Here is a 1,001,771-nt window from a genome sequence, read left to right on the forward strand (position 1 = left end):
ACCAACATTACAGTTATACCACACTTACCAGCATGGATCGTCTGCCCTGCTGTCACACCAGAGGGACCTACGAGAATATGAGAGAGTCTGTCAGTGGCCACAACGGTGGCATTGCTACTGTGGGTTTGCTAAACTACAGTAGAACAACAGTCAACAGTCACAGGTGTACAGATAATATTCCAAATATCAGTATTGCACAACACTAGGCAGCACAACTGCTAAACACACAATACACATCTCACGTAGACATAATCTAACAATACAGGTAACTGTAGTCTACAGATAGGGCATGTTACCTGCACGCTCCATGTGAACATGCTGGGTGGCTCCGGCCTCCATGATGACCCGTGTGTGGGAGTTGCTGTTGTTGTCCAGGAGCCACCACGCTTAGGAGCAGCTCCTCCACTCTGGTGAGGGGGGATGAATGGCCACCCCACCACCTGTGGCAAGCTGTTGTCTCTGGATATCAGACGCATGCCGCTGGATATGTCTAATTAAATCACTGCAGTGATGGCATACCTGCTCATATGTCCAGTTATGCATGCCTATGTCATTTACCCGACGAACAAGATCTTCCCACAGTGCAGTTTGCTCATGCTGGTGCTGGCTGCTTCTGGAAAACAACGGTGTGTAGTACTGCACCAGGCTTTGCTGGATCATCACTTCCTCTTCTGCTGTGTAAGATGGTGGGCCATCAGGCTGAAAGAGAAATGAACAATATGTGTGAGCGAGTCCTGTGGCACACTTTACACCCTTAACCACAGATATCACTTCACTGCCATATATACCATCCGTTTGTCTGTCAGAGGATACACACATTCAATACCACATATTGGTTCTCAGGCTACAACTGACTAACAGTGCCCGGCACACTCTATATATCAAACCACTATACAACAGTACCCGGCACACTGTTTGTGACACAATGCACAACATCGCCACAGGGGTATATATCATGCTAATGCACGAACAAAGATGTCATCCATTGCAATGAATGTGAAGTACAGTTACAGTAGTACCAGTAAACCATCCTAGTCGTTGATGCCATAGCCCTGCCTAACATATGTGCATAGTTGTTAATATAGGTGGCATACTGCTGTAACAGAGTATATATGTTGCTAGATACACACATATACCCTGTAACACACATATGATTGCGGTCATGGTACAGGCATAATTACACACACATCAGACAAACATGCAACACACCACTCTATGCCAACACAGATGAGCTTTACCTGTGTACCATACAATACTGTGTGCCACTACTTACAAACCCTTATGCCTGAGTTATGTCCTCTGTGCAGACTACAGGAAACACACATGACAGTGTTTCCAAGCAATGTGAACACACACCATATTGTGCTGTTTAGGCCTACAGCTTCAGGTAGTACTACAGTTCATATGGGAGTTGGATTCACCAGCAGTACCACTCACTAAGCATACATGTATTGCTTTAGCCTAGAATGGGACACCACAGTCATCAACAAGGAACTACGTCACATCATATGCCATAGTACTATGCCTGCCTAACAATAACATACACATCTTTTGCTGTGGCTTCACAGCTAGGATAGACACTACCATGTCAGATACAACTTCACACTATGCTGTCACACCTTTACAGACCTTGCACACATTCAGCGTTACACTTATTCAACCTCACATAGCAGGTATTGCATTGAGTACATGTGTGAGTGCATAGTGTCATAGGTAGGTGAGATGCTGTTGGCCCTAGGGACTACAGCAGCCTAGCCATATGCTACCCTGGCCTTTGCCACACATGTACTTTGATTTCACTTGCCCCTGTCAACCAGAACCACAGAGGGGATTCCTGGGGTGTATTACCAATCTCCCAAACAATCATCAGGGGTATGTATGACAACTGCTAATGAGGAGCCTAGTTTGCTATTGCTAGGTGGTCTATTCCAGAGTATGGCATATCTCTGAGATAGGAACCTATCCCTCCAGCATGTGCTGTTTAGTGATCTGACGAGGTTTAGGGTCCTAGAGCATGTAGCCTGGAGGGATTGTGATATGTTGCCATGGTGGTTGTCACACAGCTATGGGTCTGACATACCTCTGTATGTCCGGCAGAGGTCACCTCTGTGTGGGCAGTATGCAATACAGTCTAGCTGTGGTTTTGTGAGTCAGTCTGCATAGGGCATCTGTTTGAGGCCAGTATTATCCTTTGTGAGGTATGTCTGTGGCCTTTCCACTTGCTGTAGTTGTCATGTGAGGTACATACCACACGGGACATTGTGATGAGTAGAGGGGAACACTGACCTATATATCCCTACATGACACACCTGTTGTCATGACACATACCACATAGACAGATTACAAGTCTAGTGTGGCACTGTCTTTATCAAAGGGGAGGCTACTGTCCACCTGTGTCCCATGTTCCCTTATCACACCTTCAGTGTTAGGTAGATTTCTACCTATGTGGTAGTTAATGGGTACAGTATTTTGGAAAGGAGGAATGGCACTGCAGTATCAGCACTTGTCTACAGTCCATGCCTTGGTCACCACACACCTGTTGCAGTACATATTACCCCATGTGTGTGTCTCTCTCTCTCTCTCTCTCTCTTTATATATATATATATATATATATATATATATATATATGGATGTACATAGCACATGTACAGTCCACCTTTCATGGTGGGGATATCACTTATGCGACAGTTGTGGGATGTACAGTTATGTGATTATATTGCACAGTTTTGTGCAGAATGCATTTTGGTGTCCTCAGCCCATGTAGCTTTAGCAGGCCTCACTGGCTGTAACACAGCAGATCTGACAATTCAGTCCCACAGCGTTTAACCACCACATGGCATATATCAGCACTGCATGCTGTTTTCTATGCTTCACACTACGACCTACATAGATATATGCACATAACTTTCAATGACATATATGTGTCCACCCTTCACTAACAGTTGCAGTATGTCCCTTGCCCTATGCACATGTGCAGTTACAGATGGATACGTACTGCTGCCACATATGGATGATTTGCAGTGTGTAGAGTACTCTTCAGGAACATCTACTACATGCTGGCACATACATATGACTTACATACATTACCTTTGTTTTCCCTGCTCCGTCTGTTGTTACTTTTTTATTTTGGTTGTTTGTTTTAGGATTTCTGTGTCTGTTTCTGTCTCTGTATGTGTCTCTGTTTCTCTCTCGCTTTCGCTCTCTATCTCCCTGTTCCTGCAATGATATTATTGCATGTGTGGACAGCATGTACAGCCTGCTTTTCTAGGTATCTGCACATGTGCATGTGACAGCCTCTGCACCAATTGCTGCCCACCATTTAGTAATTGCATGCAGCCTGTTGTGTGGTGATTGCAGTACTCACTGTGATTGCAACCCACTGCTATAAAATGCTAGGTTAGGTAGGTGTAGCCATTTCAGCTTTCCAAGGGGGGGCCCATGCTTGTTTTCTCTGGACACCGTTGTGTCAGTCAGAAGGTTGATATTTTTCTCTTATCTGAAGCTAGTGTTGTAGCCAGTGACATGCATGTTGTACTCAAACCTGAATGTTGCTACTTCCAGTACACACTTCTCAGTGTAGACATGTACTCACCTCTCCAAATGCTAACACAGGATACATGGGAGTATGTACTTTCTTTCTGAATTAGACAAATAACTGCCATACAAATGTGGTTATTGCAATGTATTCCTGTGGCACATGCACTGTTTGTGTACTGCTATACTGCAATTATTAAGTTACTCACTTCTGAACAGTTTGTGGTTTGTTTGTGTTGACATTAGCACAGGCTGCTCAACACAGAACAGCAGAACAGAACAGGATTTGTGTTATGCCATTCCTAATTTCCATTTACATTCCCTCATTGTAATGCATTATATATTTATTTCAGCACCAATTTATTTGTATATCTGCTGTGGCTTAGTGGTAATTCATGCAATCTATTGTGTCAATGGTTTGGGGTTCGAGACTGGCAGTGTTTTTTTGTTTTGCTGCTGAGCAGAACATGGGCCCTGACATAGAGTGACTGAGGCACTTTTAAGCAGTTGTAAGTGGGTTTGCACAACGCTTAGCTAAGCGTACACTCACTTAAACCCGCTTATTACTGCTTAAAAGTGCTTACTCCCGCTAACCCCCATGCTAATTTATTTTAAAGAAAAGAAAATGGGGAGATAGGAAAGTGGTGAAAAAGGGGGCACAAAGAGGGACAGACAGTAGGTAAACAAGCTCGGGATGTGCATGACGGGTGTAGGGAAGGTCCATAGCTGCCCATTTCTTTACCAGCAACAGCTGTGCATATGCAATAAATTTGGAGTGATATTTGAAACCTTCCACCCCTGGGAGAGGGGTGAGGACAACAAAGTTTGTTGTACTGCCAATTATAATTATCAGTTTACATGTCCAGTGGACATGTGTGTGAAATAGGCAGCTATGTATGGGGCGTAATTTTTTTGTGGGTACAGATTGCCTTTTTTTTTTTTTTCAGGTGAGAGTGGAAAGTGAGGTAGAGGAAGTAGGTATGTTTGGGGAGGTAGGTTGGGGAGGTTAACAGACAAGACAAACAAGATGCATACATGGGCAGTGTATGACACATGGGGTGGGTGAACACAACTGATGGGGACGGATGTTTGGAAATTGCAAGCCCATGAGCCCACAGATGATAACAGTGGAACTGAGATCCCCACTCATGGCCAGTCACCACTGCACCTTCACAGCCCCGAGGGTGGCTGTGCTGGGGGCTGTGTAGGACGGGCAGGCTCACCCATGAGATGCACCACTCTCGCCTCGAGCTGGTGTAGGGGATCAGTGACTGAACGCTGGATCTCCCTATGCACCACAGCCCGGACCCTTCGAAGGGTGACAGGTGGCCCTTCTCCGCCAACGCTTGCATGGGGGAGATGAGCCCCATCCCCTGCAGCGCTTCCACCTGAAGGTGGCACAGGACCAATGGAGGAGGGGAGCCTGGGCTGGGCACCAGACCTGCTGGTGCCAGGTGCACTCACCAGCTGAGGAGGGACAGGTGGGTCCACTGGGACCGGCCTTCCCATACGTTCTGTGATTAGGTGTGTTTAATTACAACATAAACAACAGCATTCCAGATTAGTTGTAACAGCATGCAGTAATATTCCCATTAACTCAACACACCAAGGTTCCAACAGTTGGACAGCAAGCATAACACATGCATATATTGAATGACAGTGGATATTCCAACAGCATGCAGGGATGATTGGTAGCAACAGGCCACCATGATTGTGGTGTTTGAACAGGGCACAAGCATCAAATTGAATGCAGATATTTATAGAACAATAGGACATATGTCCCAACAAATATTTGAGATTACACATACCCATTGAGGTGTGGAATTGCATGGTTTATGCACATACAGTAGGGTGTAGAAAGAAACCTCGATTAACATCTTATAAGTACTTTTAGTCTACACTACATTCCTAGTGACTGCAAGTGTATATCCCCTACATGTATTATTACACTTGCCAACATGCATTAGGTTGTGTAATGGGTTTGGCTAGTTCAAGATATACCTAACCTATATCTGACATACTAACTGTCCATGATGCAGATGTTACTGCTACATATTTCTTGATTTCATTTATATTTCTTTATCTACATATCTGGATGTTTTCACATGACATTTTCACTTCAATTTGTACAGAACCCTGCATTTCTTAAAGCACACTCACATTTCTAGGGAACAAATGATCATGCTACACATGTGCCAGATTTACTTATGCATGCCAGCCAGTAAGTGACTGTTGAGGACTGTATATATGCTTCACAGCTACTAGCATTTCCATCACCCACTTTAGATGGGGCTGCACAACTCTGGGTTGCCAGCACTTATTAAAACAGTACTATTTGTATAATGCAAGGGTACAACAACATTTCAAAGTAAGTGACACAGACACACTCCGGGTATTATACCTTTATTAATTACATTACACACTTTTCCACAGGCTCGCTCCTTTATTTGATATAACAGTGCACACGGAAGACATATTCAAGACATATTATACCTTTATTAATAGGTTAAAACACTCTTTTTTAGGCTCGCTCACTTATTTTATATGACAGTACCTGCAGAAATATTCCGGACATATTGTACTTGTAGCTGGTGATTTAGAGTACTTAGGAGTAATTACACAGAACTGGTGAACTATAACTGCTGGCATTCAATATTTGAAGAGAGGCTATTTTGGTACAGTAACCATAACTAATGATACAGTTAACTTATTTTAAAAGTAAAAAAAAATGTTAAAATATATAGAAATGTTGATCTTACCTCTAAAAGTAAAGTTATATCTTTGACTGCTAAATGCATTTCTTGATGGAGAAATACAATGTTCCCAATAATTGCTGTGGCCCTCAAGAGCTGATGGTTTAAAGGTCTTACAGAAATCACAGTGCTCGCAAAAGTGAGCTTGTCTAAACCATCTGAGACACTACAGTTATCCAACAGGGGATTTTTTCCACACACTTACATGTGTGGAAGCCCTTTTTTCTTTTCTCTGTTTTACTGACTACAAAGAACTAAATGAACCTGAAGAGCAAAACAGTTGAAGTACTGCAGAACGCCAATGCAGAAAATCTTAACTGTAGAGTTTCTCAGATCTGATCACACTGGCAGCAATATTATTGCAACTCAACTGTGAAATTGTTTGAAGGATTTCAAGCCTGCATAAGGTATAGCACTGCTGGTGATTCCCTGCTGGGTGAGAAAGTAAAGATATATTTTTTTTGTCTTTGACTAATGGAACTGCTTTCTGTCCCACCAGCTCCATTTTGTTTTCTGTTTTAAGAAATCTTAGCCTGGTGATTTTATTCTGTGTGACAGACAGACAAATTATCTAGGCTCCTATTGCATGTTTTTTCATTGGTAATTTGAATTGTCTCGAGTGATAATTAAATACAAAGTGAAATTCTGGGCCTTTGTCTTTGTCTGAAGTACTTCAACCCTGCATAAGGTATAGCACTGCTGGTGATTCCCTGCTGGGTGAGAAAGTAAATCTATATTTTTTTGCCTTTGACTAATAGAGCTGCTTTCTGTCTTATCGGCTCCATTTTGTTTTCTGTTTTAAGAAATCTTGGCCTGGTGGTTTTGTTCTGTGTGAGAGACAGACATTTAAATTAGCTAGGTTTATATTTCACATGTTTTTTTATTGGTTAATTTGAATTGTATCATGAGTGATATTTAAATACAAGTGAAACTCTGTGCCTTTATCTTTGTCTGAAGGATTTCAAGACTGCATAATGTATAGAACTGCTGGTGATTCCCTTCTAGGGTTTCCCACCCAGCTTCCTGTTTATCGGTCTTCTTTTTAAACCCCTACTGAAAATTGAGGTGAATAAGCTCCTCCCTTTCTACACTGCTGTTGCTGCTATCTGGATTTTTTTATTTGAATTATTTATTTGCCTTTCCTTGTGCTTATATTGGAAAAAGTACATTTTGTTGTACTGATTTACTTCATCTGAATTCATTATGCAGTTAGCTGTTGAATTAAGTAGTATATTTTTACAGTCTAGCAAGCACTTGTTTTCAGATCAAGGTCAGTGGATTTTCCTTCTAGTGCACTGGGAGGTAGCCTAGTCTGTCTAGCTTGGGGAAACACTTGAGATTTCTGCGTGCAGTTTTATTGCCTGGAGAGCTTATAAATCAACTTATCGTGTTTTTAGTGCCTTTATAAATTCTATAAAACTGAGTGTCTTTTGACTCATTTATACAAGGCAAAGTACTTTTATTGAATAATCACTTATACATTTATAATCATTTATACAAGGCAAAGTACTTTTATTGAATAATCACACTCCTCAGCACAAAGCCAAAAGCTGTTTAAGGTACACTGCTGTATCCATATTTTTACATTTGTTTGTGGTAGCACTTCACTCTGGACACTCTCTTACTGTGCTTTTACATTAGGAGGACTGGGATTATTCATCTAGTGAGAGAAATCACAACAGCTAATGGTTGTAAATTCAGCAGTATACATATATATATATATATATATATATATATATATATATATATATATATATATATATATATATATATATATATATATATATATATACATATATATATACATATATATATATATATATATATATATATATAAAATAAATGAATAACCACTGAAAACCACAGCAAAACATGTCTCCTTTAATGTGCAAGTCTAGCTTTCACCAAAAGGCTTCTTCAGGCAACAGATAAAACCACACAAAAGTATATTTAAACAATACATAAAACATGACAGGAAATTAATCAATGAATTAAAAATATAGATAAACTTGTTCTTGAAGACACTTAAGCAAGGGTTTTAAAGTAAAAGTACCATTCAATCCAGGTGGTAAATGTGCTCTAAGCCTAAGTATCCATCGCATTTCCTTACTCTCTGTAAGAAGCTTAATATCACCACCACGTACTGGCAAATATATAACCTTTAAAATAGCAAATTTAAAACTATGCATATCACCTTTGTCTAGTATATGTTTATATAATGCATTCATATTTACTTTTTGTCTGATTTCTTAAAGATGATCACCTATATGCTCTTTTAACTTTCTAGTAGTCATGCCTACGTAGTAACTATCACATGCTACACAGCGTAATGTATACTAAATTGTGTGTGTTACAATTACCGTAGGCTCTTAAAGTTATAATCTAGTACTGGATGTTTAAAGGCCTTTGTAGAGTAAATATAGTCACAGTAGATAACACCATTACATTTAAAAGTTCCTGACTTCACACTCATAAAACTAAAATAATGTTTAGGCTGTTCTTTATAGCATAATGCTTGCTTAAGAGAAGTAATACGTTTATAGCCAAACTTAGGTCTTGGTTGTAAAATAGTATTAAGGTCTGGTGTATCAGCTAAAATAGACCAATATTTATTTATAATCTGTTGCACCATAAGTGTTCTTATTACAAGTCAACCTATATCTTACATCTTTTTTACCATTCATAGTCTTAGATTTTCGCTGCTGAGCTGGAAAAAAGTAGGTCTAGCTAGATATGTACATTGTTGAATTACATTCTCTTGTCCTCATATGATTTATAAATCTTGATAATCACGTTTACGAAAATCAACAGCCATAGAATCTAATTGTTTAAAAATATTTGAGTCAGAGGTATTAAGTCTGGCAACATGGTACAGCTGACCCTTGGCTGAATCATAACTGCATTTAATGGAATGGCAAGCCACCTGAGAAGAAGTCCCTAGCAAGAAGGGTGCATCTTAAACATGAAGGAGGGATGCATGCTCGTACGATGTACATAATTATTCTTTTTGACCAGCTTACTATGCAGCTGTGTTTCAATGCTCCCTACCAGATCCTTAGATATAAGAACACCCAAGAATGCAATTTGTCAAAATGATACCTCATGTTTAAATTTCAAAAATGTAACTGTATTAGAGATATATTCTACAAAATTTTTAAGACTGAATTCATCTTGGTGAATGATGGAAAGAACCTAGGGCTTGAGTAATATTTAACTAAACAGGAAGAGACAGGGGAAAATGAAGAGAAAGAGGAATGTGGTTGAGAAGAACAGGATAGTCAGACAGCACCTGATTTGTCAGGGAAAAGGAGATTTTTGAGCTAAAGGAGTCTGGGTAGCCTTTGCAGGAGGAGCCTATGGGGTGGGGGTAAGACTACCTATGATCCTTTGGAATTTAAGTATAGGAGAAACAAAGATCTGTTTTAAATCTTGTTAAGCCTTACCCTTTTCCTGTAGGGACTTAAATCTGTAGCAGCACCACCAAACAAATGATTGTTATCCAATGGAGCATCCATCAACTTAGCCTTAATATCAACAGGCAAAGGTTGAAGCCGAAATCAGGAATAGCTCCTCAGCACAAAGCCAAAAGCAGCAGCCTTAGAAGAGGCATCTGCTGAATCATAACTGCATTTAATGGAATGGCAAGCCACCTGAGAAGAAGTCCCTAGCAAGAAGGGTGCAGACGTCTTCCCCACAAAAGATCATAAATAACCAGACAGGCCTGAGGTAGAAGAGCCAAAATATATCTTGTCATATGGATCTGATAATTGACAGCTCTAAAAGCAATAGTTCTACTGTCTTTAGCAAAAGGAAGCAATTTTGTAGAAAGTGGTAACTTGGATGGCTTGCCAGATGCCACAGACACCACAGAAGGGTCAGCTGATGGGCACTTATAAATGAACTTGTAAACATCAGGCACCTTATAAAACCTATCAGTTTTTTGGGGAGCAGTGGGCTGAGAATCAGGATCCTGAGATGCAGTAGAAAAGGCATCCAGCAAAGGAGCTAGAGCAGGAGGAACAGCAGAAGGTCTAGTCCCCCCCCCAAAGGAGCAAATGCCTATCCCAACTGAATGTAACCTCCCTGACATCACAGATGCACAGGTGAAGGCTGCCCTCTCCAAAGCAAAAAACACAGCATCTATGGGACTGGACGGTGTCCCAGGCTGTGTCTTACACGAGCTCCAAGAAGAACTGAACCCTCACATTAAGTCACTGTTCAAACTTAGCCTTACTACAGGATATGTACCCAAAGAATGGTGTACAGCTACAGTGGTCCCACTCCACAAAGGTGGTGCCACAACAGACCCCGGAAACTATCGCCCCATAAGCCTGACTAGTCTGGTCTGTAAAGCTATGGAGCGTATTATCATGGAACTCATAAACAAAGACATTGGGAGCCTCCAGACACTGGACCCTACCCAATTCGGCTTTGTTAAGGGCAGATCTTGCCTCTTAAACCTAGTTGATTTCTTTGAAACAGTTATCAAAGCCATAGATGAGGGTAAGGTAGTCCACACAGCCTACCTGGACCTTGCAAAAGCCTTCGACACAATACCCCACTCGGGCATCATAAATAAGCTTACCAGCTTAAATATCAACCCCTATATCACAAGATGGGATGCAAACTGGCTCAGAGATAGAACCCACATGGTCAGAATCGCAGGTGCCATGTCCGAATCCAAACCAGTTACAAGTGGCATCCCACAGGTTCAGGCTAACACGGGGGGATTATGGCTGACAAAGTTCGCAGATGACTGCAAACTGGGAGCCATAATTGAATCTCCAGCTGACACAAGCATCCTCCAAAAGGGTCTCACAGAGATGGATGCTTGGTGCCAGAGCCACGGCCTCAAGCTAAATGCTAAAAAGTGCATAGTCATCCCCTTTGGGAAAAACAAGGTGCCCACAAATTACCACATAGGTGGTAATCCATTAAGTACAGAATAAGTAATTAGAGATTTGGGGACCAACGTAGATAGTAATCTCTCCTTTGATAATCACATTGCCAAAGTGGTTAGAAAGACCTTCTATATAGCCCATCTTATCACGAAAGGGTTCGCATCTAGATCAAGAGAGGTCATTGTGCCCCTCTACTCGTCACGCATCAGGCCCATAATTGAATACAATCCCCTTTTGGGATGTACCTTACCCGACACCTGCAGCAACTGGAGAGACCCCAAAAGTACCTCACCAAGAGGATCATGGGCTACAAACAGATGTCCTATGCAGCTCGACTCTACTCAATTGCTTACCGCCTACTCAAAGGCGATCTATGCCTGATGTACAAAGCCATGTCAAACCTAGAATTAATGGACATGTTCCACCTCAAAAAATCCAAGTCCCTTAGAGCTACACGCTCCAGGGACCTAAACCTCAACACAAAAATAAATAGGACATGCTGGAGGGACAGATTCATTTCCCAGAGGCTCCCCTCACTCTGGAATAGAATCCCAATTCATGTTAGACATAGCCCCTCGCTGACCCTCTTCAAGCGAAATCTGGACGCGTGGATGGGAAATCGCAAATTCACCCCTGGGATCTCTTCTGTGTCCTTGCTAGACAGAGGCACAGTAAACTAATCTTAAAAGGGTACCTTCTGTGACCTACTTTACAGAGGCACAGTAGGCTAATCTAATAGGGAGGCGGAAGCCAAATACACTCTGGCTAGGCTTATAAATGCCCTAGGGCAGATAGCCTAGTATCTACCTATGAACCTATAAGAGTCCATTTGCAAAAGCTCATAATACCTCTTCTAACCCTCAGACACCCAGGCACAATCCCATTTCAAAAATTCTATCATTCTGGAAATTGTGTCCCCAAAGGAAATCTCCTCAAAAGGAGAGTCAGGACTAGTGGACTCCTCTTCCTCAGAACCATAGTCTAAAGGAGAAGAAATCAGGGAAGACTAGGCAAAGGATTCTCATCTTCCTCTTCCTCCTCCTCCTCAAAGTAATCTTGTTTCCTAGGCCTCTACAGAGGAGTAGAAGACCAAGAGAGGGGGCAAGAACAGAAACTCCTTGAGGAGGCTTCAAAGCCATAAGGGCATTAAACAAACCTTGAGTAACATTCTGCCATTCACTCTGAGGGTCCTTAGGAGCAGGAGAAACATGTTTAGTTTTTTGTTTCTTTTTTCAATTGACATCAGTCTTGTACAATTTAGAAGGTTCAGACTCTGTACAGCACTCTATAATTGTAGGAGGTACCTCCTCATTAGCCAAAATCTGAGGAACACTCCTAGGCCCTTCGGAAAAATCAGCCACGGTTCCCCCTGAACATCTGAAGTGGATGTCTGTAAGGGCTCCAGGGATATGTTTGAAGCTGGTTCCATGCTGGCCTCCGAAGTGGTCAAGGCAGAGGAATACAACCCAGGAGCCGGGCAATCTTCTGGACTTTCATTAGCCTCAAGAGAGACATCTGGCAGAGGTGGCACAGCCAAAGAATCAGACCTAGCTTTCTTGGTCTTCTTTGTGGATAGCTGACCCTTTTAGCGGGAAGTTGCTTTTGACAGCGCCTTTTGCCAAAAGCTTAAGATGTTGATTTTCCAAATATATGGCCAAAGAGTAAAGTCAACTATGCAAAGTCTTTGGAACAAAAGCCTGGCAAACAGAGCAGGTTGTATGGTTGTGAAATGCAGCTAGACAAAATAAACACTGCTTGTGATGGTCTTTTATGGGAATCTGTCTCCAGCATCCAACACTGGCATTTACCCTTTCTGGATGACATGAACCCCACAGGCAACAAAAACAAAGGAAAACAAATAAGAACAAAATCCCAATGGGGCATTTATCTGAAAACATCTTGGTGAACCAGCAAATAAAGTGAGTGTTCAGATCAATGACTGAAGATATTGTTCAGACTGGTGGCAAAGAAGTTCTGAGGATGGTACATCTGATGTCACCTTTATGCACTATGCTGTACAAGGGGATCATATATGTGATATACGGTGTACCCTTAGCAGCTTAAGGATTTGGTATACGAGCCAGACGCTGGACCACCCTTGGCAGGGAATCCCTATTATAAGGAATACTGCAACAGTGAAATGGAAGGGCAGGTCAAACTACTAAGAAAGAAAGGGAAACACAAACCAAAAACTATACTATTTTCACAAAATGGTGCTGAATGAAAAAGGGGGAAAGGAATCAGGCAGCAACAATTACTTGAAAAAACATTATATGGACTCACCTGAATGGAGATACCAGCAACAGACTGGAAACTAAGTAATAATTTGGAATGAAAAAACTCACACTAAAATACTTGGTCCTAAAACTTATGTATCTAGTAAGAACAGCTTTGTCTTTGTTAACAGATAATACTAAGTCCCCAACCAAGTAGCTGGACAGATCCAGTTAGGCAAAAATCACTAGCTATAATGGCCCTAAAGGGGCTAAAAGCAATATCTAGTTTGTAGCATTTGGAGATGATATTCAAGTTAGGCCCAAGTTGTTGCTATGTAGATATTTACTTCGCCATTTATTGGAAATCAGGCTGACATTGTCACTGCTCTACTTGAATGGGCCTTAGCAGATGCTGATAGTATCTGGCCTTCTTTGATATAGCAAATGTTATGCAATTTGCAAATACAGGATACAGCTATAGTGGTGGCTCCCCCCCACACACACATTTACGCAGACCTTTTTATACTTACTATGAATATTGTTATATCTATGATATACAGAACTCATTCTTGACACATTGATGTGTAGAACACTGTTCTGAATTTCTGTGGATGGTGAGAAATGACTAAGAAGATATGCATGAATTTTTTTTTACATCTCTGACTGCACATTTGCCCTTAAGGCAGAAGTATTTAATCCTGGCTTTTTTTTGGATATGTCCAATAATAAGGCCAGTGCTAGAACTTTAATTGTCAATTACCGGAAACCTTTTCCTATGAACGCTCCACACTCCCAGCTGCCATTCTAAATATATGTTGAAAAGCATTCCCAAATCCTAGTTTCTGAGACTAAGGAATTTATATTATGATTTTGATTATACTGCTCAGCCTGTAGGTTCAGTTCAGTGCTTTGATCATAGGGGTTATAAAAAAGATACTACTGTAAATGTTAATCAAGAAGTCTTACCCCTTTATAGAGGTGGCACACTCCAATATAAGCCACAAAATATTAGAGAAAAGGAAGAGTTCAGATTTTATCACTATTTATAAGATCAAAAGCCTCATGATTTGTGGCCATCTCCAAACACTGGTTAGTTTTCATGGCTGATAATTTTCTGGCTCAATATTGATTCAGCAATATAATTTTGCCCACAGAAAAGACAAAAATGTATCCCAACATTTTTTAATATTTAACGTTTGAAGGGGAATTCATTAAAGTGCTGGGTTTGACATCTATGGGCTATGTATCTAGTGGAATATGTATATACTGTAAATTTGTGTGCACAGTACAATCACTTACTTCTTTGAACATGTCTAAGGTGTTTGATGTACACCAATTACTTACTTGAGCAAACTGGCTACATATATGGCCAGCTGAATATGCAGGAAAGATCTCCTGGCTCCTTAAACAGAAAACAGCAAAACATCTCAGCAATCTGATATTCTATCACCTAAGTAATGCTTTATATAAACACATGATAATCCATCTGAATGCAGTGTTAACTTATGTTAGATTGGTCAGGTTTCTACAAACGTAACCTAATAAACTAGAGTGAGCTTCATACCTTGATATGAAAAAGCACCTCGAATGACATAGTGGGATAAATCCCTTACACTACAGCCCAGCCAGTCTGGGCTTGTTTAGCTGTTCAGCTGACTGTTGAAGCATCAGGGAAGAGATGGGCAGGCTGATCCAGGATATGAGGGCAGTCAATGATACACTCTCTAAGCGAAAGTGTGGTCAAAAGAGAGGAGTTGTCCTCAGACACAATCAGTAAGCACAGGGGGTGGGGGAAAGGAAAGTGGGTAAGGCATAACCCCCCCCCCCCCCAATGGAAGCACACATGAGCTGCACTGGAGAGCTGGGCCAGTACAAACAAGGTCAGAGGGGACCAAATAAATGAAATACCATGATATGAAAGAGAAGTAGTGGACTGTTAAACTAGGAGATGTTTTTGTCACAGGGTTAAATGAGCATTTGTAAATTTGAGTCCTCTTTTACAAATAATTGTTGGGGATAATATTATTTTGATGTATACTGAATTGTAAATGTGATTTTATGGGTGAAGTTACTAACATATTTTACATACATACATACATTTCTATGATATAGTTTTTTGGCAGTTATATACTCTTCCTACCACTGGAGGGGGTTAAAAGTATCTTAGCATTTTGTTACAATTACTGATGTAGGTCTCCATCTTTTGTTTGAATTATTTGCTTATAACTTAGCAGTAGAGAGATCATGTGTATTACTGCAGTAACAGGATACATATTTAAATTATTGCTTTAATGTCTGTTGCTCGTTTAAGTTTCATGTCATGAAGTGGGGAGTTTGTTTCACATATAATGGGGGAACTGTGTGATATTATACCAAAAAAGCTAGTAGGTGAAACTGGTTTGAACTTGTGTGGTCCTAAATTTAAAATATTTTTTGTTACTGACTGAAAAAAATCTTTTTCAGTTTCTTCAAGTCATCAGTTAGTGTTTGGCAGAATCTATGCAGTGTTTTATGTTTCAGTGGTGCTTATACTAAACAACAAAATCCTCAAGCTAAAATGTTAACCTGGTAAGCAGACTTTGAACAAAACAAGCACTAAGTGCAAAAATCTTTAAGGGCTATCTGTCTACCACAAGCGCACATGCTCAATGATTTTGAAAAGAAAAACAACCCCCTTGACATTAAATTATTTCAATAACTGTCAAAAGTGCAGATGGTTATAAAGAATTTGATGAAACAGCATAATCAACAGTTAGGACTAATGCCTACAGACCACATAACATACTTGTGAACTGAAAAATAACCATAAGACTAGTAAGTGGTATTAAGAACTGATGTAGGTGCATACTGACACTACTTATATGGGAGCCGTGTACCATGCCACCATATGGCAGTATCTACACTAGAGTGAAATTAGAGGAGACTTGCAAAAAAAGTTTGGACCAGTGCAGCTTTGCTGGTGAATAAACCCAAATGTTATGATTTACTGATAAAACCCACCCCTTCCAGAAATAAGACAGTAGATCAGTGCAAGATAACCTATCATAAATGTAGATGTTACGGCATATTCACTGGTGCAGTCCTGACTTTTGGGATTCTTACCTGTATGTAACCCATCTACCAGGCCCAACTTCCAGAGCTCTACCTTCATCTCTAAGCCTGTGCTGATTCTCTCACACCACTATGTAAGGCTACCAGTGGTAAAAAAATAAGCATTACTGAACATAATTTTCAAATTTTCCCTTCACTGGCCAAGGCTAGGTTAGATAATCCTGGCAACAAAGTCATAGTGGAACAGACTTAACAGTCCTCTGTGCCCACATTCAATCCCTCATGTTCCCAACCTCCCTCTTATGACAGTAAGGCCAGATAGTGTGTCCTGGTAGGGAAGTGAGGGGGAAGGTACTGGTAATACTAGGAACCACCCCAAAGCCAGGAACAAAGGATGATGAATGTATCTTTCAGCTTTTCCCGGTTAGGGGTCGCCACAGCGGAATTCCTGTCCACTAATGATTGGCAGCAGATTTTTACATACCGAGTTGCCAGCCCTGACGTACAACCTTCAACGAAGGTACGCCCATTCACGCATGTCTCCACACAGAAGACGCTTTAGCTGAGAATTGAATGGGACATCTTGCTGTGAGGCGACAACGCTACCTCAGTACCACCACCGCAGTATCGAACAAAGGATGATGAATATCTGGTAAAAAAATAAGAAGGGAGGACACCTATATTGCAATAGTAAATACGCTCGAACATGTACATTTATAGTAAACTCCCAACTCAATTGCACAGTGTTTATCATACTACTCACTGTTGCAGTCCTGTTTTTTTGGAATTTCCCAAAGCACAAAGTTATACAGTGACAGGCTAGAGTTAGGTAAACAGGACAGCAGGCCTTCTGTGATAGTACATTCTGTCCTAGCCCTAGAAGCTACCCACAAATTTTAATGCCTACAGAATGTGTACACAGTGGTCCAAGTTTCAGCTTCAAGGATAGTTGCATGCTGACTATTGTGGAGGCTGCATTGGCCCTAGTGGATTAGACTCAAACATGCTCAGGAACAAGATTTGTCATGAACTCTGCAACAGTAGGAAAGGCAATGAGCAAGACATTTGCAGAGTGTGTTGATTGACTGGCATTCCTTCTCATCCCTTTGCTAAGGAGATAAATAGTTAATCAGTCTTTCTGAATTCTTCAGTTCTGTGAAAATAAAATATCAGATTTCTTTGAATATCAAGACAATGAGGAGTCCCACTCCTTGTTCTGAGATTTAGAAAAAAAGACTGGCAAGTGAATGGCTTGATTAAGGGACAGCTCTGTGATACTTTTGGCATAAAGGAAGATTTGGTATGGAAGTACATCAATGCCTTGATGACAGACTATGAATGTTTGACTGCACATTAAAGGTTGAAGGTCTGACATTCTTTTAGAAGGTAGCAGCCACCAAAAACAGTATGTTCAAAGATAAGAGTTGGAGGGTCAACAGACACAGCCAGCTCTAAAGATGCAAGGGTCAATTATGATCTCATGGGGGGGGGAGCAATATATTTCCTTGGTAGTCCAAGCTGCAGGATTCTTTTAAGAAACAACCCACTTTATAAAGGTCCAGCAGTCTGGAACCATTGACACTTTTCATCTAGTTTGAGTCTTGTATCTTGGAGACACCATATGGAGAATGTTTTCCGTTTAGCTAGGTGTGACCTTTTATTTGGTTTCCTAGCCTCCCTCATAATATTTACAATGTTCTCACAGCACATGTACCCATCTAAAATTAAAGTGAAATCATCCATATTGTCAGCTTTAGTGTATCCAGGTTGAGATGCAGAAGAGCTCCTTTATTTTGTTTTGTGTTAGAAGGTCAAACACTGAAGCAAGACTTTCCATTTTCACTTTCTAAGCTCTATAGGAGGGAGAACTAAAATTGCCTTGAGCAAACATGGGCCACTAGTTTGACTTGTTGCCTTTGTATTTTCAGATTTAGGAGTACCCAAGAGATGAAGGGTATGGGATGGAAAGCAGAAAGAAACAGACTTGTCACATTCTGGGACAATGTGTCTATCTTCTAAACTTTTAGAGTTGCTATTCTGTTACACAACTGCTTCAGTTGTCTATTCTGAAGTGAAGCAAACAGGTCCATTTCTGATACACCCCACATACTGAGCAGATAGAGGAAGACATACCCGTTCAACATCCATTTGTGAGAGTTTGCAAGTGATCTGTTCAGCTTTTCTGCAGACACATTTTCTCGTAAAGGAATGTAGGCTGCTGTCAGACTCATAGGTTCATAGATGATTATTTGGCCAGTGTTCCTGGGGGTGGGGTGGGGAGTTAAGCCTAGCCATGTTTTCCAAATATATCTGGCAGGTTTTGATAATTTGGGGTCATTTTATGAGGAAGGCTTGGTGAGGTCATGGTGAGCTGCCTGTCGGGTGCTAGGATCCGACACATAACACAAGCACTCAGGTCACTCCAAAGCAAATACAAATATGACTCAGTCATTGTACATGCTGGTGTGAATGACCTGAGACGTACCTCCCTGGACTACATGAAAAGAGACATAGAGGAGCTCTCTGATCATGTATCCCAGGCTGGTATGACCCTGACCTTGAGCAGCATCTTACCCTCACCTAGAATGATGCCACAGTACAAAGACAAAATGATCGATTTTAACAATTGGCTAAAATTTTGGTGTCATTCAAAGGGGATCCAGTGTCTGTCAGCCTGGGATGACATGCTCGACAAGCCATGTTGCTTCGCTGAGGACGGCTTGCACCTGTCACCACTGGGCTTTCGGATATTGGCAAAGGCTCTTGCCACCCCCATAGTGCCTTTTTTAGGGAAGGCTCAAAAGTCAAACCCACCCCCATAGACAGCACAAGGAACAAGAAACTAAGGGTAATGCTGCTAAACGCCAGAAGTCTTAACCTCAAGATGCATGCACTCGAAGCTCTCCTCAGTATGGAGAACATCGATATCTGTGCAGTGACAGAAACCTGGTTCAAGGCTCCAGAGAGCACCCCAGCACTACCAGGCTATACCTTGTATCATGCTTTTCGGCCCCAAAACCCGGACCGTACCACAAAAAGAGGGGGAGTTTCCATATTTATCAAGGATATCCACACCTCCAGGTTAGTGGCATTGCACGAAGTATCGGAGACCATCTATGTGCAACTAACAGTGGGCAAGACTGCTTTTCAATTTTATAGCATCCTACAGACCACCCTCTCAAAGTCAGGAATCACATTCAGCTTTCCTGAAAACACTGGAGAACATGAAGATCTCTCCGAACACCAATATATTGGGCGACTTCAACTACCCAAACATTGACTGGGAGCACTACTCAAGCCCCAGCACCTTAGCCCAAAGATTCCTGGAAATTATAAACTCAAATGCTATGGAACAACTAGTCACCACTCCCACAAGAGGGGACAACATACTAGACCTGATCATTACCAACATGGGGACTCTATGCTCCACACCAGAAGTATATCCCTCATTGGTAAGATCAGACCATAAATTAATTTCACTGGATATCCAAATCCCGACCCCACCCCCAGCCCAGAAAACCACAGTGAAAAACTTCTCAAAAGCGAACTTCTCACTTCTCAAAACCGAAGTGGAATCCTTCAAGGCCCCAGGGCCAGTGGAAACTACAGCCCAAACTGCAGAATCCTATATAAATGCATTCTACGGACATCTCCAGGAATGCATGGATCATGCTATCCCAAACAAAACCAAGACCCAATCATCCAAAGGCAGGCGTCCAGTCTGGTGGACCCCTGCCATAAATAAACTGTACAACAGAAGGAGGAAGCTGCTGCATGATAGAGCAAAATCCCTAATAGGGAAGGCATCTCTGATCAGTACTAGCAAAAAATTACGATCCCTCATAAAATCCTCCAAGGCCAGCTTCGAGAGAAAAATTGCACAGGACACCAAAGACAATCATAAGGCTTTTTTCAGTTATGTTAGAAACGTGGGATGCAACTCCCAGACTTGTTCTGAGTTGATTCTAAACGACAAAAAATACACTGAACCCACAGACATCGCCAATATCCTGGCAGACAGGTTCAGTGCAAACTCCCCAAAAGAGCAAGTATCTATCCCGGAAGAGGGCTGCCTCCCATACATGTCAGATGCTCAGGTGAAGGCAGCCCTCTCCAAAGCTTAAAACACTGCTTCCATGGGACCAGATGGCATCCCAGGTTGCGTCCTACATGAACTACAAGAGGAACTAATCCCTCAAATAAAACAGCTATACAATCTCAGCCTCACTACAGGATATGTGCCCACAGAATGGCGTACAGCAACAGTGGTCCCACTCCACAAAGGTGGAGCCTCTATGGACCCTGGAAACTATCGCCCCATAAGCCTGACTAGCTTAGTCTGCAAGGCTATGGAGAGGATCATCATGGAGCTCATAAACAAAGACATTGGGGACCTACAGACACTAGATCCTACCCAGTTCGGCTTTGTCAAGGGCAGATCCTGCCTTTTGAACCTGGTTGACTTCTTTGAAACAGTCACCAAAGCCATAGATGAAGGGAATGTAGTCCACACAGCCTATCTGGACCTTGCAAAGGCATTTGACACAATACCCCACTCGGGCATCATAGATAAGCTATCCAGCTTAAATATAAACCCCTATGTCACAAGATGGGTCGCAAACTGGCTCAAAGACAGAACCCACAGAGTGAGAGTTGCTGGAGCCATGTCAGACTCGAAACCGGTCACAAGTGGTGTCCCACAGGGTTCTGTCCTGGGACCACTCTTGTTCGGTATATACTTTTCAGAGGTACAGGCAAACGTGGGAGGACTATGGCTCACCAAGTTCGCAGACGACTGCAAACTAGACGCCATAATCAACTCTCCAGCTGACACAAACATCCTTCAAAAAGGTCTCACAGAGACAGATAACTGGTGCCAGTGCCATGGTTTAAAGCTAAATGCCAAAAAATGTATAGTCATACCCTTTGGCAAAAACAGTGTGCCCACAAATTACCACATAGGCGGAAACCCATTAAGTACAGAGAAAGTTATTAGGGACCTGGGGACCCAAGTTGATAGCAATCTCTCCTTTGAAAACCACATTGCCAAAGTGGTTAGAAAGACCTTCTACATAGCCCACCTCATCACGAAGGGTTTCACATCTAGATCAACAGAGGTAATCGTGCCCTTTATTCATCCCTCATCAGGCCCATCATAGAATACAATGCCCCTTTTGGGATGTACCTTACCCGACACCTGCAGCAATTAGAAAGACCCCAAAAGTATCTCACCAAGAGGATCAAGGGTCTCAAACAGATGCCATATGCTGCTCGGTTAAAAAAACTCCAGCTGTACTCAGTTGCATACCACCTACTTCGAGGCGATCTATGCCTGACATACAAAGCTATGTCAAATCCAGAATTAATGGACATGCTCCACCTTAGTAAATCTAAATCCCTTAGAGCCACATGCTCGAGGGACTTGAACCTCAGCACAGAAATAAATAGAACTTGCTGGAGGGACAGGTTCATAACCCAGAGGCTCCCTTCGCTCTGGAATAGAACTCCAGTTGATGTGAGGCAGAGCACCTCACTGAATCTCTTCAAGAAGAATCTCAATAAGTGGATGGGGGATCGTAGGTTTGTCCCAGGGATTACTCCCGTGTCACTATTAGACAGAGGCACAGTAAACTAAACCTTAAAAAGGGCACAGTATACTCAAATCAAGGGGTGGCGTAAGCCATACAGAATCGGGCTAGGCTTATAATTGCCCCAGGGCAGATAGCCTAGTTTGAACCTATGAACCTATGGATGGTCAAGCATTTACAAACTGTATCTGTCAACAAGTGATTGGTGCCAGACCAGAAGTAAATTTATGATTCTCCATCCACTGATCCAAGTTGCACTTGAATTGGGTTAAGGAAGATCTCTGCTTGACATGGATGAGAAGAAGCCAGTTCCAGAGATGGGGTTAGTCTCTGAGACACATATCTATTCTCCTGCATGTCCTACTTGTATTGCAGGTGAGATTTAGGCCCACAGATTGGGTAGTTCTGATGATGTTTTGCAGATGTGCAACAGATCCAACATAGCAGGATCAAAGGATGCACTGTGGGTCAGGCTTAGATCGCCTCTCAGCAGCCAGAAGGATGTAGAGTACAGGGGTAGTGCTTTGAGGTGATCCTCACTGGGGATGTTTATACCCTGTATTCTTTTTGTGAGGAACCTCTCTGAATGCTCCAAATGCTGCATATGCCTGGTCAGGTACATACAGAAGGGGCACTGTACTCAGTGACTGATCTGATGTGGGTAGAGTACAGTGGAACAGTGACATCCTTGGACCTAGTTGCCATAACCTTGCTTACAAGTTGAGCAACACAATGATTTTCTTATCATCATAGCTACATGATGGTCAAAGGCCAAGTTACTGTCTACATGCATTCTCAAGTCCCTGTCCAGTGGGCCTACTCTTACGGGTGTATTATCAATGTGGATGTTCCAGAGGTAGTCAACTTTACAAAGGATACTATTATGCAGTTCTTGACACTGACTTTTAGACTGTGGCCCGGGCACCAATTGTGTGTCTGTTTCAGGCCTTCTTAGGCAGTATTTGCCTTTGGGGGATTCTATGACTGTACCCAGTTAGCAATTTTCTGCACACTTGGTCAGCCAGAGGTCCTTGACATTGGCCTTGATTTCAGAGAATTAGATGCCAAGAAGTAGTGGCCTCTGCACCAAACCTTGAGGGACTCCATTAGTGACTGGCCTCTTTGTGGAGGTAGACTCCCCTAGCCTAATGTCTGTGGTCCTAAATGCCAGCCAGCTGGCTATCCAGTGGGTGAAACAGGGGTTGATATCTAATGTTTGTATTTGTCAACAATGCTCAAGTAAGATTTTGTGCCAAATGCATTGGCCAGGTCAAGGTAGGCAGTACACACTGCTTTTCCCTCATCCATTGCTTTGGTGACCTTCTCAAAGAAGTCCACAGTTTGAGTAGGTATGACCTACCCTTGAGGAAACCAAACTGGGTTGGATCCAGTGTCTGAAAGTTTCATATGTCATTGTTTCAAAAAACAATTGGAAGGAAGCACAAAAGGTCACAGTACTTCTGATGAAGTTCTTGAAACATATGCGGAGTGTTGCCAGCGTTAAATTTTGTGTGACATTAAATTTTGGTATGTACTGTGACTTTTTGTTCTTCCTTCCAACTATTTTTTGGAGTTATTGGTTTTCGCTATGGTTGGAATCCCAAGTTTTTTACTTTTTTGTTCGTTGATATGTCATTGTTTATTACTTCCATAATTCTTTCCATGGCTTTGCATATGAGATTATTCAGACTTATGAGTCTGTAGTTACCTGGGTCCATAGATGGCCATTCTAGTGCAGAGGAAAAATAGTTGTAGTACTCCCTTCACTTGGCACAAAGCCTGTATGGAGACTACTGTTCAACCATAGTGTGTCTGAAGGCTACAGTTAAATAGTGATTCGAGTGGTCCTGACAGGTCATGTTTCATGCTATTAAGGAGGAATCCTAGGATATTACTAAGGACCATTGATAAATTGTTCTTGGCCTTGGAGAATGAAATGAAGACCTGTTGCCTAGTAATAGTTGGAGGTGATATGGTTGAGGGCATTTCCTGAGGGGTACCTGGAGGGAGGATTAAAATGTGTGCAATGTTCTCACACATTTCTGAGGACCAAGTCAAGGATGTTAATGCCCCCAAGTTCGCATACAGACTATCTTGTCCAGGGTGTTTGTTTTTACCAAGCCCATGAATTTCTGGGCCTGCACATTTACGATTGAGACTAATTTCTAGTTTATAGTGGGATAGATAAAGTCACCCATGAATATTGTGTTGAGTTGAATGGGAAGTGTCTCCAGTACATTCAAGTACAAGCTGTGGGTTTCCTGGGTCACAGTGGGGACTAGAAGTTATGTACTTACCATAACTTGGTATCTGTGTTGCCCAATTTCATTACGCATTATGAATGGGTCTTTGGATTTCTCCTCGGATCCAAGACAGCTATTTCTTAGACATACAATCTGAGCCTCAAATTCCTCCCTCTGCCATAATGCCTCACTCCCTAACAAACCCTCAGATCGAGTTTGCTGCTCTAATCATAAGGAAGACATTCCCAAGATAAGAAAGAAACAGAAACAAAAGTCCTACTGGAATGTAGACTAGGAGCCAGGTGAGTTCCAGGTTACTCTCAGGTGCACAAAGGGGAAAGGAGGGCAGGAAATAATGCATAATGAAACTGGAAAACACAGATACCAAGTTATGATAACTACATAACTTCTAATCTGATGTTGTCCATTTCATTATGTATCATGAATGGGTCAGAGTCCCCAACTACATAAACCCTGGAAGGACCTCAAGGAAGGATATGCCTGAGCACTGCAGAACCAAAGGATGCCCTGTTCCTTGAAATAATGTCTAACTTGTAATGAGATATAAAGGTGTGAGTTGTGGACCAAGTAGCTGCAGCGCAGATATCATCAGTTGGAGTTCTAGCAGAGAAGGTTGAAGAGGATGAAATAGATCACGCTGAGTGGGCTCTAACCGGATGGGAAAGTTGTTTGCCTTGTTGTGAATAAACCATAGAGATACATTCCATAATCCACCTTGCCAAGGTAACCTTAGAGACTGCTTGTCACAATCTGTTAGGCAAAAAGGCAATGAACAGTTGATCTGACTTTCTACGAGGCCCAGTTCTATGTAGGTAGAAACAACTGTCTGTGAATGTCCAAAGAATGTAAGAGATATTTGCCTTTATTAGAATAATTAGGGAAGAACATGGGTAAATGAATGGTCAGATTAATGTTAACTTCCAAAGCAACCTTAGGGATGAAGAAAGAATTTGTTTTAAGAGAAACTCTATCCTTAGAGAAGGTTATGTACAGAGGTTTGGAAGACAAAGTCTGCAATTCTGAAACTCTCTTGGCTGACATGATAGCCACAAGGAAGGCCGTCTTCCAAGACAAGTACTTCAGCTTGCAAGAACTAGCAGGTTCAAAGAGTTTTTGGGTGAGATCCTGCAAAACTAAAGTAAGATCCTAAGGTGGAGAAGGATCCTTGATCGAAGGTCTCAGGTGAAAAACTCCTTTTAAGATAGCCCAACAAAGTTTGGATGAAGAAAGGGTAGAGAAGGAAATAACTCCTTTCCCGACATGAAAGTTAATGATGGCTGCAAGTTGTACTTTAATTGTGGAGAAACTCACTCCCTCATGAAAAAAGAGAACTAAAAACATGAGGATATCTGGGACAGACAGAAAAGAGATCTATATTCCTCTGTGATGCCCAGATGGAAAACCTTTTCCACTTGCTACAATATAGCTTCTTGGTGGATGGCTTTTGAGAAGGGACAATAATGTCACAGACAGGAGAGGGGAGTCTGGACTTTACCAAAATTACTGGAAGTGGAGAAACTAAGCGGTTAGCTTGACAGACCGGATGTTGGGAATCTGATGTTCCATCGGATGTGAAATGAGATCCTGTCTAGGATCCAATATCCATGGAGGATAATTGCTGTGAGACCACAGAAAGAAGAACCATACCTGATGAGACCAATGGGGGCAATGTGAACAAGATTAGTCTTCAACCTGCTTGCTTTCTGTAGGACTTTTGGTATCAGAGGGATCGGAGAAAAAAACATACAGGAGACCCGGGGCCAATCTAGGGACTAGAGTGTCCCTGGGTGACTTTCTCTTCAGGGGAATCAGAGCGAAGTACCTGCTGCATTTGTTGTTTGGGGGGGTGGCAAAAAGATTGCTGCAGGGTTGACCCCACTGAATGAAAATTTCATTCTCTACTGACTTGTTCATGGACCACTCATGAGGACTCAAGATGGATTTGCTCAATTTGTATGCCAGGATGTTGGACTCCCCTGGGATGTGCATTGCAATAAGAAATTGGTTGGAAGCAATCACCCATTCCCAAACTCTCATGGTCTCTTGGTAGAGCAGGCAAGAACAGGTTCCCTACTACTTTTTGATGTACCATACCACTGACATATTGTCCGTCAAGATTGCAATCATCCCCAAAGGGAGGCAGTCCTGAAAAGCTTGCAATGTGAAGAGGACCACTCTCATCTCCAGGAAGTTTACGTACAATTTGGCCGCTATGGGGGACCACGTGCCTTGGACCATCCTTCTGAAAATACCCCCACCCCAATAGGGAGACACCCGTGGTCACTGTGGCCAAAGGGAGGGGAAGGAAAAAGGGCCTGCCTAAATGAAGGTCATCTGTGAAAATCCACCTAGCATATGATGTCTGCAAATCAATATAAGTTTGATTGGGGTTGATAATGGGTGACACCGGATGGACCAAAGGCACCAGTAGAATGGCAGCTGACATGGGGCCCAAGGCTATGAGAATCAAGCAAGCTGAAGGAGATGGCGTATCCAGAAGGCTTGTACTTGTCTAATAGACGATATCTGCTATGAGGGAAGAGCTGCAACTTGCGTTATCATGATTAACTGTGTCCCAATGAATTCTATTTCCTAAACCAGGGCCAACTTGAATTTGGCCATGATGACAGTGATTCCCAGGTGGAGAAACAGGCACAACATCACCTAAATCACCTGGAACAGTTGATGCCTTGTGGGTGCCATCAGGAGCCAATTGTCTAGGAATCCTTGCAGACAGAGGTGCTCTGCAACTACTGCCATGCATATGATGAACACCTGGGGGGCTGTGGTAAGATCAAAGGGCAATACTCTGAACTGGTAATGATCAGCCCCCAGCTGGAAGCATAGAAATCTATTGGAGCGCCTGTCTATTTTTTTATGATAGTACGCATCCTGAAGATCCATTGAGCACATCCAATTGTCCTTATGCATTAGCGATAGAATGGACTGTACTATAACCATGTGGAACTTTGTCTTCTTGGCAAACAGATTTAAACTGCTGAGATCCAGTATGAGCCAAAGGTCCCTGATCTTCTTTGGCATGAAAAAGAAGCATGAGTAAGTTCTGCATCCTCGTTGTTCAGCTGGGACCTGCTGGATGACTCTTTTGTCTAGAAGTTTTTGTACTTCTACAAGGGCAGTCTCCCTCTGACTAGGTGGCACATCAGGGAGATGCTCTCCTGTAGGGGAAGGAGGAAGGGAAAAGGGAATATAGTAACCTCTGGATATAATGTTTAACACCCAGACATCATTTATGTCTGTCCAGGCTTCTGGGTGTAAGGATAGGCTGCCCAGACTGCCTCCAGACTAGGAAAGTTGGGCAGCACTTCAGGAGCACTGAAAGGGCTCATCAGAGAAGAGATCCCTGAAGCCCTGGCTCTGAAGACCCCTTCTGCCCCTGGGGCAGTGTCTACCATTAAATCCTCTCCCTATGCCCCTGGAAGAGGATTCCTCCTAGGAATCAGGGAAGACCCCTTGGGATTTGTGGAACCACATCTTCTTTCTGCTTTGTTGGTTCCTGGAAAAGGTCCATCGGGGGGGGAAGAAAATTTAATTCCCACAGCAGATAGAGTCTTGCCTTCCTGTTTGCTGCAGGTCAGAGCCTCCTTAACCGATGGTCAGAACAAGGAGGAATGATCAAAGGGAGTGTTAATGAATGATGCTTTGAAGTAGTCCGCAAACCCACATAATCTCATCCAGGCATGTCGTCTAAAGGCTATGCCTGAACCAGCCACTCAAGAGGTTCCCTCCACCATGTGGGAGATTAGCCTCATCAAAGTTAGTAATAGAAGCCATGGTATTTAGCTGTGGGGAAAAAGAAGTTATGTCTTACCATAACATTCCATCTGTGTTGTAGATCTTCATTAATTCTTTACTGATAGGTCTTCGGTTCTGACTTCAGAACCAACTTGGCCAATATACAAGTTTACGCCATCCAAAAACTCTCGAGATTAATCCTACCCATATAGTGCCCCTCTTCTCCTTTCTTCAGATTGAGTTTGCCCACCCAGCATAGAGACAATAGAAACAATAGAGATAAGGAGGCCCTATCTGAGTAGATACCTTATCAAGCTAGTAGTGCCAAAGGATCCCCAGGAGTCTTTAGGCGGGGGGAAGGAGGGAGGGATGCAAGGAATGAATGAAGATCTACAACACAAATGGAATGTTATGGTAAGACATAACTTCTTTATCTGATGTTGTAAATCTTCATTCATTCCTTACTGATAGGACCGAATCCCCAGCTACTTGTGACCTGGGAGGCCCTATGGAAAGATATTCCTGAGCACCACTGAGCCAAAAGATGCTCTTCCCCTGGAGGCCATATCCAATATGTAATGTGCGATAAAGGTATGGGGGTTGCCCAAGTGGCTGCTGCGCAGATGTCATCCATAGAAGCTCTGGAATGAAAAGCCACTGAAGTGGACACTGACCTGGTGGAATGAGCCTTGACTGTAGTAGGCAAAGTTAATTTGTTTAGTCGATAGATAAAGATAATACAATCTCTTAACTATTTTGGCAAGGTAACATTTGATACAGCTTTGGCCAATCTGGGGCCTAAAAAAGCTATGAAGAGCTGGTCCAACTTTCTGAAAGATTTAGTTCTGTCTAAATAAAAATGTAGTTGCCTATATACATCCAGACTGTGCAACTTGTATTCACCTTTGTTAGAAAAATTTGGAAAAAAGACTGGTAAATCAATGGACTGGTTTAGGTTCAAATTTGAGATAACCTTGGGTAAAAAGGAAGGGTTAGTTTAAAGTGATACTCTTTCCTTATGAAAAATCAAATAAGGACGATTAACACTCAAAGCCTGCAATTCTGATACTCTCCTAGCTGAGGTGATGGCTACCAAGAATAGGGTTTTCCAAGATAAGACTTTATGTCACATGTGGCAGACTATTCGAAGGGTGAACAGGATAAAGTTTGTAGGACCAAGTCTACTTCACCCTGTCGTAGGCTGACAATATCAAAGCTGATATTGTCGGCACCAAAATGTCGAAAGCGAAAGTCATTGTGTGTGTAAACGGAAATCTCCATAAGGGGAGAGTTCAGTTTACTGCAATGTAGTGCGATCTTGGAGTTGGTATATTTAAGTAGTGGGGGTGCAGGGGGGCTTGCCCCCCTGCATAGAGCAATTTGTGTTGTGTTTGGGTGTTTTTTTTTTTTTTGTTGTTGTGTGTGTTCGATGTTCGGGGGTTTCGACATTTTCATGTCGATTATTACACTGTCGACAGTTTGAGTTTTCGACAGCGTAATATAAATGCATAGGACCAAGGTCAAATTCCATGCTTCAGTTGGGGTTTTAATAGGTGGTCTGAGGTGTATAACTCCTTTCATAAAAGTCTTGCAAAGACGGTGGGACATAAGTGAAGAGTTATTAGAACTGTTATGAAAGTTGGCAATAGCTGCTAAGTGTACTGTAATAGTTGAGGCTGAGGCTCCTGCATGGAGAAGGATCGAGAGGTATTCCAAAACTCTATGGACTGGCATTGACAAGGGGTTTAGTCCTTGTTGTTTAGCCCAAACAACAAACCTAGCCCATTTGCTGTGGTAGAGTTTTCTGATGGAGGGTTTATGGGAAGCCAGAAGGATCTTTTGGACTGGGGAAGATAGGTTTATTTGCCTGGCAATCAGTGGAAGTGGAGAAACCAAGCTGCCAGCTTGAGGCTGGGAAGGTTGGGGTGGATCAGCCCCTGTGGGTGAGATAAGAGTCCCAGTGTTGGGTCCAGGATCCACTGGTGGCGAACCAAGTGAGGCCATAGGAAGGGAAACCAAACTTGATGGGGCCAATAGGGGGGCAATGAGGATAACCTTGCTTCTCAGCTGTTGCACTTTCTTCAAGAACTGTGGGATGAGGGGAATAGGAGGAAAGGCATACAGTAGACCAGGGGCCAATCTTGAGTCAGAGCATCTCTCAGTGACTCCCCCAGGGGGGGACCAAGGTGAAGAAGCTGCTGCATTTGTGGTTCATGGAGGAGACAAAAAGGTTGCAGCAAGGCTGGCCACAACAACGAAACATTTGAGTCACTATTACTGGGTTGACAGACCACTCATGAAGCATCAGAATGTTCCTGCTTTGTTTGTCTGCAATTACATTGGAATTCCCAGGAATGTGCATTGCTAGTAGAAAGCGGTTGGAAGCTATCGACCATTGCCACACTCTCAGGGCTTCCTGAGATAAGGGGTAGGATCTGGTTCTCCCTTGCTTGTTGATGTACCAAACTACTGACATACTGTCTGATTGGATAGCAATTGTCTCCGACAGAAGAGTTGTTTGGAATGCTTGCAATGCTAAGAGTACCGCCCTCAATTCTAGGACATTGATATGCAGATTAGCCTCTAAAGGGGACCAAGTGACTTGGACGATCATTCTTTGAAAATGCCCCCCCCCCACTCCATCAGGGAAGCATCCATGGTCACTGTGGCCTTGGGTTGGGTGGGGAAAAAGGGTTGACACTACAAATCCTCTTCTGGCTTCATCCACCAACTTAGATCCTGTTTGCAATGGTTTGTAATGCAGATCGGGTAAGACAATGGTTGTGCTAGGAGAGACCATTGAGATGATAGTAGCCATTGGAGTAGCCTCATATGGAACCTTGCTAGTGGGACTAGTGAGATTGTATCTGCCATGGAGCCCAACAGTTGCAGGACATGTTGAGCAGGGACAATATTTTGAGAATGTATTATCTTAAGCTGAGATCTTAGTTTTTGAAGCCTGTGCAGAGGTAGAGCAGCTCTGCAGGAAGTTGTATTGAACTTTGCTCCAATGAACTCTTAAGCTCTGAGCCTGAACCAGCTTTGACTTGTCTAAGTTTATGGAGATTCCTAGGTTTTCTGCCAGATTTTGAGTGTACAATATGGCTTGAAGCAGTAGACACCTGGTTGGGGTGGGTAAAGGGCCAATCATCCAGGTATGGAAACACGCAGAATCATTGTAATTTCAAGTGAGCTGCTACTACTGCCATGCATTTGGTGAACACTCTGGGGGCTGTGGAGAGACCAAAGGGCAGTACTCAGAATTGGTAATGATTGGCTCACAACTGGAAGCAGAGGTATCTCCTGGAGCTTTTGTCCATTTTTATGTGGTAATATACATCCTGGAGATCAATAGAGCACAGCCAGTCATCCTTCTCCAGAAATGGAAGAATGGACTGAACCGTGACCATTCAGAATTTTGCTTGTTTGACAAACTTGTTCAGTATGCTGAGATCCAAAATTGGTCTGCAGTCCCCTGTCTTTTTTAGCACTAAAAAGAACCTTGAGTAAAATCTAGATCCTATTTGGTTTGGTGGGACTAACTGGATGACTCTTTTTTTAAGCAGCTTTTGAACTTCTAGTGCTGTTGTATTCCTTTGACCGGGTAGGATGTCAGCGATTCGCCTTGAGGTAAAAGTCGAAGGAGATAAGGTAACCCCTAGTCATTATTCTCTGCACCCAGGAGTCCAATGTTATCAATTGCCAGGCCAAGCGGTGCAGACACAAATGTCCACCGACTGTCTCCAGAGGAAAGCAATTGGGACGCTCCTCAGGAGCACTGATAAGGCTGACCAGAAAAGGAATCTCTGGAGCCCTGGTTTCATGGACCCCCTCTGCCCTGAAAGGGGTGTCTCCCAGATGAGTTCCCCCCTCTGCCCCAGTGAAGGTCCTTTGGATTTCTTTAACCACATTTTTCTGCCCCTCTGATTTCTAGAGTAGGATCATAGAGGGGTTGAAAAATGTATACCCATGGCAGATAGTCTTTCCATCTTTCTCACACTGGCTGATTTGTCCTTAACTTTTGGGCCAAACAAGGAGAATTCATCAACAGCAGCATTGATGAAGGAGGACTTGAAGGATTCCAAAAACTCACATAGTAACATCCAGGCATGACATCTCATGACAACGCCTGAAGCGACAGCTCTGGGTGCTCCCTCTGATGTGTGCACTATCAACCGCATGGAGGAGTTGGAGATGGACTCTAGGGTGGCAAGCTGAGAGACAACCTTGTCTCACACCTCTTCAGGTAGTACCCCAGTCAAAGTACCTGAAAGGTCTGTAATCAGGTCCCTTTGGAGACATGTAAAATGTGCCCTGTAGTTCAGAGACCATATGGTGAAGGTCGCTGAAGTTTAGGTCTGCTTCCCCAGTCTATCGCCCAGGACTCACTGTTTGGATGATGGACAGTTGAACTTTCTTCTGCTAATTCTTTTTAGTGGTGGCCGCCACAACCATGGAGTCTACTGCCAAACGTATGGACCAGTGTGCATGGTCTTCTGGAGGGGAAAGGATTTTATCAGGCCTCTGGGGAATTGGCTCAACATTGTCAGGGGCCTTCCAGGCCTGCTGCACAATGAGTTTAATCAACTCATCTGCAAGGGGGATCACCCAGGAAGTAGATGGTCAAGCACAGAAAGCTTGCAAGAATATGGATTCCAAAATAGAAGGGTTGATGGGCTTCCAGTCACCGCTCTGTTTCAGGATCTCAAGTATGTCTCCAAATGAGACATTATCAGGGGGTGACCGTGGGGACCTTTCTCCCTCATCGAAATTGGTATCTTCAGTGACGGATTCCTCAAGGGAATCCACATACTTCCTCTTGCACATTCTCTTTCAGGGTGGCTCCTCAGTGGGATCTTCTGAGGAGGACCCTGAAGAGTGGGTTCCCTTGAGCAGGGTTTCTTGCTGGTCCAGTGCTCGGATTCCCTGCATAATGGGCTGTGTCAACTGCATGGTAGAAGACAGTGAAAGGTCAGATTCCAACTCTGGAGGTGCCAACTGCATGCTTGTGAAGCAAGAACCCTCTCCATTACCTGGAATGCAGGTCCACCAGAAGAGGGATGAGAACCCGTACCCGAGAGGGACAACCTCAGAACTGGGATCACACCTTGCCCTGATGAGTCTACCTCCAGGATAGGAGCCATAAGAGGACTAGAAACTGCCAGGCCAGCTGGAGCCATAGACAGCACCATAGAAAATATTGGCACCAAACTAAGGGTCACAGTGCCAACAAACCAGTCACGGTCCAGAGGGCGGGCCAGCTCCGGATGGTGCAAAGTCCAGAGGGAAGTCTCCATAAATGTGGAAGTAGTCATCACAGGAACCAAAGGCATAGGCACTGGGGTAGACATCGGTAACAAGGGCTCCAAAGTCTGTAAAGAGGTTGGAGGATATGTTGGAGTCAATGCTGAGTAAACTTTGGCTCTAGAAGGGAGAAAAGTCTTGGTAGGGGTCGGAATTCCTCCAGCTGCCAAGAGCTGATCGACAAGCTGCACTACGTCTATTTCAGAAAGACTCCTGGTGGACCTTGCTGACATTCCTGAGGGCTAGTCGGGTCTACAAAAAAAGGACTATACTGTTGTCCCAAGAAGGGGTCTATTGTAGGAGAGTATCTGGTCCTTGGCAAAATTTCAGGTTTCAGCAGCGAAGCTGGAGCCATAAGGTAAGTCACTGTCAGTGTCGATGAAGTATCTGGTACCAAAGATATCATCAGTACCAAAGCAGGAATAAGAAATGTCAGTTCTGTAGTTGTCACCAACAACTTTGGCACTGTAGAGCTAGTCGAAGACTCAGGGGCTGAAGTAGATGGTGCAGACATTTTGGGAATCTTAGGTAATACAGTCTGAGAGCTTTTGGATTCCATAGAGCTTGGGAAAGCTGGAACCAAGTGGCTTCTCTTTTTATTATCTTTCCTGGGAGGTGGTGAGACCTCCACCTCAGAAAGGGCCTCCAAAAAGGTTTTTTTCAATAAACCCTTAAGAATCCATTTGTTCTCTTGCTCTGCGAGAGTGCGAGAACTAAAATTTTTACATATCTTGCAAGGAGGTTGAATCTGGAGATGAGGATCTCCAAGACAGTAGACACATGAAAGATGTCTGTCGAAGTTAGGCATCTTTCACCCACACTTGTCACACTGCTTGAAACCAGTCGTTCCTCTTTTGTCAGCCATGTTAGAAGTGTAAGAAAAAATTAGGCACAGCAGAATACAATAATCCAAGACAGATAACAGTCAGAGGAGAGAAATATCTAACAATACTGTAAAGAAATGTTTTTTTTTTTAATATAGATATAGAAAAGGAGACTAGAAGGAAAGGTAATACTGGCGATGGTATAGTAGATTATCACAAGGGTAAGGGAGGGGCTGTACCAACAATGGTACAAAGATTACCACAGAAAAAGGGTAGGAATAAAAGGAGTCTATATTGAATCAGTGAATGCTTAAAAAGCGAACGCTGATTCATCTACCCTATTTCAGCTAACACTGAAAATCCCAAACACCCAGAACAGCAAATTTTTTCTCAGGGAAAAAAATCGCTGGGCCGGTTTCAGGAGTTTGACATTTCCTCCACTGTGGTGCGATCTCAGAGTTGGTATATTTAAGTATGGGGGTGTGAGGGCGATGAATAAGCATTTGCTTATTTAATATAGACGCAATAAAAGTCACAGAGGAAAATAGAAGTAGAGAGAAAACTATTCTAAGGAAAAAAATGAAGACTAGAGAGACATGAGTAAATATCAAAAATATATCACTTAACTGAGAGAGCTGGCTTGGCACATCTTGAAAAGTACACGGCAAACGAGATCTGAAAAAAGGAGAAGAGGGGTATTATGGGTAGGACTTAGCTTGAGACTTTTTGGCTGGTGTGAGCTTGTATATTGGCCGAGTCAGTTCTGAGGTTGGAACCGAAGTCCTATCAGTAAGGAATGAATTAAGATTTACATTAGATACCTTTTTAACAGCTTCTTCTGACAGCAACTGCCACAGAGATGTGGAAAGTTTCTTCACCAAGTCTATCTAGAGGAAAGGAAAGTGAAATATGCCAGATAATTTAAGGCCCTCAGTGAAAATGTGGCTGAGGCATACAATCACTTCCCATGTCTGTTCAAGGCCCAAGAATGTTTGTTAGGGGGTGGGCCATAGAGCTCTGTTTGATGAGCACTTTCTTGGTGGCTGCCGACACCACAATAGCATCAACCAAAACACCTTTGCTTCAGAAGGGATGATCCTTGGAGGGACTAAGGTACTTTTCTGCAGTCTTCGGGATTGGTTCCATGGTATCAGGCTCCTTTCAAGCCCAGCAGGTGATGAGGTCAATAAGTTCATCCACCAGTGGTACTACTCAGTATGTAGATGGTCCCATCCTGAATGCTTCCAGGAACACTGACTCCTCTAAGGAAGGGGGTTGGGAAGACAATCCTCCCTTTTGTTTTAGGATTTCTATGATATCTCCAAAGGAGATATCATTGGGTGGAGATCGGAGGGACCCTTGACCTTCATCAAAGTCTGTGTCCTCTGTTAAAGACCCAAAAGGGAGTCAATGTACTTCCTCTTGCACTGGCACTTCAAGGGAACCTCCTCCACAGGGTATTCAGGAGAGGACTCGAAAGACAGGGAAACCCCTTGCTGAGGGGGTTGGCTGGAGGCTCTCTGGGAGGGGCTGACCATGGATCAAATGGATAGGAGTAAAGCTTCAATCAGTGGAGGATTGGGAGAGGCCTGGTGGAGGGGAGACGATCTCTTGAGGAGTCGAGAAAGCCCTCTCTGCTACCTGGAATGCTGAGGATGCCAGAGGCCACCCTGGATCCAACACTGCCAGAAGGCACTGACCCTGAGCTATCAAAGGCTGAGGCCCCCAAGGGAATGGACGGGTCTGAGAAGGACAAAGTCAGAGCCGACACCAACTTCAATGATCAGGCATTGATCCTTCGTATCCAGGACTCACGCTGCCTTAACAAAATCAGAGCTGAGCCAGTCTGGGGCTCTGTTGGAGCCAGGGAAAGGAACATCCCACAATCTGATACTGATCAACTCAAAATCACCAGACCCTGCGATTCCAAAACAAAAGGGATTGGAGGAGGAGATTGAGGTATTGGGGTCAGAGCTCTCACAGATCCAGAGTGGGTCGGGGAAGGGATTCCAACTGGAACTTGGTCTGAGCCAAGAGGACCTAGAGGACAAAGAGGAATGTGTAGACAGGTGGTATGAGCTGGTGAAGGTGACTTGAGTTGGTGCAGAGTAAGACTCTGAGGCTTATGGTCTGAACGGGAGTGGTTTGGAATCCGCTCTGGAGAAGAAGGAACTATGGATCCTAATGACCTCTGATGGCTGCAAAAGGCTGCTTGGACCCAAAATTATTAGATCCAGCAGGGTGGGAGGATGGGATGGCGCTGACTCCCTTATATCCAAAGGTCCTGTCGGATCTGAAGTGGAGTGTGGAGCTGAAGGATCCAAAGAAGATGGATCCAAGAGTTTTCTCCTCTTTTCAGAGGTAGAAGCTGACATCCCTGGGGAAGCAGGGGGGGGGTCACTTCTTATGAATAGAAGTCTGGACTCCAGAGGAGGGAAGAAGCCCTCTCAAGATGAACTTGTTCATCCTATCTGCCAGGGCCTGGGGACTGAAAGCTGATGAAATATAGCAAGGCATATCCGAGTGCCCCAGGCTCAAGCAATACATGCACCTCTTGTGGGCATCATATTAGGGAATCTTATGCCCACAAGAGGCGCGTCTCTTAAACCCAGCAGGTTTCTCAGGCTTGTATAACATAATTGCCAGGCAATTACAGAATGCGCGTGCGCGCACACACACACACACACACACACACACCTAACCAGTCACACACTAATGCTAATCACTGTAATAAACTAAATGATAGGGAAAGATTTCTTTTTAAGCTTTAGAAGAAAGAAAAGAAAAAAATGGGAAAGTGAATCTACAAAAAAGGTCAGGAAAGACCTAACGCTAGATCACTATGGTAGTGAAGTAGGAGGGGAAGTACAGAAGAAAGGAAGACTAACTTAATAAATTACCAAGTAAAATTTAGAAAATATAAGAAAAAAAAGGAAGATATTATCCACAACACTGAAGAGGCTCGCAATCATGTCTGGACCAAATGGCGGTAAATGAGATCTGAGGGTTTGTTAGGGAGTGAGGCATTATGGGAGAGACAGGAGTTTGAGGCTCAAGTTGTATGTTTGAGAAATGGCCAGCTTGAATCTGGGGATGGAGCCAAAGACCCATTTGTGATGCATAATGAAATGGACAACATCAGAGCCTAGATTTTGCAAGGATATGGAAAGGGACTTTACCTGCAGTAATTTGGATGTGGTGAAGATCAAGCTTGTCATCCTGTTTGACCAGTCTTGAAGCGTGTTTGTTTTGAGGTAAATTGAGACACCTCCACCTTTTTTATCCCTCCCTGTCCAGTATCTGGTCTACATGTGTGGAAGGTATCATAGCCCTGCATTTCAGGGTACTCTCCATAGCTTTTCTCTGCAACTGCAGAGATGTCTACATTCTCCAGTGTGAGCAGAGCTTGCACGGAGTGGAGTTTCTTGTTTAGATTACTGGCATTGAGCAGTAAAACCTTCAGATTTTCTGGGTTGGTTTTGATTTGTCAGAAGGTTGATCAGACTGGCAATGCCTAAAAATGGCACAATGGGGGTGGACAAGATTTTACCAAAATTCAAAAGCCTAGAGGGGACAGGTGCAGACCATCCCAGGCAAAGCAGCATGGTTTGTCAACCATAACAAACAATGTTTGGGGTTGGGAGGGCGGCCTAATGGTTAAGGTGTTTGCCTTGCAAACATAAGGTGCAGGGTTTGAGTCTCACAAGGGACAATTGGCTAGGCTGAAAATGGCTCGCAAGGGCAGTTAGCTTAGTACTAATCTATGAACCTATGAACCTATAACCTCCCAGTCTGTCAAATGTTGTACCTGCTTTGAATGACACCAAAATCTAAGCCAAATATTAAAGTCAATTATCTTCTGTTCCTATAAATGCATCATCCTTGGAAAAGCTGGAATATTGCCCACTTCTAGGTTCATAATGGTCTGGGAAACAGTCTGAGAATTCCATCATGTCCATCTTTATATAGTCCATAGAGGTATGTCTCAGGTCTTGTTATACCTACATGGACTACGATGGAGTCATACTGGTGTTTGTAGTTCAAGGATCTGAGTCCATGCATGACCTGGTAGATCTAGACCCAGACAGTCAACTGATTGTGGCTCTATTGTTACAAAGCCTGGTGAGTGGAACATTGATACGTCTCACAATGGAGTCTTCTATGAGCAAAATATTCGGTTGTGTGATGGTATGGGCTTATTGGCTTAGAAGTTGAGACACTGTGAGATGTGGTTGTATGTGTTTTTGGTAGCGTTCTTTTGAGGTTGCTGAAGATACTTAGTGCGAGTACAATGTCTGCCAGATCTTTTTGATTTGGGGAGGTTACATTTAAGAACCTCTGTTTGGCCATAGAAACATATAATATCTTGTTTAATTGTTTCTCAATATTCTAACCACTGTATACTGCATCATTTGTAAAACTCTGATTTTACTCTTTTTTTATGTTCTATTCTCTTTGTACAAAATAGCTATGTTTATATACTTTTTTTATTATTTTTTACTATGTATATGGAGCTTTCCTCCCCAGGCCTCTGCTGAAAATTGTCACTTTGTGTCCAGTCGGACTAACCCAGTAAACAAATGGAAAATAAATAAAATGTGGGTCTATGTGTCTGGTTCATACAAAATGTGGTGAGTGTAGCATGTGCGTTTCTAACAACCTGCTTGGTGTTATAAGAGCTTATATAACCTACAGGTGGATGAAGACTGAATTATCGATCATTTACCCGAAATTCAACCCACCAAGGATCAGAGTTAAGATGTCCTTTTCAGGGCGAATTTCCCCTTTCTTTAAGTTGGTATGACTATGGAGTTAGCATATACAAGTTGTGCAGTGTGTGGGGATTGGCCCCTCCCAACCCTTGCAAACATTTTTTTTTCATGAAGTGTGTTCATGGATTCTGATCCTCAGTGCGCCCAACTTTGTCCACTCATAGTATAAGCATTTGCATAAGAGATCTTTGACTTCAGCGACATTGTGTCACTACATCTCTCAAATACTGTATCAGTTTAAGAATTAGGTGGTTGCCAGTAAGCACAAAACAATTGCTACATTGCTTCAGAATGCCCATATTAACCAATCTGCCTAGAGTGATAATAGGAAAGTGCATATGCATGATTATAGGTGCTTATAAAAAGAAGTTATGTACTCACCATAACGTTCCATGTTTGTAGTCCATCTCGCCCTTCATTCTTACATATGGCTCCGACTCGGCCTATTTCAAAGCTCAAAGTATCTTAGTTGGCTCGTGGCTAGGTAGGTATCCCATAGTGCCCTAGTACAATCCCCAGATCTTGTTTGCTGATAAACTATAGATAGAGAAAAGGAAACTAAGGTAATCCAGAAAGAACAAACAATAATGAAAGGTCTCCACCCTACCAAGGAAGCACTACCCTGTTCTTACATATGGGACAGTGTCCCTAGCACTTTGTTCCTGGGTGGCTCACGGAAAAATACTCTTGAGTACCGTGGAACCAAAGGAGGCTCTACCCCTTGAGATCAGGTCCAATTTGTAATGAGTGATAAACGTCAGGGGTAGCCCAAGTTTCTGCTGCACAAATAGTGTCAACTGGAGCTCTGGCTTGGATAGAATAGGAGGAAACTAGTACATAAAAAAGAGTAAAATCCCAAGAAGGGAAGACATCCCTGATCAGTATCAGCAAGAAACTACGATCCCTCTTAAAATCATCCAAGGCTAGCTTTGAAAGAAAAATTGCCAAGGACTCCAAAGATAACCACAAGGCATTCTTTAGCTATGTCAAGAATCTAAGTGGCAATTCTCAGATCTGCTCGGAATTAGTGCAGAATGGCACAAAATCCACTGTACCGACTGATATCACCAACATCATGGCAGACCGGTTCAGTGCAAACTTTACCCCCTCTCACCCTCAAAAGGGCCCATAACCATACCAGAAGAATGTAATGCCCCTGAAATCACAGACACCCAGGTTAAACAGCCCTCTCCAAAGCCAAAAACACGGCATCAATGGGACCAGACGGTGTCCCAGGCTGCATCCTACATGAGCTCAAAGATGAACTAACCCCTCACCTAAACACACTGTTCAAACTCAGCCTCTCCACAGGCTATGTGCCCATAGAGTGGCACACAGCAACGGTTATTCCGCTCCACAAAGGTGGAGCCACAACAGACCCCGGGAACTATCGCCCTATAAGCCTGACTAGCTTGGTCTGCAAGGCTATGGAGCGCATTATCATGGATCTCATTAGCATAGACATTGGGAATCTCCAAACACTGGACCCTACCCAGTTCGGCTTTAAGGGCAGATCATACCTCCTAAACCTGGTGGACTTCTTTGAGACAGTTACCAAGTCTATAGATGAGGGAAAGGTGGTCCACACAGTCTACCTAGACCTTGCAAAGGCCTTCGACACCATTCCCCATTCTGGTATTATAGACAAGCTCACCAGCCTGAAAATAAACCCCTATGTCACGAGATAGGTTGCCAAAAGGTTCATGGACAGAACCCACATGGTAAGAGTTGCGGGAGCTAGGTCTGACTCTAAACCGGTTACAAGTGGCATTCCCCAGGGCTCAGTCCTAGGACCCCTCCTGTTCAGCATATACTTTTCAGAGGTACAGGCAAGCACAGGAGGACTATGACTGACTAAGTTCGCAGACTGCAAACTAGGGGCTATAATTGACTCTCCAGCTGACACAGACATCCTCCAAAAGGGTCTCACCGAGACAGATAACTGGTATCAAAACCATGGCCTCAAGCTAAATGCCAAAAAGTGCATAGTCATCCCCTTTGGAAAAAACAAAGTACCCACAAACTACCATATAGGAGGTAGCCCCCCAAATACGGAAGATGTAATAAGGGATCTGGGGACCCAAGTAGATAGTAATCTCTCCTTTGATAATCACATTGCCAACGTGGTTAGAAAATCCTTCTAATGTGGCCCACCTAATCACAAAAGGGTTTGCATCCAGATTAAAAAAGGTCATTGTGCCCCTCTACGCATCACTCATCAGACCCATCATAGAGTACAACGTGCCCCATTTGGGATGTACCTTACAAGACACCTGCAACAGCTGGAAAGAACACAGAAGTACCTCACCAAGAGGATCACTGGCCTCAAACAGATGCCCTATGCAGCTCAACTGAAGAAATTCCAGCTGTACTCGGTTGTATACCACCTACTCAGAGGTGATCTCTGCCTGACATACAAGGCCATGTCCAACCCAGAATTGATGGACATGCTCCACCTAAAGAAAACCATATCCCCTTGAGTGACATGTTCTAGGGATCAAAACCTCACCACAACAATAAATAGGATGTGCTGGAGGGATAGATTCCTGTCCCAGAGACTTCCCATGCTCTGGAACAAGATTCCAATCTACATTAGGCAGAACTCCTCACTAACAGTCTTCAAGAGAAACCTTGACAAGTGGATGGGAAACAGAAAGTTTACCCTGGGGATCACTTCAGTGGCTCTGCTGGACAGATGCACAGGGAGCTAATCTAAGGGGGTGGTGAAAGCCAACACATTCTGGCTAGGCTTATAAATGCCTTTGGGCAGATAGCCTAGTACCTACCTATGAACCTATAAGGCAGCAGATGTAGACTTGGATCATGTAGAATGAGCCTTAATCTTGAATGGTAGAGTCTTTCCACTGGAGGAATAAATAAAGGAAATACAGTTTGAGATCCAGTTTGACAGAGTCACTTTAGAAACTGGCAGACCTAGTCTAGAATCTGAAAAGGATACCAACAATTGGTCTGACTTTCTGAGTTCCTTAGTCATGTGAAGGTAGAACCGTAACTGCCTGTGAACATCCAGTTGGTGAAATTTATATTCTGCTGCGTTAGAATGATTAGAGTGAGAGCAAACTTTAGGGATAAAGGAAGGGTTTGTATGAAGAGAAACTCTGTCTTTGTGGAAAATCAAGTAAGGAGGCTTTATAGACAGTGCCTGAAGCTCTGAAACTCATCTAGCTGATGTGATGGCTACTAGAAACAAAGTCTTCCAAGACAAAAATCTCAGGGAGCATGAACGAGCAGGTTCAAAAGGTAGTGAGGATAGTTTGGAAAGGACAAAGTTCAAATCCCAGGAAGCTACTGGTTCCTAAAAGGGGGGTCTCAGCAAAGTAACACCTTTAAGGAAGGTTTTACACAATCTGTGTGACATCAGGTTAGACTCATGTTGACCCAAATGAAAACTAGATATCACTGCCAATTGGACCATAATTGTGGCAGCAGCAGATCCTTGATGGAAAAGTTCAGACAAAAATTCTAAAACCATTGGAATGGATGCAATGTAAGGGTCTATATTCCTTTCTTCAGCCCAGATAGAAAACCTTCTCCATTTGCTAGTGTATAACTTCTTAGTAGAATGTTTATATGATGATGTGAGGATGTGGGTCACAGCAGGTGAAAAATCATGAAGCCTGACTAGGGATGGAATTGGAGCAGCCACGCTGTCAGGTTGAGGGTGTGGAGGCTGGGGTGAAGGGAGCCTGACGTGTGTCAAGAGGTCTGGCACTGTGTCCAGAGTCCATGGATCATCTGAGGCCCGAGAAAGGGGAACCAAATCTGATGAGGCCAGTAAGGAGTGATGAGAATCATTTTGCTTCCCAACAGCTTCGCTTTCTGAATCACCTTGGATATGAGAGGAAAAGGAGAGAAAGCATAAAGGAGTCCCAGGGGCTAATCGTGAACAAGTGCATCTCTCAGTGACACCCCCGGAGGGGGGGGGGGTAAGGGAAAATTAGCTGCTGCATTTGGAGTTGATCGGACTGGCGAAGAGATCGCAGCAAGGCCGTCCCCACTTGTGGAAGATCTGATCCACTATTTCATGATTCAGGGACCACTTGTGAGGTATCAAGATTGTTAAGCTGAGTTTGTCGGCTATCACACTGGTTGCCCATGGGATGTGCGTTACCACCAGAAAGCGCTGGGAAGACATCAGCCACTTCCAAACACGAATCATCTCTCGACAAAGGGGGTAAGATCTGTTTCCACCTTGTTTGTTGAGATACCATACCACCGACATGTCTGATTGGATTGCTATCTTCCCTAGAGGGAGAGAGTCATGAAGTGCTTGCAACACTAGAAGCACTGCCCTCATCTCTAGGACATTGATATGCAGGTGAGCTTTGTGATCTTGCCATGTACCTTGGACAGTTCTTCCTAGATAATGCCCCCCCCCCACCCTATCTGTGAGGCATCCGTGGTCACAGTAGCAATGGGTTGGCAAGGAAGGAATGGAGTGCCTGTTAGTTGGTTGGGTTGGATCCACCAATGGAGGTCCTTTTTGCAAGACTCTTATGATAATGTGGTGAGATAGAGGCAGTTGTTGAAAGTACCACTGGGATGATAGGAGCCATTGAAGATTTGCATATGTAATCTGGCGAGAGGTACTAACATGATAATGGAGGCCATGGTCCCTAAGAGTTTCAGCACTGTCTTTGCCTTGACTTTTTATAGAGGAAGTAGACGGAGAACTTATTGTCTGAGGTTCTGTGCTCTTTCTGCAGGTAGACAAACTAACATGGCGACTGTGTCTATTTCTGCGCCTATAAAAGTCACAAATTCAGAGGGCGATAAGGCAGACTTTTCCCAATTTATTGTGATCCCCAACTGGGAACAAAGTTGGGATAGTGGAATCTCTGGTTTGAAGGAGTAGATGCCTGGTGGAGGTGGTCAGGAGCCAGTCGTCCAGGTATGGAAACACTTGGAATCCTAGACGTCTCAGTTGAGCTGTCACTATTGCCATACATTTGGTGAACACCCTGGGGGCTGTGGTGAGACCAAAAGGCAGAGCACGAAACTGGTAGTTACTGGCTCCCAGCCGGAAGCGTAGGTGGCTCCTCGATGCTCTGTTATATGGCAGTATGCATCTTGGAGGTCTATGGAGCACATCCAACTGTCTTTCCCTAACAAAGGGAGTACAGACTGCAGTGTCACCATCCAGAACTTGTCCTTTTTTACGGATTCGTTTAGTTTGCTGAGGTGCAAGATGGGCCTCCAGTCCCCTGTATGTTTTGGCACTAAAAAGAATCTGGAGTAAGTTCCGAATCCTACCTGGTCTGCTGGGACAGTTTGAATGACTCTGTTTGCAAGCAAAGTTTTCACTTCTACAGTTGCTTGATTCCTGTGATTGGATGGAACATCCAGGATCTTCTTGGGAGCATGGGCTGAAAGAGAAAAGGGTATGGAGTAACTTCTGGTAATTACTCTTTGTACCCATTTGTCTTGGGTGATTTGCAGCCAGGCTTCTGGATACAAAGATATGTGACCCCCTGACAGGCTCCAGAGAAGCACAGCCGGGCCCCACATCAGGAGTGCTCATAGGAATGGCCTCAAAATGAATCGTGGCCTCCCTGGTTTTGCAGGCCACCCCTGCCTCTAGGGTGACGTCTACCATTTGCTCCTCCTCCTCTGCCTCTGAAGCAGGAGTCACCCTGTGCATCCAGGAAAAAATCTCGGAGACTTCTAGAACTACATCTTACCGCCCCCTCTGACCCTTAGGATATGGTCTAGAGGGGATAGTAAAATGTACTCCCATGGCAGAGAGCATTTTTCCTTCTTGTTTGCACCTGGTGAGTGTATCTTTTACCTTAGGTCCGAACAATGAAGAACCATCAAAGGGGGCGTTGGTAAAGGTAGACTTGAACTGCTCCGCAAAATTACATAAGCACACCCAGGAGTGTCTCCTAAGGGAAATTCCTCAACCCGCTAGCCTGCTCGCTCCATCAGCTGCATAAGAAATCAGCCTCATGGAGGGGTTCACAATGGAATTTAAGGTGGACAACTGAGCAAACACCTTCTCAGGGACTCCTTCAGTAGATGTACCTTGTAGAGTATCTCCCAACTCCTTAAGGAGATCTCTTTGAAGTCTCGTTAAATGTGTTAAGATAGTTCAACGATCTGAGTGTAAACGCCGCTGAAGAAAAGATACACTTCCCATATCTGTCCATCATTCGAGACTCCTTGTTCGGTGGATGGACAGATGAATTCTCCGCTAGCTCCTCCTTAGTGGCCACTGCCACCACCATGGCATCTACAGGCACAGCCTTGGACAAAACATCTTTCTCTTTGTGGGGCAGACAGAAATTTATTGGGTCTTCTGGGAACTGGCTCCACGGCATCAGGAGTCTCCCACATCTTCTGACTAACAAGGTCAAAATGTTCATCAAAATGTGGAGACACCCACAAGGCAGAAGGTTGAGACCCAAAAGCCTTCAGGTACACTGACTCCTTCATCAGAAGGGGTAACAGGGGGCCAGCCGCCTGTCTAAGGATCTCTAAGATGTCAACAAAGGAGACATCATCAGAGGACAACTTGGGGGACCCTTCTGACTCCTTGAGGTCAGTGTCGGAGGTAATGGACTCATCCAGGGAGTCCACATGCTTCCTCTTGCATGTCCTCTTCTGAGGGGGCTCCTCAGAAGGATACTCTTGGGAGGTCTCAGAAGACTGGGGGCTACCAACCAGGGGCTCCTGAGGCTGCAGGTCTCTGCTGTCGAGAGAGAATAGGTGGTGAGACAGAGGTTGGTGCCCGAGGGGGAAGAGTGTTGGTACCCTTGTGTGGAGCTGATGAGCGAGACAGCACACTCCTCATCATCTCGAAAGCAGATCTCTCTCTAGCTCCGAAGACCGCCTCAGCTCTGAGGAAATGGAGGAAATCATCGGCTCCAGAACGACCGGCTCTGAGACAGATGTAGGGTCCTATCTCACCCTAGCAAAACACCGAGTGGGAGACTCAGAACTGAAGAGGTTCGGTCCAAGTGTCCCTGTCGGGGCCGACTGGTGAGCTTCGGCTCCTAGACGCCACGGATGGCGCTGAAGGTGTCAGAGCAGAAATCGGCTCTGAGACATCCTTGAGGGGAGCTGGAACTTAGGATTCTACAATAAGTGGCACCAAACACTCTGGCTCTGAAGGCCTGACACATCTCAGAAGAAGAACCACAACAGGGGGAATGGACTCAGGTGCCTCCTGAACCGACTGGGTCGGAGCCAACAGCAGCTTGGGCAAGGCAGACTACTTCAGGAGTCTAAGCTCTACTCTCTCCACATCTTCCTCTGATAAGCTCCTGGAGGATCTGGATTTCTGCAGAATTGGAGATCTTAAGGTTGGGGGGGACCGACAAGGGATCTCTGGACCAGCTCTGATGAAGTTTTTCAGTAGTCTGCTCCAAAATGCTTGGAGCTGACACTGAAGTGCTAATATTAATAACCTTGGCTGGCTCCATGGACAGTGGAGCTGAGGAAGCAAAAGTCTTATACAGTTTAGATGGTTTCTGAGGAGGTTCAAAATAATGGTCGGCTCTGGGGAATGCCTTTTGGCCGACTTAACCTTCTCTCTCTTGGAAGAATGGGATTTTGATGAAGAAGATGAACTCGCTAAGTCTTTCTTGAAGGAAGGCTTGAGGAGACTTTTTAAGATTAGCTTGTTCTTCTGCTCCTGGAGAACTCTGGAGCTGAAAGAGTGACAGAATAGGCAAGTTTCCTGCAAATGAATGGCTCCAAGACCATATATACAATTACTATGGCCATCTGTAATTGACATCCTCTGGGAGCACTTTATACATTTTTTGAAACCCGAAGGTTTGTGGTCTTTTGAGCTTTCGACATGCTGGAAAGCTAAGTAACAAGCAATGTACAACAGACACACGAGGACTAGGTCCTCTAACTTAAACGGGCCTAGCCCTGAGGAAAAGGAAAAATAGCAGAGAACTAGGTTGTCTAACTTAAACGTTCCTAGCTAGATATGCTAAGTTGTAAAAAGGTCAGAAATTAAACAGTTGTAATAAGCGGAGAAACAACACTGCACACAATTTTAACTTTCTAATAAACGGAAAAAAAACATAGGCTGTAAACACGGACCATAGAACAACTATGTAACAATGCTAGCGAAAACACTGCACACAATAAATATATATATATATATATATATATATATATATATATATATATATATATATATATCTATATATATATATATATATATATATATATATATATATATATATATATATATATATATATATATATACACACACACACACACACACACACACACACACACACACACACACACAAGGACTAGAAAAAAACAAGGTCCTAAATAATCGCGGAACTAACAATATTAGCAAGAACTACCACACAGGATACCAACGGAGAACAACTAGGGCCAATGACCAACCAGTTCTCAACAAAGTAACTGATTTAACAAGGAAAATACACGTCTAATGTTATTAAACACCATCTACTAAGGAAAAAATTTGCTACAAAAACCACTAAAGTGATAATAATATAAAAAGTTTGAAACTTAGCCATGGCCAAGCAAGAAGCACTTCTGAACTTGTAGATGTGGCAAACAAGATCTGGGGATTGTACTAGTGCACTATGGGATACCTACCTAGCCATGAGCCAACTAAGAGACTTTGAGCTTTGTAATAGGTGAGTCAGAGCCGAAGATAGACTCAGAACCCATATGTAAGAATGAAGGTGAGATAGGACTACAGAACATCATGATTTACAAGGGAATGGTAACAAGACACTCATGCTTGCTTCTTAGGCTATCTCCTAGGCTTGCTAAGTCAGCCTGAACAGTAGATGTACCAAATGCCTGACTGCAGTAATTGCTTTTTGCATGGTACACAGCATCCACATCTTCTCTTACTTAAATGACTGTCTTATACAAGTACTTCAACCCTTAAATGCTTCAGGGACTTGAGCCTCACTATCAGCCCAAAGATCAAATCTAAGCCCTTTAAGGAACTGCGTATTCCTGAGGTCATTTCTAGACACAAGCCTCCAAACGCGGCATTCCTCCTACTGGCAAGGTTTCTTGTCGGACTGTGTACTTTCAAGTCATTTAACACAAATCAGTATCAGTGAAAGACCTTGGCTTCCTGCATTTTGATGGTACCACTGGCCAGTTTATACATGAGAAAACTTCCATGATATCACAGAAAAACAGGTGGTGTCAGCACACCCAATACTAAAAGATCATCACCCTCATCATAACTTTACATCAGGAAGTAGATCTCATGGATGGCAGAGCTCCAGTTCAATCAGGGAATGCCTTTCACAGCTCCCCAGCCCACTATGACCCACAGCAGACTTCTCAGACCAATTTGGGGGCTATAAGGGCTCTGTCCAAGTTCAGGGGACAGAAGAGAGAGTAACATGAGGGGAAAAAAAGTTATGACTTACCATAACATTCCATCTGTGTTGTTGATCTATCTTCATGTATTCTTGACTTGTAGGTACCGTTCCAATCCTCGGACCCGATCTGGCCATTATATAGCTCTTGTCAGCCAAAAAATCTCTTGAGCTACTACTCTACCCACAATGCCCCTCTCTATATTACCTTAGATTGAGTTTGCAGGCTTACAGAAGGAAATACCTTAATTCAAGCCAGAAGCCATGTCCAAGGTGTATCCTAACAAAGAAACTAAGGACAGCATGTCGCTCCACCAGAACTCTATAGGAGGGGGCAGGTGAAGTGGGATGGAAGAACAGATGAAGATCGACAACACAGAGGGAATGCTATGGTACATCATAACTTCTTTATCTGATGTTGTCAATCTTCATCTATTCTTGACTTGTGGGGCAGAGTCCCCAGGTACTTTATATCCTGGGTGGCCCTATGGAAGAACATTCCTGAGAACCATAGAAGCAAAGGAGCCACTCCCTCTGGAGCCCATATCCAATTTGTAATGAGTAATAATGGTATGTGGAGTAGCTCATGTTGCAGCTGCACAAATTTCTGACATGGGAGCTTTAGAATGAAAAACAGCTGAAGTCGCTGTAGATCTGGTAGAATGTGCCTTCACTGGCATAGGGAGTCTTAGATTCTTTTTCTTGTAAATAAAAGAAATGCAGTCCCTTAACCATCTTGATAGAGTAACCTTGGAAACAGGTTTGCACACACAGTTGCTCTTGCAAAAGATATGAATAATTGTTCTGATTGTTTAAATTGCTTAGTTCCGTCCAGATAAAAATATGACTGCCTGTGCATGTTCAGAGGGTGGAAGCAATATTCACCTTTATTAGAAAATTTTGGGAAAAATAGAGGCAAGTCTATAGATTGATAATATTGGCCTCTGAAATCATTTTAGGAAGAAAGGATGGGTTTGTTCTGAGTGACACTCTGTCTTTATGGAAAACTAGATAAGGGGGCTTTAGAACATAGAGCCTGTAATTCGGACACTCATCTTACCAAGGCAACAGCTATAACAAGCAATGTTTTCCAAGAAAGAAACTTTAAGTTACAGGTAGCTGTAGGTTCAAATGGAGGAAATGTAAGAGACTGCAATACAAAAGTCAAGTCCTACGGTGGTAAAGGATACCTGAATGGGGGCTTTAAATGAATAGTGGGAGATTAAAGACTGATCACCAAAACCGTTAAGGAAATTTAAAATAGCTGCTAAGATAACCTTAATTGTGGAAGCAGAAGCTCCTTTACCAAATATGGTAGCTAGAAACTCTAGAACTTTTTCTACTGGCACTGAAAAAGGATCCAGACAATTATCACAAGCCCAGATAGAAAATCTCTTCCATTTACTATGGTAGAGATTCCTGGTGATGGTTTACGGGATGCCACCAAAATGTGCCATACAGGAGATGGGATGGCATTATGCCTGGGGACTAATGGAATTAGAGAAACCAAGCAGTCAGCTTGAGGGTCTGTAGATTGGGCTGCACTAGTCCCGGAGGATGGGACAGAAGATCTGGACCTGGGTCCAGAATCCATGGGCGGTGAATTAGATGAGGCCAAAGGAAGGGAAACCATATTTGTCTAGGCCAGTAAGGTGCTATGAGGACTACTTTGCTTCTCAACCATGCTGCTTTCTTGAGGAAAAGAGGGATCAGGGGGAATGGGGGAAAAGGCATAAAGGATACCCATGGGTCAATCGAGGAGAAGAGTGTCTCTGGGGGAATCCCCCAGAGGGGAAATTAGGGCAAAGTAGCTTCTGCACTTTTTGTTCAGGGGTGAAGCAAACAGGTCACAACAAGGCTGACCCAGGCAAAGAAATATCTTCACCACTCTGGAGTTTAGAGACCACTTGTGAGGCATGAGGATGGATCTGCTCAGTTTGTCTGCAATCATGTTTGAAATCCCTGGGATGTCCGCTGCTACCAGAAAGTGGTTGGAAGTTGTGGCCCATTGCCACACTTGAAGGGCTTTCTCAACACAGTGGGTAGGACTTGGTTCCCCCCTGTTTGTTGATGTACCTTGACTACGGGCATGTTGCCTGATTGAATAGCTATCATCCCTTGAGGTAAGGCAGAATGAAATGCTTGCAATGCTAGAAGCACTGGCCTGAGCTCCAGAACATTGTTATGCAAATTGGCCTCGGAGGGGAACCAAGTGCCTTGGACTGTCTTCCTCAGATAATGTCTCCTACCCCATCTTAGAAGCATCCATGGTCACTATGGCCTTGGGCTGAAGGAGGACAAAGAAAAGGCCTAGAAGAATCTCCTTGGACTGCATCCACCAGGATAGGTTGTTTTTTCATCAGCTGGATATAAAAATTAGGTGATTCATGGCGTGGGTTAGAATAGACCATTGGTTCCCAAGCAACCATTGAAGAAGTCTCATGTGAAACCTTGCCAGTGGGACTAATGTGATCACTGCTGCAATGAAGCCCAGTGCTTTCAGAATTTGCTGAGCCGGGATTTTGTTTGATCAAAGAATAGGGTGAACCTATGATTGTATTTTCTGCAACCTGTGGTGGGGAAGCGATGCCACACAAGACAGAGTGTTGAGATGAGCTCCTATGAAGTCCATATCCTGAGAAGGGATTAGTTGAAACTTCACAAGATTGACCATGATGCCCAACTGTTGAAATAGCTCCAGAATGAAATCTGTTGTTCATAGAAGTAGATGGTTGGTGGAAATGGTGAGGAGCCAATCGTCTCGGTAAGGAAACACCTGGAATCTGTGCAGCCTCAAATATGCTGTGAATGCTACCATGCATTTGGTGAACACCATGGGGTTGTGGTGAGACCAAAGGGCAGCACTTTGAATTGGTAATGACTGGCTCTTAGCTGGAAGCAGAGAAACGTTCTTGATCATTTGTCCATCTTTATGTGGTAATACACATCTTGAAAGTCAATAGAGCACATCCAATCATTTTTCTCTAAGATGTGAAGTAGTGACTGAACCGTGACTATCCAGAATTTTGACTGTTGGACAAATTTGTTTAGAATGCTGAGATCCAAAATTGGTCTCCAGTCCCCTCTTTAATTTGACACTAAAAAGAATCTTGAGTAAAATCTGGATCCTAATTGGTTTGGTGGGACTTTTTGGATGAGTCTTTTTTCTAGCAGCTTTTGTATTTCTAATGCTGTTTGATCTCTTTGACTGGGAGGAACATTGGGGAGTCTTGCTTGGGTTGTCAGGTAAAGGGTGAAGGGGATTAAATACCCTCTGGAAAAAATCTTTAGCACCCAGGCATTGAAAGTTATGCATCGCCAGGCAGTTGGGTACAAAGAGAATCTTCTCCCAACTGCCTCCAGAGCCAAGCAATCAGGTCTCCTTTCAGGAGCGCTGGTAGGGTTGACCAGAGAAGGACTCTCTGGAACCCTGATCGGACAACCCCTGCCTCTAGGATTGTGTCTTCTATTGTAACTCCACCCTCTGCCCCGAGGGGAGTCTGTACCACATGTGCCATGGAAATGCTTCTGGGACTTCTTGAACCACATTTTGCACTCCTTTGATTCCTGGAGTAGGATCATTGAAGAGTGGAAAAATGTATGCCCACAGCAGACAGTCTTGCCAGTCTTTTCACACCTGGGCAGAGTTTCCTTAACTCTGGGCCCCAACAATGAAGATCCATCAAAGGAAGCATTGAGAAAGGAAGACTTGAATGGTTCTGCAAACTCGCACAGGTGCGTCCAAGTGTGCCATCGAATAGCAACACCTGAACCTGTTGACCTGGTTGCCCCTTCGGCTGCATGCACAATAAGCCTCATGGATGAATTCAAAATAGACTCCATGGTAGCTAACTGGGAGGCCACCTTTTCCTGGACCCCCTCAGCCACTGCTCCCACCAGGGTAGCTGAAGTCTAGTAGAGTGTGTCAAAATGTTCAAGGACCTGATGGAGAAGGTCGATGATGCATAGACCCACTTCTCAAATCTGTCCATCACCCTGGACTCTCAGGGGGATGTACATTAGAACTTTTCTCTGCTAGTTCTTTTTTGGTGGCAGCTGCTACTACTGTGGCATCAACTACAAAGACCTTTACCCAACATGGATAGTCCTCAGGAGCAGAAAGTATTTTGTCAGGTCTCTGGGGGACAGGTTATACAGAGTTGAGCCTTCCAAGCCCACTGAGCAATCAATTTAATTAGATCAGTGGGCAGGGTCACCCAGGAGGTAGACAGGCGAGCACCAAAGGCCTGCAAGTACATACATTCCTCAGTGGAAGGGTCTTTGGGCTTCCAAACACCCTTCTGTTTTAGGATCTCAAGAATGTCTCTGAAGGAGATGTCTTCTGAGGATGACTGTAGGGAATCCTCCCCCTCAATGAAATCGGTGTCCTCTGTGATGGATTCTTTGGGAGAATCAAGGTATTTCCTCTTAAACACTCACTTCTGAGGTGGCTCTTAAGTGGGAGCATCTGAAGAGGACTCAGAAGAGGGTAAGCCTTTAGTAGGCAAGTCTTGCACCCTTGGAGCTCGCTGTCCAGGGATAGAGGTTGGTGGTAGAACAGATAAATCTGGGATGAAAGGGAGAGACTCCAGTAACACAGGAGCCACCTGAGACGAGGCAGTGGCCATGGCTCTTTCCATGGCTTGAAAAGCAGGACCCCCTGAGGAAGGATGGGAGCTCGGAACTGAGGCAAACATGGGAGTCACAACCCACCCTGAGAAACCCACCTGGCAAACTGGAATTAAGAACAGGTCCTCTGTTGACACAGCCCAAAGAGGCAAGGCTGGCACCATAGAAAAAACAGCTGGCTTGAACCTGTTGGTCCCGATAGCTAAGACAAGGTCCCAGGGATCTGTCTGTCCTGAAGGCACCAAAGGTGTCAGAGCCATGCCCGGCATTAAAGACAAAAAGGTTATTGGTGCAGAAGTTATTGGAACCTATGAAGTTGGAGTCGAGGGCTCTAAAGCCTGTGAGAAGGTCAAAGGAGGAGAATAAGAAGGGGTCATAGGAGAGAAACCCTTTGAACCAGAAAGGAGAAGTGGCTGAGAAGATGAGGGAAGACCCCTGGCTGTCAGGGATCTGATCTGCCAACCTTACTACATCAACTTCTGAGAACCTTCTGGTGGAACTAATTGACAATCCAGAAGGAGACTCGGGTCTCTCTTGAGAGGGGCTAAGAAGTGGTCCAAAGAAGGGGTCAATGGAAGAGGAATAAGTGGTCCTGGGCTGAGTAGAAATATCAAATTCTGCACCATCTGCGGGGCAGTGGAAGGTATCCGTGGCAGCAGTGATAATTGGTGTTGAAACCATAGTCAAATTAGAAGCGGCAGGAGTTGTAGTTTGAGTGGATGTCATGGTTGTTGTTGATGCCCCAGTAAGGGTAACGGTGCAGAAGATTCAATCCATTCCCAAGGCTTCAGAAACTTAGATTTTGGTTCCGAAGAGGAACCTGAGAATGCAGGCTTATGCTTTTTTAACAGTCTGTGCCGAGGGAGATGTCGGTAACGAATTGGGAAGTTTTGGAACCAGAGGCCAGAGGAGACTGGTTGGCCTTGGACAAGGATTCTTCAAAAGGGGCTTTAAGAAGCCCTTTCAGAATAAGCTTACATTTACATTCTACCAGAGCTCTATTAATGAAACCCTTGTAGATTTTATAGTCAGTACTTAAGTGGGGAGCACCCAAACAATAAACACAACAATCATGGCGGTCTGAGTTTGGCATTTTTCCTGCTGCACTCTTAACATTTTTTGAAACCAGTAGTGGAGCTTTTGGTTTTATCTGCCATCACCCTAAATAAAAACCAGGACAGACAGAAAGAAAAAGAAAAGAGGAGAAAGGCCAACAAACAGTCACACCACAAAGGAAAACACTACTAGCAATGGTAGAATGATTACTTAATAGTAAAAGAGAGGGAGGGAGGGAATTACCAACAATGGTAGTGGAAATTACCAGTAGTAAAGGGAAAGAAACCAACATACTCACACTAAGGGGTAGACCAGAAAATTAAAGATTCTAAAGATTAATACTAGTAACCAAGGTAGAGAAAAAAAGGACAAAAAAAGAAGCTATGTCTTACCATAATGTTCCACCTGTGTTGTTGATCTTCACTAATTATTGACTGTGGGCTCAGTTCTGAGCCTTGGAACTGACTCTGCAATTTATTTCAGCTTGCATCTTCCAAACTCTCAAGCTAGGCTTTACCCATAATGCTCCTCTCTAAATTACCTCAGATTGAGTTTGCCTACATTTGTCGCAGACAACAGCAGATAAGAATAAGAGACCAGATATGTGTCCTCAATATGAAGCCAGTTCTGGGAAAATTTGATCCACTAAGAGTCTCAGGCTGGGGGAAGGAGGGAGGGAATGTCAAGGAAATATCAAAGAAACAGAAAATGCGGTTGTCCATTTCTGTTGCTTCAGTATTTTCAGCGCTGTGGTGGAAAGATACGGGTCGGGTTCAGGTAAGTGTGAGATTGTGTGGACGTGAGGGTTAGTACGGGTTAGGGCACGAGTCAGGTAAGTGTGTGATTGTGTGGACATGAGGGTTAGGGCGGGGTAGGTGAGTTAGGGTTAGGGCGCAGGTGAGGTGACTGTGCGATAGTGACGGACCTTAGGGTTAGGGTTAAGGTAAGTGGATACTTAGTGGTGTATGTATAATTTAGTGTAGGGTTAGGTGTAAGAGTTTAGGTGTATGTGTGTGGATTGCGGTTTGTTTGGTGTGCTTGTGTTGTGTGTGTGTTTTGGAACAGCAAATTTTTTCCCTAGGAAAAATTTGCTGTTGTCAATGTTTGATGTTTTAAATTTTTGATTAATAGGGTTCAATATTAGAACACTCAAAATTTTGAAAGTTTGGTGTTCTAATATAGACCCGTAAGAATGATGAACATCAGACTTTGCAGAATCAGCATCCTGAAATTGGAACAATGTTTAAGGGAGAAAGGACCACAGTGGGTCTCCATGTGCCCTCATTCCTATGCACCAGGAATAGCTTGAAGGAGAATATCATGTCTTCTTTCTTCATGGCCCCTGTCACATTTCTCATATGACTGCAGGTATATGGTCTGAAATGTCTTCTGAAACAAAGGGAATATATCTGCATCTTGGGATATTGAGAAACTAACTTTTAACCTTGATGCAGGATGTTCAAGACTCACAGGTTCTACGTAATGTGAGATATTTTGCCATATGTATATATACATATACATACATATATATATATATATATATATAGAGAGAGAGAGAGAGAGAGTTTTCTTTTTAAAGAAAGCGAAGCACTCTCCAACTCTGTCTGAAGTTAGATGCACATTTTAGAAAAAAAGGGGAGATGGCTGGGGTGGATTTATGGGGAGGGAGGGAGGAATGGGGTAGCCCAGTTTAGTCACAGGTATTCCTTCTGGCAGGCATGGCCTTAATGACTCCAGGCTTATCTGTGTTTTTTTTTTTTTTTTGCCACTCTTCTGAAATTTGCTTTTCCACATTACCTGACTTGTTCTTGTCATGCTTAGGCTATTATGGCTATGATTTTTGCAGGGCAGTTCCTGCTGAATTTATGGGCTTGGGTTTGGAAAAGCTACTTAATAGACTGCATGGTTTTGCCCCTTTCTTCCACTCTCCTGGCCATTCCTTCAGCAGGGAGTCCAAGGAGAAAAACTTTACCCAAGTGAGCATTAAGGAGCTCTATCTTTACATGGTCTTGAAAGGGCTGAGTCCCCAATCCAGCCAGGCATATCTCCCATTTAACAGACCATGTGGTTGCTGATCTACATAATGACTCCACAGTATCACATCCACATTTCCTGCAGCACTTCATCAACAAAGCAGATAGGTCACAAGGCTTAAGCATCTTCAGTTTCAGATTCTTATCCTGTATTGCCTTGTGCCTTAATGCTTGTCTTCTCTAGCACAGATTGCTGAAAGGTAAGCATGCAGGTTTGGAAGTTCAATGCTCTGAAAGACAGGGTAGGAGAAGTATAAACTTTTTTTTCCAAATCTGAGTGTTTCACTCTCCCTGTCTTCAGGAACAGGATTCTTGGCTAAAGCCAGAGCAGACCTCCTTACTGGAATCAAGAGTATGCCACAGCTGGATCAGCTAAAGAATTCCAGCAAACTAATTTACTGGGAGTCCGTAACCATACTTTATTTATTCTTTGTTGATTGGGTTAATCCCACTAGGATGGTAACCATTTCTTCCATGGGAAACCCGAGGTGGAATTTATACTACTAGAGGAAATTTGGCCTGGGCATTGGGGAACTTCCCATATTTGTCATTGTTGCACTTCTTGTTTCCATTCCATGCACACAGGCAGCCCAGAGAAACAGGGAGGCAGATGGAGAGAGAAGATGATGGAATGGTGAAAGAAATGGAGAGAGCAAATATGGAGGCCGGAGAACGTGTGGGATTCTGAAGAAATGTTTCAAAGAAAGCTGTTTGATGGAGATAAATCAGCAAATGATGGATGTATAATTACAACCCTCCAGTTGGGTGGGATGCAGAATGATTTAATTAAAGAAATGGTGGTGCAGAGTGAGCCAGAAAATAAAGTAGATATTTCTAGGGGGAAGATTATGGAGAAAATACAAAAGAAGCATGCAGAGAAAATCCTGAAGAATAGTGGTGAGATGGAAAAGAAAACAAGCAGAAAAAGTAAAAGAAGACAAGCAAAAAACAAAAAGAAAATGAAAAATGGAAGGACGTGGTAAGGATTCGAAGAAATGGATAGGTATAAAGTGTAGGACAATGTAATAGCTCCTTTGGGCATAAAAGCACATGAGGTAAGAGCATGTACTCATTAATGGAGAGACACTTTATGACATTGTATTTAAAACTATTTTTTCAATGGAAAATTTTCTTGGAGAATATGAAAAAAAGAGACTGTAGCCCACAGAATCTACATGTGATAAAACAATTAAGCAGGGAAACAAAAAGAAAACTCATGTACAATTTCAAACAAAGGCAGAAAGACAGACTTTGAAAGGACATAAGAAATTTATGTAAAGAAGTACTGGATACTGCAAATATTTCTGACAAAAGTGGTTTATGAATTGGTGCCTGGGATTGTAATATTTTATTAAAAACAGAAAGGGGGTCCTCTCTCTCTCTCTCTATATATATATATATATATATATATATACACATACATACATACTTATACACACACACATACACACACAGACCAAGCATAATAAATGTGGAAGGGAATAGTGGTTTCATAAAACACTGGGGACAACTCAAAATAAGAAGTTATGTACCTACCATAACGTTCCATGTTAGTTGTCGTCTCTCGCCTTCTTTCTTGCTGGATGGGTTCGGAGCCAATCCTCGGCTCCGACTCGGCCACTTACTAAAGCTCGAGAGCTAATTTTACTGGCTCAAGGCAACCTTGTATCCCATGATGCTAGGCGATAACTACCCAGATCTCGTTTGGTAGCTGAAGAAAAAATTAGGCAACATAGTCCTCCAACTGGAGAGGAGGAGGAAAAGGGATAACCCCACCAAAGATCCCAATCTAACTAATGTTGCACTAGGACAAGCTATTAGGCTGGCAATGCTAGATCAGGACTCTTCAAGGAAGAGGAAAATCTTCTCAGTCTGTCCAGGCTAGGGGGATGGTGGGCGGGACGCAAGAAAGAAGGCGAGAGAAGACAACTAACATGGAACGTTATGGTCGGTACATAACTTCTTAATGTTAAGTTGTCAATCTCACCTTCATTCTTGCTGGATGGGACCGCGTCCCTCGCACCTTCATCCGGGGTGGCTCATTGGAAAAGACTCTTGAGAACGGTGGAACCAAAATTTGCCCTGTTTCTAGAGGCCAAGTACATTTTATAATGCGAAACAAAGGTATGAGGAGAGGCCCATGTGGCTGCCGCACAAATAGTGTCTATTGGTAGCCTAGCTTGAAAGGCTGTATATGTAGCTAGTGCTCTAGTTGAATGGGCTCTTGGCCTAGAAGTCAATTCTCTACCTCTGAGATGATAAATACATGTGATCACAGAAGACAGCCACCTAGATAGGGTTACCTTAGATACCGGAAGGCCTTTCTTATTCTCTGCATAAGATAAAAACAGTTGATCAGATTTCCTGATTTGTTTAGTTCTGTCCAAAGAGTAACAGAGCTGGCGATGAACATCCAGATAATGTAGTTTTTGCTCCGACCTATTAGAATAATTTGGGAAAAAAACTGGGAGATCAATTGATTGATTTAAATTTGTCTGCGAAGCCACCTTGGGTAAGGAGGATGGATTAGTCATTAGAGAAACTCTGTCTTTGTGGAAGACTAAATAGGGAGGACGAATGCAGAGGGCATGAAGCTCAGATACTCTCCTAGCAGATGTAATGGCAACTAGGAAGAGTGTCTTCCAGGAAAGTAATTCCAATGAACAGGAAGCCGCAGGTTCAAAGGGGGGAAGAATCAAGGATGTTAAGACTAAATTTAGATACCACTGTGGTGGAGGATCTTTGATCGGGGGCTTAAGTAAAAATACACCTCTAAGGAATGCCTTGCAAAGCTTATGGGACATGATGCTGCAGTCCGACAGGCCTATATGGAAATTTGAAATGGCTGCCAACTGAACTTTTACTGTGGAGGAAGAAGATCCTGAATGAAAAAGTTCAGCTAGGAAGTCCAAGACCGAATTAATTGGAGCAGTAAAGGGATCTATATTCTTAGCCTTTGCCCAGAAGGAGAAACGTTGCCATTTACTAGTGTAAATCCTTCTGGTGGAAGATTTAAGGGAAGCTACTATGATATCCCGGACGGGATTAGAAATCATAGGAAGCCTGGCTAGGGACGGAAGTGGAGCAACCAAGCAGTGAGGTTGAAAGAATGTAGGGATTGGTGCAGCTGCCCCGACTGATGGGTCAAAAGATCTGGGACTGGATCCAGATGCCAAGGCTGTACCAATAGATAACAGTGCAGGAACAGAAACCATATCTGTTGAGGCAAAAAAGGGGCAATGAGAATCATCTTGGCTCTCAAAGTGGTTGCTTTCTGAATTACTTGTGGTATTAGCAGAAGGGGTGGAAAGGCATAGAGAAGTCCCAGAGGCCAATCTTGGACTAGAGCATCTCTGGGGGGGTGGCCTGGAAGGGGGAAGAGTGTGAAGAAGTCGGGGCAGTTGCTGTTTTGAGGCAAAGCAAAAAGATCACAGCGAGGAAGGCCCCACATCTGAAAGATCTCTTCCGCCACAGATTGTTTGAGAGACCACTCGTGTGGCACGAGTATAGCTCTGCTCAACCTGTCCGCTATGATGTTGGACTTCCCGGGGATATGCGTTGCTATCAGAAACCGCTGAGAAGAGATTGCCCATTGCCAAAGTCTGAGTGCCTCTCGACACAGGGGATAGGACTTGGTTCTGCCCTGCTTGTTGATATACCACACTACGGACATATTGTCCATTTGGATTGCAATAGTCCCCAGGGAAAGAGAGTCGTAGAGGGCTTGCAACGTTGAAAGCACTGCTCTCATCTCCAGGACATTTATGTGCAGGTGGCATTCGAAAGGTTGCCAAGTGCCATGGACCATCCTGCCCTGAAAATGCCCCGCCCACCCGATCAGGAGGCGTCCGATGTAACCGTGGCGACCGGGGAGGGAGGAACAAAGGGTCTGCCTTGATGGATTTGAGCAGACAATATCCACCAAGACAGATGACTTTTGCAAGTTGGAGTTATCATGATCTTGTGATGCATAGGGAGTCGTTGAAAAGACCATTGGGCGAAAAGCATCCACTGTAGAAGACGCATGTAAAAACGGGCAAGAGGAAGAAGTGTTATGACGGCCGCCATAAGACCCAATACTTTCAGGACATACCTGGCCTGAATTTTGTCGCTCTGAAGAACGTGGACATGGTTTTGAATATCTAAGACCCTTTGATCTGTTAACTTTGCTGAAAGTTGTACGGTGTCCACGTTGGCGCTTATAAAGGTAATAGACTGACAAGGCAGACTTTTTGAAATTTATAGAGATTCCTAGCCCTCTGCAAATGTGACTGGTGTAATCTCTGGCTTGGAGAAGTTGATGCCTGGTGGTGGCAGTGAGGAGCCAGTCGTCTAGATATGGAAACACCTGGAATCCTTGACGTCTCAGGTGAGCCGTAACCGCTGCCATACATTTGGTGAACACTCTAGGGGCTGTAGTGAGACCAAAGGGCAGGGCTCTGAATTTGTAGTTACTGGCCCCCAGCCAAAAGCGGAGAAACCTTCTGGAGCGCCTGTGAATTTTGATGTGATAGTACGCATCCTGAAAGTCCACGGAGCACATCCAATTGTCCTTGCCCATAAAGGGTTGAATGGACTGTAGCGTGACCATCCGGAATCTTGTTCTCTTTACAACTTGTTTAGTTTGCTGAGATCTAATATTGGTCTCCAGTCCCCTGTCTTTTTCGGTACCAAAAAGAACCCTTTGTAGATTCCGGATCCTAGTTGGTCTGCCGGGACTGGCTGGATGGCTTTTTTTGCTAGCAGTTTTTATATCTCTGGTACTGCTAGTTCCCTTAGACTGGGTGGAACGTCTGGAAGGGTTCTCTTTTGCTGAATTGGGGTTTGGATAAAGGGAATTTTGTAACCCTCGGATATGATCGACTGTACCCATTTGTCTTGAGTAAAGGAAAGCCAGGCTTTTGGGTACAGCGACAATCTTCCCCCGACTGCCTCCGAAGGTGGACAATCGGGCAACATCTCAGGGATGCTGGAAGGGTTTGTCAGAGAGAGGCTCCCTGCTACCCTGATTCTGCGGACCCCCTCTGCCCCTAGGGTGGCGTCTGTTGTTGTTAACCCCTCTGCCTCTGGGGGTAAACGGACCTCTTGCGTCAGGCATGACTGCTTGAGATTTGCGGAACCACATTTTCCCACCCCTCTGACCCTTAGGGTATGGTCTTGAAGGGGTGGAGAAATGGACTCCTATGGCAGAAAGAGTCTTGCCATCTTGTTCGCATCTGGTCAAGGTGTCTTTCACTTGAGGTCCGAACAAGGTCAAACCATCAAAAGGGGAATTTGTGAAGGACGCCTTGAAGGGGTCTGCAAAATTACAAAGCCGCATCCAGGCGTGACCCCTTAATGCCACTCCTGTGCCTGCGGCCCTACTCGCTCCATCGGCTGCATATGAAATGAGCCACATGGAGGAGTTAACAATAGAGTTTAGGGTTCCTAGCTGTGAGTTAATTTTATCCTGGGACCCAGCAGCTGACGGATCCTGTAAAACTTCTCCCAACTCTTTGAGAACATCTCTGAAGGCGGGTGAAGTGACACAAGTAATTCAGCGACCGCATGGCAAAGGTCGCTGAAGAAAACATCTGCTTACCGTACCTATCCATAGTCCTAGAATCCTTGTTAGGAGGATGGATAGGTACTGAAGGATCGGCTAGTTCCTTCTTGGTGGCTGCAGCCACCACCATGGCATCAACCGGGACACCTTTTGTCAAAAATTGCCTATCAGCTGGGGCCGTAATGAATTTAGAAGGCCTCCGAGGAGTGGGTTCCACCGAATCCGGGGCCGTCCATGCCTTCCAAGCCACCACATCCATAAGGGGGTCGAAAGGTGGAGACACCCAGGAGGTGGAGGGTCGAGAACCAAACGCCTCTAGATAAACCGACTCGTCCTCGGAAGGATTAAGGGAAGGCCAGTTCCCCCTCTGCTTAAGGATTTCAAGGATGTCTGAGAAAGAGACATCCTCAGAGGGGGACCTTGGGGATCCCTCCGACTCATCCAAGTCAGTATCGGATGTAATGGACTTGGGGGAGTCCACATGTTTCCTCTTACATGTCCTCTTGCGCGGAGGTTCACCTGACGGGTCAGGAGAAGCCTCGGAAGAGGAAGATATTCCCAGTGGGGAAACCTGAGGCGTTGGATCTCTGGGCCCGGGAGCAAGAGAGTGGGAAGAGACATCAGCAAGCAATGTAGTGGGAGGAGCTGATGGAGCTGACTGTTGACCATGCCCTGGGGCTAGTACGCTCCTCATCACCTCGAAGGCTCCCCTATCAGAGAGGCCAGAGGGCTCCAGCTCTGAAGAGGTAGGAACCCCATGCCGCACCGACAGGGACGGCTCCGAGGCCGATATCGGGGTCGAGCTCACCAGCGCCGATGCTCCGAGAGGGAGAACGGGGTCGGACAAGCGTCCAATGCCACTCGCCCCCTCGGAGCCGGCGAGAGAGACCAGGCGCCCGGATCCCTCCAATGAAGGCATCAAGGAGGAGATCAGAGCAGAGGACGATGGAGCCAAAGGGGGAGGTATTGGCTCCGACACCACAACAGTTACGGCTCAGAGGAGCTCCGGCTCCGAACTCTGGGGGAGAGTCGAAGGAGGAATATTAGGTGGAGTTGTAATAGCCGCTGTCTGATGAGACGGACTATGAAGCATTTGGGCCAATGCCTGAGACTTTGACAGTCTACTCACCATTCTCTCAAGGTCATGGTCAGAAAGCCTGGACGACCGAGATGATCGGCTCCAATGGCTCCCCTCCGAGAGCAGGGGTGATCTCGGAGCCAAATGGTTAGACTCCAACGATGGGGATCTGGACCTCTTTCTGGAGGTAGATGGAGCCGAAGATACGTCGGCTCCAGCCGGAGCCGACCATGAGTGTAAGGACTCAGCGGTATCAGCACCGAGTGGAGCCGATACTGGAAGCTGCGACACAGAAGGATCGGCTCCGGCCACAGAAGGTGAGCCAGCAGCCGAAGGCTTAGGACTCAGAGCCGACGGTTTTGCTGGCTTCAAGGGCTTCCCCGGCGCAGACTTAGTCGGGGAGCCCTCGGGCTCTAACAAGCCCCTTAATATTAATTTGTTCCAGCGCTCCTGCAGGACTCTTGGGCTGAATGCATGGCACACAGAACAAGAGTCCTGCAGGTGCAGGGGTCCCAGGCAGTAAACACAAGGTGTGACCGTCTGTCAAGAGACATTTTCTGACAGCATGAGTCACACTTCTTGAAGCCTGAGACCTTTGCCTCCGACATATCGGTGTCGAAGTAGCACTAGAAAAACACACACAAACACCCGATCCAAAAACAAACTAATAAAAAAATAGGGATACCGGGGTACAAACACACCACAGAATCCCTGACAAGAGTTAGGAAAGGGGCAGGCTTAAGGCCTAACCTATATATATAATAATAATTATTATATGTATAATTAGGGATAGGGAAATACAAGGTACTAACGGAGAAAAGGTTTAAAAATAACCGCTAAGTATCTAACAAGAAAAAAAGGAGTGGGAACTAAGTAAAAAGGATGACTAAATGTCTCTAAATTCAAAAATGTACCAAAAGCCGGTAAAAACGCACCTCGCAAGTGAAAGCGGCAAACGAGATCTGGGTAGTTATCGCCTAGCATCATGGGATATAGGGTTGCCTCGAGCCGGTAAAATTAACTCTCGAGCTTTAGTAAGTGGCCGAGTCAGAGCTGAGGATCGGCTCCAAACCCATCCAGCAAGAATGAAGGCGAGACTGACAACATCATTTTTGTGTGGAAAAGAATGACATTTTATGAGTAACTGACAAATGAAAATGCTACATTTGGTGGGAAATGGGACATGATGCAAAACAGTGAACTGAAATGTTATAAATGTAACAAAATTGGACATTTATGGATGGATTGTAAAAATGAAATAAGAGTAAGGAAAACAAAAAGGAAAGAGAAGAAAATGAACAAAGACAAAATTTAGTAGCAATACAAATAGAAGAATAATAAGATGAGATAAACATAATAAAGAGGACATAGGAGAAGGTTTTGAAACAAGTGAAGAAGACATACATTGGGAGGTAGTAAAAGAAAAAAAAAAAGAATTCTATTAAAAGGGTAAAAAACAGAAAAAGAAAATTTAAAGGGATAAGTACAAAAAAGTAAATGGATTAAAAAAAATATACACATGTAATGACTGTGGGTTGGTATAATGGTTACGGTGTTTGACTTATTTCACCTTTGGGAAGGAAAATGGGTAGGCTTAGAATGGCCTGTTAAGAACGCTAGCATAATACTTAGCTATGAACTTATGAAACCATGAATCTAAGGAAAAGGAAAAAGAAAATTTTAGAGTGCAGAAAATGAAGTATAACTACTCAGATGGAACGTTATGGTGAGTACATAACTTCTTTATCTAAAGTAGTTAACTTCATTTAGCTGCAACCTGTGGGACAGAGTCCCCAGCTACCAAAACTCCTGGGAAGCCTTCATGGAAGGATATTCTTGAGCACCGCAGAGCCAAAGGATGCTCTCACTCTAGAGATCAAATCCAACTTATAATGAGAAATAAATGTATGTGACCTTGCCTTGGTTGCTGCTGCACAGATATCATTCAGAGAAACCCTAAACCAAAAACCAGCAGAAGTTGCCATAGATCTGGTAGAATGAGCTTTAATAGGACTAGGTGAGGATAGGCCTTTATCCCTATAGGCTTGCAGTATACATTGTGTAATCCATCTGGCTAAGCAGACCTTGGAAATGGCCTTGTCTAAAAAGGGTCTAGAAAAGGACACAAATAATTGGTCAGACGTACGAAATTGTTTAGTCCTGTGTAAATAGAAACAAAGCTGTCTATGAATATCTAGCAAGTGCAGCTTATATTCACTCTTGTACTGGAAATTTGGAAAGAACACAGGCAGATTAATCATCTGGTTAATATTAGATTCAGAAGCAACTTTCGATATGAAAGAAGGGCTTGTACGAAGTGAAACCCTGTCTTTATGAAAGATCATGTAGGGGGGCACAGCAGACAAAGCTTGGATCTCAAAAACCCTTCTAGCTGAGGTAATCACCACTAGAAAGGCTGTCTTCCAGGACATGAATTTTAAGTCTGACACTGCTGGTTCAAATGGGGGTGCCAGCAATGCCTGCAAAACTAGAGTAAGGTCCCAAGGAGGGACAGAATTCTTAAATGGGGGATGCAAGAGAAAAGTACCTTTCAGAATGCCTTGCACAATCTCAGAGAGGCCAGAGCTATCAGATTTTCGCCGACATGAAAGTTAGATATGGCTGCCAGTTGTACATTTACTGTGGAGGAACTAGCCCCTTGTTGGAAAATATAAGACAAAAACTTAACATTGCAGGAACCGGAGCTGTAAATTGATGTATGTTTCTCTGAGAAGCCCAAACAGAGAAGCATTTCCATTTGCTGCAATCTTCCTAGTGGAAGCTTTGAGGAATGCCACTAGAATACTCTTTACTGAAGATGATAGACCAGGAGTCCTAACAATCAAGGGAACGGGAGCAACCAAGCCTTCAGCTTGAGGCTGTCCAGTTCGGGCAGACTGATGCCCAAGGGATGGGAGATGAGATCCAGGCAGAGATCCAGAATCCGTGGAGGAGTTAGAGCATGAGACCAGAGGAAGGGGAACCATACATGATGAGGCCAGAACTGGGCAATGAAGATCATTTTGCACTGCAGTCAGTAAGCTTTCTAAAGAAACTTCAGAATGAGAGGTAACAGGGGGATAGGCATACAGTAACCCGGGAGGCCAAGCATGGAAGAGAGCATCTCTGGGGGAGTAGATCAGAGCAAAAAACACACTGTACTTCACGTTGGAAGGAGATGTGAAGAGAATGCAGCAAGGGTTACCGCATGCTAAGAAGATCTCCTCCTCTACTGACTTTCAGAGATCACTCGTATGGCATTAGAATAGCCAGACTCAGTCTGTACACTAAAATGTTGGAGCGTCCCAGGATGTGCGTTGCAATCAGAAACAGACTGGTGGAAATCGGCCACTCCCACACTCTCATGGCCTCGCGGCAGAGATGGTAAGGTCTGGTCCCTCCTGGTTTGTTGATGTACTAGACAACAGACATGTTGTCTGACTGAACTGCAATCGTCCCCGGGGGAAGAACAGCATCAAAGGCTTGCGACGCTAAAAGCACTGCCCTCATCTCCAGAACACAGATATGCAATCTGGTCTCGGTCTGGGACCACGTGCCTTGGGCCTTCCTTCCCTAAACCCCCCCCCCCACCTGAGCTGGGATGCGTCTGTGGTCACTGTGGTTTGGTCTAGGGATGTTAAGAATGGACGACCTGCCAAGCTTTCCGGTGACTGGAGCCACCAAAGAAGATAAATCTTGCAGGCTCTGCTGATCCATATATGGTAGTCCATGGGGAGGTCTAACCAAGACCACTGAACTGCCAAGGTCCACTAAAGCATCCTCATGTGAAGGCATGCACATGGAGCAATTGAAATTGCTGCGGCCATGGAGCCTAGGGCTCGGAGAACGTTGCTTGCCATCGGTGTCCTGGGGCCGAGAATCACTGACACATGGGCCCGTAGGTTCTGGACCCTGTCCTGAGTGAGAAAAACTTGTAATAGTAGAGTGTCCAACCGTGCCCCTATAAATTCCAAGGTCTGTGTCAGGTTCAAGTGGGACTTAAGAGATGTTGATGGTAATCCCTAGACTGACTGCAAGATGCCGGAAGGAGTCTCTGGCCATGCAAAGTAGATGCTTGGTGGCAGCAGCGTGGAGCCAATCGTCTAGGTAAGGAAACACCTGAATTACCTGAAGCCTCAGGTGAGCCGCTACTACTGCCATAAACCTTGGTAAACACCCTGGGGGCTGTGGTGAGATAGAAGGGTAGGGCTCTGAACTGGAAATGATTGGCTCCCAGCCGGAAGCGAAGGAATCTTCTGGAGCTTCTGCAAATCTTGATGTGGTAAGTAAGCATCCTGGAGGTCTATCGAGCACATTCAGTCACATTCTTGGAGATAAGGTAGAATGGACTGCAAGATGACCATCCGGAATTTTTTGGCACTAAAAAGAACCTGGAGTAAATGCCTAATCTGGACTGATCTGAGGGCACCGGTTCGATGGCCTGACTGTAAAGCAGCTTTGAATTTTCATGCACTGTGGCCTCCCTTTGAGCAGGTGGAACATCCATGAGGCACTGTGACTGGATGGGTGGGGCAAGGAACGGGATGGAGTATCCTCTGGATATTATTTGGAGCACCCAACGGTCCATCGTGATGGACACCCAAGCTGTTAGGTGCAATGACAATCTTCCTCCAACTGTCTCCAGAGTAGGACAGTCGGGCAACCCCTCAGGGTTGCTGCGTGGATCTGTCCGAGAAAGTCTCCCTAGACCCAAAGTTCCTAAGACCCCCTCTGCCTCTTGGGCGGAGTCTTTCTTGTCCCCCTCTGCCTCTGGAGGACAAGTTGTCCCAGGAAAACTGAGATTTTCGGAAACACATCTTCTTCTGCCCTCTCTGATTCCTAGAAAAGGATCTTTGAGGGATAGAGAAAGGGACTCCGACAGCAGAGTCTTCCCGTCCTTCTCCTTCTGGACCAAGGTGTCACGAACTGTCTTCCCAAACAGGGAGGAACTGTCAAAGGGAGCATTTGTGAATGACGCCTTGAAGGGGTCCGCGAATTGACAGAGTCTGAGCCAAGCATGCCACCTCACAGCTACGCCGGTCCCAGCTGCCTTAGCCGCTCCTTCTGTGGCATGGGAAAGAAGACGCATGGACATGTTTGAAATAGATTTCAGAGTCGACATTTTTGCCGAGAACAGTCGCCTGTCCTCTGGCGACAAGGACTCTGGGGGCAACACAGCGAATTCAGTGACTAGGTCTCACTGGAGTCGAATGACGTGTGCCAAATAATTCAAAGCTCTTATGGAAAATGTTGCTGAAGAAATGACTTGCTTCCCAAAGCGATCCACTGCCCTAGACTCTTTGTCTGGAGGGTGGACCAAAGAACTTTCCTGAGCCAGTTCTCTTTTGGTGGCAGTTGCCACCACCATAGCATCCACAGGGGATCCCCCTTGTACCAAGCCTGTCTGTGGGAGAGAAAGGATCCTGTCTAGGCATTTGGATATTGGCTCTATGGTGTCACGCTCTTTCCATGCCCGCATGGTAATAAGCTCCACTAATGGATCTGCAGGAGGGGATACCAGGATGTAGATGGGCCCATGCCAAAGGCCTCCAGGAATACTGACTCATCCGTAGAGGGTTTTGGGGCTGACCAACCTCCCCTTTGGCAGAGGATTTCCATGATGTCTCCAAACGAGACATCCTCGGGACATGACCTGGGGGAACTCTCACCTTCATCCAAGTCAGTATCTTCTGTGAGGGACTCGGGGGAGTCCATGTGCTTCCTCTTACACAGATGCTTACAGGGGCCTCCTCAGTGGGAATCGCTGAAGAGGGCTCATAAGTCATCGGGGGGGGTTCCACGATGGGATCAACCTGGGGGTCCTCAAGCACGGGCTGTCCCTGGGATAAGCTGATGGGAGTCATGACCAAATCCACGGCAGCCTGGGCGGAGTCCAAGGCAATGGGCTGGGGTCTCAAATCCCTGGGAGAGAACCCTCTCCACCACACTGACGGCCGAAGGAGAGTGCACCTCCTTGGCAGCCAGCAAGGAAGAAGCTCTCCCCGGCTCCGTCATTAGGATCAGGGCCGAGGCCAAGGTAGCCAGGGTTCTGAAGGAACGGCTCGGATCCGACAAAGTCGGAGTTGAAGGCATCTCCGTTCCCCTCAGATCCGGCTCCCTGTTTTCGGCCCCAAGAGTTGCTCGGATCCAAACAAGTCTGATCCAAGGAACTCATGGTAATGGCCGGTGTCGTGGCTGGAGGAACCGTCGACTCCTAGCCCCCAGCTCCGATCGGATCCATAAACCCCGAAATCACAGGTCAGATCGGGGAAGGAGAGACAGAATGGAAGAAAGGCATAGAGGTCCCCTCTCCGGCTGGAGAGGGGCCTGGCAAGACTCCCATTTGGATTTGGGTCCGAATGAATCTCTGCATCATCCTGTCCACGTCAAGCTCCGACAGACTCCAAGTTGACCACGAGGAGGTGACCGACTCGGATCTGGCCCTGTGAGATGACCTCGAAGAAGGCCTCTGGTCCGAAGGCTCCGTCGGCTCCGGGGAGAACCTCGGGGAATGGAGCTGAGGAGAAGTGGTCTTAACTTTCGCAGGTGGACTGGGAAATGGTTCCGGCTCAGGAGATCGCTTGCAGTGCCTTGCTGCCCTTTTCTCTTTCTCCCTCTTGTCCTTAGATTTGGTCCCCGCCTCGGCAGGCTTAGAGGGAGGTTGAGTCCCAGCCTGGGGGGGTTGGTCAGCTAATGGAGCCGATGTCGAGGCCGTCGTGTCTAAAGCAGAAACTGGTAGCAGGCCCTTGGCTACCAGTTTCACCTTCCTCTCTTTTAAGGCCCTGGGGTTGATCCTTGCACACTCAGCACATGGCAGACTAAGATGGGGAACGCCCAGGCAAATAACACAAGGAGTGTGGCCATCAGCCAGTGAAAGCTTGTGGCCACACTCTGTGCATTTTTTAAACGTTGGTTTTGGCTGGTCAGCCATAACACATTCCACACAGCCAAATGCTAAACTAGAAACGCATACACACACACACACACACAGGGGTTAGGCCTACTCTACCTCAAAAACACAAACTTTCTAAACTATTTATTTATTTTTTTTTACAACAAACTGATGACAAGATGAAGGGGAGGAAGGGCTGCTCACAAACAACTACTCTCACACACTAATTATAAGTACCAAAAGTTCAACTTACTACACCCAACTTGGAGCTATAGAGACCACGATGAGTATGCATGAAGCGGCAAACGAAATCTGGGGGAAGGTAGGAGAGGTGAGGGATTATGGGTAAGGGGAGGAGCTTGATAAAATGTTGCTGGCTCGGATTCGATATGGATCCGAATACCCGCAGGTTGCAGATAAATGAAGTTAACTACTTCAGATCAATGAATATATAAAAATTGACAAAGGAATAAAAATGGTAAACGAGAAAACATGAAATAAAGAAGGAAAGAGATTAGTAATGCAGTTATGGAAAGATCATATTAATAAGATAACATTTTATAAAAGACTGGTCTAAATGGAGGATGACATTTAAAGAAAAATATATATATTTTTTTTACAGTGGCAATATGACGTGAGAAAAGTAAACATGAAAAACTATAAAAGAAAATATAACAATGCACTGGAAGATTTAGAACATAATGATAAAAAGTACTTTGACAAGGAAAAGAATTATATGAAAGAAATCAAGAAAAAATACAAGAATTGTTATATAAGCAAAGATACTTCTTTATAAAGAAAGAGAGAAGTATTGAGTTACTTGAGCAGATTAGTATAGGAACATGGTAGTGTAATAGAGTAATGAGAGAAGTAAAACTTAAACAGGGGAATAGAAAGAACTCAGGAAAAGATTATGAAGAGTGTAGATGGGTAAAAATAGAAGTTATGTTCTTACCATAACGTTCCATGTTAGTTGTCTTCTTCTCGCCTTCTTCTTGCTGGATGGGTTCGGAGCCGACCTCGGCTCCGACTCGGCCACTCTAAAGCTCGAGAGTTGGTTCCACCGGCTCGAGGCTCCCCTTATATCCCACAATGCTAGGCGATAGTTACCTCAGATCTCGTTTGTAAGCTAACCCCAGCTTATAACAGAAAACAGTATAACTGTAAAAAACAGAATCCACCTCTAACAACAGGAAGAAGAAGGGTGACCTACATCCTGAAACAAGAAATATGCATAATAGCATATAGCTAAGAAAGAGGTGGTAGAAAGAGAGGTCACGATCACAACTCCTCTAGGTCTGTCCAGGCCAGGGGGAAGGAGGGTGGGACGCAAGAAGAAGGCGAGAAGAAGACAACTAACATGGAACGTTATGGTAAGAACATAACTTCTATATGTTAAGTTGTCTATCTCGCCTTCATTCTTGCTGGATGGGACCGCGTCCCTAGCACCTTGTCCCGGGTGGCCTAACGGAACAGACTCCTGAGAACAGTGGAACCAACATTAGCTCTATGCCTAGAAGCTAAATCCAACTTATAATGGGAAACAAAAGTGTGAGGAGTAGCCCAAGTAGCCGCTGCACAAATGGTGTCAATAGGCAGTCTGTCTTGGAAGGCTAGAGAAGTAGCCAAAGCTCTGGTGGAATGGGCTTTAGGCTTATTAGGCAGTTTTTGGTGTCTAATCTCATAAACAAGGGTAATCAGAGATGTTAGCCATTTGGATAAAGATACCTTTGAAACTGGAAGTCCCTTTCTGCTTTCCGCATAGGAGACAAACAGCTGATCAGATTTTCTGAAATGATTCGTCCTGTCCAAGTAGTACCTTAATTGACGATGAACATCCAGACAGTGTAATTTTTGTTCAGACCTATTTGAATACTCCGGGAAAAAGACAGGGAGGTCAATGCATTGGTTTAGATTTGATGCTGAAACCACCTTAGGCAAAAAGGACGGGTTAGTTCATAAGGAAACTCTGTCCTTATGGAACACAAGGTAAGGAGAACGACAACTGAGTGCTTGAAGTTCTGAAATTCTTCTAGCTGATGTGATAGCCACCAGAAAGAGAGTTTTCCATGATAATAACTTTAAGGAACATGAAGCTGCAGGTTCGAAAGGGGAAAGAATCAAAGAAGCAAGAACTAAATTAAGGTCCCAAGGAGAAGGAGGATTTCTTACAGGAGGTCTGAGAAGAAAAACTCCTTTCAAAAAGGCTTTGCAGAGTTTGTGGGACATTAGGGCAGATTCAGAAATACCCACATGGAAATTAGAAATAGCTGCCAATTGAACCTTAAGAGTAGATGGAGATGAACCTGCATGGAAGAGTTCAGCAAGAAAATCAAGGACTAGTTGGATGGAAGCGTGAAAGGATCTATGTCCTTTCCTTGTGCCCAATATGAAAAGCGCTTCCACTTACTCAAATAAATCTTCGAGTGGAAGATTTATGGGAGGCTATCAAAATATCTCTAACAGAGTGAGATAATTGAGGAAGCCTGGCTACGGTTGGAAGTGGAGGAACCAAGCAGTGAGGTTCAGAGAGGGGAGGGAGCGATGAAACTGACCCGACTGATGGATCAAAAGATCTGGAACTAGGTCCAGATTCCACGGTCGCCCAAAAGAAATCGATGCAGAAAGGGGAACCACACTTGCCGAGGCCAGTAAGGAGCAATGAGGATCAATGAGGCCTTCTGAGCGATAGCTTTCTGTATTACTTGAGAGATCAGTGGGAAAGGAGGAAATGCATACAGAAGTCCCCGGGCCAAACTTGGACTAGCGTCCCTGCTGGGTTGGCCTGGTAAAGGGAATAGAGTGAAGTATTCTCTGCACTTGCTGTTTTGGGGAGTAGCAAAAGATCGCAGCAAGGCTGACCCCACTTGAGAAAAATCTCTCACTACAGAGTCTTTCAGAGACCACTCGTGAGGCATGAGAATAGCTCTGCTCAACTTGTCCGCAATGTGATTGGACTTCCCGGGATGTGCGTTGCTATCAGAAAACGCTGAGAAGAAATCGCCCATTGCCACAGTCTGAGTGCTTCTCGACACAGGGGTATGATCTGGTTCCGCCTTGTTTGTTGATGTACCACACTACAGACATATTGTCTGTCTGGATTGCAATCGTTCCCAAGGGAAGAGAGTCTTGAAGGGCTTGCAACGCTAAAAGCACTGCTCTCATCTCCAGAACATTTATGTGCAAGTGGCATTCGTTTGGTTGCCATGTGCCCTGGACTGTCCTGCCCTGATAATGCCCCCCACCCGATCAGGGAGGCATCCGTTGTCAGAGTAGCAACCGGAGGAGGTGGAACAAATGGTCTCCCCAACAGGAGCTGGGGGGAAGACATCCACCACCTGAGATGCTTTTTGCATGCTTGCGTGATCATAATGGTGTGAGACATTGGAAGTTCCTGGTATGACCATTGAGAAAAAGCATCCACTGAAGGATCCGCATGTGGTATCTGGCCAATGGAAGGAGAGGTATGGCTGCCATGATTCCCAACACCTTTAGAACTAACCTGGCTTTGGCTCTGTTGTTGTTGAGAAGTAGTGATACCAATTTTGAATGTCTGATATCCTTTGGTTCGTTAGTGTTGCAGACATGTTTACAGTATCTAAATTTGCCTATGTAGGTAATAGTACGACAAGGCGACAACACAGACTTTTCGCAATTTATTGAGATACCCAGTTTTTGACAGACGCGAAAAGTGTAATCTCTGGCCATCAGAAGGAGATGCTTGGTGGGAGCTGTGAGGAGCCAGTCGTCCAAATATGGAAACACCTGGAAGCCTTGTCGCCAGAGGTGAGAAGCTACCACTGCCATGCATTTGGTAAACACCGGGGCAGTGGTGAGACCAAAGGGCAGGGCCATGAATTGAATATGACTGGTTCCCAGCCAGAAGCGGAGGAATCTTCTGGAGCGCCTCTTCATTTTATGTGATAGTACGCGTCCTGAAGGTCTATAGAGCACATCCAGCTTCCTTTTCCCAATAGGGGAAGAATGGATTGCAGCGTGACCATCCGAAATCTTGTTTTCTTGACCGATCTGTTCAAGATACTGAGATCCAAAATTGGTCTCCAGTCCCCTGTTTTCTTTGGAACTAAAAAGAACCTTGAGTAGATTCGGGATCCTAGTTGGTCTGCTGGCACTGGCTGAATAGCTCTTTTTGCAAGCAGTTTTGAAATTTCCAAAGCTGCTATATCCCTTTGAGCGGGTGGAACATCTGGAAGGGATTTTTGACTGATTTGGAAAACGAAGAAAGGGAATAGAATAACCTTCGAAATGATGGACTGTACCCATTTGTCTTGTGTCAAGGATAGCCAGGCTTCTGGGTACAGTGACAATCTTCCCCGACTGCCTCGAAGATGGGCAGTCGGGCAACACCTCAGGGATGCTGAAAGGGCTTATCGGAGGACGCTCGATTGCCCTGGTTCTGCGGACCCCTCTGCCTCTAGGGCGGCGTCTACCATTGTTGTTCCCCTCTGCCTCTGGCGGGAACCGACTCTGTCGCCAGGCGAAGTCCCTTGAGATTGTTTACGGAACCACATCTTTCCCCTTCTGGCCTTTGGGGTAAGGCCTAGAAGGAGTAGAAAACGGACTCGACGGCAGAAAGGGTCTTGCCATCAGTCTCGCACCTAGTCAGGGTTTCTTTCACTTGTGGACCAAACAGAGATGATCCATCAAAAGGGAGTTCGTGAAAGACGCCTTGAAAGGTTCCAAAATTGCATAGCCGCATCCAGGCGTGCCTACGTAAGGCTACCCCTGTTCCTGCTTGGCTCTGCTCGCTCCATCGGCCGCATAAGAGAGGAGGCATGGAGGAGTTGGAAATAGAATTAAGGATAGCTAGCTGCGTGTTCATTTTCTCTTGGAAACCCATAGCTGTAGGGTCCTTCAGCATTTCACTCGCTTCTTTGATCAAGTCCCTTTGAAGACGAGTGAAATGGCACAGGTAATTCAGCGAACGCATAGTAAATGTCGCTGAGGAGAACATCCGCTTCCGCACCTATCCATGGACCTAGATTCCTTGTTAGGTGGATGGACAGGCACTGAAGGATCAGCCAGTTCCTTCTTTGTGGCGGCAGCTACCACCATAGCATCCACAGAGACTCCTTTTGATAAAAATTCCTTGTCTGATGGAGCTGTGATGAATTTGGAGGGCCTCCTGGGAGTGGGGTCCACTGAATCAGGAGCCGTCCATGCCTTTTAGCAACCACCTGCATGAGGGGGTCGAGGGGACACCCAGGAGGTGGAAGGACGAGAGCCAAAAGCCTCAAGATACACAGATTCGTCCTCCGAAGGGTTGAGGGCTGGCCAATTTCCCCTCTGTTTAAGGATCTCCAGAATGTCTGCAAATGAGACATCTTCAGAAGGGGAACGGGGGGATCCCTCAGAATCATCCAGATCTGTGTCCGACGTGATAGACTCAGGTGAGTCAATGTGCTTCCTCTTGCACTTCCTCTTCCGAGGGGGCTCTTCTGCCAAATCAGGAGAGGCCTCGAAGAGGATGAAATCACCAAAGGGAGCTCCTGAGGAGTTGGCTCTCTGCGGTCCGGGATGAGGGAGTGAGTCGACTTACCCTGAGGCAGCATAGAGGGAGGGGCTGACGGAGCCGACTGTGGAGTAGAGCCAGGCTCTAACACACTCCGCATGACCTCGCCAGCACCCCCGCCAGGCAGAGCCAGAGGTCCCCGCTCCGACCAGCTAAGCACCCCCCTCCGCACCGACAGTGATGGCTCCGAGGCCGATGTCGGAGCCGAACTCACCAGCGCCGAAGCACCGAGAGGGAGAGGGGGGTCGGACAAGGGTCCGATGCCACTCACCCCCTCGGAACCGACGAGGGAAGTCCGGCGCCGAGATTCCTCCATGGAAGAAAACGGAGCCGACGACGGAGCCGAAGACAATTGTCTCGGCTCCGAGGTGACCACAGTCTCGGTTCCGACATGACCCGGCTCCGAACTCAAGAGAGTCAAAGGAGGAAAGAGTTGATGGACCGGGGCAGGCACAGACTGATGAGTCGGGCTCTGAAGCATCTGAGCTAGTGCCTCAGACTTGAGTAGTCGACTCACCACCCTCTGAAGGTCATGATCGGACAGCCTCGATGACCTAGAGGAATGAGACCTTTGGCTCCGTTCAGACAGCAGGGGAGATCCTGGAGCCGAATGAACGGAGCCAAGAGAAGGTGACCTAGACCTCTTTCTGGTTGTCGGCTCCGAAGATCTTGTCGGAACCGACACGGGTACCTCGATAACCTCGGCTCCGGCCAGAGCCGAGGAAGCCACAGAAACTGTGGACTGAGTCTTATCGGCTCCAGCCGGAGCCGATAAAGGCAAAGGTTGAACAACCTGAGGTCTCGGCTCAGAAGCCGGAGCCGAAGACCTCGATGCCTTGGAGGGCTTCCCTGTTGAGACAGACAGGGAATCCTCAGGCTTCAACAAGCCTCTCAATATAAGCTTGTTTTTTCTTTCCTGCAGGACCCTGGGGCTGAAGCCATGGCAGACAGCACAGGAGTCCTGCAGGTGCAAAGGCCCCAGACAATAGACACAAGAAGTGTGAGCGTCTGTCAGAGACATTTTCTGACAGCACGCATCACACTTCTTGAATCCGGAGACCTTTGCTTCTTTAGACATAGCCTAACTGGTGAACACAACAGACACTCAAACACACCAGTTATACCCTGTCAAAATTACAAACTTTAGTAAAAATACTAAAAATAAAGTACAATAAACAGTAGTACACTACACAAACACTCCCTAGGGAAGGGAAGGCCTAAGGCCCAAGGGAAGAACTAAAAGTTCTTTTAACAAGAAACGGGAAAAATTAGGTTCGGGGATAGAGTTCAATGAACTACACTAATTTAAGAATAATTAAACTAAAAAAGGGGTAAAAAGAGTAACTTTTATAGAAAAAGCTAAAACTCACCAGGAACCGGTAGAATAACCAACCTCGAAGCTGTAGCGGCAAACGAGATCTGAGGTAACTATCGCCTAGCATTGTGGGATATAAGGGGAGCCTCGAGCCGGTGGAACCAACTCTCGAGCTTTAGAGTGGCCGAGTCGGAGCCGAGGTCGGCTCCGAACCCATCCAGCAAGAATGAAGGCGAGATAGACAACTTAACATGAAAAGTTTAAAGAAAAAAAGAAGGTAGTGAGGAAAAAACATATAACGTAAAAAAGTTATCAGAAAAAGAGAATAAAGAGTTGGAAAAAGAGATTTTTTTAAATGAGCTAAAGTATTAGGACAAGTAAATATAGATATGGCTGCAGGACCAGATGGCATAGGGCATGAATTGTATATAAATTTAAGGGACTGGCAAAATAAATAAATATTCTGAATGCATGATTAAATGAAGATTTTATGTATAAAGAATTATGTAGTGGGATACTTAAATTCATATGAAAGGAGGAAGACAAAAGACAATTAGAAAACTGGAAACCAATAGTATTGAATAATAATGATTAAGATCTTTATGAAAATAATACAAAAGGGATTTGAAACTAATATAAAATATTATGGAAAATAGTATATATAGTATGAAAGGGAAGGGTTGTCAAAAATTAGGATAGTAAGAGACGTTGTGGATGATATGAATAGAAAAGAAGCAAAAATCATGATACGATATCTTAATAAGGAATTTGAAGCAATTTGACATGAAATTGTATGAGTAATAATGAAAGAGTATAATATAAGTGAGTAAGTTAGGAAATTATTATTACTAAAGTAAAAAATACTTGTAAATAGCTAGTTAAGCCAAGAGGCACATATGAAGAGTAGTGTACAACAGGGATATCCAATGAGTTGTACATTCTTTGCATTAGGCATGAATGAGATAGTATGTGAAATAAATTACAAAATCTGGAATCTGACCCCACAAATGTACTGTTCAACACGTCCTACATGGCATCTACGACTGAGAAAGTGCAAGTGTTCTAGGCTCAAGCAAGCCCATGAAAGCCATAAATCTGAGCTGCGTCTCTAGGCATTCCATTGCCTCCCACTACTTGGGTGTCCCCAAAGAAGAAATCCTCTGGTGGAGATGCAGAGGACAGGGTATCCTTGGTGTCAGATTTATATCCAGCAGAAGCAGAAAGTATCAGAGACATACAAACCCATTCACCTGCTTCAGAATCGGGAGAATTGCAATCCTTCACAGCAAATCCACCCTCCCTTCTTAGATGGGGCCCTAAACACCTCAGGGATTTCTAGTCTGGCTGTTAGGACTAAAGAAAAGGCTGTAAATCCAAAGTAAGTTGGATGCCTGGAATATAGAAGGGACAAAGGCACGTCCCAGGAAGCCTTGGGTCAAAGGTCAGCAACTAAGACCTCAATCAGATCCACGAGAACCTCTCACAAATACTACAGAGATTCCACTTTCTCCTTTGTTAATTAGAATACAAGCCCCAGATAGTTTAGGGGGCTCAGTTATTCATATGGCGGACAAGTGAGATGATGAAGACATGGTGGCCTGAAGAGCAGTTGCATCAGAGTCATTGGCTCAGACTGACTCTGTGGCCAAAAGCTGTGAAAGCTCCTCTTTGCACCAAACATTGCTGGACCTAGGGATGCCCAAGTCATCCACTAGAACATCCTCTGTCTCCTGGATGCTTCTCCCTATGTTTCATATCAGAATGTTTGTTTTAGGTGGAAAGGTCCCTGAGGGTCTTGGCCAATGGCACAACTTACAATGAGGCATACCCTTTTTTTTTTTTTTTAAGCTGCAGACTCCTGGAAAGATTGCCTTCTCTTACAGATTGTACTTAGGGTGAAACTGGCACAATAAGGACAAGAGTCCACGTCATGCTCTGGGATGAGGCAAAACAAATGAAATAGAAAGTCAGTCCATTTAAGCAATCTGCTTCCTACAACTTATGAAATTATTAGCCTTAGCAAATGTTTTAGATTTCGAATCACTATAACCCATTAATAAAAACCAAGCATTATAAGAAAATCTCCTGTGGGGTACTTGCTGCATTCCAGAGGCAAGCTTAGCATAAGGCTTGCTAAGTATACAGGAAAAAAATATATAGAGATGACCTTAGCTGAAACACCTATTACAACACCAACATCCTTGAGCAGTGGTGTAAGGGAAGCAGCAGATGCCTGAGGGGAGTGCTAAATGTCTAACAGTCAGGCAGGCCAGTCAGGCTACCCTCAGACAGGAATCTCAAACATCAGGAATACAAAAGTGAAAGTAGGACTAATATTAGAAGATCCCAAGCAGAGGCTATAGCTATAGTAAAGGTGTGACAGTGATCCTCCCCAAAAGGTAACATCATGCTTGTAGATCAATGTGCGTATATACCATTAAGAAGCTATCCAAGGGCTTGCAGAAGTGTATAAATACTGAGCACATGTGAGCCTGACTGCCATTTTGTAGTAAGCTGTTGAGATGTAAGCATGTGTGTATGTAAGATCTGTCTGTTAATCAGTTAGTTTATATTTTATGCTGCTGCTATCTATCCTGATGTGTTTCTATGTAATAAAGTACGCAAACTACCCCACCTGCTTGTCATGTATGTTAGAGAAGGACGAGAAAATAGTGTCAGAAGAGGCATGTCCAAAACGACTTGTTGCCAGAAAGAGCTCCAGTTTCTTCAATTTGAGTCCAAGAGGCACCCAGTTGGTACTGGAGGAATATATAGGAATGGATCATCCTTACTGCAAGTATAACTTGCAAAACAGGTCAGAAATGAATTTCAGATGTTAAAACTTGCTCAAATAATTTCTTATTTGTAAAATCTGAAACGAGGCATACAGAACGCTCTAAATGATATTTGGAAGTATGTCTGATACTGATAAAAATATTCAAATTACCATGGAAAATGTTTGAAATAAAGTCCAAATTCCATAAAACGAACAAAATAAGAGGAAATGACTGCATTTTTGCTAAGCACGTACTTTTCATATTAATTAAAGTTATCCGAATTATCAGAAGTGTATAAAGTGTTTGCATGTTTGTGCAGTATTACAGTAAAGTCACAAGATACACCCATTTCAGAGCATATTTCGCAAAGTACAGCACTTCGAAGAGTTTATTACGCATTTGAATGTTATTACAAGCTCACAGAGCAGTCTGTTCGCACATAATTACAAGGGCCATATTTTCAGTGTGTTTGTGCATACTTTGTGGGCATGGCAAATGGATTTCGAAAACCCACTGCACTTGTGTTTTGACAATAATATTGCAGAGAGCTGATCAGTGTTTGAGCAAGAGTACGACATTTTCATACAAGTTGCATTTTCTGATAAAGATGTCTGTACAAAGGAATTTATTCTGTCTAAATTAGCTGGATCAGAAACCATTGAAAGGGAGCGCTTGTTTGTGTATGCAACTACTAATTTGCAGGAGAGGGGGAAACCATCATATTGTTGTATCAGCTGAGTTAAAGGGAGGACCCCTGAGTGCTTAAAATGTAAAATTTAGAGAAATGTGTAACCCCTAGACAAATGTTATAATGGAAAGGCACTTTACACAAAGGATAAAAAGCCTGGTGAAACTTTTGCTGCATATATAACCGACTTGAGAAATAAGGCTAAAACGTGCAGATTTGGTGATTTAAGGGATGAGATGATAACGTGTGTGGTATTAAAGATGATGCTATGAGAAAGATTTTGCTTCATGACAGTGATTTAACTTTGAATAAGGCCATTGAGATTTGTTTAATATACAAGCTCACAGAAAAGCACACAAATATGCTTACAAATGAGAGATGCATGCTTCCAGTAACTTTTAGAGCTCATGATGATAGTATGTAGCATGTGGTTAAAAGAAACAGGCCCAAGCACATGGCAGCAACTTTAGCTCCAGCAGCACCCACCTGTAAAAACCAGAGCTTTCCAGCAACTTCCAGAGTTCGCACAGTCTCAAAGAAGCATGAGTGAGTCAGCAAACTGAAAGTATGGTTTCCCACCCAATTTCATTGCCAACTGGTAATCGTGGTGGAAATCATGAATCTAAAAGGGGAAAATGTTTAGCTTTTGGTTAGCAGTGTCACAAATGCAATAAGTGGAATCATTTCAAAAGGTTTTGTAAATTAAAAGCCACACATTCTTTCATTAAAAGGGAACACTTTAAGAAACAAGTTGATAAATTAGAAAGCTGTAATCCTACTCCTTATGTTGGTGTGTCAGTGCTTTATGAAACAGTCAATGCAGTAGATTTAAAGGCAAAGAATGAAGTACTTTGTACTGTTTGGATAAATGGAAACCCACAGAGCTCAAAGTTGACACAGGTCCCAAGTGCAATGTTATGTCAGCAGAAACATTTGCTAGAGTGTGTCATGGTGAAAGGCTTGATTTGGCAAAGTGTGCAAAGCTTGTTGCTTATGGTGGTGAAGAAATTCAGACTGAAGGCTCAGTAGTGCTTTCATGTTACTCTGCTGAGAGATGTCACAACTTATTTTATGTGGTCAAAAGGCACATCTAGCCATTATTAGGGTTCAGAGACAGTTTGAAAATGGGACTGCTTTCATTTAACAAGGAAGTCCATCATGTTAGCTTAAAAGACCACTACTCTAATTTTGCCCAGTATATTTTTCTACCTATGCTGATCTTTTCGAAGGCAAACTAGGGAAGCTTCCAGTTGTGTACTCCATGAAGTTAGATCCAGATGTCAGTCCAGTTATCAGGCCAGCTCAGAAAGTTCCAATAACCATGCAGGACAGAGTCAAAGCAAAGTTAGTTAAAATGGTGCAACAAGGTGTGACTTGTCCAGTTGAAGAACCTACTGAATGGGTATCTTCCACGGTGGCAGCTCATAAGAAAAACTCAGATGACTCCAAATATGCATTGATCCAGGACATTTGAACAAAGCACTAAAAAGACCTCACCGTCCAATGCGCACAGTCAAAGAAGTCACAGCTTTGATGCCAAATGCCACTATTTTTTCTGTCTTAGATGCAAAGAGTTCATTTTGGGAAATTCAGCTTGACAAGAAATCATCATGGCTCAATACGTTCACTACTCAGTTTGGCAGGTACAGATTTTTAATGCCGTTAGGGATAAATTCTGCAAGTGAAGTCTTTCAACGGGAAATGGAGCAATCTTTTCTGGGTATCCCTGTGCTATTATAGTAAACATACTAGCAGGAGGTAATGGTGAAGCTGAGTATGACAGAAACCAAAGAAAAGTTCATGAAACAGTGAATCTTAAGCTCAAGCCACAGAAATGCAAATTCAGGCTACAAGAAGTCACTTATGTTGGTCATTTTACTAGTTCAGGCCTACAACCAGACCCTTCTAAACAAACAGCCATTCTTGAGATGCCATCTCCAGAAAATGTTCAAGCCCTGCAATGCTTTCTTGGCATGGTTAACTGTCTAGGCAAGTTCATTCCAGACTTGGGCTAACTTTCGGCATCGCTTAGACAGCTGACATGTAAAGATGTATCCTAGTCTTGGTTAGAGCAACACCAAAGAGCATTTGTTGTCCTGAAACACAGAATTGCTTAGTCCACCAACTCTCAGATATTATGATGTTCACAAGCCAGTTACTCTTTCATGTGATGCTTAGAGATTTGGCCTAGGTGCAGTCATTTTACAAGAGGGTCAACCTGTTGCCTTCGCGTTAAGAACTCTTACCTAAACTGAGATGCAGTATGCTCAAATTGAAAAAGCGCTTTAGGCAATTGTGTTTGCATGTTCAAAGTTCCATGATTATGTTTATGGTAGATTTACCCAGATCGAAACAGACCACCAACCTCTAGGCTATCTATACAGCTCCAGCCAGATTGCAATGTATGATGTTGAGATTGCAAAAGTAGAATTTCACTCTTGTCTACAAGAAAGGCAAACTTCTCTATCCTGCTGATACATTGCCCAGATTGCCTAGAAATACCATTGAACAGCATGAAAATGAGAAACTTGACTTTGAAGTCATGGAAGTGAGAATCTTTTCTTCCACACGTCTTGATGGGCTGAGAGATCACACAGCCACAGATCCAGTTTTATAAAGGCTCAATCACTTTATCACTCAAGGATGGCCATCAAAGCAATCTTGTTTACCCAACAAGTGCAACCTTATATGAGATTTTATCTAACAAAGGTATCATTAAGAAAGGACCAAAAGTGACTGTTCCAAGTCCTTGCAACAAGAGTCCATTACTATCTTGCATCATGGTCACCCAGGAACAGATTCTACCAAAAGAAGGGCAAGAGGACTAGTACTTTGGCCTTCTATGTCACAAGACATTGACAGAGTACTTTCATCTTGTTCTGTGAGTAACAGTACTAAGCCATATCAACTGAAAGAACCACTTCAGCTAAACCAGATTCCTGAACTACCTTGGTCGACAGTAGCTACCAACATTTTTGAGTGGAATGGTCAACATTATTTGGTATTAGTAGACTCTTATTCTAATTGGTTCAAGACTGACCTACTTCCGAACCTGGCATCCAGTACTGTCATTACTAAGATGAAGCATCATTTTGCAGTCCATGGTAGTCCACACAAAGTTATTACTGACAATGGCACGCAGTTTACTAGCCCACAGTTCAAAAGATTTGTTGAAGAATGGGACTTTACTTGTGTCATGAGTAGCCCAGAGTATTTGGAGTCAAATGGTTTGGCAGAACGTGCAGTTCAAAGTGCAAAACAGTTACTCGAGAAGTTAAAATGGGAAAATAGTGATGTTTTCCTGAATCACTTGAATCTCAGAAATATTCCTTGTGATAAACATCTTGGTTTACCTGCTCAGATACTTCTGTCGAGACAAACCAAAACCACGTTACCAATCAGTAGTCAATTGTTGGTTCCATGTACTAAGAACAACAGGTCATTGAAAACCAGTCTGTTGAAGCATTTAACCTAGAAGTCCAAGTACAACAAGACCAGCTAACTGCTCAATCCATAATGAGATGGAGTAGTGGTAAGGATGCAGACGTGCAAAGGTTATGATCAGACTGGAGTCATGAAGAATATTTGCCCAAGATCATACAGTGTGGAATCACAAGCAGTAGAGTTTAGGCGTAATCAGAAACATTTGATGCTGGTGGACAAAGCCTATACCACAGCACATAGCCTGTGAGAAAGACTCTACCTCAGAGTGAGTTGTCCAGTGTTCAAGTTCCAGAGAATATTCCCATTCCTGTGACAAATCCAGAAGTTCCTGAAACAACTGTTCACCGAAGACTGTCCCTGTTGCTAAACCCAGTCCAGATTGTTATGTTACCAGATCCGGTCATATCAACAGACCGCGTTATAGATATACAACTTGGACATGAACATTGTGTTTGTTTCTAATGTCTATACTAATGCATGTTTAACTCCAGTGTTGTTTTTACTAAGGGCAATCTTTTTAAGAGGAAGGATGTAGATCAATGTGTGTACATACCTTTAAGAAGCTATCCAAAGGCTTGCACAAGTGTACAAATACTAAGCACGTGGAAGCCTGACTGGCATTTTGTAGTAAGCTGTTGATATGTAAGCATGTATGTATGTATGTAAGGTCTGTTTGTTAATCAGTTTGCTTATATTTTATGCTGCTGCTATCTATCCTGATGTGTTTCTATGTAATAAAGCATCTAAACAAACTACCCCGCCTACTTGTTATCTATGTCACAGAAGGATGAGCGACAATGCTGACTGCCAAAATAATGCCTTCTCTCCTCTCCTACACAGAGAGTCTGTCTGAAAATGGTCCATTGGGATGAGGGCTTCAGTTAACATAAGACAAGTTATCATTCAAACTGTCAAATTAATATACATCTCCATCACTACAGAATAGCCAGTGAAAACAACAAGGCCATTGTGCTTCTCCATACAAAATTTTAAAAACATGGAATATGTTGGAAAAATGTATAAACTATAAATCTAAAGCTTGACAAAGCCAGGTTCTCTGGCAAGAGAATCCTGCAACTGACTGCTAAGTTATCATCCCGTGGGCTGCATGGTACTGAATTTGGCAGGAAAGGGTTGATTGAGTGTATCTGAGCTACTTAATTATACTGAGAGAGGGGGCTGTACGTTTAAAATTTTGGAAAGGGATTCTAAATTCCCAAGTGAAAGGTAATATCAAAAGGCCTTCTGCATGAGCAGACAACTTCCTAAAGGCTTGAGGCAAAATATTCTTTACTGGTGCACACATTTTATAGGGGTGCAAAAAAAAAAAAAACAAAACAAAAAAAAAACCTCCAGCTCTTGTGTAACCTTCTGGGGGCTTAAAAATGGTATGTGGGATTAAGCACTTGAGGAAAGAATGCGAACTGTACTGTAAAAATCACCTTCACACAGGACCTTCAAAAAAATGCTTGCAAGAAAAAAGGTGTAAGATGATTTGGTTTGTGTGAAACACTTCTACTGTTCTCAACATCTGGTGCTCATCAGCTCCTAACTAGCAAATCCCATGTATGCATTACATTTGCTCACATACATAACATATTACTTACAGCACACAAATAATAATTTCTTTCTCTAACACCACAATACCGAATTGCCAACAAAAAGGTGATTTGTGGAAAACAAAAGTAGGACATCTGTTAACAATTTGTCAAAGAAAACAGTAAATAACATTAAAGACCAGCATACTTTTATTACTTAACTTTATTACTTGAATTACCGTCATTGTACCATTAATCATTAATACAAAGAAAGGGAACCTGAAAACTCTACAAGTTAAATTACATCTAAATAGTGCAAACTTCTTCAAAACTTCCAGAAAATTCATTTGTGGTTAAAAATAAAAATTCAGTTTTGAAAAAAATTGGACAGTGTTCTAATTAGCTAAAAAAAGAAAACAAGAAAAATATTTCAACGTTAAAGTGCAACAAGTGTGACTGCTTAAAAAACAGGTAACAGTGGCCCGCTCTTAAGAGGTGAATTGTTAATTTACACTTTTAATAATCTAGGTTTAGAAGTAAAGATTTCAGAGGGCCAGTCAGAACAGGAGACAGAAAAAATGGTACTACACTGATCACAGAAACCAGGACAGGAGCTATGCTATTAAAATCAACACTGTTGGGAAACATGGACAGTGTATTCTGTGCACGCAGTGTGCATGAGGCAATGCTAAAACTACTGGTATTTGGAACAGTTAAGCATTTGTGATTTTAAGTCACTGAAGTCTCAAAACCCAACTCACTGAAGACCCAAGAAGTTGACAAAGAATTGACACAAGTACAGTCGATCAAAAAACAGTCAACTCCATAACTTGACTCCATGCTTTGTAATTAAAATTAAAGACAGTTTTTCATAGCAGACAAATTCCTAGATGTTCCAGTAATGCCCCCCTCGTGCATAGAAAAACAAATGCATGGTTACAAACTGGGCATTTCCCCACTACAGAACCATACTACTGGCAGTTTATAAACCTAGTGACTTGAAAATGCTGCAACAGGGTTGTCTTGTTCCATAAGTTGGACACAAACTGATCTATGGAATATGTCAATGAAGAAGATCTCTGCATAGGTTTGTCAGCCAATCAGTCACAGTCTGGGACTGCTGGAATTAAGTCAGAAAAGTAAGCATTTTCATCTTGATGAAGCTCGTCCCTTCCAATGGGAAAACAGTTATGGCAAACATAAGTGACCTGGAATCAGAGGGCTGCTTCTCAAAAGGCATTCTATGGCCCAAAACTGGTAATTAAAACTGGGAGCACAAGAAGATACTACAAAAAAAGTGCTAATAAAGAAAGCAGTATTATTCATAGAAAGGCATGTCTGCCCATGAAGAGAATTAAATCCATGTACTTTCCTGATAATCTGAGCTCATGCGAATGACGCACTTAGGATTAGCTGGGCTCAAGAACAGACATATAATGTCAGAAGGACCTCTGATATATGGTGCTCTTTCCTTATCTGAGAGTAGTAGTATTCACTTGTGTACAAGATATGCACAGCATTACTACAATATCCTTCTCTGCACGTTTTGCTCCCACACAGAATAAAATAATGACATAATGCTACACTTGATGATGCCAGAGGGGCAGATCTCAAGCAGCATATTCACAGTGGGAGGACAGACTTCTCAGTCTGTCATTCTGTATAACTCACTGCAGTGAAGTTCAAACACGTTACTGAGTTTATGAGCACTGGCAAGCAGGTGAACAGGCAGGCAAACTTTGGGCTCTCTCTCTCTCTCTCTATATATATATATATATATATATATATATATATATATACATATATATGTATCTCTCTCTCTCTCTCTCTCTATATATATATATATATATATATATAGATATAGATATATATATATATATATACATACACACACACGCATGTATGTGTGTATGTGTGTGTGTGTGCTTTATACAGAGGAACTGAATTTCATGAAACTCCCTTTTGTTGATATTTGTTTAGTCAACAGAATTTAGCTAAATACACAGATGGTCAACAGGTGTGTGGGATCATACAATTCTTGGGCTTAGGAAATGTACCCTTTCCCCAACACTGTGCAATCTTGCAGCTAGTATATATAATCAGTAAGCGGTGTGGAGTGTGCAGGGGGCTTGGACCCTGCAATAAACAAATGTCTTATTCAACTCTTCTACTTATGGTTTGCATGCACCAGGATTGTTGCTCTGTGCATGTATAGTACAGTGTCGACATATGCAAAATCAATATTTGGGTCTTTCAATGAAATTCAGACACATATTATATATATATATATACACACACACACACACACACACACATATATATATATATATATATATATATATATATATATATATATATATATGGGTCTACTGTATAAGTTCAAAAATACACTTCTTCGAACTCACACAGTAGACCCTGGGTTACGCGAAAGTGCACTTTCGCGAAACCCACTTCAGCGAACGGGCTACTACTGATTTTAGTGCAGTAGTTACGGACCTTAGGGTTAGGGCACGGGTCACAGTAAGGGGATAGCTAGTAGGGCTATTCCCTTACCATAACCCGTGCCATAACACTAAGGTGCGTGACTACCACACCACAGTGGAGGATAGTCTGTCCTCCACTGTGGTGCGGTAGTTACAGACCTTAGGTTTAGGGTGCGGGTCACGGTAAGGGGATAGCTAGTAGGGCTATTCCCTTACCATGACCCGTACCCTAACCCTAAGGTCTGTAACTACTGCACCACAGTGGAGGTCATAGCACGTTTTCCTGCTGTCCTCCACTGTGGTGCGATCCGTTCGTAGAAGCTGAGTTCGCAAAAGTGCAGTTTCGAGTAACTGAGTGGTCTAGTGCTCTTTTTCGAATACGTGATATTCGATGAAAAGCAGTAGACCCATAGATATATATATATATATATATATATATATATATATATATAAAGTGAGATAGATATGTAGATATAGAGCTATGTCAGCGCGTACACACACACACACACACACACACACACGCACATCTTTTGAGAATTTTGCTCCATATAAGTCAGAAACTGTTTAGATTACTCTGCTAAACAGAAGACAGTACGAGCATAAGCAGATAATGTTACAGCTGTCTGAGGTACAGGGTGAATAAACAATGTTCAAGCACAAACATTTTCAAATGATGAAATTAACAAGTTTATTATTTCAGGACAAGAGTGAGGGAATATTTTAAAAATCAGAAATAAATCTTTGGTTAAACATCATTAAAAATGAACATGTATAATTCTGCAGCTTACATGTACAGTTACAGAACCAATGATAGCAACATAAACTAACAATGTGAAAGGAAATGCACATAGTAGGCAAAGGTTTGATACCTACACTTTTTGCCTGCATACAGCTGCTCTCTGCAATCCAAACAAGCAAACTAAAATGATCAAGCTACCCCTGAAAACAAGCATTTGTGCCCATTAGCTCTTGTGTGGTCACTAAATATAAAATAACTTGCTTATTAAAACAGATTAGAATAAAAGGGTGACACAGGTACAGATAACCAACACAAGGCCTGCTCTTTCAGGTTGCATTAAACTGTGCTGATGAGTGCTCAGGCTAATCCTCCAGATATACTGTTTAGATAAGTAACCATTTGAAATGTTGGGACCCACTAAAGTGAGCCACAAAACAAGGAGACTGAATAGCCAGGGGGGAGGGGAGGCAATGACGACGGAATTCAATATACCAAGTCTGAGATGGCCATTTCCCTAGAATATTCTCTCTTCTCCGAGGTATGGTGATCCAGGAGTTGGTATACAAGTTCAGGGGGTGTGGAGGAATTGCTCCTCATGCAACAAAAGAAGTTTAAGAAGTTTAAGGCAGAAAAGCAATGTCTGAGATTTGTGTTTCTCCATGATTTTCCGTGTGCTGACACTCAGCATTTAGTGTGTCAGCATTTCAGTTGGGAGCCAATTATTTATATTATGGACCATTCTTAATGGATGTGGGAGACTTTGCTGAGACCCAGCTTGATGAGATAAACTCTTGTAAATTAAGACCCTCTTTCTCAGAAGTGTGACCTCAACAATGTATACAACAGCTATGATGTCTGAGGCACAAATCCTCACTATGGGCTGACTGAGAATTCCAGAAAAACGTTTGGCAAGTTCCATTTTTAAAGGGGGTCAAACTTGACAAATATTTATTTGTTAAGGTGGATCATGGCAGCATGTATGACATCCCTCTAAACTACATACAAACAGACTTATTTTTCTCATATCTTAACAGTTTACTTTTGTTTTTCTCAGGTTATTCTAATGCAACAGCACTATGAAAACTGACTCCTGACTAGCTGCCTCAGTAATATGCCCAGTGTTCAAACATATGACTATAACAGCTTGTGCAAAATACAGCATCTTGTAAACCTGTTCTCAGGGTGTCATTTCACAAATTATGAAAGCTTCATGATTCAAGACATGCTGCATACTTCTTCACATGATGGAAGAGGTTTTCAGGAAGCTAAATGAAAATAAAGCACAGTGGTTTTCTAACTATGAGGCAACTTCAAGAATGAATACCAAACCTACTCTGTAACAAAGCAAGAAACAGACATGTTTTACAAAGAAAGAACAAATCAATCAACTTATTCTTGTTGTAATGTACATCATCCAATTTGTACCGTGTAGTTATCACCTGTGGAATACATGGCACAGAAAACTGATGTAATTAATCTAAACAAAAATATCACTTATTTCCTAAACGGATACCTCAGTCCAAACTGTACAGTCACATTTCAGACATTGCTCTCCTCCTTAAATTGTGCACACTTACCTGGCTCACAGTTTTGTTGTCTTCTAAAATGTACCTTATTAACGTTTAGAATGCAACAAATAAACATCTTTTAGTCGTATAAAGTTAAAAAGTACATTATTGTGGTGAATTTGTCACATGACATAACTTGCAAGTCAAATAAATCACTGATACTTTAAACCAGGGCAGGCAGCATTGCAGAGATCTAAAGCAGCAAGCTACAAACCTTCTTGGAAAGATGCTTCAATTAGTCTTTAGCAAACCATTAAACTTCTTAAATCCCAAAATGCAACCGGACCGAGTCACCAATTTATTTTTTTCTAACAAAAATTAGACATATGTGTTTGTAAAAGTGTCCAGGCACAGCTTGTAACTTCCTTTTACAGCTTAACAAGTGGTGCCTACAGTACCACATTTTGCTCTCATATCCATTTGTCTCTTTCTGGTTTCTTGAATAATAGTGTTTACAAAATTATGTTTTGTCTAAGCCAATGTCAGTTCAATTTATCTACTGGTGACACTAGTGTAGGGCTAGCATGAGGATGTGCCCACAGACATTAATGGATATATCAAAGTGAGTTTGTGGAAAAGGAGTCCATTACGATATATGGACCAAGTCCTATACTACCCCAGTGCTGATGTCACAAAGGACAAAGATGACTTTGTGGGTGTATCTTTAATAAAAAGTTTGCAAGTCATTTAATTAAAGAACAGCCCACATATATTTAGAAATGCTGGGGGAAAGCATTGTGACACAGCACCCATAAAATGCCACAATGCAAGCCTAAAGTGTGCATGGACTGCTAACTCTCCTTTTCAGTGTGTATTTGCTCTCCCAAAATTTTGCTGCCTTCTAAGTTACAAAATGATAGAGTAAATCAGTGTGCACACCCTGCAGCAGTCATTGCATCTAATTTTTCAGAAAACCACAAATAAAAATCATTCAATGGTTTGCATGCTTACTCTACAAAAATAAGAATCATCTTGCATCCATTTTAGTCTTAAGGAGGAATCTGACTGATAAAGCAATGACACATTTTTATATTGCATCTGAAATACAGATCGAAAACTGCTGGGAAGCATCAGACATGTGACATAGCTCCATGAAGTAAACCCGACAAACTGAATATATGGAGGTCCAACCCAAATCTCTGCCATCTTTTCAAGAGTTCTGAGAACATACAAACACTCTAACCCTGAATTTTGGAAGAAAGACATCTCCAACCTTACATCCTTTATGTCTGGAGGTGGTTCCAGTATTCTTATGAAAGTATTGCTATGACAACAATTTGACATCACCAACTACATTACAGCTATGACAACATATAAAAAATCAAGTCTTCAGTATCAGGGGAAAGCAATGATATACAGGGAAGTGTCAGATGCTCTTTTTAAAGAAACTTTATGTTGGCTATATTTATGTTCTTCAAAACAAAAAAAATGAAAACTTCATAGCTAATGTAATGTCAATTATTAATTCTAATGTAATAAATATTTTAAAAATTAGAAATATTCACTGACAAGAAGGAAAACTTATAAGCTTAGTTATTTAAAAAATATAAATTCCTTTTACCAAAAAATGTTATTAAACACGTGACTGGAAAATTGGAGGTAACTTTTTTTGCTGGCATTCTGAAAATTCCCCAGAAATCAACAGGCTGAGCTAAATCATAATGTTAACTGCATTTCTGGCAACAGGCTTTTACTATATTTGTGTTTGTCAGAATGTCTGAACTGCATCTCAAAAAATCAAGAAAACAGATTTTTTGTGACACATGATGAAAAGAGAAAATGTCTGCTAGAAATCACACTACATTAGGAAGTGTAAACTGCTGGGCACAGGCTACAACAGAAAAGAACCGTCACATAGCTGTAAAGCTCACCAAAGGCCACTGAAAACTGAACTTCAGTAAGTGTTTCACCCTCCTAGTTTTGTTGTCACAGTTTACAAAAAGAAGCTAAAAGAAAAAGTATTCATGTTATGAAAAACATGGATTACTATGCGAGACTGTTCATTGACCATGTCTCATTTTACTCAGAGAAGAAAGTGTTTTTTCTGTGAGATGGTGGAACTAGATGACTGGGCAGCTCATTGGGCAGCTCATACCCTTCTAGTTTGACCTTGATCAGATGTCTGGCTAAGGCAAACTCCTCATCATCAAGCATCCCATCTTTATCGCAGTCTGCCAACTTCCAGATCTTCCCCAACACTGTGTTCGGCAATTTTGAGTTCAACATATCTTTTTTGGCACTAGCACCACTGATTTTACCATTGACTGGAGACAAGGTATAAAATATTTCATCGTACTTTGGTTTGTCTTTTGCAATAACCCATTCTTCATCATCCACTCCCTCCCCTGCTCCTTCTCCATATCCCTGATTGAAAGGGCCTTCCAAGTTGCCATTAAAGGCTCCACCCTGAACAGCCTGAGGTGGCATGCTGTTTTCTTCCATACGGATCACATTCATCAAAGAAGCAATTTTGTTAGCAAGCATATTATCCACAGCTTCTATCAGTTTTGGTTTCAGAGGATGAAACTTTGAGAAGTCATAAATCTGGAGCTGCTCCTAGAAATAAACATAACAGAAAATATGAATTCAAACAATGCATAACAGATAATGGCATCAGTACACAAATTCAGAAAACTGACAGCTCAGTGGCAATGTGTTAACAAAAATGGAAATGCAATCTTATGCCTGACTGATCAACTCAAATAACTAAATGTAGACTGTCCAGCGATAAGACGGAAGAGCAAGGGAATTACAAAAAGAAAAGCATCTAAATATGCATTCAGAAAAGGATTTTTTCAGTTGAAAGAAACCAGATATTTGTCTCAACAACCACTCTGTTCTACTGACAAAAAACACCAAATTTTACATAAATGCAGCTGTTTTTGCTGTTCACTTTCTTTTTTGTTAATACAGAAACACTAATGCAAACAAATTATTCACCTTATACTACTGACCATTTTGAAAAAGTGTGCAATTGTTTCACTGATGTGGTTACTTGTGCTCCCACTTTTAAGGGCTACATCTTCAAAACGTTTAACACATTCTCTGGAAATTTTCGGATAGAGGCAATAGGACTCTCAACAATAAAACACTGATCATATTCATGGAATCAAAGGGCACAAAACAACTACACCTCAATTTCTAATGGAAAATAATCATATTTACTTATTTATTGCATTTGTTTACTGGGAAAGTCCACTGGGCCTAAAAGAGCCCATTTTCAGTGGAGGCCCGGGGAGAAAAGCTCCAACGAGATACAGAAAAAATATAAACATTAATTAGTACAGAAGCAGAAACAGTGTTACAGATAGTAAATATAGTAACATATACAGAATATATACATAAAAGCAGAAATCTAGTTTGTTTGATTATAGTGATATATACAGAAAATATACATTAGAGCAGAATTCAATTAATTCAGAGTGGTATAAACAGAGATATATCAATCAGTATTATAGTACTAGTAACAACAAGTGAACATAAAAATAAATATGGAGAAAGTATTTTCAGCCACTAGTAGCAAAAGACATAGGAGTTTAGTAATCATACAAGGAGAGTGAAGAGGTTAGGTTATAGAGCAGGAACATAGCCACGAACAGTTGAGATGATTTTTCAGTATTTGTTTGAAGGTGGTGGTGCTGCTGTGTTTCTTAAAGAAGGTGGAAGTGAGTTCCATAGTTTGGCAACCGTGAAATTTTATTATGTTTGCAAGGATTGAAAAATCCAGTTTTAGACAGGAATGTTGAGATTTGTAAGGGCATTTTCACACAGATGCGTGTTTGTGGATGTGAAATTTTCAGAAACTTTCTCACTCTGGGATTAAGACCCTTTTTATACTTGGCATCAGCTTCACGCTTACTTTAGTATACTTCAAATCTTACAGCTAGCAAGGATCTGGCATTTTTACTCTAAAAATATTAGAGCTTTGTTAAGATTTATCCAACCTTTCTTCCCAGCTGCTATTGGGAAGCACATGGCAAACATGTCCTCTGTTACACTGCAGGCCATTACCATTTCCAATATTATATCTGGCCTCCCATTACCATTTCTAACATTATATCTGGAAGCCCTCTCATCCATGTAAAGAGAAGTATTACAGGTATGAAAACATTAAATGAATGCAGCAATCTCCCTTTAAACCAACTAGCAGCTCTCAGTCAGACAAAAGGATCATAACAGGCTGCACTATTAGAGCAACAAATGTTTATCCCAGGTGACGGGTCACATCTAGCAAACGGCAGAGCTCCAATATTGGAAAATTATGGAATTAAAATTATATAACTTAAAGAAAGTACAGTTGTGTACACTTACCATAAATGCAGATGTTAGAGTGTATTCACTGTTGCAGTCATCACACTTGGGTTATCTGCCTGCAGGAAGCCCTCAGTTGGCCCGAATACAAGAGTCTTGGGATTTCTGCGTCAGATGCTGTCACCTCTTTCATGATGTCAGGTCGTCAGGGGTATAAAACATGCAGCCAACACCATTCCATCAGTTTTTCTTGCCCCAGATGTCAGGAGCCCCCAAAATAGGAAGCAATTACACGGTGTGGAACACCTCCAGTAAAAAGTAAATACCATAGCCATAAGAGATGGCCAAAAAGAGTAAAGGTAGAAAGCACAGAGAAGTCAGGGGGCTGGAGGAATCGTAACCAGGACTGCAACAGTGAATACACTCAAACATCTACATTTATGGCAAGTGTACACAAATGTACTATGTTCTTCGTGTTTCACTGTTGCAGTCATCACACTTGGGTTGATTCCCAAAGCTGAGGAAGGGTGGAGGCAGTCAAGAAGTATTAGGGCTGGCTAGCAGGCCTTGTAAGACTGCTGTGGCAAATCCAGCTCTGGATTTAGAAACGATAGTTAAGTGGTAATGCTTGGTGAAGGTGTGTACAGAACTCCAGGTTGCAGCTTCCAGGATATCCCTGGTAGGGACTCCCCTGAGAAATACTGTAGAGGATGAGGTAGCCCTAGTGGAATGAGTTTTGATCCCCTGTGCGATAGGTTTTCCAAGGTGTTTGTAGCAGAAATGGATGCAGTGTGCTATCCATTTGGAAATGGTTTGCTTTGAAATGGCCTTGCCCTCTGCCTCTGTAGCAAAGTTGACCAGCAGCTGGTCAGTTTTTCTGAAAGATTTAGTCCTGTCAAGGTAGAACCTGAGCTGTCTGTGCACGTCCAAGGAGTGCAGGATCCTTTCCCCTTTATTCTGAGGATTAGGGAAAAAGGTTGGTAAAATGGATGGATTGGTTTAAAGCCACATTGGATACCACCGTGGGTATAAATAATGGGTTAGTCCTGAGGGAAACCCTGTCCGCATGGAAAATAATGAAGGGTTCCACAGCCATAAGAGCCTGTAACTCAGGCACTCTTCTTGCTGAAGTGATGGCTAGAAGTAAGGCTGTTTTCCAATAGAGGAATTTTAACTCTGCTGTAGCAGCAGGCTCAAAAGGGGGAAGTGTGAGCTTCTCTAGTACAAAGTTAAGGTCCCAGGCAGGAGTGGGAGCTCTCCTCGGGGGTCTTAAATTGTTAGCTCCTCTCAGGAACTGTTTGATCAGAGGGTGAGAGAAGAGGGGTGGCTCAGTATTGTAATGAGCTGAGATGGCAGAGGTATAAATTTTAATAGACGAGAAGGACAGGCCTTTGTGGAACAGCTCTGCTAGGTAATCTAGTATTTGAGGTAAGGTGGGCACAGCTGTGTCTTTTCCTTGAGGCTGACTCCAAGAACAGTATCTTTTCCACTTTTCTGAATAGGATTTCCTAGTACTAGGCCTCCTGGCCTCAAGGATGACATCCAACACCTGTTTGCTGAGGGTTGCTGGTGGTGTATTCATGGAATAAGCCAGGCTGCAAGGTTCAGCGTTTACAGCTGAGGATGCAAAATCTGTCCCTCCTACTGGGACAGCAGAGAGGGGGTCTGATGTAGGTGCCAGGGTGGCACTGCTGTCAGACTGCGTAGGAGTGGGTACCAGTGCTGGTGTGACTAGTCTGGTGCAATAAGGATGGTCCTTGGCCTGTCCTGTTTGATCTTGAGTAGTACTTTTGAGAGGAGGGGCAGAGGGGGAAAGGCATAGATTGAGAGGTTTTCCCATGTAAAGGATAGGGCATCACTTTCCATGCTTGGCTGTGGCGAGTTCTGGTGCAACATTTGCTCAATTGATAGTTTTGGGGGGAAGCAGAGAGGTCCACCTCTGGTGTCCCCCACCTGTGGATTAGAAGTTTGAATGAGTTGGGTTCCAGTTTCCACTTGTGTGGGTCCAGTAGATTTCTGCTTAAGTTGTCTGCCAGTGAATTTTGTTTGCCTGGCAGGAACTAAGCTTGCAGGTGCACTTGACTGCTCAAGGCCGTTTTCCACAAGGCCATGGATAACATACACAGTGGGTAGGAATGAGTTCCCCCCTGCTTGTTTATGTAGTACATAACTGTGGTGTTGTCTGTCTTTATCAAGAATTGTCCTGGAAGGATAAGGTATTTGAAGGCTGTCAGTGCATTCTGTACAGCTAACATTTCTTTTTGATTGATACGCAGACAAATTTGTCCTGGGCTCCATTTGCCTTGAATGCATTTGCCTGCCATGTGAGCCCCCCCATGCATAATCTGATGTGTCTGTTGTCAGGGTATGGGGAGCAAGGTGTTTAGTGAAAGGGAGTCCCTTGTTGTGGTTGCAAGCCTCTGCCCACCAAAGGAACTCTGTCCTTAGACAAGGACTGATAGGAATCAGTGTTTACAGGTCCTTAGAATGTTGACACCAGAGACTTTTCAAGTACCATTGAAGTTTCCTTGTATGCAGTCTTGCATATGGAATTAGGAGAATGTATGAGATCGTGAACCCTAGGGCTTGCAGTATTTTTCTTGCAGATAGCTGGGTTTTGGTGGCCAGTAGTTTGAAGTAATTTGTCAAATAAACCTTTTTTTCTGAAGTGAGGAATGCCATCTGGGAAGTTCTGTTCAAGCTTGCTCCCAGGAATACAATCTTTTGGCTGGGTACCAGATGTGATTTATTTTCACTGATGGTACACCCCAAGCAGTTAGGAGTCTCTTTACAAACGTCAGGTGCTGAAGTAGCAATTCCTGACTGACTGCCTGAATCAGGCAATCGTCCAAGTATGGGTAAATTTGAATATTTCTCTGCCTGCAGTATGCAATGGCCGGAGCCAGGCACTTTTGTGAATACCCTGGGTGCAGTAGATAAGCCAAAGGGAAGTGCAGAGAACTGATAGTGCATAGAGCCTGCCCTGAAATGCAGATATTTCCTGCAAGATTCCCTTATGGGGATGTGCAGATAAGCTTCTTTTAAGTCTAGCATGACCAGCCAGGAGTCCTTGGCTAGCATAGGAAGCAGCTGCTGGAGTGTAAGTATTCTGAATTTTGGTACCACCAGGAAGGTGTTGATAAATGACAGATCCGGGATAGAGCGCCAAAAGTTCTCTTTTCTGGGCACCAGGAACAGTCTGGAGTAGAAACTCTGTCCCCTTTGCTCTACTGGAACAGGTTGAATAGCCCTGACAATGAGAAGAGAAAGTACAGCTTTTGGGCCTCTGCCCACTGGTTTGGAGGAAGGTCTGGCAACCCACTTGGGGTTGGCAGTGAGTGGAAGTAGAATCTGTATCCCTGGGATACAATGTACTTCCAGTTTTCTGCATGCAGGGCGAGTTTTCCTCCTAGGGTTGCAAGTACTTGGGCATGGCTGGGAAAGATGATAGACAAGTCATTGTGAACTTTTTCCATAAGGGGGTGGCTTTCCACTCCCTGTATCTGAGGTGTGATCACTCCATTGTTTAGAACTCTGCATACCCTGAGACTGTAGTCTTTGTGGTCTGTTGCTCCTGGGTTTGGACTGAGAAGGTCTGGGAGGGACTGGAAAGGACCAGTTTTTACAAGGCCAATGCCTACTGAATCTAGGTAGCTGTACCTGTAAGAAATCTTAACAGTTTTCATATATTTAGCTTTTTCCTCCATCTTTTTAAGAACTACTGCTTTTGTGCCAAACAAACATTCTTGGTTTAATGGAGCATCTAGTAATTTTGCTTTGACATGGTCTGGCAAGATTTGCTCCTTCAGCCAAGCATGCCTTCTCAGAACAGACCCAGTGACAGCAGCCCTGCAAGATGCTTCCAAGGCATCAAAACCACAATGCAAAGTATGTTTACCAACTTGGTTTTCAGAATGCATCAACTCTTGTAAATCTTTATTTTCTTTACAATCAGGAATCAACAACATTATTTGTTTAATTAGCTCTATAATATGCTGCTGGTACTTCAACATGTGAAACTGGCAATTTAAAGCCCTGATGACAAGAGTTGCAGAGGTATATATCTTCTTACCCAATCTGTCTAAAGCCCTAGAATCCCTGTCCGAAGTGGTAGAGTTTTTGGCTGTAGTAGCCTTAATACCTTTAGGCCCTTGGGAAATGGTCTCTGGCAAAACTGCAATCCAAATTGTAGCTTGCTACAGATCCCCCACCATGCCGCAGGATTCCCACTCCTCTTTTCTTGATGTACTGGAAAATATTAGGGTTCAACCAAACACCCTAATAATGGGTGACTTCAACTACCCCACCATTAACTGGGAAAACTAGTCGTGTACCAACTCCTTAGGGTCAACGCTTTCTAGAATTCATAAACTTCAATGCCCTAGATCAACTTATCCACAACCCCACCAGGGGCAAAGTACAGTTTTGTACCTACCATAAATGTAGATGTTCGAGTGTATACCCTGCTGCAGTCATCACACGGGTTATCCTGCTGTCTGGCGGTCCCGCAGTCGGCCAGAATTCCAAAGTCTTGGTCCGGCGTCGGTTGCTGTCGCTTCTTCCCTGACGTCAGAGCGCCAGGGGTATATCAGAGGCATCCAACACCATTTTCTTCAGTTTTTTCTTGCCCCAGATGTCAGGTGCCCCTAATAGGTAGGCAAAAATATATGTGTGTGTGTGTGTGTGTATATATATATATATATATATATATATATATATATATATATATATATATACATACATATATATAGCTATCTTGAAAAAATTAAAACAAAACCATTAGGCACAAGCAAATACACCACAGAGGTTGTATAGAATAGAGATAAGTTCAGCTGGTTTTAGAGGGGATGGAGGGAGGGCAACCTGGACTGCAGCAGGGTATACACTCGAACATCTACATTTATGGTAGGTACAAAACTGTACTATGTTCATCATGTTACCCTGCTGCAGTCATCACACTTGGGTAGAATCCCAAAGCTAAGGATGGGCAGAGGAGTCAAACAGGGTTAGAGGGGGCTAAAAGGCCCTGCAAAACTGCAGTGGCGAAGCCCGCCCTGGTCTTAGAGTAAAGTGGTAAGTGATAATGTTTGGTGAAGGTGTGTACTGAACTCCAAGTTGCAGCTTCCAGAATATCTTTGGTTGGTACCCCCCTGAGGAAGGCTGTAGATGTAGCTGCTGCCCTGGTAGAGTGGGACCTTATGGTAGCAGGAACTGGTTTTCCCTGGTGGGTGTAGCAAAAACATATGCAATGTCCTATCCATTTGGAAATGGTTTGTTTTGAGATAGCCTTTCCTTGTGATGCTGTAGCATAGGATACAAGAAGCTGGTCAGATTTTCTGAAAACCTTAGTTTTATCCAAGTAGTAACGTAGCTGTCTGCGAATGTCCAAGGAATGCAGGAGTCTTTCTCCTTTGTTCTGTGGATTTGGAAAGAAGGTAGGTAAATGGATGGTTTGATTTAGGGCCACACTGGATACCACCTTAGGCATAAAGGAGGGGTTAGTTCGTAGAGAAACCCTGTCTTGATGAAAAATGAGGAAAGGCTCTACTGCCATTAGTGCCTGAAGCTCTGAAACTCTTCTAGCTGAAGTGATTGCTAGCAGCAGGGCAATCTTCCATGATATAAACTTTAGGTCAGCTGAGAAAGCTGGTTCAAAAGGAGGTAGCATGAGTTTTTCCAGAACAAAATTGAGGTCCCAAGTTGGTGTTGGTGCTCTCCTGGGAGGCCTAATGTTCTTGACCCCTCTGAGAAACTGCCTAAAGAGTGGATGTGAAAATAAGGGAGGATCCATGTTGTAGTGAGCAGAAATAGCTGAGGCGTGGATTTTAATAGATGAAAAAGAAAGCCCTTTGTGTAACATCTCAGTTAGATATTGCAGAATCTGAGGTATGTCAGGCTGAAGGGTATTTTGGCCTTTAGCTTGGTTCCAGGCGCAAAACCTTTTCCATTTGTCTGAGTAGGCTTTCCGCGTGCTGGGTCTCCTGGCCTCCAGAATAACTTCCATAACAGCTTGTGAGAGAGGAGCTGGCTGGTTGCCTAGGTGATTTGCCATGCAGCCAAGTTTAAGGTTTTGAGCTGGCTGTGTAGAATCTGATTGTCTTGCTGTGTGAGCAGTTGGGTAATTTGTGGTAGAATCCATGGTGGGCCATGGGCCATATTCCTTAATAGTGGGTACCAGTGCTGGCGTGGCCAGTCTGGAGCAATGAGTATAATTCGGGGTCTCTCCATCCTGACTTTCAGTAGCACCTTTGTGAAAAGGGGTAGTGGAGGAAAGGCAAATACTGTTAGCATTTTCCAACTGAATGAGAGCGCGTCCACTTTCCAAGCTTGTTGGTGAAAAGTCCGTGAGCAAAACTTTGTTAGCTGACAGTTTTGAGGACTGGCAAACAGGTCTATGTCTGGCAGCCCTCACTTTTGAGTTATCATTGCGAATACTTGTGGATCCAGTTTCCATTCGTGGGGATCCATGATGTTTCTGCTTAGGTCGTCTGCCAATATGTTCTTTTTTCCTGGCAGGAATTGAGCTTGTAATTGAACTTGGTAAGCCAGTGCTGTGTTCCACAAGGTCATTGCTTGCCTGCATAGAGGGTAGGAGTGTGTGCCCCCTTGTTTGTTTATGTACCACATTACTGTGGTGTTGTCTGTCCTTATGATGAGCTGTCCTGGATGCAAGAGGTCCTTTAAGGCTGTCAGAGCATTTTGTACAGCTAGCATTTCTTTTTGATTGATGTGCAGATTCCTTTGATCTGCTGTCCATAAGCCTTGAATGCACTGTCCTGCCATGTGTGCCCCCCAGGCATAGTCCAATGCATCTGTTGTCATAGTTTGCCTGGCTGGGGGTAGGGTGAAAGGCTGACCCTTGTTGAGGTGACAAGCCTGTGACCACCATAGAAACTCCTGTTGAAGGCAGGGAATGAGAGTTATCATAGTTTCCAAGCTGTGACTGTGTTGAGTCCATACGCTTTTTAGGTACCATTGTAATTTCCTCATGTGCAGTTTTGCAAATGGTATTAGTAGTATGCAAGATGCCATGAAGCCCAAGGCCTGCAGAATTTTTCTTGCAGGGAGTTGGGTCTTTGTTGCCATTGTTCTGAAGTATTGAGTTAATTGTAGTTTGTCTGGCGTCAGATAAGCCATCTGGGCCGTTGTATTCAAGCTGGCACCCAGGAATGTCATAGTTTGTGAGGGCACTAGTTTTGATTTCTGTTAGTTTACTGTGTACCCTATGCAACTTAGAAGATGTCTTACAAAAGCCAGGTGTTGTAAGAGAATGTCCTTGCTTTCTGCTTGTATGAGACAGTCGTCCAGTTATGGGTATATTTGAATTCCCCTCTGTCTGCAGTATGCAATTACTGGTGCCAGGCATTTTGTGAAGACCCTAGGCGCAGTAGATAAGCCAAAGGGCAGTGCAGAGAATTGGTAATGGGTTGAACCTGCAATGAAGCGGAGGTATCTTCTGCAATTTTGTCTGATAGGGACATGCAGGTATGCCTCCTTGAGGTCCAACGTTACTAGCCAAGCTTTCTTGCCCAACATGGGAAGAAGCTGCTGTAGTGTTAGCATCTTGAATTTGGGTACTTGCAAGAAAGTGTTTAAAATTGAAAGGTCCAGAATGGGTCTCCAAGCATTGTCCTTTCTGGGGACAAGAAAGAGCCTTGAGTAAAATCCTTGGCCTTGCTCCTGTGTAGGTACCAGTTGGATGGCTTTCATGTCCATGAGAGCTGTAATTTGTTTTTGTGCCTCTGCCCATTGATTTTGTGGCAGGTTTGGCATTCCTTTTATCCTTGGCAAGGTGTGGAAATGGAATATGTATCCGTGTAAGATAATGTCTAGGACCCATTTGTCCTTTGTGACGATGAGCCAGTTGTCTGCAAAAAGTGTTAATTTTACTCCCAAGGGAGCTGCCAAGAGGGTTTTGCTTGGCAGTTTGATGTTTAAGTCACTGTGTTTGCCTTCTAGTGGTTTAGGACCTGTCTTCTCCTCCTTTCTGTGTTGTAGTGCCCCACTGGTGAGGTTTGTAAGGGATTTGTGCTTGTCCTCTGCCCCTTGGGTGCCTGTATTTACCCCTCTGTGGCCTGTCAGAAGCTTGAAAGGACCAATTTTTTGTTGGCCAATTTCTGCTGAAGCGTGGGGGGCTGTACCTGTAATAAATCTTTGACCGTCTGCATAGATTTTGCCTTATCCTCCATTTTCTTTAAAACCTCCTCTGCTTTAACCCCAAATAAAACATCCTGCTGTAAGGGCGCATCCAGTAACTTTGCTTTAACATGATCAGGCAAAGGTTGTTCCTTTAACCAAGCATGCCTACGTATAACAGACCCAGTAACAGCTGCTCTAGAGGAAGCTTCCAAGGCATCAAAACCACATTGCAAAGTATGTTTTCCCACCTGTTCAGCTGCATGCAACAGATCTTGCATTTCCTTGAGTTCAGACTGTTGAGGGAGCATGCCCATCTTTTGTTTTATTTGCGACATAAGAAATTGCTGGTATTTAAGCATGTGAAATTGACAATTTAGTGCTCTCATAGCTAAAGTAGTAGAGGTGTAAACCTTCTTCCCCCACCTGTCTAGTGCTCTGGAGTCCCTTTCCGAAGGTACAGGATTTTTAGCCATAGAAGCCTTAGCCCCTTTGGGACCCTGAGAGATTGTCTCTGGATCAGCAGCAGGGCTTTTGTAAAGGAATTTGTGAGAGTCAGGCACTCTATAGTATCTATCTGGTTTGGCTGGAGCAGGAGGTAGAGAATCTGGATTTAAACTAGATTCTAAGAAAACATCATCTACTATGTCCAAAACAGGGGGGATAGCAAGAGGTCCGTGCTGGGGAAGTAAAAGAAACTCCTGGAGCCTTTTCTTTGAGTCAGAGTAGTCCTGACCCTCCCAGTGGAAATGTTCCCTCATGGTGTGTAAGGTTTCCCCAAAGGAGTAGTCTTCATGGGGAAAAGCTGAGGGAATTGAGTCTTCAGCATCAGAATCTTCATAAGGGGGAAAGGAGTAATCCTGTTCCTCAGAGGGGCCTGAGGAAACAGACACCTGATCAGAGGAGGCATAATCCTCCTCTTGTCTAGGCCTTTTGTCAGGGGGGGGGGGGTTGGTAACCCCTGATCAAAGAAATAAAATCTTTAGCCATTTTAAGCATCTGTTTCTTAGGCATAGGGCCTTGACCTGGAGACTGAAGTGTAGGCTTTTTTGGTTTTAGAGGAGTCTTAAGCTTAGCATAAGATTTTATGGTGAGGGTAGTCGGTCTGAAGACACCTTCAGAAACTGAAGGTGTTTCTGCAGCACCGGCTTCCCCTACTGCGATGTCGGTTGTGCCTAAGGAAAAAGGCTGCGTCGGCCTAGAAATCTCTGCTGGGGATCCGATGCAGCCTGGGGATCCAATTCAGCGGTAGCCAGGGGCTGCGTAGGCGCCTCACTGAAAACCGGAGAACCAGCGGCCGGGCCAGCCGAGGCCTCGGAGTCTGGCTTGGAGCTAGGCTGCCTGTCCCTATCCTTGCATTTTTTATGCACGCCGGTAGTCGGTTGCTCCGATGGCATAGTGTAATGAAATTTTCTACTGAAGTAGTGTCGTGCGAAATCAAAGCAGCGCTTTATAGTTCGCTTATTGAACCTAGCACAAAACCGACAACCAATGACGTCGTGGTCTGGGCCTAGGCAAGGTATACAAAAAGACTGAAAATCCTTATGAGGTATTTGCTTCCCACAAGAAATGCAATTGTTAACTTTTTCTGACATTGGACTGAGGCAAGAAAAGGTTCCCCAATGGGGTACTTAGCTTTGAAGACTTCGGACTTAAACTCGATTCGAAAATCTCAGGTGTCGGCCGACCGGCACTTGCGAACTGCTTCTGCTTCGGGCACCGCGCGGCAAGAAAGACTGAAGAAAATGGCGTTGGATGCCTCTGATATACCCCTGGCGCTCTGACGTCAGGGAAGAAGCGACAGCAACCGACGCCGGACCAAGTCTTTGGAATTCTGGCAGACTGCGGGACCGCCTGACGGCAGGATAACCCAAGTGTGATGACTGCAGCAGGGTAACACAATGAACATCAATACCCTAGACCTAGTCATCACCAACATGAGTGACCAGTGTTCCACACCTGAAGTCAACTCCTCGTTGGTCCGATCCAACCATAAGCTAATCACCCTTGATATCCACATCCCACCCCACCCCCCATTAAGGAAACCACAGTAAAAAAATTCTCCAAAGCCAACTTCATGCTTCTTAAGACAGAAGTTGTGAACTTCATGACACCCATGCAGATGGACAATACAGTTACAACTGCTGAATCCTACAAATATGCATTCTATAAGCACTTACACGAGTGCATGGATCGTGCTATCCCAAACAGAACCAAAATGCTATCCTCCGAAAAAAGGAAGCCAATCTGGTGCTCCCCTGCTATAAACAAACTGTACAACAGAAGGAAGAAACTGTTGCAAAAGAGAGTAAAATTCCATGAGTGGAGCAGCTCCCTGGTCAGCCTCAGTAAGAAGCTGAGATCCCTTATAAGATCCTCCAAAGCTAGCTACGAAAACAAAATTGCCACTAATTCCAAGGACAACCACAAAGCATTCTATAGCTATGTCAAGAATCTTGATGGCAACACCCAGATCTTCTCTGAGTTACAGCACAAAGGCAAGAAAATTACAGAACCTAATGATTATTGCCAACATCCTGGCAGATAGGTTCAGTGCTAACTTTACCCCCCTCTCACCCCCTAAAGGGCCCATATCTATACAGGAAGAATGCAGAGTCCCTGTAATCACAATTACGCAGGTAAAAGCTGCACTCTCTAAAGCCAAAAACACAGCATCCATGGGACAGGACAACATCCCAGGCTGTGTTTTACAAGAACTTCAGAACGAACTGGCTCCCCACTTAAGCACCATATTCAATAATAGCCTCACATCAGGCTTTGTGCCCACTGAATGGTGCACAGCAACAGTTATCCCATTCCACAAAGGGGGAGCAAACACTGATCCCGGAAACTATCGACCTGGAACGTATCATCATGGAACTCATAAACAAAGACATTGGTAACCCCCAAACTCTGGATCCCACCCAGTTCGGGTTTGTGAAAGGCAGATCATGCCTCCTGAACCTGATCAACTTCTTTGAGGCAGTCACCAAAAGCCACAGATGAGGGTAAGGTGATTCACACGGCCTATCTTGACCTCGCCAAGGCTTTCAACACCATCCCACATACTGGAATTATAGCTACACTAACTAAACTAGGTATAAATGCCTACATCACAAGATGGGTTGCCAACTGGCTCACTGACAGAACCCACACTGTAAAAGTTGCAGACTCCAAATCTGACCTCAAAACGGTGACAACTGGAGTACCACAGGGTTCCGTCCTGGGACTTCTCCTGTTTGCTATCTACCTCTCTGAAGTACAGGCTAACAGAGAAGGCCACTGGCTAATGAAGTTCGCAGAAGACTGCAAACTAGGAGACATAGTCAAGTCCCCAAATGATGTGGACATCCTACAGAAGGGCCTTCCTGAGACAGATGCCTGGTGTCAGAGCCATGGCCTCAAGCTCAATGCCAAAAAGTGCAGTGTCATCCCCTTTGGTAAAAACTCTGTACCCATGAATTACCACACAGGCAGCAATCTACTTAACACCGAATGCGCGATAAGAGACCTTGGGACCCAGGTGGACAGTAGTCTCTCCTTTGATAGTCGCATCACCACAGTAGTCAGGAAGTCCTTCTACGTGGCACACCTCATCATAAAAGGGTTCTCATCCAGGAAAAAAAGAGGCCATTGTTCCCCTATACTCGACACTCATTAGACCCATTATAGAGTACAACGGCCCTTTTGGAATGTACCTCACAAGACATCTGCAGCAGCTGGAAAGGCCACAGAAGTACCTTAGAAAGAGGATTACTGGCCTCAAACAAATGCCCTATACTGACCACCTCAAAAAACTCCAGCTTTACTCCATAGCATATTGCCTACTCGAGGTGATCACTGCCTAACATATAAAGCTATGTCAAACCCAGAGCTGTTGGACATGCTACACCTAAAGAAATCCCAATCCCTCCGAGCTACACGCTCTAGGGACCTAAACCTTGTCATCACAATAAACAGGACATACTGGAGGGATTGATTCCTGTCCCAGAGACTTCCCATACTCTGGAACAGGCTACCCATCTATGTCAAGCAAAGTTCTTCATTAGCACTCTTCAAGAAAAATCTTGATGAGTGGATGGCAAATAGGAAATACACCCCGGGGATCACTTCTGTGTCTCTGCTCGACAGTGGCACAGGAAAATAACTTTCTTGGGTGGCATAAGCCAGGTAACCTTGTTGGCTAAGCTTATGTAGGCCCTTGGGCCGATAGCCTAGAACCTTACCTATGAACCTATGGATCCGCAGTGGATTTGTAAAGAGAAATGTGTGAGAGTCAGGTACTCTGTAGTACCGGTCAAGCTTTCTATGAGCTGGTGGTAAAGTATCAGGGGTAAGACTGGATTCCATGAAGACATCATCTACAATATCTAGGACAGGGGGTATTAGCTAGAAGCCTGTGCTGAGACAAGTCTAAAAATTCTCTGAGTTTCTTTTTAGACTATGGGTAGTCCTGGCATTCCCAGCAGAAATGCTCTCTTAAAGTATGCAAGGTTTCACTGAAAGAAAAGTCCTCTGTAGGAGAGGCAGAAGGAATGGAATCCTCAGCATCTGAATCCTCATAGGTGGATAAGGGTATGTCCTGGTAATCAGAGGGGTCAGAGTCTTCGGACTCATGGTCTGTAGAATCAGAAGGAAAATCAATTCTTTGTCTTTTAGAGGGGGAAGGCTGGCTTCCCCTAATTAAAGTAATAAGGTCTTCAGCCATTCTAAGCATTTGTTTCTGTGGCATGGGAGCTTGAGAATGCGCTTTGGTCATCGGTTTTCTAGACGTAGTGCGAACTCTGGGCCTGAGAAACTCGGTACTTTTAGTCTGAAATGAAGTAGTCGGTTTAATATGAACATCGGAAGGTCTGAACACATCTTCAGAAGCCGGTGCCTGCACAGCGGCTCTAGACCCATCCAAGGTAGAGCTATTCGCAGGTTCCATAGTCGAAGAAGCATCTCGCGGCATACCGGACTCCGAATGGGTCTCAGCAGAGGCCTGCGAATCTGTAGCAGTGGGTATCAGGGGCTGTGAAGGCACCTCACTGAGTACCGGCGGACTGGCGACTAGCTTAATGTAAGTGTCGTCGGCAGTTTTGGACCTATGCTGTCTGTCTCCGTCTTTATCCTTAAATTTTTTCGGAAGATCTGCAGTCGGATGGCTTATCAAAGCCATTTCGGAATACGGAGAATGACAGCGAAAGAATTTAGTGACAAAGATAGCCCGATGACAAATAGTTTGGGCGTTAAACAAGGCACAAAACTGACAGCGAGGAACGTCGTGGTCTGGGCCTTAACAGGTGACGCAGTAAGAATGAAAAAGTACAGTTTTGTACCTACCATAAATGTAGATGTCCGAACTGGATAGCATCTGCAGTCATAACAAGTGGGGGTTGTCCTGTCGTCAGGCAGCCCTGCAGTCGGCCGGATTCCAAAGTCCGGGTCCGGCTTCGGCTGATGTCGCACTCCACCCGACGTCATCTCTGTTGGTCTTCGGGTATAAAAGCATCAGCCGACGCCATTTTCCTCAGTGTTTCTTGCCCCAGATGCCAGTAGCCCTCTTGCAGGCTAAAATTTGGATAGATGCCAATGTTTCCAAATAGATAGAGGTAAACACAAAAAATAAGCATATATGTACATATATACAAACAAATACACCATAAAAGACTCCCCCCCAACAGCTAGCTATTAGGAGGGTAAACACCCTAGGAGTACCACAGAGGGAAGGCGGAGGGTAATCCTGACTGCAGATGCTATCCAGTTCGACATCTACATTTATGGTAGGTACAAAACTGTACTATGTCCTTCATGGATGCATCTGCAGTCATAACAAGTGGGTAGAATACCATAGCCAACTAGGGGAGGAGGATAAAAGTAGATTATGGTGTGTTTAGGATCCCTTGCAGTACAGCAGTGGCAAATCCTGCTCGGGATCTGGAATATAGAGGCAAATTATAATGCTTGGCAAATGTATGCACGGAGGTCCAAGTAGCCGCCTCAATAATGTCTTTGGTTGCCACTCCTCGTAAGAAAGCTGTGGTAGTGGCTGTTGCCCTTGTAGAATGAGGTCTTATGTTCTGTGGAATTGGTTTTCCATGGAAGGAGTAACAGTATCGTATGCAATTTCCTATCCATTTGGAGATTGTCTGTTTGGAAATAGCTTTTCCTTCCCTTCCTGTTGCATAGGCTACAAAAGTTGGTCAGTCTTTCTGCTATTTTTTGTTCTGTCCAAGTAGTAGCGAAGCTGTCTATGTACATCCAAGTTATGCAGTATACTTTCCGCTCTGTTTTGTGGGTTGGGAAAGAAGGTAGGTAGGTGGATTGCCTGGTTTAAAGATACTCTGGATACCACCTTGGGCATAAATGTAGGATTAGTCCTCATGGACACTCTATCTTGGTGGAAGATTAGGAAGGGTTGCACTGCCATTAAGGCCTGTAGTTCTGAAACCCTCCTTGCTGAAGTAATTGCCAGTAGGAAGGCAGTTTTCCATGACAGGTGTTGTAGGTCTGCTGTTGCTGCTGGTTCAAAGGGTGATAGTGTCAACTTTTCTAGCACAAAGTTTAAATCCCAAGCTGGTAATGGTGGTTTCCTTGGAGGTTTTACATTCTTGATTCCTCTGAGGAACTGCCTGAGCAAAGGGTGCGAAAAACAGGTGGATCAAAGCTGTATTCTGCTGAAATAGCTGATGCATGTATCTTGATGGAGGAGTAGGACAGGCCTGAATGAAGAAGTTCGGCCAGATACTCCAGAATGTTAGGCATATCTATGTTTGACACATCTTTTCCTCTTTGCGTACTCCAAATGACAAACCTTTTCCATTTTCCAGCATAGTTCCTTCTTGTTGAAGGTCTGCGTGCTTCAAGAATAATGTCTTTAACTCTTTGGGAAAGTTCTAGATTAGCTGCTGCTATGTGATGTTCCATGCAGTCAGTTGCAGCGTTTTTAGGTTTGGATGTATGATGCTGTAGTTGTTCTGAGTTAACATCAAAGACATCAGGGGTATTGGCCACATATTGTTCCGAGACATGCTCTTCAGTAGTGGGTACCAGTGTTGTCTTGGCCAGTTTGGAGCTATCAGGATTATCCTTGGACGTTCCTCCTTGATTTTTAGTAGTACCTTGTGTATCAAAGGAAGAGGTGGGAATGCATATGCTGTTAGGCCTTTCCAGTTGAAGGAGAGTGAGTCCACTTTCCATGCTAGTGGGTGGAATGTCCTTGTGCAGAATTTTTGAGCTGGTGATTGAGAGGTGATGCGAATAGGTCTATCTGTGGCATTCCCCATTTCTTTGAGATGGTCTTGAAGATGTCCGGGTGTAGCTTCCATTCGTGGGCATCCGAGTGGTTCTGCTTAGTATGTCTGCTAGAGTATTGTCTTTCCCCGGTACAAATATTGCCTGTAACTGAATGTTGTAGCTGAGTGCCAGGGTCCACAGCTCCAAGGTCATTCTGCATAGGGGGTATGAATGAGTGCCTCCCTGTTTGTTGATGTACCACATGACTGTGGTGTTGTCTGTCCTTATCATCAACTGGCCCTCTTTGAGGAATGGTTTGAACTTTTGGATTGCCAGTTTTACTGCCAGCATTTCTTTTAGATTGATGTGTAGGTGAAGTTGATCCTGTGTCCACAATCCTTGCACGCATTTGTCCAGCATGTGGGCCACCATCCTAGGTCTGAAGCGTCTGTTGTGATGGTCTGGCTTGGTTGACATCTGCGAAAGGGTAGGCCTGGGTTTGACTGGCATGCCTGAGCCCACCATAGGAACTCCTGTTTTAAGCATGGAATTAGTGGGATTTCTGTTTCTAGACTGTGTCTGTGTTGGGACCATAAATTCTTTAGGTACCACTGTAGTTTCCTCATATGTAGTCTGGCAAATGGGACCAAGATTATGCATGATGCCATGAAGCCCAAGGTCTGCAGAACTTTTCTTGCTGTTAACTTGTTCAGTTTTGTTAGTGCCAAGAAGTAAAGAGGAAGTTCTTTGTTTTTCTGTAGTCAGGAATGCCATTTGTTGTACTGTGTCCAATTCAGCCCAAGAATGTCCTTGTTTGGGATGGTATCAGCCTTGACTTTTGTAAATTGACTGTGTATCCCAGTCCTTGTAGCAAGTAAATGACCCTTTGTAAATCTGTTGTCAGCTTGCTTTTGTTGTCCCCTTGTAGTAGGCAGTCGTCCAGGTATGGGTAAATTTGAATTCCCTGTAGTCTGCAATGGGCGATTACTGATGCCAGGCATTTTGTGAATACTCTGGGCGCAGTAGATAAGCCAAAGGGCAATGCTGAGAATTGATAGTGCTCTGATCCTGCAAGAAATCTGAGGTATCTTCTGCAGATTGGTCGAATGGGGACGTGCAGGTATGCCTCCTTGAGATCTAGAGTTACCAGCCAAGACTCCTTGCCCAGCATGGGAAGAAGTTGCTGTAGGGTCAGCATTTTGAATTTTGGGACAATGATGTATGTATTTAAGGTGGACAGGTCGAGAATTGGTCTCCAACTTTTTTCCTTTCTTGGAACTAGGAAAAGTCTGGAATAGAACCCCTTTCCTTGTTCTGCTGTTGGCACTCTTTCCACAGCTCTCATGTTTGCTAACTCCATTATCTGGCGTAGAGCCTCTGTTTTTTGATTTGGAGGTAGATTTGGCATTCCTCTTTTGACTGGTAGAGTGTGGAAGTGAAACCGGTAACCTTGATCTATGGTTTGTAAAATCCACTTGTCTTTTGTTATGTAGTGCCAGTTCTTTGAAAATAAGGTTAGCTTTCCGCCTAGAGGAGCTGCTATTTGTTCCCTGGTAGGCGGAGTTAGGATTAAGTCACTGTGGTTGTGCTGATGTAGTGGCAGTGGCTGTGTCTGTGCCTCTGTTGTTACCTTGCCACTGTCGTCCTCTGTAGGCCCCTCCTCTGGATTGGTTTCTGCCTCTGGAACGTCTATTCCTGCCGCTTTGAAATTTTGTGGAGTCAGGAAAGGACCAATTTTTGGCAGGCCAGTTCCTGCTAAACCTTGGGGTTGAACCTGCAAGAAATCTTTGACAGTTTGAACAGATTTTGCCTTTTCTTCCATTTTCTTCATAACCTGCTGGGCAGGTGTACCAAACAAACTTGTCTTGTCCATAGGAGCATCTAGCAACTTAGCTTTAACATGATCCGTAAAGCTTGTTCCTTTAGCCATGCATGCCTTCTTATCACTGTGCCTGTCATGGCTGATCTAAATGAAGCCTCCAGTGCATCATAGCCACATTTTAAGGAATGGTTGCTAACTTGTTGTATGTTATTTACCATCTCTAATACATATTTCTTATCAAGAGATTCATCAGTGGTTAGTTTTTTAGTTAACTGATCAAGCATAAACTCTTGGTATTGTATCATGTGAAACTGACAGTTTAAAGCTCTAGCTGAGAGAGTAGCTGAAGTGTAGACCTTTTTACCCCATCTGTCTAATGACCTTGCTTCCCTTTCAGAAGGAATAGGGTTTTTAGCTGTGGTCGCGGTTACTGCCTTGGGACCCTGGGATATAGTTTCTGGGTCTGCAAGAGGGGCCTTGTAAAGGTGGTGATGCGTATCTGGCACCCTGTAAAATCTGTCTGGTTTGGCAGGGGCTGGGGGTAAAGAGTCTGGAGCGGAGCAAACATCATTGAAAGCATCATCCACCACAGAGAGAACAGGAGGTATAGCCAAGGGCCTGTGCTGTGGGAGGTGCAGAAAGGTCCTAAGTCTTTTTCTGGAGTCTGAAAATCCTGTTGCTGCCATTGGAACTGTTCCCGCATGGCATGCAAGGTTTCCCCAAAGGAGAATTCTTCTGGTGGGAAGCAGCTGGGATGGATTCTTCAGCATCAGAATCTTCAAAATTGGAGAAGGGAGCCTCTGGCTGGTCAGTTATGTCTGATTCATCAGCAGAATCATCAGAAGACACTGGCTCAGGGGCTCTGCCCTAGGTCTCTTCTCTGGGGCTGAGAGGCCCTGTCTGGGTGAGATTGAGATCCTCTAATTAAAGAAATTAAATCTTCTGCCAAAGAAAGCATTTGAGAACTAGAAGAGGGCCTGGATGTGGGGGTTTAACAGGCACTGATTTAGTAGTCTTGGCTGCTTTAGCCCTGGCGAAGGCCTTAATGGACATGGCTGCTGGAGGCCTAGCAGCACCACGTGCTGGGGTAGAGACATCCAAGGGGATGGTGTCTGATAAGTCAACCACCGTAGTGGGTACAATTTCTGAGGTCGATTCAAGAGTTGTAGCAGGGGCCTCAGTTGTAAGAATAGGTTCAGCTGTACTTTGATCAGTTTTCTCGGTTTCGGCCGAAACCGAGACACTCATGATTTGCTTTACCGTGGTTTCGCCGAAACCGCGGACCGCGAGTGTCGGTCTTTATCTTTGCGTTTTGGTAGATTGGGTAGTCGGAGGATCCGACGGCATAATGTACGCAAAATCAGTACCGAAAAACTGTTCTGCAAACTCAGACCGACGCCTAAGCGTTCGTCGGTTGAAAGAGGCACAGGCCGAACAGGCTGCTACGTCATGGGCTGGGCCTAAACAAGGCAGACAGTAAGAGTGGAAATCTTTATGAGGTATTTGTTTCCCACAGGTTAAACAATTGTTAACTTTTTCTGACATCGGCTGAGGCAAGAAAGAGTCCCCAACGGGGTACTTAGCTTTAGAAGTCTTCGAAGTAGTATTCGGTAGAAGTAATCTCTGGATCCGACCGACCGGCACTTGCGAACAGCTTCTGCTTCGGGCGCCGCGCGGCAAGAAAGACTGAGGAAAATGGCGTCGGCTGATGCTTTTATACCCGAAGACCAACAGAGATGACGTCGGGTGGAGTGCGACATCAGCCGAAGCCGGACCCGGACTTTGGAATCCGGCCGACTGCAGGGCTGCCTGACGACAGGACAACCCCCACTTGTTATGACTGCAGATGCATCCATGAAGGACATCCTCTTTGAGGTATTTGCTTTCCACAGGCAAGACAATTATTAACTTTTTCTGACATCGGTTAGAACAAGAAAAAAGGATCCCCAACGGGCTACTTAGCTTTAGAAGACTTCAGGTTTGAAACTAAAACAAAAATTTCAGGTAGCAGCCGACTGGCACTTGCGAACTGCTTCTGCTTCGGGCTCCCACGTGGCAAGAAAAGCTGATGTAATGGCGTCGACTGCAAGTTTTATACCCCTGATGACCTGACGCCATGGAAGAGGTGACAGCATCCGACGCAGAAATCCCAAGACTCTAGTATTTGGGCCGACTGAGGGCTACCTGCAAGCAGATAACCCAAGTGTGATGACTGCAACAGTGAAACATGAAGAACATCAAACCATACAAGAATAACCCAAAACTCTTTCACAGGAAAAAAAACGAAACAATGGACAAAATCTTATTTTGTTTACTGTGTATGAATTAATCTACTGAACAAGTCTATACTGACTGCTGTGGAAGGGGCTCATAAGAATAATCAGCAGGCTGCAGACTAAAACACTTAATCATAACATTGTTAAATTAACTGGACAAAGACAAAACAATTCATAGGTTAAGGGATTTGGGGCAACAAAAATGGAAAGATGAGTAGTCTCCTTTGCATCACAGTATAGTGTTGCTTTACTTAATAAACATTGAGCCTTTAATACATCTTTATGAAAATAAAAGTAAGCTGTGAACCTCTTGTACAGTTACTCATTCCAGTTGCAGTGTGTGTGTGTGTGTGTGTGTGTGTGTGTGTGTGTGTGTGTGAGAGAGATAAAAGGTTATTACTCAATTACTTTTAACAAACCTTCTGAATCAGACACCTTTCTGGACTACTAGCTACCCCTAGAAGCTCTAATGATATTGTCTACAACCCCCTCAGATGAACCCATACAGATGATTCAGGACACAGAGAAAACCGAGATCCCACTCCCAGCTCTGTGAAAACCTCCAAAGGGAAATGAACTCATAAGCTGAAGATGTCACGGGAAAGATTCAGACGGGGCTGCTATTTCAAAGTGGCCAAAAGTCATCTATACTTTACTACAAATACTTCCAATCATTTCCAGCCTTTGGTAGAGCTAACTCAACTTGCCTCTGCATATGAAGATATTGATTTTCAAATGGTAGATCCCCTACTCCCATTGAAATACAACCTTGAATGTATAAGTGCCATTAATGCTGGTTATAGAATAAAGTGAAGCCACATGAAAACACTCAAAGCTTGCTTTCTGAAAGTTACCACTAAGTCTTATTTGTGTAAAGGTGGCTGTTTTTTCACAGTTGAGTTAGAATGTGCTAAATATGTGACTCTTCCTGACTGGTAATATGTCAGAAGTTGTTGGTTTCATTATTTCAAATAGCACTACTTGATTATGCAATTAATACTTGAAGTACAATGATGAAATGTGGTAAGGTGTGATATTGTTAGAAACCATCCCTGGGGCTACTTGAGATATCTGCACTTGGGGGCATTGACGTTAAGTTAAAACACCCTGTGTATACAGACAAAATATTCTGATGGCAAGGGTACATTAAACAATCATACTGAATATGCATGTCTAATCTCTCTAACAGTCAGTTGGGAGGCATAAAATACCCTTTGCTGACTGACTTCAGGAAAACGGGGAACATACAATTAGATGTTTTCAAGATGCCATTGGAAACCTAACATAACGTTTCTCAAAAGGTATTAATGACATTATGGCTTGATTTTTACAAAAAAATGTACTCTATGAATTCAAACATTAATCCTCGAATTAGAATTCTTCAGAAATATTGAAAGTCTTCAGATTTCATCACCCATAGATATGTTAAATACTAAAATAAGAGGTGGTGAAATCCACTGGGCAATTAACTCCCTTAAAGTTAGAAAAGCCACTTTCCTTGACAGAATAGAAAGTTTTTTTTAACAATATAAAAGGTAGTTGTTGGGTTATCTTTTTATCTTTACTTAATGCAAAAGGTAAGGAAGGAATTTTGCCCTATTCAATTGAGGCTAGCTAGTTTCAAAAGAACCAATTCCCACGGAAACCAAGGAAAAGAAAGACCCTACTAATTACAGATTGCTATCACTTACCAATGAAAACACATGCCTATGGCTGTACTTAAGCTACACTGGAAAAAGTCCTTCAAATGGTCCAAAACACTCACCAGGGTTTTATCAAGGTAAAACAGGGCATCAGTGACTTAGTTTAACTATACCTGAACAGTCAACAATTTGTGAAGCTCAAATACATCCATACAGTCAAGCTTTTCATTTATTTGTTTTTTCCACACCTGAAAAACTTTCGGATAATGACTCGTTTACTGGAATATAAATTATTTTAAAATCAATTTATTATTTATTTATTTTATTTTACATTTGTTAACTGGGATGGTCCGACTGGATACATGTCCTTTTTCAGCGGAGGCCCGGGGAGAAAAGCTCCAACAGAGTTACATTGATAATTAGGTACAGTAAATGAGCTGAAAGAACTTAACAAAAACATAGGCTACTTACATACAAGTACAAAACTGCCATTACTATTTCTGAGATTACTACAAATGTAACATTAATAACATATTAGCAAGGACGGTAGGCAGTATAATGACATAGAGTTAGACAGGATACATATTTCTTTATCACAGTATACAAAGTACTTATCATCTTAGCTAGTTGTTTATGTTTTAGTTAATGGCACAGAGCTAGTCTGGGTTTGAGCAAGGACATAGCCAGTGTGACTTGAAGTGGAGTTTTAGACTATTTTGAATTGACTTAGAGAAGTTGCAAGCGTGATGTTATTTGGGAGAGAGTTCCATATTTTACCAGTGGTGTTGGCAAATAGCGCGTCACCACCTAGGTTGAGAGATTTAGTTGTTTGGACAAGGAGTCTGTTTGCTGAGTGAAGGCAGCTTAGATTGGAGTAGGGAGTCATGAAGTTTTTAGTGCTGGGGTATTCTCAGGTTGTTTAAGGATTTTGAAGGCCTCTATGAGTTGGGACTGGTGAAGAAGGTGTGGGAATTCTATCCATCCAAGCTTTTCAGGTTAGTACAGTGGTGTGTTCTGTAGGGTAGGCCTGTAACGAACCTGGCAATGTGATTATAGCAGGATGAGAGCTTGGCCAGATCAGATTTGTTAAGGTGAGTGAGGACAGGAGAGGCATATAGTAGGGTAGAGAAGGTGTGAACGGGCTGTGGCTGCCCTGGCATTCGGGGTAAGGAAGGCTTTAATTCTATATAGGGTCCCAAGTTTCTTGTTGACTGACTTAATGGCTTGGTTGATATGTATATCAAATCTGAGTTTATTGTCAATGTTTACTCCTAATAGCTTTGTATAGGTGTCTGGGGAGATGATGGTCCCATTATTGGATTTTATAGTGAAGTTTTCAGTCGGAGATCTATTGTTTGGTAGAAGAGAAGTAACTTGGTTTTGTTTGGATTTAAGATCAGGAGATGGTTGGCAAGCCAGTTTTCGACTTTGGTGAAGCTATGTTGGGTGGTAGTTAGTAGATTTGCAAGAGAGGCATTGGAACATATTATAGTCGAGTCATCTGCATATTGAATGCAGGTGGCTTCAGGGATGACTGTTTGGATGTCGTTTATGAAGACTGAAAAGAGGAGAGGTCCTAATATGGAACCTTGAGGAACTCCTATGGTATTTGGTAGTAGGCAGGAGAGCTTGTTTTGCCACATTACTGCTTGTTGTCTCCCAGTGAGGTAAGCTTGAAACCAGTCAGGGGCTGGAGTATCTAGATACAGGGTTTTAAAGTATATAGAAGTAACTGATGGTTTACCATATCAAGGCTTCGATAGGTCCAGGAAGAGAGCGGAGGATATTTTTTATTATTCGGTTAAGATTAATGTTTTCAGTAAAAGAGAGGAGGGCAGTGGTTGTACTATGATGGGGTCTGAATCCATGTTGAGAGTCTGTGAGTAGTTTATTTTGGGTTAGATAGAGCATTAGTTGGTTGCATGCACTTTTCCATAATTTTGGCAAGTGGTGATAGTATGGCTATAGGTCTATAGTTGGATAGTTCTGTGGATGAACCTCCTTTGTGGAGTGGAATAACATAGGATATTTTCCAAATTGAGGGATTGAGGCCTCGGTTATGGTTCTGTTAATTAGGATTGAGATAGGGTAGGCTACAACATCTGCAGCAATTTGCAGGTATTCAGCCGGCAGAAGATCGGCTGAAAGGGTGGTTGGCTTCAGTTTTTCAAAAGGGATCTGATAAAGGATGTGGACACTGGCTGGAAGTTAAAAGAGAGTGGTGAGTCGGGTATAGTGTTTATAGAAGTGTGGGGAGGAGAAAGTTGGTTAGCTAATGACTGAATGGTTTCTGTGAAGAAAGTATTGAATGAATTGGCTATATCTTCTTGGCTCTTGTCAGATAATGTTCCTGGGGTCGGAGTAGTGGATTTGCCTGGTTGGAGAAGTTTATTTATGCCTGCCCAGTACTTTTGAGGGTTATTCTGATGTTTATGTTGCAGATTGTAGAAGTAATTTTTCTTATCTAGTATGATGGCTTTTTTAGTCTCATTTCTAAGTTGTTGGAAGTTGATACGATCTAGGGGTAGTTTGGTAGTGCGCCATTTATCCCACGCTTTGTCTCTAGTTGTTATTTTGATTCTGGTGTCTGTTGTTAGCCAGGGTGCTAGTTGAGTTTTAATTCTTACTGAGCATTTAGGGGCATGCGAGTCAAGTATAGTAAGGAATGAATTGTTAAATGATGACACTGCCTCATCAAGGGGAAGGAACTTTAGTTTTGTCCAGTTACATGATTTGAGTTCAAGTTGAAATTTAGTTGGGTCAAAGTTTTTCTTGGATCTGATAGACCTATAAATAGGTAAGCTTGTACAATTAATTTTGTCTTTCATGATGTATGTGAGCAGGTGATCACTAAGATCATTAGGGAGAGTTCCATACATAGTTCTGGGGATGACTGTTGGTGAGTATCCAGTCTAGTATACTCTCTTTTTGGTTAATGTTACCTGTACGTGTGGTAGATGATATTATCTGAGAGAATCCATGTAGGTTAACAGGGATGGGGTTGGACTGTGCTGTGCATTGGTTCCAGTCAATATTAACATCGCCCAGGACAATGGTTTCTTGAGGGTAGTTGTTTGCTATCCAATGTAGAATGACCTCTAGTGTTTCTACATTGTTCCCAATTTCATCAATAATGCCTATAGCTCTTCTGTATTTTCTCTGGAAATGGGTACTCATCAAGGCTACTGGCTGCCCCTTTTGCACTTACCTTAGCTGTAGAGACATTAAGTTTATATGCTGGACACAACATCACAGCACTTGCAGGATTAAGTCTCTAGATGAAGGAGTTATTGCATCTATTTAGTCTCTGGAAGATTGTGCATTTTGGTGGTTTGACCCTTACAGCTTTGCTGAAAATGTGGGGGCATTATCTAGTTTTGAAGAAATATCAGGGCAGTATATTATTAAAAACAAAAGAACACTCATCCCCTTTTAACATCAAATGCACTCCTAATAAAAATATAACATCATCAGCAGGAATTAAATGGCAAAATGACAGAATCCTCACTTCAGCATTTCTACTGCCTATCCCCATTAATTAAGTTAAATGTTATTTCATTCTCAGTTTAGGACAGAAGTGTAGATTATATATATATATATATATATATATATATATATATATATATATATGGTACTATGACATTTTGTTAAACTGTTGCAAGCTTTTGAAGTCTGAAAAGCAATGATCGACAAAACGGAAATACATTTTTTTGCAGGGGATCACTCCCACAACCCCTGCTAATTATATATACCGACATCAATATTGCACTACAGTAGGGTAAAGTCTCCAATCCCTGCTGTTCTGTGATCTAACAAAACAGAAGTCTGTACTTTTAAACAGTTGATTTTTGATCATGTGTTCCAGCTTTTTAGCACTTTGAAGAAGCAAATGTTTGATAAAATGTAAGCAAGACACACATACACACATTTATACAAACACACACACCCATAAACTCTTCCATACATTTGGTGTAATTTTGGATTTTAAGTATTACATCAATGCTTATTTCAGAGTAATGTATTTTTCTGACCATTAACATTTAGTTGTGTGATATAATTGTAATTATACAATGACCTCCATTAATATTCCAAAACGTGCATGCTGACTGGCCAGCATGCCTGTTGTAAATGCCACAATATATCAACAGAAAAAGGTCCGGGCGCCCTGACTTTTTTCCGTTGGTATAAAGTGTTCAAAACCTTTTTTTTTTTTTTTTTTTTTTTTTTTTTTTTAAATAAATAAAAAAAAAAATGGAGACTTTCTTTTCTGCATTGCTTCCGTTTCAAAGCATTGATGTACTGGATATGTGTAGGAACGCAAGTCCCATACGCATGTGCAGTACATCAACACAAGGAAGCAGTATACCACCACCGGCGGAAGAACAGTAATGCGCCGTTATACAAAGACATTATTTAAGAAAAGTAAGTATTTTTTTCTTAAATAATGTCATTGTATAATAGCAATAACCGACTCGTGGTTGTGGTATATTGAAATTTACCCAAGGTTGGCTTTATTTAATCATCTTGCTTCGCCCTAGTGATTAAACCACGCCAACTCTGGGTAAATCTTCAATATACCACACCACGTCGTCAGTTATTGCTTAAGTGAATGTTGGGTTAGACTCACTTGCATAGGTATAGGTGTGTGTTCTTTGTGAGATCTCACAAAGTAGGCTATGGGAGTTTGCTCTTTTCTCCAATGTTGTACAATCTTAGAGTTTTAATACATAAATAGCAGAGCTGTAAGTGGTGCAGAGCCCCCTCCCTGCAAAAACGCTTAACCCCCCCCCCCCCCCCAGTGTTTTGAGTTTTAGATGAAATGGTTTTAGAAGTACTGAGCTTAGAGTAAGTGAGTCTGGTTGTATTAATATAGATGTTTATATATATATATATATATGTATAATCCCAAAAGGGGCAGATCATGAACCATCACTCTGGAGCTTTAAATTTTTTATGTTAAAGGAAATAATATTAATCGAAAGAAAATGGTGCAATCCCAATTGCATGGCTAATAATGAGTCCACGATGTATGGAAAAAGAATAGTTAGTGGCTGAATCCACTCAGTGGACCCTCCCACCAAAAGATTCCCTTTTTCGTCTCAGGGAATTTTTTCTATTATTTCAACTCCACATACCCCTTCCATTCAAAGACAACAGAGAGTATTATTGAGTATCTGATAATTTCCAATATGGTCTGGGAATAAACATTAAAATTGTGGGATTCTTTTGCATACTCCAAACTCTTATTCATTTTTCTTTTAAAGAACACTTATCCATCAACACTTAGTGAAAAATCTCCACAAACTGTGAAGGGGTGCAGCTAAATGCTGGTGGTGTTACACACCTGATGAAGATTATGTATACATTTTGCTGGACTGTAAAGACAGCCACAGATTATGGGACGAAGCATATACTGCCACTAGGGCAGAGCCATGGGTATTTATTCCTCCTTTCAGATCCTTACAGTTCAAACAACCTAGCTCTACATGTAGTTTGTTGACTCATGTAATTATCCTTAATGATCTCAGGAAACTGCTTTCAAGTACTAGAAAGTGATTTCCCTCATAACGTCAAAACATATTCACTACTACTTAGGTAGGTTAAAGACTTCCAAGCAAGACCAGACTTATCAAGAATCTGTAGATGATTTGTCAAGTATCCACCTTTAGTTGGGACAATGAAATTTAATTTTAAAATATTTATTAAAACTTTGCCTAATTTAGTTAATGTTATGCTGCAAATATTAAGTTAACCTGTTATAACTGTTGTTCCCTACTATTATTCTATGGGTTGCCAAGGACGGCTGTTTTATGAAGTAATGTTCAAAACAATATATACACAACATTAGTGGTAGTTGTAAAGACATTTCTTTTTGGTCAATACAATATTGTTCAAAAATATATTTATAGTGTTATAGGCAGCATTTATTATTATTATCAGGTTCAGGTTTTAGATCTGGCAGCCTAACAAATAGACAGCTACACTTTTGTTCTAAAAATGAATGTCTTGAAACGTTATTTTTATTTATTTATTTTTTATTTAACATTTATCGGGAAAGTCCGACTTGGAACAAAGCCAATTTTCAGCGGAGGCCTGGGTTGAAATGCTCCAGATGCATGTCTTTGAATTGTGGGAGGAAACCGAAGCACCCACAGGAAACCCACACAAATGCAGGGAGGACATGCAGACTCAACACAGAAGGTACCCCAGCTGAGAATCGAACCGGGGAACCTCTTGCTGTGAGGCAACAACACTACTGCTGCACCATTGTGCCATCCTATGACTACTTGAATGACTACTCTGATTTAAATCTGAACCCATCAACTGAGGGCCAGACTTCTATAGTGCTTTGTGGCATTCTAAAATTGCCAAGATAAGACTACTGGATAAAAAAGGCTAGGTATTTACTTTAACGGTAGAGGTGCATAATCAAGAGCCATTATCTTCAAAACAGTAAGATCAAGCCTGCGGAATTTGGGAAGCTTGGCATGTGAATCTTTCCCGGCCTCCATTTCCTTCCATTCACAACAAATGCTACTGACATTACTTCTCCAGATCTCCAGTGTGCTGCTCAAATGTGAAGGACATGAACAGAAACAAATAAACACTTGCAAACATATCAAACTTGATAAACAATGTGTCTATAAATACTTGGCTCTGGGGAATGTATCTTGATGAAGATGACTGACCACTCTATCATAATCAAATTAGTCATTAATCAAGCTTTGAAGGATTTGTATACATTTGTGTAAAGGAAGTTGGAATAGGTTACTGTGAGTAGTTTATATTGCAATCAGGTATCTCAGGTATATGCAGTCAGTAAAATAGCAACAAATGATTGGTACAGAGGCTGTCTATGGGAAAATGTGTCTTATCCCTATTTTCTGATTACTGTAACTTAAGTAGCCACTAGTCTGGTAGGAACAGTGTAAACATTGTAAAATATTTCCTGAAACCAGTGTAAAGCAATCACCTCTACACCTTATGTTTCTATATGCAAGTATATGTGTGTCCGCATGTATGTTTTTTTGGAAATGGGTGTACTGGAATGCTTTTTAAAAGTAGCAAGTTGACCATAACTTCTTTCACTTTCCATCACAGTTTAAAAAAATCAGCATTTTTCACAGTAAGAGGCTACCTTTGATGAACTGTGCAGAAATTGTGTGAGCTGTTTTGATTATGTCTACTTCGGTGTGGAATCTGCAATGTCCTCCTTGTCTTTCTGAGTTTTATCCAGGTAATGTGATTTCCTTCAACACCCTAAAAATTGTGTAGGTTAAATGACACTCCTAAATTCTGCCTGAAGGCAAGTGTGCAATGGATAAGGTTCTGTGTGTGTGTATTTTGTGACACACCTGGCTTGACATGTGCATTGTCAGTGTGTGTGTGTGTGTGTGTGTGTGTGTGTGTGTGTGCGCGCGTAAAATCTTACCTATAAGAGGCAGTATAAGTGTGTGTATATGCATGTGTGAAAAAGCAGTGGATCTTGCAACATGCCTGACTTTTCACAGGCAATATCAATGTGTATGTGTGTAAATAATAATGCCAGCTTTATCTGTGGATGTGCACACTACTGTATGGCACATATATAAATCTATCAGTAAAAATATTCTGTGTAGCAGCTCAAAAAGAACAAGTCATTATCTTTCAAAAATAAATCATAAAATACACCACAGGACATCCAGACCTTCAAAATATCTGGGTGCTTGGTGGTTTCTACACCAAAGGATATAAAACTGAATTTCGACACAGGTTTATAGGGGCCCTTGTCCTGGACTCTATATAGTCTGATAAAGCACAATGGTGTAAGTTGCACTTACTCATAACAGTAGATTATCAAAACTCCTCTCTGCTGCAGTATCCCTTTAGGATATACAGGTTGTATCTGGTCCCAGACACAACTGTCCAGCTTCCAAAAGTTCTGGTTCTCTACCACAGTTCCACTCTGATTGATGACTGGTCTGCTCTGAGAAGGGAAAATCAGCAGTCAGAGTAAAAAATTTTCAGGCCTTTCTTAAATAAAAGTTAAGATGTAGCTTACTCATCCTGAACTATAACATGAAATAAGCACCAAATATTTCCCAACAAAATCTATGTACAATGACACAGGGATGAAGGGTGGGTTTGGTTATTGCAGCAGTGAGGTATTTGAACATCTCCTTTTATGGGCAAGTGTTAACTTCAACTGCTGTGCTACGTTCATCATTCCTGCTGGTGCACCAGCCTTAACGCTACACAGACTGATTACCAAAGCTTATCCAACCTGGGCGGAGGAAGGATATGGACTCGAGCCCATAGAGATTGGTCTTAAAGCAAGCCCTGGATCTACAGAGAGAATCTAGATCCTCTTGCCTTATAAAGGTATGTACAGAGGACCATGTAGCTGCCTCTAGAATGCCTCTACACTTCACCCCTTTCCAATATGCCATAGAAGAAGAAAAGGCCCTCAAAGAGTGAGCCTTGATAATGCCTGGAACTGGTTTACCATGGTGGGTACAACAAAAGGCAATAACTAAGGGCAACCATCTGTAAATAGTCTGTTTTCACATGGGTTGTCTTTCTTAGTTCCAAAATAAGAAACAAATAGCTGATCAGCTTTTCTACTTGGTTTTGTTAATGTAGTACCCAAGCTCCTATACATTTCCAGAGTATGTAGAATCCTTTTCCCCTGGTTCTGAGGGTCAGGATAGAAAGTACAGTTTTGTACCTACCATAAATGTAGATGTCCGATAGGAATGCATCTGCAGTCCTTACAAATGGGTTGTCCTGTCGTCAGGCAGCCCTTCGGTCGGCCGGATTCCAAAGTCTGGGTCTGGCCTCGGCTGGTGTCGCACTTCACCCGACGTCATAGCTGCAGTTCTTCGGGTATAAAGGCATCAGCCGACGCCATTTTCCTCAGTGTTTCTTGCCCCAGATGCCAGGTGCCCCCTTGGAAGGCTAAATTTGGATAAATGCCAATGTTTCCAAATAGTAGAGAGCAAACACAAAAAATAAGCATGTATGTACATATATACAAACAAATACACCATAATAGATCCCCCTCCAGCTAGCTATAAGATGGGCAAATACCCTAGGAGTACCACAGAGGGGAAGGCAGGTGGGTAATCCTGACTGCAGATGCATTCCTATCGGACATCTACATTTATGGTAGGTACAAAACTGTACTATGTCCTTCAAGGATGCATCTGCAGTCCTTACAAATGGGTAGAATACCATAGCCAAACTAGGGGAGGAGAAAAGAAGAGATTATGGTGTAGTTAGGATCCCTTGCAAAACAGCAGTGGCAAACCCTGCTCGGGATCTAGAGTATAAAGGTAAGTTATAATGCTTGGCAAATGTATGCACGGAGGTCCAAGTAGCAGCCTCTATAATGTCCTTGGTAGCCACTCGTAAGAAAGCTGTGGTAGTGGCTGTAGCCCTTGTAGAGTGAGGCCTGATGTTCTCTGGAGTTTTCTTTCCATGGTACGAATAACAAAATCTAATGCAATTTCCTATCCACTTGGAGATTGTCTGTTTTGAAATTGCTTTTCCTTCCCTTCCTGTTGCATATGCTACCAGTAGCTGGTCAGTTTTTCTATTGCCCTTGGTCCTGTCCAGGTAGTAGCGTAACTGTCTATGTACATCCAAGGTATGCAACAGTCTTTCTCCCCTGTTCTGTGGGTTGGGGAAGAATGTAGGTAGGTGGATAGCCTGATTTAAAGATACTCTGGATACCACCTTAGGCATAAAAGTAGGATTTGTTCTCATGGACACTCTATCTTGATGGAAGATCAGGAAGGGTTGCACTGCCATTAATGCCTGTAGTTCGGATACCCTTCTTGCTGAGTGATTGCCAGTAGGAAAGCAGTCTTCCATGATAAGTATTGTAATTCTGCTGTTGCTGCTGGTTCGAAGGAGGAAGTGTCAATTTTTCTAGCACAAAGTTCAAGTCCCATGCTGGCAATGGTGGTTTCCTAGGAGGTTTTACATTTTAATTCCTCTCAGAAACTGCCTGAGCAGAGGATGCAGAAGACAGGAGGATCCAAGCTGTATTCTGCTGAAATTGCTGATGCATGTATCTTGATGGAAGAATAGGACAGGCCTGTGTGGAAGAGCTCTGCCAAGTATTCCAGGATGTTGGCTATGTTTACCAGTGACACATCTTCTCCCTTTGCAGTACTCCAAATGAGATATCTTTTCCATTTTGCTGCATAATTTTTCCTTGTTGAGGGCCTGCGAGCCTCAAGGATAATGTCTTTAACCCTTTGTGATAAATTTGGGTTAATTGATCTTATGTAATGTTCCAGACAGTCAGCTGCAGAGTTTTCAGGCTTGGATGCAGGATGTTGTTGTAGTTCTGTGTTAACAGCAATGGAACCAGGGGTAGTGTCCATATTTGTTCCCGAGACATGTTCCTTAGTAATGGGTACCAATGTTGCCTTGGCCAGTCTGGAGCTATCAGAATGATCCTTGGACGGTCCTCTTTGATCTTCAATAGCACCTTGTGCATCAAAGGAAGTGGGGGGAATGCATATGCTGTCAGGTTTTTCCAACTGAAAGATAGGGAGTCCACCTTCCAAGCAAGTGGGTGGTACGTCCTTGTGCAGAATTTCTTTAGCTGGTGATTGCGTGGGGATGCAAATAAGTCTATTTCTGGGAGTCCCCATTTTCTTGTAATGGCTTTGAAGATGTTCGGATGCAGCATCCATTCGTGGGCATCTGTGGTAGTCCTGCTTAATATGTCTGCTAGAATGTTTTCTTTTCCTGGTACAAAAATTGCTTGTAACTGAATGTTGTAGCTCAGAGCCACATTCCATAGGTCCAGTGCCATCCGACATAGAGGGTATGAATGTGTGCCTCCCTGTTTGTTGATGTACCACATAACTGTGGTGTTGTCTGTCCTTATCATCAACTGACCTTCTCGGAGAAATGGTCTGAATGTCTGGATTGCCAATTTTACTGCCAGCATTTCCTTTAGATTTATGTGTAGGTGCAGCTGGTCTTGAGTCCATAAGCCTTGTATGCACTTGTCCAGCATGTGGGCCTCCCAACCGAGGTCTGAGGCGTCCGTCGTGATGGTTTGGCTTGGTTGAATGCTGTAGAAGAGCAATCCTGTGTTTGATTGACAGGCCTGAGCCCACCATAGGAACTCTTGCTTCAGGCATGGGATTATTGGAATTTTGGTTTCTAAGCTGTGCTTGTGTTGAGACCATAAATTCTTTAGGTACCACTGTAGCTTTCTCATATGCAGTCTGGCATGAGGGACCAGTATTATGCAGGATGCCATGAAGCCCAGGGCTTGCAGTACTTTTCTTGCTGTTAGATGGTTCTGCTTTGTTAATGCCAAGAAGTAGAGAGGTAGTTGCTCTTGCTTTTCTGTAGTTAGGAATGCCATTTGCTTTGATGTGTCCAGCTCTGCACCCAAAAAGGTTATTCTTTGGGATGGTATCAGCCTTGACATTTTTATATTGAGGTCTTGTAGCAGGTAAATGACTCTTTGTAAGTCTTCTGTTAGCTTGTTTTTGTTGTCCGCTTGTATCAGGCAGTCGTCCAGGTAGGGGTAAATTTGGATTCCTTGAAGCCTGCAATGAGCAATTACTGATGCCAGGCATTTCGTGAACACTCTGGGCGCAGTAGATAAGCCAAAGGGCAATGCTGAGAATTGATAATGCTCTGATCCTGCAAGAAATCTGAGGTATCTTCTGCAATTTGGTCGTATGGGGACGTGCAGGTATGCCTCCTTGAGATCTAGAGTTAACAGCCAAGACTCCTTGCCCAGCATGGGAAGAAGCTGCTGTAGTGTCAGCATTTTGAATTTTGGAACAATGAGGAATGTGTTTAAAGCGGGCAGGTCGAGAATAGGCCTCCATTTGTTCTCTTTTCTTGGTACCAGGAAGAGTCTGGAGTAAAATCCCTTTCCTTGCTCCATAGATGGTACCTTTTCCACAGCTCTCATCTTTAATAATTGAGATATTTGTTTTAGAGCTTCTGTCTTTTGATTTGGCGGTAGGTTTGGCATTCCTCTCTTCCCTGGTAGAGTATGGAAGTGGAACCTGTAGCCTTGGTCTATTGTCTGTAAAATCCACTTGTCTTTTGTGATGTAATGCCAGTTTATTGAGAATAAGGCTAGCTTTCCGCCTAAGGGTGCTTCTAGTTGTTCCCTGGTAGGCGGTGCCAGAGCCAAGTCACTGTGATTGTCCTGTTGCAGTGGTGGTGGCTGTGTCTGTGCCTCACTGGTTGTTACCCTGCCACTGGCGTCCCCTGTAGGCACCCCTGGATTGGTTTCTGCCTCTTGATCGCCTATTCCTGCCTCTCTGTGCTTTAGAGGAGTCTGGAAAGGACCAAGTTTTGGAGGGCCAATTCCTGCTAAACCTTGGAGGATGGACCTGTAAGAAATCTTTCACTGTTTGTACAGATTTTGCCTTCTCCTCCATCTTCTTCAGTACCTGTTGTGCAGGAGAACCAAATAAATTGGCCTTGTCCATGGGAGCATCTAACAGTTTTGATTTGACATGGTCCGGTAAGGCCTGCTCTTTCAACCATGCATGCCTTCTGATAACTGTACCAGTCATGGCTGATCTAAAGGAAGCCTCCAGTGCATCATAGCCGCATTTTAAAGAATGGTTACTAACTTGCTGAATGTTATGTACCATTTCCTGAACATACTTCTTATCAAAAGGTTCATCCGAGGACAGTTTTTTAGTTAACTGGTCAAGCATAAATTCTTGATATTGGATCATATGAAATTGACAGTTCAAGGCTCTAGCTGACAGAGTAGCAGAAGTGTAAACTTTTTTACCCCATCTCTCTAAGGACCTGGATTCCCTTTCAGAGGGGAGGGGATTTTTAGCAGAGGTAGTTGCTACAGCCTTAGGTCCCTGGGAGATAGTCTCGGGATCTGCAAAAGGAGCCTTGTATAAATGGTGGTGTGTGTCTGGGACCCTGTAGTACCTATCGGGCTTAGCAGGGGCCGGAGGTAATGAATCAGGAGCAGTACAAGCATCATTAAATGCATCATCTACAACAGAAAGAACTGGAGGTATAGCTAAAGGCCTATGTTGTGGTAAATGCAAAAAGGTTCTAAGCCTTTTCCTGGAGTCTGAAAAATCTTGGCCCTGCCACTGAAATTGTTCCCTCATAGCATGCAAGGTTTCCCCAAAGGAAAATTCCTCAGGTGGAGAGGCAGAAGGGATGGACTCTTCAGCATCAGAGTCTTCGTAAGGGAAATAAGGAGCCTCTGGAGGGTCTGTATTATCTGAATCATCAGAGGAATCATCTGTGGACACTGGCTCAGGGGGCTCTGCTCTAGGCCTCTTCTCTGGAGGTGGATGAGAGGCCCTGTCTGGATGAGGTTGAGATCCCCAGATTAAAGAAATAAGATCCTCTGCCAAGGAAAGCATTTGTGAACTGGAGCTGGGCCTGTGAGAGGGGGTCTTAACAGGCACAGTTTTTGTAGCTTTAGCTGCTTTAGCCCTGGCAAAGGCCTTAATGGACATGGCAGCAGGAGGCCTAGCAGCTCTACGTGCAGGAGTTGAGATATCCAAGGGAATAGTGTCAGATAATTCCTGAGAAACCGCAACCGCAGGTTGGATTTCAGAAGCCGATTCCACCAGATTTGAAGAGGCCTCAGTAGAAGGCATATTTTCGGCTGAAGGAAGAACCGCTTGCTCGGTTTCAGCTGAAACCAAGACACTCGCGGTTGGCTTAACTGCGGTTTCGGCCGAAACCGCGGACCGCGAGTGTCGGTCCTTTTCCTTGCGTTTTTTGGATATTTGTGAAGTCGGAGGATCCGACGGCATAATATAAGCAAAATCAGAGCCAAAAAACTGCTCAGCAAATTCCGACCGACGTCTAAGCGTCCGTCGGTTAAAAGAACCACAGGCTAGACAAGCTGCGACGTCGTGGTCTGGGCCTAAACAAGGTAAGCAGTAAGAGTGGAAATCTTTATGAGGTATTTGTTTCCCACAAGTTAAACAATTATTCACTTTTTCTGACATCGGCTGAGGCAAGAAAGAGTCCCCAACGCGGTACTTAGCTTTTTAGAAGTCTTCGAAGTAGTATTCGGTAGTAGTAATCTCTGGTTCTGACCGACCGGCACTTGCGAACAGCTTCTGCTTCGGGCGCCACGCGGCAAGAAAGACTGAGGAAAATGGCGTAGGCTGATGCCTTTATACCCGAAGAACTGCAGCTATGACGTCGGGTGAAGTGCGACACCAGCCGAGGCCAGACCCAGACTTTGGAATCCGGCCGACAGAAGGGATGCCTGACGACAGGACAGCCCATTTGTAAGGACTGCAGATGCATCCTTGAAGGACATCACTGTGATATATCTGTCCTTGGAAAAGATTGAGGGATTTGTTTTTAATAATACTCTATCCCTACAGAAGGCCAAACAGGTTCTCCCACTATGAGAGCTTGTAACTCAGATACTCTTCTTGCAGATGTCAGAGCAATAAGAAAGTACAGCTCTGTAAGTAAACTTACCACAACAGTGGATGTTTGAATGATCACTGCAGTAGTAGCCTATGCAACATGGGTTACATTCTGCTAAGGCTACCCTAGCCGGCCAGCTTATAAAGCTTCAGGCCACCTTCCATGCACCTAAACCATTAGACAGCTTAAGGTGAGCTGACTGAAAGTTAGGTTGGGGCACCAAGCCCTTCAAAGCTTTCACGGTAACAAAGGGGAAGGCTAAGCCAGGAAAGGACACTCCAAGTAACAACAAAAATAGATGTCCACACTCTAGCATAAAAACACACCAAAAAAAAAAACAAGGGGGGTGGGAGAGAGTGGCTACCTCAGCAGTGATCATTTGAACATCTACTACTGCACTAAATTCACTTACACAACTGTACTAGGTTCATTGTACTGATCACTGCTGCATTAGCCTAAGCTGTATAAGTAGACTACGATAATTTAGAACATCTGGGAGCTGAAAGGGGAAGGGTCTTAGATTCCCTGGAGAACGGTTGTAGCAACGCCTGACCCAGATTTGAGAAAAGTTGTAGTGCTTTGCAAAGATGTACAGAGGACCAAGTTGCTGCATCTATAATACTTCAAGGGTCCAATCATTTCAAAAAAGCCTTAGATGAAACCAAGCCTCTGGTAGAGTGTGCCTTGACCATGCCTGGAATAATTGTGTTGTGATGAAAATAACAAAAGAAGCCAGAGACAACGACTTGGAAATAGTCTGTTTTGGCACAGGATAACCATTCTTCTTAACTTCACAAGAAATGAACAAATGATCAGAAGTTCTGAAAGATTTTGTTCTGTCAAGATAGTACTAGAGTTATCTGTGGACATCCAAAGTATGAAGTATCCTTTCTCTCTCAGTTTTGGGTTTAAGAAAGAACACAGGGAGATGGATAATTTGGCTTACAGTAAACTTGGAGATCAAGCATAAAAGGACTAGTTCTCAAAGAAACCCTGTCTCTGTGGGAAATAAGATAAGGTTGACCCACCTTAAGAGCTTGCAACTCAAGACACTCCTCTTGCAGAGGTCAGAGCAATCAGTAAAACAGTTTTTCATGTCAAGAACCTCAAGTCAGTCAGATGAGCTGGTTCAGAGCAAGTGTTAGGTTTTCCAATACAAAATTGGGAACCCAAGAAGGAGCCATCAGTTTTCTTGCAAGCCTTTTACATAATACCCCTTTCAAAAACATTTTTATTTGAGAATGCATTGAAAGATGGGGATCCATGGGCAGACATGCTGAAATGGCTGACAAATGAACCTTGACAGTGGAGTAAGACAGGCCTAGAAAAGTAAAGTACAGTTTTGTACCTACCATAAATGTAGATGTCCGATAGGTATGCATCTGCAGTCATAACATATGGGTTGTCCTGCCTCAGCCAGCCCTTCGGTCGGCCGGATTCCAAAGTCTGGGTCTGGCCTCGGCTGATGTCGCACTTTCCCCGACGTCAGAGCGTCTGGGGTATAAAAGCATCAGCCAACGCCATTTTCCTCAGTTTTTCTTGCCCCAGATGCCAGGTGCCCTCTAGGAAGGCTAAATTTGGATAAATGCTGAAAAGTTCCAAACATTTGCAAAATTATATACATGTATAAACAAACAAATACACCATAATAGATTCCCCCAGCTAGCTAAAAGAGGGGTAAGTCCCCTAAGAATACCACAGAGGGGTAGGAGGGAGGGTAATCCTGACTGCAGATGCATACCTATCGGACATCTACATTTATGGTAGGTACAAAACTGTACTATGTCCTTCAAGGATGCATCTGCAGTCATAACATATGGGTAGAATACCATAGCCAATCTGGGGGAGGAGGTACTAAGAAAAGGATGGTGTAGTTAAGATCCCCTGCAGGACTGCAGTAGCAAACCCTGTTCTGGATCTAGAGTATAAAGGTAGATTGTAATGCTTGGCAAATGTATGCATGGAGCTCCAAGTAGCAGCTTCTAAAATGTCCTTGGTAGCCACCCCTCATAGGAAGGCTGTAGTGGTGGCCGTGGCCCTTGTGGAGTGAGGCCTGATGTTTTCAGGAACTGTCTTTCCATGAAAGGAGTAGCAAAACTGAATGCAATTTCCTAGCCATTTTGAAATTGTCTGTTTGGAAATTGCTCTTCCTTGCACCCCAGTAGCATATGCTACAAAAAGTTGGTCAGTTTTTCTGCTAGTTTTTGTTCTGTCCAAGTAGTAGCGTAGTTGTCTGTGTATATCCAGGGTGTGCAGAAGTTTTTCCCCTCTATTCTGTGGATTAGGGAAGAACGTAGGCAAGTGAATAGCTTGGTTCAAGGATACCCTAGATACCACCTTTGGCATAAAAGTAGGATTGGTTCTTAGTGAAACTTTGTCCTGGTGGAAAATAAGAAATGGCTGCACTGCCATTAATGCTTGTAACTCAGATACTCTTCTTGCTGAAGTGATTGCCAGAAGGAATGCTGTTTTCCAAGATAGAAACTGTAGATCCGCCGATGCTGCTGGTTCAGAAGGAGGAAGTGTCAGTTTCTCCAGCACAAAGTTGAGATCCCAGGTAGGTAGAGGGGGTCTTCTTGGAGGTTTAATATTTTTGATCCCTCTCAGAAATTGTCTGAGGAGAGGGTGCGAGAAGATAGGTGGATCCACATTGTATTCTGCTGAAATTGCTGAAGCATGAATCTTAATGGAAGAATAGGACAGGCCATTGTGAAACAATTCTGCTAAGTATTCTAGGATATGTGTTATGTTTGCCACTGTGACATCTGAGCCTTTTGATGTGCTCCAAATGAGGAATCTCTTCCATTTAGCTGAGTATGTATTCTTGTGGAAGGCCTGCGGGCCTCCAAGATAATGTCCTTCACCCTCTGAGATAAAACAGTTGGATTGGGAGTTAAGGAATTTTCCAGGCAGTTAGCTGCAATGTTTTCAAGTTGGGATGCAGGGTCTTGAAATTGTTCTGCGTCAGAAGAAGAGGCCATAGTGGGAGAGGTCTGAGACATGCTTCTCAATAATGGATACCAGTGCTGCCTTGGCCAGTCTGGAGCTATTAGTATCACTCTTGGCTGTTCCTCCCTGATCTTCAGTAGAACCTTGTACATCAATGGGAGAGGTGGGAAGGCATATACTGTTAGGGCTTTCCAGCTGAAAGAGAGAGAGTCCACCCTCCATGCTTGTGGGTGGTATGTCCTTGAGCAGAATGTCTTCAGTTGATGGTTGAGTGGGGAGGCGAACAGATCTATCTCCGGCATTCCCCATGTCATTGCTATGAGTTGGAAGATGTCTGGGTGCAGCATCCATTCGTGTGCATCCATGGTAGTTCTGCTTAAGCTGTCTGCCAGTGCATTTTCTTTCCCTGGCATGAATTGGGACTGTAGTTGGATATTGAGATTCAGGCATAGTTCCCACAGATTCATAGCCATCCGGCATAGAGGGTAAGAGTGTGTGCCTCCCTGCTTGTTTATGTACCACATAACCGTGGTGTTGTCTGTCCTTATTAACAGGTATCCTTGTTGGAGGAAGGGTTTGAATGCCTTGATTGCATGCCTCACTGCCAGCATTTCCTTTTGGTTTATGTGCATGCTTAGCTGTCCTTGAGGCCATAGGCCTTGGATACATTTGCCCTCCATGTGTGCTCCCCATCCTCGGTCTGAGGCGTCTGTGGTGATGGTCTGCCTTGTTTTTGATTTGTTGAAAGGCAACCCTCTGTTGGACTGGCAGGCCTGAGCCCACCACAGGAATTCCTTTTGAAGGCATGGAATGATTGGTATTCATGGTTTCTAAGCTGTGACTGTGTTGAGACCATACACTCCTTAGGTACCATTGTAATTTCCTCATATGCAGCCTGGCATGCAGTATTAAAATTATGCAGGATGCCATGTAACCCAGGGCCTGCAGGATTTTCCTTGCAGTAAGCTGAGTTTGTCTTGCCAGAATCATGAAGTAATCTGGAAGTTGTTTTTGTTTTTCTTCTGTGAGAAAGGCCATTTGGGTGGTTGTGTCCAGATCTGCACCCAAAAAGGTTATCCTTTGGGATGGTACTAGCCTTGACTTTTGGATGTTGACTGTGTACCCCAAGGTCTGTAGCAGGTGTATGGCATAGGCCAAGTCCTTTATCAAGTTTTCCTTGTTGTCCGCTTGTATTAGGCAGTCGTCCAGGTATGGGTAAATTTGAATTCCCTATAGTCTGCAATGTGCAATTACTGATGCCAGGCATTTCGTGAATACTCTGGGTGCAGTAGATAAGCCAAAGGGCAATGCTGAGAATTGATAATGCACTGATCCTGCAAGAAATCTGAGGTGTCTTCTGCAACTTGGTCGAATAGGGACATGCAAGTATGCCTCCTTGAGATCTAGAGTCACCAGCCAAGACTCCTTGCCCAACATGGGAAGAAGCTGCTGTAGGGTCAGCATTTTGAATTTTGGAACAATGAGGTATGTGTTTAGAGCGGACAGGTCTAGAATAGGTCTCCATTGGTTTTCTTTTCTTGGTACCAGGAAGAGTCTGGAGTAAAATCCTTGCCCCTGTTCCATAGACGGTACCCTTTCTATGGCTCTCATGCTTAGTAAATGATTTATTTGTTGTAGAGCTTCTGTTTTCTGATTTGGAGGTAGGTTTGGCATTCCTCTCTTCCTTGGCAGAGTATGGAAGTGAAACCTGTAACCTTGGTCTATTGTCTGTAAAATCCATTTGTCTCCTGTGATGTAATGCCAGTTTACTGAAAATAAGGCTAGTTTTCCGCCCAAGGGTGCTTCTAGTTGTTCCCTGGTAGGCGGTGCCAGAGCCAAGTCACTGTGATTGTCCTGTGGAAGCGGTGGTGGCTGGATCTGTGGTAGTACCTCGCTGGTTGTTAGCCTGCCATTGACGTCCCCTGTAGGCACCTCTGGGTTGACCCCTGCCTCTTGAGCGTCTATTCCTGCCTCTCTGGGCTCTGGAGGATTCTGGAAAGGACCAGTTCTTGGAAGGCCAGTTCCTACTAAACCTTGGAGGCTGGACCTGCAAGAAATCCTTGACTGTCTGGACAGATTTTGCTTTGTCTTCCACCTTCTTCAGCACCTGCTGTGCCGGGGAGCCAAACAAATTAAGCTTATCCATAGGAGCATCTAGGAGCTTTGATTTTACATGGTCTGGTAAGGATTGCTCTTTTAACCATGCATGTCTTCTGATCACTGTACCAGTCATAGCTGATCTAAAAGAAGCCTCCAGTGCATCATAGCCGCATTTTAAGGAATGATTACTGACCTGCTGAATGTTATGTACCATTTCCCGAACAGACTTTTTGTCTAATGGTTCATCCGAGGACAGTGTTTTAGTTAACTGATCTAACATAAATTCCTGATACTGAATCATGTGGAATTGGCAGTTTAAGGCCCTAGCTGAAAGAGTAGCAGAAGTGTAAACTTTCTTACACCATCTCTCTAAGACCCTAGATTCCCTGTCAGAGGGGAGGGGGGTTTTCGCTGAGGAAGCTGCTACAGCCTTGGGTCCCTGTGAAATAGTTTCAGGATCTGCAAAAGGAGCCATATACAAATGATAATGGGTGTCCGGAACCCTGTAGTACCTATCGGGCTTAGCAGGGGCCGGAGGAAGAGAATCAGGAGCAGTACAAGCATCATTAAATGCATCATCCACAACAGTAAGTACTGGAGGAATGGCTAAAGGCCTATGCTGTGGCAAATGCAAAAAGGTTCTAAGCCTTTTCCTAGAGTCTGAAAAATCCTGGCCCTGCCATTGAAATTGGTTGCTCATAGCATGCAAGGTTTCCCCAAAGGAAAATTCCTCAGGCGGAGAGGCAGAAGGGATGGACTCTTCTGCATCAGAGTCCTCATAAGGAGAAAAAGGGCCCTCTGGAGGATTTGTATTGTCTGAATAATCAGAGGAGTCATCTGAAGAAACTGGCTCAGGGGGCTCTGCTCCAGGCCTCTTCTCTGGAGGTGGGTGAGAGGCCCTGTCTGGGTGAGGTTGGGATCCCCTGATCAAAGAAATGAGATCCTCTGCTAGACTAAGCATTTGAGAACTAGAACTAGGCCTGTGAGAGGGGGACTTAGCAGGCACAGTTTTGGCAGATTTTGCTGCTTTAGCCCTGGCAAAAGCCTTAATCGACATGGATGCAGGGGGCCTAGCAGCTCCACGTGCAGGAGTAGAAATATCTAAAGGAATAGTATCAGATAAATCCTGTGAACCTGCAATAGCAGGTGGGATTTCAGTAGCAGATTCAGCCATGCTGGATGAGGCCTCGGTAGGAGGTAAGTTTTCGGCCGAAGGAAGAACCGTGGACTCGGTTTCAGCCGAAACCGAGACACTCGCGGTTGGCTTAACCGTGGTTTCGGCCGAAACCGCGGACCGCGAGTGTCGGTCCTTTTCCTTGCGCTTTTTAGTTATTTGCGTAGTCGGAGTTTCCGACGGCATAATGTAAGCAAAAGCGGAGCCGAAAAACTCCTCAGCAAATTCCGACCGATGTCTAAGCGTCCGTCGGTTGAAAGAAGCACAGGCTAGGCAAGCTGCTACGTCGTGGTCTGGGCCTAAACAAGGTAGGCAGTAAGAGTGGAAATCTTTATGAGGTATTTGTTTCCCACAAGTTAAACAGTTATTCACTTTTTCTGACATTGGCTGAGGCAAGAAAGAGTCCCCAACGGGGTACTTAGCTTTTTAGAAGTCTTCGGTAGTAGTAATCTCTGGTTCTGACCGACTGGCACTTGCGAACAGCTTCTGCTTCGGGCGCCACGCGGCAAGAAAGACTGAGGAAAATGGCGTTGGCTGATACCTTTATACCCGAATAACTGCAGCTATGACGTCGGGTGGAGTGCGACATCAGCCGAGGCCAGACCCAGACTTTGGAATCCGGCCGACCGAAGGGCTGCCTGACGACAGGACAACCCATTTGTAAGGACTGCAGATGCATCCTTGAAGGACATCATCTGAGGAAGGTTTCCTTGGGGGGAGGGGGGTATGAAAGCAGTAATAAGACATCAGCAGTATATATATATAAAAAAAAAAAATACTCACTTTCCCCATAAAAAAAAAAACACAGTCAAAAACACTAAGCATTTACTCCAGCCCCAAAAGTAAAAACTTCTCCCTAAGAAAAGGAACTGTAAAATAAGTTTTAATAACTTTTTTCCATAAAAGTAAAAAAAATAAAAGTGATGCTCCCATTTAAAAGTAATTAGAAATTGTGGCAGTCATTAAAAACACTTTTTCCTAGCTATACAATTATTACTTAGCAGAAGGATAGTTTCTGTCATAAAATGTAAAGTGGAAGGTTGTTTCTGAGAAGGAAACCTATTTGCCCAGCAATGGAACAGCATTATCTGACCATTTATTCTTGAAAGCCTGCAGAAGGGCACTCTCTTCAGCAGCAGGAAATCTCGCCAGTGCTTTGTACTCAAACTTTTTAGTTAGCTCAGTTTGAGTTCACTGACAGTTTAAGCAAGTGGAAGGTGTTATGAAACTTTAGAAAATGGATGGCTGTTACATCCTTCGTAAAATACAACCCATATAGCTAAGGCTACTGCAGCAGTGATCTAAATTAAAAACACCAGATACTGGCAAGGAATCAGATTGAATTTCTTGATATTTAGGGTGAATCGCAGAGAGAGACAGACAGAGAGAAGATTCAATTTCAAGTTGAGATTCAGAATGAGGTTTTCTTCTGCAGGAGCCTGAAATACCAATCATCCAAATAAGAGAAAATTTGAATTCCCTGAAGTCTGCTGAAAGCAACAAGTAGAACTAGACACATAGGAAGTAAAGAATGCAGAATGAGCATTTTGAAATCTGGCACACTCCCAAACAAATTTTGAAGGGACAAATTTGGAATGAGTTTCCATTTCTCTTTTCCTGGAACCCAGGAAAAGCTTTGAATAAAAAAACAGTTTCAATTTTATGAACATGAACCAGTTTTATAAACTCCATCAAAATCGGAGGAATTAAATTGAGCTGACTTGAAGGGATAACAGGAAAAGCATGATTAGAGAGGCAGTGAAAGCCACAATATTCTGTAACCATTTTGAATGGCAGAAAGAACCCAGCGGTCTCTCGTAGGTGACTCCCAAACTGGCAGGGATAGGGAAAGTTCCTTGGGACACAAAGGTTAAGCGTAGGCCAACATGAGGAGAGGTGTGGGGCACAGGCAGAAAGTCAAAAGACAGTTGGTTTGTCAGGAAATGGAGTTTAGGCGCTTTAAATTTCCTGCCTAGGTCTGTTCTGAGATCTCTTTTTGAGAATCTTTTACCCTTTTCAAGTGCTTTTTGATTTTTGTGAAAGAAAGGGCCAGTCTCTGCAGGTTAGTTTTTTTTTTAATCTAGGGAACTAAGAAAGAAGCATCTGTTTAATTTCCTTCAATATTTTGCCTCTCTCGATGGTTCTTAAAAATTTCAGTGGCAGAAGGACCAAAGAAACAAACCTTATCCAGAAGAGCATACATGAGTTAAGACTTAACGTTCTCAGCAAGAGACTGGTGCCAAAGCCAAGTGAACCTCCTCAGAACAGAAAGTACAGTTTTGTACCTACCATAAATGTAGATGTTCGAAGATCCACATTGCTGCAGTCCTTACACTTGGGTAGTCCGCTGTCCTCGGTCGGCCCGAATATCAAAGTATTAGGCTGACGTCGGTCAAGGTGCTTAAGACTGACATCAGGACGTCAGGGTACAAATGCGCATGACCGACGTCATATCCTCAGTCTTTTCTTGCCCCAGATGTCAGAAGACCCTAAAAGAAAGGTCAAAACCAAAAGATAGCAAAAAACAACCAACCACCCTTGCACTAATCACATGTACAAAATATACAATATCCACAATATTCACAACCCAAACCACACAACCGCCTCTATCTACAGAGGGGAAGGAGGGAGGGATTGACTGCAGCAATGTGGATCTTGAACATCTACATTTATGGTAGGTACAAAACTGTACTATGTTCTTCATCTCACATTGCTGCAGTCCTTACACTTGGGTAGAATCCCAAAGCAGAGGTAAGGGAGGATGGCAAAACTATAAAGCAGTAGGAGCTGCCAAAATGCCCTGTAAAATTGCAGTGGCAAAACCAGCCCTAGATTTAGAGTAAAGTGGAAGGTGGTAATGCTTAGAGAAAGTATGCACTGAACTCCAAGTAGCTGCCTCCAAAATATCTTTAGTTGCCACCCCTTAAAAAGCTGTAGAAGTGGCAGTAGCCCTAGTGGAATGAGGCCTAATCCCAGCTGGAATCTCCTTACCATGATGGGAATAACAGAAAGCAATACAAAACCCAATTCACTTAGAAATAGTTTGTTTTGACACAGGCTTGCCCTGAGAACCCAAAGCAAATGAAACAAATAACTGCTGAGACTGCCTGAACCCTTTAGTTCTGCTCAAATAATATCGCAACTGCCTGTGTATATCCAAAGTGTGCAAAATCTTTTCCCCTTTATTTTGGGGTTTGCATAAAAAGTAGGCAAATGAATAGTTTGGTTTAAAGCCACACTAGAAACCACTTTAGGCATAAAGGAAGGATTAGTACGCAAAGATACCCTATCCTTATGGAAAATTAAGAAAGGCTCAACCGCCATAAGGGCCTGTAATTCAGAAACCCTTCTCGCAGAGGTAATGGCCAACAAAAAAGCAGTCTTCCATGATAAATATTTAAACTCGGCAGTAGCTGCAGGCTCAAAAGGTTGTAGAGTAAGTTTCTCCAACACAAAATTGAGATCCCAAGCAGGAGTAGGAGCTCTACGTGGGGGTCTTATATTCTTTGTCCCTCTAAGGAATTGCTTAAACAAAGGATGAGAAAACAATGGTGGGTCACAGTCATAGTGAGCAGAAATTGCTGCAGCATGAACCTTAATAGAAGAGAAGGACAAACCTTTGTCCAGTAACTCAGTAAGATATTGAAGAGCCACACTTAAATTAGGCTTAGAAACATCAAATTCCTTTGCTGTACTCCAAAATAAAAATCTCTTCCATTTATCTGCGTACACTTTCCTTGTACTAGGCCTTCTGGCCTCCAAAATAACATTCAAAACTTGCTGTGGAAGCTGAGACCCTCCAGGGTTTAAAACAGAATATGCCAGGCTGTTAGGTGAAGAGAGTGAAGTTTGACATTGAGTAAATGACTGTTCTCCTGAGACAGCAGGTGTGGAATCGAAGGCAAAGGCCATGGAGGCTCCCGAACCAGACTTCTCAGTAATGGGTACCAGTGCTGTCGAGGCCAATCTGGAGCTATTAAAATCATCTTTGGCTTGTCCTGTCTGACTTTCAGGAGTACCTTTGGGAGGAGAGGCAGAGGTGGAAAGGCATACACATGAAGATTGCTCCAATTGAATGAAAGAGCATCCACTTTCCAAGCTGTGGGATGAAATCTTTTTGTGCAAAACTTTGGCAGCTGGTAGTTTAGTGGAGAAGCGAACAGATCTATGTCTGGAGTTCCCCAAAACACTGTCAATTTCTGAAATACATGAGGATCCAATTTCCACTCGTGGGGATCCATAATTTGTCTGCTCAACACATCTGCTAAGGAGTTCTGTGCTCCCGGCAGAAACCTTGCCTGAAGATTTAGCTGTAAACTGAGAGCAGTCTCCCACAAAATCATTGCTTGTCTGCATAGAGGATAAGAATGTGTTCCCCCTTGCTTGTTGATGTACCACATGACAGTTGTGTTGTCTGTTAGAACCAACACCTGCCCTAGAAGAAGTAAATCCTTGAAAGCTATTAATGCAAATTGGACTGCTAACATCTCCTTCAAGTTGATATGTAGATGTTGAAGTCTGGCAGGCCACGTGTCTTGTACCCACTTTCCATTTAGATGAGCTCTCAAGCTTTGTCTGAGGCATCTGTCGTTAGAATCTGACTCGCCTCTGGCCGGGTCACAGAGAGTCCCTTGTTTAGGTGACATTCCTGAGCCCACCACAAAAATTCCTTTTGAATGCAAGGTATTATCTGAATGACAGTGTCCATATCTTGGCAGTGCTGTGTCCATACATTTTTGAGATACCATTGTAGCTTCCTCATATGCAGTTTGGCATTGGGAAGCACCAGAATACAAGATGCCATGAACCCCAAGGCTTGAAGGACTGTCCTTGCAGTCAGCCTGGACTGATGAGACAATTGATGGAAGTAAAGAGAAAGATTCTTTTGTTTGTCCGGGGTCAAAAGGCCATCTGGGATGCTGTATTCAGTCTCACAGCCAGAAAGCACATGTCCTGCGAGGGTACTACACTGGACTTTATTTCCCCCACAGACTACCCCACGCATCTTCGGACTGCTATCACATATTGTAAATGATGAAGAAGTTCGTCCTTCCTTGGGCCAGAATCAGGCAATCGTCCAAATAAGGATAGATCTGTATTCCTCTTAGCCTGAAGAAAGCTATCACTGGAGCCAGAACCTTCGTGAACACTCTGGGCGCAGTAGACAAGCCAAAGGGCAATGCAGAGAACTGATAATGAGAAGTCCCAGCCCGAACACGCAGATACTTCCTGCAACTTAGCCTGATAGGAACATGAAGGTAAGCCTCCTTGAGGTCCAGAGTCACCATCCAGTGATCTTTGCCCAGCAGAGGTAAAAGCTGTTGTAACGACAACATTTTGAACTTGGGAATGTCCAGATAAGTGTTGAGGATAGATAAATCCAAAATTGGTCTCCACGTGTTCCCCTTCTTTGGTACTAGGAACAGGCGAGAATAAAATCCTAGGCCCACTTCTGGCAGAGGGACCGGTTGTATGGCCCCTATTTGAAGCAGCAGAGAAATTTGTCTGTGAGCCTCTAGTCTTTGCTGAGGAGGAATGTCCGGCATGCCTTTGAAAGGAGGCAAGGTATGGAAATAAAACTTGTAACCTTGGTGTATGATATCCAATACCCACCTGTCTTGGGTAATCAAACTCCAATTTTCCTTGAAGAGTGCCAACCTTCCTCCCAAAGGTGCTGCCAGGCAAGAAGGATCTGGCAGCCGAAAAGGTAGGTCATTGGGCCTGTTTACGAAAGGACTGGCCCCTGCCCTCACCCGAAGATTGTGCAGGTGAACTCCCTGTTCTAGGTCTGAAGGAGCTCTGAGCTCTGCCCCTACCACGTCTAGATCTACCCCTAGACTGTGAATCATAAGAAGGGTACGTCCGTCCCTTAGCAGGCCAATTCCTACTAAACTTCGGAGGCTGAACTTGCAAAAAATCTTTAACAGCCTGCATAGACTTAGCCTTGTCTTCCATTTTCTTCAAGACTGACTCCACCGGTGAACCAAACAACACATCAGACTGTAAAGGAGCATCCAAAATCCTTGTCTTAACATGGTCAGATAAATTCTGATCCCTCAGCCAGGCGTGCCTGCAAAGAACTGACCCAGTGGCAGCCACCCTAGACGAGGCCTGTACAGCATCAAAACCACATTGTAAAGAATGCTTACCCACCTGTTCAGAGACATGTACCAAATCTTGTAATTCTTTACACTCAATGCCTTCCGCCAGAGCATCTACCTTAGACTTCAATTGAGAAAGAAGATAGTTTTGATATTTCAACATGTGAAACTGGCAATTCAAAGCCCTCATAGCCAAGGTGGAAGAAGTATAGACTTTCTTTCCCAATCTATCCAAAGCTCTGGCCTCCTTATCTGGAGGAACCGGATTTTTTACAACAGAGGCCTTGACACCCTTAGGTCCCTGACTAACAGTTTCTGGGTCCGCCCTAGGACTCTTATAAAGATATTTATGAGCCTCAGGCACCCTGTAATACCTATCCGGTTTAACAGGAGCAGGAGGCAAAGAATCAGGATTAAGTGAAGCCTCTGCAAACACATCTTCCACAACATTCAGAACAGGTGGTATAGCCAAAGGCCTATGCTGGGGTAAAAGCAAAAATTCCCTAAGCCTTTTCCTGGAATCAGAGAAGTCCTGACCTTCCCACTTAAAATGCTCCCTCATGGAATGAAGAGTCTCTGAAAAAGAAAAATCCTCTGGAGGAGAAGCAGAAGGAGTCGAATCATCTGCATCAGAATCAGAATAAGGAGAGTACTCCTGCAAGTCTTCAGCCGAAGACTCTGAAACATCCGAAGCCTGCTCAAAACTCCCCAACTCTGGTTCTACCCTAGGCCTCTTATCAGGAGGGGGCAAAGAACCTCTAATCAAAGTAATTAAATCTTCTGCCATTTTAAGCATGTGCTTCTTGGGCACAGATCCTGATGAACTAGGAGTGACACCAACAGAAGCTAAACCTGGCCTGCCTCTGGGAGAAGCCTTGGAAACAGAAGGAGAGGGCCTAACCACCCTAGGAAGGGAGGGGAGTACAGTAACCTGAGAAGCCCCTTCAGCCTGACCTGCCTCCTGAGAGGCCACATCCTGCAATATCAAAGTCTCCCCCTGGGACTCCAGAGAAGCCTCCGGCGGAACCACCGGTTCCACTGACGCCTCTAAAGAACCGGCGTCCGGTACGGATGACTCTTCTTGCCTGGGTATGGCTGCTTTGTCTTTGCGCTTCTTCGAAGAAGCAGGCGTCGGAGCATCCGACGGCATATTATAATTGCACCGCTTCCCGAAGACCAACCTGGCACAATCTAACCTTCGCTTAATAGTGCGCTTATTGAACCTAGCACAAAAGCGACACCCAACAACGTCGTGCTCAGGCCCCAAACAAGGAATACACAAAGTATGATAATCCCTATGCGGTATCTGCTTCCCACAAGAAATACAGTTATTCACTTTTTCTGACATCCGGTAAACCACTGAGGCAAGAAAAAACTAAAATATTCCCAACGGGTACTTAGCCAACTTTGACTCGGTCTGAAACTCCGAATTCGAAAAATTTCAGAACGCCGAACGGCACTTGCAACGCTGCTTCTGCATCGGACCATGCGGCAAAAAAGACTGAGGATATGACGTCGGTCATGCGCATTTGTACCATGACGTCCTGATGTCAGTCGTAAGCGCCTTGACCGACGTCAGCCTAATACTTTGATATTCGGGCCGACCGAGGACAGCGGACTACCCAAGTGTAAGGACTGCAGCAATGTGAGATGAAGAACATCCAGTAGCAGTTGCTCTGGGGGAAGCATCAGCAGCACCTTAGCTGCTTTTAATAGAATGCTCTGCAACTTGGGAAGCAGCAATGAGCAAAGTAACAGCATAAGACTTGGTACCAAATTCAGGCATCAGACAAAAGTGTGTCCAAATACCCAAACAGAGGTAACACATCTGGTTATGTGTGTCTGATGAAGGTTTAGGGCCCCATGAACATCAAATCGCAGCACCTTTCTTGCATATCTGACGTGTACCTTCCTTCCCACTGAAAATGCTGCATAATCTTATGCACTCTATCCTGAAAGGACAGCTCTTTCAGACAGGAATCAAGAGACATAGTATCTTATTCCAGACCCACTCTGTCTCTACTGGGGGGGCATAAGAAAATAACTATGGATGCTTTAAAGACACCAAATCATTGTAAAATTTTTGAGAGATTTCTTACTTTTTCTGAGGATCACTTGCATCAGGGGGAAAAGGAGAGTTAGGCTTCATCTTCTGCTTTTTCTTAGCGGAAAGATAAGCTTGCACATACCCCTCTTTTTTTCTTCTTTCCCAAACCCCTGTTGTAGTACCTCCGTGAGGAAACCAGCTATTTCCTCTTGGACAATTTAAAGTATGCCATTACATCCTTCCATAATAAATCAGACTTGGTTCCCCCTTCACAGCCAAGGTGGCCACCTGGTTGATTGGCATTGAGATGCTAAGGGACCACTACAGAGGGAGCAGTCAAAACATCCATATGGCCCTAGGACTCATCAGGACACACAGACAGCCAAAGCATCTGATCCAGACTTTTCCAGTGTCTTTTTTGGCTGATGCTGGAAGTCCCAAAGAAAACAGCCATGTCCATTTTTACATGCAACAGCTGTTTGAGTGTTTGGTTTTCTAACTAAATCCTAAGGAGGTCAAATAATTTCAAAGGATCTTGGGTATGAAGGATTGGCAAATGGAGTAATTTATATAGTCTTGACTGGCTCCAAGGCAAAGAAAGTCATTTAGGGTGAATGTCCTACAGTCACATCTTTCCTTCTAGAAAAAGGTTAACATTTTGTCAAAAAATAATAGGAGGAGGAAGTACCCCAGTGGGGATACTTATCTGCCTTAGGCAAATGGAACTTATAACGGTCATATGCCTGAAAGTCAAAGAAACACAGGATTGGTGTTCCTGCTGGCAGCAAGAAAGTTCCAAGGTACTTTGTACCCATGTCACCCATATGTCCTTTACGTAAATTGCAGCCTTGGCATTTTTAGGTAATACGTCAGAAGTACAGCATAAGAAGCTTTGGTATCCCTGGTGAGATATTCAAATAGTAACACTGCAATAGTGATCACAGGAAGGACATCTGTGCTGCTGAAGAAGCCGGCTGAAGGGCTTTTCTTGCACTCAACAGACTTTGAAGATGTTTCTAGCACCACAAAGTTTTATGTGCAACCTGCTACCCGGTACCAGAGTGGCTCAAAATGTGAATCTTAAAGCTCTGAAAAATATCCAAGCTAACAATTTTGGTTGGAGGATGGCACAAATGAGGAAATGGAGCTTGGGGAAAGAAGAAAAAAAAAGTGATTTCACAGTGACACCCACTTTTTTAATCTGGGAATGCTGTAAATCAAACCTAACCAACAGAAAAAAAATAGGGGTCATATACTAACACAATCAGTGCAGGTCCTGAACAGAGTCTGTAGTTATTTACACTGGGGTAAATGTGAAATCCTTGAACTATAAGATAACACACCCTAAAATTAAGCATCTGTTGAATACTACAACCAGAAAGGCCAAATGGCAACTAGAAATGCTAATTTTGCACTAAAAATACTATGAATGTCATTTGAAATGTTTAAGGCTACAAGTGACCTATTCAGGTTTCCTGAGACTACAAAGTGAGCATTTGGAAAGCACTTTTATGTAAGCAGATGTTTGAATTCCTCACTGCTGCAGCAGTCCTTGGCTATATGGGTTGTATCCAGCCTAGGAATCAAAAACCAGCCAGCTTCACAAAGCTCTGGCTCTCTCCCTCACCTACAGTCTTGAGTGCTGACTGGCTAGCTCCTTCGAGGAAAATCAGAAGTCAAAGTCTAGACAGATTCAGGACTTTCATGCCCATACAGAGGGAAAGAGTTTATTCTTCAAAAACCTTTACAAGATATAACCTGTAACAAATAACTTTATATCCCAACACCTCACTATATACGTAGGGCAATGGAGGGTGGAAGCAGCTACTGCTGCAGTGATGTGAAGACTTTGAACATATACTGTTATACTAAGTGCAACTTACACAACTATACTATGTTCATCATTCTTACTGCTACAGTAGCCGTTGGTTATATGGGGTGATTACCAAAGCCTATCCAACTTGGGAAGAGGAGGAAGAATAAGGGTCCAGGAGCCGCTGGAGGATGGTCACAGTAAAGCTAGCCCTCGACTTGGAAAAGGAATCCAGTTTATAATGCTTTGTAAAATTATCTATAGAGGACCATGTAACTGCCTCTAAAATGCTTCTTGTAAAATGTGCCTTGATACAGCTTGGAATAGATTTGCCAAGAAGAGAATAACAGAAAGCAACAGCTGATGAAAACCATTACCTGTCTTGTCTTGATATGTTTTGTCCTTTCTTTGTCCCACCTTAAGAAATAAACAGCTGATCTGCTTTTCTAAAAGACTTTGTTCTGTCAAGCTAGCACCTGAGCTACCTATGTATGTTCAGAGTATGTGGAATCCTTTTATCGCTCTCCTACTTTGGACACAATAAGAGAGTCTTCACGGGTTCTGCTCAAGCAGCTTTATTATATACAAACACATCATGATAGAAGTTTACTGACTTTAACTTATGTAACTTACATACAAACTACTGCAATCATACATGTTGACTCTCTGGCTGCACTCTCAAAATGGCACTGGGAATAGCACGTGCCCAGTACTTATATGTGCATGCTCAGTCCTTGATATGCTTCTTAAAGATACAGCATGTACACTCTGATCTACACCGTTCTTTCTGGTTCTGGGGATATGGTACAGGATTTTGTCTTCAGGCTGGTATGAGACTAGCACTGAGCATATTACCATCACTGAAGACGATGTTGCAATATGAGCAAAAGATGACTGATTTCAACAACTGCCCTGTCTTTCTGGTGTCATTGTAAGGGGGATCCAATATTTGTCAGCATGGGAGGACATCGTTAATATACAGTTCTGCATTTCCAAAGATGAAATGCACCCTTTCTCTAGTCATTTCAAATACAGGCTAAAACTTTTTTCCACTCTCAAAGTGCCTTTTTTTAGGCAATGCCATATTAACAAACCTACAGATATAGCAAAATCAACTCAAGATGACACTGCTCAATACCAGCAGCCTACAAGTAGCTGCCCAGACAAAGGATAAAGGTGGAGGTGTCTCGATAAACATCAACCTCTAGGGTGGTCAAACAGGCTGGCATACTGGAGGTCATTCATATGCAGATCACCACAGACAAAATCCCATACCATATCCTAACCAGGTGTAGCTCTTCCTGCATGTCCCAAGAAAACAATGCATACTTGGAGTTAATGAAAACACTTAACATCCAATCCAACACCCTACTCATGTAAAAACAAAATGAAAACTTCAACAAAGCTAAAACTTCCACTGAGTGAAGTCCCAAACCTCTTGTAGCAGAGGCAAATGGGATATATGCAAATGATCCTTATGAACATCAGGTGTTTCAGCTCATTGGTGATTCTGAACGCGCATGACTTGTTTCACCATTTTACTGGACAATTTCAGGCCAATAAAGCCAAACCCAACTAGCTATGGATATGCATATTTTGCCCTTGTTATGGCCTCATCAGCATAGCATAAGCAGAGTGTATGACTAAGCATTAGAAAAACAGGGCTGTTACACCCAGCTAATGTCCATTATCAATAGGGTCACTGCAAAAATATCCCACACAAACTAAAACAATGAGTGAGAAGGTCACTGAAAAAACAGTCAGTAAAAACAAAATGAAAACTCCAGCAAAGCTAGAACGTCAACTGAGTGACCTCCCAAACCTCTTGTATCAGAGGCATTTGGGATATATGCAAATGAGCCTTATGAACATCAGGTCTTTTCAGCTCACTGGCGATTCTCTTGGGAAACTGTAATTATGCCTCTACAGACTGGGAATCCTACAAAGCCTCAAATCTACAGAGATTCATGGCCTTCATAAATACAAACACCCTTGACCAAATACTGAATATGCCCACTAAAGGCTCCAACATACCGAACCTTGTACAACTACACATAAACACATGGGAGAAAATTGCACCCTCCCCAATGTCTCGTCCTCCCTGGTAAGGTCTGACCAAGAAGCTGTCTCCTTTGAAATCAAAATCAACTCCCTAACCCCAACTAAACCAGTAACAGTTAGGAACTATTTCAAGGCAAGCTATGTTTTATTAAGTGATGGCTAGTCAAAATTCAGTGCCCTCCAAATCCTGAGAACACAGTAGTCTACATTAAGTTACTCTCAAGGATTCTAGAACCATGTTAATGCCTGCACAGAGGCCTCTGTAGCTACCAGAAAAAAGCTCAGAACTAGCCCCATAAACAAACTGCTTTGTTGACATTCAAAGTTAATCAGGATATATGACAAAAGGAAAAAAATATGGCAAAAATCAGGAAGGGTAAATTCCATAAGGATAAAACTCAACTACATAGGCAACAGAGAGGGCTAATTAGGTAATAAAAAGCCAGCTTTGAGGTTAAAATAGCCCCTCAGGTGAAAGATAACCGTAAAGCCTTCTTCGGCTTGGTCAGAAACCTCACGGGCAGCACAGATCAATGTACCAGACTGGTGGTTAATGGTGCCAAATTCACAGAACCTGGTGATCTAGCAAACCTGTTAGCAGACAAATTCAGTTCCAACTTTACCCCCTCTCCCTTAACCAATCCCTAAGAAATACTCTCAAACATAACTCTAACTATAACTAGGGAGCATTTACTGGCTATGCTCATTACAGTCAATAACACAGCCTCAAATGATCCTGATAACATCCTGGGATGTCTCTTGGACAGTCTAACAACTTATCCAACTTATCAGAACCCCTAGAGTCACTATTTAACCATAATCTTAAAACAGGCTTTGTGCTATGAGAATGGGGGACTGCAACGGTCTTCCAGATCGGGGGTTGGAACAATGGTTATCTTTTTACCTCACAAATACAAGGTACAGGGTTTGATTCTTGGTAAGCATGGCTAGACTTAAAAAGACCCCATGGGATCATTAGCCGAGTAATCACCTTTGAACCTTTCCAGTATTCTTACAGGGCTGGGGTTGGTATAATGGTTAGGGTTTACCTTAAAAACACAAGATGTAGGGTTTGATTCTCAAATGGGATAATTGGTTAGGCTTAAAATGGCTCACAAGGGCTTTAGCCTGGTATGAACTTATGAACTATGAACTTCCTTCTTCATAAAGGAGGGCCTTCAACAGATTCTGGAACCCATGGAACCATTAGTATGACTAATCTTATTTGCAATGCCATGGAAAGAAAGTACAATTGTGTACACTTACCATAAATGTAGATGTTCGAGTGTATTCACTGTTGCAGTCATCACACTTGGGTTATCTGCCTGCAGGTAGCCCTCAGTCGGCCCGAATACCAGAGTCTTGGGATTTCTGCATCGGATGCTGTAGCCTCTTCCATGACGTCAGGTCATCAGGGGTATAAAACATGCAGCAGACACCATCACATCAGTTTTTCTTGCCCGAGATGTCAGGAGCCCCCAAAACAGGAAGCAATTGCATGGTGTGGAACACCCCCAGTAAAAAGTAAATACCAATGCCATAAGATATGGCCAAAAAATAGGATAGGTAGAAAGTACAGATAAGTCAGGGGGCTGGAGGGAGGGAGGGTAACCAGGACTGCAATAGTGAATACACTCGAACATCTATATTTACAGTTAAACATACACAACTGTACTATGCACTTTGTGTTTCACTGTTGCAGTCATTACACTTAGGTTGATTCCCAAAGCTGAGGAAGGGTGGAGGCAGTCAAGAAGTATCAGGGTTGGCTAGCAGGCCTTGTAAGACTGCTGTAGCAAATCCAGCTCTGGATTTAGAAAAGATAGGTAAGTGGTAATGCTTGGTGAAGGGGTGTACAGAACTCCATGTTGAAGCTTCCAGGATGTCCCTGGTATGGACTCCCCTGAGAAATGCTGTAGAGGTTGAGGTAGCCCTAGTGGAATGGGTTCTGGTCCCCTGTGGGGTAGGTTTTCCATGGTGTCTGCAGCAGAAATGGATGCAGTGTGCTATCCGTTTGGAGATTGTTTGCTTTGAAATGGCCTTGCCCTCTGCCCCTGTAGCAAAGCTGACCAGCAGCTGGTCAGATTTTCTGAACGGTTTAGTCCTGTCAAGGTAGAACCTAAGCTGTCTGTGCACGTCCAAGGAGTGCAGGATCCTTTCCCCTTTATTCTGAGGAGTAAGCAAAAAGGTGGGTAAATGGATGAATTGGTTTAAAGCCACACTGGATACCATCTTGGGCATAAATGATGGGTTAGTCCTGAGGGAAACCTTGTCCGCATGGAAGATAATAAGAAGTTATGTACCTACCATAACGTTCCATGTTAGTTGTCTTCTTCTCGCCTTCTTTCTTGCTGGGTGGGTTCAGAGCCGATCCTCGGCTCCGATTCGGCCTATACTATAGCTCGAGAGCTATTTTTTTACCGGCTCGAGGCAGCCCTATATCCCACAATACCATGCGCTAACTCCCCAGATCTCATCTGGCAGCTAACACATAGCATAGAATTTTTTGTTACCAACAAAAAAACAATATATATATATATATATATATATATATATATATATATATATATATATATAAACAGTCTCCCTGGCAATAGTAGTCATGATAATGGGAACCTTGGAAAAAGGGGCAACATCATGAAATAGAAGGATCTCAGAACCTTCAAGTCTGTCTAGGCTAGGGGGCAGGAGGGAGGGACGCAAGGAAGAAGGCGAGAAGAAGACAACTAACATGGAACGTTATGGTAGGTACATAACTTCTTAATGTTAAGTTGTCATTCTCACCTTCATTCTTGCTGGATGGGACAGTGTCCCTAGCACCTTGGTCCTGGGTGGCTCAACGGAACAGACTCCCGAGTACAGTGGAACCAAAGTCAGCTCTATTTCTGGAGGCTATATCCAGTTTGTAATGGGTAATAAAGGTATGTTGAGAAGCCCAAGTAGCTGCTGCACAAATGGCATCTAAAGGTAACCTTGCTTGAAAGGCTGTTGAAGTTGATAGCGCCCTGGTTGAATGAGCCTTAGGTTTTGAAGGAAGTTGTTTATGTCTTAACTCGTAGACAAAGGTATTGATGGAAGCTAACCATCTGGAAAGGGTTACCTTTGAAACTGGAAGTCCTTTCCTCCCGTCAGCATAAGAAAGGAAGAGCTGTTCAGACTTCCTGAATTGTTTTGTTCTGTCTAGATAATACCGCAATTGGCGATGAACATCCAAGGAATGTAGTTTCTGTTCAGCCCAGTTTGAATAATTTGGGAAGAAAACCGGCAAGTGAATAGTGTGATTCAGATTTGATTCAGAAGAAACTTTAGGTAGAAAGGAAGGGTTTGTTCTGAGAGCTACTCTGTCTTTATGAAAGACCAAATAAGGGGGACGGGTAGACAAGGCTTGAAGCTCCGACACTCTGCCGGCAGAAGTTATAGCCACCAAAAACAGAGTCTTCCAAGAGAGGAGCTTGAGGGAACAAGAAGCTGCAGGCTCAAAGGGAGGAAGAATTAGTGAAGATAACACTAAATTCAGGTCCCATTGTGGAGGAGGATCCTTAATGGGAGGTCTGAGTAAGAAAATGCCCTTGAGGAAAGCTTTACAGAGTTTATGGGACATAATACTGGTTTCCGAAAGTCCTACATGGAAATTGGCAATGGCCGCTAGTTGAACTCTGATAGTGGCTGCCGATGAACCTGCATGAAAAAGCTCTGCCAGAAAATCAAGAACTTTGTGAATTGGAACATTAAAAGGGTCTAAGGACCTAGCTTGTGCCCAGAAAGAAAAACGCTTCCATTTGCTCGCATAAGTCTTCCTGGTATTAGACTTATGGGAGGCAAGAATAATGTCACGGACATGAAGAGAAATGAAGGGAAGCCTGGCTATGGTTGGAAGTGGAGCAACCAAGCTGTGAGGTTGAGGGACTGAAGAGAATGGTGCAGCTTGCCCGTCAGATGGATCAAAACATCTGGAAATGGATCCAGATGCCAGGGCTGTTCCAGAAGGTATCGGTGCAGGAACGGAAACCATACTTGTCGAGGCCAGTAAGGAGCAATGAGGATCATTTTGGATCTCAATGCGGTTGCTTTCTGAATTAACTTTGGGATCAACGGAAAAGGGGGAAAAGCGTATAGAAGACCCAGAGGCCAATCGTGGACTAGAGCGTCTCTGGGGGGGTGGCCTGGTAGGGGGAAGAGAGTGAAGAAGTCGAGGCACTTGCTGTTTTGAGGTGTTGCAAATAGGTCGCAGCAAGGCTGGCCCCACTTCTGGAAAATTCTCTCTGCTACCGCTTGATTTAGAGACCACTCGTGAGGCATGAGAATTGTTCTGCTCAATCTGTCTCCCGGGGATGTGCGTTGCTATCAGAAACCGTTGAGATGAGATCGCCCACTGCCAAAGTCTGAGTGCTTCTCGACATAGGGGGTAGGACTTTGTTCTGCCCTGCTTGTTTATGTACCACACTACGGACATATTGTCCATTTGAACTGCTACAGTGCCCATGGGGAGAGAGTCCTGAAGGGCTCGCAATGATAAAAGCACTGCTCTCATCTCCAGGACATTTATGTGCAGGTGGCATTGTAATTGTTGCAACGTGCCCTGGACAGTCCTGCCCTGATAATGCCCCCCCCCACCCAATCAGGGAGGCATCCGTTGTCACCATGGCAACTGGGGGGGGACAAAGGGTCTGCTCTGAAGAAGTTGAGGGGAGACCATCCACCAGGCAAGGTGTTTCTTGCAAGTCGGGGTTATCAAGATGTTGTGAGTCATAGGAAGTTGTTGGTAGGACCACTGAGAAAAAAGCATCCACTGGAGAATTCTCATGTGGAAGCGGGCTAAGGGGAGAAGGAGAATCGCTGCTGCCATGGGGCCTAATGTTTTCAGTACTAACTTGACTTGAATTCTGTTGGACTGAAACAGAAACTGAACATTCCGCCGTATGTCTGTCACTCTCTGAGGTGGTAATGTTGCAGACATTTCTGTGGTGTTTAACACGGCGCCTATGAAGTTTATACATTGACAAGGAGGATTTTGCTAAATTTATGGAAATACCTAGTTTGTTGCAAATGCAAATGGTGTAATCTCTGGCTATGACAAGATGCTGCTTGGTGGTAGCGGTAATGAGCCAGTCGTCTAAATATGGAAACACCTAGAATCCTTTTTGTCACAGGTGAGTCGTGACCACTGCCAAACATCTGGTGAACACCCGGGGGGCTGTGGTGAGACCAAATGGCAGGGCTCTGAATTGGTAATGACTGGGTCCCAGCTGGAAGCGGAGAAACCTCCTGGAGTGCCTGTGTATCTTTACATGATAGTACGCGTCCTGAAGGTCTAACGAGCACATCCATTTGTCTCTGCCCAAGAAGGACAGAATGGACTGCAGCGTTACCATCCGAAATTTTGTCTTCTGCACAGACTTGTTCAGTCTGCTGAGGTCCAAAATGGGTCTCCAGTCTCCTGTCTTTTTTGGTACCAAAAAGAACCTGGAGTACATTCTGGATCCTAGCTGGTCTGCTGGGACTGCCTGGATGACTCTTTTTTTCTAACAGCTTTTTTATCTCTAGCTGTGCCAGACCCCTTTGTCCGGGTGGTACGTCTGGGAGGGGTCGTGGCGGTTGGATCGGAGGGGACATGAAGGGGATTTTGTAACCCTCGGATATGATCGACTGTACCCATTTGTCTTGAGAGAGGGAATGCCAGGCTTCCTGGTACAGAGATAATCTTCCCCCGACTGCCTCCGAAGGAGGACAGTCGGGCAGCTTCTCAGGGATGCTGAAAGGGTTGATCAGGGAAGGATTCCCTGGAACCCTGGTTCTGTGGACCCCCTCTGCCCCTGGGGCGGCGTCTATTATTATTCCCCCCTCTGCCTCTGGGGGGAAGTTCACCACGTGCGGCAGGCATGACTCCCTGTGGTTTGCAGAACCACATCTTTCCACCCTTCTGACCTTTAGGGTATGGTCTAGATGGTGTGGAAAAGTGGACTCCCACGGCAGAGAGAGTCTTACCATCTTGCTCGCACCTGGTGAGGGTATTCTTCACCTGAGGTCTAAGCAACTCTGAACCATCAAAGGGGGTGTTGGTGAAGGACGCCTTGAAGGGATCAGCAAAATTACAGAGTCGCATCCAGGCATGACGTCTCAACGCAACACCTGTGCCTGCGGCCCTACTCGCTCCATCGGCTGCATAAGAGATAAGCCGCATGGAGGAGTTGGCAATGGAATTCAGAGTAGCCAGCTGGGAGTTAATCTTGTCCTGATACCCCGCAGCAGAAGGATCCTGTATGGTTCCACCCAGTTCTTTGAACAAATCTCTCTGAATGCGGGTGAAATGACAAATAGTTCAGTGATCGCATAGCAAAGGTCGCTGGAGCAAATGTCCGCTTACTGTACCTGTCCGTGGTCCTGGACTCTTTGTTAGGAGGATGAACAGATACAGAAGGATCAGCTAATTCCTTCTTAGTGGCGGCTGCTACCACCACAGCATCTACTGAGACACCTTTGGTGAGAAATGGCTTGTCCGCCGGAGCAGAAATACATTCTGAAGGCCTCCTAGGGGTAGGTTCCATGGAGTCAGGAGCTGCCCACGCCTTTCTGGCCACCACTTCCATCAGTGGATCGAAAGGGGGGGAGCACCCAGGCGGTGGAAGGGCGAGATCCAAAGGCATCAAGGTAAACAGACTCATCCTCGGAGGGTTTGAGTGTGGACCAATTCCCCCTCTGTTTCAGGATCTCTAGTATGTCTGAAAAGGAGACATCTTCAGAGGGGGATCTGGGGGAGCCCTCCGACTCATCCAAGTCGGTGTCCGAGGTTACAGACTCAGGGGAGTCTACGTGCTTCCTCTTGCACTTTCTTTTCCTAGGTGGCTCTCCTGAAGCTTCAGAAGAGGCCTCAGAGGAGGATGAGGCACCCAAAGTGGGTACCCTGTGCGTTGGATCTCTGCTATCAGTTGCAAGAGGATGGCCAGAGACCGTAACAGGCACTATGAAGGGAGGAGCTGAAGAACCCAAACTTGGAGCGGACGCTGGATCCAGCATGCTCATCACCTCGAAAGCCCCCCTTATCAGGCGCTGAAGACAGTCCTGGCTCCGAAGACACCAGAACCGCCCGCGGCACCAACAGAGAAGGCTCCGAGAATGATGTCGGGGTCGAACTAACCAGAGCCGATGCCCTGAGAGGGAAAGCAGGGTCGGACAAGGGTCCGATGCCACTCGTCCCCTCGGAGCCGACAATGGAGACTCGGCACCCGGACTTCTCCACGGACGGTACCAATGAAGAAGTCGGAGCCAACGATGCCGGAGCTGAAGGTGGAAGTATCGACTCAGACGTGGGCAAGGTTACGGTTCCGACAAACTCCGGCTCCGAACTCGACTGGAGAGTCGGAGGAGGAATCGAAGGCGGTACTGAGGGAGCCACAGTCTGATGAGATGGGCTTTGGAGTATTTGGGCCAGTGCCTGAGATTTTATGAGTCTCCTGACCACCCTCTCGATATCGTGGTCGGAAAGCCTAGACGACCTGGAGGAATGAGTCCTATGACTCCGCTCCGATAGAAGGGGTGATCTTGGAGCCGATCGGACGGACTCTAATGAAGGGGATCTAGAGCGCTTGCGCGCTGATGTCGGCTCCGATACAGGTTTCGGAGCGGGTACAATCTTGCTCACATCGGCTCCGAGTGGAGCAGATGTCGGAGCGATCTCAGTTTCGCCAGCCCTTGACTCAGAAGCTGGAGCCGAGGGCTTGGCGGGCTTAGACGACTTCCCCGAGCTGGACTTGGAAGGGGAGTCATCGGGCTTTAATAAGCCCCTCAAAATAAGTTTATTACGACGCTCCTGCAGGACTCTTGAACTAAATCCGTGGCAGACGGAACAAGAGTCCTGCAGGTGCAAAGGTCCCAAGCAGTAGACGCAAGAAGTGTGACCGTCTGTCAGAGACATTTTCTGACAGCACGAGTCACACTTCTTGAATCCTGAGACCTTAGCTTCTTTAGACATAGTTACCCTAAAAAATAGTAACACAGTCAGCACAACCACTCACTCAACTTTCACACCAAGGGGAAGTTAAGGGGCTAACTAAAACAACAACTCACACACACAATAATGGGGGAGAGAAAAACAAAAACTCAGCCTGTAGGTCCGATTAGAAAATTTAACTAAAAGGGTGGGTAAGGGCTTAACGAAAAAATTACTAATAGGTAATTCTATCAATGGGAACTAATCTGACAGAAAACTAACCTGAAGTTTGAAGAATTTGCTAAAATTTCTTTTACTGACCTGAGCCGGCAAAAAAAGGCAACCTCACAGCAAAGCGGCAAACGAGATCTGGGGAGTTAGCGCATGGTATTGTGGGATATAGGGCTGCCTCGTGCCGGTAAAAAATAGCTCTCGAGCTATAGTATAGGCCGAGTCGGAGCCCGAGGATCGGCTCCGAACCCATCCAGCAAGAATGAAGGCGAGAATGACAACTTAACATTGAAGGGTACACGAAAATGCTTTAACTTCTCATGTTGTGATGATACTGCTGATGAGCATTTAGGTACGTTTGAACATCCAGTAAGCAAGAAAATGTTTAAGTTTAATGTAGCAGCAACATGTGTAACAACTCATGTGGTCTATTTAGCTTCCTGCGTAGCATATGATTCCTTCTATGTAGGCAAAACCACACGTAAGCTTAAAGAAAGGATCACAGAACATAAATCTGAAATTAGGAGATGTGTAGATACCAATACTTTGTATAGACATAGACTGCAGTCTGGTCAACAACATTTGTTTAAATTTAAAGCCATAGATCATGTACAACCATCTCCTAGGGGTGGGGATATGAATAATAAACTTGAGATTAAAGAATATAGCTGGATAGTTAGGTTAGCAAGTGATTTAGCCCCTGGTTTAAATAGTATGGTGGTTTAAATAGTATGGTTAGTCTCAAACCAGTCTTGGTCAAGTTGAGCAAATCTAGATTATGAGGTTCATTGTTTTTTATGATATAAATATATATATATTTTTGTGTATGTATACATATTTTATATACATTTTCTTATACATTTTTCTTATATGTATTGCTATATAAGAATTTTAAATGTATAATTTTTTTTTTTTTTTTTTTTTTTATTTTTTATGTGATGTTTGAATTAAGTCATGTGATTTTTTTTGGCTGTCGGTCATGTGACTTTTTAGACCTATATATACTGTGCAAATGCATTTGTAACTTTAGTATTGAAAAAGGATTGTATCGGAAAGCTCTGCTCTTTGTATTAAAGTGGTTCTTCTACTGAGAGTTTTTGTTTTTTTAACTGAAAGAGAAGGATAGGCCTTTGTGGAGCAGCTCTTCTACGTAATCTAGGATTTGAGGTAAGGTAGGCACGGTTGTGTCCTTACTCTGAGACTGGCACCAAGAGCAGTATATTTTCCACTTTTCTGAATAGGATTTCCTAGTACTAGGCCTCCTGGCCTCAAGGATGACATGCAGCACCTGTTTGCTGAGAGTTGGTGGTGATGCATTCAGGGAATCAGCCAGGCTGCTAGGTTCAGGGTTTGTAGCTGAGGATGCAAAATCTGACACTCCTGCTGGGACAGTAGAGAGGGGGTCTGATGCAGGAGCCAGGGTGGCACTGCTGTCAGACTGCGTAAAAGTGGGTACCAGTGCTGGCATGGCGCAATCAGGATTGTCTTTGGCCTGTCCTGTTTGATCCGCCGTAGAACTTTCGGGAGGAGGGATAGAAGGGGAAGGCATTGACTGAGAGGTTTTCCCATGTAAAGGAAAGAACATCCACTTTCCATGCTTGGCTATGGGGAATTCTGGTGCAAAAATCTGTTCAATTGATGGTTTTGGGGGGAAGCAAAGAGGTCCACCCTCTGGTGTTCCCCCACCTGTGGATTAGAAGTTTGAATGTGTTTGGTTCCAGTTTCCACTCGTGTGGGTCCATTAGATTTCTGCTTAAATCGTCTGCTAGTGAATTTTCTTTGCCTAGCAGGAATTGAGCTTGCAGGTGCTCCACAGAGCCATGGTTAACCTGCAGAGTGGGTAGGAATGAGTTCCTCCCTGCTTGTTGATGTACCACATAACTGTGGCGTTGTCTGTCTTTATCAAGAGTTGTCCTGGAAGGATAAGGTATTTGAAGGCTGTCAGTGCATTCTGTACAGCTAACGCTAACATTTCTTTTTGACTGATATGCAGGTGCATTTGTCTTGGGCTCCATTTGCCTTGAATGCATTTGGGTGCCATGTGAGACCCCAATGCATAGTCTGATGCTTCTGTTGTCAGGGTTTGGGCGGTAGGGGGTTGAGTGAAAGGGAGACCCTTGTTGTGGTAGCAGGCCTCTGCCCACAAAAGTAATTCTGTCCTTAGGCAAAGAATGATAGGAATCATTGTTTCCAGGTCCTGAGAATGTTGACACCAGAGACCTTTTAAGTACCACTGAAGTTTCCTCATATGCAGTCTTGCATATGGAATTAGTAGAATGCAAGAGGCCACGAACCCAAGGGCTTGCAGTGTTTTTCTTGCAGATAGCTGGGTTTTGGTGGCCAGTAGATTGAAGTAGTTTGTCAAATCTGTTATTCTGGAATGAGGAATGCCATCTGGGAAGTTGTGTTCAAGCTTGCTCCCAGGAATACAATTTTTTGGCTGGGTACCAGATGTGATTTCTTTTCATTGATGGTATTCCCCAGAGACGTTAGAAATCTCTTTACAAATGTCAGGTGCTGAAGTAGTTATTCCTGACTGTCCGCCTGAATTAGGCAATTGCCCACGTAAGGGTACATTTTAATTTTTCTCTGCCTGCAGTATGCAATGGCTGGAGCCATGCATTTTGTGAATACCCTGGGTGCAGCAGATAAGCCAAAGGGAAGTGCAGAGAACTGATAGTGCATACAGCCTGCCCTGAAACATAGATATTTCCTGCAAGATTCCCTTAAGGGGGTGTGCAGACAAACTTCTTTTAGGTCTGGGGTGAAGGTCATGCATCCTGAATCAGATGGACTTCTTACTGGCTCAGTGATAGGATCCAAGAGGTTGGGATCGGTAAGGCCACCTCCACAAAGAGGCCAGTCACCACTAGAGTCTCTCAGGGCTCTATACGGGGCCACTTTCTCTTTGACATCTACTTCTTGGATGTCAAAGACAATGTCAAAGGCCTCTGGCTGACTAAGTCTGCATATGATTGCAAACTGGGAGCAGTCACTGAATCCCCCCAGGACAAAAACACTCTTCAGGAAGGTCTACCACAGACAAATGCTTGGTGCCAATGTCATGGCTTAAAACTCTATACCAAGAAATGCATTCTAGTGCCTTTTAGGAAGCTTGCCACCTCAGGTAACTATGTCATCAATAAAACACCCCTGAAATGTGATTCACTAGTTAGGGTTCTGGGTAGTAACCTAGCCTTCGACCAACATGTGTACAAGGTAGTAAGAAAATCCTTCTATGTTTTTCAACTTATAAGTAAGGGCATGGCATCTCGGCCCAGACAAGTAATCATACCACAGTACTCGGACCTCATCAGACCCATCATAGAGTATAATGCCCTTTTCAGTAATGTTCCTGACTGGACACATGTAACGACTGGAATGTCCACAAAGGTTCTTTACAAAAAGAATACATGGAGTAAACACAATGCTCTATACTGACTGCCTCAAAGCCCTGGCTTTTTACTCAGTATCATACAGACTTCTGAAAGGTGACCTTTGCCTGGCATACAATGTATCCCTGGACCCTGTTTTGACGAACCTTTTGCACGTCCGCAAAACAAAAATCATCAAACTACTAAATCGAAAGATTTTGCTTGTGACACACGTAGGACATGTTGGAGAGACAGATATCCCCATCCACGTGAAGCACAATTCCAACCCTATTTAAGCACAACTTGGACCCATGGATGGCTAATTAGAAATCACCCCTGGGCTGGTACCTAGGTCTCTGAAGGAAAGAAGTAGTCAGTAAATCACCCTCCATATAGTTCAAATTTACAGGCCATATTTGGGTTGCATGGCTCGGCTTATACGGGTCCTAGTGGTTGCTAGCCTAGTATATCCTATGAACCGATGAACGGCAGCTGGGTCAGATCCAAGATGAGAAAATAAGAATTTGTTAGCTTGAGGGACTTAAAGTCTTTCAGCCTTACTGATGACTGAAGGTTGAGAATCAGGGTTACTACAGACAGCATTAAATACATCCTCCAAGGCAAGCAAAACAGAAGGGCTGGGTGAAGTATGTGGCACGTCCACTTGCAACAAATTATAATAGCTCCTCAGTTTGGGGGGACATCCACTTATTCCCACAAAACACATAATTTGCTCTGGAAATAATTTATGGCAAGGCAATTCTTTCAAGGGAGCTAGAAAAGGTCAAATTTCCTCATAATTAGAGTTTTGGTGTTGGGAATTTCCAGAAGATGCCTGTTTTATCCATGACAGAATCTTCTGACAAACTTTCATCAGGAATTTCACCACTGAGACTGGACTCTGATAAGGCTTTCTGAACTTCAGAATTAACAGTCTGCAATAACTCTGTAGCCAAGGTAAGTAAATCATCAGTATGAACAGACACCATCTCTATAGATGAACAATGTCTAACCTTTTGTTTTTTCTTTGCAAGGACCTTCCTGGAAGAAGACTGACTAGGAGATGGCACTTCACCCTTGGCAAAAAAAGAAGTTATGTCTTACCATAACGTTCCATCTGTGTTGTTGATCTTCATTCATTCATTACTGATGGGTTATCGGTTCTGTCCTCAGAACCAAGCCGGCCAATATCAAGCTTGCGTCAGCCAAAAACTCTTGAGCCAGGGTCCTACCCAGAATGCTCTGCTCTGTGTTACCTCAGATCGAGTTTGCAAGTTGATAGATAAAGTAGAGGCTACCTCTGGTCATAACAGACCTACAATAAAGGAGTACATGAGATCAACCAGGAACCTCCAGATGGGGGACGGAGGGTGGGAATGAATGACTAAGATCAACAACACAGATGGAATGTTATGGTAAGACGCAAATTCTTTATCTGATGTTGTTAATCTTCATTCATTCTTTACTGATGGGACAGAGTCCCCAGCTACCTGTATCCCTAGGTGGGCCTTCATGGAAGGATATTCCTGAGCACCATGGAGCCAAAGGAAGCTCTACCTCTAGAGGCCAAGTCCTATTTGTAATGAAGAATAAAGGTATGAGGTTTGGCCCAGGTTGCAGCTGAGCAAATATCACTGAGGGAAGCCTTGGCATGGAAAGCTGCTGAAGTTGCCATAGATCTTGTAGAATGAGCTTTCACTGTATGAGGCAAGGTGAGATTGTGGTAATACAATTTCTCAACCATGAATCCAATGTAACTTTTGATACAGGATGACCTTGCCTAGGTCCAGAAAAAGCCAGAAACAGTTGGCCTGATTTACGGGTAGATTTTGTTCTGTCCAGATAAAATTGCATTTGCCTATGAACATCCAAGGAGTGCAGGCAATACTCTCCCTTGTTAGAATGGTTAGGAAAGAACACTGGAAGGTCAATAGATTGGTTGATAGACCGCTCTGACACCACTTTTGGTAAAAAGGAAAAATTTGTTCTCAGTGATACCCTATCATTATGGAAGATAGGGAGGTTTGATGCATAAGGCTTGAAGTTCTGACAAGCATCTGGCCGATGTTATTGTAATCAGAAACAAAAAGTTTTCCAAGAGAGATATTTTACATCACATGAAGATGCAGGTTCAAACAGGAGAGCTGTTAGAGCTTGCAGAACCAATATCAAATCCTAGGGTTGTACCGGTTCACTAAAAGGAGGATTTAGGTGGATAACCCCTTTCAAGAAAGCTTCACAAAAGAATCTTGAAAACCAATGTGGAAATTTGAGATGGCAACTAAATGCACACGAATAGTTGAGGCAGATACCCCAGAGTGAAAAAGATGTGATAAGTAATCCAATACCACCGAAACTGGGGCTGACAAGGGGTCTAACTGTTTATTCGCTGCCCATAGAGAGAGCCATTTCCATTTGCTAAGATAGATTAGTCTGGTGGATGATTTATGAGATGCAATAAGAATATTGCGTACAGGCGACGAGAGGTTTTCATGCCTGGCAATCACTGGAAGTGGAGAAACCAAGCTGTCAGTTTCAGGGTTGTTAGATTGGGGTGAATCAGACCCTGCGGATGGGAGATCAACGCTGAGGATGGATTGAGGATCCACAGTTTATCTAGCAGGTGAGGCCAGAGGAAGGGAACCCAGACTTGTTGAGGCCAATGTGAAGCAATGAGGATCACTTTGCTCTTCAACTGTCGTGCTTTCTTCAGAAACTGGGAGATGAGGGGAAGAGGAGGATAAGCATAAAGTAGACCCGAGGGCCAAGCGTGGACTACAGCGTCTCTTGGTGACTGTCCCCGAGGGGGGGATTAGGGGACAATAGTTACTGCACTTCTAGTTGGTTGGGGAGGCAAACAGGTCGCAGCAAGGCTGGCCCCAGCGGCTGAAGATTTTTGCCACTACCACAAGATTCAGGGACCAAGTGTGAGGTTGCAGAATGCACCTGCTCAATTTGTCCGCTATCACGTTGGAGCTCCCGGGAATGTGCGTTGCAATTAGAAAGCGGTTGGAAGCTATCGCTCATTGCCATATTCTCAAAACCTCTCTGCATAACGGGTAAGATCTCGTGCCCCCTTGTTTGTTGATGTACCAGACCACTGACATGTTGTCTGATTGGAATGCAACAGTCCCTGATGGAGGGATGGAATGAAATGCTTGCAACGCTAGTAGCACAGCCCTCAGCTCCAGGACAATGATATGCAAAAGGGCCTCTGTCTCTGACCAGGTGCCTTGGACCGAGTTTCCCTGACAGCCCCGCCCCCACCCTATTAGGGAGGTGTCCATGGTCACCGTGGCCATTGGTTGAAGGGGCAAGGACCATTGTTGGGGATTTCGAGATGTCCACCAGAGTAAATTTTGCTTGCATTTCTGAGTTAAACTCATCTGAAAAGACAAAGGATGTTGTAGAGGGTACCACTGAGTGAGAAGTAGCCACTGAAGGAGCCTCATGTGGAATCTGGCTAGAGGAACAATGGTGATCGAGGCTGCCATTGACCCCAAGAGTTGGAGTATAGATCGAGCGGGAGATTTGTGGCGACACAGCAACAGTTGAACCTGCTGCCTTATTCTCTAAAGCCTGTTATCCGGAAGGGATGCTGTGCAATTTCTCGTGTCCAACAGTATCCCTATAAATTCCAAAGACGGAGTTGGGGTCGTGTTGGATTTCTCCCAGTTTATAGTGATTCCCAGGCTTTGAGCTGTTAGGAGAGTGTAGTGCAGGGCTTCTTCCAGTAGCCGCTTGGTGGAGGCGGTGAGGAGCCAGTCGTCTAGATATAGAAACGTCTGAAATCCTTGAAGTCGCAAGTGAGTGATAACCACTGCCATGCATTTGGTGAATACTCTGGGGGCTGTAGACAGACTGAAGGGCAGAGCTCGAAATTGGTAGTGACTGGCTCCTATGCGGAAGCGGAGGTATCTTCTTGAACGTTTGTCCATTTTTATGTGGTACTATGCATCCTGAAGATCTACAGAGCACATCCAATCGTCTTCTTCCAGAAGAGGAAGAATAGACTGAACCGTGACCATCCGGAATTTCTCTGTTTTTACAAATTTGTTCAGTGTGCTGAGATCCAGAATTGGTCTCCAGTCCCCTGTCTTTTTTGGCACTAAAAAGAACCTAGAGTAAAAACTGGATCCTATCTGGTCTGGGGGGACCATCTGGATGACTTTTTTGTAGCAGCGTTTGGATTTCGCCTGCTGCTGCTTCCCTTTGACTGGGTGAAACATCGGGTAATACTCTGGATGAGATTGGACAAAGATGGAAGGGGAAGCGATAGCCTCTGGATATTATCCGTTGTACCCAAGAGTTGGTGGTTATATTTTGCCAGGCAGCAAGGTACAAGGAAAAATGACCCCCGACTGCTTCCAGAGGTGAGCAGTCGGGCAACTCTTCAGGAGTGCTGATAGGGTTGGCCAGAGAAGGAATCTCTGGAACCCTGGTTTCGCGGACCTCCTCTGCCCCGAAAGGGACATCTTCCATTGGATTTCCCCCTCTGCCTCTAGGGGAGAACTCAGCACGTGCATCCCGGAAAGAGCCCTGTGATTTCTTTTGCCACATCTTCCCGCTCCTCTGATTTCTGGAGTAGAATCGCTGAGGAGTGGAGTGTCTGACACCAATGGCAGACAGGGTCTTGCCATCTTGTTCGCACCTTGCCAACGTATTTTTCACTTTAGGGCCAAACAAAGAAGCAGCCTTGATGGGGGCGTTCATGAAGGAAGCCTTAAAGGAGTCCACAAAGGTGACCCATGTCATCTGGTGACTATACCCATGCCTTGCGCTCTAGCTGCCCCTTCCGTTGCATGAGAAATAAGATGCATGGAAGAGTTGGAAATGGACTCTAGGGTGGCTATCTGAGAAGCCACGTTGTCAAAGACCTCGTCAGAAACAGCTCCTGCCAAGGTTTCAGAGAGATGGTAGATAAGATCCTTCTGAACCTGGTAAAATGTGCTGGACAGTTAAAAGACCTTACGGCGAAGGTCGACGAAGCAAATAGTCTGTCAATTGCCCTGGACTGCTTAAAACACTTAACAGTCCACAAGGGACTATAAAACCAGATAAAGAAAAAATAAATTAAAACCGGACCACCAAGGTAATACGCCGTACTTTATTAGTAAGAAATAACTGAGCACTTTCGCCAGAATCAAAGTCTGGACTCCTTGTTGGGGGATGGAAAGTTTGGCTCTGTTCTGCAAAATCCTTCTTAGTTGCAACTGCCACCACCATAGCATCTATTGGAAGACCTTGTGACCAATGTGAGTGCTCAGCTGGGGGCGATAATATTTTATCCAGTCTCCTTGGTATCGCTAGGGTGTCAGGAGCCTTCCATGCTTGCTTGATGATGAGCTGGACGAGCTCATCGGCAGGCGGGGTGACCCAGGAGGTAGAGGGCCAGGCATGAAAAGCCTGCAGGAATACGGATTCCTCAGAGGAAGGATTAGATGACTTCCAGTCACCCCTCTAAGGATCTCGAGGCTGTCACCAAAGGACACCTCATCAGAGGGTGACTGTGGGGATCCTTCCCCCACATCAAAATCCATATCTTCAGTCAATTACTCCTCAGTGGAGTCCGTGTGCTTCCTCTTGCACAATACTTTGCAGGGTACTTCCTCAGTGGGAGGTTCTGGGAAAGATTGCAAAGAGGGGGGGGGGGTCTCCTGAGGAGGAGAAACCTGAGGCCCTTGTGTCTGGTAGTTGCGGCTTGTGACAGCTGTGGCACAGAGGGGGGAGAGGACTCAAGACATGTGGGATTTGTCAGCGGAGGCAAGCACCCTCTCCATGGCCTGGAAGGCAGGCCCTCCCAAGAAGGGATGGGAGCCCAGAACCGAGCACGACAACCTCGGAACCGGGGTCACACCCCACCCAGATGAGACCACCCCCAGACCAGGAGTCTCAAGAGGACCATGAACCGTGAGAGAGGATCCCTGGAGGGTGCTATAGAAAAAAAAATCGGTGTGGAACCAGGAATGCCCTCCCACACAGCACATCCACTGGCCTGGGAAGAGCCCGATGCCCAGTGCACCGAGGGCCACAAGGAAGACTCCGGTTCAAAAGTGAGATCCACTATTGGAGTCGGAGGAAGGGAGGCTGCTGTTGGAGTAATAGGCTTCGAAACTTGGGTAGAAGTCGAAGGAAGAGTGTACGTTGGAGCTTGAGGAGATATACGTTCACCTGAAGGAGAGAACGTGGACTTCGATAGGTGAGAGAGACCTCTAGCCACAAGCAACTGGTCAACAAGCCGCAACACATCTTGTTCAGAGAGACTCTTGGTTGACCTCATGGAGAAAGCTGATGGCGATTCTGGCCTTTCTAGAAAAGGACTATATTGACTACCAGCAAATGGATCCACTGAAGGAGAATACTTGGTCCTTGCTAATTCAATAGGTGCAGAGCCAGGAAAAGAAGATGTCTGCACAGAAGAAAACAGTGTTGAAGTAGTCTGCGCCGATGACATTAGCACCATAGTAGTTGAAGGTGTCTGCACCATAAAGGCAAAAGTCTGCGCCGATGGGTACGGTGCCATCGAGGAAAGTGTCTTCACCGGTAATAAGGATGGTGCCGAGAAGGACTGCACCGAAGAACATGCTGGTGCCGAAAATGTCTGCGCTGTGGAGTACAGAAAAGTCGAAGGGGACTGTAGCAACAGTGCTGAAGGGGACTGTACCTGCATGGACGGTGCCAGTAAGGGCTGCGATGGAACAATCGGAGCCTTAGTTGTCTGTACACGGAACTCCGGTGCCGGTATCGATAAGGAAGACATGGCTGGAGCCAGAATCATGCGGGGTAGTGCCGAGCCGGGAGCCGACAGGGTCACAGGTGGCAGCACCGAAGTAGTAATCAATTTCACCTTCTTATGAGTCGACTCCCTATGATCTTCAGAAGGAGAAGAAGGGAGCGACTTTGATGATGAAGAGGAAGAATGCCTCGTACAGGGTTTACCAGGAGGGGGTGAGCCCTCCAACCCAGAAATAGCATCAGAGAAAGGAGACTTGAGAAGATCTTTCAAAATTAACTTATTCTTCCTCTCGTTAATAGTCCTGGTAGAAAATTTTTTACAAATCCCACACGGGGGTTCCACAGTAAGGTGGGAGACATTCAGACAGTAGACACATAAGTCATGGCCATCGGAAAGCGGTAACGTACCGCTGCAGTCCTTACACTGCTTGAAACCACAATTCTTTTCTTATCCGACATAATGATGTGGAGAAGAAGAATAGTACCAAAAGGAAGAGGAAAGGCTACCCAGAAGAGTAAGAACAGAAAAGGAATGATTACCAGCGATGGTAATGAAGAATTACCTCAAAGGTAAGAAAAAGGGTAATAAAGGGAAAAGACTAAAGGGGGAGAGTCTAAAGTATACGATAGGGTAGGGAAATATTAGTAGAAACTATCTGAAAATATTTAAAGTAAGAACAATGTATAGAACTTTCAAAAAATGAGACAACTGAGAGAGTGGCTTGACACGGCTGTACAGCAATGCGGCAAACGAGATCTGAGGTAACAGGGAGCAGAGCATTCTGGGTAGGACCTTTACTTGAGAGTTTTTGGCTGACGCGAGCTTGCTATTGGCTGACTCGGTTCTGAGGACGGAACTGACAACCCATCAGTAAGGAATGAACGAAGATTAAAAACATCAGATTGTTTCTTTCCACAGCCACCCTGAGAAGAGCCTCTCTAAAGTATCTCCTTGACTCAAAGAAGATGGTTCACTATGCCTATTATTGGACATTGGAACAGCTGCACAGGACATGGCTAATCACCAGTCCATGGTGACTAAAGGGCCTGCACCAAAGGAACCCAGGGTAATAACTGATTGGGCTGAGGAACAATGGTTCTCCATTACAGTCACCTACTAACGGTAAAGGCACTGTCTGTGCCCACAGTGGCAGCAAGAGCTCCTTATTGTATTACTTTTTCTCCCAAAATATGGCATGAGAGCAGCCAGCAGGACCAAAGTATCCATGCTGGAGCCTGACTGCAAGCATGGCTAGAAGTCAGTCCATCGGAAGGCAAGTTGTCAGGCAAGTGCTCACAATTATCACCCATTACACTTCCCCACACAATCCCTTTCAAATGTGAACCACAAGCTGAACATAAAAATCTCTGTAAGAATTCAAAGCTCTTTTCCTGAAGTGCTCTGACAAAAAGAACTAAAGGTACGTTGTCACAAATCATTCCCAAGCATTCAACTTTAAATATTTTTCTTGCCCTGTAAAACACTTCCCAATCCTTAAAAAGTTACACAAATAACAGTTATGAAAAAGAGTAAACTTTTACCACAAAACTAATCCCAGTTCTTATACATAATTCCTGTTATAAAATCAGTGGACCTGACAGAAAATCACAGATATTTAAAAAAATACCACTTTTCTTAAAGGGGAAATACAACCTCTAGGCAGCAAGTAAAATATATACATGTTTTCCTAACAGGGCATCCCTATGAGGGCCTATCTGTCAGAAGTGAAGCTTCAAGCCAATTGCTGTTCGTGTGAAGCCACAGAGTTGCTTCTTCTCAAGGTAGCAAGAATGGAATGGAATTCTTCTTCTTGTGGTGAAGAAGAATATCCTTTGTGCATCTTTATTGTGGTTTTACAACAATGGAATGAAATTGTCTGCACTCTGCTGAGGTCCCTCAAAGGGGATAGCTAAACAACAGTCTGACTGTAGGTGTGGGAGGGAGCCAGGGTTCGTTTAGCTGGGCAGCTGTTGTATCCTAGGCAGGATATAACTCATATGGCCAAAGGCTTCTGCAACAATGAGAATGATGAAAATCTATTTTATGAACTTATTCAGACTGAAAAATAATTCACAACTGGCTGCACTGTCCATCTTTTCTGCAGACTAAAAATAAACCAAAACAGAATTTTCCCCTTTCCTGTACAGAAAATATTTGAAATGCCATTTTAGTCAGTAACTAATAAACTAAGCAAAGGTCATATTTAAAATGACCTAGAGGAGTAGCAGTAACTTGAAGAAAAAAAAAGTTATGTACTCACCATAATGTTCCACCTGAATTGTTGTTGTTCATTTGTCTTCAACCTGTGGGTTAGGCAGCAACATCAGTGCCGAGCCGGCCATATCTAAGCTACGGTGCCAAAAATGAGATCCTCCTGACCCATAATGCCCCTCTCTCCCTCACTACCTCACATCGAGTTTGCCTGACAGATAGGTTCCTGACCTAATACCATAGAAAGCCACGCTGACAGCTAAGAACCCCTTGAAGAGGATGCATAGAGAGAGAATGGAAGGCCTCCTCTGCCATGCCAAAGTGCTCATAGTAAGAGGGAGGGAAGGAAGGAGGGAAGGTTGAAAGCAAATGAAGAATAACAATTCAGATGGAACGTTATGTTGAGTACACAACGTCTTTATCTGACATTGTTGTCTTCATTTGATCTTCAACATGTGGGACAGAGTCCCCAGCTACTTGACGCCTGGATGGCCCTAAGGATGGATGTTTCGGAGCACGGCAAAACCAAAGGAAGCTCTGTTCCTAGATGAAATATACAATTTGTAATGAGATATGAAGGTGTGAGACGTAGCCCATGTAGCTGCAGCACACATCACATCAACTGGTACTCTAGAAGAAAAGGCTGATGAAGTAGACAAAGCCCTGGTACGATGTGCCTTCACTACAAAAGAAAGAGAAACACCAAACTTGTCATAAACAAACGTAATACATTTCGCAATCCAGTTGGCGACGGTTACCTTGGAAACAGGTGATCCCAATCTTGACAGAATGTGATACAAACAGCTGATTGGACATTCTGAAAGATGTGGTTCTATTTAGATAGAAGCGGAGCTGCCTATGTACATCAAGCATGTATAACTGATATTCCCCTTTGTTTTGAAACTCTGGAAAGAACACAAGAAGATGGATGCCCTGAGAAATATTCTTCTCTGAAGCGACCTTGGGCATAAAGGAAGGGATTGTCCTAAGGGAAACACGATCTTTGTGAAACATAAGGTATGGAGGTTGAATGCAAAGCGCTTGTAATTCAGACACTCGCATAGATTAAGTAAGAGGTACCGACAAAGCCGTTTTCCATGACAGGAACTGTAGATCCACTTTTGCAGAGGACTCAAAGGGAGATGACACCAGGACTTGTAGTAAGAGGGTAAGGTCCTTAACTGGAGGCCAGATAAGAAATGTTCCCTTCAAAAAGCACTGCACAACCTAGAAGCAGCCAAAGAAGAATCCCTGAATCTGACATGATAATGGCATATGGCAGCTAGCTGGACTTTAACTATAGAGAAACTGGCACTTTTGCTGAAGATACAAGCCAGAAAGTCTAAAACCAAAGGTATAGAAGCAGTAAAAGGATCGACCAAATTGTGGGATGCCCAAATGGAAAACCTCTTCCATTTGCTAGCATAAATCCTCTTGGAATTGTGAGCGAAAAGCAATATGTGCTTCACAGGAGATGAAAGCCTGGGATCTCCAGCCATCACTGGAATTGCAGAAGCCAAGCTCGCCTTCCTTCCAGCCAGTGTCTTCGGTGACAGACTCCAAGGTGGAACCAGTGTGCCTCCTCTTGCACACATGCTTCCGGTGGACCTCCTTGGGGGGGGGGGGGGGGATTCAAGGAGGAGACAAAAGCTGAGCTCCACAGGGGACAGTAAAGTACAGTTGTGTACACTTACCATAAATGTAGATGTTTAAGTGTATTCACTGTTGTAGTCATTACATTTGGGTTATCTGCCTGCAGGTAGCCCTCAGCCGGCCTGTAGAGTCGTGGATTCCTGCGTCGGATGCTGTCTCTTCTTCCATGACGTCAGGTCGTCAGGGGTATAAAACATGCAGCCGTTGCCATTGCATCAGTTTTTCTTGCCTCAGATGTCAGGTACCCCCATAATGGAAGGCAATTATACATTAGGTTACACCTCCAACAAAAAGCAAATGCACCAGAAAGCAGAAATACATTAAACAAGAAGAAAAGTATAGCCAAAAGAAGTCAGGGGGCTGGAGGGAGGGTAACCAGGAATGCAACAGTGAATACACTTGAACATCTACATTTATGGTAAGTGTACACAACTGTACTGTGTTCATGTTTCACTGTTGCAGTCATTACATTTGGGTTGATTCCCAAAGCTAAGGAAGGGAGAAGGAAGTTAGAGAGCATTAGGACCAGCTATTAAGCCCTGCAGGACTGCAGTGGCAAAACCAGCTCTGGATTTAGAAAAAATAGGCATATGGTAATGCTCGGTGAAGGTATGTACAGAGCTCCAGGTAGCAGCTTCTAGGATATCCCTGGTAGGACTCCTCTGAGAAAGGCTGTAGAGGTAGATGCAGTCCTGGTGGAATGTGATCTTATCCCCTGTGAGTAGGTTTTCCATGGTGCTTATAGCAGAAATTAATGCAATGGGCTATCCACTTGGCAATGGTTTGCTTTTAAATGGCCTTCCCCTCTGCCCCTGCAGCAAAGCCAAATAGCAGCTGCTCAGATTTTCTGAGTGGCTTAGACCTGTCCAAATAAAATCCAAGTTGCCTGTGCACGTCCAAAGAGTGCAGTATTCGTTCTCCTTTGTTTTGTGGATTTGGGGAAAAAGTAGGCAAATGAATGGACTGATTAAGGGCCACACTAGACACCACCTTGGGCATAAAGGAAGGATTGGTCCTGAGGGACACGCTGTCTGCATGGAAGATGATGAATGGCTCCACTGCCATGAGGGCCTGTAATTAAGACACTCTTCTTGCTGGAGTGATGGCTAGAAGGAAGGCTGTTTTCCAAGAAAGGAATTCCAACTCTGCAGTTGCAGCTGTCTCAAAAGGAGGTAGAATGAGCTTTTCCAATACAAAGTTAAGGTTCCAAGCTGGAGCAGGGGCTCTCCTTGGTGGTTTTAAATTTTTGTCCCCTCTGAGCAATTGCTTTAGCAGGGGGTGAGAGAAGAGGGATGGTTCAGTATTATAAAGAGCTGAAATGGCAGAGGCTTGAATTTTAACTGACAAGAAGGAAAGGCCCTTGTGGAGCATCTCTGTTAAGTACTGAAGAATATGCAGTAAGCTGGGCACCGTTGTGCCCATCCCCTGAATCTGGCTCCAGGAACAGTATCTTTTCCACTTTTCAGCATAGGATTTTCTAGTACTAGGCCTCCTTGCCTCCAGAATGACATCTAGCACCTGCTTACTGAGGGATGTTATTGGAGAGCTCAAGGAATTAGCCAGGCTGCAAGGTTCACGGTTTGAAGTTGAGGGTGCAGAATCTGGCCCTCCTGCTGGGACAGAAGGGAAGGGGTCTTTGGCAGGTGCATGGTACCAGCAGTGACATACTGCGCAAGAGGGGGTACCCGTGTTGGTGTGGCCAGTTTGGTGCAATCAGTATTGTCCTTGGGTTTGTCCTGTTTGATCTTTAGCAGAACTTTCAAGAGGAGAGGCAGAGGGGGAAAGGCATAAACTGAGAGGCTTTCCCAGGTGAAGGACAGGGCATCCACTTTCCAAGCTTGACTGTAGGAAGTCCTTGTGCAGACTTTGTCCAAACTGGTAGTTCTGTGGGGAGGCAAACAGGTCTATCTCTGGATTCCCCCATTTGTTTCTCAAAAGGTTGAATATCTTTGGTTCCAGTTTCCACTCGTGTGGGTCCATAACATTTCTGCTTAGGTCATCTGCCAGTGAATTTAGCTTGTAGGTGCACTTGGTAGCTCAAGGCTGTGTTCCACTGAGCCATGGCTAGTCAGTAGAGAGGGTATGAGTGGGATCCCTCCTGCTTGTTTATGTACCACATAACAGTGGTGTTTGTCTGTCTTTACCAATAATTGCACTGGAAGAATGTGGTCCTTGAAGGCTGTCATGGGCTTCTGTACAGCTAATATTTCTTTTTGATTGATATGCATGTGCATCTGACTCGGGTTCCATTTGCCCTGAATGCCCTGCCCTGCCAAGTGAGCCCCCCATGCACAGTCTGATGCGCTTGTTGTTAGGGTTTGGGAGGCAGGGGGGGTAGAGTGAATGGGAGCCCCTTGTTGTGGTAGCAGGCCTCTGCCCACCAAAGGAACTCTGTCTTTATGCAAGGAATGATAGGAATCATTGATTCAAGGTCCTGAGAAGGTTGACACCATAGGCTTTTTAGATACCACTGTAGTTTCCTCATATGCAGTTTTGCATATGGAATTAATAGAATGCAAGAGGCCATGAACCCCAGGGCTTGCAGGATTTTCCTTGCAGATAGCTGGGTCTTTGCGGCCAGTAGTTTGAAGTAGGCTTTCAAATAAAAGTACAGTTGTGTACACATCATAAATGTAGATGTTCGAGTGTATTCACTGTTGCAGTCATTACATTTGGGTAATCTGCTGTCAGGTTGCCCTCAGTTGGCCCGATTAACAAAGTCTTGGGTCCTGCGTCGGTTGCTATCCCTTCTTCCATGACGTCAGGGGTATAAAACATGCAGCCAACGCCATTACATCAGTTTTTCTTGGCCCAGATGTCAGGTGCCCCCCAAATGGGGAGCAAAAAAAAAAGAAAATAAAAAAAAGCAAATACACCAAAAAGGCTTTTAGGTGTAGTAAAAAGGAAGCAGAGGCATAGTAAAAGAAAAAACAGGGGGCTGGAGGGAGGGTAACCAGGACTGCAACAGTGAATACACTCAATACACTCGAACATCTACATTTATGGTAAAGTGTACACAACTGTACTATGTTCTTCGTGTTTCACTTTTGCAGTCATTACATTTGGGTATATTCCCAAAGCTATGGTTGGGAGGATGGATTTATACAGCATTAGGACCGGTTATAAGGCCCTGCAAAACATAAATGTTAATGTTTGGTGAAAGTATGAACTGAACTCGAGGTAGCAGCTTCTAGAATATCCCTGGTAGGAACGCCTCTGAGAAAGGCCGTAGAAGTAGATGCAGCCCTGGTGGAATGGGATCTGATCCCCTGGGGGATAAGTTTTTCATGGTGCTTATAGCAAAAATGAATACAATGGCTTATCCATTTGGAAATGGCTTGCTTTGAAATAGCCTTTCCCTCTGCCCCTGCAGCAAATGCTACCAGCAAATTTTCTTCGAGATTTAGTCCTAAGTAAAATCTAAGTTGTATGTGTACATCCAATGAATGCAGAATCCGCTCCCCCTTGTTCTGTGTATTGGGAAAGAAAGTTGGCAAATGAATGGTCTGATTAAGAGCCACACTGGATACCACCTTGGGCATGAAGGATAGGTTGGTCCTGAGCGACACCCTGTCTGCATGAAAAATGATGAAAGGCTCCACTGCCATAAGGGCCTGTAATTCAGAAATTCTTCTAGCTGAAGTGATTGCTAAAAGGAAGGCTGTTTTCCAGGACAGAAATTTTACGTCTGCAGTAGCAGTTGGCTTGAAAGGAGGGAGAGTGAGTTTCTCCAATACGAAGTTAAGGTCCCAGGTAGGGGTTGGAGCTCTCCTGGGTGGTCTCAAGTTTTTGGCTCCTCTGAGATACTGCTTTAGCAGAGGATGAGAGAAGAGAGGAGGATCTGTGTTGTAATGAGCTGAAATGGCTGAGGCATGGATTTTTACGGAAGAAAAAGACAGGCCCTTGTGAAGCATTTCAGTTAAGTATTGCAAAATCTGAGATAAGTTGGGAACTGCTGTGCTAATCCCTTGAGATTGATTCCAGGCACAGAATCTTTTCCATTTGTCAGCATAAGATTTTCTAGTACTAGGTCTTCTCGCCTCCAAAATGACATCCATCACAGGTTTGCTGAGGGATGCTAAGGGGGAATTTAAGTGAGTAGCCAAGCTGCAAGATTCAAAGTTTGGAGCTGAGGGTGCAGAATTTGGTTGTTCTGCTCAGACAGTAAAGGTATCTAAGGCAGGTGCCATGGAGAGATTTGAGACCGACTACGCAGGAGTGGGTACCAGTGTTGGCGTGGCCAGTCTGGAGCAATCAAAATCATTTTTGGTTTGTCCTGTTTGACTTTTAGCAAAACTTTGGAGAGCAGAGGCAGAAGGGGAAAGGCATAGAGTGATAGGTTTTCCCAGCTGAAAGACAGAGCATCCACTTTCCAGGCTTTTTTGTGAGGAGTTCTTGTGCAAAATTTGTCCAACTGGTAGTTCTGGGTGAGGCAAAAAGATCTATGTCTGGGCTCCCCCATTTGCGTATCAACATGTTGAAAATCTATGGTTAAAATTTCCATTCATGTTGGTCCATGAGATTTCTGCTTAGTTCGTCTGCCAAAATATTCAGCTGTACTGGCAGGAATTGAGCTTGTAGTTGTACTTGATAGCTCAAGGCTGTGTTCCACAATGCCATGGCTAGTCTGCAGATGGAGTAGGAATGTGTACCCCCCTGCTTGTTTATGTACCACATAACTGTGGTGTTGTCAGTCTTTACCATTAGTTGTCCTGGATGAAGGTAGTCCTTGAAGGCTGTCAGTGCATTCTGTACAGCTAGCATGTCTTTTTGACTGATATGAAGGTGCATTTGATTTGGGCTCCATTTGCCCTGAATGCACTTCCCTGCCAGATGAGCCCCCCATGCACAGTCTGATGCGTCTGTAGTTAGGGTTTGGGCGACAGGGGGCGGTGTGAATGGCAGTCCCTTGTTTTGGTGGCAGGCCTCTGCCCACCATAGGAACTCTAGTTGCAGGCAAGGAATGATAGGAATCATTGTTTCCAGGCTGTGACAATGTTGACTCCATAAACTTTTTAAGTACCATTGAAGTTTCCTCATATGCAGTCTTGCATGTGGAATTAGAAGAATGCAGGAGGCCATGAACCCCAATGCTTGCAGTATTTGTCTTGCAGATAGCAGGGTTTTTGTGGCCACCTGTTTGAAGTAAGTCACCAAATGAAGTTGCTTTTCTGGCGCAAGGAAAGCCATCTGGGCAGTTGTATTCAAGCTTGCACCCAGGAATGTAATTTTTTGAGAGGGTACCAGTTGTGATTTCTTTTCGTTTATAGTGTACCCTAGACAAATTAGAACCCTTTTTTTACAAATGCCAGATGTTTTAGAAGAATGGCCTTGTTTTCTGCCTGAATTAGACAATCGTCCTGGTATGGATATATTTGAATACTTCTTTGTCTGCAAAATGCAATTACTGGAGCCAGGCACTTTGTAAAGACCATGGACGCAGTAGATAAGCCAAAGGGCAGTGCAAAGAACTGATAATGCAAGTAGCCTGCTATGAAGCGGAGGTATCTTCTGCAAGATTCCCTGATTGGGATATGCAGGTAAGCCTTTTTTTAATCTAGAGTTGCCAACCAGGCATCCTTGCCTATCATAGGAAGTAACTGGTGAAGAGTCAGCATATTGAATTTTTGAATGTCCAGAAAGGTGTTTAGAGTAGACCGGTCCAGAATTGGACGCCATGATTTGTCTTTTCTGGGTACCAGGAAAAGTCTGGAATAGAAATCTTGTCCCTTTTCCTCTTCTGGTACTAGTTGAATAGCCCCCATGTTTAAGAGTGAAAGTACTTGTTTCTGGGCCTCTGCCCACTGATTTGGGGGCAGGTCTGGCCATCCGCTTGGAGTTGGCAACGTGAGGAAATGAAATCTGTATCCCTGGGATACTGTATTTAAAACCCATTTGTCCTGGGTTATAAGTTGCCAGTTTTTTGTATGAAGAGACAGTTTTCCCCCCAAAGGGGCGGCTAAAAGGTAAGTGCTTGGTAATTCTAGAGGAAGGTCATTGAGACTACTGACCATAGGGAGGTGTCTTGTTGTTTCCAGATTTGGAAGAGGAGGCACCCCATTGCTTAGTTCTGAAAGTCCTTTGGGACTGAAACCTGGTGCCTTTGGAATGTCTGGGTTTGACTTGAGTGGCTCTGGAAGGAACTGGAAAGGACCAGATGTCCTTCAAGGATGCATCTGCAGTCCTTACATATGGATTGTCCTGCCTCAGGCAGCCCTTCGGTCGTCCGGATTCCAAAGTCTGGGTCCGGCGTCGGCTGATGTCACCCTCTCCCCGACGTCAGAGCGCCTGGGGTATAAAAACATCAGCCGACGCCATCTTCCTCAGTCTTTCTTGCCGCGTGGTGCCCGAAGCAGAAGCAGTTCGCAAGTGCCGGTCGGCCAGCTCCTGTAACTTCAGCTACCGAAGACTTCAAAAGCTAAGTACCCCGTTGGGGACTCTTTCTTGCCTCAGCCGATGTCAGATCAAACGCTTAAAGTTAATAATTGCTTAACTTGTGGGAAACAAATACCTCATAAGGATTTCCATTCTTACTGCCTCCCCTGCCTAGGCCCAGACCACGCCTCGGCCTGTACAGCCTGTGCCTCCTTCAACCGACGCACTCTTAGGCGTCGGGCGGAGTTTGCAGAGGAATTTTTTGGGGCTAGTTACTGTTACAATATGCCGTCGGAGATTCCGACTTCTCATTTAACCAAAAAACGGAAGGACAAGGACCGACACACGCGGACCGTGGTTTCGGCTGAAACCACGCCTAGGCCTACGGCGAGTGTCTCGGTCTCGGCTGAAACCGAGTCCTTGGTACTTCCGACCGTCGAAACCGCACAACAGACAACCTCGGCCCCGGAGGCCTCTTCTGAGTCGGTTATAGAATTTCCCTCAGAAACCAGTGTTCCGGAAACATCCGACACCATTTCCCTAGACAAAACTACGCCAGCACGTGGAGCAGCCAGGCCTCCTGCATCCATGTCCATAAAGGCATTCACAAGGGCTAAAGCTGCTAAACAGCCAAAATCTCTGCCTCCCAAGGCTATTCCTCAGGGATCCACTACAGGTTCACAGATTTTAAGTTTAGCTGAGGACCTTATTTCCTTAATTAGGGGCTCTCAGCCACATCCGGACAGGGGCTCTCAACCTCCTCTAGACAAAAGGCCCAGGGTTGAGCCCACTGATCCCCACTCCTCTGATGAGGCCTCAGATGGCTCTGCTCTTTCAGACTACCAGGAGGAGGCCTTTATGGCCTACGAGGATTCTGATGCAGAGGAATCTATTCCCTCTGCCTCCCCTCCTGAAGAGCTGTCCTTTGGGGAGACCCTTCACTCCATGACAGAGCATTTCAAATGGCAGGGCCAGGAATTCTCTGATTCCAGGAAGAGATTAAGGACTTTTTTGCATTTACCTCAGCATAGACCTTTGGCTATTCCTCCTGTTTTGAATGTCATTGATGATGTGTATTCTGAGTCTAGCATTACCCCTGACTCCCTTCCTCCGGCTCCTGTCAAGCCCGATAGGTACTACAGGGTCCCGGACTCGCATCATTTCCTTTACAAGGCCCACTCTGCTGACCCTGAAACTATTTCCCAGGGCCCTAAAGGGGTTGCATCTGCCACTACTAAAAATCCACTCCCCTCTGAAAGGGAGTCCAGGGCTTTAGAGAGATGGGGTAAAAAAGTGTATACTTCTTCCACTCTTTCTATGAGGGCATTAAATTGTCAATTCCATATGATACAGTACCAAGAGTATTTGTTAGATGAATTGCATAAAAAACTGTCTTCACCTGAACCCCTAGATCGCAAGTCACTTCAGGATCTGGTACACAACTCCCAACAGGTTAGCAATCATTTCTTGCAGTGTGGTTATGATGCATTGGAAGCTTCATGTAGGTCAGCAATGACAGGTGCAGTCATACGTAGGCATGCTTGGCTGAAGGAACAAACTCTGCCAGATCATGTTAAAGCAAAGCTTCTGGATGCGCCACTGGAAAAGCAAAAGTTATTTGACTCCACTGCTCAGGAGGTCTTAAAGAAATTTGAGGAAAAGGCTAAATCTGTACAAACAGTCAAAGATTTTCTCCAGGTCCAACAACCAAGATTCAGCAGAAATTGGCCCTCTAAGAATTGGTCCTTTCCAGACAGAGAGATTTCAAAGAGGCAAGGACAGGCGTGCCAGAGGTAGAGGGCAAGCTAGAGGCTCCTACAGAGGATGTCAATGGCAGCCTCCTAACCAGAGAGGTAGTGCAGGACCTACAACTGCTCCACAAGGACAGACTCAATGACTTTACCTTGACCCCGCCAACCAGGGCTCAATTGGAAGCACCTTTGGGCGGAAAGCTATCTTTATTCTCAAAAAATTGGCACAGTACTACAAGGGACAAATGGACACTGCAAATAATAGACAAAGGATACAGGTTCCATTTTCATACATTACCAAAAAGAAAAGGCATGCCAAACCTGCCACCGAATCAAAGGGCAGAGGCTTTAAAACAAATTTCCAACCTATTGCAAATTAAAGCTATAGAAAAGGTTCCTCTCACAGAACAAGGCCAAGGATTTTATTCCAGACTATTCCTTGTCCCAAGAAAAGAAAAAATAATGGAGGCCTATTCTCGACTTGTCCGCACTGAATACTTATCTCATTGTGCCAAAATTCAAAATGCTGACCCTACAGCAACTCCTTCCCATGCTGGGCAAGGGGTCTTGGCTGGTAACTCTAGACCTCAAGGAGGCATACCTGCATGTCCCTATCAGACAAAGTTGCAGAAGACACCTCAGATTTCTTGCAGGTTCAGAGCATTATCAATTCTCAGCATTGCCCTTTGTCTTATCTACTGCGCCCAGAGTATTCACAAAATGCCTGGCATCAGTAGTTGCACACTGCAGACTTCAGGGGATTCAAATATACCCATATCTGGACGACTGCCTTATACAGGCAGACAGCCAACAAACGTTGGTAAAACACTTGAATTATGCCATCTGCCTACTTCAGGCTTTGGGATATACAGTCAACATTCACAAATCAAGACTTGTTCCATCCCAAAGGATAATTTTTCTGGGTGCGAAACTAGATACAACCACCCAAATTTTTTCTCACGGAAGAAAAACAAAGACAACTACCAGATTATTTCGAAAATCTGTCAAAACAAACTCAGCTGACTGCAAGAAAAATCCTGCAGGCCATGGGTTACATGGCATCTTGCATTCTTCTGATTCCACAAGCAAGGCTACATATGAGGAAACTACAATGGTACCCAAGGAGTTTATGGTGTCAGCACAGTCACAGCCTGGAAGCTTTGATACCACTCATTCCATGCCTTCAAAAGGAATTTCTGTGGTGGGCTCAAGCAAGCCAGTCAAACAGGGGTCTGCCCTTCAGCAAACCAATAATCAGCCAAACCATTACAACGGACGCTTCAGACCATGCATGGGGAGCACACATGGAGGGCAAATGCATTCAAGGACTATGGTCACAGAAAGAATTGCGCATGCACATAAACCAAAAGGAAATGCTGGCGGCGATACATGCAATCGAGGCCTTCAAACATTTTCTGCATCAAGGACACCTGCTAATAAGGACAGACAATACCACAGTTATGTGGTACATAAACAAGCAAGGAGGTACTCATTCCTACCCTCTTTGCAGGCTGGCAATGAATCTTTGGGAACTTTCCCTAAAAATCAATATAGAGCTGCAATCCCAGTTTGTGCCAGAAAAAGACAATATACTGGCGGACAGCCTAAGCATAAATATCATGGATCCACACGAATGGATGCTGCACCCAGACATCTTCCTTCAGATAACACAAGCATGGGGGAGGCCGGACATAGATCTTTTTGCCTCCCACCACAACCATCAGCTGAAGAAATTCTGCTCAAGGACATACCACCCACAAGCATGGAAAGTGGACGCCCTCTCTTTCAGCTGGAATACTCTAACAGTGTATGCATTCCCACCTCTTCCATTAATGACCAAGGTCTTACTGAAGATCAGGACAGAGCAGCCCAAAGTGATTCTGACAGCTCCGGACTGGCCCAGACAACACTGGTACCCACTGTTAAGGAGGATGTCACGCACGAAACTGTGGCCTCTACCACAATGGCCACTTCTTCTGACACAACACAATTACAAAACTCTGCACTCCAACCTGAAACCTTGCAGCTGACAGCCTGGAGAATACCTTGACTCCTCACCAGGATAAGCTATCCAAGACAGTGAAGGACATCATCATGGAAGTTCGCCGGCCTTCCACAAGAAAGGCATATTCAGCAAAATGGAAAAGATTTCGCACTTGGAACACCACAAAGGGCCTAGATGCGACAGTGATGAACTTGGCACATATCCTGGAATACTTGGCAGAAATGCTCCACAATGGCCTTTCTTACTCTTCCATAAAAATTCATGCTTCAGCAATTTCAGCAGAATACAATACTGATCCACCTGTCTTCTCTCATCCTCTCCTAAGGCAGTTTCTAAGGGAATTAAAAACATCAATCCTCCAAGGAAACCACCAGTGCCTACATGGGACCTTAACTTCATGTTGGAAAAATTTACTCTACCTCCCTTTGAACCAGCAGCATCTTCAGAACTACAGTTCCTGTCTTGGAAGACTGCCTTCCTTCTGGCCATAACCTCAGCAAGAAGAGTATCTGACTTGCAGGCCCTCATGGCAGTACAACCATTTCTTATTTTTCATCAGGACAGAGTCTCACTGAGAACCAATCCTTCATTCATGCCAAAGGTGGTATCCAGGGTCTCACTGAACCAAGCTATTCACCTGCCTACCTTCTTTCCAAATCCACAAAACAAAGGGGAGAAACTTCTGCAAACCCTGGACATTCACAGACAGTTGCGCTACTACTTGGACAGAACTAAGACTTACAGAAAAACTGACCAGCTATTTGTAGCATATGCTGCTGGTGTACAAGGAAAAGCAATTTCCAAACAGACAATTTCAAAATGGATAGGGAATTGCATTCGATTCTGTTACTCTTTTCATGGCAAAACCGTGCCAGCTAACATTAGACCTCATTCCACCAGAGCCACAGCCACCTCCACAGCCTTCTTAAGAGGGGTGGCTACCAAAGACATTTTAGAAGCTGCTACATGGAGCTCCATGCATACATTTTCCAAGCATTACAACTTACCCTTATATTCCAGATCCAGAGCAGGCTTTGCTACGGCAGTCCTGCAGGGCATTTTAGCTACACCATCCCTTTCTTAGATCCTACCACCCCCAGCTTGGCTATGGTATTCTACCCATATGTAAGGACTGCAGATGCATCCTTGAAGGACATAGTACAGTTCTGTACCTACCATAAATGTAGATGTCCGATAGGTATGCATCTGCAGTCAGGTTTACCCTCCCTCCTTCCCCTCTGTGGTATTCCCTGGGTACTTATCCCTCTTATAGCTAGCTAGGGTTATCTATTATGGTGTATTTGTTTTATATTACTGTGCATGTTTGGAATTTTTTGTATCTCCAAATTTAGCCTTCCTTAGAGGGCACCTGGCATCTGGGGCAAGACAAACTGAGGAAGATGGCGTCGGCTGACGTTTTTATACCCCAGGCACTCTGACGTTGGGGAGAGGGCGACATCAGCCGATGCCGGACCCAGACTTTGGAATCCGGCCGACCGAAGGGCTGCCTGAGGCAGGACAACCCATATGTAAGGACTGCAGATGCATACCTATCGGACATCTACATTTATGGTAGGTACAAAACTGTACTTTCTTAGTAGGCCATTGCCTACTAAATCTTGGAGGTTGCACTTGTAAGAAATATTTCACAGTTTGCAAAGATTTAGCTTTATCTTCCATCTTTTTTAGAACTTCCTCAGCCTTATTACCAAAGAGAAGGTCCTGTTGCAAAGTTGCATCCAACAATTTTGCTTTAACATGATCAGACAGAGACTGCTCTTTGAGCCAGGCATGCCTTCTAAGCACAGACCCAGTTACAGCAGCCCTGCCAGAGGCCTCCAAAGAATCAAAACCACATTGCAAAGTATGTTTTCTAACTTGTTCAGCTGAATGCAATAAATCCTGTAAATCTTTATTTTCCACACAGTCAGAAATCAACATCATTTTTTGTTTAAGCAGTCCCATGATATGCTGCTGATATTTTAGCATATGGAATTGACAGTTTAAAGCCCTGATTGCCAAGGTTGCAGAAGTATAGACCTTCTTACCCCATCTATCCAGCACCCTGGAATCTCTATCAGAAGGGGTAGGATTTTTAGCAGCAGAAGCCTTAATGCCCTTGGGGCCATAAGAAATGGTTTCAGGATCCGCAACAGGATTTCTGAAAAGGAATTTGTGGGAGTCATGAACCCTATAGTATCTGTCTGGCTTACAAGGAGCCGGAGGCAGGGAATCCGGAGCCATACTAGATTCTGAAAACACATCATCAACAATGTCTAGAACAGGAGATATAGCCAAAGGCCTATGCTGAGGAAGAAGAAGAAAATCCCTAAGCCTCTTTTTAGATTCAGAAAAATCCTGACTTTCCCAGTGGAAATGTTCCCTTAAGGTATGTAAAGTTTCCCCAAAAGAAAAATCCTCAGGGGAAGAAGCAGAAGGAATGGAATCCTCTGCATCAGAGTCCTCATAAGTAGGTATAGACAAATCCTGTTCATTAGAAGAGTCAGAAGAAATAGAATCCTGTTCAGAAGATTCATAATCAATTTCAGCCCTAGGCCTCTTAGAAGGGGGGAGGGGGTTGTCTACCCCTGATTAGAATAATTAAATCTTCAGCCATTTTGATCATTTGTTTTTTAGGCCTAGGGGCCTGCACATGTGGCCTGGGCGTCAGTTTTTTAGACCTAGATCGAGATATTGGCCTTAATATTGAAGATGGTGTCAGTTTAATATACAAATCTGTAGGCCTGAATACATCCTCAGAAGCCGGTGCCTGCACAGCGGTTCCGGACCCATCCAAGGTAGAGACATCCGCAGGTTCCATAATTGAAGCATCTCGCGGCATACCGGACTCCGAATGGGTCTCAGTAGAGGTCTGCGAATCAGAAGTAGCGGGTATCAGGGGCTGCGAAAGCACCTCACTGAGTACCAGCGAACTGGCGACTGGCTTAGTAGAAGTGCCGTCTGCAGTTTTAGACCTCAACGGCCTGTCTCTGTATTTTTCTTTGCGTTTTTTAGGTATTCCAGTAGTCGGATTGCTAACAGATGTCATTTCTGGATAATTAAACCATGATCCAAAATATTTAGAAGCAAAAATGTTCCGGCGACGGATAGTGCGCTGATTAAATAAAGCACAGAACCGGCAACAAGGTAAGTCGTGGTCAGGGCCTAGGCAAGGAATACAGTACAAATGGAAATCCTTATGAGGTATTTGCTTCCCACAAGTAATACAATTATTAACTTTTACTGACATCGGTAAGGAGCAAGAAAAAGTTTCCCCAACGGGGTACTTAGCTTTGTAGTTGAAGACTTCGGTACTGAAACTCGAAAACGAAAATTTCAGGAGTCAGCCGACTGGCACTTGCGAACTGCTTCTGCTTCGGGCACCGCGTGGCAAGAAAGACTGATGTAATGGCATCGGCTGCATGTTTTATACCCCTGACGACCTGACATCATGGAAGAAGGGACAGCAACCGATGCAGGACCCAAGACTTTGTTAATCAGGTCGACTGAGGGCAACCTGCCAGCAGATTACCCAAATGTAATGACTGCGACAGTGAAACACGAAAGAAAGTACAGTTTTGTACCTACCATAAATGTAGATGTTCGAAGATCCACATTGCTGCAGTCCTTACATATGGGTAGTCCGCTGTCCTCGGTCGGCCCGAATACCAAAGTATTAGGCTGACGTCGGTCATGGGCGCTCAGATCTGACATCAGAGCGTCAGGGTATAAAAGCGCATGACCGACGTCATATCCTCAGTCTTTTCTTGCCCCAGATGTCAGAAGGCCCTAAAAAGAAAGGCCACAGCCAAAAATAGAATACCTCCCAAAAACATGCCCAACAACAACCACCACCCAAACCATATAACCATGCCAAACTACAGTGGGGAAGGAGGGAGGGTAAATTGGACTGCAGCAATGTGGATCTTCGAACATCTACATTTATGGTAGGTACAAAACTGTACTATGTTCTTCATCTCACATTGCTGCAGTCCTTACATATGGGTAGAATCCCAAAGCAGAGGAAAGGGAGGATGGCAAAATCATAAAGCATTAGGGGCGGCTAAAATGCCCTGTAATATAGCAGTGGCAAATCCAGCCCTAGACTTAGAATAAAGAGGAAGGTGGTAATATTTAGAAAAAGTATGTACTGAACTCCAAGTAGCTGCCTCCAAAATATCTTTTGTAGCTACCCCCCTTAGAAAGGCAGTAGAAGTGGCAGTAGCTCTAGTGGAATGAGGTCTGATTCCAGCCGGAATCTCCTTACCATGATGGGAATAACAGAAAGAAATACAAAAACCAATCCATTTAGAAATAGTTTGTTTTGAAACAGGTTTTCCCTGAGAACCCAAAGCAAAAGAAACAAACAACTGCTGAGACTGCCTGAACCCCTTGGTTCTGCTCAAATAATAACGCAACTGCCTGTGAATATCCAAAGTATGCAAAATCTTCTCCCCTTTATTTTGGGGGTCTGCATAAAAAGTAGGCAAATGAATCGTTTGGTTCAAGGCCACACTAGACACCACTTTAGGCATAAAGGAAGGATTAGTACGCAAAGATACCCTATCCTTATGGAAAATCAGGAAAGGTTCCACTGCCATAAGGGCCTGTAATTCAGAAACCCTTCTTGCAGAAGTAATGGCCAACAAAAAAGCAGTCTTCCATGACAAATACTTTAACTCGGCAGTAGCTGCAGGCTCAAAAGGTTGTAGAGTAAGTTTTTCCAACACAAAATTAAGACCCCAAGCAGGAGTAGGAGCTCTACGTGGGGGTCTTATGTTCTTTGCCCCTCTAAGAAATTGCTTAAACAAAGAATGAGAGAATAAAGGAGGGTCACAGTCATAGTGAGCAGAAATGGCTGCAGCATGAACCTTTATCGAGGAGAAGGACAAACCCTTGTCCAATAACTCAGTAAGATATTGAAGAGAAACACTTAAATCAGGCTTGGAAACATCAAAGTCCTTCCCTTTGCTCCAAATAAAAAATCTCCTCCATTTATCAGCGTAAACTTTCCTTGTACTAGGCCTTCTGGCCTCCAAAATAACATTCAAAACTTGTTGTGGAAGCTGAGACCCTCCAGAGTCTAAAACAGAATATGCCAGGCTGTTAGATGCAGAGACTGAATCCTGACATTGAGGAAGTGATTGCCCTCCTGAGACAAAAGGTGCGGAATCAAAGGCAGAGGCCATGGAGGCTCTCGTACTAAACTCCTCAGTAGTGGGTACCAGTGCTGTCGAGGCCAATCCGCTATCAGAATCATGGATGGCTTGTCTTGTCTGGCCTTCAAGAGTACCTTGGGGAGAAGAGGCAGAGGTGGAAAGGCATAGACATGAAGATTGTTCCAACTGAATGATAGAGCATCCACCTTCCAAGCTGTGGGATGAAACATTTTTGTGCAAAACTTTGGCAACTGGTAATTTAGTGGAGAAGCGAACAGATCTATGTCTGGAGTTCCCCATAACACTGTCAACTTTTGAAATACATGAGGATCCAATTTCCACTCGTGAGGATCCACTATTTGTCTGCTCAACACATCTGCTAAGGAGTTCTGTGCCCCTGGTAAAAACCTTGCCTGAAGATTGAGGTGTAAACTGAGAGCAGTCTCCCACAAAATCATTGCTTGCCTGCAAAGAGGGTACGAATGGTTTCCCCCTTGCTTGTTGATGTACCACATGACAGTAGTGTTGTCTGTTTGAATCAACACCTGCCCTGGGTGAAGTAAATCCTTGAAAGCCATCAAAGCAAATTGGACTGCTAGCATCTCCTTCAAGTTGACATGCAAATGTTGAAGTCTGACAGGCCACGTGTCTTGCACCCATTTTCCATTGAGGTGTACTCCCCAAGCCTTGTCCGAGGCATCTGTCATTAGAATCTGACTCGCCTCTGGTCGGGTCACAGAGAGTCCCTTGTTTAGGTGACATTCCTGAGCCCACCACAAAAATTCCTTCTGAATGCAAGGTATTATCTGAATGACAGTGTCTAGATCTTGGCAGTGTTGTGTCCATACATTTTTGAGATACCAATTAAGCTTCCTCATATGCAGTTTGGCATTGGGAAGCACCAGAATACAAGATGCCATGAACCCCAAGGCTTGAAGGACTGTCCTTGCAGTCAGCCTGGACTGTAGAGACATTTGATGGAAATAAAGAGAAAGGTTTCTTTGTTTGTCCGGGGTCAAAAAAGCCATCTGGGAAGCTGTATTCAGTCTCACACCCAGAAAGCACATGTCCTGAGAGGGTACTAGACTGGACTTTGTTTCGTTCACAGAATACCCTAGGCATCTTAACACTACCATCACATACTGTAGATGATGAAGAAGTTCGTCCTTGTCTTGTGCAATAATCAGGCAATCGTCCAAATAAGGATAAATCTGTATTCCTCTTAACCTGAAAAAGGCTATCACTGGAGCCAGAACCTTTGTGAACACCCTGGGCAGTAGATAAGCCAAAGGGCAATGCAGAGAACTGATAATGTAAATTTCCAGCCCGAAAACGCAGGTACCTCCTGCAACTGGGCCTGATAGGAACATGAAGATAAGCCTCTTTGAGATCCAGAGTTACCATCCAGTGATCTTTTCCCAACAGAGGTAAAAGCTGTTGTAACGTCAGCATCTTGAACTTTGGAATGTCCAGATAAGTGTTGAGGATAGATAAATCCAAAATCGGTCTCCACGTGTTCCCTTTCTTTGGTACTAGAAACAGGCAAGAATAAAATCCTAGGCCCACTTCTGACAGAGGAACTGGCTGTATAGCTCCCATTTGAAGAAGTAAAGAAATCTGTTTGTGAGCCTCTATCCTTTGCCGAGGAGGAACGTCTGGCATGCCTTTGAAAGGAGGCAATGTATGGAAATAGAACTTGTAGCCTCGGTTTATAATGTCCAATACCCATTTGTCCTGGGTGACTAAAAGCCAGTTTTGCTTGAAAAGTGCTAGCTTTCCTCCCAAAGGAGCTGCCAGGCAAGAAGAATCTGGCAGCTGAAAATGCAGGTCATTGGGCCTGTTTACGAAAGGACTGGCCCCTGCCCTCACCTGTAGATTGTGCAGGCAAACTCCATGTTCTAGGCCTGAAGGTACTCTGAGCTCTGTCCCTACCACGTCTAGATCTACCCCTAGACTGAGAATCAGAAGAAGGGTACGTCCACCCCTTAGTAGGCCAATTTCTACTAAACTTTGGAGGTTGCACCTGCAAAAAATCTTTAACAGTCTGCATAGACTTAGCCTTGTCTTCCATTTTCTTCAAAACTGACTCCACAGGGGAACCAAACAAAACTTCAGACTGTAAAGGGGCATCCAGAATTCTAGTTTTAACATGCTCGGATAAATTCTGATCCTTAAGCCAGGCGTGCCTACGAAGAACTGAACCAGTGGCAGCCACCCTAGAAGAAGCCTGTAAAGCATCAAAGGGCTGCCTGACGACAGGACAACCCAGTTGTTATGACTGCAGATGCATCCATGAAGGACATCCACACTGCAAAGAATGCTTACCCACCTGTTCAGAGACATGTACTAAATCCTGCAATTCTTTACACTCTATGCCCTCTGCCAAAGCATCCACTTTAGATTTTAGCTGAGAAAGGAGGAAATTCTGATACTTCAACATATGAAACTGGCAATTTAAAGCCCTCATTGCTAAAGTAGAAGAGGTATACACCTTCTTACCCCATCTATCCAAAGCTCTAGCTTCCTTATCTAGAGGAACCAGATTCTTTACAACAGAGGCTCTAACACCCTTAGGCCCCTGACTAATAGTTTCTGGGTCCGCCCTAGGACTCTTATACAGATATTTATGAGCCTCAGGCACCCTGTAATACCTGTCCGGTTTAACTGGCGCAGGAGGCAAAGAATCTGGATTAAGGGAAGCCTCCGAGAAAACATCTTGAACAACATCCAAAACAGGAGGTATAGCCAAGGGTCTATGCTGTGGTAAAAACAAAAATTCCCTAAGCCTCTTCCGTGAATCAGAGAAATCCTGTCCTTCCCACTTAAAATGCTCCCTCATGGAATGTAGAGTTTCTGAAAAAGAAAAATCCTCTGGAGGAGAAGCAGAAGGAGTGGAATCCTCTGCATCAGAATCAGAATAAGGGGGGAAATCTTGAATGTCTTCAGCAGAAGACTGAATCATCTGAGGCCTGATCCAAACTTTCCAACTCTGGCTCCACCCTGGGCATCTTATCAGGAGGTGGCATAGAACCTCTAATTAAAGAAATCAAATCTTCTGCCATTTTAAGCATGTGCTTTTTAGGCACAGACCCTGAAGTACCAGGACTGACACCAGAGGAAGGCAAAACAGACCTGCCCTTAGGAGGCTTAGAAATAGTAGTAGAAGGCCTAACCACCTTAGGCATAGAAGGGAGAACAGTAACCTGAGAGGCCCCTTCAGCCTGACCTGACTCCTGTGAGGCCACATCTTGTAAAATCAAAGTTTCCCCCTGAGACTCAACAGAAACTTCAGCCGGATCCACCTGTTCCACTGTAGCTTCTAAAGGACCGCGTCCAACGGACGAATCATCCTGTCTAGGCTTCAAAGATTTGTCTTTGCTTCTTTGGAAGCGGCCGGAGGATCCGACGGCATATTATAATTACACCGCTACCAAAGACTAACCTAGCGCAATCTAACCTTCGCTTTATGGTGCGCTTATTAAATCTAGCACAAAACCGACACCACTACGCGTGCTCCGGTCCCAAACAAGGAATACAAAGCGAGTGATAATCCCTATGCGGTATCTGTTTCCCACAAGAAATACAATTATTCACTTTTTCTGACATCCGGAAATAACTGAGGCAAGAAAAACAAAATATTCCCAACGGGTACTTAGCCCAACTTGGTTTCGGTCTGAAACTCAGAATACGAAAATTTCAGAACGCCGAACGGCACTTGCAACGCTGCTTCTGCATCGGACCATGCGGCAAAAAAGACTGAGGATATGATGTCGGTCATGCGCTTTTATACCCTGACGCTCTGATGTCAGATCTGAGCGCCCATGACCGACGTCAGCCTAATACTTTGGTATTCGGGCCGACCGAGGTCAGCGGACTACCCATATGTAAGGACTGCAGCAATGTGAGATGAAGAACATCATCTTGTTTCTCTGGCATGAGGTAAGCCATCTGGGAAGTTGTGTTCAAGCTTGCTCCCTGGAATACAATTTGTTGGCAGGGTACTAGACGAGATTTCTTTTCGTTTATGGTGTACCCCAGTGAGGTTAGAAGTTTCTTTACAAATGCCAGATGTTTTAGTAGCATGTCCTGTTTTTCTGCCTAAATTAGACAATCGTCCAGGTATGGGTATATTTTGATTTTTTTTCTTTGCCTGCAAAATGCAATGACTGGAGCTAGATATTTTGTGAACATCCTGGGTGCAGTAGATATGCGAAAGGGAAGTGCAGATAACTGATAGTGCATGAAGCCTGCTCGGAAGCATAGGTATTTCCTGCAGGATTCCCTTATTGGAATGTGCAGGTAAGCTTCCTTTAAGTCTAAGGTTGCCAACCAGGCATCTTTGCCTAGCACAGGAAGCAGCTGTTGAAGTGTTAGCATTCTGAATTTTGGGATTAACAAAAAGGTGTTTAGAATAGAGAGGTCCAGGATAGAACGCCAGGAGCTGTCTTTTCTGGGTAGCAGAAAATGTCTTGAGTAAAAACCTTGCCCCCTTTCTTCTGATGGGACAGGCTGAATAGCCCTGATACTTAGAAGAGAGAGAACCTGCTGTTGAGCCTCTGCCCACTGATTTGAGGGTAGGTCTGGCCAACCGTTTGGGGTTGGTAAGGTGTGGAAGTGGAATCTGTATCCTTGGAAAAAGTACAGTTTTGTACCTACCATAAATGTAGATGTTCGAGGATCCACATTGCTGCAGTCCTAACTATTGGGTAGTCCGCTGTCCAGTCGGCCCGAATACCAAAGTATATGGCTGGCGGTCACGGCGCATTAGACTGACGTCAGTACGTCAGGGTACTAATGCGCATGACCGACGTCATATCCTCAGTCTTTTCTTGCCCCAGATGTCAGAAGACCCTAAAAAGACAAGGCCAAAACCAAAACACACCAAACATACCTGCACCAAAAATATATACAATATATACAAAGGTACCTACACAACCACCCCTAAACACAGAGGGGAAGGAGGGAGGGTAAATTGGACTGCAGCAATGTGGATCCTCGAACATCTACATTTATGGTAGGTACAAAACTGTACTATGTTCTTCATTCCACATTGCTGCAGTCCTAACTATTGGGTAGAATCCCAAAGCAGAGGTAAGGGAGGCTGGCAAATCATAAGGAAGCAGGAGCTGATAACATGCCTTGCAAAATAGCTGTGGCAAAACCAGCCCTAGACTTAGAGTAGAGAGGAAGGTGGTAATGCTTAGAGAAAGTATGCACTGAACTCCAAGTAGCTGCCTCCAAAATATCCTCAGTTGCCACCCCCCTTAGAAATGCTGTTGAAGTGGCAGTAGCCCTAGTGGAATGAGGCCTAATCCCAGCTGGAATCTCCTTGCCATGATGGGAATAACAAAATGCAATGCAGAACCCAATCCACCTAGAAATAGTTTGTTTTGACACAGGCTTGCCCTGCGAACTCAAAGCAAAAGAAACAAACAACTGCTGAGACTGCCTAAAATCCTTAGTCCTGCTTAAATAATAACGCAATTGCCTGTGTACATCTAAAGTGTGCAAAATCTTTTCCCCTTTATTTTGGGGATCTGCATAGAAAGTAGGCAAATGAATAGTTTGGTTTAAAGCCACACTAGAAACCACCTTAGGCATAAAGGAAGGATTAGTACGTAATGATACCCTATCCTTATGAAAAATCAAAAAAGGCTCAACCGCCATAAGGGCCTGTAACTCAGAAACCCTTCTTGCAGAAGTAATAGCCAACAAAAAAGCAGTCTTCCATGACAAGTATTTCAGTTCAGCAGTAGCCGCAGGCTCAAAAGGTTGTAGAGTAAGTTTCTCCAACACAAAATTGAGATCCCAAGCAGGAGTAGGAGCTCTACGTGGGGTCTTATATTCTTTGCCCCTCTAAGAAATTGCTTGAACAAAGGATGTGAAAACAATGGTGGGTCACAATCATAGTGAGCTGAAATTGCTGCAGCATGAATCTTAATGGAAGAGAAAGACAAACCTTTGTCCAATAACTCAGTAAGATATTGAAGAGCCACACTCAAATTAGGCTCAAATCTCCAAATTCTTTGCTGCAGTCCAAAATAAAAATCTCTTCCATTTTTCTGCGTACACTTTCCTTGTACTAGGTCTTCTGGCTTCCATAATCACATTTAAAACTTGTTGAGGAAGTTGAGACCTGCTGTCTTTCAAAACAGAATATGCCAGGCTGTTAGATGAAGAGAGTGAAGCTTGACATTGAGCAGACGACCGTCCTTCTGAGACAACAGATGTGGAGTCAAGGGTAAAGGCCATGGAGGCTTCCTTACCAGACTCCTCAGTAATGGGTACCAGTGCTGCCGAGGCCAATCTGGAGCTATTAAAATCATCCTTGGCTTGTCTTGTCTGACCTTTAGAAGCACCTTTGGGAGAAGAGGAAGAGGTGGAAAAGCATACACATGAAGATTTTTCCAACTGAAAGAAAGAGCATCCACTTTCCAAGCTGTGTAATGAAATCCCTTCGTGCAAAACTTTGGCAGCTGGTGGTTTAGTGGAGAAGCGAACAGATCTATGTCTGGAGTTCCCCATGACACTGTCAATTTTTGAAATACATGAAGATCCAGTTTCCACTCGTGGGGATCCATGATTAGCCTGCTTAACACATCTGCTAAGGAGTTCTGTGCTCCCGGCAGAAACCTTGCCTGAAGAGTTAGTTGCAAGCTGAGCAGTCTCCCATAAAATCATTGCTTGCCTGCACAATGGGTAAGAATGTGTTCCCCCTTGTTTGTTGATGTACCACATGACAGTTGTGTTGTCTGTTAGAATCAACACCTGCCCTGGAAGAAGTAACTCCTTGAAAGCCATTAATGCAAACTGGACTGCTAACATCTCTTTCATGTTGATATGTAGATGCTGTAGTCTGGCAGGCCACTTGTCTTGTATCCATTTTCCATCTAGATGAGCTCCCCAAGCAATGTCTGAGGCATCTGTCGTTAGAATCTGACTCGCCTCTGGCCGGGTCACAGAGAGTCCCTTGTTTAGGTGACATTCCTGAGCCCACCACAAAAATTCCTTTTGAATGCAAGGTATTATTTGAATGACAGTGTCCAAATCCTGGCAGTGCTGTGTCCATAGATTTTTAGATACCATTGTAGCTTCCTCATATGCAGTTTGGCATTGGGAAGCACCAGAATACAAGATGCCATGAACCCTAAGGCTTGAAGGACTGTCCTTGCAGTCAGCCCGGACTGAAGAGATAGTTGATGGAAGTAACTGGATAGATTCTTTTGTTTGTCCGGGGTTAAAAGGCCATCTGGGCTGCTGTATTCAGTCTCACACCCAGAAAGCACATGTCTTGAGAGGGTACTAGACTGGACTTTATTTCGTTCACAGAATACCCTAGGCATCTTAGCACTGCTATAACATATTCCAAATGCTGTAGAAGGTCTTCCTTTTCTTGAGCCAGAATCAGGCAGTCGTCCAAGTAAGGATAGATTTGAATTCCTTTTAGCCTGAAGTAAGCTATCACTGGAGCCAGAACCTTTGTGAATACTCTGGGCAGTGGATAAGCCAAAGGGCAATGCAGAGAACTGATAATGAGAATTCCCAGCTCGAAAACGCAGATACTTCCTGCAACTTAGCCTTATAGGCACATGAAGGTAAGCTTCCTTGAGATCTAAAGTTACCATCCAGTGATCTTTGCCCAGCAGAGGTAAAAGCTGTTGTAACGTCAACATTTTGAACTTGGGAATGTCCAGATAAGTGTTGAGGATAGATAAATCCAGAATTGGTCTCCACGTGTTCCCCTTCTTTGGTACTAGGAACAGGCGAGAATAAAATCCTAGGCCCCTTTCTGGCACAGGAACTGACTGAATGGCTCCTATTTGGAGCAACAGAGAAATTTGCTTGTGAGCCTCTGTTCTTTGTAGAGGAGGAATGTCTGGCATGCCTTTGAAAGGAGGCAAGGTATGGAAATAAAACCTGTAACCGTGGTGAATGATATCCAGAACCCATCTGTCTTGGGTAATTAAATCCCAATTTTCTTTGAAAAGAGACAGCCTTCCTCCCAGAGGTGCTGCCAGGCGAGAATGTACTGGCAGCTGAAAAGGCAGGTCATTGGGTTTGCTTACGAAAGGACTGACCCCTGCCCTCACCAGAAGTCTGAGCAGGTGAACTCCCTGTCCTAGGCCTAAAAGAACCTTGAGCTCTGCCCCTACCACGCCTAGACCTACCCCTAGACTGGGAATCATAAGCAGGATAAGTCCACCCCTTAGTAGGCCAATTTCTACTAAACTTGGAGGCTGCACCTGCAAAAAATCTTTAACAGTTTGCATAGACTTAGCCTTGTCCTCCATTTTCTTTAAAACTGCTTCAACAGGCGAACCAAACAACACATCAGACTGTAAAGGAGCATCCAAAATCCTTGTCTTAACATGCTCAGCTAAGTTCTGATCTCTCAACCAGGCGTGCCTACGAAGAATAGAACCAGTGGCAGCCACCCTCGAGGAGGCCTGCACAGCATCAAAACCACACTGCAAGGAATGTTTACCCACCTGTTCAGACACATGAACTAAATCCTGCAACTCTTTACACTCAATACCTTCTGCCAGAGCATCCACCTTAGATTTCAATTGTGAAAGGAGGTAATTCTGATATTTTAACATGTGAAACTGACAATTCAATGCCCTCATGGCTAAAGTGGAAGAAGTATACACTTTCTTTCCCCATCTATCCAAAGCCCTTGCCTCTTTATCAGGAGGAACAGGATTTTTAACCACAGAAGCCTTCACACCTTTAGGCCCCTGAGAGACAGTTTCGGGTCTGCCCTAGGACTCTTAAAAGATACTTATGAGCTTCAGGCACCCTATAGTACCTATCCGTTTAACTGGTGCAGGAGGCAAAGAAACAGGATACAGGGAAGCCTCTGCATAAACATCTTCCACCACATTCAGAACCGGAGGTATAGCTAAAGGCCTATGCTGGGGTAAAACAAGAATTCCCTAAGCCTCTTCCTGGAATCAGAGAAATCTTGACCTTCCCATTTAAAATGCTCCCTCATGGAATGCAGAGTCTCTGAAAATGAAAAATCCTCAGGAGGAGAAGCTGAAGGAGTAGAATCATCCACATCAGAATCAGAATAAGGAGGATACTCCTGCAAGTCTTCAGCCGAAGACTCAGAAGCCTCCGAACAGTGCTCAAAACTCTCAAACTCAGGTTCCACCCTAGGCCTCTTATCAGGAGGGGGCATAGAACCTCTAATCATAGTAATCAAATCCTCTGCCATTTTAAGCATATGTTTCTTAGGCAAAGACCCTGAAACACTAGGAGAAACCCCCACTGAAGCTACACTAGGCCTGCCTCTCAAAGAAGCCTTGGAAACAGAGGGGGAGGCTCTAACCACCTTAGGAAGAGAGGGAAGAACAGCCACCTGAGAAGCCCCCTCAGCCTGGCCTACTTCCTGAGAGGAAACATCCTGTAACAATAAAGTCTCTCCCTGAGACTCCAAAGAAACACCTGGCAGAACCTCCGGCTCCACTGAGCCTTCTAAAGAACCGGCGTCAGGGACTGTCGGTTCTTCCACTCTAGGCTTTGCTGCTTTATCCTTGCGCTTTTTGCCCAAGCGGGCGCCGGAACATCCGGCGGCATTTTATAATTACAACGCTTCCCAAACACTAACCTGGCACAGTCTAACCTTCTCTTAATAGTGCGTTTGTTAAATCTTGCACAAGAGCGGCATCCAACAACGCCGTGCTCAGGCCATAAACAAGGTATACACAAAGTATGGTAATCCCTATGAGGTATCTGTTTCCCACAAGAAATACAGTTATTCACTTTTTCTGACATCCGGTTAAATACTGAGGCAAGAAAAACCAAAATATTCTAACGGGTACTTAGCCAACTTTGATTCGGTCTGAAACTCTGACTTCAGAAACTTTCAGAACGCCAACCTGCACTCGCAAAATTGCTTCTGCATCGGACCATGCGGCAAAAAAGACTGAGGATATGACGTCGGTCATGCGCATTAGTACCCTGACGTACTGACGTCAGTCTAATGCGCCGTGACCGACGTCAGCCATATACTTTGGTATTCGGGCCGACTGGACAGCGGACTACCCAATAGTTAGGACTGCAGCAATGTGGAATGAAGAACATCTATATTTAAAACCCATTTGTCCTGGGTAATGAGTTCCCAGTTTTTTGCATGCAGGGCAATCTTTCCCTCTAAGGGAGCAGACAGTTGAGCAGGGTTTGAAAGGTTTAGGGTTAAGTCATTGTGACATTTTTCCATGGGGCAGTGTCTTACTACTTATAGCTTTGGAAGTGGGAGCCCCCACTGCTTAGGCCTGTGAGTACCTTGAGACCGTAGCCTAGGTAGTCTGCTGTTCCGGGGTTTGGACTGAGAAGGCCTGGAAGAGGCAGGAAAGGACCAATTCTTAGAAGGCCAATGCCTGCTAAATCTGGGAGGCTGTACTTGCAGGAAATCTTTAACAGTTTGCATCAATTTAGCTTTTTCCTCCATCTTTTTAGACTTCTTCTGCTTTGTTGCCAAACAGGCGGTCTTGGTTTAAGGAAGCATCCAGTAATTTAACTTTAACATGATCTGGCAAATTTTCCTCCTTAAGCCCAGCATGCCTTCTAAGTACAGACCCAGTGACAGCAGCTCTGCAAGATGCTTCTAAAGAGTCAAAACCACATTGCAAAGTTTGTTTACCAACTTGTTCAGCAGAATGCATTAAATCCTGTAATTCTTTATTTTCAGCAGAGTCAGGAATCAACATAATTTTCTGTTTAAGTAGTCCCATAATATGCTGCTGATACTTTAACATATGAAACTGGCAGTTTAAGGCCCTAATGGCCAAAGTAGCAGAAGTGTATATCTTCTTACCCCATCTGTCCAAGGCCCTGGAATCTCTATCAGAGGGGGTAGGGTTTTTGGCAGTAGTAGCTTTAATGCCTTTAGGTCCTTGGGAAATGGTCTCTGGGTCCACAGTAGGATTCTTGAAGAGGAACTTGTGAGAATCAGGTACTCTGTAATGCCTGTCAGGCTTCCTGGGAGCTGGAGGTAAAGTGTTTGGGGCCAGGCTAGATTCTAAGAAGGCATCATCTACAATGTCCAGGACAGGAGGGATAGCTAAAGACCTGTATTGAGGGAGGAGTAAGAATTCCCTAAGCCTCTTTTTGGAGTCAGAGTAATCCTAGCTTTCCCAATGGAAATGCTCCCTAAGAGTGTGCAAGGTTTCATCAAAAGAAAAATCTTCTGGAGGGGAAGCAGAGGGAATGGAATCCTCTGCATCAGAATCAGCATAGGTAGATTAAGGGCAAATCCTGGTAATCAGAAGAAACAGAAATTTCAGAATCCTGATCAGAAGGAAAATCAATTCTAGGTCTCTTAGAGGGTGAAGGCTGGCTTCCCCTAATTAAAGTAATAAGGTCTTCAGCCATTCTTATCATTTGTTGTTTAGACATGTGGGCCTGACCATGCGGTTTGGACGTCGGTTTTCCAGGTGTGGATAGAGTTTTAGGCCTTGAAGAAGACGATGGCATCGGTTTGAAATGCAAGTCAGTAGGCCTGAATACACCCTCAGAAGCTGGTGCCTGCACAGTGGCTCCGGACCCATCCACGGTAGAGACATCCGCAGGTTCCATAGTCGAAGCAGCATCTCGCGGCATACCACACTCCGAATGGGTCTCAGTAGAGGCCTGCGAATCTGAAATAGTGGGTATCAGGGGCTGCGAAAGCGCCTCACTGAGTACCGGTGAACTGGCGACTAGCTTAACGGAAGCGTCGTCGGCATCTTTGTACCTATGCTTTCTGTCTCTGTCTTTATCTTTATGTTTTTTCGGAATGCCGGTAGTCGGATGGCTTACCAAAGCCATTTCTGAAAAGTTAAACTGAGTACCAAAATAATTTGCTGCAAAAAGAAACAGACGACGAATAGTCTGGGGGTTGAATAAGGCACAAAACTGACAGCGAGGGATTTTGTGGTCTGGGCCTAAGCAAGGAATGCAGTGCGAATGAAAATCTTTATGAGGTATTTGCTTTCCACAGGTAACACAATTGTTAACTTTTACTGACATCGGTTAAGAGCAAGAAAAAGGATCCCCAATGGGGTACTTAGCTTTTTTTGAAGACTTTGGTTCGGAAACTCGAAAATGAAAATTTCAGGAGTCGGCCGACCGGCACTTGCGATCTGCTTCTGCTTCGGGCACCGCGTGGCAAGAAAGACTGATGTAATGGTGTCAGCTGCATGTTTTATACCCCTGACAACCTGACGTTATGGAAGAAGAGACAGCATCCGACGCAGGAATCCAAGACTTTAATATTCAGGCTGGCTGAGGGTTACTTGCAGGCAGATAAGCCAAATGTAATGACTGCAACCGTGAAACACGAAGAACATCAGAGATATCAGATTCCTGATCAGAAGAAACAGAAGGAAAATCAGTTCTAGGTCTCAGAAGGGGAAGGCTGGCTTCCCCTAATTAAAGGAATAAGGTCTTCAGCCATTCTAATAATTTCTTTTTGAGGCATGTGTGCCTGAGAATGCGCTTTGGTCATCGGTTTCCTAGGCGTGGTGCGAACTTTAGGCCTGAGGAATTCGGTATTTTTGGCTTGAAACGACATTGTCGGTTTAATATGAAAATCGGTAGGCATGAATACACCCTCAGAGGCCGGTGCCTGCACAGCAGCCCCGGACCCATCCAATTTAGAGACATCTGCAGGTTCCACATTCGAAGAAGCATCTCACGGCATACCGGACTCCGAATGGGTCTCAATAGAGGCCTGCGAATCTGTGGAAGCGGGTATCAGGGGCTGCAAAAGCGCCTCACAGTGACTAGCTTAACAGAAGTGTCGTCGGCAGTTTTGGACCTATGCGGTCTGTCTCTGTCTTTATCCTTACGTTTTTTCGGAAGATCGGTAGTCGGATGGCTTAATGAAGTCATTTCGGAGTACGGAGATCGAAAGCAAAAGTATTTAGCTACAAAAATAGCCGATGACCAACAGTTTGGGCATTGAACAAGGCACAAAACCGACAGCGAGGGACGTCGTGGTCTGGGCCTAAACAGGTGACGCAGTAAGAATGAAAATCTCCATTAGCTATTTGCTTTCCACAGGCAAGACAATTATTAATTTTTTTTCTGACATCGGTTAGAGCAAGAAAAAAAGATCCCTAACGGGATACTTATCTCTTAGAAGACTTCAGGTCTGAAACTCAAAAAAGTACAGTTTTGTACCTACCATAAATGTAGATGTTCGAGTGTTCACACTGCTGCAGTCATTACACTTGGGTTATCCTGCCGTCAGGCGGTCCCACAGTCGGCCAGTGTTCCAAAGTCTTGGTGCAGCGTCGGTTGCTGTCACTTCTTCCCTGACGTCAGTGCACCAGGGGTATACAAGATGCAGCCGACGCCATTTTCTTCAGTTTTTCTTGCCCCAGATGTCAGGTGCCCCGAATAGGTAGGCAATACATATTGCTAATAAAAAATATACATATAAAATAAAAACAATACCTTCAGTTACAAGCAAATACACCACAAAGGTTGTATAGGATAGAAAGGTATAGATAAGTCCAGCTAGTTCAGAGGGGATGGAGGGAGGGTAACCTGGACTGCAGCAGTGTGAACACTCGAACATCTACATTTATTGTAGGTATAAAACTGTACTATGTTCATCGTGTTACACTGCTGCAGTCATTACACTTGGGTAGAAGCCCAAAGCTAAGGTTGGGTGGCTGGTCTATAAAGAGTTAGGATTGGCTATGAGGCCCTGCAGAACTGCAGTGGCAAATCCTGCTCTGGATTTAGAGTAAAGAGGCAGGTGGTATTGCTTGGTAAAGGTGTGCAATGAACTCCAAGTTGCAGCCTCCAACATTTCCTTGGTAGGTACTCCTCTGAGAAAGGCCGTTGAAGTGGCTATTGCCCTGTGGAATGTGGCCTAATGGTATTTGGGACTTATTTTCCATGGTGTGTGTAGCAGTAATGAATACAGTGTCCTATCCATTTGGATATAGTCTGCTTTGAGATAGGCTTGCCCTGTGATCCTGCAGCGTATGCTACAAACAGTTGCTCAGTTTTCCTGAAAGCTTTTGTTATATCCAAGTAGAAATGTAGCTGCTTGTGTATGTCCAAAGAATGCAGAAGTTTCTCCCCTTTATTCTTGGGGTTTGAATAAAAAGTTGGCAAATGGATGGTTTGGTTAAGAGCCACACTAGATATCACCTTTGGCATAAAGGTAGGGTTTGTCCTTAAAGAAACCCTGTCCTGATGAAAAATTATAAAAGGTTCCACTGCCATTAATGCCTGTAGCTCTGAGACTCTTCGTGCTGAAGTTACTGCCAGGAGCAGAGCTGTTTTCCATGATAAAAATTTTAGATCTGCTGTATTGGCTGGCTCAAAAGGTGGTAGGGTCAGTTTTTCCAAAACGAAATTGAGGTCCCAAGTTGGTTTTGGTGCTCTCTGGGGCAGTCTTATGTTTTTAGCCCCTCTGAGGTACTGCTTTAGCAAGGGATAAGAGAATAAAGGAGGATTCGTGTTGTAATGTGCTGAAATGGCAGAGGCGTGGATCTTAATTGATGAGAAGGATAGGCCTCTGTCTAGCATCTCAGTTAAGTATTGTAAAATCTGAGGAATGTTTGGAACAAGAGGGTCAAGGCTTTGAGCCTGGTTCCAGGTGCAGAATCTCTTCCTTTTTCTGAGTAAGCTTTCCTGGTGCTAGGCCTCCTTGCCTCCAAAATGACACCCATAACAGCTTTAGAGAGAGGTGTTGCCTGTTTGACTAATGTATCTGCCATGCAGTCAGGTTTAGGGTTTTGAGCTGACCGTGCAGGATCTGATTGTTTTGTTGAGTCAGAAGGTGTGGAATTTTGAGGCAAAATCCATGGTGGGCCTTGAACCAAGTTCCTTAAGATAGGGTACCAGTGCTGGCGTGGCCAGTCTGGAGCAATCAGGATCACCTGTGTTTTATCTTGTCTGGCTTTTAGGAGTACTTTTGAAAGGAGAGGCAGTGGGGGAAGGCATAAACTTTTAGGTTTTTCCAGCTGAACAAAAGAGCATCCACTTTCCATGCTTGTTTGTGATAAGTCCTTGTGCAGAATTTTTGTAGTTGGCAATTCAGTGGGGAGGCAAAAAGATCTATGTCTGGGCATCCCCATTTTTGCGTTACCATGCTGAAGATTTGTGGATTCAATTTCCATTCGTGAGGGTCCATGATATTTCTGCTTAGATCGTCTGCCAGAGTATTTCTCTTTCCTGGCAGGAATTGTGCTTGCAGGTGAACTTGATACGTTAGAGCTGTGTTCCACAAGGTCATGGCTTGCCTGCATAGGGGATAAGAATGAGTGCCCCCTTGCTTGTTTATGTACCAAATTACTGTGGTGTTGTCTGTCTTTAGTAATAATTGTCCTGGATGCAGAAGGTCCTTGAAAGCTGTTAGGGCATTCTGAACAGCCAACATCTCTTTTGATTGATGTGAAGATGCATCTGGTCTGTGGTCCACTTGCCCTGAATGCATTTTCCTGCCATGTGTGCTCCCCAGGCGTAATCCAAAGCATCTGTTGTTAGAGTTTGCCTGGCTGTGGGTTGGGTAAAAGGCTGACCCTTGTTTAGGTGACATGCCTGTGCCCACCATCGAAACTCCTGTTGTAGGCAGGGAATCATTGGTATTACTGCTTCTAAACTGTGAGAGTGTTGAGTCCAAACACTTTTTAGGTACCATTGTAATTTCCTCATATGCAGTCTGGCATATGGTATTAGTAGTATGCAGGATGCCATGAATCCCAGGGCCTGCAGAATTTTTCTTGCAGGGAGATGGGACTTTTTTGCCAGTAACTGAAAATACTGAGTTAGTTGAGCTTGTTTGTCTGGCGTGAGGTAAGCCATCTGGGGCCGTTGTATTTAAGCTGGCACCTAGAAATATAATCTGTTGCGAGGGCACTAGTTTTGACTTATTTTCGTTTACTGTGTACCCTAGAGAAATTAGCAACCTTTTTACAAACGCCAGATGCTGCAGAAGAATGTCCTTTGTCTCTGCTTGAATGAGGCAGTCATCCAGGTATGGATATATTTGAATTCCTTTTTGTCTGCAAAATGCAATTACTGGTGCCAGGCACTTTGTGAAGACCCTGGGCGCAGTAGATAAGCCAAAGGGCAGTGCAGAGAATTGGTAGTGCATTGTACCAGCTTTGAATCTGAGGTATCTTCTGCAATTTTGTCTGATAGGGACATGCAGGTATGCCTCTTTGAGGTCCAGAGTAACAAGCCAAGCCTTCTTGCCCAGCATGGGTAGAAGCTGCTGTAATGTCAACATTTTGAATTTTGGAATATCCAGGTAAGTATTCAGAATTGAAAGCTCTAGTATGGGCCTCCAGGCCTTGTCCTTTCTGGGGACCAGGAAGAGTCTTGAGTAAAATCCTTGCCCTTGTTCCTGTTGTGGTACTTTTTGAATAGCTCTCATGTCCATGAGGGCTGAAATTTGTTTTTGTGCCTCTGCCCATTGATTCTGTGGCAGGTCTGGCATTCCTTTTAGCCTTGGTAAAATATGAAAGTGGAACCTGTAACCTTGAGACACAATATTCAGAACCCATTTGTCTTGGGTGATTGTTTGCCAGTTTTGAGAAAAAAAGTGCTAGTTTTCCCCCTAAGGGGGCTTCCAAAAGGGACGTGCTTGGCGTACGAAGGGGAAAGTCATTGTGACTGTTTCCTGTAAGGTTGAGACTTGTCCTCACCTCCTTTTGGGGTTGAGGTGCCCCACTGTCATTCTCTGTTTGAGCCTTGGGGTTGAGATCTGCCTCTTGGGCGTCTGTATCTGCCTCTCTGTGGCCTGTCTGACACTGGAAAGGACCAGTTCTTTGTTGGCCAATTTCTGCTAAACCGAGGTGGCTGTACCTGTACGAAATCCTTGATTGTTTGCATAGATTTAGCTTTATCCTCCATTTTCTTTAACACCTCTTCTGCCTTAACACCAAACAAGGTATCATGGTGTAAAGGAGCATTCAATAATTTTGCCTTAACACGATCAGGTAAACTCTCTTCTTTTAACCAAGCATGTCTTCGAATCACAGAGCCTGTAACTGCGGCTCTACAAGAGGCCTCTAAAGAATAAAAACCACATTGCAGAGTATGTTTTTCCACCTGTTCAACTGCATGCAATAAATCCTGCATTTCTTTACAATCAGGAGCTTCTGAGCTTGTAAGCATTTTCTGTTTTAATTGAGCCATTAAATATTGTTGGTACTTAAGCATGTGAAACTGGAAATTTAAAGCTCTTACTGCTAAAGTTGCAGAAGTGTATACTTTCTTCCCCCATCTATCCAAAGCTCTGGAATCTCTGTCAGAGGGTACTGGATTTTTTGCAATGGAAGCCTTAACCCCTTTTGGACCCTGGGAAATAGTTTCTGGATCAACAGGAGGGTTTTTGTAAAGAAACTTGTGAGAGTCAGGGACTCTATAATACCTACCTGGCTTGGCTGGAGCAGGGGGCAAAGAATCAGGAGATAAGCTGAATTCAGAGAACACATCATCCACAATGTCTAGCACAGGCGGAATATCCAGCGGCCTGTGCTGAGGCGATAAAAGGAAATCCCTGAGCCTTTTCTTGGATTCTGAGTAATCCTGACTTTCCCAATGGAAATGCTCCCTGATGGTATGCAAAGTTTCCCCAAAAGAATAATCCTCAGGAGGAGAGGCTGAAGGGATAGATTCTTCAGCATCAGAGTCCTCATAGGGGGGTAGAGAGTATCCCTGGTCTGAAGAGGAATCAGAGGTAATGGAAACCTGATCAGAGGAATCATAGTCTGTATCCTGCCTAGGCCTTTTCTCAGGAGGGGGATGGGAACCCCTGATTAGAGTAATGAGGTCTTCGGCCATTTTAAGCATCTGTTTCTTAGGCATGGAGGACTGTCCAGGAGAATGCTGTACTTGTTTCTTTGTCTTTAATGGTACCTTTGTCTTGGCTGTTATTTTAATGGTAAGTTGTGAAGGTCTGAAAACACCCTCAGAAGCCGATGCCTGCTCAGCGGCTCCGGACCCATCTGAGGGATTAGTTTCCGTATGCCCAATACCTTGAGTTTCCAGAGGCCTAGTTGTCTCCACGTGGGAGTCGGAAGCGGCCTGTGGCTCTGAGGTAGCGGGTGTCAGGGGCTGCGAAAGTGCCTCACTGAGAACCGGCAACTGGCCTAGAAGAGGTTTCGTCGTTGGTTTTGGACCTCGGATGCCTGTCTTTATCCTTGTCTTTGCGTTTTTTCGGTAATGAGGTCGTCGGCTGATCCGACGGCATAGTATAATTGAACCTTCGGCCAAAGTAGTGCAAAGCAAAATCAAAACGTCTTTTTATAGTGCTTTTGTTAAATCTAGCACAAAACCGACAACTAGTGACCAGGGCCTAGGCATGGAATACAGTAAGAGTGGAAGTCCTTATGAGGTATTTGCTTCCCACAAGAAATACAATTAACTTTTTCTGACATCGGTCTGAGGTAAGAAAAAAGTTTCCCCAACGGGGTACTTAGCTTTATTGAAGACTTCGGATCTGAAATTCGAATATCTCAGGAGTCGGCCGACCGGCACTTGCGAACTGCTTCTGCTTCGGGCACCGTACGGCAAGAAAGACTGAAGAAAATGGCATCGGATGCATCTTATATACCCCTGGCGCACTGACGTCAGGGAAGAAGCGACAGCAACCGACGCCAGACCAAGACTTTGGAACTCTGGCCAACTGCGGGACCGCCTGATGGCAGGATAACCCAAGTGTAATGACTGCAGCAGTGTAACACGATGAACATCGAAAATTTCAGGAGTCGGACGACCAGCACTTGCGAACTGCTTCTGCTTCGGGCACCGCACGGCAAGAAAGACTGATGTAAAGGCATCGGTTGCATGTTTTATACCCCTGACGACCTGACGTCATGGAAGAAGCAACAGCATCCGACGCAGAAATCCCAAGACTCTGGTATTCAGGCCAGCTGAGGGTTACCTGCAGGCAGATAAACCAAATGTGATGACTGCAACAGTGAAACACGAAGATCATCTGCAGACAAAGTGCTGGCGTTTCACTTGGAATATGAGGAATCCCCACTGATGTCAGAAGAAGGAGCCATGCCAGAATCCAAAGTTGTCATTTTAGGCTTGACTGAAGTACAACTAATATGAAGTTTTTGAATTTCACGTTTCATTTGACAGAACAGATTCAAAATGTTGTCATCCCTCTTTAAAACCAGAAAAAACCTTAACAAATACACCAACAAAAACGTACTTCATCCAAACTCATTCAGTAAAAACTGCAAGAAACACCCAGACAAGCTAGAGTCTTCACTGCATAAAAATTGAAACCTTCTGTAGTGAAGGCCCACAGGATATATGCAAATGACCCCTTAGGGGCATACCAGTTTCAACTACATGACTAATGAATGCCCCTGATGTTTTACATTTTATTTTTCAAGTTTTTACTGGTGTAGCTTGGCAGAGTCTTTCAGTTTTTACAGAATCGTTTGTCTGTGTGACCTTTCTACCATTTGGTATGGAACTTATTCCAACTCAGGGACAATTATTTATTTTCTAAATATTTCATAGAAAATAAAAAGAAATTCAAAACACAAAGTTAGAACAGCATCTAGCCACATCAAAGAGTTGCCTGAACAATATATAATTCCTGGCCTAGGCAGCTAGGCTATTCATTCATGTATTTATTATGCAAGTAACTAAGCCCAGGCCTCCTGGGTTGCACCTTTTTACTGGTTGGAGAAAAGAATGGATATAAAATTTCATACTGTGAAATACACAATCCAAATGAGATACTGTAACAAAAAAAAAAAAAAAATGGTATGCTGCACTAGTAGATTTTTTAAGTAGGAGTATTTCATGAAAAACAGTTTTGGACAGCACCCTATGTCAGCCATCAGAATAATTTAAACTAACTCGCATCTTGTTGCAACATGACCCTACATTTACTTCAGTACTTACGTATTATCGCAACCACATTTTCACGGTTGCGAAATTTGCATACTTCCAGTGAAACAAGGGCGTTAAACACTGTAAGGAATCATTGAAACTCCTCCTTGCTGACGACAAAGTTTGGATTAGCTTCAGGAAGACAAACAATGTAAAAAATCATCTTGCTGATTAGCGTACATTACAGATGCACGCTTGATTTGTGATGGCAAATGGAATGTGTAATTTGCTCCAGGTTCTACAAACTGCAGCCCTCTTTACACATCTCTTTATTAATGATGCCTCTGAAGTGGATCAAGAAATGCATGCTATTCTAAAGTTGTATTCTCTCACTTAAAAATGATCACATCGTACATTACACATGTAGGCATTTGCATTAAAAACAGTGCAGTCTATCATTAGAAATAATGGCACTTGGGTATTATCGTTGGCCAGTTTGGAGAAGAAACACCACAATTATTCTGTCTGGAAGTGCAAATAGTAAAAATGTTAAAGTGCAAAAGCATTCAGTACTAAGACATTACAGGCTGCATTAACTAACATTTGCTTGGAGTTTGAGAAGTTTCTGCAGTGAACATGCATGCTTAGAAGTGTTCCGCAATTACGGAAACATAAAAATCTTTTTTCATGCCGTCGTTTCAGTTGTAGTACGCAAATTTCATTGGACTTTGGGAAGTCCCTGCAGTAAACATGCATGCTCAGATGTGTACCACAATGACGGAAACCTACAAATCTGTTTTCATGCCCCCATTTCACTTGAAGTGCTCAAGTTTTGCAACCTCGAAAATGTGGTTGCGATAATATGCAAGTACCGTTACTTCTATCTAGATATAGTGTGGACAGTGTGTAGTTATTCTCTACTTGTTAAAAAGTATCTGCAGAGTAGCTGGGATACAGATGTTTAGACGACTGAATAATGGCAACAGAGTTATGTCTCCAAGAGACCTGGACACATCTTAAATATGATGTATAAACTGCACAAATTAGACTCAAAACAAAACATAGGTACCCCCACCCCAACAACTTTTCTACCTGAGGCACAGCTTCACTCCTGCACACTGGAGGGCTTCACCCCCAAAACTCCTGATTTCTAAATATACTAACTCTGAGACTGCACTAATTTAGAGCAAAGAGAAGTGTGACTTTATAAAAAATAACATAACTTTTCTCTTTACTCAAAGTCATAGGACCTTGGAGTCAACACTTAAAAAGCAACACACCGCATGCAATACACTACCTGCCAAAAATCAGTCCTCAACAATCCACTATTTTTTTCAAAATATAAACAAGTCAACTCCTAACAAAATGAAACACAATAAAATCAAGTGCTCCTATTATGTACAGATGAGTATTTTCTTTACTGGTTACTTGTTTCTTTGCTTATCTGTCTGCAACTGTCTATTTGTCTGTTCTTACTAATACACAAAATGCTTTCCCTTCTATTAGTAGTGTCTCACTTGTTTTGTCTTTTAGGATATCTTGAAGAACTGTGCAAAAATACAGTGGCACATATGCCTTGCACTGCAGTTGTCTAAATATAATTAATACAGGACTATTTTACACTTAAATTAGTATGCTTCTGCCATTTTACGCTACGTGTGCCTATTAGTTCTTTTTCAAGGCTGTACGCCAATATTTACTGAAATGACTATTGGTTAAGGGTGTGAGCGAAAAGGTTTTGTGCAGATCATCCCTTACATGTAACTTAAATAAAATGCAATCATATATAAGAGAAGATAGATAGCAAAAGCTTCATCTATGAACTGCAATATCTGGTTTCAAAGATCACATTTTGAGATTCTGCTTTGAAGAATCAAAGGTCAAGGCAATAATGCTGAAGAGCTATCTGCTGCTGAAGTTAATGACATAGGCTGTGACAGTCAGCCAAAAAAAGACTAAGAAATGACAGCCTTTTCAGCCCCCTAGAGGTAATAAACACTTATGAACAGAAGAAACTATTGAGGGAATTAAATAAAGTACAATTGTGTACACTTACCATAAATGTAGATGTTCGAGTATATTCACTGTTGCAGTCATTACATTTGGGTAATCTGCTGGCAGGCTGCCCTCAGTCGGCCTGATTAACAAAGTCTTGGGTCCTGCGTCGGTTGCTGTCCCTTCTTCCATGACGTCAGGTCGTCAGGGATATAAAACATGCAGCCAGACGCCATTACATCAGTTTTTCTTGCCCCAGATGTCAGGTGCCCCCCAGCAAAAAAAAAAAAAAAAAAAAAATTATATATATATATATATATTAAAACACAAAAAATATATCTCCAAACAAAAGCAAATACACCAAAAAGGCTTTTAAGCATAGTAAAAGAAAGGAGAGGTATAGTAATAGAAAAACAGGGGGCTGGAGGGTGGGTAACCAGGACTGCAACAGTGAATACACTCGAACATCTACATTTATGGTAAGTGGACACAATTGTACTATGTTCTTCATGTTTCACTGTCATTACATTTGGGTAGAATCCCAAAGCTATGGTTGGGAAGATGGAATTACACAGCATTAGGAGCAGCTATAAGGCCCTGCAGGACAGCAGTGGCAAAGCCAGCTCTGGATTTAGAGAAGAGAGGTAAATGGTAATGTTTGCTGAATGTATGAACTGAGCTCCAGGTAGCAGCTTCTAGAATGTCTCTGGTAGGGGCCCCTCTGAGAAAGGCTGCAGAAGTAGATGCAGCCCTGGTGGAATGAGATCTGATCCCCTTGGGGATAGGTTTACCATGGTGCATATAGCAGAAACAAATCCAATGGCTTATCCATTTGGAAATAATCTGCTTTGAAATAGCCTTTCCCTCTGCCCCTGCAGCGAATGCCACAAATGCCACAAATAACTGCTCAGATTTTCTTAGAGATTTTGTTCCGTTTAAGTAGAATCTAAGTTGTCTGTGTACATCCAATGAATGCAGAATCCACTCACCCTTGTTCTGTGGATTGGGGAAGAAAGTTGGCAGATGAATTGTCTGATTAAGAGCCACACTGGATACCACCTTAGGCATGAAAGAATAGATTGGTCCTGAGAGCCACCCTGTCTGGATGAAAAATAATGAAAGGTTCCACTGCAATAAGAGCCTGTAATTCTGAAATCCTTCTAGCTGAAGTGACTGCTAAAAGGAAAGCTGTATTCCAGGAGATACATTTTAGGTCTGCAGTAGCAGCTGGCTCAAAAGGAGGGAGAGTGAGTTTTTCCAAAACAAAATTGAGGTCCCATGCAGGAGTAGGTGATCTCCTGGGAGGTCTTAAATATTTGGCCCCTCTGAGATACTGCTTTAGCAGAGGATGAGAGAAGAGGGAAGGTTCTGTGTTGTAATGAGCTGAAATTGCAGAGGCATGGATTTTTATGGAAGAAAAAGATAGGCCCTTGTGAAGCATCTCAGTTAAGTATTGCAGAATCTGAGGAATATTGGGCATTGCTGTGCTTATTCCTTGTGCCTGGTTCCAGGCACAGAATCTTTCCCATTTGTCAGATTTTCTAGTACTAGGCCTTCTAGCCTCCAAAATGACATCCATCACAGGTTTACTGAGGGATGCCAAGGGTGAAATTAGTTGATTAGCCACACAGTTTGGAGCTGAGTGTGCAGAATTTGGTAGTTCTGCTGAGACAGTAGGTAAGGTGTCTGAGGCAGGAAGGTGTGACACATTGCGCAGGAGTGGGTACCAGTGTTGGCGAGGCCAGTCGGTAGCAATCAGAATAATTTTTGGGTTGTCCAGTCTGACTTTTAGTAGAACATTGGAGAGCAGAGGCAGAGGGAGAAAAGCACCGACTGAAAGCTTTTTCCAGCTGAATGACAGAGCATCCAACGTCCAAGCTTTTTTGTGAAGAATTCTTGTGCAGAATTTGTCCAACTGATAGTTCTGGGGTGAGGCAAAAAGATCTGTGTCTGGGCTCCCCAATTTGCATGTCAACAAGTTGAAAACTTGTGGTTCTAGTTTCCATTCGTGTGGGTCCATAAGATTTCTGCTTAGTTTGTCTGCCAGAGTATTTAGCTTTCCTGGCAGGAATTGAGCATGTAGCTGTATTTGATAGGTCAAGGCTGTGTTCCACAATGCCATGACTAGTCTGCAAAGGGGGTAGGAATGTGTACCCCCCCTGTTTGTTTATGTACCACATAACTATGGTGTTGTCTGTCTTTATCATTAGTTGTCCTTTATGAAGGTAGTCCTTGAAGGCTGTCAGTGCATTCTGTACAGCTAGCACATCTTTCTGATTGATATGTAGGTGCATTTGATTTGGGCTCCATTTGTCCTGAATGCACTTCCCTGCCAGATGACCCCCCCAAGCATAGTCTGATGCATCTGTAGTCAGGGTTTGGAGTGAATGGCAGTCCCTTGTTTTGGTGGCAGGCCTCTACCCACCATAGGAACTCTAGTTGCAGGCAAGGTATAATAGGAATCATTGTTTCCAGGCTGTGAATATTGATTCCATAAACTTTTTACGTACCACTGAAGTTTCCTCATATGCAATCTTGCATATGGAATTAGAAGAATGCAGGAGGCCATGAACCCCAAAGCTTGCAGAATTTGTCTTGCAGATAGCAGGGTTTTTGTGGCCACCTGTTTGAAGTAAGTCACCAATTGAATTTGCTTTTCTGGTCATCTGGGCAGTTGTATTCAAGCTTGCACCCAGGTATGTAATTTTTTGAGAGGGTACCAGTTGTGATTTATTTTCGTTTATGGTGCACCCTAACAAGTTAGCACTCTTTTTACAAACACCAGATGCTTTAGAAGAATGTCCTTGTTTTTTGCCTGAATTAGACAATCGCCCAGGTATGGATATATTTGAATATTTCTTTGCCTGCAAAATGCAATTACTGGTGCCAGGAACTTTGTGAGGATCCTGGGCGCAGTAGATAAGCCAAAGGGCAGTGCAGAAAACTGGTAATTCAAGTAGCCTACTTTGAAGCGGAGGTATCTTCTGCAAGATTCCCTGATTGAGATATGCAGGTAAGCCTCTTTTAAGTCTAGAGTTACCAACCAGGCATCTTTGCCTAGCATAGGTAGTAACTGTTGAAGAGTCAGCATCTTAAATTTTGGAATGTCCGGAAATGTGTTTCGAGTGGATAAGTCCAGAATTGGACGTCATGATTTGTCTTTTCTGGGTACCAGAAAAAGTCTGGAATAGAAACCTTGTCCCTTTTCCTCTTCTGGTACTGGTTGAATAGCCCCCATACTCATGAGGGACATAACTTGTTTCTGGGCCTCTGCCCACTGATTTGGGGGCAGAACTGGCCATCCGTTTGGGATTGGCAACGTGTGGAAATGAAATCTGTATCCCTGGGATACTATATTTAAAACCCATTTGTCATGGGTAATGAGTTGCCAGTTTCGTGCATGAAGTGCCAGTTTCCCCCCCAAAGGGGTGGCTAAAAGGCAAGTGCTTCGTGATTGTAGAGGGAAGTCATTGAGGCTGTTTACCATAGGGAGGTGCCTTGTTGCTTCCAGATTTGGAGGTGGAGGCACCCCATTGTTTTGTTCTAAAAGTTCCTTGTGACTGAAACCTGGAGCCTTTGGAATGTCTGGATTTGACTTGAGCGGCTCTCGAGGGGACTGGAAAAGACCAGTTCTTAGTAGGCCAGTGCCTACTAAATCTTGGACGCACTTGTAAGAAATCTTTCACAGTTTGCATAGACTTAGCTTTATCTTCCATCTTTTTAACACTTCTTCAGCCTCATTAGCAAAGTGACGGTCCTATTGTAAAGGAGCATCCAACAATTTTGCTTTAACATGGTCAGGCAGAGTTTGCTCTTTGAGCCAAGCATGCCTTCTTAGCACAGATCCAGTTATAGCAGCCCTGCAAGAGGCCTCCAAGGAATCAAAACCACATTGCAAAGTATGTTTTCCAACTTGTTCAGCAGAAAGTAATAAATCCTGCAAATCTTTATTTTCCACACAGTCAGAGATTAACATAATTTTCTAGTCCCATGATATGCTGTTGATATTTAAGCATATGAAATTAACAGTTTAAAGCCCCGATTGCCAAGGTTGCGGACGTGTAAACCTTCTTACCCCATCTATCCAGTGCCCTGGAATCTCTATCAGAAGGGGTAGGATTTTTAGCAGAAGAGGCCTTAATGCCCTTGGGGCCCTGAAAAATGGTTTCTGGATCAGCAATAGGATTTTTGAAAAGGAATTTGTGGGAGTCAGGAACCCTGTAGTATCTGTCTGGCTTGCAAGGAGCCGGAGGCAGAGAATCAGGAGTCATACTAGATTCTGAAAAAACATCATCAACAATGTCTAGAACAGGAGGTATAGTCAAAGGCCTATGCTGAGGAAGAAGAAGAAAATCTCTGAGTCTCTTTTTAGATTCAGAAAAATTCTGACTTTCCCAGTGGAAATGTTCCCTTAAAGCATGCAATATTTCCCCAAAAGAAAAATCTTCAGGGGGAGAAGCAGAATGAATGGAATTCGCTGCATCAGAGTCCTCATAAGTAGGAATAGACAAATCCTGCTCATTAGAAGAGTCAGAAGAAATAGAATCCTGTTCAGAAGATTCATAATCAATGTCTTGCCTAGGCCTCTTAGAAGGAGGGGGTTGGCTACCCCTGATCAGAGTAATTAAATCTTCAGCCACTTTGATCATTTGTTTTTTAGGCATAGGGGCCTGCAATGTGGCCCAGGTATCAGTTTTTTAGACATAGATTTAGATTTTGGCCGTAATTTAGAAGATGGCGTCAATCTGATATACAAATCTGTAGGCCTGAAAACACCCTCAGAAGCCGGTGCCTGCACAGCGGCTCCAGACCCATCTAAGATAGAGACATCCATGGGTTCCATAATTGAAGCATCTCGTAGCATACTGGACTCCGAATGGGTCTCAGTAGAGGCCTGCGAATCAGAAGTAGCGGGTATCAGGGGCTGTGAAAGCGCCACACTGAGTACCGGCGAACTAGTGACTGGCTTAGGAGAAGCATCGTCGTCGGTTTTGGACCTCGAAGGTCTGGTCTCTGTCTTTTTCTTTGCTTTTTTAGGTATTCCGGTAGTCGGATTGCTAACTGACGACATTTCTGGATAATTAAATCTTGAGCCAAAATATTTAGAAGCAAAAATGTACCGACATTTAATCGTGCGTTGATTAAATTTAGCACAAAACTGACAGCAAGGCACATTGTGGTCAGGGCCTAGGCAAGGAATACAGTATAAATGAAAATCCTTGTGAGGTATTTGCTTCTTACAAGTAATGCAATTATTAACTTTTACTGACATCAGTAAGGAGCAAGAAAAAGTTTCCCCAACGGGGTACTTAGCTTTTAGTTGAAGACTTCGGTTCTGAAACTTGAAAATGAAAATTTCAGGAGTCGGCACTTGCGAACTGCTTCTGCTTCGGGCACCGTGCGGCAAGAAAGACTGATGTAATGGCGTCGGCTGCATGTTTTATACCCCTGACGACCTGACGTCATGGAAGAAGGGACAGCAACCGACGTAAGGCCCAAGACTTTGTTAATCAGGCCGACTGAGGGCAACCTGCCAGCAGATTACCCAAATGTAATGACTGCAACAGTGAAACATGAAGAACATCAAAGAGTTACTCAGATTTTCTAATGGATTTGGTTTTGTCCAGGTAAAATCTTAATTGCCTGTGCACATTCAGGGAGTGTAGTATCCTCTCTCCTTCATTAGTGGGAGAGGGAAAGAAAGTGGGTAGGTGGATGGATTGGTTAAGGGACAATTCACTGTCCACCTTGGGCATAAAGGAGGGATTAGTTTTCAGGATGACCCTGTCCTTCTGGAAGGTAGTGTAGGGGGGACCGGCCATCAAGGCTTGCAACTCTGAAACCCTTCTGGCTGAAGTGATAGCCACTAGGACTGGTTTCCATATACAAATTTGTAGGGAAGCTGGGTAAGTTTTTCGAGGATGTAGTTAAGGTCCCAGGGTGGAGGGATAGGTTTCTTTGGGGGTCTCATGTGGAGCACCCCTTTAAGGAAGAGTTTCACGTCGAGTCTGGCTACCAAGGTTGGATCAACAGGTAAGCAGGCTGAAATAGCAGATAGGTGTACTTTCAGTGAGGAGTAGGAAAGTGCACTCTATCAATTGACACACACAAGCAAGAACCAGGGGGCATTAGCGATGAAAGGATCCTTACCCTTGTCCAGACACCACTTAGTAAATCTTTCCCATTTAGCTAGGTAAGATTTCCTTGTTGTAGGTTTCCTGGCCTCCCTCAGGACTGAAAGCACGTGCTCTGAGTAGTGTTGTTTGAAAGAGATCAAATGTTTATCACCCACAGAGTCAGGGATAACATCTGCAAGTGTGGGTGGAGGAGAGTTCCTTTTTCTTGTTTCAGGAGGTCCACCTTGTAGGGTAACATGTAGTGATTGCCCTTGGCTAGATTGTGAAGTAGGTGGAAACAGTGCTGCCTTGGCCAGTAGGGAGCCACTAACAAGATTTTCAGTTTGTCCTTCTTGATTTTCAAGAGGACTTTCAGAAAGATTAGGAAGGGGGGAAAGGCATAAAGAAACTTCCCCTCCAAGAGTGTTGAAAGGGTCTACTCTCCATGCTACAGGGGAGTAGGTCTTTGAGCAGACAGTCTGCAGCTGCCTGTACTGGGGGGAGGCGAACAAGTCTATTTGTGGAGTGCCCCACTGGTGGACTATATCTAGGGGAGACAGTCCTGTCCAGCATCCATTTGTGTTGTGGAGAGGATGTCCTGCTTAGGAGATCTGCTTGCTCGTTGTCCTGCGAGGGGATGCAGCTTGCCTGCAGGCACAAGTTGTGGTGAGAGGCTAGGTCCCACATCAGCAGGGTTAGTCTGCATAGCTGATAAGCCTTTGTTCCTCCCTGTTTGTTGAGGTATCACATTACAGTGGTGTTGTCAGTCACTATCAGAAGCACCCCTGGTAGAAATAGAAGGGTAAAGGACTTTAGAGCTAGGAAGACTGCTGTCATTTCTCTGACACTGATGTGTTTGGCCTGTAGAGAAGGGTGCCAGTTTGCCTGAACCCTGCAAGATGTCAGTGTCACACCCCAACCTGGAATCTGAGGCATCTGTATGCATTATTTGAGTTGGGGTGGGAGGTAGCAGTGGAAGTCTCGGGTTTAGCTGGACTTGCTGGATCCACCAACTGATTTCTGTCTTTAGACAGAGAAGAAGGGGAATAACCTGTTCTAAGTGATTCAAGTGCTGGGACCAAATGTTTTTGAGGTACCACTGTAGCTTGTGCATGTGCATTCTGGCCAGTGGTAGCATAGGGATGGTTGCTGCCATTAAGCCCAGGAGATGAAGGAATTGCCTTGCAGTTACCTTCTGAGAGTGTAGGATCTCCTTGAAGTGGAATGTCAGGAATAGTACCTTGTCCTGTGGGAGAAATGCCTTCATTTTGTCCGTTCTGATTCTGCAACCTAGAAAAATCCTGTCCTGGTCTGGGTTCAAAGAAGACTTTGGGAGGTTGAGGGTGAACCCTAGATTTTGCAGAAGGGACGTGGTGAGGTGCAGATGCTTCGAGAGGGTATCTTTTGAATCTGACATTATTAGGACATCATCCAGATAGGGTAAATCTGGATTCTCTGAGTTCTGGAGAAGGGAATGGCTGGGGCTAAGCACTTTGTAAACACTCGGGGGGGGGGGGGGGGCAGTGGACAAACCAAAGGGCAAGCCAATAAATTGGAAATGAAAGGAGGACCCAGAGAAATGCAGGAATCTTCTCTGGGAAGCCCTGATGGGTATGTGTAGGTAGGCCTCTTTTAGGTCCAAGGTGGACATAAAGGCATTGGCTGGAATAAGAGGTAGCAGGGTGGGAAGTGACAGCATATTGAAGGTGGGTACCTGAAGGTGAAGATTTAGAAAGGAGAAGTCTAAGATGAGTCTCCAGGGGCCGTCTTTTTTGGGTACCAGGAAGAGACGGGAGTAGAATCCCTTTCCTTCCTGTCCTGAGGGGACAGGTTCTATGGTGCATAGCTTTAGCAGGTCTGACAAAATCCATGGAAGGAGATGTAGTTGTTTTTTGGGGGGATATGGGATGCCTTTCTTGGGGTGTTTTTTTCTTTCCAGGATAGGAAATATCCTTTTTGGATAATGGATAGTACCCACTGGTCCGAGGTGATGGTTTGCCAGAAGGGGAGGCAGTGGGGAAAATGTACAGAGAGTGGCAGGTGGCCAAGACAGTCACACATTATTGGGACCTCCTCTGTCCTGAAAGGATTGGCTGGACTGAGGAGGTGGTGCATTAGGTCTGGACGTGGTAGGTCTTCTTGCCCATGTTCTAGATCTGGAAGAGGAAGCACCCACAAAGGTCGTCTTAGCAGGGTAGTTTCTATAATACTTGGACATGGGAATACCAGTAGATGTTTAATGCCCTGCAGTTCCTTACTTTTATTTGCAGATTCTTGAAGAGATATGCAGATTGTTTCCCAAAAAGGAAAAGTACAGTTTTGTACCTACCATAAATGTAGATGTTCGAAGATCCACATTGCTGCAGTCCTAACACTTGGGTAGTCCGCTGTCCCTCGGTCGGCCCGAATATCAGAGCATAAGGCTGACGTCGGTCAAGGCGCATTTGACTGACATCAGAACGTCAGGGTACAAATGCGCATGACCGACGCCATATCCTCAGTCTTTTCTTGCCCCAGATGTCAGAAGACCCTAAAAAGAAAGGTCAAAACCCATAGACAACAACTAAACAACCAACCAGCCTAACACCAAAAATATGTACAATATATACAATATATACACTATACCTCAGAGGGATAACCCAGGCCACACAACCACCTCAAACTACAGAGGGAAGGAGGGAGGGTATTGGACTGCAGCAATGTGGATCTTGAACATCTACATTTATGGTAGGTACAAAACTGTACTATGTTCTTCATCTCACATTGCTGCAGTCCTAACACTTGGGTAGAATCCCAAAGCAGAGGTAAGGGAGGATGGCTAAACTATAATGAAGCAGGGCTGCCAAAATGCCCTGCAACACAGCAGTGGCAAAACCAGCCCTGGATTTAGAGTACAGAGGAAGGTGGTAATGCCTAGAGAAGGTATGCACTGAACTCCAAGTGGCTGCCTCCAAAATATCCTTAGTAGCCACCCCCTCAAAAAGCTGTTGAAGTGGCAGTAGCCCTAGTGGAATGAGGCCTAATCCCAGCTGGAATCTCTTTGCCATGATGGGAATAACAGAAAGCAATGCAAAATCCAATCCACTTAGAAATAGTTTGTTTTGACACGGGCTTGCCCTGAGAGCACAAAGCAAAAGAAACTAATAACTGCTGAGATTGTCTGAACCCTTTAGTTCTGTCCAAATAATATCGCAACTGCCTGTGTACATCTAAAGTGTGCAAAATCTTTTCCCCTTTAGTTTGGGGATTTGCATAAAATGTAGGCAAATGAATAGTTTGGTTTAAAGCCACACTAGAAACCACTTTAGGCATAAAGGAAGGATTAGTACGTGAAGATACCCTATCCTTATGGAAAATTAAGAAAGGCTCAACGGCCATAAGGGGCTGCAATGCAGAAACCCTTCATGCAGAGGAAACGGCCAAGAAAAAAGCAGTCTTCCATGACAAATATTTCAACTCAGCAGTAGCTGCAGGCTCAAAAGGTTGTAGAGTGAGTTTCTCCAACACAAAATTGAGATCCCAAGCAGGAGTAGGAGCTCTACGTGGGGTCTTATATTCTTTGCCCTCTAAGAAATTGCTTGAACAAAGGATGAGAAAACAATGGTGGGTCACAGTCGTAGTGAGCTGAAATTGCTGCAGCATGAATCTTAATAGAAGAGAAGGACAAACCTTTGTCCAATAACTCAGTAAGATATTGAAGAGCCACACTTAAATCAGGCTCAGAAACATCCAAATCCTTAGCAGCACTCCAAAATAAAAATCTCTTCCATTTATCTGCGTACACTTTCCTTGTACTAGGCCTTCTAGCTTCCAAAATCACATTCAAAACTTGTTGTGGAAGTTGAGACCCTTTATGGTTTAAAACAGAATATGCCATGCTGTTAGGTGAAGAGAGTGAAGCTTGACATTGAGCAAATGACTGTCCTCCTGGGACAACAGATGAGGAATCAAAGACAAAGGCCATGGAGGCTTCCGTACCAGACTTCTCAGTAATGGGTACCAGTGCTGTCGAGGCCAATCTGGAGCTATCAAAATCATCCTTGGCTTGTCCTGTCTGACCTTCAGAAGTACCTTTGGGAGGAGAGGCAGAGGTGGAAAGGCCTACACATGAAGATTTTTCCAACTGAAAGAAAGAGCATCCACTTTCCAAGCTGTGGGATGAAACCGCTTTGTGCAAAACATTGGCAGCTGGTGGTTTAGTGGAGAAGCGTACAGATCTATGTCTGGAGTTCCCCAGAACACTGTCAATTTCTGAAATACATGAAGATCCAGTTTCCACTCGTGGGGATCCATGATTTGTCTGCTTAACACATCTGCTAAGGAGTTCTGTGCTCCCGGCAGAAACCTTGCCTGAAGACTTAGTTGTAAACTGTGAGCAGTCTCCCACAAAATCATTGCTTGCCTGCATAGAGGATAAGAATGTGTTCCCCCTTGCTTGTTGATGTACCACATGACAGTTGTGTTGTCTGTTAGAATCAACACCTGCCCTGGAAGAAGTAAATCCTTGAAAGCTATTAATGCAAACTGGACTGCTAACATCTCCTTCAAGTTGATATGTAGATGCTGTAGTCTGACAGGCCACTTGTCTTGTATCCACTTTCCATTTAGATGAGCTCCCCAAGCTTTGTCTGAGGCATCTGTTGTTAAAATTTGACTCGCCTCTGGCCGGGTCACAGAGAGTCCCTTGTTTAGGTGACATTCCTGAGCCCACCACAAAAATTCCTTTGAATGCAAGGTATTATTTGAATGACAGTGTCCAGATGTTGGCAGTGCTGTGTCCATACATTTTTGAGATACCATTGCAACTTCCTCATATGCAGTTTGGCATTGGGAAGCACCAGAATACAAGATGCCATGAACCCTAAGGCTTGAAGGACTGTCCTTGCAGTCAGCCCGGACTGAAGAGATAGATGATGGAAGTAAAGGGAAAGATTCTTTTGTTTGTCCGGGGTTAGAAAGGCCATCTGGGATGCTGTATTCAGTCTTACTCCCAGAAAGCACATGTCTTGAGAGGGTACTAGACTGGACTTTATTTTGTTCACAGAATACCCCAGGCATCTTAGCACTGCTATCACATACTCCAAATGACGAAGAAGCTCGTCCCTTCCTTGAGCCAGTATCAGGCAATCGTCCAAATAAGGATAGATTTGTATTCCTTTCAGCCTGAAGAATGCTATCACTGGAGCCAGAACTTTTGTAAATACTCTGGGCAGTAGATAAGCCAAAGGGCAATGCAGAGAACTGATAGTGAGAAGTCCCAGTCCGAAAACGCAGATACTTCCTGCAACTTAGCCTGATAGGAACATGAAGGTAAGCCTCTTTGAGATCCAAAGTTACCATCCAGTGATCCTTGCCCAGTAGAGGTAAAAGCTGTTGTAACGTCAACATTTTGAACTTGGGAATGTCCAGATAAGTGTTGAGGATAGATAAATCCAAAATCGGTCTCCACGTGTTCCCCTCTTTTGGGACAAGAAACAGGCGAGAATAAAATCCTAGGCCCCTTTCTGACATAGGAACCGCTGTATGGCCCCTATTTGGAGTAACAGAGAAATTTGCTTGTGAGCCTCTATTCTTTGTTGAGGAGGAATGTCTGGCATGCCATTGAAAGGAGGCAAGGTATGGAAATAAAACCTGTAACCGTGATGTATGATATCCAGTACCCATTTGTCTTGGGTAATCAAACTCCAATTTTCTTTGAAAAGTGCCAACCTTCCTCCCAAAGGTGCTGCCAGGTGAGAAGGTTCTGGCAGCTGAAAAGGTAGGTCATTGGGTCTGTTTACGAAAGGACTGACCCCTGCCCTCACCAAGACTGTGCAGGAGAACTCCCGTCCTAGGCCTGAAAGAGCCCTGACCTCTGCCCCTGCCACGCCTAGATCTACCCCTAGACTGGGAATCATAAGAAGGATACGCCCACCCTTTAGTAGGCCAATTTCTACTAAACTTTGGAGGCTGAACCTGCAAAAATCTTTAACAGTCTGCATAGACTTAGCCTTGTCTTCCATTTTCTTTAAAACTGCCTCAACAGGAGAACCAAACAAGACATCAGATTGCAAAGGGGCATCCAAAATCCTAGTTTTAACATGGTCAGATAAATTTTGATCCCTCAGCCAAGCATGCCTGCGAAGAACTGACCCAGTGGCAGCCACCCTAGACGAGGCCTGTACAGCATCAAAACCACATTGCAAAGAATGCTTACCCACCTGTTCAGAAACATGCACTAAATCTTGCAACTCTTTACAATCAATACCTTCCGCCAGAGCATCCACCTTAGATTTCAACTGTGAAAGGAGATAATTTTGATATTTCAACATGTGAAACTGGCAATTCAAAGCTCTCATGGCTAGAGTGGAAGAAATATAAACTTTCTTTCCCCATCTATCCAAGGCCCTGGCCTCTTTATCTGCAGGAACCGGATTCTTGACAGCAGAAGCCTTTACACCCTTAGGCCCCTGGCTAACAGTTTCTGGGTCTGCCCTAGGACTCTTAAAAAGATACTTATGAGCTTCAGGCACCCTGTAATACCTATCCGGTTTAACAGGAGCAGGAGGCAAAGAATCAGGATTAAGCGAAGCCTCTGCAAACACATCTTCCACTACATTCAGAACAGGAGGTATAGCTAAAGGCCTATGCTGGGGTAAAACAAAAATTCCCTAAGCCTTTTCCTGGAATCAGAGAAATCCTGACCTTCCCATTTAAAATGCTCTCTCATGGAGTGCAGGGTCTCTGAAAAGAAAAATCCTCAGGCGGAGAACCAGAAGCAGCAGAATCATCCACATCAGAATCAGAATAATGAGAATACTCCTGCAAGTCTTCAGCCGAAGCCTCAGACACATCCAAGCCTGCTCATAATCCCCAACACAGGTTCCATCCTAGGCCTCTTATCAGGAGGAGGCATAGAGCCTCTAATTAAAGTAATTAAATCTTCTGCCATTTTAAGCATGTGCTTTTTGGGCACAGAACCTGAAGAACTAGGAGTGACACCCACAGAAGCAAAACTAGACCTGCCTCTAGGGGAAGCTTTGGAAGCAGAAAGAGAGGGCCTAGACACCTTAGGAAGGGAGGGGAGTACAGTTACCTGAGAGGCCCCTACAGCCTGACCTGCCTCCTGGGAGGCCACATCCTGTAAAAACACAGTCTCTCCCTGGGACTCCATAGAGGCCTCCGTCGGAACCACCGGTTCCACTGACGCCTCTAAAGAACCGGCGTCCGTTCGGACGACTCCTCTAACCTAGGTTTAACTGCCTTGTCCTTGCGCTTCTTTGAAGAAGCCGGCGTCGGAGCATCCGACGGCATAGTGTAATTGCACCGCTTCCCAAAGACTAACCTGGCACAATCCAACCTACGCTTTATAGTGCGTTTATTAAACCTAGCACAAAAGCGACACCCAACAACGTCGTGCTCAGGTCCCAAACAAGGTATACACAAATTATGGTAATCCCTATGCGGTATCTGTTTCCCACAAGAAATACAGTTATTCACTTTTTCTGACATCCGGTAAACCACTGAGGCAAGAAAAAACCAAAATATTCCCCAACGGGGTACTTAGCCAACTCTGACTTCGGTCTGAAACTCCGAATTCGAAAAATTTCAGAACGCCGAACGGCACTTGCAACACTGCTTCTGCATCGGACCATGCGGCAAAAAAGACTGAGGATATGGCGTCGGTCATGCGCATTTGTACCCTGATGTTCTGATGTCAGTCAAATGCGCCTTGACCGACGTCAGCCTTATGCTCTGATATTCGGGCCGACCGAGGGACAGCGGACTACCCAAGTGTTAGGACTGCAGCAATGTGAGATGAAGAACATCTGAAATCCAGGGAGGTATCCAAGATCTTCGACTTAAAGTCTTCTGGGAGATTCTGAAGTCTCAGCCAGGAGCATCTCCTGAGGACAGAAGCAGATGCTGTAGAGTGGGCAGATGCTTCTGCAGCATCATAGCTGCAGCTAATCGAGTGCCTGGCTACCTGCTGAACCAGGGACAGTTTTGAGGTGTCAGCCTTAATGGAGCTGTCAGGGATAGAAGCCAGCATGGAGGAGGCTTGAGACACCAAGTCCAGAGCATACTTAGTCATGTGGGTCTGATAATTAATGCCTCTGAAAGCCAATGTGGAGGAGATGTACACCTTCTTGCTAAACCTATCCATAGATTTGCTACATTTATCAGAGGGTAGGAGAGAGGCGGAAGGAAGCAGTCTGGATTGCTTATCAGGGAAGGTGGCAATCACTGCTGGGTCTGCCAAGGGTGGTTTAACTAAGAAGTTTTGCTCCTCTGGCACATTGTAGAAGAGGTCAGGGTGCTTGGGGGCAAGTGGCTGTGAGTCTGGGGCCTTAGATGCTGAATTAAAGGCATCCAAGTAAGCAGGCAGAACCGGAGGAACAGCAAAATGGGAGGGGGATTCTACTTGAAGGAGCTCAAAGTACCTATTTTGGGTGTCAGTAATTTATGAGGTATCCCATTTGAAATAATCCTTCATCTTGGTGATGGTCTCACCAAAGGTAATATCCTCAGGGGGAGAATCCCCTTCAACAGATTCCTCATCAGGAGAATTATACTCATGGGGAGAATACAATCTGGGAGGTGTATGATACAGAGTCTTCTGAGGAAGAAAAGGAAGAATCATGCTCTTCCTCCCTAACCTGAGAGGTCATGGGTGGGAGGGAAGAGGCTGAGGCAGGCCTAGGGCTGAGTACAGGCAGAGTAGTGGAGGTTGAGGCTGAAGGCCTAAGGGCCATAAAGGCCTGCATGAGGGAGGAAGTGTAGGATTGCCAATCTGGTAGGCCTTCTGCAGTGGAGGAGACATGCCTGGTTTTCTGTTTCTTTTTGGCTGGGGTGGAAATTGGAACCGGCCTGAGTCAGGTTTTGAAGCAACCATTTCAGAAGTCTGGATCCCAGTCAGCGGTACCACAGAATCTGGTTCCCCCTCGACATCGACAGTAGTTGGTGCCTGGGTAGGCTCCGAGGACGTGCCAGTTGTCGGCTGAGCAACGGCTTCCTCAAAGGTTGTCGTTGAAGTCGATGGATCTGCCGGGTGCCCCTCAACTACTAAATCGGCAGTTGGCGGGGCGTCCGGTAATGAAGCGGCAGGTGAGGAAGGCCTAGAAATCTTGGCCTTCTTACGCGGAGGTTCGGATGCGGCCTCTGATGTGGGATCCATTCTTAGGGCTCACTGCTTAAGGCGCTGATTTTCTAGGTAGAGGTTTAATGCAGCCAGATGGCTGTGTAGGCTCTTTGGCACAAATGATTGACAAACGGAGCAGGCAGAATGGTCGTGCTCCTGGCCTAAGCAAAAAACACACGTATCATGGGCGTCTTTATGGTGTATCTGGCGCCTGCACTGGCATTTTCCCTTTTTACCTGACATCAGCTAAAAACTGCTACAACAACCAAGCCTAAGCAATAACAATCAGCTATGTAAGGAAAAACAGAAACCCAACGGGTTACTTAGCTTTTAGATGCGACATCTGTGAAGGAGCGATCACACAATGCGTTGGTCGTCTGCAGCTGAAAAGCTCTGTGGATTGTGTGTACAGACGTCACATCCAAGGTCCCTGGTTTATGGCCTTACATCTGACGTCCCACGCACGCTGCAACAGCCAAGCTGAAGCTTTTGTATAGCAGCCAACTAGAATACTGCAACCTAGGAATAGAAGGACATCTAAACCTTCTATTTAAGGGGTAAAATAAAATTTCGGAGCTTTGCTGGAAAGGCTCACCCAAGACTCTGCTACAGTTTGATGTGAGGGAAAGGTTAGTTTGCTTTTTAATTGTTGTACTTTGTATTACTTTATTGCTTTTTTCTATTTTGAATACTGTGATTTCATTTTTTACACCATGTTTTACTTGTATTCTGCTTTTAACTGCATATTAAAACTTGAAAATAAGCCACAGCTCTGTCTCTTGTGAGTCAGACTGAAATTAGAAAGTACAGCTGTGTACACTTACCATAAATGTAGATGTTCGAGTGTATTCACTGTTGCAGTCATCACATTTGGGTTATCTGCCTGCAGGTAGCCCTCAGCCAGCTTGAATACCAGAGTCTTCAGATTTCTGCATCGGATGCTGTCGCTTCTTCCATGACGTCAGGTCATCAGGGGTATAAAACATGCAGCCGACGCCATTACATCAGTTTTTCTTGCCCCAGATGTCAGGTGCCCCCACAATAGGAAGCAATTATATGTTATGGTACACCCCCATCAAAAAGCAAATACACATGAAAAAATATATATATATATATACCAAACAAGAAGGAAAGGTAGAGCCAAGAGAATCAGGGGGCTGGAGGGAGGGTAACCAGGACTGAAACAGTGAATACACTCGAACATCTACATTTACGGTAAGTGTATACAACTGTACTATGTTCTTCGTGTTTCACTGCTGCAGTCATCACATCTGGGTTGATTCCCAAAGCTAAAGAAGGGAGGAGGTAGTTAAAGAGCATTAGGACCAGCTATTAAGCCCTGCAAGACTGCTTTGGCAAATCCAGCTCTGGATTTAGAAAAGATAGGCAGGTGGTAATGCTTGGTGAAGGTATGTACAGAGGTCCAGGTAGCAGCTTCCAGAATGTCCCTGGTAGGACTCCTCTGAGAAATGCCGTAGAGGTAGATGCAGCCCTCGTGGAATGTGATCTTATCCCCTGTGGGGCAAGTTTTTCATGGTGCTTGTAGCAGAAATTAATGCAATGGGCTATCCATTTGGAAATGGTTTGCTTTGAAATGGCCTTCCTCTCTGTCCCTGCAGCAAAGCCAACTAGCAGCTGGTCAGATTTTCTGAGAGGCTTAGTCCTGTCCAAATAGAATCTACGTTATCTGTGCACATCCATAGAGTGCAGTATCCATTCCCCTTTGTTTTGTGGATTAGGGAAAAAAGTAGGCAAATGAATGGACTGGTTTAGAGCCACACTAGACACCACCTTGGGCATAAAGGAAGGACTAGTCCTGAGGGAAACCCTGTCCGTATGGAAGATAATGAAAGGTTCCACTGCCTTGGGGGCCTGTAATTCAGACACTCTTCTTGTGGAAGTGATAGCTAGAAGTAAGGCTGTTTTCCAAGAAAGGAATTTCAACTCTGCTGTTGCAGCTGGCTCAAAGGCGGGAAGAGTGAACTTTTCCAATACAAAGTCAACGTCCCAGGCTGGAGTGGGAGCTCTCGGGGGGGGGGGGGTCTTACATTTTTGGCCCCTCTAAGGAATTGTTTTAGTACGGGGTGAGAGAAGAGGGGGTGGCTCAGTATTACAGTGTGCTGAAATGTCAGAGGCATGAATCTTAATTGACGAGAAGGATAGACCCTTGTGGAGCATTTCTGTTAAGTACCCTAGAATATGAGGTAAGCTGGGCACCATTGTGCCCATCCCCTGAGCCTGGCTCCAGGAACAGTATCTTTTCCACTTTTCAGCATAGGATTTTCTGGTACTAGACCTCCTTGCCTCCAGAATGACATCCCGCACCTGCTTACTGAAGGATGCTAGAGGAGAGGTCATGGAATTAGCCAGGCTGCAAGGTTCAGGGTTTGAAGCTGAGAGTGCAGAATCTGGCCCACCTGCTGAGACAGCAGGGAAGGGGTCTGAGGCAGGTGCCATGGTTGTAGCAGTGTCAGACTGCACAAGAGGGGGTACCAGTGCTGGCTTGGCCAGTCTGGTGCAATCAGTATTGTCCTTGGCTTGCCCTGTTTGATTTTTAGTAGAACCTTCGAGAGGAGAGGCAGAGGGGGAAAGGCATAAACCAAGAGGCTTTCCCAGGTAAAGGACAGGGCATCCACTTTTCAAGCTTGACTGTGGGGAGTTCTGGTGCAGAATTTGTTCAACTGATAGTTCTGAGGGGAGGCAAACAGGTCTACCTCTGGGGTCCCTCATTTGTTCCCAACGAGGTTGAATATTTTGGGTTCTAGTTTCCATTCGTGTGGGTCCATGAGATTTCTGCTTAAGTTGTCTGGCAGTGAATTTAGTTTGCCTGGCAGGAATTGAGCTTGTAGGTGCACTTGGTAGCTCAAGGCTGTGCTCCACAGAGCCATGGCTAGTCTGCAGACAGTGTAGGAGTGGGATCCCCCTGCTTGTTTATGCATCACATAACTGTGGTGTTGTCTGTCTTTAGCAATAGTTGTCCTGGAAGAATAAGGGTTTTGAAGGCTGTCAGAGCATTCTGTACAGCTAACATTTCTTTCTGATTGATATGCAGGTGCATCTGTTTCGGGTTCCATTAGCCCTGAATGTACTGCCCTGCCATGTGAGCCCCTCCATGCATAGTCTGATGCGTCTGTTGTTAGGGTTTTGGTGGCAGGGGGTAAAGTGAAAGGGAGTCCCTTGTTGTGACAGCAGGCCTCTTCCCACCAAAGGAACTCTGTCCTTAGACAAGGAATGATAGGAATCATTGTTTCCAGGTCCTAAGAATGTTGACACCATAGACTTTTTAGATATCAGTTGAGTTTCTTCATATGCAGTCTTGCATATGGAATTAGCAGAATGCAAGAGGCCATGAACCCCAGAGCTTGTGGTATTTTTCTTGCAGATATCTGGGTTTTTGTGGCCAATAGTTTGAAGTAGGTTGTCAAATAAACTTGTTTCTCCAGAGTGAGGAATGCCATCTGAGAAGTTGTGTTCAAGCTTGCTCCCAGGAATACAATCTGTTGGCAAGGTACTAGGTGAGATTTCTTTTCGTCGATGGTGTACCCCAGTGAGGTTAGAAGTTTTTTTTACAAATGACAGGTGTTGTAATAGCAAGTAATGTCTTTCTGCCTGAATCAGACAATCATCCAAGTATAGGTAAATTTAAATATTTCTCTGTCTGCAAAATGCAATGGTTGGAGCTAGACACTTTGTGAATACCCTGGATGCAGTAGATAAGCCAAAGGGAAGTGCAGAGAACTGAAAGTGCATGGAGCCCGCCCTGAAACGTAGGTATTGTCTGCAGGATTCGCTTATTGGGATGTGCAGGTAAGCTTCCTTTAAGTCTAGGGTTGCCAGCCAGGCATCCTTGGCTAGTATAGGAAGAAGCTGTTGAAGAGTTAGCATTTTGAATTTTGGAACCACGAGAAAGGTGTTGAGAATAGAGAGGTCCAGGATAGGATGCCAGGAGTTTTCTTTTCTGGGTACCAGAAAAGTCTTGAATAAAAACCTTGTCTCCTTAGTTCTGCTGAGACAGGCTGAATAGCCCTGATACCGAGAAGAGAGAGAACTTGCTGTTGGGTCTCCGCCCACTGATTTGGGGGGAGGTCTGACTAACTATTTGGGGTTGATACTGTGTGGAAGTGGAATCTGTATCCTCGGGAAAGTATTTTCAAAACGCATTTGTCTTGGGTAATGAGTTCCCAGTTTTTTGCATGCAGGGCGAGCTTTCCTCCTAAGGTAGCAAAGGGTTGAGGTTAAGTCATTGTGCCATTTTTCCATAGGGGGTAGCTTACTACTCCCTGCTTTGGAAGTGGAAGCCCCCCACTGCTTAGATCTATGCGTAGCCTGAGACTGAAGTCTTGGTGGTCTGCTGTTGCTGGGTTTGGACTGAGAAGGCCTGGAAGGGACTGGAAAGGACCAGTTTTTTGAAGGCCAATGCCTACTGAATGTGGGAGGCAGTACTTGTAGAAAATATTTAACAGTTTGCATAGATTTAACTTTTTCCTCCATCCTTTTGAGAACTTCCTCTGCTTTGTTGCCAAAAAGGCAGTCTTGGTTTAAGGGTGCATCCAGTAATTTAGCTTTAACATGATCTGGCAAGTTTTGTTCCTTAAGCCAAGCATGCCTTCTAAGTACAGACCCAGTGACAGCAGCCCTGCAATATGTTTCTAAATCAAAACCACATTGCAAAGTATGTTTACCAACTTGTTCTGCAGAATGCTTTAAATCTTGCAAGTATTTGTGTTCAGCACAGTCAGGAATCAACATCATTTTCTGTTTAAGTAGTCCCATAATATGTTGCTGACACCTTAACATATGAAACTGGCAATTTAAAGCCCTAATGGCCAAAGTAGCAGACGTGTATATCTTCTTACCCAATCTGTCTAAGGCTGTAGAATCTCTATCAGAAGGGGTAGGATTTTTGGCAGCAGTAGCTTTAATGCCTTTTGGTCCTTGGGAAATGGTCTCTGGATCCACAACAGGATTCTTGAAGAGGAACGTGTGAGTCAGGTACTCAGTAGTACCGGACAGGTTTTCTGGGAGCTGGAGGTAAAGTGTCTGGAGTAAGGCTAGATTCCAAGAAAACATCATGTACAAAAGCCAGAACAGGATTGACAGCTATAGGTTTGACAGCTATAGGTTGTGTTGAGGCAGGAGGAAGAATTCCCCAAGTCTCTTTTAGGACTCAGAATAGTCCTGGCTTTCCCAGCAGAAATGCTCCCCAAGGGTATGCAAGGTTTCACCAAAAGAAAAATCTTCTGGAGGGGAAGCAAGGGGAATGGAATCATCTGCATCAGAATCCTCATTAAGTAGATAAGGGTAAATCCTGGTAATCAGACGGAGCAGAGATATCAGATTCCTGATCAGAAGAATCAGAAAGAAAATTGGTTCTAGGTCTCTTAGAGGGCGAAGGCTGGCTACCCCTAATTAAAGTAATAAGGTCTTCAGCCATTCTAAGCATTTGTTTTGGAGGCATGGAGGATGGCTCTTTTTCTTAGCAGTTTTGCAATTTCTTGAACTGCTTGATCCCTTAGATTGGGTGGAACATCTGGAAGGGATTTGCTGGCAATGTAGGGAGTGTGAAGGAAGGGGATTTTGTAGCCTTCGGATATGATAGTACCCATTTGTCTTGTGTTATACTTTGCCAGGCTTTTGGATACAGCGATAATCTTCCCCTGACTGCCTCCGAAGGTGGACAGCCGGGCAGCACCTCAGGGATGCTGGAAGGGCTTGTCAGAGAAAGATTCTCTTTGGCCCTGATTTTGCGGACCCCCTCTGCCCTGATGATGGCGTCTATTGTTCCCTCCTCTGCCCCTGGAGGAGAACTCTCCACGTTTGTCAGGCATGGCTCCCTGGGGTTTCCTGAACCACATCTTCCCACTCTTCTGACCCTTGGGATACGGTCTTGAAGGAGTGGAAAAATGGACTCCGACAGCAGAGAGTCTTGCCTTCTTGCTCACACCTGGTAAGGGTATCCTTCACTTGTGGTCCAAAAAGAGCAGAACCATCAAAGAGGGTGTTGGTGAAAGACGCCCTGAAGGGTTCCGCAAAGTTACATAACCGCATCCAAGCATGCCTCCTCAAGGCCAAGCCTGTGCCTGCAGCTCTACTCGCACCATCGGCTGCATAAAAGATGAGCCGCATGGAGGAGTTTACTCCCGAATTAAGAGTCGCCAGCTGGGAGGCAACCTTAGCCTGGGCCCCCGCAGCTGATGGATCTTGAAGGGTATCCCCTAGCTCTTTGAGGAGATCCCTTTGAAGGTGGGTAAAATGGCACAAGTAGTTCAGCGACCTCATGGAGAAGGTCGCTGAGGAAAACATCCGCTTCCCATATCTGTCCATCGTCCTAGATTCCTTATTAGGGGGATGGACAGACGAAGAAGTTTCAGCCAACTCCTTTTTTGTGGCTGCTGCAACCACTATGGCATCAACGGGAACACCCTTGGTCAGAAATTGCTTGTCTTGTGGGGCAGTAATAAATTTTGTGGGCCTGCGGGGAGTTGGTTCCATTGTGCTGGAGCTGACCGCGCCTTTCGAGCCACCACAGACATCAGTGGATCGAAAGGCGGAGACACCCAGGAGGTGGAGGGTCGGGAACCAAACCCGTCCAGGAATACCGACTCATCCTTGGAAAGGTTAAGGGTAGTCCAGTTCCCCCTCTGCCTAAGAATTTCAAGGATGTCTGAGAAGGAGACGTCCTCAGAGGGGGATCTCGGGGGACCCTTCAGACTCCTCCAAGTTGGTATCTGAAGTGACAGACTCAGGGGAGTAAACATGTTTCCTCTTGCATTTCCTCTTTCGATGGGGCTCCTCTGAATGAATGGGGGAGGCCTTGGAAGAGGAAGATACATCCAATGGTGTGCCCTGGAGCGTTTGTTCCCCACGCTTGGGGTCTGGAGGAGGGTCAGAGGGAGGAGCAGGCACCATGGGGGGGAGGAGCCGATGAGGCTGACCGTGAGGCTGACTCAGATGCCAGCACACTCCTCATGACCTCGAAGGCACCCCTTCCCGATATCGGAGAAGGCTCCGGCTCTGAAGAGACCGGAATCCTTCCCGGCAATGAGAGAGACGGCTCCGTAGCCGATGTAGGAGCCGAACTCACCTGCACCGAAGCTCCGAGAGGGAGAACGAGGTCGGACAAGGGTCCGATGCCACTCACCCCCTCGGAGCCGACGAGGGAGTCCCGGCACCCAGATCCCTCCAAGGACGGCACCATGAAAGAGATCGGAGCCGAAGACGGAACCGAAAGGGTAGGTATTGGTGCCGACGGTCCCATGATCCCAGCCTCAGCATGCTCCGGCTCCGAGCTCAAGGGATGAGTCGAAGATGGAACTACTGCAGAGACAGGTAGAGCCGAACCCTGATGAGGGGGGGCTGGATAAAATTTTAGCCAGGGCCTGCAATTTTAAAAGCCTACTCACCACTCTCTCCAAATCATGGTCAGATAAGACGACCGAGAAGAGTGGGATCGGTGACTTCGCTCCAATTGCAATAAGGGCGACCCCAGAGCCGAGTGTATCGACTCTAAGGATGGTAATCTGGAGCGTTTTCGACTCCCTGATGGTTCCAACAGAAGAGTCGGGGCCGACTAGGAGATAGGTACTTCGGCTCCAGTCGGAGCCGAAGTTGGCTTGGAGATAGGTACTTCGGTTCCAGCCGGAACCGAAGTTGAAGCAAACGCCACACCCGACGACGGCTCCGAACTGGGAGCTGGCGGCTTCAATGGCTTGGAAGGTTTCACTGACTGAGCCTTGGCCGGTGATCTTTCAAGTTTAAGTAAACCCCTAAGGATAAGCTTATTCCTACGCTCCTGCAGGACTCTTGGACTGAAGGCGTGACACACCGAACAAGAGTCCTGCAGGTGCAGGGCGCCCAAGCAATAGACATAAGAAGTGTGACCATCTGTCAGTGACATTTTCTGACAGCATGAGTCACACTTCTTGAATCCAGACACTTTCGTGTCTTTAAACATTCCTGTAAAGGAAAAATCAAAATACAAAGAAAGAGAACAAAGGGAAGTAGGTAACTAGAAAAAAACACACACAGTCCACACAAGTTACCACACCCTAGCAGTACACACACACTCTATAACAGAAGAAAGGTTAAAAGGACCTACCAACTACCACAATTTCTAATGAAAAAATTTTTCTACCTTAAAAAAGGAAACAAGGATAAGCCTCTAACTAAAAACGGCTTACCTTAAAAAGGAAAACGGGAGTGGAGGAGGGAGGGGAAAACTCTCTAAGAAGAAAAAGTACAGTTTTGTACCTACCATAAATGTAGATGTCCGATAGGTATGCATCTGCAGTCATAACATATGGGTTGTCCTGCCTCAGGCAGCCCTTCGGTCGGCCGGATTCCAAAGTCTGGGTCTGGCCTCGGCTGATGTCGCCCTTTCCCCGACGTCAGAGCTTCTGGGGTATAAAGGCATCAGCCGACACCATTTTCCTCAGTGTTTCTTGCCCCAGATGCCAGGTGCCCTCTAGGAAGGCTAAATTTGGATAAATGTTAAAAATTCCAAACAGTAGTAAACAAAATATATATATATATATACATATATACATACAAACAAATACACCATAATAGATTCCCCCAGCTAGCTGAAGAAGGGGTAAGCACCCTAGGAGTACCACAGAGGGGAAGGAGGGTGGGTAATCCTGACTGCAGATGCATACCTATCAGACATCTACATTTATGGTAGGTACAAAACTGTACTATGTCCTTCAAGGATGCATCTGCATTCATAACATATGGGTAGAATACCATAGCCAAACTGGGGGAGGAGGTACTAAGATAAGGATGGTGTAGTTAAGATCCCCTGTAAAACTGCAGTTGCAAAACCTACTCGGGATCTGGAGTATAAAGGTAGATTGTAATGCTTGGCAAATGTATGCACGGAGCTCCAAGTAGCAGCTTCTAAAATGTCCTTGGTAGCCACCCCTCGTAGGAAAGCTGTAGTGGTGGCTGTGGCTCTTGTGGAGTGAGGCCTGATATTTTCAGGAGCTGTCTTTCCATGAAAAGAGTAGCAAAATCGAATGCAATTTCATATCCGTTTTGAAATTGTCTGTTTGGAAATTGCTTTTCCTTGCACTCCAGCTGCATATGCTACAAAAAGTTGGTCAGTTTTTCTGCTGGTTTTAGTTCTGTCCAGATAGTAGCGTAGTTGTCTGTGTACATCCAAGGTGTGCAATAGTTTCCCCCCCCCTGTTCTGTGGATTAGGGAAGAACGTAGGCAAATGAATAGCTTGGTTCAAGGATACCCTGGATACCACCTTTGGCATGAAAGTAGGATTGGTTCTCAGAGACACTCTATCCTGGTGAAAAATAAGGAAAGGCTGCACTGCCATTAGTGCCTGTAACTCGGATACTCTTCTTGCTGAAGTGATTGCCAGAAGGAAAGCAATTTTCCAAGATAAGAACTGTAAGTCTGCTGATGCTGCTGGTTCAAAAGGGGGTAATGTTAATTTTTCCAGCACAAAATTGAGATCCCATGTAGGCAGAGGGGGTCTCCTTGGAGGTTTTACATTTTTGATCCCTCTTAAAAATTGTCTGAGGAGAGGGTGAGAGAAGATAGGTGGATCCATGTTGTACTCTGCTGAAATTGCTGAAGCATGAATCTTAATGGAAGAATAGGACAGGCCATTGTGGAACAGTTCTGCTAAATATTCTAGGATGTGTGCTAGGTTTGCCAGTGTGATATTTGTACCCTTTGATGCGCTCCAAATGAGGAATCTCTTCCATTTAGCTGAGTATGTCTTCCTTGTGGAGGGTCTGCGAGCCTCCAGGATAATGTCCTTGACCCTCTGAGATAAATCAGTTTTGTTTTGTTTTAAGCAATTTTCCAGGCAGTTAGCTGCAATGTTTTCAAGTTTGGATGCAGGGTCTTGAAGTTGTTCTGCGTTAGAAGAAGAGGCCATAGGGGTAGAGGCCATGAGTTCGCCCGAGACATGCTTCTCAGTAGCGGGTACCAGTGCTGCCTTGGCCAGTCTGGAGCTATCAGTATCACCTTTGGCTGTTCCTCCCTGATCTTCAGTAGAACTTTGTACATCAATGGGAGAGGTGGAAAAGCATACACTGTTAGGGCGTTCCAGCTGAAAGAGAGAGTCCACCCTCCAGGCTTGTGGGTGGTATACTCTTGAGCAGAATTTCTTCAGTTGGTGGTTGTGTGGCGTGGCGAACAGGTCTATCTCTGGCAGTCCCCATTTGCTTGTTATGATTTTGAAGATGTCTGGATGCAGCATCCATTCGTGAGCATCCGTGGTAGTTCTGCTTAGGCTGTCTGCTAGTGAATTCTCTTTTCCTGGTACAATTTGGCCTGCAGCTGGATGTTGAGATTCAGGCCTAGGTTCCACAGATCCATTGCCATCCGGCATAGAGGGTAGGAATGCGTGCCTCCCTGTTTGTTTATGTACCACATGACTGTGGTGTTGTCTGTCCTTATCAGCAGATGTCCTTGCTGGAGGAATGATTTGAATGTCTCGATTGCATGTTTCACCGCCAGCATCTCCTTTAGGTTTCTGTGCAAGTTCAGCTGGTCCTGAGACCATAGGCCTTGGATACACTTGTCCTCCATGTGTGCTCCCCATCCTAGGTCTGAGGCGTCCGTGGTGATGGTCTGCCTTGGTAGTGGTTTGTTGAAAGGCAACCCTCTGTTGGACTGGCAGGCCTGAGCCCACCACAGGAATTCCTTTTTCAGGCATGAAATGATTGGTATCATGGTTTCTAGACTGTGCCTGTGTTGAGACCATACATTCCTTAGGTACCATTGTAATTTTCTCATATGTAGCCTGGCATGCGGGATCAATATTATGCAGGATGCCATGTAACCCAGGGCCTGCAGGACTTTCCTTGCAGTGAGCTGAGTTTGTCTTGTCAAAGCCATGAAGTAGACTGGAAGTTGCTTTTGTTTTTCTTCTGTGAGAAAAACCATCTGAGTCATTGTGTCCAGATCCGCACCCAAAAATGTTATCCTTTGGGATGGCACTAGTCTTGACTTCTGGATGTTGACTGTGTATCCCAAGGCCTGTAACAGGTGCATGACATAGGCCAAATCCTTTATTAGTTTTGTCTTGTTGTCCGCTTGTATTAGGCAGTCGTCCAGGTATGGATAAGATTTGAATTCCCTGAAGCCTGCAATGTGCAATTACTGATGCCAGGCATTTCGTGAATACTCTGGGCGCAGTAGATAAGCCAAAGGGCAATGCTGAGAATTGATAATGCTCTGATCCTGCAAGAAATCTGAGGTGTCTTCTGCAATCTGGTCGTATAGGGACGTGCAAGTATGCCTCCTTGAGATCTAGAGTCACCAGCCAAGACTCCTTGCCCAACATGGGAAGAAGTTGCTGTAGGGTCAGCATCTTGAATTTTGGCACAATGAGATATGTGTTTAGTGCGGACAAGTCGAGAATAGGCCTCCATTGGTTTTCTTTTCTTGGTACAAGGAATAGTCTGGAATAAAATCCTTGGCCCTGTTCCATAGATGGTACCCTTTCTATAGCTTTCATCTGAAGTAAATTGTGGATTTGTCTTAAAGCCTCTGGCTTCTGGTTTGGTGGAAGGTTTGGCATTCCGCTCCTTCTTGGAAAAGTGTGGAAGTGAAACCTGTATCCTTTGTCTATGGTTTGCAATGTCCATTTGTCTTTTGTAATGCAATACCAGTTTTTCAAGAATAAAGACAGCTTTCCTCAAGGGTGCTTCCAGTTGTTCCCTGGTAGGCGGAATCAGAGTCAAGTCATTGTGTCTGTCCTGTGGAAGTGGTTGTAGTTGCAGCTGTGGCAGTACTCCTCTGGTTGGCAGGCTGCCACTGGCGACCCCTGTACGCACCCTTTGATTGACCTCTGCCTCTTGGCCTATTCCTGCCCCTCTGTGTTCTGGAGGTGTCTGGAAAGGACCAATTCTTTGAAGGCCAGTTTCTGCTGAACCTCGGAGGTTGAACCTGCAGAAAATCCTTTACTGTTTGCACAGATTTTGCTTTTTCTTCCACTTTCTTTAGAATCTCCTGTGCAGGGGAGCCAAATAAACTTTGTTTCTCCATTGGAGCATCTAGGAGTTTAGCCTTGACATGGTCTGGCAAGGATTGCTCTTTTAGCCAGGCATGTCTTCGAATTACTGCCCCAGTCATAGCTGATCTAAATGAAGCCTCCAGTGCATCATAGCCACATTTTAAGAAATGATTACTGACCTGCTGAGAGTTGTGTACCAAATCCTGAAGGGTCTAAAGGTTCAGTAGAAGAAAGCTTTTTATTCAGCTGATCTAACAAATATTCCTGGTACTGTATCATGTGGAATTGACAGTTTAATGCCCTGGCAGAAAGAGTAGCAGATGTATAAACCTTTTTTCCCCATCTCTCTAATGCTCTTGACTCTCTTTCAGAGAGTAGGAGGTTTTTGGCCGTGGCAGCTGCAACACCTTTTGGGCCCTGAGATATAGTTTCTGGGTCTGCAGCATGGGTTTTATACAAATGGAAGTGAGAATCCGGGACCCTGTAATATCTGTCAGGTTTGGCAGGGGCCGGGGGAAGAGAGTCAGGGGCAGAACTGACATCATTATATGCATCATCAACTACAGTTAGCACAGGTGGTATTGGCTAAAGGCCTATGCTGTGGTAAGTGTAAAAAGGTTCTTAATCTTTTTCTAGAATCAGAGAAATCCTGACCCTGCCATTGAAAGTGTTCCCTCATTGAATGCAAAGTTTCCCCAAAGGAAAATTCTTCAGGAGGGGAGGCAGAAGGAATAGAGTCTTCTGCATCTGAATCCTCATAAGGAGAATATGGCCCTTCCTGATGGTCTGATAAATCAGATCCATCCGAGGAGTAATCTGAAGAGAGAGGTTCAGGGGGTTCAGTCCTAGGCCATTTGTCAGGAGGAGGGTGGGAGGCCCTGTCTGGGTGAGGTTGGGAACCCCTAATCATGGATATAAGGTCCTCAGCAAGGCTGAGAATCTGAGAACTTGAGGAAGGTCTCTGAGAAGTAGTTTTGCAGGTAAGGCTTTTGAAATTTTAGCTGCTTTAGCTCTGGAGAAGGCCTTAATAGACATAGAAGCAGGGGGCCTAGCTGCCCCACATACAGGAGTAGAAATGTCCAAAGGAATGGTGTCGGACAATTCTTGTGCGCTTGCTTCTTCGGTAAGGATTTCTGTAGCCGACGCAGCCGGGGCCTCTCTGGCCTCGGTTGTCGGAGGTATGATTTCGGCAGAAGTAAGAACCGAGGACTCAGTTTCAGCCGAAACCGAGACACTCACGGTAGGCCTAAAGTACAGTTTTGTACCTACCATAAATGTAGATGTCCGATAGGTATGCATCTGCAGTCATAACAAATGGGTTGTCCTGCCTCAGGCAGCCCTTCGGTCGGCCGGATTCCAAAGTCTGGGTCTGGCCTCGGCTGATGTCGCACTTCAACCGACGTCATAGCTGCTGGGGTATAAAGGCATCAGCCGACGCCATTTTCCTCAGTGTTTCTTGCCCCAGATGCCAGGTGCCCTCTAGGAAGGCTAAATTTGGATAAATGCAGATAATTCCAAGCAGTAGAAAGCAAAATATATATACATATATACATACAAACAAATACACCATAATAGATTCCCCCAGCTAGCTAAAAGAGGGGTAAGTACCCTAGGAATACCACAGAGGGGAAGGAGGGTGGGTAATCCTGACTGCAGATGCATACCTATCGGACATCTACATTTATGGTAGGTACAAAACTGTACTATGTCCTTCAAGGATGCATCTGCAGTCATAACAAATGGGTAGAATACCATAGCCAAACTGGGGGAGGAGGCACTAAGATAATGATGGTGTAGTTAAGTTCCCTTGTAAAACAGCAGTTGCAAAACCTGCTCGGGATCTGGAGTATAAAGGAAGATTATAATGCTTGGCAAATGTATGCACGGAGCTCCAATTAGCAGCTTCTAAAATGTCTTTGGTAGCCACTCCTCGTAGGAAAGCTGTAGTGGTGGCTGTAGCTCTTGTGGAGTGAGGCCTGATATTTTCAGGAGTTGTCTTTCCATGAAATGAGTAGCAGAATCGAATGCAATTTCCTATCCATTTTGAGATTGTCTGTTTTGAAATTGCTTTTCCTTGCACTCCTGTTGCATATGCTACCAGAAGCTGGTCAGTTTTTCTGCTGGCCTTGGTTCTGTCCAGATAGTAGCAGTTGTCTGTGTACATCCAAGGTGTGTAGTAGTTTTTCCCCCCTGTTCTGTGGGTTGGGGAAGAATGTAGGTAAATGTATGGCCTGGTTCAAGGATACCCTGGATACCACCTTTGGCATAAAAGTAGGATTGGTTCTCAGAGACACTCTATCCTGATGGAAGATAAGGAAAGGCTGCACTACCATTAATGCCTGTAACTCAGATACCCTTCTTGCTGAAGTGATTGCTAGCAGGAAGGCAGTTTTCCAAGATAAGAACTGTAAGTCTGCTGTTGCTGCTGGTTCAAAAGGGGAAGTGTTAATTTTTCTAGCACAAAATTGAGATCCCATGCAGGCAAAGGTGGTTTCCTTGGAGGCTTTACATTTTTGATCCCTCTCAAAAATTGTCCGAGGAGAGGATGAGAGAAGACAGGAGGATCCATGTTGTACTCTGCTGAAATTGCTGATGCATGTATCTTAATGGAAGAATAGGACAGGCCATTGTGGGACAATTCTGCTAAGTATTCCAGGATGTGTGCTAGGTTTGCTAGTGTGACATTTTCTCCCTTTTCTGCACTCCAAATGAGGAATCTTTTCCATTTGGCTGAATATGTTTTCCTTGTGGAGGGACTGCGAGCCTCCAGGATAATGTCCTTAACCCTCTGAGATAAATCAAGTTGGTCTTGTTTTATGCAATTTTCCAAGCAGTTAGCTGCAGTGCTTTTAAGTTTGGATGCAGGATCTTGTAGTTGTTGTGCGTTAGAAGTAAAGGACATAGAGGTAGATGCCATGAATGCGTCCGAGACATGCTTCTCAGTAGCGGGTACCAATGTTGCCTTGGCCAGTCTGGAGCTATCAGAATTACCTTTGGCTGTTCCTCTCTGATCTTCAGTAGAACTTTGTACATCAAAGGAAGAGGTGGAAAGGCATATACTGTCAGGTCCTTCCAGCTGAAAGAAAGGGAGTCCACCCTCCAGGCAAGTGGGTGGTATACTCTTGAGCAGAATTTCTTCAGTTGGTGGTTGTGTGGGGAGGCAAACAGGTCTATCTCTGGCATTCCCCATTTCTTTGTTATGGTTTTGAAAATATCTGGATGCAGCATCCATTCGTGAGCATCCGTGGTAGTTCTGCTTAAGCTGCCTGCTAGTGAATTCTCTTTTCCTGGTACAAATTTGGCCTGTAGTTGGATGTTGAGATTCAGGGCCAAGTTCCACAGGTCCATTGCCATCCGGCATAGAGGGTATGAATGTGTGCCTCCCTGTTTGTTGATGTACCACATGACTGTGGTATTGTCCATCCTTATCAGCAGGTGTCCTTGCTGGATGAATGGTCTGAATGCCTCGATTGCATGTTTCACTGCGAGCATCTCCTTTAGGTTTATGTGTAGATTCAGCTGGTCTTGTGACCATAGGCCTTGGATACACCTGTCTTCCATGTGTGCCCCCCAGCCTAGGTCTGAGGCGTCCGTGGTGATGGTCTGCCTTGGATGTGGTTTGTGGAAAGGCAATCCTCTGTTTATCTGACAGGCCTGAGCCCACCACAGGAATTCTTTTTCAGACATGGAATGATTGGTATCTGGGCTTCTAGACTGTGTCTGTGCTGAGACCATACATTCCTTAGGTACCATTGTAACTTTCTCATATGCAGCCTGGCATGTGGGATTAATATTATGCAGGATGCCATGTAACCCAGGGCCTGCAGGACTTTCCTTGCAGTAAGCTGAGTTTGTCTTGTTAATGCCATGAAATAGACTGGTAGTTGCTTTTGTTTTTCCTCTGTGAGAAAAGCCATCTGAGTTATTGTGTCCAGTTCTGCACCCAAAAATGTTATCCTTTGAGATGGCACTAGTCTTGACTTTTGTATGTTGACTGTGTATCCCAAGGCTTGCAGCAGTTGTATGACATTGGCCAAATCCTTTATTAACTTTGTCTTGTTGTCCGCTTGTATTAGGCAGTCATCCAGGTATGGGTAGATTTGAATTCCCTGAAGCCTGCAATGAGCAATTACTGATGCCAGGCATTTCGTGAATACTCTGGGCGCAGTAGATAAGCCGAAGGGCAATGCTGAGAATTGATAATGCTCTGATCCTGCAAGAAATCTGAGGTGTCTTCTGCAGTCTGGTCGTATAGGGACGTGCAGGTATGCCTCCTTGAGATCTAGAGTCACCAGCCAAGACTCCTTGCCCAACATGGGAAGAAGTTGCTGTAGGGTCAGCATTTTGAATTTTGGAACAATGAGGTATGTGTTCAGTGTGGACAAATCGAGAATAGGCCTCCATTGATTTTCTTTTCTTGGTACAAGGAATAGTCTGGAGTAAAATCCTTGGCCTTGTTCCATAGATGGTACCTTTTCTATTGCTCTCATCCTTAGTAAACTGATGATTTGTTTTAGAGCCTCTGATTTCTGGTTTGGTGGAAGGTTTGGCATTCCTCTCTTTTTTGGTAGAGTGTGGAAGTGAAACCTGTAGCCCTTGTCTATTGTTTGTAAAGTCCATTTGTCTCCTGTAATACAATGCCAATTTCTTGAGAATAAGGCTAGCTTTCCGCCCAAGGGTGCTTCCAGTTGTTCCCTGGTAGGCGGAATCAGAGCCAAGTCATTGTGTCTGTCCTGTAGAAGTGGTTGCAGTCGCAGCTGTGGCGGCACTTCTTTGGTTGGCAGGTTGCCACTGACGACCCCTGTAGGCACCCCTAGATTGACCTCTGCCTCTTGGGCGTCTATTCCTGCCTCTCTGTGCTCTGGAGTTGTCTGGAAAGGACCAATTTTTTGAAGACCAATTTCTGCTAAACCTCGGAGGTTGGACCTGCAAAAAATCCTTGACTGTTTGGACAGATTTTGCTTTTTCTTCCACTTTCTTTAGAACCTCCTGTGCAGGGGAGCCAAACAAACTTTGTTTCTCCATAGGGGCATCCAGGAGTTTAGACTTAACATGGTCTGGTAAGGATTGTTCTTTTAACCAGGCATGCCTTCGAATCACTGCTCCAGTCATAGCTGATCTAAATGAAGCCTCCAGTGCATCATAGCCACATTTTAAGAAATGATTACTGACCTGCTGAGAATTGTGTACCAAATCCTGAAGGGACTTACGGTCTAAAGGTTCAGGAGAGGCCAGCTTTTTATTCAGCTGATCTAACAAAAATTACTGGTACTGTATCATGTGAAATTGACAGTTTAAAGCCCTGGCAGAAAGAGTAGCAGATGTATGAACCTTTTTACCCCATCTCTCTAAAGCTCTAGATTCTCTTTCAGATGGTAGTGGGTTTTTGGCAGAGGCAGCTGCAACACCTTTAGGGCCCTGAGAAATGGTTTCTGGGTCTGCAGCATGAGCCTTATACAAGTGGTAGTGAGAATCCGGGACCCTGTAGTATCTGTCAGGCTTTGCAGGGGCTGGGGGAAGAGAATCAGGGGCAGTACTGGCATCATTGTATGCATCATCAACAACTGATAGTACAGGTGGAATGGCTAAAGGCCTATGCTGTGGTAAGTGTAAAAAAGTCCTTAGCCTTTTCCTAGAATCAGAAAAATCCTGACCCTGCCATTGGAAGTGTTCCCTCATTGAGTGTAGGGTTTCCCCAAAACAAAATTCTTCTGGAGGTGAGGCAGAAGGAATGGAGTCTTCTGCATCAGAATCCTCATAAGGTGAGTATGGGCCTTCCTGATGGTCCGATACATCTGAAACATCCGAGAAGTAGTCAGAGGACAGAGGTTCAGGGGGTTCAGTCCTAGGCCTCTTTTCAGGAGGGGGTTGTGAGGCCCTGTCTGGGTGAGGATGGGTTCCCCTGATCAGAGAAATAAGGTCCTCAGCAAGGCTGAGAATCTGGGAACTTGAGGTAGGCCTGTGAGAGGGAGCTTTTGAAGGTAAGGCCTTGGAAAGTTTGGCTGCTTTAGCCCTGGAAAAGGCCTTGATAGACATAGAAGCAGGGGGTCTAGCTGCCCCACGTGCAGGAGTAGAGATGTCCAACGGAATAGTGTCAGACAACTCTTGTGTGCCTGCTACTTCAGCAGGAATTTCTGAAGCCGACTCAGCCATGGCCTGTGTGGCCTCGGTTATCGGAGGCATGCTTTCGGCCGAAGGGAGAACCGAGGTCTCGGTTTCAGCGAAACGAGACACTCGCGTAGGCCTAACCGTGGTTTCAGCGAAACCGCTGCGCGAGTGTCGGTCCTTTCTTGCTTTTAGTTAAATGTGTAGTCGAGTCTCCGGCGGCATTTTATATGCAAAAGTGGAGCCAAAAAACTCTTCTGCAAACTCCGACCGACGTCTAAGAGTCCGTCGGTTGAAGGAAGCACAGGCTAAACAAGCTGATACGTCGTGGTCTGGGCCTAAGCAAGGAAGGCAGTAAGAGTGGAAATCCTTATGAGGTATTTGTTTCCCACAAGTTAAACAATTATTTACTTTGTCTGACATCGGCTGAGGCAAGAAAGAGTCCCCAACGGGGTACTCAGCTTTTTAGAAGTTTTCGGTACGTTGAAATCTCTGGATCTGACCGACCGGCACTTGCGAACAGCTTCTGCTTCGGGCACCGCGCGGCAAGAAAGACTGAGGAAAATGGCGTCGGCTGATGCCTTTATACCCCAGCAGCTATGACGTCGGGTGAAGTGCGACATCAGCCGAGGTCAAACCCAGACTTTGGAATCCGGCCGACCGAAGGGCTGCCTGAGGCAGGACAACCCATTTGTTATGACTGCAGATGCATCCTTGAAGGACATCCGTGGTTTCAGCCGAAACCGCGGGCCGCGAGTGTCGGTCCTTTTCCTTGTGTTTTTTGGCTAAATGTGTAGTCGGAGTCTCCGACGGCATTTTATATGCAAAAGCGGATCCAAAAAACTCTTCTGCAAACTCCGACCGACGTCTAAGAGTCTGTCGGTTGAAGAAGGCACAGGCTAAACAAGCTGATACGTCGTGGTCTGGGCCTAAGCAAGGGAGGCAGTAAGAATGGAAATCCTTATGAGGTATTTGTTTCCCACAAGTTAAACAATTATTTACTTTGCCTGACATCGGCTGAGGCAAGAAAGAGTCCCCAACGGGGTACTTAGCTTTTTTAGAAGTCTTCGGTAGCTGAAATCTCTGGATCTGACCGACCGGCACTTGCAAACAGCTTCTGCTTCGGGCACCGCGCGGCAAGAAAGACTGAGGAAATTGGCGTCGGCTGATGCCTTTATACCCCAGAAGCTCTGACGTCAGGGAAAGTGCGACATCAGCCGAGGCCAGACCCAGACTTTGGAATCCGGCCGACCGAAGGGCTGCCTGAGGCAGGACAACCCATATGTTATGACTGCAGATCCATCCTTGAAGGACATCAAGTTTTCATGGGGGAATTAAACACCAACAAATACCAACAATTACTACAACTATATATGAACACTAAGTATTCTAACTAATAATATACAAAAAGTTCTAAATATATATCAATAAAGTGAAAAAATATGACCTGAGCCAGTAAACGCAACCTCGTAGCAGAAGAGGCAAACGAGATCTGAGTATCTAGCACCAGGCATCATGGGATATAGGGGGGCCTCGGGCCAGTAAGCAGCTCTCGAGCTTTTGAAGATGGCCGAGTTGGAGCCAAGGATCGGCTCCAAACCCTACCAGCAAGAATGAAGGCGAGATAGACAACTTAACATTCATTGTTTCCAGACTGTGACAATGATGACTCCATAAACGTTTTAGGTACCACTGAAGTTTCCTCAAATGCAGTCTTGCATATGGAATCAGTAGAATGCAGGATGCCATGAACCCCAAAGCCTGCAGAGTCTGTCTTGCAGATAACTGGGTTTTTGTTGCCATTAGTTTGAAGTACTCGGTTGCCTTTGTTTGTCTGGTGCGAGAAAGCCATCTGAGCAGTTGTATTCAAGCTTGCACCCAAGAATGTTATCTTTTGAGAGGGTACCAGTTGTGATTTATTTTCGTTTATTGTGTACCCTAGGCATGTTAGAAGCCTTTTCAAAAATGCCAGGTGCTGAAGAAGAATGTCCTTATTCTCTGCTTGAATGAGACAGTCGTCCAAGTAAGGATATATCTGTGTACTTCTTTGCCTGCAAAAAGCAATTACTGGTGCCAGGCACTTTGTAAAGACCCTGGGCGCAGTAGATAAGCCAAAGGGCAGTGCAGAGAATTGGTAATGCATTAAGCCAGCCTTGAAACGGAGGTATCTTCTGCACTATTCCCTTATTGGGACATGCAGGTATGCCTCTTTTAGGTCTAATGTCACCAGCCAAGCATTCTTGCCTAGCATGGGCAGAAACTGCTGCATAGTTAGCATTTTGAATTTTGGAATGTCCAGGAATGTGTTCAAAATTGATAAATCCAGTCTTGGCCTCCAGGTCTTGTCCTTTCTGGGTATCAAGAACAGTCTTGAGTAAAAACCTTGTCCTTTTTCCTGTTCTGGTACTAGCTGAATAACCCCCATATCCATGAGGGATGTAACCTGTTTCTGTGCCTCTGCCCATTGATTTTGTGGCAGATCCGGCCAACCGTTTGCCATTGGAAGAGTATGGGAATGGAATCTGTATCCCTGTGATACTATGTTTAGCACCCACTTGTCCTGGGTTATTAACTGCCAATTTTGAGCAAAAAGTGCTAACTTTCCACCAAGGGTGCTGCCAAAAGGTAAGTGCTTGGTGATGGCAAAGGGAAGTCGTTGGGACTGTTTTCTGTAGGGTTGTGCTTTATCTCCTCCAGATTTGGAGGTAGAAGCACCCCATTGCTTTGACCTGTAATAATCTTGTGCCTGGTATCTAGAACCTTTAGGGAGTCTGGATTTGCCCCTTTGAGCTCTGTCGGACACAGGAAAGGACCAATTTTTTGTAGGCCAGTGTCTAAAGAATCTTGGTGGCTGCACATGGAAGAAGTCTTTTACAGTCTGCATAGATTTAGCTTTGTCTTCCACTTTCTTTAAAACCTCTTCTGCCTTAATACCAAACAGAGTATCATGCTGTAAAGGTGCATCCAATAATTTAGCTTTAACATGATCAGGCAAATTTTGTTCTTTTAGCCAAACATGCCTCCTAATCACAGATCCAGTAACTGCAGCCCTGCAGGTGGCCTCTAAGGAATCAAAACCACATTGCAAAGTATGCTTTCCGACTTGTTCAGCTGCATGCAATAATTCCTGCAATTCTTTATTTTCTGCACATTCAGAAATCAACATCATTTTCCGTTTCAGCAATCCCATAACATGTTGTGATACTTGAGCATATGAAACTGGCAGTTTAGGGCCCTTATTGCCAAGGTCGCAGTTGTATAAACCTTCTTTCCCCATCTATCCAGTGCCCTTGAATCTCTGTCAGACGGTGTAAGATTTTTTTGCTGTTCAGGCTTAACTCCCTTTGGACTCTGTGAAATAGTTTCAGGGTCAGCATCAGGGTTTCTAAATAAAAAATTGTGCGAGTCAGGGACCCTGTAATATCTGAAGTTGCTTTTGTCTTTGGTTTTGCAGCTGTCGTCAGTTTTATATATAAATGTTGAGGCCTGAATACACCCTCAGAAGCTGGTGCCTGCTCAGTGGCTCCGGACCCATCTGAGGGAGAGACATCCGTGGGTACAATACCTTCGAGTATCTCGCGGTGTGCAGAACTCTGCATGGGTCTCAGTACGGGCCTGCAACTCGAAAGTAGCGGGCATCACGGGCTGCGAAAGCGCCTCACTGAGTACTGGCGACTGGCTTAGGAGAAGCTTTGTCGTCGGTTTTGGATCTCGACGGTCTGTCTCTGGCCTTTTCTTTGCGTTTTTTGTGTACTCCAGTAGTCGGATTGCTATACAATGACATTTCAGGGTAGTTAAATCTGTTTCCAAAATATTTTGAGGCAAACATATACCCACGCTTAATAGTGCGTTGGTTAAATCTAGCACAAAACCGACAGCCAGGCACATTGTGATCAGGGCCTAGGCAAGGAATACAGTAAAAATGGAAATCCTTATGAGGTATTTGCTTCCCACAAGTAATACAATTATTAACTTTTTCTGACATTGGTATGGAGCAAGAAAAAAGTTTCCCCAATGGGGTACTTAGCTTTAGTGAAGACTTCGGTTCTGAAACTCAAATTTGAAAATTTCAGGAGTTAGCCGACCTGCACTTGCGAACTGCTTCTGCTTTGGGCACGCGCGGCAAGAAAGACGAAATAAAATGGTGTCGGCTGGTTGTTTTACACCCCTGCAGCAACAGACGCAGGACCCAAGACTTTGGAATTCAGGCTAACTGAGGGCAACCTGCCAGTATATTACCCAAATGTAATGACTGCAACAGTGAAACACGAAGAATATCAAGGTGAACTGGCTTATTTCTTTCTCTCTCTCTCTTTTTGGAGCTAAGATTGTCACTATTTAGCTCAGTGCTGCCTCCTTGTGCTTCCATGACAAGATGATTTTGTTAAGACGTGAAATACAAGGAGAGTTTTGAGTTTCCAATTATAAAAAAGCATTCACACTTGTACTTTTTAAGCATACATTTAACAGACTTGCCAGCTGGAACAACATTCCTATAGGGTGGTTATGGCCTGCTTGGATGAACTGTGTCTGATTAATTACAAGATCATCTAGCTTCCCCTGAGATCAGGAGTTTTAACACTGGTTTTGAAGAATGGCTTCATTCTTCTGGTCCTAAAGAACATTTTTGTATCCAACTGTTGGCTTAAATTTCAGACCTTGTCTTAACTTGCCTCTTTATGCAAAGTTTTTGAAAAGATGGTTTATACACAGGCTGAACTACATTAAACAGCTCATGAAACTTGTGCATCCTTTGTATGTTGTTCTCACTCTTGACACAGAAAGTAAATACACTCTAACATCTACATTTATGGTAAGTGTACACAATTGTACTATGTTATTCGTGTTTCACTGTTGCAGTCATTACATTTGGGTAGATTCCCAAAGCTATGGTTGGGTGGATGGATTTATACAGCATTAGGAGCAGCTATAAGGCCCTGCAGGACAGCAGTGGCAAAGCCAGCTCTGGATTTAGAGAAGAGAGGTAAATGGTAATGTTTGGTGAACGTATGAACTGAGCTCCAAGTAGCAGCTTCTAGAATGCCTCTGGAAGGAACCCCTCTGAGAAAGGCTGCAGAAGTAGATGCAGCCTTGGCGGAATGAGATCTGATCCCCTTGGGGATAGGTTTACCATGGTGCATATAGCAGAAACAAATACAATGGCTTATCCATTTGGAAATAGTTTGCTTTGAAATAACCTTTCCCTCTGCCCCTGCAGCAAATGCCACCAGCAGTTGTTCAGATTTTCTTAGAGATTTTGTCCTGTTTAAGTAGAATCTGAGTTGTCCGTGTACATCCAATGAATGCAGAATCTGTTCACCCTTGTTCTGTGGATTGGGAAAGAAAGTTGGCAGATGAATGGTCTGATTAAGAGCCACACTGGATACCACCTTAGGTATAAAAGATGGATTGGTCCTGAGAGCCACTCTGTCCGGATGAAAAATAATGAAAGGCTCCACTGCCATAAAAGCCTGTAATTCTGAAATCCTTCTAGCTGAAGTGACTGCTAAAAGGAAAGCTGTATTCCAAGAGAGAAATTTTAGGTCCGCAATAGCAGCTGGCTCAAAAGGAGGGAGAGTGAGTTTTTCCAAAACAAAATTGAGGTCCCATGCAGGAGTTGGTGCTCTCCTGGGAGGTCTTAAATTTTTGGCCCCTCTGAGATACTGCTTTAGCAGAGGATGAGAGAAGAGGGGAGGTTCTGTGTTGTAATGAGCTGAAATTGCAGAGGCATGCATTTTTATGGAAGAAAAAGATAGGCCCTTGTGAAGCATCTCAGTTAAGTATTGCAGAATCTGAGGAATATTGGGCATTGCTGTGCTTATTCCTTGTGATTGGTTTCAGGCACAGAATATTTTCCATTTGTCAGCATAAGATTTTCTAGTACTAGGCCTTCTAGCCTCCAAGATGACATCCATCACAGGTTTGTTGAGAGATGTCACAGGTGAAATTAGTTGATTAGCCACGCTGCAAGATTCAAAGTTTGGAGCTGAGTGTGCAGAATCTGGTAGTTCTGCTGATACAGTAGGTAAGGTGTCTGAGGCAGGTGCCACGGAGGAAGGTGTGACACATTGCGCAGGAGTGGGTACCAGTGTTGGCGAGGCCAGTCTGGAGCAATCAGAATCATTTTTGGTTTGTCCTGTCTGACTTTTAGTAGGACTTTGGGGAGCAGCGGCAAAGGGGGAAAAGCATGGACTGATAGAGCATCCACTTTTCAAGATTTTTTGTGATGAATTCTTGTGCAGAATTTGTCCAACTGATAGTTTTGGGATGAGGCAAGAAGATCTATGTCTGGGCTCCCCCATTTGTGTGTCAACATGTTGAAAACCTGTGGTCCCAGTTTCCATTTGTGTGGGTCCATAAGATTTCTGCTTATTTCGTCTGACAGAGTATTCAGCTTTCCTGGCAGGAATTGAGCTTGAAGATGTATTTGATACATCAAGGCCGTGTTCCACAATGCCATGGCTAGTCTGCAAAGGGGGTAGGAATGTGTACCCCCCCCTGCTTGTTTATGTATCACATAACTGTGGTGTTGTCTGTCTTCATCAGTAGTTGTCCTGGATGAAGGTAGTCCTCAAAGGTTGTCAGAGCATTCTGTACAGCTAACATCTCTTTCTGATTGATATGTACGTGCATTTGATTTGGGCCCCATTTGCCCTGAATGCACTTTCCTTGAAGTAAGTCACCAACTGAATTTGCTTTTCTGGCATAAGGCAAGTCATCTGGTCAGTTGTATTCAAGCTTGCTCCCAGGAATGTCATTTTTTGAGAGGGTACCACTTGCGATTTCTTTTCGTTTATGGTGTACCCTAGACAAGATAGAACCCTTTTTACAAACGCCAGATGCTTTAGAAGAATGTCCTTGTTTTCTGCCTGAATTAGACAATTGTCCAGGTATGGATATATTTGAATATTTCTTTGCCTGCAAAATGCAATTACTGGATCCAGGCACTTCGTGAAGACCCTGGACGCAGTAGATAAATCAAAGGGCAGTGCAGAGAACTGGTAATTCAAGTAACCTGCTTTGAAGCGGAGGTATCTTCTGCAAGATTCCCTGATTGGGATATGCAGGCAAGCCTCCAAGTCAAGAGTTACCAACCAGGCATCTTTGGCTAGCATAGTTGTAACTGCTGAAGAGTCAGCATCTTGAATTTTGGAATGTCCAGAAATGTATTTAGAGTGGATAAATCCAGATTTGGACGTCATGCTTTGTCTTTTCTGGGTACCAGGAAAAGTCTTGAAACCTTGTCCCTTTTCCTCTTCTGGTACTGGTTGAATAGCCCCCATATTCACGAGGAACAGAACTTGTTTCTGGGCCTCTGCCCACTGATTTAGGGGTGGATCTGGCCATCCGTTTGGGATTGGCAACGTGTGGAAATGAAATCTGTATCCCTGGAATACTATATTTAAAACCCACTTGTCCTGGGTAATAAGTTGCCAGTTTTGTGCATGAAGTGCCAGTTTTTCCCCCAAAAGGGCGGCTAAAAGGTAAGTGCTTTGTGATTGTAGACGAAAGTCATTGAGGGTGTTTACCATAGGGAGGTGCCTTGTTGTTTCCAGATTTGGAAGTGGAGGCACCCCATTTTTTTGTTCTAAAAGTTCCTTGTGACTGAAACCTGGAGCCTTTGTAATGTCTGGATTTGACTTGAGCGGCTCTCGAGGGAACTGGAAAGGACCAGTTCTTAGTAGGCCAGTGCCTACTAAATCTTGAAGGCTGCACTTGTAAGAAATCTTTCACAGTTTGCATAGATTTAGCTTTATCTTCCATCTTTTTTAACACTTCTTCAGCCTTATTACCAAAAAGACGGTCCTATTGTAAAGCAGCATCCAACAATTTTGCTTTAACATGGTCAGGCAGAGTTTGCTCTTTGAGCCAAGCATGCATTCTTAGCACAGATCCAGTCACAGCAGCCCTGCAAGAGGCTTCCAAGGAATCAAAACCACATTGCAAAGTATGTTTTCCAACTTGTTCAGCTGAATGTAATAAATCCTACAAATCTTTATTTTCCACACAGTCAGAGATTAACATCGTTTTCTGTTTCAGTAGTCCCATGATATGCTGTTGATATTTAAGCATATGAAACTGACAGTTTAAAGCCCTGATTGCCAAGTTTGCATATGTGTAAACCTTCTTACCCCATCTGTCCAGCGCCCTGGAATCTCTATCCGAAGGGGTAGGATTTTTAGCAGTAGAGGCTTTAATGTCCTTGGGACCCTGAGAAATGGTTTCAGGATCAGCAGTAGGGTTTTTGAAAATGAATTTGTGGGAGTCAGGAACCATCTAGTATCCATCTGGCTTACTAGGAGCCGAAGGCAGAGAATCATGAGTCATACTGGATTCTGAAAAAGCATCATCAACAATGTCTAGAACAGGAGGTATAGCCAAAGGTCTATGCTGAGGAAGAAGAAGAAAATCCCTAAGTCTCTTTTTAGATTCAGACAAATCCTGACTTTCCCAGTGGAAATGTTCCCTTAAAGTATGCAAAGTTTCTCCAAAAGAGAAATCCTCAGGGGGAGAAGCAGAAGGGATGGAATCTTCTGCATCAGAGTCCTCATAAGTAGGTACAGATAAATCCTGTTCAGTAGAAGAATCAGAAGAAATAGAATCCTGATCTGAAGATTCATAGTCAGTGCCTTGCCTAGGCCTCTTAGCAGGAGGGGGTTGGCTACCCCTGATCAAGGTAATTAAATCTTCAGCCATTTTGATAATTTGTTTTTTAGGCATAGGGGCCTGTACACGTGGCCCAAGCATTGTTTTTTTAGACATAGAAGTAGATTTTGGCCTTAGTTTTAAAGATGGCATTGGTTTAATATTCAAATCTTTAGGCCTGAAAACACCCTCAGAAGCCGGTGCCTGCACAGCAGCTCCGGACCCACCTAAGGTAGAGACATCCGCGGATTTAATACTTAAAGCATCTCGTGGCATACCAGACTCTGAATGGGTCTCAGTAGAGGTCTGCGAATCAAAAGTAGCGGGTATCAGGGGCTGTGAAAGCGCCTCACTGAGTACCGGCGAACTAGCGACTGGCTTAGGAGAAGCATCGTCGTCAGTTTTGAACCTCGACGGTCTGTCTTTTTCTTTGCATTTTTTAGGTATTCCGGTAGTCAGATTGCTAACTGACGTCATTTCTGGATAGTTAAATCATGAGCCGAAACATTTAGAAGTAAAAATATGCCGACGTTTAATAGTGCGTTGATTAAATCTAGCACAAAACCGACAGCAAGGTACGTTATGATCAGGGCCTAGGCAAGGAATACAGTACAAATGAAAATCCTTATGAGGTATTTGCTTCCCACAAGTAATGCAATTATTAACTTTTACTGACATCAGTAAGGAGCAAGAAAACGTTTCCCCAACGGGGTACTTAGCTTTTAGTTGAAGACTTCGGTTCTGAAACTCGAAAATGAAAATTTCAGATGTCGGCCGACCGGCACTTGCAAACTGCTTCTGCTTCAGGCACTGTGCGGCAAGAAAGACTGATGTAATGGCATCGGCTGAATGTTTTATAACCCTGACGACCTGATGAAATGGAAGAAGGGACAGCAACCGACTGACGCAGGACCCAAGACTTTGTTAATCAGGCCAACTGAGGGCAACTTGTCAGCAGATTACCCAAATGTAATGACTGCAACAGTGAAACACGAAGAACATCTGAAACTGCTCATATTACGGTAGTAAATCTGATGGGCAGCTATCAAAATTTATCAAAATTTGCATTCAGTAGTTGTTCTTCTCCCTACAGCATTTGACACTCTTGCTAATGGTATCCTGACTGAACATTTTCAATGTTATTGTGGCCTTTCTTTCATTGCTCTACAAAACTTTGACTACCTGTCTGGATGTTTCCAGAGAGTAACTACAGGGTGTACTTCTTCCTACTAGCATCACCTGGAGTACAGAATGCATAACTTTCTTGGGTGGTGTAAGCCAGGGAACTTTGTTGGCTAGGCTTATGTAGGCCCTTGGGCCGATAGCCTAGTACCTACCTATGAACCTGTGTTGTTGTCCAAGACTTAATATTGGTTCTGTTATCATTCACAATGTTCATGCTGCCCTTACAACCTGTTAAACGAAAAAAGGGGCATAGCAATCAGTGTTATATTGCTGAAAAATAACTGCACCTCTCTTTTCCTAAGAAGCATACTGGGAATGTAATTATCTTGGCAGATGACTTGCACATTATACATCAGTGGTTGTGTCAATCAGTAGGGCGGCCACGGTGGTGCAGCGGTTAGTGTTGCCGCCTCACAGCAAGAGGTTCTCTGGTTCAATTCTCAGCTGGGGTGCCTTCTGTGCGGAGTCTGCATGTCCTCCCTGTGGTCGCGTGGATTTCCTCCGGGTGCTCCGGTTTCCTCCCACATCCCAAAGACATGCAGTAGGTGGATTGGACAATCTAAATTGGCCCTAGGTGCGAGTGTGTGCATGTGTGTGCCTTTTGTGGAAGGCGGGCACCGGGCTGACAACTTGACACTGTAAAACTCCACTGCCAATCATGAGCGGACAGATGATCCGCTGTGGCAACCCCTAAACGGGAAAAGCCAAAAGAAGAAGAAGGTTGTGTCAATCAGTGGAAGCTCAACATCTCAAAGACTGGGCCACAGCAATGCATACTACTCTATTTCTGTTCTCTTTTAGTGTCACCATGTATCATCTTTGATGGCAAAAAATGGCATTTAGATTTGAAGTGCAAAGTCATCACCCTTGAGGATCAGCTCACAAAAAGTGACTAGGTATCATCCAATGTAAAGCCAGCCTGCTACAATCTGAGACATGTAACTTGAAGCAAGCACTCAATACCTCCTGAGGATCTGTCAGTGACTGCTCATGCCTTGGTATCTTCCCATTATGGCTGCCATAACGCCCTTTATCAGGGGCTTTTGCACACTGAGCCTGACCAGTTATAGCTTCTGCAGAACTTCACCTCATGGCCACTTACTAACACTCATTATTAACATATTCACATGCTGCAGAAGCTGCACAAGCTATCTTGTATTAAAATGTACTTAAAATCTTGCTATTCTTGCTGCTAATGTTTCTGGCCTCATATAACTGTCTCTCATATTTGAAAAAGCAGACTGTTCCTCAATATCTAGTAAGTGCACTCTGCTCTGATAACCCTAAGGCTGCCAGGGCTTCCTAAGGCATCTAGTATTTGCAGCTTTACAAATCAGGCCCCATGCCTCTATAAAGTACTGTTGTTTTAGAACTTACCATCGTGGTAGAGGTCCGCCTCTTCAATGTTGCAGTATTAATTACAATAGGGATCCCCTGCCAAGGGCAGCCCGACATCTGGCCAGTATACAAAAGTCTTTAGGTTGCTTAAGGTATGCTGTACGTCACACTTATGCTCCCTGTGTATAGAGTAGGACATAAAGGTGACATCCGGATGTACCATCCTTAGAAAGTACAGTTGTGTACACTTAACATAAATGTAGATGTTTGAGTGTGTTCACTGTTGCAGTCATTACATTTGGGTTATCTGCTTGCAGGTAGCCCTCAGTGGGCCTGATTATCAAAGTCTTTGGTCCTGCGTTGGTTGCGGTCTCATCTTCCATGACGTCAGGTAGTCAGGGGTATAAACCATGCAGCCGACGCCATTACATCAGTGTTTCTTGCCACAAATGTCAGGTGCCCCCATAATGGGAGGCAATTATATATAAGGTTACACCTCCAACAAAAAAGCAAATACACCAGAAAGCTTTAAGTATAGTAAGCAAGAATAGAGGTATAGTCAATAGAAGTCAGAGGGCTGGAGGGAGGGTAACCAGGACTGCAACACTGAATACACTCTAACATCTACATTTATGGTAAATGTACACAACTGTACTATGTTCTTCGTGTTTCACTGTTGCAATCATTACATTTGGGTAGATTCCCAAAGCTAAGGAAGGGAGGAGCCAATTAGATAGCATTAGGACCAGCTAAAAGGCCCTGCAAGACTGCAGTGGCAAAATCAGCTCTGGATTTAGAAAAAATTGGCAAGTGGTAATGCTTGGTGAAGGTATGTACAGAACTCCAGGTAGCAGCTTCTAGGACGTCCCTGGTAGGGACACCTCTGAGAAAGGCTGTAGAGGTAGATGCAGCCCTGGTTGAATTTGGTCTTATCCCCTGTGGGGTAGGTTTTCCATGGTGCTTATAGCAGAAATGAATGCAATGGCCTATCCACTTAGAAATGGTTTGCTTTGAAATGGCCTTCCCCTCTGCCCCTGCAGCAAATGCAACCAGCAGCTGTTCAGATTTCCTGAGAGGCTTAGTCCTGCCCAAGTAAAATCTAAGTTGTCTGTAAACGCCCAAGGAGTGCAGTATTCATTCCCCTTTGTTCTGTAGATTAGAAAAGAAGGTTGGCAAATGAATGGACTGATTAAGGCCCACACTGGATACCACCTTGGGCATAAAGGAGGGATTGGTCCTGAGGGACACCTTGTCCGCATGAAAGATTATGAAAGGCTCCACTGCCATGAGGGCCTGCAATTCAGACACCTTTCTTGCTGAAGTGATGGCTAGAAGGAAGGCTGTTTTCCAAGAAAGGAATTTCAACTCTGCATTTGCAGGTGGCTCAAAGGGAGGTAGAGTGAGCTTTTCCAATATAAAGTTAAGGTCCCAGGCTGGAGTAAGGGCTCTCCTGGGTGGTCTTAAGTTTTTGGCCCCTCTGAGGAATTGTTTCAGTAGTGGATGACAGAAGAGGGGTGGCTCTGTATTATAATGAGGCATGAATTTTGATGGAAGAAAAGGAAAGGCCCTTGTGAAGCATCTCAGTTAAGTATTTAAGAATGTGCGGTAAATTGGGCACAATTGTATCCATCCCCTGTGTTTGGTTCCAGGAACAGAATCTTTTCCATTTTTCAGCATAGGATTTTCTAGTACTAGGCCTCCTTGCCTCCAGAATAACATCCATCACTTGTTTAGTGAGGGATGGTAACGGAGATATCATGAAATTAGCCAGGCTGCAAGATTCAGGGTTTGAAGCTGTGGGTGCAGAATCTGGCCCTCCTGCTGGGACAGCAAGGCAGTGGTCTGAGGCAGGTGCCATGGTTCCAGAAGTCACACACTGTTGGCGTGGCCAGTCTAATGCAATAAGTATTGTCCTTGGTTTGTCCTGTTCGATCTTTAGTAGCACTTTGGAGAGGAGAGGCAGAGGGAGAAAGGCATAAACAGATAGGTTTTTCCATGTGAAGGACAGGGCATCCACTTTCCAAGCTTGTCTGTGGAGAGTCCTTGTGCAGAATTTGTGCAATTGGTAGTTCTGAGGGGAGGCAAACAGATCTATCTCTGGGCTCCCCCATTTGTTTCTCAAAATGTTGAATATCTTTGGATCCAGTTGCCACTTGTGTGGGTCCATGAGATTTCTGCTTAGGTCGTCTACCAGTGTATTAAGCTTGCCTGGCAGGAACTGAGCTTGTAGGTGCACTTGGTAGCTCAAGGCTGTGTTCCACAGAGCCATGGCTAGTCTTCAGAGAGGGTATGAGTGGGTTCCCCCCTGCTTGTTTATGTATCACATAACAGTGGTGCTGTCCGTCTTTACCAATAATTGTCCTGGAAGAATGTGGTCCTTGAAGGCTGTCAGAGCATTCTGTACAGCTAACATTTCTTTTTGATTGATATGCAGGTGCATTTGCCTCGGGTTCCATTTGCCCTGAATGCACTCCCCTGCCAAGTGAGACCCCCATGCATAGTCTGATGCACCTGTTGTTAGGGTTTGGGCATCAGGGGGTAGAGTGAATGGCAGTCCCTTGTTTTGGTGGTAGGCCTCTTCCCACCAAAGGAACTCTATCTTTAGACAAGGTATTATAGAAATCAATGATTCTAGGTCCTGAGAATGTTGACACCATAGGCTTTTTAGATACCATTGTAGTTTCCTCATATGCAGTCTTGCACATGGAATTAGTAGAATGCAAGAGGCCATGAACTCCAGGGCTTGCAGTATTTTCCTTGCAGACAGCTGGGTCTTTGTGGCCAGTTTTTTGAAGTAGGCTGTCCAGTGAACCTGTTTCTCTGGCGAGGCAGGCCATCTGGGAAGTTGTATTCAAGCTTGCTCCCAGGAACACAATTTGTTGGTAGGGTACTAGATGTGATTTCTTTTCGTTTATGTTGCACCCAAGAGAAGTTAGCAATTTCTTTACAAAGGCCAGATGGTTTAATAGTATGTCCTGGCTTTCTGCCTGAATTAGACAATTGTCCAGGTTTGGGTATACTTGAATATTTCTTTTGCTTGCAAAATGCAATGACTGAAGCTAGGCACTTTGTGAATACCCTGGGTGCAGTAGATACGCCAAAAAGGCAGTGCAGAGAACTGATATAGTGCATGTAGCCTGCTCTGAAGCATAGGTATCTTCTGCAAGATTCCCTTATTGGGATGTGCAGGTAGGCTTCCTTTAAATCCAGTGTTGCCAACCAGGCATTTTTTGCCTAGCATGGGAAGCAGCTGATGAAGAGTTAGCATTTTGAATTTTGGGATTACAAAAAAAAGCATTTAGGATAGACAGGTCCAGGATAGGATGCCAGGAATTGTCTTTTCTGGGTGCCGGGAAAAGTCTTGAGTAGAAACCTTGCCCCCATTCTTCTTCTGGGACAGGCTGAATAGCCCTGATGCTTAGAAGAGAGAGAACTTGGTTTTGAGCCTCTGCCCACTGATTTGGGGGTAGGTCTGGCCAACGGTTTGGGGTTGGTAAGGAGTGGAAGTGAAATCTGTATCCTTGGGAAACTATATTTAAAACCCATTTGTCTTGGGTAATGAGTTCCCAGTTTTTTGCATGCAGGGCGATCTTTCCACCTAAAGGAACAGTCAGTTGAGCAGGGCTTGGAAGGTTTAAAGTTAAGTCATTGTGACGGTTTACCATGGGGGGGGGGTATCTTACTACTCCCAGCTTTGGAAGTGGGAGCCTCCCACTGCTTAGGCCTGTGAGTACCTTGGGACTGAAGCCTGGGTGTTCTGCTGGTTCTGGGTTTGGACTGAGAAGGCCTGAAAGAGGCAGGAAAGGACCAGTTCTTAGAAGGCTAGTGCCTACTAAATCTGGGAGGCTGAACTTGCAGGAAATCTTTAACAGTTTGCATAGATTTAGCTGATTTAGCTTTTTCCTCCATCTTTTTAAGTACTACTTCTGCTTTGCTGCCAAACAGGCGGTCTTGGTTTAAGGGAGCATCCAGTAATTTAGCTTTAACATGATCTGGCAAAGACTGCTCCTTAAACCAAGCATGCCTTCTAAGTACAGACCCAGTGACAGCAGCCCTGCAAGATGCCTCTAATGAATCAAAACCACATTGCAAAGTATGTTTTCCCAACTTGTTCAGCAGAATGTATTAAATCCTGTAATTCATTATTTTCAGCACAGTCAGGAATCAACATCATTTTCTGTTTAAGCAATCCAATAATATGCTGTTGATACTTTAACATATGAAACTAGCAGTTTAAGGCCCTAATGGCCAAAGTTGCAGAAGTGTATGCCTTCTTACCCCATCTGTCCAGGGCCCTGGAATCTCTATCAGAGGGGGTAGGGTTTTTGGCAGTAGTAGCCTTAATGCATTTGGGTCCCCGTGAAATGGTCTCAGGATCTGCAGTAGGATTCTTAAAGACGAACTTGTGAGACTCGGGTACCCTGTAATACCGGTCAGGTTTTCTGGGAGCTGGAGGTAGAGTCAGGGACCAGGCTAGATTCCAAGAAAGCATCATCTACAATGTCTAGTACAGCAGGGATAGCTAAAAGCCTGTGTTGAGGTAACAGTAAGAATTCCCGAAACCTTTTTTTGGAGTCAGAGTAATCCTGGCTTTCCCAGCGGAAATGCTCCCTAAGAGTATGCAAGGTTTCACCAAAAGAGAAATCCTCTGGAGGGGAAGCAGAGGGAATGGAGTCCTCTGCATCAGAATCCTCATAGGTAGATAAGGGCAACTCCTGGTCATCAGAGAAAACAGAAATTTCAGAATCCTGATTAGAAGAATCAGAAGGAAAATCAGTTCTAGGTCTCTTAGAGGGAAAAGGGTGACTTCTCCTAAGGTCTTCAGCCATTCTTATCATTTGTTTTTTAGGCATAGGAGCCTGACCATGTGGTCTGGGCATCAGTTTTCTAGGCACGGATCGAGTTTTAGGCCTTGAAGAAGAAGACGGCGTTGGTTTAATATGCAAGTCAGTAGGCCTGAATACACCCTCAGAAGCCGGTGCCTGCACAGTGGCTCCGAACCCATCCAAGGTAGAGACATCCGCAGGTTTCACAGTCGAAGAAGCATCTCACGGCACACCGGACTCCGAATGGGTCTTAGTAGAGGCCTGCAAATCTGAAGTAGTGGGTATCAGGAGCTGCAAAAGTGCCTCACTGAGTACCGGCGAACTGGCGACTAGCTTAGGAGAAGAGTCGTCGGCAGCTTTGGATCTATGCGGTCTGTCTCTGCCTTTATCTGTGTGTTTCTTTGGAATATTGGTAGTCGGGTGGCTTACCGAAGCCATTTCTGGATAACTGAACCGAGTACCAAAATACTTAATCGTGAAAATGAACCAACAACGAATAGTTCGAGGTTTGAATAACGCACAAAACCGACAGCTAGGTACGTCGTGGTCTGGGCCTAAGCAAGGAATGCAGTACGAATGAAAATCTTTTTGAGGTATTTGCTTTCCACAAGAAATACAATTGTTAACTTTTATTGTCATCGGTTTAGAGCAAGAAAGAGGATCCCAATGGGGTACTTAGCTTAGCTGAAGACTTCGGATCTGAAACTCTAAAATGAAAATTTCAGGAGTCGGCCGACCAGCACTTGCTAACTGCTTCTGCTTCGGTCACCGCACGGCAAGAAAGACTGATGTAATGGTGTCGGCTGCATGCTTTATACCCCTGACTACCGGACATTATGGAAGATGAGACAGCAACCGATGCAAGACCCAAGACTTTGATAATCAGGCCGACTGAGGGCTACCTGCAAGCAGATAACCCAAATGTAATGACTGCAACAGTGAAACACGAAGAACATCTGTGAGCCCCAATAAAAACGACATTCCAAGAAGTAGAGAGGTATCAAGTACATCCAGAAGAGTAAAGAACCAGGGGGAGGCGGAAGAGAGTGAATACCGCAACAGTGAAGAGAAGGGCATCTACCATTATGGTAAGTTCTTATACAACTGTACTATGTCCTTCCATTTCACTGTTGCAGTATTCCTTACAATAGGGAGAGTGCAAAAGCTCAGAAGGAAGAAAGGGAGGAGAAATTACCAGCACAGCTCTCTAGGAACCCATGAGGAATGACCCTAGCAAAGCCAGCTCTAGCTCTGGATATCACATCCATCTTATAGTGCTTGGTAAATGTATGCACAGAAGTCCAGGTAGCTGCCTCAATAATAGAGTTAGTATCCAAACCCTTGAAAAAAGCACCAGAAGAAGCCACAGTCCTAGAACAGCGAGTCTAAACAGTAGAAGAAAGGCTCTTGCCATGAAAGGAATAACAAAAAGAAATGTTTTTAAAAATACAACAAGAAATGGTTTGCTTGGAATCAGCCAATCCTAAGGATCTAAGATGAAAGGAAACAAAGAGTTGATCAGATTTACGAAAAGTCTTGCTATTATCCAAATAAAATTTGAGTCATCTATGCACATCCAAAGTGTGCAGCACCTTCTCACTAGCAGATTGTGGAGAAGGGAAACAGTGGGCAAATGAATAGACATATTAACAGACAACTCATTCATCACTTTGGGCATAAAAGAAGAATTAGCTCGATGGGACACCCTGCCCTTATGGAACAGTAAAAAAAGAGGACAAGCCATAATGGCTTGAAGTTCTGACACTTGTCTGATAGAAGTATGGGCTAACAAAAATACTGTCTTCCAAGAATAATGCTGTAAGGAAGCTGAAGCTGCAGGCTCAAAAGGAGCCTGGGCCAATTTTTCCAAAACAAAATTAAAATCCCAGGGAGGAGGGACAGGCTTCCTGGGAGGCTTAATATGAAGGACACCTTTAAGAAACTGTTTAGTCTCAAATCTAGAAGCTAAATGAAGTGATAAAGGCAGACAAGGAGAAATAGTTGATAAGTGGGCCTTAACAGAACAATAAGCCAACCCGACATTGAGCAGTTCACACAGATAAGACACAACTACAGGAACATCTACAGAAAGTGGATCCAGGTTACAAGAAAGACACCAAACAGAAAACCTCTTTCTTCTGGATAAGTAGGATTTCCTAGTTGTGGGCTTCCTGTACTCTGCAGGGCCCTAAGCAACTCTGCTGAAAAAAGGTGTCTGTATGGAATCAAAACCTTATCACCCACAGTGTCAGCTGAAGACTGGACAGGTGGGAATGGATGAGATTCCTTGTCTTGTGTGAGTAGGTCCACCCTGTGAGGTAACTTAAGGGCAGTCATTACAAGTTACCTCAGCCCTTGGCTAAATGTAAAAGAGCGAACCAATGACGTCTGAACCAAAAGGGAGTCACCAGCAAGATTTTGGGAGCATCCTGCTGCATTTTGAACAGAACATCTGGAATGACAGGAAGGGGACAGAAGGCATAAAGTTACATGCCCTTCCAGGAGAAAGAGAGGGTGTCCAGCTTCCAGACCAGAGGACATAGGACTCTGGCAAAAAATAGAGGAAGTTGTCTGTTCAGATGGGAGGCAAAAAAATCCACTTGAGGAATACCAACTGGTGGACAATGTCCAGAAACACATCCATGTGAAGCATCCAATCATGGGATTGTGTTATGGACTTGCTCAGAGGGTCTGTCACAATGTTCTGATCTGACAGAATTTAAACTGCCTGAAGTATCACATGATACTGGATAGCTAGTTCCCACACTAGAAGTGCCAAGTGGCATAGGAGATAAGACCTCTTACCCCCTTGCCTGCTGACATACCACATCACTGTGGTATTGTCTGTAAACACCTTCAGAGGCCTTGGGAGAATAGAGGGTGAAATGCTTGAAGAGCCAGCAGAAGAGCTCTCATCTCATTGACACTGAAGTGGTCTTTCCTCTGTTGAGGTGAGCAAGGACAATGCACCTTTACAGAGCTGAAGGATGCTCCCCATCCCACATCTGAAGTGTCTGTGAATGGCTCCTGGGAGGGAAGAGGGGGTGGAAATGGTAGCCATGAATTGACAGTCAACCTCCGAGTCCACCACTGAAATTCCAGCATGAGGCATGGAAGAAGACAAACTAAGAAGTTGAGGGGTGAGACTGCTGAACCCAAACTGACTTTAGAAACCACTGAAGTTTTCTCACTTGGAGTTTGGCAAAAAGGGAGCATACAAATGGTGGAGGCCATAAACCTACAGCTCTCAGAAAAGTACAGTTGTGTACCTACCATAAATGTAGATGTTCAAGTGTATTCACTGTTGCAGTCATTACTGTTGGGTTATCCTGGTGGCAGGCTACCCGCAGTCGGCCTGAATTCCAAAGTCCTGGTCTGGCATCGGTTGCTGTCGTCTCTTCCCTGATGTCAGTGCGCCAGGGGTATAAAAGATGCAGCCGACGCCATTTTCTTCAGTTTTTCTTGCCCCAGATGTCAGGTGCCCCCAAAAGGGTAGGCTAAATTGATTATGCCAATAAACATGCATGCACTAAAGTAAACATTTCCTTCATCTACAAGCAAATACACCACATAGGTTGTACAGAATAGAGAAGTACAGATAAAACCCAGCAAATGAAAGGGGGGGGGGGGCGGTGGGAGGGTAACGTGGACTGCAACAGTGAATACACTCGAACATCTACATTTATGGTAGGTACACAACTGTACTATGTCCATTGTGTTTCACTGTTGCAGTCATTACTCTTGGGTTGAATCCCAAAGCTGAGGATGGGTGGCTGGGCTAAATAGGATTAGGAGAGGCTATGAGGCCCTGCAAACTGCAGTGGCAAAGCCTGCTCTGGATTTAGAGTACAGAGGTAAGTGGTAGTGCTTTGTAAAAGTGTGCACTGAACTCCAAGTTGCAGCCTCTAAGATGTCTTTGGTTGGTACTCCTCTGAGGAAGGCTGCTGAAGTGGCTGCTGCTCTGGTAGAATGTGGCCTAATGCCCTTAGGCACTGATATGCCATGCTGTGAGTAGCAGAAACTAATGCAATGACCTATCCATTTAGAAATAGTCTGTTTTGAGATAGCCTTTCCTTGTGATCCTGCAGCATATGCCACTAAAAGTTGCCCAGTCTTTCTGAAAGCTTTAGTTCTGTCCAAGTAGAAGCGTAGCTGCCTGTGTATGTCCAAAGAATGCAGAAGTCTCTCACCCTTGTTCTGTGGGTTTGGATAAAAAGGTAGGCAAGTGAATGGTTTGGTTGAGGGCCACACTGGACACCACCTTAGGCATAAATGTAGGGTTTGTCCTCAGAGAAACCCTGTCTGGATGAAAAATGATAAAAGGTTCCACAGCCATGAGTGTCTGTAACACCGAGACTCATCTTGCAGTTATTGCTAGGAACAGAGCTGTTTTCCAGGATAAGAAGTTTATATCGGCTGTTGAGGCTGGCTCAAAAGGAGGCAGTGTGAGTTTTTCCAAGACATAATTGAGGTCCCATGCAGGTACTGGTGCTCTCCTTGGAGGCCTGATGTTTTTGGCCCCTCTGAGGTACTGCCTTATTAAAGGATGAGAAAAGATAGGTGGTTCCATATTGTAATGGGCTAAAATGGCAGAGGCATGAATCTTAATTGATGAAAAGGAAAGGCCTTTGTCCAGCATCTCAGTTAAGTATTGTAAAATCTGAGGAATATTTGGTACATATGTGTCAATGCTTTGTTCCTGGTTCCAAGCACAGAATCTCTTCCATTTTTCTGCATAAGATTTTCTGGTACTGGGCCTCCTGGCCTCCAAGATAACATCCATAATAGCTTTTGAAAGAGGAGTGTTCTGAATGGCTACATTATCCGCCATGCTGGCAGATTTAGGGTCCTGAGTTGGCTGTGCAGGATCTGATTGTTTTGATGGGTCAGTAAGTGAGAAGTTTGAGGCAATGTCCATGCTGGACCTTGAGACAAGCTCTTTAGGACTGGGTACCAGTGCTGGTGTGGCCAGTCTGGGGCAATTAGTATCATTTTTGGCTTCTCTTGTCTGATGTTTAGGAGTACCTTGGGAAGGAGAGGCAGTGGAGGAAAGGCATATACTGTTAGGTTTTTCCAGCTGAAGGATAGGGCATCCACTTTCCGTGCTTGTTTGTGATAAATCCTTGTGCAAAATCTCTGTAATTGGCAGTTGTGAGGGGAGGCAAATAGATCTATGTCTGGGCATCCCCATTTCCTTGTTATCATGCTGAAGACTTGTGGATCCAGTTTCCACTCGTGGGGATCCATGAGGTTTCTGCTTAGTTCGTCTGCCAAAGTATTTATTTTTCCTGGCAGGAACTGTGCTTGCAGATTAACTTGATAAGTCAATGCTGTGTCTCACAAGGTCATTGCTTGTCGGCAGAGGGGGTAGGAATGTGTGCCTCCCTGCTTGTTTATGTACCACATGACTGTAGTGTTGTCCATCTTTATCAGTAGTTGTCATGGATGAAGTAGATCCTTGAAAGCTGTCAGGGCATTCTGAACAGCTAGTATCTCTTTTTGATTGATATGAAGATGCATCTGGCTTGCAGGCCATGTGCCCTGAATATATTTTCCTGCCATGTGGGCCCCCCCAGGCATAATCTGATGCATCCGTTGTTAGTGTCTGCCTGGCTGTGGGTAAAGTGAATGGCAGACCCTTGTTGTGGTGACAGGCCTGTGCCCACCACTGAAACTCCTGTTGCAGGTAGGAAATGAGAGTAATTAATGTTTCCAGGCTGTGGCAATGTTGAGTCCAAACACCTTTTAGATACCGTTTCCTCATATGCAGTCTGGCATATGGAATTAGTAGAATGCAGGATGCCATGAAGCCCAAGGCCTGCAGGATTTTCCTTGCAGATAACTAGGTCTTTGTTGCCAACTTTTTGAAGTAAGCAGTCAGTTGCCTTTGTCTGACGTGAGATAAGCCATCTGGGCAGCTGTATTTAAGCTTGCACCCAGGAATATTATCTCTTGAGAGGGTACTAGTTTTGATTTCTTTTCGTTTACTGTGTACCCTAGGCAAATTAGTAATCTTTTTACAAACGCCAGATGCTTTAGAAGAATGTCTTTGTTCTCTGCTTGAATAAGGCAGTCGTCCAAATAAGGATATATCTGAATTCCTCTTTGTCTGCAAAATGCAATTACTGGTGCCAGGCATTTTGTGAAGACCGTGGACGCAGTAGATAAGCCAAAGGGCAGTGCAGAGAATTGGTAGTGCATTGAGCCAGTTCTGAATCTGAGGTATCTTCTGCAAGATTGTCTGATTGGGACATGCAGGTATGCCTCTTTTAGGTCCAAAGTTACAAGCCAAGCCATCTTGCTCAGCATGGGCAGTAGCTGCTGCAGAGTCAACATCTTGAATTTTGGAACATCCAGAAACGTGTTTAGTATAGACAGGTCCAGTATTGGTCTCCAGGCTTTGTCCTTTCTGGGCACCAAGAAAAGTCTTGAGTAAAATCCTTGCCCCTGCTCTTGCTGTGGTACTTGTTGAATGGCCCTCATGTCCATGAGGGATGTAATTTGCTTTTGTGCCTCTGCCCATTGATTGTGTGGCAGGTCTGGCATACCTTTTGCCCTTGGCAGGGTGTGAAAGTGGAACCTGTAGCCCTGGGACACTATGTTCAAGAGCCATTTGTCCTGGGTAGTCATTTGCCAATTTGGTGAAAAAAGTGCTAGTTTTCCCCCTAAGGGGGCTGCCAAAAGATAAGTGCTTGGATCTGGCAGAGGAAAGTCATTGGGACTGTTTCCTGTATGGTTGTGATTTGTCTTCTCTGCTTTTGGAGGTAGAAGCACCCCATTGTTTAGGCCTGTATGAGCCTTGGGGCTGAGATCTGCCTCTGGGACGTCTGTATCTGCCTCTTTTTGGCCTGTCTGACACTGGAAAGGACCAATTCTTTGTAGGCCAGTTCCTGCTAAATCTGGGTGGCTGTACCTGTAGGAAATCCTTAACTGTCTGCATGGATTTCGCTTTATCCTCCATTTTCTTCGACACCTCTTCTGCCTTAACACCAAAAAAAGTGTCATGCTGCAATGGAGCATCCAATAATTTTGCTTTAACATGATCGGGCAGATTCTGTTCTTTTAACCAAGCATGCCTTCTAATGACAGAACCCGTAACAGCGGCCCTGCAAGAGGCCTCCTGTGAATCAAAACCACATTGCAAAGTATTCTTTCCCACTTGTTCAGCTGCATGCAATAAATCCTGCATTTCCTTATCAGAACATTCAGAATTTGTCAACATCTTCTGTTTAAGCAGTGACATTAAGTATTGCTGATATTTAAGCATATGAAACTAACAATTTAAAGCCCTTACAGTCAAAGGTAGCAGCATTTTTTTCCCCATCTGTCCATTGCCCTAGAATCCCTATCAGAGGGGACAGGGTTTTTTGCAGTGGAAGCCCTGACCCCTTTGGGACCCTGAGATATAGTTTCTGGGTCGGCAGCGGGGTTTTATATAGAAATTTATGAGAGTCTAGGACCCTGTAGTATCTGTCTGGCTTAGCAGGTGCAGGGGGTAAAGAGTCAGGAGACAGGCTGGACTCTGAAAATAAATCATCTACAATATCTAGAACAGGTGGAATAGCAAGAGGTCTGTGCTGAGGTAGTAAAAGAAAGTCTCTGAGCCTTTACTTAGATTCTGAGTAATCTTGGCTCTCCCAGTGAAAATGTTCCCTCATGGTATGCAGGGTTCCCCCAAAAGAATAATCCTCAGGAGGAGAGGCTGAAGGAATGGATTCTTCAGCATCAGAATCCTCGTAGGGAGGAAAAGAGTATCCCTGTTCAGAAGAGGAATCAGAGGAAATTGAAACCTGATCATAAGAATCATATTCTGTCTCTTGCCTAGGCCTCTGATCAGGAAGGGGATGGGAACCCCTGATCAAAGTAATTAGGTCTTCGGTCATTTTAAGCATCTGTTTTAGTAGGAGAATTCTGTACTTGTTTCTTTGCCTTTAAAACTGCTTTAGTCTTTGCCTTTGAAGCTGAAGTTGGCTTAACATATAACTGTGTAGGTCTGAAGACACCCTCAGAAGCCGATGCCTGCTCAGCTGCTCCGGACCCATCTGAGGGAATGGCTTCCGAGTGTCCAATACCTTGAGTATCCAGAAGCGCAGTCGGCTCCACGTGGGAGTCGGAAACAGCCTGTGGCTCTGAGGTAGTGGATGTCAGGAGCTGCGAAAGCGCCTCACTGAGAACCGGCTACTGGCCTAGCAGAGGCCTCATCGTCGGATTTGGACCTCGGATGCCTATCCTCGGATGTCTATCCTTTTCCTTGTCCTTGCGTTTTTTGCAAACTCCGGTCGTCAGCTGTTCCGGCGGCATTCTATAGTTAATTCTTCGGCCAAAGTAATGAAATGTAAAATTGAACCTTCGCTTAATAGTGCGTTGGTTAAATCTAGCACAAAACTGACAGCTAGCAACGTCGTGGTCAGGGCCTAGGCAAGGAATACAGTCCTTATGAGGTATTTGCTTCCCACAAGAAATACAATTGTTAACTTTTTCTGACATCGGTCTGGAGCAAGAAAAAAGTTCCCCCAACTGGGTACTTAGCTTTAATGAAGACTTTGGTTCTGAAATTCGGAAGTGAATATCTCAGGAGTAGGCCGACCGGCACTTGCGAACTGCTTTTGCTTCGTGCACTGCGCGGCAAGAAAGACTGAAGAAAATGGAATTGGCTGCATCTTTTATACCCCTGGTGCACTGACGTCAGGGAAGAGGCGACAACAACCGACGCCGGACCAGGACTTTGGAATTCAGGCCGATGGCGGGTAGCCTGCCAGCAGGATAACCCAACAGTAATGACTGCAACAGTGAAACACGATGAACATCTCCCCAGCTGTGACTAAGCCAGATGAAGAATGGATTGAAAGAAAAAAAATGAGTAAGGCCTTGGGAGGAGGCAGGGATGCCAGCATTGAAACAGTCTGGATCCTGCACCCCAGAAATGCATGATCCTGTGAAAAAGTCAGAAAGGACTTTTGGAAATTTATAGTGAACCCCAGACTTTGCAAGAGAGAAATGTCAAAGTGAAGATGCTATAGTAGAATCGCTGGAGAGGATGCCTGAAAAAGGAGGGAGTCTAAGTAGGGAAAGACCCCGTATTCCCCTTAGCCTGCAAAAAGCAATCACAGGAGCGAGGCATTTGGTTAATACCTTTGGGTTAGTAGAAAAGTAAAGACCTGAAAATGCCAAGAAGCAACACAGAAATGTAAAAAATTCCTGAAAAGGGGATGAATAGGGATGTGGAGATAAGCATCCTTGAGGTCCAGAGATACTAGAAAAGCCTGAGGAAGCAACACAGAGAACAATGTCTGAAGGGACAACATCCGAAAGGAAAAGACCTTCAAGAAACGTTTTTAGGTGAGAGAGGTCTCAAATGGGTCTCCAAGTTCCTTCTTTCCTGGAGACCAAGAACATTATGGAGTAAAACCCCTTCCCCTTTGAAAAACTGGAATTGCCTGAACTGTTCCTTGAGTCAAAAGATCCTGAAGCACCCCTGGAAAATATGCCAACTGCTCCTGATGGGGCAGAGGAATGCCCATGAAAGGGAGAAGAGATTTCCAGACCATGTAGTACCTTAGGCAGATAATGGACAGAACCACAAATCCAGAGTAATCTGTAACCAAACTGGAAGGGATAGGGAAAGACGAAGAGAAAGAGCAATGTGGCTCAGAAGAACAAGACAGTCAGACAGCACCTGGTTTGTCAGGAAAAGGAGATTTCTGTGTCACAGGTGTCTGGGTAGCTTTAGCAGGAGGAGCCTGTTTCCTATCACTCTAACCCTTAAGAGGAGTACGAGACTGCCTACGAACAAAGGCCAGCTTATTAGGGTAATTCCTCTGAAATTTAGGCACAGGAGAATTTCAATTCCTGTAAAACCTTGCCCTTATCCTGAACAGACAAACAAATTAGCAGCAGCAACTGCATCAAATATGTGTTTGCTATCCAGAGGGGCATCCATCAACTTAGCCTTAATATAATCAAGCAAAGGTTGAAGCTGAAGCCAGGAATATCTCCACATCACAGAACTAAAAGCAGCAGCAGCTTTAGAAGAAGTATAGTACAGTTTTGTACCTACCATAAATGTAGATGTCCGAACTGGATAGCATCTGCAGTCATAACAAAGTACAGTTTTGTACCTACCATAAATGTAGATGTCCGAACTGGATAGCATCTGCAGTCATAACAACTGGGTTGTCCTGTCGTCAGGCAGCCCTTCAGTCGGCCGGATTCCAAAGTCCGGGTCCGGCTTCGGCTGATGTCGCACTTCACCCGACGTCATCTCTGTTGGTCTCGGGGTAAAAAGGCATCAGCCGACGCCATTTTCCTCAGTGTTTCTTGCCCCAGATGCCAGTAGCCCTCTTGAAGGCTAAAATTTTGGATAGATGCCAATGTTTCCAAAAAGATAGAGGTAAACACAAACATAAGCATGTATGTACATATATACAAACAAATACACCATAAAGACTCCCCACCAGCTACCTATTAGGAGGGTAAACACCCTAGGAGTACCACAGAGGGGAAGGAGGGAGGGTAATCCTGACTGCAGATGCTATCCAGTTCGGACATCTACATTTATGGTAGGTACAAAACTGTACTATGTCCTTCATGGATGCATCTGCAGTCATAACAACTGGGTAGAATACCATAGCCAACTAGGGGAGGAGGATAGAGGTAAATTATGGTGTGTTTAGGATCCCTTGCAGTACAGCAGTGGCAAACCCTGCTCGGGATCTGGAATATAGAGGCAAATTGTAATGCTTGGCAAATGTATGCACGGAGGTCCAAGTAGCCGCCTCAATAATGTCTTTGGTTGCCACTCCTCGTAAGAAGGCTGTGGTAGTGGCTGCTGCCCTTGTAGAATGAGGTCTTATGTTCTGTGGAATTGGTTTTCCATGGAAGGAGTAACAGAATCGTATGCAATTTCCTATCCATTTGGAGATTGTCTGTTTGGAAATAGCTTTTCCTTCCCTTCCTGTTGCATAAGCTACTTAAAAGTTGGTCAGTCTTTCTGCTATTTTTGTTCTGTCCAAGTAGTAGCGTAGCTGTCTATGTACATCCAAGGTATGCAGTATTCTTTCCCCTCTGTTTTGTGGGTTGGGAAAGAAGGTAGGTAGGTGGATTGCCTGGTTTGAAGACACTCTGGATACCACCTTAGGCATAAATGTAGGATTAGTCCTCATGGACACTCTATCTTGGTGGAAGATTAGGAAGGGTTGCACCGCCATTAAGGCCTGTAGTTCTGAAACCCTCCTTGCTGAAGTAATTGCCAGTAGGAAAGCAGTTTTCCATGACAGGTGTTGTAGGTCTGCTGTTGCTGCTGGTTCAAAGGGTGATAGTGTCAACTTTTCTAGCACAAAGTTTAAGTCCCAAGCTGGTAATGGTGGCTTCCTTGGAGGTTTTACATTCTTGATTCCTCTGAGAAACTGCCTGAGCAAAGGGTGCGAAAAAACAGGTGGATCAAAGCTGTATTCTGCTGAAATAGCTGATGCATGTATCTTGATGGAGGAGTAGGACAGGCCTGAATGAAGAAGTTCGGCCAGGTACTCCAGAATGTTAGGCATATCTATGTTTGACACATCTTTTCCTCTTTCAGTACTCCAAATGACAAACCTTTTCCATTTTCCAGCATAGTTCCTTCTTGTTGAAGGTCTGCGTGCTTCAAGAATAATGTCTTTAACTCTTTGGGAAAGCTCTGTGTTAGCTGCTGCTATGTGATGTTCCATGCAGTCAGTTGTAACGTTTTAGGTTTGGCTGCATGATGCTGTAGTTGTTCTGAGTTAACATCAAAGGCATCAGGGGAATTGGCCACATATTGTTCCGAGACATGCTCCTCAGTAGTGGGTACCAGTGTTGTCTTGGCCAGTTTGGAGCTATCAGGATTATCCTTGGACGTTCCTCCTTGATTTTTAGTAGTACTTTGTGTATCAAGGGAAGAGGTGGGAATGCATATGCTGTTAGGCCTTTCCAGCTGAAGGAGAGCGAATCCACTTTCCATGCTAGTGGGTGGAATGTCCTTGTGCAGAATTTTTTGAGCTGGTGATTGAGAGGCGATGCGAATAGATCTATCTGAGGCATTCCCCATTTCTTTGAGATGGTTTTGAAGATGTCCGGGTGCAGCTTCCATTCGTGAGCATCTGAAGTGGTTCTGCTTTGTATGTCTGCTAGAGTATTTTCTTTTCCCGGTACAAATATTGCCTGTAACTGGATGTTGTAGCTGAGTGCCAGGGTCCACAGTTCCAAAGTCATTCTGCATAGGGGGTATGAATGAGTGCCTCCCTGTTTGTTGATGTACCACATGACTGTGGTGTTGTCTGTCCTTATTATCAACTGGCCTTCTTTGAGAAATGGTTTGAACTTTTGGATTGCCAGTTTTACTGCCAGCATTTCTTTTAGGTTGATGTGCAGGTGAAGTTGATCCTGTGTCCAGAGTCCTTGGACGCATTTGTCCAGCATGTGGGCCCCCCATCCTAGGTCTGAAGCGTCTGTTGTGATGGTCTGGCTTGCTTGACATCTGCGAAAGGGTAGGCCTGGGTTTGACTGGCATGCCTGAGCCCACCATAGGAGCTCCTGTTTTAAGCATGGAATTAGTGGGATTTCTGTTTCCAGGCTGTGTCTGTGTTGGGACCATAAATTCTTTAGGTACCACTGTAGTTTTCTCATATGTAGTCTGGCAAATGGGACCAAGATTATGCATGATGCCATGAAGCCCAAGGCCTGGAGTACTTTCCTTGCTGTTATCTTGTTCAGTTTTGTTAGTGCCAAGAAGTAAAGAGGGAGTTCTTTTTGTTTTTCTGTAGTTAGGAATGCCATTTGTTTCACTGTGTCCAATTATGCACCTAAGAAGGTCCTTGTTTGGGATGGTATCAGCCTTGACTTTTGTAAATTGACTGTGTATCCCAGTGCTTGTAGCAAGTAAATGACCCTTTGTAAATCTGTTGTCAGCTTGCTTTTGTTGTCCCTTGTAGTAAGCAGTCGCCCAGGTATGGGTAAATTTGAATTCCTGTAGTCTGCAATGGGCGATTACTGATGCCAGGCATTTTGTGAATACTCTGGGCAGTAGATAAGCCAAAGGGCAATGCTGAGAATTGATAGTGCTCTGATCCTGCAAGAAATCTGAGGTATCTTCTGCAGATTGGTCGAATGGGGACGTGCAGGTATGCCTCCTTGAGATCTAGAGTTACCAGCCAACACTCCTTGCCCAGCATGGGAAGAAGTTGCTGTAAGGTCAGCATCTTGAATTTCGGGACAATGATGTATGTATTTAAGGTGGACAGGTCGAGAATTGGTCTCCAACTTTTTCCTTTCTTGGAACTAGGAATAGTCTGGAGTAGAACCCTTTCCTTGCTCTGCTGTTGGCACTCTTTCCACAGCTCTCATGTTTGCTAACTCCATTATCTGTTGTAGAGCCTCTGTTTTTTGATTTGGAGGTAGATTTGGCATTCCTCTTTTGACTGGTAAAGTGTGGAAGTGGAACCGGTAGCCTTGATCTATGGTTTGTAGAATCCACTTGTCTTTTGTTATGTAGTGCCAGTTCTTTGAAAATAAGGTTAACTTTCCGCCTAAAGGAGCTGCTATTTGTTCCCTGGTAGGCGGATTTAGGGTTAAGTCACTGTGGTTGTGTTGATGTAGTGGCTGTGCCTCTGTTGTTACCTTGCCACTGTCGTCCTCTGTAGGCACCTCCTCTAGATTGGTTTCTGCCTCTGGAACGTCTGTTCCTGCCCCTTTGAGATCTTGTGGAGTCAGGAAAGGACCAATTTTTGGCAGGCCAGTTCCTGCTAAACCTTGGGGGTTGTACCTGCAAGAAATCTTTAACCGTTTGGACAGATTTTGCCTTTTCTTCCATTTTCTTCATAACCTGCTGGGCAGGTGTACCAAACAAACTTGTCTTATCCATAGGAGCATCTAGCAACTTAGCTTTAACATGATCCGGTAAAGCTTGCTCTTTAGCCATGCATGCCTTCTTATCACTGTGCCAGTCATGGCTGATCTAAATGAAGCCTCCAGTGCATCATAGCCACATTTTAAGGAATGGTTACTAACCTGTTGTATGTTATTTACCATTTCTAATACATATTTCTTATCAAGAGATTCATCAGTGGTTAGCTTTTAGTTAATTGATCAAGCATAAACTCTTGGTATTGTATCATGTGAAACTGACAGTTTAAAGCTCTAGCTGAGAGAGTAGCTGAAGTGTAGACCTTTTACCCCATCTGTCTAATGACCTTGCTTCCCTTTCAGAAGGAATAGGGTTTTTAGCTATGGTCGCGGCTACTGCCTTGGGACCCTGGGATATAGTTTCTGGATCTGCAAGTGGGGCCTTGTAAAGGTGGTGATGAGTATCTGGCACCCTGTAAAATCTGTCTGGTTTGGCAGGGGCTGCGGGTAAAGAATCTGGAGAGGAGCAAACATCATTGAAAGCATCATCCACCACAGAGAGAACAGGAGGTATAGCTAAGGGCCTGTGCTGTGGAAGGTGCAGAAAGGTCCTAAGTCTTTTTCTGGAGTCTGAAAAATCCTGTTGCTGCCATTGGAACTGCTCTCGGATGGCATGTAAGGTTTCTCCAAAGGAGAATTCTTCTGGTGGGGAAGCAGCTGGAATGGAATCTTCAGCATCAGAATCTTCAAAATTGGAGAAAGGAGCCTCTGGCTGGTCAGTTATGTCTGATTCATCAGCAGAATCATCAGAGGACACTGGCTCAGGGGGCTCTGCCCTAGGTCTCTTCTCTGGGGGCTGAGAGGCCCTGTCTGGGTGAGGTTGAGATCCTCTGATTAATGAAATTAAATCTTCTGCCAAAGTAAGCATTTGAGAACTAGAAGAGGGCCTGGTAGTGGGGGGTTTAACAGGCACTGTTTTAGTAGTCTTGGCTGCTTTAGCCCTGGCGAAGGCCTTAATGGACATGGCTGCTGGAAACCTAGCTGCACCACGTGCTGGGGTAGAGACATCCAAGGGAATGGTGTCTGATAAATCAGTGGCAACCACCGTAGTGGATAAAATTTCTGAGGCCGATTCAAGAGTGGTAGCAGGTGCCTCAGTTGTAGAGATAGATTCAGCTGTGCTTTGAGCAGTTTTCTCGGTTTTGGCCGAAACCGAGACACTCGCGGCTTGCTTAACCGTGGTTTCGGCCGAAACCGCGGACCGCGAGTGGCGGTCTTTATCTTTGCGTTTTTTGGCAGATTGAGAAGTCGGAGGATCCGACGGCATAATGTACGCAAAATCAGAACCAAAAACTGTTCTGCAAACTCCGACGCCTAAGCGCTCGCCGGTTGAAGGAAGCACAGGCGAACAGGCTGCTACGCCGTGGGCTGGGCCTAAACAAGGCAGGCAATGAGAGTGGAAATCTTTATGAGGTATTTGTTTCCCACAGGTTAAACAATTATTAACTTTTCTGACATCGGCTGAGGCAAGAAAGGTTCCCAACGGGTACTTAGCTTTAGAAGTCTTCAAGTAGTATTCGGTAGAAGTAATCTCTGGATCCGACCGACCGCACTTGCGAACAGCTTCTGCTTGGCGCCACGCAAGAAAGACTGAGGAAAAGGCGGCTGATGCCTTTATACCGAACCAACAGAGATGACGTCGGTGCGACATCAGCGAAGCGGACCGACTTTGGAATCCGGCCGACTGAAGGGCTGCCTGACGACAGGACAACCCAGTTGTTATGACTGCAGATGCATCCATGAAGGACATCTGGGTTGTCCTGTCGTCGGGCAGCCCTTCGGTCGGCCGGATTCCAAAGTCCGGTCCGCTTCGCTGATGTCGCACTTCACCCGACGCCATCTCTGCTGGTCTTCGGGTATAAAGGCATCAGCCAACGCCATTTTCCTCAGTGTTTCTTGCCCCAGATGCCAGTTGCCCTCTTGGAAGGCTAAATTTTGGGTAAATGCCAATGTTTCCAAAAGATAGAAGGCAAACACAAAAAATAAGCATGTATGTACATATATACAAACAAATACACCATAAGAGACTCCCCACCAGCTAGCTATTAGGAGGGTAAATACCCTAGGAGTACCACAGAGGGGAAGGAGGGAGGGTAATCCTGACTGCAGATGCTATCCAGTTCGGACATCTACATTTATGGTAGGTACAAAACTGTACTATGTCCTTCATGGATGCATCTGCAGTCATAACAACTGGGTAGAATACCATAGCCAACTAGGGGAGGAGGAAGAATAGATTATGGTGTGGTTAGGATCCCTTGCAGTACAGCAGTGGCAAACCCTGCTCGGGACCTGGAATACAGAGGTAGATTATAATGCTTGGCAAATGTATGCACGGAGGTCCAAGTAGCCGCCTCAATAATGTCCTTGGTTGCCACTCCTCGTAAGAAGGCTGTGGTAGTGGCTGTTGCCCTTGTAGAATGAGGCCTTATGTTTTGTGGAATTGGTTTTCCATGAAAGGAGTAACAGAATCGTATGCAATTTCCTATCCATTTGGAGATTGTCTGTTTGGAAATTGCTTTTCCTTCCCTTCCTGTTGCATAGGCTACAAAAAGCTGGTCAGTTTTTCTATTACTTTTTGTTCTGTCCAGGTAGTAGCGTAGCTGTCTATGTACATCCAAGGTATGCAGCATTCTTTCCCCTCTGTTTTGTGGATTGGGGAAGAAGGTAGGTAGGTGGATTGCCTGGTTTAAAGACACTCTGGATACCACCTTAGGCATAAATGTAGGATTAGTCCTCATGGACACTCTATCTTGGTGGAAGATTAGGAAGGGTTGTACTGCCATTAGGGCCTGAAGTTCAGAAACCCTCCTTGCTGAGGTTATTGCCAGTAGGAAAGCAGTTTTCCATGATAGATGCTGTAAGTCAGCTGTTGCTGCTGGTTCAAGATTAGGAAGGGTTGTACTGCCATTAGGGCCTGAAGTTCAGAAACCCTCCTTGCTGAGGTTATTGCCAGTAGGAAAGCAGTTTTCCATGATAGATGCTGTAAGTCTGCTGTTGCTGCTGGTTCAAAAGGTGCGAGTGTCAACTTTTCTAGCACAAAGTTCAAATCCCAAGCTGGCAATGGTGGTTTCCTAGGAGGTTTTACATTCTTGATCCCTCTGAGGAACTGCCTGAGTAGAGGATGTGAAAAGACAGGTGGATCAAAGCTGTATTCTGCTGAAATAGCTGATGCATGTATCTTGATGGAGGAATAGGACAGGCCTGTATGTAAAAGCTCTGCCAAGTACTCCAGAATGTTAGCAATATCTATATTCGACACATCTTTTCCTCTTTCAGCACTCCAAATGACAAACATTTTCCATTTTCCTGCATAGTTCCTTCTTGTTGAAGGTCTGCGGGCTTCAAGGATAATGTCTTTAACCCTTTGGGAAAGATCTGGATTAGTTGCTGCTATGTGATGTTCCATGCAGTCAGTTGCAACGTTTTTAGATTTGGATGCATGACGCTGTAGTTGTCCTGAGTTAACATCAAAGGCATCAGGGGTATTGACCACATTTCGCCCCGAGACATGCTCCTCAGCAATGGGTACCAGTGTTGTCTTGGCCAGTTCGGAGCTATCAGGATTATCCTTGGACGTTCCTCCTTGATTTTTAGTAGTACCTTGTGTATCAAGGGAAGAGGTGGGAATGCATATGCTGTCAGGCCTTTCCAGCTGAAGGAGAGAATCCACTTTCCATGCAAGTGGATGGAATGTCCTTGTGCAGAATTTCTTGAGCTGGTGATTGAGAGGGGAAGCGAATAGATCTATCTGTGGCATTCCCCATTTCTTTGAGATGGTCTTGAAGATGTCCGGGTGTAGCATCCATTCGTGAGCATCCGAGGTGGTTCTGCTTAACATGTCTGCTAGAGTATTCTCCTTTCCCGGTACAAATATTGCCTGTAACTGGATGTTGTAGCTGAGTGCCAGATTCCAAAGGTCCAAAGTCATTCTGCATAGGGGGTATGAATGAGTGCCTCCCTGTTTGTTGATGTACCACATGACTGTGGTGTTGTCTGTCCTTATCATCAAATGGCCTTCTTTGAGAAATGGTCTGAATCTTTGGATTGCCAGCTTTACTGCCAGCATTTCTTTTAGGTTGATGTGCAGGTGAAGCTGGTCCTGCGTCCACAATCCTTGTATGCATTTGTCCAGCATGTGAGCCCCCCATCCTAGGTCTGAGGCGTCTGTTGTGATGGTTTGGCTTGCTTGATAGTTGTGAAAGGGTAGGCCTGGGTTTGACTGGCATGCTTGAGCCCACCATAGGAACTCCTGTTTTAGGCATGGGATTAGAGGAATTTCTGCTTCTAGGCTGTGCCTGTGTTGGGACCATAAATTCTTTAGGTACCACTGTAGTTTTCTCATATGCAGTCTGGCATGTGGAACCACGATTATGCATGATGCCATGAAGCCCAAGGCCTGCAGAACTTTTCTTGCTGTTAGCTTGTTCTGTTTTGTTAGTGCCAAGAAGTAAAGAGGGAGTTCTTTTGTTTTTCTGTAGTTAGGAATGCCATTTGTTTTACTGTGTCCAATTCTGCGCCCAAGAATGTCCTTGTTTGGGATGGTATCAGCCTTGACTTTTCTAAATTGACTGTGTATCCCAGTCCTTGTAGCAAGTAAATGACCCTTTGTAAATCTGTTGTCAGCTTGCTTTTGTTGTCCCCTTGTAGCAGGCAGTCGTCCAGGTATGGATAAATTTGGATCCCCTGTAGTCTGCAGTGGGCGATTACTGATGCCAGGCATTTTGTGAATACTCTGGGCGCAGTAGATAAGCCAAAGGGCAATGCTGAGAATTGATAGTGCTCTGATCCTGCAAGAAATCTGAGGTATCCTGCAAATTGGTCGAATGGGGACGTGCAGGTATGCCTCCTTGAGATCTAGAGTTACCAGCCAACACTCCTTGCCCAGCATGGGAAGAAGTTGCTGTAGGGTCAGCATTTTGAATTTTGGGACAATGATGTATGTGTTTAAGGTGGACAGGTCTAGAATAGGTCTCCAACTTTTTTCCTTTCTTGGAACTAGGAATAGTCTGGAGTAGAATCCTTTGCCTTGTTCTGTTATTGGTACTCTTTCCACAGCTCTCATCTTTGTTAATTGCATTATCTGCTGTAGAGCTTCTGTTTTTTGATTTGGAGGCAGATTTGCATTCCTCTTTTGACTGGTAAAGTGTGGAAGTGGAACCGATAACCTTGGTCTATGGTTTGCAAAATCCACTTGTCTTTTGTGATATAGTGCCAGTTCTTCGAAAATAAGGTTAATTTTCCGCCTAATGGTGCTGCTATTTGTTCCCTGGTAGGCGGAGTTAGGATCAAGTCACTGTGATTGTGCTGTTGTAGAGGTAGTGGCTGTGCCTGTGCCTCTGTTATTACCATGCCACTGTCGTCCTCTGTAGGCACCCCCTCTAGATTGATTTCTGCCTCTGGAACGTCTATTCCTGCCCCTTTGGGATCTTGTGGAGTCAGGAAAGGACCAATTTTTGGCAGGCCAGTTCCTGCTGAACCTTGGGGGCTGAACCTGCAAGAAATCTTTAACCGTTTGTACAGATTTTGCCTTTTCTCCCATTTTCTTCATTACCTGCTGGGCAGGTGTACCAAACAAACTGGTCTTATCCATAGGAGCATCTAATAACTTAGCTTTAACATGATCCGTAAGACCTGTTCCTTCAGCCATGCATGTCGCCTTATCACTGTGCCAGTCATGGCTGATCTAAATGAAGCCTCCAGTGCATCATAGCCACATTTTAAGGAATGGTTACTAACCTGTTGTATGTTATTTACCATTTCTAATACATATTTCTTATCTATAGAGTCATCAGAGGATAGTTTTTAGTTAACTGATCAAGCATAAACTCTTGGTATTGAATCATGTGAAACTGACAGTTTAAAGCTCTAGCTGAGAGAGTAGCTGAGGTGTAAACTTTTTTGCCCCATCTGTCTAAAGACCTGGCTTCCCTTTCAGAAGGAATAGGGTTTTTTGCTGTGGTCGAGGCTACTGCCTTAGGACCCTGGGATATAGTTTCGGGGTCTGCAAGTGGGGCCTTGTATAGGTGATGATGAGTGTCTGGTACCCTGTAAAATCTATCTGGTTTGGCAGGGGCTGGAGGTAATGAATCTGGTGCAGTGCAGACATCATTAAATGCATCGTCCACAACAGAGAGGACAGGAGGTATAGCTAAGGGCCTGTGTTGTGGTAGATGCAGAAAAGTCCTAAGTCTTTTTCTGGAGTCTGAGAAATCCTGTTCCTGCCATTGGAATTGTTCTCGCATGGCATGTAAGGTTTCCCCAAAGGAGAATTCTTCTGGTGGAGAAGCAGCTGGAATGGATTCTTCAGCATCTGAGTCTTCATAATTGGAGAAAGGAGCCTCTGGCTGGTCTGTAATATCTGAGTCATCCGCAGAATCATCAGAGGACACAGGCTCGGGGGGCTCTGCTCTAGGTCTCTTTTCTGGGGGCTGAGAGGCCCTGTCTGAGTGAGACTGAGATCCCCTAATTAAGGATATTAAATCTTCTGCCAGAGTAAGCATTTGTGAACTAGAAGTGGGCCTGGTTGAGTGGGGTTTAACAGGCACTGATTTAGTAGATTTGGCTGCTTTAGCCCTGGCAAAGGCCTTAATAGACATGGCTGCAGGAGGCCTAGCAGCACCACGTGCTGGGGTAGAGACATCCAAAGGGATGGTGTCTGATAAGTCACTAGTAACCACTGTTGTAGGTAAAATTGCGGAGGCCGATTCAAGTAAAGTAGCAGGAACCTCAGTAGAAGTCATTGATTCGGCTGTACTTTGATCAGTTTTCTCGGTTTCGGCCGAAACCGAGACACTCGCGTTTGCTTAACCATGGTTTCGCCGAAACCGCGGACCGCGAGTGTCGGTCTTTTCTTTGCTTTTAACAATTTGGGTAGTCGGAGGATCCGACGGCATAATGTACACAAAATCTGAGCCGAAAAACTGTTCAGCAAACTCCGACCGACGCCTAAGCGTTCGTCGGTTGAATGAAGCACAGGCTGCTACGTCGTGGTCTGGGCCTAAACAAGGCAAACAGTAAGAGTGGAAATCTTTATGAGGTATTTGTTTCCCACAAGTTAAACAGTTATTGACTTTTTCTGACATCGGCTGAGGCAAGAAAGAGTCCCCAACGGGGTACTTAGCTTTTAGAAGTCTTCGAAGTAGTATTCGGTAGTAGTAATCTCTGGATCTGACCGACCGGCACTTGCGAACAGCTTCTGCTTGGGCCACGCCGCAAGAAAGACTGAGGAAAATGGCGTCGGCTGATGCCTTTATACCCGAAGACCAGCAGAGATGACGTCGGGTGAAGTGCGACATCAGCCGAAGCCGGACCCGGACTTTGGAATCCGGCCGACCGAAGGGCTGCCCGACGACAGGACAACCCAGTTGTTATGACTGCAGATGCATCCATGAAGGACATCTGCGGCATCACAACTGCACTTAATAGAATGGTGAGCCACCTGAGAAATTGTCCCCAACAAGAAGAGAGCAGAAGTCTTTCCCTCAGAATTAGGAAGGTCAGAAATTACCTGACAGACCTGTGAAGGACGAGTCAAATATATCTTGACATATAGGTCTAATAATTTTTAGCCCTAAAAGCAAGGGTAGCAGAGGTAGAAACCTTCTTACCTAGTCTTTCCATAGTTTAGCTGTCTTTATCAGAAGGAAGTAACAGTGTAGAAGGCAGTAACTGAGATGGCTTGTCAGATGCCACAGAAGGATCAGAAGAAGGACATTTATAGAGAAATTTGCAATCATCAGGCACCCTATAAAACGTATCATATTTTTGGGAGGCAGGGCGCTGGGAGTCTGCAGCCTGAGCTGCAGCAGAAAAGGCATCCAACAAAGGCAGCCAAAACAGGAGGAACAACAGATGGTCTACGAGATTCCATTTGCATAAGCTCGTAATACCTTTTCTGAACCTCAGAAACCTGGCACAATCCCATTTAAAAAATTCCATCATTCTAAAAACTGTGTTCCCACAGGAAATATCCTCAAAAGGGACTCCTCTTCCTCAGAATCATAGGCTAAGGGAGAAGGAATACAGAAGAATAAGCAAGGGAACCAACCTCCTACTCTGAGAAATCCTGTTCCTTAGGCCTTTAGAGAGGAGTAAGGGTACTAAGGTGGAGCAGGAAGAGACACTCCTTGGTGTGGCTTTAAAGCAATCAGGGCATTAAACAACCTGAGTGAAATGCTGCCATTCACTCTGAGGGTCCTTAGCAGCAGGAGAAACATGTTTTGCTTTTTGTTTCTTTTTCAACGGGACATCTGCCTTATAAAACTTAGAAGGTTAAGACCCTTAACAGCATTCTGCAATGGTAGGCAGCACTTCCTCCCTAATCAAAATCTGAGGAACACCCCTAGGTCCTTTGGTAATAATCAGCCTCAGTTCCCCTAGAGCATCCAAAGTAGACATCTCCAAGGCCTCCAGAGACATGCATAAGGTCAGATCCATGCCAGCCTCCGAAGCATTCACAGCAGCGGTATCTGATGATGATCCTCCAGGCTTTCACTAGCCTCGAGAGAGATGCCTGGTAGAAGCAGTACAGGGGAAGAATCAGACCTAAATTCCTTGGCCTTCTTCTTTGCAGACTGCAGACCCTTGGTACAGGAAGTTCCTTCCATAATCTGTTTTGCTAAAAGCTTAAGATGTTGGTTCTCTAAATATAGGGCCAAAGAAGAAAGCAGACTATGCAGAGCCTTTGGGACAAAAGCCTGACAAACAGTTTAGGACATATGGCCGTGGGAAGCACTGAGACAAAATAAATACTGTTCATGACAATCTTTATTTGAAATCTGTCTCCTGCACTGGCATTTACCCTTTCTGGAAGACATGAACCCTACAAGCAACAAAACAAAAGGAAAAAAGATAAGAGCAAAAACCCCAATGGGGCACTTATCTGAAAATGGCTTGGTGAACCAGCAAACATAGCAGGTGTTCAGACTCGGAGTAAATAAGTTCTGAGGATAGTATGTCCAGACATTACCTTTATGCCCTACACTGCACAATGGACGAATGTCAGGCCACCCTTGGGAGGGGGATCCCTATTGTAAGAAATACTTAGGACATCAATTCCTTCTCCTGTCTACATTATGCTGTTCCTAAAGACCCATTTTTTGACCTAGTCTATTCAGACGACACAGGCAGTCAATGAATGTCTTTACTATTAAAGATTTTGTTCAGGGAACAATTTTCTGCTAGTCTCAAAACTATTTGTCTCCTCTATAAATGTGCTTAGTTTTTTTTTGAAACAGAATACTGAAGCAGAAGTTAGTTAACATTTGCATAACACTCTGGCAATACTAATTACGGATGCCTGTTACAGAAATGCAGAATATTTTAACAACAGATGGATGAGTGCCTTTTAAGTTCAATACAAGACTAATAGAAGACAGCTAAACTGGACTCTCAGACATCTATCACAGTGTACCAAAACAGCTAAATAACACATGCTATACAGTAAGAGAAAAATTTAAACAAATCAACTACCTGCATTTTTTTGACATCTGGAAAGTCTCCTGGAGAGATGTGATGTTCTCGTTGAAGCTGGATATATATCTCTGGCAGCTTGCTAATTAGCTCCTTTTTTTTGTTCTCTTTTCCAAACATAGCAGGCATCTCCTTTTTCAGGTGGCTAATTATATATGCATGTACCTAAACAAGATTAAAAAAAAAAAAGATTTTGACCTGTTACTGGAGTTAACATACCAAATAAAAAAAATAAAAAAAAAACTCTCCAGATTTCTGAACAAAGCAATGCCAACAATCAACATGCATTCAACAGAAGGCAAGCATCTGCTAACTGTTGTCAGAGTAAGTGTAAACAATAACATTCTGCCCTTTTCCTTTCTCTCCAATATCCAGTCAGTAAACAATAAAATGTAATTTGATATGCAAATGAGGGACAGTGCACATATTTGGCGATTTACTCTGACACACATGGTTTGAGCTGAGTCTAGGTGGCAGATAGACTATGCCAGGTACATTTACACATACCCTATGTGGCAGATTTGATTATCTCCTTCTCTTATTAGGTCCTTTTCTGCTTATACTGCTACTCCAGCAATCCAAGCGGCAGTTAAGACTCTACAATTTAACCCATGCACAGAGCCTAGGAGGCAAATAGGCTATCTTCGTTCACCTCTTGTCAGATCCAAGTACTTGGTTGTCCAAGTGTAAAAAGACTGCACTTTCTTTTAATTCCTAGCTATTTCTTCCTCTGTATTAATACTACTGCTCCAACAGCCTAGGTGGCATACAGGCTGTTGTACTTTACTTATGCACAAAGCCTAGATGGCAGTTAGGCTGCGCTACTTAACCTATGTACACAGCCCAGGTGGGAGACTGTGCTACATAACCTATGCATGCAGCCTAAACGGCAGGTAGGTTGTGCTACTTAATTTATGCATGCAGCCTAGGTGGCAAGTGGACTGTACTACTTAACCTATGCACACAGTCTAGGTGGCAGGCTGTGCTACTTAATGTATACATGCAGCCTAGGTGCTGGTAAACTATAGTCCTTCTCTCATCCAGTTATTTCAATTCTTACCCAGGTGACAGATAAGCTGCCAGTTAGAAAGCACTGAAAGTGCAGCCTGGGTGACAGATGCATGGAAAATGTAGCCTCTTTCCTGACACAGCCTTTGTAGCAGATACATTTTCTTCTTCTGTCTGGTACTCCTACTTTTTAATTGAGTGAAATACTCTGGGTTTACAGCATTGGCAAAAATAAGCTAGAGTGTTTCTTTTACCCACTTGTTCACCTCCTCTTAACAGGTTGGAAAAGACATTATTACACTACTTACTCTCAGACTCCTACCAGCCTTTTCTCTCCATTTTATCACCTTCCCATTACCCTACTATATCATCAAGTACACCTCTGACACATTTCCCCATCCACTCTCTAACTTAGTCTTTACAATTTATAACCCCAATTATCTTGCAGACTCATAATGACAATTTTAATCTCTTAATACTTTCCTTAACAATTTATCTGTCACGTTAGACTTCAGTCTATTAATTACAGATACTTTGCCTCTTTCTTAACCATGGCAGGAACATTTCAGCCCTACTCAAGCCTACTACTGACAAATAAGAATACACAACCTACTGATTGAGATGCTACTAGTAAACATTTTCTATTGCAATCCATACACCTACAGAGGTCACCAATCCCCATCCTAAACATTAATGATCTCTCAGAACTATGGTCTCCTACTCAAACTTAAGTTCAGGAGGTACTCACTCAAAACCAGGACCACCTCAACTCAGCTACCACTTGAACCAAGACAAGAACTGGCTTTAGCTCCAAACTTGACCCAATAATAACCAGCATACAAAAAAGTGCCTTCATGTTAAAATACTCAACAATGCTTTGAGTGACCACTCACAAATTAAATCCATTTGGTCATTTAGAAAGTACAGTTTTGTACCTACCATAAATGTAGATGTCCGAACTGGATAGCATCTGCAGTCATAACAAATGGGTTGTCCTGTCGTCAGGCAGCCCTTCGGTCGGCCGGATTCCAAAGTCTGGGTCCGGCTGATGTCGCACTTCACCCGACGTCATCTCTGCTGGTCCTCGGGTATAAAGGCATCAGCCGACGCCATTTTCCTCAGTGTTTCTTGCCCCAGATGCCAGTTGCCCTCTTGGAAGGCTAAATTTTGGATAAATGCCAATGTTTCCAGAAAAGTAGAAGGCAAACACAAAAAATAAGCATGTATGTACATATATACAAACAAATACACCATAAGAGACCCCCTCCCCAGCTAGCTATTAGGAGGGTAAATACCCTAGGAGTACCACAGAGGGGAAGGAGGGTGGGTAATCCTGACTGCAGATGCTATCCAGTTCGGACATCTACATTTATGGTAGGTACAAAACTGTACTATGTCCTTCATGGATGCATCTGCAGTCATAACAAATGGGTAGAATACCATAGCCAAACTAGGGGTGGAGGAAGAAAATTTATGGTGTAGTTAGGATCCCTTGCAGTACAGCAGTGGCAAACCCTGCTCGGGATCTAGAGTATAGAGGTAAATTATAATGCTTGGCAAATGTATGCACGGAGGTCCAAGTAGCCGCCTCAATGATGTCTTTGGTTGCCACTCCTCGTAAGAAAGCTGTGGTAGTGGCTGTAGCCCTTGTAGTATGAGGTCTTATGTTCTGTGGAATTGGTTTTCCATGGTAGGAGTAACAGAATCTTATGCAATTTCCTATCCATTTGGAGATTGTCTGTTTGGAAATTGCTTTTCCTTCCCTTCCTGTTGCATAGGCTAATAAAAGCTGGTCAGTTTTTCTGTTACTTTTGGTTCTGTCCAGGTAGTAGCGTAACTGCCTATGTACATCCAAGGTATGCAGCAGTCTTTCCCCCCTGTTCTGTGGATTGGGAAAGAAGGTAGGTAGGTGGATTGCCTGGTTTAAAGACACTCTGGATACCACCTTAGGCATAAATGTAGGATTAGTTCTCATGGACACCCTATCTTGATGGAAGATTAGGAAGGGTTGCACTGCCATTAAGGCCTGTAGTTCCGAAACCCTCCTTGCTGAGGTAATTGCCAGTAGGAAGGCAGTTTTCCATGACAGGTGTTGCAGATCTGCTGTTGCTGCTGGTTCAAACGGAGGAAGTGTCAACTTTTCTAGCACAAAGTTCAAGTCCCATGCTGGTAATGGTGGTTACCTAGGAGGTTTTACATTCTTGATCCCTCTGAGGAACTGCCTGAGTAGAGGATGCGAAAAGACAGGTGGATCGAAGCTGTATTCTGCTGAAATAGCTGATGCATGTATCTTGATGGAGGAATAGGACAGGCCTGTATGTAGAAGCTCTGCCAAGTACTCCAGAATGTTAGCAATATCTATGTTCGACACATCTTTTCCTCTTTCAGAACTCCAAATGACAAACCTTTTCCATTTTCCTGCATAGTTCCTTCTTGTTGAAGGTCTGCGGGCTTCAAGGATAATGTCTTTAACCCTTTGAGAAAGGTCTGGGTTAGTTGCTGCTATGTGATGTTCCAGGCAGTCAGTTGCAAGGTTTTTAGGTTTGGATGCATGATGTTGTAGTTGTTCTGAGTTAACATCAAAGGCATCAGGGTATTGACCACATTTCTCTCGAGACATGCTCCTCAGCAATGGGTACCAGTGTTGTCTTGGCCAATTCGAGCTATCAGGATTATCCTTGGACGTTCCTCTTTGATTTTCAGTAGTACCTTGTGCATCAAGGGAAGAGGTGGAAATGCATATGCTGTAAGGCCTTTCCAGCTGAAGGATAGAGAGTCCACCTTCCATGCAAGTGGGTGGAATGTCCTTGTGCAGAATTTTTTGAGCTGGTGATTGAGTGGGGATGCGAATAGATCTATTTGTGGCATTCCCCATTTCTTTGTGATGGCCTTGAAGATGTCCGGGTGTAGCATCCATTCGTGAGCATCCGAGGTGGTTCTGCTTAACATGTCTGCTAGGGTGTTCTCTTTCCGGCACAAAATTGCCTGTAACTGGATGTTGTAGCTGAGAGCCAGATTCCAAAGGTCCAAAGTCATTCTGCATAGGGGGTATGAATGAGTGCCTCCCTGTTTGTTGATGTACCACATGACTGTGGTGTTGTCTGTCCTTATCATCAAATGGCCTTCTTTGAGGAATGGTCTGAATTTTTGGATTGCCAGTTTTACTGCCAGCATTTCTTTTTGGTTTATGTGCAGGTGCAACTGGTCTTGTGTCCACAATCCTTGTATGCATTTGTCCAGCATGTGCGCCCCCCATCCTAGGTCTGAGGCGTCCGTTGTGATGGTTTGGCTTGCTCGAAAGTTGTGAAAGGGTAAGCCTGGGTTTGACTGGCATGCTTGAGCCCACCATAGGAATTCCTGTTTTAGGCATGGGATTAGTGGGATTTCTGTTTCTAAGCTGTGCCTGTGCTGAGACCATAAATTCTTTAGGTACCACTGTAGCTTTCTCATATGCAGTCTGGCATGTGGGACCAAGATTATGCATGATGCCATGAAGCCCAAGGTCTGCAGAACTTTTCTTGCTGTTAGTTTGTTCTGCTTTGTTAATGCCAAGAAGTAAAGAGGAGTTCTTTTGTTTTTCTGCAGTTAGGAATGCCATTTGTTTTACTGTGTCCAATTCCGCCCAAGAATGTTCTTGTTTGGGATGGTATCAGTCTTGACTTTTGTAAATTGACTGTGTATCCCAGGGCTTGTAGCAAGTAAATGACCCTTTGTAAATCTGTTGTCAGCTTGCTTTTGCTGTCCGCTTGTAACAGGCAGTCGTCCAGGTATGGATAAATTTGGATTCCCTGTAGTCTGCAGTGAGCGATTACTGATGCCAGGCATTTTGTGAATACTCTGGGCGCAGTAGATAAGCCAAAGGGCAATGCTGAGAATTGATAATGCTCTGATCCTGCAAGAAATCTGAGGTATCTTCTGCAATTTGGTCGAATGGGGACGTGCAGGTATGCCTCCTTGAGATCTAGAGTTACCAGCCAACACTCCTTGCCCAGCATGGGAAGAAGTTGCTGTAGGGTCAGCATTTTGAATTTTGGGACAATGATGTATGTGTTTAAGACGGACAGGTCGAGAATAGGTCTCCAACTTTTCTCTTTTCTTGGTACTAGGAAGAGTCTGGAGTAGAATCCTTTGCCCTGTTCTGTTATTGGTACTCTTTCCACAGCTCTCATCTTTGTTAATTTCGCTATCTGCTGTAAAGCTTCTATTTTTTGATTTGGAGGTAGGTTTGGCATTCCTCTTTTTACTGGTAAGGTGTGGAAGTGGAACCGGTATCCTTGGTCTATGGTTTGCAAAATCCACTTGTCTTTTGTGATATAGTGCCAATTTTTTCGAAAATAAGGCTAACTTTCCGCCTAAAGGTGCTGCTATTTGCTCCCTGGTAGGCGGTGTCAGAGCCAAGTCACTGTGATTGCCCTGTTGCAGTGGCAGTGGTTGTGTCTGTGTCTCGGTTATTGCCTTGCCACTGTCGTCCTCTGTAGGCACCTCCTCTGGATTGATTTCTGCCTCTAGAGCGTCTATTCCTGCCCCTTTGGGATTTTGTGGAGTCTGGAAAGGACCAATTTTTGGCAGGCCAGTTCCTGCTAAACCTTGGGGCTGAACCTGTAAGAAATCTTTAACTGTTTGTACAGATTTTGCCTTTTCTTCCATTTTCTTCATTACTTGCTGGGCAGGTGTACCAAATAGACTGGCCTTATCCATAGGAGCATCTAACAGCTTTGCTTTAACATGATCCGTAAGACCTGTTCTTTCAACCATGCATGCCTTCTTATCACTGTGCCAGTCATGGCTGATCTAAATGAAGCCTCCAGTGCATCATAGCCACATTTTAAGGAATGGTTACTAACCTGTTGGATATTATTCACCATTTCTAATACATATTTCTTATCTAAGGATTCATCAGAGGATAGTTTTTTAGTTAACTGATCAAGCATAAACTCTTGGTATTGGATCATATGAAACTGACAGTTTAAAGCTCTAGCTGAGAGAGTAGCAGAGGTGTAAACTTTTTTCCCCATCTCTCTAAGGACCTGGATTCCCTTTCAGAAGGAATAGGGTTTTTTGCTGTGGTCGAGGCTACTGCCTTAGGTCCCTGGGATATAGTTTCGGGATCTGCAAGTGGGGCCTTGTATAGGTGGTGATGAGTGTCTGGCACCCTGTAAAATCTATCTGGTTTGGCAGGGGCTGGAGGTAAAGAATCAGGAGCAGTGCAAACATCATTAAATGCATCATCCACAACAGGCAGTACAGGAGGTACAGCTAAGGGCCTATGTTGTGGTAAGTGCAGAAAAGTCCTAAGCCTTTTCTAGAATCTGAGAAATCTTGTCCCTGCCATTGGAATTGTTCTCTCATGGCATGTAAGGTTTCCCCAAAGGAAAATTCCTCTGGTGGAGAGGCAGCTGGAATGGATTCTTCAGCATCGGAGTCTTCATAAGTAGAAAAAGGAGCCTCTGGCTGGTCTGTAATGTCTGAGTCATCCGCAGAATCATCAGAGGACACTGGCTCGGGGGGCTCTGCTCTAGGTCTCTTTTCTGGGGGCTGAGAGGCCCTGTCTGGGTGAGATTGGGATCCCCTAATTAAGGATATTAAATCTTCTGCCAGAGTAAGCATTTGTGAACTTGAAGTGGGCCTGTGTGAGGGGGGCTTAACAGGCACTGGTTTAACAGATTTGGCTGCTTTAGTCCTGGCAAAGGCCTTAATAGACATGGCTGCAGGAGGCCTAGCAGCACCACGTGCTGGGGTAGAGACATCCAAAGGGATGGTGTCTGATAAATCACTAGGAACCACAGTTGTAGGCAAAATTTCTGAGGCCGATTCAACTAAGGTAGCAGGAGCCTCAGTAGTAGTCATGGATTCGGCTGAAGATTGACCGGTTTTCTCGGTTTCCGCCGAAACCGAGACACTCGCGGCTTGCTTAACCGTGGTTTCGGCCGAAACCGCGGACCGTGAGTGTCGGTCTTTTTCTTTGCGTTTTTTAACAATTTGGGTAGTCGGAGGATCCGACGGCATAATGTACGCAAAATCTGAGCCGAAAAACTGTTCAGCAAACTCCGACCGACGCCTAAGCGTTCGTCGGTTGAAGGAAGCACAGGCCGAACAGGCTGCTACGTTGTGGTCTGGGCCTAAGCAAGGCAGACAGTAAGAGTGGAAATCTTTATGAGGTATTTGTTTCCCACAAGTTAAACAGTTATTGACTTTTTCTGACATCGGCTGAGGCAAGAAAGAGTCCCCAACGGGTACTTAGCTTTTTAGAAGTCTTCGAAGTAGTATTCGGTAGTAGTAATCTCTGGATCTGACCGACCGGCACTTGCGAACAGCTTCTGCTTCGGGCGCCACGCGGCAAGAAAGACTGAGGAAAATGGCGTCGGCTGATGCCTTTATACCCGAGGACCAGCAGAGATGACGTCGGGTGAAGTGCGACATCAGCCGAAGCCGGACCCAGACTTTGGAATCCGGCCGACCGAAGGGCTGCCTGACGACAGGACAACCCATTTGTTATGACTGCAGATGCATCCATGAAGGACATCATATAAATGACCTTCTCAGATAACCGAAGGAAGATATTTCTCTAAACTACCAATTCTCAATACCCTAACTCAATGATTTAGACTGGACTCCCCTATATGCAATGTCTGAATCCACCTTAGCTTTAGAATTTTTCAACAGAAAACGGACCACAATTCATGATACACTGCATCCCCCTTACAAAAAGAAAAAAGCGTGGATCACAATGTTGCCTGTGTCTTTCAGTGGATATTAAAAATAAAATTAAAGCCAGAGATTCAGCTTGGAAGAACTAGAAAGTGAACCCTGACAAAACAGAGCTACACTAAACTTTTCTAAGTTTAGGGAGCAAAACAAGAATAGCAACACATACTGCAAAAGCCCTGTAACTTAGACTGAAACAGGAGACAACTGGGTCTGGAAATTAAAATGCTTAACTGGGACATTAAATAACCTTTCTGCTAACAAAAACTAACCAAAACCATCGCATTACTCCACCTTTGTTAATGAATACACCCACTTTTGTAGTCCACTATAACTGATATAGCTACAGCTTTCATACAATTTACTCCCCCGGCAACAAAAAACAAGAACCTTCATCCTCTAATCTACACCATCTAGAGTCTTAAGCAGCAACCTTTCACTTCTGTGAAATTTCAGTAAAACTGACCAAGTTCCTACTTCTCAAACTCAGCAATTCAGGATCTAAATCCAGCACTCTTCATCCCATCTTCCTACAGTTTGTAGCTGAAAAAAAAAACATAAAACCCCTTACTCGTATCTTTAACCTCTCTCTTAGCTCAGACACTGTCCCACCAGCTTTCAATGACGCAGTTATAATCCATCTACCTAGTGTCACTTCTCCTAATAGGCTGAAGGCTTACAGATCTATTTCTGCCCTATAGCCTATTACCAAAATATTTGAGAAACTTTTGTAAAAGCAACTACTTAAGCACATCAACAGCTATGGCCTATTATGTGCTGCACAGCATGGCATTTGCAATGGCTTTAGTACCTTTACTGCTGGTAAACTTAATACAGGTGTACCACAAGGGTCTGTGCTAGGTCCTCTTCTTCCTAGTTCCATGGGACTGCACTAAGGACAAACAATGAGTGATACATGATCTACAGACATGCATCCATATGCATGGAGATAGCATTTTGCTTCTTGAGCAGACCTGAGTGAGTGGCAATGGCTACTTTGGGTATTATAAAAGGCAGAACTCCAGCATGGTAAGCCACTTACAGTTTTTTGTTTCCTCTGCACAGGGATTCCAGAAGCACCAGCTAGGGCCTTATGATGGCCCTTGCAGAAGGTGAATTCCTGGCATGATTGCTAGGATGGTAAGATATACCAGTGGTATCATCAGTACTGGTGACCACTGTTGGTATCAACACAGTGACTTGAGGTGGCACCAGCCTGACATGATACAACAGTAGGAGGCATAAGCTTGGCAGAGACAACCAGATATGTACTGTGAGCATTTCTCCCTAAAACTACTGTGCTCTGGTAGCTTGCCTGTTTTATACGTAAGCTTAGAAGTGCACACTGTTTTGCAGAGACAGATCAGCATGTAGATGAAGGAGAAGACAAGATAAAAAAAATCCTAAAATTGGGGTAGGTATGATGGCAGTGCCAGCACACTGTCCAAGTGTGACTGTATTGTTGGTACATGTGTGTATTCATTTTCTCCCATGGTATCATCCTTCGGCAGGCTCAATTTTGGAGGAGAAGGTAAGACCACACTCATCTTGGTGTGTGCCAGCCAAAGCATCTGTCGCTAGGTCATCAGCAAACACTAGGGCTCCTTTTCAGCAGACTCTTTCATGGTCCGAATGGAGAAAAGTCAGCAAGCAAAGGAGAGCAGTATTTCTGGAATTAAATTCATCCTCAAGTCTTGGTGAGTAGCTTCACGAGGTGGACCATGTTTTTCACATAATCTCAATAAGACAACACTGACATGTAGACTGTATTTTATAAAACATATAGCATGGGCAGAAGTAGGCTAAAAATTAAAAAAAGATAGTTGGGTGCACAAAACCCATGATAAAAAGTGCCCAATCCTGGTAGGTGCACTGGTACCAGGACTAGAAAAAAATGACAGTCTAGAATCCTCAAAACACGAAAACATTCTTGCAATGGGGCTAGGCCAGGCCCAGGGGGAGAATGGCACCCCCCCCTGTTGTAGAATGAAGTAGCAGTTCACAAAAATCACAAAAACGGATACGTCATAAAGATGATAGGGTGTACTAATGAGGATAGGAAAGAAATTATGCACTGTTACTATTATTCAAGAAGCCCAGAATTTCCAAATAGAATATAAACAAAGAGTGTATGAGAGAAATTAGAGGAAAGAAAAACACTTCCACAAGAAAAACTGTCAGAAGGGTCAAATAAAAATGTGAGTTCATTAATACAACAGATTTATGAAAAAAGTACAGTTTTGTACCTACCATAAATGTAGATGTCCGATAGACATGCAGCTGCAGTCATAACATGTGGGTTGTCCTGCCTCAGGCAGCCCTCGGTCGGCCGGATTCCAAAGTCTGGGTCCAACGTCGGCTGATGTCGCATTTCTCTCCGACGTCAGAGCGGCTGGAGTATATAAGCATCAGCCGACGCCATTTTCTTCAGTGTTTCTTGCCCCAGATGCCAGGTGCCCTCCAAGGAAGGCTGTAATCAAATTGGAAGACAAAAATAGGATTCCAAACAAATAAATGAGCAATAAAACAAATACACCATAACAGATATCCCCAGCTAAGAGTAACAGGGATAGGAGTGGACCCTAGGCATAGAGGGGTATGGAGGGAGGGAAAATCCGACTGCAGTTGCATGTCTATCGGACATCTACATTTATGGTAGGTACAAAACTGTACTATGTCCTTCAAGAATGCAACTGCAGTCATAACATGTGGGTAGAATACCATAGCTTAGCTGGGGGAGGAGGAATGCTCTAGGAAAAAGTTGGTGTGGCAATCAAACCATGCAGGACTGCCGAAGCAAAGCCTGCTCTGGATCTGGAGTATAGAGGGAGATTGTAGTGTTTGGAGAATGTATGCACGGAGCTCCATGTAGCAGCTTCTAGAATGTCCTTGGTAGGCACCTCTCTTCAGAATGCTGTAGAGGTGGCTGTAGCTCTGGTGGAATGTGGTCTGACATTGGCTGGAACAGTCTTTTCATGAAAGGAATAACAGAATCTGATGCAATGTCCAATCCATTTAGAAGTAGTCTGTTTTGAAATTGCTTTTCCTTGGACTGCAGGGGCGTAAGCTACAAAAAGTTGTTCAGACTTCCTACTGGCCTTGGTTCTGTCCAGGTAGTATCGAAGTTGCCTGTGAATGTCCAAGGTATGCAACAGTCTTTCCCCCTTATTCTCAGGATTGGGGAAGAAAGCAGGCAGATGAATGGCTTGATTTAAAGAAACCCTAGATACCACCTTTGGCATAAAAGTAGGGTTGGTCCTTAATGAGACCCTGTCTCTGTGAAAAATAATAAAGGGTGGTATTGCCATTAGGGCCTGTAGCTCCGAAACCCTTCTTGTTGAGGTAATTGCCAACAGGAAAGCTGTCTTCCATGAGAGAAATTGCAAGTCAACTGAAGCTGCTGGTTCAAAAGGAGGTAGGGTCAGTTTTTCTAAGACAAAATTGAGGTCCCAGGCTGGCACCGGGGCCTTTCTTGGTGGCTTAATGTTCTTGATTCCCCTGAGGAATTGCCTTAGTAAGGGGTGAGAAAAAACAGGAGGATCAGTGTTGTATCTAGCTGAAATAGCAGATGCATGTATCTTTATGGAAGAATATGAGAGGCCGTTCCTTAACATATCTGCCAAGTATTCCAAGATGAGTGGGATGTTCAACAATGATGCATCATGTCCCTTGCTGGTATTCCAAATGCTGAATCTTTTCCACTTTACTAAGTAAACCTTTCTGGTGGATGGTCTCTGAAGGCCTTCGGATGTAACCTCCACTCGTGTGGATCTGTGAAATTCCTGCTTAGGCTGTCCGCCAACACATTGTCTTTTCCTGGAACAAACTGGGATTGTAGCTGGATGTTTAGACTCAGTGATTTCTCCCAAAGCTGCATTGTCAGTCTGCAAAGGGGGTATGAGCGGGTGCCCCCTTGCTTGTTTATGTACCACATCACAGTGGTGTTGTCTGTCCGTATCATTAAATGGCCTTGCTGGAGTTGGTGTTGAAAGGCCTCGATGGCATGCATTACTGCCAACATTTCCTTTTGGTTTATATGCAGATGTATTTCCTTTGGAGACCATTGCCCTTGTATACACCTGCCTTCCATGTGCGCCCCCCATCCGAGGTCTGAGGCGTCTGTAGTCATGGTCTGTGTTATCTGTGGTTTTTTGAATGACATACCTGTGTTTGCCTGGCTCACCGAGGCCCACCATAGGAATTCCTTTTGTAGGCATGGAATGAGTGGTATGATTGTCTCCAAGTTGTTGCTGTGTTGAGATCAAATGGTTTTTAGGTACCATTGAAGCTTTCTCATGTGCAGTCTTGCTAATGGAACCAGGAGAATGTAGGATGCCATGTAACCCAGGGCCTGTAGGAATCTCCTTGCAGTCATCTGGGTGAGTTTTGCTAAACCTTTGAAGTAATGAGTTAACTTCTCATGCTTGTCTTCTGTCAGGTAAGCCATCTGAGAGGCTGTGTCCAGTTTGGCTCCTAAGAAGATTATTTGCTGGGATGGGTGCAGTCTTGACTTTTGGAAGATGACTGTGTATCCCAGAGCTTGAAGTAATCGTATGACATAATCCAGGTTTTTTGTCAACATCAATTTGTCGTCCGCTTGTATGAGGCAGTCGTCCAGGTACGGGTAAATTTGTATGCCCTGGGGCCTGCAATGAGCAATTACTGAAGCCAGGCATTTTGTAAATACTCTGGGCGCAGTAGATAAGCCAAATGGCAATGCTGAGAATTGATAATGCTCTGGCCCTGCAAGAAATCTGAGGTATCTTCTGCAGCTGTGTCTGATAGGGACATGCAGGTATGCCTCCTTGAGGTCCAGAGTAATCAGCCACGACCCCTTGCCCAGCATGGGAAGGAGTTGCTGTAGAGTCAGCATTTTGAACTTTGGTACTATGAGAAAGGTGTTTAATGCGGACAAGTCCAGTATTGGTCTCCATTGAGATTCTTTTCTTGGAACAAGGAACAGTCTTGAGTAAAACCCTGGTCTTGTTCTTGTTGTGGAACTCTTTCTATTGCTTTCATCCGAGTCAGCAGAGTGATTTGTTTGATAGCCTCTGCCCTCTGATTTTGTGGCAGGTTTGGCATGCCTTGTTTTCTTGGTAAGGTATGAAAATGAAACCTGTACCCTCGGTCTATAATGTCCAAAATCCATTTGTCCTTTGTCAGTCTGTGCCAGTTTTCTGCAAACAGAGATAATTTCCCGCCCAAGGGAGCTTCTAGTTGTTCCCTGGTAGGCGGTAGTAGAGGAAAGTCATTGAGACTGTGGTTGTGGGGCAGGTGCAACCCCTGCATCACTTCTTTGGTTTCCTGGCTGCCATTGTCGCCCCCTGTAAGGGCCTCTGTATTGGCCTCTTCCTCGGCCACGTCTGTTCTTACCCCATTGAAACTTTTCTGGATTAGGAAAGGACCAGTTTTTGGAAGGCCAATTCCTACTGAATCTGGGGGGTTGAACCTGGAGGAAATCTTTCACAGTCTGAACTGATTTTGCTTTTTCTTCGATGGTCTTTAACACATCCTTAGCATTTGCACCAAAACGCTTGTTCTTTTCCAAAGGTGCATCCAGAAGTTTTGCTTTTACATGATCTGGTAGAGGTTGATCTTTTAACCAAGCATGTCTACGAATGACTGCCCCTGTCATAGCTGCCCTACATGAAGCTTCCAGTGCATCATATCCACACTGCAGGAAGTGATTGCTTACTTGCTGAGTGTTATGTACAGCTTCCTGCAAAGTCTTCCTGTCTAAAGGATCAGGAGTGGCTAATGTTTTTTGTAAATCTTCTAACAGATAATCCTGATATTGTAACATATGGAAAAGGCAATTTAAAGCTCTCATAGATAAGGTAGTGGATGTGTAAACCTTTTGCCCCATCTCTAATGACCTAGCTTCCCTGTTGGAGGGCAAAGGATTTTTTGAGGTGGAGGCTGAAACTCCTTTAGGCCCCTGTGAAATAGTTTCCAAATCAGCAGTGTGGGCCCTGAATAAATGGGAATGAGTTTCTGGGACCCTGTAAATACCTGTCTGGCTTGGCTGGAGCAGGAGGAAGAGAATCAGGGGTAGCACTAGAGTCAGAATACAAATCATCCAGAACATCAAGTACAGGAGGAATAGCTAAAGGCCTGTGCTGAGGCTTCTTAAGGAAAGTCCTAAGGCGTTTCCTAGAATCAGAATATTCCTGGCCTAGCCACTTGAAATGTTCCCTCATGGTGTGCAGAACTTCCCCAAAAGAAATATCCTCAGGAGGGGAGGCCAAGGGGATGGAATCTTCTGCATCCGAGTCCTCGTAGGTCTGGAAGAGCTCTTCCTGGCTATCAGAGTGGACAGAGCCCTCAGAATCTTCATCTGAATGAGTAGGGTCAGAGGGTTCAACCCGGGGCCTTTTATCAAGAGGAGGCTGGGATCCTCTCTCAGGATGGGCCTGTGAACCTCTAATCATGGAAATCAAATCAGCAGCCATGGACATAATTTGTGTCTCTGGAGTCGGCTGAGGTAAGGGTTTAGAAGTAATATGCTTTGTTTTGCTGGCTGCCTTAGCCCTAGTGTAGGCCTCAATAGACATGGCCACAGGGGGCCTGGCAGCTCCACGTGCAGGAGTGACCTTGTCTACAGCAATGGTCTCGGGCATTTCCTCTGTTTCGGTATCCGGAGGAAAAACTATAACTGGCGTCGGAGTAATGTCTGGAATCGGAGTCGTCGGTAATGCGGTGTCTTCGGTTCGGAGAGGTGGAGAGACCGTCTCAGAGGGAACCGGAGCACTCGCGCTAGGTTTTGGCGTGGAGTCGGTGGTAGACGCGGGCCGAGGATATCGGTCCCGGTCTTTTTGCTTTTTGGGCGTTTGGCGTCGGAAGATCCGACGGCATGGTGTAAGCAAAATTATCGCCGAAAAAATCTTCAGCGAACTCCGCCCGGCGTCTGAGAGTGTGCTTGTTGAAGCGAGCACAGGCTACACAGGCCGAGACGTCGTGGTCTGGGCCCAGGCAAGGGAGACAGTAAGAGTGGAAATCCTTATGAGGTATTTGTTTACCACAAGAAAGATAATTGTTAACTTTTTCAGTAATTTCTGACATCGGCTGAGGCAAGAAAAGGTCCCCAACGGGGTACTTAGCTTTTTTGATGACTTCGGTATCGTAGAATACAGGAGCTGACCGACCGGCACTTGCGAACTGCTTCTGCTTCGGGCACCGCGTGGCAAGAAAGACTGAAGAAAATGGCGTCGGCTGATGCTTATATACTCCAGCCGCTCTGACGTCAGAGAGAAATGCGACATCAGCCGACGTTGGACCCAGACTTTGGAATCCGTCCGACCGAGGGCTGCCTGAGGCAGGACAACCCACATGTTATGACTGCAGTTGCATTCTTGAAGGACATCATTATATAGACCAAGAAACCTTGGGCCATTTGGAAAAAGAAGTGACTGAGGAAGTGCAAAAATATAAAGAACAAAATCTACAGACTTTTGAAAGGTCTAAAAAAGAAACATGGACTTGGGAAAGACAGATCTGATATGGTGCAATATTTATGCAAAGGAGAAAGCTACATTAATCAACGCAAAAAAAAAGGCAGCCCCAAAGATATTCAAAGAGAAATACAGGCAAATGCATCCAGACATGGAAAAATTCACAATAAAAAAGGATCACAAACAGGGAACGTAGAACAGCAGATAATGACTTTCTTTTATTCCCATTGTGATGTTCTTCTGTTCTCATGTTGCAGTATATCAAACCCTTGGGTTATCCTCTCTTGCTACCCTGAATGTCTGGCCAGTATATAAAAGCTTCTATTCACTGCAAGGTACATGGGATGTCTGACATTGGCTAAGAGAACGTGGGCCATAAAATTGATGTCTTCACATACCATACCTTAGAACTGAGCGCCCCAGTCTGACCCCAGTCCCAGGATAACTGTATTAGACAGTGCCATTCAAGAAGGGACAGTTTAGTGAGGAAGGGGGTAAGGAGGGAAGGAAGGAATACTGGAACATGGAAGAGAAGGACATCTATGATTATGGTATGATATTACACATCTATTTTATGTCCTTCTATTCTCATGTTGCAGTATTCTAAACCCTTGGGTGAGTGCCAAAGATTAAAAGGAAGAAGAGGGTGGAGGAGTGCCCTAGCAAATCCCGCCCTAGATTTGGAAATATGGTCCAATCTGTAATGTTTTGTAAAGGTGTGGACAGAGGTCTATGTAGCTGCTTCTAAAATGGAGGCAGTGTCCAGCTCCTTATAGAAGTTTCCAGATGAAGCCATAGCTCTAGTGGAATGAGCTTTCATCTTGGATCCCAAGGATTTCCCGTGGTATGAGTGGCAGAAGTAAAATGCCCTGGAGATCCAAACAGAAATGGTCTGCTTTGTCACTCTTTCCCCAGGGCCCTGGGATGAAAGGAGACAAACAATTAGCCTGATTTTCTGACTGACTTGGTTTTATCAAGGTAAAATCTAAGTTGCTTTCCACCTTTTGAGGGGGCAGAAAGGCCCTCATGACATCCATCCTTATCCTGCACCCAAGGAATACTTGTTCTTGAGAGGGGTTCATGTTGGACTTGGGTTAGTTTATCTTGAAACCCAGTGCTTGCAGGAGGGATATCACTGCTTGTAAATGGCATTGCAGGGTTTTGGAACATTCTGCCTGATCAGTAGGCCATCCAGGTAAGGGAATACTTGAATCCCTTGAGTCCTGCAGTAGGCAATCACTGGTGCCAAGGACTTGATGAAGACCCTTGGTGCTGCAGAAAATCCAAAGGGTAAGGCAGAGAACTGAAAGTGTGAGGAGTTCACTGAGAAGTGTAAATACCTCCTGTAGTTGGGCCTTATGAGGATGTGCAGGTAGGCATCCTTGATGTCCAAAGTGGCTAGGAATCCCTGACATAAAATCAAGGGGAAAAGGGTCTGCAGAGTAAGCATTCGAAAGGTAGGCACTTGCAGGAAAATATTGAGGTGGAAGAGCTCTTGGATCGGTCTCAAAGAACCATCCTTTCTTAAGACTAGGAGGAGTCTTGAATAGAGCCCCCTTCCCTTTTCTGACACAAGGACAAAATGGATTGTTCCTTGGGTAATAAGACTGTCTATGACTGGTTGAAAATGAGGGAGCTGATCTTTGGGTGGCTGGGAAATGTCCCATAAAGAAGAAGGTGTTGTGATCCAGGTCGTGAAATAACCCTTTTCTATGACGGATAATACTCACCTGTCTGAAGTAATGTTTTTCCAAATAGGGAGACAATGAGACAGCCTCACGGGTAGGGGAATGATATCAAGAGGGTTTGTCAGTAATGGCGGATAGTCACAGACTACCTGCCCTGTTCTGAATCTGAGGCTTCTGAGCAGGGGTCTAAGCAGGTCTGGAAGGAGTCTGTTGCTTTCTGGTGCTTGTTCTACCTGTGTAAAGAGGTGGAGGGCAGAATATTTTCTTTTAAATTGTGTTTTACGTGGGAAATTCCTGTGGAATTTGGGGGCAGGAGAAACAAACAGGTGCTTCAGGTCCTGTAACTCCTTCCCCTTCTGTTGTAGAGTTTTGAATAACTCAGCCAACTTTGTGTCAAACAGGGCAGAATTATCCCGAGGCTCATCCAATAGTTTTGCCCTAATGTCATTGGGTAAGGGCTGAAACCTTAACCAGGAATATCTTCTGAGGGTAGAGGCAGATGCAGCATATCTGGCAGAAGCTTCAGCTGTATCTAATGAAATGCCTTTTGACCTGAGAAGACAGACAGGAGGCTGGACATCTGAGCTTTGGCAGGAGAATCAGGGATCTCAGACAAAAGCTTAGTGACCTGGCCTAACAGAGCTAGAGTATATTTTGATATATGGGCTGGGTAATTTACTGTCCTGAATGCCAGGGAAGCAGAGGTATAAACCTTTTTGCCGAGGTGCTCCATGGCCTTACTGTCCTTACCTGTAGGGAGAACTGAGGTGGAGGGAAGCAGTTTACAAGGCTTATCAGCTAAAACTGATGGTGTGCTAGGGTCTGCAACAGGGCATTTAATAAGAAATTTGACTCCCTCCGGGACCTTGTAAAATCTATTAGGCTTTCAAAGGGTAGGGGCTTGTGAATCAGGGTTCACAGAGGCTGCATTAAAAGCATCCAAAAATGCTGCCAAGACTGAAGGGATAGCTGAAGGAGCAGGAGTATCCATTTGCAAAGGTCATAATACCTTTTTTGTACTTCTGACATCTGAGTGGAATCCCACTTAAAGAACTCCCTCATTTTGCAAATGGTCTCCCCATAGGTGAGATCCTTACCTGGAGAGTCTGTCTCAGCAGAATCCTTCTCTGGAAAGGCATAACCAACGGGGGATAGGGGGGATGGCAACAGAGGCACACAGGACAGACGGTCCTCTGAAGAGGAGTCACTGAAATCCTCGGCTTCATGTGGAGGAATATCTTGAGCTTGAGGACTAGGGCTATTTAAGGGGGAAGCCACTGGGAGGATGAGGGCACAGCAGGCCTAAGAGCCATGAAATCATGGAAGTGGGTCTGAGAAAAGGCCTACCAGTCTGGTTGGCTCTCTGCAAGAGGAGAAACGCATTTTGACTTCTGTTTTCTTTTCAGTGAAGCCTAGAGGGCTTAGGGCCCAAGGTAGGCCTAGAGACACTAGGTTCTGTAGCAGAGGAAGGATCTGCCTGGACGGCTGGTACAAGTCGAGGTTTCCCCCCACCGTCAGAAGCTGACGCCTGCGATACATCCACGGATGTGGCTTCCACTCTGGGTTTTGCAGTTTCCCCAATGGTACCTGCTATACCCATACTGGCAGCTTCCAAGAGTTCCTCCAGGCTCAAGTTGGCCACAGGAGGGATGTGGGGTGGAGACGGTGCAGCAACAGATTCAGGCCTAGCAACTTTGGCCTTTTTCTTGGGTGTCTCAACAGGCTGACTAGACAGCCCCTCCATAGCTAAAGCTAAGCGTTTTAAGACGCTGATTCTCCAAATAAATATTGAGGGCACGCAGATGGCTGCGTAGGGTCTTAGGGATGAAGGCCTGACAGATCGCGCAGTCTTGTGGTCATGAGTAGTCCCTAAACAGAAAAGGCAAAGCTCGTGGGCGTCTTTATGGGGGGGGGGGTCTGACGATCGCACTTAAAGTTTCCCTTTGTGGATGACATGATCCTAAACAGGCATGCAGTGTCCCAAAAGGACAAAACACCCCCAATGGGGTACTTATCTTTGAAAAAGACGATCCGATGGCTGATACAGCAGGAACAGCTGACATTCAAATTGCGGCAGAGAAGTTCTGAGGTGTGGTACATGCATATGTCATTTTTATGGCCTACATTCCTTTAGCCAATGTCAGATGTCTCATGTACATTCCAGTGACTAGAAGCTTTTGTCTACTGGTTGGGCATTCGGGGTACCAAGCAAGGATGACCCAAGGGTTTGGAATGCTGCAACATGAGAAGAGGACATAATGGTATTAAAAGAAAGTCATATGGAACAAAGAATCACTTGTTGTTAAATGAACTGTAAAAAGGGCAAGAATCTAAGTATGGCATGGACAGACTATAAAAAACATCTGACAGTATCTGACATTCATGGAAAAAAGAGTGCTTAAAAATGTATAAGATGCACTCTACACTGACTGATTACTTTACAGCAACCATGAAACAGTGGCAAATAAGCTAAGATAAAGGGCAAATTATTATTCCAGGGATAAAAATTAAAAGGGGATATTCCAGGGTGACACACTGTCACTGCTGCTATTTTGTCTTGCTCTTAACCCATTAAGCTGTCTACTTAACAGATTAGGTCATGGCTACAATTTGGCTCCCAGAAAACAACTCAAGTGTAAACACTTATCTTCTTTTTGTAGATGATTTAAAACTGTATAGTTCCATCAGATAAGGAGCTGAAAGCACAACTGAAAGCGGTCAAAACTTTTTCAGATGATATAGGAATGTCATTTGATCTTGATAAATGTGCAAAAGCAACCTTTAAAGCAGGAAAGCTGCAGCACCAAGAAAAAAAGAAGTTATGTCCTTACCATAACGTTCCATGTGAGTTGTTCATCTCGCCTTTTTGTTCTTACACGTGGGTTCGAAGCCGATCCCTCGGCTCCGAGTCGGCCGCTTTTCAAGCTCAAACTCTCAGAGAAGCTCGAGACCTAGTGTATAGCCCATGATGCTCTACTGTAAACCCCCAGATTTAGTACGCTGCACCCGAAGACAGCCTAAAAAGGAAGAAAACACTACAGTACCTACCTATCTAGGTATCTATAGATTTGCAGAAAGGAAAAAAACAGTCTGTCCTAAGAAGACAGGCTGACAAGACCGACCAATCCACCAAGGCAACCATCTTTCTCAACAGGAGGGGGAAGGTGGGAGGTAATGTAAGAACAAAAAGGCAAGATGAACAACTCACATGGAACGTCATGGTAAGGACATAACTTCTTTATGTGAAGTTGTTCTATCTCGCCATTTTGTTCTTGCACGTGGGTAGCGTCCCAAGCACACTAACCCTGGGTGGCTCAAGGGAGAACATTCCTGAGCACAGTGGAACCAAAGGAAGCCCTGTCCCTGGAGGCCCTGTCCACTTTGTAATAAGTGATAAACGTGTGAGGTTTTGACCACATGGCAGCTGCACAAACGGTATCGAAGGGTAAACGAGCTGCATGAGCTAATGACGTAGAAACAGCCCAGGTAGAATGGGCTTTGACATTAGTCGGTAATGGCTGGTTAGTGGAGGAATAAATGAATTTAATGCAGTCAGAAAGCCACTTAGATAATGTGATTTTTGATACCGCAGAACCTTTCTTGTTCTCTGCGTAAGAGACAAAGAGTTGATCCGATTGTCTGAAGTCTTTCGTTCTGTCCAAGTAGAATCTCAATTGTCTGTGTACATCAAGCTTGTGTAACATATATTCTAGCCTGTTGGTGTGGTGTCTAAAAAAGGTTGGGAGCTCAATGGACTGATTTTAGTTTCTGAACAGACCTTAAGAAGAAAGGTAGGATTTGTCCTGAAGAACACCCTGTCAGGGTGGAAGATCAAATATGGGGGCTTGGAAGATAAAGCTTGAAGTTCAGAGACCCTACGCGCAGATGTAATGGCTACCAGAAATATAGTTTTCCAAGACAGAAACTTCAAGTCACAGGATGACGCAGGTTCGAAGGGGGCAAGCATCAATTGGGATAAAACAAGATTCAAATTCCAGGGAGAGATAGGGTGTCTGATAGGAGGTCTGAGATGGTGGGTCCCTTTCAAAAAGGCTTTACATAGTCTGTGGGACATGATGTTAGACCTGTTAAACCCTACATGAAAGTTGGAAATGGCAGCCAATTGAACTCTTATGGTGGCAGCAGCTGCGCCGTCATAAAATAAGGAAGACAAGAACTCTAAAATGGTATGAATAGGGGCAACATAAGGGTCAATGTTGTGAGAAGCCCAGTGAACAAATCGTTTCCATTTGCTGTTGACAATTTATGAGAAGAAACTATAATATGTTGGACCGCAGGAGACAAATCTAGAGACCTGGCTAATATGGGAATTGGAGCAGCCAAGCTGTCAGTTTCAGGGAGATGAGGGAGGGATGAAGAACTCCCGACGAATGAGTCAGAAGGTCTGGCACTGGGTCCAGAATCTATGGTTCTTCCACTCGATACTTCTGTAGGAAGGGGAACCAAATCTGAAGAGGCCAAGACGGGGCTATCAAAATCACAGTCCTTCCCAGACTTTTGGCTTTCTGTATGAATTTGGGAATTGGTGGGAAGGCATATAGGAGGCCCGGGGGCCAATTGTGTACGAGCGTGTCCCTCGGGTTGCTCCCCGGTGGGGGATAAAAGGCAAAGCAGCTGCTGCATTTGGCATTCATCAGAGATGCAAACAGATCGCAGCAAGGCTGGCCCCACCTGCGGAAAATCTTGTCCGCTACCTGTTGTTTGAGGGACCACTCGTGAGGCAACAGGATGGCCCTGCTCAGTTTGTCCGCTATCATGTTGGATGACCCCGGGATGTGCGTTGCTATTAGGAAGCGTCTGGTGGATGTAGCCCACTGCCAAATTCTTAGGGCCTCTCGGCATAAGGGATACGATCAGGTTCCCCCTTGCTTGTTGATGTACCAGACTACTGACATGTTGTCCGTCTGAATTGCAATTGTCCCTGGAGGAAGACAGTCGTGAAAGTGTTGCAACGCCAGGAACACCGCTCTCAGCTCCAGGACATTTATATGCAAATGTGATTCCATGCTTGACCAAGTACCTTGGACAGTCTTTCCCTGAAATAGCCCCCCCCCCTATCAGGGAAGCATCCGTGGTCACTGTGGCTGTGGGTTGGGGAAGAAAGTACAGTTTTGTACCTACCATAAATGTAGATGTCCGAACTGGATAGCATCTGCAGTCATAACAAATGGGTTGTCCTGTCGTCAGGCAGCCCTTCGGTCGGCCGGATTCCAAAGTCTGGGTCCGGCTTCGGCTGATGTCGCACTTCACCCGACGTCATCTCTGCTGGTCCTCGGGTATAAAGGCATCAGCCGACGCCATTTTCCTCAGTGTTTCTTGCCCCAGATGCCAGTAGCCCTCTTGGAAGGCTAAATTTTGGATAAATGCCAATGTTTCCAGAAAAGTAGAAGGCAAACACAAAAAATAAGCATGTATGTACATATATACAAACAAATACACCATAAGAGACTCCCCCCCAGCTAGCTATTAGGAGGGTAAATACCCTAGGAGTACCACAGAGGGGAAGGAGGGTGGGTAATCCTGACTGCAGATGCTATCCAGTTCGGACATCTACATTTATGGTAGGTACAAAACTGTACTATGTCCTTCATGGATGCATCTGCAGTCATAACAAATGGGTAGAATACCATAGCCAAACTAGGGGTGGAGGAAGAAAATTTATGGTGTAGTTAGGATCCCTTGCAGTACAGCAGTGGCAAACCCTGCTCGGGATCTAGAGTATAGAGGTAAATTATAATGCTTGGCAAATGTATGCACGGAGGTCCAAGTAGCCGCCTCAATAATGTCTTTGGTTGCCACTCCTCGTAAGAAAGCTGTGGTAGTGGCTGTAGCCCTTGTAGAATGAGGTCTTATGTTCTGTGGAATTGGTTTTCTATGGTAGGAGTAACAGAATCTTATGCAATTTCCTATCCATTTGGAGATTGTCTGTTTGGAAATTGCTTTTCCTTCCCTTCCTGTTGCATAGGCTACTAAAAGCTGGTCAGTTTTTCTGTTACTTTTGGTTCTGTCCAGGTAGTAGCGTAACTGCCTATGTACATCCAAGGTATGCAGCAGTCTTTCCCCCCTGTTCTGTGGATTGGGAAAGAAGGTAGGTAGGTGGATTGCCTGGTTTAAAGACACTCTGGATACCACCTTAGGCATAAATGTAGGATTAGTTCTCATGGACACCCTATCTTGATGGAAGATTAGGAAGGGTTGCACTGCCATTAAGGCCTGTAGTTCCGAAACCCTCCTTGCTGAGGTAATTGCCAGTAGGAAGGCAGTTTTCCATGACAGGTGTTGCAGATCTGCTGTTGCTGCTGGTCCAAACGGAGGGAGTGTCAACTTTTCTAGCACAAAGTTCAAGTCCCATGCTGGTAATGGTGGTTTCCTAGGAGGTTTTACATTCTTGATCCCTCTGAGGAACTGCCTGAGTAGAGGATGCGAAAAGACAGGTGGATCGAAGCTGTATTCTGCTGAAATAGCTGATGCATGTATCTTGATGGAGGAATAGGACAGGCCTGTATGTAGAAGCTCTGCCAAGTACTCCAGAATGTTAGCAATATCTATGTTCGACACATCTTTTCCTCTTTCAGAACTCCAAATGACAAACCTTTTCCATTTTCCTGCATAGTTCCTTCTTGTTGAAGGTCTGCGGGCTTCAAGGATAATGTCTTTAACCCTTTGAGAAAGGTCTGGGTTAGTTGCTGCTATGTGATGTTCCAGGCAGTTAGTTGCAAGGTTTTTAGGTTTGGATGCATGATGTTGTAGTGTTCTGAGTTAACATCAAAGGCATCAGGGGTATTGACCACATTCTCTCCCGAGACATGCTCCTCAGCAATGGGTACCAGTGTTGTCTTGGCCAATTCGGAGCTATCAGGATTATCCTTGGACGTTCCTCTTTGATTTTCAGTAGTACCTTGTGCATCAAGGGAAGAGGTGGAAATGCATATGCTGTCAGGCCTTTCCAGCTGAAGGATAGAGAGTCCACCTTCCATGCAAGTGGGTGGAATGTCTTTGTGCAGAATTTTTTGAGCTGGTGATTGAGTGGGGGATGCGAATAGATCTATTTGTGGCATTCCCCATTTCTTTGTGATGGCCTTGAAGATGTCCGGGTGTAGCATCCATTCGTGAGCATCCGAGGTGGTTCTGCTTAACATGTCTGCTAGGGTGTTCTCTTTTCCCGGCACAAAAATTGCCTGTAACTGGATGTTGTAGCTGAGAGCCAGATTCCAAAGGTCCAAAGTCATTCTGCATTGGGGATATGAATGAGTGCCTCCCTGTTTGTTGATGTACCACATGACTGTGGTGTTGTCTGTCCTTATCATCAAATGGCCTTCTTTGAGGAATGGTCTGAATTTTTGGATTGCCAGTTTTACTGCCAGCATTTCTTTTTGGTTTATGTGCAGGTGCAACTGGTCTTGTGTCCACAATCCTTGTATGCATTTGTCCAGCATGTGCGCCCCCCATCCTAGGTCTGAGGCGTCCGTTGTGATGGTTTGGCTTGCTCGAAAGTTGTGAAAGGGTAAGCCTGGGTTTGACTGGCATGCTTGAGCCCACCATAGGAACTCCGGTTTTAGGCATGGGATTAGTGGGATTTCTGTTTCTAAGCTGTGCCTGTGCTGAGACCATAAATTCTTTAGGTACCACTGTAGCTTTCTCATATGCAGCCTGGCATGTGGGACCAAGATTATGCATGATGCCATGAAGCCCAAGGTCTGCAGAACTTTTCTTGCTGTTAGTTTGTTCTGCTTTGTTAATGCCAAGAAGTAAAGAGGAGTTCTTTTGTTTTCTGCAGTTAGGAATGCCATTTGTTTTACTGTGTCCAATTCCAGCCAAGAATGTTCTTGTTTGGGATGGTATCAGTCTTGACTTTTGTAAATTGACTGTGTATCCCAGGGCTTGTAGCAAGTAAATGACCCTTTGTAAATCTGTTGTCAGCTTGCTTTTGTTGTCCGCTTGTAACAGGCAGTCGTCCAGGTATGGATAAATTTGGATTCCCCGTAGTCTGAAGTGAGCGATTACTGATGCCAGGCATTTTGTGAATACTCTGGGCGCAGTAGATAAGCCAAAGGGCAATGCTGAGAATTGATAATGCTCTGATCCTGCAAGAAATCTGAGGTATCTTCTGCAATTTGGTCGAATGGGGACGTGCAGGTATGCCTCCTTGAGATCTAGAGTTACCAGCCAACACTCCTTGCCCAGCATGGGAAGAAGTTGCTGTAGGGTCAGCATTTTGAATTTTGGGACAATGATGTATGTGTTTAAGACGGACAGGTTGAGAATAGGTCTCCAACTTTTCTCTTTTCTTGGTACTAGGAAGAGTCTGGAGTACAATCCTTTGCCCTGTTCTGTTATTGGTACTCTTTCCACAGCTCTCATCTTTGTTAATTTCGCTATCTGCTGTAGAGCTTCTATTTTTTGATTTGGAGGCAGGTTTGGCATTCCTCTTTTTACTGGTAAGGTGTGGAAGTGGAACCGGTATCCTTGGTCTATGGTTTGCAAAAACCACTTGTCTTTTGTGATATAGTGCCAATTTTTCGGAAATAAAGCTAACTTTCCGCCTAAAGGTGCTGCTATTTGCTCCCTGGTAGGCGGTGTCAGAGCCAAGTCACTGTGATTGCCCTGTTGCAGTGACAGTGGTTGTGTCTGTGCCTCGGTTATTGCCTTGCCACTGTCGTCCTCTGTAGGCACCTCCTCTGGATTGATTTCTGCCTCTAGAGCGTCTATTCCTGCCCCTTTGGGATTTTGTGGAGTCTGGAAAGGACCAATTTTTGGCAGGCCAGTTCCTGCTAAACCTTGGGGGCTGAACCTGTAAGAAATCTTTAACTGTTTGTACAGATTTTGCCTTTTCTTCCATTTTCTTCATTACTTGCTGGGCAGGTGTACCAAATAGACTGGCCTTATCCATAGGAGCATCTAACAGCTTTGCTTTAACATGATCCGGTAAGACCTGTTCTTTCAACCATGCATGCCTTCTTATCACTGTGCCAGTCATGGCTGATCTAAATGAAGCCTCCAGTGCATCATAGCCACATTTTAAGGAATGGTTACTAACCTGTTGGATATTATTCACCATTTCTAATACATATTTCTTATCTAAGGATTCATCAGAGGACAGTTTTTAGTTAACTGATCAAGCATAAACTCTTGGTATTGGATCATATGAAACTGACAGTTTAAAGCTCTAGCTGAGAGAGTAGCAGAGGTGTAAACTTTTTCCCCATCTCTAAGGACCTGGATTCCCTTTCAGAAGGAATAGGGTTTTGCTGTGGTCGAGGCTACTGCCTTAGGCCCCTGGGATATAGTTTCGGGATCTGCAAGTGGGGCCTTGTATAGGTGGTGATGAATGTCTGGCACCCTGTAAAATCTATCTGGTTTGGCAGGGGCTGGAGGTAAAGAATCAGGAGCAGTGCAAACATCATTAAATGCATCATCCACAACAGGCAGTACAGGAGGTGTAGCTAAGGGCCTATGTTGTGGTAAGTGCAGAAAAGTCCTAAGCCTTTTTCTTGAATCTGAGAAATCTTGTCCCTGCCATTGGAATTGTTCTCTCATGGCATGTAAGGTTTCCCCAAAGGAAAATTCCTCTGGTGGAGAGGCAGCTGGAATGGATTCTTCAGCATCGGAGTCTTCATAAGTAGAAAAGGAGCCTCTGGCTGGTCTGTAATGTCTGAGTCATCCGCAGAATCATCAGAGGACTCTGGCTCGGGGGCTCTGCTCTAGGTCTCTTTTCTGGGGGCTGAGAGGCCCTGTCTGGGTGAGATTGGGATCCCCTAATTAAGGATATTAAATCTTCTGCCAGAGTAAGCATTTGTGAACTTGAAGTGGGCGTGTGAGGGGGGCTTAACAGGCACTGGTTTAACAGATTTGGCTGCTTTAGCCCTGGCAAAGGCCTTAATAGACATGGCTGCAGGAGGCCTAGCAGCACCACGTGCTGGGGTAGAGACATCCAAAGGGATGGTGTCTGATAAATCACTAGGAACCACAGTTGTAGGCAAAATTTCTGAGGCCGATTCAACTAAGGTAGCAGGAGCCTCAGTAGTAGTCATGGATTCGCTGAAGATTGACCGGTTTTCGGTTTCGCCGAAACCGAGACACTCATGCTTGCTTAACCGTGGTTTCGACGAAACCGCGGACCGCGAGTGTCGGTCTTTTCTTTGCTTTTTAACAATTTGGGTAGTCGGAGGATCCGGCGGCATAATGTACGCAAAATCTGAGCCAAAAACTGTTCAGCAAACTCCGACCGACGCCTAAGCATTCGCCGGTTGAAGGAAGCACAGGCGAACAGGCTGCTACGTCGTGGTCTGGGCCTAAGCAAGGCAGACAGTAAGAGTGGAAATCTTTATGAGGTATTTGTTTCCCACAAGTTAAACAGTTATTGACTTTTTCTGACATCGGCTGAGGCAAGAAAGAGTCCCCAACGGGGTACTTAGCTTTTAGAAGTCTTCGAAGTAGTATTCGGTAGTAGTAATCTCTGGATCTGACCGACCGAACTTGCGAACAGCTTCTGCTTCGGGCGCCACGCGGCAAGAAAGACTGAGGAAAATGGCGTCGGCTGATGCCTTTATACCCGAGGACCAGCAGAGATGACGTCGGGTGAAGTGCGACATCAGCCGAAGCCGGACCCAGACTTTGGAATCCGGCCGACCGAAGGGCTGCCTGACGACAGGACAACCCATTTGTTATGACTGCAGATGCATCCATGAAGGACATCAAGGGGAAGTCCGACTACTATATGGTCGCTGTTCAGCCACCAATTGAGATCCTTCTTGCAAAGATTTGTTAATAGAATCTCGTGTGACATGGGCAGTTGTTGGTAAGACCACTGTGTGAAGAGTAGCCATTGGAGTATCCGCATGTGCATGCACCCCAACGGGACTGCTATTAGCATGGCTGCCATTGTGCCTAATAGCTTCAGTATCTGGGAAGCAAAAGCTTTGTTCTGGGTCAGCAGAATGGACAATTGACTCCTTAAAGATATGACTCATGCTTGAGGCAACCTGATCCTTGAATTGACGGTGTCTAGCTCTGCTCCTATAAAGTTAATACGCTGCGAGGGCGATAACGCCGATTTTTCGAAGTTTAAGGTTATGCCCAACCTGGAACATAGGTTGATGGTGCAGTCTCTTGCTTGGATTAGTTGATGCCTGGAGGTGGCGGTGAGGAGCCAGTTGTCCAGATATGGAAACACCCGGAATCCTAAATGTCTCAGGTGAGCCGTGACCACTGCCATACATTTGGTGAACACTCTGTGGGCTGTGGTGAGACCAAAGGGCAGGGCTCTGAATTGGTAATGACTGGCCCCCAGCCGGAAACGCAAATGATCTCTGGATGATCTGGCTATTTTGATGTGGTAGTAAGCATCCTTGAGATCTATAGAGCACATCCAATCGCCCGTTTCTAGGAACGGAAGTATCGATTGAAGCGTGACCATCCGGAACTTTTTCTTCTTGACGAAGGTGTTGGAGTTTGCTGAGGTCTAATATGGGCCTCCAGTCCCCTGTTTTCTTTGGAACTAAAAAGAACCTTGAGTAAGTTCCGGATCCTATCTGGTCCACCGGGACTAGCTGGATGACTCTTTTGTCTAGCAGGTTTTGAATCTCTATGGCTGATAGCTTTCGCAGACTGGGTGGAACGTCTAGAATACTTGTACACATGGGAGGGAGTTTTGTAAAGGGAATGTAGTAACCTCTGGAAATTATGCTTTTTACCCAAGAATCCGTTGTAATGCTTAGCCAGGCGTTTGGGTATAAAGCCAAGCGACCCCTGACCGCCTCCAGAGAAGGACAGCAGGGTTTCCTTTCAGGAACGCTGATAGGGCTTACCAGAGAACTGCTCCCTGTCACCCTGATTTTGTGGACCCCCTCTGCCGTTTGGACAGCGTCTTCCGTTTCTACCCCCTCCCCTGCCCCTAGAGAGGGTATCCGTACGTGTGTTCTGGAAAGGTCCTTGGGGTTTTCGGAACCACATTTTTCCACTTTGTTGCCCTTTGGGGTACGGTCTAGTTGGAGTGGAGAAATGGACTCCTATAGCAGACAGAGTCTTACCTTCTTATTCACACCTAGTAAGCGTCTCCTTAACTTTAGGCCCGAACAAGGCAGAACCACTGAATGGGGTATTGTCGAAGGAAGATTTGAAGGCTTCCGCAAAGGAGCAAAGGCGCATCCAGGACTGTCTCCGAAGAGCTATTGCTGAGCCTGCCGCCCTACTCGATCCATCGGCGGCATAAGAAATGAGCCGCATGGATGAGTTGACTATAGAATTGAGGGTGCTAAGTTGTGCAGTCACTTTCTCAGAAACTGCATCAGCTGTGTTACCCTGTAGAGTATCTTCCAGCTCTTTAAGGAGATCTTGTTGAAGGCGGGTAAAAATGGGTCAGGTAGTTAAGCGATTTCAAGGAAAATGCCGCAGAACTAAATATGCATTTCCCATACCTGTCCATCATCCTAGAATTCCTATTAGGAGGATGGACAGACGAAGAGGTTTCAGACATCTCTTTCTTGGTGGCTGCCGCCGCCACCACCATGGCATCAACCGGGACTCCCTTGTTAAGAAAGCCCTTTTCAGCAGGGGAAGTAATGAACTTGTTGGGCCTCCGAGGGACCAGTTCCAATGAATCAGGGGACTCCCACGCCCTTCGAGCAACCAAATCCATTAGTTCATCGAAGGGGGGAGTAACCCAGGAGGTGGATGGTTGAGACCAAAAGGCCTTCAGGAGTACCGACTCATCCTCAGTAGGGGCAAGGGACTGCCAATCACCCCTCTGCCTTAAGATCTCCAATATGTCTGCAAATGAGACATCCTCTGAGGGGGATCGTGGGGACCCTTCTGATTCCTCCAAGTGGGTATCCGATGTCAGGGATTCCTGTGGGGAATCCAGGTGCCTCCTCTTGCACAGCCTCTTCCTGGGTACTTCATCGGTGGGAGCTTCCGGTGAAGTCCCTGTACAGGAGGGGCCGCCCAATGGGGATACCTGAGGCTCTGGGTCTTGACGCTTGGTAGGGACCTGAGGGGAAGAGACAGAATGAGGCTCTTTAGGGGGAGGGGAAGAAAGATCCGAGGAGGTAGTGGTCTTGGCAGACATGATCTTCCTCATGGCATTGAAGGCACCAGAATCCTGGTCCGAGAAGTCTGTCGGCTCTGAAGAGGCCGGCAGCCCTCCCCGAGCAGAGACCCCGCGCTCCAATCCCAAGGACGGAGCCGAAGCCACCTGTGCCGAAGCCCCTAGGGGAAGGGTCGGAACTGAAGTATCGGTCCAACTCTCCGCCCCGGAACCAGTGAGGGAGTGTCGGCCCCGAGACTCCCCGGTCGGAACAGAGGAGATCAAGGTCAACGGAGCCGAGGGAGGTGGATCAAACCTCGGCTCCGAGGGCTCTACCAACATCGGTTCTGTCTGCCCCGGCTCCGACAGCTCGACTGGCTTTGAAGGAGGAGGAGAAGAAAGTAGGGCTGGAATTTCAGGCTTCGAAGCCGAGTGGCTCGAAGCGGAAAGCATTTTGGCCAGGGCCAGGTTCTCTAGCAATCTCTTAACCACCCAGTCCAGGTCCACATCAGATAGTCTCAAAGAATGGGTCGAGGGATGGGTCGAAGGAGCCGAAGAAGGCACCGATTGAAGAATCTGAGACTGAGGAGTCTCCAACACCGGATCCACATCTGGGCTCCGAGGTAAAGGATCGATACACGGCTCCAAGGGCTGTGGAGCCGATGATCGAACCATACTAGAGGAGCTCGGAGCCGAGGACTTAGGCTCCGAGGACCCCTTGGATGACTTCGACCCCTTCGAAGCCTGGGAAGAAAGGTCGGTCTTGTCCAGAGCAGCCTGAAATTCAGGCTTCAGGAGTCCCCTATCCACCAGCTTCCTGCGCCTTTCCAAGAGAATTCTGGCGCTGAAGGAGTGGCAGATAGAGCACACTTCCTGCAAATGAACAGAACCCAAACAGTAGACACACGTGCAGTGGTTGTCCGTAACTGACATTTTTTGACCACACTCACACCTTTTGAAGCCAGACGTTTGCTTCTCAGACATTTTACTATAATGGAAATATCTATGTAACTATAAATGTAAATATAAGTATATACATACCAGTTCAGATCCCTGAACTAAACCTTAGAAAAAAATTATTCAGTATATATATCTATATATATATATATATATATATATATATATATATATATATATATATATATATATATATATACATATATATACGTACACACACACACACACACACACACACACACACACACACACACACACACTCTACAGAAGTAGCTAATTCTAAGTAATCCTAAGGAATTTCTAAGAAAAAACACACGCAAAGGAGCTGACAGAGCCCTGTCACACCCAAAAAAACTAAGATAGGCCTAACAAACAGCCGATAAGAACACACTCCAATCTAACTAATCCTAAAGGATTCTAATTACACTCTAAATTTAACTAACTTGTAAATATTAAACACTAACACTATAATAGAATATTTTAGAAAAAAATAGCACTGGCTCGAGCTTGCTCCGACAAGTCTGTAGATCTGTTGCAGCGGCAAACTAGATCTGGGGGTTTACAGTAGAGCACCATGGGATATACACTAGGTCTCGAGCTACTCTGAGAGTTTGAGCTTGAAAAGCGGCCGACTTCGAGCAGAGGGATCGGCTCCGAACCCACATGTAAGAACAAAACGGAGAGATAGAACAACTTCACATCCTCAGTTTGGGTCAGGAATGTGATATAAAATTAGAAGTTATGTACCTACCATAACGTTCCATGTTAGTTGTCTTCATCTCGCCTTCTTCTTGCTGGATGGGTTCGGAGCCGATCCTCGGCTCCGACTCGGCACTAGCTTTAGCTCGAGAACTCCTTTTACCAGCTCGAGGCAACCCTATATCCCATGATGCAAGGCGGAACTACCTCAGATCTCGTTTGGCAGCTAACTAACCCTGCTAAAGACTTATCCTAATATAATTAGGAACCATGGTTCCTAAAAGAAGTCCTCATAACAATGCTCCAGAGGAAGCAATCTAATAGGAACTCTCCAAGATCTGTCCAGGCCAGGGGGAAGGAGGGTGGGACGAAGAAGAAGGCGAGATGAAGACAACTAACATGGAACGTTATGGTAGGTACATAACTTCTAAATGTTAAGTTGTCAATCTCGCCTTCATTCTTGCTGGATGGGACCGCCCCTAGCACCTGTATCCCGGGTGGCTCAATGGAACAGACTCTTGAGAACAGTGGAACCAAAACTGGCCCTATCTCTGGAGGCCAAATCCAACTTGTAATGAGACACAAAAGTATGAGGCGTGGCCCAAGTAGCTGCTGCACAAATAGTGTCAATGGGAAGTCTATCCTGAAAGGCTACAGAAGTGGATAGACTCCTGGTTGAATGAGCTTTTGGCTTAGAAGATAGTTGTTTGCCCTTAGAGAGTACACATAGGAAATGGTGGAAGTCAACCATCTAGATAAGGTCACTTTAGATACTGGAAGACCCAACCTGTTTCCTGCATAGGAGACAAACAATTGGTCTGATTTTCTAAGTTGTTTAGTCCTATGTAAGTAGTACCTGAGCTGACGATGAACATCCAAAAATGCAGCTTCTGTTCAGCTCTGTCAGAATAGTTAGGAAAGAAAACTGGTAGATCAATAGATTGGTTAATGTTGGCTTGAGATACAACCTTGGGAAGAAAGGAAGGGTTAGTCCTGAGCGAAACCCTATCCTTATGAAACACCAGATAAGGTGAACGAATACAGAGGGCCTGAATCTCAGAAACTCTTCTTGCAGAAGTAACAGCCAGCAAAAATATAGTTTTCCATGTCAACAACTTTAAAGAACACGTAGCAGACGGTTCGAAGGAGGTAGAATTAGGATGCCAACATTAAGTTCAGATCCCATTGCGGAGGAGGATGTTTCACAGGCGGTTTAGGAGAAAACTCCTCTCAAAAAGGCTTTGCATAACCTATGAGACATGATGTTATTGTCCTGCAAGCCAACATGAAATTTGGAAATAGCAGCCATTTGTACTTTGACTGTAGATGATGACGATCCTGAATGAAAACCTCCGCCAGGAAATCCAAAACAGAATGTATAGGAGCGGTGAAGGATCAATATTTTGGCGTTTGCCCATAGAAAAAGCGTCGCCACTTGCTAGCATAAACAGTTCTAGTGGACGACTTTAAAGAAGACACTAAAATATCTCTGACTGAGTCCGAAATCATTGGTAGCCTGGCTAGGAAGGAAGTGGAGCAACCAAGCAGTGAGGTTGAGAGAATGAATGGCTCGGTGCTGCTGACCCGACTGGTGGATCAAAAGATCCGAACTGGGTCCAGATGCCAGGGCTGCACCAGAAGGTGATGATGTAGAGACGGAAACCAAATTTGTCGAGGCCAATATGGAGCAATGAGGATCAATTTGGCTCTCAAAACGGTGGCTTTCTGAATGACTTGTGGAATCAATGGAAAGGGAGGAAAAGCATAAAGAAGTCCCCGAGGCCAATCCTGGGTTAGAGAGTCTCTCAAGGGTTGGCCTGGAAGAGGAAATAGTGTGAAGTAATCTGGGCACTTGCTGTTTTGAGGTGTAGCGAAAAGATCGCAACAAGGGTGCCCCACTTCAGAAAAATCTGATCCACTACAGACTGATTGAGAGACCACTCGTGAGGCATCAGAATAGATCTGCTTAGCCTGTCCGCCAATAGGTTGGACCTGCCGGGATGTGCTGCTATCAGAAACCGCTGAGAAGAGATCGCCCATTGCCAAAGTCTGAGAGCTTCTCGACATAAGGGATAGGACCTGGTTCCGCCCTGTTTGTTGATGTACCAGACCACGGACATGTTGTCCGTCTGTACTGCAATAGTCCCTGTGGGAAGAAAGTCGCCGAGGGCTTGCAACGCTAAAAGCACTGCTCTCATCTCCAGGACATTTATGTGCAGGTGGTATTCTATGGGTTGCCACGCCCCGTGGACCATCCTGTTCTGATAATGCCCCCCACCCGATCAGAGAGGCATCCGTGGTGACTGTGGCAACTGGAGGAGGGGAACAAATGGTCGGCCCTGCTGAAGAAGAGGGAAGATACCCACCATCGTAGATGAGCCCTGCAAGACTGTGTCACTAAGATCTCGTGTCTCATGGGCAGATCGTGGTACGACCACTGCGTGAACAACATCCACTGCAGGAGACGCATGTGGAAGCGAAGCTAGTGGAAGAAGAACAATGGCTGCAGCCATTAGGCCTAGAACCTTCAAGACAAACCTGGCTTTGACCTTGTTGCTTTGTAACAGAAGCTGAACAAATTTCTGGATGTCCAGAATCCTTTGATTTGTTAGTCTGGCTAACATTTTGACGGTATCTAACTCTGCGCCTATAAAGGTGATAGATTGGCAAGGCAGCAGAGAGATTTTTCAAATTCACCGAAATTCCTAGACTCTTGCAAAGCTGTAAGGTGTAATCTCTGGACCGAAGAAGCTGATCCCTGGAGGTGGCGGAGAGGAGCCAGTCGTCCAAATAAGGAAACACTTGGAATCCTCGACGTCTCAGGTGAGCTGTGACCACCGCCATGCATTTGGTGAACACTCTGGGGGCTGAAGTGAGGCCAAAGGGCAGTGCTCTGAATTGGTAATGACTGGCTCCCAGCCGAAAGCGGAGAAACCTTCTGGAGCGCCTGTGAATCTTTATGTGATAGTACGCATCCTGAAGGTCTATCGAGCACATCCAGTTGTCCTTGCCCAGAAAGGGCAGAATGGATTGCAGCGTGACCATCCGAATCTTGCCTTTTGACAGACTTGTTTAGTCTGCTTAGGTCTAGTATTGGTCTCCAATCTCCCGTCCTTTGGGGACCAAAAGAATCTTGAGTAGAAGCCGGATCCTACTTGGTCTGCCGGCACTGTTTGGATGGCTCTTTTCCAGGAGTTTTGAAACTTCCTGTTTTGCCAAATCCCTTTGACCGGGTGAGTTGTCTGGTAGGGATTTTAGAGGTACGGGAAACCTTTCGTAGGGGATTTTGTAACCCTCGGATATAATCGACTGTACCCACTTCTCTTGTGATAGGGATTGCCAGGCTACTGGGTACAGCGAAATTCTTCCCCCGACTGCCTCCAAGGGTGGACAGTCGGGCAACACCTCAGGGATGCTGAAAGGGCTTCTCAGGAAGAGGCTCCCTGTTGCCCTGGTTCTGAGGACCCCCCCTGCCTCTAGGGCGGCGCCTATTATTGTTACCCCCTCTGCCTCTAGGGGTAAACTGACCACGTGTGTCCGTGTAGCTCCTTGGGCTTTACGGAACCATTATCTTCCCCTTCTGACCCTTGGGATATGGTCTAGAAGGAGTGGAAAACTGGACTCCAACGCAGAAAGAGTTTTACCGCCTTGTTCACATCTGGTCAAAGTATCCTTCACCTGAGGTCCAACAAAGCCGAACCGTCAAAGGAGGTGTTGGTGAAGGACCTTAAAGGGGTCCGCAAAATTACACAGCTGCATCCAGGCTTGGCGCCTAAGAGCAACACCTGTGCCTGCGGCCCTGCTCGCTCCATCGGCTGCATAAGATATGAGCCGCATGGAGGAGTTAGATATCGAATTCAGGATAGCTAGCTGAGAGGCAATCTTTTCCTGAGCCCCAGCAGCTGAAGGATCCTGGACTACTTCCCCCAGTTCCTTGAGAATATCTCGTTGAAGCCTGGTGAAGTGACAAAGGTAATTCAGCGAACGCATTGCAAAGGTCGCTGAAGAAAACATCCGCTTTCCATACCTGTCCATGGTCCTAGAATCCTTATTAGGAGGATGGACAGGTACTGAAGGATCCGCCAGTTCCTTCTTAGTGGCCGCCGCCACCACCATAGCATCCACAGAGACACCTTTGGACAGGAACTGTTTGTCCGAAGGGCCGTGATGAATTTGGATGGTCTCCTGGGGACAGGTTCCACAGAATCTGGAACCGCCCACGCCTTCCGAGCCACTACCTGCATGAGTGGGTCGAAAGGCGGAGACACCCAGGAGGTGGAGGGTCGGGATCCAAACCCTCCAGGTATACCGACTCATCCTCGCAGGGGTCAATGGAGGGCCAATTCCCTCTGTTTGAGGAGCTCAAGGATGTCTGAAAATGAGACATCCTCAGAGGGGGACCGTGGGAACCGTCCGACTCATCTAAGTCGGTATCAGATGTAGTAGACTCAGGGGAGTCTGTGTGTTTCCTCTTACACGGCCTCTTCCGAGGGGGTTCACCTGCAGGGTCAGGAGAAACCTCGGAAGAGGAGGAAATTCCCAGTGGGGAAACCTGGGGCGATGGATCCCTGGGCCTGAGAGCAAGAGGCTGGCAAGAGGCTTCTGCAGGCACTGATGAGGGAGGAGCTAGAGGGATAGACCGCTGACCAGGCTCAGAGGCCAGGACACTCCTCATCACCTCAAAGGCTCTCTCCCGGGAGACCTGAACACACCCGCCCAAGAAACAGGAATGGTCGGCTCCAAGGAGAGAGAAGGCTCGAGGCAGATGTCGGGCGCCGAGCTTACCAAAGCCGAAGCTCGAGAGGGAGAGCGGGTCGACAAGGGTCCGATGCCACTAGCCCCTCGGAGCCGACAGTGGTAACCCGACGACCGGATCCCTCCAAGGAAAGTATCAAGGAGGAGATCGGACCCGAGGATCTCGGAGTCCAAGGATGTATCGGCTCGCATCAAACAGTCGCTGTCCCAAGAAGTTCGCCCGAACTCTGGTGTGGAGTCGGAGGAGGAATCTCAAGAATTGGGGCTGTAGCCAAGTCTGTTGAGACGGGCTATGGAGCATTTGGGCCAGTGCCTGAGACTTCAACAGCCTGCTTACCACCCTCTCCAAATAGTGGTCAGACAGCCTGGAAGATATCGAAGATCGGCTCCGATGGCTCCGCCCGACAAAGAGGAGACCCGGAGCCGAGTGGATACTTAGTATCGAAGGGACCGGGATCTCTTGCGGCCGGAGCCATCGGAGCGAAGTCCCTTGAACCCAGATGGAGCCGAGGATCTCGCCCGATGTTGGATAGTGTCGGCTCCAGCCGAGCCGACAAGGCAACAGTAGTCAGGGTATCGGAGCCGCCGCACGAACCCACTACTCTGGCAGAAGAAGCATCGGTTCCAGCCGAGCCGATATCGCCCGACGAGCCGGAGCCACCGGAGGAGGCTTAGACACTGTAGCCTGAGCCTTCGGTGGCTTAAGAGGTTTTCCTGCCCCTTGCTTAGGAGGAGAACCTTCAGGTTTCAACAAACCTCGGAGGATCAGTTTGTTCCTCCTTTCCTGCAGGACTCGCTGGCTAAAGGCATGACACAACGCACAGGAGTCCTGCAGGTGCAAAGGCCCCAGGCAATACACACAAGAAGTGTGACCGTCTGTCAGGGACATTTTCTGACAGCACTGGTCACACTTCTTGAAGCCTGAGACCTTGCCTTCCCTAGACATCCTAAAAGGATATACACAAACAGTCCCCACAAACACACAACTTAATCCCTACACAGACACACAGGAAGGGAATAACTTGGGGAACTAGGCCTGACTAAAACTTTCACTGAAAAAACTATATTAAAAGTTTAAAAAAAAAAGGAAGGGAATAGGGTGGGCTGTACTAAATACAGGCTAACCTAACACTGAAGGGAAATTAAACCCCTAACTAACTTTTTTCTTATTTAACAAGAAAAACTTACCTCAGCTGGCAAAGGAGACCTCTTTCGCTAAGCGGCAAACGAGATCTGAGGTAGTTCCGCCTTGCATCATGGGATATAGGGTTGCCTCGAGCTGGTAAAAGGAGTTCTCGAGCTAAAGCTAGTGCCGAGTCGGAGCCGAGGATCGGCTCCGAACCCATCCAGCAAGAATGAAGGCGAGATTGACAACTTAACATGAACTTGAGCAAGAGAGCGTATATAAATATTTGGGAACTGATGAAGGATCAACAATAAAACATAAACAAATGTGAATAAAACATAGTAACGAATATTTTAGAAGACTTGCATACTGAAAACAGCACTGACATCATCTAGGAAAAAAAGTCCAGGCTATAAACCAATTTGTTCCTCCTGTCCTAACTTACAGTTTTGCAGTAACTGACTGGTCCCAAAAGATGTTGGATAGATTGGACAGGAAAAAGTACAGTTGTGTACACTTACCATAAATGTAGATGTTAGAGTGTATTCACTGTTGCAGTCATCACATTTGGGTTATCTGCCTGCAGGTAGTCCTAAGCTGGCCTGAATACCAGAGTCTTGGGATTTCTGAGTTGGATGCTGTCGCATCTTCCATATCGTCAGGTCGTCAGCGGTATAAAACATGCAGCTGAAGCCATTACATCAGTTTTTCTTGCCCCAGATGTCAGGTGTCCCCACAACAGGAAGCAATTATATGGTGTGGAACACCCCAGCAAAAAGCAAATGCACACAGCATAAGGTATGCCAAATCAAAAAGAATAGGTGAAAGCAAAGACAATCAGGGGGCTGGAGGGAGGGTAACCAGGACTGCAACACTGAATAAACTTGAACATCTACATTTACGATAAGTGTACACAACTGTAATATGTTCTTCATGTTTCACTGTTGCAGTCACCACATTTGGGTATAGTCCCAAAGTTAAGGAAGGGTAGAGGTAGATTAAGAAGCATTAGGGCTGGCAATCAGGCCCTGTAAGACTGCTGTGGCAAATCCAGCTCTGGATTTAGAAAAAGATAGGCAAGTGGTAATGCTTGGTGAAAGTATCTACAGAGCTTCAGGTTGCAACTTCCCGGATGTCCCTGGTAGGGACTCCTCTGAGAAATGCAGTAGAGGTAGATGTAGCCCTAGTGGAATGTGTTCTTATCCCCTGAGGGTAGTTTTTCCATGGTGCTTGCAGCAGAAATGGATGCAGTGTGCTATCCATTTGGAAATGGTTTGCTTTGAAATGGCCTTCCCCTCTGTCCCTGCAGCAAAGCTGACTAGCAGCTGGTCAGATTTTCTGAGAGGCTTAGTCCTGTCCAAATAGAATCTAAGCTGTCGGTGCACATCCAGAGAATGCAGTATCCTTTCCCCTTTATTCTGAGGATTAGGGAAAAAAGTAGGCAAATGAATAAACTGGTGTAAAGCCACACTAGACACCACCTTGGGCATAAAATAAGAAGTTATGTACCTACCATAACGTTCCATGTTAGTTGTCTTCTTCTCGCCTTCTTTCTTGCTGGATGGGTTCGAGCCGATCCTCGGCCCCACCTGCCAATACTAAAGCTCGAGAGCTAATTCCACTGGCTCGAGGCTTCCCTATATCCCACAATGCTATGGGTAACTACTCAGATCTCGCTTGATAGCTATACCAAGCAATCCTAGTCTCCATAGAATGGAGTAGGAAACCTACCTCAAAACAATCTCGTAAAAAGTATCGCAGACCTCAGAAAGGATAAAATAAGGTGGAAGAACGTGGGAATGACGACTTCCAGAGGAAGAACACAAACTGAATTCTGTCTGTCTGTCCAGGCTTGGGGAAGGAAGGTGGGATGTAAGAAAGCATGAAGACAACTAACATGGAACGTTATGGTAGGTACATAACTTCTAAATGTTAAGTTGTCAATCTCGCCTTCATTCTTGCTGGATGGGATCGCGTCCCTACCACCTTATCCCGGTGGCCTATCGGAACAGACTCTTGAGAACAGTGGAACAAAATTGGCACGGCTTCTGGAAACCATGCCCAATTTGTAATGTGAAATGAATGTATGAGGAGAAGCCCAGGTGGCTGCTGCACAAATGGAATCTATTGGCAGCCTATCCTGAAAAGCTACGGATGTAGCTAATCCCCCAGTTGAATGAGCTCTAGGTCTTGAGGGTAGTTTTTGATGTCTGATCTCATAGATGAAGGTAATTGTAGAGGTGAGCCATCTAGAGAGGGATACTTTAGTAACTGGAAGGCCCAATTTCCCTTCCGCATATGACAGAAATTAGAAGTTATGTACTCACCATAACGTTCCATCTGAGTAGGTGTATTCATTTGTCTGCAACCTGTGGGTTATGGATCCGATATCGGATCCGAACCGGCATGGTTTACCAGCTATGGATCCAAGCTCTCAGCTCCTCCCCTCACCCATAATGCCCTGCTCTACCCTCATGACCTCAGATCGAGTTTGCCAACAGCAAGAACACCCTGAAAAGGGTAACACACCATATGCAGGAAACTGAAAGGCCAGGGGGATAGGAGGGCGGATGGTTGCAGACAAATGAATACACCTACTCAGATGGAACGTTATGGTGAGTACATAACTTCTAAATCTGAAGTAGGAGATTCATTTGTCTGCAACCTGTGGGACAGAGTCCCCAGCTACCTGAATCTTGGGCGGCCATCATGGAAGTATATTCCGGAGCACCGCGGAGCCAAATGATGCTCTACCCCTAGATGCAAGATCCAACTTGTAGTGGGAAATAAAAGTATGAGATGAAGCCCACGTGGCTGCTGCACAAATATCATCTAGAGGAATCCTAGCCTTAAAGGCTGCCGAAGTAGAGACTGACCGGGTTGAATGGGCGTACACCTCCTGCGGGCCTTCCTGAAGCTTGATAAGCCAATAAGATACATTGTGAAATCCAGCGAGATAGAGAGACTTTAGAAATTGGCTTGCCCAAATTAAATTTAGCAAAGGAAATGAACAACTGGTCGGATTGCCTATGACCAGTCAGTCCTGTTTAGATAAAATCTAAGTTGCCTGTGAACATCTAAGGAGTGAAGCTTATATTCACCTTTGTTTCATATTTAGGAAAGAAAACAGGGAGGTTAATGGATTGATTAATGTTTGCCTCAGAAGCTACTTTAGGAAGAAAGGACGGGTTGGTCCTGAGGTAAACACGGTCCGGATGAAAGACCAAGTAAGGAGGTTTAGCTGATAATGCTTGGAGCTCTGAAACTCTCTTGGCCAAGTCATGGCTACTAAGAAGGCAGTCTTGAACGACAAGAATTTGAGATCTACCGTAGCCGCGGTTCGAGGGGCGGTCAAGGCCTGAGAACTAAGGAAAGGTCCCAGGAGGAACCGCTTGTTTTACAGGGGCCTGAGAAGGAAAGTACCTTTAAGGAAAATTTTACACAACTTGGCCGACATGAGTGGACTGGAGTCATGACCAATGTGATAATGTGTAATTGCCGCAGTTGTACTTTGACCGTGGAACTGCTGGCACCATCGTTAAAAAGAGTGGTTAAGAAATCAAGCACTAAAGGGAGAGGAACTGTGAAGGGGTTCAGGCCTTGCCGCTCCGCCACAAAGAAAACCGTTTCCACTTGCTACGGTACACTTTCCTAGTGGACGGTTTATGAGCTGCCACCAGGATCCTTAACAGGGGACCCAAATACCGAGAGTCCTGATCAAGAGTGGAACTGGAGCAGCCAAGCGGTCAGCTTCAGGTTGTCCAGGTTCGGAGGAGATAGGCGGGATGGATGAGATATCAGATCCGGAATGGGATCTAGAATCCAAGGGGGATTCACCGAGTGAGACCTTAGGAAGGGGAACCAGATCTGTCGAGGCCAAAACGGAGCAATGAGAATCATTCTGCACCCCACCCGAGAGGCTTTCTGAAGAACTTGGTGCATCAGAGGCAAGGGGGGATAAGCATACAGAAGACCGGGTGGCCAAGCATGCACCAGAGCTGTCTCTTGGGAACCTCCTGGAGGAGAAACTGTCGCACTTGGTGTTTGAGGGAGAGGCAAAAGATCGCAAGAAGGAGTTCCCCACCGTGCGAATATGCTCCGCTACTTGAGTATTGAGAGACCACTCGTAAGGGGTCAGAATGGTGCGACTGAGCTTGTCCGTCAGGATGTTGGACCGACCCAGAATGTGCATTGCTATGAGAAAGCGGTTGGTGGAGATTGCCCATTCCCAAACTCTCATGGCTTCTCGACAAAGAGGGTAAGACCTGGTTCCTCCTTGCTTGTTGATATACCAGACAACCCACATGTTGTCCGATTGAATCACAATTGTTCCCAAGGGAAGAAAGTCCTGAAGTGCTAGCAACGCTAAGAGCACTGCTCTCATCTCTAGCACGTTGATATGCAGTAAGGTCTCTGAATCGTTCCACGTGCCTTGGACGGTCTGGCCTGCAAAATGCCCCCCACCCGAGGCAGGAGGCGTCCGTGGTCACCGTGGAGAGGGGAGAAGCACAAATGGGCGGCCACCGTGGAGATCTGGAGAGTGATGCCACCACAGGAGGGACCGCTTGCAAGCCTTGCTGATCGCAATGGGATGATGCATAGGAAGAGCAAGGTACGACCACTGTACTAAGAGAGTCCACTGGAGGATGCATATTGAGCCTGGCGAGAGGAAGAAGTGCTATAGCAGACGAATGGACCCTAGAGCCCTCAGGACCAACTCCGCCTGAACTGAACTTGAGTGGAGAATAGCCGCACCTGGAGCTGCAGATTTTGAACTCTGTCCGCAGTGAGGAAGGCTTTTAAGCTCCTTGTGTCTAACCTGGCCCCTATAAAATCTATGAACTGTGTGGGTGCTAGGTTGGATTTTTGTATTTATAGTGATGCCCAGACTGGGAGCAAGATGGAGAAAGGAGTCTCGCCAATAGTAGTAGATGCCTTGTTGGGCGGTAAGGAGCCAGTCGTCCAGGTAGGGAAAGACCTGCACCCCTGAAGCCTCAGGTGGGCCGCTACCACTGCTAATACTTTGGTGAACACCCTGGGGGCTGTGGTGAGACCAAAGGGAAGGACCCGGAACTGGTAGTGACTGGCTCCCAGCCGGAAGCGGAGAAACCTCCTGGATCGCCTGTCCATTAGAATATGGTAGTACGCATCCTTGAGGTCTATGGAGCACATCCAGTGATTTTCTCCCAGAAGGGAGAGAATAGATTGCAGAGTGACCATTCAGAACTTCTCCTTGGGAACTGCCAGGTTCAACAGAGAAAGGTCTAAAATTGGTCTTAGATCCCCTGTCTTTCTTGGCACTAAAAAGAACCTGGAGTAGAACCCTGATCCGATCTGGTCTGGGGGGACGGGCTGGATGGCTCTTTTCTTTAGCAGATGGCCAATTTCTGCCAAAGCGCCTCCCGTTGACCGGGTGGAACGTCTGGGAGGGACTTCAATTTTGGTAAGTGACAAAATGGGATGCGGTATCCTCTGGATATGATCTGGAGAACCCAGCGGTCTGATGTTATGGACTCCCATGCCGCTAGGTGCTCCGAACGCCCCGACTGCCTCCAGAGTGGAGCAGCCGGGCAACCCTCAGGGTTGCCTTGTGAGCCGCTCAGAGAAGGTTCTCTGGACCCAAGTTCCTGGGAGCCCTCTGCCTCTAGGGCGGCGCGTCCTCCCTGTCCTCCTCTGCCACGGAAGGACTGGTTGTCCGGAGCAGGCTGGGATTACTGCGACTTCCAGAACCACATCTTCTTCTGACCCTTTTGGTTCCTAGAATAGGCCTCTGGGGTGCAGAGAAGCAGATTCCAACGGCAGACACCGCCTTCCCGCTATTCTCGCTCTGGGTCAAAGTGTCGCGAAGGTTTTGCCAAAGAGGGCAGAACCATCAAAGGCGTCGCAAATGACGCTTTGAAGGGCTCTGAGAAATCGCATGACGGAGCCAGGCCTGACGCTCAGTGACTAGACCTGCCCTGCGGCTCTAGCGGCGCCTTGCGCAGCATGCGAGAGTAGCCGCATCGAGGTGTTGGTGACTGATCTAAGAGTGGCCAGCGGGGTGGAGTGCGGCAGATTGTCCTCCTCCGACATGGACTCTGGGGAGATGCAGCGTATTCTTTAATAAGATCGCTGCATCCTAATCACAGTGCCAGGTAGTTCAGCCCTTACCGAAGGTCGCTGAACTAAACATCCGCTTCCCAAGCGGTCCATCATCCGAGACTCCTTGCTCGGGATGGACTGAGGGACTCTCCTGAGCAAGTTCCTCTTGGTGGCCGTCAACATGGCATCTACCGAGGCCTCTTACTCCAATGGGCACGGTCAGCCGGTGGACTGAGGATCCGGTCGGGCCTCTAGATTGGCTCCACGGTGTCCGGTTCCTTCCACGCCCTGGTGGTAATGAGGTCCACCAGGGGGTCGGCAGGAGGGGACACCCAAGAGGTAGATGGGCCCGCTTCAAATGCCTCCAAGAACACGGATTCGCCTGAGGAAGACTTGGGGCAGACCACCCCTTATGAGTATTTCCATGATGTCTCCAAATGAGACATCCTCGGGGTGACCGTGGGAGCCTTCCTTCCTCCAAATCCGTGTCTTCCGTGAGAGACTCGGGGGAGTCAATGTGCCTCCTTTTGCACATATGCTTGCGAGGAACATCCTCTGGGGGGCTGTCAGAGGACTCCTCGCAAGCAGTAACCTGTTCCAGGGGAACAGCTTGGAGCACAGGAGCGGGCTGTCCCAAGGGCCGGATGGTGGAAGCCTGACCCAGTGCAGAAGGAGGGCGGGACGGAGCCGAAACAAGTGCCGGGGGTCCGGAGACCTTCAACAGGGCCCTCTCCACTACATCAAAAGCCGAAGGGGAGCCGACCACCAAAGGATCCGGCAATCGGCTCACCCTCGGATCCGAAGTGGATCGAGCGGGCGCCAGCGCCGGATCCGGGACAGTGCGCCGACACAGACAGCGCTGAAGGAGCACTGATCCCCGGATCCGGCTCGATCCAGGCTCGAGGTCAGATCCGATGCACTCGAGGGCAGGGTCGGATCCGGCACAGTACTATCGGCGCCGACCCACCCCCGCCCGGCTGCTCGGCAACTGCTCCGAACCCGGTAGCGGTCGGAAAAGGAGCAATTGGCTTGGTGGGGTCGAGCTCCCAGAGGGGAGGCAAGAGCACTCCCATCTGCATCTGGGCCTGGATGAACCTTCTCATCATCCGTCCAGATCAGCGTCCGACAGGCTATAAGTTGATCTCAAGGCTACCGAGGTAGGCCTGAGTGCCTCCTCGATAGCCTCGACGGATCGGGTCTCTCCTCCTCAGGTCCCGTGAAAACACACTGGAGACCGGAGCCGAGGAGGAGAGCCAGCAGACAGTGAGGCCGGGGAGAAGCCCGCTTGGCTGGTGGGGCGAAACAGAGGTCTCGCCCGCTAGCTTATAGTGCTTCTCCCTCCGGCCCTTCTTCCTAGCTTCCTCTCCTCCAAACCAGAAACGGGAGGTTGAGTCCCAGGAGGAGGAGGGGAGGGGAGCCGGAGAGGGAACAACCGTGGTAACGGTTACCCCGGCAAGGAGCGGAGGCCGGAGTCAGTCTGGCGCAAAAGACCCGCCAAAACAAGCTTGGACCTCCGCTCCTTCAATGCCTGGGTTGAACCCTGCACAAATGGAGCATCCAGATGTGAGGTGTTCAACCCCCAGGCATCTATCACACAGTGTGGCCATCAGCTGGGGAAAGCTTATGGCCACACTCGAGCACTTAGAAAATAGCTTTGGGCTGCTCAGACATCCCAAAACCAACAAACAAAGTTACTAGAACTAAAAGTAAAGTAACAAAACCACCACAGGCCCAAACACACACTCACGCTACCAGCTAGGAGGGTATAAAATTAGAAGTTATGTACCTACCATAACGCTCCATGTTAGTTGTCTTCTCTTCTTCTTTCTTGCTGGATGGGTTCGAGCCGATCCTCGGCTCCGACTCGGCACTTGCTTTAGCTCGAGAACTCCTTTTACCAGCTCGAGGCAACCCTATATCCCATGATGCAAGGCGGAACTACCTCAGATCTCGTTTGGCAGCTAACTTACCCTGCTAAAGGTTATCCTAACCAAAATAGGAACAAAGTTTCTTAAAAGAAGTCCTCATAACAAAGATCCAGAGGAAACAAACTAATAGGAACTCTTCAAGATCTGTCCAGGCCAGGGAAGGAGGGAGGGACGCAAGAAAGAAGGCGAGAGAAGACAACTAACATGGAACGTTATGGTAGGTACATAACTTCTAAATGTTAAGTTGTCAATCTCGCCTTCATTCTTGCTGAATGGGACCGCGTCCCTAGCACCTGTATCCCGGGTGGCTCAATGGAACAGACTCTTGAGAACTGTGGAACCAAAACTGGCCCTATCTCTGGAGGCCAAATCCAACTTGTAATGAGAAACAAAGGTATGAGGCGTGGCCCAAGTAGCTGCTGCAATAAATGGTATCAATGGGAAGTCTATCCTAAAAAGCTGCAGAAGTGGATAGACTCCTGGTCGAGTGTGCTTTTGGCTTAGAAGGTAGTTGTTTGCCTCTGAGAGAGTACACATAGGAAATGGTGGAAGTCAACCATCTGGATAAGGTCACTTTAGAAACTGGAAGACCTAACCTGTTTTCTGCATAAGAGACAAACAATTGGTCCGATTTTCTGATTTGTTTAGTCCTATGCAAGTAGTACCTGAGCTGACGATGAACATCCGGGCAGGCAACAGTAGTCAGGGTATCGGAGCGGCCGCACCGAACCCACTACTCTGGCAGAAGAAGCATCGGTTCCAGCGGGCGATATCGGCTCCGACGGGCGGAGCCACCGGAGGAGGCTTAGACACTGTAGCCTGAGCCTTCGGTGGCTTAAGAGGTTTTCCTGCCCTTGCTTAGGAGGAGAACCTTCAGGTTTCAACAAACCTCGGAGGATCAGTTTGTTCCTCCTTTCCTGCAGGACTCTGGCTAAAGGCATGACACAGCACAGGAGTCCTGCAGGTGCAAAACCCAGGCAATACACACAAGAAGTGTGACCGTCTGTCAGGGACATTTTCTGACAGCACTGGTCACACTTCTTGAAGCCTGAGACCTTGCCTTCCCTAGACATCCTAAAAGGATATACACAAACAGTCCCCACAAACACACAACTTAATCCCTACACAGACACACAGGAAGGGAATAACTTGGGGAACTAGGCCTGACTAAAACTTTAACTTAAAAAACTATTTTAAAGTTTAAAAAAAAAAGGAAGGGAATAGGGTGGGCTGTACTAAATACAGGCTAACCTAACACTGAAGGGAAATTAAACCCCTAACTAACTTTTTTCTTATTTAACAAGAAAAACTTACCTCAGCTGGCAAAGGAGACCTCTTTCGCTAAGCGGCAAACGAGATCTGAGGTAGTTCCGCCTTGCATCATGGGATATAGGGTTGCCTCGAGCTGGTAAAAGGAGTTCTCGAGCTAAAGCTAGTGCCGAGTCGGAGCCGAGGATCGGCTCCGAACCCATCCAGCAAGAATGAAGGCGAGATTGACAACTTAACATGAACTTGAGCAAGAGAGCGTATATAAATATTTGGGAACTGATGAAGGATCAACAATAAAACATAAACAAATGTGAATAAAACATAGTAACGAATATTTTAGAAGACTTGCATACTGAAAACAGCACTGACATCATCTAGGAAAAAAAGTCCAGGCTATAAACCAATTTGTTCCTCCTGTCCTAACTTACAGTTTTGCAGTAACTGACTGGTCCCAAAAGATGTTGGATAGATTGGACAGGAAAAAGTACAGTTGTGTACACTTACCATAAATGTAGATGTTAGAGTGTATTCACTGTTGCAGTCATCACATTTGGGTTATCTGCCTGCAGGTAGTCCTAAGCTGGCCTGAATACCAGAGTCTTGGGATTTCTGAGTTGGATGCTGTCGCATCTTCCATATCGTCAGGTCGTCAGGGGTATAAAACATGCAGCTGAAGCCATTACATCAGTTTTTCTTGCCCCAGATGTCAGGTGTCCCCACAACAGGAAGCAATTATATGGTGTGGAACACCCCCAGCAAAAAGCAAATGCACACAGCATAAGGTATGCCAAATCAAAAAGAATAGGTGAAAGCAAAGACAATCAGGGGGCTGGAGGGAGGGTAACCAGGACTGCAACACTGAATAAACTTGAACATCTACATTTACGATAAGTGTACACAACTGTAATATGTTCTTCATGTTTCACTGTTGCAGTCACCACATTTGGGTATAGTCCCAAAGTTAAGGAAGGGTAGAGGTAGATTAAGAAGCATTAGGGCTGGCAATCAGGCCCTGTAAGACTGCTGTGGCAAATCCAGCTCTGGATTTAGAAAAAGATAGGCAAGTGGTAATGCTTGGTGAAAGTATCTACAGAGCTTCAGGTTGCAACTTCCCGGATGTCCCTGGTAGGGACTCCTCTGAGAAATGCAGTAGAGGTAGATGTAGCCCTAGTGGAATGTGTTCTTATCCCCTGAGGGTAGTTTTTCCATGGTGCTTGCAGCAGAAATGGATGCAGTGTGCTATCCATTTGGAAATGGTTTGCTTTGAAATGGCCTTCCCCTCTGTCCCTGCAGCAAAGCTGACTAGCAGCTGGTCAGATTTTCTGAGAGGCTTAGTCCTGTCCAAATAGAATCTAAGCTGTCGGTGCACATCCAGAGAATGCAGTATCCTTTCCCCTTTATTCTGAGGATTAGGGAAAAAAGTAGGCAAATGAATAAACTGGTGTAAAGCCACACTAGACACCACCTTGGGCATAAAATAAGAAGTTATGTACCTACCATAACGTTCCATGTTAGTTGTCTTCTTCTCGCCTTCTTTCTTGCTGGATGGGTTCGGAGCCGATCCTCGGCTCACCAATACTAAAGCTCGAGAGCTAATTCCACTGGCTCGAGGCTTCCCTATATCCCACAATGCTATGCGGTAACTACTCAGATCTCGTTTGATAGCTATACCAAGCAATCCTAGTCTCCATAGAATGGAGTAGGGAAACCTACCTCAAAACAATCTGCGTAAAAAGTATCGCAGACCTCAGAAAGGATAAAATAAGGTGGAAGAACGTGTGGGAATGACGACTTCCAGAGGAAGAACACAAACTGAATTCCTGTCTGTCTGTCCAGGCTTGGGGGAAGGAAGGTGGGATGCAAGAAAGAAGGCGAGAAGACAACTAACATGGAACGTTATGGTAGGTACATAACTTCTTAATGTTAAGTTGTCAATCTCGCCTTCATTCTTGCTGGATGGGATCGCGTCCCTAGCACCTTATCCCGGGTGGCCTATCGGAACAGACTCTTGAGAACAGTGGAACCAAAATTGGCACGGCTTCTGGAAACCATGCCCAATTTGTAATGTGAAATGAATGTATGAGGAGAAGCCCAGGTGGCTGCTGCACAAATGGAATCTATTGGCAGCCTATCCTGAAAAGCTACGGATGTAGCTAATGCCCTAGTTGAATGAGCTCTAGGTCTTGAGGGTAGTTTTTGATGTCTGATCTCATAGATGAAGGTAATTGTAGAGGTGAGCCATCTAGAGAGGGATACTTTAGTAACTGGAAGGCCCAATTTCCCTTCCGCATATGACAGAAATTAGAAGTTATGTACTCACCATAACGTTCCATCTGAGTAGGTGTATTCATTTGTCTGCAACCTGTGGGTTATGGATCCGATATCGGATCCGAACCGGCATGGTTTACCAGCTATGGATCCAAGCTCTCAGCTCCTCCCCTCACCCATAATGCCCTGCTCTACCCTCATGACCTCAGATCGAGTTTGCCAACAGCAAGAACACCCTGAAAAGGGTAACACACCATATGCAGGAAACTGAAAGGCCAGGGGGATAGGAGGGCGGGATGGTTGCAGACAAATGAATACACCTACTCAGATGGAACGTTATGGTGAGTACATAACTTCTAAATCTGAAGTAGGAGATTCATTGTCTGCAACCTGTGGACAGAGTCCCCAGCTACCTGAATCTTGGGCGCCATCATGGAAGTATATTCGAGCACCAGAGCCAAATGATGCTCTACCCCTAGATGCAAGATCCAACTTGTAGTGGGAAATAAAAGTATGAGATGAAGCCCACGTGGCTGCTGCACAAATATCATCTAGAGGAATCCTAGCCTTAAAGGCTGCCGAAGTAGAGACTGACCGGGTTGAATGGGCGTGTACACCCTCCGGTGCGGGCCTTCCTGAAGCTTGATAAGCCAATAAGATACATTGTGAAATCCAGCGAGATAGAGAGACTTTAGAAATTGGCTTGCCCAAATTAAATTTAGCAAAGGAAATGAACAACTGGTCGGATTGCCTATGACCAGCCGTCCTGTTTAGATAAAATCTAAGTTGCCTGTGAACATCTAAGGAGTGAAGCTTATATTCACCTTTGTTTTCATATTTAGGAAAGAAAACAGGGAGGTTAATGGATTGATTAATGTTTGCTTCAGAAGCTACTTTAGGAAGAAAGGACGGGTTGGTCCTGAGGTAAACACGGTCCGGATGAAAGACCAAGTAAGGAGGTTTAGCTGATAATGCTTGGAGCTCTGAAACTCTCTTGGCCGAAGTCATGGCTACTAAGAAGGCAGTCTTGAACGACAAGAATTTGAGATCTACCGTAGCCGGGTTCGAGGCGGTCAAGGCCTGGAGAACTAAGGAAAGGTCCCAGGAGGAACCGCTTGTTTTACAGGGGCCTGAGAAGGAAAGTACCTTTAAGGAAAATTTTACACAACTTGGCCGACATGAGTGGACTGGAGTCATGACCAATGTGATAATGTGAAATTGCAAGTTGTACTTTGACCGTGGAACTGCTGGCACCATCGTTAAAAGAGTGGTTAAGAAATCAAGCACTAAAGGAGAGGAACTGTGAAGGGTTCAGGCCTTGCCGCTCCACAAAGAAAACCGTTTCCACTTGCTACGGTACACTTTCCTAGTGGACGGTTTATGAGCTGCCACCAGGATCGCCTTAACAGGGGACGAAATACCGAGTCCTGATCAAGAGTGGAACTGGAGCAGCCAAGCGGTCAGCTTCAGGTTGTCCAGGTTCGGAGGAGATAGGCGGGATGGATGAGATATCAGATCCGGAATGGGATCTAGAATCCAAGGGGGATTCACCGAGTGAGACCTTAGGAAGGGGAACCAGATCTGTCGAGGCCAAAACGGAGCAATGAGAATCATTCTGCACCCCACCCGAGAGGCTTTCTGAAGAACTTGGTGCATCAGAGGCAAGGGGGGATAAGCATACAGAAGACCGGGTGGCCAAGCATGCACCAGAGCGTCTCTTGGGGAACCTCCTGGAGGAGAAACTGTCGCACTTGGTGTTTGAGGGAGAGGCAAAAAGATCGCAAGAAGGAGTTCCCCACCGTGCGAATATGCGTTCCGCTACTTGAGTATTGAGAGACCACTCGTAAGGGGTCAGAATGGTGCGACTGAGCTTGTCCGTCAGGATGTTGGACCGACCCAGAATGTGCATTGCTATGAGAAAGCGGTTGGTGGAGATTGCCCATTCCCAAACTCTCATGGCTTCTCGACAAAGAGGGTAAGACCTGGTTCCTCCTTGCTTGTTGATATACCAGACAACCGACATGTTGTCCGATTGAATCACAATTGTTCCCAAGGGAAGAAAGTCCTGAAGTGCTAGCAACGCTAAGAGCACTGCTCTCATCTCTAGGACGTTGATATGCAGTAAGGTCTCTGAATCGTTCCACGTGCCTTGGACGGTCTGGCCTGCAAAATGCCCCCCCACCTGAGGCAGGAGGCGTCCGTGGTCACCGTGGCGAGAGGGGGAGAAGCACAAAATGGGCGGCCTCCGTGGAGATCTGGAGAGTGAAGCCACCACAGGAGGGACCGCTTGCAAGCCTTGCTGATCGCAATGGGATGATGCATAGGAAGAGCAAGGTACGACCACTGTACTAAGAGAGTCCACTGGAGGATGCGCATATTGAGCCTGGCGAGAGGAAGAAGTGCTATAGCAGACGCAATGGACCCTAGAGCCCTCAGGACCAACTCCGCCGGAACTGAACTTGAGTGGAGAATAGCCCGCACCTGGAGCTGCAGATTTTGAACTCTGTCCGCAGTGAGGAAGGCTTTTAAGCTCCTTGTGTCTAACCTGGCCCCTATAAAATCTATGAACTGTGTGGGTGCTAGGTTGGATTTTTTTGTATTTATAGTGATGCCCAGACTGGGAGCAAGATGGAGAAAGGAGTCTCGCGCCAATAGTAGTAGATGCCTTGTTGGGGCGGTAAGGAGCCAGTCGTCCAGGTAGGGAAAGACCTGCACCCCCTGAAGCCTCAGGTGGGCCGCTACCACTGCTAATACTTTGGTGAACACCCTGGGGGCTGTGGTGAGACCAAAGGGAAGGACCCGGAACTGGTAGTGACTGGCTCCCAGCCGGAAGCGGAGAAACCTCCTGGAGCGCCTGTCCATTAGAATATGGTAGTACGCATCCTTGAGGTCTATGGAGCACATCCAGTGATTTTCTCCCAGAAGGGGGAGAATAGATTGCAGAGTGACCATTCGGAACTTCTCCTTGGGAACTGCCAGGTTCAAGAGAGAAAGGTCTAAAATTGGTCTTAGATCCCCTGTCTTTTTTGGCACTAAAAAGAACCTGGAGTAGAACCCTGATCCGATCTGGTCTGGGGGGACGGGCTGGATGGCTCTTTTCTTTAGCAGATGGCCAATTTCTGCCAAAGCGGCCTCCCGTTGACCGGGTGGAACGTCTGGGAGGGACTTCAATTTTGGTAAGTGACGAAATGGGATGCGGTATCCTCTGGATATGATCTGGAGAACCCAGCGGTCTGATGTTATGGACTCCCATGCCGCTAGGTGCTCCAGCGTCCCCGACTGCCTCCAGAGTGGAGCAGCCGGGCAACCCCTCAGGGTTGCTGCGCGGGCCGTTCAGAGAAGGGTTCTCTGGACCCGAAGTTCCTGGGAGCCCCTCTGCCTCTAGGGCGGCGTCCTCCCTGTCCTCCTCTGCCACGGAAGGACTGGTTGTCCGGAGCAGGCTGGGATTACTGCGACTTCCAGAACCACATCTTCTTCTGACCCTTTTGGTTCCTAGAATAGGGCCTCTGGGGTGCAGAGAAGCAGATTCCAACGGCAGACACCGTCTTCCCGTCATTCTCGCTCTGGGTCAAAGTGTCGCGAAAGGTTTTGCCAAAGAGGGCAGAACCATCAAAGGGGGCGTTCGCAAATGACGCTTTGAAGGGCTCTGAGAAATCGCAATGACGGAGCCAGGCCTGACGTCTAGTGACTAGACCTGCCCCTGCGGCTCTAGCGGCGCCTTCCATAGCATGGGAGAGTAGCCGCATAGAGGTATTGGTAACTGATCTAAGAGTGGCCATGCGGGTGGAGTGCAGCACTTTGTCCTCCTCCGACATGGACTCTGGGGGAGATGCAGCGTATTCTTTAATAAGATCGCTGCATCCTAATCACTGTGCCAGGTAGTTCAGCGCCCTTACGAGAAGGTCGCTGAACTAAACATCCGCTTCCCCAAGCGGTCCATCATCCGAGACTCCTTGCTCGGGGGATGGACTGAGGGACTCTCCTGAGCAAGTTCCCTCTTGGTGGCCGCCGCCGTCAACATGGCATCTACCGGAGGCCTCTTACTCCAATGGGCACGGTCAGCCGGTGGACTGAGGATCCGGTCGGGCCTCTTAGGGATTGGCTCCACGGTGTCCGGTTCCTTCCACGCCCTGGTGGTAATGAGGTCCACCAGGGGGTCGGCAGGAGGGGACACCCAAGAGGTAGATGGGCCCGCTTCAAATGCCTCCAAGAACACGGATTCGTCTGAGGAAGACTTGGGGGCAGACCACCCCCCCCTTATGCGGAGCATTTCCATGATGTCTCCAAATGAGACATCCTCGGGGGGTGACCGTGGGGAGCCTTCCCCTTCCTCCAAATCCGTGTCTTCCGTGAGAGACTCGGGGGAGTCAATGTGCCTCCTTTTGCACATATGCTTGCGAGGAACATCCTCTGGGGGGCTGTCAGAGGACTCCTCGCAAGCAGTAACCTGTCCCCGGGGAACAGCTTGGAGCACAGGCGGGCTGTCCCAAGGGCGGATGGTGGAAGCCTGACCCAGTGCAGAAGGAGGGCGGGACGGAGCCGAAACAAGTGCCGGGGGTCCGGAGACCTTCAACAGGGCCCTCTCCACTACATCAAAAGCCGAAGGGGAGCCGACCTCGACCAAAGGATCCGACAATCGGCTCACCCTCGGATCCGAAGAGTGGATCGGAGCCGGCGCCAAAGCGCTCGGATCCGAAGGGACAGTGCGCGCCGACACAGACAGCGCTGAAGGAGCACTGATCCCCCCGGATCCGAAGCTCGGATCCAGGCTCCGAGAGGTCAGATCCGATGCACTCGAGGGCAGGGTCGGATCCGAAGTACCAAGTACTATCGGCCGACCCACCCGGCTCGAAGCTGCTCGGCTCCAACTGCTCCGAACCCGGGTAGTGGGTCGGAAAAGCAATTGGCTTGAAAAGGGGTCGAGCTCCCCAGAGGGGAGGCAAGAGCACTCCCATCTGCATCTGGGCCTGGATGAACCTTCTCATCATCCGGTCCAGATCAGCGTCCGACAGGCTATAAGTTGATCTCGACAAGGCTACCGAGGTAGGCCTTGAGTGCCTCCTCGATAGCCTCGACGGAGATCGGGTCTCCTCCTCCTCAGGTCCCGGTGAAAAACAAACTGGAGACCGGGCCGAGGAGGGAGAGCCAGCAGACAAGGAGGCCGGGAGAAGCCCGCTTGGCTGGTGGGGCCGAAACAGAGGTCTCGGCCCGCCGCTTATGGTGCTTCTCCCTCCGGCCCTTCTTCCTAGCTTCCCTCTCCTCCAAACCAGAAACGGGAGGTTGAGTCCCAGGAGGAGGAGGGGGAGGGGGAGCCGGAGAGGGAACAACCGTGGTAACGGTTACCCCCGAAGGAGCGGAGGCCGGAGCCGAGTCTGGCGGCAAAAGACCCGCCAAAACAAGCTTGGACCTCCGCTCCTTCAATGCCCTGGGGTTGAACCCTGCACAAATGGAGCATCCAGATGTGAGGTGTTCAACCCCCAGGCATCTAACACACCGAGTGTGGCCATCAGCTGGGGAAAGCTTATGGCCACACTCGGAGCACTTAGAAAAAATAGCTTTGGGCTGCTCAGACATCCCAAAAACCAACAAACAAAGTTACTAGAACTAAAAAGTAAAAGTAACAAAAAACCACTCACAGGCCCAAACACACACTACGCTACCAGCGAGGGGAGGGTATAAAATTAGAAGTTATGTACCTACCATAACGTTCCATGTTAGTTGTCTTCTCTCGCCTTCTTTCTTGCTGGATGGGTTCGGAGCCGATCCTCGGCTCCGACTCGGCACTTGCTTTAGCTCGAGAACTCCTTTTACCAGCTCGAGGCAACCCTATATCCCATGATGCAAGGCGGAACTACCTCAGATCTCGTTTGGCAGCTAACTTACCCTGCTAAAGGTTATCCTAACCAAAATAGGAACAAAGTTTCTTAAAAGAAGTCCTCATAACAAAGATCCAGAGGAAACAAACTAATAGGAACTCTTCAAGATCTGTCCAGGCCAGGGGGAAGGAGGGAGGGCTTAAGAAAGAAGGCAGAGAAGACAACTAACATGGAACGTTATGGTAGGTACATAACTTCTAAATGTTAAGTTGTCAATCTCGCCTTCATTCTTGCTGAATGGGACCGCGTCCCTAGCACCTGTATCCCGGGTGGCTCAATGGAACAGACTCTTGAGAACTGTGGAACCAAAACTGGCCCTATCTCTGGAGGCCAAATCCAACTTGTAATGAGAAACAAAGGTATGAGGCGTGGCCCAAGTAGCTGCTGCACAAATGGTATCAATGGGAAGTCTATCCTAAAAAGCTGCAGAAGTGGATAGACTCCTGGTCGAGTGTGCTTTTGGCTTAGAAGGTAGTTGTTTGCCTCTGAGAGAGTACACATAGGAAATGGTGGAAGTCAACCATCTGGATAAGGTCACTTTAGAAACTGGAAGACCTAACCTGTTTTCTGCATAAGAGACAAACAATTGGTCCGATTTTCTGATTTGTTTAGTCCTATGCAAGTAGTACCTGAGCTGACGATGAACATCCAAAAAATGCAATTTCTGTTCAGCTCTGTCAGAATAGTTAGGGAAAAAGACTGGTAATTCTATAGATTGGTTAATATTGGTTTGAGATACAACCTTGGAGAGAAAGGAAGGGTTAGTTCTTAACGATACCCTGTCCTTATGAAAACCAAATAAGGTGACGAATACAGAGAGCTTGAATCTCGACACGCTTCTAGCAGAAGTGACAGCCAGTAAAAATATAGTTTTCCATGTCAATAACTTCAAAGAACATGAAGCAGACGGTTCGAAAGGAGGTAGTATCAAGGATGCTAATATTAAGTTTAGATCCCATTGCGGAGGAGGATGCTTTATAGGTGGTTTTAGGAGAAAACTCCTCTCAAAAGGCCTTGCATAATCTATGAGACATGATGTTATTGTCATGCAAGCCAACATGATACTTGGAAATGGCAGCCAGTTGTACTTTGACTGTAGATGACGAGGATCCCGAATGAAAAACCTCCGCTAGGAAATCTAAAACAGAATGTACAGGAGCAGTAAAAGGATCAATATTTCTGAGTTTGCCCAAATCGAAAACCGTGCCACTTGCTAGCATGTATAGTCCTAGTGGACGACTTCAGAAGACACTAAAATGTCTCTGACTGAGTCAGAAATCATTGGTAGCCTGGCTAGGGAAGGAAGTGGAGCAACCAAGCAGTGAGGTTGAGAGAATGAATGGCCGGTGCTGCTGACCCGACTGGTGGATCAAAAGATCCGAACTGGGTCCAGATGCCAGGGCTGCACCAGAAGGTGACGATGCAGAGACGGAAACCAAATCTGTCGAGGCCAAAGGAGCAATGAGGATCAATTTGGCTCTCAAAGCGGTGGCTTTCTGAATGACTTGTGGAATCAATGGAAAAGGAGGAAAAGCATAAAGAAGTCCCGTGGCCAATCCTGGGTTAGAGAGTCTCTCAGAGGTTGGCCTGGAAGGGGAAATAGAGTGAAATAGTCTGGGCACTTGTTGTTTTGAGGGGTAGCGAAAAGATCGCAACAAGGAGTGCCCCACTTCAGAAAAATCTGATCCACTACAGATTGATTGAGAGACCACTTGTGAGGCATCAGAATAGATCTGCTTAGCCTGTCCGCCAATAGGTTGGACCTGCCGGGGATGTGCGTTGCTATCAGAAACCGCTGAGAAGAGATCGCCCATTGCCAAAGTCTGAGAGCTTCTCAACATAAGGGATAGGACCTGGTTCCGCCCTGTTTGTTGATGTACCAGACCACGGACATGTTGTCCATCTGTACTGCAATAGTCCCCGTGGGAAGAAAGTCGTCGAGGGCTTGCAATGTTAAAAGCACTGCTCTCATCTCTAGGACATTTATGTGCAGATGGTATTCTATGGGTTGCCACGTCCCGTGGACCATCCTGCCCTGATAATGCCCCCCCCCACCCGATCAGGGAGGCATCCGTGGTGACTGTGGCAACTGGAGGAGGGGGAACAAAGGGTCGGCCCTGATGAAGAAGAGGGGAGGATATCCACCAGCCCAGATGAGCCCTGCAAGACTGTGTCACTAAGATCTAGGTGTCTCATCGGAAGATCGTGATATGACCACTGTGTGAAAAGCATCCACTGTAGGAGGCATGTGGCGAGCCAGTGGTAGAAGAACAATGTGCGCAGCCATTAGACCTAGAACTTTCAGGACAAACCTGGCTTTGATCTTTTTGCTTTGTAACAGAAGCCGAACAAATTTTTGGATGTCCAGAATTCTTTGATCTGTTAGTTTGGCTAACATTTTGACGGTATTTAACTCTGCGCCTATAAAGGTGATAGATTGGCAAGGCAGCAGAGAAGATTTTACGAAATTTACTGAAATTCCCAGATTCTTGCAAAGCTGTAGGGTGTAGTCTCTGGACTGAAGAAGCTGACACTTGGTGGTGGCGGAGAGGAGCCAGTCGTCCAAATAAGGAAACACCTCGAATCCTCGATGTCTCAGGTGAGCTGTGACCACTGCCATGCATTTGGTAAACACTCTGGGGGCTGAAGTGAGGCCAAAGGGCAGGGCTCTGAATTGGTAATGACTGGTCCCTAGCCGAAAGCGGAGAAACCTCCTGGAGCGCCTGTGAATCTTTATGTGATAGTACGCATCCTGAAGGTCTATAGAGCACATCCAGTTGTCCTTGCCCAGAAAGGGCAGAATGGACTGAAGCGTGACCATCCGAATCTTGCCTTTTGACAAATCTGTTCAGATTGCTGAGTTCTAATATTGGTCTCCACTCTCCCGTCCTTTTGGGGACCAAAAAGAATCTTGAGTAGACGCCGGATCCTACTTGGTCTGCGGCACTGTCTGGACGGCTCTTTTCTAGGAGTTTTGAAACCTCCTGTTTTGCCAAATCCCTTAGACCGGGTGAGATGTCTGGAAGGGATTGTAGAGTACGGGAAACCTTGAAGGGGATCATGTAACCCTCGGATATAATCGACTGTACCCACTTCTCTTGGGATAGGGATTGCCAGGCTACTGGGTACAGTGAAATCCTTCCCCAACTGCCTCCAAGGGTGGACAGTCGGGCAACACCTCAGGGATGCTGAAAGGGCTTCTCAGGAAGAGACTCCCTGTTGCCCTGGTTCTGAGGACCCCCTGCCTCTAGGGCGTCTATTATTGTTACCACCTCTGCCTCTGGGGTAAACTGACCACGTGTGTCGGTGTAGCTCCTTGGGCTTTACGGAACCACATCTTCCCCCTTTCTGACCCTTGGGATATGGTCTAGAAGGAGTGGAAAACTGGACTCCAACGGCAGAAAGAGTCTTACCGTCCTGCTCACACCTGGTCAAGGTATCCTTCACTTGAGGCCGAACAAAGCCGAACCGTCAAAGGGGTATTAGTGAAGGGCCTTAAAGGGGTCCATAAAATTACACAGCCGCATCCAGGCTTGGCGTCTAAGAGCAACTCCTGTGCCTGCGGCCCTGCTCGCTCCATCGGCTGCATAAGATATGAGCCACATAGAGGAGTTAGATATGGAATTCAGGATAGCAAGCTGTGAGGCAATCTTTTCCTGAGCCCCAGCAGCAGAAGGATCCTGGGCTACTTCACCCAGTTCTTTGAGAATATCTCGTTGAAGCCTGGTGAAGTGACAAAGGTAATTCAGCGAACGCATAGCAAAGGTCGCTGAAGAAAACATCCGCTTTCCATACCTGTCCATGGTCCTAGAATCCTTATTAGGAGGATGGACAGGTACTGAAGGATCCGCCAGTTCCTTCTTAGTGGCCGCCACCACCATAGCATCCACAGAGACACCTTTGGAAAGGAACTGTTTATCCGACGGGGCTGTAATGAACTTGGATGGTCTCCTGGGGACAGGTTCCACAGAATCTGGAGCCGCCCGTCTTCGAGCCACTACCTGCATGAGTGGGTCGAAGGCGGAGACACCCAGGAGGTGGAGGGTCGGGATCCAAAAGCCTCCAGGTATACCGACTCATCCTCGGAGGGGTCAATGGAGGGCCAATTCCCCCTCTGTTTGAGGAGCTCAAGGATGTCTGAAAAGGAGACATCCTCAGAGGGGGAACGTGGGAACCCTCCGACTCATCTAAGTCGGTATCAGATGTAGTAGACTCAGGGAGTCTGTGTGTTTCCTCTTACACGTCCTCTTCCGAGGGGGTTCCCCTGCAGGGTCAGGAGAAACCTCGGAAGAGGAGGAAATTCCCAGTGGGGAACCTGGGGCGATGGATCCCTGGGCCTGAGAGCAAGAGGCTGGCAAGAGGCATCTGCAGGCACTGATGAGGGAGGAGCTAGAGGGATAGACCGCTGACCAGGCTCAGAGGCCAGGACACTCCTCATCACCTCAAAGGCTCCTCTCCCCGGGAGACCGGAACACACCCGCTCCGAAGAAACAGGAATGGTCGGCTCCAAGGAGAGAGAGAAGGCTCCGAGGCCGATGTCGGCGCCGAGCTTACCAAAGCCGAAGCCCCGAGAGGGAGAGCGGGGTCGGACAAGGGTCCGATGCCACTAGCCCCCTCGGAGCCGACAGTGGAAACCGGACGACCGGATCCCTCCAAGGAAGGTCTCAAGGAGGAGATCGGAGCCGAGGACGATGGAGCCGAAGGATGTATCGGCTCCGGCATCGAAACAGTCGCTGTCCCAAGAAGCTCCGGCTCCGAACTCTGGTGTGGAGTCGGAGGAGGAAGTTCAAGAATTGGGGCTATAGCCGAAGTCTGTTGAGACGGGCTATGGAGCACTTGGGCCAGTGCCTGAGACTTCAACAGCCTGCTTACCACCCTCTCCAAGTCGTGGTCAGACAGCCTGGAAGATCTCGAAGATCGGCTCCGATGGCTCCGCTCCGACAAAAGAGGAGATCCCGGAGCCGAATGGATACTCATAATAGAGGGGGACCGAGATCTCTTACGGGTTGAAGCCATCGGAGCCGAAGTCCCTAGAACTCCAGATGGAGCCGAGGATTTCTCGGCTCCGATGCTGGATAAAGTGTCGGCTCCAGCCGGAGCCGACAAGGCCGCAGTAGTCAGGGTATCGGAGCCGGCCGGCACCGAACCCACTACTCGAGTAGAAGAAGTATCGACTCCAGCGGGCCGATATCGGCTCCGGGCGGAGCCACCGGAGGAGGCTTGGACACTGTAGCCTGAACCTTCGGAGGCTTAAGAGGTTTTCCTGACCCTGATTTAGGAGGAGAACCTTCAGGTTTAAGTAAACCTCGGAGGATTAGTTTGTTCCTCCTTTCCTGCAGGACTCTCTGGCTAAAAGCACGACACAACGCACAGGAGTCCTGCAGGTGCAAAGGCCCCAGGCAATAAACACAAGAAGTGTGACCGTCTGTCAGAGACATTTTCTGACAGCACTGGTCACAGTTCTTGAAGCCTGAGACCTTGCCTTCTTTAGACATCCTAGAAGGATAGAACACAAACAGTCCCAACAAACACACAAATTAATCCCTTACACAAGCACACAGGAAGGGATAACAGAAAGGGACTAGGCCTGACTAAACTACTTTAGACAAAACTTATAAAAAGTTTATAAAAGGTTGAAAAATAGGGAATAGGGTGGGCTGTAACTAATTACAGACTACACTAACACTAACAGGGAAAATAAACCCCTAACTACACTTTTTCTTACTTGACTAAGAAAAAACTTACCTCAGCTGGCAAAGGAGACCTCTTTCGCTAAGCGGCAAACGAGATCTGAGGTAGTTCCGCCTTGCATCATGGGATATAGGGTTGCCTCAAGCTGGTAAAAGGAGTTCTCGAGCTAAAGCAAGTTCCGAGTCGGAGCCGAGGATCGGCTCCGAACCCATCCAGCAAGAATGAAGGCGAGATTGACAACTTAACATTTAAGTTTTAAACTCTAAAAAAAAAGTAATAATACAAGAGGGAAACCTACACTTTCACACAAAATTAACCAAAAACTTTCAAAATTGAGTACTTTAAACACTAAAAATAGCACTTAGCTGGAGAGCTGGAAAAACACAATCTGGTCACCATGCGCGGCAAACGAGATCTGGGGTCATGAGGGTAGAGCAGGGCATTATGGGTGAGGGGAGGAGCTGAGAGCTTGGATCCATAGCTGGTAAACCATGCCGGTTCGGATCCGATATCGGATCCATAACCCACAGGTTGCAGACAAATGAATCTCCAGATTTCCGGAATTGTTTAGTCCTGTCTAAGTAATATCTAAGTTGGCGATGAACATCCAAAAAATGTAGCTTTTGTTCCGACCTGTTTGAATAGTTAGGGAAAAAGACGGGGAGATCAATAATTTGGTTTAGGTTTATTTGAGAGGAAACTTTAGGCAAAAAGGATGGATTAGTACGGAGGGATACCCTGTCTTTGTGAAACACTAAGGAGGACGACTGCACAGAGCATGGAGTTCAGATACCCTTCTCGCTGAAGTTATAGCTACCAGAAAATGTGTCTTCCAAGAAAGCAACTTCAGAGAACATGAAGCCGCCGGTTCGAAGGGGGGAAGGATTAAAGATGCCAGAACCAAGTTCAAATGCCATTGAGGCGGGGGATCTTTGATTGGAGGTTTGAGAAGAAATACGCCCCTTAAAAAGGCTTTACAGAGTTTGTGAGCCATGATGCTAGACTCCGAGACACCAACATGAAAATTAGATATGGCAGCCAATTGAACTCTAAAGGTAGATGCAGATGATCCTAAATGAAAGAGTTCTGCTAGAAAATCTAGAATAGACTGGATAGGTGCTGTAAAGGGATCTATGTTTTTTGACGTTGGCCAAAAGGAGAAGCGTTTCCATTTGCTACTATAAATCTTCCGGGTAGAAGATTTATGAGAGGCTATCAAGATATCTCAGACCGAGCGAGATATTGAGGGAAGCCTGGCTAAGGTTGGAATCAGAGAAACCACGCTGTGAGGTTTAGAGAGGGCAGAGATTGGTGCAGCTGACCCGATTGGTGGGTTATCAGATCTGGTACTGGGTCCAGATGCAAAGGCTGCTCCAAAAGGTAACGATGAAGAAAGGGGAACCATATCTGTCGAGGCCAGTAAGGGGTAATGAGGATCATTGTCACTCTCAAGGCAATGGATTTCTGAATTAGTTGAGATATCAGTGGAAAGGGGGGAAGGCATATAGAAGTCCCCGGGGCCAATCGTGGACTAGAGTGTCTCTGGTGGGATGGCCTGGTAATGGGAAGAGAGTGAAGAAGTCGTGACACTTGCTGTTTTGGGGAGTAGCAAAAAGATCGCAGCAAGGCTGGCCCCATCTTAGGAATACTTCTTCTAGAACTGATTTCTTTAGAGACCACTTGTGGGGCATGAGAATTGCCCTGCTCAATTTGTCTGCAATAACGTTGGATTTCCCGGGAATGTGCGTTGCTATCAGAAAACGCTGAGAAGAGATCGCCCATTGCCAAAGTCTGAGTGCCTCTCGACATAAAGGGCATGATCTGGTTCCGCCTTGTTTGTTGATGTACCACACTACGGACATGTTGTCCGTTTGAATTGCAATAATCCCAGTGGGAAGAGGGTCGTGAAGGGCTTGCAATGCTAAAAGCACTGCTTTCATCTCTAAGACGTTTACGTGCAAGTGGCACTCGAAAGGTTGCCACGTGCCTTGGACTGTCCTGCCCTGATAATGCCCCCCCCCACCTGATCAGGGAGGCGTCTGTTGTCAACGTGGCGACTGGGGAGGGAAGAGTGAAGGGTCTTCCTCGGAGAAGTTGAGGTGATGTGATCCACCAAGACAGTTGATTCTTGCATGATTGAGTTATCAATATGGTATGGGACATCGGGAGCTGTTGAAAGGACCATTGAGTAAACAGCATCCATTGGAGGATCCTCATGTGAAAGCGAGCTAAGGGGAAAAGGGGAATAGCTGCTGCCATGAGTCCTAACACCTTTAAAACTAGTCTGGCTTTGACTTTGTTGCATTGTAAGAGAAGGGAAACTTGCTTTCGAATGTCTGACACTCTCTGCTCTGTGAGTCTGGCTGAAAGATCGAGTGTGTCTAAGGTGGCGCCTATAAAGGTAATAGATTGACAAGGCGACAAGGCAGATTTTTCGAAATTTATCGAAATGCCTAGAGCTTGGCAAGATTGGATGGTGAAGTCCCTGGATAGAAGAAGCTGATGTCTGGTGGTGGCGGAAAGGAGCCAGTCGTCTAAATATGGAAACACCTGGAATCCTTGACGTCTCAAGTGAGCCGCGACCACTGCCATGCATTTGGTAAACACACGGGGGGCTGTATTGAGACCAAAGGGCAGGGCCCTGAACTGGTAGTGACTGGCTCCCAGCCTGAAGCGGAGATATCTCCTGGAGCGTCTGTTCATCTTGATGTGGTAGTACGCGTCCTGAAGATCTATCGACAACATCCAATTGTCCTGACCCAAGAAGGGTAGAATGGACTGTAGCGTGACCATCCAGAACTTTGTTTTTCTGACATACTTGTTTAAGTAGCTGAGATCCAGTATGGGTCTCCAGTCCCCTGTTTTTTTTGGTACCAAAAAGAATTTGGAGTAGATTCCGGATCTTTGCTGGTCTGCTGGGACTGATTGGATAGCTCTTTTTGATAACAGCTTTGAAATTTCTAATGCTGCTTGTTCCCTTAGACCGGGTGGAACGTCTGGAAGGGATCTTTTGGGTTGAGATGGGATGTGAATAAAGGGAATTTTGTAACCCTCGGATATGATCGACTGTACCCATTTGTCTTGAGTAAGAGAAAGCCAGGCTTTTGGGTACAGGGATAACCTTCCCCCGACTGCCTCCGAAGGTGGACAGCCGGGCAGCCCCTCAGGGATGCTGAAAGGGTTTGTCAGAGAACATTTCTCTGCTACCCTGGTTTTGCGGACCTCCTCTGCCTCTAGGGCGTCTATTATTACCCCCTCTGCCTCTAGAGGGAATCGACCTGTCGTCAGATGAGACTCCCTGGGATTGTTTGGAACCACATCTTTCCTCCCTCTGACCTTTGGGAAAGGGTCTAGAAGGGTAGAAAATGGACTCCTACGGCAGAGAGAGTCTTACCTTCTACCTCGCACCTGGTCAATGTATCCTTCACCTGTGGACCAAACAAGGATGATCCATCAAAGGGAGAATTGGTGAAGGATGCCTTGAAAGGGTCCGCAAAGTTGCATAGCCGCATCCAGGCGTGACATCGTAAGGCAACACCTGTGCCTGCGGCTCTACTCGGCCCATCTGCAGCATATGAGACCAGCCGCATGGAGGAGTTAACGATAGAATTCAGGGTTGCCAACTGGGAGTTCATTGTGTCTTTGAACCCCTCAGCTGTAGGATCCTTTATCAGTTCACCCATATTCTTGAGTAAATCTCTCTGGAGACGAGTGAAGTGGCATAAGTAATTCAGCGAACGCATTGAAAAGGTCGCTGATGAGAACATCCGCTTGCCGTACCTGTCCATGGTCCTAGATTCCTTATTAGGAGGATGGACAGGAACCGAAGGATCAGCTAACTCCTTCTTAGTGGCCGCAGCCACCACCATGGCATCAACAGGGACACCTTTTGATAAAAAATCTTTATCTCTAGGGGCAGTAATAAATTTAGATGGTCTCCTCGGGGTGGGTTCCACTGAATCAGGAGCCGTCCAAGCATTCCTTGCCACCACTTCCATAAGGGGGTCAAAGGGAGGGGACACCCAGGAGGTAGAAGGGCGAGAGCCAAATGCCTCAAGATACACTGACTCATCCTCCGAAGGGTTAAGGGCTGGCCAGTTCCCCCTCTGTTTCAGGATCTCAAGGATGTCAGGAAAGGAGACATCCTCAGAGGGGGACCGAGGGGAACCTTCGGATTCCTCTAAGTCAGTGTCAGAGGTGATAGACTCAGGGGAGTCAACGTGCTTCCTCTTGCACTGCCTCTTCCTTGGGGGATCTCCTGCCGGGTCAGGAGAGGCCTCGGAAGAGGAGGAAATTCCCAATGGGGAAACTTGAGGAGTTGGCTGTCTGCAGTCTAACACAAGGGGGTGAGTAGAAATCACCGCAGGCACTGTAGATGGGGGGGGCTGAAGGAGCCGACTGTGGGGCAGAACCTGGTTCTAGCACGCTCCGCATGACCTCGAAGGCACCCCTGTCAGGCAAGGCCAGAGGCCCCCGCTCCGAAGAGACAAGGACCTCCCCTGGCACCGACAGAGACGGCTCCGAAGGCGATGTCAGAGCCGAACTCACCAGCGCCGAAGCCCGAGAGGGAGAGCGGGGTCGGACAAGGGTCCGATGCCACTCGGCCCCTCGGAGCCGACGAGGGAAGCTCGGCGCCGAGATCCCTCCAAGGAGGAGATCGGACCAGACGACGGAAAGGGAAGGTATCAGATCCGACACACCGACAGTCATGGCTCCGACAAGCCCTGGCTCCGAACTCAAAGGAGTCAGAGGAGGAATGTATTGGGGAACGGAAATAGCCACTGACTGGTGAGTCGGGCTATGCAGCATTTGGGCCAGTGCCTCGGACTTGAGAAGTCTACTCACTACCCTTTGCAAATCATGGTCAGATAACCTGGAAGACTGTGAGGAATGAGTTTTATGGCTCCGTTCAGAAAGAAGAGGGGATCCTAGCGCCGAATGCACGGAGCCGATAGAGGGGGATCTGGACCTCTTCCTAGACTGTGGCTCCGATAAGGGTATCGGAGCCAATGGAGCTTTATCAGCCTCGGCTCCAGCCGGAGCCGAGGTAACAGTATGAGGCTTGGAAACATCGGCTCCAGCCAGAGCGGATGTCGAAGCTGACTTAGTCTTTCCAGCAGTCGACTCTGAAACCGGAGCCGACTGTTTGGAAGTTTTGGAAGGCTTCCCCGACACAGACGGAGTCCGGGGGCCTTCAGGCTTTAATAAGCCCCGCAAGATTAATTTATTCTTGCGTTCCTGCAGGACTCTAGGGCTAAAACCATGACAAACAGCACAAGAGTCCTGCAGGTGCAAAGGCCCCAGGCAATACACACAAGAAGTGTGACCGTCTGTCAGAGACATTTTCTGACAGCACGAGTCACACTTCTTGAAGCCTGAGACCTTGTCTTTTGACATCGTAAAAAGGAGTGCCTGACAACAACACAAACACACTACAGACACACCCTTTACTGAAGAAATTATTAAATTATTAAGGCTAACACAAGCCACAAACACACACAAGCCCTTAACAGAAAAAACAACTAATTTAGTCACTAAAGGACAGGGGGAAGGGAGGGGCCAAAGGCCTACAAGATAAGGGAAGAAAGGGAATATAGACCCGAAAAACAGGGGTCGATTAATCTAAATACTTAATTAAACTAAAAGATTATGTTGTATGAAACAAAAAAGGGGATTAAGAAGTACCTAATATGGTAAAACTCTAACTCACCTGCCTGAGCCGGTAGAAAAGCACCTCGTCAGCTATAGCGGCAAACGAGATCTGAGTAGTTACCGCCTAGCATTGTGGGATATAGGGGAGCCTCGAGCCGGTGGAATTAGCTCTCGAGCTTTAGTATTGGCCGAGTCGGAGCCGAGGATCGGCTCCGAACCCATCCAGCAAGAATGAAGGCGAGATTGACAACTTAACATGATGGGTTAGTCCTGAGGGAAACCCTGCCCACATGGAAGATAATGAAGGGTTCCGCTGCCATAAGGGCCTGCAATTCGGACACTCTTCTTGCTGAAGTGATGGCTAGAATAAGGCTGTTTTCCACAAGAGGAATTTCAACTCTGCTGTAGCAGCCGGTTCAAGGGGGGGGGGGGTTAAGCTTTTCCAGTACAAAGTTAAGGTCCCAGGCTGGAGTGGGAGCTCTCCTGGGGGGGGGGGGTCTTACATTTTTGGCCCCTCTAAGGAACTGTTTTACAAGAGGATGAGAGAAGAGGGGTGGCTCAGTATTATAATGAGCTGAGATGGCTGAGGCATGAATCTTAATTGAAGAGAAGGATAGGCCCTTGTGGAGTACTTCTGTTAAGTAATCTAGTATATGAGGTAAGCTGGGCACTGTTGTGACCATTCCTTGAGACTGGCTCCAGGAACAGTATCTTTTCCACTTTTATGAATAGGATTTTCTAGTACTAGGCCTCCTTGCCTCAAGAATGACATTCAGCACCTGCTAACTGAGGGTTGCTAGAGGTGAGCTCAAGGGATTAGTCAGGCTGCAAGTTTCAGGGTTTGAAGCTGAGGGTGCAGAATCTGGCCTGCTTGCTGGGACAGCTGGGAAGGGGTCTGAGGCAGGTGCCATGGTTGTAGCAATGTCAGACTGCACAAAAGAGGGTACCAGTGCTGGCGTGGCCAGTCTTGTCAATCAGGATTGTCCTTGGCTTGTCCTGTTTGATCTTTAGTAGAACCTTCGAGAGGAGAGGCAGAGGGGGAAAGGCATAAACTGAGAGGCTTTCCCAGGTAAAGGACAGGGCATCCACTTTCCAAGCTTGACTGTGGGGAGTTCTGGTGCAGTATTTGTTCAACTGATAGTTCTGAGGGGAGGCAAACAGGTCCACCTCCAGAGTCCCCCATCTGTTCCTCAAAAGCTTGAATATTTTGGGTTCCAGTTTCCATTCGTGTGGGTTCATGAGGTTTCTGCTTAAGTTGTCTACCAGTGAATTTACTTTGCCTGGCAGGAATTGAGTTTGTAGGTGCACTTGGTTGTTCCACAGAGCCATGGATAGTCTGCAGAGTGGGTAGGAATGGGTTCCCTCCTGCTTATGTACCACATAACTGTGGTGTTGTCTGTCTTTACCAATAGTTGTCCTGGAAGAATGAGTGTCTTTGAAGGCTGTCGGACTATTCTGTACAGTTAACATTTCTTTTTGATTGATATGCAGGTGCATCTGCTTTGGTTTCCATTTGCCCTGAATGCACTGCCCTGCCATGTGAGCCCCCCCCATGCACCTTCTCATGCGTCTGTTGTTTGGGTTTGGGTGGCGGGGGTAGAGTGAAAGGGAGTCCCTTGTTGTGGTTGCAGGCCTCTGCCCACCAAGGAACTCTGCCCTTAGACATGGAATGATCAGAATTATTGTTTCCAGGTCCTGAGAATGCTGACACCACAGACGTTTTAGATACCATTGAAGTTTCCTCATATGCAGTCTTGCATATGGAATTAACAGAATGCAAGAGGCCATAAACCCCAAAACCTGCAGTATTTTTCTTGCAGATAGCTGGGTTTTTGTGGCCAGTAGGTTGAAGTAGTTTGTCAAATAAATTTGTTTCTCTGGAGTAAGGAATGTCATCTGGGAAACTGTGTTCAAGCTTGCTCCCAGGAATACAATCTGTTGGCAGGGTACTAGGTGCGATTTCTTTTTGTTGATGGTGTACCCCAGTGAGGTTAGAAGTCTCTTTACAAATACCAGGTTCTGTAATAACAAGTCCTAACTTTCCACCTGAATCAGGCAATCGTCCAATTATGGGTAAATCTGAATACTCCTCTGCCTGCAAAATGCAATGGCTGGAGCTAGGTATTTTGTGAAAAGCCTGGGCACAGTATATAAGCCAAAGTGAAGTGCAGAGAACTGACAGTGCATAGAGCCTGCCCTGAAGCGTAGGTATTTCCTGCAAGATTCCCTTATGGGGATTTGAGGGTAAGCTTCCTTTAAGTCTAGGGTTGCCAGCCAGGAATCCTTGGCTAGCATAGGAAGCAGGTGTTGGAGGGTTAGCATTCTGAATTTTGGTACCACCAGAAAACTGTTGAGAATAGACAGATCTAGGACACGACGCCAGGAGTTTTCTTTTCTGGGAACCAGGAACAGTCTTGAATAAAAGCCTTGTCCCCTTTGTTCTACTGGGACAGGCTGAATAGCCATGATGCTGAAGAGAGAGAGTACTTGCTTTTGGGCCTCTGCCCACTGGTTTGGGGGGGGGGGGGTCTGGCCATCCACTTCGGATTGGGAGTGAGTGGAAGTGGAATCTGTATCCTAGGGACACAATGTTTAAAACCCATTTGTCTTGGGTAATGTATTCCAAGTTTTTTGCATGCAGGGGGAGCTTTCCTCCTAAAGGTGCAAGTAGTTGAGCAAGGCCTGGAGGAGTTAAGGATAAGTCACTGTGCAATTTTAATAGGGGGGGTGGCTTACTACTCCCTGCTTTGGACGTGGGAGCACTCCACTGCTTAGATCTGTGCATAACCTGAGACTGAAGTCTTGGTGGTCTGCTTCCCCTGGGTTTGGACTGAGAAGGCCTGGAAGGGACTGGAAAGGACCAGTTCTTTGAAGGCCTATGCCTACTGAATCTAGGTGGCTGTACCTGTAAGAAAACTAAATCTAATCAGTTTGCATAGATTTAGCTTTTTCCTCCATCCTTTTGAGGACTTCTTCTGCTTTATTGCCAAATAGGTGCTCCTGGTTTAAGGGTGCATCCAGTAATTTTGCTTTTACATGAACTGGCAAGTTTTGTTCCTTAAGCCAAGCATGCCTTCTAAGTACAGACCCAGTGACAGCAGCCCTGCAAGATGCTTCTAAAGCATCAAAATCATACTGCAAAGTATGTTTACCAACTTGGCCAGCAGAATGCCTTTTGCCCCATAATATGCTGCTGATACTTTAACTTATGAAACTGGCAATTTAAAGCCCTAATGGCCAGAGAAGCAGAGGTGTATACCTTCTTACCCCATCTGTCTAAAGACCTAGAATCCCTGTAAAAAGAGGTAGGATTTTTGGCAGTAGTAGCATTAATGCCTTTTGGTCCTTGAGAAATGGTCTCTGGATCCTCAGTAGGATTCTTGAAAAGGAATTCATGAGAGTCAGGTACTCCATAGTACCGGTCAGGGTTCCTGGGAGCTGGAGGCAAAGTATCCGGGGTAAGGCTAGATTACAAGAAAACATCATCTACAATTTCCAGAACAAGAGGGACAGCTAGAGGCCTGTGCTGAGACAGGTTTAAAAATTCCCTGAGTCTCTTTTTGGACTGAGAATAGTCCTGGCTTTCGCAGCGGAAATGCTCCCTAAGGGTATGCAAGGTTTCACCAAAAGAAAAATCTTCTGGAGGGGAAGCAGACGGAATGGAATCTTCTGCAGCAGAATCCTCATAGGTAGATAAGGGTATGCCCTGGTAGTCAGAAGGGACAGAGATATCAGATTCCTGATCAGAAGGAAAATCAGTTCTAGGTCTCGGGGGAAGGCTGGCTTACCCTAATTAAAGTAATAAGGTCTTCAGCCATTCTAATCATTTGTTTTTGAGGCATGTGGGCCTGAGAATACGCTTTGGTCGTCGGTTTCCTTGGCATAGTGTGAACTTTAGGCCTGAGGAATTCGGTATTTTTGGCATGAAATGAAGTCGTCAGTTTAATAAGAAAATAGGTATGCCTGAATACACCCTCAGAAGTCGGTGCCTGCACAGCAGCTCCGGACCCATCCAAGGTAGAGACATCCGCAGGTTCCATAATAGAAAAAGTATCTTGATGCATACCAGACTCTGAATGGGTCTCAGTAGAGGCCTGCGGATCTGTAGAAGTGGGCATCAAGGGTTGCAAAAGTGCCTGAGTATTGACGGACTGGCGACTAGCTTAACGGAAGCATTGTCGGCAGTTTGGACCTATGCGGTCTGTCTCTGTCTTTATCCTTACTTTTTTTTTTTTTGGAAGATTGGAAGCCATTTCGGAGTATGGAGATCGAGAGTGAAAGTATTTAGCTACAAAAATAGCCCGATGACAAATAGTTTGGGCATTGAACAAGGCACAAAACCAACAGCAAGGGACGTCGTAGTCTGGGCCTAAACAGGTGACGCAGTAAGAATGAAAATCCCTATGAAGTATTTGCTTTCCATAGGCAAGACAATTATTAATTTTTTGTGACATCGATTAGAGCAAGAAAAAAGGATCCCCAACAGGGTACTTATCTTTTAGAAGACTTCAGGTCTGAAACTCGAAAATGAAAATTTCAGGAGTCGGCTGACCGGCACTTGTGAACTGCTTCTGCTTTGGGCACTGCAAGGCAAGAAAGACTGATGTAATGGCATCAGCTGCATGTTTTATACCCCTGATGACCTGACGTCATGGAAGAAGTGACAGCATCCAACGCAGAAATCCCAAGACTCTGGTATTCAGGCTGGCTGAGGGCTACCTGCAGGCAGATAACCCAAATGTGATGACTGCAAAAGTGAAACACGATAAACATCAAGAAGGATGCTTCATGCTCATCAAATGATTTATACAAAAATCACTGCACTCCAAGATTATATATATCCCATTCTGAAGGAGGTATGGTCCTCCTTGAAACTGATTACATGTATAGACCTGCAACTATGGAACTGCATACATATCCGCTGACCTCACAAGACCCAACCAATGAAAGTTTTGAAAGATGAGGAGACTACGTCTAAGACGACTTTCCTACTTAGTTTAGCAGAAACATATCGGCGTCACGTGAGAATGGAAATCAAAACAGAAGCAGATAAAAATCAGGCAGCAACTGAATGTGCCAAAAAAAAAAACAAAAGAAAATATATAATGTGAAGGATCAGATGAGAATGCATGAAATATGAAAAATGTATAAATATAGTTCAAGTATAGAAAATTCTTGGAACAACCTCATGTTGATCAGGATTGAATGCAGGAATGGTTAAGGAGAGGTGAATTTAAACCAAAAGATGAAAGGTTAATATTACCGGTCCAAGACAGTGGACTACATGTATGTTGGTTTACAAAGTCAACTGAACATGTGGGAGAAACAGACAAATGTAAGTTTTGTAAAACAGAATTGGAAACAGTACCACATCTTGTTGCTGGTTGTGATATACTAATGATAGAAGGACTGTACACTGAAAGGCATAATAATGGAGTCTATATTACCTTATCGAAAAACGTCTTCATCGAACTCCTCTTCACCAACCAATAAACAGCGAACTCCCAAATCTCCAAACTGCCACTTCAGCAAATTCTTTTCCCAGGGGAAAATAATCACTTAACCAACCAAAAACCAAACAAACTTTCAAACCCTACAAAGTGGGAGGCGAAGCCCCCCACACCCCCTAACTAAATATACCAACCCTGAGATCACACTACAGTGGGGAAAAGGGCAAATTCCCAACGATGGCCAAGCATTTTTTTTACCCTGGGAAAAAATTCACAGAAGTGGCCGTTCGAATATTTGGGAGTTTGCTGTTTATTGGTTGACGAAGAGGTGTTCCATGAAGACATTTTTCGATAAGGTAATATAGACCCATAATAATGTAATAGGACTATTGCATTTAGGATTGTGTAAACATTATAATACTGAAGTAGCTGAAAAACACTGGAAATGTGAGCCAGAAAGCAACATAGAAAATAATGTTTGTATCACATGGGATCATCCATTACCAACAATTCAAAAACCAGATGCGAGAAAAATAGATATAGTAGCCCATGAAAAGAAGACAAAAGTAGCACTGATTGAAATTGCTATACTCAGCGACTACAGTGTCTTACGTGCAGAGACACAAAGTCATAAAATACTACGATTTGCAGGCAGAAATTAGTGCAATGTGGAAGAAAGATACCCAAACAGTTCCAGTAGTAGTAGGAGCAATGGGCTTTACAAAAAAAGAATTTACAGTCATACTTAGACATGTTACCAATACATGTAACTCCATACAAATTGCAGCAGGAGGCATTACTGGGCACATTGCGGGAGCTGCTAAGAGTATTTCTGGCTAACATCAAAGATTGAAACAATACTAATTTCATGAGCTTTAATCAAGGAATGGGGTCCATTCCCATCATGGTAATAGAAACCCAAAAGACTTGGAGAAATTAAAAAAACAGAGAAATAACAGTTCACTTACTGGTAGTGACCTGGAGGGTCCACTGGTACCCTCTGTAGCCACTTATTTTTAGAAGGGGTAAAGATTCCGCTTTGGAGGATGGTCCAGAGGGGTCCGTCATGATCTTGAGGCATCAGATGCAGATGCTGGTGCTGGTGCTGTCTAAGGAGCAAGAGCAAATGGATGCCTGCCTCAGCAATGTGGTGCCCTTTCTGGCACCGCATATGAAGTTGTACAATCTGTGGGCCCAGCAGATCAGGCCACCAGGGGAGTATCCAACCTAAAATATCTGTAACCCAGGTGAGTAATGTCTGTGTTTATTGCCTTCTAGGCTAGCCTTGCATCTAGTTAAGCCCCTACTCTCTCTCCATATTGGTGCCCCCAGTGTGTCATTTCCCATCCCTTGCACACTACCCAACCCTCATCATCATCTGTTAAACCTCTCTATGTTGATTCCATCACTGGCCTCCCAAACTATTGTGTCAACCTCTCTGCCTGAGTTGGTCCTTTAGGTTTGTCTGTCTGTCCCTGCTATTTGCCCTTCTCCCTGTATCTCATTTAAAACATTCCTTCACTACTTTCTCTCCTGCACTTCTTTTCTGTATATGAAAAAGAAAGGCATTTCCCACAAATAATAATTAAAAAAAATACCCTTCCGATTCTTCCCCAACCAGTCATACCTAACAGTTATATTTGGGTGCTTCTGCTTGTTGTTCTCCCCTTTTCCACTTACACAATAAGCATGGCTGGCACTCTGATGTGCACACCCACAATAGTCTATGTGACAGATGTTGTGCTGCCCTTCTTGTGCCATATGAGTGTGAGATGGAGCTATGTGGATCTTCAATACACATAAGGGGACATGCTCATTTGGCTGTGCTACCCAGCTATCATTTTGATGTAATTACTATCAGACATATACCCAATTTTTGCTCTGCTCATGCCATAATGCAGCCCAGCCCTGCTTTTCCCATTAGCACCAAGCTTCTCTTTATTTATGTAGTTTTTCAGTCAGACTCTCATCACTCTACAATGCTTAATACATCTGATTAACTATGCCCCCCAAAAATTACAGCTATGCAGGCACAGAGTTTGTCTGTGAACCCCCAGCTAGTCTGGCAATTTGTTAATCGCTTTCTCAAATTGTAGTATATTGCATTTTAACCCTAAAAAAAAAAACTCAAATGCATATCCACATTTTTTGAAATGAAAGACTTCCATAAAGAAATGCTGCTTTGCAAAAAGGCAATGGTCTCACATAAAACAGATGTATAAAACTACTGTACTAATTCCACAATTTTTTTTTTATGTTCCTAAGACTTCAACTGAGCAAACAAAGAAATGCTAAACTTCAGAGTCAGATAGCTGCTCAATCACTTAGAATTTCGCTAAAGAATCTATCAGCTTCAGTCCTAGAATGGAAGGGGGTTATCCCTGCATGTACTGTCATAGCTTCCAAGGAGAACTAAATCAGGGAGCTCATATGATGAGACGTTATGTACTTACCATAACGTTCCATGTTAGTTGTCTTCTTCTCGCCTTCTTTCTTGCTGGATGGGTTCGGAGCCAAACCTCGGCTCCGACTCGGCCTATTACTAAAGCTCGAGAGCTATTTTTACTGGCTCGAGGCTATCCTATGTCCCATAATGCTAGGCGTGATATACCCAGATCTCGTTTGATAGCCAACACTATGGACATACATGTCCCCACTATGACTGAAAAAAAAAAAAAAAAAAAAATATATATATATATATATATATATATATATATATATCTACCTCTATACATCTAGGTATACAAAACTCAAGAGTTACCAAGAAAGTGAAAGAGGTAGCTAAGGAGATAACTCTCATAATAACACATCTCAGAAGATACTCTCGGTCTTGCCAGACTAGGGGGATGGAGGGTGGGACGCAAGAAAGAAGGCGAGAAAAAGACAACTAACATGGAACGTTATGGTAAGTACATAACTTCTCAATGTTAAGTTGTCAATTTCGCCTTCATTCTTGCTGGATGGGACAGCGTTCCTAGCACCTTAGTCCTGGGTGGCTCAATGGAACAAACTCTTGAGTACAGTGGAAACAAAATCAGCCCTACTTCTAGAGGTCATGTCCAGCTTGTAATGAGAAATGAAGGTATGAGGAGAGGCCCATGTGGCTGCTGCACAAATGGAATCCATTGGCAATCTTGCCTGAAAGGCTACTGAAGAAGCTAATGCTCTGGTTGAATGAGCTCTGGGCTTGATAGGGAGCTCTTTATGCCTCAGTTGGTAAATCAACATGATAACAGAGGTCAACCACCTGGACAAGGTTACTTTGGAAACTGGCAGGCCTTGTTTCCCTTCCGCATAACAGGAAGAGCTGTTCTGAGTTCCTCGTCTGCTTAGTTCTATCCAAGTAGAAGCGTAATTGACAGTGAACATCTAGACAATGTAACTTCCGTTCAGACCTATTGGTATAAAGTGGGAAGTAAACAGGAAGATCGATGGTCTGATTCAGATTTTTTTCAGAGAGTATTTTGGATAAAAAGGACGGATTAGTCCTAAGTGACACTCTATCTTTATGAAAAACAAGGTAAGGAGGGCGAACACAAAGGGCTTGAAGCTCTGATACCCTTCTCGCTGAAGTGATGGCTACTAAAAACAGAGTTTTCCAAGAGAGCAACTTTAATGAACAGGAAGTCGCAGGTTCAAAGGGAGGGAGAATTAAAGACGACAGCACCAAATTTAGGTCCCATGGTGGGGGAGGATCTTTTACCGGGGGCCTAAGTAAGAGGGTTCCTTTTAGAAAGGCTTTACAAAGTTTGCGCGACATAATGCTGGTCTCTTGACAATCCAACGTGAAAATTCGCAATGGCTGCCAACTGAACTCTGATGGTGGCTGAAGAAGATCCCATTTGAAAAAGTTCTGCCAAAAACTCTAAGACTGTATGGACAAGGGTCAACTTGTTTCTTCCCTGCCCAAACAGAGAAACGTTTCCATTTGCTAGCATAAGTCTTTCTGGTAGTAGACTTGTGCGAAGCGAGGATGATGTCACGAACTGAATGAGAGATTGAGGGAAGCCTGGCTAGGGTTGGAAGTGGAGCAACCAAGCTGTGAGGTTGAGAGATTGGAGAGATTGATGCAGCCCGCCCGACTGATGTGTCAGAAGATCTGGCGCTGGGTCCAGATGCCAGGGTTGATCTAGTAGATGACGTTGCAGGAACGCAAACCAAATTTGTCGAGGCCAGTAAGGGGCAACAAGGATCATTCTGGATGTCAAAACAGTTGCTTTCTGGATTAGCTGAGTAATTAAGGGAAAAGCATACAGAAGACCCCGGGGCCAATCGTGGACTAGAGCGTCTCTGGGTGGGGGAGACCTGGGAGAGGGAAGAGGGTGAAGAAGTCTGGGCACTTGCTGTTTTGAGGGGTTGCAAAAAGATCGCAGCAAGGCTGACCCCACCTCCTGAAGATTTTTTCCGCTACTAGCTGGTTGAGAGACCACTCGTGAGGCATGAGAATGGCTCTGCTCGGCCTGTCCACTATGACGTTGGACTTCCCAGGAATATGCGTTGCTACCAGAAACCGTTGAGAAGAGATCGCCCACTGCCACAGTCTAAGTGCTTCTCGACATAGGGGGTAGGATCTGGTTCCGCCCTGCTTGTTGATGTACCACACTACAGACATATTGTTTTGTCTGAACTGCAATAGTCCCGGTGGGTAGAGAGTCTTGAAGGACCTGCAACGCTAAAAGTACCGCTCTCATTTCCAAGACATTTATGTGCAGGTGGCTTTCGAAAGGCTGCCATGAGCCCTAGACTGTCCTGCCCTGAAAATGCCCCCCCCCCCACCTGATCAGGGAGGCATCCGTTGTCACAGTAGCCACAGGAGGAGGAAGTACAAAGGGTCTGCCCTGAAGAACCTGAGGGAAGACCATCCACCACGAAAGGTGTCTTTTGCATGACTGAGTGATAAGAATGCTGTGTGACATTGGAAGCTGTTGAAAGGACCACTGGGAAAACAGCATCCATTGCAGGATCCGCATGTGAAAACGAGCTAGGGGGAATAATGTGATAACTGCTGCCATGAGACCTAGGGTTTTTAGTAAGAATCTGGCCTGGACTCTGCTCTCTTGTAGTAGGATTTGAACATGACCTCGAATGTCTGAGATCCTTTGTACAGACAGCTTTGCGGACAGTTCCACAGTGTTTAAAATGGCGCCTATGAAGGTAATAGACTGACAAGGCGACAAGGCAGACTTTTTGGAGTTTATACAGATACCTAGATCATTGCAAATTTGGAGGGTATAATCTCTGGAATGGAGTAGCGGATGCTTGGTGGTGGCAGTAAGGAGCCAGTCATCTAAGTATGGAAACACCTGGAATCCTTTTAGTCTCAGGTAAGCCACAACCACTGCCATGCATTTGGTAAACACCCTGGGGGCTATGGTGAGGCTAAAGGGCAGGGCTCTGAATTGGTAGTGACTGGCTCCCAGCCAGAAGTGGAGGAACCTCCTGGAGTGCATGTTCATTTTGATATGATAGTACGCATCCTGAAGGTCTATAGAGCACATCCAATTGTCCTGACCCAGGAAGGGTAGAATGGACTGAAGTGTGACCATCCGGAATTTCGTTTTTTGAACAGACTTGTTCAGCCTGCTGAGATCCAAAATAGGTCTCCAGTCCCCTGTCTTTTTTGGTACCAAAAAGAACTTGGAGTAGACTCCGGATCCTTGCTGGTCTGCTGGGACTGGCTGGATGGCTCTTTTTTCTAGCAGCTTTGAAATTTCTAGTGCTGCTTGATCCTCAGATCAGGTGGAACGTCTGGAAGGGGCCCTTTTAGCAGCTGTGGGGTCTGAATAAAGGGGATTTTGCAACCCTCAGATATGATCGACCGTACCCAATTGTCTTGCGTGAGGGAATGCCAGGCTTCTTGGTACAGTGATAGTCTTCCCCCGACTGCCTCCGAAGGTGGACAGTCCGGCAACTCCTCAGGGGTGCTGGAAGGGTTTGTCAGAGAAGGATTCTCTGCTACCCTGATTCTGTGGACCCCCCCTGCCCCTCAGGCGGCATCTATTATTTTCCCTCCTCTGCCTCGGGAGGGAAGCTCGCCACGTGCGTCAGGCAGAACTCCCTGAGGTTTGCGGAACCACATTTTCCCACCTTTCTGACCCTTAGGGCATGGTCTAGAAGGGGTAGAAAAACGGACTCCTACGGCAGAGAGAGTCTTGCCTTCCTGTTCGCACCTGGTCAATGTATCCTTCACTTGAGGTCCAAACAAGGCAGAACCATCAAAGGGGGTGTTAGTGAAAGACGCCTTGAAGGGGTCAGCAAAATTGCAAAGCCGCATCCAGGCATGTCTCCTTAAAGCGACGCCCGTGCCTGCAGCCCTACTCGCTCCATCGGCTGCATAGGAAATGAGCCGCATGGGGGAGTTAACAATAGAGTTTAGGGTCCCCAGCTGGGAGTTGATCTTTTCCTGAGACCCTGCAGCTGATGGGTCCTGTAAGGTATCACCCAGTTCCTTGAGAAGGTCTCTCTGGAGAGGGGTGAAATGGCACAAATAATTCAGCAACCGCATAGCAAAGGTCGCTGAGGAAAACATCCGCTTGCCATACCTGTCCATAGTCCTAGATTCCTTATTAGGAGGATGGACAAGTACTGAAGGGTCAGCCAACTCCTTTTTAGTGGCCGCCGCCACCACGGCATCAAGAGGGACGCCCTTAGTTAGAAACTGCTTGTCAGAAGGGGCTGTAATAAATTCTGCAGGCCTCCGGGGAGTTGGTTCCATAGTATCCGGAGCCGTCCATGCCTTTCGAGCCACCACATCCATGAGCGGGTCGAAAGGCGGAGACGCCCAGGAGGTGGAAGGCGAGAACCGAACGCATCCAGGTACACCGACTCGTCCTCAGAAGGGTTAAGGGCAGACCAGTTTCCCCTCTGCTTAAGAATCTCCAGGATGTCAGAAAATGAGACATCCTCAGAGGGGTACCTTGGGGACCCTTCTGAGTCATCCAAGTCAGTGTACGTTGTGACTGACTCAGGGGAGTCTACATGCTTCCTCTTGCATTTTCTCTTTCGAGGGGGCTCCCCTGAAGGATCAGGGGAGGCCTCGGAAGAGGAGGATACGCCCAATGGGGCTACCTGTAGCGTCGGTTCTCCACTCTCGGGATCGAGAGAGCGGGTAGAGACTGAAGCAGGCACCATAGTGGGAGGAGCCGAAGGAGCCGACCGTGGAGCAGGCACAGGGGCCAGCACACTCCTCATGACCTCAAAGGCACCCCTATCAGGCAGGGAAGGGGGTCCCCGCTCCGAAGAGACAAGGACTCCTCCCGGCACCGAGAGGGATGGCTCCGAGGCCGATGTCGGGGCCAAACTCACCTGTGCCGAAGCTCCAAGAGGGAGAATGGGGTCGGACAAGGGTCCAATGCCACTCGCCCCCTCGGAGCCGACCAGAGAGTCCCGGCACCCGGATCCCTCCAAGGATGGAACCAAGGAAGAGATCAGAGCCGACGAGGGAGCCAAAAAGGGTGGTATTGGCTCCGACGTTCCGATGGTCCCGACCCCTACGATCTCCGGCTCTGAACTCACAGGAAGAGTAGGAGGAGGAATCGAAGAGGGAGTAGTGAAAGCCACTGCCTGATGAGGAAGGCTATGCAACATTTGGGCCTGTGCCTGCGACTTAAGTAGTCTGCTAACCACCCTCTTGAGGTCATAGTCCGACAGCGTGGAAGACCGTGAGGAATAAGACCTGTGACTCCACTCCGATAACAAGGGAGACTTCGGAGCCGAATGGACTGATTCCAGGGAAGGAGACCTGGAACGCTTCTTGCTCAAAGACGGCTGCGACAGCAGAGTCAGAGCCGACTGAGGCCTCAAATCATTGGTTCCGGCTGGAACCGATGCAGTGGTAGTAGTAGTAGCACCGCTCGGTGACTGCTCCGAACATGGAGCCGACGATTTGGCGGGCTTAGAAGGTTTACCCGATGAAGGCTTAGCCGGGGAACCTTCAGGCTTTAACAAGCCTCTCAAAATAAGCTTGTTTCTGCGTTCCTGCAGGACGCTTGGGCTAAACGCATGGCAGACAGAACAAGATTACAAGAGTCCTGTAGGTGCAGAGGGCCCAAGCAATATACACAAGAAGTGTGACAGAGACATCTTCTGACAGCACAAGTCACACTTCTTGAAGCCCGAGACCTTAGTGTCTTTACACATCCTGAAAAAATCTGAGATGACTGGCAGACAAGGACAACTAAGGGAGGTCTAGTCACAATCACCAAACACACACACACAAAAAAGTTGTAACAGACCAGAATAATATAACAAAACCCCACACTTATTAATACAATCTAACTAGGCACACACATGCAACTACAGACAGATAAGTATGAAAGAAGATTGGCCAAGGGCCTAACTATTAGTGAGGGGAAAAAACTGTATCAAAACTACCTAAGAGGGAATCCTAAACAGGGATCTAAAGGGTAGTAACTATAAAACACTATCGCTAATATTTTAACCCAAAAAGCTGACTAAAACCAAGAAAAAATATTAATACAACCTGAGCCGGCAAAAAGACGCAACCTCGTAGCTGAAGTGGCAAACGAGATCTGGGTATATCACGCCTAGCATTATGGGACATAGGATAGCCTCGAGCCGGTAAAAATAGCTCTCGAGCTTTAGTAATAGGCCGAGTTGGAGCCGACCGAACCCATCCAGCAAGAATGAAGGCGAGATTGACAACTTAACATTGAGCTATAATCCAGCTAGTTACTCTGAAGCAAGAGACTGGCATATAGGTTCACAGGCAAGTACAACTCTAGCTGCCTTTCTGGGCCATTTTAAGCCTAGCCAATTTCACTTTTGGTGCTTGAATTAACCTATCCCATTAAGTGTTAAGACTCTTCGCACCCCTCCCATAATCGATAATTACATATTACCCCTAATAATAATAATGAAGATTACACCACAGAAAATATGAGGTGACCTATACACGGAATAAAGCTTTAAGGGGATGCCTCTATCCATTACAAGCACAGGGGGAAGATGTGGTAAATTTTCTGTTTCACATACACAAATCCAAGTATGCTTGAATATGGACAGGGATGAACTTTGATTTGGATGGGAAGTCTGCTCCAGAGCAGTGGTATCCTTGGCAAGATAAACTTGTTCCTCCAAATTGTTTTGTTGAGGTTATGGAAAGGGTTAGATCCCTTGGCAGAGTATTTCTGATGTCATATGACTTGCTGATGCATAACAAATCCATCAGTATTGAGTTGGAGGATACACTGCATGCCAGACACAGGTCACCTCCTAGCAGTCTATATGATACCGAGTACAGTGACAGGGATTTGAATCAATCCATGGAGGACATACTGTTTAGGCCTTGTATCCTTTTAGTAAGGCATCTCTGTGGGCATTCAATTTGTTGCATGTGTCTGGATAGATACATGACAAAGGGGGCATTATGCTCAGTGATTGGCCTAATGAGGGTTGAGTAAAATGGGACAGTGACATCTCTAGATCTTGACATGAACTCTCAAGACAAGACAAGACATATGTTGGTCAAAAGGTATGTCATTGTCCACAAGTTCTCAAATCCTGAACAACTGGCTCAACTCTTAGGGCCACATTGTCAATGTTGTAGCTCCCTGTGGTAGATGACTTCCCAAAGGGTACAACAATGCATTTTTTGGCATTTAGTTTCAGTCCATGACTTTGGCACAGGTTATTTGGGACAAACCTTCTTGCAGGATGGCTAAATCATTTAGGAATTCAGTAACTTCTCCTAGCTTGCAGTCATCTGGAAACTTATTCAGCCACAACCATTTGGCATTGGCTTTTACTTCAGAGAAGTAGATGCCAAATAAGAGAGCTTCCAGCACAGGACCCTCGGGGACTCCACTGGTGCAAGTCTCTTTGTGGAGTTAACTTTCCCTGTTTTGATTTCCTGTGTTCTATCTGCAAGCCAAATGGCAATCCATCAAGTGACAAAGGGGCTTGTTCCCAGTTTATTTAGCTTTCCTACTATGCCCGAGTTGGGGGGAATGTGTCAAAAGCTTTGGCTAGGTCAAGGTACATGATGCATATCATTTTACCTTCTTCCACTGCTTTGGTGATCTTTTAAAAAAAGTCCACCAGGATGACTAAACATGACCTGCCCTTGATGAATCCAAATGAAACAGGTCCAGTGTTTGGAGGTTCCCTATGTCCTTACTGAGTAGTTCAAAGATAAGCCTTTCCATGGCTTTGCATAAGAAACTGGTCAGACTTATAGGTCTGTAATTGCCTGGGTCTGTGGAAGGTCCTTCCTTACATAGGGGGATGACTATAGTTGTTCTCCATTTACTTGGTACTGTATATAACCTGAGGTTGAAGAGTGTTGTTAGGGGAGTATCTAAATTGCGCTTTATGCTATTTAAGATGCATCAATGTATACTGTCAAGTCCCATCAGTGCAGTAGTTTTAGCTTTTGATGGCTCTTGTAGGACTCAGTCATGTATGACAATTGGAGGCGAGCCAGTTTCAGGTTTATCTTAAGGGACAGATGGACAGGAGCGAGGGGTAAAGTTACAGCTGAATTTCTCAGCCAGTAGGTTGGCTATATATTCAGCCTCAGGATAGGTAGCATTATTCACAATTAGATCAGTACATTGCTGCACTGTGCTTTTGAGATTACAAACATAACTAAAAAAAAAAAAAAGCCTTGTGAATGTCCTTGACGCGAGTACTTATTTTAGCCTCAAATTTGGCTTTGGTGGATTTTATTTAAACTCTTGACTTGTTTAATTATTTCAATGACAAGGACTCTAGCATTCTGGGAATTCTTCTTATTTTTTTTGTCAAATTTTTCTTCCTTTTATTGTAAAGCTTGTTGATATTATGGTTACATCATGTGGGTTTGCTTTTATGGCCTGCCCTGTGCCTGCTCCTACAGGTTACAACTGCATCTATGCAGCTGTTTACATGTTGCTATAATGTGGTGGTGTACGTTTCTGCACATTCAGTGGAGTTAACTGGGTTTGGTGGGGACTTGAAGTTTGCTAATGTATCACTTAGTAGTGGGTAGTTAAGGTACGTAGTGTGGAAAGGATCCTGGTTTCAATTTTATTTAGAAGGAGATGGCTTTATGGTTACACCTAGCAAGTGACGAAGATACACAAGGGATGGTGCAAGACGCCCCCACATTACTAAGAACAGGATCCAAGATGTGCTTCCCCCCCCCATAGGTATGCTTACTAATTGTTCCAGGCCATTTGTACTGGCAGAGTCCAGGAATCTCTATGCTTGTGCAGGTTTCTCAGTTTATAGCTGGATAATTTAGCTCACCTAGGAAAATACATACACACACAAATATTTCAAACACAGGCAATAATGCCCTTCTAGCCCACCAAAACTGTCATTCACATAACAAGTGTCCAGATGCTGTTAAAAATATCTAAACTACTGTTTGCTTTAATGTAATTTGAAGGGGCGGCTCATGCTATAAGACTGCATGACTGCAGCCCCCACCTGTACAAGAAGAAAATCCCTTCACTTGTACAAAAGAAAAAAGAATCTCCCCACCTGTACAAGAAAATTAAAAAAAAAAAATTGCGAGTCCCGGAACTCCACGCATGCGTGCTTGGGGTTCCTGGTACTCACAGAACTCCAGACTGCTGGGTTAGGCAGTCCGGATAGAGGAGAAAGGCATCTCTGCCTTGCCAGCCCAGACATTTGTGTGGTGATGACCGCACAGATGAGAAGGAACCCGGACTGCGTCATCGGCAGGCTGGAGCCTCCAGCCTATTCTCGCGCGGAGCCAAGCCGGAAACCAGCCATGAGTGGGCTGATGAGAAGACTACAGGGGAGCTTTGGAAATCAGCTGTTAGCTTGCGCTTGGATTAGCTGCAGTCGGGACTACAAAGGAGCTTTGGAACAGAAGACTCAGGTAGGTCGGGGAACGACTGCTGCAGTTTGTGTTTGTGTGTGTGTGTGTGTGTGTGTGTGTGTGTGTGTGTGTGTGTGTGTGTGTGTGTGTGTGTGTAATGCCCTCGTTGCTATATACTGGTGGCTAGAGAGAACACATGGTGGTGGGTAGAGGAATATTCAGGCTTGAACCCTGTACCTTGGGTGCAGGTGACAAGGGCCTGAATTCCCTACCCACTACCATTTGTAAAAAAATTGCAGATGTTTGCCTCAGATTTGTTCTGTTCCTCATAAAATCTGTGGTTTCTGTGTGTTTTTCCTTGCAAAGTCAGTAGTGCTGTGGTGCACTGGTAGCAATGTTGCCCGACAGCTACAGGTTCTCTGGTTTGATTCTTGGTTGGGGTGCCTTTGGTGTGGAGTCTGCATGTCCTCCCATCTTGCAAAGAAGATGTGAATGGAGTGCGTCTCCCTGCTCTGCTGAAAATTGGCTTTTGTTCCAAGTCAGACTTTCCTGGTTAACAAATGTTAAATAAAAATAACAAGCATTTCAATTTCAGACTTCATATTCTTCAGAAAGTACATAACACAAAACCTTTTATTCTAGCAATTTTCTAAGTTTATAACATGGGTATTTGAAATTTTTCCCTATTTTTGGGACTGTATTCCCCCATTATTGGCTTCGTCCAGGTTTTCTGTGCTAAGGTTGAGAGCTATGGTGAGAAGTAAATTCACTGAATATGTTTGGGGGCTGTATTCCCCCATTATTGGCTTTGTTCAAGTGTTTTGTGCTAAGAGGTTGACAGCTATGGTGAGAACTCAGTAAATGGTAGCCATTTAAGTTTCAGTCTTCCGCTCTTTCACAAAACAGATGATTTGGCATAGTGGTATGTTGCTTTGACTGTTTTACACAGGGTCTCCTGGGTTCAAGACTTGGCAGTGAAATGTATGGTGGTAATGCATCATTTTATTCTAGCAACTTTCCAACATTATACAAGCAATGTTTAAAATGCGTCCCTGGTTTTTGGGCTTTTGTCCCCCCAAATAAATGTTGTCTTTTTCCAGATTTCTTGTGCTGCAAAGTTTGGAGATACAGCTGAGTGTCGAGTACATTTTACAAGGAGCTGAGAGCTGCAGTGGAACAAAAGATGCGGAGTCTGCTTGCATTGTTAATAGCATAACAGGTAGTGTACTTGCTTTTGATGCAGAAGGCTGTGGGTTCTACTCCCACAGTAGGTAGATGCATTGCTGATACTGTACTGTGTTGTAAAGGGGGTGGATGATGCAGTCCTTTTTGGCGAAGATACCTAGTAACTATGAACCTGTTATCAGTTCTATCCATTCCCTATTGCGATATTACTAGCTTATCATTTTTTTAATGCAATATAGGCAATTTATTCCTCAAGGGCAACAGGCACTTTACTTGTAGATGAAACAATGACATATAAAGTTGTTTGCTAGCAGCAACTGCTTCATTAGTTACAGATTTCTTTAATGTGGAATTATTTAGATAACTTTTACTTCTTCAGAGTGTGCATATTTACTGATGCTGGTGGACTGTAGCTGTAATAATCAGAGTTATAGATTACTTTTATTTCAGAAATGCATGTAGATGCTCTTATTTTGTCAGCTGCTCAAGTTAACAGTACTAATGATGGAAATGTTCTGAATTGGGCAGTTTTGTCATTAATGGTGCATGCATTTTGTTTCATTGTTTACTGGAAAAATGTTCAAAACAATAAATTTAAAATACCCTCTAACAACTGTACTGTATTGTACAAGGTATATAATTTAATACAATCAGGAAGGTGTATCAAAGAGCACGTGTATGCTTCGTGTTCAAGGGGCCTATGATTTTGAAAACAGCCCAAAGTTAATCTTTATCTGCCACTGGCAAAATGTATTTTCTTTGAATGTGGGTTTCAATGCTGTTTCAATTAATGTGAGTTTCAAGGGCAGATAAGTTTTAATGCTAAGTCTATTTTCATTGTGATACTGCATTGTTTTGTTTAGCAGATATCTATTAAAGTTAGTGCTGTAAAATGCAAAATAAAACTTTCAAATGAAATCCAAATCATCCCAGAAGTAAAGCAGTATGCACATTACAGTGTTTATGGTAAATGGGGTGAAATAACCAAGGAATGGGACATTGGAATGGCTGCAGGGGGGAGGCTCCATTCGACCATGATTTTGTGAGGGGGGAAGGGCAGAAAAGTCAAAGACAGCCCCAGCTAAACTATACATCTCAACTGTCCAGATTTTTGCAGAATGAATAGATTTTTGTTTCTTATTTTTGGTTTGTTCCTCATAAAATTTGTGGTTTTCTGGCAAATCATTTAGGAATGAAGTCACTAAATAATGACAGACATTGAGTTTTAGACGTCATACCCTTCAGAAAAATGCATGCTAAAGCAAGACCTGTTATTGTATTAACTGTCTTAAGTTTATACAAGAGTAATTTTTAGTACTGTTTGTATGTTCTCCCAATATATTTGGCCTTGTCCATATTTTCTGCATTAAGAAGTTGAGATGTACATGCAAATAAATTGCTTTATAGAATTAGGAATATCCAAACCTCTCAATTACCCCCAATGTTGGCTCAAAATGTTGCTCTCCCCCCAATAACCCCTCTGCAAAATGGCAGTTTTGGAAGAAAATGTGGAGGGTTTACAATTATAAATAGCTGTAATGATCAGAGTTTATAGATTACTTTTATTTCAGAAATGCATGTAGATGCTCTTATTTTGTCAGCTGCTCAAGTTAACAGTACTAATATTACAAAGGTGTCCCTTCTTTGACAGGTTCCCAGCTGTATTGTGTGGCAATTTTATATTTTTGCATCACATTTTTGGTCTGTTTTTCATAAAATTGCGTTTTTCTGGCAAATTAGTGGCAAACCATTAAAGACTGAAGTTAGAAAATAATTGCAGACATTTGAGTTTCAGATTTCATACCCTTCAGAAAATTCAAACTAATGTAAGACCTACTACTTTCTAAGTTTATAAGAGCCATATTTAAAAATTGCCCTTATTTTTGGGCCTGTGTCCTACTTCTATGTATAGCTTTGTCCAGATTTCTTGCTGTGAGGTACGAGTGTCAGAGCCATCACTGTCAGCCAGAGACATTTCAAATTGTGACATACTTGTTGCACCCCACTTCCCATTGTAGTGGCTCTGGAAGCAAGGCAAGGAGCAGTTATGCAGTGCAAGTGTGCAGAGTACTCCCGCATCCAAGGTAGACTACAAGTACGACCGTGGCTTTTCATCAGTCCTTGATTTTGCAGAATGTTCTGGTTTTCTGTCATATTTTTATACTGTTGATTTATGGTTATTGTTATTCAGAAAAAGCATGCTGTCACAGTGCCCTGTTGCTCTATGTTTAAGTAGCAATGTTTTAATGACCATCAGGTAAGCTTGTCGGAGATTGTAAGATGCAAGTAAGCTTTAATAAGCATACCTATCAAAATTCCAAAAAAACGCTGACAGTCCTGTACTCAAAAACTTTTAGTTATGTACTCACCATAACTTCAGATGTTTGGGATCCATCTCGCCTACATTCTGACTGATGGGTTCGGCGCCGATCCTCGGCTCCGACTCGGCACGCTTATGCCAAAGAGCGAAGTCTCTTATTGGCTGAGCTTACTATAGCCCAGGATGCACCACTACCAGTCCCCCAGATCTAGTTTGTCCGCATACATGCACACACGCATGCACTGCTTATATAACATTGACAGATGATACATGATAAAAAACAGTAGAACCCAAACCGTTCAATCTCTTCTGATCTCCAAGGCAGGGGGAAGGAGGGTGGGTATTAGGAATGTAAGCGAGATGGATCCCAAACATCTGAAGTTATGGTGAGTACATAACTAAAAGATGTTATGTGATCCTATCTCGCCTACATTCTGACTGATGGGACAGCGTCCCTAGCACCTAAATCCTGGGTGGCTCACTGGAAAACACTCCTGAGTACCGTGGAACCAAATGATGCTCGTCCTTTAGATGCCACATCCAATTTATAATGGGAAATGAAAGTGTGCGGGTTGGACCAAGTAGCCGCAGCACAAATTTCAGAAATAGCGAGCTTGGAATGGAATGCAATAGAGGTAGCCATAGCTCTAGTAGAGTGAGCTTTGACAGATGTTGTAAGTTGCTTATTTGAAGAGGAATAAGCTTGAGTTATGCAATCTCTGATCCATTTGGCAATAGTAGCTTTAGTGATGGTTTTACCCAGTTTATTATCTGAAAAGGACACAAACAATTGATCTGTTTTCGAATTTGCTGAGTCCTATCTAGATAGAAGCGCAATTGCCTGTGAACATCCAACGTATGGAAGGTGTATTCCGCTTTGTTTGAAAATTTTGGAAAGAAAACTGGTAGCTCTAAAGATTGTTGGAGACAGAGATTAGAGCAAACTTTGGGACAAAAGATGGATTAGGTCTAAGTGATACTCTATCCTTGTGAAAAATCAAGTACAGTGGTTTGATAGATAGGGCTTGAAGTTCTGAAACTCTTCTTGCAGAGGTAATTGCAATTAAGAAGGCAGTTTTCCAAGACAGATATTTCAACTCACATGTAGCAGCTGGTTCAAAGGGGAAGATGTTAAGGCATGAAGTACCAAATCAAGATCCCACGGAGGCGCAGGATGAAAAACTGGGGTCTTAAAAGCACAGCACCTTTCATGAAAGTTTTACATAATCTGCTGCTCATCAACGGTGGGTCTATGGAATCGTGAAATTTGGAGATAGCTGCTAGTTGGACTTTAATAGTAGAGACTGAAGATCCTTGATTAAACAAGGATGTTAAAAATTTCAAGACCTCTGGTATCGGGGCAGTAATAGGGTCTAAGCCTCTGAGTTGAGCCCAGATAGCAAACCTCTTCCACTTACTGAGATACAATTTCTTAGTGGTGGGTTTGTGGGCTGAAGATAAAATGTGAATAACTTCCGGGTCCAAGGTGTGATTTCTGACTAAAGTCGGAAGTGGAGGAGCCAAGCTGTTAATTTCAAAGTGTGAAGGGATTGGTGCTGTTGTCCCGACTGATGAACCAGAAGGTCCAGAGTTAGATCCAAGAACCAAGGACCGTCCAGAGTATATTTCTGTAGGTAGGGGAACCATACCTGACGAGGCCAGTAACGGAGCAATTAGAATCATTGTGGACCCCAATTGGGAAGCTTTCTGGATGACTTTGGGAGGAGTGGAATCGGAGGAAAGCATAAAGCAGTCCTGTTGGCCAAGGTTGGACTAGAGCATCCGTAGCTGCCTCCCTGACGCTGGGTCAAGGAAAAGAACCTTTGCACTTCGTGTTTCGTGGTGTTGCAAACAGGTCGCAGCACGGAATCCCCATCTTTGAAAATCTGAGCTGCTACTGTTTGCTCAGAGACCACTCGTGAGGAGAGAGAATAGTCCTGCTCAGTCTGTCTGCCAATACATTGGATTTTCCTGGAATGTGGGTCGCTACCAGGAAGCTTGGTAGCCACTGCCCATTCCCACACCCTCATGGCCTCTCTGCAAAGGGGATAAGATCTGGTCCCTCCTTGTTTGTTTAGATACCAGACCACCGACATGTTGTCTGTGTGGATGGCGATAATGCCTTGAGGGAGAAACTTGTGGAGGGCTTGTAGGGACAGAAGTACAGCCCTCATTTCCAACACATTGATATGGAGAAATGTTTCGTTTGGAAGCCAAGAACCCTGAACTGACCTGCCCAGACAATGCCCCCCCCCACCCCGTCTGGGAGGCATCCGTTGTCAAGGTGGCCACGGAGGGTATAACAAAAGGTCTTCCCTGATTCAGATTGGATGGCAGAAGCCACCAGCGGAGGTCCCGTTTGCACGTTTCTGTAATCAGTATGTGATGATTGAGGGGGAGATCCTGAAAAGACCATTGTGTCGATAACAGCCACTGAAGAATCCTCATGTGCAATCTTGCCAGAGGAACTAGGAGAACTGTGGCAGACATTGAACCTAAAAGTTGCAGGACCATCCCGGCTGGGGCTTTGGATCTTAGAAGCAGGGCTCGGACTTGATCTTGTAATGTTTGTATCCTTTCGTAGGAAGGAAGATTCGCATTAATTTTGAGTCTATCTCTGCTCCTATGAATCTTATGCGCTGAGAAGGCAGCAAGACAGACTTTGACCAGTTGAATGTAATTCCCAGGAAGCACCCAGGGAGATGGTGGCTTGTAGGTTCTCTAGTAGTAGATGCCTGGTGGTGGCAGTCAGGAGCCAGTCGTCCAGATAGGGAAACACTTGGAATCCGAGACTCCTCAGGTGAGCAGTCACTACTGCCAAACACTTGGTGAACACCCTGGGGGCTGTGGTGAGACCAAAGGGCAGAGCACAAAATTGGAAATGACTGTCTCCCAGCCTGAAGCGCAGATACCTCCTGGACGCCTGATGTATCGGTATGTGATAATAGGCGTCCTTGAGATCTATGGAGCACATCCAAACATCTTTCTCCAACAATGGGAGAATGGATTGTAAAGTGACCATTCGGAATTTGGACTTCATGATGGACTGGTTTAGTTTGCTGAGATCCAAAATGAGTCTCAGGTCCCCTGTCTTTTTTGGCACTAAAAAGAACCTTGAGTAATTTCCGGGTCCGATCTGGTCTGTGGGGACCGGTTGGATGACTCCTTTTTCTAGCAGCTTTGAAGCTTCTACGGCTGCAATTTCCCTTTGACTGGGTGGTGGGTCCGGGATTTTTTTGGACGGTGGGGGTGAGTGTGTGAAGGGAATGGTGTAACCTCCGGCAATAATCCGAAGCACCCATCTGTCCTGAGTAATAGACTCCCAGGCTTTTAGGTGCTTGGCAAAACGGCACCCGACTGGCTCGAGCAGCACAGCCGGGCAATCCCTCATGGAGTGTGGGAGGCTGAAGAGCCACGAAATGACTCGCGGTCTCCAGTGTTGCGGGGGCCTCTGCCACCTCTGGGACGGCGTCTCCCAGAAAAATTTCCCCGTCCTCTGCCTCTGGAAGGGGAATCTTCCTGCTGTTGAGGAAAGAATTTCTGTGATTTGGAACCACATCTTCCCTCCTCTTTAGCCTTGGGATAAGGCCGAAAGGGAGTGGAATAACGTGCTCCTACGGCAGATAAACTCTTTCCCTCCTGCTCACAGCGGGTAAGAGTGTCTTTTACCTTGGGTCCAAACAAAGAGGACCCATCAAAGGGAGCGCCGGCAAAGGAAGACTTGAAGGCCTCCATGAAATGACACAACGGAGCCAGGCTTGTCTCCGTGAGCCACGCCTGTGCCTGCGCTCTGCCCGCCCCTTGCCGCATATGAAATGAGCCTCATGGACGAGTTAGAAATCGAGGTAAGGATAGCCAACTGAGAGCTAACCGACTGGGCTAGCTGCTCAGGTAGGTTACCTGAGAGGGAATCTGAGAGCTCCTTGACCAGATCCCTCTGTAGTCTGGTGAAATGTGCCAAATAATTCAGGGACCTCAGAGTAAAGGCCGCTGAAGTCAGGGTGCACTTCCCGTACCGGTCCATGCTCCTAGACTCCTTATTAGGAGGATGGACAGACGTTGAAGCCTCTGCCACGTCCTGCTGGGTAGCAGATGCCACCACCATGGCATCTACAGCCACGCCTTTCGTTAAGAACTCCTTCTCGGGTGGGGCAGACAAAAATTTGTTAGGGCGAGAAGGCACTGGTTCCACAGTATCTGGATGTTCCCACGCCCTCCGACAAACCAAATCCAGGAGCTCGTCGAAGGGCGGAGACACCCAGGAGGCGGAGGGCTGAGCCCGAAGGCCTTGAGGAACACCGACTCATCAGCAGAGGGGTTTGGAATTCCAGCCGCCTCGTTGCTTGAGGATCTCTAGAATGTCTGCAAATGAGACATCATCCGAGGACGACTTTGGGGACCCCTCCGCATCATCAAGATCAGTGTCCGATGTAAGAGACTCATCGGGGGAGTCCACGTGCTTCCTCTTGCACGATCTCTTCCTTGGGGCTCCTCCAAGACAACTCCAAAGACCCTCCGGAGGAGGGGAACCCCAGTGGGGTAACCTCAGGCCCGGGCTCCGCTGCCTAGAGACAGGGGAACTGCCAAAGACCCAGTCTCCATGCCCAGGAAGGTGCCGGTAAAGCCGTGAGATGGCCGAAGAAGACTTGGCCAAGGCACTCCTCATAGCTCTGAAGGCCGGACCCCAGAATCCTGGGAGGGTCCAGTCTCCGAGCCATGATAGCAGACGGAAGTCCCGGCGAAGCACCGAGAGGGAGGCTTGGAACCGACAGCATTGGTCCCAAACGTCACCCGGGTCCGGCCGAAGAAGTCCGTGTGCTAAACTCGACCCGAAGGCCGGGTTGGAGTAAGGGTCGGAGCCGACCCTAGGATCTCCACTGGCTCCATCAGCACCTGCTCGGCGGAGCCGGCGGTCGGAGGAGGAATGGCAATGGAATGGGCTATCGGCTCCGAAGCCAATTGGGTCGGAGCCGAAACAAATTTCTGAAAGACTGGGGACTGGAAAAGTCTTTGGAGCACCCTGTCTATGTCCGAATCTGACATCCTTGATGACCTGGAATAGACCGAATGGGTCCGAGTAGGCCTCTCCAACGGCTCCAAGGGACTAGGGGACCGGCTCCGAATCGACTCGACAATTATCGGCGCCGACGCCGAAGGAGTGTCCAAACCAATTTCTATCGGTGCCGAAGAGGGCTTCGGCGCCGAGGAGGAAGTGTCTGAGCGGACAACCTTCATCGGCTCCGAGATCAGTGGAGCCGATGAAGGTGACCTGCCTCTCGATGCCCCAGCCGTCGGCTCCGAACCCAGAGGAGTCGAGGCTGGAGGCATCGAGGCAGACCGTTCCGCCCTCGGCTCCGAAGTCCGTGGAGCTGAAGGAGAAGCCTGCCTATGTCTTTTGGCGGTCGGTTCATACGGACTGGTCGGAGCCGACGCCCTTTTCTTTTTAGCAGGAGAAGGAGAGGAAGCTAATGCCTCTTCAAATGAGGGCTTAATAAGGCCTTTTAAAATAAGTTTATTTTTCCTCTCTTGGAGGACCCTCGAGGAAAACGCGTGACACACGCTACAGGACTCCTGTAAATGTTTGGCGCCCAAACAGTACACACAGAGAGAGTGGTCATCTGTAATAGACATTTTGAAGCTGCACTTAGTGCACTTCTTAAAACCTGAAGGCCTAGGAGCCTGAGACATTATGGCAACCAATCAAGTGTAACAGCCAAAAACAAAACACACTAACTTTCACAGAGAAAAAACTTCTATCTCTTTTTTTTATAACCAAGAACTGTCACAAAGAAGAAAACTAGAAAGGATCCAAGAACCCTTAAATAAAAACGGAACTTGAAGACAAAGTGACTGACAGGGGAAGGCCCTTCAACTGAAAGGGAACCTCTAGTCAGAAAAAAAAAAAAGCGCAATCACCACACAAATACTTCACAAAAATATCCAGTCATACACAAAAAGACGAAATAGCCGTTAAAACAGCTTTTTGTTGAAATTCTAGGAAATCCCTGACAGGAAAGTAAGTGAAAAACACTACTTAGCTCAGCCAGCTCGAGACCACGTCTTTGCTTGATAGCGGCAAACGAGATCTGGGGGACTGGTAGTGGTGCATCCTGGGATATAGTAAGCTCAGCCAATAAGAGACTTCGCTCTTTGGCATAAGCGTGCCGAGTCGGAGCCGAGGATCGGCTCCGAACCCATCAGTCAGAATGTAGGCGAGATAGGATTACATAACATCTTTTATTCGGGAAACACAACAGTTAAGCGCTTTCGTCAGGAACCAAAAGCTGACTTCATCATAAATTTAACGAGTTTGTTGTTATAATTCTGCAAAGCAGCCCCCTTGCTGGGTCATTATTTCCAAAATAACCGGCTGTTAACGGACCCGCTCAGACTCCAACTCCGTCATTACCAAACGACTAGAAAATAATTACCAACATTGAAAGCCTTTTCGTTGTTGCCATGCAGAGAATATTTACATAACTAGATAATGTATAAGCCTTAGGTATTGAAATGCATATGACAGTATTTGTAATAAAGGAAAGGATTACAGCATTTTCAGAAGCTCGTTACATTTGTTAGAGACTTGCAGGCTTTACCAATAAACTAAACAGAATACCAATCTATCATGTGTGGTCCATAACTTGTGCAGTAATCCTTTCAGCAGTTTATCTTGAGCTTGTTTCTTGTCTGCTGTTCATTTTTTACATTGATCATGTCTGCCCCATGAAACATGTAGATAGTTGTTGTCAGGCAGCAGGTCTTTTTTGGATAAGAAACATTTTTACAAGTGGGGGTATCACACAGAGATTGCAACTTTCAGCATGTTACTTGGTAATTTTATAAAGCTGAATATAAATTATAATTAGAACTGCAGTGCACGGAGAAGTGGTTTGAGTTGAGTGCTGCTTGTTTTTTTTTATACTTGATTCTGACTGACATTCCAGTAATGTATTTAAAAAGTAATTTATTTTTTCATGCATCACGACCTTTGTGTTTCCATCTAGATATTAAGTAGGTTGTCATGTAGCCAATGCATTGAAATATTTTTTTTCTTCTACACTTCATTTCGTCTTGATTGGACTTTCGTAATGATGGTTTGGCACCCAGGGCAGCGTTCCAGTTGTGGCTTTGAGCATAGCCCCACCCCTTTCTGGTTGGCCACACCCCTTCCCAATTGACCCCACCCATTCAGCTGTCTCCTGCAGCCCCTCTTTAATTTGAAGTCACCAGCCGCCACTGTTTTGATTGTCCAATGATTCTCTACTACATTTTGATAACACCAAACATTCATAAAGGTAGTCTCTAACCATTCTATATACCTGAATAAGATCTCCTCTTAAACATCTATATGAGACACTGTACAAGTTCAGATATTTCAGTCTTTCATAGAAAATTAAATGTTCATATCCATTGATGCCCTTGACATATTTCAGCTGTACTCTTTCTAATTTACACATGCTTGTTTTCTCACAAGGTGTTCATACTGTTATACCATACTCAATTGTGGGTCTAATGTAATTAAACAATGACTTCATCATTTCTGATTTTGAAGACTTCAAAATTCTTTTTATACAATCTACAGTTCTATAACTATCATTAACCAATTGGCTGATATGTTAAGAAAAACTCAGAGCTGATCTACCCATATACCCAGATCCTTAAATGAATCTACAGTTTCAATCACTATGTGGTGTATTAAATATTCACCTTTCAATTTATCTGCCAAATCTCATATGCTTAGTTGTTGATGTATTTATCAGCATATTATTCTCCGTACTCAAATGGTCAATTTAGTCAAGTTCTTTTGCAGACATGCCCTCTCTATAACAACTGTAATCAATTTACCCAATTTCAAGTCATCTGCATACAGACTGTAGAATACCTCAGATGAAAGATACAATCTAAACAAGTATGGGCCTAGGATAGAGCCCTGTGGAACACCCAGACTGTAAACATTCACCTGTCCAATTGCTGTTATGACATTTGCCATGTCCTATTTGTAAGCCTTGTAGCTATCCATTTTATCAACAATACAGCAATATCTAGTTGCTTTAATTTATTTATCAGTGTTGTGTAGGACCCTATCAAATGCTGAAGTTAAATCTGTATAAATTACATCACAGCACAGTTTTTTATTCATAGCTGGTGTTATATTGTTACAGAACATAATGTTACAGGTAGCAATAGATCTACCTTCAACATATGCATGCTGATATATGGTTTCAAGTCCCAACCTTTTCCACTACTGACAATAACTTTTCCAATATTACCTTCTCCATTATTTTTCAACATGAAAGTAGACTTAAAGGTCTGTATGACTCTGGGTTTGTCCTAATCCCCTTTCCATTAGACAGGTTCAATAAGTGCATCTCCCTAATTATGAGAAATCTCCCCACATTTATACGGCCTAGTAAATATTTACAATGGTACTCTATGTTCTTGCTGAAGTGCTCTCATGTCATTACTACTAATTCTGTCTCCTCCCTGTGCTTTGTTTGGACCCGGTTCGCATACTTCTTTTTCAATATAATCTAATTTGATTTCAGTATCTGAGGTTACCTGGACGTCACCAGGACAACTTATCATCCCCTTTGTGGTGCCAAACTGTTCTGTAAAAGATTTTGTAAATGTATCTATAATCTGTTGTGTCTGAGAATAAATTTTAAAATCTACCCACATTTTATCAATTTGTATGTCTTCATTCCTTCCATATCTTACGTATCTATAAAATGTTTTCATATTACTCTTCAATATCTTTACATAAATTTTCAAATTGTTCTTGATTTTGTCTCGCACTATGCTTAATTTGCTTGTCCAGCTTGTTTATTTCAGTTTTCAAAGTTGTAGTTTGACCTCTTCTAGGTCTTACATTTTTCGGCTCTCACCTTAATCGGATAACTTGTATCAGGATGTATGCCTAGATCCTGATGTTAAACTATTTGGTTTGCAATCAAACAAAAAAAGAAGTTATGTACTCACCATAACGTTCCATGTTTGTTGTCCATCTCGCCATTAATTCTTACTTGGATGTGTTTGGAACTGATCCTCGGCTCCGATTCAGCTGAATACACAGCTGGAAGTCTCAAACTTGGCTCGTGTCAAGGTAGGTATCCCATGATGCAGTGGTGGAACTCTCCAGATCTTGTTTGCTGCGAACATACTAATGAGTAATATATATACACATATACACATAGGTATGACCCCATGTCAAGGAGAAACAAACTGAGTCAAGGACCTCAAGTAAAGAGGAAAGATCACCACCAGGTCCTCTAGAAGTCCTTGGACGGGGAAGGAGGGAGGGGTCATAAGAATGAATGGCGAGATGGACAACATACATGGAACGTTATGGTGAGTACATAACTTCTTTATGTTATGTTGTCCTATCTCGTCTTCATTCTTACTTGGATGGGACAGTGTCCCTAGCACCTTTTTCCTGAGTGGCTCAAGGGAGTACACCTTTGAGCACAGTGGAACCAAAGGAGGCCCTGTCCCTGGAGGCCAAATCCAGTTTGTAATGAGTGATAAACATACGAGGATTGGCCCACGTACCTGCAGCACAAATACTGTCCATATATATTCTGGCCTGAAAGGCAGCGGATGTAGCTAATGCTCTGGTTGAGTGACCTCTAATTCTGAATGGTAACTTTTTATTATTGGAAGTATAGATAAAGGTGATACAACTTGAGAGCCAATTTGAAAGGGTGACTTTAGATACTGGCATACCCTTTTTTGCCTCAGAAAAGGAGATGAATAGTTGATCAGATTTCCTGAAATCTTTAGTTTTATGCAAATAGAATCTGAGCTGACTATGCACGTCCAGTTGATGGAGTTTATACTCTGCCTTGTTGCTATGGTTGGGGAAAAACACAGTGAGCTCAATGGACTGATTGATATTAGAGCAAACCTTAGGTATAAAGGATGGATTACTTCGTAACGATACCCTATCCTTATGAAAGATCAGATATGGAAGTCTGATTAATAGTGGTTGCAACTCAACACTCTTCTGGCAGATGTTACAGCTACTAGAAATATGGTCTTCCAGGGAAGAAATTTGAGTCACAAGATGAAGAAGGCTTAAACGGTGGCAGTGTTAGTTGAGCTAGGACAAAATTTAAATCCCAAGGAGAAAGTGGTTCCTTAAGACGAGGTCTCGATAAGGAAGTGCCTTTTAAAAATGATTTACACAACCTGTGTGACATTAAGTTAGTACAATGGTCACCAATGTGGAAATTTGAAATTGCAGCCAGCTGAACTCTAACAGTTGCTGCAGTCGATCCTTAATGGAAAAGTTCAGCCAGAAATTCTAAAAATGGACTGAATAGGCGCAGAAAAAGGGTCAATGTTTCTATTTCGAGCCCAGTGAAAAAATCTTTTCCACTTGCTCGTATATATAGTTTTCTAGCAGAAACCTTATCAGAGGACATCAATATGTGTCTGACTGCTGGAGTGAAGTTTTGAAGCCTGACTAAATTGGGAAGTGGAGCAGCCATGCTGTCAAGTTGAGGGTGTGGAGAGAAGGATGAAGTGCTCCAGACATAAGGATGAAGTGCTCCAGACATATGTATCAGAAGGTCTGGAACTGGGTCCAGAACCCACGGCTTCTACTGAAGATGAGGCCAGAGGAAGGGCAACCAAATCTGCCAAGGCCAATATGGGGCAATGAGAATCATCCTGCTTCCCAAGGATTTTGTTTTCTGGATGACTTTGGGTATGAGGGGAAACGGGGGAAAGGCATAAAGAAGTCCTGAGGGCCAATCATGTACAAGTGAGTCTCTCTGTGTTTCCTCTGGAGGGGGAATTAGGGCAAAGTAGCTGCTGCACTTGGCATTCATGGTAGTTTGCAAAAAGATTGCAGCAAGGCTGACCCCATTTCCGAAAAATCTCTTCAGTTATGTTTTGGTTCAGACACCATCGTGAGGCATTAATATTGCCCTGCTGAGCTTGTCAGCTATCACATTGGATTTCCCTGGGATGTGTGTTGCTACTAGAAAACGCTGGGAAGAAACTGCCCATTGCCAAACTCTCAGAGCCTCACAACAAAGTGGGTATGATCTGGTTCCTCCTTGTTTATGTACCAAACCACCGACATATTGTCTCACTCTTTTGCAAACGTCCCTAGTGGAAGAAAGTCATGGAGTGCTTGCAATGCCAGAAGCACTGCTCTCATCTCTAGAACACTGATATGCAAGTGGTCCCCGCAGTCTTGCCATACACCTTGGACTGTCCTTCCCAGATAATGCCCCCCCCCCCAAGCTGAGAAGCGTCTGTGGTCACTGTAGCAACAGGCTGTTGTGGAATAAAGGGTCTCCCGATAGTCACGTGGTTGGACTGAATCCACCAACATAGGTCCTTTTTGCATAACTCCGTTATTCTGATCAGGTGAGACATAGGAAGTTCTTGAAGTGACCACTGGAAGAATAGGAGCCATTGAAGGATTCTCATATGCATCCTGGCGACAGGAGCTAGTGTTATGAAGCCATTGTCCCTAGAAGTTTCAGAACTACCTTTGGCTTTACCTTCTCCTTTGGAAGAAGGTGAATTATTTGCTGTTTGACTGCTGAAATTCTGTCGGCTGGAAGACGTGCCTTCATGGAAACAGTGTCTAGGTTTGTGCCTATGAAGGTAATATGTTGACAGGGCAACAAGGTAAATTTTTGCAAATTGACTGTTATGCCTGAGCACAGATTTCCAATGTCACATCCCTGGCCTGTTGGAGTAGATGCTTGTTGGTGGCAGAGCCAGTCGTCCAGATAAGGAAACCTCTGGAATCCAAGATGTCTCAAGTGTGCAGTTACTACTGCCATGCATTTAGTAAACACTCTGGAGGCTGTAGTAAGACCAAACGGCAGAGCTCAAAACTGATAATGACTGGCTCCCAGCTGGAAGCTTAAGTGACTCCTTGATGCTCTGTCCATTTTTATGTGGTACTACACATCTTGGAGTTCTACTGAGCGCATCCAAGCTTCCCTCCCCATTCGCAACTTTGACTTTTTGACAGATTTGTTTAACTTGCTGAGCTCCAATATGGGTCTCCACTCCCCTGTTCTTTTTGGCACCAAAAAGAATCGTAAGTTCCGAATCCTGTTTGGTCTGCGGGGACTTCTTGGATGACTCTTTTGTCCAACAACTTTTGGATTTCTATAGTTGCTTGCTCCCTTAGACTGGGTGGTACATCCAGGATTGTTCTGATTTGTTGGACAGGGTGGCAAAAGGGAATGGAATATCCTCTGGACATTATGCTTTGCACCCACTTGTCTTTTGTGATAATTTGCCAGGCTTCTGGGTGCAAAGACAAACATCCCCTGACTACCTCCAAAGCAGAGCAGGCGGGCCTCCTTTCAGGAGGGCTGACAGGGACATCTGCGAAAGGAATCACGGTCACCCTGGTTTTGCGGACCCCTCTGCCTCTAGGACGACATCTACCATTGTTGCCTCCCCCCTCTGCCCCTGAGGAAGGATTCACCTCGCTCCCTGGGATCTTTTGAACCACATTTTTCCACTCTTCTGTCCTTTAGGGCAAGATCTTGAAGGTACAGCAAAACATACTCCAACAGCAGAGACAGTTTTCCCTTCCTGCTCGCATCTGGTGAGTATACCTTTTACTCTGGATCCAAAAAGCGAAGAACCATCAAAAGGGGCATTAGTAATAAAGAAGTTATGTCTTACCATAACGTTCTATCTGAGTTGTTGATCTTCTTCCAGTCATCACTGATGGGTTCGGTTCTGAGCCCTCGGAACAGAGTCGGCCTTATACCAAGCTTGCATGCACCAAAAAAACTCTTGAGCTAAGCTGCTATCCACAATGCCCTTTGCTCAGTTACCTTAGATCGAGTTTGCATGCAACATATAGAAGAAGAAATAAGTCATCTCTGCGCAGAAACCCTAATATACTACAAAGACCCAGAAGATCCGCCAGGAACCTTAGGAGAGGAACGGTGGGAGGGTGTGATGACTGGAAGATCAATAACTCAGATGGAACGTTATGGTAAGACATAACTTCTTTATCTGAAGTTGGTAATATTCTTCCTATTCATCACTGATGGGACCGAGTCCCCAGCTACTTGGAGAACCTGGGTGGCCCTTATGGAAGAACATTCCTGAGAACCATTGACCCAAAGGCCGTTCTTACCCTGGAGATCAGATCCAATTTGTAATACTTGATAAAAGTGTGGGGCTTAGCCCAAATGGCAGCTGCACAAATGGCATCCATGGGGGCCCTAGAGTGGAAGGCAACAGATGCTGCAATAGCCCTAGTTGAGTGAGCTTTGATTTGGCCAGGCTTAGATCCTTCCATAAGTGAATATGTGAAGGCAATGCAATCCCTGAGCCATTTAGACAAAGTAACTTTCGATACTGCGCCTCCCATTCTAGGACCTGCAAAGGAAATGAAAAGCTGGTCCGACTTGCAAAAGGATTTAGTTCTGTCCAGATAGAAATGTAATTAGTATGAAGTGATACTCTGTCCTTATGAAAGATCAGATAAGGGCTCTTTATACATGATGCCTGTAATTCAGAAATTCTTCTAGCTGAAGTTATAGTCACCAGAAATAAGGATTTCCATGACAGGAATTTTAGATCACATGTCACAGCTGGCTCAAAAGGGGGCAGAGAAAGAGACTGAAGAACCAAGGACAAATTCCATGCCTCCACCGGCTGTCTGATGGGAGGCCTGCTGTGGAAAATACCCTTGAGGAAGGTCTTGCAAAGGCGAGAGTAAATAAGTGGCACTCCATCTGACCCGTTATGGAAGTTGGAAACAGCTGCTAGATGGACTCGAATGGTGGAAGCTGAGGCCCCATTGTCGAACAGTTCAGCCAGATAATGAAGAATAGTGGCTACGGGGGCTGAGAACGGGTCTATTTTCTGATTATGTGACCAAATAGAGAATTTTTTCCTGATTATGTGACCAAATAGAGAATTTTTTCCATTTGCCCCTGTAAAGTTTTCTGGTGGATGGTTTATGAGAGGCCAAGATAATATCACGTACGGGTGAAGAGAGGGTTTCCTGCCTGGCAACTAACAGAAGTGGAGAAACCAAGCTGTCAGCTTGAAAGTGGACAGATTCGGGGGAGTCAGCCCTTGTGGGTGAGATATGAGGTCCTGACGAGTGTCTAGGATCCAAGAAGGTTGTAACAGATGAGGTCGAAGGAAGGGAAACCACACTTGACGAGGCCAGAATGGGGCAATGAGAATCACTCTGCTTCTCAAACGAACACCTTTCCTTAGAATAAGGGGGATCGGAGGATAAGCTTAAAGGAGAGCCATGGGCCAATCGTGAGTCAAGATGTCTCTCGATGACTCCCTGAGAAGGGGAAAGAGGGCAAAGTAGCTGCTGCATTTTGTGTTTGAGGGAGAGGTGAAAAGGTCGCAGCATGGCTGGCCCCAATGGGTGAAAATTTCCGCCGCCACACACACTGGTTGAAAGACTACTCGTGAGGATGAAGAATGCATTTGCTCAGCCTGTCCGCAATCATGTTGGAGCTCCCCGGGATATGCATTGCGATCAGAAAACGGTTGGAATCTATCGCCCACTGCCAAATTCTCTTGGCTTCGTGACATAGGTGGTAAGATTTGGTCCCTCCCTGTTTGTTTATGTACCAGACCACGGACATGTTGTCCGACTGGACAGTAACCATTCCGGATGGAAAGAGCGGATGAAAAGCTTGCAACGCCAATAACACCGCTCTTAACTCCAGGACATTGATATGCAAGTTGACCTCTACATTGGACCACATGCCTTGGACTGACTTTACTTGGAAGTGCCCCCCCCCCCACCCCATCAGGGAAGCATCTGTGGTAACCGTGGCGTTGGGCTGGGAGAGACTGGAAGGGGTGACACCAAAGATTTTTGTCTGTAGTCATCCACCAGAAGAGATCTAGTTTACAAGTGTTGGTGATGAGAATCTGTGAGCTCAGGGGGTGAAGAATGGGTATCCACTGGGCCTGAAGGAGCCATTGTAGTAATCTCATGTGTAGTCTGGCTAAGGGAACTATAGGGATGGCTGCAGCCATAGATCCCAAGGCTTGGGAGGCTTCCCTTGCAGACACCTTTCTTTGACAGAGTATCACCTGAACATATGCCCTTAGTCTCTGAAGCCTATGGAGAGGATTTGAGATCAGGCTTGACTGGGTGTTGAATACTGCCCCTATGAATTCCAGTTGTTGTGAGGGTTGAAGGTTGGATTTCTCCCAATGTATGGTGATGCCTAGTCACTCTGCTAGAGCCAGGGTGTAGCGGAGGGCCCTGACCAGAAGACGCTTGGTGGGGGCGGAGAGGAGTCAATCATCTAGGTATGGAAACACCTGGAATCCCTGAAGTCTCACCACTGCAAAGCATTTTGTGAACATTCTGGGGGGTATCGAGTGACCGAAAGGCAGGGCTCTGAATTGATAGTGACCGGCTCCCAACCGGAAGCGAAGGAGGCTCCTGGAATGCTTGTCCATCTTGATATAGTAATACACATTCCGATAATCTAATGAGCACATCCACACACCCTCCCGCAGAAAGGGGAGGATGGTTTGAATCGTGCCCATGCAGAATTTGGTCTGAACAACCGATTTGTTTAGTTGGCTGAGATCCAGAATGGGCCCCCAGTCCTCTGTTTTCTTTGGCACCAAAAAATCTCAAGTAGAACCCTGATCCGCACTGATCTAGGGGGACCTGTTGGATGGCTCATTTTTGACATAGCTTTCGTATTTCAGAAGCTGCCTCCTCCATTTGACTGGGTGAAACATTGGGAAGGGATTTCAGGTGTCTTGGATAAGCTATTAGGGGAATATGGTAGCCTCTGGTAATGATTTCTGCACCCACTGATCATTTGTAATGGACAGCCAGGCAGCTTGGTGCAGAGAAAATTGCGCCCCGACTGCTTCCAGAGGAAAGCAATCGGGCAGTGCCTCAGGAGTGCTGATACAGTCTATCCGAGAAGGAATCTCTGGAGTCCTGGTTCCGGGGACCCTCTCTGCCCCAAAAAGGACATCTTCCATTATTGGAACCCCATCTGCCTCTGGAGGAGTCCTCATCACGTGCGTCTCGGAAAGGACCTTGTGCCACATCTTCCCGCTCCTCTGATTCCTGGAGAAGGAACACTGAGGTTTGGAAAAAGCCAACAGCAGACAAGGTCTTCCCACCTTGCTCGCACCTGGCTAATGTATCCTTGATCTTAACACCGAACAGAGCTGATGGCTCAATAGGGGCATTTAGAAAGGAAGACTTGAAAGAGTCTGCGAGGTCACAAATGTGCATCCAGGCGTGGTGTCACATGACTACGCCTGCACCCGCAGCTCTAGCTGCTTCTTCGGTTGCGTGTGACAGCAACCTCATGGATGAATTAGATATTGATTCTAGGGTGGCAAGTTACGAAGCAACTTTATCTCGTGCTCCATCAGATACTTGGCCCACGAGGGTTCCGAAGAGTTCGGAGATAAGATCTTTCTGGAGCCTTGTAAAATGTACCAAAAAGTTCAGAGACCTAACTGCAAAGGTCGCTGACGCAAAGACTCACTTCCCTAACCTGTCCAATGCCCGGGACTCTCTGTTGGGCGGGTGAACAGCAGGACTCCCTTCTGCAAGTCCCTTTTTCGTGGCTGCCACCACCACCATAGCGTCTACTGGCAAACCACTAGACCAATGGGGCTGATCCTCTGGAGGGGAGAGTACCTTGTCTGATTATTTGGGGGTGGCCTCAATGGAATAAGGGCTCTTCCATGCCCGTTGCATGATGAGTTTAACCAACTCATCGGCGGGGGGGGGGGGTCACCCAAGAAGTAGAAGGCCGAGAGCGAAAGGCCTGTAGGAATACGGATTCCTCCGAGGAAGGGTTGGAGGACTTCCAGTCTCCCCTCTGTTTCAAGATTTCCATGATGTCTCCGATCGTCAGGGGGTGACCATGGGAACCCTTCCCTATCATCATAGTCCGTATCTTCCGTGAGGGACTCCTCTGGGGAGTCCATGTGTTTCCTCTTACACACCCGTTTCCAAGGGGGTTCTTCTGTGGGAGCATCTGAAGAAGACTCAGAAAGGGAAATACCCTGTGTAGGGGTTTCCTGGGCCTTGTGTTCTCGGAGTCCTGGGGGGGGATGGCCTTTGACAGCTTCGGCTCAAAAGGAACTGGGGGAATAACCAATGGAGGATAGCTAGAAGCAAGCACCCTCTCCATCACCTGGAAAGCGGGCCCACCTGAACAGGAGTGGGAATCCAGAACCGAAGAAGACAAAATCAGAACCGTGGTCACACCCTGCTCCAGACGGTCTGCCACCGGGGAAAGAGCCTCAAGCAGACTCGGAGCAGTAGTCACCCTCGAATCCGAAGTAGGGACCGACAAAACCGTAGGAACCGAGACCGGAACCGGAGGTTCCATCTCCCAAGCATGAGACTGAGGAAGGGTGGGTTCCAACGGAACCGACACCCAAAGTGGTCTCGAAGCCTCAGACAGTGTCGTCGTCGGTGCCAAGGAAGGGAGTCCTATAGAAAAAGCTGGATAAATGAGCCTTGGAACCGAGGGATCCAAGGGAGGAGAGTAAGTAGGGGTTGCTGGAGTAATGGTCTAGGCGGATTTGAAATTCCCATGGCGGTCAGCAGCTAGCCAAAAAGGAGCACCACATCTAATTCGGAAAGGCTCCTGGTGGATCTCACCGATGCCCCTGAGGGGGAATCAGGCCAGTCCAAAAAGGGGCTGCAGGCCTGTCTGGCAAAGGGATCCACAGTCGATGAGTACCGTGTCCGTGGTGTATCACAGAACGGCACTGACTATTCCAATTTCAAAACTGGCAACAACGGTATGTTTGGAGCCGTGAACAGGCTTAGAGCAGAGGTTACAACAGGGGTGGATGACAAAAACGATTCTGAGTTGGTTGTCGGAACAGATATCAGAGCAAAAATGGGCGATGTCAGTGCCGAGACAGAAACAGATAAGCTGATCGTAACCGAGGCAGTAGATGGCACCGTAGTCGCTGGTGCCGGGGTAGGTGCAGATAAGGCGACCTCGGTAAGCTTCGCTGGAGCCGAGCTCGGAACCGAGGAGGCAGAATGGTGCCCTGAGGAGGACTTATGGGCCTTGTGTTTATGATGAAAAGACATGTTTCCCGTATCTGTCCATCGTTTGAGAATCTTTGTTCAGAGGATGAACTGATGAGGATGTCTCAGAAAGTTCCTTCTTGGTGACTGCTGCCACCACCATAGCAGCTACAGGTTCTTGGTAGGGGCTGACAAAAACATGTTTGGCCTCCGAGGGACTGGTTCCATAGTGTCAGGTGACCTCCATGCCTTTTGACTGACCAAGTCCATTAGCTCATCAAAAGGCAGAGACACCCAGGAGGCTGAAGGTTGAGATCCTAAAGCCTTCAGGTACACAGACTCCTCATCAGAAGGGTTGATGGTTTTCCAGCTGCCTCTCTGCTTTAGGATCTCCAGGATATCTGCAAATGAAGTATCTTCAGAGGATGACCATGGGGACCCTTCTGACTCCTCAAAGTCAGTGTCTGAGGTGACGTACTCATCAGGAGAGTCTATATACTTCCTCTTGCATGTCCTCTTTCGAGGGGGCTCCCAGTGGGGTATTCTGGGGAGGCCTCAGAAGAGAGGGGGTTCACCCAATGGTGGTTCCTGAGGCTCTGAAAAGTACAGTTTTTTACCTACCATAAATGTAGATGTCTGATAGACATGCAACTGCAGTCGTAACATGTGGGTTGTCCTGCCTCAGGCAGCCCTCGGTCGGCCGGATTCCAAAGTCTGGGTCTGACGTCGGCTGATGTCGCATTTCTCTCCGACGTCAGAGCGGCTGGAGTATATAAGCATCAGCCGACGCCATTTTCTTCAGTGCTTCTTGCCCCAGATGCCAGGTGCCCTCTAAGGAAGGCTGTAATCAAATTGGAAGACAAAAACAGGATTCCAAACAAATACATGAGCAATAAAACAAATACACCATAACAGATATCCCCAGCTAAGAGTGAGGGGGATATGAGTGGACCCTAAGCATAGAGGGGTATGGAGGGAGGGAAAACCCGACTGCAGTTGCATGTCTATCGGACATCTACATTTATGGTAGGTACAAAACTGTACTATGTCCTTCAAGAATGCAACTGCAGTCATAACATGTGGGTAGAATACCATAGCTTAGCTGGGGGAGGAGGTATGCTCTAGGAAAGAGATGGTGAGGCAATCAAACCCTGCAGGACTGCCGAAGCAAAGCCTGCTCTGGATCTTCTAGAATGCAGCTTCTAGAATGTCCTTTGTAGGCACCCCTCTTAATAATGCTGTAGAGGTGGCTGTAGCTCTGGTGGAATGTGGTCTGACATAAGCTGGAACAGTCTTTCCATGAAAGGAATAACAGAATCTGATGCAATGTCCAATCCATTTAGAAATAGTCTGTTTTGAAATTGCTTTTCCTTGGACTGCAGGGGCGTAAGCTACAAAAAGCTTTTCAGACTTCCTACTGGCCTTGGTTCTGTCCAGGTAGTATCGAAGCTGTCTATGAATGTCCAAGGTATGCAAAAGCCTTTCCCCCCTATTCTCAGGATTGGGGAAGAAAGCAGGCAGATGAATGGCTTGATTTAGAGAAACCCTAGATACCACCTTTGGCATAAAGGTAGGGTTGGTCCTTAATGAAACCCTGTCTCTGTGGAAAATAATAAAGGGTGGTATTGCCATTAGGGCCTGTAGTTCCGAAACCCTTCTTGCTGAGGTAATTGCCAACAGGAAGGCTGTTTTCCATGAGAGAAATTGCAAGTCAACTGAAGCTGCTGGCTCAAAAGGAGGTAGAGTCAGTTTTTCTAAGACAAAATTGGGGTCCCAGGCTGGCACTGGGGCCTTTCTTTGTGGCTTAATGTTCTTTATTCCCCTGAGGAATTGTCTTAGTAAGTGGTGAGAAAAAACAGGAGGATCAGTGTTGTATCTAGCTGAAATAGCAGATGCATGTATCTTTATTGAAGAATATGAGAGGCCACTCTGTAACATATCTGCCAAATATTCCAAGATAAGTGGGATGTTCAGTAATGATGCATCATGCCCTTTGCTGGTATTCCAATTGCTGAATCTTTTCCACTTTGCTAAGTAGACCTTTCTGGTGGACGGTCTTGAGCCTCTGTTAGTATCCGCTGAACTTCCTTGGAGAGAGATAAGTTGAAGTTATTTATGGGATCTCCCAGGCTGTTAGCTGCAGAGTCTGAAGGTTTGGATGCAGTGTTTCGAAATTGTGTTGATTCAAAAGTAGAGGCCACTGAGGGAGGGCCCACCTCCTGGTGTGACATATGCTCCGTAGTAGTGGGTACCAGTGTTGTCTTGGCCAATCCGGAGCTATTATGATTCCCTTGGGCTTCTCTGCTTTGATCTTTAGTAATACTGAGGTCATCAGTGGCAGAGGTGGGAATGCATAGATTGCTAGGGAGTTCCAGTTGAATGAAAGAGCATCTATTTTCCAAGCCTTTGGATGGTATGTCCTTGTGCAAAATTTTGGTAGGAGATGATTGAGAGGCAAATAGGTCCACTTCTGGCTTGCCCCATGTCAAAGTGAGTTGTCTGAAAGCCTTCGGATGTAACCTCCACTCGTGTGGATCTGTGAAATTCCTGCTTAGGCTGTCCGCCAACACATTGTCTTTTCCTGGAACAAACTGTGATTGTAACTGGATGTTTAGACTCAGTGATTTCTCCCAAAGCTGCATTGTCAGTCTGCAAGGGGGGTAAGAGTGGGTGCCCCCCTGCTTGTTTATGTACCACATCACAGTGGTGTTGTCTGTCTGTATCATTAAGTGACCTTGCTGGAGTTGGTTTTGAAAAGCCTCGATAGCATGCATTACTGCCAGCATTTCCTTTTGATTTATATGCAGATGTGTTTCCTTTGGAGACGATTGTCCTTGTATACACCTGCCTTCCATGTGCGCCCCCCATCCGAGGTCTGAGGCGTCTGTAGTCATGGTCTGTGTTATCTGTGGTTTTTTGAATGACATACCTGTGTTTTCCTGGCTCACCGAGGCCCACCATAGGAATTCCTTTTGTAAGCATGGAATGAGCGGTATGATTGTCTCCAAGTTGTTGCTGTGCTGAGACCAAACGCTTTTTAGGTACCATTGAAGCTTTCTCATGTGTAGTTTTGCTAATGGAACCAGTAGAATGCAGGATGCCATGTAACCCAGGGCCTGTAGGAATCTCCTTGCAGTCATCTGGGTGAGTTCTGCTAAACCTTTGAAGTATTGAGTTAACTTCTCTTGCTTGTCTTCTGTCAGGTAAGCCATTTGAGAGGCTGTGTCTAGTTTGGCTCCTAAGAAGATTATTTGCTGGGATGGCTGCAGTCTTGACTTTTGGAAGTTGACTGTGTATCCCAGAGCTTGAAGTAATCATATGACATATTCCAGATTTTTTGTCAACATCAATTTGTCGTCCGCTTGTATGAGGCAGTCGTCCAGGTACGGGTAAATTTGTATACCCTGGGGCCTGCAATGAGCAATTACTGAAGCCAGGCATTTTGTAAACACTCTGGGCAGTAGATAAGCCAAATGGCAATGCTGAGAATTGATAATGCTCTGGCCCTGCAAGAAATCTGAGGTATCTTCTGCAGCTGTGTCTGATAGGGACATGCAGGTATGCCTCCTTGAGGTCCAGAGTAATCAGCCACGACTCCTTGCCCAGCATGGGAAGGAGTTGCTGTAGAGTCAGCATTTTGAACTTTGGTACAATGAGAAAGGTGTTTAATGCGGACAAGTCCAGTATTGGTCTCCATTGAGTTTCTTTTCTTGGAACAAGGAACAGTCTTGAGTAAAACCCCTGTTCTTGTTCTTGTTGTGGAACTCTTTCTATTGCTTTCATTTGATTTAGCAGAGAGATTTGCTTGATAGCCTCTGCCCTTTGATGTTGTGGTAGATTTGGCATGCCTTGCTTTCTTGGTAAGGTATGAAAATGAAACCTGTACCCTCAGTCTATAATGTCCAAAATCCATTTGTCCTTTGTCAGTCTGTGCCAATTTTCTGCAAACAGAGATAATTTCCTGCCCAAGGGAGCTTCTAGTTGTTCCCTGGTAGGCGGTAGTAGAGGAAAGTCATTGAGATTGTGGTTGTTGGGCAGGAGAAACCCCTGCGTCACCTCTTTGGTTTCCTGGCTGCCATTGACGTCCCCTGTAAGGGCCTCTGTATTGGCCTCTTCCTCGGCCACGTCTGTTCTTACCCCTTTGAAACTTGTCTGGATTAGGAAAGGACCAGTTTTTTGAAGGCCAATTCCTACTGAATCTGGGGGGTTGAACCTGGAGGAAATCCTTTACAGTTTGAACTGATTTTGCTTTTTCTTCGATGGTCTTTAACACATCCTTAGCATTTGCACCAAAAAGCTTGTTCTTTTCCAAAGGTGCATCCAGAAGTTTTGCTTTACATGATCTGGTAGAGGTTGATCTTTTAACCAAGCATGTCTACGCATCACTGCCCCTGTCATAGCTGCCCTACATGAAGCTTCCAGTGCATCATATCCACACTGCAGGAAGTGATTGCTTACTTGCTGAGTGTTATGTACAGCTTCCTGCAAAGTCTTCCTGTCTAAAGGATCAGGAGAAGCTAATGTTTTTTGTAAATCTTCTAAGAGATAATCCTGATATTGGAACATATGAAAAAGGCAATTTAAAGCTCTCATAGATAAGGTTGTGGATGTGTAAACCTTTTTACCCCATCTCTCTAATGACCTTGCTTCCCTGTTGGAAGGCAAAGGATTTTTTGAGGTGGAGGCTGAAACTCCTTTAGGCCCCTGTGAAATAGTTTCCAAATCAACAGTATGGGCCCTGAATAAATGGGAATGAGTTTATGGGACCCTGTAACACCTGTCTGGCTTGGCTGGGGCAGGAGGGAGAGAATCAGGGGTAGCACTAGAATCAGAATACAAATCATCCAGAACATCAAGTACAGGAGGAATAGCTAAGGGCCTGTGCTGAGGCTTCTTAAGGAAAGTCCTAAGGCGTTTCCTGGAATCAGAATATTCCTGGCCCTGCCACTTGAAATGTTCCCTCATGGTGTGCAGAACTTCCCCAAAAGAAATATCCTCAGGAGGGGAGGCCGAAGGTATGGAATCTTCTGCATCCGAGTCCTCATAGGTCTGGAAGAGCTCTTCCTGGCTATCAGAGTGGACAGAGCCCTCAGAGTCTTCATCTGAAGGAGTAGGGTCAGAGGGTTCAACCCGGGCCTTTATCAGGAGGAGGCTGGGATGCTCTCTCAGGATGGGTCTGTGAACCTCTAATCATGGAAATTAAATCAGCAGCCATGGACATAATTTGTGTCTCCGGAGTCGGCTGAGGTAAGGATTTAGAAGTAATAAGCTTTGTTTTGCTGGCTGCCTTAGCCCTAGTGTAGGCCTTAATAGACATGGCCATAGGAGGCCTGGCAGCTCCACGTGCAGGAGTGACCTTGTCTACAGCAATGGTCTCGGGCATTTCCTCGGTTTCGGTATCCGGAGGAAAATCTATAACTGGCGTCGGAGTAATGTCTGGAATCGGAGTCGTCGGTAATGCGGTGTCTTCGGTTCGGAGCGGTGGAGAGACCGTCTCAGAGGGAACCGGAGCACTCGCGCTAGGTTTTGGCGTGGAGTCGGTGGTAGACACAGGCCAAGGATGTCGGTCCTGGTCTTTTCGCTTTTTGGGAGTTTGCGATGTCGGAAGATCCGACGGCATGGTGTAAGCAAATTTATCGCCGAAAAAGTCTTCAGTGAACTCCGCCCGGCGCCTGAGAGTGCGCTTGTTGAAGCGAACACAGGCTACACAGGCCGAGACGTCGTGGTCTGGGCCCAGGCAAGGGAGGCAGTAAGAATGGAAATCCTTATGAGGTATTTGTTTACCACAAAAAAGACAATTGTTAACTTTTTCAGTAAATTCTGACATCGGCTGAGGCAAGAAAAAGGTCCCCAATGGGGTACTTAGCTTTTTTTGATGACTTCGGTATCGTAGAATACAGGAGCTGACCGACCGGCACTTGCGAACTGCTTCTGCTTCGGGCACCGCGCGGCAAGAAAGACTGAAGAAAATGGCATCGGCTGATGCTTATATACTCCAGCCACTCTGACGTCGGAGAGAAATGCGACATAAGCCGACGTCGGAACCAGACTTTGGAGTCCGGCCGACCGAGGGCTGCCTGAGGCAGGACAACCCACATGTTACGACTGCAGTTGCATTCTTGAAGGACATCTCTGCTGTCCTGTGGATGAGGTGGTGCAGAGACAGCAGTCGGTGCCCTGGGGGGATGAATGCCAGTATCCCTATGTAAAGCTGTACAGGGGGACAGCACACTCATCAGCTCGAAAGGAGAACCCACCAGTTCCGAGGATATCTCCGGCTCCGATGAGACAGAGGACACCCGTGGCCCCAGAGAGACCAGCTCCAAGGCTGATGTAGGAGCTGAGCTCACCTGAGCAGACGCACCAAGGGGTAGGCTCAGAGCCGAAGAAGTTCGCGTCTGAGCATCCCTCCCCCGGGGCCGACCGGAGAACCTCAGCTCCCAGACACCCCGGATGGCACCGAGAGTGTCGGAGTAAATACTGGTTCCGTAATCTCCGAAGGGGGTCCTGGAAATGACTGTTCTACAGTAAAGTGCTACCAGACACCCCGGCTCCGAAGACCCAGCTTGGCTCGGAGGAGGAATAACAGTGGATGTAACAGTCATGGAAAGCTCTGAGACCTGTTGGGTCAGAGCTGAGAACAATTTAGCTAATGCCAGCGACTTCAAGAGTCTGCGCACCACCTGCTCCACGTCATCATCAGACAGGCTCCTAGTGGACCTGGAGGATAGATATGGTGAATGACATCTCTCCACAATGACAGATCTGAAGGTAGGGGAGACCAGTGGAATATCAATGGACTGGCTCCGAGACATGGTATCTTTCAGCTCCGAAGACCATGGGGCCGAAGAACCAAGTTTGTCAATAATGATTACCTCCGTCGGTTCAGAGGCGTGTGGAGCCGAGGAGGTAGATGGCTTCAAAATTTTAGGCAATTTTTCCGGTGGCATGGACTGAGACGAAGAGACAGGAGATGACCTTTTAGATGGTTTGTCCCTCTTAGAAGAAAAAGTGGACAAAGAAGAAGAAGCACTCTGCACAGCTTCCTCAAAGGTTGCTTTCAACAGCCCCTTGACAATCAACTTGTTTCTCCTCTCCTGTAACACACGTGCACTAAAGGAGTGACAGAAAGTGCAATTCTCCTGGAGATGGATTAACTTTTTTGGAATTACAGCAATTTCCAGACTTTGCATTTACTAGCAATCTTTTTTATACATTTAGGGGAATTTCCACAACTTTTCTCAAGTCACAGGTAAAATGAAACAAAGATTCACAATTCATTCAAATGCAGGAAGCCTATCCTTCTGCAGTTTGAAAATTCACAATTTTGGGAAACTCTATTTTGCTTCAATAATTTCTTTCATCAGTATTCATGAAACAAGATACTTTACACTGAAAGAACATCTACCTAAATACATTTCTTTCAACAGTTTAATACAGTCATTCTGCACATCTTTGGTAAAAATTCCGGCAATTTACTACACATTTCTTTTGGTAAGCAAACGTCCAACAATTTACTTAAGACTTCATTAGTAAGTAACCTTTCAGCAGTTTTCATATCACTTTGTAAAATCTTTTAACATTATTATTCTGCCACTATTTCCCATGCCATACAATTCTTTTAAAACTTGGTTTACTATGGCTGCTCCCACAGCCTAGCCTTTTTGCACAGACTTATTTAAAATAGATCACTTTGAACTTCACTTTTGTTAGACTTAACATTAAGTCAGAAGTACACTCATACTTTCTCAGTGTAGTTACTCAAAAAGGAAAATTATACTTTGCCAAAACGTACGAGTCTACCAAAAACCATGCACTCAGTTCTCTCTTTCTGGACATGGATATGATAACACACAGAAAGTAGCACTTTTACAAGTAGGAAGACTAACTCAGTGGCCATTACAACTTTCAGACAATGATGCAGGAAAGGACAGTATTGTGGTCTATAGATAAGACCAAACTGTATTCGAAAAACAACCAGTACAGTATATGGTCAGACTGGAGATACTATTCTATACAGTAAGTGCATTTGGCACAAAAATAACATGAGCATATACTTAATTTTTCAGCAAGTAATAAAAAAAGATCTTACATTTCTGATTGGACATCCACCACAGGTTCCAAAAGGTCTGAGAAAAAAAGTCCAGGTATACCTCTAAATAGACCCACAGGAATTTCCTACTGCTCCACATTCTACTGACATAAATTCCAAAACTGGCGTCTTTCAAGTGTCTACTCTTGGTCGCAGCATTCCTTTTCCTACTCAACAGGAAAACATCTCTACTTGAATATTAATGGCTCTTACTCTCTAAAATCTCTCTCTCTGCTTTTATAGCCCTTCCTTTTACAGGAAGGATATATGGCCTAACATTCTGGGCAAGTGTAGGACAACAGAATGGGCTGTCAAAAATAGACTGGGTGTATAGAACATAACACAATTTGTTTTTTTAAATTGTTCTAAAAAAATCCAGAATACATCTTTCAAAAAGTACAGTTTTGTACCTACCATAAATGTAGATGTCTGAGAGGTATGCATCTGCAGTCCTAACAAATGGGTTGTCCTGTCCACAGGCAGCCCTTCGGTCGGCCGGATTCCAAAGTCTGGGTCTGGCCTCGGCTGATGTCGCACTTCACCCGACGTCATAGCTGCAGTTCTTCGGGTATAAAGGTATCAGCCGACGCCATTTTCCTCAGTGTTTCTTGCCCCAGATGCCAGGTGCCCTCTAGGAAGGCTAAATTTGGATAAATGTAAAAGTTTCCAAATAACAGAGAGCAAATAAAAATAAACATGTATATACATATATACAAACAAATACACCATAATAGATTCCCCCAGCTAGCTAGAAGATGGGCAAATACCCTAGGAGTACCACAGAGGGAAGGAGGAGGGTAATCCTGACTGCAGATGCATACCTCTCGGACATCTACATTTATGGTAGGTACAAAACTGTACTATGTCCTTCAAGGATGCATCTGCAGTCCTAACAAATGGGTAGAATACCATAGCCAATCTGGGGGAGGAGGTAATAATAAGATTATGGTGTAGTTAAGATCCCTTGCAAAACAGCAGTGGCAAAACCTGCTCGGGATCTGGAGTATAAGGGTAGATTATAATGCTTGGCAAATGTATGCACGGAGCTCCAAGTAGCAGCCTCTAAAATGTCGTTGGTAGCCACTCCTCGTAAAAAAGCTGTAGTAGTGGCTGTAGCCCTTGTGGAGTGAGGTCTGATGTTTTCTGGAGTTGTCTTTCCATGGTAAGAGTAACAGAATCTAATGCAATTTCCTATCCACTTAGAGATTGTCTGTTTTGAAATTGCTTTTCCTTCCATTCCTGTTGCATATGCTACCAGTAGCTGGTCAGTTTTTCTATTGCTCTTGGTTCTGTCCAGGTAGTAGCGCAATTGCCTATGTACATCCAAGGTATGTAATAGTCTTTCTCCCCTGTTCTGTGGGTTGGGGAAGAATGTAGGCAGGTGGATAGTTTGGTTTAAAGATACCCAGGAGACCACCTTTGGCATAAAAGTAGGATTAGTTCTCATGGACACCCTATCTTGATGGAAGATAAGGAAGGGCTGTACTGCCATTAATGCCTGTAATTCAGAAACCCTTCTTGCTGAAGTGATTGCAAGCAGGAAAGCAGTTTTCCATGATAAGTACTGTAATTCTGCTGTTGCTGCTGGCTCAAAAGGAGGGAGTGTCAACTTTTCTAGCACAAAGTTCAAGTCCCATGCGGGCAATGGTGGCTTCCTTGGTGGTTTTACATTTTTAATTCCTCTCAGAAACTGCCTGAGTAGAGGATGTGAGAAGACTGGAGGGTCCATGTTGTATTCTGCTGAAATAGCTGATGCATGAATCTTAATGGAAGAATAGGACAGGCCATTGTGGAAAAGCTCTGCCAAGTATTCCAGGATGTTAGCTATGTTTACCAGTGACACATTTACTCCTTTCGCTGCACTCCAAATGAGATATCTTTTCCATTTTGCTGAATAAGTTTTCCTTGTTGAGGGTCTGCGAGCCTCCAAGATAATGTCTTTAACCCTTTGAGATAAATCTGGGTTATTTTGTCTTATGCAATGTTCCAGGCAGCTAGCTGCAGCGTTTTTAGGTTTGGATGCAGGGTTTTGAAATTGTTCTGTGTTAGCAGTAAGGGAACTAGGGGCAGAGGCCATATTTGTTCCCGAGACATACTCCTCAGTAATGGGTACCAATGCTGCCTCGGCCAGTCTGGAGCTATCAGGATGATCCTTGGGCGGTCTTCTTTGATCTTCAATAGCACCTTGTGCATCAAAGGAAGAGGTGGGAATGCATATGCTGTCAGGTTTTTCCAACTGAAAGATAGGGAGTCCACCTTCCAAGCAAGTGGGTGGTATGCCCTTGTGCAGAATTTTTTCAATTGGTGGTTGTGTGGGGATGCGAATAAGTCTATTTCTGGTAGTCCCCATTTCCTTGTAATGGATTTGAAGATGTCTGGATGCAGCATCCATTCATGGGCATCTGTGGTAGTTCTGCTTAGGATATCTGCCAGTATATTTTCTTTTCCTGGTACAAATATTGCCTGTAGCTGAATGTTGAAGCTCAGGGCCACATTCCAGAGGTCCATTGCCATCCGACATAGAGGGTATGAATGTGTGCCTCCCTGTTTGTTGATGTACCACATAACTGTGGTGTTGTCCGTCCTTATCAGCAATTGACCCTGTTGAAGAAACGGTCTGAATGTCTGAATTGCCAGTTTTACTGCCAGCATCTCCTTTTGATTTATGTGTAGGTTCAGCTGGTCTTGAGTCCATAAGCCTTGTATGCACTTGTCCAGCATGTGTGCCCCCCATCCGAGGTCCGAGGCGTCCGTGGTGATAGTCTGGCTTGGTTGAGGGCTGCGGATGGGCAGTCCTTTGTTCAATTGACAGGCCTGAGCCCACCACTGGAATTCTTGCTTCAGACATGGAATTATTGGAATTTGTGTTTCTAGGCTGTGCTTGTGCTGAGACCATAAATTCCTTAGGTACCATTGCAACTTCCTCATATGTAGTCTGGCATGTGGAATCAATATTATGCAGGATGCCATGTAACCCAGGGCTTGCAGGACTTTCCTTGCTGTTAGCTGGTTCTGCATTGTTAATGCCATGAAATAGAGAGGAAGGTGCTTCTGCTTTTCTGCTATGAGGGATGCCATTTGATTTGATGTGTCCAGTTCTGCACCCAAGAAAGTTATCCTTTGGGATGGTATCAGCCTTGACTTTTTTATATTGACTGTGTATCCCAGGGCTTGCAGTAGATGAATGACCTTTTCCAAATCTTTTGCTAATTTGTTTTTGTTGTCTGCTTGTAACAGGCAGTCGTCCAGGTAAGGGTAAATTTGAATTCCCTGAAGCCTGCAATGAGCAATTACTGATGCCAGGCATTTCGTGAATACTCTGGGCGCAGTAGATAAGCCAAAGGGCAATGCTGAGAATTGATAATGCTCTGATCCTGCAAGAAATCTGAGGTATCTTCTGCAATTTGGTCGTATGGGGACGTGCAGGTATGCCTCCTTGAGATCTACAGTTACCAGCCAAGACTCCTTGCCCAGCATGGGAAGAAGCTGCTGTAGGGCCAGCATTTTGAATTTTGGAACAATGAGATATGTGTTTAGAGCGGACAGGTCGAGAATAGGTCTCCATTGGTTTTCTTTTCTTGGCACCAGGAAAAGTCTGGAGTAAAATCCTTGCCCTTGTTCCATAGATGGTACCTTTTCTATAGCTCTCATCCTTATTAAGTGGTGTATTTGTTCTAGAGCTTATGTCTTTTGATTTGGAGGTAGGTTTGGCATTCCTCTCTTCCTTGGTAGAGTATGGAAGTGAAACCTGTAACCTTGGTCTATTGTCTGTAAAATCCATTTGTCTCTTGTGATGTGATGCCAGTTTACTGAAAATAAGGCTAGCTTTCCGCCTAAGGGTGCTTCTAGTTGTTCCCTGGTAGGCGGTCTCAGAGCCAAGTCACTGTGATTGTCCTGTGGAAGTGGTAGTGGCTGGATCTGTGGCAGTACTTCGCTGGTTGTTAGGCTGCCACTGACGTCCCCTGTAGACACCTCTGGATTGACCCCTGCCTATTGGCCGCCTATTCCTGTCTCTCTGTGCTCTGGTGGTGTCTGGAAAGGACCAATTCTTGGAAGGCCAGTTCCTACTAAACCTTGGAGGCTGGACCTGTAAGAAATCCTTGACTGTCTGGACAGATTTTGCTTTCTCTTCCACCTTCTTCAGCACCTGCTGTGCAGGGGAGCCAAACAAATTGAGCTTATCCATGGGAGCATCTAGGAGCTTTGATTTAACATGGTCTGGTAAGGACTGCTCTTTTAACCATGCATGCCTTCTGATCACTGTACCAGTCATAGCTGATCTAAAGGAAGCCTCCAGTGCATCATAGCCGCATTTTAAGGAATGATTACTGACCTGCTGAATGTTATGTACCATTTCCTGAAGAGATTTTTTGTCTAATGGTTCAGGCGAGGACAGTTTTTTAGTTAACTGATCTAACATAAATTCCTGGTACTGAATCATGTGGAATTGACAGTTTAAGGCCCTAGCCGAAAGAGTAGCAGAAGTATAAACTTTTTTACCTCATCTCTCTAAGGCCCTAGATTCCCTTTTAGAGGGGAGGGGGTTTTTGGCAGAGGTAGCTGCTACTGCCTTGGGTCCCTGAGAAATAGTTTCTGGATCTGCAAAAGGAGCCTTATACAAATGATAATGTGTGTCTGGAACCCTGTAGTATCTGTCGGGCTTAGCAGGGGCCGGAGGAAGTGAATCAGGAGCAGTACAAGCATCACTAAATGCATCATCCACAACAGTAAGCACTAGAGGAATGGCTAAAGGCCTATGCTGTGGCAAATGCAAAAAAGTCCTAAGCCTTTTCCAAGAGTCTGAAAAATCCTGGCCCTGCCATTGAAATTGTTCCCTCATAGCATGCAAGGTTTCCCCAAAAGAAAATTCCTCAGGCGGAGAGGCAGAAGGAATGGAGTCTTCTGCATCAGAGTCCTCATAAGGAGAATAAGGGCCCTCTGGAGGGTCTGTATTTTCTGAATCATCAGAGGAGTAATCTGAAGAAACTGGCTCAGGGGGCTCTGCTCTAGGCCTCTTCTCTGGAGGTGGGTGAGAGGCCCTGTCAGGGTGAGGTTGGGATCCCCAGATCAAAGAAATGAGATCCTCTGCTAGACTAAGCATTTGAGTACTAGAGCTAGGCCTGTGAGAGGGGGTCTTAGCAGGCACAGTCTTGGTTGATTTTGCTGCTTTAGCCCTGGCAAAAGCCTTAATCGACATGGATGCAGGGGGCCTAGCAGCTCCACGTGCAGGAGTAGATATATCTAAAGGAATAGTATCAGATAAATCCTGTGAACCTGCAAGGGCAGGCGGGATTTCAGTAGCAGATTCAGCCATGCTGGAAAAGGCCTCGGTAGGAGGCAAGCTTTCGGCCGAAGGAAGAACCGAGGACTCGGTTTCAGCCGAAACCGAGACACTCGCGGTTGACTTAACCACGGTTTCGGCCGAAACCGCGGACCGCGAGTGTCGGTCCTTTTCCTTGCGCTTTTTAGTTAATTGCGAAGTCGGAGTTTCCGACGGCATGTTGTAAGCAAAAGCGGAGCCGAAAAACTCCTCAGCAAATTCCGACCGACGTCTAAGTGTCCGTCGGTTGAAAGAAGCACAGGCTAGACAAGCTGCTACGTCATGGTCTGGGCCTAAACAAGGTAGGCAGTAAGAGTGGAAATCTTTATGAGGTATTTGTTTCCCACAAGTTAAACAGTTATTCACTTTTTCTGACATCGGCTGAGGCAAGAAAGAGTCCCCAACGGGGTACTTAGCTTTTTAGAAGTCTTCGGTAGCAGTAATCTCTGGTTCTGACCGACCGGCACTTGCGAACAGCTTCTGCTTCGGGCGCCACGCGGCAAGAAAGACTGAGGAAAATGGCGTCGGCTGATACCTTTATACCCGAAGAACTGCAGCTATGACATCGGGTGAAGTGCGACATCAGCCGAGGCCATACCCAGACTTTGGAATCCGGCCGACCGAAGGGCTGCCTGTGGACAGGACAACCCATTTGTTAGGACTGCAGATGCATCCTTGAAGGACATCTAGGTACATACCTTTGCAAGTCGTGCTCTCTTGATAAGATCATTAAGTTTCCGTAGGGCAGCATTTCTTGGTAAGCTCTGGATATCCTTGAACAGATCATGCGCTTCCATCTCAAATAGCTTTCGGTTCTCTGTATTTTGCAGGGGTTTCGACCAGAAGGAGCCAATGTAAACCCGCACAACTTCAGGAGTGTTTATCACTTTTCCTAGTGACCACATAAGTGCACCATACACCCTCATCAACTGTTGAGTGTCTACTTGGTCTGCCTTGTTAAGCACAACCCTGATCTTGTCATCCTGACCACGGAAGGCTTTGATTGCTTCTGAGAACTCATCAGAAATGTCCAGTTTATGTGCATCAAAAAGGAGAATGATACGGTCAACCCGCTCAGCAAACCACCGTAAAACTTGAGTGAAGTCATAGCCTGAAACATGAAAACAAGAATGTTACAGGATCAATTAGTAACAGGACTTCTAATCATGTAGCCTGTTTCAGAATTGCAGTACAAGGGATTTAGAAGTTTAAAGTCCTCATGGAGAGGTTTCCTTAAAGTATTACATAACCTTTAAAGGTAATACATGCTGTGCTTTTAGATATTTTCCTGTCTGTTTCTGCAGTCTTCATCACTGGGCAATGCCCATTTTAAAGCCCCTGTTTATACTTCCATTCAATGAATGAGCAAAGGCTATGTCAACTGATCACAATTAACCTTTTTCAGACATGACTGATCAATATATACAATAAATAGCTAAATAGCATCAAACAATGTAACTGCATCAATGTTAAATAAATGCAAAACATACAGATTTCCTTACATAAATGTTATATGTTTATAATTTTTAAAGAACATGTTTTCATTAACTATACTGCTAAGTGATTCCAGTATTTTGCAGCTTAATAGTAAATGTGATGGCTGAAGTTTCCAGAATTACTCTTCTTATAAAAGATGTTGCATTTGCTGTAATCTCACTTTGCTGTACATTAGAAAAGTGTGAATCACCAGAAACATTCTTAACTACATAGGTCTTTAACTTCAATAATGTAATCTTAATAGATAGAACTTATTTATTAAACTGCAAGTAGCAAGGGCTTGCTTCCTTGGTTGTCTGCAATACTGGGGGATGGAGACCTTTGTTAACTTAAGCAGGAAGTATCCACTCCATAGTGGGAACATGTTGGGATAAAATTCTATCACTACAGAAACGTTACAAGGCAGGTAAGGCTGTTGCAGCTTCTTTCCTTACTCTATCATAATCATTTGGTCCAAGCTCCTTGCAGATGGCAAGTGAAAGTCTCCTAATATGGAAGGGCTGTGCGCTATTGAGTCAGACAGGGGAGGTGGGGGCATTGAACAGACAATCCGTACTGAAGAAAAGGCATCTGATATCATCTTCTGTTGTGGGGATGTGGGACATGGTGGTGAGGAATGGACTAATTTAGCGGGCATCTACCCTTTGTATGTGTTGTGATAGCTTTCTCTTAACATATAAATATGCCTGCAGTCTACTGCAGCTGTCTTTTCTAGGATGGTGTCATAGGTCAAATGTCCTCAGGTACTCCTGGGCATTCCAGCACCTCTCACATACCTTGTCACATTCCTGTTCCAAAGCAAATTATAGGTAACTGGCACATGTAGCTGTCGTACCTTTAACTCCACACAGTGCTGCTGATCTTCAGCTTCCAGAAATTTAAAAATGTAAGCAGTTAACCAGGACGTCATCTGTTGTACTGCATTCATCTCACAGAGTTTTAAAACGTGGCATGTCTACTCTTTCATATAAAGATGAAGATACAGATAGGTAGTGCATTTATACTGTTTGAAAGTAATACTGTGCTGCTTGCACCTCTGTTTGCTTTCTAACAGCTACTGTGCACCATGAAAGCCCATCTTTACTTTTTTTCCCTGTGGTTAAATGTACATGGCACACCAATATGAGGTTTGAATATCTTCGCTTTACTCACATGCACATTACTATGCAACTAATCATCATCATGCAGTTGTCTACCATAGCCTTAAACACTATCTTGTTCTCAAAAATTTCAGGTGCTACATGCATAAGCAGTGATGTGTTTGTTGCTGAAACCAAAAGACAGCCTTTCTAAGTGATGTGTTTAATATTGCTAAAATAGGAAACAATGCTACGATAAGAAATAAGTTATTTACTTACCATAATGTTCCATCTGTGTTGTCCATTTTCATTCTTCCTCAACTGTTGGGTTCGGATCGGATCCTCCGATCAGACTTGGCCATTATTAAAGCCCGTGGTAACCAAAAAGCTCTTGAGCTCCTCCCTTATCAATAATGAACCAACCCCTAACATACCCCAGATTTTGTTTGCTGATCTACCTGAAATAAGACATTTTAAATATATATATTCCACAGAGAAACTATATCTGGAGCTCAGCATCAAGGACAGTAGTGTCCTTATAACAACTCGTTCTTCCAGAAATCCTTTGTGAACAAGGTTAGGGGCTGGTGGGTGGGAAGCTGAGGAAGAATGAAAATGGACAACACCGATCAAATATTACGGTAAGTAAATAACTTCTTAATCCAATGTCAATTTTCATTCTATCCTCATCTGTTGGGACGGAGTCTCCAGCTACCTAAATTCCCAGGTAGACTCTAAGGAAGGATATTCATAAGCACAGCTGAGCCAAAGGTTGCTCTACCCCTCAAGACCAGATACAGTTTGTAATGAGTGATAAAGATATGAGGATTGGCCCATGTTGCAGCAGCACTTATGTGGTCCATGGATGCCCTAGATAGAAACACTGAAGACGTTACTATGGACCTAGCTGAAAGGGGTCTTAAAGGTTTTGGTAATGTTAGACTCAAATTATTACAGTTGAATGATATGCAGTTCGCTAGTCATCTGACTAAGGTTACTTCTGCAACTGGTTTTCCCAATTTAGTGTCTGCAAAGGATACAAATAATTGATCTGTCTTTCTAATTTATTTTGTTCTATGCAAATAAAAATGTAATTGCCTGTGAACATTTAATAGATGCAACATGTATTCCCCTTTACTCTCAAATTTAGGAAAGAAAAGTGGCAAATTACTGGACTGATTAATACTGGATTCTGACACCACCTTATGTTACTCTGTCCTTATGGAAGATCATGTAGGGAAGTTTAGAGGACAAGTTCTGAAATTCTTCCAGCAAAGGTAATGGCCACTAGAAAAACAGTTTTCCAGGACAAGACCTTAAGGTCACATTTATCTGCTGGTTCAAAGGGAGAATGAATTAAGGCCTTGAGTACCAAATTCAGATCCCATGGAGGAGTAGGATATTTGTACAGGGGTCTTAGTAGGACTGCGCCTCTCAAAAATGGCTTACAAAGGTTAGAACAGGCCAGAGAAACTTTTTTTAAATCCAACATCCATCATTAAAAACTGATGCCAAAAATTCAAGTATGCTACGTATAGGAGCTGAGAAGAGGTCAATGTGCTTTTGCTGGGCCCAGTAAACAACAAACCTTTTCCCATTTACTTGTGTAAAGTCCTCTTGTAAAAGGCTTATAGGAAGACAAAAGAATACAATGGACAGGGGAAGAGAGCACAGGTTGTCTGGCTATTAAAGCAATTGGAAAAACCACACTGTTAACTTGAGATTTCAGATATCCCAATGAATTATGCCCGTCAGGTGAGACAGGAGGTCTGGAATCGGATCTTCAAGGTTGGTAAAGCAGATGAGGCCAAAGAAAGGGGAACCAAAACTGTTGACGCCAGTAAGGCACAATGAGGATGAACTTGCTCTTTAACCTGGCAGCTATCTGCAAAAATTTTGGGATTAGGGGAATTGGTGGGCAAGTATAAAAAAGACAGTGGGGCCTATCGTTGAGTAGAGCATTCCTCTGCGATTCCCCCGGTGGGAGGATTAGGGCAAAGTAGCTGCTGCATTTGTTGTTTAGGAAAGAAGCAAAAAGGTTGCAACAAGACTGGGCCCATTGACAGAAAATAATTTTTGTCACTTCCATGTTGAGAGACCACTTGTGAGGAAGAAGAATGGACCTGTTCAATTTGTCTGCTATCACATTAGACTTCTCCAGAATGTGCGTTGTTATGAGAAAGCAGTTGGATAAAATGCCCTTTGCAACACACTGAGTGCTTCTTGACACAAAGGGTAAGGATTTGGTTCCCACTTGCTTGCAAGGCCTACAACGCTGAGTACCGCTCTCATCTCTAGAACATTGACATGCAAACTGGCCTCTTTGGGGGACCAGGTGCCTTGGACTGTTATCCCCAGGAAATGTCCCCCCATCCAATATGGGAAGCATCGGTGGTCACTATGGCCTTGGGCTGAGGGAGAATGAAAGGATGCCTCTGTAGAACCTGATCTGAGTGAATCTACCACCAGAGATAGTTCTTGCATCCCTGAATGATTCTTATTTGTGCTGACATGTGCTGGTAAAAAAATTAACCGTTGTGTTGCTAGCATCCATTGAAGAATTCTCATATGAAATCTGGCTAGAGGAACTAAGGTCATGGCAGCTGACACTTATCCTAAGGCTTGAAAGATCAAGCAGGCTGAAATCTTGGTCCTGCAAATTATTATTTTCATAACCTGGAATCTGATAATCTACACTCTTGAAAAAGGAAGACAAGCTGTCACTGACACTGTGTTGAAAACTGCTTCTATGAACTCCAAGGTTTGAGTTGGTTGTAACTGAGAATTCTCGTAATTTATTGTTATTCTCAGATAATAACAAATCTGAGGAGCCTGATCTCTTACTCTTGTTAGCAGATGCCTAGTCAGGGTGGTAATAAGACAGTCTTCTAGACATGGAAACTCTCGGAATACCTGCAGTTTCAGGTGGGCTGCTACTAATGTCATGAATTTGGCGAACACCCTGGTGGCTGTGGTGAGACCAAAGGGCATTGCTCTAAACTGATGGTGACTGGCTCTCAGGCGAAGTGTAAATACCTTCTGCATCGACTGTTCATCTTTATGTGATAGTACACATCCTGAAGATCAATAGTGCACATCCATTCATCCTTGCCCAAGAAGGGTAGTAAAATGGACTGATCCATGATCATCCAAACCTTTGTATGCTGGACTGACTTGTTTGGAATGCTGAAATCGAAAACTGGTCTCAGGTCCCATTTTCTTTGGCACTAAAAAGAATCTTGAGCAAGTTCCGGATATTATTTGGTCTGGTGGGACCTCCTGGATGACTCGCCAGGCTCTCTAGTGCAGGGATAATCAACCCCTGATTGCCTCCAGAGGGCAACAATTGGGCCTTCTTTCAGGTGTGCTGATAGGGTCTGGCAGAGAAAGAATCTCTGGACCCCTTGTTTTGCAGGCCTCCTATGCCGCAAGGACAGCATCGCCCATTCAAGTTCCCCCCCTCTGCCCCTAGGAGAACTACCTCCACATGTATCATGGAAAGGACCCTGGGACTTTCTGAACCACATCTTCTGACCACCCAGTTGATTCCTAGAAAATAATCTTTGGGGGGGGGGGGTCAAAAAATACCCACTGCAGAGAGGGTCTTTGCATTCTTTTCACACCTGGAGATATTCCTTCACTTTTGGGCCAAAAATGAACTGCCATTAAAAGGAGCGTTGATAAATGACAACTTGAAAGGATCTGCAGAGTCACATAAGCGCATTCAGGTATGTCTTCTAATGGCTATATGCCAGAACATGCTGCCTTTAAGGCACCTTCGGCTGCATGCAAGATAAGCCTCATGGATGAATCTGAAATGGATTGGAGGGTAGCCAACTGAGAGGCCACAGACGACTGAGCCAAAGCAGTAATGGTCCCTGAAAGGGATTTTGAAAGATGCTTGATCAAGTCCTTTTGCAGCCTGGTAAAATGTGCAAACAGTTCAGCAACCTAACAGCAAAGGTTGCTGATGGATAAACATGCTTCCCAAATCTGTCAATTTCCCTAGACTCCCTGTTAGGGGAAAAACATATCAACTTTATTCAGCAAGTTCCTTTTTGGCTGTCACAGCCATGGCCATGGCATCCACTGGAATCCCCTTACTCCAGAATTCTTTCCTGACAGGTGGAGTCAGAATCCAATCTGACCTCTTAGGGACTGGCTCAACTGAGTCAGGTTCCTTCCACGCCCATCTGAGATCATCGATGGGCAGAGTAACCCAGGAGGTAGACTGGCCAGCTCTGAAGTCTTTCAGAAATACTGATACCTCCAGTGAAGGGTTGCTGGAAGACCAGCCACCTCTCTGTTTAAGGATCTCAAGAATGTCTCCAAATGAGATGCCTTCTGGAGGTGATAGTGGGGACCATTCTCCCTCATCAAAATCAGTATCCTCAGTGACTGACTCTTGTGGAGAGTCCAAATGCCTTTTCTTGCACTTCCCATTCTGAGAAACTTCTTTGGTGGGATGCTTCGGTGAAGTGTCGGAAGAGACTGTAAGACCCTGATGGTGGTCTGGATGCCTTAAGCTGGCTGTCCCTGTGTTGCAGAATGATACGGGTCTAAGCGCAGAGACATATGGGAACTAGATTGGAGATCAAAGGGAGTTGGATCCATCCATCCTGTTGGAGCAGAGAATACTCACTTCACTACCTCGAAGGCAGACTGCTACGAGAAGGAAGATATTGTCTCCGAGAATGCAAGCTTCTAAACCGCTGCCTCCCTCTGCCCCAAGAGTAATCTCTTAGAGGAGGAAGTCGGAGCTAAGCTATCCAATGCTGAAACTCCGAGGGGCACAGATGGCTCTGAAAACCTCAGAGAAGATTCCCACGCCTCAGAACCGCCAAAGCTGGTGCGCTCAGAGAAGTCTTAGAATCCAAAAATAATAGTATATTCGGATCTGAGACAGATGGACCCAGGAGGTTTGGATCCAGGGACTCTGAAACAACCAGAATCAGAGAAGGAGTAGGCAATGGAGATGTCACACATGGACGGACTCCTTGACCCAAGGGGGTAGGAACTGTGAGAACATCTATCTGTATCTTGGCCGAGAGGAATCTCCTTATCATTCTGTCCACATCTTTCTCAGTTAAGACTTCTGGAAGAATGATGAATCAAGGGATGGTGACCTGAACAATGTCCTTCAAGAAAGAGAGACGGTACCCTTGAAGGCACAGGATCCATACTAGGAGAATATTTTGTCCTTGGCAAGGTCTTTGGATCTGAAGAGATTGGATCCAGAGATTTTCTCATGGGATCTGAAGGGGACTGGATCTGAGCAACTTTTGGATCCGATTTGGATTTCTTCTTTGATGGCTCTGATGAGGGAGTCGAAGAAGTGGAAAGTCTTGGGGACTTGCAGAAAGTCTCTTTAGTCTTAGACTTGGGGAATTGAGCCACAGCAATAGGCTCTCCAAATGAAGAAGAGAGCAATCTTTTTAAGATGAGTTTATTTCTCCTATCTGCTAAGGTTAAAGTTTTTACAAACAGAGCAATCCTCCTGTAAGTGTTGAGGGCCTAAACAATAAACACAAAGTGTGGGCATCAGACAGAGGCAATTTATGCCCACATTTCTGACACTTTTTGAATCTGGCAGGTCCCTTAACAGACATGACAACCGACAGGAGAGAAAAAGAAAGAAATACAGAAAAGTTTTTTTTCTTTTCTTTTCTAACTTAGCAAAGAAAGAAAAGGGAAAAATTAGAATAATGGTACACAGAACTACACTAACATGTTTGAAGGAAATTACACCAGAAAGAAAAAAGGGATACCAACGATGGTAAAGTAGAATAAAATATATTTAAATCAAAGCTGAAAACATAAGAAATAATCACTTATCTTAAATAAATGCTCAAGAGCTATGGCTAACCACATCTTTTGCGAAAAGTGGCAAACGAGATCTGGGGTACGTTGGGAGTTGGTGCATTATGGGTAAGGGAGAAGCGCGAGAGCTTTTTGATTACCACAAGCTTTAGTTACGGTGGAGTCGGATCCAAACCAAACAGTTGAGGAAATAATGAAAATTGACATCAGATCAGAGCTCTCCAGTAAGCACTTCAGGTCCAGATATTTGAGAAAGTGGATCCAATGCCAGCATATTTAACACTTGCAAGTGACACTTTCATGGTGACTGGATGTCACCAATCTCTCCTCAAGCAGCAAAGAGCCAACTACAGCTCTTTGCTAAAGTTTGACAAAGGTGTTTGACACAGTTGAATACCATCCTAGAACATACATAATTTTTGAGTGTCCTATGACAACTCAGAACACTGTCAAATCATGACACAATCATCTATGGTGATTCTATTGAAAAAAATGTTGTCACCATTACAGACAACAGCAGCTCTCCAGTAGAAAAGTACAGTTTTGTACCTACCATAAATGTAGATGTTTGAGTGTTCACCCTGCTGCTGTCATCACACTTGAGTTATGCTGCCGTCAGGTGGTCCCGCAGTCGGCCTGAGTTCCCAAGTCTTGGTCCGGCGTCGGTTGCTGTCGCTTCTTCCCTGAGGCATCCGACGCCATTTTCTTCAGTTTTTCTTGCCCCAGATGTCAGGTGCCCCCAACAGGTAGGCAAAATATATATATATAGCTAGATAAAAATAAAACAATACCTTTAGGCACAAGCAAATACACCACAGAGGTTGTATAGGATAGAGTGGTATAGATAAGTTCAGCTAGTCCAGAGGGGATGGAGGGAGGGTAACCTGGACTGCAGCACGGCGAACACTCGATCATCTACATTTATGGTAGGTACAAAACTGTACTATGTTCATCGTGTTACCCTGCTGCAGTCATCACACTTGGGTTGAATCCCAAAGCTAAGGATGGGAGGTGGAGTTAAACAGGGTTAGAAGAAGCTAGTAGGCCCTGCAAAACTGCAGTGACAAAACCAGCTCTAGTCTTAGAATATAGAGGTAAGTGATAGTGTTTTGTGAAGGTGTGCACTGAACTCCAAGTTGCAACTTCCGGAATATCCTTGATTGGCACTCCCCTGAGAAAGGCTGCTGATGTAGCTGTAGCCCTGGTGGAGTGGGACCTAATGTTAGCAGGTACCGGTTTCCCATGATGCGTGCAGCAGAAACGTATGCAATCCCCTATCCATTTAGAAATGGTCTGTTTTGAGATAGCTTTTCCTTGTGATCCTGTAGCATAGGCTACAAAGAGCTGGTCAGATTTTCTGAAAGCCTTAGTTTTATCCAAGTAGTAACGTAATTGCCTGTGAATGTCCAAAGAGTGCAGGAGTCTTTCTCCTTTGTTCTGGGGATTTGAGAAAAAGGTGGGCAAATGAATGGTTTGGTTTAGGGCCACACTGGATACCACCTTTGGCATAAAGGAAGGGTTAGTTCGTAGAGAGACTCTGTCTTAATGAAAAATGAGGAAAGGCTCCACTGCCATTGGTGCCTGTAGCTCTGACCCTCTTCTAGCTGAGGTTATTGCTAGTAGCAGGGCAGTTTTCCATGAAAGAAATTTTAAATCAGCTGAAAAAGCTGGTTCAAAGGGCGGCAGTGTAAGCTTTTCCAGAACAAAGTTGAGATCCCAAGTAGGTGTTGGTGCTCTCCTTGGCGGTCTTATGTTCTTAGCCCCTCTGAGGTACTGTCTTAGGAGTGGATGTGAGAATAAAGGAGGATCCGTGTTGTAATGAGCTGAAATTGCTGAGGCGAGGATCTTAATAGATGAAAATGAAAGTCCTTTGTGCAACATCTCAGTTAAATATTGTAGAATCTGAGGAATGTTTGGATCAAGGGGATTTTGGCCTTTAGCCTGGTTCCAGGCACAAAATCTTTTCCATTTGTCTGAATAGGTTTTCCTGGTGCTGGGCCTCCTGGCCTCCAGAATGACATCCATAACAGCTTTGGATAGAGGTGTTGGCTGGTTGTTTAGGTAATTTGCCATGCAGCCAAAGTCTTGAGCTGACTGTGTAGAATCTGATTGTCTTGCTGGGTGAGCAGGTGAGGAATTTGTGGTAAAATCCATGGTGTGCCGTGGGCCATGTTCCTTAGAATTGGATACCAATGCTGGCGTGGCCAGTCTAGTGCAATGAGTATCATTTGTGGCCTCTCTAATCTGACTTTCAGCAGTACCTTTGCTAGAAGAGGCAGTGGAGGAAAGGCATACACTGTTAATGTTTTCCAACTGAATGAGGGGGCGTCCACTTTCCAAGCTTGTGGATGGAATGTCCTTGTGCAAAATTTTTGAAGTTGGTAGTTTTGGGGGCTTGCAAACAGATCTATGTCTGGGCGTGCCCATTTTTGAGCTATCATTGCAAATACTTGTGGATCTAGTTTCCACTCGTGTGGATCCATGATGTTTCTGCTTAGGTCGTCTGCCAATGTGTTTTTCTTTCCTGGCAAGGAATTGTGCTTGTAATTGAACCTGGTAAGACAGTGCAGTGTTCCACAAGGTCATTGCTTGCCTGCATAGAGGGTAGGGATGTGTGCCCCCTTGCTTGTTTATGTACCACATTACTGTGGTATTGTCCGTCTTTATTATTAGTTGTCCTGGGTGTATGAGGTCCTTGAAAGCTGTTAGGGCATTCTGTACTGCTAGCATTTCTTTTTGATTGATATGCAGATGCCTCTGATCTGTAGTCCATTTGCCCTGAATGCACTGTCCTGCCATGTGTGCTCCCCAGGCATAGTCCGATGCATCTGTTGTCATAGTTTGCCTGGCTGTGGGTAAGGTGAAAGGCTGACCCTTGTTGAGGTGACATGCCTGTGCCCACCATAGAAACTCCTGTTGAAGGCAGGGAATGAGTGGTATCATTGTTTCCAAGCTGTGGTTGTGCAGAATCCATACGCTTTTCAGGTACCATTGTAATTTCCTCATATGCAGTTTTGCAAAAGGTATTAGTAGTATGCAAGATGCCATGAATCCCAAGGCCTGCAGAATTTTTCTTGCAGGGAGTTGGGTCTTTGTTGCCATTATTTTGAAATATTGAGTCAGCTGTTGTTGCTTGTCTGGCATGAGATAAGCCATCTGGGCCATTGTTTTCAAGCTGGCACACAGGAATATTATGTTTTGTGAGGGCACTAGTTTTGATTTCTTTTCCTTTACTGTGTACCCTAAGCAACTTAGAAGGTGTTTGACAAATGCCTGATGCTTTAAAAAAATGTCCTTGCTTTCTGCTTGAATAAGGCAGTCGTCCAGGTATGGGTATATTTGAATTCCTCTTTGTCTGCAGTATGCAATTACTGGTGCCAGGCATTTTGTGAAGACCATGGGCGCAGTAGATAAGCCAAAGGGCAGTGCAGAGAATTGATAATGCGTTGAACCTGCAATGAAGCGGAGGTATCTTCTGCAATTTTGTCTGATAAGGACATGCAGGTATGCCTCCTTGAGGTCCAACGTTACTAGCCAAGCATTCTTGCCCAGCATGGGAAGAAGCTGCTGTAGTGTTAGCATCTTGAATTTTGGTACTTGCAGATAGGTGTTCAGAATTGAAAGATCCAGAATGGGTCTCCATGCTTTGTCTTTTCTTGGGACTAGAAAGAGTCTTGAGTAAAATCCTTGTCCTTGCTCCTGTGTAGGTACCTGTTGAATGGCTCTCATGTCCATGAGAGCTGTAATTTGTTTTTGTGCCTCTGTCCATTGATTTGGTGGCAGATTTGGCATTCCTTTTATCCTTGGTAAGGTATGAAAGTGGAATCTGTATCCTTGAGAGACAATGTTAAGGCCCCATTTGTCTTTTGTGATGATGTGCCAGTTGTCTGCATAAAATGCTAATTTTCCTACCAAGGGAGCAGCCAGGAGAGATTTGCTTGGTAGTTTGAGGATTGAGTCATTGTGTTTGTCTTCTGCTAGCTTGGGGCCTATCTTCTCCTCCTTTCTGGGTAGCAGTACCCCATTGGCGAGGTTTGTAAGGGCCTTGTGACTGACCTCTGCCCCTTGGATGTCTGTATTTGCCCCTCTGTGATCTGTCAAAAGCTGGAAAGGACCAGTTTTTCGTTGGACAATTTCTGCTGAAACGAGGGGGTTGTACCTGCAAAAAATCCTTGACCGTCTGCATAGGCTTTGCCTTATCCTCCATTTTCTTTAAAACCTCTTCTGCTTTGACACCAAATAATACATCCTGCTGTAAAGGTGCATCCAATAATTTTGCTTTAACATGATCAGGAAGGGTTTGTTCTTTTAACCAAGCATGTCTACGTATGACAGAGCCAGTAACAGCTGCTCTACAGGAAGCTTCCAATGAATCAAATCCACATTGTAAAGTATGTTTGCCCACCTGTTCAGCTGCATGCAACAGATCCTGCATTTCCTTGAATTCAGACTGTTCAGTATGTGTGCTCATTTTTTGTTTTAATTGAGACATTAGGAATTGCTGATATTTCAGCATGTGAAACTGACAATTTAATGCTCTCATAGCCAGAGTTGCTGAGGTGTATATTTTCTTTCCCCATCTATCTAGGGCTCTGGAATCCCTTTCAGAGGGCACAGGATTTTTAGCCATAGAAGCTTTAGCTCCCTTAGGACCCTGAGAAATTGTTTCTGGGTCAGCCACAGGGCTTTTATAAAGGAATTTGTGTGAGCCAAGTACTCTGTAGTATCTGTCTGGTTTGGCTGGAGCAGGGGGTAGAGAGTCTGGATTTAGACTAGACTCCAAGTAAACATCATCCACAATATCTAAAACTGGAGGGATAGCAAGAGGTCTGTGCTGGGGTAGTAAAAGGAACTCTCGGAGCCTTTTCTTAAAATCAGAGTAGTCCTAGCCTTTCCAGTGGAAATGTTCCCTCATGGTATGTAAAGTTTCCCCAAAGGAGTAGTCTTCAGGGGGAGATGCTGAGGGAATAGAGTCTTCAGCATCAGAGTCTTCATAAGGGGGAAAAGTGTAGTCCTGTTCCTCAGAAGAATCTGAGGAAATTGAAACCTGGTCAGAGGAAGCATAATCCTCCTCTTGTCTTGGTCATTTATCTGGAGGGGTATGGGAACCCCTGATTAGGGTAATCAAATCTTCAGCCATCTTAAGCATCTGTTTCTTTGGCATGGGGCCTTGAACTGTAGACTGGATGTACAGTCTTCTTTGGTTTTAAAGGAGTTTTAAGCTTAGCATAAGATTTAATGGTGAGTGTAGTCGGTCTGAAGACACCTTCTGCAACCGAAGGTGTTTCCACTGCACCGGGGTCTACTTCTGCTCCGGTGTCGGAAGGGCCTAATGAAGATGGCTGTGTCGGCCTGTTAGACTCCGCCTGAGAATCCGCAGCTGTCTGGGGTTCCAGTTCTGCGGTCATCAGGGGCTGCGTAGGCGCCTCACTGAAAACCGGAGAACCGGCGACAGGCCCAGCAGAGGCCTCGGAGTCTGGCTTGTTCCTAGGCTGCCTGTCCTTATCCTTGCGTTTTTTATCCATGCCAGTCGTCGGCTGCTCCGACGGCATGATATAATTAAATTTCCTACCAAAGTAATGTCGTGCAAAGTCAAAACGGCATTTGATAGTTCGTTTATTAAACCTAGCACAAAAAGTACAGTTTTGTACCTACCATAAATGTAGATGTCCGAGAGGTATGCATCTGCAGTCCTTACAAATGGGTTGTCCTGTCGTCAGGCAGCCCTTCGGTCGGCCGGATTCCAAAGTCTGGGTCTGGCCTCGGCTGATGTCGCACTTCACCCGACGTCATAGCTGCAGTTCTTCGGGTATAAAGGTATCAGCCGACGCCATTTTCCTCAGTGTTTCTTGCCCCAGATGCCAGGTGCCCTCTAGAAAGGCTAAATTTGGATAAATGCAAAAGTTTCCAAACAATAGAGAGCACATAGAAATAAACATGTATATACATATATATACAAACAAATACACCATAATAGATTCCCCCAGCTAGCTACAAGATGGGCAAATACCCTAGGAGTACCACAGAGGGGAAGGAGGGTGGGTAATCCTGACTGCAGATGCATACCTCTCGGACATCTACATTTATGGTAGGTACAAAACTGTACTATGTCCTTCAAGGATGCATCTGCAGTCCTTACAAATGGGTAGAATACCAGAGCCAAACTGGGGGAGGAGGAGTAATAAGATTATGGTGTAGTTAAGATCCCTTGTAAAATAGCAGTGGCAAAACCTGCTCGGGATCTGGAGTATAAGGGTAGATTATAATGCTTGGCAAATGTATGCACGGAGCTCCAAGTAGCAGCCTCTAAAATGTCTTTTGTAGCCACTCCTCGTAAAAAAGCTGTGGTAGTGGCTGTAGCCCTTGTAGAGTGAGGTCTGATGTTTTCTGGAGTTTTCGTCCCATGGTAAGAGTAACAGAATCTAATGCAATTTCCTATCCACTTGGAGATTGTCTGTTTTGAAATTGCTTTTCCTTCCATTCCTGTTGCATATGCTACCAGTAGCTGGTCAGTTTTTCTATTGCTCTTGGTCCTGTCCAGGTAGTAACGCAATTGTCTATGTACATCCAAGGTATGTAACAGTCTTTCTCCCTTGTTCTGTGGGTTGGGGAAGAATGTAGGCAGGTGGATAGCTTGGTTTAAAGATACCCTGGAGACCACCTTTGGCATAAAAGTAGGATTAGTTCTCATGGACACTCTATCTTGATGGAAGATAAGGAAGGGCTGTACTGCCATTAATGCCTGTAGTTCAGAAACCCTTCTTGCTGAAGTGATTGCAAGCAGGAAAGCAGTTTTCCATGATAAGTACTGTAATTCTGCTGTTGCTGCTGGCTCGAAGGAGGAGTGTCAACTTTTCTAGCACAAAGTTCAAGTCCCATGCGGGCAATGGTGGCTTCCTAGGTGGCTTTACATTTTTAATTCCTCTCAGAAACTGCCTGAGCAGAGGATGTGAGAAGACTGGAGGGTCCATGTTGTATTCTGCTGAAATAGCTGATGCATGAATCTTAATGGAAGAATAGGACAGGCCATTGTGGAGGAGCTCTGCCAAGTATTCCAGGATGTTAGCTATGTTTACCAGTGACACATTTTCTCCTTTTGCTGCACTCCAAATGAGATATCTTTTCCATTTTGCTGAATAATTTTTTCTTGTTGAGGGTCTGCGAGCCTCCAAGATAATGTCTTTAACCCTTTGAGGTAAATCCGGGTTACTTGGTCTTATGCAATGTTCCAGGCATCCAGCTGCAGTGTTTTTAGGTTTGGATGCAGGGTTTTGAAGTTGTTCTGTGTTAACAGTAAGGGAACTAGGGGCAGAGGCCATATTTGTTCCCGAGACATACTCTTCAGTAATGGGTACCAATGCTGCCTCGGCCAGTCTGGAGCTATCAGGATGATCCTTGGACGGTCTTCTTTGATCTTCAATAGCACCTTGTGCATCAAAGGAAGAGGAGGGAATGCATATGCTGTCAGGTTTTTCCAACTGAAAGATAGGGAGTCCACCTTCCAAGCAAGTGGGTGGTATGCCCTCGTGCAGAATTTTTTCAATTGGTGGTTGTGTGGGGATGCAAATAAGTCTATTTCTGGTAGTCCCCATTTCCCTGTAATGGTTTTGAAGATGTCTGGATGCAGCATCCATTCGTGGGCATCCGAGGTAGGTCTGCTTAGGATGTCTGCTAGTATATTTTCTTTTCCTGGTACAAATATTGCTTGTAACTGAATGTTGAAGCTCAGGGCCACATTCCAGAGGTCCATTGCCATCCGGCATAGTGGGTATGAATGCGTGCCTCCCTGTTTGTTGATGTACCACATAACTGTGGTGTTGTCCATCCTTATCAGCAATTGACCCTGTCGAAGAAATGGTCTGAATGTCTGAATTGCCAGTTTTACTGCCAGCATCTCCTTTTGATTTATGTGTAGGTGCAGCTGTTCTTGAGTCCATAAGCCTTGTATGCACTTGTCCAACATGTGTGCCCCCCAACCGAGGTCTGAGGCGTCCGTTGTGATGGTCTGGCTTGGTTGAGGTCTGTGGAAGGTCAGTCCTTTGTTTGATTGACAGGCCTGAGCCCACCATTGGAATTCTTGCTTCAGGCATGGAATTATTGGAATTTGGGTTTCTAGGCTGTGCTTGTGCTGAGACCATAAATTCCTTAGGTACCACTGTAACTTTCTCATATGTAGTCTGGCATGTGGAATCAATATTATGCAGGATGCCATGTAACCCAGGGCTTGCAGGACTTTTCTTGCTGTTAGCTGGTTCTGCTTTGTTAATGCCATGAAGTAGAGAGGGAGGTGCTTCTGTTTTTCTACTGTTAGGAATGCCATTTGGTTTGATGTGTCCAGCTCTGCACCCAAGAAGGTTATCCTTTGGGATGGTATCAGCCTTGACTTTTTTGTATTGACTGTGTATCCCAGGGCTTGCAGTAGATGAATGACCTTTTTCAAATCTTTTGTTAATTTGTTTTTGTTGTCCGCTTGTAACAGGCAGTCGTCCAGGTAAGGGTAAATTTGAATTCCCTGAAGCCTGCAATGAGCCATTACTGATGCCAGGCATTTCGTGAATACTCTGGGCGCAGTAGATAAGCCAAAGGGCAATGCTGAGAATTGATAATGCTCTGATCCTGCAAGAAATCTGAGGTATCTTCTGCAATTTGGTCGTATGGGGACGTGCAGGTATGCCTTCTTGAGATCTAGAGTTACCAGACAAGACTCCTTGCCCAGCATGGGAAGAAGCTGCTGTAGGGTCAGCATTTTGAATTTTGGAACAATGAGGTATGTGTTTAGAGCGGACAGGTCTAGAATAGGTCTCCATTGGTTTTCTTTTCTTGGTACCAGGAAGAGTCTGGAGTAAAATCCTTGCCCCTGTTCCATAGACGGTACCCTTTCTATAGCTCTCATCCTTAGTAAGTGATTTATTTGTTGTAGAGCTTCTGTTTTCTGATTTGGAGGTAGGTTTGGCATTCCTCTCTTCCTTGGTAGAGTATGGAAGTGAAACCTGTAACCTTGGTCTATTGTCTGTAAAATCCATTTGTCTCCTGTGATGTAGTGCCAGTTTACTGAAAATAAGGCTAGCTTTCCGCCTAAGGGTGCTTCTAGTTGTTCCCTGGTAGGCGGTGCCAGAGCCAAGTCACTGTGATTGTCCTGTGGAAGTGGTGGTGGCTGGATCTGTGGCAGTACCTCGCTGGTTGTTAGCCTGCCATTGACGTCCCCTGTAGGCACCTCTGGATTGACCCCTGCCTCTTGAGCCTATTCCTGCCTCTCTGGGCTCTGGAGGTGTCTGGAAAGGACCAATTCTTGGAAGGCCAGTTCCTACTAAACCTTGGAGGCTGGACTTGCAAGAAATCCTTGACTGTCTGGACAGATTTTGCTTTCTCTTCCACCTTCTTCAGCACCTGCTGTGCCGGGGAGCCAAACAAATTGAGCTTATCCATAGGAGCATCTAGGAGCTTTGATTTAACATGGTCTGGTAAGGACTGCTCTTTTAACCATGCATGTCTTCTGATCACTGTACCAGTCATAGCTGATCTAAAAGAAGCCTCCAGTGCATCATAGCCGCATTTTAAGGAATGATTACTGACCTGCTGAATGTTATGTACCATTTCCTGAACAGATTTTTTGTCTAATGGTTCATCCGAGGACAGTTTTTTAGTTAACTGATCTAACATGAATTCCTGATACTGAATCATGTGGAATTGACAGTTTAAGGCCCTAGCTGAAAGAGTAGCAGAAGTGTAAACTTTTTTACCCCATCTCTCTAAGGCCCTAGATTCCCTTTCAGAGGAGAGGGGGTTTTTGGCAGAGGTAGCTGCTACAGCCTTGGGTCCCTGGGAGATAGTTTCAGGATCTGCAAAAGGAGCCTTATACAAATGATAATGTGTGTCCGGAACCCTGTAGTACCTATCGGGCTTAGCAGGGGCTGGAGGAAGAGAATCAGGAGCAGTACAAGCATCATTAAATGCATCATCCACAACAGTAAGTACTGGAGGAATGGCTAAAGGCCTATGCTGTGGCAAATGCAAAAAGGTTCTAAGCCTTTTCCTAGAGTCTGAAAAATCCTGGCCCTGCCATTGAAATTGTTCCCTCATAGCATGCAAGGTTTCCCCAAAAGAAAATTCCTCAGGCGGAGAGGCAGAAGGAATGGACTCTTCTGCATCAGAGTCCTCATAAGGAGAAAAAGGGCCCTCTGGAGGGTTTGTATTATCTGAATCATCAGAGGAGTCATCTGAAGAAAGTGGCTCAGGGGGCTCTGCTCTAGGCCTCTTCGCTGGAGGTGGATGAGAGGCCCTGTCTGGGTGGGGTTGGGATCCCCGGATCAAAGAAATGAGATCCTCTGCTAGACTAAGCATTTGAGAACTAGAGCTAGGCCTGTGAGAGGGGGTCTTAGCAGGCACCGTTTTGGTAGATTTTGCTGCTTTAGCCCTGGCAAAAGCCTTAATCGACATGGATGCAGGGGGCCTAGCAGCTCCACGTGCAGGAGTAGAAATATCTAAAGGAATAGTATCAGATAAATCCTGTGAACCTGCAGGAGCAGGTGGGATTTCAGTAGCAGATTCAGCTATGCTGGATGAGGCCTCGATAGGAGGTAAGCTTTCGGCCGAAGGAAGAACCGTGGACTCGGTTTCAGCCAAAACCGAGACACTCGCGGTTGGCTTAACCGCGGTTTCGCGAAACCGGACCGCAGTGTCGGTCCTTTCCTGCGCTTTTTAGTTATTTGCGTAGTCGGAGTTTCCGACGGCATAATGTAAGCAAAAGCGGAGCCGAAAAACTCCTCAGCAAATTCCGACCGACGTCTAAGCGTCCGTCGGTTGAAAGAAGCACAGGCTAGACAAGCTGCTACGTCGTGGTCTGGGCCTAAACAAGGTAGGCAGTAAGAGTGGAAATCTTTATGAGGTATTTGTTTCCCACAAGTTAAACAGTTATTCACTTTTTCTGACATCGGCTGAGGCAAGAAAGAGTCCCCAACGGGGTACTTAGCTTTTTAGAAGTCTTCGGTAGTAGTAATCTCTGGTTCTGACCGACCGGCACTTGCGAACAGCTTCTGCTTCGGGCGCCACGCGGCAAGAAAGACTGAGGAAAATGGCATCGGCTGATACCTTTATACCCGAAGAACTGCAGCTATGACGTCAGGTGAAGTGCGACATCAGCCGAGGCCAGACCCAGACTTTGGAATCTGGCCGACCGAAGGGCTGCCTGACGACAGGACAACCCATTTATAAGGACTGCAGATGCATCCTTGAAGGACATCCGACAACGTGTGACGTCGTGGTCTGGGCCTAGGCAAGGAATACAATAGGAATGGAAGTCCTTATGAGGTATTTGTTTCCCACAAGAAATGCAATTGTTAACTTTTTCTGACATCGGACTGAGGCAAGAAAAGGTTCCCCAATGGGGTACTTAGCTTTATTGAAGACTTCGGACTGAAATTCGAATCGAAAATCTCAGGTGTCGGCAGACCGGCACTTGCGAACTGCTTCTGCTTCGGGCACCGTGCGGCAAGAAAGACTGGAGAAAATGGTGTCGGATGCCTCTTATATACCCCTGGCGCACTGACGTCAGGAAAGAAGCGACAGCAACAGATGCTGGACCAAGACTTTGGAACTCAGGCCGACTGCGGGACCGCCTGACAGCAGGATGACCCAAGTGTCATGACTGCAGCAGGGTAACACGATGAACATCAGGATTGTACAGATGCTTTCTGAAGAGTTCAGTGCACAGATCTTACCACCTCTGAAAAACAAATAGCTGGTTTCCAAAGAAGGCAAGTTACAGACAGTGGTTCTACAACTTGTATCTAGGGACACTATCAAGTAAAGGCATGTTGTAGCCCATGACCCGATTCTGTGTATTTCTACACTTCTTTTTAAGTTGTACATTAATAATGGCTTTTTTTTCCACTTTATTTTACTAATTCCACAGGTAGAGAGTCAATTGCAGCATTACAGCTGCTGCATTAAGGAAGTATAATGGAATAAACCAAAGCTGTGGCAATAATGGGACAAAGGGTGGGGGGGGTTAGATTAATTCATCGAAATACGTATTTGAATATGTATTTAATGAAGGCTAAAGAGTGAAATTCATTACAGCGAAGCACAGAATTTTTCCCAGGGTTAGGAACCACTCGCCCTCTAGCACTCCAACACACACTGCACTAAATAGTACAGTTTTGTACCTACCATAAATGTAGATGTCCGAACAGGAATGCATCTGCAGTCATAACAAATGGGTTGTCCTGTCGTCAGGCAGCCCTTCGGTCGGCCGGATTCCAAAGTCTGGGTCTGGCCTCGGCTGGTGTCGCACTTCACCCGACGTCATAGCTGCAGTTCTTCGGGTATAAAGGCATCAGCCGACGCCATTTTCCTCAGTGTTTCTTGCCCCAGATGCCAGTTGCCCTCTTGGATAGCTAAATTTTGGATAAATGCCAATGTTTCCAAATAGTAGAAGGCAAACACAAAAAATAAGCATGTATGTACATATATACAAACAAATACACCATAAGAGATCCCCAGCTAGCTATTAGATGGGCAAATACCCTAGGAATACCACAGAGGGAAGGAGGGTGGGTAATCCTGACTGCAGATGCATTCCTGTTCGGACATCTACATTTATGGTAGGTACAAAACTGTACTATGTCCTTCAAGGATGCATCTGCAGTCATAACAAATGGGTAGAATACCATAGCCAAACTAGGGGAGGAGGGAGAGGAAATTATGGTGTAGTTAGGATCCCTTGCAAAACAGCAGTGGCAAACCCTGCTCGGGATCTAGAGTATAAAGGTAAGTTATAATGCTTGGCAAATGTATGCACGGAGGTCCAAGTAGCAGCCTCTATAATGTCCTTGGTAGCCACTCCTCGTAAGAAAGCTGTGGTAGTGGTTGTAGCCCTTGTAGAATGAGGCCTTATGTTCTGTGGAGTTTGCTTTCCATGGTAGGAGTAACAGAATCTAATGCAATTTCCTATCCACTTGGAGATTGTCTGTTTTGAAATTGCTTTTCCTTCCCTTCCTGTTGCATATGCTACCAGAAGCTGGTCAGTTTTTCTATTGCCCTTGGTTCTGTCCAGGTAGTAGCGCAACTGTCTATGTACATCCAAAGTATGCAGCAGTCTTTCCCCCTTGTTTTGTGGATTGGGGAAGAAGGTAGGTAGGTGGATTGCCTGGTTTAAAGATACTCTGGATACCACCTTAGGCATAAATGTAGGATTTGTTCTCATAGACACTCTATCTTGATGGAAGATTAGGAAGGGTTGTACTGCCATTAAAGCCTGTAGCTCAGAAACCCTTCTTGCTGAGGTAATTGCCAGCAGAAAAGCAGTTTTCCAGGATAGGTGTTGTAGATCTGCTGTTGCTGCTGGTTTGAAAGGGGGGAGTGTCAATTTTTCTAGCACAAAGTTCAAGTCCCATGCTGGTAATGGTGGTTTCCTAGGAGGTTTTACATTTTTAATTCCTCTCAGAAACTGCCTGAGTAGAGGATGCTAGAAGACAGGGGGATCGAAGCTGTATTCCGCAGAAATAGCTGATGCATGTATCTTGATGGAGGAATAGGACAGGCCTGTATGGAAAAGTTCTGCCAAATACTCCAGGATGTTGGCAATGTCTACCTTTGACACATCTTTTCCCCTTTCAGTACTCCAAATGAGAAACCTTTTCCATTTTCCTGCATAGTTCCTTCTTGTTGAAGGTCTGCGGGCCTCAAGGATAATGTCTTTAGCCCTTTGGGATAAATCTGGGTTAGTTGCTCTTATGTAATGTTCCAGGCAATCAGCTGCAGAGTTTTCAGGTTTGGATGCAGGGTGTTGTAGCCGTTCTGAGTTAACAGCAAAGGAATCAGGGGCAGTGTCCACATTTTCCCCCGAGACATGCTTCTCAGTAATGGGTACCAATGTTGTCTTGGCCAGTCTGGAGCTATCAGAATGATCCTTGGACGTTCCTCTTTGATTTTCAATAGCACCTTGTGCATCAAAGGAAGAGGTGGGAATGCATATGCTGTCAGGCCTTTCCAACTGAAGGATAGAGAGTCCACCTTCCAAGCAAGTGGGTGGTAAGCCCTTGTGCAGAATTTCTTGAGCTGGTGATTGAGTGGGGATGCGAATAGGTCTATTTGTGGCAGTCCCCATTTCTTTGTGATGACCTTGAAGATGTCCGGGTGTAGCATCCATTCGTGAGCATCCGAGGTAGTTCTGCTTAATATGTCTGGTAGGATGTTTTCTTTTCCCGGTACAAAAATTGCTTGTAACTGAATGTTGTAGCTCAGAGCCATATTCCATAGGTCCAGTGCCATCCAGCATAGAGGGTATGAATGAGTGCCTCCCTGTTTGTTGATGTACCACATGACTGTGGTGTTGTCTGTCCTTATCATCAACTGCCCTTCTTGGAGGAATGGTCTGAAATTCTGGATTGCTAGTTTTACTGCCAGCATTTCCTTTTGATTTATGTGCAGGTGCAGCTGATCTGGAGTCCATAAGCCTTGTATGCACTTGTCCAGCATGTGGGCCCCCAACCGAGGTCTGAGGCATCCGTTGTGATGGTTTGGCTTGGTTGAATGCTGTGGAAGGGCAAACCTGGGTTTGACTGGCATGCCTGAGCCCACCATAGGAACTCTTGTTTCAGGCATGGGATTAGTGGTATTTCGGTTTCTAAGCTGTGCCTGTGTTGAGACCATAAATTCTTCAGGTACCACTGTAGCTTTCTCATATGCAGTCTGGCATGAGGGACCAGGATTATGCAGGATGCCATGAAGCCCAAGGCCTGCAGTACTTTCCTTGCTGTTAGTTTGTTCTGCTCTGTTAATGCCAAGAAGTAGAGAGGAAGTTGTTCTTGTTTTTCTGCAGTTAGGAATGCCATCTGTTTTACTGTGTCCAATTCTGCACCTAAGAAGGTTATTCTTTGGGATGGTATCAGTCTTGACTTTTTTATATTGACTGTATATCCCAGGGCTTGCAGTAAGCAAATGACTCTTTGTAAGTCTTCTGTTAGCTTGTTTTTGTTGTCCGCTTGTATCAGGCAGTCGTCCAGGTATGGATATATTTGGATTCCTTGAAGCCTGCAGTGAGCGATTACTGATGCCAGGCATTTCGTGAACACTCTGGGCGCAGTAGATAAGCCAAAGGGCAATGCTGAGAATTGATAATGCTCTGATCCTGCAAGAAATCTGAGGTATCTTCTGCAATTTGGTCGTATGGGGACGTGCAGGTATGCCTCCTTGAGATCTAGAGTCACCAGCCAATACTCCTTGCCCAGCATGGGAAGAAGTTGCTGTAGGGTCAGCATTTTGAATTTTGGAACAATGATGAATGTGTTTAAAGCGGACAGGTCGAGAATAGGCCTCCAATTTTTCTCTTTTCTTGGTACCAGGAATAGTCTGGAGTACAATCCCTTTCCTTGTTCCATAGATGGTACCCTTTCCACAGCTCTCATCTTTGCTAATTGAGCTATTTGTTTTAGAGCTTCTGTCTTTTGATTTGGTGGCAGGTTTGGCATTCTTCTTTTTCCTGGTAAAGTATGGAAATGGAACCTGTAGCCTTGGTCTATAGTTTGCAAAATCCACTTGTCTCTTGTGATATAGTGCCAGTTTTTGAAAATAAGGCTAACTTTCCGCCTAAGGGTGCTGCTATTTGTTCCCTGGTAGGCGGTGCCAGAGCCAAGTCACTGTGATTGTCCTGTCGCAGTGGTAGTTGTTGTGTCTGTGCCTCGTTGGTTGTTACCTTGCCACTGGCGCCCCTGTAGGCACCTCCTCTGGATTGATTTCTGCCTCTTGAACGCCTATTCCTGCCTCTCTGAGTTTTAGAGGAGTCTGGAAAGGACCAATTTTTGGAAGGCCAATTCCTGCTAAACCTTGGAGGCTGAACCTGTAAGAAATCTTTCACTGTTTGTACAGATTTTGCCTTCTCTTCCATTTTCTTCAGTACCTGTTGAGCAGGAGAACCAAATAAACTGACCTTATCCATAGGAGCATCTAATAGTTTTGCTTTAACATGATCCGCAAGACCTGTTCTTTCAACCATGCATGCCTTCTTATAACTGTGCCAGTCATGGCTGATCTAAAGGAAGCCTCCAGTGCATCATAGCCACATTTTAAAGAATGGTTACTAACCTGCTGAATGTTATGCATCATTTCTAGAACATATTTCTTATCTAAAGAATCATCAGAGGACAGTTTCTTAGTTAACTGATCAAGCATAAACTCCTGGTATTGGATCATATGAAACTGACAGTTCAATGCCCTAGCTGAGAGAGTAGCAGAGGTGGATACTTTTTTACCCCATCTCTCTAAGGACCTGGATTCCCTTTCAGAAGGGAGAGGGTTTTTAACTGAGGTCGGTTACTGCCTTAGGCCCCTGTGAGATAGTCTCGGGATCTGCAGAAGGAGCCTTGTATAAATGGTGATGAGTGTCCGGGACCCTGTAGAACCTATCGGGCTTAGCAGGGGCTGGAGGTAAAGTATCAGGAGCAGTGCAAGCATCATTAAATGCATCATCTACAACAGGAAGAACTGGAGGTATAGCTAAAGGCCTATGTTGTGGTAAATGTAAAAAGGTCCTAAGCCTTTTCCTTGAATCTGAGAAATCTTGTCCCTGCCATTGGAATTGCTCTCTCATGGCATGTAAGGTTTCCCCAAAGGAAAATTCCTCTGGTGGAGAGGCAGAAGGAATCGATTCCTCAGCATCGGAGTCTTCATAAGTAGAAAAAGGAGACTCTGGATGGTCTGTATTGTCTGTATCATCAGAAGAATCATCTGAGGACACTGGCTCAGGGGGCTCTGCTCTAGGTCTCTTTTCTGGAGGAGGTTGAGAGGCCCTGTCTGGGTGAGATTGGGATCCCTAATTAAAGAGATGAGATCCTCTGCCAGAGTGAGCATTTGGGAACTGGAACTGGGCCTGTGAGAGGGGGGCTTAACAGGCACAGACTTAGAAGTTTTGGCTGCTTTAGCCCTGGCAAAGGCCTTTATGGACATGGCTGCAGGCGGCCTAGCAGCACCACGTGCAGGGGTTGAAACATCCAAAGGGATGGTGTCCGATAATTCTTGTGAAACCACAGTAGCAGGTAGAACTTCAGAGGCCGATTCAACGAGGTTAGAAGGGGCCTCGGTAGTAGTCATAGATTCGGCTGAAGATAGAACCGTTTGCTCGGTTTCGGCCGAAACCGAGACACTCGGTTTGCTTAACCGCGGTTTCGGCCGAAACCGCGGACCGCGAGTGTCGGTCCTTTCTTTGCTTCTTAACAACTTGTGAAGTCGGAGGATCCGACGGCATTATGTACGCAAAATCTGAGCCGAAAAACTGTTCAGCAAACTCCGACCGACGTCTAAGCGTCCGTCGGTTGAAAGAAGCACAGGCTAAACAAGCTGCTACGTCGTGGTCTGGGCCTAAACAAGGTAAGCAGTAAGAGTGGAAATCTTTATGAGGTATTTGTTTCCCACAAGTTAAACAGTTATTCACTTTTTCTGACATCGGCTGAGGCAAGAAAGAGTCCCCAACGGGTACTTAGCTTTTAGAAGTCTTCGAAGTAGTATTCGGTAGTAGTAATCTCTGGATCTGACAGACCGGCACTTGCGAACAGCTTCTGCTTCGGGCGCCACGCGGCAAGAAAGACTGAGGAAAATGGCGTCGGCTGATGCCTTTATACCCGAAGAACTGCAGCTATGACGTCGGGTGAAGTGCGACACCAGCCGAGGCCAGACCCAGACTTTGGAATCCGGCCGACCGAAGGGCTGCCTTATGACAGGACAACCCATTTGTTATGACTGCAGATGCATCCTTGAAGGACATCAAACCCATCCAAGTGGGGGGGCTTTGCCCCCCCCCACCCCCTCTAACTATATCTACCAACTCAGAGATCGCACTACGGTGCAGAAAAGGGAAAAGTGCTGATGGCCCAGTGGTTCTTAACCCTAGGTAAAATTCTGTGCTTCGCTGTAATGAATTTCGCTGTTTAGCTGATGAATACTTACTTCGATGAACTACTATAGACCTGACAAAGGGGATAACTGCCACATGCATAACACGTGAGAGGCTCGATCAGCACTGTAGAGGAATAGTGTTGGTCAGTCCCCGCAAGCAGCATCAGCAATCAGTCAATTAGCTGTGATCACAGCTACAGTTTTTAAAATCAGAGTCTGAGTGTGAGTATTTGCCTATTGTGCATGTGTGTGTGTGTGTGTGCGTGTGTGTGTGTGTGTGTGTGTGTGTGTGTGTGTGTGTGTGTGTGTGTGTGTGTGTGTGTGTGTGTGTGTGTGTGTGTCTGTACGCAGGTGTTCGGGACTGCAGCAAGGAGCTAAACTGGGTCAAATATGTTTGCCATTCTACATAAACAGAATACAAAGCAATCTCCAAAGTACTACAACAAGGTATACCAGTTTTCATTTCAATATTTGCCACGTCACTCCCAATTTGCTGACATAGCTGACCCAAAAGATTCTACTACAAAAATCTCTATAACTGAAACTATCTTTCTGGCAATGAAACCTATGCTGCATTCCAGCAAAAACAACCAAATGATCCCATTGGTAAAGCAGCCATCTATGCATCTGATTTCTATTTGCACATAATTGTACTGACAAGGCAGTCCCTAGCCAAACCAAACATACTGGGAAATTCAAAAACAAACCATCTTGGTGGAATACCAATAAAAATAAATTATACAACAAGAGGAAGAAATTACTTATTACCTACAATAAATCACATTCTACCTGCCTAAATAGTTCATTTGCATGAACTAGAAAAAAAACTGAGTGCCACCACGGAGGTTAAAGCTGCATATGAACTTAAGGTAGCCACCAAAGCAAAGATTAACTATAAATATTTCTTTAACTGTGCCAGAAAGTTAAAAATTAACAACCAACAACATTCTGAGCTTGTCTACAATAGCACTAACCACTCAGACTGCTAGGAAAGAATGACCACCTAACAATACTCTTTACTTGTCCATAATGACACTACCTACTCAGAACCAAAAATAATAGCTAACATCCTAAATGACAAATTCAGTGTAAATTTTACTCCACCTACAGCAATTAAGTGTGTTCCACAGATTCCCCAGTCTCAGCCATGCCAATAAATTACTATGGAACAAGTTCTATCAACCCTCTAAAAGAAGAGTACCATGTCCTTGGGATTGGATAACATAACCAAGTTGCCTAATCATCAGTACAAAATGGAGCCTAACCAAGCCCACTTCTTAACCTCTTTAACCTAAGGTTTTCCACAGGGTACATTTCTGAAGCTTGGAAATAGCTACTGTAAAGACCCTACATAAAAATGTCTCAAAATTCTGTCCCTGGTAACTAAAGACCTATATGCCTCATTAACCTTATGTATAAAGCTATGGAACATATCATTACTGCTATCATCAATTTATGAGACAACGTGAAAATCTCTTGGCCTTGTATCCTCACCAGTTTGGCTTTGTCAAAGGAATGTCTGGCATCATTAACTTCTTTGAAAAGGTTACTGAAGCAGTGGATAGCAGTTATGCATTTCATACAGTTCATCTTCACCTGGCCAAAGCCTTCAATGTTACTTCCTACGCAGATATTAACAGACTCATAGACTAAAACAAATGGGTATGCGTGTACTGGACAGATACGTAGCTAACATAACCCATTTAGTGAAAGTAGCAGGTACCACTTCTTGTAGTAAAATGTTACTAGTGGTGTCCTGCAGAGCTCTGTGTTAGACCCCCTCCTACACTGTATTTTTTTTTCAGATCTGCAAACCAATAATCCAAGGCTATGGTTACCTAAATTTGTAGACAAATGTAAATTAGGTGCTGTTATTCATTCATCTGTTGATACAAAATTGCTCAAACCAAGATTGAGACCTTGCCAATAGCTGCAGCAAGGAGAAAGGTCTCATACTAAATGTGAAAAAAAAAATATATATATATATATATATATACACACACATATATATATATATATATATATATATATATATATATATATATATATATACATATATATATACATACACACACACACACACACACACACACACACACACACACACACACAGTTAAACTTGGTAAACAAAACAGTACATCTTGTTACACCGGTGACAGATGCATCTAAATGGATATTGCCAGAGATCTAAGCACCCATATGGATAAATCCTTATCTTTTGGATAATTACTTCTCAACAGAAGTAAGAAAATCTTTTCACCCAGCCAATCTAATTTCCAAAGGCATCTCCACTAAATCCAAGGAAGTCACACTTCCCACTACTCATTTGTCATCAGACCTGAATGTCCCTTTCAGCATATACCTCTCTAAATATATCACAATTCAAGAGACCTTAGAGACTCCTAACAAAAAAAAAATTACATTTGTGTAGATAAATTTAACCATAATGGTAGATGTTTCAACAGATCACTGTTGCAGTAGCATAAAGTTATACATGAAAGTTATGTACTTAGCATAACATTAGATCCATGCTGTCTGAACTTCATCTGGCTCAAACATGGGGATCAGACTTTGGCACAGATTCAGAAGCTTCTTTGGATCCACAGCTCTGACTTCTCCCCTATCCACAATTCCCTGGACTCCACCTTAGCAGCTCTGATCGAGTTTGCCCCCCCTCCCAATTTGTCTAATATCTGAACAATCCTACAGAAAAAAAAATAATTTAGATAATCCCAGCCTGCTGAAAAGGAACAGTTGGTAAAGACAGAGAATAACGGGTCTATCCAATCATCTTGAAGCCATAGGTGACAATACAGAAAGGGGCAGGACAGCAGTGAAAGAGTTTGAACTAGACGAAAATCAGACATGAATCTAGTGTTATTCTAAGTGCATAACTTTCAGATACAATGGTGTGTCTGCTTTTGTCTGTTTCAAACAAATGGGACAAAATACCAAGCTGTCAAAAGTACAGTTTTGTACCTACCATAAATGTAGATGTTCGAGGATCTACATTGCTGCAGTCATGACCTATGGGTAGTCCGCTGTCCTCGGTCGGCCCGAATACCAAAGGGCTAGGCTGGCGTTGGTCATTGTCGCTTAGAGCTGGCGTCAGTACGCAGTAGTACTTAAGCGCATGACCGACGCCATATCCTCAGTCTTTCTTGCCCCAGATGTCAGAAGGCCTAAAAGGAAAGGCCAAAGCCAAAAATAGGAAAAGCCCAACAACCCCCAGTGTGTAAGTAAAGAATATCTCCAAACGAAACCCAGCAACCCCAACCTATAGAGGGGAAGGAGGGAGGGAAATTTGGACTGCAGCAATGTAGATCCTCGAACATCTACATTTATGGTAGGTACAAAACTGTACTATGTTCTTAGTCTCACATTGCTGCAGTCATGACCTATGGGTAGAATCCCAAAGCAAAGGAAAAGGGAGGCTGGCAAATTACAAAGAATTAGGGGCTGCTAACATGCCCTGTAAAACTGCAGTGGCAAACCCAGCCCTGGACTCGGAATAGAGAGGGAGATGGTAATGCTTAGTGAAAGCGTGTACAGAACTCCAAGTAGCTGCTTCCAAAATATCCTTAGTAGCCACACCCCTCAAAAAAGCAGTAGAAGTGGCAGTAGCCCTAGTAGAATGAGGCCTGATCCCAGCAGGGACATCCTTCCCATGATGAGAATAACAAAAGGCAATACAATGACCAATCCACTTTGAAATAGTCTGCTTAGAAACAGCTTTCCCCTCTTGAACTCAAAGCAAAAGAAACAAATAACTGTTGAGTCTGTCTGAACTCCTTAGTTCTGTTCAAGTAGTAACGTAACTGCCTATGGATATCCAAATAATGCAAGACTTTTTCCCCTTTATTTTGGGGTTCAGCATAAAAAGTAGGTAAATGAATAGACTGATTCAAGGCCACACTAGAAATCACTTTAGGCATAAAAATAGGGTTAGTCCGCAAAGAAACTCTATCCTTATGGAATATCAAAAAAGGTTCAACTGCCATGAGAGCCTGCAATTCAGATACCCTCCTGGCAGAGGTAATGGCCAACAAAAAAGCAGTCTTCCAAGACAAAAACTTCAGTTCAGACGTAGCTGCAGGTTCAAAAGGAGGTAAAGTAAGTTTCTCCAAAACAAAATTGAGATCCCAAGAAGGAGTAGGAGCTCTACCGGGCTGTCTTATATTCTTTGCCCCTCTAAGAAATTGTTTGAACAAAGGATGGGAAAATAAAGGAGGGTCCCAATCATAGTGAGCAGAAATGGCTGCAGCATGAACCTTCACAGAAGAGAATGACAAACCCTTGTCCAGTAATTCAGTAAGGTACTGTAGTGCAAAACTCAAATTAGGCACTGAAACATCAAAACCCTTTGCAGTGCTCCAAAGAAAAAATCTCTTCCATTTATCAGCATAAACTTTTCCAGTGCTAGGCCGCCTAGCTTCCAAAATGACATCTAAAACCTGTTGAGGAAGCTGAGACCCCACCGGCTCCATCACAGAATACGCCAGGCTGTCAGATGGAGGGACTGCACCTGAACATTGAGAAAATGATTGTTTGACTGGGACAACAAATGAGGAACCTGTGGCAGAGGCCAAGGAGGTTCCTGGATTAAACTCCTCAGCAGAGGATACCAATGTTGACGTGGCCAGTCTGGTGCTATTAGAATCATGCAAGGCTTGTCCCGTCTGACTTTCAAGAGTACCTTGGGGAGTAGAGGCAGAGGAGGAAAAGCATAAACGTGAAGGTTGTTCCAACTGAAAGACAGAGCATCCACTTTCCAAGCATCTGGGTGGAACATCTTTGTGCAAAATTTTGGAAGTTGAAAATTCAGTGGGGAAGCGAATAGATCTATGTCTGGAGTTCCCCAAGCCGCAGTCAATTGTTTGAAAATCTGAGGATCCAGTTTCCACTCGTGGGGATCCACCATTTGTCGGCTCAAAATATCTGCTAGGGAGTTCTGTGCTCCTGGCAGAAACCTTGCTTGAAGATTGATTCGCAAACCCAGAGCAGTCTCCCATAAAATCATTGCTTGTCTGCAAAGAGGGTAAGAATGGGTTCCCCCCTGCTTGTTGATGTACCACATGACTGTTGTGTTGTCTGTTTGTAACAGCACCTGTCCTGGCTGAAGGAGTTCCTTGAATGCCATCAAAGCAAATTGAACTGCTAACATCTCCTTCATGTTGATATGCAAATGTAGTAGTTTGGGAGGCCACATGTCTTGTATCCATTTTCCATTGAAGTGTGCTCCCCAAGCCAAGTCCGAGGCATCCGTCGTTAGGATCTGACTCGCCTCTGGTCTGGACACAGAGAGTCCCTTGTTTAGGTGACATTCCTGAGCCCACCAAAGTAATTCTTTCTGGATGCAAGGTATAATCCGAATGACAGTGTCCAAACTGTGGCAGTGTTGAGCCCACACACTTTTGAGATACCATTGTAGCTTCCTCATATGCAGTTTGGCATTGGGAAGTACTAGAATGCAAGATGCCATGAACCCCAAGGCTTGGAGGACTGTCCTTGCAGTCAGCCTGGACATTACTGATAATTGCTGGAAGTAGAGAGGAAGAGTTCTTTGTTTGTCCGGGGTCAGAAATGCCATCTGAGAGGCTGTATTCAGTCTCACACCCAGAAAGCACATGTCCTGAGAGGGCACTAGACTGGACTTTATTTCGTTCACAGTATACCCTAGGCACCTTAAAACTGTCATTACATAGTGGAGATGCTGTAGTAATTTGTCTTTGTTTTGAGCAAGAATCAGGCAATCGTCCAAATAAGGATAAATTTGTATTCCTCCCTGTCTGAAGAAAGCAATCACAGGAGCCAGAACTTTTGTGAACACCCTGGGCAGTAGATAAGCCAAAGGGCAATGCAGAGAATTGATAATGTGAAGTACCAGCCCGAAATCTCAGGAATCTCCTGCAGCTGGGCTTGATAGGGATGTGAAGATAGGCCTCTTTGAGATCCAGGGTTACCATCCAATGATCTTTGCCTATCATAGGCAGAAGTTGTTGTAATGTTAACATCTTGAACTTTGGAATTTCTAGGTAGGTGTTGAGAATGGACAAATCCAGAATTGGCCTCCAAGTGTTTCCTTTCTTTGGCACCAGGAATAGACGGGAATAAAATCCTAGGCCTACTTCTGAAGGAGGGACCACCTGAATTGCCTCCATCTGCAAAAGTAAAGAAATCTGTTTCTGAGCCTCCAGCCTTTGCTGAGGAGGCACATCCGGCATGCCTTTGAAAGGAGGAAAAGTGTGAAAATAAAACTTGTAACCTCGATTTATTATACCCAACACCCATTTGTCTTGGGTGATCAAATTCCAGTTTTCTTTGAAAAGTCCCAACTTTCCTCCCAGAGGAGCTGCCGGTAAGGGAGGGTCTGGCAGCGGAAGATACAGGTCATTGGGTCTGCTTACGAAAGGGCTGACCCCTGCCCTCACCAGAAGACTGTGCAGGAGAACTCCAAGTCCTAGGTCTGAAGGAACCCTGAGCGTGAGCCCTGCCTCTACCACATCTAGACCTGCCCTTAGGCTGATAATCTGAAGAAGGATAAGACCATCCCCTAGCAGGCCAATTCCTGCTAAACTTAGGGGGCTGCACCTGCAAAAAATCCTTGACCGTCTGCATAGACTTAGCCTTATCTTCCATCTTTTTCAAAACTGATTCCACAGGAGAACCAAAAAGAACTTCAGATTGAAGAGGAGCATCCAAAATTCGAGCCTTTACATGTTCTGACAAATTTTGATCCTTAAGCCAGGCATGTCTACGAATAACTGAACCTGTAGCAGCCACTCTAGAAGAAGCCTGAAGAGCATCAAAACCACACTGCAAAGAATGCTTGCCAACTTGATCTGATGCATGAACCAACTCCTGGAGCTCCTTACACTCTATACCCTCAGATAAAGCATCCACCTTAGACTTCAATTGGCCTAATAAAAAATTCTGATACTTCAGCATATGAAATTGGCAATTCAAAGCCCTCATAGCTAACGTAGAGGAGGTGTACACTTTTTTCCCCCACCTGTCTAACGCCCTAGAATCTTTATCCAAAGGGACTGGATTTTTAGCCACAGAAGCCTTAACACCCTTAGGTCCTTGAATAATGGTTTCCGGATCAGCCCTAGGGCTCTTATACAAGTACTTATGAGCTTCTGGAACTCTGTAATCCCTGTCAGGCTTAACAGGGGCCGGAGGCAGAGAATCAGGATTAAGGAAAGATTCAGAAAACACATCCTGAACAACATCTAAGACAGGAGGAATAGCCAAGGGCCTATGTTGTGGCAGAAACAAAAATTCCCTAAGCCTTTTCCGAGACTCTGAAAAATCTTGACCTTCCCACTTGAAATGCTCCCTCATGGTATGTAAAGTTTCAGAAAAGGAACAATCTTCTGGTGGAGAAGCAGAAGGACAGGAGTCCTCTGCATCCGAATCAGAATAGGAAGGAAAATCCTGAATTTCTTCAGCTGAGGAATCAGAGTAGTCCGAGGAATGATCCATTCCCTCTAAATCTGCCTCCACCCTAGGCCTTTTCTCTGGGCGGGGCATAGAACCCCTTATCAAAGTAATCAAGTCCTCCACCATTTTCAACATATGTTTTTTAGGAACAGGGGCTGGAGAGCTAGAAGAATGACCAGATCCAACAAGACCAGGTTTGGCCCTAGCATGGCCTTTAGCCACTGAAGTAGAAGGCCTAATAACCTTTTGTAAGGATGGAACTACTGAAACCTGAGAAGCACCCTCGGCCTGTCCTAGCTCCTGAGAGGCCAACTCCTGTAAAAGTAAAGGTTCCCCCTGGGATTCAGCCGAACCCTCGGCAGGATCCATAGATTCGACCGGAGGCTCCGAAGAACCGGCGTCCGCAACGGACGACTCATCCGGTTTAGATCTCAAAGATTTATCCTTACGCTTCTTAGCGGTAGCGGGCGTCGGAGGATCCGACGGCATGTTATAGTTACACCGCTTACCGAAAACAAGCCTGGCACAGTCTAACCTTCGCTTAATGGTGCGCTTATTAAATCTAGCACAAAAGCGACACCCGACTACGTCGTGCTCAGACCCTAAGCAAGGAATACAAAGAGAATGATAATCCCTATGAGGTATCTGTTTCCCACAAGAAATGCAATTATTAACTTTTTCTGACATCAGGATAACTGAGGCAAGAAAAAACAAAAATTTCCCCAACGGGGTACTTAGCCCAACTTGGTCTTCGGTCTGAAACTCGGTAAATGAAAATTTCAGAACACTGAACGGCACTCGCAAACACTGCTTCTGCTTTGGACCACGCGGCAAGAAAGACTGGGGATATGGCGTCGGTCATGCGCTTAAGTACTACTGCGTACTGACGTCAGCTCTAAGCGACAATGACAGACGCCAGCCTAGCCCTTTGGTATTTGGGCCGACCGAGGACAGCGGACTACCCGTAGGTCATGACTGCAGCAATGTGAGACGAAGAACATCTGGGCAGTATCAAGAAAGGACGTTCTTGAGTATAGTGGAACCAAAGGAAGAAAGTACAGTTGTGTACACTTACCATAAATGTAGATGTTCGAGTGTATTCACTGTTGCAGTCATTACATTTGGGTAATCTGCTGGCAGGTTGCCCCCAGTTGGCCTGAATAACAAAGTCTTGGGTCCTGCATCGATTGCTGTCTCCTCTTCCATGACGTCAGGTCGTCAGGGGTATAAAACATGCAGCCGACGCCATTTTAATCAGTTTTTCTTGCCCCAGATGTCAGGTGCCCCCCAAATGGGGAGCAAATATATATATATATATATATATATATATATATATATATATATATATATATATGCATGCATGTAATTTAGAAATCAAAAAGTTTACCTCCAACTAAAAGCAAATACACCAAAAAGGCTTTTGAGCATAGTGAAGGAAAGAAGAGGAATAATAATAGACAAGAAAAGGGTCTGGCGGGTGGGTAACCCAGATTGCAACAGTGAATATACTCGAACATCTATATTTATGGTAAGTGTACACAACTGTATTATGTTCTTCGTGTTTCACTGTTGCAGTCATTACATTTGGGTAGAATCCCAAAGCTATGGATAGGAGGATGGAATTATACAGCCTTAGGAGCGGCTATAAGGCCCTGCAGGACAGCAGTTGCAAAGCCTGCCCTGGATTTAGAAAGGAGAGGTAAATGGTGATCTCTTGTTAACGTATGAACTCAGCTCCAAGTAGCAGCTTCTAGAATGTCTCTGGTATTAACCCCTCTGAGAAAAGCTGCAGAAGTAGATGCAGCCCTGGTGGAATGGCATCTGATCCCCTTGGGGACAGGTTTATCATGGTGCATGTGGCAGAAACGAATATGATGGCTTATCCATTTTGAAATAGTCTGCTATGAGATAGCCTTCCCCTCTGTCCCTGCAGTAAATGCCACCAGTAGTTGCTCAGACTTTCCTACAGTTTTTGTCCTGTTTAAGTAGAATCTTAGTTGTCTCTGTACATCCAATGAATGCAGAATCTGCTCCCCCTTGTTCTGCGGACTTGGGAAAAAAGTTGGCAGATGAATGGTCTTGTTAAGAGCCACACTGGATACCATCTTAGGCATAAAAGAAGGATTGGTCCTGAGGGCCACCCTGTCCAGATAAAAGATAATGAAAGGCTCCACTGTCATGAGAACTTGTAGTTCTGAAATCCTTCTAGCTGAAGTGACTGCTAAAAGAAAGGCTGTCTTCCAAGAAAGAAATTTTATGTCTGCAGTAGCAGCTGGTTCAAAAGGAGGTAGGGTGAGATTTTCCAGCACAAAATTGAGGTCCCATGCAGGAGTTGGTGCTCTCCTGGGAGGTCTCAAATTTTTGGCCCCTCTGAGGTATTGCTTTAGCAGGGGATGAGAAAAGAGAGGAGTCTCTGTGTTGTAATGAGCCGAGATGGCAGAAGCATGGATTTTTATAGAAGAAAAGAACAGGCCCTTGTGAAGCATCTCAGTTAAATATTGCAGAATACGAGGAATATTGGGCATTGCTGTGTTTATTCCTTGTGCTTGGTTCCAGGCACAAAATCTCTTCCATTTATCAGCATAAGATTTTCTAGTACTAGGCCTTCTAGCCTCGAAAATGACATCCATCACAGGTTTACTGAGGGATGTGATTGGTGAAATTAGTTGATTAGCCATGTTGCAAGATTCAGAGTTTGGAGCCGAGTACGCAGAATTTGATAGTTCTGCTGAGACAATAGATGAGGAGTATGAGGCAAGTACCACGGAGGAAGGTGTGACATATTCCTTAGAAGTGGGTACCAGTTTTGGCAAGGCAGTCTGGAGCAATCAGAATCATGTTTGTTTTTTTCCTGTCTGACATTTAGTAAAACCTTGGAGAGCAGAGGCAGAGGGGGAAAGGCATAGACTGATAGGTTTTTCCAACTGAAGGATAGAACATCCACTTTCCAAGCTTTTTTGTGATGAATTCTTGTGCAGAATTTGTCTAAATGGTAGTTTTGGGGAGAGGCAAAAAGATCTATGTCTGGGCTCCCCCATTTTCGTGTCAACATGCTGAAGATTTGTGGATCCAGTTTCCATTCATGTGGGTCCATAAGATTTCTGCTTAGGTCATCTTCCACAGTATTTTGCTTTCCTGGCAGGAATTGAGCTTGTAGATGTATTTTGTAAGTCAAGGCTGTGTTCCACAAGGCCATGGCTAGTCTGCAAAGGAGGTAGGAGTGTGTACCCCCCTGCTTGTTTATGTACCGCATAACTGTGGTGTTGTCCGTATTTATCAGTAGTTGTCCTGGATGAAGGAAGTCCTTGGAGGCTGTCAGAGCATTCTGTACAGCTAGCATTTCTTTTTGGTTGATATGTAGGTGCATTTGATTTGGGCTCCATTTGCCTAGAATGCATCTCCCTGCCGATGGGCCCCCCCAAGCACAGTCTGATGCGTCTGTTGTTATGGTTTGGGTGGCAGGGGGTGGAGTGAATGGCAGTACCTTGTTTTGGTGACAGGCCTCTGCCCACCAAAGGAACTCCTGTTGCAGGCAAGGAATGAGAGGAATCATTGTTTCCAGGCTGTGACAATGTTGACTCCATAAGCTTTTTAGGTACCACTGAAGTTTCCTCATATGCAGTCTAGCATATGGAATTAGTAGAATGCAGGATGCCATGAACCCCAAAGCCTGTAGAATTTGTCTTGCAGATAGCTGGGTTTTTGTGGCCACTTGTTTGAAGTATGTTATCAATTGAACTTGTTTGTCTGGCGTGAGGTGAGCCATCTGGGCAGTTGTATTCAAGCTTGCACCCCTGGAATGTAATTATTTGAGAGGGTACCAGTTGTGATTTCTTTTCGTTTATGGTGTACCCTAGGCATGTCAGAAGCCTTTTTACAAATGCCAGATGTTGTATAAGAGTGTCCTTGTCCTCTGCCTGAATTAGACAATCGTCCAGATAAGGATAAATCTGAATGTTTCTTTGTCTGCAAAATGCAATCACTGGTGCCAGGGACTTTGTGAAGACCTTGGGCGCAGTAGATAAGCCAAAGGGCAGTGCAGAGAACTGGAAATGCAAATAGCCTGCTTTGAAGCGGAGGTATCTTCCGCAAGATTCCCTGATTGGGATATGCAGGTATGCCTCTTTTAAGTCTAGAGTTACCAACCAAGCATTCTTGCCTAGCATAAGCAGTAGCTGTTGTAGAGTTAGCATGTTGAATTTTGGAATGTCCCGGAAAGTATTTAGAATGGATAAATCCAGAATTGGACGCCATGATTTGTCTTTTCTGGGTACCAGGAAAAGTCTTGAATGAAAACGTTGTCCTTTTTCCTTTTCTGGTACTGGTTGAATAGCCCCCATATCAGTGAGGACATGACTTGTTTCTGGACCTCTGCCCACTAATTTGGAGCAGATCTGGCCATCCCTTTGGAGTTGGCAGCATGTGGAAATTAAATCTGTACCCCTGGGATACTATATTTAAGATCCACTTGTCCTGGGTAATTAGATGCCAATTTTGAGCATGAAGTGCTAGTTTTCCCCCCAAAGGGGCTGCCAAAAGGTAAGTGCTTGGAAATGGCAAAGGAAAGTCATTGAGACTGTTTACCGTAGGGTGGTGCTTTGCAACTTCCTGATTTGGAGGTGGAGGCACCCCATTGTTTTGTCCTGTAAGATCCTTGTGACTGAAACCTGGAGCCCTTGGAGTGTCTGGTTTGACCTGAGCAGCTCTGTTGAGTACCAGAAAGGACCAGTTCTTAGTAGGCAAGTGCCTACTGAACCTGGGTGGCTGCACTTGCAAGAAATCTTTTACAGTTTGCATAGATTTAGCTTTGTCTTCCATCTTTTTCAAAACTTCTTCTGCCTTATTACCAAACAGACTGTCCTGCTGTAAAGGAGCATCCAGCAATTTAGCTTTAACATGATCAGGCAGATTTTGCTTCTTGAGCCAAGCATGCCTTCTTATCACAGATCCATGGCAAAGTATGCTTTCCAACTTGTTCAGCTGAATGCAATAAATCCTGTAACTCTATTTTCCACACAATCAGAAATCAACATAATTTTCTGTTTCAGTAAGCGCATGACATGCTGTTGATATTTAAGCATATGAAATTGACAGTTTAAAGCCTTGACAGCCAGGGTTGCAGACGTATAAACCTTCTTACCCCATCTATCCAGCACACTGGAGCCTCTATCAGAAGGTGTAGGATTTTTAACAGTAGAAGCCTTAACGCCCTTGGGGCCCTGAGAAATTGTTTCAGGGTCAGCAGTAGGATTTTTGAAAATAAACTTGTGGGAGTCAGGAACCCTGTAATATCTGTCTGGCTTACTAGGAGCCGGAGGCAGGGAATCAGGAGCCATGCTGGATTCTGAGAAAACATCATCAACAATGTCTAAAACAGGAGGTATAGCCAAAGGCCTATGCTGAGGAAGAAGAAGAAAATCTCTAAGCCTCTTTTTGGATTCTGAAAAATCCTGACTCTCCCAATGAAAATGTTCCATTAAGGTATGCAAAGTCTCTCCAAAAGAAAAATCCTCTGGAGGAGAAGCAGAAGGGATGGATTCTTCTGCATCAGAGTCCTCATAAGGGGGAATAGAAAATTCCTGATCAGAAGAGGAATCAGAAGAAATGGAAACCTGAGCTGAAGATTCATAAACAGTGCCTTGCCTAGGCCTCTTAGCAGGAGGGGGTTGGGAACCCCTGATCAAGGTAATTAAATCATCAGCCATTTTGATCATTTGTTTTTTAGGCATAGGGGCCTGAGCACGTGGCTCATACGTCTGTTTTTTAGACATACAAGTTGGTTTTGGCCTTGTTTTTGATGATGGCATCAGTTTAATATACAAATCTTTAGGCCTGAAAACACCCTCAGGAGCAGGTGCCTGCTCAGCGGCTCTGGACCCATCCAAGGGAGAGACATCCGCGGGTTCAATACTTGGAGAATCTTGCGGCATACCAGACTCCGAATGGGTCTCGGTAGAAGCCTGCGACTCAAAAGTAACAGGCATTAGGGGCTGCGAAAGCGCCTCACTGAGTACCAGCGAACCGGCGACTGGCTTAGGAGAAGCTTCGTAGTCAGTTTTGGACCTTGACGGCCTGTCTTTTTATTTGCATTTTTTTGTGAATTCCAGTAGTCGGATTGCTGACCGATGACATTTCAGGATAGTTAAAACTTGAACCAAAGTATTTAGAAGCAAAAATATACAGACGCTTAATAGTGCATTGGTTAAATTTAGCACAAAACACAGCAAGGCACGTTGTGGTCAGGGCCTAGGCAAGGAATACAGTACAAATGAAAATTCTTATGAGGTATTTGCTTCCCACAAGTAATACAATTATTAACTTTTACTGACATCGGTAAGGAGCAAGAAAAAGTTTCCCCAACGGGGTACTTAGCTTTAGTTTTAAGACTTCAGCTCTGAAACTCGAAAAAGAAAATTTCAGGAGTAGGCCGACCGGCACTTGTGAACTGCATCTGCTTTGGGCACCGCGCGGCAAGAAAGACTGATTAAAATTGTGTCGGCTGCAAGTTTTATATCCCTGATGACCTGACGTCATGGAAGAGGAGACAGCAACCGACACAGGACCCAAGACTTTGTTATTCAGGCCGACTGAGGACAACCCGCCAGCAGATTACCCAAATGTAATGACTGCAACAGTGAAACACGAAGACCATCATGATCTGGACTGCACATCCAGTTTACAGTGAGGCACATAATATTAAGTATTAACACATACACCAAGCGGTCGGAGTGCATATGTCATTAATGGAAAGTCTTCTAAAGAAGTCTGTTGAAACAGAAACTGCTCTAGTTGAATGAGCCTTAGGTTTACGTGTAAGAACAAATACTTCTGATAGACAAAGCAAAAACAATCAGACAATCATCTCAACAAAGTAACCTTCTCCACTGCTTTTGTTTATTTAATTTTCAAAACAAAAGTTTGGAACTGATTGTTGTTTCTGAACTGTTTTGTTCTATGAATGTAGAATCTGAGTTACCTGTGGATACTTAAAATACCTAACATGTATTCTTCATTTGAATATCTGGGGAAGAATACTTGTAAATTTATGGACTGGTTTAGGTTTACTTTGGATGCCACCTTAGGAGTAAAGGACACATTGCTTTAAAGACAGGCTCTATCCTAGTGGGATACTAAATAAGGGGGCTTACATGAAAATGCCTGTAGCTCTATAATTCATCTGCATGATGTCACTGCAATCAGAAAAATTGTTTTCCAAGTATGGAACTTTAAATCTGCTGTGGCTGCAGGTATAAATGGAAACTGAGTTAGAGCTTGCAGCATAATGGAGATGTCTCAGGGAGAGACGGTGCCTCTAATGGGAGGTCTTAGTAGGAAAGTTCCCTTTAAAAAAAAGCTTTAGAGATTTTCAGAAAAGCTATAGGGAGTGTCCTTGCATCCAATATGAAACTTTGAAATAGTTGCCGTCTGAACCTCGATGGTGCAATATCTGGAACCTTTACCAAAGAGCTTGGATAAAAATTCTAGTACAGATGGAACAGGTGTTGAAAAAGGGTTGAGCTCTTTAGGAAAGGGCTAAATAAAGAATCTCTTCCATTTGCTCTGATACATCTTTCTGGTGGCCAGTTTCTGAGAAACAGAAAGAATACTGACTACCACAGGGGGAAGCCTTGCATCTCTGGCTACATTTAAAATTGGAGGTACCATGCAATTAAGTTCACGGACTTCTGATCCAATGGAGGGAGTCCAGTTGGGTGAGTTAATAGGTTTGGATACCAATCCAACATTCTTGGGGGATGCACTAATGGAGGTCAAAGGTAGGAAACCATATCTGTCAGGGACAAAAAGGGGTAAACAGGATCATCTTGGCCTTGCACTGTCCTGTTTTCTGTATACATTTGCTCATTATGGGGTAAAGGTGGAAAAGCTTACAGGATACCCATGGGCTAACTGTGAACAAGCACATTTCTCAGTGACCGGCTTTACAGAGGGTCAAAGCAAAATACCAGCTGCAATTGTTGAAACAGCAGGAAACAGGTTGCAGCAAGGTTGACCCCAGTGAATGAAAATCAAATGTGCCACTGTAGGATTGAGAGACCACGTGTGAGGCATCAGGATAGTTCTGCTCAATTTGTCTGCTAACACAGTGGTTAACCCCAGAATGTGCACTGATACAAGAAAGCAGTTTGAAGACATTGCCCATTGTTAAAGTCTCCTAGTCTCCTGACACAAAGGATAAGTATGAGTCACCCCCTGCTTGCTGATGTACCATGCTTCTGCCATGTTGTCCACCTGTAAGGAAATCACACCCATGGGGAGGAGATCCTGGAATGCCTGCAATGCTATGAGGACCAACCTCAGGTCCAAGACAATGACATGAAGAATGGCTTATAGGGATGAGCGCGTACCTTGGACAATTCTTCCTTCGAAATGCAGCATCCCCCCCAGAAGAGAGACATCTTTGGTTACCACTGCTACTTGTGAATTTTGTGAAAAGGGCACCCCCAATTACTGTTGGAGATGTTACCCACCAAGCAATGCATTCTCTGCAGACCTGAGAAATTGGAATCTTTGCATAGAATGGAAGAATGGACAGGCTGCAGTACTGCTTAAGTCCCCTGCAGCACTTTCATACAGTATCCGGTTAAAGCAACCATCAGAAATGTGGACAGCATTAGCCCTAAAAGGTGCAGAATTAACCTAGCTGATGGGTGATGTAGTACCTGCATGGCAGTGAGGTGAACTGATAAAACTCTGGACTGGGGGAGGAAGACTATTTGAAGGGGGGAATCTAGATGGCATCCATTAAATTCTACTTTCTTAGTTGGGGTCAGGTGGTACTACAGATTCACGGTTATCCCTAAGTCCAGTAACAACTAGAGCACCTGGTCCAGATGGTGCAGTAGCAGATGCTCAGTGGTAAAAGTTAGGAGCAGATTGTCAAGGTATGAGAAAAATTGGATCCCCAGCATGCAGGTGTGCTGTTACCACTACCATGACCTTGGTAAACACCCTGGGTGTGGTGAGACCAAAAGGCAGGGATCAACAGAAAAATCTCCTGGACTGCTTTGCCATCTTGATATGATGGGCATCCTGGAGATCTATGCAGCACATCCAATCATCCTTCCACAGGAGGTAAAATGGACTGAACTGTGACCATCCAGAATTATGTCTGTTTCACAAATTGGTTTAGGTGACTGGGATCCGGAATGGGTCCGAGGTCCCCAGTCTTCTTTGGTACTAAAATGAACCTCAAATACACTCAGATTCTAACTGGTCATAGGAGACTGATTGGTTGACTCTCTTTTCTAGCAGCGTTGAAATTTTTAAGGCTGCCGAGTACTACTGACTGGACAGAACATCAGGGACTTTCTTCTTTTTCTGAGGCGAGAGGGACTTCAAGATGATTGAGCTGATGAAGCCACCGATGATGGTTTGGAGTACCTTCTCTCTTGAATAGGGGAGTGTCGTCTGGGACTCACCAGTTCTGGAGAGTACCTCAGTCTTGCAGATCAAGATCAAAGCACAGAAGCTGTCAGTTCTGATCTGCATGCACATTTCTGGTCGGGCCTGAATGAAGTTTGTAGACTCCAGAGAGAGCTTATTAGCCAATTTAAAGAGGATTTGTCTAGCTTTCCCATTTGAATCTTTTTCTTCTTCTCTTTTTTTTTTTGATTTTTTTGTCTGGTTCTTTGTCCTTTTCTTTCTCCTGACTCTTCTTTACTTTTTTTTTTCTAATGCTTGGTGGGGGAAGAAGAACTTGACTTCTGCTGTAGTCCCTGGGGACCTTTTCCCTGGGGAAGACTCAAGACAGGGCTTCCTGGATCTGACCAGTGAAATTAAATCTTCAGCTAGCCTAACCAAATCCTGCTGACAACCCTGTTTGTGGGAGCCAGAAGGCCTATGCATAGGCCTAGAGCAAGATCCCTTCTTTTGGGTAGCTTTCAGTTTGGCCCTAGGTACAGCTGCAATTCTGATGCAAGTCTCTTGTGAAGAATGTGCAGCTGACATTGGCAGAAGCTACAAAACAGCGTCTCTGGTTGAAGGGTGTTTATCGGAAACCGAGGCCTGCAGAGCAGACCCGGACCCAACTGATGAACTAAGTCCTAAGGCTCGTGTGTAAGTTGAGGGACCCGACCACATACTGTACTCCTGACGGGTCTCGAAAGAGGCCTGCGCCACCACCTCAGTCGCAGAAGGAAGCTGCAAAAGCACCTCACCTTCTTCGGCAATCACGAGTCTTTAAGGACTAGCTGACGGAGAGTGATTGTCATATGAGGCCCTAAGCTTACAGCATTTTTCTTTATCACTTTTGTGCTTAGGCAGCTCAACGTCAGATTGATTGGCGAATGCCATCTCACACTGAGAACCTGATGCAACACTAAGATGCCCAGCTAAGAACTTGGCCCTACATCCAATAGTCCTAGAGCTGAAATGAGCACAGAAACTTCACTTAGGAACGTCATGATCTGAGCCTAAACTGGTGACACAAAAAGAATGAAGTCTCTGTGTGGAATCTGCTTACCACAACTGACACAATTACTGACCTTCTCTGACACAAGTCAAAAAAAGTTAAAAGGGTTCTACAACAGGGTACTTGGCTTTCAGAAGACTTCTCTCTGGTGCAGATTGACCAACTCACTGAAACACTGCTTCAGGCTCCGACGGCAAGAAAACACTGAAGTTATGACTTCGGCTGGCTCTTTATATACCCAAGCATACTGACACCTGTCGGGGTGTCCGCCAGCTTTTGGAGGAGAGTGATTTTTTTCTCTAGCAGTCAGGCTAGCCAACGCCTTTCACTGCAGGAAATCACACAAGTCAGGTCAGGACAGCAACAGTGAAACACTAAGAACATCTTGAAGTTGTTTCTCCCGTCTGTGGGGGAAGGAGCTCCTTCTGCACTAACTTGTCCCTTCAATTTTAGTGTCCTTGCACTGAAGGCAGCGCAAAACTGACAGTCTGCATCTAAATGGTTCATGCCAAAGCAGTAGATGCATTTAGGGTGCGAATTCTGGGAGTGGGAGCTGATGTCCACACTCTGAACATTTCTTGATGAAGATTCAGACATCCTAGCATCCACAAACCAAGCAGACAGGATTCTAAAAAAAAAGTAGTTACAAAGACACACACACACACACACACACACACACACACACACACACACACACACACACACACACACACACACATGCTAAATGAAGTTGTTGTTGTGTCTTTCGGCTTTTCCCAGTTAGGGGTCGCCACAGCAGAACTCCGGTCCGCTAATGATTGGCAGTAGATTTTTACATGCCGAGTTGCCAGCTCTGACACACAACCTTCAATGAAGGTACGCCCATTCACACATGTCTCCACACAGAAGACAGCCTGAGAATCGAACAGGACAACGTCTTACTGTGAGGCGACAAACAACACACACTAAATTAAGTACTCTACATAAAATAAAAAGCAGTTATGTACTCACTATAACGTTCCATCTGTGTTGTCCATTTTCATTCTTCTTCAACAACTGGATTCGGATCCAACTCAGCCGCTTTTTACAACTCGTGGATACTGGAAACACTCAAGCTCCTCCCTTACCCATAATGCTCTAGTCCCCTACTATACCTCAGACCTTGTTTGCTAGCTTACAGCCTCATAAAACATTAGAAACAACACTAGGACAACAAACTAATACCTGGAGCGCAAAGGCAGGATTCTTCCGGAAGTCACAAATCAAAATGTAGGGGGACTGGAGGACGGGGAATTGAAGAAGAATGAAAAAGGACACAGATGGAATGTTATGTTAAGTACATAAAGTGCAGTTGTGTAAAATTTTATCATAACAGTAAACTTCCTCCACTGTTGCAATATTCCTAACATGTGGGATTCCCTGCCCAACGTCGGTCAGTATAACAATGAATACTGTTCCTTTAAGATATGATGTACATCAAATGTATGCTCCTCACACAGCATAGGGCATAAAAGTGATGTCCAGATGTACCATCCTCAGAACTGATTGCCCCAGTAGGAACACCAGTCTAAGGAAACCCAAGAAGTAATCAGTACATCCAGGAAGGAAAAGGACTAGGGGGAAGGAGGGAGGGAGTGAATACAGTAAAAGTGAAAGAAAGGACATACTATTTCCTTACATTCACTGTTGCAGTATTCCTAACATATGGGAGAGTGCCAAAAAAACTTGGGAGAAGGAAGGAGCATTAGAGCCCTCTAAAAAGCCATGAAGAATGGCCCTAGCAAAACCAGCTCTAGCTCTGGAGATGCTATCCAACTTGTAGTGCTTGGTAAAAGTACACACAGTAGCTGCTTCAGCAATAGAATTAGTATACAACTCCTTGAAAAAGGCACCAGAAAAAGCCATAGCTCTAACAGCATGAGCCTTTACAGAAGAACGAAGCCTCTCACCATGAAAAGTATAACAAAAAGAAATAGCCTTTGAAATCCAAGAAGAAATAATTTGCTTGGGTACAGCTAAGGACCTAGGATGAAAAGAAACAAACTGATCAGATTTTCTAATACCCTTAGTCTTTGTTGTAACAGATTTCTAATTTTGATTGCAGGGCAGAAGGTAAATTAGTAAGTAGTGGAGCGCCATAGGTTACACAGGGTAATAGATATGTAATGGCAAGTTTTTTTTTTTTTTTTTTTTACTGGAGGAGCTTAGAAAATGTTTTTGGCTATACTATACAGAATGCCAACTTTTTGGTGAGGTGTTTTGATATTGTGCTGAATATGTAATGCAAATTTTAGGTGCTCATCTATAATTACATAATACTTCAATTACTGTTTTATTCTGACAGAATATAGTGAAATGGTCTTTGTTGATGGTTTTTTTTCTTAGGGGTGAATAGAATTAGCTTGGGTTTGTTGGGGTAAGAAGTGATTTTTGTAAATCCATTTTTTCTATGGTAGTGAAGGCATGTTACGTAGTCTGTTGGGAGGCTGGGTAGGCAGTTGGCTGAGCCAATAACAGCTGATTTGCCTGCGTATTGAATTACCGAGCCAAGTCTGAGTGAGGAAAAAGAAGTTATGTATTCGCCATAAGGTTCCATCTGTGTTGTCCATTTTCATTCTGCCTCAACGAATGGGTTCGGATCTGATCTGTCGGATCTGACTCGGCCGATGCTAAAGCTTGTAGGCACCAGATCTCTCGAGCTCCCCCTTACCCACAATGCACCTTGTCAATTACCTCAGATCTTGTTTGCTGCTATATTAGGGTAAAACGATGACGAGAACTATGGGAAGCCATATCCAGAGTCATATCATATTATACATAGATATGTGTATACATATACAAAAAATATACACACATATAAACATTTCTATTCAGAGACCACGTAAATGCTCGTACCTCCAGAAGTCATGGATGGGGGTAGGTGGGAAGGGAGTTCAGGAAGAATAAAGATGGGCAACACAGATGGAACATTATGGTGAGTACATAACTTCTTTATCTGATGTTGTCAATCTTCACTCTATCCTCAACGAATGGGACAGCATCCCTAACTAATTGTATCCACGGAGGACTCAAGAAAGGATATTCCTGAGCACCACAGAACCAAATGATGCCCTACCTCTAAAGACCAGATCCAATTTGTAATGAGTGATAAAGGTATGAGGAGTAGCCCAAGTTGCTGCTGCACTAATGTCATCCATAGACATCCTAGATTGAAAAACCGTGGAAGTAGCCAAAGATCTAGTGAAGTGTGCTTTCAATGGGTATGTAAGAGAAATGCCTAACTTATTATACACAAAGGAGATGCAATTTGTCAACCACTTTGACAGAATAACTTTAGAAATCGATTTTCCCAGTTTTGGTCCAGAGAAGGAAACAGTTGGTCTGCTTTTCTGTTCTATGCAGACAGAATCACAATTATCTATGAACATCCAGTAAATTAAGATATATTCTCCTTTGTTGGTAAATTTAGGAAAAAAGACTGGCAAATTGATACTACTATTTATGCTGAATTCTGACACCACCTTTGGAAGAAAGAATGGGTTGGTATACAAAGTCACTCTATCTTTGTGAAAAAACAAGTAAGGATGTCTACAAGATGGTGCCTGGATCTCAGAAATTATTCTTGCAGAAGTGATGGCAACCAAGAAAATAGTCTTTGGTGACAGATATTTAAGGTCATATGTAGCTGCTGGTTCAATGGGAGGTTGTGTGAGAGACTGCAGCACCAAATTTAGGTCCCATGGAGATGTACGGTCTTTAAAAGGAGGCTTTAGAAGGGGTGTTCCTTTTAAGATGGCCTTGCTCAATATGTTCGAAACTATGGATGCGTCATTCAATCCTATATGGTAATTTGAAATTGCTGCTAGCTGTACCCGAATGGCTGCAGTACTAGCATCGTTAGCAAGGAAATCTAAGATATGATTAACAGAGGCTGAAAAGGGGTCAAGCTTATGCTGCTGAGCCCAAATGGCAAACCTTTTTCATTTTCTTGAATATCTTTCCCTTGTTGCGGGTTTACGGGAAGACAGAATTATATGTTGGCCAGGTGATGAGAGCATAGACTGACTGGCTACTAAAGGAAATGGAGAAGCCAAGTAGTCAGCTTGAGGTTTAGTAAATCCAGGTGTGACATGCCTGTCAGGTGAGAAAGGAGGTCCTGAGTCAGATCCAGTTTCCACGGTAGTTGAACCAGGTAGGGCCATAGGAAGGGAAACCAAATCTGTCAAGGCCCATAGGGGGGCAATGAGGACCACTGTGCTCTTTGACCTGGCAGCTTTCTGCAGAAATGTTGGAATCAATGGGGTTGGTAAGAAGAGATAAAGGAGGCCAGGGGCCAACCGTGAAGTACGGCATCCCTGGGTGGCTGCCCCATGTGGGGGAATCGGTGCAAAGTAGTTGATGTACTTGTTGTTTAGGGAAGAGGTAAAAAGATCATAGCATGACTGGCTGCAATGACAGAAAATGTTATCCACCACTTTCTCGTTGATGGACCACTCATGAGGTAGAATTATGCACCTGCTCAGTTTGTCCGCAATCACGTTAGATATCACTGGAATGTGCGTCACTAAAAGAAAGCAGTCAGAAGAGATCGCCCACTCTCAGACCCTGAGCGCTTTTCAACACAATGAGTAAGACATGGTTCCCCCCATTTGTTGATGTACTAGATGACCGACATGTTGTAAGTCTGCATCGCAATCGTACTAGAGGGAAGAAAATCTTAAAATACTCGCAATGCCAACAACACTGCTCTCATTTCTAGAACATTTATATGCAAATGGCCTCTTTGGGAGACCAAGTACCCTGGACTGTCCTCCCCAGATAGTGTCCCCCCCTATTTCGGAAGCATCTCTAGTCACTATGGTCCTGGGCTGTTGGGAAATGAATGGACAGCCATGGAGCAGTTGACTGGATTCTGCATATGTTGGTAATTTTTATCCGATACAACACTGACTGATGGAAGATTGAGCACTGAGTAGCCAACATCCACTGTAGAGTCCACATGTAAAACCTGGCCAACAGAACGAAGGTTACCACTGCAGTCATGAGGCCCAGAGTTCGGAGAACTGTGTAGACTGAGACTGCTATATTAATGATGTAATCCACATCCCGGAGATCTACCAAGCACATCCAATTGCCCTCCCTCAAAAAAGGGAGAATGGATTGAACCGTGACCATCCGGAATTTGGTTTGGGCGACAGACTTGTCAAGCTGCTGAGATCCAGAATGGGTCTGCAGTCCCCTGTCTTTTTTGGCACCAAAAAAAATCTTGAGTAAAATCCGGATCAGCATTGGTCTAGTGGGAATGGTTGGATGACTCTTTTTGGCATAGCTTTTTTATTTCTGAAGCTGCCTCTTCCCTTTGACTGAGTGGAACATTGGGAAGTTCTGTTGGAAGTTTTGGATAAGAAATAAGGACTGCAGAACTAACGTGAGGTTCCATGGGTCTATAGGCTGCCTGACTGGGGGCCTGATGTGTGAAACTCCTTTGATAAAGGTTTTACATTAACGTAGTGAGATGAGAGGCGTACCATGCAACCCATTATGGTAATTCGAAATTGCAGCCAGATGTACTTGTATGGTAGAGGCTGCGGCACCCCATTCAAAAAACTTAGACAAGTATTGCAAAACCGCTATGGTTGGAGCCAAATACGGATCTAACATGTTATCCTTTGATCAGAGAGAACCTCTTCCATTTGCCTTGATACAGCCTTCTGGTGAATGGTTTATGAGAGGCCAGGATAACATCCCGAACAGGTCAGGTGAGATCAGCCTGCCTGACAATTAACGGAAGTGGAGAAACCAAACTGTCAGCTTGAGACTAGACAGATTCAGGTGGCTCAACCCTTGGGGGTGGGCAATGAGGTCTGGAAGAGGGTTCAGAATCTATGGCGGGTATACCAGATGAGGCCGAAGGAAGGGGAACCAAACTTGTCGAGGCCAAAAAGGGGCTATGAGGATCACTTTGCATTTCAACCGATGAGCTTTCTTTAAGAAATGTGGAATCAGAGGAATGGGAGGATAAACATAAAGAAGTCCCATGGGCCAATTGTGAATCAGAGCGTCCCTCAGGGACCCCCCCCCCTTTGGGGGGAATAGGGCAAAATAGCTGCTGCGCTTGCTGTTTGATGGAGAGGCAAAAAGGCTGCAGTATGGCTGGCCCCAGCGGCTGAAACTTTCTGCCACCACATCGGGATTGAGGGACCACTCATGGGGCAGGAGAATACATCTGCTCAACTTGTCCACAATCACGCTGGAGCTCCCCACAATATGTGTTGCTATCAGAAAGTGGTTGGAAGCTATCGCCCACTGCCAAATACTCATGGCCTCTCGACACAAGGGGTAGGATTTGGTTCCTCCTTGCTTGCTGATATACCAGACTACTGACATATTGTCTGATTGAACTGTAATTGTCCCAAAAGGAAGAACCGGATAGAATGCCTGCAACGCTAACAGCACTACTCTCAGCTCTAGAACGTTGATATGCAGGTTGGCCCCCAATGTGGGCCATGTGCTTTAGACTGACTTTCCCTGGAAATGCCCCCCCACCCGATCAGGGAAGCATCCGTGGTCACAATGGGGTTGATGGGACGGGAATGGGCAGCTCTAAAGTTCTGGGTCTGGCCTCATCCACCAAAGAAGGTCCTGCTTGCAGGAGTTGGTTAACTGGATCTGGAAATATAGAGGGTGATGATTCGGGAACCATTGAGAAAGAAGCCATTGGAGAATTCGCTTGTGCAGCTTGGCAAGAGGCACTACTGGGATTGAAGCTGCCATGGATTCTAGGGCCTGAAGAAAGTACAGTTTTGTACACTTACCATAAATGTAGATGTTCGAGTGTATTCACTGTTGCAGTCATTACATTTGGTTAATCTGCTGGCAGGTTGCCCTCATAGTTTCATAGTTTAGTACTAGGCTATCTGCCCTGGGGCATTTGTAAGCCTAGCCATAGTGATGTGGCTTTTGCCACCCCATGAAATGGTACAAAAATGCACATAGTTTCATAGTTTAGTATTGTTGCCACAATCAGCTGCAAGCAGTGGTCAGAGGAGGCTATAAGATCAACAGCGACCATGCTGAAGACCTGTAAGTTGACTGGAGAGCAAGTCCAACAGTTCAAGAAGTTACTCAAGGCTCTAGCGCCCACAAGAAGAGGAGGAAATAGGTGGGGTTGAAGAAGAATGGCAATGTCTCAAAATAGCATGTGTGAGGACTACAAAACAGATATGTGACCGAGCCAGGTATGGAAATAAGGTAGATAAGAAAAGCTGGTGGTGGAATGCAGAAGTCCAGGAAGTCATCAAAAGAAAGAAGGAGTGCAGGAAAAAGTGGAAGATAGAAAAGACAGACCAGGCTAGGAAGGAACACTGGTTGGCTAACAAACAGGCTAAGAAAGGAGTTGAAACAGCAAAGAATAGGGCATCAGAGGCATTCTACCAGCTTCTGGAAAGTGACCCAGTAGGTGGCACAAAGAAACTATATCAGGTTGCAAGGCAAAGAGTGAAAGATAAAGACTATAGTCAGACACCCTTCATAGAGGATGCCATCAACAACCTGCTCACCAGCCCAAAGGAAATCAAAGGCAGATGGAAGGAGTACTTCCATCAGCTTCCAAATGAAGAAAAACCCCGCAGAAGCTGTGCTACCCCAGACACAGCCTACAATGAAAGAAGAAGAGGAGCCCACCCTAGAAGAAGTAAGAATAGCACTAAGGAAAATAAAGCCAGGGAAAGCAGAGGCTCAGATGAATAATCTGCTGGCAGGTTGCCCTCAGTCGGCCTGATTAACAAAGTCTTGGGTTCTGCGTCGGTTGCTGTCCCTTCTTCCATGAGGTCAGGTCATCAGGGGTATAAAACATGCAGCCGATGCCATTACAAATCAGTTTTTCTTGCCCCAGATGCCAGGAGATGGGGAGCGCAAAAAAAAAAAAAAAAAAAAAAAATATATATATATATATATATATATATATATATATATATATATATATATATGTGTGTGTGTGTGTGTGTGTGTGTATAAAATAAGAAACACAAAAATATACCTCCAAACAAAAGCAAATACACCAAAAAGGCTTTTAAGCATAATAAAAGAAAGAAGAGGTATAGTAAAAGAAAAATAGGGGGCTGGAGGGAGGGTAACCAGGACTACAACAGTGAATACACTCGAACATCTACATTTATGGTAAGTGTACACAACTGTACTATGTTCATCGTGTTTTACTGTTGCAATCATTACATTTGGGTAGATTCCCAAAGCTAAGGTTGGGAGGATGGATTTATATACAACATTAGGAATATCTATAAGGCCCTGCAAAACAGCAGTGGCAAAGCCATCTCTGGATTTAGAGAAAATTGGTAAGTGATGATGCTTGGTGAATGTATAAACTGAACTCCAGGTAGCAGCTTCTAGAATATCCCTGGTAGGAACACCTCTGAGAAAGGTTGCTGAAGTAGATGCAGCCCTGGTGGAATGAGATCTGATCCCCTGGGGGGATAGGTTTTCCATGATGTTTATAACAGAAAAGAATACAACAGCTTATCCATTTAGAAATGGTTTGCTTTGAAATAGCTTTCCCCTCTGCCCCTGCAGCAAATGCTACCAGTAGTTGTTCACATTTTCTTCTAGATTTAGTCCTGTCCAAGTAGAATCTAAGTTGTCTGTGTACATGCAATGAATGCAGAATCCGCTCTCCTTTGTTCTGTGGATTGGGAAAGAAAGTTGTCAAACGATTGGACTGATTAAGAGCCACACTGGATACCATCTTGTGTGTGAATGATGGATTTGTCCAGAGTGACACCCTGTTGGCATGAAAGATAATGAAAGGCTCCACTGCCATAAGGGCCTGTAATTCAGACATCCTTCTAGCTGAAGTGATTGCTAAAAGGAAGGCTGTTTTCCAGGAAATAAGTCTGCAGTTGCAGCTGGCTCAAAAGGAGGTAGAGTGAGTTTCTCCAATACAAAGTTAAGGTCCCAGGCAGGGGATGGAGCTCTCCTGGGTGGTCTCAAGTTTTTGGCCCCTCTGAGATACTGCTTTAGAAGAGGATGAGAGAAGGGGGGGTCTGTGTTGTAATGAGCTGAAATGGCTGAGACATGGATTTTTATGGAAGAGAAAGACAGGCCCTTATGAAGCAACTCAGTTAAATATTGCAAAATCTGAGGTAAATTGGGCACTGCTGTGCTCATCCCTTGAGACTGATTCCAGGTACAGAATCTTTTCCATTTGTCAGCATAAAATTTTCTAGAACTAGGTCTTCTCGCCTCCAAAATGACATCCATCACAGGTTTGCTGAAGAATGCTAAGGGTGACTAAGTGATTAGCCAAGCTGCAAGATTCAATGTTTGGAGCTGAGGGTGCAAAATTTGGTTCTCCTGCCGAGACAGTAAGGATCGTGTCTGAGGCAGGTGCCACGGAGAAATGTGTGACACACTGCGCAGGAGTGGGTACCAGTGTTGGCGAGGCCAGTCTGGAGCAATCAGAATCATTTTTGGCTTGTACTGTTTGACTTTTAGTAGAACTTTGGAGAGCAAAGGCAGAAGGGGGAAAGGCATAGACTGATAGGTTTTTCCAGCTGAAGGACAGAGCATCCACTTTCCAGGCTTTTTTGTGATGAGTTCTTGTGCAAAATTTGTCCAACTGGTAGTTCTGGGGTTAGGCAAAAAGATCTATGTCTGGGCTCCCCCATTTGTGTGTCAACATGTTGAAAATCCGTGGTTCCAGTTTCCATTCGTGAGGGTCCATGAGATTTCTGCTTAGTTCGTCTGCCAGAACATTCTGCTTTCCTGGCAGGAATTGAGCTTGTAGTTGTACTTGGTAGCTCAAGGCCGTGTTCCACAATGCCATGGCTAGTCTGCAGGGGGGGTAGGAATGTGTACCCCCCTGCTTGTTTATGTACCACATAACCGTGGTGTTGTCCGTCTTTATCAGCAATTGTCCTGGATGAAGGTAGTCCTTGAAGGCTGTCAGAGCATTCTGTACAGCTAGCATTTCTTTTTGATTGATATGAAGGTGCATTTGATTTGGGCTCCATTTGCCCTGAATGCACTTCCCTGCCAGATGAGCCCCCCCATGCATAGTCTGATGCGTCTGTAGTTAGGGTTTGGGTGGCAGGAGGTGGTGTGAATGGCAGTCCCTTGTTTTGGTGGCAGGCCTCTGCCCACCATAGGAATTCTAGGCGCAGGCAAGGTATGATAGTAATCATTGTTTCCACTCTGTGACAATGTTGACTCCATAAACTTTTTAAGTACCACTGAAGTTTCCTCATATGCAGTCTGGCATATGGAATTAGAAGAATGCATGAGCCCATGAACCCCAAGGCTTGTAGAATTTGCCTTGCATATAGCAGGGATTTTTTGGCCGCCTGTTTGAAGTAAGTCACCAAATGAATTTGCTTTTCTGGCGCAAGGAAAGCCATCTGGGCAGTTGTATTCAAGCTTGCACCCAAGAATGTAATTTTTTGAGAGGGTACCATTTGAGATTTCTTTTTCTTTATGGTGTACCCTAGACAGGTTAGAAGTCTTTTTACAAACGCCAGTTGTTTTATAAGAATGGCCTGATTTTCTGCCTGAATTAGACAATCGTCCAGGTATGGATATATCTGAATATTTCTTTGCCTGCAAAATGCAATTACTGGAGCCAGGCACTTTGTGAATACCCTGAGTGCAGCCAAAGGGCAGTGCAGAGAACTGATAATGCATGCAGCTTGCTTTGAAGCGTAGGAATCTTCTGCAAGATTCCCTGACTGGGATATGCAGGTAAGCCTCTTTTAAGTCGAGAGTTGCCAACCAGGCATCCTTGCCTAGCATAGGAAGCAACTGGTGAAGAGTCAGCATCTTGAATTTTAGAATGTCTAGAAAGGTGTTTATAGAAGACAGGTCCAGAACTGGATGCCATGATTTGTCTTTTCTGGGTACCAGGAAGAGTCTGGAATAGAAACCTTGTCCCTTTCCCACTTCTGGTACCAGTTGAATAGCCCCCATGTTTAGGAGGGAAAGTACTTGCTTCTGAGCCTCTGCCCACTGATTTGGGGGGCAAATCCAGCCACCTGTTTGGAGTTGGCAGTGTGTGGAAATGAAATCTGTATCCCGGGGACACTATATTTAAAACCCATTTGTCCTGGGTTATAAGTTGCCAGTTTCTTGAATGAAGAGCCAGTTTTCCCTCCAAAGGGGCGGCTAAGAGGTAAGTGTTTGGTAATTTCAAAAGGAAGTCATTGAGACTGCTTATCATTGGGTGGTGCCTTGTTTCCAGACTTGGAAGTGGAAGCACCCCATTGCTTTGTTCTGAAAGTCCCTTGGGACTGAAACCTGGTGGTTTTGAAATGTCTGGGTTTGGTCGTAGGGGCTCTGGAAGGAGCTGGAAAGGACCAGTTCTTAGTAGGCCAATGCCTACTAAATCTAGGAGGTTGCACTTGTAAGAAATCTTTCACAGTTTGCATAGATTTAGCTTTATCTTCCATCTTTTTTAGAACTTCTTCAGCCTTATTGCCAAATAAGCAGTCCTGCTGTAAAAGAGCATCCAAAAGTTTTGTTTTAACATGATCAGGCAGAGATTGCTCCTTAATCCAAGCATGCCTTCTAAGCACAGACCCAGTAACAGCAGCCCTACAAGAGGCCTCTAAGGAATCAAAACCACACTGCAAAGTATGTTTGCCAACTTGTTCAGCTGAATGCAATAAATCTTGCAAATCTTTATTCTCCACACAGTCAGAAATCAACATCATTTTCTGTTGAAGCAATCCCATGCTACGTTGTTGATATTTTAACATATGGAATTGACAGTTTAAAGCCTTGATTGGTAAGGTTGCAGAAGTGTAAACCTTTTTACCCCACCTATCCAGCGCCCTGCAGTCTCTATCAGAAGGGGTAGGATTTTTAGCAGTAGAAGCGTTAATGCCCTTGGGCCCCTGAGAAATGGTTTCAGGGTCGGCAACAGGATTTCTGAAAAGGAATTTGTGGGAATCAGGACCCTGTAGTACTGGTCTGGTTTGCTAGGGGATGGAGGCAAGGAATCAGGGGCCATACTGGATTCTGAAAACATATCATCAACAATATCTAGTACAGGAGGTATAGCCAAAGGCCTATGCTGAGGAAGAAGAAGGAAATCCCTAAGCCTCTTTTTGGATTCAGAGAAATCCTGACTTTCCCAGTGGAAATGCTCCCTTAAGGAATGTAAAGTTTCCCCAAAAGAGAAATCCTCAGGTGGAGAAGCAGAGGGAATGGGATCCCCTGCATCAGAGTCCTCATAAGTAGATATGGAAAAATCCAGATCATTAGAAGAGTCAGAAGAAACAGAGTCCTGTTCAGAAGATTCATAGCTAAACTCAATCCTAGGCCTATTGGGGGGGGGGGGGGGGGTGACTACCCCTGATTAGAGTAATTAAATCTTCAGCCATTTTGATCATTTGTTTTTTAGGCATAGGGGCCTGAACATGTTGCCTGGGCATCGTTTTTTTTAGACATAGATCGAGATTTAGGCCTCAGCACTGAATTTGGAGTTGGTTTAATATGCAAGTCTGCAGGTCTGAATACACCCTCAGAAGCTGGTGCCTGCTCAGCGGCTCCGGACCCATCCAAGGTAGAGACATCCGTGGGTTCCATATGTGAAGCATCTCGTGGCATACCGGACTCCGAATGGGTCTCAGTAGAGGCCTGCTAATCAGAGGTAGCGGGTATAAGGGGTTGCAAAAGCACCTCACTGAGTACCGGCGAACTGGCGACTGGCTTAAGAGAAGCGTCGTTGGCAGTTCTGGACCTCAACGGCCTGTCTTTTTCTTTGCGTTTTTTTGGTATTCCGGTAGTCGGGTGGCTAACTGACGTCATTTCCGGATAATTAAACCGTGAGCCGAAATATTTTGAAGCAAAAATTTACTGACAACGGACAGTACGCTGATTAAATACAGCACAAAACTGACATCAAGGTACGTCGTGGTCAGGGCCTAGGCAAGGAATACAGTACAAATGAAAATCCTTTTGAGGTATTTGCTTCCCACAAGTAATACAATTATTAATTTTTACTGACATCGATAAGGAACAAGAAAAAGTTTCCCCAACAGGGTACTTAGCTTTAAGTTGAAAACTTCGGTTCTGAAACTCGAAAACCGAAATTTTAGGAGTCGGCCGATCAGCACTTGCGAACTGCTTCTGCTTAGGGCACCGCATGACAAGAAAGAATGATGTAATGGCACCGGCTGCATGTTTTATACCCCTGATGACCTCACGTCATGGAAGAAGGGACCGCAACCGACGCAGGACCCAAGACTTTGTTAATCAGGCCGATTGAGGGCAACCTGCCACCAGATTACCCAAATGTAATGACTGCAAAAGAGAAATACGATGAACATCCTCTCTTTTTGGCACAGCTTTTTTATTTCTGAAGCTGCCTCTTCCCTTTGACTGGTTGGAATTTCGTGAAGTTCTGTCGGACACAGAAATAAAGGGAATGGCATAACCTCTGGTAATTATACTCTGCACCCAACAATCGGTGGTAATAAGAGTGCCAAGCAGCTTGGTGCAGAGAGAAACGACCCCCAACTGCTTCCCAAGGCAAGCAATCGGGCAGCTCTTCAGGAGCACTGGTAAGACTGTCAAGAGAAAGAGTCTCTGGAGCCTTGGTCACATGGACCCCCTCTGCCTCTATAGGGGCATCTTCTGGAGTTATTACCCCCTCTGCCTCTGGGGGCATCACCACCATGTGCGACACAGAAAGGACCCTGAGATTTATTGTGCCACATCTTCCCACTCCTCTGGTTCCTAGAAAAGGAACATTGAGGGTTGGAAAAATGCTGTTCGCACCTGGCTAGCATGTCCTTCACTTTGGAACCAAAAAGGAAAGATGCTTCAAAGGGAGCATTCAGAAAGTAAGACTTGAAGAGATCCACAAGGTCACAAATGCGCATCCAAGCATGATGCCTCATAACTATGCCTGAAACTGCAGCTCTAGCCGCCCCTTCGGTTGCATGTGAAAGCAACCTCCTGGACGAGTTGGAGATCGATTCCAGGGTAGTAAGCTGCTAGGCAACTTTGTCCCTTACCTTGTCAGACACCTGTCCTGCGAGTGTTCCAGAGAGTTCTGAGATCAAGTCTTTTTGAAGCCTCGTAAAATGTGCCAAGTAGTTCAGGGACCGAATGGCAAAGGTCGCTGATGCAAAGACCGCTTCCCCAATCTCTCCACGGCCCGGGACTCTCTGTTGGGTGGATAGACAGCAGGACTCTCTTCAGCCAGATAATGTTTCGTGGCAGCCACCACTACCACAGTGTCGATTGGTAATCCACTGGACCAATGTGGGTTCTCCTCGGGAGGGGAAAGAATTTTTTCAGGTCTCGGATGGATAGAGTCAGGGTTCTTCCATGCACGTTGCACTACGAGCTGGACTAGCTCGTTGGCAGGCGGGGTAACCCAAGAGGTAGATGGCCAGGCATGGAAAGCCTGCAGGAACATGGACTCCTCAGGGTTGGAGGGCTTCCAGTCACCCCCTCTGCTTTAACATTTCAAAGATGTCTCCGAAGGAGACATCATCAGGGGGTGAACATGGAGACCCTTCACCATCATCGTAATCCGTGTCGTCTATTAGAGACTCCTCAGGTGAGTCAACGTGCTTCCTCCTGTATGATCTCTTCCGAGAGAGCTCCTCAGTGGGGGCTTCCGAGGAGGACTCGGAAGACTGGGTACCCTGAACAGGGGTTTCCTGTGGCTTCCCTGCCCAGTGTCCCAGAGAGGTGGTCCGTGGCAGCTGTAGCTAAGGGAAGAAAACTGGGGTTCCGACATCGGCGGAATGTTTCCAGAAGCGAGTACCCTCTCCATCACATGGAAAGCAGGCCCACCCAAAGAGGAAAGTACAGTTGTGTACCTACCGTAACTGTAGATGTTCGAGTGTATTCACTGTTGCAATCATTACACTTGGGTTATCTTGCTGGCAGGCTACCCGCAGTTGGCCTGAATTCCAAAGTCCTGGTCCGGCGTCGGTTGCTGTCACCTACTCCCTGACGTCAGTGCGCCAGGGGTATAAAAGATGCAGCCGACGCCATTTTCTTCAGTTTTTCTTGCCCCAGATGTTAGGTGCCCCCAAAAGGGTAGGCGAAAAAATTCTGATCATAAAAAAGCATGCACATAACCTTCATCTACAAGCAAATACACCACATAGGTTGTATAGACTAGAGAAGTACAGAAAAGTCCCAGCGATGAAAGAGGGATGGTGGGAGGGTAACCTGGACTGCAACAGTGAATATACTCGAACATCTACATTTATGGTAGGTACACAACTGTACTATGTTCGTCGTGTTTCACTGTTGCAGACATCACACTTGGGTTGAATCCCAAAGCTGAGGTTGGGTGGCTGGGCCTAAATAGAATTAGGAGTAGCTAGGTGGCCCTGCAGAACTGCAGTGGCAAAGAACTGCAGTGGCAAAGGCTGCTCTTGATTTAGAGTAAAGAGGTAGGTGGTAGTGCTTTGTAAAAGTGTGCACTGAAGTCCAGGTTGCAGCCTCCAAAATGTCCTTGGTTGGTACTCCTCTGAGGAAGGCTGCTGAAGTGGCTGCTGCTCTGGTAGAATGTGGCCTAATGCCCTTAGGCACTGATTTGCCATGTGCAGAATCTCTGTAGCTGGCAGTTGTGAGGGGAGGCAAACAGATCTATGTCTGGGCGTCCCCATTTTCTTGTTATCACGCTGAAGATGTGTGGATCTAGTTTCCACTCGTGAGGATCCATGAGGTTTCTGCTTAGTTCGTCTGCCAAAGTATTTGTCTTTCCTGGCAGGAATTGTGCTTGCAGGTGTACTTGTTAAGTCAATGCTGTGTTCCACAAAGTCAAGGCTTGTCTGCAGAGGGGGTAGGAATGTGTGCCTCCTTGCTTGTTTATGTACCACATGACTGTAGTACTGTCCATCTTTATCAGAAGTTGTCCTGGATGAAGTAGATCCTTGAAGGCTGTCAGGGCATTCTGTACAGCTAGCATCTCTTTTTGATTGATATGAAGATGCATTTGGCTTGTGGGCCATGTGCCCTGAATACATTTTCTTGCCATGTGTGCCCCCCCAGACATAATCTGATGCATCTGTTGTTAGTGTCTGCCTGGTTGTGGGTAAAGTGAATGGCTGTCCCTTGTTGTGGTGACAGGCCTGTGCTCACCATCAAAACTCCTGTTGCAGGCAGGGAATGAGAGTAATTAGAAGTTATGTACCTACCATAACGTTCCATGTTAGTTGTCTTCATCTCGCCTTCTTCTTGCTGGATGGGTTCGGAGCCGATCCTCGGCTCCGACTCGGCACTAGCTTTAGCTCGAGAACTCCTTTTACCAGCTCGAGGCAACCCTATATCCCATGATGCAAGGCGGAACTACCTCAGATCTCGTTTGGCAGCTAACTAACCCTGCTAAAGACTTATCCTAATATAATTAGGAACCATGGTTCCTAAAAGAAGTCCTCATAACAATGCTCCAGAGGAAGCAATCTAATAGGAACTCTCCAAGATCTGTCCAGGCCAGGGGGAAGGAGGGTGGGACGCAAGAAGAAGGCGAGATGAAGACAACTAACATGGAACGTTATGGTAGGTACATAACTTCTAAATGTTAAGTTGTCAATCTCGCCTTCATTCTTGCTGGATGGGACCGCGTCCCTAGCACCTGTATCCCGGTGGCTCAATGGAACAGACTCTTGAGAACAGTGGAACCAAAACTGGCCCTATCTCTGGAGGCCAAATCCAACTTGTAATGAGACACAAAAGTATGAGGCGTGGCCCAAGTAGCTGCTGCACAAATAGTGTCAATGGGAAGTCTATCCTGAAAGGCTACAGAAGTGGATAGACTCCTGGTTGAATGAGCTTTTGGCTTAGAAGATAGTTGTTTGCCCTTAGAGAGTACACATAGGAAATGGTGGAAGTCAACCATCTAGATAAGGTCACTTTAGATACTGGAAGACCCAACCTGTTTCCTGCATAGGAGACAAACAATTGGTCTGATTTTCTAAGTTGTTTAGTCCTATGTAAGTAGTACCTGAGCTGACGATGAACATCCAAAAATGCAGCTTCTGTTCAGCTCTGTCAGAATAGTTAGGAAAGAAAACTGGTAGATCAATAGATTGGTTAATGTTGGCTTGAGATACAACCTTGGGAAGAAAGGAAGGGTTAGTCCTGAGCGAAACCCTATCCTTATGAAACACCAGATAAGGTGAACGAATACAGAGGGCCTGAATCTCAGAAACTCTTCTTGCAGAAGTAACAGCCAGCAAAATATAGTTTTCCATGTCAACAACTTTAAAGAACACGAGCAGACGGTTCGAAGGAGGTAGAATTAGGGATGCCAACATTAAGTTCAGATCCCATTGCGGAGGAGGATGTTTCACAGGCGGTTTTAGGAGAAAAACTCCTCTCAAAAAGGCTTTGCATAACCTATGAGACATGATGTTATTGTCCTGCAAGCCAACATGAAATTTGGAAATAGCAGCCATTTGTACTTTGACTGTAGATGATGACGATCCTGAATGAAAAACCTCTGCCAGGAAATCCAAAACAGAATGTATAGGAGCGGTGAAGGGATCAATATTTTTGGCGTTTGCCCAAATAGAAAAGCGTCGCCACTTGCTAGCATAAACAGTTCTAGTGGACGACTTTAAAGAAGACACTAAAATATCTCTGACTGAGTCTGAAATCATTGGTAGCCTGGCTAGGGAAGGAAGTGGAGCAACCAAGCAGTGAGGTTGAGAGAATGAATGGCTCGGTGCTGCTGACCCGACTGGTGGATCAAAAGATCCGGAACTGGGTCCAGATGCCAGGGCTGCACCAGAAGGTGATGATGTAGAGACGGAAACCAAATTTGTCGAGGCCAATATGGAGCAATGAGGATCAATTTGGCTCTCAAAACGGTGGCTTTCTGAATGACTTGTGGAATCAATGGAAAGGGAGGAAAAGCATAAAGAAGTCCCGAGGCCAATCCTGGGTTAGAGAGTCTCTCAAGGGTTGGCCTGGAAGAGGAAATAGTGTGAAGTAATCTGGGCACTTGCTGTTTTGAGGGGTAGCGAAAAGATCGCAACAAGGGTGCCCCACTTCAGAAAAATCTGATCCACTACAGACTGATTGAGAGACCACTCGTGAGGCATCAGAATAGATCTGCTTAGCCTGTCCGCCAATAGGTTGGACCTGCCGGGATGTGCGTTGCTATCAGAAACCGCTGAGAAGAGATCGCCCATTGCCAAAGTCTGAGAGCTTCTCGACATAAGGGATAGGCCCTGGTTCCGCCCTCTTTGTTGATGTACCACACCACGGACATGTTGTGCGTCTGTACTGCAATAGTCCGTGGGGGAAGAAAGGCTTCGACGGCTTGCAACTTTAAAAGGACAGCACTCATCTCCAGGACATTTATGTGCAGGTGGTATTCTATGGGTTGCCACGTCCCGTGGACCATCCTGCCCTGATAATGCCCCCCCCCACCCGATCAGAGAGGCATCCGTGGTGACTGTGGCAACTGGGGGAGGGGGGAACAAATGGTCGGCCCTGCTGAAGAAGAGGGGAAGATACCCACCATCGTAGATGAGCCCTGCAAGACTGTGTCACTAAGATCTCGTGTCTCATGGGCAGATCGTGGTACGACCACTGCGTGAACAACATCCACTGCAGGAGACGCATGTGGAAGCGAGCTAGTGGAAGAAGAACAATGGCTGCAGCCATTAGGCCTAGAACCTTCAAGACAAACCTGGCTTTGACCTTGTTGCTTTGTAACAGAAGCTGAACAAATTTCTGGATGTCCAGAATCCTTTGATTTGTTAGTCTGGCTAACATTTTGACGGTATCTAACTCTGCCTATAAAGGTGATAGATTGGCAAGGCAGCAGAGAGGATTTTTCAAATTCACGAAATTCCTAGACTCTTGCAAAGCTGTAAGGTGTAATCTCTGGACCGAAGAAGCTGATCCCTGGAGGTGGCGGAGAGGAGCCAGTCGTCCAAATAAGGAAACACTTGGAATCCTCGACGTCTCAGGTGAGCTGTGACCACCGCCATGCATTTGGTGAACACTCTGGGGGCTGAAGTGAGGCCAAAGGGCAGTGCTCTGAATTGGTAATGACTGGCTCCCAGCCAGCGGAGAAACCTTCTGGAGCGTCTGTGAATCTTTATGTGATAGTACGCATCCTGAAGGTCTATCGAGCACATCCAGTTGTCCTTGCCCAGAAAGGGCAGAATGGATTGCAGCGTGACCATCCGAATCTTGCCTTTTGACAGACTTGTTTAGTCTGCTTAGGTCTAGTATTGGTCTCCAATCTCCGTCCTTTTGGGGACCAAAAGAATCTTGAGTAGAAGCCGGATCCTACTTGGTCTGCCGGCACTGTTTGGATGGCTCTTTTTCCCAGGAGTTTTGAAACTTCCTGTTTTGCCAAATCCCTTTGACCGGGTGAGATGTCTGGAAGGGATTGTAGAGGTAGGAAACCTTCAAGGGGATTTTGTAACCCTCGGATATAATCGACTGTACCCACTTCTCTTGTGATAGGGATTGCCAGGCTACTGGGTACAGTGAATTTCTTCCCCGGACTGCCCCCAAGGGTGGACAGTCGAGCAACACCTCAGGGATGCTGAAAGGGCTTCTCAGGAAGAGGCTCCCTGTTGCCCTGGTTCTGAGGACCCCCTGCCTCTAGGGCGTCTATTATTGTTACCCCTCTGCCTCTAGGGGTAAACTGACCACGTGTGTCCGTGTAGCTCCTTGGGCTTTACGGAACCACATCTTCCCCTTCTGACCCTTGGGATATGGTCTAGAAGGAGTGGAAAACTGGACTCCAACGGCAGAAAGAGTTTTACCGTCTTGTTCACATCTGGTCAAAGTATCCTTCACCTGAGGTCCGAACAAAGCCGAACCGTCAAAGGGGTGTTGGTGAAGGACGCCTTAAAGGGGTCCGCAAAATTACACAGCTGCATCCAGGCTTGGCGTCTAAGAGCAACACCTGTGCCTGCGGCCCTGCTCGCTCCATCGGCTGCATAAGATATGAGCCGCATGGAGGAGTTAGATATCAATTCAGGATAGCTAGCTGAGAGGCAATCTTTTCCTGAGCCCCAGCAGCTGAAGGATCCTGGACTACTTCCCCCAGTTCCTTGAGAATATCTCGTTGAAGCCTGGTGAAGTGACAAAGGTAATTCAGCGAACGCATTGCAAAGGTCGCTGAAGAAAACATCCGCTTTCCATACCTGTCCATGGTCCTAGAATCCTTATTAGGAGGATGGACAGGTACTGAAGGATCCGCCAGTTCCTTCTTAGTGGCCGCCACCACCATAGCATCCACAGAGACACCTTTGGACAGGAACTGTTTGTCCGAAGGGGCCGTGATGAATTTGGATGGTCTCCTGGGGACAGGTTCCACAGAATCTGGAGCCACGCCTTCCGAGCCACTACCTGCATGAGTGGGTCGAAGGCGGAGACACCCAGGAGGTGGAGGGTCGGGATCCAAAGCCTCCAGGTATACCGACTCATCCTCGGAGGGGTCAATGGAGGGCCAATTCCCCTCTGTTTGAGGAGCTCAAGGATGTCTGAAAATGAGACATCCTCAGAGGGGACCGGGGAACCCTCCGACTCATCTAAGTCGGTATCAGATGTAGTAGACTCAGGGAGTCTGTGTGTTTCCTCTTACGTCCTCTTCCGAGGGGTTCACCTGCAGGGTCAGGAGAAACCTCGAAGAGGAGGAAATTCCCAGTGGGGAAACCTGGGGCGATGGATCCCTGGGCCTGAGAGCAAGAGGCTGGCAAGAGGCTTCTGCAGGCACTGATGAGGGAGGAGCTAGAGGATAGACCGCTGACCAGGCTCAGAGGCCAGGACACTCCTCATCACCTCAAAGGCTCCTCTCCCGGGAGACCTGAACACACCGCTCGAAGAAACAGGAATGGTCGGCTCCAAGGAGAGAGAAGGCTCGAGGCAGATGTCGGCGCCGAGCTTACCAAAGCCGAAGTTCCGAGAGGGAGAGCGGGTCGGACAAGGGTCCGATGCCACTAGCCCCTCGGAGCCGACAGTGGAAACCCGACGACCGGATCCCTCCAAGGAAAGTCTCAAGGAGGAGATCGAGCCGAGGATGACGGAGCCGAAGGATGTATCGGCTCGCATCAAACAGTCGCTGTCCCAAGAAGCTCCAGCCCGAACTCTGGTGTGGAGTCGGAGGAGGAATCTCAAGAATTGGGGCTGTAGCCAAGTCTGTTGAGACGGGCTATGGAGCATTTGGGCCAGTGCCTGAGACTTCAACAGCCTGCTTACCACCCTCTCCAAATCGTGGTCAGACAGCCTGGAAGATCTCAAGATCGGCTCCGATGGCTCCGCTCTGACAAAAGAGGAGACCCGGAGCCGAGTGGATACTTAGTATCGAAGGGGACCGGGATCTCTTGCGGGCCGGAGCCATCGGAGCCAAGTCCCTTGAACCCCAGATGGAGCCGAGGATCTCGGCTCCGATGCTGGATAAAGTGTCGGCTCCAGCCGGAGCCGACAAGGCAACAGTAGTCAGGGTATCGGGGCCCGCCGGCACCGGACCCCCTACTCTGGCCCAAAAAGCATCGGTTCTAGCCGGGCGATATCGGCTCGGGAGCCGGAGCCACCGGAGGAGGCTTAGACACTGTAGCCTGAGCCTTCGTGGCTTAAGAGGTTTTCCTGCCCTTGCTTAGGAGGAGAACCTTCAGGTTTCAACAAACCTCGGAGGATCAGTTTGTTCCTCCTTTCCTGCAGGACTCGCTGGCTAAAGGCATGACACAACGCACAGGAGTCCTGCAGGTGCAAAGGCCCCAGGCAATACACACAAGAAGTGTGACCGTCTGTCAGGGACATTTTCTGACAGCACTGGTCACACTTCTTGAAGCCTGAGACCTTGCCTTCCCTAGACATCCTAAAAGGATATACACAAACAGTCCCCACAAACACACAACTTAATCCCTACACAGACACACAGGAAGGGAATAACTTGGGGAACTAGGCCTGACTAAAACTTTCACTGAAAAAACTATATTAAAAGTTTAAAAAAAAAAAAGGAAGGGAATAGGGTGGGCTGTACTAAATACAGGCTAACCTAACACTGAAGGGAAATTAAACCCCTAACTAACTTTTTTCTTATTTAACAAGAAAAACTTACCTCAGCTGGCAAAGGAGACCTCTTTCGCTAAGCGGCAAACGAGATCTGAGGTAGTTCCGCCTTGCATCATGGGATATAGGGTTGCCTCGAGCTGGTAAAAGGAGTTCTCGAGCTAAAGCTAGTGCCGAGTCGGAGCCGAGGATCGGCTCCGAACCCATCCAGCAAGAATGAAGGCGAGATTGACAACTTAACATTTAATGTTTCCAGGCTGTGGCAATGTTGAGTTCAAACACTTTTTAGATAACATTGTAGTTTCCTCATATGCAGTCTTGCATATGGAATTAGTAAAATGCAGGATGCCATGTAGCCCAGAGTCTGCAGAATTTTTCTTGCAGATAACTGGGTCTTTGTTGCCATGCTTTTGAAGTAAGAAGTCGTTTGTCTGGCGTGAGATAAGCCATCTGGGCAGTTGTATTTGAGCTTGCACCCAGGAATATTATCTCTAGAGAGGGTACTAGCTTTGATTTCTTTTCGTTTACTGTGTACCCTAGGCAAATTTGTAATCTTTTTACAAACGCCAGATGCTTTAGTAGAATGTCTTTGGTCTCTGCTTGAATAAGGCAGTCGTCCAAGTAGGGATATATTTGTATTCCTCTTTGTCTGCAAAATGCAATTACTGGTGCCAGGCATTTTGTGAAGACCATGGGCGCAGTAGATAAGCCAAAGGGCAGTGCAGAGAATTGGTAGTGCATTGAGCCAGCTATGAATCTGAGGTATCTTCTGCAAGATTGTCTGATTGGGAAATGCAGGTATGCCTCTTTGAGGTCCAAAGTTACAAGCCAAGCCCTCTTGCCCAGCATAGGCAGGAAGCTCTTGCAGAGTCAACATTTTGAATTTTGGAACGTCCAGAAAAGTATTTAGAATAGACAGGTCCAGAATTGGTCTCCAGGCTTTGTCCTTTCTTGGTACTAAGAAAAGTCTTGAGTAAAATCCTTGTCCCTGCACTTGTTGTGGCACTGGCTGAATAGCCCTCATGTCCATGAGAGATGAAACTTGTTTTTGTGCCTCTGCCCATTGATTGTGTAGCTGGTCTGGCATACCTTTTGCCTTTGGAAGGGTGTGAAAGTGGAACCTGTAGCCCTGAGAGACTATATTTAAGACCCATTTGTCCTGGGTGATCATGTGCCAATTTTGTGAAAAAGTGCTATCTTTCCCCCTAAGGGTGCTGCCAAAAGATAACTGCTTGGCATTGGCAGAGGGAAGTCATTGGGACTGTTTCCTGTAAGGCTGTGATTTGTCTTCTCCGCTTTTGGAGGTAGAAGCACCCCATTGTTTGGACCTGTATGAGCCCTGGGGCTGTTGTCTGCCTCTAGGGCATCTGTATCTGTGGCCTGTCTGACACTGGAAAGGACCAATTCTTCGAAGGCCAGTTCCTGCTAAATTTGGGAGGCTGTACCTGTAAGAAAACCTTTACTGCCTGCATTGATTTAGCTTTATCCTACATTTTCTTCAACACCTCTTCTGCCTTAACACCAAACAAAGTATCATGCTGTAATGGAGCATCCAATAATTTTGCTTTAACATGATCAGGCAGATTCTGTTCCTTTTAACCAAGCATGCCTTCAAATGACAGAACCTGTAGCTGCGGCCCTGCAAGAGGCCTCCAGTGAATCAAAACCACATTGCAAAGTATGCTTTCCCACTTGTTCAGCTGCATGCAATAAATCCTGCATTTCCTTGTTCTCAGAACATTCAGAATTTGTCAACATTTTCTGTTTTAACAGTGATATTAAGTATTGCTAATATTTAAGCATATGAAACTGACAATTTAAAGCCCTTACAGCCAAGGTAGCAGAAGTGTAAACTTAATTTCCCCATCTGTCCAGTGCCCTTGAATCCCTATCTGAGGGGACAGGGTTTTTTGCAGTAGAGGCCTTGATCCCTTTGGGACCCTGAGATATAGTTACTGGGTCAGCAGCATGGTTTTTGTATAGAAATGTATGAGAATCTGGAACCCTGTAGTATCTGTCTGGCTTAACAGGTACAGGAGGTAAAGAGTCGGGAGACAGTCCAGACTCTGAAAATACATCTTCTACAATGTCAAAAACAGGCGGAATAGCAAGAGGTCTGTGCTGAGGTAGTAGAAGAAAGTCTCTGAGCCTTTTCTTAGAATCTGAGTAATCTTGGCTTTCCCAGTGGAAATGCTCCCTCATATTATGCAGGGTTCCCCCAAAGGAATAATCCACAGGAGGAGAAGCTGAAGGAATACATTTTTCAGCATCAGAATCCTCATAGAGAGGAATACAATATCCCTGTTCTGAAGAGGACCCAGAGGAAATGGAAACCTGATCAGAGGAATCATATTCAGTGTCTTGCCTAAGCCTCTTATCAGGAGGGGGATGGGAACCCCTGATCAAAGTAATTAGGTCTTCGGCCATTTTAAGCATCTGTTTCTTAGGCATGGAAGTCTGTCCTGGAGATCGCTGTACATGTTTCCTTGTCTTTAAAGCTGTCTTAGTCTTTGTCTTGGATGCTGAAGTTGGCTTGATATAAACCTGTGTAGGTCTGAAAACACCCTCAGAAGCCGATGCCTGCTCAGCGGCTCTGGACCCATCTGAGGGATTAGTTTCCGAAGGCCCAATACCTTGAGTATCCAGAGGCCTAGTTGTCTCCACGTGGGAGTCGGAGGCGGCCTGTGGCTCTGAGGTAGCGGGTGCCAGGGGCTGCGAAAGCGCCTCACTGAGAACAGGTGTACCGGCGACTGGCCCAGAAGAGGCTTCGTCGTCAGTTCTGGACCTCGGAAGCCTGTCCTTTTATTTACCCTTGCGCTTTTTATGAACTCCGGTCGTCAGCTGTTCCGATGGCATTATGTAGTTAAACCTACGGACAAAGTAATGAAATGCAAAATCGTACCGATGCTTAATAGTGCGCTGGTTAAATCTAGCACAAAACCGACAACTAGCAACGTCGTGATCAGGGCCTAGGCAAGGAATACAGTAAGAATGAAAATCCTTATGAGGTATTTGCTTCCCACAAGAAATACAATTGTTAACTTTTTCTGACATTGGTCTGGAGCAAGAAAAAAGTTTCCCCAACGGGGTATTTAGCTTTATTGAAGACTTTGGATCTGAAATTCAATTTTGAAAATCTCAGCAGTTGACCAACCGGCACTTGTGAACTGCTTTTGCTTCGGGCACCGTGCGGCAAGAAAGACTGAAGAAAATGGCGTCGGCTGCATCTTTTATACCCCTGGCACACTGACGTCAGGGAAGAGGCGACAGCAACCGACGCCGGACCAGGACTTTGGAATTCAGGCCGACTGCGGGTGGTCTGCCAGCAGGATAACCCAAGTGTAATGACTGCAACAGTGAAACATGATGAACATTGGGAACCCGGAACTGAGAAGGACAACCTCGGAACCGGGGTCATACCCCACTCGATCTAACCCACTCCTGAGGATGGAGCCTCAAGCCAGATCAGTGCAGAAGAGGCTACTGGCACTGAGGATGGAACTGAAGGACCACATAGAACTGTGCCCCGAACCAAGGAGCCCTGTGCCCAATCACGGGATTGAGGAAGGACCGATTCAGCAAGAACCAAGGACCAATGGGACAGACCCGGAGCCTCAGTGAGGTCCACTACAGGTGCTGAGACAGGGGGTTCAGAGAAGGACGTCGGAGCAGAAGACTTTGAACTGGGATGGGGAGGAGAATAGGATGGAGTCCGTGGAGAAGTCAACCCAAGTCCTGCCGGAGGATGGGTCTTGGAAGGTAAGGATATCCTCCTGGCTGTCATCAGCTGATCCACAAGATGCACCACATCAAGTTCTGAAAGGTTCCTGGTGGATCTAGTGGACACTCCGGATGGGGAGTCAAGTCAATCTAAGAACAGGGTATACACGTGACCTAAGAACTGGACAGAGAGTATCGGGTCCGTGGTATGTGATCTGCCGGCACTGATGTCTCAAGTTTAGAGACAGGAAGTAGTGGGGTCAAATCCAATGTTGTTGTAATAGAGCTCGGTGTCGAAGAGGCACTCAGAGCTGAAATGAGGTTCAATTATCACTGCAGAGATAGTCATCAAAGGCGTGCACATGCCAAAATGGCCACAGGTGCCAAAGTCGTAGCAGGTAAGGTGAGGTTTATCGTCAGTGCTGGAGGCAGTATCGGAGCCGGCGAAGAAGCTAGCACCGACATAGCAGTAGTCGAAGTACTTGGAGCAGACGAGGATGGTGCTGAGGAGGCAGATTTATGCTCAGAGGATAACTTATGAATTTTAGATTTTAACAGACTCCCTGGTCACCAGAGGTTGAAGAGGGAACCGAATGGGACCTTTTCTTAACTTTCGTAGGAGGGGTTGAGACCTCCATCACAGAAAGGGCCTCTGAAAAGGGAGATTTAAGCAGTCCCTTCAAAAGTAGATTATTCTTGCGCTTGTTCAGAGTGCGTTGGCTGAAACTTTGGCAAATCCCACAGGGAGGCTGCCCTGAAAGGTGAGGCACCCCCAAACAATAAACACAATCATCGTGAGAGTTACTAGTAGGTAGTTCACCATTACACGAGGTACAGTGCTTGAAACCCGATGTACTCTTCTTATTAGATATCTTGAGAAGTAAACATAACAATTCAAAACTTCAGAAAAAGATAAACTCTAATTTCCTAAGTCAGAAAAAGATTTAAACACAAGCAGAACATATCAACCCAATATCACACATGCCAACTAGAGTAGAAAGAACAGGGAAGGAATACCAGTGATGGTATTCAAGGAATACCACAAGGGCAAAGAGAAAGGGCCGTCCCAGCAATGGTACTTAAAAAGGTTACCAATGGGTAAAAATAGAGAGAAAAATCTAGAACTACTGTAAGTCGACAGGAAAAGGACTATAACTCACAAAGTTTAAGAAACAAACAAGTTTTTCACACAAAATATCAAAAAAGTCTCCACTCAGCTGAGAGCTCGGCTGAAACGCGGCTTTACAGCTACGCAGCAAATGAGATCTGAGGTAACAGGGAGAAGGGCATTGTGGGTAGAAGCTTAGATCGAGAGTTTTTGGCTGGCGCAAGCTTGGGCTCAGAACCAAACCCATCAGTGATGAATGGAAAGAAGATTAACAACATCAGATATGGTATTATATAACCTCTGGATATGATCCTTTGCACTCAAGTATCTTTTGTCTAGCCAGGCTCTTTTGCAGGAAAAAATCTTCTTCCGACTGTCTCCAGAGGTGGACCAGTCAGGCCTCTGTTCAGGAGTCCTGGTAAGGTTTATCAAAGAAAGATTCTCATGAACCCTGGTTTTGCAGGCCACCTCTGCCATGAGGGCAAAGGCGTCCATTGGAGTTCCCATGTCTGCCTCTGGGGACACTTCTTCCATGTGTCATGGAATGGACCTTGAGATGATTTTTTGAACCACATTTTCAGCCACTCCGGTGATTCCTGTAGAAAGATCTTCGGGGGGGGGGGGGGGTGAAAAATGTATGCCCACAGCAGACAAGGTCTTTCCATTTTTCTCACACCTGGACAGCATTTCTTTCACTTTAGGGCCAAAAAGGATAGTTCCCTCAAAGGAAGCATTGATAAAACTGGACTTAAATGCCTCTGCAAAATTGCAGCAAAGTTTTAGTTTGAGGAATAGTCTTTTTAAGGTAGGGGTAGGAAGATAACAGTTGGGTGGAACTGTCAGCAGAATTTATATAAGATGGGGAGGAAGAGTGATGGGTGAAAAGGGATGAAGAGGATGGTGCATTAGTGGTGCAGACTGAGTCAAAGTGGAGTTGGGGGAAGTTAGATGTGATATTAGACATGGTGGTATTAAAGTTGATGTCAAAGAGAATGACTTTTATTAGGAAATGGGGTAGGATTATTTTTAGCACCAGAGTTTAGAAGTGTGGTCATGCCAGTCCAGAATTTGTTTGGGTTATTCCTGTTATTAGATTGAAATTTTAGGTGGTACTCTTTTTTTATCTTTGTTAGCCTGTTTTTTTTTTTAACTTGATTGTGGAGTTGCCTGAAATTCTGAAGGACGGACTGATTTTTGTTTTATTTGCCATTGTTTCCAGATTTTTATCCCTGTTTTGCGTTAACTGTTTTGTTGAGTTTGTTAACCAAGGAGCACAGTTAGATTTAATTTTTAGTCCAGAGGGCACAAATTTATTAAGAATTACTAGAGTAGTTGACTGCATCATCTAGGGGAATGATTTTCAGGATATTCCAGGCCATATGTTTCAATAAGTTGATGACTGCCTGAGGTTTAAAGTTTGCCATATTCTGTGTTTGTTTGTGGTAGTGGTCTTTTTGATGGGAAGGGGATGTTCTTAGTACATAAGCAGGGAGATGATCACTAAGAGTATTTGGGAGAGTACCTGCTGAAGACATTTTGCTGGGATCATTGACAAGTATCCAGTCTAGGATTGAGCCTTTATTATTACCTTTATTAAACCTAATTAGGGATGTAATTAATTGAGTAAAGTTAAATAAGTTGATATTAGAGGATATGAATTTGGTGCAAAACTGTGACCAGTTAATATTAACATATTCTATTATAAATTTTGATTGTGCTGGAGATCCAGGTAAATATATACCCTCCAGAATGGACATATTGTTGCCCGTAAAGGACTACAATGCACAGGTTTTTGGATTTAGTTATTTTTAGGAATAATATGATAATTTCTGCAGTAGAGAATTGTGGAATATTGTTGGAGAAGGGGGTGATATAGTGAGTTTTGGAAAAAGGGGTGCAATGCCTCCTTTCTTGTGTTGCCTGTCAAGCATTATAGTGCTGAAACCTGGGGGAAGGAATAAAGAGGTTATGTCTTGCCATAACGTTCCATCTGTGTTGTTGTTCTTCACTTATCCTTGACTCTTGGGTTCGATTCCATACCTTGGAACTGACTCTGCCATTACTCCAGCTCGCGCTCTGCAAAAACTCTTGAGCTAAGCTTATACCCATAATGCTCCTCACAGAATTATCTCAGATCGAATTTGCATAAAAAAGTGACAAATAACAGATCAGAGACCATATTTGTATTACTAACAGGAAGGAATCATTTTTTTCAGAAAAGATCCATTCCACCAAGAATCCAAAGGGCAGAGGAAAGGAGGGTGGGGATGTCAAGGATATGTGAAGATCAACAATACAGATGGAATGTTATGGTAAAACATAAGTTCTTTATCTGATGTCAATCTTCACTTAATCCTTGACTCTTGGGACAGAGTCCCCAGCTTCCGAAATCCAGAGAGGTCTCATGGAAAAATATTCCTGAGCACCATCGAACCAAATGACACTCATCCCCTAGAGACCAGATCTAGCTTGCAATGAGCAATAAAGGTATGAGGGGAACCCCAGGTAGCCTCTGCAAAAATGTCATCAATAGAAGCTCTGGAATGAAAAACTGCAGAAGTGGCTACTGATCTACCTGAATGTGCTTTGCCAGGTCCAGGCAATTGCATCTTCTTCTTGTTATAAATGAAAGTTATACAGTCTTTAAGCCATTTTAATAAGATAACTTTAGAAACAGACTTTCCCACAGAAGCAGAAGAAAAGGAAATAAAGAACTGGTCTGATTTTCTGACTTCCTTTGTTCTGTGAAAGTAAAAATGCAATTGTCTATGGACATCTAGTAAATGAAGACAATATTCACCCTTGTTAGAAAAGTTGGGATAGAAGACTGGGAGTTAAATAGTCTGATTGATATTGGCTTCTGACACTACCTTAGGTAGAAAGAAAGGATTTATTCTTAAAGAAACCCTGCCTTTGTGAGAAATAAGGCATGGAGGTTTGCAAGATAATGCCTGAATCTCAGAAATCCTTCTTGAGGAAGTAATAGCTATCAGCAATAACATTTTCCAAGATAAAAATTGCAAGTTGCTGCAGGTTCAAAAGGGGGACCAATTACCGACTGAAGTACAAGATTCAAGTCCCAAGGAAAAGAGGGGTCTTTATATGGGGGTCTGAGCATCAAAGTTCCTTTGAGAAAGGCTTTGCAAAGTTTATGTGACAGTAACGCCGAGTCATTCAAACCATTATAAAAATTTGAAATTACAGCTAGATGCACTTGTATGGTCAAGGCAGAAGCCCCTGCTTCCCTTATTGACTGGTGCTGAAAAAGGATCAACATTCATCTGCGAAGCCCAGTTTGAAAACATTTGCCACTTACTGCAGTACAACTTTCTAGTCGAAGGTTTGTGGGAGGCTAGAACAATTCTTTGAACTGGGGAAGCAAGAGTCGAATGCCTGGCAATCAATGGAACTGGAAAACCCAAGCAGTGAGCTTGAGACTGGGCAGATTTGGATTAAATAGTCCATACTGATGGGACAAATGGTATGGATCTGGGTCCAATGTCCGAGGTTTCCAAATTAGGTGAGGCCAAAGAATGGGAAACCAGACCTGACAAGGCCAGAGTAAGGCAATTAGAATTATTTTGTTCTTCGACCTGTAGGCTTTCTCTAGAAACTGAGATATGAGAGGAAAAGTACAGTTGTGTACCTACCATAAATGTAGATGTTCGAGTGTATTCACTGTTGCAGTCATTACAATAGGGTTATCCTGCTGGCAGGCTACCCGCAGTCGGCCTGAATTCCAAAGTCTAGGTCCGGCGTCGGTTGCTGTTGCCTCCTCCCTGACGTCAGTGCGCCAGGGTTATAAAAAATGCAGCCAACGCCATTTTCTTCAGTTTTTCTTGCCCAAGATGTCAGGTGCCCCCAAACGGGTAGGCTAAAAATATGTCTATAAAGCATGCATACACCAAGTAACAAGTTTCCTTCATCTACAAGCAAATACACCACATAGGTTGTATAGAATAGAGAAGTACAGATAAGGTCCAGCAAAGATAAGGGGGATGGTGGGTGGGTAACCTGGACTGCAACAGTGAATAAATTCGAACATCTACATTTATGGTAGGTACACAACTGTACTATGCTCATCGTGTTTCACTGTTGCAGTCATTACAATTGGGTTGAATCCCAAAGCTAAGGCTGGGAGGCTGGAACTAAATAGGATTAGGAGCGGCTATGATGCCTAGCAGGACTGCAGCGGCAAAGCCTGCCCTGGATTTGGAGTAGAGTGGAAAGTGGCAGTGCTTTGTAAAAGTGTGCACTGAACTCCAGGTTGCAGCCTCTAAAATGTCTTTGGTTGAACTCCCCTGAGGAAGGCTACTGAAGTGGCTGCTGCTCTGGTAGAATGTGGCCTAATGCCCTTAGGCACTGACTTGCCATGTTGAGAATAGCATAAACGAATGCAGTGACCTATCCACTTTGAAATAGTCTGCTTTGAGATAGTCTTTCCTTGTGATCCTGCAGCATACGCTATCAGTAATTGCTCAGTCTTTCAGAAAGCTTTGGTTCTGTCCAAGTAGAAGCGCAGTTGTCTATGTCCAAAGAATGCAGAAGTTTCTCACCCTTATTCTGTGGGTTTGGATAAAAGGTAGGCAAATGAATAGTTTGGTTGAGGGCCACACTGGACACTACCTTAGGCATAAATGTGGGGTTTGTCCTTAGAGAAACCCTATCTGGATGGAAAATGATAAAAAGTTCCACAGCCATGAGTGCCTGTAGCTCTGAGACTCGTCTTGCAGAGGTTACTGCTAGGAGCAGAGCTGTTTTCCATGATAAAAATTTTATATCAGCTGTAGCGGCTGGTTCAAAAGGAGGCAGAGTGAGTTTTTCCAAGACATAATTGAGATCCCATGCTGGTATGGTGATCTCCGTGGAGTCCGTATGTTTTTGGCTCCTCTGAGGTACTGCCTTAATAAAGGATGAGAGAAAATTAGAAGTTATGTACCTACCATAACGTTCCATGTTAGTTGTCTTCTTCTCGCCTTCTTTCTTGCTGGATGGTTCGGAGCCGATCCTCGGCTCCGACTCGGCCATTCTAAAAGCTCGAGAGCTAGTTCCATCGGCTTGAGGCTCCCCTATATCCCACAATGCTAGGCGGTAACTCCTCAGATCTCGTTTGAAAGCTAAGCCCAGCAAGTAAATTCCATAAAAGGAACAAAAGAAAACTCCTCTAGGTCTGTCCTGGCTAGGGGGAAGGAGGGTGGGACGCAAGAAAGAAGGCGAGAAGAAGACAACTAACATGGAACGTTATGGTAGGTACATAACTTCTAAATGTTAAGTTGTCTATCTCGCCTTCATTCTTGCTGGATGGGACCGTGTCCCTAGCACCTTGTCCCGGGTGGCCTATCGGAACAAACTCTTGAGTACAGTGGAGCCAAAGTTGGCTCGGTCTCTAGAGGCCAAGTCCAACTTATAATGAGAAATGAAGGTATGGGGAGAAGCCCAAGTAGCTGCAGAACAAATCGAATCAAAAGGCAGCCTATCTTGGAAATCTATAGAAGTGGCTAAAGCTCTAGTTGAATGAGCCCTGGTTTGGATGGCAACTGTTGATGTCTGATCTCATACACAAGGGTAATCAACGAAGTAAGCCATCTAGAGAGAGATACTTTAGAAACTGGAAGGCCCATTCTACCTTCTGCATAAGAAACAAACAGTTGATCAGACTTCCTGAATTGTTTGGTCCTGTCTAAATAGTACCTAAGTTGGCGATGAACATCTAAACAGTGTAACTTTTGTTCTGACCTATTAGAATAATTAGGGAAGAAGACAGGAAGCTCAATGGTTTGATTCAAATTTGCCAGTGAAGCTATCTTGGGCAAAAAGGACGGGTTAGTACGTAAGGACACCCTATCCTTATGAAACACAAGATAAGGTGGTCGACTACACAAAGCATGGAGTTCAGAGACTCTTCTAGCTGAAGTGATAGCTACTAAAAAGAGTGTTTTCCAAGATAGTAACTTTATTTAACATGAAGCTGCAGGTTCAAAGGGGGGAAGAATTAAGGACGCCAGAACCAAGTTGAGATCCCATTGAGGAGGAGGATCCCTGATTGGTGGTTTGAGGAGAAAAACTCCCTTTAAAAAGGCTTTGCAGAGTTTGTGAGACATAATGGAGGACTCTGAGACTCCAACATGAAAGTTCGATATTGCTGCCAACTGAACTCTTATGGTAGACGGAGACGAACCTGAGTGGAAAAGTTCGGCTAGAAAGTCTAGAACTGATTGAATGGAAGCAGTGAAAGGATCTATATTCTTTGACTGCGCCCAATAGGAAAAACGTTTCCACTTGTTATGATAAATCTTCCGAGTGGAAAATTTATGAGAGGCTATCAAAATATCTCTAACTGAGCGAGATATCAGAGGAAGCCTGGCTAGAGTTGGAATTGGAGGAACCACGCTGTGAGGTTCAGAGAAGGAAGGGAGTGGTGCAACTGACCCGACTGATGGGTCAAGAGGTCTGGAACTGGGTCCAGATGCCAAGGTTGCTCCAACAGATAACGGTGGAGAAACGGGAACCAAACTTGTCGAGGCCAGTAAGGGGCAATAAGGATCATGGAAGCTTTCTGAGCGATGGCTTTCTGTATTAGCTGAGATATCAGTGGGAAGGGAGGAAAAGCATATAGAAGTCCCCGGGGCCAATCGTGTACTAGAGTGTCTCTGCTGGGGTGGCCTGGTTGGGGAAAGAGGGTGAAAAAATCATCGCACTTGCTGTTTTGGGAAGTAGCGAAAAGGTCGCAGCAAGGCCGGCCCCACTTTCGAAAAACTTTCTCCAACACTGAAATCTTCAGAGACCACTCGTGAGGCATGAGAATAGCTCTGCTCAATTTGTCTGCAATCACATTGGACTTCCCGGGAATGTACGTTGCTAACAGAAACCGCTGAGAAGAAATCGCCCATTGCCACAGTCTGAGTGCCTCTCGACATAGGGGGTAAGATCTGGTTCCGCCTTGTTTGTTGATGTACCACACTACAGACATGTTGTCTGTCTGAATTGCTATAGTTCCTTTGGGAAGAGAGTATTGTAAGGCTTGCAACGCTAGAAGCACTGCTCTCATCTCTAGGACATTTATGTGCAAGTGGCACTCGAAAGGTTGCCACATGCCTTGGACCGTCCTGCCCTGGTAATGCCCCCCCCACCCGATCAGGGAGGCGTCCGTTGTTACTGTAGCAACCGGAGGGGAAGGGACAAAAGGTCTCCCTAGGTGGAGCTGGGGAGATGTGATCCACCAAGAGAGATGATTCTTGCACGATTGAGTTATCCGAATAGGATGGGACATTGGAAGTCGTTGGAAAGACCATTGTGTGAAGAGCATCCATTGTAAAATTCTCATATGGAAGCGAGCTAATGGTAGAAGAGGGATGGCCGCCGCCATGATGCCTAAGACTTTCAGGATCAATCTGGCTTTGACTTTGTTGCTCTGCAAGACAAGAGAGACCTGTCTGTGTATGTCTGCTATTCTCTGCTCTGTGAGTCTGGCTGACATGTTGACTGTGTCTAGATTTGCGCATATAAAGGTAATAACACGACAAGGTGACAAGACAGACTTTTTGAAATTTATTGAAATGCCTAGTGCCTGACATGTGTGAAAGGTGTAGTCTCTGGCGAAAAGCAAATGATGCTTGGCGGGGGCTGTAAGGAGCCAGTCGTCTAAATAAGGAAACACCTGGAATCCTTGTTGTCTCAGATGAGAGGCTACCACTGCCATGCATTTGGTAAACACTCGGGGGGGGCTGTAGTGAGACCAAAGGGCAGGGCTCTGAATTGGAAATGACTGGTTCCCAGCCTGAAGCGGAGGAATCTCCTGGAGCGTCGACTCATTCTGATGTGATAGTACGCATCCTGGAGATCTATCGAGCACATCCAGTTGTCCCGCCCCAAAAGGGGTAGAATGGACTGCAGCGTGACCATCCGGAACTTTGTTTTCTTGACAAACTTGTTCAAGTTGCTGAGATCCAAAATGGGTCTCCAGTCCCCTGTTTTCTTTGGAACCAAAAAGAATTTGGAGTAGATTCCAGATCCTGTTTGGTCTGCTGAAACTGGTTGAATGGCTCTTTTTGCGAGCAGCTTTGAAATTTCTAATGCTGCTTGCTCCCTTTGACTGGGTGGAACGTCTGGAAGGGATTTTTTGGATTGCTTCGGAATGAAAAGGAAGGGGATTCTGTAGCCTTCGGAAATGATAGACTGTACCCACTTGTCTTGAGTTAGGGATAGCCAGGCTTCTGGGTACAGCGATAATCTTCCCCCGACTGCCTCTGAAGGTGGACAGTCGGGCAACACCTCAGGGATGCTGAAAAGGCTTGTCGGAAAAGGATTCTCAACTGCCCTGATTCTGCTGGCCCCCTCTGCCTCTAGGATGGCGTCTACCATTATTGTTCCCCCCTCTGCCTCTAGAGGGGAATCGACTCTGTGCGTCAGGCAAATCTCCCTGAGATTGTTTGTGGAACCACATCTTTCCCCCTTTCTGGCCTTTGGGGTAAGGCCTATAAGGAGTAGAAAAACGGACTCCGACGGCAGAGAGAGTTCTGCCATCAGTCTCGCACCTAGTCAGGGTTTCCTTCACTTGAGGACCAAAGAGGGATGATCCATCAAAGGGGGAATTAGTGAAGGACGCCTTGAAAGGGTCCGCAAAGTTACATAGCCACATCCAGGCGTGCCGACGCAAGGCTACACCTGTACCTGCCGCTCTACTTGCTCCATCCGTCGCATATGAAAGGAGGCGCATGGAGGAGTTAGTTATAGAATTAAGGGTTGCCAGCTGAGAGTTCATTCTATCCTGAAAACCCACAGCTGTTGGGTCCTTTAACATTTTGCTCGCTTCCTTGAGCAAATCTCTCTGAAGATGAGTGAAATGACACAGGTAATTCAGCGATCGCATAGTAAAGGTCGCTGACGAGAACATCCGCTTTCCGTACCTGTCCATCGACCTAGACTCCTTGTTAGGAGGATGAACAGGCACTGAAGGATCAGCTAACTCCTTCTTGGTGGCCGCAGCCACCACCATAGCATCAACAGAGACGCCTTTGGTTAAAAATTCTTTGTCCTTGGGGGCAGTGATGAATTTTGATGGTCTCCTGGGGGTGGGTTCCACTGAATCAGGAGCCGCCCAGGCCTTCTTTGCCACCACTTGCATAAGGGGGTCAAAGGGAGGGGACACCCAGGAGGTGGAAGGGCGAGAGCCGAACGCCTCAGGATACACTGATTCATCCTCTGAAGGGTTGAGGGCTGGCCAATTCCCCCTCTGTTTTAAGATTTCGAGGATGTCTGCAAAGGAAACATCTTCAGAGGGGGAATGAGGGGAACCTTCAGAATCCTCTAAATCAGTGTCAGAGGTGACAGACTCAGGGGAGTCAATGTGCTTCCTCTTGCACTGCCTCTTCCTAGGGGGCTCTCCTACCAGGTCAGGAGAGGCCTCGGAAGAGGAGGAGATCCCCACTGGGGAAACTTGAGGAGCTGGCTCTCTACGGTCAGGGATGAGAGAGTGAGCAGAAATCACCGGAGGCATCGTGGAGGGAGGGGCAGAAGGAGCCGACTGTGGAGTTGAACCTGGTTCTAACACGCTCCTCATGACCTCGAAGGCACCCCTGTCAGGCAGAGCCGGAGGTCTCCGCTCCGAAAAGCTGAAAACCTCTCGCGGCACCGACAGTGATGGCTCCGAGGCCGATGTCGGAGCCGAACTCACCAGCGCCGAAGCACCGAGAGGGAGAGCGGGGTCGGACAAGGGTCCGATGCCACTCGCTCCCTCGGAGCCGACAAGGGAAGTCCGGCGCCGAGATTCCTCCAAGGAAGACATCGGAGCAGATGACGGCACCGAAGACAAAGGTATCGGTTCCGACGCCACCACAGTCTCAGGTCCGAGCCGCCCCGGCTCCGAACTCAAAAGAGTCAGAGGAGGAACATTTCGAGTAATGGGAATAGTTCTCGACTGTTGAGTCGGACTTTGAAGCATCTGGGCTAGTGCCTCGGACTTAAGAAGTCGACTCACTACTCTCTGAAGGTCATGACCCGATAGTCTGGAAGACCTAGAGGAGTGAGATCTATGGCTCCGTTCAGACAGCAAAGGTGATGCTGGAGCCGAATGAACGGAGCCGATAGATGGAGATCGGAACCTTTTCCTAGATGTTGGTTCCGACAACTTGATCGGAGCCGACTCAGTTATGTCTTCCTCGGCTCCGGAGCCGAGGAAATAGTAGGGGCATGTGTTCGAGATTCATCGGCTCCGGCCGGAGCCAATGTTCGAACAGCCTTAGGACCCCCAGAAGACGGCTCAGAGACCGGAGCCGAAGATCTGGAAGGCTTAGAGGGTTTCCCCGAGGATTGAGTCGAGGGACCCTCAGGCTTCAATAAGCCCCTTAATATAACTTTTAGTTATGTACTTACCATAACTTTAGATGTTTGGGATCCATCTCGCCTACATTCTGTACTGATGGGTTCGGAGCCGATCCTCGGCTCCGACTCGGCACGCTATGCTATAGAGCGAAGTCTCTTATTGGCTGAGCTATTCTATATCCCAGGATGCACCACCACTACTTCCCCAGATCTTGTTTGTCCGCACTCATGCACACATACATAACTGTTTATATAACATTGCCAGATGTTTCAAGATGAAACGATAGTACTCGGACCGTCCGGTCTCTTCTGATCTCCAAGGCAGGGGGAAGGGGAGTGGGTTATTAGGAATGTAGGCGAGATGGATCCCAAACATCTAAAGTTATGGTAAGTACATAACTAAAAGATGTTATGTGATCCTATCTCGCCTACATTCTGTACTGATGGGACAGCGTCCCTAGCACCTGATTCCTGGGTGGCTCACTGGAAAACACTCCTGAGAACTGTGGAACCAAATGAAGCTTGCCCCCGAGATGCCACATCCAATTTGTAGTGGGAAATGAAGGTGTGCGGAGAAGACCACGTAGCCGCATCCCAAATGTCGCTAATGGCAAGCTTAGAATGGAATGCTATTGAAGTAGCCATAGCTCTTGTAGAGTGAGCTTTGACAGAGGTTGTAAGCTCTTTATTAGAAGAGGAATAAGCCTGACTAATACAGTCCCTGATCCACTTGGCAATAGTGACCTTTGTGACGGCTTTGCCCAATTTATTGTCCGAAAAGGACACAAATAATTGATCTGTTTTCCGTGTTTGTTGGGTCCTATCTAAATAAAATCGCAATTGTCTGTGAACATCCAATGTGTGGAAGATGTATTCTGCTTTGTTTGAGTACTTTGGGAAGAAAACTGGTAGTTCTAATAACTGTTGCAGGCAAAAACTGGAACAAACTTTAGGGACAAAGGATGGGTTAGGCCTGAGGGATACATCTTTGTGAAAAACCAGGTACGGTGGTTTGACAGATAGAGCTTGAAGCTCTGAAACCCTTCTGGCTGAAGTAATCGTGACCAGAAAGGCAGTTTTCCAAGAAAGAAATTTCAAATCACAGGTTGCTGCCGGTTCGAAGGGGGAGGAGGTTAAGGCACGTAATACCACATCGAGATCCCACGGAGGAGCAGGATGAGAAATCGGAGGTCGTAAAAGCGCAGCACCTTTTATGAAGGTTTTACACAATCTGTTGCTCATCAAAGGTGGGTTTATAGATTCATGAAAATTGGAAATAGCTGCCAATTGGACCTTGATGGTAGAGACTGAAGAACCTTGATTGAATAGGGAAGTTAGAAACTTCAGGACTTCTGACACGGGACAGTGATGGGATCTAGACCCGGAGTTGAGCCCAAATAGCAAATCTCTTCCATTTGCTAGTATACAATTTCTAGTGGCAGACTTGTGGGCCGAGGATAAGATACGTATGACTTCCGGGTCTAAAGTATGATTTCTGACTATAGTCGGAAGAGGAGGAGCCAAGCTGTTAACTTCAAAGAGTGAAGGGACCGATGGAGTTGTCCCGACTGATGAATTAATAGGTCCGGGATCTGATCCAGGAACCATGGACTGTCCAGTGCATACTTCCGAAGATAGGGAAACCATACCTGACGAGGCCAGTAAGGGGCAACTAAAATCATTTTGCTCCCTGAGTGAGTCGCCTTTTGGATCACTCTGGGAAGGAGGGGAACCGGAGGGAAGGCGTATAGCAAGCCGGTGGGCCAGGGATGGGCTAAGGCGTCCATGGGAATCTCCCCTGGAGCTGGAGTGAGAGAGAAGAATTTTCTGCACTTCGCGTTCAGCGGGGTTGCGAAAAGGTCGCAACAAGGAGTTTCCCCATCTGCTGAAGATCTGAGTTGCCACTGCATCGTTCAGAGACTCGTGAGGAGAGAGAATAGTTCTGCTTAGTCTGTCGGCTATCACGTTGGATTTCCCAGGGATATGAGTCGCTACCAGAAAACGTCTGGTCGCCACTGCCCATTCCCAAACTCTCATGGCCCCTCTGCAAAGGGGGTAGGATCTGGTCCCTCCCTGCTTGTTCAGATACCAGACTACTGACATGTTGTCGGACTGAATGGCAATTACGCCCTGAGGGAGGTAATCGTGGAGGGCTTGTAGAGATAGAAGCACCGCCCTCATTTCTAGAATGTTGATGTGAAGGAGACTCTCGTCGGAATGCCAATTGCCTTGGACTGACCTGCCCAGGTAATGCCCCCCCCACCCCGTCTGGGAGGAGTCCGTCGTCAATGTGGCCGTAGGAGGAGGTGGAACGAAGGGTCGTCCCTGATCCAGATTGGAGGACACCAGCCACCAGCGGAGGTCCCGTTTGCAGGTTTCCGTGATCCGTATGAGGTGACTGAGAGGGAGATCCTGAAAGGACCACTGGGTCGATAGGAGCCACTGGAGAATTCTCATATGCAATCTTGCTAAGGGGACTAGGAGAACAGTGGCCGACATGGAGCCTAATAGTTGCAAGACCATCCTGGCTGGGGCTTTGGATTTGAGAAGCAAGGCTCGGACTTGAGCCTGTATAGTCTGTATCCTTTCTGTAGGAAGATAGACCCGCATTTGGTTTGAGTCTATCTCTACTCCGATGAACCTTATGCACTGAGATGGCAGCAACATAGACTTTGGCCAATTGAAGGTGATTCCAAGGGAAGTGCCTAGTGATATGGTGGCTGCTAGGTTCTGCAATAGTAGATGCCTGGAGGTGGCAGTCAGAAGCCAGTCGTCTAGATACGGAAACACCTGGAATCCTAGACTCCTCAGGTGAGCAGTCATGACCGCCAAACATTTGGTGAACACCCTGGGGGCTGTGGTGAGACCAAAGGGCAGTGCGCAGAACTGAAAATGACTGTCTCCCAGGCTGAAGCGCAAATGTCTCCTGGACGCCTGATTTATCAGGATGTGATAATAGGCGTCCTTGAGATCTATGGAGCACATCCAAACACCTTTCTCCAACAGTGGGAGAATGGATTGTAAGGTAACCATTCGGAACTTGGACTTCTTGACTGAACGATTTAGGTTGCTGAGATCCAAAATGGGCCTCAAGTCCCCGGTCTTTTTTGGCACCAAAAAGAATCTTGAGTAAGTCCCTAATCCGATCTGGTCTGCGGGGACCGGTTGGATGACTCCTTTTTGAAGCAGCTTTGAGATTTCGAAGGCTGCGATTTTCCGTTGACTGGGTGGCGGGTCCGGGATTTTCCTGGACGGCGGAGGGGGGTGTGAAAAGGGGATGGCGTAACCTCCGGCGATGATTCGAAGCACCCATCGGTCCTGAGTGATACCCTCCCAGGCTTTTAGGTGCCTCGAAAAACGACCCCCGACTGGCTCCGGAGCTGCACAGTCGGGCAATCCTTCAGGGATTGTGGAAGGCTGAAGAGCCACGAAAGGACTCGTGGTCTCCAGTGTTGCGGGGGCCTCTGCCACCTCTGGGACAGCATCTTCCAGAATAATTACCCCCTCCTCTGCCTTTAGAAGGGGGATCGTCCTGCTGCGAGGGATAAGACTTCTGTGATTTACGGAACCACATTTTCCCTCCTCTTTTAGCCTTGGGGTAAGGCCGAAAGGGAGTGGAAAACCGTGCCCCTACGGCAGTCAAAGTCTTTCCTTCTTGCTCACAGCGGGTCAATGTGTCCTTTACCTTAGGTCTAAACAAAGAGGACCCATCAAAGGGAGCGTCGGCAAAGAAAGACTTAAAGGCTTCCGCAAAATGACACAGGCGGAGCCAGGCTTGCCTCCGTAGAGCAACACCCGTACCCGCCGCTCTACTCGCCCCCTCGGCTGCATATGAAATGAGCCTCATGGACGAGTTTGATATTGATGACAGAGTAGCCAACTGAGAGCCAACCGTCTGGGCCAGCTGCTCAGGTAGGTTACCCAAGAGGGTATCTGAAAGCTCCTTGATCAGATCCCTCTGAAATCTAGTGAAGTGCGTCAAATAGTTCAGGGACCTTAAAGTAAAGGCCGCTGAACTGAGGGTGTGCTTCCCGTACCGGTCCATGCTCCTAGACTCCTTATTAGGAGGATGGAAGGACGTCGAAGCCTCTGCTAAATCTTGTTGGGTAGCAGATGCCACCACCAGGGCATCTACAGCCACACCTTTGGTCAGAAACTCCTTCTCTGGGGGTGCTGATAAGAATTTATTTGGGCGAGCCGGCACCGGTTCCACAGAGTCTGGATGCTCCCACGCCCTTCGACAGATCAAATCTAGGAGCTCGTCGAAGGGCGGAGACACCCAGGAGGCGGAGGGCTGAGCCCCGAAGGCCTTGAGGAACACCGACTCGTCAGCGGAAGGGGGTTTGGAATGCCAGCCGCCTCGTTGTTTGAGGGCTTCCAAGATGTCTGCAAAGGAGACATCATCCGAGGACGACTTAGGGACCCCTCCGCATCATCAAGATCGGTGTCCGACGTGAGAGACTCATCGGGGGAGTCGACGTGCTTCCTCTTGCACAGTCTTTTCCTCGGGGGTTCCTCCGAAGAAGCTTCAGAGGGACCTCCAGGAGAGGGGAAACCCCACTGGGGGTGACCTCAGGCCCCGGGGCTCCGCTGTCTAGCGACAGGGGGACTACAAAAGACCCAGTCTCCGTGTGTAGGGAAGGTGCCGGTGAGACCATGGAGGTAGCCAAAGAAGATTTGGCCAAAGCACTCCTCATGGCCCTGAAGGCCGGACCGCCAGAGTCCTGGGAAGGTCCAACCCCCGGGGTCACAACAGTAAATGGCACCCCCGCAGCCGACGCACCGACAGGAAGGCTCGGAACCGAAAACATTGGTCCCGAAGCATCCCCCCCGGGGCCGACCGAGGAGGTCCGCGTACCGAACTCCGACTCGAAAGCCGGGGTTGGAGTAAGGGTCGGAGCCGACCCGAAAAGCTCCATCGGCTCCACCAGCACCGGCTCCAACGGTGCCGAGACTGTTGGAGGAGGAACCAGAACTACAGGGTGGGCCATCGGCTCCGAAGCCGATTGGGCTGGAGCCGAAACTAATTTCTGGAATACAGGAGACTGAAACAGTCTTTGGAGCACCCTGTCGATGTCCGAATCCGACATCTTGGAAGATCGGGAGGACACCGACCGGGTCCGAACAGACTTCTCCATCGGCTCCAAAGGACTGGGGGACCGGCTCCGAATAGACTCTATCAATATCGGTGCCGAGGGAGATTCCATAGCAATTACCCTCGGTGCCGAAGAGGGCTTCGGCACCGAAGGGGAAGAGTCTGAGCCAGCAACCCTCATCGGCTCCAAAATCAGTGGAGCCGATGAAGGTGACCCGCCTCTCGAAGCCCCAGCCATCGGCTCCGAAACCAGAGGAGTCGAGGCAGGAGGCATCGAGGCAGACCATTCCACCCTCGGCTCCGAAGTCCGTGGAGCCGAGGGAGAAGCCTGCCTAGATTTCTTAGTGGTCGGTTCCGACGGGCTGGTCGGAGCCGACGATTTATTTTTCTTAGCTGGAGAGGAAGAGGAAGATAAGGCCTCTTCGAAGGAGGGTTTGATAAGCCCTTTTAAGATCAATTTATTCTTCCTCTCTTGGAGGACCCTAGAGGAAAAAGCGTGACACACGCTGCAAGACTCCTGAAGGTGTTTGGCGCCTAAACAGTACACGCATAAGGAGTGATCGTCCGTGATGGACGTTTTGTAGTTGCATCTTGTGCATTTCTTAAATCCTGAGGGTCTATGCTCCTTAGACATAATGCTTGTAGACTACTCACTATATCAGAGAAAAAAGAACACAATGTATGTAATTCAGCACAAAGATTTACACACAATAAAAAACTTTTTTTTTTTTGTTTTTTTAACTAGAGGCGAAAGCCCAAGGAACTTAACAAATAACAAATACAAATACACCAAAAGGAGGGCCAAGAACCCTCTAACTAAAACAGGTACTTGACCTCTCCGAAACAACAAGAAGACTCACTAAGAACGAGGGGAAGGCCCCTCTAACTTAAACGGAAACCTTTCCCTGTCCAGACACAAAATTTACCACAAAAAATTCACAAAAACGCAATTATACACAACGATAGCTGTTAAAACAGCTTTTGGGTAAAGATTAAAGAATTTCCTGACAGAAAAACTCTCAGAAAAAAAAGCACTTAGCTCAGCCAAGTTCGAGACCACGTCCTAGCTTGTAAGCGGCAAACGAGATCTGGGGAAGTAGTGGTGGTGCATCCTGGGATATAGAATAGCTCAGCCAATAAGAGACTTTGCTCTATAGCATAGCTTGCCGAGTCAGAGCCGAGGATCGGCTCCGAACCCATCAGTACAGAATGTAGGCGAGATAGGATCACATAACTTTTAGTTATGTACTCACCATAACTTCAGATGTTTGGGATCCATCTCGCCTACATTCTGACTGATGGGTTCGAGCTCCCTCTCGACTCGGCACGCTTATGCTATAGAGCGAGGCCTCTAATTGGCTGAGCTATCTTTATCCCAGGATGCACCACCACTAATCCCCAGATCTTGTTTGTCCAAGATTCATGCACACATGCACAACTTGTTTATATAACATTGTTAGATGTTACAAGATGAAACAACAGGATTCGGACCTTCTGATATCCTCTGATCTCCAAGGAAGGGGGAAGGAGGGTGGGTTATTAGGAATGTAGGCGAGATGGATCCCAAACATCTGAAGTTATGGTGAGTACATAACTAAAAGATGTTATGTGATCCTATCTCGCCTACATTCTGACTGATGGTACAGCGTCCCTAGCACCTAAATCCCGGGTGGCTCATTGGAAAACACTCCTGAGCACTGTGGAACCAAATGAAGCTCGTCCTCTAGATGCCACATCTAATTTGTAGTGGGAAATGAAGGTGTGCGGGGAAGACCATGTAGCCGCAGCACAAATGTCACCAATAGCAAGCTTAGAATGAAATGCTACCGAAGTAGCCATAGCCCTTGTAGAATGAGCCTTGACAGAGGTGGTAAGCTCTTTGTTAGAATAAATATAAGCTTGAGTAATACAGTCCCTGATCCATTTGGCGATAGTGACCTTTGTGACAGCGTTACCCAATTTATTTTCTGCAAAGGATACAAACAACTGATCTGTTTTCCTTGTTTGTTTGGTCCTATCTAAATAAAAACGTAACTGTCTGTGGACATCTAGTGTGTGGAATATAAACTCCGCTTTATTAGAGTATTTTGGGAAAAAAATTGGAAGCTCTAACGATTGTTGCAAGCATAAAGTAGAATTAGAAGTTATGTACCTACCATAACGTTCCATGTTAGTTGTCTTCTCTCGCCTTCTTTCTTGCTGGATGGGTTCGGAGCCGATCCTCGGCTCACTGCACTTGCTTAGCTTGAGAACTCCTTTTACCAGCTCGAGGCAACCCTATATCCCATGATGCAAGGCGGAACTACCTCAGATCTCGTTTGGTAGCTAAGCTACCCTGCTAAGGACTAACCTAACATATATTAGGAAACCCAAGCTCATAATAAAGGAGTCCTCTAATGAAGGCTCAGGAGGAAACAACCTGATAAGAGGAACTCTTCAAGATCTGTCCAGGCCAGGGGAAGGAGGAGAGAAGAAGAGAGAAGACAACTAACATGGAACGTTATGGTAGGTACATAACTTCTAAATGTTAAGTTGTCAATCTCGCTTCATTCTTGCTGGATGGGACCGCGTCCCTAGCACCTGTATCCCGGGTGGCTCAATGGAACAGACTCTTGAGAACTGTGGAACCAAAACTGGCCCTGTCTCTGGAAGCCAAATCTAACTTGTAATGAGAGACAAAGGTATGAGGAGTGGCCCAAGTAGCTGCTGCACAAATGGTATCAATGGGTAGTCTATCCTGAAAGGCTGCAGAAGTGGATAGACTCCTGGTTGAGTGTGCTTTCGGTTTAGAAGGTAATTGCTTGCCTCTGAGTGAATACACATAAGAAATGGTGGAAGACAACCATCTGGATAAGGTCACTTTAGACACTGGGAGACCTTTCCTGTTTTCTGCATAGGAGACAAATAATTGGTCCGATTTCCTGAATTGTTTCGTTCTATGCAAATAATACCTGAGCTGACGATGGACATCCAAAAAATGAAGCTTTTGTTCAGCTCTGTCAGAATAATTTGGGAAAAAAACTGGTAGATCGATGGATTGATTAATATTGGTTTGAGAGACAACTTTGGGAAGAAAGGACAGGTTCGTTCTTAAGGATACCCTGTCCTTGTGAAAAACCAAGTAAGGGGAACGGATGCAGAGAGCTTGAATCTCGGAAACCCTTCTTGCTGAAGTGACAGCCAGTAAAAATATAGTTTTCCAGGTCAACAATTTCAATGAACATGAAGCAGACGGTTCGAAGGGTGGTAACATTAAGGATGCCAACATTAAATTTAGATCCCATTGTGGAGGAGGATGTTTTATTGGCTTTAGGAAACACTCCTCTCAGAAAGGCCTTGCATAGTCTATGAGACATAATGTTATGATCTTGCAAGCCAACATGATACTTGGAAATAGCAGCCAGTTGAACTTTAACTGTAGATGAAGAAGATCCTGACTGAAAAACTTCAGCCAGGAAATCTAAAACAGAATGCACAGGAGCAGTAACGGGATCAATATTTCTGGAATTTGCCCAAATGGAAAAACGTCGCCACTTGCTAGCATAAACGGTTCTAGTGGACGACTTTAAAGAAGCCACTAAGATATCTCTGACCGGATCAGAGATCATAGGAAGCCTGGCTAGGGAAGGAAGTGGAGCAACCAAGCAGTGAGGTTGAGAGAATGAATGGCCCGGTGCTGTTGACCCGACTGGTGGATCAAGAGGTCCGGAAATGGGTCCAGATGCCAGGGCTGCACCAGGAGGTGATGATGCAGAGACGGAAACCAAATTTGTCGAGGCCAGTAAGGGGCAATGAGAATCATCTTGGCCCTCAAAACGGTGGCTTTCTGAATGACTTGTGGAATCAAGGGAAAAGGAGGAAAAGCGTACAGAAGTCCCCGGGGCCAATCCTGGGTTAGAGAGTCTCTCAGGGGTTGGCCTGGAAGGGGAAAGAGAGTGAAGAAATCGGGGCACTTGTTGTTTTGGGGTGTAGCAAAAAGATCGCAACAAGATGTGCCCCACTTCAGAAAAATCTGGTCCACTACAGATTGATTGAGAGACCACTTGTGAGGCATGAGAATGGATCTGCTCAGCCTGTCCGCCAAGAGGTTGGACCTGCCGGGGATGTGCGTTGCTATCAGAAACCGATGAGAGGAGATTGCCCATTGCCAAAGTCTGAGAGCTTCTCGACACAACGGATAGGACCTGGTCCCGCCCTGCTTGTTGATGTACCAAACCACGGACATGTTGTCCGTTTGTACTGCAATAGTCCCCGCGGTCAGAAAGTCGTTGAGGGCTTGCAACGTTAAAAGCACTGCTCTCATCTCCAGGACATTTATGTGCAGATGGTATTCTATGGGTTGCCACGTCCCGTGGACCATCCTGCCCTGATAATGCCCCCCCCACCCGATCAGAGAGGCATCTGTAGTAACTGTGGCAACTGGAGGAGGGGGAACAAAAGGTCTGCCCTGATGAAGAAGAGGGGAAGATATCCACCAGTTCAGATGAGTTCTGCACGATTGTGTGACTAAGATTTCGTGCCTCATTGGAAGACTGTGGAACGACCACTGAGTGAATAACATCCACTGCAGAAGATGCATGTGGAAGCGAGCCAGTGGTAGAAGAACAATGGCCGCAGCCATAAGACCTAGAACCTTTAGTATCAATCTGGCTTTGACTTTGCTGCTCTGCAATAGAATCCGAACGTATTTTTGGATGTCCAGAATTCTTTGATCTGTTAGTCTGGCTAACATTTTGACGGTGTTTAATTCTGCGCCTATAAAGGTGATAGATTGGCAAGGCCGCAGAGAAGATTTTTCGAAATTCACTGAAATTCCCAAACTCCTGCAAAGCTGCAGAGTGTAGTCTCTGGTCTGAAGAAGCTGACACCTGGTGGTGGCGGAGAGGAGCCAGTCATCTAAATAAGGAAAACACCTGGAATCCTTGACGTCTCAGATGAGCTGTGACCACTGCCATGCATTTGGTAAACACTCTGGGGGCTGAAGTGAGGCCAAAGGGCAGGGCTCTGAATTGGTAATGACTGGTCCCTAGCCGAAAGTGGAGAAACCTTCTGGAGCGCCTGTGAATCTTTATGTGATAGTACGCGTCCTGAAGGTCTATAGAGCACATCCAGTTGTCCTTGCCCAGAAAGGGCAGAATGGACTGAAGCGTGACCATCCGGAATCTTGCCTTCTTGACAAATCTGTTTAGACTGCTCAGGTCTAATATTGGTCTCAATCTCCCGTCCTTTTGGGGACCAAAAGAATCTCAGTAGATGCCGGATCCTACTTGGTCTGCGGAACAGTCTGGACGGCTCTTTTTCTAGGAGCTTTGAAACCTCCTGTTCTGCCAAATCCCTTTGACCGGGTGAGATGTCTGGAAGGGATTGTTGAGGTCGGATACCTTTGAAGGGATTTTGTAACCCTCGGATATGATCGACTGTACCCACATATCTTGTGAAAGGGAATGCCAGGCTACTGGGTACAGCGAAATCCTTCCCCCGACTGCCTCCAAGGGTGGACAGTCGGGCAACACCTCAGGGGTGCTGAAAGGGCTTCTCAGGAAGAGACTCCTTGTTGCCCTGGTTCTGAGGACCCCCCCCCCTGCCTCTAGGGCAGCGTCTATTGTTGTTACCCCCTCTGCCTCTGGGGGTAAACTGACCACGTGTGTCCGGTGTAGCTCCTTGGGCTTTGCAGAACCACATCTTCCCTCCCTTCTGACCCTTGGGATAGGGTCTAGAAGGAGTGGAAAAATGGACTCCAACGGCAGAAAGAGTTTTACCATCCTGCTCACACCTGGTCAAGGTTTCCTTCACCTGAGGTCCGAACAAAGCCGAACCGTCAAAGGGGGTATTGGTGAAGGACGCCTTAAAGGGGTCCGCAAAATTACAAAGCCGCATCCAGGCTTGATGTCTAAGAGCCACTCCTGTGCCTGCGGCCCTGCTCGCTCCATCGGCTGCATAGGATATGAGCCGCATGGAGGAGTTGGATAAGGAATTCAGGATTGCTAGCTGTGAGGCAATCTTTTCTTGAGCCCCAGCAGCAGAAGGATCCTGGACCACTTCACCTAGTTCCTTGAGAATATCTCTTTGAAGCCTGGTGAAGTGACAAAGGTAGTTCAGCGACGATAGTAAAGGTCGCTGAAGAAAACATCCGCTTTCCATACCTGTCCATGGTCCTAGAATCTTTGTTAGGAGGATGGACAGGTACTGAAGGATCCGCAAGTTCCTTCTTAGTGGCCGCCACCACCACCATAGCATCCACAGAGACGCCCTTGGAAAGAAACTGCTTGTCCGTAGGGGCCGTAATAAATTTGGATGGTCTCCTGGGGACAGGTTCCACAGAATCTGGAGCTGCCCACGCCTTCCGAGCCACTACCTGCATAAGTGGGTCGAAAGGCGGAGACACACAGGAGGTGGAGGGTCGGGATCCAAAAGCCTCCAGGTATACCGACTCATCCTCGGAGGGGTCAATGGAGGGCCAATTCCCCCTCTGTTTGAGGAGCTCAAGGATGTCTGAAAAGGAGACATCCTCAGAGGGGGATCGTGGGGAACCCTCCGACTCATCTAAGTAGGTATCAGATGTAGTAGACTCAGGGGAGTCTGTGTGTTTCCTCTTACACGTCCTCTTCCGAGGGGGTTCCCCTGTAGGATCAATAGAAACCTCGGAAGAGGAAGATATTCCCAATGGGGAAACCTGGGGCGATGGATCCCTGGGCCTGAGAGCAAGAGGCTGGCAAGAGGCGTCTACAGGCACCGAAGAGGGAGGAGCTCGAGGGATGGACTGTTGACCTGGCTCAGGTGCCAGGACACTCCTCATCACCTCAAAGGCTCCCCTCCCCGGGAGACCGGAATATTCCCGTTCCGAAGAAATAGGAATTCCCGGCTCCACTGAGAGAAGGCTCGAGGCCGATGTCGGTGCCGAGCTTACCAAAGCGAAGCCCGAGAGGGAGAGCGGGTCGGACAAGGGTCCGATGCCACTAGCCCCTCGGAGCCGAGAAGGAAACTCGACGACCGGATCCCTCCAAGGAAGGTCTCAAGGAGGAGATCGGAGCCGAAGGCAGAGCCGAAAAGGATGCATCGGTTCCGCGCCGACACAGTCGCTGTCCCGAGAAGCTCCGAACACTGGTGGGGAGTCGGAGGAGGAAGTTCAAGGGGTGAAGCAATAGCCGAAGTCTGCTGAGACGGGCTATGGAGCATTTGGGCCAGTGCCTGCGACTTTAACAGCCTGCTTACCACCCTCTCTAAATCGTGGTCAGACAGCCTGGAAGATCTCGAAGATCGGCTCCGATGACTCCGCTCCGACAAAAGAGGAGACCCCGGAGCCGAGTGGATAGATTCCAAAGACGGGGACCGAGATCTCTTCTTGGATGATACTGGATACTATGTCGGCTCCAGCCGGAGCCGACAAGACAACAGCAGATTGGGTGTCGGAACCGATCGGAACCGACCCTAGCTGAGGAGAAGAAAGATCGGCTCCGGCCGGAGCCGATCTCGACTCCGAAGGAGTCGGAGCCACCGGGGAAGGCTTGGAAGCTGTAGCCTGACCCTTAGATGGCTTGGAAGGCTTACTGGACCCAGGTTTAGTGGGTGAACCTTCTGGCTTAAGTAAGCCACGGAGGATTAACTTATTCCTCCTTTCCTGCAGGACTCGCTGGCTAAAAGAGTGACACAAAGCACAGGAGTCCTGCAGGTGTAAAGGCCCCAGGCAGTAAACACAAGAAGTGTGACCGTCTGTCAGAGACATTTTCTGACAGCACGAGTCACACTTCTTGAAGCCTGAGACCTTTACCTCCTTAGACATAGCCTAAGAAAAAAAAAGTAACAATATACTCACAAACACACCCCAAAACAGTCACACAAATTAATCCCACAACACAGACACACAGATAGGGATTAAAAAGGGAGGCCTAGGCCTAACTGAAAACTTTTTAACTATTTATAAAGTAACAAATATTTTAAAAACTATAAGGGGAATAGTGTGATTGTATGGACACTATACACTAAAAAATAGGAAAAAGGGGAAGATAAACCCTGACTAAGCTGTTTGAAAAACTCAAACTTACCTCAGCTGGCAAAAAAGGAGACCTCTTCGCAAAGCGGCAAACGAGATCTGAGGTAGTTCCGCCTTGCATCATGGGATATAGGATTGCCTCGAGCTGGTAAAAGGAGTTCTCAAGCTAAGCAAGTGCCGAGTCGGAGCCGAGGATCGGCTCCGAACCCATCCAGCAAGAATGAAGGCGAGATTGACAACAACATCAAAGTTTAGGAACAAAAGAAGGATTTGGTCTGAGGGATACTCTGTCTGTATGAAAAACCAAGTACGGGGGTTTTACTGACAAAGCTTGAAGCTCTGAAACCCTTCTGGCTGAAGTAATCGCCACTAGAAAGGCCGTCTTCCATGATAGAAACTTTAGATCACAGGTAGCTGCCGGTTCAAAGGGAAAAGAAGTCAAGGCACGCAACACTATATCGAGATCCCATGGAGGTGCAGGATGAGAAATCGGAGGTCTTAATAGAGCAGCAACTTTCAAGAAGGTCTTACACAATCTGTTGCTCATTAAAGATGGGTTTATGGATTCATGAAAATTAGAAATTGCTGCCAATTGTACTTTGATGGTAGAAACTGAAGAGCCTTGATTGAAAAGAGAGGTCAGAAATTTTAGTACTTCTGCCACGGAAGTAGAAATGGGGTCCAGGCCCCGGAGTTGAGCCCAAATAGCAAACCTTTTCCATTTGTTAGAATACAGTTTCTTTGTAGCAGACTTGTGGGCTGAAGATAATATGTGCACAACATCTGGATCCAGTGTATGACTCCTGACTATCGTCGGAAGAGGAGGAGCCAGGCCGTCAATTTTAAGGTGTGTAGGGACTGGTGTAATAGTCCCGACTGATGAATCAGTAGGTCTGGGACCTGGTCCAGGAACCATGGCCCTTCCAGAGCATGTTTCCGAAGATAGGGGAACCACACTTGACGAGGCCAGTAAGGAGCAATTAAGATCATCTTGCTCCCTAAGAGATGCCTTTTGAATCACCCTGGGGAGGAGAGGAACTGGGGAAGGCATAAAGCAGGCCGGTGGGCCAAGGATGGACTAATGCGTCCATGGGGCTCTTCCCGGATCCGGGTTAGGGAGAAAAATTCTTTGCACTTCAGATTCAGAGGAGTCGAAGAGGTCGCAACACGGAACTCCCCATTCGCTGAAAATCTGCCTTGCAACTGTCATATTCAGAGACCATTCGTGAGGAGAGAGGATGGTTCTGCTCAATCTGTCGGCTATGACATTGGACTTGCCCGGTATGTGAGTAGCCACTAGGAAGCGTTTGGTCGAGACTGCTCATTCCCAAACTCTCATGGCTTCTCTGCAAAGAGGATAGGATCTGGTCCCTCCCTGTTTGTTCAGGTACCAGACAACTGACATGTTGTCTGAGTGAATAGCAATTACGCCCTGAGGGAGATAATCGTGAAGGGCTTGAAGGGACAGGAGTACTGCCCTCATTTCTAGGATGTTGATATGAAGACAAGTCTCTTCCGGGTGCCATTTGCCTTGGACTGACCTGCCCAGGGAATGCCCCCCCCCACCCCACCTGGGAGGCGTCCGTGGTCAAAGTGGCCGCCGGAGGGGGACACTAGCCGCCAGCGAAGGTCCCGTTTGCAAGATTCCGTGATGCATATGAGGTGATTGAGAGGGAGTTCCTGAAAGGACCACGGAGTTGAAAGAAGCCACTGGAAGATTCTCATGTGCAACCTTGCCAAGGGAACTAGCGGAACCGTGGCAGACATGGATCCCAATAGCTGCAGGACCATTCTGGCTGGGGCTTTGGACCTGGGGAGTAAGGCTTGAACTTGATTTTGAATGGTTTGAATTCTGTCTGTAGGTAGATAGACATGCATCTGGTTTGAATCTATCTCTACCCCTATGAATCTTATTCTTTGAGATGGCCGCAACACAGACTTTGGCCAATTGAAGGTGATTCCAAGGGAATTGCCCAGTGATATAGTGGCTTGTAGGCTCCGCAGAAGTAGATGCTTGGAGGTGGCAGTTAGGAGCCAGTCGTCTAGGTACGGAAACACCTGGAATCCTAGACTTCTCAGGTGAGCAGTCACTACTGCCAAGCATTTGGTGAACACCCTGGGGGCTGTGGTGAGACCAAAGGGCAGCGCACGGAACTGAAAATGACTGCCTCCTAGGCTGAAGCGCAGATGTCTCCTGGACGTTTGATGTATCCTGATATGATAATACGCGACCTTGATATCTATGGAGCACATCCAAACACCCTTCTCCAACAATGGGAGAATGGTTTGTAGAGTGACCATTCGGAACTTGGACTTCCTGACTGAACGGTTTAGGATGCTTAGGTCCAAAATGGGCCTCAAGTCCCCGGTCTTTTTTGGCACCAAAAAGAATCTTGAGAAAGTTCCTAATCCAATCTGGTCTGCGGGGACCGGTTGGATGACTCCTTTTTGCAGCAGCTTTGAAATTTCTGAGGCTGCGGTATCCCGTTGACTGGGTGGCGGGTCCGGGATTTTTTTGGACTGAGGGGGGGGGGTGAGAGAATGGAATGGAGTAACCTCCGGCGATGATCCGAAGCACCCATCGGTCCTGAGTGATCCCTTCCCAGGCCTTTAGGTGCTTCGAGAAACGACCCCCGACTGGCTCCGGAGCAGCACAGCCGGGCAATCCCTCAGGGACTATGAAAAGCTGAAGAGCCACGAAAGGACTCGCGGTCTCCAGTGTTGCGAGGGCCTCTGCCGCCTCTGGGACGGCGTCTTCCGGATGAATTTCCTCCTCTGCCTCTGGAGGGGAACCTTCCTGCTGAGAGGGGTAAGACTTCTGAGATCTACGGAACCACATTTTCCTCCTCTTTTAGCCTTGGGATAAGGCCGAAGGGAGTGGAAAATCGTGCCCCCTGACAGTCAGAGTCTTACCTTCCTGTTCACAGCGGTAAGTGTGTCTTTACCTTGGGTCCAAACAGGAGGACCCATCAAAGGCGTCGGCAAATGAAGACTTAAAGGCCTCCTTGAATGACACAGGCGGAGCCAGGCTTGTCTCCGTAGAGCAATGCCTGTACCCGCTCTACTCGCCTTCGGCCGATCTGAAATGAGCCTCATGGACGAGTTCGAAATGGACGACATTGTAGCCAGCTGAGATCCAACCGTCTGGGCCAGCTCCTCAGGCAGGTTACCCAAGAGGGTATCGGATAGCTCCTTAATCAGATCCCTCTGAAATCTCGTAAAGTGTGTCAGGTAGTTCAAAGACCTCAGTGTAAAGGCCGCTGAACTAAGGGTGCGCTTTCCGTACCGATCCATGCTCCTAGACTCCTTATTAGGAGGATGGACGGACGTAGAAGCCTCTGCTACATCTTGCTGGGTAGCAGATACCACCACCATAGCATCTACAGCCACACCTTTAGTAAGGAACTCTCTATCCGGGGACGCAGAGAGAAATTTGTTCGGACGAGCGGGCACCGGTTCCACAGAGTCTGGGTGTTCCCACGCCCTTCGACAGATCAAATCCAAGAGCTCGTCGAATGGCGGAGACACCCAGGAGGCGGAGGGCTGAGCCCCGAAGGCCTTCAGGAACACCGACTCATCAGCAGAGGGAAGTTTGGACTGCCAGCCGCCTCGTTGTTTTAGGGATTCCAGGATGTCTGCAAAGGAGACATCATCCGAGGACGACTTGGGGGACCCTTCTGCATCATCGAGATCAGTGTCAGATGTCAGAGACTCATCAGGGGAGTCAACGTGCTTCCTCTTGCACGTTCTCTTCCTGGGAGGTTCTTCTGAAGAGGCTTCAGAAGGACCTCCAGGAGGGGGAGAAACCCCAGCGGGGGTAACCTGAGGCCCAGGGGCTCCGCTGTCTAAGGACAGGGGGACTGCCAACGACCCAGTCTCCAAATGTAGGGAAGGAGCTGGGGAAACTGTGGAGGTAGCCAAGGAAGATTTGGCTAAAGCACTCCTCATAGCCCTGAAGGCGGGACCACCAGAATCCTGGGAGGGTCCCCCCTCCGTGGCCACGACAGTGGACGGTACTCCCGCCGCCGACGCACCAAGAGGGAGACTTGGGACCGAAAGCATCAATCCCGAAGCCTCCCCCCCAGGGCCGAAGGAAGAAGTCCGTGCACTGAACTCCGACCCAAGAGCTGGAGTCGGAGCAAGGCTCGGGCCCGACCCTAACACCTCCACTGGTTCCACCAGCACCTGCTCCAACGGTCCCAAAGCTGTTGGAGGAGGAAATACAGTAGGGGAGTGGACCATCGGCTCCGAAGCCAAATGGGCTGGAGCCGAAACCATCTTTTGGAACACCGGAGATTGGAAGAGTCGAAGGAGCACCCTGTCGATGTCCGAATCAGACATCTTGGATGATCTCGAGGATACCGATCGGGCCCGAACCGATTTCTCCATCGGCTCATAAGGGCTCGGGGACCGGCTCCGAAGTGACTCAACAATTATCGGCTCCAAGGAAACTTTCAAGGAAATTTCCCTCGGTGCCGATAAGGACTTCGGCTCAGAGGGGGAAGAGTCTGAGCCGATGACCCTCATCGGCTCCAATATCAGTGGAGCCGATGAGGGTGACCCGCCTCTCGATGCCCCAGACCTCGGCTCCGAAACCAGAGGGGTCGAGGCTGGAGGCATCGAGGCAGACCGTTCCGACCTCGGCTCCGAAGTCCGTGGAGCCGATGGAGAAGTCTGCTTAGTTTTCTTAGTGGTCGGTTCCGACTGACTGGTCGGAGCCGACGCTTTCCTCTTTTTAGAAGGAGACGGAGAGGAAGATAAAGCCTCCTCGAAGGAAGGCTTGATTAATCCTTTGAGGATTAATTTGTTTTTCCTCTCCTGGAGGACTCTGGAAGAGAACGCATGGCATACACTGCACGACTCTTGCAGATGTTTAGCACCTAGACAATAGATGCACGAGGAGTGGTCGTCCGTTATGGACATTTTGAAGCCACACCTCGTGTATTTTTTAAACCCGGAGGGTTTATGTTCTTTAGACATAATCAGGCTAAAATACAGATAACCACAACTAAACAAACAAAGGGTTTGACACACAAGAAAAAAATATATATACCACTAGATTAGTGTTAAATATTTAAACTAAAGAACTTTTTTTTTTTTTTTTAAACAAGACTGTTCAAAGAGAAAGGGAGAAAAAGAGGGTCAAGACCCTCTAACTTAAACGGGTACTTGACCCACACACAACCACTAATGTAGTAGAAACCACAGGGGAAGGCCCCTCTAACTTAAACGGGAACCTTCTCTGACAGGAAAAAAAACACGAAAATCTCAACCAAATTTCACAAAAACACTCGTACACAAAGAATAGCCGTTAAAACAGCTTTTGGGTTTAAATGAAGCAAATACTGACAGGAAAAAGCCTAATAAATAGTACTTAGCCCAGCCAATGTTGAGACCACGTCCAAGCTCTGTAAGCGGCAAACGAGATCTGGGGGATTAGTGGTGGTGCATCCTGGGATAAAGATAGCTCAGCCAATTAGAGGCCTCGCTCTATAGCATAAGCGTGCCGAGTCGGAGCCGAGGGATCGGCTCCGAACCCATCAGTCAGAATGTAGGCGAGATAGGATCACATAACATCATGTTTATTTTTTCGCTCCTGCAGGACTCTAGGGCTGAAGCCATGGCAAACAGCACGAGTCACACTTCTTGAAGCCTGAGACCTTCGATTCTTTGGACATGACCAAGAAAAATCCAAGTGTAACCACAAACACACACACACACACACACACACACACACACACACACACACACCGATTACACTTGTACAATTTTAAATTAGAAAATAGTAATTAACTTAGAAAATAAATCCCTACAAAAACACAGTCACTCCAACTACTAAGGAAGGGAGGGACTGGGCCTAAAGCCCAAGGGAATAAAATTAGGAAATTTAGGAGAAAAACTGGGGAAACTTGACTTTAAAAGGGAGTAAACAATTTAACTTTTAAAACTATGAGGAAAAACTAACTTAAAGGGGTCTATCTAGTGATACAACTAAATATTTCAACTAACCTGACGAGCCAGTTGAAAAAGCACCTCGATCGCTGTAGCGGCAAACGAGATCTGAGGAGTTACCGCCTAGCATTGTGGGATACAGGGGAGCCTCGAGCCGGTGGAACTAGCTCTCGAGCTTTTAGAGTGGCCGAGTCGGAGCCGAGGATCGGCTCCGAACCATCCAGCAAGAATGAAGGCAAGATAGACAACTTAACATTAGGTGGCTCTGTATTGTAATGAGCTGAAATGGCAGAGGCATGAATCTTAATTGATGAAAAGGATAGTCCTTTGTCCAGCATCTCAGTTAAGTATTGTAAAATCTGAGGGATATTTGAAACAGTGATGTCAATTCCTTGTGCCTGGTTCCAAGCACAGAATCTCTTCCATTTTTCTGCATAAGATTTTCTGGTACTGGGCCTCCTGGCCTCCAAGATAACATCCATCACCAGTTTAGAAAGGGGTGTTTTGAAAAGTTACATTATCCACCATGCTGCCAGATTTAAGGTCCTGAGTTGGCTGTGCAGGATCTGATTGTTCTGTTGGGTCAGTAAGTGAGGAATTTGAGGTAATGTCCATGCTGGGCATTGAGTCAAGTTCCTTAGGATTGGGTACAAGTGCTGGCGGGGCCAGTCTGGGGCAATCAGTATCATTTTTGGCTTCTCTTGTCTGACCTTTAGGAGTACCTTGGGGAGGAGAGGCAGTGGAGCAAAGGCATATACTGATACGTTTTTCCAGCTGAAAGATAGAGCATCCACTTTCCATGCTTGCTTGTGAAAAGTCCTAGTGCAGAATCTCTGTAGTTGGCAGTTGTGAGGGGAGGCAAATAGATCTATGTGTGGGCATCCCCAATTCCTTGTTATCATGTTGAATACTTGTGGATCCAATTTCCACTCGTAGGGATCCATGAGGTTTCTGCTTAGTTCGTCTGCCAGAGTATTTATCTTTCCTGGCAGGAACTGTGCTTGCAGATGTACTTGGTAGGTCAATGCTGTGTCCAACAAAGTCATGGCTAGATTGCAAAGGGGGTAGAAATGTGTACCTCCCTGCTTGTTTATATACCACATGACTGTAGTATTGTCCGTCTTTATCAGTAGTTGTCCTGGATGAAGTAGATCCATGAAGGCTGTCAGGGCATTTTGAACAGCTAGCATCTCTTTTTGATTGATATGCAGATGCATTTGGATTGCGGACCATGAGCCCTGAATACATCTTCCTGCCATGTGGGCCCCCCCAGGCATAATCCGATGCATCTGTTGTCAATGTCTGCCTGGCTAGGGGTATGGTGAATGGCTGTCCCTTGTTGTGGTGACAGGCCTTTGCCCACCATCGAAATTCTTGTTGGTGGCAGGGAATGAGTGTAATTATTGTTTCCAGGCTGCGGCAATGTTGAGTCCAAACACTTTAGATGCCATTGTAGTTTCCTCATATGCACTCGTGCATATGGAATTAGCAGGATGCCATGAAGCCTAAAGCCTGCAGAACTTTTCTTGTAGTTAACTGAGCGTTTGTTGCAAACTTTGTGAAATAAGTAGTTAGTTGTCTTTGTCTAGCGTGAGATAAGCCATTTGGGCAGTTGTATTTAAGCTTGCACCCAGGAATATCATCTCTTGTGAGGATACAAGTTTTGATTTCTTTTCGTTTACTGTGTACCCCAGGCATGTTAATAATCTTTTTACAAATGGCAGATGCTGTAGTAGTATGACCTTGTTCTCTGCTTGAATAAGGCAAGTCGTCCAAGTAAGGATATATTTGTATTCCTCTTTGTCTGCAGAATGCAATTACTGGCACCAGGCATTTTGTGAAGACCCTGGGCGCAGTAGATAAGCCAAAGGGCAGTGCAGAGAATTGGTAGTGCATTGAGCCAGCTATGAATCTGAGGTATCTTCTGCATGATTGTCTGATTGGGACATGCAGGTATGCCTCTTTTAGGTCTAAAGTTACAATCCAAGCCTTCTTACCCAGCATGGGCAGAAGCGGCTGCAGAGTCAACATTTTGAATTTTGGAATATCCAGGCACGTGTTTAGAATTGATAGGTCCAGTATTGGCCTCCAGGCTTTGTCCTTTCTCGGCACCAAGATGCTTTTGCTGTGGTACTTGCTGAATGGCCCTCATGTCTGAGGGATGAAACCTGTTTTTGTACCTCTGCCCATTGATTTTTTGGCAGGTCTGGTATGCCGCTTGCCCTTGGCAGGGTGTGAAAGTGGAACCTGTAACCTTGTGACACTATGTTCAAGACCCATTTGTCCTGGGTGATTAGGTGCCAGTTTTGAGAAAAAAGTGCAAATTTTCCCCCTAAAGGAGCCGCCAGAAGATAAGTGCTTGGCGCTGGCAAGGAGAAGTCATTGGGACTGCTTTTGGTATGGCTGTGATTTGTCTTCTCCACTTTTGGAGGTAGAAGCACGCCATTGTTTAGACCTGTATGGGCCTTGGGGCTGGGATCTGCCTCTAGGGCGTCTGTATCTGCCTCTTTGTGGCCTGTTTGACACTGGAAAGGACCAATTCTTTGTAGGCCAGTGTCTGCTAAATCTTGGAGGCTGTACCTGTAAGAAATCCTTGACTGTTTGCATAGATTTGGCTTTATCCTCCATTTTCTTCAACACCTCTTCTGCTTTAACACCAAACAAGGAATCATGCTGTAGTGGAGCATCTAATAATTTTGCTTTAACATGATCAGGCAGATTCTGTTCCTTTAACCAAGCATGCCTCCTAATGACAGAACCCGTTACAGCGGCTCTGCAGGAGGCCTCCAAAGAATCAAAACCACATTGTAAAGTATGCTTTCCAACTTGTTTAGCTGCATGCAATAAATCCTGCATATCTTTATTTTCTTCACATTCAGAATTTGTCAACATTTTCTGTTTAAGCTGTGACATAATGTACTGTTGATATTTAAGCATACGAAACTGACAATTTAAAGCCCTTAAAGCCAAGGTAGCAGAAGTGTAAATCTTTTTTCCCCATCTGTCCAGTGCCCTGGAATCTCTGTCAGAGGGGTTAGGGTTTTTAGCAGTGAAAGCCTTAACCCCCCTTAGGACCCTGAGAGATAGTTTCTGGGTCAGCAGCAGGGTTTTTAAAAAGAAATTTGTGAGAGTCTGGAACCCTGTAGTATCTGTCTGGCTTAACAGGAGCTGGAGGTAAGGAGTCAGGAGTCAGACTGGACTCTGAAAATACATCATCTACAATGTGTAGCACAGGTGGAATAGCCAGAGGCCTGTGCTGTGGCAGTAAAAGAAAGTCTCTGAGCCTTTTCATAGATTCTGAATAATCTTGGCTCTCCCAGTGGAAATGCTCCCTCATGGTATGCAGTGTTTCCCCAAAAGAATAATCCTCAGGTGGAGAAGCTGAGGGGATAGATTCTTCAGCATCAGAAACCTCATAAGGAGGAAGAGTGTATTCCTGATCAGAAGAGGAATCAGATGAAATGGCAACCTGATCTAAAGATTCATATTCTACCTCTTGCCTAGGCCTCTTGTCAGGAGGGGGATGAGAACCCCTGATCAAAGTAATCAGGTCTTTGGCCATTTTGAGCATCTGTTTTTTAGGCATGGAGGCCTGTCCATGGGTCTGTTGTACTTGTTTCTTTGTGTTTAAAGCTGCTTTAGTCTTTGCCTTGGAAGCTGAAGTTGTTTTAACATATAACTGCGTAGGCCTGAAAATGCCCTCAGAAGCCGGTGCCTGCTCAGCGGCTCCGGACCCATCTGAGGGAAAGGTTTCCGAAGGTCCAATACCTTGAGTTTCTGTAGGCTTGGTTGACTCCACATGGGAGTCTGTTTCGGCCTGTGGCTCTAAAGTAACAGTCGTCAGGGGCTGCGAAAGCACCTCACTGAGAACCGGCAAACCGGGGACTGGCCTAGAAGAAGCCTCGTCGTCGGTTTTGGACCGCGGATGCCTGTCCTTTTCTTTTTCATTACTTTTTTGTAAACTCCGGTAGTCGGCTGTTCCGATGGCATTATATAATTAAACCTTCTGCCAAAGTAATGAAATGCAAAATCGTACCGACACTTAACAGTGCGTTGGTTAAATCTAGCACAAAACCGACAACTAGCAACGTCGTGGTCAGGGCCTAGGCAAGGAATGCAGTAAGAATGAAAATCCTTATGAAGTATTTGCTTCCCACAAGAAATACAATTATTACCTTTTTTTGACATCGGTCTAGAGCAAGAATAAAGTTTCCCCAACAGGGTATTAGCTTTTAAAGACGACTTTGGATCTGAAATTCGAGCTTGAAAATCTCAGGAGTCGGTCGACTGGCACTTGCGAACTGCTTTTGCTTCGGGCACCGCGCGGCAAGAAAGACGGAAGAAAATGGCGTTGGCTGCATCTTTTATACCCCTGGCGCACTGATGTCAGGGAGGAGGCGACAGCAACCGACACCGGACCTAGACTTCGGAATTCAGGCCGACTGTGGGTAGCCTGCCAGCAGGATAACCCTATTGTAATGACTGCAACTAAGAACATTGGGGGAAAGGCATACAATAGACAGGGGGGGGGCAATCATGGAGAAGAGCGTCCCTCGGTGACTCCCCCCAAAGGGGAATTAGAGCAAACTAGCTGCTGCACTTGTTGTTCAGAGGGGATGCAAAGAGACTGCAACAGGGCCGACCCCAGAGGCAGAACATCTTTTCTGCCACTATCAGATTGAGAGACCACTCGTGAGGTATTAAGATGGTTCTGCTCATTTGTCTGCAATCGAGTTGGAACTCCTCAGAATATGCATTGCAACTAGAAAGTGGTCAGATTAAATCGTCCACTGCCATACTCTGAGTGCGTCTCGACAAAGAGGGTAAGATTGCTTCGGAACAGAGATCTCACCCTGCATGGAAGGAAGCTGCCTCTGAAGCTAGCACTGAGCTAAAGTGCGCTGATGCACTGAGAGGCACGGATGGCTCTGACAACCCCAGAGAAGATCCATGTCCCCCGGAACCGCCAATGAAGCTGTGACCCCAGGAGGTCTCTGGTTCTGACAGAACCAAAGAGCTCAAGGACATTTTCGGTGCCAGAGAAGAAACTCAAACCAGCACCAAATCAGTCGAAACCAGGATTGTATGAACTGAAAACTCTGTAGGCCTAGTTGGGGTCAGAGGAATAATAGTTACTGGAGTCAAAATAAGTAAGGTTCCCGAGCTAGGATGGCTGGGAACTATTGAAGTGGACAATCCCCTCGCCACCAAGAGCTGATCCACCAGCCTCAAAATATCAGATTCTGTGAGGTTCTTGGTGGAGTGGACCGAAGAGACTGATGGGGATCTGGGTTTGTCCAAGAATGGAATAGGAGGTTGGTCTATGAAGGGATACAATGAAGGAGAGTACCTGGTACAAAGTAGGAGTGACAGTATAGGACGGCACAGAAACTGTCTGTGCAGAAGAAGATAAACCAACGCCATCAAAGACATGTCCATTTCCTCAAATGGTTCTGAAGGAACTGTTGGAAATGAGGATTTCTTGGGCACTTTAAATAACAGTGCTGAGCTGCTCCTCCTCTTAGAATGTTTTGGTGAAGGAGGAGAGCTAATATCTGTTTTAGACTTAGACAAATCAGATATGGCCTCATCGAAAGCGGTTTTAATAAGACCCTTCAAGATAAGTTAATTTTTTCTCTCTGTAAGGCCCAGTGACTGAAGCCATGACATATGGCACAGTCTTTTTGAAGGTGCACTGGGCCCAAACAGTATACACAAGTGTCTATCAGAATTCAGTAATTTACGTTTGCACTTCTGGCATCTTTTGAAGCCAGAAGTTCCCTTAAGTTGGTCAGAAGTTTGCTTTTGTCTGTCAGCCATTCCCAAGGTCACACACATGCACGCACATACAACCAAAGTAGAAAGGTGACCTAGATAAAGTTCAGACTTTTGGTTGGAAGGCGTACCAACAATGGTACAATCGACTGACTGACGGTAAAGAAGAAAGGAAAGAAGGGAAGGAAGAATGAAAGGTACTAATGATGGCATGAAGAGTTATCTTACACAGTAAGCGAAAGATAAAGAAATACCAATGATGGTAATATTAGATAAACACAGACATGTTGAAGAGCGATAGCAGGAAGAAGAGCTAGCTATTACCAAGGAAAGAAAAAATGTTATGTACTCACCATAATGTTCCATGTTTGTTGTCCTTCATCTCGCCTTCCTTCTTGCTATTTGGGCTCGGAGCTGATCCTCAGCTCCGACTCAGCAGTATACTATAGCTTGAGAGCTTTTACTGGCTCAAGGCTAGCCCTTATCCCAACATGCCTAGCGGTAGTTACCCAGATGTTGTTTGTGATAGCACTAGACTATGCAGGAAGAAAAATTTAATCTATATCTACATATAAGAGAACACCTGTATATAAAGGTGCAAACAATCAGCAAGAGAAAAAAGGGGAGACTAGGACTAACCAAATGGTATAGTACAAAAGAAACTCAGCCAGTGTAACTAATAAAAGGAATTCCTCTCAATCCTCCAGGAATGGGGAAGGAGGGTGGGATGCAAGAAGGAAGGCAAGATGAAGGACAACAAACATGGAATGTTATGGTGAGTACATAACGTCTTTATGTTATGTTGCTCCTATCTCGACTTCGTTCTTGCTATATGGGACCGTGTCCCCAGCACCTGTCTCTTGGGTGGCTCACTGGAAAAAAATCTTCAGGACCGTGGAGCCAAAGGATGCCCTGTTTCAGGAGGCCACATCTACTATGTAATGAGTGATAAAGGTATGAGGATTAGCCCATGCAGCTGCCGCACAGATCAAATCCAGAGACAGTCTGGCTTGAAAAGCAATAGGGATAACCAAGGCCCTAGTTGAGTGCCCTTTAATTTTTCCTGGAAGTTTTTTATTGCACAAATCGTAGATGTAGATTACAGTGTCTGAAAACCACTTAGATAAAGTCACTTTTGAAACTGAGCAACCTTTCTTGTTTTCTGCAAAGGATATAAACAATTGTTGGATATTCTGAAGTCCTTGCTCCTATGTAAATAAAAACTTAACTGTCTATGAATGTCCAATTGATGGAGCTTATACTCTGCCTTGTTGCCACGATTGGGGAAGAATACAGAAGTTCTATGGTTTGATTCAAATTGTACTCTGAGCACAAAACGGGTTGGTTCAAAGAGAAACTCCACCTTTATGGAAAATCAAGTACGGAGGACGAACAGATAAGGCATGCAATTCTGAAACCCTTCTAGCTGAGGTAAATAGAAGTTATGTCCTTACCATAACGTTCCATGTGGAGTGTTCATCTCGCCTTTGTTCTTACACATGGGTTCGGAGCCGATCCTCGGCTCCGTGCCGGCCTCTTGCAAGCTCTGCATCGAGAAGAAGCTTGAGACAATCTAATACCCACAATCCCCCTCTGCCTTTACCTCAGATCTAGTTTGCAAGCAAACCAATCTACATAATAGCACATTCATGCTATACACCTATACATATATAAACAGACATATATAAAAATATATGTGTATACCAACTATGTACACAGAATAATAACAGTAGCAAAAAATGCTTCTGGCCAGGCATCAAAGAACGTTCTTCCTAAGGGTGGGAGGGTGGGACTGTAAGAACAAAGGCGAGATGAACACTCCATATGGAACGTTATGGTAAGGACATAACTTCTATATGTGATAGTGTTCAATCTCGCTTGTTCTTACACATGGGTAGCGCCCCTAGCTCCTTGATCCTGAGGAACTCACGGGAGGGCGTTCTTGAGCACAGTGGAACCAAAGGTTGCCCTGTCCCTAGAAACCTTGTCTACTTTATAATGAGAAATAAATGTATGTGGCTTAGACCAGGTAGCAGCCGCACAAATAGCATCCAGAGGTAGGCGAGCTGCATGAGCCAAAGACGTAGATATTGACCTTGTGGAATGTCCTTTGGGTTTGTGTAAAGGGTTGATTTGCAGAATCGTAGACATAGATTATACAATCCGTTAACCACTTAGAAAGAGTTCTTTTGGTAACTGCAAGTCCTTTCCTGCTATCAGCAAAAGCCACAAAGAGTTGATCTGTTTTCCTGTGATCTTTTGTTCTATCCAAATAAAACCTTAGCTGTCTGTGAACATCCAATTTGTGTAACATATACTCCATTTTGTTGGAGTGGTTTTGAAGAAAGTGGGTAATTCAATGGACTGATTAATATTGTTAATAGAACACACTTTAGGGAGGAAGGATGAATTGGTTCAAGAGAAACTCTGTCAGAGTGAAAGATCAAATAAGGGTGCTTGATGGAGAGAGCCTGAAGTTCAGACACTCGTCTAGCAGAAGTAATGGCTACCAGAAAGAGAGTTTTCCAGGACAAAAATTTTAATGGGCAAGAAGAGGCAGGTTCAAAGGGGCAACATTAATTTAGATAGCAACAAGTTTAGACTCCAAGGTGACGTAGGAGATCTGACCGGTGGTCTAATATGAAAACTCCTTTAAAAAGGCTTTACAAAGTCTGTGAGCCATAATAGGAGCTCCACATTCTTCCACATGGAAATTGAAATGGCAGCCAATTGAACTCTTAGAGTAGCAGGAGAAGCACCCTGATGAAATAAGTCTGTTAAGAACTCTAATATCTTATTCAAAGGAGCTATAAAGGATCAACATGGTGTGTATTCCCAGAATACAAACCGCTTCCATTTGCTAGTATATGTTTTAGTAGTGGAAGCTTTATGCGAAGCCACTAATATATCCTGGACTGCTGGTGACAAAAGATCAGACCTGGCTAAGTTGGGAATTGGAGCAGCCAAGCTGCTAGATGGAGTGACAGGAGCGCGGGATGGGGAACACCTGACGAGTGAGTCAATAGATCTGGCTCTGGGTCCAGAATCCAGGGTCCCCGAATGCAGTGTATTTTCAGGAAGGGAAACCAAATTTGACGAGGCCAGAATGGAGCAATGAGGATTATCGTCCTGTGTAGGTTCCTGGCTTTCTGGAGAAACCTCGATATCAGAGGAAATGGGGGAAATGCGTATAGGAGTCCCGGGGGCCAATCGTAAACCAGTGCGTCCCTGGGGACTTCCCCTGGAGGGGTAATAGGGCAAAGTAGCTCCTGCATTTGGCATTCATTGGAGACGCAAACAGGTCGCAGGAAGGCTGGCCCCACGTGCAAAAAATCCTTTTCGCCACTGACTGTTTTAGAGACCACTCGTGCGGTAACAGAATTGCTCTGCTCAGCCTGTCGGCTATGACGTTGGATGACCCCGGGATGTGCGTTGCTATTAGAAAGCGACCCGTGGACTCCGCCCACTGCCAAATTCTCATGGCCTCTCTGCATAGTTGATAGGACTTGGTTGCCGCTTGTTTGTTTATGTACCAGACTACCGACATGTTGTCCGTCTGAACTGCAATAGTCCCTAGAGGAAGAAGGGGAGCAAAGTGTTGCAACGCTAGAAACACTGCCCTCAACTCTAGAACATTGATGTGCAGATTGTACTCCAAATTGGTCCATTCACCTTGGACTGTCTGTCCCTGAAAGATGCCCCCCCACCCTATCAGGGAAGCGTCCGTGGTCACCGTAACTGTGGGTAGCACAAACGGCCTCCCCTGGGAAAGGTTGCACGTTTGAAGCCACCAGTTTAGATCTGTTTTGCAAGTCTTTGTTATAAGAATCTCGTGTGTTAGAGGTAGTTGTTGAAATGACCATTGAGCAAACAGTAGCCATTGTAGGACTCTCATGTGCAGCCTTCCCAGGGAATTGCAATAAGGGAGGCTGACATGAGGCCCAACACCTTCAGTACTAGTTTTGCAGGAGATTTCCTTGACAAGAGTAGAAGACGTATGTGAGTCTGCAGTGATAATATCCTTTCTGGGGGAAGCCTCAGAATTAATTGACGTGTGTTTAACTCTGCTCCTATGAACAAGATATTTTGTGATGGCTGAAGTAAGGATTTTCCGAAATTTACGGAGATCCCTAGGTGAACACACAGTTGAAGAACATAGTCTCTGGCCTGCAGTAGTTGCTGCCGGGTGGTGGCCGAAAGGAGCCAGTCGTCCAGATACGGAAACACCTGGAATCCCTGACGTCTCAAGTGAGACGCTACCACTGCCATACATTTGGTGAAGACCCTGGGGGCTGAGGTCAGACCAAAGGGCAGGGCTCGAAATTGAAAGTGACTGGCTCCCAGCCGGAAGCGCAAATGATCTCTGGATGCCCTGGCCATTTTGATGTGGTAGTATGCATCCTCTAGATCTATTGAGCACATCCACTCGTCCTTCTGTAAGAATGGAAGGATCGATTGAAGCGTGACCATTCGGAACTTTTCTTTCTTGACGAAAGTATTGAGGTAGCTTAGGTCTAGAATGGGCCTCCAGTCCCCTGTTTTCTTTGGAACTAAAAAGAACCTTGAGTAAGTCCCGAATCCTTGCTGGTCCGCTGGGACTGGCTGGATGACTCTTTTTTCTAGCAGCTTTGAAATTTCTAAAGCTGCTGGCTCTCGCAGATGGGGCGGTACATCTGGGAGCCTTTTCTTTGGAATGGGATAGGATAGGATAGGAAGGGTATGGAGTAACCTCTGGTAACTACGCTTTTTACCCACTTGTCTGTAGTTATATCTTGCCAGGCCTGAGGGTATAAAGCTAAGCGACCCCCGACTGCCTCCAGAGCAGGACAGTCGGGCCTCCTCTCAGGAGTGCTGGAAAGGTTTACCAGGGAGTGTTTCCCTGTCACCTTGATGTTGCGGACCCCCTCTGCCGCCAGGGCGGCGTCTTCCACCTCTGCCCCCTCCTCTGCCTCTAGAGGGGGCATCACCCTGTGTGCCTGAGAAAGACCCTTGGGGTTTTCAAAACCACATTTTCCCACACCGTTGCCCTTTGGGGTGCGGTCTGGTTGGGGTGGAAAACGGACTCCGACAGCAGACAGAGTCTTTCCCTCTTGTTCACACCGGTAAGGGTCTCCTTTACCTTGGGGCCAAAAAGAGTGGCACCGTCAAATGGGGCGTTTGTAAAGGAAGACTTGAAGGCTTCCGCAAGGAGCACAGGCGCATCCAGGATTGTCTGAAGAGCAATCGCTGAAGCTGCTGCCCTACTCGAACCTTCGGCTGCGTGAAATCAGCCTCATGGACGAGTTAACAATCGATGTTAGGGTATTAAGTTGCGCTGTCACTTTCTCTGAGACAGCTGCATCTGTAGCACCCTGGAGGGTATCTCCCAACTCTTTGACTAGATCCCTCTGCAGATGTGTAAAATGGGTCAAATAGTTCAGGGACCGCATGGAAAAAGCCGCTGAACTAAAAATGCGCTTCCCATATCTATCCATCGTCCTAGAATCTTTATTAGGCGGATGGACAGACGAAGAAGACTCCGACATCTCCTTTTTCGTGGCTGCAGCCACCACCATAGCGTCTACTGGAACTCCTTTTGTAAGGTAGGACTTATCCTGAGGTGCTGTGATGTACCTGTTCGGTTTTCTTGGAACAGGTTCCACTGTGTCAGGAGTCTCCACGCCCTTGAGCAATAAGTTCCATTAGTTCGTCGAAGGGCGGAGTGACCCAGGAGGAGGAAGGGCGAGCACCAAATGCCTTCAGCAGAACTGACTCATCCTCAGAAGGGGGAAGGGACTGCCAGTCACCTCTCTGTTTCAGGATCTCCAAAATGTCTGAAAAAGAGACATCTTCTGAAGGTGACTTAGGGGACCCCTCTGACTCATCTAAGTCAGTATCAGATGTTAAGGATTCCTGTGGAGAATCCAAGTGTCTCCTCTTACACAATCTCTTCCTAGGGACTTCCTCGTGGGGAGCATCCGAAGAAGCCTCGGAGGAAGAGGGGGCACCCTCCAGGGGTGGCTGAGGCACTGGTGCCCAACGCTTGGATGTGGCCGTGGGTGCAGATGAAGACAAAGGCCCTTTATGGGGAGGAGAAACTGCTTCCACTGATGTGGTTGTCTGGGTAGACAACACCTTCCTCATCAGGTCGAACGCTCCCGGGTCCCGCATTGAAGAGTCTCCCGGTTCCGAAGAAATGGGAAGAATCCCGACACGGGCACGAAGGCATCGACCCGAGGACGGAGCCGAATCGATCCGTGCGAGGCCCGAGGGAGAGTCGGAACCGACACGCCGGTTCGACTCGCCCGAACCAAGAACAGACCGTCGGCTCCGAGACTCCGGTACGGTCCGACGGAGTCGAGGTGAGGAACAGACCGAGAAAGACGGTTCTGGACCCGAGGGCTCCACAATCAGCAGATCAGCCTCTTCCGGCTCCAAAGACTGAATCGGTCTCGGAGGAGGAATGGATGGAGATACAGGAAGGCCTTCAAGTTTCGACACCAACTGGGTGGAAACCGAAATAAGTTTAGAGAGGGCGAATGCTCCAACAACTTCTGCACCACGCGATCCACATTGACATCCGAAAGTTTGGAGGAAGAACGGGTCGAAGGAACCGAAGACGGAGCCGACCTCAATATGGCGAAGGAGGAGCTCCATCACCGGTTCCAAGACTCGAGGCCCAGGAACCGATACCAGTTGAACACTCGGCCCGGAAGTCTGTGGAACCGGTGATCTAACCTTTGAAGAAGAGCTCGGAGCCGATGACTTAGGCTCCGACGTCTTCGATTCCTTAGAGGACTTCGATGCCTGGTCAGAAGCATCCAAAGCCTCTTGGAAAGCCGGTTTCAATAGACCTCTGTCCATCAGTTTCCTGCGCCTATCTGTCATGACCCTCCCACTAAAAGAGTGACAGATGGAGCAATCCTCTTGTAAGTGGAGAGGGCCAAGGCAGTAGACGCAGGAACTATGGTTGTCAGTGACCGACATTTTCTGGCCACACTGACAACGCTTGAAACCAGACTTTACCTTCTCAGACATTGTAGAATAAAAAGACAACTCCAGAAAAACACAGTCAAATCCGAAAAAAGTTAGTCACAATCGAGTAATTGTCAAATCCGGTAAAAATTTGTCTCAATATGGTAAGAAATGAAGGGTGTAGGCCCAGATACAAAAATACCGATAAATAAGGTTAACGGTACCAAAGAATTAACGGAACCACAACACAATCACACTTGTTAACACTGATAATATCAACTAGACTAGAATCCTTAATAAAATACAACAAAAAAGTTATATCTTAGCTTAGAAACTCTCGAGCTAGCTCCCAACGATGCGTATGCAGCAGCGGCAAACTAGATCTGAGGTAAAGGCAGAGGGGGATTGTGGGTATTAGATTGTCTCGAGCTTCTTCTCGATGCAGAGCTTGCAAGAGGCCGGCACGGAGCCGAGGATCGGGTCCGAACCCATGTGTAAGAACAAACGGCGAGATTGAACACTATCACATTGGTGGTTAAGAAAAGGGTCTTCCATGACAGAAATTTCAGTGGACAAGAAGCAGATGGCTCAAAGGGAGGAAGAATCAAAGCCTCTAACACCAACTTTAGATCTCAGGAGGGGAGAGGTTCTTTTATTGGAGGTCTTAAAAGAGTAGCACCTCTTAGGAATGCTTTACATAGCCTATGGGACATAATGTTGGAGCCCATTTCTCCCACATGGAAATCAGAAATGGCAGCCAGCTGAACCCAGATAGTAGCTGCCGCTACTCCTTGCTCAAAGGTTCCAGTAAGAAATTTGAGAATCTTTGAAATGGGTGCATTAAAGGGATCAATCTTGTTTTCGTTTGCCCAACAACAGAACCTCTTCCGTTTACTAGCATAAAGTTTCCTTGTACTGGGCTTATAGGAGGAAATCAATATGTGTTGAACTGCCAGAGAAACATCGGGAAGCCTGGCAAAGACCGGAAGTAGAGAAACCATGCTGTCAGCTTGAGAGTTTGAACGGAAGGGTGGAGAGCACCCGACTGATGCATCAGGAGATCTGGAACTGGGTCCAGGATCCAAGGCTCCCCCTGCAGATGAGGCCTAAGGAATGAGAACCATATCTGATGAGGCCAGTAAGGGGCAATGAGGATTAACTGGCAACCCAATGACTGTGTTTTTTGAAGAACCTTGGGGATCAGGGGAAATAGTGGAAAGGAGTAAAGCAGTTCCGGGGGCCAATCGTGAACAATTGCATAGGCCCCTGGGAGATAGTCTCGGGATCTGCAAAAGGAGCCTTGTATAAATGATGATGTGTGTCCGGGACCCGGTAGAACCTATCGGGCTTAGCAGAGGCTGGAGGCAAAGTATCAGGAGCAGTGCAAGCATCATTAAATGCATCATCTACAACAGGGAGAACTGGAGGTATAGCTAAAGGCCTATGTTGTGGTAAATGCAAAAAGGTCCTAAGCCTTTTCCTTGAATCTGAGAAATCTTGTCCCTGCCATTGGAATTGCTCTCTCATGGCATGTAAGGTTTCCCCAAAGGAAAATTCCTCTGGTGGAGAGGCAAAAGGAATCGATTCCTCAGCATCGGAGTCTTCATAAGTAGAAGAAGGAGCCTCTGGATGGTCTGTATTGTCTGTAACATCAGAAGAATAATCTGAGGACACTGGCTCAGGGGGCTCTGCTCTAGGTCTCTTTTCTGGGGGAGGTTGAGAGGCCCTGTCTGGATGAGATTGGGATCCCCTTATTAAAGAGATGAGATCCTCTGCCAGAGTGAGCATTTGGGAGCTGGAACTGGGCCTGTGAGAGGGGGGCTAAACAGGCACAGATTTAGAAGTTTTGGCTGCTTTAGCCCTGGCAAAGGCCTTTATGGACATGGCTGCAGGCGGCCTAGCAGCACCACGTGCAGGGGTTGAAACATCCAAAGGGATGGTGTCCGATAATTCTTGTGAAACCACAGTAGCAGACTGAATTTCAGAGGCCGATTCAACCAGGTTAGAAGGGGCCTCGGTAGTAGTCATGGATTCGGCTGAAGATAGAACCGTTTGCTCGGTTTCGGCCGAAACCGAGACACTCGGTTTGCTTAACTCGGTTTCGCGAAACCGGACGCGAAAGTGTCGGTCCTTTCTTTGCTTCTTAATAACTTGTGAAGTCGGAGGATCCGGCGGCATTATGTACAAAATCTGAGCGAAAAACTGTTCAGCAAACTCCGACCCGGCGTCTAAGCGTCCGTCGGTTGAAAGAAGCACAGGCTAAACAAGCTGCTACGTCGTGGTCTGGGCCTAAACAAGGTAAGCAGTAAGAGTGGAAATCTTTATGAGGTATTTGTTTCCCACAAGTTAAACAGTTATTCACTTTTTCTGACATTGGCTGAGGCAAGAAAGAGTCCCCAACGGGTACTTAGCTTTTAGAAGTCTTCAAGTAGTATTCGGTAGTAGTAATCTCTGGATCTGACCGACCGGCACTTGAACAGCTTCTGCTTGGCACGGCAAGAAAGACTGAGGAAAATGGCGTCGGCTGATGCCTTTATACCTGAAGAACTGCAGCTATGACGTCGGGTGAAGTGCGACACCAGCCGAGGCCAGACCCAGACTTTGGAATCCGGCCGACCGAAGGGCTGCCTGACGACAGGACAACCCATTTGTAAGGACTGCAGATGCATCCTTGAAGGACATCCATATCTGATGAGGCCAGTAAGGGGCAATGAGGATTAACTGGCAACCCAATGACTGTGTTTTTTGAAGAACCTTGGGGATCAGGGGAAATAGTGGAAAGGAGTAAAGCAGTTCCGGGGGCCAATCGTGAACAATTGCATCCCTGGGTGACTGTCCCGGTGGTGGGACTAGGGGAAATTAACTGCTGCATTTGTTGTTGAGAGGGGTGGCAAACAGATCGCAGCATGGTTGGCCCCATTTGTGAAAAATCAAGTCCGCAACCTCCTGTTTCAGGGACCACTCGTGAAGCATCAGAATAGCCCTGCTAAGCTTGTCCGCTATCACACTGGTTTTCCCCAGGATGTGCATTGCAACTAGAAAGCGTTGGGAAGACATCGCCCATTGCCATACTCGTAGAGCCTCTCGACACAAGGGATAAGACCTGGTTCCGCCCTGTTTGTTGATGTACCATACCACTGAAGTATTGTCTGTCTGATTTGCTATAGTCCCTGTAGGTAGAGAGTCTTGAAGTGCTTGCAACGCCAGAAGCACCACTCTCATCTCTAGGACACTGATGTGCAAGTGGCACTCGTGTTCCTGCCAAGTCCCTTGAAAAGTCTGTCCAAGATAATGACCCCCCCCCCCCATCTGGGAAGCATCTGTGGTCACTGTGGTTAAGGGTTGGGGGATTAGAAATGGTCTGTCCATTGACACCAGAGGGGCGTGAAGCCATCATGCTAAATCCCTCTTGCAAGACTCCGAGATCGAAATCTGATATGACATTGATAAATTCTGGAAAGACCACTGAGCGAAAAGGAGCCACTGCAGAATTCTCTTGTGGAAGCTCGCCATGGGGCCAGAGTAATTGCTGCAGCCATCGAACCCGAGACCTGGAGGACAAACCTTGCCTGGACTCTCGTTTGCCATGAGGACTGAAACTTGACAACGAATGGTTAACACCCTTTCTTGAGGCAGTTTTGCTATCATGGTCCTTGTGCCTAAATCTCCCCATATAAACGTAATATACTGACAAAGCACCAAGGCAGACTTTTCTTAGTTTACGGTGATGCCTATATGTGTACAAGTCTAAATAGTGGAGTCCCATACCTCGATCAGTTGATGCTTGGTGGTGGCAGTGAAGAGCCAGTTGTCTAGATATGGAAACACCCGGAATCCTAGACGCCTAAGGTGAGCCACAACTACTGCCATGCATTTGGTGAACATCCTACCCTGGAGGCTGTGGTGAGATCAAAGGACAGAGCTCTAAACTGGTAATGACTGGCTCCCAGCCGGAAACATAGATACCCCCTGGATCGCCTGTCCATTTCTATGTTGTAGCACGCATCCTGGAGATCGACAGAGCACATCAAATTGTCCTGACCCAAAAAGGGAAGAATGGACTGCAGTGTTACCATCCAGAACTTTGTTTTCTTGACTGATTTGTTCAGTCTGCCGAGATCCAAAATGGGCCTCCAGTCCCCTGTCTTTTTTGGGGCTAAAAAGAACCTTGAGTAAGTCACAGATTCGATTTGGTCTGCGAGGACTTTTTGGATGGCTCTTTTTTCTAGCAAACTTTGAACTTCTAGGCTTGCTTGATCCCGAAGACAGGGTGAAACATCTGGGACTGACTGTTGTTTTCTTGAAAGGGGTGGTTGGGAGAAGGGAATTTTGTAACCCTGGATATTATCGACAGTACCCATGTATCTTATGTGATTGTTTGCCAGCTTTTGGGTACAAGGATAATCTGCCCCCGTCGGCCTCCAGAGGCGGACAGTCGGGCCTCCTTTCAGAAACGCTGGAAGGGCCTGCCAGAGAAAGTGTCTCTGTCGGCCTGATTCTGTGACCCCCCCCCCCACCAGGAGATTGGCGTCTCCCGTTATTATTTTCCCCTTTACCCCTGGGGGAAAAATCTCCATGTGTGTCAGGCAAAACTCCCTGAGATTTCCAGAACCACATTTTCTTGCTCTTCTGATCTTTGGGGTAAGGTCTAGAGGGAGTGGAAAAATATACTCCCATGGCAGAGAGAGTCTGGCCATCCCGTTCATACCTGGTAAGAGTCTCTTTTACCTGAGGCTCGAACAGCGACAAGCCAAAGGGAGTGCTGGTAAAGGAGGACTTGAAGGGCTCTGCAAATTGACAAAGGTCCATCCAGGAGTGTCTATGCAAGGCAACTCCTGTACCTGCTGCCCTACTCACTCCATCTGCTGCATAAGAGATCAGCCGCAATGCGGAGTTAACTACAGAAGTCAAGGTCGCATGCTGGTGGAATGTGTCATGACCCCCTTGGGGGAGGGGGGCTTTCCATGCTGCTTGTAGCAGAAATGGATGCAGTGTGCTATCCATTTGGAGATGGTTTGTTTGGAGATGGCTTTGCCTTCTGCCCCTGTAGCAAAGCTAACCAGCAGTTGATCAGACTTCCTGAAGGATTTAGTCCTGTCCAGATAGAATCTGAGCTGTCTGTGCACATCTAGAGAGTGCAGAATCCTTTCCCCCTTTGTTCTGGGGATTAGGGAAAAAGGTGGCCAAATAAACAGGTTGGTTGAGAGCCACACTGGACACCACCTTGGGCATGAAGGATGGGTTAGTTCTGAGGGATATCCTGTCAGCATGGAAGATGATGAAGGGTTCCACTGCCATGAGCGCTTGCAGCTCAGAGACTCTTCTGGCTGAAGTGATGGCCAGAAGGAATGCTGTTTTCCAGGAGAGAAATGTTAGCTCTGCAGAAGAAGCTGGTTTGAAGGGGGGCAGGGTGAGCTTTTCCAATACAAAGTTAAGGTCCCATGCTGGAGTTGGTGCCCTTCTGGGTGAGCTCAAGTTGCTAGCCCCTCTTAGGAAATGTTTGATTAAAGGGTGTGAGAAAAGGGGCTGCTCAGTGGGAAAATTAGCAGAAATAGCAGAGGCGTGAATTTTTATAGAGGAGAAAGAGAGGCCACTGTGTAGTAGGTCAGCTAAATAATCCAGGATGAGAGGGAGGGAGGGCTGTGCTGTATTGGCTCCCTTAGTCTGGATCCAGGTGCAGAACTTTTCCCATTTGTCAGCATAAGACTTTCTGGTGTTAGGGCATCTGGCCTCACGGATAACATCTAGAACCTGTTTACTGAGGTTGGCAGATTGGTTCGGAGTTACAGATGCCAAATTGAGTGTTTGCAATTGGGGATGCGTGACTTCCCCTTCCCTCTGGGTCACGAGGTTTGGAATCTGAAGAAGGTGACATGGGGGCAGTGGTGAGAGGTTGCGCAGCAAGGGGTACCAGTGCTTCCGGGGCCAGTCTGGAGCTATCAGAATGGTCCTTGGTTTTTCCTCCTTTATTTTGAGCAGTACCCTGGGGATGAGAGGTAGTGGAGGAAAGGTATAGACAGATAGATTGACCCAGGGGAAGGACAGGGCATGCACTTTTCAAGCCATGCAGTGATGCTCCGTGGTGCAGAATTTGCTGAGCTGATGGTTGGTGTGGGAGGCAAAGAGGTCGACCTCCGGGGTGCCCTATTTCTGAGTTATTAGGGTGAAGGTTCTTCTGTTGAGCTGCCACTTGTGTGGGCCCAAAAGATTTCTGCTTAATTGGTCTGCCAGAGAGTTGAGAGAGCCTGGCAGGAATTGTGCTAACAGGTGTAGTTGCATGGCAGAGGCTATGTGCCAAAGGGTCATGGCCAGCCTGCATAGAGGGTAGGAGTGAGTCCCTCCCTGCTTGTTGATGTACCACATTACAGTGGTGATGTCTGTTTTGATCAAGAGAGCCCCTGGAGAAAGAAGGGGTTTGAAAGCTGTCAGTGTGTGCTGCAGAGCCATCATCTCTTTTTGACTGATGTGCAGAGGGATTTGCTGCAGGTTCCATTGGCCCTGTATGCACATGCCATCCAAGTGTGCCCCCCCCCCCAAGCACAGTCTGATGCATCTGTGGTGAGGGTCTGGGCAGCGGGGTTGGTCAGAAAGGCAGTCCCTTGCTGTGGGAGCATGCTGTAGCCCACCAAAGGAAATCTTTTCTGATGCAGGGAATTATAGGTAGAAGAGTTTCCAGGTCTTGAGAGTGTTGACACCAACGTTTTTTTAGGTACCTTTGAAGTTTCCTCATATACAGTCTAGCATATCTTATGCAAGATGCCATGATCCCCAGAGCTTGCAGGATTTTCCTTGCAGATAGCTGGGGCTTGGTGGCTAGTTGAGAGAAGAAGGCTGTCAGGAAAATTTGTTTCTCTGGTGTAAGGTATGCCATCTGGGATGCTGTGTCCAGGCTTGCTCCCAGGAAGATAATCCTCTGGGTGGGCACCTGTTTGGATTTCTTTTTGTTGATTGTACACCTTAGGGAGGTTAGAAGGGTCTTGACATAGGCCAGGTGCTTGAGCAGCTTATCCTGTCTGTCTGAATCAGGCAGTCATCTAAGTATGGGTAAATCCGGATATTTATTTGTCTGTAAAAGGCAAAGGCCGGAGCCAGACATTTTGTGAAAACTCTGGCAGCAGTGGATAAGCCAAAGGGAAGTGCTGAGATCCTGCCCTGAAACTGAGGTATTTCCTGCATGGTTCCCTGATAGGAATGTGGAGGTAGGCCTCTTTTAGATCTAGGGTGGCTAGCCAAGCGTCCTTGAGAGCATGGGTTGCAGCTGCAGGAGGGTGAGCATTTTGAAATCACCAGGAAAGTGTTTAGAATGGATAGATCGAGGGAAGGGAACAAGGTGCCCTCTCTTTCCTGGGTACCAGGAAAAGTCTGGAGTAGAAACCCTGGCCTACCTGTTCTGCAGGAACGCGCTCTACTGGCCTCATAGAGAGCAGGGAAAGGATTTGCTTTTGAGCCTCTGCCCACTGGTTTGGTGGTAGATCTGGGAACCCTTTTGGGGTTGGAAGTGTGTGGAAGGAAAATTTATCCCCGAGACACTACGTTCAGAACCCAGTGGTCATTGGTAATGGTGGCCCAGGTGCTTGCGTGAAAGGAGAGTTTTCCTCCTAGGGGTAAATGAAGGAGGGTAGAGGGAGGGGGTTGGGGAGGTGAGTCATTCTGAGTTCTTACCATAAGGGGGTGGCTTAAAACTCCCTGGTTTTGAAGTGGAGGTAGTCCATTGCTTAGATCTCTGCATTCCCTGTGGCTGCCGTCTGGGGGGTCTGGTTCCCCGGGGTCTTGGCTGGACTGGTTTACTGGAAGCAGGAAAGGACCACTGTTTAGTGGGACAATGCCTGCTGAACCTAGGTGGCTGGACCTGCAACTGTCTGCATAGATTTTGCTTTTTTTCCATCTTTTTTAGGACCTCTTCTGCCTTAGTGCCAAATAAGTTATCTTTGTTCAAGGGGGCATCCAACAATTTAGATTTGACAATGTCTGGCAAGGGCTGTTCCTTAAGCCATCCATGCCTTTTAATGACAGAACCAGTGACTGCTGCCCTGCAAGAAGCTTCTAGGGTGTCAAAATCATAGTGTGAGGTCTGTTTAGTAACTTGACTTGCAGAATGCATTGTCTCTTGTAATTCTTTAGATTCTGCCCAAGCAAGAAAGGAAGGCCTCTTTTGTTTAAGGTTTTCCAGGATATGTTGCTGAAATTTCAGCTTATGGAACTGACAATTTAGTGCCCTGACAGCAGGAGTAGCTGAGGTGTATACTTTTTTACCCCATCTGTCCAGTGCTCGGGAATCCCTATCTGAGGGGGTGGGATTCTTAGCAGAGGTTGCTTTAATTCCTTTAGCGCCTTGAGAAATTACCTCAGGGTCAGCAGTAGGATTCTTAAAGAGAAATGTGTGTGAGTCAGGGACTCTATAGTACTTGTCTGGTTTTCTGGGTGCAGGAGGGAGGGTGTCAGGAGTCAAGCTGGATTCCAAGAATACATCCTCCACAACATCCAGGACTGGGGGATGGCCAAGGGTCTGTGCTTTGGAAGATCTAGGAATTCCCAGAGTCGCTTTTTAGACTGAAGGTAGTCTTAACTCTCCCATTGGAAATGTTCCCTTAAGGTATGCAGGGTTTCCCCAAAGAAAAATCCTCTGGGGGAGAGGCAGAAGGAATTGAATCCTCCGCATCAGAGTCCTCATAAGTAGAGAGGGTTTGCATGTCTTCATATTCAGATGCATCAGATTCACCTGACTCTTGTTCAGACAGAACTACAGGGGATAGATCTTTTCCTTTTGGAGGGGGTAGCTTGATTTCCCCTGATCAGCATGATAAGGTCTTCCACCATTTTAAGCATTAGAGACTGAGGCAAGGAAGCAGGTGCTTGAGAGTGGCTGGTCAGTTTCTTTGGTGTGGTTCGTACCCTGGGCCTTAGAAACTCAAGTCGTTTTTGAAAAAATGGTAGTCGCGAAAGAAGGTCGTCGTGAATCAGTAGTGCGAAGGACTACCTCGGAAGCCAGTGCCTGGCTCAGCGGCTCCGGACCCATCCAAGGTAGAGACGACCACAGGATCCTTAGTCGAAGAAGAGTTTTGCATCATACTGGACTCTGAAAGGGTCTCAGTAGTGGCCTGCGAATCCACAGAAGTGAGCATCAGGGGCTGCGAAAGCGTCTCACTGAGGACCGGAGAGCTGACGACTAGCTTAACGGAAGTGTCGTCGGTAAGTTTGGACATGTGAGGTCTGTCTCTGTTTTTATCTTTACTTTTTTTAAAAGATCTGCTGTCATATGGCTTACAGAAGTCATATCAGAGTTCGAGGACTGTAAGCGAAAATATCTGGCTACAATAAGGGCCCGATGACGGATAGCTCTGGCGTTAAAGCAAAGCACAGAAGCGACAATGGGGGATGTCGTGGTCTGGGCCTAAATAAGTTGCACAGTCAGAATGGAAGTCTTGGTGTAGTATTTGCTTTCCACAGGCGAGACAATTATTAACTTTTTTCTGACATCAGTTAGTGCAAGAAAAAAAGATCCCCAATGGGGTACTTAGCTTTAGAAGACTTCAACTTCAATTCAGTAGACAAAAACTCAGGCAGTGGCCGACCGGCACTCGTGCGAACTGCTTCTGCTTCGGGCTCCATGGTAAGAAAGACTGATGTAATGGCGTTGGCTGCCTTACTTTATACTACTGACGATCTGATGTCAGTCCTGGAGCGACAGCAACCAATGCAGAAATACTAAGCCTCTAGTATTCGGGCTGGCCAAGGGCTACCCTGGCAGGGATAACCCAAATGTGATGACTGCAACAGTGAAACATGAACAGCATCTGGATCCATAGTCTCTGGAGAGCTCCACGCTTTTCGACTCACTAGGGCCAGCAGTGGGTCAAAAGGTGGAGATGACCAAAAGGTGGAGGGTCGGGAACCAAATGCATCCAGGTACACAGACTCATCCTCAGAAGGGGCAAGAGACTTCCAGCCACCCATCTGTCTAAGGATTTCCACGATGTCTGAAAAAGATACATCCTCAGAGGGGGACTGTGGGGACCCTTCTGAGTCCTCCAAGTGTGTGTCTGAAGTGAGAGACTCAGGAGAGACCAAATGCTTCCTCTTGCATTTTCTCTTCCAAGGGACCTCCTCTGAGGGGGTGCTCTGGGGAGGTTTGGAAGAGGTGGGGTCACCCAATGGGGCATCCTGGAGCACGAGTTCCCTACGCTTGAGGGAGAGCGGAGGTTCTGAGGTGGACACCAGCACCGAAGAAGAAGCCAATGCAGCTGAGGGTGGAGTGGTCTCAGAGGACAGCACACTCCTCATCACCTCGAAGGCACTGTCTTCCCAGCCCGAAAGAGTCCTCGGCTCCGAAGAGAACCGAGGGCGATGGCTCCGAGGCCGATGTAGGAGCTGAGCTCACCTGCGACAAAGCTCAGAGAGGGAGAGCGAGGTCAGACAAGAGTCCGATGCCACTTCCCCCCACAGAGCCACAACGAGAGAGCAGCGGCCCCTAGATCCCTCAATAGACTGAGATAACAAGGAGATGTGAGCGGTAGTTGGAACCAAGAGACCAGTGGTAGTCAGAACCAACGGTTCCACCACAATGACTTCCATGCACTCTGGCTCCGAACTCAAGGGAGTCAGAGGAGGAATCGATAATGGTGTAGGTTGGACTGTCGGCACCACTTCCTTCTAGGCTGAGCTCGATAATAATTTAGCTAATGCCTGTGTTTTGAGAAGCATCTTCACCACCCTCTCCACATCATCATCCGAAAGACTCCTGGATGACTGAGAGGAATGGGTTGAAGACCGATGACTGCCTGCCACAGAATGCAGAAGTGGAGACTGTGGAACATACCACACTAGTTCTAGAGAGGGAGACCTGGTTCTCTTGTAAGTCCTGACTGGCTCCGAGAATACTGATGGAGCCGCTGGAAAAGGAGTTTTGTCGGAACCAACAGTAAGATCAGACAAACTCGAAGTTTTGTCCTTTGCTTTGGATGGCTCCGAAATCGAGGCCGATGAGGGCGATGGTATAATGGACTTGTCATGTTTTTTGACTGGCTGGTTACCCTCAGACGAAGTATCAAAGGGGCTGTTCAATAAGTCTCGCAGAATCAACTTATTTTTTCTCTCCTGCAGGACCCGAGAATTAAAGGCATGGCATACAGAGCACAAGTCCTGCAGGTGGACAGCCCCTAAGCAATAAACACAACTCGTGTGCCCATCCCTAAAATCTTTTGGCAACACGAATCACACCTTTTAAAACCTGAAGGTTTTGTCTCTTTGGTAGAATCCTTAGACATGCTATCAACTAAGTACACCAAGAAAAAAGACAGTAACAATAAAACTGCTACCACTATAAACTATAATTTTTTTTTTTTTTTTTTTTTTTTTTTTTTAAGAAAGACGAAGGATGGAAGGGGAAGAGCCTAAACTTAAAACGGCTAACTCCCCCAACCAAGGAGAGCTTCCAACTTAAACGGCTGTTCCTGTAAGAGTAAAGAAGAGAGAGAAAAGAAAAAAGAGCCCTTTAACTAAAATGCAGGGCTGAAAGGACAAGAACCCTCTACTATACAAAAGGGTTCACAGGGACAAGGAAGGCCTAAAGAAAAATGACAGACGCAATAATCACAAAAACAGCAGCGGAAAGGTATGAAAAGGTGCTAACCTAAGGAGAAAACACTCTAACATGCTATAACTTTCAGAAAACTAACACTATCAAGTTAGAAATTAGTAAAAAAAGAACAAAAACACTTAGCCTGAGCCAGTATGAGCAATCTCGACGATGCAAGTGGCAAACTACATCTGGGTAAATACCGCTAGCCATGTTGGGATAGGGAGTACCCTAGAGCCAGTAAAAGCTCTCGAGCTATAGTATACGGCCGAGTCATAGCCGAGGGTCGGCTCCGAACCCAAACTGCAAGAATGAAAACTGCATTCAAACTGGCATAAATGACGTAGGCGTTCAGACAGTTTGGAATGGAGGCAAAGAAGTTCTGAGGATGGTATGTCTGGACCTCACCTTCAAAACGGCAAATGAAAGATGCGCTTGAACTGGCAGTTAAGACATGGGTATTCAGACTGACAATCTATACGTGAGTTTGGACTGGCATCAACAAAATTCTAAGGATGGTACATCTGGATGTCACTTTTATGCCCAACGCTATGCGAGGAGCATACATGTGACATTTGGCATACCTTAAAGCAACAGTAGGCATTGGTATACTGGTCGACGTCAGGCTACCCACGACAGGGAATCCCATACATTAGGAATATTGCAACAGTGAATATAAGGACATCTTCTTTATCTGACATTGTCAGTTTTCATTCAGTTCCTCAGCAATTGGCACAGAGTCCCCAGCTACCTGAATCTCAGCAGGCCTCTAAGGAAAGATATTTCTGAGCACTGTTGAGCTGAAGGCTTCTCTTCTCCTCGAAACCAGATCCAATTTGTAATGAGTAATAACAGTATGAGGATTAGCCTAAGTTGCAGTGCACAGATATTATCCATGGAAGACCGTACAGTATGAGGATTAGCCTAAGTTGCAGTGCACAGATATTATCCATGGAAGACCTGGATAAAAATACTGATGAAGTTGCCATGGATCTAGTTGAATGGGCTCTCAAAGGTTTTGGCAAAGACAAACCCAATTTATTATATACAAAGGAGGTGCAATCAGTTAACCATTTGTCTAAAGTTACTTTCACAACTAGCTTGCACAATTCTGAATCCGCAAAAGAAACAAATTAATCTGCTTTTCTCAAATATTTTAATCTATGCAAACAGAAATATAACTGTGAACATCCAACAAATGTAGCAAGTATTCTACCTTTGTTCCTGAAATTTGGAAAGAAAACTGGAAGATTAATAGACTGACTGATGTTGGGCTCTGACACCACCTGAGGAAGAAAGGAAGGGTTGGGTTCACAGTGCTACCCTGTTTCTAAGAAATATTCAATAAGAAGACTTAAAAGACAAGGCTTGAAGTTTAGAGACTCTTTGAGCAGAATATAGTTTTCCAGGTTAAAAATTTTAGTTCACATTTTGAGATTGAGTCAAAGCTTATAAAACTAAAGTCCCATGGCGGACTTGGATCTTTAAAAGGTGGTCTCAGAAGAAGGGTACCCCTTATAAAAGCCTTACAAAGTTTTGAAGAAGCCAAGGTGAAATTGTTAACTCGTGTATGAAATTTAGAGATGGCAGCTATTTAGGAAGAGAGAAAAACTCTCTCAGTAGGAAGAAGTCGTCAGCTGATAATCTGAAAAGGATGCAATAAGGTTGAGGAGAGCTCTTTCACATATCCAATAAGCTCTGGTGGCAAATAAGATTTGAGCTGCTAAGGCAGAGCCCAGGGAATTATGGGTACGGGAGGAGTCACAGCTCTGGATCCGAAGAAGCTTTAGAGTTGGTGGCAAGGTCGGAGCTGACAACCCATATATATGAAAAGGACATCACTGGCTCAGATGTTTCCTGCCAAGGATATCAGACGTTTGATCAGTATACAAAAGCTTTTAGACACCTTCCTTGATAACTGCATGCCCACTGAAAAGCAAGAGCATGCTGGTTTTTAAATAGAATGTACAGGCAGCAAAAGTCAGTGGTTTACTGTCTCAAAAAAGGGAGGCTACAGCCCAAAAATTAGTTAATGTTTTGATACATCAAAATGGGTCAATTCGTGCCATGCCAGAAACAAAGGGACAAATGTAACTGGAACTCCACCCCAGCCAGGGGTAAACAGCCAAGAAAAAGTATAACTATATAAAGAGGGTTAGAGCAACGTTGTTAATACTGCAACAGTGATCTATTCAAACATCTACTGTTACGATAAGTTTACTTACATAACTGTACAATGTTCATCATTAAATCACTGTTGCAGTAGCATAAAGACATATGGGATGATTAAACCTCAGACAGAAAGGGTGTAGTATACAGGATCACAGTCCAAAAGATCTTGGAGAAGAGAACTAGGAAATCCTGCTCTGTTTTGGGAAAAAGAGACAATTTTATAATGTTCAGTGAAAGTGTACACGGAAGACCAAATTGCTGCCTCTAGAATAGCTCACATTTATTCCCTTTCCAAAAGGCCCTTAGAAGTAGCTACAGTAATAGTGGAGTGCACCCTGACCTTTTTCGCTTTTTCTTTGTGTGTGTGTGTGTGGGGGGGGGGTTGTTTCCCATGGAGAGAATAGCCTGAAATAACCATCTGGGTATGGTTTACTTACAAACTGCCTTTTTTTGCCTTCAAAGGAAATAAAGAGACAGACCATCTGAAACATTTTGTCTTCTCCAGGTAGTATTTCAGCGGTCTGTGAATATCCAGGAACTGCAGTTTTTTTTCTCATCTGTTCTTAGATAAAATGAGGAAAGGGAAAGAAATCAAGCACATGAATAGAATTATTCAAAGTAAACTCTGAAACTACTTTTGGCATAAATGAAATATAACACTCACTATATCATTATGAAATACCAAAAAGGGCTGAACAGATATGTAGGCTTCAAATCAGACACTCTCAGCTGAAGTCACAGCAATGACTAAAGCTGTTTTACTGGTAAGGAACTTTAAAGGGAGTACTAGCTGCAGGTTCAAACAGAGGTAAAGTTAGCTTCTCAAATACAAAATTCAGATCCCAGGATGGAGCCACCCATTTTCTACGCACCTAAAATGTAAAACCCTTTTCAAAAATAATTTGACTTGGGAGATAATCTGATACAGCCAAAATATGTACAGTGGATATAAAAAGTGTGCACCCCCCTGTAAAATGCCAGGTTTTTGTGATATAAAAAAATTAGACCACAATAAATCATTTCAAAACTTTTCCCACCTTTAATCTGACCTATAACCTGTACAATTCAATTGAAAAACAACAAATCTGTTAGGGGAAAATATAAAAAGTAAAAAACGTACAATAAGCTGGTTGCATAAGTGGGCACACCCTTAAACTAATACTTTGTTGAAGCACCTTTTGACTTAATTATACCATTCAGTCTTCTTGGGTACACATCTGCCATCAATTAAAGAGAATCTGATTAACCCCAAATAAAGTTCAGCTGTCTTAGTAGGATTTTCCTGACATTTACTCACTTGCCTGCTACAGCAAAAGCCATGGTTCGTACAGAGCTTAAAAAGCATCAAAGGGATTTCATTGTTGAAAGGTATCAGTCAAGAGAAGGTTACAACAAAATTTCTACAGCATTGGATATATCATGGAACACAGTGAAGACAGTCATCAAAAAGTGGTGAAAATATGGGACAACAGTGACTTTGCAAAGAACTGGACATCTTTCCAAAATTGATGAAAAGACAAGACAAAAACTGGTCAGGGAGGCTGCCAAGAGACCTACAGCAACACTGAAGGAGATGCAGGAATTTCTGGCATGTACTGGTTGTGTGCTACATGTGACAACAATCGCCCAAATTCTCCATATGTCTGGACTATGGGGTAGGGTTGCAAGACGGAAGCCTTTTCTTACACAAAAAAACATCCAGGCCCGGCTAAAGTTTGCAAAACAATACATCAAGTCTCTCCCAAAAGGATGTGGGAAAATGTGTTATGGTCTGATGAGACCAAGGCTGAACTTTTTGGCCACAATTCCAAAAGGTACATTTGCTGCAAAAAAAAAAACAACACTTCGCATCACCAAAAGAACACCATTCCCCAAGGTGAAGCAGGTAGTGGCAGTATCATGCTTTGGGGTTGCTTTTCTTCAGCTGGAACTGGGGCTTTAGTCAAGGTGGAGGGAATTATGAACAGTTCCAAACACCAGTCACTTTTGGTCTAAAACCTTCAGAAAGCTGAAGATGAAGAGGAATTTCACCTTTCAACATGACAATGACCCCAAGTATACATCCAAATCAACAAAAGAATGGCTGCACCAGAAGAAAATTAAAGTTTTGGAATGGCCCCACCAGAGCTCAGACCTAAATCCAATAGAAAATCTGTGGGGTGACCTGAAGAGGGCTGTGCACAAGAGATGCTCTCGCAATCTGAAAGATTTGGAGTGCTTTTGCAAGGAAGAGTGGGCAAATATTGCCAAGTCAAGATGTGCCATGCTGATAGACTCCTACCCAAGAAGACTGAATGCTGTAATTAAATCAAAAGGTGCTTCAACAAAGTATTAGTTTAAGGATGTGCACACTTAGCAACCAGCTTAGTGCACGTTTTTATTTTTTTTATATTTTTCCCCTAACAGATTTATTTGTTTTTCAACTGAATTGTATGGGCTACAGGTCACATTAAAGGTGGGAAAAGTTTTGAAATTATTTATTGTGGTCTCATTTTTTTATATCTCAAAAACCTGGCATTTTAACAGGGGTGGGTACACATTTTATATCCACTGTACTTTGATAGAAATGTAAGACAAGCCAGATTTGAGCAATGCATAAAGGTACTGGCATACCAGTGAAGCCCCTGCCTAGAACAGATACTGGTATCTGCTATAGTACTAAACAGAAAATCTCTTCTATTTGGCTACATATGATTTCCAAGTAGCTGGCTTTCTAGCATCCTTATAACACTTGTTGCACATCGTCTGAAAAGAGATGCCTAAATGGGATCAAAACCTACCATCTAACAATGAGATGTAGGTTCAGGATGATGGGGTGAATAAGAGATTCTATGTCCTGTATCAGCAGATCTACTCTTTGAGGAAGGTTGTGGTAAGTTACCAGTAGACAAAATAATCTTTATTTAGTTATCACTTATGACATAGGCAATCATGCATTAATATAAAGGAAAACAAACCATATTAACATATTTTCAGTTGCAAACATATATCACATAAAATCTTCAATACAGTCATTGTCATTTGAATATTCCATAGCTCATTAAATTCTTGCCTTTCCTTAAACCTTATTCCTCCTCCAAAACAAAATTCTGCATGTATTGGTCCCCAAAAGTCCATTTTCCAATTTAGTTTGTTATAAAATGTTTGTAAAGATCCCCCTACCAGTTCTTTTATATCTGTTACTATACTCACTACTACTAGTAAGGTTAATTTAAACTTTTATTTCCATTTTCTAGTAATTGACTTTTAGGCAGCTACCAGAATTAAACTCAAAAAGCCCTTACTATGTCTAGGCAAGTCCGATTCTGTATCACGGCTCAAAAAATAATTTCCTTAGTAACCCCAATTTGCTCACACAGTATTCTGACAGAAAAGTCTACAGGGAATTTTTAAAGTCTGCCAATTCATTGCAATCTCAAAAAATACTTTCTCAATTACCTTTTTCTTTCCCATCAAACCTCCAACATCTGTACTCTAGCAAAGGTAAATTCTTTGTGGAGTCTGCTTGGGTATAAAAATACCCATGCAAACACTTCCAAGCAAAAATTCGAAATCTTCAAGATGCCGTTGCATATTTGGGAGCCATACATATATCCTTCCGTACTTTCTAACCTCCTCCGATTTATTCCTATACTTAATATGCAACACTTTATATGCCCTACTAATTATCCCCCTTTTAACAGCAGCTTCTATTCTAGATTCTACTGAAACCTCTACCAGTGTTGGTCTTTAACACAGGATTCCCTTACTCCTATCTCTTTGTCTACAATCTGACGATAATCCTTGATAGGGAAGGCAATCTCTAGCCTGCAGTCCAAATGTATTTTTGGCTTCTTCACATTCTGTTACATTTCCCCCTCTAATTAACTGATCCCAATACCTTGGTTCCTTTGCAACTTTCTCCAGTAAATTCCAGCCCCCTCTTGCCTATTCTCTGTATCACTAACTGCAGTCATCCTTATCGTCATACTCTCCTTCCTCTATTCCTGTGTTGGCGTAGCTCTTAAAATACTTTCTGAATAAAATAATTCTATACAGTTATTGTACTTAATAAGGATATGCATCCAAAGTTCTGTTGTTTCTTTCTTGAGCTTTCTTCCCCGTTTCATCATCATTGCTTTCCACTTTGAATTATAGCTTTCTGCTTACACTACATATAGCTGCCTTAACTGTGTAGCTCTGAAGTACCCCTTCAAGTCAGGTAATCCCAAACCACCTTGTTCTATCAGAAGGATCGACTCACCCCACTTGACTCTTGCCCTCTTCCTCTCCCAGATAAAATCCTTCAACTCTTTATTAGTTGCTATCGACAACTTCTCCTCTGGTTGATAAAAATACGCTTGACCTGTGTATAAAAGTAAAGTGACTAAAAACATTATTCACTGCTTGAATCTTGCTATCCATACCCATAAAACAGAGCTTCCAGTTTCTCAGTTTTTGTATTATCTTTTGTTTAATCTCTTCCCACACAGCCTTAGCTGCCATAAGAAAATCATTTTTTAACACATACTCCAAAGTACTTAAGTTTTATCGTGCCCCCATAAAAATGAGTACTGCTGAACCAATATATGTATGGGTACATAGTTTACAGCTATTGCCTTTATCTTCATTAATTTTGTATCCCCAAAATACCTGAAACTATCTCAGAATGTTCCCAGCACTGAAATATCCTTTTTCTGGTTTTATTAAGTACAGAATATCATCTTCAAATAAAGACACCTTTTCTCGATTACCATACCAATTACATCCTAGAATTTCTGAGTCTCTTATTTTCTTTGCCAATGGTTCTAACTATAATGTAAATAACACATATAACTATATATGTATAATGTAAATAATAGAGGACACCCCTGCTTGGTTCTTCTGTACAAACAAAACATACAGAGGAACTCCCCACTTTAACTTTCATCTGAGATCCCTTATGTATCCTCCTAATTAACCTTATTATTGTGTCACAGAATGCAAATGCTTCCATTGCCCTACTCATAAAATCGCAGTTAACTCTGTCAAATGCTTTCTCTGCATCAAGATTCACCAAAAAACAGTGGTACTTTCTCACCTTCTGCTTCCCTCTGGAACATCACTGTTCTATTAATATTGTCAAATGTTTGCTTCCCCTCCACAAAACTACAGTGATCCATATCTATCAATTTTTGGCAACACCTTTGCCATTCTTTTAGCCATTATAGACAGAAACACTTTATAATCATGGTTTAGAATTGAAATGGGCCTACATAAAGCAGAATCTGATAGGTATTACAGCCACCACAGTTTTACAGAAGGGTGTTGGTACTTCTCCTCCTTTTACAATACTGTTAAAACCTTCCCAATCTTTATCACTTGTTTCCCTCTTAGCTTCCAAACGTCCACAAGAATACCATATATTCCGGCAGACTTTTCTGTGGATTGGTTACATATCACCATTTTTATCTCATCTCCTTCTATTCTAACTGTTAATAATTGAGTCTCATATGCTGCTAACCTCATCTTTAATTCTACCATAAACATTTCAATTTGTACTTTTTTTAGATTTTCACATTTCTCTGCTTTATATATATTTACATAACATTTTTAAAATATTTTAATACATCTACAGGATATCTGGTTATTTTCCTTGCTGTAGGCTCCCTAAGCTTGGCAACAACCCGATCTACTTTCTGTTGCCTTAGCCACTGTTGCCTTAGCCACTGTGCTAAAAGCTTTTGCGCTCTGGTGTCATCAAAAAAAAAAAAAAAAAGTTGCTTAGCAATCTTTCTAAATTCACATATATATTACCCAAATAATAACTTACTTTCTCCTCTGCACTTAGCAGTTGTGCATCTTATTGTTCTATTACATCCTTCCTATTCTGCAATAATTTAACCTTTGTCACTCCCCTTAATATTTTGTTACTTCTAAACCATAACTTTTTCTTTTACTTCTACCCTATTTATAAATGCCACTTTTATATTATCCCACTCTCTAGGTATATTTTCTGAAGAAATGTCCATCTTTCCTAATAACTCCTTAATAACTTCCAATACCCATTCCTTTTATTACTCGTTGTTTAACAGACACACGAGGGGAACAGCAGGTGTCTCGTTTTTATTTCACTACACTGCATTTCTATTTTAGCTGTTATTGGTACACGATCTTTAATAGTTATTGAACGCATAACAAAACTTTCAATTAAATGCAAATGTTCCTGTAGAATTGAATTTCTGGCTAGTCTAGCCCAGTTTCTGCACCTTAGGGAAATATACTCAAATGCTCTCAGAGCTCCTACTACTGAATTCACATCTTCCACGCCAAATATTTTCATAAATTTCTCCAAAAATTAGAATGTATGTACTTACCATAACTTTTAGTTATGTACTTACCATAACTTTAGATGTTTGGGATCCATCTCGCCTACATTCAATACTGATGGGCTCGGAGCCGATCCCTCGGCTCCGACTCTGCACGCTATGCTATAGAGCGAGGCCTCTTATTGGCTGAGCTATTTCTTATCCCAGGATGCACCACCACTAATCCCCCAGATCTTGTTTGTCCGCATTCATGCACACATGCACAACTTGTTTATATAACATTGTTAGATGTTTCAAGATGAAACAACAGGATTCGGACCTTCTGATATCCTCTGATCTCCAAGGAAGGGGAAGGAGGGTGGTTATTAGAATGTAGATGGATCCCAAACATCTAAAGTTATGGTAAGTACATAACTAAAAGATGTTATGTGATCCTATCTACCTACATTCAATACTGATGGGACAGCCCTAGCACCTAAATCCTGGGTGGCTCATTGGAAAACACTCCTGAGCACTGTGGAACCAAATGAAGCTCGTCCTCTAGATGCCACATCCAATTTGTAGTGGGAAAAGAAAGTGTGCAGGGAAGACCATGTAGCCGCAGCACAAATGTCACTAATGGCAAGCTTAGAATGAAATGCTATCGAAGTAGCCATAGTCCTTGTAGAATGAGCTTTGACAGAGGTGGTAAGCTCTTTGTTAAAATAAGAATAAGCTTGAGTAATACAGTCCCTGATCCATTTGGCAATAGTGACCTTTGTGACGGCTTTGCCCAATTTATTGTCTGCAAAGGATACAAACAACTGATCTGTTTTTCTTGTTTGTTTGGTCCTATCTAAATAAAAACGCAACTGCCTGTGAACATCTAATGTGTGGAATATGAATTCCGCTTTGTTAGAATACTCGAAAGAAGACTGGAAGTTCTAATGATTGTTGTAGGCAGAAACTGGAACAAACTTTAGGGACAAAGGATGGATTTGGCCTGAGAGATACTCTGTCTTTGTGAAAAACCAAGTACGGAGGTTTTACAGACAAAGCTTGAAGCTCTGAAACCCTTCTGGCAGAAGTAATCGCCACCAGAAAGGCAGTCTTCCACGATAGAAATTTTAAATCACATGTCGCTGCCGGTTCGAAGGGGAAGGAAGTTAGGCGGCGTAACACCACATCGAGATCCCATGGAGGAGCAGGATGAGAAATCAGAGGTCTTAAAAAGCAGCACCTTTCAAGAAGGTCTTACACAATCTGTTGCTCATTAAAGGTGGGTTTATAGATTCGTGAAAATTGGAAATAGCTGCCAATTGAACCTTGATGGTAGAGACTGAAGAGCCTTGATTGAAAAGAGAAGTTAGAAATTTCAGTACTTCTGATACGGGAATAGTGATGGGATCCAGGCCCCGGAGTTGAGCCCAAATAGCAAATCTTTTCCATTTGCTAGAATACAATTTCTTTGTAGCAGACTTGTGGGCCGAAGATAAGATGTGTACAACTTCTGGATCCAATGTATGACTCCTGACTATAGTCAGAAGAGGAGGAGCCAAGCCATCAATTTTAAGGTGTGTAGGGACTGGTGGAATAGTCCCGACTGATGAACCAAAAGGTCTGGGATCTGATCCAGGAACCATGGCCCTTCCCGAGCATATTTCCGAAGATAGGGAAACCATACTTGACGAGGCCAGTAAGGAGCAACTAAGATCATCTTGCTCCCCAAGAGAGATGCCTTTTGGATTACCCTGGGAAGGAGAGGAACTGGGGGGAAGGCATAAAGCAAGCCGGTGGGCCAAGGACGGGCTAGTGCGTCCATGGGGCTCTTCCCCGAGCCGGGTTAGGGAGAAGAACTTTTGCACTTCGTGATTCAGTGGAGTCGCGAGGTCGCAACACGGAACTCCCCATTTGCTGAAAATTTGATTTGCAACTGTAATGTTCAGAGACCATTCGTGAGGAGAGAGGATGGTTCTGCTCAGTCTGTCGGCTATTACATTGGACTTGCCCGGGATATGAGTAGCCACTAGAAAGCGTTTGGTTGACACTGCCCATTCACAAACTCTCATGGCCTCTCTGCAAAGAGGATAGGATCTGGTCCCTCCCTGTTTGTTCAGGTACCAGACAACTGACATGTTGTCTGAGTGAATGGCAATTACGCCCTGAGGGAGGTAATCGTGAAGGGCTTGAAGGGACAGAAGCACCGCCCTCATTTCTAGGATGTTGATATGAAGTAGGGTCTCTTCTGGGTGCCATTTGCCTTGGACTGACCTGCCCAGGGAATGCCCCCCCCACCCCATCTGGGAGGCGTCCGTGGTCAAAGTGGCCGCAGGAGGAGGTGGAACAAAGGGTCGTCCCTGATCCAAATTGGAGGCACTAGCCACCAGCGAAGGTCCCGTTTGCAGGTTTCCGTGATCCATATGAGGTGACTGAGAGGGAGTTCCTGAAAGGACCACTGAGCTGAAAGAAGCCACTGGAGAATTCTCATGTGCAACCTTGCCAGGGGGACTAGAAGAACCGTGGCGGACATGGATCCCAATAGCTGCAGGACCATTCTGGCTGGGGCTTTGGATCTGGGAAGTAAGGCTCGAACTTGAGCCTGTAAGGTTTGTATCCTGTCTGTAGGTAGATAGACCCGCATTCGGTTTGAGTCTATCTCCACCCCTATGAATCTTATGCATTGAGATGGCAGCAACACAGACTTTGGCCAATTGAAGGTGATTCCAAGGGAATTGGGAATTGCCCAGTGATATAGTGGCTTGTAGGCTCCGCAATAGTAGATGCTTGGAGGTGGCAGTTAGGAGCCAGTCGTCTAGATACAGAACCACCTGGAATCCTAGACTTCTCAGGTGAGCAGTCACGACTGCCAAACATTTGGTGAACACCCTGGGGGCTGTGGTGAGACCAAAGGGCAGCGCGCAGAACTGAAAATGACTGCCTCCTAGGCTGAAGCGCAGATGTCTCCTGGACGCTTGATGTACCATGATATGGTAATAAGCGTCCTTGAGATCTATGGAGCACATCCAAACACCTTTCTCCAGCAATGGGAGAATGGTTTGTAGGGTGACCATTCGGAACTTGGACTTTTTGACTGAACGGTTTAGAATGCTGAGATCCAAAATGGGTCTCAAGTCCCGGTCTTTTGGCACCAAAAGAATCTTGAGTAAGTCCCTAATCCGATCTGGTCTGCAGGGACGGTTGGATGACTCCTTTGCAGCAGCTTTGAAACTTCTGAGGCTACAGTTTCCCGTTGACTGGGTGGCGGGTCCGGGATTTTTATGGACTGAGGTGGAGAGTGAGAGAAAGGGATGGTGTAACCTCCGCGATAATTGAAGCACCCATTGGTCCTGAGTGATACCTTCCCAGGCTTTTAGTTGCTTGAAATCGACCCCGACTGGCTCGGAGCTGCACAGTCGGGCAATCCCTCAGGGACTGTGAAAGGCTGAAGAGCCACAAAGGACTCGGCCTCCAGTGTTGCGAGGGCCTCTGCCGCCTCTGGGACTGCATCTTCCAGAAGAATTTCCCTCCCCTGCCTCTGGAAGGGGATCGCCCTGCTGTGAGGGGTAAGACTTCTGAGATCTGAACCACATTTTCCCTCCTCTTTTAGCCTTGGGGTAAGGCCGAAAGGAGTGGAAAATCGTGCTATATGGCAGTCAGAGTCTTACCTTCTTGCTCGCAGCGGGTCAGTGTGTCCTTTACCTTGGGTCCAAACAAGGAGGACCCATCAAAGGGTCGGCAAAGGAAGACTTAAAGGCCTCCGCCATAAAATGACACAGGCGGAGCCAGGCTTGTCTCCGTAGAGCAATGCCTGTACTGCCAGCTCTACTCGCCCTTCGGCCGCATAAGAAATGAGCCTCATGGACGAGTTTGAAATGGACGACAGTGTAGCCAGCTGAGAGCCAACCGTCTGGGCCAGCTCCTCAGGCAGGTTACCCAAGAGGGTATCGGAAAGTTCTTTAATCAGATCCCTCTGAAATCTGGTAAAGTGTGTGAGATAGTTCAAGGACCTTAATGTAAATGCCGCTGAACTTAGGTGCTTACCGTGCCGATCCATGCTCCTAGACTCCTTATTAGGAGGATGGACGGACGTCAAGCCTCTGCTACATCTTGCTGGGTAGCAGATGCCACCACCAAAGCATCTACAGCCACACCTTTAGTCAGGAACTCTTTTTCCGGGTGCTGAGAGGAATTTATTAGGGCGAGCAGGCACGGTTCCACAGAGTCTGGGTGTTCCCACGCCGACAGATCAAGTCCAAGAGCTCGTCGAAAGGGCGGAGACACCCAGGAGGCGGAGGCCTTAAGGAACACCGACTCATCAGCAGAAGGGGGTTTGGATTGCCAACCGCCTCATTGTTTAAGGGCTTCCAGGATGTCTGCAAAGGAGACATCATCTGAGGACGACTTAGGGGACCCCTCTGCATCATCGAGATCAGTGTCTGATGTAAGAGACTCATCAGGGGAATCAACGTGCTTCCTCTTGCACGATCTTTTCCTGGGGGGTTCTTCCAAAGAAGCTTCAGAAGGACCTCCAGGAGGGGGGGAAACCCCAGTGGGGGTAACCTCAGGCCCCGGGGCTCCGCTGTCTAAAGACAGGGGGACTGCCAAAGACCCAGTCTCGGTATGCAGGGAAGGAGCTAGGGAGACCGTGGAGGTAGCCAAAGATGATTTGGCTAACGCACTCCTCATAGCCCTGAAGGCGGGACCACCAGAATCCTGGGAGGGTCCCACCTCCCGGTCACGACGGTAGCACTCCCGCAGCCGACGCACCGAGAGGAAGGCTTGGGACCGAAAACATCAGTTCCGAAGCGTCCCCCCCCCGGGGCCGACAGAAGAAGTCCGCGTACCGAACACCGACTCAAGAGCCGGAGTTGGAGTAAGGGTCGGGCCCGACCCTAAAACCTCCATCGGTTCCACCAGCACAGGCTCCAACGGTGCCGAGGCTGTTGGAGGAGGAACCATAGTTGCAGGGTGGACCCTCGGCTCCAAAGCCGAATGGGCTGGAGCCGTAACTAACTTTTGAAACACCGGAGACTGGAAGAGTCTTAGAAGCACCCTGTCGATGTCCGAATCAGACATCTTGGAGGATCTAGATGACACCGATCGGGTCCGAACCGATGTCTCCATCGGCTCCATAGGACTAGGGGACCGGCTCCGAATGGATTCTATTACTATCGGTTCAGAGGGAGATTCCAAAACAATTTCCCTCGGTGCCGATGAGGACGGGCGAAGGGGAAGAGTCTGAGCCGGCAACCCTTATCGGCTCCAATATCAGTGGAGCCGATGAAGGTGACTCCCTCTCGATGCCCCAGTCCTCGGCTCCGAAACCAGAGGGGTCGAGACTGGAGGCATCGAGGCAGACTGTTCGCCCGGCTCAAGTCCGTGGAGCCGATGGAGAAGCCTGCCTAGGTTTTTTTGGCAGTCGGTTCCGACAGACTGGTCGCAACGCTTTTTCTTTTGAAGGAGGAAGAGGAAGATAAAGCCTCCTCGAAGGATGGCTTAATCAAACCTTTTAGGATTAATTTGTTCTTCCTCTCCTGGAGGACTCTTGATGAAAAGGCGTGACACACGCTACATGACTCTTGTAGGTGCTTGGCACCTAAACAATAAACGCACGAGGAGTGGTCGTCCGTTATGGACATCTTATAACCACACCTCGCGCACTTTTTAAACCCAGAGGGTCTATGCTCTTTGGACATGTCTAAAGTAGTCAGATCGATAACAGACAAAAAACTAACAGTTTAAAGCTCAAAATATAAAGTTTTTTTTTTTTTTTAAAACAACAATACAGTACAGTTGCACAAAACACAGAAAAGGAGGGTCAAGACCCTCTAACTTAATCGGGTACTTGACACACAAATAAAACGCTAGAATAGCAAATAGCAAATAGGGGAAGGCCCCTCTAACTTAAACGGGAAACCTTCCCTTAACGAAAAAACACAAATTCCTCAACAAATATATTCAAACGCTCATTATCACAACAATAGCTGTTAAAACAGCTTTTGGGTTCAAAATAAGCAAATTCCTGACAGGAAAAGCCTAAATAAAATAGTACTTAGCCCAGCCAAGTTGAGACCACGTCTTAGCTTGTAAGCGGCAAACGAGATCTGGGGGATTAGTGGTGGTGCATCCTGGGATAAGAAATAGCTCAGCCAATAAGAGGCCTCGCTCTATAGCATAGCGTGCCGAGTCGGAGCCGAGGGATTGGCTCCGAGCCCATCAGTATTGAATGTAGGCGAGATAGGATCACATAACATCTTGGCGTTTGTGTTGTCCATTTTCATTCTTCCTCACTATTGGATCACGTATCCAACCCTCAGATCAAACTTGGCCACATTTTTCAGACTTCGATCCTAGTCTCGAACTCCTCCTTCTACCCACAATGCTCCACACTCTCTGTAGCTTCCTCATATTGAGATTGCTGCCTTATTACCCACCGGAAAAGAAAAAGTACAGTTGTGTACCTACCATAAATGTAGATGTTCGACTGTATTCACTGTTGCAGTCATTACTCTTGGGTTATCCTGCTGGCAGGCTACCCGCAGTCGGCCTGAATTCCAAAGTCCTGGTCCGGCGTCGGTTGCTGTCGCCTCTTCCCTGACATCAGTGTGCCAGGGGTATAAACGATGCAGCCGACACCATTTTCTTCAGTTTTTCTTGCCCCAGATGTCAGGTGCCCCCAAAAGGGTAGGCTAAATAGATTATGCCAATAAACATGCATGCACTAAAGTAAACATTTCCTTCATCTACAAGCAAATACACCACATAGGTTGTATAGAATAGGGAAGTACAGATAAAACCCAGCAAAAGAAAGGGGGACGGTGGGAGGGTAACCTGGACTGCAACAGTGAATTCACTAGAACATCTACATTTATGGTAGGTACACAACTGTACTATGTTCATCGTGTTTCACTGTTGCAGTCATTACTCTTGGGTTGAATCCCAAAGCTGAGGATGGGTGGCTGGGCTAAATAGGATTAGGAGAGGCTATGAGGCCCTGCAGAAAATAGAAGTTATGTTCTTACCATAACGTTCCATGTTAGTTGTCTTCTTCTCGCCTTCTTCTTGCTGGATGGGTTCGGAGCCGACCTCGGCTACTCTAAAAGCTTGAGAGTTGGTTCCACCGGCTCGAGGCTCCCCTTATATCCCACAATGCTAGGCGTGAGTTACCTCAGATCTCGTTTGTAAGCTAGGCCCAGCTTATAATAGTAACAGAATAACTATAAACAAAGTCCACCTCTATAAACCAGGGAGAAGAGAAGGGTGACCTACATCCTGATCCAGGAAAATATGCACAGCAGCATATACCTAAAGTAAAGAGGTGGTAGAAAGAGAGGTCACAATCAAAACTCCTCTAGGTCTGTCCAGGCCAGGGAAGGAGGGTGGGGCCTTAAGAAGAAGCGAGAAGAAGACAACTAACATGGAGCGTTATGGTAAGAACATAACTTCTATATGTTAAGTTGTCTATCTACTTCATTCTTGCTGGATGTGTCATCGTCCCTAGAAACTTGTCCCAGGTGGCCTAACGGAACAGACTCTTGAGAACAGTGGAACCAAAGTTAGCTCTATGCCTAGAAGCTAAATCCAACTTATAATGAGAAATGAAAGTGTGAGGAGTAGCCCAAGTAGCCGCTGCACAAATGGTGTCAATAGGCAGTCTGTCTTGGAAGGCTATAGAAGTAGCCAAAGCTCTGGTAGAATGGGCTTTAGGTTTGTTAGGCAGCTTTTGGTGTCTAATTTCATAAACAAGGAAATCAGAGATGTTAGCCATCTAGATAATGATACCTTTGAAACTGAAAGTCCCTTTCTGCCTTCTGCATAAGAGACAAACAGCTGGTCAGATTTTCTGAATTGTTTGGTTCTATCCAAATAGTACCTTAACTGACGATGAACATCTAGCCAATGCAATTTTGTTCAGACCTGTTAGAATATTCTGGAAAAAACACAGGAAGGTCAATGCTTTGATTTAGGTTAGACGAGGCTATCTTAGGTAAAAAACGGTTGGTTCAGAAGATACCCTGTCCTTATGGAACAACAGATAAGGAGGTCGACAGCTGAGTGCATGAAGTTCTGAAACTCTTCTAGCTGAAGTAATAGCTACCAGAAAGAGTGTCTTCCATGATAGCAATTTTAAAGAACAGGAGGCTGCAGGTTCGAAAGGGGAAAGAATCAAAGAACTAAGAACTAAATTTAGGTCCCAAGGAGGAGGAGGATTTCTTATAGGAGGTCTGAGTAGAAAAACTCCCTTCAAAAAGGCTTTGCGAAGCTTGTGTGACATTATGGCAGACTCTGAAATGCCCACATGAAAGTTAGATATAGCTGCAAATTGAACTTTAAGAGTAGAAGGAGATGAACCTGCATGGAAGAGTTCAGCTAGAAAATCAAGGACCATTTGGATGGAAGCAGTGAAAGGATCTATGTCCCTTTCCTTGAGCCCAATAGGCGAAACGTTTCCACTTACTCAAATAAATCTTTCGAGTGGAAGATTTATGGGAAGCTATCAAAATATCTCGGACAGAGTGAGATATTTGAGGAAGCCTGGCTAAGGTTGGAATTGGAGGAACCAAGCAGTGAGGTTCAGAGAGGAAGGAGCGATGAAACTGACCCGACTGATGGATCAAAAGATCTGGAACTAGGTCCAGATGCCAAGGTCGCTCAACAGAAAATGATGTAGAAAGGGGAACCAAACCTGTCGAGGCCAGTAAGGAGCAATGAGGATCAACGAGGCCTTCTGAGCGATAGCTTTCTGTATCACTTGAGAGATTAGTGGGAAGGAGGAAATGCATACAGAAGTCCCGGGGCCAAACTTGGACTAGGCGTCTCTGCTGGGCTGGCCTGGTATAGGGAATAGGGTGAAATAATCTCTGCACTTGCTGTTTTGGGGAGTAGCAAAAAGGTCGCAGCAAGGCTGACCCCACTTGAGAAAAATTTCTCTCACAACAGAGTCTTTCAGAGACCACTCGTGAGGCATGAGAATAGCTCTGCTCAACTTGTCCGCGATTTGATTGGACTTCCCGGGGATGTGCGTTGCTATCAGAAACCGCTGAGAAGAAATCGCCCATTGCCACAGTCTGAGTGCTTCTCGACACAGGGGGTAGGACCTGGTTCCGCCTTGTTTGTTGATATACCACACTACAGACATACTGTCCGTCTGGATTGCTATCGTTCCCAAGGGAAGAGAGTCTTCTTGAAGGGCTTGCAACGCTAAAAGCACTGCTCTCATCTCTAGAACATTTATGTGCAAGTGGCATTCGTCTGGTTGCCATGTGCCCTGGACAGTTCTGCCCTGATAATGCCCCCCCCACCCGATCAGGGAGGCATCCGTTGTCAGAGTAGCAACCGGAGGGGAAGGGACAAAGGGTCTTCCCAATAAGAGCTGAGGGGAAGACATCCACCACAGAAGATGATTTCTGCATGTTTGCGTAATCATGATGGTGTGGGACATCGGAAGTTGCTGGTATGACCATTGCGTGAAGAGCATCCATTGAAGGATTCTCATGTGGAATCTGGCTAATGGAAGCAGAGGTATGGCAGCCGCCATAATCCCCAACACTTTCAGAACTAACCTGGCTTTGATTCTGTTGCTGCTGAAGAGGAGCGAGACCAGTTTGTGTATGTCTGTTATTCTCTGATCTGTTAGTCTCTCAGACATGTTGACTGTGTCTAGATTTGCGCCTATGAAGGTAATAGTACGACAAGGCGACAAAACAGACTTTTCGCAATTTATTGAAATGCCTAAATTTTGACAAATGCGAAAGGTGTAGTCCCTGGCCAATAGAAGAAGATGCTTGGCTGTGAGGAGCCAGTCGTCCAAATATGGAAACACCTGGAATCCTTGACGTCTCAGGTGAGAAGCTACCACTGCCATGCATTTGGTAAACACCCAGGGGGCAGTGGTGAGACCAAAAGGCAGGGCCCTGAATTGAAAATGACTGGTTCCCAGCCTGAAGCGGAGGAATCTTCTGGAGCGTCTGTTCATTTTTATGTGATAGTACGCATCCTGAAGGTCTATAGAGCACATCCAGTTTCCCTTTCCCAATAGGGGAAGGATGGACTGCAGCGTGACCATCCGAAATCTTGTTTTCTTGACTGACTTGTTCAAGATACTGAGATCCAAAATTGGTCTCCAGTCCCCTGTTTTCTTTGTTTTTTTCCGGATCCTTGCTGGTCTGCTGGAACTGGCTGAATTGCTCTTTTTGCAAGCAGCTTTGAAATTTCCAAAGCTGCAAGATCCCTTTGAGCGGGTGGAACATCTGGAAGGGATTTTTTTGATTGGTTTGGAATGCGAACGAAGGGAATGGAATAGCCTTCGGAAATGATGGACTGTACCCATTTGTCTTGAGTCAGGGATAGCCAGGCTTCTGGGTACAGTGACAATCTTCCCCCGACTGCCTCCGAAGGTGGGCAGTCGGGCAACACCTCAGGGATGCTGAAAGGGCTTATCAGAGAAGGCTTCTCGATTGCCCTGGTTCTGGACCCCCTGCCTTTAGGGTGGCGTCTACCATTGTTGTTCCCCCTCTGCCTCTGGCGGAACCGTCTCTGTCGTCAGGCGAAGTCCCTTGAGATTGTTTGGAACCACATTTTCCCACTTTTCTGGCCTTTGGGGTAAGGCCTAGAAGGAGTAGAAAACGGACTCCGGCGGCAGAAAGAGTCTTGCCATCTGTCTCACACCTAGTCAAGGTTTCTTTCACTTGAGGACCAAAAGAGATGATCCATCAAGCGGGAATTAGTGAATGACGTTTTAAAGGGGTCCGCAGTTGCATAGCCGCATCCAGGCATGCCTGCGTGAGGCCACACCTGTCCCTGCGGCCCTGCTCGCTCCATCAGCCGCATAAGAGGAGGCGCATGGAGGAGTTAGCTATGGAGTTCAGGGTAGCCAGCTGAGTGTTCATCTTGTCTTGAAAACCCGCAGCCGTAGGATCCTTCAACATGTCACTCGCTTCTTTGATCAAGTCTCTTTGAAGGCAGTAAAATGGCACAGGTAGTTCAGCGAGCATAGCAAAGGTCGCTGGCGAGAACATCCGCTTCCGTACCTGCCCATAGACCTAGATTCTTTGTTAGGGGGATGAACAGGCACTGAAGGATCAGATAGTTCCTTCTTGGCGGCAGCAGCTACCACCATAGCATCCACAGAAACACCTTTTGTGAGAAATTGCTCGTCAGTTGGTGCTGTTATAAATTTGGAAGGTCTCCTAGGGGTAGGGTCCACTGAATCAGGAGCCGTCCAGGCCTTCTTTGCAACCACCTGCATGAGGGGATCAAGGGGGACACCCAGGAGGTGGAAGGGCGAGAGCCAAACGCCTCAAGATACACAGATTCATCCTCCGAAGGGTTAAGGGCTGGCCAATTTCCCCTCTGTTTCAGGATCTCTAGAATGTCTGCGAAAGAGACATCTTCAGAAGGGGAACGTGGGGAACCCTCGGAATCCTCTAAATCTGTGTCAGAGGTGACAGACTCAGGTGAGTCTATGTGCTTCCTCTTACACTTTCTCTTCCTGGGGAGCTCCCCTGCCAATTCAGGGAGGCCTCGAAGAGGATGAGATCCCACAGGGGATTCTTGAGGAGCTGGCTCTCTGCAGTCTGGGATGAGGGAGTGAGTCGACATAACCAAAGGCACCCGAAGAGGGAGGGGCGGACGGAGCCGACTGTGGAGTCGAACAAGGTTCCAACACACTCCGCATGACCTCGAACGCACCCTGTCCGGCAGAGCCAGAGGTCCCGCTCCGGCTGAGAACCTCCCTCGGCACCGACAGAGATGGCTCCGAGGCCGATGTCGGAGCCAAACTCACCAGCCGAAGCACCAGAGGGAGAGGGGTCGGACAAGGGTCCGATGCCACTCACCCCTCGAGCCGATGAGGAAGCCGGCGCCGAGATTCTTCAAAAGAAGAAATCGGAGCCGGCGACGGAGCGAAGACAATTGTATCGGCTCCGACACTACCACAGTCTCGGTCCCGAGGCGCCCGGCTCGAGCTCAAAGGAGTCGGAGGAGGAATATTTATTGGAACAAGTTGAGGCATCGACTGATGAGTCGGACTCTGGAGCATTTGGGCCAGTGCCTCGGACTTCAAAAGTCTACTCACTACCCTCTGGAGGTCGTGATCTGAGAGCCTCGATGACCTGGAGGAGTGAGATCTGTGGCTCCGTTCAGACAGCAGGGGAGACGCTGGAGCCGAATGAACGGAGCCAAGGGACGGTGACCTCGATCTCTTTCTAGATGTCAGCTCCGATGGTCTGATCGGAGCCGACTCAGGAATCTCTAATGCCTCGGCTCTGGCCGGAGCCGAGAAAACCACAGATACTGCAGTCAAAGACTCATCAGCTCCAGCCGGAGCCGATGAAGCAGTAGGCTTCGAAGCCTTAGGCCTCGACTCTGAAGCTGGAGCCGAGGCCTTGGAAGCCTTAGAAGGTTTCCCCGATGACACAGAAAGGGAACCTTCAGGCTTAATCAAACCCCTCAAAATGAGTTTATTTTTTCTCTCCTGCAGGACTCTAGGGCTGAAGCCATGGCATACAGCACAAGAGTCCTGCAGGTGTAAAGGTCCCAGGCAATACACACAAGAAGTGTGACCGTCTGTCAGAGACATTTCCTGACAGCACGAGTCACACTTCTTGAAGCCTGAGACCTTTGTATCCTTGGACATACTCAAGGAACCGAAGTGTAATCACACACAGAAAACACACACACACAGATTACACTAATAGGGGTTCAAAGGGAATTATTTAAACTAAAGGTAAGTTAAGTTAATACTCCTAATCAAACACATACACACCCTAAGGATAGGGAAGGAAGGGCGAAGGCCTTAGGGAAAGAACTATAAGTTCTTTAGAAAAGGGGCTGGATAAAAGGTAGAAGGGATAATATCCACTACACTAAAGGGAAAGAAAAATACACTAAGCTAGCTTAAGTCTAAAGAATTTAAACTAGTCTAACTTTCACTAACCTGGAGCCGGTAGAAAACACACCTCGATCGCTGTAGCGGCAAACGAGATCTGGGGTAACTCACGCCTAGCATTGTGGGATATAAGGGGAGCCTCGAGCCGGTGGAACCAACTCTCGAGCTTTAGAGTGGCCGAGTCGGAGCCGAGGTCGGCTCCGAACCCATCCAGCAAGAATGAAGGCGAGATAGACAACTTAACATGTACAGTTTTGTACCTACCATAAATGTAGATGTCCGATAGGAATGCATCTGCAGTCCTTACAAATGGGTTGTCCTGTCGTCAGGCAGCCCTTCGGTCGGCCGGATTCCAAAGTCTGGGTCTGGCCTCGGCTGGTGTCGCACTTCACCCGACGTCATAGCTGCAGTTATTCGGGTATAAAGGCATCAGCCGACGCCATTTTCCTCAGTGTTTCTTGCCCCAGATGCCAGGTGCCCTCTAGAAAGGCTAAATTTGGATAAATGCAAATGTTTCCAAATAGTAGAGAGCAAACAAAAAATAAACATGTATGTACATATATACAAACAAATACACCATAATAGATTCCCCCAGCTAGCTACAAGATGGGCAATACCCTAGGAGTACCACAGAGGGGAAGGAGGGTGGGTAATCCTGACTGCAGATGCATTCCTATCGGACATCTACATTTATGGTAGGTACAAAACTGTACTATGTCCTTCAAGGATGCATCTGCAGTCCTAACATATGGGTAGAATACCATAGCCAAACTGGGGGAGGAGGCACTAAGATAAAGATGGTGTAGTTAAGATCCCTTGCAAAACAGCAGTTGCAAAACCTGCTCGGGATCTAGAGTATAAGGGAAGATTGTAATGCTTGGCAAATGTATGCACGGAGCTCCAAGTAGCAGCTTCTAAAATGTCTTTGGTAGCCACTCCTCATAGGAAAGCTGTAGTGGTGGCTGTAGCTCTTGTGGAATGAGGTCTGATATTATCAGGAGTTGTCTTTTCATGAAAAGAGTAGCAAAATCGAATGCAATTTCCTATCCATTTTGAGATTGTCTGTTTTGAAATTGCTTTTCCTTCCATTCCTGTTGCATATGCTACCAGTAGCTGGTCAGTTTTTCTATTACCCTTGGTCATAGATTCCCCCAGCTAGCTACAAGATGGGCAATACCCTAGGAGTACCACAGAGGGGAAGGAGGGTGGGTGATCCTGACTGCAGATGCATTCCTATCGGACATCTACATTTATGGTAGGTACAAAACTGTACTATGTCCTTCAAGGATGCATCTGCAGTGCTTACAAATGGGTAGAATACCATAGCCAAACTGGGGGAGGAGGAGAAAGGTAATTATGGTGTAGTTAAGATCCCTTGCAAAACAGCAGTGGCAAAACCTGCTCGGGATCTAGAGTATAAAGGTAAATTATAATGCTTGGCAAATGTATGCACGTAGCTCCAAGTAGCAGCCTCTAAAATGTCTTTGGTAGCCACTCCTCGTAGAAAAGCTGTGGTAGTGGCTGTAGCCCTTGTAGAGTGAGGCCTGATGTTTTCTGGAGTTTTCTTCCCATGGTAGGAGTAACAAAATCTAATGCAATTTCCTATCCACTTAGAGATTGTCTGTTTTGAAATTGCTTTTCCTTCCATTCCTGTTGCATATGCTACCAGTAGCTGGTCAGTTTTCTATTACCCTTGGTCCTGTCCAGGTAGTAGCGTAATTGCCTATGCACATCCAAGGTATGTAACAGTCTTTCTCCCCTGTTTTGTGGGTTGGGGAAGAATGTAGGTAGGTGGATAGCCTGATTCAAAGATACTCTGGAAACCACCTTAGGCATAAAAGTAGGATTTGTTCTCATGGACACTCTATCTTGATGGAAGATCAGGAAGGGCTGTACTGCCATTAATGCCTGTAGTTCAGATACCCTTCTTGCTGAAGTGATTGCCAGCAGGAAAGCAGTTTTCCATGATAAGCATTGTAATTCTGCTGTGGCTGCTGGTTTGAAAGGAGGGAGTGTCAATTTTTCTAGCACAAAGTTCAAGTCCCATGCTGGCAATGGTGGCTTCCTAGGTGGTTTTACGTTTTTAATTCCTCTCAGAAACTGCCTGAGCAGAGGATGTGAGAAAAGTGGAGGATCCAAGTCGTATTCTGCTGAAATAGCTGATGCATGAATCTTAATGGAAGAATAGGACAGGCCTTTGTGGAAGAGCTCTGCCAAGTATTCCAGGATGTTGGCTATGTTTACCAGTGACACATTTTCTCCTTTTGCAGTACTCCAAATGGAATATCTTTTCCATTTTGCTGAATAATTTTTCTTGTTGAGGGTCTGAGACTCCAAGATAATGTCTTTAACCCTTTGTGATAAATTTGGGTTTTTTGTTCTTATGCAATGTTCCAGGCAGTCAGCTGCAGTGTTTTCAGGTTTGGATGCAGGGTGTTGAAGTTGTTCTGTGTTAACAGCAAGGGAACAAGGGGTAGCCATATTTGTTCCCGAGACATGCTCCTCAGTAATGGGTACCAATGTTGTCTTGGCCAGTCTGGAGCTATCAGAATGATCCTTGGACGGTCCTCTTTGATTTTCAATAGCACCTTGTGCATCAAAGGAAGTGGTGGGAATGCATATGCTGTCAGGTTTTTCCAACTGAAAGATAGGGAGTCCACCTTCCAAGCAAGTGGGTGGTACGTCCTTGTGCAGAATTTCTTTAGTTGGTGGTTGCGTGGGGATGCAAATAAGTCTATCTGTGGGAGTCCCCATTTTCTTGTAATGGTTTTGAAGATGTCCGGATGGAGCATCCATTCGTGGGCATCCGTGGTTGTTCTGCTTAGTATGTCCGCTAGAGTGTTTTCTTTTCCTGGTACAAAAATTGCTTGTAACTGAATGTTGTAACTCAGGGCCACATTCCAGAGGTCCATTGCCATCCGGCATAGAGGGTACGAATGTGTGCCTCCCTGTTTGTTGATGTACCACATAACTGTGGTGTTGTCCGTCCTTATCAACAGTTGCCCTTGTTAAAGAAATGGTCTGAATGACTGAATTGCCAGTTTTACTGCCAGCATTTCCTTTTGATTTATGTGCAGGAGCAGCTGGTCCGGAGACCATGAACCTTGTATGCACTTGTCCAGCATGTGGGCCCCCCAACCGAGGTCTGAGGCGTCCGTTGTGATGGTTTGACTTGGCTGAGTGTTGTGGAAGGGCAATCCTTTGTTTGATTGACAGGCCTGAGCCCACCATAGGAATTCTTGCTTTAGGCATGGAATTATAGGAATTTGGGTTTCTAGGCTGTGCCTGTGCTGAGACCATAAATTCCTTAGGTACCACTGTAACTTTCTCATATGCAGTCTGGCATGTGGAACCAATATTATGCAGGATGCCATGAAACCCAAGGCTTGCAGGACTTTTCTTGCTGTTAGATGGTTCTGCTTTGTTAATGCCAAGAAGTAGAGAGGGAGTTGTTCCTGTTTTTCTACTGTTAGGAATGCTATTTCTTTGGATGTGTCCAGCTCTGCACCCAAAAAGGTTATCCTTTGGGATGGTATCAGCCTTGACTTTTTTATATTGACTGTGTATCCCAGGGCTTGTAGTAGGTAAATGACTCTTTTCAAGTCTTCTGCTAACTTGTTTTTGTTGTCCGCTTGTATCAGGCAGTAGTCCAGGTAAGGGTAGATTTGGATTCCCTGTAGCCTGCAATGAGCAATTACTGATGCCAGGCATTTCGTGAACACTCTGGGCGCAGTAGATAAGCCAAAGGGCAATGCTGAGAATTGATAATGCTCTGATCCTGCAAGAAATCTGAGGTATCTTCTGCAATTTGGTCGTATGGGGACGTGCAGGTATGCCTCCTTGAGATCTAGAGTTACCAGCCAGGACTCCTTGCCCAGCATGGGAAGAAGCTGCTGTAGGGTCAGCATTTTGAATTTTGGAACAATGAGGAATGTGTTTAAAGCGGACAGGTCGAGTATAGGTCTCCATTTGCTTTCTTTTCTTGGTACCAGGAAGAGTCTGGAGTAAAATCCTTGTCCTTGCTCTGTAGATGGTACCTTTTCCACAGCTCTCATTCTTAATAATTTGGTTATTTGTTTTAGAGCTTCTGCCTTTCGATTTGGAGGTAGGTTTGGCATTCCTCTCTTCCCTGGTAAGAGTATGGAAGTGAAACCTGTAACCTTGGTCTATTGTCTGCAAAATCCACTTGTCTCTTGTGATGTAATGCCAGTTTACTGAAAATAAAGCTAACTTCCCGCCCAAGGGTGCTTCGAGTTGTTCCCTGGTAGGCGGTGCTAGAGCCAAGTCACTGTGATTGTCCTGTAGTAGTGGTGGTGGCTGTGTCTGTACCTCGCTGGTTGTTACCCTGCCACTGGCGTCCCCTGTAGGCACCCCTGGATTGACTTCTGCCTCCTATTCCTGCCTCTCTGAGCTCTGGAGGAGTCTGGAAAGGACCAATTCTTGGAGGGCCAATTCCTGCTAAACCTTGGAGGTTGGACCTGTAAGAAATCTTTCACTGTTTGTACAGATTTTGCCTTTTCTTCCATCTTCTTCAGCACCTGTTGTGCAGGAGAGCCAAACAAATTGATCTTGTCCATGAGAGCATCTAGTAGTTTTGATTTAACATGGTCTGGTAAGGCCTGCTCTTTTAACCATGCATGCCTTCTGATAACTGTGCCAGTCATGGCTGATCTAAAGGAAGCCTCCAGTGCATCATAGCCGCATTTTAAGGAATGGTTACTGACTTGCTGAATGTTATGTACCATTTCCTGAACATATTTTTTGTCTAATGGTTCATCTGAGGACAGTTTTTTAGTTAACTGATCTAGCATAAATTCTTGATACTGGATCATGTGGAATTGACAGTTCAAGGCCCTAGCTGAAAGAGTAGCAGAAGTGTAAACTTTTTTACCCCATCTCTCTAAGGACCTGGATTCCCTTTCAGAGGGGAGGGGGTTTTTAGCAGAGGTAGCTGTTACAGCCTTAGGACCCTGGGAGATAGTCTCTGGGTCTGCAAAAGGAGCCTTATACAAATGGTAATGCGTGTCCGGGACCCTGTAGTACCTATCGGGCTTAGCAGGGGCCGGAGGTAGTGAATCAGGAGCAGTACAAGCATCATTAAAAGCATCATCTACAACAGAGAGAACTGGAGGTATGGTTAAAGGACTATGTTGTGGTAAATGCAGAAAGGTTCTAAGCCTTTTTCTAGAGTCAGAAAAATCCTGGCCCTGCCACTGAAATTGTTCCCTCATAGCATGCAAGGTTTCCCCAAAGGAAAATTCCTCAGGCGGAGAGGCAGAAGGAATGGACTCTTCAGCATCAGAGTCTTCATAAGGGGAGAAAGGAGCCTCTGGAGGGTTAGTAATATCTGAATCATCAGAGGAATCATCTGTCGAAACTGGCTCAGGGGGCTCTGCTCTAGGCCTCTTCTCTGGAGGTGGGTGAGAGGCCCTGTCAGGGTGAGGTTGGGATCCCCGGATTAAAGAAATGAGATCCTCTGCTAGACTAAGCATTTGAGAACTAGAGCTAGGCCTGTGAGAGGGGGTCTTAACAGGCACAGATTTAGTAGATTTAGCTGCTTTAGCCCTGGCAAAGGCCTTAATGGACATGGATGCAGGTGGCCTAGCAGCTCCACGTGCAGGAGTAGAAATATCCAGGGGGATAGTGTCGGACAATTCCTGAGAAACTGCAAGAGCAGGAGGTATATCAGAAGCCGATTCCGCCAGGTTGGAAGAGGCCTCAGTAGGAGGTAAGTTTTGGCTGAAGGAAGAACCGCTTGCTCGGTTTCAGCCGAAACCGAGACACTCGTTGGTTTAACCGGTTTCGCCGAAACCGCAGACCGCGATGTCGGTCCTTTTCCTCTTTTAGATATTTGCGTAGTCGGAGGATCCGGCGGCATAATGTAAGCAAAATCGGAGCCGAAAAACTCCTCAGCAAATTCCGACCGACGTCTAAGCGTCCATCGGTTAAAAGAAGCACAGGCTAGACAAGCTACTACGTTGTGGTCTGGGCCTAAGCAAGGTAAGCAGTAAGAGTGGAAATCTTTATGAGGTATTTGTTTCCCACAAGTTAAACAGTTATTCACTTTTTCTGACATCGGCTGAGGCAAGACAGAGTCCCCAATGGGGTACTTAGCTTTTTAGAAGTCTTCAGTAGAAGTATTCGGTAGTAGTAATCTCTGGTTCTGACCGACCGGCACTTGCGAACAGCTTCTGCTTCGGGCGCCACGCGGCAAGAAAGACTGAGGAAAATGGTGTCGGCTGATGCCTTTATACCCGAATAACTGCAGCTATGACGTCGGGTGAAGTGCGACACCAGCCGAGGCCAGACCCAGACTTTGGAATCCGGCCGACCGAAGGGCTGCCTGACAGGACAACCCATTTGTAAGGACTGCAGATGCATCCTTGAAGGACATCTGCAGTGGCAAAGCCTGTTCTGGATTTAGAGTAGAGAGGTAAGTGGTAGTGCTTTGTAAAAGTGTGCACTGAACTCCAAGTTGCAGCCTCTAAGATGTCTTTGGTTGGTACTCCTCTGAGGAAGGCTGCTGAAGTGGCTGCTGCTCTGGTCGAGTGTGGCCTAATGCCCTTAAGCACTGATTTGCCATGCGGTGAGTAGCAAAAACGAATTCAATGACCTATCCATTTAGAAATAGTCTGCTTTTAAGATAGCCTTTCCTTGTGATCCTGCAGCATATGCCACTAAAAGTTGCTCGGTCTTTCTGAAAGCTTTAGTTCTGTCCAAGTAGAAGCGTAGCTGTCTGTGTATGTCCAAAGAATGCAGAAGTCTCTCACCCTTGTTCTGTGGGTTTGGATAAAGGTAGGCAAGTGAATGGTTTGGTTGAGGGCCACACTGGACACCACCTTAGGCATAAATGTAGGGTTTGTCCTCAGAGAAACCCGGTCTGGATGAAAAAATGATAAAAGGTTCCACAGCCATGAGTGCCTGTAACTCAGAGACTCGTCTTGCAGAAGTTATTGCTGGGATCAGAGCTGTTTTCCAGGATAATAATTTTATATCAACTGTTGAGGCTGGCTCAAAAGGAGGCAGTGTGAATTTTTCAAAGGCATAATTGAGGTCCCATACAGGTATTGGTGCTCTCCTTGGAGGCCCGATGTTTTTGGCCCTCTGAGGTACTGTCTTATTAAAGGATGAGAAAAGATAGGTGGTTCCGTATTGTAATGGGCTGAAATGGCAGAGGCATGAATCTTAATTGATGAAAAGGAAGGCTTTGTCCAGCATCTCCGTTAGGTATTGTAAAATTTGAGGAATATTTGGTACATACATGTCAATGCCTTGTTCCTGGTTCCAAGCACAGAATCTCTTCCATTTTTCTGCATAAGATTTTCTGATACTGGGCCTCCTGGCCTCCAAGATAACACCCATAACAGCTTTTGAAAGAGGAGTGTTCTGAATCGCTACATTATCCGCCATGCTGCCAGATTTAGGGTCCTGAGTTGGCTGTGCAGGATCTGACTGTTTTGTTGTGTCAGTTAAGTGAGAAGTTTGAGGCAATGTCCATGCTGGACCTTGAGACAAGCTCTTTAGGATTGGTACCAGTGCTGGCGTGGCCAGTCTGGGGCAATCAGTATAATTTTTGGCTTCTCTTGTCTGACCTTTAGGAGTACCTTGGGAAGGAGAGGCAGTGGAGGAAAGGCATATACTGTTAGGGCATCCACTTTCCATGCTTGTTTGTGATAAATCCTTGTGCAAAATCTCTAATTGGCAGTTGTGAGGGGAGACAAATAGATCTATGTCTGGGCATCCCCATTTCCTTGTTATCACGCTGAAGACTTGTGGATTCAGTTTCCACTCGTGGGGATCCATGAGGTTTCTGCTTAGTTCGTCTGCCAGAGTATTTATTTTTCCTGGCAGGAATTGTGCTTGCAGGTGAACTCAAGTCAATGCTGTGTCCCACAAGGTCACTGCTTGTCTGCAGAGGGGGTAGGAATGTGTGCCTCCCTGCTTGTTTATGTACCACATGACTGTAGTATTGTCAGTCTTTATCAGTAGTTGTCCTGGATGAAGTAGATCCTTGAAAGCTGTCAGGGCATTCTGAACAGGTAGCATCTCTTTTGATTGATATGAAGATGCATCTGGCTTGCGCCCATGTGCCCTGAATACATTTTCCTGCCACGTGGGCCCCCCAGACATAATCTGATGCATCTGTTAGTGTCTGTCTGGCTGTGGGTAAAGTGAATGGCAGACCCTTGTTGTGGTGACAGGCCTGTGCCCACCATCGAACTCCTGTTGCAGGCAGGGAATGAGGGTAATTAATGTTTCCAGGCTGTGGCACTGTTGAGTCCAAACACTTTTTAGATACCATTGTAGTTTCCTCATATGCAGTCTGGCATATGGAATTAGCAGAATGCAGGATGCCATGAAGCCCAAGGCCTGCAAAATTTTCCTTGCAGATAACTGGATCTTTGTTTTCAACTTTTTGAAGTAAGAAGTCAGTTGTCTTTGTCTGGCGTGAGATAAGCCATCTGGGCAGTTGTATTTAAGCTTGCACCCAGGAATATTATCTCTTGAGAGGGTACTAGTTTTGATTTCTTTTCATTTACTGTGTACCCTAAGCAAATTAGTAATCTTTTCAAAACCAGATGCTTTAGAAGAATGTCTTTGTTCTCTGCTTGAATAAGGCAGTCGTCCAAGTAAGGATATATTTGAATTCCTCTTTGTCTGCAAAATGCAATTACTGGTGCCAGGCATTTTGTGAAGACCCTGGGCGCAGTAGATAAGCCAAAGGGCAGTGCAAAGAATTGGTAGTGCATTGAGCCAGCTATGAATCTGAGGTATCTTCTGCAAGATTGTCTGATTGGGACATACAGGTATGCCTCTTTTAGGTCCAAATTTATGAGCCAAGCCTTCTTGCCCAGCATGGGCAGTAGCTGCTGCAGTCAACATCTTGAATTTTGGAACATCCAGAAATGTGTTTAGTATAGACAGGTCCAGTATTGGTCTCCAGGCTTTGTCCTTTCTGGGCACCAAGAAAAGTCTCAAGTAAAATTCTTGCCCCTGCTCTTGCTGTGGTACTTTCGATGAATGGCCCTCATGTCCATGAGGAATGTAATTTGCTTTGTGCCTCTGCCCATTGACTGTGTGGCAGGTCTGACATACCTTTTGCCCTTGGCAGGGTGTGAAAGTGGAACCTGTAGCCCTGGGACACTATGTTCAAGACCCATTTGTCCTGGGTAATCATTTGCCAATTTGGTGAAAAAGTGCTAGTTTTCCCCTGGATCTGGCAGAGGAAAGTCATTGGGACTGTTTTCTGTATGGTTGTGATTTGTCTTCTCCGCTTTTGGAGGTGGAAGCACCCCATTGTTTAGGCCTGTATGAGCCTTGGGGCTGAGATCTGCCTCTGGGACATCTGTATCTGCCTCTTTGTGGCCTGTCTGACACTGGAAAGGACCAATTATTTGTAGGCCAGTTCCTGCTAAATCTGGGTGGCTGTACCTGTAGGCAATCCTTAACTGTCTGCATGGATTTCGCTTTATCTTCCATTTTCTTCAACACCTCTTCTACCTTAACACCTAACAAAGTATCATGCTGCAATGGAGCATCCAATAATTTTGCTTTAACATGATCAGGCAGATTCTGTTCCTTTAACCGAGCATGCCTTCTAATGACAGAACCCGTAACCGCGACCCTACAAGAGGCCTCCAGTGAATCAAAACCACATTGCAAAGTATGCTTTCCCACTTGTTTAGCTGCATGCAATAAATCCTGCATTTCCTTGTTATCCAATAACATTCAGAATTTGTCAACATTTTCTGTTTAAGCAGTGACATTAAGTATTGCTGACATTTAAGCATATGAAACTGACAATTTAAAGCCCTTAAGCTAAGGTAGCAGAAGTGTAAACTTTTTTCCCCCATCTGTCCAGTGCCCTAGAATCCCTATCAGAGGAGACAGGGTTTTGCAGTGGAAGCCTTGACCCCTTTGGGACCCTGAGATATAGTTTCTGGGTCAGCAGCGGGGTTTTTTTATACAAATTTATGAGAGTCAGGGACCCTGTAGTGTCTGTCTGGCTTAGCAGGTGCAGGGGTAGAGAGTCAGGAGACAGGCGGACTCTGAATATACATCATCTACAATGTCTAGAACAGGTGGAATAGCAAGAGGTCTGTGTTGAGGTAGTAAAGAAAGTCTCTGAGCCTTTTCTTAGATTCTGAGTAATCTTGGCTCTCCCAGTGAAAATGCTCCCTCATGGTATGCAGGGTTTCCCCAAAAGAAGGAGGAGAGGCTGAATGAATGGATTCTTCAACATTAGAATCCTTGTAGGGAGGAAAAGAGTATCCCTGTTCAGAAGAGGAATCAGAGGAAATTGAAACCTGATCAGAAGAATCATATTCTGTCTCTGCCTAGCTCTTATCAGGAGGGGGATGGGAACCCCTGATCAAAGTAATTAGGTCTTCGGCCATTTTAAGCATCTGTTTTTTAGGCATGGAAGTCTGAGTAGGAGAATGCTGTACTTGTTTCTTTGTCTTTAGAACTGCTTTAGTCTTTGCCTTTGAAGCTGAAGTTGGCTTAACATATAACTGTGAAGGTCTGAAGACACCCTCAGAAGCCGATGCCTGCTCAGCGGCTCTGGAACCATCTGAGGGAATGGTTTCCAAGTGTCCAATACCTTGAGTATCCAGAGGCCCAGTCGGCTACATGTGCGAGTCAGAAGCGGCCTGTGGCTCTGAGGTAGCAGGCATCAGGGGCATCTACATTTATGGTAGGTACAAAACTGTACTATGTCCTTCAAGGATGCATCTGCAGTCCTAACATATGGGTAGAATACCATAGCCAAACTGGGGGAGGAGGCACTAAGATAAAGATGGTGTAGTTAAGATCCCTTTGCAAAACAGCAGTTGCAAAACCTGCTCGGGATCTAGAGTATAAGGGAAGATTGTAATGCTTGGCAAATGTATGCACGGAGCTCCAAGTAGCAGCTTCTAAAATGTCTTTGGTAGCCACTCCTCGAGGAAAGCTGTAGTGGTGGCTGTAGCTTTGTGGAATGAGGTCTGATATTATCAGGAGTTGTCTTTCCATGAAAAGAGTTACAGAATCGAATGCAATTTCCTATCCATTTGAGATTGTCTGTTTTGAAATTGCTTTTCCTTGCATTCCTGATGCATATGCTACCAGAAGCTGGTCAGTTTTTCTGCTGGTCTTAGTTCTGTCCAGACAGTAGCATAATTGTCTGTGCACATCCAAGGTATGTAGCAGTCTTTCCCCCCGGTTCTGTGGGTTGGGGAAGAATGTAGGTAAATGAATCGCTTGGTTCAATGATACTCTGGAGACCACTTTTGGCATAAAGGTAGAGTTAGTTCTCAGAGACTCTGTCCTGATGGAAGATAGGGCAGGGTTGTACTGCCATTAATGCCTGTAACTCAGATACCCTTCTTGCTGAAGTAATTACTAGCAGGAAAGCAGGGGCATGTGAACACTCTGGGCAGTAGATAAGCCAAAGGGCAATGCTGAGAATTGATAATGCTCTGATCCTGCAAGAAATCTGAGGTATCTTCTGCAATTTGGTCGTATGGGGACGTGCAGGTATGCCTCCTTGAGATCTAGAGTTACCAGCCAGGACTCCTTGCCCAGCATGGGAAGAAGCTGCTGTAGGGTCAGCATTTTGAATTTTGGAACAATGAGGAATGTGTTTAAAGCGGACAGGTCGAGTATAGGTCTCCATTTGCTTTCTTTTCTTGGTACCAGGAAGAGTCTGGAGTAAAATCCTTGTCCTTGCTCTGTAGATGGTACCTTTTCCACAGCTCTCATTCTTAATAATTTGGTTATTTGTTTTAGAGCTTCTGCCTTTCGATTTGGAGGTAGGTTTGGCATTCCTCTCTTCCCTGGTAAGAGTATGGAAGTGAAACCTGTAACCTTGGTCTATTGTCTGCAAAATCCACTTGTCTCTTGTGATGTAATGCCAGTTTACTGAAAATAAAGCTAACTTCCCGCCCAAGGGTGCTTCGAGTTGTTCCCTGGTAGGCGGTGCTAGAGCCAAGTCACTGTGATTGTCCTGTAGTAGTGGTGGTGGCTGTGTCTGTACCTCGCTGGTTGTTACCCTGCCACTGGCGTCCCCTGTAGGCACCCCTGGATTGACTTCTGCCTCCTATTCCTGCCTCTCTGAGCTCTGGAGGAGTCTGGAAAGGACCAATTCTTGGAGGGCCAATTCCTGCTAAACCTTGGAGGTTGGACCTGTAAGAAATCTTTCACTGTTTGTACAGATTTTGCCTTTCTTCCATCTTCTTCAGCACCTGTTGTGCAGGAGAGCCAAACAAATTGATCTTGTCCATGAGAGCATCTAGTAGTTTTGATTTAACATGGTCTGGTAAGGCCTGCTCTTTTAACCATGCATGCCTTCTGATAACTGTGCCAGTCATGGCTGATCTAAAGGAAGCCTCCAGTGCATCATAGCCGCATTTTAAGGAATGGTTACTGACTTGCTGAATGTTATGTACCATTTCCTGAACATATTTTTTGTCTAATGGTTCATCTGAGGACAGTTGTTTAGTTAACTGATCTAGGATAAATTCTTGATACTGGATCATGTGGAATTGACAGTTCAAGGCCCTAGCTGAAAGAGTAGCAGAAGTGTAAACTTTTTTACCCCATCTCTCTAAGGACCTGGATTCCCTTTCAGAGGGGAGGGGGTTTTTAGCAGAGGTAGCTGTTACAGCCTTAGGACCCTGGGAGATAGTCTCTGGGTCTGCAAAAGGAGCCTTATACAAATGGTAATGCGGTCCGGAACCCTGTAGTACCTATCGGGCTTAGCAGGGGCCGGAGGTAGTGAATCAGGAGCAGTACAAGCATCATTAAAAGCATCATCTACAACAGAGAGAACTGGAGGTATGGTTAAAGGACTATGTTGTGGTAAATGCAGAAAGGTTCTAAGCCTTTTTCTAGAGTCAGAAAAATCCTGGCCCTGCCACTGAAATTGTTCCCTCATAGCATGCAAGGTTTCCCCAAAGGAAAATTCCTCAGGCGGAGAGGCAGAAGGAATGGACTCTTCAGCATCAGAGTCTTCATAAGGGGAGAAAGGAGCCTCTGGAGGGTTAGTAATATCTGAATCATCAGAGGAATCATCTGTCGAAACTGGCTCAGGGGGCTCTGCTCTAGGCCTCTTCTCTGGAGGTGGGTGAGAGGCCCTGTCAGGGTGAGGTTGGGATCCCCGGATTAAAGAAATGAGATCCTCTGCTAGACTAAGCATTTGAGAACTAGAGCTAGGCCTGTGAGAGGGGGTCTTAACAGGCACAGATTTAGTAGATTTAGCTGCTTTAGCCCTGGCAAAGGCCTTAATGGACATGGATGCAGGTGGCCTAGCAGCTCCACGTGCAGGAGTAGAAATATCCAGGGGGATAGTGTCGGACAATTCCTGAGAAACTGCAAGAGCAGGAGGTATATCAGAAGCCGATTCCGCCAGGTTGGAAGAGGCCTCAGTAGGAGGTAAGTTTTCGGCTGAAGGAAGAACCGCTTGCTCGGTTTCAGCCGAAACAGAGACACTCGCGGTTGGCTTAACCGCGGTTTCGGCCGAAACCGCAGACCGCGAGTGTCGGTCCTTTTCCTTGCGCTTTTTAGATATTTGCGTAGTCGGAGGATCCGACGGCATAATGTAAGCAAAATCGGAGCCGAAAAACTCCTCAGCAAATTCCGACCGACGTCTAAGCGTCCATCGGTTAAAAGAAGCACAGGCTAGACAAGCTACTACGTTGTGGTCTGGGCCTAAGCAAGGTAAGCAGTAAGAGTGGAAATCTTTATGAGGTATTTGTTTCCCACAAGTTAAACAGTTATTCACTTTTTCTGACATCGGCTGAGGCAAGACAGAGTCCCCAATGGGGTACTTAGCTTTTTAGAAGTCTTCAGTAGAAGTATTCGGTAGTAGTAATCTCTGGTTCTGACCGACCGGCACTTGCGAACAGCTTCTGCTTCGGGCGCCACGCGGCAAGAAAGACTGAGGAAAATGGTGTCGGCTGATGCCTTTATACCCGAATAACTGCAGCTATGACGTCGGGTGAAGTGCGACACCAGCCGAGGCCAGACCCAGACTTTGGAATCCGGCCGACCGAAGGGCTGCCTGACGACAGGACAACCCATTTGTAAGGACTGCAGATGCATCCTTGAAGGACATCTGCAGTGGCAAAGCCTGTTCTGGATTTAGAGTAGAGAGGTAAGTGGTAGTGCTTTGTAAAAGTGTGCACTGAACTCCAAGTTGCAGCCTCTAAGATGTCTTTGGTTGGTACTCCTCTGAGGAAGGCTGCTGAAGTGGCTGCTGCTCTGGTCGAGTGTGGCCTAATGCCCTTAAGCACTGATTTGCCATGCGGTGAGTAGCAAAAACGAATTCAATGACCTATCCATTTAGAAATAGTCTGCTTTTAAGATAGCCTTTCCTTGTGATCCTGCAGCATATGCCACTAAAAGTTGCTCGGTCTTTCTGAAAGCTTTAGTTCTGTCCAAGTAGAAGCGTAGCTGTCTGTGTATGTCCAAAGAATGCAGAAGTCTCTCACCCTTGTTCTGTGGGTTTGGATAAAAGGTAGGCAAGTGAATGGTTTGGTTGAGGGCCACACTGGACACCACCTTAGGCATAAATGTAGGGTTTGTCCTCAGAGAAACCCGGTCTGGATGAAAAATGATAAAAGGTTCCACAGCCATGAGTGCCTGTAACTCAGAGACTCGTCTTGCAGAAGTTATTGCTGGGATCAGAGCTGTTTTCCAGGATAATAATTTTATATCAACTGTTGAGGCTGGCTCAAAAGGAGGCAGTGTGAATTTTTCAAAGGCATAATTGAGGTCCCATACAGGTATTGGTGCTCTCCTTGGAGGCCCGATGTTTTTGGCCCCTCTGAGGTACTGTCTTATTAAAGGATGAGAAAAGATAGGTGGTTCCGTATTGTAATGGGCTGAAATGGCAGAGGCATGAATCTTAATTGATGAAAAGGAAAGGCTTTTGTCCAGCATCTCCGTTAGGTATTGTAAAATTTGAGGAATATTTGGTACATACATGTCAATGCCTTGTTCCTGGTTCCAAGCACAGAATCTCTTCCATTTTTCTGCATAAGATTTTCTGATACTGGGCCTCCTGGCCTCCAAGATAACATCCATAACAGCTTTTGAAAGAGGAGTGTTCTGAATCGCTACATTATCCGCCATGCTGCCAGATTTAGGGTCCTGAGTTGGCTGTGCAGGATCTGACTGTTTTGTTGTGTCAGTTAAGTGAGAAGTTTGAGGCAATGTCCATGCTGGACCTTGAGACAAGCTCTTTAGGATTGGGTACCAGTGCTGGCGTGGCCAGTCTGGGGCAATCAGTATAATTTTTGGCTTCTCTTGTCTGACCTTTAGGAGTACCTTGGGAAGGAGAGGCAGTGGAGGAAAGGCATATACTGTTAGGGCATCCACTTTCCATGCTTGTTTGTGATAAATCCTTGTGCAAAATCTCTAATTGGCAGTTGTGAGGGGAGACAAATAGATCTATGTCTGGGCATCCCCATTTCCTTGTTATCACGCTGAAGACTTGTGGATTCAGTTTCCACTCGTGGGGATCCATGAGGTTTCTGCTTAGTTCGTCTGCCAGAGTATTTATTTTTCCTGGCAGGAATTGTGCTTGCAGGTGAACTCAAGTCAATGCTGTGTCCCACAAGGTCACTGCTTGTCTGCAGAGGGGGTAGGAATGTGTGCCTCCCTGCTTGTTTATGTACCACATGACTGTAGTATTGTCAGTCTTTATCAGTAGTTGTCCTGGATGAAGTAGATCCTTGAAAGCTGTCAGGGCATTCTGAACAGGTAGCATCTCTTTTTGATTGATATGAAGATGCATCTGGCTTGCGGCCCATGTGCCCTGAATACATTTTCCTGCCACGTGGGCCCCCCAGACATAATCTGATGCATCTGTTAGTGTCTGTCTGGCTGTGGGTAAAGTGAATGGCAGACCCTTGTTGTGGTGACAGGCCTGTGCCCACCATCGAAACTCCTGTTGCAGGCAGGGAATGAGGGTAATTAATGTTTCCAGGCTGTGGCACTGTTGAGTCCAAACACTTTTTAGATACCATTGTAGTTTCCTCATATGCAGTCTGGCATATGGAATTAGCAGAATGCAGGATGCCATGAAGCCCAAGGCCTGCAAAATTTTCCTTGCAGATAACTGGATCTTTGTTTTCAACTTTTTGAAGTAAGAAGTCAGTTGTCTTTGTCTGGCGTGAGATAAGCCATCTGGGCAGTTGTATTTAAGCTTGCACCCAGGAATATTATCTCTTGAGAGGGTACTAGTTTTGATTTCTTTTCATTTACTGTGTACCCTAAGCAAATTAGTAATCTTTTCAAAAACGCCAGATGCTTTAGAAGAATGTCTTTGTTCTCTGCTTGAATAAGGCAGTCGTCCAAGTAAGGATATATTTGAATTCCTCTTTGTCTGCAAAATGCAATTACTGGTGCCAGGCATTTTGTGAAGACCCTGGGCGCAGTAGATAAGCCAAAGGGCAGTGCAAAGAATTGGTAGTGCATTGAGCCAGCTATGAATCTGAGGTATCTTCTGCAAGATTGTCTGATTGGGACATACAGGTATGCCTCTTTTAGGTCCAAATTTATGAGCCAAGCCTTCTTGCCCAGCATGGGCAGTAGCTGCTGCAGTCAACATCTTGAATTTTGGAACATCCAGAAATGTGTTTAGTATAGACAGGTCCAGTATTGGTCTCCAGGCTTTGTCCTTTCTGGGCACCAAGAAAAGTCTCAAGTAAAATTCTTGCCCCTGCTCTTGCTGTGGTACTCGATGAATGGCCCTCATGTCCATGAGGAATGTAATTTGCTTTTGTGCCTCTGCCCATTGACTGTGTGGCAGGTCTGACATACCTTTTGCCCTTGGCAGGGTGTGAAAGTGGAACCTGTAGCCCTGGGACACTATGTTCAAGACCCATTTGTCCTGGGTAATCATTTGCCAATTTGGTGAAAAAAGTGCTAGTTTTCCCCTGGATCTGGCAGAGGAAAGTCATTGGGACTGTTTTCTGTATGGTTGTGATTTGTCTTCTCCGCTTTTGGAGGTGGAAGCACCCCATTGTTTAGGCCTGTATGAGCCTTGGGGCTGAGATCTGCCTCTGGGACATCTGTATCTGCCTCTTTGTGGCCTGTCTGACACTGGAAAGGACCAATTATTTGTAGGCCAGTTCCTGCTAAATCTGGGTGGCTGTACCTGTAGGCAATCCTTAACTGTCTGCATGGATTTCGCTTTATCTTCCATTTTCTTCAACACCTCTTCTACCTTAACACCTAACAAAGTATCATGCTGCAATGGAGCATCCAATAATTTTGCTTTAACATGATCAGGCAGATTCTGTTCCTTTAACCGAGCATGCCTTCTAATGACAGAACCCGTAACCGCGACCCTACAAGAGGCCTCCAGTGAATCAAAACCACATTGCAAAGTATGCTTTCCCACTTGTTTAGCTGCATGCAATAAATCCTGCATTTCCTTGTTATCCGAACATTCAGAATTTGTCAACATTTTCTGTTTAAGCAGTGACATTAAGTATTGCTGACATTTAAGCATATGAAACTGACAATTTAAAGCCCTTACAGCCAAGGTAGCAGAAGTGTAAACTTTTTTCCCCCCATCTGTCCAGTGCCCTAGAATCCCTATCAGAGGAGACAGGGTTTTTTGCAGTGGAAGCCTTGACCCCTTTGGGACCCTGAGATATAGTTTCTGGGTCAGCAGCGGGGTTTTTTTATACAAATTTATGAGAGTCAGGGACCCTGTAGTGTCTGTCTGGCTTAGCAGGTGCAGGGGGTAGAGAGTCAGGAGACAGGCCGGACTCTGAATATACATCATCTACAATGTCTAGAACAGGTGGAATAGCAAGAGGTCTGTGTTGAGGTAGTAAAAGAAAGTCTCTGAGCCTTTTCTTAGATTCTGAGTAATCTTGGCTCTCCCAGTGAAAATGCTCCCTCATGGTATGCAGGGTTTCCCCAAAAGAAGGAGGAGAGGCTGAATGAATGGATTCTTCAACATTAGAATCCTTGTAGGGAGGAAAAGAGTATCCCTGTTCAGAAGAGGAATCAGAGGAAATTGAAACCTGATCAGAAGAATCATATTCTGTCTCTTGCCTAGGCCTCTTATCAGGAGGGGGATGGGAACCCCTGATCAAAGTAATTAGGTCTTCGGCCATTTTAAGCATCTGTTTTTTAGGCATGGAAGTCTGAGTAGGAGAATGCTGTACTTGTTTCTTTGTCTTTAGAACTGCTTTAGTCTTTGCCTTTGAAGCTGAAGTTGGCTTAACATATAACTGTGAAGGTCTGAAGACACCCTCAGAAGCCGATGCCTGCTCAGCGGCTCTGGAACCATCTGAGGGAATGGTTTCCAAGTGTCCAATACCTTGAGTATCCAGAGGCCCAGTCGGCTACATGTGCGAGTCAGAAGCGGCCTGTGGCTCTGAGGTAGCAGGCATCAGGGGCATCTACATTTATGGTAGGTACAAAACTGTACTATGTCCTTCAAGGATGCATCTGCAGTCCTAACATATGGGTAGAATACCATAGCCAAACTGGGGGAGGAGGCACTAAGATAAAGATGGTGTAGTTAAGATCCCTTGCAAAACAGCAGTTGCAAAACCTGCTCGGGATCTAGAGTATAAGGGAAGATTGTAATGCTTGGCAAATGTATGCACGGAGCTCCAAGTAGCAGCTTCTAAAATGTCTTTGGTAGCCACTCCTCGTAGGAAAGCTGTAGTGGTGGCTGTAGCTCTTGTGGAATGAGGTCTGATATTATCAGGAGTTGTCTTTCCATGAAAAGAGTTACAGAATCGAATGCAATTTCCTATCCATTTTGAGATTGTCTGTTTTGAAATTGCTTTTCCTTGCATTCCTGATGCATATGCTACCAGAAGCTGGTCAGTTTTTCTGCTGGTCTTAGTTCTGTCCAGACAGTAGCATAATTGTCTGTGCACATCCAAGGTATGTAGCAGTCTTTCCCCCCGGTTCTGTGGGTTGGGGAAGAATGTAGGTAAATGAATCGCTTGGTTCAATGATACTCTGGAGACCACTTTTGGCATAAAGGTAGGGTTAGTTCTCAGAGAGACTCTGTCCTGATGGAAGATAAGGAAGGGTTGTACTGCCATTAATGCCTGTAACTCAGATACCCTTCTTGCTGAAGTAATTGCTAGCAGGAAAGCAGTTTTCCAAGACAAGAATTGTAATTCTGCTGTTGCTGCTGGTTCAAAGGGAAGTGTTAACTTTTCCAGCACAAAGTTGAGATCCCATGTAGGTAAAGGTGGTTTCCTTGGAGGCTTTACATTTTTGATTCCTCTCAAGAACTGCCTGAGTAGAGGATGAGAGAAGGCAGGAGGATCCATGTTGTATTCTGCTGAAATTGCTGATGCATGAATCTTAATGGAGGAGTAAGACAGGCCATTGTGGAACAGCTCTGCTAAATATTCCAGGATGTGTGCTATGTTTGCCAATGAGACATTTTCTCCCTTTGCTGCACTCCAAATGAGGTATCTTTTCCACTTGGCTGAATAAGTCTTCCTTGTGGAGGGTCTGCGTGCCTCCAGGATAATGTCCTTAACCCTCTGAGATAAACCTGGGTTATTTTGTTTTATGCAATATTCCAAGCAGCTAGCTGCAGTGTTTTCAAGTTTGGATGTAGGATCTTGTAGTTGTCCTGTGTTAGTAGTAAGGGACATAGAGGTAGATGCCATGCGTGTGTCCGAGACATGCTTCTCAATAGCGGGTACCAATGTTGCCTCGGCCAGTCTGGAGCAATCAGAATTACCCTTGGCTGATCCTCTCTGATCTTCAGTAGAACTTTGTACATCAAGGGAAGAGGTGGGAATGCATATGCTGTCAGGTTTTTCCAGCTGAAGGAAAGGGAGTCCACCCTCCAAGCAAGTGGGTGGTATGTTCTTGTGCAGAATTTCAATTGGTGATTGTGTGGGGAGGCAAACAGGTCTATCTGTGGTAGTCCCCATTTCTTTGTTATGGCTTTGAAGATATCTGGATGCAGCATCCATTCGTGAGCATCCGTGGTAGTTCTGCTTAAGGTGTCTGCTAGAGAATTTTCTTTTCCTGGTACAAATCTGGCCTGAAGTTGAATGTTGAGGTTCAGGGCCACATTCCACAGGTCCATTGCCATCCGGCATAGAGGATATGAATGTGTACCTCCCTGTTTGTTGATGTACCACATGACTGTGGTATTGTCCATCCTTATCAGCAGATGACCCTGTTGAAGGAGTGGTCTGAATGCCTGGATTGCATGTTTCACTGCCAGCATCTCCTTTAGATTTATGTGTAGATTCAGCTGGTCTTGGGTCCATAGGCCTTGTATACACTTGTCCACCATGTGTGCCCCCCATCCTAGGTCTGAGGCGTCCGTGGTGATGGTCTGGCTTGGATGTGGTTTGTGGAAAGGCAAGCCTCTGTTCAACTGACAGGCCTGAGCCCACCACAGGAATTCTTGCTTCAGGCATGGAATTATTGGAATCTGGGCTTCTAGACTGTGCTTGTGTTGAGACCATACATTCCTTAGATACCATTGTAGCTTTCTCATATGCAGCCTGGCATGCGGAACCAATATTATGCAGGATGCCATGTAGCCCAGGGCTTGCAGGACTTTCCTTGCAGTAAGCTGAGTTTGTGTTGCTAATGTCATGAAGTAGACTGGTAGTTGCTTTTGTTTTTCTTCTGTGAGAAAAGCCATCTGAGAAGATGTGTCTAGATCTGCACCCAAGAATGTTATCCTTTGGGATGGTACTAGTGTTGACTTTTGCATGCTGACTGTGTATCCCAAGGCTTGCAACAGTTGTATGACATTTTCCAAATCTTTTGTTAACTTTGCCTTGTTGTCCGCTTGTATTAGGCAGTCGTCCAGGTATGGGTAAATTTGAATTCCCTGAAGTCTGCAATGAGCAATTACTGATGCCAGGCATTTCGTGAATACTCTGAGCGCAGTAGATAAGCCAAAAGGCAATGCTGAGAATTGATAATGCTCTGATCCTGCAAGAAATCTGAGGTGTCTTCTGCAATCTGGTCGTATAGGGACGTGCAGGTATGCCTCCTTGAGATCTAGAGCCACCAGCCAGGACTCCTTGCCCAGCATGGGAAGAAGTTGCTGGAGGGTCAGCATTTTGAATTTTGGAACAATGAGGTATGTGTTCAGTGCGGACAAGTCTAGAATAGGTCTCCATTGATTTTCTTTTCTTGGTACAAGGAAAAGCCTGGAGTAAAATCCTTGGCCTTGTTCCATAGGTGGCACCTCTTCTATAGCTCTCATCCTTAGTAAGTTGTTGATTTGTCTTAGAGCGTCTGTTTTTTGACTTGGTGGTAGGTTTGGCATTCCTCTCTTTTTTGGTAGAGTATGGAAGTGAAACCTGTAGCCCTTGTCTATTGTTTGTAAAGTCCATTTGTCTCCTGTAATGTAATGCCAGTTGTCGGAGAATAAGGTTAGTTTTCCGCCCAAGGGTGCTTCCAGTTGTTCCCTGGTAGGCGGAACTAGAGCCAAGTCATTGTGTCTGCCCTGTGGAAGTGGTTGTAATTGATTCTGTGGCAGTACTTCTCTGGTTGGTAGGTTGCCACTGACGTCCCCTGTAGGTACCCCTAGATTGACCTCTGCCTCTTGGGCGTCTATTTCTGCGCCTCTGCGCTCTTGAGTTGTCTGGAAAGGACCAATTCTTCGAAGGCCAATTTCTGCTAAACCTCGGAGGTTGGACCTGTAAGAAATCCTTGACTGTTTGGACAGATTTTGCTTTTTCTTCCACCTTTTTTAGAACCTCCTGTGCAGGGGAGCCAAACAAACTTTGTTTCTCCATGGGAGCATCTAGGAGTTTTGACTTAACATGGTCTGGTAAGGATTGTTCTTTTAACCAGGCATGCCTATGAATCACTGTTCTAGTCACAGCTGATCTAAAGGAAGCCTCCAGTGCATCATAGCCACATTTTAAGAAATGGTTACTGACCTGCTGAGAGTTATGTACCAAATCCTGAAGGGACTTGCGGTCTAAAGGTTCAGGAGAAGATAGTTTTTTATTTAGCTGGTCTAACAAAAATTCCTGGTACTGAATCATGTGAAATTGACAGTTCAAGGCCCTGCGAAGAGTAGCAGAAGTATAAACCTTTTACCCCATCTCTAATGCTCTAGATTCCCTTTCAGAGGGAAGAGGGTTTTTGGCAGAGGCAGCTGCCACACCTTTAGGGCCCTGTGAAATGGTTTCAGGGTCTGCAACAGGAGCTTTATACAAATGGTAGTGTGTGTCCGGGACCCTGTAATATTTGTCTGGCTTGGCAGGGGCCGGAGGAAGAGAATCAGGAGCAGTACAGGCATCATTATATGCATCATCAACAACTGTTAGTACTGGCGGAATGGCTAAAGGCCTGTGCTGTGGTAAGTGTAAAAAAGTCCTTAGCCTTTTCCTTGAATCTGAAAAATCCTGGCCCTGCCATTGGAAGTGTTCCCTCATAGCATGCAAGGTTTCCCCAAAGGAAAATTCTTCAGGAGGAGAAGCAGAAGGAATGGAGTCTTCTGCATCAGAATCCTCATAAGGAGAATATGGGCCTTCGTGAGGGTTTGAAAGGTCTGAGTCATCCGAGGAATAATCTGTAGAGACAGGTTCCGGGGGTTCAGTCCTAGGCCTCTTGTCTGGAGGGGGCTGAGAGGCCCTGTCTGGGTGAGGATGGGATCCTCTGATCAAAGAAATGAGATCCTCAGCCAGGCTGAGTATTTGGGAACTGGAGGTAGGCCTATGTGAAGGAGTTTTGGCAGGCAAGGCCTTAGAAGATTTAGCTGCCTTAGCCCTGGCAAAAGCCTTGATAGACATGGAAGCAGGGGGTCTAGCAGCCCCACGTGCAGGGGTAGTTATGTCTAAAGGAATAGTGTCTGATAAATCCTGGGTGCCTGCTTCTGTAGCAGTAAATTCAGTAGCAGATTCAGCCATGCTCTGTGAGGCCTCGGCTATCGGAAGCATGCTTTCGGCCAAAGGAAGAACCGGGGGCTCGGTTTCAGCGAAACCGAGACATTCATGATTGGCCTAACCGAGGTTTCAGCCAAAACCGCGAATGCCGGTCCTTTTCCTTGCGCTTTTTAGCTGATTGAGTATTCGGAGTCTCCGACGGCATTTTGTATGCAAAAGCGGGACCAAAAAACTCCTCTGCAAACTCCGACCGACGTCTAAGTGTCCGTCGGTTGAAGGAAGCACAGGCTAGACAAGCTGATACCGTGGTCTGGGCCTAAGCAAGGAAGGCAGTAAGAGTGGAAATCCTTATGAGGTATTTGTTTCCCACAAGTTGAACAATTATTTACTTTGTCTGACATCGGCTGAGGCAAGAAAGAGTCCCCAACGGGGTACTTAGCTTTTTAGAAGTCTTCGGTAGTAGAAATCTCTGGATCTGACCGACCGGCACTTGCGAACAGCTTCTGCTTCGGGCACCGCGCGGCAAGAAAGACTGAGGAAAATGGCGTCGGTTGATGCCTTTATACCCAATAAACAGCAGCTATGACGTCGGGTGAAGTGCGACATCAGCCGAGGCCAGACCCAGACTTTGGAATCCGGCCGACCGAAGGGCTGCCTGAGGCAGGACAACCCATATGTTAGGACTGCAGATGCATCCTTGAAGGACATCAGGAGGATGGTTGGAATTGGGGCTGAGAAAGGATTAATAATCTCTCTGAAAGCCCAAATGGCAAATATTATCCATTTGTTTTGTTATACGTTTTTAGCAGAAGCTTTTTGGGAACTATGTCTTGAACAGGGGAAGCAAGCCTGGACCTTTGTAAAAGTACTGGAATTGGGAGATACCAAGTGGTCAGTTTGGGGGGTGAGTGGAATGGGATGTTGATTCCCTGATGGATGAGAGAGGAGAGCCTATCTGGCTCCAGAATCCATGGGGGATATTTCAGATGAGAACAGCAACAAAGAAGGTGCACGTATGACCATTGCTCAGCTATGATAATATGAACATCCAAAAACAAAAAGCCAGCAAAAGGTGGAAAATGCATAAATATAAATATAATTTATTGAAAAAAAGACAAGGGGGAATAACCCCCCTGACCACACATATCCAAACCGGTTTCGGCTGAAAAAAAGCCTTCTTCAGTGGATGAAAAACAATCAGAACAACCAATACCCAGTATATATATATATCTGGAGTATAATATGAGAACCAATGAAAACAGATGATAGATAATTCAAAATTGGTCATTAAGACCAGGTGGAAAAAGGGCTCCAAGTTTAACTATCCATTTCCTTTCCTTAAAATTCAGTAACTCATGCCAATTGTGTTTATCCCTGCATGTACCCTTAATACAAACAATAATAACAAACTTGAAAGAAGCTGATGTATGCTTTAGAACATGTTTGTATAGAGCATTATTTTGGCATTTGTTTCTGATGTCACTAAGGTGTTCACCTATAGGTTTGCCCCACATAAAATGCAAAAAGTACAGTTTTGTACCTACCATAAATGTAGATGTCCGAGGATCCACATTGCTGCAGTCCTAACCATTGGGTAGTCCGCTGTCCCAGTCGGCCCGAATACCAAAGTATATGGCTGACGTCGGTCAAGGCGCATTAGTCTGACGTCAGGACGTCAGGGTACTAATGCGCATGACCGACGTCATATCCTCAGTCTTTTCTTGCCCCAGATGTCAGAAGACCCTAAAAAGACAAGGCCAAAACCAAAAACACCAAACACTCCTGCACCAAAAATATGTACAATATATACAAAATTACAAGAGTATAACCTCACCCACACAACCACCCCTAAACACAGAGGGAAGGAGGAGGGATTGGACTGCAGCAATGTGGATCCTCGAACATCTACATTTATGGTAGGTACAAAACTGTACTATGTTCTTCATTCCACATTGCTGCAGTCCTAACCATTGGGTAGAATCCCAAAGCAGAGGTAAGGGAGGCTGGCAAATCATAAGGAAGCAGGAGCTGTCAACATGCCTTGCAAAATAGCTGTGGCAAAACCAGCCCTAGATTTAGAGTAGAGAGGAAGGTGGTAATGCTTAGAGAAAGTATGCACTGAACTCCAAGTAGCTGCCTCCAAAATATCCTTAGTTGCCACCCCCTTAGAAATGCTGTTGAAGTGGCAGTAGCCCTAGTGGAATGAGGCCTAATCCCAGCTGGAATCTCCTTGCCATGATGGGAATAACAAAATGCAATGCAAAACCCAATCCACTTAGAAATAGTTTGTTTTGACACAGGCTTGCCCTGAGAACTCAAAGCAAAAGAAACAAACAACTGCTGAGACTGCCTAAAATCCTTAGTCCTGCTTAAATAATAACGCAACTGCCTGTGTACATCTAAAGTGTGCAAAATCTTTTCCCCTTATTTTGGGGATCTGCATAGAAAGTAGGCAAATGAATAGTTTGGTTTAAAGCCACACTAGAAACCACCTTAGGCATAAAGAAGGATTAGTACGTAATGATACCCTATCCTTATGGAAAATCAAAAAGGCTCTACCGCCATAAGGGCCTGCAATTCAGAAACCCTTCTTGCAGAAGTAATGGCCAACAAAAAGCAGTCTTCCATGACAAGTATTTCAATTCAGCAGTAGCAAGAGGCTCAAAAGGTTGTAGAGTAAGTTTCTCCAACACAAAATTGAGATCCCAAGCAGGAGTAGGAGCTCTACGGGGGTCTTATATTCTTTGCCCCTCTAAGAAATTGCTTGAACAAAGGATGAAAACAATGGTGGGTCACAATCATAGTGAGCTGAAATTGCTGCAGCATGAATCTTAATGGAAGAGAAAGACAAACCTTTGTCCAATAACTCAGTAAGATATTGAAGAGCCACACTCAAATTAGGCTCAGAAATCTCCAAATTCTTTGCTGCACTCCAAAATAAAAATCTCTTCCATTTTTCTGCGTACACTTTCCTTGTACTAGGTCTTCTGGCTTCCATAATCACATTTAAAACTTGTTGAGGAAGTTGAGACCTGCTGTGTTTCAAACCAGAATATGCCAGGCTGTTAGATGAAGAGAGTGAAGCTTGACATTGAGCAGGTGACCGTCCCTCTGAGACAACAGGTGTGGAATCAAAGGTAAAGGCCATGGAGGCTTCCTTACCAGACTCCTCAGTAATGGGTACCAGTGTTGCGAGGCCAATCTGGAGCTATTAAAATCATCCTTGGCTTGTCTTGTCTGACCTTTAGGAGCACCTTTGGGAGAAGAGGCAGAGGTGGAAAGGCATACACATGAAGATTTTTCCAACTGAAAGAAAGAGCATCCACTTTCCAAGCTGTGTGATGAAACCTCTTTGTGCAAAACTTTGGCAGCTGGTGGTTTAGTGGAGAAGCGAACAGATCTATGTCTGGAGTTCCCCATGACACTGTCAATTTCGAAATACATGAAGATCCAGTTTCCACTCGTGGGGATCCATGATTTGTCTGCTTAACACATCTGCTAAGGAGTTCTGTGCTCCTGGCAGAAACCTTGCCTGAAGAGTTAGTTGCAAGCTGAGCAGTCTCCCATAAAATCATTGCTTGCCTGCACAACGGGTAAGAATGTGTTCCCCTTGTTTGTTGATGTACCACATGACAGTTGTGTTGTCTGTTAGAATCAACACCTGCCCTGGCAGAAGTAACTCCTTGAAAGCCATTAATGCAAACTGGACTGCTAACATCTCCTTCATGTTGATATGTAGATGCTGTAGTCTGGCAGGCCACTTGTCTTGTATCCATTTTCCATTTAGATGAGCTCCCCAAGCAATGTCTGAGGCATCTGTCGTTAGAATCTGACTGCCTCTGGCCGGGTCACAGAGAGTCCCTTGTTTAGGTGACATTCCTGAGCCCACCACAAAAATTCCTGTTGAATGCAAGGTATTATTTGAATGACAGTGTCCAAATCCTGGCAGTGCTGTGTCCATACATTTTGAGATACCATTGCAGCTTCCTCATATGCAGTTTGGCATTGGGAAGCACCAGAATACAAGATGCCATGAACCCTAAGGCTTGAAGGACTGTCCTTGCAGTCAGCCCGGACTGAAGAGATAGTTGATGGAAGTAAATGGAAAGATTCTTTTGTTTGTCCGGGATTAAAAAGGCCATCTGGGCTGCTGTATTCAGTCTCACACCCAGAAAGCACATGTCTTGAGAGGGTACTAGACTGGACTTTATTTCGTTCACAGAATACCCTAGGCATCTTAGCACTGCTATCACATATTCCAAATGCTGTAAAGGTCTTCCTTTTCTTGAGCCAGAATCAGGCAGTCGTCCAAGTAAGGATAGATTTGAATTCCTTTTAGCCTGAAGTAAGCTATCACTGGAGCCAGAACCTTTGTGAATACTCTGGCAGTAGATAAGCCAAAGGGCAATGCAGAGAACTGATAATGGGAATTTCCAGCTCGAAACGCAAATACTTCCTGCAACTTAGTCTGATAGGCACATGAAGGTAAGCTTCCTTGAGATCTAAAGTTACCATCCAGTGATCTTTGCCCAGCAGAGGTAAAAGCTGTTGTAACGTCAACATTTTGAACTTGGGAATGTCCAGATAAGTGTTGAGGATAGATAAATCCAAAATTGGTCTCCACGTGTTCCCCTTCTTTGGTACTAGGAACAGGCGAGAATAAAATCCTAGGCCCCTTTCTGGCACAGGAACTGGCTGAATGGCCCCTATTTGGAGTAACAGAGAAATTTGCTTGTGAGCCTCTTTTCTTTGTAGAGGAGGAATGTCTGGCATGTCTTTGAAAGGAGGCAAGGTATGGAAATAAAACCTGTAACCGTGGTGAATGATATCCAAAACCCATCTGTCTTGGGTAATTAAATCCCAATTTTCTTTGAAAAGAGCCAGCCTTCCTCCCAAAGGTGCTGCCAGATGAGAATGTACTGGCAGCTGAAAAGGTAGGTCATTGAGTCTGTTTACGAAAGGACTGACCCCTGCCCTCACCAGAAGTCTGAGCAGGTGAACTCCCTGTCCTAGGCCTAAAAGAACCTTGAGCTCTGCCCCTACCACGTCTAGACCTACCCCTAGACTGGGAATCATAAGCAGGATATGTCCATCCCTTAGTAGGCCAATTTCTACTAAACTTCGGAGGCTGCACCTGCAAAAAATCTTTAACAGTTTGCATAGACTTAGCCTTGTCCTCCATTTTCTTTAAAACTGCTTCCACAGGCGAACCAAACAACACATCAGACTGTAAAGGAGCATCCAAAATCCTTGTCTTAACATGCTCAGCTAAATTCTGATCCCTCAACCAGGCGTGCCTGCGAAGAACAGAACCAGTGGCAGCCACCCTCGAGGAGGCCTGCACAGCGTCAAAACCACATTGCAAGGAATGCTTACCCACCTGTTCAGACACATGAACTAAATCCTGCAACTCTTTACACTCAATACCTTCCGCCAGAGCATCCACCTTAGACTGCAATTGTGAAAGGAGATAATTTTGATATTTTAACATGTAAACTGGCAATTCAATGCCCTCATGGCTAAAGTGGAAGAAGTATACACTTTCTTTCCCCATCTATCCAAAGCCCTTGCCTCTTTATCAGGAGGAACAGGATTTTTAACAACAGAAGCCTTAACACCTTTAGGCCCCTGAGAGACAGTTTCCGGGTCTGCACTAGGACTCTTAAAAAGATACTTATGAGCTTCAGGCACCCTATAGTACCTATCCGGTTTAACTGGGGCAGGAGGCAAAGAATCAGGGTTCAGGGAAGCCTCTGCAAAAACATCTTCCACCACATTCAGAACAGGAGGTATAGCTAAAGGCCTATGTTGGGGTAAAAACAAGAATTCCCTAAGCCTCTTCCTGGAATCAGAGAAATCTTGACCTTCCCATTTAAAATGCTCCCTCATGGAATGCAGAGTCTCTGAAAATGAAAAATCCTCAGGAGGAGAAGCTGAAGGAGTAGAATCATCCACATCCGAATCAGAATAAGGAGGATACTCCTGCAAGTCTTCAGCCGAAGACTCAGAAGCCTCCGAACACTGCTCAAAACTCTCAAACTCAGGTTCCACCCTAGGCCTCTTATCAGGAGGGGGCATAGAACCTCTAATCATAGTAATCAAATCCTCTGCCATTTTAAGCATATGTTTCTTAGGCAAAGATCCTGAAGAGCTAGGAGAAACCCCCACTGAAGTTAAACCCGGCCTGCCCCTCAAAGAAGCCTTGGAAACAGAAGGGGAGGCTCTAACCACCTTAGGAAGAGAGGGAAGAACAGCCACCTGAGAAGCCCCTTCAGCCTGGCCTACCTCCTGAGAGGACACATCCTGTAACAGTAAAGTCTCTCCCTGAGACTCCAAAGAAACTCCTGGCAAAACCTCCGGCTCCACTGAGCCTTCTAAAGAACCGACGTCCGGGACTGTCGGTTCTTCCACTCTAGGCTTTGCTGCTTTGTCCTTGCGCTTTTGACGAAGCGGCGCCGGAGCATCCGGCGGCATTTTATAATTACAACGCTTTCCAAAACTAACCTGGCACAGTCTAACCTTCTCTTAATAGTGCGTTTGTTAAATCTAGCACAAGAGCGGCATCCAACAACGTCGTGCTCAGGCCCTAAACAAGGTATACACAAGGTATGGTAATCCCTATGAGGTATCTGTTTCCCACAAGAAATACAGTTATTCACTTTTTCTGACATCCGGTTAAATACTGAGGCAAGAAAAAAACAAAATATTCCCCAACGGGGTACTTAGCCAACTTTGATTCGGTCTGAAACTCTGACTTCAGAAAATTTCAGAACGCCAACCTGCACTCGCAAAACTGCTTCTGCATCGGACCATGCGGCAAAAAAGACTGAGGATATGACGTCGGTCATGCGCATTAGTACCCTGACGTCCTGACGTCAGACTAATGTGCCTTGACCGACGTCAGCCATATACTTTGGTATTCGGGCCAACTGGGACAGCGGACTACCCAATGGTTAGGACTGCAGCAATGTGGAATGAAGAACATCAGGTGCAGGTAGCCAAATAGATGACCCACTCAGTACTACAATTAGCCCAAAATTTGATGTGAAAAATCTCAGGAGTATTCCTGCTACTAAATTCGCGGGTATATTGAACCCGAGCACAGTATGAACAGTGACCACAGGGAATACAACCCAAAACCGGTCCACCAGTAAGAGATAGTTGTATAGAACCTATAGAATCAAAAAAAGGCCTCTTGTAGTGACTGAACATGGAACCTAATGTACGTACCCTTCTGAAAGAGAAAGAACATCTGTCTCTTAAGAAGGGGTATAATTTTTCATCTGCCATCAAAATATTCCAATGTCTATGGATAATATTCATAAAGCCCCTGGAATTTCGTCCATAAGTGGTAACCAGCCATAAAGGCTGTTGAACAACATCCTTATTCTTGTCTTTATAACATAATAAATAATGCCTATTTAGATTGGAAGCCCAATGTTTAGCCAAGTTGACCATATATTTCAGATGAGACCACAGAAATGGGGCACCATAAAGTACAGTTTTGTACCTACCATAAATGTAGATGTTCGAGTGCTAATACAGCTGCAGTCATAACAGATGGGTTCTCCTGCCGTCAGGCGGGTCCTCGGTCGGCCGAATTCCAAAGTCTAGGTCCGGCGTTGGTTGTCGTCGCTTCTTCCCTGACGTCAGTGCGACAGGGGTGTAAAGGAACCAGCCGACGCCATTTTCTTCAGTTTTTCTTGCCCCAGATGTCAGGTGCCCCCAAAAGGAAGGCAATACATAAATATGTGTAATAAAGCAATGCAATATAATCAAAATACAGCAGTTGCAAGCAAATACACCATAAATGAATACCCCAATCAAGTTGTATGAGGAGGTGTTAGCCAATAGGCCTGTCCCAAGAGGGGAAGGAGGGAGGGAAACCTGGACTGCAGCTGTATTAGCACTCGAACATCTACATTTATGGTAGGTACAAAACTGTACTATGTTCATCGTGCATACAGCTGCAGTCATAACAGATGGGTAGAATCCCAAAGCTAAGAAAGGGTTGGTAGGCACTAGGTGGAACTAGGAGGAGCCAGGATGCCCTGCAAGACTGCAGTGGCAAAGCCTGCTCTAGTTTTGGAGTATAATGGTAGGTGGTACTGCTTGGAGAAGGTATGCACAGAACTCCAAGTGGCTGCTTCCAAAATATTTTTGGTAGGAACTCCTCTGAGGAAAGCTGCGGAGGTAGCTGTGGCCCTTGTGGAGTGAGATCTGATGCCTGTAGGTACAGTTTTGCCATGAAAAGAATAGCAAAAGCGTATGCAGTGGGCTATCCATTTTGAGATTGTCTGTTTGGAAATTGGCTTTCCTTGAGCTCCTACAGCATAGGACACAAATAGCTGTTCTGATTTTCTGAAAGGCTTTGTTCTGTCCAAATAATAACGCAGTTGTCTGTGGAAGTCCAAGGAATGTAGTAATCTCTCCCCTTTGTTCTGAGGATTAGGATAAAAGGTAGGTAAGTGTATGGCCTGATTCAAAGCTAACCTGGACACCACTTTAGGCATAAAGGACAGGTTGGTTCGTAAGGAAACTGTCCTGATGGAAGATGACAAAAGGCTGCACAGCCATAAGAGCTTGTAGTTCTGAAACTCTACGAGCTGAGGTAATAGCCAGAAGGAAAGCTGTTTTCCACAATAAATATTGCAAATCTCATGAGGCAGCTGGCTCAAAGGGAGGCAAGGTCAGTTTTTCCAGAATGAAATTGAGATCCCAAGCAGGTATTGGTTGTTTCCTTGGGGGTCTTAGATTCTTAGCCCCTCTGAGGAACTGTCTTAAGAGAGGGTGAGAGAATAAGGGCGGATCAGTGTTGTATTCTGCAGAAATGGCTGAGGCATGGATTTTGATGGAGGATAATGAAAGTCCACTGCTTAGCAGCTCAGCTAGATACTGTAGTATTTGAGGTAAATTCAGTTTTCCAGGATCCTGACCCTTTTTCTCATTCCAGACACAAAACCGTTTCCATTTTGCGGAGTAAGCTTATCTAGTTGACGGCCTTCTAGCCTCCAAAATGACATCCTGCACCTCCTTGGAGAGTAGGGTCTGTAGTGATGCTAAGGAATCTTCCATGCGGCTAGATTGAGTGTTTTTAGCTGGCTGTGAAGAGTTTTGAGGCTGTGCTGAGTCAGGAGAAGAGGCATTAGAGGCAGGGTCCATGGTGGGGAATGCTTCAGGCTCCTCAGGATTGGGTACCAGTGTTGTCTTGGCCAGTCTGGAGCAATGAGAATCATCTTTGGTCTGTCTGCTCTGGTTTTCAATAGAACTTTGGGCAGCAGAGGAAGAGGTGGGAAGGCATAAACTGTCATTGATGTCCAACTGAAAGAGAGAGCGTCCACTCTCCAGGCCTTTGGATGGAAAATCCTTGAGCAGAATGTTGTCAATTGGTGATTTTTGTGGGAGGCAAAGAGATCTATGTCTGGCCTTCCCCATGCTTGGATTATTTCTGTAAAAACTTTTGGATGCAACTTCCATTCATGTGGGTCTGTCATATTTCTGCTTAGGTTGTCTGCCAGCGTGTTTTCCTTGCCTGGCAAGTACTGTGCTTGTAGTTCGATTTGTAAGTCCATGGCCATGTTCCAAAGGGACATGGCCAGTCTGCATAGGGGGTATGAATGTGTTCCTCCCTGTTTATGTACCACATAACTGTGGTGTTGTCCGTTCTTATCAATAGTTGACCTGGTTGCAGAAGGTCTTTGAAAGCTATAATAGCATTTATTACTGCTAGCATTTCCTTTTGATTGATGTGAAGGTGCTTTTCTTTTTGGGACCATTTGCCCTGAATGCACCGATCTGCCATGTGCGCCCCCCAGGCATAGTCCGAGGCGTCTGTTGTGATGACTTGATTTGCTTGAGGCTTGCTGAATGGAAGACCTGTGTTTGTTTGGCATGCTTGAGCCCACCACAGAAATTCCTTTTGTAGACATGGAATTAGTGGTATTACTGTTTCCAAACTGTGGCTGTGTTGAGACCATAGGTTTTTCAGGTACCACTGAAGTTTCCTCATATGCAGCTTTGCACATGGGATTAGTAAGATGCAAGATGCCATGAATCCCAGAGCCTGCAGGATTTTCCTTGCAGTCAGCCTGGTGCAATTTGCTAGTGTTCTGAAGTATTGAGTTAGTTGCCCCTGCTTCTCTGGCGTGAGGTAGGCCATCTGGGTGTTTGTGTCCAAGTTGGCACCCAGGAAAATTATCTTTCGAGAGGGTATTAGCCTTGATTTCTTTTTGTTGACTGTGTATCCCAGAGAGTTCAACAACATTATTACATAAGCCAGATGTTTCAGAAGAATGTGTTTGCTGTCTGCTTGGATCAGGCAGTCGTCCAAATAGGGGTATATTTGTATCCCTTGAAGTCTGCAGTAGGCAATTACTGATGCCAGGCATTTCGTGACTACTCTGGGCGCAGTAGATAAGCCAAAGGGCAATGCAGAGAACTGATAATGGGTTGAACCTGCAAGAAATCTGAGGTATCTTCTGCAATTTTGTCTGATTGGGACATGCAGGTATGCCTCCTTGAGGTCCAATGTTACCAGCCAAGACTCCTTGCCCAGCATGGGAAGAAGTTGCTGTAGAGTGAGCATCTTGAATTTTGGTACAAGTAGAAATGTGTTTAGGATGGATAGGTCCAAAATAGGTCTCCAATCTTTGCCCTTCCTTGGTACCAGGAATAGTCTGGAATAAAAACCTTGACCTTGTTCTTGTGCAGGTACCTCTTGAATAGCTTTCATGTCCATGAGATCTGAAATTCGTTTTTGTGCCTCTGCCCTTTGATTGTGTGGCAGGTTTGGCATGCCTCTCATTTTTGGAAGGGTGTGAAAATGGAATCTGTAGCCTCTGTTAATAATGTCCAGGATCCATTTGTCTTTTGTGACAATATGCCAATTTTTTGAAAATAATGCTAGTTTTCCTCCTAAGGGTGCTGCCATTTGAGTCTTGCTTGGCATGCAAAGGGGAAAGTCATTGGGCTTGCTTTCTGAATGATTGCGAGTTATCCTCACCACCTCTTTGTGTAGGAGCTTGCCACTGTCTGCCTCTAAACGATCCTTGGGATTGTCCTCTGCCCCTCAGGCGCCTGTATCTACCGCTTTGGGGTCTGTCCGTGGCTGGAAAGGACCAATTTTTGGAAGGCCAATTTCTACTGAAACGTGGGGGTTGTACCTGTAGAAAATCTTTCACAGTTTGCATTGATTTAGCCTTTTCCTCTATTTTCCTTAATACCTCCTCAGCATTAGCACCAAATAATACATCCTTTTGTAGAGGGGCATCTAGTAATTTAGCTTTAACATGATCAGGCAAGGTTTGTTCCTTGAGCCAGGCATGTCTACGTATGACTGATCCTGTAACAGCAGCTCTACATGAGGCCTCTAGAGCATCAAAACCACATTGTAAGGCATGCTTACCCACTTGTTCTGCACTATGCATCAAATCCTGCAACTCCTTCAAGTCTGGTTGTTCAGGTTGTGACATTTTATTTTTCAATTGTGATAACAAAAACTGTTGGTATTTTAGCATATGGAACTGACAGTTTAAGGCCCTCATGGTTAAGGTAGCCGAGGCATATACCTTTTTTCCCCACCTTTCTAAGGATCTGGACTCTCTTTCGGAAGGTAATAGATTTTTAGCAGTGGAGGCCTTAATTCCCTTGGGGTCCTGCGAGATGGTTTCTGGGTCAGCAGCATGGCTTTTGTACAGAAATTGGTGTGAGTCAGGAACCCTGTAGTACCTGTCAGGCTTGACTGGGGCTGGAGGCAGAGAATCCGGGTTAAGGCAGGCCTCCGAGTAAACATCATCTAGGATGTCCAAGACAGGAGGTATAGCCAGAGGCCTGTGCTGAGGTAACAAGAGAAATTCCCTAAGCCTTTTCTTGGAATCTGAATAACCTTGGCCTTCCCAGTGGAAGTGTTCCCTTAAGGTATGCAAAGTTTCCCCAAATGAATAATCCTCTGGGGGGGATACAGAAGGAATGGGCTCCTCTGCATCAAAGTCTTCAAAAGGGGAGTAAGAATGTTCCTGATCATCAGAGTGCTCTGAAATAATGGAGCCCTGATCAGAGGAGGGGGATTCGTCCTCCACTCTGGGCCTTTTGTCCGGTGGGGGCTGAGAACCCCTGATTAGAGTAATTAAATCCTCAGCCATTTTAAGCATCTGTCTTTTAGGCATGGGGCCTGGAGATGGGCCCTGTGTAGCTTGTCTCTTAGAATGCATGGCTGCTTTAGACTTAGTGAAAGCCTTAATGGAAAAAGAAGAGGAAGGTCTGAAGACACCTTGAGTGGAGGTAGACCTGTCCACATTTTGAGGTTCAACGCTAGGAGTGGCTTCGGTATCTGTAGTAGGGGTGTGGGCCGAGGAGCCTGCGACCTCGGGCACAGGAGACACCGCCAATGAAGTGTCGTCAGTAGTCAGGGGCTGCGTAGGCGCCTCGCTGAGAACCGGACCACGTGTAATCGGCTTTGGCGTGGTGTCGGTAGAGGCTGCGGGCCTCGTGTGTCGGTCCTTATCTTTGCGTTTTTTAGACAAAACTGGAGTCGGAGTATCCGACGACATAATATAGTTAAATGTTTTTCCAAAATAATGTTGGGCGAACTCCGCCCGACGCTTAATGGTGCGTTTGTTGAATGTAGCACAAAAGCGACAACCGAGACGTCGTGGTCTGGGCCTAAACAAGGTATACAGAGGGAATGGAAATCCTTATGCGGTATTTGCTTCCCACATGAAATACAATTATTAACTTTGTCTGACATCGGTCTGAGGCAAGAAAAGTTTCCCCAACGGGGTACTTAGCTTTCAAGAGGACTTCGGTTTCCAAATTTTCGTAATTTCAGGAGCTGGCCGACCGGCACTTGCGAACTGCCTCTGCTTCGGGCACCGTGCGGCAAGAAAGACTGAAGAAAATGGCGTTGGCTGGTTTCTTTATACCCCTGTTGCACTGACGTCAGGGAAGAAGCGACGACAACCAACGCCGGACCTAGACTTTGGAATTCGGCCGACCGAGGACCCGCCTGATGGCAGGAGAACCCATCTGTTATGACTGCAGCTGTATGCACGATGAACATCTGATGAGGCCAGTAGCGAGCAATGAGTATTACTGAACTCTTCAGCCTTGTGGCTTTCTGCAGAAACTTTGGGATAGTCATAAAGGAAGCCAGTGGGACAATCCTGAGCTACAGCATCCCTTGTGAACTCTCCCAGAGCAAATCAGATCAGAGCAAAGTACTTGCTGCACTTGCTATTTTAAGGAGAAGCAAAGAGGTCACAGCAAGGTTTGCCCCAATGGCCGAAAATCAAGTTCGCCACTGACTAATTGAGGGACCACTTGTGAGAGGTCAAAATGGACCTGCTGAGTTTGTTTGCTAGAACGTTGGTTTTCCCCGGTATATGTGTTGCAACTACAAAGCGGCTTGAAGATATCATCCATTCCCAGACCCTCATGGCCTATGCAAAAAGTACAGTTGTGTACACTTACCATAAATGTAGATGTTCGAGTGTATTCACTGTTGCAGTCATTACATTTGGGTTATCTGCTTGCAGGTAGTCCTCAGTCAGCCTGATTAACAAAGTCTTGGGTCCTGCATTGGTTGCTGTCCCTTCTTCCATGACGTCAGGTAGTTAGTGGTATGAAACATGCAGCCAACGCCATTACATCAGTTTTTCTTGCCCCAGATGTCAGGTGCCCCCCTAATGGGAAGCAATTAAATATAAAAGCACAAATATATACCTTCAACAAAAAAGCAAATACACCAAAAAGGCTTTTAAGCATAGTAAAGGAAAGTAGAGGTATAGTCAAATGAAGTCAGGGGGCTGGCAGGAGGGAAACCAAGACTGCAACAGTGAATACACTCGAACATCTACATTTATGGTAAGTGTACATAACTGTACTACGTTCTTAGTGTTTCACTGTTGCAGTCATTACATTTGGGTAGAGTTCCAAAGCTATGGTTGGGAGGAGGCATTTAGATAGCATTAGGGTCAGCTATAAGGCCCTGCAAGACTGCAGTGGCAAAGCCAGCTCTGGATTTAGAGAAAATTGGCAAATGATAATGCTTGGTGAAAGTATGTACAGAACTCCAAGTAGCAGCTTCTAGGATGTCCCTGGTAGGGACGCCTCTGAGAAAGGCTGTAGAGGTAGATGCAGGCCTGGTGGAGTGAGGTCTGATCCCCTGGGGGATAGGTTTTCCATGGTGCTTACAGCAGAAATGAATGCAATGGCTTATCCATTTAGAAATGGTTTGCTTTGAAATAGCCTTCCCCTCTGCCCCTGCAGCAAATGCCACCAGCAGTTGTTCAGATTTCCTTTGAGGTTTAGTCCTGTCCAAGTAGAATCTAAGTTGTCTGAGCACATCTAAGAAATGCAATATCCATTCCCTTTATTCTGTGGATTGGGAAAGAAAGTTGGCAAATGAATTGACTTTTTTAAGAGCCACACTAGATACCACCTTGGGCATGAAGGATGGATTGGTTCTGAGGGACACCCTGCCCGCATTAAAGATTATGAAAGGCTCCACTGCCATAAGGGCCTGTAATTCAGATACGCTTCTAGCTGAAGTGATTGCTGAAAGGAAAGCTGTTTTCCAAGAAAGAAATTTTAAGTCTACAGTAGCAGCTGGCTCAAAAGGAGGTAGAGTGAGATTTTCCAAGACAAAGTTAAGGTCCTAGGCTGGGGTTGGAGCTCTTTTGGGTGGTCTCAAATGTTTGGCCCCTCTGAGGAACTGCTTGAGCAGTGGATGAGAGAAGAGGAGAGTTTCTGTGTTATATTTAGCTGAAATGGCTGAGACGTGGATATTAATGGAGGAAAAAGACAGGCCCTTGTGATGCATCTCGGTTATGTATTGTAAAATCTAAGGTAAATTGGGCGCTGCTGTGCTCATCCCTTGAGATTGGTTCCAGGCACAGAATCTTTTCCATTTTTCAGCATAAGATTTTCTAGTACTAGGCCTCCTTGCCTCTAAAATGATATCTATCACAGGTTTGCTGAGGAATGGTAAAGGAGAGTAAGTAATTAGCCAGGCTGCAAGGTTCAGTGTTAGAAGCTGAGAATGCAGAATCTGGTTCTCCTGCTGAGACAGCAGGGAAGGAGTCTGAGGCAGGTGCCATGGAGATAACCATGTCACATTGCACAGGAGAGGGTACCAGTGTTGGCGCAGCCAGTCTGGAGCAATCAAAATCATCCTTGGTTTGTCCCGTTTGATTTTTAGTAGTACTTTGGAGAGCAGAGGCAGAGGGGGGAAGGCATAGACTGATAGGTTCTTCCAGCTGAAGGACAGAGCATCCACTTTCCAGGCTTGTTTGTGGGGAGTCCTTGTGAAAAATTTGTCCAATTGGTAGTTCTGGGGAGAGGCAAACCGGTCTACATCTGGGCTCCCCCATTTGCTTGTCAACATGTTGAAAATCCTTGGTTCCAGTTTCCATTCGTGTGGGTCCATGAGTTTTCTGCTTAGTCAGTCTGCCAGTGTATTTAATTTTCCTGGCAGGAATTCAGCTTGCAGGTGCACTTGGTAGCGCAAGGCTGTGTTCCACAATGCCATGGCTAGTCTGCAGAGGGGGCAAGACTGTGTACCCCGCTGCTTGTTTATGTACCACATAACAATGGTGTTGTCCGTCTTTACCATTAGTTGTCCTGGAAGAATGTGGTCCTTGAAGGCTGTCAGAGCACTCTATACAGCTAACATTTCTTTTTGATTGATATGCAGGTGCATCTGACTTGGGTTCCATTTGCCCTGAAAGCACTTTCCTGCCAGGTGAGCCCCCCATGCATAGTCTGTTGCGTCTGTTGTTAGGGTTTGGGTGGCAGGGGGTGGTGTGAAAGCTAGTTCCTTGTTTTGGTGGCAGGCCTCTGCCTACCAAAGGGATGCTAGGTGTAGGCAAGTTATGATAGGAATCGTTGTTTCTAGGTCTTGAAAATGTTGACACCATAGGATTTTTAGATACCACTGTAGTTTCCTCATATGCAGTCTTGCATATGGAATTAGAAAAATGCAGGTGGCCATGAACCCCAAGGCTTGCAGTATTTGTCTTGCAGATAGCAGGGTTTTTGTGGTCACTTGTTTGAAGTAGGTTGTCAAATGAATTTGTTTCTCTGGCATGAGGTAAGCCATCTGGGAAGTTGTATTCAAGCTTGCCCCCAGGAATATAATTTGTTGACAGGATACCAGGTGTGATTTCTTTTCGTTTATGGTGTACCCCAGACAAGTTAGTACCCTTTGTACAAAGGCCAGATGATTCAAAAGTATGTCCTGGCTTTCTGCCTGAATTAGACAATCGTCCAGGTATGGGTATATTTGAAGATTTATTTGCCTGCAAAATGCAATAACTGAAGCCAAGCACTTTGTAAATACCCTGGGCGCAGTAGATAAGCCAAAGGGCAATGCAGAGAACTGATAGTGCGTGTAGCCTGCTTTGAAGCGTAGGTATCTTCTACAAGATTCCCTGATTGGGATGTGCAGGTATGCTTCTTTTAAATCTATTATTGCCAACCAGGCATCTTTGCCTAGCATAGGAAGTAATTGGTGAATAGTCAGCATCTTGAATTTTGGAATCTCCAAAAAGGTGTTTAGAGTAAACAGGTCCAGGATAGGACGCCATGAATTGTCTTTTCTGGGTACCAGGAAAAGTCTCGAGTAGAAACCTTGTCCCTTTTCCTCTTCTGGTACCAGTTGAATAGCCCCCATGCTTAAGAAAAAAAGTACTTGTTTTTGGGCCTCAGCCCACTGATTTGGGGGTAGGTCTGGCCACCCGCTTGGTGTTGGCAACGTGTGGAAGTGAAATCTGTATCCCCGAGACACTATATTTAAAACCCATTTGTCCTGGGTAATGAGTTCCCAATTCTCTTCATGAAGAGCAATCTTTCCCCCCAAAGGGGCAGCCAGTTGATAAGTGCTTGGAAATTTTAAAAGGAAGTCATTGAGGCAGTTTACCATGGGGGGGGGTCTTATTATTCCCAGATTTGGAAGTGGAGGCCCCCCACTGCTTAGTTCTGTGTGTCCCCTGGGACTGAAACCTGGGGTTTTTGCTGTGCTGGGTTTGGCTTGAGAAGACCTGGAAGGGGCTGGAAAGGACCAATTCTTAGAGGGCCAGTGCCTACTAAATCTAGGAGGCTGAACTTATAAAAAACATTTAACAGTTTGCATATATTTAGCTTTATCTTCCATCTTTTTAAGAACTTCCTCAGCCTTGTTGCCAAACAGGCGGTCCTGATTTAAAGGCGCATCCAACAATTTAGCTTTAACATGATCAGGCAAAGATTGCTCCTTAAGCCAAGCATGCCTTCTGAGCACAGACCCAGTAACAGCAGCCCTGCAAGAGGCAAAACCACATTGCAAAGTATGTTTTCCAACTTGTTCAGCAGAATGCATTAAATCCTGTAATTCTTTATTTTTCACACAGTCAGGAATCATCATAATTTTCTATTTAAGCAGTCCAATAACATTTTGCTGATACTTTAACATATGAAACTGGCAGTTTAGAGCCCTAATTGCCAAGGTTGCAGAAGTGTAAACCTTCTTACCCCATCTATCCAGCACCCTGGAGTCTCTATCAGAAGAGGTAGGAATTTTAGCAGTAGAAGCCTTAATGCCCTTGGGCCCCTGTGAAATAGTCTCTGGATCTGCAAAAGGATTTTTAAAAAGGAACTTGTGGGACTCAGGGACCCTGTAGTATCTGTCAGGTTTTCTGGGAGCAGGAGGCAAGGAATCAATGGCTAAACTAGATTCCAAAAAAGCATCATCAACAATGTCTAGTACAGGAGGAAAAGCTAAAGGCCTATGCTGAGGTAGGAGAAGGAAATCCCTAAGCCTCTTTTTTTGAATCAAACAAATCCTGGCTTTCCCAGTGGAAATGCTCCCTCAGAGTATGTAAGGTTTCCCCAAAAGAAAAATCCTCAGGAGGGGAAGCAGAGGGAATGGAGTCCTCTGCATCAGAATCTTCATAAGTAGATAGGGGCAAATCCAGATCATCAGCAGAATCAGAAAAAACAGAATCCTGATCAGAAGATTCATAATCAACTTCAGTCTTAGGCCTCTTAGAAGGGGGGGGGGGGGTTGGCTACCCTGATTAGAGTTATTAGATCTTCAGCCATTCTTATCATTTGTTTTTTAGGCATAGAGACCTGAGCATGTGGCCTGGGCGTCGGTTTTTAGGCATGGATCGAGATTTAGGCCCAAGTAAAGAAGGAGGCGTCGGTTTAATATGCAAGTACATAGGCCTGAATATACCCTCAGAAGCTGGTGCCTGCACAGCAGCTCCGGACCCATCCAAGGTAGAGACATCCGCGGGTTCCACAGTTGAAGCATCTCGCGGCATACCGGACTCCGAATGGGTCTCAGTAGAGGCCTGCGAATCAGAAGTAGCGGGTATCAGGGGCTGCGAAAGCGCCTCACTGTCTACCGGCGAACTGGCGACTGGCTTAGGAGAAGAGTCGTCGGTAGTTTTGGACCACGGTGGCCTGTCTCTGTCTTTATCTTTGCATTTTTTCAGAATCCCGGTAGTAGGATGGCTAACAGATGACATTTCTGGATAATTAGACCGAGAACCGAAATATTTAGAGGCAAAAATATACCGATGACAGACAGTGCACTGATTAAATAAAGCACAAAACGGACAGCAAGGTACGTCGTGCTTAGGGCCTAGGCAAGCAATACAGTACGAATGAAAATCTTTATGAAGTATTTGCTTTCCACAAGTAATGCAATTATTAACTTTTACTGACATCGGTAAGGAGAAAGAAAAAGTTTCCCCAACGGGGTACTTAGCTTTAGTTGAAGACTTCGCTTCTAAAACTCGAAAATGAAAATTTCAGGAGTCGGCTGACCGGCACTTGCGAACTGCTTCTGCTTCTGGCAAGAAAGACTGATGTAATGGCATCGGCTGCATGTTTTCTACCCCTGACGTCATGGAAGAAGTGACGGCAACTGACACAGGACCCAAGACTTTGTTAATCAGGCCGACTGAGGGCTACCTGCAAGCAGATAACCCAAATGTAATGACTGCAACAGTGAAACATGAAGAATATCAGGTAAGAATGATATATCAACATGCAAGGAGTGTACTGGAACAGTCCCAAAAGGAAGGCTGCCCTGAAAGGCTTGCAACATTAGAAGAATTGCTCTCATCTCTAGGACGTTGATATGCAATTTGGTCTCCGAGGAAAAACATATGTCTTGGACCATCTTTCCCTTGAAAAGCCCACCCCCATCCTAGTTGGTAAGTGTCCTTGGTCACTGTGACTGTGGAGGGGAGGAAGAAGGAATGGCTTGCCCAGGAACAGGTCTTCTGAATGAACCCATCGTTGACGATGTCATCTGCAAATCAGAATTAGCCTGATGGGAACAGATAACTGCCGGTAAAGAAGAGACCGCTGGACAGCCAAGGTCCATTGGAGGACTCATATAAAGAACCTTGCCAAGGGCACTAAGAGCCAAGAGCTTGAAGTATCAATTTTGCCAGAGATCGTAAAGAAATTATGTCCTATACCCAATTTCTCAAGAATGTTATGTGATGAGAAGGCACAGATGCTATTTGGTTCATTGTATCCAGAAAGGCACCAATGAATTTCAACGTCTGAATGGGGGACAGGTTCGATTTGGTAAGATTTATGGTAATGCACAGGGAAATGAATATCTGGAACAAATAGTCCCTGGCCTGAAGTAGTTGATGCCAGGTTGGAGCAGTTAGAAGCCAGTCATCCAAATATGGAAACACCCGGAATCCTTTCAGTCTCAGGTGAGCTGCCACTACTGTCATGCATTTGTTAAACACCCTGGGGGCTATGGTGAGTCTAAAGGGTAGAGCTCTGAATAGGTAATGACTGGCTCCCAGCATGAAGCACAAATGACATCTGGAGTGTCTATTTTGATGTGATAGTACGCATCCTGAAGGTCTACTGACCAGATCCAACTGTCCTTGTCCAACAGCAGTAGAATAGACTGAACTGTAAGCATCCGGAACTTTTGACGTCTTTATATACTGACTTAGATTACTGAGATATACAATGGATGTTAGGTCCCCCATTTTTTTTTTGGCACTAAAATGGTGTAAGTTGTGAATCCATTTTGGTGAGGCCACTTGGATGATTCTTTTGCAACAATTTGTGAATTTCCAATACTGCATGCTCCCTCTGACTGGGTGATACGTCAGGGAGTTTCTTTTGGTCCACTGGAGGTGGAAGGGAAAAGGAGAACATAATAACCTCTGGATACTATGCTTAGCACCCAGCCATTTGTAGTCAGATTGGTTCAGGCATCTAGGTGCAGGGAAGAAAGACACCTGACTGCCTCCAAAGACAGACAGTGGGGCAGCTCTGATGGGGCTCGTCAGGGAAAGGTTCTCTGAAGCCCTGATTCTGCAGACCCCCTCTGTCTCTGGGGCAGCGTCTACAATTGAAATTTCCTCCTCTGCCTCTGAAGGAAAAATCCCTGTAGTCATCCTGAAAAGAACATAGAGATTTTCAAAACCAAGTCTTCTCACCACCTTGCTGATTTTTGGAAAAAGTGTGCTGAGGGGTAGAAAATTTGATCCCAGTGGCAGACAGGATCTTTCCTTCCTGCCCGCTGCAGGTAAGAGTCTCCTTGATGGATGGCCCAAACAAGGAGGAGCTATCGAAAGGGGCACTGACAAAGGACACCTTGAAAGGTTCCGCAAAGTCTCAAAACCTCATCCAGGCATGTCTTCTTACTGTAATACCTCAGCTGGCTGCCCTTGAAGTGCCCTCCACTGAATCTGAGATGAGCCTCATGAAAGAGTTGGTCACAGAAGCAACAGCAGCCAACTGGGGAGATACTTTCTTGAAGTCCTCATCCAACATGGTCTCTCCAAGAGAGCTGGATAGCGCCTTGACCAAATCTCTCTGTAATTGAGTGAAATGTGCCAAGTCATTTAACATTCTTAGCACAAATGTAGATGAGGTGTAAATGTGCTTACCAAACCTGTCCATTGCTCGACACTCCCTGTTCGCTGGATGGACACAAGACCTCTGTTCAGCTAGCTCCTTCTTGCTAGCTGCTGCCATAACAGTAGCAACAACAGGAACATCTTTAGACCAATGAAGCCTGTCTTTGGGGGAACAAGAAATCTGTCAGGGCATTTGGTGATTGGCTCAATAGTGTCCATCTCCTTCCAAGCCCAGTGGGAAACTAAGTCAATGAGTTCGTCTGCCAAGGGGGGGTCCACCCCGACAGCCTACAAGAACACAGATTTTTAAGAAGGAGGCTGGGTGACTAGCCACCTTTCTGCCTAGGAATCTCCAAGATGCCTCCAAAGGAGACATCATCTGGTGGTGATTGTTGGGATCCTTCTCCCTCAAAGTCTGTGTCTTCTCTAAGTCCATCCGGGAGTCAATGTGCCTCATTTTGTATGTTTTCTTCTGAGGAACCTCCTCTGTGGGGTGCTCAGGGGAGGTATCGGCAGAAAGAGGGGCTTCCTCGGGGGGGTGGGCGGGGAATAACCTGGAGGCTCCTCGAGGCGGGCAGATCCTGGACAGAGATGGACTCGGCACTCAGATCCAGTGAAGGATGAAGGAGAGGACTGGAAGTAAAAGAAGTCTGTTCTCTGTGAACAGAGAAAGCCCTTTCCACAATCTGGAAAGCCAACAGGCCTGAAAAAAGTCCTCCCATTTTCTTCAAAGCCAAAATCAAGGAAGCAAGGGCTAGAACAACTCCTGATCCATGATCTCTAGACAAAACTGGACCAGAGCTGCCGAGGGCTGAAGTGCCAAGAGGAAGGGATGGGTCTGAGAAGGTCAGAACCAAACCCCTCCCACCAGATCAGATGCCAACACAGATCTGTGACCCACTCTGATGAAAATCTGGATGAGGCTTTGAGACTTTGCGACAAAAATAGCAGCACAGCTAATCAGGACAGCCATCTGAGTTGAGGAAGTAAGCTTCCTGAGATCAGACGCCTACTCTCTCGGGAATCTAGGATCCTGGGACTCCGGAATCTCTGGTCGGATCTAAGAAGGAGACTGAATCAGAGTAGTGGGGACACTCAACGGATCCGACTGGGGATGGAGATGAAAACACCCCCATCTGGATTTGAGCTTTGGGGAACCTCATCATCATCATGTCCATATCAAGATCAGATAGGCTCCTGGAGCATCTAGAGGAGGCAACTGATGCAGGCCTGGAATGTCTGGATGGAGTTTGCAAAAGCTTCAAGGGCAGCATTGGGAAAACTGCCCTGATGGAAACTCCTGTGTTTGAGAACTAACACTCGGATCAGAGGTCTTTGGAGCTGAGGTAGAAGAGGATGATCTAGAAGATGCAGTCCTAGTACTGGTAAATGTCAGATCTGCGGAACACCTTGGATCCAACAGGGCAGAAGTGGGTCCTGGATCCAACAAGATCGGATTGGAAATCTTTGCGGATTTTGCCAGAGGCTCAGAAGAAACCCTCAAGGTCTTAGGATAGTGTTTTCTCAGCTCTGATGACCCATAATCACTCACTAAGGGGGTTTCAGACCCTGACGAGGATGAAGAAGCTGCTAACAGTTCTTTTAAGATAAGTTTATTGCTGCGATCAGCGATGGCCCGGGGGTTAAATCCCTCACAAATAACAATCCAATCGCAGGAAGTCTGGAACTAAACAATAACCACACTTACTGTGTGGGGGACTTTATGCCCACATTCCAAGCAATGCTTAAAACCAGTTGGTTTATCAGACATGACTGAAACAGAAGCAAGATAAACAACAGCCTAAAGCTCCTACAGACAAGAAACAGAGAATACAACAACAGCTGTGAAGCTAGAGAAAAAGCCCCATCACTAACAAAAATAGAAAGGGGATTTTTTTTTTTTTTTTTTTTTTTTAAATACATAAAACAGAAAGACAGTGAATGGAAGGCAGAAGTGCCAACTGCTTTGGGAGAAGAAACGGAAAGGAAGGGTAAAACAAAAAACAATTCCTAACGGCTGCAAAAACTGATGGGATGGGAGGACAAGGGTATGAAAATGATACTAACAATAAAGTTATAAGAAAGAAAATAAAAAATTTGATTTATCGTAACCCCAGAAAAAGTCCTCACACGAGATCAGGAATCTGCCTTGTACCAGCCAGGTGGCAAATGAGATCTAAGGAAGCTACAGAGAGTGTGCTGCATTACGGGTAGAGGAGGGAGCTGGAGACTACAATCTAAGTCTGAAAAATGTGGCTGAGTCGGATCCGAGGGTTTGATCCGTGACCCAATAGTAAGGAAGAATGAAAAGGACAACATCAGATTCTTTTGTTATATTTTTCCTTCTAGGCCCCCAGATACATCCTCACTGTCACAAATCAAATTCAAGTCCCCACCTACAAGTAATACTCCCTGCTGAAAGTTGATTATTTCTCCAAGAATTTTCTTAAGCTCCACTGTAGTAATTTTATGTGAAATAAAAATACATGGTGCATAATCGTCCTCCCTTACCAGTAGCCTCTTAATACTACCATTATTATCTTTTTTCCCTCTTCTGTCACTATTGGAACTCCTCTGCCAATTAATGTTAAGTACTTCCTTCTCCATTTGTCACAGATATTCCACTGAGCAACCATCCTGAAATCCTTTATCACATTCACATAGTTCGTTTTTTCCAAATGTATCTCTTGTAGCATAGCTATTTGCACTCTGCATTTCTTAATATAGTTCATTGCTCTTTCTTTTTTGTATATGCCTGTCATTCACACTCAAAGATAATATGGAAAGTGTCGCCATTATAAATTCTTATTTCCACTTGTTATTTAAAACAAAAAAAAGCTGTTCTACATGTCTGTCAGCTTTTGTGTTACATGTATGCACTAATGTTTGACAGGCCGATCTTTTATACAGTTGTTCCTTGCAAGATGCAACATAGGTTCAAATAAATGTGACAAGATCTTTTGTTTTAATGAAAACCCTCAAAACACACACACACACACACACACACACACACACACACACACACACACACACACAACACCCCCATAACTTATTAACTAAATACAAACACCAAAACTATGTACCTCTTCAAATAATGAAGTTTAACCCTCCTAATAGGAACAACTGTCCCAGATGGACAGCCACACTCGTAGGCTTTAAATGACCTATAATTAAGGTTATCCATACTAAGATGCATGGTAGATCCTGTGCATCTACTTTAAGTAAATACTGCCCATTTTTGTCGCATCTTTATTCCTCTCAGAGATGAAAGCAACTCAATGGCTTTCAGAAGACTTTAAGCCATTGAAAGAAAAAGCACTCTGTTTTTATTGCCCTTTTATCAATTTGTCTCCATAAAAAAAATGAAAACCAGATACATAATTGCCTTTAACTACAAGCTTCTCATGTTGCACTGTGTACAGTTGCTAAAGGAAAAAAATTCATTACATTCAGTATTATTTTATTTACTTGCTTTCATTTAAAACATGTTGTTAGATCAAGTGAAGGGCATTAATCTAATCATTTCCCTATGCAAAAGTAAGAAAAAACATATTAATTTTATTTCTACAATGCTTCCTTCACACCAATAACCCAAGATTACAGCCTATTATCTTAAACATGCCTTTGTCTAGGCTTTCTTCTCTTTTTAAACTGCAGTACCTTCATTTCTTAAAACTAAACAAGAAAGAAAGAAAGGAGAGAAATAGGGCACCTGTTTACTTTAGTATCCCAACAACACAAAAATAACTGAAAATGCTTTACTATATAAACATACAGTAAACGTCATGCTTTACAAAAGATAACTTGTTAAAACAAAAACTGTTTTATTTTCAGTTACCTGTTTCCTACCTCTTCTCTCCTTAATGTTCTTCCAACACTAATGGCATGAAGTAGGGCATACGCTTTGGAGTACCCTACAAGTTTAGCAACGACAAAAAGTCCAATATTTCCATGTTTCCTTGTTCAGCCATATTTCACAAATGTGAATGGTGCTTTGTAGTTCTATATTTATTCATTAATTTCCTGTTGATGTCCATCTCTCAGCTGCAATCTCTGGTTTACTTCCAACTTACTCTTGGCTCTTGTCAACTCCTGTCCTTTTCTCCATCTCTCAAGCATTTTTCTATAGAACACTGGAAATGGTTTTGCTGACATAGAACTTCATTATCAGAAGGATAAGAAACAATAGTCCCCTTCTGTTTGATAATTCACTTTTTGTTGGACAAACTTTTGTAGTTCACTTTTTGTTGGACAGACTTTTGTACTTCATCCTTCACATGTTCTGCATCAACAAATGATTTTTGACCCTCCAAGGAAAAAGTATGAAGATAGTGGGATACAGCACCTTGAATTTCACACCTGCCTTTCGACATTCCTTGATTTCTGGAATAAATGTACTCCTCTTCTGCCTTATGTACAGTGAGCATTTTCTACAAACACTCTACTGTCTCCAACTTTTAGTACTTTGTCCTTCTGTCGCAGTTTTCTCAGAATCAACTTTTTCTGCTAGTAGGACTGCATCTTTACTATTAAAGGCCTAGGCTGATTTCTCATGACTAGATCAGAAGCATACACACACTGTGCCCTTTCAATAAACAACTCCTGCTGTGGAATAACGGTCCAGTTGCTTACTTGTGCTTTCATAAAATGAATAGTCTGTCCCTTGTCTGGTACAATAGAAAACCTTAGGCTTTCCCTACATGCTCTGTCCTTTAATACTACCATTTTCTGAAACATCTCTTCTTGAGCAGTCTCACATTCAAGTCAGCCTTTTCTTCATTTAGATCCCTGATTTTTGCAGTTTTAGCTGCTTATCTGAATATATGTTTAAAGCTTTTTCCATTTTTTTTCTGGCTTTTGTAATTTGAGTTCATATACTCCTTCATGGTTTTATTTATTTAAATCAGCTCTGAGCACAACTGACTTATTTTTCCTTCTAGATTACTGGAAGTCATGCTTTGCACCAAAGCTGGAACCAGAATTGCTTTTTGCTGAACAACTGCAGGATTCTTCTCAGACAGTGTTTTCTCTTAATCTTTTATGGTTGTTTTTCTTTCAGGTTCTCTAAATTTCTTCTTTGCTGGCACGCAGACAGTTTGCTTACTAGCAAGTAACCAAAATGTACCCAAACAGTCAAATTCACTGGTTCTCTTTTTTGAATTTCTGTTTTCACACTAGGAATGCTGACGTTAAGCTGTTATTCGGTGTGCAGCCATACTGGAAGTCCTCCTTGGCACAGTTGTCCTTGATCTTTAGTCAGACTTTAGTAATCAGGGTGTAAGGAAGGAAGCCACAGAGGAATACTGCTGCCCATGGGAAAGAAAATACATCTGTTTTCAACACTTGTTTGCAAGAAGTCCTGGTATAGAATATCTGTAATGGTTGACAGTGGAGGCAAACATATCTACATGTGGGATCCCCACAGCTGAATAATGTCTTGGAAGACCTCTGAGTGTAACATCCATTCATGAGGGTTTGTCCTGGATCTACCCAGGGATAATGAAATAGTGCTCTTCTCTTGTTCAAAAGGGGCAGGGTTAGTTTCTCTAAAATACAGTTGCCTGTCTTATGGGGAGAGATACCCCTTTCAGAAACTGTTTCATTATTGATCTTTTGTATAATGAGGCACAGAGGTCTGCCTGTAACACATCTGGTTAGATCCACAGGGTTACTCGATTTAACATCCATTCGTGTATGCCTGCCGGAGATCTACTTAGGTGGTCTGTCCCTAGATTTTCTTTGGAGGAAATGTAGGCTGCTCAGAAGGTTATGCCCACTTCCAGTCTCCAAAGCTTGCACAGTTGGTCTGCAGGAGTTGGTCCATCTTTGCTTGTTGGTATACCACACCACTGTGCAAGTATTTGCAGGACTCCTTTCACCCAAACCTGAGCACTCTTAGGACCAAGACCAAAGTCATCATTTCCTTCAGATTTTTTGTTTCTTCATCATGTTTTGGTCACATGTACTCTCTTCTTAGTGGGTTATAGGTAGTTCATAGGTATGTACTCTCTTCTTAGTGGGTTATAGGTAGTTCATAGGTGTGTACTAGGCTAATGGCTCTGGGGCCTTTACAAGCCTAGCCCATAGAAGTGCCCTGGCATTGTGTTGCCCATCGTTAGTTCCCAGTGCCTCTATCAAGTAGAGCCACTGGAGTGATCCCTGGGGTGAACTTTCTATTTCCCATCCACTTATCAACATTTCTCTTGAAGAGGACTAGTGAGGTGCTGCTTGACATGTATGGGACGTCTATTCCAGAGCATGGGCAGTCTCTGGGTTATGAACATGTCCCTCCAGCATGTTCTGGTGGTTGTGGTAATGGGGTTGAGGTCTCTGGAGCATGTAGTGCGGAGGGACTGGGATTTCTTTAGATGCAGCATTTCTAACAGAGCTGGGTCAGGCATGGCATTATAAGTCAAGCAGAAATCTCCTCTTAGTAGACGATATGAGACAGAGAATAGCTGGAGTTTTTTGAGTCTGCCCATGTAGGACATGTGTTTAAGGCCTAGGATCCTCTTTATGAGGTACTTTTGTGGCCTCTCCAGCTGTTGCAGGTATCTAGTGAGGTACATAACAAATGGGGCATTATACTCTATGATTGTTCTAACGAGGGAAGAGTAGAGAGAAATTATGACTTTCTTCCTGGATGCAAAACCCTTGGTAATGAGATTTGCCACATAGAAGGACTTTCTCACCACAGTGTCAATGTGGTGATCGAAGGAGAGGTTGTTGTCAACCTGTGTCCCCAGATCTCTTATAACGCCTTTACTGTTGAGTGGGCTCCTATCAATGTGGTAATTAGTAGGAACTGAGTTTTTCCCAAAGTGGACGACCACGCATTTTTTTGGCATTAAGCTTAAGGCCATGGTTTCGACAACAGTCATTGGTCTCAGTGAGGCCTTTCTGTAGGATGCCTGCATCACTTGTGGAGTCAATAATGGTTCCCAGCTTGTAGTCGCCTGCGAATTTGCTGTCTGCGAATTTGGTCAGCTAGAGTCTCTCCGTGTTGGCCTGGACTTCTGAGAAGTAGATGCCAAACAGGAGAGGACCCAGGACCGATCCCTGTGAGACTCCACTCATGACTGGTCGGCTGTCTTGACTTGGTTATTAGGCATGCATTCCAGGAAACCAGTGAAGAGCCTAAACCAATTTCCCAACTGTCCCAAAGCATTGTCTGGTTAAGTGACTTGCTCAAGGTCACACAGCAGGGAAACAAAGGTTAAGGGAATCAAATCTTGCACCGCAGAAAGTAGTTTTTTAACTACCAAACTTGGATTACCCTATGTAGGTCAGAGGAATCTGTGGTCATGGTCTGGGTAGGCAGTGGTAAAAAGAGATGTTTATTTATGCAAGGAAGAGGGATCAGTGTCTCCAGAATGAATGCTACTATTCTTGTAGAAGCCAGAGCAATGAGTAACTCTGTTTTCCATGAAAAGACTTCAATTCAGGCCTGTGAGCTGATTCAGGTCTTCATCACTGATCTCCCTCTCCACTAGCTCTTAGTTTGAACAGAAGTAATTCCTGGATCTTGAGCATGCAAGTCTGGCAAGTTCAGGACCCTGATGACCAAAACAGCTGCTGTACAAGCTTTCTTCTTAAAGCAGACAAAAATCCTACTCATCATGTCATTGGGAATGGGGTTAATTGAAGCAGCTAAAAATGCTTTCTTGCTGGAATCCAGGGACACCATTGCTGGATCTGATAAGGGATTCCTGTAAAGGAACTTATTCTGAACCCTGCAGAACAGGTCAGGTTTTCTTGCAATCCAGAAAAGTCCAACTCCAGTAATGCACTGAAGAATGCATCATGAGGGACATCTATAATTGGCGAAACAGCTATTTGTTTTGGCTGAAGAAGGCTTATGAAAGTTCTTCACCTCAGTTTTTATACAGATTACTCCTTACTATCTCACTGGAATTCTTCCTGCATGCTGTGAAAGGCGTCGATAAATGAGAAATTGACTACTGGTGAATAACATACAGCGTCCTCTGTGTCTGCCTCAAGGGGGGGGGGCTACATCTGACCTACACAGACCAGCTCATCTGCTCCTGGACCTGGGTAAATGAAACCCCTTCACAGATTGTATCAACAAAAACCGCAACCTAAACAAACTCTCTTCAGCCCTATTTATTGACCTGTCTAAACACCTGCAGCAATTGGAGAGACCCAAAAAGTTCCTCACCAAAAGGATAAAGGGACTCCAAAATCTGTCATATGCTGCCAGACTGAAGAAACTCCAGCTCTATTCAGTCGCATACCGTCTGCTCAGCGGTGACCTGTGCCTGACATACAAGGCCATGTCCAACCCGGAATTAATGGACATGCTCCACCTCAAAAAATCCAAATCTACCAGATCCACTAGAGCAAGCGACTTAAACCTTAGCACGGATATAAATAGGACATGCTGGAGGGATAGATTTGTCACCCAGAGACTCCCTATGTTGTGGAATAAAATCCCGGTCCATGTGAGGCAGAGCACCTCGCTGGCTCTGTTCAAGAGAAATCCTGACCGGTGGATGGGAGATCGTAAGTTTACCCCGGGAATCATCTCTGTGTCACGCTGGACAGAGGCACAACAAACTAATGGGTACAGTATTTTTTAACATAAGGGGTGGCGTAAGCCACAAAAACTCTGGGCTAGGCTTATAAATGCCTTAGGGCAGATAGCCTAGTATAAACCTATGAACCTATGAACCTATGACATGGTAAATCACCAAATTCTCATCAAAATACTAAAATCCCTGTCACTTGATACATCCTCCATAAAATGGTTCCACTCCTACCTTGATAAAAGACAACAGGCCGTACTTTGGCGCAAATCTCTCTCTACCCACCTGCCCGTCAACCTGGGTGTCCCCTCAAGGCTCCATCCTTGGACCTCTACTTTTTTCCATATTCATCAATGACCTTTACCTTGCCATCCCCCAAGCTACATGCATACAATATGCAGACGACTCTACACTGATATGCTCAGCCCCCTCTTCTCCAGAGCTTCTCTGTCTTACCCAACAAGTATTTAATACAGTTGAGCAATGGTTCACAGATAGATGCCTTCTCCTAAACCCCAAAAAGACTAAACTCCTCCTTTTCTCTCCTACTAAGAAGTCCCTCCCAATGGATTTCTCAGTAAACTCTACCAATAACACTATTATATCCCCTGAACCAACCACCAAACTATTAGGTGTCACCATTGACAATAATCTGAAATTTGACATCCATATTAACAACACTATAAAAACAGTCAACAAAAAACTAGGCTCTCTCTATAGGATAAAATCCTTTCTCCTACCTTCAGCTCGAACCACTATCGCACACACTCATCTAATATCTTCTCTTCTTTATGCCTCTCCTATTTTTACTAACCTATCTAAAAATAATCTTAGCAAATTGGAAATGTCCTACAATAACATTGCAAGATTTGTAACAGGCAACCCATTTAGAACCCATCACTGCCTTAATTTAAAGCAACTAGGATGGCTCGAACTTCAAAATCTAATTAAATTCCATCAACTAACTCTAGCCCACAACACTCTCTACAAACCCTCCAAAACACCTATTCTGTCCACACTTATCACTCCCTATAAAAACCTGGAATCCTTAAGGTCTTCTCAGAAACTTCTAATACATACTACTAAAACAAACAACAAGGCTGGTGACTCTCTTTTTTCTAATATAGTAGAAAAAGCCTGGAATCTCCTCCCAAATGAACTCTCCACACTTCCCTCACTATCCTGTTTCAAAAATAAATTGAAATTGTTCCTCAAAACTCACTGGTTATGCCCATGCTCCAAACCTGACTAATCTATAAAGGTCTCCTAATACTTTTCTCTTCCTGCCCTGACTACTCACACACATCAACACCTCCTTATTAAACTAATTTTACTACACTATCTCTACCATACCTTGAATGTATTAGCATTCCTTTGTCATACCTGTATACTTCACTCTACATATTACTGTGATAACCTGAAATAGGTACTGTAAATAGTTTGTATTTGTCTCGTGTCATTAGTTGTGATTGTGTTCATTTCATTGTCCTATCCAGGAGCTTATCTCCCCGGGCCTCTACTGAAAATGGACATGTATCCAGTTAGACTAGCCCGGTAAACAAATGTAAAATAAAAAAAAAATTAAAATCTTACAACGCAGGATCAATTATTTTCTTAGGAGACTGACAATACCGCTGTTATTTCCAAGGTTTGCTTCTTGAATTTAAGAAATAATCATAAAATCCCAAGTTAGCAAGAATAAGTTCATGGACAAGGCAGGGAAAATGGGTTGGGTCAAGGATCATCTCGGTCTAGGCTGAGGCAAGCCTGCAGCCAATGGCTTAGGTTCATAGGTTTGTACTAGGCTATCAGCCCTAGGGCCTATACAAGCCTAGCCATAACAATTCCCTGGCTATTTCTTCCCACACTATTTACTTCCCTGGACCCCTGTCTAGCAGGGCGACTGACGTGATCCCCAGGGTGAATTTCTTTTCTCCCATCCAATCCTCAAGGTTCCTTTTGAAGAGGACCAAAGAGGCACTCTGCTTGACATGTATGGGCAATCTATTCCAGAGTCTCGGGAGTCTCTGGTTCAGGAACCTATCCCTCCAGCTTGTTTTGTTTATTGTGATGACAAGGTTTAGATCCCTGGAGCGTGTGGCTCTGAGGGATTGGGATTTCTTTAAGTGTAGCATGTCCAACAGCTCTGGGTTTGACATGGCCTTGTATGTTAAGCAAAGATCGCCTCTGAGTAGACGATATGCGACAGAGTATAGCTGGAGTTTTTTTAAGGCGGTCAGCGTAGGGCATCTGCTTTAGGCCTGTGATTCTTTTAGTGAGGTATTACTGTGGCCTTTCCAGTTGTTGCAGATGTCTTGAGAGGTACACACCAAACGGGGCATTGTATTCTATAATGGGTCTAATGAGGGATGAGTACAGTGGGACAATGCCCTCCTTTTTTCTGGATGAAAAGCCCTTAGTGATGAGTGTGCCACATAGAAGTATTTCCTGACTGTTGTGGCGATGTGGTTATCGAAGGGGAGACCACTGTCCACCTGTGTCCCTAAGTCTCTTATCAAACTTTCGGTGTTTAGTGTACTGCCACCTATATGGTAATTCACGGATACATGTTTTTTCCCAAAGGGGATAAAGTACAGTTTTGTACCTACCATAAATGTAGATGTCCGATAGGCATGCATCTGCAGTCCTTACAAATGGGTTGTCCTGTCGTCAGGCAGCCCCTCGGTCGGCCGGATTCCAAAGTCTGGGTCTGGCCTCGGCTGGTATCGCACTTCACCCGACGTCATAGCTGCAGTTCTTCGGGTATAAAGGCATCAGCCGACGCCATTTTCCTCAGTGTTTCTTGCCCCAGATGCCAGGTGCCCTCTAGGAAGGCTAAATTTGGATAAATGCAAATGGTTCCAAATAGTAGAGAGCAAACAAAAATAAGCATGTATGTACATATATACAAACAAATACACCATAATAGATCCCCCCAGCTAGCTACAAGATGGGCAAATACCCTAGGAGTACCACAGAGGGGAAGGAGGGTGGGTAATCCTGACTGCAGATGCATGCCTATCGGACATCTACATTTATGGTAGGTACAAAACTGTACTATGTCCTTCAAGGATGCATCTGCAGTCTTTACAAATGGGTAGAATACCATAGCCAAACTGGGGGAGGAGGAGAAATAAGATTATGGTGTAGTTAAGATCCCTTGCAATACAGCAGTGGCAAAACCTGCTCGGGATCTGGAGTATAAAGGTAAATTATAATGCTTGGCAAATGTATGCACGGAGCTCCATGTAGCAGCCTCTAAAATGTCTTTGGTAGCCACTCCTCGTAAAAAAGCTGTGGTAGTGGCTGTAGCCCTTGTAGAATGAGGCCTGATGTGTTCTGGAGTTTTCTTCCCATGGTGGGAGTAACAAAGTCTAATGCAATTTCCTATCCACTTAGAGATTGTCTGTTTTGAAATTGCTTTTCCTTCCATTCCTGTTGCATATGCTACCAGTAGCTGGTCAGTTTTTCTGTTGCTCTTGGTCCTGTCCAGGTAGTAACGTAATTGTCTATGTACATCCAAGGTATGCAACAGTCTTTCTCCCCTGTTCTGTGGGTTGGGGAAGAATGTAGGTAGGTGGATAGCTTGGTTTAAAGATACCCTGGAGACCACCTTTGGCATAAAAGTAGGATTAGTTCCCATGGACACTCTATCTTGATGGAAGATCAGGAAGGGCTGCACTGCCATTAATGCCTGTAGCTCAGATACCCTTCTTGCTGAAGTGATTGCAAGCAGGAAAGCAGTTTTCCATAAGTACTGTAATTCTGCTGTTGCTGCTGGCTCGAAAGAAGGGAGTGTCAACTTTTCTAGCACAAAATTCAAGTCCCATGCTGGCAATGGTGGCTTCCTAGGTGGCTTTACATTTTTAATCCCTCTCAGAAACTGCCTGAGCAGAGGATATGAGAAGACTGGAGGATCCAAGTTGTATTCTGCTGAAATAGCTGATGCATGAATCTTAATGGAAGAATAGGACAGGCCGTTGTGGAAGAGCTCTGCCAAGTATTCCAGGATGTTAGCTATGTTTACCAGTGCCACATTCTCTCCTTTTGCAGTACTCCAAATGAGATATCTTTTCCATTTTGCTGAATATTTTTTTCTTGTTGAGGGTCTGCGAGCCTCCAAGATAATGTCTTTAACCCTTTGAGATAAACCTGGGTTATTTGGTCTTATGCAATGTTCCAGGCAGCCAGCTGCAGTGTTCTCAGGTTTGGATGCAGGGTTTTGAAGTTGTTCTGTGTTAACAGCAAGGGAACTAGGGGCAGAGGCCATATTTGTTCCCGAGACATACTCCTCAGTAATGGGTACCAATGTTGCCTTGGCCAGACTGAAGCTATCAGGATGATCCTTGGACGGTCTTCTTTGATCTTCAATAGCACCTTGTGCATCAAGGGAAGAGGTGGGAATGCATATGCTGTCAGGTTTTTCCAACTGAAAGATAGGGAGTCCACTTTCCAAGCAAGTGGGTGGTACGTCCTTGTGCAGAATGTTTTCAGTTGGTGATTGTGTGGGGATGCAAATAAGTCTATTTCTGGTAGTCCCCATTTCCCTGTAATGGTTTTGAAGATGTCCGGATGCAGCATCCATTCGTGGGCATCTGTGGTAGTTCTGCTTAGGATGTCTGCTAGTATATTTTCTTTTCCTGGCACAAAAATTGCTTGTAGCTGAATGTTGAAGCTCAGTGCCAAATTCCAGAGGTCCATTGCCATCCGGCATAGAGGGTATGAATGTGTGCCTCCCTGTTTGTTGATGTACCACATAACTGTGGCGTTGTCCGTACTTATCAGCAGTTGACCTTGTCGAAGAAATGGTCTGATTGCCTGAATTGCCAGTTTTACTGCCAGCATTTCCTTTTGATTTATGTGTAGGTGCAGCTGGTCTTGAGTCCATAAGCCTTGTATGCACTTGTCCAGCATGTGTGCCCCCCAACCGAGGTCTGAGGCGTCTGTTGTGATGGTCTGGCTTGGTTGAGTGCTGTGGAAGGGCAGACCCTTGTTTGATTGACAGGCCTGAGCCCACCATTGGAATTCTTGTTTCAGGCATGGAATTATTGGAATTTGGGTTTCTAGGCTGTGCTTGTGCTGAGACCATAAATTCCTTAGATACCACTGTAACTTTCTCATATGTAGTCTGGCATGTGGAATCAATATTATGCAGGATGCCATGTAACCGAGAGCTTGCAGGACTTTTCTTGCTGTTAGCTGGTTCTGCTTTGTTAATGCCATGAAGTAGAAAGGAGTTGCTCCTGTTTTTCTACTGTCAGGAATGCCATTTGTTTTGATGTGTCCAGATCTGCACCCAAGAAGGTTAACCTTTGGGATGGTATCAGCCTTGACTTTTTTATACTGACTGTGTATCCCAGGGCTTGTAGTAGATGAATGACCCTTTCCAAATCTTTTGTTAATTTGTTTTTGTTGTCCGCTTGTAACAGGCAGTCGTCCAGGTAAGGGTAAATTTGAATTCCCTGAAGCCTGCAATGAGCAATTACTGATGCCAGGCATTTCGTGAATACTCTGGGCGCAGTAGATAAGCCAAAGGGCAATGCTGAGAATTGATAATGCTCTGATCCTGCAAGAAATCTGAGGTATCTTCTGCAATTTGGTCGTATGGGGACGTGCAGGTATGCCTCCTTGAGATCTAGAGTCACCAGCCAAGACTCCTTGCCCAGCATGGGAAGAAGCTGCTGTAGGGTCAGCATTTTGAATTTTGGAACAATGAGGTATGTGTTTAAAGCGGACAGGTCGAGAATAGGTCTCCATTGGTTTTCTTTTCTTGGTACCAGGAAGAGTCTGGAGTAAAATCCTTGCCCTTGTTCCATAGATGGTACCCTTTCTACAGCTCTCATCCTTAGTAAGTGAGTTATTTGTTCTAGAGCTTCTGTCTTCTGATTTGGAGGTAGGTTTGGCATTCCTCTCTTCCTTGGTAGTGTATGGAAGTGAAACCTGTAACCTTGGTCTATTGTCTGTAAAATCCATTTGTCTCCTGTGATGTAATGCCAGTTTACTGAAAATAAGGCTAGCTTCCCGCCTAAGGGTGCCTCTAGTTGCTCCCTGATAGGTGGTGCCAGAGCCAAGTCACTGCGATTGTCCTGTGGTAGTGGTGGTGGCTGGATCTGTGGCTGTACCTCGCTGGTTGTTAGCCTGCCACTGACGTCCCCTGTAGGCACATCTGGATTGACCCCTGCCTCTTGAGCGCCTATTCCTGCCTCTCGGGAGCTCTGGAGGTGTCTGGAAAGGACCAATTCTTGGTCCTGCTAAACCTTGGAGGCTGGACCTGCAAGAAATCCTTGACTGTCTGGACAGATTTTGCTTTCTCTTCCACCTTCTTCAGCACCTGTTGCGCAGGGGAGCCAAACAAATTGAGCTTATCCATGGGAGCATCTAGGAGCTTTGATTTAACATGGTCTGGTAAGGACTGCTCTTTTAACCATGCATGTCTTCTGATCACTGTGCCAGTCATGGCTGATCTAAAGGAAGCCTCCAGTGCATCATAGCCGCATTTTAAAGAATGATTACTGACCTGCTGAATGTTATGTACCATTTCCTGTACAGATTTTTTGTCTAATGGTTCATCCGAGGACAGTTTTTTAGTTAATTGGTCTAACATAAATTTCTGATACTGAATCATGTGGAAATGACAGTTCAAGGCCCTAGCTGAAAGTGTAGCAGAAGTGTAAACTTTTTTACCCCATCTCTCTAAGGCCCTAGATTCCCTTTCAGAGGGGAGGGGATTTTTAGTAGAAGTAGTTGCTACAGCCTTGGGTCCCTGGGAGATAGTTTCGCGATCTGCTAAAGGGGCCTTATACAAATGATAATGTGTGTCCGGAACCCTGTAGTACCTATCGGGCTTAGCAGGGGCCGGAGGAAGAGAATCAGGAGCAGTACAAGCATCATTAAAAGCATCATCCACAACAGTAAGGACTGGAGGAATGGCTAAAGGCCTATGCTGTGGCAAATGCAAAAAGGTTCTAAGCCTTTTCCTAGAGTCTGAAAAATCCTGGCCCTGCCATTGAAATTGTTCCCTCATAGCATGCAAGGTTTCCCCAAAGAAAATTCCTCAGGCGGAGAGGCAGAAGGAATGGACTCTTCTGCATCAGAGTCCTCATAAGGAGAAAAGGGGCCCTCTGGAGGGTTTGAATTATCTGATTCATCAGAGGAGCCATCTGAAGAAACTGGCTCAGGGGGCTCTACTCTAGTCCTCTTCTCTGGAGGTGGGTGAGAGGCCCTGTCTGGATGAGGTTGGGATCCCCGGATCAAAGAAATGAGATCCTCTGCTAGACTAAGCATTTGTGAACTAGAGCTAGGCCTGTGAGAGGGGGTCTTAGCAGGCACAGATTTTGTAGTTTTTGCTGCTTTAGCCCTGGCAAAGGCCTTAATCGACATGGATGCAGGAGGCCTAGCAGCTCCACGTGCAGGGGTAGAAATATCCAAAGGGATAGTATCAGATAAATCCTGTGAACCTGCAAGAGCAGGTGGGATTTCAGTAGCAGATTCAGCCAGGCTGGATGAGGCCTCAGTAAGTGGCAAGCTTTCGGCCGAAGGAAGAACCGTGGACTCGGTTTCAGCCGAAACCGAGACACTCGCGGTTGGTTTAACCGCGGTTTCGGCCGAAACCGCGGACCGCGAGTGTCGGTCCTTTTCCTTGCGCTTTTTAGAAATTTGCATAGTCGGAGGATCCGACGGCATAATGTAAGCAAAATCGGAGCCGAAAAACTCTTCAGCAAATTCCGACCGACGTCTAAGCGTCCGTCGGTTGAAAGAAGCACAGGCTAGACAAGCTGCTACGTCGTGGTCTGGGCCTAAGCAAGGTAAGCAGTAAGAGTGGAAATCTTTATGAGGTATTTGTTTCCCACAAGTTAAACAGTTATTCACTTTTTCTGACATCGGCTGAGGCAAGAAAGAGTCCCCAACGGGGTACTTAGCTTTTTAGAAGTCTTCGGTACTTGTAGTAGTAATCTCTGATTCTGACCGACCGGCACTTGCGAACAGCTTCTGCTTCGGGCACCACGCGGCAAGAAAGACTGAGGAAAATGGCGTCGGCTGATGCCTTTATACCCGAAGAACTGCAGCTATGACGTCGGGTGAAGTGCGACACCAGCCGAGGCCAGACCCAGACTTTGGAATCCGGCCGACCGAGGGGCTGCCTGACGACAGGACAACCCATTTGTAAGGACTGCAGATGCATCCTTGAAGGACATCTATATATTTCTTGGCATTGAGTTTGAGCCCATGGCTCTGGCACCAAGCATCTGTTTCTGTAAGGCCCTTTTGTAGAGTATCCACATCATTTGGGGATTCAGTAATGGCTCCCAGTTTGCAGTCATCTGCAAACTTTGTTATCCAGAGTCCCTTAGTGTTGGCCTGTACTTCAGAGAAGTAGATGCCAAACAAGAGCGGTCCCAGGACTGAACCCTGAGGTACTCCACTTGTCTGGAGCTGGATTTGGAGTCAGCTACTTTTACAGTGTGGGTTCTATCAGTAAGCCAGTTAGCAACCCATTGGGTGATGTAGGGATTAATGCCCAGCTTAGTAAGTTTATCTATGATTCCAGAGTGGGGGATGGTGTCAAAGGCCTTGGCAAGGTCTAGATAGGCTGTGTGGACCACCTTACCCTTGTCCATGGCTCTGGAGACTGATTCGAAGAAGTCAATCAAGTTCAGGAGACAAGATCGGCCCTTCACGAACCCAAACTGGGTGGGGTCCAGTGTTTGAAGGTTGCCAATGTCTTTGTTTATAAGTTCCATGATAATACGCTCCATGGCCTTGCAGATAAGGCTGGTCAGACTGATGGGAGGTAGTTTCCGGGATCCAAGGTGGATCCCCCCTTGTGGAGTGGGATAACTGTAGCTGTGCGCCACTCAGTGGGCACGAAACCTGAGGTGAGGCTATGATTAAACATGACACTTAGGTGAGGTGCCAGTTCATATTGTAGTTCATGTAGTACACAGCCCGGGTTGTCATCTGGTCCCATGGATGCTGTATTCTTAGCTTTGGAGAGTGCGTTTTTTACCTGTGTGGCCGTTATTACCGGAATTTGGCAATCTTCCGGTATTGAGATGGGCCATTTAGGGGTGAGAGGGGTGAAGTTGGCACTGAATCGATCTGCCAGGATATTGGCAATATCCTTGGGATCAGTATATTTAATGCCATTCTGTTTTAGCTCAGAGCAGATCTGAGCATTGCCATTTAGATTCTTGACATAGTTATAGAATGCCTTGTTGTTGTCTTTGGAATCTTTGGCAATTTTATTTTCGTAACTAGCTTTGGAGGATTTTATGAGGGATCTCAGTTTCGTACCGAGGCTGGTAAGGAAGATTTTTGCATCATGGGATTTTCCTCTTTTCTGCAACAGTTTCTTCCTTTTGTTGTAAAGTTTGTTTATGGCAGGGGACCACCAGATTGGCTTCTTTTTTTTTGGATGAGAGCATCTTAGTTCTATTTGGGACGGCAGGATTTATGCATGAGTGAATGTGCTCATACAGTGCTTTAGTGTAGGATTCAGCAGTTGAACTTTCAGCTCCCGTCTGCATGGGTGTCATGAAGTTTGTCACTTCTGACTTGAGTAGCATGAAGTTGGCTTTGGAGAAGTTTTTTATGGAGGTTTCCTTACTGGGGGGTTGGGGTGGGATGTGGATGTTAAGGGTGATTAGCTTATGGTCAGACGTGACTAACGAGGGGGTGACCATAGGTGTGGAGCATCGATTTCCCAAGTTGGTAATGACCAGGTCTAGGATATTGGAGCCCCTGGTGGGACTATGGATTAGTTGATCTATGGCGTTGGAATTTATGAATTCCAAGAACCATTGGGCAAAGGTGTTGGCACATGAGTAGCTTTCCCAGTTAATGGCAGGGTAGTTAAAATCACCCAGTATTAGGGTGTTTGGTTCTATCTTAATATTTTCCAGTATGTTTAGAAAGGTGTAGTGAGAATCTTGGGGTATGGTGGGGGATCTGTAGCAAGCTACAATTTGGATTGCAGTCTTACCTAGTGTTAGTTGCACCTGGAGAATTTCAGACGTATTGTGTTGGGCAACTAGCCTGGTGGTGTGAATATCCTTGGTGAATATTGACACTCCTCCACCTTTAGTGTTTCAGTCCTGCTTTGGAGCCAAAAAGCGTGGTAAGAGTTGTATCCTGGTATTGCAGGGGTGCTCTCTGGAGCCTTGAACCAGGTCTCAGTTACTGCACAGATATCGATGTTCTCCATTTTTAGAAGTGCCTCGAGAGAGTGCATTTTGAGGTTTAGACTTCTAGCACTGAGTAGCATTACCTTCAGATTTTGCATGCTTGTACCTGTTACGGTGGTGGTTTTGTTCTTTGAACTTTGCCTAAAAAAGGCACTATAGGGGTGGCAAGAGCCTTAGCCAGTAACCTGAATCCCAGAGGTGACAGGTGCAGACCATCTCTGGCAAAGCATCGTGGTCTGTCAATCATGTCATCCCAGGCAGACAGATACTGGATCCCCTTTGAATGACACCAGAAGCTTAGCCAATTGTTAAAGTCAATCATTTTGTCCTTATATTGTGGTATCATTCTGGGCGAAGGCAGGATGCTACTCAGGGCTAGGGTCATACCTGCCTGGGCCACATGATCCGAGAGCTCTTCCATGTCTCTTTTCATGTAGTCCAGGGAGCTACGTCTCAAGTCATTCACTCCAACATGGACAATGACAGAGTCATATTTGTACTTGTTGTGGAGTGACTTGAGTGCATGCATTATGTAGTTTCTTGGTGTCAGCCATATTAGAGGTCTTGTTACACAGTCATACAATAAGTATCTCCACTTGCTCTCCTGGAACTTCTTCACAGACGAACTAGTGAATTGTAGGATAATGTCCATCCATAAATCACAAAGTGTATGTCAACCACAGGGGCATTCAGACAGGCCTCCAAGATGACCGACTCAACAGTTCTACTCTGGGAGGACATGTCTAAAATTGATGGCACTGTGGCCTCTGGAGGGGAAGTACCAGAGCCCTCAGTGAAAACTGATTCCAAGGATGGTGGCTGAAAACTGTCTCTCTTGTACTGAAACCCTTGGATTCACTCACGCTGTTGTCAGTTTCCTATCTTTTTTTATTTGCGCAATTTTCAGAATGTTTGTGCTTCCAAAAGTTGTTCCTAGAGACTATGGCTGGTCATAGTAGCATGGAATAAAGCACACCATCCTACGAGTGATGCAGCCCTGCAGCAATTTAGTTCTAAAGCAGATTGTCCTCATGGGAAACTTCACACAATCTGACAACTATCCATCTCATACTATGGGCAGAAGCAAAAAGGCAGCAGCTATGAAAGCCCTTGGACAGAATTTGTTTGCCATACTAAATACAGTTAGTTATTCACTTTGTGAAGCACTTTCATATTACTGCCATTATTAGACATTTATAACTATTTGACAATATTCTCCAAAAAGGTAAGAAAAAAGTTCCCCCTAAAAGACAGCCATCTGAAGACTCTGTATGAAGGCTGACACACACAACTGAAGATGCTCTGTTCACTAAACTGACACACAAAGACAGCAGCAAGGTAGGCATGAAGATGGCACTGTCTGACAACTCTGTCCAGACATCCAAGTGGGAGAGAGTCAGCCAAACCTAAGGGAAAAGGTAATGCCATCAAGCTCCTTGTAGAAAGGAATATCACAAGTGATGACTGCAACAGTGAAAAACATCTTGCATTACAGTAGGTAAATAACTTTCATATCTGGGATTTTGAGTTCCAACTTTAATGCCTGTAGGGCAGAACTCAAAGCTTGTTCTCTTGGGCAGTTTCTCATGGAAGTTTACTCCTGATTTTAGTGGCTACAGCATCTTGCAAAACTGATGAATGATAGTTGTGTCAATGCTATGTAGGTATCACTGAAGGATGTGTTTTTGATGATAGTCTGAAAAACAGCTATAGCTATAACAGAGTGAGCACTAAGCTCATATGACAAAAAAAATCTGTTATGATTTTGACAGCAAAAATGAATACAATGAGAGCCACTTGGACAAGGTTAATTTGGAGACCCTGGTACCAAACTTCTTTTTTTAAAAGATGTATAAAGTTGGAAATTTGTTTTGATTTTGTTCCGTCGAGGTAAAATCTAAGTGGACTATGAATATCCATGCGGCTCAGTATTTGCCTTTATTCGAACAGTTAGGAATGAATTAGCATATAAACTTACTGGCTCAGGTTGGTCTCTACTGCTACCTGAGGCACAGAAGAGGAATTACTTCTCATGGACACATTGTCTTCATGGAATGCTAGGTACAGAGGATTCATGGACAAGGCCTGGAGCTCTGAAATTTACATGACTGAAGTGAATGCAATACGCTAGAGTCTTCCAAGACAGAAAATTTAAGGTCTGACATAGCAGCTGGTTCAAATGCTGCTGCAGTACAGTTTACTAGTACATAACAGAGGTCTCAAAGGGGAACTGAATTCTTGACAGGGGAGTTGTAAAAGGAAGGTTGCGAACCTTGAGTGATGGCAGCAGCAAAGAATTAGTACACTTGTGAAAATTACAGATGGCTGCCAGAGGAACTGTAAATGAAGGATGACCAAGTCCTGAATCAAATACTTCAGATAAAATAAACAGTCAAGAATGTTTAGCAGTGGAGCCATGAAGAGATCCAAGATCCAGGCCATATCCTACAATAAGAAACAAAATGATTTCTCTTGTCAGTGTTTCTTGTATTTGGTCTTTTGAGCAGCAATTAGAATATGGACCACACATTTCCAGGTTAGTGTCATAGGTTCATAGCTAATTATTAAGCTACCTGCCTTTCTGGGCCAAGTTTAAGCCTGGAAATTTCATTCCCAAAGGTGCAGATCAAACCTTGTACCTTGTGTCTGTTAGGCAAACGCCTTAAACAACATACCAACCCCTACGCGCCTCTGGCCATCAATGGAAGTGGAGAAGCCATGTAGTCAGCCACAGCAATAGAGGATTTGAGTGATGCTTGCCAGAGAATTGAGATAGGAGGCTCCTAGATAGCCTCAAAAATGGCTGCTGTTGTAGAAGATGAGGCCATACTTGTCACTGCCAAAACAGAACAATCAAGATGACTGTGGGATCGCATATAGGTTTTGGAATAAGGAGAGAGATAGAGAGAAAAGGCTTACAGTAGACCCATGCTTTACTTCTGGATGACTGTGTGACAAACCGAAATGCTGCCAGCCCAGCTAGCTGGAATTTTGCAAATAATTATATGTCACTTGAAAATATTAATATGATTTATACAGAAATGTGACACTGCCAGCCCAGCTATCTGGAATTTTGTAAATAATCATATGTCATTTATGAATATTAATATGATCCATACGCTTGTCTTACAAATGTAAGATAACTATATGTTATGTGTATATTAAACTACTGGTGCAGAAGTGTGTATTGAACTGTATGTTATGTACTGAGCTTCAAGAATGTAACCACAATGTACCCTGCTGGAAAAGAGCAGAAATGTGTACAAACTATATACCTGTGCAGATGAGTGTTTTAATGGTAGGAGTTGGAACATACAGAGTTAACTTGCAAAACCTCAAGAAAATAAGTGGAAATTGTTTTACGATTCTGTTATCTCTGTTTCAGCTCAGAGCAGACACAATGTCCAGAGTTGTAGGTTTTTCTATTGTCTTGAAACAGAAATAAATACTAGGTTTCAAATGTAAAAGTGTTAAACTGTTTTATGACTTCCAGTTCTAGGCAAACTTTTGAGAGATATGTACCTCTTATATAGAGGTGGTAAATTTTAAGTTTCTGTTAGCCTGGGAACTGAAGGCAGGTGACAAAGAGTGATGTCATCCCAGCTAACCCAGCAGTAATGTGTATTATTAATTTAAATACTATCTCAGAGTGAGTCTGTGCATTTTGCATTTGGACCTGGAAACATCCTCTCATCAGCACTTGCCTTGCTAATAGTAAGTAACTAGATTACAATGATTTCTCTCAGAGATAGATAGGAATATAGTAAGATTAGTTTAGATGTTTTCTGTATTTAAAGGAGACTGTTCTGCAATGTTGGTTTAAAATATTTCCTGTGATTCTGAACTCTGTAGTCACTGTGCTGAGTTATTGAATATTGTCTTGTTCTTTTATTATTTAATATTAAACATATTTAAACTTTTTAATTGTGGCTGGTTTGTTTAGAGATATTTAAGCTTTTACAGTACTTGCATATGTATTTGGTGACACTGTACAGGCCACTCCTAAATAGCCTTGAAAGTATTGGTCACACTTACTATTTGGATAATAGTAACATTACACAGTAAGATTGGTCACCCTTTGGGAAGGGCCTTAAATTAGCTGATAATGAGTTCTGGTGGCAGTGCTAACTACCTTATGGTCTGGACAGAAGAGGGCATAGCTAGTAAACCTGTGTCAGTCTTTCCCATGTATGTTTGTGTATAAATCATAACTCAAAGTGTGTGTGTGTGTGTGTGTGTGTGTGTGTGTGTGTGTGTGTGTGTGTGTGTGTGTGTGTGTGTGTGTGTGTGTGTGTGTGTCTCAGCTACTTGGGTAGGGACATGAAGCACTGGTTGGACAGAGAGAGTGCTAAGAGGACTTGGCTTGGAACCCTGGCTAAGGACTCAACTCTATAGGTGTGCCAGTGGGGAGTCTTATTGGGGATCTGGAGAAAGAGAGAGAAACCAGCCCCAGACTGACTGCGATCTCTGTGTGCTCTTAAAGGAAATTGTACTTTACTGTGTGTGTACTTGACATCCTCCCATTGTATATGTCCGTCACTCTTGCCATTGGTGAGGACTGAGGCTCCTTGACTACTGGGCCAGTGCAGGGGTGTCACAGACTGCATTTCTGGAACATCCTCTTTAAAGAGGAATAAAGAAAAAGAAGTTGCAGCATTTCATATTGGTGGAGATACAAACTGGTCACAACATGGCTTCCATCAGCATCAGAACAGACTGTGCAGCTGATGGACTGACCGACCATTTTGTAAGGTGACAGGCTACAGGTTGAGACAATCCACTCAATCCACTAAAAAACGGACTTTTCCAAAATCTGAAATGTGAACAGGATGGTTTTCATTTCCAAAACATTTATCTGCAGTCTGGCCTCTGGCTGTGACCATGTACTTTGGACTGTCTGCTCCTTAATGTCCCCAACCCAACCTAGAACAGACACATACAGGGTAGATGTCACAGTAAGGATGGAGGCTTGAAAATGTCTGCATAGAGGCAGACATTTGCAAGCCTCCATCCCTACTGTGACTGCTAGAAAATATCTGCACAGAGGCATGCTGGACTCCAGAATTCACCACCTGACTTTACCTTTGCATTTCTGAGAAATATACTGATTGGGATGTCCACGGGATCTATGAGCTGATCCCAGTGAAACCTGAATAATCACTGTAGCACTCTCATGCAGTGCCTCATAGTTAGGACCCTGTAAATCACAGTGGCCATTAGTACAAGTACATGCAGGCAAAGAATAGCTGGAACTATTCTGACTATGTAGATACTGAGCAGTAATGCTCGAGATAAGTAGAATTCTACCTGGAGGAAGATTCTCAATAAGTCACTGAATCCAAGTTGTGTTCAGTGATGTAATGGACTCAATGGACAGTAATAAAAAAGTACAGTTTTGTACCTACCATAAATGTAGATGTCCGAGAGGTATGCATCTGCAGTCCTAACAAATGGGTTGTCCTGCCTCAGGCAGCCCTTCGGTCGGCCGGATTCCAAAGTCTGGGTCTGGCCTCGGCTGATGTCGCACTTCACCCGATGTCATAGCTGCAGTCAATTGGGTATAAAGGCATCAGCCGACGCCATTTTCCTCAGTGTTTCTTGCCCCAGATGCCAGGTGCCCTCTAGGAAGGCTAAATTTGGATAAATGCAAATGATTCCAAACAGTAGAGAGCAAAATAGAAATGAACAGGTATATACATATATACAACAAATACACCATAACAGATTCCCCCAGCTAGCTACTAGATGGGCAAATACCCTAGGAGTACCACAGAGGGGAAGGAGGGAGGGTAATCCTGACTGCAGATGCATACCTCTCGGACATCTACATTTATGGTAGGTACAAAACTGTACTATGTCCTTCAAGGATGCATCTGCAGTCCTAACAAATGGGTAGAATACCATAGCCAAACTGGGGGAGGAGGTACTAAGAAGATTATGGTGTAGTTAAGATCCCTTGCAAAACAGCAGTGGCAAAACCTGCTCGGGATCTGGAGTATAAAGGTAGATTATAATGCTTGGCAAATGTATGCACAGAGCTCCAAGTAGCAGCCTCTAAAATGTCTTTGGTAGCCACTCCTCGTAAAAAAGCTGTTGTAGTGGCTGTAGCCCTTGTGGAGTGAGGTCTGATGTTTTCTGGAGTTGCCTTCCCATGAAAAGAGTAACAAAATCTAATGCAATTTCCTATCCACTTTGAGATTGTCTGTTTTGAAATTGCTTTTCCTTCCATTCCTGTTGCATATGCTACCAGAAGCTGGTCAGTTTTTCTATTGTTCTTGGTTCTGTCCAGGTAGTAGCGCAATTGCCTATGCACATCCAAGGTATGTAGTAGTCTTTCCGCCCTGTTCTGTGGGTTGGGGAAGAATGTTGGTAGGTGGATTGCTTGGTTTAAAGATACCCTGGAGACCACCTTTGGCATAAAAGTAGGATTAGTTCTCATGGACACTCTATCCTGATGGAAGATAAGGAAGGGCTGTACTGCCATTAATGCCTGTAATTCAGAAACCCTTCTTGCTGAAGTGATTGCAAGCAGGAAAGCAGTTTTCCAAGATAAGTACTGTAATTCTGCTGTTGCTGCTGGTTCAAAAGGGGGTAGTGTCAATTTTTCTAACACAAAGTTCAGGACCCATGTAGGCAATGGTGGCTTCCTTGGTGGCTTTACATTTTTAATTCCTCTCAGAAACTGCCTGAGTAGAGGATGAGAAAAGACTGGAGGATCCATGTTGTATTCTGCTGAAATGGCTGATGCGTGGATCTTAATGGAGGAGTAAAACAGGCCATTGTGGAAAAGCTCTGCTAAATATTCCAGGATGTTAGCTATGTTTGCCAATGATACATTTTCTCCTTTTGCTGCACTCCAAATGAGGTATCTTTTCCATTTTGCTGAGTAAGTTTTCCTTGTTGAGGGTCTGCGAGCCTCCAAGATAATGTCTTTAACCCTTTGAGATAAATCTGGGTTATTTTGTGTTATGCAATGTTCCAAGCAGCCAGCTGCAGTGTTTTCAAGTTTGGATGCAGGATTTTGAAGTTGTTCTGTGTTAGCAGTAAAGGAACTAGGGGTAGAGGCCATGCGTGTTCCCGAGACATGCTCCTCAGTAGCGGGTACCAATGCTGCCTCGGCCAGTCTGGAGCTATCAAGATGATCCTTGGGTGATCTTCTTTGATCTTCAGTAGCACTTTGTGCATCAAAGGAAGAGGTGGGAATGCATATGCTGTCAGGTTTTCCCAACTGAAGGATAGGGAGTCCGCCTTCCAAGCAAGTGGGTGGTATGTCCTTGTGCAGAATTTTTTCAATTGGTGGTTGTGAGGGGATGCGAACAGGTCTATTTCTGGTAGTCCCCATCTCCTTGTAATGGATTTGAAGATGTCTGGATGCAACATCCATTCGTGGTCATCCGTGGTAGTTCTGCTTAAGATGTCTGCTAGTATATTTTCATTTCCTGGCACAAATATGGCTTGGAGCTGGATGTTGAGGTTCAGGGCCACATTCCAAAGGTCCATTGCCATCCGGCATAGAGGATATGAATGTGTGCCTCCCTGTTTGTTGATATACCACATAACTGTGGTGTTGTCCGTCCTTATCAGCAAATGACCCTGTTGGAGAAACGGTCTGAATGTCTGAATTGCCTGCTTTACTGCCAGCATCTCTTTTTGATTTATGTGTAGGTTCAGTTGGTCTTGTGTCCATAAGCCTTGTATGCACTTGTCCACCATGTGTGCCCCCCAACCGAGGTCTGAGGCGTCCGTGGTGATAGTCTGGCTTGGGTGAGGCCTGTGGAAGGGCAGTCCTTTGTTCAATTGACAGGCCTGAGCCCACCACTGGAATTCTTGTTTCAGGCATGGAATTATTGGAATTTGGGTTTCTAGGCTGTGCTTGTGCTGAGATCATAAATTCCTTAGGTACCATTGCAACTTCCTCATATGTAGTCTGGCATGTGGAATCAATATTATGCAGGATGCCATGTAACCCAGGGCTTGCAGGACTTTCCTGCTGTAAGCTGGGTCTGCGTTGTCAATGCCATGAAATAGAGTGGCAGTTGCTTCTGCTTTTCTGCTGTGAGGAATGCCATTTGGTTTGATGTGTCCAGATCTGCACCCAAAAAAGTTATCCTTTGGGATGGTATCAGCCTTGACTTTTTATGTTGACTGTGTATCCCAGGGCTTGCAATAGGTGAATAACCTTTCTCAAATATTTTGTTAATTTGTTTTTGTTGTCCGCTTGTAACAGGCAGTCGTCCAGGTATGGATAAATTTGAATTCCCTGAAGCCTGCAATGAGCAATTACTGATGCCAGGCATTCCATGAATACTCTGGGCGCAGTAGATAAGCCAAAAGGCAATGCTGAGAATTGATAATGCTCTGATCCTGCAAGAAATCTGAGGTATCTTCTGCAATTTGGTCGTATGGGGACGTGCAGGTATGCCTCCTTGAGATCTAGAGTTACCAGCCAAGACTCCTTGCCCAGCATGGGAAGAAGTTGGTGTAGTGTCAGCATCTTGAATTTTGGAACAATGAGATATGTGTTTAGAGCGGACAGGTCGAGAATAGGTCTCCATTGATTTTCCTTTCTTGGTACCAGGAAAAGTCTGGAATAAAATCCTTGTCCTTGTTCCATAGACGGTACCTTTTCTATAGCTCTCATCCTTAGCAAGTGGTCTATTTGTTCTAGAGTGTTTGTCTTTTGGTTTGGAGGTAGGTTTGGTATTCCTCTCTTCCTTGGTAGAGTATGGAAGTGAAACCTGTAACCTTTGTCTATTGTCTGCAAAATCCATTTGTCTCCTGTAATGTAATGCCAGTTTACTGAAAATAAGGCTAGCTTTCCGCCCAAGGGTGCTTCTAGTTGTTCCCTGGTAGGCGGTTTCAGAGCCAAGTCACTGTGATTGTCCTGTGGAAGTGGTAGTGGCTGGATCTGTGGCAGTACTTCTCTGGTTGTTAGGCTGCCACTGACGTCCCCTGTAGGCACCTCTGGATTGACCTCTGCCTCTTGGGCGCCTATTTCTGCCTCTCTGTGCTCTGGTGGTGTCTGGAAAGGACCAATTCTTGGAAGTCCAGTTCCTACTAAACCTCGGAGGCTGGACCTGTAAGAAATCCTTGACTGTCTGGACAGATTTTGCCTTTTCTTCCACCTTCTTTAACACTTGCTGTGCAGGGGAGCCAAACAAACTGTGTTTTTCCATGGGAGCATCTAGGAGCTTTGACTTTACATGGTCTGGTAAGGTTTGCTCTTTTAACCATGCATGCCTTCTGATCACTGTACCAGTCATAGCTGATCTAAAGGAAGCCTCCAGTGCATCATAGCCGCATTTTAAGGAATGATTACTGACCTGCTGAGTGTTATGTACCAATTCCTGAAGGGACTTACGGTATAAAGGTTCAGGAAAGGACAGTTTTTTAGTTAGCTGATCTAACAAAAATTCCTGATGCTGAATCATGTGGAATTGACAGTTTAAGGCCCTAGCCGAAAGCGTAGCAGAAGTATAAACTTTTTTACCCCATCTCTCTAAAGCCCTAGATTCTCTTTCAGAGGGCAGCGGGTTTTTGGCAGAGGCAGCTGCTACAGCTTTGGGGCCCTGAGAAATAGTTTCAGGATCTGCAATAGGAGCCTTATACAAGTGATAATGTGTGTCCGGAACCCTGTAGTATCTGTCGGGCTTAGCAGGGGCCGGGGGAAGAGAGTCAGGGGCAGTGCAAGCATCATTAAATGCATCATCCACAACTGTAAGTACTGGAGGAATGGCTAAAGGCCTATGCTGTGGCAAATGTAAAAAGGTCCTAAGCCTTTTCCTAGAGTCTGAAAAATCCTGGCCCTACCATTGAAATTGTTCTCTCATAGCATGCAATGTTTCCCCAAAAGAAAATTCCTCAGGAGGAGAGGCAGAAGGAATGGAGTCTTCTGCGTCGGAGTCTTCATATGGAGAGTAAGGGCCTTCTGGAGGATTTGAGTTTTCTGAATCATCAGAGGAGTAATCTGTAGAAACTGGCTCAGGGGGCTCTGCTCTAGGCCTCTTCTCTGGAGGGGGATGAGAGGCCCTGTCAGGGTGAGGCTGGGATCCCCTGATCAAAGAAATAAGATCCTCTGCTAGACTGAGCATTTGAGTACTAGAGCTAGGCCTGTGTGAGGGGGTTTTAGCAGGCATGGTCTTTGAAGATTTAGCTGCTTTAGCCCTAGAAAAAGCCTTAATTGACATGGATGCAGGGGGCCTAGCAGCTCCACGTGCAGGAGTAGATATATCTAAAGGGATAGTATCTGATAAATCCTGAGAACCTGTAAGAGCAGGTGGAATTTCAGTAGCAGATTCAGCCATGCTGGATGAGGCCTCGGTAGTAGGAGGCATGCTTTCGGCCGAAGTAAGAACCGAGGACTCTGTTTCAGCCGAAACCGAGACACTCGCGGTTGGCTTAACCGCGGTTTCGGCCGAAACCGCGGACCGCAAGTGTCGGTCCTTTTCCTTACGCTTTTTTGCTAATTGTGAAGTCGGAGTCTCCGATGGCATGTTGTAAGCAAAAGCGGAGCCTAAAAACTCCTCTGCAAACTCCGACCGACGTCTAAGTGTCCGTCGGTTGAAGGAAGCACAGGCTAGACAAGCTGCTACGTCGTGGTCTGGGCCTAAGCAAGGTAGGCAGTAAGAGTGGAAATCTTTATGAGGTATTTGTTTCCCACAAGTTAAACAGTTATTCACTTTTTCTGACATCGGCTGAGGCAAGAAAGAGTCCCCAACGGGGTACTTTGCTTTTTAGAAGTCTTCGGTAGTAGTAATCTCTGGTTCTGACCAACCGGCACTTGCGAACAGCTTCTGCTTCGGGCGCCACGCGGCAAGAAAGACGGAGGAAAATGGCGTCGGCTGATGCCTTTATACCCAATTGACTGCAGCTATGACGTCGGGTGAAGTGCGACATCAGCCGAGGCCAGACCCAGACTTTGGAATCCGGCCGACCGAAGGGCTGCCTGAGGCAGGACAACCCATTTGTTAGGACTGCAGATGCATCCTTGAAGGACATCTTTGCAGTTTTCACAGTGATACCTATGAACTAGAATAGTGGGAGAAGACAGCCACTCATCATTATGAAATTGTCCAGAGTCAGAGCTACCAGGAAATAGCTATCCAGGTAAAGAAGATCCTGTCACTCTGCAGACATTGGTGAATATTCGGGGGTTGGGGTGAAATTAAATGACACAGTCCAAATTTGAAAGTGACTGGCTCCTATGCAGAAGTTCTTCCTTGACTCAACTACCACAAAGATGTGAAGATAGGCTACTTGGTGGTCTACTATCCAGTCAACTTAGGATAGGCAGGGAAGGTTCATCTGCACTGTAATCCTGCTGAATGGCTCCTTTTGTAGGTCAAACTTGATCTGGAGGCCTCAGAGTCTGGTTTGGGTCTCGGCTGTCTGTCCTTATCTTTGCGTTTTTTATGCATTCCGGTCGTCGGTTGCTCCGACGGCATGGTATAATTAAATTTTCTACCAAAATAATGTCGGGCGAAATCAAACCAATGTTTTAATAGTTCGTTTATTAAACCTAGCACAAAACCGACAACCTGTGACGTTGTGGTCTGGGCCTAGGCAAGGAATACAATAAGAATGAAAGTCCTTATGAGGTATTTGCTCCCCACAAGAAATGCAATTGTTAACTTTTTCTGACATCGGACTGAGGCAAGAAAAGGTTCCCCAACAGGGTACTTAGCTTTATTGAAGACTTTGGTCTGAAATTCGATTTGAAAATCTCAGGAGTCGGCCGACCGGCACTTGCGAACTGCTTCTGCTCCGGGCACCGCGCGGCAAGAAAAGCTGAAGAAAATGGCGTCAGATGCATCTTGTATACCCCTGGCACATTGACATCAGGGAAGAAGAGACAGCAACCGACGCCGGACCAAGACTTTGGAACTCTGGCCGACTGCGGGACCGCCTGACGGCAGGATAACCCAAGTGTGATGACTGCAGCAGTGTAACACGATGAACATCTGATAGTGCATGGAGCCTGCCCTGAAATTTAGGTATTTCCTGAAAGATTTCCTTATTGGAATGTGCAGGTAAGCTTCCTTTAAGTCTAAGGATGCCAGCCAGGCATCTTTGCCTAGCATCGGAAGCAGCTGTTGAAGTGTTAGCATTTTGAATTTTGGGATTACCAAAAAGGTGTTTAGAATAGAGAGGTCCAGGATAGGATGCCAGGAGCTGTCTTTTCTGGGTGCCAGGAAAAGTTTTGAATAAAAACCTTGTCCCCTTTCTTCTGCTTGGACAGGCTGAATAGCCCTGATACTTAGAAGAGAGAGAACCTGCTCTTGGGCCTCTGCACACTGATTTGGGGGTAGGTCTGGCAAACTGTTTGGGGTTGGTAGGGTGTGGAAGTGGAATCTGTATCCTTGGGAAATTATATTCAAAACCCATTTGTCCTGGGTAATGGGCTCCCAGTTTTGTGCATGCAGGGCGAGCTTTCTTCCTAAGGGAGCAGGCAGTTGAGCAGGGCTTGGAAGGGTTAAGGTTAAGTCATTGTGCCATTTTTCCGTAGGGGGGTGTCTTACTACTCCCTGCTTTGGAAGTGGGAGCCCCCCACCGCTAAGGCCTGTGCGTAGCCAGAGACTGTAACCTAGGTGGTCTGTTGTTCTTGGGTTTGGTCTGAGAAAGCCTGGAAGAGACTGGAAAGGACCAATTCTTTGAAGGACAATGCCTACTAAATCTGGGAGGCTGTACTTGCAGGAAATCTTTAACAGTTTGCATATATTTAGCTTTTTCCTCCACCTTTTTGAGGACTGATGCTTTGTTGCCAAACAGGCAGTCTTGGTTTAAGGGAGCATCCAGTAATTTAGCTTTAACATGATCTGGCAAGTTTTGCTCCTTAAGCCAAACATGCCTTCTAAGTACAGACCCAGTGACAGCAGCCCTGCAAGATGCTTCTAAAGAGTCAAAACCACATTGCAAAGTATGTTTACCGACTTGTTCTGCAGAATGCATTAAATCCTGTAATTCTTTGTGTTCAGCACAGTCAGGAATCAACATCATTTTCTGTTTAAGTAGTCCCATAATATGCTGCTGGTACTTTAACATATAAAACTGGCAATTTAAAGCCCTAATGGCCAAAGTAGCAGAAGTGTATACCTTCTTACCCCATCTGTCCAAGGCTCTAGAATCTCTATCAGAAGGGGTAGGATTTTTGGCAGCAGTAGCCTTAATGCCCTTTGGTCCTTGGGAAATGGTCTCTGGATCCACAGTAGGATTCTTGAAGAGGAACTTGTGAGAGTCAGGTACTCTGTAATATCTGTCAGGTTTTCTGGGAGCTGGAGGTAAAGTGTCTGGGGAAAGGCTAGATTCCAAGAAAGCATCATCTACAATGTCCAGAACAGGAGGGATAGCTAAAGGCCTGTGTTGAGGAAGGAGTAAGAATTCCCTAAGCCTCTTTTTGGAGTCAGAGTAATCCTGGCTTTCCCAGTGGAAATGCTCCCTAAGAGTGTGCAAGGTTTCACCAAAAGAAAAATCTTCTGGAGGGGAAGCAGAGGGAATGGAATCCTCTGCATCTGAATCTTCATATGTAGATAAGGGCAAATCCTGGTAATCAGAAGAAAAGTACAGTTGTGTACACTTACCATAAATGTAGATGTTCGAGTGTATTCAATGTTGCAGCCATTACATGTGGGTAATCTGCTGGCAGATTGCCCTCAATCGGCCTGAATAACAAAGTCTTGGGTCCTTCGTCAGTTGCTGTCTCTTCTTCCATGACATCAGGTCATCAGGGGTATAAAACATGCAGCTGACGCCATTTTAATCAGTTTTTCTTGCCCCAGATGATGTCCGGTGCCCCCCAAATGGGGAGCAAAAATAAATAAATAAAACTATATATATATATATATATATATATATATATATATATATATATATATACACACACACACACACACACACACACACACACACATAATTGAGAACACCAAAAAATGTACCTCCAACTAAAAGCAAATACACCAAAAAGGCTTTTGAGCATAGTAAAGGAAAGAAGAGGTATAACAAGAGAGAGATAGGGGGCTGGCAGGTGGGTAACCAGGACTGCGACTGAATACACTCGAACATCTACATTTATGGTAAGTGTACACAACTGTACTATGTTCTTCGTGTTTCACTGTTGCAGTCATTATATTTGGGTAGAATCCCAAAGCTATGGTTGGGGGGATGGAATTATACAGCATTAGGAGCAGCTATAAGGCCCTGCAGGACAGCAGTGGCAAAGCCTGCTCTGGATTTAGAAAAGAGGTAAATGATAATATTTGGTGAACATATGAACTGAGCTCTAAGCAGCAGCTACTAGAATGTCTCTGGTAGGAACCCCTCTGAGGAAAAACTGCAGAAGTAGATGCAGCCCTGGTGGAATGGGATCTGATCCCCTTGGGGACAGGTTTTCCATGGTGCATGTAGCAGAAACGAATACAATGGCTTATCCATTTTGAAATAGTCTGTTTTGAAATAGCCTTTCCCTCTGCCCCTGCAGCAAATGCCACCAGTAGTTGCTCAGATTTTCTTAGAAATTTTGTCCTGTTTAAATAGAATCTTAGTTGTCTGTGTACATCCAATGAATACAGTATCCGCTCCCCCTTGTTCTGTGGATTTGGGAAAAAAGTTGGCAGATGAATGGTCTGATTAAGAGCCACACTGGATACCACCTTAGGCATAAAGGATGGACTGGTCCTGAGGGCCACCCTGTCCGGATAAAAGATAATGAAAGGCTCCACTGCTACGAGAGCCTGTAGTTCTGAAATCTTTCTAGCTGAAGTGACTTCTAAAAAAAAAAAAAAAAAGTCGTCTTCCAAGAGAGGAATTTTATGTCTGCAGTAGCAGCTGGTTCAAAAGGAGGTAGGGTGAGTTTTTCTAGCACAAAATTGAGCTCCCATGCAGGAGTTGGAGCTCTCCTGGGAGGCCTCAAATTTTTGGCCCCTCTGAGGTACTGCTTTAGCAGGGGGTGAGAAAAGAGAGGAGGCTCTGTGTTGTAATGAGCCGAAATGGCTGAGGCATGGATTTTTATAGAAGAAAAAGATAGGCTCTTGTGAAGCATCTCAGTTAAATATTGCAGAATCTGAGGAATATTGGGCATTGCTGTGTTTATTCCTCGTGCTTGGTTCCAGGCACAGAATCTTTTCCATTTAGCAGCATAAGATTTTCTAGTACTAGGTCTTCTAGCCTCCAAAATGACATTCATCACAGGTTTACTGAGAGACGTGACTGGTGAAATTAGTTGATTAGCCATGCTGCAAGATTCAGAGTTTGGAGCTGAGTGTGCAGAATTTGATAGTTCTGCTGAGACAGTAGGTGAGGTGTCTGAGGCAGGTACCATAGAGGTAGGTGTGACATATTGCGTAGAAACGGGTACCAGTGTTGGCAAGGCCAGTCTGGAGCAATCAGAATAATTTTTAAAGGACATAGCATCCACTTTCCAAGCTTTTTTGTGATGAGTTCTTGTGCAGAATTTGTCCAACTGATAGTTTTGGGGAGAGGCAAAAAGATCTATGTCAGAGCTCACCCATCTTCGTATCAACATGCTGAAAATTTGTGGAACCAGTTTCCATTCGTGAGGGTCCATAAGATTTCTGCTTAGTTCGTCTGCCAGAGTATTTTGCTTTCCTGGCAGGAACTGAGCTTGTAGATGTATTTGGTAAGTCAAGGCTGAGTTCCACAAAGCGATGGCTAGTCTGCAAAGGGGGTAGGAGTGGGTACCCCCCCCCCCCGCTTGTTTATGTACCACATACCTGTGGTGTTGTCCGTCTTTATCAGTAGCTGTCCTGGATGAAGAAAATCCCTGAAGGCTGTCAGAGCATTCTGTAGAGCTAGTATTTATTTCTGGTCGATATGTAGGTGCATTTGATTTGGGCACCATTCGCCCTGAATGCATCTGCCTGCCAGATGGGCCCCCAAAGCATAATCTGATGTGTCTGTAGTCAGGGTTTGGGTGGCAGGGGGTGGAATGAATGACAGTCCCTTGTTTTGGTGACAGGCCTCTGCCCACCACAGGAACTCCTGCTGCAGGCAAGGAATGACAGGAATCATTGTTTGCAGGCTGTAACAATGTTGACTCCATAAGCTTTTTAGGTACCATTGAAGTTTCCTCATATGCAGTCTTGCATATGGAATTAGAAGAATGCAGGAAGCGATGAACCCCAGGCCTGCAGAATTTGTCCTGCAGATAGCTGGGTTTTTGTGGTCACTTGTTTGAAGTATGTCATCAATTGAATTTGTTTGCCTGGCGTGAGGTAAGCCATCTGGACAGTTGTATTCAAGCTTGCACCCAGGAATGTAATTACTTGAGAGGGTACCAGTTGTAATTTCTTTTTGTTTATAGTGTACCCTAGGCATGTTAGTTGCCGTTTCACAAATGCCAGATGTTGTAGAAGAGTGTCCTTGTTTCTGCCTGGATTAGACAATCGTCCAGATAAGGATAAATTTGAATGTTTCTTTGTCTGCAAAATGCAATTACTGGTGCCAGGCACTTTGTGAAGACCCTGGACGCAGTAGATAAGCCAAAGGGCAGTGCAGAGAACTGGTAATGCAAAAAGCCTGCTTTGAAGCAGAGGTATCTTCTGCAAGATTCCCTGATTGGGATATGCAGGTAAGTCTCTTAAGTCTAGAGTTACCAACCAGGCACCCTTGCCCAGCATAGGCAGTAACTGTTGTAGAGTCAGCATCTTGAATTTTGGAATGTCCAGGAAAGTAATTAGAATGGATAAGTCCAGAATTGGATGCCATGAGTTGTCTTTTCTGGGTACTAGGAAAAGTCTTGAATAAAAGCCTTGTCCTTTTTCCTTTTCTGGTACTGGTTGAATAGCCCCCATATCCATGAGGGACAGAACTTGTTTCTGGGCCTCTGCCCACTGATTTGGAGGCAGATCTGGCCATCCGTTTGGAATTGGCAATGTGTGGAAATGAAAACTGTATCCCTGGGATACTATATTTAACACTCACTTGTCCTGAGTAATTAAATGCCAATTTTGTGCATGAAGTGCTATTTCACCCCCCCAAAGGGGCTGCAAAAAGATAAGTGCTTGGAAATGGCAGAGGAAAGTCATTGAGACTGTTTACCGTGGGGGGGGGGGCTTGCTACTTCTAGATTTAGAGGTGGAGGCACCCCATTGTTTTGTTCTGTAGTTCCTTGTGACTGAAACCTGGAGCCTTTGGAGTGTCTGGGTTTGACCTGAGCGGCTCTGTTGGGTACTGGAAAGGACCAATTCTTAGTAGGCCAGTGCCTACTTTACCTGGGTGGCTGCACTTGTAAGAAATCATTTACAGTTTGCATAGATTTAGCTTTGTCTTCCATCTTTTTCAAAACTTCTTATGCCTTATTTCCAAATAGACTGTCTTGTTGTAAAGGAGCACCCAACAATTTTGGTTTAACATGATCAGGCAGATTTTGCTCCTTGAACCAAGCATGCCTTCTTACCACAGATCCAGTTACGGCAGCCCTGCAAGAGGCCTCCAAGGAATCAAAACCACATTGCAAAGTATGCTTTCCAACTTGTTCAGCCGAATGCAATAAATCCTGCAACTCTTTATTTTCCACACAGTCAGAAATCAACATCATTTTCTGTTTCAGTAAGCTGATGACATGCTGCTGATATTTAAGCATATGAAATTGACAGTTTAAAGCCCTGATAGCCAGGGTTGCAGACGTGTAAACCTTCCTACCCCATCTATCCAGTGCCCTGGAGTCTCTATCAGAAGGGGTAGGATTTTTAGCAGTAGAAGCCTTAACACCCTTGGGACCCTGAGAAATTGTTTCAGGATCAGCAGTAGGATTTTTGAAAAGAAACTTGTGGGAGTCAGGAACCCTGTAATATCTGTCTGGCTTACTAGGAGCCGGAGGCAGGGAATCAGGAGCCAAGCTGGATTCTGATAAAACATCATCAACAATGTCTAAAAAGTACAGTTTTGTACCTACCATAAATGTAGATGTTCGAGTGCTAATACAGCTGCAGTCATAACAGATGGGTTTTCCTGCCGTCAGGCGGGTCCTCGGTCGGCCGAATTCCAAAGTCTAGGTCTGGCATCGGATGTCGTCACTTCTTCCCTGACGTCAGTGCGACAGGGGTATAAAAGAACCAGCCAACGCCATTTTCTTCAGTTTTTCTTGCCCCAGATGTCAGGTGCCCCCAGAAGGAAGGCAATACATAAATTTATGTAAAAATGCAATGCCATATAATCAAAAAACAGTAGTTGCAAGCAAATACACCATAAAAGAATACCCCAATCAGGTTGTATGAGGAGGTAGGCCTGTCCCAAGAGGGGAAGGAGGGAGGGAAACCTGGACTGCAGCTGTATTAGCACTCGAACATCTACATTTATGGTAGGTACAAAACTGTACTATGTTCATCGTGCATACAGCTGCAGTCATAACAGATGGGTAGAATCCCAAAGCTAAAAAAGGGGTGGTAGGCACTAGGTGGAACTAGGAGGAGCCAGGATGCCCTGCAAGACTGCAGTGGCAAAGCCTGCTCTAGATTTGGAGTATAATGGTAGGTGATCGTGCTTGGAGAAAGTATGAACAGAACTCCAAGTGGCTGCTTCCAAAATATCTTTGGTAGGAACCCCCCTGAGGAAAGCTGCAGAGGTAGCTGTGGCCCTTATGGAGTGAGATCTGATGCCTGCAGGTACATTTTTACCATGAAAAGAGTAACAAAAGCGTACGCAGTGGGCTATCCATTTTGAGATTGTCTGTTTGGAGATAGGCTTCCCTTGAGCTCCTGTAGCATAGGACACAGAGTTGCTCTGATTTTCTGAAAGGCTTTGTTCTGTCCAAATAATAACATAGCTGTCTGTGAATGTCCAAGGAATGTAGTAGTCTCTCCCCTTTGTTTTGAGGATTAGGGTAAAAGGTAGGTAAGTGGATAGCCTGATTCAAGGCTACCCTGGACACTACCCTTGGCATAAAGGAAGGATTGGTTCGTAAGGAAACTCTGTCCTGATGGAAAATGATGAATGGCTGCACAGCCATGAGGGCTTGTATTTCCGAAACCCTGCGAGCTGAGATGATAGCCAGAAGGAAGGCTGTTTTCCAGGACAAATATTGCAGTTCTGTTGAAGCAGCTGGCTCAAAAGGAGGCAAGGTCAGTTTTTCTAGAATGAAATTGAGGTCCCAAGCAGGTACTGGTTGTTTCCTGGGGGGTTTTATATTCTTAGCCCCTCTGAGGAACTGTCTTAAAAGGGGGTGAGAGAATAAAGGAGGATCAGTGTTGTATTCTGCAGAAATGGCTGAGGCATGGATTTTGATGGAGGAGAATGAAAGTCCACTGCTTAGCATCTCAGCTAGGTACTGTAATATTTGAGGTAAATTCAGTATTTCCAGGATTCTGACCCTTTTTCTGATTCCAGGCACAAAACCGTTTCCATTTTGCGGAGTAGGCTTTTCTAGTAGAAGGCCTTCTGGCCTCCAAAATGACATCCTGCATCTCCTTGGAGAGTAGGGTCTGTTGTGAATTTAAGGAATCTTCCATGCGGCTAGACTGAGTGTTTTCAGCTGACTGTGAAGAGTTTTGAAGTTGTGCTGAGTCAGTAGAAGAGCCATTAGAGGCAGGATCCATGGTGGGGAATGCGTCAGGCTCCTCAGGAGTGGGTACCAGTGTTGTTTTGGACAGTCTGGAGCAATGAGAATCATCTTTGGTCTGTCTGCTCTGGTTTTTAATAGAACTATGGGCAGCAGAGGAAGAGGTGGAAAGGCATAAACTGTCATTGTTGTCCAACTGAAAGAGAGTGCATCCACTTTCCAGGCCTGTGGATGAAAGGTCCTTGAGCAGAATTTTGTCAATTGGTGATTTCTGTGGGAGGCAAAGAGATCTATGTCTGGCCTTCCCCATGCTTGAATTATTTTTGTAAAAACTTGAGGAAGCAACTTCCATTCGTGTGGATCTGTCATATTTCTGCTTAGGTTGTCTGCCAGCGTGTTTTCCTTGCCTGGCAGGTACTGTGCTTGAAGTTCAATTTGTAGTTCCAGAGCCATGTTCCAAAGAGACATGGCTAGCCTGCATAGGGGTATGAATGAGTTCCTCCCTGTTTATTTATGTACCACATTACTGTGGTGTTATCTGTCCTTATCAATAGCTGGCCCTGGATGCAGTAGGTCTTTGAAAGCCATTATAGCATTTATTACTGCTAGCATTTCCTTTTGATTGATGTGTAGGTGCTTTTCTTTTTGGGACCATTTGCCCTGAATGCACCGATCTGTCATGTGCACCCCCCAGGCGTAGTCCGAGGTGTCTGTTGTGATGACTTGATTTGCTTGAGGCTTTCAGAATGGGAAACCTGTGTTTCTTTGGCATGCTCAAGCCCACCACAGAAATTCCTTTTGAAGACATGGAATCAGTGGTATCATTGTTTCCAAACTGTGGCTGTGTTGAGACCATAGGTTTTTTAGGTACCATTGAAGTTTCCTCATATGCAGCTTTGCACATGGGATTAGCAGGATGCAAGATGCCATGAATCCCAGAGCCTGCAGGATTTTCCTTGCAGTCCGCCTGGTGAAAGTTGCCAGTTTTCTGAAGTATTGAGTTAGTTGCCCTTGTTTCTCTGGCGTGAGGTAGACCATCTGGGTATTTGTATTCAAGCTGGCACCCAGGAAAGTTATTGTTTGAGAGGGTATTAGCCTTGATTTCTTTTTGCTGACTGTGTATCCCAGAGAGTTCAACAACATTATTACAAACGCCAGATGTTTCAGAAGTATGTGCTTGCAATCCGCTTGGATCAGGCAGTCATCCAAATATGGGTATATTTGTATCCCTTGAAGTCTGCAGTAGGCAATTACTGATGCCAGGCATTTCGTGAACACTCTGGGCTCAGTAGATAAGCCAAAGGGCAATGCAGAGAATTGATAATGGGTTGAACCTGCAAGAAATCTGAGGTATCTTCTGCAATCTTGTCTGATTGGGACATGCAGGTATGCCTCCTTGAGGTCCAATGTTACCAGCCAAGACTCCTTGCCCAGCATGGGAAGAAGTTGCTGTAATGTGAGCATCTTGAATTTTGGCACGAGTAAAAATGTGTTTAGGATGGATAGGTCCAAAACATGTCTCCAATCTTTGCCCTTCCTTAATACCAGGAATAGTCTGGAATAAAAACCTTGACCCTGTTCTTGTGCAGGTACCTCTTGAATAGCTTTCATGTCCATGAGATCTGAAATTTGTTTTTGTGCCTCTGCCTTTTGATTGTGTAGCAGGTTTGGCATGCCTCTCATTTTTGGAAGGGTGTGAAAGTGGAATCTGTAGCCTCTGTCTATAATGTCCAGGATCCATTTGTCTTTTGTGACAATATGCCAATTTTTCGAAAATAATGCCAGTTTTCCAATTAAAGGTGCTGCCATTTGAGCCTTGCTTGGCATGCAAAGGGGAAAGTCATTGGTTCTGCTTTCTGAATGGCTGTGAACTATCCTCACCACTTCTTTGTGTAGGTGCTTGCCATTGTCTGCCTCTAAACGATCCTTGAGATTGCCCTATACCCTCGGGCGCCTGTATCTACCTCTTTGGGGTCTGTCTGTGGCTGGAAAGGACCAATTTTTTGAAGGCCAATTTCTACTGAAACGTGGAGGTTGTACCTGTAGAAAATCTTTCACTGTTTGCATTGATTTTGCCTTTTCCTCCATTTTCTTTAATACCTCCTCAGCTTTAACACCAAACAATACATCTTTTTGAAGAGGTGCATCTAGTAATTTAGCTTTGACATGATCTGGTAAGGTTTGCTCTTTGAGCCAAGCATGTCTACGTATGACTGATCCTGTAACAGCAGCTCTACATGAGGCCTCTAAAGCATCAAAACCACATTGCAAGGTATGTTTACCCACTTGCTCTGCACTATGTAACAAATCCTGCAACTCCTTCAAGTCTGGTTGTTCAGGTTGTGACATTTTACTTTTCAACTGTGATAACAGAAACTGTTGGTACTTTAACATATGGAACTGACAGTTTAATGCCCTCATGGTTAAGGTGGCCGAGGTGTATCCTTTTTTCCCCCACCTTTCTAAAGCTCTGGAATCTCTCTCTGAAGGTAATGGATTTTTAGCAGTGGAGGCCTTAATTCCCTTGGGACCCTGTGAAATAGTTTCTGGGTCAGCTGCATGGCTTTTGTATAGGAATTGGTGTGAATCAGGAACCCAGTAATACAGGTCAGGCTTGACTGCAGCTGGAGGTAAAGAATCTGGGTTGAGGCAGGCCTCCGAATACACATCATCTAGTATGTCTAAGACAGGAGGTATAGCCAGCGGCCTGTGCTGAGGGAGCAAGAGGAAATCCCTAAGCCTTTTCTTGGAGTCTCGAGTACTCTTGGCCTTCCCAGGGGGGGACGGGGGACGGAGGGAATGGACTCCTCTGCATCAGAATCTTCAAAAGGGGAGTATGAATGTTCCTGGTCTTCAGAATGTTCTGAAATAATGGAGGCCTGGTCCGAGGAAGGGGATTCTTCCTCCACTCTGGGCCTTTTGTCCGGGGTTGAGAACCCCTGATAAGAGTAATCAAATCCTCAGCCATTTTGAGCATCTGCTTTTTAGGCATGGGGCCTTCAGAGGGACCCTGTGAAGCTTGTCTTTTAGTATGCATGGCTGCTTTAGACTTAGTGAAAGCCTTGATGGAAAAAGAAGAAGAAGGCCTGAAGACACCTTGAGAGGTGGCAGGCCTATCTAAACTCTGAGTTTCCCCGCCAAGAGTGGCTTCGGTATCTGTAGTCGGGGTGTGGGCCGAAGAGCTTGCGACCTCGGGCACAGAAGACACCGCCAATGAAGTGTCATCGGTAGTCAGGGGCTGCGTAGGCGCCTCGCTGAGAACCGGAGCACCTGTAGTCGGCTTTAGCGTGGTGTCGGTAGAAGTCGCGGACCTCGTATGTCAGTCCTTATCTTTGCGCCTTTTACTCAAAACTGGAGTCGGAGCATCCGACGACATAATGTAATTAAACTTTTTGCCAAAATAGTGTTGAGCGAACTCCGCCCGACGCTTAATAGTGCGTCTGTTGAATGTAGCACAAAAACAACAGGCTGAGACATCGTGGTCTGGGCCTAAGCAAGGAATGCAGAGGGAATGAAAATCCTTATGCGGTATTTGCTTCCCACATGAAATGCAATTAACAACTTTGTCTGACATCGGTCTGAGGCAAGAAAAGTTTCCCCAACGGGGTACTTAGCTTTCAAGAAGACTTCGGTTGAAAAATATTCGTAATCTCAGGAGCTGGCCGACCAGCACTTGCGAACTGCTTCTGCTTCGAGCACCGCGCGGCAAGAAAGACTGAAGAAAATGGCGTCGGCTGGTTCTTTTATACCCCTGTCGCACTGATGTCAGGATAGAAGCGATGACAACCGACGCCGGACCTAGACTTTGGAATTCGGCCGACCGAGGACCTGCCTGACGGCAGGAAAACCCATCTGTTATGACTGCAGCTGTATGCACAATGAACATCAGGAGGTATTGCCAAAGGCCTATGCTGACGAAGAAGAAGGAAATCCCTGAGCCTCGTTTTGGATTCTGAAAAATCCTGACTCTCCCAATGAAAATGTTCCCATAAGGTATGCAAAGTTTCTCCAAAAGAAAAATCCTCTGGAGGAGAATCAGAATGGATGGATTCTTCTTCATCAGAGTCCTCATAAGGGGGGGATAGAAAATTCCTGATCAGAAGAAATGGAAACCTGATCTGAAGATTCATAATCACTGCCTTGCCTAGGCCTCTTAGCAGGAGGGGGTTGGGAACACCTGATCAAGGTAATTAAATCCTCAGCCATTTTGATCATTTGCTTTATAGGCATAGGGACCTGTATACATGTCCCGTGTGTCAGTTTTTTAGACGTAGAAGTTGGGTTTGCCCTCGTCTTTGATGATGGCGTCTGTTTAATATACAAATCTTTAGGCCTGAAAACACCCTCAGAAGCCGGTGCCTGCTCAGCGGCTCCGAACCCATCTAAGGGAGAGACATCCACAGGTTCAATACCTGAAGAGTCTTGTGGCATACCGGACTCTGAATGGGTCTCAGTAGAGGCCTGCGAATCAAAAGTAGGGGGCATCAGGGGCTGCGAAAGCACCTCACCGAGTACCGGTGAACCGGCGACTGGCTTAGGAGAAGCTTCGTTGTCGGTTTTGGACCTCGGCAGTCTGTCTCTGTCTTTTTCTTTGCGTTATTTGTGAACTCCGGTAGTCAGATTGCTAACCGATGACATTTCTGGATAGTTAAATCTTGAGCCAAAATACTTAAAAGCAAAAATATACTGATGCTTAATAGTGCTTTGGTTAAATTTAGCACAAAACCGACAGCAAGGCACGTTATGGTCAGCGCCTAGGCAAGAAATACAGTACAAATGAAAATCCTTATGAGGTATTTGCTTCCCACAAGTAATACAATTATTAACTTTTACTGACATCGGTAAGGAGCAAGAAAAGGTTTCCCCAACGGGGTACTTAGCTTTAGGTTGAAGACTTCGGTTCTGAAACTCGAAAATGAAAATTTCAGGAGTTGGCCGACCGGCACTTGTGAACTGCTTCTGCACTACGCAGCAAGAAACACTGATTAAAATAGCGTCAGCTGCATGTTTATACCCCTGACGACCTGACGTCATGGAAGAAGAGACAGCAACCGACGCATGACCCAAGACTTTGTTATTCAGGCCGACTGAGGGCAACTTGCCAGCAGATTACCCAAATGTAATGACTGCAACAGTGCAACACAAAGAACATCAGAAATATCAGATTCCTGATCAGAAGAATCAGAAGGAAGATCAGTTCTAGGTCTCTTAGAGGGAGAAGGCTGGCTTCCCCTAATTAAGGTAATAAGGTCTTCAGCCATTCTAAGCATTTGTTTTTTAGGCATATGGGCCTGACCATGCAGTTTGGACGTCAGTTTTCTAGGCGTGGTGCGAGTTTTAGGCCTGGATGAAGAAGATGGCGTTGGTTTAAAATGCAAGTCTGTAGGCCTGAATACACCCTCAGAAGCCGGTGCCTGCACAGCGGCTCTGGACCCATCCAAGGTAGAGACATCCGCAGATTCCATAGTCGAATAAGAATGTCGCGGCATACCGGACTCCGAATGGGTCTCAGTAGAGGCCTGTGAATCTGAAGTTGTGGGCATCAGGGGCTGCGAAAGTGCATCACTGAGTACCAGCAGACTGGCGACTAGCTTAACGGAAGTTATCGTCAGCAGTTTTGGACCTATGCAGTCTGTTTCTGTCTTTATCCTTACGGTTTTTCAGAAGATCGGTAGTCGGATGGCTTGCCAAAGCCATTTCAGAGTACGGATACAGAGTACCAAAATAATTTACTGGAAATATAGCCCGACGACGAATAGTTCAGGGGTTGAACAAGGCACAAAACCGACAGTGAGGGACATTGTGGTCTGGGCCTAAGCAGGGGATGCAGTACGAATGAAAATCTTTATGAGGTATTTGCTTTCCACAGGTAAGACAATTGTTAACTTTCACTGACATCGGTTGGAGCAAAAAAAAAGATCCCTAATTGGGGTACTTATCTTTTATTGAAGACTTTGGTTCTGAAACTCGAAAATGAAAATTTCAGGAGTCGGCCGACCGGCACTTGCGAACTACTTCTGCTTCGGGCACTGCACGGCAAGAAAGACTGATGTAATGACATTGGCTGCATGTTTTATACCCCTGATGACTTGACGTCATGGAAGAAGAGACAGCATCCGACACAGATAACCCAAATGTGATGACTGCAACAGTGAAACACGAAGAACATCTGCAAAACAAACAGCACCAGAGTTATCCATTCTAAAGACATAAACCTTGCCTGTGATATAAACAGGACCTGCTGGAGAGACAGGAATGTATCCCAGTGATTATCCCATCTCTGGAATGGGTCTATATTATAACAGCGAATGATTAAAATAGCGAAAGCTATATAATCTACCCCAAAATGTCAAAATGGCAAAATCCCGAACACAAGGCAGTGATTTTTTTCCCAGGGAAAAAATTGCTGCTTCATAAAAAAACAAACAAAAAAAAAACACAAAATAAAATGGGGGGCTTTGCTGCCCACACCCCCACCAATTTGGGGGGGCTGTGCCCCCCACACCCTCTACTTAAATATACCAACTCCGAGATCGCACCATAGTTGAGGAAATGGCAAAGTCCCGAAAACGGCACAGCAATTATTACTTTCCCTGGGGAAAAACATCACTGTTCCATGAGTTCAGGATTTTGCCGTTTCGAATAAAAAGGTTTGATTAAATAGCATTCGCTATTTTAAGCATTCACTGATTTAATAAGGAACCCTCTGGAACAGGCTCCCCATCCATGTGAAACAGAGTTCTTCCCTAAACTTATTAAAATGCAACTTGGACAATTGGATGGGGAACAAGAAATTCATCCCTGGTTTGGCACCTATGTCTCTTGTGGACACAGGCAGCCTGTAAATGGTTCATCTCCCAAGTCCCTGCTTACACTTATCAAGGGTATCAGAACTTGTCAGAGATTTGGGATGCGTGGCTAAAAAAGGTCCCTGTGGTCATCAGCCAAGTAAACATCTATGAACCTATAAACCTAGGAGTGACAGCCCTGCTGGCCTTGGTCCTCGAAGTACTGAAACTGAAACTCCCAAAGATCAACATTACCAGTTTTAGTTTTTTTTGGGGGGTGGGGTGGTAAGGACTTGTAGAGTCAATCTTAGGTTTAAACATTTTTGTGCACAGTAGTATCTGCAGTAATATCACCAACAGATTCAACTTACAGGATAAATGGAGTCAGCCGCAAATACACCTTATATGTCAAAGCTTTGCCAGAAACAGGTTAAGATTACTTCTTCTATCCTTCAAAGTGCCACAGGCAAAGACTTACAAATTTCACACACAAAATCATTACACTGTTTTCGCTCTATCAGACACAGAGAAGGTGATATTTTGTGGTGAAATTTTACAACCACATTTGAACTTTCTAAATATCTGAGCCAACACTGCCAATTTGAAGCAATGGCGAAAAAAAAAATTAAAAAAGTAGAACTTTGAAAAAGATAGAAGGGTTAATTAATGAGAAAAATATTTGTAAAGCAACACCATTGTACTAACTGAAAGCACCCTAAAGCATGGGGAATGCAAACTGCAGACACAAATACACCCAAAAAATTGCAAAAAAGCAACTATCTGAACTGAATCAAAGACAGAGTAAATGCAAAATATAACAACCAAAATTAACACAAAGATTATGAAACTGCAATTGTAGCCTGGAACGATTTCTTCAATGTGACAAATCTGCAGCAAGGCAAGAGAGACCTAGAGTGGAAGGCATTCATAGACACTATTTTAGAGAAATGTATTATGGAGAAAAGGACAAGCGCTAGAAACCTGAGCCCCAGAGAGAGACCACCACATGCCAGATAATCTAACAGGACTGCAATCTGATGTCAAGCAAGACAAAAAAGTACCAAGTTCACTGCAAAATCAGAATTAAGTGCCAACATATACATAACAGCAGATTGTGGCTTTACCTCGGCTGATGCGTTGTTTTTCCCCAGACAAAATTCCTGGTGTATCAATGATACTTATGCTCTTCAGCACCTGGTTGGGCAGCTGTGCACAAAGAAACCTGAAATAATGAGGTAACAATGAGGGATTAACTACAGAATTTTTGGATAAACTGTGTATTACACAGTAACAGACCTAAAAATCCATTAGCAATACTTCAGTCTAGTAACTTGAACAAAACCTGTAACACTGAAATATCAAAACAGGAAACATAAAAGAAAAAAGTTATTTACTTCCCATGGCAACTGACTTGAAGGATCATGACCCAGCTTCTTCATCCATCAAGACTGAAACCACAGGTTTTCAGCCTGCTCAGCATCTGAAACTTTCAGTCTAGTAACTTGAACAAAACCTGTAACACTGAAATATCAAAACAGGAAACATAAAAGAAAAAAAGTTATTTACTTCCCATGACAACTGACTTGAAGGATCATGACCCAGCTTCTTCATCCATCAAGACTGAAACCACAGGTTTTCAGCCAGCTCAGCATCTGAAACTTTCCTGGGTTCTACGTCATTCCCCTTTACCTCTAATGTTTTCCATGCAGTCTTCCTCTACATATCTCAAGAATGTCGCAGCCACTCAGAAGCAAAGCACATCAGAAAATCACTGAATAACATTACACAAGAAGTGCACCAACGTTAGGGTCCCAGGCTGGGGTCGGAGATCTCCTGGGTGGTCTTAAATTTTTGGCCCCTCTGAGGAACTGCTTGAGCAGTGGATAAGAGAAGAGGGGAGGTTCTGTGTTCTAATGAGCTGAAATGGCTGAGGCGTGAATTCTGATGAAGGAAAAAGATAGGCCCCTGTGAAGCATCTCAGTTACGTATTGTAAAATCTGAGGTAAATTGGGCGCTGCTGTGCTCGTCCCTTGAGATTGGTTCCAGGCTCAAAATCTTTTCAATTTTCAGCATAACATTTTCTAGTACTAGGCCTCCTTGCCTCTAAAATGATATCCATCACTGGTTTACTGAGGGATGGTAAAGGAGAAATTAGGAAATTAGCCAGGCTGCTAGGTTCAGAGTTTGAAGCTGAGGGTGCAGAATCTGGTTCTCCTGCTGAGACAGCAAGGTATGAGTCTGAGACAGGTGCCGTGGGGCCAACAGTGACATACTGCGCAAGACGGGGTAGACCAGTGTTGGCATGGCCAGTCTGGTGCAATCAAAATCGTCCTTGGTTTGTCTTTTTTGATCTTTAGTAGTACTTTGGAGAGCAGAGGCAGAGGAGGAAAGGCATAAACTTTTTCCAGCTAAAGGACAGAGCATCCACTTTCCATGCCTGTTTGTGGGGAGTCCTTGTGAAAAATTTGTCCAATTGATAGTTCTCTGGGGAGGCTAACAGGTCTATATCTGGGCTCCCCCATTTGCTTGTCAACATGTTGAAGATCCTTGGTACCAGTTTCCACTCGTGTGGGTCCATGAGGTTTCTGCTTAGTCCGTCTGCCAGTGTATTTAGTTTTCTTGGCAAGAATTGAGCTTGTAGATGCACTTGGTAGCTCAAGACTGTGTTCCACAATGCCATGGCTAGTCTGCAGAGGGGGTAAGAATGGATACCCCGCTGCTTGTCTATGTACCACATAACAGTGGTGTTGTCTGTCTTTACCATTAATTGTTCTGGAAGAATGTTGTCCTTGAAGGCTGTTAGAGCATTCTGTACAGCTAACAGTTCTTTTTGATTGATATGCATTTGACTTGGGTTCCATTTGCCCTGAATGCACTTCCCTGCCAGGTGAGCCCCCCGTGCATAGTCTGATGCGTCTGTTGTTAGGATTTGGGTGGCAGGGGGTAGTGTGAATGGTAGTCCCTTGTTTTGGTGGCAGGCCTCTGCCCACCAAAGGAACTCTAGGCGTAGGCAAGGTATGATAAGAATCATTGCTTCTAGATCCTGAGAATGTTGACACCATAGGCTTTTTAGACACCATTATAGTTTCCTCATATGGAATCTTGCATATGGAATTAGAAGGATGCAGGAGGCCATGAACCCCAAGGCTTGTAGTATTTGCCTTGCAGATAACAGGGTTTTTGTGGCCACTTGTTTGAAGTAGGTTGTCAAATGAATTTGTTTCTCCGGCATGAGGAAAGCCATCTGGGAAGTTGCATTCAAGCTTGCTCCCAGGAATATAATTTGTTGACAGGGTACCAGGTGTGATTTCTTTTCATTTATGGTGTACCCCAGACAAGTCAGTACCCTTTGTACAAAGGCCAGATGATTCAAAATTCTGTCCTGGCTTTCTGCCTGAATTAGACAATCGTCCAGGTACAGGTATATTTGAATATTTCTTTGCCTGCAAAATGCAATGACTGGAGCTAGGCACTTTGTGAATAATCTGGGCGAAGTAGATAAGCCAAAGGGCAGTGCAGAGAACTAACAGTGCATGTAGCCTGCTTTGAAGTGTAGGTATCTTCTGCAAGATTCCCTGATTGGGATGTGCAGGTATGCTTCCTTTAAATCTAGTATTGCCAACCAGGCGTCTTTGCCTAGCATAGGGCGCAACTGGTGAAGAGTTAGCATCTCGAATTTTGGAATCACCAAAAAGGAATTTAGAGTAGACACGTCCAGGATAGGACGCCATGAATTGTCTTTTCTGGGTACCAGGAAAGGTCTTGAGTAGAAACCTTGTCCCTATTCCTCTTCTGGTACCAATTGAATAGCCCCTTTGCTTAAGAGAGAAAGTACTTGCTTTTGGAATTCTGCCCACTGATTTGGGGGTAGATCTGGCCACTCGCTTGGTGTTGGTAACGTGTGGAAGTGAAATCTGTATCCCTGGGACACAATATTTAAAAACCCACTTTTCCTGGGTAATGAGTTCCCAGTTCTTGGCATGAAGAGCAATCTTTCCCCCCAAAGGGGCAGTCAGTTGAGAAGTGCTTGAAAGTTTTAAAAAGAAGTCATTGAGACAGTTTACCATATGGGGGGAGTGTTATTACTCCCAGATTTGGCAGTGGAGGCCCCCCACTACTTAGTCCTGTGCGTACCTTGGGACTGAAGCCTGGGAGCGCTGCTGGATTTGGGTTTGGACTGAGAAGGTCTGGAAGAGGCAGGAAATGACCAATTCTTGGAAGGCCAATGCCTACTAAACCTTGGAGGTTGTACTTGTAAAAAATCTTTAACAGTTTGCATGGATTTAGCTTTTTCCTCCATCTTTTTAAGAACTTCTTCTGCCTTGTTGCCAAACAGGTGGTCATGGTTTAAGGAAGCATCCAGTAATTTTACTTTAATATGTCTGGCAAGGATTGCTCCTTAAGCCAAGCATGCCTTCTAAGTACAGAGCCAGTTACAGCAGCCCTGCAAGATGCCTCTAGTGAATCAAAACCACATTGCAAAGTATGTTTCCAACCTGTTCAGTTGAATGCAGTAAATCCTGTAATTCCTTATTTTCAGCACAATCAGGAATCAACATCATTTTCTGTTTAAGCAATCCAGTAACATGCTGCTGATACTTTAACATATGAAACTGTCAATTTAAGGCCCTAATGGCCAAAGTAGCAGAAGTGTATACCTTCTTACCCCATCTATACAGGGCCCTGGAGTCTCTATCAGAGGGGGTAGGATTTTTGGCGGTAGTAGCTTTAATGCCCTTGGGTCTCTGCGAAATGGTCTCAAGATCCGCAGTAGGATTTTTAAAAAGGAACTTGTGAGAGTCAGGGACCCAGTAATATCTATCAGGTTTTCTGGGAGCAGGAGGTAAAGGGTCAGGGGCCAAGCTAGATTCCGAAAAGGCATCATCAACAATGTCTAGTACAGGAGGTATGGCTAAAGGCCTGTGCTGTGGCAGGAATAAGAAATCCCTAAGCCTCTTTTTAGAATCAGAGAAATCCTGACTTTCCCAATGAAAATGCTCCCTGAGAGTATGCAAGGTTTCACTAAAAGAGAAACCCTCTGGAGGAGAAGCAGAGGGATTAGAGTCCTCAGCATCAGAATCCTCATAGGTAGATAAGGGTAAAGCTTGGTCATCAGAGGAAACAGAAAATTCAGATCAGAATCCTGGTTAATAGTATCACAAGCAAACTCAGTCCTAGGTGTCTTAGAGGGGGGAAGGTTGGCTTCCCCTAATTAAAGTAATAAGGTCTTCAGCCATTCTTATAATTTGTTTTTTAGGCATAGAGGCCTGACCATGCGGTCTGGGCGTCAGTTTTCTAGGCATGGTTCAAGATTTAGGCCTTAAAGAAGAAGATGGCGTCAGTTTAATACGCAAGTCAGTAGGCCTGAATACACCCTCAGAAGCCGGAGCCTGCACAGCGGCTCTGAACCCATCCAAGGTAGAGACATCTGCAGGTTCCACAGCTGAAGCATCTCCCGGCATACCGGACTCCGAATGGGTCTCAGTAGAGGCCTGCGAATCTGAAGTAGTGGGTATCAGAGGCTGCAAAAGCGCCTCACTGAGTACCGGAGAACTAGCGACTGGCTTAGGAGAAGTGTCGTCGGCAGCTTTGGACCGAGGTGGCCTATCTCTGTCTTTATCTTTGCATTTTTTTCGGAATGTTGGTAGTCGGATGGCTTACCGAAGACATATCAGGATAGTTGAACCGAGCACCAAAATATTTAGAAGTGAAAATATACAGACGACGGATAGTTCGTGATTTAAATAAGGCACAAAACCGACAGCGAGGTACATCGTGGTCAGGGCCTAGGCAAGGAATACAGTGCGAATTAAAATCTTTATGAGGTATTTGCTTTCCATAAGTAATGTAATTATTTACTTTTACTGACAAAGGTTAAGAGCAAGAAAAAGTTTCCCCAACGGGGTACTTAGCTTTTAGTTGAAGACTTTAGTTCTGAAACTCGAAAACGAAAATTTCAGGAGTAAGCCGACTGGCACTTGCGAACTGCTTCTGCTTCAGGCACCGCACGGCAAGAAAGATTGATGTAGTGGCGTCGGCTGCATGTTTTATACCCGTGACGACCTGACATCATGGAAGAAGTGACAGCAACCGATGCAGGACCCAAGACTTTGTTAATCAGGCCGAATGAGGGCTTCTGCAAGCAGATAACCCAAATGTGATGACTGCAACAGTGAAACACAAAGAACATGTACAGCTGTGTAACTGAATTAACCACAACAGTAGATCTTCTAACAGATCACTGCTCCTGCTGCTATTGTACTCTTAGGTGTATCAGTTATATCTTGTTTGGGATATAACAGCCAGACAGTTTCCAAAGCTTAAGGGCACTTTCCACATGCCCAGAATATTGGCAGCTCAAGCTAGGCAGGAGAAAATCTGTGGTCTGGGTACTAAGCCCTTCAGAGCATTTATGCAAAATGAAACATACAGGCTACAGCCCTGAGAGAGAACACGTTTATGTAAATAAAAGTCAAGGTCCACACCCTGGCAACAAAAATCACACACAAATAAGGAAACAGTGATCTATTTAAACCTCTACTGTTATGGTATGTTTACTTATACAACTGTGCTATGTTCACTGTTAGAAAACTGCTGTAATAACCATAACTATAAGGCTAGAATATCAAAGTTCACAACATTTGGGAGGAACAAAGATGAGGGACCAGGAATCTTTGGTAGACGGTCCTAGCAAAGCTTGCACCAGACCTGAAAAATAAGTCGAGTTTGCAGTGCTTAGGGAAAGTTTGTACACAGAATAAATATACTGCCTCTAGAATAAGTCCACTTCTTTCCAAAAAGCCACTGAAGAAGCCAAGGTCCAAGTAGTAAATGCCTTGATCCTGCCTGAAATTGACTTGTTATACTGGGAGTTACAAAATGAAATAGCATAGGACAACTGCTTGGAAACTGTCAGCTTTAACGCTCATGGTCCTCTTCTCTTACCTTCATAAGAAACCAATTACTGATCAGAATATTTGGAAGTTTTAGTTATGTCGAGATTGTATCTGTGTTGAGTGTGGAGATCAAAAGAATGAAGAATCCTTTCTCCCTCATTTTCAGGATCTGGAAATAAGACAGGAAGATGGAAAGCTTGATTCAAAGTAAACCCTGATAACACTTTAGGCATACATGAAGGATTAGTTCTCAAAGAAGCCCCATCTTTGTGGAAAATGAGAAGGTTGACCCACTACAAGAGCTTGCAACTCAGGCACTCTTCTTGCAGAAGTCAATGCAACTGGCAACACTGTTTTTCATGATAAGAACCTCACACCAACTTGATCAGCAGGTTCAAATTGAGCAAGAGTTAATATTTCAAAATGAAAAGTATGATCCTAAGAAGGAGCCACTGCACTCTAGCTGGACTGGTAGTTGGGTATGCAGAACCCCTTTCAAAAAAACATCTTGACATGGGATCAAATTGAAAGAGAGGGATCCATGGATGGTCATGCTGAAATGGCTGAAACTTGTAGAAGACTAACAAAGACCAGAAGATAACAACTTGCACAAATATTAAAAAACAAGAGCCCCAGCCTTGGTTCTTAGCACCAACTAGAAAATCTTTTCTATATTTACTTAAAAAGAAGTTATGTACTCACCATAACATTCCATGTTGGTAGTCCATCTCACCCTTCATTTTTACATATGAACTGATTTTCAAGCTCGAAGACTTCTGGTTGGCTCGTGGCTAAGCAGGTATCCCATGGTGCACCAGTGCAATCCCCAGATCTTGTTTGCTGCTCGCTAGAAACAGAAAAAAAAATCTAACCAGCAAACCGATACTAAAGGGTCACCAACCAAGAAATTTAAAGTATTACCTCCAGGTCTTCCAGGATGGGAGCAGGAGGGAGCGGGTTAGTAAAATGAAGGTGAGATGGACTATCAACATGGAACGTTATGGTGAGTACATAACTTCTTTATGTTAGGTAGTCCAATCTCACCTTCATTTTTACATATGGGACAGCGTCCCTAGCACCTTATTCTTGGGTGGCTCATTGGAAAATACTCCTGAGCACCGTGGAGCCAAAGGATGCTCTACCCCTAGAAGCCAAATCCAAGTTATAATGAGTAATAAAGGTGTGAGGAGTAGCCCACGTAGCTTCTGCACAGCTACAATCAAGTGGTACCCTGGCTTGAAAGGCTGCAGAGGCAGACAGAGACCTGGTAAAGTGAGCCTTGATCCTGTGGGGTAAAGGTCTGCCCTCCGAACTGTAGATGAAGGCTATGCAACTAGAAATCCAGTTAGACAATGTCACCTTAGAAGCTGGTAAGCCCAATCTGGAGTCAGAAAAAGAAATGAATAACTGGTCTGACTTCTGAAATTCTTTGGTCCATTGCAAATAAAAACGTTGCTGTCTATGAACATCCAGCTGGTGGAAACGATATTCAGCTGGTGGAAACGGCATTCATAAGAAGCTGCATGACAAATGGGACTGAAAGCTTGATTCAAAGTAAACCCTGATAACACTTTAGGCATACATGAAGGATTAGTTCTCAAAGAAGCCCCATCTTTGTGGAAAATGAGAAGGTTGACCCACTACAAGAGCTTGCAACTCAGGCACTCTTCTTGCAGAAGTCAATGCAACTGGCAACACTGTTTTTCATGATAAGAACCTCACACCAACTTGATCAGCAGGTTCAAATTGAGCAAGAGTTAATATTTCAAAATGAAAAGTATGATCCTAAGAAGGAGCCACTGCACTCTAGCTGGACTGGTAGTTGGGTATGCAGAACCCCTTTCAAAAAAACATCTTGACATGGGATCAAATTGAAAGAGAGGGATCCATGGATGGTCATGCTGAAATGGCTGAAACTTGTAGAAGACTAACAAAGACCAGAAGATAACAACTTGCACAAATATTAAAAAACAAGAGCCCCAGCCTTGGTTCTTAGCACCAACTAGAAAATCTTTTCTATATTTACTTAAAAAGAAGTTATGTACTCACCATAACATTCCATGTTGGTAGTCCATCTCACCCTTCATTTTTACATATGAACTGATTTTCAAGCTCGAAGACTTCTGGTTGGCTCGTGGCTAAGCAGGTATCCCATGGTGCACCAGTGCAATCCCCAGATCTTGTTTGCTGCTCGCTAGAAACAGAAAAAAAAATCTAACCAGCAAACCGATACTAAAGGGTCACCAACCAAGAAATTTAAAGTATTACCTCCAGGTCTTCCAGGATGGGAGCAGGAGGGCGGGTTGGTAAAAATGAAGGGTGAGATGGACTATCAACATGGAACGTTATGGTGAGTACATAACTTCTTTATGTTAGGTAGTCCAATCTCACCTTCATTTTTACATATGGGACAGCGTCCCTAGCACCTTATTCTTGGGTGGCTCATTGGAAAATACTCCTGAGCACCGTGGAGCCAAAGGATGCTCTACCCCTAGAAGCCAAATCCAAGTTATAATGAGTAATAAAGGTGTGAGGAGTAGCCCACGTAGCTTCTGCACAGCTACAATCAAGTGGTACCCTGGCTTGAAAGGCTGCAGAGGCAGACAGAGACCTGGTAAAGTGAGCCTTGATCCTGTGGGGTAAAGGTCTGCCCTCCGAACTGTAGATGAAGGCTATGCAACTAGAAATCCAGTTAGACAATGTCACCTTAGAAGCTGGTAAGCCCAATCTGGAGTCAGAAAAAGAAATGAATAACTGGTCTGACTTCTGAAATTCTTTGGTCCATTGCAAATAAAAACGTTGCTGTCTATGAACATCCAGCTGGTGGAAACGATATTCAGCTGCATTGCAATGACTGGGAAAGAAGACTGGAAGCTCAATGGACTGATTTAATGTGGCAGTAGAAAAAACGTTGGGAACAAACGAAGGATTGGTACGTAAAGAAACCCTGTCTTTATGAAAGACTAAACAAGGTGGCTTAATAGACAGGGCTTGTAACTCAGATACACGTCTGGCTGATGCAATAGCTACTAAAAACACAGTCTTCCAAGACAAAATTTTTAAAGAAGATGAATGAGACGGTTCAAAGGGAGGGGATGTCAATTTGGACAACACAAAATTTAAGTCCCAAGAAGCCACTGGTTCTTGTAATGGTGGTCTCAGTAAAGTGGCTCATCTCAAGTCTTGCACAGCTTATGAGACATAAGGTTGACATTTGGAGACCCTAAATAAAAATGAGAGATTGCTGCCAAGTGTACTTTGATGGTGGCCGCGGCAGATCCCTGCTGAAAAAGCTCTGAAATTAATTCCAGAATCACAGGAATGGGAGCGGTGTAAGGATCCACTTTCATTTTCTGTGCCTGAATAGAAAACCTTTTCCATTTACTGTCATGCAGCCTTCTGGTTGAGAGTTTATGTGAGGATAAGAGAATATGGGACACTGATGAAGAAACATCGTGAAGCCTGACTAGAGATGGAACTGGAGCAGCCAAGCTGTCAATTTGAGGGTGTGGAGAGAGGGATGTAGCGAATCCGACATGTGGGTCAATAGAGCTGAAACTGGGTCCAGAATCCAAGGATCGTCCAGGAGAAGAGGCTAGAGGAAGGGAAACCAGACCTGACGAGGCCAGTAACGAGCAATGAGGATCAACTTGCTTCCCAGCCGAATGGCTTTCTGAATCGCTTTGGGGATAAGAGGGAATGGAGGAAAGGCATATAGAAGTCCCATGGGCCAATCGTAGACCAGAGCATCTCTGGGTGTTTTCCCCAGAGGGGGAACTAGGGAAAAATAACTGCTGCACTTGGCACTGACTGGGCTGGCAAAAAGGTAGCAGCAAGGTTGTCCCCATTTTCAGAAAATCTGTTCCACTATTTCCCGTTTCAGAGACCACTCGTGAGGCAGTAAGATTGCCCAGCTTAGCTTGTCGGCTATCACGTTGGTTGTCCCCGGAATGTGCGTTGCCACCAGAAAGTGCTGGGAAGAAATCGCCCATTCCCAAACTCGCATGGCCTCTCGACAGAGTGGGTAAGATCTGGTACTGCCCTGTTTGCTGATATACCACATAACTGACATGTTGTCCGATTGTATCGCAATCGTCCCTGGAGGAAGAAGGTCCTGAAGTGCTTGCAACACCAGAAGCACCGCCCTCATCTCCAGAACGTTGATATGCAGATAAGCCTCATGTTTTTGCCATGTGCCGTGGACAGTCCTGCCAAGATTATGCCCCCAAAAAGAACCTGGAGTAAGCTCTGGATCCCACCCGACGTGGGAGGCATCCATGGTCCCAGTGGCAACAGGTTGGGCAGGCACAAAGGGAGCTCCCGTGAACAAGTTGTTGGGGGTTATCCACCAGTGAAGGTCCTATTTGCATGATTCCGTCAGCAGGATAGGGTGACTCAGTGGTAGATATTGGAATGACCACTGGGAGAACAGGAGCCATTGAAGGATTCTCATGTGCACCCTGGCTAAAGGTATTAACAGAATGGTTGAAGCAATCGTTCCAAGAAGTTGAAAAATCCATTTTGCTTTGACCTTCCAAAGCGGAAGAAGACGCTAAACTTGTGAGATGAGGTTTTGTGCTCTTTCGGCGGGGAGACGAACTGTCATATCCACTGTGTCTACCTCTGCGCCTATAAAAATCACAGATTGCGAGGACAGTAATGCAGATTTTTCCCAGTTTATGGAGATCCCTAGTTGAGCACAAAGCTGAATGGTGGCATCCCTGTTTTGGATGAGTAGATGCCTGGTGGGAACGGTCAGGAGCTAGTCGTCCAAATACGGAAACATCTGGAATCCCTGACGTCTCAGGTGAGCTGTCACTACTGCCATGCATTTGGTGAACACCCTGGGGGTTGTGGTGAGACCAAAGGGCAAAGCTCGAAACTGATAATGGCTGGCTCCCAGCCGGAAGTGCAGATATCTCCTTGATGCCTTGTCCATTTTTATATGGTAGTAGGCATCCTGGAGATCCAGAGAGCACATCCAATAGTCTTTCCCTAACAACGGGAGTATCGACTGCAGTGTGACCATCCGGAACTTGTCCTTCTTCACGGATTCGTTTAATCTGCTGAGGTCCAAAATTGGCCTCCAGTCTCCGGTTCGTTTTGGGACAAAAAGAACCTGGAGTAAGTTCTGGATCCTGTCTGGTCTGCTGGGAGGGGCTGGATGACTCTTTCTGAGAGCAACGTGTTGATTTCCACAGTTGCCTGATCCCTGTGATTGGGTGGAACATCTGGGATCTTTTTGGGAACAAACGGTGGAAGGGAAAAGAGTATGACATAGCCTCTGCTAACAACTCTTTGTACCCACTTGTCTTGTGTTATATTTAGCCAGGCTTCTGAATACAAAGAGATGCGAGCCCCGGCTGGCCCCAGAGAAACGCAGACAGGCCCCACATCAGGAGCACTGATAAGGCCACCCTCGAAAGGAATCACGGCCTTGCTGGTATTGCGGACCACCCCTGCCTCTAGGGCGGCGACTACCATTTCCTCCTCCTCTGCCTCTGAAGGAGGATTCACTCTGTGTGTCCGGAAAGACCCTCTGGGACTTTTTGAACCACATTTTACCTCCCCTTTGACCTTTGGGGTATGGTCGAGAGGGAACGATAAAACGGACTCCCACGGCAAAGAGTGTCTTTCCTTCCTGCTCACACGAGTGAGTGTTTCTTTCACTTTGGGACCAAACAAGGAGGAACCATCAAATGGGACGTTGGTGAAGGTGGACTTAAAAGGCTCCGCAAAATTACACAAGCGCATCCAGGAGTGGCACCCAAGGGAAACTCCTGAACCCACTGCTCTGCTCGCTCCATCAGCCGCATGGGATATAAGCCGCATGGAGGAGTTAACTACCGAATTTAGGGTGGACAAAGTACAGTTTTGTACCCATCATAAATGTAGATGTTAGAGTGCTCATACAGCTGCAGTCATTACAGATGGGTTATCCTGCCGTCAGGCGGGTCCTCGGTCAGCCGAATTCCAAAGTCTAGGTCTGGCGTTGGTTGTCGTCGCTTCTTCCCTGACGTCAGTGTGGCAAGGGTATAAAAGAGGCAGCCGACACCATCTTCTTCAGTTTCTCTTGCCCCAGATGTAAGGTGCCCCCAGTAGGAAGGCAAAACATAAACTTATGTAATCATGCAATATAGAATAATCAAAAAAGTACAGTTTTGTACCTACCATAAATGTAGATGTCCGAGAGGTATGCATCTGCAGTCCTAACAAATGGGTTGTCCTGGCCACAGGCAGCCCTTCGGTCGGCCGGATTCCAAAGTCTGGGTCTGGCCTCGGCTGATGTCGCACCTCACCCGACGTCATAGCTGCAGTTCTTCGGGTATAAAGGCATCAGCCGACGCCATTTTCCTCAGTGTTTCTTGCCCCAGATGCCAGGTGCCCTCTAGGAAGGCTAAATTTGGATAAATGCAAATGTTTCCAAACAATAGACAGCAAATAGAAAAAATAAGAAGTTATGTACCTACCATAACGTTCCATGTTAGTTGTCTTCTCTCGCCTTCTTTCTTGCTTGATGGGTTCGGAGCCGATCCCTCGGCTCCTGCACTGCTAAGCTCGAGAGTCACTTTTACCAGCTCGAGGCAGCCCCATATCCCATGATGCAAGGCGGTAAGTACCCAGATCTCGTTTGTTGACAAAGGGCAATAACACCAAGCATGAAATACTTCCCAAAGGAAGAAGAAACTTACAGATGGAAAAAGGACCAGGTCTGAATGGTCTTTAGCATAATAGTTTCTTATACAAGGTCTGTCCAGGCCAGGGGAAGGAGGGAGGGTCAAGAAAGAAGGCGCAGAGAAGACAACTAACATGGAACGTTATGGTAGGTACATAACTTAATGTTAAGTTGTCAATCGCCTTCATTCTGCTTGATGGGACCGCCCCTAGCACCTCTATCCTGGGTGGCCCAATGGAACAAACTCTTGAGGACTGTAGAGCCAAAACTGGCTCTGTCCCTGGAGGCCAAGTCCAATTTGTAATGGGAAACAAAAGTGTGAGGAGTAGCCCAAGTGGCCGCTGCACAAATAGTGTCCAAAGGAAGTCTAGCTTGAAAAGCTGTAGAAGTAGCTAAACTCCTAGTTGAATGTGCTTTAGGTTTTGAGCACAGCTGTTTTCCCTGAGCGATAAATTTCAGTGATGACGAAGAAAGCCATCTGGACAAAGTCACTTTAGAAACAGGAAGGCCTTTTTATTATCCGATAGGAAACAAAAAGTTGATCAGATTTTCTAAATTTTTTGTTCTGTCCAAATAATATCTAAGTTGACGATGGACATCAAGATAATGTAGCTTTTGTTCAGCTCTGTCTGAATAGTTAGGAAAAATACCGGAGATCAATGGATTGATTCAAATTGTTCTTTGAAGCGACCTTAGGTAAAAAGGTTGGGTTAGTTCTCAAAGATACTCTGTCTTTGTGAAAACCAAATAATCGAAAAGAGCATGAAGTTCAGACACCCTCCTGGCAGATGTAATAGCCACTAGGAATAAAGTTTTCCAAGAAAGATATTTCAGGGAACAAGAAACAGCTGGCTCGAAGGGGAAGAATCAAGGATGTCAGCACTAAATTTAGATCCCACTGAGGAGGAGGATTCCTGATTGGAGGCTTTAGTAGGAAAATTCCTTTCAAGAAGGCCCTGCAGAGCCTATGGGACATAATATTATGATCTGCTATCCCGACATGAAAATTGGAAATAGCAGCCAATTGAACTCTGACTGTGGAAGAAGAGGAGCCTGCATGAAAAATCTCTGCTAAGAAGTCCAGGACTGCCTGAACAGGGGCAGTAAAAGGATCAATATTTTGGGCCTTAGCCCAATAAGAGAAACGTTTCCATTTGCTTGTATAAATCCTCCTGGTAGAGGATTTAAGCGGTTAGCTACTATGATGTCTCTAACTGGGTTAGAGATCAAAGGAAGCCTGGCTAAGGAAGGAAGTGGAGCAACCATGCTGTGAGGTTGAGAGAAGGGATTGACCGGTGCAGCTGACCGGATTGGTGAATTAGAAGATCTGGCACTGGGTCCAGATGCCACGGCTGCACCAAAAGGTGATGATGGAGGAACGAACCAAACTTGTCGAGGCCAGTAAGGGCAATGAGAATCAATTTGGCTCTCAAACGGTAGCTTTCTGGATCACCTGAGGGATCAGAGGAAATGGAGGGAAGGCATAAAGAAGTCCCTGGGGCCAATCCTGGGTCAGAGCGTCTCTGGGGGGATGGCCTGATAGAGGGAAGAGGCTGAAGAAGTCTGGACATTTGCTGTTTTGGGGAGTAGCAAAAGATCGCAACATGGACGCACCCCATTCCAGAAAATCTCTTCCGCTATAGATTGCTTGAGAGACCACTGTGAGGCATGAGGATAGCTCTGCTCAATCTGTCCGCTATAATGTTGGTTTTCCCAGGGATATGCGTTGCTACCAGAAACCGATGAGAGGAGATCGCCCATTGCCAAAGTCTGAGCTTCTCGACACAAGGGGTAGGACTTGGTTCCGCCCTGTTTGTTGATATACCAAACTACAGACATGTTGTCTGTGTGGACTGCAATTGTCCCTACGGGAAGAAAGTCGTTGAGGGCTTGCAACGTTAAAAGCACTGCTCTCATCTCCAGGACATTTATGTGCAGATGGTACTCGAACGGTTGCCACGTCCCATGAACCATCCTGCCCTGATAATGACCCCCCCACCTGATCAGGAGGCATCCGTGGTGACAGTGGCTATCGGGGACGGAGGTACAAAGCACCTGCCTTGGTGAACCTGAGATGATGTGATCCACCAAGCAAGATGCTCTTTGCATGTCTGTGTCACCAGAATCTGGTGACGATTGAAGTTGCTGGTATGACCACTGTGTGAACAGCATCCACTGAAGAAGGCGATGTAGAATCGAGCCAGGGAAGAAGAGTAATGGCCGCAGCCATGAGACCTAATACCTTTAGAACCATTCTGGCCTGTATTTTCTTGCTGGCCAGAATGATCCTGACATGAGTCTGAATGTCTGAAACTCTTTGTTCTGTAAGGGTAGCTGACATCCGAACAGTGTTTAAGTTTGCCTATGAAGGTAATAGACGGGCAGGGCGATAAGGATGACTTTTCAAGTTGATTGAGATGCCCAAATGAGAGCAAAGGTCTATTGTGTAATCCCTGGCTTGTATAAGCTGATGCCTGGTGGTGGCTGACAGGAGCCAGTCGTCGAGATATGGAAACACCTGAATCCTTGACGTCTCAGGTGAGCCGTGACCACTGCCATGCATTTGGTGAACACTCTGGGGCTGTAGTGAGACCAAAGGGCAGGGATCTGAACTGGAAATGACTGGACCCCAGCCGAAAGCGGAGAAATCTCCTGGGCGTCTGTGAATTTTGATGTGATAGTACGCATCCTGAAGATCTATTGAGCACATCCAGTTGTCCTTCTGTAAGAAGGGCAGAATTGACTGAAGAGTGACCATTCGAATCTTGTCTTCCTGACAGACTTGTTGAGTCTGCTGAGATCCAATATTGGTCTCCAGTCTCCCGTCTTTGGGGACCAAAAGAACCTTGAGTAGATTCCGGCTCTGAATGGTCTATTGTAACTGGCTGAATGGCTCTTTTTGCAGTAGTTTTGCGATTTCTAACTCTGCAATGTCCCTTAGACCGGTGGTACATCTGGAAGGGAATTTGAGGGGAAAGGACTTTCCTCGAAAGGAATTATGTAACCCTTGGATATGATCGACTGTACCCATCTGTCTTGAGTGAGGGAATGCCAGGCTTCTGGGTACAGTGATAATCTTCCCGACTGCCACCAAGGAGGGACAGCCGGGCAACACCTCAGGGATGCTGAAAGGGCTTGTCAGAGAGAGGCTCCCTGTTTCCCTGGTTCTTCGGACCCCCTCTGCCTCTAGAGCGCGCCTGTTATTGTTACCCCTCTGCCTCTAGGGGTAAACTGACCACGTGAATCCGCGTGACTCCTTGGGATTTACGGAACCACATCTTCCCACCCTTCTGTCCTTTGGGATAAGGCCTAGAAGGGGTGGAAAACGGACTCCAACAGCAGAAAGAGTCTTGCCGTCCTGCTCGCACCTGGTCAAGGTTTCCTTCACCTGAGGGCCAAACAAAGCTGACCCATCAAAGGGAGAATTTGTGAAGGACGCCTTAAAGGATCCGCAAAATCACATAGCCGCATCCAGGCTTGGCGCCTAAGAGCCACACCTGTGCCTGCGGCTCTACTGCTCCATCCGCAGCATAAGATATTAGCCGCATGGAGGAGTTTGCAATGGAATTGAGGGTTCCTAGCTGAGAAGCAATTTTTTCTTGAGCCCCTGCAGCTGTAGGATCCTGAACTACTTCTCCCAGCTCCTTCAGGATATCCCTTTGGAGTCTGGTGAAGTGACATAGGTAATTCAGCGAGCATAGCAAAGGTCGCTGAGGAAAACATCCGCCACGGTACCTAGCCCTGGTCCTAGAGTCCTTATTAGGAGGATGGACGGGCACGGAAGGATCTGCAAGTTCTTTTTGGTGGCCGCAGCCACCACCATGGCATCAGCGGGGACACCCTTAGTAAGGAATTGTTTGTCGCCGGGCAGTGATAAATTTTGAAGGCCTCCTAGGGACTGGCTCTACAGAGTCAGGAGCTGCCCACGCCTTCGTGCAATCACCTGCATAAGGGGTCGAAGGCGGAGATACCCAGGAGGTGGAGGGCCGAGATCCAAACGCCTCTAGGTATACTGACTCATCCTCAGAGGGATTGTTGGTGGGCCAGTTTCCCTCTGTTTCAGAAGTTCTAGGATGTCTGAGAAGGAGACATCCTCAGAGGGGATCTAGGGATCCCTCTGACTCATCAAAGTCAGTATCCAAGTGACAGACTCGGGGAGTCTACATGCTTCCTCTTACAAGTCCTCTTCCTAGGAGGATCTCCAAACATCAGGAGAATCCTCGGAAGAGGGGAAATTCCCAATGGGGAAACCTGAGGCGGAGGATCTCTGGGTCCTGTAGCAAGAGAAGTGGCAGAGATGTCAACAGGTACTATAGAGGGAGGAGCTACGGGAACAGACTGCTGACTGATACCAGTGGCCAGTACACTCTTCATCACCTCGAATGCTCCTCCCAGGCAGGTCCGAGAGAACCCGCCGAAGAGCTAGGAACTCCAGGGACCACCGAAGGGAAGTCTCCGAGGCAGATGTCGGAGCCGAGCTCACCAAGGCCGAGGCTCCAAGGGAAGAGCGGGCTCGGACAAGGGTCCGATGCCACTCACCCCTCGGAGGAGACCATGGAAGCCCGACCACCGAATCCCTCTAAGGAAGGTCTCAAGAGGAGATAAGAGTAGAGGCTGAAGGAACAGAAGGGGTATCCGTCCTCCAGCCGTAGCAGTAACCATTCCCGAAGACTCCAACCCAAGCTCTGGGGTAGAGTTGAAGGAGGAACTGTAACGGGGTGTGGACCAACAGTCGCCTGTTGAGACGGACTGTGTAACATTTGGGCCAGTACCTGTGACTTGAGTAATCTACTGACCACTCTCTCTAGGTCATGATCTGACAACCTGGATGACCTTGAAGATCGGCTCCGATGGCTCCGTTCCGATAGAAGAGGTGAAGTCGGAGCCGAAGTATCGGCTCCAAGGAAGGAGACCTCGACCTCTTCCTGGAATGAGCCATCGGAGCCGATACAATAGATCCTGTCGGAGCCGACCTCGAGCCGACAGGAAGCCGATGTATCGGCTCCAGCCGAGCCGATACAGCCACCAAAGTAACGGTGTTGGAGCCGATCGGAGCCGACACCGATGCCTGTGCCACATGGGTGTCGGAGCCGATCGGAGCCGACATCGAAGTGGTCAATACAGATTCGGCACCGATAGCCATCGGTGCCGGCTTTGTCAGCTAGAATCGGCTCCAGCCGATCTCGACTCAGTACGAAGTCGGAGCCGAGGCCGCAGGCTTAGATACAGAAGCCTGGGCCTTGGAAGGTTTTACTGATTTTGGTGGAGCCGACTTAGCCGGAGAGCCCTCCGGCTTAAGAAGGCCCCTAACAATCAGTTTATTCCGTCTCTCCTGCAGGACTCTCTGGCTGAAGGAGTGACAAATAGCACAGGAGTCCTGCAGGTGAAGAGGGCCCAGACAATACAGGCAAGAAGTGTGACCGTCTGTCAGAGACATCTTCTGACAGCACGAGTCACACTTCTTAAAACCTGAGACCCTCTCCTTTGACATGGTGTCGAAAAAACACACACACACACACCAGTCAAAATTAAGTTAAATAAAATACCAAAAGGTATTCTATAAACCAACACACACACCCTAACAGGGGGGGGATGGGATAGGGAAAAGATTGACTAACAAAAAATTAAAGGAGACAGGGAATTTCTGTCAGTAAAGGTACAAATTAAACTTAAAAACTATCAATAAAAGGTTTTTGACTAAAAAGGGGCTTAAATATCACAAAAGTGAACAACTTACCAGGAGCTGGTAAAAAGAAGACCTCCTAAGCGAAGCGGCAAACGAGATCTGGGTACTTACCGCCTTGCATCATGGGATATGGGGCTGCCTCGAGCTGGTAAAAGTGACTCTCGAGCTTAGCAAGTGCCGAGTCGGAGCCGAGGGATCGGCTCCGAACCCATCAAGCAAGAATGAAGGCGAGATTGACAACTTAACATCATGTATATACATATATACAAACAAATACACCATAATAGATTCCCCCAGCTAGCTACAAGATGGGCAAATACCCTAGGAGTACCTCAGAGGGGAAGGAGGGTGGGTAATCCTGACTGCAGATGCATACCTCCCGGACATCTACATTTATGGTAGGTACAAAACTGTACTATGTCCTTCAAGGATGCATCTGCAGTCCTAACAAATGGGTAGAATACCATAGCCAAACTGGGGGAGGAGGCACTAAGGAGGCACTAAGAGTTTTATGGTGTAGTTAAGATCCCTTGCAAAACAGCAGTGGCAAAACCTGCTCGGGATCTGGAGTATAAAGGCAGATTATAATGCTTGGCAAATGTATGCACGGAGCTCCAAGTAGCAGCCTCTAAAATGTCTTTGGTAGCCACTCCTCGTAAGAAAGCTGTAGTAGTGGCTGTAGCCCTTGTGGAGTGAGGTCTGATGTTTTCTGGAGTTGCCTTTCCATGAAAAGAGTAACAAAATCTAATGCAATTTCCTATCCATTTTGAGATTGTCTGTTTTGACATTGCTTTTCCTTCCATTCCTGTTGCATATGCTACCAGAAGCTGGTCAGTTTTTCTATTGTTCTTGGTTCTGTCCAGGTAGTAGCGCAATTGTCTGTGTACATCCAAGGTATGCAGCAATCTTTCCCCCCCTGTTCTGCTGGTTGGGGAAGAATGTTGGTAGGTGTATTGCTTGGTTTAATGATACCCTGGAGACCACCTTTGGCATAAAGGTAGGATTAGTTCTCATGGACACTCTATCCTGATGGAAGGTAAGGAAGGGCTGTACTGCCATTAATGCCTGTAATTCAGAAACCCTTCTAGCTGAAGTGATTGCAAGCAGGAATGCAGTTTTCCAAGATAAGTATTGTAATTCTGCTGTTGCTGCTGGTTCAAAAGGGGGTAGTGTCAATTTTTCTAACACAAAGTTCAAGTCCCAAGTAGGCAATGGTGGTTTCCTTGGTGGCTTTACATTTTTAATTCCTCTGAGAAACTGCCTGAGTAGAGGTTGAGAAAAGACTGGAGGATCCATGTTGTATTCTGCTGAAATTGCTGATGCGTGAATCTTAATGGAGGAGTAGGACAGACCATTGTGGAAAAGCTCTGCTAAGTATTCCAGGATGTTAGCTATGTTTGGCAATGATGCCTCCACACTCCTTTTGTTGCACTCCAAATGAGATATCTTTTCCATTTTGCTGAATAAGTTTTCCTTGTTGAGGGTCTGCGAGCCTCCAAGATAATGTCTTTAACCCTTTGAGATAAATCTGAGTTATTTTTCCTTATGTAATGTTCCAAGCAGTTAGCTGTAGTGTTTTCAAGTTTGGATGCAGGATTTTGAATTTGTTCTGTGTTAGCAGTAGAGGCAGTAGGGGTAGAGGCCATGCGTGTTCCCGGGACATACTCCTCAGTAGCGGGTACCAATGTTGCCTCGGCCAATCTGGAGCAATCAAGATGATCCTCGGGTGATCTTCTTTGATCTTCAGTAGCACTTTGTGCATCAAAGGAAGAGGTGGGAATGCATATGCTGTCAGGTTTTCCCAACTGAAGGATAGGGAGTCTACCTTCCAAGCAAGTAGGTGGTATGTCCTTGTGCAGAATTTTTCCAATTGGTGGTTGTGTGGGGATGCGAACAGGTCTATTTCTGGTTGTCCCCATTTCCTTGTGATGGTTTTGAAGATGTCTGGATGCAGCATCCATTCGTAGGCATCCGTGGTGGTTCTGCTTAAGATGTCTGCCAGTATATTTTCTTTTCCTGGCACAAATATGGCTTGGAGCTGAATGTTGAGGCTCAGGGCCACATTCCAGAAGTCCACTGCCATCCGGCACAGAGGATATGAATGTGTGCCTCCCTGTTTGTTGATATACCACATAACTGTGGTGTTGTCCGTCGTTATCAGCAAATGACCCTGTTGAAGAAATGGTCTGAATTGCCTGTTTTACTGCCAGCATCTCTTTTTGGTTTATGTGTAGGTTCATCTGGTCTTGAGTCCATAAGCCTTGTATGCACTTGTCCATCATGTGTGCCCCCCAACCGAGGTCTGAGGCGTCCGTGGTCGTGGTAATAGTCTGGCTTGGGTGAGGCCTGTGGAAGGGCAGTCCTTTGTTCAATTGACAGGCCTGGGCCCACCACTGGAATTCTTACTTCAGGCATGGAATTATTGGAATTTGAGTTTCCAGGCTGTGCTTGTGCTGAGACCATAAATTCCTCAGGTACCATTGTAACTTCCTCATATGTAGTCTGGCATGTGGAATTAATATTATGCAGGATGCCATGTAACCCAAGGCTTGCAGGATTTTCCTTGCTGTAAGCTGGTTCTGCGTTGTTAATGTCATGAAATAGAGTGGTAGCTGCTTCTGTTTTTCTGCTGTGAGGAATGCCATCTGGTTTGATGTGTCCAGTTCTGCACCCAGGAAGGTTATCCTTTGGGATGGTATCAGCCTTGACTTTTTTGTGTTGACTGTGTATCCCAGGGCTTGCAGCAGGTGAATAACCTTTTTCAAATTTTTTGTTAATTTGTCTTTGCTGTCCGCTTGTAACAGGCAGTCGTCCAGGTATGGATAAATTTGAATTCCCTGAAGCCTGCAATGAGCAATTACTGATGCCAGGCATTTCGTGAATACTCTGGGCGCAGTAGATAAGCCAAAAGGCAATGCTGAGAATTGATAATGCTCTGATCCTGCAAGAAATCTGAGGTATCTTCTGCAATTTGGTCGTATGGGGACGTGCAGGTATGCCTCCTTGAGATCCAGAGTCACCAGCCAAGACTCCTTGCCCAGCATGGGAAGAAGCTGCTGTAGGATCAGCATCTTGAATTTTGGAACAATGAGATATATGTTCAGAGCGGACAGGTCGAGAATAGGTCTCCATTGGTTTTCCTTTCTTGGCACCAGGAAAAGTCTGGAGTAAAATCCTTGCCCCTGTTCCATAGACGGTACCTTTTCTATAGCTCTCATCCTTATTAAGTGGTCTACTTGTTGTAGAGCGTTTGTCTTTTGATTTGGCGGTAGGTTTGGCATTCCTCTCTTCCTTGGTAGAGTATGGAAGTGAAACCTGTAACCTTTGTCTATTGTCTGTAAAATCCATTTGTCTCCTGTAATGTAATGCCAGTTTACTGAAAATAAGGCTATCTTTCCGCCTAAGGGTGCTTCTAGTTGTTCCCTGGTAGGCGGTTTCAGAGCCAAGTCACTGTGATTGTCCTGTGGAAGTGGTAGTGGCTGGATCTGTGGCAGTACTTCGCTGGTTGTTAGGCTGCCACTGACGTCCCCTGTAGGCACCTCTGGATTGACCTCGGCCTCTTGGGCGCCTATTCCTGCCTCTCTGTGCTCTGGTGGTGTCTGGAAAGGACCAATTCTTGGAAGGCCAGTTCCTACTAAACCTTGGTGGCTGGACCTGTAAGAAATCCTTGATTGTCTGGAGAGATTTTGCTTTCTCTTCCACCTTCTTCAGCACTTGCTGTGCAGGGGAGCCAAACAAATTGTGCTTATCCATGGGAGCATCTAGGAGCTTTGATTTTACATGGTCTGGTAAGGACTGCTCTTTTAACCATGCATGCCTTCTGATCACTGTACCAGTCATAGCTGATCTAAAGGAAGCCTCCAGTGCATCATAGCCGCATTTTAAGGAATGATTACTGACCTGCTGAATGTTATGTACCATTTCTTGAAGAGACTTTCGGTCAAAAGGTTCAGGCGAGGACAGTTTTTTAGTTAACTGATCTAACATACATTCCTGATACTGAATCATGTGGAATTGACAGTTTAAGGCCCTAGCCGAAAGAGTAGCAGAAGTATAAACTTTTTTACCCCATCTCTCTAAGGCCCTAGATTCCCTTTCAGAGGGGAGGGGGTTTTTGGCAGAGGTAGCTGCTACAGCCTTGGGGCCCTGTGAAATAGTTTCAGGATCTGCAAAAGGAGCCTTATACAAGTGATAATGTGTGTCCGGAACCCTGTAGTATCTGTCGGGCTTAGCAGGGGCCGGAGGAAGTGAATCAGGAGCAGTACAAGCATCATTAAATGCATCATCCACAACTGTAAGTACTGGAGGAATGGCTAAAGGCCTATGCTGTGGCAAATGCAAAAAGGTCCTAAGCCTTTTCCTAGAGTCTGAAAAATCCTGGCCCTGCCATTGAAATTGTTCCCTCATAGCATGCAAGGTTTCCCCAAAAGAAAATTCCTCAGGAGGAGAGGCAGAAGGAATGGAGTCTTCTGCATCAGAGTCCTCATATGGAGAATAAGGGCCCTCAGGAGGGTTTGTATTTTCTGAATCATCTGAGGAGTAATCAGTAGAAACTGGCTCAGGGGGCTCTGCTCTAGGCCTCTTCTCTGGAGGGGGGGGTGAGAGGCCCTGTCAGGGTGAGACTGGGTTCGCCTGATCAAAGAAATGAGATCCTCTGCTAGACTAAGCATTTGAGTACTAGAGCTAAGCCTGTGAGAGGGGGCTTTAGTAGGCACGGCCTTTGAAGATTTAGCTGCTTTAGCCCTGGCGAAAGCCTTAATTGACATGGATGCAGGGGGCCTAGCAGCTCCACGTGCAGGAGTAGATACATCTAGGGGGATAGTATCGGATAACTCCTGAGAAACTGTAAGAGCAGGTGGAATTTCAGTAGCAGATACAGCCATGCTGGAAGAGGCCTCGGTAGTAGGAGGCATGCTTTCGGCCGAAGGAAGAACCGCAGACTCGGTTTCAGCCGAAACAGAGACACTCGCGGTTGGCTTAACCGCGGTTTCGGCCGAAACCGCGGACCGCGAGTGTCGGTCCTTTTCCTTACGCTTTTTAGCTAAATGTGAAGTCGGAGTCTCCGACGGCATGATATAAGCAAAAGCGGAGCCGAAAAACTCCTCTGCAAACTCCGACCGACGTCTAAGTGTCCGTCGGTTGAAGGAAGCACAGGCTAGACAAGCTGCTACGTCGTGGTCTGGGCCTAAACAAGGTAGGCAGTAAGATTGGAAATCTTTATGAGGTATTTGTTTCCCACAAGTTAAACAGTTATTCACTTTTTCTGACATCGGCTGAGGCAAGAAAGAGTCCCCAACGGGGTACTTAGCTTTTTAGAAGTCTTCGGTAGTAGCAATCTCTGGTTCTGACCGACCGGCACTTGCGAACAGCTTCTGCTTCGGGCGCCACGCGGCAAGAAAGACGGAGGAAAATGGCGTCGGCTGATGCCTTTATACCCGAAGAACTGCAGCTATGACGTCGGGTGAGGTGCGACATCAGCCGAGGCCAGACCCAGACTTTGGAATCCGGCCGACCGAAGGGCTGCCTGTGGCCAGGACAAACCATTTGTTAGGACTGCAGATGCATCCTTGAAGGACATCAGTAGTTGCAAGCAAATACTCCATAAAAGAATACCCCAAATAGGTTGTATGAGAAGGGGTTTGTCATAAGGCCTGTCCTAAGAGGGGATGGAGCGGGGGAAACCTGGACTGCAGCTGTATGAGCACTCGAACATCTACATTTATGGTAGGTACAAAACTGTACTATGTTCATTGTGAATACAGCTGCAGTCATTACAGATGGGAAGAATCCCAAAGCTAAGTAAGGGTGGCAGGCACTAAGTGGAACTAGGAGGAGCAAGGATGCCCTGCAAGACAGCTGTGGCAAATCCCGCTCTAGATTTAGAGTAAAGTGGAAGGTGATAGTGTTTGGAGAAAGTGTGCACTGAGCTCCAAGTGGCTGCTTCCAAAATGTCCTTGGTAGGAACCCCCTTGAGGAAAGCTGCAGAGGTAGCTGTGGCCCTTGTGGAGTGGGATCTGATGCTTGAAGGCACAGCTTTACCATGAAATGAGTAACAAAAGCGTATGCAATGGGCTATCCATTTTGAGATTGTCTGTTTGGAGATAGCCTTTCCTTGAGCACCTGTAGCATAGGACACAAAGAGTTGCTCGGATTTCCTGAATGGCTTTGTCCTGTCCAAGTAATAACGAAGTTGTCTGTGAATGTCCAAGGAATGCAGTAGTCTTTCCCCTTTGTTATGTGGTTTAGGGTAAAAGGTAGGTAAGTGGATAGTCTGATTCAAGGCTACACTGGAAACTACCTTTGGCATAAAGGTAGGGTTGGTTCGTAAGGAAACTCTGTCCTGATGGAAAATGATGAAAGGTTGCACAGCCATGAGGGCCTGAAGTTCGGAAACCCTGCGTGCTGAGGTGATAGCCAGAAGGAAGGCTGTTTTCCATGTCAAGTATTGTAGTTCTGTTGAAGCAGCTGGCTCGAAGGGAGGAAGGGTCAGCTTTTCCAAAATGAAGTTGAGGTCCCAAGCAGGGACTGGTGGTTTCCTTGGGGGTTTTATATTCTTTGCCTCTCTGAAGAACTGTCTTAAAAGTGGATGTGAGAATAAAGGAGGATCTGTGTTGTATTGTGCAGAAATGGCTGATGATTTTGATGGAGGAGAAGGAAAGTCCACAGTTTAACATCTCAGCTAGGTACTGTAAAATTTGAGGTAAATTTATTACCCAAGAATTCTGGCCCTTTTCCTGATTCCAGGCACAAAATCATTTCCATTTGGCGGAGTAGGCTTTTCTAGTAGAAGGTCTTCTGGCCTCCAAGATGACATCCTGCACCTCCTTGGAGAGGGTGTGTTGGGAAATCAAGGGATTCTCCATGCAGCTAGATTTAGGGTTTTGAGCTGGCTGTGAAAAGTCTTGAAGTTGTACTCGGACAACAGAAGAGGCACTAGAGGTAGGATCCATGGTGGGGAATGTGTCAGGCTGTTCAGGAGCGGATACCAGTGTTGTCTTGGCCAATCTGGCGCAATGAAAATCATTTTAGGCCTCTCTGCTCTGGCTTTTAATAGAACTTTGGGCAGCAGAGGAAGAGGCGGAAAGGCATAGACTGTCAACTTTGTCCAATTGAAAGAAAGTGCGTCCACTTTCCAGGCCTGTGGATGATAGGTCCTTGAACAAAATTTTTCCATTTGGTAATTTCTGTGGGTAGCAAAGAGATCTATGTCTGGCTGTCCCCATGCCTGAATTATCTTTGTGAAAACATGAGGATGTAACTTCCATTCATGTGGATCTGTCATATTTCTGCTTAGGCTGTCTGCCAGTGTGTTTTCCTTCCCTGGCAGGAATTGTGCCTGAAGTTGAATGTGCAATTCCAGTGCTGTGTTCCATAGGGTCATGGCTAGTCTGCACAGGGGGTATGAATGAGTTCCCCCTGTTTGTTTATGTACCACATCACTGTGGTGTTGTCTGTCCTTATCAATAGCTGGCCTGGATGCAGTAGGTCTTTGAAGGCCATAATAGCATTTTGCACTGCTAGCATTTCCTTTTGGTTGATGTGTAGGTGCTTCTCTTTTTGGGACCATTTTCCCTGAATGCACTGATCTGTCATGTGTGCCCCCCCAGGCGTAGTCCGAGGCGTCTGTTGTGATGATTTGAGTTGCTTGAGGTACGCAGAAAGGGAGACCTATGTTTCTTTGGCATGCTTGAGCCCACCACAAAAATTCCTTTTGAAGACATGGAATGAGTGGTATAACTGTTTCCAAGCTGTGGCTGTGTTGAGACCATAAGTTTTTTAGGTACCATTGAAGTTTCCTCATATGCAGCTTTGCACATGGGATCAGAAGGATGCAAGATGCCATGAATCCCAGAGCCTGCAGGACTTTCCTTGTAGTCAGCCTGGTGAAGGTTGCCATTTTGCTGAAGTATTGAGACAGTTGCCCTTGTTTGTCTGGCGTGAGGTAGGCCATCTGGGTGGTTATATTCAAGCTGGCACCCAGGAAAATTATTTGTTGAGAGGGTGTTAGTTTTGAGTTCTTTTTGTTGACTGCGTATCCCAGAAAGTTAAACAGTTTTATTACAAACGCCAGGTGTTTAAGAAGTATGTCCTTGCTGTCCGCTTGGATCAGGCAGTCATCCAGATATGGGTATATTTGTATTCCTTGAAGTCTGCAAAAGACAATTACTGATGCCAGGCATTTCGTAAACACTCTGGGCGCAGTAGATAAGCCAAAGGGCAATGCAAAGAATTGATAATGGGTTGAACCTGCAAGAAATCTGAGGTATCTTCTGCAATCTTGTCTGATAGGGACATGCAGGTATGCCTCCTTGAGGTCCAATGTTGCCAGCCAAGACTCCTTGCCCAGCATGGGAAGAAGCTGCTGTAAAGTGAGCATCTTGAATTTTGGTACCTGTAAATATGTGTTTAGGATGGATAGGTCTAAAATAGGTCTCCAATCTTTGTCTTTCCTTGGTACCAGGAATAGTCTGGAATAAAACTCTTGACCTTGTTCTTTTGCAGGTACCTCTTGAATGGCTTTCATATCCATGAGAGCTGAAATTTGTTTTTGTGCCTCTGCCCTTTGATTCTGTGGCAGGTTTGGCATGCCTCTCATTTTTGGAAGGATGTGAAAGTAGAACCTGTAGCCTCTGTCTATAATGTCCAGAATCCATTTGTCTTTTGTGACAATATGCCAATTTTTTGAGAATAATGCCAGTTTTCCGCCCAAAGGTTCTGCCATTAAAGCTTTGTTTGGCAGGTAAAGGGGGAAGTCATTGTGTCTGCTTTCTGAATGACTGTGATCTATCTTCTCCACCTCTTGGGGTTGGTGCTTGCCACTGTCTGGCTCTGAAATATCCTTGAGGTTGCCCTCTACCCCTAGGGCGTCTGTATCTGCCTCTTTGAGGTCTGTCTGTGGCTGGAAAGGACCAATTTTTTGAAGGCCAGTTTCTGCTGAAACGTGGAGGTTGTACCTGCAGGAAATCTTTCACTGTTTGCATTGATTTCGCTTTTTCCTCCATTTTCTTTAGTACCTCCTCAGCTTTAACACCAAACAATACATCTTTTTGAAGAGGTGCATCTAGTAATTTAGCTTTGACGTGATCTGGTAAGGCTTGCTCTTTGAGCCAAGCATGTCTACGTATAACAGACCCCGTAACAGCGGCTCTACATGAGGCCTCTAAAGCATCAAAACCACACTGCAAGGTATGTTTACCCACTTGCTCTGCACCATGCAACAAATCCTGCAACTCTTTTATATCTGGTTGTTCTAGCTGTGTCATTTTGCTTTTCAACTGAGATAACAAAAACTGTTGATACTTTAACATATGGAACTGACAGTTTAATGCCCTCATGGTTAAAGTGGCCGAGGTATACACCTTTTTCCCCCACCTTTCTAAAGCTCTGGAATCTCTCTCTGAATGTAATTGGTTTTTAGCAGTAGAGGCCTTAATTCCCTTGGGACCCTGTGAAATAGTTTCTGGGTCAGCAGCATGGCTTTTGTATAGGAACTGGTGTGAATCAGGAACCCGGTAATACCTGTCTGGTTTAATAGGAGCTGGAGGTAAAGAATCTGGGTTGAGGCTGGCTTCTGTGTACACATCATCTAATATATGTAAAACAGGAGGGATAGCCAGGGGCCTATGCTGGGGGAGCAAGAGAAAATCCCTGAGCCTTTTCTTGGAATCTGAGTAATCTTGGTCTTCCCAGTGAAAGTGTTCCCTCAACGTATGTAGGGTTTCCCCAAATGAGTAGACCTCAGGGCGGGAGACCGAGGGAATAGACTCCTCTGCATCAGAGTTTTCAAAAGGAGAATAGGTATAGTCCTGGTCCTCAGAATGTTCAGAGGTAATAGAGGCTTGATCTGAGGAAGGGTAGTCTTCCTCTAATCTGGGCCTTTTGTCCGAGGGGGGTTGAGAACCCCTGATAAGAGTAATCAAATCTTCAGCCATTTTGAGCATCTGTTTTTTAGGCATGGGGCCTTGAGAGGGGGTCTGAGGTCCCTGTTTTTTGGTTTTCATGGTTGCTTTAGATTTTGTGAAAGCTTTAATAGAGAAGGAAGAAGGCCTGAAGACACCTTGAGAAATGGCAGGCCTGTCTAAACTCTGAGTTTCTCCTGCCAAGAGTGGCGTCGGTATCTGTAGTAGGAATGGGCACCGAGGAGCCTGCGACCTCGGGTACTGAGGACACCGGTAATGCAGTGTCATCGGTACTCAGGGGCTGTGTAGGCACCTCGCTGAGAACCGGTAGTCGGCCTTAGCGTGGTGTCAGTAGAAGTCGCGGACCTCGTATGTCGGTCCTTATCTTTGCGTCTTTTACTCAAAACTGGAGTCGGAGTATCCGACGACATAATATAATTAATTTTTTTACCAAAATAGTGAAGGGCGAACTCCGCCCGACGCTTAATAGTGCGTTTGTTGAATCTAGCACAAAAACAGCAGGCCGAGACGTCGTGGTCTGGGCCTAAGCAAGGTATACAGAAAGAGTGGAAATCCTTATGCGGTATTTGCTTCCCACATGAAATGCAATTATTAACTTTGTCTGACATCGGTCTGAGGCAAGAAAAGTTTCCCCAATGGGGTACTTAGCTTTCAAGAAGACTTTGGCTGAAATATTTTCGTAAATCTCAGGAGCTGGCCAACCGGCACTTGCGAACTGCTTCTGCTTCGGGCACCGTGCGGCAAGAAAGACTGAAGAAGATGGCGTCAGCTGCCTCTTTTATACCCCTGCCGCACTGACGTCAGGGAAGAAGTGACGACAACCGACGCCAGACCTAGACTTTGGAATTCGGCCGACCGAGGACCCGCCTGATGGCAGGATAACCCATCTGTAATGACTGCAGCTGTATGCATGATGAACATCTGAGCAGAGATCCTATCAGGACTCCCTCAGGACAAGCACCCTGTATGGAATCTCCTAACTCCTTGAAGAGACCCATTTGCAATCTCGTGAAGTGGGTAAGATAGTTCAGAGATCGAAGTGTAAATGGCGCTGAACTAAATACACGCTTCCCAAGTCTGTCCATCTGTCTAGACTCCTTGTTTGGCGGATAAACAGAGGAAGAAGTCTTCACCAACTCCTTCTTTGTGGCCGCCGCCGCCACCATCATGGCATCTATGGGAACGCCCATAGACAACAATTCTTTTCCAGGAGGGGCAGAAAGGAACTTATTTGTTCTTCTGGGAACTGGCTCCATGAAATCGGGAGTATCCCACACCTTCTGACTAACCAGAGCCATTAGTTAGTCGAAAGGTGGAGACACCCAAGAGGCAGAGGGTTGAGACCCAAAAGCCTTCAGGTACACCGACTCTTTATCAGAAGAGTTGACAGTGGGCCAGTCGCACCTCTGTTTAAGGATCTCCAGGATGTCCACAAAGGAGACATCATCAGAGGACGACTTGGGGGACCCCTCTGACTCCTCGAGGTCAGTGTCTGATGTCAGAGACTCATACTGGGAGTCAATATGCTTCCTCTTGCATACTCTCTTCCGAGGAGACTCCTCGAAGGGACCTTCTGGGGTGGCACCGGTAGAGAAGGGACCACCAGCCGGTGGCTCCTGAGGCTGTGGGTCTCTGCTGTCTCCAGAGAGAGTAGGTACTGAGACAGAAGTGGGAGCCCTGGGGGGAAGAGTGCTTGTACCACTGGCAGGGGCTGCAGACTGAGACAGCACACTCCTCATCACCTCAAAAGCCGACCTCTCCGGCTCCAAAGACCCTCCCCACTCTGAAGAGACAAAGGATGGTGCTGGAGCACGAGCCATTAGCTCCGAGATAGATGCAGGGTCCGAGCTCACCCTGGCGGAAGCACCAAGAGGAAGGCTCGGAACCAATGAAGATCGATTCAAACTCTCCCATCGGCGCCGACAGAAGAGCTTCGGTCCCTGGACAAGACGGATTGAGCCGAGCATGTCGGAGCCGAACTCGGCTCCAATGCAGCAGCAGGGGGAGCCGGAACAGAGGGTTCCTCCAATGGTAACAAGCACTCCTACTCCAAAAAGCCAATATGGCTCAGAGGAGGTATCACAGATGAGGGCAAAATTGGTTTGAGTGGCTCCAGAGCCGACTAGGTCGGAGCCAACAAAAATTTTGGCAGAGCAGACAACTTCAGGAGTCTCAGTACTACCCTCTCCACATCTTCTTCTGAAAGACATCTGAAAGATAAAGTTGGGGATCTCGACCTATCAGGCACTGGAGATTTGATCAGCAAGGAGACCGGTAGGGATTCTACAGATCGGCTCCGAGCAGCAGAGTCAACTATTTGCAAAGGTTCAGCAGTCGGCACCGAAGCACCTGTGACCGACTCTGAAACCATGATGCTCTCCTTCGGCTACTAAGACTGAGGAGTCGAGGAGACAGATTTTGTTAATTTGGAAGGCAGCTCTGAGACACCAGCTGGTGCCGGAGAAAGCCTTTTTGAAGCTTTTGATTTTGAGTCAGATCTGGATTTTGAAGACTTAGAAGAAGAAGCCGATGAACCAGATAAGGCTTCCTCGAAGGTTGGCTTCAGAAATCCCGAGAATCAGTTTGTTCTTTCTCTCCTGCAACACTCTAGGAGAGAAAGCATGACAGAACAAACATGATTCCTGTAAATGGATGGCTCCCAAGCAGTAGACACAGCTACTGTGGCCATCCGTTAATGATGTTTTCTGGGAGCATTTCATGCATTTTTTGAACCCAGAGGGATTATGCTCCTTGCTATCCTTAGACATTTTGTGACACACAAGCAAAATCAGAGGAGAAATAGAGAAAACTGAGAACTAGTTCCTCTAGCTAAAATGGGCCTAGCCCTACAGAAGAATTACACGAGGACTAGGTCCTCTAAGTTAAACGGGCCTAGCCCGGTGTAAGAGAAAAAGTACAGTTTTGTACCTACCATAAATGTAGATGTTAGTGTTCACACTGCTGCAGTCATCACACTTGGGTTATCCTGCCGTCAGGCGGTCCCGCAGTCAGCCAGAGTTCCAAAGTCTTGGTCCGGCGTCGGTTGCTGTCGCTTCTTCCTTGACGTCAGTGCGCCAGGGGTATATAAGATGCATCCAACGCCATTTTCTTCAGTTTTTCTTGCCCCAGATGTCAGGTGCCCCCAATAGGTAGGCAATACATATTGCTAATAAAAAAATATAAATAAAAATAAAACAATACCTTCAGTTACAAGCAAATACACCACAAAGGTTGTATAGGAAAGAAAGGTATAGATAACTCCAGCTAGTTCAGAGGGGATGGAAGGAGGGTAACCTGGACTGCAGCAGTGTGAACACTCGAACATCTACATTTATGGTAGGTACAAAACTGTACTATGTTCATTGTGTTACACTGCTGCAGTCATCACACTTGGGTTGAATCCCAAAGCTGAGGATGGGTGGTGGAACTAAACAAGGTTTGGTGAGGCTAGAAGGCCCTGCAGAACTGCAGTGGCAAAGCCAGCTCTGGTTTTAGAGTATAGAGGTAAGTGATAGTGCTTGGTGAAGGTGTGCACTGAACTCCAAGTTGCAGCCTCCAAAATATCCTTGGTTGGTACCCCTCTGAGGAAGGCTGTTGGTCTGTTTTGAGATAGCTTTTCCTTGTGATCCTGCAGCATAGGATACAAAGAGCTGGTCAGATTTTCTGAAAGCCTTAGTTTTATCCAAGTAGCAACGTAATTGCCTGTGAATGTCCAAAGAGTGTAGGAGCCTTTCCCCTTTGTTCTGGGGGTTTGGATAAAAGGTGGGCAAATGAATGGTTTGGTTTAGGGCCATACTGGATACCACCTTTGGCATAAAGGAAGGGTTAGTTCATAAAGAGACTCTGTCTTGATGAAAAATGATAAAAGGCTCCACTGCCATTAGGGCCTGTAGTTCTGAGACTCTTCGTGCTGAAGTTATTGCTAGCAGTAGGGCAGTTTTCCATGATAGGAACTGTAGATCAGCTGTGAAAGCTGGTTCAAAGGGCGGTAGTGTAAGTTTTTCCAAAACAAAGTTGAGATCCCAAGTTGATGTTGGTGCTCCCTGGGGCGGTCTTATGTTCTTAGCCCCTCTGAGGAACTGTCTTAGTAATGGATGTGAAAATATAGAAGGATCCGTGTTGTATTGAGCTGAAATAGCGGAGGCATGGATCTTAATAGATGAGAAAGAAAGTCCTTTGTGCAACATCTCAGTTAAATACTGAAGAATCTGAGGAATATTTGGTACAAGGGGATTTTGGCCTTTAGTCTGGCTCCAGGCGCAGAATCTTTTCCATTTGTCTGAATAGACTTTCCTGGTGCTGGGCCTCCTGGCCTCCAGAATGACATCCATCACAGCTTTAGACAGAAAAGTGTTGACTGGTTGTTTAGGCAATTTGCCATGCAGCCAGATTTAATGTCTTGAGCTGGCTGTGTAGAATCTGGTTGTTTTGCTGAGTGAGCAGGTGAGGAATTGTAGGTAAAATCCATGGTGGGCCTTGAGCCATGTACCTTAGTATTGGATACCAGTGTTGGCGTGGCCAGTCTGGAGCAATGAGTATCATTTGTGGCCTCTCTAATCTGGCTTTCAGCAGCACCTTTGCCAGAAGCGGCAGTGGAGGAAAGGCATACACTGCCAATGTTTTCCAACTGAATGAGAGGGCGTCCACTTTCCAAGCTAGTGTGTGGTATGCCCTTGTGCAGAATTTTCGTAGTTGGTAGTTTTGGGGGGAAGAAAACAGATCTATGTCTGGGCTCCCCCATTTTTGAGTTATCATTGCGAATACTTGTGGATCCAGTTTCCACTCATGAGGATCTATGATGTTTCTGCTTAGATCATCTGCCAATGTGTTTTTCTTTCCTGGCAGGAATTGTGCTTGTAGTTGAACTTGGTAGGTCAGTGCTGTGTTCCACAAGGTCATTGCTTGTCTGCATAGGGGGTAGGAGTGTGTGCCTCCTTGCCTGTTTATGTACCACATCACTGTGGTGTTGTCCGTCTTTATTAGGGGTTGTCCTGGATGTAGGAGGTCCTTGAAAGCTGTTAGGGCATTTTGTACAGCTAGCATCTCTTTTTGATTGATATGTAGATGCCTTTGGTCTGCAGACCATTTGCCCTGAATACACTGTCCTGCCATGTGCGCTCCCCAGGCATAATCCAATGCATCTGTTGTTATAGTTTGCCTGGCTGTGGGTAAGGTAAAAGGCTGACCCTTGTTGAGGTGACATGCCTGAGCCCACTATAGGAACTCCTGCTGAAGGCAGGGTATGAGTGGAATTATTGTTTCCAAGCTGTGGCTGTGTTGAGTCCATACGCTTTTCAGATACCATTGTAATTTCCTCATATGCAGTTTTGCAAATGGTATTAGTAGTATGCAAGATGCCATGAATCTCAAGGCCTGCAGAATTTTTCTTGCAGGGAGTTGGGTCTTTGTTGCCATCATTTTGAAGTATTGAGTCAGTTGTCTTTGCTTGTCTGGCATGAGATAAGCCATCTGAGCCGTTGTATTTAAGCTGGCACCCAGAAATATTATGTCTTGAGAGGGCACTAGTTTCGACTTCTTTTCGTTTACTGTGTACCCTAGGCAACTTAGTAGGTTTTGGACAAACGCCAGATGCTTTAATAGAATGTCCTTGCTTTCTGCTTGAATAAGGCAGTCGTCCAGGTATGGATATATTTGAATCCCTCTTTGTCTGCAGTATGCAATTACTGGTGCCAGGCATTTTGTGAAGACCCTGGGCGTAGTAGATAAGCCAAAGGGCAGTGCAGAGAATTGGTAATGGGTTGAACCTGCTATAAATCGGAGGTATCTTCTGCAATTTTGTCTGATAGGGACATGTAGGTATGCTTCCTTGAGGTCCAACGTTACTAGCCAAGCCTTCTTGCCCAGCATGGGAAGAAGTTGCTGTAGTGTTAGCATCTTGAATTTGGGTACTTCCAGGTATGTGCTTACAATTGAGAGGTCTAGAATGGGTCTCCAGGCTTTGCCCTTTCGGGGAACTAGAAACAGTCTTGAGTAAAAACCTTGTCCTTGCTCCTGTGTAGGAACCTGTTGAATGGCTCTCATGTCCATGAGAGCTGAAATTTGCTTTTGAGCCTCTGCCCATTGATTTGGTGGCAGGTTTGGAATTCCTTTTATCCTTGGCAAAGTGTGAAAGTGGAATCTGTATCCTTGAGATACAATATTTAGGACCCATTTGTCTTTTGTGATGATGTGCCAATTGTCTGCAAAAAGTGTTAGTTTTCCCTCCAAGGGAGCTGCCAAGAGGGTTTTGCTTGGAAGTCTGAGGGGTAAGTCATTGTGTTTGTCTTCTGGTAGTTTGAGACCTGTCTTCTCCTCCTTTTTGGGTTGTGGCACCCCATTGTCGTGGCTGGTAAGAGCCTTGTGACTGGTCTCTGCTCCTTGGGCATCTGCATCTGCCCCTCTGTGGTCTGGCAGAAGCTGGAAAGGACCAGTTTTTGGTTGGCCAATTTCTGCCGAAACGAGGGTGTTGAACCTGTAAAAAATCCTTGACCGTCTGCATAGATTTTGCCTTATCCTCCATTTTCTTTAAAACTTCTTCTGCTTTTACACCAAATAAAACATCCTGCTGTAAAGGTGCACCCAATAACTTTGCTTTAACATGATCAGGTAAAGTTTGTTCTTTTAACCAAGCATGCCTACGTATGACAGACCCTGTCACTGCTGCTCTACAAGAAGCTTCCAATGAATCAAATCCACATTGCAAAGTATGTTTTCCCACTTGTTCAGCTGCATGCAACAAATCTTGCATTTCCTTGTAATCAGGCTGTTCTGTATGTGTGAGCATTTTTTGTTTTAATTGAGACATCAAATATTGTTGATATTTCAGCATGTGAAACTTGACAATTTAAGGCCCTCATAGCTAGAGTAGCTGAGGTATATACTTTCTTTCACCATCTGTCAAGTGCTCTAGAATCCCTTTCAGAGGGCACAGGATTTTTAGCAATAGAGGCCTTAACCCCTTTGGGACCCTGGGAAATGGTTTCTGGGTCAGCAACAGGGCTTTTATACAGGAATTTGTGTGAGTCAGGGACTCTGTAGTATCTGTCTGGTTTGGCTGGTGCAGGAGGTAGTGAATCTGGGTTAAGACTAGATTCTGAATAAACATCATCCACAATGTCTAACACAGGTGGAATAGCAAATGGTCTGTGCTGGGGTAGTAAAAGGAACTCTCGGAGCCTTTTCTTAGAATCAGAGAAATCCTGGCCTTCCCACTGGAAATGTTCCCTCATGGTATGTAAGGTTTCTCCAAAAGAGTAGTCTTCTGGGGGAGATGCAGAAGGGATAGACTCTTCAGCATCAGAGTCTTCATAAGGGGGAAAGGAAAATTCCTGTTCCTCAGAAGAGTCTGAGGAAATTGAAACCTGGTCAGAGGAAGCGTAGTCCTCCTCCTGTCTTGGCCTTTTATCAGGAGGGGGATGGGAACCCCTGATTAGGGTAATTAAGTCCAGCCATCTTAAGCATCTGTTTCTTAGGCATGGGGCCTTGTACTGGAGACTGCTGTACAGTCTTCTTTGTTTTTAAAGGAGTTTTCAGCTTTGCATAGGATTTAATAGTAAGTGTAGTCGGTCTGAAGACACCTTCTGCAACTGAAGGCGTTTCAACTGCACCGGAATCTCCTTCAGCCATGGAGTCAGAAGGGCCTAAAGGTAAAGGTTGTGGAGGCCTAGCAATCTCAGCTTGTGAATCGGATGTCGCCTGGGGTTCTAAATCAGCGGTCATCAGGGGCTGCGTAGGCACCTCACTGAAAACCGGAGAACCGGCGACTGGCCTAGCAGAGGCCTCGGAGTCTGGTTTGAGTCTCGGCTGCCTGTCCTTATCTTTGCGTTTTTTATGCATTCCGGTCGTCGGTTGCTCCGACGGCATGGTATAATTAAATTTCCTACCAAAATAATGTCTGGTGAAATCAAACCGACGTTTAATAGTTCGTTTATTAAACCTAGCACAAAACCGACAACCTGTGACGTCGTGGTCTGGGCCTAGGCAAGGAATACAATAAGAATGAAAGTCCTTATGAGGTATTTGCTTCCCACAAGAAATGCAATTGTTAACTTTTTCCTGACATCGGACTGAGGCAAGAAAAGGTTCCCCAACGGGGTACTTAGCTTTATTGAAGACTTCGGTCTGAAATTCGATTTGAAAATCTCAGGAGTCGGCCGACTGGCACTTGCGAACTGCTTCTGCTTCGGGCACCGCACAGCAAGAAAGACTGAAGAAAATGGCATTGGATGCATCTTATATACCCCTGGCGCACTGACGTCAGGGAAGAAGCAACCGCAACCGACGCCGGACCAAGACTTTGGAAATCTGGCCGACTGCGGGACCGCCTGACGGCAGGATAACCCAAGTGTGATGACTGCAGCAGTGTAACACGATGAACATCTAGGTCTTTCAACTAAAACAGATCATGTTTTTTTTTTTTTTTTATAACAGAAACAGACAGAGATTCAGTCACACAGGAAAAGTTTCAATGAAAATTACAAATAATAGGGTTACACGAGGACTAGGTCCTCTAAGTTAAACGGGCCTACCCCTGTGAAAAAGAACTGGGTCTGCAAACAGGCCAAGTATACAACACCACACACACATACACACACACACACACACACACACACACACACAGACACAGACACACACATTCAATAAAACAGGAAAAATTTTGCAACCGCACTCCTAAATAAGATTTTAGCGGATAAGATTTTAGTGGATCCCCACCAAAGACCACAAGTTAACAATCAACCAGTTAAAAGTAAATTAATCAACAGAGGCCCCTGTTGATTAAAAACGGCAAAACCATCAAAACTAACGATCGAGGCAAAAAAAGCGCAACTGCGCCTAACTACTGGTACACAGGATGCTACTACTAAGGTCAAACAAGACCACAGGACAATTAAGGTAAAGACCTATATATACATTACCACTAAATAACAGTAAATATGCTAAAAACACTTATGAATGAAAAAATTGCAAAAGACTTAGCCAGAGCGAAGAGAAGCACGTCCGAAATCGTTGACGCGGCAAACAAGATCTGGTGATTGCACTGGTGCACCATGGGATACCTGCTTAGCCACAAGACAACCAGAAGTCTTCGAGCTTGAAAATCGTCCGAGTCGGAGCCGAGGATCGGCTCCAAACTCATATGTAAAAATGAAGGTGAGATTGGACGACCCAACATATAAGGTTTCCTAGTAGCAGGTTTCTTTACCTCTTTTTAATACTTTCTGCACATACTCAAAGAAAAGATGCTTAAAAGGTATTAATATCATTTAGGCAGTTGGTTGAAGTTGTTCCAAGCTGGGATGTGTCAGAAAACCCTTGCCATGTGTAACTAGGTCCAGTCTACGAGTAAGTTTGTGCTAATTGCCATTTGTCATTTTCAAAAGATGGGAGAAAGATCGGCTGTGTAACCTTCACTTACCATAACAGTAGATGTTTGATTAAATCACTGCTGTAGTAGCCTTAGCCATATACATTATACCCTACCAAGTATATAATAGCACGCCAGTCTACCAAAAGCTTTCACTCTCCCTACATGTGTCCAAGTCGCTGTGTCACAATCTCCCTTCTGGGGAAGACAGCAGCCTTGGTGCCAAAATTTATTTATTTATTTATAGACATTTCATTACTGGGAAAGTCCGACTGGGTACGTGCCAATGTTCAGTGGAGGCTCGGGCAGAAAAGCTCCAAAGTATTACAAAAACATTTTAAGAACAATAATTTGACGTCCTCAAAAATAATATAAAAACATCTCAATTTGGTATAATTATATAAACTGAAGACATAATGTGTGCTATTAGCAGCAGCAGCTTCCCCAGGGATGGGGACGACATTCTGATAAAACAGGAAAGCCTTCCTTGTTCCCTCTCTGAGGACTGACAAAAGTGACCCTCTCTTGCCCACCGAAGGGACCCCAACATTTGCAGAGGGCATGGCTAACTGCCGGTCCACAATGTCTGCAGGTACTACATCAGACCACTCATCTTTTACCCCAAATTTCTCTGAGGTACAACTACTGGTGACAGTAGAGTCACCCATCTGCAGCTGAGGCAAATTGCTAGCCTGCTGTGATGGCAGAGGTTGCTTGCTTAACTTTTTCCTTTTAGTAGCTGGAAGAAGGACTGAGAGATTATTCCACGGTCAAGACAAAAATGGTGCCTCTTTCTAGGGGAAAACTAGTGGCAAATGTTGGAAAATACAAACAGTCTTTAAAAGTCACTTTTTTCACAAACACAATAAAAAGCATTTTAAAACACTCTGCCAGCACTGCAAAATAAAAAACAATTCCGCCACAAAAAAAAAAAAAAAATAAATTAACTAAAAATCTTTTTTTTTTTTTTTTTAACAACTTTGAAACGGACAGAAAAAAAGGAGTGCTCCATTTAAAAGTACAGTACAGTCTCATGACAGTCCATTGAAACACAAACTCCTAGCATTAAAATAACTTCTCTGAAGAGGAAAGTATAAATAATAAACAAAATTATAAAATGAAAGCCACCCCACAGGAACAGTACAAGTCGACCTTCGATCCTCTAAAGGCTCAAAGGAGCATCTTCAGCATCAGTAAAGTTCTGAAGGCCTGGAGTTCAAATTTATCATTTAGTCGTATTAGTGGATTAGGCCCATGGAAGGTGCTCTGAAGCTTTGCACGCTGGCCAGCTGTTAAATCCATAGCAGGATATAACTCATACAGTTAAGGCTACTGTACTCACCATAATGTTCCATGTTTGTTGTTCATCTTGCCTTCATTCTATGCTGGTTGGATTCGGAAAGTACAGTTGTGCACACTTACAATAAATGCAGATGTTTGAGTGTATTCACTGTTGCAGTCATTACATTTAGGGTAATCTGCTGACAGGTTGCCCTCAGTCGGCCTGAATATCAAAGTCTTGGGTCCTGCGTCAGTTGCTGTCTCTTCTTCCATAACGTCAGGTGATCAGGGGTATAAAAACATGCAGCAGACACCATTTTCTTCAATTTGTCTCGCCCCAGATGTCAGGTGCCCCCCAAATGGGGAGCAAATATATATATATATATATATATATATATATATATATATAATATATATATATTAACAGCAATATATAAATAAAAGCACTGTTAGCAACATAAACTTTACCTTCAACTAGAAGCAAATACACCACAAAGGAAAGAGAAGTTCTAGAAAAAAGGGGGATGGCGGGTGGGTAACCCGGACTACAATACTGAATACATTCGAACATCTACATTTATGGTAAGTGTACACAACTGTACTATGTTCTTCATGTTTCACTGTTGCAGTCATTACATTTGGGTAGAATCCCAAAACTATGGATGGGAGGATGGAGCTAAATAGCATTAGGAGCGGTTAAAAGGCCCTGCAGAACTGCAGTGGCAAAGCCTGCTCTGGACTTAGAGAAGAGAGGCAAATGATAATGCTTTGTAAAAGTATGCACAGAGCTCCAAATAGCAGCTTCTAGAATGTCTTTGGCTGGAACTCCTCTGAGGAAAGCTGCTGAGGTAGAGGCAGCCCTGGTGGAGTGTGACCTGATTCCCTTGGGCACTGATTTACCATGATGCAAGTAGCAGAAACGAATGCAGTGGCTTATCCACTTAGAAATAGTCTGCTTTGATATAGCCTTCCCCACTGATCCTGCAGCAAATTCCACTAGTAGCTGCTCAGACTTTCTTAGAGATTTGGTCCTGTTTAAGTAGAATCTTAGTTGTCTGTGTACGTCCAAGGAATGCAGAATCCGCTCCCCCTTGTTCTGCGGATTTGGGTAAAACGTTGGCAGGTGAATAGTTTTGTTAATAGCCACACACTGGCTACCACCTTAGGCATAAAGGAAGGATTGGTCCTGAGGGACACACTGTCCGGGTAAAATATAAAAAAAAGGCTCCTCAGCCATGAGGGCTTCAGTTCTTGCTGAAGTGATTGCCAAAAGGAAAGCCGTTTTCCAAGATAAAAACGTTATATCCACAGTAGCTGCTGGTTCAAAAGGAGGCAGGGTGAGTTTTTCCAGCACAAAATTGAGGTCCCATTAAGGAGTTGGTGATTAATGGGAGGCCTTAAATTTTTGGCCCCTCTAAGATACTGTTTTAGCAGAGGATGAGAAAAGATGGGAGGCTCAAGTGCTGTAATGAGGCGAGATGGCAGAGGCATGGATTTTTATTGAAGAAAAAGATAGGCCCTTGTCAAGCATCTCAGTCAAGTATTGTAAAATATGAGGAATATTTGGCTTTGCTGTGTCCATTCCTTGTGCTTGGCTCCAAGCACAGAATCTCTTCCATTTATCAGCATAAGATTTTCTAGTACTAGGCCTTCTGGCTTCCAAAATGACATCCATCACAGATTTACTGAGAGGTGTTGTTTGAATAATTACATGATCAGCCATGCTGCCAGGTTCAGCGTTTGGAGCAGAGTGTGCAGAATTAGATTGTTCTGCTGAGACAGTAGATGAGGTATTTGAGGCAAGTAGCAAGGAGGGAGTTGAGACACATTCCTTAGAATTGGGTACCAGTGCTGGTGAGGCCAGTCTGGGGAAATTAGGATCATTTTTGTTTTTTCCTGTCAAACCTTTAGTAAGACCTTGGGCAGAAGAGGAAAGGCATAGACTGATAGGTTTTTCCATCTGAAGGATAGGGCATCCACTTTCCATGCTTGTCTGTGATAAATCCTTGTGCAGAATTTGTCCAGTTGATAATTTTGGGGAGAGACAAATAGATCAATGTCTGGGCTCCCCCATTTCCCTGTTATCATGCTGAAGACTTGTGGATCCAGTTTCCACTCGTGAGGGTCCATAAGATTTCTGCTTAGGTAGTCTGCCAGGGTATTTTGTTTTCCTGGCAGGAATTGAGATTGAAGATGTACTTGGTAGGTCAAGACTGTGTTCCACAATGCCATGGCTAGTCTGCAAAGGGGGTAGGAATGTGTACCCCATGCTTGTTTATGTACCACATCACCGTGCTATTGTCTGTCTTTATCAGTAGTTGTTCTGGATGAAGTAAGTCCTTGAAGGCTGTCAGGGCATTCTGAACAGCTAGCATCTCTTGTTGGTTGATATGTAGATGCATTTCTTTTGGGCTCCATATGCCCTGAATGCATCTCCCCGCCAAGTGGGCCCCCCAAGCATAGTCTGATGCGTCTGTAGTTAGGGTTTGCATGGCAGGGGGTAGAGTGAAAGACCGTCCCTTGTTCTGGTGACATGTCTCTGCCCAACAAAGAAACTCCTGTTGTAGGCAGGGAATGAGAGGATTCATTGTTTCCAGACTGTGACAATGTGGACTCCATAAACTTTTTAGATACCATTGTAGTTTCCTCATATGCAGTCTTGCATATGGAATTAGTAGAATGCAGGATGCCATGAACCCCAAAGCCTGCAGAATTTGTCTTGCAGATAACTGGGTTTTTGTTGCCATCTGTTTGAAGTATATAGTCAGCTGCCTTTGTTTGTCTGACATAAGGTAACCATCTGGGCAGTTGTATTCAAGCTTGCACCCAGGAATGTAATTTTTTGAGAGAGTACCAGTTGTGATTTCTTTTCGTTTATTGTGTTCCCTAGGCATGTTAGAAGCCTTTTTACAAACGCCAGATGTTGAAGGAGAATGTCCTTGTTTTCTGCTTGAATGAGACAGTTGTCCAAGTACGGGTAGATTTGTATGCTACTTTGTCTGCAAAATGCAATTACTGGTGCCAGGCACTTTGTAAAGTCCCTGGGTGCAGTAGATAAGCCAAAGGGCAGTGCAGAGAATTGGTAATGCATAAAACCTGCCTTGAAGCGGAGGTATCTTCTGCATGATTCCCTTATTGGGATATGCAGGTATGCCTCTTTTAAATCTAGAGTCACTAACCAAGCATTTCTGCCCAGCATGGGCAGAAGTTGTTGTAAAGTCAGCATTTTAAATTTTGGGATGTCCAAAAATGTGTTCAAAATCAATAAGTCCAGCACTGGACGCCAGGCATTGTCTTTTCTGGGTACCAAGAACAGTCTTGAATGAAAAACCTTGTCCTTTTTCCTGTTCTGGTACTGGTTGAATCGCCCCCATATCCATGAGGGACATAACTTGTTTCTCAGCCTCTGCCCACTGATTTTGTGGCAGATCTGGCCAACCGTTTGGAATTGGCAAAGTATGGAAATTAAATCTGTACCCCTGAGATACTATGCTTAATACCCACTTGTCCTGGGTTATTAACTGCCAATTTTGAGCATGAAGTTCTAATTTTCCCCCCAAGGGGGCTGCCAACAAATAAGTGCTTGGTGATGGTAGGGGGAAGTCATTGAGACTGCTTATTGTAAGGTTGTGCTTTCTTTCCTCCAGATTTGGAGGTAGAGGCACCCCATTGCTTTGACCTGTAAGAACCCTGTTATTGGTATCTAGAGCCTTTTGAGCGCCTGGATTTGCCTTGTGAGGCTCTGTTGGACACAGGAAAGGACCAATTTTTAATAGGTCAGCGTCTACTGAATCTGGGTGGCTGCACTTGTAAGAAATCTTTTTACAGTTTGCATAGATTTAGCTTTGTCTTCCATTTTCTTTAAAACCTCTTCTGCCTTATTACCAAAAGAGTATCATGCTGTAAAGGTGCATCCACCAATTTAGCTTTAACATGATCAGGCAGATTTTGCTCGTTGGGCCAGACATGCCTTCTAATCACAGATCCAGTAACTGCAGCCCTGCAAGAGGCCTCCAAGGAATCAAAACAACATTGCAAAGTATGCTTTCCAACCTGTTCTGCTGCATGCAATAATTCCTGTAATTCTTTATTTTCCACACAATCAGAAATCAACATAATTTTCTGTTTCAATAAACCCATAATATGCTGTTGATCTTTAAGCATATGCAACTGGCAGTTTAAGGCCCTAATTGCCAAGGTTGCAGATGTATAAACCTTCTTTCCCCATCTATCCAGCACTCTGGAATCTCAATCAGAGGGGGTAGGATTCTTGGCTGTTGAGGCCTTTACACCTTTAGGACCCTGTGAGATAGTTTCTGGATCAGCAGCAGGGTTTTTGAATAAAAAGTTGTGGGAGTCAGGAACTCTGTAATATCTATCTGGCTTACTAGGAGCCGGAGGTAGGGAATCAGGAGCCATGCTTGATTCTGCAAACACATCATCAACAATGTCTAATACAGGAGGTATAGCCAAAGGCCTATGCTGAGGAAGAATAAGGAAATCCCTAAGCCTCTTTTCTGATTCAGAATAATCCTGACTCTCCCAATGAAAATGTTCCCTTAAAGTATGCAAGGTTTCTCCAAAAGAATAACCCTCAGGTGAAGATGCAGATGGAATGGATTCTTCAGCATCTGAATCCTCATAGGGTGTTATAAAAAATTCCTGATCAGAAAAGGAATCAGAAGAAATAGAAACCTGATCTGAAGATTCATAATCAGTGTCTTGCCTAGGCCTCTTAGCGGGGGGGGTTGGGAGCCCCTGATCAAGGTAATTCAAGTCTTCAGCCATTTTGATCATCTGTTTTTTAGGCATAGGGGCCTGAGCACGTGGCTCATGCGTCGGATTTTTAGACTTAGAAGTTGTTTTTGAAGCTGGTGTCGGTTTTATAAAGAAATGTTGAGGCCTGAAAACACCCTCAGAAGCTGGTGCCTGCTCAGTGGCTCTGGCCACATTAGAGGGAGAGATATCCGTGGGTTCAATACTCTGAGAATCTAGCGGCATACCGGACTCCACATGGGTCTCGGTAGAGGCCTGCGACACAAAAGTAGCGGGTATCAGGGGCTGCGAAAATGCCTCACTGAGTACCGGTGAACCAGCGACTGGCTTACGAGAAGCTTCGTCGTCGGTTTTGGACCTCAATGGTTTGTCTCTTTCCTTTTCTTTGCATTTTTTGTGAACTCCGGTAGTCTGATTGCTATCCGACGACATTTCAGGGTAATTAAATCTGGATCCAAAATATTTTGAAGCAAAGATATACCGACGCTTAATAGTGCATTGGTTAACTCTAGCACAAAACCGACAGCAAGGCACATTATGATCTGGGCCTAGGCAAGGAATACAGTACAAATGAAAATCCTTATGAGGTATTTGCTTCCCACAAGTAATGCAATTATTAACTTTTACTGACATCGGTAAGGAGCAAGAAAAAGTTTCCCAACGGGGTACTCCGCTTTAATTGAAGACCTCAGTTCTGAAACTCAAATGTGAAAATTTCAGGAGTCGGTTGATCGGCAGTTGCGAACTGCTTCTGCTTCAGACACCGCGCGGCAAGAAAGACTGAAGAAAATGGCGTCAGCTGCATGTTTTATACCCCTGATGACCTGACGTCATGGAAGAAGAGACAGCAACCGACGCAGGACCCAAGACTTTGATATTCAGGTCGACCGAGGGCAACCTGCCAGCAGATTACCCTAAATGTAATGACTGCAACAGTGAAACACGAAGAACATCAGACGATTGATTCCAACTCGACTTAATTCAAAAGCTCAAGAGCTTCCACTGGCTCGAGGCTATGCCCTATCCCATGATGCTCAGGGAAGATTAGCCAGATCTTGTTTGCAAGCGAAAACATGATTATCTGCCTATGATTAAACCAATATGTCTAGACAAGACACAAATCCAGTCATAATAATAAAATGTCCACCCGATCCTCCAGGAGCGAAGGCAGGGGAAGGAGGGCGGGACGCAAGAATGAATGCAAGATGGACAACAAATATGGAACATTATGGTGAGTACATAACTTCTTAATGTTATGTTGTCCTATCTCACCTTCATTCTATGCTGGTTGGCCTATCCTGACTTCATTCTATGTTGGTTGGGACAGCGTCCCTAGCACCTTCTTTCTTGGGTGGCTCAAGGGAAAATACTCTTCAGAACAGTGCACCCAAAGGAGGCAATGTTCCTGGAGGCCAAACCTACTTTGTAATGAGTGATAAAGGTATGATGCTTTACCCACGTTGCTGCTGCACAAATGGAATCCATAGAAAGCCAGGCCTGGAAGGCAGAAGAAGTTGCAATAGCTTTTTTCGAATGGCCCTTCACTTTGCCTGGTAGCGGTCTCTTTTGGGAATTGTATGTGTAGGAGATACAGTCTGTGAGCCATTTAGACAGTGTGACCTTTGACAGTGGAAATCCTTTCTGCCTGAAAATAACGCAAAAAGCTGGTCTGACTTTCTGAAATCTTTAGTTCTATGCATGTAGAAATGCAGTTGTCTATATACGTCTAACTGGTGTAATCTATATTTTGCCTTGTTGCCATAGTTTGGGGAAAAATACTGGTAAGGCAATGGACTCATTTAGGTTGGTCTCTGAGCACACTTTCAGCAGAAAGGAAGGGTCGGTCCGTAAGGAGACTATCTTTATGAAAAATTATGTATGGAGGACATATAGATAAAGCTTGGAGTTCACTCGCCTGGCTGAGGTGATGGCCACCAACAATGCTGTCTTTAATGACAAAAACTTTGTCACATGATGATGCAGGTTCAAAGGAAGGTAGAATTAGAGAGTACAGAACAAAATTTAGGTCCCATGGAGCTGGAGGTTCTTTCACTGGAGGCTTTAGTAAGATGTTATCTTTTAGAAAGGCTTTACAGAGTCTATGCGACATGATTCTTAATATAAACATTTGATATAGCAGCTAACTACACTCTAATTGTAGCCACTGCCTGACCCTCGTTAAAAAGTTTAGCGAGAAAGTCTAACACTGCCGTGATGGGGGCTGTAAAGAGATAGTACAACTGTGTACACTTACCATAAATGTAGATGTTAAGAGTGTATTCACTGTTGCAGTCATTACATCTGGGTTATCTGCTTGCAGGTAGCCCTCAGCCGGCCTGATTGGGTCCTGCATCAGTTGCTGTCTCTTCTTCCATGACATCAGGTAGTCAGAGGTATAAAGCATGCAGCCGACACCATTACATCAGTTTTTCTTGCCCCAGATGTCAGGTGCCCCCATAATGGGAAGCAGTTATACACAAGATTACACCACCAATTATAAGCAAATACACCAGAAAGCTTAAATACAGTAAACAAGAAGAGAGGTATAGCAAATAGAAGTCAGGGGGCTGGAGGGAGGGTAACCAGGACTGCAACAGTGAATTATTCGAACATCTACACTCGAACATCTACATTTATGGTAAGTGTACACAACTGTACTATGTTCTTCATGTTTCACTGTTGCAGTCATTACATTTGGGTAGATTCCCAAAGCTAAGGAAGGGAGGAGGCAATTAGACAGCATTAGGACCAGCTATTACGTCCTGCAAGACTGCAGTGGCAAAACCAGATCTGGATTTAGAGAAAATAGGCAAGTGGTAATGCTTGGTGAAGGTATGAACAGAACTCCGGGTAGCCGCTTCTAGGATGTCCTTGGTAGGAACACCTCTGAGAAAGGCTGTTGAAGTAGATGCAGCCCTGGTGGAATGTGATCTTATCCCCTGTGGAGTAAGTTTTCCATGGTGCTTACAGCAGAAATTAATGCAATGGCCTATCCATTTAGAAATGGTTTGCTTTGAAATGGTCTTCCCCTCTGCCGCTGCAGCAAAGGCAACTAGCAGCTGTTCAGTTTTTCTGAGAGGCTTAGTCCTGTCCGAATAAAATCTTAGTTGTCTGTGCACGTCCAAAGAGTGCAGTATTCCTTCTCCTTTGTTCTGTGGATTAGAAAAGAAGGTTGGCAAATGAATGGACTGATTAAGGCCCACACTGGATACCACCTTGTGCATAAAGGAAGGATTGGTCCTGAGGGACACCCTGTCTGCATGGAAGATGATGAAGGGCTCCACTGCCATGAGGGCCTGTAATTCAGACATTCTTCTTGCTGAAGTGATGGCTAGAAATAAGGCTGTTTTCCAAGAAAGGAATTTTAACTCTGCAATTGCAGCTGGCTCAAAGGGAGGTAGAGTGAGCTTTTCCAAACAAAGTTAAGGTCCCTGGCTGGAGTAGGGGCTCTCCTGGGTGGTCTTAAATTTTTGGCCCCTCTGAGGAATTGCTTCAGCAGTGGGTGAGAGAAGAGGGGTGGCCCAATATTATAATGTGATGAAATGGCATGAATTTTAATAGAAGAGAAGGAAAGGCCCTTGTGAAGCATCTCTGTTAAGTATTGAAGAATATGTGGTAAACTGGGCACTGTTGTGCCCATCCTGAGTTTGGCTCCAGGAACAGAATCTTTTCCACTTTTCAGCATAGGATTTTCTAGTACTAGGCCTCCTTGCCTCCAGAATGACATCCAGCACTTGCTTACTGAGGGATGATAATGGAGAGCTCAGGTAATTAGCCAGGTTGCAAGGTTCAGGGTTTGAAGCTGGGGGTGCAGAATCTGGCCCTCCTGCTGGGACAGCAGGGAAGGGGTCTGAGGCAGGTGCCATTGTTCCAGCAGTGACACACTGCGCAAGTGCAAGAGGGGGTACCAGTGTTGGCATGGCCAGTCTGGTGCAATCAGTATTGTCCTTGGTTTGTCCTGTTTGATCTTTAGTAGAACTTTGGAGAGAAGAGGCAGAGGGGGAAAGGCATAAACTGAGAGGTTTTCCCAGGTGAAGAACAGGGCATCCACTTTCCAAGCTTGTCTTTTGGGAGTCCTTATGCAGAATTTGTCCAACTGGTAGTTCTGAGGGGAGGCAAAAAGGTCTATCTCTGGGCTCCCCCCATTTGTTTCTCAACATGTTGAATATCTTGGGTTCCAGTTTCCACTCGTTTGGGTCCATGCTGTTTAGGTCTGCCAGTGAGTTTAGCTTGCCTGGCATGAACTGAGCCTGTAGGTGCACTTGGTAGCTCAAGGCTGTGTTCCACATAGCCATGGCTAGTCTGCAGAGGGGGTATGAGTGGGTTTCACCCTGCTTGTTTATGTACCACATAACAGTGGTGTTCTGTTTTTACCAATAATTGTCCTGAAAGGATGTGGCCCTTTCAGGCTGTCACAGCATTCTGTACAGCTAACATTTCTTTTTGATTGATATGCAGGTGCATTTGACTCAGGTTCCATTTGCCTGGAATGCACTGCCCTGCCAAGTGAGCCCCCCATGCATAGTCTGATGCGTCTGTTGTTAGGGTTTGGGTGGCAGGGAGTAGAGTGAATGGCAGTCCCTTGTTGAGGTAGCAGGCCTCAGCCCACCAAAGGAACTCTGTCTTTATACAAGGGATGATAGGAATCACTGATTCCAGATCCTGAGAATGGTGACACCATAGGCTTTTAGATACCATTATAGTTTCCTCATATGTCTTGCATATGGAATTAGTTGGATGCAAGAGGCCATGAACCCCAGAGCTATTTTCCTTGCATTTAACTGGGTCGTTGTGGCCAGTAATTTGAAGAAGGGTGCCAGATAAACTTGTTTCTCTGGCATGAGGTAGGCCATCTGGGAAGTTGTGTTCAAGCTTGCTCCTAGGAATACAATTTGTTGGCAGGGTACTAGATGAGATTTATTTCCGTTTATGGTGTACCCCAGTGAGGCTAGCAGTTTCTTTACAAATGCCAGACGATTTAATAGTATGTCCTGGCTTTCTGCCTGAATTAGACAATCGTCCAGGTATGGGTATATTTGAATATTTCTTTGCCTGCAAAATGCAATGACTGGTGCTAGGCATTTTGTGAACACCCTGGGTGCAGTAGATAAGCCAAAGGGCAGTGCAGAGAACTGACTATGCATGTAGCCTGCTCTGAAGAGTAGGTATTTTCTGCAAGAATCCCTTATTGGGATGTGCAGGTAAGCTTCCTTTAAATCCAGTGTTGCCGACCAGGCATTTTTGCCCAGCGTGGGAAGCAGCTGATGAAGAGTTAGCATTTTGAATTTTGGAATTACCAAAAAGGTGTTTAGGATAGATAGGTCCAGGACAGGACGTCAGGAGTTGTCTTTTCTGGGTACCAGGAAAAGTCTGGAGTAAAAACCTTGTCCCCATTCTTCTGCTGGGACAGGTTGAATAGCAGTGATACTTAGAGGAGAGAGAACCTGCTGTTGAGCCTCTGCCCACTGATTTGGGGGTAGGTCTGGCCAACCTTTTAGGGTTGGTAAGGTGTGAAGTGGAATTTGTATCCTTGGGAAACCATATTTAAACCCCATTTGTCTTTGGTAATGAGTTCCCAGTTTTTTGCATGCAGGGCGATCTTTCCCCCTAAATGCGCGGTCAGTTGAGCAGGGCTTGGAAGGTTTAAGATTAAGTCACTGTGACAGTTTACCATAGGGGCGGTGTCTTACTACTTCCAGCTTTGGAAGTGGGAGCCCCCCACTGCTTAGGCCTGTGAGTACCTTGAGACTGTAGCCTAGGTGGTCTATTGTTCCTGGATTTGGACTGAGAAGGCCTGGAAGAGACAGGAAAGGAGAAATTCTTAGAAGGCCAAGTCTACTAAATCTGGGAGGCTGTACTTGCAGGAAATCTTTAACAGTTTGCATAGATTTAGCTTTTTCCTCCATCTTTTTAAGAGCTTCTTCTGCTTTGTTGTCAAACAGGTGGTCTTGGTTTAAGGGAGCATCCGGTAATTTGGCTTTAACATGATCTGGCAGAGTTTGCTCCTTAAGCCAAGCATGCCTTCTAAGAAGAGACCCAGTAACAGCAGCCCTGCAAGATGCCTCTAAGGAGTCAAAGCCACATTGCAAAGTATGTTTACCAACTTGTTCAGCAGAATGCATTAAATCCTGTAATTCTTTATTTTTAGCACAGTCAGGAATCAACATTCAACATCAATTTCTGTTTAAATACTCCAATAAGATGCTGCTGGTACTTTAACATATGAAACTGGCAGTTTAAGGCCCTAACGGCCAAAGTAGCAGATGTGTATACCTTCTTACCTCATCTGTCCAGGGCCCTGGAATCTCTATCAGAGGGGGTAGGATTTTTGGCAGTAGTAGCCTTAATGCCTTTGGGTCCCTGTGAAATGGTCTCTGGGTCTGCAGTAGGATTCTTAAAGAGAAACTTGTGAGAATCAGGTACTCTGTAATACCCGTCAGGTTTCCTGGGAGCTGGAGGTAAGGTGTCTGGGGCCCGGCTAGATTCCAAGAAGGCATCGTCTACAATGACCAGTACAGGGGGGATAGCTAAAGGCCTGTGTTGAGGCAGGAGTAAGAATTCCCTAAGCCTCTTTTTGGAGTGAGAGTAATCCTGGCTTTCCCAGCAGAAATGCTCCCTAAGAGTGTGCAAAGTTTCACCAAAAGAGAAATCTTCTGGAGGGGAAGCAGAGGGAATGGAGTCCTCTGCATCAGATTCCTCATAGGTAGAGAAGGGCAAATCCTGGTCATCAGAAGAAACAGAAATTTCAGAATCCTGATCAGAAGAATCAGAAGGAAAATCGGTTCTAGGTCTCTTAGAGGGAGAAGGGTGGCCTCCTCTAATTAGAGTAATAAGATCTTCAGCCATTCTTATCATTTGTTTTTTAGGCATATTGGCCTGACCATGCAGTTTGGACGCCAGTTTTCTAGGAATGGATCGAGTCTTAGGCCTTGAAGAAGAAGATGGCGTTGGTTTGATATGCAAGTCAGTAGGCCTGAATACACCCTCAGAAGCCAGTGCCTGCACAGCGGCTCCGGACCCATCCAAGGTAGAGACATCCGCAGGTTCCTTAGTCGAAGAAGCATCTCGCAGCATACCGGACTCTGAATGGGTCTCAGTAGAGGCCTACAAATCTGAAGTAGTGGGTATCATGGGCTGCGAAAGCACCTCACCGAGTACTGGCAAACTGGCGACTAGCTTAACGGAAGCGTCGTTGGCAGCTTTGGACCTATGCGGTCTGTCTCTGTCTTTATCTTTACATTTTTTTTGGAATGTCGGCAGTCAGATGGCTTACCGAAGCCATTTCTGGATAATTGAACAGAGTACCGAAATAGTTAGATGCAAAAATGAACCGATGACGAATAGTACGAGGATTGAATAAGGCACAAAACCGACAGTGAGGTACGTCGTGGTCTGTGCCTAAGCAAGGAATGCAGTACGAATGAAAATCTTTATGCGGAATTTGCTTTCCACAAGAAATACAATTGTTACATTTTACTGACATCGGTTTAGAGCAAGAAAAAGGATTCCCAACGGGGTGCTTAGCTTAGTTGAAGACTTCGGTTCCGAAATTCAAAAAAGAAAATTTCAGGAGTCGGCCGACCAGCACTTGTGAACTGCCTCTGCTTCGGGCACCGCACGGCAAGAAAGACTGATGTAATGGCGTTGGCTGCATGCTTTATACCCCTGACTACCTGACGTCATGGAAGAAGAGACAGCAACCGATGCAGGATCCAAGACTTTGATAATCAGGCCGGCTGAGGGCTACCTGCAAGCAGATAACCCAAATGTAATGACTGCAACAGTGAAACACGAAGAAAGTACAGTTTTGTACCTACCATAAATGTAGATGTCCGAACTGGATAGCATCTGCAGTCATAACAAGTGGGTTGTCCTGTCGTCAGGCAGCCCTGCAGTCGGCCGGATTCCAAAGTCCGGGTCCGGCTTCGGCTGATGTCGCACTCCACCCGACGTCATCTCTGTTGGTCTTCGGGTATAAAAGCATCAGCCGACGCCATTTTCCTCAGTGTTTCTTGCCCCAGATGCCAGTAGCCCTCTTGCAGGCTAAAATTTGGATAGATGCCAATGTTTCCAAATAGATAGAGGTAAACACAACAATAAGCATATATGTACATATATACAAACAAATACACCATAAAGACTCCCCAACAGCTAGCTATTAGGAGGGTAAACACCCTAGGAGTACCACAGAGGGAAGGAGGGAGGGTAATCCTGACTGCAGATGCTATCCAGTTCGGACATCTACATTTATGGTAGGTACAAAACTGTACTATGTCCTTCATGGATGCATCTGCAGTCATAACAAGTGGGTAGAATACCATAGCCAACTAGGGAGGAGGATAAAAGTAGATTATGGTGTGTTTAGGATCCCTTGCAGTACAGCAGTGGCAAACCCTGCTCGGGATCTGGAATATAGAGGCAAATTATAATGCTTGGCAAATGTATGCACGGAGGTCCAAGTAGCCGCCTCAATAATGTCTTTGGTTGCCACTCCTCGTAAGAAGGCTGTGGTAGTGGCTGTTGCCCTTGTAGAATGAGGTCTTATGTTCTGTGGAATTGGTTTTCCATGGAAGGAGTAACAGTATCGTATGCAATTTCCTATCCATTTGGAGATTGTCTGTTTGGAAATAGCTTTTCCTTCCCTTCCTGTTGCATAGGCTACAAAAAGTTGGTCAGTCTTTCTGCTATTTTTGTTCTGTCCAAGTAGTAGCGTAGCTGTCTATGTACATCCAAGGTATGCAGTATTCTTTCCCCTCTGTTTTGTGGGTTGGGAAAGAAGGTAGGTAGGTGGATTGCCTGGTTTAAAGACACTCTGGATACCACCTTGGGCATAAATGTAGGATTAGTCCTCATGGACACTCTATCTTGGTGGAAGATTAGGAAGGGTTGCACTGCCATTAAGGCCTGTAGTTCTGAAACCCTCCTTGCTGAAGTAATTGCCAGTAGGAAAGCAGTTTTCCATGACAGGTGTTGTAGGTCTGCTGTTGCTGCTGGTTCAAAGGGTGATAGTGTCAACTTTTCTAGCACAAAGTTTAAATCCCAAGCTGGTAATGGTGGTTTCCTTGGAGGCTTTACATTCTTGATTCCTCTGAGGAACTGCCTGAGCAAAGCGTGTGAAAAACGAGGTGGATCAAAGCTGTATTCTGCTGAAATAGCTGATGCATGTATCTTGATGGAGGAGTAGGACAGGCCTGAATGAAGAAGTTCGCCAGATACTCCAGAATGTTAGGCATATCTATGTTTGACACATCTTTTCCTCTTTCCGTACTCCAAATGACAAACCTTTTCCATTTTCCAGCATAGTTCCTTCTTGTTGAAGGTCTGCGTGCTTCAAGAATAATGTCTTTAACTCTTTGGGAAAGTTCTGGATTAGCTGCTGCTATGTGATGTTCCATGCAGTCAGTTGCAGCGTTTTAGGTTTGGATGTATGATGCTGTAGTTGTTCTGAGTTAACATCAAAGGCATCAGGGTATTGGCCACATATTGTTCGAGACATGCTCTTCAGTAGTGGGTACCAGTGTTGTCTTGGCCAGTTTGGAGCTATCAGGATTATCCTTGGACGTTCTTCCTTGATTTTTAGTAGTACCTTGTGTATCAAAGGAAGAGGTGGGAATGCATATGCTGTTAGGCCTTTCCAGTTGAAGGAGAGTGAGTCCACTTTCCATGCTAGTGGGTGGAATGTCCTTGTGCAGAATTTTTGAGCTGGTGATTGAGAGGTGATGCGAATAGGTCTATCTGTGGCATTCCCCATTTCTTCGAGATGGTCTTGAAGATGTCCGGGTGCAGCTTCCATTCGTGGGCATCCGAAGTGGTTCTGCTTAATATGTCTGCTAGAGTATTGTCTTTCCCGGTACAAATATTGCCTGTAACTGAATGTTGTAGCTGAGTGCCAGGGTCCACAGCTCCAAGGTCATTCTGCATAGGGGTATGAATGAGTGCCTCCCTGTTTGTTGATGTACCACATGACTGTGGTGTTGTCTGTCCTTATCATCAACTGGCCCTCTTTGAGAAATGGTTTGAACTTTTGGATTGCCAGTTTTACTGCCAGCATTTCTTTTAGATTGATGTGCAGGTGAAGTTGATCCTGTGTCCACAATCCTTGCACGCATTTGTCCAGCATGTGGGCCCCCATCCTAGGTCTGAAGCGTCTGTTGTGATGGTCTGGCTTGGTTGACATCTGCGAAAGGGTAGGCCTGGGTTTGACTGGCATGCCTGAGCCCACCATAGGAACTCCTGTTTTAAGCATGGAATTAGTGGGATTTCTGTTTCTAGACTGTGTCTGTGTTGGGACCATAAATTCTTTAGGTACCACTGTAGTTTCCTCATATGTAGTCTGGCAAATGGGACCAAGATTATGCATGATGCCATGAAGCCCAAGGCCTGCAGAACTTTTCTTGCTGTTAACTTGTTCAGTTTTGTTAGTGCCAAGAAGTAAAGAGGAAGTTCTTTTTGTTTTCTGTAGTCAGGAATGCCATTTGTTGTACTGTGTCCAATTCCGCCCAAGAATGTCCTTGTTTGGGATGGTATCAGCCTTGACTTTTGTAAATTGACTGTGTATCCCAGTCCTTGTAGCAAGTAAATGACCCTTTGTAAATCTGTTGTCAGCTTGCTTTTGTTGTCCCCTTGTAGCAGGCAGTCGTCCAGGTATGGGTAAATTTGAATTCCCTGTAGTCTGCAATGGGCGATTACTGATGCCAGGCATTTTGTGAATACTCTGGGCAGTAGATAAGCCAAAGGGCAATGCTGAGAATTGATAGTGCTCTGATCCTGCAAGAAATCTGAGGTATCTTCTGCAGATTGGTCGAATGGGGACGTGCAGGTATGCCTCCTTGAGATCTAGAGTTACCAGCCAAGACTCCTTGCCCAGCATGGGAAGAAGTTGCTGTAGGGTCAGCATTTTGAATTTTGGGACAATGATGTATGTATTTAAGGTGGACAGGTCGAGAATTGGTCTCCAACTTTTTCCTTTCTTGGAACTAGGAATAGTCTGGAGTAGAACCCCTTTCCTTGTTCTGCTGTTGGCACTCTTTCCACAGCTCTCATGTTTGCTAACTCCATTATCTGGCGTAGAGCCTCTGTTTTTGATTTGGAGGTAGATTTGGCATTCCTCTTTTGACTGGTAAAGTGTGGAAGTGAAACCGGTAACCTTGATCTATGGTTTGTAAAATCCACTTGTCTTTTGTTATGTAGTGCCAGTTCTTTGAAAATAAGGTTAACTTTCCGCCTAGAGGAGCTGCTATTTGTTCCCTGGTAGGCGGATTTAGGATTAAGTCACTGTGGTTGTGCTGATGTAGTGGCAGTGGCTGTGTCTGTGCCTCTGTTGTTACCTTGCCACTGTCGTCCTCTGTAGGCACCTCCTCTGGATTGGTTTCTGCCTCTGGAGCGTCTATTCCTGCCCCTTTGAAATTTTGTGGAGTCAGGAAAGGACCAATTTTTGGCAGGCCAGTTCCTGCTAAACCTTGGGGTTGAACCTGCAAGAAATCTTTAACAGTTTGAACAGATTTTGCCTTTTCTTCCATTTTCTTCATAACCTGCTGGGCAGGTGTACCAAACAAACTTGTCTTGTCCATAGGAGCATCTAGCAACTTAGCTTTAACATGATCCGGTAAAGCTTGTTCCTTTAGCCATGCATGCCTTCTTATCACTGTGCCTGTCATGGCTGATCTAAATGAAGCCTCCAGTGCATCATAGCCACATTTTAAGGAATGGTTGCTAACCTGTTGTATGTTATTTACCATCTCTAATACATATTTCTTATCAAGAGATTCATCAGTGGTTAGTTTTTAGTTAACTGATCAAGCATAAACTCTTGGTATTGTATCATGTGAAACTGACAGTTTAAAGCTCTAGCTGAGAGAGTAGCTGAAGTGTAGACCTTTTACCCCATCTGTCTAGTGACCTTGCTTCCCTTTCAGAAGGAATAGGGTTTTTAGCTGTGGTCGCTGCTACTGCCTTGGGACCCTGGGATATAGTTTCTGGGTCTGCAAGTGGGGCCTTGTAAAGGTGGTGATGAGTATCTGGCACCCTGTAAAATCTGTCTGGTTTGGCAGGGGCTGGGGTAAAGAATCTGGAGCGGAGCAAACATCATTGAAAGCATCATCCACCACAGAGAGAACAGGAGGTATAGCTAAGGGCCTGTGCTGTGGGAGGTGCAGAAAGGTCCTAAGTCTTTTCTGGAGTCTGAAAAATCCTGTTGCTGCCATTGGAACTGTTCTCGCATGGCATGCAAGGTTTCCCCAAAGGAGAATTCTTCTGGTGGGGAAGCAGCTGGAATGGATTCTTCAGCATCAGAATCTTCAAAATTGGAGAAGGAGCCTCAGGCTGGTCAGTTATGTCTGATTCATCAGCAGAATCATCAGAAGACACTGGCTCAGGGGCTCTGCCCTAGGTCTCTTCTCTGGGGGCTGAGAGGCCCTGTCTGGGTGAGATTGAGATCCTCTAATTAAAGAAATTAAATCTTCTGCCAAAGAAAGCATTTGAGAACTAGAAGAGGGCCTGGATGTGGGGGTTTAACAGGCACTGTTTTAGTAGTCTTGGCTGCTTTAGCCCTGGCGAAGGCCTTAATGGACATGGCAGCTGGAGGCCTAGCAGCACCACGTGCTGGGGTAGAGACATCCAAGGGGATGGTGTCTGATAAGTCAACCACCGTAGTGGGTAAAATTTCTGAGGTCGATTCAAGAGTTGTAGCAGGGGCCTCAGTTGTAAGAATAGGTTCAGCTGTACTTGATCAGTTTTCTCGGTTTCGCCAAACCGAGACACTCGCGGTTTGCTTTACCGTGGTTTCGGCGAAACCGCGGACCCGAAGTGTCGGTCTTTATCTTTGCGTTTTTGGGGTAGTCGGAGGATCCGGCGGCATAATGTACGCAAAATCAGAACCGAAAAACTGTTCTGCAAACTCCGACCGGCCTAAGCGTTCGTCGGTTGAAAGAGGCACAGGCGAACAGGCTGCAACGTCGTGGGCTGGGCGTAAACAAGGCAGACAGTAAGAGTGGAAATCTTTATGAGGTATTTGTTTCCCACAGGTTAAACAATTGTTAACTTTTTCTGACATCGGCTGAGGCAAGAAAGAGTCCCCAACGGGGTACTTAGCTTTAGAAGTCTTAGAAGTAGTATTCGGTAGAAGTAATCTCTGGATCCGACCGACCGGCACTTGCGAACAGCTTCTGCTTCGGGCGCCACGCGGCAAGAAAGACTAAGGAAAATGGCGTCGGCTGATGCTTTTATACCCGAAGACCAACAGAGATGACGTCGGGTGGAGTGCGACATCAGCCGAAGCCGGACCCGGACTTTGGAATCCGGCCGACTGCAGGGCTGCCTGACGACAGGACAACCCACTTGTTATGACTGCAGATGCATCCATGAAGGACATCATCCATGTTGTTTTTGGAAGGCCAGTGTGAAAATCTTTTCCATTTACTAGAGTACAATTTTCTGGCTGATGCCTTGTGAGAGGAAAATCAATATATGTCTAACTGCAGGGGAAATGTCATGGAGCCTGGTTATTTGTGGAACTGGAACAGAGAAGCTGTCAATTTTAAGGTTTGTATCGATGGATGGAACGTCCCCGACGAATGAGTCAGATGGACTGGAACTGGGTCCAGAATCCACGGTTCCTCCTGGAGATGGGGCCACAGAAAGTGGAACCAAATATGCAGAGGTCAGTATGGTGTAATGAGAATCACTGTGCTTTTGAACATGTTGGCTTTCTGAAGAACCTTCGGTATCAGGGGAAACACAGGGAAAGCGTAAAGGAGTCCAGGGAGCTAATCGTGTATGAGCGCATCCCTTGGTGATTGCCCCAGAGGGGGAATCAGGGCAAAGTAGTTGCTGCATTTGGCATTTATGGACATGGCCATAAGGGCGCAGCAGGGGCTGGCCCCATTGGTGGAAAATCTCTTCTGCAACCTCTTGTTTTAGGGCCCACTCGTGAGTCATCAGAATAGCTCTGCTGAGTTTGTCCGCTATCATGTTGGACTTCCCTGGGACGTGTGTTGCTATTAGAAAACTTTGAGAACAGACTACCCATTGCCATACTCTTTGTGCCTCTCAACATAGGGGGTAGGACTTGGTTCCTCCTCGTTTGTTTATGTACCATACTACTGACATGTTGTCTGTCTGAATTGCAATTGTTCCTATCAGGAGAGAGCCTTGGAATGCTTGCAACACAAAGAGCATCGCTTTCTTCTCTACAACACTGATATGCAAGTGGTTCTCATGTTCCTGCCAAATGCCTTGGACAGTCTTTCCCAGATAATGCCCCCCCACCCTATCTGGGAAGCGTGCGTGGTCAATGTAGCTACTGGTTTTGGGAAGACAAACAGTTGGCCTACAGTCAACTGAGTCGAATGAAGCCACCAGCGTAGGTCCCTTTTGCAGGATTCTGTGATGATGATCTTGTGTAACAGTGGTAGATCTTGCAAGGACTACTGGGAAAAGAGCAGCCATTGAAGAACTCTCATGTGTAAACATGCTAGAGGTACCAAAATATTTGCAGCTGCCATGATGCCCAGAACCTGCAAGACAGTTTTTGCCTGAGCTTTCCTTTTGCTCAAAAGGTTCTCAATTTGGTGTTGAAGGGACTGAATTCTCTCGGGAGTAAGTTTGGCCAACATTTTTCTTGAGTCTAATTCTGCGCCTAAGAATATAAGACATTGCGATGGCAACAAGGCAGATTTTTTGAAGTTTATTGTAATGCCTAGTTGGGAACACAAGAGAATGGTGTTGTCCCTTGCTTTTATTAGTAGGTGCTTGGTGGTGGCGGTGAGAAGCCAGTCGTCTAGGTATGGAAACACACAGAATCCTAGATGCCTCAAGTGAGTCGTAACTACTGCCATGTATTTGGTGACCACTCTGGGGGCTGTAGTGAGACCAAAGGGCAGAGCTCAAAACTGGCACTGACTGGCTCCCAGCCGAAAGCGGATATGTCTCCTGAATCGCCTGTCCATTTTTATATAGCAGTACGCATCCTGGAGATCTATCGAGCACATCCAATAGTCTTTCCCCAGAAAGGGGAGTATCAGCTGCAGTGTCACCATCCGGAACTTTGATTTCTTGGACTTGTTTAATCTGCTGAGATCCAGAATGGGCTTCCAGTCCCGGTCTTCTTTCGAACTAAAAAGAACCTTGCGTAAGTTCCGGACCCAATCTGGTCTGTGTGGACATTTTGGATGACTCTTTTTTCTAGCAACTTTTGTACTTCTAGAGTTGCATAATCCCTTTGACTGGGTGGAAGATTTGGGAGTGATTGTTTTTCTGATGGGGGAGAGGAAAAGGGTATGTAATAACCTCTGGATATGATCGTTTTTACCCATTTGTCTTGTGTAAATTTCTAGCCAGGAGTTTGGATACAACGAGAAACAACCCGGACTGCCTCCAGAGACGTACAGACTGGCCTCCTCTCAGGAGAGCTAAAAGGGCTTTCCATGGAAGGCGTCCCTGTTGCGCTGGTTTTGCGGACCCCCTCTGCCACGAGGTCCACGTCTTCTACTTCTACTGTTACTTCCCCCTCTGCCCCAAGGGGAAGAATCACTATGTGCATCAAAAAGGCTATTTGGGATTTGCGGAACCACATCTTCCCCCTTCTGACCTTTGGGATAAGGTCTAGTGGGAAGGGAAAAATGGACTTCCACGTCCTGTTCGCACCTGGTCAAGGTCTCTAACTTTGGACTCAAATAAGGATGAGCCATCAAAAGGGGCGTTAATGAAGGAAGACAAAGGGTTCGGCAAAATTACATAAGCGCATCCAGGAATGTCTCCTTAAGGAGATTCCTGTACCCACTGCCCTGCTCACTCCATCAGTCGCATAAGATATCAGTCGTATGGAGGAATTTACCATGGAGTTTAAGGTGGAGAGCTGCGAGGAAACCTTATCTGAAACCCCTGCAGCTACGGTACCTTAAAGGGTATTCGGAGATCACTCTGTAGTCTTGTAAAATGGGTCAGGTAATTCTGCGATCCAAGTGTAAATGCTGCTGACGAAAAAATACGTTTATCATATCTCTCCATCATCCGACAGTCTTTATTCAGTGGATGAACAGATGAGGAAGTCTCCGACAATTCCTTCTTTGTGGCCACCACCACCACCATAGCATCTACTGGGATGCCCTTAGCATGTACTAGAATCTGGAGAGCCCCACGCCTTCCGACTAATTACATTCATCAACTATTCAAAAGGTGGAGTCACCCAAGAGGTGCAGGGGCGAAAACCAAAAGCTTTCAGGTACACAGACTCGTCCTCAGAAGGATTAGTGGCCCCTCTGCTTAAAAATCTCCAGGATGTCTGCAAAGGAAACATCTTCAGAGGGGGACCATGGTGACCCTTCTGACTCATCCAGATTGGTGTATGAGGTGATGAACTCTTCCAAGGAGTCTATGTGTTTCCTCTTGTACAACCTCTTCTGAGGGACCTCTGGGGAAGTTTTGGAAGAAAGTTTCACCCACAGGGGCTTCCTGGGGCTTAGGGTCTCTGTGTTTGGGGGAGAACGATGATGCTGAGACAAATGCAGGCGCTTCTGGGGGAAGAGCACTTGAACCAGAGAGTGGAGCAGTCTGAGATGACAGCACTCTCTCCATCAGCTCAAAAGCCTCCTCACCTCGCTCTGAGGAGATTCCTGGCTCCAAAGAACTGGGAGAGCAGCCCCACAGCAAAGCGGTTGGCTCCAAAGCTAATGTAGGTGGCAAGCTCAACCGTGCTGAAGCCCGAGATGTAGAATCGGCTCAGACAGCTGTCCGATCTGACTCCCCTACCCAGACCCGACGGGAAAGCATCAGCTCCTAGACTCCTTGAATTCCGATGGAACAGATTAAGTCGGAGCAGATGTTGGAACAGACGATCCTGTTGGAGGTCTCAGTGTCGACGTTTCCACTGCAATCGGGTCCAAGTGCTCCAGCTCCGAAACCCCAGGTCGGGTCGGAGGACGAGCCGAAGAGGGAGAAGAGGCCTCTGTTGGCTCAGATTCCTTTTGGGTCACTCTCAACAGAATTTTTGCCAGCACCAGTGTTCGAAGGAGTTTCCTCACCACTCGCTCCACATCATCATTTGATAAACTTCTGGAGGATCGGGAGGATATGGATGGAGACCTTGCCCTTTGTAGGACTGGAGATTTTAGAATTGGAGTTACCGGCTCCAATACTGGGGACCTGCTCCGAAACTGGTACTCAACTGGCTCCAGAAAGTACAGTTTTGTACCTACCATAAATGTAGATGTTCGAGTGTATACACTGCTGCAGTCATTACACTTAGGTTATCCTGCCATCAGGCGGTTCCCCAGTCGGCCTGAGTTCCAAAGTCTTGGTCCTGTGTCGGTTGCTGTCGCCTCCTCCCTGACGTCAATGCGACAGGGGTATATAAGATGCAGCCGATGCCATTTTCTTCAGTTTTTCTTGCCCCAAATGTCAGGTGCCTCTAAATAGGTAGGCAATTTAAACTGCTAATAAAACATACATAAGAAGAGCAAACAACAACTTACAGCTACCAGCAAATACTCCCCATAGGTAGTAAAGGGTAGAAGCCATAGGTACATACCAGCCAGTAAGAGGGGAAGGAGGGAGGGTAACCTGGACTGCAGCAGTGTATACACTCGAACATCTACATTTATGGTAGGTACAAAACTGTAATATGTTCATCGTGTTACACTGCTGTAGTCATTACACTTGGGTAGAATCCCAAAGCTGAGGTAGGGTGGCTGGCTCTATAAGGCATTGGGGTGGCTATAAGGCCCTGCAGCACTGCAGTGGCGAAGCCAGCTCTGGATTTAGAGTATACAGGCAGATGGTAATGCTTGGTGAAGGTATGTACAGAACTCCAAGTTGCTGCTTCCAAAATATCCTTGGTAGGTACTCCTCTGAGGTAAGTAGTTGAAGTGGCTGTTGCCCTGGTGGAGTGAGATCTAATGCTGCTAGGTACAGGTTTTCCATGGTATCTGTAGCAGAAACATATACAATGCCCTATCCATTTTGAAATAGTCTGTTTTGAAATGGCTTTTACCTGTGCTCCTGCAGCATATGCTACCAATAATTGCTCAGATTTTCTGAAAGCTTTGGTTTTGTCCAAGTAGAAGCATAACTGCCTGTGAATGTCCAAAGAATGCAGTAGTCTCTTCCCCTTTATTCTGTGGTTTAGGATAAAAAGTTGGCAGGTGAATAGTTTGGTTTAGAGCCACACTGGATACCACCTTAGGCATAAACGTAGGGTTAGTTCTTAAAGACACCCTGTCCTGGTGGAAAATGAGGAAAGGTTCTACTGCCATTAGTGCCTGTAATTCTGAAACTCTTCGTGCTGATGCTATTGCCAGGGGCAGAGCAGTTTTCCAAGAGATATATTTTAATTCTGCTGTGTTAGCTGGCTCAAAAGGAGGTAAAGTTAATTTTTCCAAAACAAAGTTGAGGTCCCAAGTTGGAGTAGGTGCTCTATGGGGCTGTCTTATGTTTTTAGCCCCTCTGAGGTACTGTTTTAACAGAGGATTAGAGAAAATTGGTGGATCCATGTTGTAATGAGCAGAGACGGCAGAGGCCTGGATCTTGATGGAAGAGAAGGAGAGGCCTTTGTCCAGCATCTCAGTGAAGTATTGTAGTATCTGAGGAATGTTTGGGACAAGAGGGTCAAGGCTGTGAGCTTGGTTCCAGGCACAGAATCTCTTCCATTTATCCGAATAGGCTTTCCTAGTACTAGGCCTTCTGGCCTCCAGAATGACATCCATTACAGCTTTGGAGAGAGGAATTGCTTACTTGACTAAGGAATCTTCCATGCAGCTAGATTTAAGGTCTTTAGCTGGCTGTGTAGTATCTGATTGTTGTGCTGAGTCAGCAGATGTGGGATTTGAGGCAAAATCCAGGGTGGTTCTTGTGCTAAGCTCTTTAAGATTGGGTACCAGTGCTGGCGTGGCCAGTCTGGTGCAATCAGGAACATCTTTGGCTCTTCTTGGCTGGCTTTTATGAGTACCTTTGGCAGGAGAGGTAGTGGTGGGGAAAGCGTATACTTGTAGATTCTCCCAGCTGAATGAGAGGGCATCCACTTTCCATGCTTGTGGATGGTAACTCCTTGTGCAGAATTTTTGTAGCTGGCAGTTCATTGGGGATGCAAATAGATCTATGTCCGGGCTCCACCATTTATGTGTTATCATTCTGAATATTTGTGGATTCAATTCCCATTCGTGGGGATCCATGATGTTTCTGCTTAAGTCGTTTGCCAGTGTGTTTTTCTCTCCTGGCAGGAATTGTGCTTGCAGATGAACTTGATAATTTATAGCTGTGTTCCACAAGGTCATGGCTTGTCTGCAGAGGGGGTAGGAGTGAGTGCCCCCTTGCTTGTTTATGTACCACATAACTGTGGTGTTGTCTGTCTTTAGTAGAAGTTGTCCTGGATGCAGCAGGTCCTTGAAAGCTATAAGGGCATTTTGTACAGCTAGCATCTCTTTTTGATTGATGTGGAGATGCCTTTGTTCTGCGGGCCACATGCCCCGAATACATTTGCCTGCCATGTGTGCTTCCCAGGCGTAATCTGATGCATTTGTTGTCAATGTTTGCCTGGCTGGGGGTTGTATAAAAGGCTGTCCCTTGTTGAGGTGACAAGCTTGAGCCCACCACTGAAACTCCTGTTGAAGGCAAGGAATTAGTGGTATAACTGTTTCCAAACTTTGACAGTGTTGAGACCATACATTCTTTAGGTACCATTGTAGTTTCCTCATATGCAGTCTGGCATATGGAATTAATAGTATGCAAGATGCCATGTAACCCAAGGCTTGCAGAATTTTTCTTGCAAGGAGTTGGGTCTTTGTTGCCATCAATTGAAAGTATTGAGCCAGTTGTTCTTGCTTGTCTGGCGTGAGATAAGCCATCTGGGCCGTTGTGTTCAAGCTGGCACCCAGGAATATAATCTCTTGAGAGGGGACTAGTTTTGATTTCTTTTCGTTTACTGTGTACCCCAGGCAACTTAATAACTTTTTTACAAACGCCAGATGCTATAGAAAAATGTCCTTGCTCTCTGCTTGAATCAGGCAGTCGTCCAGGTACAGATAAATTTGAATTCCTTTCTGTCTGCAAAATGCAATTACTGGTGCCAGGCACTTTGTGAAGACCCTGGGCGCAGTAGATAAGCCAAAGGGCAGTGCAGAGAATTGGTAGTGCATTGAACCAGCTATGAATCTGAGGTATCTTCTGCAGTTTTGTCTGATAGGGACATGCAGATATGCCTCCTTAAGGTCCAAGGTAACAAGCCAAGCTTTCTTGCCCAGCATGGGAAGAAGCTGCTGTAGTGTCAACATTTTGAATTTCGGAACATCCAGGTAAGTGTTTAGAGAAGAAAGATCCAGAATGGGCCTCCAGGCTTTGTCCTTTCTGGGTACCAGAAAGAGTCTTGAGTAAAATCCTTGTCCTTGCTCCTGTGATGGTACCTTTTGAATAGCTCTCATATCCATGAGTGCTGTAATTTGTTTTTGAGCCTCTGCCCATTGATTTGGTGGCAGATTTGGCATTCCTTTTAACCTTGGCAGGGTGTGAAAGTGGAACCTGTAACCTTGAGATACAATGTTGAGAACCCATTTGTCTTTGGTGATCATATGCCAGTTGTCATAGAAGTGTGCCAGTTTTCCTCCCAAGGGGGCTGCCAAAAGAGATTTGTTTGGCAGCTGTAGTGGGAAGTCATTGGAGCTGCTTTTTATATGGTTGGGGCCTGTCTTCCCCTTCTTTTTGGCCTGATGCAACCCACTGTCGAGGCCTGTAAGGACCTTGTGTCTGACCTCTACCTCTTGGACGTCTGTATCTTCCCCTTTGAGGTCTGTCTGTAATTGGAAAGGACAAATTCTTAGTTGGCCAATTTCTGCTAAATACAGGAGGCTGAACCTGTAAGAAATCCTTCACTGTTTGCATAGATTTTGCCTTATCCTCCATTTTCTTTAATACCTCTTCTGCCTTAACTCCAAATAACACATCCTGCTGCAAAGGTGCATACAATAATTTTGCTTTAACAAGATCTGGTAGCGCATGTTCTTTTAACCAAGCATGTCTTCTAATGACAGAGCCTGTAACTGCTGCTCTGCAGGAGGCCTATAAAGAATCAAAACCACATTGCAAAGTATGCTTCCCCACTTGCTCAGCTACATGCAATAAATCCTGCATTTCTTTAAAATTAGGAGGATCTGAATCTGGAAGCATTTTTTGTTTCAACTGAGACAGTAAAAATTGCTGATATTTTAGCATGTGAAACTCGCAATTTAAGGCTCTCATTGCTAAAGTTGCAGACAGTACAGTTTTGTACCTACCATAAATGTAGATGTCTGATAGGAATGCATCTGCAGTCCTTACAAATGGGTTGTCCTGTCGTCAGGCAGCCCTTCGGTCGGCCGGATTCCAAAGTCTGGGTCTGGCTTCGGCTGGTGTCGCACTTCACCCGACGTCACAGCTGCAGTTTTTCGGGTATAAAGGCATCAGCCGACGCCATTTTCCTCAGTGTTTCTTGCCCTAGATGCCAGGTGCCCTCTTGGATGGCTAAATTTGGATAAATGCCAATGTTTCCAAACAGTAGAGAGCAAACATTTAAAATAAGCATGTATGTACATATATACAAACAAATACACCGTAATAGATCCCCCCCAAGCTAGCTAAAAGATGGCAAATACCCTAGGAGTACCACAGAGGGGAAGGCGGGTGGGTAATCCTGACTGCAGATGCATTCCTATCGGACATCTACATTTATGGTAGGTACAAAACTGTACTATGTCCTTCAAGGATGCATCTGCAGTCCTTACAAATGGGAAGAATACCATAGCCAAACTAGGGGAGGAGGAAAAAAGAGAGATTATGGTGTAGTTAGGATCCCTTGCAAAACAGCAGTGGCAAAACCTGCTCGGGATCTAGAGTATAAAGGTAAATCATAATGCTTGGCAAATGTATGCATGGAGGTCCAAGTAGCAGCCTCTATAATGTCCTTGGTAGCCACCCCTCGTAAGAAAGCTGTAGTAGTGGCAGTAGCCCTTGTGGAGTGAGGCCTGATGTTCTCTGGAGTTTTCTTTCCATGGAAGGAGTAACAAAATCTAATGCAATTGCCTATCCACTTGGGATTGTCTGTTTTGAAATTGCTTTTCCTTCCCTTCCTGTTGCATATGCTACCAGAAGCTGGTCAGTTTTTCTATTGCACTTGGTCCTGTCCAGGTAGTAGCGTAATTGTCTATGTACATCCAAGGTATGCAACAGTCTTTCTCCCCTGTTCTGTGGGTTGGGGAAGAATGTAGGTAGGTGGATAGCCTGGTTTAAAGACACTCTGGATACCACCTTAGGCATAAATGTAGGATTTGTTCTCATGGACACTCTATCTTGATGGAAGATCAGGAAGGGTTGCACTGCCATTAATGCCTGTAGTTCAGAAACTCTTCTTGCTGAGGTGATTGCCAGCAGGAAAGCAGTCTTCCAGGATAAGTATTGTAATTCTGCTGTTGCTGCTGGTTCGAAAGGGGGAAGTGTCAATTTTTCCAGTACAAAGTTCAAGTCCCATGCTGGCAATGGTGGCTTCCTAGGAGGCTTTACATTTTTAATTCCTCTCAGAAACTGCCTGAGCAGAGGATGTGAGAAGACAGGAGGATCCAAGCTGTATTCTGCTGAAATAGCTGATGCATGTATCTTGATAGAAGAATAGGACAGGCCTGTATGGAAGAGCTCTGCCAAGTACTCCAGGATGTTGGCTATGTTTACCAGTGACACATCTTTTCCCTTTGCAGTACTCCAAATGAGATATCTTTTCCATTTTGCTGCATAATTCTTTCTTGTTGAAGGTCTGCGAGCCTCAAGGGTAATGTCTTTAACCCTTTGGGATAAATTTGGGTTAATTGATCTTATGTAATGTTCCAGGCAGTCAGCTGCAGAGTTTTCAGGTTTGGATGCAGGATGTTGTAGTTGTTCTGTGTTAACAGCAATGGGATCAGGGGTAGTGTCCATATTTGTTCCCGAGACATGCTCCTCAGTAATGGGTACCAATGTTGTCTTGGCCAGTCTGGAGCTATCAGAATGATCCTTGGACGTTCCTCTTTGATCTTCAATAGCACCTTGTGCATCAAAGGAAGTGGTGGGAATGCATATGCTGTCAGGTTTTTCCAAATGAAAGATAGGGAGTCCACCTTCCAAGCAAGTGGGTGGTATGTCCTTGTGCAGAATTTCTTTAGCTGGTGATTGAGTGGGGATGCAAATAAGTCTATTTGTGGTAGTCCCCATTTTCTTGTGATGGCTTTGAAGATGTCCGGATGCAGCATCCATTCGTGGGCATCCGTGGAAGTCCTGCTTAATATGTCTGCTAGAATGTTTTCTTTTCCCGGTACAAAAATTGCTTGTAACTGAATGTTGCAGCTCAGAGCCACATTCCATAGGTCCAGTGCCAGCCGGCATAGAGGGTATGAATGTGTGCCTCCCTGTTTGTTGATGTACCACATAACTGTGGTGTTGTCTGTCCTTATCAGCAACTGTCCTTCTCGAAGAAATGGTCTGAACGTCTGGATTGCCAGTTTTACTGCCAGCATTTCCTTTAGATTTATGTGCAGGTGTAGCTGGTCTTGAGTCCATAAGCCTTGTATGCACTTGTCCAGCATGTGGGCCCCCCAACCGAGGTCTGAGGCGTCCGTTGTGATGGTTTGACTTGGTTGAATGCTGTTGAAGGGCAATCCCGTGTTTGATTGACAGGCCTGAGCCCACCATAGGAATTCTTGCTTCAGGCATGGGATTAGTGGGATTTTGGTTTCTAGGCTGTGTTTGTGTTGAGACCATAAGTTCTTCAGGTACCACTGTAGCTTTCTCATATGCAATCCGGCATGAGGGACCAGTATTATGCAGGATGCCATGAAGCCCAGGGCTTGTAGTACTTTTCTTGCTGTTAGATGGTCCTGCTTTGTTAATGTCAAGAAGTAGAGAGGAAGTTGTTCTTGCTTTTCTACAGTTAGGAATGCCATCTGCTTTGATGTGTCCAGCTCTGCACCCAAAAGGTTATTCTTTGGGATGGAATCAGCCTTGACTTTTTTATATTGACTGTGTATCCCAGGGCTTGCAGCAAGTAAATGACTCTTTGTAAGTCTTCTGTCAGCTTGTTTTTGTTGTCCGCTTGTATCAGGCAGTCGTCCAGGTAGGGATAAATTTGGATTCCCTGAAGTCTGCAATGAGCGATTACTGATGCCAGGCATTTCGTGAACACTCTGGGTGCAGTAGATAAGCCAAAGGGCAATGCTGAGAATTGATAATGCTCTGATCCTGCAAGAAATCTGAGGTATCTTCTGCAATTTGGTCGTATGGGGACGTGCAGGTATGCCTCCTTGAGATCTAGAGTTACCAGCCAAGACTCCTTGCCCAGCATGGGAAGAAGCTGCTGTAGGGTCAGCATTTTGAATTTTGGAACAATGAGGAATGTGTTTAAAGCGGACAGGTCGAGAATAGGCCTCCATTTTTTCTCTTTTCTTGGTACCAGGAAGAGTCTGGAGTAAAATCCCTTTCCTTGTTCCATAGATGGTACCTTTTCCACAGCTCTCATCCTTACTAATTGAGCTATTTCTTTTAGAGCTTCTGCCTTTTGATTTGGTGGTAGGTTTGGCATTCCTCTTTTTCCTGGTAGAGTATGGAAATGAAACCTGTAACCTTGGACTATAGTTTGCAAAATCCACTTGTCTCTTGTGATGCAATGCCAGTTCTTTGAAAATAAGGCTAGCTTTCCACCTAAGGGTGCTGCTAGTTGTTCCCTGGTAGGCGGTGCCAGAGCCAAGTCACTGTGATTGTCCTGTTGCAGTGGTGGTGGCTGCGTCTGTGCCTCGCTGGTTGTTGCCCTGCCACTGGCGTCCCCTGTAGGCACCCCTGGATTGATTTCTGCCTCTTGAACGCCTGTTCCTGCCTCTCTGTGCTTTAGAGGAGTCTGGAAAGGACCAATTTTTGGAGGGCCAATTCCTGCTAAACCTTGGAGGCTGGACCTGTAAGAAGTCTTTCACTGTTTGTACAGATTTTGTCTTCTCTTCCATTTTCTTCAGTACCGGCTGGGCAGGAGAACCAAATAAATTGACCTTGTCCATGGGAGCATCTAATAGTTTTGATTTGACATGGTCCGGCAAGGCCTGCTCTTTCAACCATGCATGTCTTCTGATAACTGTGCCAGTCATGGCTGATCTAAAGGAAGCCTCCAGTGCATCATAGCCGCATTTTAAAGAATGGTTACTAACCTGTTGAATGTTATGTACCATTTCCTGAACATATTTCTTATCTAAAGGTTCATCAGATGACAGTTTTTTAGTTAACTGATCAAGCATAAACTCCTGATATTGGATCATATGGAATTGACAGTTCAAGGCCCTAGCTGATAGAGTAGCAGAGGTGTAAACTTTTTTCCCCCATCTCTCTAAGGACCTGGACTCCCTTTCAGAGGGGAGGGGATTTTTAGCAGAGGTAGCTGCTACTGCCTTAGGCCCCTGGGAGATAGTCTCAGGATCTGCAAAAGGAGCCTTGTATAAATGGTGGTGTGTGTCCGGGACCCTGTAGAACCTATCGGGCTTAGCAGGGGCTGGAGGTAATGAATCAGGAGCAGTACAGGCATCATTAAATGCATCATCTACAACGGAAAGAACTGGAGGTATAGCTAAAGGCCTATGTTGTGGTAAATGCAAAAAGGTTCTAAGCCTTTTCCTGGAATCTGAGAAATCTTGGCCCTGCCACTGAAACTGTTCCCTCATAGCATGCAAGGTTTCCCCAAAGGAAAATTCCTCAGGTGGAGAGGCAGATGGAATGGACTCTTCAGCATCAGAGTCTTCATAAGGGGAATAAGGAGCCTCTGGAAGGTCTGTATTGTCTGAATCATCCGAAGAATCATCCGTGGACACTGGCTCACGGGGCTCTGCTCTAGGTCTCTTCTCTGGAGGTGGATGAGAGGCCCTGTCTGGATGAGGTTGGGATCCCCTGATTAAAGAAATGAGATCCTCTGCCAGAGAAAGCATTTGGGAACTGGAGCTGGGCCTGTGAGAGGGGGCCTTAACAGGCACAGTCTTAGGGGCTTTAGCTGCTTTAGCCCTGGCAAAAGCCTTAATGGACATGGCTGCAGGAGGCCTAGCAGCTCCACGTGCAGGGGTTGATATATCCAAGGGAATAGTGTCAGATAATTCCTGAGAAACCACAACAGCAGGTTGGATTTCTGAAGCCAATTCTACCAGGTTAGAAGAGGCTTCGGTAGAAGGCATGGTTTCAGCTGAAGAAAGAACCGCTTGCTCGGTTTCGGCCGAAACAGAGACACTCGCGGTTTGCTTAACCGCGGTTTCAGCCAAAACCGCGGACCGCGAGTGTCGGTCCTTTTCTTTGCGTTTTTTGGATATTTGTGTAGTCGGAGGATCCGACGGCATAATATAAGCAAAATCAGAGCCGAAAAACTGCTCAGCAAACTCCGACCGACGTCTAAGCGTCCGTCGGTTAAAAGAAGCACAGGCTAGACAAGCTGCTACGTCGTGGTCTGGGCCTAAACAAGGTAAGCAGTAAGAGTGGAAATCTTTATGAGGTATTTGTTTCCCACAAGTTAAACAGTTATTCACTTTTTCTGACATCGGCTGAGGCAAGAAAGAGTCCCCAACGGGGTACTTAGCTTTTAGAAGTCTTGAGTAGTATTCGGTAGTAGTAATCTCTGGATCTGACCGACCGGCACTTGCGAACAGCTTCTGCTTCGGGCGCCACGCGGCAAGAAAGACTGAGGAAAATGGCGTCGGCTGATGCCTTTATACCCGAAAAACTGCAGCTGTGACGTCGGGTGAAGTGCGACACCAGCCGAAGCCAGACCCAGACTTTGGAATCCGGCCGACCGAAGGGCTGCCTGACGACAGGACAACCCATTTGTAAGGACTGCAGATGCATCCTTGAAGGACATGTATATACTTTCTTTCCCCATCTGTCTAATGCTCTGGAATCTCTGTCAGAGGGAACTGGATTCTTGGCTGATGAGGCCTTAACCCCTTTGGGTCCCTGAGAAATAGTTTCAGGGTCAGCTACAGGGCTTTTATACAGAAATTTGTGTGAGTCAGGGACTCTGTAGTATCTGTCAGGTTTAACAGGGGCTGCAGGTAAGGAATCAGGATTTCAGCTGGATTCAGTATACACATCATCCACAATATCTAACACTGGCGGAACAGCAAGGGGTCTGTGTTGAGATGATAAAAGGAAGTCTCTGAGCATTTTCTTGGATTCTGAGTAATCCTGGCCTTCCCAATGGAAATGCTCCCTCATGGTATGTAGGGTTTCCCCAAAGGAGTAATCCTCAGGTGGTGAGGCTGATGGAATTGATTCCTCAGCATCAGAATCCTCATAAGGGGGTAAAGAATACCCTAGGTCTGAGGAAGAATCTGATGTGATGGACACCTGGTCGGATGAATCATAGTTGGCATCCTGTCTAGGCCTTTTATCAGGAGGGGGGTGGGACCCCCTGATTAGAGTGATTAGGTCTTCGGCCATTTTGAGCATTTGTTTCTTACGCATAGAGGCCTGTCCTGGAGGATGCTGTATTTGTTTCTCTGATTTTAAAGGAGGCTTAGACTTAGCTGAGGGTTTAATGCTTAACTGAGTAGGTCTGACGACACCCTCTGAAGCTGCGGGTAGCTCAGCCACTCCGGATCCCTCTGAAGGGTTAGTTTCGGTTGGCTGAATAACTTGTGCATCCGAAGGCCCAGCCATCTCCACGTGGGAGTCAGAGGCGGCCTGTGGTTCTACAGAAGAGGTTGTCAGAGACTGCGAAGGTGCCTCGCTGAAAACCAGAGAACCGGCGACTGGCCTAGAAGAGGCTTCGTCGTCAGTTTTGGGCCTCGGATGCCTATCTTTGTCTTTGCGCTTTTTGTGTATTCCAGTCGTCGGAAGTTCCGATGGCATGGTATAATTGAATTTTCTACCAAAATAATGTCGGGCAAAATCAAACCGACGTTTAATAGTGCGCTTGTTAAACCTAGCACAAAACCGACAACCAGTGACGTCGTGGTCTGGGCCTAGCATGGGATACAATAGGAATGGAAATCCTTATGAGGTATTTGCTTCTCACAAGAAATACAGTTATTAACTTTTACTGACATCGGTCCGAGTCAAGAAAAAGTTTCCCCAACGGGATACTTAGCTTGGTAGAAGACTTCGGTTCTGGATTCGGAATGAAAATCTCAGGAGACAGCCGACCGGCACTTGCAAACTGCTTTTGCTTCGGGCACCGCGCGGCAAGAAAGACTGAAGAAAATGGCGTCAGCTGCATCCTATATACCCCTGTCACACTGACGTCAGGGAGGAGGCGACAGCAACCAACGCCCGACCAAGACTTTGGAACTCTGGCCGACTGGGGAACTGCCTGACGGCAGGATAACCCAAGTGTAATGACTGCAGCAGTGTAACATGATGAACATCTGCAATCGGAGTTGATCAGGGAGACTTTTCGGAACCAAGAGCCCTTGGTTCCCAGCCAGATTGAACAAACATTATTTTCTTCAGAGGCTCCGAAGATGGAACAGAGGTAGAAGACCTTTTCCCCGACTTCTCAGATTTAGATGAAGAAGAAGAAGGGGGTTTGTCAGTAGGTTTGTTTTTTGTGCTCACAGTCTCTTCTAGAGTCTCTGAAAAAAGGGTTTTCAGTAGGCCCCTCACAATCAGTTTGTTTCTGTGTTCCAGCAACACTCTGGAGCTGAATGCATGATGAAAAGAGCAAAACTCTTGTAGATGGAGGTCACCCAGGCAATAAATTCAACTGGTGTGCCCATCAGTCAGAGGCATTTTTTGATTACATTTGTCACACTTCTTGAAACCTGAAGGTTTCAGTTCCTTAGAATCCTTAGACATAATTAAGCTACAGGAGAAACAACTAACCTTAATAATTAGCTTACAACAAACTTTTCAACACTCAGAAAAAAAAGGTTTAACAATATTATATATATATATATATATATATATATATATATATATATATATATATATACATACACACACACATACATATACATAAGATGAACAAGCTACAGGGAAAAGCTAACTCCAAGGATTAACAATACTTATATTTATATTTATATATATATATATATATATATATATATATATATATATATCTATATGTATAAAGAATTTTTTTTTTTTTTTGGAAACAAACAAGGGAGAAAAAAATTCCTCTGATTTAAACGGACCTCTGTTAGAAGCAGTAAACAAGAGGCAGTCCTCTAACTTAAATGGACTCTCCTACTGAAAAGACAAAAAGCAAAGGGGGACAGCCCCCTACGTTAAACGGGCTGCCAGAAGGCCTCTAACTTAAATGAGCTACCTTTCAAGGATATAACAAGTGGGAAAGGGATAGGTTAACGATAAAATACACTAGGCCTAATGAAAAAACGATGGCCCAAACACATACAAACAGCCGAGTAACGGACTAAATTACACTTCAGGAACTAACTATACAAAACGCTATGAAATTTTAATTGTTGGAAAGAGAAAAAATATTTAAAATGCAAAAATAAGTTTCACTTAGCCAGGAGCCAGTGAGAAGTCACCCGATCTGCTTGAGAGGCAAACAAGAAATGGGTAATCTTCCCTGAGCATCATGGGATAGGGTATAACCTCGAGCCAGTGGAAGCTCTCGAGCTTTTGAATTAGGCGCACTCGGAACCGATCCTTGGTTCCAAACCCAACCCGCACTTCCATGCTTACTGAACACTGAACATGCCTTGAGAACAAACAAAACTATAGCCAGAATAATGTTGCAGATATATACATGATTTCATACACTTACTCTTTGGGATTACAAATACAAGACAATACATATGAAGAACTATAAAGGCATTTTACTACTGCAGCTGTCCAGTTGACAGTTTCAAAAAGTAACGAAAGTTAAAGAATGGATAAAAAGCCAGATCTGGTGGCATAGGGAGACAAAGCCCTTACTATGGCCCAGGGTTTTATATCCTTGGCAGGATATAAGCCATATAGCTAAGACTATTGCAGCAGCGATCAATATGATGAACATTTTTATACACCCTAGCTGCACTTTTAGGGGAGACAGAATGATTATCAAAAAAAACTGCAGGCTGTGATACATGCATCCTCCACAGTTGAAAGAACTCTAGGAATAGATGCTGGTTCTGGAAATTCCTTCTTTAACAGTTCATAGTATTTTCTGAGGGAAACTCACTTTCTCACAGACAAACACAGTAAAAAGCTTATTTTAAAGCATTCTGCCAGCTCCACAAAGTAAAATGAACACAATTATTCCACAGAAGAAATGTTTTTTAGTTACTTTAAACAAGTTTTAAACTAACAGGGGGGGAGGCTACTCCCCTTTAAAAGTAAAGTCTCATGGCAGTCCATTAAAACACAAACTCCTAGCTCATTACAGCCAAGTGCTCCTCCAGGTGCTTCAGCAGTTACCCCCCATTGCACCTCTACATACAAGGTAATCGGAATATTTTATTTTAAAGCATACATGATGTCAAACACAATTTTATTGATATTTCATCTCTGTCAGTGAGTATTTGTTTGAACTGTAAGGTTATTTTTTTAAAGGCTCAAGCCACTCCCACTAGGAGTTAAAGGGACACACTCAAAAGAGCTGTACTGGAAGGAATGAGTTAAAATAACTTTCCTAAGCAGGAAAGTACAGTAAAACAACATATTTTTAACATGGAAAGTTTTTCCCCCAAAGGGAACTTATTGGACCAGTAAAGGAACAGCACAAGCTGACAGTCAGTCCTCACAAGCCCACCGAAGAATGCTCTCTGCAATAGCAGGAAAGCTCTGAATGGCTTGGCACTCAAACTTGTCTTTTTAATCAGCTCAGCTAAAGGTGACTAAGGGTTTGGGTACGGTGGAGGTGCTCTGAAACTTTGAAAGCTGGTCGGCTGTTATATCCTTGGTAGGATTCAACTCGTATAGGTAAGGCTACTGCGGTGATCAGTATGATTAACATAAACATTTACTTAGCTCTCCTTACAAGCTTACTGAAAAATGAACATGTCTTGACAACAAATCAAACTACAGCCTGCATTGAAGTTGCATATGTGTACATGATTTCTTCCTACTTACTCTTTGGGACTGCAAAAAATACAATACAGCTGGAAGAACTGTAAAGACATAGGTTCATAGGTTCATAGGTTCATACTAGGCTATCTGCCCGAGGGCATTTACAAGCCTAGCCCATAGTTTTGTGGCTTACGCCACCCCTTTAGTATGGGGAACTATACCCATTATTTTGCTGTGCCTCTGTTGAGCAGTGACACTGAGGTAATCCCTGGGGTATATCTGCGATCTCCCATCCATTGGTCAAGATTTCTCTTGAACAAGGCCAGCGAGGTGCTCTGCCTCACATATACCGGGATTTTATTCCACAGCATAGGGAGTCTTTGGGTGATGAATCTATCCCTCCAGCACGTCCTATTAATAGCCGTGTCGAGGTTTAAGTCTCCGCCCTTGTGGCTCTGACGGATCTAGACTTTTGAGGTGAAGCATATTCATCAAATCTGGGTTTGACATGGCCTTGTATGTTAGGCAAAGGTCACCTCTGAGCAAGCGGTGCGACTGAATAGAGCTGGAGTTCTTTCAGTCGGGCAGCATAGGACAGATGTTTGAGACCCTTTATCCTTTTGGTGAGGAACTTTGTGGCCTCTCCAGCTGCTGCAAGTGTCGGGTCAGATACATTCCGAATGGGGCATTGTACTCAATCATTGGTCTGATGAGTGATGAGTATAGGGAGACTATGACCTCCCTTGATCTAGATGAGAATCCCTTCATGATAAGGTGGGCAATGTAGAAGGTCTTCCTAACTACTTTAGCTACATGGGTGTCGAATGACAGACTACTATCAACCTGGGTCCCCAGGTCCCTGATAACTTCTTCTGTGCTCAGTGGATTGCCACCTATTTGGTAGCTAGGGGTAACCTTGTTTTTCCGAAGGTATGACTATGCATTTTTGGCATTTAACTTTAGGCCATGGCTCTGGCACCAGTTATCCGTTTCTGTGAGACCCTTCTGAAGGATATCTGTGTCAGATGTGTTTTCTACTATGGCCCAGTTTGCAGTCATCTGCAAACTTTGTCAGCCATAACCCTCCTGTGTTTGCTTGTACTTCGGAAAAGTAGATGCCAAACAAGAGTGGGCCCAGGACTGAGCCCTGTGGTACACCACTTGTGACCGGCTTTGAGTCTGACATGGCGCCAGCAACTCTGACCCTGTGGGTTCTGTCACTCAGCCAGTTTGCAACCCATCTTGTGATGTATGGGTTAATATTTAAGCTGATGAGCTTTTCAATGATACCCGAGTGGGGTATTGTATCGAAGGCCTTCGCCAGATCGAGGTAGGCTGTATGGACTGCCTTTCCCTCATCAATGGCTTTGGTGACTGTTTCGAAAAAGTCAACCAAGTTTAGAAGGCATGATCTGCCTTTGACAAAGCCAAACTGGGATGGATCCAAAGTCTGCAAATTCCCTATGTCTTTATTTATGAGGTCCATTATGATCCTCTCCATGGCTTTGCAGATAAGGCTTGTCAAGCTAATGGGCCGGTAATTTCCAGGGTCAGTGGAGGCACCGCCTTTGTGAAGTGGGACCACAGTTGCAGTGCGCCACTCCTGGATGCGTATCCAGAGGTAAGACTATGATTAAACAGCTGTCCTAGCTGTGGGTTTAATTCTCGTTGAGTTCGTGGAGCACACAGCCGGGGACACCATCAGGTCCCATGGATGCTGTGTTTTTGCTTTGGAGAGAGCAGTTCTCACTTGGGCGTTGGAGATGTTTGGGGGCTGCAATCGCTTGGTATAGATATCTCTCCTTTGGGGAGGGGAGAAGTTTGCACTGAACCTGTCAGCCAGTATGTTGGCAATGTCTGTAGGATCAGTAATCTTCACATCATTTTGAACTAGTTCTGAGCATATCTGGGAGTTTCCTCCCAGGTTTCTAACATAGCTAAAGAAGGCCTTATGATTGTCTTTTGAGTCTTTAGCTATTTTTCTCTCAAAATTTGCTTTGGATGATTTTATGAGAGCTCTTAGTTTTACTTATAGTGATCAAGGGTGTCTTACCTTTTAAGGATTTTGCTCTATCTTGTAGTAGCTTCCTCCTTTTGTTGTAGAGTTTGTTTATGGCTGGGGTCCACCAGACTGGACGCTTGCCTTTGGTACAAAGAGTCTTTGTTTTGCTTGGGATTGCCTTATCCATGCAGTCCTGCAGGTGCTGGTAGAAGGCATTTGTAAGTGATTCAGCGGCTTGAGTACTGTTTTCCATGGCTCGGGGCCTTAAAGGAGACCACACTAGTCTTTAGAAGTGTGAAGTCGGCTTTCGAAGTTCTTTACTGTGGTCTTTTTATTTCAGGTGGGGGTGGGATGAGGACCTCCAGCGAGATTAGTTTGTGATCTGATCTCACCAGTGAGGGGTATACTTCCGGTGTTGAACATTGTGCTCCCATGTTCGTGATGATGAGATCAAGTATGTTTTCTCCTCTTGTGGGGATGGTGACTAGTTGTTCCATGGCATTTGAGTTTATGAATTCCAGGAACTTTTGGGCTAGGGTGTTTGGGCTTGAGTAGTGTTCCCAGTCTATATTAGGGTAATTGAAGTCACCTAGTATGATGGTGTTTGGTGATACATTTATCCCTCTAGTGTTTTCAGGAAGGCCATGTGAGGTTCCTGAGTTTGTGAGGGTGGCCTGTAACATGCTACAATTTGCAGAGCAGTCTTGCCTATGGTTAATTGCACCTGGATGGTCTCTGATGCATCGTGCGTTGCCACCAGTCTTGAGGTGTGGGTGTCTTTGATGAATATGGATACCCCCCCTCCTTTCTTGGTATTGTCCGGATTTTGGGGCCGGAACGCATGATAAGAGGTAAAACCTGATAGTGCTGGGGTGCTCTCAGGAGCCTTGAACCAGGTTTCTGTCACTGCACAGACATCGATGTTCTCCATACTGAGAGAATTTTACTACTACTGCTGCTGTCAAGTTAACATTTTCAAAAACTAATGAAAGTTAAAGACTGGATAAAAAGACAGATGTGGTGGCAAACGGAGATAAAGCCCTTACTATGTCCCATGTGACTTAAGTTCGATTAGCTGCTCATGTGCCTGATGGAGCTCACAGGGGGAGTGACAGACCACTAGCTCACCCATCCTGTGGAGGGGAGGAGGAAGGTATCTCTGGCTTGCTACTGGAGGGATTCTTATCAGGAGTACTCTGTAGTGCTTATGCCACCCACTGTGTACTCACATGTGGAAGAGGGAACATGCAAAAGCACATTCCTATAGCAAAGCAGCAATTGCACAGCTTGGAAAAGCCACCAGTGGGGGTATGCTCCACAGGGGATGCAGGGTAGCGCCACAGGACCAGCAAGCTAGTCCACTCCTTACAACCTGACTCTCACTGTGGTGGAACAAACAAGCAGACTGGGCTACTCAGGCAGGAATAGGCCAAATGCGGAATAGGCCAAATGCTCTCAACTAGACCATGGATACTCGTCTCTCATTCCCACACATGGGCTGGATGGATGTGGGAAGATGAGTCACTGGGATGATCTTGTAGACTTAAAAAAAGAAGAAGAAAAAAACTAAAGACAGTGGAAACCTTGCTATCTACTTACCTATTTAGGAAAGCATTTCCAAAAGAGTTGAGCTTGCGGAAAGGTTTTTTGGGGTCCACGACCAGAGCATTTCCTGGAATAACTCCCTCTGTATCCCCATTCATCACTGCAATGAAGGAATCAGTTGTAGGCTCTGGTCCAATTCTCATGCCTGGAAAATCCTGCTCCAGAAGATATCTGAAAAACAAAGAAGAAGTTCCATTAAGTTAGTACAAGTACCAGAGTTGCCCACATTTATAATTCTCAACCTGTCATGAAAGAAGCTGGCTCAATAATCAAATCAGCCATAACAAATGATATTCTGGATACTTCTATGTTAATGAATTAGATACGAAACGAGATGCAATACAATGGTTATCAAACTAGCAAGTATGGACTTTCCAACTTATGTTAAAAAACACTGCATTTTAATATTAATGTAAAATCACTTTCTTTACATATGTATGTATAATGTCTGTGTGGTATGTATGCTTATAAACATATATGTACAAACACACTCGTACACAAATTTCTTCACATACTTCAAACAGCTAATACAGTTAGGAGAAATGGTTAAGAAATAAATTATGTATTGTTACTATTAAGCAAAAGGCACATAATTTCCAGACACAAGATATACAAAAAGACAAAGAGAAATTAGAGGAAAGAAAAATGCTTCCACAAGAAAATTTGTCAGAAGCTTCAAATAAAAAAAAATTGTGGTCATTAATACAACAAATTTGTGAAATACAGTATGTAGACCAAGATACGTTGATCTGCTTGGAAAAAAGCACCTGAGGAAGTGTGAAAAACAACAAAAAGTACAGTTATCATAAATGTAGATGCTCGAGTGTATTCACTGTTGCAGTCATTACATTTGGGTAATATGCTGGCAGGTTGCCCTCAGTCAGCCTGATTAACAAAGACTTGGGTCCTGTGTCGGTTGCTGTCCCTTCTTCCATGACATCAGGTCGTCAGGGGTATAAAACTTGCAGTCGACACCATTACATCAGTTTTTCTTGCCCCAGATGTCAGGTGCCCCGCAAATGGGGATCAAAAAGTATATATAGAAGTATATAATTTATAACACAAAAAATATACCTCCAAACAAAAGCAAATACACTCAAAAAGGCTTTTAAGCATAGTAAAAGAAAGGAGAGGTATAGTAAGAGAAAAACAGGGGGCTGGAAGGTGAGTAACCATGACTGCAACAGTGAAAACACTCGAACATCTACATTTATGGTAAGTGTACACAAGTGTACTATGTTCTTCATGTTTCACTGTTGCAGTCATTACATTTGGGTAGAATCCCAAAGCTATGGTTGGGAGGATGGATTTATACAGCATTAGGAGCAGCCATAAGGCCCTGCAGGACAACAGTGGCAAAGCCAGCTCTGGATTTAGAGAAGAGAGGTAAATGGTAATGTTTGGTGAACATATGAACTGAGCGCCAGGTAGCAGCTTCTAGAATGTCTCTGGCAGGAACCCTCTGAGAAAGGCTGCAGAAGTAGATGCAGCCCTGGTGGAATGGGATCTAATCCCCTTGGGGATAGGTTTACCATGGTGCACATAGCAGAAACGAATACAGTGGCTTATCCATTTGGTAATAGTCTACTTTGAAATAGCCTTTCCCTCTGCCCCTGCAGCAAATGCCATCAATAGTTGTTCAGATTTTCTTAGATTCTACTTAAACAGGACAAAATCTCTAAGTTGTCTGTGTACATCCAATGAATGCAGAATCCGCTCACCCTTGTTCTGTGGATTGGGGAAGAAAGTTGACAGATGAATGGTCTGATTAAGAGCCACACTGGATACCACCTTAGGCATGAATGATGGATTGGTCCCGAGAGCTACCCTGTCCAGATGAACAATAATGAAAGGATCCACTGCCATTAAGAGCCTGTAATTCTGAAATCCTTCTAGCTGAGGTGACTGCTAAAAGGAAAGCTGTTTTCCAGGAGAGAAATTTTAGGCCTGCAGTAGCAGCTGGCTCAAAAGGAGGGAGAGAGTTTTTCCAAAACAAAATTGAGGTCCCATGCAGGAGTTGGTGCTCTCCTGGGAGGTCTTAAAGGAAAACTCCAGGCTTAAACACAGTTTAGCTCAACCGTGAGACGTGTTCCATCCTTGTAAACTCATCCCAGCCATCTACACTTACGAGAATGCAGAAACAGATTTGTCAGTTCTACATTTCTGCCTTTCCGAAGCATAGGGCAGGAAAGCCCATCCCCCGTTCTTTAGTATCGCATCCTTTCAGTTGCAATTTGTCTCCCCCTTCCTGACGTACCTTCGACACAGTTAAATGAGTACTTTCTGCTCCTGCAGATCCTCCCACACTGTGACATAGACATTTTCTAGGCCAGCCCATTCTCAGGTACCATAACTGCTTGTGGAACTCTTATACTACCACTGTTTCCTTCCGGATGAAAAACTGCATTGGAATACTCCCTTCTGCGAAGCTGCAGATAACATCTCTGGACACAGAAATGAGTAGCTGCTATTTAGTAAGTTTTGTTTAGTTTGTGATCCTGCATATTCTGCTTTTAAATAGTACTGTTGTTTTTGTTCTCCTGTTCTTCGTAATATGCCACCCGATATTTACATAAATCCGCAGTTTTGGTCTCATCGACTGTGATGTGGCTGCATGTGTGATAGTGTGTCAGCATGTAGATCCAGTGTTAGTCGTATCCATTTAGCCATATCCATTTAGCCACTATTTACACTTCCTAAGCAGCGCTTTCGCTGCTTAATAAGTGTTTAACGGAAATTCACCAACGTAAATGTGATTAATTCTTATTGTGTGCTGCTGCTGTCTGTGTGTGAGTGAATGCTGCGTGTCTGAATGCAGCGTGTCTGAATGCAGAAGAGGCAGTTTGTTTGTGTGGCTGCCTTTGTGTGTGTGTGTGTGTGTGTGTGTGTGTGAGACAGAGGAGAAAGTGAAGTAAGCACACACATTTTATCTGCTTGTGCATAGTCGCTTCTCATCTACTCAGCGATCCCCAACCACGAGGCGCATACCGGTTCTGGGCAGTGGAATCCTTTAGAAACGGCCGCAAGATTGAACCATTTTCGCTGTAACATGTATTTAATATTTCAAACTCCCAATTGTTTCGTGTTACTGAAGGATGCCTGCAAGTGGGTAACATTTGGGGAATCATTTATATTTCAGTATGTATGTATTACTAATACCATTATGTATTACAAATCTGGCATTTTTTTCAAACAAGCTATGTTATCAGCTGTATGCTGTATATCTCTAAGTTATTGGTAGCTTTCATGTTGCTTGATCACATGAGTCTAGTGCATAATTTCTTTTGTAGTCTGGGAGTCTTTGTTCATCTTTTTCATGGAGCTGAGAGCATAGCAGACCTAACACAAGCACGCGTGCGCACACACGGCTGGAGACATCTATTTAGAATTATTCTTAACTGGGGATTTCTGTTAAGATTGAATGAAGCAGTTTAACTGTCCATTTGACAACTACAAACTTTTTAAAACAAGCTAGAATGTTTTGAAGTAGAGGTTTCTTATGCCTGCATTTTAATAACATTCTACAGCATAACAAGATAATTTATTATTGCTAAAGTGAAATTTTTTATGGCACTATTTTTACAATATTTCCTTGTGATTAGAATCTTTCTGTTTGCAGGCCTAATTAATGCATTTTAGTTAGCAAAGCAGTGTTGTGTGAAATGTCTTTTTAGCCAGTGCTCCTTTAAGGGCGATGGAATCAAATGATAAGGTTATAAGAAATGCTTCAGTGTGCTACATCATTTAGAAAAACAAAATTAAAGTAAAAGATCTAGGGACAGAGTAAAATGTACAACATTAATAAAGACAGCAGAAGCAGTTATCCATCTAAGCTGTAGATATTGTTACGTAATGTTTCATAAAGGATTAGATCCAAAAGAACAGATCTGTTTTTATGAGAACTTACATTGTTTACTTTAGTTTACTGTTACAGATTGCAAGTTATTTCTATTTAGAATTTGAGGCTGTCATAGGTTATTAATACTATTATCACAGTCTGATATTTTGTTTTATTTTAACCACTAGCCCACTAGCCTAGCCTTTACATTCTGAAGTCGGCAGGTAAACCAATCAAATGAAGTATTGCTTTCTGCGATTTGGCTAAGATGCACTCTTCTCAGTAAGTACTTTTCATATAGCTTTTATTTTTTTTCTTCATTGTGTTTATTACCTTCTATTTTTTTAATCAGGACATATAATTTCTTTTAATCCTTTTTATAACTGCACTGGCAGTAGCAAATCAGTCATTAATATTTTGATATCCATCAGTATGCATTTTGCAGTAAGTTCCATGGCTTTCTTCTTTCAGCAATAACCTCTTCATATTGTGTACATGGTCAGGATACTTTCAACATGTTTTGATAGTTTTGTGTGCATAAACATGAATATGCATCCTGATATGTATTCCTCTAAGTATTAGGAGTTTTAGGCATAAGAATCAAGTAAAATGACATAACGTATTTAGACTTCTGCCAAATCCATCTTCAGACACTACTGCACTGTTACTTAAGATGCTCATCTTCATGGTAAGGAGCATTCCAAGCCTAAGCTGCTTGACACATCTATGAATCCTGCTCTGTGTTGTACCCTAAGGAGAAGTGTGGTTATAGTACTGGAATGCAGTCTGAGTCATTTAATTGTTTAGAGTTCACAAAATGATAGGTCTATAAAGCCTCGTCTAGGCCACCTTGTTGAGCAGAATATCTGTCCCTGCTGTTCATTCACAAAGCTTGCACACCATTCTCTTGGTATTACAGCAAGAATCAGAAAGTACAGTTTTGTACCTACCATAAATGTAGATGTCCGATAGGCATGCATCTGCAGTCCTTACAAATGGGTTGTCCTGTCGTCAGGCAGCCCTTCGGTCGGCCGGATTCCAAAGTCTGGGTCTGGCCTCGGCTGATGTCGCACTTCACCCGACGTCATAGCTGCAGTTATTCGGGTATAAAGGTATCAGCCGACGCCATCTTCCTCAGTGTTTCTTGCCCCAGATGCCAGGTGCCCTCTAGGAAGGCTAAATTTGGATAATTGCAAAAACTTCCAAATAAGAGAGAGCAAATAAAAATAAACATGTATATACATATATACAAACAAATACACCACAATAGATTCCCCCAGCTAGCTAGAAGATGGGTAAATACCCTAGGAGTACCTCAGAGGGGAAGGAGGGAGGGTAATCCTGACTGCAGATGCATGCCTATCGGACATCTACATTTATGGTAGGTACAAAACTGTACTATGTCCTTCAAGGATGCATCTGCAGTCCTTACAAATGGGTAGAATACCATAGCCAAACTGGGGGAGGTGGAGAAAAAAGATTATGGTGTAGTTAAGATCCCTTGCAAAACAGCAGTGGCAAAACCTGCTCGGGATCTGGAGTATAAGGGTAAATTATAATGCTTGGCAAATGTATGCACGGAGCTCCAAGTAGCAGCCTCTAAAATGTCTTTGGTAGCCACTCCTCGTAAAAAAGCTGTGGTAGTGGCTGTAGCCCTTGTAGAGTGAGGTCTGATGTTTTCTGGAGTTTTCTTCCCATGGTAAGAGTAACAAAATCTAATGCAATTTCCTATCCACTTAGAGATTGTCTGTTTTGAAATTGCTTTTCCTTCCATTCCTGCTGCATATGCCACCAGTAGCTGGTCAGTTTTTCTATTGCTCTTGGTCCTGTCCAGGTAGTAACGTAATTGTCTATGCACATCCAAGGTATGCAACAGTCTTTTTCCCCTGTTCTGTGGGTTGGGGAAGAATGTAGGCAGGTGGATAGCCTGGTTTAAAGATACCCTGGAGACCACCTTTGGCATAAAAGTAGGATTAGTTCTCATGGACACTCTATCTTGATGAAAGATCAGGAAGGGCTGTACTGCCATTAATGCCTGTAGTTCAGAAACCCTTCTTGCTGAAGTGATTGCAAGCAGGAAAGCAGCTTTCCATGATAAGTACTGTAATTCTGCTGTTGCTGCTGGCTCGAAAGGAGGGAGTGTCAACTTTTCTAGCACAAAATTCAAGTCCCATGCTGGCAATGGTGGCTTCCTAGGTGGTTTTACATTTTTAATTCCTCTCAGAAACTGCCTGAGCAGAGGATGTGAGAAGACTGGAGGATCCAAGTTGTATTCTGCTGAAATAGCTGATGCATGAATCTTAATGGAAGAATAGGACAGGCCATTGTGGAAGAGCTCTGCCAAGTATTCCAGGATGTTAGCTATGTTTACCAGTGACACATTTTCTCCTTTTGCAGTACTCCAAATGAGATATCTTTTCCATTCTGCTGAATAATTTTTTTCTTGTTGAGGGTCTGCGAGCCTCCAAGATAATGTCTTTAACCCTCTGAGATAAATCTGGGTTATTTGGTCTTATGCAATGTTCCAGGCAGCCAGCTGCAGTGTTTTCAGGTTTGGATGCAGGGTTTTGAAGTTGTTCTGTGTTAACAGTAAGGGAACTAGGGGCAGTGGCCGTATTTGTTCCCGAGACATACTCCTCAGTAATGGGTACCAATGTTGCCTTGGCCAGTCTGGAGCTATCAGGATGATCCTTGGACGGTCTTCTTTGATCTTCAATAGCACCTTGTGCATCAAAGGAAGAGGTGGGAATGCATATGCTGTCAGGTTTTTCCAACTGAAAGATAGGGAGTCCACTTTCCAAGCAAATGGGTGGTACGTCCTCGTGCAGAATTTTTTCAGTTGGCGATTGTGTGGGGATGCAAATAAGTCTATTTCTGGTAGTCCCCATTTCCCTGTAATGGTTTTGAAGATGTCCGGATGCAGCATCCATTCGTGGGCATCAGTGGTAGTTCTGCTTAGGATGTCTGCTAGTATATTTTCTTTTCCTGGCACAAAAATTGCTTGTAACTGAATGTTGAAGCTCAGGGCCACATTCCAGAGGTCCATTGCCATCCGGCATAGAGGGTAAGAATGTGTGCCTCCCTGTTTGTTGATGTACCACATAACTGTGGTGTTGTCCGTCCTTATCAACAGTTGTCCCTGTCGAAGAAATGGTCTGAATGCCTGAATTGCCAGTTTTACTGCCAGCATTTCCTTTTGATTTATGTGTAGGTGCAGCTGGTCTTGAGTCCATAAGCCTTGTATGCACTTGTCCAGCATGTGCACCCCCCAACCGAGGTCTGAGGCGTCCGTTGTGATGGTCTGACTTGGTTGAGTGCTGTGGAAGGGCAGTCCTTTGTTTGACTGACAGGCCTGAGCCCACCATTTGGAATTCTTGCTTCAGGCATGGAATTATTGGAATTTGGGTTTCTAGGCTGTGCTTGTGCTGAGACCATAAATTCCTTAGGTACCACTGTAACTTTCTCATATGTAGTCTGGCATGTGGAATCAATATTATGCAGGATGCCATGTAACCCAGGCTTGCAGTACTTTTCTTGCTGTTAGCTGGTTCTGCTTTGTTAATGCCATGAAGTAGAGAGGGAGTTGCTCCTGTTTTTCTACTGTTAGGAATGACATTTGTTTTGAAGTGTCCAGCTCTGCACCCAAGAAGGTTATCCTTTGGGATGGTATCAGCCTTGACTTTTTTATATTGACTGTGTATCCCAGGGCTTGCAGTAGATGAATGACCCTTTTCAAGTATTTTGTTAATTTGTTTTTGTTGTCCGCTTGTAACAGGCAGTCGTCCAGGTAAGGGTAGATTTGAATTCCCTGTAGCCTGCAATGAGCAATTACTGATGCCAGGCATTTTGTGAATACTCTGGGCGCAGTACATAAGCCAAAGGGCAATGCTGAGAATTGATAATGCTCTGATCCTGCAAGAAATCTGAGGTATCTTCTGCAATTTGGTCGTATGGGGACGTGCAGGTATGCCTCCTTGAGATCTAGAGTTACCAGCCAAGACTCCTTGCCCAGCATGGGAAGAAGTTGCTGTAGGGTCAGCATTTTGAATTTTGGAACAATGAGGTATGTGTTTAAAGCGGACAGGTCGAGAATAGGTCTCCATTGGTTTTCTTTTCTTGGTACCAGGAATAGTCTGGAGTAAAATCCTTGCCCTTGTTCCATAGATGGTACCTTTTCTACAGCTCTCATCCTTAGTAAGTGAGTTATCTGCTTTAGAGCTTCTGTCTTCTGGTTTGGAGGTAGGTTTGGCATTCCTCTCTTCCTTGGTAGAGTATGGAAGTGAAACCTGTAACCTTGGTCTATTGTCTGTAAAATCCATTTGTCTCCTGTGATGTAATGCCAGTTTACTGAAAATAAGGCTAGCTTCCCGCCTAAGGGTGCTTCTAGTTGTTCCCTGGTAGGCGGTGCCAGAGCCAAGTCACTGTGATTGTCCTGTGGAAGTGGTGGTGGTTGGATCTGTGGCTGTACCTCGCTGGTTGTTAGCCTGCCACTGATGTCCCCTGTAGGCACCTCTGGATTGACCCCTGCGCCTCTTGAGCGCCTATTCCTGACTCTCTGAGCTCTGGAGGTGTCTGGAAAGGACCAATTCTTGGAAGGCCAGTTCCTGTTAAACCTTGGAGGCTGGACCTGCAAGAAATCCTTGACTGTCTGGACAGATTTTGCTTTCTCTTCCACCTTCTTCAACACCTGCTGAGCAGGGGAGCCAAACAAATTGAGCTTATCCATGGGAGCATCTAGGAGCTTTGATTTAACATGGTCTGGTAAGGACTGCTCTTTTAACCATGCATGTCTTCTGATCACTGTACCAGTCATGGCTGATCTAAAGGAAGACTCCAGTGCATCATAGGCGCATTTTAAGGAATGATTACTGACCTGCTGAATGTTATGTACCATTTCCTGAACAGATTTCTTGTCTAATCGTTCATCTGAAGACAGTTTTTTAGTTAACTGGTCTAACATAAATTCCTGATACTGGATCATGTGGAAATGACAGTTCAAGGCCCTAGCTGAAAGAGTAGCAGAAGTGTAAACTTTTTTACCCCATCTCTCTAAGGCCCTTGATTCCCTTTCAGAGGGGAGGGGGTTTTTGGCAGAAGTAGCTGCTACAGCCTTGGGTCCCTGGGAGATAGTTTCAGGATCTGCAAAAGGAGCCTTATACAAGTGATAATGTGTGTCCGGAACCCTGTAGTACCTATCGGGCTTAGCAGGGGCCGGAGGAAGAGAATCAGGAGCAGTACAAGTATCATTAAATGCATCATCCACAACAGTAAGTACTGGAGGAATGGCTAAAGGCCTATGCTGTGGCAAATGCAAAAAGGTTCTAAGCCTTTTCCTGGAGTCTGAAAAATCCTGGTCCTGCCATTGAAATTGTTCCCTCATAGCATGCAAGGTTTCCCCAAAGGAAAATTCCTCAGGCGGAGAGGCAGAAGGAATGGACTCTTCAGCATCAGAGTCTTCATAGGGAGAATAAGGGCCCTCTGGAGGGTTTGAATTATCTGATTCATCAGAGGAATCATCTGAAGAAACTGGCTCAGGGGGCTCTACTCTAGGCCTCTTCTCTGGAGGTGGGTGAGAGGCCCTGTCTGGGTGTGGTTGGGATCCCCGGATCAAAGAAATGAGATCCTCTGCTAGACTAAGCATTTGTGAACTAGAGCTAGGCCTGTGAGAGGGGGTCTTAGCAGGCACAGTTTTGGTAGATTTAGCTGCTTTAGCCCTGGCAAAGGCCTTAATCGACATGGATGCAGGTGGCCTAGCCGAAACCGAGACACTCGCGGTTGGCTTAACCGTGGTTTCGGCCGAAACCGCGGACCGAGAGTGTCGGTCCTTTTCCTTGCGCTTTTTAGAAATTTGCGTAGTCGGAGGATCCGACGGCATAATGTAAGCAAAAACGGAGCCGAAAAGCTCCTCAGCAAATTCCGACCGACGTCTAAGCGTCCGTCGGTTGAAAGAAGCACAGGCTAGACAAGCTGCTACGTCGTGGTCTGGGCCTAAACAAGGTAAGCAGTAAGAGTGGAAATCTTTATGAGGTATTTGTTTCCCACAAGTTAAACAGTTATTCACTTTTTCTGACATCGGCTGAGGCAAGAAAGAGTCCCCAACGGGGTACTTAGCTTTTTAGAAGTCTTCGGTAGTAGTAGACTCTGGTTCTGACCGACCGGCACTTGCGAACAGCTTCTGCTTCGGGCGCCACGCGGCAAGAAAGACTGAGGAAGATGGCGTCGGCTGATACCTTTATACCCGAATAACTGCAGCTATGACGTCGGGTGAAGTGCGACATCAGCCGAGGCCAGACCCAGACTTTGGAATCCGGCCGACCGAAGGGCTGCCTGACGACAGGACAACCCATTTGTAAGGACTGCAGATGCATCCTTGAAGGACATCAGGAGATTTTGGTATTGGCTGAAGAATGTAATCTCACCTGTAGTATAACAACAGTTCTAAGTCTAAATCTAGAGCTCAAGTCTCTGCTCCAGCAAAGTAGTTAGAACTTACTTTAAAAACAGCCTTGCTGGTGTGGCTGTGAAGATACAGATCTGAAATTTAATTTCACAACTAATTTATTTTTTATCTACTGTTTACTGTTCTGCTGCCACAATTGAGTGTCAAGCTGGCAGGGCATAGATCTATTTGGCATTGTCTATACCTAGTAGTTATGGCACAGTAGATGTGCTTACACTGTTATCTTTACCTTCTGTTAACAGTAAGTCCCTACTGTATCACCCAGACAATTCTGTTTTTTTTTTTTGTTTTTTTTTGTAAACCTCTAGATTTTGCAAAAGCCTTACAGTAATGTTGATTCAGTACAGGCTTATTATTGCTTCTCTATTTTCCTCCCAATATTCATAGGTTCATAGTTTGATACTAGGCAAATGACCATTGATGGCTTTATAATCCTAGCCATGCAACCCAAATATATCCCACATGTTATTGTGCCTTATAAGTTATGTTAAGAGGGTATATGTTAGCTAGGCCATGATTTAATAGCTGCCTCTGTCCATAAGAGATACAGGTGTCAGAACAGGGTTGAAATTACAATTTCCCATCCACTAATCCAGTTTGCATTTGAATAGGGCTGGGGAAGGGCTTTCCTTCACATGGATGGGAAGCTTATTCTATTGAATGGGGATTGTCTGTGATAATTATCTGTCCCTCAAATATGTCCTATTTAAGTTGCAAGTAAAGTTTAAATCCTTAGATCTAGTAGTTCTGGTGATGTTCATTCTGTGGATATGCAAAAGGTGCATTAGAGCAGAATCCAGGGATTCCTAGTATGCCAGACATAAACTGCCTCTCTGTAGTCTATAGGAAACAGAGTACAGAGATATGGCTTTGAGGTGATCTGCAGAGGACATTGTGTTTATACCCTGTATTCTTTTTGTGAGGAACCTCTTGTGGACATTGCAGTTGTTGCATTTGCCTGGTCAGGTACATACCAAAGGGGGCATTATACTCAATGATGGATTTGATGAAGACTTAGTACAGTGACACTATGACTTTCCTAGACCTAGATGCCATTCCCTTACATATAAGTTGTGTGGCACAGCATGATTTTCTTACAGTGTTAGACACATTGGTCAAAAGTCTGAGTCCCCAAATCCCTTTCTACTGTAACAACTTTTGGGTGGTTATCAATGAGAGAGTTTCCTTGGGTGGCTGACTTCTCAAAAGGTACTACTATGCATTTCTTTGTATTTAGTTTTAAGCTGTGGCTTTGGAACCAGTCATTTGGCTGTGTTAGAGCTTCCAGTAAGATGTTAGTGTGTTGGGGGTTTCTATGATTGTTCCTAGCTTGCAATCCTCTGAAAAGTCAGCAAACCAGAGCCTTGACATTGGCCTTAACTTCTAAAAAAATAGATGCCAAAAGAGGAGCCGACACAGCACAGAGCTCTGGGGGACGCCACTTGTGACTGACCTCTTTGTGGAAATGGTCTCTCCAAATCCTAACTTCCTCTTTTCTGTCTGTGAGCCAGCTGGCGATCCAGTAACTTACAAAAAGGTTTATGTCTAATTCCATTCATTTGTTTACAATGCCCAAGTGGAGTATTGTGTAAAATCCCTTAGCTAGGTCAATTTTGCCTTCATCCCTTCCCTTGGTGACCTTCTCAAAGAAGTCTACCAGGTTCAGTAGGCAGGAACTGCCATTGATGAAACCAAACTAGGTAGGGTCCAGTATCTCAAGGTTTCCTATGGCACTATTAATCATTTCCATGATAATTCTTTCCATGTCTTTGTACATGAGACTAGTCAGACTAATGATTCTTTAGTTTCTGGGATAAGTTGATAGCCTACCCTTGTGCAGAGAGATGATTGTTGCAGTCTTCCATTCATGTGGCACAAAGCCAGAGTGGAGGTAATGATTGAATAATGATAACCAGTGGCTGTGAAAGATCATATTTCAGCCTATTTAGGAGGATTTTTTTTTTTTCCTGGGAGGTGGCTGAGGGTGGAGTGGGGGGTAAAGTTGGAGCTGAATTTGTCAGTTAGAAGATTTGCTATATCTCATGGACCCATGAATGTGGCTCCATTTATCAACAGTTTGGCACATTATTGTGTGCTGCCTTTGAGGTTTCAAAACTAGCTAAAAAAGTTCTTATGGCTATCCTTGGACTGGAATGCCATCTTTACCACAGAATTTGCTATCCTAGACTTAATCAGTCCTATTAGTTGTCTGTTCAGTTTGATGAGAGAGGTTTTATCTTTTTTGGTGGTACACATCATAAAACTATGACTTTGTTTATTTTGTTGTACAACCTTTGAATTTTGGATTCCACAAGGGCTATTTTTTTTTTTTTTGGTTTTGTTTTCTTTTGTTTTTTTTTAGTTAGTTTTAGGCTTCTGGTAGGTAAAGCAGTCTCTATGCAATCACTGACATGGGTTGTACAGAGCTTCTGTGAATAACTCATCATAGGCTACTGTGTTTTCTGACTTTGGAGGGGCTTAAAAATTTGAAAGGTTATTACTTTTTTGTAATTTTTCATCCCAGCTGTCCAACAAGTTGAGTCCAATTTTAGGGAAGGCCCAAGAGCACTGCCTGATTATATGCCTTTTTCAGATCTTACAGTAGACAACTGAAGGGCTTAAAGCCAATGCATAATTGATTGATTGAAAATAGGTAACAGGCAACATCTTTAAAAAGCTATCAGAAGGCAAAGAAAAGGCTGTAGGTAGAAACTTCAAACCTTCAGCAGTTGAGAAATTTGAGTCGAATCATTAGAAAAGTAATCTAACTCAGCTGAGATTAAGCTGGTATGATACTGAATTTAAAGGTAAAAAGTACACTAAGGATGGGATTCAAAGGTAAGTACTGCATACCTGCATAGTGCTAAATATTTTTGGGTGGGAGGTCACTGGGCAAAGTGGGTAGTAGCTAATCAAAATAGAAGTTATGTTCTTACCATAACGTTCCATGTTAGTTGTCTTCTTCTCGCCTTCTTTCTTGCTGGATGGGTTCGGAGCCGATCCTCGGCTCCGACTCGGCCACTCTAAAAGCTCGAGAGTTGGTTCCACCAGCTCGAGGCTCCCCTTATATCCCACAATGCTAGGCGGTAATACCTCAGATCTCGTTTGTAAGCTAGGCCCAGCCAGGAGAAAAATCACACTGGAAAGGGGAAAAAACCACCTCTATAAAAAGACAGAAGGAAGGTGACCTACAACCTGATGAGGGAATATGTACATAACACAATGTATATATATGCAAATAGAGGTGGTAGGAAAAAAAGGTCACAATCAAACTCCTCTAGGTCTGTCCAGGCTAGGGGGAAGGAGGGTGGGACGCAAGAAAGAAGGCGAGAAGAAGACAACTAACATGGAACGTTATGGTAAGAACATAACTTCTATATGTTAAGTTGTCCATCTCGCCTTCATTCTTGCTGGATAGGACCGCGTCCCTAGCACCTTGTCCCGAGTGGCCTATCGGAACAGACTCTTGAGTACAGTGGAACAAAAATTAGCTCTGTCTCTGGAAGCTAAGTCCAACTTATAATGAGAAATGAAAGTGTGAGGTGTAGCCCATGTAGCTGCCGCACAAATCGTATCAATAGGCAGCCTGTCTTGGAAAGCTATAGAAGTAGCCAAGGCTCTAGTTGAATGAGCCTTAGGTTTGTTTGGTAACTTTTGATGCCTAATCTCATACACAAAGGAAATCAAGGATGTAAGCCATCTGGAGAGTGATACTTTCGAAACTGGAAGGCCCTTTCTGCCTTCTGCATAAGAAACAAACAGTTGGTCAGCCTTTCTATTCTGTTTGGTCCTATCCAAATAATACCTTAATTGTCGATGAACATCTAGCCAATGTAATTTCTGTTCAGACCTGTTAGAATAGTTAGGAAAAAACACAGAAAGGTCAATGTTCTGATTTAGGTTCGCCTGAGAGGCTACTTTGGGTAAGAAGGATGGGTTTGTCCGTAAGGATACCCTGTCCGTATGAAACAAAGATAAGGGGATCGACTGCAGAGTGCATGAAGCTCCGAGACTCTTCTAGCCGAAGTAATTGCTACCAAAAATAGTGTCTTCCAGGATAGCAATTTCATTGAACACGAAGCTGCAGGTTCAAAAGGGGGAAGAATCAGAGATGTGAGAACTAAGTTAAGGTCCCAAGAAGGAGGAGGATTTCTAATAGGAGGCTTGAGAAGAAAAACTCCCTTCAAAAAAGCTTTGCAAAGCTTGTGAGACATGATGGCAGAATCTGAGATTCCAACATGAAAATTAGAAATAGCTGCCAATTGAACCTTAAGATTAGAAGGAGACGAACCTGCGTGGAATAATCCGGCTAAGAAATCAAGGACCATTTGAATGGGAGCAGTGAAAGGATCTATATCCCTTCCTTGAGCCCAATAGGAGAAGCGTTTCCACTTACTAAGATAAATCTTCCGAGTGGAGGACTTATGGGAAGCTATTGAAATCTCTCGAACTGAGTGAGATATTTGAGGAAGCCTGGCTACGGTTGGAATTGGAGGAACCAAGCAGTGAGGTTCAGAGAGGGGAGGGAGCGATGTAACTGACCCGACTGATGAGTCAAAAGATCTGGAACTAGGTCCAGATGCCAGGGTTGCTCCAACAGAAAATGGTGCAGAAAGGGGAACCAAACCTGTCGAGGCCAGTAAGGGGCAATGAGGATCAAAGAAGCTTTCTGAGGGATGGCTTTCTGTATCACTTGAGAAATTAGTGGGAAGGGAGGAAATGCATACAGAAGTCCCCGGGGCCAAACTTGGACTAGAGCGTCTCTGCTGGGATGGCCTGGTAGAGGAAAGAGGGTGAAATAATCTTTGCACTTGCTGTTTTGGGGAGTAGCAAAAAGGTCGCAGCAAGGCTGGCCCCACTTCTGAAAAACTTTTTCCAAGACTGAATTTTTCAGAGACCACTCGTGAGGCATGAGAATAGCTCTACTCAATTTGTCCGCAATGAGATTGGACTTCCCGGGGATGTGCGTTGCTATCAGAAACCGCTGAGAAGAAATCGCCCATTGCCACAGTCTGAGTGCTTCTCGACATAGGGGGTAGGATCTGGTTCCGCCTTGTTTGTTGATATACCACACTACAGACATGTTGTCCGTCTGAATTGCTATTGTTCCCATCGGAAGAGAGTCTTGAAGGGCTTGCAATGCTAAAAGCACTGCTCTCATCTCTAGAACATTTATATGCAAGTGGCGTTCGTAAGGTTGCCATATGCCCTGGACTGTCCTTCCCTGATAATGCCCCCCCCACCCGATCAGGGAGGCGTCCGTTGTCAGAGTAGCAACCGGAGAGGGAGGGACAAAGGGTCTTCCTAGGAAGAGTTGAGGGGAAGAAATCCACCAAAGAAGATGATTCCTGCATGCTTGCGTTATCACAATGGTGTGGGACATCGGAAGTTGTTGGTATGACCATTGTGTGAAGAGCATCCATTGTAAGATTCTCATGTGAAATCTGGCTAATAGAAGTAGAGGGATAGCAGCCGCCATAATCCCCAGTACTTTTAGGACTAATCTGACTTTGATTCTGTTGCTGTGGAAAAGAAGAGAGACTAGTTTGTGTATGTCTGCTATCCTTTGGTCTGTGAGTCTCGCAGACATGCTGACTGTGTCTAGATTTGCGCCTATGAAGGTAATAGCACGACAAGGCGACAAAACAGACTTTTCACAATTTATTGAGATACCTAGCTTTCGAAATATGCGAAAAGTGTAGTCTCTGGCAAGTAGTAGAAGATGCTTGGTGGGAGCTGTAAGGAGCCAGTCGTCTAAGTATGGAAACACCTGGAATCCTTGACGTCTCAGATGAGAGGCAACCACTGCCATGCATTTGTTTAACAAATGCATGGCAACCACTGCCATGCATTTGGTAAACACCCGGGGGGCTGTGGTGAGTCCAAAGGGCAGGGCTCTGAATTGAAAGTGACTGGTTCCCAGCCTGAAGCGGAGGAATCTCCTGGAGCGTCTGTTCATTTTTATATGATAGTACGCATCCTGGAGGTCTATAGAGCACATCCAGTTTTCCTTTCCCAATAGGGGTAGGATGGATTGCAATGTGACCATCCGAAATCTTGTTTTCTTGACAGACTTGTTCAAGATGCTGAGATCCAAAATGGGCCTCCAGTCCCCTGTTTTCTTTGGAACCAAAAAGAATTTGGAGTAGATTCCGGATCCTTGCTGGTCTGCTGGAACTGGCTGAATGGCTCTTTTTGCAAGCAACTTTGATATTTCTAACGCTGCTTGATCCCTTTGAGCGGGTGGAACATCTGGAAGGGACTTTTTTGATTGATTTGGAGTGCGAAAGAACGGAATGGAATAGCCTTTGGAAATGATGGACTGTACCCACTTGTCTTGAGTTAGCGATCGCCAGGCTTCTGGGTACAGTGATAATCTTCCCCCGACTGCCTCCGAAGGTGGACAGTCGGGCAACACCTCAGGGATGCTGAAAGGGCTCATCGGAAAAAGTTTCTCGATTGCCCTGGTTCTGCGGACCCCCCCCCCTGCCTCTAGGGCGACGTCTACCATTATTGTTCCCCCCTCTGCCTCTAGAGGGGAACCGACTCTGTGCGTCAGGCAAAGCCCCTTGAGATTGCTTGCGGAACCACATCTTCCCACTTTTCTGGCCCTTGGGGTAAGGCCTAGAAGGAGTAGAAAAACGGACTCCGACGGCAGAAAGAGTTTTGCCATCCGTCTCGCACCTTGTCAAGGTTTCTTTCACTTGAGGACCAAAAAGGGACGATCCATCAAACGGGGAATTAGTGAAAGACGTCTTAAAGGGATCTGCAAAATTGCATAGCCGCATCCAGGCATGCCGGCGTAAGGCCACACCTGTACCTGCGGCTCTGCTTGCTCCATCAGCCGCATATGAAAGAAGGCGCATGGAGGAGTTAGCTATCGAATTGAGGGTTGCCAGCTGAGCGTTCATCTTATCCTGAAAACCCGCAGCTGTTGGATCCTTTAACATCTCACTCGCTTCCTTGATCAAGTCTCTTTGAAGACGAGTGAAATGACAGAGGTAGTTCAGCGAACGCATAGAAAAAGTCGCTGACGAAAACATCCGCTTCCGCATCCTGTCCATAGACCTAGATTCCTTGTTAGGAGGATGGACAGGCACTGAAGGATCAGCTAGTTCCTTCTTGGTGGCAGCAGCTACCACCATAGCATCCACAGAAACTCCTTTAGTCAAAAGTTGTTTGTCTGCTGGTGCTGTAATAAACTTTGAAGGTCTCCTGGGGGTGGGGTCCACAGAGTCAGGAGCCGTCCAAGCCTTTTTTGCTACCACCTGCATAAGGGGGTCAAAGGGGGGGGGCACCCAGGAGGTGGAAGGGCGAGAGCCGAACGCCTCAAGGTACACAGATTCATCCTCCGAAGGGTTAAGGGCTGGCCAATTCCCCCTCTGTTTTAGGATCTCCAGGATGTCTGCAAAGGAGACATCTTCAGAGAGGGAACGGGGAGGAACCTTCAGAATCCTCTAAATCCGTGTCAGAGGTGACAGACTCAGGTGAGTCTATGTGCTTCCTCTTGCACTTTCTCTTCCTAGGGGGCTCTCCTGCCAATTCAGGAGAGGCCTCGGAAGAGGATGAGATAGGGGATTCTTGAGGAGCTGGCTCTCTGCGGTCTGGGAAGAGGGAGTGAGTAGAAATTACCTGAGGCACCGAGGAGGGAGGGGCGGACAGAGCCGACTGTGGAGTTGAACCAGGTTCCAACACACTCCGCATGACCTCGAAAGCACCCCTGTCAGGCAGAGCCAGAGGTCTCCGCTCCGAAGAGCTGAAATCCTCCCTCGGCACCGACAGTGATGGCTCCGAGGTCGATGTCGGAGCCGAACTCACCAGCGCCGAAGCACCGAGAGGGAGAGCGGGGTCGGACAAGGGTCCGATGACACTCACCCCCTCGGAGCCGACGAGGGAAGTCCAGCGCCGAGATTCTTCCAATGAAGAAAACGGAGCAGACGACGGCGCCAAAGACAAATGTATCGGCTCCGACGCTGCCACAGTCTCGGGTCCGAAACGCCCCGGCTCCAAACTCAAAGGAGTCGGAGGAGGAATATTTTGAGAAATCGGATTAAGCATCGACTGCTGAGTCGGGCTCTGAAGCATTTGGGCCAGTGCCTCGGACTTAAGAAGTCGACTCACTACCCTCTGAAGGTCATGGTCCGAAAGTCTCGACGACCTAGAGGAGTGAGATCTATGGCTCCGTTCAGACAGCAAGGGAGATGCTGGAGCCGAATGAACGGAGCCAAGAGACGGTGACCTAGACCTTTTCCTAGATGTCGGTTCCGATAATTTTATCGGAGCCGACTCGGTGATTTCCAACACCTCGGCTCCGGCCGGAGCCGAGGGAACCGAAGAAATAAGAGTTCGAGTCTCATCGGCTCCAGCCGGAGCCGATGTTGTAGCAGACTTCGAAGCCTTAGGTGTCGACTCAGAAACTGGAGCCGACGACCTAGAAGGCTTGGAGGGTTTGCCCGAAGAAACAGTCGGGGGACCCTCAGGCTTCAATAAGCCTCGTAATATAAGTTTATTTTTTCTTTCCTGCAGGACTCTAGGGCTGAAGCCATGGCATACAGCACAAGAGTCCTGCAGGTGTAAAGGTCCCAGGCAGTAAACACAAGAAGTGTAACCGTCTGTCAGAGACATTTTCTGACAGCACAAGTCACACTTCTTGAAGCCTGAGACCTTTGAATCCTTAGACATTTTTAAGGAAAAAAGTGTAACCACCACACAACACAAACACACTGATTACACTATCCACTAAGATTAACTAAAAATTAAACTACTAGAATTAGTTTAAAAATTCCTACAAACACATACACACCACTAATAAGGGGATGGAAGGGCCCGAAGGCCTGAGGGAGAACTAATAAGTTCTTGAGGAAAAAAGGGGGGGATAAACAGATAGGAAAGGGTCCGAATCCACTCACTAAGGGAAATAACTAGTAAAAACTAAATGAAAGGGATTTAATTTAACTATAGACTAATCTATATCAACTGACCTGAAGCCGGTAGAAACAACACACCTCGATCGCTGCAGCGGCAAACGAGATCAGAGGTATTACCGCCTAGCATTGTGGGATATAAGGGGAGCCTCGAGCCGGTGGAACCAACTCTTGAGCTTTTAGAGTGGCCGAGTTGGAGCCGAGGATCGGCTCCGAACCCATCCAGCAAGAATGAAGGCGAGATGGACAACTTAACATCATATGTTAGCCATTGAATAGCACCGGCTTGCTGATGAAACAACTGCAAAGAAAAGCAAGGTGACGACATAGGGGAGCAAATGGTCCTAGGCTGTTCTATGGCCCTATAGTTGAGGGATGTGACTGAAGTGACGGCTATGGGCAATTATGTGTGCAATCCAGCATCACAATGATGAACCTGAATGATGAATGACAACAGAGTAGTCATCATATAGAAGAAAGTAGGTGTGTACAGCAAAGTGACAATCTTGCTGGTTATATAAATGGTGAGGAAATGAGGTATATAGGTGAGTAGGAATATGAAAAACAACAAGTACTGGGCAAAACACAAAAGTAAACATAAGGGATAAGTGGGGGAGGAGGGTTTTTTTTTTGGTCAGGATAAAAAACATTTTGAAAGATGTGCATGAATGCTATGCTGTATAATTGTCACTGTGTGACTGATAATAATAGTATTTGTTTAGAATGGGCCCATTAGGGCATTTGACTTAACCAAGTGATAGCTTACTGAACAGTTGGAGAGGCTTGTGGTCATAGGAGGTTACTAGGCTATTGGCTTTGACCCCTTATAAGCCTAGCCAATACTTTACCCAATGTTTAGACAAGTCAGCACCCAAAGCCCCTGTCCAGCAGGGACATAGGTGGAATCCCAGGGGAAGTTTTTCTGTTTCCCATCCAGTTATCCAGGCTGTGCTTAAAAAGGGATAACGACGTACTCTGCTTGATGTGGAGAGGGAGTCATTTCACAGATGGGGAGTCTCTGGGGCAGAAATCTGTCTTGCCAACAAGTCCTATTCATATCATAGACCAGGTTGAGGTCGCGCATAAGGGTTGCTCGAGTGGAGCTTAACATGCTTGATATGCAGTAGTCCCATCAAGGTGTGATTTGAGATTGCTCTGAGGACTATGTATGAAACGGGACAGGGCTTTTAACCTATCTGTGTAGGGTAGCTGTTTGAGGCCCTGGATTTTCCTGTTAAGGAACCTCAGTGGTCTCTCCAGCTGCTGCATGTGCTTTGTGAGGTGCATGCTGAAGGGGGTGCTGTAATCAAGACTTTTCCTTATAAAGGAACAATACAGGGATGTCATCATCTTTGTCCCTGGATGAGATGCTCTTACATACAAGGTGGGCCAAAAGTCAGGTTGCTGTCAACCTGGGTGCCCAAATCCCTCACGACTGTTTGTGTACTTAGGATGTTGTTATTAATGCGATATGTAGAGACGTCACTCTCCCCAAAGGTGATGATCATGTATTTTTTAGGCATTCAGCTTGAGACCATGCTTCTGTCACTAGTCATTTGGGTGATACCATCTTGGAGGACATCCACATCACATGGTGAATTGATGACTATGCCCAGCTTGGAGTCACCAGCAAACTTGGTCAGCCATAGGCCAGTGGATTTGCCCTGCACCTCAGGAAAGTATATCCGTAATAACAGAGCCCCCAAAAGCAATCACTGGGGTATGTCACTCATTACGGGTCTACTGCTTCAGGTGGCTTCCTCTGTTTTGATTAGGTGAGTTCTAGCAGTGAGCCAGTTACTACCCATCTGGTAACACATGGATTGATGCATACCTGAGAGACTTTATCTGTTATGCCCGAGTGTGGAATAGTGTCAAAGGCTTTGGACAGTTCAAAGTAGGCAGTGTGCACCAACTTCGCCTCATCCATGGCTTTGGTGAATGTCTCAAAGAAGTTGACCATATTTAACAGACATGATCTCCCCTTGACAAAGCCAAACTGTTGTGGGGTCAAGTGTTTTGTGGTTGCCAGTGTCCCTGTTAATGATGTCCATGATTCATTCCATGGCCTTGCAGGTCAGTCTAGTTAGGCTGATGGGTCTATAATTTTCAGGATGACCTTTGTGTAAAGGGATGATAGTGGCTGTCCTCTACTCAGCTGTGACAGAGCCAGTACTCAGGCTTTGGTTGAATAGGGTGCCTTATGGTGTTCATAGTTCATGCTTGAGTTCATGTAGGATGCAGCTTGGGATGTTATCTGGTACCATGGAGGCTGTATTTTTTCCCTTTGAGAGGCCACTGATGACCTATTCCCTAGAGATAATTGGTGGGGGACCAATAGCAAGTCCAAAATAACACCTCTTGTGGGGCTACTGACTATCTGCTCCAAGGCATTTGCACTGATAAAATAGAGGAATCTCTGGGCATTTGTGTTCTGCCATGAGTAGTTTTTCCAGTCTATGGTTGGATAATTACTCACCCAGGATCAGGGTAAAGGATTGAATCTTGATAGATTTGAAGAGGTCCAGATAGGTGGAGTTGGGCATCTTGAGTCAGATTTGGAGGCCTGTACCTAGCTGTAATTTGAATAGGGGTCTTGTCAATTTCTAACTGCACCTGGAGTGTCTCCTGTGCATCATACTGTTTGGCCAACCTGGCAGCATGTGTCTTTAATATATACTGAGTGATGTTAAAGCCTTTACAGTTTTAGATAAAAAGACTGTACATAACATCATTTTTAAAATGAATAATTATGTATGTGAGCTGCAGTTACAAAATGAAATTAGTTGTGCCATATATACTAATTTGTGTCTTCCCCTATTATTCAAGTTCTTTCACTAATAAAGGATGTTTTTACAGAAATGATATTCTTGGTATGAAACAAATGAAGTATCGGAAAATATTCTCGCACCTTTGCATATTCATTTGCTATTCACTCTTGTACCTGATTTGTATGGTGTACAGGCTATCCAGGAGTTATTTTTGTATGAGTAGTGATTATGGAGGGAGAAGGAAGGTTCAAATGATTGTCTCCTACTAGATTTGGTACAGAGTGGCAATATATTTATTTTTGAGAAGGACGTCTATCATCAAATTTCTGTCATAGCGATGGGTACTCCTGTAGCCAATAATTATGCCAATATAGCTATCACTTATTGGGGAAATTAATATATTTTGGATTCCTCAGTTAATTATAATTCTAACATCATAAACTGGTTTTTGGATGAATTTTTTTTTTATTTATAGTGGAGATGCAGTACATTTGGTGGAATTTATTTAGATCATACAACACATTTTTTGTAAATTTAAACATATTCTAGTGATGCAATAATTTCTTCAGATATCAATATTATGAAGTAAGCTAATGAATTAAAAGTATTTATAAAAACGGAGGTGTAATCGAATACATATTTACACAATTCACAGATGACTAGGATGATCGATGAACTTAGAGTTATGCAATATGCTATTTCTCTTTTCAGTAATGTATCTCAACAAATTATTTGAGTGATAGGCAAATGTTAGACCATATTTCATGCATCAAGGTCATCAAATGACTCATTTGGGTAAGACAGATAATGTTAAATAATTTGGTTAGGTTCATTACTCAAAAATAAAAAGTGAAGTTGAACTCAAACCCTGTAACAGCAACACGAATCAATGAAGGCAGTCCTAGGTGTAGTGTAAGTTCCACCAATAATTCCACAACCTGTCTTCTTGTCTGCTTGCTGATTTTTGGAATAAACTACATTTGGTTCGAGCTGGTTGTGGAATTATTGGTGGAACTTACACTACACCTAGGACTGCCTTCATTGATTTGTGTTGCTGATACAGGGTTTAGGTTCATTACTCATTATAATACTAAAAGTAATGGAATAATTGATGTCATTACATGGAACTGTGGTATCCGCGACATGAAATCACTTAATTTGTAGGACATGCAACACATTTTGCCTTCCAAGATTTGTAAGAATTTAAAATTGAAACTTTGATTTCTGGGAATGAATCAGACGAGTAATCAAATCACTAGTACGAGAAAAGGAACATTTGCTCGTATTACTTGCTCTTGACGCGAGCATATTTTAAATTTGCTTTAATTTATGCATCCAGTTGAAAAGAAAGTATTTCATTTTGTTGGCATGCAAATTGCAACACTGAAGATATAATTAATTGCGCTACTTGTACTGTATGTTCCGGCTTTTATGTAGGAAAATGTAACCGAAATGTTTCAGGAAAGAATAATAGAACATTAGTCAGATATAAGGAGGAATGTTACTAATTCACTCGCTAAACATACTGTTGAGAACGGTCCATTGTATAACTTTATATTTAGAGTTACAGATAACAAAAAAGGGACAGAGGTTGTGATCTTAGAAATATTGCTGAGATAGCATAGTTTAATTGGATTGTAAGATTAAATGTTGATAAAACACTGGGAGGTGGCGATCTTAGAAATATTACTGAGATAGCATAGTTTAATTGGATTTTAAGATTAAATGTTGATAAACCACTGGTCTTGAGCACCACTGCAATTAAGTCTACTTTGTGGCATAAACAAATTAAAGTGTAAGATTTTATATTTTTGGACAGTTTAATATATTGCATCTGCATTGATAAAGGGAGAGTTCCAGACAGAACTTTGTGTGGATAAGCAAACTTTTAATTTTGGTGTTGAGCTCTGACATTTTTCCTTTGATCACTGAAGGACCCAGCCACGGAAGGCTGTAGTTTACTGGCTGTATTCTGCTCACCCAGCACAAGGAGGGGGTAGTTCTTCTGCTGCAGTGCTATCTCCTATGGTGCTGTGGGGGTACAGGATGAGATGTTGAGCTAGGGACATGTGCGTGACTCTGTTAAGCAGCAGTATGCGGCAGCAGTATTCTGGGAAGTGTGAGCATGAGCCAGGATTCATTTGAAGTCAACCTGTAGCAGGCCATCAAGAAAGTAATTGTGCACGTCCAACCTCAAGGTGGTGCAGACATTGGCTATTAAGCAGAGAACTGTGACATAAGGGAGAAAAAAAAAAGCTGATCAGCTGCGCAAGGGATGACATGTGACATGCAGCAAAGGTTAAAATGCATATATAAACAGTGGGTGTCATGTGGAAGACATACATAAGCCTCATAACCACACTTTGCTTAAGAATGTAGAGTTACAAGGGATTTGCTTGTAATTCTGGTGAACACCAAAAAAAAAATTCAACAAGTAAATACAAATAAAAAACTGGGACACCTGTCTGATCACCAATCTGGTTCAAGCTTCTTAGGGTGATTTTATATCTTCCCTTTTCCTGGTGAAAAATTAAAGCTGAAGGATTCTTCAAAACAAATTGTATAGTGTTGAGTGCCAATATGTATTGAAGGGCAAGTCCAACAAATAATGCTACCATGCTAGTGGGGGAAAAGTGCAGTATGCGTTACATCCAGTTGATCACAGAATGGCATGCAAGTGTGTGAGTATGCTACTGAGATTCAACAGCATTGCGTCCATCCTCATTCCTCATTCATGGAAATGTTTGGGATAACATGATGTTTTCTTTTTCCTTTATTTTGGATAGGTTTCCCACTCATGATATCCACAGTCATGTGGAACTCTTCACTTTATGCCATACTATCAAAAATCTTTGTTGCCCAATGCAAATTCTGCAAATATCTAATTCTATTATCACTGTTTTTCATTAGTTTTGACATACTGACTATGTTTATGAAAAGTTACGCTACTGTTATTGCCCCTGTTACAGTAACGCACACCTGCAGCTTTGACATCTCTACGGCTAGTATTAATTTTTGTGTTTAGATTGATGCATATACGCCTGTCACATTTGCAGTAATAAAATAGATTATTTCCAGGGAAGTTTATGCTGTCTTCAACTGTATTCTAATCTCTTTACATTTGTGTTCCAACTAACAAACATAGAATTGAGGGGGTGGTCACAGGTCAAATCACTGACAGGGAACAGTTTGTTACAGTGGGCATAAAGGTACTAAGGAGGTACAAGAGTGAGTAAACATTTTATTAGTAAGGAGATACAACTAGATGGTTGGAAATGCTATCTTCCAGCCTTACAAATACAAGGCTTGTTCATGTTAAGTGTCATCACGGCAGCAGATGTGTCTATGTCCACAATATGTTATAGGAAGGGTGCTCCACTGCAGGATTCCTTGTGGAGTACAGTTCCACCTTCATGATATGTAGCACCACCACACTTCATATCTGTACAGGTGATGTATAATGTGTGTGTGGTGTTATATGTACAGATAAAATATTCAGTGTCCACTGATGTAGCCCTTCAACACCTGCATGTAATTTTGCTAACTCTTGCAGTTATGCGGTTTGCAATCTATTTTGAAGAAGTTGTGACCATCCAAATGAAGTAATGAGACACACACAGAGACACACACACACACACAGAGACAGAGACACACAGAGACAGAGACAGAGACACACACAGACACACACACACACACACACACACACACACACACACACACACACAGGTATATACATGCTCATGTTGTACGTCTTTCTCTCTCCTCCCCCCTATATATGCAATATATATATATATATATATATATATATATATATATATATATATATATATATACACACACACACACACACACACACACACACACACACACACACACACACAGACTTTCCTGTGTTACAATTAATAGAATATTTCTAGCCTACTGAGCTGGAAGGACTTTGTAAACCTAGCCAAGTTTTCATGAAAGAATAGTGACATCCTGTATCCAAATAGCACATAGTGTTCCAGGCATTTATAAGCTACCTATGTCTATAAGGGGCATGGGTGTCAGGCCTGCTGTAAATTTCTATTTACCCATCCAATGGTCTAGGTCGGGCTTAAATTGGGTAATACTGTTAAGAAAAATGCTCCATAGGAGGGGCAGTCTCTGGGACACATCTGTATCTCCAGCATGTTCTTATTTAGTCAGTCAAAATCCTGGTCCCTAGACATTCCATTTTTTTATTTATTTATTTTATTTTACATTTGTTGACCGGGCTCGTCTAGCTGGATATATTTCCATTTTCAGTAGAGGCCCGGGGAGAAAAGCTCCACATAAAACATAACAAGAGACATGATAATAATAACGCATAGAATAAAAAGAAATAAAGAAAATTTGTAATAAAAATTGGTAATAATAATAAAAAATGGTGAATAAAATCAACAAAAATTAAGGCACATACTCAATAGTAGTCATGACTATAGTTAAATTAATTAATAATAATAATTTAATAAATTAAATTAATTTTTTGGATCAGGTTGATCTACAAATATGCATGAGATTCATGTGGGGTTTGTGGATGCCTTTTAAACAAAGGAATAGAACACGCCTCAGCAATCTATAAGTGACTGAGTAGAGGGACTCAGTTTTAAGGCATTAGGTGTACTGTGTGTTATGCTTTATATTCTTTTTTGAAAGGTGGTGGGACCAGGTGGGAGGTAGATGTGTTAATGACATAGAAAATCTTGAAACCGAAAATTGCCACACTGGATGCAGGTAAACCCATAGGATATGTAGAGTGCAGGTCAAGCATGGTGGAATTATAAGTTTTATATGTGTGCAGGACAATTGCATATATGTAGTGGCATGATTATTTTTATTTGAAAGACTTTACTATTAAAGCGAGTATGTTCGTTACACTAAGGCACTGCATTTCATAAGTCCATGGACAGAGGCAAAGAAAAGAATCAGACTCTGCAAACCCAGTATGCATGTATGAAGTATGTACTGTAACTCAAAAAAAAAAAAACATTGAGCATATGTAACTAGCAGGAACCCATTTTCATAGGCACCCTTGCACAATGACTGAGAAACCATTAATTGTTGGACATGACCCTGATTAGCAAGTGTGTGGTGACATGGCACAGGCATCACAATGTTCAAAATCCTGTGTAGCAGTTATGCCCTCCTAACAGTGTTTATAGTCCAAGCCTTTGTGTAATGTGCTCCCTGTCACCACTGCAGATGATGATGGCTGGTACCCTTGACACATTGTAACTTGTGTGACCATGTACTAAAGTCTGATGCACAGTGTGAGACAGCATAGCATTATGCAGCAGTTGCAAAGTTGATGGCAGAGGGGTTTGTGTGATGTGATACATGTATTTAAGGTATGAAGTAAGTTGCAGGGCCTACACACATTTACACGAAGAGGAGTGCTATGACGTGTGCTTTTTGTTCACTGGCGGCAATATTTAGGAGAATTTAGACTAAGATGCGCAATGTCCTCAAAAGGCCACACAGCACTGCCTGCTAGACAGGAAAATTATGAATGCAAAAGTCTTTCTCTACTCATGACACTGACAGTAGCATTTCACCCCTGTGTACTTACTGCCTGACTTGACAAGTTTAGTTAGTACAACAGCAAATTGGATGCTGCAATCCTTAATTTAGTGAAGGGTGTAAACCCTGCTATGTGGTGTTTCATGGAAACTGCACACATCTCTTGTGTTTTAAAGAGACCCAAGCAAAACTAGTATTGTGACAAATTTGAAACACTGTTTGGGTGAGTAGTGTCGGCTGCCAATTAACTCAATACACGACCACTTTAGCAGTAGGATTATAAATGTGCACAAAGAAAGGGAGTGCATCAAAGCAAATTTACTAATCCGGATACAGGAATGGAGGATTGCTAAATAGTTTCAGCTGAATTAGAGAAGATCATATTAAGTTCAGTTATCTGCATTATGCTAGTGATGCAGACTTGCACAAAATATTCAGGACCCCCCCTCCCCCCGAAAAAAAAAAATCACTGCATTGACTCTAGAATACAGTGAGTTTCAGTACATTCTTTAACTGTTTTGGAGGCCTTTAAAATATGTGGAGATGATGCAAATGCCAGGAAATTACAGAAATAGCATGTGACTAGGAAGATGTCCCCCAAAGAGATTGGAAAGCAAAAATAAGTTAACATAATAATGTCTTGTAGAAATAGGGGGAAATAAAAAATCAGCACAATGAAATAATCATTAATTATCTGAAACTGGCTTGCGAAAATTAAATTGTAATTAATTAAATCTATCTGCTGCTGCAAACACATAACTAAATAATTCTGCAGGCAGAGGGGAAGACAATTGAAATGGCTCTCCCTTCCTTTCAATTCTGAGCTGTCAGTTGCCGTGACAGTTTTCACACCTCTGCAGTAGTGTGGGAGGAGGGGAGTGTCAATTCATGTTGGACTACAAAAGAACACTTAGACTTGTAGCTAAATTGGATACCTTTGTTCTGGCTGTTGCAGGATAACTTCAAATTATACTGTAAAGCATGCTCTAAGCTACACATAAATGAGAGTGATTAGCTAGAGAAAAGAAGCAGGCCTAGCACAGAAGGAATACAAACCGACAGTGAGTCACAGATTTCCCATTGTATGTCAATGGCATGGGAATTCACAGTTACTTCCTTATGTCTGGCATAAGTCATAGAAAGAAGACTTGAAATGCTTTATGGGAAAGAGAAAGGCTTGAAGGAGAAGAAGATCACGTTGATATAGCAAGCCCCATCGGTAGCCATGTTGTGGTAAACATGCTGGTGTTAAAATAGGTCTGGAAACAAAGATAGACTGAAAAAAACATATATTTTTAGGTCTAGGGTGGAGTTTTCCTTTAAAAGTTTGGCCCCTCTCAGATACTGCTTTAGCAAAGGATGAGAGAAGAGGGGAGGTTCTGTGTTGTAATGAGCTGAAATGGCAGAGGCGTGGATTTTTATGGAAGAAAAAGATAGGCCCTTGTGAAGCATCTCAGTTAAGTATTGCAGAATCTGAGGAATATTGGGCATTGCTGTGCTTATTCCTTGCGATTGGTTCCAGGCACAGAATCTTTTCCATTTGTCAGCATAAGACTTTCTAGTACTAGGCCTTCTAGCCTCCAAAATGACATCCATCACTGGTTTGCTGAGGGATGCCAAGAGTGAAATTAGTTGATTGGCCACGCTGCAAGATTCAAAGTTTGGAGCGGAGTGTGCAGAATTTGGTAGTTCTGCTGAGACAGTAGGTAAGGTGTCTGAGGCAGGTGCCACGGAGGAAGATGGGACACATTGCGCAGGAGTGGGTTCCAGTGTTGGCGAGGCCAGTCTGGAGCAATCAGAATCATTTTTGGTTTGTCCTGTTTGACTTTTAGTAGAACTTTGGAGAGCAGAGGCTGAGGGGGGAAAGCATTGACTGACAGGTTTTTCCAGCTGAATGATAGAGCATCCACTTTCCAATCTTTTTTGTGATGCATTCTTGTGCAGAATTTGTCCAACCGATAGTTCTGGGGTGAGGCAAAAAGATCTATGTCTGGGTTCCCCCATTTGCGTGTCAACATGTTGAAAACTTGTGGGTTCCACTTTCCATTCGTGTGGGAAGATTTCTGCTTAGTTTGTCTGCCAGACTATTTAGCTTTCCTGGCAGGAATTGAGCTTGTAGTTGTATATGATAGGTCAAGGCCGTGTTCCACAACACCATGGCTAGTCTGCAAAGGGGGTATGAATGTGTACCCCCCTGCTTGTTTATGTACCACATAACTGTGGTGTTGTCTGTCTTTAACATTAGTTGTCCTGGATGAAGGTAGTCCTTGAAGGCTGTCAGAGCATTCTGTACAGCTAGCATCTCTTTCTGATTGATATGTAGGTGCATTTGAATTGGGCTCCACTTGCCCTGAATGCACTTCCCTGCCAGATGAGCCCCCCCCCAAGCATAGTCTGATGTGTCTGTTGTTAGGGTTTGGGCGGCAGGGGGTGGAGTGAATGGCAGTCCCTTGTTTTGGTGGCAGGCCTCTGCCCACCATAGGAACTCTAGTTGGAGGCAAGGTATAATAGGAATCATTGTTTCCAGGCTATGACAATGTTGACTCCATAAACTTTTTAAGTACCACTGAAGTTTCCTCATATGCAGTCTTGCATATGGAATTAGAAGAATGCAGGAGGCCATGAACCCCAAGGCTTGCAGAATTTGTCTTACAGATAGCAGGGTTTTTGTGGCCACCTGTTTGAAGTAAGTCATCAACTGAATTTGCTTTTCTGGCATAAGGCAAGTCATCTGGGCAGTTGTATTTAAGCTTGCACTCAGGAATGTAATTTTCTGAGAGGGTACCAGTTGTGATTTCTTTTCATTTATGGTGTACCCTAGACAAGTTAGAACCCTTTTTACAAACGCCAGATGCTTTAGAAGAATGTCCTTGTTTTCTGCCTGAATTAGACAATTGTCCAGGTATGGACATATTTGAATATTTCTTTGCCTGCAGAATGCAATTACTGGTGCCAGGCACTTTGTGAAGACCCTGGGCGCAGTAGATAAGCCAAACGGCAGTGCAGAGAACTGTTAATGCAAGTAGCCTGCTTTGAAACGGAGGTATCTTCTGCAAGATTCCTTGATTGGGATATGCAGGTAAACCTCTTTTACGTCTAGAGTTACCAACCAGGTATCTTTGCCTAGCATAGGTAGTAACTGCTGAAGAGTCAGCATCTTGAATTTTGGAATGTCCAGAAATGTGTTTAGAGTGGATAAGTCCAGAATTGGACGCCATGATTTGTCTTTTCTGGGTACCAGGAAAAAGTATGGAATAGAAACCTTGTCCCTTTTCCTCTTTTGGTACTGGTTGAATAGCCCCCATATGTTCATGCGAGACAAAAATTGTTTCTGGGTCTCTGGCCATCTGTTTGGAATTGGTAACGTGTGGAAGTGAAATCTGTATCCCTGGGATACTATATTTAAAACCCATTTGTCCTGGGTAATAAGTTGCCAGTTTCGTGCATGAAGTCCTAGTCTTCCCCCCAAAGGGGCGGCTAAGAGGTAAGTGCTTGGTGATTGTAGAGGGAAGTCATTGAGACTGTTTACCATAGGGAGGTGCCTTGCTGCTTCCAGATTTGGAGGTGGAGGCACCCCATTGTTTTGCTCTAAAAGTTCCTTGTGACTGAAACCTGGAGCCTTTGGAATGTCTTGCGGCTCTCGTGGGGACTGGAAAGGACCAGTTCTTAGTAGGCCAGTGCCTACTAAATCTGGAGGTTGCACTTGTAAGAAATTGTTCACAGTTTGCATAGATTTAGCTTTATCTTCCATCTTTTTTAACACTTCTTCAGCCTTATTACCAAAGAGACGGTCCTGTTGTAAAGAAGCATCCAACACTTTTGCTTTAACATGGCCAAGAGGCCTCCAAGGAATCAAAACCACATTGCAAAGTACGCTTCCAACTTGTTCAGCTGAATGTAATAAATCCTGCAATTCTTTATTTTCCACAAAGTCAGAGATTAACATAATTTTCTGTTTAAGTAGTCCCATGATATGCTGTTGATATTTAAGCATATAAAATTGACAGTTTAAAGCCCTAATTGCTAAGGCTGCAGACGTGTAAACCTTCTTACCCCATCTATCCAGCTCCCTGGAATCTCTATCAGAAGGGGTAGGATTTTTGGAAGTAGAGGCCTTAATGCCCCTGGGACCCTGAGAAATAGTTTCAGGATCAGTAATAGGGTTTTTGAAAAGGAATTTGTGGGAGTCAGGAACCCTGTAGTATCTGTCTGGATTACAAGGAGACGGAGGCAGAGAATCAGGAGTCATACTAGATTCAGAAAAAACATCATCAACAATGTCTAGAACAGGAGGTATAGCCAAAGGCCTACGCTGAGGAAGTAAAGGAAAATCCCCAAGTCTCTTTTTAGATTCAGAGAAATCCTGACTTTCCCAGTGGAAATGTTCCCTTAAGGCATGTAAAGTTTCCCCAAAAGAAAAATCCTCAGGGGGAGAGGCTGAAGGAATAGAATCCTCTGCATCACAGTCCTCATAAGTAGGAATAGACAAATCCTGTTCATTAGAAGAGTCAGAAGAAATAGAAACCTGTTCAGAAGATTCATAATCAATGTCTTGCCTAAGCCTCTTCGAAGGAGGGGGTTGGCTACTCCTGATCAGGGTAATTAAATCTTCAGCCATTTTGATCATTTGTTTTTTTAGACATAGGGGCCAGCACATGTGGCCCAGGCATCGTTTTTTTTTATACATAGATTTAGATTTTGGCCTTAGCTTTGAAGATGGTGTTGGTCTAATATACAAATCTGTAGGCCTGAAAACACCCTCAGAAGCTGGTGCCTGCACAGTGGCTCCGGACCCATCTAAGGTAGAGACATCCACGGGTTCCATATAACTGAAGCATCTCGCAGCATACCGGACTCCGAATGGGTCTCAGTAGAGGCCTGAGAATCAGAAGTAGCGGGTATCAGGGGCTGCGAAAGCGCCTCACTGAGAACTGGCGACTGGCTTAGGAGAAGCGTCGTTGTCGGTTTTGGACCTCGACGGTCTGTCTGTGTCTTTCTCTTTGCGTTTTTTAGGTATTCCGGTAGTCTGATTGCTAACTGACGACATTTCTGGATAATTAAATCTTGAGCCAAAATATTTAGAAGCAAAAATATACCAACGTTTAATTGTGCATTGATTAAATTTAGCACAAAACTGACAGCAAGGCATGTTGTGGTCAGGGCCTAGGCAAGGAATACAGTACAAATAAAAATCCTTATGAGGTATTTGCTTCCCACAAGTAATGCAATTATTAACTTTTACTGACATCGGTAAGGAGCAAGAAAAAAGTTTCCCCAACAGGGTACTTAGCTTTTAGTTGAAGAGTTTGGTTCTAAAACTCGAAAACGTAAATTTCAGGATATGGCCGACCGGCACTTGCAAACTGCTTCTGCTTCGGGCACCGTGCGGCAAGAATGACTGATGTAATGGCGTCGGCTGCATGTTTTATACTCCTGACATCATAGAAGAAGGGACAGCAACCGACGCAGGACCCAAGACTTTGTTAATCAGGCTGACTGAGGGCAACCTGCCAGCAGATTACCCAAATGCAATGACTGCAACAGTGAAACACAAAGAACATCCTAAATATTTTTGAAAAGTATAAAAAAGAAATAATGGACATGGGACAGAAAGACAGATTTGATATGGTGCAGTATTTATGAAAAGGCGAAAGCCAAATTAATCAACATAAAGAAGGTAGCCCAAAGATATTCAAAGAGAAATACAGTCAAAGACATCCAGACATGGAAATTTTCACAATAAAAAAATAATATCACAAAGAGGGAATGTAGAAAAGAAGATTAGTAAAGCAGAAGTTAAAAAGGAAGATGAAGTTATGGAGTGCCTAAGAAGTGAAGGATTTGATGTAGAAGGTCTAACACAGGTTACATCAAAGCATGATTGAACGAGTCTCCAAAGTAATGAGAAACAGGAAGATCAGGAGACATCTGAAGAAATATGGACATGGGAAGAAAAAGAGATTTAATATGAGGTGATATGTATGCAACAGAGAAAGCAAAAGTAATCAATACAAAAAGAGCACCACCGAAGATTTTTTTGAAGAGAAATACTGGCAAAGGAATCCGGACAGGGAAAACTTTACAATACAAAAAATAAGGAAACAAACAGGGAAAGTAGAGAAGGAGATTAGCAATGGAGAAGTTAAAGAAACAGAAACTGAGGTTATGGGGTACCTACAAAGTGAAGGATTCAATGTAGAAAATCTAATTAAAAAAACACCGCAACAGGACAGAGCAATGGACCTCCAAATTAAGGGGAAATCAGTGGAATGGGAAGCAATTGGTCAGGTGCCATATAAATATATTTTAAAGCCTTCCACAGAAAAACAATACAAATGTTCATTTGAAGCTAGACAACAAGGGGAAGGAACAGAAAACTTTTAGTTATGTACTTACCATAACTTTGGATGTATGGGATCCATCTCGCCTACATTCATGACAGATGGGTTCGGAGCCGATCCATCGGCTCCGACTCGGCAACTTGTATACTAGCACGAAGTCTCTCATTGGCTGGGCTATACCCTATCCCAGGATGCACTACACCTGCTTCCCCAGATCTTGTTTGTTCGCTTTCATACACCCATGTAAACACAGAGACACTATAAGTCACTATAACCAACTAAAGTTCTTCAAGAAAGAACGCCAAGAAAAAAGTGACTACAGCTCCTCTAAATCCAAAAGGCAGGGGGAAGGAGGGTGGGTACTTATGAATGTAGGTGAGATGGATCCCATACATCCAAAGTTATGGTAAGTACATAACTAAAAGATGTAATGGGATCCTATCTCGCCTACATTCATGACAGATGGGACAGCGCCCCTAGCACCTACATCCCGGTGGCTCATTGGAACACACTCCTGAGAACCGTGGAACCAAAGGAAGCTCTGCCTCGAGAAACCACATCCAATTTGTAATGAGAAATAAAAGTGTGCGGAGAAGTCCAGGTTGCCGCAGCACAAATATCATCAATGGATAACTTGGAGTGAAAAGCTACCAAGTAGCCATTGCCCTGGTAGAATGAGCCTTGACTGGAAAGGGAAGGTCTTTATTGGCCTGTGAATAAACAAAAGTGATACAATCTTTAATCCATTTTGATATGGAGGCTTTTGATACTGGTTGACCCAATTTGTTCGCTGCAAAAGAAACAAACAATTGATTTGATTTTCGCTTGAGCGGTTCTATTCAAATAAAACGTAACTGTCTATGTACGTCCAATTGATGCAAAGTATATTCTGCGTTATTAGAGAATTCTGGGAAAAACACAGGGAGTTCTATGGTTTGTTGCAAACAGAAAGAAGAGGCCACCTTTGGAATAAATGCAGGGTTCAATTTCAATGAAACTCTATGTTTGTGAAAAATCAAATAGGGAGGATCAGAACAAAGAGCTTGAAGTTCTGAAACTCACTAGCAGATGTTATGGCTACTAAAAGGCCGTTTTCCAAGACAGAAATTTTAAATCAGAAGTAGCAGCTGGTTCGAAAGGACGGGCAGTTAGGGCAGCAAGAACCATATTCAAATCCCAAGGAGGAACAGGATGAGATAAAGGAGGCCTAAGGAGCCAAGCCCCTTTAAGGAATGCCTTACAAAGTTTATGAGACATCAATGAAGGTTCAAATGAAGCATGAAAATTAGAGATTGCCGCTAGCTGAACCTTAATGGTAGAAACTGAAGAGCCCGACTGAAACAGGAAGGCCAGAAAATTCAGAACCTCCAATACTGGAGCAGTGAGAGGATCTATACCTCGTTCTTGAGCCCAGAAGGCAAACCTTTTCCATTTACTGGAATAAAGTTTGATGGTGGAAGGTTTATGGGAAGAAGACAGAATGTGGACCACATCCGAGAGAGCATTATCTCGGACTAAGGATGGAAGTGGAGTAACCATGCTGCCAACTTCAGGGACCTGAGAGACGGATGAAGCCGTCCTGACTGATGAGTCAACAGGTCTGGCACCGGATCCAGAAACCATGGACCTTCTATCGCATGCCTCTGTAGGAAAGGGAACCATACTTGACGAGGCCAGTGCGGGGCAATCAGAATCATCTCGCTCTCCATGTAAATGGCCTTCTGTATCACCCTCGGTAGGAGGGGGAACGGAGGGAAGGCGTAGAAGACCGGGGGGCCAAATGTGAGTCAGAGCGTCCCTGGGAATCTGTCCCTGGGAAGGGAACAGTGTGAAGAACTCTCTGCATTTCGCATTGTGGGGGCTGGCAAACAGGTCGCAGCAAGGAAGACCCCATCTGTCGAAGATTTTCGCAGCTATACTCTGATTGAGGGACCACTCGTGGGGCAAGAGAATGGTCCTGCTTAACCTGTCCGCAATCACATTGGACTTCCCCGGTATGTGCGTTGCCATTAGAAAGCGGTTGGTAGCTACCGCCCATTGCCAAAGTCTCATGGCTTCTCTGTATAGTGGGTAAGACCTGGTACCCCCTTGCTTGTTTATGTACCATACTACCGACATGTTGTCGGATAGGATCGCAATTGGGCCCTGTGGGAGAGCGTGATGGAGAGCTTGGAGTACCAATAGTACCGCTCTCATCTCCAGGACATTGATATGCAAATGTGTTTCCTGGATCTGCCATGTGCCTTGGACCGACCTGTCCAGGTAATGACCCCCCCACCCTACCTGGGAGGCGTCTGTGGTCACAGTGGCAACGGGACGTTGAGGAATAAAGGATCGCCCTTGGTCGAGATTTGACTGTAGAAGCCACCAACGCAGATCTCGACGGCAACTTTCCGTGATTATGATTAAGTGGTTCAAGGGCAGTTCCTGATAAGACGATTGAACCGACAGTAGCCATTGTAGAATTCGCATGTGAAGTCTGGCCAAGGGAACTAGAAGTATAGTTGACGCCATCGAGCCCAATAGTTGTAGGATCCGATGGGCCGGGGCTCTCTGTAAGTGAAGGCAGGATTTGACTTGATCTTGTAAGATCTGAATTCTTGCTGGCGGTAAAAAGGCGCGCATTCTTTTTGTGTCTAAATCTGCGCCTATGAAGGTAATACGCTGAGAAGGCTGTAGTACAGATTTTTGCAAATTGAATGTGATCCCCAAGAAACGGCCCAAGGTGAACGTGGCTCTGAGCACTTGGAGAAGTAGATGCTCGGAGGTGGCTGTAAGGAGCCAGTCGTCTAGATAAGGAAACACCTGGAATCCCAGACTTCTCAGGTGAGCAGTTACCACTGCCAGACACTTGGTGAACACCCTGGGGGCTGTGGTGAGACCAAAGGGCAGTGCTCGGAATTGGAAATGACTGGCTCCGAGGTGGAAGCGTAAATGTCTCCTGGACTCTTGAGCTATGGGAATATGATAGTAAGCGTCCTGGAGATCTATCGAGCACATCCATGCATCTTTTTCCAGCAAAGGAAGAATAGACTGAAGAGTGACCATTCGGAATTTGGACTTCTTGACGAAACGATTCAATGAACTGAGGTCCAATATGGGCCTGAAGTCCCCTGTCTTTTTTGGTACCAAAATAATTTTGAGTAAGTTCCTGATCCGATCTGGTCGATGGGGACAGGCTGGATGGCTCTTTTTTCCAGCAGCTTTGAAACTTCTAATGCTGCCTGATCCCGCTGACTGGGTGGCACGTCCGGGATTTCCCTTAAAGAAAGGGGGGGTTTGTTGAAAGGGATGATATATCCTCCGGTAATAATGCGAAGCACCCACTGATCGCTTGTTATGGATTCCCAAGCTTGTGGATGCGCCAAGAGCGACCCCCGACTGGCTCCGGAGTTGCACAGTCGGGCAACCACTCAGGAACGCTGGTTGTATGAAGAACCACAAAAGGAATCGCTGTCTCCAGAGTTACGGGGGCCTCTGCCACCTCTGGGGCGGCGTCTTCCAAATCCCCGCCTCTGGAGGGGGAATCACTGGGTGGAGTAGAGAAAGACTTTTGGGATTTTTTAAACCACATTTTCCCTCCTCTCCCAGCCTTGGGATAAGGCCTGGAAGGAGCGGAATAACGGGCCCCAACGGCAGTCAAAGTCTTGCCCTCCTGCTCGCACCGAGTTAGTGTGTCCTTCACCTTGGGTCCAAACAAAGATGACCCATCAAAGGGCCGCGAAGGAAGACTTGAAGGCCTCCGTAAACGAACACAAGCGTAACCAGGCTTGTCTCCTTAAGGGCAACGCCTGTTCCCGCTGCTCTACTCGCCCCCTCGGCCGCATACGAGATGAGCCTCATGGACGAGTTAACAATAGAACAAAGAGTAATCATCTGTGCGCCAACAGTCGAGGCCAGCGCTTCAGGTAGATTACCAACAAGGGAGTCATTTAGCTCTTTGAGAAGATCCCTTTGGAGCCTCGTAAAATGACATAAATAATTCAGCGACCGTAAGGTAAAGGCCGCTGAGGACAGGGTACGCTTCCCGTACCTATCCATACTCCTAGAATCTTTATTAGGAGGATGAATAGACGTCAAAGCGTCTGCCACGTCCTGCTGTGTGGCAGAAGCCACCACCAAAGCATCTACCGGTACACCCTTTGTGAGAAATTCTTTCTGGGGGGGAGCTGACAAGAATTTATTGGGCCTCGCAGGCACCGGTTCCACAGAATCAGGGTGTTCCCACACCCTTCGAGAAACCAAATCAAGGAGTTCATCGAAGGGCGGAGACACCCAGGAGGCGGAGGGCTGGGCCCCAAAGACCTTGAGGAAGACTGACTCCTCAGTTGAAGGGGTTTTGGCTTGCCAGTCACCTCTCTGTCTCAGAATCTCCAAGATATCTGAGAAGGAGATATCATCCGAAGATGATTTGGGGGACCCTTCAGCGTCATCGAGGTCAGTATCCGATGTAATAGACTCATCTTGGGAGTCTACGGGCTTCCTTTTACACAATTTCTTCCGTGGGGGTTCGTCCGAAGCAGTTTCGGACGGACCACCCGGAAGAAGGGAACTCCCGAATGGGGTATCCTCAGGCCCTGGGGCCCGGCTGCCGGGGGGCTGCAACGCAACAGAGGCACCAGTCTCCAAATCTAGGGACGGTGAGGTAGAGTCTAGTTGAACCGGCAAAGGCATGGCCAGCGCGCTCCTCATGGCCTCAAAGGCCGGACCTCCAGAATCCAAGGAAGTCACTGGTCTAGAGGCCACGATGGCACTGGGAATTCCAGCAGCCGATGCTCCGAGAGGAAGACTAGGCACCGAAGCACCTAATCCCAAAGTGTTCCCCTCGGGCCCGGCTGTAGAGGTCGCAGTACCAAACCCTGAACCGGAGGACAGGGTAGGAATTAGAAGTTATGTACCTACCATAACGTTCCATGTTAGTTGTCTTCTCTCGCCTTCTTTCTTGCTGGATGGGTTTGGAGCCGATCCTCGGCTCCGACTCGGCACTAGCTTTAGCTCGAGAACTCCTTTTACCAGCTCGAGGCAACCCTATATCCCATGATGCAAGGCGGAACTACCTCAGATCTCGTTTGGTAGCTAACTAACCCTGCTAAAGACTTATCCTAATATAATTAGGAACCATGGTTCCTAAAAGAAGTCCTCATAACCATGCTCCAGAGGAAGCAATCTAATAGGAACTCTCCAAGATCTGTCCAGGCCAGGGGGAAGGAGGGAGGGATGCAAGAGAAGCGAGAGAAGACAACTAACATGGAACGTTATGGTAGGTACATAACTTCTAAATGTTAAGTTGTCAATCTCGCCTTCATTCTTGCTGGATGGGACCGCGTCCCTAGCACCTGTATCCCGGGTGGCTCAATGGAACAGACTTTTGAGAACAGTGGAACCAAAACTGGCCCTATCTCTGGAGGCCAAATCCAACTTGTAATGAGACACAAAGGTATGAGGCGTGGCCCAAGTAGCTGCTGCACAAATAGTGTCAATGGGAAGTCTATCCTGAAAGGCTACAGAAGTGGATAGACTCCTGGTCGAATGTGCTTTTGGCTTAGAAGATAGTTGTTTGCCCCTTAGAGAGTACACATAGGAAATGGTGGAAGTCAACCATCTAGATAAGGTCACTTTAGATACTGGAAGACCCAACCTGTTTCCTGCATAGGAGACAAACAATTGGTCTGATTTTCTAACTTGTTTAGTCCTATGTAAGTAGTACCTGAGCTGACGGTGAACATCCAAAAAATGTAGCTTCTGTTCAGCTCTGTCAGAATAGTTAGGAAAGAAAACTGGTAGATCAATAGATTGATTAATATTGGCTTGAGATACAACCTTGGGAAGAAAGGAAGGGTTAGTTCTGAGCGAAACCCTATCCTTATGAAACACCAGATAAGGTGAACGAATACAGAGGGCCTGAATCTCAGAAACTCTTCTTGCAGAGGTAACAGCCAGCAAAAATATAGTTTTCCCTGTCAACAACTTTAAAGAACACGTAGCAGACGGTTCGAAAGGAGGTAGAATTAGGGATGCTAACATTAAGTTCAGATCCCATTGCGGAGGAGGATGTTTCACAGGCGGTTTTAGGAGAAAAACTCCTCTCAAAAAGGCTTTGCATAACTTATGAGACATGATGTTATTGTCCTGCAAGCCAACATGAAATTTGGAAATAGCAGCCATTTGTACTTTGACTGTAGATGATGACGATCCCGAATGAAAAACCTCCGCCAGGAAATCCAAAACAGAATGTATAGGAGCGTGAAAGGATCAATATTTCTGGCGTTTGCCCAATAGAAAAACGCCGCCACTTGCTAGCATAAACAGTTCTAGTGGACAACTTTAAAGAAGACACTAAAATGTCTCTGACTGAGTCAGAAATCATTGCTAGCCTGGCTACGGAAGGAAGTGGAGCAACCAAGCAGTGAGGTTGAGAGAATGAATGGCTCGGTGCTGCTGACCCGACTGGTGGATCAAAAGATCCGAACTGGGTCCAGATGCCAGGGCTGCACCAGAAGGTGATGATGTAGAGACGGAAACCAAATTTGTCGAGGCCAATATGGAGCAATGAGGATCAATTTGGCTCTCAAAACGGTGGCTTTCTGAATGACTTGTGGAATCAATGGAAAGGGAGGAAAAGCATAAAGAAGTCCCCGAGGCCAATCCTGGGTTAGAGAGTCTCTCAGGGGTTGGCCTGGAAGAGGAAATAGTGTGAAGTAATCTGGGCACTTGCTGTTTTGAGGGTAGCGAAAGATCGCAACAAGGGGTGCCCCACTTCAGAAAAATCTGATCCACTACAGACTGATTGAGAGACCACTCGTGAGGCATCAGAATAGATCTGCTTAGCCTGTCCGCCAATAGGTTGGACCTGCCGGGATGTGCGTTGCTATCAGAAACCGCTGAGAAGAGATCGCCCATTGCCAAAGTCTGAGAGCTTCTCGACATAAGGGATAGGACCTGGTTCCGCCCTGTTTGTTGATGTACCAGACCACGGACATGTTGTCCGTCTGTACTGCAATAGTCCCTGTGGGAAGAAAGTTGTCGAGGGCTTGCAACGTTAAAAGCACTGCTCTCATCTCCAGGACATTTATGTGCAGGTGGTATTCTATGGGTTGCCACGTCCCGTGGACCATCCTGCCCTGATAATGCCCTCACCCGATCAGAGAGGCATCCGTGGTGACTGTGGCAACTGGAGGAGGGGGAACAAATGGTCGGCCCTGATGAAGAAGAGGGGAAGATACCCACCATCGTAGATGAGCCCTGCAAGACTGTGTCACTAAGATCTCGTGTCTCATGGGCAGATCGTGGTACGACCACTGCGTGAACAACATCCACTGCAGGAGACGCATGTGGAAGCGAGCTAGTGGAAGAAGAACAATGGCTGCAGCCATTAGGCCTAGAACCTTCAAGACAAACCTGGCTTTGACCTTGTTGCTTTGTAACAGAAGCTGAACAAATTTCTGGATGTCCAGAATCCTTTGATTTGTTAGTCTGGCTAACATTTTGACGGTATCTAACTCTGCCTATAAAGGTGATAGATTGGCAAGGCAGCAGAGAGGATTTTTCAAATTCACGAAATTCCTAGACTCTTGCAAAGCTGTAAGGTGTAGTCTCTGGACCGAAGAAGCTGATCCTTGGAGGTGGCGGAGAGGAGCCAGTCGTCCAAATAAGGAAACACTTGGAATCCTCGACGTCTCAGGTGAGCTGTGACCACCGCCATGCATTTGGTGAACACTCTGGGGCTGAAGTGAGGCCAAAGGGCAGTGCTCTGAATTGGTAATGACTGGCTCCCAGCCGAAAGTGGAGAAACCTTCTGGAGCGCCTGTGAATCTTTATATGATAGTACGCATCCTGAAGGTCTATCGAGCACATCCAGTTGTCCTTGCCCAGAAAGGGCAGAATGGATTGCAGCGTGACCATCCGAATCTTGCCTTTTGACAGACTTGTTTAGTCTGCTTAGGTCTAGTATTGGTCTCCAATCTCCCGTCCTTTTGGGGACCAAAAGAATCTTGAGTAGAAGCCGGATCCTACTTGGTCTGCCGGCACTGTTTGGATGGCTCTTTTTCCCAGGAGTTTTGAAACTTCCTGTTTTGCCAAATCCCTTTGACCGGGTGAGATGTCTGGAAGGGATTGTAGAGGTACGGAAACCTTCAAGGGGATTTTGTAACCCTCGGATATAATCGACTGTACCCACTTCTCTTGTGATAGGGATTGCCAGGCTACTGGGTACAGCGAAATTCTTCCCCGACTGCCTCCAAGGGTGGACAGTCGGGCAACACCTCAGGGATGCTGAAAGGGCTTCTCAGGAAGAGGCTCCCTGTTGCCCTGGTTCTGAGGACCCCCTGCCTCTAGGGCGGCGTCTATTATTGTTACCCCTCTGCCTCTAGGGGTAAACTGACCACGTGTGTCCGTGTAGCTCCTTGGGCTTTACGGAACCACATCTTCCCCTTCTGACCCTTGGGATATGGTCTAGAAGGAGTGGAAAACTGGACTCCAACGGCAGAAAGAGTTTTACCATCTTGTTCACATCTGGTCAAAGTATCCTTCACCTGAGGTCCGAACAAAGCCGAACCGTCAAAGGGGGTGTTGGTGAAGGACGCCTTGAAGGGGTCCGCAAAATTACACAGCCGCATCCAGGCTTGGCGTCTAAGAGCAACACCTGTGCCTGCCCTGCTGCTCCATCGGCTGCATAAGATATGAGCCGCATGGAGGAGTTAGATATCGAATTCAGGATAGCTAGCTGAGAGGCAATCTTTTCCTGAGCCCCAGCAGCTGAAGGATCCTGGACTACCTCTCCCAGTTCCTTGAGAATATCTCGTTGAAGCCTGGTGAAGTGACAAAGGTAATTCAGCGAACGCATTGCAAAGGTCGCTGAAGAAAACATCCGCTTTCCATACCTGTCCATGGTCCTAGAATCCTTATTAGGAGGATGGACAGGTACTGAAGGATCCGCCAGTTCCTTCTTAGTGGCCGCCGCCACCATAGCATCCACAGAGACACCTTTGGACAGGAACTGTTTGGTCGAAGGGGCCGTGATGAACTTGGATGGTCTCCTGGGGACAGGTTCCACAGAATCTGGAGCCGCCCACGCCTTCCGAGCCACTACCTGCATGAGTGGGTCGAAGGCGGAGACACCCAGGAGGTAGAGGGTCGGGATCCAAAGCCTCCAGGTATACCGACTCATCCTCGGAGGGGTCAATGGAGGGCCAATTCCCCTCTGTTTGAGGAGCTCAAGGATGTCTGAAAATGAGACATCCTCAGAGGGGACCGTGGGAACCCTCCGACTCATCTAAGTCGGTATCAGATGTAGTAGACTCAGGGAGTCTGTGTGTTTCCTCTTACACGTCCTCTTCCGAGGGGGTTCCCCTGCAGGGTCAGGAGAAACCTCGGAAGAGGAGGAAATTCCCAGTGGGGAAACCTGGGCGATGGATCCCTGGGCCTGAGAGCAAGAGGCTGGCAAGAGGCATCTGCAGGCACTGATGAGGGAGGAGCTAGAGGGATAGACCGCTGACCAGGCTCAGAGGCCAGGACACTCCTCATCACCTCAAAGGCTCCTCTCCCCGGGAGACCTGAACACACCGCTCGAAGAAACAGGAATGGTCGGCTCCAAGGAGAGAGAAGGCTCGAGGCTGATGTCGGCGCCGAGCTTACCAAAGCTGAAGCTCCGAGAGGGAGAGCGGGTCGGACAAGGGTCCGATGCCACTAGCCCCTCGGAGCCGACAGTGGAAACCCGACGACCGGATCCCTCCAAGGAAAGTCTCAAGGAGGAGATCGGAGCCGAGGATGACGGAGCCGAAGGATGTATCGGCTCCGCATCAAACAGTCGCTGTCCCAAGCTCCGGCTCCAACTCTGGTGTGGAGTCGGAGGAGGAATCTCAAGAATTGGGGCTGTAGCCAAGTCTGTTGAGACGGGCTATGGAGCATTTGGGCAAGTGCCTGAGACTTCAACAGCCTGCTTACCACCCTCTCCAAATCGTGGTCAGACAGCCTGGAAGATCTCAAGATCGGCTCCGATGGCTCCGCTCCGACAAAAGAGGAGACCCCGGAGCCGAGTGAATACTTAGTATCGAAGGGGACCGATCTCTTACGGGCCGGAGCCATCGGAGCCGAAGTCCCTTGAACCCAGATGGAGCCGAGGATCTCGGCCCGATGCTGGATAAAGTGTCGGCTCCAGCCGGAGCCGACAAGGCAACAGTAGTCAGGGTATCGGAGCCGGCCGGCACCGAACCCACTACTCTAGCAGAAGAAGCATCGGCTCCAGCCGGAGCCGATATCAGCTCCGACGGAGCCGGAACCACCGGAGGAGGCTTGGACACTGTAGCCTGAGCCTTCGGTGGCTTAAGAGGTTTTCCTGCCCCTTGCTTAGGAGGAGAACCTTCAGGTTTTAACAAACCTCGGAGGATCAGTTTGTTCCTCCTTTCCTGCAGGACTCTCTGGCTAAAGGCATGACACAACGCACAGGAGTCCTGCAGGTGCAAAGGCCCCAGGCAATACACACAAGAAGTGTGACCGTCTGTCAGGGACATTTTCTGACAGCACTGGTCACACTTCTTGAAGCCTGAGACCTTGCCTTCCCTAGACATCCTAAAAGGATATACACAAACAGTCCCCACAAACACACAACTTAATCCCTACACAGACACACAGGAAGGGAATAACTTGGGGAACTAGACCTGACTAAAACTTTAACAGAAAAAACTATTTTAAAAGTTTAAAAAGGAAGGGAATAGGGTGGGCTGTACTAAATACAGGCTAACCTAACACTGAAGGGAAATTAAACCCCTAACTAACTTTTTTCTTATTTAACAAGAAAAACTTACCTCAGCTGGCAAAGGAGACCTCTTTCGCTAAGCGGCAAACGAGATCTGAGGTAGTTCCGCCTTGCATCATGGGATATAGGGTTGCCTCGAGCTGGTAAAAGGAGTTCTCGAGCTAAAGCTAGTGCCGAGTCGGAGCCGAGGATCGGCTCCGAACCCATCCAGCAAGAATGAAGGCGAGATTGACAACTTAACATGCATGGTCGGAGCCGAAAGGCCTGATAGGGGTCTCTGCTCCGACCGTATGGCTCCACATTGCTCCACCACCACCGGCTCCAACAACTCAGAGGAGGTTGGAGGAGGAATCAAATGTCGGGGATCGGCTCCGAAGCAAACTGTGCTGGAGCCGAGACCATTTTAGCAAACACTGGAGATTGGAAGAGCCTCTGTAAAACCCTATCCAGGTCCGAATCTGATAGTCTCGAGGATTTAGAGGAGGTAGACACTCGAGAAGACTTTCCTCTCGGCTCCGAGGGAGAAGGGGACCGGCTCAAACGGCTCCAATACTGTCGGCGCCGACTCCACCACTTCATGGACCACCATCGGCACCGAAGAAGCCTTCGAGCCGAGGGGAAGAGTCTGAGCTGCACACTTCCACCGGCCCAAGCCATTGGAGCCGATGGAGGTGATTCACCTCGATACTCCAACTTGCGGCTCGAAGACAATGGAGCCAAGTAGGAGGTATCGAGGCAGACTCTCGACACTCGGCCCCAAGTCAGTGGAGCCGAGGAAGAAGAGGTCAACTTTTTTTAGAAGTCGGCTCGACGGACTTGTCGGAGCCGACGATCTTTTCTTTGGAAGCAACAGGAGGATTCAAAGCTTCCTCAAAGGAGGGTTTAATAAGCCCTTTTAAAATAAGCTTGTTCTTACGTTCTTGAAGAACTCTAGCAGAAAAAGCATGACATACGCTACAAGTCTCTTGTAGATGTTTCGGCCCCAAACAATAAACACAAATTGAATGGCTGTCTGTTATGGACATTTTATAACTGCACCTAGTGCATTTTTTAAACCCTGACTTTTGTTCTTTAGACATAGTACAGGTACTACAACAAATAGAGTTCACCACAAAAATCAAGCACTATAAAGAAAGCGCCAACTGACAAGCGCGAGACTCACTGGCGCAAGCACTTAGAGGAAATTTACCTCACAAACTGACAAATAAATACAACGGCCCAAAGCCCTCTAATTTAAACGGGCTTGGCCCGAAAAGACAAATAACCACAAAGGAATTAAATTTAATAGTACAAAAGGTCTTTTAACTAAAGTAGTACACAAGAATAGGGCAAGGGCCCTCTAACTAAAACGGGCCTTGCCCGACAGAAAAAAGGAACGAGTACCAGACGACACTCAAGCACTCAAACTTCACAAATAGTATAAAGAAGCTGTTAAAACAGCTGTTTGGTTAATATATGACAAAAAAAACCCCAAGGTCAAGGACCAATAAAGGTAAAAATAAACACTTAGCTCCAGCCAAGTCGAGACCACGTCCAGCTTGTAAAGCAGCAAACGAGATCTGGGGAAGCAGGTGTAGTGCATCCTGGGATAGGGTATAGCCCAGCCAATGAGAGACTTCGTGCTAGTATATAAGTTGCCGAGTTGGAGCCGATGGATCGGCTCCGAACCCATCTGTCATGAATGTAGGCGAGATAGGATCCCATTACATCTGTGGAAATTCTGACGCAGTTAATGTTGAGAAGTGATAATCTAGTGAATTCCCATATAACAGAGCAACAGAATGATGAAATTGAAGAGAATGTGCCAAAGGAAGGTGCAACAGAACTTTATATAGAATGCCCAAAGGAAATGGAAAACAAAAAATGTGTCAGTTTAGAAGAAAATAAGCTAAGAGAAGAGTTGCTTAACTTAATAGAGATAGACATGTCGAGCTCAATGAAAGAAAAGGAAATCGAAGGTCAATAAAACCCAAAAAGTCAGAAGCTTGATAAAACAAATTAACACAGTAATTAGGACAGTTCACAGAGATCAGGGTGATATAAAAAAGTTATGTACTCACTGTAACGTTCCATGGGAGTTGTTCATCTCTCCTTCATTCTTACAGATGGGTTTGGAGCCAATCCTCGAATCCGAGCCTGCCTACTACAAAGCTCGAGATCTTAAGACAGCTCGAGGCCAAGTCCCTATCCCATGACGCACCTTGAGTTACCTCAGATCTTGTTTGCTGCCCCTAACAATAACATGTGCCATTTTATCACTTTTTTAGAGAAAACCCATAGAAAGACTAAGCAACCATGATAAAACTAGTATCTTGGTCCTCGAAAAACCCTGGAGGGGGTAGGAGGGTGGGAAGTAAGAATGAAGGTGAGATGAACAACTCATATGGAACGTTATGGTGAGTACATAACTTCTTTATGTGAAGTTGTTCTATCTCGCCATTCATTCTTACAGATGGTTAGCGTCCCAAGCACCATCTTTCTCGGGTGGCTCACGGGAGTATATTTTTCAGGACAGTAGAACCAAAGGAGGCCCTGTCCCTGAAGGCCCTATCAACTTTGTAATGAGTGTTAAAGGTATGAGGCCTTGACCAAGCGGCTGCTGCACAAACATTGTCTATAGGAAGCTTAGCAGAAAAAGCAGAGGATGTGGACACTGTGGGTACTGCACTGGTAGAATGAGCCTTAATTTTGTGTTGTAAAGGTAAACTGGCAGCTGAGTAAGTGAAAGTGATGCAGTCAGATAACCATTTAGATAGTGTTGTTTTTGCCACTGGCATACCTTTCCTAGAATCTGAAAAGGAAACAAAAAGTTGTTCTGATCTTCTGAAGTCTTTGGTTCTATCCAGGTAAAATCTGAGCCGTCTATGAACATCAAGCTTGTGCAGCATATACTCTAAGCTGTTGGTGTGTTTGGGGAAAAAACTGGTAAATCTATGATGTGGTTAAGGTTAGCTTCAGTACCAACTTTAGGTAAGAATGTTCGCAACGACACTCTGTCAGCATGAAAAACCAAATACGGAGGCTTTATGGACAAGGCCTGTAGTTCTGATACTCTTCGGGCAGACGTGATGTCTACTAAAAAGATAGTCTTCCAAGATAAGAATTTCAAATCACATGAGGAAGCTGGCTTGAAAGGTGGGAGAATAATGCGAGAAAGCATAAAATTTAGGTTACATGGGGGTATAAGGGGATTTTACTGGTGGTCTGAGGTGGAAGGTCCCTTTGAGAAAGGCTTTGGATAGCTTGTGTGACATTATGTTCAATCCTTGAAAGCCAAGATGAAAATTAGAGATGGCGGCAAGCTGTACCTTTACTGTAACTGCCACCGCTCCTTTGTTGAAAAGCAAAGTCAAAAATTCTAATACAGAGGAAATGGGGGCTTGGTAGGGATCAATGTTATTCTGAGAAGCCCATATAGAAAATCTCCTCCATTTGCTAAGGTACCCCTTCTTAGTAGAGGATTTATGAGAAGATATTAAAATATGCTGCTTTTCGTTGCTGTCAATTTTAGGGACAGATGAGAGGGATGAAGAGCCCATGGGGTCCAGAATCCAAGGCTTTTCCAGCAGATGAAGTCGAAGGAAGGGGAACCAAATCTGACAAGGCCAATGAGGGGCTATTAGAATGATGGTCCTTCCCAGGGTTTTTGCTTTCTGTAGTACTCTGGGTATCAGGGGAATTAGTGGGAATGCATAGAGGAGACCCGGAGGCTAATCGTGTACGAGTGCATCCCTTGGAGAATCTCCCAAAGGGGGAATCAGAGCAAAGTAGCTTCTGCATTTTGTGTTCATGTAGGAAGCACAAATATCGCAGCAAGTCTGACCCCATCTGCAGAATATCCTCTCCGCTCTTTTTGAGGGACCATATGTGAGGCAACAAAATTGCCCTCCTGAGTTTGTCTGCAATCACATTGGATTTCCCTGGGATGTGCGTTGCAGTCAGACACCGCTGGGTGGATGTAGCCCATTGCTATACTCTTAGAGCCTCTTGACAAAGGGGATAGGACCTGGTTCTCCCTTGTTTTTCAAGTACCAGACCACTGACATGTTGTCCATATGAATCACAATTGTCCCCAGAGGGAGAGAGTCCTGAAAGTACTGCAACACCAAGAGTACTGCTCTCATCTCCAAGACATTGATATGCAGATGAGTCTCTTGTTCGGTCCATGTGCCTTGGGCTGTTCTTCCCTGAAAATGCACCCCCCTATCAGGGAAGCGCCCGTGGTCAATGTGGCCAACAGTGAAGGTAGGATAAAATGATGACCGAATATCCTTTTTACATGTGTTTATTACAATAATGAGATGAGACATTGGGAGCTCTTGATAAGACCATTGAGTGAACAGCAGCCATTGTAGAATCCGCATGTGCATGCAACCCAACGGTATTGCTATTATTGCAGCTGCCATCATACATAACAACTTTAGCACTTCTGATGCTGGAGCCTTGCCTCTGGATATGATGTTCTGGATTTGCTGACAAAGTAGTAATATCCTTTCTGCCGGAAGTTTTGAAGTGGTGGTGGTGGTGTCCAATTCTGCTCTGATAAAAACGATATGTCGCGATGGCAACAAGGCAGATTTTTCTGAATTTATGGTAATGCCCAGTGGTGTCCCTGACTTATATTAGCCGATGCCTGGTGGTAGCAGTGAGGAGCCAATCATCTTAAGTATGGAAACACCTGGAATCCCAAACGCTTCAGGTGAGCCATGACTACTGGCATACATTTGGTGAACACTCTGGGGGCTGTAGTGAGACCAAAGGGCCGGGCCCAAAACTGGTAATGATTGGCTCCCAGCTGGAAGCGCAGATGATCCCTGGATGGTCTGGCCATTTTTATATGCTAGTACACATCCTGGAGATTTATCAAGCACATCCAACTGTCTTTCCCTAAGAAGGGAAGTATCAACTGAAGCGTGACTATGTGGAACTTCTCTTTCTTGACAGATCTGTTTAGTCTGCTGAGGTCCAAAATAGGTCTCCATTCCCCTGTCTTTTTTGGAACTAAAAAAAAGATTGAGTAAGTTCCAGATCATGTCTGGTCTGCTAGGACTGGTTGCATGACTCTTTTTCTTAGCAACATTTGAACCTCTCCTGTTGCTTGTTCCCTGTAACTGGGTGAAACATCCAGGATTTTTATTGTCAATGGAGGGGGGGGGTGGCAAAGAGAATAATATATCCTCTGGAAATTATATTTTGTACCCAGTTGTTGTTTGTTATTTTGAGCCAGGCGTCTGGATACAAAGATAAGCGACCACCGACTGCCTCCAGAGTAGGACAGTCGGGCCTCCTTTCAGGAGTGCTGGTAGGGCTTCCCAAAGATCTGGTCTCTGTCGCCCTGGTTTTGTGGACCCCCTCTGCCATAAGGGCGGCGTCTGCCATTATTGTCCCCTCCTCTTCCCCTGGAGAGGGGTTCACCACATGTGTCCAGAAAGGCTCCTTGGGCTTTTCGGAATCACATCTTTCTTCCCTTCTGACCCTTGGGCTAGGGTCTAGTAGGAGTGGAAAAATGGACTCCAATGGCAGACAGAGTCTTTCCTTCCTGCTCACACCTTGTCAAAGTTTCCTTAACTTTGGGCCCGAAAATGGACGAGCCATCAAAAGGGGTGCTGACAAAGGATGACTTAAAGGGCTCTGCAAAGGAACATAAGCACATCCAGGAGTGTCTCCTGAGAGCAATTCCTGTACCTGCTGCCCTACTCGTTCCATCAGTTGCATATGAGATGAGACGCATGGACGAGTTCACTATGGAATTAAGGGTAGCAAGCTGGGAGGCAACTTTGTCTGAAGCTCCTTTAGCTACCGTACCCTGAAGAGCATCTCCAAGCTCTTTTAGGAGGTCTCTTTGCAGTCTTGTGAAATGTGTAAGATAGCTCAGTGAACGCATGGCAAAAGTCGCTGAACTATAGATCCACTTCCCGTATCTATCCATGATCCTGTTAGGAGGATGGATAGAGCAAGAAGTTTCTGACATTTCCTTTTTGGTAGCTGCCGCTAACACCATGGCATCAACAGGCACTCCTTTAGTGAGAAAAAACTTATCTTGAGGGGCAGAAATAAATTTATTGGGCCTCTCAGGGACAGGCTTCATGGTGTCCGGAGACTCCCACGCCCTTCGTGAGATCAGCTCCATGAGCTCATCAAAGGACGGAGACACCCAAGAGGTGGAGGGTTGAGACCCGAAAGCCTTCAGGAGAACTTCAGTAGGGTTGGTGGGCTTCCAGCCACCCCTCTGTTTAAGGATTTCTAATACATCTGCAAATGAGACATCTTCAGAGGGGGACCATGGGGACCCTTCTGATTCATATAAGTCTGTGTTAGACGTGAGACACTCCTGCAGGGAGTCAAGGTGCTTCCTCTTGCAAATTCTCTTTCTGGGAACCTCATCAGTGGGAACTTCTGGTAAGGTCTCGGAAGAGCAGGGGCCACCCAGTGGGGCTTCCTGAGGTTCAGGGTCTCTACGCTTCAAAAGGATCTGTAAGGCAGAAGTGAACACAGGCACTTTTGGGGAGGAGGTAGTTGGTCCTGAAGTTGTGGATGCCCTGGGGGACATTACTCTCCTCATGGCTTCAAAAGCACCTCTGCTCCAATGAGAAGGAACAGCTGGATCCGAAGAAACAACCAATCCCCTTGGCACCGGAACACTGGGCTCCGAACCAGAGGTAGGAGCTGAACTCATCTGAGCCGAGGCCCCGAGAGGCAAAGTCAGAACCAATAGGTCAGTCCAACTATCCTCCCCGGACATGACCGGAGAGTGTTGGCTGCTAGACTCCTTGATGGGAGCCGAGGAAATCTGAGTAAACAAAACAGATATCACTGGAGCAGGAGTCAGTTCCGAAGGCTCTACAATCATGAGGTCTAACTCCTCTGGCTCCGATGGACCAGTATGGCTCGGAGGAGGAAAAGAAGTCGATGGCATAAGAGTCTTCAGTTCTGAAACCACTTGGGTCGGAGCCGATAAAAATTTAGCAAACACCAGTGCCTGTAGCAGCTACTGCACCACATGATTCACATCCAAATTGGATAGGCTAATCGAGGACCAAGATGAACGTATGGAGGGTGGTACCAACTGGAGAATAGGAGACTTTAGTACTTCGGAGACCGGTTCCAGGATTGGGAACCGGCTCCGAAAAGACAGGATGCTCGGCTCCGATGGCTGTGTTGCCGACAGCGACAGTTCCTTGGATTCTGACAAATTAGATGAAGAAGACTTGGGAGACTGGCTAGATATATTCTGGTCGCTCAAAGCTTCCTGAAAAGAAGATTTCAGAAGTCCTCTATCAATGAGTTTACGTTTCCTTTCATGTAATACTCTAGTAGAAAAAGAATGGCAGATGGAGCAGCTCTCTTGCAAGTGCAAGGCTCCGAGACAATAAACACAATTTACGTGACTATCTGTCACTGACATCTTTTGTCCACACTATGGACATTTTTTATAGCAAGACTTAGGATGTTTGTCTTTCTCTTGGTCAGCCATATTGAATCCTATAGTACTAAAGATATCTAACTGTACAATAACAGACTGTAGCATCAAAGAAGAATGCACACACACAAACTTTAGCAAACTTAAACTACAGTAATTAGCCCTTAACAACAAATGGTCTGTATGTGAATAAATATAATCTAACTATAACTATTTAAATACACTCACACATGGTGTATAACATTTAAAGAATCTTATTAAACACTACAAAGCTATATAAAACTATGCTAATATTTTTATAAAGGCACACCAAAAAAGGGAAATGGAATAGTAAAGGCCTACAAAAAATGAAGGCCAAAGGGAGAAGAGAACTATCAAATATTAAACTATTAAAGTTATAACTATCAATAACTATCACTAACTACTACATGTAAAACAAAATTTAGAAAATGTTTAGAAAAAAAGCTATACTGGCCCGAGCGGTGCTAGGAAACCTCCGATCTATTGCAGCAGCAAACTAGATCTGGGGTAACTCAAGGTGCATCATAGGATAGGGACTTGACCTCGAGCTCTCTGAAGACCTCAAGCTTTGTAGTAGCTGACTCGGCTCCGAACCCATTTGTACGAATGAATGGTGAGATAGAACAACTTCACATTAGAAGTAAACAGGATATGCTACTGTGCAGCTAAATTAATAACTGAAAGTTCTACCACATGAACACAGGGCAGTGAGGGAGACAAGGGGGAGAAATCTAACACCATCATGGAAGTATCGAATAGAGAAAAGTATAAAGCAACTAAGACAAGAAGTGTCACTGTTAGAAGAGTATAAAAGAGGGAACAGATCAACAAAAATACTTAGAAAGACAGATGTGATAAAAGCAATGCATACTATTAGAACAGATTAGGATCTATCATACACTATCGTAAATAAACTAAAAATCTCAGCACAAACAGAAAAACTTAGAAGGTACACAGCTAAATATAAAGGAAAAGTACAAAATAAGCAATTTACTGATGACAAAAAAGTTTTACAGAGAATTGGGAAACAAGGTAAAAGGAACTGAAAGACCACCAAAAAAAGAAGAAATCGATATACTTTGGAGAAGTATCTATGAAGATTCTGTGAAACATAAAGATGCTAAATTGTTGGAAGTAAAAGAAAGAATAAGAAGTTTAAAGGTACAGGATATGAAATGGGATAAAGTAACAGCCAAAGAGGCTGAAACAAAGTTATGAAACGCCTCAAATTGGAAAACCCCAGGCCCAGATGCAGTACCTAACTTCTGGTTAAATTAATATCTTTGCACAAAGATTTTGCCATGCATAATAACTACTTATATGCACACCCCAAACAGACACCAACCTGGCTAACAACAGGAAAAATGACACTCCTATGCAAAAGTGAACTTGCAAGCTACCCTAAAAATTACAGACGAATAACTTGCCTTCCGATGACAAACTATACACGGGAATTGATACCGACAGAGTTTATTAGAAGAAAACTCAATCATGGCAATTGAACAAAATAAAGTCACAGTGGAGAACTATAAAAAGGGGAATAATTTAAGTATGGCATGGACTGACTACAAAAAAGCATTTGATAGTATCCCACATTCATAGATAAAAGAGTGCTTAAAATGTATAAAATACATCCTACACTGATCGACTGCATTACAGTGACCATGAAACAGTGGCAGACCACTTTGCAGTTAAGCCATGACAAAGGACAAATTATTATCCCAGGGATAAAAATTCAAAGGGGGATATTCCAGGGTGATTCTCTTGTCACCACTGCTAATCTGTCTTGCCCTTAACCCATTAAGCAGTATAGTTAACAGCTTAGGCCATGGCTATAACTTGACTCCTAGAAAACAACAAAGTGCAAAGACTTATCTTCTCTTGGATGATTTCAAAATGTATAAGCTCATTAGATGAGAAACTGAAAGTACAACTGCAAGTTGTCAAAACTTTTTCAGATGATATAAGAATGTCATTTGGTCTTGATAAATGTGCAAAAGCAACCTTTAAAGCAGGAAAGCTGCAGCACCAAGAAAACATCAGTTTGGGACAAGAATGCGATATAAAAGAATGTGAGCAAGAGGGAGTATATAAATTCTTGGGAAATGGTGAAAGATCAACAATAAAACATGAACAAATGCGAATAAAACTTGGTAAGGAAGACTTAAATTAATCCTGAAAACAGCGCTGACAACTAGGAACAAAATCCGAGCTATAAACCAATTTGCTCTTCCTGTCCTAACTTACAGTTTTGGAGTGATTGACTGGCCCCAAAACATGTTGGACAGATTAAATACGAAAACAAGAAGGATGCTTCATACTCACCAAATGATTTATAAAAAAATCAGTGCACATTTCCTGTTCAGAAGGAGGGATGGGCCTCCTTGTACATGTACAGATCTGCAATCAGATCTGCAATCATAGACTGCGGTGGTGGTGCTGCGGTAGCGTTGTCGTCTCACAGTAAGACGTCCTGTTCGATTCTCAACTAGAGCGTCTTCTGTGTGAAGACATGCGTGAATGGGCGTACCTTCATTGAAGGTTGTGCATCAGGGCCGGCAACTCGGCACGTAAAAATCTACTGCCATTCGCGGACTGGAGTTCCGCTGTGGCGACCCCTAACCGGGAAAAGCCGAAAAACACAACAACAACAACAGATCTGCAATCATGGGACTCCACACATATCTGCTGACCTCACAAGACCCAAATGTAATGAAAGCTTTGAAACATGAGGAGAATAAATATAAAGAATAAATATAAAATGACTTTCCTGCTTAATCTAGCAGAAGAATATCGGTGTCAAGCAGGAATGGAAAACAAACCAGAAGTAGATAAAAATCATGCAGCAACTGAATGTGCCAAAAAACAAAAGAAAGAATATAAGGTGAAGGACCAGATGAGAAAGCAAGAAATTTGGAAAATGCATAAATACAGCTACAAGTATAGAAAAAGTACAGTTTTGTACCTACCATAAATGTAGATGTTCGAGTGTTCACCCTGCTGCAGTCATCACACTTGGGTTATCCTGCCGTCAGGCGGTCCCGCAGTCGGCCCGAATTCCAAAGTCTTGGTCCGGCGTCAGTTGCTGTCGCTTCCTCCCTGACGTCAGTGCGCCAGGGGTATATAAGAGGCATCCAACGCCATTTTCTTGCCCCAGATGTCAGGTGCCCCCAATAGGTAGGCAATATATATATATATATATATATATATATATATATATACATATACATATATACACACACACACATATATATATATATATATATACACACATATATATATATATATATATATATATATATATATATATATATATATACATACATATAGCTATATAAAAATAAAACATAACCTTTAGGCACAAGCAAATACACCACAGAGGTAGTATAGGATAGAGTGGTAGAGATAAGTTCAGCTAGTTCAGAAGGGATGGAGGGAGGGTAACCTGGACAGCAGCAGGGTGAACACTCGAACATCAACATTTATGGTAGGTACAAAACTGTATTATGTTCACCGTGTTACCCTGCTGCAGTCATCACACTTGGGTTGAATCCCAAAGCTAAGGATGGGAGGTGGAGTCAGACAGGGTTAGAAGAAGCTAGTAAGCCCTGCAAAACTGCAGTGGCAAAACCAGCTCTAGTCTTAAGAGTATAGAGGTAAGTGATAGTGTTTGGTGAAGGTGTGCACTGAACTCCAAGTAGCAGCTTCCAGAATATCCTTGGTTGGCACTCCCCTGAGAAAGGCTGCTGATGTAGCTGCAGCCCTGGTGGAGTGGGACCTAATGTTAGCAGGTACTGGTTTTCCATGATGTGTGTAACAGAAACGTATGCAATGCCCTATCCATTTTGAAATGGTCTGTTTTGAGATAGCTTTTCCTAGTGATCCTGTAGCGTAGGCTACAAAAAGCTGGTCAGTTGTTCTGAAAGCCTTAGTTTTATCCAAGTAGTAACGTAATTGCTTGTGAATGTCCAAAATTTCTCCTTTGTTCAGGGGATTTGGAAAGAAGGTGGGCAAGTGAATGGTTTGGTTTAGGGCCACACTGGATACCACCTTTGGCATAAAGGAAGGATTTGTTCGTAGAGAGACTCTGTCTTGATGAAAAATGATGAAAGGTTCCACTGCCATTAGTGCCTGTAGCTCTGAGACTCTTCTAGCTGAGGTTATTGCTAGCAGTAGGGCAGTTTTCCATGAAATTTTAAATCAGCAGAAAAAAGCTGGTTCAAAGGGCGGTAGTGTAAGCTTTTCCAGAACAAAGTTGAGATCCCAAGTAGGTGTTGGAGCTCTCCTTGGCAGTCTTAAGTTCTTAGCCCCTCTGAGGAACTGTCTCAGGAGTGAATGTGAGAATAAAGGAGGATCCGTGCTGTAATGAGCTGAAACTGCTGAGGCGTGGATCTTAATAGATGAAAAGGAAAGTCCTTTGTGTAACATCTCAGTTAAATATTATAGAATCTGAGGGATGTTTGGATCAAGGGGGTTTAGGCCTTTAGCCTGGTTCCAGGCGCAAAATCTTTTCCATTTGTCTGAATAGGTTTTCCTGGTGCTGAGTCTCCTGGCCTCCAGAATGACATCCATCACAGCTTTGGATAAAGGTGTTGGCTGGTTGTTTAGGTAATTTGCCATGCAGCCAGATTTAAAGTCTTGAGCTGACTGTGTAGAATCTGATGATCTGGCTGGGTGAGCAGGTGAGGAATTTGTGGCAAAATCCATGGTGGGCCGTGGGCCATGTTCCTTAAAATTGGGTATCAATGCTGGCGTGGTCAGTCTGGTGCAATGAGTATCATTTGTGGTCTCTCTAATCTGACCTTCAGCAGTACCTTTGCTAGAAGAGGTAGTGGAGGGAAGGCATACACTGTTAATGTTTTCCAACCGAATGAGAGGGCGTCCACTTTCCAAGCTATTGGATGGAAGGTCCTTATGCAAAATTTTTGAAGTTGGTGGTTGTGGGGGCTTGCAAACAGATCTATGTCTGGGCATCCCCATTTTTGAGCTATCATTGCAAATACTTGTGGATCTAGTTTCCATTCATGTGGATCCATGATGTTTCTGCTTAGGTCGCCTGCCAATGTGTTTTTCTGTCCTGGCAGGAATTGTGCTGGTAAGACAGTGCAGTGTTCCACAAGGTCATTGCTTGCCTGCATAGAGGGTAGGAATGTGTGCCCCTTTGCTTGTTTATGTACCACATGACTGTGGTATTGTCCGTCTTTATTAGTAGTTGTCCTGGGTGTAGAAGGTCCTTGAAAGCTGTTAGGGCATTCTGTACTGCTAGCATTTCTTTTTTATTGATATGCAGATGCCACTGATCTGTAGTCCATTTGCCCTGAATGCACTGCCCTGCCATGTGCGCTCCCCAGGCATAGACCGATGCATCTGTTGTCATAGTTTGCCTGGCTGTGGTTAAGGTGAAAGGCTGACCCTTGTTGAGGTGACATGCCTGAGCCCACCATAGAAACTCCTGTTGAAGGCAGGGAATGAGTGGTATCATTGTTTCCAAGCTGTGGCTGTGCTGAGTCCATACACTTTTCAAGTACCATTGTAATTTCCTCATATGCAGTTTTGCAAATGGTATTAGTAGTATGCAAGATGCCATGAATCTCAAGGCCTGCAGAATTTTTCTTGCAGGTAGTTGGGTCTTTGTTGCCATTATTTTGAAATATTGAAACAGTTGTCGTTGCTTGTCTGGCGTGAGATAAGCCATCTGGGCCGTTGTATTCAAGCTGGCACCCAGGAATATTATGTTTTGTGAGGGCACTAGTTTTGATTTCTTTTCGTTTACTGTGTACCCTAGGCAACTTAGAAGGTGTTTGACAAATGCCAGATGCTTTAAAAGAATGTCTTTGCTTTCTGCTTGAATAAGGAAGTCGTCCAGGTATGGGTATATTTGAATTCCTCTTTGTCTGCAGTATGCAATTACTGGTGCCAGGCATTTTGTGAAGACCCTGGGCGCAGTAGATAACCAAAGGGCAGTGCAGAGAATTGATAATGCTTTGAACCTGCAATGAAGTGGAGGTATCTTCTGTAATTTTGTCTGATAGTGACATGCAGGTATGTCTCCTTGAGGTCCAAAGTGACTAGCCAAGCATTCTTGCCCAGCATGGGAAGAAGCTGCTGTAGTGTTAGCATCTTGAATTTTGGTACTTGCAGATAGGTGTTCAGAATTGAAAGATCCAGAATGGGTCTCCATGCTTTGTCCTTTCGTGGGACTAGGAAGAGTCTTGAGTAAAATCCTTGTCCTTGCTCCTGTGTAGGTACCTGTTGACTGGCTCTCATGTTCATGAGAGCTGTAATTTGTTTTTGTGCCTCTGCCCATTGATTTGGTGGCAGGTTTGGCATTCCTTTGTTCCTTGGTAAAGTATGAAAGTGGAATCTGTATCCTTGAGATACAATGTTTAGAACCCATTTGTCTTTTGTGATGATGTGCCAGTTGTCTGCAAAAAATGCTAGTTTTCCTCCCAAGGGAGTTGCCAGGAGAGATTTGCTTGGCAGTTTGAGGATCGAGTCATTGTGTTTGTCTTCTGCTAGTTTGGGGCCTGTCTTCTCCTCCTTTCTGGGTAGCAGAACCCCATTGGTGAGGTTTGTAAGGGCCCCGTGACTGACCTCTGCTTCTTGGGCGTCTGTATTTACCCCTCTGTGATCTGTCTGAAGCTGGAAAGGACCAGTTTTTTGTTGGCCAATTTCTGCTGAATCGATGGGGTTGTACCTGCAAAAAATCCTTGACCGTTTGCATAGACTTTGCCTTATCCTCCATTTTCTTTAAAACCTCTTCTGCTTTGACACCAAATAATACATCCTGTTGTAAAGGTGCATCCAATAAATTTGCTTTAACATGGTCAGGGAGGGTTTGTTCTTTTATCCAAGCATGTCTACGTATGACAGAGCCAGTAACAGCTGCCCTACAAGAAGCTTCCAATGAGTCAAATCTGCATTGTAAAGTATGTTTGCCCACCTGTTCAGCTGCATGCAACAGATCCTGCATTTCTTTGAATTCAGGCAGTTTTGAAAGTGTGCTCATTTTCTGTTTTAACTGAGACATTAGATATTTCAACATGTGAAACTGGCAATTTAATGCTCTCATAGCCAGAGTAGCTGAGGTGTATATTTTCTTGCCCCATCTATCTAGGGCTCTGGAGTCCCGTTCAGAGGGCACAGGATTTTTAGCCAAAGAAGCTTTTGCTCCCTTAGGACCCTGGGAAATTGTTTCTGGGTCAGCTACAGGGCTTTTATAAAGGAATTTGTGTGAGTCAGGTACTCTGTAGTATCTGTCTGGTTTGGCTGGAGCAGGAGGAAGAGAATCTGGATTTAAACTAGACTCCAAGTAAACATCATCCACAATATCCAGAACAGGAGGGATAGCAAGAGGTCTGTGCTGGAGTAGTAAAAGGAACTCTCGGAGCCTTTTCTTAGAATCGGAGTAATCCTGGCCTTCCCAGTGGAAATGTTCCCTCATGGTATGTAAAGTTTCCCCAAAGGAGTAGTCTTCATGGGGAGATGCTGAGGGAATACAGTCTTCAGCATCAGAATCTTCATAAGGTGGAAAAGTGTAATCCTGTTCCTCAGAAGAATCTGAGGAGAGAGAAACCTGGTCAGAGGATGCATAATCCTCCTCTTGCCTTGGTCTTTTATCAGGAGGGGGATGGGAACCCCTGATAAGGGTAATCAAATCTTCAGCCATCTTAAGCATCTGTTTCTTAGGCATGGGGCCTTGAACTGTAGACTGATGTACAGTTTTCTTTGGTTTTAAAGGAGTTTTAAGTTTAGCATAAGATTTAATGGTGAGTGTAGTTGGTCTGAAGACACCTTCAGAAACCGAAGGTGTTTCCGTTGCACCGGTGTCTAGTTCTGCTCCAGTGTCGGTAGAAGGTTGCATCAGCCTAGTAGACTCCGCATGGGAATTCGCAGCTGTCTGGGATTCCAGCTCTGCGGTCGTCAGGGGCTGCGTAGGCGCCTCACTGAAAACCGGAGAACCGGTGACAAGCCCAGCTGAGGCCTCGGTGTCTGGCTTATTCCTAGGCTGCCTGTCCTTATCCTTGTGTTTTTTTATGAGTGGCGGTCGTCGGCTGCTCCGACGGCATGATATAATTAAGTTTCCTACCAAAGTAATGCCGTGCAAAGTCAAAACTGCGTTTGATAGTTCATTTATTGAACCTAGCGCAAAACCGACAACCTGTGACGTCGTGGTCTGGGCCTAGGCAAAGAATACAATAGGAATGGAAGTCCTTATGAGGTATTTGCTTTCCACAAGAAATGCAATTGTTAACTTTTTCCTGACATCGGACTGAGGCAAGTAAATGTTCCCCAACGGGGTACTTAGCTTTACTGAAGACTTCGGACTGAAATTCAAATCAAAAATCTCAGGTGTCGGCCGACCGGCACTTGCGAACTGCTTCTGCTTTGGGCACCGTGCGGCAAGAAAGACTGAAGAAAATGGCGTCGGATGCCTCTTATATACCCCTCGCGCACTGACGTCAGGGAGGAAGTGACAGCAACCGACGCTGGACCAAGACTTTGGAATTCGGGCCGACTGCGGGACCGCCTGACGGCAGGATAACCCAAGTGTGATGACTGCAGCAGGGTAACATGATGAACATCTTCTGGAAGAACCTCAAGCTGATCAAGAACAAACGCAAGAATGGTTAAGGAAAGGTTAATTCAAACCAAGAGATGAAAAGTTAATATTGGCGGCACAAGACAGTGGACTGTGTATATGTTGGTTTACAAAGTCCATTGAACGTGTGGGAGAAACAGACAAATGTAGGTTTTGTAAAACAGAATTGGAAACAGTTGCACACCTCATTGCTGGCTGTGAAGGACTGTACACTGAAAGGCATAATTAATGTGGCAAGACTTGCACTGGGGATTGTGCAAACATTATGGTACTGAAGTGGCTGAAAAACACTGGAAACATGAGCCACAAAACATCACAGAAAATGATGAAGTTTACATCACATGGGATCACCCTTTACTAACAGTTCAAAAGATAGGTGCTAAAAAAATGGATACAGTGGTCCATGAAAAGAAGACAAAGTAGCAAAGATCATTGAAATCGCCACACCCAGTGGCTACAGTGTCTTGCACAGAGAAAGAGAGAGAGACACAAAGTCATAAAATATCAGGGATCTGCAGGCAGAAACGAGAGCAATGTGGAAGAAAGATACTCAGACAGTTCCAATAGCAGTAGGAGCAACGGGTCTTATAAAAAAGAATCTACAATCATATTTAGATAGGTTACCAATACATGTAACCCCATACGAATTGCAGAAGGAGCCACTGCTGGGCACGCTGCGGGTGCTGTGAAGAGCACTTTTGGCTGACATGAAAGATTGAAACAATACTAAATTCATGAACTTTAATCGTACTTTGACTTACGAATGGGGTCCATTTCCATCATGGTATTAGAAACCCAAAAAGATTTGGAGAAATTAAAAATTAGGAGTCAAATGATCTCACATCAGCATCCATTTTAATAACAAAAGCGGTCTCAAACACAATATGATTAGAAACACAAAAAGATTTGGAGAAATTAAAAATTAGGAGCCAAATGATCTCACATCAGCATCCATTTTAACAACAAAAGCGGTCTCAAACACAATATGATTTAAAACAAAAGCAATCGTACCATTTAAATTGTTATATTCACTATTGATTATATGTCTAAATCCATTTATTTCTACACAGTGTACAAGGATTCTAAGCACCTATCAAGGAACTCTGACTTCTGTAAAGGAGCAAGTAGCTTACCTCATTGACTAACTGGGTGGCCAGACCACTCACCACTGCCTCAAGATGGGAGAATCCTAGCCTTTAAAAATATAACCAAACATCAAAACAAATTCCAGGAAAAATCAAAAGAATTTTAAAGCACAACAGAACTTCCAACTCCTGGTCCAACTTCAAAGCATGCTGTTTTAAGTCCATCTCTACTACTACTGCCAAAAAATTACAGTTGTAAAAAAATCTTAACGTCACAGTAGATGTCCTCCTCACTGTTGCAGTATTCATAAACTAAGGGATCTAGTGCCAAGTACAGCACAACATCCATCCAGCATACCAAAGCCTTTAGTACTTATATGCTCCCTGTACAAGGTGTAGGGCATCAAGGAGACATACGGATGCATGCATTCAGAACTGAAAAGCCCCAGGAGGAACAGAATGCCCCTAGGGATGAGAAAAAAACATGTGCATCCAGAAGGAGAAAAAGGAGAAGAGCCCCTCGGTCAGCACAGCAAGAAAGAACAGGCTAGAGCAGAGGGGGCAGGAGGGAGGAAGGGAGCAAATACTGTAACAGTGAAGAAAAAGACAGTACAGTTGTGTACACTTACCATAAATGTAAATGTTCGAGTGTATTCATTGTTGCAGTCATCACATTTGGGTTATCCCTACCAGGGTAGCCCTTGGCCGGCCCGAATACCAGATGCTTAGTATTTCTGCGTCAGTTGCTGTCGCTTCAGGACTGACGTCAGGTCGTCAGTAGTATAAAGTAAGGCAGCTGATACCATTACATTAGTTTTTCTTGCCCTAACCTGTCAAGAGCCCCCAAGTAGGAGCCAGGTTCTGGTGGAAGAACCTCACCAGTAGAAAGTAAATGCCAATATGTCCCTTGTAAGGAAAGAGAAGAAAAAAAGAAAAAAGGGGGATGGAGAGAGGGAAACCAGGACTGCAACAGTGAATACACTCAAACATCTACATTTATGGTAAGTGTACACAACTGTACTATGTTCTTCATGTTTCACTGTTGCAGTCATCACATTTGGGTCGATTTCCAAAGCTGAGGAAATGGGTGGAGGCAGTCAAGGAAACTATGGGCTGGCTAGGATGCCCTGCTAGATTGCAGAGGCAAACCCTGCCCTGGATTTGGAGAATAGAGGCAGGTGGTAATGTTTGGTAAAAGTGTGAACAGATGTCCAGGTGGCAGCCTCCAGGATGTCCCTGGTGGGGACTCCTCTGAGGAAAGCTGCAGAGGTGGAGGCTGCCCTGGTGGAGTGAGTTCTGACCCCCTTTGGGGAAGGCTTTCTGTGTTGTTTGTAGCAGAAATGGATGCAGTGTGCTATCCATTTGGAAATGATTTGGAGATGGCTTTGTCTTCTGCTCCAGCAGCAAAGCTAGCCAGCAATTGATCAGACTTTCTGAAGGATTTAGTCGTATCTAGACAGAATTAGAGCTGTCTGTGCACATCTAGAGAGTGCAGGATCCTTTCCCCCTTGTTCTGGGGATTGGGAAAAAAGGTGGGCAAATGAATGGATTGGTTGAAAGCCACAGTGGACACTATCTTAGGCATGAAGGATGGGTTAGTCCTGAGGGATACCCTGTCAGCATGGAAGATGATGAAGGGTTCCACAGCCATGAGTGCTTGCAGCTCGGAGACTCTTCTGGCTGAAGTGATGGCCAGAAGGAAAGATGTCTTCCAGGAGAGAAATTTTTAGCTCTGCAGAAGAAGGGGGGTAGGGTGAGCTTCTCCAACACAAAGTTAAGGTACCAAGCTGGGGTTGGTGCTCTTCTGGGTGGTCTCAAGTTGTTAACCCCTCTTAGGAACCGTTTGATCAAAGGGTGTGAGAAAAGGGACTGCTCAGGGGGAAAATGAGCACAGATAGCAGAGGCATGAATTTTAATGGAGGAAAAAGAGAGGTCACTGTTTAGCAGGTCAGTTAAATAATTCAGGATGAGAGGGAGAGAGGGCTGTGCCGTGTTGGCTCACTTTGCCTGAATCCAGGTGCAGAACCTTTTCCATTTGTCAGCATAAGAATTTCTAGTGCTAGGGTGTCTGGCCTCATGTATAACATCTAGAACCTGTTTACTGAGGTTGGCAGATTGATGGGGGGGGGGGGTTAGGGAATAAGCCAAGCTGCCAAACTGAGTGTCTGCAATTGGGGATGCATGAATTCCCCTTCCCTCTGGATCAGGAGGTTTGGAATCTGAGGAAGATGCCATGGTGGCAGAGACAACAGGCTGCGCAGCAAGGGGTACCAATGCTGGCAAGGCCAGTCTGGAGATATACGGATTGTCCTTGGTTTTTCCTCCTTTATCTAGAGCAGTACCCTGGGGATGAGAGGTAGTGGAGGAAAGGCATAGACCAATAGACTGACCCAGGGGAAGGGACAGGGCATCCACTTTCCAAGCCATGCAGTGATGCTCCCTAGTGCAGAAATTGCTGAGCTGATGGTTGGTGTGGGAGGCAAAGAGGTGGACCTTCGGGGTGCCCCATTTCTGAGTTATTAGGGCAAAGGCTTTTCTGTTGAGCTGCCACTTGTGTGGGTCCAGAAGATTTCTGCTTAATTGTTCTGCCAGAGACTTGGGAGAACCTAGTAGGAATTGTGCTAGTAGGTGGAGTTGCATGGCAGAGGTTGTGTGCCAAAGGGTCAAGGCCAGCCTGCATAGAGGGTAGGAGTGAGTCCCTTCCTGCTTGTTGATATACACATCACATTGGTGTTTTCTGTTTTGATCAGGAGAGCCCCTGGGGAGAGAAGGGGCTTGAAAGCTATCAAGGTGTGCTGGACAGCCACCATCTCTTTTTGGCTGATATGCAGATGGATTTGCTGTTGGCGCCATCTGCTGTATGCACCTGCCATCCAGGTGTGCACCCCAAGCATAGTCCGATGCATCTGTGGTGAGGGTCTGGGCGGCGGGGGGGGGTGTGTGTGAAAAAGGTAGTCCCTTGTTGTGGGAGCATGCTGTTGCCCACCAAAGAAAATCTTTTTTGAGGCAAGGAATTCTAGGTATAAGAGTCTCCAGGTCTTGAGAGTGCCGACACCAAAGGCTTTTTAAGTACCATTGAAGTTTCCTCATCTGCAGTCTGGCATATGGAATGCGTAGTACGCAAGATGCCATAAACCCCAGAGCTTGCAGGATTTTCCTTGCAAATAGCTGGGATCTGGTGGCTAGTTGAGAGAAGTAGGCTGTCAGGAAAATGTGCTTTTCTGGGAAGCTGTGTCCAGGCTTGCTCCCGGGAATATAATCCTTTGAGTGGGCACCTGTTTGGGTTTCTTTTTATTGACAGTATACCCTAGGGAGATTAGTAGGGACTTTACAAAGGCCAGGTGCTTGAGCAGCTTTTCCTGGCTATCTGCCTGAATTAGGCAGTCGTCTAAGTATGGGTAAATCTGGATATTCCTTTGTCTGCAAAAGGCAATGGCCGGAGCTAGACATTTTGTGAAAACTCTGGGAGCAGTAGATAAGCCAAAGGGAAGCGCACAGAACTGGAAGTGCTGAGATCCTGCCCTGAAACGGAGATATTTCCTGCATGATTCCCTGATAGGAATGTGGAGGTAGGCCTCTTTTAGATCCAGGGTGGCTAGTCAAGCATTCTTGGAGAGCATGGGTAGCAACTGCTTGAGGGTGAGCATTTTGAATTTTGGGATCACCAGGAAGGTGTTTAGAATGGATAGATCGAGGATGGGGCAACTAGGTGCCCTCTTTTCTGGGTATCAGAAAAAGTCTGGAGTAGAAATCTTGGCCTTTCTGTTCTGCAGGAATGTGCTCTTCTGCCCTCATAGAGACTTGTTTTTGAGCCTCTACCCACTGGTTTGGAGATAGATCTGGGAACCCTTCTGGGGTTGGAAGAGTGTGGAAAGAAAATTTGTATCCCTGGGGCACTATGTTGAGAACCTAGCGGCTGTTAATGGTGGCCTAGGTGCTTGCGTGAAAGGAGAGTTTTCCTCCTAGGGTAAGTGAAGGTGGGCAGAGGGAGTGGGTGGAGGTGAGTCACTGCGAGTTCTTACCATAAGGGGGTGGGGCTTAGAACTCCCTGGTTTTGAAGTGGAGTTAGTCCACTGTTTAGATCTCTGCATTCCCTGTGGCTGCTGTCTGGGGGGGGGGGGGTCTGGTTCCCCAGGGTCTGGGCTGAACTGACTTAGAGGGAGCAGGAAAGGACCAGTGCTTGGTGGGACAATGTCTGCTGAACCTGGGTGGCTGGACCTGGAGAAAAATCCTTAACTGTCTGCATAGATTTTGCTTTTTCATCCATCTTTTTTAAGACCTCTTTTGCCTTGGTGCCAAATAAGTTGTCTTTGTGCAAGCGGGCATCCAACAATTTAGATTTGACATGGTCTGGCAAGTGCTGTTCCTTAAGCCATGCATGCCTTCCAATGACAGATCCGGTGACTGCTGCCCTGCAAGAAGCTTCTAGGGCATCAAAACCACAGTGCAAGGTGTGTTTAGTTACTTGACTTGCAGAATGCATTAACTCTTGTAACTCTTTAGATTCTGCACAAGTAGGAAAGGAAGACATTTTTTGTTTGAGGAGTTCCAGAGTATGTTGCTGAAATTTTAGCATATGGAACTGACAATTTAGTACGCTGATATCAAGAGTAGCAGAGATGTATACTTTTTTTACCCCATCTGTCTAGTGCTCGGGAATCCCTGTCTGAGAGGGTGGGATTCTTAGCAGAGGTTGCTTTAATTCCTTTAGGCCCTTGAGAAATAACCTCAGGGTCAGCAGCAGGATTAAAAAAAAACATTTGTGTGACTCAGGGACTCTGTAGTACCTGTCTGGTTTTCTGGGTGCAGGAGGGAGGGTGTCAGGAGTCAAGCTGGATTCCAGGAAAACATTCTCCACAACATCCAGGACTGGGGGGATGGCCAAGGGTCTGTGCTGTGGAAGATCTAAGAATTCCCAGAGTCTCTTTTTAGACTGAGGGTAGTCCTGACTTTCCCACTGGAAATGCTCTCTTAAGGTATGAAGGGTTTCCCCAAGGGAAAAATACTCTGGGAGAGAGGATGAAGGGATGGAATCCTCTGTATCAGAATCCTCATAAGTGGAGAGTGGTTGCAAGTCCGCAATATTCAGATGCATCAGAGTCATCAGACTCTTGTTCAGACAAAACTACAGGGGGCAGACATCTTTTCCTTTTGGAGGGGGTAGCTTGGCTTCCCCTGATCAGCATGATAAGGTCCTCCGCCATTTTAAGCATTTGAGAATAAGGCAAGGAAGCAGGTGCCTGAGATTAGGCCATCGGTTTCTTGGGTGTGGATCGTACCCTGGGCTTAAGAAACTCGGTCATTTTTGAAAGAACTGTAGTCGCGAAAGAATATGTTGGTTTGTGTCGAGAATCGGTAGTGCAAAGGACTTCCTTGGAAGCCGGTGCCTGCTCAGTGCCTCCAGACTCATCCAAGGTAGAGATGGCCGCAGGATCCTTAGTCGAAGAAGAGTTTTGTGGAATATCAGACTCTGAAAGGGTCTTGGTAGCGGCCTGCGAATCCGCAGAAACGGGCATCAGGGGCTGCGAAAGCACCTCACTGAGGACCGGAGAACAGATGACTAGCTTAATGGGAGCGTAGTCGGTAGGTTTGGACCGGTCGGTCTGTCTCTGTCCTTTATCTTTACGTTTTTCGGAAGATCTACTGTTGGAAGGCTTACTGAAGCCATATCGGAGTTAGAGGACTGTAAGCAAAAATATCTAGCTACAATAAGGGCCCGACAACAGATACTTCTGGCGTTGAACAAAGCACAGATGCGACATCAGGGGACGTTGTGGTCTGGGCCTAAACAAGTGACGCAGTAAGAATGAAAGTCTCGGTGTGGTATTGGCTTTCCACAGGCGAGACAATTGTTAACTTTTTCTGACATCAGTTAATGCAAGAAAAAAAGATCCCCAACAGGGTACTTATCTTTAGAAGACTTCAGCTTCAATTCAGTAGACAAAACTCAGGTAGCGGTCGACCGGCACTCATGCGAACTGCTTCTGCTTTGGGCTCCACAGCAAGAAAGACTGATGTAATGGTGTCGGCTGCCTTACTTTATACTACTGACGACCTGATATCAGTCCTGAAGTGACAACCGATGCAGAAATATTAAGCCTCTGGTATTTGGGCCGGCCAAGGGCTACCCTGGCAGGGATAACCCAAATGTGATGACTGCAACAGTGAAACACGAAGAACATCTATTGTTATAGCAAGATTACACACAACTGTACTATGTCCTTCCATATCACTGTAGCAGCTGCATTCATAACCCAAGGGAGAGTACAAGAGCTCAAGAAGAAGCCTGGGAGGAGGACTGCATGGAACAGTCTTCCAGAAACCCATGCAGAACAGCCCTGACAAAGCCAGCTCTGCCCTGGAAATAGCAGCCAACTTGTAATGCTTAGTGAAAGTATGACTAGAGGACCAAGTTAGCAGCCTCAAGGATGGAATTGGCATCCACCCCCTTGAAAAAAAAACCCGCCAGAGAAGGCAACAGCCCTTAAAGAATGAGCCATCACTAATGAGGAAAGACATTTACTATGACAAGAATAACAAAATGAAATGCCCTTAGAAATCCATAAAAGATATTCTTTGCTTAGAAACATCCTAACACAAAGACCTGGGAAGAAAGGAAAAAAGAAGTTATGTACTTTCCATAACATTCCATGTGAGTTGTTCATCTCGCCTTCATTCTTACAGATGGGTTCAGAGTCAATCCTCGGCTCCGAGTCGGCCTACTACAAAGCTTGAGTTTTTCAGACAGCTCAAGGCCAAGTCCCTATCCCATGATGCACCTAGAGTTACCTCAGATCTTGTTTGCTGAGTATAATAATACCATACGTCATTCTATCACTCTATAAGAGAAAGCCATGGAAGGCTTGAGCAACCAGGAAGAATCTAGCATCTTGGTCTTCGAAAAACCCTGGAGGGGGTAGGAAGGTGGGAAGTAGGAATGAAGGCGAGATGAACAACTCACATGGAACGTTATGGTAAGTGCATAACTTCATTATGTGAAGTTGTTCTATCCCGCTGTTCATTCTTACAGATGGGTAGCATCCCAAGCACCATCTATCTTGGGTGGCTCACGGGAGTATGTTTTTCAGGACAGTAGACCCAAAGGAGGCCCTGTCAACTTTGTAATGAGTGATAAAGGTATGAGGTCTTGACCAAGTGGCTGCTACACAAATGTTGGCTACAGGAAGTCTAGCAGAAAAAGCAGAGGATGTAGACACTGCTCTGGTAGAATGAGCCTTAATTTTGTGTTGTAAGGGCATATTAGCAGCTGAATAAACAAACATGATGCAATCGGATAACCACTTAAGAGTTGTTTTTGCTACTGGCATACCTTTTCTGGAATCTGAAAAGGAAATGAAAAGCTGTTCTGATTTCCTAAAGTCTTTTGTCCTATCCAAGTAAAATCTGAGCTGTCTATGAACATCAGGCTTGTGCAGCATATACTCTACGTTGCTGCAGTGATTGGGGAAGAACACTGGTAAATCAATAATTTGGTTAAGGTTAGCTTCAGTACAAACTTTAGGCAAAAAGGAAGAATTAGTTTGTAGTGACAGACTGTCATCATGGAAAATCAAATACAGAGGCTTAATGGACAAGGCCTGAAGCTCTGACACTCTGCGGGCAGAAGTGATAGCTACTAAAAAGATAGACTTCCATGACAGATATTTCAAATCACATGAGGAAGCTGGTCCGAAGGAGAAAGAATAATGTCAGAAAGCATAAAATTTAGATTCCATGGGGTACACAGGGATTTCACAGGTGTTCTGAGATGAAAAGTCCCTTTGAGAAAGGCTTTGGATACTTTGTGTGACATTATGTTCAATTCTTCAAATTCAAGGTGAAAATTAGAGATAGCAGCAAGTTGAACCCTAACTGTTGCTGCTGAAACTCCTTTGTTGAAAATCATGGTCAAGAACTCTAGTATAGAGGCCATAGGGGCTAGGTAGGGATCAATGTTGTTTTGAGAGGCCCATATTGAAAATGTTTTCCATTTGCCAAGGTATAGCTTCCTCGCAGAGGATTTATGAGAGGATATTAGAATTTGCTGCATCTCATTAGAAAAGATTATGGAACCTGGCTATGATGGGAATTGGAGCAGCCAAGCTGTCAGCTTCAGGGACTGAAGAGAGGGATGAAGTTCCCCCGACGAGTGCATCAAAAGATCTGGAACTGGGTCCAGAATCCAGGGGTCCTCCAACTGATGAAGTCGAAGGAAGGGGAACCAAGTCTGATGAGGCCAATGAGGGGCTATTAGAATGATGGTCCTTCCCAGGGCTTCCCAGGGAACTGGTGATAATGCATAGAGGAGACCCGGAGGCCAATAGTGTACGAGTGCATCTCTTGGGGCTTCTCCCGGAGGGGGAATCAGGGCAAAATAGTTTCTGCATTTTGTGTTCATGTGGTTGGCAAATAGGTTGCAGCAGGCTGGCCCCACATGCGGAATATCCTGTCCGCTACTTCTTTCTTGAGGCAACAAAATTGCTCTGCTCAGCTTATCTGCTATTTCCCCGGGATGTGCATTGCTAACAGAAAGCGCTGGGTGGATGTAGCCCACTGCCATACTCTTAGGGCCTAGCGACAAAGGGGGTAGGACTTGGTTTCTCCATGTTTGTTCAAGTACCAGACCACTGACATGTTGTTATTCTGAATCACAATTGTACCCAGAGGAAGAGAGTCCTGGAAGTACTGCTATGCTAAAAGTACTGCTCTCATCTCTAGGACATTGATATGCAAATGTGTCTCCTGATCGGTCCATGTGCCTTGGGCTGTTCTTCCCTGAAAATGCCCACCCTATCAGGGAAGCATCCATGGTCACTGTGGCCACTGGTGGGGGTAGTACAAAAAGATGACCTATCGTGACATGAAGAGAGGTTAAAAACCAATGAAGATCCTTTCTGCATGTGTTCGTGATCATTATAAGGTAAGACATTGGGAGCTCTTGGTAAGACCATTGAGTGAACAACAGCCATTGAAGAATCCGCATGTGCATTTGACCCAACAGTATGGCCAATATTGTGGCTGCCATCATGCCTAACAATTTTAGTACTTCTGATGCTGGAGACTTGTTTTTGGATATGATACTGTAGACCTGTTGACTGAGTATAAAGACTCTTTCCGCTGGAAGTATCAAAGTGGTGGTGGTTTTGGTGTCTAATTCTGCTCCAATAAAAACGGTATGTTCCAATGGTGACAAGGCAGATTTTCCTGAGTTTACTGCGATGCCCAGATGACTGCAGAGTGAAAAAGTGGTGTCCCTGGCTTGTATTAGTTGATGCCTGGTGGTGGCAGTGAGGAGTCAATAGTCTGGGTAAGGAAACACCTGGAATCCTAAACGCCTCAGGTGAGCCGTGACCAATGCCACACATTTGGTGAACACTCTGGGGGCTATAGTGAGACCAAAGGGCAGGGCTCGAAACTGGTAATGATTGGCTCCCAGCCAGAAGCGCAGATGATCCCTGGATGGTCTGGCCATTTTTATGTGGTAGTACGCATCCTGAAGATGTATCGAGCACATCCAATTGTCTTTCCCTAAAAAGGGAAGTATCGACTGAAGAGTGACCATCCAGAACTTCTCTTTCTTGAAAGATCTGTTTAGTCTGCTGAGGTTCAAAATAGGTCTCCAGCCCCCTGTCTTTTTTGGAACTAAAAAGAATCTTGAGTAAGTTCTGGATCCTATCTGGTTTGCTGGAACTGGTTGAATGACTCTTTCTTAGCAACATTTGGACATTTATTGTTACCTGTTCCCTGTAACTGGGTGGAATGTCCGGAATTCTTCTTGTCAGTGGAGGGGGTGTGGTGAAAGGAATGAAATATCCTCTGGAAATGATACTTTGTACCCAGTTGTCATTTGTTATTTTGAGCCAGACGTCTGGATACAAAGATAAGCGACCCCCGACTGCCTCCAGAGTAGGACTGGAGCACTGGTAGGGCTTCCCAAAGAACTGATATCTGTTGCCCTGGTTTTGTAGACCCCCACTGCTGCGAGGGTCACGCCTTCCATTATTGCCCCTTCCTCTTCTCCTGGAGTGGGGTTCACCATGTATGTCCTGAAAGGCTCCTTGGGCTTAACGGAACTACATCTTTCTTCCCCTTTTACCCATGGGGTAGGGTCAGATAGGGGTGGAAAAACAGACTCCGACAGCAGACACAATCTTTCCTTCCTGCTCACACCTGGTCAAAGTTTCCTTAACTTTGGGCCCGAAAAGGGACAAGCCATCAAAAGGGGTGTTGACAAAGGATGACTTAAAGGGCTCCATGAAGGAACACAAGCGCATCCAGGAGTGTCTCCCAAGAGCAATTCCTGTACCCACTGCCCTGCTCGCTCCAACAGCTGCATACGAAATGAGGTGCATGGACGAGTTTACTATGGAATTGAGGGTAGCAAGCTGGGAGGCAACTTTATCTGAAGCTCCAGCAACTACTGTACCCTGAAGAGAATCTCCAAGCTCTTTTAGGAGACGTCTTTGCAGTCTAGTAAAATGGGTGAGATAGTTGAGCGAATGCAGTGCAAATGTCGCTGAACTGTACATGCGCTTCCCATATCTATCCATGTTCCTAGAATCTCTGTTAGGAGGATGGATAGTGGAGGAAGTTTCTGAAATTTCCTTTCTGGTGACTGCCGCCACCACCGTGGCATCAACTGGCACTCCCTTAGTAAGAAAAGATTTGTCCTGGGGGGGGGCAGAAATAAATTTATTAGGCCTCCTGGGACAGGCTCCATGGTGTCCGGAGACTCCCACGCCCTTCATGAGACCAACTGCATAAGCTCATCGAAGGGTGGAGACCACCCAAGAGGTGGAGGGCTGAGACCCAAAAGCCTTTAGGAGAACAGACTCGTCTTCAGTAGGGTTGGTGGACTGCCAGTCACCCTTCTGCCTAAGGATTTCTAATATCTCAGCAAAGGAGATATCCTCAGAGGGGGACTGTGGGGATCCTTCTGATTCATCCAAGTCAGTATCAGATGTGAGAGACTCCTGTGGGGAGTCTAAATGCTTCCTCTTCAGATTCTCTTCCTGGGAACCTCATCAGTGGGGACTTCTAGTGAGGTCTCGGAAGAGCAGGGACCACCCAATGGGGCTTCCTGAGGCTCTGAGTCTCTACACTTAGCAAGGATCTGTGAAGCAGAAGCGGACACAGGCGCCTTTGGCGAGTAGATAGCCGGACCTGAAGTCGAAGACATCTTAGGAGACATAACTCTCCTCATGGTTTCGAAGGAACCTCTGCTCTGATGAGAAGGGAACGACGGATCCGAGGAAACCTTTGATACTCCCAGAACCAGGACAGTGGGCTCCGAGCCAGAGGAAGGCACAGAGCTCATCTGAGCCAAAGCCCCGAGAGAGAGAGTTGGAACCGACAAGTCTGTCTGATTATCCTCCCCAGACCCAACCAGAGAATGTCGGCTCCTAGATTCCTCGATTGGTGCCGAAGACGTCAGAGTAAACTGAGTTGAGGACACTGGATCAGGCATCGGCTCCGAAGGCTCAACGATCATCAAGTCAGACTCCTCCGGCTCCAAAGGAGCGGTATGGCTTGGAGGAGAAAAAGTAGAAGATGGTAAAAGGGTCTTCGGTTCCGAAGCCGTTTGGGTCAGAGCCGATAAAAATTTAGCAAAGGCCAGTGCCTGTAAAAGCTTTTGCACCACACGATCCACATCCAAATCGGAAAGGCTTATCGAAGCCCAAGATGAGTGGATAGAAGGAGTTACAGATTGCAGCAGTGGAGACTTAGACACTTCGGATACCAGCTCCAGAACTGGGGACTAGCTCCGAAAAGGACAAGACTGTCGTCTCTGAGGGCTGTGGAACCAACGTTGAAGGTTTTTTAGATTTGTTTTACCTCAGAAGTAGAAGCCTTAGAAGACTGAGGATTTGCTAGACCTGTCCTTGTCGCTCAAAGCTTCTTGAAAAGATGGTTTGACTAAACCTCTGACTATTAACTTTTTCCTCCTCTTCTGGAGAACCCCAGAAGAGAAAGAATGACAAATGGAGCAGCTTTCATGAAGGTGCAATGCTCCCAAACAGTATACACAATTCACATGACTGTCAGTGACAGACATTTTCTGTCCACATTTAGGACATTTCTTAAACCCTGATTTAGGGTGTTTATCTTTATCATGGTCAGCCATACTGAAACACACAATCTTGAGAGGGTATTGTAAAGAACTACACACACCCAAAAATATCAAACAAGCCATTTTAAAACTATGGCCTAAAAATACTAATCAGCACACACACACTATTCTATTTATCTAAAACTCTAAAGACTAAATATATTCAAAGCTGTGACAGAAAAAGTCACTATTCAAAGGCACACAACTACAATATAAACTACTATTAAAGATATAACAGAGCCGAAAAACTGCTCAGCAAATTCCGACCGACGTCTAAGGGTCCGTCGGTTAAAAGAAGCACAGGCTAGACAAGCTGCTACGTCGTGGTCTGGGCCTAAACAAGGTAAGCAGTAAGAGTGGAAATCTTTATGAGGTATTTGTTTCCCACAAGTTAAACAGTTATTCACTTTTTCTGACATCGGCTGAGGCAAGAAAGAGTCCCCAACGGGTACTTAGCTTTTAGAAGTCTTCGAGTAGTATTCGGTAGTAGTAATCTCTGGTTCTGACCGACCGGCACTTGCGAACAGCTTCTGCTTCGGGCGCCACGCGGCAAGAAAGACTGAGGAAAATGGAGTCGGCTGATGCCTTTATACCCGAAGAACTGCAGCTATGACGTCGGGTGAAGTGCGACACCAGCCGAAGCCAGACCCAGACTTTGGAATCCGGCCGACCGAAGGGCTGCCTGACGACAGGACAACCCATTTGTAAGGACTGCAGATGCATCCTTGAAGGACATCTACACAATACGCTAAAAGAGCTAAGCTAAGTAAATAAAGAGAAATATCAAAATATATTTTTAAGTATTATTATAAATTTCAAGAAAAAAAGTTTTGTACTGACCCGAGCTATGTGAGGAACCTCCGATCTATTGCAGTGGCAAACTAAATCTGAGGTAACTCTAGGTGCATCATGGGGTAGGGACTTGGCATCGAGCTGTCTGAAGACCTCAAGCTATGTAGTATGCCGACTCGGAGACGAGGATTGGCTCCGAACCCATCTGTAAGAATGAACAGCGAGACAGAACAACTTCACATCACAAAGCTGCTCATATTTGCTAATAACTCATTTTATTCAAATAACATCGAAGCTGTTTCTGCATATCCTAGATGTGAAAAACCTTCTCACTGAAAGACTACTGAGAAAGAAAAAAGGAAGGCAGATGAAGACTGATAAGGGACAACTCACTGACCACCTTGGGCATAAAAGATGGGTTAATACGAAGAGACACCCTGTCTCTGGAAAAATAAAAAATAAGGAACAGGTATGAGAAAGTACAATTGTGTACACTTACCATAAATGTAGATGTTCGAATGTATTCACTGTTGCAGTCATTACACTTGGGTTACCCTGCTGGCAGGCTACCCTCAGTCAGCCTGAATTCCAAAGTCTTGGTCCGGCGTCGGTTGTTGTTGCCTCTTCCCTGACGTCAGTGCGCCAGGGGTATAAAAGATGCAGCCGACGCCATTTTCTTCAGTTTTTCTTGCCCCAGATGTCAGCTGCCCCCAAAAAGGAAGGCTAAAAATATGCCAATCAAACATGCCTGCATCAAAATATATTATACCTTCATCTACAAGCAAATACACCACATAGGTTGTATAGATTAGAGAAGTGCAGTTAATTTCCAGCAAAAAGAGATGGGGGGGGGGTGGTAGTTGGGTAACCTGGACTGCAACAGTGAAAACATTCGAACATCTACATTTATGGTAAATGTACACAACTGTACTATGTTCTTCATGTTTCACTGTTGCAGTCATTACACTTGGGTTGAATCCCAAAGCTAGGGTTAGGAGGCTGGAGCTAAACTGGATTTAGAGTAGAGTGGTAAATGACAGTGCTTTGTAATTTGTAAAGGTATGCAGTGAACTCCAGGTAGCAGCCTCTAAAATGTCTTTGGTTGGTACTCCCTTGAGGAAGGCTGCTGAAGTGGCTGCTGTTCTGGTAGAATGTGGCCTAATGCCCTTAGGCACTGGCTTGCCATGTTGTGAATAGCAGAGATGAATGCAGTGGGCTATCCACTTTGAAATAATCTGCTTTGAGATAGCCTTTCCTTGTGATCCTGCAGCATATGCCACTAGTAGTTGCTCAGTTTGTCTGAAAGCTTTGGTTCTGTTCAAGTAGAAGCGTGGCTGTCTGTGTATGTCCAAAGAATGCAGAATTCTCTCCCCCTTATTCTGTGGGTTTGGATAAAAAGTAGGCAGATGAATAGTTTGGTTAAGGGCCACACTGGACACTACCTTAGGCATAAATGTTGGGTTTGTCCTCAGAGAAACCCTGTCCGGATAAAAAATGATAAAAGGTTCCACAGCCATGAGTGCCTGTAGCTCTGAGACTCGTCTTGCAGAGGTTATTGCTAGGAGCAGAGCTGTTTTCCAAGATAAAAACTTCATATCAGCTATAGTGGCTGGCTCAAAAGGAGGCAGAGTGAGTTTTTCCAAAACATAATTGAGGTCCCATGCAGGTATTGGTGATCTCCTTGGAGGCCTTAAGTTTTTGGCTCCTCTGAGGTATTGCCTTAACAAAGGATGAGAAAAGATTGGTGGCTCTGTATTGTAATGAGCCGAAATGGCAGAGGCATGAATTTTAATTGATGAAAAAGACAGGCATTTGCCCAGCATCTCAGTTAGGTATTGCAAAATCTGAGGAATATTTGGCAGTGCTGTGTCAATTCCTTGTGCCTGGTTCCAGGCACAGAATCTCTTCCATTTTCCAGCATAAGATTTTCTAGTACTAGGCCTCCTGGACTCCAAAATTACATCCATCACTTCTTTCGGGAGAGGTGTGTTTTGTATGAATACATTATCCGCCATGCTGCCAGATTTAAGGTCTTGAATTGGCTGTGCAGGATCTGATTGTTTTGTTGGGACAGTAGGTGAGGTATCTGAGGTAAGGTCCAGGCCGGGCATTGAGACAAGTTCCTTAGGATTGGATACCAGTACTGGCGGGGCCAGTCTGGGGCAATCAGTATCATTTTGGCTTTTCTTGTCTGACCTTTAGGAGTACCTTGGGGAGGAGAGGTAGTGGAAGAAAGGCATATACTGTTAAGTTTTTCCAGCTGAAAGATAGGGCATCCACTTTCCATGCTTGTCTGTGATAAGTCCTTGTACAGAATCTCTTTAGTTGGCAGTTGTGAGAAGAGGCAAATAGGTCTATGTCCAGGCATCCCGATTTCCTTATTATCATGTTGAAGACTTGTGGATCCAATTTCCACTCGTGGGGATCCATGAGGTTTCTGCTTAGTTCGTCTGCCAGAGTATTTTTCTTTCCTGGCAGGAATTTTGCCTGCAGACATATGTACCTGGTAAGTCAATGCTGGTGTCCCACAAAGTCATGGCTTGTCTCTGCAGAGGGGGTAAGAATGAGTGCCTCCCTGCTTGTTTATATACCACATGACTGTGGTATTGTCTGTCTTTATCAGTAGTTGTCCCGCATGAAGTAGGTCCTTGAGGGCTGTCAGGGCATTCTGAACAGCTAGCATCTCTTTTTGATTGATATGTAGATGCATTTGGTTGGTGGACCGTGTGCCTTGAATACATCTTCCTGGCATGTGTGCCCCCCAGGCATAATCTGATGCATCTGTTGTCAGTGTCTGCCTGGCTGGGGGTAAGGTGAATGGCTGTCCCTTGTTCTGGTGACAGGCCTTCGCCCACCATCGAAACTCCTGTTGCAGGCAGGGAATGAGAGTAATTATTGTTTCCAGACTGTGGCAATGCTAAGTCCAAACACTTGTTAGGTACCATTGAAGTTTCCTCATATGCAGTCTTGCATATGGAATTAGTAGAATGCAGGATGCCACGAAGCCCAAAGCCTGCAGAATTTTTCTTGCAGATAACTGGGCCTTTGTTGCCAACGATTTGAAATAGGTAGTCTGTCGCCGTTGTTTGTCTGGCGTGAGATGAGCCATCTGGGCAGTTGTATTTAAACTTGCACCCAGGAATATTATTTCTTGTGAGGGTACTAGTTTTGATTTCTGTTCATTGACCGTGTACCCTAGGCATGGTAGTAATCTTTTTACAAACGCCAGATGCTGTAGTAGAATGTCCTTGTTCTCTGCTTGTATGAGGCAGTCGTCCAAGTAAGGATATATTTGTATTCCTCTTTTGTCTGCAGAATGCAATTACTGGTGCCAGGCACTTTGTGAAGACCCTGGGCGCAGTAGATAAGCCAAAGGGCAGTGCAGAGAATTGGTAGTGTATTGAGCCAGCTTTGAATCTGAGGTATCTTCTGCATGTTTGTCTGATTGGACATGCAGGTATGCCTCTTTTAGGTCTAAAGTCACAAGCCAAGCCTTCTTGCCCAGCATGGGCAGAAGCTGCTGTAAGGTCAACATTTTGAATTTTTGTATATCCAGGTATGTGTTTAGAATAGATAGGTCCAGTATTGGTCTCCAGGCTTTGTCCTTTCTGGGTACCAAGAACAGTCTTGAATAAAATCCTTGTCCCTGCTCTTGTTCTGGTACTTGTTGAATTGCCCTTATGTCCATGAGGGATGAGACTTGTTTTTGTGCCTCTGCCCATTGGTTTTTTGGTAGGTCTGGCCAACCATTTGGCCTTGGCAGGGTATGAAAATGAAACTTGTAGCCCCGTGACACTATGTCTAAGACCCATTTGTCCTGGGTTATTATGTGCCAATTTTGAGAAAAAAGTGCTAGTTTTCCCCCTAAAGGAGCTGCCAGAAGATAAGTGCTTGGCGCAGGCAGGGGGAAGTCACTGGGACTGTTTCCTGTAAGGCTGTGATTTGTCTTTACCACTTTTGGAGGTAGAAGCACCCCACTGTTTAGACCTGTATGCACCTTGGGGCTCGGATCTGCCTCTTGGGTGTCTGTATCTGCCCCTTTGCGGTCTGACACTGGAAAGGACCAATTCTTTGTAGGCCAGTGTCTGCTAAATCTCGGAGATTGCACCTGTAAGAAATCCTTGACTGTTTGCATAGATTTAGCTTTGTCCTCCATTTTCTTTAACGTCTCTTCTGCTTTAACACCAAACAAAGTATCATGTTGTAATGGAGCATCTAATAATTTTGCTTCAACATGATCTGGTAAATTTTGTTCCTTTAACCAAGCTTGCCTCCTAATGACAGAACCCGTGACAGCGGCCCTGCAGGAGGCCTCCAAAGAATCAAAATAACATTGCAGAGTATGCTTTCCAACTTGCTCAGCTGCATGCAATAAATCCTGCATCTCTGTTTTCTGCACCATCAGAATTTATCAAGATTTTCTGTTTAAGCAGTGACATAATACATTGCTGATATTTGAGCATATGAAACTGACAATTTAGAGCTCTTACAGCCAAGGTAGCAGAGGTGTAAATATTTTTTCCCCATCTGTCTAATGCCCTAGAATCCCTGACGGAGGGGGTAGGGTTTTTTGCAGTGGATGCCTTGACCCCTTCGGGACCTTGAGAAATAGTTTCTGGGTCAGCAGCAGGGTTTTTGAAAAGGAATTTATAAGAGTCGGGAACCCTTTAATACCTGTCCGGCTTAACAGGAGCTGGAGGTAAGGAGTCAGGGGTCAGGCTGGACTCTGAAAATACATCATCTACAATGTCTAACACAGGCAGAATAGCTAGGGGCCTGTGTTGTGGGAGTAAGAGGAAGTCCCTTAGCCTTTTCTTAGATTCAGAATAGTCTTGGCTCTCTCAGTGGAAATGTTCCCTCATGGTATGCAAGGTTTCCCCAAAAGAGTAATCCTCAGGAGAAGAGGCTGAAGGGATAGATTCTTCAGCATCAGAATTCTCATAGGGAGGAAGAGAGTATTCCTGATCAGAAGAGGAATCTGAAGAAATGGAAACCTGATCTGAAGATTCATATTCTGTCTCTTGCCTAGGCCTCTTAACATGAGGGGGATGGGAACCCCTGATCAAAGTAATTAAGTCTTCGGCCATTTTGAGCATCTGTTTTTTGGGCATAGAGGCCTGGCCATGAGTCTGTTGTACTTGTTTCTTTGTCTTTAAAGATGCTTTAGTCTTTGCCTTTGTTGCTGGAGTTGCTTTAATGAACAATTGAGTAGGTCTAAAAACACCCTCAGAAGCTGATGCCTGCTCAGCGGCTCCGGACCCATCTGAGGGAATAGTTTCCGAAGGTCCAACACCAGCGGCCTAGGCGACTCCACGTGGGAGTCTATAGTGGCCTGCGGTTCCAAAGTAGCAGGCATCAGGGGCTGCGAAAGCGCCTCACTGACAGCCGGCAAACCGGCGACAGGCTTCGAAGAAGCCTCGTCGTCGGTTTTAGACCTCGGATGCCTGTCCTTTTCTTTTACTTTGTGTTTTTTGAGAATTGTGGTAGTCGGTTAACTATCCGCCTGCATCGTGTAATTAAATCGTCTGCCAAAATAGTGAAAAGCAAAATCATACTGGCGCTTTATAGTGCACTGGTTAAATCTAGCACAAAACTGACAACAAGCAACGTCGTGGTCAGGGCCTAGGCAAGGAATACAGTAAGAATGAAAATCTTTATGAGGTATTTGCTTCCCACAAGAAATAAAGAAGTTATGTACTCACCATAACGTTCCATCCGAGTAGGTAACTTCATCTGTCAGCAACCTGTGGGTATGGGATCCGACCTGGATCCGAGCCGGCAGCTTTCCAAGCTAAAGATCCGAGCTCTCGGCTCCTCCCCATTATTCATAATACCCCTGCTACCTCCCTCCAGTCCTCAGATAGAGTTTGCCACTTATCAACCAACAACAGTCAAACATACTCGAAAGAGAAAAGCTAACCTGATGTGCAACAGAAGGAAAAACCTTCTGTTGTGAAAATGATCACAAAACAGGCTAGGGGGAAGGAGGGGGGGTTGGTTGCTGACAAATGAAGTTACCTACTCAGATGGAACATTATGGTGAGTACATAACTTCTTTATCTGAAGTAGTTAACTTCATTTGATCAGCAACCTGTGGGGAGTCCCCAGCTGCCAAAAACCTGGGAGGTCCTCATGGAAGGATATTCCAGAGCACTGCGGAGCCAAAGGCTGCCCTACCTCTATAGAGATCAGATCCAGCTTGTAATGAGAAATTAAGGAATGAGAAGAGGCCCAATTAGTCGCTGAACAGATGTCATCTAAGGGAACTCTTGACCAAAATGCTGCAGAGGTAGCCATAGAATGAGCATGAACCCCCAAGGGTTCTGGCCTACTGGAAGCTGAATAGGCTTGTAAGATCCAGTGGGATATCCATCTGGCTAAGATAACTTTCGAAACTGGCTGGCCCAAGGACGGCTTAGCGAAAGACACGAAAAGCTGTTCTGATTTGCGAGAAGCAGCTGCCTGTGCAAGTAAAATCGCAATTGTCTATGCACATCCAACAAATGCAGTTTATATTCCCCTTTGTTTTGAAATTTGGGAAAGAAAACAGGCAAATTGATGATTGGATTGCTATTGGCCTCGGAGGCCACTTTAGGCAAGAATGAAGGATTAGTCCTGAGAGATACTCTGTCCTTATGGAAAACCAGGTATGGGGGTTTCGTACATAAGGCTTGAAGTTCAGATACCCTCCTAGCTGATGTAATTGCAATCAAGAAGGCAATCTTCCAGGATAAGAATTTTAAGTCAACGGAAGCTGCAGGTTCAAAGGGTGGACCTGTTAGGGCCTGGAGAAAAAGAAGTTATGTACCTACCATAACGTTCCATGTTATTTGTCTTCTTCTCACCTTCTTTCTTGCTGGTTGGGTTCAGAGCTGATCCTTGGCTCCGACTCGGCCATCTTCAAAAGCTCGAGAGCTGCTTACTGGCTCGAGGCCCCCCTATATCCCATGATGCCTGGCGCTAGATACCCAGATCTTGTTTGGTAAGTCTAACTGCAGACATAATAATAACAAAAGGAATCCTATTCTAGAATGCATACATCTTACTGGAGAGACTACTAGTCAGAAAGGAATAGCCAGAGAAGACTCAGCCAGTGAAAAATCAAGACGAACTCTTCTCGGTCCACTAGGGTAGGGGGATGGAGGGTGGGACACAAGAAAGAAGGCGAGAAGAAGACAACTAACATGGAATGTTATGGTAGGTACATAGCTTCTTTATGTTAAGTTGTCTATCTCGCCTTCATTCTTGCTGGTTGGGACAGTGTCCCTAGCACCTAAAATCCTGGGTGACTCATCGGAAAAGACTCTTCAGAACAGTGGAATCAAAATCAGCTCTGCTCCTGGAAACCAAATCCAACTTGTAATGTGAAAAGTACAGTTGTGTACACTTACCATAAATGTAGATGTTCGAGTGTCTTCACTGTTGCAGTCATGACTGTAGGGTTCTCCCCTGCCGGCAGGCAGTCCTCGGTCGGCCAGAATCCCAAAGTCTGGGTCCGGCGTCGGCTGTTCAGCCATGCTCCCTGACGTCAGAGCGCCAGGAGTACAAAGCTGACAGCCGACGCCATGTTCTCCAGTTTTTCTTGCCCCAGATGTCAGGTGTTCCAAAATGAGTAAGATCCCATACCCTTTGCAAATACACCTCAGAAGAAGGGTGAAAAATGAACCACACAAAAGAAAAAATAAGAGGGGACAGGAGGGAGGGAAACCCAGACTGCAACAGTGAAGACACTCGAACATCTACATTTATGGTAAGTGTACACAACTGTACTATGTTCATCGTGTTTCACTGTTGCAGTCATGACTGTAGGGTTGAATCCCAAAGCAGAATAAAAGGGAGGTGGTCATAAAGTAGAGGGGGCGGCTAAAAGGCCCTGCAAGACTGCAGAAACAAAGCCTGCCCTAGACTTAGAGTAAAGAGGTAGATTGTAGTGCTTAGAAAAAGTATGCACTTTACTCCAAGTTGCAGCTTCCAAAATGTCCTTGGTAGGAACTCATCTGAGGAAGGCAGCTGAAGTGGCAGCAGCTCTAGTAGAGTGAGTACTTATTATCCCTGGGATTTACTTTCCATGGTGTGAATAGCAAAATCTGATTCCATGAGCAATCCATTTGGAAATGGTCTGTTTTTAAATAGCTTTACCTTGGGAACTTGAAGCATAAGAAACAAACAATTGCTCTGATTTCCTGATGTCCTTGGTTCTGCCCAGGTAAAAACGTAATTGTCTGTGTACATCCAAGGAATGCAAGATCCTTTCCCCCTTATTTTGAGGAGTGGGGAAAAAAGTTGGCAAGTGAATAGTTTGATTTAAAGCCACTTTGGAAATCACCTTAGGCATGAAAGTAGGATTAGTCCTTAAAGACACCCTGTCTTGATGAAAAATAATATAAGGTTCCACAGCCATGAGAGCTTGCAACTCCGAAACTCTCCTGGCAGAGGTCAGAGCTAACAGGATGGCTGTCTTCCAAGATAAAAACTTGATCAGATGTGGCAGCAGGCTCAAAAGGAGGTAAGATGAGTTTTTCCAAAACATAGTTGAGATCCCAAGCAGGAATGGGAGGAGATCTAGGGGGCCTTAAGTTCTTAGCTCCTCTGAGAAACTGTCTCATGAGCTGATGGGAAAAGATTGGAGGGTCTGTATTATAATGAGCAGAAATAGCAGAGGCATGTATCTTTATGGAAGAGAAAGAGAGACCCTTATGTAAGAGGTCTGTCAGGTAAAGTAAAATCAGAGGAATGTTAGGAATAAGAGGATCTGAATCCTGAGCCTGCATCCAGGAACAAAATCTTTTCCATTTTCCTGCACAGGATTTTCTAGTGCTAGGATGTCTGGCTTCTAAAATGACATCCATAACCTGCTTGGGTAGGAGAGAATGCATCAAAGACCCTGGATTAACCAGGCCGCCAGGATGAGAGTTTTGACATGGGAGTGCAGAACCTGACCCTGGTGTTGGGACAGAAGGTTCGGAGTCTGTGGTAAAACCCAAGGTGGCTCCAGACAAAGGTTTTTCAGTGCTGGGTACCAAAACTGACTAGGCCAATTTGGGGCCAGCAAGATAATCATCTTGGGCTTGTCCTGTTTGATCTTTAATAATACCCGTGGAAGAAGAGGAAGAGGCGGAAAGGCATACCCTGAGAGGTTTCTCCAACTGAATGATAGTGCATCCACTTTCCAAGCTAGTTCGTGGAATGTCCTGGTGCAAAAAATTTGTAGTTGATGATTGAGGTGGGATGCAAAGAGGTCTATGTGAGGACATCCCCAGACTGCTGTAATCATCTTGAATATTTTGGTGTCCAGCATCCATTCGTGTGGGTCTGACAGGTTTCTGCTCAGACTGTCTGCCAGGAAGTTTTGCTTCCCTGGTAGAAACTGAGCTTGAAGGTCCAGTTTGCAAACTAGAACTGTGTTCCAAAGATTCATGGCTAGTCTGCAAAGGGGATAGGAATGAGATCCCCCTTGTTTGTTTATGTACCACATAACTGTGGTGTTGTCTGTCCATATCAGTAGTTGTCCTGGTTGTAGAAGATTCCTGAAGGCCAATAGAGCTTTCTGAATGGCTAACATTTCCTTTAAATTGATATGCAGGTGCTTCTGATCCTTTGTCCAAGGGCCCTGCAGACAGTTGCCCTGAAAATGGGCTCCCCATGCATAATCTGAGGCGTCCGTGGTTAGTATCAGAGTGGCAGGAGGCAGACTGAAGGGTTTTTTCCTTTGTTTAGAGTACATGCCTTGGACCACCAAAGGAATTCCTTTTGAAGACAAGGCAGGACGGTGAGCTGTATGTCTAAACTATGGCAATGCTGAGACCATATACTTTTTAGGTACCACTGTATTTTCCTCATATGTAGTCTTGCATATGGTACGAGAAGGATGCAGGAGGCCATGTAACCCAACGCCTGAAGGAATTTCCTTGCAGATAGCTGAGTTAATCTTGCCAAGGTTTTGAAAGTTGAAGCCAGCTGTAATTGTTTTTCGTATGTCAGAAATGCCATCTGGGTTGTTGTGTTTAGAGAAGCACCCAGAAAAATTATCTATTGTGAGGGTGTCAAATTTGACTTTTTTATGTTTACAGTGAATCCCAGGAACTTGAGAAGATTCTGAACAAACTCTAGATGCTGGAGTAAGACATCCTTGCTGTCTGCCTGAATAAGACAGTCATCCAGATAAGGGTAAATTTGAATTCCCTTGAGTCTGCAATAAGCTACTACTGAAGCCAGGCATTTGGTGAAAACCCTGGGCGCAGTGGACAATCCAAAGGGCAGCACAGAGAATTGATAGTGCCTCGATCCGGCCTTGAACCGGAGGTATTTTCTGCATTCCTGCCTGATGGGAATGTGTAAATATGCCTCCTTTAAATCCAAAGTTACCATCCATGCATTTTTAGTCAGCATTGGAAGTAGCTGCTGTAGAGTAAGCATCTTGAATTTTGGTATCTCGAGAAAAGTGTTCAAGACTGACAGATCCAGAATGGGTCTCCATGAATTTTGCTTCCTGGGGACTAGAAAGAGCCTTGAGTAAAAACCTTGTCCCATCTCTGAAAGTGGAACTAGTTCTATGGCTTTCATAGCCAAGAGAGCTTCCACCTGGTTTAAGGCCTCTAACCATTGATGTTTTGGAAGATCTGGCCATCCGCTTGGTCTTGGTAGGGTATGAAAATGGAATTTGTAACCTCTTGAAACCACATCCAGAACTCACTTGTCTTGGGTTATATGAGTCCAATGTAGGTGAAAAAGAGAAAGTTTTCCTCCGAGAGGGGTTTCCAGGCAAGAAGTTCCTGCAGCCCAAGAGAGGGAGTCATTGAGTCTGTTTTCTATGAGCTTGCGACCTGTCCTCTCCTCCCCTAGGGGTGGAAGCAGTCCACTGTCTTGGTCTATAAGAGGCTTGCGTTTGAGACCTTCCTCGGGAGCGTCTGTATCTACCCCTCTGAGGCCTGTCTGAATTGGGAAAGGACCAATTTTTTGTAGGCCAATTCCTACTAAATCTGGGTGGCTGCACTTGTAAGAAATCTTTAACTGTTTGCATGGATTTTGCCTTGTCCTCCCATCTTCTTTATCACCTCTTCAGCTTTAGATCCAAACAAAACATTATGCTGAACAGGAGCATCCAGTAATTTTGCTTTTACTTGATCTGGCAAATTTTGTTCCTTTAACCATGCATGCCTTCTAATGACTGTGCCAGAGGCAGCAGCCCTACAAGAAGCCTCCAAGGCATCAAATCCACAGTGTAAACCATGCTTCCCAACTTGTTCAGTGGCATGCATTAAGTCATTTATTTATTATTTATTTTATTTATTTGCAGTTGGTTTACCAGGATAGTCCATTGGGCCAAAAGAACCCATTTTCAATGGAGTCCTGGGGAGAAAAGCTCCAAAAACAGACAAACTAGGTACATACAGAAGACTTCAACTAATAATTATACAAAAACTAATACAAATTTATACAAAAACTAAACTTCAAAAACAGACAAATTAGGTAACTACAAGGATTGCTAATAACAATTATATGAAACTAAGGATAATACATTTGAGTTCAAATTTCAGAAAGCATTCACACTATAGTTAGTGAAGGATAATGCGAAGTGAATATGTTGAGCAAAAGACATTATTATATGCATACAGACTGGGTATTTAGTAGGGAACATAAGCTTTAGTAGGGAACACAAGCTTTGTGAGGAGAAGCAAGTAACATGAGTGTGAAGGGAGGATAGAAATATCGTATATTTATGAGGGGTGGGAACAAGAGCATTCCCATTGGGACTTTAGATGTATATGAAGAGATTTTTTGAACATGTAGTGGTTGGAAGTGGTACGAATGGATGGTGGGAGTGAGTTCCAGATGCGGGCTAGGGTAAAGGATAGTAAGATTTTGCCTGGGGGATGTGAAGGTTTATGAACTTCTAGTAGGTTTTGGTTGTTAGACCTTAAAAAGTACAGTTTTGTACCTACCATAAATGTAGATGTTCGAAGATCCACATTGCTGCAGTCCTAACACTTGGGTAGTCCACTGTCCCAGTCGGCCCGAATACCAAAGTATAAGGCTGACGTCGGTCAAGGCGCATTTGACTGACATCAGGACGTCAGGGTACAAATGCGCATGACCGACGTCATATCCTCAGTCTTTTCTTGCCCCAGATGTCAGAAGACCCTAAAAAGATAAGGCCAAAACCAAAAAACACCAAACACTCCTGTACCTAATATATGTACAATATATACAAATTTTCAAAAATAGAACCCCACCCACACAACCACCCCTAAACACAGAGGGGAAGGAGGGAGGGATTGGACTGCAGCAATGTGGATCTTGAACATCTACATTTATGGTAGGTACAAAACTGTACTATGTTCTTCATCTCACATTGCTGCAGTCCTAACACTTGGGTAGAATCCCAAAGCAGAGGTAAGGGAGGATGGCTAAACTATAATGAAGCAGGAGCTGCCAAAATGCCCTGCAACACAGCAGTGGCAAAACCAGCCCTGGATTTAGAATAGAGAGGAAGGTGGTAATGCTTGGAGAAAGTATGCACTGAACTCCAAGTAGCTGCCTCCAAAATATCCTTAGTTGCCACCCTTTAGAAATGCTGTTGAAGTGGCAGTAGCCCTCGTGGAATGAGGCCTAATCCCAGCTGGAATCTCCTTGCCATGATGGGAATAACAGAATGCAATGCAAAACCCAATCCACTTAGATATAGTTTGTTTTGACACAGGCTTGCCCTGGGAACTCAAAGCAAAAGAAACAAACAACTGCTGAGACTGCCTAAAATCCCTAGTCCTGCTTAAATAATAACGCAACTGCCTGTGTACATCTAAAGTGTGCAAAATCTTTTCCCCTTATTTTGGGGATCTGCATAAAAAGTAGGCAAATGAATAGTTTGGTTTAAAGCCACACTAGAAACCACCTTAGGCATAAATGAAGGATTAGTACGTAATGATACCCTATCCTTATGAAAAATCAAAAAAGGCTCAACCGCCATAAGGGCCTGCAATTCAGAAACCCTTCTTGCAGAAGTAATGGCCAACAAAAAAGCAGTCTTCCATGACAAGTATTTCAATTCAGCAGTAGCCGCAGGCTCAAAAGGTTGTAGAGTAAGTTTCTCCAACACAAAATTGAGGTCCCAAGCAGGAGTAGGAGCTCTACGTGGGGGTCTTATATTCTTTGCCCCTCTAAGAAATTGCTTGAACAAAGGATGAGAAAACAATGGTGGGTCACAATCATAGTGAGCTGAAATTGCTGCAGCATGAATCTTAATGGAAGAGAAAGACAAACCTTTGTCCAATAACTCAGTAAGATATTGAAGAGCCACACTCAAATTAGGCTCAGAAACATCCAAATCCTTTGCTGCACTCCAAAATAAAAATCTCTTCCATTTTTCTGCATACACTTTACGCTGTACTAGGTCTTCTGGCTTCCATAATCACATTCAAAACTTGTTGAGGAAGTTGAGACCTGCTGTGGTTCAAAACAGAATATGCCAGGCTGTTAGATGAAGAGAGTGAAGCTTGACATTGAGAAGATGACCGTCCCTCTGAGACAAAAGGTGTGGAATTAAAGGTAAAGGCCATGGAGGCTTCCTTACCAGATTCCTCAGTAATGGGTACCAGTGTTGCCGAGGCCAATCTGGAGCTATCAAAATCATCCTTGGCTTGTCTTGTCTGACCTTTAGGAGTACCTTTGGGAGGAGAGGCAGAGGTGGAAAGGCATACACATGAAGATTTTCCCAACTGAACGAAAGAGCATCCACTTTCCAAGCTGTGTGATGAAACCTTTTCGTGCAAAACTTTGGCAGCTGGTGGTTTAGTGGAGAAGCGAACAGATCTATGTCTGGAGTTCCCCAGGACACTGTCAATTGTCGAAATACATGAAGATCCAGTTTCCACTCGTGAGGATCCATGATTTGCCTGCTTAACACATCTGCTAAGGAGTTCTGTGCTCCTGGCAGAAACCTTGCCTGTAGATTTAGCTGCAAGCTGAGCGCAGTCTCCCACAAAATCATTGCTTGCCTGCATAGAGGATAAGAATGTGTTCCCCCTTGCTTGTTGATGTACCACATGACAGTTGTGTTGTCTGTTAGAATCAACACCTGCCCAGGAAGAAGTAACTCCTTGAACGCCATTAATGCAAACTGGACTGCTAACATCTCCTTCATGTTGATATGTAGATGCTGTAGTCTGGCAGGCCACTTGTCCTGTATCCACTTTCCATTCAGATGAGCTCACCAAGCTATGTCTGAGGCATCTGTCGTTAGAATCTGACTCGCCTCTGGCCGGGTCACAGAGAGTCCCTTGTTTAGGTGACATTCCTGAGCCCACCACAAAAATTCCTGTTGAATGCAAGGTATTATTGGAATGACAGTGTCCAAATCCTGGCAGTGCTGTGTCCATACATTTTTTAGATACCATTGCAGCTTCCTCATATGCAGTTTGGCATTGGGAAGCACCAGAATACAAGATGCCATGAACCCTAATGCTTGAAGGACTGTCCTTGCAGTCAGCACGGACTGATGAGATAGTTGATGGAAGTAAAGGGATAGACTCTTTTGTTTGTCCGGGGTTAAAAAGGCCATCTGGGCTGCTGTATTCAGTCTCACACCCAGAAAGCACATGTCTTGAGAGGGTACTAGACTGGACTTTATTTCGCTCACAGAATACCCCAGGCATCTTAGCACTGCTATCACATATTCCAGATGCTGAAGAAGCTCGTCCTTTTCTTGAGCCAGAATCAGACAGTCGTCCAAGTAAGGATAGATTTGTATTCCTTTTAGCCTGAAAAAGCTACAACTGGAGCCAGAACTTTTGTGAATACTCTGGGCAGTAGATAAGCCAAAGGGCAATGCAGAGAACTGATAATGTGAATTTCCAGCTCGGAAACGCAGATACTTCCTGCAACTGAGTCTGATAGGCACATGAAGGTAAGCCTCCTTGAGATCTAAAGTTACCATCCAGTGATCTTTGCCCAGCAGAGGTAAAAGCTGTTGTAACGTCAACATTTTGAACTTGGGAATGTCCAAATAAGTGTTGAGGATAGACAAATCCAAAATTGGTCTCCACGTGTTCCCCTTTTTTGGTACTAGGAACAGGTGAGAATAAAATCCTAGACCCCTTTCTGGCACAGGAACCGGCTGAATGGCCCCTATCTGGAGCAACAGAGAAATTTGCTTGTGAGCCTCTTTTCTTTGTATAGGAGGAATGTCTGGCATGCCTTTGAAAGGAGGCAAGGTATGGAAATAAAACCTGTAACCGTGGTGAACGATATCCAATACCCATCTGTCTTGGGTAATAACACTCCAATTTTCTTTGAAAAGCGCCAGCCTTCCTCCCAAAGGTGCTGCCAGACGAGAAGGTTCTGGCAGCTGAAAAGGCAAGTCATTGGGTCTGCTTACGAAAGGACTGACCCCTGCCCTCACCAGAAGACTGGGCAGGCGAACTGCCTGTTCTAGGCCTAAAAGAACCTTGAGCTCTGCCCCTACCACGTCTAGATCTACCCCTAGACTGAGAATCATAAGAAGGATAAGTCCACCCCTTAGTAGGCCAATTTCTACTAAACTTTGGAGGCTGAACCTGCAAAAAATCTTTAACAGTCTGCATAGACTTAGCCTTGTCCTCCATTTTCTTTAAAACTGCTTCCACAGGCGCCAAATAACACATCAGATTGTAAAGGAGCATCTAAAATCCTTGTCTTTACATGTTCAGCTAAATTCTGATCCCTCAGCCAGGCGTGCCTGCGAAGAACAGAACCAGTGGCTGCCACCCTCGAAGAGGCCTGTACAGCATCAAAACCACATTGCAAGGAATGCTTACCCACCTGTTCAGAAACATGAACCAAATCCTGCAACTCTTTACACTCAATACCTTCCGCCAGAGCATCCACCTTAGACTTCAATTGTGAAAGGAGATAATTTTGGTATTTCAACATGTGAAACTGGCAATTCAAAGCCCTCATGGCTAAAGTGGAAGAAGTATACACCTTTTCCCCCATCTATCCAAAGCCCTTGCCTCTTTATCAGAAGGAACAGGATTTTTAACAACAGAAGCCTTAACACCTTTAGGGCCCTGAGAAACAGTTTCTGGGTCTGCCCTAGGACTCTTAAAAGATACTTATGAGCTTCAGGCACCCTATAATACCTGTCCGGGTTTAACTGGGGCAGGAGGCAAAGAATCAGGGTTCAGGGTTCAGGGAAGCCTCTGCAAAAACATCCTCTACCACATCCAGAACAGGAGGTATAGCTAAAGGCCTATGCTGGGGTAGAAACAAAAAGTCCCTAAGCCTTTTCCTAGAATCAGAGAAATCTTGACCTTCCCATTTAAAATGCTCCCTCATGGAATGAAGAGTCTCTGAAAAAGAAAAATCCTCAGGAGGAGAAGCCGAAGGTGTAGAGTCATCTACATCAGAATCAGAATAAGGAGGATACTCCTGCAGTTCTTCAGCCGAAGACTCAGAAGCCTCCGAACACTGCTCAAAACTCTCAAGCTCAGGTTCCACCCTAGGCCTCTTATCAGGGGGGGGGTAAAGAACCTCTAATCATAGTAATCAAATCTTCTGCCATTTTAAGCATATGTTTCTTAGGCAGAGACCCTGAAGAACTAGGGGAGACCCCCACTGAAGTTAACCCTGGCCGGCCTCTAGAAGGAGCCTTGGAAACAGAAGGGGAGGGCCTAACCACCTTAGAAAGGGAGGGGAGAACAGCTACCTGAGAAGCCCCTTCAGCCTGGCCTACCTCCTGAGAGGACACATCTTGTAACAGTAAAGCCTCTCCCTGAGAATCCAGAGGAACGTCTGGTAGAACCACCGGCTCCACCGAGCCCTCTAAAGAACCGACGTCCGGGACAGGCGGTTCTTCCACCCTAGGCTTCGCTGCTTTGTCTTTGCGCTTTTTAGACGAAGCGGGCGTCGGAGCATCCGACGGCATGTTGCAATTACAACGCTTCCCAAAAACTAACCTGGCACAATCTAATCTTCTCTTAATAGTGCGTTTGTTAAATCTAGCACAAGAGCGACAGCCAACAACGTCGTGCTCAGGCCCTAAGCAAGGTATACACAATGTATGGTAATCTCTATGAGGTATTGGTTTCCCACAAGAAATACAGTTATTCACTTTTTCTGACATCCGGTTAAATACTGAGGCAAGAAAAAACCAAAATATTCCCCAACGGGGTACTTAGCCAACTTTGATTCGGTCTGAAACTCCGACTTCAGAAAATTTCAGAATGCCAACCTGCACTCGCAATACTGCTTCTGCATCGGACCATGCGGCAAAAAAGACTGAGGATATGACGTCGGTCATGCGCATTTGTACCCTGACGTCCTGATGTCAGTCAAATGCGCCTTGACCGACGTCAGCCTTATACTTTGGTATTCGGGCCGACTGGGACAGCGGACTACCCAAGTGTTAGGACTGCAGCAATGTGAGATGAAGAACATCTCTATTGGGTAGATGCATTTTAAAGGTGGAAGACAAGGAGGGACAGAGAGAGGGGTTGAGAATGAGCTTGTGGGCTAGAGTTAGCTGTGTATGGATGAGGTGATTAGGTAGTTCCAGCCAATTTAGTTTTTGGAGAGAAGAACAGTGGTGGGTGGAGGACCTGTGGCTGTTAGCGAATTTAGCGATTTTGTTATAGCAAGAGGAAAGTTGTTTTTTTAGAGAGTACTGAAGATTAGTCAGCAATGGTGCCCCATAGAGAAGGGAAGGGATGAGAAAGGAAGAAGCAAGAGTGATTTTAGAGGAGCTAGTAAGGTACTGATTCTGACGGTAGAGCATGCCAAGTTTTTGATGGTTTTTTTTAATATTTAGTTGTATATGGGAATTGAAATTAAGCTGGTTGTCAATTTGAGCACCAAGTAACTTGGTGTCAACCACCAGTTCCAGGGGTGAGTTATTTTGACTAGTAATTGAGAATGTGTTTATGTCGAAGGGGGTAGTTTTAGAGGGGGTAAATACCATTAGTTTAGTTTTGGAGGCATTGAGTGCTAGGTGGTTTAATTTCATCCAATGTTCAGTAGTTGAAAAAGCTTCTTGAGTAAGCTTTTGAAGCAAAGAAGAAGATGTGGCAGAACAGATGATGGTAGAATCATCAGCATATTGGATGATGTTTGAGAAGGAATGGATTTGTGGAAATCATTTATAAATATATTGAAAAGAAGGGGACCAAGAATGGATCCTTGGGGAACTCCAGTGGGGGTACTAAGGAAAGATGAAGTGGCCTTTTTCCATATTACAGCTTGGAATCTGTTTGATAAATAGCTGGAGAACCAGTTCATGCAGGAGGGTGAAAGGTTAAGTTTAGAAAGTTTAGTTAATAGCAGGCTGTGTGAGATAGTGTTGAAGGCCTTAGAGAGGTCAAGTAGTAAGGTGGAGACAATTTGGCCAGAATCACGTGCTCTATTAACAGTCTCAAGACAGGAGAGGAGGGCTGTCATAGTGCTATGATTTGGCCTAAAACCGTGTTGTGTTGGGATTAGAAGGTTGTTTTCTACGAGATGTGGTAAGAGTTGAAGTTGGACACACTTTTCTAGAAGTTTAGAGATGGGGGACAGGATGGCAATGGGTCGGAAGTTGTTGATGTTACAGTTATTACCACCTTTGTGGAGAGGAATGATAAAGGCTTGCTTCCACAGTTGGGGCACTGTGCATTCATGGATGGAGCGGTTGATTAGAATGCTTATGGGATAGGCAATTGCTTCAGCAGCTATACTTAGGAAGTAAGAGGGAATGTTATCAGGTGCGTTAGTACATGGCTTCAATTTCTGAAGGAGTTTCTTTATAGTAGAAGTAGGTATAGGTTTTAATGAGAATAGAGCTGAGTGGAGAGAGAGAGAATTGGGGGATGATAAAGGTGATGTGGAAGATGGAGTAGGAGAAAAGGTGGAGGATGGACAGTGAGTAGGTGGGGATGAGGAAGAGATGGTAGAGAGGGGTGGATTGTTTGCAGGAGAGGCTGGGGGTGTATTAGATATTGAGGTGGAGCTTGGGAATGAGGAAGTTAGTTTGTTAATAGATTCAATGAAAAAGGAGTTAAACTGAGTAGCTAAATCTAAATCTGGAGTATTTGGGTCTGGGGTTGGGGTGAGTGGTTTGCTAGGGTTAAGAAGGGTAGAGATACCTTTCCAGAATTTTTGAGAATTAGTTTTATTATTGTTTTGGAGTGTAAAGAAGTATTGTTGTTTATCAGAGATAATAAGTTTTTTTACTTTATTTTGAAGGGTTTTGTACACAATATGGTGTTCTGGGGTCTTGTTTTTCAGATAGAGTCCCCAGGCCTTATCTCTAAGGCGCATGGCTGATAGTGTTGTTTTGGTTAGCCAGGGGGCAGAATTAGTTTTTATTCTCTTTGTCCTCAAAGGGGCTTGAGAGTCTAGTATTTCAAGGAATGTTGAGTTGAAGTAAGCAACTGCATCTTCTAAGGATAATGTCCTTAGATTGTTCCAGTTAATTGCTTTTAGGGAGTTTAAGAAGGTTGATGGGTTAAAGTTTTTGTGATTGCGGGTGGTAATATAATTGTGGGTGCGGTGTGAGATGCAGGGGAGTCTGTGAGTGAAGGTAGGCATATGATCGCTTAGAGGGTCGGGAAGAGTGCCACTGTCTGAAAAATAGTGAGGATGTGACACTAGAATCCAATCTAGAATGCTGCCACAAGAGGGTTTTTTTGACGGATGTGTTACAGTGTTAATTAGTTGGGAAAAGTTATATAGGTTAATGTTAAGAGGGTTAGTTGGAGACTGGATGGAGGCCCAGTTAATATTTACATCTCCTAAGATTATGGTTTCATTGCTGATGTTGTTGGAGAGCCAGGAGAGGATATTTTCCAGTGTGGATATATTGTCCCCTGGGGGGATGTAGAGGGATGCTAGACATATGTGTTTGTGTTTATTAACTTGTAGGAGAGTGAGGACTAATTCAGCATTGTTAAATTGTGGAATAGGTTTGTTGTAGGGAGTGATTAGCAAGGAAGATAAATATAGGAGAGCTACTCCGCCACCTTTTTGTGGGTCCTGTCTTTCCTAATGATAGAATAGTTAGGGGGGGTTATTTCAGAGTCTTTTATAGTGGGTTTTAGCCAAGTTTCTGAAATAGATAGGATGTCGGGTTTGTTATGCATGAGCCAGGCATGAAGGGTTGTGACTTTATTGACTATACTTTGGGAGTTTAAAGAAGTAAGTAATATAGGCTTGTTTGTGGAGGTGGTGGTGGAGGGGCCTGGGTTGGGATGGATATCACCAGATAAAAGGCTGGTAATGAGATGAAAGAGTGGGTTAGAAAGGAAATGGAACGGTTTAAGAAAAGGATTGGGGTCTGTAGTGATGATAAAGGGGTTTTTGGATGCTATGGGGATGGAGTTTTTCTGAGAGGAGAACAATTTGTATGAGAAGGATAAGGAGTGTTTTATATGGTATAGAGAAGGAGAGATAGAAGAGAGTGAGTGCGAGAGAGGGGAATTTAGATGGTTAGTTATGTGGTAGAGTTGTGAATGGTAGGAGGTACAGGGCTGGGTAAGGTAGTGAAGAAATGAAAGTTTAAGAAGTAGTAGTAGTAAGATAGAGATGGAAGAAGGTTTTAAAAGCATGTCAATTAAGGTTGTTTGGTGTTATAGTGTTGTAATTATTTTATATGAGTTTATAAAGGATTATTATACAGGGGAAAAGGTGGAAAAGCCTGGATGGTAGTGCGGAGTGTAAAGAAGGTAGGTTAGAGTGGTGAGATAGATTAATTGTGTAAGTGGGAGCTCTGAAATAGTGCCTGACAGTATAGGATAGATGAAGGTGTGGTTACAAGTTGGTAATAGGGTAGTACAGGGTGTGTCTAGTGTGTTGGAGGATGATTGGAGTGGAGAGGAAGTGGGGGTGTCTACAAGAGGGATATAGCTAGGGGTCCTAGGGGTGGGTGGGATTTGGGGGCAGGGTAAGGGAGCGGAGTGAGACCGTAGGGCGAACGGAGCGGGAAGACACCAGGAGAAGATCGAGAGCCAATCAGTAGAGCATATATTACAGGAGGGTAAGTTGTAGCAGGGTAAGTAGGTGTTCTGTATATAATGGATGGAGTGGGCTATAAGGTATGGGTGAGAAAGTGAGAAATGAGAGTTACAGCAGAGGGAATTCAAAAAGTGAGTAAGGTAAAATAATAGAAGTGGGGAGGGCACGCCCTCTAGTGGCCAAATGCAGAATTGCACTGGGTCCACTAGGGTGGTCTATGGACTAGATAGGATAGAATTAAGAAAGAGCTAGTGAACACAGGGAAATAGATGAGGGTAAGAATAGAGAGGGAGAAATAAGAGGGGTTTAGGCTGCTGGCTGTCCTGGCAGGGAGATCGCCTACAAAGATAACAAGCAGGAGTGAGAATTTACAGGAGCTTAAGTAGCAACAGATGCACATACTTTCACAGTTTCCTCTGGGAGTCTCCTGTTCCACTTTCCAAAAGGGGGTTGAGGCAGCAGAGCAGTTGTACTGCTTGATCAGAATAATGGATGAGGTAGGTGACCTTAGTTAGATGTAAGTGTCCACCCGGCGAGGTCCCTAGGGGAAATGCAGGGCAAAACAATTTCACAGTTTCCTCTGGGAGTCTCCTGTTCCACTTTCCAAAAGGGGGTTGAGGCAGCAGAGCAGTTGTACTGCTTGATCAGAATAATGGACGAGGTAGGTGACCTTAGTTAGATGTAAGTGTCCACCCGGCGAGGTCCCTAAGGGAAATGCAGGGCAAAACAAAGTAGGAGCGCACTCCTAGCCAGGTACGTGCAGCAGCCGTGGACGAAGGAGGTTCGAAAATCTTGTAATTCCTTATCATCTGCACAGGCGGAAATGGAAGTTAGCTTTTGTTTTAAAACAGACAGGAGAAATTGCTGGTATTTCAGCACATGAAACTGACAGTTTAAAGCCCTAATAGATAAAGTAGCAGAAGTGTACACTTTTTTGCCCCATCTTTCTAAAGATCTGGAATACTTCTCAGTGGGAATGGGGTTTTTAGCAGAAGCGGCCTTAACCCCCTTAGGACCCTGAGAAATGGTTTCAGGGTCAGCAGTAGGATTCTTGTATAAAAACTGGTGGGAATCAGGAACCCTATAATATCTGTCTGGCTTAACAGGAGCTGGAGGAAAAGAGTCAGGAGTTAAGTTAGCCTCCGAAAAAGCATCATCCACAATATCCAAAATAGGAGGAATATCCAGGGGTCTATGTTGGGGAAGAAGAAGAAAATCCCTTAGTCTTTTCTTAGATTCCGAGTACTCCTGTCCTTCCCAGTGAAAATGTTCCCTCATTTCATGCAAAGTTTCCCCAAAAGAGAAATCCTCAGGGGGAGAAGCTGAAGGAATGGATTCCTCAGCATCAGAATCCTCATAAGGAGGGAAAGAATATTCCTGGTCAGAAGAAGAAACTGAAGCCTGATTAAAGGAGTCATAATAAATCTTCCTGCCTTGGCCTTTTATCTGGAGGGGGATGTGAACCCCTAATCATAGTAAGCAAGTCCTCCGCCATCTTAAGTAACTGTTTCTGAGACTTGGGTGCCGGATCAGAAGAGGCCTGGGCTGCAGTCTTTGATTTGGAAGGAGTCTTTGCCTTTATTAGAAGCCGAGTAGGCCTGAAAACCCCTTCGGAAGCCGGTACCTGCACAGCGGCTCCGGACCCATCCGAAGGAGGATTGTCTGAAGGTCCTGCAACAGAAATATTCAAAGGCCTAGTTGGCTCCTCGTGGGAGTCCGTTTCGGCCATCGGTTCCGAAATGGCCGACGACAGGGGCTGCAAAAGCGCCTCACTGACGACGGACGAACCTGAAGCTGGCTCTGCTTGTACAACATCGTCTGATTTGGACCTTGGAGGCCTGTCTTTATCCTTGCGTCGTTTGTGAACTCTGGTAGCCGGAACCATATCCGACGACATTCTATAATTAAAACGCCTACCGAAGTAATGAAATGCAAAATCGTACCTTCGTTTAATCGTACGTTGATTGAATCTAGCACAAAACCGACAACTAGCTACGTCGTGGTCAGGGCCTAAGCAAGGAATACAGTAAGAATGAAAATCCTTATGAGGTATTTGCTTCCCACATGAAATACAATTATTGACTTTTTCTGACATCGGACTGGAGCAAGAAAAAAGTTTCCCCAACAGGGTACTTAGCTTTGAGTAGGAGAAGAAAGTCTTCGGACTGAAGTACGTTTATAAAAAATTGTCAGGAGTCAGCCGACCGGCACTTGCGACCTGCTATCACCGCACGGCAAGAAAGACTGGAGAACATGGCGTCGGCTGTCAGCTTTGTACTCCTGGCGCTCTGACATCAGGGAGCATAGCTGAACAGCCGACGCCGGACCCAGACTTTGGGATTCTGGCCGACCGAAGACTGCCTGCCGGCAGGGGGGAACCCTACAGTCATGACTGCAACAGTGAAACACGATGAACATTGAAAGTATGAGGGTTGGCCCATGTAGCCGCAGCGCAAATAGATTCCATGGGTAACCTAGCCTGAAAGGCCACCGAAGTAGCTAAAGCTCTGGTGGAGTGACCTTTTGGTTTAACTGGCAATTCTTTATTCCTCAGTTGATATATGAAGGTGATGATAGAAGTCAACCACCTGGATAAGGTTACTTTGGAGACCGGAAGACCTTGTTTACCTACTGCATAAGACAGGAAAAGTTGATCTGATTTTCTAATGTCCTTGGTTCTATGCAAATAAAAGAGTAGCTGCCTGTGAACATCTAACTGATGCAACTTATATTCTGCCCTGTTGGAGTGGTTAGGGAAAAACACAGGAAGGTCTATGGACTGATTCAAGTTACTCTCTGAAGAGACCTTAGGAAGGAAGGACGGAGTAGTCCTAAGAGCAACCCTGTCATTGTGGAACATGAGTTATGGGTGACGAATATAAAGAGCCTGTAGTTCCGAAACTCTTCTGGCTGAAGTAATAGCTACCAGAAAAAGGGTTTTCCAAGATAAGAACTTCAATGAACAAGAAGCTGCAGGTTCGAAAGGGGGCAAAATTAGAGAAGCTAAAATCAAATTCAGATCCCAAGGTGGTGGAGGATCTCTCACTGAGGGCCTGAGCAGAGTGGTTCCTTTGAGAAAGGCTTCACGCAGCTTATGAGACATGATATTGTTATCCGAAAGGCCAATGTGAAAATTTGAAATTGCAGCTAACTGAACTCTAACTGTAGTGGAAGCGGACCCAACATGGAAGAATTCAGCAAGAAATTCCAAAATGTAGTGTACAGGGGCTGAAAAGGGGTCTATACTTTTAGCCTCTTCCCAGGAAGAAAAAAACGTTTCCACTTACTCGCGTAAGTTTTTCTAGTCGTAGACTTGTGTGATGACAAAACGATTTTGCGCACAGAGGGGGAGATATCTGGAAGTCTGGCTAAAGTTGTAAGTGGAGCAACCAAGCCGTGAGCTGGAGAGAGCATTGGGATTGGTGCAGACCGCCCGACTGATGAATCAGGAGGTCTGGAACTAGGTCCAGAGTCCAAGGCTGCTCGAGAAGATAGTGATGCAGGAACAGGAACCATATTTGTTGAGGCCAGTAAGGAGCAATGAGTATCATTTTGCAACACAATACAGTAGCTTTCTGAATTAGCTTCGGGATTAGGGGAAAAGGAGGGAATGCATAAAGAAGTCCCTGAAGTCAATCATGGACTAGAACATCTCTGGGGGAGTGCCCAGGAAGTGGAAGGAGAGAGAAGAAATTGCTGCACTTGCTGTTGAAGGGAGTTGCAAAAAGGTCGCAGCAGGGTTGGCCCCATTTGCGGAAGATTTGGTCCGCAACTACCTGGTTCAGAGACCACTCGTGAGGCATGAGAATTGCTCTCCTCAGTTTGTCTGCTATAACGTTGGACCTCCCAGGGATGTGCGTTGCAATCAGAAACCGTTGGGAAGAGATCGCCCACTGCCAGAGTCTGGGTGCTTCTCGACATGGGGGTAGGACCTGGTTCCGCCCTGCTTATTGACGTACCACACTACAGACATATTGTCCATCTGAATTGCAATGGACGTAGGAAGAGAGTCCTGAAGAGCCTGCAATGCTAAAAGCATGGCCCTCATCTCCAAGACATTTATGTGCAGATGGTACTCGTGAGGTTGCCGGGTGCCTTGAACTGTTCTGCCCTGATAATGCCCCCCCCACCCGATCAGGGAGGCATCCATGGTCACCATAGCAACTGGAGGAGGGAGAACAAATGGTCTGCCGTGGAGCACTGATGTGGAGACCATCCACCACGCAAGGTGCTTCTTGCATGCTTGTGTGATCACAATCATGTAGGACATGGAAAGCTGCTGGAAGGACCATTGGGTGAAAAGAAGCCACTGGAGAATCCTCATGTGAAAAACGAGCAAGAAGGACAAGAATAATCGCTACTGCATGAGACCCAAAGTTTGAAGGACAAACCTGGCTTGAATTCTTTTGCATGCTACTAAAATCTTCACATGCTGCCGAATCACTAACACCCTGTCTGGTGCGAGGCTCGCTAACATGTCTTTGGTATTTAAATTTGCGCCTATAAAGGTGATAGATTAACAGGGCGACAATGCAGACTTTTCGAAATTTATTGTGATACCTAGCCTGGAGCAAGTGTCGATAGTGCAGTCTCTGGCTCGCAGAAGGTGATGTCTGGTGGTAGCAGTGAGGAGCCAGTCGTCGAGATATGGAAACACCTGGAATCCCTGCCATCTCAGGTGAGCAGTAACTACTGCCATACATTTGGTAAACACCCTGGGGGCTGTGTTGAGAACAAAGGGCAGAGCTCTGAACTGATAATGGCTGGCTCCCAGCCGGAAGCGAAGGAATCTTCTGGAGCGTCTGTCCATTTTGATGTGCTAGTACGCATCCTGAAGATCTATAGAGCACATCCAATTGTCCTGACCCAGGAAGGGCAAAATGGACTGTAGTGTGACCATCCGGAACTTCGTTCTTTGTACAGACCTGTTCAGTCTGCTGAGATCCAGAATGGGTCTCCAGTCCCCTGTCTTTTTTGGTACCAAAAAGAACCTTGAGTAAATTCCGGATCCTTGTTGGTCTGCTGGGACTTGCTGGATGGCCCTTTTTTTAGCAGTTTTGAGACTTCTTGAACTGTTTGGTCCCTTAGATTGGGTGGAACGTCTGGAAGGGACTTGTTTGATCTTAAGGGGGTGTGAACAAAGGGAATTCTGTAGCCTCCGGATATGACGGACTGTACCCATTTGTCTTGTGTTATGTCTTGCCAGGCTCTTGGGTACAGCGATAATCTTCCCCCGACTACCTCCAGAGGTGGGCAGCTGGGCAACCCTTCAGGGATGCTGGAAGGGCTTCTCAGGGAAAGATTCTCTGCTGCCCTGATTTTGTAGACCCCCCTCTGCCACGAGGGCGGCATCTGTTATTGTTCCCTCCTCTGCCCCTGGATGGGAACTCACCACGTGTGTCCGGCAAGGCTCCCTGGGATTTCCGGACCCACATCTTTCAACTCTTCTGACCCTTAGGGATATGGTCTGGAAGGAGTGGAAAAACGGACTCTTACGGCAGAGAGAGTCTTGCCTTCCTGCTCACACCTGGTAAGGGTATCCTTCACCTGTGATCCAAAGAGATAGGAACCATCAAAAGGGGTGTTGGTGAAAGATGCTCTGAAAGGTTCTGCAAAGTTACATAGCCGCATCCAAGCGTGCCTCCTTAGGGCCACGCCTGTGCCTGCGGCTCTACTCGCACCATCGGCTGCATATGAAATGAGCCTCATGGAGGAGTTTACCACTGAATTAAGATTCGCCAGCTGGGAAGTTGCCTTAGCCTGGGCCCCCTCACCTGATGGATCTTGTAGGGCATCTCCACGCTCTTTCAGGAGATCCCTCTGAAGACAGGTAAAGTGGCACAGGTAATTCAGGGACCGCATGGAAAAGGTCGCTGAAGAGAACATCTGCTTCCCATATCTGTCCATCATCCTGGACACCTTGTTAGGGGGATGGACAGATGAAGTTTCAGCCAGCTCCTTCGTTGTGGCCGCCGCTACCACCATGGCATCAACGGGGACACCTTTGGTCAAGAACTGTTTGTCCTGCGGTGCAGTAATGAATTTGGCAGGTCTTCTAGGGGTTGGTTCCACTGTGTCTGGAGCCGTCCATGCCTTCCGAGCCACTGCAGACAGCGTTCAGGAAGGGCTTAGGGCAGTCCAGTTCCCCCTCTGCCTAAGAATCTCAAGGATGTCTGAGAAGGAGACATCTTCAGAGGGGGATCTTGGGGACCCTTCCTACTCCTCTAAGTCAGTATCCGATGTGACAGACTCAGGGGAGTCAACATGCTTCCTCTTGCATTTCCTCTTGCGAGGTGGCTCCTCTGAATGATCAGGGGAGACCTCGGAAGAGGAGGATACACCCAAGGGGGTGTCCTGGAAAGCTGGATCCCCACACTTGGGGGTCTGGAAGAGGGGCAGAGGCTGATGCAGGTAGCCTAGGGGGATGAGCCGTTGGGGTCGATCGTGGGACTGACTCGGGGCCAGTACACTCCTCATCACCTCAAAGTCATCCCTGCCCAGATGCAGAGAGGGCTCCGGTTCAGAAGAAAGCAGAACCCCTCCCCGCACCAAGGGGGATGGCTCCGAGGCAGATGTGGGAGCCAAGCTCACCTGAGCCTAAGCCCCGAGGGGGACAACGAGGTCGGACAAGGGTCCGATGCCACTCGCCCCCTCGGAGCCGACGAGGGAGTCTCGGTGCCCAGATCCCTCCAGGGAAGGTACCATAGAAGGGATCGGAGCCGACGACGGAACCGAAGGAGAGTGTATCGGAGCCGACGGCTCCATGACCCGGACCCCAACGAACTCCGGCTCCGAGCTCAAAGGATGAGTCGGAGGAGGAATATATACAGCTGTGGACGGAGCCGACACGTGATGAGGGGGGCTGGACAACATTTTGGCTAGGGCCTGAAAGTCTAGAGGAACGAGAAGAGTGGGATGAGCGATGACTATGCTCCGACTGGAGCAGAGGCTACTTCGGAGCTGAACGTATAGACTCCAGAGAAGGAGACCTGGATCTTTTTCGACTCTCAGACGGCTCCGAAGAACGTGTCGGAGCCGACTGGGAGGGAGGAACATTGGTTCCAGCCGGAGCCGAGATGGATTATATAGCTTCACCCAATGACGGCTCCGAACTGGGAGCCGAAGGTTTGTGTGGCCTGGAAGATTTCACGGGCTGAGCCTTTGCTGGTGAATGTTTGGATCAATTTGTTTTTGCACTCCTGCAGGACTCCTGGACTGAAAGCATGGCAAATCGAGCAAGAGTCCTGCAGGTGCACAGTGCCCAGACAATAAACACAAAAAGTGTGACCATCTGTCAGAGACATCTTCTGACAGCATGAGTCATACTTCTTGAATCTGGACAGTTTATGATCCTTGGACATCCTGGAAGAAAACCAAGGACAAGAAACACACACAGAAGGTTAAGTAGTAACCACTAAAAATTTTCAGACTACAGTTACCACAACCAAAAAACTACAAGCAGTACTACAAACACTACGGATAACTATCACTAAACACCAACAGTGATACTAAAGAAATTTTATATATATATATATATATATATATATATATATATATATATATTATATATTTTTTTTTTTTAAGGAAGCTAGAAAGAAAAGGTTATCTAACTAAAACGGAAAGCCTTTCTGAGGTAAGGGAGAGAAGGGGGGAGGGGAACTCTCTAACTTAAACGAGTTTCTTGGGGAAACTAACTACAATACAACAGTCTAATCTAATGACTAATTCTGCACTAAAAACTAACAGTTTTGACAAGAAAAATACAATAATAATAAAGTTTTATACCACCAGATCCAGTAGAACAACCTCGCAGCAGAAGCGGCAAATGAGATCTGGGTATCTAGCGCCTGGCATCATGGGATATAGGGGGGCCTCAAGCCAGTAAGTAGCTCTCGAGCTTTTGAAGATAGCCGAGTCGGAGCAGAGGATCAGCTCCGAACCTAGCCAGCAAGAACGAAGGCGAGATAGACAACTTAACATCTAAGGTCAAGTCCCATGGGGGAACCGCATTCTTGACTGGAGGTCTTAAGAGAAAGGTGCCTTTCAAAAAGGTCTTGCATATCTTAGCAGAAGCTAAGGGTTTAAGGTTGTCCCGGATGTGGAAATGAGAAATGGCAGCCATCTGAACCATCACAGTAGAAGAACTGGCCCCTTGATAGAAAATGTGGGACAGAAATTCAAGAACTGCTGGAATGGGAGCCAAGAAAGGATCCAAATCCCTATCCTTGGACCAGATGGAAAAATGCTTCCATTTACTGTTGTAGATTTTCCTGGTAGAAGGTTTATGTGCCGCTACCAGAATAGTTTTTACGGAAGACTAGATACCGGGAGTCCTAGCCGTTAGTGGAACTGGATCAACCAAGCCGTCCAGGTTTAGAGTTTGCAATCCCGAAGGATGAGAGATCAGATCCGGAATGGGATCTAAGACCCAAGGAGGAGCTATGATGCGAGACCACAGATATGGGAACCAGATCTGACGAGGCCAGAATGGGGCTATGATGATTATTTTGCTCCCCAACCGACGAGCTTTCTGCAGAAATTTCATCATTAGTGGAAGAGGAGGATAAGCATAAAGAAGACCGGGTGGCCAAGCATGAAGCAGAGCGTCTCTGGGATTCTCCCCCGGAGACGCGAAGAGATCGCAGCAAGTCTGACTCAATCTGAGAAAGATCTGTTTCGCTACTAAAGTGGTTTAGAGACCACTCGTAAGGTGTGAGGATAGAATGACTCAACTTGTCCGCTAGAATGTTGGACCGACCCGGAATGTGCGTTGCTATCAGAAAGAGGTTGGTGGAAATCGCCTATTCCCAAACTCTCATAGCCTCTCGACAAAGAGGGTAAGACCTGGTTCCTCCCTGTTTGTTGATGGACCAGACTACAGCCATGCTTGTCTGTCTGAATTGCAATAGTCCCTGGAGGAAGAAGGTCCTGAAGGGCTTGCAACGCTAAAAGCACCCTCCTTATCTCCAGAACATTGATATGCAGACCGGTCTCTACAGGGGTCCACGTGCCTTGGACGGTTCTGCCCATGCAATGCAACCCCACCCAAGGCGAGAAGTGTCCGTGGTCAGCGTGGCTTGGGGTAGAGGCATCATGAACAGTCTCCCTTCCCGAAGCTCTCGGGAATGAAGCCACCAGAGAAGGGAGCTCCTGCAAACCTTGCTCAGGGGAATCTGTGAATCCAAAGGGTGTAGGAGGAGGGTCCATTGTACCTGAAGGGTCCACTGAAGGACTTTCATGTGCAATCGAGCAAGAGGTGAAAGGCTGATGGCTGCCACCATGGATCGTAGGGCTCTCAGGACTAATTCTGCGGGTCGGGCCGGGGACTGAAGAAGTGCTATTACATGGAGTGACAAGGTGCTTATCCTGTCCGTTGTCAGAAAGGCCCTGGACTGGAGCGTGTTTATCCTGGCCCCTATGAAATCTAGAACTTGAACAGGTTGAAGAGAAGATTTCCTGAAATTTATGGTAATGGCAAGGTGATTGGGTCAAGAGTAAAGCATAATCCCTGGCGGAAGAGAGTAGATGCCTGGTGGGGGCGGTGAGGAGCCAGTCGTCTAGGTACAGAAAGACCTGAATTCCCTGAAGTCTCAGGTGGGCTGCTACAACTGCCATGACGCTGGTGAACACCCTGGGGGCTGTGGTGAGGCCGAACGGAAGAACCCTGAACTGGTCATGACTGGCCCCCAGCCGAAAGCGGAGACACCTCCTGGATCGTCTGTTCATGAGAATGTGGTAGTACGCATCCTTGAGGTCTATGGAGCACATCCAATCGTTCTCCTGCAGAAGGGGGAGAACAGACTGTAGAGTGACCATCCGGAATTTTTCTTTGGCAATGAACAGGTTCAAGGTTGACAGGTCGAGAACTGGCCTTAAGTCCCCCATCTTTTTTGGCACTAAAAAGAACCTGAAGTAATTGCCTAACCAGGATTGCTCTGGGGGGACGTGTTGGATGGCCCTTTTTTCTAGTAATTTCTTTATTTCTGAGGCTGCAGCCTCCCTCTGAATGGGTGGGACATCGGGGAAGTGCCTCACTAACGGGGGAAGATTCAGGAAGGGGATAGAGTAACCTCTGGATATTATTCGGAGCACCCAGCGATCTGTAGTAATGGACTCCCAACTTGCTAGATGCTCCGAAAAACGCCCCCCCCGACTGCCTCCGGAGAGGGACAGTCGGGAAATCCTTCAAGGCTGCTGCGTGGGTCAGTCGGAGAAGGGTTCTCTCAACCCATTCTTCGGCCCCCCTCTGCCTCTGGGCCGGAGTCCACCTGGTCCACCCCTGCCTCTGAAGGACGAAGGGTCAGGAGCGGGATGGGACTGCTGAGATTTCCGGAACCACATCTTCTTTTGCCCTCTCTGGTTCCTTGAAAAGGACCTCTGAGGAGGAGAGAAGTGGATTCCGATGGCAGACAGTGTCTTCCCGTCTTTCCCGCTCTGGAGTAGCATGTCGCGGATGATTTTGCCAAAAAGCATAAAACCATCAAAGGGAGTGTTAGCGAAGGACGCCTTGAAGGGTTCCGCAAAGATGGAGCCAGGCGTGGCGCCGCAGGGCGACCCCTGCTCTGCTGGCTCTAGCCGCCCCCTCCATGGCATGGGAGAGAAGCCGCATAGAAGTGTGAGATATTGACTTTAGAGTGGTGATGCGAACAGAGAAGGTTAGTTTGTCCTCGGTCAACATGGACTCTGGGGGAGACCCAGCGTACTCTTTTATCAGATCCCACTGGCGCCTAATGACATGTGCCAGATAATTCAGCGCCCTTATTGAAAAGGTGGCTGAAGCGAACATCCGCTTTCCAATGCAGTCCATCGTCCGAGACTCCTTATCAGGAGGATGGACCAAGGAACTTTCTTGTGCCAGTTCCTTCTTGGTGGCATCTACCGGGGAACCTTTATTCCACGCGGGCTGGTCAGAAGGGGGACTAAGGATTTTGTCCTGTCTCTTGGGGATTGGCTCCACAGTGTCTGGCTCCTTCCAAGCCCTGGTAGTAATCAAGTCTACCAAGGGTTCGGCCGGGGGGGGGGGGACACCCAGGAGGTAGACGGGCCTGCGTCAAACGCCTCCAGAAACACAGACTCATCCGAGGAAGGCTTCTGGGCTGACCACCCCCCTCTTATGCGCAGCATCTCCATAATGTCTCCAAAGGAGACGTCCTCCGGGGGTGACCTGGGGGAACCTTCCCCTTCCTCTAAGTCCGTGTCCTCTGTGAGGGACTCAGGGGAGTCCAAGTGCCTCCTCTTGCACTTTCGTTTGTGATGGACCTCCTCGGCAGGACTGTCCGAGGAGGGCTCACCAACGGGGTCCTGTTCCTCTACAGGAACTAACTGGGGCGCAGACGCAGGCTGTCCCTGGGGCCGGATGATGGAAGACAGGCCCATATGCGAGGGAGTGAAGGGTGGATCCGTAGCACGGACCAGGGACTTCGAACTCCTCGACAGCACCCTCTCCACCACATCGAACGCCGAAGGTGAACCACTCTCCCCTGGCTCCGAGAGTAGACCCCACGGCTCCGATGTGAGGACCGGTGTCGGAGCTGACGTTATCTTACCCAATAGGGAAGTGCGCTCCGACAACGGAGCCAAAGACACACTCACCCCTGCGGATCCGAAGCTCTGCTCTTGGCCCCAAGAGCTCGGATCCGAAAAATGACCAGATAAACTTGAGGGTAAACCCGGAGAAGTAACAACTACTATTTAAGACGACTCCCCAAGAGCTCGGATCCGAAAAATGACCCGATAAACTTGAGGGTAAAGCCGGAGAAGTAACAACTACTATTGGAGACGACTCCCTGGCTCCGAGACGACTCGGATCCGACGGCTCCGAAACCCGATAGTGGATTGGAGAAGGAGCAATTGGTGCAAAGAAAGGGGCCGAGGGGGGGGAGGCAGGAGCACTTCCATCTGAATCTGGGCCTGCAATAATCGACGCATCATCCGGTCCATATCTGCGTCAGACAAACTCCTGGTAGACCTCGAAGAAGTCGTCGAGGCAGGCCTGGAGGGCCGCCTAGACGACCACGAGGGTGACCGGGACTCCTCCTCCAGCTCCGGAGAGAAGCGTGGAGAGCAGAGCCTAGAGGGAGAAGACCTGGAAACCCTTGCAGGGGAACCAAACACTTTAGCCGGCGGAGCTGATTCGGCCCGTCACTTATGGCTCTTATGCCCATCTCTTTCCTTTTCTTTCTCTCTGTGCCCCCTGTCTTTCTTAGAAGAGCCCCCCTCTCCCTGGGACACAGTGGGAGGCTGAGTCCCAGCCAGGGGAGGGGAAGCTGAAGGCTGGACAGTCGCAGCCACGACTGGTGCCACTGAGGGAGAGGAGGAAGAAGACTCCAGGGGTAACAGTCCCGCCAAGATTAACTTGTTCCTCCTGTCCCTCACAGCCCGGGGGTTGAAGGCTGCACAAATCTGGCAGCCCGATGTTAAGTGGGCTACCCCCAGGCAGAGAACGCACTGAGTGTGGCCATCCGCTGGGGACAGCTTATGACCACACTCAGCACATTTCAAAAAAATGGCCTTGGGGCCCTCGGCCATCACGCTCAAGCACACACCCTAACACACACAGTAAGGGGAAGGGAAAAACACTAATTTTACCACTAAAAGTAAATAAAAAAACGGTTTAACTAAACTATGGGTCTATAACACACTCTCACACACTCAAATCGCTAGAATTTGAACAAGAAAACTCCTAAAATCCTCTCACCTAAAACGCCAAGAGCTCGTCTCTTATGCTTTAGAAGCCGTGGCAAACGAGATCTGAGGACTGGAGGGAGGTATCAGGGTATTATGGGTAAGGTGGAGGAGCTGAGAGCTTGGATCTTTAGCTTGGAAAGCTGCCGGCTCGGATCCAGGTCGGATCCGATACCCACAGGTTGCTGATCAAATGAAGTTTAACTACTTCAGATACAATTATTAACTTTTTCTGACATCGATCTGGAGCAAGAAAAAAGTTTTCCCCAATGGGGTACTTAGCTTTAAATGAAGACTTCAGATCTGAAATTCGAACACGAAAATCTCAGGAGTTGTCCGACCGGCACTTGCGAACTGCTTCTGCTTCAGGCACCGCGCGGCAAGAAAGACTGAAGAAAATGGCATCGGCTGCATCTTTTATACCCCTGGCGCACTGACGTCAGGAAAGAGGCGACAACAACCAACGCCGGACCAAGACTTTGGAATTCAGGCCGGCTAAGGGTAGCCTGCCAGCAGGATAACCCAAGTGTAATGACTGCAACAGTGAAACACAAAGAACATCCTAAATTTCAGAAACTCACTTATCTGAAGTGAAAGCCAAAAGAACAGTCTTCCAACTTCAGTGTTGTAAGGACACAGACTCAAAGGGAGTCTGAGACAATTTTTCAAGTACAAAACTGGTCCCAGGAAGGTGGAATTGGCTTTTTGAGAGGCCCAATATAAAGGATGCCTTCAAGAAACTGCTTGACCTCAAATCTACAGGCCAGATGAGGGGTCAAGGACAGGACAAGCAGAAATTGCTGATAAGTGAACTTGAATTGAAGAATATGCTAACCCAGCATAGAGCAGATCACACAAATAAGAGAGAGCGAGAGGAACCTAAACAGATAGAGAATGTTGATGGTAAGAAGGCCACCAGACAGAAAATCTTTTCCATTTGGACATATAGGAGTTCCTGGTAGTGGGTTTCTCGGCCTCCTGCAGGAACGGAAGCATATCCTCAGAAAAGAGATGCCTAAAAGGCATCAAAAACCCTAACACCCACAGCGTCATTTGAAGCAGGGACAAGTAAGGCTGGATAAGAGATCCCTTGTTTTGTGTGAGAAAATTCATCTGGTGATTTAACTTGTGGGGAATGCCCTGCCCAAGTGAGAAAGAAGGGGGAAACCAATGTTGCCTGGACCAAAAGACAGAAACTAGCAAGATGTTGGGAGTTTCCGGCCAGATCTTATACAAGACTTGTGGTAAAAGGGAAAGAGGAAGGAAGATGTACAGAAACATCCCTTTCCAAAAAAAAGTTAAGGTATCCACTTTCCTAGCCACAGGACTTGGGACTTTGGAACAGAATAGTAGAAATTTTCTATTCAGAGGGGAGGCAAAAAGATCTACTTCAAGAATACCCCACTGATGGACAATGTCCAGAACACATCTCTGTGAAGCACCCATTTGTAAGCTTGTGTGCTGGACCTGCTCAAAATCTCCCACTAGACTGTGCTTTAAGTGAATGTAAACTGCCTGAAGAGTCACTTGATGCTGGATAGCTAGATTCCAGACCTGAAGAGTTAGTCTGCAAAGATGCTAGGATCTTGTATCCCCTTGCTTTTTGACATACCACATCACTGTGGTATTGCCTTTGAAATTTTTAAGGGGCTTGAGATGAAACAGGGAATTAAAAGCTTTTAGGAGTTAGAAGCACAGTCCTCATCTCATTTACAATCATATGGTCTGACCTCTAATGCAGAGGCCAGAGACACTGAACCTTGAGGCAACCAAAGGAGGCCCACCACAATCCCCTGTCTGAGATATCTGTATAGAGCACCTGAGTCAGGGCTGGAGCTTAGAAAGGAAGCCTAGGTTGGCAGACAGTTGATGAATCCACCACTGAATCTTGAGCTTGAGAGAGGGAAGGAAGGATATCAGGAAGCCCAGAGGATGGCAATGTTGGAGCCACGCTAACTTGAGGTACCACTGAAGCTTTTTCATGTGCAGCCTGACCAGAGGGAGCGTGGGAATGGTGAAAGTCATGATCTCAAGGACCCCATGAAATTCCCTGGCTATGACTGATGCCAGAGGAAGAGGAGACTGGAAAAAGACAGTGAGAGAGACAGCCTTGGGGAGCGGGTAGAAGTGCCACCATGGGGGATGATCTGAAGCCTGCAAGCAAAGAAAATATGATCCTGAGAAGGTATCAGAGCTGATTTCTGGAAGTTTATGGTGAACCCCAGGCTCTGTAACATGGAAATAGTATATGCCAGATCCTGAAGCAGACTGTCAGGAGAAAAAGCTTGAATGGGCATATCATCTAGACAGGGAAAGATCTGAACTCCTCTCATCATGCAAAAGGTAATAATAGGAGCAAGGCATTTGAATACCCTTGGGGAAGTAGAGAGACCAAAGGGCAAAGCACAGAACTGAAAATGCAAGGAAGAAACAGAGAAATGTAAACATTCATTGAAAAGATGATGGATGGGAATATAAAGGTAGGCATCTTTGAGGTCCAGAGAGACCAAAAAGGCCTGGGGAAGAAGGGGGAAAACAGTCTGAAGAGACAACATTCAAAAGAAAGGAATCTTGAGAAAGGTGCTGAGCTGAGAAAGATAGAGGACTGGTTTCCAAGTGCCTTCCTTTCTGGGAACCATAACCATTCTGGAGTAAACACTCTCCCTACCTGGACAGGAGGCACAACTTGAATGGTGCCTTGGACCCAAAGAGAATGGAACACCTCTGTGAAAAGAGGAAGTTGTTTCGAAGGAGGTTGAGGGATGCCCAGAAGGGGAGGAAGGAATTTTCAAACCATGAAATATCCCTGACGGATAATGGACAGACCTCAAAGGTCTGTTGTGATCTTTAATCAATTTGGAAGCATCAGAAAAATATGGAAGGATAAAGACACTCTGCCAATGGAAAGGGAAAACAAACTGTCAAATGGAACCCAGCTTATCCTTAAAAGCAGGTTTCTAGGAGGTATGGGTTTGAGTAGACTTAACAGGAGGCTAACGTCTAGAACCTCCCTCACCTTAGGTGGAGGGCAAGATTGTGTACACAAAAGAGCAGAATTAGAGGGATAATTCCTCTGAAACGTAGGAATAGGAGAAACAAAATATGTTTTAACTCCTGAAAGGTTTTATCCTTATCCTGGAAAGACTTGAAAATTTCAACAGCAGCAACATCAAAAGGATTTTTATTACCGAGAGGAATTCAAAACTTTGGACTCAATGTCACCTGGCACACTCTGAAGCTGAAGCCAAAGCCAAGGGTAATGCCTCATAACAGAACCAAAGGCAGCAGCCCTGGAGGAGGCATCAGCTGCATTTAACAGAGTGGCAAACAACTTGACAGGTATAATCCAACAAGGAAAGAGCAGAAGCATTCCCTTCAGTATCTGGAAGGTCAGAAACCACTTTGGAAACCTGAGAAAGGAGGGCCAAAACATAAATGGTCATACAAGTCTGGTAGTTGATGGCCTGAAAGGATAAATCAGCAGCAGTGTAAACTTTTTTGCCCAGTCTCTCCACAGTCCTACTATCCTTTATTTTTATTTATTTATTTATTCATTCATTTATTTTAATATTTGTTAACCGTGAAAGTCCAACTTGGAACAAGCCAATTTGCAGCACAGGCCTGAGGAGAAACACTCCAGACGCATGTCTTTGTATCCTTATCTGAAGGGAGCAACTTAGTAGAGGGCAAGAACTTGTAGGGCTTATCAGAAGAGACAGACACTACAGAAGAATCAGCAGATGGTCATTAATGAAGGAATAAGAAGTTATGTACCTACCATAACGTTCCATGTTAGTTGTCTTCTCTCGCCTTCTTTCTTGCTTGATGGGTTCGGAGCCGATCCCTCGGCTCCGACTCGGCACTTGCTAAGCTCGAGAGTCACTTTTACCAGCTCGAGGCAGCCCTATATCCCATGATGCAAGGCGGTAAGTACCCAGATCTCGTTTGATGACAAAGGGCAATAGCACCAAGCATAAAATACTTCCCAAAGGAAGAAAGAAAACTTACAGATGGAAGCAGGACCAGGTTTGAATGGTCTTCAGCATAACAGTTTCTTATAACAAGGTCTGTCCAGGCCAGGGGGAAGGAGGGAGGGTCGCAAGAAAGAAGGCGAGAGAAGACAACTAACATGGAACGTTATGGTAGGTACATAACTTCTTAATGTTAAGTTGTCAATCTCGCCTTCATTCTTGTTTGATGGGACCGTCCTAGCACCTCTATCCTGGGTGGCTCAATGGAACAAACTCTTGAGGACTGTAGAGCCAAAACTGGCTCTGTCCCTGGAGGCCAAGTCCAATTTGTAATGGGAAACAAAAGTGTGAGGAGTGGCCCAAGTGGCGCTGCACAAATAGTGTCTAAAGGAAGTCTAGCTTGAAAGGCTGTAGAAGTAGCTAAGCTCCTAGTTGAATGTGCTTTAGGTTTTGAGCACAGCTGTTTTCCCCTGAGCAGATAAATTTCAGAGATGACTGAAGAAAGCCATCTAGACAAAGTCACTTTAGAAACAGGAAGGCCTTTTTTATTATCCGCATAGGAAACAAAAAGTTGATCAGATTTTCTAAATTTTTGTTCTGTCCAAATAATATCTAAGTTGACGGTGGACATCAAGATAATGTAGCTTTTGTTCAGCTCTATCTGAATAGTTGGGGAAAAATACAGGGAGATCAATGGATTGATTCAAATTGTTCTTTGAAGCGACCTTAGGCAAAAAGGTTGGGTTAGTTCTCAAAGATACTCTGTCTTTGTGAAAAACCAAATAGGGGGTCGAACCGAAAGAGCATGAAGTTCAGACACCCTCCTGGCCGATGTAATAGCCACTAGGAATAAAGTTTTCCAAGAAAGATATTTCAGGGAACAAGAAACAGCTGGCTCGAAAGGGGCAAGAATTAAGGATGTCAGCACTAAATTTAGATCCCACTGAGGAGGAGGATTCCTGATTGGAGGCTTTAGTAGGAAAATTCCTTTCAAGAAGGCCCTGCAGAGCCTATGGGACATAATATTATGATCTGCTATCCCGACATGAAAATTGGAAATAGCAGCCAATTGAACTCTGACTGTGGAAGAAGAGGAGCCTGCATGAAAAATCTCTGCTAAGAAGTCCAAGACTGCCTGAACAGGGGCAGTAAAAGGATCAATATTCTTGGCCTTAGCCCAATAAGAGAAACGTTTCCATTTGCTTGTATAAATCCTCCTGGTAGAGGATTTTAGCGAAGTTACTATGATGTCTCTAACTGGGTTAGAGATCAAAGGAAGCCTGGCTAAGGAAGGAAGTGGAGCAACCATGCTGTGAGGTTGAGAGAAGGGATTGACCGGTGCAGCTGACCCGATTGGTGAATCAGAAGATCTGGCACTGGGTCCAGATGCCACGGCTGCACCAAAAGGTGATGATGGAGGAACGGAAACCAAACTTGTCGTGGCCAGTAAGGGGCAATGAGAATCAATTTGGCTCTCAAAACGGTAGCTTTCTGGATAACCTGAGGGATCACAGGAAATGGAGGAAGGCATAAAGAAGTCCCTGGGGCCAATCCTGGGTCAGAGCGTCTCTGGGGGGATGGCCTGATGGAGGGAAGAGGCAGAAGAAGTCTGGACATTTGCTGTTTTGGGGAGTAGCAAAAAGATCGCAGCATGGACGACCCCATTCCAGAAAAATTTCTTCCGCTATAGATTGCTTGAGAGACCACTCGTGAGGCATGAGAATAGCTCTGCTCAATCTGTCCGCTACAATGTTGGTTTTCCCAGGGATATGCGTTGCTACCAGAAACCGATGAGAGGAGATCGCCCATTGCCATAGTCTGAGCGCTTCTCGACACAAGGGTAAGACTTGGTTCCGCCCTGTTTGTTGATATACCAAACTACAGACATGTTGTCTGTGTGGACTGCAATTGTCCCTACGGGAAGAAAGTCGTTGAGGGCTTGCAAGCGTTAAAAGCACTGCTCTCATCTCCAGGACATTTATGTGCAGATGGTACTTGATCGGCTGCCACGTCCCATGAACCATCCTGCCCTGATAATGAACCCCCACCCGATCAGGGAGGCATCCGTGGTGACAGTGGCTATCGGGGATGGGGGTACAAAGTACCTGCCTTGGTGAACCTGAGGAGATGTGATCCACCAAGCAAGATGCTCTTTGCATGTCTGTGTCACCAGAATCTGGTGACGCATTGGAAGTTGTTGGTATGACCATTGTGTGAACAGCATCCACTGAAGAAGGCGCATGTAGAATCGAGCCAGGGGAAGAAGAGTAATGGCCGCAGCCATGAGACCTAATACCTTTAGAACCATTCTGGCCTGTACTTTCTTGTTGGCCAGAATGATTCTGACATGACTCTGAATGTCTGAAACTCTTTGATCTGTAAGGGTAGCTGACATCCGAACAGTGTTCTGAGGGAATGCCAGGCTTCTGGGTACAGTGATAATCTTCCCCCGACTGCCTCCAAGGAGGGACAGCCGGGCAACATCTCAGGGATGCTGAAAGGGCTTGTCAGAGAGAGGCTCTGTTTCCCTGGTTTTGGACCCCTCTGCCTCTAGAGCGGCGTCTGTTGTTGTTACCCCCTCTGCCTCTAGGGGTAAACTGACCACGTGAATCCGGCGTGACTCCTTGGGATTTACGGAACCACATTTTCCCACCTTTCTGTCCTTTGGGATAAGGTCTAGAAGGGTGGAAAACGGACTCCTACAGCAGAAAGAGTCTTGCCGTCCTGTTCGCACCTGGTCAAAGTTTCCTTCACCTGAGGGCCAAACAAAGCTGACCCATCAAAGGGAGAATTTGTGAAGGACGCCTTAAAGGGATCCAAAATCACATAGCTGCATCCAGGCTTGGCGTCTAAGAGCCACACCTGTACCTGCGGCTCTACTCGCTCCATCAGCAGCATAAGATATTAGCCGCATGGAGGAGTTTGCAATGGAATTAAGGGTTCCTAGCTGCGGCAATTTTTCTTGAGCCCCTGCAGCTGTAGGATCCTGTACTACTTCACCCAGCTCCTTAAGGATATCCCTCTGGAGTCTGGTGAAGTGACATAGGTAATTCAGCGACGCATAGCAAAGGTCGCTGAGGAAAACATCCGCTTACCGTACCTATCCATGGTCCTAGAGTCCTTATTAGGAGGATGGACGGCACGGAAGGATCTGCAAGTTCCTTCTTGGTGGCCGCAGCCACCACCATGGCATCAGCGGGGACACCCTTAGTGAGGAATTGCTTGTCACACGGGCAGTGATAAATTTTGAAGGCCTCCTAGGGACTGGCTCTACAGAGTCAGGAGCTGCCCACGCCTTCGTGCAATAACCTGCATAAGGGGTCGAAGGCGGAGACACCCAGGAGGTGGAGGGCCGAGATCCAAACGCCTCTAGGTATACTGACTCATCCTCAGAGGGATTGTTGGTGGGCCAGTTTCCCTCTGTTTAAGGAGTTCTAGGATGTCTGAGAAGGAGACATCCTCAGAGGGGATCTAGGGGATCCCTCTGACTCATCAAAGTCAGTATCCAAGTGACAGACTCGGGGAGTCTACATGTTTCCTCTTACAAGTCCTCTTCCTAGGAGGATCTCCCGAAACATCAGGAGAATCCTCGGAAGAGGGGAAATTCCCAATGGGGAAACCTGAGGCGGAGGATCTCTGGGTCCTGTAGCAAGAGAAGTGGCAGAGATGTCAACAGGTACTATAGAGGGAGGAGCTACGGAACAGACTGCTGACTGATACCAGTGGCCAGCACACTCTTCATCACCTCGAATGCTCCCCTCCCAGGCAGGTCCGAGAGAACCCGTTCAAGAACTAGGAACTCCAGGGACCACCGAAGGAAGTCTCCGAGGCAGATGTCGGAGCCGAGCTCACCAAGGCCGAGGCTCCAAGGGAAGAGCGGGTTCGGACAAGGGTCCGATGCCACTCACCCCTCGGAGGAGACCATGGAAGCCCGACCACCGAATCCCTCTAAGGAAGGTCTCAAGAGGAGATAAGAGTAGAGGCTGAAGGAACAGAAGGGGTATCCGTCCTCCAGCCGTAGCAGTAACCATTCCCGAAGACTCCAACTCCAAGCTCTGGGGTAGAGTTGAAGGAGGAACTGTAACGGGTGTGGACCAACAGTCGCCTGTTGAGACGGACTATGTAACATTTGGGCCAGTACCTGTGACTTAAGTAATCTGCTGACCACTCTCTCTAGGTCATGGTCTGAAAGTCTGGATGACCTTGAAGATCGGCTCCGATGGCTCCGTTCGAAAGGAGGTGAAGCCGGGCCGAAAGTATCGGCTCCAAGGAAGGAGACCTCGACCTCTTCCTGGAATGAGCCATCGGAACCGATACTCTAGATCCTGTCGGAGCCGAAGACTTATCGGAGCCGACAGGAAGCTCGATGCATCGGCTCCAGCCGGAGCCGATACAGCCACAAAGTAACGGTGTCGGAGCCGATCGGAGCCAACACCGATGCCTGTGCCACATGGTGGTCGGAACCGATCGGAGCCGACACGAGTGGTCGATGCAGAATCGGCACCGATAGCCATCGGTGCCGAAGGCTGTTAAGCCAGAATCGGCTCCAGCCGGAGCCGATCTCGACTGAACGAAGTCGGAGCCGAGGCCGCAGGCTTAGACACAGAAGCCTGGGCCTTGGAAGATTTTGCTGATTTTGATGGAGCCGACTTAGCCGGAGAGCCCTCCGGCAAGAAGGCCCCTAAGTATCAACTTTCGTCTTTCCTGCAGGACTCTCTGGCTGAAGGAATGACAAATAGCACAGGAGTCCTGCAGGTGAAGAGGGCCCAGGCAATACAGGCAAGAAGTGTGACCGTCTGTCAGAGACATCTTCTGACAGCACGAGTCACACTTCTTAAAACCTGAGACCCTCTCCTTTGACATGGTGCTTCACAACACACACACACACACACCAGTCAAGAATTAAATTAAATAAAATACCAAAAAGGTATTACTATAAAAACAAACACACACACCCTAACAGGGAGGGGATGGGATGGGTAAAGTTTGACTAAAAAAAATTAGAAGAGACAGGGATTTTCTGTCAGAAAATCTATATAATTAACTTAAAACTAAAAATTAAAGTTTTTTTAGCAAAAAGGGGCTTAAATATCAAAAAAGTGAATCACTTACCAGGAGCTGGTAAAAGGAGGACCTCATAAGCGAAGCGGCAAACGAGATCTGGGTACTTACCGCCTTGCATCATGGGATATGGGGCTGCCTCGAGCTGGTAAAAGTGACTCTCGAGCTTAGCAAGTGCCGAGTCGGAGCCGAGGGATCGGCTCCGAACCCATCAAGCAAGAATGAAGGCGAGATTGACAACTTAACATCTTACATTTGTCAAACACCTTGTAAATTCTATCAGGTTTCTTGAGCACAAGGGGTTGAGAAACAGGGGCTACAGAAGCTGCTGAAAAGGTATAGGGCAGACAGAACAGGAATAGCTGATGTCTTAGAAGACTCCATCTAGAGGAGCTTGTAATAACTTTTCTGAATGTCACAGACTTAAGAACAATCTCACTTAAAAGCACTCAATCATGCAGGTAGCAGTATCACCAAAAGACAGCATTCCTCCTAAGGGAAATCTGGACTAATAGAATACGCTTTCTCTGAACCACAGTCCAAGGAGGAAAGACTAGGAGAAGAGTAAGAATGGGACTCTTCACCAGAATCCAGATCTTCATCTGCAGAATCTAGTTCCCAAAGCTTTGTAAGAGGAGTGGAAGACCAGGGAGGGGCAGACACAGACACCCACAAAGAGGCTTTAAAGCCATTAAAGCATTAAATAACCACTTGAGTAAAATCCTGTCATTTGTGTTGGGATCCTTAACTACAGGGGTAATATGCTTATTTTTCTATTTCGTCTTCTGCAGGATGTCCGCACGAAACACACTCGGAGGGTTAGACCCCTGGCGACATTCAATAAGCATAGTAGGGATCTCCTCCCCAACTAAGAGATGTGGAATTCCCCATGGTCTCTCAGATAAAAATCGGGCGATGTTCCCCTCAACATCAGGAGCAGACATTTGTAAAGCCTCCAAACATGTGCAAGAAGTCAGACTCATACTGGCCTCTGATGAGGTTGCGGCAGAGGAGTCAAAGGCAACCTTCGGACGATCCTCTGGGTTTTCATTAGCCTCAAGAGAGACATCCAGGGGAGTACGGACAGCAGCCATATCAAACCTATGATTTTTAGCCTTTTTCTTTTCAGACGGTTGACCCTCAGAATGGGAAGATTCCCCCATAGTACACTTCTAGAAGATACATAGATGATGTGTTTTTTGTTTGGTAAGGTGGTGAATCTGACTTGTATAACTTACTTAACTCTATTGCCGACTCTAGCCCTTTCCTTAAATTCAAACTTGCTTCCTGTGGAAAACAAGCTGATTTTCTGGATACTTGCATTTCTTTAGATTCCTCCAATTTGTTATGGAAGTCCACTATTCATAGAAAAAAGACTTTTAGAAACAACTACTTAGATTTCACTAGTATGCATTCTCGGTTCATGAAAGTCAATATGGCAAGAGGTCAGTTTATTCGTATTTCCCGTCTTGTTAGTGATGATGTTAACTTTGTTACTGAATGCAATATCCTAAAATTGTTGCTGGTGGAAAGAAATTACCCTCCACTTCTACTAGATAGGATCATTACTGAAGTTTCTGAGGCCACGGCATCTAAATTCCCCCCCATTATTTCTAAGGGCTTTACACTTAGAAGACACACAGAATTTGTAGCTCCTTCCCCGTCCATTACAAATTCCTTGCTTGGTACTGTTCCTTCAGATTCACACAAGGAATGCTGAGAACAAATCACTTTATGACGCAAAGCTTTCGGGTATGAACCCTTTCTCAATACTAAATACATACATATACACAAAGCAACTGCTTTTATACAGGCCTGGTAGTCATGTGACTGCAGCCAAAGTCACATGACCTATTTAAATGTGCAGTTTAAAAAATTATTTAAAGAAACATACTGCAAGAAAACATTTGTTAAAAAAGAAGCTACACATATGCATATATATGATCAAATTTCAAAGCAATATGAATCTAAATCTAGCACATATATATGCTTAATTATAAAAATATAAAATATACATATATACCTATATGTTTAATACAAACTCTAAAAACATTAAAACATAAGTGTACACATACATGTACACAACAGATGCACTTATTAACATCAATGTATAAACATGCTCATGTGCACAGGTTGATAAAATATCATTTCAACCTACGTTGTAATCCAACAAGAATAGGTTTAATGCTTACTGTACTGTTAAGGCCAGGAGGACTATCAGCTCCCAAAGCGTACTATCCATTGATATTCTTTAGTTTCAAGAAAATTATTAATATCACCACATCTGAGTGAGGGAATCACCAAATCAATAACTCTAAATCTAAATGTATGCCTGTCCCCACACGTCTCAATATGCTTATACAAGGCATTCTGAATATACTGCCTCCTGATTTCTGACTTGTGTTCAATAATCCTGTCCTTAAGTCTACGCGTAGTCTTACCAATGTAGTATGCAGGACATACAGAACATGATGCCATGTACACCACATTGGTAGTGGTACAAGTAGCTCTTACAGAAAATGTATATGTATGGTGTGTGATCGTATGCACATAACTATTAGATTCCACATATCTGATCAAGTCCGAACAACAGGAGCAGTTTAGACATGCATATGTACCAAAATTAGATGTAGAGTAGATGGGTCTATCAAAGCATAGATTCAAGGGAGGCGAAAATCTTTATAGCATAGCATACTTTTGAGGGTTTTCATATTCCTAAAGCTAAAGAATGGCTTATCACCTAACAACTTTGTAAGTTCAGGGATGCCATTAAAATAGGCCAATACTTATAGATAGTGCGCAACAAGGGAGACCCTACTTGCAAAACCAGTCACATATCTAAATCTTTGCACAGTAGGGTTTACAACTTGATTTATCACCACATCAGGGTTCGTAGATTATAATTCCTGAAATATGGGGCATATAATGAATGCCTGTTGTTAGATACCTGATTCTTCATCTCATTTAAAATAGACAATGCATAGCCACAATCAACAAAATCCTTAAATGTATCATTTAACTGTTCATTAAAGACAATATCGTCTGTGTTGAGCCTACTCACTCGAATAAATTGAGACTTAATCACACCTCGAAAAACATGCGGGGCATGCATGCTGTCCGCATGCACATATCTACCCACATATGTCTCCTTCTTAAAAACAGAAGTGCCCAATAATCCATCCTTGTAAATAATGTTAACATCAAGGAAGGAAGCCTCTTTACTAGTAATGGTCGACTTAAACTTCAAAAATGATGTCGTGTTGTTCAAGTGTACAAGATATTCTTCTAAGCTGTCCCTAGATCCACTCCAAATTAAAAAACAATCATCAACAAACCGTTGATAGAACACAACACGTGTGTCAAAAAATTTTTTTCCATCATGCAAATTGTCTAATTCCCACTGATGCAGTACAAGGTTTGCATATGAATTGGCCACGGGAGTGCCCATGGCGACCCCGTTGACCTGCAGATATGGTTGTTGATTGAAAATGAAAACATTATGGCTAAGTACTAGGTCCAACAATTGACATATATTTTGAATAGATTCACTAACTAAGGATTTTTCAGTAGTCAAAACTTCCTGATGGACTCTATGCCATATGAATTAGGGATAACAGTGAACAACGACACAATGTCTAAGGTGACAAATAGAAAATCATTCAGATTACATGGTTCACTGTAATACCACTTTGAAAGTTTGAAGAGAAAATCACCAGTATCTTTCAAAACATAATTACATTTATCTAAAAAAGGAAACAATTGTTTCTGAAGGTAAACCGAAACAGGTTCGGTTACCCACCCATTGCCAGAAACAATGGGTCTCATGGGAGGGTCTAACAAACACTTATGTATTTTCGGAAGTCCGTATAACTGAGGTATAGATGGACAGGGTACAGGGTTGATTGTTGGCGCCAATTCTATACAAACAGACACTGTCACTTCAACTCCTTCTGAGTCTGTAACCATTGCCTCTTCTAGTAGCGTTAACACTGACGCTGTAATGACGTCCGCTATGGACACCTCATCAACTGCTGCCTTGAACCTGGTATCGGATGTGCAGCATGCTAGTAAAAAAACGCATCAGTCGACTTTAAACTTCACAGAGAAGCGGTTTCAGTTAGAGAAACCGGAACGTGTGCAGGACTCTTTAAACAAGAGGGAACCATTATCGATGAAGCAAGAGACTTCCTCAATGAAACGCAAGTACGACAGTCCGTTGAGACAGGGCAAGAATGCCCGCAAGTAGTGAGAGGTATTCTAAACCTCTCATCCTTTGTTTTGAGTGATTCTCATGTGTCCCTTCTTTCAAAAGGACTGAGTTTCATACCTATGACTAATTTAGATTTAGTTGATATTATTACCGACTTGAAAATGTTTGTGAGAAATTTAAATTTAAAAATTTTGTTTAATGTTAGTACTGCTCCTAATAACATTCCTAGAAAACGTAGTGTTTTTATACCTGTGAATACACCTATTACTACTGCCTTTTGCAATGAAGCTGATTTTAGGCAACAGTTTAATGTCTGTGATAGAAAATTTACTTATAATTTAACCTATGAGCAACATCTTGCCTTGCAGAATCTCAAAAGGAATAGTGAAATCATCATTAAGCAGGCAGATAAGGGTGGAAGTATTGTGATTATGGATAGAGCTTGCTACAATTCATCAATGGATAAGCTAGTAATGGATACTTTGTCCTTTAAAAAAATTAGTTTTCTGGATGTAAAGAAACATATTACTGACGTTAATTTACATGTTTATGACATGCAATTTAATAATAATATTAGTTTGGAATTATTTAACTTTTTTTCTGTACCCTGTCCATCTATACCTCAGTTATACGGACTTCCGAAAATACATAAGTGTTTGTTAGACCCTCCCATGAGACCCATTGTTTCTGGCAATGGGTGGGTAACCGAACCTGTTTCGGTTTACCTTCAGAAACAACTGTTTCCTTTTTTAGATAAATGTAATTATGTTTTGAAAGATACTGGTGATTTTCTCTTCAAACTTTCAAAGTGGTATTACAGTGAACCATGTAATCTGAATGATTTTCTATTTGTCACCTTAGACATTGTGTCGTTGTTCACTGTTATCCCTAATTCGTATGGCATAGAGTCCATCAGGAAGTTTTTGACTACTGAAAAATCCTTAGTTAGTGAATCTATTCAAAATATATGTCAAATGTTGGACCTAGTACTTAGCCATAATGTTTTCATTTTCAATCAACAACCATATCTGCAGGTCAACGGGGTCGCCATGGCACCCTTGCATACATATGCAAACCTTGTACTGCATCAGTGGGAATTAGACAATTTGCATGATGGAAAAAATTTTTGACACACGTGTTGTGTTCTATCAACGGTTTGTTGATGATTGTTTTTTAATTTGGAGTGGATCTAGGGACAGCTTAGAAGAATATCTTGTACACTTGAACAACACGACATCATTTTTGAAGTTTAAGCACCATTACTAGTAAAGAGGCTTCCTTCCTTGATGTTAACATCTTTACAAGGATGGATTATTGGGCACTTCTGTTTTAAGAAGGAGACATATGTGGGTAGATATGTGCATGCGGACAGCATGCATGCCCCGCATGTCTTCGAGGTGTGATTAAGTCTCAATTTATTCGAGTGAGTAGGCTCAACACAGACGATATTGTCTTTAATGAACAGTTAAATGATACATTTAAGGATTTTGTTGATTGTGGCTATGCATTGTCTATTTTAAATGAGATGAAGAATCAGGTATCTAACAACAGGCATTCATTATATGCCCCATATTTCAGGAATTATAATCTTACGAACCCTGATGTTGTGATAAATCAAGTTGTAAACCCTACTGTGCAAAGATTTAGATATGTGACTGGTTTTGCAAGTAGGGTCTCCCTTGTTAAGCACTATCTATAAGTATTGACTATTTTAATGGCATCCCTGAACTTACAAAGTTGTTAGGTGATAAGCCATTCTTTAGCTTTAGGAATATGAAAACCCTCAAAAGTATGCTATGCTATAAAGATTTTCGCCCTCCCTTGAATCTATGCTTTGATAGACCCATCTACTCTACATCTAATTTTGGTACATATGCATGTCTAAACTGCTCCTGTTGTTCGGACTTGATCAGATATGTGGAATCTAATAGTTATGTGCATACGATCACACACCATACATATACATTTTCTGTAAGAGCTACTTGTACCACTACCAATGTGGTGTACATGGCATCATGTTCTGTATGTCCTGCATACTACATTGGTAAGACTACGCGTAGACTTAAGGACAGGATTATTGAACACAAGTCAGAAATCAGGAGGCAGTATACTCAGAATGCCTTGTATAAGCATACTGAGACGTGTGGGGACAGGCATACATTTGGATTTAGAGTTATTGATTTGGTGATTCCCTCACTCAGATGTGGTGATATTAATAATTTTCTTGAAACCAAGAATATCAATGGATAGTACGTTTGGGAGCTGATAGTCCTCCTGGCCTTAACAGTACAGTAAGCATTAAACCTATTCTTGTTGGATTACAACGTAGGTTGAAATGATATTTTTATCAACCTGTGCACATGAGCATGTTTATACATTGATGTTAATAAGTGCATCTGTTGTGTACATGTATGTGTACACTTATGTTTTAATGTTTTTAGAGTTTGTATTAAACATATAGGTATATATGTATATTTTTATATTTTTATAATTAAGCATATATATGTGCTAGATTTAGATTCATATTGCTTTGAAATTTGATCATATATATGCATATGTGTAGCTTCTTTTTTAACAAATGTTTTCTTGCAGTATGTTTCTTTAAATAATTTTTTAAACTGCACATTTAAATAGGTCATGTGACTTTGGCTGCAGTCACATGACTACTAGGCCTGTATAAAAGCAGTTGCTTTGTGTATATGTATGTATTTAGTATTGAGAAAGGGTTCATACCCGAAAGCTTTGCGTCATAAAGTGATTTGTTCTCAGCATTCCTTGTGTGATTTTGGATCTTTTTGCAGTTTGTTTTTCTACCACTGTTCCTTCAGATCCCAATAATATCCCCTCATCCAGTTTAGTATCCCCCTCTCCTGAGACCCATGTACGAGACTGGTCAGTTGCTTTTCCTATTCCTATTTGTAGGGATGCTGTTCCCATTAGGAATATTATTCTCAATAACTGGGATATTTTGACAAATAGTCAAGAGGTGTCTAATAAATTAGGAATGACTCCAGTTTTTTTACACAAGAGAACCAAGTCTCTTAGAACAGCTTTTGATAACAGAGATTCTCACTTTATTTTAGGTGCTTCCACTTCTTCAGACAATACAGTTGGTATGTTTCCTTGTGGCACTTGTGTCACTTGTCCATACATTTTCAAGGGCAGTGCTTATGTCTTTAAACACAATAATTTCAGAATCCAGTTTCATAGTCATTTAGATTGCAAATCTATGAATGTTATTTATGCAGCAGTGTGCAATTCTTGTCCTGCATTCTATATTGGCAAAACCTCTAGAATGTTTTCTGCTAGAATAAAAGAACATTTGGCAGCAATTAGAAGGCATGATTCCAAAAATGCCCTTGCTAAGCATAGTTTATTATGTGATAATTTTGCCAATTTCACTTTTCTTATATTACAGAAGATAGATTCCTTCTTTGGTGACATCAATACACTACTTGAAGTAAAAGAATTAAGTTGACAGCTTAGATTCAATTCAGATGCACCGCCTGGTTTGAATGAAAGCCTAAATATTAAATGTGTTCTCAGGTGGCAACGCTAAAATTTCCCTTCTTACCCAAACACTGTCTTATTATTGAGAGTCTGCCTTTTATAATGTTTTTCAAAAAAGGTCCTTCGAAATATGTTCTTAGATAATATATTTAATTTTTCTTAGTTATTTAACTTTGATGTTTAAGCATATATTAACATTTGTTTTTGCTTCACTAGTTGCACTGCTATAGCACTTATTTATGTAGACACTGCTCACCCTTGGAATTTAGTATACTTTCCAGTTTTTTATTGGCTCTGAGATTTACATTATTTATTTACTGTCCGGTTTCAGTAGTCTACTCTTTTCTGGTAATACCCACTAGGGTATATATACTGTGGTTTTCATCTTACTGTTGTTTGATAAAGTTCTTGATACTATTAAAAGGATGAAAGCTTAGCTACTGGCTCCTTCGTTGTTCTTTTATACTAAGAAGTGTTTTAGTAATATATACATATATACACACATACATATACATATATATATATATATATATATATATATATATATATATATATATATATACATACGAGTCAGTCCATGTAAGGCATGTTGTTTAGGTGTTGTATCCTTTTAATAAGGTATCTCTGTGGCATTCCAGTTGCTGCATGTGTCTGGACAAACATATGCCAAAGAAGGCATTATAGTCAATGATTGGCCTAATGAGAGCTGAGTAAAGGGGTATGATGACATCCCTAGATCTAGACACAATCCCTTTGTTTATAAGCTGTGCAATACAGAAGGACTTTCTTACAATAATAGAACACAAATTGGTCAAAAGTTAGGTCACTGTCCAAATAAGTTCCCAAATGCAGAACAGCTGGGTCAGCTCTTGGGGGTTTAATACCAATGTGGTAGTTCCCTAGGTTACATGACTTCCCACAGGATAAAATAATTCATTTTTTAGCATTTAATTTCAGACCATGACTTTGCTACCAGTTATTTACTTGAGGCAATCTTCCTGTAGGATGGTAAAGTCATTTGAGGATTCAATGACTGCTCCTAGCTTGCAGTCATCTGCTAACTTAGGCAGAGGCCTTTGGCACTGGCTTTACTTCAGAAAAGTAGGTGCTAAAGGAGAGTTCCCAGCACAGAAAGTACAGTTTTGTACCTACCATAAATGTAGATGTCCGATAGATATGCAACTGCAGTCATAACATATGGGTTGTCCTGCCTCAGGCAGCCCTCGGTCGGCCGAATTCCAAAGTCTGGGTCCGGCGTCGGCTGGTGTCGCCTCCTCTCCGACGTCACAACGGCTGGAGTATAAAGGCATCGGCCGACGCCATCTTCTTCAGTGTTTCTTGCCCCAGATGCCAGGTGCCCTCCTAGGAAGGCTAAATTTGGTAAATGGATAAAAATAATCCCAAACATGCACAACAGTAATAAACAGATACACCATAGGAAATACCCCCAGCTAATGGGAAAAGGGGTAGGGACCCAAAAAGAAGGATACAGATGGGTAGGAGGGTGGGAAAATCCAACTGCAGTTGCATATCTATCGGACATCTACATTTATGGTAGGTACAAAACTGTACTATGTCCTTCAAGAATGCAACTGCAGTCATAACATATGGGTTGAATACCATAGCCAAGCTGGGGGTGGATGGAACTATGATAAGGATGGTGTAGCTAAAATCCCCTGCAGGACTGCCGAAGCAAAGCCTGCTCGGGATCTGGAGTATAAGGGCAGGTTGTAGTGCTTGGTAAATGTATGCACGGAGCTCCATGTAGCAGCCACTAAAATGTCCTTTGTTGCCACTCCTCTTAGGAAAGCTGTGGAAGTGGCTAAAGCTCTGGTGGAATGTGGCCTAATATTGGCTGGCACACCTTTTACATGGAAAGAATAGCAGAATCTGATGCAATGTCCAATCCATTTTGAAATTGTTTGTTTGGAGATTGCTTTTCCTTGCACTCCAGCAGCATAGGCTACAAACAGTTGGTCAGACTTTCTGGTGGCCTTAGTTCTGTCCAAGTAGTAACGTAGCTGTCTGTGTATGTCCAAAGTATGCAGTAGTTTTTCCCCCTTATTTTAAGGATTGGGGAAGAATGTAGGCAGGTGAATAGCTTGATTTAGAGACACCCTGGAAATCACTTTTGGCATGAATGTAGGATTGGTTCTTAGAGAAACTCTGTCTTGATGAAAAATGAGGAAGGGAGGTACTGCCATGAATGCCTGTATCTCCGAAACTCTTCTTGCAGATGTGACTGCCAATAAGAAGGCCGTCTTCCATGAAAGAAATTGCATTTCTGAAGTTGCTGCTGGCTCAAATGGAGGAAGAGTTAATTTCTCCAACACATAATTGAGGTCCCATGCAGGTACTGGCTGTTTTCTGAGAGGTTTGATATTCTTTATTCCTCTTAGAAACCGTCTTAGCAGAGGATGAAAAAACACTGGAGGGTCACAGTTGTATTTTGCTGAGATTGCTGAGGCATGAATCTTTATTGAAGAGTATGAGAGTCCAGTATGAAACAGTTCTGCCAAGTATTCTAAAATCTGAGGTATACTCGGTAATGCTGTGTCCTGACCCCTGTTGGCATTCCAGATGCTGAATCTCTTCCACTTGGCTGAATAGGTTTTTCTGGTGGAAGGTCTGCGTGCTTCCAGCAAGATTTCTTGAACTGATTTTGAAAGAGAGTTAGGTGGAGAAGTCATGTTAGCCTCCAGGCTGTCAGATGCAATGTTTTCAGGTCTTGATGTACAGTCCTGTAATTGTGTTGTGTTAGGAGCAGAGGCCATAGGGTCAGAGGCCATGGTTTGGTCCAAGTTATGGTCAATAGCAATGGGTACCAGTGTTGCCTTGGCCAGTCTGGAGCTATCAAGATGCCTGTTGGTTGTTCTGCTTTGATCTTCAGTATCACCTTGGTCAGCAGAGGCAGAGGGGGGAATGCATAAATTTTTAGAGAATTCCAGCTGAAGGAGAGAGCATCCGTTTTCCAGGCTAGAGGATGGTGAGTCCTTGTGCAGAATTTTTCCAGGTGATGATTTAAGTGGGAAGCAAAAAGATCTACATCCGGTCTTCCCCATGTCTTTGTCAGTTGAGAGAAAATGTGAGGGTGCAGCATCCATTCGTGTGGATCCATGAAATTTCTGCTCAAGTTGTCCGCCAGTACATTGTCCTTGCCTGGTACAAACTGGGATTGTAAATGTATCTTCAGGCTCAGGGATTTTTCCCAGAGAAGCATTGTTAGTCTGCAGAGGGGATAAGAATGAGTGCCTCCCTGCTTGTTTATGTACCACATGACAGTGGTGTTATCTGTCCTTATTAGCAAATGCCCTTGTTGTAGTGATTTTTCGAAAGTCTCGATTGCATGTATCACTGCCAACATCTCCTTTTGGTTTATGTGCAGATGTCCTTCCTTTGGCGTCCATTGCCCTTGAATGCATCTGCCCTCCATGTGTGCCCCCCATCCATGGTCTGAGGCATCTGTTGTAATCATTTGGCCTGCTTGAGGTCTGTTGAAAGACATGCCTTTGTTTAGCTGACTGGCTTGAGCCCACCATAAAAATTCTTTTTGCAGACATGGAATAAGTGGGATTATGTCCTCTAGGCTTTGGCTGTGTTGAGACCATAAGTTTTTTAAATACCATTGCAGCTTTCTCATATGAAGTCTTGCCAAAGGTATCAGAAGGATGCAAGATGCCATGAACCCCACGGCCTGCAGGATTTTCCTTGCAGTCAGCTGGGAGAGTTTTGCTAGGCCTTTGAAGTACTCTGGTAAATGCTGCTGTTTTTCCTCTGTGAGGTAGGCCATTTGGTTTTCTGTGTCCAGTTTGGCTCCTAAGAAGATAATCTGTTGGGATGGCAGTAGTTTTGACTTCTGAATGTTGACTGTGTATCCCAAGGCCTGCAGTAGATGCATGACATAGTCCAAATTTTCTTTTAAGGTTTGTTTGTTGTCTGCTTGTATGAGGCAGTCGTCCAAGTAGGGGTATATTTGAATCCCCTGCAGTCTGCAGTGTGCCACTACTGATGCCAGGCATTTCGTGAACACTCTGGGCGCAGTAGATAAGCCAAACGGCAATGCTGAGAATTGATAATGCTCTGTCCCTGCAAGAAATCTGAGGTATCTTCTGCAGCTTTGTCTGATTGGGACATGCAGGTATGCCTCCTTGAGGTCCAGAGTGACCAACCAAGACCCCTTGCCCAACATGGGAAGGAGTTGCTGCAGCGTCAGCATTTTGAACTTTGGCACTATGAGAAAAGTGTTTAGAGATGAAAAGTCCAGTATGGGTCTCCATTTGTTTTCTTTTCTTGGAACAAGGAACAGTCTTGAATAAAATCCCTGGCCTTGCTCCTGAGGAGGAACCCTTTCTATTGCTTTTATACTTAACAGCTTGGAGACTTGAGAGAGTGCCTCTGTCCTTTGATGATGTGGCAGGTTTGGCATGCCTTGTCTTATTGGTAATGTGTGGAAGTGGAATCTGTAACCTTTGTCTATCAAATCCAGAATCCAGTTGTCCTTGGTTAAGATATGCCAGTTTTGTGAGAATAAGGATAATTTTCCGCCCAAAGGTGCTTCTCTTTGAACCTTTGTAGGCGGAACGAAAGTCAAGTCATTGTGATTGTCCTTGTGGTGCAGCTGAACTGTCTGCGCCACTTCTTTGATATGGAGGTTGCCATTGGCGGCCCCTGCAAGATCCTCGGTATTGCCCTCTACCTCGGGCACGTCTGCTTTTTCCCCTTTGAAACTTGTCAGAGCCGGGGAAAGACCAATTCTTTGAGGGTCAGTTTCTGCTGAATCTGGGTGGCTGAACCTGAAGGAAATCCTTGACTGGCTCTACTGACTTTGCTTTTTCCTCTATGGATTTCAATACATCTTGTGCATTAGCACCAAAAAGCTTCTGTCTTTACAAAGGTGCATCCAGTAACTTTACTTTAACATGGTCAGGCAAAGACTGATCCTTTAACCAAGCATGTCTACGTATCACAGCCCCAGTCATAGCTGCCCTACATGAAGCTTCCAGTGCATCATAACCACACTGAAGAAAATGGTTATTAACCTGCTGAGTGTTATGTATATGATCCTGCAATGCCTTTTTATCAATAGGCTCAGGAGAGGCTAACTTTTTCTGTAAATCATCCAGGAGAAAATCTTGGTACTGAAACATGTGAAAAAGGCAGTTAAGTGACCTCATGGCTAGGGTAGTAGAGGTATATACTTTTTTACCCCATCTCTCCAGGGACCTTGCTTCTCTGTCCGCTGGCAGTGGGTTTTTGGCAGAGGAGGTAGCCACTCCCTTGGGGCCCTGTGAAATAGTTTCTAGATCCACAGAGTGGGCCTTAAAAAGGTGCTTGTGAGTGTAAGATCAGCAGCCAGAGACACGATCTGCTTATCAGAAGAAGGGGCCTGGGCAGTAGGTTTAGGATGGGCCTTGGCCTGACTGGCGGCCTTAGCACATGCAAAGGCCTTGATGGACATGGATACAGGAGGCCTAGCAGCCCCACGTGCAGGCGTAACCTTGTCCACAGAAATGGTGTCGGGTAGATCCAGAACTTCGGTTTCCGGAGGAAAATCAACAACCAGCACTGGAGAGATCTCCGAGACTGAAGGTCGTGTTAACGCTGTGTCGTCGGCCTGGAGCGGTTGATTTACCACTTCCGAAGGGACCGGAGCACTAGCAGAGGGTTTGGGAGTAGCATCGGTAGTGGACGCGGGCCGAGGATGTCGGTCCCGGTCCTTGCGTTTTTTAGCAGATTGGGTTGTCGGTTGATCCGACGGCATGATATACGCAAAAGATTCACCGAAAAAGTCCTCGGCGAATTCTGCCCAGCGCCTGAGAGTGCGCTTATTAAAGCAAGCACAGGCAGCACAGGCCGAGACATCGTGGTCTGGGCCCAGGCAAGGAAGGCAGAGAGAATGGAAGTCCTTATGAGGTATTTGTCTACCACAAGACAAACAATTATTAACTTTCTCAATTTGTTCTGACATCGGCTGAGACAAGAATAAATGTTCCCCAACGGGGTACTTAGCTTTTAGATGACTTCGGTACTGAAAACACAGGAGCTGACCGACCGGCACTTGCAAACTGCTTCTGCTTCGGGCACCGCGCGGCAAGAAAGACTGGAGAAGATGGAGTCGGACGATGCCTTTATACTCCAGCCGTTGTGATGTCGGAGAGGAAGCGACACCAGCCGACGCCGGACCCAGACTTTGGAATTCGGCCGACCGAGGGCTGCCTGAGGCAGGACAACCCATATGTTATGACTGCAGTTGCATTCTTGAAGGACATCCACAGGGGACTCCACTGCTGACTGGTGTCTTTGTGGCAGTAACTTCCTCTATTTTGATTATTTGCAGCCTATATTTGACAGACAGGCTTACTCAGTTTATTTAGCTTTCCCACTATGCCTGAGTGGTGAATTGCATCAAAAGCTTTGGCCAGGTCGAGGCATGTAGTGTTTACAGTTTTGCCTTCACCCATTGCTTTGTTGACTTTTCAAAGAAATTCCACCAGGTTGAATAAACCTGACCTGCCCTTGGGAAATCCAAATTGATATGGGTCTAAGTACTTGGAGGATCCTTGTGTACTGACTGAGTAATTCCATGACAAATCTTTCCATGCCTTTACATTGGAGGCTTGGGTCTGTGGAAGGTCCACCCTTGTGAAACGGAATAACTGTAGCTGTTCTCCATTTGCTTGGTACAAAACCTGTACCGAGGATGAAAATGAACAGTATTGTTAGTCGTGTGACTAAATCGTGCTTCATGCTATTTAAGATGCATTCAGGGATCATTTTTGGACCCATTGATGCATTAATTTTAGCTTCTGATAGCACTTTTAGGACTTGGTCTTGTGTGATAGCTGGAGGTGAGAGTGTTTTGGGTACATCTTGAGGGACATAGAGAGGAGAGAGACAGGTAAAGTTAGAGTTAAATTTATCGGCCAGTAGGTTAGCTTTATCTTCAGTCTCAAGGTAAGTAACATTGTTCACAATCAACTCAGTGTATTGCTGTGTTGTGCCTTTGAGATTACAAACATAACTAAAAAATGCATTGTCATTGCCCTTGGCTTGAGTAGTAGCTATTTTAGTCTCAAATTTGTCTTTGGTGGATTTTATTAATCTTGCGAGTCATTTATTTCAGTGAAAAAGGCTCCAATGTTCTGGTAATTACGCCTCTTACTTCTGGTCCAAATTCTTTTCCTTTTATCAAAAAGCTGGTTGATATTATGATTCTACCATGTGGGCTTGCCCTGTACTTAATTCCTAAGGGATACAGCTGCATCTATGCAGCTATTTACATACTGGTATAATGTGGTGGTATACATTTCTGCATATTCAATGGAGTTAACTAGGTTTGGTGTGGATCTGAAGCCTGCCAATGGAAGGGATATGAAAGCTATGTACTCACCATAATGATAGATCCAAGTTGCCTGATTTTCATCCAGTGCAACACATGGGTTGTCAGATACAACCAACCCCAACCTCGGCACAGACTCTGAAGCTTCTTTTGGTTCCACTGCTCTAACTACTCTCTTATCCATACTTCTCTGTACTCCACCCAAATACTTCAGATTGCGTTTGCCCTATGCAGCACAAATACCCAACATCTGTGTAGATATGGCAATAGTAGCACAAAAAAGAAAGAATGGGAGAAAAGACAACAGTCAGAGCAGGACTGTTGACAGACAGGGAATTTAGTATTAACGACTCGGTCAACCCATAATCATGTGGGTCAATAAAGGAAAGGGGAAGGTTGAACCTAATGAAAAAAAATCAGACAACACAGATCTATCATTACAGTAAATACTTAACTTTCATACCCTCTGTTGTCTACTTTGTCCGATTCAACACATGGAATGGATTCCCAAGCTGTCTATCTGGGTAGTATCAAGGAAGGACATTCCTGAGGATGATGGAACTAAAATAAAAACATTAAACATGATCTGGATTGTACATCCAAGTCACTGCAGAAAATATATCAGTGGGAAGTCTTCTGGAGAATGCTGTTGAAGTAGAAACTGCTCCAGAGGAATCGGCTTTAGATTTAGACCATTGAGCCAACTGCATTTTATTACAGGATCAAAGGAGATTACTAGGTTAACAGCTTAAGAGCCCTTACAAGCCTAGCAAATATAAATCAATTTTACCCAATATATGGCCCCTAAGGGGCAAGAGGATGCCAAGGGTTTTTGCCTATGCCTTGAGTATCTTACACATTGCCCCATCTAAAAGGAACACAGGCACTACCCCAGGTGTGAATTTGGGATTCCCCATCCATTGTTCCAAACTGTATTTGAAGAGGGTAGGAAAGGACTCTACTTAGCGTGAATGGGAAGCCTGTTCCAAAGAAGGGGCAATCTCTCAAACACCTATCTCTCCAGCATGTTTTGTATGAGTTGCTGACTAAGTTTAGATCCCTATTTCAGGTGACACTCATGCTGTCTAACTTGTGGATGTGAATCAGCTCCATCAGGGCTAGATTTGTCAGGCATAGGTCACCCCTTCATAGTTGGAAGGAGTCAGAGTAAAGGGATAGGGTTTTTAGTCTATTCATGTGGTTTACACCCTGTATTTTCTTTATGAGGAGCCTCTGAGGTTGCCTAGTCAAATACATGCCAAATGCAGCATTATGCTTGATTTTTGTTCTAACAAGGGAAGAGCACAGTGGGACTATAATTTCCTTGGACCTAGATGCCATACCTTTACTAATAAGTTGTGCCACAAAAAAGGTCTGCCTCACCAATGTGGACACATGGCAGTCAAAGTTCAGGCTATTATCTATCTCTGTACGTAGAGCTCTCACTTCTGAGTCTACTCTTAGGGGTGTGCTATTGATGTTGTAATTTGCAAGGGTATTTAACTTCCCAAAGGGTATGATAATGCATTTTGTTCACATTTAGTTTTAGGCCAAGGTTCTAGAACCAATTATTTGTCATTTGTCTGACCTAGACTTTCCTAAAGGATACCTACATCATTGGGGGATTCAATGAGCCCTGTGGCACACTACTATTAACTGGCCTCTTGCTGGATCTGGATTCACTCACTTTTACCACTTGTGTCTTGTAGGCAGTACATACAAATGAAATGCAGTCCGGCAGCCAACTAGAAAGAGCAACCTTAGTGACAGTTTTTCCCAGTTTCTGTTTTGAAAGGGGAATAAACAACTGATCTGGTTTTCTGAATTGTTTCACCCTATAAAGATAAAATATGACATGGCGATGAACATCTAACAAATGTCACATGTACTCGCCCTTGTTAGAATATCTGGGGAAAAATACTAGTAGATGTACTGACTGATTTACTTTGTTTCACATGCCACCTTGGGAAGGAAGGATGCATTAGTTCTAAAAAAAGACCCTGTCCTAGTGAAAAACTAGACAAGGAGGTTTTCAGGAAAGCAATTCCAAAATTCATCTAGCTGATCTAACTGCCACCAGAAAGATGTTTTTCCATGTCAGAAACTTGGTCTGCTGTGGCTGCAGGTTCAAAGAGTGGTTGCATTACATCCTGCAGCAAAATGGTAATATCCCTTAAAGGAACTGGATCACTAAGGAGAGGACGTAAAAGAAAAGTTCCTTACAAAAAGGCTTTAGTGATCTTAAGGGAAGCAATTTAAGAATCATTGCAGCCTACATGGAAGTTGGAAATAGCAGCTATTACGTTGATGGTGGAATAACTGGAACCTTTATCAAAGAGTACAGACAAAAATTCTAAGACAAATGGAATGCGGAGGGCTGAGAAAGGGTCCAAACCTTTTCAGACTGCCCAAACAGAAAACCATTTCCATTTGCTATGGTATACCTTTTATGTGGCTGGTTTCTGAGAAGCAGATATGACCTAGACTACTGCTGTGGGAAGAATGGTGTCTCTGGCTGTGGTCAAAAGGGGAGAAACCATGTAGTTAGTTTCATGGATGTCTAGTCCAGAGGAGAGAGTTCAGATGGGTGAGAGAGATGATCTGGATAACGATCCAACATCCATTGGAGATGTACTAGTAGAAGCCACAGGAAAAGGAACCAGGTTTGTCAGGGCCAGAAGGGAACAACGAGGATCTCCTTCACCTTGCACTATCTGGCTTTCTGGTAGATTTATTTGTTAGAGGTAAGGGAAGAAAAGTATATAAGAGAACTGGGGGCCAACTGTGGATCAGTGTGCCATTCGGTGATTGACCCTGGTGAGGGATCAGAGTGAAGCAATTGTTGCATTTGTTGTTGAGAGGAGAGGCAAAAAGGTTGCAGCAAGGTTGGCCTCCAGTAATGGAAGATTAATGTTGCCACTACTGGATTGAGGGACCACTCGTGAAGCATCAGGATAATCCTGCTCAATCTGCCTGCTAATACAGTTGATGAACCTGGGATGTGTATTGCTATCAGAAAGAGATGTGAAGAAAATCGCCCACTACGAGACCCTCGTGGCCTCTCTACAAAGCAGATAGGAACGGATTCCTCCCTGTTTAAGTACCATACCACTGTCACATTCAGTGTTTATGGATATCATACCCCTGGGGAGGGAATTCTGAAAGGCCTACAATGCAAGTAGGACCGCCCTCATCTCCAAGATTTTGATGTGTAGATTAGCCACTACAGGTTACCATCCTCCCTTCCAAGTGCCCCTCCTCCACCCCTAGAAGCGAGGAGTCAGTGGTTATTTCTGCTACCAGTGGGTCCATGTGAAATGGGCAACCTTTAATCATGGAAGCAGACGTAATCCACCAAGCAATGTGTTGTTTGCAGATTTGAGTTAATTGAACCTTCTCATGTAATGAATGTATGTTGAGATCACTGTACCACTAAGGTTCACTGGAAGTACTCTCATATGGTACCTGGCTACAGGAACCACCAGTACTGCAGAAGTCAATAGCTCCAACAGCCATAGGATCAGTTTCTACGGGGGCGAAAGATGATGAAGTATTTGCATCATTACAAGGCACGATGATAAAACCCTGCTTTGGGGAAAGCTGGTGATCTGCAAGTTGGTATCGAGGTTGCATCCAATGAACTCTACTTGTGTTAGTGTATGGGGGAATTTTTTCAAAATGCCACCTATTTCTATAATCACTAGAGCACAAAGTCTAGATGATGTAACAGTAGATGCTCGGAGGCAGCAGTTATGAGTCAATCATCGAGACAGGAGAAAACTTAGATCCTCAATAGACACATGTGCACTGTCACCACTGCCATGACCTTGATGAACACCCTGGGGGCTGTGGTGAGACTGAAAGGCAAGGCTCTGAATTGGTAGTGACTGGCTCCCAGACAGAAACAGAGAAATCTCCTGGAGTGCTTCTCTATTTTCATATGGTAGTAAGCCTTCTGGAGATCTTTTGAGGACATCCAACTGTCCTTCCTCAGCAGAGGCAATATGAACTGAAGAGTAACCATCTGGAATTTTCTCTCTCTCACAGACTAATTCAGGTGACAGAGATCAAAAACTGGACTGAGGTTCCTTGTCTTTCAGTACTAAAAAGAATGTTAAGTAGACTCCAGATTCTAACTGGTCTTGGTGGACCAGTTGGAGGACTCTTGCTTTGCAATTTCTACTGCTGCTTCCCAATGAGTGATCGGAACATCGGGAACGCTCCACTTTTTCTAAATAGGAAGGAAAATTAAAATTTAGTAGCCTCTGGTAATTTTCTTTACACCCTCAAGCCTGCCATGATATAACCACATATTTGTGGGTACTAAAAGACAAATACCACCTGACTGCAACAGTCAGGCAAGTGCTCAGGGGTACTGGCAGGGCTTCTCTTAGACTTTGGAAGCCCTGATTGTGTGTTCTGCCTCTGCCCCTAGGGTGATGTCTACTAGAGTTACCTCCACCTCTGCCACAAGAAGGCACATCTCCAAGACAGTCTTGGTAAGAGCTCTGAGACTTTCAGAACCATGTTTTCTTTCCTGTCCTTTAATTCCTAGAAAAGGATCTTTGAGAAATGGAGAAACCATTCCCACAGCAGAGAGAGAGTCTTACCATCCTGCTTACTCTTGGTAAGTATGTCTTTGACTTTGTGTCAAAAAACAGTGGAACCATCAAAGGGGCACCGACAAAGTATGTCTTTAAGCTTTTTGTGAAATCACAGACATATCCAGGTATGACCGAGTATGATGATGCCAGTGCCCGATATCCTGTCCATGCTATCAGCTGCATTGGAAAGCAGACAAATGGCTATGTTGATGGTCGACTGCATGACAGATAAACTGGTAGCTCACCATCTTTTGGACATCCACAAGTAATATACCCGAAAGAGATTTGGAAATTTCCTTAGTCAAATCCCTCTGGAATCTAGCCACGAGCCAAATAATTCAGCGATCTGACAGCAAACGTTGCTGATGCACAAGTCCATTTCTCAAACATGTCTACTGCCCTGGACTTCCTGCTAGAGGGAAGGACTGAAGAACTTTTTTCAGATATTTCTTTTTTTTTTTTTTTGTGGCTGCTACTAGCACTATAACATCTACTGGAGTGCCTTTACTACAATGCTTTCTAGCTTTGGTAGCTGCCAAAATTCTGCTTTCTAAGGGATGGGTTCCACCAAATCAGGGGCCTGCCAGGCCTGCTGCACCATAATATCAATTAGGGGATCAACAAGAGGTATCACCCAGGACAATGTTAGGCCAGAACCAAAAGCTTCCAAGAAAGTACAGTTGTGTACCTACCATAAATGTAGATGTTTGAGTGTATTCACTGTTGCAGTCATTACACTTGGGTTATCCTGCTGGCAGGCTACCCGCAGTCAGCCTGAATTCCAAAGTCTTGGTCCGGCGTCGGTTGCTGTCGCCTCTTCCCTGACACCAAGAGCACCAGGGGTATAAAAGATGCAGCCGATGCCATTTTCTTCAGTTTTTCTTGCCCCAGATGTCAGGTGCCCCCAAAAGGGTAGGCTGTAAAAATTATGGACATAAAAAAAAGCATGCACATAACCTTCATCTACAAGCAAATACACCACATAGGTTATATAGACTATAGAGGTACTGATAAGTCCCAGCAAAGAAAAATGGGAGAAGGTGGGAGGGTAACCTGGACTGCAACAGTGAATACACTCGAACATCTACATTTATGGTAGGTACACAACTGTACTATGTTCATCGTGTTTCACTGTTGCAGTCATTACACTTGGGTTGAATCCCAAAGCTGAGGTTGGGTGGCTGGGCCTAAATAGAGTTTGGAGTGGCTATGAGGCCCTGCAGAACTGCAGTGGCAAAGACTGCTCTGGATTTAGAGTAGAGAGGTAAATGGTAGTGCTTTGTAAAAGTGTGCACTGAAGTCCATGTTGCAGCCTCCAAAATATCCTTGGTTGGTACTCCTCTGAGGAAGGCTGCTGAAGTAGCTGCTGCTCTGGTAGAACGTGGCCTAATGGCCTTGGGCACAGATGATTTGCCATGTTGTGAATAGCAGAAATGAATGCAGTGGCCTATCCATTTTGAAATAGTCTGCTTTGAAATGGCTTTTCCTTGGGAACCTGCAGCATATGCCACTAAGAGTTGCTCAGTCTTTCTGAAGGCTTTAGGCTTTTCCAAGTAAAAGCGTAGCTGTCTGTGTATGTCCAAAGTATGCAGAAGTCTCTCCCCCTTATTCTGTGGGTTTGGATAAAAGGTAGGCAAATGTATGGTTTGGTTAAGAGCCATGGTGGACACTACCCTAGGCATAAATGTAGGGTTTGTCCTTAGAGAAACCCTGTCCTGATGGAAAATAATGAAAGGTTTCACAGCCATTAGGGCCTGTAACTCTGAGACTCTTCTTGCTGAAGTTATTGCTAGGAGAAGAGCGGTTTTCCATGACAAGTATTTTATCTCTGTTGTACTGGCTGGTTCAAAAGGGAGGTAGTGTAAGTTTTTCCAAGACAAAGTTGAGGTCCCATGTAGGTATTGGAGCTCTTCTTGGAGGTCTTATGTTTTTGGCCCCTCTGAGAAACTGTCTTAGCAGTGGATGAGAAAAAATAGGGGGATCCGTATTGTAATGAGCTGAAATTGCAGAGGCATGGATCTTAATTGATGAGAAGGATAGGCCTTTGTCCAGCATCTCAGTTAGGTATTGCAAAATCTGAGGAATATTAGGCTCTAGCGAGTCAATTCCCTGCACCTGGATCCAAGTACAGAATCTTTTCCATTTTTCTGCATAAGATTTTCTGGTGCTAGGCCTTCTGGCCTCCAAAATTACATCCATAACTGCTTTAGAGAGAAGTGTGCTTTGAATGATTACATTATCCGCCATGCAGCCAGATTTAGGGTTCTGAGTTGGCTGTGCAAGATCTGATTGTTCTGTTGGGTCAGCAAATGAGGTATTAGAGGTAACGTCCAGGCTGGGCCTTGAGACAAGCTCTTTAGGATTGGGTACCAGTGATGGCATGACCAGTCTGGGGCAATCAGTATCATTTTTGGCTTCGCTTGTCTGACCTTTAGCAGTACCTTGGAGAGGAAAGGCAGAGGAGGGAAGGCATATACTGTAAGGGCTTTCCAGCTGAATGAAAGGAAGTGATAAGTCAGAGAGCAGAATCTCTGTAGCTGGCAGTTGTGAGGGGAGGTGAATAGATCTATGTCTGGTCATCCCCATTTCCCTGTTATCATGTTGAAGATTTGTGGATCCAGTTTCCACATGTGAGGATCTAAGAGGTTTCTGCTTAGTTCATCTGCCAAAGTATTTGTCTTTCCTGGCAGGAATTGTGCTTGCAGATGTACTTGGTAAGTCAATGCTGTGTTCCACAAAGTCATGGCTTGCCTGCAGATGGGGTAGGAATGTGTGCCTCCTTGCTTGTTTATGTACCACATGACTGTAGTATTGTCCGTCTTTATCAGTAGTAGTTTATCAGTAGTTGTCCTGGATGAAGTAGGTCCTTGAAGGCTGTCAGTGCATTTTGTACAGCTAGCATCTCTTTTTGATTTATATGTAAATGCATTTGCTTTGTGGGCCATGTGCCCTGAATACATTTTCTTGCCATGTGCGCCCCCCAGGCATAATCAATGCATCTGTTGATAGTGTCTGCCTGGCAGTGGGTAAGGTGAATGGCTGTCCCTTATTGTGGTGACAGGCTTGTGCCCACCATAGAAATTCCTGTTGCGGGCAGGGAATAAGAATAATTACTGTTTCCAGGCTGTGGCAATGTTGAGTCCAAACACTTTTTAGATACCACTGTAGTTTCCTCATATGCAGCCTTGCATATGGAATTAGTAGAATGCGGGATGCCATGTAGCCCAGAGCCTGCAGAATTCTTCTTGCAGATAACTGGGTTTTTGTTGCCATGTCTTTGAAGTAAGAAGTCAGATGCCTTTGTTTGTCTGGCGTGAGATAAGCCATCTGGGCAGTTGTATTTAAGCTTGCACCCAGAAATATTATCTCTTGAGAGGGCACTAGTTTTGATTTCTTTTCGTTTACTGTGTACCCTAGGCAAATTAGTAATCTTTTTACAAACGCCAGATGCTGTCGTAGAATAGCTTTGTCCTTTGCTCGAATAAGGCAGTCATCCAAGTAGGGGTACATTTGAATTCCTCTTTGTCTGCAAAATGCAATTACTGGTGCCAGGCATTTTGTGAAGACCCTGGGCACAGTAGGTAAGCCAAAGGGCAGTGCAGAGAATTGGTAGTGCATTGAGCCGCCAGCTATGAATCTGAGGTATCTTCTGCAAGATTGTCTGATTGGGACATGCAGGTATGCCTCTTTGAGGTCCAAAGTTACGAGCCAAGCCTTCTTGTCCAGCATGGGCAGAAGCTGCTGTAGAGTCAACATTTTGAATTTTGGGACGTCCAGAAAAGTATTTAGAATAGTCTTGAGTAAAATCCTTGTCCCTGCTCTTGTTGTGGCATTGGCTGAATAGCACCCATGTCCGTGAGAGATGAAACTTGTTTTTGTGCCTCTTGCCATTGATTGCGTGGCAGGTCTGGCATACCTTTTGCCTTTGAAAGGGTGTGAAAGTGGAACCTGTAGTCCTGAGAGACTATATTTAAGACCCATTTGTCCTGGGTGATCTTGTGCCCGTTTTGTGAAAAAAGTGCTAGCTTTCCCCCTAAGGGTGCTGCCAAAAAATAAGTGCTTGGCATTGGCAGAGGGAAGTCATTGGGACTGTTTTCTATAAGGCTGTGATTTGTCTTCTCCGCTTTTGGAGCTAGAAGCACCCCATTGTTTGGGCCTGTATGAGCCCTGGGGCTGTTGCCTGCCTCTAGGGCGTCTGTATCTGCCTCTTTGTGGTCTGTCTGACACTGGAAAGGACCAATTCTTAGAGGGTCAGTTTCTGCTAAATCTGGGTGGCTGTACCTGTAAGAAATCCTTTACCATCTGCATATATATTTTGCCTTATCCTCCATTTTCTTTAACACCTCCTCTGCCTTAACACCAAACAAAGTGTCATGCTGTAATGGAGCATCCAATAATTTTGATTTAGCATGATCAGGCAGATTCTGTTCCTTTAACCAAGCATGCCTTCTAATAACAGAACCTGTAACAGCAGCCCTGCACGAGGCCTCCAGTGAATCATAGCCACATTGCAAAGTATGTTTTCCCACTTGTTCAACTGCATGCAATAAATCCTGCAAATCTTTGTTCTCAGTACATTCAGAATTGGTCAACATTTTTTGTTTTAACAAATACAATAAGTATTGCTGATATTTGAGCATATGAAACTGACAATTTAAAGCCCTTACAGCCAAAGTAGCAGAAGTGTAAACTTTTTTCCCCCATATGTCCAAAGCCCTAGAATCTCTGTCTGAGGGGACAGTTTTTTTTTGGCAGAAGCAGCCTTGATCCCTTTGGGACCCTGTGAGATATTTCTGGGTCAGCAGCAGGGTTTTTGTAAAGAAACTTATGGGTGTCAGGAACCCTGTAGTATCTGTCCGGCTTAACCGGAGCAGGAAATAAAGAGTCTGGAGACAGGCCAGACTCTGAGAAAACATAATCCACTACGTCTAGAACAGGGGGAATTGCAAGAGGTCTGTGCTGTGCAGGGTTTCCCCAAAAGAATAGTCCTCAGGAGGAGAAGCTGAAGGAATAGAATCTTCAGCATCAGAATCCTCATAGGGAGGTACAGAATATCACTGATCAGAAGAGAAATCAGAGAAAATGGAAACCTGATCAGAGGAATTATATTCAGTATCTTGCCTAGGCCTCTTATCAGGAGGGGGATGGGAACCCCTGATCAAAGTAATTAAGTCTTCGGCCATTTTGAGCATCTGTTTCTTAGGCATAGAAGCCTGTCCTGGAGAATGCTGTACTGGTTTCCTTGTCTTTAAAACCATTTTACACTTTGTCTTGGATGCTGAAGTAGGCTTTTTATAAAGTTGAGTAGGTCTGAAGACACCCTCAGAAGCCGATGCCTGCTCAGCGGCTCCAGACCCATCTTAGGGATTAATTTCCGAAGGGCCAATACCTTGAGTATCCAGAGGCCTAGCTGTCTCCACGTGGGAGTCGGAGGCGGCCTGTGGCTCTGAGGTAGCGGGAGTCAGGGGATGCAAAAGCGCCTCACTGAGCACCGGCGAACCGGCGACTGGCCTAGAAGAGGCTTCATCGTCGGTTTTGGACCTCGGATGCTTGTCCTTGTCTTTATCCTTGCGTTTTTTATGAATTCCGGTCGTTGGATGTTCCGACAGCATTATGTAGTTAAACCTTTTGCCAAAATAATAAAAAGCAAAATTGTACTGACGCTTAATAGTGCTTTGGTTAAATCTAGCACAAAACTGACAACTAGCAACATTGTGGTCAGGCCCTAGGCAAGGAATACAGTAAGAGTGGAAGTCCTTATGAGGTATTTGCTTCCCACAAGAAATACAATTGTTAACTTTTTCTGACATCGGTCTGGAGCAAGAAAAATGTTTCCCCAATGGGGTACTTAGCTTTATTGAAGACTTCGGATCTGAAATTTGATTTTGAAAATCTCAGGAATCGGCCAACCGGCACTTGCGAACTGCTTTGCTTCGGGCACTGCACAGCAAGAAAGACTGAAGAAAATGGCATTGGCTGCATCTTTTATACCCCTGGCGCTCTGACATCAGGGAAGAGGCGAGCAACCGACGCCGGACCAAGACTTTGGAATTCAGGCCGACTGCGGGTAGCTTGCCAGCAGGATAACCCAAGTGTAATGACTACAACAGTGAAACACGATGAACATCACGGACTCATTTGGTGAAGGATCTTGGGTAGACCATCCCCTTCACGGATTTATCAGTTCAAGGATTTTGGTAAAAGTGACATCTTCTTCTGAGGGGGAGCAGGGGGAACACCTTTACCTTCATCCAAATCTGTATCTTCTGTGAAAAAACTCTAAAACTAAGTATATGTGCTTTTGTCTGCACATCCACTTCATGTACCATTTCTGGTGGAGGATCAGAAGAGTCAAGAGTCAGACTGGGAGTGAATATAGCACAGAATCTCTGGAGCATACGGTTCCAACTGTTCCAGTGCAGAAGGACAATAAGAGAAAAAAAGAGCCAGAGTCCTGTTGGGGTTTGGGAGGCACCAAACTGGTTGAGGGAGTCCTCTTCTTAGGCATAGCTAAGACCCTGTGAAAAGCCATGAAGGACAAGGATGCAATCTGCTCCAAAGACCTGCCCCTATCCAAGGACAATGAAGATTCCTCCCGCTAATGCATCTCAACCCAGAAACTGACCCTCAGACCCGAGTTGTTGAGGACGGATGTTCCAAGAGGTAGTGATGGCTCCAAGAATCTCTCTGTGGATCCTTCCCCTCACACCACAGTGTCAAAGCTTCAGCTCCAAGTTTCTCTCTGCTCTGTCTCTAAACTGAGAGAGAAAAGGCTGCTGTAGGGGTCAAAGAAACTACTACTGCCAAACCAGACAAAGGCACCTCGGTACAGAACAGAACCTGAGTAACCAGTTTCAGTGTAGGCTGAACCAGTGCCAGAGAAAAAAGTGGAGGGTAGGTTGCACCAGTACTCACCATGGTTCCAGGGAAAGGTACTGAGAAAACCCCAAGCTGAATCTGAGTCTTTAGAAACTTCCACGTCACCCTGTTGACATCCTGTTCAGTGCGACATCGAGATTATTGGGAGGAAGAAGCCCCAGAGAGTGGTCTAGAAAAGCTTCTTTCTTGGAGGATTGGAGAATGCAGTCTTGAGCTTACTGGTTCTGTCAAGAACTAGGGCTGAGGAGGAAAAGGAACGGAGCCGAGGAGCTGATGGTTCTAACCTCCTAGCTAACTTAGGATCCAGTCTGACCAGCACCTTTGGATTCTTAGAACGTTTCCTGGCTGAATCTGACTCACTTTTCTTGTCTGTTTCTTTCTCTTTGTCCTTTTCCTTGGTTTTCAACTTGGACTCGAGACTTTTCCATTCTTTGTGATGGAGAAGCAGCAGAGCTTGCAGAAGATGAAGCCCTGTCTGTGGTGGGAGCTATCCTTTTACTATCAGTTTCTCATATCTGGTCTGATGGGACCTGGCACTAAAGGATGCACAGGACTGAATCTAGGTGGAAGCACAGACAGTAAACAGAAAGCGAACATGGGTCCTGAGGAGAAAGCTTGTGCCCACATTGAGCACACTTTTTGAATCCCTGAGAAACCGACACATCAAAAAAAGGCAGCACACACACATAATTGAATGTTATAAAGCAGCAACACATTATAATGCTATAAACCAGCAAAAAACTTTTCACTATTTAACATAAGACCACTATGAAGCCTATCAAAGTACACTATGTAATAGCTACAAAAAACTAACCTACAGCTCTCTAACTCTACTCACTACAAAACCTGACCTCTAAAATCCTACAGACACATTAAATCACAATACATATCTAGAACTATAGAGTTCAGAGTTCAAAGAACCCTTGGTAGGGAAGGAGTAATGCTTAAAGATCACAAGGATATGCTTTTTAGTAAGGGGTCCTCTGAAATCTTTTGCGACAAATGAAATCAGAGGTATTAGGGTGGAGTTGAGGGAATTATGAGTATGGGGCAAGTCAGAGCCCTGGAACCAAAAGAAGCTTAAGAGTCAGTGCTAAGGTTAGATTCAGTTGAATCAAAAGAAAATAGGCAGCACTGGATCTCTGGTTCCAGTTTTATTTCAAGGGAAACTGCTTTATCGTCAGGCCTAAAAATTGATGAAGATATGTATGAGATTGGTGCAAGATGGTCCCATATTAGCAAGACCAGGATCTAAGATGTTATTCCCCCTAGGGGGTATTTTGACTAATTGTTCCAGGGCATTTGGACTAACAAAGTCCAGGAATCTCTGTAACTGTGTACTAGTGGTGGTGTAGATTTCCCAGTTTAAAATCACTTAGGAAAATGGTATTGGATTTAAAGCTCAATGGCTCTAGTTCTTGTAGATAAGCGTAGTGGATTTATTTTGTCATACAGGGAGTTCTACAGCTAGCTAACATATGGTATGGGACCTTACTGATGGTTATTTGGACATGAAGAAGCTCTAGTGCATCATGCTGCTTTACCAGCCTGGATGTGAAACTCTTCTGAATGTGGATTGATACTCCTCCACCTTTTTTCTCCTCCTGTGCAGTAGCTGGTCAAAACATGTGGAAGACATTATAGCCCTGCACAGCAGGAGTGCTCTTTGCTACTTTAAACCATGCCTCAGCAACTACACAAACATCAGTGTCTTCCAGGGTGAGAAGGGCTTGTAGGGAGTGGAGTTTCTAGCTCAGGCTCCTAGCATTGATCAGCAACACCACAGGTATAGGCCATTTCACCTGCATATCTTTTCACTTCAGTATTTTAAATTAATAGATGATGCTTGTTTGCTAATAGGAAGCAAATATGTTGACAATGTTTTCCTCTACATTACTGAGAGGACAGAAAGTAAAAAGGAAGATATGTAGGGACCGATTTCAAATTAAGGTGTAATAAAACTATTCAACAGTGGCACAGAATTATTAGAAAGTTATCATTATGCATGCGATGCATCTTCATTGATATGTGATGCATCACATGTTAAGTGATTCCTATAGGTGTGTCAGCACTCTTTCTACACTTAACTCCCTCCATCTGTCACCAAAGAATCCTGTTTCATGCCAATACATCCACTGTATGGAGTGCAGAGCCTGGTGCCTTTTAGCAAAAGACATTTCAGATATTTATTAATCTTAATTCTGCAGTTCTCATAGCAATTGCTTGAATGCAAATAACAGCAAAGCCTCATTTATGGACTTCCAAGCAACACGGCACCCAATTCAGATACAATTGTTCCAAATTAACACATGCTCTTAATTCGTTGCTGGTAGGAAGCGACTGCGTTGACACCATTTCCCTATATACTACAACAGAACAGGAAGTCCATAGTAAGATTCGTGGGGTACAGTTTCAAAGTAAAGCATAACAGAACTACTACATCAGCACCAGGAAATTATTAGGACGCCATTATCCTGCATGGATAACTTCTCTTACAAGTACCTGGATTATCTGAACAGGAACAAAAAAGAAGTTATGTACTTACCATAACGTTCCATGTGAGTTGTTAATCTCGTCTTCATTCTTTACTGATGGGTTCGGAGCCAATCCCTCGGCTCTTGAGTCGGCCAATTGCAAAGCTCGAGGTCTTCAAACAGCTCGAGGCTAAGTCCCTATCCCATGATGCAGCTAGAGTTACCTCAGATCTTGTTTCTGCGTATAATAATACCATATCACTCCCAAGAAAGGGTATAGAAGGATTGAGGAACCAGGATGGATCCAGCATCTCGGTCATCTAACAGCCCAGGAGGGGGTTGGAGGGAGGGACGTAAGAATGAAGACGAAATGAACAACTCACATGGAACTTTATGGTAAGTACATAACTTCTTTAATTGAAGTTGTTCTATCTCGCCATTCATTCTTTACTGATGGGTAGCGTCTCAAGCACCATCAATCTCGGGTGGCTCACGGGAGTATATTTCTCAGGACTGTGGATCCAAAGGAGGCCCTGTCCCTGGAGGTCTTGTCAACTTTGTAATGACTGATAAAGGTATGAGGTTTTGACAAAGTGGCTGCTGCGCAAATGTCATCAACAGGAAGTCTGGCAGAAAAGGCAGATACTGTAGAAACTGCTCTGGTTGAGTGAGCTTTAATTTTATGCTGCAAGGGCATATTGGCAGCTGAATGAGCAAAGGTGATACAATCAGATAACCATTTAGACAGAGTTGTTTTAGCCATTGGTCTACCCTTCCTGGAGTCTGAAAATGAAACAAAAAGCTGGTCTGATTTTTCTGAAATCTTTTGTTCTATCCAAATAAAATCTGAGCTGTCTGTGAACATCAAGTTTGTGCAGCATTTACTCTAAACTGTTTGATTGGTTGGGGAAGAAGACTGGCAAATCAATAATTTGGTCAAGATTAGTTTCAGTGCAAACTTTGGGCAAGAATGAGGGGTTTGTTCTAAGTGAGACTCTGTCAGCAAGGAATATCAAATAAGGAGGCCTGACGGATAGAGCCTGAAGCTCTGACACTCTGCGGGCAGAAGTAATAGCTACTAAAAAGATGGTTTTCCATGACATAAATTTGAGGACGCACGAGGAAGCTGGTTCAAATGGTGGAAGAATTATGCGGGAAAGCATAAAATTTAGATTTCATGGAGAATAGGGAGATTTCACAGGTGGTCTAATACGAAAGGTCCCTTTGAGAAAGGCTTACCAAGATGAAAATTAGAAATAGCAGCCAGTTGAAAACAAACTGTTGCTGCTGCAGCTTCTTTGTTAAAAATCATAGTCAAGAACTCTAAAATGTTGGCCATAGGGGCTTGGTAAGGATCAATATTGTTTTTAGAGGCCCATATAGAAAATGTTTCCCATTTGCTAAGATAAAGATTCCTAGTAGAAGATTTATGAGAGGATAAGAGAATTTGTTTTGTCTCATTGTAAAGGTTATGGAACCTGGCTATGATGGGAATTGGAGCAGCCAAGCTGTCAGCTTCAGGGACTGCAGAGAGAGATGAAGTTCCCCCAATGAGTGTGTCAGAAGCTCCGGAACTGGGTCCAGAATACAAGGGTCCTCCAAAAGATGAAGTCGAAGGAAGGGGAACCAAATCTGACGAGGCCAATGAGGGGCTATTAGAATGATAGTCCTTCCCAGGGTTTTTGCTTTCTGTAGAACCTTGGGTATCAACGGGATTGGTGGAAAAGCATAGAGGAGACCCGGAGGCCAATCGGGTAAGATTGCATCCCTTGGGTCTTCTCCCGGAGGGGGAATCAGGGCAAAGTAGCTTATGCATTTCGTGTTCATGTGACTGGCAAAAAGATCACAGCAAGGCTGGTCCCACCTGCGGAATATCCTGTCTGCTATTTCTTTCTTGAGGGACCACTCGTGGGGCAAAAAGATTGCTCTGCTCAGCTTGTCTGCTATCATGTTGGACATCCCTGGGATGTGCATTGCCAACAGAAAGCGCTGGGTGGAAACAGCCCACTGCCATACTCTTGACAGCCTCGCAACAAAGGGGTAAGACCTGGTTCCTCCTTGTTTGTTCAAATACCAGACCACCAACATGTTGACTGTCTGAATCGCCATCATACCCAGAGGAAGAGTCCTGAAAGTACTGCAACGCCAAAAGCACTGCTCTCATCTACAGGACATTGATATGCAGATGTGTCTCTTGATCAGTCCATGTGCCTTGGGCTGTCTTTCCCTGAAAATGCCCCCCCCCACACCCTATCAGGGAAGCGTTCATGGTCACTGTGGCCGCTGGGGGGGGGGTAGCACAAATGGGCATCCTATCGTGACATGAAGTGAGGTCAACCACCACAGAAGACCCTTTTTGCAGGAATTTGTGGTCATTACCAAGTGAGACATAGGAAGCTCTTGGTAAGACCACTGAGTGAACAACAGCCATTGTAGTATCCGCATGTGCATACAAGCTAGTGGTATGGCTTGAATTGCTGCTGCCATCAGGCCTAACAATTTCAGAACTTCTGATGCTGGTGCTCTGTCTTTGGATATCAGAATGCTGACATACTGACGAAGAAGAAAGACTCTTTTTATTGGAAGCCTTAGTGTGGTGGTGGTGTCCAGTTCTGCCCCGATAAAAACGATATGCTGCGATGGCGACAAGGCAGATTTTTCTGAGTTGATTGTAATGCCCAGTTGATTGCAGAGTGATAGAGTGGACTCCCTGGCTTGAATGAGTTGATGCCTGGTGGTGGCGGTAAGGAGCTAATCGTCTAGGTACAGAAACACCTGGAATCCTAAACGCCTCAGGTGAACCATGACCACTGCCATGCATTTGGTGAACACTCTGGGGGCTGTAGTGAGACTAAAGGGCAGAGCTCAAAACTGGTAATGATTGGCTCCCAGCCAGAAGCGCAGATGATCCTTGGATGGCCTGGCCATTTTTATGTGGTAGTACACATCCTTGAGATCTATTGAGCACATCCAAATGTCTTTCCCTAAAAAGGGAAGTATAGACTGAAGCGTGACCACCCGGAACTTCTCTTTCTTTACATATTTGTTCAGTCTGCTGAGGTCCAATATGGGTCTCCAGTCCCCTGTCTTTTTTGGAACTAAAAATAATCTTGAGTAAGTTCCGGATCCTGTCTGGTCTGCTGGGACTGGTTGGATGACTCTTTTTCTTAGCAACGACTGGGCCTCTATTGTTGCTTGTTCCTTGTAACTGGGTGAAATGTCCGGGATTTTTCTTAAGAGTGGAGGGGCTGTGGCAAATGGGAAGAAATATCCTCTGGAAATGATACTTTGTACCCAGCTGTCTTTTGTTATTTTGAGCCAGGCGTCTGGGTACAAAGATAAGCGACCCCCGAGTGCCTCCAGAGCAGGACAGTCGGGTCTCCTTTCAGAAGCGCTGGTAGGGCTTCCCAGAGAAGTGAACTCTGTTGCCCTGACGTTGCGGACCCCCTCTGCCACGAGACGGCATCTTCCATTATTGCCCCCTCCTCTGCCTCTGGAGGGGGGTTCACCAAGTGTGTTCTGAAAGGCTCCTTGGGCTTTTCGGAACCGCATTTTTCCTCCCCTTAGACCCTTAGGGTAGGGTCTGGTAGGGGTGGAAAAACAGACCCCAACGGCAGACAGAGTCTTTACGTCCTGCTCACACCTGGTTAAGGTTTCCTTCACTTTAGGCCCAAAAAGGGATGAGCCATCAAAAGGAGTATTCATGACGGATGACTTGAAGGGCTCTGCGAAGGAACACAAGCACATCCAAGAGTGTCTCCTACGAGCAACTCCTGTACCCGCTGCCCTACTCGTTCCATCAGCTGCATATGAGATGAGGCGTACGGATGAGTTTACTATAGAATTGATGGTAGCAAGCTCGCTGAACTAAACATGCACTTCCCATATCTATCCATGATCCTGGAGTCTCTGTTAGGAGGATGGATTGACGAGGAAGTTTCAGACATTTCCTTTTTGGTGGCATGGCATCAACTGGCACACCCTTAGTCAAGAAAGCTTTGTCAAGGGGGGCAGAAATGACCTTATCAGGTCTCCTACGGACAGGCTCCATAGTATCAGGAGACTCCCACGCCCTTCGTGAGACCATATGTATCAGCTCATCGAAGGGCAGAGACATCCAAGAGGTGGAGGGCTGAGACCCGAAAGCCTTCGGGAGAACTGACTCATCCTCAGTAGGGCTTTTGGACTGCCAGTCAACCCTCTGCCTAAGGATTTCAAGTATCTTAGCGAATGAGATATCTTTAGAGGGGGACTGTGGGGACCCTTCCGACTCATACAAGTCAGTATCAGATGTTAAAGATTCCTGGTGGGGAGGGGAGTCTAGATGTTTCCTCTTACACAATCTCTTCCTGGGAACCTCATCAGTGGGAGCTTCTGGTGAGGTCTCAGAAGAGCAATGGCCAACCAATGGGGCTTCCTGAGGCTCTGGGTCTCTACGCTTGACCAGGATTTGTGAGGCAGAAGCAGACACAGGCGCTTTATGGGAGGAGAAAGCCAGATCTAAGGTCGAGAATGTCTTACGGACATGACTCTCCTCATGGCATCGAAAGCACCTCTGCTCCAATGCGAGGAAGCCAATGGATCTGAGGAAACCGTCGATACCCCAGGCACCGGGACAGTGGGCTCCGAACCAGAGCTCATCAGAGCCGAAGCCCCAAGAGGCAGAGTTGGAACAGACAAGTCAGTCGACTATCCTCCTCGGACCCGACCAGAGAGTGTCGGCTCCTAGAGTCCTCGATCGGTACTGAGGATGTTAGAATGAAAGAAGCCAAAGACACTGGAGCAGGCGTCGACTCCGAGGGTTCCACGATCAACAGCTCTGACTCCTCTAGCTCCGAAAGACCAGCATGGCTCAGAGGAGGAACAGTTTGAGCTAGTCCAAGGGTCTTTGGCTCTGAAGCCATTTGGGTCGAAAACCGATAAAATGTTTGCCAAGGCCGGTGCCAATAACAGCTTCTACACCACGCGGTCCACATCCAGATCAGAAAGGCTGATACAGGACAGAGATTAGCACACCGAAGGTGGTACCGATTGTAATAACGGACTCTTAGGAGCTTCGTATATCGGTTCCAAGACAGGGGACCGGCTCCGAAAAGAAAAGACTGCCGGTTCCGATGGCAGTGGAGCCGAAGTCGAAGATTTGTTTGATTTCTTTGAGTCTGAAGTCTTAGAAGACTTTGAGGACTTACTGGAGCCATCTTGGTCGCTCAAAGATTCTTGAAAGGACAGTTTCAACAAACCTCTGTCTATTAATTGTCTTTCCTTTTCCTGTAGGACCTTGGAGGAGAAGGAATGGCATATAGAACAGCTATCCTATAAATGCAGGGCTCCTAGACAGTACACACAGTTTACATGGTTGTCTGTTACAGACATCTTTTGGCCACATTTTGGGCACTTCTTGAAACCTGACTTGGGATAGGTTCATACTAGGCTATCTGCCCTACGGCATTTATAAGCCTAGCCAGAGTGTGTTTGGCTTTCACCACCCAATTTAAATGAGTTTTACTATGCCCTTTTTCAAGGTTAGTTTACTGTGCCTCTGTCTAGCAGTGACACAGAAGTGATCCCCGGGGTAAACCTACTATCTCCCATCCACTCGTCAAGATTCCTCTTGAAGACAGTCAGTGAGGGACTCTGCCTAACATGGTCTGGGATTCTATTCCAGAGTGAAGGGAGCCTCTGGGTTATGAATCTGTCCCTCCAGCATGTCCTATTTATTTCTGTGCTGAGGTTCAAGTACCTCGAGCGCATAGCTCGAAGGGATTTGGATTTTCTGAGGTGAAGCATGTCCATTAATTCTGGGTTGGACATGGCTTTATATGTCAGGCATAGATCGCCTCTAAGTAGGCGGTATGCAACTGAGTACAGCTGGAGTTTCTTTAACCGAGCAGCATATGGCATTTGTTTGAGCCCCTTGATCCTCTTGGTGAGGTGCTTTTGGGGTCTTTCTAGGTGCTGCAGGTGTCGGGTAAGGTACATCCCGAATGAGGCATTGTATTCAATTATGGGCCTGATGAGGGATGAGTAAAGGGGCACAATGACCTCCCTTGATCTAGATGTGAATCCCTTCATGATAAGGTGGGCTATATAGAAGGTTTTTCTAACCACTTTGGCCACGTGGTTGTCAAAGGAGAGATTGCTATCAACTTGGGTCCCCAGATCCCTAATTACTTCTTCCGTACTTAATGGATTTCCACCTATGTGGTAATTTGTGGGCGCTTTGTTTTTGCCAAAGGGGATGACTATACACTTTTTGGCGTTTAGCTTGAGGCCATGGCTCTGGCAACAGTTATCTGTCTCAATGAGACCATTTTGGAGGATGCTTGTGTCAGCTGGAGAGTCGATTATGGCGCCCAGTTTGCAGTCATTTGCGAACTTGGTCAGCCATAGTCCTCCCGTGTTGGCCTGTACCTCCGAAAAATATATACCGAACAAGAGAGGTCCCAGGACTGACCCTTGTGGGACGCCGCTTGTAACTGTTTTGGAGTCTGACATGGCTCCAGCAATTCTGACCATGTGGGTTCTATCCTTGAGCCAGTTTGCAACCCATCTTATGACATAAGGGTTTATATTTAAGCTGGAGACCTTATCTATGATGCTCGAGTGGGGTATTGCATCGAAGGCTTTTGCGAAGTCCAGGTAGGCTGTGTGGACCACATTCCCCTCGTCAATGGCCTTCGTGACTGTTTCAAAGAAATCGACCAGGTTCACAAGGCAGGATCTGCCCTTAAAGCCGAATTGGGTAGGATCCAGTGTCTGTAGGTTCCCAATATCTTTATTTAGGAGTTCCATGATGATCCTCTCCATAGCTTTGCAGACCAGGCTAGTCAGGCTTATGGGGCGGTAGTTTCCAGGGTCCATTGTGGCACCACCTTTGTGGAGAGGGACCACTTTTGCTGTACGCCATTCTTTGGGTACATATCCTGTAGTAAGGCTGAGATTGAACAGTAGCTTTATGTTGGGGTTCAGCTCTTCTTGGAGTTCATGTAGGACGCAGCCCGGGACACCGTCTGGTCCCATTGATGCTGTGTTTTTTGCTTTGGAGAGGGCGGCTCGTACCTGAGCATCTGAGATGTCAGGGGGGCAGCACTCAGCTGGGATAGATATTTGCTCTTTTGGGGGGGAGAAGTTTGCACTGAACCTGTCAGCCAGGATGTTGGCAATGTCTGTGGGTTCAGTGTATTTTTTGTCATTTTGGACCAACTCTGAGCATACCTGGGAGTTACCACCTAGGTTCCTAACATAACTAAAGAAAGCCTTGTGATTATCTTTAGTGTCCTGTGCAATTTTTCTTTCGAAGCTGGCCTTAGAAGATTTTATGAAGGACCGTAGTTTTTTGCTAATACTGATCAGAGATGCCTTCCCTTTTAGGTAGTAGCTTCCTCCTTCTGTTGTATAGTTTATTTATGGCTGGGGTCCACCAGACAGGACGCCTGCCTTTGGGGGATTGGGTCTTGGTTTTATTTGGGATTGCATGATCCATGCATTCCTGGAGGTGTCCATAGAATGCTGTTATAAAGGATTCTGCAGTTTGGACCGTAGTTTCCACTGGCCCGGGGGGTTTGAAGGATTCCACCTCGGTTTTGAGGAGTGAGAAGTTTGCTTTAGAGAAGTTTTTCGCTGTGGTTTTCTGGGCTGGGGGTGGGGTCAGCATGTGGACATCCAGTGAGATTAATTTATGGTCCGATCTTACGAGTGAGGGGTATACCTCAGAGTCCCCATGTTGGTGATGATCAGGTCCAGTATGTTTTCCCCTCTTGTGGGAGTGGTGACTAGTTGTTCCATAGCATTTGAGTTTATAAATTCTAGGAACCTTTGGGCTAGGGTATTGGGGCTTGAGTAATGCTCCCAGTCTATGTTTGGGTAGTTGAAGTCTCCCAATATAATGGTGTTTGGAGAGACCTTCATATTTTCCAGTGTTCTCAGGAAAGTCGAGTGGGGTTCCTGAGTTTGGGAAGGTGGTCTGTAGCAGGCTATAAACTGAAAGGCAGTTTTACCCACTGTTAGTTGCACATGGATGGTCTCAGATGCTACGTGCAGTGCCACCAACCTGGAGGTGTGGGTATCTTTGATGAATATGGATACTCCCCCCTCCTTTTGTGGTTTGGTCCAAGTTTTGGGGCCGAAAAGCATGGTATGAGGTATAACCTGGTAGTGCTGGGTGCTCTCAGGAGCCTTGAACCAGGTTTCTGTCACTGCACAGACATCGATGCTTTCCATGCTGAGGAGAGCTTCGAGGGCGTGCATCTTGAGGTTTAGATTTCTGGCGTTGAGTAGCATTACCCTTAGTTTCTTTTTCCTTGTGTTATCTATGGAGGTGGGTTTGTCTTTTGAGTCTTGCCTAAAAAAGGCACTATGGGTGTGGCAAGAGCCTTTGCCAATATCTGAAAGCCCAGGGGTGACAGGTGGAAGCCGTCCCTAGTGAAGCAACGTGGCTTGTCGAGCATGTCATCCCAGGCTGACTGGCACTGGATCCCCTTTGAATGACACCAAAACTTTAGCCAATTGTTGAAATTGATCACCTTGTCTTTATATTGTGGCATCATTCTTGGTGAGGGTAAGATGCTACTCAAGGTCAGGGTCATACCGGCCTGGGCTACATGCTCAGAGAGCTCCTCTATATATCTCTTTTCATGTAGTCCAGGAAGGTACATCTCAGGTCATTCACACCAGCATGGACAATGACTTGAGTCATATTTGTACTTGCCTTGGAGTGACCTGAGTGCTTGTGTTATGTGGCGAATCCTAGCAGCCAACAGGCAGCTCACCGTGACCTTCTCCTTGTTCAGCCTGGTGAGAGGGACGTCAGTGTGTCTGACAATAGAATCACCTATTACAAGTGTATCAGGTGTGTTGTTTAGCCTTAAGGGCTGTGACTGTTCGGCACACTGGCTTTGTGAACTATGTGATGCATGTGTTCTGTTTTGGGGGAGCGGTTGCTTGGATGTCTGCTTTGGAGGTCTCTGCTGCTTAGGCAGATTTTTATTTAGAGCCTCCGAGTATGTTTTTGTGTGTTTATGTGTTTGGTTTGCTGTTGTGGTAGGTCTATGTGGTTTGTGTGGTTACCTTCTCCTCCTGACTGGTTACACCAGTACTGAGTTGAGAGAGCTCAGCCTCCAGTTTGGCTATATGGTTGCATCTTTCACATATGTTAGAATTTGTTGGGAGGAAGAGTGGGTTGTCTGTGTACATGAGACAGTTGTAACATTGCCTCAAGATTCCCAGATTCACCAGCTGGACTGGAGAGAAAACAGACAACTGACCTTTGGACATGCTAGAATAGTATAGGGAACTCCTTTATAATTGAATCAAAAGGGCCAATGGGGAACAGAGTACTCAAAGGGAGTATGTGAGGATGTAGTCTTTTAATTTTTTAGTGATAACTTATAGAATTGCTTGTATGAGTAAGTGCCGGGCTTTAGATTAAGAATAGAGTGTTTATTTTGAGAGCTAGAGCAGATTTTGTGGAGCCGAAATTGGTTTAAACCCGATTAAGCGGCACTGCGCTATGCGCAAAATCACGCAAAGCTGCACTAACACGGGTTTTATACAGGGGGACTTGAAAGAGCTAGAAATTGGCCCAAAACAGCCAATAGACTACACGATTCTTGTGCTGGGTTCACTCCTCCAGGGACAGATAGGCTGCTCTAAGCTCCCCACTCCCACTGGTGAACAAAGAAGCCTCCTTTTATCCAAGAAAGGAAATGGGCAACACAGGAACTATCCAAAAGTCCAGAATACAGCAAAGCCTGTATTAGAGACTATCTTAGGTCAGGAAAGGCGGGAAACCAGGATCATTTTTTTGTTTTTTTTTTGCTTTTTAGTACACAGACAGCAGAAAATGCAGTAAATATATAACACAGGCTAGCACACTTGAGTGTGTAGCCTCAACAGGTAAATTCAACAAACAGGACAAACTTTCAAAGTGCAGGTAAAAAAATAACTGTAAAACAGCTTTAAAGAGGCAAAAGAGCAGATATTCTCGCTTTTCAGCGAGAACGGACAGTCGCACAGATAATAGCAGAAAAAAATATACTTAATCAGGTAAGCAGTCGCTCTTTTTGTCTCTCTGCAGGTTACTAAAGGTTCTAATGCCATAAGATAAGTGAATTTTATTCTTGCTAGAAAGATTATTTGTGCTTTTATGTTATTTTGTTTGTAGTTTAACTAATGGCCAAAAGTTTCCTCATTTCAATATTTTTTGTTGAATACTCATTATCAAATTGTATATTGTACTGACCATATTTTAATGGAGCTTTTGCCCAAGTTGCTTTTAAACCCAGTTCTTTGTCTAGAAAGGAGAGAATTTTTATAATTATGGATCTTGGTGGTGATAGTGAATTAGTAGGTATTCAGTACTGGCTTACCTACTATTGATCAATGGGCCCTTTCAATTCCAGAAGAAAAGAAACACTAGCATACCTTCCAAAAAATAATGTGAACGGCGTAATCCATGCTATACGCCAAAATGAGTAGGGAATACGATCTGCCTAAACACCACCAATGTACAGGACTGCAGAAGTTACCACAGCGTCTCCAATAAACGATTTCTTTAAACAGACTGCTGCTATATTAGGCATCCAGCGTTCACGGAATCCACCACCAATATAAGTTATTCAAAATTTATTGACACAAAACAATCCAGGTTAAGCGCTTTCACACACTACAGCGTGTGCTTCCTCAGAACAACATTCTCCTGCTATACCATTGCTTAAATAGCCAAATTGGCGCTCAAAACATCTTAACTGATGTTGTCGCTTAAAGCAATAGTTAAGCGACAACATCAGTTCACATTAATTCCAGAAGAAAAGCATTCCCAAAAACAGAAATTTGGGTATCCTAGATGACAGAAAATATTTGTATCAATTAATCTAAAAATTCTAATACTGCATCTCCTCTCCATTCCAAGGCTATCTAGTTTATGCTGTAACCAGGTATTCTGTTTAAAAAAAAAGTCTGTATTTTTCCTTCTTTATGTCTTCTCTCAACATCAAATATAGTAGTTTCAATGTCTGTAATTTGTTTGTTGCTAATGAATCATTTCTTTTAAGGGAAATATATGGGAAACAGCTTTAAATAAACACCTAAAAAGTACAAAAATATGAAGAAAACTGCACAGCTCTGAAAACTTGTTGCCTTCACTTAGCCATTGAAGCTCCGCCCCAATGCCTTCCCTTTTCCTTACATTTAGCATTAATTTCACAAGAAATAAACCTACTGCATTGGAATAATGAAGATGCCATTCTAAATGTCTGGCAAATGGTTAGACAGCAGCCAACTCATTGCCCTCCAAGGAAGAAAGTCACAAGATCACCCACCTACAAGAGTGGTCAATGTGCAATTCAGGTATATTTCCTTCTAGTGAAGAAAGGGCTTTGTGTTCACATCATAGATTGCTTGGTCATCCCTGGTTAAACAATCGCCACCTTGGTCATCCCTGGTTAAACAAACAATCGCCACCTCAGCATATGAGTAAGAGAGAGGAGATATGCGGCTGAGGCAGGTAGGGAAATAATATGCCTATAGAAAAGCTGGTAGTGGAATGCAGAAGTCCAGGAACCTATCAAAGAAAGTAGTACAGGAGAAAGTGGAAGATAGAAAATAAAGATCAGGCAAAGAAGGCATGATGACTGACTAACAAAGAGTAATAAAAGCTGTCACAAAGGCAAAGAACAAGCTGCCAAAGAAACTGTGGAAATCATCTCAGCAGATGGCACAAAGAAGCTCCATCAGGCTGCAAAGCAACAATAGGAAATTAAAGACAGTTGGTAAATGCCAATCAAAGGGATGTCAGTAAAAATCAAGGGTAGCTGGAAGAAATACTTCAAACAGCTTCTGAATGAACAACCCCTATGGAAGCTGTACTGCCATAGCACGACCTGCAATAAAACAGATGAAGGATAACAAATCTTATATGTACAAACTGTGTTATGGAAGATGAAGTCAGAGAAAGATGCAGGCACAGATGAAGTCACTGCAGCTGTGATGATGTTAGTGGCTTTAGGGGAGAAATGGCTGCTGAAGTTAATCAACGTAGTATGGACAAAGTGGCACATCCCCAATAAGTGAAGAATAAGTAATCAAGTGTCACTTTATAAAAAAAAATAACATTCAAAACTGCATGCAATGCAGAGATATCAAACTCCTGTTACACTGTATAAAACTGCTAGGCAACTGATAAATGAATGAAAGTAAGATGGAAGATGAGTAGTTCAGAGTAAAATCAAGATGCAGAACAACTGACCCCATGTTTGCAGTGAGGCAGACAGTGAGAAGAAGTTGAAGATGTAAAAGGAGTAAAAATAAAATCCTTAGCTATATGGGTTACACCCTGCCAAGGGTATAACAGCCAGTCAGTTTCCAAAGCTTCAGGGCACTTTCCACGCACCATAACCAGCTGTCAAGCTCAAGCTGAGTTAACCAAAAGACATGTTTGGGAGCAAAGCCCTTCACAGCTTTCCTGCCAGCAGAGAGAAGGGATAACTGAGCCCTGAAAGGACAATGTTAGGCATAACAGAAAGTAAATGCTCACAATGGCATAAACAACATACCAAAAAACAATAGGGATGGAGAGCAGGAGCGGCTACTACAGCAGTGATCATTCGACCATCTACTGTTAGGGTAATCTTACACAACTGTATTATGTTCATCATTTTGATCACTGCTGCAGCAGCCAAAGCTATATGGGTAGATTACCCTAGCTTACTAAATCTGGACGGCGCAGTGGTAGCGTTGTCGCCTCACAGCAAAAGGTTTTCTGGTTCGATTCTTGGCTGGGGTGCCTTCTGTGTAGAGTCTGCATGTCCTCCCTGCATCCGTGTGGGTTTCCTTTGGGTGCTCCAGTTTCCTCCTACAATTCAAAGACATGCATATGGAGCATTTCTCCGTGGGCCTCCGCTGAAAACTGGGTTTGTTCCAAGTCGGACTTTCCCAGTAAACAAATGTAAAAAAAAAAAAAAAAAAATTTGGGACGTGAAAGGAGAAGAGTCCAAGAGCCCTCAGAGAATGGTCCAAGCAAAGCCTGAACTAGACCTACACAAAGAATCAACCTTGTAGTGCTTTGTAAAAGTATGTACAGAGGACCAAGATGCAGCTTCTAGACCAGTTCTAAAATCCAACCCTCTCCAAAAAAGCAACAGAGGAAATCACAGCCCTGGGAGAGTGGGCCTTAACCCTGCCTGGAATACTTCTGTTATGGCAAGTACAATGAAAGGTAACACTTAGACAACCATTCAGAAATAGTCTGTTTTGACACAGGTTTTCCCTTCTTACCTTCACAAGAAATGAACAATTCATACAAAGATCTGGAAGATCTAGTTTTGTCAAAATAGTACCAGAGTTGTCTGTGGACATATAAGGTCTCATTTTTAGTACCAGGAAAGAAAACAGAGATGGATAGTTTGGCTTAAAGTAAAGTCAGATACCACTTTAGGCATAAAAGAAGGATTACTTCTCAAAGAAACCCTGTCCCTATGAAAAATGAGGCATGATTGACACCATAAGAGCTAGCAACTCAGATACTCTTCTTGCAGAGATTAGAGCAACCAGTAAAACTGTTTTCCATGTTAAGAACCTCAAGTCAGTTGGAATAGCTGAGTCAGATGGAGTAACTGTTATCTTCTCTATCACAAAATGAAGATCCCAAGGAGGGGCCACTGGTTTGCCTGCAGGCCTCTTATGCAAAACCCCTTTCAAAAACATGAGACTGTAATGAAAGAAGAGGATCCATGGGCAGACATGCTAAAATGGCTGATAAATGAACCTTGATAAAGGAATAAGAAAGGCCAATGGATAGTAACTCATACATATAGATGAATAAGAAAGGCCAAAAGATAGTACCTCATAGATATACTTTAGAACCAGAGAACGACTATCCCTAAATGGGTGCTGGTTATGTTGTTGTCACCACCTAGAAAACCTTTTCCTTTTGCTAAAATACAATTTTCTGGTAGAAGGCTTTCTAGCCTCCATTAGTAGCTGCTGCATGTCCTCAGTAAGCAAGTGCCTAAAAATGAATGAAAACCCCATCATCCAGGTTGTCAACTGAAGTTAAGTGATGTCGGGATGTATAAAACAACCCTGTTCTCATGTCAGGAGATCCTGTCTCTGAGGAAGTTTGTGGTAATTGCACCTCTCCATTTCCAAAAGAAGGAAAACTGCAGTTGCCTGTGCTAGAAGGGAGTCACCACAATGACCTTTGGAGATTCCTTAAGAATATTCAGAAATACCCTGGATACTAATGGAAAGTTTGGAAAAGCATATAGGAATGTTCCTGTCAAAAAAAAGCAAAGATATCAATCTTCCAGGCCTTTGTGAATGGTGTCCTGGAACAGAATCTTGCCAGTTGATTGATCAGGGAAAAGGCAAATATGTCTACTTAAGGAACTCCCCACAGATGGATAAAATCTTGGAAGATTCCCTGATCTAGTTGCATTCATGAGGATCTGTCCTGATCCTGCTCAATTTGTCTGCAGCACAATTTTGCTGTGACAAAACATAGGAAGCATGTAGAGTGAGACTTAGCTGTGAAGCTATATGCCAACCTAGCAAGGTTAGTCTGCAAAATGGATACGACCTGGTCCTCCTTGCTTGTTGCTGTACTACATGACTGTGGTATCGTCTGTAATCACTTTAAGACATCCCAGGGACCAAAGATGGTTCAGGCGGTTGAGTGCCTTGATCAGGGCAAACACCTCCTTGACATTTATGTGCCTGCATCTGTCCTTGGTGTCCCACACCCCCTGCACTTTTACCACTCCTGAAACTGCTCCCCAAGCAAAGTCCAAAGCATCTGTGGTGATTGTCTGCTTTGGAGCAGGGAGGGAGAAGGGAAGACAAGGATTTAAGGACATCTGTTGTCTCCACCAAATTGATTTCTCTAACCAACCCCAGCACTGGGATTTGAAAAGATAAAGGGAGTTGATGCTGGGACCAAAGAGGTTTCCGATACCAATGTACCTTAAATCATGTGGAGTCTTCCCAATGGTATCATAAGAATTACAGATGCCACGAGACTCAAAATCCTGAGGTATTCCCTCACAATGACGTGAGTCTGAATGGAAAACCTTAAAATATTTCTAAATAAAGATCTAATTTATCCTGTGGAAGGAAAACCTTTGAACTGAGATGTCTAGTTGACATCACAGAAACAAATCTTGTGTGAAGGAGACAAAGATTTCTGACTGTTCTATTGGAATCCCAGCTTGTGTTAAAGCTCTCTCACCCAAAAGAGAGGTTCTTGATACTTTTGAAAAAGACTTTGCAAAGATAAGCAATTCCTCTAATTAAGTGAAAATGTGGATAGCATGTAGTCTGAAATGAGTTATTAACTGGAGCTAGATACTTTGTGAACACTCTTAGTGTAGTGGATAGCACAAAGAGTAAGGCTGAGAAGTGATAATGCGATCCAGACAAACAAAACATTAATAAAAGTCTGAATAAATAGGTATGTGGTAAGCATCTTTTAAGTCTAGTATTGCCAATAAAGCTCCATCCCCCGCACCCTTAGTTCGTTATCTAAGAGTCAGGATATGGCTTCCTTTCATGGACGTCATTGAAACAGATTGGAACCACTCCTAGGTTATGGAATTCCTTATTGTCCTTTGGCAAACTCGATCTGAGGGTTGGAGGGAGATGGCAGGACGTTGTGGGTAGGATGGAGGTGCTCGGATCTGTTGGCTTGGAGGGCTGCCGGCTCGGATCCGATACCCACAGGTTGCAGACAAATGAAGTTACCTACTCAGATGGAACGTTATGGTGAGTACATAACTTCTTTTTAAATTTGTTGGATGCACATCGACAGCCACATTTCTATTTACATTGCAGTAAGAAGATTAGAAAGCCTGATTAGTTATTTGTCTCCTTTTCCTTAGCCAAACCTAGAAGAAAGGTTTCCAAAGTGATACTTTGTCTTTTTCATTTTTCCTCACAAATGGGGATTGGATTAGATCGTCTGATCGGACTCTGCTGCATACACAAGACTTTGTGTCCGACTCTCGAGCTCCTCCCTTTACCCATAATGTTGTGTTCCATCCCCAGCACCTTAGAGCTCATTTGCCACCATCGTGGTTGGACATAGGTTCCACTCTTGAGCATAATAAGCAGTATTTTTCTTGTAATAATTTGGTTTATTTCTAAAACTTGCTTCCTTTTCTATTAAAACTTGTGGCTTCTTCTGTCCATTTCCTCTTTCTCAACTTTTTGCTGGCATCAGGGTCTCTTTTCTCCTCCTGTTAACTTTTACTCAGTTTAAGTAGTATCACTACCATTGTTGGTGCATCTCTTTTTCCTTTTCTTATCTTTTTAGGTATTCTCTAACATACCATAGCTGGTATTCCCTATTCTTTCTTAGATTATTTTTTGAAAAAAAATGTATTTAATACTTTGTTTATTGTGGATTTTTCGATATAGGTTATACTGTAATTTCCTTCCTCGCCATGTCAGAGAAACCTACTGGCTTCAAAAAGTGTGTTTCTTGTGGGCATAAGATCCCAAACTCAAATGCTCACAAGACATGCCTGTATTGCCTAGAGCCAGACCGTCTTCACTCCTCGTGTCCCAATTGCACCACCTTCAGTCCCAGGATGTTATCGGACAGGTGCAACAAACTGATTTTAAAAGGGTTGCTACCTGCATCTTCTGGGGCTCAAACCCCAACCAAATGCTTAATTAAGTTTCTTCAGATGCCAGAAAGAGATGTCCTCAGAAGTCCCCAAGGGCTTCTTCGGAGTCACTGGAAAAGATTAGAAAAATTTCAGATGTTACTACCTTTGATCCGAAACCTCTTGGGCCACCTTCGGATTCAAAGCCTTCATTGGATCCAAAAGCTTTGGCTCTTATTTTCATTCCCGCTTGCTATCTACTTCTTTATCGGAACTTAAACCCTCTGATCCGACAACCAGTTCAACTCATAGAAGTTGTACTCCACAGTATGCACTAAAACCTGTTTCTCCTTCTCTGCCCACTCAACATTTTCAGACTCCGAGGAAACACTGTAGACCCTCATCCACAGCATCTTTCAGGTCTTTGAGGAGTTTGACAGACGCAAATGTGGATATGGTGATGCAAAAATTTCTCAGGGCTCAGATCCAGATGGGGCTCCTGTGAGCTCCATCCCCTCCTGGATCCGAGCGCACCTGCAAAGTCCATACTCTCTCCTTCTCTGATCCATATGGTGGTTTCAGAGTCCCAGGATACCAGATTACCAAAAGGTTCAGTGACTGATCCAAGGAAAATACTTCCTTTGACTCTGACCAGTTCTGCTCCGATGCCATCGGATCAGGGTTCATCTCGGATCCAAAAGGTCGGAGGCGGGTCTGAGGGGTTGCGTTTGACCCCGACTTTGTCAAATCCATCCCCTTCCTCTTGGAGCCTCTGCTCTGGAAAGCTCGTGCCCAATTCTCCCCATGAGGCTCAGATCCCAGGGGTGACCCCGATCTTCCTTCCTTGGAGGCTTCGGCTCTGGGGGGGGGGGGGGGTTCCTCTGATCCTTCGGTTTTCAAGGTGATGGGGCTTTCTCACTTCCCCCCCTCTTCTGATACCTCTTCCAAACACCCCATGGAAGAGGTTCCTTTGAAGAGGACCTTTTAAAAGGAGGGACACAGACTCGCCCATGGAGTCTCACATGGATGACACTGATTTTGATGAAGAAGGATCCCCCAGATTGCCAACCGATGGCATTGGAGATATCCTTGAAATCCTCAAACAGAAGGGTGTTTGGTCTTCATGTCCTTCTCATGAAGACTCCATGTGTCTGGAAGCTTTCAGTTCTGGACCATCTGTGCCTTGGGTGACCCCCCCCCCCCCAGAAGATGAGCTGATTGACTTGGTTTCCTGCCAGGCTTGGAAGAAGCTGGACACTGTTGATATCTCCAAGTACCTGGACAATTTTCTAGTCCCTGTTGCTGATGGATCCCACTGGAGCAAGGGAGTCCCAGTTGATGCTATAGTGGTGGCGGCAGTCACCAAGAAGGAGCTAGCTGAACAAAGCTCCTCTGTCCACTAACTGAACAAGGGAGTCCAGAGCGATGGACAGATTTGGAAAGCAAGCGTACTTCGCAGCTGAGGTTGCTAAACTACTTGGCACACTTCAGTCGGCTACAGAGAGATTTGATGAAGAAACTATCAGACACGCTGAATCCATGTCTGCGGAGGATTTCAAAAAGATTTCCTCTGAAATGGCCATTCCACTGTCCATTTCTAATGCATCGATGAAGCTGATCTCCCATGCAGTGGAAGGTACCTCATGAGCAGCCGGTTCAGGCATAGCCATAAAGAGACATACCTGGATGCAACTGTGCAATTTTAAGGAGCCCTTCAAGGCTTCCTTTGTCAGTGCTTCCTTTGATGGCACTCCCTTGTTCGAGCCATCAGTTAAAGACATGCTTACCTACAGTGAACAAGAGGGAAAGACTGTCTGCTGTAGGAATCAAGTTTTCTGCCCCTCAACAGACCTTCTGTAGAAACCAGCAAAGGTGATATGATGTGGTTCTGAAAATCTCTGGGACCTCTCCAGGATTCACTTGGGGATAATTCCTCCAGAGACAAAGGAGGAAATTTGAATAGAAGAGTCGCCCTAGAGGCAGAGAGAGCCTGAATAATCAGGGCTTCAGAGATTCTTTATCCGATGGACCTTATCAGCACTCCTGAAGTGCTGCCTGTCTGTCCAACTTTGGAGGCAGTCGGGTGGTCATTTCTCTTTGCACCTAGATGCCTGGACAGATATCACAACAAATTCATGGGTGCTAAGAATCATATCCAGAGGGTACTATGTACCATTTTCCTTTCTGCCTCCTATCCAAATGAGAAACTTTCTAATGGTCCACCAAGTCAGAGGGAAGATGCAGCCCAAGAAATACAAAAACTGCTGCAGAAGATACTCATCCAGGTGATCCCACCTGACCAGATAAGGATTCGGAACTTCCACTTCTTTTTAGTGCCAAAGAAAACAGGGGACACAAGACCCATTTTGGATCTAAGCAAATGAACCAGTATGTAAAGATGAAGTTCCATATGGTTATGGTTCAGTCCATCCTGCCTATTCTGAGTAAGGATGATTGGATGTGTTTATAGATCTCCAAGACACGTATTGTCACAAAAATGGACAGGCGATCCAGGAAATATCTGTGCTTTCGGCTGGGAGCCAATCATTACCAATTCAGAGTACCTCCTTTTGGACTCATCACAGCCCCAGGATGTTTACCAAATGTATGGCAGTCATGGCAGCTTATTTGAGACTGAAGGGATTCCAGGTGTTTCCATATCTCTGATTGGCTCCTCAATGCCCCATCCAAGCTTCAACTTCTACAAGCCAGGGACTACATGCTCCAGCTTTCCAACATTTTAGGCATCTCTATGAACCTTACCAAGTCAAACCTAGTCCTGGTACAGACCCTGGAATTTATAAGAACTCTCTTGGTTACCTACAACTCAGGTGGCATCCTCTCGATCGCATCATATCCTTGAGACATTAGGTTCAGTCTATACTAGCTCTCCTGTCTCCTCCAGCAAGATTACTATAAGCTCTTGGATTGATGTTCGCTGCCATACTTCTAGTCCCTCTAGCATGATTCTTTATGCAAATCCTTCACTGGACTTTGGTGATATAGTGGTCCATGCTTTATCAGCCCCTGTTTTTTTCCCATAAGACTCACCCCAATGTGCAAATATCATTCTTTGGTGGATTCAGTCCGATCTATTTCTGTGTAGACCATTTACCCTTCTGACCCCAGTTGCCTCAGTTGCCAAAGATGCTTTCCAGCTGAGATGAGGGGGGATTTCTTGGGAAAGATGGTCCAAGGCACATGGTCCTCCCTGGAGACCAAGTTGCATATCAACGTCCTAGAGATGAACACACACCTAGTGTTGCATTTCAAGACGTTCTCCCTGTAGGGGCTGTTGCAGTTCAAACAGACACGTCAGTAGTCTGGTACAGCAACAAGCAAGGGGAAACCTGATTTTATCCACTGTGCAGAGAGGCCATGAGGGTTTGGGAATGGGCGATCGCTTCATACTGCTTCCTCACTGCACTGCACATCCTGGGGAAAACCATTGCACTAGCAGACGGGCTCAACAGATCCATTCTGATGCCTTACGGGTGGTCAGTCAGTCAGTAGCGAATACGATCTTCAGCCACTGGGGCCAGCCCTGCTGTGACCTGTTTGCCTCAACCCTCAACAAGTGTAGCAAGTACTTCTCTCTGATCCACCCTCCGGGGGAGTCACCAAGAGACACTCAGATTCACACTTGGTCTTTGGGTCTCCTGTATGCCCACCTTCTTCTTCCAGAAAGCAAGCAGGCTGAAGATCATTCATCCTCATTTCCCCCTTCTGGCCTCAGCAGGTATGGTTCCCCTTCTTTCAGTCTCACTTGAGATGTCCTCCATGGGTACTGGAACCCTATTCAAGGTATTCTGTGTCATCCATCGAGAGTTCAACACCCCAATTTCCACTCCCTCAAACTAACCATATAGTTTCTTCACTTCCAGTAATAGGCAGTCCAGGCTTGCTTCCCCAGTTTTTGAGATTATCATGGCCTCCCAGAAGGCTTCTACCAAGAAAGTCTACAGGAGCAAATGGAAAAGATTTTCTATTTGGGCTTCCAACCAGAATACTGACCCTTTTTCAGCATCAACTTCAGCCATTCTTCTGTTTCTAAACTTTTTAAAGAAGGAGCTAGTTTTTCTACCATCAAATTTCAGTTGGCAGCAATTTCTAATGTCCATCCTCGAACCACATTCTTTTCTTTGGCTTTGTCTGGATTGTGTAGAGCCTTCACGAAGGGCGTCTTTATCCTCAGACCCCTCCCCCCCAGTAAAGGACCCCTGTCCTCCTTGGAACCTTACTGTGGTCCTTCAGGGTTCAACTCTGAAGCCCTTTGAACTGAAAGACAAATAAGGTGCCTCAACAGATCCTGGAAACTATTGCCCCATAAGCCTGACTAGCTTGGTCTGCAAAGCTATGGAAAGGATCATCATGGACCTCATAAATAAAGATATTGGGGACCTACAGACACTGGATCCTACCCAGTTTGGCTTTAAGGGCAGATCCTGCCTCTTAAAAAACCTGGTCGACTTCTTTGAAACAGTCACAAAGGCCATTGACGAAGGGAAGGCGGTCCACACAGCCTACCTGAACCTCGCAAAAGCCTTCGATAAATTATAGATAAGCTCACCAGCTTAAATATAAACCCCTATGTCACTAGATGGATTGCAAACTGGCTCAAGGACAGACCCCACATGGTTAGAACTGCTGGAGCCATGTTAGACTCCAAACCAGTTATAAGTGGTGTCCCACAAGGCTCAGTCCTGGGACCTCTCTTGTTCGGTATATATTTCTCGGAGGTACAGGCCAACACGGAAGGACTGTGGCTGACCAAGTTTGCAGATGACTGCAAACTGGGCACCATAATCGACTCTCCAGCCGACACAAGCATCCTCCAAAAGGGTCTCATAGAAACAGACAACTGGTGCCAGAGCCATGGCCTCAAGCTAAATGCCAAAAAGTGTATAGTCATCCCCTTTGGCAAAAACAAAGTGCCCATAAATTACCACATAAATGGTAATCCATTAAGTACAGAAGAAGTAATTAGGGACCTGGGGACCCAAGTTGATAGCAATCTCTCATTTGACAACCACGTGGCCAAAGTGGTTAGAAAAACATTTTATATAGCCCACCTAATCATGAAGGGATTCACATCTAGATCAGGGGAGGTCATCGTGCCTCTTTACTCATCCCTCATCAGGCCCATAATTGAGTACAATGCCCCTTTTGGGATGTACCTTACCAGACACCTGCAGCAACTGGAAAGACCCCAAAAGTACCTCACCAAGAGGATCAAAGGGCTCAAACAGATGCCATATGCTGCCCGGTTAAAGAAACTCCAGCTCTACTCACTGGCATGCCGCCTGTTCAGAGGCGATCTGTGCCTGACGTATAAAGTCATGTCCAATCCGGAATTAATGGACATGCTGCACCTCAGAAAATCCAAATCCCATCGTGCTATGCACTCGAGAGACTTCAACCTCAGCACTGAAATAAATAGGACAAGCTGGAGGGACAGATTCATAACCCAGAGGCTCCATTCACTTTGGAATAAAATCCCAGTCCAGGTTAGGCAGAGTCCCTCATTGACTCTCTTCAAGAGGAATCTTGATGAGTGGATGGGAGATCATAGGTTTACCCCGGGTATCACTTCTGTGTCACTGTTAGACAGAGGCACAGTATACTAACCTCGAAAAAGGGCATAGCAAAATAAATTTAAAATGGGTGGCGAAAGCCAAACACATTTTGGCTAGGCTTATAAATGCCCTAGGGCAGACAGCCTAGTATGAACCTATGAACCTATAAGAGATAAGGTGTAAGAAGACACCATTTTGAATTTGGGCACTATCAAAAAGAGATTTGGGAAAGAAGGATACAGAACTGGTCTCCAAGAATTTTCTTTCTTTGACACTAAGAACATCCTTGAATAAAAAGCAAAAAAAAGTTTTCCCCACCTTGAATGGAGGAAGTGGTTCTATCACTCTTTGTGACAGCATGTGATGAAGAACCAGTGGAAATGAAAGAATCTGATCGGAGGGATGAGGCACAACCCCTGGAAAGGTGGAATTTCCTCACATTGCCATCGGTAACACTGATTAATGATTTATAGAACCCATTTGTTTGAAACTATCTATTGCCAAAGAGAAAACGGAAATTCAGACTTTCTGGAATAAAAAAAAGAGAGGCCAGGGTGGGAGGAGGTCACAAGGTCTCGACTTCTGTTTTGGAACCCCCTTGCTATTTCTTCTTAAAAAAAAGTTATGCACTCACCATAACGTTCCATGTTTGTTGTCTATCTCACCATTCATTCTTACAATGATAGGTTCGGAGCCAATCCTCGGCTCCGACTCAGCCTCAGCCGAATACACAGCTGAAAGACTCAAACTTGGCTCGTGGCAAGTAGGTATCCTATGATGCAGTGGTGTAACTCCCCAGATCTTGTTTGCTGCTACTACTAAAGAAATTGTAATGAACCATATATATATATATATATATATATATATATATATATATATATATATATATATATATTCACATATATACACACAGACACATATGCTATCCCCAATGGAATAAGAGAAACAAACTGAAGCAAGGAACTCCTGAAAGGAGTAAGACATCCACTAGGTCCACAAGGAGTCCCTTGATGGGAGAAGGAGGGAGGGTTTGTAAGAATGAATGGCGAGATGGAAAACAAACATGGAACATTATGGTGAGTACATAACTTCATGTTATGTTGTCCTATCTCGCCTTCATTCTTAAAATGATGGGACAGTGTCCCTAGCACCTTTTCCCTGGGTGGCTCACAAGAGTACACCTTTAAGCACAGTGGACCCAAAGGAGGCCCTGTCGCTGGAGGCCAAATCCACTTTATAATGCGTGATAAATGTATGAGGAGTAGCCCAGATAGGTGCAGCACAAATATTATCCATAGGAATTCTGACCCGAAAGGCAGAAGACGTAGCTAGTGCTCTACTGGAATGAGCTTTAACCTTGAATGTCAAGTCACTATTGTTTGAGGTATAGATGAAAGTAATGCAGTTTGAGAGTCAGTTGGAAAGGGTAGTTTTAGAAACTGGCCTACCCTTTTTTGCATCTAAAAAAGATATAAACAACTGGTCAGATTTTCTAAAATCATTTGTCCTATGCAAATAGAATCTGAGTTGTCTGTGCACGTCCACATGATGTAATTTATATTCTGCCTTGTTGCTGTGATTAGGGAAAAACACTGGAAGCTCAATAGATTGATTTATGTTAGCTGAAGAAGAGACTTTAGGTAAAAAGGATGGATTAGTTTGCAAGGATACCCTATCCTTATGAAATATCAGATATGGAGGTTTGATAGATAGGGCTTGCAACTCTGATACCCTTCTAGCAGATGTTATAGCAACCAGAAAAATGGTCTTCCAGGAAAGGAACTTGAGGTCTGAAGATGAAGAAGGTTCAAAAGGTGGTAATTTAGATGAGATAGAAAAAAAATTTAAATCCCAAGGAGGAAGGGGTTCCTTAAAGGGAGGTCTTAATAAGGAGACACCCTTCAAGAAGGCTCTACACAACCTGTGTGACATTAGGTTCGAAGTAGGATCACCAATGTGGAAATTTGAAATTGCAGCGAGTTGTACTCTGATGGTTGCTGCAGCTGAACCCTGTTGGAAGACTTCCGCCAAGAATTCCAAGATAGAGTGAACAGGCGCAGAAAAAGGGTCAACGTTTCTGTTTTGAGCCCAAAGAGAACATTTTTCCATTTGCTAGAATACAGTCTTCTGGTGGAAGCTTTATGAGAGGATATCAAAATATGTTTAACTGTCGGAGTGAAATTCTGAAGCCTGACTAAATTGGGAAGTGGAGCAGCCGAGCTGCCAAGTTGAGGGTGTGGATAGAAGGATGAAGTGAACCCGACATTGTCAGCAGGTCTGGAACTGGGTCCAGAATCCAAGGCTTCTCCTGAAGGTGAGGCTAAAGGAAGGGGAACCAAACTTGACAAGGCCAGTAAGCTGCAATGAGAATCATCCTGCTTCCCAAGGACTGTGCTTTCTGAATGATTCTGGGTATGAGAGGAAACCGAGGAAAAGCATACAGACGTCTCGGGAGCCAATTGTGAGCAAGTGCATCTCTCGGTATCTTCCCTGGTGGGGGAATTAGGGTAAAGTAGTTGTGGCACGTGGCGTTCATGGGAGTGGTGAAAAGATCGCAGCAAGGCAGACCCCATGTTCCGAAAATCCTTTCTGCTAAGTTCTGATTGAGAGACCACTCATGAGGCATTAGAATTGCCCTGCTCAGCTTGTCTGCTATCACGTTGGACTTCCCCCGAATGTGCGTTGCTACTAGAAAGCTCTGGGAAGAAACTGCCTATTGTCAAACTCTTAGGGTCTCACGACAAAGGGGGTAAGATCTGGTTCCCCCCACTTGTTTAAGTACCAAACCACAGACATATTGTCCGACTGTATCGCAATTGTTCCTAGAAGGATAGAGTCATGAAGTGCTTGCAACACGAGAAGCACTGCTCTCATCTCTAGGACATTTATATGCAAGTGAGCCTCGTGTTCTTGCCATATACCTTGGACTGTACTCCCCAGATAATGCCCCCCCCCCCTATCTGGGAAGCATCCGTGGTCACTGTAGCTAATGGTTGTTGTGGAACAAAAGGTCTCCCTATGGTCACATGGCTGGAGTGTATCCACCATCTTAAGTCCTTTTTGCATGATTCCGTTATCCTGATAAGGTGAGACATAGGAAGCTCTTGAAGTGACCATTGGGAGAACAAAAGCCACTGAAGGATCCTCATGTGCATTCTGGCAAGGGGAACCAGTGTTATGGTGGAAGCCATTGTCCCTAATAATTTAAGAACTATCTTTGCTTTCACCTTGGTCTTGGGAAGAAGATGAAGTATCTGTTGCCTGAGTGCTGAAACTCTGTCTGTTGGAAAATGTGCTATCAAGGAAGCAGTGTCTAGATCTGTGCCTATAAATGTAAAATGTTGACAGGGCAACAAGGCAGATTTTTGAAAGTTGACTGCAATACCCAATTGAGTGCAAATTTCCAAGGTCACATCCCTGGCTTGTTGGAGTAGATGCTTGGTGGTGGCAGATAGCAGCCAGTCGTCTAGATAGGGAAACACTCTGAATCATAGATGCCTCAGGTGAGCCATGACTACTGCCATGCATTTGGTGAATACTCTTGGGGCTGCAGTGAGACCGAAGGGCAGAGCTCGGAACTGATAATGACTGGCTCCCAGCTGGAAATGTAAATACCTTCTCTATGCCCCTGTCCATTTTAATGTGGTAGTAAGCATCTTGAAGGTCTATCGAGCACATCCAATCATCTTTCCCTAAAAATGGAAGTACAGACTGCAGTGTCATCATTTGGAACTTTGACTTCTTGACAGATTCGTTTAAATTGTTTAGGTCCAATATGGGTCTCCAGTCCCCTGTTCTTTTTAGCATAAAAAAGAATCTTGAGTAAGTTCCGAATCCTGTTTGGTGTGCGGGGACTTCTTGGACGACTCTTTTGTGCAGCAATTTTTGAATTTCTATAGTTGCTTGCTCCCTTAGATTGGGTGGAACATCTGTCCCACAGACCAGAACAATCCCAGGGTAGGAAAAGGGAATGGAATACCCTCTGGAAATTATTCTTAGTACCCACTTGTCTCTTATGATAGTTTGCCAGGCTTCTGGGTACATAGATAAACATCCCCCGACTGCCTCCAGAGCAGAGCGGTCGAGCCTCCTTTCAGGAGCGCTGATAGGGGCATCCGTGAAAGGAATCACGGTCGCCCTGGTTTTGCGGGCTTCCTCTGCCTCTAGGACAGCATCTATTGTTGTTACTTCCCCCTCTGCCCCTGGGGAAGGATTCACCCCATGCATCCTGTAAAACTCTCTAGGATCTTCTGAACTACATTTTCCCACTCTGCTGACCTTTAGGATAAGGTCTTGAAGGTACGGAAAAACGTACTCCAACGGCAGAGAGAGTTTTTCCTTCCTGCTCGCATCGGGTGAGAGTGCCTTTTACTTTGGGCCCAAAGAGTGATGACCAGCAGAAAATGAAACTGATACCAAACCAAGTAGTAAAGAAATAAAGTCCAAACCACCACACTGGTAATAAAATCGATTCTTTTTACTTCCAACCACAACAGATGAGCGCTTTCGTCTAATACATAGACTTCATCAGATGAAAGCACTGATATCATGATACACTTATATATGAAATCACAAACAATTAAGAATCCATTAATTATGATTTAAAGACATACAGGTTCAAAAACCAAATAATCAATTTTAAAAAAACTTCCCAGCTTTCAAGACTTTAATAAACACATATATATTCTATATACAAACTTTAGTAATATAATTATTCAACTGATAAAATTCAAGTAGTAAAAATGTGCAACAATTTTAAAAAAAATATGTAAAAATTTATAATCTTTTGGTTTATTATATACTTTCAGCTTTTTTATGTAGCACAGATTTTATACTGATATAGTCATTTAAACCTGGTGGTGAGTTTGAATTCAGCATGAGCTGCCGAATCAGCTCTTTATATAGTAGATGGTTCTTGAGGTCCCCCCCTCCCTTGTGTAAACCATACCTAACTGTGTCAATAATACCAAACTTGAAACTGGATACACCTGAACATGCAGTGCTGTGTTTATATAGAGCATTGGTCTCCCTATGAGTTCTAATTTCATATAGGTGTTCATAAATTCTGTCCTAGAAGGGTCTCTCGGTTTTACCAATATAATATGCCATACATGTAGTACAGATAGCAATATATACTAACATGTTGGATCTACAATTCCCCTTAACAAGCTTCACCACACTTTTGAGACTATTGTTAAGTCTAATGGTATCAAGTTTCAAGTTTGGTATTATTGACACAGTTAGGAATGGTTTACACAAGGGAGGGGGGGACCTCAAGAACCATCTACTATATAAAGAGCTGATATGGCAGCTCAGGCTGAATTCAAACTCACCACCAGGTTTAAATGACTATATCAGTATAAAATCTGTGCTACATAAAAAATCTGAAAGTATATAATAAACCAAAAGATTATAAATTTTTACATATTTTTTTTAAATTGTTGCACATTTTTACTACTTGAATTTTATCAGTTGAATAATTATATTACTAAAGTTTGTATATAAAATATATATGTGTTTATTAAAGTCTTGAAAGCTGGGAAGTTTTTTTAAAATTGAATATTTGGTTTTTGAACCTGTATGTCTTTAAATCATAATTAATGGATTCTTAATTGTTTGTGATTTTATTTATAAGTGTATCATGATATCAGTGCTTTCATCTGATGAAGTCTATCTATTAGACGAAAGCGCTCATCTGTTGTGGTTGGAAGTAAAAAGAATCGATTTTATTACCAGTGTGGTGGTTTGGACTTTATTTCCAAAGAGTGATGAACCATCAAAAGGGGGATTAGTAAAAGTAGATTTAAAGGGCTCTGCAAAATTGCACAAGCGCATCCAGAAGTGTCTCCTAAGGGAAACTTCAGAACCTGCTGCCCTGCTCGCTCCATCAGCTGCATAAGAGATCAGCCTCATGGAGGAGTTGATGATGGAATTTAAGGTGGATAGCTGGGAGGAGACCTTCTCATTCACCCCTGCGGCCAATGTACCTTGTAGAGTATCTCCTAGTTCTTTCAGGAGATCTCTCTGCAGCCTTGTGAAGGGAGTGAGGTAGTTCAGCGAAGTGTAAAGGTCACTGACTAAAAGACACGCTTCCCGTATCTGTCCATCGTTTGAGAGTCTTTGTTCGGAGGATGGACAGATGAGGAAGTCTCTGAAAGTTCCTTCTTGGTGGCTGCTGCCACCACCATAGCATCTACAGGGGATCGGCAACATAACCGAAACAGATTAGGCTGGGCATACTTGCGCAAAAGTGCTTTTCACTAAAAGGCACTTTCGCATAAGTATGCCTGTTGTGGAGATTGCACGACAGTGGGGATAAGGGAAAATTCCCTTTTCCCCACTGTAGTCTGACCTTGGAGTGAGAATATTTAAGTGGGGGGTGCAGGGGGGCTTGCCCCCCCTGCAAAAACGTAAAAGTAATGTTTTATTCTTTTTTTTTTTTTAAACGCACTTCAATGAAAGCGCTTTTTCGGTGAAAAAGCTTTCGTAAGTGTGTTCGGTGATTGTGGCTTCGGACTATTGAACTTTCATTCAATAGTCCTAGATCCATCTACAGGTACCCCCTTAGTGAGGAAATCCTTTCCGGAAAGAGCTGATAAGAATTTGTTTGGCCTCCGAGGGACTGGTTCCATTGTGTCAGGTGACTCCCACGCCTTTCAACTGACCAAGACCATTAGCTCGTCGAAAGGCGGAGACATCCAGGAGGCTGAAGGTTGAGATCCAAAAGCCTTCAGGTACACTGACTACTCATCAGAAGGGGTGGAGGCTTGCCTGCCACCTCTCTGCTTCAGGATCTCTAGAATATCTGCAAATGAGAAATCAGAGGACGACTGTGGGGACCCTTCTGACTCCGAGGTCAGTGTCTGAAGTGACGGACTTATGTGGAGAGTCTACGTGCTTCCTCTTGCAAGTTCTATTCTGAGGGGGCTCCTCAGAAGAGTAATTTGGGGAGGCCTCGGAAGAGAGGGGTTCGCCCAATGGGGGATCCTGAGACTCTGGATCTCTGCTGTCCTGTGGAATGGGTGGTGCCAAGACAGTAGCCAGTGCCTTAGGGGTACAAGTGCTGGTATCCTTATGTGGAGCTGTAGGGGCAGACAGCACACTTCTCATCAGCTCAAAGGCAGATCCCACCGGCTCCCAAGATTCCCTCAGCTCTGAGGAGACAGAGGAAGCCAACAGACCCAGCGAGACTGGCCACGAGGCCGATGTAGGAGCCCAGCTCACCTGGGCCGATGCTCCAAGGGGTAGGCTTGGCACCGAAGATTGGAGCCAAGAATCCCCCTCGGGGCCAACCTGGGAACCCCGGCTCCCAGACTCTCCAGATGGTGCTGAGAGTGTTGGAGCAGAAGTCGGCTCCGTGATCACCGAAGGGGGTCTCAGAATCGATGGATCCACAGTAAGTGGCACCAAGCAGTCTGGCTCCGAAGTTCCTGCCTGGCTCGGAGGAGGAGCAACAATGGCTGCAATGGCTATACAAGGCTCGGGACAAATAATTTGGTTAGTGCTGGCGACTCAAAGAGTCTGCGCACCACCCATTCCACATCATCGTCAGATAAGCTCCTGGTGAACCTGGAGGATAGGGATGGAGAACAAGACCTGTGCAAAATGGGAGATCTCAGTGTAGGGGAGACCGGTGAAATCTCAATAGACCGGCTCCGAGAAGAGGTATCTTATGGCTCCGAAGAGTTTGGAGCCAAAGAACCAGGCTTGTCAATCAAAATAACCTGCGACAGTTCCGAAAACTGTGGAACCAAGGAGGTAGTAGCCTTAGATATTTTAGGTAACTTAACTGGAGGATCCAAATGAGCCAATGAAGCAGGTGATGGTCTTTTTTGAGGCTTGTCCTTTTTTGAAGAAGGAGGAAGAAGAACTGTGGATAGATTCCTCAAAAATTGGCTTTAAGAGTCCCTTAAGGATCAATTTGTTTCTCCTTTCTTGTAAAACCCTGGCACTGAAGGAAAGACAGAATGTACAATCCTCTTGCAAATTAATAGCAAGGCAATACACACAGATGACATGACCGTCAGTAACAGACATCTTTTGGGAACATTTCTGGCATTTCTTGAAGCTCGAAAGCTTATGTTCCCTCTCCTTTGGGTCTTTGGACATGATATGATATATGATAAAAGACCACAACCTAGCAACAGAAATTCTAAATACTGAAAAGTACGGGTATATAATGAACTACAACAGGAAATACTGGGCAGACAGTTAGATAAAGGAAGATAATAGGGCCTCTAACTAAAACGGCCCTAAATCCCAGAAAAACAACACACCAACTACAAGCCCTAACTAAAACGGGCGAAGAGCTCTCTAACTTAAACGAGCTACTATCAAGCTACATGAAAAAACACAACAACAAAACTACTACAAGGGATACAGCAAGGCCTATGAAAACGACGGCCAAAAGCAGCACCAAATAGGAAAAATACCTATAAATATCTAGTTATACTAACTCAAAGGCTAACTATGTAAACTACAATGCTAGAAGAAAACACCTACTATAATATATAATGAGAAAAAGGTCTAATGAATGTAATAAGTAGAAAAAAAAAAAATCGCAACTTAGCCAGGGCCATGAAGAGCACATCCAACCTCGTAAAGCGGTAAACGAGATCTGGGGAGTTACACCACTGCATCATGGGATACCTACTTGCCACGAGCCAAGTTTGAGTCTTTCAGCTGTGTATTCAGCCGAGGATCGGCTCCGAACCCATCATTGTAAGAATGAAGGCGAGATAGGACGACAGATTATTCTGTTTTGCCAAAATTGGATGAGGAAACATGGATGGGCTGTGAACAATTCCACATAGTTTGCTGTGAACTTGGGGTTAGGAAGGGCACTGAATTTTGATAAACTATCATTTAACAGGATGCAGTTTGCTTTGAAACAGCTCCTAAGTGTGAACAAATCTGCTGGCATTACAAAGTAGATTTTTATTTCAATCAAGACAGCTTTGTGGTCAGACATCACCAGTTAGGATAAGATACTAGGGGGTGTACACCACTCTCCAATATTTGTGAGTACTAGGTCCAGTATGCTTGAACCTCTGGTGGGTAATGTGCACTATCTGTTCAAGGGTATTTGTGGTAATACAGTGCAGGAATTGTACTGCCTGTGGGTTTGAGGCAGTGTATGTCTCCCAGTCTATAGAGGAGTAGTTAAAGTCTCTCATGAATAGAGTATTTGGCTTAATGTGGAGTGTCTTCAGTAGGTCTAGGTAGGAGCTGTCGGATTCTTGGAACATAGGTGGTAACCTATAGCTTGCTAGTAAATGGTATGAGATTTTGTCTATGATGATTTGCATGCCGATATAATCCAGGGCACTGTGTTGTTTAACCAACCTATAGGTATACTTGTTGTTAATGTATATTGAGACGCCTCCACTTTTTGCCCCTGTCTAAATGTGAGGAAGTACTGAAGCCTTGCACTACTGTAGTACTTTCTGTGGATTTAATCAATGTCTTGGTAATGACACAGATGTCTATGTTCACCAAAATGAGGAGAGCTTATAGGGTGTGAAATTGCTCGATTAGGCTCCTTGTATTCAGCAGGAACACTTTTAGATTTCTTTGGGTTTTACTTGCTATGTTGATAGATTTATCTATCTGGCATTGCCTAAAAAAATGCTTTAAGGGAATGGATACAGTTTTAGACAATGTTCGGAAGCTTGGGGGGGGGGGGGGTTGCAGACTATCCTTTGTAAAGAAATGTGGTTTGTTTACCATGTCCTCCCATCCTGACAAATATCGAATTCCCCTGGAAAGACACCAGAAACTAAGCTAATTACTGAAATCAAACCTCTTTTGTTCATACTGTGGCATCATTTTGGTGAAGGTAGAATGCTGTTCAATGCAAGGCACATACATACCTGAGACACATTCAGAGAGAACGTCTCTTTTCATATAATCCATGGAAGTATGTCTCAAGTCATAAACATCCACATGAGCTATGACAGAATTATACTGATATCTGTGGTGTAGTGACTAGAGTGCATGTGTAACTTGGCAAATCCTGGCTCCAGATAAGTAATTTATCATCGTCTTCTCTTGTTCAGTCTGGTGAGTGGCACATCTGTAACATACACACGTATGCTACAAAATTAATACTTCTGCTCATTCATGAAATTAAACAAGGACCTTCAAAATCTACTTAGTACATACTTTCAAGATAGCTGCAAATTAATCAACAGGTTAATTAGAGCTCTCCTAGTGTGAAAACAGAAACTTTGGAAAGCTTGCAGAAAAAAATTGTGTAAAATTCAGTTAATGGTTAGTCTACACTATATGGATGTCAGCCACTAAGAAATCTGGAGAAAGTAAAAGAAAAAAAATCTGGTGGAGAAGACACTTGCAGCTGTTCAACAAAAAACAGATCAGGATTCAGCCTCAGTACAGGAAATGACTTCCAGAAATGAGGAAGAAATAAATTAAATACATTCAGAGGTGTTTAAAATAAGTCAGGCACTGAAAAAAAAAACATACAGCCAAATGACAAAAGGTTGGAAAGAGCAGAAGTTGTTTTACATAGCTATTCACATGAGCTGATTTGTTTTGTCTTTCGGCTTTTCCCGGTTAGGGGTCGCCACAGCGGAACTCCGGTCCTCTAATGATTGGCAGTTGATTTTTACGTGCTGAGTTGCCGGCCCTAACGCACAACCTTCAACGAAGGTACGCCCATTCACGCAGGTCTCCACAGAAGACGCTCTAGCTGAGAATCGAACGGGACAACGTCTTGCTGTGAAGCGACATAAAAAGTACAGTTTTGTACCTACCATAAATGTAGATGTTCGAGTGCTAATACAGCTGCAGTAATCACATATGGGTTCTCTGCCGTCAGGCGGTCCCTCGGTCGGCCGAATTCCAAAGTCTAAGTCCGGCGTCGGTTGTTGTCGCTTTCTTTCCTGACGTCAATGAGGCAGGGGTATATAAGACACAGCCGACGCCATTTTCTTCAGTCATTCTTGCCCCAGATGTCAGGTGCCCCCAGAAGGAAGGCAATACATAAATTATATTTATATACATGAAATGCACTCTAATCAAAAATCAGTAGTTGCAAGCAGCTATACCATAGAAGGATAACCCCATCAGGTTGTATGAAGAGGGGTTAGGCGGCCCTAGGCCTTTACCAAGAGGGGAAGGAGGGAGGGAAAAGTACAGTTTTGTACCTACCATAAATGTAGATGTTCGAAGATCCACATTGCTGCAGTCATAACCTGTGGGTAGTCCGCTGTCCTCGGTCGGCCCGAATACCAAAGTGTTAGGCTGGCGTCTGTCATGGTCGCTCAGATCTGACGTCAGTACGCCGTGGTACTAAAGCGCATGACCGACGCCATATCCTCAGTCTTTCTTGCCCCAGATGTCAGAAGGCCTTAAAAAGAAAGGCCATAGCCAAAAACAGAAAAATACCCAATCACCAAAGTAGAAATAATAAATACACCACAAGCCACACAGCCACCCCAAACTACAGAGGGGAAGGAGGGAGGGTAAATTGGACTGCAGCAATGTGGATCTTCGAACATCTACATTTATGGTAGGTACAAAACTGTACTATGTTCTTCATCTCACATTGCTGCAGTCATAACCTGTGGGTAGAATCCCAAAGCAAAGGTAAAGGGAGGTTGGTAAAATCAGATAGCATTAGGAGCTGCTAACATGCCCTGTAAAACTGCAGTGGCAAACCCAGCCCTAGATTTGGAATAAAGAGGGAGATGGTAATGTTTAGAAAAAGTGTGCACTGAACTCCAGGTAGCTGCCTCCAAAATATCCTTAGTAGCCACTCCCCTTAAAAAAGCAGTAGAAGTGGCAGTCGCCCTAGTGGAATGAGGTCTGATTCCAGCAGGAACCTCCTTACCATGATGAGAATAACAAAAAGCAATGCAATGGCCAATCCACTTAGAAATAGTTTGTTTTGAAACAGGTTTTCCTTGTGAACCCAAGGCAAAAGAAATAAATAACTGGTGGGACTGTCTGAACCCTTTAGTTCTGCTCAAATAATAACGTAACTGCCTGTGAATATCCAAAGAATGCAAAATTTTTTCCCCCTTATTTTGGGGATCAGCATAAAATGTAGGCAAATGAATAGATTGGTTTAAGGCCACATTAGAAACAACTTTAGGCATAAAAGTAGGATTAGTACGTAGGGAGACCCTATCCTTATGAAATATCAGGAAGGGTTCAACTGCCATTAGAGCCTGTAATTCAGATACCCTTCTAGCAGACGTAATGGCCAACAAAAAAGCAGTCTTCCAAGACAAAAACTTCAACTCCAAAGTAGCTGCAGGTTCAAAAGGAGGTAAAGTCAGCTTTTCCAACACAAAATTGAGATCCCAGGAAGGAGTAGGAGCTCTACGCGAGGGTCTTATGTTCTTTGCCCCTCTAAGAAATTGCTTAAACAAAGGGTGAGAGAATAATGGTGGGTCACAGTCATAGTGAGCAGAAATGGCTGCAGCATGAACTTTTACAGAGGAGAAAGACAAACCCTTGTCTAATAATTCTGTAAGATACTGAAGTGAAACACTCAAATTAGGCACTGAAACATCAAAGCTCTTTGTTTTGCTCCAAAGAAAAAATCTCCTCCATTTATCAGCATAAACTTTCCTTGTACTAGGCCGCCTGGCCTCCAAAATGACATTCAAAACTTGTTGAGGAAGCTGCGACCCCCCCAAGGTCTAAAACAGAATATGCCAGGCTGTCAGATGCAGGGACTGAATCCTGACATTGCGGAAATGATTGCTTGCCTGGGACAAAAGGTGTGGAATTGATGGCAAAGGCCAAGGAGGCTCCCGTACTAAACTCCTCAGCAGAGGGTACCAGTGCTGCCGTGGCCAATCTGGAGCTATTAGAATCATGCAAGGCTTGTCCTGCCTGACCTTCAACAGCACCTTGGGAAGAAGAGGCAGAGGAGGAAAGGCATAAACGTGAAGGTTGTTCCAACTGAATGATAGAGCATCCACTTTCCAAGCTTTTGGGTGAAACAGCTTTGTGCAAAACTTTGGCAGTTGGTAATTCAGTGGAGAAGCGAACAGATCTATGTCTGGAGCCCCCCAAGCCACCGTCAACTGTTGAAAAACATGAGGATCCAATTTCCACTCGTGGGGATCCACCAGCTGTCTGCTCAAAACATCTGCTAAGGAGTTCTGTGCTCCTGGCAGAAACCTTGCCTGAAGACTGAGGTGCAAACTGAGAGCAGTCTCCCACAAAATCATAGCTTGTCTGCAAAGAGGGTATGAATGGGTTCCCCCTTGCTTGTTGATGTACCACATGACTGTTGTGTTGTCTGTTTGAATCAACACTTGTCCTGGGTGAAGTAGATCCTTGAAAGCCATCAATGCAAATTGGACTGCTAACATCTCCTTCATGTTGATATGCAAATGTTGTAGTCTGGCAGGCCACGTGTCTTGAACCCATTTTCCATTGAAGTGTGCTCCCCAAGCCATGTCTGAGGCATCTGTCGTTAAGATCTGACTCACCTCTGGTCGGGTCACAGAGAGTCCCTTGTTTAGGTGACATTCCTGAGCCCACCACAAAAATTCCCTTTGGATGCAAGGTAATATCTGAATGACAGTGTCCAAATCGTGGCAGTGTTGAGTCCATACGCTTTTGAGATACCATTGTAGCTTCCTCATATGCAGTTTGGCATTGGGAAGCACCAGAATACAAGATGCCATGAACCCCAAGGCTTGAAGGACTGTCCTTGCAGTCAGCCTGGACCGTAGAGACAATTGTTGGAAGTAAAGGGTAAGATTTCTTTGTTTGTCCGGGGTCAAAAACACCATCTGAGAGGCTGTATTCAGTCTCACACCCAGAAAGCACATGTCCTGAGAGGGTACTAGACTGGACTTTGTTTCGTTCACAGAATACCCTAGGCACCTTAACACTGCCATAACATACTGTAGATGGTGAAGTAACTTTACTTTGTCTTGAGCAAGAATCAGGCAATCGTCCAAATAAGGATAAATTTGTATTCCCCTTAACCTTAAGAAGGCTATCACCGGAGCCAGGACCTTTGTGAACACCCTGGGCGCAGTAGATAAGCCAAAGGGCAATGCAGAGAACTGATAATGTAAAGTCCCAGTCCGAAAACGCAGGAACCTCCTGCAACTGGGCCTGATAGGAATGTGAAGATAAGCCTCTTTGAGATCCAGAGTTACCATCCAGTGATCTTTGCCTAGCAGAGGCAGAAGTTGTTGCAAAGTTAACATCTTGAATTTTGGAATGTCCAGGTATGTGTTGAGAATAGACAAATCCAGAATTGGCCTCCAAGTGTTTCCCTTCTTTGGTACAAGAAACAGGCGAGAATAAAATCCTAGGCCTACTTCCGACGGAGGGACCTCCTGGATAGCCCCCATTTTTAGAAGTAAAGAAATCTGCTTGTGAGCCTCCACCTTTTGCTGAGGAGGAACATCTGGCATGCCTTTGAAAGGAGGCAAGGTGTGAAAATAAAACTTGTAGCCTCGATCTATAATGTCCAACACCCATTTGTCCTGGGTTACTAAAAGCTAATTTTGCCTGAAAAGTGCCAACTTTCCTCCCAGAGGAGCTGCCAGACAGGAGGGATCTGGCAGCTGAAGATACAGGTCATTGGGTCTGTTTGCGAAAAGGCTGACCCCTGCCCTCACCTGAAGATTGTGCAGGGGAACTCCACGTCCTCGGTCTGAAAGAACCCTGAGCATGAGCTCTGCCCCTGCCACGTCTAGATCTGCCCCTAGACTGTAAATCAGAAGAAGGATAAGCCCACCCCTTAGCAGGCCAATTTCTGCTAAACTTAGGGGTCTGCACCTGTAAAAATTCCTTAACTGTCTGCATGGACTTAGCTTTGTCTTCCATTTTCTTCAAAACTGACTCCACAGGAGAACCAAACAGAACTTCAGATTGAAGGGGAGCATCCAAAATTCGAGCTTTAACATGCTCTGACAAATTCTGATCCTTAAGCCAGGCGTGCCTACGAATAACTGAACCAGTGGCAGCCACCCTGGAGGAAGCCTGAAGAGCATCAAAACCACACTGCAAAGAATGCTTGCCCACCTGATCAGAGGCATGAGCTAAATCTTGCAATTCCTTACACTCAATACCCTCTGCCAAAGCATCTACCTTAGATTTTAACTGACTTAAGAGAAAATTCTGGTACTTCAGCATATGAAACTGGCAATTCAAAGCCCTCATCGCTAGAGTGGAAGAGGTATACACTTTTTTACCCCACCTATCCAAAGCTCTAGAATCTTTATCCAGAGGAACTGGATTCTTTACAATAGAAGCCCTGACACCCTTAGGTCCCTGGCTAATAGTTTCCGGGTCCGCTCTTGGGCTCTTATACAAATATTTATGAGCCTCTGGCACTCTGTAATACCTGTCTGGTTTGACAGGGGCAGGAGGTAAAGAATCAGGATTAAGGGAAGCTTCAGAGAAAACATCTTGTACAACATCCAAAACAGGGGGAATAGCCAAGGGCCTATGCTGTGGTAAAAATAAAAATTCCCTAAGCCTCTTTCGAGAATCTGAGAAATCCTGACCTTCCCACTTAAAATGCTCCCTCATGGAATGCAGGGTTTCAGAAAAAGAAAAATCCTCTGGAGGGGAAGCAGAAGGACATGAATCCTCTGCATCTGAATCAGAATAAGGAGGAAAATCCTGAATGTCCTCAGCCAAAGACTCAGAGTAATCTGAGGAATGCTCCAATGCTTCCACCTCTGGCTCCACCCTAGGCCTCTTATCCGGGGGGGGGGGCATAGAACCCCTGATTAAAATAATTAAATCCTCTGCCATCTTCAGCATATGCTTTTTAGGTACAGAACTAGGGCTAACACCAGTGGAAGACAAACCAGGCCTGACCTTGGAAGGTGTCTTAGAGACAGAAGTAGAAGGCCTAACCACCTTATGCAAAGAAGGGACTACAGAGACCTGAGAGGCCCCCTCTGCCTGACCCGACTCCTGAGAGGCCACATCCTGCAAGATTAAAGGCTCCCCCTGAGATTCAACTGAAACCTCGGCTGGATCCACAGATTCCACCGTAGTTTCCAAAGAACCGGCGTCCGTAACGGACGACTCATCCTGCTTGGACTTTAACGTTTTTTCTTTACGCTTCTTAGCGGTAGCGGGCGTCGGAGGATCCGACGGCATATTGTAATTACACCGCTTACCGAAGACAAGTCTAGCACAATCTAGCCTGCGTTTAATGGTGCGCTTATTAAACTTAGCACAAAAGCGACACCCGACTACGTCGTGCTCAGGCCCCAAGCAAGGAATACAGAGAGAGTGGTAATCCCTATGAGGTATCTGCTTCCCACAAGAAATACAATTATTTACTTTTTCTGACATCCGGATTTAACTGAAGCAAGAAAAGACAAAAATATTCCCCAACGGGGTACTTAGCCCAACTTGGTCTTCGGTCTGAAACTCAGAATACGAAAATTTCAGGACGCCGAACGGCACTTGCAAACGCTGCTTCTGCTTCGGACCATGCGGCAAGAAAGACTGAGGATATGGCGTCGGTCATGCGCTTTAGTACCACGGCGTACTGACGTCAGATCTGAGCGACCATGACCGACGCCAGCCTAACACTTTGGTATTCGGGCCGACCGAGGACAGCGGACTACCCACAGGTTATGACTGCAGCAATGTGAGATGAAGAACATCCTGTACTGCAGCTGTATTAGCACTCTAACATCTACATTTATGGTAGGTACAAAACTGTACTATGTTCATCGTGCATACAGCTGCAGTAATCACATATGGGTAGAATCCCAAAGCTACGCACAGGGTGGTAGGCACTAGGTGGAACTGGGATGAACCAGAATGCCCTGCAACACAGCAGTGGCAAAGCCTGCTCTAGTTTTGGAATATAAAGGCAGGTGTAGTGTTTTGTGAAGGTATGCACAGAAGTCCAAGTGGCTGCCTCCAAAATATCTTTGGTAGGAACTCCTCTGAGGAAGGCTGTAGAGGTAGCTGTGGCCCTGGTGGAGTGGGATCTGATGCCTGTAGGGACAGATTTTCCATGATAGGAGTAACAAAACCGTATGCAGTGGCCTATCCATTTTGAAATTGTCTGTCTGGTAACTGGCTTCCCTTGAGCTCCTACAGCATAGGACACAAAGAGTTGCTCTGATTTCCTGAAAGGCTTTGTTCTGTCCAAATAATAACGTAGCTGTCTATGGATGTCTAAGGAGTGTAGGAGCCTTTCCCCTTTGTTTTGAGGATTGGGGTAAAAGGTAGGTAAGTGTATGGCTTGATTTAAAGCTACCCTGGATACCACTTTAGGCATAAATGACGGGTTGGTTCGAAGGGAAACCCTATACTGATGGAAGATGAGAAAGGGCTGCACAGCCATGAGGGCTTGTAGTTCCGATACTCTATGAGCTGAGGTAATGGCCAGAAGGCAAGCTGTTTTCCAGGACAAGTATTGCAAATCTGTTGAGGCAGCTGGTTCAAAGGGAGGCAATGTTAATTTTTCTAGAATGCAATTAAGGTCCCAGGCTGGAATTGGTTGCTTCCTTGGTGGTCTTATATTCTTAGCCCCTCTGAGGAACTATCTTAAGAGTGGGTGAGAGAATAAGGGTGGATCCGTGTTAAATTCTGCAGAGATGGCCAAGTCATGGCTTTTTATGGAGGAAAATGAAAGTCCAGTGTTCAGCAGCTCAGCTAGATACTGTAATACCTGAGGCAAATTCAGTTTTTTAGGGTCCTGGCCTTTTTCTCATTCCAAGAGCAAAACCGTTTCCATTTTGCGGAGTAAGCCTTTCTAGTAGATGGCCTTCTGGCCTCCAAAATGATATCTTGCACCTCTTTGGGGAGTAGAGTTTGTTGTGGTGTTATGGAATTTTCCATGCAGCGAGATTGAGTGTTTTCAGCTGACTGTGAAGAGTTTTGTAGCTGTGCTGAGTCAGCAGAAGAGGCATTAGAGGTAGGGGCCAGGGAGGAGTATGTGTTAGGCTCCTCAGTAGTGGGTACCAGTGTTGTCTTGGCCAGTCTGGAGCAATTAATATCATCTTCGGTCTGTCTGCTCTTGCTTTCAAGAGCACCTTTGGCAGAAGAGGCAGAGGTGGGAAAGCGTAAACTGTCCATGCTGTCCAACTGAATGAAAGGGCATCCACTCTCCAGGCCTTTGGATGTAAGGCCCTTGAACAAAACTTTTCCAATTGATGATTCCTGTGGGAGGCGAAGAGATCTATGTCTGGCCTCCCCCACGCTTGGATTATCTTTGTAAACACTTGAGGATGCAACTTCCATTCGTGTGGATCTGTCATATTTCTGCTTAGATTGTCTGCCAGCGTGTTTTCCAAGCCTGGCAAGTACTGTGCTTGAAGTTCGATTTGCCATTCCAGAGCCAAGTTCCAAAGTGTCATGGCTAGTCTGCACAGGGGGTATGAATGTGTTCCTCCTTGTTTGTTTATGTACCACATTACTGTGGTGTTGTCTGTTCTTATCAATAATTGTCCTGGATGCAGGAGGTCCTTGAATGCTGTAATTGCATTTATCACTGCTAGCATTTCTTTTTGATTGATGTGAAGGTGCTTTTCCTTTTGGGACCATTTGCCATGAATGCACCTGTCTGTCATGTGCGCCCCCCAGGCATAGTCTGAGGCGTCTGTTGTGATGACTTGCCTGAGGCTTGCAGAATGGAAGACCTGTGTTTGTTTGACATGCTTGGGCCCACCATAGAAATTCCTTTTGCAAACATGGAATTATTGGTGGTATTGTTTCCAAACTGTGGCTGTGTTGAGACCATAGGATTTTAGGTACCATTGAAGTTTCCTCATATGCAACTTTGCACATGGGATTAAAAGAATGCAAGATGCCATGAAGCCTAGAGCCTGCAGGATTTTCCTTGCAGTAAGCCTGGTACAATTTGCTAGTGTTTTGAAGTACTGAGTTAGTTGCCCCTGTTTTTCTGGCGTAAGATAGGCCATCTGGGTGTTTGTGTCCAAGTTGGCACCCAGGAAAGTTATTTTCTGAGATGGTGTTAGCCTGGATTTCTCTTTGTTGATTGTGTATCCCAGAGAATTCAGTAACCGTGTTGCATAAGCCAGATGTTCCAGAAGTATGTGCTTGCTGTCCGCTTGGATCAGGCAGTCGTCCAAATAAGGGTAAATTTGTATCCCTTGAAGTCTGCAGTAGGCAATTACTGATGCCAGGCATTTCGTGAATACTCTGGGCGCAGTAGATAAGCCAAAGGGCAATGCAGAGAATTGATAGTGTATTGAACCTGCAAGAAATCTGAGGTATCTTCTGCAGCTTTGTCTGATTGGGACATGCAGGTATGCCTCCTTGAGGTCCAATGTTACCAGCCAAAACTCCTTGCCCAGCATGGGAAGAAGCTGCTGTAATGTGAGCATCTTGAATTTTGGTACGAGTAAGAATGTGTTCAGGATGGATAAGTCCAAAATGGGTCTCCAGTCGGTTCCTTTCCTTGGTACCAGAAATAGCCTGGAATAAAAACCTTGACCTTGTTCGTGAGTAGGTACCTCTTGAATAGCTTTCATGTCTATGAGCTTTGAAATTTGTAGTTGTGCCTCTGCCCTTTGATTGTGTGGCAGGTTTGGCATGCCTCTCATTTTTGGGATACTGTGAAAATGAAATCTGTAGCCTCTGTTTATAACGTCCAGGATCCATTTGTCTGTTGTGACAATATGCCAATTTCTTGTAAATAATGCAGCTTTCCTCCCAAGGGTGCTGCCAGCTGGTATTTGCTTGGCATGGAAAGGAGGAAGTCATTGGGTTTGTTTCCTGTATTGTTGTGCACTGTCCTCACCACCTCTTGGTGCTGGAGATTGCCATTGCCTGTCTCTATATGATCCTTGTGATTGCCCTCTGCCCCTTGTGCGTCTGTATCTACCTCTTTGGGGCTTGTCCGTGGCTGGAAAGGACCAGGTTTTAGAAGGCCAATTTCTGCTAAAACGAGGTGGTTGAACCTGTAGAAAAGCTTTGACTGTTTGCATAGATTTGGCTTTTTCTTCCATTTTCCGTAGTATCTCCTCAGCATTAGTACCAAATAGTACATCCTTTTGTAAAGGAGCATCTAATAGTTTAGCTTTCACATGATCAGGCAAGATTTGTTCCCTAAGCCGTGCATGTCTACGAATGACTGATCCTGTAACAGCAGCTCTACTTGAGGATTCTAGGGCATCATAGCCACATTGTAAAGTGTGTTTATCCACTTGCTCTGCACTATGCATCATATCCTGCAACTCCTTCAAATCTGATTGTTCAGGTTGAGACATTTTATTTCTTAACTGTGATAACAGAAACTGCTGATATTTAAGCATATGAAACTGACTATTTAAGGCCCTCATAGCTAGGGTGGCTGAGGTATATACCTTTTTTCCCCACCTTTCTAAGGATCTTGACTCTCTTTCTGAAGGTAGTGGATTCTTAGCAGTAGAGGCCTTCATTCCCTTGTGGCCTTGAGGAATGGTTTCAGGGTCAGCATTATGGCTTTTGTAAAGAAATTGGTGAGAGTTAGGAACCCTGTAGTACCTATCAGGCTTGACTGGGGTAGGAGGCAGTGAATCCTGATTAAGGCAAGCCTCCGAGTAAACATCATCAAGTACGTCCAAGACAGGAGGTATCGCCAGAGGTCTGTGTTGAGGTAACAAAAGAAATTCCCTAAGTCTTTTCTTGGAATCAGAAAAGTCTTGGCCTTCCCAATGGAAGTGTTCCTTCAAGGTGTGCAAGGTTTCCCCAAAAGAAAAATCCTCAGGAGGAGATACTGAAGGAATGGACTGCTCAGCGTCCTCTACATCAGAATGTTCTGAAAAAAATGGAGCCCTGATCAGAAGAGGGAGAATCCTCCTCCACTCTGGGTCTCTTGTCTGGAGGGGGTTGGGAACCCCTGATAAGAGTAATTAAATCTTCAGCCATTTTAAGCATCTGCTTTTTAGGCATGGGGCCTGGATGGGCCCTGTGCAACAGGCCTCTTGGGATGCCTGGCTGATTTGGACTTAGTAAAGGCCTTAATGGAAAAGGAAGATGAAGGTCTAAAGACACCATGGGTGGAAGTGGACATGTCCACATTAGGAGGCTCAACGCTCACAGTGGCTTCAGTGGTTGTAGTCTGGGTCTGGGCCGAGGAACCTGCGGTCTCGGTTACAAAAGACACCGCCAAAGACGTGTCGTCGGTAGTTAGGGACTGCATAGGCGTCTCGCTGAGAACCGGACCACGTGTAGCCGGTTTTGGCGTGGTGTCGGTGGGGACCGCGGACCTCGCGTGTCAGTCCTTGTCCTTGCGTTTTTTGGTCAAAACGGTAGTCAGAGTCTCTGACGACATTTTATAATCAAAGGCTGTACCAAAAAAGTGTTGGGCGAACTCCACCCGAAGCTTAATAGTGCGTTTATTGGAAGTTGCGCAAAAGCGACAGCCCGAGATGTCGTGGTCTGGGCCTAAACAAGGTATGCAAAGGGAATGGAAATCCTTATGCGGTATTTGCTTCCCACAAGAAATACAATTGTTAACTTTTTCTGACATCGGTCTGAGGCAAGAAAAGTTTCCCCAATGGGGTACTTAGCTTTAATGAAGACTTCGGTTTCCAATTTTTCGTAAATTCAGGAGCTGGCCGACCGGAACTTGCGAACTGCTTCTGCTTCGGGCACCGCGCGGCAAAAAAGACTGAAGAAAATGGCATCGGCTGTGTCTTATATACCCCTGCCTCATTGACGTCAGGAAAGAAAGTGACAACAACCGACGCCGGACCTAGACTTTGGAATTCGGCCGACCGAGGGACCGCCTGACGGCAGAGAACCCATATGTGATTACTGCATCTGTATGCACGATGAACATCTGCAGAAATCAGAGGTTGAAATGAAAGAAAGTGACTGAATAAAAGGCTTCCTAAGAACAGTTTCAAAAAACTACAGCTAGAAGACAGAACACAGAGAAAACGTTGCGCTCTATCACAGAAACTGGAAAAACAGCTTGTATTAATTTTATGAAAGTACACATTACAAACTGGACTGGTATTTTACACAGAACCCGTTAATTGTAAGAGAACATTGTATCTACACTCCAAATTTGACTATGAAAAAGAAGCCAGCACCTACACTAGTAAAGATACAGTCATATCAGCTGGAGCTGTTCCTGACAAAAATGTAGCAGAAGGGTAAAGGAATATCAATTAGGGAAACCAGAGTGTTTATGGGAAAAATAATTATTCACTGTACACCATGCAGAATAGAAGCAAGCTTTTCCTTGCAATCAAAGGGTGTTGAGAGGTAAGGGTGAGATTCAAGTTGCTACACCTAGCCTTCAGGATAATTTTTTTTTTTTTTGGAAGAAGCAAAGGAATTATTGGATGCAGAACAGGCAAAGAAGGAAATAAAGTTTATCCAGCAAAATATGAGCCAGCAAGTTGAAAGGGATTCTGTTTCTCATTCCTCTGACAATGGCATAGTCGACAGACAGAGAAATTGCCAGCAAAGGCTTTTCAAATGTTCTAAAGGAAAATGCTTGAGGAACAGAAAAAAGCACAAGTACAGATAAGAAAAAACAAGGACTACATTGGATTTGAACCAGAAACCAGTGTTGGGTGACAGAAAAGATGAAGAGGAAACGCAAGAATCTGAAAGTAAGAAATAAACAAACTGTAAATGGATATTTCTATAAGATCCAATTTGGACATAAGAAAAGAGAAAGAAAAGACAAACGTTTTGTTGTTTACTTTAAACAGGTTGTAGACTGTAAAGTGCAGCTTTCCACTTTGTCATTAATGGTTAGAAGGATAAGAAACTGTAAAGTAAAAAAAAAAAAAAAAAAAGAAACAAGTGTACCAACTATAATAAAAAAATATATATTTTCTTAGTAATAGGAGTATAACAACTTTCTTGAAGTCAATTGTATGTTACTTTTAAGTAATTATAACCATTATGCACAGGTATTCCAAATGTGAGGTGAGAGAAATCTTGTAAGTGGCTGTAGCCAATGCCAGTGATAAAGAAGAAATGCATTTTTCTCTCATCTGCAGGCAGAGCTCTGCAAAAGAAAGTCTGCAGGCATATATAATAAATCTAGAAATATCTGAACTGCGAATTTTGAGGTACTTGCACGAAGAAACACTAAAATTAGTACTTAAAGAAGTGACAAGTAGCCTAGTTAAAATAAATGAAGTCTGTTACACTGAAAAGAATACATGCAAATGCATTCCTACAAGTAACAATCATCTCATGAAACATTAATCTTTTAATGAAAGCCAGGACACTTTTTCTGAAAGCTGTAATTCAGTTAATTGAGGGTATGCAACTTGGTTTCCACATCCAGGGAGGAGGATGAGATGAGACATAAAGGATCTTGTGGGTGCAGAATAGAACACAGGCTCTAACACGCAATGTCAGCATGATTAAACTTAGCTTAACTTTAGAATGGGAGAAGCCTGTAAGTGCAGTTGTCTACCTCTGACATCTACCCATACATGGATAGGGTAGCTTCTCCGTTTTGGAAAATGTATATGGTTAAGAGTGTCTGTTGCGAGTTATAAAGCACTGGGAATTAAAAATGAAATTATAATATATATATATATATATATATATATATATATATATATATATATATATTTTTTTTTTTTTTTTTTTTTTTTAAATGTTTTTATTGAAACTAAAAGTCCAGGAAAAATGTAACATGGGTTTAAACAGAGACAAGAAGCTGCAACTACATTTAAGTTCAGCTAGTCAATCACGAATGAATGCATGCAAGTTGCTAGTTGGAAAAGTATGTTTAAAAAAACTATCATGTAGAATATGTGAAAGCAACAGCATCTTTCATTAGAACTGCCTTATCAGCCATATTATGGAACGTGAGAACTGCACTACAGGTGTGGACAAGAAGCAAAGAGTCGTCGTTGTTTTTCTTTCTGCTTTTCCTGGTTAGGGGTCACCACAGCGGAACTCCGGTCCGCTAATGATTGGCAGTCGATTGTTACGGTGCCGAGGTGCCAGCCCGACGCCCAACCTTCAACGAAGACATGCCCATTCACATGTCTTTCGAACACCACTCGACCACAGGGAGGACATGCAAACTCCACACAGAAGGCGCTCCGGCCGAGAATCGAATGGGAGAACCTCTTGCTGTGAGGTGACAACGCTACAGCTGAACCACCGCAGCTTACACAAGAAGCAAAGAGTACTGAATGAGAAGTTATGTACCTACCATAACGTTCCATGTTAGTTGCCTTCTTCTCGCTTTCTTGATTGCTGGATGGGTTCGGAGCCGATCCTCGGCTCCGACTCGGCCAATACTAAAGCTCAAGAGCTAATTCCACCGGCTCGAGGCTCCCCTATATCCCACAATGCTAGGCGGCAACTACTCAGATCTCGTTTGATAGCTAAAACCAAGCAGTTCTAGTCTCCATAGTATGGAGAAGAGAGAAAAGGAACCCACCTCTATATAAACCTGTATGCAAGCTACCACAAACATAAAAGGGAGAATAGAGGTGGTAGAACATGTGGGAAGGAAGCCCCAATGGAAGATCCCAAAAATTCCTATTGGTCTATCCAGGTTGGGGGGAAGGAGGGTGGGACGCAAGAAAGAAGGCGAGAAGAAGACAACTAACATGGAACGTTATGGTAGGTACATAACTTCTCAATGTTAAGTTGTCAATTTTGCCTTCATTCTTGCTGGATGGGACCGCGTCCCTAGCACCTTACCCCGGGTGGCTTATCGGAACAGACTCTTGAGAACAGTGGAACCAAAGCTGGCACGGTTTCTGGAGGCCATATCCAATTTGTAATGCGAGATAAAGGTATGAGGTGAAGCCCATGTGGCTGCTGCACAAATGGAATCTATTGGTAGCCTGTCCTGAAAAGCTACAGATGTAGCTAATGCCCTGGTTGAATGAGCTCTAGGTCTTGAAGGCAGTTTATGATGTCTGATTTCATAGATGAAGGTAATTACAGAGGAAAGCCATCTTGAAAGGGATACTTTAGAAACTGGAAGGCCCATTTTCCCTTCCGCATAAGACAGGAAGAGCTGGTCAGATTTCCTGAACTGTTTAGTCCTGTCTAAATAATATCGAAGTTGGCGATGAACATCTAGAAAATATAACTTTTGTTCCGACCTGTTGGAATAATCAGGGAAGAAGACAGGGAGATCGATAGTCTGGTTTAGATTTGCCTCAGAGGAAACCTTAGGCAAGAAGGACGGATTAGTCCGGAGGGACACCCTGTCTTTATGGAAAACTAAGTAAGGAGGATGACTGCAAAGAGCATGAAGTTCAGATACCCTTCTAGCTGATGTTATGGCTACTAGAAAAAGTGTTTTTCATGAGAGCAACTTAAGAGGGCATGAAGCTGCAGGTTCGAAGGGGGGGGGGGAGAATCAAGGACGCTAGGACTAAATTCAAGTCCCACTGAGGTGGGGGATCTTTGATTGGGGGCTTGAGCAAAAAGATACCTCTTAGAAAGGCTTTGCAAAGTTTATAGGACATGATACTGGAGTCCGAAACACCTACATGAAAGTTAGATAGAGCAGCTAGTTGAACTCTAATGGCAGATGAGGAAGAACCTAAGTGAAAGAGCTCTGCCAGGAAGTCTACGATAGACTGGATAGGTGCGGTGAAGGGGTCTATATTTTTTGATGCTGCCCAGAAGGAAAAACGTTTCCACTTACTATTGTAAATCCTTCTGGTAGAAGACGTGTGAGAGGCTATAGGATGTTATGGACCGAATGAGAAATTAAAGGAAGCCTGGCTAGGGTAGGAATCGGAGAAACCACGCTGTGGGGTTGAGAGATTGGAGGGAATGGTGCAGCTGGCCCGACTGGTGGGTCAAAAGATCTAGTACTGGGTCCAGATGCCAAGGCTGCTCCAAGAGGTAATGATGCAGGAACGGAAACCATATCTGTCGAGGCCAGTATGGGGCAATGAGGATCATAGTGACTCTCAAGGCGATAGCTTTCTGAATTAATTGAGAGATCAGTGGAAAAGGGGGGAAAGCATACAGAAGTCCCCGGGGCCAATCGTGGACTAGAGCGTCTCTGGTGGGTTGGCCTGATAGAGGGAAGATGGTGAAGAAATCGTGACACTTGCTGTTTTGGGGAGTAGCAAAAAGATTGCAGCAAGGTCGGCCCCATCTTTGAAAGATTTCTTCCAGCACTGAGTTTTTTAGACACCACTCGTGAGGCATGAGAATAGCCCTGCTCAACTTGTCCGCAATCACGTTGGACTTCCCGGGAACGTGGGTTGCTATCAGAAACCGCTGAGAAGAGATCGCCCACTGCCAAAGTCTGAGTGCCTCTCGACATAAGGGATAGGACTTGGTTCCGCCCTGTTTATTGATGTACCACACTACGGACATGTTGTCTGTCTGAATTGCAATAGTCCCTATGGGAAGAGAGTCCTGAAGGGCTTGCAACGCTAAAAGCACTGCTCTCATCTCTAAGACGTTTATGTGCAAGTGGCACTCGAAAGATTGCCACGTGCCCTGGACTGTCCTGCCCTGATAATGCCCCCACACCCGATCAGGGAGGCGTCCGTTGGCACCATGGCGATTGGGGGGGGGGGTGAAGGGTCTGCCCTGAAGAACTTGAGGTGATGTCGTCCACCAAGACAGGTGATTCTTGCATGATTGGGTTAGCAGAATGATGTGAGACATTGGGAGCTGTTGGAAGGACCCTTGAGAAAACAGCATCCACTGGAGGATCCGTATGTGAAAACGAACTAGGGGAAGAAGTGTAATGGTTGCCGCCATAAGTCCTAATACCTTCAAGACTATCCTGGCTTTGATCTTGGTTGCACTGAAGCAGAAGGTAAACGTGTTTGCGGATATCTGATACTCTTTGCTCTGTCAGTCTGGCAGAAAGATGAACTGTGTCTAAGGTGGCGCCTATAAAGGTAATAGACTGACAAGGCGACAAGGCAGATTTTTCGAAATTTACTGAAATGCCTAGAGCTTGGCAAGTTTGAATGGTGAAGTCTCTGGATAGAAAAAGAGAACGCCTGGTGGTGGCGGTGAGGAGCCAGTCATCTAAATATGGAAACACCTGGAATCCTTGACGTCTCAGGTGAGCCGCGACCACTGCCATACATTTGGTGAACACTCGGGGGGCTGTAGTGAGACCAAAGGGCAGGGCTCTGAACTGGTAGTGACTGGCTCCCAGCCTGAAGCGGAGAAACCTCCTGGAGCGTCTGTGCATTTTGATATGGTAGTGCGCATCCTGAAGGTCTATTGAGCACATCCAATTGTCCTGACCCAAGAAGGGTAGAATGGACTGTAGCGTGACCATCCGGAATTCTGTTTTCTTCACATACTTGTTTAGCCTGCTGAGATCCAGTATTGGTCTCCAGTCCCCTGTCTTTTTTGGAACCAAAAAGAATTTGGAGTAGATTCCGGATCCTTGCTGGTCTGCTGGGACTGCCTGGATAGCTCTTTTTGACAGCAGCTTTGATATTTCAAACGCTGCTTGTTCCCTTAGACTGGGTGGAACGTCTGGAAGGGATCGTTTGGGTTGGGATGGGATGTGAATAAAGGGGATTTTGTAACCCTCAGATATAATCGACTGTACCCATTTGTCGTGAGTGAGGGAAAGCCAGGCTTCTGGGTACAGTGATAATCTTCCCCCGACTGCCTCCGAAGGTGGACAGCCGGGCAGCTCCTCAGGGATGCTGAAAGGGTTTATCAGAGAAAGTCTCTCGGCTACCCTGGTTTTGCGGACCACCTCTGCCCCTAGAGTGGCGTCTATTGTTGTTCCCCCTCCTCTGCCTCTAGAGGGGAATCGACTTTGTGCGTCAGATGAGACTCCTTGTGGTTTATGGAACCACATTTTTCCCCCCTTCTGATCTTTGGGATAAGGTCTGGAAGGGGTAGAAAAATGGACTCCCACAGCAGAGAGAGTCTTACCTTCCTGCTCGCACCTAGTCAACATATCCTTCACCTGAGGTCCAAACAATGTTGAGCCATCGAAGGGGGAATTGGTGAAGGATGCCTTGAAAGGGTCCGCAAAATTGCAAAGCCGCATCCAGGCGTGGTGTAGTAAAGCTACACCTGTGCCTGCGGCCCTACTCGCCCCATCGGCCGCATATGAGATGAGCCGCATGGAGGAGTTGACAATCGAATTCAGGGTTGCCAACTGGGAGTTCATTTTATCTTGGAACCCCTCAGCCATTGGATCCTGTATAGCATCACCCACATCCTTGAGTAAATCCCTCTGGAGATGGGTGAAGTGACACAAGTAGTTCAGCGACCGCATGGCAAAGGTCGCTGAGGAAAACATCCGCTTACCGTACCTGTCCATGGTCCTAGACTCCTTATTAGGAGGATGGACAGGTACCGAAGGATCGGCTAATTCCTTCTTAGTGGCTGCGGCCACCACCATGGCATCAACAGAGACACCTTTAGATAAGAACTGTTTCTCTTTAGGGGCTGTAATAAATTTTGACGGCCTCCTTGGGGTAGGTTCCACCGAATCAGGGGCCGTCCAAGCCTTCCTTGCCACCACTTCCATGAGGGAGTCAAAGGGAGGAGACACCCAGGAGGTGGAAGGGCGGGAGCCAAACGCCTCAAGGTAGACAGACTCATCCTCTGAAGGGTTAAGGGCGGGCCAATTCCCCCTCTGTTTAAGGATTTCAAGGATGTCAGCAAAAGAGACATCCTCAGAGGGGGACCGAGGGGAACCTTCAGATTCCTCCAAGTCGGTGTCCGAGGTGATAGACTCAGGGGAGTCAATGTGCTTCCTCTTGCACTGTCTCTTCCGAGGGGTTCCCCTGCCAGATCAGGAGAAGCCTCGGAAGAAGAGGATATTCCCAATGGGGAAACCGGAGGGGCTGGCTCTCTACGGTCTGGTACAAGGGGGTGGGTAGAAACCACCGCAGGCACTGAAGAGGGAGGAGCTGACGGAGCCGGCCGTGGGGTAGACACGGGGTCTAGTATGCTCCGCATGACCTCGAAGGCGCCCCAATCAGCCAGGGCCGAAGGTCCCCGCTCTGAGGAGACAAGGACCCCCCGGACAGGGACGGCTCCGAGGCCGATGTCGGAGCCGAACTCACCAGCACCGACGCTCCGAGAGGGAGAACGGGGTCGGACCAGGGTCCGATGCCACTCGCCCCCTTGGAGCCGACGAGGGAAGCCCGGCGCCGAGATCCCACCAAAGAGGAAATTGGAGCAGACGACGGAGCCAAAAGGGAGGGTATCGGCGACGACACACCGACAGCCACGGCTAGCCCCTGCTCCGAACTCAAAGGAGTCGGAGGAGGAACAGAAGCAGGGATGGGAATAGCCGTTGACTGTTGAGTAGGGCTATGCAGCATTTGGGCCAGTGCCTCGGACTTGAGAAGTCTACTCATCACCCTTTGTAAGTCATGGTCGGACAGCCTGGAGGACTGAGAGGAATGGGACCTATGGCTCCGCTCCGACAGAAGAGGGGATCCCGGGGCCGAGTGGATGGAGCCGATGGAAGGAAACCTCGACCTCTTCTTAGAAGGTGGCTCCAATAAAACTAATCGGAGCCGACTGAGTCTCAACACCCTCGGCTCCGGCCGGAGCCGAGGTAACGGTTTGAGTCTTCGAAACATCGACTCCAGCCGGAGCCGATGTCGAAGCAGTCTTAATGCTCCCAGCGGACGGCTCTGAAGCTGGAGCCGACGTCTGGAAGTCTTTGAAGGCTTCCCCGATGCAGACTGGGTCGGGGGGGCCTTCAGGCTTTAGTAAGCCTCGAAGAATAAGCTTATTTTAGCATTCCTGCAGGACTCTCGAGCTGAATGCATGGCAAACAGCACAGGAGTCCTGCAGGTGCAAAGGTCCCAGGCAATAAACACAAGAAGTGTGACCGTCTGTCAGAGACATTTTCTGACAGCACGAGTCACACTTCTTGAAGCCTGAGACCTTGGAGTCTTTAGACATCCCAGAAGAAGTGACTGTATACAAAGGACACAGACACAAAACACAGACACACTCTTTAACCAAAAGAGAAAAACCCAATCACACTGTATGACAAAGGGAAAAAGGGGAGTGGGCCGAAGGCCTAGAACTTAAAAGGGGATAAAAAGGGAATAAAACGAGGGAAGACCCGATTTAAATTAAAAGGATACCCTGTATTATAAACTTGACTAAATAAAAAGGATAGGGGTAGATATTTGAATTTTTTAACTAGAAAAAACTCACTAACCTGCCAGAGCCGGTAGAAGAAAGCACCTCGTCAGCTAAGCGGCAAACGAAATCTGAGTAGTTACCGCCTGGCATTGTGGGATATAGGGGAGCCTCGAGCCGGTGGAATTAGCTCTGGCTGATTGGGGTGCCTTCGAGGTCATGCGGAGCATACTACACCCCGTGTCTACCCCACGGCCGGCTCCGTCAGGATAAAAAGGGAATAAAACGAGAGAAGACCCAATTTAAATTAAAAGGATACCCTGTATTATAAACTTGACTAAATAAAAAGGATAGGGGTAGATATTTGAATTTTTTAACTAGAAAAAACTCACTAACCTGCCAGAGCCGGCAGAAGAAAGCACCTCGTCAGCTAAGCGGCAAACGAAATCTGAGTAGTTACCGCCTGGCATTGTGGGATATAGGGGAGCCTCGAGCCGGTGGAATTAGCTCTCGAGCTTTAGTATTGGCCGGCTCCAAACCCATCCAGCAAGAATGAAGGCGAGATTGACAACTTAACATCTATAATTAAGAAGTGTAGGGTACAGAGAGCAATGTTACTGGAGACAAGTTAGCTAGAAATAAGCAACTGAATTTGGCAAAGAAAAGATCCCAGAATGGTTACTAAGCAGAGTACAAGGAATAAAGGAAAAGAGGTATAATAATACTGATTGCAAGAGGGGCTCTAATGACAGAGACGGAGGTGAAGACAACAAGGGTAGATTTGTGGTAATAACGGGTTATTGGCAAGGAAGAAGGATTACAATGGCATGTATTTATATTCCACCTAAAACTACTATACGGTAGCTTAAGAGAATTATGGGAGAGGTAATTAAGTTCAGGCATAGATTATTCATGGGTGGGGACTAGAACCGGATATGCTATAGTGACAATGTATCAGGGGGACCTAAAAGGGTAAATGCACCAAATGAAGGTAGATTTCTTAAAAGAAATATGAGAATACTTAAAGAGGAAAACGTGAAATTGCTATAGCAGGAACCCAGATGCAGTTTAAATACTAATTTTCCAAGGTGCAATAACTAGTCAAGACTGGAGAGAAAAGTGCAGTTGTGTAAACAAATGTACCATAACAATAGATGTTTGAATAATCACTGCTACAGTAGCCTAAGCTATATGGGTTATAAGGATATAAAACATGGCCAGCTTCCAAAGCTTCAGGGCACCTTCCATTCCCCCAAGACCTTCAGAGCTTTCATGCCAACTGAGAGAGGGAGGCTGAACCCTGACAGGAACGGCAATGCTAGGAAAATAAGTACTAAACAGTGTAAGAAACTTCTCTGTGTGGAAGATTTTCAGTCCATATATTTCTAGTTAATCACTGTATATTAATCAGATCAGACAATAGTAGTAGAAGTAGAGAACATAAACTCGTCAAGTCAAAAAGTAATAATAGAAAATATATAATTCTACAGCATTACTAAGTGTTCGAAAGTAATCCAAGCAAGGCAGGCAGTCTGTTTCCAGTCGAAAATCCTTTATTAAGTACACAGACAAGCGATCCAAGTAAAACAAAAATAGAGTAATAATTTCCTCACAAGCTTTCTAAATATATATATACTTTTTATCAGGCATGGGAGTAGTTTATTGTGCTGTAAAACAAAGTGTTATTGGTACACATGTTAAATTCACATCCCTTCCCCCATCAGTGTGACATTCGAGCTGGTCCTGCCCTACCTAGTAGCTGTCATAATAATATATAGCCCTAATGTACTTTAATGGTACATCTTATTTAACCAAATTATTAAGTAGATTATTAAGTCCACCACTATATCAAACGCTAGCTGTTTTCGAAGTGAAAATGTGAGATGGATATCAGGAAACTGCTTAAAAAAACCTCCAAAGAAAAAACTTTATAACTTAAAACAGGGAGAAAGAAAAGCATTGCTTGAGCTAGGCAATGATAAATCCAGGAGTGTAATGAAGGCAGACAAGGGAGGAGGTATACTTGTGACTGATACCACTAGCTACAACCAAAAGATAGAGAACATGCTGGAGGATAACAGATTTTATGAGTTATTGCCATGGATGACATAAAAAGAGCATATGATTTATGGAACACTAATCTCACCACATTATGGGAAGAAAAACTTATTACTGAAAATCTTTATAATTATTTATGGAGCCCATGCCCATGTTTACCTTACTTTTTTGGAATACCAAAGCCATACAAGAACAGAGAAGACCCACCTTATAGACTGGTGGTAGCAAGTGGAGGTTCCCTTACTGAAGCCACAGCCATTTACCTTGATTACTTGCTGAAACCTCTAGCAGAAAAGAATAAGTCATACATAAGAGATTCAATGGATTTTTTGAAGAAAATAAAAACCATTACAGTGGAAGCGGACAGTATTTTGGTAACTATTGATGTGGAATCCTTGTGCACAGTGCTCCCTCACAATTACTGTATAACAGCAGCTATGGAGTCTTTTAAGAAACATAATCAGGGTACACAGGCACAACTGCAAAAGTTAAGCAAGCTCATTAATCTTGTACTGGACTTCAATTTCTTTACTTTCAATGGCAAACACTACAAACAAAAAATGGTACAGCAATGGGGGCTGCCATGGCTCCCAGCATAGCTAACATAGCCCTGGGCAAATGGGAGGAGGGCTTTGTGTTAAACAACACAGACTGCATGCAGCACATCACATGCTATTTACGTTTTATTGACAATGTCTTTATTGTGTGGGAAGGTGACATCTTGCAGCTTGGAGATTTTATCACTTACCTCAATCAAACAACCCCCTTCCTGAAGTTTACCTCTTCCCATAGCTGTACTTCAACCACTTTCTTAGATATGCAGATTTCCAAGGACACCAACAATAACAGAATCACCACTGATCTATTCAGGAAAAACCAACGAGGGTTAACTTATTACTCCACAGTAAAAGTCTACATCCTACAAAAACCAAGTATAATGTAGTGAAATCCCAAGGCTATAGATTAGCTCAAATTACCACAGAGATAGAACCATTTTTGAGAAACCTGAACAACTTAGAGAATGATTTTCTAGTGAGAGGCTATGAAAGTCAGATGATAAAAAACACCCTGGAACCCATTATAGAACTGAAAAGGACTGAAGCACCTTCACTCAACCTCCCCAGTAGAAAAATGTTAAGTAATCCCACAGAGAATAACAAATGCAAAAATAGCTGCATCCTGACATACACTTTGGATTATCACAGTATCAAAAATATTATTGAAGAAAACTGGGACATTGTCACAGGAAACCCTTTTCTGATTAACGTCTTAGGTGAAGCCCCATCATTTGTTTATAGGAAGGCCATTAATATTAGAAGTTTTGTTGAATTTAAACCTAGACCATGTGAGAAAAGCACTAAAAAAGATGTGAAACTAATTGTACATTTTGTATATTTATACAGCAAGGTGATAGTTTTTATTGCCCTTATTTAAAGAAGATCATTAAAACCAGTGCAGGGGGTGTCTGTAACACTAAAAAAGTAATTTACAGGGCACAGTGCAATGAATGTGATGCATTCTATGTGGGCAAGACTGTAAATAAACTCAAGCGAAAGATTTCATGTCATCTGTCAGAAATCTGCTCTGGATGTAAAAATAATGCACTAGCCAAACACCTTTCTCTTCATAGACACACAGGTTTTTAATTTCCAGATCCTGGATCGCATTGACATGGGTGATCTTGAAGGAGACATCCCGAATATTCTGGAGAAACATGAACTCAAGTGGCAATTAAAGCTGAACTCTTTTAGAAAGCCTGGACTAAACTACTACTGTTCAATTAAAAGTGCACTGGAACTTAGAAAATTGCTACATTGTTTACATGACTAATTGTATTTTATTTTTTTGTACAAATTGGTTTTAAATACCATTTTAAATCATTTGAAATTTAAGTGCATATTTTGTTTCCATCATCATACATATATATTTATTTATTTATTTATTTTCTGGTTCTCTTTTTTCCACTTTATTCAAAATTATGGTAATAACAATACTAATTATACAATTATATAGGTTTTTAGGGTTCTTGTACACAGACCTGAAGAAGTCTAAAAGGACAAAAGCGATCTTTGTTAACAACAGGTTATGAAAATAAAAATGATTTTTATATGCAAAACGTATATGTATATATTTATATATAATTTTTGATCGCAAAATGAACTAAAGATATATTTCCAGCCATGTAGTATATTGACTTGTATAAAATCACAGACTTAATAATCTACTTAATAATTTGGTTAAATAAGATGCACCATTAAAGTACATTAGGGCTATATATTATTAAGACAGCTACTAGGTAGGACAGGACCAGCTTGAATGTCACACTGATGGGGGAAGGGATGCAAATTTAACATGTGTACCAGTTAACACTTTGTTTTACAGCACAATAAACCACTCCCATGCCTGATAAAAAGTATATATATATTTAGAAAGCTTGTGAGGAAATTATTACTATTTTTGTTTTACTTGGATCGCTTGTCTGTGTCTGTTGTATCTTTCTCATGAGGAGTCTTGCAAGAGGCATCATGAGAATCAGGGCTGCCATGAGACCCGGAATCCTCAGCTCTTTCCCCACAGTGACAGAAGTCTGAGTGGAAAACCTCTTAAATACATTTAAATATAGATGTAGGTTTTCATGTGGAAGAAAAGCGCTTTATACAGAGGTGTCTAGCTGGCACCCTAGAAACACAATCTTGTGTGATGATTTCTGAATGTTTGCTTGGAATCCCAGCCTGTCTAAGAGATCTCTTACACAAGTGAGAGATTCCTGGCACTCTGAAAAAAAAAACTCTGCAAAGACAATCAAGCCATTGTAAATATGGACAACTGTGACTACACTGTAGCCTGAAGTCTGCTACAACAGGAAGACAATATCTGAACACTCTTATTGCAGTGTACAATCCAAAGCATAAGGCAGAGAACTGATAATTTGATCAAGACAAACAAAACCTTAAGAAAACACCAGAAATCTGGATGAATAGGAATACGATATGCATCTTTTAAATCTAAGACTACAGAAAAAACCCAAATGAAAATGAAAGGTTAACAGGATATGAAATGAAAGCATTTTGAAACTAAGCAGTACCACAAACTGATTTAGGGGAAAAAAGGTCCAGAACTGGTCTCCATGAGTTCTTCCTTTTGCACTAAAAAGATTCTAGAAAAAATACTTTTCCCAACTGGGAAGGAGGAATTGCTGTTATTATTCCCTGAGACAGCATATATGCTGTAGGACAAGAGGGAAGAGAAGGGTTTGGTCTTTCAGATGAGGAGGAACCCCCCCAGAAAGGAGGAATTTCGGTTCAGCCCACTGCCATCTGTTTACTAACTGTTGTTTGCTCTGAGGCCTTCCAGCTTTCATTTTGTAACTTCCCAGTCATTGCTTTTTAAATGTCTGGTTATCAGCATTCTGCTGGGACTGTTTATTTGTTTCTTGCCAAAAACTGGACAAGAGAGTAGAAAATCCTTTGGAAAAAAGCAGAGGAGGAGGGCTGAAAAATTCCCGAATCATCTAACCTCTCACACACTTTTTAACAACCTCTGCAGCAGAGGGTCCAAAAACTAAATCTCTACCCAAACGAGAATTTAATTTTTGGCATCTTCTGGGAGGTTCTGAGAATGCAGCGAGGCAAACCTTCAAAGAGTACCAGTAGAGGGGCTTTCCAATATGACTGTACACTGAACAACAGCTTAATTTTGAATCCCCCAGTGTGAAAAAAGAAAAGTACAGTTGTGTACACTTACCATAAATGTAGATGTAATGACTGCAACAGTGAATACACTCGAACATTTGGGTAATCCTGCTGGCAGGATGCCCAAAGTCTTAGGTCCTGCGTCGGTTGCTGTCGCCCCTTCCCTGACGTCAGGTCATCAGGGGTATAAAAGATGTAGCAGACGCCATTTTCTTCAGTTTTTCTTGCCCCAGATGTCAGGTGCCCCCTAAAGGGTAGCCAAAATGTATTTACATATATATATATATATATATATATATACATACATGCATCAATATAAACTTTACCTTCATCTACAAGCAAATACACCACATGGGTTGTATAAATCAGTGCAGGAAAGAAGTTCCAGCAGAAAGAAGGGGGATGGCGAGTGGGTAACCTGGACTGCAACAGTGAATACACTCCAACATCTACATTTATGGTAAGTGTACACAACTGTACTATGTTCTTCGTGTTTCACTGTTGCAGTCATTACATTTGGGTAGAGTCCCAAAGCAATGGTTGGGAGGCTGTCGCTAAACAGCATTAGGAGCGGCTATGAGGCCCTGCAGAACTGCAGTGGCAAAGCCTGCCCTGGATTTAGAGTAGAGTGGCAGATGATAATGCTTTGTAAAGGTGTGCACTGAACTCCCAGTAGCAGCCTCTAAAATATATTTGGTTGGTATTCCCCTGAGGAAGGCTGCTGAAGTGGCTGCAGCTCTGGTTGAATGTGGCCTAATGCCCTTAGGCACTGGCTTGCCATGCTGTAAATAGCAGAAACTAATGCAGTGGCCTATCCACTTTGAAATAGTCTGCTTTGAGATAGCCATTCCTTGGGATCCTGCAGCATGTGCCACTAGTAATTGCTCTGTCTTCCTGAAAACTTTGGTTCTGTCCAAATAGAATCTAAGCTGTCTGTGTAAGTCCAAAGAATGCAGAATTTTCTCCCCCTTGTTCTGTGGATTTGGATAAAAAGTTGGCAAATGAATGGTTTCGTTACGAGCCACACTGGACACCACTTTAGGCATAAATGTTGGGTTTGTCCTCAGAGTGAACCTGGCTGGGTAAAAAATGATAAAAGGTTCCACAGCCATGAGTGCCTGTAGCTCTGAAACTCGTCTTGCAGAAGTTATTGCTAGGAGCAGAGCTGCTTTCCAAGATAAAAACTTTATATCAGCAGTAGCAGCTGGCTCAAAAGAAGGCAGGGTGAGTTTTTGCAAGACATAGTTGAGGTCCCATGCAGGTATTGGTGATCTCCTTGGAGGCCTTACATTTTTGGCTCCTCTGAGGTACTGCCTTAATAAAGGATGAGAAAAGATTGGTGGCTCTGTATTGTAATGAGCAGAAATGGCAGAGGCATGAATTTTAATTGATGAAATAGATAGGCCTTTGTCCAGCATCTCAGTTAAATATTGCAAAATCTGAGGAATATTTGGTACAGCTGTATCAGTTCCTTGTGCCTGGTTCCAAGCACAGAATCTCTTCCATTTTCCAGCATAAGATTTTCTAGTACTAAGCCTTCTGGCTTCCAAAATGACATCCATCACAACTTTACTGAGAGGTGTGCTTTGTAAGACTACATTATCCGCCATGCTGCCAGGTTTATCTGAGTTGGCTGTGCAGAATCTGATTGTTTTGTTGGGACAGTAGATGAGGTATTTGAGGTAAGGTCCAAGCTGGGCACTGAGACAAGTTCCTTAGGATAGGATACCAGTACTGGCAGGGCCAGTCTGGGGCAATCAGTATCATCTTTGGCTTCTCCTGTCTGACCTTTAGGAGTACCTTGGGGAGGAGAGGCAGTGGAGGAAAGGCATATACTGATAGGTTTTTCCAGCTGAAAGATAAGGTGTCCACTTTCCATGCCTGTCTGTGATAAATCCTGGTGCAGAATCTTTTTAGTTGGCAATTGTAAGGGGAGGCAAATAGATCTATGTCCAGGCATCCCCATTTCCTTGTTATCATGCTGAAGACTTGTGGGTCCAGATGCCACTCGTGGGGATCCATGAGGTTTCTGCTTAGTTCGTCTGCCAGAGTGTTTTCCTTTCCTGGCAGGAATTGTGCCTGCAGATGTACTTGGTAAGTCAATGCTGTGTCCCACAAAGCCATGACTAGTCTGCAAAGGGGGTAGGAATGTGTGCACCCCTGCTTGTTTACATACCACAAGATCGTGGTGTTGTCTGTCTTTATCAGTAGTTGGCCCGGATGAAGTAGGTCCTTGAAGGCTGTCAGGGCATTTTGAACAGCTAGCATCTCTTTTTGATTGATATGTAGATGCATTTGGCTTGTGGACCATGTGCCCTGAATGCATCTTCCTGCCATATGGGCCCCCCAGGCATAATCTGATGCATCCGTTGTTAGGTTCTGCCTGGCTGGGGGTAATGTGAATGGCTATCCCTTGTTCTGGTGACAAGCCTTCGCCCACCATCGAAACTCCTGTTGCAGGCAGGGAATGAGAGTAATCATTGTTTCCAGGCTGTGGCAATGTTGAGTCCAACCACTTTTTAGGTACCATTGAAGTTTCCTCATATGCAGTCTTACATATGGAATTAGTAGGATGCAGGATGCCATGAAGCCCAAAGCCTGCAGAATTTTTCTTGCAGATAACTGGGCCTTTGTTGCCAATATTTTGAAATGGGTAGTCAGTTGCCTTTGTTTGTCTGGTGTGAGATAAGCCATCTGGGCAGTTGTATTTAAGCTTGCACCCAGGAATATTATCTCTTGAGAGGGTACTAGTTTTGATTTCTTTTCATTGACTGTGTACCCTAGGCCTGATACAAGTCTTTTCACAAACACCAGATGCTGTAGAAGAATGTCCTTGATCTCTGCTTGAATTAGGCAGTCGTCCAAGTAAGGATATATTTGTATTCATATGTATGCAGAATGCAATTACTGGTTCCAGGCACTTTGTAAAGACCCTGGGTGCAGTAGATAAGCCAAACGGCAGTGCAGAGAATAGGTAATGCATTGATCCAGTCTTGAATCTGAGGTATCTTCTGCATGATTGTCTGATTGGGACATGAAGGTATGCCTCTTTTAGGTCTAAAGTCAGCAGCCAAGCCTTCTTTCCCAGCATGGGCAGAAGCTGCTGCAAAGTCAACATTTTGAATTTTGGTATATCTAGGAATGTGTTTAGAATAGATAGGTCCAGTATTGGTCTCCAGGCCTTGTCCTTTCTGGGTACCAAGAACAGTCTTGAGTAAAATCCTTGTCCCTGCTCTTGCTCTGGTACTTGTTAAATGGCCCCTATGTCCATGAGGGATGAGACTTGCTTTTGTGCCTCTGTCCATTGATTTTTTGGCAGATCTGGCCAGCCGTTTGCCTTTGGCAGGGTATGGAAGTGGAACTTGTAGCCTTGCGACACTATGTTTAGAACCCACTTGTCCTGGGTTATAATGTGCCAATTTTGAGAAAAAAGTGCTATTTTTCCCCCTAAGGGTGCTGCCAGGAGATAAAGTGCTTGGTGCAGGCAGGGGGAAGTCATTGGGACTGTTTCCTGTATGGTTGTGATTTGTCTTCTCCAACTTTGGAGGTAGAAGCACCCCATTGCTTTGACCTGTATGAACCTTGCGCCTGGGATCTACCTCTAGGGCGTCTGGATCTGCCCCTTTGAAGTCTATCTGACACAGGAAAGGACCAATTCTTTGTAGGCCAGTGTCTACTAAACTTAGGTGGCTGTATTTGTAAAAAAATCTTTTGACAGTTTGCATAGATTTAGCTTTGTCCTCCATTTTCTTTAACACCTCTTCTGCCTTAACACCAAACAAAAGTATCATGCTGTAAAGGTGCATCTAATAATTTAACTTTGACATGATCAAGCAGATTTTGTTCCTTTAACCAAGCATGCCTCCTAATTACAGAACCTGTAACTGCGGCTCTGCAGGAGGCCTCCAAAGAATCAAAACCACATTGCAAAGTATGCTTTCCAACTTGTTCAGCTGCATGCAATAAATCCTGCATTTCCTTGTTTTCTGCACATTCAGAGTTTAACAACGTTTTCTGTTTAAACAATGCCATGACATGTTGCTGATATTTGAGCATATGAAATTGACAGTTTAAGGCCCTTATAGCCCAGGTAGCAGATGTGTAGACCTTTTTTCCCCCCATCTATCCAGTGCCCTAGAATCTCTGTCAGAGGGGGTAGGGGTCTTTGCTGCGGAAGCCTTAACTCCTTTGGGACCCTGTGAAATAGTTTCTGGGTCTGCAGCAGGGTTTTTGAAAAGGAATTTATGAGTCAGGAACCCTGTAATATCTGTCAGGCTTAACATGAGCTGGTAAGATGTCAGGGGTCAGACTAGACTCTGAAAACACATCATCTACAATGTCTAATACATGTGGAATGGCTATAGGCCTGTGTTGAGGTAGTAAAAGGAAGTCCCTGAGCCTCTTTTTAGATTCTGAAAAATCTTGGCTCTCCCAGTGGAAATGCTCCCTCATGGTAAGCAAGGTTTCCCCAAAAGAATAGTCCTCAGGAGGAGAAGCTGAAGGTATAGATTCTTCAGCATCAGAATCCTCATGGGGGGAAGAGAATATTCCTGATCAGAAGAGGAATCAGAAGAAACAGAAACCTGATCTGAAGATTCATAGTCGGTCTCTTGCCTAGGCCTCTTATCAGGAGGGGGATGGGAACCCCTGATCATTATCAGGAGGGGGATGGGAACCCCTGATCAAGGTAATCAAGTCTTCGGCCATTTTGAGCATCTGTTTTTTGGGCATAGAGTCCTGTCCACGTGGCTCTTGACTTTGTTTCTTTGCTTTAGAAGGTGCTTTAGTCTTTGCCTTTGAAGTTGAAGTCAGTTTAATGTAAAGATGTTTAGATCTGAATACACCCTCAGAAGCCGGTGCCTGCTCAGTGGCTCCGGACCCATCTGAGGGAATAGTGTCCGAGGCTCCAATACCTTGAGTTTCCAGCGGCATAGCAGACTCCACGTGGGAGTCTGTAGCGGCCTGCGATTCTAAAGTAGTGGGCATCAGGGGCTGCGAAAGTGCCAGACTGAGAACCGGCAACTGGCTTAGCAGAAGCTTCGTCGTCGGTTTTGGGCCTCGATTGCTTATCTCTCTCCCTTTTCTTTGCGTTTTTTGTGAACTCCGGTAGTCGGATGGCCATCTGACGACACTTCTGGATAATTAAACCTGCGTCCAAAATAGTTTAATGCAAAATCATACCAATGCTTAATAGTGCTTTGGTTAAATCTAGCACAAAACCGACAACCTGAAACGTTATGATCAGGGCCTAGGCAAGAAATACAGTAAGAATGAAAGTCCTTATGAGGTATTTGCTTTCCACTAGAAATACAATTATTAACTTTTTCTGACATCGGTCTGAAGCAAGAAAAAGGTTTCCCCAATGGGGTACTTAGCTTTATTTAAGACTTCGGATATGAAACTCGAACACGAAAATCTCAGGAGACGGCCGACCAGCACTTGCGAACTGCTTCTGCTTCGGGCACCGTGCGGCAAGAAAGACTGAAGAAAATGGCGTTGGCTGCATCTTTTATACCCCTGACGACCTGACATCAGGGAAGGGGCGACAGCAACCGACGCAGGACCCAAGACTTTGGAATTCAGGCCAACTGAGGGCAACCTGCCAGCAGGATTACCCAAATGTAATGACTGCAACAGTGAAACACGAAGAACATCTGGAAATATGGCCCAGTAATTCTGACAGTTTTAGTAAAATTCAGTTATTGGCTAATAAGAGCACTGTCTGGTTGCCAGCAAAGAAACAACTTAAAGAGTGAAAGAAAATCAGCTAGAAAGGGTGAAGAGAAAACACTGGCTGGGAAGAATCCTACAGTTCAGCAAAACAAAAGGCAGTTCAAGCTCCAAATTTAGTACAAGAGAAGGCTTCCAGTACTTTAGAGGAAAACTAAATCACATGCACTCAGAGCCAATTAAAATAAAAATGATGGTGTATATCAATTCAAACAACAAAAGGCTAGAAAAATGGAAGAAGCTTTAATCAGCTATTTAGATGAACTGATAAAGCTACAAAAATCAGAAAAGAAGAAAAGGCTGGCAGAGTATTAGTTCAAGAAGTGCAGTTTCAAAAAATGGTACAGTCAGGGACAGAGCATGCTGAGAAAACATGAATTTTCTGTTGTACCAGAGAAGCTAGATTGAACCGACTATATTAAATTTATGAAAAGACACAAAAGGATTTGTTAACTGAAAGGACACATTGTGTGTTTGCTCCAAACCTGGCCACGAGAAAGCAGCCAAAAAAAGGAAATTAACGTTCCAACTGTGTTGTCCAACTTCATTCCATTAATCTGTGGGAATAAGGTTCCGATGCTCAGAACCGAAAAGGCCAAATTCTTTCAGCTCGAAACTTCTGACTTGAGCTTCTCCTACTTATCCACAATGCCCCCACTTCTCCACAGTACCTCAGATTGAGTTTGCTAACAAAAACATAGTGGCTATAAAACCATTTTTACTACAACAACATGCAGACCAAATGTATATACATGTATCATACAAAAAAAGTACATCAGAAACTCAAAGAAATAAAGATTCCTTGTAACTTCTACTAGGCTTTCCAAAAAATCTGTATAGAGAAAAGGGAGCGGGAAGCCTAACGGAATGAAGTTCGACAACACAGATGGAACGTTAAGTTAAGAACATAATTTCTTTATCTGATGATGTCCTCTTCATTCCATTAACCTGTGGGACAGAGTCCCCAGCTACTATAATCCAGGGTGGCCATCAAGGAAGGATATTCCAGAGAACAGCAGAACCAAAGGCACTCCTTCTCCTGGATATGATGTCCAATTTGTAATGTGTAATGAAAGTATGGGTGTTTGACCAGGTAGCAGTAGCACAAATGTCCTCAATAGAAACTCTAGACCAAAAGGCCTGAGGCTTGGACATGGACCTTGTATAGAATGTGCCCTTAGCAAACCTGGTAAAGAATACCCTTGAAATAAAAAATAAATGTAATACAGTCTTTCAACCAATGCAACTTTGGTCACTCCTTTACCTTTCTTGGCATTTGAAAAGGAAACAAACAGCTGATCACACTTCCTGGTGTAAAGTGTACTCTCCCTTGTTCTGATACTGAAGAAAAAAATACCGGAAGACTGACTGAGTGATTAATGTTAGTCTCTTTAGCTATCTTGGGTAAGAAAGAACGATTCATATGTAGATTCACTCTGTCTTTATGAAAAACTAAACATGAAAATTTTGCAGGAAGAGCCCGGAGCTCAGACACTCTCCTGGCCAATGTAACTGCTACTAGGAAAAGAGTTTTCCAGGAGAGAAATTTCAGATCCACAGTGGCCAAGGGTTCGAATAGGGGATGGACTAAGACTTGCAGAATCATAGTAAGATCCCAAGGAGGTATAGGATCTTTGACTGGTGGCCAGCGCAAAAAAATACCCCTAAGAAAAGCCTTACGCAATTTTGAAGAAGCAAGAGACAATGAGTTAAAACCAAACTGAAAGTTAGAAATGGAAGCAGGTTGGACTTGAGTGTAGAATTGCTAGCACAGTCTTGGAAAAGGGAAGCCAGAAAGTCTAGCACTACTGAAACCGGGGCTGTAAAGGGATCTATCTTGTTTCTGTTCAGCCCAAAAACAGCACCTTCTCCACTTACCTTTGTAAATTTTTTGGGTGGAAGCTCTATGGGATGAAATAAAAATTTCTCAGACTGGAGAAGACATTTGAAATCTAGCTGTCATTGGAAGTGGAGAAACCATGTGGTCAATTTCAGGCCCTGAATGTTGGCATGTGGATGTCCCAATGGCTGAGAGAGCAGATCTGAACTCGGATCCAACTTCATCGGAGGGGGGGGGGGTGAGACAGACGAGACCAAAGAACGGTAAACCAGGTTTGTTGAGGCCAACAGGGAGCAAATGGGATCACTTTGCTTCGCAACCTGAGAGCTTTCTGTAGGAACTTGGGAATCAGCGGAAGAGGGAAAAAGCATAGCATAAACTCGAGGGCCAGGCATGAACAACAGCATCCCTGGGGAACTGTCCCTGAGGAGGGATAAAGGCAAAATACTTGCTGCATTTGTTGTCGAGAGGGGATGCAAAGAGGTCGCAGCAAGGATAACTTAATTTCTGGAAGACCTCGTCTGCCATGGACTGATTCAGGGACCACTCATGAGGCATCAGTTAATACTGGGCTAAGCCTGTCAGCTATAATGTTGGAATCCCATGGAATGTACACTGCTACCAGAAAGAGATTGGAAGAAATCACCCACTGATAGACTCTCATAGCTTCTAAACATAGGGGCTAAGACCTGGTCCCTCCCTGTTTGTTGATGTACCAAACCACTGACATGTCGTCCTTCTGGACTGCAATAGTCTCCTGAGGAAGAAAGCGGTCTAGTTCCTGCAATGCTGGAAGAACCACTCTCATCTCAAGAACCAACTTGGTCTCCCAATATCCATATGCCATATTATATATTTATATATATATATATGTATATATATATATATATATATATATATATATATATATATATATATATAGGCATCCATATGCCTGAGACTATCCCAAACATGATCAACGGGGCAACTGAAGAGGGAAGAAGAAATGGGCGTCCTTGGGTGATCTCCGAGGAATGGAGACATCTAAGAAGACAGTTTTTGCACACACTAGATAGGCTGATGGGAAGATTCAAAGGACTCCTGAGAAGAAACCACTGTACCACCAAGGTCTACTGAAGAATTTGCATGTGGAAACATGCTACTGGAAGAAGAGTTATGGTTGCTGTTTAATGCTCGAAGAACTACAGAGGCAGGGGGTTTTGAAGGAGTCAAGATCTGGCTGACGTGAGACCAAACAGAAGCGCCCGAAAATGGTAGCGACTGGCTCCCAGCCTGCTACATAAAAAAGGTGAGCGCCTGTCCATTTTGAAATGATAGCACGCATCCTTGAGGTCTATAGAGCACATCCAATAGCCTATCTTCAGGAGAGGTAAGATGGACTGAATCATGCCCATTCTGAACTTCGTGTGCTTTACTGACATGTTCAGGGAGGTCAGATCCAAGTCAAGTCGCAGGTCCCCTGTCTTTTTGGACACAGAGTAAACGTCCAATCTGACTTGATCAGAGGGGACTTCTTGGATGACACTTTTTTTGCAGTAACTTATTTCCTGGGCTGCGTCCTCCCTGCGACTTGGTGGAACATTGGGGAGAGGAAATTTTTGTTTGGGAATATTGGAAAGGGGAATGCAGTAGGATACGATCCTTAGCACCCATTTGACATTTGTGATGGCCTTCCAGGCTTCTGGGTGCAAGGAGAAATGTCCCCAGACTGCTTCAAAAGGACAGCAGTCGGGCAACAGTTCAGGATCCCTGGAAAGGCTTGTCCGGGGCAGGTTCCCATGACCCTTGATTCTGTGGATCCTCTCGGCCACGTGGGCAGCATCTCCCATTCTGACCATATCCCCCTCTGCCTCGGGAAGAAAGTCTCCCCGTGTGTCCCAGAAAGGGCCCTGCGATTTCCGAAACCACATGTTCTTACTTCCATGCTGGGTCCTGGAGAAGGTCCATTGTGGGAGTAGAAAAATAGATCCCAATGGCAGACAGGGTCTTACCATCTTTCTCACTCTGGGTTAAATTGTCACGTACCATGGGCCCAAACAAGGCAGAGCCATCAAAGGGGGCGTTAATAAAGGACTGATTGAAAGGCTCTGCAAAATCACAAAGCCTCATCCAGGCATGGTGCCATATGGCAATGCAAGAACCTGCCACCCTTGAGGTACCCTCCGCAGCCTCATGGACACATTGGCTAGGGAGTGTAGGGTGGCCAGCCTAGAGGAAAAGGACTCCCATTCCTCAGTACCCATGGACCCTTGGAATGAGCAAGAAAGTTCCTTGACTAAGTCCCTTTGTAGCTGGGTAATATACGATAAGTAGATCAACACCCAAAGTTCAAAGGTAGATGAGGCGTAGACTCTTTTGCCAAATATGTCCAATGCCCAGGATTCTCTATTCGGGGGAGGGGGTGAACAGAGCAGCTTTGCTGAGCCAGCTACTTCTCAGTGGCTGCCGCCACAACCATGGCATCTACAGGGAAGGGATTCCTTTGTCAGCTAGAACACTTAAAATTTTGTCAGTGCATTTAGGAATCAGTTCCACTGCATCTGGCTTCTTCCAGGCCCTTGATGACAGCAGCTGGATGAGCGGGTCAGATGGGGTGGGGGGGCATCCAGGTAGTAGATGGTCCATCCCCGAAAGCTTCCCACAACATAGATTCTTCTAAGGAAGGGTTTTGGGAAGACCATCCACCCTTCTGGCGAAGGATTTCAAGAATGTCTCCAAAGAGAACCTAGTCAGGTGGTGATTTGGGAGACCACTCTCCTTCCTCAAAATTGGTATCTGTAGTGAGGGATTCCAAAGGGGAATCCTTGTGCCTCCTTTTACACGGTCTCTTTTGAGGGACCTCTCCGAGGGGACACTCTGGGGAGGTGTCGGAAGAAGCTTGGGGATCCACTGAATGGACAGTGTGGAGGCTTTCCAGGACAGGCTGTCCATGTGGCAGCTCAGAGGTCTCAGACACTGTTCCAGAGTGAGGCGGGGGGAAGTTTCACCAAGGTAATTGCCAAGGATCTCCTAGTAATGAAGAGGACCCTCTTCACAACCTCAAACGCAGAAGGACTCCAAACCACCTGCAGCTGTCTTGCCGAAGCCAACGAAGCAGACACCTCCCGAAAACAACAGGTCTCCCACTCCAAGGGGGCAGTCGGAGCAGATCTGTCAAATGCCGAGGTCCTGAGGGAGGGGAGACGGCTCCAACAGCTTAGGAGTTGAGGTCAAACCCCGGAAAAGACCTCATACTATAGCTCCAAGACACACTTGGAACCAAAGCAGCAGGATTCAAGCAGGTCGGGGAGAATGTCAGAGGCAAAGAAGAGATCTATATTGACTCCGACACCCCAGCACCAGGACCCAACGGAACTGACAACTCTAAAACCAGGGTCGATTCGGAGAAAGAGCTACTGGTTGGAATGGGGAGAGCCTCATGGATCCGGAAACAGAAGGGCCAGACAGAAATCCCATCTGGATCTGTGTCTTGAGCTTTAGGAAGACCTAGACAAAGCAAAGGAAGGGGGGGTCTGGGGATCTCTGTGGGGAAAGAGACTGAGACCTCCTAGTAGGTACCGGCAAAGAAGACCCTGGTGCCGAAACCGCCAGAGCAGGTGCTGCGGGGGTCACCACTCGGCCCCATAGCAACTGAAGAAGAGGGCAGAGGTGAGGTCCATGTCAAAGAGTATGGAGCTGAACGGGTCAGTTCTAACAGTTTAGTTTTCTTGCTGGGCGGTCCCAAGGAAGATCACGAGGGAGATCTCCTGTACTCCCAGGAGTGTCTGGGCGTCTTTGACGGGGTTATGCCCCCTGATGTAGAAGGCATCCCTGAGGTGGCAGCAGTAGGAAGTAACCCTTTTAAAATGAGTTTACTTCTCCTATCAGCCATAACCCAGGGATGAAAAGCCCCTTGAAACCTCACAGGGGGCACACAAGTGGCAAGGCCTCAAGCAGTACATGCACGCCCCATGGGCACCAGATACAGGGATCTTCCGCCCACAGGAAGTGCACTTCTTGAAGCCTAAAGGCTTCTGATCAGCCATGGGGAAAGAAGGAATAAGGAAAGTCAGGATTTAAACTAACTGATAGAAACCCAAGAACTAGATAGGGAAAGAAATAGAAAATAAGTTGCAAGAGACAGGTAGAAAAGGAAACAACAAGAAAAGCACTCACCAAAAATGATGGAGAAGCTCAAGCCAAGGAACTCAATGCGAACACTAAGCACAGTGGGGCATTACGGGTAGGTAAGAGGAGCTCAAGTCAGGAGTCTTGAGCTGAGAGGAGGCTGGTCAGTTCCAAGCATCGGAACCATACTCCCACAAGTTAATGGAATGACGTGGACAACATCAGATCATATATTAGTAAAGATGCAATTAAAACGAGCAGAAAGAATCAATTCTGACAAAACCAAGGCAGAAGGGCAAAGTATTAAAAACTAGAGGAAGTAGCATGTTTGTAGAAAATGATTACTCACTGTATCCCAGGCAGAACAGAAGCAATTTTATCCCAGGAATCAGGGAATGTTGAGATGCAAGTGTGAAATTTAAGCTGCTGTAAAGAGCTGTCGTCAGAATATTTTTTTCCTGTGGGATCAAAACTGTTTTTTGATGCAAAACAGGCTAGGAAGGAAATACAAAAGTTTTTTCCAACAACACGTGAGCCATCAAACAGAAGGGGACTTTGCTTCTTGTTCTTCTACTAATAAAGCTTAGAGAGAGAGAGAATTTGCCAGTGACATATTTTCCAATGTTCCAAAGGGAAAACGCCTAACAGACAGAAAAAAATCACAAAAAGGTGACTAGAAGAATTGGAAGTACCTTGGACTTGAACCAGAGTCGGGGCTGGGAGATGAAGATGAACAGGAAACACTGGAATTGGTGAATAAATGTGATACTACAAAACATCAATCACATCTGTGAAATATGGCAAAAATTACAAAAAAAAAAAAAGTGTCCGAGAAAGATTGAACTTTTGTTGATGTTGTTAAACTTGTGGGGGACTGAAAGGCATACACCGTACATCATGTCATGATAGCTGTATGACACTACAAGGGAAAAAGAAAGAAAAAAGAAATGTAGGCAAAATAATTTTTGTTCTTAACAGTATCTGTATGAAACACATGATATAAATATACAGTAAAGCATTTTCAGTGACTGTTGTTAATACAAGTATTTTTGTCTGTTAGCTTTAAGAACTGTAGGCACATCAATATAAAAAGAAAAGAAAGGCTGAACAAAAACACAGTCAAATTAATAGGAAGCAATCATGAGTTGCTTGGATGGGGTTGGGATCTAGAAAGTGCACTAATTGTAATACATGTAGAGCTCAGATGTTTCTTACACTTTTGTATAGGTGAATGTCTGGATTAATACCCTTGGTTTAACCTGACTAGTGCACGCAAACGGGTTTTAAAAACAAGAGACCATGTGAATATAATGAATATTTTTTCTTTAGCAAATAACTGCTCAGTGTGAGTTGATAAGTCTGCAGATGAGGGCAGCTGTACATTCTGTTCTTATATTTCCACGGAAACAAACAACTACAGGTGTGACAATAAATCTCAAGATGTCTGGACATCATCTGCTGAGAGAAACATAAAATTAAAAAGTACAAGGGCAATCGGCTTAGAAAAAAATAAAGTCTGAAATTATTGAAAGTGAAGAGATATCACCTTTTCTGGTCACTAAATTATTCAATGCATTTACCATAACAGTGCATAATTTAGTTTAAAAGATTGACAGTGTACTTTTTCTTAAGGCTAAAACTTGATGTTTTCTGAAAGCGCAAAAGCTATTTTTCACATCTGGGAGGGGAATACAGGCAAGCATACTTCTCAAGTGTATGTCAGCTGATGTCTTAACAAGTTCATGTTCCTCGAAGTACCACACTAAAAGGGTCTGCCACACATTCAGTGTTAATATTTTAACTGATAGCAGTGGTAAATAGAAATGAATTATACTATTCCATTAAAAGAGCTATTCTATAAGTAAAATATCATCTTTTAGCCATCCTACAAGCTTCATAGTTGAAGATGTTAGTAAGTGTTCCACATTTTGCCCATTTATTCCACATTATGAGAGGCAGTGTTCCTCACTTTGGAGATGGAAGGTTGAGAGCTATGGAGGCAAGACAAGAACATATGTCAGTGTATGTAGGAGTACAGGCTGTAACATGCATCTTAGCATGGATAGCCTCAACTTTAGGTTAGTTAATGCCTGTGGGTGTAGCTACCGATTTCGGACAACTGTGCCTATCAGGAGGGTTAAACGTCATTATTTGAAGATGCACATAATGTTATGTGCTTGTTTTAAGTCAAAAGTTTCTGGGGCTGTTCTGGGAGTGCATTTGGGTTTTTATTTGAGGATTTTCATTTAAATAAAAAGTCTTGCAAAATGTGACATAGGTTCAAATGGAGATAACAAGAAACATCTGTAAAATGGATCAATCTGCCAGACATTAGTGGCTGCATGTAACACAAAAGCTGGAAACAGACATTTAAAAAAGCTGTCATATATAACAAGTGGGAATAATAATTTCTTATAATGGTTGTACTGCCCATACTGTTTTGGAATGTGAATGGCGCCACAAGCACAGACAAAAAAGTTAGAAGTACTGAATTATGCTAAGAAATACAGTACAAACAGCAATGCTGCAGGAGACACATTTGGAAAGAAATGAACACATGAACTTGATAAAGAAATGCTTTCAGGATGGATATTCAGCAGATTATCAGGGACAAAGTGAAAGGAGAAAATTAATACAAATTGCTAGAGAACCTCCAATAGTGACAGAAGAGAAAAAAGATAATGGTGGATTTGTGGTATTAAGGGGCTACTGCCAAGGGAGAAGGATTACACATCCATGTATTTATTTTCCACCTAAAACTGCTATTGTACAGCTTAAGAAAAAGAAAATTTGGGGAGAAATAATCAGCCTTCAGTAGGGAATATTACTTACAGATAAGGACTTGAACTTGATTCTCAACAATAAGGATGGATCAGGGGGGCCCTAAAAGGGTAAATACAACAAGAGGCTAGGCGTCTGATGAAATCTATGAAAATACTGGGTATGGAAAACGTGAATTCAGTAGCAGGAACTGTGCGAGACTTTAAGTTATTCCCCAAGGTACAATAACTGGGTTAGACTACACAAAAAATTACATTTCACTGGAACATGTGCATTTGATTGAAAGCTTCGACATACATCTAATAAATATTTCAGATCATGCACAATAACAAGTTAACACTGCAGGTTAATGAAGTAAAAATTAGACTGTGGTGCTTCCCCATTTATCTGTTAAAAAGAGAGGAATGTAAGGAATGGGTAGTGAAAATTATTCGAGTATTACTAGGGAAGATAAAAATTCTCCAGAAGATGTAGATAGCAAGGGGGATAAAATGAAACTGGAATTTAAAAATGGGGTAAAAATAAAACAAAGGAATACATTTAAAAACAAGAACAATTCAGAGGGGCTGGCAAAGGTTAATCTAGCCAGAAGAAGGGAAATCACGCAGAACAAAAAGAGGTGCAACTACAGAGTGCTAAAGAGAAAAAGGAAGAGTATCTGGACAGTATGCATGAGTTTAGAAAGATTGCTGTGACTTACGCAACAGAAAGTTGAAAGGGTTCTTGCCAAACTTAGAGAGCCTATAACAAGAAAAATAACTACAGATCACAGAGAGGTATTTCAGATATATTTTGTAAATGCTACGAAAATTTGGATAAATCAGAAAAATGTGGAAATCAAGAAAAAGCACCAACTGAAATATTTATGGGAAACTCAAGTACACCCACATTAAAGGTAGATGAGGCTCAACAATTAAACACTTAATATAGGAAGAGATTAGATAAAAAACAGTGACATAATTAATCTGCATGAAAATCTCCGGAATAGATGGTATTACTGTGGAAGTTTTGAAGTCAGTAGGGAAGAAAGTGATAAAAATCTGGAAGGTTTTGTTAAAACTGTATTTTAAAAGAAGTGGAAGTACCAACATACTGGAAGAAAGCTGCAGTAGTTGTAATACCTAAAGCTGGTAAAGACTCAGTTTCATATAGTCCATTTCAATTTTAAACCATGATTATAACACGTCAATATCTACAACAGGTAAAGAATGGCAACTGTGTTTCCAAAATTGATAGATAAAGATCAATGTAGTTTTGCGGAGGGGAGGCAGACATTTGACAACACTAACAAAATAATGATGATCCAGAGAGAAGCAGAATGTAAGAAAATACTGTTGATGTTGGCAGGTCTTGATGAGCAGACAGCATTCAAAAACGTGAGCTGGGACTTTATGAGTAGGACAATGGAAGTATCTGCATTTCTTGATACAATAATAAGGTTAATTAGGAGAAAATGTGAGGGATCCAATGCAAAAAATTAAAGTGGAAGTGTTCCTCTCTGACAAGCTGTGTCTGAACAGAGGAACAAGGCAGGAATGTCCTCTTTCCTTTTATCTGCATTACATTTAGACCCATTGGCAAAGAAAATAAGGGACTCAGAAATTCAAGGATATAATTGGTATGATAAATCAAGAAAAGTTTTCTTTACTTGCAGACGATATTTTGTACTTGATTCAAAAAAACGAAAAGGACATCTCAGTGTTGTGGAACATTCTGAGACAGTTTTACGTTCTTTGAGATATAAACTTAATGAAGATAAAACAAAGATAATAACTGTAAACTATGTACCCATGAATAACCTGGTTCAGCAAGACCAATATTCATGGGGACAAGATAATGAAGTATTTAGGAATATGGAAAAAAGATTATGTTATACCAGCTAAGGATATGTGGGACGAGACTAAACAAAAGATAATATAAAAAATGAGAAACTGGAAACTCTTCTTTATGGTATGGCAAGACATGAGGAGTAAAAATGTTTTTACAGGTCAGGCAGATTTTTATTAACCAGAGGAGAAGTTGTAGATAGTAATTAATAAAAAGAGTTGTAGGATTTTTTTCTGGGAGGGGAAGTGGACAAGTGGGATAAGTTAATCCTTCCACAAGAACCAGGTTGGGAGGGTCTATATTGGAAAGACGAAATAGGCGAACCCTATATGATCGACACATAAACGATCTACAAAAAGAGCGAAGAACGGAAACGCCAAAAGACACAATGCTGAATGGATTTCCCTGGCCAGCAGGGTGATTGTGGGGATGTGGAAATATATCCTTTTCCTCACTGTAGAGCGGTCTTGGAGTTGGTGTATATATATATATATATATATATATATATATATATATATATATATATATATATATAAATATATCATGTAGGGGGGAGCTGCAAAAACATTAAAGTGTTTTGTGTTGTGTTTGTTTACTTTGCGTTTACTTACGTGTATGGTGCTGTTGCTTCTGAGAATCTGTTCGGCATTGTGCATTTCGGCATTTCCGTCCTTCGCTCTATTTGTTGATCAAAGTTTGTGTCGCTCTTCTGGCATTTGCCTACTTTGGGTTTCGTGGTTAGAATATAGATCTGTTTGGGATTACCTGATTTGAAGAGATATTTTAGAGGTACACAATTAAGACTCATATACAAGCAGAAAGTCAAGTAGAAAGGAATAATAATGAAATATGGGGGAAATTCAAGAATTAAGGACAGTGGAATTTTGGATGCAGATCCTTAAGGAGAAAAACAGCCGTGCAGAATATTATATTAATAAAGTAGCAGAACAAATTTTAAGAATTAAGCCAACACTAGAAAGGAGGTTCTGCTGATAGGAAGGACTGCAATTAGGGATACAGAGAATTGGCAAGATGGAGCTTGAATTTACTGGAGAAAATTGGCAAAGGAACGAAGGTATTAGGAGCAAATAACTAGAGAGGGCTAGGTAAAGAATAGGAAGAGGTCAAGAAGACATTTGAACTGCAAGCCATAAGCAAATCACCCTGGACATCCACATCCCACCCCCAACCCCCCAGTAAGGAAACCTCCGTAAAAAAACTTCTCCAAAGCCAGCTTCATGCTACTCAAGTCAGAAGTGACAAACTTCATGACAGCCATGCAGACGGAATCTGAAAGTTCAACTGCTGAATCCTACACTAAGGCACTGTATGAGCACATCCACTCATCGTGCCATCCCACATAGAACCAAGATGCTCTTCTCCAAAAAAAAAAAAAAAAAGGAAGCCAATCTGGTTGTCCCCTGCCATAAACAAACTATACAACAGAAGGAATAAACTTGTTGCAGAAAAGAGGAAAATTCCAGGATGTAAAAAACTCTCTTACCAGCCTCAATAAGAAGCTGAGATTCCTCATAAAATCCTCCAAAGCTAGTTACGAAAATAAAATTGCCAAAGATTCCAAAGACAACCACAAGGCATTCTATAGTTATATTAAGAATCTAAATGGCAATGCTCAGATCTGCTCTGAGCTACAACAGAATGGCATTAAATATACTGATCCTAAGGATATTGCCAATATCCTGGCAGATCGATTTTGTGCCAACTTCACTCCCCTCTCACCCCCTAAAGGGCCCACCTCAACACCAAAAGATTGCCAAATTCCAGTAATCACGGCCACACAGGTAGAAACTGCACTCTTCAAAGCTAAGAATACAGCACCCATGGGACCAGATGACATCCCGGGCTGTGTACTACATGAACTACAAAATGAACTGGCACCTTACCGAAGTGTCACATTTAATCATATCCTCACCTCAGGCTTAGTGCCCACTGAGTGGCGCACAGCTAGAGTTATCCCACTCCACTAGGGGGATCCACCTTGGATCCAGGGAACTACCGTCCCATCAGTCTGATGAGCCTGATCTGCAAGGGCATGGAATGCATTATCATGGAACTTATAAACAAAGACATTAGCAACCTTCAAACATTGGACCCCACCCAGTTTGGGTTCGTGAAGGGCCGATCTGGTCTCCTGAACCTGCCTGACTTCTTTGAATTAGTCTCCAGAGCTGTGGACGAGGGTAAGGTGGCTCACACAGCCTATCTGGACCTTGCCAAGGCCTTTGATACTATCCCCCACTCTGGAATCATAGATAAAACTTACTAAGCTGGGCATATAGCCTTACATCACTCAATGGGTTGCCAATTGGCTTACTGACAGAACCCAGACTGTAAAAGTAGCAGACTCCAAATCCAACTCCAGGCAAAGTCACAAGTGGAATACCTCAGGGTTCAGTCCTGGGACTGCTCTTGTTTGGCATCTACTTCTCTGAAGTGCAGGCCAACACTAAGGGACTCTGGCTAACAAAGTTTGCAGATGACTGCAAAATGGGAGCCATTATTGAATCCCCAAATTATGTAGATATTCTACAAAAGGGCCTAACAGAAACGGATGCTTGGTGCCAGAGCCATGGGCTCAAGCATAAAGCCAAGAAATGTATAGTTATTCCCTTTGGGAAAAACCATGTACCCATGAATTACCACATAGGTGGCAGTACACTAAACACCAAAAGTGTGATGAGAGACAAAGACACAGGTGGACAGTGGTCTCACCTTCGATAAAGTACAGTTGTGTACACTTACCATAAATGTAGATGTTTGAGTGTATTCACTGTTGCAGTCATTATATTTGGGGTAATCTGCTGGCAGGTTGCCCTCAGTTGGCCTGAATAACAAAGTTTTGGATCCTGCGTCGGTTGCTGTCTCTTCTTCCATGACATCAGGTTGTCAGGGGTATAAAACATGCAGCCGATGCCATTTTATTCAGTTTTTCCTGCCCCAGATGTCAGGTGCCCCCCCAAATGGGGAGCAAAAAAAAATGTTTTATATATATATATATATATATATATATATATATATATATATATAAACAGTAAATACATATGAATGCACTTTTAGAAACATAAACTTTACCTTCATCTAAAAGCAAATACACCACAAAGGCTTTTGTGTATAGTGAAGGAAAGAAAAGGTACAGAAAGGGGGATGGCGGGTGGGTAACCAGGAAAGCAACAGTGAATACACTCTAACATCTACATTTATGGTATGTGTACACAACTATACTATGTTCTTCATGTTTCACTGTTGCAGTCATTACATTTGGGTAGTATCCCAAAGCTATGGATGGGAGGATGGAACTAAACATTAGGAGCAGCTATAAGGCCCTGCAGAACTGCAGTGGCAAAGCCTGCCCTGGATTTGGAGAAGAGAGGCAAATGATAATGCTTTGTGAAGGTATGAACAGAGCTCCAAGTAGCAGCTTCTAGAATGTCTTTGGTTGGAACCCCTCTGAGAAAAGCTGCTGAAGTAGAGGCAGCCTTGGTGGAATGTGATCTGATCCCCTAGGGCACAGGTTTACCATGGTGCAAGTAGCAGAAACGAATGCATTGGCTTATCCACTTAGAAATAGCCTGCTTTGATATAGCCTTCCCCTCTGACCCTGCAGCAAATGCTACCAGTAGTTGCTCAGACTTTCTAAGAGATTTGGTCCTGTTTAAGTAGAATCTTAGTTGTCTGTGTACGTCCAATGAATGTAGAATCTGCTTCCCCTTGTTCTGCGGATTTGGGTAAAATGTTGGCAGGTGAATGGTCTGGTTAAGAGCCACACTGGATACCACCTTAGGCATAAAAGAAGGATTGGTCCTGAGGGACACCGTGTCTGGGTAAAATATAATAAAAGACTCCACTGCCATGAGAGCCTGTAGTTCTGAAACCCTTCTTGCTGAAGTGCCTGCCAAGAGAAAAGCTGTTTTCCAAGATAGAAATTTTATATCCGCAGTAGCGTCTGGTTCAAAAGGAGGCAGGGTGAGTTTTTCCAGCACAAAACTGAGGTCCCATGCAGGAGTTGGTGATCTTCTGGGAGGCCTTAAATATTTGGCCTCTCTAAGATACTGTTTAATCAAAGGATGAGAAAAGAGGGGAGGCTCTGTGTTGTAATGAGCAGAGATGGCAGCGGCATGGATTTTTATTGAAGAAAAAGATAGGCCCTTGTCAAGCATCTCAGTCAAATATTGTAAAATCTGAGGAATATTGGGCTTTGCTGTGTCTGTTCCTTGTGCTTGGTTCCAAGCACAGAATCTCTTCCATTTATCAGCATAGGATTTTCTAGTACTAGGCCTTCTGGCTTCCAAAATGACAGCCATCACAGATTTACTGAGAGGTGTTGTTTGAATAATTAATTGATCAGCAATGCTGCAAGATTCAGAGTTTGGAGATGAGTGTGCAGAATTTGATTTTTCTGCTGAGACAGTAGAGGAGGTATTTGAGGCAAGTACCATGGAGGAAGTTAAGAAATATTCCTTAGAAGTGGGTACCAGTGCTGGTGAGGCCAGTCTGGAGCAACTAGGATCATTTTTGTTTTTTCCTGTCTGACTTTTAGTAAGACCTTGGAGAGTAGAGGCAGAGGGGGAAATGCATAGACTGATAGGGCATCCACTTTCCATGCTTTTTTGTGATGAGTTCTTGTGCAGAATTTGCCCAACTGATAATTTTGGGAGAGGCAAATAGACCTATGTCTGGGCTCCCCCTTTCTGTGTTAACATGCTGAAGATTTGTGGATCTAGTTTCCATTTGTGCGGGTCCATAAGACTTCTGCTTAGGTCGTCTGCCAGAATATTTTGTTTTCCTGGCAGGAATTGAGCTTGAAGATGTATTTGGTGAGTCAAGGCTATGTTCCACAAGGCCATGGCTAGTCTGCAAAAGGGGTAGGAATGTGTACTCCCCCTGCTTGTTTATGCATCACATAACTGTGGTGTTGTCAGTCTTTATCAGTAGTTGTCCTGGATGAAGTAAGTCCTTGAAGGCTGTCCGAGCACTCTGAACAGCTAGCATCTCTTTCTGGTTGATATGCAGATGCATTTGGTTTGGGCTCCATTTGCCCTGAATGCATCTCCCCACTAGGTGGGCCTCCCAAGCATAGTCTGATGCGTCTGTAGTTAGTGTTTGGGTGGCAGGGGATAGAGTGAATTACAGTCCCTTGTTTTGGTGACATGTCTCTGCCCACCAAATAAACTCCTGTTGTAGGCAGGGAATGAGAGGAATCACTGTTTCCAGACTGTGACAATGTTGACTCCATAAACTTTTTAGGTACCATTGAAGTTTCCTCATATGCAGTCTCGCATATGGAATTAGTAGAATGCAGGATGACAAGAACCCCAAAGCCTGCAGAATTTGTCTTGCAGATAACTGGGTTTTTGTTGCCATTTGTTTGAAGTATGTAGCCATCTGGGCAGTTGTATTCAAGCTTGTACCCAGGAATGTAATTAATTTGACAGGGTACCCGTTGTGATTTATTTTTGTTTATGGTGTACACTAGGCATGCTAGAAGCCTTTTCACAAATGCCAGATGTTGAAGAAGAGTGTCTTTGTCCTCTGCTTGAATGAGACAGTCGTCCAGATAAGGATACATTTGAATGCTTCTTTGACTGCAGAATGCAATTACTGGTGCCAGGCACTTTGTAAAGACCCTGGGCGCAGTAGAAAAGCCAAAAGGCAGTACAGAGAATCGGTAATGCAAAAAACTTGCTTTGAAGTGGAGGTATCGTCTGCATGATTCCCTTATTGGGATATGCAGTTATGCCTCTTTTAAGTCTAGAGTTACTAACCAAGCATTCCTGCCTAGCATAGGCAGTAGCTGTTGTAAAGTCAGCATTTTGAATTTTGGAATGTGTTCAAAACCGATCAATATTGGACTCCATGAATTGTCTTTTCTGGGTACCAGGAAATTCTTGAATAAAAATGTTGTCCTTTTTCCTTTCCTGGTACCGGTTGAATAGCCCCCATATCCATATAGGTTCATAGGTTCATACTAGGCTATCTGCCCTAGGTCATTTATAAGCCTAGCCAGAGTTGTGTGGCTTTCACCACCCCTTAGGTTGAAGAATACTATACCCATTAGTTTGCCGTGCCACTGTCCAGCAGTGATACAGAGATGATCCCAGGGGTAAACCTACGATCTCCCATCCACTGGTCAAGATTCGTCTTGAACAGAGCCAGCGAGGTGCTCTGTCTCACATGGACCGGGATTCTGTTCCACAGCAAAGGGAGTCTCTGGGTGATGAATCTGTCCCTCCAGCACATCCTATTTATATTCGTGTTGAGGTTTAAGTCTCTTGCGGCTCTGGTGGATTTGGATTTTTTGAGGTGGAGCATGTCCATTAATTCCGGGTTGGACATGGCCTTGTATGTCAGGCACAGGTCACCTCTGAGCAGACGGTATGCGACTGAATAGAGCTGGAGTTTCTTCAGTCGGGCAGCATATGGCATATTTTTGAGCCCCTTTATCCTTTTGGTGAGGAACTTTTGGGGTCTTTCCAATTGCTGCAGGTGTCGGGTAAGATACATTCCAAATGGGGCATTGTACTCAATCTTTGGTCTGATAAGTGAAGAGTACAGGGGAACAATGACCTCCCTTGATCTGGATGTGAATCCCTTCATAATCAGGTGGGCAATGTAGAAGGTCCTCCTAACCACTTTGGCAATGTGAGTGTCAAAAGAAAGGTTACTGTCAACTTGGGTCCCCAGGTCCCTGATAACCTCTTCTGTGCTTAATGGATTGCCACCTATGTGGTAACTTGGGGTTACCTTGTTTTTACCAAAGGGTATGACTATACATTTTTTGGCGTTTAGCTTAAAGCCATGGCTCTGGCACCAGTTATCCGTTTCTATGAGACCTCTCTGAAGGATATCTGTGTCTGATGGATTTTCAACTATGGCGCCCGGTTTGCAGTCCTCTGCAAACTTTGTCAGCCACAATCCTCCTATGTTTGCCTGCACTTCTGAAAAGTAGATGCCGAACAAGAGGAGGCCCAGGACTGAGCCCTGTGGGGCACCGCTTGTGACCGGCTTGGAGTCTGACATGGCACCAGCAACTCTAACCCTGTGGGTTCTGTCCTTCAGCCAGTTTGCAACCCATCTTGTGACATATGGGTTTACATTTAAGCTGGTGAGCTTTTCTATGATACCCGAGTGGGGTATTGTGTCGAAAGCTTTTGCAAGGTCAAGGTAGGCTGTGTGAACTGCCTTACCCTCATCAATGGCCTTGGTGATGGTTTCAAAAAAGTCGACCAAGTTCAAGAGGCATGATCTGCCCTTGACAAAGCCGAATTGGGTAGGATCCAATGTCTGTAGGTCCCCTATGTCTTTATTTATGAGTTCCATTATGATCCTCTCCATAGCTTTGCAGACCAGGCTTGTTAAGCTTATGGGGCGGTAATTACCAGGGTCCGTAGAAGCACCGCCTTTGTGGAGTGGGACCACAGTTGCCGTACGCCACTCTTTGGGTACGTATCCTGTGGTAAGGCTAGGATTAAACAGCAGCCTTATGTGTGGGTTTAGTTCCTCATTGAGTTAGTGTAGCACACAGCCGGGGACACCATCCGGTCCCATTGATGCTGTGTTTTTTGCTTTAGAGACAGCAGCTCTCACCTGGGTATTTGAGATGATTGGGAGGCTACACTCTGCTGGGATAGATATTTCTCCTTTTGGGGGGGAGGGAGGGGAGAAATTTTCACTGAACCTGTCTGCCAGTATGTTTGTAATGTCTGTGGGTTCAGTGATTTTTGTATCATTTTGGACTAATTCTGAGCATATCTGGGAGTTTCCACCCAGATTCCTAACATAGCTAAAGAAGGCCTTATGATTGTCTTTTGAGTCCTTGGTGATTTTTCTCTCAAAGTTGGCCTTGGATGATTTTATGAGTGATCGTAGTTTTTTTACTAGTATTGATCAGAGATGTCTTCCCTTTTAGGGATTTTGCTCTATCTTGTAGTAGCTTTCTCCTCTTGTAAAGTTTGTTTACGGCTGGGGTCCATCAGATCGGGCGCTTGCCTTTGGTGGAAAGGGTCTTGATTTTATTTGGGATTGCTTGATCCATGCAATCCTGGAGGTGCTCGTAGAAAGCATTTGTAAGGGATTCAGCAGCGTGGGTTGTGGTTTCCAATGGCTCAGGGGTCTTGAAGGATACCACACCAGTCTTAGGAAGTGTGAAGTTGGCTTTTGAGAAGTTCTTCACTGTGGTCTTTTTTGTTGGGGGTGGGGGCGGGATGTGGAGCTCCAGTGAGATTAGTTTATGGTCTGATCTCACCAATGAGGGATATACTTCCGGTGTGGAGCATTTTGTCCCCATGTTTGTGATGATCAGGTCTAGTATATTTTCACCTCTTGTGGGAATGGTGACAAGTTGTTCCATAGCATTTGAGTTTATGAACTCCAGGAACCTTTGGTCTAGGGTATTGGGGCTTGAGTAATGTTCCCAGTCTATGTTTGGGTAGTTGAAGTCACCCAATATGATGGTGTTTGGAGGGACATTTATACTCTCCAGTGTCTTCAGGGAAGCTGTGTGGGGTTCCTGAGTTTGAGAGGGTGGCCTGTAACATGCTACAAACTGTACAGCAGTTTTGCCTATGGTTAATTGCACCTGAATGGTCTCTGATGCTTCGTGAGTTGCCACCAGCCTGGAGGTGTGGGTATCCTTGATGAATATGGATACACCCCCTCCTTTTGTGGTACGGTCTGGGTTTTGGGGCGGGCATGATATGAGGTAAAACCTGATAGTGCCGGGGTGCTCTCAGGAGCCTTGAACCAGGTTTCAGTCACAGCACAGACATCGATGTTCTCCATACTGAGGAGGGCTTGAGGGGTGCATCTTGAGATTTAGACTTCTGGCATTGAGCAGCATTACCCTTAGTTTTTTTCCATTATTGTTCTCTAGGGTGGTGGGTTTAGAATTTGAGCCTTGTCTAAAAAAGGCACTATGGGGGTGGCAAGAGCCTTTGACAATATCCGGAAACCCAGGGGTGACAGGTGCAAGCCATCCCTTGCGAAGCAGCGTGGCTTGTCAAGCATGTCATTCCAGGCAGACAGACATTGGATCCCCTTAGAATGACACCAGAAATTAAGCCAATTATTAAAACTGATCATTTTGTCTCTGTATTGTGGCATCATTCTTGGTGAAGGTAGGATACTGCTCAGGGTCAGGGTCATACCAGCCTGGGCTACATAATCTGAGAGCTCCTTTGTCTCTTTTCATGTAGTCCAGGGAGGTACGTCTCAGGTCATTCACACCGGCATGGACAATGACTGAGTCATACTTGTACTTGCTGTGGAGTGACCCGAGTGCTTGTGTTATGTGGCGGATTCTAGCACCCGACAGGCAGCTTACTGTGACCCTCTCCTTGTTCAGTCTGGTGAGTGGGACGTCAGTGTGTCTGACTATGGAGTCACCTATGACAAGTGTGCCTGGCATTGTGTTTGGCCTTAAGGGCTGTGACTGATTTGCACACTGACTTTGTGATCTATGTGTTGCTTGTGTTATGTCATGAGGTGGCAGTTGTTTGGGTGTCTGCTTTGGAGGCCTCTGCTGTTTTGGTAGATTTTTGATCAGTGCCTCCGAGTATGTCTTTGTGTGTTTATGTGTTTGATTTGTAGTTGTGATAGTTCTATGTGAGACTGGGTTTATGGTGTGTGTGGTTACCTTCTCCTCCTGTCTGGTTTTGCCAGTCCTGAGTTGAGAGAGCTCAGCCTCCAGTTTGGCTATATAGTTGCATCTCTCGCATGTATTTGTGTTTTGTGGGAGGAGGAGAGGGTTGTCTGTGTACATGAGGCAATTGTAACATTGCCTCAATATTCCCAGATTCACCAGCTGAGCAGGAGAGGACGCTAGCAACTGACCCTTTGACATGCTAGAAGAAATGAAAAAGTTTGCTGTGTAACTGAGTCAGAAAGGACCTATAGGGAAGTGGGTACTCAAGGGGGTTTTAAGCTAGTGAAGTACTTTGTATAATACAGAAGTACTTTACCTGACTAAAAAATGCTTTAGGAACAAGTGCTGAGCTTTACAGATAGAGAATAGACTGTTTAGATTACAAGTAGAGCAGTTCTAAGGGGAAAAAATGAAGAGCAGACTTTATGGAGCCAGAAATAGTTTAACCTTGTTTAACCGGCGCTGCCCGATGGTGCTCTAGTGGCAACTCCGTGCTAAATGCAGAAAAGGCAATAAGTCAGTAGTACAGGCTAGCGCACTTTAGTGGGCAGCCAAACAATTAAATTAAACAGCAAACACTTTTCGACTTGAATTAGACTAATTTCGACTAAAATGTACTTTTAGGTGCAGATAATAAAAAATGCAGTAAATAACTATGAAAACAGTTAAAGCTTGCTCTAGGTAAGCAGTAGAAGGTAAAACAAATATAAAAAACAGCAGGATACTTAATCAGGAAAGCAGTCGCTTTTTTTCAGTTCTCTGTAGCCAGGAAGACTCAACAGGACCACGTGGAGCTGTGTCTGAGCAATATGAAGGACATGACTTGTTTCTGGGCCTCTGCCCACTGGTTTTATGGCAGATCTGGCCATCTGTTTGGAATTGGTAAAGTATAGAAATGAAATCTGTACCCCTGGGATACTATGTTTAATACCCACTTGTCCTGGGTAATTAACTGCCAATTTTGAGCATGAAGTGCTAGTTTTCCCCCCAAGGGGGCTGCCAAAAGATAAGTGCTTGGGGATGGTAGAGGAAAGTCATTGAGACTGCTTACTGTAGGGTTGTGCTTTGTTTCCTCCAGATTTGGAGGTGGATGCACCCCATTTCTTGGACTTGTAAGAACCCTATGATTGGTATCTGGAGTATTTTGAGCGCCTGGATTTGCCTTGAGTGGCTCTGCTGGACACAGGAAAGGACCAATTTTTAATAGGCCAGTGTCTACTGAACCTGGGTGGCTGCACTTGCAAGAAATCTTTTACAGTTTGCATAGATTTACCTTTATCTTCCATTTTCTTTAAACAAACAGAGTATCATGCTGCAAAGGGGCATCCAATAATTTAGCTTTAACATGATCAGGCAGATTTTGCTCCTTGAGCCAGGCATGCCTTCTAATCACAGATCCAGTAAAGGTGGCCCTACAAGAGGCCTCCAAGGAATCAAAACCACATTGCAAAGTATGCTTTTCAACCTGTTCTGCTGAGTGCAACAATTCCCGTAACTCTATTTTCCACAGAATCAGAAATCAACATAATTTTCTGTTTCAGTAAGCCCATAACATGCTGTTGATATTTAAGCATATGAAACTGGCAGTTTAAGGCCCTGACTGCCAAGGTTGTAGACGTATAAACCTTCTTTCCCCATCTATCCAGCACCCTGGAATCTCTGTCAGAGGGGGTAGGATTTTTGGCTGTAGAGGCCTTTACACCCTTGGGACCCTGAGAAATAGTCTCAGGATCAGCAGCAAGATTTTTGAATAGAAATTCGTGGGAGTCAGGAACCCTGTAATATGTCTGGCTTACTAGGACCCGGAGGCAGGGAATCAGGAGCCATGCTTGACTCCGAAAACACATCATCAACAATGTCTAATATAGGAGGTATTGCCAAAGGCCTATGCTGAGGAAGAAGAAGGAGGAAATCTCTGAATCAAAAGAGAGGCTTAGGGAAGTCCTGACTCTCCCAGTGAAAATGTTCCCTTAAAGTATGCAAAGTCTCTCCAAAAGAGTAATCCTCAGGAGGAGATGCAGATGGGATGGATTCCTCTGCATCAGAATTCTCATAGGGTGGAATAGAAAATTCCTGATCAGAAGAGGAATCAGAAGAAATAGAAACCTGATCTGAAGATTCATAATCAGTGCCTTGCCTAGGTCTCTTAGCAAGGGGGGGGGGGGGGTTGGGAACCCCTGATCAAGGTAATTAAATCCTCAGCCATTTTGATCATCTGTTTTTTAGGCATAGGGGCCCTGAGCATGTGGCTCATGTGCCATTTTTTAGACATAGAAGATGTTTTTGACCTTGTTTTTGAGACTGGCGTTGGTTTAATATAAAAATGTTGAGGTCTGAAAACACTCTCAGAAGCCGGTGCCTACTCAGTGGCTCCAGACCCATCCAAGGGAGAGACATCCGCGGGTTCAATACTCTTGAGAATCTCTCGGCATACTGGACTCCGAATGGGTCTCGGTAGAGGCCTGCGGCTCAAAAGTAGCGGGTATCAGGGGCTGCAAAAGTGCTTCACTGAGTACCAGTGAACCGGCGACTGGCTTAGGAGAAGCTTCATCAGTTTTGGACCTTGACAGTCTGTCTCTGTCTTTACGTTTTTTCTGAACTCCGGTAATCGGATTGCTAACAGACGGCATTTCAGGATAATTAAATCTTATACCAAAATATTTAGAAGCAAAAATATTCCGACGCTTAATAGTGCGTTGGTTAAATCTAGCACAAAACTGACAGCAAGGCATGTTGTGATCTGAGCCTAGCCAAGGAATACAGTACAAATGAAAATCCTTATGAGGTATTTGCTTCCCACAAGTAATGAAATTATTAACTTTTACTGACATCGGTAAGAAGCAAGAAAAAGTTTCCCCAACGGGGTACTTGGCTTTAGTTTGAAGACTTCGGTTCTGAAACTAGAATACGAACATTTCAAGAGTCAGCCGACCAGCACTTGCGAACTGCTTCTGCTTCAGGCACCGCGCGGCAAGACTGACTGAATAAAATGGCGTTGGCTGCATGTTTTATACCCCTGATGACATGGAAGAAGAGATAGCAACTGACGCAGGACCCAAGACTTTGTTATTCAGGCCGACTGAGGGCAATCTGCCAGCAGATTACCCCAAATGTAATGACTACAACAGTGAAACACGAAGAACATCCACATCGCCACAACAGTCAGGAAATCCTACTATGTGGCACACCTCATCGCAAAGGGCTTTTCATCCAGAAAAAAGGAGGCAATTGTCCCAATGTACTCACCCATTAGACCCATTATAGAGTACAATGCCCCATTTGGTATGTACCTCACAAGACATCTGCAACAGCTGGAAAGGCCACAGAAATACCTCACTAAAAGAATCACAGGCCTAACGCAGATGCCCTATGCTGACCATCTAAAAAAACTCCAGCTATACTCTGAGGCATATCGTCTACTCAGAGGCGATCTCCGCTTAACATACAAGGCCATGTCAAACCCTGAACTGTTGGACATGCTCCACTTAAAGAAATCCCAATCCCTCAGAGCCACACGCTCCAAGGATCAAAACCTTGTCATCACAAATGCACAAAACATGCTGGAGGATAGGTTCCTGACCCAGACACTCCCCATACTCTGGAATAAACTGCCCATACATGTGAAGCAGAGTGCCTCCTTGGCCCTCTTCAAAAGGAACCTTGACAATTGGATGGGAGATAGGAAATTCACCCCGGGGATCATGTCAGTCACCCTACTAGACAAGGATCCAGGGAAGTAAATATTGTGGGAAGAAATATCCAGGGAATTGTTACGGCTAGGCTTGTATAGGCCCTAGGGCCGATAGACTAGTACCAACCCATGAAGCACCTTTTGATTTAATTACAGCATTCAGTCTTCTTGGGTATGAATCCATCAGCATGGCACATATTGACTTGCCAATATTTGCCCACTCTTCCTTGCAAAAGTGCTCCAGAGCTGTCACATATTATATATCTGTTGAACATCCTGAGTATATGTTATGGTACACCTCATATTGTCCATGTTTTCTTTGGTAGCAGTTTTAGATTTTCCTTGGTCACAATGGAAATAAGGTTTCTTTCTTGCTGGACTCATTAAGTCAACTGCAGCCTTCCCATTATTTACTTCCTTCAGTTTATAACCTCCCTGATACAGATTCTGTAGTCTATGTAATATAATAAAAGGAAATTGAAAAATATTAAAAGCAGATAAATCACGGAAAATTATAGGAGAAGTTCCCAGATTCACCTTTAAGAATAAGCCAAACCTGAAGAGGCTTCTATGCGGTGAGAGATTTATGACAAAAAAAAATCCTTCACTATGAAGAAAGGTACTTATAGATGTGGTAAATGTAAGGCATGTTCACATATTAATACTACAAATAGATTTATCCATTCAGTTACTAAGAAAATGCATCAACTAAACACGTTTGCTGATTGCAATACAAAAAATGTGATTTATGTTGCTACATGTGAATGTTGCCAAGGATTTTATATTGGCAAGACCAACTGCCCGTTTAAAACCAGGATTCTTAAATATATGAATGAGATCAAACAAACAGACAACGAATGCATTATCTATTCTCACAACATCTTACATTCTTTCCCTTATGGTATTAGAAATGTATTGCAAATGGACCTAGAAAGGGTGATTTATTCAATACTACTGAGTACAAAGAGTTACAATGGACTGCAGACTTAAGGGCAGATTCTGAACCAGATCCTAATGGTGTTCTTTCCTTAAACCAGCCCTGAAGAGGCATTGGCTAAGGAAACTGATTTGACTGGGCAAGCCCCTTATAAAGAACCAATCGTTGCTAATTGATTTTAATATCTGTTTTACTGCTTTTAACGTTAGTGAAAGTTACTGTTTTTAACTGTTTATTTGTTGAATAAACCCAGCCATCTTGTGGATTTTAGCTTTTCATGTGCCTTTAATTTTTTTGGAGCTTTATCCGCATTCTACTTGTTTTGCTTTTGTACATTACAAGAATGGTCAGCAGCCTGCACAAGACCCTGAGCCAAACCCAATAAATTACTTGTGCAGAGAAACTGACAAAAGTTATGTGCTTAGTTTTCTCTCTTTCTAACAGGAATATTGGGGCAAACAGATCTAGGATTGCCAGTAAGAACTTCCGCGGGGATGAGCACAACACTCTGGCTAAGCAAGGGCACATTCCTTGAACCTTCTCCCATGACCAAGTGGTTCTCCTTTGCCAACTGAGGGGATCCCAACAACCACAGAGAACATGACTAACCACAGTCCAAGCCAGCTATATTAGCAACACGACATAGATCAGAGGAAAAAGATGAGTGGCCTGAGGAACCAGCTTTGGACACAGAAAAGTCACACACATGCAGCTCTGGCAAATTACAGGCTTGCTGTGATGGCAAAGGCTACTTAATTTTTTTCTTTTTGTAGCTGGAAAAAGGTTAAAACAAGGGACAGGTAGTTTTGTTCCATGATCAAGCCAAAATGCTGCTTGTTTTCTGGTGAAGCTTGGCAGCAATCGGTAAGACGGGGAAGTAGCACAAAATCACCTTTTCAAAAAAAAAAAAAAAAAAAAAAAAAAAAAAAAAAAAAACACAACTTTGGATACTTTCCCCAGCCTCACAAATTAAAATAAATAAAATTATGTACTTACCATAATGTAAAATCCACGTTGTCTGATTTTCGTTTGCTTCAACTGTATGGGTTGTTGGATCCGACCAGATCCAACCTCAGCGCCCACTTTGAGGCTTTATGAAATCCAGAACTCTAACTCCTCCCCTAGCCATAATTCCCCAGGCTCTTCTGCAGATGCTCAGATGGAGTCCCCCCCCCCCCCATTTTGCAATATATGAGAATATACTACCCAAGGGGGACCCAGAATGTCTTAAATTAAATACTCCAAAATTGTTGAGCAAAAGTGGGTGCAATCCCATATGATGCCTCATGAGTGATCCCTTAATCCTACAGTGACAAGTAATTTTCAATCACTGGGGCCATCAGTGACAATCTGGCCAACAGATAGGTACACAACTTACTTATCAATGTTGTCTACTTTTACCCGTTCAAACTTGTGACATAGAATCCCAAGTTGTCAAACTGGGTGGTACTAAGGAAGGACATTCCTCAGTATGTTAGAACCAAAGGAAAAATATGATCTAATCTCCAGCTTAGGGAGAGATATACAAAAGTATATACCACAGCCCAGGTGGCTGTGGCACAAATGTCATCAGTAGATAATACTCTGTTATATGCTGAAGAAGTAGAAACTGCTCTGGTTTAAATATGTTTTTGGTTTACGTGCCAAGGGTAAATTTTTCTCATTATATACAAAGGAAATGCAATTGGAGAGCCATCTGGATAAAATAACTTTACTAACTGCCTTCCCCAATTTTGATTTGGAAAAGGAAATAAATAATTGATCATCCTTTCTAAATTATTTTGTCCTGTGGACATAGACGTTCACAGACAGCTCAAATTCTAATGTGTAGTAAGTATTCTGCTTTGTTTAAATACCTTCGAAAAAACACAGGCAAATGTACTAACCGATTTAAATTTGGATGTCACCTTAGGAATAAAGGATGCATAAGGTCTAAGGGGAAACCATCTTTGTGGAACACTCGATAAGGGGGCTTAGAAAGAGAGGTTCTGTAGTTCTGAGATTAATATCTCACCGATATTGCTGCCACTAAAAAAAAAAAAAAAAACTGTTGTCCATGTAAGAAATTTTCGATCTGCAGTAGTAATGGGCTCAAAATGAGAATTAGAGAACTTGCAGCATAATGGTTTTGCCCCATGTAGGTTCTGGAACTCTAATGGGAGGTCTTAGTAGAAAAGCACTTTTCAGGAAGGCTTTTGAAATTCTTAGCAAAGCTATCAGAATGCCCTTATGTCAGACATGGAAATTTGAATTGTACCTTGATGGTGGCAAAGGTGGAGCCTTTATCAAAGAGATCAGATGAAGCAATGCTGAAAAAAGGATCCAGACCTTTGGAGCAAGTCCCAAGTGAGAATCTCCTCCATTTACTGTGATAAATCTTCCTAGTTAGCAGTTTCTATGAGTCAGAGAGAGAAAAAAAATACTGAATACTGTTGGAGAAAGCCTGACATCTCTGGCTATGGTTAAAACTGGAGGAACCATGTGGTTAAGGTTATAGAATTCTGGTCCAGAGGACGCAGTCCAGATGGGTGACTAAGAAAATCTTGATCCAGCATACACGGAGGATGTACTAATAGAGGCCATACGTAGGGGAACCATGTATGCTGAGGCCAAAAGGAAGTCATGAGGATCACCTTGTTCTTGCAATGTCTTGTTTTCTGTATGATTTTGATTACTGAGGTAAAAGCATATAGAAGACCCAGAGGCCAATTGCGGACCAAGGCATCTCTCAGTAACTGTTCCTGTGGCGGAATCAGGGCAAAATACCTGCTGCATTTGTTGCTGAGAAAGGAAGCAAATAAGATGACATAAAGTTGGCCCCAGTGACTGAAAATTACTTGGCGTCACTGTAGGACTGAGGGACTGCTCACGAGTTAAACATTGCCCTGCTCAATTTGTCTGCAAGTACAGTGGAGGACCCCGGGATGCGAGTTACCATTAGAAAGCTTTGTGTCGCCCACTGCCAGACGCTCATGGTCTCTCGATATAGATGATATGATCGGGTTCCTCCTGGATTGCTGATGCACCACACCACAGTCACGTTGCCCATCTGTATAGAGATCACATCCTTGAGGACTGCTCTTAACTCCAAGACATTGATGTGAAGACTGACCTCTATTGATGATCATGTACCTTGGACCATTATCCCTTCAAAATGTCCGCCCGACTCTAGAAGGGATGCATCTGTGGTCACTGCTGCAATCAGCAAATCCATCTAGAAAGGATGGCCCTTGGTCACATACAGGGACATTATCCACTAAGCTATTTGTTACCTGCAGATCTGTGTAATTCGAATTTTGTGAATGGATTGAGACCACTGTACTGCTGAAATCCACTGCAGTGATCTCATGTAACATCTGGCCATAGGAATCATTAGTATTGTAGATGCCATGAGGCCTAAGAGAAGTAGGCCTAACCTGGCTGGTGGTGATGGGTGATGTAATACTTAAAAAGCTGTAAGATGAAGTTACAGAACGCAGAGCTGGGGAAGGCTGACTATTTGAAGTTTGGTGTTTAGGTGGCATCCTAAGAATTCTGCACCCCATGCTGGAGTCCACTGACATTGTGGAATGTTTATAGATATTCCTAAGTTGAGAAGCAACTGGACTACTTGGCTCTGGTGTGTAAAGTAGGAGAGGCTTGGTGAAGGCAGTGAAGAGCCAATCACTGACGTATAGGAAGAGTTGGATTCCCAGTAGGTGCAAGTCCGCAACCACTGCCATGATCTTGGGGGGGGGGGGCTGTGGTGACACCAAATAAATAGCAGTGGTCTAAAATGGTAGTGACTGCCTCTCAGCTGGAAGCAGAGAAATCTCCTGGATTGCCTCTCTATTACTGATGTGATAGTAGGCATCTTGGAAATCTATAGAGCACATCCAGTCATCTTTCCTCAATAGAGGTAGAATGGACTGAACTATGGCCATCCAGAACTTTGTCTGTCTCACAAACTGGTTTAGCTAACGGAGATCCAAAATGGGTCTAAGGTCCCAGGTCTTCTTTGGTACTAAAAAGGACCTGGAATAGACTCAGGATTATTACTGTTCATGGGGGAACTGTTTGGGATTGCTCCTTTTTTCTAGCAGCTTTGAAATTTCTATGGCTACTAAGTCCCACTGACTGGGTGGAACATCGAGTTTTTTTTTTTTTTCTGAGGTGGGAGGGGAAAGGGAATTGAATATCCTGTGGATATTATCCTTAGCACCCATGAATCTGATGTTACCTGTAACAGGCTTCAGAGTGCAGTGAAAGATGCCCCCTCCCAGACCACCTAGAGTGTGTGGCAATTGGGCAACTATTCAGAAGTGGTGAAAGGCTTTCTCAGAAAAACAGACCAAGAAAGCATTGGTTATGAAGTTCGCCTCTGCTTCTTAATGTCATCCATTAAACTTGCCTCCTTCTCTGCAACATGAAGATATGCCATCTTGGGAGTCACAGAAAGTACTCTGTGATTTGCAGAACCACATTTTATTCTCCAATCTCTGGTTCATAGAGAACATTCTTAGCAGAATGGTCCCACTGCAGAGAAAGTCTTGCCATCTTGTTGTTAACTGATGAGCATATCCTTGCCTTTCAGTCCAAACAAGGTGGAACCAACATAAAGGGCATTAAAGGATGACTTAACGCCTCCCCCAAAGTTGTATCCAGGTGTGGCAATGCATGGTAATGCCAGTGCTTGCTGCTCTGGCCTTTACCATCAGCTACATTAGAGAGTAAACACATGGCCACATTACAGGAGGATTGAAGGGAGGGAAGCTGGGAGTCCACCATTTTCTGAATATCCACAGGCAGCACCTCAGAGACTGACTTTGTGATCTTTTTAGTCTAGTCTCAAGTGGGTTAGATCGTTTAGCAATCTAAGGGCAAAATGTGCTGATGAATAAGCCCGCTTCCCAAACATGTCCATTGCTCTACATTCTCCATTAGGAAGGTAGACAGAGAAGCTTTCTTCCAGTACCTCTTTCTTGGTGGTTGCTGCCACCACCTTTAGCATCTACTGGTGGATCTTTACTCCAGTGCTTCCTATCCACTGGTGCAGATAAACTTTGATCTGCATTCTTAGGGAAAGACTCCAACCACATCAGGGTCCCCATTGAGCCATAAGATCAATATGTGGGTCAATGGGAGGTACCACCCAGGCCGCTGTTGATCCAGAACCAACCACCTCCACGAATACTGACTCATCCTCTGAAGGGTCTTGAAATGACCAACCCCCTCTTTGCTTCATTGACTCACTGTTTCACGAATATCACCGAATGTGACATCTTCAGAGAGGTAGCAAGGGGAGCCCTGGCCCTCCTGTAAGGCAGTATCTTCTGTGAAGACTTCTGGGGAAGAGTCTAAGTGCTTCCATTTGCATGTCCGTTTTCTGGGAGCACTTTCTTGGGGAACAGTAGAATGGTCAGAATCGGATGGGAAGCTAAAGAAGCAAACTTCCTTAGAAGCCCTTGGTACCAGCTTTCCCTGTCCAACACAATGAAGAGGCAAAGAAACACTGCAGATGAGGTTAGGCTGGACAAAAACTGGGTGAAGATACCTTGACTTTGGTATTTGCCAAAACCCTTTCAAAAGCCTTAAAGGCCAAGGCTGCCACCACAACTGATGATGCCCTCCATTCTGAAGAAGATAGGGGAAACCTCAGCACCAATGAACCCTGGCCCTGAAGCCAATCTTAGATCCAAGTTGTCCAGGCCAAAGCCCCGAGAAGAAGAGATGCCTCCGAGAATCTCAGTATCGATTCACCTCGCTAGAACTTAAGGCCAAAGTTTCGGCTCCTAATCTCAATCTGAGGGCATCGGAGTCAGAAGAGAGAGAAACAGTTTGTATAGACAGAAACAGCTCCAACGCAGACAAAGGTGCTCCAGTCCCAGCTGGATCCATTAATACCAAACCTAGGTTTGCCAGCACTTAGTACCTTCCCAAGGGATGGTACCAGGATGACCTCAAGCTGTATCTGCATCTTCAAGGACTTCCTCATTACCCTATCAATGTCGAGTTCTGTGAGGTTTCTTGATGACTGAGTGAACGATGCCACTAAAGGTGGCAAGAATATCTCAGTTACTGTTAAGGTCAGTGTCTGAAATCTAGAACTCACTGGTCTTGGTGAGTAACTGGTGACTGGAGGAGATCAGGCCCAAGGTGTTGTCACATCCAACCTTCTAGGAACCTTGGGGTTGAGACCAACTGAGGTTGTGAGTTCCAGAGAACGTTTCTTAGAAGCTTTAGATGGAGATTTGCTCCTTTCCTTCACTCTCATTGATATTTTTTTTTCCTCTTTGCCTTGTCCCTTCAGTCTGGATTTTTCTCTTTTAGAAGGGGAAAAAGTTGAAGGGGTAGTCCCTATCTGTGCTGGAAGGAACCCCTTTAAAACAAGTTTGTCCCTTCTGGTTTGAAGTGCCCTTGCATTAAATGATGCACAAAACTGACATTTTATAGCAAGGCAAAACACATTTGGAGTGTGGGTCCTATGGTAGAAGTTTGTGCCCACTCCCTGAGCATTTTTTTAAATCCAGTCAACTCTGACATGGTGAGTAGCTGACAGAAAAAAATGGTCAAGTTCAAACACAACTTAAACTAGAGAAAAAAATTCAAAACACAATATTTGTTAATATTAATGCTAATAACTCTAGTGTGAAAAGAAGACCCAAGACATTAGCTTTAAAAGATACTTAATATAATTAGGAGTAGTTTAGCTATCTACACTAACTCTAGAAACCTTAATAATCTTCTTCTTTCGACTTCCCAGTTAGGGGTCGTCAAAGAGGAACTCCGGTCTGCTAATGATTGGCAGCAGAATTTTATGGTGTTGAGTTGCCAGCCCGATGCCCAACCTTCAACGAAGGCACGCCCATTCAAGCAGGTCTTTCAAATGCTACTCGACTGCAAGGAGGACATGCAGACTCCACACAGAAGGGGCTCCAGCCGAGAATCGAACAAGAATACCTCTTGCTGTGAGGCGACAATGCTACCGCTGCACCACCGCGGCTTCTAGAAACATTAATAATACTAATAAAAAAAGTGTATGAAAGAAAATGAAATTTAAAAAATATTGTAGAAATGAAAGCAAGAGATATGAGGAAGTAGTAAGAAGAATTATTTAGAGGGATTATCAAAGATAAAAGGGAGTTTTGTGGAACAAGAAGAGGAACAATGGTTCAGTGCTAAAGGAAAAATAAGGGAGTGTTTGGATAACATGCATGGGGTTTAAAAAAGTCATTGTTAAGCAAGTTTTTTTATATATACAGCAACCCCAAAGTACAAAAAGTATTAGCACAACAACTTAGTAAACATAAAATAAAAAGGAGTGCTGCCAAGCAAAGACGGCCTATGACTAGAAAAATAACCATAAATGCTACAACACAGACATATGGGAAATTCTATGAATATTTGCACGTAGCAAAAGAATGAGGAACCAAGAAAAGACACAAATAAAAACATTTATGGAAGACAAATATGCCAAGGTTAAAGGAAAATGAGGCTCAAGAAGTAATAGCTAAGATGGGAGAAGATGAGATAAACTTACAGGGAAATCTCCAAGAATAGATGGCATCTGTGTGGAAATTTGGAAGTTAGGATAGGAAAAAAAAGATTTGTCAGGTTTTGTCTAAAAATACATTAAATGGAGAGACAGCACCAGCATCCTAGAAGAAAGATGTGGTACACTACCCAAAAAGGGCAAAGATCCTTTAAATCAAATGCCATAGAAACTAGTTTCACTGTTGAATCATGGTTATAAAGTATTTACATTTACACTACCTACCAGAATTGCTACAGTTATACAGACTGATAGATATGGGTCAAGGTTGTCGGGTGGAGGGAAGACAAACATATAACAACATTAACAGAACAAAATGATCCAAAGGGAAGCAGAATGCAAGCCATCCCTACTATCGTTGGTGGGTCCTGATGAAAAGAATGCATTCAATAGAGTCAAATGGGATTTTTAAGAGCTGGGCAACAGCAGCACTTGTGTCTTCTGATAAAATAATGGGGTTAAATAAAAGATATATGAAGGGTCTATTACAAGAATCAGAGAGGGAGGGTTCCTCTCTGACAAGCTAGGTTTGAACATATGAACCAGGTATGGGTGTCCTCTTTCCTCTTTATTTGCCTTGTACTTAGAACCACTGGTTCAATATTGTTTTGATGAGCCCAGTACACAAACCTCTTCCATTTGCTGGAAGAGAGTTTTCTAGTAGAAGGTTTGCGAGAAGACAAAAGTATTTGACAGACAGGTGAAGAGAGCATAGGTTGCCTGGCTATTAATGAAAATGGAGAAGCCAGGCAGTCAGCCTGAGGTTGGTTATGTCTAGATGAATCATGTCTGTCAGTGAGTCAGGTCGGCTGGAGTCAGATCCTGAATCTAAGGTTGGTGAAGCAAGTGAGGCCAAGGTGGAGGTCAGAAGGGTGCAAAGAGGATGACTTTGCTCTTCAACATGGCAGCTTTCTGTTCGTATTTTGGAATTAGCAGAATGGGTGGATAAGCGTAGAGTAGACTGGGGGGACAATCATGAAGAAGTAGAGCATCCCTCGGGGATTCCCCCTGCAGAGGAATTAGGGCAAAGTAGTTGCTGCATTTGTTGTTTAGGGGGGAAGCAAACAGATCACAGCAAGGCTGGCCTCACTAATGGAAAATGAATTCTGTGATGTTCTTGTTGAGGGACCATTCGTGAGGTAGAAGAATGTACCTGCTCAGTTTGTCTGCTATTACACTGGATTTCCCCAGAAAGTAAATTGCTATGAGAAAGATATTGGATGATAATTACCCACTACCACAATCAGAGCTTCTTGACACAAGGGGTAGGATCTGGTCCCTCCTTGTTTATTGATGTACCAAATTAATGACATTTTACATTTGAATTACAACTGTCCCCAAGGGGAGAACATTGTGGAAGGCCTGCAACACTAAAAGCACTGCTCTCATCTCTAGGACACCGATGTGTAAGTTGGCCTCATTGGGGGAACAAGTGCCTTGGATTTTTTTCCACAGAAAATGTCCCCCACTTTAGCTGGGAAGCATCCGTGGTTACTATGGCCTTAGCCTGAGGGGAAATAAATGGACTACCTTGTAGAACCTGATCTGATCAAATCCACCACAGGAGATCTCTCTTGCATGCAAGTAATTCATATCTGATAAGACACGGGTTGGTAAAGTATTGACCATTGTGTGGCTACCATCCACTAAAGTATTCTCATGTAAAATCTGGCCAAAGGTACTAATGTTATCACTGCTGCCACTGATCCTACAACTTGAAGGACCACGTGGGCTGAAATCTTGGTACTGCAGATTATATTTCTGACCTGTTATCTTATGGTCTGAACTCTTGAGGGTGGTAGTGAAGCTATGGTCGATTTTGTGTGGAGAACTGTTCCTGTGAATTCTAGAGTTTGAGTTGGTTCTAGTTGGGACTTTTCACGGTTTATGGTTATTCCCAGAAGACAGCAAATCTGGAGAACCTGGTCTCTTCCCCTTATCAATTGATGCATGGTGGGAGCAGAAATGAGCCAGTCGTCTAAATATGGAAACACCCGGAATCCTTGTAGTCTCACATGAGCTGCTACTAACTGCCATGCACTTGGAAACACACCCTGGGGTTGTGGTGAGACCAAAGGGCAGAACTTTGAATTCACAGTGACTTGCTCTCAGCCGGAAGCACAAATACCTTCTGTATCGTCTGCTCATCTTTACATTATAGCACGTATCCTGAAGGTCTATGGAGCACATCCAGTCGCCCTTGCCCATAAATGGGAGAATGGACTGAACCATGACCATCCAAAACTTGGTTCGAACTGACTTGTTTAAGATGCTGAGATCCAAAACTGGTTTCCAGTCCCATTTTCTTTGGCACTAAAAAGAACCTTCAGTGAGTTACGGATTCCATCTGGTCTGATGGGACCTCTTGAATGACTCTTTCTAACAGCTTTTGAATTTGAATTGCTGCTTGTTCCCTCTGACTGGGTGGAACATCAAGGATTTTTCTCAAGTTTGGAGGAAGAAGAAAAAAAGAGAATTATATAACCTCTGGAAATGATCCTATGCACCCAAGTATCTTTTGTTAAGTCTAGCCAGGCTCTCTGGTGCAGTGATAAAACGTCCCCAGACTGCCTCCAGAGGTGGGCAATCTGGCATCCTTTCAGTGGCAGGGTCTATCAAAGAAGGATTCTCTGGACCCCTGGTTTTGTGGGCCACCTCTGCCCTGTGGGTGTCGTCATCCATTAGAGTTCCCTCCTCTGCCTCTGGGGGAATCTCCTCCACGTGTCCTGGAACGGACCCAGAGACTTTTTGAACCACATATTTTGACCGCCTTATTGATTCCTGGAAAAGGATCTTTGAGGAGTCGAAAAATATTCGCCCATGGCAAACGGTCTTTCCATCCTTTTCACACCTGGCCTGGGGCCAAACAAAGACATGCCGTCAAAGGAAGCACTGACGAACAAAGACATGAAATGCTCAGTAAAATCACATAAGCGCATCCAGGTATTTCTCCTAATGGAAATGCCTGAACCCACTGCCCTTGAGGTCCCTATGGCTACTTGCAAAACCAACCTCATGGAGGAACTAGAAATGGATTCCAGGGTAGCCCACTGAGAAGCCACAGATAACTGAACTTCATCAGAAATGACTCCTGAGAGGGTATTTGACAACTCCTTATCAAATCCCTCTGAATTCTTGTAAAATCTGCAAAATATTTTGGGGACTTTAAAGTGAAGGTCGCTGAAGCATAGATACGCTTCCCTAATCTGTCCACTGCCCAAGACTCCCTGCTGGGGAGATGGACAGTGGAACTCTTCTCTGCAAGTTCCTTTTTTGTGGCAGATGCTACAAAAAAGGTATCAGCGGGCATCCCCTACCCCTACAGCTGCTTGTCTACAGGTGATGCCATAATCTTTTCTGGTCTCAGAGGTACAGGCTCAATGAGGTCAGGTTCCTTCCACGCTTGCCAAGAGATCAACTCAATGAGCTCATTGGTGGGTGGAGACACCCAGAAGGTAGATGGGCCAGTACCGAAGGCCTTCAGGAATATGGACTCCTCAGATGAAGGGTTGCTGGGCATCCAACCATCTCCCTGCTTACGAATTTCGAGGATGTCTCCAAAGGAGACATCTTCAGGAGGTGACAGTGGGGACCCTTCACCTTCACTGAAATCCGTATCTTCTGTGATAAGACTCCTCTGGTGAGTCCAGGTGCGCCCTCTTGCACGTCTTCTTCTTAGGCTCCTCTTCCTTGGGATGTTCTGGAAAGTTATTGAAAGAAGAAATCAAGATTTCCTGTGGGGAAACCTGGGGTCTTGGTACTGGCTGTCCTTGTGGAAATACTTGGTGAGACTCTGAACACTGAGACATCAGGGTTGAAGATTTAGAATCCGAGGGGGTTGGAGCCATCCATTCTGCCAAGGCAAAGAAAGCTCTCTTCACTGCCTCAAAGACAGATCGCCCTGGAGAAAAGGAAGACCTTGAATTCGAAAAGGCAAGCTTTTGGAACACAGCCCTCTCCCACTCCGAGGGCAAAATTAGTCAAGGTGGAAGCCTGAGCCGAGATATCCAATGCCGAGGCACAGAGATGGCTCCAAAAGAATCTGAGCAGACTGCAACACCTCGGATCTGACAGGGAAGCTTCGGCTCCGAGAGCTTTTCAGATCTGATGGGATCGAAGCACTCAGAGTAAGCTTCAGATCAGAGGATAAGATAATCCTCGAATCAGAGCCAGATAGATCCGGAGGGCTAAGATCCAGGACTCTGCGACCACGGAAGGAGTCCAAGGAGGAACTTCTAGGGGGAGGTGTACCACTGAACAGACCTCCTAACTCAGACTGGTAGGAGCCAAAGGGACACCCATATGACCCTGGGTTCAAGAGACTTTTTCTCACCACTCTTTCCACATCATCTTCTGTGAGACTCCTGGAAGAACAAGCAGACAAGACTGAAGGAGGCCTGGGGTCTATCCAAAAAAGGGGAAGGTACCATAGAGGGTACTGGATCCACTGAAGGTGAATACCTGATTCTTGGCATTACAATAAAAGTAGAAGGACTGGCTACAGCCAGATCCGATGACGACTGTCTCAGACCCAAAGTAGTGGGATCAGTCAATTTTAGTTTCTTTGGATCCAAGGAAGCCGGATCAGACAATTTCAGCTTTTTGGATGCCAGGGTGAACTCAGATCGCAGACTCCAAAGCCGAAGAGAAAGGCTTTGGAGACCTTGATTTTGGCTGTTTTGACTTTAACTTGGGAGATTTTTTTTACCAGATATGGCCTCCCCAAACGAATAGGATAAGAGTCCTTTCAGAATCAACTTATTTTTGCACTCAACCAAAACCCTGGGGTTGAACCCATGGCATATCAAGCAGTCCTCCTGCAAATGAAGAGATCCCGAGCAGTATACACAACATGGAATATCCAGCAGTCCTCCTACAAATGAAGAGGCCTTAAGGAATATACACACAATGTGTCGACATCCGATAACAGAAGCTTATGTCCACACTTTAAACAGTTTTTAAATGCCTGCAAACCCATTTTCCACCAGATTTCAAAACATAATAGATAGAAGGGGGAAAAAACTCTATTATTACTAGATTTGAACTTTTGTTTTTGAGGACAGGACAGAAATACTACCACCAACAATGGTAGATAAAACCTACCATTAAAGTAGGAACAGGCAGTAACAGACCAGAGGAAAAACACTAACAATAGTACTTAAGAAATATATAAAGTAATATAAGGTAAGGGAGAAAGTAATTGATAATAAAGCTGAAGGAAAATAGAATTTTTTTTACTTATCTTTGAAAATGCTCGAGAGTAACTGGCAGACCACGTCTTTCACTGAAAGCGACAAATGAGATCCGAGGTACTTGGGGTTAGTGCATTATGGGTAAGGAAGAAGCTCGAGAGTTTTTGGTTGCCACGAGCTTTAGCAACGGCTAAGTCAGATCCAAGGGATCAGATCCGAACCCATCAGTTGACAACATAATGAAAATTGACAACATCAGATCAAATGCTATACCAGTAAACTATGTTCTTACACATGAACTGGTTCAGCATCACCCATATATATGGAGACACAATAAGATAAACTATTCAGGTGTTTGAATTAAAAAGGATTATATTTTGGCAGGTAAGGATATGTAGAAAGAGAATAAACAAAAAGATACTACAAAAAGTGAGACGTTGGAAGCTCTTGATGATGGTTATGGATAATGTTTTCACTCACTTTAGTACTGTAAACAGGTCAGGTGTACTGACATCAACCAATGGAGAAGCTGTGGACAACGACAAAAAGAACTGAAGATGTTTGGGAGGGAAAGAGGGCAAGAGTTACGTAGGATAAGCTATTTCTCCCCACAAGGCAAGATGGTTTAGGATTACCAGATTTGAATGGATATTTTAGAAATACAAAGGGAAGGTTCATAAAAGTAACACAAGCAGAAAACTATGAATCAAAATGGAAAGAAACAATGTTGAAATGCAGGGGGGGTCAAGAAATACGGAGAGTCTCTGATTTTGGATGCAGGCAGAAAAGTAACATAAGAATATTATGTGTACAAAACAGCAAAAATATTTTCAGAACCCAGCCAACGTTAGAAAGGGGAAAAGAGAATTTACCAATAGGGATGACTGTAAGAAGGGACAAAGAAAATATGCAAGAGAGAGCTGGAATTTAGTGACCAAAATTAGCAAAGGAACCAAGACAAACTAGGGAGGAAAAATCAGAATGGGGCGAGGCCAATCAGAAGTTCTAAATGTGGGCCTAAGAATGCCTTCTCTACCAGGGACTGATAACAGAGTACAGGTATAAAGAAAAGGGACAAAAAATCAGAATGGGACGAGGACAATCAGAAGTTCGAACTGTGGGATGAAAACTGCCTTCTCTACCAGGGACTGACAACAGAGTACAGGTATAAAGAAAAGGGACAAGAGAGTGTTCAATGAAAGCCAGCTCTGGTGTAGCTTATAGCTGAGTCACGTTCAGAAGTTGTGGTAAAAAATAAATAAATAAAAGAGATAATTAGTAGGGCACGCAAAATATTGCATTGTAACTATAAGAATCAATCAGAAGGAGGTTAGAAAAGACTGAAAAAGAGAAGGGGAGGCAATATATATTTTATATATATATATATATATATATATATATATATATATATATATATATATATATATAAAGAAACAATGGGAGAATGTTTGTATTGTTTGAAGCAACAATATCTAGAAGATTTAAGATTTTTGTATGGAAGTGTTTGCATTGGTATGTTTATACCCCAAGGAGATTTCAGAGAATTTTTCACAGGTAGACAGCAATTGTCAGAGTTGTCATAGGAAAGAGAGAGAGAAATTTAGTAATGTTTTTTTTTTTTTTGGGGGGGGGGGGATGAGTTAAAAGATTTTAGAAATTCCCTACAGGATACTCTGACAGAAATGTTGGGGGGAGCAATTTATTTTAACAAAGGAAATTATTCTTTTGAGCTGGGATACAGAAACCAAATTGCCTAGACACAGTAAGGACTACAAAGTTTAATGCTGTTGGCTGCCAAAAATGCAATAATTTGGAAATGGAAAGCAAAAGCACAACCAACTGTGACCGAATTGTTGAATGTTGTAAAGGAGCTAAATGAGGTGGAAGACTAATCTTTAGAAAAGGGGAGGAGTAAACTACACAGAAATAAATGCATACAGAATAATGTTCAGGAGGAGTGATATTTCAGGGACAGCAGGACTTGAGCAATGTAATATCAAATTGAATAATTGAGACAAACATCATATTTGTATAATGTGTACAAAGGAAAAAAATGTAACAGCACGTTTCCTCTTCTCATGTCACTATGCAATGTAGGATATCAATAAAGATATTTTAAAAATTTATTAACCCTGAAAAAAATCTTAAATTAAAGATACACAAGGCAGTAGGTTGTGACTACAGTTACTCCACAATTCCAACAAAATCACAATCTGTTCCTCTTGACAAATCATAGCACAAGAGTAAATTTCCTGAAAACTGAAGAAAAAAAGCAAATGTGATTCTCCATTTCCCAGGACAGTAAGAGCAAAACAAAGATGGTAACTATCAACTGGTCTTCTAGCCTCATTTTTAATTCACTTAGGTAATCATTTTCAGCTATAATCTGAAATCAAGAATCACTTCCAAAAAAGATTTTGAGTATCTTGTAATCAGTGAGATACATAAAACTGCTCAAGGCAATATGAAAACTCAACAAAGATGGTTATGTCAAACAAACTGTCCTTTAAATAAGCAAACAGGATCAACCAGAAAAGGGTCCAAGATGTGACCTGCATAGACTTTGGTAAGTGATCTGACAATGTACTGTGGGTTTAGGAACTGGATAAAACCTTAAGGAAGGCATGTAGCTGGGAGCAACATCTTAGCCTCTGCTTCATTACAACTTCTACAAGCTAATATTAAATGGTACTGTTGGCTGTGCAAAGGAAAACTAAAGAAATTTACTTCCAGTGAGAGCTGGAAAGATTACTGCAGTCAGAAGTATATGTGAAACTTCCCATTGTGATTTTATTTAGTTGCTGAACCACCAATTTGTTCTGGCTAAACAATGAATCCACTGCAAGCAATGTCACGTATATAGGGAGGAAATTTGCTAGAACACTGAAAACTAAGGATACAGAACTTCATACACACTACTGACAGTTGATCTCTGCCTCACAAGACACTATTACTATTCTGTCAGACCTATTATACATTCAAACATCCAAAGGCATCAGAAACATTTATTCAAGGAACCTCAATCTCGTTTATAAGACTAATAAAACATGCTGGAGGAATATATATTATGTAACACAGAGAATGCCACTTCTATGGAATCATCTTCCCCTCCAAATAAAGCAGAGTATGTCTCTTATTCTATTCAAATGTAACTTGAATGAATGGATAGGTAACCATTAGGGCATCTGCGGTGGTGCAGCGGTGAGCGTTGCTGCCTCACAGCAAGAGGTTCTCTGGTTCGATCCTCGGCTGGGGTGCCTTCTGTGCAGAGTTTGCAAGTCCTCCCTGTAGTCGCGTGGGTTTCCTCCAGGTGCTCCGGTTTCCTCCCACATCCCAAAGACATGCTGTAGGTGGATTGGACACTCTAAATTGGCCCTAGGTGTGAGTTTGTGCGTGCCTTCTGTGAACGGTTGGGCGCCAGGCTGGCAACTCGACACAGTAAAACTCCACTGCCAGTCATGAGTGGACAGGTGATCCGCTGTGGCGACCATTAACCGGGAAAAGCCGAAAGAAGAAGAAGAAGAATAAGAAGGATAGGTAACCATTAATTCACCTCTGGTTTAGCACCAATGATGCCCGTGGACAGGGGGAAATGTAACTAATCTAACATATGCTTGCTAGGCCCGTATTTGGACATTTATGTTAAAAACCATAAGGGCTAATCACTATGGAGAAAAGGGGGCTAGGCTTCTCAATCTTCACAGATAAATAACCTAACAAGTACCTATGATGAACAGGACAAGATACAATAAGCAACATTTCTATGTGTTACAGAATAAAAAACTATATGGTATTAAATATATTTAATCTCACTAATCAGGGAAAGGATAATATACGGGATTGAAAATGATGAATGTGGTCAACTGTTGAATCAGATAGGACTTCGGACAAAGCACTGAATGTGTGCAGGGTGAGCAAAATTTCTAGTTAAGCAATAATTCATTGAAATGTGAATTTGTGAAATACAAACTTTGGCCAAACAAAATAAAAATGAAGCAAAAAGGTAAATGTGTGCAGTAATAATAGTGATGGCCTACAAAACCACAAGATGCTCAAATGAAGACCAAAAAATCTGCAAATTTGAAAATAAAGACATATATTCTCTGTGTGACTGGGAGCACTAAAGACGGAAGTACACTACAATTAATCAGATCTCTGGGTAATAAGGTAGCAGAAATAACTTTGTAATAATGTGTAAAATGCAAAACAAGTGTTTCTGTAAATGTGCATATTGTACACACTGAAAATGAGAAAGAAGCTGAAATGTTTGCCGAAGTGTGAAATACAGAAACTTAGAAAGCAGTAAAGACTGACAAAGCAATAACATGCTGAAGGCAAACAGAACTGGGCTATCTGAAATGCAAGCATAAGCAGCTCTGCATAGTAAACGGAACACAAAATACTGGGGAAACACATTCACATACTTATGAGGGTACTAAGATATTCATTATTACAAATTTCAAAGTAAAAAAAAAAATCAAAATCTCATGCACTTCAGTTTTAATGAAATGGTTCCAACACTAGCAAGTAAACATGCTGTAGAAAGACTAACATTCCTAATCAGAAAATATGGTGACTGATTTAATCTATCTCATTTATTTATTTTACATTTAGTTACTGAGAAAGCCAGAGTGGACACAAGTCCTTTTTCAGCAGAGGCCTGGGAAGAAAAAGCTCCACATTTAGGAAACAGTACATTGTACAATAAAACGATGGTATACAGTATGATGAAGGACACACAAAGTATACACAGATACTAATACATACAATTTACAGGTAAGAATAAAGCATCCTTATACAAAAAAGTGTGAGACCATCTAGAACAGTTCCAATATATTATATGCCAAAGAGATATAGAACAATTCCAATATATCACATGTCAGAGAACCAAACTAGAGGCATTACACAAATCCTGTTTGCTTACACAAGGGGAAAATTTGAGAAGAGGGATACACCAGCTTATTATCTGCTTTAGTTACATTTAGGAGGAGTTTATTACTGGAGAGTAGAACCCTATTACTAGTTTACGGATGTAGTAGATTTTGTAGTGCTGGGGTTTTCTCAGGGTGATACAGAATTTTACGGGCTAGTGTAAGTTAGTTGTAGAGGAGGAGCTGAGGGAATTCTAGCTAGTTAAGCTGCTTTAGGGCTATACAGCGATGTGATCTATTAGGAGAATCTGTGGCAAATTTGGCAATTTTGTTGTAACAGGAATCATGTTTTGCCATGCCTGTCTTTCTAAGATTATAGAGAAGTGGAGAAGCATACAGAAGGGTTCAGATGAGGTATGTGTAAGTGCAATTATGGCCTTAAGTGTTTTTTTTTTTGTAAGAAACTGCTTATTTCTGTATAGAACGCCTAGTTTTTTTGTGAACTTTCTTTATGGTATGGGAGATGTAGATATCAAATTTCATATTACAATCAATCTCTACCCCGATTAGTTTGCTGCGAGTGACAGGAGAGAGAACAGTTTTATTCTTTGACATATTAAATGGGAGAGTAGGTGATGTACATCTTGTAGACAGGAAGAGCTAGTTTCATTAGGGTTCAGAATTAGTTGGGAATTAGTAACCCATGCTTCAACAGAAAGAAAGGAAGCTTGTGTTAGTGAATGTAGTTCTTGAACGAAGAAGCAGTACATATTAGTGTGGAATCATCCGCACACTGGATGACCAATGCATGTAGAGTACAACTACATAGGTGGTTAGTAAAAAGACAAGACGGTAGGGGTCCCAGGATGGAACCTTGGGGAACTCCCAAGGAGTTCCTGGAAGTAAGGGGAAGAAGTCCTGCTGCCACTGAACAGACTGCTATTGACATGATAATTAGCTTTGGAACCAGGCAATAGAGGATTCACTGAAGTTTAGATCAGAAAGAACATTAATAAGTTTATTGTGCCTGACCATGTTGAAAACCTTAGAAATGTCAAGAAAGAGCGCAGATACAAATTTCCCATGGTTTCTATGGCTGTTTACTGTTCTTGCGAAAAACATTAGAGCTGTAGTGGTACTACGAAAAGGTCAGAAACCATGTTATGTATTTGACAGAATTTTATGAGTATTTAAGTATTGCATTATTTGTGTATGTATACATCTCTCTGGGATTTTGGATAGAGGGGAAAGAACAGCAACAGGGTGATAATTGGTCAGTTCTATTGAATTGCCTCCTTTGTGTAGTGGAATAATATGGGAAATTTTCCAAATATCAGGGACTAGATTTTCAGATGTGGATCTGTTAATAAGAATAGCTACTGCGTATGTGATTGCATCAGCAGCAATTCTCAGAAAATCGGCTGGTAGTTTATCTGTGGTTAATGTTGCGGGCTTTAGCTTTTTAAGTATTTTTTTTTAATCATAACCATAGAGACAGGTTGTAAGGTAAACCTGTTGTTATTATGTGACTTAGATGGTTCCTTGGAGAGGGGACAGTGCTGAGGGTTAGATAAAGCTAGAATGTACTCCATGAAGTATTTATTGAATTGGGTAGCTATATTCTCTGAGGAATCTGTAGTAGTTGGGACGGGTGCAATCGATTTACCTGGAAGGAGTATGTTTATTAATGGCTGGCCAGAACTTTTTAGGGCTGTTTTGGTGCTTCATTTGTATCTTCTGGTAGTATTTAGTCTTGTCTAATTTGACCAGTTTCTTTGCTTTACTTCTTAGCTGTATGTGTTTGCTTAGAGGCTTGGAACCTAGTTTTATGCCACTGATCCCACACTTTCTCTCTAGTTTTCAGCAGTTATCTTGTTTCTTTACTAAACCAAGGAGCAAAGTTGGATTTAATTCTGATAGTTCTGGGAGAAGCATGAGTTCACAATGTCTAAGAAGGTAGAAATTAAGTATTTAACTGCTTCTTCAGGGGTTAAAAACTAGCCTCTGAAATAAAGAAAAACCACAAAGCCTTCTTCAGTTATGTCAGGAACCTCTATGGGAAAGCCCAGGCTTGTTACAAATTAGTACTTAATGGTACCACTTACACTGATCCTGTTGACTTCGCCAACTTGCTAGCAGATGGGGGTTTGCACTGAACCTCCTTCCCCCCAAAGGCACATTAGACTTCCCCGATACTTGTCCTGCACCTCACATCTCCGTAGATCAAGTGTTAAAGGCCATATCCAAGGCAAATAACACAGCTTCCATGGGACCTAATAGTTCACAGGTTCCTACTAGGCTATCTGCCCTGGGACATTTATAAGCCTAGCCCGATTGTGTTTGGCTTATGCCACCCCTTGATTTGAGTATACTGTGCCCTTTTTAAAGTTTAGTTTACTGTGCCTCTGTCTAATAGTGACACGGAAGTAATTCCCGGTACAAACCTACAATCGCCCATCCACTCATCAAGATTCTTCTTGAATAGAGTCAGTGAGGTGCTCTGCCTAACATGAATTGGAATTCTATTCCAGAGCGAAGGGAGCCTCTGGGTTATGAATCTGTCCCTCCAGCATGTTATATTTATTTCTGTGCTGAGGTTCAAGTCCCTCGAGCACGTGGCTCTAAGGGATTTAGATTTACTGAGGTGGAGCATGTCCATTAATTATAGGTTGGACATAGCTTTATATGTCAGGCATAGATCACCTCGAAGTAGGCGGTATGCAACTGAGTACAGCTGGAGTTTTTTTAACCAAGCAGCATATGGCATCTGTTTGAGTCCCTTGATCCTCCTGGTGAGGTACTTTTGGGGTCTTTCTAATTGCTGCAGGTGTTGGGTAAGGTACATCCCAAAGGGGGCACTGTATTCTATGATGGGCCTGATGAGGGATGAATAAAGGGGCACGATTACCTCTCTTGATCTAGATGTGAATCCTTTCATGATGAGGTGGGCTATGTAGAAGGTCTTTCTAACCACTTTGGCAATGTGGTTGTCAAAGGAGAGATTGCTATCAACTTGGGTCCCCAGATCCCTAATTTCAGAGGCTATTAGTGCAGAATACAGCCTGGGATACTATCTCCAGCAAGAACTAGCTTTGCCATTGAGCACCCTATTCAACCACAGTCTAAGTACAGGCTTCATTCCAGCAGAGTGGAGAACTGCCATTGTCATCCCCTTGCACAAAGGTGGTGCCACTACTGACCCTGGAAACTATCGCCCCATTAGCTTGACAAGTCTGATCTGTAAAGCCATGGAGCATTTTATTATGGACCTCATAAACAAGGACATAGGCAATCTCCAAGCACTTGACCCCACCAAATCTGGATTTGTCAAGGGCAGATCTTGTCTGTCGAACCCGGTTGACTTTTTTGACACTGCCACCAAGGCCTAGATGAGGGAAAGTACATACAGCTTACCTGGACTTAACCAAAAAGTCTTTGACACAATCCCCCGCTCGGACACCACCAAAAAGTTAACAACTTGGCATAAATCCTTATCTCATCAGGTAGGTGGCCATCTGGCTCACCAACAGGACCCATAAGGTCAAAATAGATGCCTCCATCTCCAACAGCAGACCTGTCACTAGTAGTGTTCCCCAGGGATCTGTCCTGGGATCCCTACTGTTTGACATCTACTTCTCAGAGGTCCAGGCAAAGACAAAAGGCCTGTGGCTGACCAAGTTTGTGAACGACTGTAAGTTGGGTGCAGTTATCGACTCTCCAGATGATGTTAACACACTACAAGAGGGTCTCAAGCAACAAATGACTGGTGCCAAAGTCATGGCCTTAAGTTAAACACAAAAAAAATGTATTATCATACCATTCAGCAAAAACACGACCCCTACTGATTACCACATCAGCGGCAACCCACTAAACACACAACCTGTGGTGACAGACCTGGGTTCACAGGTTGATAACAGTTTCACATTTGACCATCATGTAGCAGCAGTGGTCAGAAAAGCCTTTTACTTAGTTCATCTCATAAGTAAAGGGACTGCATCCAGAAAAAAAGGAGATTATTACCTCTCTGTATTCCTCCCTCATTAGGCCAATAATTGAGAACAGTGCCCAGTTTGGTATGTACCACTCCAAATACCTGCACCAGCTGGAAAGACCACAGAAATACCTCACAAAGATAATCCATGGCCTCAAACACCTGTCCTATGTGAACAGGTTCAAATCACTATCACTCTCCTTGGTATCATGCAGATTGCTCAGAGGTGATCTGTGTCTCGCCTACAAGGCAATCTCAGACTCTGCCCTACTAGAGATGCTCCATATCCATAAGTCTAACTCCTGGCACATTACCTGCTCGAAAGGCCTAAATCTAATATCAGACATTACCAAAACCTGCCAAGAGATATGTCTCCCAGAGGCTGCCCCATCTCTCGAATAGACTTCCCATACACACCAAACATAGTACGTCACTGAGTCTCTTCAAGAGCAACCTTGATGAGTGGATGGGAAACCACTAATTTGTCCCAGGGGTTCCAGCTGTGTCCCTCTGACAGGGGTGACAGGTGCTGACTGCAGTTTCTTTTTTGGGGATAAACGCTTGGCTAGACTTGTAAGGGCCCCAGGGCCATTAGCCTAGTAACTTCATATGATCCTATTATTAGTAGCTTAAGTGGTTCCCAGTTGCAACCTTTGTATGAGTTCTGATGAAGTTTAGAGTTAAAGTTTCTTACTTTCCGATAAGCACTAAGTTTAGCCCGATATGTATGAAGCCTTAGTATAAAGACTGGTAGGTGGGTGCTCAGACCATCTGGTAGGCAGCTAGAATAAAGGGATTGAGATTGTTTATCAATATCCATTCGAGAATTGACTGTCTCTTTGATGACTTGTCAGTTCCTGTAGGAGACTGGATAATTTGAGTAAATCCATGAAGTTTGACATAATTAGTAGGATTATGACAGTTACAAGTTAGCCAATCAATGTTAAAATCTCCTATGATGATAGTTCCATGTAGAAGTGCATTGGAGTCCCATTACAGTAAATTCTCTAAAGTGGATATGTTGTTTCCGGGTGGGAAGTAGCATACAATTATGTTAATAAGTTTTTTGGGGATTAATTTTTAATCTGGCAAGAAATACTTCAGTATTCTCAAAAGTAGGGGTGGCTAGATCCAAAGTCTCAACATTAAGCTGATTTTTAAACAGTATTGCTATGCCACCTCCCTTCTTTTTTCTGTCACTGTGTAGGATATTATAACCTGGTGGTCTGGTTTAAGCTATGTTTCAGTTAGTAGCACAATATTCCATGTGGAAGTGCACTGGAGGCCCAGTACAGTAAATTCTCTAGAGTGGATATGCTGTTTGCGGGTGGGAAGTAGCATCCAATTATGTTAAGTTTTTTGGGAATTAATTTTTAGTCTGGCAAGAATTACTTCAGTATACTCAAAAGAATGGGTGGCCAGACCTAAAGTCTCAACATTAAGGTGATTTTTAAACATTATTGCTACGCCACCTCCCTTCTTTTTTCTGTCATTGTGTAGGACATTATAACATGGTGCCAAGATTTCATTATTAGTAACGTCTGGTTTGAGCCATGTTTCAGTTAGTAGCACAATAGCTGGTGAATACAGAGAAAGAATGGCGTGCAGATCATGGATTTTTTTAGTAATATTATTTACATTATTTATGCTTAGTAACAACAGCTCTCCTAGGGAGATGTAACATGGTGTAACAGTGATTGGGGTTCTAGGTGGTTGAGTTGCTATAAGAAGTTGGTGGACTGGTAATAGGATGTTCACCTCCACTGAGAGACAGTCTGATGCTATAAAGGTTATGTTTTCTATGACTTTTGCCATGTACCTATCATATTTTAAAGGCGGCTTGGGACAGTGGTGGTGAGGTAGGGATAAGAAGGGAGTGTAATGAGTGGTTGATATTTTAAAGATGGATGAAGAAATGAGGAAACTGAATGAAGTAGCGTTTTGAGAATAAGAGGGAGTGGTGGCATGGTGGGATGTTGATTCAGTTAGGTTGACATGACATAAGGTAATGTGTGCAATTAATGCTAGCACTGCTACAACAGCAATGTGTAGTTAAAGCACATTTGGTGTAGTCTAAGCTAGAGATGAATATATTGGCGATAAGATCTTTATTGGGAAATAAGGTCTGTGAGAGTAGTAGAACTGTAGGCACTATTTTAGCTAAGAACACGGAGAACTAACTGTTTATCTAGTAGAAAAGTTAGGGAACTGTTCTGTTAGAGGCTATGACAGTACAGTGTAAGGAGTACAGTTTTATATGAGGAAGTAATTATGATGGAATAGTTGAACCAAGTTATTAATTGTTGTGTTACCTTTCTAATTTTATTGTACAGCAAATGTCTTGGGACAAAAAGGAAGTAAATGTGGAAGGAGTAAGGTGTACTCTGTGGTAGAGTAGATACTAGGGCTACAAGGTTTTGTTTGAGAGAAATGGTTTTAGACTGTTTGAAATGAAGGTGAACAGTTTATAAGGACAGAGGAGTTGGGTAATTATAAAAAAGTGTATGGGTTGGTACACAGAGTGATTTAGGAAGATAGGGATAAGATGGGAAGGGGGTCAGATGGTAAGATAATGAAAGGGGGCTTTGATTTATGTACAGGTATGGGAGTGGCTATGGTATATAAGTGCAGATGTAATGGGGATGGGTGAGAATTGGGGCAAGGGTAGGGGAGAAGAGGTAAGGGTAGGGGAGCAAAGTGAGCCCGAGCAGAGTGAAGGCAAATAGAGAAAGTAGAACTAGTCAGCATGCTTGTGACCAAAAATAAATAAATATATAAATATTCAGCAAAATGGTCTGGGCTGAAGGTAGATAAGAAATACAAAAGAAATCTGTAGTTCCTTGGTAACTTTTCAATGTTAATACAGTAGTTTCTATTTTTCTTTGCAAACTACACTATAGGGAATTCATAATGTACTGCAACATTCTCACTACACCTAATGGGGAGGAATCAATATCCAGGTAGCAACTATATGGAGGAAAAAAAAACAACTGTTCTAGGATATTATTGCTTACTGTTTTACCGACTACAAGATGGGAAATAATAGTACAGTTTATTTATCAGCTTTGGAGGAGGATTAGCCAGAAATCATGTGTTATCATCCCTAGTGATGTGCTCACCAGACACCCTTAAAACAAGCCAGTTAAATTAGCCCAAATCCCAAAAGTGACCTACACTGTTTCTGATGCTGAAATTTCTTTCAAGCAAGACTTTGAAGTTCCTGGTCACCTGAATAAGATTTCTAGGGTGCAGTTAGAAGAAACATGTAAAGAAATACAGATTTATTGAGCAAGGATGCATATCCATACAGAACCATATTAAAAGGTATCCACATGCATTATCCATACTCCATGTGCTGAGAAAACAGCACATGCTTAAAACAGCAAAGGGTTTGGCCATGACTGTAAAGCATTCATATTCTACTGAACGAGTAAACACTGTGGTTACAGCAGTGACAAAAACAAGCTTAGAATCTGTACAGACCCACAAGATTTTGAATAAAGAATTTGTTCCAATATGACCAATGTAATGTCCTTTTCAGTTTTAAATACTAACCATTAATTCTGTCAGATTAAGACAGATCAGGAAGCCCAAAGCTTTATTCATTGCATATGTGTCTGCAGAGATATAGATTTCTCAGACTACCCTTTAGTATTTCATCAACTCCAGAAGTGCTTCAAAGAGCAAATGAGCAGACTGTTGAAGGTCTGGATGGTGCAGCTAATGTTACTGGCATTTTACTGGTCTGCGTTCAATTACTACCGATCATTTGCTGGTTGTCGGTCAAACTGAGCAGGAGTAGAGCAGATAACCCTGACATACAGATTAAAACTATATAATCTGAGGATAAGCAAAATCCGTTAGATTTTGTGTAACACTTCTGAAGCATATGGATCACATATTAGCCTCAGAAGGTCTAAAAACAGATACGGAGAAAGTGACAACCAAAAATACAAACACTAACTGCACAAAAAGTGGACTCTAATACGATTTTCAGATATGGTACACTACCTAGAAAAGTCGATGCCAGATATAACAATGCCTTTAAGGAAGTTTCACCACATAATCAGAGTGGGAATGGTCACTGGAATAGGATAAGATTTTGAAAATAATAAAGAAGCATGTTATTAAGGCACTGATAAGCAGAAGCGTAGCTAGGGTGAAGTGAAGGGAGCAGATGTTCTGGGTACAAGGTGTTGGGGGTGCAACTGTGAACACCAAGAATAGCCCTCTTTCTTTTTTTTTTGGTTATTCCTCCTCATGACAATGTTGAGCATTGCAGAGGTGATGTGGTGCTCCATGAAGGAGACCCACACCAAAGAAGACTTTTTTTTTTCTTTTTACTTAGTGTTGAGTGATGTCAGATCAGGGAGCGGCACTGGATACGAGATGACTCAACTACAGTTCTACTGTTAACTATTACAAAATTACTAAACCAAATGTGCTGCAAGTAAACGACAGTCCATCTGAAACGGAGGGAATAGTTATGCATAAAATAATACAATAAGACATAACAACAGAATTTAACAACAAACACACCAAATGTCCTCAGCCTCAAACTGAGAAAGAAATATGTTTTAAGAGTACATATACAAAGAACAGGTGTTGAGCGAGGCTGATCATACGTCCTCACAGCATGCTTTCAGAAAGTCCATGCACAACACACTTTCAATACTACAAAGAATGTTTCTTGGCTACATTAATAAAACCTAACAGTGCAATACAAGACCTGCGTGCAGGTACATATAAACAAGTTGATTAGACAGAGTAACTGAAGAAGCTAACTGAAGTCCTGGAAGAATTATGGGTCACAATGCAACTATGTCACAGGAGAAAGTCGAGGAAATCAAGACTTACATAGGAAAACAGAATATTCAGCTACTCAAAAAAAATATAAAAAGGTTGACTAAAGCAATCAGCAAAAGGTGCATAAAACATATCAGTGTGTACTGTCCATACATAAATAAAATTAATTGTACCCATGGACTAATGTTCAAATTAAGCAAAATAACAGTACTACCAAATTAGATCAGAGGATCAATGACAGAAAACACATGACGGTCTTGGGAACTATAACATGTAGGGAAAAGAAATTTGATGCAGTGTAATGTAAACGGCCTGAAATGTCAAAGCAAAACTGAATGTGAAGTGTGCATCACAACATGGTGCATGCTGCAGCTGACTGCAACCAAATAGAGTGACAAAAGCGTCTACAACACAAAACTTGGAAAAAAAACTAAGGCTCGAAACTAAGTGGACCAAACCTTCACCTTCCCTGAAAATCTTTCTATACGGGATTCATCCTACCCCATCATAATAATCAGAAGAAATCACAAACTTTAATAAAATATTCTGATACTACACCAAGCGGTTTACTAGAAAAGCCTATAACAGACTTCAGTTTACTGTTACCTCGCCTAATTAACAATCTTAACACATTAGGAAACCTGTAAACGCGACTGTTTACCAACAAACACCTGTTAACAGAAACCCGCCCCGCCCACTTTATAAACCGGAAGTTAGGGCATCCGCCCCATGTCGCAAACTTGAAAATGAGTAAGTCTTAAATACACTTTACACATTTCGAAGGTGAGGGTTGAGCGATCTTGCTTTTTCAAGAGCCTACCTGATAAAAGTGGTTTTGCCAGTTGAATACTGTCCCACAAGTAGTATCATTGGCTTGTTAACGAAGTCGGCATCCTCAAGAGCCGGCGAATGGAAGTTGTGGAACTGGTAGTACTCCTCAAGAGGCAACAACCGACGCGTATACAGAGATTTGAGCCCGTCCGCAACCGATTCCAGGACGTCTCCATCCTTACCGCGGCCAGGATCTTTCCCCAGCCAGCTAAACATTATTGTCCGTATGTACCTCCGCTGTAAGCTACTTGTAAATCAAATAGCAACACTAACCACCTTTTTGAAACGGGATGTCTCGCGCTGATACTGTAGTTATTCGGCTTCCGAAACTGACAGCTTACCCCGTGACTCACAGCAACGCATGGGCGAAAACCATTTGTCTTTCCTGATTGCTCTCTCTCACTTCTCTAGGACGTCACTGCCAACTCACACTTCAAGGCTGATAAATATTCATAAGCCAGATGGGATTGCTCTATTCCCTTAATTATTAAATGTTCTTTGATGGTGGGGACTTTCTACATACACCTTAAATGTTAATTAAAAGTACTTCTTCAGACTAGAGTGTGGGATAAGGTACAGCAATGTTTAGAGCAAAACCAACGCCTCATAAATTATTTTGAATTAAAGCTTTTGGGTAGTGCAGAATAATGTTTGCATTCCGCGCTTTGACTTGAGAGGTAAAAGATATGTCGTCAGTCGATAAAAATGTGCTTAATAGGAAATAGTGAATAAATTTAATTTTCTTTTCGAGTAAATAGCCGTATTCACGCGTTATACGCCAGTAACGCGATTCAGATATATACTGCTTCTCAATTCCCACCATATAAATGCTCAGAAGTGCCCATTTATACTCTGCTACTGTGACGCGACTTGTGAGTGAAAAGTGTTAAATGCATTATACATTAGAAACATCTCATATTTATTCAATAATGTTCCTAATGTGAACTGAATTATCCTTCTGTCGACTCCAATGAAATGGGGACCTGCCGACTAACGTGCCTCGCACCTGGCCCCGATTTTATATAATTTCCGATTTTAGCTCCATCCCTCTTAACATTTTCCAGGGTCTAGTAAATCACCGAGGATTGCAATCGGTCAATAGTAGGAGAAATAAGTTTCATACTTATTCAGAAAATGCATGTTCAAGTTGTTGTTCTATTAACTTTTAAGTGAATTTCAGTGATGCATTTTATAATGGCCCTTATTTGGGACCTTTGTTCTCCAAATGTATTTGTTTTTGTCCAGAATTTTTGAGCAGAGAAGTTAAGATTTATAAGAATGACAACAGCCTGACCAAAGCGACTAGGAGCTAGGAGGTGCTTTGTCACCAAGTTGCAGTGGTGCCTACCTACAATCTATGTTTTGAGCCATATAAAGTAACTATCAGACAGGTTCAAGCCCATAATACTGGGTCCGTCTGTTCAGTTGATATACCGCCAGGTATCTAATTTAACTATAAGAAAGCCTGGTTGGAAGCAACATCTTTGTCAGGCTGGCAAAAAAAAAACTTAACCGAAACACCTCTTTTTTTTTTTTTTCTTCCTCCATAGGATGGTCTGAATGTGTGATGGGCATTGTTGCCTGGCACCCCCAGTGTGGTTTCCGCAGCCTTGAACCACATCTCTGTAACTGCGTAGATGTCAGCATTATCCAGGGCAAGGAGAGCTTGTAGGGAGTGCAGTTTCTTCTAGCATTGAGCAGTAGTACCTTGAGCTTTGCATTAAAAGAATTTATTTTGGTAGGTCTGCTGGTTTGGCACTGCCTAAAAAAGGCAGTATGGGGGTGGCTAATGCCTTGGTCAGTATTTGAAAACCTAGCGGTGACATGCAGTCCATCTCTGGCAAAGCAGCATTGTCTGTGGATCACGCTGGTTTTAGAGCTCAAGAGCAGGGAAACCACACACTGTAGATGTTACAGTCCTATAAAACTAGTAGACCCGATGTAATTAAGTGCTGCAGCAGTAGTGGAAGCAGGTCAGCTTTGAAATTATACTAAAGTGTGAGAAGTGTAACAAATACAAATTCTTTATGAAGTACACTAAAAATAATCACCAGAAGTGCAAAATGATACTTTTCATTCTTTTATCAGTGGATGGTTTTAGATGCAGCAGATTCGCTTTAACTCAGACGAAGTAGCCAAACCGAGAGCAGCTCTGAGTACTTATAGGTTCATAGATTCATACTAGGCTATCTGCCCTAGGGCATTTATAAGCCTAGCCAGAATGTGTTTGGCTTTCGCCACCCATTTTAAATTTATTTTGCTATGCCCTTTTTCAAGGTTAGTATACTGTGCCTCTGTCTAACAGTGACATAAGTGAAACCCGGGGTAAACCTACGATCTCCCATCCACTCATCAAGATTTCTCTTGAAGAGAGTCAATGAGGGATTCTGCCTAACCTGGACTGGGATTTTATTCCAGAGTGAAGGGAGCCTCTGGGTTATGAATCTGTCCCTCCAGCATGTCCTATTTATTTCAGTGCTGAGGTTCAAGTCTCTCGAGCACGTAGCTCGATGGGATTTGGATTTTCTGAGGTGCAGCATGTCCATTAATTCCGGGTTGGACATGGCTTTATACATCAGGCACAGATCGTCTCTGAACAGGCGGTATGCCACTGAGTAGAGCTGGAGTTTCTTTAACCGGGCAGCATATGGCATCTGTTTGAGCCCTTTGATCCTCTTGGTGAGGTACTTTTGGGGTCTTTCCAGTTGCTGCAGGTGTCTGGTAAGGTACAACCCAAAAGGGGCATTGTACTCAATTATGGGCCTAATGAGGGATGAGTAAAGAGGCACAATGACCTCCCCTGATCTAGATGTGAATCCCTTCATGATTAGGTGGGCTATATAAAATGTTTTTCTAACCACTTTGGCCACGTGGTTGTCAAATGAGAGATTGCTATCAACTTGGGTCCCCAGGTCCCTAATTACTTCTTCTGTACCTAATGGATTACCACCTATGTGGTAATTTGTGGGCACTTTGTTTTTGCCAAAGGGGATGACTATACACTTTTTGGCATTTAGCTTGAGGCCATGGCTCTGGCACCAGTTGTCTGTTTCTATGAGGCCCTTTTGGAGGATGCTTGTGTCGGCTGGAGAGTCGATTATGGCGCCCAGTTTGCAGTCATCTGCGAACTTGGTCAGCCGCAGTCCTTCCGTGTTGGCCTGTACCTCCGAGAAATATATACCGAACAAGAGTGGTCCCAGGACTGAGCCTTGTGGGACACCACTTGTAACTGGTTTGGAGTCTGACATGGCTCCAGCAATTCTAACCATTTGGGTTCTGTCCTTGAGCCAGTTTGCAATCCATCTAGTGACATGGGGTTTATATTTAAGCTGGTGAACTTATCTATAATGCCCGAGTGGGATATTGTATCGAAGGCTTTTGCGAGGTCCAGGTAGGCTGTGTACTTATGAGAAACAGATGCGTGCAACAACTTATGTAGCACAGCAAATAATGTGTCAATAAAAATAAAGATTTAAATAAGACAAGCAGAGTCTAATTTAAATGCATTGTAAACAGTCTGACAGAAAAATGCGATCTAGAAGAGACATGAGCACAGTGCTAAAACAGTGGCAAACAAAGGCAGTATTCACAGACTGCATGAAGTATGGTACATCAGCACCAGTTGTATTTTATTTGTATGCTTATTTAGTTATTTTGTTTGTTTAGAAAGTCTGACTAATGTAGAATTTTCTACTAGCAGTCTTTTTTGCCTCCATTAGTACCCGCAGCATATCCTCAGTAAACAGGTGCCTTTAATTCCCTTTAGGCATCTGGTGCACATTTTCTGTAAACATGTGTGGAAAGGGTATTAAGACCCTATCATCCAGGCAGTTGATTTGGATTGGGGTGTATCAAACATTTCTTGTGTTAGTAGATCCTGTCAGTGAGGAAGCTTGTGGTAATTACTCTTAGCCATTTCCAGAAGAAGATAGAAACATGGTTTCCTGGCCCAAAAAGGAGTCACCACAAATTATTTAATTTACATCTGTTTACTGGGAAAGTCCGACTGGACACAGGTCCTCTTTCAGCAGAGGCATGGGGAGAAAAGCTCCACAGAATAAAATTATATGATAAATGTTATACAATCTAGTCAAGGTAATTTTACAGCATTGATGATGACATGACTAAATACAAAAGCACATTTGTTAAAGTTTAAATAGAGCACACCTACAATCACAGATAAAAAAATAGGCAAATGCCTAGTAATGCAATTTGTCTAACAGCTACAGTTAAGAAGAATAATGGAGAATGATTAGTAAATGGTTGAAGTTTTCCATTGGACAGCTTGTTGGCGGTTGAACAAGTAGCTGGAAAACCAGGCGATGGTGGTGGGAGAAAGGTGTAGGATGGAGAGTTGGGATGTAAGTAGGGTGTGTGAGATGGTGTCAAAGGCTTTTGACAGGTCTAGGAATAGTGTGGTTACAAACTAGCCTGAGTCGTGTTCGAGGTTTATGGTTTCAAGAAAGGAAAGAAGGGCAGTCTTGGTGCTGTGGCCAGGGCGGAAGCCGTGTTGGGTAGGGGAGAGGAGATTTAGTGTTAGGTGTGCCATGAGTTGTGCTTGTATTGTTTTCTGTAGTATTTTAGAAAGGGGAAAGGATGGCAGTAGGCCTGAAGTTGGTGGTATCAGTATTTTTGCCACCTTTGTGGTGAGGGGGGGAGTGATGTAAGCATGGCACCAGATAGAAGGGATGTAGATTATTTGTGAATCTTCTGAAGTACCCAGGATATCAGTTTAAAGGGGAGAAAAGGCATCAGTTTACCAAGACTTCTTGCATGGAGTCCTGGAGCAGAATATTGCCAGCTGATTGTTCAGAGAGGAGGCAAATAAGTCTACCTCCCCACATATGGATCAAATCATGGAAGCCCCCTGATTTAGTTTCTTTTCATGAGGGTCTGCCCTTGTCCTGCTCAGCATATGTGCTGCACAGTTTTGCTCTGATGGAATGTAGGATGCCTGTAGAGTGAGATTGTGCTGTGAAGTTATATCCCAAGCTAGCATGGCTAGTCTGTGAAGGATTCCCCCTTGATTATTGTCTGTAACAACTTGAAGTGGTCCCTGGAACACAGAGTTGAGTGCCTTGGTGTCTAACGTCTTGCACTTTCTTTCCTGAAACTGCTCCCCAAGCAAAGTCTGAGGTCTCTGCTTTGGAACAGGGAGTGAGAAGGAGAGACCCAGGCTTAAGGATATTTGCTGTCTCCACCAAGTGGTTTCTGTTATGACAAACCTCAGCACTGGGTTTTGAAAAGACAAAGGATGTTGCTGTTGGCACTAAAGAGACTTCAGATACAATTGTATTGTTCTAATGTGGAGTCTTGCCATGGGTATCATAAAAATCATAGATGGCGTGAGACCCATATCCTGAGCTATTCCCTTACAGTGACCGAACTCTTGAGTAGAAAACCTTAGAAAAAGATCTAAAATAAAGATCTATTTTTTTCCTTTGGAAGAAAAGCTCTTTAAACTAAGATGTATAGTTGACACCTCAGGAACACAATCCTGTGTGATGGAGTCAAAACTAGACTTCTGAATGCTCTCTTGGAATCCCAGCCTTTGTAAGAGATCTTTCACCCAAGTGACAGATTCCTGACACAATAATTATATATTACCCCTAATGAGAATAACGGGCATCATACTGTGTATAATTTCAGGGGGCTCATACATGGGATAAAGCATTCAGGAGCTGCCTCTGTCCATTAGTAGTACAGAGGGCAATCCTGGAGTAAATTTTCTGTTTTTCATCCATAGATCTAACTTAATCTTGAACATGGACATGGATAAACTTTGTTTTACATGGATGGAAAGTTTTTCAGAGCAGTGGTATCCTTTGAGAGATGCACCTGTCCCTCTTAACCAGGTCTATAACATTTTGTTGAATCTACCGATCGTTGAATGAACTTTTCAACAAATGCTTTCCAACAGTAAGGCAACGGTAGGCCACCCTAGCGGCTGAGAAAAAAGTAATACAACTTAACACCTACCCACGTGGGGGCTATGCCCCCCATACCCCCCTAACTAAATATACCAACTCCAAGATCACAGTACAGTGGGGAAAAAGGGCAAATTCCAGATGGTGGCCAACTGTTGCCTTGCTCTGGGAAAAATTTCACTGAAAACTCTGATCGGTTGTTCTTCTTTCGGCTTTTCCCAGTTAGGGGTCGCCACAGCAGAACTCCGGTCCACTAATGATTGGCAGTAGATTTTTATGGTGCCAAGGTGCCAGCTCGATGCCCAACCTTCAATGAAGGCACGCCCATTCACGCATATCTTTCGAACGCCACTCCACCTTGGGGAGGACATGCAGACTCCACACTGAAGGCACTCCAGTCGAGAATCAAACGGGAAAACTTGCTGTGAGGCGACAACGCTACCACTGCACCACAGTGGCTGTAGGTGTTTGATGAAGAGTTCTCAATTTTAAGATTCAACAAAATATAGACCCCTCCACACCATGCTGTTGATAATGCAGAAGAGGTTTAGATCCCTAGACTGAGAATTTCTGATGCCGTTTGACTTGCTGATGTGCAGTAAATTCATAAGTATTGGGTTGGAGGATGCCTTGCATTCCAGACACAGGTCGCCTCTTAGCAATCTGTAGAATACCAAGTATAGTGACAGGGCTTTGACTCAGTCCATTTAGGACATGCTGTTTAGGCCTTGTATCCTTTTAGTAAAGTATCTTTGTGGGAATTTCAGTTGTTAAATATGTCTGAACAGATGCATGCCAAATGTGGCATTATATTCAATGAATGGTCTAATATGAACTGAGTAAAGAGGGGCAATGCCATCCCTGTATCTACATACAATACATTTGTTTATAATCTGTGCAATATAGAAGGACTTTCTTGCAGCAATGGACATATTGGTTGAAACATATGTCTCTGTTGACATAAGTTCCTAAATCCCAAACAACTGGGTCAACTCTTTGGGAAGTATTGTCTATGTGGTAGTTCCCTGGAGTAGATGACTTCCCAAAGGATACAATAATGCCTTTTTTTGGCATTTAGTTTCAGTCCATGATTTTAGCACCAGTTATTTATTTGGCAGAAACCTTCCTGTAGGATGGCTAAGTCATGTGGGGATTCAATGACTGCTTTTAGCTTGCGGTCATCTGCAAACATAGTCAGCCAGAGTCCTTTGGTATCGAAGTTTACTTCAGAAAAGTAGATGCCAAACAAGAGAAGTCACAGTACAGAACCCTGGGGGACTCCACTGGTGACTGGTCTCTTTGTGGAGGTAAATTCCCCTGTTTTGATTTCCTGTGTCCTACTCTACTTGTGAACCAGTTGGCAATCTAGTGGGTGACATAGGGGGTTATTCCCAGTTTTATTAACTTTACTGCTATGCATGAGAGAGGGATTGTGTCAAAAGCTTTGACCAGGTTGAAGTATGCAGTGTGTATTGTTTTACCTTCATTCATTGCTTTGGTGACCTTTTCAAAGAAGTCCACAAGGTTGAGTAAGGATGACCTGCCCTTGATGAATCCAAAATGACACGGGTCCAGTGTTTGGAGGTTCCCTATGTCCCTATTGATTAGTTGCATGAAGAGTCTTTACGTGACTTTGCATATGAGGCAGGTCAGACTTACAGTCTGTAATTGTCTGGCTCTGTGGAAAGTCCACCCTTAAGCAGGGAAATGACTGTAGCTCTTCTCCAGTCTCTTGGAGTGCTACTTATTATATACTGAAGTATTTATTTGCTTATTAGTGGAGTTGATGGTAGCCTTGAGCAGCCTATCTGTCCCTGGAGGAGTGGTCTCAGCCCAGTAACTAGTAGCTTATTGGCCGTTTTGGGCCATTTCCTATCTCTTTCAAACTCCCTGCCTTAAAACCCGCTTTAACGTGGTTTTGCGCTTGTAACAGACTCAGCACAGCTCCTCATGGTGTCCTGCAGAGTTCTACAAGCAGCAGAGAGCGAAAGAGAGACTCGAAAAGTGAGTTTTCTAACTATCTGATATCTGCAAAGCATTGTTTTTCTGCATTTTTGTTTGCACTTTTAAAAGTTGTATTTTTGTCTTCTTTAATTGTTGTAGGCTACACACTCAGTGTGCTAGCCGATTTAAAGCATTTACTGTGTCCTTGTTCCTAGTTTCTGTTTAGAAAAAAGAAAAAAAATCCTTGTTCCCGTCTTTTCTGAACTAGAATAGTCCAGTTTTCAGGTCTTGCTGAATTCTAGGCTGTGTTATAGTTCCTGTGTTGCCCATATCCTTACTTGGATATGAGGAAGCTTCTCTGTTTACCAGTGAGAGTGGGGAGCTTTGAGCAGCGTATCTCTCCCTGTAGGAGTGGTCTCAGCCCAGTAACTAGTAGCTTATTGGACGTTTTAGGCATTTTCCTATCTCTTTCAAACTCCCTGCCTTAAAACCCGCTTTAGCACGGTTTTGTGCATTGCACAACATCACGCAGCACCGTTTAAGCAGTTTTTAACTATTCCCGGCTCCACAAAGTCTGCTCTTCAATTATTCCCTTAGAACTAGTCAGACTTGCAAAATAAGCACTCAACCTTCATTCTACAGCCCAGCACTTGCTCAAATTTCTCAGTAAGCACTAACTAAGTTTAGCACTACACACCCCTATAATATCCAGAAGTACAAGGCTCCCTATTCGTCCAATCCAGACAATCAATAAATCAGTTCTTTAAACCATCCAGGCATGTCCAAAGTGCAGTTTCAAGTATACTCTCCAGTCCAGTTGGTGAATCTTGGAATCCTGAGGCAATGTTACAATTGCCTTATGTACATAGGCAACCCTCTCCTCCTTTGAACTAACACAAATATATGTGAGAGATGCAACTATACAGCTGAACTGGAGGCCGGGCAGTCTCAACCCAGTACTGGCACCATCAGTCAGGAGGTGAAGGAAACCACTCGCACCATAAAACCAGTCTCACATAGACAAATTGCACCAGCAAACAAGACACATAAATTCACAAAAACATACTTAGAGGCTCTAAATAAAAATCTGCCAAAGCAACAGAGACCTCCAAAGCAGACCAAGCAACCACTACCCCACAACAGCTTTCACGTATCACATATTTCACAAAGTCAGTATGCCACACAGTCGCAGCCCCCAAGGCTAAATAACACACCTAATACACTAGTAATTGGAGAGACTATTGTCAGGTACACTGACGTCCCACTCACCGGGCTAAACAAGGAGAAGGTCACTGTACGCTACCTGTCGGGTGCCAGGATCTGCCACATAACACAAGCACTCAGGTCACTCCACAGCAGGTACAAATATAACTCTGTCATTGTCCATGTTGGTGTGAATGACCTGAGACGTATCTCCCTGGACTACATGAAAAGAGACTTAGAGGAGCTCTGTGATCATGTAGCCCAGGCCGGTATGACCCTGACCCTCAGTAGCATCTTACCCTCACCAAGAATGATGCCACAGTATAAAGACAAAATGATCAATTTCAACAATTGGCTAATCTATTGGTGTCATTCTAAGGGGATCCAGTGTCTGTCAGCCTGGGATGACATGCTCGACAAGCCACGTTGCTTCACCAGGGACGGCTTGCACGTGTCACCCTTAGGCTGTCGAATACTGGCTAAGGCTCTTGTCACCCCCATAGTGCCTTTTTTAGGCAAGGCTCAAAAGACAAGCCCACCTCCATAAACAATACCAGAAACAAAAAACTAAGGGTAATGCTACTTGATGCCAGAAGTTCTAAACCTCAAGATGCATGCATCCGAGGCATTCCTCAGTATGGAAAAAATCGATATCTGTGCAGTAACAGAAACCTGGTTCAAGGCTCCAGAGAGCACCCCAGCATTACCAGGATTCAACTCATACCATTCTTTTTGGCCCCAGAACTCGGACCGAAATACTAAAGGCGAGGGAGTATCCATCTTCATCAAGGATACCCACACCTCCAGGTTAGTGGCACTGCACGAGGCAGCGGAGACCATCCATGTACAACTAACAGTAGGTAAAACTGCTTTTCAGTTTGTAGCCTGCTACAGATCACCCACCTTTACTCAGGACCCCCACTCGGCATTCCTGAGAACATTGGAAAATATGAAGGTCTCACCAAACGCCATGATATTGGAGGACTTCAACTACCCAAACATTGACTGGGAAAACTACTCAAGTCCCAACTCTTGCCCAACGGTTCCTTGAGTTTATAAACTCAAATGCCTTGGAACAACTGGTCATCACTCCCACAAGAGGGGACAACATATTGGACTTGGTCATCACCAACATGGGGGCTAAATGTTCCACACCAGAGGTAAACCCCTCGTTGGTAAGATCAGACCATAAACTAATCACAATGGACATCCACATCCTGACCCCACCCCCAGCCAAGGAAACCTCTTCTTCTTTCGGCTGCTCCTATCAGGGGTCGCTACAGCAGATCAACTCTTTCCATTTCCTCCTGTCCTCTGCATCTTGCTCTGTCACACCGACCACCTGCATATCCTCTCTCACCACATCCATAAACCTTATCTTAGGCCTTCCTCTTTTCCGGTTACCTGCAGCTTCATCCTTAGCATCTTTTTCCCAATATACTCTGCATCCCTCCTCAGCACATGTCCAAACCAACGTAATCTTGACTCTCTGGTTTTGTCTCCGAACCTTCCAACCTGGGCTGACCCTCTAATATACTAATTCCTAATCCTGTCCATCCTCGTCACACCCAGTGCAAATCTTAACATCTTCAACTCTGCCACATCAAGCTCTGACTCCTGCCTTTTTGTCAATGCCACTGTCTTCAACCCGTATAACATAGCTGGTCTCACTACCCTCTTGTAGACCTTCCCTTTCACTTTTACTGGTACTTGTCTGTCACAAATTACTCCTGACACTCTTCTCCACCCACTCCATCCTGCCTGTACTCTCTTCTTCACCTCTCTTCCACACACACCATTACTCTGAACTGTTGATCCCAAGTACTTAAACTCATTCACCTTCGCCACCTCTGCTCCCTGCATCCTCACCATTTCTCTATCCTTACTCTCATTCACACACATATATTCTGTCAGTCCTGCTGACCTTCATTCCTCTTCTCTCTAGAGCATATCTCCACCTCTCCATGGTCTCTTCCACCTGTTCCCTACTCTCACTACAGATCACAATGTCATCTGCAAACATCATAGTCCACGGGGACTCCTGTCTGATCTCGTCTGTCAACCTGTCCATCACCATTGCAAATAAGAAAGGGCTCAGAGCTGATCCTTGATGTAATCCCACTTCCACCTTAAACGCATCCGTCACTCCCACTGCAGACCTCCTCTGTCACACTACCCTCGTACATATCTTGTACCACTCTTACATACTTCTCTGACACTCCCGACTTCCTCATACAATACCACAACTCCTCTCTAGGCACCCTGTCATATGCTTTCTCTAAATCCACAAAGACACAATGCAACTCCTTCTGACCTTCTCTGTACTTCTCAATCAACACTCTCAGAGCAAACATCACATCTGTAGTGCTCTTTCCTGGCATGAAACCATACTGCTGATCACCAATCATCACCTTCCTTCTTAACCTAGCTTCCACTACTCTTTCCCATAACTTCATGCTGTGACTGATCAGTTTAATCCCTCTGTAGTTACTACAGCTCTGCACATCACCCTTATTCTTAAAAATTGGTACCAAAACTCTTTTTCTCCATTCCTCAGGCATCCTCTCACTTTCCAAGATTTCATTAAACAATCTAGTTAAAAACTCCACTGCCATTTCACCTAAACACCTCCATGTTTCCACAGGTATGTCATCTGGACCAACAGCCTTTCCGTTCTTCATCCTCTTCATAGCTATCCTTACTTCCTCCTTGCTAATCCACTGCACTTCATGATTCACTATCCGCATATCATCCAACCTTCTCTCCCTCATTCTCTTCATTCATCAACCCCTCAAAGTACTCTTTCCATCTGCTCAACACACTCTCCTCGCTTGTGAGTATGTTTCCCTCATTATCCTTTATCACCCTTACCTGCTGCACATCTTTACTAGCTCGGTCCCTCTGTCTAGCCAATCGTTACAGGTCCTTTTCTCCCTCCTTAGTGTCCAACCTTTTATACAACTCTTCATATGCCTTATCCTTCGCCACCTCTCTCTTTGCCATGCACTTCATCTCCTTATACTCTTGTTTACTTTCTTCATCTCTTTGAAAATCCCACTTCTTCTTTGCCAGCCTCTTTCTCTGTATACTCTCCTGTACTTCTTCATTCCACCACCAGGTCTCCTTGTCCTCCTTCCTCTTTCCAGATGTCACACCAAGCACCCTTCTAGCCATCTCTCTAGCTCTGCTGTAGTTACCCAGCTATTCGGTAACTCTTCACTGCCACCCAGTGCCTGTCTTGACTCTTCCCTGAACATCACCTCACAATTACCCGTTTTCAGTTTCCACCATTTGATCCTTGGTGATGCCCTCACACTCATCCTCCTCTTCTTGATCACCAATGTCATCCTACAAACCACCATCCTATGCTGCCTAACTACACTTTCCCCTCCCACCACTTTACAGTCTCCAATCTACTTCAGATTGGCCCTTCTACATAAGATATAATCCACCTGTGTGCATCTTCCTCCACCCTTGTATGTCACCCTATGCTCCTCCCTCTTGTTAAAATACGTATTCATCACAGCCATGTCCATCCTTTTCGCAAAATCCACTACCATCTGACCTTCTGCATTCCTTTGCTTAACACCATACCTACCCATCACTTCCTCATCCCCTCTGTTCCCTTCACCAACACGCCCATTGAAATCTGCTCCAATCACCAGTTTCTCACCATTCATCCAACTCGCTCCAAAATTTTTCTTTCTCATCCACCACACAGCCAACTTGTGGAGCATATGCACCAACAACATTCATCATTACACCATCAATTTCCAGCTTCATAAACATCACTCTATCCGACAGTCTTTTCACCTCCAAAACACTCTTAGCATACTCTTCCTTCGGGATAATGCCTACGCCATTTCTCCTCCCATCCACACCATGATAAAACAATTTGAAACCGCCACCGATACACGTAGCCTTGCTCCCCTTCCATCTGGTCTCTTGCACACACAATATACCAACCGTCCTTTGGCTCATCATATCAGCTAGCTCCCTCCCTATACCAGTCATACTGCCAACATTCAAAGTTCCGACCCTCACTATCACAGTCCTAGCCCTTACCTGCCTTTGGGCATGCCTTCCACCTCTTCTCCTCCTTCGGCCAACAGTAGCCCAATTTCCGCCAGGACCCTGTTGGCCAACAGTACTGGTGGCGGTCGTTGTTAACCCGGGCCTCAACTGATCCGGTATGAGTTTCTGTACAGTTTTCTGCATGTATGATGTGGCACAATTTTACGTCGGATGCTCTTCCTGACGCAACCCTTCCCATATATCTGGGCTTGGGACCAGCACAAAGAAATGCACTGGCTTGTGCATCCCCAGTGGCTGGGTTACCCCAGCCAAGGAAACCACTGTGAAAAATGTCTCAAAAGCAAACTTCACACTTCTCAAGTCCGAGGTGGAAAGTTTCAAAGCCCCCAGGCAAATGGAAAATGCTACCCAAACTGCAGAATCCTTTACAATTGCACTCTATGAGCACCTACAGGAATGCATGGATCGTGCCATCCCAAGTAAAACCAAGACTCACTCCTCCAAAAACAGGAGACCAGTCTGGTGGACCCAGGCCATAAATAACCTATACAACAGAAGGAGGAAACTATTACACGAAAAGGCAAACTCCCAAAAAGGGAAGGCATCCCTGATCAGTACTAGCAAGAAACTTCGATCCCTCATAAAATCATCAAAGGCTAGCTTTGAAAGAAAAATCGCCAAAGACTCTAAAGATAATCACAAGGCATTTTTTAGCTACATCAAGAATCTGAGTGGCAACTCTCAGATATGCTCTGAGCTGGTGCAAAATGGCACAAAATACACTGAACCCACTGACATTGCCAACATCCTGGCGGACAGGTTCAGTGCAAACTTTACCCCCCCTTCCCCCCCAAAAGAGCCAGTGTCTAACCCAGAAGAATGCAATCCCCCAGACATCACAGACACATGGGTGAAAGCAGCCCTTTCCAGAGTAAAAAACACAGCATCAATGGGACTGGATGATATCCCGGGCTGTGTCTTACACGAGCTCCAAAATGAACTAAACCCTCACATAAATTCACTGTTCCAACTTAGCCTTACCACAGGTTATGTACCCAAAGAATGGCGTACAGCAACAGTGATCCCACTTCACAAAGGTGGCGCCACAACGGATCCTGGAAACTATCGCCCTATAAGCCTGACTAGCCTGGTCTGCAAGGCTATGGAGCGCATTATCATGGATCTCAGGAAACAAAGACATTGGGAACCTCCAAACACTCGACCCTACCCAATTTGGCTTTGTTAAAGGCAGATCTTGCCTCTTAAACCTAGTTGACTTCGAAATAGTTACCAAAGCCATAGATGAGGGAAAGGTAGTCCACACAGCCTACCTGGACCTCGCAAAGGCCTTCAAAACAATACCCCACTCTGGCATCAAAAATAAGCTTACTAGCTTAAATATTAACCCATATGTCACAAGATGGGTTGCAAACTGGCTCGGGGATAGAACTCACATGGTCAGAGTCGCGGGTGCCATGTCCGACTCTAAACCGGTTACAAGTGGCATCCCATAGGGCTCAGTCCTGGGACCCCTCTTGTTCTGTATTTACTTCTCTGAGGTGCAGGCAAACACGGGAGGACTGTGGCTTACCAAGTTCGCAGATGATTGCAAACTGGGAGCCTTAATAGACTCTCCGGTTGACACAAGCATCCTCCAGAAGGGCCTTACGGAGACCGATACCTGGTGTCAGAACCATAGCCTCAAGCTAAATGCCAAAAAGTGCATAGTCATCCCCTTTGGGAAAAACAAAGTGCCCACAAACTACCACATAGGAGTACCAAAGAAGTAATTGGGGATCTGGGGACCCAAGTAGATAGTAGCCTCTTCTTTGACAATCACATTGCCAAAGTGGTTAGAAAAACCTTCTATATAGCTCACCTAATCACAAAAGGGTTCACATCTAGATCAAAAGAGGTCATTGTGCCTCTCTACTCATCGCTCATCAGGCCCATAATTGAGTACAATGCCCCATTTGGGATGTACCTTACCCGACACCTGCAACAACTGGAGAGACCTCAAAAATACCTCACCAAGAGGATCGTGGGCCTCAGATGCCCTATGCAGCTCGACTAAAGAAGCTCCAGCTCTGCTCAGTTACTTACCGCCTACTCAGAGGCGACCTCTGCCTGACATTCAAGGCCATGTCTAACCCGGAACTGTTGGACATGCTCCACCTCAAGAAAACCAAATCCATTAGAACTACGCGCTCCAGGGATTTAAACCTTAGCACAACAATAAACATGACATGCTGGAGGGATAGATTCATATCCCAAAGGCTTCCCTCGCTCAGGAATAAAATCCCAGTCCATGTTAGGCATAGCCCCTTGCTGACCCTCTTCAAGAGAAATCTTGATGAGTGGATGGGTAATCGTAAATTTACTCCTGGGATCACTTCTATGGCCCTGCTGGACAGAGGCTCAGGAATCTAGTCTAAAAGGGAGGCGAAAGCCAACATTCTGGCTAGGCTTATAAATGCCCTAGGGCAGATAGCCTATTACCTACCTATGAACTAGTCCCAAATAACATTACTGTAGATTTTTTTTAGTGTTTAGTGTTAACTGATATGCTCCCATAGCCAGATTAGTTTAAAGCCTTTTTGTAGAGAAACATCAACTTCCTTTAGTAATAAAAATGTTCTGGTGATAACTGTCATAAGCATAAAGAATGATGTCAAAGATGCGTAGATGCCAAGGATGTTCTTTAATAAGTACAGAGCAAAACAGAGAACCTTGGACTAATCCACTGAGAATGGCCTTAGTAGTGGGCAAGGGATTAGGGTTGGAAGTATTAGTGTTTATAGAGAAGCCTCGATTAAGTAGGTAGTTTTTAAACTAGCAGCATGCCTCATCAAAAAAATGACGCTTTTTCTAGAAGAATGTTATGATTCACACCTTTGAATGCTCCTTTTAGGCCTGTGAACTCTGTTTCTGAAAGCTTATGTCTTTCAAAGAGTTGTGGTATTTGTCAAAAAAAATGCTGCTGTAGAGGTATTCTATTTCATTCTGAAGCCATATTGCTTATTGGCCAGAAAGTCATATTCTGTAAAGAATTGTAAGATTTATTTGGATAATATTTTTTTCTGGCAAATTAGCTTTTGTATCGAGGTTACCATTGGGCAGTATTGTTCAGCAGTTATGGGGGATGCAGTTTTGGGAAGAAGGATTATAGTGGCTAGATTAAATAGTTTATGGTTGGATATAATAGTTAATGTACATTAAAGGTATGGGGCAGAGGAACTGAATGATAGTGAGTGTTGATTTAGGTTAAACAGGAGAGGGTAAATTATGCAGAAGCTGCATCTGAAATAGGAAGGAATTTTATTGAGTTTATTGACTTAGCAGAAGTGAAGGTATTCAAGACAGTTCAGTTGGGGGGGCAATGTGTTGGAAATTGTTCAGGTTAGATTCTGGTGGAGTAACTGTGTTATGATTTTTTTTCCTTGAATAGTTTCTGGAAGTAACTCCTGTTAGTGTTAACCATATCCAGTCACAAGATCATTTTCATTGTATTCAAGAATAGCTCAAGAGTATCTAGTTGAGACCATTGAAGATTCCTACACCAAGAATCTGTCAAGAATCTAAATGGGAACACTCAGATCTGCTCTGAGTTACAGCACAATGGCACTAAATATACAGAACCAACTGATATTGCCAACATCCTAGCAGATAGGTTCAGTGCTAACTTTACTCCCCTCTCACCCCCTAGAGGGCCCATCTCTATACCGGAAGAATGCAAAGTTCCTATAATCACGGCTGCACAGGTAAAAAAAAACACTCTCCAAAGCCAAGAACACAGCATCCATGGGACCTGACAATATCCCAGGCTGCATTCTACACGAACTACAGAATGAACTGGCACCCTACCTAAGTACCATGTTCAATCATTGCCTCACCTCAGGCTTTGTACCCACTGAATGGCGCCGCAACGGTTATCCCACTCCACAAAGGGGGAACCACGACGGACCCCAGGAACTACCGCCCCATTAGCCTGGCGAGTCTGGTCTGCAAGGCCATGGAACGTATCATCGTGGAACTCATAAACAAAGACATTGGTAATCTCCAAACTCTGGACCCTACCCAGTTTGGATTTGTAAAAGGCAAATCATGTCTCCTAAACCTGATTGACTTCTTTGAAGCAGTCACCAAAGCCATAGATGAGGATAAAATGGTTCACACAGCTTATCTAGATCTTGCCAAGGCTTTCAACACCACCCCCCACTCTGGAATTATAGATAAGCTCACTAAACTAGGTATAAATCCCTATGTCACAAGATGGGTTGCCACCTGTCTCACGGACAGAACCCACACTGTGAAAGTAGTGGATTCCAAATCCGACATCAGACCAGTGACAAGTGGAGTACCACAGGGTTCAGTCCTGGGTCCCCTCTCCTGTTTGGTATCTACTTCTCTGAAGTGCAGGCCAACACAGAAGGTCTTTGGCTAACAAAGTTTGCAGATGACTGCAAATTAGGAGCCATAATCAAAACTCCTAACGATGTGGACAAACTACAAAAGGGCCTCACTGAGATAGATACCTGGTGTCAAAGCCATGGCCTGAAGCTCAATGCCAAAAAGTGTATTGTCATCCCCTTTGGTAAAAACTCTGTACCCATGAACTACCACATAGCTGGTAGTCTACTTAATGCCGAAAATGTGTTGAGACCTTGGGACACAGGTGGACAGTAGTCTCTCCTTTGATAATCACATCGCCACAGTGGTCAGAAAATCCTTCTATGTGGCTCATCTCATCACAAAAGGATTCTCATCCAGAAAAAAATAGGTCATTGTTCCCCTCTACTCATCACTCATTAGACCCATTATAGAGTACAATGCCCCTTTTGGTATGTACCTCAAAAGACATCTACAACAACTGGAAAAACCACAGAAATACGTCACAAAGAGGATTACTGGCCTGAAACACATGCCCTATGCAGACCGTCTCAAAAAACTACAGCTTTACTCCATCGCATATCGCCTACTCAGGGGCGATCTCTGCCTAACATACAAAGCTATGTCAAATCCAGAGCTGTTGGACATGCTCCACTTAAAGAAATCCCAATCCCTCCGAGCTACACGCTCCCTGGGACCTAAACCTTGTCACCACAATAAACAGAACATGCTGGAGGGATAGATTCTTGTCCCAGAGACTTCCCATACTCTGGAACAGACTACCTATCTATGTCAAACAGAGCTCCTCATTAGCACTCTTCAAGAAAAATCTTGATGATTGGATGGGAAATGGGAAATTCACCCCGGGGATCACTTCTGTGGCTCTGCTCGACAGGGGGCACAGGAAAATAAATTTCTTGGGTGGCGAAAGCCAGGGTACATTTTTTGGCTAGGCTTGTAGGGCCGATAGCCTAGTACCTACCTATGAACCTATGAACAGACAGATTTAGCTTAGTTATACAGATTCCTGCTGACGTCTCAACCTCTTATAGAGCAGGTCTTTATCTGCATTGTCAGACTGTTTCTTCCAGCTTTTGTAAGTAGCATCTCTGCTTTATAAAAACATAGCAATCTGTGACATCTAACCCATCTAGCATTTGCAGATAGAGTTTGTTTTGAATGGGAGTTAAAATGTTAAGGAAAATGAAAATAGTCTCTTCTGGGCAAATAGATGCATATCATACCCTATCAATAGCAGAGAGCTTGTCCAAAAGAATATCTTCATTGCTTTCTGAGGCAGTTCTGGTGTACATGTAGGATAGGTAGGAGACTGGGAGTATTTAGCTGTTATGTTGTTACCCTACCCCATCTGCTATCTGAGGTATTCAAACACACAAACAATTCTTTCTGGTAGCCAAAACACACTCTGCAGTCCCACAGTTTTGCCAGTGATCTCTGTTATACCTGTTTCATGCATCTTTTCTGGGATTATGAATAGGATTCCTTAGTTACAGCTAAAGCAGGTAGCCAGCATCACCAGTAAGGCTAACATGAAATGAATGGCATTCACTGTCGTGTTGGTAATTTTGCAGTTACTATTACTAGTCTGTCACTCATGTACAGAAGATAAAGGAATGCTACCATCTGACTAGTACCTGCGTACTTGTCTCATTGTTTTTACAGTGTGCAGTGTCATCACAGCACAAGTTAGCTTATTACTAGTATGTATTAATAGTAAGAACACACTTTCTGTATTTTACTGAATTTGCAAATTTATGTGGAGCTCCACATATACACCAGCTGCAGTTTTAGTCTAAAGTTTGCTGTTTTGTGCTACTGCATGCTTCAACAAGTACCATTGTCTAACTAGTGTATTCCCTGTTACAGATGTATTTTACATGCATGCAGTATACATGCCCACCTTTAAAACTCCCAACAAGTTTGTCATTATGTTAGAGCATTATTCAAGTTTTTTGTTTTCCTGTTTCATAGGTTCAATGCAAGTACTAGGCTAGCTATCCTTGTGGGCCATTGAAAGCCTAACCAATTCACCATTTGGTGCTTGAACTAGATTGGCCTTACCCATCGCATGGTCAATAATTGTATCTTACCTCTAGTGAGAATAACTGAGATAATACCGTACATAATTTGAGGGGGCTCATGCTTGGGATAAACGACCTTTAAATTCCTGTTAGGTCTGCAGATTTGCAGAATTCTAAGCATATGGCAAGTTTGGCCTGCATGACTGTACCCAAATGGCATCATATGTAACTGAATTTGACATTTCTTTTATATCACTGTATTCTTGAAGTATATAACTATTATAATTGGTACAAATCAATAACTGTTGGCCCAGCAAAGTTTGTAGTTCTCTGGTTATGTAGTCTGAATTGAGTACCAGAGAAGGAAGATTTTGGCTGTGTTGTGCCTTTGAAAAGTTTACTCTTTATACTTGTGTAGATTCTTTTCATGCAATCATTTTTTTGTTTAGTTTTCACTATAATGCACTGATAAATATACATTTTCATTAGATTTCTTTATTCTGACCTCCAGTGGTATTTTCCTTGCTCCATCAAAAATGCAGGCTAGTTCCCTTAGAAGCTTTATCAGTCAAGTCCACAGATTGGAAGGTCATGCATTTTTTATCTCCATTGTCAATTCAATTTTTAAGTAAGCACCCCATTTTTTTGTTAAAGCATGTCTGAGTTAGCGCATTTAACATTCAACAAAATATTATAACAACTGGTCGCTATGTGCTTAATGTCCTGTTGATGCTGCTGCACAAGACTATGTTGATCATGTGTGAGGATACATGGTGCTGCTGCTGCAAACGTACTACCAAAAAAAGCAGTAATTCTGAGATGAGGCACATTTTCTGTGGTGTTTGTATGATTTTGCCATGTTCACTAGGGTCTTTGATATCATACCATTCATTCCAGATTCCAAAGATGTGCTGTCAGGTGGATTAGTAATTTTAAACTTGCCATAGGTGTATATATGTTTGTGTGTGTTATTCTGCACCCACGGTTTGCTGGAATGGTGTCTGACCCCTGTGAAATAAAGAAAGCAAGAAAATAAAATGGGTGGCTATACCATGTGTTGATGTAAGCAATTTAAATACATCTAGTCTTCTATAAACTGTCTTTCGGCTTTTCCTGGTTAGGGGTCGCCACAGCGGAACTCCGGTCCGCTAGTGATTGGCAGTAGATTTTTACGTGCTGGGCCTAATGCACAACCTTCAACGAAGGAACGCCCATTCACGCATGTCGACACACAGAAGACGCTCTGAGAATCGAAGTGCAACGTCTAACTGTGAGGTGACAACGCTACCACAGCACCACCACCACAGTACATCTAGTTTTCTATAAAAATATTAAAATCCGGAATATACCATTTTAGAAACATTTTGCATAGAATTTTATAAATTAGTTGAAGCAAAAATTAAACTGCCTGTGGACATTTCTTTGCACTTTCATACAGAGTACTGTATGAGTTGATGGAATAACATATGTATGTGTACAGTAGGACTATAAGTTTTTTAAATGTAATATATTTTTTAGTGTATTTTATGTCCTTAAATTAATTAACATGAGTCACATGATGCTTATAAATATAAAATTAATTAGCTGTGTATTAGTTCTGATGACTTTCCTGTGGTAATTGGGGAACAAAAGGACTCACATGAAAGAATAAGTTGTGCTGTTCTTAGTGTCCAAGGCACTTTTTTTGTTTGTTTTAAGTTAACAAAAAGGTTATAGACTGTTTACCAGAAGGAAAAACAGACCAATGTCAAATGGGGATTGGACCAACTGAATACAAGAAGGGTCGGTGAGTGTAGAATAATGCAGTTAATAAAAATGAAGACATCCAGACAGACTTCTTTCCATTGTCAGATAAAAGTAGGGAGATTACCTTGAGACCCTGATAACTAACAAAACAGCAGTCACTTTGCAAGCTGTGTATAGCACTGAATTATACCATTTCTAAACTTTTTCATCTGCACCTGCACTGCTAGTCCACCATGTACTCTGATGCTAAATGTGAAGCAGGGCAGAGTGAATTCATATGATCTACATTTGAATTCAGATGATAAATATATTGGTAATATACAGAACAAAAAATGCTAATGATTACCTTTTAGATTTTGCATATTTGCCTGCTCCCTAGGCAATATTATAGCATTTCCCACTGCAGTATTTCTTTTTATTTGCTACTTGGTGACTGTCTGCGAGGAATGGCAGCATTTTATATTGACTATAACCAGCCCATGTAAAGGATTTCAAATGTAGTTGAACACCAAGACAATGCCGCTGAACAGGTTTTACACCATGGTGTCAGGCAGGACATAAATCATCATAATGTTAGAATTCTATGGAGCTACAGGCTCTTGACTTTGAATCACTTTGTTTAATGATTTGTCAGTTGTTTATTGACCTCCTCATTATTTATCTTCACTTATTTTTGTTTAACTCTGAAGCAAGTACAAAGTTTTTGTTGTGTTCATCGTTAAATGAAGAATCTGTGTTTGTATACACGCATATATACATGTGTTTGTGTGTGTGTGTGTGTGTGTGTGTGTGTATGTATGCGTGCGCGTTTGTTCTATGTGCATGCTAAATTAAGTCATTCCTTTTATGGAAGCCTCTTCTCTGCACAGACTGTTTACTGCTTTTATTATTTTTCAGCCATGTTATTGCAGTCTTTTCAATCACCGTGTTTGTCTGCATTTAACATATATTGTGTATGGTAGAATCACAGGTAGGAGACGTGGCTGATTAGGGTAAAAAAAGAATATTGTTTGTGTGTGTGTATGTGGGGTGGGTGTATGTTGGAGGGAGCCAGTCAAAAGGTACATTTCAAGATTCACCTGGGAAAGTGTAAATGGAAGGGAAGAAGATCCCTTACACCAGACCTCTGTTTTTTGTAGGAAGGCACATGCTCAGCATCTCCTACTGCTTTACATTGCTCTGCATACTGGAATGATCTACACGTCTTTCAAAATTCCTCTAGAAACTTCTTTTGTTTTGTAAGGGTACAAATATTAGCTGATTTGGATAATAAAACAGTTTTTGATGAAGTAGGGTGAGGCACTCAACAGTAACTTAACAAATAAGCTTGCAGCCTGCAAAGCAATACTTCTTCTAAAACTGGAGGGGCTTCGGGTCTGCAGCCCAGTAGCACCAGATTCCCCTGTATGGATGTCAGATTACATTCAGTTATATTCTGTAGTGATTCTTACCAATAAGGTGCTTATATTATGTTTTGTTTTGGGGAAATGCTTGATATGTAAATATCAAAGAAACTCCCATGGTGTCTGATGTAGACATGAGTGATGATGTCATTTGTGGTAGACCTACACTGGCAGTTGGCTTAATAGGCTATCTTCTTGTTGGCATACGAAATGCCCTCTGGTCTTGTTGAGGCCTTGATGCCCAGTTAGGAACAGTCTGTGTACCTAACACCTCAGGCTGAACTGTGATTCTGTGAAAGGCCTGCATGATGGCAAAGCTTTGCTGTGGAGGGTATTTTGGAGTTTTATAAATTTAGTTGCATGATGTAGTTTACAGATGACTAATAGTATTCTTGTTGCAGATTCTTTGGAGATGCCCACATTAGTAGACAATGAAATGTTCCTGTAGCCAGGACACAGATGGTTGTGAACATCATGGTTTCCAGTAGGATGTTCCACTTCCATTGCCCAGTAAAAGTTGGTTCCTCACAAAAATATCACAAATGATACAATGTGGTCCTGTTAACCCAATATTAATCTAGAATCCCCTGATGCAATAGTATGAAGTATCTCTGTTTTGTGTCAAAATGCCTCTAGCATCATGGTGTGCTAGGGTGGATTGCACGCGTCTATATCATAACATCGACAGCTTAGGTTGTCGAATCTTAAAGCATCGACACCTAAGCGTCAAAAGGTAACACTAGCAAATGGCCACATTATCAAATTATTTCCTTGGGAAATAATTCAGGTGTCCATCTGTAAACAAAATAAACAAACGCCCAAAGATAGTGGGGAGCTACAATCCCCACATGCCCTGATGTGGGGGTTGCACCCCCCACCTCCCCCTAACTAAATATACCAACTCTGAGATCGCTCTACATTGGGGGAAGGGCAAATCCCCAATAATGTCCACACAAAATCTTTCCCGAGGAAAGAATTTGATGATGTGGCCATTCGCTATTCTAAACTTTCAACGCTTGGGTATCGATGATTAAGCATTCGACAACATAAGCTGTTGACAATTCAGTAGGAACCCAATTGCACTATCATCTCTCACCTTAGTGCCTTGCCACATGGCTAGTTCAGCATGGTAAATGAAAATGCTATGGCATGCATGCTGTTGTCTGTACACAAGAAACAAATTAATAAATTAAATGTTTCGTCTGCATCAAGCTAGTACACTTTGATCTGTGGTTTTGTATTGTCTGTGAAACAGGTATACACATTGTGATGTGCTAATCTGCATTAAAATTTATGGTTATGAGCTACAAACTGTTTATACAAATGTTATATTATAAAAAGAGTTTATGTAATGCATAAGATGTATATGAATCTTAAGAATGCATTTACCTCTCAAAAACAGATGAGATATAATAAAAAAGTTATGCTTCACAAAGGAATTTTTGTCTATAAGACAACCATGTGTTGCTTTGGAGAAGAGTAAATGAAAATATCTTCATTGATTTGACTAAAGTCTTCAGCCTTGTAGACCATTCCCTACTTTTAGACTTCCTAACTGCAACTGGAATAAGCTCCAAAGTCTTTGGATGGTTTCAGGACTTCTGTTTCACAAAACCTGTAAGGTCAAAATAAGTATAACATTCTCATAAATGCCTCCATGTACAGAAGGGTTTCCAAGGGATCTGTTCTTTCTCTCTTCTATTCCCTATCTTTATAAACAAGCTGCCCTCTGACATTCCACACTTAACTAAAGATAATGTATACAAATGACATAGTATTAAAGAGATCTGCCCCCTTTCCCTCTGTCAAAAAAGAAAATTTAGAAAATGACCCCAGTGTCCTATTTAGCTGACTTGGAAAGATGAACCTCCTACACTGCCTCAAAAAAAAAGCACAACGTTTTGATATTCCTGACTATTCCCTCCCTCCTCCACCACAGCAGAATTAACCGATTGATTCAAATATTTTGGAATCTGGTTCAGTAGTAAAATAAACTTCTAGCACTACATAAACATGACAAAAAAATCCACAAAGCCAAATCTCTTCTGGGTCAGAAAACTTTTCTCTGCCCCTTTGCTGAGGGGGGGGCAAGCCTTCACACTCCTAGAACTTGTGTATACTACTCTGAGATTGCCATACTTCAGTGAAAATGGAATGTTGTGGGAAATGTCCATCTAATACTTAATATATGTAAGTCCATTTTTTTGTCTGTTCAGTCTCCGTATTTTGGGACTCACTCTAGTGGGTCCCAACATTTGCAATGGTTGCCTTTTGAAGCACTGGAAAGTTCTACCTATCAGGATAAAAGAAATATAATCATTTCACAATGTTTACTCACATCTAGAAATATCTTTCTATCTCTGCAGCTAGTGATTGCTTCCATTCCCTGAGAGTAACCTAACTCCTATCTTAAAACATCTCATTCTACTCCACATCTCACCTGATCTGCTTTCTTGCAACATCTGAACATCTTTACCCTTCCCTTTCCCCTCTTACACTTCCCTTATTTCTCCATTTCCCACTAATATTCCTTCTATTCCTATCCTCTACATTCTTCATTGTATATATAACTCTATATGTGATGTCTCTGTTAGCTAATAACATTGTGTGCAGAATTCTATTATAAATGGTGAGTCTGATGTTAGTTAACATTGGATATGTAATTCTAAGTGATAGCTTTGATATTAGATAACATTGCATGTGTAATCATATAACTATTATTATTCTACAAAGAATTATGACTAGGTCTCCGAGGTGCATTCTTGGCATCCATGCTTGATCATATAATAAGCTGGCTATGATCTGCGGCCCACTCATGGCCCTCTATACAAGTGTAAGCTCTGATGTTATTTAATATCACTGTATATAGAATTCTATTAGAAGAGATAGCTCTGATGTTAGTTAATGACGTTGTATATAGAATTCTACTACAAGTAATATATTTTGTTAGTTAATAATATATATAGAATACTATTACAAGTGATAGCTCTGGTGTTAGCAAATAACATTGTATATAGAATTGTAGTACAAGAGACAGTTCTGATGTTAGTTAATAACATTGTGTAAGAAATTCTATTATAAGGGACAGCTCTGATGTTGGGTAATAACACTGTATATAGAATTCTGTTGTTAAGTGATAGCTCTGGTGTTAGTTAATAACTTGCTTCTGATGTCACTAACAATTTTTGTTAACATTTATGTATAGCAGATTTTTGGTAAGTGCATTGTTGCCTCACAGCAAGAGGTTCTCCTGTTCGATTCTCGGCTGGAGCACCTTCTGTGTGGAGTCTGCATGTCCTCCCCGCAGTCGAGTGGCCTCCGACAGACATGCGTGAATGGGCGTGCCTTCACTGAAGGTTGGGCATCGAGCTGGCACCTCTGCACCATAAAAATTGACTGCCAATCATTAGTGGACCAGAATTCCACTGTGGCGACCCCTAACCGGGAAAAGCTGAAAGAAAAACAACAACATTGGGCTAGTCTGAAAATGATCCATGTGGATCACAGCTCTACCCTGATTAAAAAAATAAAATAAAATAAGAAAAAAATAAGGTTTATCATTTGTTCTAATCAGTAGAATGGATTTCTTGCATGCATCGCTGTACTTAACATTTACAACTAAAAATGCACTTAATTTTTAAGGAGACAATATGAGTGCTGCTATACCAGAAGGTGGCTATTTCTGTAGTATTTATTTATTTATATTTATTTACAAGGGTAGTGTAAGGCTCAATACTGACCAATTTCAGGCTCAGCCTCCATGAAATACAAAATATTTAACAAACAAAGGCAGAAATGTAAACAATAACAGAGCAGTTCAGATTAGTTACACAGAGAAACAATATATGTACATTAGAGTGCAATGTACAGCATTTGTGTTTATTTCTAAAGTGGGTCAATCTTCAGTAATTCTTTGAGAGAAAAGAAGTGGACAAGAGATAAGAATATTATGTTAGGTGGTATGTCCTGTATTGAAGCAAGAGCATTTGGCTTGGATGAAGAGATGATCTTTGAGTTGCATTCTGAATTTGGAGTAAGTGTTGATTTCCTTTATGTTGAATGGGAGATTTTGCCAAAGAATAGGAGCCTGACAGTAGTGCAGTACTTACTAGGGGTAATGTGAGCTGTGACTTAAGAGTAGGGTTTCAGGTTGTATAAGGATTTTTTTTCTTAAAGTTTACCTGCAAGGGGAATAGATGTCTGCAGCTGGAGTAGTTTGTTGAGATGGGTTCCTGAAAATAAGTCAGACCTTTGTTTTTATAGGTTCACAGGTAAGTACTAGGCTAGCTGCCCTTGCAAGACATTTTAAGCTTAACCATTTCCCTTTTTGTGCTCAGAATAACTTATCCCATTTGGTTACATACTGGCATTACCCATCCCATGGTCAAAATTTATATATTGCCCCTAATGAGAATAACTGGAATTATATCATAGATAATTTGAGGGGTCCTATGCATGGGATAAAATATCTAGAAGTTGCCTCTGTCCATTAGTAGTACAGGGGGCAGATTTGGGGTAAATTTTCTGTTTCCATCCATAGATCTAAGTTGCACTTGAATATGGACAGGGATTAATTTTGTTTTATGTGGTTGTGGGGGGGGGGGGGCTGTTCCACAGCAGCAGTATCCTCTGTGAGATATATCTGTCCCTCCAAACCATTCTTTTGATGTTGGAGAAGAGGTTTAAATCACTAGACCATGTATTTCTTTTGCCATTTGACTTGCTGATGTGCAGTAAATCCATCAGTAATGGGTCGGTCAGAGGATGCCTTGCATTCCAGACACAGGTCACCTCTTAACAGTCTGTAGGATACCGAGTATAGTTACAGGGCTTTCTGTTGGTCCATGTAGGACATGTTGTTTAGGCCTTGTATCTTTTTAGTAAGGTATCTCTGTCAGTGTTCCAGTTGTTGTATGTGTCTGGAGAGATACATGCCAAAGGGAGCATTATATTCGATGACTGGCCTAATGTGGGCTGAGTAAAGGGGGAACAATGATATCCCTAGATCTAGACACAATACCTTTGTTTATAGGCTCTGCAATATAGAAGACTTTTTATAACAATGGACACATGTTGGTAAAAAGTCAGGTCACTGTCCGCATAAGTTCCCAAATTCAGAACAGCTGAGTCAGCTCTTACAGGCG

General features: G+C 44.8%; 1 protein-coding gene across 1 annotated transcript; it reads right to left on the minus strand.

Annotated features, from left to right (window-relative positions):
* Nucleotides 1-88,000: 88,000 nt before the first annotated feature.
* On the minus strand, nucleotides 88,001-974,342 carry EHD4 (EH domain containing 4). The gene is made up of 6 exons (XM_044074173.1): nucleotides 973,928-974,342; nucleotides 711,863-712,039; nucleotides 633,830-633,927; nucleotides 398,663-399,075; nucleotides 279,592-279,756; nucleotides 88,001-92,200 (listed from the first exon to the last, which is right to left on the minus strand). The coding sequence occupies exons 1-6, from the start codon at nucleotides 974,152-974,154 to the stop codon at nucleotides 91,664-91,666; spliced, it is 1,617 nt and encodes a 538-aa protein (XP_043930108.1). The 5' UTR covers nucleotides 974,155-974,342; the 3' UTR covers nucleotides 88,001-91,663.
* Nucleotides 974,343-1,001,771: the final 27,429 nt, after the last annotated feature.

This window comes from Protopterus annectens, chromosome 6.part0 (genome assembly GCF_019279795.1).
Source record: "Protopterus annectens isolate FY-2018-M chromosome 6.part0, PAN1.0, whole genome shotgun sequence".
In the NCBI taxonomy this organism is placed as follows: Eukaryota; Metazoa; Chordata; order Ceratodontiformes; family Protopteridae; genus Protopterus; species Protopterus annectens.

Bases quoted from the DNA above. Each gene is read 5' to 3' on its own strand.
- EHD4 (XM_044074173.1), bottom strand. From the start codon at position 974,154: ATGTTTAGCTGGCTGGGGAAAGATCCTGGCCGCGGTAAGGATGGAGAC. The intron at 633,928-711,862 runs GTAAGTAGATAG...TCATTATTTCAG, and splicing joins GGAAATGCTTTCCTAAATAG to GTTTCTTTGTGCACAGCTGC. The intron at 279,757-398,662 runs GTATGTACCTAG...AATCTTGTTTAG, and splicing joins AGAGAGCACGACTTGCAAAG to GTACATGCATATATAATTAG.